Here is a 1,153,433-nt window from a genome sequence, read left to right on the forward strand (position 1 = left end):
CTCAGCAGGGAGCCTGCTACCCTTCCTCTCTCTCTCTCTACCTGCCTCTCTGCCTTCTTGTGATCTCTGTCTCTCAAATAAATAAAATCTTTTTTAAAAAATTAAAGGAAAAGATTTGGAGGGAGTAAAGATGAGAAAGGAGACAGCAAAGAGGAAGGCAAGACCAGTGATGAGAAGCGGGATGCAGCCTCTTCTCCACGGCTTTGACTGACTGCCTGAGGCGGCAGCGGCCATGCTTCCAGCTCGCTCGCCTTGGTTGCCGCTATGCCATGAGCACAGAGGGCAGTCACAAGATTTCTGAGTCGTTTTTCCTTTTCTGGTCACTTCAGAATTTGCCTGGTTATGCCTTTTTCTCCAGGTCCCAACTCTTGGCTAATCTGATCATCTTACGCCTTGCCAGTATTTAAAGTCGTCTTAGTAACGCTGTTTAACATTTGCAGTCTGGGTTTTATGGCACATGATTAGTGCTTCAAAGGAGAGCCTTGAAAGGCTGCCGTTTAGGTAATGGAGCACTTGGGGGAAGTAGCTGTGGCTAGATCTTTCGTCTTCACCGCCCCATACAAGGTGCAAAGCTCGGCACAGCCGGGAAGAGGCTGTATGGTCCTAAAAGGGCATCTGGTGCTTTTGTTCTATTTCATGTTTGACTTGAAATTTAATCAGTATGTTAAATCTGTGCTATCAGTTCCTCATACTTTCACATATACTAGCTAAGATTATGTAATGCCAGGACTCACAAAACACGTTTAGAATTACAAAGCATTACAGGCCTTAAGGATTTTTTTAACGATTAACTTTAGAAAGCTTTATAAAAGCCTGCTTTTGGTTTTTAATGAACAGGATAAACGACCTCTTAACAGAATGCAGTCCTCACTTTTTGCCTATTGATAGCAGGACATTCTAGAATTTCATTAATATGTAAATTTATGTCATTAAAATATTTTTCCATAGCTGTATTTTTCTCCTACAGCCTGGACAGTGGCCATAACATCTCTCTCTGCAATGAAATCCCTATGTAGGACATAATGCCTTCTCAGAAATTTTTACTTTGACAGAGTCCAATCTGTTTCATTCTACTGATTTGCTCTCTCCCTTACTGTAATTTGAAGTCTAAACACAAAATCATTATTACTGCACATTTCTCTAGTTTTTGAAATTCTACTGGATTTCTTTGTTCTGCCCATTTGAGCTGTCTTCGTTCTCGCATTTGATTATCTTTCGTTTTCTTTTATTCTTTGGTCCCTGATATAGTTGACATTTTTATTAGTAATGAACTATTTGTGGGGTGCCTGGGTGGCTCGGTGGGTTAAGCTGCTGCCTTCGGCTCAGGTCATGATCTCAGGGTCCTGGGATCGGGTCCCGCATCAGGCTCTCTGCTCAGCAGGGAGCCTGCTTCCCTCTCTCTCTGCCTGCCTCTCCATCTACTTGTGATCTCTCTCTGTCAAATAAATAAATAAAATCTTTAAAAAAAATAATGAACTATTTGATTTTATAAAGAAGAAAGCACTGGCTCCTGAAAGTCCTATTTATTATTTCCTTTGGATATTTTTAGCAAAAAAGCAGTCTAAGCCACATAAGTGCTCTTGACTGTGCTATATAAATAGTACTACAATAGGTCATAGGTCATTAATTTCTCTGAAAAGAATTAAAAATATGGCCAATTTAAGTAAAAAATGATAGAATGAAAGATGAGTGTTTCCTTTTAAAAGCTGGTTTTTAGGGACGCCTGGGTGGCTCAGTTGGTTGAGCAGCTGCCTTTGGCTCAGGTCATGATCCCAGCGTCCTGGGATCGAGTCCCACATCGGGCTCCTTGCTCTGCAGGGAGCCTGCTTCTCCCTCTGCCTCTGCCTGCCATTCTGTCTGCCTGTGCTCACTCTCGCTCGCTCTCTCTGGCAAATAAATAAATAAAATCTTTAAAAAAAAAAAAAAAGCTGGTTTTTACTGGTACTTTATGATCAATGATGTCTATGTAGAACTCAAATCTGCTTTTTTTCCTCAATACAAGCTAAATGTTTTTGTTAACATTATTATCAAAGAAACTAATAGGCCAGTGAGTCAGAGTGAACCGGTTCTGTTTTCTGGCTAAGGCTGCAGGCAGACACAGGGTGTTGGTACGTGTCGACTGGGACTGTTTCCGGTACAGTCGCCCACTAAGGTGTAAGGCGAGGGTTGATCACAGGAGAGTTGCTGCGCGTGTCCTGCTTTGGCCACACTACCTTGGAAGGAGCTGAGGACCCAGAAGAAGCCATCCCTTGACACTGCTGCCTAACCACAGCCCTACCACACAGTCCTCGGTGGCCGGCACCACTAGGAGTCAGAGGACACCCTCCAGACTCTTACTCCTCTGCTCTGGATTATGTGACTTTGAAGAGCTTCGCCAGCCCCCTGAGGAGAAGGGGTCGGGATAAGAAACAGGAAGCTGAATGGTGCAAGAATCTTCGTCAGGACATCAGGAAACCAGATGGTAAGAACTGGGCGCACCCGAACACGGTGGCATTTGCTTTCCCTGCAGGGACACGGTGGATCAGTCATGACTGGAATGCACAAACTAGCTACCACCCACACTGACCCCCCCTTCCCCCATTCATACGACTTCCTCGAGACCTGCTGCATGACTTGTATCAGAGGATTAGGCACCCTACCTGTGCAGGGTGGGGGCCCAGGAACCAGGTGTCTTTGACAAACACAGCCTGGGAAGCTGTGAGAACTAGGACCAAGACTCAGGCTGACCTCCCTAAAGCCACCAGGGTGTTTGGACCTTCACCAACACAGTGACACATCTCTTTAGCCATTCTAGAAGCTCTGCACCCACTTCTGTAAACCTCCTGCCATGTGTGTGTGCGAATGCATGTGAGAGATTTGAGTGAAAATGATTAAGGGACACAGGCTTTAGAATCCTGCTCTACTGCTACAATCAGACCCCTCCAGTATAAAGGTTTTGGCCCAAGTAATCCTTCTCATCCCCTGAACACCTAATAATGTGCTAAGCTACATAGTGATGTTTGAGCTAAGCTACATAGTGATGTTTGACAGCTCTCCTATTGTCATAAATATTACTCGGATTGTTTAACTTTGCAGGCTTATCCTCCCAAAAGATCATCACAGACTTCTTTCTGAAGGGCAGGAACCACCACTTATATCCTCTTTGGTTCCTGCCCAGTGCGCAACAATACTTGGCACATAGTAGGTGTGTATTTGTTGAGTGAAACTAAGAATTTAAGTAAGTGATACTGATTTTAAATTTTTAAATTGATAGAATGACATAAAGACACCATTTCACTATTTTGTTTAGCTCTCAGATTCTAGACTGTGCTGTTTTGATTTAAAATTATGCATTTTAACGTGTATGCAGCAACATTGTCTTGTACACTTGTTTCATGATCACTGACAGTTGTTAAAACAAATCAGCACCGGCAGAACATGGCCAGCTCCTGTCTACACTTAAGTTTGAACTGTTACCCATGGAACCAGCTCAAACATAAAGCTACAAAGAGGCTAATTGAAATCAGAATGCTGGGTCATTTCTCTTTCAAACAAAACAGATGGCCCTCCTTGCCACACTTCCGTCAAACTTTGGGGGAGGTGATTAAATGCATTTTTAACTCCCACACATGCTTATACTTACTAGGCTCCTCAAGGGAATTGCACAAAGCTATTGAGGTGCAGAGGCTGGAGGAGAGAGGGCTTTTCTTAGTAGAACTTGTTTCCCTTTCCCTTGGAGGTTTAAGAAAAAACTCTTTATAGATTCTGAACATTTATTTTAATCTTCAGTATTTTAATTCCATTTTTCCTTAGAAATAGGCCATCCATGTACATGGTACACAATTCAAACTGTACTAACGCATATAGAGAAAATCTGTCTTCATCCTCTAGTCACTGAGTTCTCCACCCAGAAGACAATCACTGTTTCTTTGTTTTTGTTTTTTGTTTAAGATTTTATTTATTTGACAGAGAGAGATCACAAGTAGGCAGACAGGCAGAGAGAGAGTGGGGGAAGCAGGCTCCCCGCTGAGCAGAGAGCCTGATGCAGAACTCGATCCCAGGACCCTGGGATCATGACCTGAGCCGAAGGCAGAGGCTTTAACCCACTGAGCTACCCAGGTGCCCCAAGACAATCACTGTTAACGCTTTCCTGTGTACCTATCTTTTCAGAAATCGAGACTTCAGGGGCACCTGGGTGGCTCAGTGGTTTATGCCTCTGCCTTCGGCTCAGGTCATGATCCCAGGACCCTGGGATCAAGCCCCGAGTTGGGCTTTCTGCTCAGTGGGGAGCCTGCTTTCCCCTCTCTGTCTGCCTCTCTGCCTACTTGTGATCTCTGTAAAATGAATAAATAAAATCTTAAAAAAAAAAAAGAAATCGAGACTTCATTTTTAATTCACCAAACTGAAACCTCTTATTTGGATCCTTACTTAAATGACAATTTTAATCGTATTTGGTTTCAAAGTTGGTTGTGAGGATTTTAAGAAAGCAGCTGCGAAGATTGTGTTTTGTTGTACAGTGGGTTCAGCATGTAGTACAAAGCATCGCTGTTATTAAATGGCACCTCCCTGATAGTAAACATGTAAAGTGATCTAAGCTACCTCTTAAGAACTGTTTGGTGGAACAAATTTGAAGAAAAGAAGTTCCATTGTTCCCTAACTCAGCTACCCACCGTCAGCACATGATGGCAAAAACCAACAAAAGCATTGCCAAACACTGGCTAACAGGTGCGCCATCGAATTCCGTGCATTACTACCCAGAAATGTGGCCCCTTATTACCGATCTTTGAAAAAAACTTAAAACAACCTGATGCCAGCACGTGACTGTCTTAACGTTTGTGCCTCCCCATTTGCCTCAGGAGCCTAGTGGGCGCCCTCTGCTTTCTCTCCCGCTCCCCCGCCTTCCCCTCATCAAAGTGCAGTTTCAGGAGAAGTCACAGAAGTGATTTTTTCTTTTTAGATTTTATTTATTTATTTGACAGAGAGAGATCACAAGTAGGCAGAGAGGCAGGCGGAGGGTGGGGAGAAGCAGGCTCCCTCCTGATCAGAGAGCCCGATGTGGGACTCAGTCCCAGGACCCTGAGATCAGCACCTGAGCCAAAGGCAGCGGCTTAAGCCACTGAGCCACCCAGGTGCCCCATCATAGAAATGATTTATTTCTACCTCAGGTGTGATTTTTGTTTTTGTTTTTTTAAATCTCTGTCAGAATGATTGCATCTTTAACCACATGAATAACAGTGGAATGAATTTTGTTTTCTCAAAAAGAAAATCCAGAAGTCAGCACAAACAGGTGTGGAGCGCAGGTCCTTCTCTCTCTGACGTTCTCCACTGAGGGGGCACCTCCCAACCCCACCCATGCCTCATGCTGTGGCCGTGGCTAACTTCAGGACATGGGTTCCACCTCCCAACTCGGCCTCCGCCTTCCAGCAATTCCCCCAACACGTCTTACCACACCCTGGCTCCCAGAACAGTCCCAGGAGGGTGGCGCACTCCTCCCCATACTAACCCAAAGGCGGTGTCGGTGAAAGCCTCCCCCAGTGCCTGTGAGTTGCTCTCTTCCACCGGAAAATGAAGCCTATTTTCAAAGCTGTGAAAAATCTATAAAGTCTACTTTTATCCTTCCTGACTTAACATTTACATTTAAGTATTGAATCTCTAGGTTGCGCTGGTTAAGTACGAGTAAATATTTAAATTTTAAATATATGTGAAATTCTGTAAGGAAGTGGCAAAGGGCTAGAAAAGAGTTAGGTCATTTTATATTAAGCAACAATCACCTCTGATTTTCTCAATGTCTTGTCCCATGAGCAGTGGTGTGGCATTTGTAATATTTATCTTGATTTTGCCAGATTTCCTATAATGTGAAAGTGTTCTGTACACACATTATAAAGAGTAATATATTACTCTTTAACAAATTTTTTAAAGTTTTAATTCCAGTATAGTTGACATGCCATGTTATTTTAGTTTCAGGTGCATGACATAGTGATTGAACGATTCCGTACATTACTCAGTGCTCATGGTGGTAAGTGCACTCTTAATCCCCTTCACCTGTTTCTCCCCTCCCCTCCCCCACTGCCCCCCTGGTAACCACCAGTTTGTTCTCTAGAATTAAGAGTCTGGTTTTGGGGGGCACCTGGCTGGCTCAGGTGGAAGGACATGTGACTCCTAATCTCAGGGTTGTGAGTTTGAGCCCCATGTTGGATATAGAGATTACTTAAAAATAAAATCTTAAAAAGAAAAAAAAGAGTCTAGTTTTTGGTTTATCTTTTTTCTTGGTTCATTTCTTAAATTCCACATCTCAGTGAAACCGTATGGTATTTGTCTTTGACTTATCTCCCTTAACATTGTACCCTCTAGATCCATGCGTGTTTTTGCAAATGGCAAGATTTCATTCTTTCTTGGCTGAATAATATTCCATTACTTATGTATAGCACATCTTATTTATTCATCAGTTGATGGATACTTGGATTGCTTCCATATTTTGGCTATTGTAAATAATGCTACAATAAACCTGGGGGTGAATATATCATTTTAAATTAGTGTTTTCATATTCTTTGGGTAAATACCCAATATTGGAATTACTGGGTCATATGGTAGTTCTATTTTTAATCTTTTGAGGAACCTCCATTCTATTTTCCACAATGGCTGCACCAGATTCATTCCCACCAACACTATACAAGGGCTCCTTTTTTCCTCCACATACTTGCCAACACTTGTTATTTCTTGTGTGTGTGTTTGTGTGTGTGTGTGTGTGTGTGTGTGTGTGTATGTGTTTAAGATTTATTTATTTATTTGAGAGCGAGAAAGAACATGAGCAGGGGGACAGACCAAACTCTCACACTGATGAGGGAGCGAATGCAGGACCATCTTAGGATCCTGAGTTCATGACCTGAGCCAGAGGCAGTTGCTTAACTGATTGAACCACCCAGGTAACCGCCCATGTATTTTTCATTTTAGCCATTCTGATAGGAGTGAGGTGATACCTCATTGGGGTTTTGATTGCCTTTCCCTGGTGATGAGTGATGTTGAGCATCTTTTCATCTGTGTATCTTTTTTGGAGAAATGTCTGTTCATGTCTTCTGCCCATTTTTAATTGGATTATTTGAGGTTTTTTGGTGTTGAGTTGTATAAGTTCTTTATATATATTGGACCATATCAGGTATGGTCCCATATCAGGTATGTCATTTGTAAATATCTTCTCCCATTCAAGTAGGTTGTATTTTTGTTTTGTTGGTTGTTTCCTTTGCTGTGCAGAAGAAGCTTTCCCTTTTGATATAGTCCCAATGGTTCATTTTTGCTTTTGTTTTCCTTGCCTTAGAACATGTATCTGGAAAAATGTTGCTCTAGCTGATGTCAGAGAAATCACTATGTGTGCTCTTTTCTAGGATTTTTACAGTTTCAGGTCTCACATTTAGGTCTTTATTCTATTTTGAATTTATATTTGTGTGTGGTGTAAGAAAGTGGTCCAGTTTCATTCTTTTGCATATAGCCATCCAGTTCTCTCAGAACCAATTTTTCAAAGAGACTGTCTTTACCTCACTGCATATTCTTGCCTCCTTCATTGTAAATTTATTGACCATGTAGGTATGACTTTATTTCTGGGCTCTCTTTTCTGTTCCATTGATCTATGTGTCTGTTTTTGTGCCAGCACCATGCCATTTTGATTACTACAGCTTTGTAGTATATCTTGAAATCTGGGATTGTGATACCTCCAGTTTTCTTCTTTTTCAAGATTGCTTTGGTTATTTGGGGTCTTTTGTGGTTCCATACAAATTTTAGGATTATTTGTTCTAGTTTACTCCTTATATTCATAAAATCACAACATGACCACTATGGAAAGAAGAAGAATTGCTAGAGGATAGCAAGAAGAAACTGGTGTGGTTCAGTTTGAGGGTTGTAGTCATTGCTTGGATGGTATGAGGCAAGCCCGAGTCCCCACCAGTCAACCTAAGGACAGTAGTTAGAGTTGGAGGTTGACCAAGCAATGTTCATTGACTGGTTGAAGAGCCCAGATTTACTGGTTTTCTAGTGAGCAAAAATGTGAGTCAAATATAGGAGAGGATGTAGCAATTGGATAATAACTGTCATTGAGTTAGAATGTGGGGTGGTTAAGGGAGGACAATGAACCTGAGTCCCCACTACCATGCCAGTTACTCTCTGAATAAGGAAAGTAGCCTCTTGGCTGAATTGGAGTTCAGGATGTTGCCTTGGTTTGTGCTCTTTGTTTCCATGTCTGTGCTGGGCAGGGCTGGAGACGAAGTTGCAGTAACCCATGAAGACCCCGTACGCACTGAATAAATAAGATCCAATGGTGGGATGCCAAGAGATGTCACAGAGGGAAATTCCAGAACTCTTGGTTTGTAGGTGCAGAAGAGTCCTTAGGAAAATGAACTGTTGCATGAACTCTCTCCTGTCTTCAAATCGAATTTGATGAGTTCCTTAGTCAAAGGGAGGTTTTAGAAGTTGCTCAGGGCCTGGGTGCAAGGACAGCCTGAGCCAGACCAAGCCACCTGGTGAGTGTGACTCCCCCTCCACCATCTGGCCTCCATTTTTATAATTTTGTCATTCAAGAATGTTGTATAAGTGGACTGAACCAGTAGGTGACCTTTGAGACAACTTTCTTCACCCAGGATAAGTCTCTGGAGATTCATCTTGGTTCTGCGCGTCTGTAGTTCAGTCGGTCTTATTGCTAAGTGGTATCCGTGGTATGGTTGTCCTGGGTTTTGTTGCCCTCACTGGAGCACATCCGGGTGGTTTTCAGTTTAGCGCTATGGTGAATAAAGAAAAAAATATGAACATTCTCATACAGGTTTTTGTGTAATGTAAGTTTTCATTTCTCTGTGATAAATGCCCCAGAGTGAAATTACACAGTTGCATTTCCCTTATGATAGGACATTGGACATATTTTCATGTGCCTGTTTGCTTTCTGTATATCCTCTTTGGCAAAATGTCTGTTGTCCGTTTTCTAACTGGATTTGGGGGGGTCTTGTTTTTATCTTAAAGTTTATTTTTGGGGGGGTACACTCACACACTGGGTGTGAAGCCCAGTTAAAAAAGAAAAAGAGACAGAGAAAGAGAAAGAAAGTTTTTTTTTTTTTTTTAGTAATCTCTACACGCAACATAGGGCTTAAACTCAGGACCACAAGATTAAGAGTCACGCGCTCTTCCAACTGAACCAGCCAGGTGCCCCAGACTTTTTTTTTAACTGTTGAGTTCCGCCCCCCATTTCTATATCATGGATGTATGGCGGATTGCAGTGTGGAGGCGTGGAATTCCTGAAATTAATCCATTAATCCCATTGGTCTTTGCTCATCCCCTAGATCTCTTAGCCAAGGATTAGCAAGTAGGGGCGGAGGGGAGCATGTGCAGCTGAATCCTTGTTTTCTGTTCTGAATGGGGTGGGACTTTATTCTAGAAGGGAGCCTTTCCTGAGTGTGTTTATGGTGGCTAAGAAGTGGAAGGAACATTGTTTCCTTCCAACTTGCTTTCTTAGAGAAATGTGAGGAGAAGTTTTTTGTTTTTGTTTTTGTTTTTAATTTAATTTACTTGACAGGGAGAGAGAGACACAGGGAGAGAGGGAGCACAAGCAGGGGGAGTGGGAGAGGGAGATGCAGGCTTCCTGCTGAGCAGGGAGCCCGATGTGGGGCTTGATCCCAAGCCCCCGGGGATCATGACCTGAGCCAAAGGCAGATGCTTAACAACTAAGCCTCCCAGGTGCCCAGAAGAAGGAAATTTTAAGTTTTATACTGACAGGCTCTTGGTCACCTCCATGACTACGAGACCCAATGAGCCTTAAATCAGTGCTTTTCAGACTCCCACATGCATGTGAACCAAGTAAGGATCTTTTTTTTTTAATTTGACAGACAGATCACAAGTAGGCAGAGAAGCAGGCAGAGAGACAGGGGGAAGCAGGCTCCCCGCTGAGCAGAGAGCCCAATGTGGGGCTTGATCCAAGAACCATGGAATCATGACCTGAGCTGAAGGCAGAGGCTTTAACCCAGTGAGCCACCCAGGTGCCCCCCAGTAAGGATCTTAAGATGCAGATTCTGGTTCGCTGGGCTTGGGAAGCGTCCAGAAATTTTCCATGTCTCACCAGCTCCATGTAATATGATGTTCTTGGTTCTTGGCGTTAAGCAATTTAGCCAAAGTCACCCACAGTGCCCACAACCAACCCCCCCCCCCGCTCCCATCACTGACAGCACCCCACGAACCCCACTACCCACTGGGAAAATGACATTCTTCTCAGGAAACAGCCAGAAGATCCTGCTAGTGTGTATTTAATAAGCTCATGCAGTTTCCTCCCAGGGATTTCTGCAGTTTTAGTCTTGTCTTAAATGGTTTGTGTCCACTAAACAGATTCTAGGCTCTTTTCATATAAATGAGCACCTGTTTCATAAGTTGAGTTTCATCAAACCAGCCGACTAATAGCTTTCAGGGTCTGTGAGAGTAATATGCTGCCCATCTTGTTACCAGCTCTTAGGGGCTGAGTTGTGTCTTCCTAAAATTTCTATGTCGAAGTCCTGACCCCCGGTACCTCAGAATGGGACTGTAATTGGACATAGGGCTTTTAAAGAAGTAATTAAATTACGGTGAGGTCATCATCTGGGTGTACCAGTATGACTGGTGTCCTTATAGGAAGAGATTAGGACACAAATACACATGGGGGAACATGTTGTGAACACACAGGAAGGAGAAAAAGGAGTGGGGAGAAACCAAACCTGTCGACGCTTTGATCTTGAACTTCCAGCCTCCAGAACCAAGAAAGAACTTGATGTTGCTGAAGCCCCCAGCCTGTGGTGCTTTGTTGTGGCAGCATCAGCAGCAAACTCAGATGCCAGCTATTAGGATAGAGACAGACAGGACATAACAAAAGGTCCTTGGCATATTCTGCAGAAAAGCGTGCTAGCGGGTGGCGGTCTTTCAGCAGCGACGGCCAGATTGCTGATCCTCCTCTCTGGGAAGATGCAGGCAGGGCAAAAGAGAACGTCCGTTTTCCAAACTGCACACCCTGCCACAACCAGAGATCTCACTGTGCTTATTCTAATCAGGCTCGGTCAAAAAGAGGAGAAAAAAAATTCATAGCATTATTCACAGTGGTCAAAGGACAGGAACAATCCAAATGTCCATCAACAGATGAAAGGATGAACCAGCGTGAATGCAGAGACAATGGGAGACTATTCAGCCTTTAGAAGGAATGGAATTCTGACACGTGCTACTACATGGATGGACCTTGAAAACATCATGCTCAGCGAAATAAGCCCAGCACAGAAGTATGCATATTCTACGATTCCACTAATAGAAGGCACCCAAAGGACCTCCTATTTCACAGAGATGGGAGCACCTGGGTGCCTCAGTCGGTTAAGTATCTGCCTTTGGCTCAGCTCATGCTCCCAGCCCTGATTAAGCCCCACATCAGGCTCCCTACTCAGTGTGAAGGCTGCTGCTTTCTCCCTCTCCCTCTACTCTTCCCTTCTCGTACTCACTCTCGCTCCCTCTCTCTCAAATAAATAAATGCAATCTTTTAAAAAGAGTTCATAGAGACAGAAAATAAAGTAGGTGGGAGATTCTGTTCAATGGACACAGAGTTCATGTTTGGGATGATGAAAAAGTTTCAGGTACAGAGTGGCAATGGTTATACAATAGTATGAATGCATTCAATGCCACCAAACTGCAAATTAAGATGACAATTATCATGTGGCATATTCCAGCGCAATTTTATAAATTTAGCATAGATCTGAAAGTTAATATTTTTAAAGAATTTTTTTTTTCAAAAGGAAGAGAAACAATGCCCTTAAGGTGTTTCGCTCAGTCTTATCCTCTAAGCTGGGGAGAAGGTCTTGCTGGGAACTGAAGAAGGAATTTTTGGACCTTGCAGGGGTGGGGCCAAATCAGGCCCTGGAGCTCTCTGCAGGGGAGATTTATATGGCCTCCTGTCAGCAAGGCGAGGGAGTTAAGAGCTTAGGAGGTTAGAGAAGAGAATGGGAAAGGTCCAATGACTGAGTTCCCCTCTTTTGCATTCTCCGCACTCACGGGCCCAGAGGCTGCTTTCCCATCCCTCCCCAGCTCTGGCTGACTCTGCCCCAGAGTCACCTGTGTCTGAGCCCTCAGGTGTCCACGCCTCACTTCACTCCACTTCGCCTGTTAAAGCATCATCTTTCGGAAGGCAGAATCGTGACTCTTCTACAGATTAGAACATGCTTGCCTGTGAAAGATTTAACTCGTTAATTAATGACAGACCCATTAAGATGTTAAAACCAGATCCAATAAGATTTAGACTTCAGAGATTTACATCCTCTCCAGGACAATGTATTTTGCATCACCATGAATGAGACTTACCGGCATCACCAGAGACAGGAGACATTTGCGTGAGGAGCTTACTAATGCCTCTACAGAGTTGTAAAACGATCCAGTTGAAGACTCTCAAAGGTGCACACACCCTCATAGGACCTGGTACTCCTGGCCAGCCTGGGGGACAACACCCCAGTATATTTCCCTGGAAAAATACTAATTGTAATTTTTGCCCATTTCTAAATCTTTGACAGTTTTTCTGGCCTGCCTGTTGTGCGGTTTATAAACGTGTGCACGGGACTCCTGGGTTCTCATCCGACTTCGCAGGCCAGTCTGGGATGGGAAGGAAACTGTCCCTGAATTCCCGACTGTACCTGAACTCAACCCCCTGTGGGTCTCCTCCACCTTGTCTTGCCTGAGTGGAGCTGAAATCACCCCATTCGCTGACCCCGCAAAGGCCGCTTACGCCCTGTTCAGCCATGTCTACATCCCTGGGGGCCCGTTACTACTTGGTGTCCAAGGGGAACACAGACTCTGCCAATACCAGCATTTTCTGCCTCAGCACTTGCCATTTTCTTATTTAATCAACTCGTGGCCAAACCCTGAGCATGATTCCAGCTTGATCCCTCTTAAACTGTGCATCCCCTTCCTTGGTGCCACGCTGAGAAAACCAGTTACCCACTGCCATACTGTGAGCCTGCCTTACTCATTCTATGGTACAGGCAGGCGGCAGCTCACAATAGAGAGGAAAATGAAGAGCAAAATTAACATTCTTATAATATTTAAAACATATTTATGAAACTGAGTGCCTATTATATATTAGGCATTATAGTAAGAGATAAGATAGCTTCAAAAAAATAAATAAATAGCCAGCCTTCCCGATCTGATGGGGATAACAGCCAGAAAAGCAGATAATTTGCCGTGACTGTGCATGGCCTTCTAATGTCCCCATCTTCGAAAAGCTTGTCATTTTGCCCCGATTCCCCATTGCTAGAGATTCTATCAGGGCGTTGTTTGTAAGTTACCCCAAGGGTATCCTATCGTGCACAAGGAATGGCTTGTTAGGGCGAGCCAGGCCATGCAGGCTAGCTAGGTCTTCCCAGTCTCGGCTCGGATATTTTTACTCCTACGCATATCAGTTAATATGCATTGGGGGAAATCTGGGTTTGATTAGGAAGGAGAAGAGAGCAGGAGGGAACTGGGAAGATGTTATGGCTTAATGGAGTCTTCCAAAAAAAGATAAATCAAAGCCCCCAGTAACCTCAGAATGTGAGCTTATTTGGAACTAGGGTTGTTGCAGATATAATTAGTGAGGCTGATGTCATACTGCGGAGGGCAGCCCTGATCCGGTACATCTAGCGTTCTTACCAGAAGAGAAGAGAGGGGCGCCCAGGTGGCTCTGTCGGTGAAGTGCGGTTAAGCCTGCCTTCAGCTCAGGTCCTGATCTCAGGGTCCTGGGACCGAGCCCCACATCAGCCTTCCTGCTCAGCAGGGAGCCTATGTCTCCCTTTCCCTCTCTCTGCCTCTGCGCCCCCCCCCCCCATCTTGGGCTTGCTTGCTCTCTCTCAAAGAAGTAAATAAAATCTTTAAAAAGGAAAAAAGAGAAGAGAGAGACACACGGGGGAAGCTGTGTGATGAGGGGCAGAGGCACCCCTAAGGACGCCCAGCAGGCTTCGAGAAGCAGGGAGAGGAAGGAAGGGTCCTCCCCTACAGGTCTCAGGGAGGCGGGGGGCGGGGGGATGGCCCCTGACACCTTGCAGCAGGGTCCTGGCCAGACTTTAGCCTCCAGAACTTCAAGAGAACAAATTTCTACTTTTCTGTGCCACCTGGTTCGTACGGTCGTACGGTCGGCGACCCGTCATGACCCATATTCAGTAAGGAAATGTGCTCTGAAGTGGGGACAGAATTGAAATTAAAATATCTATCTGAGGGTGCTCTGGAGCCATCCCTTCTCAGGGCTAATTTGACTTTAACCTAGATGATGGATACATAAGAGCGGGTTTTCAGGAGGTGACTCTCTTAACCACCCTTGAAAGGGATTCTGATTATTTTGAGTTTCTGTTCTACTGAAATGTGGATTCAGACCAGGGATGCCTTGATCGCTCTGAATGCCTTTGACCTGAGGGCTTTGGCTGAAAGTACGGGATTCCAAGGGAAACAGACATCGACTCACCCATTAACCTGCTCTGACCGCTCCAACGGTCCCACTCAGGGCCGGTGCTGGGGCGCTGAGATGACAGCTTTAAGGCAGAAGGACTCACCCACGCCACCCGCCGCTGTTGACAATGGGATACTACAGGGGACAGGAATAGGTTTGGGATTTTTTTTTTGTTTTTTCGGGTTCCCCCCCCACACACACAATATAGGAAGCAGCAAAATCTGCTCTTCTCTGGAAATTGCTATCTGGACTGACAACATAGAAATGTTTTCAATCTGTCCATTACAATCTGTCCATTACTTTATGCCAAATCTCTGAGGTTTGAATGGTCTTAGCCACACCTTAAAACTCTAGCCTCTCAGTGCGGTTCCAGACCAGTAACATCAGCATCGCCTGAGAACCTGTTAGAAATGCAGATTCTTGGGGCGCCTGGGTGACTCAGTCTGTTAGGCATCTGTCTTTGGCTCAGGTCATCATCCTGGAGTCCCGGAATGGAGCCCCACATCGGATTCTGTGCTCAGCAGAAAGTCTGCTTCTCCCTCCGCTGGTTACCCAAACTGGAATCTATTGCGTCAGCAGGGATGCATTGTCTTAACCCAAACTGGAATCTATTGCCATCAGCAGGGATGCATTGTCTTAAGGCACTGGCTAGCCTTCCAGGCGACTGCTTCACCACATCCTATCGTAGCTCATTCCTCCTTCCTTCCCCTGCCTGTGCGTGACTACATGTGCACGCACGCACCCCTGCATTTATGCAGCCGTCAGCGGACACCCAGGAAAACAAATGCTGTGGTCCATTTGGTAGGTGGGTCCCCATGAGTCCGAGGCTATGCTGGGACGTTAGTTAAGCTCCTTCAGGTGATAGGGACCAAAGATCCTTTTCAGATCTTCCCAGGTGGCAGCACTGATTGTAAAGAAACAAAGAGAAGGAGCATCTCTTACTATGACAATCCGGGAAAAAACATATCAGGGTATCTCCGAGAGAGACAGAGGGAGAGAAACGAAAAGAAGACCGGAAATCATCTCAATGTCTAGGCTCCATGGATTCTTGGAATGTTCTTCAGGACAGGCAGTGAGACCAGCCTCTCTGGCAGTCCAGTGTCTGGTGTCCTTCGCCACTGGCTCTAGGAACTCCATTTGCATATGACAGGGCCTCCTACATCTCTGCCTCTTCTGTGACTATTTCTGCTTCTCAGTGCCACCGCCTACCCTTCCGAGTGATTGTCGTGAGGCTTGTTTGCCAAGACAAGACTGTGTATTGCTTTCTTACAGTCTGGCTGCCTGCGTGGGGTTTCTCTGTCTCCCATTCAAAGGGCTCCCAGAGATATCCGCTTGGGTCTCCGGGGTCACCATGTCAGCAGAGAGCTTTCCCATTTGCAGCTCTCGAGAGGGCACCCGTCCCTGGCCAGTCACTGGTGGCCCAGACACAAGTAGGTACAGGTGAGAACCTGCTTAATGTGGCAGGGTACACAGGAGCCTTCTGGGGGTGATAGGTGCTCAGGTGACATCAGAGCCCTCTCTGGGTTAGAAGAGAGGTCTAGGAAGAAAATACAGATCTTAAAGTCATGACTGTGGAAGTCGATGGTAGTTAAGGCCTCACGTGCGGTAACATTATCCAAGAACGTTGGAGAAAGAAAGAAATGGAAGCCCAAGGTCACGCACAGCTACTAAGGGATAGACGGAGGGCCGCTAGGACATAGGAGCTAGCATTTGTTGAGCACCTCCTGTTTACCGGGCTCTGTGTTTTGATGCTTTACATAAATTACCTTATTTATTCTTTAAAACTCTTGCAAACTAGGTATTACCATTATTGTCCCCAATTTACAAATGAGAAGACTGACCGAGGCTCACAAAGACCAAGATCAAGCAACTTATAAATGACCATAGGGAGATATTGGTGCAGTTTTGTCCAATTCCAAGATCGTTACTCTTACTGTGGTATGTGAACTATGTTGGCCTCAACGATATGGTGTGAAACATGGTGGTGGTCCCCGGGAGAAGCGTAATTTCTGGAGGAAGAGATTAAGAGAGAAAGCCTCTGGAAGGTGCCTCTTCGGGCAATTAGAAATTTATCAGTGAAATTTCTTTCATTTGGGAGGCTCTGATTGCGATGAATTAAGAAGCCTGGCAAAAAAGACAAGGAGGGTCAGCTGTGAAGGGTAAGAAGGGGGGGGAGGGGGCGGCTCGTGTTGTGCTGTTGTTTGTTGTTTTACTGCGAGGATGGTCCAGTCAGGAGATAGAGTCCATGCCACTAATTTGAACAGAGAAGGTTTATTTATTTATTTTTAAAATTTTATTTTTTATACTTTTAAAAATTTAAATTCAATTCATTAACGTATAATATATTATTGATTTCAGAGGTAGAGTTCGGTGATTCATCAGTCTTACATAACACCCCGTGCTCATTACACAGATGCCCTCCTTAAAGCCCGTCACCCAGTCACCCCCTCTCCCCAGCCCCCTCCCCTCCAGCAACCCTCAGTTTGTTTCCTATGATTAAGAGTCTCTTATGGTTTATCTCCCTCTCTGGTTTCATCTTGTTTTATTTTTTCCTCTCTTCCCCATGATCCTGTCTTGTTTCTTAAATTCCATGTAAGTGATATCATATGATAATTGTCTTTCTCTGATTGACTTATTTCGCTTAATGTAATACCTCTAGTTCTAACCACATTGTTGCAAATGGCAAGATTTCATTTTTTGATGGCTAAGTAATATTCCATTGTGTATATATACCACATGTTCTTTATCCATGCATCTGTTGATGAACATCTGGTCTCTTTTCCAGAGTTTGGCTATTGTGGACGTCGCTGCTATAAACATTCGGGTGCACGTGCCCCTTCGGATCACCACATTTGCACCTTTGGAGTAAATATCCAGTAGTGCGATTGCTGGGTCATAGGATAGCTCTATTTTCAACTTTATGAGGAACCTCCATGCTGTTCTCCAGAGTGGCTGCCCCAGCTTGCATTCTGTGTTGCAGGAACAAGATGGAAGACACTAGAACAAGGGCAAAAAACCCTTTCCACCTGCCATGTCTTCCCCTGCTCCCTCCCCAACCCCCCAGCCCCTCCGTGTCTGCTGCAGGTAAAACTTCCCATTTGTAACAGATGCCAGGAGAAATGTTTACAGCGCCCAGCCCCAGCATCACATAGCAGGACAAAGAAGGATGGATTTGGAGCTCCAAGGAAACAGTACATCGATGACTCGCACACATGGGATAATACTGCCATGGAAGAGCCAGTAGGGGTCCATATTTTTCCTGTGAAGGTTCACTATGCTCGAACTCCAGTGACAGCACTCCCCAGAGAATTCTCAAGCCATCTCTCATCCTCTCTGCCCACCCATTTCGACTCTAGTCTGGTAGCTCCCACTCCTCTCTCTGATGGACTCAGAATGCACATCCACACCCTTGGAATTCAGATACACAGAATTTAGCTAATTCCATTGTCGTCATCTGTTTATGTAAGGCCCTTCTCTTACTTTTCGCTTCGTTTCCAAACCTTGCTCCCGTGCCCACTCCACCCCACCCAGTGTTATCTGTTTGGTGTGTGTCCTTGGATATGTGCGTGTGCACGTGGTTTTTAAAAGCACACAGGATTGTTTTGCATATGCATTATATGTACATACGCATAAATATGTATACACATATGTACATACATAGAGTATTGAGTCGCGGGTCTCATTCTATTCTGTTTTTCTCTCCTTTACAGGCCGATCTACCCAGGCAGCGCTACAGACCTCTTGTTCACCAGGAGCTGATGCAAAGCCCTCTGCAGGCCGTACCCAGGACACCTGATTGCCCCTTCCTTTGAATATTCCCAGGAGGACTCTGACAGCCCACTCCCGCAAATGGCCAGGAGAAGCATCCCTCTGCATGTTCTCTTACACACCAGAGCGAAGATTCTCAGAGCTGCGCCCGGAAGTGCGATCGCTCGGCGTGCCACGCGCGGATTTTACTAAGTCCTGCTCAGCGTCTCCCAGAACACTGCGCCTTCTACAGTCCAATCTCTATTGCACGAGAATTTCCATTTCCCTACGTCCTTGTCAACAATTGCTATCATCTGACTTTCTTTTTTCCTTTTTTAAAGGTTTTATTCATTTATTGAGAGAGAGAGCTAGAGAGAGTGAACATGAGCAGTGTGAGGGGCGTGAGAGGAGGAAGCAGGCTCCCCGCTGAGCAGGGAGCCCAACGCAGGGCTCCATCCCACGACTCTAGGATCATGACCTGAGCCGAAGGCGGACGCTCAACTGACTGAGCCACCCAGGCACCCGTATCATCTGACTTTCTAATTCTTCTTACATTATGGATGTAAAGTGGAATCTCAAATAATTTGCGTCTCTTTGACTAATCATGAAGTTGAGCCTTTCTTCAAGTTGCCCTTTTATATCCTTGGCCCATTCTTCTATTGGTTTCCTGACTGACTTTGTTAATTTCCTGGTATGTCCCAGATAAGATGTCAATAAACTTTACTGTAAAGGGCCCAGGTAGTAAGCATTTTTGGATTTGCAGACCGTGTGTCCTCTGCTGTACCGGCTCAGCTCTGCTGTTAAAGCATGTAGGAGCTATGACGATCTGTAAATGAACAAGCAGGGCTGTGTTCCAATAAAACTTACCCGAAAAGGTGTCAGGGTCAGATCTGCTGCCCTTTGGTTTCAAGCCATTACAGGACAAAGCACAGAATATGAAATCAGCCAAGCTCTAAGTGGTAATTCTTTACTGAACATTGTTTAGCCACTGTTTCTTCTTCTTAAGATTTTATTTTAAAGTAATCTCTGCACCCAATGTGGGGCTCAAACTCATGACCCTGGGATCAAGGGTCCTATGCTCTTCTGACTGAGCCTCATTACCTGCTATTTCTTGAACACCTGCTATCTCAAGACTCTTGGGTTCAAGAGCCAAAAACCCAACTCAGACAACGTTAATTTAGAAACTATATGCAGGGGCGCCTGGGTGGCTCAGTGGGTTAAGCCGCTGCCTTCGGCTCAGGTCATGATCTCAGGGTCCTGGGATCGAGTCCCACATCAGGCTCTCTGCTCAGCAGGGGGCCTGCTTCCCTTCCTCTCTCCTACTGTGATCTCTCTCTGTCAAATAAATAAATCAAATCTAAAAAAAAAAAAAACTATATGCATTTTGGCTGGAAATGTGTACAACTGAAAGGTACGAAGAAGTCTGTGTCATCAAAATGAATTGGACGCTTAACCACTGAGCCACCCAGGTGCCTCATAAAGCTTGTAAGTTTTTTTTAAGATTGTAGTTTTAAAGAAAATTTATTATTCTTTGTGGTTCAAGTGGGTTTCAGTTCGGATCAGCACAATAATGCAGCAGAGCAGAGCACTCTGTAATTCGGGGGCTTAAAACCACAAGTATTTCTCATTGGCCAGTAGGCAAGTGTCTGTTGAGGTTCCATCTGGGCTGGGGCAACTTTGTTCCCCACTGCAGCTGGAAGCTTGGCTCCATGGGTCTCTCCTTCACACTGCGGTGTGCTTTGCTGGGGTCTGTTCTTCCGGCAGTGACGGCAACAGTGCAAAGGGCAATCAGAAAGAGGCGAGGCCTCTCAAGGCCTAGGGCTTCAATGGGTCAACAGTCAAGCACAAAGTCAAGGGGTACAGGGGATACTCCATGCACACCAGGTCAATGGTGTTGAAGCAAAGGGGGTGGAAGATTTGGAGTCATCAACTCCATCAACCAATAAGAGGTGAACTCCATTCTCTAGAGTTCAAAGTCTCCCCTTGTCTGGTCTCACTCTAGTCATCCAATCTCCAGCCTAACCACCCCCCTTTGGGCTCTTTACCTGGGACACAGTTCATGGACCTTGGGAATCTTCTAGAAGCCGGACAAGATTGGGCAATCCCAGACAGCAAACCCTATTCCAACCGCAGGCCAAATTTAGCTTGCTGCTGCTTTCCCACCACACAAAAAAGAGGGGGCAGTTTTATGGGTCTGCCCGTTATCGGTAGTGTTTATAAAACAAACAAATGTTAAACAATTTTTCCTCTAGGAAATAAACCAAGCCAGAGATCTTCTTTATGATCTTTTATTTTAGTTCTTTGGGGGGGAAAAAATCTCCAGGAATTATTTTCTCAATAAACAATGGCAACAGTTTATTTTTGTGGGATTGACTTGAGTCCTCCCCCATTTTCTTTTTTTGGATTAAGAGGTTGACTGCAGAAATGAGCAAGAGGGAGTTTTTTATTCTTTTTTTGTATGTGGTTTCTCTGGCTGGAAAATAAAAGCTCTTCATTCTTTCTGTATTCAGTGCACTTCAAAGTTATAAAAATTTAGATAAAGTACATCAGGGTTATGGTTGTTCTAGATTTCAATCTATTTATAACTTCCTCATATTTCGCATTAGTTTGACCTCAGGTGAAAGGAATGCTTTTGAAAAGTATAATGATTTGATCCTAGCAATGGATATAGCAAAAATACTGGGGTCAATAAGTTAAATTAAAAGACTCACAATAAAAAAATAAAAAAAGAAGAAGAAGAAGGAAAAGAAGAAGAAAAAAGCCAGATCTGGCAAACTTTAAGTTTAGGACTGCATGACAATGGGCGAATTTCCCAGCCGTGTTCTCATAAAAGAATAATGGTGTGAAAAATGTTTTTCAAAGCTTACCAGAGTAAAAAAGTTTGAACTAGAAGAAACTAATTTCCTAATAGTCTGACTCATTTTCACAGCTTACATAGGATTTTTCACAGCTTACATAGGATTTGTCTTTAGTACCTTTACATATGTGTTTGTTTCTTTTCTTTTCCACCAAAGTTTGAACAATGCCAATGAGTTGAAGATTCAAAATATTACTTAAAATATATGCTTCAGAGATTTATGGAGAGGAAAAGAGCAGGTTTCAAAACAATATATATACACATACATATAATATATATATGAGTGCGTGCATCTATATGTATTGATCTAGAGTGAAAAAGATATGTATACATATATGTGTGTATACACATTCCACAGAAAAATGTGTAAGAACATGTCTATATGGAAGCTACCAGAATATGTACAGTTAACCTTTGTGTGTGAACTTTCTCTCCATATCCCATTTATTTGTTTTCATAGGTTTAAATTTGTTTCTAATGAACCTATATTATGATCTATATAATATTAAATACGATTTTTTTGGGAAAAAGAGAATAAATATTTAACAATTTGGCCTCTCGCCTTAGGAATTCTGAAAGTCCTCTAACTTTACGGAAACTGATGACAAAACCTTCTGTAGGGAGCTTGTTGGAACGCTGGCAATCCTGTGGCTGGCTTTTTTGTTTCATTAGACAGAAAATCAGAGGGGGGCAGGAAGAGTCTGGATCCCACTAACTGCCTTCCTCACCAGGCAGGTCCTAACCCACACCTAGAGAAGCACGCCCTACGCAGGAGAGATACACCCTAAGTCACCTCTGAACCGTTTCACCTGCCACGTCTGCAGGATGGGGAAGCTGTCGCTCGACCAAGGGTCAGGCAGATCTCGCTAAGTGAGATATTAACTTATGCTTACAAATGTTTCTCGTGCAGTGATGCTTTCAAAAATAATCACATTCAGGGGCGCCTGGGTGGCTCAGTGGGTTAAGCTGCTGCCTTCAGCTCAGGTCATGATCTCAGCGTCCTGGGATCGAGTCCCGAATCGGGCTCTCTGCTCAGCGGGGAGCCTGCTTCCTCCTCTCTCTCTGCCTGCCTCTCTGCCTACTTGTGATCTCTGTCAAATAAATAAATAAAATCTTTAAAAAAAAAATAATCACATTCATTGTGATATTATGGATAAGATTAAATACCAACCATATGCATTGGTTTAGAACTTGGCAGATGGCATTTTACTTCTTATAAATCAAAAGGAATTATAGATGTGATTTAAATTAATCTCTCTTGGTGTTTCCAAATGTAGTCTGTTGAAATCTAGGTATCTGAGGACTGAAATGATGAGTTTCTGAATGAGGCAATCCCACAACTGGTTTTGGAACCTGCTGAGTGTTGGCCACTGGAGCTGGAGCCAGGAATGAAGAAATGGACTTTGCTTTCAGGGATTTGTGCTTAGTCATCACAACAATTTCAAGATTTGCTTTGACCTTTTGTTTTAAGTCTTAGAACAGCAAATAAAAACAAGAAGAGGGACTAAGGAACCCCACCCACCTGAACAATTATAAACAAATAGTTTGGTTTGTTAGATGGGCCATTTTGCCATCTTGGGTCAAGGCCAGTTACGCCATTGTGGGCTGGGGTGCAAAGGCTTAGCAAGTGGGGATTAAGGAACAGCTCAGAGCAATTAGATCATATAATGTCCTAAGTACCTAGTTTATCAGGATGAATCCAAGTTTGGCTCCTGTTGCTAAAAGAAAAAAATAAAAAGCGATGCACATGTTACTTACAAGCAAACCAGAGGGCATGCCGTCTATTATCAGCAATAAACAGATTTTATTCTTTTGTAAACAAGATTGCCCTGGGGATTTGCCAGCACCCGGATAATCCTTCAAATCATCTGCCCGGCCTACCACAGTAATAGGAAATTGTCAGTAATAAGGCTGGTTAACAATCTTCTTGGCTGGTGCATTAAAGATTATTCCACAAAACCCAGAGGGTCTTATCCAACCAGCCTTTATTATATAGTTCATTCCAAGTCCACAGAGCCTGCTAAGACTGTCACCTGTGCGAGTCACTAGGCCCTCACTCTGGACAGCAGCTGGGACTTGGGGAGTTTTTAACACAACAGGGAATGGGAATCACAGAATTCAGCGGCCATGGGCTTGCCGAAGTGTAGGCGGCATCCACTCTCCATATACCGAGTTGGTGGAGGGTGCCAGGCCCAGTACAGAGCCACAGCTTCATGAAGGTCAGACTGTGGTTTCTTTCTTTGCTTCTTTTTTTAAAGATTTATTTATCTATTTCAGTGAGAGAAAGAGAGAGAGGGGGAGAGTTTTAACCGAGCTCCTCTCTGAGCAGATCTTGATCTCATGACCCTGAGATCATGACCTGAGCTGAAACCAAGAGTCCCAGGCCCAACCACTGCACACCTAGGTGCCCCCAACTGTGGTTTCTTGTTTCTTCTTTTCACATTATTGTTCTAGGATTCAAATGTAGTGTTTAGAATAAGTAATACATACACATGAATTTTATAAAAATTTTTAACCTTTTTTTTTTTTTTTTTTTTTTTTTAGATTTTATTTATTTGACAGAGAGAGAAACAGCAAGAGAGGGAACACAAGTACGGGGAGTGGAAGAGGGAGAAGCAGGCTTCCTGCCAAGCAGGGAGCCCGAGGACCTAGGATCCTAGTACCATGACCGGAGCCGAAGGCAGATGCTTAACAACTGAACCACACAGGCACCCACCCCCATTTTATTATTTTTTAGAAGGCTCTATGCCTGCTAGGCACCTGGGTGTTGGAGTCAGTTAAGCCTGGGACTCTTGGTTTCAGCTCAGGTCATGATCTCAGGGTCATGGCATTGAGCCCCGCATCAGGCTCCACACTCAGCTCAGAGTCTGCCTCAGATTCTCTCTCCCTCTACCTCCTACTCACTCACTCTCTCAAATAAATAAAATCCTGAATGAAAGGAAGGAAGGAAGCTCTATACTCAATACAGGCTTGAAATCAGGACCCTGAGATCAAGAATCACATACTCTACCAACTAAGCCAGCCAGGTGACCCTCAAAAAAAATTTTTTTTTAAGACTTTATTTACTTATTTATTTGAGAAAGAGAATGAAGGAAAGAAAGAGAGAGGCGGGGGAAAGGCAGAGGGAGACATCTGGAACCTCAAGCAGATTCCACAAATATTTATTGAGCACCTACTCTGTATTAGGTATCATTTTAGGTACTGAAAACACAGTAGCAGAGCAGGTAAACTCCGTTCCCACCGTCATGGGGCTTCCACCGAATAGTAACACCGTAAACAAAATGACAGCAGCAGCAGGCAATAAGCAAATCAATGGATAATGTAAGAGTTAAGTGTCCTGTGTCTCTGTTTACTGGTTTCAGGGGTGAAGAGCCTTTTTTCTTTCTTTTTTTTTTTTTTTTTTTTAAGATTTTATTTATTTATTTGACAGACAGAGATCACAAGTAGATGGAGAGGCAGGCAGAGAGAGAGGAAAGCAGGCTCCCTGCTGAGCAGAAAGCCCGATGCGGGCCTCGATCCCAGGACCCTGAGATCATGACCCGAGCCGAAGGCAGCGGCTTAACCCACTGAGCCACCCAGGCGCCCCAAGCCTTTTTTCTTTTTTAAATGACATATAGAGGAAGGGCTCCAATTCCATCTTGAAAAATTAGAAACTTTCAGGCTGAAGGAGGCTCTGGGCAGGGCATACGCTTGGGGATCCTGTTTGAAACAGAGTGAAATGTTTCTGGTCGCTTGAACAATACAGTGTCCCTTTGGATTTACAAATGACTTTAAAGGCACTCTTTGAGAACCAGGTTCCATGTGGAGGTGCTCTTGGGAAGGTTTCTTTGACTAGTGATAGGAGTTTTTTATTGCTGCTGTGGTAAGTTACCATGACTGTAGTGGTTTAAAACAACACAGCATTATCATCTTGCAGTTCTGGAGAGTCAGAAGTCTGAAATCACTCTTGTGGGGATCAAATAAAGGTGCACGCAAGCCTGCATTTCCTCTGGAGGCTGCAGGGAGGAAGCCATTTCCTGGCCATGTCCAGCTTCCAGAGCTGTCTGCATGCCTCAGCTGAGGCACTCCTCACTCCAGCCTTGATTTCATGTCATACCTTGTTCTGACTCTGACCCCCTCGCCTCCTCCTCCGAAGGACTAGGGATTCCACTGCACCCACCCAGATCATCCAGGATCATCTCCTCACCACAAGATCCCTAATGTAATCACATCTGCTAAGTAACATAGTTTTGATTCTGGGGATTAGCTTGTGGACATTTTCAGGGGCCATTCTTCTGCCTGCCACACAGGCAACTGAGAAACAGCCCCGGTGGCAAAGTGGTTAAGCATTTGAGCTCAGGTCATGATCTCAGGGTCGTAAAATTGAGCCCTGTGTGGGGTTCTGAGCTCAGGGCAGAGTCTGCTTGAGACTCTCTCTTCCTTTCCCTCCGCCCCTCCCACTTGTGCTCGTCTTCTCTCTCTCTCTCTAAAATAAATAAATTAATCTTTAAAGAAAAAAAGAAACAAACAAACCACCTGGCTGGCTCAGTTGGTGGAGATGTGACTCTTGGACCTTGGGGCTGTGAGTTTGAGACCCACACTGGGTGCAGAGGATTATTTAAAAAGGATAAAACTTTAAACAAACAAAAAAGAAACAGGGCACGTGGGTAGGTCATTCGGTTAAGCACCTGCCTTCAGCTCAGGTCATGATCCCGGGGTCTTGGGATAGAGCCCTGCACTGGGCTTCCTGTTCAGCAAGGAGTCTGCTTCTCCCCCCTTCCCGCCCTCTCTCTCTGTCAAATAAATTTTAAATTATTTAAAGAGAGAAAGAGTACCAGGGGAACAAGCTAATACCATGCAAATTGAATTAAAGTAACAGGGGATTGTGTAAGGAATAATGTGGGCAGAGAATGCCTCAAAATTCAACACTTTGAGTTTAGCAAATGAGTTTTAAATACCTGGTGTGTGCCAGGATACAACAGTAAACAAAACAAGAAAAAATCCCTGCCCTTATGGGGCTTACAGTCAACAAAGACACCATAAATAAGCGCATTGTGTGGTGATTTAGAAATGGCTTAAATGCTAGGGGAGAAAGGATCAGGGGAAGGGGCTGGAGAGCCGCCCGCAGGCTTGGGAAACCCTCCGCCTGTGGACACTAGGGGGAGCTGCAGCACACTTTTGACGGCTGAGACTGGGGGGAAAAAAAAAGATTTCCGTTACATAATCAGAGTCTGGGAGCCAGAAGGAATTTTAGAGGTCAGCTAGTTTAACTTCCTCAGTTCATAAAGAGAAAGCTGCGGCTCAGAAGGTCCACAATGTGGTCGTTAGTTATTCTGCATTTGGCCTAAATTTGAGAGTTTCCTCCTTTCTCCCCAAGAAAGCCAGACACAGCCATAACGTTATCAAAGGCAGTGCCTGCCAGGAGGCGAGGCTGGGAGGGTTTTGTATCCGAGCAGCAGGAGGGATGGATGATCTCAGAGTGTAGTTCTATCTATGCCACTGTGGAAAATCATTCCACAGAACTTCTAATATGTCTCTTTCTAAGTGCAGCATTCTGAAGTCTTAAACCAGTGGCACTGCCCTTCAGCCTTTGAGACTCAACATTGGTGAAAATAACCTACATCGGCCAAACACCAAAGGAAAGGAAAAATGCGTTATGATAAAGAGCCTTTGATGTTTATAACAACAACAAAAAAATAATAATGTGGCTTCATTTTCCTGTTACTGCTTCAAATGGTTATTTAAGCTTTAAATGGTTACGATAAATCGTGGGTTGATTAGATATTTTCATCCGTGTCTCCTGGGGTGTGACGATTTGCCAAAGGTGTAGTTGAGCCAATACAAAAGCCCAATATTTCTTAGATTAACAGGGAAAGTTATTTGAGTTTCATGATAATTATAAGACCAAGAGGTAACAATGTAATGCACTTCTACTCGGGAGACCTGTATTTTTTAGGACAACATTGGTTGAGACACGAACATTCACGCGGTTTAGTCTGGCCCCAGGCAGTACCTTCCCCTAACACATTTAGAGTCCCAGCTGGTTATCCCCTTCTCTGCAAAGTCCCCTGGTTGTCCCGCCTGTCTCAAACAGAGGAAATTCCAGGATTCTTTCTGTTTTTGTATTCCTTTCCCTGTGTCACCAACAGACCTCAGGACCCACCTGTTTTCCCCATTCACCGGCCCACGTCTTTCACTAGACTAAATTGCTTCTTTTTAAAATCTTTTTTTCTTGGGATGCCTGGGTGGCTCTGTTGGTTAATGTCCAACTCTTGATTTTGGCTCAAGTTATAGGGTTGTGAGCTTGAGCCCTGCTTCGAGCCCTGCACTGCGTGTGAAACCTGTCTAAGATTCTCTCTCTGCGCCTTCCTCCCTTCCTATGCACGCGCGCACTCTTTTTCTAAAAAAAAATAAATCTTTTTTTTAATCGTGGTAAAACACAATAACATAACATTTATCATTTTTAACCATTTTAAGTGTATAGTTCAGTAGTGGTAAGAATATTCACACCGTTGTACGATCATCACCACTAACCATCTCCAGAACATTTTTCATATTGTAGAACTGAAATTCTGTGCCCCTTAAACAGTAATTCCCCATCCCACTTCCTCTCAGTCCCTGACAACCCTCACTTTCTGTCTCTATGGATTTAATTACTCTAGGAAACTCCTAGAAGTGGAATCATACAATGTGTATCTGTGTGTGTGTGTGTGTAGCTTATTTCGTTTATCAAGGTTCATCCATGTTGTAGCATGTTTCTGAATTCAGATAGCTTCTTGAGGTCAGGAATCATTCAATAAATGCTTAAATTTGTTTGAGTTGAAAAAACGAGGTGGATCTGAATGTAAAGGAATGAGATCTGTAAACAATCTCAAAAGGGAGGAAGTTAGCACAGACAGCCCCATATCAGCAGGGTGGACCGCTGATTCACAGGCGTACACATGCATGGCCGCAGCGCCTGGTACCGCATGGACCTGCTGGTACCTTCACTTCCACCTGCCAGATCTCATGCAGATGTCTCTGCTGAACGATCTCAACCTGGAAATACACAGGCAAAGCAGTTCTGGGAGGAGTGTTTCCAGCTGAGCAGAGTCAATAGTGTGAAAGCCACTACAATGCCGTCAGAATGTACCCCAGACAGGAGTTTCCACGTTGACCAGATACGGATAAGAACGAAACATTCTCTTTGCACTTTTATGTATCTGGTGACCACAGATGGTCTCTGGTCCATATATTTCAAATTGTCTCTTCTATTACCCACACGCTTCCGGGTCAGATGCCTTAGCAGCATATTTTCATTGGGACATGACCTCTGGCCTTGCATGTCTACAAGGTAAGACAGCACATTGGACAGCAGTATTCCTGGAAAGCATACCTAAACCTGGACAGCTAATCATAACTAAACCTGGAAGTATTTGCAAATCACAAAAATCCCAGGGTGCCTGGCTGGCTCAGTCAGTACAGCATGTGACCCTTGATCTCAGGGTTGTAAGTTCAAGCCCCATGTTGGGTGTAGAGATTATGTAAATCTTTCAAAAAATCACATAGGGGCACCTGGGTGGCTCAGTAGGTTAAACAGCCGGCTCTTGATTTTGGCTCAGGTTGTGATCTCAGGATCCTGGGATCCAGCCCTGTGTCAGGATCCACGTTCAGTGGGGAGTCTGCTTCCCTCCCTCTCTCTCCCTTTTCCTCTGCTGCTCCCACTCTCATGAGTTCCCTCTCTCTCTGATATAAATAAATAAATAAATAAATAACTTTAAAAAAATAAATAAGACTCATTTTAAAAAATCACATTAGCACATTCGACTAAATCTAAGCCAAATATATCCCAGCTTAAGTTCCACTTAATTGAATCCTCAAAATGCTGCTTGGTCAGTAAACCACGTGACTCTTGATCTCGGGGTGGTGAGGTCAAGCCCCACTTTGGGTGCAGAGATTAATTAAATAAATGAAGACATTTTTTAAAAATGCTATAGTCACCCCAACACCACCCAACACACCCACACCCACAAAAAGCTTGAGAGAGGCTAAGTTGGAATGCACAGAGAAATAGCTCACTTTTATACATTTTTCAAAGACAAATGACCTGTGAACACACTGGGAGGGACCTATAAGGGGCCTGTTCAAGCCAGGGACCCTGAGGCTTAACCTCCTTTGGCTTTGGGTAAATCTGCCTTTGGCTTTTTCTATGCTAAGCATTAGTTGAATTGATTTTTATTTTATTTTATTTTTTGTTAAGAATATTTTCCAACATACACAAAGGCGAGGAACGTGTAATCCATCCCACTCCCACCCTGTGTACCGGCCACCCAGTTTCAATAATTAGCAGTGTTGGTTCATTATTCTAGTCCCCACTCTTGCCACCCCTGAGCTTATTATGCTCCAGAGGTACTGTTTCTGGCCCCTTCTTTCTCAGATCTCTGCAAGGTTTTTACCCTATCAGATTGCCTAATTCAACAGGATAATGAGTCTCTGCTAAATTTCATATTTTTAGAATGTCCTTGGGGCAAACGTGTACTTTTATTTTAGTTTGGAGGCTGTGAATAAAACCAGATTTGACTAGCCTCACAGGAGGAACTCTCAATTCTTTTCTCTATTATGTGCGGAAATATGGAAAGTTAATAAAGCTTTATTTTTAAAATATACAAAAATTAGAAAACAATCCTTAAAACCTATGAGTTAGTAATTTCACGAAGGAGCTCAACAAAACCACAGATGTCCTGGTGAGAATGGGCATAGCTACAATTTCTTCAAGCAGAATCTGAAAGATATTGAATCAGCAAATGAGTCACAGGAGGTCCTACTTTACCTAAAAAGCCATGAGGTCCAGGGCATTTTTAATAAAGATAATTACTCATATGGCAGCTCTTGGAGTTATAATGAGGCCGGTGGAACATTTTCATTTTATATTTATTAAATACCTACTGGTTACAAGTCACTCACCCAGGTGCTGGGGGAACACAGCACTGAGAAGATACACCAGGTCCTCGTTTTCAAAGAACTCACAGTCTATTCCTAGAGATGGTGTTTTTAGACCTGAGAATTAGCTGCCTTTCTAGGAGTGGAACTGCCACACAACTTAAGCCCTGCCCCTTTAACGACCATAGCATACCCTAAAAGCCCACCCCTTTGATCAGTGGACAGCAGTTCCCTTCCACCTAGAGAACCACCAAGGAAAAAGCAAATAAGAAAGTGAGTTCTCAAATCCCCAAATGTTGTGATGAGGGCTGTGATGGAAACCATCAGGTTGCTGTTGGTGGTGAAACAGATTGGGAGGACACTCGGTTAGTCAGTGCAGGCCTCTTTGAGCATGCTCAGGTGGTGGATAGTCTAAATGTCCTGGAGGATGAGGAGGTGTAGCTGTGAGCATTTTGGGGATGGGAGCAGCATGTGGGAAGGCCCTGAATGTGGGGCTATTTGGAGAGATAGGCAGAGGCCAGATCCTGTAAGGCCTTCCTTCAGGGTTGTGGTGAAGAACTTGAATTTTATTCCAAATGCTTCCCAATGGAAGCCATCAAAGGGTTTCAAGAAGGGAATGGACATGATGATGTTAATAACGAGAATTAAGGAGCACTCGCACTCGCTCTGTGTCAGCAAGGTTTTAAGCTCTGTATATACATTAACTCAAGCTATTCTCGTAACAGACCTATGAGGTGAGACTTATTAATATTCCAACCTCACAGAGGAGGAAACTGAAGCATGGAGAGCCCAAGTGAATTGCCCAAAGTCACACAGCTAGTAAAGTCCGTTTTAATACCTCAGCAGCCCCCCCACTGGTAAGCCGCAGGAGTTGTATTTGCTGAAAAACTGACAGGAAGGAGTTAGAGTCAAGTGTGGTGTTTGCCGACCGAGTCTTCAGCAAGCATTTCTCTGGCCCTGAAAGTTGCCCACAGCAGTTCTGATCCTATTACAAGCAAGTATGTCCCATAATGGATTAACTGTTGAGACGTGCAGATGGGGATGCTCACGAATTTCTTAGGCAGCTTTTTTAACAATAAAAGCAACTAATCCCTAGAAAATTTGGCCTGTTCTGGTTGGGAAAACGCAAAGTCTCTCAAAGTCGCCTTAAAAAACCCAGAAGCACGGAGAAAACCGGATTCAGTCATCCGAAAAACCGCTCAGCAAGTGTTCAACCACTCCGAGCCCCGGCTCAACCCGCGGTGACAGCGGAGAAGTTTCTGGCAGCAGGGACCGCCCCCTCCCCGCTCCGGGCGGGAACAGGTGCGCCAGGCAGGGGGCGTGGCTTGCGGGGGACTGGGCGCGGCGCTGCTGGGCTTGAGGAGGCGGGGCCACCTGGGGGCGGGACCCCGGGGGCGTGGCGAAACGAGGAAGGACAGGACAGAGGCGGGGCGCGCGCGTCAGGAAGATGGCGCTGCGTCTGCTGTGGAGAGCGCCACATGGAACGCCGGCGGCGGCGCTGCCGAGGCTGTGAGTGCAGGTCCCTGAGTCCCCCGCCATCCAGCCCGGCCTTTCCAGTCCTTGCCGGGAACCCCCCAACCCCCGCCGGCCGGGAGCACCGCGTTTCTCCCGCGCGCCGGCTCGACCTCTGCCAAGGTCGCCGACGCCCCACGAGGGTCGCCTCTCCTGCGCGTGCCGCCCTGTGGGAGGGTCCTTGCTTGGGCCGGGGAAATGGGTACAGGCCTTCGGTGTAGCAGCCCCAGAGCCCACGACGAGTCTCCCCCACACGTGGAAAGCGCGGACGAGCGGCTGTCCTGTGAGAGGGTCCTGGAGGCAGCCTGTGAGAGGCGGCTCGCCTGCGGAGAACCCCTCCGCGCGTGTGTTCGCGCCGCAGCTCCGGGACTGGTCCCCGGACCCCTTTACCTGCCGAAAAATTGCTGAGGACCCCGAAGAGCTTTGCTTGTATTTGTCCATCTTTACGGTGTGAGGAATTAAAACAGAATTTTTAAAAAGCACTCATTTACAAATGACAAACCCGTAACACGGTAACACAGATGGAGTGAAAGGGGCGTGGTTTTGTAATTTTGAGAATCTCTCTGGTTTAGTAAAGGACAGCTGGAGTCTCATCGGCTGTCGTGGAGGACGTTGACAAAGCGATTCTGGGCTCAGGCAGACGCTAGCTGGAGACTTCTCAGGCCATCTCGAAGGGTCTCAGGGACACGCGGGTGCCCTCGGACCCCGCTTTGAGAACCGCTGGTCCAGCAGTTGCCTGTTGGCCAACTGTATGCATACACGTTATCATCTGATTCCTGGACCGCCGTGTGAAGAAGTCGGAAGTCTTCTTTGTATGAGGGAACGGGCTTAGGGAGGCTAAGTGACGCGAAGCAGAGAATGGCCGAGTTTGGTTCCGAAACCAAGTCTATGGCTCCTGGTCCGAACTTCTCACATTTGCCGCGCTTCCCGACTCACCAGTGTGACCCGCGTTGGGCCTTACCCGGTCCTGTGCATCCACCTTCCCCATTCCTAGAGCAGATCTAGGTGTATGGCCCTGGGCCCAGGAGAGCATCCTGGAACCAGAGATGTGGCTGAGGCCGTATACCCAGACCTTTCCAGAAGGTCCCTGTTCGTTCGTTCTTTCTTTCTTTCTCTCTCTCTCTCTCTTTTTTTTTTTTTAAGATTTTATTTATTTATTTGACACACAGAGAGAGACCACAAGTAGGCAGAGAGAGAGGGGGGAAGCAGGCCCCCCACGGATCAGAGAGCCCCACGCGGGACTCCATCCCAGGACCCCGAGATCATGACCGGAGCCGAAGGCAAAGGCCCAACCCACTGAGCCACCCAGGCGCCCCCAGAAGGTCCCTTTTCTTGCAGGCCAGCGTCTGTGGTCTGTTTAATAATGGGTCCAGTGACCACATGCAGTCACCTACTTATAAGGCGCTTGGGACTCATCTCACAGTGCTCTTTGCCATCCTTATTAGCCCATTGGTTCGTTCTCCACACACTTTAAGAGATCCTGCTAAGGCTATGGCAGTAGGCTTTCATGCTGGGTGCTTCAGGGAGCCTACACCCGGGGTAAATCCTCCGGCTTTCCGCCCCTTCAGAACACACACAAATGGGAGAAGTAAAGGTGCCAAATGTCAACTTAGAATGATTACAGATGCCTTAATTTCTGCCTGAGGTGGGCATGCTCCTGGTGACTTTTTCCTTCTGGTTTTACAGTATTAGCACCATTGCCAGTAGGCAGGGACCATTCCTGACTTGTCTACGGAGTCTTCAATATTTTCCCCTGTTGTAGTGGTGTCCTTGATGTTTTCCCTTCCATCCTGTCTCTGGCCCTGTCTAGCTCCTGCTCAGAGGAGCTAAATACCTGGCTCTTAGGTTGGGGGAACATAACTCCCCACTCCTAGAGGTACTATTGGTAGGCATGTTTTTTAAGCCCTCTCCAGTGACAGAGCAAAGAAACATATGTGTGAATAGTAACCCATGCATATATTATAAATACCATATTTTTAAGGGAAGCTCTAAGCCCAAGGTGGGGCTTGAACTCACAGCCCTGAGATCGAGTCACGCGCTCTGCAGACTAAGCCAGTAGGCGCCCCTAAATATTTCTATATGTAATTACTGTGTCTATATTAGGCTGAACCTGAGTTCATACTACTCCAGTTCTAATCCATTACCACATGGATCATTCTAGCCTCCTCCCTTTGTTTCTTAATAATTTTTTACTGCTACAGTTAAAAACCTGGCCTTCCCCCCTTCCCACCACCACCAAAAAAAGAAAAGAAACCATCTACCATCCAATTTCAGCATACACATATAGCAGTATTTGAATTGTTAGACCATACTCCATGGGGAAAAACTATCAATTAAAAGTACAGTGCTTATGTGTAGTTCCTTTTCCTTTAATAGGCTCCACTCATTTCCTTGGTTGCTTAGGTTGGTGCCTTTTCCTCCCACCCCTTCAGTGAGGTTGTGATACAGGTAGATTCCCTTGTCAGTTTGCATTCTTTCCTGGGATCCCCCAATCCCCCATGTGAATTTTTTTTAATTGCATATATTAAGGTTTGCTCTTTTAGCTATAAAATTCTATGGTTTTTGACAAATGCATAGTATCATGTATCTACCATAACAGTATTATACAGAATTGTTCTATTTCACTAAAAATCCCTCTGTTCATCCATCCTGCTTCCCTCCAAACTCCTGGCAAGCACTGATCATGTTCTTGTCTCTAAAGTTTAGCCTTTTCCATAATGTCATATAATTGGAGTCATATATAGTCATATAGTCCCTTTAGACAGTTTTTCTTCACTTAGCAATGTGCATTAAGGTTCCTCTAGGTCTTTCTCATGGCTTCTTAGCTCATTTTCTTTTGTTGCTGAATATTCAATTTCAGAGATGTTTCATAGGGTTTTTGTTTTGTTTTGTTTTGTTTTGTTTTGAATTTTTATTTATTCAGGGGCACCTGGGTGGCTCAGTGGGTTAAGCCTTCAGCTCAGGTCATGATCTCAGGGTCCTGGGATCAAGCCCCCAAATTGGGCTCTCGGCTCGTCAGGGAGCCTGCTTCCTCCTCTCTCTCTGCCTGCCTCTCTGCCTACTTGTGATCTTTGTCTGTCAAATAAATAAATAAAATTTAAAAAAAAACCACAATTTTTATTTATTCATTTGAGAGAGAGAGAGAGCATGAGCATGAGCAGCAGAGAGGGGCAGAGGGAGAGGGAGAAGCAGGCTCCCAGCTGAGCAGGGAGCCTGATGTGGGACTCCATCCCAGGACCCTTGGGATCATGACCTGAGCTGAAGGCAGATACTTAACCGACTGAGTCACTCAGGCGCCCTTAGATGTTTCATAGTTAATCTGTTTATCTGTTCAGCCACTGAAGGACATTTTAGTTGCTTCTATCAAGGTTTGATAAAGCTGCTCTAAACATTCTTGTGCAAGTTTTCTGTGTGCATAAGTTTTCAAATTAATTGAGTAAATACCTAGGAGTATGATTGTTTGTTGAAAGTACAAATTTGGTTCTGTAAAAAAAACTACCAAACTATGTTCCAAGGTGCTGTGCCATTTTGCATTCCCATCATCAATGAACGTTCCTGTTGCAGTGCATCCTTGCCAGCATTTAGTATTGTCAATTAAAAAATTTTTGTTTCGGGTGCCTGGGTGGCTCAGTGGGTTAAGCCACTGCCTTCGGCTCAGGTCATGATCTCAGGGTCCTGGGATGGAGCCCCGCATCGGGCTCTCTGCTCAGCAGGGAGCCTGTTTCCCTTTCTCTCTCTCTGCCTGCCTCTCCGTCTACTTGTGATTTCTCTCTGTCAAATAAATAAATAAAATCTTTAAAAAAAAATTTTTTTTTGTTTAGTCATTCTAATAGGTGTGTAATGGGATCTGTTGTTGTTTTAATGTTCTTTTAACTTGAAATTCCTTGGTGTCAGCTGATGTTGAGCATCTTGTCATGGGTTTATTTGGCATTTGTGGGTCATCTTTGGTGACCTGTCTGTTTAGATCTTCTGCCTATTTCCTGGATTGTTTTCTTTTTTCTTTTTTTTTTTTTTTAAGATTTATTTATTTATTTGACAGACAGAAATCACAAGGAGGCAGAGAGGAAGGAAGGCAGAGAGAGAGGAGGAAGCAGGTTCCCTGCTGAGCAGAGAGCCCGATCCTGAGCTCGATCCCAGGACCCTGGGATCATGACCTGAGCTGAAGGCAGAGGCTTTAACCCACTGAGCCACCCAGGCATCCCTGGATTGTTTTCTTATTGTTAAGTTTTTAAGTATTTTTTGCATATCATACATATGTCTTTTGTAAGATATATGTTTTGCCAGTATTTTCTCCCATCTGTGACTAGTCTTTTCATTCTCTTAACAGTATCTTGCACAGAGTAGAAGTTTTTTATTTTAATGAAGTCATGATTATTGATTTTTTTCTTTCATGGACCATGTATTTGACATTATTTGTTTGTTTGTTTGTTTAAGATTTATTTTGAGAGGGGCGCCTGGGTGGCTCAGTGGGTTAAAGCCTCTGCCTTCGGCTCAGGTCATGATCCCAGAGTCCTGGGATCGAGCCCCACATCGGGCTCTCTGCTCAGCGGGGAGCCTGCTTCTTCCTCTCTCTCTCTCTGCCTGCCTCTGTCTACTTGTAATCTCTGCCTGTCAAATAAATAAATAAAATCTTAAAAAAAAAAAAAGATTTATTTTGAGAGAGGGCAGGGAGAGAATCCTCAAGCAGACTCCCTGCTGAGCACAGAGCCTGAAGCCAAGCCAGATCCCAGGACCTTGAGATCAATACCTGAGCCGGAACCAAGAGTGGGATGCTTAACCCGCTGAGCCACCCAGGCACCTCTGCTTTTGCTAATATATTTAAGAACTCATTGCCAAATCCAAAGTCACATAGGTTTTCTCCTGTATTTTCTTCTAAAAATTCTACAGTATTACCTTTTATACTTAGGTCTGTGATCCATTGTAAGTTATTTTTGTTATTAATGGATACTGGATTTTGTCAAGTTCTTTTTCTGCATCAATTGATACGAACATATGATTTTCCTTGTTAACCTTTTGATATGGTAGATTACATTACCTGATTTTTGAATGTCAAACCAGCCTTGTATACCTGGAGTAAATCCTATGTGGTTGTGGTGTATAATTCTTTTTAGACATTGTTGGATTTGATTTGCTAATATTTTCTTGAGGGTTTTCCATTTATGTTCATGAGAGATTGGTCTGTAGTTTTCCTTTTAAGTGGCATGTTTATTGAGTATTGGTTTCTGTATGTCTCATGTCTTTTTTTGTTCCTCTGTTCCTTCCTTACCGCTTTCTTACGCATTAAGTGAATATTTTAAATTTCTTTAATGATTTTTAACTCTTTTTTTATTCTTAATTGTAATTTTAAAGGATTTATTTTGAGTGGTTACTCTAGGGCTAATCATATATATTTTTAAAAAAGAATTATGGTAAAATAAAATATATGTAACATAAACTTTGTTATTTTAACCATTGTAGGTGTGCAGTTTAGTGGCATTGCATTCACACTGTCCTGCAACCATTACCACTATTTCCAAGATTTGTTCATCACTCCAAACAGAAACTCTGTACCCGGTTGAGCAATAACTTCTTACCTAACACCTGGTAATCTCTAATCTACTTTCTGTCTCTCTGAATTTGCTTATTCTAGATATTTCATGTAACTGGAATCATGAAATTTTTATTCTTTTGTTTCTGGCTTATTTCACTTTGCATAATGTTTTCAAGAATCATTCATATTGTAGCACGTATCAGAATTTCATTCCTTTTTATGGTTTGATAACATTCCATTGTATTATTGCATCTTAACTTATAAGAATCAACTTTTGATTTATACTAACTTAATTCCAGAAGATAGAGAAGTATTCCTTCTATATAGTTATATTTCCTTTCCTTTCCTTTTTCTTCTTTTTTAAGATTGATTTATTTAGGGGCGCCTGGGTGGCTCAGTAGGTTAAGCCTCTGCCATTGGCTCAGGTCATGGTTTCAGGGTCCTGGGATCAAGCCCTGCATCAGGCTCTCTGCTCAGCAGGGAGCCTGCTTCCCTCCGTCTCTCTGCCTACTTGTGAACTCTGTCTCTGTCACATAAATAAATAAAATCTTAAAAAAAAGATTGATTTATTTATTTGAGAGAGAGAGAGAGAGAGAGAGAGAGAGCGCATGTGTGCAGAGAGGGAGCTGAGGGAGAGCACATGCGCTCTCTCTCTCTCTCTGAGGGAGAGAATTTCAAGCTGACTCCTGGCTGATGGTATTATAGTTAAACATATTATATTTATATGTTACAAACCCATATATACATTGTTGTAGTTTTACTTATATAATTTTATGTCTTTTATTTGTATTTATTTATTTATGTTTGAAGTAGACTCCACACCTAGCATGGGGCTTGAACTCATGACCCTGAGATTGAGTGGCATGTACTACCGACTGGGCCAGCCAGGTGCCCCAATTTTATGTCTTTTAAAGAAACTTAGAGAAGGGGATGCAAGTACACACACACTTTATAATATGTGTTACAGTTACCTTTTTATTTACTATTTCTGGTTCTCTTCATTTGTTCTTGTTGATTTGGATCACCATCTGGTGCCATTTTTATTTTATTTTATTTTTTATTTTTTTATTTTTTTATTTTTTAATTTTTTTTTGTGTTTTAAATTGTAATTATAGTTCTTTTTTTTATTTTTATTTATTTATTTATTTATTTATTATTTTTTGCCTAGTACATCTTTGCTCTCACTCATTGGTAAATATATTACATTTCTATATGTTATAGACCTAACAACACAGTTATGTACTGTCCTCTTGTATAGTTTTTTTTTTAAGTTAAGTAAGAGAAGAAAGGAGCAGGAATATGCATTTACACTTAATTACTTTACCACGTCTGTGTGTGCATGTGTTGTGCATGTGTGTGAATTTGCATTACTGTCCGGGATCACTTACTTTCAGCCTGAAGAACTTTGTTTAGTATTTCTTGTAAGGTGGGTCTGATAGCAACAGCCTTACACATGTATGTGGCCTTTTAGAATCCCAGGAAAATGTCAGAGCTTTTCAAAACTGTGTATGGACAGTTTTTTCATTGTCCAGCTTTTCCTTTTTAAAAAAATCATATGTTTCAGGTATATAGCTTTAAAATTTGACATCTGCATATACTACAAAGCGATCACCACAAGTCTAGGGACATACAGTTGCCCTCTTAGCCCATTTTGCTAATCCCCTATGCCCTTAACCCATAACCACTAGTCTATTCTCTATATGAGGTTACTTTTGTTTTGTTCATTTCTTTTGCCTTTTGGATTCCACATATGAGTAAGATCTTATAGTAATTCTCTTTATCCAACTGACTTATTTTGCTTGACGTAATACCCTCAAGATCCATCCATGTTGCTGCAAATGGCAAGATTTCATTCTCTTTTATGGCTGAGCATGGCTTCATTGTATAAATATAACACATCTTTATCCATTCATCTACTGATGGACATTTTATTTCTTTATCTTGGCTATTAAACTGTGCTTCAGTGGACATAGCAATAAACAGGAGTGTATATATTTTTTTAAAAACTAAAGTTTTCCGGGCGCCTGGGTGGCTCAGTGGGTTAAGCCGCTGCCTTCGGCTCAGGTCATGATCTCAGGGTACTGGGATCGAGTCCCGCATCGGGCTCTCTGCTCAGCAGGGAGCCTGCTTCCCTTCCTCTCTCTCTGCCTGCCTCTCCGTCTACTTGTGATTTCTCTCTGTCAAATAAATAAATAAAATCTTAAAAAAAAAAAAAAAAAAAAACTAAAGTTTTCCTATTCTTTGGATAAGTATCCCGAAGTAGAATAACTGGGTCATATGGTAGTTCTAGTCTTAATTTTTTGAGGAATCTCTATACTGTTTTCTAGTAGCTCTACCAGTTTATAATCCTACCAACAGTGTGTGAGGGTTCCCTTTTCTCTACATCCTCTCCCACGTGTGTTATTTTTTGTCTTTTTTGATAGTAGCTATTTTTACAGGTATTAGGTGATACCATGTTTTGGTTTTGAGTTGCACTTCCCTAGTAACTACTGATGTTGAACATCTTTTCATGGACCTGTTGGCCATCTGGATGTTTTCTTTGGAGAAATAGCTATTCAGCTCCTCTCCCCATTTCTTAATCAGGTTGTTTTTTGTTGTTGTTGAGTTGGATTAATTCATTTTATGTATTTTGCATATTAACCCCTTACTGGATATGTGGTTTGCAGATATTGTTACTCATTCATTAGGTTGCCTTTTCATTTTCCTGAAGGTTTCTTTTGCTGTGCTGAAGCTTTTTATCTTGAGATAGTCCCATTTATTTATTTTTGCTTTTGTTTTTCTTGCCTTTGAAGTCTCATCCACAAAGATGTTGCTAAGACTGATGTCAAAGGCTTTACCACCTATGTTTTCTTCTAAGAATTTTGTGGTTCCAGGTCTTATGTTCAAGTTTTTTTTTTTTAAGATTTTATTTATTTGACACAGAGAGAGATCACAAGTAGGCAGAGAGGCAGGCAGAGAGAGGTGGGGAAGCAGGCTTCCTGGTGAGTAGAGAGCCCCACTCGGGGCTTGATCCCAGGACCCTGAGATCACGACCTGAGCCAAAGGCAGAGGCTTAACCCTCCCAGGTGCCCCTACATTCAGGTTTTTAATCCACTTTGAGTTAATTTTTGTGTATGGAGTAATATAGTGGTCTAATTTCATTCTTTTGCATCGGGCTATCCAGTTTCCCCAACACTATTTATTGAAGAGAATGTTCCTTCTCCATTGTGTATTCTTGGCTCCACCTTTTCCTTTTAAGCTTTTGGTTAGCCTATTCTTTGCTCTATTATCTGCCATTTCAGGTAGTGGTGATGTTAAATAATTGCTTCTGATTTGACAAACACCGTCAGGAAAAATGCAGTCCCACTGTTTGGGCTCTGAGCCGGGTGAGTCTTGCAAGTGGGGTTTCCCAGGGAACTATCATATAGGTCAAATAGTGTCAGTTCTCTGTAAATGGTGCTTTGAAAGAGCTCCAGCCCTGCCTTGCCTCCTCCAGTGGCTGCTAGGTCGATGGTTTTAGACCATGATTGTGGCTTTTGGTTTTCAAGACTAACTCCCAACTGGGAAGAGGGAGTGGGTATGTTTAAAAAAACAAAACAAAACAAAACAAAAAAACCCACATAGTTTGTTCTTATACTGAGATTTGTCCATGTTTTTTGAAGAAATGTTCCTATATTGCTGCAAGCCTTTGATTAATTTTTAGAGTTCTTAAAAAGGTTGATTTTGACATTTTTTGCCAGTATTCTCATTGCTTTTATGGGTTTTTGAAGGTCCTTTCTCTGCAATTTTGTTGAAGTCACCCCTGCTTAGAATTTCGATCAAGAATGGATTTGAGGGGTGCCTGGGTGGCTGATTCTTATGAGATGCTCAGGTTAAGCATCTGCCTTCGGCTCAGGTCATGATCCTAGAGTCCCGGGATTGAGCCCCACATTGGGCTTTCTGCTCAGTGGAGAGCCTGCTTCCACTTCTCCCTCTGCCTGCTGCTCTGCCTGCTTGTGCTCTCTCTCTTTGTCAAATAAATAAATAAAATCTTAAAAAAAAAAAAAAAAGAATGGATTTGAATGTATAAAATGGGTTTTTTTTAGTATTTATTGTGGTGATCATGTGGCTTTTCTTCTTTAGTGTGTTAATGTGATGAATTAGATTGATTTTCTAAAATATTTTATTTATTTATGAGAGAGAGAAAGCAAGAGCGAGAGCACAAACAGGAGGAGCAGCAGAGGGAGGGGGAAAACAGGGAGAACAGGCTTCCCGCTGAACAGGGAGGCCAACACGGGACTCGATCCAAGGACCCTGAGAGCATGAGCTGAGCCGAAGGCAGACGCTCAACTGGATGAGCCACCCAGGTGCCCCTAGATTGATTTTTAAAGTTAGGCTAATCTTGCATTCCTGGAATAAACCCTATTTGATCATGATATATGCCTCTTTTTTTTTTTTGTAAGATTTTATTTATTTATCTGAGAGACAGCATGTGGGCAGGGGCAGAGAGAGAGGGAGAAACAGACTTCCTGCTGAGTGACAAGCCTGAAGTGGAGCTCCATCCCAGGACACAGCGGAGATCCTGACCCAAGCTGAAGTCAAATGCTTGACTGACTGAGCCACCCAGGTGCCTCATGATGTATTATTTTTATATATTGTTGAATTGAATTTAACATTTTGTTAAAGGTGTTTGCATCTTTGCTCATAAACATTAGCCTATAGTTTGGGGTTTTTGTTTTTTTGTTTTTGTTTTTGTTGCTTTTTGTATTGTCTTGTTCTGGATTGGTATGGGAATAATAATGGCTATATAGAATTCATTGGAGAGTGTTCTATTTTCTTGAATGAGCTGGCAGTATCTTTACTTAAATGTTTGTGCCTGGAGTTTTCTTTTTTTTTTAAAGATTTTATTTATTTATTTGACAGAGATTACAAGTAGGCAGAGAGGCAGGCAGAGAGAGAGAGAGGAGAAAGCAGGCTCCCTGCCAAGCAGAGAGCCCGATGCGGGACTCGATCCCAGGACCCTGAGATCATGACCTGAGCCGAAGGCAGCAGCTTAACCCACTGAGCCACCCAGGCGCCCTGGAGTTTTTTTTGTAGGAAAAATTTTTAACTACAAATTCAGTTTCTTCTTTTTTTTTTTTTTTAAAGATTTTATTTATTTATCTGACAGAGATCACAAATAGGCAGAGAGGCAGGCAGAGAGAGAGAGAGAGGAGGAAACAGACTCCCTGCTGAGCAGAGAGCCCGATGCGGGGCTCAATCCCAGGACCCTGAGATCATGACCCGAGCTGAGGGCAGAGGCTTTATTTAACCCACTGAGCCACCCAGGCGCCCCGACAAATTCAGTTTCTTTAGTAAGGCTACTCAGGTATCCACTTCTTCTTGAGTGGCCCTTGGTTGGTTGGTCAGCCAAATTCAAGGAATTTGTCCACTTCATCTAAGCTGTTGGATTCATGGACATAGAGTTGTTCATGATAATCTCTTATCCTTTTTCTTACAGCTTTATGAGGTATAATTTATATATAATAAAATTCATCTTAAGTGTGCAATAATCTTTAGTAAATTCATAGATTTGTGCATCCATCACCACAGTCCCTTTTTAGATCATCCCCCCCAAATTTCCATCATCCCCCAAACTCCTTCAAGCCCATTTGCAGTTAGCCCTTACTCCCACTGCTGTCCCTAGCATTCTTTTAATGGTTATACAGTCAGTAGTCATGTGCCCTCTCTCTCTGATATTTTTAATTTTTTTTTCTCTCCTTTTCGTTGACTGGTTTGCCAGAGTTTTGTCAGTTTAATTGATCTTTGTAAAAAACCATCTTTTAGGGTTTTAGTTTTATTGATTTTTTTCCCCATTTTTCTGCTTTCTGTTTCATTGATTTATGTTCCTATCTTTATAATTTCCTATCTTAAGCTTACTTTGGGTTTAATTTGCCCTTTTCTTCTTGTTTCTTAAGGTGGAAATTTAGACCTTCCTACTTTCTTTCTTTTTTTATTTTATTTTATTTATTTATTTCACAGACAGAGATCACAAGTAGGCAGAGAGAGAAGGGGAAGCAGGCTCCTTGCTGAGCAGAGAGCCCGATGCGGGGCTCGATCCCAGGACCCTGGGATCATGACCTGAGGCGAAGGCAGAGGCTTTAACCTACTGAGCCACCCAGGCGCCCCCCTACTTTCTTAATATAAGCATTTAATAATAAATTGTCCTCTAAAGTTTGTTTTAACTACTTCTGGCAAACTGTAGGAGTTTGCTGATCCCTATACTCTCTTCTTACTTCTTATCTTGATGCTCTCCTTTCTAAAGTAGTTAGTAATAAAACTCTTAAAGGAACTACCTCTTGCTTTGCAGTATCAGGTTAGAAAGGAATCTGGTATGGAAGAAAATAAATGAAGACAGGTTAGAGAGAGACAGATACAAACTAAGGATCTGAGACTGGGTAAGCAAGAATGAACAGTATGTGAGGAGGCAGCAGGGTTGTGTAAGTGGCTGAGGGAGCTTTGATGGGGCTACTTCTCAGAGGTCCTGGTAGTCCCTTTTATACAGTTGGCCTCAGTTTTGAAGATTTTTAAGATTGTGGCGACAACCACTGTTGTCCTTCTGTACTACTGTGGGGCCGTTAAAGGAAGAAGGGAGGGAAGGAATTAAAAGGGAGTTTGGAAAGGGGGAAAAGAGGTATAGAGGGGAGGACAGAAGCAGTGAGAGAGAAAGGAGAAAAACCTTTATAGAAAGAATGCTGAAAAGCAGGCAGGTATTAAAAAGGACTGAGAAATTTTTAAGTGATCTTTGAAAAGAACTCAGAATAAGAATGAATATGTGTGGGGCGCCTGGGTGGCTCAGTCTTTCAGTGTCATCCTTCAGATTAGGTAATGATCCCAGGACCCTGGGTTTGAGCCCCACATCGGGCTCCCTGCTCTGCGGGGAGCCTGCTTCCTCCTCTCTCTCTCCCTGCCTCTCTGTCTACTTGTGATCTTTGTCAAATAAATAAATAAAATCTTAAAAAAAAAAAGAATATGTGTACTTTGCCACTTGAACTGTTATTAATAGGTCAACGTAGAATGTTAGTTATTTTGAAGTATTTTTTGGCTTCATTCGAAATTGACTTTCCCGAGTACATGGTAAGAAGCTAAAAGGGGGTGCTGTAAACAAAAATTATGTTTTGGGTCGTAATGGAGAAAGTAATATTAAGTGGTCCAGGGAGGCAAGGGACCAAACCATTTCAGCTTGCCTGCAAAACTATCCTGGTTTTAGCCGGGAAAGTCCCACATTCCAGGAGGCCTCTCTGTTCCAGACACAGCAGGATAGTTATTCGCTCTAGAGACAGAGAAGTGAAGGACTGAAAGATGCAGTGAAGATGGCCAGAGGGTAGACCCGAAGTTCGAGAACTGGAGCTGAAGACTTCCAGAATGACCTCCCAAGAGAATGGAATGGGACAGAGTACTCCACATGTTTTAATGGAGAAAGAAGGGCCTCTGTTGGAGGCCGAGAGAGGAGAAAGAGGAAGGAGACTCTGGGGATACAGGAAATATCATGGGGGGTACACAGATCAGGAACAGCGGACATGTCCTCAGGCTGGACAGAGGAGTTGGTGGGAAATGGGGTATCCCAGAGCAAAAACTAGTGGGCCGTAGCCACGCCGATGAGCAAGCACGGAACGTGGGGGCTGGGACTGAACTGGAAGATGCACTGGTGCATGGGCAGTTCCTCCTGGAGAAGGCATCCCTGCAAGGGGAGATGCCCAGGACGGTGCTGTTTGTTAAAGCAAGGCTGTGCCGAGACTGCACGAGAGCATACATAGCCTTCGCCTGTGGATCCGGTCCAGCTGTGTCGGGCTTTGCTCCCACTGTACTGTTTCTGTGTCATGGAGTTTTGCTGTGAACTAGAACCACCTGTGTGGGTTCAGGCCAAGAAAAAGGACATTGGGTAACCCGTATAGTTTCCGCGGGTGAGGCTGAGGAGTAGAGGAAAAGCTGGGACCTAAAGATGAATTCGTTCTTTTTTTTTTAAGAAGTATTTTCAGCAATTTTTAAAAGATTTTATTTATTTATTTGAAAAGGAGATCACAAGTAGGCGGGTCTGGGGGGAAGCAGGCTCCCTACTGAGCAGAGAGCCTGATGTGGGGCTCCATCCCAGGACCCTGAGATCATGACCGAGCCAAAGGCAGAGGCTTAACCCACTGAGCCACGCAGGCGCCCATGAAGATGAATTCTTGACTGAAAACCCGTTACCCTCGATGCTCTTCGCCCCATGCATCCATAGGGGAGTTGAGGACAGTTTCACCACATGTGGTTTCTTTACTCCCCTCTGAATAACTGTGGCCACCAAAGTCTCTGCCTCTTAAGGAACTCTCTCCGTTTTGCAGAATGTTTGAGAGGCATATGTACCTTATGATTTTAGAAATACTCCATGGTGGTGTGTCGAGGATGGAGTATTCCCTGAAGTTACATTCGAGGCTTAGGAAGTGAACATATGTGCTTGGTTGTGAACGAGCCTGGTGGAGGGCATCCTACATGGTCAGTGAGATCGCATCCATGGAGTGGCTGCCACCGCCCGGCATCTGCACTTCGCTGCAGTGCTTGCTCTCTCCAGTTAGCGGCTTTAAACAGCCAGGGTCCGCTTGATATCATTTCTAAGAACAGTCTTTGGTCACAGTTTACCTTCACTGCATGTTGTGGTGGCTGATATATAGGAGCTGCTATTTTATGTGTGACTCCCTGTGAGGAAGTCCACAAATGCACGCGGCTAAAATTTTAGGAAGTCAGGGAGAAGAAAGCTGGGCTTCTTGGTTATTGGTAGGTTTGATAAATATTCTTAAGACTGGAAGAGTTGTTAATTGTAAAAACATTAGGCTTTCATGCCCCTGAGTGCAACTGGAGTTGTGTTTTATTGTTACATTTTGCTTCATTATTCCTGTACACATTGCTCATGATCTTGCCAGGTTAAGTTTAGAATTGTATTAGTTAATTAAAAAAAAATCAAGGAAATAATGTTCAGGTTTTCATACAGGTCACTTGGGGATGAATTTAAATCCATTGTAATTAAAACAGGTTTAATTTATTTCATGTTGTTACTTGAGTGTTTAATGGCTTATCAGTTAAATAACTCATTTGAACATTGTAGGTAATAAATGAGCTCCAGAACTGAGACTCATTCCTTCCTTACTCCTTCTCTCCCTCCCTCCTTCCTTCCTTTCTTTTCCCCACCCTCCCTCCCTGCTTTCTTCCCTTCTTTCCTTTTCCCACTATAAGCCAGTTTTAAGGTGGCTTTTTATTTAGTTGCTTTGATTTTATGTTTTGGTTAACTTTGAGGATGTTAACCTAATCTTGGAGCACTGATATTCACTCTCGTTCTATGACTCTTATCACATATATTTGTATGTATAAAATGCCGGTTATCCATTTAAACTATTGCCAAGTTTTCTCTCTTGGGAAAGCTTAGATAAATGTCCCTACACCCATATCTCTATGGTTACTCATACTCATGTACTTGAAGGTGAATTTTTGTATGTGAACTTCCTGCATCAAGGAGTATGGACATTTTAAGTCTTTTGATTCTGGTTTTCAAATCACCTGACAGAAAGGTGAAAGATACCTGGATTGCAGTGTGCCCTTTGGAGGTTCATCTGCTCATTTTTCTTGGCATCAGCAGGCCCATGCACAGTAAAGTAGGGATAGACTATCTTGCTGGTCACACTGCTGGCAGCTCCAGGCCTAGAAAGAATCTCATCCCCTCGCTGTCAGTCAGGGGTGGCTTTTCTGTCTGTGGTGTTGGCTGTCACACTGACCTTGCTTGTAGGTGGTTCTGTAAACAGCTATGAAATTTTACCTCTTCTACAACTTCTCTCTTGAATTACACCATATGTAATGTCTTCCTCTTCGACTTTTGAGATTGACAGAGGTGCTTGATTTCATAATAAAAGATCCAGAGTCAGTTTCTGTGAGAAAGTCAAAATTCTGTTTTAATAGGATGCTAGTACAGGCAAGTCTTACTTGTTTCCCTTCACTGTGTTCTGGCCAAGAAGATAAATTAACTGTAGTATTTTGTTAGTATTTGCAGGCTACTTTTCAAATATGAATATTCAGAACATGCGTGTATTGAAATTTTTATTTTAAAAAAATTTTTTTAAATTTTATTTATTTGGAAAAGAGAATGAGAATGGGACAACGTGAGCAGAGAGGGGCAGTGCAAAGGGAGAGGGAGAAGCAGGCTCTCCACTGAGTAACAAGCCTGATGCTGGGCAGGATTCCAGGACCCTGGATCATGACCTGAGCCAAAGGCAGGTGCTTAATGGACTGAGCCACCCAGACACCCCAAAATCATGTAGATTTTAGAAGACACTTTCTACTTTATTGCCCTACTTGCTACCTTCAGTAAAATTAGGGTCACAATTTAGTGGTAGATTATGTTCACTGTTTGAAAGTTCTACATTGCTAAAAAATTGAATTAAAAAAATAAGGGATCCTGGCGCCTGAGTGGCTCAGTCTTTAAGTGTCTGCCTTTGGCTCAGGTCATGATCCGAGTCCTGGGATTGAGTCCCACATCAGGCTCCCCACTCTGCGGGAAGCCTGCTTCTCCCTCTCCCACTCCCTCTGCTGTATTCCCTCTCTCACTGTGTCTCCCTCTGTCAAATAAATAAATAAAATCTTAAAAAAAAAAAGGGGGGGATTCTATGAACATTTAAAAAGTTTTATGTATTTTTAAATTTAAATTCAGTTAATTAACATATGATGTATTATTTGTTTTAGGGGTACAGGTCTGTGATTTGAACCTTTTGACAGTTTATATGGTCATTTAAAAATACCTCACATGTGTACATTTGTACTGCTTTACAAGTAGTGCATGCTTATTTTAAAGCACACTTACCTTGTCTTTTTATTCAGTCTCACAGTATCACTTACGAGAAGGATGATATGTCCTTTTTGATATACGTATCAAGGACAGTATTATTTTTGGCCAAATACAAAAGTTTAAGAAATTAAAAAGAACAACAAAAAAAAATCTGTGCCAAATGTTATTTTCATACAGAGGCACTGGAGGGCGCTCTAGCAATGGGAGATGTAAATTGTCTCCTTAACAAACATGCCTCTTGCAGAAAGAATAGTGGAAAAAAACAAATGTTTTTCTGTCGCTTAAAAAAATTTTTTCTTTTTAATTAAGTCATCTCTGTGTCTAACGTGGGGCTCGAACTCACGGTCCTGAGGTCAAGAGTCACATGCTCTAGTGACTGAGCCAGCGAGGCTCTTCTGTCACTTTTTAGGACATATGAAAGACGCATATATGGCAGAGGAAATATTTCTCTACTGAACTTTTCCCTTGAAAAGTTTATAAGAAACTTAAAAAGTAGGTCTGTGCCCCGGGGCTCCTTATTACTCCTCCCTCTCTTGGCTCCATCCAGCCATATTGCCTCCTTGGCAGAGCTCTGTCTCTGGCCTGGGGCACTCTGCTCCTTCAGGTCTTTCCTCAGATGTCACCCATGGGAGAGGTGTTTCCCCACAGACCTAGACAACATAGCAAACCCCCCAGCCCCAGCTCGACTCCACAGTCTCTTCTCCCTGATCCTACCTGATGTTTTTTTCATGGCATTCATTTCCACCTGACATATTACGCGTTTATCATCTGTCTCCCTCCATCATCCCCTGTCCCCCATATATTCATGAGAATAGGCACTTGTTCTGTTTGTCCCATTGCTATAGACCCGAGTCTTGAAATGGTTCTTGGCACATAATAAGTGCCCAATATAAATTTGCCGAATAAAAAAACAGATTTGGGGGCGCCTGGGTGGCTCAGTCGGTTAGGTATCTGACTCTTGATCTCAGCTCAGGTCTTGACCTCAGGGTCATGAGTTCAAGGCCCATGTGGAGCCTACTTAAAAAAATAAAGAGGATTTTAGTATTGAAGATAGTGCTTCTGGAAATTAGTGCCTTTTTTTTTCTCATTGTAGTAAAATATACATAACAAATTTATCTTAAATTTATCTCATTTTAAAATTTTTATTTTTTTAGAGATGGAGGGAGAGAGAGAGGGATATGGGGAGGGATAGAGCAAGCTCCACACCCAATTTAGAGCCCTCCCGATGGGGGCTCAGTCTCACAGCTCTGAGCTGAAATCAAGAATTAGAGTCTTAACCGACTGAGCCATCCAGGTACCCCCATAAATTTATCATTTTAACCATTTTTAAGTATATGGTTCAGTGGCACTAAGTACATTTACATTGTTGTACAACCAGCACTACCATTTGTCCCTAGAACTTTGTCATCATCCCGAACTGAAACTCTATACCCACTATGATAACTCTTCATTGTCTTCTGCCCCCAATCCCTATAACCAGTGTTCTGCTTTTCTTTTCTTTTCTTTTTTATTTATATTTTATTTATTTATTTGAGAGAGAAAAAACGAGCAGTGGAAGGGGCAACGGGAGAGGGAGAAGCAGACCTTGCACTGAGCAGGGAGCCCCCAACACAGGGCTTGATCCCAGGACCCTGGGATCACAACCTGAGCTGAAGGCAGATGCTTAACTGACTGAGACACCCAGGTGCTCCTTTAAAAAAAATTTTTTTTTTTAAGATTTTATTTATTTATTTGACAGAGATCACAAGCAGGCAGAGAGGCAGGCAGAGAGAGAGAGAGGAGGAAGCAGGCTCCCCACCAAGCAGAGAGCCCGATGTGGGGCTCGATCCCAGGACCCTGGGATCATGACCTGAGCCAAAGGCAGAGGCTTTAACCCACTGAGCCACCCAGGCGCCCCTCCTTTTAAAAATTTTTAAAAAATATTTTATTTATGAGAGAGAGAGTGAATGTGGGGGGAGGGATAGAGGGAGAAGCAGACTCCCACTGAGCAGGGAGCCTGATTCAGGGCTGGATCCCAGGACCCTGAGATCATGACCTGGACCGAAGGCAGACGCTTAACTGACTGAGCCACCCAGGCCCACCCCCAGTGTTCTTTTCTGTCTCTATGAATTTGACTATTCTATACTCTCATATAAGTGGAGCCATGCAATATTTGTCTTTTGTGTCTGGCTTATTTCACTTAGCATAAGGTCCTCAAGGCTTATCCATGTTGTAGCATGTGTTAGAGATTCCTTTCTTTTAAAGGCTGAAAATATTTTATTTCGTATATATACCACATTTTGTTTTCCACTAACCTATCGATGGACATTTGGATTGTTTTCACCTTTTTTGCTATTGCTAGTGAATATTTTATGTAGAGCACAGAAATGTGATGTTTAGGTTTTGAGTCTAAACGTGGATTTCTTTGGGACAGTGATAACATCTTCAAATATACCAGTGGGTCACAGTTCACCCTTTGCCTTCAGGAAAATACTTTTAGTTCAGATTAAAGTAGAAACTTACTTAAGATCCGAAAGATCAGAATTGTTTTACTATCCCTATTGGTGCTATTGAAGTTTTTCTTACAAATGCCAAAAAAAAAAAAAGAGAAAAGGTCACAAAATCAAATTACTAACTCTGTGGTATAAGCAAGAAAATCCTAGATAGATGCTCTGGGGTTTTAGTCCAGTGCTGACCCTGCAGTTAGCCCTTGACCTTGTTCAAGGCCCTTGTCTAAATTGAGCCTTATTTTTCTCACAGTTAAAACAAGGAGGGTGGACTCAGTGCCTCCTGCCAGTTGACATTCCATAATCTAGAAAGAAATTACTGACCTAAAGTAAGAGAACTTTGGAGAATTCAGAAATATAAAATGTATGGTTTTTTGAGCTTTTAGTTATTTTGGTCTGTTTCAGCTCAATTTAAACAGATTGAAGATAATAAAAGCTCTGCCTTCCCCAAATTTATGGGTTCAGTCTGCACTTAATTGATTTGAACTCTTCCTGCCATGTTGGGAGGTTTTTTGTTCATGTGTTGTTCATCTATATCCTTTAGATCTTCCTGACAGGAGGTATCTTCGTTTTTTTCTCTCTGCAGCAGGTACTGCTGCCAACTGCTCTCTTCAAGCCCTTAGTTCAAGTGGCTGCTGACTGCCACAGAACAGAGGGCTATGATTTTAAAATAATTTGGTTATACTGGAAATACAGAATCTAGAAGAGCTCAAGAATAAGAAGATGTAGGTATCCTAAAAATTAGTCTGATCTGCAAGACTGACTCAGAACAGTGCTGATATGATTTTTGCCTGCATTCTCTCCCCTTCCAGTTGTCTCCTGCCCTCCTAGTGCTTTCATGCTGATGCATAAACACCCCGGTGTATGGAGCTCAATGCTCTTAGGGCCTGCCTGTTCTAGTTTCTGTAGTCCACAGCTCACCTAGTGACACCCATTGAAGATGAGAAAACCAACATGTGCTAATGTCTGTTTGTAACCTCTCCCAAATGCCTTACCTGAAAAGGAGGTGGGCCACTAAAGAGAATTTCTCTTCTACCAGGGAAGCAAATGTGGACATAGAAGAGGCGTATGGTGCCCTTCCTGTCCATCACTCCAGAGACTGTGAATTGGGTCCAGGCTGTGAATTTGGGTCATCAGTATCTCCCTGTGCTGCAGAAAAGTCGGGGATTTACCAAGTGACCTGGTAATATGCCTGAGACTGGGGAGATTACTTACCCTTAGAAAGCTCCCTGTCCTCCCACCCCTCGACCCTCCCCACTTACATGCACTTCTTCCTGACCTTAAGTCTCCTAAAGCAGGCTCGGATCATTTCCTTCCACAGCATAAATTCCTTGATACGTTCTAACCGTTGGCTGCATGAAGTCCGGACCCCCGAGTGTGGTGTGCTCATGCCTCCTCATTTATCATCTGCCTTTCTAATCTCTCTCCCAGTATGGCTCCCTTGCACCATTCAACCGGGACTTTCACCATGCCTCACACCCACTGAACCCTCTCTCCTCTCCAATTTGCTGACCGTCTTCCTCCCACTTTTTATCTTTAGGTTCTGCCCATCCTTCAGTGCCTGTCCCAAATGCCACCTCTTCCTAGAGGCAGTCCTTCCCTGGCCCTCTCACATAACAGCCATCTGTCCCTTCCATCTGAAGCCCTCACCCCCTCTGATGGCTCTTGCTACAATTAACTGTGTTAAGGTCATCTGGGACCCAAAACTCTTGAGTTGTGGTTGATGCCTTCATCTCCCTTTCCTGACGACACCCCATCTATTGCTAAGTCTGTTGAGTTTTCCTTCTCATCAACTCTTCCTCACTGTATCAGTTTTCTCTAGATGCTGTAACAGATTGACACAAACTTAGAGGTTTAAAATAGGACAAATTTACTATCTGACACTTCTGGAGGTCAGGAGGCTGAAACCAAGGTGTTGGCAAGGCTGTGTTCTTATCTGGAGGGGCTAGGGGAGAATCCATTTCCTTGGTTTTTGTTGTTGTTGTTGTTGTTTTGTTTTGTTTTAGCTTCTTGAGGCTGCCCACATTCTTTGGCTCGTGGTCCCTTCCTTTGTCTTCAAAGCCAGCAAAGTGGGTCAAAGTCATCTCTCCCGCCATCTTTTTTTTCTTTTTTCTTTTTTGCTTCCCTCTTCCTCTTACAAGGTCAGTTGCTGATTAAAATGGAGCTCATCTGGATAATCTAGGCTATCCACCGCATCTTAAGGCCAGTCATTAGCAACCTTAATTGCTCAATGGCAGATTAGCAATCTGCATTTTAATTCCACTTTGTCGTGTAACCAAATGACTTCAGGGGTTCTGAGAGTTAGGACTTGGACATCTTTAGGGAGCCATTATTAGGCTTACTGTACCCACTCTCCTAAATTCAGGTTTGAGCTTACAGCCTGTCTGTTTCAATTGGCTGCCCACCTCACCTCCTTTGTTGCCTTTGATGTTACACACCACCTGCATAGATATTACCATGTATGTTGTGTTATCAAGACCTGTTGGACCACTCCAAAAATATCTCTTGGATCTGTCCCTTTTTCTTTGTCTTTATTGCCACCAGCCTGATGGGTCATCTCTCATCTGGGCCATTTTGAAAAAGGTCTTTTATATCCACTTGTACCCCTGCAAGCCATTATAAAAAGTGAGGTAAAATTCACAGTACATAAAATTAACCATTTGAAAGTGTACAATTTAGTACATTTGCAGTGTTGTGCAACTATAACATCTGTCTAGTTCCAAAACATTTTATCACACCAGAGGAAAACCTTTTACCTCTTAGCAGTCACTCCCAATTCCCTCTTCCACTAGCCCCTGGCAACTATTAATCTGCTGTCAATGTGTCTATGTGCTCTGGATGTCTCATATAAATGGAATCATATAATATACGAATTTTTGTGATTGACTCCTTTCATCTAGCTTACTTTAAAGGCTCATCCATGTTGTAGCATGTATCAGTCAGTGCTTCATTCTCTTTTGTGGCTGCATAGTATTCTGTCATAGATGTACATTATATTGTTTGTCCATTCATCAGTTGGTGGGCATTTGGTGCTTGTGAATGGCGTTGTTATGAATGAATATTCGTGCACAAGTATTTGAGTACCTATTTTTAGTTCTTTTAGGTGTATACTTAGCTATGGAATTGTTGGGTCATGTGGTAATTCTTTGTGTAACTTTTTGAGCGGCCATCAAACTGTTTTCCACAGTGGCTGCACCAGTTTACATTTCACTGGCAGTGCATGAAGGTTTCAGTTTCTCTGCATCCTTGCCAACACGTGTTACTTTCCATTGTTTTTATTATAGCCATCCTAGTGGGTGTCAGGTGGTATCTCATTGTAGTTTCCTCCAGACCATTTTTTAAAAGAGGTTTTATTTATTTATTTGACAGAGAGATAGAGAGGACAAGTAGGCAGAGCAGCAGGCTGAGGGAGAGGGAGAAGCAGGCTCTCCGTGGAGCAGGGAGCCTGATACTGGGTTTGATCCCAGGACCCTGGGATCATGACCTGAGCCGAAGGCAGGCTCAACCAACTGAGCCACCCAGGCACCCCACCTCCAAACCATTTTTAAATACACAGATCAGTTCATTTCACTCCTCTGTTTAGCGTCCTTAGAGCTCCTTCCCTTAGCACCCCCAGGGCATGTCTGGTTTTGTTCCTTCTCCGCCTTGTAGCTCACTGCTTCTACCCTGCTCACACACTCTGCTCACCGGCATCATTGGCTTTCTTTTGCTTTTTCCAGCGAGGAAGGCAGACCATGGGCTTTGAGGGTCAGAGGGGTTCAGACACTTCCCCAAGGTCACACATATCTGAGCGGTAGATCTAGCCCTGCCACTTACTAGCCAACTCCCTTTAGTTTTGTCATCTGTAGAAGCAGCTTACGATACTTACCACAGAGAGTGGTTAGAATTAAATGAGATGCACTGAATGCATGGTGACTGGCTTATAAGAACATCAACAAACAATGGATGTGAAAAGGAAATAAGATAAATACATAAAACCCACCTCTTTGGGAAGGGGGCAACCATTTAAAGCACATCCTCCCTCACAACCCCATTTTCCTCCCTCAGAGCATCCTGTTTTTCATTACACTCGCAGTTTATAATGTGATGTGAACGTGTGCATTTCCCTCTTATGTTTGGTCTTGTCCCCTAGACTGGAAACTCCATATGTATTCTTTATGCCTGTGCCCAGTGCAGTGCCTGACACATAGTAGGTACTTATTAAATATTCTTGAATGAAAAAATCACCATAGGATCATAGTAAACGGAATTCATTACTTATTATTCACTTGACATGAGAGAGTGGAAAGGCAAACTTTTTATTTGTGAGTGTGGGTGTATGTATGTTTTCCTAGATTATAGATTTGTCTAAACATTCCTGCTAATTTAAGATGTCAAATCTGAAGGTTCTTTCTTGGCTTCAGTTTTTGAACACAGTCCAGGGCTGTTTTCAGATTCCTTATTATTCTCCTTTTTTTTGGAAAGCATTTTTGAAAGCATAAAGGGGTATCTGCACATGCTTGTCTACATTTTTTGTTTATGAATATGAGTCGTGGGTGGAGGGGATATTTTAATGGCAAAATGTGGCTTTACCTTGGCTTTGAGGTATCACTGGAAGAACCCAGCCTATCTGAGTCCAGGTGGTCTAAATCTCCCTCCAGCCAGTCTTTCTGTCCCAAGTACATACTGTTTATTGCAGAATTTCTTACCTGGGGAACACACTACTTTCTTTCAACTCAGGATCAACTCAGCAACTGGAAGATGTGTTTAAAAAAAGAAAAAAAAGTCACAGTGTGTCGGTTCAGTGTAGGAATCTTAGCAGGATCCAAAACAATATTTAAAACAATATTTGCTTTTATTCTGAAATTTTTTGTTTCGTTTTTTCCCTGCCCCACACCATTCCCCACCCCTGCCCCAGATACCCTGGTTGATACTGGGGTGAGGTGTCCTCAAAGACTTGGACTTCTGGCTTTGGCTATAAACATGTATGGCCAATACTGGATTACTGACCACTGTTGGAGAAGAGCCTCCTACTCTTATGACTTCTCTGTGGGGTATTAGTTAAATGAACTCACAGGCTGATAGGGGCAGAGTTCTGTTGCTGATCCAATGTCTGGTGGGCTGTACGCTCCTTGAGGACAAGGCACCATGTTTCCTTATTTCTGTCACTGCGCAGTTCCTGGGTGGAACTGCTCACCAGCAAGTTTCTGAAACCAGCTGGATGGCTCCACACATTCTGTTGCATGTGGGAACCGCTAAGCATTAACAACTAGCCAGTGACCAGCAGTGATGAGCAGTTTTTAGGCTCCACACACATTTAATGTGCTAAATGAGGACCCCAGGCATCAGCTGAAGAAATGACTTTTAAAGATAGAAATAGGACTGTTGACACAGGTGCATTTTACTAATTAGTGTACTGTTTTTGAGCCGTAGTAAAAATGTTAGTATTTCCAGGATTATTGTTAATGAGGGGTAAAAAAAACTTATCTTTAGTTTCACAACCATATGGCTTACTGCTTGATGTGGTTTTCTTTCTGGGTTTATTATTATTATTTTTTTAATTTGGCTTTTATTTTAGTAAGGGCAGAACTGTTTTCTTGCAGGAATCATTATTCATTTTATTCTGCAGGAAAACAGGAAAGGTATTTACTTCGTAGGACATTTCTTTACAACAGGAAATTCTAGAAGTATTGTTTTTCAGTAAGTATTACTTGTAACACAATTCTTTTTGTTATTCAGTCATTAATTTATACATTCCCCTGAAAAGGATGAGAACTGTCCCTCTACTAAGTCCTAAGTGGCTTCTAAAAATGAGGAAGGGAAGAAAATTGCCCACAGGTCCCCATGTCGGTACCCGGAGGTGGTTTATTTGGCACATCTTATGTAATATATGTCTGTAGCCTAAGGTATCTGGGTCAGGGAATGAGACCCTGAAAGGACAGTTCTACCACTATTATGTTTTATTCTTTGAATAGCCAGCATAGTGCTGTGGCCTGTGGTGGGTACTTAGTAAATATTGAGTAAACTGATAGTGGCATGGAAAGTGATAAAGCAGAGACAGGAGTGACTTTCAGAGGGCATGGGGACTATTCCCAGGGAAGGTGACCTCTGAGTTGATTTGAAAGGATGACAGGGGAGGGAAGGGCATTCCTGGCTCAGGGAACTACATGTGTAGAGGCACAGCAGGAGAGCTTGGAGGGGGTGATGGAGGAGTGGGGGGTGCCTAGTGACAGAAGGCTGAGCGTGAAGCTGAGCAGGGGGGTTAGGGCCAGGTGGCAGAGGGCCTCCAAAGCCACCCCAGGATTTCAGGTTCACATCCTTTTGGCAACAGGAAGGCAGTGGAAATGTTTACTCTCTCTCAGCCTTCATCAGATTAGTGCTTCTCTCTGAACTGTGGCCTAGGTTGTAGTCCTCGTCATGTCAACCTCTTGTCTTTCTCTTTCTTTTAATTACACTCAAAATGTACTGGGAAGCCTAGTTGGAATGGAGAAAAAGTGATGAAATGGTAGCCTGCGGGGCAAGCTTGCTCATCCTTTCCTTGTAATGCACTTAATACATTTAAATGCTTCTAACTATGTGGAGCCTTCAGGTGACTTCATTTCTCTGAATATTCTACACTTAGTTTCCTACATCTGCTGTTAATTTCTTAAACGACCTTAATGAGAAACTTCAAACAGTTTAAATGTCAATTACCAAAAAAGTGAGGTTTTCAGATTCCAGTAATCTGTCTATATTGGTCAGTGGAACATAAACCCAGATGGTTGTAATTTAGGACAGATGACATTCCAGAGCGTCCCTGACAAAGAGCTTGTATGTCTTTGGGACTAAGAGGCAGGCCCTGGTGTTGCTACACTTGCAGGACTGCCTCCAGTTCCGTCGTATCTGGCGCAGGCTCTGTGCTCACTGCTTTCAGCTCCCAGCATTCGCCCTGGCTCTGGGTTTCGGCTGGTGCTTTGGAATCTGGGAAGACCCAAAAGCTACTATGTACATAAAAATATGTTGAGAATATGGTAAATTTTAGTAATTCCAATTTTTAATCTTACACTTTTGAGAGGAAAAAATATTCATGATGTACTTTATCAAAGATTTATTCTTTTTCTTTGTAGGTTTATTCCTTTTTAAAAAAAAAATATTTTTAAGTAATCTCTACACCCAGCGTGGAACTCTCATACCACCCCAAGATTGCTGTACTGACTGAGCCAGCCACGCGCCCCTTCATAGATTTATTCTTTATTTTTTTTAAAGATTTTATTCATTTATTTGACAGATAGAGATCACAAGTAGGCAGAGAGGCAGGCAGAGAGAGAGAGGAGGAAGCAGGTTCCCTACCGAGCCCGATGTGGGGCTGGATTCCAGGACCCTGGGACCATGACCTGAGCCGAAGGCGGAGGCTTTAACCCTCTGAGCCACCCAGGCGCCCCCATAGATTTATTCTTAATGCCTGGGTTATCTTAAATTTCTGACTGAGAAATCTAGATTTGTTTGTTTCTTGCCACTCTCTTCCCCCTGCCCCCAGTGTTCCTTCCTTTGCCTTTTTTTTTTTTTTTAAAGATTTTATTTATTTGTTTGACAGAGAGAGAGATCACAAGTAGGCAGAGAGGCAGGCAGAGAGAGGGGGAAGCAGGCTCCCTGCTGAGCAGAGAGCCGGATGGGGGGCTCCATCCCAGGACCCTGGGATCCTGACCTGAGCTGAAGGCAGAGGCTTTAACCCACTGAGCCACCCAGGTGCCCCTGCCTTTATTTTTGATTAAGATAAAACACATGACGAAAGAGTAGAATATGGTGATGAGTACTGTTTTAACAGGAAGTAAAACCAGAAGCATGCGGAATAAATCAGGCTTGCATTTTCTCTGTAGGTCACTTAGTTGGTGTTATGTGCTATAGAGTAAACACTTTTTGGCAGCTAGTTTAGTTGTCACCACTTCTAAGCCTCTGACAAATTATCTTAGATGATCTTTGGTTTTAAAAAGGGAAACTTCTTATGCATTAGTTTTAAGTTCAGTTTGTTGTTTTTTGAAGGCCTTTTTATGTAAGCCATTTATGTGATCTTTTGTTTTATATGAATTTGAAATTTTTAAAAAAGTTTTAAAAGTAGAACCTGCCATATTGCACGGTTTTTCCCATGTTTTACATTTAAAATTTAATTTGCCTTTGCTAGTTTTAAAACTAGACGCTAAGAAAATAAAGTTCCCTCATTAAGCAGCCATGTTTATCAACTGCTTTTGGAAAAATTAGAAAATTATGTTTACTGTGTATGTTTTTAGGTTGCCCCCCCGCCCCCGGGAGAAAAAATGTAAATATTCTTAGACCTACTGCCTATCCATTTATCTATTTAGCCTGCCTTAAGTCTCTCTCTTTTCAAAAAGATATTTGTTTGAGACGGAAAGAGTGTGTGTGAACTCACACACCCAAGTGAGGGGCAGGGCAGAGGAGGAGGGAGAGGGAGAAAGAGAATCTCTCAAGCAGACTTTGCACTGAGCACAGAACTCAACTCATGTTTTTCTGTTTTGTTTTTTATAGAGAGAGAGAAAGCACAAATAGTCAAAGAGGCAGGCGGGGGTGGGGGGTGGGACGCAAGCTCTCTGCTGAGCAGAGAGCCCCATGTGGGGCTTGATCCCAGGACCCTGAGATCATGACCTGAGCTGAAGGCAGAGGCTTTATTTAACCCACTGAGCCACCCAGGCGCCCTGACAAATTCAGTTTCTTTAGTAAGGCTACTCAGGTATCCACTTCTTCTTGAGTGACCCTTGGTTGGTTGGTCAGCCAAATTCAAGGAACTGAGCCACCGAGGCACTCCCCAACTCATGTCTTGATCCCACGACCCCAGCCGAAACCAAGAGTCAGATCCTCAACCAACTGGGACACCCAGGCGCCCCTGCCATAAGTCACTTTCAACGATAAAGAAGTTGGGCGCCTGAGTGGCTCAGTGGTTTAAAGCCTCTGCCTTTGGTTCAGGTCATGATCTCGGGGTCCTGGGATCGAGCCCCGCATGGGGCTCTCTGCTTAGTGGGGAGCCTGCTTCCTCCTCTCTCTCTGCCTACTTGTGATCTGCCTGTCAAATACATAAATAAAAATCTTAAAAAAAAAAATCTTAAAAAAAAGATAAAGAAATAGTCATACAAAATTAGATATAGCTGAACATGTGAATTTCATTTATTTTCTGATAATCACCCCTGTTTTAAAGGCTTCTACAGTTCTTTCCAAAAAGCAGTCATTGGTGCTGTATTTGGCATTAAAAAAAAAAAACAAGATTTTATTTATTTATTTGACAGAGAGAGGAACAGCAAGAGAGGGAACCATAAGCAGGTTTTAATCCACTGAGCCACCCAGGCGCCCCTGTGTTTGGCTTTTCTGATTGGAATGTGAAATTTAACATTTTCTAGTAGTTACTTCTCAACATTCTAACCGACTGATACCCACTAAATGTATATTTAACCCAAAATGTAAAGGATTGGTGAGTTGCTTAATCAACTTTATAGTTGTAAAGTTAGGATGCAAATTCATATCCCCTCACTCTCCAAGAGAGGTGACTTGACGACTTACTCCTCTTTCTCTCAGTAATGTAGTAGACCCCAGGTGGCTTAATCGGTAGCCTTGGGAGTTGGAGCAATCATTTGAAATATTGAGTGGAAAAGTTCCTTGCACTTGGAAAAGTCAGGAGGCCAGGAGTGAGAGACATATCCACATCCTTTCCCTGGTGGCCTCTCACCTGTGAATTCACACCAGGGTGGTAATAAAATTGTAGGAGCTCATTTTATGTGAAACCATTAGCAGCCTGAGAATTTGGGGCTAGCTGCCTCTCATACTTTAAGACACTGGAAGGTGCCATTTATAAGCATGGAGGGCCTGAAAGAAGGCAGAACAGGCTTGTAAACCGTAGCTTTAGGCTCTGGACAGTAATCAGTTTGTAATACAGTTTAGTCTTAGGCTATCAGAATCACAAATGTGCCTTTAAGAATCACAAATGTGCCTAATCACAAATGTGTCAGTGGGCAAATCCCATGAAACATCAGCCTATAAAAGGTAGAGACAATGGCTAGTTATTTCCTCTTGTTATTGTGATGTTATTTTCCTTCTCTGCTTTCCTGGATGAGGGTAGAGGGGAAGAGGGCCATGCTGCAAGTGGAACAAGTAAAACTGAGTATTTTTGTTAGTTTTTTTTTTTTTTTTTCTTTAGGTTCACTATGATGATGGTTTAACTATCACAGTTTACTATGGAGGTTTTACTTTGAAACAGCTACTTGTGCAAGGTTCCTGCTTGCATCTGTGGTGGACTCTGAGTTCCCAGGCTGGGCAAGTGTGTGTGACAGGCAGAGCCCTTGGGGCTAGGGGAATAGGGAAGCATTTCCAGCTTCCATTGGCCCATAAGATGGAGAGTTCCCCATCATGAAGGCAGAATTCAGGTTCTTGGTCACATGTGGAAATGGCAAATGGCCTTCACTTTGGGCCAGCCCAGCTTCAGGATCTCTGCTGATGATCCAAAGAATGATTCTTTAACTGCAGCCATGAAGAAAACCAGATTAGGTGAGAATTCAAGAACTCATTTTGCAGATTGAGAACAGTGTACAGAATCTTCCTGGGTATAATGATGTGTATATCAGGGTGCTCCAGGCTTTGCCTCCTGACCAGTACAAATGTGACTGTTTAAAGATTTAGGTATTCATTATTTGAGAATGAGAGAGAGCACGTGCACGTGTGAGTAGGGGGAGGGAACAGGAGGGGGTGGATCTCAAGCAGACTGCTAAGCATGGAGCCCAAGGCAGGGCTCAGTCTCATAACCCTGAGATCATGACCTGAGCTGAAATCGTGAGTTGGACTCTTAACCAGCTGAGCCACCCAGGTGCTCCCAAATGTGACTGTTTAAATTTCAGTGCTCTGAGCCACCAAAGAGATCTTAAATATTACTGTTTAAATCTCAGTGCTCAGTGATTAAGCATCTGCCTTCGGGTTGGGTCATGATCCCAGGGTTCTGGAATGGAGCCCCACTTCGGGCTCTCTGCTTGGCAGGAAGCCTTCTTCTTCCTTTCCTACTCCCCCTGCTTGTGTTCCCTCTCTTGCTATGTCTCTCTCGGTCAGATAAATAAATAAATAAAATCTTTTTTAAAAAATTAAAAAAAAAAATCTTAGTGCTCTGAACCATCCAAGTGCCCCAGATGTAACCATAAATCTTGGTGCCCTGGGGCGCCTGGGTGACTCAGTTGGTTAAACGCCTGACTCTTGCTTTAGGCTCAGGTCATGATCTCAGGATCATGAGATCGATCACCATGTAGGGCTTTATGCTTAACGCAGAGTCTGCTTGAGATTCCCTCTCCTTATGCTACTCCCCTTGCTCGTGCTTGCTTTTTCTCTCTCTCAGTAAATGAATAAATAAAGAAAATCTCAGTACTCTAAGTCCCCACTGTCTGCCCTCCTCTGGGAGTTAGATAAGTTACCTAAAATGTGCCTGGTTCTCTCCCTGTCAGATCAGAGCTGTTCCTGTGGCTTAGTAGTGGCCCTGCCGCTCTAGGGTTCTGTGGCAGTGGGGGTCCCAGGTTCATATGCAGTTCTGTTGCTTCTCTCTTAATGTAGCCAGTGGGAAGCAGCCTTTCCAATTCCCATGGGTGATCCAGAGAAAATTATAGGCATTTGGTAATATTTCTGTGCTTCATATCAAGGTCTAGTTCTTTCCAAAGGACACCCATGGCACTGGGCAGGAGAGAGGGGACCCTATACCAAGAGATCAGTATGAGAAAAAACATTGTCCCCTTAGACCCTGGGTACCTGTTGCTCAGGATTCCCGTTTTAAACCTGGTTCCTTTGAAAAACTTTTTTTAACTTTTTTTTTTTAACCTTTTAAAACTTTTTTTCCCCCAAGGAGATGTTATGTTGAGCCTCTCTTGAGGATCTCAGAGTGTTTCAGTACATGTCTGCCAGCTCAGAAATTGTGTTTTTTTTTTTTTAATTTTTTATTTTTTATATACATATATTTTTATCCCCAGGGGTACAGGTCTGTGAATCACCAGGTTTACACACTTCACAGCACTCACCAAAGAAATTGTGTTTATTCACTTGAAGGCAATCACTGCTACATGTAATTCAGAGCCTCCGGTTAAAGTCTTCTCTAGGGGTGTGGTCAGAAAGGCTCTGTTCCCTGGCGTTACTCTACATAGGTAGCCTTGCTTGCTGCCTCTGTGTTCTGCATTCCTCCAAGGATGAGGCCCAGGTTGAAAGAACAATTCCCTCGTGCAGAAGCAGCTTAGGGCATACCTTGGTTAACTGTCATGTGGGCCACTTAACAGCAGCTCTTTTCTGAGAGGCAATTTGGGAGACACTGTCCTGATAAATTGTGAAATGCCTCTTTGCAAGGCATCCTTGTTCTTTTATGCCCCCTCTCCTTTCTTTACTCTGGAGCTCCTTCTAGTGCAAGCATTAATGTTTTTGTGAGGTCTTCCTGAGGTTGAGGGAAGCTATAGAAAGGCTGTTAGCTAGGACAGTCCCTGAAAACAATTTTTTTTAGTTGTAACTTGGGCACCAGGCTGGTGGGACCCTAGAGGGTCCAGAAAAGTGCTAAAAGTACAAGAGTTGTGGGCAGGGACTTTGCCTGTTTTACAAGTGTTGACTTAAGTAGTTCTGAACCAGAAAAGCATCTGATGGACTCTTACCTTGTATAAAGATACATTATTTTTGGCCTCTCTTTTTTTTCTTCTCTTTTCTTTCAGTTTTCCCCTGTGACCTCTCTTGTCCAGCTGATCTCTCTTGTCCCGAATTAACCCTGTGCACTTGATCTTAATACCAGATCTTCCCTCTCCTATACCCTGTTCTTATTTTTGAGGAGGATTACACTCTATTGAGCTCTATGTGCCCAGCACTGTGCTTTTATGTATTAATATTTATCATGACAAAATTCTTTGGCCCGTTTTACATATGAGGAAATTGAGATTCAGGGAAGTTGACTTATACAAATTTATACACCTACTAATGGATAGAGCAGAAGCCAAACCCCTGTTTCTGAAGCCTGTTTACTAAGTCATTATATTTCAGTCAGTTAGTCTGGACACCTTTGGAAAGGAGGATTGTTTTATTGTTACCAAAGAGATATTAATATGAAATGTTCATAAATTGGAGGTTAGCTAAGTAAATTATGGCATAGTCATACCATAGTAATGATGTAGCTATTAAAGATAATAAGGTTGTTTCCATGAATGGTGAAGTAACTTGATTGCATCAACCCCCCCTGTAGATAACATTTACATGATTTGCAAAAAACCTTTTTTTAAAGATTTTATTTTTTTGTGAGAATGAGAGCACGAATGAGTTGGGAGAAGAGCAGAGGGAGAAGCAGACTCCCTGCTGAGCAGGGAGCCCAATGCAGGGCTCTATCCTCAGACTCCTAGATCATGACCTGAGCCAAAGGCAGATGCTTAACCAACTAAACCACCCAGGTACCCTATGCAAAAAATATTTCTAAAAACCAACTATTGGGGGTGGGGGTGGGGGTGGGGGTTGCTGGGTGGCTCAGTTGTTTAAGCATCTGTCTTCAGCTCAGGTCATGATCCCAGGTACTGGGATCAAGCCCCACCTCAGGCTCCCTGCTTGGAGGGAGGGAGGGAGGGGGAGAACCTCTGTCACTCCCTCTGCTTGTGATCTCTTTCTTTCTGTCAAATAAATAAAATCTTTTAAAAAAATAAATAAAATCATCAACTATTTAAAAAATAAATAAAAACTATTTGGGGCTTGCTTTTCACTCTGCTCCTCCCCCTGCTTGTGCACATACTCTCTCTCTCTCTCTCTGACACGCTTGCTCTCTCAAATAAGTAAAATCTTTAAAAAAAGATAAAAACCAACTATTTAAGCAGTGGAGAGCAAGCAAAATCAGGCAGAAACTAGAGCAGAATCTACCCTCAAAACACAAAATACACTGGATAAAGTTTGCAACTTGGTGGGTTGTTTTTTTTTTTTTTTACCTGAAGGCAATTTGAAATCTACCTTATATATGTGACAAAAAGCACAGCCTTACTGTATTGAGGTGTTAGAAAGCAGAGGTAGAGACTGGCAGAGCAGCCAGAAAATTAGGAGGGAAATGCAGAGGGAAGGAAGGTAAGAGGGAACAAATTCCAAAATTTACATGTAAAAATGGCAGAAGTCCTTGGCTAGCTGCTAAGCTCTGTGTGAGTATACAAGAGCTTCCAGTGGAACTGGTGAAAAAGCAGCTGCTGGAAGCTGAAAGAACTGAGTAGAAATCTTAGGTGCTGCTCACCACAGAGAAGACAGAGCGTGGTGTTTGCATTCAGCCAAATTAACTGCTAGAACAAAAATCACTCTTTAGAGATATATATAGAATCTAAAATCTCTACAACATATTAATCTTAATGTCCAAAGTCCTATAAAAAAATCACTGTGTCAAATCACATTATGTTGTATTTTTTTTTTAATTTTAAAAAGATTTTATTTATTTATTTGACAGAGATCACAAGTAGGCAGAGAGGCAGGCGGAGAGAGAGGAGGAAGCAGGTTCCCCTCAAAGCAGAGAACCTGATGTGGGGTTCGATCTCAGGACCCTGGGATCATGACCTGAGCCGAAGGCCGAGGCTTTAACCCACTGAGCCACCCAGGTGTCCCTGTTGTGTACTTTAAATAAATACAATATTATATGTCAATTACAGCATAAAATTAAGAAAAAAAATCACTGTAGGGATGAAAAAATAAGAGGGGAAAAGCAGTTAATTAAAGCCAAACCCAAGGCGGTCCATATATTATGATTAACACACAAGGACGTTAAAACATCTGTCATGTAAGCATGTTCAAGGAAAAGTATGTTCAAGGTCTTAATGGTAAATATATATATACACAATGAATGAGCAGATAGAGAATATCACCTTAGAAATAAACACTGTTGGAGCTAAGATTAGTGATTGCCAGTGGCTAGAGGAGAGGAGGGAATGGGGAATGACTATTTAATGTGTATAAGGTTTCCTTTTGGGCTGATGAAAGTGTTCTTCAACTACATAATGGTGATGTTTATGTAACGTTGTGAGTGTATTAAATGCCAGTGAATTGTATACTTTAAAATGGTTAAAATTAATTTTATGACAAGAGAGCTGAATTAAATTTAACTAAACTAAATTAAAAACCTACTGGATGAACTTAACAGCAGATTGTAGACCTCAGAAGAGTTAACTCAAAAATAGACTAATAGTAATTATGGACATTTGATGGACAGAGAGAAAAAAGATTGAAGAAAAACAAATAGAGCCTCAGAAACCCATGGGACAATATCAAGCAGTCTAAGATATATAATGAGAGTTCTAGAAGGAGAGAAGAGAGAAGAGGCCCCCAAAATACTTGAAGGAGTAATGGATAGAAAGTACCTCAACTTCTTTTCAGAAACTTCCCAAACTTGATGAAATATATTAACTTACAGATCACTCAGCAGACCCTGAGCAAGGTAAATTTCTCTTTCACACATACACACGTGCATGTGCGTGTACACAAGCCACACTGCTGAAATCCAAAATTAAGTCTCAAAAGTAGCCAGAGAGAAAAAATATACATTACTTACAAGGGAACAGTGATATAAGTAGCAGCAGAGGTCTCATCAGGAAGAGTGGGGAGTAGGAGTTAGAAGGATTGATATCTAAAGTGCTGAAAAGAAAATATCAACCCAGAATTCTGTGTTTGGAAAAACTATCCCAAAAATGAAGCTAAAATAAAGACCTTTACAAATAAGAAACAGAATTTGTTACAAGGAGATCTGCACTCTAAGAAATGCTGAAGGAGGGACTTCTGAGTGGCCCAGGTGGTTATGTGTCTGCCTCCAGCTCACCTCATGATCCCAGGGACCTAGGATCCAGTCCAGCACTGGGCTCTTGCTCAGCAGGGGGCCTGCTTCTCCTTCTGCCATGCTACTCCCCCTGCTTGTGCACACTCTCTTTGTGTCTGACAAATAAATAAAATCTTAAAAAAAAAATAAAAAAAAGAAATGTAAAGGAAGTTCTTTAGGCTAAAGATAAATAACCCCAGATAGTAACCTGGATCTATAACAAGGAATGTAGATCACCAGAAATAACGAAGAGAAGAACCAGGTAGATCTATATGTGTTGATATGAGTATGTAATAGTGACAGTAACAACAATAAGTATTTATATAGCAATTAGTGCCCCGAGAGCCTTAGATATATTATATAACCCTCACAACAACCACGTGAAATGAGTACTATTATTAACCTCGTTTTACAAATGTGATAACTGAGGCACAGGGTAACTTACCCAGTGTCAAACAACTAATGGGGAAGATGTAGGATTCAAATCCCGCATTCTGATTTTAGAGGCTGTCCTCTCAAGAACTCAACTCAAGCCAAATTGCCTCAATATATTATTGCCTAAACAAAGTAGTGTGTATATAGTATGATTTTTGTGTAAATAAAAGTATATATGAAGATATTATTTATTCTTAGGAAGAATACATAAGAAGCCTTTAATGGCAATCATCTTTGGGGAGAGATTGGGGGCATGGAGTATGGAAAGGGAGACTAAAGCTTTGAATGTTTTTAAATGTGCTTGTATCACTTTTATTTTTGAAAAATAAATCTTAAAGATTTTATTTATTATTTTAGACAGAGTGTGTGTATGAGCAAGGGGAGGGGCAGAGGGAGAGCAAGAGAGAGAGTGTTAAGCGGTCTGCCAACTGAGTGTGGAGCCCAACCCAGGGCTCTGTCTCAGGGCCCTGAGATCATGACCTGAGCTGAAATCACGAGTTGGACATTTAACCTGACTGAGCCACCCAGGCAGCCGCTAGAAAAATAAATTTTAAAATGTCATGAAATGGCTGGGGAAAAATAGAGATACATGGTAGGGGGTGGGGGAGTATAGTCTATCTCTGCCTTATAAGGAGTTTGACAGAAATGAAGAAAATGTGGACTGGGAGTCAGGATTCTTTGTCAGCAAGACAATTTGTTATTTGTCAAAGGCTCTCATGGAGTTGTCAGATACTGTTGTTGGGTCTTTGACACTTTTCTCCCTTTCCTAAGTCTTATCTTCTCTATCCTCAGGTTTCCTTCTCACTCAGGAGACAATTCCAGGGAAAGACTTCTCTCTCTGAAGTTGTCTCCTCAACACAACCATCCCAACACACTGGTGGCTTAATAGTTATTCAGAGCTGCTGATAATAGGGCCCCTGGCTGGTGCTGCCCAAGGTTTCTTAGCTACTAAGTAGAGGACAGGATTTGACCAGGGTGGTATGACTCATAGTCACCTCCTTAGTGGCTGTGAAGTCCTGTGCTGATTGGCATTACATCAGTTAACCATGGCCGTTGCTAGATTAGGAAACCAGGAGAAGAGGGGTATGTACCTCCCCCAATATGAAACTGAGAGGCAGAATTGGGATCCCAACCACCAGTCCTATTCCAAAGGTAGGGTTCTTTTGACAAAGCTATGCTGACCTGTTATCTTGTGTTCACCCTTCCACCCAAAGCTAAATTTTAGGTCACAACCAATTGAATTTTGAAAAATCACTCCCTTGAAGATCTTGAAGATGATAGGGATAAATGCTATTAGAAAGCCAACAATTTAGGGACGCCTGGGTGGCTCAGTCAGTTAAGCTTCAGACTCTTAGCTCAGCTCAGGTCTTGATCTCAGGTTCATGAGTTCAAACCCCACTTTGAGCTCCACCCTGGGCTCCATTCTGGGCGAGGATCCCATTTAAAACAAACAAGCAAAAACCCAGCAACCTACCAGTTTTCACATTGATGAGCATTGTGGCCTAAAATTCATCATCCAACTACAGACACTTTTGAGAGAGAAAGGAGTGCTATTAATATTGATACTGGGGCGGGGTGCCTGGGTGGCTCAGGGGGTTAAGCCTTTGCCTTTGGCTCAGGTCATGATCTCAGGGTCCTGGGATCGAGCCCCACATTGGGCTCGCTGCTCAGCAGGGAGCCTGCTTCCCTCTTTCTCTCTGCCTGCTGCTCTATTTGTGATCTCTCTCTCTGCCAAATAAATAAATGAAATCTTTAATAAAAAAAAAAATTGAGGGGCACCTGGGTGGCTCAGTGGGTTAAAGCCTCTGCCTTCAGCTCAGGTCATGATCCCAGGGTCCTGGGATCGAGCCCCGCATCGGGCTCTTTGCTCAGCAGGGAGCCTGCTTCCTCCCCTCTCTCTCTGTCTGCCTCTCTGCCCACTTGTAATCTCTGTCTGTCAAATAAAATAAATAAAATCTTAAAAAAAAAAAATTGATACTGGGGCATTCAGAGTTAGCCAAGACTGTTCAGGCTAACCATGGCTTGTGGTTACTGTATATACACAGCATGTTATTTAGTGTCTACACATATGTAATGTTATTTATAAATCCCATTACTCTCTGGAGCACAAGCCTTTAAAGTGCAGAAATAGTTCTACTAAGCTTTAATCATACACTGTTTCATAAATACGGACAACCATAATGGCAATTACTTGGCTAAATCCAATTCTAGAACAAGCATTTGTAGTCATTCTGAAAGGGTTGCTCCAATGGCTTAGCAATTATTTAAGCGCATTTATATACAACACATGATAGCTAAAAACGAAAATAAAAATAAAAAATAAAACCTATCCTGTTTGTCTGCACAAGGTGACTAAATTGGTGTACTCACTGAGCACATGATTTGAGTATATTTGTGGAAGTGGATAATGGGACAAAATATTTGAAATTGAAATTATCTGGGAAAATTGCAGGCATGTGATTGCTCTACATGCAGTTGAAAATGTATGTTCCCTCAGTAATGTAGGGTTTAATTAAATAGAATGATCTGAGTTTAATCTAAATTTTAATACTTATAAAATTAAGTTTCTGGACACCTGGCTGGTTCAGTTGGTGGAGCATGTGACTCTTGATCTCTGGGTCATGAGTTCAACCCCCATGTTGGGTAAAGAGATTACTTAAAAAAAAATTTTTTTTTAATTAAGTTTGATTCTTTTGTTTTGGGTGACTTTTTTTAAGTCATGAAAATTGATGTTCATGGGGTGCCTGGGTGTCTCAGGTGGGTTAAAGCCTCTGCCTTCAGCTTGGGTCATGGTCTCAGGGTCCTAGGATTGAGCCCCGCATCGGGCTCTCTGCTCAGCGGGGAGCCTGCTTCCTCCTGACTCTCTGCCTGCCTCTCTGTCTACTTGTGATCTCTCTCTCTGTCAAATAAATAAATAAAATCTTAAAAAAAAAAAAAAAAGAAAGAAAGAAAATTGATGTTCAAAGCACCTATCAAGACAATTTTATTTTATTTCTTTTATATGAGGCAATTTAATAGACTGGACAGTTGCATACTTAACCTTTTAGTATTTTTGCTTGTCTCATGGGTTTTAAAAATCATTTAGTTTGGAGCCAGATATATTTTGCTATGGTTTTTGTATGTTAATTCACATAAACTGTCTTAATGATTCACTATCTCCACCATGCTAGGCTGAAGATACTTTTTGTTGTAACAGATACCTTTTTGTATTTTATTTAAATCATATCTATTCACTTTCAATAATTGGAATTACTGGTAAGGCTAGTGGAAAATATTTAAGTGTAAAAACGAGGGGTTTTTCCACAGTGTTCTTTTGAGTAGTTGATAGATGTGAAAAACATTTAGCAGGTTTTCTGCCTTTCCACCTTCCTATTAAGCTGTGCTTCTGAAGAAATATTCTGAGCAGAACATGCTGCAGTATGTCAGAAGCACTGCTGTATTACAGATGCAACATCATCTAAAAGGAAAAATTGAGTGTGGGTTTGAAGTTGACAAGTGATGAAAGTAGCCCTGAAGTTGTCAATTGGAAAGTGAAGGCCTGGAACTGATAACTTAATGGGCAGTGCCCCCTGCTATTTTATCATAAGGACTGTAGGATTTTTTACTGTTCTGGAAATATGTATGCCTGTGCCCAGTTATAGACATATGTAAATAAATACACACATGTATGTGTGTGAATATATGGTGGGAGGTACAAATCCAAACACTCACTGATACATTTCCTAGAAATATATTTCCTTTATGGGAGAACTTGCCAAAAGAAAAAGGAAAAAAAAATCAGTGCAAGTGGGGCACTTGGGTAGCTCAGTCTTAATTGTCTACCTTAGGCTCAGGTCCTGATTCCTGGGGCCTGGTATTGAGCTCCTCATTGGGCTCCCTGCTTAGTGGGAAGCCTGCTTCTCCCTTTCCCTCTGCCGTTCCCCCAACTTGTGCACTCTGGCTCTCTCTCTTTCTCTGTCAAATAAATAAATAAAATATATTTTTTTAAAAAAATCAGTGCCTAATATTAACCTTGTGTCACATTTATTGTTTTTCTGACATAGAAATTTCGTTGTTTGGGTTTATGAATTGTATTGACAAATGACAAATGTGAAAATATATAACTTTTTTGTCTGTAGAGTTTCTTCTGAAAATTCTTGCCTTCAATCCTGCTAGGATTTATTCTGATCACCAATGAAAACATATAATCATACATTATCTGCAGTTTTTTAGAACTCCAATTGATATAGTGTGCTTTTTGCTGATTTTAAATTAAGAGGGGTGTGTGGCAGGTGCAGTCAATAGAGTGTACAAGTCTTGATATTGAGGTTGTAAGGTTGAGCCCCATGTTGGGTGTAGAAATGACTTAAAAATAAAATCTTTTAAAAATATGTGAGTAATCGTCATTAATAACCTAGGTTGAAATGAATTGTGAATGGATAAGGTAGGAATCCAAATGAACCAAAGCTATTTATATTGTATTGGCTCTATATGCATCTTTCCGTTATTTATTATATCAATTAAAAAATCACTTTATTAAAAATAGCCCTACAATATAAGAAGGGATGAAAGTACAGAAATAAAAAGTCCAAGGTGAACTCAGTGAAGTTAGGTGTTTATGAGATTGGTGCATTTTCCTTTTTTTGAAATGTCAATTCAAATTAAAACTTTTAAAATTGAATTTGAGAATAATGCTCCCCAGTTTTTTTAATGGAATTTTTTTTTTTTTTTTAAAATAAACTCTGTCCAGCATGGGGCTCAAACTTATGACCCCGAGATCAAGAGTTGCATGCTCTACTAACTGAGCCAACCAGGTGCCCCTGAATGGAATTTTTAAATAAAATGTGACAGAATGCAAAAAATGCATACCAGTGTTAATGAAACCCTTAAGACATATCAGAGATGACTCAACCAGGAGGAACTCCTAGAAAGGTCCCAAGTTCTCAGACACAACCCATGGTTCTGAGAGATTGTTGGGAAGAATCCTCGTTTTATTACCTCTGACTGTAGGTAGGTTTGGTTGAGAAGCCCACACTCACTGAGGAGGGCTAAGGGTCTCATCCCATAGACACTCTGACCCTTCAGTACTGCATCTTTGGTTAATGTGTACCTCTTTTGAGGATGGGAATAGGCAGTCACCATTAGCTAAAGCAGGCATGGGAGGGCTTGGCAGTGCTCATAGCAGGTTTCTTGAATCTACCACCAGCATGAAAATCAGAATATCGGCCCCTTTCTAATCTACTGAACTCAAGTGTTCATTGGGCATGGCCTTCACAAGGTCTTTGGCCCTGGGCTCATTAAGTTTCTCTCAGGTACTTACTTATCTCTGGTACTTACTTATCTCTTATTCTTCACCCAGAATCTTTGACTTTTCTCTGGAGAGAAGAAACAGGTCTGTGAAGGGGCTAGAAGGCTTGGTATACTATGTTTCCGTCTGCTTCCCTAAGGCAGCACCTCGGGGGTTGTAATGACATTCCCATTACCAGCAATGTTTACACATTGCTCCAGTGGTGAAAGCCCAAGCATTGATTAAATTATATCCATGTGTTCTGAATAACCAGAGCTTTTTTTTTTTTTTTAAGTTTACAGATCATCAGCTTTTCGTCAGCATGATTTTGTAGTTCCTGTTATCTAATATCTATAGTTATCTATACCCTCAGGTTTTCTGCCACCATCTGTATCTTTGACAAAGGTAAAGCAGGGGAGAGAAAGGAATTGATTAAATAGGTGGGATCCCCAACCAAGGGACACATGCATCTCTGACACATTTGCAGGAAATTGTCTCACTTTTATCTTTTTCTTCATAATTACATTAAAATTTAGTCATGTGGTAAAGGAAATTGAAGAATCAAACGTGGGCAACCATCACTCACTACCCCTTTGCTCCTCATTTTGGATCATTCAGGACAATGGTGTTTCAGACCGGGAGTCCCAATAAGTGAACTGGAAATTAATTTATTGGGTCATGACAAGCATTTAAAAAATGAATTATAAGAGAAATTTTTCAAGTCAGAGTATATCACATTAAGTTTTGTTTTATAAAACTTCTTTTTCTTTTAATATGTGGTGGGGTGTTGGGCATGTTTCTGAGCTCTCAGTATAAATATGTTTCTTCCTGTGGGTTGTGGGAAAAAAAAAAAAAAAAACTTTGGAAAAATACCATATTCCAGGAATTTCTGATCCAGGGAGATGGCTTTCTTTTAGAGGTATGGGGCACCCATGAGCTACTAGCAATGTCCTGGGTATCTTTTTCCTGTAGCTGTGGAATTCCCTAGTTTAAACCCAGATTCTCTTCCCATGGACATGCTGTTCCATAAGTGTTTTGGGTGTAGTTAAACCAGCACTTAGGGACATTGTGGGGTTAAATGGGTTTTTGTGGGCCCTAACCATCATTTGTAACATCTTTTCTCTGGGGAAAAACTCATTTTCAGTTCCAAAGAAGCAAATTCTTGGTGAATTTATTTTAGCAGAACTCTGTCATAAATTGGGCACTACTTTTATACATTCTATATTTAGTAGTAAAATATATTTTTTTATATTTGTATAAATAAAATATATTTGAACCTTAAACATTTTGTCATATTCCTTTACCGCTTTTTCATTTCTCTCTCTCTCTCTCTTTTAAGATTATATTTATTTATTTGACAGAGAGAGAGACACAGTGAAAGAGGGAACACAAGCAGGGAGAATGGGAGAGGGAGAAGCAGGCTTCCTGCCAAGCAGGGGGTCCAATGCGGGGCTCAATCGCAGGACCCTAGGATCATGACCTGAGCTGAAGGCAGACACTTAACGACTCAGGCGCACCACCTCACCCCACCCTGTCCCCCCCATTTTTCATTTCTGATGAAGAGTGATGTGTTCTAGGAGCTCTGGGTGGCCTGGGCTAAGTGGAGTTGCTGACAGCACTTCTGAAGAGGGAGGCTGGCAAGTCCAAAGGTCAGAACATCTGCCTGTCTGCACCCCTTAAGGAGTCTCTGCACCCCTTAAGGAGTCTCAGAAGTGCATCTTCCTGCACTTACAACACTTTATAATCATCAGGTTCCTTTTACCATTGAAACCAATGTGGCCCTGTATTTATATAAGGTGCTCTTTATTTTTTTTTTAAGATTTTATTTTATTTATTTGACAGAGATCACAAGTAGGCAGAGAGGGAAGCACAGGGGGTGGGGGGAAGCAGGCTCCCTGCTAAGCAGAGAGCCCTCTGTGGGACTCGATCCCAGGACCCTGAGATCATGACCTGAGCCAAAGGCAGAGGCTTAACCCACTGAGCCACCCAGGCTCCCAATATAAGGTTTGCTCTTTACAAAGGCACATTAATACCAGATCTGCCTGCTGTTCTTTCAGCAGGCGTTGATTGAGCACCCTTTTTGTGCAAGGTACTCCTCTAGGTCCTGGGACAAGACAGTGGGCAAGGTGGACAGGGGCCCTGCCTAGGAGCTTCCCCTGCAGTGAGCCTGCCTTTTGTTGGTCTCACACTCTGGCCTTTTGTCCCTGGGGCTTGTTGGGGGCAAGGTGTGAGCAGATTTACCCTTCCAGTGTGATAGCTATGCCCAAGCACTACTCTGTCCTCACTTCAACTAGGGCCAAGTATCAAGCATGTGAAAGGCTTATAAGAGAGAAGGGGGTTTCTTCTTAGAAAATGCTACAGATTGTTTGAAGAACAAGAAACTTACTGAGATTTTGAGGGTCCCAGCCTAACGAAACAATAGTTGGGGCACAAGCTTATAGACAGCAGTCAGAGAGGACAACGTGCATCAAATTAAGATTTAGTGCTCCAGTATCTTCTTAGGGAAAAAAGCCTTCTTAGGGAAGCACTCCACCCCATCTATAGCCTTGCATTTTCATAGTACCTAACCTCTTACGAAATCTACCCATATTACATGTTTCCACCCCCACCCCCAGCACAACTTCATGCTAAGAACTTCTATTGCTGCCTGTTTTTCCTGAGATTTATAAAAACAAAATGTGTGAAGGGAATGTATTCTGATTCTCTTGGGACTAATTAAAGAAACAGATTCAGGGAAAAAAGCAGAGAAGATGTAGGATAGTTAAGATGTAAAAAATGTAATTTTCGGGATACCAGCCGTCGATTTTTCCACTCGAGTGTTTTTCCGAAGGGCAAAGGGCAAAAAGCATCTTACGTCCTCTCAAAGCTGAGACACATTTCAACATGGAGATATTAGAAGCAAATTTGGTGCCCGAGACAGGTGCCAGATTTTAATTACAGTTGGCATTTCTGAGGATGCTTTTGGCAGAGGTGGCCATCTTGTTGGAAAAGCCATAGATTTTGACACTAGCAGTATGGATGCCCAGTTAAAAATGATTGAAAATAATTTCCCTCCTATTTTCATCATGTTGGTTTTGAGAAAAAACTTCAGAGGTTAATATTTAAACAAGATATCCTCTGTTCAGAGAAAACAGTTGTTCATTGAAATTGTCTTGGTGGTTTGGAGGGGGGTAATAATTTCTATCTTAGAGCCTTTGAAAAACCCTAGTTAAAACAATAAAATAGGATGTTTCATTATAAGAAATGAAGTTGGCACATACCAGGTTTTCCATTAAGTTCCAGGTCACAGACAAATAAAGAAAGTATGTTAGGGAGAAAAATCCTTTTTTAAAAATAATTAGGGAGCTGTCTGTTTTGTTCACCAGATGGAAAATCCGTAGTTGTGGGTGGTCTGTGTTGGAGAGGGCATCTCACAATTGGCAGGACCATGCCTTTAACTTTACAAGTCCTAGGACAAAAATCTGAATGCTACTGACTGTTCAGAGGCTCCCACTATGTATTAGCCCTTCTAGGGCTCTGCTTCCCAAATTTTACCAGTTTTCTAGAAGAGTATCTAGGTAAAATGATTATGAGATGCCAGAATAAATGGCTTATTGTTCTTTGAATTCTGAAACAGTTTTCCTGTCCTTGTTTTCTGTGACTTCTCTCACTGTCATTATATTATGATGATACTGTGATTAGTAGAACTGCCTGCGTTACTGTTTAGAAGCCCCTTTATATTACACGAATGTATTCCAGAGCCAATAGGGTGGCCAAATGTGCCTGAAGCTTAAGAAGTCTTCCTAAGATTGCTATTTATTGAAGAAGGATATCATTCCTTCATTAATGTTTAAGCTCTTTTATAACCTTGCTTTGATTATCTGATAAAATTAATTCAGCAAAAAGATATATATGCTTTTCTTACTGCTTTCTTGGACTGATAAGAGAGTTAGCATCTCACTCCACTAGTAGTTTTTAAAAAAGCTAATAGTTTTTTTATATGCATCAAAATATCTTTTTTTTCAGCCCAGTTTTACATGTTACAGGTTTACATCTGCAAATCAGACTTTGAAATGAATATGTTTTATGTTTGAACATAAGGATGTATATATGTATTTTATATTTATATTTCATTCATAAATTTAAGCTTTCCCAAATAAAAAACTGTTAGTGATTATAGGACAGTTAAATTGATGAAATCATTTTGGATGCATAAATGGGTAAACTCTTAAATTGAGTGGGGGAAAAAAAGCCCTGGAATGTAAATCATTTTTCTCGGACAGCAAATGTTTGGCTTTGGCTGTACTATGATATTCTGCCTATGTGTAGTAAAAATGGCAATGATTTATTCGTTCCATATCCCCCCCAGCACAGATGCTGCACAGTCTGTCCCTTTTCTGGGCACTAAACACTAGGTTTTAAAAAACATAATTTCACTCAAGTTTTCCACTTGTGTTCTGTGTTGTACTATTAATAGCAACCCTTTGTTGTTGGTGCCAGCTCTCTTCTAGCATAAGACAGTGATGCGCAGGAACTAGTTTAACTAAAATACTGTAATTGGCATCCATTTTTGATAGGATAGTCCAGGTGCAGTTCTGTGAAGAATATAAAGACCCTTAAAAATGATGCCATGATGGTAAAAAAGCTAAACCGCGGTAACCGTTCAGTAGGCTTCAGTGAGATGTACCTTTGCAATGTCATGGTTTCTTTGGCAAATCATACTTATTTGCTGTTGAGAGGGGGTGAAGGGTGGGGCAAATTTGAAACATTGATGAAGAGCTTATATGTGAAATGTTCTACGATTCTTCATGAGAAAATACTTTGCTAGAGAGGAAATCATAAAGAATAGTGTTGGAAACCTCGGGTTTTAGCCTCACTGCTCCGGAAGCAGGAGCTGTCTTGCTAATTCTCATTCAGAGATGAGGTCGAGTCTTGATTTGGCCAAAGTAGATGTGTTGTTCTGAGGAGTAAGGTAAGCAGGGAAGCCTCTGTGTTTGGTTTGTTGTTCTGGTCATTGCACCACTCAAGGCCATGGCTCGGAGGCCGCATTTCCATGCTTTGCGGCTGCAGTCTTTGGAGTTTTCCTTGACTCCATCCGAACTCCTTTGAGTCTGCGTGTCTGTACCATGGCTCCTAGCCATCCTGTCCTTGCTGCTGCCCCAGCTCATCGCTCTCTCCTCTTGCCTGGTCTCTCCCCCTCCTGTCTGTCTTCCGAAAGGAAGTCTCTAAACACAAATATCAGTGTTCTATTCTGAAAGTTTCCGGAGTGCCAGGATTGAGTCCCGCATGGGGCTCCCAGCTCAGCGTGCAGTCTGCTTCTCACTCTGACCTTCCCCGCTCTCATGCTCTTTCTCTCTCTCTCAAAAAATAAAATCTTTAATAAAAAAGTAAAATAATAGTAAAAGTTACAGTAAAAAATAACAACAATAATAAAAGTTTCAGTAGCTCCCAACCCTAAAGAATGAAAACCTTACATGGCCTTTATAACCTGACTCCCAAATTTCTAGTCATCTTCCAATACTATGTACCTGACCTACCAGTCACATTAAAATCCTTACTGTTATGATACCCCCACTCTCCCAACCCCAGCTCTTGCCCATTTGCTTGCCATTGCTTATGCTGTTCCCTCCCTGTAGTACCCTCTTTCCATATTCTACTTGGTGAAATCCTGATCAAATATCGCCTTATGCCTTTGGCTCAGGTCGTGATCCTGGGATCCTGGGATCGAGTCCCACATGGAGCAACCTGGCTCAGCAGGGAGTTGTCTTCTCTCTCTAACCCTCTCCTGACTCATGTCTTCTCTCTCAAATAAATAAATAAAATCTTTTAAAAAAAATATATATCGCCTTCCTTTTATGACATCTTTTTTTTTTTTTAAAGATTTTATTTATTTATTTATTTATTTGACAGAGCGGCGGGGGGATCACAAGTAGGCAGAGAGGCAGGCAGAAAGAGGGGGAAAGCAGGCTCCCTGCCGAGCAGAGAGCCTGATGCAGGGCTCGATCCCAGAACCCTGAGATCATGACCTGAGCCGAAGGTGGAGGCTTAACCCACTGAGCTAGCCAGGCACCCCCCTCTTACGACATCTTATCAGTCACTCACGCTCACCCTACTGACACCCTTCCTTTGCATCCCTGTAGCTTTGCTCATGTTTATTGTTCTTTTTGCCCTACTCTATCTCCCATATTAGATTAAGTCTCTCCCTTTGCACCATGCCCCCCCCCCACTTCATGCACATGTGTGTGCTCTCTTGTGCGTGCACTCTCTCTCTCTCTCTCTCAGATAAACAAATATTTGATAAAATTTACTCAGTTGTAACTGCAGGCAAGTTATCTCTGCCTCACTTGACTCGTCGGATGGTAACAGCACCATTATTATTATGATCGAATGAAATAATGTTTCATTTTAAAATGTCTCCTTAATCATGTTCACCTATTTGAAAATTTGAACTACCACATGAGGCGCGCCTGGGTGGCTTAGTTGGTTAAAGATCTGACTTCGGCTCAAGTCATGATTTTGGTGTCCTGAGATTGAGACCCTCATCCGGGAGTCGGCTTATCCTTCCCGTCTACCACTCCCTCTGCTTGTCCGCTCTCTTTCTCTCAAATAAATAAATACAACCTTAAAAAAATAAAACTACTGCATGAGAAGTTGCTGATTGTTTTCGCCTTGGCTTTCTGTTCTGTATTTTTTTTTTTCCTCCTTCCTATTTTTTATTAACCTTCCCTTATACTTGGGATCCCATAGTGCTCCAGATGTCCTAGTGGACCAACAGTATAGTTTTGCTTTACTTCTTCTTTCTCCTGCTCAAAATTAGACTGATTCAAGTGATAGTATGCTACGTACTGTGGGCTAGGTACCCATTTCATTCAAACTTACAGAGTAACTAGTATATAAGTCAGGATTCAGGTTTGGATGTTGTAACCAAAATTCAGGTATCTGAAAGAATTTCTCTCTTTCTTTAAGTGTAAGAGTAAGTGGTAGAGGTGTATTTAAGGTAAGTGGTAGAGGTGTATGTGACAGCTCTCTGAGGATCCAGGTTCCTTTTACCTTGTGGCTCTTACCCTTAGCATCTTACCTGAGAGGGCTGCTCTGACCTGGTCCATGACACGGAGCTGGAAGACATGCTCTTTTTTATGTAGGCAGTCCATGATGCGCGCCCTGACATACCCCATCTACCACAACTTTGTCTCATGAATGTGCCCAGACACAGGAGAGGCTGGAAGTGTCCCTGTTAGCTGGGCACCCGTGAGCTTCTCCTTGGGTTGGTCATGGTGGGCAGACAGTGCCACTGTAGTGTTGACCCTACAGACCTGAGGTGTAGCTAACGGGTGTGGTGGGCTGGGAAGTGGAACACCGAGCTTAGATGTGCAAGTTGGCTTGGCCACACACATACAGCACTGAACCAGGGGCGCTAAGAGGAAGGGTGAGCTGGGGCTTGGGCATTGGGGCCTCCACTCAAGCCCTGAGACTCTTGTATGGAGGGGTGGTCCTGTTCAGCCCAAATCATCAGGTCTCAAGTTTTTCCTTGTCTACTGTTTTAGACTGCTTCCACCTCACCACAGTCCTGCTTACTATCAAGGTCTCCAGAGCAATCACATCGGAACAATGAGTGAAAGTGAAAGTGGGCAGAGCACAGAGCCTCTGGCCTCAAAGCCAGAGTGAGACCCATGGAGACAACTCACAATTTTAAAATGAAGTAGTATTCTAGCAAAACTTAAATCTCTATAATGAGAAGTAACAGTGCTGATGTTACTCCTGTGGGGTCAAACCCAGTGGTTAATTTCTTAAACCTCGCTCTACCACACATATTATATTTCAGACTACTGAGTGCATTACCTACTTTTATGCTTCAGAACAGTTCGATAACCTTGGTTCTGTTACCAGCTTAGATTTTATTGTATAGATTTTATAGATTAGGAAAACATGTTTACTGAAGTTAAGAAACTTGGCCAAGGTTATAGAGAGAACAGGTTAAAAAAAAAAAGCTGCACCTGTGTATCTAGGTCTGCCCAACTCCAGAAGTTGTGTTCTTAGCATTAAGCTGCATTTAGGATGCATGGGGAACTGTGGACAATGCTATACAGTCCTTACAGTGGCGTTCCCATGGCGATGCACTCGCCATCATCTTTGGTGATCTACTCCTTTCTGTCATTCAGTGAATATACACTAGTCCCCCTCCAAGGTTTGTGCAAAACTCTTGTGAGTATATCATCTTAACTCTGATTAGGACAGGTGTTGTGATCACTGTTTCATATTGGATGAGCATAAGACCCAGGGAGTTAAGGACCTTACTGGGATCCCATGGTGATGCTTGGCAAAGCAGGATTCTGACCCAGACCCATTTTGAAGCCCTTTCTTTCACACAATGACCCATCTGTCTTGAGAACCCTCTCCTTGCCAGACCGAAGTAAGTAGATCTTCAGTGTTCTCACTACACACACACACACACAAATGTGATTATGTGAAATGATGGATGTGCTAACATTATTATAATTATTTTGCAGTGTGTATATATAGCAAATCATTAAGTTGTATATCTTGAATTTACACGATATTATGTCAATCATATCTCAGTAAAGCAGGTTGCGGGGGAAGAACTTAGAAGAGTATAGAAGAGTATGGCGGGTGCCACAGTGTTGAATGGCGGGTGCTACAGTGTTGAATTTTGTTACTATCAGTACAGCTGTGTACTTTCAGATGTCTGTGCACAGGGTGTGACTCACAGAAAGAAGCCAGGACAGTGGCCTCTGGTGGGTGGGACAGGCATATGGGTCAGTGAGCTCTGGGATCTCTGCTCCCTCGTGGGCCACCAATGCATGTTGGTACTGCAGGATGCTACCTCAGATGGCTTGCTGGAGAGGTGCTTCGAGTTGTGCTGGAGATACTAACCACTGTGTTTGTTTTAGGAGGGTTAATATCAGCACAGTTATTTCTCATTATTCATAATTCAAGCTTCCTAAATCCATTTTGCCTCTTAGGCCCTGGCATAACGTGGGGAAGTGGGGCATCCTCTCTTTGCGGTAAATGACACATTGTGGGTTGGGGCTCCATGGAAATTATATTCAAAGTAAGTATCCGAAGTGTGGAAACTGTCGGCCTCACTTCTGGTGCTTGTTGTTGGTTTGTGAGTGGCCCTCTCTGAAAGTCGGGCAACAGGGATGATCTCACATGATGCAAATGAATACCACTTCCGCTCCATTGGACTTGACTCTTTACAGAGCATATCCACATAAAAGATCTCATTGCATTTTCAGTGACCTACTTTGAGGCACAAAAATAGGTATCATAGTCCCATTTTATAGTCAGACAAACTGATGCTCTGATGTCACATCCTTCCTTGCCCGAGGTCACATCACTGGGGAGCTACCATGGCAGCCCTTGCCCTGCATATCCAAGGCCTAACCCAGTTAGTCCCTAAACATCTTCTTTAACTGTGAAATGCTTTAAGTATCCGTGTCTGTGTACAGAGGACAAAGGTTCTTTTGTGGAGATGGCACAGCCTGGAGCCAGACTTCTGAACTTAATCCCAGCACTGGCACTGTTGTGAGCTGGCTACACCCCTCTAATCCGGTTGCCTTTGCTGTGGAATGGGGATGATAGTAATAGTTCCTACCTCAGAGTTTTTGTGAAGATTTAGTGAGATAAAATTGAAAATACTTTGAACAGTGTGGGCATAGTATGATGTAACCATATATTATTGTTATTAAAGTGGAAATGGAGGGAAGAAGGAGTGAGACAGGTGATCAAAGGAAATCAGTCTCAGTTACCACTGCACAAGACCCTAGTGTGCCAGGGCTGCCTTTGACTAAGCCCTCTGAGTTGCCACGTACCCTGGCATGGGACTCTGCAGCGGTCTGTGAAGAATGTAGGTAATCCCCGCCCCCAACCCCTTGCTCATTCTCATGTGAACTGTTCACCCTCCTCTCAGTGACCCTGTCTCAGAGCAGGAGGAAATGGTGTCCTTGTCTCCCCAGGTCACCTGGGGAGGGCCCTTCATCTTTCTGAGTCACTTGAACTGAAAAGTGAGAGTTGGAATAGGTATTTTCCAACTAGAACAGACTTGTTCTGTACCTCTCAGTACCCACAGGGGAATACTGACGCCCAGCCTAGAGCTGATTAACACCAGAGAGTGGGCTGGTATAGGTAATAGGGCTCCCTATTTATTTAGTCTGGTCCTCCCGGTGTGGTCACAACAACTCTTTATGTAGAAACTGCACCTTTAAGTTTCTCCACATGGTTTGGAGGCAACCCTCATTAGGGACACCTGTGATACATTTTGCTTCTGGGAGACCCACCCCAGCCTTTGGGATCATCCCTCATATTGTTTTCTGAGGCTTTGAGTATTTTTTGTTTATTTGGTAATTAGGACCGAAAAGCTACAATTGTTGGGCAGGAGAGTTGTGAGTGCTGAAATGAGCCAAAATGGAGTGGAGAAATAGGGGTAAGGAACCACAGACCATGGGATGAGTTTCCAAGTAGAACTAGACCAGGATGCAGTTCTAGGCAGACCACTAGATGGCACTCACACATTAGCGTTAGGACTAGTCCCTGACACTTTCCACTTTGGGTTTTTGTAGCATCTCTCTAGGGACTAGGCAAAGCTTTGTATCTCTCATCTCCATCCATCCATTCATCCTCTAAACTCTCTTGCTCTTCTGCAGATAAGTAGATAAGTTTCTCCCTCTCTTTCTTTTTCTTTCGATTTAGTGACCTTAAACACCTGCCAAAAATAACTTCAAAGCCACCCACCTTTTCAGTGTTTTATTTTTACTGTTCTCCTGAGCAGATGTTTACATGGCAATAAATCCATTTTCAGATTAGGGGAAACAGGGAAACTTTATTTTTCTCTTCAGGCATTCTGAGGATATGTGCAATCCAAGGAGTGGAAATTGAGGGGAAAGGAATTACTTAAAAATAGTAGGTAATAGAAACATTTAAAAATATTTCTGTTCAAGAGGTGCCTGGCTGGCTCAGTCAGTAGAGCATTTGATTCTTGATCTCAGGGTTGTGAGTTCAAGCCCCATGTTGGATGTGAAGCCTACTTAAAAAGAATGGTAAGAAAGAATTTCCATTCAGAATTATGGGTTCCTAACTTGTAATAAAAAATCACTTAAGATTAATGACTTTTTTTATCAAATCATTTTTCTATAAATGGAGAGTCAAATGCAGAATGCCTTGTTGCTTACTACTGGGGTAGGAGGGAGAAGAGATAGGCAGGAAATCAGAGTCGATATTGTTATCTTTATCAGGGTGCATGTTATATAAAAGCAAAAGCCCATCTTAAATTTATAATCTGATGTTTCAGAGGAATTTAAAAACGAATTTCTATACGGCAACTGAAATGGGTTCTGCTCCTGCCTCGTTCCGTTCTCTCGCAGCTGGGTGGGCATGTTCAGGAGCTGTTGGAGCATACATGCAGACGTGCTTCATCTGTGCACTTCTTAGCTGAGATAACAGTGCCCTGAGCCCCACTGCTAAGGTTAACCTGTATACTGCAGAAGGACAACAGATGGAAATTCTGGTTTGCAGCCACTGCAGAAAAATAAAAACATGTTCCAAAGGGAAAAGGATCTTGTATTTCTGCGTTTGAACCTTTGATCTGCATTCACATCTGAAGGGAAGGCTAGACCTTTTGGTGGAGACACATGGCTTTGCATCTGTGAAAACACAGCTGTATATAGCAAAACAAAACTAGTGGAAAATACAATGGTTTTGCTGTGTCAGGCTAGCTGCTAATGCTCAAATTCTATACAAATATTGTCTTTTGATAGCTCTTTCAGAAACCCTTCTTGACTTTCTATGTAATTGTTTAGTAACATTTTATTCTTTTAAATTCAGATTTTTGAGCTCTTTAGGATTAAGGTACATGGATCTCTTTCATCTTTTCTTTTAAAAAGGCAGTGAAATAAATGGCTTACAGTTAAATTGTAATAACATTATTTAAATTCTGACCTAGTTGGGGGTGATGGGAAAAAAAAGTTAAACCCTTAAAAAAAATGACAAAGGTAAAGTTCTAAGTTGATTCTTGATCCTGAAAATCTTTTATTTTTCGAGGATGATATTGTATGCGCTTTGTGCTGTAAGTTACATTCTTAGGCATTCTCAAAATTTATATTCTTAGGCCTCTTAGACATTCTTGAAACTTGGCGGCTTGTTTTTGAGCAATTAATATTTGTTAATTGTTAAATTAAAAATTTTAAATTGTTCATTGTTAAATGTAAACATTTGTTGTTAAGTGAATTAGCAGCTCTGCTTTCCTTCATCTTTAAATAGCCATCTTCGGCTACTTTCTTTATCAGCGTTGCCCAGTAATGTAAGCCAAGTTTGTTTCATTGGGAGGCATTTGCCTTGAACCTCCATGTTTCCTCTCCGTCCCAGACACAGAGCCCCAGTCTGTGCGCCTGCCTTATCCTGCCCCATACGGTGGCTTCCTACTATTGAATTGGCGACCTTTTTCCGTCCCTCCCCTTCCTGTTGGAGCTCTGGCCCCTTGTGGCCCTCCCCACTCCCTGAGACAGGAGTCGGGTGCATAAAGCTGGTGGTGGACAAAAGATGAGGATGAGAGTTTGATGTGCAAGCAGAAGGCTGCTTGCGTGCCCCTACTCTGCAGAGGTGTGCCTTACATTTTTCTGAAAGGAGCCGAGCTAAGGCGAGGTCTTTGTGCTGTCACCCCCCCACCATCCTCCCTAACACCAACATCTTCATCAGCAAGCAGCTCAGGAGCTGAAAAGTGGTTTTCTTTAAGAGAGATAATTTTGTTTTTATCATTTAATAACAACCTTTGGTGTTAATCACACTGATGGGAAGAGCAGAGCTAGATAACAAGTCCTTCCAAGAAGTGTCCCCTTTGAAGTGCTGGTTCCCGCCTCACCCTTCCAGGAGTGGAGAGGGGGAAAGAAAACAAGTGTGAAGATCTGAAGCCACTGAGGAATGCCGAATTGATGTCTCTCCTCAGCATCCCTGCCCCTCTCACAGTTCTCCCCTTCTTTCAACTCCCTGCCCTTTGAAACTGCAGGGTTGGGGTGGTCAGGCCCTCCAGCCAGGCCGTGTTGTACCTACAGGCCTTCTCCGACAAGCGACGAGCAATGGGCAGTGGGGTAGGCAGTGGAGAGGAAGAAGAGGGAGAAGAAGCCAGAGGAGGTCGTAGGGTAGATCCTCTGCAGAGTCGGGGCTGAGGGCTTTCTCCATTGTGATAAAAGAAAAACAAATAACCAACCCCCCACAAACAAAAAAGCCCTCCCCCAACCCCAAGGCCTTCTTTACGGCTGCATTTTGTTGCTGGGACTGTGGGTGTCACTAGAACCTCTTTTTTTGCAATTCTAGAAGATACCGCAAAGGACTTGTCAAGCCTATTAATTTTTCAGGCAGAACGGATCAAGCCTGCCTTTGATGCGGCTGCTTCCTAATTTAGTATTCAAAGGTAAAGAGTCTCACCTTCTCTTCACTCTTTACATAATTAAAGATTTTTTTCCAGTGGCAGAGAACTAGTGATGTGTAGTATTTTTTGAAGTTAAAGGTCCAACTTTTTATGTAACATCTTTTCTTATCTCTTACCTTAAATATAGCCAGTGTTTACTTTTTGCTGGTACTTAGTTGTGTACCATTCACCCTGAGTTCTAATTTTCGACAGATGGGGTTACAAATGGTGAATTCCCTCTATCTCATTCCCCTAATTTAAAAAAGTGTGTGTGTGTATATATATATGATTATGTGTATATTTGTATTTTTATATGCCTATTCTAGCAAAATAATACTGTGATTAAAACTCCAGAATTGTCGGTCACCCTAACTTGTCCATTACTCTTGACTTTATTTTCTGTTCGAGCATTCTAAAGTTCACTCAAGTGGACTTTCACAGTTTCCATCTGCTGTGTTTAATAGCAAATTGTGACCCTCAAAACCACTTCAGGGCCTTTTGTGTTCTTATCTGTGCATTTCAATACCTTCTGGGAAGTGCCTTCGGTTTCACTACATATGCAAAAATCCCAGCTTGAATTTTTTGACACCCGCTATCCGTTTGTTGGTGGAGTCCTGTTTTCCATTGTCTGGTTGTTGATGTTGGCAAAAGTCATTTGTTTAACGATGCCAGGGTTACTGTCCCTTATTTTTTATTGGAATGAAATCTGAAAATATTGTTAAGTATTAAAAAAATTAATGCATGCTGTTGAAACTGTTACATACTTGCATGGTTTTATTTTCCCATCGTAAGGTGGCTGATATTTTAAAGATACTAGGTAGTAATAGTCACTAGAAGCCAATTAAAACCACTAGGATTCTATCAAAAACCTGTTTGACAGTATAAATAATTGATATCTGGAAATAAAGCGGCTGCCCTGTGCGAAGGCCCCTTCTGTACACGACTGGGCAGCGTTAGCAGTCTCTGTACTTCACAGACCAGGGGACGATTCCTGGGCATTGTCGCCTGGGTTTTAAAAATTTGATGATAAGGCCACATGCAAACAGATTTTTTTAAAAAGTCTTCTTTACCTATGGATAGAGAGGAATAGTTACATTATTTTCAGGTGTTTGAGCTTCTTAGCATAAAGAAACAAATACCCCAACTCCTCAAGAGCCAGGTGTGAATGGAATAAATTGAGGCACTGTCCGGATGCATCCAGCTTTTTAAAAATGATGTGATTAAAGAGGACATCTGAGAACAAATTTATGAAGTTGTTATGGCAACTGAAACACTTGGATTGAAATGTGTGTATCTGAAACATGAAAGATTGTAGGAAGCCGGAGAAATAAGCACGGCATTGTATTTGGGAAAGGCGATTGAACAGTGGTAGCCAAATGTTATTTCTTCGTCGCTCATCATTTAGGGTTACTGCCTTGATTTCCACTTGTAAAAATGTGTGGTGATTGATGCTTTCCCAGACCGTGTTGCCTGAAGTCGCCATGCCTTGAACCAGCGTTTGCTCGTTGGTCATTTGACCTGTTGAGAAGTCACTCTTGTGTTGTGTTCCTTGCGGAGATTGCATTTAGAGTTGCCTCGGCATTTGCCCATAAGTTTACCCGTCTGTGTTCTCACATTAACGTCCTTGTTTGTGAGTAGCCTCCACAGTGTGTCCATTCACCATGTCCCCCAACCCTAGCCCACCACCAGTCACCAGTAAACAGCTGCACTCAGAGGATTCAAAAGATTGAAATATTCCCTAGAATTTCCTGCTCGCTTTGAAAAGCTTTATATCCTTTCTATATAACTTGATTCCACCTTAATTTTTCATGCTTTTTAATTTTTCTCTTGGGTGCTGGCAAGAGTATTAAGTAACTGTTGTTCTGAATCACAGGCAAAGATGTTTAAAGTTAACACCTACACATTTATATTACAGTGTGTTAGAAAATCAATACTTGTACCAAATCCAGAATGCTTCAAGTTTTTTCCTTCACTAGACTTTAGATATGGAGTGTCCAGAAAATTGTTTTTAATATATCATTACAAATTCTTTGTAATATATATTTTTGGCTTTACGTGAAAAGATAGTTAAATGTCAATTATAATAATTTTAGTAGATTATCCCATAAGTAATACACTATTTTAACTGAAAAGTGTTTGACAACAAAAATAACATTTACACCAAAAAATTCAAATGAAAATGTTTTCATTATAAACATCGATTGTTGAATATTGATTACTGGTTATTTAGTCTCCTTGATTTTAAGGACAGTATTTTTTACTTTGAATGGTCTTAATTCCTAAAATTAAGCTAAGTGAAACAAAGGAGGGGAAAAAAGCAAAATAGTATTTAGAAAATTTTATTTTTCTCAAGTTCATGAATTGGAACGTTTTATTCTTGCTGAAATTATTTAGCAGTTTTTGAGTTGGATGTGAGGGTATAATACCCAAACTTTCCATCTATAGTGGAGTGTTTTCCTATTTCTATAAGATTGAGCTCAAAACATTATTCTATTGCAAAATTAACTGCTGTTAATCTGTCAGACTTATTATTCATTTAAAATATTTAAATCTGTGCATTTGTGTTTTTAATCCCTTTTTGCATATGTATATGGAGGTGATTCTATTTTGATTTGGCTTCCGTGTTTAGAAAATTCATAGATTGAAGATGACATCAAAATGAAGTGTTTCAGGAGTATTAAACATAAGAATTTGCACATAGTTTACAGTAATGGATTTCCTTTTTCCTTTCTTTAGTCTTTCAATTTTAAGGATTTAAAAAAAAAAGTATGATTTTGATTCTTCCAAAGTGGATACTATTTTATTTCAGGTGGGTCGTTTAATAGTTTGTTGATGTTTTCAAGGTCTCTAAACAAAGTCTGATGTGTTAACAGTCTTATTAACGATGTTAAAATAGAATTAACAGCTTGTGGATGCCTCCAGAGCACAATAGCCTGTCAACCTCGCCTGCCCCCTTATAAATTGTACCCCTGCTGTCTTCCCTTTGTTTCATGCCCAATCAGCAAACTAAACTTTTGTGGAGAGAGAAGGCAGTTCAAGTGTTTCTGCTGCAGCTGAAGGGAGGAGCTAATGTGGAATTTACTGGGAGACCAATCAGTGCTGGAGGGAAGAATGACCCCAGATTGGGAAGAAGGACTTTGTTGACCTGCTTGGCTCCCTGACCTTTCCATGCTATTTTGTCGCTTTAAAGAGGTTTACTCTGGTTGTCGAGTACTTTATGATGCTTCTGCTAAGGCTGCAGAACTTTTAGACGTTTGAGATTATTTAAGATGATCTTAGCACACATTTTACAGTGCTGGTGATCTTTAGGAATTTGATGAGACGTTAGTATTTAAAATTATTTAAAAAGCTGACACAACAATAATTTTTTTTTTTTTAAGGGAGGAATACATTTTCATCAGTTATCTTGAACCAGATTCTAAATCTTTTCTAGTGTCTCTTCCTCATAGCTACTTTGGTGGAGAGAGAATCACATTAGCTACTGATATTAGAACATTGGTTCTATTTTGTTGAAAGTATGCTTTGAAAAAATAGATTTCTATCTTTTTGTTTGTTTGTTTATTTTTAGTAATCTCTCTACCCAGTGTGGGACTTGAACTCATGACCCTGAGATCAAGCGCTACATGCTTGTGCAACTGAGCCAGCCAGGTGCCCCTATATCTTCTAGGTCTTTATAAAAGATTTTTGTTTGTCAGGTAATAGTTAAAATGAGTTGAAAACTAAGATTTTTTAGGAGAAAGCCTATTTTTTCATTAGTATTATGGTTACCCTGTCAAATGGTTGATGCCATCTTATCCTTTACCACCATCCATAGTATAGCACATTTATAAAATATTTCCCAATTCTCATTGCATATTAACACCAGTTTCAGTAAGAGATATTAGACATTATTGAGATTTATTTTTTGTGTATTTGTGGTTCTTATTTACCTTTAAATAGGCCACCAGTCCAGTGGCTTAAAATATAGCACTGAAATCTGAGGTGGTCACGGTCAGTACAAAGAAAGAACATCCCATGCTAGATGCAGGACTGAACATTTTCTTTAAATCAGGGTTTAATAAAATTACTCAAATGCATATAGATACGGGGAATGAGATATAGTTAAAGGAACTGTGATTTTAAAATATTATTTTGTCAAGGAATATGCTAGAATGAAAATTAGGCAGTACAAATTTATCACTTCTCTTTAGCTCACATATTTGCTACTTAGGTGAAGCTCAAGTGGATTATTTCCTCCTAACTTTATAAACCCTAGAGATTTTTATCCATTTATCCAACCCTAGAGATATGTATCCATTTATTGAACGGTGTATTAAACTGGGCCAAACAGGGACTTGTTTGATACTAGCGAGATGCATGGGTAAAACAGTATTTTCTGGTTGGCTTCTTTGAATGCACACTGCTTCACTAGGGTCATTTTACCTGGCCAAGCAAGAATGTCTCTGTGGTAGTTCTCCCCTGAGTGTAACCGCTTGTCATTTTTACCCAAAGCCCTCGTTGCTGTCCACCCCTATCCCATGGCCTAGTGTGTCTTCACGTTTTACTGTTGGGCAGCAGAATCATCTTGCAGCCAAGTATGACCTCTATTTTGGTGTGCCTGCTGAACAAGTATTCCAGGCTCTAGAGTTGGGGATCTGCCTAGGGATGTGGGCACCACGTTTTTGTGGAGCCCAGACATCAGTACTGCAGCCACCTGATCCAAGTGTCCAGTGCATGTCTGCATGGATTGGGGATGATAAGAAGCCAAAGGGATTAACAACAAACAAAGAAACCTTGTTACCTTTGTGCAGAAGCCAGCTGGCATCTCACAGGGACAACTTCAGCTGCTCCATTGTCACTAAAGCTGGGTTCGGATGGATCTCATTTGCTACTGCTGTTCTAGGAGCATGCCACAGGCTTGGTCACCATAGGGAAAGGGGAAAGAGGAAAGAATCAACTGGAAACCCGATGCTGGGGCCCCTGTCTTTTGTTTCAGATGATGCTGAGAGAGATAAAACTGCACATTTAATGAAATTTTAATAGTGCAATTCCTCTCCGTAAAGATGTTGTAAATAGCATCTATCTTCCAAAAGTTCTCTCCTTTTTTTTTTTTTTTTAATCATTTCTTTTATAAGCTTGAAGGAGAAAGAGAAGTCGGTGGTCCCAGCATTTGCCTTAGTTGTGGCCTAAATGAATTGTAACTCTTCACCACTGACATTTACTGAGATGATCAGGGTCATAGACATAGAGTTATATCCCAGTTCAGGTCTGGAACCAGTCCCCTGGAACAGAAGTTTTCATGTGCTTTCAGAGTTCTGAATTGGCCACAGCAGCTTTCAGGAAAGTAAAGGATACAAATAAAGTTTCTGACAATTTGACTATTTGCTTCTGCGTTTTAAAATTTGTCAAATGTAGGGGCTCCTGGGTGGCTCAATCGTTGGGCATCTGCCTTGGGCTCAGGTCATGATCCCAGTGTCGTGGGATCCAGCCCTGCATTGGGCGCCCTGCTCAGCGGGGAGCCTGCTTGCTCTCCAGCTCTCCCCCCACAACTTGTGTTCCCTCTCTCACTGTCTCTCTCTGTCAAATAAATAAAATCTTTTAAAAATAAAATAAGATAAAATTTGTCAAATGTAGAAATAATTTTTCTCAGAAATTTTATAATTCCCCAAAGTGGATACTTTAAAACCAGTTGTGTGTGAAATGCTGTTTAAGAAAGAATTCATATAAATGTGCTTCTTTATTCAATCATAAGGGAGACTGGGAGAAAGGATGTTTTATTTTTCAGTAGTTTTTGTTCCATAAGAATATGGAATTATTGTTATTAGGGTTAGTAATAACTTATTTTTGCATAATACTTTATAATTTTTAATATACATTAAAAATATTGTCAAATATAACCCCTGAAGAGTTCTACAGGAAGATATTATTGTCCTCGTTTTATAGATGAGGAAACAATAAATGCACATATTAATAACACGCCACATAGTGCTTGCTTTGTATTTCCAGAGAATTCTGCTTTAAGAAATAAATTTGGTATGTAAACTGGTTAGAAGACACAAATCTAGTCCTGAAGAAGTTATTTTGGTTCCACATCATAGCTATAAAAGATGACAAAAAGTTGGAATAAAATCATATGATGATGTGCAATCCCCCTTTAAATACATAATTTCATGAATGTTGGTTTTATGATTATTTCATTTTCATGTGTTTCCTGTGTAAAGTTCTATAATGCGTCATATAATAATTAAACAGGAGAATTATCCCCTGTATTTTTAAAGATAGAAATTATAATCATAATATCATAGCAGAAGAATATTTTCAATTTAAAAGGTAGTCTTATTTGTAGTTTAAAATGTGAATTTTTAAATGAAATCTCAAAATGGTCAAAATATATTTACTCCTAAAAATCATATCTTTTTTTTTCTCCTGCTTGTTAAATACTACGTATCCAGGGTATTTGTTTTGGGGCAATTTAATGCTACTGTTCAGAAACAGAACTATGTTACTGGGGACAGGAAAATCTGATCAGTGTTTCTAAGAATTATTACAGCACAGCAAGACAGGGAAGCTGTCCAAAAGTACTAAAGGTTAAATGCAATTTGTAATAACTAGGAGAAGGCTTTATTTGTTTACAAAAAAATGTTTCTTAAGAGCCATTAAAATTATCTAAGTGATATCTTTGACTGCTTTTCATTATAATATTTTTATATTATTTTCATAAATATTTTGTTGGGAGGGGCAGGAGAGGAAGAATTAAAATGAGAAAGAAAACTAAAAGTTTCCTAATTTACAAGATCCAAAATCCTAGCAGTGTAATTTTCAGTGAAAAAAATTATTAATGTAAACTTTCGTATGATAACCTTAAGGTCAGTTATACTTGGTTGCAAGATGCTTCTGCTTAAAAAAAAAAAAAAAAAAAACTGGGGAAATAATTATTTTATGAAAAAAGGTTGATTTAGAATTTCTTTAGGGCTACTCTTAGAATCAAATCAAGCTTCATTTCTATCTTTAATTCTGATAATCAAGCACAAATTTTGCATTCTAGAAGTTTAGAGAAGGAAAAATTGTTGGTGTTATATGTCCAGGGTTTTTTAAAACAGCTCTAACATCAAAATGGCCAAACTGTTGGACTGATTCATGTTAGATAAAACAGATGGGATTCCCAGATCGTGCACCGTTCAGCCGTTTGATGGAATTCGCGCCACCCTGACCAGCGAGCCCAGATGGCGCTTAAATCTGTCACTCTTTAACGACCCTACTGTTTTTTAAAAATATTTTTATATTTGAGCCCATTCGGTTAATCTGAGAGATTAATCATTTCCAAGATATGTCTGGGGAGGGATTTAGTGTGGGATTCATTTGGAGGGACTGAGGATAAGAAGAAGGAAGGGGCCTCTCAGTCACAGGTCTACTCCTAGAGAGAACATGAGGAGGGAGGCCTGGTAAACTTGGGCTTTGGAACACTTCCTGGGCACCAAGATTGAGAAAGCCATGTAGAGAGCAGTAGCACTGGGAGTTAAAGAAAGAAGAGGGACATTTGGGAAGGCTCTGGGAGTGGATGAGTGGAAATGCCCAGAGAAAGGACTGCACTGCTGAGCTTAAACCCCAGCAAAGGACACAGGTGCCAACTGCCCACACTAGGGTGGCTTTGTGTGGTCTGACCCTAATCACACTGGAATGACTCTGGTGGGTGGGTCTCCTGGGATGACTGGGGTGCCACCTGGGGTGGAGCCCAGAGATCAGATCCAACATGATCAGACTCTCTGAGATGGTTCTTTCAGTAAGAACCTGTTCTGCAACAGAACATCTACAAATCTGAGTTTTTCCCCCGAAGGGTATTTTTTTTTCCCTCTCTTTCTTAAATTGCTGTTTTAAGTCAGTCAGTTTGCTGAAATGCTTCAGTGATTTGGGGCATGAGATGCTGGCTGGCTCCTCCCTCCAAAATCTCTAACCTTGGATACATTTGCAGAGTGGCTTGGAATTGCTTTCTATTCCTGCTGAGATGGGGAAAGGAAAAATGAATGGTTTTTCATTATGCAAACCCAATTTTTTTATTTGCATTTGAATCAGATGTAGTAGGTGTCAAAATACCGTGCAGAATTTACACCATTCATGTGAAAATTTATACTGCCCCCCAATGCCATGAGAAATGGGCAAAGCCACCTACATTAACAACATTTAAAAATCCCTGCTCTCTTTTACAATGTTCTTGGTGGTATTGGGGCTGTTTAGGGGTGGCTTTCCTGTTTGTCACCTGATACTCCCTATACAGGTATCCCCTGCTTTTTGAAAGTTTGCATTATGCCACTGCTTTTACAGAAGACCTACCTTAGTACCTGTTTTCACTAAATCAGAGAACTCCTAAGAGGACTTTTGCTTTTATGAGAAAAGCAAAAACAGCACTCAGCATTGGTTTTACAGCAAACTGTTGGAGAGCCTATAGCATCCAGAACGGCCCCGCCAAGCTCCTTCCCCGAGAACTGCTCTCAGCATCTCAGCATCAAGGCTCCAGAGCTTTGAACTGTGTCTGTGAACATTTGTGCTTTTTCTCCATTTATTTTCTGCATCTGTTAGCAAGATGTGTCGTAAGGTTGTAAGAAAAGTCTAAGACAGCCTATTTTTTGGACTTGGGAATGCTATAAAAAGATTTCCATATGCAATAATGATATGCCATTTCAGCTTACAAAAGGTTTCATAGGAATTTTCTACTTTCAGATAATGGGAGAAACCTATACTTGGGCGTCTCACGGATGGCATGCTGATATGTCTTACTCTTGTGCATGGCAGAGATGTGGGAATGGGGTCCCAATGTCCTGTGCCCCACTTGAGTATCTGCACACTGAAAATACATTATAATTCTGCTTCAGAGGGTTTCCAAGGAAAATTAAGTGACCTTCATGTACACCCAAAAGTCAACAGAGAAGCAAATTATGTGGGGAGGTTCCTTTGGAAGCTTTAGAGCTCTGTGGGGGTCTCAGGGACTCAGGGTCTGTTAGAAATCACTGCTGTACCAGAATACAGTGGGAGCGGACACTTGTTAACTATCCATCCATGTGTAACCATCCCATGGGGATGATACTGGATAAGTTTTGAACAGAGGAGAAGAAATGCAAGCACAGAATATGTTGTTTTCATCTTAAGTCTAGTAACCATTCAACTATCAAAGTCCTTGTTCTCTCTCTGTCTTTCTCTCATGTGTGCATGTGCGTGCGCACTTACACACACACACACACACACACACACACACACACACACACACACACAGAGCCAGATTATGGAAAGGATTGCTTATAGTCATGTTTAAAGGATATTGCTTTTTACAGACAGTAAATTGTCATTGGAAGAGTGGAGAGGCTACCCTGCTTCTAATTCAGTAACATGTTTAGGATTGGATGATAATCAGTAAGACTCAGTTTTGTGTGTATGTGCATTGTGTATTGGCTTCAATTTCTTAGGTAGTCTTTGGGTATTTATGGAATAAAATTGAAAATTTTAATGGAAACAATGAATGCCCCCGTTAAAAATTATGAAGTCATGTAATGTACTTGGTATTCTTGATGAATTTCTTACCTTTTTGACTAGAGTATATATGCCTAATAGACCAGATAAACATTCTCTCTTAAATTTTACCTGTCAACTCATTCCGTACTCCCGTCATTTCCTCTAAAGACTAAAATGTCTCTGGGCACCTGGCTGACTCAGTCAGTACAGTCAATGTGAGACTCTTGGTCTCAGGATTATCAGTTTGAGCCCCACGTTGGGTGTAGAGATTACTTAAAAATGGAATCTTTAAAAAAAAAAGACAAATCTCTCTATTATTCCAGTCGGCAAATGTTCTGTTTAGGAACAAAAGGAGATAGAGATAGAGACAGAAATACAGATATAGATATAGATTTGAAGAATTCTATGGGCACTTGAGAAATAAGGCATCATGAAGGAAAATAACCCATAGATTTTTCACTAATGGCAAATAATCAAGTATTAAAAATGAGGAGCAAAGGGACACCTGGGTGGCTCAGTCAGTTAAGCATATGACCTAGGCTCAGATTATGATCTCGGGGCCCTGGAACCAAGCCCCATGTTGGGCTCCCCACTCAGTGGGGAGTCTCCTTCTCCTTTACCCTCTCCCTCTCTGCCTCCCCCTGCTTGTGCTCTGAATAAAATCTTCTTTAAAAAGTGAGGAGCAAAAATAATACTTCACTGTTAATGAACTGTTGGCCATTTGGGCTAGCTGATTGTGTTTTGGTAGACAGAAAAAAGAGGAAAACTGCTCTCTTCATTGCCTGTGCCTACATTCCCTCCTTGACATGACACTGACACAGCAAGCCCAGCCTGGCTTCTGGAGGTTGCATGGCCAGGTCCAGGCCAAACCAGGAAAGAGGATTAAGGGGTAAAACGAAACTCAAAGGCCATGGTATAGTCAAATCAAGGTATTCATGTAGATGAAGAGTTACTGGGACGAGAGTCAGATTCAGAGCAATTGGAGAGCTGGGTTCAGAGTAGAAGGCAGGAGATGGAGCTCCTAGAGGTATCCTCAGGTCTGGAACAGAACCACTGGTGTTCTTACAGGGCCTTAGCTTTGAACACATAGTGGGGCATTAAGGACCCAGAGTGCTGTGAAGAACATGTAGGTTGTCCATTCTCCTTTATAGAGCCATCTCTAGCCATTGGCAAAATTCCACAGGCTCTTTTCAGAGTATCTTTAAAAAAATCAAAGGAAAAAGTCATAATCCTTAAAAAAGTTGGGTATCCCTAGCAGCCCTAGTTTTCCAAATAGAAAATGTAAAGTTGGATGGTGGTTTCAAATTATTGTTTCATTTTCTTCATCTTTGAAAGATTTCCTAGTTTACTGAGAGCCAGCCTTCAACTGCATGGATTTTATAAAGTTTCTTTTCCATTCCCTATAAAGATCCCTATTTTTAGCTTTTAAGAACTGTTACAACTGAGATATAAACAGTATTCTGCACCCTACACAGTACACATCTCAGAATTAGAGGCAGAGTTCCTAAAACTGTAAGACAAGTTTAGTCTTAGTCAATCTGTTAGGTTTCCTTATAGGAATTTTTTCTCGTATTATTTCATTTTAGGGAAAGCCTGTTAGAAATTTCCGTGTGTATCAATGATGCTTTAAAAATTCTCATTATCCAAATTTGTGGAATTTCCCATCACAGTTTATAATTTCCTGAAATAACTAAAAGATTTTATTTATTTATTTATTTATTTATTTGAAAGAGAGTCCATCAGTGTAGGAAAGGGCAAAGAGAGAGGGAAAGGGAGAAGCAGACTACCTACGGAGCAGGGAGCCCGACATGGGGCTTGATCCCAGGACCCTGAAATCTGACCTGAGCTGAATGAAGGCAGACATTTAACCAACTGAGCCACCCAGGCGCCCCTAACTTGTTTGTAATTTCTACACACACGCTCCAAAATCAGCATCCATCAGACCCACCCTTAATGAAGGATGGGATACTTAATGAAACACTAGACTACCAGCCCAAGGAATTTGAAACTGAGCTGGAAGGAGCTTGTGAAAGTTTTCAAATTTGGGAGGGACGTGATTGCATTTTAGGAAGATTAATGCATAGCATTAGGTAAGATAAATTCAGAGGCTCAGTGGGGCCAGGGAAAGACTGGAAGCCAAAAAGCTCAAGTCAGGAAATGATTGCAAAGGTTCTATTAGGAAGTAACAGGTACCCAAACTTGTGCAAAAAACCTCTCCCTGTTTAAAGACCATCTCTACATGTCAAGAGATGTGTGAGAGCCTCCCCTTCTCCCTGGGCTCCTGTCCCTGACTTGTGCACCCCACTGCCAGGCACACACTCCTGATCTCCTCTTACCTCTCAGTTCACCTTCAGTTCTCAGCTCATGCCCTCAGGGAGCCCTTTGGGAAGCTCCCTCACAGGCCTACAGCTTTGAGGCCAAGAACTGTATCCTACTCTGCTCTTGTTTTCAGTGTCTAATAGAATAGATGTAGTAGGTGCTTGATGAATACTTCTGAATGAATGAATCAGTTCCAAAAGCGACTTACCATGAAAACTTTTAGTAAGTGATGTCAGGACTTCGGAGCAGTTAATGCACATTGCTTTGCTTCCTAATTTTAGTTTGGTGGCAAGAGATAGTTATGGTTAGGAACATAGGCCCAGGAAATTAGAATATGGTTACCATATTTGCTGTCCTATGATTCCAAGCAAGTTATTTGATTTTTCTGTCTTAGTTCTTTCCTTTGAAAAATGAGGATAATGTTCTAATGAACAAATGAGACCAAGCATCCAAACTTCTAAGATAATTGCCTGGCACAATGTTGGAACTCGTGTAACTATTAATTATAATTTATTATCATTAGTATTGATTGCAATCATAATGGAAGCCATTTACTGCATTTTGGTTTGTGATTGAAAGTTTCCTGATAGTAAGAGATATATTGAGATGATAAGGATGAGTGTTTTATTCAGTCCTTCACACTCTGTGGGGCTGCTCATCTTTTTAAATGATATTTGTATATAAGTGAAACTTCCGGACAACCATAAAAGTTTGTGAAAGCATGTTATAAAGAATCATATTGAATATATTAAGAGCTGTTCAATGAACTAGTAGAGAACTGAAAAATGTTCATGTGTGTTTACCCGTCATAAACTACAGTGATTCCCTTGGAGCCTGAGCAAATTCTAGCTCTCCTCTTGACTTAGTATTGGGAGATGGCATGGACTTTTTGTAATTAAAGAAGGAGAAAAAAGAAAAAAGAAAAAATAAAGAGGCTAGATTCTAGCCATGCTGAAGCCCAGAGGTGTACATTGTAATTGATCACTGATGTTTTTATTTTTAATTTTGACTCCAAGCACAACCTGTGCTGGCAATAGTTGTGAATACAAGGATGGTGACATTGCTTCTTGTTGGGAGTTGTCACCTCTAAAGCAGAGGCTGCAGGCCTCCTGGGTGGTGCTTGAGTGTCAGATCTATCTCATGAATTTCAGGAGACGGTATCACTCTTTCATATAGACCTATATTATTAGCTGTTAGCTATTGTTATTAATATTGTTAATAACTCTATTATTAGTAGTAATTATTAGCCCTTCTAAAACTCTTCTCAAGAAAAAGCAAACACACTGTAGGTAACTACTTTAGATCTTTTTCTTTGGGAATTTCTTTAGTCTTAATCAGAAAGCACCAGGGTGCCTGGGGGGCTCAGATGGTTGGGCATCTCCCTTTGGCTCAGGTCATGATCTCCAAGTCCTGGCATCAAGCTCTCCTTGGGCTCCTGGCTCAGCTGGAAGGCAGCTTCTCCCCCTGCCTCTTCTTGTGCTCTCTTTCTCTCTCTCTCAAATGAATAAATAAAATCTTTTTTAAAAAAGGAAAGAAAACACTGTAACAGTAAGTTTTGAATATGTAAAATTTTGGCTTAGGATATGGCAGTGCTTCCTCAGTCTCATTAGAAAGTTTTGTGCAACATTAAAGTTGCAGATTGTGAAGAAGATCAATGTGTTCTCATTCCTAAACTCAGCAATGCCTTTTGCATACAGGAAGATCAGTGTTATATACGAGATAGATCACTTTAACTTTTCTCCTTTTGTAACACAGGGTATTTTCAAACCTCTCCCTGTTTAAAGACCATCTCTACATGTCATTGTGGAGAAGAGCCCCACCATAGAACTCTTAGCATCTCGAAGATCACTTTAGTTTGATGGACATCTCTATCATCTGTTCTTTTCTCTCTGCTCTGAATGTTAGTACTTAGCTCTTGGGAAATCTAGAACACATTCTCCTCCTTTGCCTGTGAATTTTCATTTGCCAGACAAATGTAAATACCTCAACATCCACAGTTTAATTATAAGACTCATGGAGTTGAGAGAAATCTCCTATGTCAGTTTCGTGTTTTGGGGCCATAATAAATAATAAACAGCAGCAATAACCCTTTACATCAGTTTTGTCTACTGTTCATTTTGTGTAAAAATCTGTGTAGCAAAATTTTATACCCTTACCTTGTAAAGTCACCATTAAACAAATGTTGGCAGGTGATGGGTCCAGTGGGATTCCAGTAGTCATTCATTTATCCAACCAATATATATTGAGGGACTACCTTGTTCTAGGTATTTGAGATCCATCAGTGAACAAGAACAAATACCTGTTGGGGCCAGAGGTGGAGGAAGGATTAGTAGTTTAACTTTGGACAGGTTGACTTTTAGATTCTCTATTAGAAATCAGGTAGAGAGGGGTGCCTGGGTGGCTCAGTCAGTTAAGCGGCTGCCTTCGGCTCCTGTCATGATCCCAGGGTCCTGGGATCGAGCCCCACATCGGGCTCCCAGCTCAGTAGAAAGCCTGCTTCTCCCTCTGCTTGCTGCTCTGTCTACTTGTGCTCTCTCTGTATCTGTCAAATAAATAAATAATTTTTTTTTTAAGATTTTATTATTTGACAGAGAGAGATTACAAGTAGGCAGAGAGGCAGGCAGAGAGAGAGAGCAGGAAGAAGGCTTCCTGCTGAACAGAGAGCCTAATGCGGGGCCGATCCCAGGACCCTGAGATCATGACCTGAGCGGAAGGCAATGGCCCAACCTGCTGAGCCACCCAGGAGCCCCTGAGTGAAATCTTAAAAAAGAAAAGAAAAGAGGGGCGCCTGGGTGGCTCAGTGGGTTAAGCCACTGCCTTTGGCTCAGGTCATGGTCTCAGGGTCCTGGGATTGAGTCCCGCATCGGGCTGTCTGCTCAGCAGGGAGCCTGCTTCCTCCTCTCTCTCTCTGCCTGCCTCTCTGCCTACTTGTGATCTCTCTCTGTCAAATAAATAAATAAAATCTTAAAAAAAAAAAAAAAAGAAAAAGAAAAGAAAAGAAATCAGGTAGAGATGCCAAGTTGGCAGTTGAATGTTGGAGTCCAGAATTTGGAAGAGTGACCTGGACTGGAAGTTGCTAGATAAGTTGCTAGATAAGGGTGGCATTTAAACCAGTAAGACCAGGTCAGCTTCCTGTGGGAGGAGTATGAGGCTGTGGACCCAGGGCTGGCTGTAGAATACTCCCAACATTAAGGGAGAGGGTAAGGGGGAAGTGGGAGGGAAGATCCAGCAAAAGAGATGGAGAAATAGCAAGCAGTAAGATAGGATTATAACTAAGGCGTGTGTGTCCTGGGAAAGAGGTGAACACAATCTATCAAGATGCAGTTGGGCTGGTGATTATGCTACATGCTGCTGGTAGGTCAAGTAATTTAGGATCTGGCATTTAGCAACCTGGGGATCAGTGGTGGCCTCAACAAGAGCAGATTTGGTACAGGTTTTTTCTTCCTCTTCAGAGGGGGAGAAATTTTAAATAATTCTGTATTTGGAACACTCCTCAATCTTTATGATTGACCTTGCGGCTTCTAGTGAAACATACATTAAAAGGACCAAAAATGTAAGGAATCTCTCTACTTTTAAAATATGTATGTGTAGAGCACCTGGGTGGCTCAGTGGGTTAAGCCACTGCCTTCGGCTCAGGTCATGATCTCAGGGTCCTGGGATCGAGTCCCACATCAGGCTCCCTGCTCAGCAGGGAGCCTGCTTCCTTCTCTCACTCTCTATCTGTCTGCCTCTCTGCCTACTTGTGATCTCTGTCTGTCAAATAAATAAAATCTTTAAAAAAAAAATGTATGTGTAAAAAATATATTTTTAAAAAATATATATGTAATATATATATGTGTAATATTATGTATAACAACTTTATTGAAATGTAACATATATCATATAGTTTATCCACTTACAGTGTACAATTCAGTGGCTTTTCATCTGTTTACAATGTTGTGTGACCATTACCATAATTAATTTTAAAACATTTTCATCACCCCTAAAAGAAATGTCATACCTATTAGCAATCCTGGCGAACTCCCCAGGCCTAGGCATCCACTAATCTATTTTCTGTTTCCATATATTTTCCTCTTTTGGATATTTCATATAAATGTAATCATAAAATATGGTCTTTTTTGACTGATGTCATTCCTTTAGCATAATGTTTTCAAGGTTCATCCATGTTCTGGCATGCATCAGAAGTTTCTTTTTATGGCTGAATGATGTTTCCTTGTATGGATGTACCACAGTTTATCCAGTGATCAGTTGATGGACATTTGGGTTGTTCCTGCTTTTTAGTTATTGTAACAGTGTTTTGAACATTTATATACAAGTTTTTGTGTGGTATGTTTCCTAGGGTGTGTATGTAGGAGTGGAATTAGATTTCTACTTTCTTGTTAATGTCACCGAATAGCCTATATTGATATTACCACAATTTCAGGGCTAGAGGTAAAAACAAAACAAAAAAATAAAAAAAATAAAAAATGAGACAGAGTTGGAAAGTGGGACCTAGAGCACCTGTTCTTTTTTTTCTTTCCCAGAGCCCTAAGCTTCTAGAGCTATGTTAGCCATAATCACTGTTGAGTTACTGCAGTTCTAAATGAATGGATATTTTTCCTTATTCTGGCTTTTTTTTTTTTTTAAGATTTTATTTATTTATTTGACAGAGATCACAAGTAGGTAGAGAGCAGGCAGAGAGAGGGGTGGGGAGCAGGCTCTCTGCTCAGCAGAGAGCCCGATGCAGGGCTCCGTCTTAGGATCCTGAGATCATGACCTGAGCTGATGGTTCAGAGATTAAGCTCAAAGGCTTAACCCACTGAGCCACCCAGGCATCCCTCTCCTTGTTCTGTTTTAGAGCATAGTGCTATATAGTAGGCTGCATCAGAAAGGGCAGAGAGTGAAGGAGAGAGTCACTTGCTATTGACTTCCTGAAAATATAAGGTTATTTCAGAATCTAGTCATTGTTTACTTTTAGCTGCATAAAATTTTCAAGTAGATTTTCTTAGAGCATCTCCAGAATAAAGAAGCCAGGAAAGGCAGCCAAATAATTGACTTTGAGGAAAAAACAACAACAACTTGTAATTGCCTGTCAGTCTTTGGATTTACTTCTGGGGAGCACCAATTAAAAATCTCAAACATCGCTTTTTCAGTGGAATTACATTAATACGAAAGAGTTTTATCAAATATGATCGTGTGTGTGTTGTGTGTGTGTGGTTTTAAACATTTCCATAATGAGTTCCCAAGTGCTTTTTTGGCTGTGGTTATTAAAGCTTGTGTGTTTGCAATTTATTTGGCAAAATGCCTTTAGTGAAGAAAGGATATAGTGTTCTCTTGGTTCTTTGCCCAAAGTAATTTTGGAGAAGTCTGTGACTGTGTTTAGTTCATGTCATTCATTGGAGACAAGTCATTGTAATTACATTTGATCACAATCAGTTTACAGTTGTTTTATCATGTTTTCATGCTGAATATCTACTCAGACATCATAGCAAAACTTAATGGCTACTGTTTTATTTGTACATAAAATGTTTTATAGCCTTTTTCGCAGTACACATCGGGTTTCAATCATCACTGCTATGTAGTAAGGGGAAAAGAGATGGATAGAGAACTATCAGAAATCCTTAACTATATAAAATTTTATGTCAGGTCACCTTGCCATTAAAGATATTGAATGTATTTTGTGGCTTCCCCCCTGCCCCAAGATGTTAGCCATTGTAGAAGAGTTACAATATTTGGGGAAAACCATATGAGATGTGGAACTTAAGTTCACCTACAATGGTTTACATTTGCATTTGCTCTCCACTGGATGTGGATATAGATAACATTCTAGATAATAGATTTAAAAGGCAATATATTGTTATTCTTGGGATTTAAAAGCAGGTTATCTTCTTAACTATAAGGCTAAACATTTTGTCATTGTTGTTTGAGAAAGTCCACAACATCTGCACTGTGTGGCGGAGTTACATTTCAGGGTGTTATTTACAGCTACCAAATGCTGGAGGCTCTCACATACGGGACAATCCCTGATTTGCTAATTACGGTAGCCCTGCTTCAGCAGTGGATTTGGGTGAATTCACTCGTTATCTCCCAAGTGTCAGTTCTCACCATTATTTTCCCCAAAAGGTTGTTCCCTAGTCCTGAAAACTGCTCTTCTCTATATATTTGATTCTCTGTGGTTGAAGACGCTCCTGTTAGAAAAGTGTAATTAATAGGAAACTTTGACATCCAGCTGAGAAAATTAGTTTGCATCAAAAAAGGCAAGATAGAGGATTAAAGAAATTTTAGTCCTAATCTAATTAACACCAATTAAAAGATGCAGATGAATTTGCACCAACAAATTGTTAATTATGCACCAATTTGCCTTTTCTACGACAAAACCAAAATTAGGATGGTATTATTATCTTTTTTGTTTTAGGAGACTACCAGACCCGGTTTGTTACAATCATCTTTTGTATAATTAGAGAAAAGGTAGGCGGCGGGAGTTAGTGTGAAACAGTTTACTCTCCTGACATTTTCATGTAGATTAACTCTTTAAAAACAGAAAGCACAGGAGAATTTTCTTAGCATGTTTCTCACAGGCATCTGATGAGGATCTAGCATGTACCGGATCCTTGCTCCGTGCAGTGAAAAACCGAGCATGTGTGCAGCAAATTTGGGTTTTCTCGTTCAGGATATTTCGGCTGTTTATAGTGCTGATGTACTGTTCCTTAGAGAAGGCCTTGTGACCTAAATGGTACAGCTAACTAAACTTTGCCCTGGGTACATGTTAGAAAAGGAAACTTGAACTCTTTTTAGGCCTCAAGAAATAGTCTTTCATGTTCCCAGCCTCATCTTTAACACTGGCCTTTTGGCGTATTCTGCTTACATCTTTGTCACTTGGCAGAGCTGTACGTCTGTTTACCAGAGTATTACTCAGATGTCCACTGTGCTGGGACTTTGATTTTACCTTTTGAATCACTCTTATAGGTCCTCAGATGGTGATCTGAGTAATTGTGTAGGGGGCGGTGAAACACAGACCTATTATATCTGCCAATGACACATCTGTCCAAGTGTTACGTAATGAGTTACCACAATCCACTTTATATAAACCATATTTTTTTCTCCTTCCAAAACAGAGGGGAGAGAGAGAGAGGGATGTATCTGCTAGAAATGGGAAGGAAGGCAAATCTATGGATTCCTCTGGCCATTAATTAGATACACAACCCAGCAGCTGCCCGTAGATTTCCAGGAGCCCGTTGTTAAACTTCATCCAAAGGAAATATTTGGCCAACCAGGTCCTGGTGTGAGAAAAAGCATTTTTTTTTTTTTTAAGATTTTTTTTTTTTTTTTTTTTATTTGACAGAGAGAAATGACAAGTAGGCAGAGAGGCAGGCAGAGAGAGAGAGAGAGGAGGAAGCAGGCTCCCTGCTGAGCAGAGAGCCCGATGCGGGACTCGATCCCAGGACCCTGAGATCATGACCCGAGCCGAAGGCAGCGGCTTAACCACTGAGCCACCCAGGCGCCCCGAGAAACAGCATTTTTAAAAAGCTGTGTTATTGCTATCCAGTGCGGATACTTAGAACCTAAATAACAATAGCTTAGTGTCTTATTAATGGGGCAAGAGTTAATATAAAAATTTAGGATACTCAGTTTGCACTTTTCAGTATTTGTGCTGGAAACTTGCATTCATGACTTTGACTGAAAGTAAACTGCTTATAAAGTAGCTTTTACTGACTGGTATTTTCATGGGTAATGGTGGTTTGAAGTCGGCCTACTCATGGGAGAATTTCACTGTAGCAACGCCTATGACAGCAATGGAGGGACATTCTTTAGAAACAATGTCTTCCTCCACACATTCACAAGAGAATATCTGATACCATCTTTGATTTCTAGAGAACCTATTGTACTTCTCAGTGCTCAGGCCTGCAAGTCTCTAAGGATGCAGTACATCCTTCTGTAAAATGTATTCCCATAACATAGATCCCATGTAAAATGCTTTGTGAATCAATTTAGAAGGTAAATAATATAGGGCCATGAAATGGCATTAGTGGGGTTAGGATAGCAGTCACTTGACTGGTATTCCTGTTGCATTAGAATGAAAGAATGATGCCTGAGTTGACCAAGTTTTATAAGAGGCCCCCCAAAGTAATCGTCAAGGATTGGTCAGCTAGCAGACCAAATCTCTCACCCCTAAATCCAAAACCTAGAGTTTGTTACAATTAGTAAAGAAGCTTGTTTGTTTTATACCTAAGCAAGATCTGGAGGTATCCAGTGTTTCCTTCATTGAGTGATGACGATTCCACCAGGGTAAGATAGGAATTTGAAGTGTATTTTCCAGCCTACAGGAATGCTTTTGCCCCGTACCTAGCCTTTCCTCTGACTAGCAATACAGACGTGATTTGGTCACCTCGATCAAGGGTCTAATCTGTGGCCTCACAACAGACTGCTTGTGTTTCTCTCCCCAGCCTGAACCCTTAGTTATGTTTGCATCGGGCTTGAACCAAATAAACAGCTCAGTTGCGAAAACGTACCACATTTTTCGTGGTTTTTACTGTGCCTCTCCTACGTGCTCTTTCTTGTCCCATTAAAGAAAGAAAAAAATAATTACTTATTAAAAATAAATTATATTTTTCCCCTTGTGATTATTTTGGATCAGAGCTATAACATCAGAAGATTATGAGAGGAGTCATTTGTCTAGGAACAATCTCTTGAAGAAATATGTAATATTGCAGTTTCCTGAATCTGAAGAGGCATGAAAACTAAAGGCAGTTGGTGATTTGGGATTGGGTCACCAGCCAGAAAAAAGTGAGCATAAATGACATTATTGGGACAGTTGATGAGATTTGAATCAGGACTATAGAATAGACAGCAGCATTATGTCAATGTTCTGTTTCCTGATTGTGATCATTTTAGTGCAGTTGTGTAGGGGAGTGTCCTTGGTTTGGGGAAGTAGTTAGGGGTCAAGGAGCACAATGAATATGATTTACAAAGAGGTTCAGAAGAAAAAATAAAAATATACATAATATATGAACATCATTCAGTCAATCAATAGAGGGCAGTAATGATAAAGCAAATGTGAAAAAATGTTAACATTTGGCAAATCTGGGTAAGGGGTATTCAGGGATTTTTTTGTGCTGTCCTTGCAGCTTTTCTGTTAGTTTGAAATTATTTAAAATTTTTTTAAAAAATTAAAGTAGAAATGCTGGGTTCTTCCCCCAAATTAATAAACCTTTTTGTGTACGATTCTGGAAAGAAATCAGAGGTGGTTCTGTGAGGGGGATTCTCAGACAAAGCCTGCCACTGCAACACACTCAGAGGGTCTGTGGTAGGGCTCAGCTAGTCAAAACGGATTCTTAGGAAGAATGTTCGCCAGGCGGATTGGTTATGTTCCACAGTTTAATGTATTTCTTCAAAATCTACCAGCCTGATGAAACAGAACGGAATGATCCCCTCTGAGTCTACAAATAACAAGATAAAATATTCTCAAGTCCATCTATTTCTTACATACACTTCCCTCCCCTGTAAGATTGAGCCGTGGCCTTAAGTGAACATTAGGACTGAAGTTCACTGTATTGTATGTTCCCTTTCAGACAGGATTTCACAAAGACCCTCTTTTATAAAGAAAACAACCAGCCAATAAAACAGTATTAGAGTACATTATATATGTGACCAATCATTTTATAAAATCTGATGTAAGCCTTCAGGCATAATTGGAGTTCTTAGCAAAATACTTCGGTTTTTAATATTTCTATGACCCTCTAAGGGGGACTTAGCAATTACTCTTAAATTTTCAAAGTGGTGCATGGAGTTTTAGCTGTGTGACTTCCATTAAAGCCCATAGGAGTCTTGTTGCTAAAACATCACACAACTCATGAAAATGTGCTCCTTCTTGTGAAATTGTTAGAGAAGTAATGGGTATGGAAGTGTAGCCTGGTATTTCTGGTACATTTACAGGCGATCTGCACTTGTTTCAAATTTTATACTTTTATAAAAACTCAACAGTTCTATAGGAATTGAAAAAAAAATGCCAATTATGTGTATTTCAAAAGTGAAAGGGAAGAAAAATATAGAACCACTAAAAACTAAGTTCTAAGGTAATTCTTAAAAAATTTTTTTAAATCTTTATTTTTTTTCAAAGATTTTATTTACTTATTTGACAGAGACACAGTGAGAGAAGGAACTCAAGTAGGGGGAGTGGGAGAGGGAGAAGAAAGCTTCCCACTGAGCAGGGAGCCCAGATGTGGGGCTGGATCCCAGGACTCTGGGATCATGGCCTGAGACAAAGGCAGATGCTTAATGGCTGAGCCACCCAGGCGCCCCCTTAAGTTTTTTAGAAAAGATTATTTATCTAAAAGAGAGAAAACTAGCTCAGGGGTTGGGTGGAGGTAGGGGAGAGTGCAGGGGGAGAGAGAATCCTAAGCAGACTCTGCACTTAACATGGAGCCTGATATGGGGTTCACAACCCTGAGATCATGACCTCAGATCACAACCTAAGTCGAAACCAACACCAGATGCCCAAGCAACTGACTACCCATGTGCCCCTAAAATAGTTCTTCAAGAAAGTCCAAATGTTTAAAAATACTTAGCACCTTTATTTCAAAATCAGTATATCAGCTCCCAGATTTTTAAAGAATGCCTTAAAATAATGCCACTTAAAAAAAAGAAGAAGACACTTACTGACATACTTTCAGTATAATAACATAACAAGGTTTTGGGTTTGCAACTACCTCTTCTGCTAAAGCATACATAATTTAAGCACGATCTGAGCAAAACTTCCCTCCCTCCGATAGAAGGATCTTTCCAGGGATAACTCTTAAGGTTTGCTGAGTTCCCTTTCTGCCTGGAACTTTACACATATGCTCAGCTCACAAGCTGGCATGGTATCAGCTGGTGGCCTTGCTGGTGACCCAGCCAAGGACTCGGTGCACTCTAGTTCTTCTTAGGGCAGAAACGTCTCTGGAGTTCTGTTTCCTTGGCCCTTTGGGAAACCCTCAAGACCAGGAACTGGCCTCCGACATAGATATATTTGTTTCAACACGTGCAGACGGGTGGGGATGAGAGTGAAGCTGGGGACTGTGTGACTCCTTCTTGAGTTAATTATTGTTGGCTCAGTTTCAGTGATACTCTTTTGCTATGGATCTTTTACTAAGGAGTATTGGATTGTTTTTATTCATTATCTTGGGAGGCTCCTGTGGGCATTGTTTTCTCCTGAAATCTCTGCTAATGTCTGAGTAGTAGATTTTAAGATAGGTTTTGAAAATGGAGAACTTGAGGGGCACCAGGGTGGCTCAAGAGGTTAAGCTCCTGTCTTTGGTTCAGGTCATGATTTCAAGAGCCCTGCAACGGAGCCCTACCTCTCCTCCCCGCTTGTGTGTTCTCTCTCTCTCTGTCTCTCAAATAAGTAAATAAAGTCTTTTTAAAAATGAAGAACTTGATGTAGAACCAATTTTTCAGCGTAGCATTGAGCAAATAGCATCAGTGAGGTGTGAGCTATGCCACCGGTTTGAAGTGTCCCAGCTGGGGTCGGAATTAGGGACTGTCCAAATAAGGCAATTTCAGAAAGGCAGGGGAGAATATCAAGGTACAAATGGGAGGAAATAAGCCATTGTTCCTTTAAAAAGCATAGTAACCTCAATAATGAGAGGCTATGAAATCGTTCTTTTTATGACAGTAGCTTCTTAACTTCACAACCCGAAGAACTCCTAGGGTCACTTGCAGAGAGCCCCAGGGCTACACCTGCCTTGCATAGATTAGGGCCTGCTGCAGCTGTCTTCATTTGCAAGACTAAGGTGTAGCTCGATGAGGCTGTGGGCCTCAGCAGGGAGCGCTCCTTCCTGATCTCAATAGGCTGGCATTTCAGATTAAGATGGCCATTGCAGGTTAGGCTCAGAAATTGCAAGATGAAGCAGGTAACTATTTCCCGAGTTTTATGTATCAGACATTACGAGGTATGAAGCAGGAACTCTTATATACGGCTGCCTTGAATTAGCCATGCCTTTTCCAATCAGCCCTGCTGAAGGGCAGCTGCCTAAACCATCTAGCATATTTAGGGGCCAATCCTGCCTTTGACTCACAAACATGTTTGTAAAGAGCGTGTCAGTGTATAAGGTGATCTATTGATGAGGACAAAAGGGAATGCTCTTTGGAACCTATACCCGTCAGCATTGGTCTGTGGGTTGGATACGCTTTCTCTGTAATGTGCATTCATTTCACAGAAAATACAATTAGGATAATTCTTGTGTGTTCTCTACAGGAAGGAAGTAGTATACTGCTAGTGAATGGTAGGCTAAATGAGGGAATCATTAAAGGTTTTTTAATAGACTTTTGAACGAAAAGACATAAGGGACTACAGTTATGTTGCCTTAATTGAGAACTATTTTGCAGTATGAGGAGACTTAATCAAATTTTCATTTCATACCTGGTCAGGGACTAGGCTGAATGTTTCTTCAAGCAATTTGATAAAATGCACATAGAAGACTTGTTGGTTATGTGAGAATGTGTAGAAGTGCTTAGCATCTCTCCTCTGGGTGCCTGAGTATCAGATACTTGGTTTACTGTGTTGGGTTGAATGCTTCTGTTCTAATTTCTAATGAACTTTACCACCAGACTACTTGATCATGACTCAACCCAGGAACAATGCAAATGGAATTGCCCCCTGATGGGGAGGAATGGGCCCAGATGGCCCTTAAAAGGTGATAATTAGGAAATATAGCATATCTGAGTAGCTCGAAAGAGAGAAACTTGTTAAAGACAGTCAATCTGTTTGAAGCAATGGTCTTTCCCTTAATTATATGCGTTTTCATTTAGAGTTGCTTTAAAGTACAATTTTCTCAGGAAAATTTTTTACTAGTAGCTAAAATTCTATCCATACACATTTTTTTTTTTTTTTTTTTGCTACTCGGTTTCAGATTATTTTAAAAATCCTTTCTTTCATACATTTTTTGTTTTCTAGATGTGTGTAACAGACTTGCTGTGTGTGTTTTAGGGGGCCGTTTTAGGTTATTTTAGCTCTTATGCTGAAACAGTGGGGGAGTGATTAAAAGTGAGAAAAATATTGGTATATATTTGTAAACTGAGCTTTTAAAATTAAAATAGTTACAGGATATGACAGTCTGTGATTTCATATACTTTGTAGGATTGCCTTAAATGTATTGCCTTCTTGGCAGCATAATCATCGGATTCTTCTTGACTATGTCATTAAAATAATTTTACATATGATAAGTTGGACTTTTTAAGCATCTTAATTAGCATTCCCTAATGATATCATTCCTTTGGCTTTTCTTTAGTCATGTATTTTTTAGTGTACCAATTTGTCATTGCTAGAAGAATAACACGTGAACAGAGAATGAGAAGGTGGTGACTTGTGTGCTCATTGTATCTCTTCCAGCTTTTACAGGGCTCCAAGGGTGGGGAATATATAGCTATTCCAGGAATTACAGCATAAAACAAAAGCTCTAATGGTCAGGAACCAACTGTTTCCTTATTTGTAAAATCAGAAAGTACAGTTACATTAAGTGCTAAATCACAATATTCCAAATATCTCAGCAATCATATTTTGGCATATGAGTTGCTTTTCTGAAATTATTCAACGCCACCATTCATCCTGACAAAAGCCAGTGATACCTAGATGCACCTGGGACTGTGGCCAGGAGAAGACCTGTGTTTTTTAGGTCTGCCCACTCAGGTTTTGAAGGACTCGCCATAAAATAAGCCTCACACCTCAGGCATTGCCCCCCCCCCCCATCCTTAGCAGTTACACTGTGTCTGAAATGTAGGGTTCCAGGGATCTAATCCCTAGGGCTTAATACAATTCATAAAGTATCTTTTTCCATTCAAAAACCTTAGAGAGTCTGACATTTTAAGCCTAGTTATTGGAAAATGGCCACAGTTCATAATCAATTTCAGGATTCCAGAAGGATGTATACCAAGACAGAATGGAGAAGCATCATGCTTTCCTTCAGCAAGCTTCAGGGGAATATAGAATCAAGAATGAGCCTTGGGTACACTATTTGCAGAGTATTTTGAAAAGTATCCTTGTAATCACTGACAGGTTGGCCCAAAGGAAATAATCTGGCTCAAACTTCTCTTGTTATCAGTGAAAAACAAAAATTATTTAGTGCAGGTATGCTTAAGGGAAGAAAAAGTCAAGAGGAAAATTGGAGATAAAAATCACTGCTATCTTTAATTCCATGACTCACAGCAAGGAAGGAGTAGGTTTCATATCCCATGTGTCCAACTGTATCTATAAATGAAAGTATGGTTTTTGAAGATTGTACTCGATTATTTCAAACTTAGTAATTGAAAAAAAAATCTGGCACTGGTTACTGAGCAGTCAAATTTATTTACTCTTACTTCCTAGATGCGACCTGACTTGAAACCTTTATATTTGTTGAAATTTTTCTCCATCACAGAACAACCTCTGAGGAGAAAAGTAGGTTCAACTTTTCAAGTGTTTTTAAGAAACTTAAATTTGACCGAAACCTAACTTGCCTTTTCTTAAATAAAACATGATCGCTATAACATTATTTGGAATTTTGTTTAACAGCAAGTATAAAGTACAGAGTTGAAATAGACCAGGGGACGGATGGCAATTAACTCTGCATTCTGTTTTAGACTGTTTTATTAATTAGTTCTCTAGACTCAAATAGGTTACATCCTCTAAGCAGTAAATTGCATTCCATTTGCAAGCTCTGTGGATGAAATTTGCATGTGGCCTAAATGCTATTCACATTGTTGTGTTAAGTAGCATTTTATCTCTCTAGATCCTCCCCCACCCCCAGTGGAAAGTTTTATCCACTCTTCTTGCTAGAAGGGAAAGTTGTGTGTAGTTTGCTTATTTGGCGCCATCTTCTTTTTTATTGTTAAATCCACTAAAGCCGGTCATGCCTGGCGGTACCGAGCAAGCTCTTTCCGGTGTTCTGGTCTGCTAAGCATTTGGAGTTCTTTGCTGTTTATTTACATGGAATGTTTTCAGCTTCTGTCTTTGCTTTAAGAGCCGATTAAAAGGAACCTTAAAAGAAAACGAAGGTAGTTTTTAGTGTAGGTTTTTTCTTTCTGGAATCTTCCCTTAACCTTCCCTCCTACCTCATCACCACCTTACCGCCGTCCCCAAAAGCATGTAGTTTTCTTTCTCTTTTTTAATTTTAACACATTTTCAGGAATTTTAGGAAGCACGTTAATACTGCACAGCTTGGGGGATAAGAGAACTGGACAACTCCCCATCACCAGTTGGTCACATAAGCAGTGTTCCAGTTCTGGTTATCATTATGATTTGAAAATGTTACCGAACAGCTGCCCCTCAAAGAATGTTGATAGTTAGACCCTCCTGTCGTTTATCGGACTCAAAAGCACAACTCTTTTGAAATAGTATCAAACTTACGAGAACTTAATTATTTAGTAAGGTAGATTCCTTTTCAATACATACTTTTCTACTGGAGGATCCCATCTATTTTAAAAAATCATTAATCACAGACTTCTGACATTTTCCCTTTGAATTTCCTCAGGGGGAAAGTTATTTGAATAACAAACAAACAAACAAAACCCCTCAGCACAAATAGCTGTCCTCCTCCTACTTCAACAAAAGCTTTCTGTCCTCTGGAGACCTACAGTGTCCTGTTTGGTTAGAGGCCACAGGGTGGTATAGACACTATGCAGAAAGGCTTGGGTTAATAAGTACTCTCTGAATTTAGTGTTTTTCCTGACTAACTCTTGGATTACTGCTTTGAGTTTCTAACCCACTGCTACTACCCCATGCAAAATTTCCAACATGGCAGCAGCCTCTTCTGCAGATGGCTCCCCTGGATGTCCTGATGGTAGATAGCATGAAAATTTGTATAGCAGTTTGGTTTTCCAGTGAAATGAACATCTAAGTCTATCTGGAGCTGTGAATAAGGTGTACAAATGAATTTTTAATTTTTAAAGCTTATTTATTTAAATAATCTCTACACCCAATATGGGGCTCCAATTGATGACCTCAAGATCAAGAGTTGCGTGTTTTTCTGATTGAACCAGCCAGGTGGCCCAGTACAAACTGATTTTTATACACACATCTTCAGGTCTTTAGTTCAAACCAACTGACTTTTTTTTTTTTTTTTTTTTTTTTTGGAGTTCACTGGGGATCATAAACCCTCCCCCTTACCTCTTAGTTGGTGGTCCCTGAAGGAGTTCTCAGGGTCCCAAGTTTAAAATATATCTTCTGTAATGAAATAGGGTCAAAATGATACTTTTTTTTTTTTTTACCACTGTGCATTAGATTGAACCATAGCTCTCTGACCGATGTGATTTGTAAAAATGACACTAGAGTACTAAAAAATGTTTCTTTTTTTTTTTTTTAAGATTTTATTTATTTGATAGCAGAAGTTGGGGAGAAGGGCAGAGGGGAGAAGCAGACATTCTGCTGAGCAGAAAGACCAATGCAGGGCTCTATCCCAGGACCCTGAGATCATGACCCTAGCTGGAGGCACACGCTTAACCAACTGAGCCACCCAGGCATCCCTCTTTTTTTTTTTTTTTTTTTTTTAAGATTTTACTTATTTATTTGAGAGAGCACATGTGCATGAGCAGGGGAAGGGGTACAGGGAGAGGGAGAAGCAGACTCCCTGCTGAGTGGGGAGCCCCTTGAGGGGGCTCAATCCCAGGACCCTGAGATCATGACCTGAGCCAAAGGCAGATGTTTGACTGAGCAACCCAGGTTCCCCAATATTCAACTTTTAATGTGTATAATTCAGAATTATTTTAGTTAGAGTTCATAAACTTTATGAACTTTATTCATAAAGTTGTGCAGTGATCACTGCTAATTCTAGAACATTTTCCTCACCGCAGACAGAAACCCTATGCCCATTAGCAGTCATTCACCACATTCCCCTCTTCCCTTCCCCTGACAACCCTGATCTACTTTCTGAATCTATAGATTTGTCTCTTCTGGACATTTCCTATAAATGTAATTGTATAATTGTGCCATTTTGTGTCTAGCTTCTTTCACTTAGTGTGATGTTCTCAGAGTTCATCATGGCTGTAGCATGGATCACTACTTCATTCCTTTTTATAACCCAGTTATGTCCCATTTGTAGGGATATACCACATTTTATCCAGCCATTCATCCATCATGGACATGTGGGTTGCCTCTGTATTTTGGCTGTTATGAATAATGTGGTGGACATTAGTATACATTGTAGATACAGGTTTTCATATATTTTGGGCATACCTAAGAGTGGGATTGCTGGGTTATATGGTACTTCTGTGTTTAACACTCCAAAGAACTGGGATACATAGCATTTTGTGCCTATATTATAAAACTCATTATGAAGAAATTTATAGTCAGTTATCATTAGGCCTGTCTCTTGCACAAGGTTTAAAGTTTCTTGAGAAAGGAGGGTTGTCCCTTACCGTCTCTAGCCCAGCACTCACTACGCATGTAGTAAGTTCCCAGAAAGTTGTTGAGAATGGAGCTGACCAAAGCAATGTCCTGATGTCCGTGAAATCCCCAACACCCTGGAGACACTCTCCCACTCTGTCTCTCTTGTCCCTGTAAAGAGTGACAGCTTGTCAGGAATAGAAGCAGCTCCGTATTGTCCACTGAGCTCTCCAGCTGGTTGCTGACCTCCCTTATCTGCAGCAGGGCCTTTACCCAGATCTTGGGATTTCTCCAGGCTGCCTCATCCCCACAGCAGCAGTTAGGACCCACTCTGGCTTATGCATCTACTTTAAGAAAGCTTATTTTAAGCGCCACTAAACCCCAGGCAGAGGCAGGGCTGGTGGACACCCCAGCATTTGGGGGCACGTCCCCTGCTTGACATGGTTCACATACCTACTTTCAGGGGATTTGGACAAGGAAGCCCTAAAATGCCTATCTAGGCTTTGACTTGGAAGCATTGTGCAGGAGGTTTAAGAGAGCTTATTTTAAGACTGTCTCAGAAGGCTGGAGCAGCATCTTTATGATTTATTCTGTTACTTTCACTCAGAGCCTGTGAGTTCTAATAACATCTATTTCAGGTTGGATTTAAGAGACAGAGCGGCCTCTACAGAATTGGCCACCTTTGTTTGATGTTACAGTACCAAGGAGGGGAGGGACAGATGGAACAAAAGTCGTAATTGCCCAAATTTACAATGGCTTCCCAGCAGCAGCCAGCACAAAAGAAATGTTAATGCAATAAACTGTAAATGGAGAGAAGCTAAGGGAGATTTATGGTTGTCGAAAACCTGCACCAATAGTTGGAACCTCCTTCCTTCATCCGTGAGGCCTTTCAGTGGTCACAGTAGAACTGAACTCATGTGAAAGTCAGCAGCCACGCCATATTCTCCATCCCTTATAGGTCTCGGACCCCTAAACAGAGTCCTGTAAGAACCTGGGAGATCTGCTAGAACAGTCTGGGAGGAAAGATCAGGTACTGCGGGCTCGAGCCTGAAATGCTGGCGGCGTCGAGAACACACATCAGCTGTGAGCATGTGCATTACAGCTGCAACCCAAGCAGACATTTTTCTTCTGCTCTGAGTTGGAGATCTCTGCAGACACAACAGATGGCCAGAGTATTTCCATGTTTCAGCCACGAAGTGAGAGGGCAGCGTGTCATTCGCCAGCCAGGCACTTACCCATCCGTCAGGGCCACTGCTATAAATGGCTGCTTTTCACATTCGGGTTCCCGCAGCTTTCATTTCCATTTAGGCTCACACATACCTTTACCTGTGTTGTAACGTGTGGGGTGTTCATTGTCTCCTTGTCCAGATTGCTGGCCCGTTTGGTTTTTTAATTAGCTGAGGAGCACAGTCTAAATGGAAAATTGCTTTCTGAGATCCCTGTGCTCTGGTTCCATGCTGTGAGGGGCTCCCTGTAATTAAACACGTTTTAAGAGTTGTTCTCTTTCGTTTGTGCTGTAGCCGTAAGTGCCTTTCCCACTAGCTGGAGAGTTCTGTTCAGGCCCGAGATGTAAATATTAATACTCGGTATAATTAAAAAGGAAATTTATATATCAATCAATTAAGTATGGGGGATTTTTTCCCACTTTGGTAGTTGGGGGAAAGAACTCCTCGGTGGGAAAATAATTTTTAAACTTTTTAGGGCTAGGAAGATGGCCAAGCATTATGGAGGCATCGGGAGGAAACAGGACAGGAAGTCAGGAGATCAGGAGCACAGATGTCCGCAAATTCTCTAAGTCCTCAGGCTCAGGTCCTCATCTCCACAGTAGGTATTCCACAAGTCCCCTCAGAGATCCTGAATTCATTCTAGAATTATAATTTTCAGAATGAAGTACCCATATTTAAAAGTTCCTGCTGCAGTTTCAAATGCTACACAGGCAGCTCATTTAGAGCCCCGACACGAAGGGACATGTCATTGGGGTCCCTTCCTTGTGAGGGATAGGGTTCGCTAATAATTTTTTTTTTTTAAAGATTTTATTTATTTAGGGACGCCTGGGTGGCTCAGTTGGTTAAGCAGCTGCCTTCGGCTCAGGTCACATCGGGCTCCTTGCTCCACAGGGAGCCTGCTTCTCCCTCTGACTCTGCCTTCCACTGTGTCTGCCTGTGCTCGCTCTCGCTCGCTCTCTCTCTGACAAATAAATAAATCTTAAAAAAAAAAAAAAGATTTTATTTATTTATTTGACAGACAGAGATCACAAATAGGCAGAGAGGCAGGCAGAGAGAGAGGAGGAAGAGGCTCCCCGCTGAGCAGAGAGCCTGAGCGGGGCTCCATCCCAGGACCCTGGGATCATGACCTGAGCCAAAGGCAGAGGCTTTAACCCACTGAGCCACCCAAACGCCCCAGGGTTCGCTAATAATTAACAAAGGATAAAGGAAGACTTTATGAAGTTTTTGCTTAGTGACTTAAAATAAAAATTTAGAGTTATGGTCCCTAGGTCAGTGTGTCCATTAGAGAAAATCTGACATACTACGTAGAATGGCGTGCTCTTCTCTGCAGTCTTTTCTGAAAAAGGTTTTGCATTTGTTTCTAATAAACATCTGGACAGAGTCATGGGGCGCATAGAAGTCTGAGACCAAAACCATGTAATAGAGATCATTCATTAGGAAAAATTATTGGAATTAAAATCTACTATTAAGGTCCTAATACACAAGACACAGGGCATGTAGTAAAACTCAATTTAATCACTTCCTGAGAGGCCTAGAGCTGACAAAGAAGGAAAAAGACAAGGGTGAAAAGAAAGACAAGAAAAGAAGGAAATAAAAGGAGCCATGTAGACAAAGAGCCACACGTACTCAAAATTCTGTTGTTGTTTTCCCCACAAGTGGCCATTCTGTATTCCATGACCTGTACCTTCTTCTGACCCTGTCTTCTCTGTTTTGTAGCTGAGTTCATATTTTTCTATGTTTTTCTGCTGCCAGTACTTTCCCAAACCTTGGGCCGTTGCACCTGAATGCCTTATCCCAATTTGGCCAAGCTCTTTGAGCCACTTTCTTCTTCTTCTTCTTCTCCTCTCCTTCTCCTTCTCCTTCTCCTTCTTCTTCTTCTTCTTCTTCTTCTTCTTCTTCATTTATTTATTTGACAGACAGAGATCACAGGTAGGCAGAGAGGCAGGCAGAGAGAGAGGAAGGGAAGCAGGCTCCCTGCTTTTCAGAGAGCCGGATGCAGGTCTCGATCCCAGGACCCTGGGATCACGACCTGAGCCGAAGGCAGAGGCTTTAACCCACTGAACCATCCAGGCGCCCCTCACTTTCTTCTTTTTGAGTCATAATTGATGTTTAGAGTGTGTGACAACAGAAAGCACAGGGGATTTGGACGTATGGAGTTGTAATTGCCCACACTCTGGTTTCCTTCTTTGTACAGTAGGTATAATCAGAGTCTTGGAAGTTTTGGAAGGCTATGGAGAGGTGTGTCGACAGTGGGGTTGTTTGTCCCACTTTCATATTTTGTTTGCTCGTAAGTTTGTGATTTACTCTCACTTGGATCCTCTTTTGCTGAGGTTTCTTTTCCTTTACCCCAAAGGCTTTTCAGTCTTGAGGTCAGCAGGGGAGTGGGTCAGCAAGTATATTTGGCATCATGCATTTGATTTAGTATCTGGTAAGAAATAGATTCATTAAGGATGTTAATGCCATCTAACCCTACATCTCCCAAGGCCTCTCAGGGCACCCAAATCACCATCCATACAACACACATACAGTTACATGCTTCTGAGCGTCTCGAAGGCGATTTGCCTGGCTATATTTCTATAATTATTTTTATCAGATGGGCTCAGGATTGTCGTGCCTTGATGGAGTTTCTAGTAGAGGAATTAATGACATTTCTGGGCCCCCACCAGAATTCCATTGAAGCTATAAGCAGTCATGCAAAGTCGTAGGTTAAATGATTTGGGAATAAAATGTCATTTGACGTGACAGAAATGAACCCTCGGAGGCCCACACTTCCTCTGGGACTTGCTCTCGCTTACAGTTCTCGTGTTAAGTAATTTTATTAACTGAGTCAAGGAGGGGCACGAGATGACAAGGGAAATATTTTTTGTTAACATTTTAATCCTAATCACAAAATTTATTGTGTCTGTCTTTCTATGCATTTGTAGCTATGAAGCCCTGGAAGATGATGAAAGTAAAAATGAGAATGCCTTGTTTTTCTTCCCAGGTGTTATTTAAAGCATTATATGAATTGTCAAAAAGATTAATTGTTGTTGCTTGCAGCTAAACAGATGATAAATTTTAAAATTATATTATTACTGTGTGTCAGCATAAAAGCTCTGTGTCCCAAGTGTGTCACCTTCTTCTGTTGCTGTTGACAAGGTTCACGTTTTATAGCACACCGCCAGAAGGTGTTGACATATATTCAGATCACTGATTAAATGTTTTTAAAACGTGCCACTCAGAAACTAACCCTGATGTTCTATGAAAGAGTAATTTTGGGAAGTACGATTTTTTTTTCTCTTCATCACTGATGTGAAAGAGATTTTAAATGTTGCCATTATTTTAAAAAAGCAACAACTAGTGGTTACATTTTCCTATTTTAAATTGTGATGCAGAAGAGAAAGTGTTTTTCAGCATTCTTCTTTCTCCTCCTTCACAGGAGGAAAAGTAACAACATGGTGTAAAATCTCGAGGAAGGTGCTAAACGGCTCCTTGTAAACACCCCTCGTTGGGCACGGGACTTCTGATGGAGGAGAGTGAGGGTGCTTCTGAGGTTGTATTGGAGTTATAAAGCCTGGTGGTGTTGTTCAGTGCTGTCACAGCCCTTGTGCTACAAAGTGTAAGGGCAGACCACTTCTGCACAGCTTCTGAGTGGGGCAGAAGCCTCTGTGTTCTTCCTTACAGTGTAATGCTCGAAGACTTTGCTGGTCCTGGCTTGTTGCATTTTGTGGGTGGAACGGGCTGTCCTTTAGACCAGAAGCTTCAGTGAACCCAGATGTGTATTTGTTACAATGATAAACACAATGCCTCATGAATCAGCATTTCAGTGCTTTTCTTTTTTTCTTTTTGTTAAGGTGTTTGTGGGACGCTGTCAGTAGGTGCTCTTCTCTCTCTGAGCACAGCACGAAGAAACTTGGAAACAAGTGATTTACTGTTCATCATGGAGAAGTTGAATTTTTCCTCCTCCCTGATTGTCAAGATTCCTTTGTTTATGTCGGGTTTGCAGTGTGAATTTTCCCCTTGCAGTAGAGACAGAGTTGACATTGCAGAGGATGATGTAGGATGTAAAGCCTGTGTCGTTTGTCAGCTCACTCCAGCATGGTGCTGGCTTAGAGATGTTTCAGTGACAACCTTGGGTGCCTTTAGGGGGCAAATCTCCAATGATCTCCAAGACCAAAAGTATATAAGAGATTGCAAACAGCAAACAGCTCAGGGCCGCAGTCACGACAGCTGCCATTTACGGAGCAGTTAATGCATATCAGGATCCCTAATCACATCACATATATCGTGTCATTTAATTCCAAGAACATAACAGCAGCTATGCAAGGATGTATGTTTATTCCCATTTTAACAAAGGAGTAAAGCAAGACTAAGTTATTCTCCTGGTAAGTGGCAGCCAGCGTTGGAACCTAGGTATATCAGATCGTAGAGCCTTCTTCACATTCATCCAACAATTGCTTTTTTGTTTTTTAAGATTTATTTATTTTTAGAGAAACAGAGAGAGTGTGCGCGCGCACTGGTGGTGGGGTAGAGGGAGAGAGAGAGAATTTCAAGCAGATTCCCTTGGGAGTAGGGAGTCCATGGGTATGGGGAGCACCGCTTGATCCATTGACGGGGAGATCATGACCCCAACCAAAATAACTCAACCGACTGCACCACCCAGGTGCTCCCCCCAACAATTGTTTATTAGTAATCTATGTATTAGACACTGTTTTTATCACAACTGTTGCCTTAATCATTTTTTTCTTCTTCACCTTAATTTACTTATTTAGGGCTTTTCAAAAATTGGTTCACCATTAGAAAACAAAGCCTCACATGGAATTTCCTGAAGTTAAGGATAAAACAGTGTTCTGAGAGCCTTGAGGTTTCCTGCCTTAAAGAAGGAGTGAGGGGAAGATTTTCAGATGCTCCCTGGAAAATAGGCCCTTGCGGCTCCCTCTCATGTACTCTGGGCACCTGGAGATGCCGTGAGAGCATCTGGGTTTGTATGCAAACGCTTTCTGAGGTCACACAAGTTGCTGATAACATTGGTTGGCTTCTTGGAGGTGAACTGGGGACAGAGGGAAAGGGTGGCTTAGGGGAATACCTTTCGCTATTGAACTCTTCCGTACCTTTCCGGAACCTTGTGAATATAGTATCTTTTCAAAAGAAAAGGACACTTTCTGTTAAAAAGCCACCTCAGGTAATTTAGTTGAAATGAAAATTTCATGGAACCCATACTATCATAAAAACATCAGGAGTTCTAAATTTATTCTTTTGTCTTGTGGGTTGCTGTAACACCCCGCTTGTGTTTCCGTTTGTACCTTCATCCTTTTCTTCCCAGGCCATCATCTCCAGGGGGCATTCTCTATTTAATTGCCTGTAGCCTCTAGTATATGGGCAGGTGATTTTCTCTTTTTCTATCCCTCAACTCTTGTCTTTTAATGTGTGGATCTTTTTGGATGGCATTTGTTTCATGTTTGCTTCTCCACATAGATATATTCACAAAGATACCTTTCTCTAATATTTATGTATTTTTTTCCTTTTTTCTTTATATGAAGCATTTGTTTTTTCCTTGAAAAGTCATCTTCTGGGTCTTTTTTTTTTTTTTTTAAGATTTTATTTATTTATTTGACAGAGAGCATAAGCAGGAGGAGCAGCAGTGGGAGGGGGGTGAAGCAGGCTCCCCGCTGAGCAGGGAACCTGATGCGGGGCTGGATCCTAGGACCCTGGGATCATGACCCAAGCCAAAGGCAGATGCTTAACCAACTGAGCCACACAGGTGGCCCTTGTCTTCTGGGTTTAGAGTAGCATGAGAATTTGGCTTTACTCTTTTCCCATCTATTGGTCTAGAGCTTTCCTACTTTTATATCAATAGGCGTAAAACACTTGTGCATTTATGATAACATGTAGCATGTATAAGATATATAGAATGCCTTTACATTTCATAAGTTCTATATTTTAGTGAAATAAAACCAAAGCTTATGTATGTAGAAAGATTACTGTATTCATAATTGTCAGCGGTTTCTAGCGAAAGGGGTTACTGTAAAGGAGAGAACAGCTGTGGGTGTTACTTATGTCAAAACTGGAGCCATCAGTGAGGCTTCCTTACGCTATTAATGACATTCAGATCTTTCCACTCCTTTTCTGGAAAAGATACAATATGCCTCTGAGCCAAATTATATGCAGAAGAGCAAAAATACAAAAACCATTTCAAAACTTTGTGTGAATTCCGTGTACCATCCTCCAGGTCTCTTGTCTGGTCTGCATCCTGAGAGGCTTTTCATTGAATGGTTCCAGTGAATATGAGGTTATGGGGGTTGAGTTATGATTGCGATAATGTTCAGATTCTTAGTAATTTTGGGGTATCTCTGCCCTGTTTTTCTGAGACAAAAACTTACCTATCAATGGAATACCTTGTATGAAGGGGATAGGGAATAATTAATTGCATCTTTCTCGGTCATTTGGCATAAAGACAGTTGATGAAGGGAAGGTCACATATAGTCAAATTCAAATCTCTTACAATGTTATGTTAGACCAACACATACTAAATTGATCACAGGTTTATTTTCCTTTCGGTATTGGAGCAGATTTGCATTACTTCAGCTAAATGTAAGAAAGAGAAGAAGACGGCTACATTTAGAGTCAGAGACTCTGGGAAAATGGATATTTTGAAATTTGGTTTTAAAGATTTTATTTATTTATTTATGAGAGAGAAGTGGGGATGAAGAGCAGAGGAAGAGGGGACTGGCAGACTCTTTGCTGAGTGTGGAGCCTAACTCAGGGCTTGATCCCCCAACTTTAAGATCAAAACTTGTGCCGAAATCAAGAGTTCGATGCTCAACTGAGTGAACCACTCAGCCGCTCCTGAAATTTGTTATTTTTAAAGATTTTATTTATTTATTTGACAGAGAGAGAGAGAGAGAGAGAGAGAGAGCGAGCGTACAAGCAGGGGGAGCAGCAGAGGGAGAGGGAGAAGCAGGCTCCCCAGTGAGCAGGGAGCCTGATGCAGGGCTTGATTCCAGGATCCTGGGATTCATTACCTGAGCCGAAGACAGATGCTTAATGACTGAGCCACCCAGGAGCCCCTGTTTGTTTTGTTTTGTTTAAGATTTTATTTATTTATTAGAGAGAGAGAACATGCAGTGGGGAGGGACAGAGGGGAAGAGAGAGAGAAACTGATTACCTGCTAAGCCGGAAGCCCGATACAGTGCTTAATCTCAGGTTGTGGAAGGTGGTGACCTGAGCTGAAGGCAGATGCTTAAACTACTCCCGGATGCCCCTGAAATTTTGGTTTTAAACACAGGCTTCACACTAGCTCCCCAGACCGGATGAGAGGCTCAGAAGACCTGGGAGACTTTCACAGACTAATTTACATCTTTCTTCTTAGTTAAGTGGCACGTAGAGCTAAGCATACTGTTTAAAGTGTTTATATTTCTCTTTAGATTTTTTATCTTCCAAGTGCATGTAGTTGATTTGAGTGCTTTAAAGTAGCTTGGGGCTCCTGGGTGGCTCAGTGGATTAAGCCTCTGCCTTCGGCTCGGGTCATGATCTCAGGGTCCTGGGATCGAGCCCCGAATCGGGCTCTCTGCTCAGCAGGGGGCCTGCTTCCTCCTCTCTCTCTGCTTGCCTCTCTGCCTGCTTGTGATCTCTCTCTCTCTCTCTGTCAAATAAATAAAAAATAAAATAAAATAAAATAAAATAAAATAAAATAAAATAAAATCTCTAAAGTGGGTAGCTCAGTTGGCCAAGTGTATGACTCTTCATTCTGGCTCAGGCTGTGATCGGGGTGTCCTGGACTCAAGCCCCACCTGGGCTCTGAGCTCAGCAGGGAGTCTGCTTGTCCCTCTCCCTCTGCTCTTCCCTCTGTGATGCTCTCTCTCTCTCTCTCAAATAAATAAATAAAATGTTTTTTAAAAATAAATAAAGTGCAAGCATGACATGATTTTTTTGAGAAAGAGGTTTGGCCTTGATTTTTGGAGTAATGATTTTGAATGATCATTTACAGTGATATGTTTTATAATAAGATGTTTAAAAGTTTTAAACACTACTTATTATAAAACAGTCTCTCTGTACTGTCAGTTAATCGTATTGCTGCTGAAATAATAGTTGACCTTGTATTAGGGAGTTGACCTAGTGATTTATGTATTTGCCCAAATTGTGTTTTTTGCAGGCTACCTACTAAAATCTCATCTTTTATCTTATATTTGAAAATCATTTCAGATTTTCACCCAACCTGGGTGGCTCAGTGCATTAAGTGTCTGCCTTCAGCTCAGGTCATGATCCCAGGGTCCTGGGATCAAGCCCCTTGTGGGGCTCCCTGCTATGGAAGGGAACCTGTTTCTCTCTCTCCCTCTGTCCCTCTCCCCACTCTCTTGTACTCTCTCAAATAAATAAATAATGTATTTTTTTTAAAAAAAGATCATCTCAGAATTGTTTCATTAGAATTGGGCACATAAATGAAATCATCAATGCATGTGTTTCCTGCCACCAAACACATTCATTTGAACTCTGAAGCCTGCATGCTCTGTAGTAGGTGCCACTCAGCATTCATCTTGGATTTCAGGATGCTACTGAAACCCTGCCTCATGCTTTGGACATTAGCTCTACTGTGTAGAAGTTCTCAACCACCACCAAGTGTGTTTATTTCCCATTCATGTACTTGTTTCATTCATTCATTCACTTGGGCATTTATTTATTGATATCTGAATGGGTGGGTAGAGCTATCTTTTCTTTTCTTTTCTCTTTTTTTAAGCTCTGTGCTCACCATGGGGTTTGAACTCATGGACCCTGATATCAGGAGTCACATGCTATACCAACTGAACCAGCCCAGCACCCCTAGAACCCTGTCTTTTTATATAGCAAGTAAAGGATAGAAGCATCTTGGGGTGCCTGGGTGGCTCAGTCATTGGCGTTTGTCTTCGGCGCAGGTCATGATGGGATCAAGCCTTGCTTCAGGCTCCCTGCTCTTCGGGAAGCCTGCTTCTTCCTCTCCCACTCTCCTGCTTGTGTTCCTCTCTCACTGTGTGTGTGTGTCTCTCTCTGTCGATTAAATAAATAAAAATTTCTAAAGGAAAGATAAAAGAAGTTAGCACCTTGGCGATCCTTGCCTCCATTTCAGACTTCTGGCTTCCAGAAATGCACGATAATACATTTTGTTGTTTCAGTTGCTCAGTTTGTGGTACTTTGTTATGGCGGCCCTAGTGTATGAACACAGCTGACATTGTCATCCTCGCCTACAGGGTTTCTCACTGACCTGAGAACCTGCCTCTCTTTCCTGGCCAAAGGGAAATACATGTGCTCCTTTTCAGCTTGCATTTTTTCCTTTTTCTTTCTTACATAGCATGAAAATAAATTCCTAGCAAGAAATAGCATGAAAAAAATTCCTAGCGACAACAGGTGTTCAAGAAAATTTCCATGCCCTTTCATTCCTGTGTCTCTTCCTGAAAAGCTGTAGTTGAAAAGTTTGTCTTCTCTCTTACCGCATTTCTTCTCACCTTCACAGCTTGATGTTTCTTTCTTTATAAGATCATAGCCCCTTATAAATTGTTAACTCCTGGAGCTTGCCTACCCATCTCCCAAAGTCCTGACAAGAGGTGGGAGTTTATGTGTTGGGCTTTTATGTGTGACTTCTTTCAATAAAAAGGAAATGGGGGGGGGTTATGGAGAGGGTGTGCTGTGGGAGATGATGGAGCTCACGGCGGTGTGCTCAGAGTGTGACAAGGCGCGTGAAGGAGACGGAGCGTTAGAGGGCATGTGAGGGGGACACGTGGAGCATGAGTGGGCACGTGGTGGGGGCATGATGGGACCCGTGGGGAAGGTACTCCCAACAGAATATGGAGGCGGTGGGGACTAGCATGGGGGCACATGATGGGATGTGCCCAGTGCGATGGGGTGTGCAGGAGTCTGGCCATGTGAGATGCAGCAAGGGATGGGGAGGCCAGAGTGTGGTAGGGCACGTGGCAAGGACAGGCGGAGCATGATGCGCACCTGGGGGAGTGTGTGGAACATGAGAATTCATGGTGGGGGTGTGCGGTGGGGCACGCAGGTAGGGAGGATTAGTAGTGAGGCTTGTGGTTGGAAGGAAGGAAGCAGTGGGACATGTGACTAGAGCGAGCTCTTGAGGTTAAGTCCCCAGAAACTGTCTGCTGCTGGAAGGGTCAGGCCTGGCAGCAGTGGGTTACTTCCACCTTCCAGTTTCTCCTTTCCTTCTTGAGGGATTTATTATTATTATTAATGATTTTAGGTAAGCTCTGTGCCTGAGGTGGGGCTTGAACCCAGGACGCTGAGATCAAGAGTCGTATACTCTACCAACTGAGCCAGCCAGCACCCCCGTTCCTGAGAAATTTAGACAGAGACAGGACTTTGAGGTCAAACTACCCAGTTCCTGAGAAAATGAGGTTGGGTCTTTCACTTACCCATCACCAAATCCACAAACTCTGCTGCACCTGCTGCAGCTGCCACTTACTGTGGAGGAGGAATGGCCCCGGGTCCACGCCCTTCTGCTTGGTCCCCGGGTCCTCCACTCCTGCTTTCTCAAGGACTGGACTCCTTTGAATATTCTGTCTGTTGGCTCCAGTGTTGCCGGGACTATCAGATCATTTCCTCAGCTTATCTGTGTCCTAAAATTTCCCATCTTAAAACAAGCTTCCTTTTGTCCCACATCTCAGTCCTGCAGCAGGTGGCCCCATTACTACTCTTGGCAGAAAAACTTTTCCGAAGAGTTGTTGCAAACTGTCAACTCTCCGCTGTCCTGTGTCTAGCCCCTCAGCCTCCATTTTCTCTGCAGCCCACTGTACTACTACTTTCCCCTGTTCCTGTCAGTCACTTTGTCCTCAGATTACTGGGTTTTGTCAGCATCTGACAAAATTGACCTCCTGACCTTTAAACCCCGCCCCCCCTTTTTTTTCTCTTGGCTTCTGTATTGGTTTCCTATCATTGTGGTAACAGATGACCACAAACTAGTGTTTAGAGCAACACCTTTTTATTCTCTCTTAGTTGTGTAGGTTACAAGTCTGACTCCAGGCTCACTAGGCTAAAATCAAAGCATCAGGTTTACCGGAAGCCTTGGCGAAGAATCCACTTCAAAGCTCATTAAGTTTGCAGGTAAATCCAGATCCTTGCAACTCCAGGCCCGAGGTCCCCATGTCCTTGCCCACTAAGCTCTTAGAGGCCTTTGTCCTGTCCTTGCACATGGGTTCCCCACACTTAGAGTCAGCAATAGGGTACTGAGTCTATCTCAGGCCTGGAATCCTCTTGCCTCCTTTACTGCTGCCTCTCTCTGACTCCAGCCAGGGAAAGTTCTTTACTATTTCTGGGTCATGTGGTTAGGTTGACCCCCATCCAGATAATTCAGGTCCATGACCATAATTGCACCTTCAAAGTCACTTATGCCGTGCAAAGTAACATTCACAGAGTCTAGGAATTAGAGCATGGAAATCTTTGGAGAACCGTGCTGCCTTCCACAGCTTCCTGAGCACCAGTCTGCTTTTCCTCCTATCTCACTGGCTGTCTCTCCTTTCATCCTCCTCTTCTTGACCTTTAAACAGTAGCAACCTCAGGGCCCTGGCCTTAGACCCCTGCCCTTCTCTGTTCTTAAGCCTTGAGAGATCTCAGCCATTGCCACAGGTTTAAGTATGTGATGTACTTCAACAGGCATTAAATACCTGGTCAGCCTAGAGCCTCTCCCGAGGGCCAGAGCTCCAGGCTCCTGGGTCCAGTTTCAGTCATTCTCAAGGTGTAGTCCCCAGACAGCAGCATCAGTGTTGTCTGGCCGCTTGTTAAAAATGTGAATTCTTGAGCCCATCCCTGTACTTCTGAATCAGAAACACTGGGAGCAGGGCCCAAAAGTCCGTGTTTTAACAAGCCCCTGCCCCGGGTGAATCTGTTGTTCGCTGAAGCCTCCAGATCACTGGCCACTCAGTCACTCCACCTGGATGCCAGGTGCGAGGCCCTGGATTCCCCCTTCTACTCTGTCCACCTTCTCTGCAGCAGTCTTTACCACCCATCCACCCAGGTGCTCAGGCCGCTGTGATCCGTTTCCTACAGAGTGACTAGAATGATCTTTTATTTATTTTTTATTTTTTTTAATATGATCTTTTAAAAATGTAAGTCAGAGTATATTCCCTTGCCTAAAAACCCTCTAATGTAAACCCTCTGCCTTTGAAATTAAATTCAGACCTTAGCACTGCTCTGCAGGGCCCTCCCCGCCAACCCCTCTGGCCTTCTGTTTGGGTGTTACCTCTCACTACCCACCAGCTCCCCGCGGGTCCCCTCTGTAGTGTATTGCCTCAATACCGAGCTCGCTCCAGCATAGGGCCTTGTACTTCTGCCCATTGCCTGGCCTGCCTTCCTGCAGCCTTTCCGGTGGCCAGAGTTTTTGTTTCCTTCGTGTCTCAGCTCCGCCATTGCTCCTCAAAAACATTGCCCTGCCCCTTTCCAACGCGCCTTTTACACAGCGCACCGTCCCCTGTCCCTCCCTCTCACACTGTTCACTTCCTGCGTAGCATTTAACACTGTCATATTATCTTGTTTATTTGTGACCTTACCCAACTCGTACCACCACTATGCTATAAACCCCAAAAGGACAGAAGGTTGTCTGTCTTGTTCTCTAATGACTCCCTAATACCCAACTGACTGTTTGACACATTGCAAGTGCTAGATAAATATTTGTTGAATTAACAAATAAAATTAGCTTTCTACTTGCTTTTGCCAGACCTTGGTCTCATTGTCATAGTGTAGCTATCACCCCCCATGGGCAGACATGGATTTAGGCCTGTGGGAGTCATGGCCTGCTGGTCTAGAGTTCCTGAGTTCCTTGTTTCTTTCTTTCTTTTCTTTTTTCTCTCTCTTTTTTTTTAAGATTATATTCTTTTTTTTTTTTTTTAAGATTTTATTTATTTATTTGACAGAGATCACAAGTAGACAGAGAGGCAGGCAGAGAGAGAGAGAGGAGGAAGCAGGCTCCCTGCTGAGCAAAGAGCCTGATGTGGGACTCGATCCCAGGACCCTGAGATCATGACCTGAGCCAAAGGCAGCGGCTTAACCCACTGAGCCACCCAGGCGCCCCTTAAAGATTATATTCTTAAGTAATCCCTACACCCAAGGCTCAAACGTACAGCCCCAAGATCAAGAGTTGTATTCTTGGGGTACCTGGGTGGCTCTGTCAGTTAAGCATCAGACTCTTGATTTTGGCTCAGGTCATGATCTCAAGGTTCTGGGACAGCCCAGCGTCAGGCTCTGTACTCAGCAGGGAGTGTGCTGAAGGGTTCCCTTTCTCCTTCGCCCTCTACCACCCACCCCACCACCCCAGCTCACACTCTCTTTCTCTCTTTCTAAAGTAAATAAGTACATCTTAATTTTTTAAAAAAAAAGTCACATTCTCCACTTTCTGAGCCAGCCAGGCACCCTGAGAGCTCCTTGTTTCTTTCCTTTCTTTATTTTAAAAGTTTTATTTATTTATTTATTTGATCGAGAGCACAAATAGGCAGAAGGAAAGGGAGAAGCAGGCTCGCTGCTGAGTAGAGAGCCCAATGCTGGGCTCAATCCCAGGACCCTGGGATCACAACCTGAACCCCAAGGCAGTCTTAACCAACTGAGCCACCCAGGCACCCCAAGCTTTTTGTTTCTTTTTCTTTCTTTCTTTGTTTCATTCATTTTTTTTTTTTTTTAAGATTTTATTTATTGGGACGCCTGGGTGGCTCAGTTGGTTGAGCAGCTGCCTTCGGCTCAGGTCATGATCCCAGCGTCCTGGGATCGAGTCCCACATCGGGCTCCTTGCTCCGCAGGGAGCCTGCTTCTCCCTCTGACTCTGCCTTCCACTCTGTCTGCTTGTGCTCGCTCTCGCTCGCTCTCTCTCTGACAAATAAATAAATAAAATATAAAAAAAAAAAAAAAAAGATTTTATTTATTTATTTGACAGAGATCACAAGTAGGCAGAGAGGCCAAGAGAGAGGAGGAAGCAGGCTCCCCGCCGAGCAGAGAGCCCGATGCAGGGCTTGATCCCAGGACCCTGGGATCATGACCCGAGCCGAAGCCAGAGGCCTTAACCCATTGAGCCATAGAGACCCTCTCCCACCTCTGTCTTTTCCAGTTAGTAAGTTCTCACCACACCTTGTAATGTGCATAGTATATGGTCACCGTAATATTTATTAACTATAACAAAATGTCATCCAACTTATAAATATTTAAAAGACTTTATATTAAAAAGTTCATAATTCAGTAATACTGAATAAAGGAAGTCAGACACCAAAAAATACATGCTATGTAATTCTGTTTCTTTGAAATTCAGAACCACATTATGAGTCTATGGTGCTATGAGTCAGGATCGTGGCTGTCCTTGGTAGGGTGCTGTGCCTGCTGGGGAGCTCATGACGGTGTCTCCCGGGCGCTGCAAATGTTCTGTATCTTGATCTTGAGACTGTGTATACATCTGTAATGTCTCCATGAAGTGGATGGCTAAGATCTGTGCACCTTTTAGAAGTTATACCTCAAAAAATCTAAATAACTAAATAAAAATACCTTCAAACAGAGGGTAAAAAGGACATGTAGATGAGCAGCTATCTGCCATACGAAAGATCTGCTTAGAGTCCTCTTACTGGCTTCAGTAGCTGACCTCACTCTTCTCCACTTTAAATTGATGGCTTGGGTTTTTCTTTGTTTGTTTGTTTTTAAAGAAACTGGAGATTGGACCATGTTTCTCCTTCCCCTCCAGAGGCCCAGAGCAATGTGCCCAGTGCATTCTGGATTGGACAGCACTAACATTTGTTCTTCCCGGGTACCGTCTGCTACTTTTCTCTGCCCCAGTGGAGCTGGGGGAATAATAAAGCTGTTATTATTTATACTGCCCAGCATTTTTGTCAGTGGTCTTTGTCATTGAGAGTTATGAAGTCAACATAGGACACGAGGAAATTTGTGAGTCTTTAATCCAGGTAGCAGAAAGAAGTAAAAGGGGGTGGTTTTTCCAGGGATGTTGCTTTTCCAAACACCTTCAGTTTCCTCACTGCTTTTCTTGGCCCTTTCCTGCACTGCCCTTTCACTCGCATTATAGTGACCTCTGAACTCATCACCTCCCAGCCTTGTCGCCCGGCTACTGCCACTGCCCTTTTGATCTGCCTCTTCTCACCAGTACGATCACCGTGGCTCCCGACCAGTTTCCCTGCCACCAGGGAATATAGAAAATCTACCTGCTTAATTGTCAAGTTTCTCTCTGGTTGGTCCCTAATTTCCCTCGCACTAAATATCCTCTTTTTTTTTTTTTTTTTTAAGATTTTATTTATTTACTTGGGAGAGAGAGCATGAATGGAAGGAGAGGGAGAGAGACTAGCAGACTACCTGCGTAGCGGGGAGCCCAACGGCACAGGCCCCAAGCGAAGGACCCTCAAGACCATGACCTGACCCAAAGCAGATGCTTAACCCCCTGAGCACCAGGCACCCCTAAGTATCCTGTTCTTTAAGGCAAAAAGAGTAATTGTTGGTCTCCAGAAGTGCAGGCTGTGACTCAGCCATCACACCTCTCTCGGTCTCCCAGTATTTTACTTAAAATCTTCTTCTTGCCTCTAACTTTCTCAAACGAGGGGTCATTCTTCCTCTCCAGGGTTGCTGCCTTCTCATTTCTTCCTTCTCCTTGGGGAATCTTAGCACACCAATTGAGCCCCCACTTCTCCTGTTTTTGGGTTTGTTTTGTTTTTACTTCTTGCTACTTTGTGGAATTCTTCCCCACAGTCTACAAAAAGATTCTACACTCGTCTCTGTCAAAAATGAAGTAAAGCATAAACTTTCCTTTATGTCCACAGCTTCAAGTCTTTGACATATGTCCCAGCTTCTCTTGATTCCGAACTTCTTTGAGGAGTGGCCTGTCTCCACCTTCCCTACGTCCCACTAAGTGGGATGGAATTCTCAGTCCATTAGAACATATTTATCCCCTCTAACTCTGCACCTGTCCCCTGAATGTCCCCTGCCTTCAGAATTGCCTGATCCAAAGCCCCATTTTTAATCCTCATACTAATTCTCCCCAGTTCTTAGTGCTGTAGATTGTGCCGGGCTTCTCTAAATTCTCTCCTCCCTCTCCCCTGTATTGAGGGTGCTAATCTCCCTAAGATCTTCGTCTTTAGTCTCAACGTGGTTTCTTGTTTTCCTTAAAGGATTTTTCATCCTCCGTGGGACCGTAAAACCTGATACTCCCCTCTGAGTCATTTCCCTTGATGATGACATTCCTTCCCTTTATGACAGTCTCAGAATTTTATTTCAACCTGGATGTACAGCTCTTTGTATAGCTCTTCAAATCCTCTTTCCACCAATCTGACTTCAGGAGGTTTCTCGAAAGTATCTTCCTAAATTTGAGTCTAAATAATGGTTCCATTTTAGTACTTAAACCGTGTTGTGTTGTAATTTCATGTCTGTCAATCTAACTAAAATTTGAATGCCACAAAGACAAGACTTGTGTCCTTTTTATAGAACCTGTGCTTGATTGTTGCTGGTGTATGGGAATGCTGCTTGATTTTTTTTTTAATGTAAATTTAAAATTTTATGAATTAATACAAGACTCCGAGTTTTTCTGTTTCACTTGAGTGCTCTGCCTGGTAGTTTGTTTTCAGTCTTTTTATCTTTCATGTTGGCAACTTATCATCCAATGTCTGGTGGTCTGTGGCTATCAGTCCGTCTTTAAGAATGAGGAACTTAGGGATGCATGGGTGGCTCAGTCAGTTAAGTGTCTGCTTTTGGCCCCGGTCATGATCCTGGGGTCCTGGGATCCAGCCTAGCGTTCAGCTCTCTGCTCTTCCCGGAGTCTGCTTCTCCTTCTGCCCCTTCCCTCCAGCTCGTGCTCTCTCTCAAATAAATACATAAAATCTTCAAAAAACAAACAAACAAACAAACAAAAAACAAAGAATGAGAAAAAAAAAGAACTTAAAAACTGAAGGAGTTCTTTGCGGGTGCTAATGCACTTCATTTAGGGTCATCAGATGGGGACCTGCCACCTTCGCCAGGCAATTACCAAATTTCAGTGACTCTAGGGCCCCTGTTTCTCAGAGAGGAGTCCTCCAGCTTCTGACCTATGGGAATAACCTGGCTGCCAGCATTCTGGAAGCCAAGGAGGGAAGGGACCTGAGGAATCCTTACCATTCCATAGACTGACTTTCACTCAGTCCCAGTTTTTACTCCTGTGACTAACTCCTGGTTGTTGTGCTTTCATCCACGAGTCGGAAGATGTTCTGGTCCAGTTTCTCCAGAGAATTACTTCCTTTCCTTTGTTAGCATGGTGAAAGTAGTAGGAGTAGGGTCTTAGTGCTTTTCTTACAGGTTTACAAACAGTCCTTTTACTCACACCCACAACCCTGTCTTCACAGGTTCTAGGAACCGCAGTTCCTAAACATTCCCAGGGCTGTGTTAGGGAAAGCCACTGCGTGTCTTTGGCCTGCCACACCTGTTCAGCCCCAGTACATTAGGCAGTTAGTAGCTAGCTTTTCACCTGTCAACTTCCTGCCCATTTCCCAAAGTTGTTGACTTTTTTTTTTTTTTTTTTTTTTTTAAGATTTTATGTATTTGACAGAGAACATTCACACTTGTGCAGCAAGCAGAAGGAAAGGGAGAAGCAGGCTTTCTGCTGAGCAGGGAGACCGATGCAGGAATAGATCTCAGGACCCTGGAATCATGACCTGAGCCAAAGACAGACACTTAAATCGCTTAACTGACTGAGCCACCCACACGTCCCAATTTGTTGACCTTTCTTAAAAGGGGTTTCTTTATGGTTCTGGTCCTGTGGATTCATACTACTCCCCTTCAGTGTGGGTTTTTGAAAGGAAGTGGAGATAAACTCATACATGTTGATCTGGCATGTTTCTGCTTTTAGTTTGGTATCCTGCCAACTAACTGTATGAACATTTATTAGTTTTTGAAAAAAATATGTTGTTTTTTGTTGTTGGATTTTAGGATTTCTGGAAATTAATCCCTTACCAGATACATGATTTGCAAATACTTTCTTCCATTCTGTGGACTGCCTTTTTGCTGTTTATAGTGTCTTTTGATGCACAAAATTCTTTACATTCTTGAATTTGATAAATGATTTTCCTACATCTTTTGGGATGTTCAAAAGACTTCTCTAATTTGTTAATGAAGTGAGCTATACCAATATACCTTCTAATGTTAAATTACTGGTATGAAACTATTTTTTTTTTCCAGTTTCCTTGATTAGGTTTGCTAAAATTCAGGAATCTTGCATTTATGCTTTAAGTGAGACTGGATTGTAATTTTCTTATATTCACCTCCTTTGTTTGTTTGTTTTAAAGATTTTATTTATTTGACAGAGTGAGAGAGCACAAGCAGGCAGAGCAGCAGAAGGAAAGGGGAGAAGCAGGCTCCCCACTGAGCAGGGAACCTGATGCGGGGCTCGATTCTAGGACCTTGGGATCATGATCTGAGTCAAAGGCAGTCACTTAACCAACTGAGCCACCCAGGAGCCCCTTGTATTCACCTTCTTTGGTTTTTATACTCTCTATAAATATATTATAAAAGAATTATTGAGGACCTATCCCTCTTACTCTTTTCTGTGAAACAGTTTGTATAAAATATGAATATTCTCTTTCCTAAAGGCTTCTTAAAACTTGCTAGAAATTATCTGCACAACTGATGTATGTGTATATCTTGACTATAAATTCAGTATGTTTAAGGGCATGATTTCTTCAGGTTTCCTGGTTCTTAATGAGTCCCTTTTAGTTGCTTATATTTATCTAGGAAATTGTTCACATTGTCTGTTTTCAGACTTAATTGCCACAGAGTTGTTTTTAGCATTCTCTTAGTCTTTTTTACACCTGTAGGTTTAGGTTTGGATTTTTTTTTTTTCAAAGAGTTTATTATTTATTTGAGAGTGAGCATGAGTAGGGGGGAGAGGTAGAGGGAAAAGCAGACTCCCCGCTGAGCTGAGCAGAGAGCCCAGTGCGGGGCTTGATCCCCTCACTCCCATCATGACCTTAGCGGAAGGCATCTAGATGCTTAACTGACCCAGCCACTCAGGCACCCCTGTTTTTTTCATTTCTGATATTATTTGTTATTTCTTTTTCTTTTTTTGTTTCTTTCCTTTTCCTTACCTTTCCCTTTCCCTTCTCTTTCCCCTTTCCTTCTTATTTTCCAGAGAGAGAGCACATGGGTGGGGAGGGGCAAAAGGAGAGGGAGAGAGAGAATTTTAAGCAGGTTCCACACCCAGCCCGGAGTCTGACATGGGCTGGATCTCAACCCTGAGATCGTGACCTGAGCCCAAATAAAGTTCAGATGCTTAACTAAGCCACCCAGGTACCCCAGATTTTTGTCTTTTAGACCTATCTAATTCTGCCTCTGACTTTGTCAATTACTTCTGTAATTCTGGTAATTTTTACATTTATTTCAGGTGTCTATAGTTTAAGGAATATAATTTCTTTCTGATAAGGTGATCTTTTTATCATTATTTAATGATCCCCTTTTTTTAATCCCTAAGAATTTTTATTTGTTTGATATTAACAATCATTGATTGATTCATTCATTCAGCAATGTCTATCAAGAACCCAGTCTAGGGGCGCCTGGGTGGCTCAGTGGGTTAAAGCCTCTGCCTTCGGCTCAGGTCATGATCTCAGGGTCCTGGGATCGAGCCCTGCATCGGGCTCCCTGCTCAGCAGGGAGCCTGCTTCCCCACTCCTCTCTCTCTACCTGCCTCTCTGCCTACTTGTGATCTCTATCTGTCAAATAAATAAATAAAATCTTAAAAAAAAAAAAAAAAGAACCCAATCTATGCAAGGCATATGATGACCAAAACAGGCAGTGTCCTCTATCTTTATCACTATTTATATATTTATATATGTATATATACATATATATATTTTTTTTCTTCAAAAGATTTTATTTTTATTCATTTGATAGAGAGATCACAAATAGGCAGCAGGCAGAGGGGGTGCTGGGAAGCAGGCTTCCTGCTGAGCAGAGACCCCCCCCCCCATGCGGGGCTCTTTTCCAGGACCCTGAGATCATGACCTGAGCCAAAGGCAGAGGCTTTAACCCACTGAGCCACTCAGGCACCCTGTATATATATCTGTATATATATATATATTTTTTAAAATTTTTCTTTTTATTATTATTATTATTTTTTTAAAGATTTTATTTATTTGACAGACAGAGATCACAAGTAGGCAGAGAGGCAGGCAGGCAGAGAGAGAGAGGAGGAAGCAGGCTCCCAGAGCAGAGGCTTTAACCTACTGAGCCCACCAGATGCTCCTTAATTTTCCATCTTATGTTTTAGATCTGTCTCTTTTAAACAGTATTTAATTGATTCATTTTTTTTTCTTTGCTCTTATATACTGTCCTTTAACATGGATATTTAATGTGTTTACACTTGTTACGCTTACTTACGGAGTTAAATTTATTTTTACTCCCTTTTTTTTTTTTAAGATTTTATTTTTAGGGGTGCCTGGGAGGCTCAATTGGTTAAGTGGCTGCCTGTGGCTCAGGTCATGATCCCAGGGTCCTGGGATTGAGCCCCATATGGGACTCCCTGCTCAGTGTGGAACTTACTTCTCCCTCTCCCTGCCACTCTGCTTAGTTGGGCGTGCTCTCTCTCTCTGTCAAATAAATAAATAAAATCTTAAAAATATATATTTTTAAGTAATCTTTACACCCAACATGAGGCTCGATCTCACAGCCCTGAGATCAAGAGTTGTATGCTTCACAGAATGAGCCGGACAGGAGCCCCTTTTTCAATTTTTTTTTTTTTTTAAAGATTTTATTTATTTATTTGACAGAGAGAAATCACAAGTAGATGGAGAGGCAGGCAGAGAGAGAGAGAGAGAGGGAAGCAGGCTCCCTGCTGAGCAGAGAGCCCGATGCGGGACTCGATCCCAGGACCCTGAGATCATGACCTGAGCCGAAGGCAGCGGCTTAACCCACTGAGCCACCCAGGCGCCCCCCTTTTTCAATTTTTAAATACACCATTCTGAGTGCCTGGGTGGCTCAGTGGGTTAAAGCCTCTGCCTTTGGCTCAGGTCATGATCTCAGGGTCCTGGGATCGAGTCCCGTGTTGGGCTCTCTGCTCTGCAGGGAGCCTGCTTCCTCCTCCTCTCTCTCTCTCTGCCTGCCTCTCTGCCTACTTGTGATCTCTGTCTGTCAAGTAAATAAATAAAAATACCATTCTGCTTGCTCTATTTTCCTTCATTTCTTGCTTTTAGTTGGTTTTACATTGCTTTATTTATTCCTACAATTTTATTTGTTTATATTGATTTGCAAGTTACATATTCTTTTGGTGATTACTTTTATAATTTTAATATGTATATTTCATTTAACAAAATCTGAAGTTAACTGTTAAATCTCTATTCTCTTTCTGAACAAAGTGTTCTAAAATATTTTAGCCCTGAGATACACCCCTGGTTTTTCATGTCCTCTGTCTAGTATGTTATCAGAGCCTACTGCTTATTTTGTTGTTTTGTTTTGGGTTTTTTTTTAATCCTTTGTTTTAAATGAGGTTTTAAATATTTTAAATATTTTTAAAAATGTTTTTAAATTTAAAAATGTTTTAAATATTGTTATTGCTGCTGCTGTTCTTCTTCTTTTAGTAAAGGCTGTTATAGAATTAGTTACCTGTTTGCAACCTCTTGGCTCATCATTATTTCTTGGATCCCACTCCCTTCTGGATTCAGCCTCTTGTGTTATGAAATGTATCTTCAATCACTTCTCTCAGTATGAGTATGAGAGTAGTCACTTCTTTCACCCTTTGTCTGAAAAATTTGTTCATTTTGCCCCTCTCTTGAATGATAACTTAGTTGAATTCTAGACAAAAGGTTATTTTCCTTCAATGCTTGGAAAATATTTTTCCATTATCCTAGGGTTGATTTTGCTACTTCAGAATAGTATATTATGCAGCAAAATTGTTTTTCTTCATGAGTATTTGGTCTTTTCTGGCTTTTTGTTTTTGTTTTGTTTTTGTTGTTATTGTTTTCTTAATTAGGTGTTCTGTAGGTTCACTGCCATATGTTTAGGTGTTGATTTGTGTTTATTTATCTAACTCATGACTGTTCTTCTTCTGAGAACTTAAGTATTTCTTTCAGTCTGAAAATGTCTGTCATGAATTCTCATTCTTTCTATCCTCTCTTATTATTTTATTTATTATATTTATTATATTATTTATTATAATAGCTCATTTTGCCCCTTTTTGTTCTCTATCTTCATAACTTACTTCCCCCCCTTTTTTTTTTGCACTTTAAAGCCACTCCTGGTTTTTAATACTGTTCAATTCTTATCTAACCTCATGACTTCTGTCACCTACCTGTCCCTGCACCGTGTTCTGTATGGTTTCCTTTCATCCACTGTAGTTTACTAATTCTCTTATCAGCCATATCTACTCTACTGTTTTACTTACTAATTTCATGACTATGTTTTTTCCTTTTTTTTTTTTTTTTAAGATTTTTATTTATTTATTTGACAGACAGAGATCACAAGCAGGCAGAGAGAGAGAGATGGGGAAGCAGGTTCCCTGGTGAGCAGAAAGCCCAATGCGAGGCTCGATCCCAGGACCCTGGGATCACGACCCAAGCCGAAGGCAGAGGCTTTAACCCACTGAGCCACCCAGGTGCCCTTATGTTTTTTTCCTTTTAAAAATACCATTTGAGCCACCCAGGCGCCTCTGCCTTCGGCTCAGGTCATGATGTCAGGGTCCTGGGATCGAGTCCCGTGTCAGGCTCTCTGCTCGGCAGGGAGCCTGCCTCCTCCTCCTCCTGTCTCTCTCTGCCTGCCTCTCTGCCTACTTGTGATCTCTCTGTCAAATAAATAAAACAAAACAAAACAAAACAAAAACTTTAAAAATACCATTTGATTCTCTTTCAAATTAATTTTTATTTTCAATACTGTCCTTTTTTAAAAAAAATGGTTACTGTTCCTTCTTGGATCACTTTAATAACTTCAAATGTGTATTTCAGATTCCTTCTTAGGTTTTCACTTATTTCTCGTTCCCAGTTACCTATTCACCCTGTGTTGTCCTCGCTCACTGTCCCACCTGGTGGCTTACTTCTTCACAGGATTGGGGCTTTCTATTTTAAGCTCATCTTCCTCCGGGTTTCTTTTTGTATTTGTCTCTGGGCGTCCAAGTGCCCTGGATTGTGGATACATTCTTGCAGCACTGCTTTGCATTTTTCTTCTACAAACCAAGACTCAGTTGTTTCAGGAACTCAAATTAATTTTAATTTCTCTATTTGTAACTTTGAACCCATCCAGGTGGTATACATCTAACGCCCGTACTTGCTCTTTACATGGGCTGATGGTTTTGATGACTCATACAGAAAGCTTTGTTTATTTTCGCAGTGCCCAAGCCAGACCTCGGGCTACTTTGCCATTTCTTTTGTGGGAAGAGTTCTTCTAGTTCCCTTTTCATGAATTAGATAGCTTTTTAAGGGCACCCTCACCTTGAACAAGCCCGAATTCGTGTCTTCTGTTCCAGTGGGTGTTGATATTCCAGGCCCCTCGTCCGTGTTCCAGGCCTGATATCTCTCTGTGACTACAGCACCAGCTCCAGGAGTTCAGCCCTCCAATTCCTGCTGTTTCAGCACTTGAGAATTTTCCTCCCCTTTTTCTTTGAATCTCAGCTATACATTTAACCTTTAAAAATGTGGGTGGGTTTTTGTTTTTGTTTTTTGCTTTATATTATCCAGTATTTCTGTGTAATTTAAGCAGGAGTGAGGTCTGCATCAACTCAGCCTACCATACAGCTGTTCATCTTTGTACTCCTCAGCCCAGAAGAGCAACTAACCAGTCCATACCAGATGCTAGATGACTGACTGAAGGAATGACTGAATGAATGAATGAGTTTTTCACCCCCAGACACAGATGGAAGCAGTGTTCCAGTAAGTAGCCCCCACTGTCCGTCCAGGGGCACCGGAACATGCAGAATTTACTTGTCTTTTTCTTTTCTTTTAAGTTTACTTTTCTATGAGGATGTAAATAAAGAGAGTTCCCAGTAAATAAAAATGAAGAAAGAACATGACTTCTTAGGTGCTTTTTCTGTAAGTCTGGGAACAATGAGCACATTTAGCTGCCTTCCAGGACTTGATACCCAAAGGTGGAGAGAAAGTGGGTTGAGGAGCGAGTGCTTGTATCGTTTGCTGGTGGCTCCACACAGCACGCATACCTAGAGGAGAGACTGAAGAATTGCAGAGAACAGGACCCTGGGCCTGTTTAGTTCCCCTTCTCTCTACTGTTTTAAGAAAAGCAGCCTTTGATGAGATATAGCTGTGGGCTCTTGTTTTCCTTCTTATGTCAGCCACCTTTGTTAGAAGCTGGTTATTGATGCCATGCCCTGTTTTAATTCACACTTCTCTGCTAATCAATTACAGCGTTTATCCATTAATCAGGCATTCTGACAGAGTCAATAACTGCTTTTTGGGATTTTGTGAGGGGCTGCACGTTACCCAGCAAGGAATAACATTCAGGAGCTCACTTTAAAACAGTGTGACTTTCCCAGGCTGGTGGACTTCCGGAGCAATAAACATCTAGCGGGGATTTCATATGGTGGTTTTTTAATATATTTGGTTGATGGGATTTTCTCACTGACCACTTCATTAGCAGGGCTCAGCATTAGTGAAGTGTGGACAGGTGTACCTCTGTTTAAGAAAAACAGAAACATCAAAAGGTAATTATTCCCATTATGTATAAATGACTGCATTCACCAAAAAGTAACATTAAATCATTAACTTCTTTATTCATATTAAGTGTGACAATATCTTCTTGGCAGTGGGGGTTGAGAGCCAAGAAGCTTAAAGCCAGAATATTTGAAACTGCTACTAGATGAAAGCTAATCCAAAATTTAGAGCAAATATCTCTATGATTACAATGTTAGTCAAGAGGAAAATATTTTGTAAACAAAAGCGGGGTTTATATACAAATTTCCTGAAGTCTATCTTTTACATAGAGTGTTTTAACATTTGTATACATGTGTACACACATTTAAGCACCCCTCAGGCTTTCTAATTTGTTAGCACATATTCAGATGTTATTAAGTGTCATAGAAATTAAAACTTTTACTTTTAGCAAGAAACAGAGGTGTCAGTGTTTAAATTGGAGAGTTAAGGTTTGGGTAGTTAAGTTTACCACACATAATGATGGTAACAGGTTTCAATGATCTTTTTTTTATGACAGATGTACCAACATTTAATTGTTTTTCATCAAGGGTGGAGAGAAAAGACACTTCTGTAGATTTTTCAATTCTCCTACGTGTCACTTAGCTGTCCTCACCATTGTCTAAGCTCCTTTCTCTCATCCTTTTTGCTGCAATGAGTTGTGTCATTCCCTCATGATCAGCACTTTTGTTGTCTTTGTTTTTTGCTGTACCTCAGAAGTCCATCTTTTCTTTCATCTCCTTCCCATTCATGCATGAGGGAACAGTTGTGCCCTGTTGTGGGGATGTTCCGCTGGGTTTCAAACAGTAGGGTTTCTTTTTATTCTCTTCTAAGTAGTACAATGGGGCTGAATGTCTGTTGCAGAATGCACACACTAATATGCCAGGTTATTTGGTTTCTAAGAAGTCAATAAAAATACTACATTTAGGCTCACCCCTTGGCTTGCTTTTTCCCTGTTTGCCTTTCATGTCTTCGGTTATAAATCTGTTTGTTTGTTTCTGATTGTAAAATATAATCTTCCATATTAAATCAAAGCGTGGAATCAACAAACAGAGGAAAATGTTCCTGGCGGTGGAGTATTTTCACACTAGCAGAATTGGCAGTCTGTACCCTCCCTCGATAAGAGCCTTGAAACAGCCGCCAGAGCTAATTAATGGCAGCTACAACTCAGGGAGGAAGAGAAAGGAGAGTGGATCCCAAGTTGGTCTTGGCAAAACTTCCCAGTGTGAGAAAGTACCACATCTCTGCATTTAGAGTGTGCAGCTTTGACTGTTTTCCCCCCGATCACCTTGCTTGATGTTGTTTTGTCGCGGGGGGGAGGGAGGTAAGTGTGATCATGAGCCTACCTAGTTATAAACACAGACCCAAAGGCCATCCCAGCAGCAAAAGGCTAAAGACATAAAAAGCTAGAGATGTCTTAAGACACTTTGTTCTCATATTCAGGAACAATCTTCAAAATCCTCCTTAATGAGGTCATAAAAGAAAAAAATGGAACAAGTGTTCCTTGTGTATCTCACTAGGGCACGCCATCAGGGTCACTTGCCACCAGTATCCTATTTAAAAAGGGATTGGGGTAGTTCAATCAAGCATTGCATTAAGAGAGAGACTTTGATTAATTCCTTCTCTTTTCTTTTGTGCCACAGATAATTTCAGTAAATTTGTGATACTTTCTGCTTAGCCATTGCTGAGGCTTAAAGTTCTTGATGCGTCATGCTGAGTATTAGCATTTATCGGGCCTACTTGGCTATGGGGAAGAGGAGTGTATGCTCCAGACAGCTCTCTAATCTTTGACAAGCAGGGCTGGTCTTTAAACATGACCATATCTGAGATCTTAGCGTAGGGAAGTTTCTGCTCTCAGGTTGGTGGAAAGAAATCTTGGTTTAAAAGAAGGAAAAAGACTCAACAGTAAGGAAGATGGTGATTTATCATGGTTAACTTTTTTAAAGGTACGGGATCTGCCTCTTAACTCAGAACCGCACAGCTTGGGTAAGTTTCAGGGATGGCTCTCAAAGGAAACAAAGCAAGAAAGGGACAAGTGAGTGCCACCACTGTGTGCTTTCACTGAGGCTGCTGTGGGGGAGTTGCAGATGGGCCCTGGGATGGTCAGGAGCAGGTAGGAGATTGGATTCTATTGTCATTTGTTTTCTTTTATTTACCAACTTTGTTTGTTGAGAGGCCATCAAAGATAGGAAGGGTCATCTTGGCACTCGGCGGCAGAAACCCAGGGTCAGATGGTAACTCTTTTGGTTGTTTTGACTAAGAAGCAAGTAAGGGTATATTTCAAGCACTTAGTTAAAAAAAAAAAGAAGAAGAAAAAAAAAAGAAAGCTCTGTCACATAGCTATTGTATTTTATAAGCTGATTTTGAAAGGGTGTATCATGTTTACTTTATTGCAAATGCAAGGTCTGTTAGGTGTCTGTATATTTAGGTGTTATTGAAAAGTTGGATTTGGGTTCTGATGGACTGGAACGGCTCCCAGGGGCCATTGTGGTGGTGTGTAAATCCCTTTTTGTTTGTAGTTTACTCACTGGATGCTCTAGATCAGCTTTTAGGGCTGCTGCTCTGTCCCCTTAATTCAGCCACCGCACATGCGCATGAAGGCAACAGGTTAATAGTCCTGACTTGGGAAGATAGTTTTAGGTATGGATGGATAGAATTTCTTCTTTTCCAGTTGAAACATTTGTTTGTCAGTGGAAAGTGAGGTAGCTGGCTTTATTTTCATGAGTTTAATACATCAGATACTTTTATGTTAAGGCAACAAGTTTAAGGCAAGATTTTAGAAACAATTTACATTATGTGATGATGACTACTGTCCTGCTAAAGGTTTAATAGCCAGTCATAAGGGTTTTTTAAATTACTAGTTTATTTATTTATTTATTTATTTATTAAGATTTCATTTATCTATTTGGCAGAGAGAGAGAGAGAGAGAGCGCACAAGTAAGGGGAGCAGCAGGCAGATGGAAAGGAAGAAGCAGGCTCACCGAGCAGGGAGCCCAATGTAGGGCTTGATCCCAGAACCCCAGGATCATGACCCCAGCCAAAAGCAGATGCTCAATCACGAAACCACCCATGCACCCCTAAATTGCCAGTTTAAGAATAAGATATTATATTTCTCATGCATTCTGTTTTGGTAGTGTTTCTAGATTAAAGACCCAAAGCTAAACTTACTCATTCATTAAATACCAATTATTAAACTCCTACTTTATGCCAGGCTCATAGAATTATAACAGCATTGTTATCATTGTCAGTGTAATTGCTTTTTAACTGATATTTACAATGGTTTTTATAAATGGTGGGGACCTCTAAGTATGTTAGTTTTTGATAATCAGCTTTAACTGTGGGAGTGAGCATGTCTGTGAATAGATTACTCAAGCCTGACCATAGTTCTTGGAATGCTAATTGAAGTTGCATGATTAATAGTTTTTTTCTTTTTCTTTCTTTTTTAAAAAATATTTTAAAGTTTATTTCTTTATGTAATCTCTATACCCAGTATGGGGCTTGAACTCACAATCCTGAGGTCAAGAGTCAGATGCTCCCCCTATTGAGCCAGCCCGGTGCCCTGATAGATTTTTTTTCATATTTGAAACTGGAGAGAGCCATGAAAGCAGAGTAGTGTCATGGAAGGGATAATGAAGGCTGTCATGTACTTTTCTTTACCTGAAAGGGAAGAGCCTCCAACTCAGGGCTTGGTATGAGAATTAAATTCTCTGAATGTGGTGAAGGAGACAGCACGCAATGCCTTTGTGATTGCCCCCCCCACTCCCTTCTTCCCAAGAAATAGGTATTTATAGGGCATCCAGTGTTTACATTCTGTTTCCCATCATGCATACTGAGGGCCAGAGAAGCTACCTGGTCATACTTTCTCTGTGCCACCGAAAAGGGTGTGAAGGTGTCTGTTTGGAAACTCACCCTGAGAAAGGTTTTTTAGGTTCAGGGAATACCCACTTCATTTGCTTATATGAAACATAATTGCAGGCATATTTAGTATTCCCTACAGTGGATATACTCCAAATGTTGCGTTTTTTACACAAAACCAGCATGGTGATTGCTGAGAAGAAAGAGGTCACAGCCTTTACTTTCTCAACAAGATCAAGCCTTCCACCACATTTCTTCCAAGGTTGTAGGTCTCAGAGGGCAGACAAGGTCTTCTCATAAAATCAGAGGACTGTGATCCTCTGGACACCTCATCTTCTGAAGCCAAGTGGACAAAAGGAATGAACACAAGCACATTTCCACCTCCCCCAAACCTCCTTATAGTCAGATCTAGGATCCAGTAAGTAGCAAAAGTAGGCCACCTAGCAAATGAACTGTTTGCTTTGAAACAGGCAAGTAAGACTTCTGGGCTTAAACATAGACCTAGTTCTCTCTCCCATAGCCAACGTATAATAAATGCTAGCTGAAGAAAATTGTCCTTTTTACCTTAGAATAGGTATCATAGGAAATGATATCTATTTGCCTTTATTTACAGAGGACATTAGGATTAATATTACAGATCTCATTATACTGCTTTTCATGTGTTTCATGATGAGAATTTATCAATCCATTTATTATAAATCAGGTCCTTCTCAGTACTTAAACATAGCAGATTTTTTGAGCTATTCAAAACAGTTGTTGCTTCTACTTTGGAATGCTGAAAACTTTCTGCATAATTATGTTCTGGAAGTTACATAGGGCCTTGCTGTTAGAGCTAGAAAAAGCATAATGGCAAGGGCCATCTCATTGTCTTCTTCTTGTGGATCAGGTTGAAGGACTGTCTTACATGTTCTCACTCATAATGAGTTGGAAAACAAGTAGCACTGAAAAGAATGATCTGTGATTTTTCTTGTCTTTTCAAACCATGAACCTTTAGATGGGAGACTGTGTTTTTGTGTGCTGTGGTATGCCTTATACATTGTTGGTGACCAGCAGATGTACTCAGCCATTTATATGAAGATAATGCATATATGATCTTAGCCAGAAGGCCCTCCACTTATAGGTCGGTTGCTAAACGCGTCTTTAGTGGTCTTTTAGATTGAACTGCTTTTTCACCATCTGCTTGAATACCAGTTATGCTTCTAAGGAAAAGACACAGGGAGTGGTGGTTCATGGTGCTTGCTGTAAATGTGTCTCTGAGGCAGAGTTTCATCTGGTCAGTAGGATGCATGCCTTTGGATACATGGGTCTGTTTGGGGCTGAGTATCCTCAGAGTTTGATGAGCTTTGGAAATGTACATAAATGGGAGGATGGGAAAGAAAATCCAGAAGATACATTGCCACCTTTTCGCTCCCCTCCAGAGGGAACCAAAGGAAAGTGCAAATGGCCTTTGGCCCACTGGCAAGACACTCCAGAGTCATTGAACAATTCTTTTTCTTTCTCTGTCAATTAGCAAAGTGTGATTTTCTTCTGTTTACAAAAGTTTATGAAAAAAGGAGAAAGAAGTGCACTGTATCCTGAACCACTTTCAGCTTGAGCCTGAGTGTCTTGGATGTGTGACTGTCCTGACCCCCAAATGCCACTGCACCCCCTCCCACCCCCGCCAGCCTCAATCCGTGCTTTGTTGCTATTGTTAGTGTTATCGCCAGAGCAGCCCTCCAGGGCCTGGAGTCTGTTGGGCCCCATCTTTCCAGGGGATTGCCACCATAGCTGTGGATCTCAAGGTGCACCAGTAGGCACTCAGGAAACTGACCTCTTTGTTGGGCAGTGAAGGTGTCACATTCCTACTTTAATGTACTCCATCCAGTATCTGGGTTCACTTCTTGAAATTTGACCAACGTGTGTGGTAGAACTGGTGTGCACCCCGCCTGCAAGTGCATTGACAGGGCTGCAGGCAAATGGGCCCTATGGGGGCAGCCCCAGCAGCCGAGTCTGGGCGGAGAGCCATTGGCTACATCACTGGTCTGTCTTTTGTGTGGATTGGGGATTGTCACTTGAAGTACTTGCCCTTCACTCTTTCCTCAGGACAGGCCATACTAGGTTGATAAGGAGGTGCAAAGCGGTTCTCTACCCATTTGGAGATCAGGTGGGACTGGGGGACAGGGCAGCCTCTGAGCAGTGGCTTATAGGGGGACTGCCCACATGTGGGTCCCAGAGCCCAGGGAGCAGCTGCTGATGAGATGATTTTGTAGGGAAGCAAGGGTGCAGAGGCTGTAGCCTGGAACATCAGTGGGGAAGACCATGGAAACTATGACTAGGAGGGAGGCAGCTCAGCACCAGCCTGAGAGGTGAGCCCCCAGGAGCCCCAGAGTGAGCTTCTCGGAGGAGTTCAGGGAGGAGGGTCATGGCTTTGTTGTACTTTGTTAATATAGGCCAGGTATTGGCAGCTTGCCCTGTATAAAGAAAAATAAATGAGGATGAAAGAGTTAAGTGGATTAGTATTGTCAAAATAGGGTTAGCAAAGCCTACGTTGAAAGTTGACTTTTATTTAAAAAAAAAATTAAAGTTGACTTTAATTTATAATTTCTTAAATATAATTTCTGCCTAGCAGCAGAAGCATGACTGCCTGGCTTGCTTTAAGAAAATTGGAAGAATGCTTCAGAGCATTGAAATAAGACTTAGTGCTGATAGCACCGAAAGAACAGAAACATGTGCTGTTGATGAGGCTGTGCTAGATGATGGAGTAGGCCCTACGAGGTTTCAGAAGTGAGAAGACAGCGGCGGTGGGGTAGAGGAGTGCTCGCAGGAGAGAGCCGATGCTCACGTCTAATGCACAGTGTGGGGCAGTGTGGGCAGTGGCAGGTGACGGAGGGGCACGGGAGAAGGGAACTGAGCAGTCTCCTGAGGGGAAAAAAGGTCGGGGCTGGCACTTCTAGCTTCTTTGTTTTCTGGCTAGGGAGTACACTGAGTAACAAACTCAGCAACAACATGGGTTCGCATTGCTTTAGCTTTTCAGGAACCAGTACTTGTGTTTTTTTAGTGAGAACTGTCCCTTGCTTGCTCCTCTGTTGGATGCTGCTGGGATGACATATTTTGAAGCACAAGAAGTGTGGGTGCACTTGCACAAGTAGTACCAAAGACTTTGGATTTCAGCAGCATAGTCTGCTGGGGCTTCATTTTTGTTGAGGGCGTGTAGTTGTTTCTTTTCTTTCTTTCTTTTTTCTTTTTTTCTGTATGCAACATGTAAAGACTCCTGCATCTTCCAGACCACATTGTTTTAAGGATTTTAGCATTATGGGGCAGCATTTTAAAGGTGTTACCTTCTTTTTTCTCTTTTCAGAGAGGAATCGGGTTCCTGTGTATTTTAAGCTATATCCTCAGGAGGATTATGGTAATGAGTCACTGTTTTGTAATTTTGCTATTTTAAGTGAGTTTTAAATAAAACCTCTGGCTGGTTCATGATCACTGGGAGCATATCCATAATGTGCTCCATTAGGTGCTACAAATATCCTAAAAGCTTAAAAATAGAGTTAAATATGAAAATATAGTGCCGCTATCCTAAAAGCTTAAACATAGAGTTAAATATGAAAATATAGTGCTGTAATAAAAGAGATTTTCATTACCTTCACCCTTGCTGTCAACAGGACAACTTTATATTTCACCCAAAGAGATTTAAAAATACATCAGCTTCTTTAGAAATCTCTTGACTATAGGGCACCTGGTTGGTCAGTGGAGTTGTGGGACTCATGATCTCGGGGTTGTGGGTTCGAGCCCCATGTTGGGTGTAGAGATTACCTAAAAATATAATCTTTTTTAAAAAAGGGAAGAAAAGATGGGGCCCCTGGGTGGCTCAGTGGGTTAAAGCCTCTGCCTTCAGCTCAGGTCATGATCCCAAGGTCCTAGGATCAAGCCCCACATCAGGCTCTCTGCTCAGCAGGGAGCCTGCTTCCCCTTCCTGTCTCTCTGCCTGCCTCTCTGCCTACTTGTGATCTCTGTCTGTCAAATAAAATCTTTTACAAAAATAAAAATTTAAAAAATTTAAAAAGGAAAAAAAATTTCCTGACTATCATGGTTTTCTATTTGAATGATTAACATATGCACATTAGCTAGTAGGTAAATAGTATAATTCTATTTGCTCTTCCAATTCTCTAAAGATAATTATTATCACTACCATTACAATTAAGGAAGGGAAATTCATATAAAGCTAATTTAAGATATTTGTTTTTTGCACTCCATTATTCACTTGTATATTTAATTAGCATCTATTGTATGCCTGCCATAGTGCCAGGGGTCAGCAAAAAGGGCGCTTCCTAAAATCACAAGTCCCCAGAATCATGGCTTTTAAAATCAGTTCTTTATCTCTATTTTCTCCACTCAAATATTACCTTCTGTTCTGCCTTATCATTGTGATCAGAGCTTTGGATTAATTTTTAAGATTTTTAAATTCCCAGTAATGTATAATACTGGAATAGTCAGAGAAGAGAAATCTTTAAGAAATTTTAATTACTGGGGAGCTGACTAGCAGAGAAACGATCAGACTTGTCCCTAGAGAGCTGGAGGGCTGCTCAGGCTGAACCGAACCCCTGTTGTGATTGAAACTCTTTCCACTTTATTGTCCAAATTACTGCCTTAACTTCCTCCCTCTCCTCATTTGCCTATTCCCCCTTGCTTTTTATCTTCTGTATTACCAGTGTACAACATAGTGGTGTTTAACTGCTTCCTGAAAGCATTAGCAGTCATCAGGAGCACCAGTTTGTTAGAGATGTAGATGAATGGGTGTCAGCCCATCAAATACGAGTTGGACTAATTTGGAAAATATGGTTCCTTCCCGCAAAAGAAACTGCTCCCGTTCCTTTGGATATTTCTATTAAAACAGCTATGTGCATTTCCCCGTTCGTTATGAACAACTGTGAACAGAATCCCTGTGGCTTGCTTGATGCTAGAACTGGATGGAATTTAATTCACAATGGCAAGGAAGCTTTACCTAGAATGTCTGTCCACATGAAAGGGAGGGAAAGGCCTTACAAGTTCCCTCTCCCTTTCCGTTTTTGGCGAGCTTTCGACTTTTCTTCCTTGTGATTATTATTGAGTGGAATGTAACCCCAAATCTTTCACCAGATGTTGCCTCACCATCTTAAAGGGAAGAAGAAAGTTATAATGGATGTTTTGAATGTGCTCAACTTTTGTTTTGTTCAGAGCCAAACTGAATGAGGCAAAGAAGTTAAAATCTTTTCTTGTTCCATCTGAGTAAGCATGAAAACCTACAATCCTTAATCTTTTAAAAGAAAAATAACCCTCCTCTGTTTGTGGGATTTCTGATTCATTTCTTCCCTGCTCCCCTGCTCTGCATTTTTGTAGTCAAATTCTGTCTGGACTTTTGTGAGCCAATAACCTCCGTCCTCACCCCACACCCTCTCCTCCCTCACCCCTACCCTATGATCACACAAAGAGCAGGGAGCCCACAAAAGACCGAGTTTCTGGGTTTTGTATTTAAAAGGAGGATGAAATACTGGATAGACTTAGGAACACAAAACTGATCTGTTAAAACTTCACCAAAAAGAAATTTATTGGCCTCAGGATAGGGGGAAATAAGGAAAGTGAGAAAAATTGAGATTTTTTTTTTAAATGCCACAAATAGAAGTGAATATAATGTACTTTTTTGTGATTAACACTAAATTGACTTTTCTTTAGTGTAGCACAAAGTAGTTGGTGTGGCAGCAACATCAAACCTCCCAAGTTAACAAGTGATGGAAAAAAATTAGAGTCCCATGGGAGGGTAGTGGGAAACTTTCTATTTGTTGATGTCTCTGAATAATAACCAGGGCTGGTACATGGCCTGTGGTTCAACAATGAGGACCTAAGTCTTAAGCATTTTGCTCTGTTGCCATGATTGTGGTGATTGTGACTTGGATCCTATGTCTGTGAACTCTGGGTCTCTAGGGTGTATAAGTTTGTCTAAGGCTGAACCCTTAAAAAAATATGCTAAACCAAGGGTCCACAGGCCAGATTCTGCTTACCACTTATTTTTATACAGCCCTTGAACTAAGAATGATTTTTCCAGATACATGTTTTGATGATAGGGAATATTACCTTTAACTCTAAGTAAGTAAAATGCTACCCCCACCCCCACCAAAAAAAGAATGCCATTCTTCTCTTGGTTAGAACTGCAGTACCAAAAGTTGTACTCAATTTTATTTTCAGTTTCATCAATAAAAGAATGTGTGGAAATCTGTGTTCTCTCTAGTTGTACAAGTCCCTGTGTAATTTCACAGCATTTGTCTCTCTGCTCACTATCTGAAACAGTTACTATCCGGCCTTTCAGACAGCATTTGCTGAGCCCTGTTTTAGACTGCCCTACAGTATATAGGCAATTTTGAAGGGTGGGGGGCAGTCTTGCTATCATTCCTTGTTTGAATCTGTTTTGATTTTCTTTTTTAATAATGACGCTCTTCTGATCACTGTGGATGTAAGTTAATATGCTTTGGCTTGTGCAGTGCCCTGAGACAACTGGTGTCAGTTGTGAATGCGGCACAATATTGTTAGCAGCTGCCTGTTTGAAAATCTAAAGTTAATGAATAAAATAAATTTAAAGTTATTGAATAAAGTTAGGAATTTTATACATGTTTCCCTATATAAAACAGGTTGGCAATAATATTATCTATTTCATACAATAGTTGAAAGGATTAAGAGAGAAATGTAAATAAAGAACTCAATAGATGTTAAAAAGAACAAAGTCTACCATTGAGAACTGAGGTTAATTTGCCTTAGTATGAGTACTTATATCTTGTATTTTAACATTTTGAATCTGTACAGATAACACTGTCCCTTTACAGTTGGAGGTGCCTAAATAATGTTGCTCCTAAGGTTCAGGTAACACAAAATGCAACCTGGTTTATCTCTTTTCAACCCAATTCTGTTGGAATTACTTTTTAAAAATAGAATTATTACTTAGGTCCTGTATATATTTTTTTGAGATTTTATTTATTTATTTGACAGAGAGACCAAGCAGAGGGAGCTGCAGAGAGAGAGAGAAGCAGGTTCCCACTGACTAGGGAGCCCAATGTGGGGCTTGATCCTAGGACCTTGGGATCATGACCTGAGCCAAAGGCAGATATTTAACCAACTGAGCCACCCAGGGTCCCCAAGTCCTGTATATTTCTAAGATAATTTTAAAGCATAAATAAATATTATCAGAAAGCAAAAAGGGGAGCCTTTCTGGTTCAGAAAATTTTAGGATATTGGGTTGACACTCTTTTGCTCACCATCTGTGACACACTACAGGATCAGAAAAAGGACGCTGTTTTGGCGTTTGACATAGCTAGTGTTTATTTACATTGGAGAATCCCCCCACATGCATGAAAGCAACATATGAGTTTGAGGTGGGCATGGCAAATTGCAAAGAGAGAAAATCACTGAGGGTGAGTGGTACCTGGGTGGCTCAGGTATGTTCTCAGGGTCATGGGATCGAGCCCCAGATCAGGGTCTGTACTCAGTGCAGTCTGCTTGTCTCTGTCTCTTCCTCTCAGTCCCTCCCCTCCCTCGCATATGTGCTCTCTCTCTCTCTCTCCCCAAAATAAATAAATAAATAATCTTTAAAAAAAAAAAGAATAAGATTATATTTTTAAAAAATCACTGGTGGTAATTGAGATGAAGTCAGTGAGTTCACCTGTGCTCTTTCATTCTCTTGCACCCACAATGCACTTTTCGCCTCTGGAGTTCGTCTGCCCCCTTCCAAGGTTGTCACTGCCTCTGAGAAGCTTCTTTGAGTGCCCCTTCTCACTCCTGGGCTTCTGGCCTCTGTTCTAGAAACCCCCGTCTTGAGTCTGTCTCCCTAGCTAGAATTCAGCTTCTCAGACAGCTGATTCTCTCCTCATTGATATCTGCAGGGCTTGGCTTAGGTGTCCAATATCTATTTGTGGAATCAATGAAAGAAAAATTTATCTAACATTAAGATAAACTGAATGGTAAAACTCTTGATTTTCCTCTCTTTTTAGATGAGATTAATGTACATAAATAATCATGAAACATTATTTTAGAGTTGATTAAAAATTCACAGATAAGCCCAAATTGGCATCTAGCTTGTCCAGCTATTAAGTTCTGAAGACCCAAGATCCTCTTAGCATGGCTGTAGGGTTCTAGTCCCCTTGGTAGGTGTGTTTCCAGATGTGGCAGAGTGCCTCTTACTGTCTGTGTGTGGGTGGGTGGGCGCGAATGTGTGAGAACAGCACACCTGTAAAGAATCCTAGGCAGCGGGGTATCTGGATGGCTCAGTGGGTTAAAGCCTCTGCCTTTGGCTCAGGTCATGATCCCAGGGTCCTGGGATGGAGCCCCACATCGGGATCTATGCTCAGTGGGGAGCCTGCTTCCTGCCTACTTGTGATCTCTGTCAAATAAATACATAAAAATTAAAAAAAAAAAAAAAAAGAATCCTAGGCAGCACTCTGCTCCATACCCCCAAGTCTAACTCAGAGGTCAGAGAAGAGAAAGGGAAAGTTCCTTCTCTTTAATAAAAGTGGCTGTTATTGATTGGACTTCCTGTGTGGGGGATATTTTATCAGGTGTTACCTGCATTTACTGATTTCTCACAGCAATCCTGTTGTTATATCCAGCTCACAATATGAACCTGAGATTTAGGGAGGCCAAGTAACATGCTTGGATCCCAGCGCCCAAGCCCTTACTTAACTGCTCTGATTTCTTACCACTCACCTCCTTTCCAAGAAAATGGAAGAACAGTTCAGAGATGGCAGGTCCGGGGACTCATGACCCTCTCTTTCTCCTCAAAGCACAGGCTGAAGGAGTCAAGTGGGCAAGTGTGTTAGTCATCACTGTCCTTCCTCCTCAAGCTCAAGAAAAGCTGAACTCTGAGCATTAGGAGTTATGTCCTGTTATTGTCCCCTTGTTCTCTCATAACTCAGAGGAGAGCCATCACACACCCCCTGGACATGGGTCGGCTGCAAGTTGCAGGTAAAAATGAGGCAAACAGCACACAAGTACAATCTCGAACTTGTAGGAAGGGCTAGTTCCCGTGGACTTGAATTCTTCTCTTTTTGATGGATTGTGTGAGTTACATGTGAATTAAATCCATTGAGTACCACGTGCTAAAGTTCCAGGCAAGGAGAAATGAGCTGTGTGGTAATTGAGAATGAAGCTAAGGAAGAAAATTTTATTGTTAATCAAGGGCTTAATTGCCTCTGGGACATTTTAAATAAATGCCATGCCGTACTTAAGCGATATTCTGTAAGCGAGATGCAAAAATTCTTTAATTAAACCATCGTGGGTATTCCCTGATTGAAATATCTGTCTTTATCTTCATAGTTAAGCCTTCATGATTCATGTAACAACTCAATCAGGAATTGAGTAAATTAAGGGCTCCTTGAAAGAACAGATCAATTGGATAAAATTGATTGAAATTATTTCTGGGACAGTCTTCATTGTACTTATTTGTATTGACCAGAGCACATGTTTGGTGTATTTGCTATTTAGTGGTCTTGTAGAGGAAGCTGTTTTTCAGCCTGCAGGAGACAGATTGTGGCTCTTGCATAGTACAGCACAGACAGTTCTTAGAATTCATCTGAGAAATGGAACAAATATAAGGGTTTCTTGGCCAGAGAGAAACCCAGTGATAACGACCATCAATTAACCAGTAAGGAAGTTGGTAAGTGAGTCGGTCAGCAAACGTGAGTGTGGCTACATACACGGCCTTGTGCGGGATGCTGATAAACTCACAGCAGCACCCACAAGCCAGAGGGCTGAGTTCTGACCGCTGATTGAACAGATTCAGATTCAGAAACAGACTAAGGAGATTTGCAGGCTCTCTCACTGTACATGGGAAAAACAAAAAATGAAAATTAGGTATTCAAACGTTTTGACTTCCTAGATTGTTCCCTTTGAGTGGCAGAAGCAGTTGAACGGAGCTTAGGTAGAGTCTTGTGAAAAGAAGGGAGTGCGGGCCAGCACCTGGGTCGGGGGTAGGGCAGGAGCCACCAGCACATCTGTCATTGTCCCACTTTGTGTTCTCTTCTAGTTGGACACTCAGCTGCAACTCTCATTGTGTCATTAGTAGAAGTCTTTGTGAGAATTCAGAAAGGACAGGAGAGTGTCCATCAGTGGCATTTTAAAAATTTTGTAATGGTTTGTTTTGCCAAGCTAACCCTGATTTCATTTAATTCTTAGAAAGAGAAAAATTACCATCTGAAGTTTAGACATACGATAGTTCTATTTATTTATTTATTAGTGCAACCCTGGGGAGAGGCAGAGGGACAGGGAGAGAGAATCTCAAGCAGACACTGTGTTGGAGCACGGAGCCCAGTGCGTGGCTTGATCTCACAACCTTCAAGTCATGACCTGAGCCAAAATCAGGAGTCGGATGCTCAATGGATTGAGCCACCCAGGTGCCCCTGATCACTTCTATTTTTAAAATTTTATTTATGTTGAGTAATGAGCAGATAACCTAAATAAGTAATCAAATAATGGTATTTTGTAGAATGGGTTCATACTGAAATTGCTACCTTCTTTTTTTTAGGGTTCTTGATATAAAACAACTGAGCCTTTTAAAGTGGTTTCATTTTCCAGTAAACACACATACAGACATACTTTATGAATGGAGTACTTAAAAAAAGGAAATCAGAGAAGGAAGGAAAAATATTGGAAGTCATATTTCCATAAAGGCTCCGTGATGTTCGACACGTGTTGGCCAATTCAGGCCAGGCCAAAAAAGACAGGTTAGATTTATCTTGCTGTCCTGGGACCACACTGGCCAGTGTGTCCCTTGAAAAGCCTCTCTTCCTTGTGGGCACACAGAAAGCCTATGTGGTGTTCATCGGCTACAGAAGGGTCCTATGATGGTTTAGATGTGAAATCACAACTTTTGGGCAGTGTCTGGAAAGTTAACATTGTAACGTCAACTGGAAGTATAGAAATGACGACTCAAAAGATTAATTCTGTTTTAAAGATCATGCTCTGAGAACTGTATTTGGACAGGAACTAGCGTATCTGCACATAGTCTGTGAAGAAAGGAAAATGAGCCACACACCCCAGAGCAAAACTAGCTGCTTTCCCCAATAGCTATAAATACACCTTGTTCTTCAACCTATTCCCAAATGACTCAGTCTTATTTTAAGAAATGTTTGTGAGCCCAGGACAACAAAATGAGATCTTAGCTTTCCCTCCCATCAACATTTTTTGATTCTTTCTTATCCTATATATTTGTGAAATCCCTTTTTCTGACTCCCGTCTGTCTGGCTTTGGGAGCTCAGTCATATATCCACAACTCACGTGGATACTGAGGGGTTCTCGTGACATATTTGCCCTTGCTCTTTGCGGAGCGATGGTGCCTCTGAGTGTGTTCTCAGGAAGTGCCCGCTCACTCCCTGGTTGGGTTCAGAGGGTCTCTAGTTGCCTCAGGAAAATTGCCGTCCGAGCATGATGTTACAGGACTCTGGTGTTTGCTGTTTTGGGGGCTGCGTGGGTTCTGTTAGATCACTTCCCCTCGCCGTCTTGTACACCCTAAATGCGGGCTTGTCTTATTTCATATGCTTCCAGAGAAGGTATCATGAACAACTTGATGCCCATATTACGACTTAACAAGCTGGAAAGTCAGCGTGTATGGATTCTTCATCTCTCAAACTGAGATTTTTGATTCAGAGACAGGTTGCCTGTGGACACTTCCCAGAGGCTTTGGCTGCTTGACACACAGATTGTAATCACAGTAATTAGCACTGAATTTTCAAGTCCTGCTCTCCAGCTTGACCCGGCAGCATTTAGTCAGCACGCACACAGCTGGATCAATGGCAGGAACCGAAGGACCCAGTTGTGCGCCTCATCCCTGGGGAGCTCCAGGGGAGCATCGGGAACAAGGGAGCTGTGCTGAGACCTGGGACTCAAGAAGAAAAAATATATATAATATTGATAAAACACCTGTCAGTGAGAATCGTGTTAAAGATCGTTATAAGGGACAGATCGCAGTACAGACTTTTGCCTAAATTCATTATTGGTGAATTCGTTTTTCTCTCTTTTGCTTAGTTCAGTGTTGGGTGTTCCTAAAATGTCCCTTGTTAACAAAGTTTCTATTTTTTCTAAGAGAAAGTACCTGCCTATCTTAATCCAAAAGCTAGTGAAAAAAAACTGTAGGCCATGAAATAGGTACTTTGGTGGATCAAAAATAAAGTCTTGATTTAGCACCCTGCGTTCAGTTGCTCAACTTGAGCAGCACAGTTGTGGCAAAGAAGCACCTATGCCTGGGGCACCTGGGTGGCTCAGTGGGTTAAGCCACTGCCTTTGGCTCAGGTCATGATCTCAGGGTCCTGGGATCGAGTCCCACATCGGGCTCTCTGCTCGGCGGGGAGCCTGCTTCCCTTCCTCTCTCTCTGCCTGCCTCTCTGTCTACTTGTGATCTCTCTCTGTCAAATAAATAAATAAATAAAAATCTTAAAAAAAAAAAAAACAAGAAGAAGCACCTATGCCTGATTCTGAAATAGATTATCCGAGAAGTTTGGTGGTGGAGGTACAGAGACAGGACTTCCAGTTTAAGCTGCAGGGCACTTCTGTCATCCATTAGCTCTTCTCGGGCCCATGGGGAGTGCGTTACCTAGAAGGTAAGGGTGGTTAGAATATGGCAGTTGGTGGGGATTTCAGACCCTGGATTCCTATCCACTAAGGATTAATGATTTTGAATGGTCACTCGAAGACTGAGCACTGAATAATAATCAGTAGGTTTAAACTTACAGAAAATACCTTTTTTTAAGATTTTATTTTTAAGGGGCGCCTGGGTGGCTCAGTGGTTTGGGCTGCTGCCTTTGGCTCGGGTCATGATCTCAGGGTCCTGGGATCGAGCCCCGCATCGGGCTCCCTGCTCCGCAGGGAGCCTGCTTCCCTCTCTCTCTCTCTCTGCCTGCCTCTCTGCCTACTTGTGATCTCCGTCTTTCAAATAAATAAATAAAATCTTTAAAAAAAAAAAAAGATTTTATTTTTAAGTAATCTCTATACCCAATGTGGGGCTCGAACTCATGACCCCGAGATCAAGAGTCACATGTTCCTCCAGCTGAGCCGGCCAGGTGCCCCACTCAGAGAAAATATTTAACTCCCAACACAAAAGGATTTGAGTGGGTATAGTAGGTCTAACACTATGATCATTATAGTTGGGAAAGCAGGTAGGAAGATTTTTTTTAAATGACAGAGTTTTTAAAGTGTGGTTCTTTTAGAGATAGAAACACAATTGGTTCCGTTCTGCCATTTTGCAAATCAGTGCTTCTTATATATGCTAAAGCTTTGAGGAAATACTTTTGCATTTTTCACTTGTAAAATTTTGCATTCAAGTTGCTAGAATATTTGTGTGGAAAATGAGGGCAATTTGGTGTTTAAATGAACTGTTGAATATCTCATTCGATAATCATTTTGTGATTTGAAAGTTAAATCATCTAACCCTCACATGCACACACATAGTAGTTTTTAGGCCACAATTACATTTACCACTAACTTGTACCATAGAAAGTATTTATAGATGCTGCCGTGAAATGCCCTGTTCTAGTGATTGCATCTGCTCCCATAATGTACTTTATCCTGAGAGTAACCTGGTGTCTTTTCTGAAAAGTTCCTTAATATCCAATAGCTCATTCAGGCATGCACTTAAGCATTTTTTCCCAGAAATTCTTTCGTAAATCAACAGGAAGCCTTCTTTCCCGGTTTTATTATAAAGGGGGAAGTGATGGTAAAACTTAAACACACATTGTTATTTTAACATCTAGTCTTACATCTGTTGAGGAGTTGTGTTTTTACTTAAAAATATTTTAGCCAAGAATCAAAACCAGAGAATTATGCCTATTCCCAGCCTTCTTTCGACGATGGCTCTTTGTTAAAGGCACACAGCAGAAAACACTCTTGTTGGCTTAAAAAGCCAAATAAGAAGCCTAAAATCTTCAGCACTTAATTCTTCTTAACGATTTAAGTAAATTGTGGTAGAACTGTGTCAGACTTTTAAAAAGTACTTCTCACATCTTGCCTTTATAAGGAACTGTGGAATTAATGACACCATAAATTTATTTCAAATTTTCTTAGTAAGTTTGGATTTTCAGATAGCCTCTACCTGTCTAATTATAGATCCTACAAAGCTGTTCCATTTGATGTTGAAGAGACCCAGCCAATATTGGTGCAAAAAGTTGAATTTTTTTCGTTAAGTGCAAAAGTTGGATTGGGTCAGGGACTGTTGAATTCAGAAAACATCAGTTGTTTTCTTTTTTCTCCTTCCTGCCCTTCTTTGTTTATTTCATTTTGTAGCTGGGGATTGTGGGGCTTTTTCACTTCAGACTTTGCTCTTTCTCTTCTTTTCTTTTGCTTTACAATTCACACTAGGACAGGGTGGTAGGCTTTTTTGTTCTTGTTTTGGGGTTTTGTTTTTGTCGGATTTGGGAGGGAGTTTTTTTGTTTTGTGTTATTTTTTATTGTTTTTATTTTGTTTGTTTTGGGAGGTTTTGGGGAGGTTTTGCTTTTTGGTTTTTTATTTTGTTTTGTTTTCGTTTTTGTTTTTTGGCATATTCTTCCCTTTCCTCCAGATACTGTTGCTGACCAAATTTAAAACTACAGTATTTAGGATCCCTGCAGGGCCTTTTTAAGTATTTGGACCCGTCGAGGGCCCCAAGCAATAACTACCTGAATTGCTTTTAATTACACAATATAGCTGCATCATTTTACTTCGGATTCTTTTTGATTGATGCTGCAAGGCAGTTGTAACCGCGGATGATGGGATTAAGTGCCTCTTGAAGTGACTTTAGCTTCTTGTGGGAACAAAGGGAGAGAGGAGAACACTTAGTCCCTTTTTGCCTGAACTGCCTTTTTCTTCGCTTTCGTATAAAGAAATACAATTAACAAACATTATCCCCAGAGGTAAATTGAAATGTACATGCAGACAAGAACTGCTCTTGACTGCAATTAGACATATATGATCCGGGGTATTCTGACCATTCATTAGTGTTAATTGTTTGAGAAACAAGCCTAGAACAAATGATTAAAATGTAGGCGCCATAACTGGGATTATTAGCATGTGTGATAAAATGTGTGCTCTGCAGCTGTACTAATAAAATGCTTTAGAAAGTGGCTTTGATTAGACAAATGCTTGGTGTAGCTCTGTGGTGAGCTCTTGGTGTTTGCTCAAGACCTGGTGGTGTTTATAACAAACAACTTATATCTTTCTTTCTTAATTAGTGGGAATTACTATGCAAATGTTGGTATTGCGTAATTTAATATCCTATCGCTTTCCCTGCCTTTGGATTGTTATTGCAGTCTACTGGTCTTGCTGGGAATGAGAAAAACTGAACTCTAAGGTTGTGTGCTTCTTTAAAATGCTGGATGCCATGGAAAACTACTGCAAAGTTTGCTCTCTTATCTGGCTTTTGAACCAAAATAGAGCCTCTTGTATTTAGAACTTATATTACAGGCACAGGCACAGAGATCTGGCCAGGGTAAACTAATCAAACATCAACTAACTGGGAGCTAGTTGGCCCATATGGGCAGTCAGCCTTCTTCTAGGTCCTCCAGCATAACCCAAGGTAAGTGAGCCAAACCTAGGGAAAGGCAGAAATGACCAGCAGAGTTAGAACCAATTCTAAGACATGAATGGCCATTGAACTCCCCATGGAAATGAAGCCAGAAGCTTGGAGTTACCAAAGAAATGTGAGTTCAGCTAGAAGTAGTCAGGAAGAACTTTGGGAGGCCCAAGTGAGAGTAGAAAGAAGATATGATATGGAAGATGGGATCAGGGTACCCAAGAGTTGGGAAATGCGCCAGTCAGAAGCTGAAATCTGAGGCTGATCTTTCTTAGAATGGATGTTTTATATCTCCTGACTTGTAGCTTACTGTTACCCTGTACTTTGCTTGCATTTCTGGAAACTAGAGACAGAGGAAGAATCACAGAGATTGACCATTTAGTGCCATGAAAACCTTCAACAGCTTTCAATCTCAGGTGGTCTGTCCTTGTCACCCAATGGTCTTCTGAGCCACCTACCTCATAGCATATCATTAGCACATTCCAAAGGAAGACAAATATCAGTTATAGTCTAGATCGAATGTAAAATTAAATTAGCTTTTAAATTAGTTAATGCATTCCAAAGACAAAAACAAAAAAATTGTGGTTATCTTGATCTCTAAATAACCTATTTCATCTCTTGTCATTATCCCAGAAAACTGAATCAAGTCATAAGTAAACCAAAACATAGATTATCATGGCCATACAGCTTGTGGAAAGAATTCATCTCTTTAATTTTTAATTTTATTCCCTTATATTTACAATGAAAGTGTTTTTGTCTGACTGTGACTAGTTCATTCCACCAAAAGCTCAGTAACAGTACATATTCATTAAGAGTGGTTGTTTGGTTAACTATACTGGAGATAAAATTAAAAACTTAATATAAAGAGTGGTTTTGGGGAAGGGGTCTAAAAATAAAAAGGGAAAAGAAGATCTTTTGTGTTTCAAGCTGGTACATGCTAAGTATGGCACTGTATTAAGAAAAAAAAAAATAACCCTAAGCTCTCCTAAAATTAGAGCAAGTTCTAGGAATTCGGGCCTTAAATAGATATTTAAAGGAATTGGTGCCTGTAGCACATTATACATACTTAAAAAACAACAACAACAACAACAATAAAAAACCCCAACCAGGTTAGAAAAAGCCTTCGTGATCACATCCATATGTTTAGTTTTAATTTTTATCACACTTAGCTCTGAATAATTAAGAAGAAGGAAAAAAAAATCTTATTGTGGGTCCCACACAATCAAAGCCACATACACGTGATTCGTGATCACAGCTTGTATTCACAGCTTTCGTGTGTGTGGTATGGGTCTGGCAATTAGACTCAGACTGTGTTTTTTCTAAAAATTATTCAGTGCTAGAGAGAGATCAATATTAAATCCTCCCAAAATCTACAAATCAGGATAATCAAACGACTGTAGCTAACAAAAATATCAAAATTCTAAGCCGTGTAACATTCTGGCCTTGTTTCATTGAGATTGACACTTGAAAGGAATTTTTGAGAGAATCTAGGGAGAAAATGGAGATTCCATTAACCTGCATCATTTTCATGACAGTTACCAAAAAAATTTAAGATGTGGAGAGAACTATTTTCTCAAAATTGCAAAGCCGTTTTCTGGAGGGGGAAAAAATATCCCATGATTACTTTCATATCAAAGAGCCCGGTCATGGGGGAAATGCATTAATTTGACACATTTATCAGCCTTTGAGCTTTTGAAGAACTCTGTGAAAGAATCCATGGTTCCAATCTGTCAGGTTGACAGTCTTCTTTCGTGACCTTTAAAAAAAAGTTAAGGAGAAATTGATCTAGTTCACATTTGCTCAGTTACCTCTACAGCTCTGCTAGGAAACAATCATCTCAGCTTTAAATTTATTATTTATTTATTTATTTATTTATTTATTTATTTTTGAGGTAGAATAACCCAGTTACTAATGGAATCTCTAACTGGAGAAATTTTGTGAATGGTCTTTTTTATAAAATTTTCTGGTAGACCTATGGCAGTATTTCCTATACTCTCCACTGGCTGTTTGAATACATCAGCTACTAAATATTGTCTTTATATTAGCTACTAAATATTGTCTTTTCTACAACTTGTTTTAGACTCAGATCTTCTTAGGCAGGGATGTGGACAATGAACCATGTCAGCAGACAACTGTGCTCTGAATGTTCACCTTGGGTTAGGAATGGAACAAGTATGCTTTTTCATTCCTCACACTCAGAGAGTCGCGATCCATAATTCCTAATCATCCTTACAGACGCAAAGGGAAATCAGGTGGCATATCCTTTAAAAGGTTTTTATTACAATTTACCGAAAAGCTCCCGTGTTCTGTGCTTGACAGGTACTGTCTCTCATAGTTTGTGATGGTGGGATTACACTTGTTAATTCATCTATCAGATCTCCATGGGCAGAGGGAGAGCGTCATTCCTGGACCAAGTCCTCAGCAACATCAACAGTTAACTATTAATGAACAACATCCTTGGACTTCTTTGTGTTTCTAGGAGCCCCGGGTGGAAGCAGCCCAGAAACAGAAGAGATGCTAATCGCATTGTGTTCTTAAACGTGTTCAGTGAAGGAGTGCAGGTTTCCCTCTTGACCTCAGTGTCACTCCAAGAAAAAAAAATCCCTCCAGTTTTCCGTTCAGATAAAACTTCTGCTCCTCCTTCTCTCACCAAAAGTCGAGCAAGAAAGTGGGATTACTGTGAATACCCAGTAACAGGCACATGCTCTATTGTCATCCCCTCCTCAACACAAAACCTGGAGCTTTGAGGAAAAACAAAGCCCCTCTCTTCTCCCCTCCCCTCCCCCAGTGTCCCCTTCTGCGCCCTGACTTCCGGCTGCTTTTCTTCACTCCCACTTTTCTTATCCACCCCAACTCTCCTCCATCTTTCTCCTTCCTTTCCCTTTCCTCATTCTCTTCCTGCCCTCACCTCCTCTCAAATAGCCTCCCCTCTTTCTTCTTCCTCTTGTCGGCTGCTGGGTTGGCTGGGCTTCGCCAGTATCAAACCCTTCCGCGTCTTCCTTTCAGAAAAGTGGCAATGTTAACCCTCAGAGGTGCTACCAGAGCGCCACGGGAAGAGCAACTCAGAAAGGTACCCATGCCACAGTTATTAATAAAGATTAATCCATGTGGGGTATAAACGTGGGTCTCTGTTCTTACGGAAAACTTGCCCTCTTGCTTGGGACCCATTCATGATCACGCCTTTGTAGGGATTTTTCCCTGATTCTGGGACTTGTCCCACACAAGGTTGCACTCACCTGGAAAACTAGAGTCTGCAACCACACGAGGCAGACGCATGTGCGACTGAGGGTGTGCTGTGCTTCGTGACCATGTTTGCTCAGCCCACACATAGCCCATACTGGGCAAGGGCCAGCTTGCAGTGGACTCAGTATTTATTGAATATGTGATCAATACTGAATTTTTTTTTTTTTAAAGATTTTATTTATTTATTTATTTGACAGAGAGAAATCACAAGTAGACGGAGAGGCAGGCAGAGAGAGAGAGAGGGAAGCAGGCTCCCTGCCGAGCAGAGAGCCCGATGCGGGACTCGATCCCAGGACCCTGAGATCATGACCTGAGCCGAAGGCAGCGGCTTAACCACTGAGCCACCCAGGCGCCCGATCAATACTGAATTTGATCAATACATTTGTGTTTATGAAATGGTAGCATGACTATGACAAAGGAAACAGATTTGGTAACTTTTTTTTCAAATTGTGGTGAGATATACATCATATATAATTCGCCATTTTAACTGTTTTAAAGTGGACCATTCAGTGGCATTAAGTACATTCTCAATATTGTGCAACTATTGCCATCATCTCCAGAACTTTTCATCTTCCCAAACTGAAACTCTCTTCCCATTCAATATGAACTCCTCATCCCCACCCCACCACCATTCTACCCCCTGTCTGAACTTGACTAAGTTCCCCATATAGGTGGGATTGTACAGTATCTGTCCTTTTGTGTCTGGCTTATTTCACTGAGCGTAATGAGTATCTTAATTTTTGACATGGTTGGTTGTTTGCTTTCTTGTTCTATGTGAAAAAAGACGTCCATTGTAGGGGTCACACTTGCTTTGCCTTTTGGTATTCTGAGTGTCCGAGGAGGCAGAGATCTGCTCTGAAACAGTATGACACAAACTTTACCAAACTGGGCATAAATATGGATTCTTTTTTCCCCCTTACTCCTGCTAAGTCTGCCATTTATTCAATGCCCACCCCTTTTTCTGGGGTTCCATGGCAAGGATAGGTTGAGGTAATTTCCTCACCAGACCCTATCTTTGTACATGGCACCCCACAAGGGCTGAAAGGCTGGTCCACAGTCCCTGGGTTGCCCCTTCCTGTGCCCAGCGCTTAGAAGCAAACCCACAGTGTACCACAAACTATCTTGTGTGTCTAGTTTGAATGAAAAAACTATTTCTTTATTTTGGTGCAAAATGGAGCACCTGATTAAGGTGTGGTATAATTGCTTCATGAGAGTGTTCACCCTGAAAATGTTTTCTCGGCTTCTCTGAGGCAGGCTGCACGCTTATTTGTATTTCCACCACATGCTAATCTCGCGAATGGCCCTGTTCTGCCAATGGGAGGACAAATCGCTCTTCTTTTGCTCTCGTGCTCAGGGAAAGCTCCCCCCTTCTCTGTGCACTGTTGCCATAGTGACTGAAACAGTTCTCCAGAATAGGGAATCTCCCCGGGCACTTGGGAACTTAGCAAAGTGAGAACATAAGTAGGCCTCAGTTATTATAGATGGTGGCATAAATACCTATTATTAAGTCATAAGAATGGTTGAAATTCATAGGTGAATTTTACTGTCTTTGTGGGGGTGGGAAAATGTTGGTTAACAATCTGAGGGTTTTGAAGGGGCGGGGGGTGGGAGGTTGGGGGAACCAGGTGGTGGGTATTGGAGAGGGCACGGATTGCATGGAGCACTGGGTGTGGTGCAAAAACAATGAATACTGTTATGCTCTAAAGAAATAAAAAATTTTTTAAAATGGGCTCTTACTCTCATTCTAATTGCATATATTCTTCCATAAGCATCAGAATTGTCATGCAAGGTCAGACCCATGGGCCATGCAGCACAGAACTCAGTTTTTCCTAGTATATGAACTTAGAAGAGGCAATGATATAGCTCAGTTGTACTCCTCCAACCCTCCCAAAGAATTAAAGATCCAGCCCCATATAGAGGAATCCATCAGAAATCTGTCATATAGGTGCACCTGGGTGGCTCAGTGGGTTAAAGCCTCTGCCTTCGGCTCAGGTCATGATCCCAGGGTCCTGGGATTGAGCCCCGCATCGGGCTGTCTGCTCAACAGGGAGCTTGCTTCCTCCTCTGCCTCTCTGCCTGCTTGTGATCTCTGTCTGTCAAATAAATAAATAAAATCTTTAAAAAAAAAAAAAAGAAAGAAAGAAAGAAAAAGAAATCTGTCATATAGCTGTGGATTTGTACAGATTTTTCCATAAGAAATTTTTGTTATTTTTTTATTATTTAAGTAAACTCTACACACAGTTGGGGCTCAAATTCATGACCCTGAGATAAAGAGTCACATATCCTGCTGAGCTAGCAAGATGCCCTAAGAAATTTTTATTTTTAACCTTGATCAGCTCTTAGAATCAAAATCTTATTTTTTGCTTTCTCTTTTTAAAGATTTAAAAAAAAAATTTTTTTTAATTTTTTTGACACAGAGACAGCAAGAGAGGAAACACAAGCCAGGGGAGTAGGAGAGGGAGAAGCAGGTTTCCCTCTGAGCAGGGCTCTATCCTGGGAGTCTAGGATCATGACCTGAGCCCAGGGCAGATGCTTAACGACTGAGCCACCCAGGTGCCCCTAAAGATTTTTATTTTTAAGTAATTTCTACACCCAACGTGGGGCCTGAATTTACAATCCCGAGATTAAGAGGTGCATGCTCTTCTAACTGAGCCAGCCAGGGGCACTGAGTCAAAATTTCTATAAGAACTTAAAGGGCCATATCATTTCTATGCAGCATCCTAAATAGAAATTTATTGATATATTATTTTATTTTTAATTTTTAAGTATATATTTTTAAAGATTTTATTCATTCATTTAGAGAGAGAGCACAAGCAGGGGGAAAGGCAGAGGGAGAGGGAGAAGCAGACTCCCCACTGAGCTGGAAGCCCTGAGCCGAAGGCAGATGCCCAGCCAACTGAGCCATCCAGGAACCACAAAGATTTTTTTTTTTTTTTTTTTTTTTTAATAATCTCTAAACTCAACGTGGGGCTCAAACTCACAATCCCGAGATCAAGAGTCACATGCTTCCACCATCTGAACCTGCCAGACACCCCTCTAGCCCCTTTCCGTACAGCCTTCACTCACTACATCACATCTCTTCTCCTTGAATGTCCCAGAACTGGTGTAAAAAGTGAAAAGGTGTGCAGGAGGCTAGGTGGTCTCCTGCACTGCTGGTGGGAGTAGAATTAGTACCTTTTGGGAAGAAAGTTTGGTGAAGTTTACAGAGCATTACAATGATTATGCCCGCTATCCTTTTTTTCCCCTCTAAGATTTTATTTTTAAGTAATCTCTACATCCAGTATGGAGCTGGAACCCCCAACCCCAAGATCAAGAGTTGCATGCTCCACCAACTAAGCCAGCCAAGCACTTCACACCTGCTATTCTTTGAAGCCCTCTGAGGACAGAGGCTAATGGAAATATGTGGCCCTTTCTCCTTGAACACTTTAGCCCACCACTCAGCTAGCCCTGAGTCTGTTCTTCCCTGCATTCAGCTTATGTTTCCTGAGTCCTTGCACATGCGTGTCACGGTGCTGAGAGTGCATGACAGGAATGACACAGACCAGGTCCCCGCGCACCAGCATCCTGTGCACTGGGTGTGAAGTTGTATATGACCAGTACTAGCTGGGGCCAATTTGGGCCAAATAGAATTTCTGAGAGGGTTGTGGGCAGGCTGGAAAGCTGGGCTTGGAGAATGAGCAATGAGAAACACCTGAGAACACAGCCAGAGTCAGGCCAAGACACTGTCTCCTGCTGCCCCCAGCCCCAACACCCCTGGCACCACCATCCTTGGGCACTTGCTCTGGCCATCTCCCTCCTTCGCCACTGCCAGGATGGGAGAAGTCTTCACTGACCTCCATCTTCGCCTTCCTCCTCAAGGCTCCAAGGTCTGTCGATAGTATCTCAGCGGCCACACTGAATCATGTGTGCTACCCCTTGCTTTCAAGGACCATTGGGTTGCCTACTCTACTCCTACCAAATAGGAAAGATGTCCCTGTCTGGGATACCTCAAATGGAAAAATTCTGTTAGTTTTGTAGAAGAAAGACAATAAACAAGTCAACTGGTCAATAGTTAATTCATTTCAAAAGGGGAAAATCGGTGAAAGGAACAGTCAAGAATCTGAAGTAGAGAGTCATGGGAGAAGTTTGATTGAGCATAAAGGGGTTGGGGAAGCCTTTGTTGAGTAGGTAACATTTAAACTTGAAGGATGAGGGGGAATTAGACATGCTGGGCTCGAGGAGAAGAAACTTCCAGAGAGGGGATAGCATGTGGGAAGGTTCTGAAGCAGGCAGGAGAAACGTGGCTCATTCAGGGAACTGGGGGAAGATCCCTGTGACTGAGGGTAGTAGCAGAGGGGATGGACAGGCCACAACAGCCAGGGCTATGTTGGCCAGGGTGTAGTATTTGGGTTTTTATGTGAGAATGCCTGAAAGCTGTTGAAGTGTTTGGAGCAGAGGAATAGCATGATCTCACTGACATTTCTTTTTTTTTTCTTTTTTTTTTTTTTTAAATAGAGCATCAAACGGTAATTATGTCTCTTCCTTTTTTTTTTTTTTTTTAAAGATTTTTCTATTTATTTACTTGATAGACAGAGAGAGATCACAAGTAGGCAGAGAGGCAGGCAGAGAGAGAGGGGGAAGCAGGCTCCCCGCTGAGCAGAGAGCCCGATGTGGGGCTCGATCCCAGGACCCTGAGACCATGACCCGAGCCGAAGGCAGAGGCCTAAACCACTAAGCCACCCAGGCGCCCCCTCACTGACATTTCTAATGGTCCACCCTGCCTGTGGTGTGGGTGAGAGACAGGACAGGAGCAGAAAGGACCTGGGATGGTCATGGGGGCTTGGACCAGGATGAGGGGATGCTGTTTGAAGGTGGGTGGACAGCACAACTTGTTGACTCCTGGTTAAAACCTCATATATGTTAATTATCTAATTGGTAACATAGAGGAGTTATTTTCAGGTTTTGTAGGGAAACAGAACCAGTGGGATATATCTATGTGCATGTGTGTGCATATAAATTAGAGATGCATTATAAGCAATTGTCCCACGTAACTGTGGAGCCTAACAAGTCCCAGATCTGCAGTCAGCGTGTGGGAGACCCAGGAGAGCCAATTTCTAGTCTGAAGGCCAGGAGGCTTGAGACCAAGGAAGAACTAATGTCTCAGTCTGAGTCCAAAGGCAGGAAAAGGAACCCATGTCCCAGCTGGAAGACAGGCAGGAGGAAGTCCCTTCTATTTGAGGGAGTGTCAGTCTTTTTATTCATCCTCCCTTCCTCCTTCCCTCCCTTCCTTCCTCCCTCTTTCTCTCTCTTTAGTTCTTTCTTTTTTTAAAGATTTTATTTATTTATTTGAGAGAGAGAGTGAGTAAGAAAGAATATGAAAGGGCAGAAGGTCAGAGAGAGAAGCAGACTCCCCGTGGAGCTGGGAGCCCGATGCAGGACTTAATCCTAGGACTCCAGGATCATGACCTGAGCCGAAGGCAGTTGCTTAACCAACTAAGCCACCCAGGTACCCTCTTTATTTTTATTTAACACTTAAAAATTTTTTTATTTGACAGAGAATGGAAGAGTCGGGGGAGGGGCAGAGAGGGACTCTTAAGCAGACTCCACGCCCAGCATGGAGCCTGATGTGGGGCTCGATCTCACAACCCTGTGATTATGACCTGACCTGAAATCAAGAGTCAAATGCTTAACTGATAGAGCCACCCAGGCACCCCTCAGCCTTTTTGTTCTATTCAGACTTTCCACTGATTGGATGGGGCTCACATATATTAGGGAAAGCAATCTGTTTTGCTCAGTCTACCAATTCAGCTATTAATCTTGTACAGAAACATCTTCACAGACACACCCAGAATAAGTTGACCAAGTATCTGGGCACCCCATGGGCCAGTTCAGTTGACACATAAATTTAACCATCCAAGTATTACTGAGGTCCTATTACAAAGACACTGGTAAAGAGCTTGACTACATTGAATATATGATTAATTGTGAGTTTGATTAGTACACTAAGATTTTTCTTTTCTTTCTTTTTTAAGATTTTACTTATTTATTTGACAGAGAGCTAGAGAGAGCCAGAGAGCACAGAGGGAATGGCAGAGGGAGAGGAAGAAGCAGGCTCCCCACAGAGCAGGGAACCCAGTACCAGACTTGATCTCATGACCTGAGCTGAAGGCAGACACTTAACATTCTGACCCACCCAGGCACCCCTAAAATTTTTCTTACGATAAATTTACTTGAATTTAATATTATGACTTGGAATGAATTATGTGACCCAAGTCATTATTATCTTCATGATAATTGTTTTTTAATTCCATTTTGAATTTAAGAGGTAATGTAATGACTTTTAAAATTCCTGAATTGGGGCACCTGGGTGGCTCAATTCATTAAGCAACTAACTCTTGATCTTGGCTTTTAGGTCTTGATCTCAGGGTCATTAAGTTCAGACCCCGCACTGGGCTCCACACTGGGCATGGAGTCATTTACAAAACAAAACAAAAATGTCCTGAATCAAGTTCTTATCTACACTTGGTTAATTCTGGACTGCCATTTATCTATCTATCTATCTATCTATGAGTGAGAAAACATTGGAGGTGGAGGGAGCAGAGAGAGGGATAAGCAGCTTCTATACTGAGTGTGGAGCCCAATGTGGGGCTCAGTCTCATGATCCTGAGATCATGACCTGAGCTAAATCAAGAGCTGGACATTTCACTGACTGAGCCACCCAGGTGCCCTTGTTTATTTATTTTTACTTGTTTATTTTAAATTTTTTTAAAGAGGGATGGGGGAGAGGTAGAGGGAGGGGGAGAATCTTAAACAGGCTCTGCGGGCTTCACGCCTAACATGGAGCCCAGTGTGGGGCTCAGTCTCACAACCCTGAGCTGATGAGCTGAAATCAAGAGTCTGGACTGCCTGCCATTTAGGTGATTCAAGAGGGGTCCCTGGGTGGCTCAGCCGGTTAAGCATCTGCATTCAACTTGGGTCATGATCCTGGGGTCCTGGGATAGAGCCCTACATTGGGCTCCCTGCTCAGTGGGGAGTCCCTCTGCCTCTGCTCATGCTCTCTCTCTCTCTCAAATAAGTAAATAAAAATCTTTAGAGAATTCAAAGAAAGTATTAGATTCCAAACTTCTTTTGACTATATATGTATATTTTAAAGATTTTATTTATTTATTTGACAGAGAGAGAGACAGCAAGGAGGGAACACAAGCAGAGAGAGTGGTAGAAGGAGAAGATGCTTCCCAGTGAACAGGGAGCCTGATGTAGGTCTCAATCCCAGTACCTGGGATCATGACCTGAGTCAAAGGCAGACGCTTAACTGACTGAGCCACCCAGGCGCCCCTGGATTCCAAACTTATGGGATCAAAACATTTGTGTTTATGAAATGATGTTAAGAATGTGACAAGGGAAACTCTTGGAAGTCCTTGAGGCTACCAGCTGGTGGTGCTTGATGAAGGTCATCCATGGGTGAGGTAAGGGCATTTCAGAGCCAGGTATCAGGGTCAAATAGATGCGGAGTACTGGGGGAGGGTCCCTGGACCTTGGTCACCACGCTTTGCCCCGCATTGGCTTTCAGAGAGCTTTTGCAGCTTGTGAAGACACCAGGCCAGGCCTCCATCCTGCTCTGCCCACCCCACACTCTGGATTTGGAGCTTTGCCTGGGCTCAGGGAAGTTTTTTCTCTATCTGCATTGGTTGTAACTTAGGTGGGACCCAGCATCAGGGCACTCCACCACCTCAGCTACCTCTCATCACCTCTCACCACCTCAGGCCAGAGGAGAGGAATAGAATCTGGGCAAGCAGCTTGGTGCAAGGGGAGTCAGCCCAGCTGAGCATCTGCCTCCCACAGGGCATGGCCAGCATCCAAATCACCTAGAGTATGGTGAACTTAGACTTGTATGTTGGCTGGCATCTGTGCCATGGAACAACTAGTTGGGGGTGAGGCTGAGCAACAGAAGTTCCTAAGCAGTGGGGGTGCTCTGAAGTGTGGGAGCAGCTGGTGCTATACTGACTCCTGCCCAAACCGGGCCAAGCAGCCGGGTCCTGATGCACAAGTCCAGGGAGGCTCCCAAAGCAGAAGTGATGGGGTCCTGGGAGGGAGCTGGGGCGGCCTCTCACTGGTCCTGCAGGTTCCCGCCTTCACTCCTGCAAACTTGACCCCAGGCTGAGGAGAGCAGTTCTAGCTCCAGGTTCTGCTGACCTACTTCTGGCTCTTATCAGAGTCAGTACTGAGGCCTTGGTCCTCAGTGCCTGGTGTTGTGGGTGCTGAGGGAAAGCCGCCTTAAGATAGCGGAAGGGGGGGCGCACCTGGGTGGCTCAGTGGTTAAAGCCTCTGCCTTTAGCTCAGGTCATGATCCCAGGGTCCTGGGATCGAGCCTCACATCAGGCTCTCTGCTCAGCAGGGAGCCTGCCTCCTCCTCCTCTCTCTCTCTGCCTTCCTCTCTGCCTACTTGTGATATGTCTGTCAAATAAATAAAAATCTTAAAAAAAAAAAAAAAAGATAGCGGAAGAGGAGTCGCTAGAGGAGAACCTGCCTCAGCCACCTACTCAAAGAATGTAGTTCTTCTAATGCCACGTTCCCATAGCTCTTGCAGCTCTTGCTTCTTTGGGGTGTTTCCCAGGACACAGAGGACATCTGAAGGAAGGTCTGTGATGGCTTCTCCACACTCCCAAACCCTCCAAGCTCCCTCTTCCATGTGGTCCTATTCGTCCTATCTCCTCAGAGACTCTGGGACCTCAGTACCTTAGCTCCTGGCACAGTCTGAGTGGTCAATTCCTAAGAATCCCAGAAACTCTCTTTATCTTTGTGCTTTTTCAGGGTTCTGACCCCCCAGGGATCACTAATTATTTAGTGATAATTAGAATCAGATCTGGGGTTGAAAGCAGCATCCAGCCAATAGGTCCCGGTCCCTGACCTGTGTACTGACAAAAAGTCCTCCGTACCAGGGGGCCCCTGGGTGGCTCAGTCAGCAGAACGTCAACCTCTCCATTTCAGCTCAGGTCAGGATGGGGTCATGGGATCGAGCCCCACATCAAGCTCTGTGCTCAGGGGGAATCTGTTTGAGATTTTCTCTTCTTCCTCTCCCTCTGTCCTTACTCCCACTCGCTTGCTCTCCCTCTCTCTCAAATAAATAAAGAAGTCTTTAAAAAAAAATTCTCCCTTCCCCAGGTCACTAACTTTGAAACGCCTTTGAAATTTTCTAGCAAAAATTAAATATGATATAATAAAATCTAATTGCTATTTTAAGAACTCCAGTTGCTATATAAACACATTTCACTTAAGTAAAAATGCATTTGTTAAGTAGGCCAACAGTGAGTTGGCCCAGCATTTGTAAAAGTGTCTGATATACAGGGCTGTTCTTGGACTATGAATTCATTGTAACTTCAAAAGCAAAACAGCATGAGTTTGGACACTTTGCTGGAGCACTGGTGGGTCTCAGGAAACTAGAGGCTGGCTGATTTGTATTTGTTAACTTGGGACTCTGACTGTACTGCTTTCAATTTAGTCTTTAGTCTTTCTTTTTCAGGATTTGGGAGTTTCCCTTCAGATCTAGTTTGTTGAGTGTTTTTTATCATTTAAAAAAATGTCAATTGCTTTTTCTGCATCTATTCAGATTGTCGTGTGATTTTTGTGAAAACTGGAGATTTGAGTCAAATTGTCTCCAAGTAGGGGTGAATATGACTCCTTGGAAAATACCGGCAGATAGCAGAAGCTCTCTTCCTGGGCTGCACTTTAGACTCACTCTTGGAAGCTTTAAAGAAACAGTGATGCCTGGGACTCACGGCAAGGCTCTGATTTCTTTGAGTTGCAGTGTATGGCCTGGAGTTTTTGCTTTTTCTAAATTCCCCCGGTGATCATAATGGGCAGCCAAAGTAGAGAGCTCTGTACTAGATATCAGCTAAATAAATAAACTGCTAGGATGGGTTTAGAAGTTGCATACCAAATTGCAGATCTTAAAATGGACCTTCTCTTAGTTGATTATTAACTGTTACTTCAAATATTGTTAGCAGTTTGGGTGTTAATTGTTTTATTAGAACTACATTCCTTTAAACTTGGCTTTTTTTCAAGTTTGCTACATTTTTAGTTATGATCTTATTCTTTTCATAGCATCTACTTATAGATAGTGGTAGCACATGACTTGAGAAATTTTTGTTGGACCAAACTTTCCTGTATTAGAGCAGTGGTTACACATTGGAATCATCTAATGATAGTGGTCCTCCAACTTGGTTACCCATCAGAATCCTGTAGGGAGCCTTTAGAAGTCTCAGAGCCTAGACCTTCACCCAGACCAATGACACCAAATTTTCTGTGGCTGGAGCTTTAATGTCAGTATATTTGAGAGTTCCCCGGAGGGATTTCAACCTGGAGCAGTGGTTCTCAAACTTTCATGAGATAAGCATCCCCTGGAGATTTGTGAATATGCAGCTTCTGATTCAGGAGGATGGAATTCTGCATTTCTAACAAGGTCCCCTGTGGTGACGGTAGATGCTATCATGAGAGATGGGAAATTCTCACATGAGAGAGGACAAGAGACCTATAGTGCTGGTCTGTAGCAACACATGAGTGGCAAGCACTTAGCTCAGATATGTATTTTTGAGAGAGCCTCGCCCTTTCAATGAATTGAGTTTGATTACACTGGATGGGGTCCAGAATTTGACCTTTGGTTTTGTTGCTGTTATTGTTGTTTAATTTAATTTAAATTCAGTTAATTAGCATACAGTGTATTATTAGCTTCAGAGGTAGGGTTCAGTGGTTCATCAGTTCTAAACAATATCCAGTGTTCATTACCTCACGTGCCCTCCTTAATGCCCATCACCCAGGTACCCCCTTCCCCGAACCCCCTCCAGGAACACTCAGTTCGTCTCCTATAGTTAAGAGTTTCGTATGGTTTATCTCCCTCTCTGATTTTGTCTTGTTTTATTTCCCTCCCTTCCCCTATGATCCTCTGTTTTGTTTCTTAAATTCCACATATGAGTGAAGTCATATGATAATTGTTTTTCTCTGATTGACTTATTTTGCTTAGCAATAATACCCTCTAATTCCATCCACACTGTTGTGAATGGCAAGATTTCGTTTTTTATGGCTGAGTAATATTCCATTGTGGTATATACCACATCTTCTTTATCTATTCATCTGTTGATGGACATCTGAACTCTTTCGATAGTTTGGCTATTGTGGACATTGCTGCTATAAACATTGGGGTGCACATGCCCCTTAAGGTCATTATATTTGCACCTTTGGGGTAAATACCTAGTTGTCCCATTGCTGGGTCATAGGATAGCTCTATTCTTAACTTTTGAGGAAGCACCATACTGTTTTTCACAATGTCTATACCAGCTTGCAGTGTGAGAGGGTTCCCCTTTTCCCACATCCTTGCCAACATTTGTTATTTTCCAACTTGTGAATTTTAGCCATTCTGACTGGTGTGAGGTGATATCTCATTCTAGTTTCGATTTTGACCTTTTTTTTTTTTTTTTTAGATTTTATTTATTTAACTGAGAGAGAGGGAAAGAGAGTGCGTGAGCAGGGGGAGGGGCAGAGGGAGAGGAAAAGAGAGACTCGGAGCAGACTCCGCACTGAGCATCGAGCCTGATGTAGGGCTAGATCCTGAGACCAGGACCTGAGCCAAAATCAATAGTCTGGTGCTCATCTCACTGAGACACCCAGGGGCTCCTGACCTTTTTTTTTTTTTTTTTTAAGATTTTATTTATTTATTTGACAGAGATCACAAGTAGGCAGAGAGGCAAGCAGAGGGAGAGAGGAAGGGAAGCAGGCTCCCTGCTGAGCAGAGAGCCCAATGTGGGGCTCGATCCCAGGACCCCGAGACCATGACCCGAGCCAAAGGCAGAGGCTTAACCTACTGAGCCACCCAGGCGCCCCACTCCTGACCATTTTTAAAAGGTCCTCAAGTGACAGTTATATTGTATCCCAGGTGAAAAACCCCTGCAACATTAGGGGTAACTCTAGTTACATAAGTGGTTCATAAAAATGTATCAGGTGGCAGAGGAAAAGGAGAAAACCAAAACAAGGCCAGGAGGGCCCCCTTCCAGCCAGAGGAACCCCTGGACCTGCTGGGGGATAGCTTACATCCAAAAGAAAGTCCCTTTGTAGAGAGAACTCAACATAAGGCTACCAGATTTTTTCCAACTCCTCTTAAGCCCCTGTTTTGCATATTGTTTGAATACATTTACATGTTGGCTATCAAGAGGCCCTAACTCCAAATATGTAAGATAAAATAGAATAAGTTAGCTCTTGTCACCTACTGCAGTTGTATTCATACGCAGTAGTCAGTGCTGAGCACAACTCACGTGTGGAACAGATTTTGAAACAGCCAGAGATGGAGGAAGGAAATGATACAGCCACAGTACCGGGAGGAGGGAGGCTTGGCGAAGCCGAGGTGGGCTTCTGCCACCTGCCCAGAGACAGCCCCCTCCTGGACCTCAGAGTCCACAACAGAACCTGAAGCCCGAACCCCTTCTACACCTTTCTTCTTTTCATTATTCCAAACAATTTTGCTGCCTTTGAACATTTTCCTTGGAGCTTCATTATGTATGCCCTGTAGCCTTCCTGAACCGTTTGCAGGCCAGCCTTTGGTGCTCTTCCCTGGACCTTGTGCCCATGTCCTGTTTCTTTTGTGCCACCTCCCCGCAGTGCTCAGCACAATGCGGGTCAGGGCCACTGCGTACAGTTGCGTGGGGTACGCCCTGACCGTGGCACCTACAGAGAGGCACATGTCGGGGCTGAGCCTCAGCTCATCTCCACTTGCCAAAGCATGCTGCCTCAGGAATGGGAGGTTTCTTTTTGGCCTTCCACCTGCTGGAAGGTGTAAGGGGACCCTTTTGTCTTACTTGGACAAAAGGACCTGACATGTGCTCCTGGAGACCCAGTATAGGTCTCTCAGATGCTTACTCAGCGCTTGCGGAATGGGTGAACGAATGAGCAGACAGAGGAAAGAACATAGTGGAAGGCAGGACCAATAAGAGGCTTCCATAGTCCTCTAGGTCGAGGTTAATGAGGCCCTAAATAAACGAGGATGTAAACATTGCGACTAGGGAAAGGAGGGGATAAACATGGAGAAGCAGCAACAGACTATGGGCCGGATTAAAGTTTCCAGGATGGCTAAGGAAAGAGGGAATAAAAATGACCTCCTGTTTATAATCACCACTAAAACGTCACTGTTCACAAGATAAATAAGGACAGTGTGGTTGCAGATCTGTCCTACATACCCACCCCAGATTGCTGGCTTTTTTAGGTGATAAGGTAACAGGAATTCTGTGCCTCTTATGTGTGAGGCCCTGTGCTGAGAAGTGTGAAGAAGACATAGGCCTTCCCTTTGCTCAGAGGGCTCACGATCCAGATGAGGGTCCGGGAGACAAGATTCCTGATGCAGGGCTGTGCTGACCAGCATCACACATAGGTGACAAGTTTCAGATAATCATAGTAGCTAAGTGGATGATGCTGTACTGCTTGCAGTGAGTTCTCCCCTATACAAGGGGGCTATGTGTTGCTTCTCACTGAAGAGGAAATTAACAAAGATGGCACGATGGCTGGCTTCTCATCCCATCTTCTGAAAGCCAATCACAGTATCGGATTGAACCATATGAAATTACCATTTTTGTAGGTCAAATATGGCCAGATAACCCAAACTGCCTATAGTCCATTTTAATACTTTTACTATGCTGTGCTGCCATTTGAGACTTTTGAGAGATTTTATTGACTTGTTTTAAGTCAGTTGTAAATGAAGTTTTTTTAAAGGAGCTCCTGGCTGGCTCAGTTGGAGGAACATGCAACTTTTGATCTTTGGGGTCATGAGTTTGAGCCCTACATTGGGTGTAGAGATTATTTAAATAAATAAAACTTAGAGGCGCCTGGGTGGCTCAGTAGTTAAGCGTCTGCCTTTGGGTCAGGTCATGATCTCAGGGTCCTGGGATCGAGCCCCACATTGGGCTCCCTGCTCAGCAGAAAGCCTGCTTCTCCCTTTTCCACTCCCCCTGCTTGTGTTCCCCTCTCACTCTGTCTCTCGCTCTCAAATAAATAAATAAAATCTTTTAAAAAAGCCACAAAACTTGAAAAAAAGGAATAAAAAAAAGTGTGGTGCTCTTTCTAGTAAATATGTAAAACGGGAAAAAAAAGTGCAGAAGCAGAAAAATCTTAAACCCAAATTCTACAGTTTAGGGGCATCCCAAACTTTTGGTGTATTTCCTTTCAGATATTTTCCCTTGTATCTTTCACAAAGTTCAGATGTTATTGCATATATAATGTTATAACCTCTGTTAAAGATAACAGTAATTGGGGGCACCTGGGTGGCTCAGTGGGTTAAGCCTCTGCCTTCAGCCCGGGTCATGATCCCAGGGTCCTGGGATCGAGCCCCGCATCAGGTTCTCTGCTCAGCGGGGAGCCTGCTTCCCTTCCTCTCTCTCTACCTGCCTCTCTGCCTACTTGTGATCTTTGTCTGTCAAATAAATAAATAAGTAATCTTTAAAAAAAAAAAAAAAGATAACAGTAATTGTCTTAACATCAAGTTGGGTTTTTAAAAGATTTTATTTATTTATTTATTTATTTGACAGACAGAGATCATAAGTAGGCAGAGAGGCAGGCAGAGAGAGAGAGAGAGAGAGAGAGATGCAGATTCCCCGCTGAGCAGAGAGCCCAATGTGGGGCTTGATCCCAGGACCCTGGGATCATGACCCGAGCCAAAGGCAGAGGCTTTAACCCACTGAGCCACCCAGGTACCCCAACATCAAGTATTTTTATAAATGTAATTCTTAACAATAGCATCATATTCCTTGAATATACATACTATAATTCATCCTACTGTTGGACCTAAAAGTTGTTTTCAGTTTTTTTTTTTTTTTTTAAGATTTTATTTATTTATCAGAGAGGGGGGGGGGAGAGAGCGAGCACAGGCAGACAGAATGGCAGGCAGAGGCAGAGGGAGAAGCAGGCTCCCTGCCGAGCAAGGAGCCCGATGCAGGACTCGATCCCAGGACGCCGGGATCATGACCTGAGCCGAAGGCAGCTGCCCAACCAACTGAGCCACCCAGGCGTCCCATGTTTTCAGTTTCTTAATACTATACTTATGTAGTCTTATTTCTAATTCTTTTCTTTTTTGTGGGGGTGGCTTGTAAACAAGGAAAATTTATTTCTCGCAGTTCTGGAGGCTGGGAAGTCCAAGATCAAGGCTCTGACAGATTTGGTGTCTGTTGAGAACTCACTTCCTGGTTGTAGATGATGTCAGTCTTTTCACCATACCCTTACATGACGTAAGGGGGCAGGGAGCTCTCTGGGGCCTTTTTTCTAAGGGCAAAGCCCTCAAGACTTAATCACTGTGCAAAGGCCTCCAAATACACTGTGGATTATATTTCAACATACTAATTTTAGGGAGACACAAACATTTAGTCTGTAACAATTCCCAAAAATAATTTTGTCAAATAACTTGAAATGACTGTGTCGAAAACAGGAAACTTTTGAAGTCTTTTGATTTGTATCATCAGTTGCCTTTCCAGAACACTTCTGCCACCTTGATTAACTTTAGCCTTATTAGCAGAAATTTGTCCTTGATAGCAGTCTGGTTTGGTTGTGAGTGATGAATTCTGTAAAAGTTTAAAGATGAGAGAATTAAGGAAAGAAAGAAAGAATTAAAGAAAGAAAGACTCAAGATTCAGCAGAAGCACACAGAAGCAAAGGTATTCTGGAAACAATGACTAGCATGTTGTAGAGACAGTCAAAATCTAGGTTTCCTAGGGTAGATACTTACTGAGTGGCGATATTGGGATATAAGTTGAGAAAGGGGATATCAACTGAGAGGGAATTTAATCCTGGGCACCTGGGTGGCTCAGTTGGTTAAGCTACTGCCTTTGGCTCAGGTCATGATCCTGGTGTCGCTGGATAGAGTCCCTCATCGCGCTCCCTGCCCATCAGGGAGTCTGCTTCTCCGTCTGACTCTCCCCCTTCTCATGCTGTCTTTCTTATTCTCTTTCTCTCTCAAATAAATAAATTATATATATACATATATGTATATATATATATTTTTTGTCTTTTTAAAGAGTGAACTTAATCCTATAGGTAGTAAGCTGTTGACGTGTTTTAAGCAGGGGAAGATTTAAGCAAAACAATGTTTTAATGATTTAGAAGACTATCTGGGAAACCAGAAACATCATTAACAGTGGCAGATTTTTAAAAAATGATCATCTGTCTTAAAATTACACTTCATGTAAATGTGCTAGGAATGATTTGCTCTGGTGTTTAGCATCTGATGGTGGTATGATTTACAACATGAGCTATCTCTGGGAGCTCAGGCTTGATACTCAAATAGTGTAGCTTGGAGACCACAGTGGCTGGATCCAAAATGGTGGTCTGAAGCTATTTCACATGGAGGAAATCTCAGTTTTCATGAAATGAAGGTCAGTTGCCAGTGAACAGAGATGTCCAGATATCTCTGTCAGGTGAAGTGAGACATTTAGGAAGGTCTTTCCACTAGAGCCATTCTCAGTCCTCTTTTTGGGTTTCACATATGCAGTTACAACAAATTCTGATGAAAAGTAATTTTGACCCCAAACATTTCTTGGTAAATAAGGTTTCATCTCCTTTAATTGCATTTTAACCAATTTTAAGGAAATGAATATGTTGCAAATTTTTGTTTCCAGTATGAATAAGTAAAATGTAATTCTTGCTATTGTATTATTATATTTTCTCCCTTCGTAAAGATAAACCAGATATTTTGAGTCAGGGCAACAACAATGACAGATATTTTGGTTATTCTTTAACTAGCTGGCCATAATATGTATTATTTTCATAATATATTAAAATGTCTTATAAAACATGTCTACTTTTTTAAAGATTTTATTTATTTCAGAGAGAGAGAATAGGCATGCAGAAGGGGCAGAGGGAAAGGGAAAAACAGAATCCCAAGTAGATTCCACTGAGCACAGACCCCAATTTGGGGCTCAGTCTTGCAACCCTGAGATCATGACCTGAGCCGAAACCAACCAACTGAGGCATGCAGGCACCCTAAGACAAGTACCCTTTTAAAAATCCATCTGTGGGACGCCTGGGTGGCTCAGTTGGTTGAGCCGCCGCCTTCGGCTCAGGTCATGATCCCAGCATCCTGGGATCGAGTCCCACATCGGGCTCCTTGCTCAGCGGGAGCCTGCTTCTCCATTCTGCCTCTGCCGGCCACTCTGTCTGCCTGTGCTCACTCTGACAAATAAATGAATAAAAAAAAAAATCCATCTGTATCTCACCATACTTAATGTAGCACAATGCTTATGCTGTGGAAAAATAAGACTTGGACTCAAGTTTTATAGTGTATTAAGGTTGGCTACAAGAATGAATGAGGTGCCACACACAAAATTGGTAGGCCACCAAAGACTGAATGATTTTTCTTGAGATTCATTGTCACATGGTACACTGATCATGGCAAAATGTTACAACCATGCAAAATATTTGATGGCATTAACATAGAATAATTTCCAGAAAGGGCTTTCATGAAAAGTATAGCTGATACATTTCTGGAGAGGATGATGCTGTTTACTCAGGGTAGAGTAAAACATTAGGGTGTTTCTGACTTGCTGCAGCCTTAACCTTGCCTTAACTGGGTGATTCATGACATAGAGCTTGTCTGTTATGGGGAGGGCTGGCTTCATAGGTATGTGACCTGGACAGTCACACATCGTTCTGTGCTTAGAAGCGTCTGGTGCGGGATGCCTGGGTGGCTCAGTGGGTTAAGCCTCTATCTTCGGCTCAGGTTATGATCTCAGGGTCCTGGGATTGAGCCTCGCATTGAGCTCTCTGCTTGGGAAGAGCCTGCTTCCCCCTCTCTCTCTGCCTGCCTCTCTGCCTACTTGTGATCTCTCTCTGTCAAATAAATAAATAAAATCTTAAAAAAGAAGAAGAAGGAGAAGGAGAAGGAAGGAGAAGGAGAAGAAGCATCTGGTGCTTGATTTGATGTTCTTCTGTCACTATATTAAAATTCCTAATAAATTTTGAACAATGGTCTGTATTTTCATTTTACTCTGGTCCCACAAATTATGTAACTGGTCCTGATCTCATTCTCTTGTACCATATATTATGGGCTAAACCATAGTTTTCCCAGCACCAAATTATGGACCAGGTCAGGGTGAGGCTGTAATGAGCCAAACAAGCTTCTGACCAACTCCTGTTGGAGGCTTGGAGGCTAAAGGAGGCTAAACTGAGTCCTGAAGGGAATGAAAGGAGAGAACAGGGGTCAGAATCAGGTAGGGACTACTGACAGTTTTTCCACTAAGAATAATAGCAGTCTATACTCCTGGTACGCCCCCTACCACATCTGCAAGGCTTTCACTGAGTACTTCATATGCCTTCTTTTCTTTTACTGAATCCTCTCAACAATCTGCAAAATTAATATTGTTTTTATTGACGAGGGATCTGAAGTTTTCAGTAATGAAGTTGCCCATCTTCTAGAGCTAGTAATGATCTTTTCCCATTTGTTATTCTTTCTGCTCACTTATGAAGCAGCTAACCATCCTGTTAATAAAATTGAACTTGAATCACTTTTTTGTCTACTTGACACTCATTGGCATGGAAAGGACCGTAGACTAACGCTTACATAGGCTGTTTGTTTTCTGCTTCTGTTTGTATACAATTGTAGATAGTTATGTTTTTTAGGACCTTCTGGATATAAATTTCTTTATCTTTTTGTCCAAGGGTACTATCTTGATAATATATTAATACTGGAAGTGTTTTTCCAAGATTAAATAGGTACACATTCCTTCTTTTGTCGGAAAGTCATCTCAATAAACAGCTATATATTTTTTAAACTTCCCAAATGGGGGCACCTGGGTGGCTCAGTGGCTAAGCCTCTTCCTCATGACCCTGAGGTCATGATCTCAGGGTCCTGGGATTAAGCCCCACATCGTGCTCCCTGCTCAGAGGGGAGTCTGCTTCCCCCTCTCACTCTGCCTGCTTCTCTGCCTATTTGTGATCTCTCCCTCTCTCTCTGTCAAATAAGTAACTAAAAATAAATCTTAAAAAAAAAAACAAACTTCAGCCAAAATAACATTTTGTTTCTTGGCTATTTCTGTTATTGTTTTTCTAGTTGTTATATGTGATTGTGATCTGCTGAAATTAAAATAGATGATCGTGTTTTCTATTTTAATTTTGCATTAAAATAAGGTTTTTAAAAAATTTGTGAATAGATTCTATTCTAGCCTAACCCCAATTATGTCTCCTGCAGGAAACCACTTCTGGCAGCTGATGTGCCCAGGCTTGGATATAGTTCCTCATCCCATCACAGGTATATTCCACGGAGGGCCGTGCTCTACGTACCTGGAAATGATGAAAAGAAAATAAAGAAGATTCCCTCCCTGAATGTAGATTGTGCAGTGCTTGACTGCGAGGATGGTGTGGCAATGAACAAAAAGGTAATGGCATGATTTGTACTTAGGATGGGAAAAATAAATGGATTGATACTTGGTGCTATCTTGAAGCATGGCTTACTAGTTGCAAAGATTCTACCATAGTCACCTTTTTATTGGTTACTAATATATTCTTGACCCAGCCTTTCTCTCAATTCTGAGTGTGTGTATGTCTCTTTTCTCCAAGAGAAAGGAAGAACACAACCAAAATATACTTAAAATCATGACTTTCAGTATATGTGACTGTGAACATATATTAATAAAGATACACTCAATCCTTTTTGGCTATGCAATTTATCAGTTTGGCTAAATGAGTTAATCCAAGAATTGTGATGTAAATTTTTTAGACCAGTAAGATACAACCAGGAGTTTATTTCCTTTTTTTATGTAGGCTCCATGCTCGAGCCCAATGCAGGGCTTGAACTCATGACCTTGAGATAAAGACCTGAGCTGAAACCAAGAGTCTGATGCTCAACTGACTGAGCCACCCAGGTGCCTCAGGAATTTACTTCTTTTTAATATAGAGAAATGGCCTTATCTCTTCTGGGACAAGTGCCAAGAAAATAAAAGACTTCTACAAAGAAGTCACCATTTTCCCTACTTAGTTTAAGGAAAACTACCTGCAGAACCTTAAGGGTGCAGCTTTTGGCTGATTTCCTCATGGCCTGACCAGAGAACTAAGCCTTAAAAAATATCCATTGCAAGCAGGTACAAAAGTTTCTTACTGGATGGTGGCTAATGGGTGCTTTTATGGTTTGCTTAACTTCGTTTTCCAGGTTTTTATAATGAAAATGGATTATTTCTGTAATTAGGTGAAATAATTAGGTATAAATCATTATAGCAATAATTTATGTCTGCATGGAACTTTTTGAGTTAAAAACATGTTTTTCCTTGACCTTCTTCTGTCTAGTCCCTAGACAGTAAGGTTGTCTGGGAAGAGATTGTAGGGCTGGGGGACAGAGGGAGCTGACCATCTGGATTCATGCCTATCTGTACACTTTCTTGTCTTAAGTGATCTGAAATAGCATGGCTGTACTATATAGCTTTCTTGATTAATTGCTTTCCTTGGAGGGCCTAGCAAACAAATATTTGCCTTAATTAAAAAAGAAAAAGTTAACTTCCAGCATCTTCCTAATGGTCAAATCAAGACTTTCCAAGTATTTGGAAAAGGATTAGAAGAAGTATGTGGAATCTAAAACGTCTCCTCGACATCTTTGGCATGCCCCAAGGAAAATACAATTAATCTTCTTTTTCCCAGAGATTAAGGTAAATAGGCCTTTTCTTGAAGGATATAATGTGCTTCCAGTATGCTCCCTTCCAAAACTCATGTAGTGCACTCTAAGATTAGATACTAAATTGTAATTTCATTTCTTTGTGACCCAGGGCAATTCACTTTACTTCTTTGCCTCAATTTCTTATCTATACTGTGGGATGACAAAATCTTCTTTTGTCAGGGACAGGGATTATTATGAGGAAAAAGTTTGATAAAATGCCTGGGAGTAGCTTGATTTCCTATAGGAAATAGATTAGATAAGTCCTGTAATAATCATGATTAGAGGGGAATTTATTTTAGCATGTAGCACAGTGAGCCATTAGGTACCCTGATAAACTTCTAATTATATTTCTTTACAAATCTTGAGGCTATCTTCCCATATCCACTGGAGGATATTCCTGCCACCCAGATAAGTTAGAAATATGGTCCATTCTTGCTTCACATTTTCTTATTGTTCACCTGTGATCTCAAGTTCATCCTTCTACCCAGTGCCTCTACTTACGAGGAAGCTGAAGAAGGAAGGGGGAAAAAAGAATTCATGATGGGCCAGCTGTGCCCACTGTCTTTGCATTCCTATCCAGACAATGTCTTCATCAGGACACGCCAGTTCTTTTTTTCTTTTCTTTTCTTTTTTTTTTTAGATTTTATTTATTTATTTGACAGAGGGAGTGATCACAAGTAGGCAGAGAGGCAGGCAGAAAGAGGGGGGGAGCAAGCTCCCTGCTGAGCAGAGAGCCCGATGTGGGGCTCAATCCCAGGACCTGCGATCATGACCTGAGCCAAAGGCAGAGGCTCAACCCACTGAGCCACCCAAATACCCTAAAGGACACTCCAGTTCTTAATGCAGTTAAACTTTCCATTAATTAGGGCGCCTGGGTGGCTCAGTGGGTTAAGCCGCTGCCTTCGGCTCAGGTCATGATCTCAGGGTCCTGGGATCGAGTCCCGCATCGGGCTCTCTGCTCAGCAGGGAGCCTGTTTTCTCCTCTCTCTCTCTCTCTGCCTGCCTCTCTGCCTACTTGTGATCTCTCTCTGTCAAATAAATAAATAAAATCTTAAAAAAAAAAAAAACAAAAAACTTTCCATTAATTAAATTACAAGCTAGGCTTGTAAAAAAATTTTTTTTCTTTAAAATTTCTATCTTGTTCTTAATTTTATCTCATATATTTTATTTCATAGCCCTTACTTATCAAGGTCTTTTTGGATTTTGATTTCATCATTCATCATTTATAGCATTTGAGAATTTGACTAGTATATCCTATGAAAATTTAACAAGTTTCTGATGGAAACTTTGAAGAGGCATGCAGCCAAAAGCTTCTGTTCATGTTATATTTGTATAGTGCTGACTAAATGCCAGGCACTGTTCTAAGGGCTTTAATTTGTATAACAACCGAGTGAGGTACTATTATTACACTATTTCTACAGATAGAAACTGAGGCATGGAGAGTTCAGTTTCATGAATCAATACTGTGAGTATGGCTATTCAGTCACTTAACCCTTCTAAAATCCAGTCTTTTCATAAGGATATTACAAGAGATTTTTTTTATCTAATGCCATTTCAAAATAAAGATACCATCCCAATTTACATGCCTAGAAGTACCTTCTCCCCCTGCACTTAAACCTTGCTAGAAAAACAAGGTCAAGCAGATGAGACTTGATCTTGAAGAACCCATATCAGTACCTAGTTATTAACATCTTCATTTTGAAGTGCTGGAGATAGAAAAATAGTTAACAGCTACCATTTACCAGATTTTTCTATGTAGGAGGCGCTATATTAAATGCTTTTTAATATATTATCTCATTTAATCCTCACAGCAATTTTGAGCTATGTCCAAGGTCACAGTGCCATTAAATATAGAACTTAGATTTGAATCTCCTAGAATTTTTGCCAGGAATCAGCCTCAAGTTCACCTGTCTGCATAATCCCATAATTAAACTTTGCCCCCTTTCTTGGCAAGTTTGTAGCTTGGCTTTTCTCTTTTGTCACCTTTGTGTACTCCATGGTTTCTCAAAGATTACTGATGGGAGCTCTTGTGTGCACCTCCGCAAATTCTTTGAGTATCCTGGGATTGTAATCTATTTAGACCTAGGGACTTCAGTTCATTTGAAATGACCAGATACATCTGAAACTTCTGACATATTGCACATACATTCCTTTTTTCTTTGTTAAAGTCACCTTTTAATCATATTTCTTATTGAATTATTAGTCTTCTTGATGAACAAGAGGGAGACCATTTTTAAGGAGTTTATTTCTAAAGAAGAAATCCATATTAAAACTCATTTCAGATGTTCTCCTTTTTTTTTTGTTTCAGATGTTCTAATTATAGTTTTGCTAAACTGAACTATTATTGTCTAATCAACTTCCTTGGCACTATTAAAGCTTAAGTTGCTTCATTTTATATCTCATTTTATTTATTTTTTTTATTAGTAGACTCATTCAATATTTCATTTGATTGACACAGTGGAATATGGGCTTGTAATGAAAACAAAAGGAGTTTCCATAGAGCAGTTTATAAGTGTATAATACCTTCCAGCAGGCTCTAATCCTGTCCTGCTAATCCAATTTGTGTTTAAGTAGTTCCTTCATGTCATGGCACTACCAGCTCACCTTCCCAAGTGTGGATGATGAAAAGACAGTCTCCACTCCCCTTTTATCTTTTCCTTTTCATTGTTAAATGCAAGAGGATCTATAGGACTGCATAAGCCACTGCTTGCTGGGACACAGTGAAAATAAGCCAAGTAATGCAGGTTTCTGGTGAATCTCCATGATACTTGGGTGGGGCCAAGAACGTAGAATGGAATAAATGGAGACAGAATTCCAGGGCTGCTATTTTAGTTGAATAAATATATAAGCAAATATTTAAATGTATTTATATTTAAGCTTAAATATGTAAATTTAGGCACTCAGTATCTAAATAAATATTGAGGATCTACTCATCCAGGCACTGTGGCAAGATGGAGGGGAACAAAGATGATTGCATGGTCCCCAACTCAGAGGACTCAAAGGCTGGTAATGAGACAGGCAAAAAGTAGAAAATTAAAATCTAAGCAGATAGGTCTATAAGAACATGCATTTCTTATTCTCATTTGGTTCTAAGTATTTTTTCTTTTTTTTTTTTTTTTTTTTTTAAATCTTTTTTTTTTTTTTTTTTTTTTTTTAAGATTTTATTTATTTATTTGACAGAGAGAAATCACAAGTACACTGAGAGGCAGGCAGAGAGAGAGAGAGAAGGAAGCAGGCTCCCTGCTGAGCAGAGAGCCCGATGCGGGACTCGATCCCAGGACCCCGAGATCATGACCTGAGCCGAAGGCAGCGGCTTAACCCACTGAGCCACCCAGGCGCCCCTCTTTTTTTTTTTTTTTTAAAGATTTTATTTATTTGTTTGACAGAGAGAAATCACAAGTAGGCAGAGAGGCAGGCAGAGAGAGAGAGAGAGGAGGAAGCAGGCTCCCTGCTGAGCAGAGAGCCCGATGCGGGACTCGATCCCAGGACCCCGAGATCATGACCTGAGCCGAAGGCAGCGGCTTAACCACTGAGCCACCCAGGCGCCCCTGGTTCTAAGTATTTTTTCAAAGATTTATTTATTTGAGAGGGTGAGTGCATATGTGCATGAATTGGGAGAAGGGTAGAAGGAGAGAGAGAGAGAGAGAAAATCCCAACCAGATTCTGCTGAGTGAGGAGCCTGATGAGGAGGATGGGGCATGGCTCTGTCTCATGACCCAGGAGATCATGACCTGAGCCAAAATCACAAGTCAGATGGACGCTAAACTGACTGAGCCACCCAGGTGCCCTGGTTCTAAGCTTTTTTTAATTTACATTTTGATCTTTTGCTTAATCCAGGAGCTTCCAAAGAGTGCATGCCAGGCTCTCTGTGGTGAAGAAACAATTTGGTTATTTTTATTTGTTGTTACTTTATTTTGTTTTTGTTTTTGTTTTTATTTATTTATTTGACAGACAGAGATCACAAGTAGGCAGAGAGGCACGGGAGAGAGAGAGAAAGGAGAGGAAGCAATCTGCCTGCCAAGCAGAGAGCCCAATATGGGGCTCTATCCCAGGACCCTCGGATCATGACCTGAGCTGAAGACAGAGGCACCTTTTTATTTTGTTTATTTAAGCACTTCTAATCTATTGCTAACTGACACTTATAAAATACAAAAAAAAAAAAAAAAAAAAGAATTTCTAGAAAAATTAAATGCTACTTGGGTGTCACAACAATGTCAAATACTATAGATGTTTCTAAATTCATAACTCCCTGTTTCATATGTACGTCCTAGTGTCATGGTCACGGTCAGAGTTTGTGGATGAGTGGTCCACAGACCACAGTTTGAGTAGCAAGGACTTTGCATTTTTGAAGTTTCAAGCATAGGAGAGATTTCTCATTTATTCTTTAATTGCTGACCTCTAGCTTGGTTGATTGATGGTCAAAGAATGATCTGAATAATGCTGATTTTTAGAAATGCGCTGAGCTTTGCTTTACATGAGCCATCTTTGTAAATGTTTCATGAGTGCTTAAGAAGAATATGTAGATTTCTGTTTACTAGACCAGAGTTCTGTATATTTTTCCTTTAGACCAAACTTGTTAATTATGTTACTCAAATACCCAAATCTTTACTGATTTTTATCTGCTTGATATATCAGTAATTGAGAAGCTAGTTGAAATTTAGCCTCCATTGGATAATTTGCCAATTTCCCCCTATAGTTTTATGAATTTTTGCTGCTGGTATTTGAGCCTATGTTATTGGGTGTCTACAAATTCAGAATTATTATATCCTCCCTGTACATTGAATCATTTATTATTATGCACTAAAATGTTTTTGCCTTCAAGTTTCTGTGGCCTGATATAAATACACCAGCTTCCTTTCGGTTAGCACCTGCCCAGTGTGTTATTTTAGCCTTTTGCTTTCAACTTGTCCATATCTTAATGTTTCTATATGTCTCCTATTTTTAAAAAAATTTCATAACTGTGTGGACAATCTGTGTCTTTTAACTGGAACATTAATCCACTTTTTATTATTTATTATTATTTTTTAAAGATTTTATTTATTGGACAGACAGAGATTACAAGTAGGCAGAGAGGCAGGCAGAGAGAGAGGAAGGGAAGCAGGCTCCCCGCTGAGCAGAGAGCCTGATGTGGGGCTTGATCCCAGGACCCTGAGATCATGACCTGAGCCAAAGGCAGAGGCTTTAACCCACTGAGCCACTCAGGTGCCCCACTTTTAATTTTTTTTGTTTAAGTAATCTCTACACCCAGTCCCAGTGTGGGGTTTGAACTCATAACCCCAAGATTAGGAGTCGCACATTCCACCTATAGCCAGCCAGACATCCCACCACTTACTTTTAATGTAACTACTGATAAATTTATATTTAAATATACCATTATTTTTTGCTGTATTTATCTCATCTTTCTATGTTATTTTTTTCTCATCTTTCCAGCCTTTTGGAGATTGACTTTTTTTATTTTTCTTAGTCCATGTTTTCCCCTCTTAGTTTAGAAGTTGTGACTGTATTTCTAATTTTTATTGGTTACTCTTGAAATGTTACCAGTATACTTAACAAAGCTAAAGTTAACCTGCACCTTCTTCTTGGACAACACAAGAGTTTTAGAAAACTTTAAACCCAGTCCTCTCCCTTGTAATCGATGTTACTTTTGCCTCATATTCCAATTATTTCTTTTTAATCTCACAATTTTATAACATTGCTATCATTATTTTATATATATATAGCATTTATTTAGATTAACCTACATATTTTATCACTTCTTTAACTTGCTCATTATTTCTTCTTTTACACCTCAGACCTTCTCCCTAGGGTCATCTTTCTTTCTCCCGCTATGCCTCCTTCAGAGTTTCCCCAATAGCAGTTTTGTTAATGGTGAACTCAGTTTTTATTTGTTTGAAATGTCTTTGTTGTTTGGCTAGGTAGAGTAATCTAGACTGACAGTTATTTTCTCTCAAAACTTTGAAGATAATTACTCCATTGTCTTTTGGTTTCTATTATTGCTGTTGGGAACTCTGTTGTCAGTCTACAAGCAAAGTTACTTGTCTTTTCTTCCTTGGCTGCTTTTAAGATCTTCTTTTATTTGGTGTACTGAAGTTTCACTAAAATATTGACTGTGTTGGGGCATGTTGATAGCTCGGTTGGTTAAGCACCTGACTCTTGGTTTTGGCTCAGGTCATGATCTCAGGGTCATGAGATTGAGCCCTCTGTCAGGCTCTACACTGAGTGTAGAGTCTGCTTGAGATTTTCTTTCTCCCTCTCCCCATACACACTCTCTCAAAGAGATAAATAAATAAATAAAATCTTAAGAAAATATTGACTGGGCGTTGGCTTATTCCTTCTTCCCTTCTTTCTCCTTTTCCTTCCTTTACTTAGTACGCAGTGCTTTTCTTGTATTTGTGGATTCACGTCTTTTATCAGTTCTATAAAATTTCTACCATTAACAATTCGATATTGCTTCTATTCCATTCTTTCTATTCTTCCTGTCTCTTAGTATATTTTCACATTTTCTATTTTCTTGTCTGTGCTACACTGCTAGTTAGTTTTTCATATCTGGCCAACACTTTTTTCATTCTCTTCAATTGTGTTTAATCTGTTTCACCCATCCTCTGAGCTTTGTATTTTAATTGATATATTTTTCATATCTAGAAGTTCTCTTGACTTTTTTCCTATCTACTTGGTCGATTCTGAATCTGACAGTTTCAATTATTTCTTTTTCTTTAAGTAGGTTCCATGCTCAATGTGGGGTTCGAACTCATGATCCTGAGATCAAGAGTTGGATGCTCTACTAACTGAGCCAACCAGGCACCACCAATTTCAATTATTTTTGCCTTTAAATCATTTTTTGTTTTTCACTGACTCATACTTATGAACCCATATTGATTAGAACTAATTCTTGGAAATCCCAAAGGCCTAAAATGGGAAGGTTTTCCTCCAAGAATTTGTGTTTGCTTCTGCTATAGTCAGGGATATTACTAATTTGGAGTCCCAGTTTGTTCTCCCCCAACTTTTCAGTAATCTCAGGCTTAGGATCCAGATACCAGGTCTGATACAGGTATTTAGGTCCAAGCTTTCTTATTTTTCTGATCCTTCATAAATCAGAAGTCAACTCCATTTTATGTTGTTGTCTTACACTGGCCTTATGTTCTTATGAGTCCACCAAGGCAGTTAAAAGTACTTATGTTGAAATGTGTCCATTTTATGGTTGGATGGCCCTTTAGAGAATGTGGTTTGCCACATTGCCAAAGTAAAATACCTATCCTTTAAGAATTTTTTAAAAAATTATAAACTTAAGGGGCGCCTGGGTGGCTCAGTGGGTTAAGCCACTGCCTTCGGCTCGGGTCATGATCTCGGGGTCCTGGGATCGAGTCCCGCATGGGGCTCTCTGCTTGGCAGGGAGCCTGCTTCCTCCTCTCTCTCTCTGCCTGCCTCTCCAACTACTTGTGATTTCTCTCTGTCAAATAAATAAATAAAATCTTTAAAAAAAATTATAAACTTAAAAAGAATAGTCTACAAAAAAATAAAAACAAAAACAAAAACAAACAAACAAACAAAAAAAGAATAGTCTAAAATTTGTATTTATACATAAAGAGGCAAATAGTTATGAGATGAAGCAGCCCCTAAACATCATTTCTCCCCTCCAAACACAGTCCCTTTTATCTCTTCTAAGTTACTATTGTGGCAATAACTCCCCTATCTCTAAGTGATATACTTCTTGAATTTTTTTTCAATTTCGGGTATGATACTGATTCCTTGCTATGGGATTTACCCCACCACCATCCTCCTCACTGTTATTTGTGAATTCCCTCATCCCTCAATCATCCAATAAAATTTTATTTAACTTTGATAAGATTAGTATTCAGAGTAAAAACTATTTAGAGATTAACTATGTAATAATAAGCTGATTACCTTTTTTTGCTCCTGCCAACCTGTTGTTTCCCTGGGAATTCAAAATGATCTCTTTTTTTTTTTTTCCTGACCTTGTTTTGTACTTAGTTATCATTAGGTCAAAACTTACGTCTTCACTAATTATCTAAATCTCTTCTAAATATGTTCAGAAGCATCCAGTATTTTATGTTTCACCTTCCTGGAGAAATGTCTCCTTATGTCTTCAGATCCCCTGTAATAATTCCTGAGAGAGGGGCACCTGGGTGGCTCAGTTGGTTAAGCGGCTGCCTTCGGCTCGGGTCATGATCCCAGGGTCCTGGGATCGAGCCCTGCTTTGGTCTCCCTGCTCAGCGGGGAATCTGCTTCTCCCTCTCTCTCTGCTGCTCTGCCTACTTGTACTCTCTATCTCTCTGTCAAATAAATAAATAAAATCTTTAAAAAATAATAATAATTCCTGAGAGAAAGATCCCTTCTGAAGGACAAGGGCAACTTAAATGAACATGGTATTATTTTTTTTCTAATTTGATTTATATGTAATGGGATGTGTTAGGAGTTTATAGTCATGAGGGGTCTTACACTTACCCTTCAGGAAGCCAAAGGAAGAACTCTGAATTGTAATTCAAGGAAGGCTTTTCTATGGGAACCTAAGGTAATAAAATCTGGGATGTCAACTTGTGGGCATCTTGATTTAGGACCAGGAACCCAGTTCAGTGGACTTAACAACAGAAAGTCTATTTAAATTTCCCAGTTTTAATACTATCTAGTCAGGAAACTTGAGTCTATAATCTCAAGAGCCTCTGTTTCCTTCTGTGTCCCATGAGGTAGGTGATAATGTAGCCTGCACGGACCACCACAGGACTAGCTGTGAGGCTCAAATAGAAAAGTGCTTCATAAACTCTCAAGTGCTATAGAAATACTTTTTAAAATAGTGGTATTGTTCTTAAAGGAATAAAGTGTAGAAAATTTGGGAGAATAAATGTATGTTCCTTAAGATTTATCTCTTGCACAGAGGCACCTGGGTGGCTCAGTGGGTTAAAGCCTCTGCCTTCAGCTCGGGTCATGATCCCAGGGTCCTGGTATCGAGCCCCATATTAGGCTCTCTGCTCTGCAAGGAGCCTGTTTCCTCCTCTCTCTCTCTCTGTGCCTTCCTCTCTGCCTACTTGTGATCTCTGTCTGTCAAATAAATAAATAAAATCTTAAAAAAAAAAAAAGATATCTCTTGCACAGAGAAAGGTAATTTGATAATCAAGAACGCAGATATTGGACCCAAACTTCCTGTGTGTGGGTTCTGATAACACCTTGTCCTAATAGTAATTTGTGGAGTAGTTACTTCACTTCTCTGTGCCTCAATATCCCCTTCTGTAAGCACTGTATGAGTGTCTGATGAATACTTAACGAGCAATTGTCTTAACTATACTTCTGGCCAAAGATTTGATGCATTAATTGCAAGTCTCCTTGCAATGCGCAGGTTCACTGGTATTGATTCATACCTTAGATTCTTGACTCTCATAGGGTAATATATTGGCATAGGTAGGTTTTAGTTCTAAATGTGCTGGAGTTTACCAATTTTGCTGTTTTTTTTTTTTAACCTTTCTCTTTAAATGGTAGACAAATAAAAGACTCTCGAGACCAAACAAAACAAAAAACCCACCACTTTTTCTCTCTACTTCCCTCACAGATTTCTTAACACTGAGGGGCTTGAGACAACTATCTTAGGAATATCTTACTTGGGGCGCCTGGGTGGCTCAATCGTTAAGAGTCTGCCTTCGGCTCAGGTCATGATCCTGGGATCCTGGAATTGAGCCCCATGTTGGGCTCCCTTGTTCAGTGGGAAGCCTGCTTCTCCCTCTACCACTCCCTCTGCTTGTATTCCCTCTCTCACTGTCTCTCTCTCTCTGTCAAATAAATAAAGAAAAATCTTTAAAAAAAAAAAAGGAAAAGAAAAGAAAATGAATATCTTACTTATTTTTTCTTAGGAAACCAGAGAAGAGATTATCTTTCTTGAGTAGCTAAGCAATAAATTTTTACTTTGCATTTATTTTCTTGGCAGAGTGGGAGTAGGAAAATAGTAGAGGAAGGTAGATCTTCCCGTGAGGGCCTGCGCACCATGGGAATGATTAGAACAAGGGAGAGCTAGGTTGTGGTCTGGGTCCTGAGAAAGACCCATTTACAATTATATTCTTCATTATGGGAAACAGGAGGACTGTCACAGAGCTTCCCTTAGCATAGTGTCAAGGAGAGCCCTGATTGGTGGGGATTGGAACAGCAGCTCTCTTCCCCACCACTTACTCTGCTTGGCAGAGGATCTAGGGCTGCCAGGGGGACCATCTTGTCAAAGCTGCCCACCATCACAAAAAGCAAGAGAGAGCCATTTCCCTTCTAAGCAACCGCCCTGCTTCATAAGTCCCATTGGATCATTCCGTGAGGCCATGTTCTTCGAATGCCTCTGCTCCCTCTATCCACTTTGGATATAGTACGCATGTGAGGCCTAAAGGAAGTTTACTCGTTGTGAAGGAGTCAACGACTGTAGGCAACACTGCACAGGCAAGGGAAGCACAGTTGCGTCCCCAACAGCAAGCCACTTTCTAAGTACTCTTCACAAACAATAATTTAGAAAGCATTCCTTGTTAGTGTCAGACTGGGGAACCCTGGAGTCACTGCATTTTTGAGTATGAGTAGCTCATTAAGAAACACCAAATACCATGATCTCATGGGATTGAGCCCCAAGTTGGGCTTGGTGCTGGGCATGGAGCCTGCTTGGGATTCTCTCTCTCCCTCTGCTCCTCCTCCCCACTCATGGGTACACACTCTCTTCTCTCTCAAGAAAAAGAAAGGAAGGAAGGAAAAGAAGGGAAGGAAGGGAGAAAAAGAAAGGAGGAAGGAAGGAAGGAGAAAGAGACAGAGAAGGAGGGAGGGAGGGAAAGAAGAAAAGAAAAGGAAAAGAAAAAAAGAAAAGAGAAACCAAATGTCAATCAAGGCCATTGGCTTATTATCAGCTGATAAATATGAATGTGATTTCCTAACATTCATCATTTTGAGCAGTTAACTCTTGAGTTCCCCTATGTTGCCTTTAATTGTCAAACAGATAGAAGATCCTTTTTTACCCTGAACACATGTATTCTAATTTGTGCTCTCTTCATTTGGCTTCTTTTTGTGAACACGTGTGCGTGCATACACACACACACGTACATAGACACTAAACCCCTATTTGTACTTACCATATGCACACACAAATCCATTTAGCTAAATTTTAAATACTTCTGTGCTGTTACTTTGGTTGAAATAAATTAGCAGGGTAGTGAGGTATATTCTCCCTACAGGGAGAAAGCTAACTGACGTGCAGTGAATGATTAAATGTATACAGGGGCGTGGGGAGCTAACTCCTCTTCAATAGGGGTGTGAAATTGGGATGGAAGGCTCCTCTCCCAGGGGCCTTGCCTTTATTAAAAGACTTAAGAGCTTGGGAGATTTCTTCAATAGGAATTGGGGTATCTGTGAGTCTTTTTGGAACAGTATGGAAAGCTGAACTGTGCTTAGGAACTCTGCAAGGTCTTTTTGATCCTTAAAGGTTTTGATATAAAAACCTATCCAGGTTTTCATAAAAGTAGTAAAGTGTTTTCAGTCTTTTATCAATCCATTCATACCCTTAAATAACCTTTCCCCTTTTGTGGAGTAATTGCTTTAACCTCCCCCCCCCCAAAAAACCCTGACCTTTTCTCCCCTCATTGTTTTATTCTTCAAAACAGGGTCCTTTTTAATGCAAGGATTCAGATATCTTTATTAGGGTCATAATAGTCAGCAATTTCCATTTAATGAGCTCAACAAAATCTCTTTACAAAGAAATGCAGGCTTCAAATCGCCAGTTATTTCTTTTCCTGCAATTCCCAGGAATCCAATTAAGTATGACAGTATGATCTATAAGATGATATACCTGACTATGGAAAGCCCAAGCCTAGAACAGATCTTTGAGCTCCAGTTCAAAATTAAGTTTGAAAGAAAGGAACCCAGCTTAAATGAGCTGAAACTTTATGAAAGTAGAAACTATAGTCATTTCCTCCAAAATGAAGTAAGAAATAACTTGGAATCTATAGTAAAAACCATTAAACTGTCCTATGCCAAATTTAGCTACCAATTAAGATCTCTCTCTCTCTCTCTCTCTCTCTTTTTTTTTTTTTTTTAGTCAAGGGACCTCTGGTGATTTTCACAAAATAAGCCCAGGAGGCTTCAGTTTGCTAAATCTCTGTCATAAAAGATAGCCACCACCAAAATGAAGGGGATAGCATGAAATTTTGCAACTCAACATACTTGGTACCAAAGAATAGTGGATCTTTCAAGTTTTACTGTTTTTGTAGCCACAATGTATACGTATTAAATACCACCATTTTTTCAATAATAAATTAGTAGGTATATTTTAAGGCATTATTTAACATTTTGATCTAGAGAGGTTATTAAGAAATAATACACTTTTGCCATGTGTTTTTAAATACATCAGAGCTTCTCAGGATGATGATCATTTAATTCTTTTTCTATACCTGCTGTGTAGGTTGGGGAAGATGGTGTTTTAATGGGAAAAGAAAAGCATGGTTTGCAGAGGCAGATGTCAAGTCAAGAACTAACCCAAGGCATAGCCTGCCTTTCTAATAAAGCTATACCATGTTTCAAATATGTTTTTGCAACTTTTTCCCATTTGATGCAATTGTGCTAGTTATTCAGTGGTCATAAATTAACCTGCAAGTTAGCAGTTGTGCCCTGAATTTCCACTCAAATCTAGTCAAAGAAGCACATATTTGGGGGGAAAGTATTGATTAGGTCCAGATAACTAGGCCAAAAAAACCTTCCTTGACATGTGTCAGAAGAGGAAAAGCCTAGAGAAAAAGATGAGCCAAGGAGCTGGCCTGAGATGTAAGTAGGCTTCCCAAAGATGCCTCAAGCTTTCCCAGTGAAACATGAATTCTTAGAGCCTCCCAGGGTAGAAGAATGAAGCCAGATTGAGCTCCAATAGGCTATTCTACTAAGCCTTTCCTATACATTATCTAATTGCCTTCCATAGTAGCAGGAGAAGGCTGATGGCCTGACCCAACTGGTACGGGGCAAGAGTGTCAAGAGCTTCTCTTTCTTAAAGCTTTGGATGGCTAGATGCATAGGGGAAGGAAAGTAGAAAATTGGGCCAATAAACAGAAGAACTTCCAAATAGGCTGTCAAAGCAAAAGAGCTTGAAGTGGGTATGAAATAGCCAAGTTTGGAGTCAAGATATGAAAAGGCTAGGGAGAAAAAGATCAAGATCTCCCGGGCGTGTGGGTGGCTCGGTGGGTTAAAGGCTCTGCCTTCGGCTCAGGTCATGATCTCAGGGTCCTGGGATCGAGGCCTGCATCTGGTTTTCTGCTCAGCTGGGAGTCTGCTTCCTCCTCTCTCTCTCTGCCTGCCTTTCTGCCTACTTGTGATCTCTGTCAAATAAATAAATAAAAATCTTAAAAAAAAAAAAAAAAGACCTCCCATTGGTTAGGATCTCCCTTCCTCAGGGCTCGTTTCTGTGTGACTTGCTTTTCCACATTTCCCCTGGAGTCATATTGCACATGTCAGCCTTCAGTTCTGAGGGTCAGAGGGTCATCCCAACTTCTTCCTGGGTTCTCTCTGGATTTTGAATTTTGGTCCATTCCTGGGCCAAAGGCAGTTATCTGCAATCATTCTTTTAGGCATGTGACCTAATAGGCGTGAGCCTTGGAGCTGACCATGGTGCTGAAGGTGGTGTAGGACCTATACTAGAGACCATTTAGACTATTCCTGTGTGCCAGCACTACATCTAAATGCTTTGCATGGATCCACTCATTTCATATGCACAACAACTCTATGAAAGAGGTGCTGTTATTCTCATTGACAGATAAGGAGAGTGGAATACAGAGAGGTTAACAAACTTGCCCAAAGTCACACAGCTGGTAAGTGGGGAATCTCTACACTCTAGAGCTTCACTTGTGGTCACTACACTTGCTAATAAGAGTTATTATCAGAGCCATACAGAACTTACTGACTTTTCACTTGCTCAAGTTTTGTCCAAGCAGAAGTGAGCTATAGTTCCCTATCTCAAGTTGCCAGGAAGGTGCTGTGGTTTGGCATCTTGGAGAGCCAGACACAGCAGTGAAGACTGATTGGGTGCACAGAAAAAGAGCGGCTGACTTACTTCATCATAACAGTCATTACACCTTAATGTAATGACTTGTTCCACATCTGCTTTCCTGGTAGACTCAGCTAAGGGAAGAGGGTGCCCATGCATCCCCCATAGCTTACCATAGTGCTTGGTATGTAGTAGGTATTCAGCAAACATTTGATGAATAAATGAGTTATGTGTGATCAATATAAAAACTTATTAAAATATGTACTATTTCAGCATTAATAGAAGTACTGTAAATTTGTTAAAATCTGAAAAAAAAAGAAACACGGTGTTATAGAAAATATACTCTCTTTGTGTTTTATATTTGTCATGTCCCATCTTGGAAGTTACATGAAGTTTGGAATGCATCTTAATCTCTTATAGCTGCATCTGTACAGACAAATGAAACAAAGCCCTAAGGTCATGATTTGGATAATTTGAACGCCTAAATACATGTACGATTGAACTTTTGTTTTATGTCAGATATGGGAGCTTGTGCGATATTTGAGATTTGGGGTTTTATAGTATCTCAGGAAGGTAGTTCCTGACATGAAATAACTTTGAATGCCTTTTTTAGAGGGTATATGAGCACTCTGTGGTAGCAGTTTGTAGTGGCAATTTTAGCATATTCCAGCCAAATTTCCCATTTGAAGCCTATTTGTTGTTTGATTTTTGTAAAAAAAAAACATATTTTTGTTGTGTTGTATGAACATGTAGGAGATTTCCATAACTGCCGTGTTAACTCCTCCAGCGTGTGTGTGTTTTTAAACAACACTACACAGCTGAGCTCTTGGAGGACCGGCCTATTTTGACAGCTCCCCTTAGTCCATGTATCACCAAGCTCATTCTCTGCCAATATGTTTCACATGATTCTGTGGACATGTGTAGCACGCCTGTGCAACTTGCAAACACCCATACATTATTACAATAATAATTGGGTTTTGATGCAACTGGAACTCAGTACTACCAAGCTGCCAGCATTTCCTTTTGGCTACCAGTACTAGGCAGGAAAATTATAGTCTAACTGTCTTCCTGTTTATTGATAAACAAAGTAGCCAGCCCAGCAATGGAGCCTGATTAGCAGTTTGCACCCTTTGTGAAAGGATAAACAGAACCCTACTGTTTTCTGTGTTTGACTGCAATTTGCATCTTTAAAGAGGTTGGACTGCCCTGAGATTCATGTTCAACTTCCGAGTGCCTGAATATTCTTTGATATGTTACATGTCAGCCTCCTTATTTTCTTCTCCTTCATCTTGAAACAGTATCTGCCAGCATATCTTTGTTCCCATCTGGCCTACCATAAGCTTCCGGAGTCACCTGTCTGAAGGAGGAGGGGAGGGGGGATGGGAGGAGAAATATGTCTCTGTCTCACCACAGTTGAATTTTGCATTCCCAGAAGTCCCTTTAGTGCCAACTCAACTCCATTTTCCAAGAGAGGATGATACAGGAATGAAGAGTCAGAGACAAAAGGGAATCTGCTTACCATTCTCACTGGTTCGCAGGGTCATTTGGGGGCCCTTTTGCTTCCCTTCCTTTACCTGCCCTCCAGAAAATGCCCTCCCCTTTGAAAAGTGAAATACAATATTAGCCTCTACCTCAAGTTTGTTGTAGTGCTCTATCCTGAAATTTATTTGAACCTAATTAGATTCTTTAATCCCCCACAACTATTCTTAAAATGAGAGAAATGAAGATCATTTTAACGAATTTGCATGATGGAAAAGGGAGCATTAATACATGTAAACATGGATTAATCTGTTTAAATAAATTTTTCCCGTAGCCCTTACTGTATGTAAACAACATTTGTTCTGCCTTAGAGATACTGCATGATTAGACCCACGAGACTGGTTATCCACTGAACAGTTTCCTTTTATAACTTCAAAAGAAATGTTATATATTTATTGAAGATTGTAGTATGTTAAGTGTAGTTAGACATGAATTGTACCTCAGCTATTTTGTTAATGCCAATAGGGATTAAATTCGATTTTATAGCTGTTGTAGAAGTCTATTTGGTAGCTAACAAGTGGGATTTTTAAATCCTGGAAAACATAATCCTATTATAAAACAGGCAGCTGAATTAACATTACCCAGAAAGGTTCTCTTCATGGATTAGCATTTTTTGACAATAACAAAGAAAATCATCAAATTCTATGGGGATATTACATGCTTTTCTCAAAAGTCAGAAGAGCGAATTGGGAAAAAAGAGCGAGATAAATGACCAAACATGCTATTACTTAGACTGTTTCTTTTAAGAGGAGCAGTGGAGGCTGGAAGAACAGCTGAGTGTGGCCTTGTCTGTAATAATGGCACGTGCTCTGGGGTTGGAAATGGGGCCTTGCTGATTTAAATGTGGATGCTGTACCTTCAGTTGTATGTGATTATTTACATCAGTACTTTTCTACTCCTGGTTTCCTTATGCAGTCACCCAAAGGTAAAAAAGTCACCAGGAACGTCTGTGAACGAAAACACAAATTGGTGGTGGAATAAATACTTTGCTACTTCTTGTGAAATCAATAACAGTTCACCAGTTTTTTTTTATTTTTTTTAAAAACAAAAGATTTTATTTATTTATTTGACAGACAGAGATCACAAGTAGGCAGAGAGGCAGGCAGAGAGAGAGGAGGAAGCAGACTCCCTGCTGAGCAGAGAGCCTGATGCTGGCTGGATCCCAGGACCCTGGGATCATGACCTGAGCTGAAGGCAGAGGCTTTAACCCACTGAGCCACCCAAGCACCCCAGTTCACCAGTTATTATTAGACCCTAGAATCTGAGAATTCTAGAGCTGAAAATGACCTTGACGTTTATTTTCTTTCATTTTTATAGTCCTATTCTAAGTTTTAAATACGCAAAAAGATGAATCTCAGTCTCTCTCCCTCATAGACACTCTCACACACCACATACATACAAATATACATGGTTAAGTGCCTTTTTATTTTTAAAGAACCTTTCTTTAAGTCTTAGCCATTGGTTTTGGCTTGTGGTGAGGGTTATTATTAGAGCTTGCAGGACTTGCCAATTTTCATTTGCATGGGTATCATCTTAGCAGATAATCACATGGGTTTCAGTCACTGGTATATCATTGTGTTAAGAGAATTTCAGTCACTGGCATATCATTGTGTTAGAGAATTGCACAGGCGTAATCACATGGATCTGGAGCAAGTCATCATGTGGGCATCAATTCCATCTATATGAGGAAGGTAACTGCATTAGAAGCAAGAAAGGGTGTGTCTTCATGGCAGATAATCTCATGGGTATCAATCACATTAGGTATTGAGGTAGATAATTCTGTACATATCTACCACATGTACTAATGGTGATAATTACAGGCATATCAATTACATCGACACCCTAGTTTTCTTGTAGAGGTTTACATGCGAAGTAGTCATGTGTTTGCTTATGTCAGAGAAGAGGCCTGATGTACCTGTGCACACACACACCAGGTCTGGTGGCCACTGGGTGGGTTGGTGGGTGGAGGAAGCAATACCATCCACAGCCGAGTACTGGCAACTCCATGATTAGAGAGCCATTTGAGATTTTTATTTTAAGGCTTTGTCTCCTGTAAGAGTGGAAATACTGGGAAGAATGTGAATGGGTGTAGAAGACATTTGTGATTTGCTACTGAGCAGCCATTCTTCCTTTTTCAGAGGATGGCTTCTCATTTCCACTCCTAGCCCCACCTTGCCAACCCCCTCTTCCCGATTTCTCCACCCTCCCGCCCCACCCCTCCATCCCCGCTCGGCCGCCCTATCCCCGCTCCACCTCCCCATCAGATATTAAGGGATAACCAATCAGTGAGTTGCATTTTTCTTGCCACAGTGATTGGCCCAGGCCTGAAAACGTGACATCAGCCAATCAGAGTCAATCTAGGAAAGTATATGGGATAAGGGGACAGGAGCTTTTTCTTGTTGGATGTCGTGTGTGAGGAGGCGAACCTGGCCCTGCCTCCACCGTTTGACCTGGGTAGCCCTGTCCAGGATCCACCATGTTATTTGAGAGAGATTGAGACCATGAGTTGGGGGAGGGTCAGAGGGAGATGGGGAAGGAAAAGCAGACTCCTCCCTGAGCAGGGAGTCCAATGTAGAATTTGTCCCTTTTATCTAAGTTATCTAGTTTATTGGTAGGATTGTAGTATTTCCTTATTCTTATTTCTGTAAGTTTGGTAATAATTTCTTTCATTCTTGATTTAGGCATCGGGGTGTTTTTTCCTTGGTCACTTGAACTAAAGGTTTTCAATTTTACTGATATGTTCAAAGAGCCAGTATTTGATCTCATTGATCTTTCTTTTTTAAATTCTCTACCTCATTTATGTTTAGTCTTTATTATTCCCTTTATTCTGCTTGCTCTGGGTATTTTTGCTCTTTTTAAGAGTTCCTTTCCTTCCTTTTTCTTTTTTCTCCTTTTTTTTTTTTTTTCTTTAAGATTTACTCATTCACTTGAGAGAAACAAAGGTAGAGGGAGAGAGCAAACCAAGCAGATTGTGCTGGGCATGGAGTCTGATGCAGGACTTCATCCCATGACCCTGAGATCATTACTCTAGCTGAAATCAAGATTTGGAGGCTAAACTGACTCTATCACAGACGCTCCCCTTAAAAGTTCATTAAGATAGAAGATGAGGTTGTTGACTTGAGGTATGTATGTATGTATGTATGTATTTATATTTCTTAAAGATTTTATTTGACAAAGAGAAAGACTGAGAGCACAAGCAGTGGGAGTGGGAGGGGGAGGAGCCAGTTCCCCATTGAGCAGGGAGCTCGATTCGGGGCTCTGTGCCAGGACCCTGAGATCATGACCTGAACTGAAGGCAGATGCTTAACTGACTGAGCCACCTAGGTGTCCCTTAAGGTCTTTTTTAATATAGGTATTGAGCTATATGCATTTTTCTCTGTTGTTTAGCTGTACCCCATATGTGGTGGTATTTTGTTCTTTATTTTTATTTTGAACATATTTTCTTATTTCCCTTGTGATTTCCTTTTTGACCCACTAGTTATTTAGGAGTGTGTTTTTAATCCACATTATTTGTGAGCTTCCCAAGATTGTTTTCATTTCTTATTTCTAGTTTTCTTCTGTTTTGGCTAGACAGTATGCTTTCTATTTTCTTTTTTTATCATTTTATTTATTTATTTGACAGAGTGTCTGCACAAGCAGGGTAGGGGACAGAGGGAGAGGGAGAAGCAGCTCAGGAAGCCTAATGTGGACTCAATCCCAGGCCTCTGGGATCATGACCCAAGCCAAAGGCATACATTTAACCAGCTGAGCCACCCACGTGCCCCTGAATTTATATGCTTTGGTTACCAGATTCTGTGTGTCAAGCACTTTGTCTCTTTTTTCCTCCATTTGTCTTTTTTTTTTTTTTAAGATTTTTATTTATTTTAAAGCATGCCATGTGAGCAGGAGGGAGGAGCAGAAGGGAAGAGACAGAGAAAGACGCTTGAGCAGACTCCACAATGAGCACGGAGCCCTATGCTGGGCTCGATCTCACCATCCTAAGATCATGACCTGAACTGAAACCAAGGGTCAGATGCTTTTTTTTTTTTCTTAAGACTTTATTTATTTATTTACTTACTTATTTATTTGACACAGAGAGAGAGAGAGAGAGTACGTACAAGCAGGGGAAGCAGCAGGGAGAGGGAGAAGCAGGCCCCCGCTGAGCAGAGACCTGACACAGGACTCAATCCCAGGACTAGGATCATGACCTGAGCCGAAGGAAGCCACTTAACCACTAAGCCAACTAAGCCACCCAGGTGCCCCAAAAGTCAGATGCTTAACTGACTGAGTCACTTAGGTGCCTCATGTATTCTTGGGATATTATCACTTTGTGCACATGCTGGGGGAGATTTAAAATCAGAAGTGAATGGGCCAACCCATAAAAACACCTAATAAGAGAACACAAATAACTGAAATTTACTTTAATCTTAAAACCTCATCTTAATAATTCCAAATTCTTTTTTTTTTTTTAATCAAACTTCACTCAAACATTAAAGATACCACCTGTGGTTTGAAATTCACCTTTTTGTGGTGGACCTCACTTCAGTGGAAGTTCATATAAATAAAAGGCTGGCTGGTGAGAAAGAGGTGAAGTGTAAGGCATGGCTCATTCACAGACCTAATCATTTCTTTTTTCCCTTTCACTGATGACATGTACACCTTCTCAGCTGCCGCAGGTAGATATTTGTGCAACGTATGCATCGTGAATGACTGACTAAACAAAAGATTGGTCTTTGGCTCACAGATGTCCCAGGATGTAAGGTTCAGTAGGAGAGTTGTTCCATTCATTCTCTACTCCAGTTTTCCTAGTACTCCTTCCTCGGCTCAGCAGTGTCTGACTCTCCCCAGGACCATCCTTCCTCAGGAGGCCTTCCAGGATCACTGAGAGTCAGAGATTTTCCAACTGACTTCTACATGTGCTCTGTGTCCTTCCCCTTCTGTAACACGCATCACACCTCTTACACTTGTACAGTGCTTCTTGTCTTTCGTACTAGATTGGAAGTCCCATAAGGACAGGGATCCCCTGTACCCAGCACTGGGCCTGCCCATGCAACTCTCAGTGGAGGTAGAGGTGGCACAGTTATACTGCACACACCCTTTTCTGACACTGAACTTCAGATAATGAGTTCTAGGAACCTATTCTGACTCAAGGGCTGTCTGACTAGGCCAAACCAGGGCAATTCCATCTTCGTTGCCAGCAATCACTTTTCGTAGACAGTGAGATGTAGAATGGCTTGTAAACGTTTCTAGGAAAGTTTTCCTTCTCTCAAAAGAAAATCATGGCAAATCAGTCTTTCTTTCCTGCTAATAGTGACAAAGAGATGTGTTTTACAGTTACTACGAAGGCAACCTACAAACTGGATACAGAAGTAGGCATCCTTGACATTGCTGAGCTGATGGCTTTGCCAGCTGAGAAGCTCCTCTACCAGTGGACTTTGTCACACAGGTGTCCTTGGTGTTGAATTGAGCCAGTCTGAATTGAGTTTTCCATTCTCTGGAGTCTAATATCCTAACTGAAATGGAACTGTATGACATGCTTTGGAGCCAGATTCAATGGGTTCAGTTCTTCTTATAGGTGTGAACTTAGCCCTGATTTTCTTTTTTTTTTTTTCTTTTCTTTTCTTTTTTTTTTTTTTTTAAGTAGGCTCCATACCCAGCATGGAGCTTGAACTCACAACCAGGAGTTCAAGACCTGAGCCAAGCTTAAGAGTCAGATGCTCAACCAGCTCAACCAGCTCAACCAGGTGCCCAGCCCTGATGGGATGGGTGTGTGGCTTAGATGAAATCATGTATGTAAAACACCTGCCAAAGTGCATAAAACAAATTAAGTACTTGACAAATGTTCTTTTTTTTTTTTTTTTTAAATTGAAGTGTAGTTGACATATAGTGTTACATTAGTTTCAGGTATACATCATAATGATTTGACAATTTATAGATTATGCAGTGCTTCCTGTGATAAATGTAGTTACCATCTGTCACCATTCACCATATTTTTTCCATTTAGGAGATGTTTCACTTGTTGATCTTGAGGGTCCAGTAGATTGAATTAATGAATAATGAAATGAATAACCCCCAGGTCCTTTGCACATGAAACATCAAGTAGTTTATAATCTAGCATAGCAGTCAGACATTTATTTGTAATCACAGTGGGGTTCAATAGTGGTCCTAATTGGAAAACATGTCCTGCTAAAGGAAGGTGAGAGTACTAGTCAGACCACATCTGATGCCTGGAGTTCAGCTCTTGGAGCCATAGACTAGAGTACAAGTTGCAGTTGTTAATTCTGAAGAAAAAACATTCAGGGGCGCCTGGGTGGCTCAGTCGTTAAGTGTCTGCCTTTGGCTCAGGCGATGATCCCAGAGTTCTGGGATAGAGCTTCGCATCGAGCCCCACATCAGGCTTCTTGCTCCAAAGGAGTCCTGCTTCTCCTTCTCCACTCTCCCTGCTTGTATTCCCTCTCTCGATGTGTCTCTCTCTGTCAGATAAATAAATAAAATCTTAAAAAAAAAGAAAAGAAGATTCAAAACCAAAAAAGACTTCAAAGAGAAAAGGGAGTGGAATTGTTCAGTGCTGTTTCAGAGGGCAGAATGAGGGCAGACTCTGTCAGCAAATGGCTCGGATATAGATTTTCGCTCAACAGGAGAAAGAACTGAGGAAGAATTAGCAGTGCATACATGTGAGAGAGCAAGTGCCCATCAACAAAGCAGAGGCCTTCCTAAGCCCTCATCACAAAATGCCCCTGGCAGGAACTTGGACCACCTGGCCTCCAAGTGCTCTTGCAAAGATCTGGATTTCACATTGAACTGTCCAGTTCAGCTCTGACTTGGACTCTAGTAGGTGGATATTCAGAGAGTATTCCTGTTGGTTTTCCTATTGATACTGTTTTGCTGTTTCCCTCCAGCTTTTGAAAAAAAGTCCCTCCTTTACTGTCCCTATGACCACAGTCCCCACTTGTCATCCAAACTGACCTCTCACCTCTAATTGTTTTTTCCACTCTCCCTTGATGACCAGCATGATCCTGTTCATGCAGGCAGAGTAGTGAGATGTGTGCAGCTACAGTGCAGTTTTTAGGGAACTTCAAGGCCTTACCTGCCTTTCAGTCTTTCTATGTTGTCGGCCACAATACCTGAAAGTTTCCCGTCTTCATCTTCACCTAACTCGTTGCCTCGGGAAAGTGCTTGGTTAATTATTAATACATGACCCAAAAGGGATGCTAATACCATATGCCTTTTTAGAATTGTGGCAACAAAATATGCCTAACATAAGATTTACTGGTTTAGACATTTCTCAGTGGCATTAAGTATGTTCGCAGTGCTGCACAACTGTCACCCCATCCATCTCCAGAACTTCATCCTCAGTCATCATCTGGTACTGAAACTATGTCCCCATTAAACACTAACTCCCTCTTCTCCCTGCCCTCCAGCCCTTGCGGGCCACTATTCTGCTTTCCATCTCAGCTGAATTTGTGTATTCTAGGTAGCATGTATAAATAGATTCATGCAGTGTATGTACTTTTATGACTTTCTGATTTCACTTAGCATAATGTCCTTAAGGTTCACCCATGTTATAGTACATCAGAATTTCCTTTCTTTTAAAAATTGAATAACAGGGGCGCCTGGGTGGCTCCGTCAGTTAAGGATCTGCCTTCAGCTCAGGTCATGATCCCAGCATCCTAGGATGGAGCCCTGCATCGGGCTTCTGCTCCTCTTTCTCCCTCTGCTGTTCCCCCTGCTTGTTCTCTGGCCCTCTCTCTCTGTGTGTCAAATAAATAAAGAAAATCTTTAATTTAAAAAAATGGAATAATATCCCATTTTAGGGATAGACCACGTTTTGTTTATCTGTTGATGGACACTTGGGTTGTTTCTACCTTTTGGCAGTTGTAAATAATGCTGCTAGGCACGTGGGTGTAGAAATATCTGTTCAAGTCCCTGGTCTCACTTCTTTTGGATGTATATTCAGAGATGAAATTGCTGGATCTTATGGTAGTAACTATGTTTAATTTGGGGGAGTGGGAGGAACTGGCCAGATTGTTAATATTTTATGCTTTTTAAAAACCACATATTAAGGTAAGGAGAAAGAAACAAGTTCATTTTGTTTTTTGGGGTTTTTTTTTTTCCATTAAGAGGTTTTATTCAAGTTTGTTTTTTTTGCACCAGATTCCCTTTTCTTTTCTTTTTTTTAAATGTTCAGTTAGCCATTGTATAGTACATAACTAATTTTTGATATAGTATTCAGTGTTTAACAAGTTCATTTTGATGAGGGAGTCCTAAAGTATAAGCGTCCAGATTCTGTTGAGCTCTGAAAGTTATACATAAAAAGAATGAAAAGTGAAAGAAACACTCTTCCTGAGAAGGAGAGAGGAAAGCAGGTACTGTGTGACCAGTGTTGATCCTGTAGCCGCTGGCTACTAAAGCTGGAAGGAAGGAGGGGTGAGGCAGAGAGGGCTGGGGGAGACCCTCTGGAGTGCCTGCAGACGGGATCTAGCTACTTTTGCATCCATTAACTTATTCATCATCAGAGCAACCCAGCAGGTGCCCTTGTTTTTAATGGACAAATTTTGTCAGCTACTTCAAATTTTAATTTTTATAGCTCGTACCAACAACAAAGAATATTTTTAAAAGGGAAGAAATCATTTTGAATCCACCAATCTCACACAAAATTCACTTTAGTACTTCCCTGTTCTTTTCTAGGCTTTTTCCATTTGCAGCCATAATTTTTACATGATTCCATAGTTATAATTATGTATTCTCCTTTTATTGCTATAAAGTTTTTGTGTTTATTACTTTAATAGATGTATAATATGCATCTATGGTTTCATTTCTCTATTTCTCTATTGCTGAATATTTAGATTGTCTCTAGTTTCTCTATTGCTGAATATTTAGATTGTCTCCAGTTTTTCACTACAATTTTATACTATTATTATATAATTTTACTATATAATTAGTATATAACTTAAAATTTTGTAACTAGCAGAGCGTCTGGGTGGCTCAGTGGGTTAAAGCCTCTGCCTTCAGCTCAGGTCATGATCCCAGGGTCCTGGGATCGAGCCCCGCATTGGTCTCTCTGCTCAGCGGGCAGCCTGCTTCCTCCTCTCTCTCTGCCTGCCTCTCTGCCTCCCTGTGATTTCTGTCTGTCAAATAAATAAATAAATCTTTAAAAAAAATTTTATAACTAGCAATAAAGAGCTTCATGTATAGAACTTTTTCCTCCATAGGCTATATTTCTTTTTTTTTTTTTTAAGATTTTATTTATTTACTTGACAGACAGATATCACAAGTAGACAGAGAGGCAGGTAGAGAGAGAGGAGGAAGCAGGCTTCCTGTGGGGCTCAATCCCAGGACCCTGAGATCATGACCCGAGCCGAAGGCAGAGGCTTTAACCCACTGAGCCACCCAGACGCTCCTATATTTCTTTTCTTTCTTTTTTTTTTTTTAAGATTTTATTTTTATATACAAAAAAAAATTTATCTTTAAGTAATCTCTACTCCCGGCATGGGGCTTGAACTTATAACCCTGAGATCAAGAGTTGCTTGCATGCTGTACCAACTGAGCCAGCCAGGCACCCTAGACTGTATTCCCTTAGAATACATTTTAGGACCATAGGGCACGTGGGTGGCTCAGTCAGTTAACCCTCTGACTCTTGATTTTGGCTCAGATCATGATCTCAGGGTGGTAAGATGGAGCCCCATGTTAGACTCTTCACTCAGGGTGGATTCTACTTGAAAGTCCCTCTCCCTCTCCCTCTGCTGCTGCTCCCACTCATGTGCACATGTGCGCATGGTCTCTCTCTCTCTCTCTCTCTCATAAATAAATAAATAAATAAATACAGTATTTTTTTAAAATAGCATACATTTCAGGACTAGGATTACCAGATCAATGGGTAGAAATGTTTTTATGGCTTTTGTTGTGTACTGTCAAAATGTTTTATAGAAGGGATATATAAAAAATTATCTTTTGAAAGATTGATAATACATTTTTAGTAGCAGTATTGGAATATGCCAGTATGTCTACCTTAAGTATTTATTTTAACTTTGTTTTACTGTTTAATCCATGTAAACTTATGTTTGGGTAGCATTAAAGTGTCTATAACAATTAGAACCCAGCACACCTGTGTTCAGAGCAATATGATTCACAAGAGCCAAAAGTAGAAGTAACCCAAGTGTCCATGAGGGAATGAATGGATTTAAAAATGTGGTATAGGGGTGCCTGGGTGGCTCAGTGGGCTAAGCCTCTGCCTTTGGCTCAGGTCATGGTCCCATGACATGGGATCAAGCCCTGTGTCAGGTTCTCCGCTCATCGGGGAACCTGCTTCCCCCTCTCTCTGTCTGCTTGTGATCTCTCTCTCTGCCAAATGAATGAATAAAATCTTTTTTTTTTTTTAATTGGTATAGGGGTGCCTAGGTGACTCAGTCAATTAAGCATCCAGTTCTTGGTTTGTCTCAGATCATGATCTCAGGGTTGTGAGATTGATCCCCACATCAGGCTCCACCCTCAGCAGGGGGTCTGCTTGGGATTCTCTCTCTCCCTCTTCCTCTGCCCCTCCCTCCCTTTCTCTCTCTCTAAAATAATTTTTTTAAATGTGGTATATCCATGCAATAAAATAGTATTCAGCCTTAAAAAGGAAGGAAATTCTGACACATGCTACATGTATGAATCTTAAATAACATTTTGCCAACTGAAAATGACCAAGTCACAAAAGGACAAATACTACAGGATCCCACTTATATGAGGCACCTCTTAGAGTTGACAGATTCATAGAGACTGTAGACTGGTGTAGAAAGTAGACTTGTGGTCGCCACGGACTGCAGGGAATGCGAAAGGGGAGTTATTGTTTAATGGATATAGAGTTTCAGTTTGAGAAGATGAAAAAAATTCTGGCGATGAATGGGGGCGATGGTTGCACAATCACGTGGTATACTTAATGTACCACTAAAATGTATGCCTAGGGGCGCCTGGATGGCTCAGTTGGTTAAACATCTGCCTTCAGCTCAGGTCATGATCCGAGGGTCCTGGGATCCAGCCCCATCTCAGGCTCCCTGCTCGGTGGGGAGCTTGCTTCTCTTTCCCCACCCCCACTCATGCTCTCTCTGTCTCTCAGATAAATGAAATCTTTTAAAAATAAAATAAAATGTATACCTAAAAGTAGTTAAGATGGTAAATTTTATGTCAGATATATTTTATCAAAATAAAATATTTTTTAAAAATTGGGACCCAACCGAGAATATGAAGAACATGAAAAGACATTAGTTGAAAAAAGTTAGCAGCACCTTGGGTGAGGAGGTTGCAACTCAAAGCAGAGGAAAGAATTAGGGTCGATTGTAATTTAGACTCAAGAAAACCAATTCTGGGGCGCCTGGGTGGCTCAGTGGGTTAAAGCCTCTGCCTTCGGCTCAGGTCATGATCCCAGGGTCCTGGGATCGAGCCCCACATCGGACTCTCTGCTCAGCGGGGAGCCTACTTTCTCCTCTTTCTTTGCCTACCTCTCTGCCTCCTTGTGATTTCTGTCTGTCAAATAAATAAATAAATCTTTAAAAAAAAAAAAAAAGAAGGAAAGAAAACCAATTCTATCTGAAGGGCATGAACTTGAAGTTTCCTGTTGTCATGGTAACCGCAAGGGGCTCAGGATCTTCTTGGCAGAGGAAGAATCACCTGGGCCTGTGTGTTTACAGAAGGTCTTTGGCCTGTAAGCGACCTCAGGTCCTAGAGTATCAGTAACTTACAGATTTACAAGCCCTGTTGAAGTATTTGGAGAGGTTTTGCTTGTTCAGTCAAGTACTTGAAGCACTTAAGAAAGAGAAGGTATTAAATCATAAATATAGTTTTAAAAGGGAATTTAATAAAGTTATAAATGATACCATTGCAATTTGAACTTACTTAAATCTATTCAATTTGAATGAATCCATTTTATTTATAAACAGAAAAACAAGATTATAGGCTAAACTCAAAGGCCTAAGGAAAATAGATTTCAGAATTGATAACTTTTTAAAACCAAAGGAACAGACAGTGTCTTTTCTGTGTACGCAGGCTGCCCTCAGACATTCAAAGAAACTGCTATTGATACTCTAGTCTGGTAGTTTCTACTGCATAGCATAGTTGCTCATTTATCTGTGGCTCTCTTCCATTAGTACATAAGCTTCCTGAGACCACAACATTTCCATCCTCAGCATCTCATATAGCTCCAGACACACAGAAGGCACTCTACTAATGGTTGAGGGAGGCGAGTTAGGGAGAAGAGAGATGCTTGAATTTATCCAGGTGCTGTGCTTGTTGACTTTGTACACACACTCCCCTCCTGGATACCTGCAACAACTTCTGTTTTGTTATCTCTTGGAACATTTGCTAGCCATCCGCTTGCCTTCCTAGATGATCAGAGCAATATAACCAAAGAAAGAAATTGTGAAGCCTGTTGGTTATTTTATTTTTCCCCTAGGAGCCTTATGCAGTAGTGTCTACACAATGGGTGTCCAGTCCACATTTGCCCACATACTTTCCTGAAAGCAGAATGTTACTTTTGTGAGACACCCTTCTGCCAAGGGCCAGTGTCACACAGAAAACTATCCTCTGCCATGCTGGGCTTAATTAAGACCACATCTCTGAAGTCCGGAGGCACTACATTTGGATCAAAGCATCAAGATTTCAAGCTTGGTAACAAATAAAGAGAGGGTTCCCAAAGCATCTTGTACAAGTTAGGGAAGAAATGCCCTTTCTCTGAGACAGGAGCCATGTCTTCATGCATGGCTTCCTCTTTTGGCGCCTTTCCCCTCGTGGGACAGATCCTGAAGTGAAGAAAAGGACGGCTGTAGGCCCTTGGCTGTCATGCTGTTAGTGATTAGCTGTTTTCAGCAATTATGCCCTTCCATCCAGGGTGTGACGGCTGGCACCTCTGGTAATGAGATGATTTCCAGGGCTTGCGTGTTTCAGGCTTTGCCGGCTTCCTCTTGGCCTTCGCTTGCTGCTCTCCTTGGCAGCTTCAGAGTTTACTGACATTATTACCAATGTGACATGTTCCTCTTGGCCAACACGAGGACTCAGGGAAGACAAGCCAGCCTGCCATCAGAGAGGGCCTTGGGAGCTTCGGGAGAGAAACGTCAAGCTGGATGTAGTGCCCACAGTCAACTCCAGGGACTGGAGACACGGGTTCACTCATCCCGACTCTCAGGAATCGCCCTTGCCCAAGTTTTCCCAGCAAGTGGAATTTCCATTCTACACTGGAGGAACATAGGAGTTTTTTGTCTTATACACAAGTAGCATTGTTGGTGAGGTTGTTGTACTAGCAAGATAAATCATTCACTCATCAAATACTTATTGAGGAACTACTGTCTGGGGGTGTGAGGCCGCGCTGGAAGTGATAATGGTGAGCAAACAAAAATCCACCCCCCTTGATGGGGCTGATGAGTGAAACAGACATCAGCCCAACAGTTGCTGAAATAGCAAGTTGTCAGTTGTGATAGGTGATGAGAAGGCGAAGCCCGGTGTGCTGCCAGAGTAGAAAATAGGAGTCCAGGCTGGAGAGAGATGGCGTTTGAACTGGGATCTGAAGGGATGAATGGGAAGTAACTGGATTAAGGCAGGAATACAGGGGAGAATGGAACAGAGGAAGAGCCTTTTGGGCAGGAAGGGAGGTGTGTGTAAAGACCCAGGAGCAGCAGGAGCACTCTGAGTGGTCCTGTGAGCATGGGGGTGGCACAGGGTAAGGCTAGAATGAGGGCAGGCGCCACCTGATGCAAGACCTAGGGCCCTGGTAAAGACTCTGCATGCATTCGAAGAGTAGCGGAAGGCCACTAGGCGTTTTAAACACAGAGTGGGGTGTCTTATAAAATATCATTTTGGCTGCAGTGCAGTGGATTGGAGCTGGGGAGAGTGGATGGGGAGGCCATCATGCTGTCACCATGGCTAGTGAGAAGAGACAAGGATGATGAGCACAAAAGTTATGGGAGACAAGGTTCTCCTTCCTCCCTCTCTCTCTCTCTCTTCCTGCCTCTCCACACCTACCCGCCCAGACTGCTCCAAAAGACATACATGGGTTCTCTCTCTTAGAAGACCTTTATGGTTTTCTAAGTAAAATTCCATCCTCCTGTTCCTATGGTGAAATTCCTCAAAGAAACAGGTGCCAACGATTCTTTGCCAGATGAAAAATTTTAGGAAAGCCATGTTCCAGCTCCGAAGGAGCAAAGGCCTCCTCACAGTCACAGTACACCTTCCCCTGTCACTCCGGAACTCCTCCATCCAGGCCCATTAGAACCCCCAAAGTGAACTGATTTCCATCAACCCCAAAACCAGCCAAGCAAGGTCACGTTTATAGGACTCCCTCCCGGCGTCAGTCCAGAAGACAATAAAAACAGATGCAAGCCCTGCTGTGGTACAGAAGCCCACTTTGGAAACCAGGGGGTCAAGTGCCCATTATCCAGGTAAGCAGGCTCTCCCTGGGAGACCAGAAGTGCATGTCGACATGCCAAGTGGAGAGGGGCTGGAAATCACAGGGGCCGCCTGGGAAAGGAGGCCTCAGCCAGGCAGTACTAATAAAACCGGACACTGCCACAGAGCTGGCGTGGCTAAGCCAGGAGTGAGGGAAGGATGAGCTGGGGGAAGGGCCTGCCTTCCTCCAAAATCAATGTCCCTGTTAACTTGGGCAGAAGAAAATCTGACAGCCCTGGAAACCTGCCCATCTGATGAGAAGGAGGAAGCTGAGAAGCAGTTGGAGCCAGAGAAAGCCCAGAGACGCAGGCACGATCAGTTGCCCGTTGGGGACCTGGTGGCAAGCCCTCCCTGCTCAGCTTTTACTGAAGCCCAAGAGGACAGGTGCTGCTTCCAGTCCCCACCATGACCTCCCCAGCTGCCTCATAAAGCACCTGCCCCTCCGGTGATCCCAGCAGGATCTGTTTCATAAAAAACCCAAGAAACAAACAGGGCAGCCAGCTTCTGAACCCAAGCTCTCTAAGGTCTGTCCAGCATGGGACCATTCCATTTTGTTATCCAGGATGTAATGGAGAGGCAGCAAGAATAACGAAGCCTACAAAGAAAGCAAAGTCCTGACAAGAAGCTAGTGAAAAACCACCCTTTTACTGATAAAAGTGACTGATACTACCCAACCGGTCGATGATATTTGTTCAAGGCCACCCATCTGAAGAGAGTAGTGTGAATCCCCAGTCCTTTAGCCACAGATCCAAATCCAAAGAGCTCCGAAAACCAAGAGTTTTATCATAAGTTTGCATCTGACTTACTCAGCAGCAAAACCTGACCTATACTGACATGAGGCAGTTTGTAGACTCTATTGCCTTAGCCTGACCAGCCCTACATTTTAATCTAGGTTTTGGGGAGAAGCAAAATAAAACAGACTATGTGGGTACTGTTTTACCTTTCTAAGGTTCAAAAAATGCTTCATTCTAGAATATCTTTGTCTCTGAGATTTTTTTTTTTTTTCAATTCAACAAACATTTATTAAGGACAGATGTCGTGGGATGCTAGGCGCCCTGCCCTGCCCTCTAGCTCGCCCCACGGACGTGCTCTCAATGTCAATGAGGGTGCTGTGCTGCCGGTTCCCTTCTTGGTCAAGCAGAGCCTTCAGCTCCTTGATCTGCTCAGTGAGCTCAGGGTTCAAATCAAACTCTGCTGGGAATGCTGAGATCCAGTACCTGACCAGGTGGCATGTTTTCACCTGCAGCGAATTGGGAGTTGTCCTTCTGGGACTGTTGGTAGATGTGAAGCAGTTTTGCCGCCAGCTGAGAGGACGGGATGCACCAAGCATGCATCATGAGGAACATACGCACCAGCTGAGGGTCCTGCACCTTCCTGGAGTCATCAAAGGCTTCAGTGCAGCCGCAGAGCAGCTCCTCCACTGTGCAGCCCTTGTCCAGGTCTAGGGTGCCTGCCATGACTGCCGGAGCGGGTAGGCTGGGCCCAGCTGCACTCCAGAGCCTCCCACGGGCCTCGGACCGGACCCCTGTCCCAGGAGAGGCAGAGAGGGAGTCTCTGTCTCTGAGATTTTCTAATAAGGGATTGTAAGCTTGTATCATGATGGGTTTGAGGACCTGTGGTCCAGGAGATAAACAGGAAATCCAAGAACAGGTTAAATAGAGCCCTTTGCATTATAAATATTTCATAGACTTATAGATGTTTAGGTTGATGGAATTACAGAAATTCCCTTTTATGTAAGCTGAGTCCGGATTCAGTGGAGATAGCATGAAGTGAAAAAAAGCAAGGATTTGGAAGTCATAAGGTGCCTGAGTCATTGTTAATAACCCATGTGGTCTGGGCAAGAATTTTCTCCTCCCTGTATATCATCCATAAAATGAAGAAATTGGGCAAGATGATCCCTAAGGATACTTTCTGTTTTCAGACTCCATAGTTCAGTGAACTACCTGTAGAAGGGATAAGGTGCTGGATAACAAGAAGCTGAAAATAGGCCTCCAAGTGGGAAAAGCAAGAGCATAGTCGCATGTTCAAGTACGTTAATAGGAATGGAAATAACACAAGTCCGTCAACTGGGGTTCATGCCACCACTTCTAGGACTATTCACATACCCTCGGTGGCTGGGTGATCGATACACCCAAGGCCCTGGATGGTAACAGGCCTGGCACTGAGTGAGGCCGAGAAGAATCCCTGTTGTGCCGAGGCTGTGACATTGCGTTCTGCTGAAATCAATTTGGCTCCGTTTCATGCGTACCTAGCAGATTTACCAGATTGTGAAAATGAATGTTTTCTATCCGCGTGGCTGATTTTTGCATGCATCTGTTCACTCATCTAAACCTTAGTTACATGCTGCTAAGAGAATGAAAGGCTATAATTTCTTCTTTTTGAAGCAGGAGTGGTAAAGGCACCATGATTTCTGCTTTACAATTCTGAGCCAAAATGCTGAACCACTTTTCTTCTTTTTGTCTCAGGGGGGAAAAAAAAATGAAGTGATGTATTTCTGTATTTTCTCTGGATTTGCAAATGGTGCTGACCTTAATGGGAGCTCAGTGCCTGAGAACAAGATCTTCAGAATATAAATATCAAGTGGAATGCAAACATGAGTATTTAACTATATCATTTTCATGTGACATTAATAAGCCCTTGCTGGCTTGTCATGTTTCCATTTCAGATGACAGTGCTCCTTCAGATGTCAGTGGTCAAGTGCAAGGACAGTGATACTAGTATTTATTTAGTACTCTGCATTTCTAGGATGCTTTTATTGCCCTTAATTAGTAAATCACAATAATTTCTGCTCCACAGCCTAGAACTACGGTCTTTCAGTGTTCACGAGGATGATGTGCTCTAGTGACTTAATAAATAGGATGGACTTTGAAATCAGTCAAACTCAGATTTGGACTCTCACTTACTGGGTGCCTGACCCTTGGCAAGCCTCTGAGCACTCATCTATAAAATCCGGATAGTCAGAGGCTTGTTGTCATACTGAGTGGGTATGAGGATTAAATCAGAAGGTGCATATTAACTACATAACCTAGTGCCTGGCATAAGAGGCTCAATACATCTTATATATCTTACCTGTAAATTATATATATATATCTTACCTATAAATTAGATGGCAGCCATTCTGCTGTCCCCGAGTCTCCCAGCTTCTGGAAAACACACCATAGCACAATAAACTACTTGAAACATAGGTCACTGTCATGGACCAAAGTCCTACCATCTTTCTAACTCCCTCTCTCCACCCTTCTCAAACTACTAGAGCCACTTCATTCTTCTTACTTTATTTTGCAAAGAAATTTGGTTTTCTTTGTCTCAATCCTAATACATCCCAGCCTCACCTTTAGGACTATCTTTCCACTAGCGCCTAACACAGTTTATTTCTTTTTATCCGAACAGAGGTAGTTCTTTCTACCCTCAGCCTTTCTATGCTAACTGTATTGAAGGTAATTTTTAAAATAATACTTTTTAAAAAGATAGTTTTCTTCCTGACAATTCTGACACCCGCCTTGAAGTTGTCCTCTCCTCTCTCTTCATCACGTAGATATTATGGTTAACTGCAAGCCCTAGTTTAAGGACTTCCAAACCCATGGCAACAGTAAGGAACTTACCCAGGTCATATAGTCAGAAACAGAGACTGAACTCAGAGAACTGAGCCTTCTAGATGTTTCTTTATCGCAAAAACAAGGGTTGTTTGTTTTGTTGAAAGGGTTCCCGTTTCATGTGTTAAAAGGTAGGGAGAGAGTGAGCCAGGGTGGGCCTCCGGAAGCATAGGTTTCTCTAGTGGCCTCAGGGGCAGCACACCCAACCTGGATGGGTCCACTCTGCCTGGAAGCAGGCACTTCTGACCTGATTGCCCACCGGGACACTTAAGATCACCCCATGGAACAGCTGTGAGGAACAGCATTCCCAAGAGTAAAGATGCAACTCGTGTGTACATGTGTGCGTGCATGTGTGTGTGTGTGGTATGGATGGTGTGTGTATGTGTGGATTGGTGTGTATAGATGTGTGTGGATGATCATTGTATGTGTAGGGGTGTGTGTGTGTATGTGTGTGTGTTGCATGTAGGAGGAAATAGGCGGACCTATAAAAAGTTCAGAACACACCTGTAAGCCGGGCAGTACTTACTATAGCTACATTTTTCCATACCTACTTCAGGGGGTTCTCAATTATAGTCAAACAACATTAACAGTGATTAGCTCAGTATTTACCAAGTGCTTAGATGTTCAAGGCATTGTACTGGTTTGTCTTGGCAGGAGGCAGAGAAATATAATATAGCAATTTATTTTTCTCATTGTCCAGTCTAAGCTCTGACTTTTACGCTGAATACACAGTATTAACCAAGCCCCACCAAGGATCAATAGGATCTAGTGATTTGTTCTGACTTGAACTGATTTGTTCACCAAATAAGAACATTTGACATCAAAAATGCCAAATTTGGGACAGATGGCTGTTTTCCAGGATGTAAGCCCCAAATAATATTTTAATGTGCTTTTAATGTTTTTTTCTTGAAAATGGCTCTTAATGACCACATTCTTACTTTTGTTGGTCATGACCGCAGTGGATTTGGGCCTGAAAAGTTGGGCAAGAGCCTAGTAACATAGGCCCCAGAGAAGATAAACATGCCAACTCTTTTCTAGTGCCTTCTGGCTGGGATTTCAGGGGAAGTGGTAGGGGGTCTAATGGATGCTACAGGTAGGATTTGATTTCCCTCCTGCCTGTTGATAAGGGGATAGTGCCTAAGCAAAGATAGGGGTGGTACCCAAAATATAAAGGCTGTGGGATTCGGCAGGCATTTGCTTATTCTTTCTCAGCTCTTCGCCAAATTCTCTTATTCCAGAACCTGGATTTATCCCTGGTAAGTATTTCCTTGAGAATGTAATGGGTGTCCTCAAAAAGTCTTTAGATATAGAACAACCCCCGCTCCCGTTTTTTTTTTTTTTTAAGATTTTATTTCTAAGTCATGTGGGACTTGAATTCAAACTCTGAGATCAGGAGTCTCATGCTCTTCTAACTGAGCCAGCCAGGAGCCCCAGAACAACAGTCTTTTGCTTAGATTTCAACATATAAAGTACTTATCTCTAATGTGTTTGTATGTAAGAGAGAATATGAATGAATGAGAAATGAAAATGTAAGCACAAAGCCGAAAAAGGAAGACGGACTTCCAGTTCTTGGCGTGTCTGGTTAGACGAGAGAATTCCTGTAGCAGAGATCAGCCAGCTGTCCACCGAAACCCACTTCTACTTCTTGCAGGCACACAGGTTCTGTTCCCTAGCTTTCTTTCTGGTCACGTATTGCCATATGATTAAGTTTTGCCCCACAGATTGTAGGTTGGAGTGATGTTTATCACCTCCGGCCCTCACCCATCAAAACTCTCCACTGTCCTCCGTGTTCTTTCTCCTTGTCGATTGTTAATAGCCAGAGAGAGACCTTGGGATGTGTGGGTTAAAGAGGACAGGGCCCTGGCAGCCTGTGTCCTGGAAGACCGGGTGGAGCCGAAGGCACAGCCGCCCCGCCCTCCAGCCCTCCACGTTCACAGTCAACGTGAATAAGACAGGAGCTGCTGCTGTGTTAAGCCTATATGATTGCAGGGTTTCTGTTATAGCTCATATCACTGGAGCTAAAATGTGAAGTCGTCTACCCTCTTCAGTGTCTATAGCTGTAAGGTAGGATTTGCTTTGTGCAAAGCTCCACTTAATCCACTTCAAATGTGATGTGTGTAAAAACGCTTTCCTTACTGTGTGTTCTTTTCCAGCTCTTCCCCATGCATTTTTACTTCGTTGCAGTAATACTTGGAGTATAATTTTGTAGTTAGCTGTTTTTTACTTAACACACCGTAAGAATTTTTCCACATCACCACAGTCTTCATAATTACAAATGTTAATGACTGCTTAATATTCCGTCAAGCTGATGCACAACAGCTGTCTAAAACAAGTATGAGATGCTGCTGTTATACCTGCTTTGAGACAATCCAAGTCATCATCAAAACACTTAAATTGGACGGGTGACTGATAAAGTAATTTTTGTTCATCCAAAGAATTCTCGGAGCTCCAGGGTGGCTGAGTCATTGGGCATGTGCCTTTGGCTCGGATCATGATCCCAGGGTCCTGGGATCAAGCCCCACATGGGGCTCCTTGCTCAGTGGGAAACCTGCTTCTCCCTCTCCCACTGCCCACCCCCCTGCTTGTTTTCCCTCTCTTGCTGTCTCTGTCTTTGTTAAATCAATCAGTCTTTTAAAAAAATCTTTTTAAAATTATGTACCGGGGACTTTTATTTTTTATTTTCTTAAAGATTTATTTATTTGAGAGAGAGAGAGCGTGGGGTGGGGGGGTGGGCAAGGGAGAGAGAATCTCAAGCTGATTCTGCACTGTGCACAGAACAGAGTCCAATGCAGGGCTCTATCCCAGGACCCTAAGATCACAACCTAAGCCAAAACCAAAAGTTAGATGCTCAACTGACTAAGCCCCCCAGGCACCCCCCCCCCAGGAAGGTTCAAATACCAAGTCCTTCTTGTGTTTCTTCTGTATAATTTAAATTACAAAAATGTAATACACCCTCAGCTACCTACTGTACAATGTAAGTCACTTATATTTTATATGTGTACATTTTGACATGTCAGTTGAATGGCTGCTGGTTGCAGAGAATCCCAGCTTCCCTAAAACAGACCTGATCCACGTGATCTTTCTAGAGTCCAGCCTTTTCCACTTGTAATAGTCTAACCAGGCACTGAAGATCGTGCAGGAACAACAGGGGTGATGGGGGTGGTTTGCATTCACTTACACTCACACTTATATTTGCATCCATTGTTTTTGCACATGTTTATGTTTTAAATATCTTGTCTTAATGGCAGAACAATAGAATAACAATAATAGAATCATAAAAGTGGAAAAAAATCAGAGACACCACAGTAACAGTAGACATGCTGCTTCAGTGTTCTTTGTTCACCTTGCCCATATGCACACAGAATGTATACTGGTCATACTTTATCACACTTTTGTTTCCTCCTTTGGTTATGTAACGCTCTACAGAGAACATTGCCACATTGCTTCATTGTCTCGATATTAGTAAAAAACTCTGCCCTATCTAAATTCTCCCCATTGGAATATTTACTATAGTAACTTGAGGAAACTATTAACCCAGAATTCACCATCTGGATCAAAATACCAACAAGGGCTGCATGTGTATGCTGGCAAAAATATTTAGGTTTCTCATGTTATTAAGTCTTCTAAGAAAGGTTCCTTAGCATGTTGCTTCATTGTTTATGTTTATGTGCATTGTTTATATTCATGTTAATATGGCATAGAAGGAGAACAGAAGTTGTATCTGTTACTATACAGTATCGTGTACTGTAAAAACATACATGAGTGCTCATTCATTGCTAAATAATTAGGTGATTAGTGTTATAAATTCTTTACATAATGTAGAAAATACTCAGTGAGTTGTTATGTAGACAATTAAACTTTAAGGGAAATTCTTTTTATTTATTTATTTAATTTATTTATTTTTATTTATTTTGACAGAGATCACAAGTAGGCAGAGAGGCAGGCAGAGAGAGAAAGGGAAGCAGGCTCCCTGCCAAGCAGAGAGCCTGCTATGGGGCCCGATCCCTGAGACCATGACCCAAGCTGAAGGCAGAGGCCTTAACCCACTGAGCCACCCAGGCGCCCCTTTAAGGATAATTCTTGAGGGAATTGATTGGAGTTTTGGTGTTGGCTGTGAACACAGTACTATTGGTTCCCTTGACTATGAGGGAATATAGGCTTTCACTGTCCAAAAACGTTTTCAGTCTATTTTCATCCAGCCATTTTCATAATGGACTAGGTTTGGATATTGGAGGATGTCCGTATTTATCTGTATCCCTTAATAGGTTCTGAGCAACTTAAAGACAGGAGCAATAATGTACTTATCTTTGTATGCCAAGCATCTAACACAGTGCCTCGCACTTAGTTGGTTTAATTCACATTATTCTGTAATAATACTTGTTTTAGACAGTTGTTGTGCATCAGCTTGATGGAATATTAAATGAATGGAGATAAGTATAACTTATCTGAAATAATTCCTGTTATTGGGCAAGTATATCTCCAATTTTTCATTTTTGTGGAAAATTGGGCTTATTGCTCTCCATGAAGGGTATAGCCAAGGAATTCTGGTGTGTGTTGAAGGCCAGCACTAAGGCACTGCATGTCTGTCGTCGAAAGTGCTGCTACGTCTTCCCAACTCTCTTAGGCATGGCCTGACCCAGTGGTTTTGAGATCAGACATAGGAGAACCTAGTTTCTTCATAGAAATCAAACTGCCTTTGTTTTCTTTTATGGATGGGTAATAAAAGAGAAAAAAAAAATCCTCAGTGGGTTTGTATTCTTCTTGGAGAGAAAGAATGGTACCTCCATTTCCTGGGGAGAGCTCTGTCTCCATTGAAGATTGGACCCAAGCAGGGACCCAGACTACAACCAGGGAAAGTGTCTCTGGTAGACTCCATTGATTCACACCTCCTATATCCACACCTTTGTGTACTCTTCTCCCGCGTTTAGGCCATGGGACTTGTCTTGGCCAAGGAACACATTGGCGCTTTCCCTTCTCAAACTATGCCATCTCATAAAGGATCCCTGGCTCTCCTGCTGGACACAGATGGCCCTAATGTTAGCCCACACTAACAATCAGGTAGGCAGGGCCATTTTAGATCATTCAGCCCCAGTCAAGCCATCAGATAACTGGATGCACATAAGCAACCCCCAGTGGGACCCACAGAATCACCGAGATGAGCCAGTGCAGATTCTTAACCGAGAATCATAAGCAAATAAAATGGTTGTGGTTTTAAGCCACTAAGTTTTGGGGTGATCTGTCTCACAAAATAGGGTCCACACTTTTGAGTCCAAATGAGTATGTAAGTGGGAAAGCAAAACAGCAGAACCAGTGTCTGGAAGGCTTAAAACTGGGACAGGATTGGGGTTGGGAAAGAAGTCAAGGAAGCGGTTCACAAGTAGGGCTGAGACTTGAAACTTGAAGGCCCCTCTTGTCTGTGTTTGTGCATTGCCAGGAGCAATGCACAAGGTGACTTAAAAGAGTCATGCTAGGAGCACCTGGGTGGCTTAGATGGTTAAGCATCTGCCTTCAGCTCGGGTCATGATCTCTAGGTTCTGGGATCAATCCCCATGTCAGGCTCCCAGCTCAGTGAGGAGTCTGCTTCTGCTTCTCCTCCCACTTATGCTCTCTCTCTCTCTCTCAAATGAATAAATAAAGTCTGTTAAAAGAGAGAGAGAGAGAGAGGGTCATGTTCAACAAGATCAAGTGCAACACAACCACAGATCAGCCCAGAGGACCTTAGTAAGTGATGATTGTAGATTTGTGCTGATCAACTCCATTTGCTATAGCCCAGTTTCCATTCAGACAAACGTCACATGACTACAATGAGATGAGGAGTCATGTGCTCAGAGAGCAAGACCATAGTCCTGACCTTATTAATATCATGCCCTACCTACTATACAACAGTGACCTAAAGTATTGAGGAGTCAAGGAAACATAGCTGATATAGGGGTTTCCTTTCTGTTACAATAAAGCTCATAAGGAAAATCCGCCATTTCCTGCCCCTCCTCCGGACTTGCTTCCTAGAAAAAAAAAAACTATTTTCAAACTTTCTAACTTTCTTGCTATTTCTAAATAGCATTTTATACTGTTATTTATTTTTCAGTTGCATATATTACCTATTGACTTCTTTTTATGTAAGATGAGGATTGAGCTCTCTCGGCTCTCTCTCTTATCTTCATCCTCCCAATATAAATATATTTGAGGATTAGATCAGTATTCAGTGTTTACCTATATACTACTTATTTTCACAACCGAGACATGTGGTTTACTGTGATTGTATTTGCTTTCTTGTTCTTTTTGAAATTAGTAGTTGCCTTGGTTTTACTTATTTTTAAAAAATGGATGAACATTAGAAATATTAATCTCTTTGCAGAGTTAATATATCGTAAGAATGGCTATGTTCACTTACTAATATTTCTGTCTCTACTTTTGGATTGAAATGAGTACAGAATCATTAAAGACTTTTTTGGCAAATACAACAGTCAGTCGTTGGAAAGGTATGTTTTAGTGAAGATTGTTTATAAACACACCTTTTGCTGCCAGGATCTTAAAGTCTAATTAATGAGGAGCAGCCTTTCCCCTTCTATCACTTGCTTTCATCTTCTTTCATTTATACACATTCACACACTCTTTATTCTCTTGCTTTCTGTTTTCCTCTTTATCTCAGTCTGTACAAGTTTGCACACAAAATTGGCTTCCCTTCTAGCTGTTTTGTCCCTGTGCTCCATCAAAAAATATTTTCTGCATCTCTAATTTCATCAAGATATGCCTGACTGAGAATGTCAAAACCACTGAGCAGAAGTGTTTAATCCAAAGTTGGCTCTGCCGGTGATGATCAGCTGAGGAAACAACCTCAAATTTTTTCTTAATTACTTGTTAGGATGTTAAAGTTTTTACTTTATGGAATAGATTCACATCCTGCTTCTCATTCGCTGCCCTTTATTGTGCAGAGACCTCCCACTGATTTCCAATAGAGAGAGCTCTCTGCACCCAGGAAAGACACATGGAAGGGGAAAAGGGTACCTGGCCATATGTAGGAGAAATATCTTCAGCAAAGATTTTCCAGAAGCAGAGAGTCACTCCTTGATTCTGGCCACCTTTATGTAACTCCATAAACTAAGGTTGGAGAGTTGAGCTGTTCACCAGCAGCAAGATCTGGAATGGTCGGGGCAGCCCAAGGTATAGCCAGGAGCAGAAGGCTGCAGCTCCAATCCCTGTTCAGCAGTCTGATGGCTGTGTGATATCAGGGGAGGCTGCTAACCTCTTCGAGCTTTTTGTGGCATCATCTCTAACATAGGAGTGGTACCATCAACCTTTTATCCTCAAAGATAAAACATAAGTGTGTATGAAAGCACTTAATAAATGATAAAGTGTCATAAAGTTTACTTTGTTGTTTAAACTATCTTATAAATATAAAAATTATGAAAGGAAAGATTTAGAGTGTAATTAGCAGGGAAGGAAGCTTATGTTTCTTTGGGATGAGACCCATGACTTGTTGGCCTAATACAGTATGTTCATAATCTCCTTTCATGAGGTTTACCCATGTAGTCAGAGTACTCATGCTCAAAGACACACTTAGGGAATATTTGAGAACAATGTTCAGGGAAAGCGTGTGTCAGGAACTGGTCAGGTGGGCAACACAGAGAACTATTGCTACACTGGCTGTGGTTGGAGTAGCTGCTTTGGAGACACTGATAGAACCATGATAGAAACTATGGAATAGATGATCTTCCTCCTCTCCATTTCAGCTTGTTGGTCAGTCCCTTCTCTGTACAACATTTATACAAGGCCCAGAATCTGCATCCTCTTCCGTGACTGTCTGGTGAGGAAAACTGTAGAGCTGCAGTTCGTTAGTGTATCATGCCTTATTTGCTGAGGTGTGGCTTGTAGGACTCTTCCAAAAGGAAGAAGGCTGGATCTTTCTTTAAATTTTATTTTATTTCTTTTCAGTATTCCAAAATTCACTATTAATGCACCACATCCAGTGCTCCATGCAATACGTGCCCTCCATAATACCCACCACCAGGCCCACCCAACCCCCCATCCCAGAAGACTGAATCTTTATGGACCGAAAACATTTATTATTTTTTCACAGTTTGAAAGAAATCTATTGTGATGATCTATTTTATGTGTCAGCTTAGTAAAACTATAGTTCCCAGTTATTTAATCAAACATAAATCTAGATGTTGCTAAGAAGATATTTTAGGGATATTGTTAACATCTATAATCAGTTCACAGAGAGTAGATTACTCTGAATAATGTAGATGTAGATGTAGATAATCAGTTGAAGGTCTCCAGGAGAAGAAATTCTGCCTTGGGATTATAACATCCAACTCTTGCCCAAGTTTCCAGCATGCCAGCTTACCTTGTGATTTTGAACTTGTCAGTCCACAACCTTGTAAGCCAATTCATTAAAATAATTCTGTCTGTCGGGGCATCTGGGTGGCTCAGTGGATTAAGCCTCTGCCTTCGGCTCAGGTCATGATCTCAGGGTCCTGGGATCGAGCCCCACATGGGGCTCTCTGCTCAGCAGGGAGCCTGCTTCTCCCTCTCTGTCTGCCTGCCTCTCTGCCTACTTGTGATCTCTCTCTCTGTGTCAAATAAATAAATAAAATATTTTTAAAAAATAAAATAAAATAATTTTAAAAATAAATAAATCTATCTATCTATCTCCTCTTGGTTCTGTTTCTCTGGAGAGCCCTGAGTGATACAGTTTTTCTCTATCCGGAGGCTACCTTTTCTTTAACTCTGTTATAAACCAACTCCCACCAATCCAGGATACGAAATATTTTCTTTTAACTAGGAAAATCACTGCATTACTAGATTAACAAAACTTGTAAATTAATCCCAAATCATAAACCAACTCTGATCTTAGAATCTACTAAGCTCTGATACAACTGAAGTACATACTTTTCTTAAAAGAAAGATTTTACGGGCTCAGTGGGTTAAAGCCTCTGCTTTTGGCTCAGGTCATGATCCCGGGGTCCTGGGATCCAGCCCCGCATCAGGCTCTCTGCTCAGCAGGGAGCCTGCTTCCTCCTCTCTCTCTGCCTGCCTCTCTGCCTACTTGTGATCTCTGTCTGTCAAATAAATAAATAAAATCTTAAAAAAAAAAAAAAGGATTTTATTTTTTTATTTGAAAGAGAGAGAGAAAGAGAGCACAAGGGAGGGAAGGTCTAGAGGGAGAGGGAGCAGCAGACTCCCCTGCTAAGCAGGGAGCCCTCAGGGCTTGATCCCAGGACCCTGAGATGATGACCTGAACTGAAGGCAGCTGCCCAACCAACTGAGCCACCCAGCACCCCTGAAGTACATTGTCACTGATTTTACCTCATCAAAAGCCAAAAGTTCAAGACATCTGTGTTCTAATCCCATACCTGCCTTAGTTCTCGTAACTGTGTGGTCTCTAATTATTCCCCAAATGACCTTCCCACTGCACACATGCTCATCAGTAAAGAATCTCAACGTAGTGGCCAGGTGGCAGTCGTCACAGGGTACTGAGGCTGTAGAACTCAAGTCATAAGCATTATGTTTCAAAGTAGTAGTCTCTCCTTTGACATCAGAATTCAAAAGGTAGTGGTGATCTCATAATTCAAGGTCTTAAGAGCAGTCAGGAGTGAAAAATTCTTCCCTGTTTAATAGTTATTTTTATTTGCAGGGCCAGTCCTGGGATCTTTTACATACATTTCAGTCACTTGAACTCCATGAATCACAAACACGATGAACCTCACCTCTGGCCATTCCCCGGGCAGGCTAAGTCAGGGTCTGGGTTCCGTGAGTCATTTATCAGAGACTTCAGTTTTAAACAGTTCCCAGTGGGATTACGTGTGAGCCTTTTCAATTGTCCGTGACTGCGTTCCGTATACACTTATCGATCGCCCTCTCTAATTCCCAGACCTGGTGCCCTGCCCTTCTGTCTGGCTTGGGACAAGCAGCATGGAGGCACCATGCTGGCCCCTGAGGGGTGGGGACAGAACCTGGCGCCACTGAGCAGACGTCCCTTAATGGTAATCCTCCAGCGAGTCGGTGGCCTCCAAAGAGACCATGAGTGTGGCCTGTTGATGAGGAATGTAGTCATGGTCACACAAAAAAATCCCCAGTCTCTGCCTCTGGACCCCATGCATGGCCCATCATGCCTGCTGCAGAAAGAAACTGGACAGGACCTCCCCTTAGGAGCCTGTCAGCCCTCGTCACTAATCAGCCCAGGGGCTACTCAGAATGACTGGAGGCACTCTCTTCCACCCCCCACCAACTGCACTGCCCGCTCTCAGCCCCTGCCACCTGGGGAGCCCCACACCAGGCCAGGGCAATCAAGCTTGGCTTCTGCATGGCCGTGCAAACTCACCATCAGGCAAGCTCCTAAAATATTTATATTTATACATGCAGGACTCAGACTTTCTTTCTACGGTAGCAGGTAAGGACTGGGGAGAGTTTGTTCATCCCGTGCTAGCAAACCTATCAGCAGTGGCTCGCCTGGCCAGGAGAGCAGGGCTCTCACTTACCAAAAGAGCTAAAAAGTTGGTCGTTGTCATAATCCATGCATTGGAAGGAATACACATCAGAAAATCATACAGTCTCCCCTTCCCTTTTATTCAGACGTTTGATTTCATTCATGTACAGGCAAAAGTCAAAATGCCTCTCCTGATGGACCCCCTCCCGGGACTCATTGGCAGCAGAGTAAAGAGTGGGTGAGCACAATATATGTATTTCTTTTCAATAGCATGACATGATCCCAGAGAGCTTTTAGCTACCCATTCTTTTCTGAAGGACTGTTAGAAAACTAGATGGCTGGCAAGAAAATCCATAGAAGACAGGGAAGCTGAAAGATCCATATTTTCAACAAAGATGGATGGGTACACTCAAGCCTCAATCAGCGGTTGTCCCCAGATACTCAGAAAATATCTTCGACTGTGGTTTTCTGAGAGAAGACAATGCTCCAAGCCTGAGGGTTAGGTGAATTTTCCCTTGGTAGCGATAGCTGTCCCCACAGAAACAGTTTAGTTTCTCTAAAAACCGAAGGTTTCACTAGCTTGTGCCTTTCATCAAATTGGCTTTGCATGCATGGGAATTATTTTTAAGTACTCTAAAATGGTATCATTTCCTGGTTGCAAATTATTTGGGTATATTTTGAAACTAATTAAAAGGGAAATGTCCTATTTTGTAAAGAGCAGCATTTCTACATTTAAAAAATCAGATGTTCTCAGTGGGGAGCAGGGTTTTATCTTTGTCACTGTTGGCTATTGCTAAGTGTATCTCAGATTGAAAATCTAAATGAAATAACTACAAGGATTTACATGGGGGAAGTTTATATTGGAAAAGCAGGAGGGAGACTCATATACATGTATAATACAGAGACGATTTATCTGTGAATTTAGAGAGCCTTTTTTAGTCATATTTTTTTTCTGTCTTGCTAGCTACTTGTTATTTCACTGTGAGCATCACAAACATGGAGGGCTGCAGAGATGCCAGGCTCCATCATGGTGTCCAAAAATTGGCTTTGTACATATGCTAAATTAGAGACTGGCTGGCAGAAGCAGTTCACAGATCCTGGATTGGCAGGGATTCCTCATGAAAGAAGACAGGGCCGCAAGCCCAAGGGACTCATTCTCCAGCCAGCAGTCATGCAACACGTTCCATCCAACAAGCCAAAACCCTTTTTAAAATAAATTCTGAATCTTCCTTCAGGCATCAGGTCCAGCCCAGGTAACCTAGCCTCTGAGAGTCTAGTGCCCTTTCCTGCTTTATGAGGAAGAGACTGTATTGAATCTGACATGGGCCAGAGCTTTGAGATTTTCGCCAAAGGATCCAGGTCATTGCAGATGCTGCCAGCAGTGAATAGGCCTCCCCAGTGTTGAAGGAGGAAGGTAGGAATCTTATAGACAAAAACCTGTTTTGGTCTTCTTGGAAATAAGAAAACTGCTGTGATGGTTCTGATGGAGGAAGAGTTAACGCAGCGGAGAAATGTATTAGACAGCCGGCGCAGATACGTCTATGCCAAAAGGGTTCACCATCTGGGTCTTTCTCACTCACTGTGTCAACCAGAAAATGCCTCTCTCATTTACGAGTAGCTAGTTGATGGCTTTACTGTTCCCAGAGATATGCTTTATTTTATGGACAATAATGAGTTTTAACAAAAAATGTTTTTATTGTTCTTGCTGTTGATCTTGGGTTCCTGCTTAATCTTCAAGTTGAGTACTAGAGAGGAGTGAGGAGACTTATCTTCTAAGCCAAGAAATGTTCACACGTCAGATGATGACGTGTGACAAGTTACAGAGCAGTTGTAAGTGGGGACATTAACTCCAGATACTTTACCTTTCCTCTAAGTATATGGTGAAGAATTAAGAGCTGAACTAGGTGGCCCTAGTCCCAGCCAGTGCCCTGATGTGAAAGCCGGAGCCAAGCTTTGCAGCGTTTTGGGTTCTGTTGGTTATTTGCTCACCTGAGTGCAAGCTCTATGAGAGCAAAGACCTCATTTGCTCATAAAACACAGTAAATACCACTGAATGTATTCACTGGGTGATGTCTTCCTCAGTTTGAGCTGCTATAACAAATACCATAGACGGAATAGCTTAAACCACAAACTTTACTCCTCCCAGTTCTGGGGACTAGGAAGTCTAACATCAAGATATAGGACAATTTGATTCTTGCTAAGAGTCTACTTCCCAAGTCATAGATGACTGTTTTCTTGACTTTTCCTCACAATGCAGAGAGAAAGGTCATCTCTCCTGTGTCTCTTCTTTTAAGTCCACTAATCCCACTTGAGGTATTCTCCCTCATGACCTAATCATCTTCCAAAGGCTTTACCTCCAAATACCATCGCATTGGACGTTAGGGCTTCAATGTACAGATTTTGAGGTGACACAAAATTCAGACCATAGAAGGTTGATTAGCTCATTAGATGGCATCAGTGAGACCAACATCGCAAGAGTAATTCTTGTAGGAGCAGGCTTTGCATCACATTCAGTACCGCGTGTGATAGAGTGGGAAAGTGCTCACATAGGCATCAGCAGACCGAGTTCTAGTCCAGCTCTGCCCCCATCGTGTTGAGTGGCCTTCAATAACTTGATCTCTCTGGGACTTTTATCTCCTTGTTTCTAAAGTGACCAGATAATTGCTGACCTTTCTTAAGCCCTAGGATTGTATATTTTATGATTCAAACCTTAGCCAAATGTCTAAAAATACATTCTCTGGATGATGAAAGATATCTACGAGGCTTACATGGAAAAACCAGTATTCCTGGTAGAAATAATTTCTCCAAGCACACAGCCTAAAGACTGTGGATCAGAAGCACTATTTTCCTCTTCCTCTTAACCAGTGCTCTTTCAGTGGAGGTAAATAGCAAAAAGAGAGATAATAAGCAGTGCTGCACAGAATAAGTGGGGAGGTTGAGTGTGGCTCCAGACGGCACGGTGGTCTACAATGTAGTGGTTAGAGCTAGCCAAGAACAAAGAAATGGACTTAGATAATTCAAGTGATTGTGGGTGCTCCTCAGGACAGAAATATTGCAGAGGGGAGCCATATGTGAGGTTAGGGTTGTCCCAGGTCACCTCTAAGATCTGTTCAGCTCAACTACCCTGTGACTCTAACAGCACCGAGCCCTGTTCCCTGTCATACAGTGACACCCCTAGGGACCTTGCCAAAGACCTAAGGTAGTCTAGGTTCTGTTCACCTAAACAGAGTTGGGGAGGAGACAGAGGATGGAAAAGGGGATGGGAAAAGTCACCTTTATTAACAGATTTTCTAGTAGCTCTTTTAAGGAACCATTCATTCCACTGTTCATGTTCATTTGGGGGGATTCATTTTTATTTAAAAATTTACTGTCCCAAGATATAAATACAAATCAGAAAACAGTACAATTAGGACACTAGATTAGAGTAATATATAAGACATTTTTAGCTGATTGAAAACAAAGCTGAAAGGACTGCTTTAACAAAGTATAGTTTTCAAGAGCAAGAAAAACATCAACCTAGGTTTAAAATCATATATCCAGTTCTCTCAGCAGTTCTAGTAAATGCCATGGTGCGAAATACAACACAGGCAATAGTTTTGCACATAATATTTGTTGATGGCAAGTCTGTAGACAAGTCCAATTTCATTTGTTATTAATCATGATTTTTAAACATTTTTAAATTTATTTGAGCGAGGGGCAGAGGGAGAGAAAGAGACAGACTCACTGCTGAGCAGGGAGCCCGATGCGGGGCTGGATCCAACAACCCTGGGATCATGACCTGAACCGAAGGCAGACGCTTAACCGACTGAGGCACCAAAGCACCCCATTAACCATGGTTTAATAAAATAATTGTATCGTCATCTTTTAGCTAACCTGTGGTTCTTGACTACCCACAGCCCAATGCTTGTTGATTTCTGACTGTAAGAACTGGAAGCCTTTGGGGCGTCTGGCTGGCTCAGTTAGTACAGCACACAACTCTTGATCTCAGGGTTGTGGTCTCAAGCTCCACCTGGGGTGTGGAGATTACTTAAAATAAATAGGCAAACAATTTGCAACGATGTGGGTGGAACTAGAGGGTATCATGCTTAGCGAAATAAGTCAAGCGGAGAAAGACAACTATCATATGATCTCCCTGATATGAGGAAGTGGAGATGCAACATGGGGGGTTAAGGGGGTAGGAGAAGAATAAATGAAACAAGATGGGATTGGGAGGGAGACAAACTGTAATTGACTCTTAATCTCACAAAACAAACTGAGGTTTGCTGGGAGGAGGGGGGTTGGGAGAAGGGGGGTGGGGTTATGGACATTGGGGAGGGTATGTGCTATGGTGAGTGCTGTGAAGTATGTAAACCTGGCGATTCACAGACCTGTACCCCTGGGGATAAAAATATATTATATGTTTATAAAAAATTTTAAAATTTTTTTTAAAAATCATTAAATAAATAGGCAAACAAACTTGAAAAAAAAATAAAAGAATTGGAAGCCTTTGTTATTTACCCATCTGAAGATTTTCTTGCAAGTATACTAAGGCATGGAATGATTACAATAATATATCTCAATTACTGGGGTGCCTGGGTGGCTCACTTGGTTGAGCATCCGACTCTTGGTTTCAGCTCAGGTCATGATCTCAGAGTCATGAGACTGAGGCTGGAGTTGGGCTCGGTGCTCAGGACGGAGTCTGCTTGCGATTCTTTGCCTCTTCCTCTCCCTCCACCTCTGTCCCTCCTTCCACTCGTGCATGTACTTTTTCTCTCTCTCTCAAATAAATAATAAACAAATAAAATATATATGTGTGTGTGTATATGTACACACTTTTGTTTATTTATTTATAATAAATAAAAAATGCAGAGAGGTAGGCAGAGAGAGAGGGGGAAGCAGGCTCCCCACCGAGCAGAGAGCCCAATGTGGGGCTCGATCCCAGGACCCTGGGACCATGACCCGAGCCGAAGGCTGAGGCCTTAACCCACTGAGCCACCCAGGCGCCCCAAGATAAGATCATTCTTGATCATCCAATGTCAAGTGTCCTTTTAAGTGACATAGAGGAGCAGGCCATGTGGAGAGAGAGGCAGATATGAGAGTGGAACAGCCACCAGCAGTGCTGCCAGCGCAGGCTAAGAGTGGCCAGGAAGGGTTCTCTAGGGAGAGGGACAGCCCTGTCAGCACCTCCCTTTCATATTTCTGCTCTTTAGAGCTGAGAGAATAAATCCCTGTTGTTGGAAGCAGCCAGAGTTTGTGGCAATTGGTTATGGCAGCCTTAGGAAACTAATACACTTCAGATGAGTACATCTTGAAGGATGGACATCATTAATCAGGAACTCTAATTTCCTATCAACCTTTTAGTTGGTCTTACTGATAATAAAAATCAAAGAACGCTGATTTAGAGCATATTAATAATATTATTAAATAGGAATATTAGATCTCTTTTGTGATAAACATTTTTGCTCACTTAAGAGCTATCCATAAGGGGCACCTGAGTGGCTCAGTAGGTTAAGTGTCTGCTTTTGGCTCAGGTCATGATCCCAGGGTCCTGGGATTGAGCCCCACGTCAGGCTCCTCACTCGGCTGGGAAGGCTGCTGCTCCATCTCCCTCTGCATGCCGCTCTTCCTCCTTGTGCTGTCTTTCTCTGTCAAATAAATAAAATTTTTAAAAAATCTATACATAAATACCACCTTCTGTTTCCTTAAGAAATTTTTATAGAGAGGCGCCTGGGTGGCTCAGTGGGTTAAAGCCTCTGCCTTCGGCTCAGGTCATGGTCTCAGGGTCCTGGGATCGAGCCCTGCATCGGCCTCTCTGCTCAACAGGGAGCCTGCTTCCCCCTCCCCCTCTGCCTGCCTCTCTGCCTACTTGCGATCTCTGTCAAATAAATAAATAAAGTCTTAAAAAAAAAAAAAAAGCTATCCATAAATACCACCTTCTGAATGAAACACTGTTTCCTTAAGAAATTTTTATAGAAGTAAACAGCCCATTATCAGAGAATAGGGCTTCATTGTGATATTCCTCTATCCTCAGCTTTGTTTGGTAATTTCATTTCTGTATCAGATCTATACTGTCCAATAACGTCTCCATTGTAGGACGTTTCAGCTTCATAGAGTAATAGTGCCAATAAAATTCTGCTGTTTTATTATACACTTATCAAACAGTCAACAGTCTTGTCTTTAGGCCAGAATTTGTTGGCCTGTCTTTTCTCAATAACTTTGCCTCAATGCATCTTTTAACAACGGTTTCCCCACATAGTTTTCATTTCAAATTTAGAATATGATGTTACTCAGTTTACTGGTTCACAGTTGAGGGTGAACAGCTTACAGCGTTTGTGACAATGTTGGATTTATTTATTTCCCAATGCGTGATTTTTTAAATAACAGCATGTTGTGTACTTGCTTGTTTTTCCAAAGCCACTTCAGTACCTGGATAACTCTGCTTTGATGATTCATTTCCCTCAGAAAAACTATGAAGGCATTTACCTTGGACTGTGTTGTACCACTTGTTTCTCTTTTCACACCTTGGGATGCTCTCTGGAAAGAACCCACTTTAGACGCCACTGTTACCTTCCTTCAACTTCTTTTTCTTATTATTCAATTCAATTCAACAAACATTTATTAAATATCTACAACGTGCTATCCAGTAGATGAAACCAATGTGTCGATGAGTCATTTTAATAGGTGGTAGCATGGACTGACTTAGCTGGGTGTGACCAGGATGTTCAGATTTTTACAAACACTGAGACATAACCCTGGAAAGGAAGTTCATTGTCAGGCTTCTCTAGTCCTAAAGTTACCTTCTGAGGGAAGTGGAGCCCACCTTCGCATTGTTACGTTGTCCCAGACAGTTTTCCTCCCCCAGCCGCACACTCTGCTCTCAGCATCACCCCCCCCACACCCTTTATGTGCAGGTGATCATTCTCTTCTCTTGTGTTAACGTACAGGCTCAGCTGCTGTAATAAAAAGACCCAAAGCTGCAGTGGCTTAAACCAAATGAGGATTATTTCTCTTTCATCTAACAGGGTAGAGGCAGGTAAAATACTTTCTGGAGATTGGTTGTACAACAGTGTGAATAAACTTAATACTACTGAGATATACATTTAGAAATGGCTGTTAGTCATCTCTGTAGTCTCTGCTACGCCCTGTACAACCACCGTGTGATGTCTGCGTGTTATATATACATCACCTTGTGTTGCAGTTCTTCATCCCTGTTTACTGCAGGAAGGGTGTGTTTTTAAGATTTATTTAAGGAATCTCTGCATCCAGCATGGGACTCGAACTCACAACCCTGAGATCAAGAGTCGCATGCTCTTCCAAATGAGCCAGCCAGGTGCCCCAAGAGGATGCATTTTTAAATATTTTTAGTTGTGGTAAAAAAAAAAAAAATCACATAAAATATATTATCATAGCCATTTCTAAGTGTACATCTCAGTAGTATTAAGTTTATTCACACTGTTGTACAACCAATCTCCAGAAAGTTTTCGTCTTGCAGAACTGGTTTTAAGTCCTCAAAATCCCAGTGCTTTGATATCCACTAATGTTTTTTTAATCCAGTTGAAAGATGAGTAGGCATTATATGTTCTTTGATTATTCATTATTATATATTACATGTAGGTATAAAGGCTAATAAGAAATTTCAGCTAACTTCTTAAAAATTTATCATTCTAGCCACAATGACAAAGATTGAAAGCTTTTATATTTAAAACTATAGAAAACTCAAAATTTAGATATTTTGCATTTTTCTACTATAAAATACATAGAGTTGAAATGTTAATCCAGCAGTATGTTATTACTTCTACTCAAAAGGAGGAAATAAAGGAGTATATTTCTGTAATTTGAAAGAGAGAGTTTTCATGAAACAGTTGACCTCAGTAGAGTTACACAGAGAATGTTGAATGTTAAAGCCAGAGAACAACTCAGAACTCATCTTGTCAGTTTAGAAACTGAGGCCCCAAACACCTCAAATTTTTGTCTTGGGAATACCTACATCTGTGGCCTATTGTCCGTGGCAGATTAAAAAATGAGTTGCCAGAAGAATAATTTTGAATATACATACTGTTGTTTATCTTTAGGGGAAAGACCGACTTTTATGAGATATAGTAATTTCTCCATATTATTATGTTATTAAACAGTATAACATTCTTTTTTTTTTTTTTTTAAGATTTTATTTATTTATTTGACAGAGAGAGATCACAAGTAGGCAGAGAGGCAGGCAGAGAGAGAGAGGAGGAAGCAGGCTCCCTGCCAAGCAGAGAGCCCGATGTGGGACTCGATCCCGGGACGCGAGATCATGACCTGAGCCGAAGGCAGCGGCTCAACCCACTGAGCCACCCAGGTGCCCCAAACAGTATAACATTCTTAAAACACTTTTGAAACTGAAAAATTGTTATTCACGATGGCTGAATTTAAGAACACTGTAATGAAAGTCATGTTGTTGGGGCATCTGGGTGACTTAGTTGGTTGAACTTTGGCCTTTAGCTCAGGTCATCATCCTGGGGTTCTGGGATCGAGCCCCGCATTGGGTTCCCAACTCAGTGAGGAGTCTGCTTCTCTTCCCTTTCTCTCTGTCTGCAGCTCCCCCTGCCTGTGCTTTCTCTCTTTCTCTCCTTCCCCACCCTCCCCTCAAATAAATAAATAAAATCTTTTTTAAAAAAATTTTTAAAGCAAGCCATGTTGTTACGCACATTGAGCGGATAAAAAGTCTAACATCCTAGTCAAACAACAGTTCCACCAGCCTCCTCAGGAGTTAACTGGCCAGGCAGCCAGATGTCATACCCTGACATAACATCCAGGTGTAGAGCAGTGGGACCCCCAATTCTGAATCTAGAAAGAATGTGGCCAAATCTGGATATGCCCAGAGGAGGGCAACTCAGTGGCAAGGAGGTTGAATCTGTATCATAGGCTTCCAGAGAGGCAGCTATGAGAACAAGGAATATTGAAAGACCAAAAACTTAGAAAACAGAGTGATCATTTTGAGGACTTTGTAGGACTGTCCATGGCCATGCTGACACAGAAGCAGAGAAATCACTTGCCAAGAGGGTAGAAGGGGGTCCTACCCTGGCCTGAGCTTCTTGGGGGTAATTTTGAAGATGCCTCCCCACTCTAAAATTCTAATGATCTGTGATTCTTACTCCGGGACCTCATGATGTTTACAAAATATAAGAAAGAATCCATCATACCTAAGAGTGGGGTTCCTGCTTCTTACTGCAGGAACCTAACAGACATGGAGAAAACTCTGTGTGTGTGTGTGAGTGTGAAAGAGAGAGAGAGAGAAAACATGCGAGCAAGAGAGAGCACACACAAGAGCAAGCCCATGCCCCACCTGACTCTCTAATTTTTCCAGATAGGGCACGTATGCCCTGTCCTGCCCTACCCTAGGAACTCTGAGGACTTCAAATCATCGTTACACCTCAATGAGTTTATCTCCTCTGCCTGGTTGTGGAGGCAAGACTAATAAGCCTAAGATGAAACAGAGATGAGGACACATTCTGGGGCTCTTGTTCCTTGCAGTCTTCGTTCGTTCATTTCCCTCCCTTTCCCTGGCTCTCTATTCTTTGGAAGAAGAAAAAAAGTTTAATTCTCTGTGAATCACCACCTTGAACACAACCACCTCCATTCAAAAATGCATACAACCTAAAAAAAAAAGATCAAAAAAACCTCTCACTTCCTCCTGCCATCTTAGTCAGACATGACCAGAGTAGTGTTTGTTGCCAAAATATATTAAATATGGTTTGAGAAAGCAGCTTACACAGAATCCAAATTTAAATCTTTTAAAATCATCCTCATTCCTAGACCAAAACAGCAGCAGATGGACAAAGGAAGAAACGGAACATGGTCACATTTTATACCAGCAATATAGACCTTTTCAGATTGCAGTAAATCATTTGCCATCTGCAACCTGTGGTCTTTAATTCCTGCTGAGGCACTGATTCAAGATTCTGGGTTCGGGGTTGGTTGGTTTATTTATTTATTTATTTATTTATTTATTTATTTATTTATTTATTTGACAGAGATCACAAGTAGGCAGAGAGACAGGCAGAGAGAAAGAGGAGGAAGCAGGCTCCCCACTGAGCAGAGAGCCCAGTGTGGGGCTCTATCCCAGGACCCTGGGATCATGACCTGTGCCAAAGGCAGAGGCTTAACCCACTGAGCCACCCAGGTGCCCCCGGGGTTTGGGGTTTTTAAGTTGGAACAAAAACATTTAGCAGGTTGCTATTTATTTATTTATTTGTTTGTTTATTTAAAATCAAGCAGTAGGGAGCACACTGGACCTACTTGTCTCCTGAAGAACCCAGTAAGCTAAAGGCCACAGTACCCATAGGAAAGTAGACTCTAGATATTTATTATCTGATTTTATTCAAAATGAAAGCTCTACGTTTCAGTGGACAGCCTAGTTCCCATTATCTGTGAGGAAATTTGGCCCCTTTGGGGACTCTTCTTAATGCCAGGAGATCAGCGCTGTGTGTTTTCCTTTCAGGTAGGCATTGGGGACACAAGAGCCATGAGATATACTCCCTGTTATCAGGTAGTTATAGTCCCAGTCTAAGGACACTGGGTTATTAAAAACAGGGCAAGCTAGTATGAGCTCAGAAGCAACCCCAAGTGAATGGGCACCGGGGAATAGGATTTTAAGTTTGGATGGTCCTTTTTTTAAAAAGCAGCTTTCATGTACACATTAATACGGGCATGTATTTTGTTTTAAATCTGACATTTATTAACCACTTATATTACACCATTTTTAATCCTCACCAACCCCTGAGTCGGACATTGGTAATGTCCCCACTTTTCAGATGAGGAAACTGAGTCACAGTGAGGTTAAGAAACTGCCCAGTCTCTTACTGAGCCAGGCATTTGCACAATTGGAACTTAGGCTTGCTGGATCCAGAACTCGTTTAGGGGGGCTCTGAGAGTTGGAATTTCATGACCAGTCCTTTGGAGCCTAAATGAGCGTGTAATTTGACCTAGCATTTGCACTTCTAGGATTTATCCTAAGGGAATATTCAGACAAGTGTTCTGAAATGAACGTTCGGGGATATTCATTACAGCTTTGCTTATTATCTTCTAGGTATCAGGGCAAATGTCTTATCCTCAAAGAAGCTATCACTCAGTAAGGCTGCCTTACTCAAGTACAACCGCCCCCCAGCTTGCTATCCCGTTACTAAATTCTATCCTCTTAATACATCTTTTCATAGGCCACATTGTTTATTGGTTTACCTGTTTATTAGTTGCTTTCCTAACTGGAATGTAAGTTCCTTGTAGGCAGGGACCTTTTACCTCTGTTACCTAAAAATAGAACCTGCCACCTAAAGAGTATTCCGTAAATATCTGTTGAGTGAAATGAGTGAGTGAATAGCAAAAATTGGGAAAATTTAAAATTTTAGTCATTAGAGGATCGGTTTGCTCAATTGTGGCATATCTGTGCAATAGAATACTGTGCAGTCATTACGAATGATTGTGGAGACTTTGTCCTTCATAGAGATAGACTCTGCCTGTTGTCAGGTGAAAACAGCAGGTGATGCATGTGTGAGACGGTGCCTGCACTGGTCAGGGATCCTGGTAGCCAGCCTCAGAACCTACTTTACTGAATTAAGGCAGAAAACAAAATAGTTTATTAGAGGCTACTGGGTAACTCACAGACTCTGTAAGATACAAGGAGGGGCTCCCCAGACAGGACACAAGACTGGGAGCTCAGCACTTGAGTTCTGCATCACCTCAGCTCCGTAAGATGATGCTCCAGAACCCCCATGTTCTTCAGGCAAACACGGATGATAAAACCCGCCCTGTCTACATCTCAGGACTGCTGTTAGGGCAAATGAGATGCAAGCCCTTTGAAAAGTTTTTAAAACGTGCTCCGTTAGGCACCTGGCTGGCTGGGTCAGTAGAGCCTTTGACTCTTGCTTTCGGGGCTTTGAGTTTACATGCCATGTTAGATGTGGAGATTACTTTATTTTTTCTTCAGTTTTTGTTTTTGTTTTTGTTTTTATTTTTGTTTTTGGAGATTACTTTAAATAAATAAATGAATGAATAAAAAAACAACAGGGTATAAAACCATGTTTAAAAAGAACCATGTAACATTTACATCGCTGTTTAAAAAGACAAGAATAACAAGAGTTGGGGAGGATGTGGAGAAGGAAGCTCTCTTGCACTGTTGGTGGGAATGTAACAGCCACTGTAACAGCGTGGAGGTTCCTCAAAAAATTAGAAATACCATATGATCCAGTTATTCCACTACTGGGTATTTATCCAAAGAAAAGAAAAACACTGATTTGAAAAGATAATATGCATGCCTATGTTTATTGCAGCATTTTTTACAATAGCCAAAATCAGAAAGCAACCCAAGTGTCCATTGATAGATGAATGGTTAAGGAACACACACACACACACACACACACACACACACACACTGGAATATTACATAGCCATAAAAAAGATGAAATCTTGCCTTTGTGACAGCATGGATGGATCTGGAAGTTAGTATGGTAAGTGAAATAAGTCAGACTGAGAATGGTAAATACCATATGATTTCACCCATATGTGAAATTTGGAAAAAAAAAATAAATAAATAAACAATTCAGACCTATAGATACAGAGAACAGACTAATGGTTACCAACGGAAAGAGAGATTGGGATGGACAAAATGGGTGAAGGGAAGTGGGAGATACAGGCTTCCAGTTATGAAATGAATAAGTCATGGAAATAAAAGGCACAGAATAGAGAATACAGTCAATGGTATTATAATAGCGTGTATGGTAAGAGATGGTAGCCACACTTGTGGTGAGCATAGAGATGTATAGAGAAACAGAATAACTATGTTGTACACCTGAAACTAATGTAACATTGTGTGTAAATTATGCTAAAAATATCTAAAGAAAAAACATTTATATCCTTATTATCCAGTGATTCTGAATGTGTGAGCATATATATACTTCCTTCTAAAGCCGTATTACTCAGCATTGAGCTGCCTCTGGGATGCCATTGGTCCTCTGCATTTACTAACTGTACATCACTAAGCATTAAATTACACATGGCAGTGGTCTGAACAAAAAGACTGGTAATTTTGGCTTGTGTTTGCTAAGCTTGCCCTAAAATTGCCTTCCATGTGCCTTCAGTCACTTTCCCTGCGGGGTTACCTCTGCTTCAGGCCTGTCCTTTTCTCAAGGCTCACTAAGCTTGCCACTTGCAGGAAACATGCTATTGTCATCTCTGAGTTCTGCAGTGTCTAGCATCAAAACTTGGCTTCTCCCTGAATGTCTTCCCTAAGTAGCATCCCAAGGGCTGACCTCTGGAGTATCAGTGTTCAAAGTCCCTGTCAACCAAAATTTTATGCGTGATTTGGGCAACTGACCAGGTATATTTTAAAGGCTGGATTTAGTAACTTTTAAAATTTCCTTATAATCCTATTTTTTTGATATCTTTTTAAAATATTTTATTTATTAGAGAGAAAACATGAGCAGGGGGAGGGGCAGAGGAACATGCAGACTCCCAGCTGAAGAGGGAGCCCGATGCAGGGCTCAATCCCAGGACCCTGAGATCATGACTTGAGCCAAAGTCCGATGCTTAATGGACTGAGCCACACGGGCGCCTCTGTGTTTTGGATTTTTTTTTTTTTTTTAATAATGTTTGGTTCTCACTGTCCTCCTATCGTTAGGGAAAAACAGCACTGGGATATAGCAGCATTTCACCAACGTACTAACATTGCTAAAAAGGACTTTGATGTTCCTGAAATCAGGTATGTGTTGCAAGGTGGGATGATGTTACTATTTCCTGTTCGTCCAGAAGCCTTTCCTGGCAGAGCTTTTAGCCCCTGAGACTTTCATCTTCTTCTTGCACGAAGGATACAATTTGGTCCTGACGCATGGATTACAGAAGCTGCTGAGCGTCCACACAATCTGTTATGCTAAATCACACCTGGTGTCTGCCCGGAGAAGGCTCTGGCAAGCTTCCTCGCTGCTGGGACCGAGGCCTCTGCCTCTGACGCCAAAACGTGGCAGTGTTGCAGGGAGCCTTCCGAGAGCCTGGCTCACCGGCATGGCAAATTAACCTGCTTGTTCTCACGTTAAATGCTTTATGAAAATTTACTGGGCGATAAAAGAGGGAAGAAAACCCAAGTGGTTCCGCGCTGAGCCTGCCTGGCACCAGTGAAGGAATGAAACTGCCGGGAAAGTCAACACGAAGAGCTGGCAGGAGGACAAGGTGTACGGCACAATGAAAACCACGGGTGATGCAGGCCACTGCATTGTTTTATTAGCATTTTCTCAAGGAAGTCACTGAATTAGAGAGGAGCTGGTTTTAGTGAGCTGGGTGAGATGACACAGGGCTCTGCCGCTTGCTCCATGCTGCCCGTTGTCAGAGGAATCACGGAGTGATCCAACAGACTGCAAAGAGGAACCTCCTCTCGTGTGGCGTGGTCCTTGAGAAGGGCCCTTTGCTACAACCAAACCATAGTGCTTAAAGGGGAGAATCTGCCTTTTGAAAAAAATAAAATGTTCTAATGGCCATCATCCTCCATTCTTCGATTTTCTACATTGCATTTTTCTTCTATTTTCCTTGTTGATTTTATTTTATTTTATTTAAAGATTTTATTTATTGGACATAGAGACACAGTGAGAGAGGGAACATAAGCAGGGGCAGTGGGAGAGGGAGAAGCAGGCTTCCTGCGGATCTGGATCCCAATTGTGACTTGAGCTGAAGGCAGATGCTTAACAACTGAGCAAACCAGGCCTTGTGATATTAGAATAAAATAAAATGTCATAGAGTAGGATGGAGAAATTCTACTCTTTTTTAAAAAAAAGATTGTATTTATTTATTTGACAGAGAGATGACAAGTAGGCAGAGAGGCAGGCAGAGAGGAGGATGCAGGCTCCCTGCTGAGCAGAGAGCCCAAGTCGGGGCTCGATCCCAGGACCCTGAGATCAGGACCTTAGCCAAAGGCAGAGACTTAACTTACAGAGCCACCCAGGCGCCCTGAGAAATTCCACTCTTCAAAATACCTATAAATTTTGGGACATCTAGCTGGCTTGGTTGGCGGAGCATGTGACTCTTAATCTCGGGGTTATGAATTCAAGCTTGACGTTGGATGTAGAGATTAGTTAAAAATAAGATCTTAGGGGCGCCTGGGTGGCTCAGTGGGTTAAGCCTCTGCCTTCGGCTCAGGTCATGATCTCAGGGTCCTGGGATCGAGCCCCGCATCGGGCTCTCCGCTCGGCGGGGAGCCTGCTTCCTCCTCTCTCTCTCTGCCTGCCTCTCTGCCTACTTGTGATCTCTCTGTCAAATAAATAAATAAAATCTTTAAAAAAAAAAAAAATAAGATCTTAAAAAAAGTAATAAAGGCGCCTGAGTGGCTCAGTCGGCTGAGTGTCAGACTCCTGGTTTCCACTCAGGTCAGGATCTCATGGGTTGTGGGGTCGTGCCCCACATTGGGCTCCGTGCTCAGTGGCGAGTCTACTTGAAGATTCTCTGCTCTGCCTCTCCCCCACTGTCTTTCTCAAATAAGTAAGTGAATCTTTAAAAAAACAATAATAATAATATAATAAAATACCTGTGAACTTGCCACCTAAAAGAAACAAGGCCTTTTTAATGGCCACTTTCTTTGGGAAATAATTAGGAAGCAGGACAAACAGCAACAACAGTGAACCATGAAAAGTAAATGATTCACTACTATAAAATGAAGTGTGGCTGTATATTTGAGCAACAGAAATCAAAATCTACAAAGATAGAACCAACTGGCAAAATCATGCAGGAGATTTTAAAATTCCTTTCCATTTTAAAGCCTCATCTACATTAAAAGTAGTTTGTGGGAACAATGATCCAGTTTACTGTATTACAAGAAATACGTCTTCGTGTTTGATCTCTGCTGTCACAGAGCTTATTCAGCTACCTGATTTCTTCATTCATGGCTGCTGGAAGACTAATTAAAAATCCTGTCTGGGATGCTGTTCTCCCACAGAAAAAAGGCTTCTTCCCCCAAAATGTGAAGTTAAGCCCTTGTGCCTACATCTTGCCGAAATTCCTGTTATTTTGGTTTATTGAATTGCAAGGCTGTTTGTGTCTTATCATTAGACATTTATACTTCTGTCTGGAAGCTTGTATAACCTCCTACTTACGGAGACAAGATTCTTTGTGTCAGCACCTTAGAGAAGTGTTGTGGAAGCAGTTGGCACGGAGACAGGGATTTCCCAGCGGCACTGTGGGCGCAGCAGAGCTCCTGTGTGACCCACCTTAGCGCAGCTGAGGGGAGAAGTGGGCCTGACTCGCCTCCAAAATTGTGATGGGCAGGAAAGTAGATGTTTCCCCACATAGAAGTGAAGCTTTGGCTTAAGAAAATTGGTGCTTAAAAAAAAAAAAAAAACTGGTTCTTAATACTTAGAGTAGGGGACAGTTCGGATTAGTTACTAGCAATGTATCTCAAGGGGGCTTGTGAACTACAAGGTGTCATCAGCTAGAACAGTTGTGACATCACACTAGAACGGCTCAGGCCAGGCCAGGTGACATGGCTGTTAGCTGATGGGCATCTGAAACCATGGCAGGTTTTTACATGATGACCCAATCACTCTTGACTTACCTTCAAGAAGAATGAAAGGCCCACAGACCGTGCTCTTAAGGAGGCGGGCGTGCGGTTGTCCGTGGCATCTGTGGCAAATAGCAGCCTTTTCATCCTTATAAGGGTGCAGAGTCCTTTGATGACACCGTTCCCTTTCGCTTGTTTACTTTTATTCTCCCACGCAGACTGCAGCCCAGCAGGAGGGCTTTTAAACCCAAACAGTTAATTACCTTCTCTAACTGAGAGAGTTGAGAAACACAAATCTAGCAAGTTGAGAGGGAGAGGGCATCTTTGCTTGGGGCTGTGCTTTGCACCAGGTGGGAAGAGAGCCCCCTTTGCCATCCTCAGGGCAGAGCAAGACCAATTAGAAGGCAAAAGGGAGGGAGGTGGGCCACATTGCCACTCCCTGTGTACGTTACACTTCTTTTTCTGGAAAGGAGATGCGCTGTACTGTACCTGTACTATACTCTGAATCCCAGATCAGAGACCCATGTGAAAACGCCCATTCCAAAGACAAAATCGAGTAGCTTCAGGACTAGAGGCCCTCTGGGGATGAAAGGGAGTGCTTCCAAGATGGAGAAGTTGCCCGTGGGGAGAGCAAGCTCAAGCAGGGAACCTCTACACTTAGCAGTCAAGGAACAGTGGAGGATGGTCCCCCTCCCAGTCCAGGCCAGCCTGCACTGTGGAGAGGACTTTCTCAGTGGAACTGTCATTCTTGTCCCACCAACCCTACCACAATTTCCTCCCTCAATGGAGGAGAAAATATAAGGCTTCAGCCCTTATATCCCTAAATGGGGGCTCACTCCTGCCCATTTGGGAATCTCTTGTCTTTCTGTCCTTCTCCTGGTGCCAGCACCTTCCCTACCTAACCTCGTTTGTACTGACCACCTGCCTCTTCATTCACACACTATTCCTGCCTCTGCCCTCTGCCCTTTTCTGGCTCTCTGCCAGGTACTGGCCCCTCCCCCTGCACCTGTTGAGATTCCCAACTCCCCTGCCTCCTATCTGAAGGGCTCCCTTCTGTTTCTAAGTCCCGTGGTCCTCTTGTATGTTGCACCAACTTGAATTAATTTTTTTCTCATTCTGTGGGTCTTTCATTGCCACAACTAGATGACACATTCCTCTGTTGACTTATATATCAATATAAAGTTACTTATATATCTGTCCCTATCCCTCCGCACCTGTTCCCAGCACCCAGCACAGTGGATAGCATTTGACTGATCCCTCTCCTACTGGCTAAATTTTTTAAATGCACCAGACCAGAGACATCAGACAGAATCTGGAGATAGTATTCAGGAAATTTTCTTTTCAGAATCACGAACAACCTTAAAGGACAAATCCTATTGGTTATCTAAATGTTTTCAAGTATCTGGATGTTTGGCCTTAAGCACATAAAATACCTAATGAGTGATCATGTTGTCTAGCTTTCTTTCCTCTGGTTCCTTCACATCATGTAGACATGGCTAGTGGCCCCCCCAGGGGAAAGCATGACAAAGCACCCTGTTCCTCCACTCACAGATTGTCCTGCCTAGAACAAGTCTCATGGCCCCTTGAGCCTCTGCTGCCCGCTAGAAACCAGAAATTACACCATTGCCCCTCTGAGGCTGTGAGAACAAGTGATGAGTGAGGACAAAGAAAACAGAAAAAGTAGGAAGGCTCCAGAGCTCCACAGACAAATCTGAGCGTGGTGGTTGTTATTCGCATGGAGAAAGGCACTACATGCCTTTAAAAGGTAAATAGTTTGTCTTTTGAAAAGTTGTAGGTAAAGTATACCTCTGCCACACTACTAAATCAAAGTTAACAAGAAATGGAAAAAAGCATGGGCAGTCGTGTCCATGAGGGACATCTTTTTGTCACTAGCTCCACATTTCCCTTCGAGTTTGGGTTTTAGGTCTCTCAGAGGCCCATGGGGATGCCTGCCAAGGTCCTCAAAAAAAAAAAAAAAAAAAAAAAAAACCCATAAGACTTGTCACATATGGTTGAGGATGATCTATCAGAAGCAGGTGGGAAGAAGGCAAAGTCAAAGAGTAGAAGGGGTAAAGGTGATGGACAGGACCCGGCAGTTCTACTCCTAGATAAACCCAAAAGAATGGATACAGAAAGTAGATTAGAGGTTACTGTGGCTGGGGAGTAGGTGGGAATTAGGAAGAATTGCCTGTTGCGTACAGAGTTTCTATTTGAAATGATTAAAAGTTTTCAGATATAGGTAATCATGAGGGTTGCACAGTATGACAATGGTTCAGAGCATCCAATGGTAAACTTAAAAATGGTTAGAATACGGTACCTGGATGGCTCAGTCAGTTAAGTGTCCTACTCTTCATTTCAGTTTAAGTCTTGACCTCAGGATTGTAAGATCGAGCCCTGCATAGCCCTCCACACTTAGCTCAGGGTCTGCTTAGATTCTGTTTCTCCCTCTCCCTCTGCCCCTCCTCACCTAAAAATGGATAAAATGGAAAATTTTATATTGTGTGTATTTCACCGTAGTTTTTTTTAATGGGAAAAGGATTTGAAATAGACCTTTCTTCAAAGAAGATATAAAATAAGCTAATAAGCACATGAAAAGATAACTCAACATCATTAGTCATCAGGGAAATGCAAATCAAAACCACAATAAGCACAGTGAGAGACCACTCCACACCCATTAGGATGTTCTAATCAAAAAGATCATAACAAGTGTTGGTGAAGATGTAGAGAGCTTAGAACCTTCATACACTGCTGGTCAGAATGTGTTTTGACACAGCCACTTTGGAAACAGAAGATTAAACATAGAAGATTAAACATTAGAGTTACCTTATGACCCAGCAATTCTACTTTCTCCTAGGTATGTACCCAAGAGAAATGGAAACAGATAACCAGGATGCCTGGGTGGTTCATTCAGTTAAGCATCTGTTTTCTGCTCAGGTCATGATCCCAGGGTCCTGGGATGGAGTCCTGCATTGGGCTCCCTGCTCAGCGGGAAGCCTGCTTCTCCCTCTGTGTGCTGCTTCCCCTGCTTGTGCTCTGTCTCTCTCTCTCTCCCTCTCTGACAAATAAATAAAATCTTTAAAAAAAGAGAGAGATAACCATACAAAAACTTGTACATGATGTTCATAGCAATGTTTTTCCTAGTAGCCAAAGGCCAAAACAAACCAGATGTTCATTAACTGATAATAGATGAACTAAAAGTGGTATATCCATACAATGGAATATAATTTGGCAATAGAGAAGGAAGTACTAATACATGCTACAGCATGACAAACTTTAAAACATTGTACTAACCAGTCACAAAAGATCACACATTGCATGATTCCATTTATATGAAATGTTCAGAATAAGCAGATCTGCAGAGAAACAAGACAGATTAGTGGTTACCCAGAGCTGGGAGGCTTGAGGGAATATGGGAGTAACTGCTGAAAAGTATGGGGTTTCTTTTGGGGATGTTAAAAATATTCTAAAACTGATTGTGGCAATGGTTGCGCAACTTTGAATATACTAACAGCCATTGATTAGTTATTCCCCCCCCCCCAAAAAAAAAAATCGCAAGCCTAAAAATAATCTCACCGGGGCGCCGGGGTGGCTCAATGGATTAAGCCTCTGCCTTTGGCTCGGGTCATGGTCTCAGGGTTCTGGGATCGAGCCCCGCATCAGGCTCCCTGCTCAGCGGGGAGCCTGCTTCCCCCTCTCTCTCTGCCTGCCTCTCTGCCTAGTTGTGATCTCTCTCTCTCTGTCAAATAAATAAATAAAATCTTTAAAATCATTTAAAAAATAATCTCACCCAAACTATTTCCCACAAATTATAAGTAAAATGAAGTTAACTTGTCATTAACTTGGTTTTTTTCATTGAAATATAATTAACATAGTGTAATATTAATTTCAGGTGTGCAGTACAATGATTGAACAGTTCTATACACTTCTCAGTGCCCAGCAAAGTGTACCCCGGTCCCCTTTATCTATTTCACCCCTCCTCCCATCTGCCCCCCTTCTGGCAACCGCCAATTTGTTCTCTGTATTTGTACTTTGTCTTTGTCTCTTTTTTGTTAATCTGTTTTGTTTCTTAAATTCCACATATGAGGGATGCCTCAGTAGCTCAGTTGGTTAAGCATCCGACTCCTGATTTTTAGCTCAGGTCAAGATCTCAGGGTCATGGGATCAAGACCCACATCAGGCTCCACACTGAGCACAGAGTCTGCTTATCCCTGTCCCTCTGCTCCTATCCCTGCTCTCTTGATATCTCTGTCTCTCAACTAAATAAATAAAACCTTTTTTAAAATATGACTTCATGTGAGTGAAATCATATAATGTAAGTCATTAACTAGTTTTTAACATTTTATTGTGGAAATATTCTAATATTCTAATACAGATGGTCCCCAACTTAACGATGGTTCAATTTAGGATTTTCCAACTTTACAATGGGGCAAAAGTGATACACATTCAGTAGCAACTGCACTTTAAATTTTGAATTTGGATCTTTTTTAGGCTAGCAATAGGCAGTAAGATCCTCTCTCGAGGTGCTGGCAAGCAGCAGGGAGCCTCAGCCCCCAGTCAGCCACATGATCACAAAGGTAAACAACCAATACACTGACAGCCATCTGTACCAAACAGCCACTCTGTTCTTTTCACTTTCAGTATTCAGTTAATTACGTGACATATTCAACACTTTATTATGAAATAAACAGGCTTTGTGTTAGATGATTTTGCCCAGTTGTAGACTAGCGTAAGTGTTCTGAGCATGTTGAAGGTAGACTAGGCCCACATATGACATTCAGTAGGTTAGGTGAATTCAACACATTTTCCACTTAAAATATTTATTGACTTAGATATTTTCAACTTACAATGAATTTATTGTGACATAACCCCCTTATAAGTTGAGGACGATCTGTATATGCAAATGTAAAGAGAATTGCTTCAGAATCCCCATGTATTCGCCATCGACTCCAAAAATTATCAACATTTTAGAGGTACTTTAAGAAATTTTTTCCCTGAATTGTATTCTAAAAACGCTAAAAATCACAAAAGTTGGAAGATTGTACAATGAATACCCTTATACTCAACTCCTATATTCTCCCATTAATGTTTTACAGAGTAAAAACTTACCCATTAATCTGTCCTTCTGGCCATTCATCAATTTATTTACTTTTTAATTAATTTCAAAGTAAGTTGCAGATAGCAGCAGGAGACATCCCCTTAAATACTTCTGTGTGTATATCACTGACTAGAGTTCAATATTTGTTTACCATTCTCTTTGCTCTTTTGTGGTAAAATTTATATAAAATGAAACACACCTTTTAAGCATACTTTCTGTGAATTTTCATCAATGTATAGACCTATATGATTTAAATTAAGACCACTTTTGAAATGTCTTTAAAATATTTTTTTTTAATTTTTTTTAAGATTTTATTTATTTATTTGACACAGAGAGATCACAAGTAGGCAGAGAGGCAGGCAGAGAGAGAGAGGAGGAAGCAGGCTCCCTGCTGAGCAGAGAGCCTGATGCGGGACTTGATCCCAGGACCCTGAGATCATGACCTGAGCCGAAGGCAGCGGCTTAACCCACTGAGCCACCCAGGCGCCCTATCTTTAAAATATTTTTAATTGCTCAGAGACCTTCAAAATAAATTCTTTTCATAGATTTATTGTATTCTAGTATTTCTTTTGGGCTTTTTTTTTTCTTTTTCCATTAAATCTCTGAGGGACAGAAATGCCAGTTGCATATTATGAACTATCTATCCATACACCCTGGCCCATCTTAGTCCCTCGAATGAAAGCTGATTTAGCATTTCACTATAAACTTGTGTTTTAATGTACCTTTTATAACACATCAGAGACTTTGCTCTACCCAAGTCTACATTTTCGGAATAAACAGTGTGCCTAGAATGTAATACTTCATGGGATAAATCAGTGAGTGAAATTTTTTTCACTTTTTTAAATTGTAGTATTATGTATATAACAGAATTTCCCATCTTAACCATGTTTGCGTGTACTATTCAATTGTTACTGGCACATTCACCCTGTCGTGCGACCACTACCACCGTCCAGCCCTGTAAAACTGAAATGCTATATTCATTAACACGAACCCCCCATTCCCTCCTCCCCTCACACCTGGCAACCACTATTCTACTCCCCGACTACTCCAAGTACCTTATTGAAGTAGAATCACAACATTATTTGTCTTTTTGTGACTGGCTTATTTTGCTTACCGTCACGTCCTCAAGGTTCGCCCATGTGGTAGCATCTGTCAGAATTTCCTCTCTTTTTAAAGCTGAATAATATTTCTTTGTACATACATGGCACATTTTGCTTAGCCATTCTTCTATCAGTGGACACTTAGGTTGCTCCCACATTTTAGCAATTATGAATAATGCTGCTATAAACACAGGTGCACACATGATCTCTTGAAGACCCTCTCTTCAATACTTTGGGATATATCCCCAGAAGTGGAATCGCTGGGTCATATCACTCTATTTTTAATTTTTTGAGGAACTGCCATACTATTTTCTATAGCGGCTCTAATTTACATTCCCACCAACAGCACACTAGGGTTCCAATTTATCCACATCTTCACCAGTACTTGTTATTTCCTGTTGTTTTTTGTTTTTGTATTTGTTTTGTTTTATAGTAGCCATCCCAATGGGTGTGAAGTGGTATCTCAGTGTAATTGTGATGTGCATTTCCCTAATGCTCAGTGATGTTGAGCATCTTTTCATGTGCTTCTTGGCCATTCATGTATCATCTTCAAAGAAATATCTATTCAAGTCCTTTGCCCATTTTTGAATTGTGTTTTTTTGTTTTCTTTGAATTGTATTTTGTTGTTGTTATTGTTGAGTGTTAGGAGATCTGAATATATTCTAGATATAAATCCTTTGTCAGTTATATGATTTGTAAATATTCTCTGCCCATCTGTGGGTTGCCCTTTTTCTATTTATAGTGTCTCTTGATGTACAAATACTTTTTTTCATGAAGTCCAATTTGTCTGGTTTCTTTCTTTTGTTACCTGTGCCTTTGCTGTTACCCATGAATGAAATTTTAAGCCAGCTGACCCATGGTATATGTAGTATTGTCAATTTTCTTCTTTCAAAAACAAGCAAAAGATTTCTTTAACATGTGGAAAAGACAATGGGATAGAAAACTCAACACTATCATCTTCTAAAGAAACCCTCCCACATTGTAATAATTAATGAGAATTTATTTGCCTTTTATCCAGTGCAGTCACTACAACAGTCTCTGGGATTGTAATAAATTTTTATACATTTATGAGAAAAATACAATAACATAGTTCATAAACAATGACCTGTTTCTTTTTAAAAATATATATAAATATATATTCTTATATATATATTCTTTATATATTTATATCTTCTTTTATTCTTTTTATATATATATATTCTTTTTAAAAATATATATATAAATGTATAAAAGAAGTTATATGAAAAAGGAGACCTTCCATGGAAAAGTTCACTTCAAAGTTTGTATTTTAAACCAAACAACCTCAACATTTTCAAGAATTTTTTCACATAGATACCGATAGCAAGGACGTCTGCCTGAAGTTTGTTGCACTCCAGGCCTGTGACTTCATTTTACAAATCAGATAACATGGAAATAAGATGGACACATTCAGAAAAGACAGAATTCACTAGTGTTTCTGAGGCTGTGGCCTGGCAGTTTGCCTTTTGCCCCGATGAAATATTAATTGCACATTTTAAAAAAAATCACCAGGGTTATACATCTCCCCGGAGCCTAGAAGGTCTTTCATATTTCTTAATTACCAAACGTGAGTTCGGCCGCTCGGGTTTCTCCCTGCGCCTGCCGCAGCAAGGGTGCCCTTGCGGTTTCCGCTGAAAAGGACTATCCATTAACATAGGAGGTTGGGGTGGCGGGTAGATGAAGGGAAAGGTGTTAATTCAGATGTTATGAAACTGTGATAATGCTATTATTTAAGGCACTTATTTGGGTATGTTTATACTTTGTAGTTTTATAAATAAACCCAAGGGGCTCCTCCGGGTTGTCACAGTCCTCCTTGAAGCTCGTATCCTGTCTGTCTCTTCCTATCCGACAGTAGAATTGATGCCGCTCTAATCCCTGGAAGTTGGGAACTAATGAACTGACTGCTGAGCTGCCGCCACGGAGCTTGGTCCCAAACTATACTGTACTTCACACTCGATTTATTCTCCAGATGGCGAGACTGTGCCGCCCTGCCGCGAGGGACCACCTCTTCCACTGGAGTGTAAAAGTGGACGGATGTTGTTTTCTTTGCAGATTTGATCATTCTGAGCTAGAAACTCGCGAGGATGATTAGTTATTAGCTTTAATGGGTGCCAATTGAACCAACTGCACGCATATTTTCTCCTTTAATTTTGGAGTCTGCGGGTCTTGGCGATGGTTGATTTATCCGCTTTCTTACGTCACTCGAGCGTGTCTCTTCCCCAGGTGATAAGAACCCGGTCTCTGAAATCATAGCACGCCTTGGTTCCTGGCCCAGACAGAGTCATGTAATACGGTGGCTTATGTATAAGGACAAGTTTATTAGCCACTGGTCCACTGCACTGAGCAGCCCGTGGCACGGAATATCGATTGGCTGCAGGAAGTTTGGTGACACAACTTTTTATGTACAACAGCAGCTGGTGAAGATTCTGATTGGTGCCAACTTCCTTTGTGACCTCTACAGAGTTCACCTCTGGAATCAGACATGCTACAGAACACAGTGTGATAATTAGTCTCCACAAAGATCTAATGTAACTGTTGAGAAAGGCCTTAATTCCATTATTCTGGTTTTTTCCAGGTTGTCAGATTTTAGTGGGACAAGCACATCCTACACTAAGAAATGCTTAACAAGGCCGTTCTGTAGTGTTAACACATTTAGAGTGCAGTTCCTTCCAAACCGCATTTTGAACAACCTGGCTTGCCACCAGCATGTAAGACCTCCCCCTAACCACCCCTAACCACCCCCCAAAAAAGGTCTTTTTTGAGGGACCTCTTCTTGCTTTAATTTCCTCTTCCTTCTTTTGCCAGGGAATATTACCTCCCAGTATCTGAGCAGACCACTTAAATAGCCCCTCAGAGAAGGGGGTGTCTGCCAGGCCCGTGTCTTACTGATCCCCTGAATGAGATAGAAATTGGAAGGATAGTCAGGGCTGAGGGGGAGCCAAGGAAATAGAGAGAGAGAGAAAGCGTGAAGGGAGCAAGGTGATGCAAAGCAGAGAGCTGTGAGAAAGAAAGATTGGCATCAGGGAGGGAGGAAGGGAACAGAATGAACAGAATTTCTTTCTTTTGACAACTGGGTGGATTGTGGCTCTCTCTAGCTGAGCACCCAGAACTAAACTTAATTGTTCTTAGAAACTGCCTTCTTCTCACCCAACAGATGGCATGGGTGTGTTTGCTAGCACTGTAACATATTTCACCATTATAGCACCAAAAAGAAAAAAAAAAAAAATCAACATACTTGTTGGTTGGTGTAAATTCAGTGAAGTTGTTTGATATTTTGGAATACATAGCAGAGGGATGCACACTTAGTTTATGTAAATTGCAGCAAGCAACAGCCTGTTAATAAGGGTGTTGTGTGGCAATATACCTCCAAAGCCATCATCTTTTTTTGGAAAGGTACAGAATGATGAAGTGGAAAGAGCTTGTTTTCATTCTGAGCCAAGAAAAGAAAAAAAAAAAAAAGAAGTCTAACAAAATGCTGAGTATTCACTGTTCGTTATTATAACATGAAAAGTACTAATAAGATTATGCCCCAAATTGGAATTAGGTACTTCATTTGCAGCCAGTTTCACAAGGGTTGAATTTTACTAAGTAAACCGGAATGTGCTGAAACCATGGTAATCTGACTTTAGATAAAAATCGCAAAGCCAGGGTGGGGGGCTGGTGGTAGTGGAGGGGGGTGCCTGGGTGGCTCTGTCGTTAGGTGTCTGCCTCCAGCTCAGGTCATGGTCCCAGGGTCCTGGGAAGGAGCCCCATGTCGGCTCCCTACTCAGCGGGAAGCCTGCTTCTCCCTCTCCCACTCCCCCTGCTTACGTTCCCTCTCTCGCTGTCTCTCTCTGTCAAATAAATTAATTAAATCTTTTTTAAAAAATTTGCAAACAGGTTAGAACACAAGCTTTGAACAAACAGCCCCTTTCTAATCCAGAGAAACAATAGAACAGCTTAGAGGGCAGATTTTGTTAGACACCGACATGAACAATTTAGGAAGTCTACGTTGCCAGGGATCCTGCGTCTTGGGCACACACACAGATTAAAGTAGAGCGTAGATGACGATTCATGTAACTCAAGTTTTAAAATGCCTTTCAGGCGAAATGATCTAGTTCATTCCTTTCCATTTTCCATTCACTCTGTCCCAGTAGACCCTTGACAAGCCCAACCTGCTATTGAAAGAAATCCTGGAAGTTGAAATATTTACAAGCTGGAGCAATGCTGAGTTTGTAGCTGTTTGGGCTACACGGAGCATAACGCATTTTAGGTTCTCAGAGGCTATGGATCTAAACGCCCACACTGTCAAAAAGCTGAAGGCATTTTCTCTCGACAGCTCGGGATGTTCTTGGAACCATGGCACTGAGCTCACTTCCGCTCTTCACCTTCAGGCTTTTCCTAGTTAGAGAACGTAACAACAAGGCATGGCAGAGCAAGTGGATGAGTTTTATAGCTGTGGAACAGCCAACGGCATGATGTGGAACCAAGCCACCCTTGGCCGCAGCGCCCTTCACTTCAGCTAGTGTGCGCGCGCTCTTGCTTTTGTCTAAGCTTGGCCTAATTACCCGCAGTCAGAGCTCTGTAAATCAGGGCTCCACAGGGCTGTCTTAAACTGGTTTACGTATTCTGTTTCCATCTGACCTGACAACTCTAAGCCACTGTTTCCTCACACTGTTTAACTCAGACCACATTTGGAAGCCTTCCCTGCTCCCACTCGGTCATAGACCTACATCCGTCTGCTTTAAATTTACTGTCCTGGCTTGTCTTGTTGATTAGACTTAGACCCAATATCGGCTCTCATAATTCTCTTTTTGTCTCCGCTTTGGTTTGCTATTTTTCCAGATAAGTATTGCTGTTCAAATGGCTGTATATTGTTAAGACTTTTTTTTTTTAAACCACATTCGTCAGCAGTGAGAAGCTTTAAAGTTTTATTAGTATCATAAAAACCCTTCCCAAATGAAACTACTTTTGATAAGTGTTCATTCTGACAATGAGAATTTGTTGAGGGCTGTTGGCAAGTTGAAGGAACTTGTTTTTGAAACTGAAATTGGCAGGAAGTAATGACCCCAAGTGCTTTCTTTCTCTTGACTCCAACCCCCAGCCCCTCAATGCGCTCCTTTCTCTCCCCTCCCCCTTCCCCACCTTCAACACCCCGACTCAGAGCCAATAAATAACATGCTTGGTTTCATACAGTTTTTCTAGGGACAATTCATATACTGAAGCAGGCTTTCAACCTTTCAGCTTTTCTTAACTATGGAGCACAGACTGGCAAGTCAAAGGGAAAAAAATTATTTGTCTTCCACTTCATGATGGGATTTCTTGGTGGTATTTTTGCCTTCCATCTGAATAAGTTGGAGCTTTTTTGTACTGTGGAGTGTGTCATTTTCCAGGGAGCGCTCTCTTAATTGAATGTCAAAAATCAACTCACTTGCTAAAAATTTTTAAGTGACTAAAAAACATGACGCGTGTAGAAAAGAGAAAAACAAATCCTTATTTTTTCCCTCCTGTGAATATGCTGACAGACAAGACTACCATTATCCATGTGTTATGTAGTTCCTTATGTTTATTAAATGAGAAAATGCAAGTAGAAGTCTTAGAACCTTGCCTGGAGCTTAGTAAATGCTCAATAAATGCTCCCCATGAGTTATCCTACCTTTGTAGTTGGAAAGCAATGCTAGAGAGCCAGAGCACAGCACTGGTTAAGAAGTGCACTAGTGTGCGTGACAGTGGCCGTCACCTCTGTTACAGTCCTCTTGAGTGAAGTCTGGAAATCAGTCTCCTGTCTGTCAGATTGGACAACTTATTTCAAGTGCCATGTATTTGCTGGACAGGAAATGTGTAGATACAGTCATGGTGCTCAGACTCTGAATCCACTCAGGAGGTCCACAGTCCGTTGGATTGTGTTTCCTCTCGATGATAAATAAACTTAGGAGACACGTTTTGTTGACACCTACAGAACGAAGCTCGACTGAGAATAGTAAAAACTCTTGAAGACTTTGATCTGGGCCCAACTGAAAAGTGTGTGAGAGTCAACTCGGTGTCCAGTGGTCTGGCCGAAGAGGACCTGGAGACCCTCCTGCAGTCCCGGGTCCTTCCCTCAAGCCTGATGCTGCCCAAGGTGGAAGGCCCTGAAGAAATCCAGTGGGTGAGTAGCTAACACTTTGCTTTAAAGACTCCGGAGCAGCTGAGGAGGAGTAGCAGAAGGGAAGGGTTCGGGTGCTGCAGGTTTTGAAAACGCATGCACGGAGCAGAGAGAAAGGCAGCTGAGGGAGAGGAGGGAGGCCAAGAGACTGTTCCCTTCACACAAGGAGAGCCTGGCTTTGCCCAGAGCGTTCGGAGGAACAACTCTGCCCTCGGGATGACGCTTCCGCTCCCTACTCAGACTTGCGGTTGGGCCAGAACGGCCTCCTTGGAAGCCTCACAGAGCAATCCTTGGAAACCGGCTTGCCCCGGGAATTGGATCTCTTCTCTCGGGCCGCCAGGCCCTAACCTCCACCTGGAAGAGCAGGGGAAGTAAATGGCTCCCACCCAGGTTCATTTGCCGTCTTCATACACAGCGAAAGCACATTAGCCACGAATGAAAAAAATGAACCTGGAGGAGGAGAGGGAAAGGTCACTCCTGAGGGCAACTCGAGGAAGAAACAGGAAGCTTTTAACTAGTGGTTTTAATTAGCACAGATATTATTTCCTGAACAGCTCTCTGGTCCGTCCTTTTTAAATTGCTGACAGGTGTGTGTGTGTTTCATGACAGACTTTTCAGCCAATAAAAACCTGGTATGTCAAATTACTTAAGAAAACTTTGAAATGGGCCTAATTATACTATGATTGTTTTCATTGTTCAAGGAGGGGGAGGCTCGATTTTATTTAGGGTTGCTCTGATTCTGCAGATCTCTGCTGAATAAAATACCCACCCGTTGGGCCACTCCGAGGCAAAGAGCCTGGGACGTGGCCGTGAGAGTGAACACAGTAGTGATTGTGACCCACGCCTGGAAGTATCTCGGAGGCTGTGGCTCCAAATGCAGCAGTGCCCCGAAGAGCTGTACTACCAAAGGAAACTGCTCACCTTTCTCAGGCGTGTAGGTGTGTCGAATCTGTACTTTCCAGGGCTGTGGCCGCCTGCCCCATGTGCTACCTCCTGCCCCATGAGCGCCTGAAATGTGGCAAGTCCAAATTGAGATGTGCTGCGAAGTGTAAAATACACATGGGGTTTCGAAGACTTTGCAGCCGCCTCCCCCCAAAAAGAATGTAAATGATCTCCATCATTTTTATATTGGCCACATGTTGAAATGGTAATATTTCAGCTCTGTTGGGTCGAACGAACATTACTCAAATTAAACTCACCTGTTTCATTTTCCTCCTTTAATGTAGCTACTAGCAAATTCAGAATTTCGTCTGTAGGGGCCATTAGTTTGCTGCTGGACAGCTCCGTGTTGGCGTCTTCTGGAAGACCCCACGTTCAAGGCCCTGTGTTTACTTTCTAAACTGGAGTTCTTCTCCCCAAGGTCACCCCTCAGAAGCTGGGAGATACCGGTTACAGTAGGCTACCATCCCCGAGGCTTCCTGCCCCATGCGAATGTGTCTTAAATTGATTGAAATGGAATCTGAAGCCACTGTTCCCTTTTGGTTTCATGTTAATGCCTGTTTATCACCGTATTACCCTTCATTTAAGAGGGGAGGACCCACCCCAGCCTTCAGCTACAGCTTCTGTTCGCTGTTTTAAATCCTGGGATAGAAATAGGATTTCTAGTTAACAGAAGTCTTTTGGGCTGTTTATTTTTTCCTCTCGGTTTGTATTTATGTGAAGCATAAAACCCGGAGCCTGATGCACAACTGAAAGATGGGCTTCCTTGTTTCCTTTTGTGTGAGAATCTCTTGCTGGCCTTTTGTCGCTAGTGTGGGTTCTTGTTTGACTGGCACGGCTTATTGGACTATAACAAGCGTGACTCTGCCTCCTTTGTCGTGGGACAATTCTCCCACAAATCCCGAACAGTGTGCATTCTCCCAACACACTATTGGGTGTGCACTGGAATTGAAAGAATTGCTGAGCCCTGCTACTTCATCTCCTCCCCAATCTCTTTGTGATTTTTTCCCCTTCTTTTCCTCCACCCCCTCCCTAGCCCCTCCACCTCACTGAAATGAACACTTTACCAGGCCGGAAACATTTAATCGTCTCCTTTTGAAAAAATTAATTGAAACTTCTCCACTAGTTACCTTTTGTGTCAGTACTTAATTCAATTTTTTAAGAAAGAAGGGGAGGAGGAGAAGGCGAATGGGCCAGAATATTTAATTTTTAAATGCCCCTGTTGGCTTAAAAACAAAAGGCATTAGAGATTTTTCTAAGAACAGGAAATATATTGTAAAGTACTTAGCTAGTTTTAAACTTTATGATTCTTGTAGTGACAACTGTTATCACAAAGAATGGGACAAGTAATGTTGCACGTTGGTTTTGTTTTGTTTTGTTTTTTTATGTGAAAAACAAGTTCTTCCAGTGCAGATATAACACCATAAGTGCTAATATTTCACTACCCATTTTCCAGTTTAAAAGTGACATGAATTAGGTTTTATTTTCACTTTCTCGGAATAGTCTACATTTTGTCTCCTTACATTGCAGCTTTTTCTTCTTTCTTGCTATTTTGGTTGAGTTATTCCTTCCCTTGGAAAGTTACTAAGGAGGTGACGATGGTGGTATCTGAGGAAGGGAGGGCAGTGGGAGCAACTGGGAATAATTCTTCATTACTGAAAGCTGTGATTTATTTTAGGCTAATTGTAAAGTTACTGCAAATTGCTCAAAAGCTTTTTAAAGATCCCAGTGATTAGATTTTTTAGGGGGGGGGTGCTGCACAAGCAAGGAGGGGGCAGCTAAAAGGGGAAATAACACCTCTAATCCTGCTTCTGGTAAATAGGCTGCCAGCTTTTAAAATGAGTTTCCTTTCTATTAGTCAGAATATTATGCTAAGCCTTAAGCATTAGTTTTTTTATGTTGCCATAGCAGCCCTATTCCTGCAGGGTGGTGACCTGCGATGATTACAGTACAAAGCTTATAGGGTCTTGAAACCCCCTTTGAAGATGAAAAGTCTTTGATGGTTTATATTTATGCAAATCTCTTAGATATGATTTACCCAACTGAGACTGAATGGAGAGATGATTAAAATTCCCTTTTCCTTTGATATCCATTAATGGCTGAATATTCCTTAAATTTAAAATGGATATATATGTTTTCATCTTTATTTACAAAAATATCTTTATCATACCTGTGTGTGTGTGTGTGTGTGTGTGTGTGTGTTTATCTCCCCACATCTTATTAGATCTAGATAGACATAATAGATTTACAATTTAGAGTGTGGTGGGGTTTTTTTTTTCCCCCTTTTGAAAGGGGGGGTGGTGGAGATCTGTGCAAGAGCTTTTGTATGTTTCCAGATGATAGATTTTGGAATTTGGGCTACCCCACTGGCAGCACAGAGCTAGCTGTGAACTGGTCTCATGGAAAAAATTGGCGAGCTTTGGTCTTCAAAGAATTAAACTTCCTTTTTAAGGTCTTCCTAGGTAAGCTAAAAAATTATGAAGAAAAACCTACTGAACAAAGGATAATGGTGCTATAATGAATAATATGGGTTCCACGTAGAAGGCTGCTGTACAGTTCCACTGATGTCAGTGCCTGATCCAAAACAAAAACAGAATGGCAGGTAGAGCAAGACTTCACTGTTTTGGGGACCTACCATTTGCATTTAATGAAATGAAGGCTAGAGGTCTTAAGTAGATATGTTTTCAAGGAAAGCATTTAAACTCCAGAATCTCTCTTTCCACTTCTAACTCCTAGGCCTCAAAATGCTCCTTAAGGGGGGAAAAATTATAATGCTTGGGGTTTTACTATTTAGTTTGGTGGGAACTTTGTTACCTGTTTTCTTTGGTCTTTCCTCCTGTTTTGTTTTGCTTTGTTTTTATTCTCTTTTGTGTACGAAATAGGCTGGGATATTACTTCCTCAGGCCAAAGACTTAAATACTACTTCTAGGTCTACGTTTCGGTGATTGTACATTTTTCCCCCATTAATCACCTATGACACTTTTGATTTTAGTTTTCAGACAAATTTTCATTCTACTTAAAAGGCCGAAAACTTGAACAGCCTATGAATTTAATCCCTTTTGTGGAAACTGCAATGGGTTTGCTCAATTTTAAGGTAAGAGAACGTAATGTGACTAATAAGTTAGTATTTTATTTATTCCCTAAAGAGAACTTTTGTTCTCAATTTTGATATCTACTTAAAATATTTTTCTAGAAAGATTTATAGGCAAAGTAAACCTTGAGCACCATTTATTATCTGTAATAATCCAAAACCAGGCTGTGAGCATCTTAGAAAACAAAGAAACTAGCTTAGTAGCAAGGAGAAACTTCCCAATCCTAAATATTTAAGTGAAATATTCATATATTCCTATTTTAATGAAATAATAATGTAAACATATGCTTTGAATTATTATATTTATAGATGAAATGTACATGAAAATTTCTTTTGTTTCCCTTCTGAGTTGATGTTCAGTTATTCTTTTGTAACAATTGCCTTTTAAATTTGGGAAATTTTCTGGCCTCTTTGTGGCAACATTATCCATAATGTCTAGTATGTACGACTGCTATTTGTAGATTAGTATACACCAATAATTTGTAATATATTATTTCAATTTGCCACATTAGAACGTGCAGTATTTCCTGATATGCATTCAGGAAGATTAGCTGAACCAAGTGTTTGCCAGCAGTGTAAGACTGCATTCAGCCATTTATTTGCCTTAACAATTTCATGGCTAGCTTGTTTTTTCCCCCTTTACCACTGATCATTTAAACTGTTTTCCAAAATATGTCTCACATTTCACCTGACTCTAGAACGTCATTGCAGCACCCTGTCTCAGAGGGCAGGAGGGAAGAAATCCCTAAAAACAAAGAAAAGAGATAGTTGAAAACTGCCCAGAGAGATACTATGTGAGTAAGCGCTCCGAGAGGAAACTTTGAGACCTACTGGACCATGCAGGAGGGGCAGGCAGAGTGCATATGTTCGGGGAGCTGCTTCAAGCCTCGTGATCAGCACATTTACGCCACTGACCACAAATTCTTCCAGCCTGCCCCATAATTCTGAGATATAATCAAAGCATATCCCTTAGATGTGACTAGATTCAGACAACGATTGAATTCTCAACTCCACGGCACCACCTTATTCCATATTATACTTAGGAGCACTTACAACCCCTGAAATTAATCAACAGTGTCCTCTCCCGATTTTCAGGTCTTCCCTACCCACATACTTTAGCATGCTAAATCTCCACCTTGGTAGATTGAGTTCCACTACTCAGTTACCTAACCTGTAGGACAGATGTTACAAATCACATAGAAATATTTTCACATAGAAATATAAAAGTTGCCAATGAATACATCTTGAATGACTTGTTGCATTTTTATTTGCCCCTCTGGAGTTGTAGATTTTTATATTGACTGTCTTTAATCCTGAAACCATTTACTAGGAAATCCTGATCCTAATGTAAATAATCCAATTAATTTGATTTAAAAATTCTTTCCTTCTCTCCTGTGGTTCTATGTTTATTGTTTGAGAGTCTCTTAAAACAAAAACAAATTTTGGAAAAAAGAGAAATAATTTACAGTACGATCAAAATGAGTTAATTCAAAGTTTCTCTAGAAATTAGATGAACTGTGATTCGAACATTGTTAACTGTATTAATATATATTTGTAACTATATTAACGTAATCCATGAAGCAAAGCAAATCTATACAACATACTTATCTTGGACAATATTAAAAGCCTTTCAAAAGAGGTAAATTTAGGCTGCATTTTAGGACTGCTAGTTTGCTTTCAGCCAAATTGTGTTAAGAGTTGTATCTTTCTGCTACTGAAATACACCATGCTGTTTCTCTCTAAACTGCATTTCTGTGAGATTTGGTTCTGTTCTGCTCTTTTACAGGCCGTGTGTGAAGAAGCACTGAAGACCGGACCTCAAGTGGGTCTTTTCCTAGATGCAGTCGTTTTTGGAGGAGAAGACTTTCGTGCCAGCATAGGTATCAAACACATTTCTCTCTTTTTCAATCTCTGTGTGTATGTGTGTGTGTGTGTGTGTGTGTGTGTGTATTTTTTCTTTGCCCCTTCATGAATGGACATTTACATGACAATATATATTTGCCAACCATGACAATGGTTCTTCTGAATGGGCAATACTTTCTGATAATTTAGGGCACCTCAGAGCTGTCCTGCTTCTAGAACATTGTATTATTACTTCTCTTCGTTTATAAAATAATAGAAAGCCTGTCGCAACCTCAGATGTGTTGGGGAATATATGACATCTACTTTGATCATAGTGAGTATAATATGTGAATAACCTCTTTGTTGCTTAAATATTTTGTTTTCACATCAATCTGAGGGCTATGTAGGCTTCTAACACAAATGAAGGCAATTTTACATTTTAATGAATCATTTTCTATATTAAATGTAGTATCCAAATATTATTTTAAACAGATCTTAAATTCCTCCTAAAATACATGTCAGAACTCTTATTAAATATTTATTGAGATAATATGTTTGTTTCCACTAATCTTCCCCATCCCTTGGGCACTCTGCCTCTGGTCTTACTAGTGACTCTGGGCACACCTAGAAAAGAGGCCAAGTCCACAAAGCATTTGCAGAACCACAGTGCCAGGGGCCTGAAGCCTGGAGCTCTCCCTGAGCAGTGTCACGGTCCAAATACAAACAGTGACACCCCACACACACCCACCCCTGGGGGAAAGAAAAGGAGCTTATTTTAATACCAGTCTTTCCAAGAGACTTTTGTGTTTCTGACAGTTCAGTGGACACTTTCTGCCTCTTTCAAAATGAGTGCCCTTCCGTTTCCCCAATTTCTTCATCCCAACCCTGAAGCTGTGCTCTCTGGCTCAGAACCTTGGTTATGGCAGGGCATGGTAACCACAGCACGCGAATTTCTGGGCTCCGCGAGAGAAGTTAACTGTTTCCTTGCCCAGCTGCTTGGCCACCTTTTGTGGTGCCGTCTTTGGACTGATACTTTCCAAGCAACGGCTAGAAGGAAAAAATATACCAGAAGTAATTGGTGACCTATCAAGTCACTTGTGGTTGTATCTCCTGAGATGCAGGTGGGGGGGGGGGGCTTTCTTAACCCGCACACAAGTAATGACACTGAAAGATGCCTTCCAAGAGAAATAGACACGTAAGTGACTTCACTCTGCCTCCACATATCCCTCTCTTTGTTTATATTAGAATCATCATTTTGCTGGGGAACAATTCCCAGGTCTTTACAAACCGAGTTTTTACCATAGGTGGCTGCTGTGTTTGGTTTCCAGAGTTCATGTCTCCTTTTTCTGTCCACATCCTATTTCAGGTGCAACAAGTAGTAAAGATACCCAAGATATTCTGTACGCCCGACAGAAGATTATCGTTACAGCGAAGGCCTTTGGTCTGCAGGCCATAGATCTGGTATACATTGACTTTCGAGATGGAGAAGGGCTCCTCAGGCAGTCAAGGGAAGGAGCTGCGATGGGATTTACTGGTACGATTCTTGCTGATATCTTAGAAAGCAGTAGCGAGATGAGCAAACATTCCAGAGCCACATATCTGATAGACTTATTCCACTATTTGAAATGTGGAAATGTCATCGAGGGCAAGAACCTACTGAACAAATTGTGTTTTCCCTTGGCGGTGCAACTCAAACAATGCAGCCTTCGTTTTATTTCCTCTTTACATTAGTTACCTTTTTTTTTTTTTCTGTGTTCCTAAGTATTCTGGTTTTGCTGACCCTAGAGGAGGGATGAGGTTATTAGAGAAGTGTTTTTGAGTGAATTGCTGTAAGAATTTGGGTTGATGGGGAAAAGGAAAATATCCTCAAACATTCAAAATATTCATTTCTGAAAAAAACTTTGGTGATCTCTTCTTTGATTTTTTTTTTTTTACTACTCATAACTAGTTTTTTATTCTTCTGCTACTTCAAGCTCCTTATTCTTCTCCCACCTCCCAGTAAGTGTCTATGCACCTGGCGACACCTACGGGCTTTGGCTGGCACTAAGATCAGCGGGTTTCCCGCAATCCAGTCCTGGAGTGCAGGCAGATATCTGTTGATTGGTGTGTCCGATCACTCAGATCCCCAGGAGTCCAGGGAGCAACCGAAAATTGTGTTTTTGCAACAGAAATCCATTTTTTTCAAAACCACAATAGGATTCTACACACAAACACACATCCATAGTTGTGAGCACTCTCTCTCTCTCTCTCTCTCTCTCACACACACACACACACACACACACACACATGCAACCGTAGATAAGAAACACCATAAGCTCTTTTATTCTTATTTATTCTTCTGCTACAAGTTCTAAGAATATCATGATCAGAAATTAACTCAGATAATAAGGAAAAGAGACAAACATCCTTGCTGTCCCTTTTGTAAATATTTTTGAAATATGTCCAGTTAGGGATTACTGAAAGAAATATTTCATAAAATGATCTTAAATGTAAAACTTATCTTAATAGACGGTGGTTTACCCCCAAATAAAATTAAACTTAGGAAATTTCAGTATTATGTTAGACTTAAAGTTCTGACAATTTGTTTTTGTGTCTTCAACAGGAAGAGTTAAAACAAACTGTGATTCTCCCCAAATTTGTTTAATAAATAAGTGAGTAAATAAATGTGATCTCTTATAGGGAAATATTTTCCAGTCATCTGAACTATTAATAAATGAATCCTCCCCACATTTACTAGTGACTAAGAATGAAAGAGTCCTCTCCTGGCCCTGAGGTTGTCCTTGTCCCCGTGGGCTGTTACACCTGCCTCTTTCCAGTGACCAGTTAGGGCATAGCCCAAATGGTAAAGTTGGAGAAACACTCCATGAAATCTATCTAATAGACCTCGATGTTGTTGGTCTAAAATGTGTGGCATTGGCTGCCAAGCAGCCAGATGTTGCTGTGAAATGGGCACTAATTCAATAAAAAAAAAAATTGAAAACACTGAATTGATGCTGGCCTGTATCACCATCACTCAGTATAACCTGGGTGTCCTCAACTACCTCTGGGGCAAATGTTTGCTCCAGAACTTATAAAGGAGTTTGAGAATTTCTCCAAGAAACAGGGCTGAATTAAATTGGTCCCTAATTCAATCGCAGAAGACAAGTTACTTCAAATCAGATTTAAATTTCTAGACTGTGCCCAACTCAGCATGAGGAGCTTATGGGCTTGGCACTATTGTTTCTCAACAACAGGGAGTATTAAATCACACACACAAAAAATGGAAGCAGGGGGAGAGTGGGGAGGCACAGAGGGTACAGTGCCCATTATATATTCAAGTGAACAAGTCAGTAAAGTAGGGAGCTATACTTCATAACCATTTTGCAATTTTTAGAAAGGTCTTTGTTGTCCCAATTATATTTCTACATACCAGTAAAAGGGAATTAGTCTGGTAATAAGATATGAGATTATTTGTAGTATTTTGAAACAATAAGGGCTTTGATTATTTTAGATCCAGTTGTGATCTGTTTGTCCTAATTATTTGTCATTTAATTGCCCTAACTTGGGCTCTGCACAAGCAGGGAGGAAAGCATGGAGGGAAGAAGAAATACGCACCCACTCTGAAGCAGGTGGTTGGAAGTTTTAACATCTAATGAAAGTATCGTGTTACCCCTAACACTGATGAGCAGCACTTAGTCTATGCATAAGGATTTTCTCTACTTTTAAAAATTAATACATTTTTTTTAATGAGTTGTAGTTTTTTAAAAGTTAGCCATGCATCAAATAGCGCATTATGGTTTCTGATCTCCGGTCATTATTTCACAGGGCCACAGCCCATGTGGATTGGTTTTAAATCAATGCATTGGCCATACAAGTGGCTATTAACATTAGGAATTATTTTTCTAAAAAGAAAGCAAAACTAAATCTTGGAATAAAGCTTCAACAGCTGACTTGGTCATCACTGCATGCTGAGAAGAAAGATGATAAATTTGAAGCCCTATAGGTTTTCTTCTTTTTTGCAGTCTTTTGTAGAAGACAAAAATGACACCATCATACAGTCACCTAAAAGACTTGACAGGTATTGATTTAAAGCACGATATATCAAGTGGTACTGTAAAAAGGATTTCATGGTCATAAATTTTAATGTCTTCCAATTTTGCACCCTCAGTAACTTGCCAATAACAGCCCTTCTGTATAAAATATTTGCTTCACTCCCACATAGACATTAAAGTCTGACATTCTGTTGTTGGGATATACAAGAATCAGCCACAGAAAACTTCGTACATGGATGTTCATAAATTTCTAAAACTTACCACATATCCTAAAATTAGCCTCACTACCAAAATACGGGTACTTGCAGCCCTCAGTGCTTTCCTAGTATTTCTAGATGGTTTATGTTTCGTTCCTCAAGTCATAGTGTCTGTACCAAGATGTTCCCGTGAAATCTGGCTTTTTATACATCTATGTAAATTATGTACATAAATTATAAAATTCAGGTCTAACAATTAGTACAAAATGACTACCAGAACTGACATCCTTTATTAATAATATTGTAACAATTATGAGATGACTTAAATGTAATTGCAGCCCCTACTATTGAAAAAAGCTCTCGGTTGTCTTCACTGATATTATTTGTTCCCTGAAATGATGCCTCAGTTTTAGTATATGTGCCACCGAAATGAGCACGATTCCTCAAATACTGTAAAGCATCTTTATTTGTATAAGGTTTTAATGTTTTATTAGTATGCTGACAGATTGGAATCAAATAACAGCAAGGGGAAGGTGTTCTAATCATGCTACTGTAAGAAAAGATATTGCTATATTTATCCATTTAAACTCTTTTGCGTGAAATATTCAAATTTTTTTTTTTACATATATTGGGGTTTTTTCCTACTCAGTAGAATAATGACGGTAACAGGAATTGATCTTTTCTAAAACACCAAGGGTGTAATTCGTACTGGCTAAATGTTAAAACTATTTCAGAAGCAAAGCAAATTGATATATGGACAAATATATCTAGGAGAGCAAACTATCATTAAGTGCACATTCATTTTTAAAGAACGAAATATGTCCATAATTTTATCATTTGATAAAATATAATCTCATCATTAGTATAACATTAAATTATGTTGTATTTTATTAATGACCTGATTCAATTTTACACTTCCCCGATTGTTAAATTGTTTCTTTTAATGACGGCACGATTTCACAGAAGCCTGTGAGTCCTATGTTTGTGTAGTGTTTTTCCTTAGGATCTTAAACTCCGAAAAGCAGCAGAAAGCTTCTCACTACAGAGATAAGCTTTCTTCTGGGGAATCTAAATATCTGTATAAGAGGGAAATATTCAGTCTTCATTCTACAAGAAAAAAGGGAAAACCTGGTTATGTTTTGGGGTAGAGAAACTTTCAGTAACTTTTTTATTTAAACATTCTGAAATGAAGTAATCTAGAGACCACTGTGTTCAAATCTGCCTTCTGTTTCACTGTACTGAGTAAAATTTTTTCATTGAAATCCAACTTTCTGTCAGTAGTTAGAAATGACACACTGTATTTGTCTTACAGAAAGAAAGTTAAATATATTATATGATTATAAGCCACTATTTGATATTAATATAGTTGTGACATCTGTTTCTCTAAGCTTCATGTAAACCAACAGACCGCTTCTAAAAGAAACCATGGCAGGTGGGATAATGGCACAAAAGAAGCAAAAGACAACTTGTAAAATTTGAAAGAGTTAACATATAATTTTTTTGTACTTTAACTCAAAATAATCACTCTAATGTGCAGATCTTATCCTTTAAAGTTCCAGCCAAAGGATTAGCCAACGAGCTGCCTAGTCAACCCACCTGTAACTAAAAATGAGAGATTATCTGCACTAAGGTGGCATTTCTATAGGATCAGAAACACAATTACTCCCATTCTTCTGTGTTTCTTATGTGGTATTCTGGAAAAGCCTGCCAGATTGCAGTTACTTTCTTTTTTAAAAAGTTCTACAATAATTAGTTATTTTACATACAGTCTGTGAAGCATTAGGAGGCTTTCGTGGTTGAGACATTTTGTTTGAACATCTGTTTGTTGTTTCGTGTTTCCGGTGTTATTAATCTTCTTGTAGGTAAGCAGGTGATACACCCTAACCAAATTGCCGTGGTACAGGAACAGTTTTCTCCTTCTCCTGAAAAAATTAAGTGGGCTGAAGAACTGATCGCTGCCTTTAAAGAACATCAACAATTAGGAAAGGTAAATGTTTTGTTAATACCTTGGGTGAAACTGGTGTTTAAAATACTGTGAGGGAAAAATAGAAACTAGATATCGTTTGAGTCGTTTCAAAAACTCATTGCGTTGTGAGGGGTAAGTTGGGGGAGGACAACATTCATCAGGGAGAAATTCACTTAAGGTAAATTTGCCCTTCCATGTTTCTGAATATTTTACTACCTGGCCTTCAAGTCACTCTATAGCTTTTTCTTTTCATAAACTCTTCTGGCAAACCTTTGAGAAAATAGAAGTCTGTTTAGTTTTTCTCTATAGACTCCAATGCAGCATTCATATGAAAATAATTTTAGATCAAAGCGAATGCAAGTTGTAATGAAATAAACACAGTTTGATCAAATGGTTCTTGTGGAGAGAGGAAATAAATTTTCAAGTTATTTTAATTCGGGGGCAAAAATGTAACAAAAAGCTCCTCCGGTTTAATCATTTAAGAGTGGGAGGCTGTGTATGTGTTTGTACCAATTTCTGGACCTGAGATTTGGATAGAATGGAGAGCAAATTAACACTGGAGTATGGTTGTTCCTAATTTAGTGCATCATTGAGCCTCGCGTTTCCTGCTCTGTGGGTTTCTGCTATGTAAATATTGCAGTGGTGATGCGCAATCTGTCTCCACTTTGTGCCAGTAACACTTAAATTAGGTGTCGCCTGAAGGAAGATTTTATGCTAGTTGCAGCATTGTCAGTTAATTATCTTAAAGGTTATTTGCAGTAATACCGTTCGCCTCTTTGTAAGGGGACAGGGAAAGTTGCATTTATAAATCCATCTTAGAGGTACTATCTAAACTCAGCCTAGTTACCGACGTAAGGAGTGAAGTTTTAATACCTGCGATGCAAACAGTCTTGGGGAAGAAAGAATGCTGAAACATTACCAGGGTTCTAAACGTTAAACACCCCCTTACGGGGGGGGGGGAACAAAACTGGCTTCTGTGGTGAACTGGTGACATCGATGTGAGAAGTGTCACTTGCACTTTTTACCGGCAGTGTAAACACCTGAAAATCACAGGACTTGGGAAAGTAGAAAGTGGGTCACTCCCTCCCCATCATTATAGATACCTGCCTTCAGCTCTGACCTTGCATACTTGCTCACCCTCACACACTCACAGGCTCGTCTTTGCACAAACTGGCACTTAAAATCAAAGGGCAGAATATGTGACATTGATAACATCCCATTTGGACTTACACTCATTTCTGAATAAATAGCATTCTTTCATTTTAAATCGGGAGTGGCTGTCAGAAAAGCACTGCAGTGATGTGTTTTGAAAATGACATTGTTTTAATGTCCATTTCTGTATCTAAACTCCAAAACCCAGCACCTCCACGAAGGCACATCATTATTTACCTAAAGAGCCATATACTTTTTCATTCATACGTGCAAATAACTCCATCCACTCACCTGTCCTACCTGTGCCTCCGCACACACTAAATGTTCTCTGCCTCTCCTTATGTCAGCTGATAAATACTTCCGATTGAAATGATAAACTGAGGCAGAATGTGGGCCATCAAAATGGCAGACTGAGCAGTGTTCCAATCTGGGCCACCACTGCCTCCATTAACCGCCTATACTGGGCTTCACATTCAATAACATCAAAGGATCCCACTCAGCATCGTAAGCAGCCAGGAGTATGGAAGAGGTTACCGTAAATTTCGGGTAGCCAGCAAACAAAATTCAAAGTAGAATTGAATCACACTCTTTTGCTGGCATTTTTTAAGTTCTTGAATGAAGGAAAAAACACTTTTCCACTGTATCTTAGAAGTGTTCCCAAACAAAATTATTCCAAAATGTCCTTGCCTTTTGATGATGGCAACTTAAATGTTAAATTCAAAACTGGCTTTTTTTTTTTTTTTTTTTTTTAATAAGAAATGCTGTCTTGTTGGGGCATAAGCTTTCACAACAATGTGGCAGGACAGCTTTTCTTAACACACAACCACAGAAATTAGAGCAGAAGGGAGACTCACCATTAGGTCATTTCCTCCCTGCCCCATTGGTGTAGGTTTGTTTCCTACAGCAAATTCTCCTGGTGCTTTGTCCAGCAAGGTTTAAATGATTCAAGTAATGGGGCTTCCAGTGGGGACATATGGTTATTTTATCCAGTTCGCATGTTTCTTTCACTTTGCCTATAAATTGGCTGGTCACAAAAATTGGGTCTGCAGGTAGGTGACTCTGGGTCTTGAAGGGTCTTGGGGTTTAAATAATGTGCGTTCTGTTTGTAAAGATTTAGTATAAATAGGTTGCTCAATTGTATAAAGTATTGCTTCCAACAAACATCTAATCTGTTTTATTTCAATTGTGAATCGCTGATGAAAACATACACCCTCGGATACTTTGTCCAAAGCACAGGTGACTCAGTCAATGATGGTAAACTGATAGTTTGTGTCCTAGTGAGACAGTTACAAATTTCCAAAAGACCTTTGTTCCCCTCCGATGAAAATTTCATTCAAGTAATATTTTTCAGTAGAAATGACCCAAGAAGGCAAAATTATATATTTTTTCTTTTCTCTTCTTCTGCTCCCATCTTAAATTATATTCTGCTCTAAGACCAGAGGTATAGCTGAAGTTCACAGGTAATGCTTTGTGTTTTCTATAGTGACAATAATTAGTATAGTCGTGTAATAATAATAACAATAACAATATTGTAATAACAGTAATTATTATCAAAAATGTTATACCTTTTTTTCTGTTCCTACCAAATAACAAAATTCGTGGGAATATTTAGATCACAAAGTAGATTAATTATTCGAGAACTTTGGTGTCACAGAATTTTTTTTGTTTCATTTATATTAGAAGTTTTTAGGAAATAAAGTCTGATGCCCTTTAGTCTAATGTCAGGTTAAAAAGTACTTTACATTAAGAAATAATAATCTGCTCATATAATCTGTCACTGTTTGGCAGATAATGGTACTTGTGACTGCTTTGTTTCAGGAAACTATAGATATTTACAGGAAAAAGCGTTTTGCCTGGCACAGCAGTTCCCACTAATAAGAATTAGGCTATCAATTGACATTAGGGATTCAGGGTCATCTTCTCTTGTTAAAATCTGTTGGAAAAATCTTAAACATTTCCAATACTCTATGCTCCTATTTTAATTCCCATAAGCTAAAATGTGTCAAACTTAGCTGACATCAGTTGTGAGATATATATCTGCAATATTTGTCAGACTTGTGTCTTTCTCCAGTCCTTCCAGAAAAATATATTTTGAGATACAACCTTCATGTCATTAATAATTTTAGCTTCAAATTATTTGGTAGGAACTTTAGCCAGGATAAATCACTTTCCATATGATTTATTTTAAACCTATAGAGGTTTTCTTAGAGGTTAATTTTATTTTTGATGTCATCTTTTCCATAACAGTGATGATTCCACTATTTGTAAATTCTCCATTCAGAACTGAATTTAGTATTGCTTCTTAAAAATGGGATTTTTACAATTCTTTTTTTATCAACTTGAAATTGTATATAGTAGGAAAATTGGGTAACTGAAAGGAAAACATCTCAAGCAAATATTTAGTTAATATTAATATATATATGTATCAGTGGAAACTATAACTTACATAGAAGTACATAAAAATATTTATGCAGTATATATACATTCATGTATTATGATACAGTATTTTTTTTCAAGCTTCTATTAAAACTCAGTGCTCATTTTTTCCTCTTTTTGTATTCATTTTTTCTTGGCAAAAATGACAGCTAAAGAAAATGATCAGTAATCCTAAGATATTTCAATATAAGAATTTAGCATTTCTTTCTATGTGGAGACTAACAGAAAAATGTGAAAGAATAGCAAAGTTTATTACATGTGATAGATTTTAAAGGTACTTTGCTAGAATATTCCTGTTTTTTGCAGTATCTGATTACAAATACAGCTTTGCTTCATTTTCAGTTTTACTCATATCATTATCATTTGGATCTCGTTTTACTTTTTCAACATTTTTCATTTGTTACAGCTTCACAAGCTAGCTAAAAAACCAAAGACCAGGAAATGTTCATCTTTAAAATCTAGGTTCAATTAAAAATTATAGAGGTCAAAAAACAAGGTCACTACTTGACATAACAACTGTAAATATCACTGAAACCTTCTAATTTCACTCGTGAGAAAACCGTAGAGCAAATTAATAAGTTTACATTAATAAGCAAATCCTCTACTGGAACGTAAACTGGGAATTTATATCTTAATAAAGAAAGAGGGGCTTTTTTCCCTAATGGAAGTCTTTTCATCTAGAGAATTACAAAGGATAATAACCACCCCTCCAAGTATTGAAAGCAAATTATTTTCATAGGTATCTGATTGCCGCTCATACACCTTTCATTTATGTTTCCAAATGCAGGGCTTTACAAAAGAAATACTGTTTGGACCAGATGGCCTTCTAGAAGGCTCCCTGAGAGAACTCAGAAATCTCTCTAGCCAAAAATATTGTTTCCGCTTATTCAAGTGCCAGAAATCCCACTGCCACTCTTTCACGCAGATCAAATAAACCATCTAAAGATTTGGTTGTTGTCTTTGTCGGCTGAAAGCGTTGATTCCACTAATAGACAGCAATGGACCCTCCCACACCCACGCATCCACCACCCACAGCCTTTCCCCCCTATTTGTAAGCAGGAATACTAAAATCAGAATCGAGTGATTTCTAGTGAAAATGAAAACTGAAGGAGCACAACGCCACTTTTGAGATGCTCGGTTATTACATTTCCCCCTTTATTTCCTTGTTCCTTTAATATCTTTAGAACTGTATGCCATGACTTTAAAAAGTCAAATTCGTTACAAAGCTGAGAGTGCCAGTGAGGAGGATGTCGGGGTTGATCTGATTAGCTATAAACTGCAGATTTCTAAACATTTAAAGTAAGGCAATGCAGTTCTAGTGCCGATATATCCTATTTTCATACAGTTTTAGTGGCAAATGGTTCAGTACTAGAGGATAAGAAATTGTATATGTAGGTTAAATCTGATCTTTTCTAAAGCTGTTTGCTTCATCCTTAATTTATAAGGATCTTAGGGATATTTTAATCAAAGTATTTCTATTCTGATTTATATTCTCAGGACCTTTTTTTGCTCAATTATAACTCTTTCATTTGGGATAAAATCTCAGAATTTTTTCAGTTCAATCCTTTCAGTTTACAGCTTAAGACAATGAGACTCAAGAAGGGTTTAGAATTTACCTGTGGCCACTCACGGCCAAGGTGGTGAGAGAGCCCCTACCAGCGTTCAGGGCCAATTTTGTGTATAAAGATGTGAACAGTTAGCATAAATGTGGTTTCACTTGGGTCTCCGTGAACCCCACACTAGTGACCAAAACTAGATGGAGCCTTAAAACTGTTCAGTCACAAACAAAATGTGAATTTGGTTAGTTCGGATTAGTACCTTTCTCTTGGTCATACATTTTTTTTCTTGCATGAGCAGAAAGCGATGAGGAGCGAAAGAGCACAGAGTATTCACGCGCCTTCCCAAACTTCCCTGCTGCGATTCCCCACACAGCGCCCTCCTTCTCAATTCTGACCTGCCCCAGAAAGACTTCTTGGCTCCGATGACTGCAAACCCTGCTCTGTTTTATTAGTCATCATCCGTTCCATCTCCCCGCATAGATTGGAAACTCTCCGAGCTAAACTGGGAGCCTTTGGCAAAGAGGCCGCATCTAGCCCCCAGATCCGTTTCATCTCACTCGAAGGACAGGTTCCCAATGTCCTGCGTCTCACTTGCACCTGTGGTTGCGCAAAACACCGCGCCTTTCAGTGTCTTTCATAGCAAGATCCAAACAAGGGCCATCAAAGGATGGTTTTACTCTTTGGGCATCTTCTCTCGGTTTTTTCTTCGGACGGTATTTCTCCCTTTTTGTGTGTGCGAGTCTGGAGGTGTGTTGCTCTGTGTGGCTATGAATCGTTCCTTTCCATGAGTTCTAACCTGTTTCCTCTTTATCTCCCCCCCCCCAACGTCATCTCCACACCCCACCACCATCCGTTGCCTTCTCTCCTGCAGCCGATTATAAGAAGTTCAGAGCATTCTTTGAATTTTTCTTGTTGTACTTATTAAAGACTTTGTAATTCTTTTTATATTAAAAGCAGGGAAATGGAATTTTTATTTTATTAAAAAATGTAAATCAAGAGTTTCTTTAATTCTTTTTTATTTTTATTTTTTCCATTTTAGATTAGTGGGCCTGAATGAAAATAAAGTAGGGACATTTCTCACCACTACCCTAGAGAGTAAAGAATTCTGTCTTCTGAATCACATACCTCCCCGCAGCATCTTGGACAGAAATAGGTATACAATATGGATTTAGTAAATACAATTTGGCCAACTGGTTTCTGAATTTCTGACAGTGTCAGAAGGAAATTACTCGCTCTGCTTTTAACAGTTTATATCATACTGACCTTTTGTTTCCTTCTAGAATAAGTGAAAAAAACATTTCACCAGTTATTTTATCACTGTTCATCGGTTATATTTTAATAAATTTTTAAAATTTAAAGTGACTTTGAGCTAATGTTCGTTCATTTAGATGTGTTCTCTACAGGAAGAAAAAGCCGATGGTATATAAAATAGAAGACATTTACCATTAGCGCTCTTAGTTCCAAGCTGCTTTAAAATGACTTACATTCTGTGCTTTTCTCATAGGCAATACCAGCTTAAATTAGACATGAAATACTCTAAATTAAATAAAAATGTTTACACATTTAACTCGATGCTAAAAATAAAAATATTTTCAAATAAGATTTCTGGTTTAAAGAAAATCTGAGTGGAAGGAGAGAGCTGCAGAACTCTCTATGATTACTAAAAATCAACCAATTATACACTTAACAATGGGCAAATTTTATGGTATGCATATTATACTTCAGGAAAGCTATTTTTAAAAAAGGAAAATTAAGTACATCTAACATGCTAGCAAATGTGGAAACGCCTTTAAATTGCAAGATGCTTATAAATCCGATTGTTTCACCTCAGTAGGTAGCTTTCCACATGGCATATTTTTTCCAAATTCCCTTAGCAGAAGATGTTTAAAATAAAGACTTATCTGTCCCTCTCTCATCATTCTGCTTGTATATTTTTAAAGATAAATCTTGCAGCCTACATTTCATGGCCTCCGAGAAGAACTTTCGCAACAAGGGCACCTTTGGTCCCCCCTGTCCATTTGTAAAGTAAGGATGGCTCTGATCCACTGACATCCTCCATCTGGGCAAGTGGACACCTCGGGATGGGTCACGTATTAACATAATTGACCCCAACATTCACCTCTGCTCTCCTCCCTACTGTCCAGCCACCTCCGTCTTCCTTGCCAAGTTCATCTCGCAAGCCTTCCACTGTTTCTTTCCTTGCCTGCCCCCACTTCCTAAAACGGTTGTTGAAGTCCCCCAAATAATCTTACCAGTGGATAACACAAGTGTTTCTATTTCCTGTGCAGAGCTAAAGCTAAATGATTTCATGCTTGCTTCTTAAAAAGCAAAATGTTAATGAATGTCATTTTACATTCACTCAGTTTCCACATCCCAAGGAATTTCCTCCTTTTTATAAATGCATCAGGACATGTGTCTTTGCTAGTAGTCTTCCTTCTCCTGCTCTTGGTGCCGGAAAGGCTATCTTCCTGTTTTATCCCTCCTGCACTGTAAGTGATGCTTGCGTTCAGATCACCTGCATTTGATTGGTATCTCCTCAGCTGATAGTCTAAAATTTTAAATTTTGTTAAACGTATCTGTCTTCAAATACTGATGCTGTGTCAGATTATATATAGCGCCTGAGTGTAGTTTCTTAAAGGGACAATTCAATCTATGATCTATAGTTTAGAGGGGGCAGGGAGCTTTAGGCATGAGTTAGCCTCTACTCATTGCATCTTCAAGAATGTTGATGGTCCTGGGGCGCCTGGGTGGCTCAGTCGTTAAGTGTCTACCTTCAGCTCAGGTCATAGTCCCAGGGTCCTGGGATTGAGTCCCACATCAGGCTCCCTGATCAGCTGGGAGCCTGCTTCTCCCTCTACCTGCTGCTTCCCCTGCTTGTACATTTGCGTGCTCTCGCTCGCTCTCTCTCTCAAATAAATAAATAAAATATTTTTAAAAAAGAAGAAGAATGTCAATGTCCCTCAGAACCCTTAAAGCTACTCTGAAATCACAAAATCTTGTTATAATTCAAATTCTGTGCTTCTCACTGCACCTTTCTGTGGTAAATGGAATTAAATCCTCGCTGGCTAACACTAGCACTGGCAGTAACAACAGTGATCATGGTGGTGGTGACAGCAGTCAGGTAGAGGTGACAGCGCTGGTAGTGATCGTGGTAGCAGTGTCAGGGGACACAATCATAGCGGTGGTGACAGCAAGGGTAGTGTAACAGTTGCAACTCCCCATGGACTGAGAGCCTGTTCTGTGACAGGCCATTGCATACATTCTTTAATTCTCACAACAATTCTGTAAGGGAGGTATTTTCATCCCCATTTTACAGGTGAGGAAACTGAGGTTCAGGGAAGTATAACATTGTTTGCTGGGGATCACGCATACTAGGAAAAAGCAGAGCTTAGATTCAAGGAGGTAAGCCATTCCACATGGTCAACAGTTCACCTTGGGCTGCTGTGTCATTAGTACAGGCACTGAAATTCCGATAGATGACGTTCTGTGGCCTTTGATGGGGAAGCCCTCTAGAGCCCATATTCCTGACCTCTGCATCAAGGTGCCTTAAATGGAAGAACCTGGAGAAGCAAGACCCTTTCTCTTTGTTTCAGCCGCAAGCTACAGAAGACCTCAGAACGCCCATCCTAGCGAGTTGCCTATTCTGTTGGGTGGAGAGTCACAGAGGGGCTGCTTGGACAGGTGATCCTTGGTGTTCTCTTGGGCCGCTACTGACTTGGCCAGTGGAACTGCCCCAAACCAGGGCCCTGCCTTTCATACCCCCGTTGATGGTTCTGTGCTGTGAGTTTTTATAGTCCCGAGAACTACAGGGGAAAAGATGGGAAGGATAAGAAGGGAGCTTCTCCAGGCTCTTTCACCTTTCAGAAATTGGAAAATAAATCTGACAGGCTTCCCAGGCTGCAGGATTCCCCACACCCCAAACCCCTTCTGAGGCAGGGGCTGAGGGGCCTTCCCAAACAGTTTATTTAACAGGCCTGAGTTGTCACCGTTTTCCCCAGTTTGGTACAAAACCAACCCCTATTCAGATATTCTAACTATTACATTCTTAGGAATCATTTAAAAGGCTTTTCCATCAAAGGCCATGGAACATCATCTGTCAGAATTTCAGTGCTCGTAGTAATGACACATCAGCCCAAAGTGAATTGCCGGCCGTGTGGAACGGCTTCAGTTGAACTTGTAGAAATTCATGTAGAGCTACATTAGCATTTGAAATCCTCTGGCCACAGCAGTAATTGGCTATTAAATTTTAATTCAAAATATTATTAAAATACCTCTCAAATGATCACTACAACCTAAGTGTTAAAATAAGAAAAATGCATTCTCTATTTCCCAAGTCTTCAGAAATATTCTTTTTTTTTTAACAGCAAGGTAGCTTTTTTATTTCTTTTTAAGATTTTACTTATTTATTTGACATAGAGAGAAGGAACACAAGCAGGGGGAGTGAGATGGGGAGAAGCAGGCTCCCCACAGAGCAGGGAGCCTGATGCAGGGCTCGATCCCAGGACCCTGGGATCATGACCTGAGCTGAAGGCAGACACTTAACCCACTGAGCCCCCCAGGTGCCCCAAAATTTTATATTTAGATATTTTTCTGTAACCATCTCAGGTAGCACTGTTACCAGTCATACTTTGGAGTACACCAAATAGGGAGAAGAGTGTGGGATTTGGGGTGATAAACCTTAGATTCTAGTCCTATCCTTCCCATAAGTTCCTTTAAAAAGGTTAATGAAATCTGAAGTTTAGTTCTTACATCTGTAAAACAGAAATTTCCATGCCCTGCCTCCTGCAGGTGAGAAAATATTTTTGAAATGTTTTGTAAAACCATAAAGTACTATTAGATGAATCTCTTTTTTGGGCAGTGGGTCTTCCTAATAAGATTGCACCTCTCCAGTTTTCAGTTTGGAAATAAATATTCCAGGCCTTACCGAGATCTATAGCTAACTAGAGCCTAGGCTCTAGTTGCTGAGGGAATCCGTATTTCCTCCTCCAGGGAGAATGAACATCCTTCCCCTACCTTCAGCCCTCTCCCCCTGGTGCCCATGTGTACCCACGTATGACAGTCCCGCCCAGAAGCAAAGCTGGACCAGGCCAGCCATAGCTCTCCCATTGTTGGATCCCCAGAGCACCCTTAGACAGAGGGAGAATGCCCATAATAAAAGAAAGTGGTTCAACCTCTTCCCTTAAGGGTGCAGGAAGGAGCAAGTATTAGGTCCACCAGGGCATGCAGTGAGAACAGAGGGATTCCAGCCCAGCTTCATCAAGCAGAAGCTAAGTCGTTCCTGCACAAGGAGAGTCAAGCAGCTACTGAGGATCAGAACCAGCAATCATCCATATTAATAAAGGCTGGATCAGGCTCCCTTTTGTAGATCCTAGAGAATCCCATTCAGCCATAGACAGATGCGGTGTCTCATACCGTCATCCCTCATTTAGCTGGATCTATTGAATCACTGGTGACCAGAGGCACGGAGGGCTCTCCTGCAGAACAGCGAAAGTCAACCCCACTGGTATGTGTCTATGTGGTGTTCCCAGTATCCCCCGCCCCTCTCTTGTTCCTTTGGCGTCTTTGACCTTCTAAACCTGACTTTAAATGTAACTGTTCCTCAAAGCCCTTCTCTGGCCAAACCATCTCCATTTTGATGACCCTCAAGAGTCTCACAGCTTAGTGAGAAAGACAGCAGTGTAAAGAAATCATTACAAGGCAGTGGGACAAGGGCCGTAATGGGAGGCTGTACAGAGAAAGGAAGAAGAGGGGTGCCTGTCTGGCTCAGTCAGCAGAGCATGTGACTCTTTTTTTTTTTTTTTTAAGTAAACTCAATGCCTAATGTGGGGCTTGAGCTCACAACCCCAGGATTAAGAGTTGCATGCTCGGGGCGCCTGGGTGGCTCAGTGGGTCAAGCTTCTATCTTCGGCTCAGGTCATGATCTCAGGGTCCTGGGATTGAGTATCAGTCGGGCTCTCTGCTCAGCAGGGAGCCTGCTTCCCCCTCTCTCCCTCTCTCTCTGCCTGCCTCTCTGCCTGCTTGTGATCTCTGCCTGTCAAATAAATAAATAAAATCTTTTTTAAAAAAAAGTTCCATGCTCTACCAACTGAGCCAGTCAGGCACCCTGAGCATGTGACTCTTGATCCCAGGTTCATGAGTTCGAGCCCCATATTAGGCACAGAGTTTACAAGAAAGAAAGAGAGAGGGAGGGAGCGGGGGAGGAAGGGAAAGAAAAGAAAAAAGGAAGAAGAAATTAGCCCTATCAGAGAAGTTTAGTAACACTTCATAGACCTGGCATCTTCTGACATTTTGAAGGATGAGGAGTTTACAGGACAGACAGGGAAATGTCCTTGAGAGCAGAGAACAGAGCATATGGGAGAGGTACAGGAGCGTGTGCGTGGGTGTGGGTGTGCGTGTGGTGGACTGGCAGGAGACAAGGCTGAAAGCCCAGGAAGCCTCTCGTCTCTTCATGGGGAGGCCTGGGATCCCTGCTAAGGAGATTGCACCTGATTTTTTTTGTTTTTTAAGATTTTATTTATTTATTTAACAGGGAGAGAGAGAGCACAAGCAGGGGGAGCTACAGGCAGAGGGAGAAGCAGGCTCTCAGTGGAGCAGAGAACCTAACACGGGGCTCAGTCCCAGGACCCTGGGATCATGACCTGAACTGAAGGCAGAGGCTTAACCATCTGACACACCCAGGCACCTCTTGCACTTGATTTTGTAAGTCCAAAGGGAGCCAAAGCCAGGCTTAAGCAAATGAATGATCCTATCCAGTGTTGAGAAAGATCACAAGATCCCAATGAGGAAGGTGCAACTCCCCAGTCAGCATCCCAGCAGTTTCTCCGAGAGACCTCCCCACTGAGCTGCGGGTGCCTGGTACCCAAACTCACATCCTTAAAAGGAATGTCATAACCAAATCATGCGGCGACCAAGGGCTATCCTAGGGCCTGTCCAAGGGCTCCCCATGTGATAGGATGAAAAATGGGAAAGAAAGAAGAATGAAGGTGTCCCATTAGGATACCTCAGTAGAGTATCATCCTACCCCCTTTCGGAGGAGTAGGGAAGAGAGGCTGATTTTGTAAGGAAGAGCTCATCACCGGCCATGCTGGGCCTACAAGATTTGAGCAAACAAAGGACACAACCAAGATCCTGAAGAGAAATTTCGTAATGGCCAGTGCTGACAAAAGTTTGAGGAATTCACCAGGAACTGCTGTGAGGCAAATATTTCCCTGGGCATTAGGCTTAGAGTCCTATAAGAGGAGTGTCACCCTACAAGAGAAGGGCTGTGACAGCTCTACTCAGATGTCATCATTTGTGCAGCAGAGCCCCACCATCTCCGGAACGCCAGAGAGAACCCCCCGAGTGCTCAGAGACCTTATTTGAAAACTGAAGTGAGTAGGGAAAGAATTAGATAAATTTGTATTTCTAGTAAATTACCCTTTTAGTAAAGAAAAAATTCACAAGTATTAAGTGCCAGAAATGCAAAATATATCAATATTTCCTCTAAATGTTTCCTACGGGTGATGACTGTTACCACCGCCACCACTGACATCATTACTTTTGCTGTAATAAACTTGAACTCTAAGTCAGATTCACCCCAGTGAAGAACTTCCGGGTCTGGCAGAGCTCCTGTAACCTCAATGCTTGTCTTACCAACAGGGCAATAAGGGAGTCATTAGAAAAACCCTAGCCTAAGAGGAAGTGTTTCTTTGCTATACAGATAACATGCATGCTAAGATGGTCTTACCCTTAGCATAAGATGTATGCTACGATGGGTTATATCCTTAGCATAACACGTATGCTAAGATAGTATTACCTTCGAGAAGTCTGAAACCCTAAACCTGTGTATCGTAAAATATGCCAAGTGATTGACCCATGATTTACTACAACAAATAACTCAATAGGTAACTGTTGAATAAGAGCCCATTGTGTCCAGAACTCCACGGCAACTCTAGCCGGAAATGCACAATATGTGCTGGGTACACAGGATCATCCTATCCACGTGAACAGTACGAGCTGGCAAAAGTGATTGAGTGGATGCAGACACTTGTTTCAGACCCTCAGATTTCTCTCTGCTCATCACGCTGGCCTTTTTTTTTTTTTTTTTTTTAATTTTTGTTGCATTTTATGGCACCTTCTGCTTTTCTTTCCTGTCTCCTCCATCACATTGCCCCTTGAGGGCAGGGATCAGGTCGGATCCATATCAAAGTCAACCTTATTATTTCTTTTTTTTTTTTTTAAAGATTTTATTTATTTATTTGACAGAGTTCACAAGCAGGCAGAGAGGCAGGCAGAGAGAGAGAGAGGAGGAAACAGGCTCCCCGCTGAGCAGAGAGCCCAATGCGGGGCTCGATCCCAGACCTGAGCCGAAGGCAGAGGCTTTAACCCACTGAGCCACCCAGGCGCCCCAACCTTGTTATTTAAGCAGGGGAGCTAAAACACAGAGCTGCTCCAACCTGAAAGTGCTTTGGAATCCTGAGATGATTCCAACTCTACCCCCAGCCTTCTGCACCAAACCATATAGGATGGGGCCTTGTATGCATTTTAACAAGCTATGTCCCCCGCAGCCCCCCTCAGATGATTCTGATGCAATTGGTCAGGAAACCCACTTAGAAAACAGTTTTCAATCTAGGGGCGCCTGGGTGGCTCAGTTGGTTAAGCATCTGCCTTCGGCTCAGGTCATGATCCCCAGGGTCCTGGGAATGAGCCCTGCATCAGGCTCTGTGCTCAGCAGGGAATCTGTTTCTCCCTTTCCCTTGGCCTCTCCCCCTGCTCATGCTGTGTGTGTGTGTGTGTGTGTGTGTGTCTCAAATAAAATCTTAAAACAAGGGGCGCCTGGGTGGCTCAGTGGGTTGGGCCGCTGCCTTCAGTTCAGGTCGTGATCTCAGAGTCCTGGGATCGAGCCCCGCATCGGGCTTTCTGCTCAGCGGGTAGCCTGCTTCCCTTCCTCTCTCTCTGCCCGCCTCTCTGCCTACTTGTGATCTCTCACTGTCAAATAAATAAATAAAATATTAAAAAAAAAATCTTAAAACAAAACAAAACACACTTTTCAATCTATAAGCCTAGAGTATAAGCCTGGAACACACCCTTTGGATCAGCTAGAGCTAGCTTTTATCCCAGTTCTATACTCAGTAGCTACAGGGCAGGCATGTGTAAGTTTCTTAAGTTCTTTGTGCCCCAGTTCCCTCAGTTAGAAGATGGGGATAGATACACAACTTAACAGAAGGAAAATAGAATGGTGGGTGCCAGGGGCTTCCAGAGAGGGGGTTAGGACTAAGTTGTTTAATGGGTACAGAGTTTCAGTTCTGCAGAATGAAAAATTTCTGGAGATCTGTTGCACAACAATGCAAATATATTAACATTACTAAAGTGTACATTTCAAAGTGGTTAAGGTGATAAATTTTATGTGTTCTTGCCACAACTAAAAAGAATTTCTTTTTTTTTTTTTTAAGATTTTATTTATTTACTTGAGAGAGAGGGAGTGAGAAAGCATGAGTGGGGAGAGGGTCAGAGGGAGAAGCAGACTCCCCACCGAGCAGTGAGCCCGATGTGGGACCCGATCCTGATACTCCAGGATCACGACCTGAGCTGAAGGCATTCGCTTAACCAACTGAGCCACCCAGGCGCCCTAAAAAGAATTTCTTTAAAGAAATTTTTAATAGGGTTGCATAATAGTATCTACTTCACAGTGTGGTTATGAGCATTACATGAAATAAAGCGTGTCAAGTCTCTGGCGCAATCCCTGATCTAGCAACTGCTCAAAAAATTATAGCTATTATTATTGTTGTAGTCCTGGTTGTTAAGGTAGTTAACTATGAATAAGTTACTATTTAAAGGCATTTTAAACCAAATTATAGTCTGAATCTTCAAACTGATGGAGGTTCTCTATACTTTTTGAAATGGCGTGCCAATTTCTCAGGAAAGCACTGGGCTGTAAAATGGAAACCTATCTCTAGTCATTCATTAAGGACTGTTTGAAACCCTCCCCACAAATCCAAGTAACATTTGACAGACTATATTTTTCCAGATCCTGACCAGCAGACCCCGCTCACATTTCACATGTAGATCCTTACGTTCAAAACCCCAACCATATTACAGGTCAATATGTGAAAGCAGGAGGATTATTCCTCTTAGGCGGTCTAATTCATAACACTAAGATCCTCGATCTGCAGAGATGAAGGAGACAAACAAAAATGCTGAACTTTGTTTTTCAGCTTAGGCTTAATGAAGGAAGTGAAGCAAAATCTGCCGCTGTAAAAGAAAGAAGTGATCTCCATGAAATATTTTGCATCTTTGATGTGCACATGGAACCCAAAGCAGATTTGGGAAATGTGGCATAAACCCAAGGCCGTCATTTTGATTCTCTCTGCATCGTTTTGATTTCATGTGCATCTATTCTAATTTCATCTCTCCAGCCTATTATTTAAACCTTGGCAGGACAGATGTGCTGTTTTACAGGGCCATAATCCACTTGGTGGGCGGATAACCAGGAGGCCTTTGGTCTTCATCATTTACTCCAATAAGAAACCAGACTATTGCCTTGTAAAACGGCATGAATCCCCCGCCCTGATTTCACCTGCTATGCTAACCCACAGAACATCCTTGGAACTTCTAACTGAATTCATAAAATTCATCATGGTCACAGAGATGCCCAAAATTCACTCTGGGCTGAATGAAATTAAGACAAAAGTCAGTCTAGAACTATAAATAGTAAAAATGAGAGGGTTGGAAAATGACTTCAGGTACAGGATTTTAGACGGGCACAAGTATTCATATGAACCAGATTTATCGTTCTAAGGCCAAGAAGGTTAGGTACCCACTGGTGAAAACTCTAATCCCAGTGGCTTTTAAATCTCTCTTGATTGAAAAATAAATTCCGAAGTCATTGCTAAGGATTCCCTGCCACCTTTTTAAAATCTCCATCTGGTGTGTAACTCTTGGAATTGTGGGAGACAAGGGTTTTCAGAGAGATCAGGAGACCCCTCCCAGAACTTTTGAGTAATGACAACATTGTCTGTTGAGAGGTGGTACTTGTGAAATCAGAAATGAGTGGCAGTATGTGCAGATGGACCATCAGCAAGGATTATGAGTGCTCCCATCCGCCAGCATCCTTGCCAACAGGTGGAAGGAAGGAGAAGCAAGAAGAAGTGATTAAAAGAATGTAAATAACCAGACATTAAAGATTCTGGGCATACTGCCTTCTGTCCAGTTAATTTTTCTTTCTCTGAAGCAGTAAAGATACTACCTTGTAGGGGCACCTGGGTGGCTCAGTAGGTTAAGGCCTCTGCCTTCGGCTCAGGTCATGATCCGGGGTCCTAGGATCGAGCCCTGCATCGGGCTCTCAACTCAGCAGGGAGCCTACTTCCACCTTTCTCTGCCTGCCTCTCTGCCTACTTGTGATCTCTGTCAAATAAAGAAGTAAAAATCATAAAAAAAAAAAAAAAAAGATACTACCTTGTTACCTTAACATGGGGATTTCCGATCGATAAAGGGTTGAGGTTCCAATATCCAAGTATTAATTCCAGCTCTAACGTCTCTAGTCACATGACCTTGGAAAATCACCAAACTACTCTGGGCCTCAGTTTCCTCATCTAGAACAGGACCCAGGTCACATACACATTCAATAAGTATTTGCAGAAGCTTAAAAGAAAATGTATCTGTAAAATGGGGATAAACTATGAGATCTCAGAAATTCTTCCCAGATTCGCCATTCAACAGACCTGTGACTTCTTTGTCACAGGCTCTTGTCCCTTATCATTCTAGTCCTCTTCTGCACATCTGTACCAACAAAGAAATCTCTTTTTATTGAGTACAATCCTACCTTACATTTTCCCGTCCCATGATAGTCTTACCCCTCAGTTATGTTACAAGAAGGAAGCATTTTGCCTTTCAACTGATCATACAGTTATTTTTCAAACAACAACTGGTCACCAGAGCATATTGCTATTTTTAAAGCTCTGTGCCATATTTTAAAAGCTATACAAGGAAATATTTGCATTTTCCTTCCGTAGTTTTTTCTGCTTGATTTCAAGAGTTAAACAAACAGTTTCAAATACCTTCTGTGTGATGCTTTTCCCCTACATTAAAATGCTGAAGGGTGGTTCCCCCCGCCCTCTTTAGGAGGAAAAAAGAAATCTTTCCCCTGTAATTTACTTTGGCTTTCTCAAAAGTTGGGTAGGAAAGTCAGTATAATTCAGGTAGAATCTAAAATGTTCTTGTTGTACAAGCGTGCACAGAAAGGAAGCCTATAATTTCTGAACATTCTTTCAGGAAGTTTGTATTCTCTGTTTTCCAGGGAGCCTTTACTTTCCAAGGGAGCATGATCGACATGCCATTACTGAAGCAAGCTCAGAACATTGTTACGCTTGCCACAGCCATCAAGGAAAAATGATCTGTTAAATGAAGCTCTCATCAGGTGGGCTGAACATATACAGTGGGTTTCTTAAAGACAAACCATAATACTCAAGGCAACTTGTTAGTATGCTAGATTGGAACCTTTCTCCCATTTACAGTTCATGTTAATCACAATTTTGTGTGTGTGTGTTATCTCACTGGCCAGTTATCCCTCTAAAAATGAACTTCCTCCTTTTGGATTCCAAGCTTATGACTTTATTACTCATTAATGTGTTACAAATATGCACTTATGATTTCACAGGGAGATAAAACAGTGGAGAGAGATGGGCTGGGGGCATGTTAGGTCTTTAATGAAACAGATCTTTCTCAAATATGTATGCTCCTTTCACATTCCTCACATTAGATGTTTCCCACATTGTTCATTACTCAACACTGTAAATAATTTTAAGGCCAGTCTTTAAAAATAGTGGTTAAATGAAGGGGTTCTGTTTATTTCAGTATCAATCTGATAACACGAGAGACAGCATAGAAACGTTAAGTCTCAGATAACTTCTGAAAGTAAATCTTCAAAACTGATTGCTCTTAACCACCTTCCAAAATGAAACCTCCACCCATTTGAACCAGGAGGTGAGAACTATGAAATCCCTCATCCTGGGTGAATGCTTTTGGTGAACAGTCACCAGCAATTAAAAAAAAAAATGTGCAGAAACACAAGACCATCCATTCTCTCCCTTAATTTCCCCATTTAACTGTTTTGCCATTGAGGCCACTTCCCCCTGTAAATGTATGGCCGGGACAGGGCCCCCTCAGCAATAAACTTGTAGCCTCTAAGAGGACACAATGCGGCAGAGCTGGTGCATATGGTCCCCTGCGAGATTTGCATCACATTAGAGCTGCTGCTGCAGGTCATGTGGGAGGTGTGGTTAACGGGCTTAGTAAAGCTGTTTTGAAGAGGTTAACCCAGCTTGTAGTAAGGGTAAATAAACATAACAACCAGCCATTCTTCCCTATTCAGCATGTGCTCTTATACCGAAGGCTAAAGGGTATTGAAGCTGGGAAGGATCAACTTGTGTTTGCCAGAGGACGCCAATGAAATTTGAAACACCAACAATCAGAGATTTTGTTTCTGCTCCTCATTAAATCATGAGCTTTTGTGTTGAGACTCTGGACGACTGTTCTTTAAGAAATTAACAGAATGGGAAGTTTTAAACTCTACACCAACCTTTTCATGACCTACACAGCAGCAAAGCTGCTACTCTTAGACAAACACCGCGGGGAAGGCTGTTCTGTTTATTTAAATTTGTAAATAGAAAACAGTTGTTTTTTTTTTATTTTAATTTTTCAATCCTCCTACACCCTTGTTTATTTCTTCCATGGCCCCTACTGTATGGCCCAACCAGGGGTCTCCTCTGCCCCTGCCTCTTCCAGTTCCTCCAGGAAGCCGAGAGGGAAGTAGAGCTGAAGCATATACGAAAGGAAGGGCGCCTGGGAACCCAAGCAGAGTGAGAGAGGCCCACACACCGTCCTGCCTGGGTGGGGGGCACCCACCCAGTGCCCTGAGGCAGGGGATGCTTCAGTTCTGACAGGAAGGCGGAAGGAGCTGGACCCAGGCAGGACGGTTCCGGAGAAGCACATTCTTGAAACACCAACTCATAATCCCAGACCTGGGATCTGAGGCAACAGCTCTTGAACGGGCTTAGGAAAGCTGTTTTGAAGAGAGGATCCCTCAAGGAGATCATTCCCTTGAAAGGCGATGGGATGTGCTCCGCTGGGGTCCTGGCCTGCCTTGGGCAGTGCGCCTCCTCTCCAGGGTGCACCCCCTCTCCACCCCCTCATGAGAATACTGTCACTCTTCACCTTGGAGTTCGCTGGATCAGGGAGGGTGGAGTGGCTAAAAGGAGGAGGGTGGCATCTCAGTCCGGCCTCCAGTCAGACTGGGCTTCTGGCCTGCAGTCGGGGGCAGCGGGCAGCAGCCACAGGGGAAGCAGCACCCCCAGCACCACTGGTGTTGCAGCCAGGTGTGCCCCAGGGGAATCCACAGGCCTGGTTCGGGCCTGTCTGCTCAGAGCACGCAGACACAGGGGGACGGCTCAGAAGGCAGGAAGCAGAGGGAGGCCTCCTCCACCCTGACCTGTTCCATACACACACCTCCTCTTCAGAGTCTTAGAACTAGCCTACGTAGGACCTGTGTTAAAAGAAGAAAATAAAAGCCTTCCTTCTTACTTCCGTACAGGCACCCCCACTTCAACCCAACTGCCCTTTCCCATCCTTGTGTGTGGGTACAGATAACCCGTCAAGGCTCTAACATGATGAAAGGGCAGACATATTCTTCACCCCAGTTACACAGGCAGCCCCCAAACGCTACAGGTGGACCTCCTCAGGCCGGAGACTTCACTGAGAACCAAGCCCTCCCTCCGAGGGTCTCTCAGATGCCAGGGGAAAGCACTGGGACCTCAGGAAAAGCAGCCCCCTCAGTAAGGTCTCTGGGTGGTGCTGAGAGCCTGGACATGGCTAGGACTCCCCCCACCGCCGTCTCCAGCAAGCTGGTGGGTTCCTAGATCCCCTACAATGTAGGACTGACTGGTCACCACACCCTTACCTGACACCCAAAAGTCACATTTACCGTCTTCCTCAAAACCCTGTGTTCCCAATTATGGTAACACCATGAGACTAAGACCCACTAGAGCCAAAAATCTGGACCAGTTTGCCCTGGTCCCACTCTGAGCAGAAACCCTAAACAAGTGCCCCAGAAGAGGGGTTAGGTATAGATAGTTAGGTTTAGAGATCCGGGGAATTCCTCCAGCTAGCAATGGACTACAAGAAGAGGACCTCGCAGCCATCTGATTAATTAAAAACCATACCTGTTTATATTTTGTATAGCTTATCACAAGCTGCTTCACCATATCACCCCCTTGTTATTAATTCTTGGGGGCTAAATTATGGATAACACTATTAAAACATTATTCGAACTAATGAGAAACAATTACTTAGAAAATGAGCCAGGACAAGATTGAGTTGAGAACATCCGTGGTGATCACCGTAGATTAGTTTAATAAATCATCAGGTGCAGGGCAGGACTGACACTGTGTATGCAAAGCCCTGTCGCGGGAAAATGAAATTGAGATTTTTTTTGCATAATTTTTTCATTAATCTCAATAGGACCCGTGTGGTGTAGATTGTTTTATTCCCCTAATACCTTGCCGGAGGGGGGGGATGCCCAATAATGTCTTCATTGTTTTACTGAGGTCTTAATGACAATCTGTGACAACCTCATTTTAATGTATAGAGGATTATATCAATACAGTCATGTTTTATTGAAAGGGTGGAGGGAAACTCCAGTGGAGTCAGGCACTGTCTGTGAGCACAAGTTGGGAATTTCGAGGGCATCTGGGTGCAGTTCCCTTCCGACTTCCAAGTATTGAACCACTGGCTGCCCTTAGGTTCTCCTCCAGGGACAGGCTGGGAAAAGCTTCCTCAGGAAGACTTCACTGCCTCCTATTTGAATTTGAAAGTAGCTCATTGCTTGACATATTTTGTTGGGAAAATGGAACAGACCCTGTAGTGGTGCACCCCCCCCCCTTTCTAAAATATACCTGTTATCATTATCATTAATACATTAACCCCTAATAGTCCTGCCCTCGTTAGGGAAACTGACCTTCACTGGAGACCTTATATTTTCTAACGATGCCTTAAGCGGATAAAAAAAGAATACCTGCTTTTTAATTTGAAGGAAAATTTTGGTTTTATGGTTTCCGTTCCTCTTGGAAAGCTAAGTGCCGTGCGTTTTTGTTTTTATTTTGACCTCTAGTACTTGGAAGGCAATTGATCGTACAAAACAGGTTATAAGATTACCAGCAGGGACTTGTGCATATTAATGCCGGCGAGGGGCACCGAACCGGTCTGTCCCCGCGGAGTTTATGCCCCAGGCTCGGGGACACTGTCCACCCAGCCCCGAGACCCTCCCCTCCCCCGCGGGGTTTTCACATTGCAATTGCGGGGCAAAGTGGAGGAAAGTAATTAGCAGAGCTCAGCATTTAGATGTTTAAACTTCAGCACTGTACGCGCTTTAATTTTAACCGGGGCCGGGGAGGTGGGGCGAACAGAGGGAACAAAATGGCAAATAAATGAACTTTTCCAAAATACCTAACTTAGTACCTGAAAAGCTTGCGCCGCGGCCCCCGGGCAGCTTTTGCTGTCCTGTGATGGGCGATTGTGGATGTAGGTGGTGGTAGTTTGTTTACATTCCAGCAATTATTTGGCGGTACATTTCCTTCCGAGTCTGTAAGAATTGCCAACGACCTAAAGAACGCGATGTGTGGAAAGGAACTGAAATCGTCGTTAGCGCCTTTTGTGGTCGTTTGCTGTCGATCCGACCCCGTTCCCGCTAAGCGGACTGAAGCCTGCAGAATTTTTATTTAAGGGGGGAAAAAAAGTGTTTACAAGTCTTGTAAAAGACAAGGGATTTGTCGCTCGCTCCCTTCTTTTTTAAATTTTTGTTTGTAAGTGAACGGCTCCGTGTTTGCTTCTTCCGACGGGAAGGGCTCGGCGAGCCCGGGCAGCGCGCCCCGTCGGAAAGACCTGCGCCAGCGGAGCCGGGACGCGCGGAGCCCGCGTTCCCCGCCGCCCGAGCTTCCCGAGGACCGGGGGCGGCCGGCGGCGCGCGAGGGCACCTGGACGCGGAGACTGGCTGCCCCGGGAGGCACCGCGCGCGCCCTCCGGAGGCGCACCGTCCCTTCCCGGCGGGGCGCGGCTTGGAGCGGGGGAGCCCAGTGGGTCGGGACTGCGGGCCCCGCTCGCCCGCCCGCCCGCCGCGGGCCGTCCGGAGCCCGCGAGCCTGTCGCGCAGCCCCGCTGTAATGGTGGCAGATCAAAGGCTGCCCCGTGTCCCCGCGGAGTCCGGGACAATCCCGCGCCTTTGTGAGCTGTTGCTAGGAGCCGGAGAAACTAAGGGAAAGTGTCAGGAGCATGTTAATCAGACTCGTTACAGTGTAACAATAACGTCTCTCTCCGGTCTCCCAGGCCCCCAGCACCCCGGCGCACCCCGCGCACAGGCCCGACACCTGCGCGGGGCCCTCGCGAGGGTCCTGGGGACCGACCGGCCCCTATGTCCCTGCAGCCCCGAAGTCAGCGCCTGGGCGGGGCGCAAGAACTAGCCCTAGGGACCCTACAAGCGACTGGCGCATCTCCTGGGCCCAGATCTTGACCAGAGCCCCGTGCGCCCTTAGTCTGTCGGGCTCAAATCCGGATTCCTGTCCAGAGGGACCTGTAGAAGATTTGGGTCCCCCTGCTTTCAGTCATTGAGTTGATTTCCCGCGATATTCACACATGGTATAGAACCAAGAGAAAAATAAGCATTCCATTTTAGATTGCTTTTCGCTTGAGTTTCTTCCAAAGATGCCAAAACCAACTTTGCCAGTCTCCCTCTCAAATCCATAGAGGATACTATAGGTGATAATCCCGAGTTTAAAAACAAAACAAAACAAAAACAAGAAAACTTTCCTGAAAGTAAAGATGTTTCTGAACTTTTTTGAGAGGTTCCATTCACTCATTCGTTTATTCATTCAACAAACATCTGTTGAGCCTGACCCAGTGCCAAACAGCTAGCTAGTATGGAAGTTGCAGGACTGGTTCCGGATGCACTTTTCTTTCAAAATTAAAACGCTCTTGTGTGGAGTCAAAGGAAGAGCAAAGGCGTAAAATAATGCCAAATGCCGCAACAAAACGTGCCATTGACTACAGTAGTGATAGTAACAAGAGAGGTGCGGATTAAGAATTTAAAACATTTGAAAAACTACACACCATATGCTTGGAAAACCAGCCACTATTTTATCTCCTTCTTTCCTCCTCTTTTGGTCTCTAGGAGCTGGGCCAGGCTGCGGTCCTGAAGCTGGGAGTCCTGCCTGAAGTCTGAAGAGTAAAGGCCGTTTGTAAACAGCCTGTCAGATTCACTAAGGGAACAAAAACACTCAGTCTTGTCCCATTCTCGCTTTAGCCATACACAGGCAAGTGGAAAGCTGCGATCCAGCTTAGGACAGAATTTGGCCAACCGGATGTGCCTTTCTCCAGTATGAGCTCTTATTCAGGAACCAAGAAACTTCCTTTGGTTTCAATGCTGAACACTGAGTCAGAGACAAAGCTTTCTATTTATCAGAAAAGTATAGAAAACTCACCCTCGGATCACCTGTGCCTGTTAACCTAGAGGGAGTCCTGTAACTCTGTTAGACTTCTCCATTGGTCAAAATCAATTTCTCCCACTGTGTGTGCAACATGTAAACCTATAGAAGAGTGGTCCCAGAGACAAGTCTAAGCCCCGGGAAGAATTTTCAAGATTTTTTTAATGGCCTTCATTACATGTTGTGAGAGAGTTGATATACTGAAAACTCCATCGTGTGAAAAACAAGGAAGACCAAACACCCGCTGTACTGTGATGTTAAAATACCTAGCTAAAGGGAAGAAATTCAGTGACAAACTGGATTTTTTTTTTTTTCCTACATAATGCCACATAGCTAGTTTGGCTGGGTTCTGTTTTGTTTTGAAACAATGAATAGATTTCCTTCATTATTCAGACACAGTAAAAGAATCAAGAATAAAATGAACATTCCATTTCAGATGGCCTTGTGGTGGAGGGTTTCTTCCGAAGACTACACACTCTAGGCATGTGGCTTATTTTTTTTTAATGGCCTCTTTTGAGCTCCATGGAAGGAAAAACATAAAAACTAACATGAATTTCTGGCTTAGATTCTCTGAGAAAACTGTGTTAATAACCCAAACTCCCAAATGAGGAAAAGAGCACGCCCGTTTCCTCTAGTGGATTTCCAGGGACTGGAATTCATGCAGCAACTTCCGGGGGAGAGGGGAGTCGAGGGGGAGGGACTCTGCCATGCAGTCTTCCAGTCTGGCTTGAGGGAGCTCCCACCACCGGCAGCCCCACCGGCATTACTACACCAGTGCCACATCACCTCTGTCAAGGGGCTCCCGCCACGTGAAGCCGGGCTACGAGGGGCTGCAGCTCCCAGCCGTCTTCTGCAAAGCCTTTGCATAAGCTGCAACCCCTTCTTCTCCATCACACCCACCAAACTAACCATTCTTCAAGACATACCTTGAAGGTCACGTCTGTGAGGTCTCCCCTGACCCCCCCCAGACGCCTTGGTGACGCTCCCCCAGTCCTTCCATGGCACGGATCAGAGGGCTGCTATTAAGTGTGTGTGTCCCCCAGAGAGTGTGGCTGTCCTCAATACTGGACAACGCCATGCAGCTCCCCCTCCCTCCCCTGCTCACCGCTCACCCCCAGCAAGAGTTCGCTACCAGCATGTTCATCCCAGTCAGGAACAGTGCTTCCTCCATCAGACACTTCTGTTCTAATCCTGGCTTTCTGAGGACCAGGTTTTGTTACATTCAGACCAGTTATTTATTGTCCCTGAATATCAGCTTCTTCAACTAGAATAATAATACCTAACTTGAAGAGTTACTATAGGGAGGCAGTGGGCATGGAAACGCACCCCCCCCCAGGTGCCCCTTGGACTGTCCCCACTTGCTCGCATGGCCGGCCAGGCGGGGGACAGTGAGATCAGCAGACAGCCTGCAGCTGCCGGCTCCTCCTCCAGCATCTGCCTCGGCTGCAGAACGCTGCCCGGGCCTCTGCCTTCTCAAGGCAGCCTGCCTCCGGCTGCCTGGATTTTACCACACTTTAAAACAATAATCTTTATAAAGGAATGAATGTCAACTAAATAAAGACAAACAAATAAATAAATATGGTACTTCTTAGATAGTACTAGCATCATTGGTTATTGGTGTTTGATGCACATGTTTGGTGCACAGCAGGCATTTAGGAAAGCTCAAATAAGTTCCTTCTCCGTGCCAAACCTGTGCTGCAGTTTAGGACAGGAACACCCCTCTCCCCTCACAGCAAGGCTGGCTGGAAAGTGAATTTCTATCAAGGGAACCCCATTTTCTCGTTCACTTTTATTGGCCAGTGAAGAATATGTTCTCACAGGAGAACTTACTGGGACAGATCCCTGGACATACCGGCTGTGGTGGCACACTCCCAGCAGCCAGGCACATTCCAGGGGACCTTGTGGCTCTTTTGTTGTTGTTGTTGTTCAGAACCTCCTAGACCCATTCCTGGACCATGGAAATTTCTCTCACTATAGAGCTGTTCTGACCACAAATTCATGTTACCATTCTGTCCAACCATCCTTAATTTGTAGAGGACACAAGATTATGCAGTACCGGTTCCTGGCTGAAGGGGGCTCCGTTCACATAGAAAAAATAATGTGAGCGTGCTTCCTGGAGTTGTGCAAATATTGGCCGTTCAGTGGACTTGCTCAAGGTCACACAGCTGGCAAAACCAAGCTTACAACAAATGTCTTGAAATTAAACCACGAACTGCACAGCTCCACATCCAAGAACTCCTCAGATTTCTGGTTTTACATTAAGTTCCCCACTAAGGAAGCTCCAGTGAAGTTTTCTGAAACAATGAGAAAGTAGCTGAAAACTCTTTTTCTTTTTTGGGGGGGCGGGGGGCGCTGGGTAGGCTCCACACCCAATGTGGGGCTTGAACTCACAACCCCAAGATCAAGAGTCACACGTTCTACCGACAGAGCCAAGCCTCTTTTTCAATAAGGGCCTCCCTCAGACACAGTGCCTGACATAGCAAAGATACTTGAGCTCATCGCAACTGCAACAACTAACCAACGGCAGAGTCAGGAAGCTCCACCACCTGGCAAATGCCGCCTTGAAGCAGGCCTGCATGGCCCCCTGGCTCCTGGAGGCCCTGGGTCACCCCTAGATCAAACATTTTGCTGGACTGCCCACTGAGGACTGGTCTACGTGGCTGGTGAATGTCTTGGATGGTCTAAAGAAAGGAATCCCGGTGGAGGGATGAAGGAGCAGGCTGTAGCGGTCAAGGACAGACGGTGCACTCACCGAGCTATACTAGCCTCTCTGGGCCTCCTCTGGGCTCCAGCCTCCCTGCTTCGCCGGCACCTGTCTGTGGCCTGCGTTCTCTGTCCCATCTCTCTCTCTAGTCCCTGTGTCTGCTGCTGGTCGGCTTCCGCTTCCCTTTTCCTTATAGTCTTACTTTCCTCCTTCCCCTTGCCATTCCAAATGCAAAACCAACAAATGTAGGAAAGCAAACAAAATGGGGTAAAAAAATTTTTTTCTAATTCTGTGTCCATGTTTTGGAAGTCATTCTAGCATCTTAAATCATGAGCTGCTTGCAGGATACTCCACGGTCCTTCATTTACTGTGAACTTGGCACAGGAAGTTTATTAGCCCATTTTACTGCAGAGAGCCCGAGTGCACAGGACAGCTAATATTGTACTTTGGGAATCAAAGTAGAAATGCCAATGAGGCTGCTAATTATTCAGCAAATTAAATATTGCTGCCAAAACTGCTCCTCCTAATGTCCCGCATTTGACCATGCTGTCCTAATGCAAAGACAACATTCAGATTCTAGTTTAAGCAGTAAAGATGAGGATCCCGTATTACTGGTTCTTTATGTTTTAGTAGAAATTGTTTGAGGATGCAGCCTGAAATTCATGATACTTACAAGTAACAAAGTTCAAGGACATAAAATTTTATTTCCATTGTGTTCTTAACTGTATTCCTTTTGGGAGTGGAAGGGAACGTTACCAGAGAGGTAGCAGTAAGTGATTATTTAGAAAACCAGATATTTTCAAATTATGATAAACATTCCACTTTAGACAACTAAAGATATGACCTCCCCCAAAATAAGTTTTTACAACTTTGCTTTCTAAAAACCTTTAAAAGAAATCAATGAGTCTTTGTGTCCTCTAAGGAATTTTAAATTGTGAAATATATTTATGAGAATATTTAAGGTAACTATTTCCAAAATAAGTTGCAAATGAATGGGCCATGAATTTGCATGCACAGCCTCTGGAAATGAGCACATTTTAAAATGGTTTGTTCAAACAGATCCACTGGTCTTTTTCCTTCCTTCTCAAAGAGCATATGTGTTAGATTAGGACTCAGAAAAGAGCATGTTTTCATAGCCTCTAGTGCTGCATTTATAAAAATCATGATGATTTTAGGACTGCACCTTCATTTTTTTGAATTTTCAAAACTTGTTCTTTTTACTCTTTTATTTTCTTTCAACAAAACAAAGACGGAAGAACCCTTTAAGAAATTTTATACATTCCCACAGAGTCCCAGTTTGTTGACCTCCAGGCCACAGAGTAAAACCTTTCTTTTAAGTCAAGCATTCCCCATTGGGAAGCGTTCCAGCTTTTTCTTTTTATGAGGAATTTTAACTGCTGGACTTAATTTAATTATTGTATTTTGTACATACTCCCAGAAGCCCCAGGGCATGAGCTTTACTTTTTTTCAAAACTTTCAAATGAATCTTTAGAAATGCACATTTCTGATGGTAATGTTCCTTCTTTTCACTGGTATTTCTAATCTAAATACCAAACTTGGATCTATCTGTTTCCTGACTTATTCATGGAGAGGTCTCAGCCTCTTTGCTTCAGATACACTTGTGAGTAGACAAATAAGGATGTGGTTATTGGAGCCCTTAGTGTGTGAGTGCCTGGGCTTTATAACAACAAAATAAAAACCATCTCCAGCTGAACGGCATTTTAAAAACTTGATGGTGCTGGGAACGTCGTCTTTAGTAAGAATGGTTCCTAGGTGGACATTGCCTTGAAATTAGAAGCATGCTGGCCCCATGGCTGCAGTCTGCCACCATCTGTCTTTCAGGGTCTATGAGATACCCCCCCGCCCCTCTCCCCAACATCAGCCTCCCTGCAGAGGCTCCTGTGCAAACACACACTCACGCACAGGGAGTTGTCATCCCAAGCTAACAGCCAAGATTCAATATCTTCATTTCTCCTCTATCTTAATCCATAAACATTTCATTGGATCCTTCTGATTTCCAAATCAAAAACTTTCACCACATCTTGACTCTCAAAGGTGACAAATAATTTGGGGGGTTTTTTGGTAACTGCCTTAAAACTCACTTAGGAATGTTGAAATGGAGGGCAAACATAAATTTTCAAAACCCGTAACATCTGCCCACAATGCCTCATGGGGCTGGGGCTGCGTCAGTTATGAAGTAAGTTTCATTTTAGGATTTCTGAGATCTTTGAATTTGGGAAGATGTTTTTAAACAGAATGCTCTGTGAGATGAACCTGATTTTCTTACGGACTTTGATTTCAATTTTAAAATTAAGCCTCTGCCTTCGGCTCAGGTCATGATCCCAGTGTCCTGGGATCGAGCCCCACATGGGGCTCTCTGCTCAGTGCTTCTCCCTCTCCCTCTCCCACTCCCCCTGCTTGTGTTCCCTCTCTCGCTGCATCTCTGTCAAATAAATAAATAAAATCCTAAAAAATAAAATAAAATAATAGAAATCATGGCATTTAGGTGCCAGGGAAGGACTTTAGAAATCATCTAGGCTCATGGTTCTCCACCCTGGCTGCAATGAGAATTACCTGGTGGGCATTTAATAAATACCAATGTCTGCGCCCCACCGAGACTCATTAAATCAGACTCTGGTCTGACCTGTCATTTTGTAGATTAAAAAGAAAAACAAGCAAAACTCTGAAAGATTAAATGTGGCTTTTACATTAGGGATCTAAGTCTAATTATGCTGTTAGCATAGTTTGGGAACTCCCAGCCAGGCTAAACTTCAGAAGCAAACTCACCTATAAGTAAGTAACGAGTAAGTTTCCATAATCCTGTTTAGGACCACATTAACTATAGGATAGTTGACTGACTCTTCCCCTGTGACATACTTTCTCATGTTATACATATTCACATTCCTGGCTGGTTCACCGAAGAGGCTGGTATCATCATAGTCTTAAAATGTCTTACACTTAATTTTTAAAAATAAGGTACACTTATGCGGATGGCTGCCCTCCAGGACGTTTTATTTAAAAGTTTGATCTCTTCAGTGGCAGCATCGTACCTCATGACTAATATTCCGTAATTAAAAAAAAATTTTTAAAGATTTTATTTATTTATTTGACATACAGAGAGAGATCACAAGTAGGCAGAGAGGCAGGGGGAAGCAGGCTCTCCACGGAGCAGAGAGCCTGATGTGGGACTCGATCCCAGGACCCTGGGATCATGACCTGAGCCGAAGGCAGAGGCTTAACCCACTGAGCCACCCAGGCGCCCCAGTATTCCGTAGTTTTAAAAATACATTTAAAGCACATAGGCAGGGCGCCTGGGTGGCTCGGTCATTAAGCATCTGCCATTGGCTCAGGTCATGATCCCAGGGTCTTGGGATCAAGTTCCACATCGGGCTCCCTGCTCTGCAAGAAGCCCGCTTTTCCCCCTCCCACTCCCTCTGCTTGCGTTCCCTCTCTCGCTGTGTCTCTCTCTGTCAAATAAATAAATGAAATCTTAAATAAATAAATAAAATGTCAGGCAAAAAGCGTTACTTGTCCCAGTGTGACCTGACGATCTCAAAACACTTGAATTTTACATTGTACACTGTTAAAGAAATGGAGTTGGGGATGTCAAGTAACAACTGATCTGAGCGTGTCCCACAGTCACCGAAGGCAGGCGTGAGCTTGGCCAACATCTCTAAAGGCCCCAAGAGAGCAAGAGAGGCCACGATGAGCCAGGGCTCCTTACAGTAAGAAGCCAGCGGCTCAGCAGGCCTTTGAGCCATTTTGTAAACACTTGCCCTCATCAGACTCCCCCCAAGAACATCACCTCCTTCACCTTTCCCACTCCCCCTAATCTGCCTCCTTCTCCCCTTTTCCCATCAGAGATGGCAAGCTTGCAGGTCACAAAGAGAAGGGGAGAGCCCAGTCTTTTTTGACCTGAGGTCTTGGTCCTCTCAGGCAAGGACCTCCCCGAGAGATCCAGGAGGCTTTGATCTCAGTTATTTGCCTTGGGCTCAAAGACCTCTGGTTGGCCACTCCTCTAGGATCCTAATAAGGCCAAGACCTGGGATCACAGATGCAAGCCTTTTTCTTTTTTTTTTTTTTAACACCAAAGGGAACACTGAGGTGCAGTGATTCAAGCTAGAGAGTTGCTAGGAGAGGGTAGGTTAAGGCTTGGCAGACTGAGATAGAACAGTTCACTGATTGACTCCTCCAAAAGGTATTTATTGAGCTTCTATATTGTGCCTGTGGTAAGTGATGTCACTGTGTCTGTGACGGCTAGGAGGGTCATCCTATAGATGGCCCGAAGTCCTTTATGGTCCAGGAGTTTCTGTCAGGAGTGAAAGCGGGGTGGGCAGGTGAGACCTTCCTTATTCTCCTTCTCCCCCACCCCCATTCCGTTCTAACTACTCTGTATTATCCCTTGTAACAAACATGCAAATTAACCAAGAACCTAGCTCCAGGCCTGAAACCAAAAAAGGGACTAAAAAGAAAGAAACCTACAAGTGTGTTACCAGTGAATGCGGCCTGCAGCCAGAAAAATGAGTGTTTGTAAAAAGATTAAACCTTTTTCATGGCAAGGAGGACCACTGAAAGCAATATGTTTTTGCCTATCAGACGAATCAGTCATTTGATGAGTCGTAAGCGCTGGGCTCAAACTCACGGTGGTGGCCCTGTGATCAGGTGCCGACCCACCTGGAAAATACTGGGCAGTACGTACCAGTGGACTTGTCATCATCTTCTTGTACCTCTTAAATCAAGATCTGGGGATTTATCTCAAGGAAACTCTGTGATCCCAAATGTAGAAAAAGCATATGCCAAGCTCCATATGCAGAGTCTGGAAATGGACTGCTTGGCTCTCCCACTTATTACCTACTGCTGCTACCTACCTCCCTGTGCCTCCGTTTTACTATCTGTGAAATGGGAGTAATCAAAGTAGCTACCTCATAGGTTGATAAGCAACTTAAATGATAGAAGATATATAAAGAATAGGACCCAGCACATAGTAGGCCCCCAACAAGTGTTAGCTGCTCTTATAATTACAATACAATTACAACCATGTTAAAAAGAAATCACTTCAGAAGAAAACACACCAAACTGTTAACGATAACTGTGTTTGGAGGATGAGAGTCTTCTTTTTTACATTTTTGTATTTCCAAATTTTTCATTAAATACATATCAAATTTTGGGGGCGCCTGGCTGGCTCAGTTGGTGGAGCGTGCAACTCTTGATTCCTGGGTCATGCGTCCGAGCCCCACATGGGGTGAAGAGAGTACTTAAAAAATAAAATCTTAAAAAAATATATATATATATATGTGTGTGTGTGTGTGTGTGTGTATCCATTGAAAACTTCTTTTGATGGTTATAGAGGGTCACACAAAGAAGACCCTGGAAGGAGAGGCCTGAGCAGGGAGTCTTTACATGACCCGAAACATCCCGCGACAAGACTCTGGGCAGGGGCTTCCAAGGGGCTCCTTCTGACTTGGCCACCGCGACCACTTGGCATCGCAGGGAGGACGGGCTTAGCTGTGGTGGTGGCGGACGGCCACCCAAGACTTGCAAGGAAGTACCTGAGACCCAGTCCCCACTCTGGCACCCACTCCCTGTGGGGGCTTGGGAAGACCCTTTTCCTACTCCAGAAGGAAGGATCTCTGATGCAATTAGCAGCTTCAGAGAAGAACAGTCTGAGGGAATTTTGGAGTCACTGCCTGGGAGAGAGAAGCAGGGCTTCTGCAAACTGGAACACTCCGCCCCAGCTCGCCGCCTTCCAGGGCCGAGGGCCCATCCGCTCTGTTTACACACCTGGGCCTGGTGTGAAGGGCGGTGTAGAGGAGGTGGCCCCCTGGCCATTTGTGGAATCATTCCTGCTTCCAAGCAGCACGCTACAGGCAGGCCTTCAAAGAAATACCAGAAGCCAAGTGTACTATCTGTCATCACTTAGTAATGCTTGAAGCTTTTCATATAACAAAAGGGGAAGGAACGACCCTACCTTGCATGGTGGGAGCCTGATCATCCTTCCATCAGCTCCACACCAAAAGGGCTTTCTCTTAACTGTGAGTATTAGATCTGACTGATACGGGCAACCGATGCCTTTGGTAAGTAAAATTGGAATAAAATAACGACCTGCAACTTGATTTCATCTCACGCTACGATAAGGAAGGAAATGCTAAGTTGCAGTGACAAGGAACCGCGCGGGTGTTTTTGGTGATAGACAAATGTGTTCTGTTTCAAAAATGGCAACGTCATTTTTTTTACACACACTCTTGTGAGGTAAGAATTGAAACCACCCCCGAGACAGAAGGCGTAGCTGCTCGTTCGTTCTGGCCCTTAATAAATTTTTGCTGAGGGAATCAGGGGATCAGTTACTGAATTTGGGAACCAAAGGAAAGCTGTTCTCTGTCTTGTGTGAGATGTTCGGTATATAAAAATGTGTAACTCAGGGTCCCGCCTGGAGCAGCTCACTCTGCTGATGGGAGCCAGACCCACAGATGCAGAATGACTCCAACACAATGTGACTGAGTCCTAAGATCGTCCGGCTAGTCCTCAGTATTCCCGCTTTCGTTCCTCCTGAAGCGCCTCCTGCCTCAGGTGCTCCCGCACAGTAAAACCTAACCCCTTCCTTCAAATGTTCACATTCTGGTCCAGAGGACAAGCATGAAACGTGGAAAGCACAAGACCACGCGGAAAGCAAAACCGAAATACGTACCCTGCGGAGGGGCTGCGCGCTGTGATTTCATCATGCAGACCCTGGCATCAGACTGCTTGAGTTCACAAAGCTGTGTGACCTTAGACAAGACGCGTAGCCTCTCTGGGCTTTAATTATTCCACGTGTAAAATGAGGACACTGCTGAGCCCTATCTTACAGGATTGTTATGAGGAGGAATCGGGTTCATATCTGTAAAACACTCAGAATAGTGCCAAGCTCGTACCAAGAACCACCATAAGTACATGTGAAATCAGCCTTTCCTGTATTCTTTGAATTTTAAGCTCTCATTAAGAACTCTGGGTTTGGCTTTCTCTTTGCTTGTGCCTGATTATTCTCCCCAAGATAAGACGCTTGACCAAATGCAACTCCAAAGCTGTGGACTAAGGTTAGGAAGGGAAGGAGAGGTGAGATTCCTATCTGCTTGTGGAAAATAATAAGCCTTTGGCTGAATGAAAAATATCTTGAAAGCCGAGATACCTACACCAGGACTGCAAATTCGTTCTAAACAACCACTACTCCTTTATTCCTGGTCCAGGACAGACCTTGCTAACAATCTCAGCATCCTTTCCAACTGAATCTAGATTCAGGCTCTAAATTATTTTACAAACGGGGCCGCAGGTATGGACTACTAACCAAGGCCTGTTGTATCTCTGGCCTGAACCTTCTCTTCTGGTTGGCCTCGGGGTTGTTTTTTCCCCCTGGGGTACACTGGACTGCCTCCCCAGCCCCGGGCTGCGGGGCTGCTCCCGCCACTGAAGCCAGCGCCCAAAATGCCCTACCAGAGCCACTCCTGGAAAAACACTGACGTAATAGGTCCTGTTCTGCCCTCCCCTGTGGGTCCACGGCTGTTAGCTAACTCTGTGGCCTCAGCGAAGCAAGTTACTTAACTTCTCTGAGCCTCAGACTCTGATTCTTCCTGGGAAAACTGGATCTCGCTCTGTCTCTCTCAACTGTTGCAAAGATTAAATGTGGTAGTGCTTGTAAGTAAATCCGGCTGCCGTGCTGGAGTCGCCTCCCAGGAAATGGCCGATGCCATTATTGTTAAGTCCAGTTCTGTCTTCCCAGCAGCCAGGCACAGTCCCTTCCTGACTTCATCCCCAGGGCCCCAGCAGAACATTAAACAGGGCTGGGGTACTCCTGTTTAAGCCACTGTTCCCCCCTCCCCACAACACAGAATTAACTGTCCATGAACTCAAGGTCATACTGGCTCCACCAACGGGGAAGGGTGTGGGCCGGGGAGTGAGATGTAGGATGGGGAGTGAGAAAATCCCCAAAGTGCATGCAAAGACCCCATCACAGCCCCCACCAGGGTACAGTAGAGGGGGCACTTAGCTCCCCTTCGCGGAAAGGGTGTCTTCTCCTGGCAGGGACCAGGGGCAAGACGAGGCAGATGGTGTCCCACGCGTCTGCCTTCCCCATCTCCTCTGAATGCGGGGCTGACTTACCCAAGACTTTCCATTTCTGGAGCCACTCTCATGACCTCTTCCCACTGGACCTGGGGACGGATAACTCAATTATGAGTTCCTGTCCCTTCGGCAGATGGGAAGGTTGTGCCCTGAGAAGTCTGGCCGTGGCCTTCTCCCTCTGCCTCTGGCTCCCGGCTCTGCCTCTGCCTCCTCCCTCTGACTGTCTTTGCCTGCTCTTACCAACTTTGTGTGTGATAGCCCCGCACCCTCCCAGAGAGGAGTGGGTCCTGCCACCCTTCCAGAGAAAGCAGGCTGGCACCCTGAAGCCCCAGTCCACGCTCAAGAGCAGCACATTAATCAAGGACTGGCATCTCTGGGTCACCTGCGGGACAGCCGAGTGGCCCTCCTGTCCTTTCGGCATCCACCACTTCCTGGGCCCAGCCTGAAACTCAGCACCTCCAAACCCCAGGCCCTTCGCGGAAAGGCTCTGTCAACATTTCCATTATAGACTTCTCTTCTGAGAGTTTACAAGTTAACCGGGAAAATGAAATGAGCCCAGGCGGAAAGTTGCCTTACAAGGGAGCAGATCTGGGCCGAGCCCACGAGGCGGTGGCGCTCTCGCGGAGAGCCGGCGTTGAAAAGGCGGCCAATTTAATGTCTGCATTAAAAACGGATTTGTGTGGAACGCAGTGCTTCTTTTAATTGCTCCAAATAAATATCCTGGGTAATTTTAAGAAAGACTGCTGCAGTAGCTTCCCGAGCAGCGCGAGCCATATATTACCAGGAAGTGCTTGGGGGCATTGTTTGCTGAGAAAGGCGTTACATAAATTGAAACTCCTTTTGCCCAGAGTCCTGGAAGTTCATGCAGGGAGAAACATTTCTCACCGTGCACAAACTGTGAATTGTATATAAAATTAAATTTTCTGATTAAAATCTGCATTGTTGGCCCCCCTGCTGACTGCCACCATTTTGCTGAAATAAGATACTATTTGTGGTAATGGCAGCGCAGGAAACCTGTTATCATTGATTGTGTAAACTGGCCTCACTCCTACGGCTTAAAAAATCTGGAGAGCTTTATTGTGCAAACATTGCATTTTCCGTACAAATATTACGGAGCAGAGCTTTACCACCGATTCATCCGCTGGGGTGCACGCCAATTACCATCCGACCCATCGGCCCGAAATCTCCGCACACCCAACCCTGGGCTGCAGGTCCACTTCGGCAAGGTGCAAGATGACAGCAGGAGAAGGAGCTGAGCCTATACAACCATCTGCTGTTTCATTTAAAAAATGTTTTGCTTCACGAGGGCATTATTATTTGAGAGATGAAGAAAGATAAAAGGAAAAGAGGCCTAGGAAGAATTCAAATTCAACGTCCCACCCTAACCCCTGGAAGCCGCCAGCTTGCCCCCGTATCCTCTCCCCAGACTGCCAACCTCCAAGCTCTGGGTCTGAGAATCTGCCTTATGAAAATCAGTTAGGACGCTGCCCAGCAGCGCTGATAGAGGCCAAGCTAATAACTTCGCTTGACAAATGCAGAATCTGAAACCAAAACAATGACTTTTTTTTTTTTTTTTTTCCTAAGAAGATCTGTGTTCAGAATTAGAACGCCAAGGGCTGGCTTTTTCATCTTTCATTTTCCCCAGCTTTGAGTTTACAAGTGAACGCTCTCTCCAAAAGTCAACATCAGCCAGGCACACATAAATATTTTTTATTGCCTCTTAACCATTAGAATAGATTGTCCCTCTCTTTCATTTCGTAAATCACTTTGTTGCTTGGGTGATACAGAATCGCTTTGGCTTACAAAGAAAGATGGGGCGGGGGGTGGGGGTGGGGCGGGGAAAGGTTTCACAAAATGATTGATCCAAAGCGGTAGATCTCCTATTTTAACAAATAAAATAAACCCAAAAGAACCAACTTCTTAAGGCACAACCTAGTCGGAATTTAGTAAGTTTCACCAAATCTTTTTCCAGAAAAGAGCACTAAGGTTACAGGCAAAGCCAGTGCTAGAGTCAAATAAACTAAGCCACGTGCTTTGAGGGAGTAAATGCAAGGTAAGTGGCTCCAGGCGGATGGGTACTCGAGATCTGAAGTTCAAAAGCATAGACTTTCTGGAAGGCACTTGGGTAGAATAGGAGATCACACTCAAGTCACATCGCATCACATCTCATAGGGCTCAGAGTGTCCTTTTGTGCTTTCTTTGCCCTCAAAGCCAATCCTGGGTATTCATATGCATTAACTAAGCTCTCTCACCTGGGGGAGAAGTGGAGGGGAGAAACAGGAAGTGCCCAGTGGGGTACCTGACCCAATCCCCTGTGTGTTGCCTTGCCTATGCAACAGAATGTGGGGAAGCGACTATTATGCCGACTTCTGTTTCAACTGCATAATAACTAAATAAATTAAAATAATTTACAAATACATGAATTAGCTATTTTTGAACATTATTCCACTGGTTTTCTTTTCTCCCTCTAGACTTCTCTTGTAATTCCCAGTCTTCCGTGATACTCTGACTAGCCCTAACCAGAGTTTCTTACATGGACACAGTGTGGGTGTGGAGTGAGGAGCCTGTGTAGAAAGTCATCTCTTTTCCCTTTTTCTCATATTACTTACCATCCATATACATGCCTACTATTTAAAAAACCGATCATAAAATCAGTTATGATATTACATTCATCCGTTTGATAATATGTCCTAAACTTACCAGGTGCTAGGACCTAGATCATGAATCCTCTTTTACTCAAGAGTTCTGCCAGCCTGAGGAATCCATCAGAAGTCCCAGCTTAACTGTCTTTTGAATTAAGATTTGAAGACACTGGGACGCCTGGGTGGCTCAGTTGGTTAAGCCGCTGCCTTCGGCTCAGGTCATGATCCCAGCGTCCTGGGATCGAGTCCCATATCGGGCTCCCAGGGAGCCTGCTTCTCCCTCTGCCTCTGTCTGCCATTCTGTCTGCCTGTGCTTGCTCTTGCTTCTCTCTCTATGACAAATAAATAAAATAAAAAAATCTTTAAAAAAAAAAAAGATTTGAAGACACTGAGAGAATCTACAACAGGGACTTGAGCAGGAGGGCACCTCCTTCTCCCAACTTCACTTCTCTCCTTTGCCTTAACTCCTGCCTTTTTCCAGTTCACCGAACATCCCAGCCCTCTCCCTGTTCCCCATAGGGCTCTGCTGCCCAAGGAATTTCTTTCCATGGCTCTGTTATCCCCTCTACTCTTAAGGATGGAATACGATCTCCCCATGCCTCTGCCCCAACTTTACCCATGTTTTTACCCTGGGCTTCCACTGATTCTTTCAAGTCATCAGTTGTTTCTGTAAAAAAGTCATCTACAATATTCCACTGACTTTCCACAGCTTGCAGCAGGAAGGCATAATGCTTGTCCCTCTCTAGGGCACCAAAAGTCAGTGTCAGAATGGACACATTCAAACATGAGTCAAGATGTGATAGGCTAGGCAAGCCAACCATACCCTGCCCAAGTGCTCTAGCAAGCATAGCCAAAGGGTGGGCAAAGTTTGGTAGCATGGCAGGAGAGGGAAGGGCTGGGTGAGGACAAACTCCAGGGGCCAGTGTTCCTATCACTTCCCCTCCCCCACAAGGCCCTAAAGCCCAGGATCATACTAACCGGCTAGACAGTGAGACCCTGCCCGCCTTGGACATTACTGGTGGAATCCCTAAAAGGAATGGAGATCTCTGGCTGGTCTCCATCTCAAGGAAGAGGTGGGTTCTCATTAGGTGTCTACAATTCTGATGGTTGGCCATCACCCAGTCCTCTTCCCTATGAGTCCCCCAAAGAGAAAGGCCGAGCCCCATCCCTCCATGAACCTACCCTTCCCCGTCACAGATCACAGAGGCGCACCAGTTACTAGACAAATAGCCATGGTGGTATCACTCCTCCTCGGCCAAGGGGGAGTTGAAATGCCATCGTTCACCAGTGGGAAGAGGCTCCAACGGGTACAGCACAACCACACTCCCCTCACTCCTCTCCTCTTCATTCCCTTCCCTTGCTGTCTTCCTCCTGGCATGGAGTTCTAGCGTGCTTCTACTTCTCATCCCCTTCCTGAGTTCTAGCTCTTTCTTTTGTGTTGGCTGACACCAGAGGGCAACATAATCTCACCTACGTGTCACTTCTTTCATTTCGCCAGTAGAGGGAAGAGTTTGAGATAACCTACACGAAGTAGAAGGTAATGTGGGAATGATTTTGAAATTCGGAATTAGCGAGTGCACTAGGACAGCTCTCTCAAAGGCATCCCGTGCCAAGGCATTCTGTTCCCGTTGGTAAATAATCTGTTATAAAACTGTTTAAATGCATATTAACTCACCAGAGCATGACACTGGCAAAATGTCCCTCCAGGCTGTATTTTGCAAAGAGACAACTTTCAAGTGATGGGAGACCTGAGCGTAAACTAACAGAAGTCACCCATTAGCCAAGGGGACACTGCCACTCTATCCCTTACCCACCACTTAGTCTTTTAAGAGCTGGCTTTTTTGTTTCAGAAATAATTAGTAAGGCCTTTAGCCCTCAATGTCTTGTTTCGAGTACCCATCATCTTCCCCTCTAGGTGCTTGCAAGGTGCATATGGCTTATTGGGCAAGTCAGGCTGAGTCAACCAGAAGGACTGATTATGAACCAAGCAGCAGAGCCCTGGGGGCAATAAGTACCCCCCAGCCACGGCCTCTGTCCCACTTGGAAGTCCACTTAGAAGTCCATGCAAGGGCATGTTCCACCACACCCTGCCCATCCCACCACCCATATCGAGGAAATGAGAGAAGGTTCCCCTTGAAAAATATTGGGAAGGAAGGGATTCAGAAAGTAAATTTGTGCCACTGAGCTGACATTTACCAAGTCATCATCCCGACCAGGTTAACACCAGTACCTTTAAAAAGTAGACAATGTGGAGTTAAGGAATCTGCTCAACCATCGCAACGTGCTCGATTGTTTGAATCTAATTACTAGGCCTGGGTATTTTCTGCTTGGTGTCCCCAGCCTTTGAACAGTTCCAAAGGCAGGCTTTATAGAAAGGGTCTTTGAAAACCTTAAGGGTCTGTGATTCTGTCATTCTTTAGGTGGATTTTTGATCCAAGTGGCCGAATTTATCCTTTGCTTTCATTTCTTCATCAACACTCTTTGTTTGGTCAATGATCTTAAGTAGGAGTTCCCATCCTGGGGCACCTGCATGGCTCAGTGGGTTAAAGCCTCTGTCTTCAGCTCAGGTCGATATCAGGGTCCTGGGATGGAGCCCGGATAGGGCTCTCTGCTCAGCGGGGAGCCTGCTTCCTCCTCCCTCTCTGCCTACTTGTGATTTCTGTCAAATAAATAAATAAAATCTTAAAAAAAAAAAAAAGAGTTCTCATCCTGAGGTCCAGAAGTGAACTTGAGCAATTCTATGAATCTCTGGAAATTGTGGACACAAATTCTATGTGTATGTACATTTACATGACTTTAATCAGATTCTTAAAGGGCTCCAAGACCTACGTCTTGTCCCTGTGCACTCATGATGTTCTCTAGACCAGGGCTTCCTCCAATCAACATGAAAGAACAGATTATAAGGTATAGGCCTGGGTCTCTATAGCCGGACAGGGCCAGGAAAGGCTGGAACTTCTAACCTGGTCATCTCCTGCCAAGAGCTTCCCAGTTGCTATAAAAATATTATTTTCTCTGTGTGCCACAGTGTATAACAGGTTAGGAAGCACTGCACACTCTTCACTTTTTTTGTTGTTTGTTTTTAAGTAAGCTTCACACCCAACATGGGGCTTGAACTCATGACCCTGAAATCAGGAATTGCATGCTCCGCTGACTAGCCAGCCAGGCACCCCTAAGCTCTTTCTTCACTTTTATCCCGTCCACCATCTTTGCTTTCTGCATCTCCTTCCTCACCTCCATGGCCTTAATCTTCCAGAAAGAAGCGTGGCATGGATTTGGCCACCTGTGGTACAATCGGCATTTGTGTACTCTGACAGGAAGGAAAATGCTGTTGAACTCTTCCCTTCCAGAAATGCCCCCTGCTTCCCACATCTGGCAATTTGCCATGCCAGCCACACAGTAGTAAATGAGACCAGCTCATACCCCCTTTCCTGGGCGATTCCTTTTGCTGATTCCTTGCCTCTGTCCCTTTCCTGTAGTAGCTCCTGTCCAGAAGAAGTGTCTAGAAGAATCTCCATGCCAGATAAATGGCTCCCAGTTTCATTCCAAACATTCCTTAAAAACACTTTCATGCATTCTTTCCAACCAAGAAAGACATTAAAATTTACATAGAATCTGTGTAGAACCAAATTCAAGCTCAGACATAACAAACAGGGCAGGCAAATTCTCTTGAGTGTTGGCTAACACAGTTACCTTCCCAGCCCTCCCATGGCCGAACCCCAAAACATAAGGTCCCTATAGTCCTTAACCAGACAGGCCATCTGGGATCAGTCTCATCACCAGATTCTCAGATCACATCATTTTCCTAGCAACAACTTTATAATTTTGGTAAACTAAGAAATATTCCAACCACTTGGTTTGTTTATTTGCTTGTTTTTTGTAATCTCTACACCCAGCATGGGGTTCAAACTCAGGACCCCAAGAACAGGAATCACAGGCTCTTCCGACCGCGCCAGCGGGGTGCCCCAGTATGCCACCCACTGAGAATTAATTTATGGTTCAGATTTTTGTAGGAAGGACTGCAACAAAACGTTGACAATTGTCTGCTATACTTCAACTGTCCATTTCAAAGTCCTGAAGACCTAATTAAATATTTTTCTAGCCTACACTGCGTTTCTAGTAGAGAAGAAAGCTATCTTTCTGCCTTTTACCAGTCATCCAATCTGACAGACCAAGATGTCAAGCACCTTTCCTAGCATCTTCAAAACTTCCTTCCTTCATACCTAAACCAGCTTCTCCTAGACACGTTCCTGACCCCTAACTTCTTCGTCAATACACCATTTCAAAAATACCCTCTTATGAGGAAAAGAAATGGCTGTTAAACCATAAGGAACTAGAAGCACATATTTCTTAAATATATGACTACAATGTTACTAAGTAGGAGGTTATGCGGCGCACAATTAGGAACCGAAGGTCAAGGATATAGGTGTTCTCTCCTTTTAGGACGGCACTGGGAGAGTCTGCTAAACCTGTCCCTGTCGCAAAGCCCCCAGGTCCGCACATTTCACTTCGCTGTCCAAGAAAAACCACAGACCCACAAAGAAGTCTTTCCTAGAAACCTACCACCACTAACTCTGAAATAACAAATTAATTCTTCTTAGACTACTTCCAGCTGTCGTTAGAAAGGTCTCCCATCTGGGTGCTCCTGGAAAGCATTACTGTCAGCCTTACAGGGCATTGCTGAAGAATATTTATACGGGATGAGCTACTTCCTTCTTAACGAAACTGACAACCAGACTGAATTCAGGATCACTTTACTCGAAGGATATAATCTCTGGCAAATCCTTTAAGAAAGCCATCCTATCACTTTTCCCTGTATTTTAGAAGTGGGATGTATTTGGAAAAAAATGCCTGAAAATCACTAGTCGTCATTTTAAAACCGACGTTTTCAGCCAATATCTGGAGTTAGAAAAATCTATGCCATGGGCTCCCCAAAATAAAATAAATATAGGCAATATTACATTTTTTTAGAATAAAATAATGTAGATTTGCAAGTTGCAAAAACATTAAATATTGTTTTCAAAACGTTGGCTGAGTTGACAGAAAGTGAAATGCTCCGCTCCTATCAGTATCCATTACAACAGAGGATTTCCTGGTTATTATTCTCTAACCTTAAGTGGGCTCCAGCTTTTGAAGGGAGAGATGAACACAGCCGGGAGTGGGGACGTACTGCAGACATTTGCAGGGTGATTATAAATAAATGAAACATTAAGTACACCTCAAAATCAGCCTCTTACTCACGTCATATACAATGTAGATCATGCTGATTTTACTTGATTGGGATATCCAGATATCCCCAGGACCTGAAATTTGTGTGATACCGATGAACATGCCTTATTTTGTCCAGAGGAGCCACTTGAACTTCATTCATGGTGATGTCTGTTTCTGTTTACTCTTTTTATTTATTTTTAAAATTTTTTTTATTTTTTTAAAGATTTTATTTATTTATTTGTCAGGAACAGAGGGAGAGAGAGCGAGCGAGCACAGGCAGACAGAGAGGCAGGCAGAGGCAGAGGGAGAAGTAGGCTCCCTGCAGAGCAAGGAGCCCAATGTGGGCTTGATCCCAGGACGCTGGATCATGACCTGAGCCAAAGGCAGCCGCTTAATCAACTGAGCCACCCATGTGTCCCTTATTTTTTTTTTTTACGATTTTATTTATTTATTGATAGACAGAGATCACAAGTAGGCAGAAGCAGGCAGAGAGAGGGAGCGGGAAGCAGGCTCCCCGCCGAGCAGAGAGTCCATTGGAGGCTCAATCCCAGGACCCTGAGGTCATGACCCCAGCCGAAGGCAGAGGCCCAACCCGCTGAGCCACCCAGGTGCCTCTGTTTTCTCTTTTTAAACATTCTTTAAATTTAACTTTTTTTTTTAAAGAATTTATTTATTTATTTGAGAAAGAGTGACAGAGAGAGCAAGAGCCAGCAGGAGAGGGGAAGAGCGAGAGAAGCAGACTCCCCACTGAGCAGGGAGCCCGAAGCAGGGCTGGAGCCCAGAATTCCGGGACCATGACCTGAGCCAAAGGCAGCCACTTAACTGACTCAGCCATCCAAATGTCCCTCTTATTTTTTTTTTTTTAAGATTTATTAAAGGTTTTAAAGATTTATTTATTTATTTTGGAGAGACACATGTGGTAGCAAGTTGGGGGAGGGGCAGAGGGAGAGACTCATCTAGCAGCCTCCTGGCTGGCCTCGGAGCCCCTCGCTGGGCCGACCCCACGATCTCACCCGTGAGATCACCACCCGTGAGATCACCACCCGTGAGATCACCACCCGTGAGATCGCCGGAGCCAAAACCAAGAGCTGGACGCTTCACTGACGGAGCCACCCCGGAGCCCCATTTCTCCCTTACTTTTAGTTGCTGATGATTTAATGGTAGTGAAACTTTCCTTTTCTTTTTGTATTCTTTGACTCACTCAAGAGTTCAAAATATGTTTTAACATCTTTTCATTTTCCTTTTGATCGAGCTAATACCTAAAGCTGGTTTCATTTTACTTCTTTTTAAAAAAAAGATTTTAATTAATTATTATTTTTTAAAGATTTTATTTATTCATTTGACAGGCATGACCCGAGCTGAAGGCAGAAGCTTAACCCACTGAGCCACCCGGGCTTAATAATTAATTAATTATTAATAATTAATAATCATTTGTTTATTAATTAATTTTTATTTAAAGTATTTATTTATTTATTTTGAGAGCGAGAGAGAATGCAGAGGGGAGGGGCAGCGGGGGAGGGAGAGAGAGAACCCCGAGTGGTAGGAATACAGGTACTAATGCTCGAAGAAGTCGGAGGGAGTGAGGCAGTGGAGACGAGGGCCTGGGGGCCCGTGGGATGCGACAGAAGGAAGGGAACGGGATACAGACCTCTGAGGCTCATGGAGTGAATGGGAGTCGTGCAAACGGTATGCACCGCACAAGAATTCTGACGCGAGTGGCGACGTTTCCCTGTATTGTAGCCACTGACCCAGGAGCAGACGTGCCGTCCCCGAACAGCCTCCCGGGCTTCCTTCCGTTCCCGGCTGCCTGCCTCCAACTTCAGCTCTTCTCCCGGCCTTTCCCGAACACGCGCGCCGCGGCCCGCCTTCCCAGGACTCCGTGCCGGGTGACAGCCCGCCACTGCGCACACCAAGCCAACAGGTAAGTCTCCGGCTGGGGCTGTTAGTCACCACACCGGTCTGAACCAGACCGCCTCTGGGACTAAGTGGACAATGTTGGTGCCGTGAAATCCCACTGTCACGGTTCTTCCTGTCTCCAAATACAGCCCTAGAGGGAGCACAGAATCTAAGAAACTCAAACCACCTGGTCCTACACACTTAACTTGCTAGTTCCTTAAAGGGGGGACTTTGCTCTTATCATATGCTGTTGAACATTCAGCATGTGCCGGGCATTGTGCTAATCACGACTTTTGTTAGAGACTGACTCTAAAAATGCCTTTAAAATCAGTGCCTCCGGGGCACCTGGGTGGCTCAGTGGGTTACAGCCTCCGCCTTCGGCTCAGGTCATGATCCCAGGGTCCTGGGATCGAGCCCCGCATTGGTCTCTCTGCTCAGCGGGGAGCCTGCTCCCCCCCCCCGCCTGCCTCTCTGCCTACCTGTGATCTCTGTCTGTCAAATAAATAAATAAAATCTTTAAAAAAAAAAAAATCAGTGCCTCCTCTGGGCACCTGGGTGGCCCAGTCAGTTAAGCCGCAACTCTTGGTTTTGGCTTGGGTCATGAGATCAAGCCCCAGAGTCGGGCTCTGCACTGGGTGTGGAGCCTCCTTGAGATTCTCTCTCTCTCCCTTTCCCTCTGCCCCTTGCCCCCATCTCCTCTCTAAAAAAAAAATAATAATAATAATAAAATAAAACAAAAAATTAAATATAGAATTGCCATATGACCCAGCACTTCCACTTCTGGGGATGTACCTGGACAAACTGAAAACAGAGACTCTAATAGATATTTGTACCACTCATGTCCCTCGTGGCATTAGTCACAATCACTGAAAGGTGGAAACAACCCAAATGTCCACTAATGGATGGATGAACCATTGTATATGCACACAATGGGATATTATCCAGCCCTAAGAGGAGGGACATTCGGCACGGGCTACAGCAGGGATGTTGAGGACATTACTCTCTGTGACATAAGCCAGTCACAGAAGGTTACGAACTCTCTGATTCCTCTTTTATGTGGTGCCCCTAGAGGAGTCAAGTTCATAGAGACAGAACGTAGAATGACGGTTGCCAGGGGCCGGGACGTTCTTAATGCCACTGAGCCATATTCTTAAAAATCTTTCATTTAGAAAATTCTACATCACATGTATGTTACCACAACAAAATTGTTAAAAAAAAAATCAGCCTCCTTCCTGCGATCCGTAAAACCCAACCTGATGTATCCGTGCACTCTACGCAGCACTCATCCGGGACCTTAGCTTGCTCTGGCTTGCTTCGCCAGGACCTCGACAGCCAGCACAGGCCTCTGCTCTGCATTCCTGGTGCCCGAGCCCCGGCTGTTGCTCATCTCCCCAGTGGCCACCCTCAGCTTCGACTCAGTGACTTCGCAAGTGCTTGGCCTTTGCCTGTCTGTGGCCCTGGCTTGGCGCTCAAAGGCCAGCACCCCAAGCCCCAAGTGAAAAAGTAAACCTTCTCCGTCCCCTTCTGCCCCTCTCTCCGCTCATTTTATTTCTTTATCTGGGAGAGAGAGAGAGAGAGACAGAGCAGGGGGAGGGGCAGATGGAGAGAAACTCTCAAGCAGACTCTCTCGGCGGAGCACAGAACCCAAAGTGGGGCTCGATCCCAGGACCCATGAGATCAAGACCTGAGCCGAATCAAGAGTCGGACACCCAAGCAACTAAGCCACCCAGGCGGCCCTCAGAGAGCTCTCTTATAAGTCTCGGTACCGGATGACACCAGCTTGATGCTCTCCCTCGTTGATATTATGTAGGGAAAGGAGAGAATGTTTGTCACAGGCTGACCGGTGCGAGCCAGATGTAAGCTAAAGGTCCCACTGTGTGTAAAACAGTAAAAAAAAAAAAAAAAAAAAAAAGAAAAAAAATCCCCATGTGACTGCATCCTAATAGCCCAATCCAGGAAATTCTGAGGCCAGACGTTCAAAGCAGACTCTTTCCTGAGCTCCCTCGGCCTCTTAGCTTTCAACCCCAGCCTCTAATTCATGATCTGGGGAGAAAGCCTGTGAAGAGGGTTTCCATTAAAGAGCATCAAACACAATCAAATCCTAGTCTTTCCCAAAGGCAGACCCGCATGAGCGGCCCCTCCAGCACGCCAGCAGCACCTACGTGTTTAATTTGGAATCTGATAGCTGCCTCAATTTCAGGATCTCCCGTGGGCACCGCACACAAACAGTCCTCCGTGGCCACTGGCAGAAATTCTTAGAAAAACAATCCTTCTGGTTGTTGGAATCACAACTACCACTTTCGCTCCCTGCCTCCCCATCACCGAAGAGGCTGTTTTGACTCAGATCACAGGGCCCCGTGTGGACCACATGCAGACCGAGTGTGCTCGGGACAATGGGCGCTCCTTTGCTGGCCGCCGGTGTTGATCCAGACCCTGCTGGACAGATGGGCTCTGAGTGGGGAAGAACCACGCCTGGCAGAGGACAGTTTGGACAGGGCCATCTCCTTGCCCACACAAAGTGTCTCCTCCCTCGGCCAGGGTCGGGGCCGAATGGCGGCAGATGGCTTCTGAGTATCAGAGCCCTGGTTTCTCCCCCAGCATCCGCTCTCCGGTCTCAGGGACAGAATCTCAGGGATCGTGGCCGTGGGCTCCCCCCACCGCCCGCCCCGCCTGTTTCTGCCATGCGTGGGGCAAGTGCTCACGGCTACTGGAGCACAGAAAATCCATTCACATCCTGACATAACCTGCTGACTAATACAGGCTTAGCACGGAAGCAGAAGCGTCTGACAAGCAGAAACAACTGAATTACTCGTGGAGGGGTGAGGAAATGACACCCCCCGTAACACCCCCCAATGATCTCGCCATTTGGTTTGGACTGGGGAGCTCACCAGGGAGGGCCACCAGATGTCCTTGCCACTATCCACCATCATTAATTCTGAGCAAAAGAAGAGCAGGGCCAGTGTTTGGGGAGCAGGAGTAAGACGGATAAGGAGATGGTGGTCTTGAGACCACAGTGGACATGAAAATAAATCGCCCAAACCCCAAGACTTGAAGTGAGGGGCAGTCTCCTCTGCAGGTTGGAGTGTGGGCTTTGGAATCAGACGGAACTGCCTCTGCCTTTTCTTCTACGTCCAAGCCATGTAACCTTAAGCCTCTGCTTCCTCATTTGTAAAATGGGAATAATAGGATTCCTCCCTAACCCGTGGGTTTTCAGGAATGAATGAGACTATTGTATAAAGCACTTAGCATAAAGCTGGTATATAATAAGCACCTAATTAACGTGGGTATTAATCATAATAGTGTATTTTCTTTTTTTTTTAAGATTTTATTTATTTATTTTACAGAGAGAGAGATCGCAAGTAGGCAGAGAGGCAGGCAGAGAGAGAGGGGAGGAAGCAGGCTCCCTGCTGAGCAGAGAGCCCGATGCAGGACTCGATCCCAGGACCCTGAGATCATGACCTGACCCGAAGGCAGAGGCTTAACCCACTGAGCCACCCCGGTGACCAACAGTGTATTTTCAACAGAAAATAATGGATTTGGTGTTTGTCCACACCTGCAGACAGGTAACCAAGAACTCACTCGCACTAACTAACCCAGCTCCGGAAAGAGTGTGGAATCGAAAGGAAGCTCAACACTTCCTGCTTCGAAACACACTTTCCCACCAAGACCCCCACCACTACCTGCATTAGAGCCTGCGCCAGGAGAACTGGAGAACCGTCCAAGTCTGGAAATTACAGAGCTGTGGTACGCAGGCGGCATCCGCGGTAGCGTTTGGATTGTTTCATCCTGCAGAATCTACTGGACTGGACATGATTAACAAGTATTAGACAGATAAAGTATTACAGGCCACACATCAAGGGCACACAATTGTATTCCCCTGGAACAGTGATTACCATAATCTTCACTTACGAAGTGCACCTGTGCATGACGGTTCCCTTCCTTGGGGTCATCATTTTTTTAAGGATTTTATTTTTAAGTCATCTCCACACCCATTGAGATTAAGTAACCTCAAACCCCCCAATTCTGAGATCAAGAGTCCCACGCTCCGCCAACTGAGCCAACCAGGCGCCCCCGCATCTTAAGTCCATCCGTCAGAGCCCACCAGAATCTCCTCCCCAAGCCTGGAGAACGAGGAGAATGAACGGCTGGTTCACGCCTGCATCCATCCCACGAAGTCAGCCGGGACGTCACGGATGTGGCCCTTGAAAACAGCGCTGATCGAATGAAAACAGGCATCCCCAGACTACTAACCGGTGAGGAGCTGGCGGGAACGTGACGCGGAGAGGAGGGAATGGGAGTTTGCAGACAGGTGGAAGCGGAAAACTCTGGAAGAATTCAATGCATGAAGGACCTTCTGTTGTGACCTCCTGCTGCCCGCCCCCCCCAGGGCAAGGCTGTGCCAAGCTGTCTGCAGGTCCGTCTGTCCCTCTCCCTGTCCCTCCCGCCCAGCTCCGGGTGACTCTTCTCATCCTCTCCTGGCTTTCCCTTGGGCCTGTGGTTGGAGCCCAAGTGTCGTGTTGGGTGTTCCTGTGACATCCATCGCTGAAGAGGCTCCTCCCTCCCCATGCCGTGCTTTAGTCGCAGCCCATGTTTTTGTTGTTGTTGTCTGCTTTTAAGATTTTATTTATTTGACAGAGATCACAAGTAGGCAGAGAGGCAGACAGAGGAAGAGGAAGGGAAGCCGGCTCCCCGCTGAGCAGAGAGCCCCATGCGGGGCTCGATCCCAGGACCCTGGGATCATGACCTGAGCCGAAGGCAAAGGCTTTAACCCACTGAGCCCTCCAGGCGCCCCAGCAGCCCATGTTTTTTTCTGAATGATGAAAACTGATGTGCTTCCTGGTCCTCTCTACCCCACAGAATCCCAGCAAACACTCAACACTTGCTGTCTTGACTGGGTCTTGCCTCCTCCTTCTCCCTCTCCTCCAGTGACATTCCCTATTCGCTCTGGCAGCTGCACACCCAGGGAACATTCGAGTCCTGTACTGACCCAGGGTCACTAAGACTAGGCTGAGCCTTGTGTCTCCGTATGTCCTCAAAGCCTTCCCCCTTCCCTTAGTTCTAACCCCGTTGGCTAGTTACAGACACCAGTCGACACCAGGCTGCTTGCAGGGCTGCCCCTTCCTCCTACTCCCTCAGAGCTGTCTCCGGGAATTTAAAGCAAGAGAGTCATTGAAACACATTTCACTGACTTATTAATTGTCCCTTAGGTGGGCACAGAAAGTACCAAGCAGAGGGGCAGAGATGCATGACTTGTGGTCACTGAAAATTTTTCAAGTGTCTGCCCAGGTCCCGAATTTATGCCGCGAACCGGGGAGCCGAGATGGAGAAACAGAAGGCACAGAGATTGGGCAGGAAGTAGAGCCGGAAAAGGAGGGGCACCCGGGGGGCTCCTTCCTGGTCTCCTGGAATTGTTCTGCGTTTCGTTGGTGAGCACACAGGAGCCCCTTCTTAGGGCAAGGCGCTGGATCGAGCAGAGACCCCGTGTTATTTTCATTCCCCACGAATCCCACCGGTAGGTTTGGGAGGCAGGAGTGCCCCATGGAGTGCTGGGCCGGGGGTATGACTGTCTTCCTCGATGGCGGAAGACAGTCCGGATGCTCGTGCTGCGCACTGACGCTTACCCTCCCGGCACCGAGTCGTCCATTCGACTTTACCTAATCAGTGTGCCGACGCCAGTAACACACCTTTTAGGGAGCCTGCAAAGCCGAGGGTCCTTTCAGACCCCGGGGAGAACGTGGCATTATCAGCTACTGGGGTAAGAAAGATCTGCGTGGTTTGGGGCAGCTGCCTGGCTCAGTCGGGAGAGCCCAGGACTCCCGATGTCGGGGTCGTGAGTGTGAGCCCCAGGGTGAGTGTAGAGCCTCCTTAAAGAAAAAAAGACCTGGGTGTACGTGAGGGTGTGTGTCTTCGATATCGCTGGTCTTCCTCTCTTCCGAATGCTAATCTTTGTTAAAAGACACGGAAATTCTGACCAGCTTGTAACACGGGCGTGTTTCACAAAGTCCTAATTACAGAAGCGACCCGCTAGAGTAGCCGGGCAGAATGTTCATCTCGTCAGGAAGCTGAACTGCGCACTGAAACGTTAAACAAAGAAGGTGGTGGCCAGGGGCCGAGGAGGTAGGGGACAGGGGACAGGGGACAGGGGACTGCTATTCACTGGGTGGAGTTTCGAATTACAAGATAGAAAGATCGGGAGATCTGTGTTTCACTACAGTGTGAATGTACGTAACACTAGTGAAATGTACCCTTAAAAACGGGGAGGCTGAGAAATGTCATTTTTTTTTATTCCATAAAATCAATGCAGAGATCTTTAAAAATGGTGACGATTACCACAGCGAAGCAAGTGTGGGGAAAAGTGGAAACAGCTGGAGGCCAACTTGGTGCGTTTGTTTCCATGGATAGTTTTGACACCCGTGAACTTGCGCCAACAAATCTCAGGGGTGCCTTCCTAAGGAAGGGGTTCTAAAGAAAGGGTGGATAAGGCATCTGGGCGGCTCTGGTGGCTAAGCGTCTGCCTTTGGCTCAGGTCATGATCCCGCATCAGGCTCCCTGCTCGACAGGGAACCTGCTTCTCCCTCTCCTGCTCCTAGTCCCCCTGCTTATTCTCTGTCTCTCTCTCTTGCTCTTTCTCTCAAATAAATAAATAAAATCTTTAAAAAAAAAAAAAAAAGGGCGGTGTCACTAGCAGTGTCCCCATACATGAAGATAAATGGCTTTGCTGACACCTGGCTGCTGTCTGTGCCCAAACCAGGGCCGCCCAGCATGGCATCACTGTGCCCCCCCACCAGGAACATCCACAGGAGAGGGAGAAGGAGAGGCCGAGGCTGGCATTGACTGTGGGCCGATCCCAGCTGCTTTATCAAAACTACTGTGTTTAAATTTACTTATTTACTCACTTATTTTATTTAAAGATTTATTTCTTTATTTATTTTAGAGAGTGAGTGGGGTGGGGAGGGCTAGAGGGAGAGAGAAACTCAAGCAGCCTCCATGCTGGGCGCAGAGCCCGACTCGGGGCTCGATCCCACAACCCTGAGATCACGACCCGAGCTGAAACCAAGAGTCAGACGCCTGACGGCACCACCCAGGCACCCGTAAACCACTGCTTTTAAGACAAGTTTATGAAGTGTCTTCTCTTCTGGCCTTTTTAACTATAAAGAAACTGAACCTCAGAGCTAGCAAATACTCTGGCCCAGGTCACGGGACAAAGACCTGATTTGTGTGTCTCCAGGGCCCATGATTTTTTCACAGTCCTTTTGCCCCTTGACCTACAAAACTATAAAACAGAGAATCAACTATCCAGGGCCCTAAAGTAAGGATTTTTTTCCTATACCCCATTTGACAGGTTAATTGTAATATAACCAGAATTTAGCTGAAAAGCGACCTCAGATGTATTCTTTAGAGCTGATATCCACCTGCCCCCCGGGTGTGCTGTGGAAATGAGTCACAGGTGTGCTAAGACCCTGGGCCAACCCCTCAGCCATCAGGGCGGCCAGGGTACAGCCTGGGACACAGGAGTGCCTGGGCCAAGTCCCTTCAGGTTCTGAGCAGCTGTGGCATTTACCATAAAATGTCATGGCAGGTGAGTGCCACCTGGGACAAAAGTTGGCAGACACCCTGCCTTGTGCTCCGAAGCCAGCGTGGGTTGAATCCCAGTTCCACCACTCCGTGCTAGCCCACGCTAACCTGTGTGTGTGCTTCAGTAGCCGCAGCTCTCAGGGGGCATGGAAATAGAACTCACTTCATGGGCTAGTTAAAGAATTAAGTTAGATGAGGGGCGCCTGGATGGCTCAGTCGGTAAAGCGTCCTATCCTTGATCTAAGCTCAGGTCTCGATCTCACGGTCATGTAGTTCAAGCCCCACACTGGGCTCCTATTTAAAAAAAAAAAAATTAAGTAAGATAAAATACACAGAGCTGTCAGCGTACCTCCCAGAAGTAACCTCTCAACAACCGTTAACGGAGCCAACGGCGCCCCCCAGAGTTGTGTGACTGTGCATCCCTGACCTTAGTTTTGCGTTTTGTTTTTTTTTTTTTAATTTATTTATTTGACAGACAGAGATCACAAGTAGGCAGAGAGGCAGACAGAGAGAGAAGGGGAATCAGGCTCCCTGCTGAGCAGAGCCCAATGTGGGGCTCGATCCCAGGACCCTGGGATCATGACCTGAGCCGAAGGCAGAGGCTTTAACCCACTGAGCCACACAGGTGCCCCTAGTTTTGCGTTTTAATCTGTAAGTGTCTTTCATAGTCAAACTCTAATTTATTTCCCAACCTCATTACCCCCACTAGCTCCCAACCCTCCTCCCCACTGAACATCAAACACTAACAGCTGACTTACAACCCTGCAGGTTTTTGTGAATGTTCCTGCTGCCTAGAACGTTCCCCCACTCTCGCCGACTTTCATTCTTACTCATCCTTTAAGACCCAGCCTGGAGTCACCTTCTCAAGCTTTCTGTCAGGTCCCACACAGAGTTGCCTCGCCTTCAGTGTTCCCAGAGCACTTTGCAAACTCTGTGTTAGAAAAATCACCTTGGGGCACCTGGGTGGCTCAGTGGGTTAAGTCTCCTTCAGCTCAGGTGATGATCTCAGGGTCTTGGGATCGAGTCCCCCATCGGACTCTCTGCTCAGCAGGGAGTCTGCTCCCCCCCCACCTGCTGCCCCCTGCCTACTGCTCTGCCTACTTGTGATCTCTCTCTCTGTCAAATAAATAAATAAAATCTTAAAAAAAAAGAAGAAGAAGAAGAAAGAAAAATCACCTTGTTTTCACGTGGCTCACACCGCTCATCTGCGTTCCATCCTCCCTGGCTGACCCATGAGCTCCCTGTGATCCGACAGAATCTTACTCTTCTGAGCATGGACTTGAACTCTCCGCTCCGCTCGCGTGCCCGCATCTCCATCACCTCGCTCAGGTAGAAGAGGAGTCTGAGTGGGACCCAGTAGTTAAACAAGGTCTGGAATACCAGCACGCAGACCCACCTCAGGAGACAGAAAACACCCCCGACCACGTCCGAGTAAGGCTAGCTTTCCCCGAGGGAGGGACCGGCTACACCAAAAGGTAAGGGGGTCTGCGCGACGGCCTCCTGGCGCTCGGGGGGGGGGGGGGGGGGCATGGTCCCCAGGCAGAGCGCGACAGCGCACTGGCGGCGGTTTTGGAAGTCGGGCTTCGTTTGATATGTGAGAGTCAAAACTGGGAAAGGCGGCCCGCTTGCTCTTTTGAAATTCCTCCCTTCGTTATATTTGAATCTCATGTCTCGGTGCTTTGTTTCAAACTAAATATCAAAAGTCTCTCCTTTCTGTTCTCTCCCTGACCGTTCTTCAATGTACTGTATTCAAAACCCTCCGAGGACAAAAAGAAAGAAAAGGCACTTTTCAAGTGATGCTTAGGAGCTTGCCATCCCCCGTCTGTCTTGTTTCTGAATCTCTGGGATGCTTCATAAAACAAAGGAGAATGTACCAGAAGGGGCTTCTGTGCTATTTTAAATACTTGGAGAGGTCTTCTCTGTCTTATAGAGAAAACAGTACAGACCCAGATATTTCGCAAGTCGCATCACTGATACCTAATGCTAACCCTGTCTATACAAACTCTACCACATGTTGTACATGTGATCTCCATACGTGGTGATTAAAGAAAAGAGCATTCTCCCTGTCAAAATGCCCCCTCCTCACCTGCCCAGCCCACCAAACCTGTAGCTATGAGACCAAAGCTTTATTTTATTAAAAGCTTTATTTTTATTTTATTTATTAAAGCTTATTTATTTATTTATATTTATATTTTATATTTTATATTTTTATATTTTATATTTTATTTTTTTTTACTTATTTATTTTTTATTTTATTAAAGCTTTAATTAAAAGATTTTATCTATTTATTTGAGAGAGAGCCGAGTAGAGGAAGGGGCAGAGGGAGAGGGAGAAGCAGACTCCCCACTGAGTGCAGAGCCCGATGTAGGGCTTGATCCCAGGATCCCAGGATCAGGACCTGAGCCAAAGGCAGACGCTTAGCCGACTGAGCCACCCAGGCACCCCCCCCACCTGAATTTTACTAGATAATGTTTACTTTTGCTCTTCTATGTATCATGTAAACTCAGGAGTAGCTCTGTCTGGGTTATTCAAACGCTGCACTTGTGAGCATTCATTCACTGAGTATTTATTGAGTAGCTACTATGTACCCACCATGGTCCTGGATTAGGGAAATGCCCTCTTAGCCTCTGCAGAGTTTCTCGGCCTCAGCACCCAGGATTTCTCAAACAGTGAAACTCAAACAGCTGAAAAATACCATAGTGGTGAAGAGGTGTCCTTATAGAACTGTCAAAATCCGCAGAATACACAAAACCAAGAACCCTCTTGTTTTTTTTAAGATTTATTTATTTATTTATTTTAGAGAAAGCGGGAGAGGCAGAGAGAGAGGCAGAGAGACTCTCCAGCCGACTTTGCACTGAGTGCCGAGCCTGATGCGGGGCCGGATCCCGTGACCCCGAGATCATGACCTGAGCCGAAATCAAGAGTCAGACACTCAACCGACTGAGCCACCCCGGTGCTCCGTGTCAGATACTTTTGAATGTGATTTTTTTCGAGACAACACGGGAGGTCACAGTGGAGGATCCAGCGGGCGGTGGATGGAAGACGCTGCCTACCGCGTGGGGCTCCACTGCGGGCCCCAGCAGCAGCCCGGGGCTCCCTTCTGTCCTCGACCGCTCGCTGCCTGGTGCGAGCGGCTCAGTCGCCTTGCGGCTCCGTGTCCTGCTGCGCGGGAAGAGGATGATGAACACGGGCCCGTCCGCCGGCCACAGAGCTCCGGGGACAGCCCGCACGGCTCCAACAGCGGCCGGAAGCAGTCACGGCCACGGACATCCGACCCGGGGCCAGAGGCCTGGCCCTAGGCCAGCTGGGGCACGCCTGGCACGCTGCGGCCCAAGGTCTCGGCCCTTTCCCCTCTAACTCGCTCACTGAATTGGCGGCTCCGGGGGGCCCCCTGCCCAGTAAAATACTCCCCACGGGCCCCGCGTCTCCCTCGCAAGTGTGAGCGGGCGAGCAAACGCGTGTGCGCATGTGCATAGCTGCTCTGCATCAACCCCATCTACACCGAAACCTATGCCATTCTTTTTTTTTTTTTTTAAGATTTTATTTATTTATTTGACAGAGAGAGAGATGACAAGCAGGCAGAAAGGCAGGCAGAGACAGAGGAGGAAGCAGGCTCCCCGCTGAGCAGAGAGCCCGATGCGGGGCTCGATCTGAGAACCCTAAGATCATGACCTGAGCGGAAGGCAGAGGCTTAACCAGCTGAGCCACCCAGGCACCCCTCCTGTATTTTTTTCCTAAAAATCTTCAAGTTCACTACACAGTATTTGACTGTGTGGCTACACTATGAGTTATCCAAACAGTCCCTTATTGATGGACACTTGGGTTATTTCCAGGGTTGTTGCTGTTGTTGCTATTGTTGTTGTTGTTTTTAATCACCAGTAAGGCCACAGTGAGTAATCTTCTGCATGAATCATTTTGTATTATGCCTGACACCATGCGGGACAGATTCCTCGAAGTGGGGCTGCTGGTTGAGGAGCAATGACGTGGGTAATCACGCTGCGGCTTACCAACCTCTGGGCGACGGGAGTGGTACCACTTTGATTTGCAAAGCTTTTTGTTTGCTCTCTGCTCTTTTTCCATCTTCTTTCTTCCTGCCTAGGATGCAGAGCTGATTCTAGAGAGAACAGCAACCTTCTCACAACCTTGAGAATGAAAGCCACACCCCAAGGATAGCAAAGCTGGAAGGCAAAAGAGTTGCCCAAGGCCTGTCCGACCCACCAGTCCAGTCCTACTGCCCTCCACTGCCCTTCCAGCTGTGGGAGGAATATAAACTCCTCACCTTGTATTGCCCTGTGACTCACAGTCAAAGATAATCATTGGGGCACCTGGGTGGCTCAGTGGGTTAAAGCCTCTGCTTTCGGCTCAGGTCATGGTCCCAGGGTCCTGGGATCGAGCCCCGCATTGGGCTCTCTGCTCAGCAGGGGGCCTGCTTCCTCCTCTCTCTCTGCCTGCCTCTCTGCTTACTTGTGATCTGTCAAATAAATAAATAAAATCTTAAAAAAAAAAAAAAAAGATAATCATGACCGCTTAGATACTGAGTAAGTCCAATTAAAATGATGTTACGTTATTAGAAAATCTTGGGACTGATTATTAAGTTGGTACCTACTACAAGCTCCACTCTCCAATATGGTAGCTACTAGTCCCATGTGGCCATTTAAATTCAAGACAAATAAAATTAAAATGTTATTGCCTCAAAAAAAAAAAAAAAAGTTAGTGCCTCGATTGCACTAGCCACGTTTCAAGAGTTCCATAGGCACAGGACTCTACTGGACAGCCACAGCCTGAATATTGCCATTACTGCATAGAGTTCTGCATCATTGATATGAAATTCAAGGTAGAACTGCAGGGTCACTCTAGTGCCATTCTGATGCCCCCGTGTCTTCTGAAGTATGACTGGAAACGTCACTCGTGTGAGATTACGGTTATCTATCAATGGCTTAATTCAATGTCATGATATAAAGTGTGAGCTCCTTCAGCTTCTCCGATTGTGGAAAAACCCACCGCCTGCGTTTTTCTCCCTCCTCGTCAAGGGCATCTGTGCTGTGGGAATGGCCCAGACCAACACTCCCTTCTAAGGTATAGTGCAAGTGCATCTTCCAGGAACAAAATTTGGAGGCTATATACACATAGGCAAAATCAGAAAACTCAATCACCAGTAAGGATAATTGGTGTATTGCAAAGAAGAGATGATTTCATCAATAATGCAGAAAACAGCCTGGGATACAAAAAGCACCCAAGAGGTGAGGGCTGAGGCAATGTCAGAGCAGAAAGCCCACAAGGTTCAAGAGAAAGGGCCTTTCCACCTCTTTAGTCTTGAAGAGAAAAGCAAGGAGTGACATGCATAAAGCAAAAAGGACGTTTGCAAGTTCCCGAAGCTTTGGGGGTTTTCACACAGTGTGGATGCCCATATTGTGTGATCAGATAAAGTGGAATCATCTGTCAGCCTGTCTGTTCACATAGCTATGCTATTCATAGAAAATGTACCTCTTCCCCCAAATAAACACCATATGCGTCTTCTCTTACCTAATTGGCCGCATGTCTCCTAGGGACCTGTGACACGCAGGGGGAGGGGGTGATGCCGGCTGGCCTCAAGCGGCCACTTCGGACTTTCGTGTGGAGCATTCTTCAGGGATGTCAAGAGCGATAGGGAACCATGTTAATTAATAAATTTGAAATGAGTTTTGACTCTTGCCATCCACAGCATCACGAGAAAGGAGAAGTGACAGCACCATCTTTTGAATTCCCAAGACACCATGGGTCACCTTTTCATGCCCTCCCAGCCTGAGTTACATGGCCCCCCTGTAACCCCCACCTTGCAGACACCTATAATTCGCTTGCTCCCCTCTCCCCCCTCCTCAGCAAGTCTACGTAACTCAGCTGTCCACCCAACCACGTTGGCACCCCAACGTGCAGTTCCCAAGAGCTTTGGGGGCAGGGGGTGACTGTTGAATGGACGCAGAGTCTCAGCTTGGGACGATTAAAAGGAAGGATCTGAAGAAGGATAGTGGTGCCAGTTGCACGCCCACGTGAAACTACTTAATGTCACCAAACCGTACACTTGAAAATGGCTGACATGGTAAATTTCATGTCCTGTGTATTTTGTTATTGTTCACCACAATAACAAAAGAGTTTAAAACCTATTCAATGCTCTGGCTGGTGTCACTTTAATTCAAGGAGACAAAGAGCAGGTGGACACTTGACACCGGCCGGCAACCTTAACATACTCCCCAGTTCTGCCCTTTTCCTCTCTTCAGATGACTCTGCACACTTTCTCCCATCTCCGCCTACACTCTCACCCCGGTGCACGCTCCAGCCTCAATGCGAAAACGTGAACGACCAACGGACTCCCTCACCTTCGCGTTGGCAAGATCGCCAGCCTACCTCCACCTCCAGCCAGATTCTGCGCCTTTCCTCCTGTTATGACGGATGGGATGTCCTGCTTTTATCAAAAACTCTCTCGCCTGTTGGCTTGCTGCACCCGAGACAGCAAGGTGGGTCCCCAACAGCTTTAGGGGGGCCATCTGAGGAAATGGGGTCAGGGTTCTCGTTCTTGCTGCCTCTGCTCAAACTGAGCAATGCATGATCTGGGAATACGGCCTCAATGTGGGCACTTTGGGTGGGGGTCGGGGGTCTCTGGCAGTGTGCAAAGGATACGGTAATGTCTGCAGTAATGGGACTGGCTGAACTTCCTGGAGTAGGTCATCCAGGATATCTGCCTTAACAGCGATACCGAGGCCACCTACCTTAATGCTAACTCTTTGTATATAAATAAAAATGCTTCAATCAATTTTAAAAAATTGTCTTAGGATGCCTGCGTGGCTCAGTTGGTTAAGTGTCTGCCTTCAGCTCAGGTCATGATCTCAGGGTCCTGGGATCGAGCCCCATGTCCGGCTCTGTGCTCAGTGAGGAGTCTGCGTGAGATTCTCTCCCTCTGCCTGCCCCGCCCCCAGCTGCTGCTGCTCCTACGCTCTCGCTAAAATAAATAAATGCATCTTGTTTTAAAAAAAGAAATGTCAGGGGTGCCTGGTTGGCTCAGTTGGTTGAGCATCTGCCTTCGGCTTCAGCTCAGGTCATGATCCGAGTCCTGGAATTCAGTCCCGCAGCAGGTTCCCTACTCAGCTGCGAGTCTACTTCTCCCTCTGCCCTTCACCCTACTTGTGCTCTTGCTCTCATTTTCTCAAATAAATAAATAAAATCTTTAAAAAAAAAAAAAGAAATGTCTGTTGTTTAAGCCACCTAGTCCATAGTCATTTGTTATGATAGCTCAAGCTAAGTCAAGTACTGAGGTTGAAAAATCCTGCAAATTGTTAAAGAAATTGGACCGCAGTGTCCTTCCTGCCTCAGGGCCTTTGCATGAACTATTCCCTTGGCCTGGAATGCCCTTCTCTACTCTCTGCATGTCTCACTCCTTCTAGTCAACCATGGCCTGCCTTAGATCTTCTTTTCCCAGAGTCCTTTCTGATACCCCATTCTCAAGTAGTACCTCCCCCTGTCACCTCTACCATATCCTATTTTAATTTTTCAAATATGCTATCTGGTAGCTCTCTTGTTTTCTCTATTTATCATGTTTCTCTCTCTCACTAAAATTAAGTTTCTTTTTTTATTTTTTTGAATATTTTATTTATTTATTTATTTATTTGACAGAGAGAGAGAGAGAGAGAGAGAGAGAGAATACAAGCAGAGGGAATGGCAGAGGGAGATGGAGAAGGAGAAGGAGGTTTTCTGATGAGCTGGGAGCCGGATGTGGGGCTCGATCCCAGAACCCTGGGATCATGACCTGAGCTGCCCAGGCACCCCCTCGCCCCCTTTTTTTGAAAGAGGGCCACTGATGGGACCATAGTCATCTGCTGATCCTATTATATCAGAAAACATGAGCGAACTGGTTGCTAAACCGCAATATCACTTCCTTCCTAGTTTTGTTTTGTTTTATTTTATGTATTTATTATTTTATTTTATTTTATTTCTGTCCATTATTTCTGTCCAAAAAAAGGACTTGAACTCATTGGGTTCTACCCTTAATTTTAATGTAGAGGAATTAAAGAACTTGAAGTTTCTTCAGCTACACGTTCAGAGAGAAGGCAGGCCTGCCGCCAAGAGGCCAGGCCCAGAGCTGGTCGCAGAGGCGGCCACCCCAGTGTCAGGGACAGACGGACACTGCTTCTGTCCCGCGCCGCGGCTGCGTCCTTGGCCACCCGGAGCATCAGCGTCCACTCTTTTCAAAAGTGGAGCCAGACACAGGATCCGTCCCCAAAAGGAAATACCAACAACAATATATAGCCTCTCATTTCTTGAAAGGAAAAACTGATTTCCTTTGACTGTTTAGTCTAATGAGCAGGAACCTGGGAACCTCCGGCTCCATCCAGTGTGTCCTGAGGGTGGGGAGGATTCTGCAGGACTTGCAAGCCATCCAAGTCGAATACGACAGGAGGGATGACTGAGAATTTCTTTAAGTTGCAGACAATTCGGGACATGTCGGTCTATTTTTAGGCCCCCCCGTTACATTGCTTTCGCCCCATGGACAGGACTGAACGGCCCGAACGCCCCCCGCCTACAGGAAGAGCTTCCGGGGGAACGAAGAAACCAGCAACCAGAGGACGAAGCCCGTCCTAGCCAAGGGGTGCTCTTGGCTGTCCTCCCAGAAAGGCTGCCTGAGCAAAATGGAGGCCGGAGGCAGCTTCTGGGCCTGAGGGCAGCTGGCTTCTAAGCCCTGGGTGGGGTGGAGCACCCCCCACCGCCGCCCGGCCCGACTTCTGTTCCTGGCAGGTGCACCAGACAGAGTTCCCCGGTACAGGGCAACTCGGCAGCGGCGGAGAGCAGAGGCCAAAGCTGGGCTTCGGGGCGCGGGGAGACCACCGCGGGGGAAGAAGATGGGGTTTGGGCTGGGAGGGACCGCCTCGGGCCCCGGAGTGGACTGACCCACGGAGGCCAAGGCTCCTGGTTTCTGATCACGAAAGAGGAAGAAGCTCTCTTTCTCCCAGCTGCGGGAGCTTGAGGGGAAAGGGAGATTGGAGGGGGGCGTCCTTTCAGAAAGCTCCTCGGAAAGATGGGGGAGTTAAAGCAAGTGTGGCAAGAACCAAAAAAACCACAAAAATTAAAAATCCCAGAGCCGGGAAGGGACAAAGAAGCAGGGAGGGCCCGGGAGGGGGGGTGCTGAGAATCCCCGGGGGAGGGCAGAGAAGGGGAGGGGGGGCAGCAGCTCTGCTGGAGCGAGGAAGGGGGGAGCTGGGGGGAGCTGGGGGGTGGGGGGGGCGCTGGCCACAGCCCAGAAACCTTCGCTCAAAGGACTCGTTTGAGTTTAATCCTCCCCCAGGACTGTGGAAGGGGGAAAAAAGGAAGGGAGAAACAAGTCAAAAGTCTCCAGAGGAAGGAGCTTTGTGTTGTAAAGGGCTACCTCTTGGGCCTGTCCCCAATTTTCTCGGTTTTGTTCCTGGTTTAAAAGAAGTTTTATGTCACCCATGAGAGTCTGCATTTTTGTGGGATTCAAATATTCCTTAATTAGGTGTTGTCTCTTTACAGAAAGAAAAGACGCCTTTTATTTCATTTTACTTTGCCATTTTAATTTACTCCCTTTCGTGTTTAATAACTAGGTAGGGAAATGTTAAACAGCTGCTGTGAAATATTACCAACGCTGCTCCCTGGGAATGTTGAGAAGGAACTTTCTAGAACCATCTCCCTCCCAGAGAGGAGTCCCATGGGAGTGGACCCACAGGTCCCAGCTTCGGTAAAGGTGGAAGGAGGGGGAGGGGTGCCTTTCGCTCCACCCCACAGGGTCAGCCCTCACTCCAAAGTGGGCTTCAGGGGCGGAGGTCTGAATGCAGGGGGAGTGTGAGGGGAGCTGAGAAACACAAACCCACCCCCTCCAGATGCCCTGTGCCTCCCTTTCCTCAGGCACCCCCTTCCGACGAGTGCGGACACAGACACTACCTATCCTACCTATCCGGATCTAGGGGATCTGCCCTGGGAGCCTCGGGGAAAATCAGGAAAGAAAAAAATCATCATAACAGAAAAGCAGAAGTGGCCAGGAAACATCTCTGCTTGGCTTGGTCTATTGGATGCTGCCTTTCTTATTCTGCCCTACGTCTGGGCAAGACAACATACAAGGGATGGGGCTGTAGTTTTTACACAGCTAGAAAAGTGGACGAGAGGGGGCGACCCTCTGGCCAGGGGTCAGTAGCCGGCTGCAAACGGCCCCGGCTTCCCCAGGGATCTGGAACACAAATTTGCAGGGCAGCACGGGGCACCGGTTTCCGTCGCCCGAGCTGTGTATGACGCTTATACGCTCATTTTGCTGGTAAAAGAGCCTGTCATAAAATGTAATACTGACTATAAAACAAATCAGCGCTTTGAAACCACTTGCTTCAGATGTTTTCATAAATCCCTCATGGCTCAGGCACTGCCTGCTATTGATAATATTAATGTGTTAATAGTTCCTCTGAAGCAGCAGCACTGGGTAGGGCTGGACACACACACGCACACGCGCACACACACACACGCGCACGCACGTGGGAATACCATGTAACAGGAAGACACAAGGCTTTGGCTCTCCCTTGAATTCCAGCTGCACTTGGTTGAACTCGGAAAGCCAGATCCAAGTGAGAAACACGATATTTAAAATTATTGGCCGGAGCTCCCCTTTGGTTTACAGTGTTTTCCATCGGTTCATAAAAAGCTGTATTATATAGGCATATACGAACATATAAAAGCATGCAAGCACACCTGTGTTCCCAGCAGCATCGCTCACAACAGCAAAAGGCGAGAACAACCCAAACATCCGTTGACAGAAGAACAGATAAAGCAAATGTCATCGAGCCACGTGCCGGAGTATCACTCAGCCATGAAAAGGAAAGGAGGTCTGACACCTGCTACAACACGGATGCAGCCAGTCACAGGAGAGGGCCACCGGCTCCACTTCTGCAAGGAGCCGGCGGCGGCGAGACGGCACGGAGACACCAAGTAGATCGGACGGTATCAGTGGCTAGAGGAAGGGGCTAGACAGTCTCTTTGGGAAGATGACAAAGTTCTGGAGATGGGGGTTGCTGATGGGTACGCCACACTGTGAACGTGCTCGGTCCCACAGAACTGCATGCTTAGCCATGGTTCACATGGAAATTTTCATGTTGTATTTATTATACCAGAATTTTTTAAATGGGAGGAGAAAAGCATGTGAGTGATGGGTAGGAGGCTTCTCTCCAACCTCCCATGCCCTCCCTGCCTTGTAGCCCTCCGCACAGAGCCTACAGCTCTGTCCCCAGGCCCCGGAGCTGCCAGGGACACCGAAGGCTGAACGAGCCACGTTGGGATTCCTTTCCCCTTAAGAAAATGGCAAGTGTGGGGGCACCATCAGTGGATGGAACATTCGACTTTCCATGTCAAGGTTGCGAGTTTGAGCCCCACGCTGGGTGTGAAGATTACTTAAATATAAAGTCTTTCTTTAAAAGATTTTATCTATTTATTAGAGAGAGAGAGAGAACACAAGCCGGGGGGAGCAACAGGCAAAGGGAGAGGAAGAAGCCGGCTCCCCACTGAGCAGAGAGCCCGATGCGGGGCTCAATCCCAGGACCCCAGGATCATGACATAAGCCGAAAGCAGACCTTTAACTGAGCCACCCAAGTGCCCCTTAAAAATAAAATCTTTTAAAAAGAGAGCGAAGGGGGGAGGTTTTGTATTTACACTTCCCCAAGACACCCAAGCAGCCCAGGGAAGCCTCCCCATGAAAACCCCACTTCTACCTCAAAAGGAACTTAAGGAACCAAGAATGACATTTTTTCATGATGCCATTTCTCTGCTCCTCTCTAACAGGCGTCACTCAGGTCGGAGAAATCTCAGAAAATCAACGCTCCCATCTCCCTGCCTGTGGCCACAGACACTGAAGTGTTTTCGAGGTACATTTCTGTGGGAGGCGGAAAGGGGTGGCCCAATCTGAAGCCAGCACTGACCCAGAAGTTTCCCTCAGTAACACAGCAGACACCAGACGCAGACCCCAGGTTTTGTTAACTTGTTCTTTGGGGTCGGTTTATTTAAGAAATGGCCAGAGCACGGGCGGCGGCGCGGCTAGCTCCGATGGTCAAACATGTGACTCATGATCTTGTGAGTTGGAGCTTTGCGTTGGGTGTAGAGATGACTTAAAAATGAACTCACAGGGGCGACTGGGCGGCTCAGATGGCGTCTGCCTTCAGCTCGGGTCGTGATCTCTGGGTCCTGGGATGGAGCCCCACGTTAGGCCTGCTTCTCCCTCTGCCTCTCCCTCTGCTTCTGTGCTCTCTCTGTCTCTCTCTTAAATGAATAAATAGAAAAAAAATTTTAAAAATCTTTAGGGGGGGCGCCTAGGTGGCTCTGTTAAGCATCTGCCTTCAGCTCAGGGCATGATCTCAGGGTCCTCAGATCGAGTCCGACGCCAGGCTTTTCCCTTGGCAGGGAGTCTCCTTCTCCCTCTGCCCCTCCCCACCAATCATGCTCTCTCTCTCTCTCTCTCTCAAATAAGTAAGTAAAATCTTAAGAAAAATCTTTAGAAAAAAATGGCCAGAGCAGGCAAACCCTCGCCCTCTCCCCCTGAAAGGAGAAAAACATGGGCATAATCCTTCTCATTAAAAGTCTCCCTGGGCTCGCCTTTCAATTTCCCTTATCCTCCATTACCCTGAGCCAGGCGGCCAAGAGCTCCTGGGTCCCCTTACACAGGCTTTGGCCCAGTTTGCATCTGTAACACGTCAGTGCCAGGTCCCCTGCAGGTCGGGAAGATGAAACCCACAGCTGGTAGGAGATGCGTGTTCAGAGCCTCCACAGAGATCAGGACAGAATGGAACACGGTGCCTATTAATTTTAGGCTGATGGGCCCAATGGCAAGGACCCCCCACACACACACAAAAGGGGGAGCCCACCAGAAGGGTCCTACACAGCCTACAGGGGGAGCCCCACAGGAAAGAGGTGGGGAGCAGAGCACAGGGCTCCCCCTATAGAGGGAGGGTCTCAAGTGGGATGGCTCTAGGGTTCAGCCCAATTGAGGCAGCCAGGACTTAGAGTAGGGAGAGAGATGCATAATGCGAGTATCACTAAGAAAACTTCATAGCCAGCATCCAGAATTTCTAAATCAACCACTTCACCAAATTCCCAGCCAGCCCATAAAATCCTTGCGTGATTTGCTTCCTTTCTCCAAATGATTTTATTAAACAGTGTTGGGGGGGCGGGGAGTAGAGAGAACTCAGGGGTGAATTACATTTTTATTTTATTTTATTTTATTTTTATTTTGTTTCCTTCAAGTCTGTCCCGAGCGTGGTTAGGTACAGGATGGGTAGATGTGTAGGCCCTAGTAACTTGCCACGTTGGATTTAAATGTGCTACAGTTTTGTGTGTGTGTGTGTGTGTGTGTGTGTGTGTGTAGACTTCTGTGATCTTAATATGCACAGGCACTCATTATACCAGAGTAGAAACATGACAACTCCAAGAAGTATTTGTGTCTACAGTATTTGCAGATAAATTCCAAAAAAACTGTATTTTGCTTTCTGCATACACTTTGTTTTTGGTTGTGATTCTTCTGGAAGCCTGACCATGTTAACAGCTTCGGCCTGGACTCGCTGGAGGGGCAGGGAGAGTATGCAAAGCTGCAAAGTGCTTTCATATTTAAAAGGATTCTCCGGGGATTGCAGACCTGTAGGTTGATGGTTTTTTTCTGGATCCATTTCCTGTTTTTCAGGCTAACCCAAGGTCTGGGACTATTCCGGGGTGGGTCGGCAGCCGCTGGGGGTCTCAGCAGGATCTCTGCAATTTGAGGGGGCTATTCCCAGACAGGATCGGAGCTACCGCCCGCCTCTTTCTCATCCTGGTGTCCAGCAGTCACTAGGCTGCCCAACACCCAGGGACTGAGGCCCAAGTGACCTGCGAGTCAACTTTACAAAGAGGAGGCTGGGAAGAGAAACATAATGAGTTTAGGATGGTGAGACCCTAGAAAAGGAGAAAAAAATGGGAGACTGAGGAAGCTGGAGGCTTAAGACACCCTCCTAGGAGCCCAAAGAAGGAGCTGGCATGGGTTTTGGCTTAGCAGACTGGAGGCCTGGGAAGAGTCCATGTCTGGGTCCCTGACAAGCTAAGCTGCCTGCCTCAGGAGCACAGCCCCAGCGGGCTGCGTCCAGTCCCCCCAGGACAGCCCCTGTCACCACGCAGCCACCCACTGACATGCTCTCTGAGCCCACAGAGCACAAACATTCCAAACAACTGATTGAGTCTGTGTAGAAACCACAGGCCAGAAGATGACCAACAAGGCAGCAAGCACCTTTACACGTTCACTACCTCCAAATATTTCACCGAATCAAACGTGCCTGGCCACAAAAACCAGGGGGAGAAATGTAAGACCTTCTCAAAACCACAGATACACGAGGGGCCCACCTAGGAGGGTAACCTCAAGGACCCCCCATGGACCCAGAGCTTCTGGAAGCCCAGTCGTGGGCTTTACCAATGGGCCTTTCCCTGACCTCGCAGGGGTCCCCACTGGTCCCCTTCCGGGAGAATCGGACCCTCATCAACCCTTCCTCTCCCCGGGCCTTCCCTGGCCTCGCCGTTTCCTGAGCTGGGATCTCCCGCAGAAGGCGAGCGTTTCCCGTGCAGGAGGGGCTTCTCCAACTGGGAGCGGAAACCGGGTGTGGGGCACGGATGCAGGGACGCAGGGGCGCACCGCCCCCCGTTTCTGGCCCAGGAGGCGACACCGCAAAGGCCCGTAGGGTGCTTGGCCGGCGCCGCGGCGCGTGGGGAAGAAGGTTACAAACGCGAAGGCATCACGACTCCGCGTGCAGCCGCAGCTCGCGTCTCTCCGCACGCTGGGGCTCTGGCCCGGCTCTCAGCAGCTCCCCCTCCTCTCTAACGGCTCGGCTCCTAACGTGGGGGCCGGCGCGGAGCCGCGCCCCGGGCTGCAGCCCCCAAATTAGCGCGCTTCTGCAGCGGGGACACCCCGCGAGCTGCCTCCGCGCGCCAGGCCGGCACCTCCCGCCCGCGCTCGCCTCCCCGCCCCGGCAGCTGGGATGGATGTGATTTCACGCACATCCTGCGCACACACACGTGCGCACACACGCAGTCGCCCTCGGCGCCGCCCGCACACCGCACGAGCCTGGACGCTTTCCTTTTGTGCTCGCTTCGCAGGACGCGCTTCCCTGCCCCCGGCGGCCGCTTTTCGCCGCTTTCTCTCCTCGGCTGCGCCCCGGCGGGTCCCCCCGCCCCCAAACACACCGCCCCGGGCCTGGCTCCTGAGCCCCCGCCCCCGCCGGGCCCCTCGCCCGCTCTGCCCCGGGAGAAGGGCGGCCGCGGAGTCGCCCCGCGCGCCCAGCGACGGCCGGGGTCGGCGGGCAGCTGGGGCCGCAGGGCTGGCCTCGGGCCTGCGCCCTGTTTGTTTTCCCTTCGCCCCCTGAATGCTAGATTAAGACGTAAAGATTACCCGCGCCGAATAATGCCGGGAGTCAACACTCGAGCAAACAAAAGTGCTTGCACAACTCCGCCAACCCCGCTGGGACCCGGGCCGCGGGCTGGGGGGAGAGAACGCGCTCCTCGCTGCTAATTACAAATAAATGATGATGTGCTCACTAAGTAATTGATTTAATGAAGTTCCTATGAAACTATTAAACCCGGGTGGAGGTCAGGCTGGAGGCGCCCCAGAGCGCCCATTGTGGGCTGTTTAACTCCACCAGGCTCCTCGGAAAGACATCGGGGCTAATAGGTGAAGTCACAGCTGCTCGCGCTGACTTCTCGGAGCGCCCGGCCGGCCGCGGGCACCCTCGCGCCCTCCTCCTGTCGCGCCCTCGTGCCCCGTCGCCCGCGCCCCGCGCCGGCCAGCTTACCCACGCCACTCCCAGCCCCGCCGCCGGCTCCCGAGGGCCTCTCCAAAGGGATCCCGGGTCTCGTTAAGAGCGGGAAGTTGAGCGCCGAACTTGTGCGCACCGCCGGCAGTCGGCGGCGTCCACCGCCGCCCACCCCTCCCTCCTCACCCCACCCCCGCCACTTCGTGCAGGAACTGCAGCCAGTGTGCCACGCAGGGTGCTCGCGCGCTCTTGGCAAAGTGCCTGGAACCCGAGCGTGTGCCCAGTGCACTGGCTGGGGCGGGGGCGGAGGGGGTTGAGTTGTACATGAGTGTGTGTGTGTGTGTGTGTGTGAGAGAGAGAGAGAAGAGAGAGAGAGAGTGTGTGTGTGTGTCTGTCTGTGCGCGCGCGCCCGCGCGCCCTTGCGTTCCAGGCCAAAAGGCCACGTTTTTACATCCCTTACCCTGGCCTGCGGCCTGTTCGTGCAAAAAAAGTAGAGGCAGGGAGAAGAGGACCGAAGAAAAAGGTGCAAAGAAGATCACTCAAGGGGGCAGTTGGGCAGCGGAGCCTTAGTCTTGGGGTTTGCAGACCTGCTGCGGGAGGAGGGGGCCGGTCTGGCACAGCCCTCTCGTCCCCACCTCCCACCTCTGCCAGCGCCCTGACCCGGCCCGGCGGTTCCGCCCCAGAGCGACGCCTCCAGTTCCCAGTGGGGCTGACTGTGTAGGCCGCAGGCCCGAGGCTCTGGCTGAGAGGCCCAAGCTACCTCCCTTCCCCTCGGGCACGGAGCTCAGTCCCTGCAGGAAGGTGGGATGGCTCTGGTGGGAACTGTAACCTCCCCTTATCCCCAAGCCTGGGGGGGGGGGGGAACCCCTGAGGGGCCACGTCCCCTAGGTGGAAAAACAGACATTGAGAACGGATCTAAAGTTAAGGATGCTAGGGGCGCCTGGGTGGCTCAGTGGGTTAAGCCTCTGCCTTGGGCTGGGGTCATGATCTCAGGGTCCTGGGCTCTCTGCTCAGTGGGGAGCCTGCTTCTCTTCCCTCACTGCCTGCCTCTCCGCCTACTTGTGATCTCTCTCTCTCTCTCTCTCTCTGTGTCAAATAAATAAATAAATAATTTTAAAAATTAATAATAATAATAATAATAATAAAGTTAAAGATGCTAACCCCGGCACTCAGCAACAATGAGGGCACGACGGAGCATTTGACCGCATCTCCCGACCCCTTCCGGGCACCTTGTAATGAAAGGGAAGGCCCAGGTCCATCTGGAACTCCACACCAGCAGACAGGGCTTCCCGTGGGGGTTCTGGCCGCAGAAGTCAGTCGGACAGGATCCCCTACACCCCTTTCCCCAGCTGAGTCTTGTCTCTCCTTGTCAAGAACAGAGAGTCCACAAAGTTTCTTAAAAGTACCCGTTTCACTTATGTCACAGTGAGTTAGCCGTAAGCTTTTTTTTTTTTTTTTTAACGTTAGTAATTTCCAGCTGCTGAAATCAACTTCCATTTGATTTTGAGTCAAATGCTTGGCATTGGGGAGGAGGGGATGTTTTGGCGCAGTTCTTGGTGCCCTTAAAGAGGACTCCAGTGTGTCTGGGCCTTTGGTCTTCCCACCGCCTAGAGGGGATATTGACAAAAATCTTGCTTGAGGCCTCAGTTTTGCCATCTGTAAATTGGAGCAGAGATCCTTGGCAGAGCTTTGTGATCTGGGCAAGGGATCTTAAGGGAAAGAAGGAAGTCAGTAAAGAAGCCTGTTCGCACCAAGTTTTTGCCTTTCTTTGTATCAGCTAGGCCCTTTGTAAAATAAGGCCCGGCCTGACGGCCTAATGCATTTTTGCAGGATGCGCGGGGGTACGGGGGGGGGGGGGGTAAAAGAGCAGACCAAAGCGAGTGTCCCCACCCTGCGAGTCCCGCGTAACCCTCCTGTGCTAAACAGCACTCCCCCCCAAACGGGCGCGAAGTGGTGGGCGACGGCGCACTAACCTCCCCGGCCCAGGGCAGCTGTTCCCATTTTGTTCCCGCCTCCCCTCCCCTCCCCCCAGGCCCTCGTATTCCTTTAACGCCTGCTGAGGACGGCCTCCCCGCTGCCCTTCATGTAGGATGGGCCCTTCTCTTCAGCCTCCAAATGAGAAGTGACATTTGCACTCGGCTCAGCCAACGCGTGAGCACAGCGCGGGGACACAGGCCCATTGACCGAGCTTGGCCGAGGGGCCCGCGGGCTCGGCGGCATCCGAAGCTGCCTTAATTAATACCATCTTAAATAGTCCGGCAGCCACCGAAGACAAAGTTGAAGAAAGACTTTAAGGCTGAGTGCCCCTCGACAAGCTCTTTTTCCCCGTGTCATTCAATATTTAATGCGCCCGCTTCGAATGCTACTACTGGTGTTCCTTTCTCAGCAAGGACATTATTTTTTCACGGTGCCCATAGCCAGGGAAAGCCCTTTAGGCAAAGAAAATCAAAATGTTTGTTGTTTTGGATGACTTATAACTGTTGTTTAACACAAGCACTTTCAGCAAAGTGTAACAGGCGCAGCCTCCAAAGCAAACAACACAATCCTTGTGACAGAGTCGGACACAAAAAGCACATTGTCTTGCGGACTACCTCTTTTCTCTGGTGCTAGATGGGGGCCTGTCTCCGAGTGAACACCACGATGCCATTTCACTTTTGAACTATTGTTTCTGAGTTATGCCATGTGGCCAAAAGGAGCGAGAAGGGGGTTGTTTCCAGGCTCATAAGACAAACGAGTTGCCTTTTCATTGAAATCCCCCCGCGATCCTTGAAAACGGAGTTTAAATGTCACCTCCGCCTTTCTAATGGGCACAGGGCTGGAGGCGACCCTTCAAAGCGCCCGGGTGATAAACGACCCTTATTAAATATAGCGGGGACCGCTGGGAAAGTCCCGCGCCGGGGCCAGCACGTGGAAGAGCGCCCCTCGCTGGAGGGCCCCGGAGAGGCCCGGCCTCCCCTGCAGCCCGCGAGCCCCCCCCCCCCCCCCGCGGCCGGCCGGGACCCGGCTCCGGCTCGGGGTGGGGGGTGGGGGGAGCCCGGGTGAGGGGGGCCAGTTGTAAGACAACTTCTTATCTGCCGCCCCCAACACGCCCGTGCGCCCCCATCCCCAAGAGGCTCGGCGTGAAAGCTCGGTGCGTTTCCCCCTGACTTCTTTTTGTCCGTTGCCGAGTGGCGTCTGCAAGTCTGAGCTGCAAAGTTACTGATTTGCAGGCTGCATGTTAAGGCAGCCCATGTAAGTAATTTCTCCGGGCACCCCAGCAAAGGAGAACAAATCGCTGACAAAGGCGAGCGCTTTCGATTCAGCGGCGTCGCTAAGGCAACCCCGAAGTATTCCTCCTATAATAAGTTCCACTTCAAAGGGTTTCTCATTCAGCGGTGACTGCTTCGCACTTTTATTAAGTCCGGGCTTTTTCACTCGGAGGAATCATCTGTTTGGTTATTTTTCATCGTGTTTATTTTTCACCATTCACACAGTACTTGTATTAAATAAACAAAGAACAATCGCTCTGCAAATAAAAGTACTTAGGTGGGGAGAGAAGGAAGAGGAACTGGAGCCCGGGCGCCCCTGGCTCGGTCCCCGCCTCTGAGCGCACCCACCCCACCCCCACCCGCCCGCTGTCGTCCTCTCCTCGGTCTCCCTCTCCCCTTTCTCGCCGGCTAGGAGGATCCAGGGCAGATCGGAACAACAAGTGGGTGAAAGACCCATGCTATTAGGGGTCGTGCGTCTCCGATTAGACGGGCAGCGTTATATGTAATACAGATATTTCCGACGAGGTGAAAATTGAGCGCGCTAAGTTGGCATGGAAGTACAGGTCACTGCAAACTGTATCTTAATAGAGTGTCTCGAATCGCTGTCGAGCCTCTGCCAGCGAGTCCCCTGGCCCAGCCCATTGCCATAGCAATCCTGACGCTCCTGTGGGTGTACCAGAAAAGCAGTAGTTTGAATTTCAAAGAACATGCCTTTGAACTTCTCCCTGCCTGATTAGGCACTTGTGCCCTGTGTGAATGTGTGTGCCCGGGGAGTGTTTGGGCGTGGGCGTGGGCGTGTGGGGGGGGTGCTGTCTGTGAGTTCTCGTTCCCGCGCAGGGAAAGTGCTGGGCTGGAGACCCCAGTGCAGAGTTACCGTGGGTCTCCTTAGCCATCCCTCCATCTCGGGAGGCTGGGTTTTCCTGGCCTTGTGTCCGTTTTGGTAGATGGTGGGTAGTCTGATGTGAGGGGCTGACAGTATTGGTAAGTGTCTGGATTGTTTGTTTCTCTTGTATTCAGCTTTCCTTTCCTCTCTGACTTAGATGATCACTGGAGGAACCAGTTTATCCTCCCCCTTGGCCCCCAGTCCTATTTCCTAACCAAACTGGGCTAAAAAAAATGGTTCAGAGGGAACATCTCTCTCCCATTTCATAGGGAAAGAGATGACAGACCAATAGATTAGAAGCTGCTAGGTAGGTAGGCAGAAGGAACCACTATGATCTCAAATAACTTCCCCCAAATGCAAGATTTAGTAAATGACCAGGTTGCAGTACAGACCCGTAGGCTGATAGCTGGGCCTCACTTTCAAGGACTTCGGGCCTCCGCCTCTCCTGTCCGGGGTGCGGTCCCTCTTGTGTGGCCATCTCCAAACTCCTTGAAAGAATAGAATTCCCACCCTCAAGCTATTTCTCAGTGATTTAGATTTTTGGAGCAGGAGTTTTACCAAAGAAAATCCTGGATGGGGAAAAGATATATCTCCCCTACAAATAGCCACGTACTGGAAGATTCCCCTAGCCCGGAAAACAAAAGGTAGATGATTTAAAATGTTTGTGAGGGCCACAAGGGCGACGTTTTGCCGAGGAGAGATGAAGTCTTTGATGATAGCCAACGTAGTGTCAATAGTGGCTTTCTTTGAGACATATTCAGATGGGAACGTCTTGCTTGCCAATTGCCATAGAAATCTTAACACACCATGAAGATTGTCCAAGCGCCAAGCCTTCCGTTCTGGACTAAATTACTTTGAAGTGGCGCGGGACGGGCAGTGGTCAATTTTAACTCTATAGACTGGACAGAGAACTCTGGGAGTGGGAGATTGTGCGTTTTAAAGCAGAAAATAAGAAGGGGAAACTTGTTTTATACACTCTATACAAGGTTCTGCTCATTGTCAGATATCTTTTATCTTTTATATTTCCCATGAATGATTCATGTCTTGGTGGCTTTGTGTCACCCCTTTCACGAGAAACTTCATTAGAGAGCTATAAGTTTTCCCATTGATTGGGGCCCTTAGCCAGGAGTGTTTTTCACTTCGTGCACTGGTTATCGTCATCTGGCTTAAAACAACTCATTGCAACGTGTTTCACCTTCACTACATCAGGCAAAACTGACTTTCAAAAACCACCATAACCTTATGGAGAACTGCTTATGGACGTGACTGCCAATTGTTCTTTTCTTTTTTAAAACTAGTTGCCTTTTATCAGTTTTGTACCAGCTAAGTGAAAAAAAAAAAAAAAACCAAGCCCACAATCAAATCAGCCCTGTTCGTGTGGATATGTGGATAGCCAATTACAGGAGTTCAAGCCACTGGGATATTTTGTGGCCATGAGTCTAATTTCTAGCTACCACCTGCCTCAAAATGCTGAGCTAGGCTTCCCAGATCAGCTCCACTTGCAAATAAACCTGTCGAACTGGAAGCCGCCCCCCTCCAACCCCCGCCCCCCATTACCTGATGGTGAGAGGCATTTGATGCCCACCATTCATACAGCCTGTTAAACTCCACACCTATCCCAGCTCCTGAGTTTACCTTCTTTGTGTCTGGAAGCCTCTCCCTGCCTCTTTTCTTCATTCTTTTTACCTTTTTACTTCTGAGGCTAGACACCAAAAAAATGCTCAGATTGACTTCTCAGGTTTTCAGTGATTAGGATCACTCAGGATATTATTAACCAATGAGTGCAGTAACCCCTAAGATTTATGCTGGTGTTACATGCAACTTACTCGGCTTAGTCTTCATAAATACACTGCATTTTCTAGATTAGATTGTAAAGTAAACCAAGCTATAAAAATGTTATCGAGCTCAGGAGAACCCACTGTCCTCTGGTTAGCAACCTGTTCTGTTTGTACGAGAATGGCAGAAGCACGCCATTAGGTAAAACATAAACAAGACATAGGAAGAATACCTTTATTAAATTTTTAACTTCATAATCATTCTTGCTTTCTTTCTAGTGGAGGTACACATTTTTAAGTTTTCATTTTCGGTGTATTGGGAACCAATAAATCTGTGGCAGAGCGACCCTAGGCATGGCAAAGTACATAAAATACATATTCCTTTGTTTCATAATAAATAAACTGTAGCATAATAAAGAATAGTGCAAACTACCATTGAAAAAGTTGTATAAATAAAACAACTCATTATAAATCAGGAATATTTTGTTCTAATAAGTTTACGATACATAAATTATCCCCCCGAAGTCCATATCTACTTTGTCTATTTGAAAGAGCTCTGAAAGTGGGTATATGAAAAGCAAATAAACTTAAAAAATGTAGAATTATTTTATATTCAAGTTTTATGGTCTTTTTCTTTATAAAGGAGGGTCTGCATGTTTCATAGTCACTGTAACAATCTGAAGACAACATTGAAAGGCTTTCAAAGTGACAGCACCATGCACTGTACTAGTAATATAATATATCTATAAACTATATATAATCTCGTCAACACAATGCAAAAAAGACATGCAGGAAGAGTCCTGGTTTTCACATTACGTTGTTCATTCAAGTAAGCTTAAAAATATATTTCCCCATTTTCTTTCCTTTTTTCTTCTTTTTTTTCCTTAAATAAACCGTGGGTCATAAATGACAATCTTTCACCAAAATGTATAATATAATTCTTTGGTGTGCTTTGAACTCTTCCAGGAAAAAAACAAAGGATGATGTCTGAAAATAAATTAATTCAACTGTACAAATAATAGTGTTCACACACGTTATTAACAATGACAAGACTGCATCAACCACTCACAGCACACAAAACAAATTTCTACAAACCCTGGGGAGGGGGTGTCTTCAGGGTCTCTGAGGATAAATTAGTGCTCTTTAGTATAGTTGTATGATGTTTATGATGGGCTATATTTTGCACGAGATGTGTTGCACGGACTGCAAATAAATTGACTAAGAGTTATTGTCCTAGGTCCTTGACCTTTTTTATCCTTGCTTGACAGCTCTGGCAAAGGTCACACATTCATCAGTGTTTGGTGGTAACTATAAACCTTTTAAAAAATTTTAATATGTACAGCAACTCCCTCCCCTCTTTTAATGTAAATCGTACACTTCACACACTGTCGTTTTCAACTGGGATCCAGTTCCGTGCGCTCGGTGCTCAGGTGGAGGGAAAAAAATGCACAAAAATGCAGTTTCGGGCATTGAAAAATAAATACTTTTTAAAAGGTTGATACAACAGTATAAAAGAGGGCTTGGCCTGTTTTAAAAACATCAGCTTTCCCTAAAATAGGCATGTTGCCGACATCACACCTCCTTAGACTTGCCTGTTAATTTTGGCAATCCCAAACACTTAACCAAGACTTATTTTTTTATTACATGAGAAGTTTGGACCCAATCAAGAGGCAGCATCTGAGATTTCAGATTTAAAAAAAAGAAAAAAAAAAAACCACAGAGAAAAAGGAGAGCACTTGAATTTCTTCTATTTCACAAAAAATCACAGTTGCACAGTTGTCTACTGCAGCAGCGCTTCTCTCCACTTTTGCTGGAACAATCACAGTAGCACAGTCAATGGAGACATGTTAAGTCTGCTGCATCTTTTTCTCTTTCCGTCACACAGGCAGGGTACTGGGGAAACAATCCTGTATAAAAATAGTGCGTTAAGAGGAGATCGTAAGAAAAGAGTGGGAATTTCAAATGACAACTATTAGAACTTAAAGGGTTTTTACAAATAGTTTTGGACACAGGTACAGTCTGAGATCTGTTGGTGATGCAGCAAGTGTGTGGCTTACAATCAAGAGGCCTTTTTAGACTTAGGGCCCAAGGAGGAGGCAGAGAGGCTCCAAAGCAGCCCAGGTTGTGGTGGTAAAGGCATTCTCGAGGCACTGCGGGAAATGCAGAGGGCCTTGTTGCTCTGTGCAGTTCTGACTTCATGCTTTTTCTCACTCCTTCCAAAGTCTACGGATATTGCATTGGCAGTGTGGATCTCGATTAACCCTTGGTACATCTTGCTCCTAGCCCTGTCCCCCTGCAACGTACAAGTCCGGTTCGATTGTTTTTTTTTATTTGTTTGTTTTCTAAGAAGAAGAAAGAAAAAGCCCAAATATCTTAATTAAATTAATTAAATGTACAAACACCATAGGGTTTCAAACGGAATAAATAGGGCTAATTAGACCCGGTGGCAAGTCTGAGTCAAGGGTTTGTCTCAGGCTCGGCATTGTCTCAGGTTAGGATACGGTCCAAGGACTCCCATTTATGACTTATTTTATTATTATCACAAGTAAATTCTAACGTATGGTCCGCGCAGCCTCAGAGTTCCCATACATCTCCTCGTCTTCAGACTCCGAGGTGCTTCCATTGCTGGAAGGTGTATGAAGGTGGCTGGGGGCTCCGCTGGCCTGGCAAACGTACCACTCATTGAGGTTGGTCACCTGAGGGGACAGAGTGCTAGAGCGACTCCGGGTTGTGTCCAGCACAGGGGACAAGGGGGCACCCACTGGAGTCCCCACTGAGGAGTAACCAAGGGCTCCTGGAGAAGGCGGGGGCGACTTGCAGTGGATCTTCATGTGTTTCCTCAGAGAGCTGGGGTGAGTGTAGGACTTGTCACAGCCCCGGATCTTGCAGTAGTAGGGCTTGTCGCTGGTGTGGACGTGGGAATGTTTCTTGCGATCGCTGCTGTTGGCAAACTTCCTGTCACAGCCATCAAATTCACATTTGAAAGGCTTTTCCCCTGCAACAAAACATAGGGAAGGTCAACAGTTGCTTTTCAGAGACCCCTCACTTGAGAGAGAAATCTTGGAGCGGAAATCTGGAGGCATTTTCCCATTCTCTTGAAGGCCAACTCCCCAGCCTGGTTTCCATTCCTAATCCCTATGTTCCAGAAGGCAGCAGGGTAGGGATCCTTCAGGGATGGGCCTGGAGGCTCTCCCTGGACCTGGGCTTGTGAGAGGCTGGATGTCAATCCCCGCAGCACCACAGGGCTGGGGGTCGGGAGTAGGGGGGTGGGCACTGGAGGGGGTAAGGGTAACATGGAAACCCAACCAGGACCCCAGTACCCAGGTTCTCACTGCCCTCAGGGTCTGTTCCTGCAAAAATACAAGCAGATCCCCTGTCAAGATAAATGCTGATAAAATGACTCTTCCAAAAGCCACAGCTTGGGGAAAGAATACAAGAAAAAGAGAAGGAAAGTAAGCAAGTCCACTAAATTAAAAGTGAAGTGAGGGGGGGGGTGCCATAAAATTATAATAATGGCATTTTGTTTCAGAGCGGCCCCAGGGTTCCCCTGATGGGAAAAGAAATGAAATAAAAAAGCCAAATCCTGTTCTCTTCAGAAACAAAGGCACCTGTGAAACACACAATCCCATCGCTTGATTTTTTGGAAGCCTGGCTGCGTGGAGACTAGGCCCACCGCCTCGCCTCGCCTCTTCATTCTACCACCGTCCCTCCCAGCTGGCAGGGCAATTAAGAGCCTGAGGAAGGGGATCTCAGCAAACATTAGCAAGGCCCTCAAGGCCCCACCAGAACCAAGCCCACACCTGACGTTCCAGGGAAACAGATGCTGACAGCTTCCTACCTTACTGAACAGTCAGAAAAGGGACTATTTACCAGTCTTTGGCCCATGGCCCCTTGAAACTGCTCTAACCACCTCAGGGACGCCATGCCTTTAAGCACAAGGCCCCTAGTGCAGGAAGTGGAAATCCTCAATAAGACAATGCTTAATGGAAACCCAGCCATATATGCAGGCATTCAAGAGCAAGAAAGGAAGATAGTGAACAGTACGGATTCTCCCTCTCACCTAAGCATCTACGAACTTGATGGACTTGAGTCAAGACTGAACAAGCCATCTCAGACACATTATTGTTCAATAACACTTCAATAATATTGTTTGTTCAATAAGATTTACATGATTTTAAAAATAAAGTTGAATTTCTCTACGTTCTAGCAGCTATTCTGCTGGTTCACGAGGTCCGGCTTTTTCCTTAGTTTGGGATAATATATATAATATATATATATATATATATATTTTTAAAAACAAACAACTATTAAAAGCTGAATGTATATAAATTTTTGTGAATTTTCTTATACAAATATTTTAGTGCAGTGTGGTTTTCGTTTTTGCTTTGTTTTGTTTTAATTTCACCAATGCTAACTGCTTTGATGCCAGAGCATATTATTAATAGGACTGGAAGTACTCATATGGCTGTAATATAACTTATCCCACCTGGAAATACTGTCTAAACATGAAATTAGATTATTATTTAAACATACGGGTGGCATGGATCTACAGAGGGAAAAACACAACGTAACACAATAATCCCAACCTTCTCAGCAGATGACCTGCAATGCCAACAAAAAATGTTAAATCACTTTTTATCAAAACATGTTATCTGTCCTGATTTCTGTGTTCTACTTTTAAAAACTGAAGATAATATTAACTTAAAGGGGCATAATTTACAAAATTATAATCGGCCTTTCTTCAATACGTAGGCCTAAGCGGCTTTATTCATCCTTTGGAAACGGGCAGTGTCGTCTGGAGTCCTCCCGCTTCGGTGCTCCCTGCGTGTCCCGGGTCGGGAAGAGAGCGCACGGCTTCCACACCGGCCGCCTCGCACTGCCCACGACACAGAGAAGCAATTAGGCCCAGCGAAGGGAGATGTGGGATGCGGGGCGGGGGAGTGGGAAAGGAGGGATGAAGAAGGTAGAGGAAGAAAGCAGGGGAGGGTAGTAAAGGTGATAGGACCGCCTGTCTTCCAGGCGGCCTAAGAGGGGCACTGAGCAAATTCTAGCTAACTGGGGAGGGTGAGAGACCCCAGTGTTTACAATTTCAGATTCTGACCAAGGGGTCAATCAGAATTTAACCACTTGCAGAATTCGAGAGAGTAAGGGCCGTGCATGAGCTCCTCTCCTGCCTACCCGTTCCCTGTCCCGGAGGGAACTCGAGTCTGGCCCGATGGAAGGTTATAAACCGAGCTGGGGGGACGTGGGTCAGGAAATGGGCCTTCGGGAGCGGCCGGGGAATCACTCCCTTTGCTTGGTTTGTTCCGGGATCCCGGACAACCCCCAAACGCGAGAGCGCCGTGGTAGGGATGGGGGGGGGGTCCCCCGATGGTCCCCCTGCCGCACACAAGGCGCCTGGGCGAGGCGGCCCGTGGACCCGACGCTGGCATCGCTCCCCGCGGCCCGGGCGAGAACCACGCGGCCCCCGGCAGCCGGGCGGGAACCGCAACCCTGCGCACGCCGCGGAACCAGAAGGCAGCTCGGGCCTGGGCCCCCCAGCACCCGGGATCTCCGCCCCGCCGTGCGCGCGCCCCTCTCCCCGGGGGCCGCCGTCCGAGGGAGCGGGGAGCTGAGCACCCCCCAGTTCCTCGCTCCACGCGCGCGGAAACGGCCCCCGCTCCGGCCGCAGCGGACGAAGCCCCCCCCCCCGACCCCGCCTCTCTCCGAGGCCTGCAAAGGCGGGAAGGGCCCCGAGACGCAGGCCGCAGGCTCTGCTCTCGGGGGGCCCACTGGGGCCGGGGCTGAGGGCAGCTCCACCTCCTGCGCCCCGCGTGCCCCCTTTAGGGTCCTGGAACCCTGTCCCGGCGGCAAGGGCTGAGCGTAGGGCAAACCGCTAAGAGGGTTAAGGACCTTTTCCAAAAGCCTCTAGGGAAGTTTTTCCTTTTGGAAAACTCCTTAGGGCGGACCGATCCCGATTCGAAAAATGGGAATGGGTCGGAGACTTCCTGGGAAGACTTACTCCGGCCCCTCGTCGGTCCACGTGAGGCCTGCCAGGTGCCCCGGGCCACCCAGACCCGGCTCCCCCCGCAGATCCGCCTGGCGCCCCCGATGCCCTCGGCCCCGGCCGCCAGCCGGGCGCTGGGCCCACGCGCGGCGGCTGCTTCCTTGCCGCCCAGCGCCGATAAATCAGCTAAGTAATTACTGAACGTAAACTCCAGTTACTTAAGTGTCCTCCGAGGGGTAATATCTTCTGTCCCTATAAATCCCGACCGCTCGCGCTCATCAGCGCTTCCGCCCAACGCGCTCGTGCGTTCGACGGGGACACACGACCCACAGGAAACACCCACCCGCCCCGCCGCAGCCGCCTTCACGGGGTGGGGGTGGGGGGGCAGGACTGGGGCTTGGATGCGAGGGGCCGCCACAGCGCCGGGGGTTTGCCCCCAAGTTCCTCCGCGGGGCCAATGCCCGCAAGAGACTAGCTCTCACCCTGTCCTCCTCCAACTAGAACCTTTTCTGGAAGGACAGAGAGAATTCCTCCAGCACCTTCTAGGGCACGTGTGAGTGTGTGACAGAGCTGTGTGATGCTGCGAGTGTAAGCATGGGTGTATGCGAAGGCGTGTAACTGAGAAAGTGCGTGGAGGAGGAGTGTGCCAGCATGTGGGTGTCCAGCCACGAGGCAGAGGTGGGTGGTATGAGACACGGGTGTGTAAAGTGGTTTGGGGGCGGTGTGGGGTGTGTGACTGTGGGGGGGGAGGTGGGGGGGCAGGGGCGCATTCCTTTGGCCTTGTGCACCACGCCCCGGAGGGACGGGACCCCTCCCCTCCTGTTAGAGCCGCCTCGAGCTAGGCCTAGAGGCCTCAGTACTGGAGTAAATCCCACGTGCCCCCTCGCACGCCCGCTCTCCGGAGCACGGCGACCGCAAGGGGTCCGCCACCGAGTCGGGAGGCGGGAAGAGCTACCGGGGCGGCTCCGGCCCCCCTGCCCCATCGCCCTCCCCAGGTTCCCGGGGCCGGGCGAATAGGGGCTGCCGACCGTCCTGGGCGCCTTCCTGCTCCGACTGCTGCTGCTTCCGATCCGGGGCGGCGGCGGCGGCGGCTGGAGCGCGTTGCCGGTCCCGGCCGAGGGGCTGCGGACGCGCTGGAGACTCCACCGTGTGGGAACCCAGCGCGGGGCCTGTGTGTGCTATCGAATTACTTATTCGTAGAAAAAAAGGGGGGGAGAGAAAAAAAAGAAGTCACATGTCCGGGTTATACGTATGCGAAGAGAAGCAGCAGAAGGAGGGAAAATGAAGGCGAGCAGGAGGAGGAAGAGAAGCAGCGGCGGAAGCGGCGGCGGCACGGGAGGCGGCGGCGGCGGCGACGCGGCCGGGGACGGACACCCACCTGTATGAGTGCGCTTGTGGATCTTGAGGTTCTCGGAGCGCGCGAAGACCTTGCCGCAGCCCGGGAACGGGCAGGGAAAGGGCTTCTCGCCCGTGTGCACGCGGATGTGGTTGATGAGCTTGTATTTGGCCTTGAAGGGCTTGCCCTCGCGCGGACATTCCTCCCAGAAGCAGACGTGGTTGCTTTGCTCGGGGCCGCCCACGTGCTCCACCGTGACGTGGTTCACCAGCTCGTGCATGGTGCCGAAAGTTTTGGAGCAGGGCTTGGCGCCGCCGGCCGGGGGCGGTGGTGGCGGCGGCGGCGGCCCGGCCAGCTCGTCGGGGTCGATCCACTTGCAGATGAGCTCCTGCTTGATTGGCTGCCGCATGTAGCGCAGGAAGGCCCCGGCCGCCCCTGGGAGGTGGGGGTGGTGCTGGTGCGGGTGCTGCGCGGGCGCCGGCGCCGGCGGCGGAGGCGGCGGCGGCGGTGGCGGGGGCGGCGCGTGGTGCTGCAGGTGGGGTCCGGGCCCGGCCGCCGCGGCCGCTGCCGCTGCTGCCAGGTTCAGGTTTAAGTTCACCGCTCCGTAGCCGTGCAGGGCCGCGGCCGCAGCCGCCGCCACCGCCCCGTAGTGCGCGTCCCCGGAGCGCGGCGCGAAGGGCGGCTCGGTGCGGCCGTACAGCTCCGCCGCGGCGGCTGCTGCGGCCGCCGCCAGCCCCAGGCGCATCTGGCCGTTGAGCGGGTGCGTGTGGCCGCCGGGGGCTCCCGGAGTGTCGTGCAGCGCAGGAAAGAGCGCCGGGCCCCCGCCGCCGCTGCCGTCCGGGCCCGCGTAGGTGCCGCTGGCGGAGATGAACATGCCGGCCGAGTGGGGAGGCGGGGCCGAGTGCTGGGGGGAGCCGGTGCCAGACCGCTGCTCCCCTCCAAGCGGGACCCCGTGCATGGCCGCCGCGGGGGCCGTGGCGGAAAGGTCCCTCCGGAGGACGAAGTCCCTGCTGTGGCCTTTGCCGCTGCTGCCGCCGCCGCCACTGTCGGTGGTGGTGTAGCCCGAGAGGGCAGGAGGAGGGGGAGGGGGAGGAGGAGGGGGTGAAGGGGAGGGAGGAAGAGGAGGGGCTGGGGGCGGGGGCGCGGAGGGCTGCGCGCGGCTGCTGCCCCCGCCACCCGGGTAGGTGCCGGCGCCGGGGTGCGCGACCGAGAGTGCGGCGCGGGCGGCGGCCGCCGGCGCCTCGGGCTGTGCCGGGAGCGCCTGGGAGGGAGGGCTGAGGCCGAGCGCGCTCGCCTGAGCCATGTGCTCGGGTCCGAGCGGAGTGATGGCCACGCCGGGGTCAGCGCTCAGGTCCCGAGGGCGGAGGTGCGTGGCTGTGGCGCGGAGGTGGGAGTGGGCGGGCGGGCTGGACAGCGCCGGGAAGCCTGTCATATTCTGAAGCGGCCTGGCCTGAGCCGTTGCCAAATCCGCTAATCTCAGCGCTGGCGGGTTCCTCTTGCTCAAGGGGGGCTCCATCAGAACCGCACAATCAGACCCATAGACCCTCACTGGGGGGACTTTTTTTTCCCTCTGCCCACCTTCAAAAACATGTATATATTAGGCTCTCTTTAACTTCTTTGTCCTGGCCTCCTAACTCTGCTTATTCCTGTTCCCACTCTGTCCTCCAGCGATTGGCAGAGCGAACACCACATTTGAGCTGCACAGTGGGACCGAGATTTTGGAAATGGCACGGGTGGGATTGGAGGGAACAGCGTGATTGGCAGCAGCCCCGGCTGCCGGATTGGCTCCCATTCAGGCCTCGGGCCCAGCAGGGATCCGCCCCCGTGCTCGCAACCGCCTTCGCTTTCTCTAGGCGCCCCCTCCTCCCCTGCAGCCCTGCGTCCCCGCCTTCCAGGGGATGCCCAAGTTGCACTTGGAGAAAGTTTGCGCTGGGCCTGCGCGCGCAGCGCCCCGCGTTCCCATGACGTGCCTTTCGGAGAGCGTGCGCCGGCACGCGGCCGAAGGGTGCGGCGTGGGTAAGGGCTGGGGACCCCCCCACCCCGGGACAAAAGGCGGGAGGAGGAGAACCCCCAACTTCAAAAACCCCCGCCTCACCGCACGCAGCGTCTCCTCCAGCGTGCAAACACTTTCCACCTCCTCCGTTGGAGGAGCCCTGGGCTGCTCTCTGGAGGAGGAAGGTGAACAGAGTGTACCTGTCGTCGTACTTGTAGAGGGGATGCTAGAAACTTCTTATCTGGGAAGGACACCCACTCTGCCGAGCGCTCCCGTAGGGCGCAGCGACAGGCGACGAGATGAGGAAGGATATTAAAGTTCTATTGGTTGCAAAACTATTTAAGTGATTTGGCTCCGCGAGACTCCAGGTGAAGTCAAAATAAATCTTTCCCGAAAAGGAACCGTTTTACCTCGACTTTTTAGCTCATGCAGCCCTTTTCAGCGTGGTTCAAAGGAGTTGGCTCGAAGTGTAATCTCACTGCTCGTCGGTTCTAGATCTGCCACTTCCAATTAGATCTACGGGGGTGGGGGTGGGAGACCATCGGGCAGCGGTTCTAACTTTTGCCTCTCTGAGATACAGTGGCAGAGCAGGCCAAACGGCATCTCTCCAGAGGGAAGCAGCTAAGTAAACAATGTCCTTTACGCAGAATTTCTTTCCGGCCCAGAAAGCACTCCATATGTGTGCCTCAGTTTCATTGAAAGGACCACAAATTGAAATTGATACAGTAAAATGAATATTTTAAAATCAAGCAACACCTTTGCTATTTACCTAATAGAGTAGGCGAGTTGTCTTATTGGGAAAAATATATAAACTGGCTTAAAAAAAAAAAAAAGGCAAGCCCTATCTTTTCCAAAGGATTTGTTATCACACCTCTTTAAAAAGAGAAATAGGTTCCTGCATCACTTTGCAGGGGGAGGGTGGAGAAATATGGCACCTCCAAACTTTAGGGTTGTTGCTGCCCAAAAGTGTCACTTCAGTTCTTGAAAAAAAAAAAAAAAGCATCTTAAAATTTTGTGATGTTCCAAGATTTTCAAACATTACAGTCAGGGGTTTTAATTTTTATTGTGTTGCCCTGCATAAAATTATTTGTAAAAAAGTGATAATGACTAAAACGTGATTTTCCCCCCTGCTTTGGGGATACAAAAAAACCAAGTTACCAGCTTAATTCGTTTGCAGTCCAAGTAAAAATAGACTGCATAAAGCCGTCATCTTTATGTTCCTGGGAGATGGTCCTGGGAAGTGGTAAGAAATATTTTCAAAAGAACTGATTTGATAGCCCCACTTGTATCGGTCTGAGCAATCTTCAACAGGGAACTTCCCTGTGAGCTTTGGGAGTGTCATTCCTCTTATAAAACCGACAAGCAAACAAAGAAAATACTACAGTCAAATTTCAAATAGGTTTTTTTCTCTAAGGCTCCATGAAACTCAAATACGGGCAAATAAGAAAAGCGTGAGTGCAAACACAACGGAAAAAAAATTAATAAACAACAGCGACAAAATCTGCATCTGTATTTGGAGAGGATGAGTCCTTTCACAATTTTCCTCTCAAAGATTTAAAATGTCTCAAGCCAACCAGGCAAAAGTAGCGAGGGCTGCCTTCTCTATGGATGGTTTCTGGGAAAGCATCATATCTGGATTTGTCACCAGTGTCTTCATCCTCTCTAAGAACATTTCAAAGGAGTTTCCCCTTATTTGAATTCCTTGGCAACCATCATCACTACTTCCATAACAGCTTTGCATTCAATCCTGCAGGTTATAAGTAAAAAACAAACTAAATAATGAACGAATAAATAAAGAAGAAAATAAATATAACCCGCCTTTTAATATGGATTGTTGAGCATTTTTATTGTGCAATAAAATGGGTACCTCCACCCCCTTCAAAATAGCTTTTCCTCAAAATTATAACTGCTTTGTTTTATTGAATTGCTGAAATTTAATGGTTTAATGGGTGAAGGCATGAAGGAAAAGGCTGTAAAAATGTGAATAATGGTGCAGCAGAGCCGTGCGGAATCTGGAACCCGCCTCCTTGTACAACTCTTGTTAAACACAGTGTGATATGTATCTGTCATCGATTTAATATGTCTTAATTCAAATACAGCTCCCGGATCAATTTCTTTTTATGGAAGCCTTAAAAAAAAGACTTTCTTAGGAAATCATAGAGATTTGGGTGGCGATTGGAAAGAGGGAGATTTACAAAGTGAGTTTAATGAATATTTGCAAATTTATGGCCAAACCCAGAGTCTAAAAAGATAATTGACTCAGGTAAATCGACTTGAGATGCTAATTCTTAAAAGAAAGAACTGGGAGCAAAATTTCAATCAACACCAATAAGGAGCCAATAAACTGCCTGCCAATTAAACCTGAGAATAGGCCTAGCTAGATGGTCACCAGGAAGGCTCGCAGTGGATTTCCGGGATTGCCTTTCTTTATAAAAGAGCTTTTTATTTTGTAGACGCGCTTTTTGTTATTGTGATGACCCGCCTGACCCCAGGTGCGCCGTTTCTTTTTCAAGCCATTTGGGAGCCAAATCAAACTCCCTTAACATCCCGAGTTTCTAAGGACCCAATAACTGTGTCGCACTTCCTAAATAAACACCAGCAATTTCCAGGGCATTGAAGAAAATAATAATAATGGTTAAAAAAAAAAAAAGGCAGCAGAGTGTAGAAGTCGTTACGCCAGTTCCCATCTGTGGTTGGAGCCCCGTGTTTCCGCGGTGGCGCGGGTTGTCAGGGCCGACCCTAGAACTCGTGCCCTTGTCCGTTTTTGCGGCGGAGGTACTGGTGTGGGGGCAGAACGTGGCAGTCTCTGGAAATGCCCTTTCTGGGGTCAACAGGTGCTCTTGGGGAGCATCGATTTTCAGACTTCCCTGTTGCACCCGGAATCCCAGGCTCCTTGCAGAGCCAAACAAAGGCAGGAGGAGGCCGAGGAGGTACCGTAAACGCCGAGCTGGCCCGAACCCGGCGGCCCCGCCGCGCCCAGCTGCCTTGAGGCAATAGGACCCGGTCCCGGGGATGCCGGGGCTGGCGCTTCTGGCTTCCCGCTGCGCAGGGCTGGTGGTGACCGAGGCCCCCCGGAGCCCTCCGTTCCTCGCTGAGCACAGCCAAGTTTCCTTGTGATGGGTGTGGGCGATTAATAAACTCTAAGGGAAGTGAATTGGACATTTCCTGGCTTTTGAGCCTTTGTCTGATTGTTTCTGCCGGCGGAGGGAGGAGGTGAGCCGGGGACGGTGAGGTGGACCAGAAAGGATCTGGGGGACCCACTGAGCTGCTTTTTATTGCCCTTGAGATTGCTTTACCTCTCGCCAGTCCCGCGTGGTTTCCGCGAGGGCGGCCTCCTTGCCGAAGGACCGGGTGCCCGGCGGGCTGGCAGCGCCCAGTGCCATTTGGGCCACGCCAGAGGCACGCTCAAGGGCGAACAGGGTGCCCTGAATGGCTCCGGGGATCAAAGGAACCCAGCCCAAGGGCGCCAGTGGGTGCTCAACAGGGAGGAGGAGGGGTACTAGCAGACCCTGGAGAAGGTGGGGGAGGAGAACACCCAGACCTCTCCAAAGCCCAGGCAAGGTGGGCTAAGGGGCCCGCAGAGGTTCCTTTCCATTGAGCTTCGCCATGCCGGAAGTGATGAGGACTTTGGCTTCAAGGCGTCTCTCCTATCCGGCTCCCTAGGCATCTAGGCGGTGAGGTACTCGGCCCCCTCTCTCGGCCCCTGGCCCGGCTTGCTCGGCAAATACCCCCGCCCTCCCGCCTTCACCACTCGCGGTCTAACCTCCTGGGGGCTTCGAGCCAGTCCGGGGGCCTGGGTGCTCCCAAGCGCCGGGCAATTCTCAGCCCTCTGAGCGTGTCTTCCAGGCTTGCCTCTCCTTCCCGCCCCTCTGAGCTGGCCCTGGCTCCTCAGGCTTCACGGATACCTTTTGGCCTAAGAGTAATCTAAAAATGTGCTTCTTGCTAAAGTTTATGATCCCCTGTTCCATATACCTGGAGACTTAATGAGGATTTTTTTTTTTTTTTTAAGACATAAGACTGAGATTATGTAGCTCTGACTACATAAACGTTGGATCTAGGGTTTGTTTATTTTGGATAATCAAGAATGGAGACCCATCCCATGTCTCCCTGACCTTAGTGCTTAAAAGCCCTTGAAAAAATATGGCTTTCTTTACTTTCCCATTACTAAAAAATAAGTTGAGTAAAATTGGCCTGTCATCAAATATTCTCATTTGGTTATCAATCATTTTTACCTTCAGAGATGGGGGTTGTAGAAGAATGGCCTTTGACCCACATTTGACCATCAGGTAATTTCTTGGGAAATGCCTAATTCTTGTGCTTGAAAATATGCTTAGAAGGTCAAAGCAGGAAGGACAAAACTCCCTCATGTGTTCACGGTTCATATAACCATCCAATATTTATTTATATTGGATCCAAAATACGCTTCTTCTCCCTTTCATTCTTTATCTTTTAGGATGTTTGGGGACGGGAACTGAAGGAGGAGCCCAGGTTCTGAGCAGTGGTGGTGGTGGTTGGTGGTGTTTTTAAAATCTCAGATTTTGTGGACACTTTCCCCTGTTCCACACCCCTTCCAGTATCTATACCTCAGTATTTGAAGAAGCTGTTGAGACAAGTCAAATAGTGACACGTTGACGGATTTACTTGTGGAAGCAATATGGTTGACATATGGCATTGTTATTTATGAGTGACAGCATAAATTGTATTACAAAGTCTATTGCAATAACACTGCAGTTTACTGGAGAGCTGCTCTCCTGTCACCAGTATTCAGCCTCCCTGGAAGTAGTTCATTTGGGAACCCAAAGGATAACGGTCCTCAAAATAATTAAACACATTCATGTAAGCTAATGCCTCCTGTTTTCTGGTTTGTTTTTGTTCTGCGGCAGTAGAAACACTCCCATCAGGAAAGAGGGGACAAAGTCAGGACAATTAGTTGTCTTCCTTTTGCAAAACCACCACCACTGTCACACAGAAATGTTGACTGTTTTTTCCCTATGAGTCCCTAACGACAAATAGACCAACATTTGCATTCCTATCACTAACTGGCTGGTGAGCATATATTTTATAGGGAGACTTTTTATAAGCCCAGTTACAGAACAGTAAATTTTAACAGTAGGAAGAAGAGAAGTTCTTCGAGCAGACTGGACAGGGCTTTATCCTCGGATGCCTCCCCACCTCCATTCGACCTCCCCCTTCTTTAAAAAATGGTATTTAAAAGTTACAACACTGGCTGAGATTTTCATGATTTCCCCTTCTTTTACATTACAATTTTTTCTCTTTTTTTATATTACCCTTCTCTGAAGCTCTGACAAAGAACTTTTGTTCTAGGTGGGTTTTACAAAGGAGGCGCTCCCACCACACATGTGGTCCTTCATGGGTCAGGGGTCGTCTGGCCCAGGAGTGGCTGAGAGGGCGGAATCAAAGGTGCTCTGCAACTTAATATCCTGTTGATGATCTTGTTGAATTTATGCGTCTGTGATACAGAGGATGGTGCCAAAATCCTCTTTTTTTTTTTTTTTTTTTGGTCTGGTGTGTATGGACAGCTGATTCTACATTTGTTTCTCTCCTTTTTACTCCCATTCCCACCCCCTTTCCTTAAGAGGAAATTAAAAATTTAAATGGTAGAGCCACTGAGTGTTTCTGCTTCCCAGTGTAAAGGTCACTTGTGTTTGCTTGTTTGTTTTGGGCCTCTCCTGACTACCGAGATATACCTGTGTGTGTGTGAGTTTGTTGTGTGCACATATACACCGTTTTTATGTGTATATACACGCAAAATCCTGGTCATGCTACAAAAGAAGTCAGTCAACCATTCACAGAGGCCCACAGAATGCAGTGAGGTGCTCAGCGGATGACTGCCCGCGTGTTTGAAAGGATCTGCGGTTTTTGAAGACACCCCGAATTCCCTATTGCACAGCGGGGGCGGGGGTGGAGATGGACCCCAGCGGGTGCGCCCAGGGGCCGGCCAGGCGGGGCCATCCGCATACAGCAAAGCCCCGACGCGCGTCAGCCCCAGGGCCCGGGTCGACCCGGTGAGACTCAAAGAACAATTTTGGAAAATTTACAAAAGAGGGAACCTATTTGCCCGATGGAGACAGTTGTGGGTCCCGTGGGTCTGACGCTGCCAAGGCTGGCCCTTCCAGAAACCTGTTGAAAAACTGATCACTCACAGGGCGCAGAGCGCATCTTAGCCGCTTTTTTCCTTTCGGCCAAGGAGCCCAAATCTACTTTTGAGGCGATGACTCTGAAAGCCTGGGCAGGTTTCTCCCCCCTTGCTTTCTGGCTGTCGTCTCTCTCTTCCCTTTTTCTGCCTTAAAAATAAAGAAAGAAAGAATACTGTGTCACGGGGGAAAGGGGTTTTGCGGTTTGTAGAGAAATAAAGCACTTCTAAGAGGGGACGGCGACATGACTTTGAACTTGGCTCAGCTCCTCTGTGTCCTGCAGAGAGAGGAGAACTGGAGCCGGGAAAGAACAGCCAGGAGGGCCCAGCCCGCGGCCTCTCCCGCGGGAATTAAGGAGTCGGCCCCACCACCCGGCCGCGCGCGGCTCCGGGCATCCAGCGCCGGCGAGCGCCCGGCCGCGCCAGCCCGAACCCTGGACGCTGCAGAAGGGGAATCAAAGCGAACGGAGAGAATGGGGCCGAGAGGGGGGACAGACGACTGGGGAGGAGGTGAGAACGCGGGACAAGAGGAAAACTTGCAGTCTGGTGGCTTGAAAAGGAGGGAAGCGAGGTTTCTAGATGGGAAAGAAGGCCATTCTCTAAGAAAATATTTTGTTTAGTCAATATTTTTGGAGTAAGCTCTTTCAATGACGCCCCACCCCTATATAAATAGATGAATGAAGTAAAAAAGTGTGAAAGCCTGTATACTGGGGATTTTTTTTTTTTTAATTGATACAATGCAGCAGGGCAGCCTTTCTCCTTGGGAGACTTTTCTCTTTTCTCGGTCTCTCTCAGTCTAATGCCCTCTCTGCTTAGGGATACAGTTTGGCACTTGCCCCCCCCCCCACCCCGAGGAGTGTGGAAATAAGGAACATTTCCTCCTTTCGGGTAAGGGGAGAATCTCCAGCTTCCAGACAAAAATCTTGGGCTTTCAGACAAGATGACCCAGGTTTCCCTCCTTCTTGCCCCCCCCTCTAACGGCAATGGGGTGGGGGCGGCGGGAGGACACAGGGCACCTCCGGGAAGGGGCTTCGGCCAGCTCCGACCTTCAGAAGCCCGCTTAAGCCGAGAGTGACAGCCGGTGACCGCCGACAGAGCCCGGGTTCTCCCAGCAATAGCGAGCTAGAGCTGTCTTCCCGCGTTTTTGTGGATTTCATTTCAACGTGAAAATTTTAAATGCATGTTGGTTATCTTCTATTTGAATTTTATTCCAACTCTCAGAGATTTGTAAATAAAAGCGGTTCTCTAGACAACTAGGCGAAGAAAGGCGCTGGCTTCAGGCCTTTCATTCACACCTCTGCAGCCTCCGGGCCCGGCGTACCCTCTCCGGTTACCTCTGGGAGTGCAGGCTTTCGGCAGCGGGGCAGGAAATGTTCCCAGCCGCCAACCGGGATCCCGGGGGTGAGGGGGAGCGGCTGTAGCCCCAGAGCCGCGAGGCGGGCCTGCCGCGGCACTGGGAGCTGCCCGGCCCCGCCACCGCCCGAAGGAGGGGTTGGTGTTCCCAGGTCCTGCAGAAGGAGTGGTAAATATCTTCTAGAAGGTTTAAGCCCTACCAGTCTGGAGGCTTCTTCTCGGGAGGCCCTGAGCCTGACCCTCCGCCCAGCTCCAGCCCGAGCCTTGCTTCGCCGCGCGCCTCCGGCGTCCGCATACGTCCCACCCCACTGCGGCGGCGGCCAGGGCATCTGGGCATCCACCCCGAGGGTAACACTGCCTTTAAACGACTTCCAATCAACCCCCCCTCCCTCCCGGGGGCCGCTGCCCAGTGTTTACTGCTGTAATCGGAGCAGGACGCGAGCGGCGGGGGGAGCGGAGGGCGCTGAGCCGCGGGTGGGGGGCCACCGCCAGGCAGGGGGCGGTGTCTGGGTGAGTGTCCAGAGAGTAGGAGAAAGGGGCATGTCTGGCTCCCCCGAGGCCCACCATCCAGCACCTGTGTTTTCAGTGCCACAGAGTAAGTTTAAAGGAGGGAGAGGGGAGTAGCTAGGGAGAGTGCTAACCGACCCCGGGCCGGGTCCCCGGGCCGCTCCCCGCCGCGCGCTCCCGACAGGGTCCGGGGCCTGGAGAGTCCCGGCTCGTGGCACCTCCCGCCCGGCGAACCCGGTTGCCAACCAAGTTCTCGAGTGGCCGCGGCCGCCCGCTCTCGGTGCCCGCCCGGAGCGGCCCGGGTCCCCGGGGAGTCGGCGGCCTCTGCAGAAGGGCGCGAGTGCAGGGTGCTGTCTCCTCCGGACCCGGCCAAGGGCACGGCGACCTCGCCGCCCGGGCCGGCACTACGCGGGCCTCCCGACTCCGGGGACAGCCACGGCCGGGCGCGAACGGGAGCCGCAGCGCCGGCCGCGCGGGCGAGGAGCTGTAGGCTGGCAGGCCCGGCTGGCTGTGACGAGCCGCGGGATCCGCGGCTGCGGGGGCAGCGGGGAGCTCCGGGAGAACGCGGGAGGAGGGGCGGACCCGCCGCGGGGCGGGGGCGCCGGATTGACGGGGCCTCGGCGGCCAATGGTGGCGGCGGAAGGGCGGGCGGGGCGGGAGCCGCCGTTAAAGGGGCGGTGTGACCGGGAGTCCCGGCCTGAAGCGGGAGGGAGAGCTAGAGGGAGAGCGGGAGGGAAGGGGGGAGGCCGGGGCGGGAGACGCGGGGGCGAGCGGGGGAGGGGAGAGGAAAAGGAGGAAACAAAAAAATAAAAATAAATAAATAAATAAAAGGCTGCGGCGTCGGCTGCAGAGCCCACCGAAATAAACAGAGCGGAGCCCACCGCACCCATGAAGGGGGGGCGGGGAGGTGGGGTGGGGACCTGCTTTGGCTTCTTCGCACTTGCTTGGATCTCGGACTCCGGTCGGTCCTCGGGAGCGCGGCTGCTGCGCTCCGGGTCCAGCGTCTGTGGCCGACGGGCGAGAGGCAGCGAGCGAGCTAGAGATCACTTTTTTATTGTTGTTATTGTTTTTCAGCCCAGCCTCCCCTCCTCCCCTCCCTCTGCAAGCCTTCTCCCCTCCCACAGCCCCCGTCTCTCCTCCTCCCCCGCCTCCTCCTCCCGCACAACTTAAAGAAAGAGGGAGCGGCGCGGCAGCTTCCTTCATCTGGGGGAATTCGCGGCTGCTGCAAGTTTACTACGCGAGGCGCAGCCAATGCCAAGCGCGGAGGACGAGGAGGGCTAAACACCGCGGCCGCTGCGCCGAACAATACCCGCCGCGCGCGGGGCGGCGCGAGTAGGGCCGCGGGGGAGGGAACGGCCGACCCAGCGCGCAGCGGAGAAGGCGCCCGGCCTCCGCCCGCCGCCCCAGTGCCCCCGCCGCGGTCAGGTGGAGCCGTGGGCGCGCCGGGCCGGGGCGCCCAGCGCAGATCTCGCCTCCGTCCCCTCCTCGTCCGCTAGCCTAGCCGGTGCACAGCCGCCGCGCTCGGGCACGGTGGCCCCGCCGCGGCTGTGATTTCATTCTGCGGGCGCCGCTTGGCGCTGCCGGGCCCGGGGTCCGCGGGGCGTGCGAGCGAGTGAGTGTGTGCGTGCGCGCGCGGGTGCGCGCAGGGGTGGGGGCCGCGGCGCTGCGCTCGCCCCCCGTCGGCCCCCCTCTCCACTCCGCTCCCCACACCTCCCTCCTGCTCCCTCCTCCCGCCCGCCCTCCCCTGCCCTGCCCGCCCGCCCCCGCCGCAGCTCCTTTAATACACTTTGGTTCTCCGCCTGGCTTTGGACTCTTCTCCTCCTCCACCTCCTCCTCCTCCTCCTCCCGCGCCTCCTCCGCCGCCGCCTCCTCCTCCTCTTCCTCTCCGCGCCTTCGCTCCGCGCCCGGCCGCCCGAGGCAGATCCAGGCGGCGGCGGAGGCGGCGGGCGCACGAGCGCGGCTCCCGGGGCTGAAGCCGCCGCCACCACCACCACCGCCGCCTGCGCTCGGAGCCGGGCGGCCGCTGGACGCACCGCGCGCGGGGCGGGAGTGGGAGCGGAGGAGGTGCGGGGCTCGCCGGGGCCGGCGGGGCGGGTGGGCGCGCTGGCCATGCTCCTGGACGCGGGGCCGCAGTTCCCGGCCATCGGGGTGGGCAGCTTCGCGCGCCACCATCACCACTCGGCCGCGGCGGCGGCGGCGGCCGCTGCGGAGATGCAGGACCGCGAACTGAGTCTGGCCGCGGCGCAGAACGGCTTCGTGGACTCGGCGGCCGCGCACATGGGCGCCTTCAAGCTCAACCCCGGCGCGCACGAGCTGTCCCCCGGCCAGAGCTCGGCGTTCACGTCGCAGGGCCCCGGCGCCTACCCCGGCTCTGCCGCGGCTGCCGCTGCAGCCGCCGCGCTTGGGCCCCATGCCGCGCACGTCGGCTCCTACTCTGGGCCGCCTTTCAACTCCACCCGGGACTTCCTGTTCCGCAGCCGCGGCTTCGGGGACTCTGCGCCGGGCGGCGGGCAGCACGGGCTGTTTGGGCCAGGAGCGGGCGGCCTGCACCATGCGCACTCGGACGCGCAGGGCCACCTTCTCTTCCCCGGCCTCCCGGAGCAGCACGGGCCGCACGGCTCGCAGAATGTGCTCAACGGGCAGATGCGCCTAGGGCTGCCCGGCGAGGTGTTCGGGCGCTCGGAGCAGTACCGCCAGGTGGCCAGCCCGCGGACCGACCCCTACTCGGCGGCGCAGCTCCACAACCAGTATGGTCCCATGAATATGAACATGGGTATGAACATGGCAGCGGCCGCGGCCCACCACCACCACCACCACCACCACCCTGGTGCCTTTTTCCGCTACATGCGGCAGCAGTGCATCAAGCAGGAGCTCATCTGCAAGTGGATCGACCCCGAGCAGCTGAGCAACCCCAAGAAGAGCTGCAACAAAACTTTCAGCACCATGCACGAGCTGGTGACCCACGTTTCCGTGGAGCACGTCGGCGGCCCGGAACAGAGCAACCACGTCTGCTTCTGGGAGGAGTGTCCGCGCGAGGGCAAGCCCTTCAAGGCCAAATACAAACTGGTCAACCACATCCGCGTGCACACGGGCGAGAAGCCCTTCCCCTGCCCCTTCCCGGGCTGCGGCAAGGTCTTCGCGCGCTCTGAGAACCTCAAGATCCACAAAAGGACCCACACAGGTAACTGCGGGCCGGCTCGGGATGGGGCGCGGGGAAGAGAGAGGCTGTGGTTGGTTGGCTGGGGGAAACGCGCAGACCGCCAGCTCCTGCTCCTGCTCCTGCTCCGGGATGGGAGGTGTTTTGTGTGTGCGAGACAGCCAGCGGCTTGTTTTTGTTGGAGAAAGAAAGAATATTATCGGGCTGGGTTTTTTCCATGAACGGAAATTGGGTTTTAAATGGTCGGTGTAACATCAAATGTATGTTTTGGGGGGTGTAATCCCTTCGTTTGCTCAGCCCCGGTTAATAATTTCCGTTCTAAATAGAACGCACAAAATAAAACTGCTCTCCAACTCGGTGCCCGGGAATCGAGCCTAGAGAGGATTTTGCCAGCTTGTCTGGATGTGCTTTTCTGCTCCGACTGCGTGTCTGTGTTTGGGTGGCTTATGTGTTTTCCCACTTCTTGTACTCGCGGTCCAAAAATCCTTCCCGGGACTGTTTTCCCCTTAAATGAATTTGTTGTGAGTCCAAGCTGTAAGGTATTTCTCATTTAAAGAAAGAAAGAAAGAAAGAAAGAAAAGAAAAAAGAAAAAGGTGTTTTTAAAGCCCATTTCGGAGTAGATCACGGGGCTTTACGGTGGGTTCGCAGTAGTTTGTGAAATTCTCTAATGGGTACCAGAGGGTTTGCGATTCCAAACTTGGACCAACAACCCGGTCAAAGAAAACCCCGGGGCACCACGGCCCCGCAGGGCAATCGCGTGAGAAGAGGAAGCTGCAAAAAGAAGGCGCCTCTAGACTCATAGATTATTCATCTCTGACCAGGTCCCAGCCAAAATCGTGCCAGACGATTTCCTAAAAGAAAGCCAAATGTTTTAGCAACTTCCCCCGTCAATATTTACTCCGAAGTGGGGATGCGCCAGCGGCCTATTGTTCTCTTCCGGGAAGGGAGGGAGCCGAGGTGCGAGACAAGCTTTTAACAAGGTTTAAAATTTGAGAAATTTATTTGCATGAAATGCTTTCGAGTCCTGTGTCTGAGCGGATGTCTTTAAAAAACAATTTAGGTGCTAATGGAATTTAACGTTAAATGCTCCCCTTTCCAAGAGGAACGTTGTTTGAGTTCTCACACCTCTAAATGACTCCAAGCATTTGGAATTCTGGCAACAGGATGCAGGGACCGCCAGAAAATTAAACAGGGAGATTTTGAAAGGCTTTGCTGAGCACCCCCCCACCCCCCAGCCTGTGCCTTTGCCTTGGCTATATGCTGTCTTATCTCTAATATTTGCCTTTTTCCCCCGACCTATTTTAAAATGACTAGAAGTGAGACTAAGAATAACGGTTAATTTAATTCACAGAATTTTGGATGAAAAATACTGGCTCAGTCATGATCCACAGCTCCATCCCCAAACAACATAGCAACTCCAAATGTAATTGCCTATTGGCCCCAGAGACAAACCGACAGCAGCCCAGCAGCCTGTGTGATTTTGATAATGCCCTAAATATTTTGTCATAATAACAGCTTCTCCATGGCCAGACCAATTGTTAGAAACTGCGAGTCCAAGGAGTCCTGTGGAAAGGTGGGCAGGGCCGGGTGCTACCTGAGATTCATTATAAATAGGATGAAATGGGTGTCAGTCTGGAAGAGAATTAAAATATGAAATAAATAAGCAGGAAGGGCAGGTGGGAAGGCGGTTAATTTCATGTTAGTTCTGCCGCAGAGACAATCCGACCTGTGAGGGGACCGACCCAGGCCCTTCCAGGTCCTCTTTAACTTGGGGAAGCGGCCTTGCTCCTTCCAGAGTGGGTGGGGGCTCTGGGGGGCTCTGGGTGTGCGGGCAGCAAGTGCCGATGTTTCTGTCCACAGGGGAGAAGCCGTTCCAGTGTGAGTTCGAGGGTTGCGACCGGCGCTTCGCCAACAGCAGCGACAGGAAGAAGCACATGCACGTCCACACCTCCGATAAGCCCTATCTGTGCAAGATGTGCGACAAGTCCTACACGCACCCCAGTTCGCTGCGGAAACACATGAAGGTACCACCGGGGAGGCCGGGAGGACCGCGAGGCGGCCGGACCTCGGTGCGGGGCCGGCCTGGACAACCCTGGCCAACCTGGGAAGGCCAGGGTTCCCTGGGGACCGGACGGTGTGGAAGTAGGGGGGGCATTTCTGGGGGTCCTCCCCCCGGGAGCTCGGCCCCACAGCAGCTGCACTCACACCCAGTCCCCTTTGGTCTCCCCTCCCGGCTTTTGTCTTGCAGGTCCATGAGTCCTCCCCCCAGGGCTCGGAGTCCTCTCCGGCTGCCAGCTCGGGCTATGAGTCCTCCACGCCCCCGGGGCTGGTGTCCCCCAGCGCCGAACCCCAGAGCAGCTCTAACCTCTCCCCGGCAGCGGCGGCGGCAGCCGCAGCAGCCGCGGCGGCCGTGTCCGCGGTGCACCGGGGCGGAGGCTCGGGCGGCGGCGGCGCGGGCGGCGGCTCAGGCGGAGGCAGCGGCGGGGGCGGCGGCGGGGCGGGAGGCGGGGGCGGCGGCAGCTCTGGCGGGGGCAGCGGGACAGCCGGGGGCCACAGCGGCCTCTCCTCCAACTTCAATGAATGGTACGTGTGAGAGGCCCCGGGCCTCTCTCCCTCTCCCTGTCCCCACCCTGGCGCAGCCCTCCGGGGGACCAGCGCCAAGGGCACCCTGTGATGTGTTGTTAAAATTATGAATCTGATTTTTATGATGATGAAAATGATTTTACCAGCAGAAGGATTTTTAAAAGTTTTTTTAAAAAAATAATCTAGGCATGAAAAGCAAAAATACCCCTTCCAGAGTCTCAGAAGCTGAAAACTTAAAATAAGAAATAAAAAAATTAAAAAAATAAAAAACCCATAAAAATATTGAACAAAACCCCATCCTTAACCACCTCCAACCCCACCCCCCTTTCCTTCTCGCCCAGTTCCCAGTCTTCTGACAAACTGTACATAGCAAACTTCTTCCTTCTCCAAGGTGGTTTTACTGGCTTCTTGGTGTATAGACGTTTGTCCATTTGTAACTCTCCGGATTGCGTTCCTTCCTGCCTTTCTTCCCTTCCCCAAGTGATGGGCTTTTTCTTTTTCCCTTTTTAGTTTACCCGGTTTCTTTTTAAGTAATGTGGAAGAAAATGGTTTATTTTGTATTGTGGTATTGAATATTGTGTTCCTTTTTATGAGGCAACTTGATTGTAAACTTCATGCAACTATAGACTGGAAAAAAACCGAGCCGTGCCAAAGTCTCCCTTCTGTTTCTTCAACACATTCATCCACAGCGCGCACACACACACCACCACCAACGCTTGTGAATGTATTTTTCTGTTAGCTGGGTTTACATGTGATGTTTTAGTGCTTTTGCAAGTTCAATTTGTTAGTTCCTGTATGAAAGATTGTGGGGGAAATAAACGTCGTGCCGTTAGCTTTTCCGTAATAACACCCTTCCTTCTGTAAATACCCGTTACCATATTTATCCATTTGTAATTAAATTATGGTATTAACTTGCTACAGAGGAAACAATATTTATAAAGAATGTTTCTTAACTATAAATATGTACAATTGTGGGCATAAACTGTTTCAGATTTTTTATTTGAAGGTTTTAAGTGGTTTGATCATTTCTTGTGATATGTTTTGAGAGTAATGCATACAGAAATATAATAAAATGTGTTGAAACTGCATGAACATACTATTTTTTTCTAGCAAAGTTATTAAAGAAAACGGGAAGCTGAGGGTTGATGTGAGTATGGTTCGGCCGCCTAAATGAATAGGAGGTACCACCTTGCGTTCTGGGGAGGAAGGTATGTGTACGCACAGAAACCAGACCAAACTGCCTCTTTGGCAGAAAGTCTCAAAATTATTTTCTATGTCCTTTGTTTGTAGCTGAGAGTGAATTAAATTTTTGGAAGGGCCCTGTGAGGAATGGGGGCAGGAACCTTCAGAGTTTCTAATGGCTCCATTATCTGAGGGAATGCCTTTCTTTCAGCTATTTGGACTGGATTTAAGAGCACTAAACATTTCCTTATTCTTTGTTTTCCCTCTTCCCTGCCCCCCCCTTTCCTCTCCCTCCCTCTGAAAAGCTGAGGTATAGTTATTTTTAATTGCACGTTTAAAACTGAACTGAGTACTTTGTTTTTGAACTTGGCCCAGTGATTAGAGCTTTAAGGGCCCTTTCCTACCAAAAGTTTTTTCTTGAAATTTTAGAGAGCTTGCTCAAGAAATTTTGCTTATCTTCACAAAGCTGTGCACCAAAAACTAGAATGTCCAAGAGAAGGTGATAGAGAGTACATTTGAATTTAGGAAAGCAATAAACCGTTGCCCCAAGACAAAAGAGAATCCTTCAAGAATTCGGTAAGATAGAATAAGAAAAAGATTGAAATGGTCAGGTGGACGTGAGTGAGGCAGAGCACCAACCGCCAGCTTTCCTCCCCTGCCCTGTAAGAACTGGTCTGGATTTCAAACAAGATGCTCTAAGGAAGAAGGTAAAAAATAGTTTTAATGTTCTAAGGGTAGGAATGGGGGAAATTATTTAAGTCCCTGAGACATCAAAACATCTCCATCTCTTAGTATCCTCAGAGATTTTCTTACAGTCCTTGAGTCACCCTCCACCCAAGTATGGCTGCGACTGTGGTGACACCTCCCTAGGATGTCCCAGTGAGCTCTCTGGACCCTGCGGGTGGGGTGGGGGGTGGCAGGAGACCCTGGGCGCTGGTGGGTCTCTCCTTCCCCTTCAGGGGAAGATGCAGGGTCCAGCAGGCCGCTGTTTGGAGAGCAGGGCAACCCTGACCTCCCGGAGGCCACCTATTCAATGGGGAGGAAAAGACTCCAGCCTGGGGTGTGCATGCCTGTGTGTGTGTGTGTGTGTGTGTGTCCCCCAGAGGGTGACAGAGGCCTGGCTAGTCCTCCCCAGCAGCCCAACGAGCTGCCCAAGCACCAGCTCCTGAAGCAATCAACCCCCTATTAAATTCAAATTTATAACCCCTAATAATATTAAGGAAAATTATTAAAATAATTGGCATATGTTACTGATCCTTGGGAGAGTTCATTGAACACATTATAAGCTGTGAGGAAAAACTTATAGTTTTTCAACCCCCCCTTCCCAACCCAGGCCACCTCCGGAGGAGGGGGCAGAGGAAATCAGTTTGAATATTTATCATAACTTGGGCAAGAATGAGATGGTCTATCCTAAATGTTTTAAACTTTTTAAAAAAATTTTTGGTGAAAATTATTGGCTTTGAAGCACACCACCCCCCACCCCCGCCCCCACCCCCCTCTAAAGGGAAGAGTGGCACGGAAGTAGGGGGGCAACTTTAGTATCAACTCAAGGTTTGGGGCTTCTCTTCTCTCGTTGGGCAGAAGAAGGGAAAAAGCAAGAAGAGGCAGACGGCCTCGGTGTGCAGTCGGCTGGCCGGCTTTCCAGCGCTGAGAGCTGCCGGAGGGCCCTTTCGGTCCGGCGGCGCTGATTCTAGTTTTCAGCAGGAAATAAAAATGGGAAGGCGCCTGGCGTGCGGAGGAAGATCGCAGGCTGGGAGCGGTCTCCCGGGCCGCCCGAGGATGTGAGGAGCGACCCGGGGCCGCTTTCCTGCAAAATGGCTCCCAGTCCTCCGGCCCTTGCGTCGCACCGCTTTGTCCACACTAGTCACCGAGCCGGTGGTGTGGCCCACTCCACGCCTTTCTCTCCCGCCCTTCGAATCCCGGAGACAGGATGGGGGGAGGAGGAGATGGCCAAAGTGGTCGAGGGAGTCAGAATTGCTCAACTTGCCAAGCGCGAGGGGGGCTGGCGGCCCAAGATTCTGCATCGCCAAGAGGCGCCTGGGCCTGGGGGGTGGGGGACGCGTCCGTCTCCCCCCGCTGTCTAAATGGACCTGAAGTCTAACCTGCCCTCTTCTGGACTCCAGAACTAGAAAACTGAACCCCATCTTCGCTTCCCTCAGGGAGCCAGAGCTGCGCCACTGGTTCGCTGCCCGCGGGGAGTCCGCACTGCCTCGGCCTAGGGCCGGTTTCTGCCGGTCACAGCCATCAACTTGAACTTCAGAGCGGCCAAGCTCGCTCCCTTTGCGCTCCGCTCCATCCACCACCAAATTACTCCCCTCACGCGAGAGCCGCTTTATCCAGAGGCAGCTGGAACCCCCTCGGGAGGCCCATCATTATTATTATTAATTATCGTGATCCTCACTGCATTATTAATGACCACAATGATAACTGGCATCGGTATCAGCTTTTCCCGGTTCAATGAAGTCCCCCATGACCCAGGCGGGGAGGAGGTCACTCTTGGAGCAGAGGCCGGGTTGATTCTGCTCGGGGCGCGAGCAAGGGGAGGCTGCTAAGGTCGAGGCCCCGCGCGACGCGAATGGAGGAAACAGGTCCCAGGCCCTGCACACCCCGTCCCCGCTGTCCCAGCCCCTTTCCTTTCGGCCGGCACCTTCTCTCTTCCTCCTCCTCCCCACCCCCTGTCCCTTTTGTCTTTTTCAGACGGATGTTTTCGGGATCCAGTGGTGTATTTGCCGGCCCGAAACTGTGAGGTCTAGGGCAGATTACAGACTGGACCGGAGTTTCGGGCTTCCCTGTGCACTGCGTGGTTCTCCCGCATTCCAGCGGTGGCTGGGAAAGCCTGGGGTTTCCGAGTGATCGGTCGCCCGGCCGAAGTAGGCAGGACTGACTGGGGGACGTGTGCTCTGGTCAGTCCCTGGTGAGCGCAATGGTAGCACACCTGGACATGCAGGGGCCCGCCAGGTACTGCCTTGGGACTTCTCTGTATCAGTCCACTGACCTAACCCAAAGGGCGGGCCAGGCCTGTGTCCAAGAGCAATAAGGCCTCAGAACCTCACCAAGACTTGGTTGAACCTTTGGGTGCCTTTTTACTTAAATGGGCACGTGCCCCAGAAAGCGACCCACGGGATCCAAAATGTGCGTTCAATAAGTACTTGAAGGTTGATTGATTATATAGTGTGATACCGCCTTGGTGCTACAAAAACTTGGAGCTCCTCGGCCCACTGCTACCCCCAGCAGACCGCAATGAACGGTTTCTATTTTTAACTGGCAGCTTAGAACAGGGCTGGAGACGCATGGCCCTCCTCGCTAACCCCCCTCTCCGTGCCCTCAACAGATTGTTGCAAGGGTTTTATTTTAGGGAAGAATCTAGATCCTTCCAGCCTGGATCCAGTGATGGGGTATAAACCCTCAGGTCGTCCCGCTGGGCTCCTGTGAAAGAACAGGCAGTCTTGGCAGTTTGAACAGGGTGTTACGAATGAGAACTTCTGTAAACCATAACCAGGGCAGCCCAAGGGTTCGAGTTCACGGTCAAGGCTGTGGCAAGACAGCGGCCGCAGCTTCCACGCCCCGCTCCGCCCCCGCTCCTCCGCGGCCCAGACCGCCGCCCCGGCTCGCGAAGCCAGGGTCCTCCCACTCCCGCCCCGCCCCTCAGGACCCAGTCCGGGAACTGTCGGTGCTGGGGCCACCTCGTCGCCCTTGCACGGTTCCCTTTTGTTCCCAGGGCTCCAAGAGCTTTTTCAAGAGGTGACCACTCGCTTCGTCTCCAGCCCGGCATCCTGCCCTTGTCCCGCATCCCGCAGCCACCAGGCCGGAGCTGGGGTGGTGGGGGCCGCATTCACTTGCGTGCGTGCACACAGACAGACCCCCTGCATACACACACATTCTCGTTCACAATCTCTCTCCACGCCTCAACACACACACACGCTCACTCACTCACTCACATATGCTCGCCTCCGTCGGCATCCCCCAGGCGCCCACTCGCGTGGGTGGGATGGACCTGAGCTGCAGAGATTGGGGGCGCGTGGAGGGAAGACGCAGCAAGCGATGCACCCTCACCCTTCCACCCTTCCCCAGCTTCCCCACCCCCTAGGGCCTCCCTCCGAAAGCCCCCCACCCCCCCACCCCTTTCTGCCCTGAACTCTCCATCCAACTTGAATTTGAGCATCCACTGCCTGGGCCTTATTCCCGAAACCCGCACTTGGAGCCACCAGTGTGAGACAAGTTAGGTGGGGGATCCCCACACACAGTCCGGGTCCCTCAGCCCACTTCCCTGGGAATGGGACAGGCCAGACTGCCCGTCCTCCGCACTGGACACTCGCTGGCTCCCGCGTGTGCGTTGGGAGGTCGCTCCCTTACTTCTCCCGTAAACCAGAGGGAAAAGAAAGAGTTTTCTAACCCTCGCCCCCTTCCTCCAAGCCCTGCCCTTAGCCTTTTCTTTTCCTAACCTCTGGAAGTCAGTATTTCTCTGTCCCCGAGGCCAAACCCGGTGGCCCAGGGGAGCAGAACAAGGCGCCACGCCGCCAGAGAGGTTGCGGGCAGAAATAATAATAATGTTAATAATGTCAGAGATAATCATCCCGGTTAACGCTCGCTGACTGGGTTGCTCCTCAGAGGCTGGCGGAGGCCCGGGGCGGCTACAGACAGCGCAGGGCTCGGAGTGGGCGTGGGGTCCTCTACAGGGGAGGGTGTGGCAGGGTTCTTATGTTGCCTGCCCCCCCTCCCCCCCATCTTGGGTCTGGAACCAGGCCGAGCCTGCGACCGCCTGGCCAGGAGCCGCGCTGGGCCTCTTGCTTCAACAGCGCGCGGGTCATTCTTTCTCTTTCCTTTCTCCTGGCCCACCGGGCCCAGAGTGGTTGGCGTGGCGGAGTGTGGTTTCTCGAAACTCTTTGGAGTCGGTCGGGTCTGTTTGCCCGTTGCCCCCACCCCCATCTCCCCAACCCAGGCTTGTTCCCCCTCCCTCTCCCTGCCGGCAGATGAATGGTGGCTTTAATGATCCCGGGCGCGGCGATGGCCCGGCGGTTCTGAAGATGCTCTGACCTGTAGGGAGGGCGCGAGAGGTCAGGCGCACGCAGGGCCGGGTTTGGGCTCCTCCCAGGCCCACGCTGCTCCGATATTGATCTCGGGAGAAAGATAAACAGAAAAGCTGGACATTCGGTCATGAATACTAATGAGCCAGTGTAGGACTTTTAATTGCTATGGACTTCCTCCTTCCTTTTTCCAGTTAATCTTTATTGCAGACTTCGGAGTCAGTCTTTTCGAGCTTCGTTTTGTCTCCCTCTCTCCCCGCCCTCCTTCTTATATTTTCATTTGAAATGCCCAGGCGAAAGAGACCTGCGTCAACTTGACTTTATCCCTTTTCCCAGTGCCCCTGTGAGCGCGAGAGCCCACAGCCCGCGTTCCCAGCGGGGAGCTTCTTCTGCTCACTAATTCTGGAAATGTAGGGGATCCTATAAAATAAATTGTTTCAATGTGGCTTTGGCGAGTCTGCTTCTTGACTTCCTCACCCTTATTGTTTCAAAGACTTCGTGTGTCCTTGGCCTTTAAACTTCCTCTTGACAATTGCATCTTTTCTCCAGGCACTCAGCTCCTTTCTACTCCAAAGGGGTGTACTGCAACCCCAAACGTTCCCGTTTCTCCTCTCCAGGATCTGACACTGCCTGTGCCAACCGCAGTGTCTGAGTGTTTCAATCTAGCAGTGAATTCTTAGGCAAGCTAATTCATCAGCTTACATAATTGCCGTGGTTTCTTTCTTACCTGTAAGCAGCAGTGAACTCTGAGACAGGCACCTAAGGGAATTTCCAGAACCTACTTCTGCCTCCATTCTTAATATGCATTGATAACTCAGTTATACTGTTTTTCTTAAAATAGACCCATTTTTAGTTGAATTTTCTCTTGAAAATATATAAATGAACTGTAAATCCCATAAAGCAATTTCAGCTATGTGATCAGGAGAGGAAAAAAAAAAAATGCAAGCCCATTTCTGAAACAGACTCTGCAACGCAAGGCAAAACCAAAACATACCAAAACAAACAAACAAACACGAAAACAGCTGTATTAGAATAACTTCCAGTATTATTTTGATCTTCAAAGTTTGGGACAAAATCAACCCGCATTTCACATCATTGTCAATAGGTCCCAGCACAGAAGTCTCCTGAGGACTGTTTCACTTACACTTTTCAGTCCAAACTTTTTTCTTCACACAATGATTTATTATGTAGGTAATTTTAGGGGATACAGTTTACAGCTTGAATTATTAGACTGAACACCTCTGGCTGACACCACGACGCCTTTTTTTCAGCCTGCAGCTGTGAGTCACAACCCCATTTTCATACCCAACCGCTGCACATTCCTCCACAATGTATATTTCCTTCTTGCAAAGATCAAACATGCTTTGGTCAAAGTGTTTATTTTAAAATACAGGAAAATTAAAACTAAACACAGCTCTACCGAAAAATCCCCCAATGTATCATATTTTTTTTCCTCCTGTGCCCACAAAAAAGTAACAAGTTGTAGCATTTTCTGGAATAAAATTTCAAATCGAAGGGGAACACACAGGCACATACAGACTCGATTTTCATTTTATTATTGAAACACATTAGGAAACCTCCCACTTCTCTTCATGTTTGAATACTGTTTGGATGTCTTTAGTTTTACCATAAAAATATCACAAGCAACAACAGCAGCGTATCTTTCAGAAGATGCTGACGGGCGTCTGTTTTATTCACCAACCTACGCATAGATTATTTCTAGGATATTTTTCTATCTTAGTATTTTTCTTTCAATTATATCCTCCAGAATGTAACTTGAGGGAGAGAAGGATATTTTGAAGTATTTACCAACGGGAAGGAAGAAAGAAAAAGTAACTCAGAAACATTTCCCAAGCATCTGGGTAGGTTTTTGGTGTGCGCATGTTTCCTTTTTCCCATCGAGTTAAGGTGAAAAATGACAAGGCAAAATCATTCTTTTTCAGCATCAAAATCATGTGCAGTGGATTTTAACTGCAGATTTTGATGGACAAGTTGTCCTTCTACAGCCTACTATCTGCTGCTTTTTTCAAGCTTCTCTGGATTCCCAAATGACAGGGGTATGGACCTTAGCCACTCCTCTCCCAGGCAGTTTACTCAGCTTCTCAAGCCACGCAGCTCCTTAACGGGGCAGAAACTGGTAGGCTGTTTTTAATCAAGTCTGGAAAGCAGAATCTTTTCCCTCTGACGACTGTGCCCAGGGGTGGATCCGGCTTAATGTCTGGCGCTGCGGGCTGCAGGCTGGGCCACCCCTTTTTCAGACACAACACCAGAGAGGGGTATTTTGAAATAATCGCGTGCGGCAGAAATGTTTAAAAACTAGTATTAACCCTTCTTACTTCCCATAGTTCTGAACTAGAAGGCAAAAGAAGCCAAAAGGAAATCTGAAATGATATTCATTTACCTGCCTAAGGCAGACCAGAAACTGCAGAGACTTGATGCTTTGGGAATGTACTCTGCAGAGTCTTTCAAATTAGATGCTGCTTAAGATCCACCGCAGTAAAAAATGTTTAGTGATTTGATTGGGTAAGGCTTTTTTAGATATTAGTGACAATGAATTAGGCTAGAAGTCTCTTTCTAGAGAGAATTGGGAGGGCATATAGAAAATAATCTGTATGTGAGCCTCTTCTTCCTGTTCTTTAAGGGCAGATAAATTATAGTGCATAGTATTTGGATTTTTTTTTTTAACCTTAGATAAATAAATAAATAAATCTAGCTCTCACATGTTATTGAGAATTCTTTGCAAGAGTGGAGAATCAAGGATTTTCAAGATGAAGAACAAAACAAGGAATCAGATAAAATCTTCCCTAAAATACATGTCTTCCTCTGCTGGGTTTTTGAATGATCTCTTTGGTGATTGTTTGTCCGAAGTACTTACTAAGTTAAAACAAATGAATATTTCCCCCTGGATAGTTTAACTTCTGAAATACAAAACATTTCTAAAAGTTCTAAATGAAAATCAAAGATTTTTTATAAAGACATAGTAACAATATTTCTCATCATGACCAAACAAATTTATTGTGGACTTCCTTTCATCTTTGGTAAATTATCTGATACAAAAAACAAAAACAAAAACAAAAACACCTCACCTTGAAAATATCAACTTTTCTGTCAATGTTATGAGAAGTTATTTTCATAATATGCAATTGGAATTTTAAAATTTCATTTCTTTTTTTTAATCCAAGAAAATTAGTTTAAAAAACTGATTTAGACTAGGACATTATCAATGAAAAGTCCTAAAGTATAAATCAGACATACCTCCACTACCTCCCAGTACATCCATAAACACACCCTTCCTGATAAAAGAAAATATCTGAACTAAAGAGAGCAGTCCTATCAGTCATCTGACTTCAAATGCTTTCTAGAAAAGTCTATTATGGTTATTTTACATTATAACAAAACTGTCATCTAAAGTTTCAAGGTGACATTTTTCTAAATTTTTACTAACTTACTAATTCAGAAATGTAAAAAATCATTGATTTTATTGGGCAAAGTATTGCGTCATCTGTTAACATAAATATCTCCCATATAGTGCTCTTGTAATTTATGTAAGTTCTGTCCTTTTTGACAAGAATTCATTTGTAGTCTAGTATTCTCTTGTGCCCCCCCCCCCATTTTTGTAGTTAAAAGTTGAATGCTGAGCACTCTGAGGTTGGAAACCCTACCAACTGCTTTTTCTGGAAGCATCTGAAAGATGCTACTTTAGGTGTCCTCTCTGCTAAGCGGATCTCAGAATTAAATTAGCTTCATCACTTGCCACTATTTTTCTAAGGTTTGTGGTCCAAGTGGCAGCCCTCTCTGAAATATACCGTAGGTTCTGTCTCATAGTGGCAAAGTTCCTATCTTTGCTTCAAATTTTGTTCGTGTTTAAAATACATTAAAGTTAGTTTAAAAATAATTTTTAAAAGAGCACTTTCAAGAAGCACTTCCTCTCCTCCTGCCAGACAGCGCTGCTCCCCAACCTCTTGGCGGGAACCCTTGCTTTCGATTTGTTTGTTTCACGCATTTCCCTAAAGAACCGGGCTCTTTGCGCTATTTAATTCTGCTTTAAAAATGCATTGCTGGTGCCTTGGATCTTTGTCTGAAACAAATTGCTATCGAAAGTGTATCAGATTCGTTCCAAATATGGAATTTAAATCAATATTCCCATACTAGAATATTTTTAAACTTGAATATTTAAAAAATTGTTTTTGCCATAAGAGCCCACACTTTTGTAATGTATTTTCAATTGAAGAAGTGTTGCCTGTATTTCTCATGATAAACAAACAAAAAGTAACGATTACCGTCTGCTTAGACCTTCCTTTATTATTATTTTTAGCCCGTGTATCATTACCTAACTGGTATGTGTTATTCTGTCCAGCTCTTGATGATCTAGTTGAATTCTAGACATTGTGCCAAGAAGTGTATTTGAAGCAGATAAGTAGGTATAATACAAATGCGTTTTGTTAGACCTGATGGATGCTATTTTTCTTTTAATAGGTTTGTAGCAAACTAACACAATAACACAATGTATTCCTTTTCAAGGTACATTGTTGAAACAGGTCTATTAAGAGCGCGTTGAGCTATTTCTCGCTTCTATTGAACAGTCTGTTGCTCAAACACAACAGCCAACAAACGCCAGCTGCCTCAACAAAAGTAGAAACCTAACCCTTTTATGTAATGTTTTAACAGAAAGGGTAGCTCTGTTTAATTAAAAACATTGATGATTCAGTGAAACAATGGAAACTCAAGTTCAAGTGGTGCTCTATTGATTTAGGATGATTTTTACTAGCAATGGGTATAATTCTTTTCTTTTTCTTTTTTTTCTTTTTTTTTTTTTTTTGGCTCTCTCTTGTGTAAAGGGGTTCCTTCTTGTGGCATTATTTGGGTGAATAGGAAAAGACAGAGATGGCTATTGCCTTAGAAACCTGATTAACGCACGCCGCTTTGAGGGTAAGGTGTTTAATTTATAAGTGCACCCCATATTTTTTGTCAGTTTATTCGCGGTGGGGAAGCTTTGAAAGTAGCTCCTCTCAGCAGGTTAAAAAGTGAAGTCTGAGTCCTGGCATTTAAATGTCTTTGTTATTGTGTCAAGCAAGTTGTTGAAAACCGCATGCCCGGAATACTAAGGTTGGGCAGCTAGAGGAGGCAAGTTGTGCGTGCGTGTGTGTGTGTGTGTGTGTGTGTGTGTGTGCACGCGCGCCCCTGGGCGCAGGGCTGTGTGTGCTAGGACAATTATTTTCATCAGCTGCTTGTTCGCCCGCGCCCGACCGCTCCTCTTTGCAGAACCGACGGCCTCGGGCTTTCAAGTTTGAAAGCGAAGCAGGAGGAATTCCTCCATGGAGACACTCTCCTCGGGAGCGTCGAACTCTCAGTGCCCTGTGGAGCGGGCCTCGGTCAAGGGTATCCGAGTGCCCTCCCTCCCCCGCCCCGGCAGGAGAGCACTCGAAGGCCACGAGATTCCGGGTTTCGCCCTCCAGCGACCTCCGCGAGGACAGCCCGGAGCTTTGGGCGACTGCCCTGGGGTCAAGGTGGGCGGAGGCAGGTGCTTCCCTCCGCCCAGCCGCTCTGCAGCCGGCGCCGATCTGGCCGCGCCGGGCGGCCGCGTTTCGCGCTCCTTCCTCCCAGTCCGGCCCGGAGGCTGGTCTCCGCCCTTCCCGGACCCCCGAGTGCGAGGGATTTAAGAACGCAGCTTCCGTCGTCCTCGCTCCCGCAAAACAACCGGCACGAGGGCCCGGAGTCCGCAGAGCCGGCCTACAGGCCGCCCCCAGGGTCTCAGCCCGGGTTCTTGCCCGAAGGACGCCCCTGTCCGCCGCTGAGGGAGGGGGCGCGGTGGGCCACGGGCAGCGGCCTAGTGGGTCCCGTCCAGCGGGTAGACGAGTCCCCGGGATAGGGGCGGCGACAGAGCGCCTTGGGCATCAATTGCTTTACACGGCCATCCGGCCGGCGGCCTTGCAGCCGCTTCCTCCGGGCCGGGACAGGCCGGGACAGGCCGCGACAGGCCTCGCCAAGCCTCGACAAGCCTCGACGGGCCGCCACAGGCCTGGGTAGACGACTTCCGCCCGTTCCCGGCATCCTGTGCGCCCGGGGGTCAAAGGGCGCGGGCCCCTTCCGGCCGCTGGGGTGACACGCGCTCCTCAGGCCACGCGCGCTCTCCCCCAAGGCTGTGGGCGGGTGGCCCTGTGGCCTCTGGGCCGCAGGTGGCAGCGCGTCAGGCCCACGTTCGCAGGAGAAACCGGGGAGAACGTGGCCAGAAAGGGAACCCGGAGGGAAACATCCACATGGGCCCCGCAGGCCTAGAGTGAATTGTTTAAGCTGTTCCCGGTGTTTAAAGAGGTTTTCCAGTTTTTAAAGAATGTTGTAAAAAAATATCAGCCCTTGTTAACTCCCTCATTATATGCTTTTCTCTCCTCAGCTGAACAAGCCATATTTCCTGAAACCGAAGAGCTATGTAAGTGTTTAAACATGTGTCAAGTGTCTTATAAATAATACAAATTCATGAAGAAGAGGAGGAAATTTAAGGGATACCTGAAGTTCTTGGCAGGGCTGCGTTTCGCCATTGGGTTATTTTTGGCTGCGGAATCGTAGGAAGGAAGCTACGGGGGGATTATGTGGCTCCTCATGGAGCCGGTCCTTCCTCTGGTTGGCGTGGTCTGTGCGCTTCTCCATCTAGCAGGACCTTTGTCTGGTCCATGAAAGACGCTCACGGTCTCGGCAGAGTCTGTCAGATCGAGAGGTGGCACCCAGCTCAGTATTTGGGAGTCACCTGCCTGTCTTTTCCTCTCAGCTCCCACTCCCTCCTGTGACATTGCTGTGACATCCCGCACCCCCTTGTTAGAATGAAGGTTAGTGCTGCTTCTGGGGGGGGGAGGAGTAGGAGGGATGAGGTCTGGGCTTTAATTTGAGATCTGGGTGAGTGAATCGCTTAAGTTCTTCTATTTGTTCTCTTACCTAGAGAAGCTGAAAAAAGATGTCGCCCTAACACGATTTGAGAGCCTCTGAGAAAACGTAAGTACAGAGTGTTGTTTGACAGTAAAATGACATATGTTGTTTTAAAATTAGATTGAACTTCAGGGTTACCTCCAGACTTCAGTTCTTTGGATGACATTTTTCATATTGATCGTCATTCTGGGAAAGAATTCTGTGGGCTTTCTATTTCTAGCCATTTTAAAATGTCTAAACGCATGCCAGGCATCCCTTCCGTGTATAGCGTGTAGAGCGTTGCTGCTGCTTCTGGATAGAGCTGGTGATGAATGCAATGTGCCAGAGCTCTACAGTGTTCATTGCTGATTATCCATCTTTGTTGTCAGAAGGTTCCAAAATACTCCATGGATGGTTTTAATATAAAGAGTCATTTTCGTTATTTATAGTCCTTTCTCTCCTTAGAACCTAACTTTGAACCTAAAGTGGTCTGAGCTGCGAATAATGCCTCGTCTCAGGAACTATGGTACATTCAAAATTACTCATCTCCTCTAAACACCAAGACTTTGTTTCAAGATCAAGCTACCTAATCCTCTCTTTGCTTAAGATAATAAGTTTACTCCCTGGAGGTTTTTCAGTTTCTCTTGTAAATAGATTTCAGGTGGTTGTCTTACTATTCTTTTTTTTTTTTTTTTTTTTTTTTTAAGATTTTATTTATTTATTTGACAGAGAGAGAGAGGGATCACAAGTAGGCAGAGAGGCAGGTAGGAGGGGTGGTGGGAAGCAGGCTTCCTGCTGGGCAGAGAGCCCCATGCAGGGCTCGATCCCAGGACCCTGAGATCATGACCTGAGCCAAAGGCAGAGGCTTAACCTACTGAGCCACTCAGGCGCCCTGTCTTACTATTCTTTCGGAATTGCTCTGACATATATGAACCTCAGTGACGGGAACAGCTTAGACGGTATAGTTGGGGAAGAGTTGGGACTACTCCCCTTCCCAACAAATCCGCTCAGAATCAGATCTACATGCATACTGATGAATTCCCAGGTTGACAGAGGAAGAGTTTGCTGAGCTTAACAAATAGCTTTTTGATGTTTAAACAGTCCCTAATAAGAATGCCAACCATCTGTTGAAAGCCAAACAATAAGTAGTGAACAGAAGAGTCAATGCAGAGATAATTTACTCATTTGTTATTTGTTCTTAAACATTAGCCAATTGTCAACAAATCGATATCCAGGTACCCTTTGAGCCAAGTCTCTGTTGCTAAACTCAGATAGGACATTTTGATCTTTTTCTTTCTGTGCCACTCCCCATTCTGTAAGAGAGCATGGGGCCTCTTTATAGGAAAAGATGTACAGCATTTACTACAGTATCAGGTAGCTTGTTCTCTAATGGTGGAGTTACAGTAGTTAGGTAAAATGACTAAATAATACAAAGTAAATAATATTAGAGTATGGAAAATGACTAAATAATACAAAGCATAATGAGTACCTTAAAAGAAATGTTTATACATTGTTCAAAGTGTTCAAAGATAGATAAAATAACACCAGAAACTGTAAAAGGAACAACATTTAGGCTAGCGGTATACTTCCCAATATAAACAAGAGACGTCTAAAGACAATGGACTACAATTTCAAAAGGGGCTGAGAGAAAATAACTTTAACCCAGAATGCCATACCCAGGTAAGCTGTTATTTGAAAATGAGGGCTAAATAAACATGTCTTCAGACCAAACAAGGTGGGAACTTATCACTTGCCTTTGATAACGATTATAGGGAGTTTTAGGAGGTACAGGAGGAAAAACGTTTGTTGAATCCAGAGGGAAAGTGTGGGCTGCAAGAGGAAATGGTGCACAAGGAAGTTTTTCATTGACATGTGGGAAATCGAAGTTACTGCATATGTAAAATAACATGATGCTGGCTAGTTCAGGGTGTTTATAACATAAAGGCCAACACCGCTTACCCAAACGGAGAGAATCTGCTATAGCAGTTGATGATAGAAACACCTAGCAGACTAAGAACAGAAGGTATCTTCCTCAAGCCAGATAGAGCATCTGCAAAACTCACAGCTCACATAATACTCAAAGGTAGAAACTAAATATTTTTTCTCCTCAGATTGGGAGTAAGATAAGGATGTTAGCTCTAACCACTTCTATTCAACATTGAACTGGAAGGCCTAGCCTTGTAGCCACTTGCAGTAATTCCAGACAAAAGAAAGAAAAGGCATGAGGATTGGTAAAGAAGAAATAAAATTTACTTGCAGAGGATGGCTGTGTCAATTGAAGATCTGAATGAATCTACAAACTATCAAAAGCAGTAAGTGCATTTAGTAAGATTAACTAGATACAAGGTCAAACTACAAAAATTCACTTGTATTTCTGTATGCCAGAAAGACACAAATGGAAAAAGATATTTTAAAAATACCATTTGTGGGCACCTGGGTGGCTCAGTTAGTTAAGCGACTTCCTTCGGCTCAGGTCATGATCCTGGAGTCCTGGGATAGAGTCCTGCATTGGACTCTCTGCTCGGTGGGGAGTCAGCTTCTCCCTCTGACTCTCCCCCTTCTCATGCTCGAGCTCTCTCTCTCTGAAATAAATAAATAAAATAAAATAAAAAATAAAAAGACTACTTGTAATATAAAAAAAAGAGAAAAATATCTAACACAGATACAAAGAGGGAAATGAATGCACTGGAAATCAAATTGGGAGGCTCAAAGTGAAAGTTGGTTCTCTGAGAAGATTAATAAATTAATAAAGTACACAAACTTTTTTTGGTTAAGATTTTATTTATTTGAAAGAGAGAGAAAGTACAAGCCAGGGGGAGGGGCAGAGGGAGAGAGACAAACCTGGTCCCCCCTCCTCCAGCAGGGAGCTAGATGCAGGTCTTGATCCCAGGAACCTGAGATCATAAACTGAACTGAAGTCAGATGCCCAACCAACTGTGTTGCCCAGGCACCGCAATAAAATAGGCAACATTTTAATTAATTTTTAAAAAATTGGGGAGGCTGGGTGGCACAGTCGGTTGGGGGTCTGATTCTTGGTTTTGGCTCGGGTTGTGATCTTGGGGTCCTGGGATCAAGCCCTGCATCAAGCTCCACACTTGGCCTGGGGTCTGTTTGGGATTCTCTCTCCCTCTCTCTCTGCCCCTTCTCTTGTGCGCTCTCTCTAAAACAAATAAATAAATAAATTTAAAAATCAATTTTAAAAGGCACAAATGTATGGTGCTAGGAATTTTTAAAGGAGACAAACTGTAGATATATCAGAGGTTTCTTTTTTTTCAAAATGATAAGAGAATTTAGGAACTTAAGTATTGTAGACAATTTCCTAGGATAATATAACTTATCTAAAGTGAGTACAGCAAATACTGCCAATTAACAATTCAAAATCCAGCCTTCTTCATCCTTTATTAACCTACCTCTGATTTTGTTTGGAGTAATGTGCCCAAATACAAATACTTCCCTAAATACTTTTGTGGCTAGATGAGTCATGTGACACAGTTTTGAACAATAAGATGAAAGCTTTTCATTTTTCTGGTATGGGTGTTACCTCCTTCTGGTTCAGTTTCTTTCTTACCTAAAAAAAAGTGAAAACTGGAAATACAAGCAGCTATTCTGAGTCCAAAGGGTATCAAGCACGAGAGGAAGACCTGTAAGCTAAGGGTAGTGGAATGGAAAGTCAGAGCCGACTTTCCTGATAGCAGCATTAGGGACTTTGTCGTCTCTGGACAGTCTTTATCTAGCTTTCTTGTCACGTGAGGGGAAAACGTGAGTTGTTGTTGTTGTTGTTGTTGTTTTAATAGGGAGTCAGCTTTTATTTCTAGCCTAATGTATCCTTTACTTGATGCATTGCCTCAAGAGGAAATTGAAAACCGTGTGAACATACGTCCATTAAACAAATGGAATTATTGTCTTAAAGTTTTCCACAGTCGGTGAAATGGCTGCCTTTGGCTCAGGTTGTGATCTGAGGGTCCTGGGATCCGGGCCCTCATCGGCTTCGTGCTCCTCTGCCCTCTCCCCTGCTCCTTTCGTGCTTTCTCTGCCCCCTCTTTTTATCAAGTAAATAAATAAAATCTTTATAAAAAATTAAGTTTTCCACGGTAAACCATACAAGGCCCATAATGCTTCTATTTATTTATTACCCATAATGCTTTTATTTATTTTTATTAATTAAAAATTTATTTATTTATTTATTTGACAGAGAGAGGAAGAAAGCGTGCACTCCAGAGCACAAGCCGGGAGAGCATTAAAGGGAAAAGTGGGACCCAGCTGAGCAGGGAGCCCAGTGCCGGGCTTGCTCCCAGGGCCTTGGGCTTAAGACACAGGCTTAACTGACTGAGACACCTGGGGAACCCCCTAAGTTATTTTTCATCCTATTTGCCAATACAGAAAATCTAAGAAAACCAAACCATTAAATTTAATAAGAGAATTCAGGAAATTATAGGTTACGGGATCAGTATGCAGAAAACCAGCAATATTCCTATGTGCCAATAGCAAACAAGTTGAAAATCCAGTTAAAAAATACTATGTAACGGGGCACCTGGCTGGCTCAGTTGATAGAATATGCAACTCTTGATCTTGAGATTGTGAGTTTGAGCCCCACATTGAGTGAAGAGATTTGTTCTTTTCTCTCTTTATTTTTAAAATATTTAAAATATTTATTTGAGAAAGAGAGAGAGAGAGAGAGCAAGAACAGGAGGGACAGTGGGAGAGAGGAAGAGAGAATCTGAAATTGACTCTGTTCAGCACAGAACTCAAAACGGGGTATGATCTCATAACCCTGAGATCCCAACTGGAACCAAAACTAAGAGGCAGACATTTAACCTACTGTGCCACTGTGGCGCCCCTAGAGAGTGCTTTAAAAAATTAAAAAAAAAAATTTTTTTTTTAAATACCACAAGAAATGGTGAAACAGCTATAAGGGACCTTGGGATGTATGTAACCGAAGATGTTGAAGATCTTTATGGAGAAAATTGTAAGAATTTATTTAAATACGTAATGTGTAGACACAACATGCTCATGAGTGGGAAGACTTGATTTTTTTTTTTTAAAGATTTTTAAAAATTTATTTATTTGACAGACAAGAGATCACAAGTAGGTGGAGAGGCAGGCAGAGAGAGAGAAGAGGAAGCAGGCTCCCCTGCGGAACAGAGAGCCCGATGTGGGGCTCAATCCCAGGACTCTGGGATCATGACCTGAGCAGAAGGCAGAGGCTTTAACCTACTGAACCACCCAGGTGCCCCAAGACTTGATTTTATGAACGTGTAATCTGTTCCTGTATTAACTCATGCATCCCTTGCACTTCCACTCTAAGTCACAATAGTTGTGCATGTGTATGCGTGTAATTTGATAGGTGGTGTTAAAATTTAAATGGAAGAGGAAAATGTCAAGAATTGCTAAGATGATTTTGAAAAATGAGTGATTTGTCCTGCCAAATATAAAGATTTGATGTGAAATTTTAGCAATTGTACTCTTGTGACATTGGCACAAGCTTATAAGCAATGGAAGAGAGGACAGTCATGTACCCTGTAGTAATTTGATATATCACACAAGTGATATTATGAACCAGTGGGATGGTATATTCAATAAATAGTGCTGAAACAATCAGCTAACTCCATATAAAAACTATAAATCCTTACTGCAGGGACACCTGGGTGGCTCAGTTGGTTAAGTATCTGCCTTGGGCTCAGGTCATGAGCCTGGGTCTTGGGATGGAACTCCACATCCGGCTCCCTGCTCAGTGGGGAGCTTGCTTCTCCCTCTATTCCTAGCTTGTGCTCTCTCTATCTCTGTCTCTCAAATAAATAAGTAAAATATATTTTTTAAAGATTTTATTGTTTATTTGTCAGAGAGACAGTGAGAGAGGGAACGAAGCTGGGGGAGAGGGAGAAGCAGGCTTCCCGATGAGCAGGGATCTTGATGTGGGGCTCTATCCCAGGATAACAGGATCATGACCTGAGCTGAAGGCAGACACTTAATGACTGAGCCACCTAGGTGCCCCGATAAATAAAATTTTAAAGAAAAAAATCCTTACCCCAACTATGAACAAACCATATCCCAGAATTAAAACCTTAATCTCAAGGAGCACCTGGGTGGCTCAGTGGGTTAAAGCCTCTGCTTTCGGCTCAGGTCATGATCCTGGGGTCGGGGGATGGAGCCCCGCATCAGGTCCTGGGAGAGAGCCCCGCATCGGGCTCTCTGCTCTGCGGGGAGCCTGTTTTTCCTTCTCCCTCTCTCTGCCTGCCTCTCTGCATACTTGTGATCTCTGTCAAATAAATAAATAAAATCTTAAAAAACAAAACAAAACAAAAAAACCCTTAATCTCAAAAACAAAACTTGAAGATTTTTAGGAAAAAAATACAGGAGGGGTGCCTGGGTGGCTCAGTGGGTTAAGCCTCTCCCTTTGGCTTAGGTCATGATACTAGGGTCCTGGGATTGAGCCCCACATCGGGCTCTCTGCTCCAAGGGGAGCCTGCTTCCCCCTCTCTCTCTGCCTGCCTCTCTGCCTACTTGTGATCGCTGTCAAATGAATAAATAAAATCTTAAAAAAAAAAATCCAGGAGAGTATCTTTATGATAATTTGATATCCTTTATGATACTTTATGATATCCCTCAAGAGGGATTTCTTTCTTTCTTTTTTTTCCATGAAGCAAAATTCAATTTAATAAGTATTTAAGTGTCTTTTTATACATTTATTCTTTCAAATACTATAATTAATTGCATGCCTACTGTATGCCAGGCACTGTGCTACATAGTATCAGCATCCATAGGAAATTATAATTTTTTAAATTAACATATAATGTATTATTTGTCCCAGGGGTAGAGGTCTGTGAATCATCAGACCTACACATTTCACAGCACTCACCATAGCACATAACCTCCCCAATGTCAATCACCCCACCACCCTATCCCTAACCTCCTCCCCCGAGCAACCCTCAGTTTGTTTCATGAGATTAAGAGTCTCTTATGGTTTGTCTCCCTCCTGATCCCATCTTGTTTCATTTTTTCCCTCCCTACCCCCCACAATCCCCTAACCTGCCTCTCAAATTCCTCATATCAAGGAGATCATATGATAATTGTCCTTCTCTGATTGACTTATTTTGCTCAGCATAATACCCTCTAGTTCCATCCACATTGTCACAAATAGCAAGATTTCCTTTCTCTTGATGGCTGCATAGTATTCCATTGTGTATATAAATACCACATCTTCTTTATCCATTCATCTGTTGATGGTCATCTACGTTCTTTCCATAGTTTGGCTATTGTGGACATTGCTGCTATAAACATTTGGGTGCATGTGCCCCTTCAGATCACTACATTTGTATCTTTGTGGTAAATACCCAGTAATGCAATTGTGAGGTCATAGGGTTCTAACCCTAACTCTATGCTGTTTTCCAGAGTGGTGGTACCAGCTTGCATTCCCACCAACAGGTTCCCCTTTCTCCGGATCCTGCCAACATCTGTCATTTCCTGACTTGTTAATTTTAGCCATTCTGACTGGTGTGAGGTGGTATCTCATTGTGGTTTTGATTTGTATTTCCCTGATGCTGAGTGACGTGGAGCACTTTTTCATGTGTCTGTTGGCCATTTGGATGTCTTCTTTGCAGAAATATCTGTTCATGTTCAAGAGGGATTTCTTATACTAGACAAGGAACAGTCTTCCTAAAATAACTATTGATGTGTTATCTAAGAAATTCTTTTTTTTTTTTTAAGATTTTATTTATTTGACAGAGATCACAGCAGGCAGAGAGACAGGCAGAGAGAGAGAGGGGGAAGCAGGCTACCCCGCCCAGCAGGGAGCCTGATGTGGGGCTCTATCCCAGGACCCTGAGATCATGACCTGAGCCAAAGGCAGATGCTTAATGAACTGAGCCACCTATGCCCCCCTAATAAATTATCCTTATACATGTTTGGCTTATTTGGTTAAGTTTCTTTTAAAAAAAAAAAAAAAAAAGCTCTAATGCAGTAGCCGATTAGGTTGCAATTAAACTCTCTCTCACATAATAGTTCGTGGTAGGAAGGAGAGACTTTGCTCTGTGAAGCCATCCTGGAGATCTAGACTACTTACACAGCTTTGTTACCCTTAACACGTAGCTTGTAAGCTGTTCTAGTTTTTAACACTTAACATGCCAATATGAAGGAAGGTGAAGAGACAGTGACTGAGCAATGTGTGCCTTGTATCTGAAGCCTTATACCAGAAGCAGCACACATTATTGCTAGGTGCATTCCATTATTGGCAACTGAGTCACCGCGCTGCAGGGGAGCCTGGGAAATGTAGCTGAGTTCAGTAGACCTATGTCTGGCTCTAGCTGTTATTGTGGAAGAAGGGGAAAATGGCTGTTGGGGTCACTGGAGTGGATGAGATGCTCACTACAGCTTGCTGTGATCTGGATCGTGCCCCCACTTTCTGGTCTCAGTGCCCAGTGGCCAATACTCAGTAGAAATGAAGTAGTGAAAATAGGCCGCAGTGCAAAGTCTAAGTAGGCTTACCCCCAACAACAACAAAAAGAGCCTTTTCCCCCTTTATAAGCATGTAACTTTATGACCAAATAGCATTAAAAAAAAAAAAAAGTTAAAAATCCCAACACTTATATAAATATTCTTTGGAAAAGTTAAACTCGAAAGCAACATAGTATAAAAGGGAGACACGGGCCCCTGGGTGGTTCAGTCAGTTAAATGCCTGATTTCAGTTCATGTAATGATCTCAGGGTCCTGGGATTGAGCCCTGAGTCAGGCTGTCTATTTAGCTGAAAGACTGCTTCTCCCTCTGCCTCTGCCCCTGCTTGTGCTTTCTCTTTCTCTCAAATAAATAAATAAATAAAATCTTTAAAAATTCCATAAACACAACATTTTCTCGCTACCATCAGTGTTTAAGATATAAATTAATTTTTGTGATGACCCATTTTAGCAAATTTTCTAGGTTATACCACTTCCATATTTTTAAAAAGATTTTATTTATTTAATTGACAGAGAGATCATAAGTAGGCAGAGAGGCAGGCAGAGAGAAAGGGGGAGGCAGGATTCCTGCTGAGCAGAGAGCCCAGTGCGGGCTCTATCCCAGGACCCTGAGATCATGACCTGAGCTGAAGGCAGAGGCTTTAACCCGCTGAACCACCCAGGCGCCCCAAGATTTTATTTTTAAGTAATCTCTACCCTCATCACATGAGGCTGGAACTTAAAGCCGCAAGATCAGGAGTCATAGGCTCTACCATCTGAGCCAGCCATATGCTCCTATTAAAAGTTTCTTCATGGGGCGCCTGGGTGGCTCAGTGGGTTAAGCTGCTGCCTTCGGCTCAAGTCATGATCTCAGGGTCCTGGGATCGAGTCCCAGGAGCCTGCTTCCTCCTCTCTCTCTCTCTGCCTGCCTCTCTGCCTACTTGTGATCTCTGTCTGTCAAATAAATAAATAAAATCTTTAAAAAAAAAAAAGTTTCTTCATTGTTATTCCAAAGTGGTCTTATATTTTATTTATTTGAGAGAGAGAGAGAGCATATGCACAAGCAGGGGGAGTTGACAGAGGGAGAGGCTTGACATGGAGCTCAATTCTAGAATACTGGTATTATGACCTGAGCCGAAAGCAGTCACCTAACTGGCTGAGTCACCCAGGTGCCCCATCTTAGTTCATTTAATTAAGAGAAAGAATGTCTTTTTTTCTTTTAATTCAGTATAGTTAACATAAGTTTTTTATTAGTTTTAGGTGTACAACATAGTGATTCAGCAGTTCCACACGCTGCCCAGCATTCATCACGACAAGTGCACTCCTTAATCCTCATCACCTGTTTCAGCCACCCTCCCATCCCCCTCCCTTCCGTGACCGTCAGTGTGTTCTCAATAGTAGAGTCTGTTCTTTGTCTTGTCTCTCTCTCTCTTTTCTCCAGTGCTATTTTGTTGTTGTTGTTGTTTTTTAAATTTCACATATGAGTGAAATCATATAGCACTTGGGTCTCTCTGACTGACTTTACTTAGAATTACACTCTCTAGCTCCATCTGTGTTGCTGCAAATGGCAAGATTTCGTTCTACTTTATGGCTGACTAATATTACACTGTGTATGTATACCCCATATTCTTTATCCATTTATCTATTGATAGACACTTGGGCCACTTCTGTCATTCACTATCGTAAATAGTGCTGCTAGGAGAATGCTCTCTTCCCTCTCTCACCACCTTTCTCTCTGTGAAATAATAGGCAGAAGAAGAAGCAGGCTCCCTGCTGAGCAAGGAGCCTGATGTAGGACCCAGTCCTAGCACGCTGGGTTCATGAGCTGAGCTGAAGACAGATCCTTAACTGACTGAGCCACCCAGGCATCCCAAATTTATGGATTTTTAATTCTTTTTATTTTAATGAATTTAAATAAAGCAGTAATTGACATTGCAAAAAGTTGTGTACATTACTTGAAGTTTTCCTTTGCCGTCTTCTGTGCAGTCTCACGTTGGAATTCTCCTCCATTTGTGTATCAATGCAGAAATAAGAAAGGAGAGCAAGTCAACTACTTTGGCCCTTGAGATTAGGGAGCAATCTTATTGAATTATTAAAATACTAAAACAGGACATGATAAAATCTTTTGATTATGAATAACATATAGGGGCTCCTGGGTGGCGCAGTTGGTTAAGCATCAACTCGAGGTTTCTGCTCAGGTCGTGATCTCAGGGTGGTGAGATTGAGCCCCGTGTCAGTTTGAGACCTTGCTCAGTGCAGTCTGCTGGAGATTATCTCCCTCTGCTTCTCCCTCTGCTTGTGCTCTCTCTCAAATAAATAAATAAAATCTTAAAAAAAAAAACCACAAGGGGCACCTGGGTGGCTCAGTGGGTTAAAGCCTCTGCCTTTGGCTCCAGTCATGATCCTGGGGTCCGGGATTGAGCCCCACATTGGGCTCTCTGCTCAGCGGGGAGCTTGCTTCCCCCCTCTCTCTGCCTGCCTCTCTGCCTGTTTGTGATCTCTGTCAAATAAATAAACAAAATCTTAAAAAACAAAATTCTGCTTCTCCCTCTGCCTCTGCCTGAGCTGAAGGCAGTGGCTTTAACCTACTGAGCCACCCAGGCGCCCCCCAAAGAAATCTTTTAAATACATGAAAAGGTGTTCGGTCTCACACATGAATTAAAAGCATACTGAGGGGCTTCTGAGTGGCTCAGTTGGTTAAGTGACTGCTTTCGGCTCAGGTCATGATCCTGCAGTCCCAGGATCAAGTCCCACAGTGGGCTCCCTGGTCAGTGGGGAGCCTGCTTCTCCCTCTTACCCTCTCTCCTCTCATGCTCTCTCTAAGTCTCTCTAAAATAAATAATAAAATCATTATAAACAAATAAACAAAACCATACTGAGATAAATAATTTCTTACCTATGATATGAGTAAAAATTCAGAGGTTTGATAGCACACTTTGTTGGAGAGATGGGGGGGGAAATAGGCACATTGCTGGTAGAAGTAAGAAAGGTACAAACTTTATGGAGGGAAATTTGGCAATATATGGAAAGCTTATATGACCGACGCTTGTGCTTACTGTTGTTGCTGTAACACATTGCCCCAAACTTAGTGGCTTGCCCAACACAAATTTATTACAGTTCTGGAGGTCAGAAGTCTAAGAGATGTCTAGAGGGTTGCAATCCTTCTGGAGACTCCAGGAGAGTATTAATGGTTTATCCCTTCATGTCAAGGATTATACAGCTTTGAATCGCTCATAGTGCATGGAGTATAAACTCAGTAAATACTTATTATTGGTGACAGTGTAAATACTAGTGATTCTTTCTTTTCTTTTTTTTAAGATTTTATTTATTTATTTGACAGACAGAAATCACAAGCAGAAAGAGAGGCAGGCAGAGAGAGATGGAGAAGCAGGTTCCTTGCTGAGCAGAGAGCCCTATTTGGGGCTCGATCCCAAGACCCTGGGATCATGACCTGAGCTGAAGGCAGAGGCTTTAATCCACTGAGCCACCCAGGTGCCCACTAGTGATCCTTTCACTTAAACACTTTTATCTTTCGCTTGTCCCTGATTTTTTTATTTTGAAACTTTTTAAAGTAATCTCTATACCAAACCTGGGACTTGAGCTCATGACCTCGAGATCAAGAGTCCTATGCTCTATCAAGTAAGCCAGCCAGGCACCCCGTTTTGAAACTTTTCAAAGATATTTGCACAAGCTATTTGGCATCATGAAACTTCACCCTAGCACGCTAAGAATGTTCTCCAGTATACTACCATGTCACAACTTAGATACCATCCAATATCCAGTTCATATTCAAATTTCTCAGTTGTTTCAACAAATGTGTTTTACAGGTTAATAATGACACAAAGTTTCTACATTTTTATTTCTTTAGGCTTTTTTGGTCTAAAAAAGTCCCTCAATTTTTATTTTATTTTTTAATACTAGGAGTAAATGTTTTTGAAAGGTCCGGTCTACTTTTTCTTTTTCTTTCTTTTTTTTTTTTTTAAGATTTTATTTATTTATTTGACAGAGAGAAATCACAAGCAGATGGAGAGGCAGGCAGAGATAGAGAGATAGAGGGAAGCAGGCTCCCCGCTGAGCAGAGAGCCCGATGCGGGACTCGATCCCAGGACCCCGAGATCATGACCTGAGCTGAAGGCAGTGGCTTAACCCACTGAGCCACCCAGGCGCCCCCGGTCTACTTTTTCTTATAGTATGTCTTGCATTCTGTGTTTGATTATTTCCTCATGGTGTCATTTAATGTGTTCTATCCCTTCTCTTCTCTTATAAACCTAGACTTTTTTTTTTTTTTTTAAGATTTTATTTATTGGTTGGGGGAGGGAGCAGAAACGGGGAGGGAAGAGTGAGAAGGACAAGCAGACTCTCTGCTCCATGTGGGGCTTGACCTCAAGACCATGAGATCAGGGCCCCAGCTAAAGTCAGACACTTAATTGACATAGCCACCCAGGTACCCCCAAGTCTAGAGGTTTTATTAGACTCAGGTGAAATTCATGATGTCATTTTGTTCCATTATTAGTGATGCTACATTTGGTCACTTGGTTAAAGTGACTGTCAGTTCTCTATATGGTAAAGGTACATTTTGTCCTTAAAAGTATCTATGGAATGATAATTCACTATGGAGTGAAAATATCCCTTCACTCAATGAATAAACACACATTTAACTATTTGACCTGCTGTGATATAGGGCTGATTCATATTCATAGGCTCAAGATCAGAAGACACTTCCATTTTGAACAGTAGTTCCTCAAATCGTGGTGACTTTGCCCCACAGGGACCATTTGGAAATGTCTGGAGACATTTTAGGTTGTCAAGACTGTGAGGGGTGCATACTACTGGCATCTAGCGGGTAGAGGCCGTATCCTGCAAGGCACTGGAAAGGCCCCCTAGCAAAGAATTGTTCAGTCCAGCATGTCAGTAGTTCTACTGTTGAGAAAACTTGGATGATCTACATGTAGAATTAAACTTCTTTCTCACATACAGTTCATTTCAGAGCCACTAGTAAAGTTTTAGAGCCTGTCTTCAGCAGTGGCAGGAACCAAGCAGATGTCAGAGTCCGTCACAATTTTACCATGTTTCAAACCAGGCAGATTTTTACTGCCCACCTGTTCTGTCTTTCTTTTTCCTTTGTAGATATCTTCTCAAGAAGGATTTAAATTCCTTTTCTCTACTTTTTAAAAGGATTTTATTTTTAAGTTGTCTCTACACCCAACATGGGGCCGGATCCGACAACCCCAAGACCAAATGTCGTGCTTCACCAACTGAGACGATCAGGTGCCCCGTTTTTCTCTACTCTTTTTTTTTTTTTTTTTTAAGATTTTATTTATTTATTTGACATACAGAGATCACAAGTAGGCAGAGAGGCAGGCAGAGAGAGAGAGGGGGAAGCAGGCTCCCTGCGGAGCAGAGAGCCCGATTCGGGGCTCAATCCCAGGACCCTGGGATCATGACCTGAATAAAGGCAGAGGCCTTAACCCACTGAGCCACCCAGGCGCCCCTTCTCTACTCTTAATAAACTAATAACATAAGGATGAAAAGAAGAAAAAAAAAACCCACCAGAATTCACGCACTGAAACAGCTTTGTCTGCTTTTGTATTTCCTAGAAGATTTTTTAATGTCATCTTAGAAGCCCCAGAACCAGGGAAGAGAAAATGGAGAAAGAGAAATATCAAGTTAAGAATTCACTGTTACAAAAATGGTCCAGAGAGAGTAACCAGAGTTCAAGAAGGGGCAGGCGAGTGCAGAGGGCATTTCCACTCTCACACCTGTAAGTTATTAATGACCTTTGAAGTGATTGTTGATGGAAGCACTTGTACATTTGAGCTGCTTCATATGTATACGTTGTGCAGTCAGAGAACCGCCTAGCTCTGGAGTCCTGAAATATCTTCAGGAGGCTGCATCAGAGATCAAACGGCGGGATCCATGACTTGGGAATATCATGTAGCCATGTGACATGTGGAAGGATCCAGAGTATGAGAACCGGTGCCTAAACACTTACAATGTGTATTTTTAACTCTGAGAGATGTAGCATCGCTTCCATAACTCGTAAAATTGCAGTCTCAGAAAACAACGTCCCATAGTTTCAAGATACAGTGGTAAGAGGAAAAGTTTTTATACATTTATTTTGGGTTCCTGTACTTAAAAGGTTAGACCGCAAGTGCCTTATTTTCATTCGGGGTGTCACTGGATAGCTTGTACGGCATTTACTCATCTTGGGTTTTGAACTCTTGGGACAAGGACATTGCCTTTCCCTGTGTGGAGGGCTGAGTCAACAGTTTTGTTTGCACTTAACAAATAGGGAATCACCCAAGTCTGACTTTTCTCTCTTGTGCCGTGGGGTGGCCGTGTCAGTGTGTCCTGCAGCTGTAATTACGCTTTTGGAGAAAGCTGCAGAATCTCTAGGTCTGTGATTTTATTTTAATTTTTTCCCTGTCAGTATTTCTTACAGTTATTTTTCATACTTTTTCACAACATACTTTCCAACTGACATGGTATGAAGAAATAATCCTAAGGAATTCAGTGGAAAATTATAGAACATCATTTACTTCCCAGGTATAATTTTTACTTCTTATGAGTAGGCAAGTGTTTCAGGTGGGCAGTTTCATTAGAAATTAGGAATTAAAACTAAATCTAAATCCATTAATTATTAGTTACCTTTTTTCCTGTATTTGCTCAATTTCTGTGAAGTATGGAAAATTGAATAGATGACATAGTATATGTCATTATTATTTTGTTTTTGTTTTTGTTTTTTAAAAAATTTTTAAAAATTTATTTTCAGTGTTCCAGAATTCATTCTTTTTTTTTTCCCCAGAATTCATTCGTTATGCACCACAGCCAGCGCTCCATGCAATACGTGCCCTCCTTAATACCCACCACCAGGCTTACCCAACCCCCTACCTCTTCCCCTCCAAAACCCTCAAATTGTTTTTCAGAATCCATGGTTCATCTCCCCCTCCGATTTCCCCCAACTCACTTTTCTCCATCTCCCCACGTCCTCTGTGTTATTTCTTTTGCTCTACGAATAAGTGAAACCATATGATAATTGACTCTCTCTGCTTGACTTATTTCACTCAGCATAATCTCTTCCAGTCCCATCCATGTTGATACAAAAGTTGGGTGTTCATCCTTTCTGATGGAGGCATAATACTCCATATTATTTGTGGACCACATCTTCCTTATCCATTTGTTTATTGAAGGGCATCTTGATTCTTTCCATAGTTTGGCGACTGTGGCCATTGCTATATTTTAATTTTTTTAAAAGATTTTATTTAGTTAGTTAACAGAGAGATTCACAGTGAGAGAAGGAACACAAGCAAGCAGGGAGAGTGGAAGAGGGAGAAACAGGCTTCCTGCCATGCAGGGAGCCTGATGTGGGGCTCAGTCCCAAGCCCTGGGATCATGACCTGAGCTGAAGGCAGATGTTTAATGATTGAGCCGCCCAGGTGCCCCATCATTATTTTTTTATATCATTCTCTATAAATGGGAGGAGGGACTAAGAAAGGGGGAAATGGGGGGCACCTGGGTGGCTCAGTGGGTTAAGCCTCTGCCTTGGGCTCAGGTCGTGGTCCCAGGGTCCTGGGATCGAGCCCCACATTGGGCTCTCTGCTCGGTGGGGAGCTTGCTTCCCCCCTTTCTTTCTGCCTACCTCTCTGCCAAGTTGTGAACTTTGTCTGTCAAATAAATAAATAAAATCTTAAAAAAAAAAAAAAAGAGGGGCGCCTGGGTGGCTCAGTGGTTAAGCCTCTGCCTTCAGCTCAGGTCATGATCTCAGGGTCCTGGAATCAAGCCCCATAACAGGCTCTCTGCTCAGCAGGGAGCCTGCTTCCCCCTCTCTCTCTGCCTGCTGTTCTGCCTACTTGTGATCTCTCTGTCTGTCAAATAAATAATAAATAAAATCTATAAAAAAAAAAAAAAGAAAAGGGTTAATGGAAACTCCTGGCTGGCTCCGTCGGTAGAGCATGTGACTCTTGATCTTGGGGTTGTGAGTCTGAGCCCCATGTTGGGTGTGGAGATTACTTTAAAAAAAAAAAAATCTTAGAGTGTCTGGTCAGCTCAGTTGGTGGAGCCTGTCACCCTTGATCTCAGGTTTGTGAGTTCAGGCCCCATGTTGGGTATAGAGATTACTTGAAAATAGAAAAATAAAATCTTTATTAAAAAAAGAACTAAGGTGTGCCTGAGTGGCTCAGTCATTAAGCATCTGCCTTTGGCTCAGGTCATAATCCCAGGGTCCTGGGATCCAGCCCCACACTGGGCTCCCTGCTGGGCCAGAAGCCTGCTTCTCCCTCTCTCACTCTCCCTGCTTATGTTCCCTCTCTCGCTGTAGCGCTCTCTGACAAATAAATAAAAAATCTTTGAAAAAAAAATAAAAAATAGAAAAAATTAAATAGTATAATCTTTTTTTTTTTTTAAAGATTTTATTTATTTATTCATCAGAGAGAAGGGGAGAGTGAGGGCAAGCAGGGGTGAGTGTCAGACAGAGGGAGAAGCAGGCTCTCCGCTGAGCAAGGAGCTCTGTTCCGGACTCAGTCCCAGGATCTTGGGATCATGACCTGAGCTGAAGGCAGACGCTTAAACAACTGAGCCTCCCAGGCATCCTTAAAAAGTAAAATCTTAAAAAAAAGAAACGGCGAATAGGAAGATGATCATAGTAATTTTTCTAATGTCTCGGGTCTTATCTGTTGTCATTGCCAGTACTTTTCTTTTATCTTTGAAGTTCACATTATTCGTTAGAGCAACACCAAAGCTAACAAGGGTAGTACAAGAAATTATAGGCCCATCTCATTTATCAAGCCTAAGTAAATCTAAGCAAAATAAATCCATTGATAAGTAACAGTGATAAAATACATCATGACAAAATTGGATTTATCCCAGAAATGCAAGTTAGTTTAACATTTGAAAATAGATTTTATTGCAGTTAATATTTATATAATTTACTAGATTAAGAGACTAAAAGATAAAAACCATATGATCATCTTAATAAATGCAGAAAAATAAAATGAGAACATTCTAAATAAGATAGAAATATAAGCGAACCCCTGTTATCTGATAAAGCCCACTTCTGGAAAATTCATGGCAAGTATACCATTGATCCTTGAACAATATGGAGATTAGGGGTGCTGACCCCCCCCAGTTGAAAATCTGCATATACCTTTTGACTCCTCAGAAATTTTACTATTAGCTTACTGTTGTTTAGAAGCCTTACCAATACATAATCAATTGACACATATTTTCTATATTTTATGTATTATATACTCTATTCTTACAATGAATAAACTAGAGAAAATAAAATGTTATTAAGAAAACCATAAGGAAGACAAAATATAAACTGTTAAAGTGCTGTACTGTATCAAAAAAATCCACATACAAATGGACCCACACAGCTCAAATCCATGTTGTTCAAGGGTCAATGGTACTTAATTTTGAAACATTAATAACATTTATTTTGTATCAGGAACAAAACAGAGATTCCTCAACCATCATTTCTATTCAAATTGTTTATTGAAGGTTAATCTCAAGTAATGCAAAAAGGAAAAGGTATAATTTTTGCAAAGAAAAAATTGACATTTTTATAGATGATATCATTGTTAATATGGAACAGTTAAATCAACAGATGAACCATTAAGATAAATAAGAATGTTTAGCAAGGACTTTGGATACAAAAGCACTATTAAAAACTCAATTATATTTAAACACCGTGAAAAATCGCTTAGAAATATAATTTTTAGAGTTTTTTTAAGTATAAAGCTTTTTTTTTTTTTTTGAAGATTTTATTTATTTATTTGACAGAGAGAGTGAGAGAGCACAAGCACGGGGAGCAGTCAGTAGAAGGAGAGGGAGAAGGCGGCTCCCCACCGAGCAGGGAACCAAATGCGGGGCTTGATCCAAGGACCCCAAGATCATCACCTGAGCCAAAGGCAATTAGTTGCTTAATGATGTGAGCCACCCAGGTGTCCGAGAAATATAATTTTTAAAAATTCCATGTATTAGGGGCACCTGCTTTGCTCAGTCAGTGGAGCATGTGATTCTTGATCTTGGGGTTGTAAGTTTGAGCCCCATGTTGGGTGTAGAGGTTATTTTTTTTTAAATCTTTAGGGGCACCTGGGTGGCTTAATGGGTTAAGCCTTGGCCTTTGGTCAGGTCATGAGCTTAGGGTCCTGGGATAAAGCCCCGCATTGGGTTCTCTGCTCAGCGGGGAGCCTGCTTCCCCCTCTCTCTGCCTGCTTGTGATCTCTCTCTCTCTGTGTCAAATAAATAATAAAATATTTAAAAAATGTTTTTAAAATTCCATTTATTACATTACCAAAACTTTTTCAGTACATTAGGAAAATGTAACAAAAAGAATTTATTTAAAATATCTAAATAAGGGGTGCCTGGGTGGCTCAGTGGGTTTGAGCCTCTGCCTTCGGCTCAGGTCATGTTCCCAGGGTCCTAGGATGGAGCCCCACATTGGCCTCTCTGCTCAGAAGGGAGCCTGCTTCCTCCTCTCTCTCTTTGCCTGCCTCTCCATCTACTTGTGATCTCTCTCTGTCAAATAAATGAATAAAATTTAAAAATAAAATAAAATAAAATATCTAAATAAATGTACAGCTATTTTAGGTGAATGGGCAAGATTCAATATTGTAAGGATGCTAATTCTGCCTAAAGAGTTATTGGAATTCCCGTGTCCCCAACAGAGTTTTTCTTTGAATTTAAGATGCTGAATCCGTAATTGATATGAAGGAGCAAAGGCCCAATAATATCAAGATACTTCTTTTTTTTTTTCTTTAAATATTTTATTTATTTATTTGACAGACGAGATCACAAGTAGGCAGAGAGGCAGGCAGAGAGAGAGAGAGGTGGAAGCAGGCTTCCTGCCCAGCAGAAAGCCTCACTCGAGGCTCAATCTCAGGACCCTGGGATCATGACCTGAGCTGAAGGCAGAGACTTTAACCCACTGAGCCACCCAGGTGCCCCAATATCAAGACACTTTTAATGAAAAACAGTAAGGTTGTTGCAAGATCTTAAAACTTACTTTACACAGGGTGCCTGGGCAGCTCGAGTCGATTAAACATTGGCCTTCAGCACAGGTCATGGTCCCACTGTCCTGGGATTGAGTCCCACATACCACTGCCTTCTCAGCAGGGAGACTGCTTCTCCCTCTCCCATTCCCCCTGCTTATGCGCTTTCTTTCTCTCTGCCAAATAAATAATAAAATCTTTTTTAAAAAAATGTGCATTATTACCCATACAGTAATTGAGAGTAGTGACTAATGCAGGAACAGAGAAACAAACCAGTGGAGCAGAATAAGGAATCAGACCTCCCAAATATATGACCACTTGTAGTCAGAAGGTAGAAGAAATGGTTATTGGGGCGCCTGGGTGGGGTCAGTCGGTTCAGCATCTGCCTTCAGCACAGGTCGTGATCCAGAGTCCTGGGATGGAGCCCCACGTCAGGCTCCCTGCTCAGTGGGCAGCCTGCTTCTCCCTCTCTGCCTGCTGCTCTCCTTGCTTGTGCTCTCTCTCTGTTAAATGAATAAATAAAATCTTAAAACAAACAAACAATCCCCCCCAAAAAGAAAGAAAAGATGTTATTGAAAAAATGGTCCAAGTACAGTCCAATTCTAAGATATACAATTGAAAAATGATTATTTAGAATGTATAAAGAAGTTTTACAGATCAATATGAAAAAGAAAACCCAATAGAAAAAAGCAAAATTATGAACAGGCATTTCCTAGAAAGACAAACATCTGATAAGTGTATGCAAGGAGATCAAGTTCATTAGTAATGAGGGGGATGCAAATTAAACCATAATAAGATCCCATTCATATTTGCCAGAATGAAAAATTTTAAAGCTGGATAATACCAAATGCTGACAAAGGTTATGAAACAAACATTTCTCTCATTTGTAGCTGATGGAAATGTAAATTGCTGCAATCACTTTGGAAACACTTTAGCATTATCTAGTGGTAGTTGACAGTACTAGTCACCAGTAAGGTTGAACACTGGTGCATACCAGCAATTCCATTCCTAGGAATGTATCCTAGAGAAAGCTCAGGCATATGTTTATAAAAGTGCACAGGGCCGCCTGGGTGGTTCAGCTGGTTAAGCATCTGTCTTCTGCTCACCCAGCATTGAGCCACTGGGCAGGCTGCGCACTCAGCGGGGAGTCTGCTTGTCCCTCTCCTTTTGCTTCCCTCCCCACAAGCTCTCTCATATAAATGAATAAAATCTTAAAAATACCCAAAAGAGGGACACCTGGGTGGCTTAGTTGGTTGAGCAGCTGCCTTCGGCTCAGGTCATGATCCCAGTCTGCTGGGATCGAGTCTCACATCCGACTCCTTGCTGGGCTGGGAGCCTGCTTCTCCCTCTGCCTCTGCCTGCCATTCTGTCTACCTGTGCTCGCTCTCTCCCCCCATCTCTCTCTGATAAATAAATAAAATCTTAAAAAAAAACAAACCCCAAAAGATACAAGTGCACAAATGCTAAGAGCAACATTATTTAATAATGAAAATAGGAGCACCTAAAAACATAGGAGCAACTCAAATGTTCATCAAACAGTAGCTAGATAAATAATTAGTGCACTGTCGTTGTACACTGACTTATTTCATAGCAATGAAAATTAATGAGCATTAGCTGTATTCACAAGTATGAATTAATCTTAAAAATGTAGCATTGAGGGACACCTGGGTGGTTCAGTTGGTTGAGCATCTGACTCTTGGTTTCAGGGGAGGTCGTGGTCTCGGGATTTGGGGATCCACCCCTGAATCGGTCTCCATGCTCTGGGCAGAGTCAGCTTTAGATTCTCTCTCCCTCTTCCTCCATCTTGTGCTCTCTCTCTCTCTCAAATAAATAAATAAAATCTTTTTTTAAAAAATGTAGTAGTGACAAAAAAAAAAAGAAAAAAGCAAGTTGGAGAAAAGTAAATATTATATCATTCTCAGTGCACTCAGCCTGCTGTAACAGAATACCATAGACTGGGTAACTTAAACACAGCAGACAGGCGCTGCTCACAATTCTGGAGGCTACAAGTCCAAGATCAGGGTGTTACTATGGGTGGGTGAAAGTCCTGTTTCAGGTTGCATCCTCCGTGTACCTTCACATGGCGAAAGGGGTCAGGGATCTCTGTGGGGCACCTTTTATATGCGCACTAATCCCATTCATGAGGGTGCCCCATATGCCCACCTCCTAATACCATGACTTTGGGAGATTTCAACACACAAACATTCAGACCATAGCTCATTCTATTTGTTGAAAATGTAAAGGAGACCCATTTAAATTATATACTGTTAAGTTTTATATACATATATGATAAAAACATGCGGAAAAGGATTGACAGATTATAAAAATCAGGGTAGCTGGGTAGCTCAGTCGTTTAAGTGTCTGCCTTCAGCTCAGGTCATGATCTCAGGGTCCTGGGATCAAGTCCCTTGTTGGGCTCCTTACTCCGTGGGGATTGCTTCTCCCTCTCCTGCTTCCGCTGCTTGTGCTGTCTCTCAAATAAATAAATAATCTTTAAAAAAAATTTTAAAAAGGTCAGGATGGTGATTATCTTGGGTGGAGTAATGGGGAAGTAAGACTGAGAAAAGGCATCATGTGGTTAGGGGCTTCTAAGATACTGATAGCCTTCTCTTTTATAAGCTACATCCTAAGTACACAGGTGTTCATGTTATTGTTTTTCAAACTGTGTTCCTTGTTCAATGTACATAATATACATGTACAGTCATCTGCTATTTTCATATTAAAATTTGTTAAAAATCAGATATATGACTCTTAGTCTCTTTTACTTTAGCAAGGATATAAGTGATCCATGTTCTTGGAGATTTAAAAGAGAGAGATTATTATTTATTTTTAAAGATTTTATTTTTTAAAGATTTTATTTATTTATTTGACAGAGAGAGAGGCACAGTGAGAGAGGGAACACAAGCAGGGGAGCAGCAGAGGGAGAGGGAGAAGCAGGCTTCTCGCCGAGCAGGTGGCCCTATGTGGGGCTCGATCCCATGACCCTGAGATCATGACCTGAGCCAAAGGCAGACACTCAACAACTTAGCCACCCAGGTGCCCCTAAAGATTTTTTTTTAAGGCATCTCTGCACCGAACGTGGACTCAAACTGACAACCTCGAGATTAAGAGTTGCATCTCTACCGATTTAGCCAGCCAGGTGCCCCTTAGGGCAGATATTTCAAATAAACAGGCTTTCATTTGGAAATAATTTCAAACTCACAGAGTGGTACAAATTGCAAGAGTGGTACAAAAAGTCCTTTTTTTGGCTTTTATTCAGATTCACTTATTAACGTTGTAAATTGCTTTTTTTGGTTAGAGATTTCTCATCCCCTTTTCACTATTTTTTTCTAAATTATTTAAGAATAAGCTGCATACATTAAGCCTCTTCGTCTGTAGAGACTTTATTGTATGTTTCCTCGGAGAAAGATCCCTGTGTTCTGTGACCGCAGTGCTGCTACCAACTCTAGGAAGTGTTAGCAGTGAGACAGGAAGGACGTACCGTCCACATTCCTGTTTGTGAGCCGAGCGGAGTCCGTCCCAGCGCTTGCTTCCTCCACTAGAGGCTGCAGTGTATGTGCTGCATTCAGCCCTTTGCCTTCGTCTCTTCCGTGTAGAACAGGTCTGGAGCATTTCTTTTTCTAACAGTGATAGTTGTTTGTTTGTTTGTTTTTTAAAAGATTTTATTTATTTATTTGACAGAGATCACAAGTAGGCAGAGAAGCAGGCAGAGAGAGAGGAAGGGAAGGAGGCTCCCTGCTGAGCAGAGAGCCTGATGCGGGGCTTGATCCCAGGACCCTGAGATCATGACCTGAGCCAAAGGCAGAGGCTTTAACTCACTGAGCCACCCAGGCGCCCCTTCCTTGGTTTACCTTTTTGAGGAGCTACCAAGCTGCTAGGGTGGCTGCTCTATTTTACATTCTCACCAGCAATGTAGCAGGATTCCAGTTTCTCAACACCCAACACTTTTTTTTTTTTTTTAAGATTTTATTTATTTTATTTGACAGGCAGAGATTACAAGTAGGCAGAGAGGCAGAGGCAAGCAGAGATAGAGAAAGCAGGTTCCCCGCTGAGCAGAGAGCCGGATATGGGGCTCAGTCCCAGGACCCTGGGATCATGACCTGAGCAGAAGGCAGAGGCTTTAACCCACTGAGCCACGGAGGCGTTATTTTCTGGTTTTTTTGACAATAAGCCATCCTAATGGTGTGAAGTGGTATCTCATTGTGGTTTTGATTTGCATTTCTCTATTGGCTAGTGATATCAAGCATCTTTTCATGTTCATATTGGCCATTTGTATTATCTTCTTTTTTTTTTATTGTGGTAAAATATACATAACATTTTACCATTTTGACCATTTTTAAGTGTACACTTCAGTGGCACTAACTGCATTCACACTGGTATGCAGCATCACCACTGTCTAGCCCTAGAACTTTTTCATCATCTCAAACTGCAACTCTGTACCCATTAAACAAGAACCTCTCATTCCCTTTTCTTCCTCCAGCCCCAGGCAACCATCATTCTACTTTCTGTCTCTGTGCATTTGACTGCTCTGGGTACCATAGGTGAGTGGAATCATACAGTATTTGTCCTTCTGTAACTGGCTTATTTTACTTAACTTGATGTCCTCAAGGTTCATCCATGTGGTAATATGTTTTAGGGTTTCCTTCCTTTTTAAAGCTGAGTAATATTATATATCTCTATTATATTTTATTTGTTCATTCATCTGTTGATTGACATTTGGGCCTTTTCTACCTTTTGAATGTTTTGAATAGTGTTGCTTCGAACGTGATGTACAAACACCTTTTCTAGGGACACCTGGGTGGCTCAGTGAGTTAAGCCGCTGCCTTTGGCTCAGTCTTGATCTCAGGGTCCTGGGATTGAGTCCCACATCAGGCTCCTTGCTCAGCAGTGAGCCCGCTTCTCTTTCTGCCTCTGCCTGCCTCTCTGCCTGCTTGTGCGCTTTCTCTCTCTCTCAGATAAATAAATAAATAAATAAAATTAGCAACGACAACAACAAAAAATACCTGTTCTAGTCCCTGTTTTCATTTCTTTGGGGTGTACAATTAGGAGTGGAGTTGCTTGATCAAATGGTAGGTAATTCCATACTTCCCTTTTAGAGGAACTTCTAAGCTATTTTTCACAGTGACTGCATCATTTTATGCTCCTGCCAGTGATGGAGAAGAGTTCCATTTTCGTCACATCCCACATTTATTTTTTTATTTTTATTTTTTATTTTTAAGTAGACTCCATGCCCAGTGCAGACCCAATGCAGGGCCTGAACTCACAATCCTGAGCTCAAAACCTGAGCTGAGATCAAGAGTTGGAGGCTTAGCCAACTGAGTCACCCAGGTGTCCCGGTTTTTGATAATCTTTCTTTCTCATTATGAGTGACAGTATCTATCTTTTCTTACAGTTAAGGGTCATTTCTGGAAAAAGACTTAAGAGGCCACAATGAACATAAATAAAATTACTTTTGCATTGAATCCCTTGAATCTTTCTTGTTCAAATGCAGCGGTTATAGTTTTCCTGAGGGAAACTATCACTGGGAGCTTAAATTTGTTGCTGCTTCATAATAGAGACAAAGCAGAAAATCAGAAAGGAGAGTCAGTTGAAGAAGTAGAGTAATGAACTTTCTCTTTTTTTTTTTTAATATAGAATGAATATCGTTGAATGTATGTGAGAGTGCTGCCCGACTTGAATGGTGCTTCTCAGTTCCCCCATCCTTTTCTTTTAGTGGCTCCGAAGGAAGGCCCATGTGATTATTCTAGGAAATAAATAGCAATAGTTTATAATTGGGCTCCAACTACACAAGATATTCAGGACTCTTCAACTCGCCTCTTACTTGGGTGTCTTAAGGCTTCTGAGTTAATATGGCTTACGTATAGCCTAGATTGTAGTTATTAGCCTATTTCTAGCTGTTTTGAAATTGTGTGTGTGTATGTGAAATCTGTTTTAAATAATACCTATTGCAAAGGATTAGTAAGTTAGTTTGCATACATATTCGGTGACTATTCCAAGAGTGCTTGCTTGATGAGAGTCTTCGATGGGGATGGGAGAACTGAAAAGAAAAGGAGGGCAAAGTGGACTGGAGAAGCAGCACAGGGGACACGCACCTAGAGCTGTTTCTCTGGTGCGGGGGTCTTATCAGGATCTGAATTTGCATAGGAGACAAAGAGCAGTGGACAAGGGTCCGCTTCCAAAGACAAAGACTGGATCCTATTCAAGGAACATTTTCTGCCACCAGAGTAGAAGATCCTGGCAACATTTACCTAGCAGAATTCCAAAGTTTCTGTGAACAAGTAACTGTCATGTGTCTCCCATTCTTGTCTTTTATGATGGTAGCCTTTATTGTGGTTATCCTTCCCCATCTCATGATTGCATGTTGGATATATGTAGGGCAGGTGATTTTAGTTATAAGAGCAGCCACACCGAAGGAGTTGCACCTGGCTGTGATATAGATCTCAAAATCTTGAATTTTGAGCCGTGTGCTGCAATTAGATAAAAGTTAACCAGATGGCAAAGCGCCACATATTGTGATTGCATTTTTATCAGATGTCAGTAAGATGCAAGTCTATACACAGAATATAGATTAAGGGTTGCCTAGGACTAGAGATTGGGGTAGGGGGTATATGACTGCTAATGGGTGTAGGGTTTTCGGGGTCTGATGAAAATGTTCTAATATTGTGGTGGAGATTGCAGAAGTCTGTGAATATACTAAAAAACATTAAATTGTGCACTTTTATTTTTTTAAAAGATTTTATTTATTTTCTTGACACAGAGAGAGAGAGAGAGAGAGAGAAGAAGAAGAAGAAGAAGCAGCAGACTCCTACTGAGCAGGTAGTCTGATGAGGGATTCTGTCCCAGAACCCCAGGATCATGACCTGAGCCAAAGGCAGACACTTAACTGAGCCACTCAGGTGCCCCTAAATTGTGCACTTTTTTTTTTTTTTAAGATTTTATATATTTATTTGACAGACAGAGATCACAAGTAGGCAGAGACTCAGGCACAGAGAGAGGAGGAAGCAGGCTCCCTGCTGAGCAGAGAGCCCAATGCGGGGCTCCATCTCAGGACCCTGGGATCATGACCTGAGCTGAAGGCAAAGACTTATCCCACTGAGTTACCCAGGTGCCCCATAAATTGTGCACTTTTATAGGTAAATTGAATGCTGTGTGAATTAAAATTCAGTAAAGCTGTTCTTTTTTCTTTTTTCTTTTCTTTTTTTTAAAGCAGACTCCATGTTCAGTGAGGAACTTAAGCCCTGAGATCAAGACCTGAGGTGAAATCAAGAGTGGTACACCCAAATGACTGAGCCTCTCAGGTTCCCCATTAAAACTGTTTTGGTTTTTTTTTTTTAAATTAAGGTTTTGTTTAATTATTTGAGAGAGAGAGCACAAGCAGGGGTTGGGAGAGAGGCAGAGGGAGAGGGAGAAGCAGACACCCTGCTGTGCAGGGAGCCCAACACAGAGGTCAGTCTCTGGGCTCTAGGATCATGAACTGAGCCAAAGACAGATGCTTAACAGACTAAGCCACCCAGGTGCCCCAGGACCTGTTCTTTTTAAAAAGACTGTTTAGAAAATGGAAAGATTTAGGGGCGCCTGGGTGGCTCAGTGGGTTAAAGCCTCTGCCTTTGGCTCAGGTCATGATCTCACGGCCCTGCATCGGGCTCTCTGCTCATCCCCACCCCCCCCTCTCTCTGCCTGGCTCTCTGCCTACTTGTGATCTCTGTCTGTCAAATAAATAAATAAAATCTTTAAAAAAAAAAAGAAATCAATCTTGTGGTTATAGAAAGATATGTTGTAAAGTGAAGAAAAAAAGCATATATTTAGTTCTATAGATAAAGTTTATTTCATGTTGCCCAATATAACATCTTAGGTATAATCAATTATATTTGTTTACAGATCCTCAAAAAGAGAGTGGCTTCACTTTTTTTTTTGGAAAGTGGCTTCACTTTTTAGAAAGCTTTCACTGAACAGTTTATAACTCTGAGTTTTAAATTTTAATTAATTGACTAATTTATGTATTTATTTATTTAGATATATATATGTATATTTAAGATTTTATTTATTTATTTGCAGACAGAGATCAGAAGTAGGCAGAGAGGCAGGCAGAGAGAGAGAAGGGAAGCAGGGTCCCCGCTGAGCAGAGAGCCCGACTCAGGGGCTTGATCCTAGGACTCTGGGATCACAACCTGAGCTGAAGGCAGAGGCTTTAACCTAAGGCGCCCCTAATTTATTTAGTTTCAAAGATTTTATTTATTTATTTGTCAGAGAGAGACACATGCACAAGCAGAGGTAACAGCAGGCAGAGGGAGAAGCAGGCTCCCTGCTGACCAAGGAGCCCAGTTCGGGTCTTGATCCCAGGACCCCGGGGCTATGACCTGAGCCAAAGGCAGACACTTAACCAACTGAGCCATCCAGGCATCCCTATAACTCTGATTTTTAAACTATGTTATTCATTTATACACACACACACACGCACGCATAGGCATATTTATATTTATATTTATTTTTTATTTTTAAGTAACCACTATACAGTGTGGGGCTTGAAACCACAAGCCTGAGGTTAAGAGGTTCATGGTCCACCAACTGAACCAGGTTCCCCCTTTTATATATTTTTATTTGGTTTGAAATCAGTTAAATAAATTCACTTTTATGATTAAAAAATATATACTTATCAGATACTAGTATGACTATATCAGCTTTATTTTAGCTGGTGTTTGTATACTTATCTTTTTTTCATGTTTTTTCTATCGACCTTTCTGTTCTTTTTTTTTTTTTTTAAGGTCTTTTTTATTTATTTGAGGGAGAGAGAGAGCATGAGAGCAGGAAGGGGAAGGTTAGAGGGAGAAGGAGAGAGAGAATCTCAAGCAGACTCTGCACTGACCCCAACATGGGGCTTGAACTCACAACCCTGAGATCATGACCTGAGCTGAAATCAAGAGTCAGACCCTTAACCAACTGAGCCACGCAGGCACCCCTCTAAGTTCTTATACTTAATTTGGCAACTTGTGCATAGTATATGGTGTATTCTTATCCAATATGAAATTTGTCTCTAAATTCGTTTTTTATATTTAACCTGGTTATTGTTATAATTAGATTTAAGTCTGTTGTCTTGGTTTTGGTTTTCTGTTGGTCTTCTCTGGGTTTTTTTGTCCCTTTATTCCTTCTTTTTTGCCTTCCTTTATATAAAGGTAATATTTGTATTCACCTGTTTTTCTCTTCTATTCTCTTTTCATTTATAACTTCTTATAATTCTTTTAGTGGTCACCCTAGAAATTACAATTTATATTTTGTTGCATATATATTTATAGTCTAACAAGTTAGTACTTCGAAGAATAAAAGAATCTTATTATAGTCAAAGTTCATTTACCTCTTCCTACTTTTTGTACTATTGTCATTTATCTTATTTCTGCATGTGTTTTAAGTTCCGCAAGATCTTACTGTTGTTTTAAGCCACAACATTTATTTATACTTACTTATTTTTTTTAAGATTTTATGTATTTAAGAGAGAGAGAGAGAGAGCGAGCACAAGTGCATGAACAAAGAGAGGGGCAAGGGAGGGGTAAAAGGAGGGGTGGGGGAGACTGGGCCCCCCAAGCCCCTATTTATACTTACTTATATCATGAACCTTAACATATTTAAATTTAGCAATTTACCTTTTACCTCTTTATCTTTAAAGCAGTTCTATTCTTTCATCTGAAGTCACCCTGAAGAACTCTCTCTAGTATTTCTTAAAAATCAAATCTGTAGGACACCTGTGTGGTTCAGATGATTGAGCGTTCGACTCTTGGTTTTGGCTCAGGTGGTGATCTCAGGTTTGTGAGATCAAGTCCCAAGTCTGGCTCCACACTCAGCATGGAGACTGCTGGAGATTCCTTCCTTCTCCCTCTGCCCCTCCTGCTTGTGCGCTCCCCATCTCTCTTTCTCTCTCAAAAAAATAAATTAACTAAAAAAATTTTTTTTAAAGGGGCACCTAGGTGTCTCAGTTAAGTGTTTGCCTTTGGCTTAGGTCATGATCTCAGGGTTCTGGGATCGAGTCCCACATTGGGCTCTGGGCGCAGCAGCACATCTGTTTCTCCCTCTCCCCTCTGCCCCTCCCCCCTGCTTGTGTGCTCATGCTCTCTCTCTCTCTCAAATAAATAAGCAAACCCATAAAAATTTTTTTTTAAGTTGTGGTAAAGAACATGTAACATGAAATTTACCAACTCTATCATGTTCAAGTATACAGTTCAGTAGTGTTAAGTATATTTACACTTCTGTGTAATAGATCTTCAGAACTGAAACTCTGTACCCACTAAGCAACAGCTCCCCATTTCTCTTTATCCCCATCCTTCATATGGTATTTGTCCTTTTTGTGATTGGCTTATTTCATCTAGCATAATATCCCCATGTTGTAGCTTGAGACCGGATTTCCATTTTAAGACTGACTAATAGTCTGTGTGTATTTACCAATTTTGTTTCTACATTCATCCATTTGTAGACATTAGAGTTGCTTCTACCCATTAGCTATTGTGAAAAATGCTGCTATGAACATGTGTATATAAATATCTCTTTGGGATTTTGCTTTCAGTTCTTTTGGGTATATATCAAGAAGTAGGACTGATGGGTCATATGGTGATGCTATTTTTAATTTTTTGAGGAAATGTCATACTGTTTGCCATGATGACTGCACCATTTTACATTCCTACCACCAGTGTACATGGATTCCAAGTTCTCATCATACTTGACAATACTTATTTTCTGTCTTGCTTTTTATTTTAGTAATAACCGTCCTAACAGTTGTGAGATTGTCTCATCGGTTTTAGTTTCATATGATTGTTGGCCATTGGTATGTTATCTTTGGAGAAGACAAAGTATTAGAAAGAAGTATCAGAGAGAATTATTCAGGGGTGTCCGGGTGGCTCAGTCAGTTGGACATCTGCCTTCAGCTCAGTTATGATCCCTGGGTCCTGGGGTCAAGCCCTGTATCAGGCTCCCTGATGGGTGGGGACTCTGCTTCTCCCACCTCTGCTCTTCTCCTCCTCTCCCGCCCCACCCCAGCTCTTGCTCACACTCTCTCTCAAATGGGTAAATAAAATTCTTTCTTAAAAAGGTTTTGCTTATTTGTCAGAGAGAGAGAAAGGGAGAGTGAGTGAGCACAAGCTGGGGGAGTGGCAGGCAGAGGGAGAAGCAGGCTCCCTGCAGGGAACCTGATGCCGGACTCCATCCCAGGACCCTGGCATCATGACCTGAGCCAAAGGCAGACAGTAAACAGAATGAGCTACCCAGGCAACCCAATAAATAAAAATCTTAAAAAAAAAAAAATAGAGAAAGAAAGAACTGTTCAAGTTCTTTGCCCATTTTTGAGTTGGGTTATTTTTTGTTGTTGAGTTATAGGAATTCTTTATATATTCTGGATATTAACCTCTTATCAATATATAATTAGCAAATACTTCCTCCCATATTAGACAGTAGGCCACCTTTTCATTCTATTGATTGTATCATTTGATGTACAGAAGTTTTATGTTTGACTTAGTCCAATTTGTCTAGTTTTGCTTTTCCTGTTGTGTCCTTTATGTCATATCTAAGAAATCATTGTCATATCCAGTTCTATGAGTCATTTTCCATATTCTTTTCCTTAAGAGTTTTATAGTTTTGGGTCTTGCATTTAGGTTGTTAGTCCATTTGAGTTGAAAATATCTTTATATTGTCTTTGTTTTTGCTGATACAGAATTCGGTTTTTTCCTTCAGCACTTAAAAAATGTTATTTTATTGTCTTCTGACTTCCATAATTTCTTCTGAAATGTTAACTTTCAATCTTATTGGTGTCCTCCCTTTTTAATCTTTCTGTTTTTAAGATTCTTCCCATTTTTATTTTTTTTAAAGATTTTATTTATTTATTTGACACAGGGAGAGAGAGACAATTAGAAAGGGGATACAAGCAGGGGGAGTGAGAGGAGTAGCAGGCTCCCTACTGAGTAGGGAGCCTGATGCAGGGCCCAGTCCCAGGACCCTGGGATCATGACCTGAGCTGAAGGCAGACGCTCAAGGAGTAAGCCATCCAGATGCCCCGATTCTTCCCCTTTTTAAAAAAGATATTATTTATGTATTTATTTATTTGAGTGGAAGGGGAGGGACAAGGCGGAGGGAGAGAGAATGTCAAACCGACTTTGTGGTGAGCGTGGAGCCCAAGGTGGGGCTCAATCCCAGGACCCTGAGATCACGACCCATGCTGAAACTAAAAGTTGGAATCTTAACAGACTGAGCTACTAGGCGCCCCAGCATTTTCCCCTTTATATTTGGTTTCCTTCAGTTTGACTGTCTTATGCCTAGCTGTGTTTTCTCTGTCCCAGCTGGGACTTGTAGAGCTTATTGAATGTATGGTTTAAGAGCTTTCATCAGTTTGGGGGAATTTTTGTCTACTGTTTCTCTGAAACAGTCTTTCTTTTCTCTGTTTCTTCAACTTCAATTACATGGTTAGACCTTTCTATCACGTTCTGTAAGTCTCTTATACTCTTTTGGGGTCTTTTTTACTCTCTGTGCTTCAGTTTAATGCATTGACCTGTTCTCTGATTTACTATTTATCTGTTCTTTTGTATTTAATTTGGTATCAAATGCATCAATTGGATTTTTAAATTCAGATATAATCACTTTCTGTTATAGAGCTTCCAGTTGGCATTTAAAAGAATATATAGATTTTTAAACAGCAGGTGTTAGAGGGGATGTGGAGAAAAAGGAACTTTTGGGGCGCCTGGGTGGCTCAATGGGTTAGGCCTCTGCTTTTGGCTCGGGTCATGATCTTGTGGTCCTGGGATCAAGCCCCGCATCAGACTCTCTGCTCAGCAGGGAGCCTGCTTTTCCTCCTCTCTCTGCCTGCCTTTCTCCCCACTTGAGATCTTTGTCAAATAAATAAATAAAATCTTTTGAAAAAAAAAAAAGAAAAAGGAACTTTTGTGTACACTGGGAATGCAAACTGGTGCAGCCACTATGGAAAACAGAATGGAGTTTCCTCAATAAATTAAAAATAGGACTACCCTTTGATCTAGTAATCACACTACTGGATATTTACTCAAAGAATATGAGGAAACTAATTCAAAAGGATATATGCAACCCTGTGTTTACTGTAGCATTATTTACAATAGCCAGATTATGGAAGCAGACCAAGTATCCATTGATAGATGGACTAAGAAAATGTTGTATGTGTATATACACATATACACAATGTAATATTATTCGGCCATGACCAAGAAATCTTGCCATGGATGAAGCTAGAGAGTATATTGCTAAAGTGAAATAAGTCAGTCAGAGAAAAACGACTAGCATATGATGTCATATGTTGAATTTAAGATGCAAAACAGGCAAACAAAGGGAAAAAAAGAAAATCCAAAAAACAGACTTTTTTTTTTTAACAAATCAAGAGTACACTTACTATGATGAGCACTGAGTAATGTATGGAGTTGTTGAATCACTGTTATTATGCACCTGGAACTAATATAACACTGTATGTTAACGATATTGGAACTAAAATAAAAAAACAATAAAAATATATAGATTCTTCCTCTTTGGTGAAATTCTTTATCCCTTCTTCTCTTGGATATAAATCATAGATGTTTTGTCCTTGTTTGATTACATTCCAGAATCAAACTCACCTATTGTCTGGGTTTCTTTTCTTGTTTTTTGATAATTTTTTAAAAAGATTTAATTTATTTATTTGACAGAGATCTCAAGTAGGCAGAGAGGCAGGCAGTGGGGGGGGGGGGAACCAGGCTCCCCGCTGAGCAGAGAGCCCTATGTGGGGCTTGATCCCAGGACCCTGAGACCATGACCCAAGCCGAAGGCAGAGGCTTTACCCACTGAGCCACCCCGGTGCCACTCTTCATTTCTAATAATAGAATGAAAAGTATTTCATAGGCATCAGCAAGCAGATAAGGAAGGTACAATCTTCTCTTTGGTTCTTCATTCTCATAAGTCAAAACTTACTATGGATAAGGAACTCCTTTTAATCTCTTAAGGGAGCCTGAGTTATAAAGGAAAATATCCATGCATTTGTTTATTCAAAGGGGAGCACTGGCTGAAATGCTAGCAGACTAATGTTTGGTGGTAAAGGGGTTGGGCCCGAGGTATGGGAGGGAAGTGTCTCAGCTCACTGCTTCCCTGAAGCTTTATCACTGAGACCTATAATTTTAATGGTTAAGAGTTTTAATTTTACCCATCATTAGTTGTGTGACTTGGGCAAGGTAATATATAGGAATTAATGAGAAAAGGAAGGTTGTGCAATAGATTTTCTTTCTTTCTTTTTTTAAAGATGTATTCATCTTTTTCAGAGAGAGAGAGAGAACACCAGAGATTGTGAGTTGGGGGAGGAGTAGAGGGAGAGAATTTTCAAACAGACTCCTGCCTGAGTGTGGGCTTCCTCTCAGGGCTTTATCCCACAACCCATGAGATCACCACCAGAGCAGAAACCAAGAATTGGATGCCCCACTGACTAAGCCACCTAGGAGCTCCAATTTTATTTCTATATTAAAGAAAGAACTGTATCCAATCGCAATCGCAATGTGGTCCAGATTGGTAGAGCTTGTCTAGGTGGGTTGTTTTTTTTTGTTTTTGGTTTTTTTTTAGATTTTATTTATTTATTTGACAGAACAAGAGACAGCAAGAGAGGGAGAACAAGCAAGGGGTGGGGGAGAGGGAGAAGCAGGCTTCCTGCTGGGACTCGATGTGGGACTCGATCCTAGGACCCTGAGATCATGACCTGAGCTGAAGGCAGCCACCTAACGACTGAGTCACCCAGGTGCCCCTTCTCTAGCTTTTTAAAAAATTAAATGGGATGCCTGGATGGCTCAGTTGGTTGGATGACTGCCTTCGGCTCAGGTCATGATCCCGGAGTCCCAGGATCGAATCCCACATCGGGCTCCCAGCTCCATGGGGAGTCTGCTTCTCCCTCTGACCTTCTCCTCGCTCATGCTCTCTCTCACTGTCTCTCTCTCTCTCAAATAAATAAATAAAATCTTTAAAAAAAAATTAAAAAAATTTCATTGGGGAGGGTATGTGCTATGGTGAGTGCTGTGAAGTGTGGAAACCTGGCGATTCACATACCTGTACCCCGGGGGATAAAAATATATTATATAGTTTATAAAAAATAAAAAAAAATAAAAAGATTTTAATTTTGCTTAGCCGTTATACTGTATTGGCAAGAAAGTGTGTCTTGTCTTGTAATAGGACAAGGCAGAGCATGGTCTTTGGCAATGTTTCTCAACACCTTGAAGAACTAAGTTACATATGTTGTTGAATATGAATACATACATGAGTTAGACGGCTGTGATGCTATTGATACACAAGAGTGGGCTTTGTGTATTAGCACTGATTGAGGTGTTTCAGGGTGGAGTGGCATCTGTATGTAAATATTATGTATAGATAGCAATCAGTTTGGCTACTTGTTAGACACTTTGGTGAGATTCATTCAGGTGGCCAAAAGTACTAGGTAAGTATTCTTTCTTTCAGCATCTGGTTTTTGGTTATGCATACCCTTTTTATTAACAGAAAGGTGAGTAAATCATTAGTAGAAAAGCTGTCTTCCTGAAATTGGGTGTACAAAGGAGCTTTCTTAGAATATACAAGTAATTGTCATTTATTTTCATCTTTAAATTTTGTGAATGAAAGTGTCTTTTAAGGAGTACAGCATTTACACGAAGAAGGACTCTAAAAAAATTAGTGTACAGTCTGATTTTTTTTTAAGATTTTATTGATTTATTTGACAGAGATCACAAATAGGCAGACAGGCAGGCAGAGAGAGAGGAAGGGAAGCAGGCTCCCTGCGGAGCAGAGAGCCAGATGCGGGACCCCTGGGATCATGACCTGAGCTGAAGGCAGAGGTTTATCCCACTGAGCCACCCAGGCGCCACCTGTACAGTCTGATTTTAACAAAGTAAACACATCTATGTCATCAATGCCCAAATTAAAAAGGGTATATTTCAGGAACAGCAGAAGCCCCCCAGGGTTCCCTCTCAGTTGTTGTTCCTCCAGGGGTAACTACTCTCCTCACATTTTTTTTTTTTGAGAGTGAGAGTGCAAGACGGAGAAGCTGGGAAGGGCGGAGGGGGAGAGAGAGAGACACAATCTCCAGCAGGCCCCTCCCCAACCCACAGAGTCCAACACAGGGCTTGATCTCACCACCCTGAGATCAGGGTCAAGGTCAAGCCAACCAAGTCTTGGACGCTTAACTGACTGAGCCGCCCAGGCGCTCCTATCCTCTTTTTCTGATAAGGTGATAAGGCTTTTTTGGGGGGTATTTGCTTTTGTGCAACTCACATATCATCTTCAGGAGCACCTGGGTGGCTCAGTTGGTTAAGTCTGAATTCTGTCATCTCATTTTTTACTTTTTCTAATTTCTACCTGTTTCTTCAGAATTTCTATTGTTTCATTAATTTGTTTTAGCTCATTTTGAATTATTAAGCATTTTCAGCTATGATTTTTCAGCTGTTTTGTGGGCATGTTTTAGTTATTTTATTTCTTTTAAAAATTTTTTTTATTTTTTTATTAACATATAATGTATTATTAGCCCCAGGGGTACAGGTCTGTGAATCTCCAGGTTTACACACTTCACAGCACTCACCATAGCACATACCTTCCCAATGTTATTTTAGTTCTTTCAAGATTTTATTTATTTTTTGACAGAGACAGCAAGAGAGGGAACACAAGCAGCCAGAGTCAGAGAGGGAGAAGCAAGCTTCCTGCTGAGCAGGGAGCCCGATTCCAGGACCCTGGGATGGTGACCGGAGCCGAAGACAGACGCATAACCAACTTAGCCACCCAGGCGCCCTGCAATGTCCACTCTGAAGGCACTTTGGACACTGCCTTGCCAGAAGGAGGGCTTTCACATTCCGCGGGAGTTGGAAGAGGCAGAAAGGGAAGAGAGGGCCCAGAGTAAGCTCCTGGGGTGACAGGAACTGGCAGTGTTCCTGGACTACCTAGGAGAGGCAATGGAAGAAGGTAAATTAGACAAGCCCCTGTGAATAAGACCCGAATTCCTTACTGCTTTATGAACTCTACCTTCCAGGGTTAACAGGAAAGGGCCTGCTAGGCTGGCCTTTGGGGGAGGAAGAAAGAAGACCCAGGGGCTGGCACCCCACAAACTTCCCCCAAAGCCGGAAGAGAGAGGAGGGCCTAAGAGCACAGAAGGCCAAGGCAGCTTGACAAGAGCCTGTGAGGGCTGGCCAGGGGTGACTAGCTCTGTCTCAGACTAGTACTTGTGGGCAGGAACCAGGTCTCCCGCCAGCACAAGTGGAGCCCACAGGCCTGAGAGGATCCCCTTTAGGGGCAGAGCCTTGGAAATGGGGTCTGCAAGGTCTTCCAGAGCAGCACTGTAGCCCCTTGCTTAGCACCCCCCCCCCAACCAACCAGTGTGCGGTGTGGGATTGGTGAGTGGGGGCTGTGGGGGTGCTGTTTCCAGGGCACAGTGTGGTCTCTTGAAGACCCTGAAGGTGCAGATCCGGGAAAGACTGGTTTCACTTTTTGTCTGGGCCTACTTTTGCCTTTGTCCTGGTGTCCCTGTACTGGTCCAGTGGCTTCCATAACCCTATGGAGTTAGCTCAGTGTGAGCCTTTATTCTGTCCTATTTCCGATTTTTACCATTTGCATTGCTTCCTGTTCATCTTGCTCCTATCTGCTTCCTCACTCACAAATGTTGATATTATGGAGATCTTACGGCCTCTTGTGTTTTGTTTTTTTCTACCCTTTCTCTACCCATTTCTGTTTTGGCATTTTGGTAATATATGTGACTAGGTAATAAATGTCAGAAGAGAGATCTTATCAGAGTGAAGAGGAAGTAATGATTAATTCTGCTGAGAGAAATCTAGATAAGGTTTTACAGGGTAGATAACACCTGAGGTAGCTTTTGAATGACAGTACTTCAGTAGATAGGCCAAATAACTTAATCAAAGAAATGATTTTTAGAGCAGTTCCCTTGAAATTGGTTCATTTTCCCTCTCCCATGGCAATATATAGTACAGCAACTTATAATAATATATTAATGTAAATATGTCTAACAGAAGTCAGGGGAGTATATGGTTATACTACTCGGAGTGATCAGTAGATTAAAAAGAGTAAGTTAAGAATGGAACTGCCTAGGGGTGCCCAGCTGGCTCAGTCCGTGGAGTGCGCGACTTGATCTCAGGGTTGTGAATTTGAGCCCCACATTGGTTGTAGAGATTACTTAAAAAAAAAGAAAGAAAGAAAGAAAGAAAGAAAGGAAAGAAAGAAACAAAAAGGAAAAAAAGAGAACTACCTACAGCATGTGGCTTTTTTTTTTTTTTTTAAGATTTCATTTCTTTGAGAGAGAGAGAGAGAGTGCCAAGTGGGGGAGGAGCAGAGAGAAGGGACCACCTGACCATGCTGAGCATGGAGCCCGACTGGGGGCTTGATGCAGGGTTGGATCTCATATTCTTGGATCTCTTGGAAACCAAGAGTCATGGGCCCAAAGACTGAGCCACCCCAGTGCCCCAAGAGCATGTGGCTCTGGATCTCAGGATTGTGAGTTCAAGCCCCACATTGGGCTGGGCAGGAAGTCTACTTAAGAGGAAGGGAGTCACCTGGTGGGCTCAGTTGCTGGAGCATGTGACTCTTGATCTCGGGGTTGTGAGTTTGAGTCCCATGTTGGGTATAGAGACTACTTAAAAATAAAATCTTAAAAAATAAAAAAAAATAAAAAAGAATGGAAACTACTTATCTTGAAAGCACCGGTAGAAGAAGAGGCCTTGGTGAAGGATATTAATAAGTGAACTCAGAATTATAAGGTAAACCAAAAAACAGCGGTCTCAGAAAAGCCAAGGAGGAAGAGAATTTTAATAAGGAGTCAGTATCAATAATGTAAAATGCGGACAGGTTAAGTTGAACGTACCCTCAAGGCATCACATTTAGTGCTTAGGAAGTCATTAAGGATTTTTAGTGATTTCATTTGCTTCATTTTCCTTTATACTTGGAGGTTGCTAAAATTTAATCTTGTTTTAGATCTATGTAAAATACTTACATGGTTTCAAAGTCAAGTGTTTAAAACATGTCTGGCTTTCATCTCTGTCTCCTCTATCCTGTTCCTCCTCCTACCCCACTGGTAACAATTTCTTTTTAATTTTATGATTTATTTTCCCTTTGTGTTTTAGAGTTGAAACTTTTCTTTCCATGCTCAAGTACATATGGGTGGGTGGCCCCACCTGCCTCTAGTCCCACTGCCGTTCACGAGTAGGAACATTTACCTTCTATCTGTGCTTTAGTGAGTGTCTCAGCTTTGGTAGCTTGTAACTAGGTCAGAGTGCAGGCAGAAGGGTTGGCGGCGTGGGTCTGCTTGGGCATTTAGTACCTGGTGAGCCAGTTAGTCTGACCTGGGTAGCGCCATTCCAGGATTAACAGGAGTAATCGCTTTTGTAAGTTTGAGGAGTACTGAGGGAAATTTGTGCCTTGCCCTCAGCATCATAACATCACCAACCTGCTGTCCAGATATTCCTATTCCTATGAAATCCTTTTTTTTTTTTTTAAGATTTTACTTTTAAGTAAAATAAACCCATTATGGGGCTCAAACTCACAACCCTGAGATCAAAAGTCATAATAGGCTCCATCGACTGAGCTGGCCAGTCCTGTAAAAGATTCCTGTAAAATCTTTTTTTTTTTTAAAGATTTTATTTATTTATTTGACAGAGAGAAATTACAAGTACACTGAGAGGCAGGCAGAGAGAGAGAGAGAAGGAAGCAGGCTCCCTCCTGAGCAGAGAGCCCGATGTGGGACTCGATCCCAGGACCCTGAGATCATGACCTGAGCTGAAGGCAGTGGCTTAACCCACTGAGCCACCCAGGCGCCCCAGATTCCTGTAAAATCTTAAGGTTATCCCATGACTGAAGGCTTCTGTTGGTCACTGGAGAATCTCTTTAAGGATTGGTTTAGAGTCTTCGAATATTCTCTCTCAGGACATAGTTTTCTATCCCATTCTTTGGAATTTTCATTGCTGGTAGCAGAGACAAGTAATGGGAAGAAAACAACCATCCAGGAATGGGACTCTCAGTTCAAGTCCATGGGTAACAGCAGTTTGATCTGTGTGGAGAACATCAAACAAACAGAGTTCCCTCAGAAGTTTCTCACTCTCATTGGCTTTTTTAGAAGTTGTCTTTGTGGAAATATAAGTAACTATGTAGAAGTACATCTGAATCTTCTCCAGAGAAGATCACCACGCTATCTGGGTTCTTCCAGATGTACTTGGAAATCAAATACATATCTCCTGAAGTGTGAACTGTTGCACGGTTCTAAGTTTCCAAGGAAAATGTGACTTCATTTAGTATCTGAATGCCTTCCTCAGAGTCCAGAGGACTTCATGATATTACTCCCAATGTGATCTCTTGCCTTTCCAGCAGCCAGTAAATGGGGACTGTCTTCCAAGCCAACTGCAAGTGTCTGGAGAGCATAGTCTACTGGAGCCTCTTTAAGCTGCTTCAACAGGGCGACAGCAGCCAAGCCAGAATCAGCGCCCCCGGCTCAAAGTCATCCAGTTCTCCTGCCTGTCAGGTAATGTTTCTGTCATATGGAGATGTACATGTACATGCACAAGGATCCAAAGGTAGGCATGTATAGGAAGAGGAAAAGAGAGCATGAGTGAATCTGCTTCTGCAGGCAAACGTTAATTACTTTACCATCGAGGAATCACAACACATTTGCCTTGAGCTTCCGTATTAAGGATTGGTCCCCCCCATCTCTTGCAGCATCGGTTTGTCCTTTCCACGGGGTGGCTGGTAGCATGTGCACATCCACGCCCCCTGCACCAGCTCTCGTCTTCCGTCTCCCCCTCTCCTTTATAGCAAAAGTCCTTGAAAGAGTTGGCTGTACTGCTGTCTCCAGTTCTCACCTCCACAGTTTCCACGTCAAGACCCGCGAGTACATTCTCCACAGTTAGAGAGGGCATGCAGGCGTTCATTTCTACAGTGATGATACTTCACCATTTCCATGGAAGCAGCGTTGTCACTTGACTTTAAATCCCAAATGTGATAGTGTCCCAGAAGAAAAGGCTCCACTTTTTGGGGGGGGGGGCGAGGCTCCATTTTGATAACGGATTTGTGATGTGCTTCAGGTTAACAAGCCCTTTAACTTCTATTTTTTTTTTTTTTTTAAAGATTTTATTTATTTATTTGACAGAGAGAAATCACAAGTAGACGGAGAGGCAGGCAGAGATAGAGAGAGGGAAGCAGGCTCCCTGCTGAGCAGAGAGCCCGATGCGGGACTCGATCCCAGGACACTGAGATCATGACCTGAGCCGAAGGCAGCAGCTTAACCCACTGAGCCACCCAGGCGCCCGCCCTTTAACTTCTAAACACACAGCCCCAAATCCATCTTCTATCATGGCTTTAAACAAAGGTCTGACTCCACAGGTGTCTATGCTCAGGAACGCATTTTATTTTTTTATTTCTTATTTTTTTTTTTTTAAAGATTTTTATTTATTTGACAGACAGACCACAAGTAGGCAGAGGCAGGCAGAAAGAGAGAGGAGGAGGAGGCAGGCTCCTTGCTGAGCAGAGAGCCCGATGTGAGGCTCGATCCCAGGACCCTGGGATCATGACCTGAGCCGAAGGCAGAGGCTTTAACCCACTGAGCCACCCAGGCGCCGCCCAGGAACACTTCCTTATTGGTGATATCCTATAAAATAAATGCAAGCACCCCATCCAATATACAAATTATCTGCCCCGTTGTCACAACAATGAAGGATGATCTCACCATTAGTTTTGGTCTAGTGAAGGGTGCCTGTGTGGCTTAGTTATTAAGCGTCTGCTTTTGGCTCACGTCATGATCCCAGGGTCCTGGGATCAAGCCCCTGCTCAGTGGGAAGCCTGCTTCTCCCTTTCCCACTCCCCCCACTTGTGTTCCCACTCTCACATGTCTCTCTCTGTCAAAAATAATAATAATAATAATAATTTTGGTCTAGTGATTCAAGTCAAAATAAATTTAAAAAGAGAAAGGGTAATTGAAAAGGAAGTGTGTTTTATTTCCTTGTGCTTGAAGATTTCACCTTGTAACAGAACCATAAGTAAGGAGGTTTCTTTCCTCAGACTGGCTGCATACCAGACAGGGGGTCAACCACTGACTACTAGTGAAATCTAAAGCAGCAGTTGGTGCATCTGTTGACTTTCTGAAGCTGAAGTGAGTCTGGACCTCTGTGTGCGATCTCCATAGCACTTAGCCGGTGGTCAGAGACGATCGTCACTGCCCTAAAGGGTGCAGATGCCATACCTGGCCCAGTGGAGCTGCTGGCTCTCTGGGAGGAAGCAGGTCGGACAGGCAGCAGGAGTGGAGGTGAGGGCTATGGATTATCTGGTTTTTTTTTTAATATAAGCATTTTTTTTCAAAGATTTTTATTTATTTATTTGATAGACAGAGATCAGAAGTAGGCAGAGAGGCAGGCAGAGAGAGAGAGAGAGATAGAGAGGAGGAAGCAGGCTTCCCGCTGAGCAGAGAGCCCGATGTGGGGCTCCATCCCAGGACTCTGGGATCATGACCTGAGCCGAAGGCAGAGGCTTTAACCCACTGAGCCACCCAGGCGTCAATTAATATAAGCATTACCTGTATACCTATATCTGTAGTCTTCCTTTCTTAGATAAATGGTAGCTTACATACATACTTTTCTCAACTTGATGTCTTCTTTCTTCCTTTCTTTCTTTCTGAAGAAGGCTCCACACCTAATGTGGGCCTTGAACTCACAACTTCAGGATCAGGGGTTGCAGGCTCTACCAGCTGAGCCAGCCAGACACCCCTGTCTTGATTTCTTTCTGTCAACAGTGTATCCTGGCAATTCCTTCACTGTTGTAGGTAGAGACTTTCCTGACTCCGTATTGGAGCAGCCTGATACCCTATTGTATGGGTGTTCTGGTACATTTTAAGACTAAGGGGACTAGGAAAGACTCAAAGTGGGAAATCTTTTGGAACAGGAGGCCTTTTATTTTGCTAATTTGTGGGTAACTCAAGGGTCCCAGAAGAGGCTTAGATGGCAGTGTTGTCAGAGAGATGACCAAGCATTCTTAACACAAGATTGCTGCTGCTCCTGCATAATCTCTTTGTTCTCTGAGCTGGAGAGGAGCCGGAAGGGTTTGAAAAAAGAAACAAGTTTTTCCCTCTCCTCCTATACCTCCTTGGTTTATATACTCTCTGTTACTCCATTAGGATTTTTTTTTTTTTTTAAGATTTTATGTATTTATTTGACAGAGAGAAAGACAGCAAGAGAGGGACCACAAGCAAGGAGAATGGGAGAGGGAGAAGCAGGCTTCCCGCAGAGCAGGTTGCTGGATGCAGAGCTTGATGCCAGGACCCTGAGATCATGGCCCCAGCCTAAGGCAGAGGCTTAGTGCCTGAGCTACACAGGGGCTCACTCCACTAGGTTTCAGAGCAAGCCTCGCGTTAACCTGGAGTACAGTGGCCTCGCACAGCAAAGGCAACCAGCAGAGTACCACAAAAGTCCTGCTTTCACCTTTGCGAAACCTCTTTCCTGATTCTTGTTATTTCTCCTCTGACTCCTTCTGGAATCAACTCATTGGGCAGGTGAGGTGTCCCATTACAAGTCTCTGACGTCAGTAAAAAATAGAATAACTTAATTCCAAAGCCCCATTATACACTAAATTCCTATATTTAGTCTCTAGTCTGTTTTCAATCCCATATCATGTTCAGCCACATTGTCCAGTAAAGCTTACGAAAGATAGTGTTTCTTTTCTTTTCTTTTTTTTTTTTTAGATTTTATTTATTTATTTGACAGAGAGAGAGAGATCACAAGTAGGCAGAGAGGCGGGGAGGAAGAAGGCTGCCTGCTGAGCAGAGAGTCCAACTCGGGGCTCGATCCCAGGACCCTGAGATCATGACTTAAGCCGAAGGCAGAGGCTTAACCCACCCAGGCGCCCCAAAGACAGTGTTTCAATGACTACTATATAACAGCATAGCTAGCAACATACACATGGGTAAAACCCTCAGTGGGAGGGGCGCCTGGGTGGCTCAGTGGTTAAGCCGCTGCCTTCGGCTCAGGTCATGATCTCGGGGTCCTGGGATCGAGTCCCGCATCGGGCTCCTGCTCGGCAGGGAGCCTGCTTCCTCCTCTCTCTCTCTGCCTGTCTCTCTACCTACTTGTGATTTCTCTCTGTCAAATAAATAAATAAAATCTTTAAAAAAAAAAAAAACCCTCAGTGGGGCCAACAGAACAAAACTCAGGGAAAGTAGAACATAGAAGATACTTGGCTCTTCTGGTTACCTCTGTCAGTCCACTTCCTTATCCCTCCTCCAAGAGAAGAGCTGCTACTATGGCTGGCCATCCTCCGTAGACCTAGTTACATAGATGATGGGAAACATTGTTTTGAGATGATGGGTCAAACATGAGGAAGATTTGGAAACAGTCGTGAAAAATCACAAAAGTTTGATTAAACAAAAATAGAAACACATTCCTTGTCTTCGATAGGACCAATTAACATAATAAAAATTTCAAGTCTCTCCAAGTTAATATGCTAACTAAAGGTAATTCCCCAAAAAGATGCCAGCAAAATTTTTCCTGGCATTGGATCATAAGATTCATATGGAAAAATAAATAAGCAAAATATGCACGTATATCATCAAAAGGAAGAGCAATTAGAGGGGTTGGCCTTACCGTACATTAAAAATTACTGTAGAGAGCCTATAATTAAAACAATGTGGTGTTGATGCCTGGCTAGCAGACAAACCAGTGGAAACAATTTCAAGTATATATGGAAATTTAGCATATGACAAAGGAAGCATCTTAAATTATTGAGGGGAAAGATTAACTTTTTAAAAAAGTACCAGCACAACTAGAGAGCCATTTGAAAAAAATTATATATTTAGATTTGTGTCCCTTATTTTACATTAAAATATACTCCAAATAGATCCTTCATTTCAATGTAAAAAAATGAAAGATACATTTAAGAATAAAACATGTCTATTTCTTTATTACCTGGACATGAGGAAGGCTGTTGTATTATAACTCAAATTCCAGAAGCCATGGACAGAGATTGGTACATTTAAGTACTTCTCTATACATCTAATATCTAATGTGTTTATCTATATCTACATACATGCAGACAAATATAAACTTTTACTTGGCAAAGCCATCATAAGCAAAGTCAAAAGACAAGTGAAAAACTGGCAGAAAATATTTTCAGCTTAAATTACACAAAATAGTTAAGTTCTATCAATGCATAACAAAGAATAAAGAAGAGTATTGATAGATGCTACATGGATGGACCTCAAAAACACGCTAAGAGAAAGAATCCAGTTACAGAAGCTCACATACTGTGTGGAACACCGGACCCTGGGATCCTGACCTGAGCCCAAGGCAGGAGCTTAACCAACTGAGCCCTCCAGGCTCCCCTGTGCAATACCATGTATATGGAACATCTAGACTAGGCAAATCCATAGAGATGGAGATGGAGAGTAGATTAGTGGTCAAGTAGGGCTGGGTGGGGTAGGGGTAAGGATTGAGGCTGAGGGATGACAGCTAATGGGTCAGAGGTTTCTTTTGGGGTAATAAAGATGTTCCCAAGTGGTGATGGTTGCGTATCTATAAACACACTGCTTACTGAATGGCGCTCTTTAAATGGGTGACCATGATGCTATGTAAATCATATCGTAATAAAATTGTTAAAAAGTCAAAGACAAAAACCTGGTAGGAAAATGGCCAGAAATACTGAGACCGTTCCCAAGAGATGACAGGTAATTGCCTTTGAAACATTGGAAAAAGTATTCAGCATCATTCTTCATCAAGGCGATGCAGATGCAGCAGAGGGCTGATTTATTTTCGGACTGGGGCAATAAAGATAATATTTTCTTAGGAGTAAAGGTTGGACAGGTTTCTTGGCAGCTCCCTTATATAAGATTGGGGGTTTTCTAGACTCAGGTTTCCTCTGCTGTTGCACAGACTCTCCTGGGCACATCATCCACGTGGGCTGCTCCGCATCATCCCCATGGGACTTGGGGTGGGGACAAGATGAACCAATGCCAGCAGGGGCTCGGGCTCCTGCTCTGCCATAAGTAATGGCTTCTTTTGTTTTTGACTGAAAGTCTAAAGTCTGCTGGCAGCACCCACTGAGGCTAACTTGTTAGCATGCGGGTAAGGTGAAATCTCACAGCCTTCCCACTTCTAGATAGCTCCAAGTGCAAAAGCCTGAAAAAAAGTCACATTACATTGGTAATCCTGGGGATAAACAGGTATTCTTATTTTTAAAAAGGCTTTATTTTGGGGGCATCTGGGTGGCTCAGTCGGTTGGTTAAGCATCCAACTCTTGATCTCAGCTCAGGTTTTGATCTCAGGGTTGTGAGTTCAAGCCCCATGTTGGGCTCTGTGCTGGGCATGGCACCTACTTAAAATAATAATAATGTATAATAATAAATATAAAAGCCATTATTTTGAAGTTATCTCTACACCCAACATGGGACTCAAACCGTGCTCAAACTCAAACTCAAATTAATTTATTTTAAATTTATTTATTTATTTGAGAGAGAGCAAAAGAGTGCATAAACGGGGGTAGGTCAGGGTGGGGAGGGGCAGAGGGAGAAGCAGACACTCTGCTGAGCAGGGAGCCTGATGTGGGGCTCAATCCCACGACTCTGAGATCGCCTGAGCCCAAGTCAGGTGCTCCAGCTCAACCAGCTGAGCCACCCACGCACACCCAGATATTCTTAAACATTGCTAGCAGGATTACAAAGTAGCAAAACCTCCCTGGAGGGAAAATTGGGCAATATTTAGCAAAATTATTATATATGTATTTATCCTGTGATTCACTGATCTTTCTAGGAACCTAGCTGAAGAGAGACCTTCACAAATGCAAAATATGATTTGCACATACTCTGCATGGGGAGATTATTTGTAATGAGAAAAGTTTGAAAACAAATCCAAGTATCCATCACTAGAAGACTGAATAAACTAGGGCATATCCACACATAAACATATTTGTATATACTTGTACATATATATATATGTACTTATTTTCATGAAAAAGGGAAGGGTAAACAAGACATTTTTTTTTTTAAAGATTTTATTTATTTATTTGACAGAGAGAGATCACAAGTAGGCAGAGAGGCAGGCAGAGAGAGAGAGAGAGAGGAGGAAGCAGACTCCCTGCTGAGCAGAGAGCCCGATGTGGGACTCGATCCCAGGACCCTGAGATCCTGACCTGAGCCGAAGGCAGCGGCTTAACCCACTGAGCCACCCAGGCACCCTAAACAAGACATTTTTGAAAATGGAAATGATTCCTTATGAGGATTGGTAGAGGGTATAAGGAATAAAGGTGGGAGCAAGAATTTAATTCTCTGGGTATCCTTTTTATGTAGCTTTGACTTTTGAACCATGTAAATGATTTAAATATTCAAAAAATAAAATTAAGTGAAATAAGAAAAAAAATCCTAAAATTGAACATGAACAGAAACCAGTGACCTGAATATAAAACCCAGTCGTGGGGCGCCTGGGTGGCTCAGCTGGTTAAGCCTCTGCCTTTAGCTCAGGTTATGATCTCAGGGTCCTGGGATTGAGCCCTGCATTGGGCTCTCTGCTCAGCGGGGAGCCTGCTTCTCCCTCTCTCTGCCTGCCTCTCTGCCTACTTGTGATCTCTCTCTGTCAAATAAATAATACAATCTTTTAAAAAACAAACAAACAAAACAGTCACACTGAGAAAATATTATTATTTTTTAGATTTTATTTTTAAGTCATCTCTACACCCAATGTGGGGCTCAAACTTACAACCTCAAGATCAAGAGTCACACTCAACTGACTGAGCCAGCCAGGCACCCTGAGAAAATAATTAAAGTTACTTTGGAACATAGAACACTGTAACATTTTCCTCATATAAAGTCTAAGGACAAATAAAAGTACAAAGAAAGGCATTTTGAATTGCATTCTGTAGGTTATTGTTAGTAATATTGTTGTTCTGCATTTGCATATTATAAAATAAAACAAGGAGATATTAATATTATTAGGAACCAAGATGTCCAAGTTAAGAAGATATGGGGAAAAAAAGCACTATATGGGTGCCTGAGTGGCCCAGTGGGTAGAACATGTGACTCTTGATCTTGGGATTGTGAGTTCAAGCCCCATGTTGGGTGTGGAGATTACTTAAAAATAATATCTTAGAAAAGAAAAAGCACTATAATGCTAACTTTGAGTTGGAAATATTAATATAAACTCATTATATATAGTCTTTATATGTAGTCATTATATATAGTCCTGCGAGTCAGGCATAGGAGATACAAAGATGAATCATAAAGGTAGAGGCTTTACTATGATAGAGTTTGTAGGCGGCTGGGTGACGTGATTAGTTAAGTGTCTGCCTGCTTCTCCCTCTTCCTCTGTTCACAGCTCCCCTGCTTGCATGCGCTCTCATAAATAAAAAAATAAAATAAATAAATAAATAAATAAATAAATAAATAAATTCTTAGAAAGAAAAAGGAAAGAATACAAGTGCTCAGAGTGAGGACGACTTGTGCTCCGAATGAGCAGTTTGGATCACTCCACATGTGTGGGAAGTTTTAGGCTTCTGGTGAGAGGAAAGAAACACACAGGCCTGTGCTGAGTTGTTCGGGCTTGTACTGAAAAGCAGCAATGCCTGCCCCTCCCAGACAAGACTGAGAAATGTTCTGTGCCTTTCCATCTCTCTCTAATAAGAAACATTTGCTTTGGAGCCACACAAGTTTCAAAAGGAACTGTCAGCTCGTTTTCAGCCCAGCTCACAATTTTCATGGGAAAAGAGATCTTGTGGCACTTGGAGTGATGGTGTCCCTCATCAGGATTAGGCCAGTGACTGAATTTAAGGTGGAGAAATCATGAGCTAGATCTAAAGCGAGAGAGCTCCAGGCTGCGCCTTCATGGCGTGTGTCTTGTAAGGTGTGCGAAGGGGAGAGGACCCTGTATATACCCTGTGTATACCGTACCAATAAAGCTCGGTGACTGTAAAATTTCCTTGCAAAGTCTAGCACTCATGAAAGATTTACAAGTGGAGATAGGAATCTCCCTTTTCATACAATGTGATAAGGAGTTTCACGTTTCTGGATGTCTGGCCTATGAGGTGTTCACCATCTAAAAAGTTAGTGGTTGAGAGCAGTTACCCAGTGAACCAACAGATACCTAGGAACTCGTACCAATTGAAGCTGGGTGGTCCCCAAATGAAAGTGAACACAAAGTCAGCAGATTAATGGTGTGTTAGCCATATCATAAGCAAACCCTAGTCAGCTGGACATAGGCTTGGGAGTGAGTAAGGACCCAAAGGGCAATATGAAGGATGGGGACCTTCTAGGCCGTGGTGTGCAGGTAAATGCTTAACAGCAGATTCTCTAGGAGAGTGGGAGGGGGAGAGGCCCCAATTTGTAGTTTTCTGTTTTTCCACTGTGTAAATGTTTTCACAGGTTGGTTTCAAGCTGTGGAGAATTTAACCAGCAAGACTCCTGACAATTCAACAATGGGTTCTCCTATTTCTGTCCATGGGTATCTCCTGATTCTGTCCGGCTCCAGCAGCTTACAGGTACCATAGTTAAGAGGTAACAAGCTGTCAACAATCCAGAACCTTAAACCAAAAGAGGTAAAGGAGAATGATGAGGAAAATTACAAAAATACGCATACAGATTGAAGTGCGATGATGTGTAGCACTAGTCCCCTGACTTCCCATGTTCCCTGGGGCTTGGGCTGTTGCCTTCATCCAGTCATTAGTTTATTCTGATAGTCTTGAGCAGAAGCTGTCTTCCTGCAGTTTTCTGCTTCCGGAGGACTCCTCAGAACCCTCAGGTTAAGGTCTGTAGCAGGAACAGTCCTTCTGACTCAAGAAGGGCTGCTTTCTCCTTCAATAGCCAGCAGGGAAGCAAGGGTCAGCATTCCGGACAGCAGGCCAGTTAGTTGCATATAGTGCCAGCCAGGCATCATTCCCACTGAGGTCAAGGACAGCCTTTTTCTCATGTCTCTTTAAGATGACATCTTGGAGTTTCATTTATTTCATTTTTATTTTTTAAAAGGTTTTATTTATTTATTTGAGATAGAGAGCACAAGAGAGTGAGCAAGCATGGGCAGGGGTGGGGAGGGCAGAGGGCGAGGGAGAAGCAGGTTCCCCACTGAGCGGGGAGGCTGATGTGATGTGCAGGGCTTGATCCCAGGAAGCCGGGATCATGACCCAAGCCAAATGCAAATGCCCAACCAACTGAGCCACCCAGGCTCCCCTCCTCTGGGTTTTAAATAGTGGATAGGTTTGTTTTATAGGATGTTTTAGAAAAGCTACTCACATCTGTTGATAAAATTGTGCAATGATTCCACTTACATGAGATATCTAGAATAGTCAAATTCATAGGGACAGTAGAGTGGTGGTGGCTAGGGTCTGGGGAAAGAGGAAAAGGGAGCAGTTAGTGTTCAGTGAACATACAGTTTCTGTTTTGCAAGATGAGAAAAGTTCTGGCAATGGATGGTGGTGATAGTTTATACACTGTACTGTACACTTAAAAATGGTTAAAATGGTAAATTTTAAATTAATTATAATCTACCAGAACTTCAAAAAGGTTCAAAAACTGAATGTATCACGTGAGTCATTTTTAATATTTGGCTATAACAGCCTGTAATAAGGCAAAGTCTAAAACGGGGGGCAACATTCCCAGGCAGATAAGATGCCAAACTATTAGTTCATAGGTTGAGAATCAGTGGGCTGGCGATGGAGTTGATTTCATTGTCACTAAGGCAAAAGGCAACAGTTTAGGTCAAGTTCCAGAGTTTCTAAAAATTTAACTAGAATTGAAAGTTCGATGTGTCTTTTCTGTATTACCTGGGGATTGAGGATGATGTGGGCAGTGAAGTAAAGTATTGAGACTTACAAAGCTTCTTAATAAAAATTCCAATGAAATGAATGTTTCTGCCCCTAAAAAGAGGGAAAGTGAAGATTCCTTAGGTAGGAAACTCTATGCCACTGGTAAAATTGTGGCTCTTGGAAAAGAGAAAACTTCATTTTGATGATAAACATATGATTACCAAAATACATTCATATTCCATTGTTGGGGCAATTTTACACAATGCATTCGGAGGTGCTCCAGGAAGCTTTGGTTCTATTCTCTTTCCTATCTTAAGTTTTGTCAGGATTTTATTGCAATCAGGGTATGATGTGCACTAGAAACATCGTAGACTATGCTTTGACGTGTTTCCACTTCCACTGTTGGATTAAGGTGGTCACCAAGCTGTCTTTGCTATGGTAGTAAGACTGAAGAGCTTGTCTACTGTGTTAACCACCACTGCTGGGATGGGAGAGGGTGGGATCCCTCTTGAAGTATGACCACATTGTTAATTTAGGACATAATCAATGGTTACTTTGGGAGAGAACGTGTTATGGACTTGAAGGACATTGACAAGCCTCCAGGGTCTTTTTAAGTCATAAAGTATACTGTGTTTGGCCTTGACTGACAATGGTATTAAATCCCAGATACAATAATTTATAGAAAATTACCATGCCAGTTTTATTTCTTAGCAATTGGGTGTCTCAGCAATCTTTAATCAAGAAGTGGGAGCAATGAAACAGCTGCTGAGGGGGTCAGTGGCAAGTGTGCAGAAGGGAGTTAACATAGCAAGACTGAACTGACTCTCTTTAGAAGGGCCTGCTTGCAAAGTTGGCCGTTGACTGGATTTTGGGAGTGTTCCCACTGTTCCCCACTGATAAGGGTGTCCACTGTGCTCAGAACATGCAAACAATGTGGTTTATGCTGAACACCTGCTTTCCTTCTGGGTATCCGGTGTTTTGGTACCTGCTAAGCGGAGGGTGCTTACACGACTAGTCCTCAATAGAAACATTGGTCCCTGAGACTCTTAATAGTCTTCACTGGGCAGAAGCATGGCACATACACATTTTCATTGCTGGGTGATGAGTGTGCTCTGTGTGACCCTGCATGGGACAGTGTTACGGGCTGAAAGTGTCCTCTACCCCCATCCCCTGAAATTCATTGGTTAAAGCCCTAATCCCCAGTGTGACTGTATTTGGAGATAAGGCTTCTATGGAAGTAATTAGAAGTTAAATGTGATCATTAGGGTCAGACTCTGAACTGACAGGATTAGTGACTTTAGAAGGAGAGATATTAGAGAGCTAGCTCTCTCTTTCACTCTCCTCGCACAGGCACGTGGTGGAAAGGGGGTGTGAAGACACGATGAGAAGGCATCTGTCTATAAGCCAGGGAAAGCTCTCACCAGAAACAGAATTGGCCAGCACCGTGATCTGATACCTCTTGTTTCCAGAACTGTGAGAAAATAGATCCCTGTTGTTTAAGCTACCCAGTCTGTGGTATTTTGTTATGGTAGCTCTAGGAAACACAGTCTCCCTCATGGCAGACTGTCTCGCAAATTCAGACCAGTATTCCCATACATTGTTTCATCCCTTTATTACTTATGTTTGTGTTCTGCAGTAATATGAGATTGTTTCACCTATGTCAAAGCTGTTATGAAAGTAGTATCAAACTGGGTATATTCTTCAGGAATTTATTATTTGTTTATGCTCTCTTTCATATTTGTGAGATTTATCCACGTGGATACTTTTGCACTAGTTCTAGAACAGTGCAAAATACTTTTTTGGGGGGGAGGTTGCAGAGGGAGAGAGAGAATCTTAAGCAGGCTTCAGGCCAGCACAGAGCCTGATGCAGGGCTCAGCCTCAGAACCCTGAGATCATGATCTGAGCCGAAATCAAGAGCCCGATGCTTAATGGATCGAACCACCCAGGTGCCCCAATTTTCTGAAATGCAAGTGCAAGATCACTTTCTGGATTAAGATACTTCAGGTTTTCCACCTCAAGAAAGAGGAATGGAAAACACAAGGCATCTAAAGAGAGCAAGTAAAGGACAGAGTGTGGCACACGGCTGTGTCTTTCCATGCTTCCAGGTGGGAATCCCTACACTGTTAGATCTTTCGCTTCCTCAAGAAAAGTAGAACATTTGGAATTTCATTTGAAAGCTACCATATGTTGAATATAGTTAACTAATGCAACTTAACAAGCACACATACCTGCACAGGTGGGCACACCACATATATGCACACATTAAGGTGGTCACAGAGACACAGAGACACACACACAAAGGACCAAGACAAACGTGGCCTTGTGCCATATGGGGCCCACATTTTGCCACATTGTGATTTCTCGCCTTGAAGATGAAAACCCCAGACTCCATAGTATAAAATATACTTTCTTCGGGATCTGGTCTTTCCTCTTCCTTCAGCTTTGTCTCCAAACACTCATTTGCTCAGAACATTCTCTGGCAGAGAAGAGCATTCAATAAATATTATTATTGGGGCACCTGGGTGGCTCAGTGGGTTAAGCCGCTGCCTTTGGCTCAGGTCATGATCTCAGGGTCCTGGGATCGAGTCCCGCATCGGGCTCTCTGCTCAGCAGGGAGCCTGCTTCCCTCTCTCTCTCTGCCTGCCTCTCTGCCTACTTGTGATCTCTCTCTGTCAAATAAATAAATAAATAAATAAATAAATCTTTAAAAAAATTATTATTTTATCCACTCTCTTTTATTTATTTATTTATTTTTTGGGAAGATTTTATTTCTTTATTTGAAAGAGAGAGAGAGAGAATGAGATTGAGCATGAGTGGGGCCGGGCAGCGGGAGAGGGATAGGCAGACTCCCCACTGCTCCCTGGGAGCCTGACGGGGGAGGGGGAGCTCCATCCCACAGAATCATGACCTGAGCCAAAGGCAGCTGCTTCACCACCTGAGCCCCCAGCCACCTCCACTCTCTCTTTCATCTGAGTCAGAAATGGACTCTTTGTAGCTCTTTTCATCTTTTGGGATCCAGTCAAGTTTATTCTTAATCTACACATATTAAAAAGAGTAAGCAAGAAAGTTTCCTAAGTAACAGTATTTACAAGTGTTACTGGTTCTCTCAGTGCAGATATGAAAGGGTTGGGGAATTCTTACATACTTTGCTAAAAGACAATAGTTATAAGCTATTGCTAATGGTTTTCTGTGAAAGTAAAAATTGTTATGCATAGGTATCAGGCAGGGCCCCATGCATATTTGAGAATTTTCCCAAGATCTTCTATAATAGTTGGTTTCAATTCTCATGTCAATAACTTGTGGCCAGGGGTGCCTTGCTGGCTCAGTTGGTTAAGCAGTTGCCTCTTGATTTCATCTAGGGTCATGCATGATCTCAGGGTCCTGGGATCAAGCCCTGTGTTGGGTTCCCACCTCAGCAGGAGTCTGCTGGAGATTCTCTGTCTCCCTCTGACCCTATCACTTGCATTCTTTCCCCCCCCAAATAAAAAAATCTTAAAAATAAAAAAGAATAGTTGTGCCAAATTCTCTACTTTCAGTGATGGGGCATAATGGCATTTGGGGTCTCTAGGAATTAGTATCAGTTCAGAGCCAGGAATCCCTGAAAACCCTGGTTATTTTTCCTTCCTTGGTGCATTCTCACATTAGTCAATGGCCATAGGCTCCTTTCAGAGGATCGGAGAAAGAGCTATTAAAATCGTCTGCTTGATGCATTGGCAAGATAGACAAGTTGGAGTTTGAGGGATAGCTGAGAAGCCAAATATATCTGGTTGCCAAATGGGAATGAGAAGGATCTTGTGGAGGGGTCAGTAAGAAGCTGTTACCCTGGGGGCACCTATGTGGCCCATTCTGTTAGCCATCCAACTCTTGGTTTTGGCTCAGGTCATGATCTCAGTTTGTGTCATGATCTCAGTTTGTGAGATCAAGCCCCTCCTCAGGCTCCTTGCTCAGTGCAGAGCTGCTTGAGATTCTGTGCCTCTCCCACTGCCCCTCCCCCTGCTCGCTCTCTCTCTCAAATAAACAGTCTTTCTTTAAAAAAAAAAAAAAAAGGCTGTTACCTTTGGTTAGTTATCCCTCTGGCTCTGCAGTCAAGCATCCAGGGGTGGGGCCAGGGTTGCTGGTGGTCGCCAGGGCTAGCAGGTAGGAAAAACAAACCGGATGCAGGGTTGTATCTAAGGACAAACTGAAACTTTATAGGAAACTATGTTACTTATCTTATGGTAATAGCTCTTCTGGGAGAAATGGCTACTATTTACTCTTGCCTTCAAAGTATCTTACAAGATCTTCTTTTGGTTAACTCTAACCAAGAACCACAGAGGGAAGGGGAGTTGAGGAAACATGGTTTCCAATCCAGCATACCTAGTCTGCATCTATTCTGGCTCAAAGCGAGCCAAATATGTGTAGCTCTAAAGTCAGGGTCTCTTGGTGGAGGACAAGCTCACTATTTGTTGTGCCTATGGCGGCTCGTGATTCCCTGATTTACAACCCGGACTTCTCTCTGCTCCATACCCACCACACAATAGTATAGCAGCCAGGTAAATGTAAGAAGATACATTGGGGGGCACCTGGGTGGCTCAGTCATTAAGCCTCTGCCTTCAGCTCAGGTCATGATCCCACGGTCTTGGGAGCAAGCCCTGCATTGGACTCCCTGCTCGGTGGGAAGCCTGCTTCTCCCTCTCCCACTCCCCCTGTTTGTGTTCCTTCTCTCTCTGTGTTTCTCTCTGTCAAATAAATAAATAAGATCTTAAAAAAAAAAAAAAGAAGGTACATTGGATCAAGAGTAAGAGCTAGATCTCTGGCAGCTAGAAAATGATGTAAACATACTTTCAAAATTCTGAGCAAAAGTTATGCTTCTGCCATGATGGGGTAACTGCCTCCAGCTGGTTCCGTATTGAGTCACTGTCAAGATGGTTAAAGTGGACAAAGTACATGGGACAACTGTTTTCAGACATTTCAGACAGGAAGTGGGTTTTGGAGATCATAAACATTGCAAATGGGTGGCACAGCTCAGACAGGGTAGAACTGTCCAGCTTCAAGTGCCGCTCAATGTTCCTTTGAAAACTCTGTGCTCAAAGTATAAGGTTGTATTAGTGATAGCGATAGTGAGATTGTCCAAAAATTGGAAAATAACCATTTTCCCAAAGAGGTATATTGCCAATAAGAGTCATTAGCTCTCAGCTTCTTGTTTCCTATTTTGGGGTTGTCCCTGTTACCACCATTCTTCTCAGATTTCATTATGTCAGCCTCACACTTCTGGATACTAAATTATGAGTTGGTTACGTTACAGTTTTGGTTGCTGTAGTGAAGGCAGAAGTAACAATGATTTAAACAAGATAAAAATCTGTTGCTGAACCCTCCATGCATTAGACATGACCCACAGGGTCAGGGTCCTGGGTTCCTCCCGTCACTTGTTCTGCCATCTTCAACATGGGGCTCCTGTCTTGGAGTCCAGATGGCTGCTCCAGCACTCACCAGGATGTGTAATTTCAGGAAGGACAGTAGAGGAAACGGAGGGCATGCCTCTACTCTTGAAGGGCACAACCCTTCCATTCCATAATCAGCCCTTCGTCACATGGCCGTATCTTCTGTAAAGAAGGCGGGATATTGCAGCCTTTGGCTCAGTGGCCTGTGTGCAGCTAAAACTTAGGAACTCTCTTAGTTTAAGAAATAAGTGGAGAATAGATACGAGACAATTAGTTTCTGCCATAAATGCCTTTCATGAAAAGAGCTTCCATATGACAAAACAGACAGGATCTAAAGAGAACCAATCCAAAGGTTAAAATAAGGAAGAAAAAAAGAAAAGTAGATTTCTTGGTAAGAAGTGATTCCAGACTTAGATACATCAATGAGAAATCCTGTGAAACTGATACTTTTTATTTTGTCTGTCATGAAAATTCCTACTTACATTTTACAGTTCCATTAAGTGTCACCTCTCTGATATCCTCGAATATTTTGTTTGTATCTCTGGGCATTTGCCATGCTGTAACATACTCGAGGTCTCTCCTAGCTTTGTCACTCTCTCAAGGTGACTCTGAAGTAGTATCAGAATAGTGAGGATCAGAGCTTCTGATACTGGCTTATTTGTAGTCAAGATGACCTGATGTCTGAGATTTGCTTTAAAATACTCCAGCGAAAGATGGAAAAGGGGGAATAGATGAAACAAGACTGACAAATGGTTGATTTGTTGGAGAGAGAAACCCTGTTTCTGTCTTTTGTGTCTTTTGTGCATGTTTACAAATTTGTAATATAACAAAGCAAAAGACCAAGCCTTGAAGACAGCCAGACCTGGGTTCAAACCCTAGTGTCACCACCTACTAGCTAAATGACTTTACCTCTCTATAAATTTGGTTTTTCAAGATGGAAATACTGTGTGGGCCTTTAGGGTTCTTGTAAAGACGAAAAGAGACAGAATTCGAGACATCTACCACGAGGTCTGGCTCTTAGTAGCTGCTGGTAAAGCAACAGAAACAGACCCGGGTTTGGGCCGATTCCTCTGACCCGCATTTACTACGAGGCAAAGGTAGATCTTGAGCTCTGATCCATGATTTCTAGACCTAGAGCGTCTTCTCTGTTCCCACACTCATTCAGAAACCTCGTCTTGACTTGCAGTTCATGCCTTCGAAGAAAAGGAACATAATCTGGAACCTGGGACACTCGGTCCTGTAGGGTGGCCCCGGGGCTAACTGAGGCGGAGCGGTCTGGCCGCCGGCCGGGAGCTAGGCGGACGCCGGCACAGGACCGGCTTTAACCCTGGCAGGCGCGGACCAGCTGCGGCCAGAACCCAGGCGCGCTCCCCGCCGCGCTCGCCCCCGGCCCGCTCGAACCGGCCCCCGCCCGCCGCGAATTTGTCCGGGTCGGCGGGTCGCCCCCCTTCCCACTCCTGCGCGGCAGGGGGCGGGGCCGCGGTCCCGGCGCGTGATTGGCCGAAGCGCTAGCGCTCCCCTTCTCCGCCCCCTTCGGCGGGGTGAGAGGTCAGCGGAGCGCCGGTCGGCAGGGGCGACAATGGCGGGGCTCTGGGTGCGGACGGCGGTGCTGGTCGCGGCCGGGCGGCGTGGACGGCGGTGGCCGCAGCCGCTGATGAGGGGCGCAGCGCTGTGGACCCTGAAGGTGAGGAGCGGCCGGGCGCGCCGCGGGCCTGCGCTCCGCTGGGCTCGCAGCCCGCACCGCCTGGGGGTGGCCGGTCGGGCGGAGAGCGCCCCGCGGTTATGCCGGCTGCGCCGCGGCCCGGTTCGGCAGCAGTCGGCGACCCTCGTCCCTCTTCCTGCGAGGTCGCGCTGGAGCGCCCCCGAGCCGGGGCCGCCCGCCGCAGCCCTTACCCCGAGGCTGGTGGAGGGCAGAGGGGCCTAGCCAGCCGGCCGGCGTGCGCTTTCGGCTCGCGCGCGGGGAGCGGCTGACAGCGGTCGGCCCTGGTGTCCGGCCATTCCCGGGCGCCGGTTCTCCTGCGGTAGCGGCTTCGGCGTGGTCTCGAGCTTCCCGGCGTGAATTTTTAAGGGTCCTTACGGTTTCCATTTTCTCTTGCCTCTTTCCAAATTTGAAGGGACGCTGGGTTGCCGCTCAAGTAGAGTTCGGGTTGTGAGTTTTTCTCAATCTTTAAAGTATCTGCGATGGCAGGATTGCTGCTGCCTTTTACGTTTGAGAGCCCGTTTTAATTGTATTACACCGTGGTGTGCTGTATATGCACCCTGTGAATTTATTTTTCTTTCCTCTGTAGTAGTTAGCCGGAGTTTTGTACTGCGCTAAACACATTTGTCACTGTTCTGTATGTCCCAGGGTTTCGTGGTGGCAGCCTTGCCTCTTATGTTGGAGTGATTGTGGGTGGCCGTTAACACTTTCTCCTGAAAATGGAATCTCACTGTTTCTGAGCAAAGACTACCTTACTTTATTAATAGGGTTTATTAAGTCATTGGAACAAATTCCTTAAAATGAAAGTCTCCCTGAAAACCACCTGTCACCTGGTTCACTCTTCTTGTTAAACTTCCTTAAAAAAAAAAAAAATCTAAAAATAGCCACACAGTGTGATTTATTGTCACTGAACTCTGGAATTGGAAGACACTTCAGAGAAGATCTGGCCCATCCAACTCTTTTTTAAATAGGAGGGAACAGAGCCCCAGGTGAGCAGTGGAGGAGCTGGTGCTGGAAAAGGAAGTAAGCACCTGTTTTAGCTTAGGGTCAACTTTGGAATGCCACTCTGAAAATATACAGCATTCTTTGTGTTGCCACAAAATTTACTGTTTTTAAATGCTGTTTGTGTTCTGTAATCATTTGTTGGCTGTATTAGTTGCAGTTGCCAAGACTCTTAGGCAATTTATGTAGGAGATAGCGTACTGTAGTGGAAAGGCAAGGGCTTTGGAGACACACAGATGAAGTTTTGCATAGTATTAGACAAGTCACTTTGCTAGGCCTTGGCTTCTTCCTTTCAGCTACTTTTTTATTCAACAAGTCTTTGTTGGATTATTTCCTGTGTTCCATTGATAGGGAACAAATATAGTTTCTGCTCTCTTAGACATTTTAGTCTATTAGGGAGAGACAAATAAGTGTAAAATGCTATTAGGGGAGAGGTCTTGGTGCTGTAAGAAAATAAAGTGGAGGGATTTGACCGAGTCAAATTTGATGGGGTCAAGATTTTGAGCTCTGTGTCATAGTTACTATTCTGGTGCTTTACTGGAATTAATTTATTAAATCTCAAAACAGCTGTATAACCCCCGTTTATAGGTGAAGAGATTGAGGCACGAAGTGTTATGTAATCTGCTCAAAGCAGTGGAATTAGTGGCAGAACTAGGATTTAGAACTCCAGTACCAGTACCCTTAATCATGCTACACAGCTTAAGGGAAAGAAGCATTTTCCTTTGCCAGTGAAAACTGAAACAAGTTTGGAAGGGTAAAGTGACCTTTTTTGTAGGCAAAGAGAGAAGAGAAGGGTGTTGGCATATGTAAAGGTCCTGTGGCTGGAGGGAATGACAAGGTAGAACCATGGGAAAAACCTGGTTCGGTGGTGGTGTGCAGAGATTAATAGGTGGTTGTAGGGAGGTAGGTATGAATCAGATCATGCTGTACTTTGTAGATTCAACTATCTTTTAGTAATGGGAAGCCATTCCTGTTGGAGGCAGGAGGGATTGGTGAGGGTGAGGAGAAAGGTGTTATGGTACGTATTGCTATACACTTACAATACACTATTGTGTAATATGTGGGCTTTGATTTTTCTTTCCTGCTGTGTGTCAGCAGTGTGACAGAGATGCCATCTGTGTCAGCAGAGATGCCATCTTGTCTATTTCTGTGTTCTTAGCGAAGTTTTGGACCCAATAGGTGCTGGATGTGTGGTAGTACTGACTGTAGTAGAGTTACATTTGTGCCAAGAAGGAATTCCTCCTGGAGGTGGGAGGAATCTCAGGAGTTCACTGTCACTCCGGGGAAGAACTTGGAAGACCTTGAATTGCTGCTTAGCTTCTTTCTTTCTTAGCTTCTTTCTGTCCCTCCCTTGCATGAATTTGAAATGTGCTCTATTGAGCCGGCATTTGAAGCAGAACCATTAGAAAATTGTACTCCTCTCATTCCTCTTTCCACTCCTGCTAAGCATTTGGTCGGCTAGAAGGCAGCCTGGCAATTCCAGACCTTAGTGGAATCATTCTTTTAGCCAGTTAACAGAAGTTTGTTTGCTTTTAGGGTATGTGTAGAGTTCACCTTTTAGTCTTATTTGTTTTGTGTATTAGCCTTTCAAACACATTCTGTTTAAATATTTAGTTTTTTCTCCTGTATGCATTTTTCAGGGGCTCAGGGACCATGGTTTTATGGTGATTGCTACAGTTGATTGAACATCTCTGTCCCTTAAATAGTTTTGACATGTACTATCTCTTACCCATCTGACAACTAGGTAAAAAGTTGCAGTTTTACAGATGAGGAAACAAAGTTCAGCAGTTAAGTAACTAGCTTTAGGGCGCAGGTGAGCTAGGATATAAATCTTGGATGGCATGATTTCCAAACTTGCTTTTACAATTTCAAATTCTTTCTCATTTGAGAGATGGTCTCATTATATGGTGCCTGCACAGAACTTAAATGCTTAAGCTTTATGTTCCTTAAAATCCAAGAATTTCTTTCCTAGTCATGAAAAAGAATGTTGAAGCCTATCTGAATGCTTTAGAATTGCCCGGAGGCAAATCTTTCCAATGTGCTGATAGATTTCTTTCTTTTTAATTAATTTTTTATTTTTAATTAACATATACTGTATTATTAGCCCCAGGGGTACAGATCTGTGAATCACCAGGTTTACATACTTTGCAGCACTCACCATAGCACATACCCTCCCCAGTGTCCATAACCCAACCACCCTCTCCCTACCTCCCTCCCCCTGGCAACCCTCAGTATGTTTTGTGAGATTAAGACTCATGGTTTGTCTCCCTCTCCATCCCATCTTGTTTCATTTATTCCTTTCCTACCCCCCAAACCCCCCACATTGCCTCTCAACTTCCTCATATCAGGGAGACCATATGATAATTGTCTTTCTCTGATTGACTTATTTTGCTCGGCATAATACCCTCTAGTTCCATCCATGTCATTGCATATGGCAAGATTTCATTTCTTCTGATGGCTGCATAGTATTCCATTGTACATATATATACCACATCTTCTCTATCCATTCACTTGTTGATGGACATCTAGGTTCTTTCCATAGTTTGGCTATTGTGGACATTGCTGCTATAAACATTCAGGTGCACGTGCCTCTTTGGATCACTACATTTGTATCTTTAGGGTAAATGCCCAGTAGTGTGATTGCTGGGTCATAGGGTAGCTCTGTTTTCAACTTTTGAGGAACTTCCATGCTGTTTTCCAGAGTAGCTGTACTAGCTTGTGCTAATAGATTTCTGACAATCACTTGGGAAGAAAAATTTTCTAAGATTATACCAGAAACCAGTTTCTGGTATAATAAAATGCTATGGACATTTGTGTATCTATATATCTGCTTTTTGGATTTTATTTTGTTCTTAAAATGTTCAAGGGATGCCTGGGTGGTGCAGCTGGTTAAGCCTTGAGCTCTAGTTTCAGCTCAGGTGCTGATCTTGGGGTTGTGGGCTTGAGCCCCACTATGGGCTCTCTGCTCAGTGTGGAGTCTACTTGTGTTTTTCTCTCACTCACTCTCTCTGTTCCTACCTCCCTCCTTCTCTCTCAAGTAAACAAAAAAATCTTAAAAAAAGAGGTTCAGAACAGAGGAATAATTGGTAAAACACTTTTCTGAATAAGGAGGAAAGATAGGGGACAATTTGATCAAAAGAGTGAGGGAAAAGGAGTTGTTCAAATGATTCCAGTCTTTTTAAAAAGATTTTATTTTTTTAACATAATCTTTACACCCAACATGGGACTTGACTCAACCCCGGTATCAGGAGTTTCGAGCTCTACCGCGTGAGCCAGCCAGCCACTCCTGGGTGTTGTATAATTTTAAAAAATGATTTATTTTGGGGCGCCTGGGTGGCTCAGTCATTAAGCGTCTATTTTTGACTCAGGTCATGATCCCAGGGTCCTGGGATTGAGCCCTGCATCGATCTCTCTCTCACTGTTAAATAAATAATAATAAAATATAATAAATGTAGAATAATATATAATATATATTACATATCATGTTAATATATATTTATATTTATATAATATATATTTATATATAAATCATTTAAAAATATTTTATTTATTATATTTTATTTTTATAATAATAGATAATAAAAGTAGAATATAAATAAAATCTTTTAAAAATGATTTATTTTAAATTCCTATTGACATTTTAATTAATTAATTATTAAAGATTTTACTTATTTATTTGACAGAGAGAGGGATACAGTGAGAAAGGGAACACAAGCAGGGGGAGTGGGAGAGGGAGAAACAGGCTTCCTGCTGATCAGGAAGCCTGATGGAGGGTTGACCCCAAGATCCTGGGACCATGACCCCAGCCGAAGGCAGACGACTTAGCCACCCAGGCACCCTGACATTTTTATTTTTAAAAGAAAACAGAAACTGTGATGGAGTCAGTATTAATAAAATCAAAATAGAAGTGAATTTCAAAAATGTTGGAAGATACAAGTCCTGCAGCGCCGCAGCTGCGGGGTGGCCGGCGGTTGCTGTGGGGACCACGGGCCGTCCCTTCTCCTGTCCCCTGGCAGGCGCCACTCCCACTGAGACGCGGAGGACCACCTGGACCCTCCTCTCCCGCCGGCCTGAGTTGCAGCTGGCGACCCGGCGAGAGGTGGTACCGCTCCCAAGATGTCGCAGACGGCCGTGTCCGAAACCTATGATTTTTTGTTTAAGTTCTTGGTTATTGGAAAGGCAGGAACTGGCAAGTCTTGCTTGCTTCATCAGTTTATAGAAAAAAAATTCAAAGATGACTCAAATCATACAATAGGAGTGGAATTTGGTTCAAAGATAATAAATGTTGGTGGTAAATATGTAAAGTTACAGATACGGGATACTGCAGGCCAGGAACGATTCAGGTAGCTTTCTCTCTAATGTAATAAAAATATTTGAAAATTGGATTTGAAAAAAAAATGTTGGAAGATACAGAGTTACAATTTTAGTCAGGAAAACTAATAGCATCCGTGTGACACAGCTGGTGGCTTAAAACAACACACATTTATTCCTTCACAGTTATGGAGGCTAGAAGTTGGAAATCACGATGTTGGCAAGCCCATGCTTCCTCTGAAGGCTCTAGTGAAGAGTGCCTCTTGATCTCATTGCGCTTCCTGGGGCTCTAGCCATCGCTTAGCTTGTGGCTCCATTGCTCCAGTCTCTGCTGTGCCCTCACGTGGCCTTCCCTTCCTTCTCCCTGTGTGTTTTCTCCTCCTCCTCCTCCTCTTCTTTTTTAAGGTTTCATTTATTTGAGAGCGAACCCAAACTGCAGGGGCAGAGACAGAGGGAAAGCGGGAGAAGCAGGTTCCCTCTTGAGCAGGGTGCCTGACATGGGGCTCCATCCCAGGACCCTGGGATCATGATCCAAGTCGAAGGAAGGGGCTTAATTAACTGACTAAGCCCCCCAGGCGACCCTTCTTTCTTTTCTAAGGACACTTGTCTTTGGATTTAGGGCCATGACAGGCTCCAAGATGATCTCATCTTGAAACCTTTAAATACATCAGCAAAGACCCTTTTCCCCAAAGAGGTCACAGTCACAAATTTTAGGACATGGACACATCATTCTGGGCTGCAACATTCAACCCACTACACCTACTGTGTGCCAGGTGCTGGCTGTGCTGTGGTATAGCAGTAAACGTTTCTGCCCTCACTGTGGTTATATCCAAGTAGAGGACACTGCCCATGGTCACAGAAATAGGTAAGTTCAAAGAGTAGTAAGGGCTCTGAAAGTAAAAAAATAGGATAATGGGATAAAGAGTTGTGGCGATGTTGAGAGCTGGTTACTTAAAGAAAATAGGGGAGACATTTCTGAGCATGTGGCATTTGAAGGGAAAACGGACCCAGCCTATCCTGTGACAGTCTTGGGCACTGGCGGTCCATAGCACGGCCAAAGCAAAAGCTCTGAGACGCGACGGCATTAGGTATAGTCAAGGGATGGATGTGGCCAGTGTGGTCGGAGTGGAGGGAGGGAGGAAGGAGTGCGAGGAGATGAGGTGGACAGGGCACCCATGTAGGGGCACGCATGTGCCATTTACCCTAATAGTGGGAGTCACTGGAGGGTTTTAAGCAAATTGGATTCACGTTGGAGAGGAGACTGCGCCTCCTCTGTGGAGAATGTCCTGGTGGGGACTGGGGGAGGGCACAGTGGCAGCCGGGGAGACCAGTCAGGAGGCCACTGTAGAAATTCAAGTTAGTTGACGATGGTGGTGTGGTGGCGCTGGAGTTCGAGAGACCTGCTGAGACCTGGGATGTATCTTGGGACCAGAGCCAGTAGTACTCGCTGTAGGGTTAGAAGGGAGATGGAGGAAAAGGGGAAGCGAGGACCCTTGAAAGGAAGGCACAGAAGGCTGCCGCATACTGTAGGATTCCATTTATGTGAAATGTCCAGAATAGGCAGATGCACAGAGGCTGACGAGTAGGTGCCAGGGGCTTGGGGGAGGAGGGATAGTGGAGACAGCTAATGACTTAAGGGGTTTCTTTGTGGGGGGAGTGGGTGGATGAAAAAAGATAGTGGTGATGGTTCCACAACCTTGTGAATATACTGAGAGGCCACACTGTTGTATACTTCAAAAAAATTGAGTTTTATGGTATGTGAATTATAGCTCAGTTTACATTAAAAAAAAAAAAAAAAAAAAAAGAGCTCTTGGTTTGACCTAAGCCCCTGGGTGTGATAGTGTTTTAGAGTTAGGGAAGGCTGCAGCTTGGGAGAGAAGATAGAGACAGTAGTTCTATAAGTGATTTGATTGAATTTATAGAACAGTGGGGGTGGTTGATCTTATTTGTTGTTTGTGGGATGATGAATGGTTGTGGGCAAGGAGAAGTAGTTTGAAACCATCTTCTGGGGTCAATGCATGATTCTGGGGTTGCTACAAATGGCAAAGGAGGAAGAAGGCTGTCTTCACATTGAGTCACCAGTCCACCTTCAAATGAATCCCATTTTCACAGCTGTTTCCCAGGTTCACACAACAGTTGAAGTGGGAGATTCGGGATTCAAACTCAAATCTGACTTCAGTGCTTTTATTACATTATATTAACAAATTTGACAAAATGGATAAAGGGGAAATTTATATGGCTTGGGCACAAAAAGTAGTATGAACCTCATAGTAGTCACAGGAAAGAGGGAAGCAGTAGGCCAGAAGCTGTCCTTGTCTTATAGTAGTAAGGAACATTGCTTCATCGGTATGAATAAACCTTGTCCTAGCATTGACTGCATAGAATACATTATATAAGGTAACTAGCAATCCAGTAAATAACTTTGGAACTTGTTTTACAAAAAATAAACAGCCATTTTTCTTATTTCATTAATTGCTGCTGATCTGGCCCTTTGTGAAAGCTAGAGTTGTGGAAAAACAGTTCCGTTGATGATGGGATGGTTAGATTTTCTAGAAGCAGAGCCTGGAAAGGGGTTTTGTGGCAGGGGGTGGTCAACAGAAGTGTGAAGAAAGCAGCATAGTGCAGGGGGAAAAAAAGCTAAGCAAGGAAGGGGCCCCAGCTGGAGACCAGCTTTAGTCTCATCCCACAGGGTAGCTCTGGAGCAGTGGTCCTCGAAGTGGAGACTCTGTCTGCAGCAGAAGTAGCATGCAAGCTCCAACATGGGAGCTTGTGAGGAATACAGATTTTGCAGTGGCATCCCAGGCTGGCCAGTTAGAAGCTGGGGTTGGAGCCCGGCAATGTTTTCACAAGCCCTCCAGGCGATAGTGTCGTGTCGCGCGAAAGTGTGAGGAGCCCTGCTCAGGGTTAGCCCTGTCCCGTAGAAACGGACTGTGAGCTGCAAATGTAATTTAAAGTTTTCTAGTACTCACATTAAAAAAGTTAAACAAGGGTGTGTGTGCCTGGGTGGCTCAGTGGGTTAAAGCCTTTGCCTTTGGCTCAGGTCATGATCTCAGGGTCCTGGGATGGAGCCCCGAATCAGGCTCTCTGCTCAGCAGGGAGCCTGCTTCCTCCTCTCTCTGCCTGCCTCTCTGCCTACTTGTGATCTCCGTCTGTCCAATAAATAAATAAAATCTTTAAAAAAAAAAAAAAAAGTAAAACAAGGGGCGCCTGGGTGATCTAGTCGCTTAAGCATCCAGCCCTTGGTTTCAGCTCAGGTCCTGATCAGGGTCATGAGATTGAGTGGCATGTGGGGCTCTCCACTCAGTGAGGAGTCTGCTTGAGATTCTCTCTTTTCCTCTCCCTCTGTCCCTCACCAGTGTGCCCTCTCTCTCTCTCTCTCTCAAACAGATAAGAAAATCCTAAAAAAAAAAAAAAAAGTAAAAGAAGGTGAGATTAATATTAGTGTATTTTATTTAACTCCATATATTTAAAATATTATTTCAACATATACATTAAAAATATTAATGGAGCCTTCTGCATTGTTTTGGTATTAAGCTTCCAGATCTGGTGTGTTATTTTATACTTGGAGCACATTGGAATCTGGACTGGTGCATTTCAAATGCTTGGTGGCTGTATATGGCTGGTGCTGCCATATTGGACAGCCCATTCTTAAATACCAGATGGTATGGACTGAATTGGTCCCACCTTGAGGTGAGTGGGGATGGCCTTTTGAACCCCCTTGCTAGCCAGTCATTGGCTGTAGGGCTGAGAAGGGGTAGCTCCCCGGCATGATGGAGAACTCGTGTCTGGTTAAGGCAAATGGGCCAGACTAGGGAGCAGGTGTGTGTGGTGCGTAGTCAATGCGGCAGCTGGGGGGTGCTGCGCTGCTTGCTCCAGGTGGGCCCCCGCAGCATCTGCTACAGGTGGGGTGGGAAGAATGGCCTGGTGGGGGGCCAGATGGGGTGATGGAATTTCAGAGCTGGTGTGTATAGTTTCCTGGTGCTCTAACTTTGTGGAGGCAAAGCCAGAGAATTGTGAGCTTTATCATCTCCCAGTTAACAGGTATCCAACCTCGATTTTGACAGAAGGTCATGCTGGTGAGGCTCCAAAGACTAAATAGTTAGTGTCTGTTTTGAAGAAAAAGCTGTGCTTAAGTGAAAAAGCCTGACTTCGGTGTTTTTGGAGGGCGTTCCCGTGGAAGGTCGTTACTGTTCAAATGCTGTTGTAAGTACTGAGCTGTGTGCTTCCTAGCTCCGTGTCCCGAAACATGGAGGGGACCTTTCCTTGGAAAGTTGGAAGCTGAAGCACTAGCTAATGTGGAACTTTACCTTGGTAAGATCACCTTCTGGCTCCATGTTAATCCCCAGTTTTGAGGCTCGTGGCTGCTTTGAAGCAGAGCGCATCCTGATGATGAATGAAGCATTACCCGGAATGCCACTGTGGGTGTGTTGGGAATAACAGTAACTTTGGTTTTTGCATTAGCATTTGTTTTTAAAATAGTGTTTACTTTTTTCTTTTTTTAAAGATAACCCTATAAGATTTACTAGTTTGAGCTGCCACCTGAGGCCATGTTCTGAATGTGAAAACAGGCGCTGTGTTCAAAAAACATTTATTTCCCAGTTTGTTGAAAAGCTGTAGCATTTCTCCCTTTTTTTGGGTAACAGGTTTTTTTTTCCCCCTTTAAGATTTTATTTATTTATTTCACAGAGATCTCAAGGAGGTAGAGAAGCATCAGAGAGAGGGGAGAAGCAGGCTGCCTGCTGAGCAGAGAGCCCAATGCGGGGCTTGATCCCAGGACCCTGGGATCATGACCCAAGCTGAAGGCAGAGGCTTTAACCCACTGAGTCACCCAGGTGCCCCTTGGGTAGCAGTTACTGTGTGCTTACTGTAACGTGCAAATCTGAGTGTGGGTCAGAGCTCTTGACTATTACTGCTCCAAAGGTAACTCCCAAATGGTCTGGTACAACTTTAAGAAGGGGACAGCTGCATTACTGGGTTTAGTTATTGCTTAATATCATATTTTGTTGGTGCTTTACAGTCTGTAAAGATTTATGTGATCCTTTTAACAGCTGTGGGAAAGCCGGGAGGTGTCTTCACATTTTATTGAAAGGAAATTGGGGTCCAGAGAAACGATCTGCCTGACTGGGGCGAAACTGTGAGGCAGGGGAGCTAAGAGCGGACTCAGGTCTTGTGACTCTGGAGGTTCTGCTGCTTGTCATGGGCCACACTGTGAGCCATTTCCTTTCTAAGTGTGTGAAATAGACACCATCTTTACCTTGTAGAAGGGAACCAATGCTAAGGGGTAATTCGGAAGTCATTTGTACACACTGACCTAATTCTCCTTTTGCCTGTGATAGGCTAAACAGTCTTTAGAGTTGGAGTTAGTTCAGGTTTTTCCCTAGGATTCCTCGTTTTAGGAAGTACCTTTAAAGAATCTGGACTGCAGGCACCTGGGTGGCTCATTCGGTTTAGTGTCAAACTCCTGATCTCAGCTCAGGTCTTGATCTTGTGGTTGTGAGTTCAAGCCTCCAGCATGGAGCCTACTTAAAATTTTTTGGGGTGTGCCTGCGTGGCTCAGATAGATGGTTAAGCCTCTGCCTTCGGCTCAGGTCATGATCCCAGGGTCCTGGGATCCTGCTTCTCCCTCTCCCTCTGTTGCTCCCCTGCTTGTGTTCTCTCACTCTGTCAGATAAATAAAATCCTAAAAAATTCTTTTTTGTGTTGGGCTTGTAGTCAGTTAGTTATATCCTTAACAAAAATAATAGAATTCTGTGTAGAGGTTCAGATTAGCAGATTTCTACTAACTGTTCTCTGTATTTAAAAAAAAAATTGGGGGGCCTCTGGCTGGCTCAGTTGCTGGAGCGTGCAGCTTCTAATCTTGGGGTTGTGAATTCCACCCCCACATTGGGTGTAGAGATTACAGAAATAAATAGGAAAATTTTATCTTATATCTCTACAGAATTGTCTGATTTTTGGCTTGTATTCTTCATAACTTTGGGCTTCCATGAAGGTCTGCTGGGAGTGAACAGCAATAGGCAAGGCTTTTATGGGGCTGCTACAAACTGGTTCCGACTGGCTGTGGAAGTGGCCCAAGCACTTGTTTTTTCTTTAGAGTTCAGGTGTTACAGTTCTGCTTGGATAATTTCTACTTCTAGTTATTTGGCTCACTGGGGAATCTATGTTTTTTAATATTTGGGGCCATATTATTACAAATTCACATGTGTACAAGGTGTGTGTGTGTGTGTGTGTATACATATATATGTTTGTACTGATGGTAAGGTACAGTCTTAGATCTTCAGAATCAAGTATTTTACATAGTAATAAAAGATTCCAAAAAATCAGCTCGATCACTTAGATTCAGTGCTACAGCTCCTACATTTTGGTCAGGTGTAACTTAGAGGGGATTTAATTTTAGGAACTGTGGCATAGACCTATTTTAGTCTAGTGTTGGTTTCCTAAAGGTAAGTAGAGTATAATTGAGTCAGCTGGCCCAAATATTGCTCAGAGTTTGGCCACTTGAAATTTCTGAATGGTTCTGGGAGAGAAACTTTCTCCTATTGGGGTAAGTTTAGCTTGTTCTTCATGGGCTCATCTCATGAAAAAGAGTTTTGAGGTTTTTATTCCCAGAGGTAGCCTAGAAACTTAATGCATAATTCATATTTATTAAAATCTATGCAGTTAGCTCTATTTCTACCAAGTAGCTCTGCATGTTTGTTCCTCTCAGAGTAGTTGAGCAGTGAGATCTGGGTCCCCATGTTCTTGGCCTGCATGTTGACTTTGGTTGGATTGATTGCATTTTCTCTCACGATCGTCAGAGTTTTGTACATGTTAGATATCCCTGTGTTCTGCTCTTGCTTTTGGGTAATAGTGGTTTTTGTTAGTAAGAGACCCTATCGAAGCTTTCCTTCTTAGAAGAGAGCAGAGGGGTCAGAGTGGTTGGTTCAAGTCCTAGAGTTAGGGTTAGAACTCAGATTTCTTCTCCTGTAGCTCTTTTTTTTTTTTTTTTTAAAATAAAGACTTTATTTATTTATTTGACAGAGAGAGAACCAGTGAGAGATGGAACACAAGCAGGTGAGCAGCAGAGGTAGAGGGAGAAGCAGGCTTCCCACCGAGCAGGCAGCCTGATGTGGGTCTCAATCTAAGGACGCTGGGATCATGACCTGATGCTTAACAATGAGCCACCCAGGTGCCCCCTCCCATAGTTCTTTGCTGGGTGTCAGGCTGCCTTATTTATTTATTTATTTGAGAATGAGAGAGCGCTCAAGAGTGCATAGAGGAAGAGGGAGAAGCAGACTCCCCACTGAACAGGGAGCCCAAGCCAGAGCTCAATCCCAGGACCCTGGGATCAAGACCTGAGCCAAAGGCAGACGCTTAACCAGCTGAGCCACCCAACCTCTTTGCAGGTTCCCTTCCCCAGACATGAACATCACTATTGTTCTCACTCTCTGAAGCTGATTCGAATACCTCAAATGTCCACCTCAGGTTGTGTCTTGTCTCTGGAAGACGCACCTTTGGTTTGTGCCCATTGGGTTTTTGCCATCAGGATTCACTCACAGCCTTTATTTGTTAGTGATGAAAGACAGGTTTTTGTCATTTGTAAAAGTATTATGTTGATCTGTTTAATGCAGCAGACCATTATGTGCCTTATAGTATTAGGGAGAGTTTGTAAAAATGTAAACTGTTTCGTTGTTACATTTTATAAAATGGATAGGAAGCTGGTATATTTACTGTGTGTAACTATCCCCGTGCTGCCTTGCTGCAGTATAAATCTGAGAAATTCCCAGGGAGCTTTTGCTTTTCTTTATTCTTAAAATTTGTTTTCTTAGTTTGTTTTCTGCTTTGGCTGAGGCTGTAAACACAAGACCTGATTTTTCCAGGGAAGAAGAATTACCTTTATCCTAATCAGTCTGGTGTAGGAGTAAATACGTCTGTTCTACTGAAGGCAGCGGAAGACTGAATTTTTATTGGGCATGTAGAGAGTGGCTAGACCCTCCAGGTAAATTTTTGTTTCCTCCTCAAATCCTGTCTTTGCAGAGACATCGGTGTTAATGTGGGAGGTCTGTTACTTTTTTATTTTCTCAAACTCCAGAATGCTTTGAATGGATCTAAGCTTAAATCTTGGAACCATTGCAACCTAGCCCGAGGACTTTTGACAAATTAAAATTCTCTGGATTCCCTTTACTCATTTTTCTTTAAGATTTTATTTATTCATTTGAGAGAGGGAGACAAAGCACAAGCCGGGGGAGAGGCAGAGGGAGAAGCAAGACGTCCCACTGAGCTGGAGCCCGATATGGGGCTCCGTGCCAGGACCTGGAGATCACGACCTGAGCCATCCAGGTGTGCACCTCCCCTTACTGATTTTTAAAATTGGGCCTAGGGGCGCTTGGGTGGCTCAGTGGGTTAATGCCTCTACCTTCGGCTCAAGTCATGATATCGGGGGTCCTGAGATCGAGCCCCACATTGGGCTCACTGCTCAGTGGGGAGCCTGATTCCCCCTCCATCTCTGCCTGCCTCTCTGTGTCCTTGTGATTTCTGTCAAAAAAAATAAATAAATAAAAGAATTGGGCCTAATACTCTTGAACTTATAGGGATGTCTGAAGGTGTGCAAGAGTGAGTTTTGATCTTTAGAAGGGATGGAGTATGGAGTGTGTTTGCCAGTCTCAGACCATTGTCTTAACTAGTCTTTTACCTGATACTGTGGGCTTCATTGTCTAAAGTATATCTTTCTTATCTATTTTTTAAAAAAGATTTATTTGAGAGCGAGAATGTGAGCCAGCTAGCCAGCCTGAGAGAGCACAAGGTGGGGGGTGAGGGAGGGGCAGAGGGAGAGGGAAAAGCAGACACCCCCTTGAGCTGGAAGCCCGACATGGGGCTTAATCCCAGGCCCCTGGGATCATGACCAGAGCCCAGCGGAAGGGAGCTGCTTGACTGAGCCACCCAGGCTCCCATTACCTTCACTTTTGTATTAAGATTACATTTTGTAATTTGGGGCTTGATGCTTTACCAATTATATGAATTTTTGAGTTTATTGAAAAATGTTGCTATAAAAACATTTGCTTCTTAATTGCTTTGTCTTCTTAGAAACACTAAGAGGTAGTGCTGGTTGCCTTTCACTCCCCCTACCTTCTGTTCATCTTTTTTTTTTTTTTTTTTTTTGATCTAGCTTTATCAGTGACTACTGGGTAAATTGTTCTCTTAAATCTTTAACTATAAATTTTATTAGTGATGATTGCTCATGTTTTAAAGCCTTAAGATACATTTTTTACACAGACATTTATAATAATGAAGTAGAGGTGAACTTGATTATTACCATTACCTTTTCACTGTACCAGAAAAAGTAAAAGAAGAAATCATGTTCAAGATAATAGCAAACAAAAAGTTGTATTACTTTCTGGTCCCTGTTAAAATGGAAGCTCCTTAAAAGCCAAGACTCCTATTTTATGTTGTATGAGGTTCTGTGTTGTAGGTGACCTTAGGATCCTGCTGTGTCAGTCTGCCTAATCAGACCTTTTTTCTTCAAATTTTATTTGACCCATTGACCTTTGTTTTTTTTTTAAGTTTTTATTTTAATTCCAGTTAACATACATTTTGTTATATTAGTTTTAGATGTACGGTATAGTGATTCAACGCTTATACGTATCCCCCAGTGCTTATCACAAGTGCACTCTTGAATCCTCCACCCCTCTGGTAACGTCAGTTCTCTATAATTAAGATTGACCCATTGACTCTTATTTTACTTTTCTAGAGATCCTTCTGTTGCCTTTTGGTTTCTCTTGTGTGCCAAAGGGATATGTCTGAAGTTATGATTTATCTTCCACAGTTAGGGCCTGTGGCTTGGAACTACATACATTGATCGGTAAAATATTTTAGGTAGAAGCATACTGGAAGAATTACCCTGAAAAAAATATTTTTAAAGCTCATTCAAGTATCTGTAATTCATTTCTTTCTTTCTTTTTTTTTTTTTTTTGGTAGCATGTTCCACACTACTCAAGACCGCACTTAATGGTGTCCCGTCGTCTCTGTTCAGCAGGATATGATTCTAATGAAAAAGTAAGTATTTAAATACTTTGAATAGCAAAGTTATAATGGTTTTACTTTGTCTCCATGCTGTGTTCACTGGACAGATTGTAAATTTTATTAATGATGTGTAATTACTGCTCTAATGTCATAGGTTTTATAGGTGTTCAATCTTTCTTTCTTCATTGTGGGCCACAATCTGAGTCTTAAATTTTGGTATCTATACCAAAAATTGAATAAATTTATAGTGTTTCCCTTGTATTCAGTAGAATAACATAACATTCTTAAATTGTGGGCATTGGAGAGACTTTGATTAAACTACTGATTTTTTTTTCCATTTAATATTTATAGGATTAATTTTGAAGGCATTTTTATAATTGTAAATTTTGTAATTTATAAAATTGTAAATTATAAATTTTGGGACAAGAGAATTCTAGTGAAAATCCTGATAGAGGATAATGGTTGAGGCTGTTATATGAGATTGGGTGGACGTGGAAGTGGTGATTATTGGGGTAAACACAATTTGTGACAGTGAAGGCCTCAAAGAGGACAGGAAGGAGTTTTGGTTAAGGGATAGTTCAGGTTGAATGTCATGAAGGCCAAACTGGTGAATGATTATTTGAGAATGAAGTAGCGGAGGTACGTTCTAAATCATCTCTTGAAGTAAATAAAACTCAGAAGAATCCAGAGGCTTGGAGGGACACTTGGGTGGCTCAGTTCAGTTAAGCGTCTGCCTTCAGCTCAGGTTATGATCCCAGAGTTCTGGGATCAAGCCCTGTATCAGACTCCTTGTTCAGTGGGGAACCTGCTTCTTGCTCTGTCTGCCACGCCCCCTGCTTGTGTGCTATCCTCTCGTGCGCGCGCTCCCTCTCTTTCTCTGACAAATAAATAAATAAAATCTTGAAAATAAATTCTGGAGGCTTGGAGAAAGGGTCTATTTCACTGTAGTTCAGTAGCAATACAATAACACAATTGCAGGGCATATCATTTTAAATTTTCTCATAGTCACATTAAGAACATTTTTAACAGTATGTTTCAATTCTCTATCTAAAGTGTCACTTTTTATACTGATTATATATTGAAATATCAGTAAGATACTTTACATTCTTCTTTTTGTTTTGTACCAGACCTTCTAAATCTAGTATTTAATTTATACATCTGGCAGTTTGATTCGATTAGCCACATTTGAAGAGCTCAGTAGCCTTATGTAGCTGGTGGTTACTTTATTGGACAGCACTGGTCCAGATGAATTAGCTGTGATAAACTCCCTATTATGAAATCATGTTTCTTAATTTTTTTGTTTTTTTTTTTTTGAAGATTTATTTGCATGAGGAGGGGGAGGAGTAGAGGGAGAGAATCTCAAGCCAACTTCTCACTGTGCACAGAGCTGGACATGGGCCTCTGGCCCATGACCCATGAGATCATGACCTGAGCCGCAAACAAGAGTTGGATGCTTGACCGACTGAGCTACCCAGGTGCCCCGAAACCCATGGTTTAGTATGAAAACTTCAGCATAGATAGTATGCCTTGGGGTGCTTGTATGTCTATGTATTTCTGCATACGTGTTGAGTTCAGTCTAGTAGGGAGCTGTCCTACCTAGAAACATTCTACGGAGTAGTAAGCTAGTACTTGTACTAGAGGTCACAGTCCAGAGTGAGGGGCAGTCTAGAATACTACAAAGGGTCCAGCTGTCTTTCTCTCTGTTAGCTCTGGTAGCCTTCCTCGTTAGCTATAATAGTTGTTAGAAATGGGCTGTCATTGATGAAATTAGTGCTGTGCAAGGTACGTGTTCTGGCTCTTAATATTAATTCTTTGCCCCTGAAGGAGCAGAATGGAAGAGTCCAGTTGACCTTTGATTCTTTTTTTTTTTTTTTAAAGATTTTATTTATTCATTTGATATAGAGAGACACAAGAGGGAACTTCCAGCAAGCAGGGGAAGTGGGAGAGGGAGAAGCAGGCTTCCTGCTGAGCAGGGTGATTAATGTGGGACTAGATCCCAGGACGGTGGGATCATGACCTGAGCCAAAGGCAGACGCTTGGCAGAGAGCCCGATGCGGGGCTCAATCCCAGGACCCTGAGATGGTAACCTGAGCCAAAACCCAGAGGCTTAACCCACTGAGCCACCCAGGTGCCCCGGTGTAGTTGTATTATAGCAACCACACTTTGTCGTGATTGTGCAATATTGTACATTGAAGTTGTCAAATGTTCTTGATGTTTCCCTGTAATTTTTGATGCAGAGGGAATTTTAAAATTGGTATGAATTTATTTGTATTTATATTTTTATATGCATAGCTTATCTGCAAGAATATACAGGAAATTGGTAATAGTAGCTGCTTTTGAAACAAAGACCTGGGTGTCTCTTTAGTATATTGCCTTTGGTATCTTTTATTTTTTTTATTTTTTATTTTTTAAAGATTTTGTTTATTTGACAGGCAGAGATCACAAGTAGGCAGAAAGGCAGGCAGAGAGAGAGGAGGAAGTAGGCTCCCTGTTGAGCAGAGAGCCCAATGTGGGGCTTGATCCCAGGATCCTGGGATCATGACCTGAGCTGAAGGCAGAGGCTTTAGCCCACTGAGCCACCCAGCGCCCCTGACTTTGGTATCTTTTAAACCCCGAACCATATACATATGTTTATTTGAGAGAATATCTTATGTATGGGAAGTTAATTGATGTAATCAGCTTTATTTAGCTTGTGCACTAATTGGTGTTAACAGTCCTGTATTGGTCAGGGTTCTTTAGACAAACTGAACCAGTAGGATATATATGGAGATCTGCTGGCTCCCAGTTGAGGCCAAGTCCCGTGATCTTCCCCCTGCAAGCCCAAGACACAGGAAACATGCTAGTGTAATTCTGGCTGGGAGCCAGCGGTGTCAGTAAGTCCGAGGAAGAAGACCCATGCCCTAGCTCAATCAGAAAGGCAAAACAAACACTTCTTTCCTCTACTTTTTCTCTCTCGGGCCCTCCATGGATGAGATAGTGCTCCCCCACTTTGGGGAGGGCAGTGTACGGGGCTGAATCTGCTGACACGCATGTTAGTCTCCTCTGGAAACAGACACACCCAGAAGTCACGTTTCATCTGAGCAACCTGTGGCCCGGTTGCACATAAAACGGACCGTCGCAAGCCCTGCGCAGGGAAGTCGTGTAGGTGCAGATACTCGTTCTGATAGAGATTTTGCCCTGTTCGATAGGCTCATACTCCTAGATTTGGCATAAACAGTGTGGTGTGTGGCCCAAAGGAGTGAATAATAAAAGCTATGGCTAACACGTCCTGGGAATAAATTGTGTGCTGGGCACTGCTCTCAACACCGTCAGGGTGTTCTTTCGCATTCTCTCAGCCTCTTGAGGAACGTGCTATTATTACTGTCCTTTTACATACCAGGAAATGAGGGTCAAGAAGGGTGGCTTGCCCTTTTGTGGTAAGCACAGGGTGTTCCATGTAAATGATGAGTCACTAAATTCTACTCCTGAAGCCAGTATGACACTGTATGTTTACTAACTTGAATTGGAATAAAAACTTGGAAGGAAGGAGAACACGAAAAGGGTGGCTTGGCCACACAGGAGCATGTGGTAGGGTTGGGATTACAGCCTGGGCGCTTTGGTTCCGGACTGGCTCTTAACTATATTCTGCCACTCAGATAAAAATTAGGATGGAGTTCTTAATCCCTATAATGTTATAATTTGTTACATTAGCTGTAACAGTTGCTGCATGTGTAATTTCATTGTTTATGCTGTTTCTATCAGGTGTCATCTGTTTCATACATACTAAAATGTACATTTTAAAATGAAGTTCAAAGAAGTACAGTTTGTTTTTTTTTTTAAATATTCTTCGGGTTCAGCAGGGGTTTACCATGACCACTTGGGTGTAGAAAGGCAGATGAGTTTGCCGTCTCAGGCTGGGGGTGGGATTAGGATACTTTAAGGGCCCATCTGTGCAAGGCTCTGAATGATGCAGGTTCTGTCAGATTAGGAGTTTACCAATTTTTTTTTTCTTAAAGATTTTATTTATTTATTTGACAGAGAGAGATCACAAGTAGGCAGAGAAGCAGGCAGAGAGAGAGGAGGAAGCAGGCTCCCTGCTGAGCAGACAGCCTGATAACGGGGCTCGATCCCAGGACCCTGGGATCATGACCTGAGCCAAAGGCAGAGGCTTTAACCCACTGAGCCACCCAGGCGCCTCAGGAGTTTACCAATTTTTAAGGCAGAGGCATGTCTCAGTTTGGTTCTGTGCAAGGCTCTGAATGATGCGGGTTCTGTCCGATTAGGAGTTTACCAACTTTTAAGGCAGAGGCATGTCTCAGTTTGGTGGAATAAGCCATGTATAACATGAAGGTTAGACCAAGACTTTGAAAGCCTTTTCTGATGCTGAGATTGTGACTCCCTGTTGGGTTAAAATACTGCTTTCGGTTATGTAAGAGGACTTTTAAGATCATATATAGCTTTAACTTTCTTTTGGAAATGTAACTAAAACTTTTTCTATAGTTCTGTTTAACTTATAATAATTCACTAATCCAGAAATAGTTGCATACTAAAATGTATCCAAATTACTTGTAATTGTGTTTCTTTAAAAGGATTAGCCTGTACAGTTTTAGAATAGTAAGAGAACCTTATTAAATAGTTTCCCCCTTAGAATGTTATCAGTTTATATGTGGAAGTAAAGATCTACAGAGATTGATTTGCTTCAAGTCAGATAGGTTATTGTTAGTGGCAATGCTGGGCTAAGAATTGAGGTCTCTAACTCCACGCAGAATGGACCTCTATTATGAGGCCTCAGCTGCTTCAAAATGGGGCTGTATTGTATTCAAATAGCAGAACCTGCTTGGTCTGGGAATCTTTGGGTATAAGCAGAATTAGTTTCTCTTCTTAGTTACTGAAAATACCATTTAATGCCCAACAAAGATGATGGAAAAATTAGACTTTCCTTTGATGAACAACTCATGACCTTAGAATTTCCCTGAATCTAGAATATAAATTACCGAGTAAGTGGTTAAGCAATTCTATCTAAAGTTTTTTAGCATTCAGAAGTATCATTTGAAGATAATCTTCTGGCAAGAGAATTTATAAATATCCCCTTAGTCTACTTATGATTACTGCATCTAATTGGTGCTTTAACAGAGTGATTACAGGGCCAGATCCTACCAGATGAGTTTAATAGCAGCCTGGTTGTGGATGAACATATGTATGATATTTAATACTGTTCTAGTAAGTAACGTTTTTAAGATCACATCCAGTGTTGTGGGAAAGCTTGTTTTCCAAAGTGAGAGTAACAATTTCTGATGTGTGTTTTTTTTCCTCTTTAGACTTTTGATAAAATTCTTATTGCTAATAGAGGAGAAATTGCATGTAGGGTGAGTAGAATTTTAATCTTATTTTTCCATTTTCCTTTGTGAATTTTATTATTAAATCCCTTTAAATCCAAATCCCTGATAATAGATAATGTTTATGTATTTTAAAATAGGTTATTAAAACTTGCAAGAAGATGGGCATTAAGACGGTTGCCATCCATAGTGATGTTGATGCTAGTTCTGTAAGTATATATTTGCTTTATTTGAATCAGGACCTTATTATATTTGTAGTTTAAAAAAAAAGGTAAGTGCTGTGAAGTGTGTAAACCTGGTGATTCACAGACCTGTACCCCTGGGGATAAAAATATATGTTTATTAAAAAAAAAAAGGTAGAAGATGTTAAGTTCTTTTTTCCCCCTTGGCTCAAAAAGGATACACACAATTACCAAAAAAAAAAAAAAAAAAAAAAAATTTACTGACTCCTGTATTTAATGTGTCTAAACTTTTTTCCCCCAAGGTTTTAAAAACTTGCTAGTTTAAAAATTGCTAGACTTGGTTGTAGATTTGAGCAAAGCTTGAAGAAGTTCAGTTCAAAGCTTCATGAGCTGTTTATACCATGCTGCCTTTTGAGAGCACATTTTCCCACAGCTGAATTTTGTTTAATTGTTTTAACCTTCCTGAATGCTTCGTTTTCAGTTGAAAGTTTGATAAAAGAAGGATAGGCTAATACTAATTGGACATAGACACAAGGAATAGTATAAAGCAGTGAATGATACATTATTTTATTGGGGATTTTTAACCACAGCAGGCACATTTAACAGTAATAAACTATGAAGGAGTAGAAAAAAATCCCATGAGAAAGGAATGTAAATTATGGGAACTTTAGGGTATGAAATATAAGAAGTTGAACTTAAAGTGTTTTTCATTCTTGCACACTACCTTTGGTAACAAGACCTATTGGTAATGTCAGCTTTTACTGTATAGTAGTATAATGTGGAAATTTTGAGTATTTGTGATTTCTTGTTTTACCTATACAATGTTCATTTAGCTCAATTGTGACTGTCTTCCTTCTTTAAAAAAAGAAGAGAACTGTTGTGGGCTTCTCTAATTTCCTGAAAATAAAGGTTAACTATTTATCTTGTTTATTTGATGGATGCATTTAAAATTGTTATTGTTTACTTAAAAACAGTTAAATGAAGCAATTAAATAAACTTATTTTATGTATGTAGGGTTTTTTTTTAATAGTAGTTTCTGGCCTCTTTTCTTTGCTAATAATTTGTTTTAACTGATAACTTCAATAGTAGTTTATATTCCTTACAAGATAGTCATGAAATCATGAGAAAACTATTACTTTAATCTCTTTCTTGATCACTAAACTAAGGCATTTATCAACAGCAAATTCCTTTAGAAAAAATTCTGTGTCACCCTAAGGCTAGTAATAGATTTAAAATTCCTCCTCCTTGGGATGCCTGGCTGGCTCCGTTGGTGGAGTGTGCCACTCTTGATCTTGGGATTGTGAGTCTGAGTCCTGCATTGGGTGGAAAGATTACTTTCAGATTTTAAAAACAAAACAACAACAACAACAATTAAAAAAAAAAACCCAGGTATGCTTGGGTGGCTCAGTGGGTTAAAGCCTCTGCCTTTGGCTCAGGTCATGATTCCAGGACCTTGGGATCGAGCCCCGCATCAGGCTCTCTGCTCAGTGGGGATTCTGCTTCCTCTAGTCTCTCTCTCTCTGCCTACTTGTGATCTCTGTCAAATAAATAAATAAAATCTTAAAAACAAAAACCCAGAACCCCGACAACAAAACCCTCTCCTTGTCCTGTGTTTATTTTCATTGTGTTCGTAGTTCCTGAGGTGTTTTCATTCATGGGTGAATTGAGAGAAAAAGGTTTGAATTGTGGGCAGTCACTGTTTTTACATCAAGTCTGATAGTAACCTTTTACTTATTTTTTCTCATATCAGAGTACAGGTAGTTCTCTATCCTGTGTTCTCATGAAGAGCACTGTTGGCATGGATTGTCCAGAATTATATTTTGATTTTTTTCATGTTTATATTCCATTGTTGGTGTTCTGGCTCCTAATAGCATGACTACCTTTTCCCATTCTTAAATTTCTTTCTTTCTTTTTTGTTTTAAAGATTTTATTGATTTATCTGAGAGAGAGCATGAGAGGGGAGAAGGTCAGAGGGAGAAGCAGACTCCCCATGGAACTGGGAGCCCCACGTGGGACTCGATCCTAGGACTCCAGAATCATGACCTGAGCCAAAGGCAGTCACTTAACCAACTGAGCCACCCAGGTGCCCCCCATTCTTAAATTTTTGGTTTTGTGTTCTTGTTAGGTGGAAGCTAGACTTGACCAGGGGAAGGAGTGCCCTGAGACAGAGTCCCAAGTCCGTCAAGTGGAATGATAGAGATACGAACTAGAGGCGAGGATCAGGATAAGTAAGCTACACATTAAAAGTCTGGGAGCACAATATCCTGACCCTGTGGCTTCCAAGGCCTTGAGGCTGACAGACCAGAGAGCCCCAGGTGCAGAAAATGTGCTCTCCTCTTCCTCTGCTCCAGGGTAACCCCAAGACTCACTTGGTTCATGAGTAGAGCTCCCGGCTCCCGCCATGGAGAAAGTCTGCCTTGACAGGTACTAACCTTGTAGGGTCAAAAACTCCTCCTTCCAACCTGTGGGAGGAGTTTCTGAAACTACTGAAGCCTTCTTGCATTAGAGACCTCTGTCCTGTCTGTCACAGCTCCTCACAGCCCAGAGAGATCCAGTAATACCCAATCCTGAACGACCCAGAGGACTTCCTGCTCTCCCATCTTGAGAGTGAACTGTCAGCTTTACTGAAGTGCTTTGCACTTGCTACTTTCAGGCTGTCTTTATTCGAATGCTGGTCCTCATGTAAATCTTCTCGTGGCGAATCCAAGTACCCAGACCTCCATTCACGGAACACAGACTCTCTCACCCATAGCATTCTGATCTAGAGCTAGAGTGTCCCTTTCCAGGCTTTGAAAAAACTAGTTTCAAAAGAGATGGTCTAAGTTTTAAGATGGCCTTTCATATCCTTCTAAAGTGGAGATGGTAGTTTCATATAGTAAAGACTTTTAGTCACTTTTTGCTGCAAGTGGAAAGGAAATGAGTCTACCAGATACTACAGTACATCATTTAGAGTAAGACTGACCAGTCCCCACGGTGTAGGCATGCGTGCTCAGCCAGAGCTTCTCTTAGTATGATCTACTTTAAGTCCTTTACTAAAAACGTACTGTTCAGGATAATAATGCTAGTTGGGATGTTCGAAGTTCAATTTAGGCCTCAGCAGTAGAGCCATATCTGCTCTTGGCTTTCTGTGTCAGTCTCAAGAAAGCCACAGGGGTGAGTTCCTCTGACGGTTTATTTTGCTTCCTTCACGTGTGATTCAAAAAAGATTACCATCATACCTAATCAGCTTTACAATATGGGTAATCTGAATGAGATGTGCTTTTCAGATGTCTCCTTAATGTTACAATGTTTGTTTTCAAGAGGTGAGCATCTAAAGTGTTACTTGGAGTACAAAAATCTTATGTTTCTTATATGTTAATTTCTTAAATGGAAATGTAAATATTGCAGCAGGAAAATACTATAACAGTTGATTGTTTTTAATGGCAAGTTAATAGTTTTCACAGATAATTTTTTAACATTTAAGTGGGGGAGAAAAGATAACAGTTACTACAACTATTAAGCAGTAAGTCATACAAAGAAAGCCAAGCATCTTGCAAACAATGTGTAATGGAAAAAATTGGCTTTTAAAGAAGATTATGCAGTTTTTCCCATTGGTCCCCTTTCCCTTGTCCTATTCTTTATTTTTTTTTAATTTATTTTTATTTTTTAAATTATTATTATTATTTTTAAAATATTTTATTTATTTATTTGACAGACAGAGATCACAAGTAGGCCGAGAGGCAGGCAGAGAGAGAGGAAAAGAAGCAGGCTCCCTGCTGGGCAGAGAGCCCGATGTGGGGCTCCATCCCAGGACCCTGGGATCTTGACCCGAGCCGAAGGCAGAAGCTCTAGCCCACTGAGCCACCCAGGTGCCCCTTGTCCAGTTCTTTAAAATTGTCTTCAGTTTCTTATCTTTTTTTGCTCTTCTGTGTGAATTTTAGGGTAAGCTTATTAAATTAGGCACATCCGCCAGTGTTTAGCTACTGTCTTTGTGTAAACATAAACTTTCATTTCTCTTGGATAAATACCTAGGAGTGGAATTGCTGGGTCATAGGGTAGATGAGCGCCAAAGCAGCCTTTTCCTGTTTGGATAGTCAGTCTGTTTGGAGAGTAAACATATTTTAGACTTTGCAAGTTCCTTTGTATGGTCTCCTTTCCTTGTGCTTTTTCTTCTTTTTCTTAGGACCCTTTAGAAATGTAAAAATCATTCTTAGCTTGTGGGCTATAAAAAAAAAAAAAAAAAAAAAAAAGATGGGGCACCTGGGTGGCTCAGTTGTTAAGAGTCTGTTTTAGGCTCAGGACACAATCCCAGGTTCCTGGGTTCCAACCCTACATTGGGTTCCCTGCTCGTCGTCGGGAAGCCTGCTTCTCCCTCTCCCATTCCCCCTGCTTGTGTTCCCCCTCTTGCCGTGTCTCTTTCTGTCAAATAAATAAATCTGACAAAACAAAACCCCAAAACACCAAAACTGTCCTTAGATTGGATTTGGCCTGTTGGTGGGTGGTATTTTACTGACTCCTGTCACAAACAGATGCATGTTTCTAAGAAGCTGCCAAACAGTTGTCCTACATGATTGTGCCATATTCTTGATTGTACCATACTGTTCCCATCAATAACCTGTTAGTGTTCATGTTGCTCCATATCCTTGTCTGCACTTGGTTTTATCAGTCCTTTTAATTTTTGCTATTCTACTGGTGATGTGTTATTTCATTGTAGTTTTAATTTACATTCTCTGATGGATATTGATGTTGAGTATGTTTTGTATTAATGGCTATTTATATTCTTGTTTGTTCAGACGTATAATTGGAAGAGTAGTACAGTGAATATTGTCTGGATTCACCAGTTAACATTTTGGTACATTTGCTTATATCTGTATCCATATATATGAATATAAGTATATATTATGTTTCTTCTCCTTTTTTTTTTTCTGTTTGGTAAAAAATTTGAAGTTAAGTAACAGACACTGTGGCTTCTCACCCCTAAATACTTTAGTATTTATTTCCAGGGAAAGGATATTCTTTTATGTAGACCCTATCAAAGCTAGGAAAATTACAAGTTGTTATGTAGTATAATCAAACTGTATTCATATTTCCCAACTTATCTCCAGGTCTTAAACTTAAAAAATATATTTTAATATATTTAATATATAATATATTATATATTTAAATATTAAATATATTAAAATATTAAATATATTAAAATATAGTAAAATAATATTTAATATTAAATCAATATAAATATATTTAATTTAATGTTAAATATACTTAAACATATTAAAATTTTAAATATTTTAAATTTTCCTCTCCCTCTGTCTCTCCTCCTGTTTGTTCTCTCTCCCTCTCTCTCTTGCTTTAAAAAAATTTATGAGTGGCGCACCTGGGTGGCTCAGTGGTTTAAGGCCTCTGCCTTCGGCTCAGGTCATAATCCCAGGGTCCTGGGATCGAGCCCCGCATCGGGCTCTCTGCTCAGCGGGGAGCCTGCTTCCTCCTCTCTGTCTGCCTGCCTCTCTGTCTACTTGTGATCTTTGTCTGTCAAATAAATAAATAAAATCTTAAAAAAAAAATTTATGAGTGACAGAGAGAGGGAGAGAGAACAAGTAGGAAGAGTAACAGAGGGAGAGGAAGATGCAGGCCCCCACTGAGGAGGGAGCCCTATGCAGGGCTTGATTCCAGGGCCCTGATATCAAGACCTGAGCCAAATGATGCTTAATCCAACTGGGTGCCACCCAGACACCCCGAATGTCCTTTTTTCTTTTTTAACCTTTTTTTAAAAAAATCTATGGTTTACAAACCCAACATGGGGATTGAACTCATGACCTCAAGATGAAGGTGCTCTAATGACTAAGCCATCCAAATAGATGTCTTTACACACACACACACACACACACACACATATTTAACTCATAGTTCAATAAAGGTTCATGAATTGTATTTGTCTATTCTGCTTTTTTAGTCTCTTAATCTAAAATAATCCTCCTATCTTCCTTTCTTTCTTTCTTTGATTTTCATCATACTGCTATTTAGGCAAATTAGCTTATAGGTATTCTGGATTTGTTGGATTTTTTTCCTCAAGAGTAGATTCAGTTTAAATATTTTTTGAGGAGAATACTTCATAAGTGATCTTATTTCTTACTGTATCCTATTAAGAGGTTCTTAATGTTGGTGGTTCTGGTTACACTAAGTTTTTTTTTTTTTTTTTAAAGATTATTTATTTATTTATTTGACAGAGAGAGATGACAAGCAGGCAGAGAGGCAGGCAGAGAGAGAGGAGGAAGCAGACTCCCCGCTGAGCAGAGAGCCCGATGCGGGGCTCGATCCCAGGACCCCGGGATCATGACCTGAGCCGAAGGCAGCGGCTTAACCCACTGAGCCACCCAGGCGCCCCTGGTTACACTAAGTTTGATGAGTTGGTTGATGTAGCTATTAATCACTTTCCTCCATTATAATGGTAGATTTTTTTTTCCTCTTGAAATTTTTGGGTGTGAATCTTTGAGTCCATGTAAATATTTGTCCCCCAACAACGTCTCCTTTAATATTTTTGCATCCACTGATAAAAATTATCTGACACAATAATTACTTTGGTTATATTTGTTTGGTGCTCCCTATTGAGAAATATGTGAAGTCGGCTCCATTTTGAATCTGCTTATTGGTATTATCTTTTTCTCATACATATTTGAGACCTCCTTTCATGTCTTGCTCATTTTTAACTATTTATTTTGAAGCTTCTATTCTACTGCTCTAGTATCCCAAGTTCCTAGGTGTCTGTTTCTGACTTTTCCTTGTAATGGATGATCTCACGTGTGTGGTTTTGGGCTTTTGACTTCTTTAAAAAAAAAAGAAAAAAGATTTTATTTATTTATTTGACCGAGAGAGGTCACAAGTAGGCAGAGAGAGAGAGGAGGAACCAGGCTCGCCGCTGAGCAGAGAGCCCAATGCGGGACTCGATCCCAGGGCCCTGAGATGACCTGAGCTGAAGGCAGCAGCTTAACCCACTGAGCCACCCAGGCGCCCTGGCTTTTGACTTCTTAATTTGTAATCTCTGCTGTTGAATCCTAGAATGGTTCGGATTACAGTTCTGGCCTGTTGGGTGGGTGCTGTATTTGTTTCTTCCAGGCTCTCCAGGGTATCCTTGAGCAGGGACTAATTTCTGTATTAACGTACTGGCATGACATTTGCTGAACAGATTTTAATTTTGAGCCGCAGCAGGTAATTTTAGATATTTGTCTTCCGTGTACTGAGTAGATGAGTATGTCCCCCCTTCTCACTTTGGGCGTAACTTTTTGAGCAGCCTGGCCTTGTAGGGAGTTTTCCTTCTAATCTTTAACTCCTTTTTCTGAGAATTGAAACTCCATTCTTTAATTTCTTTTCTTTTCTTTTTTTAAGATTTTATTTATTTATTTGTCAGAGAGAGAGCGAGAGCGAGCACAGGCAGACAGAGTGGAAGGCAGAGTCAGAGGGAGAAGCAGGCTCCCCGTGGAGCAAGGAACCCAATGTGGGACTCGATCCCAGGACGCTGGGATCATGACCTGAGCCGAAGGCAGCTGCTTAACCAACTGAGCCACCCAGGCGTCCCTCTTTTTTTTTTTTTTTTTAAGATTTTATTTATTTATCAGAGAGAGAGAGGGAGAGAGAGTGAGCACAGGCAGACAGAGTGGCAGGCAGAGGCAGAGGGAGAATCAGGCTCCCCGTGGAGCAAGGAATCCGATGTGGGACTCGATTCCAGGACGCTGGGATCATGACCTGAGCCGAAGGCAGCCGCTTAACCAACTGAGCCACCCAGGCATCCCTTTAATTTTTTTCTTACTAGATTACCAGTTTATTATTTAAAGGTATAGTTCTGAAACAGCCAGATGGAAGACCTGAATAAGGAGGTATGGGGAGAGGACCGGAAGCGTGCGTACCTCTCTAGGCCCACCACTCTCTTCGAGTCTCCACGTGCCCACCAACCCGGTTCTTTAGATTCTCGAGATCCCCACTTCCACTCTCCGTGATTAGCTGTGATACCAGCTCTGCTGGGTATTGTCTGACTTTCAGCTTCCTCTTTGTTTTTGATCCCTGGGGATTGCTTGTAGTTTCTTGTAAGCCAAGTTGCTCATTTAAAGGGTGTTTGTTAAATTTAATCTAGGGTTTCAGGTGCTTGTAGGGAGGGTTTGCAGGTTATCTAGTTGGCTTATTCTTGGATAGTCTTAAAATAGTATGATATCCTATCCTCTGTTGAGGAGGTTGTCCTGCTTTTTTTGAGAAGTGAAGACTGATAGAGAGCAATATCAAAATCGGACTTAGGAAGGCAGTTCACAGACACAAGATGAGATTATTGTGGCTGTGTCCAGGGAATGAGGCAAGAGTCCACCAGCAGTTTAATGGACTACAGTGGGAAATGGTCAGGATAGAAGAAGCGAAATGGGCATTATGCCTCTTACCAAGTCATGAATTGTCTTTTATGTGTTCTCCATGCCCTTATTATTCTTTGGAAAGATTTTTTTGGAATGATAAAGGGACGATAGGCCTAGTGGAAGACTGTATCCTGCTAGAATTTTGGATTGTGTTGTATCTGCAGATCAGTTTGGGAAGTGTTATTCTCAATTTTAAGTCCTCCTATGGACTTGGACATTCCATTTGATGTAGTTCCACTTTGATTGCTTTAATTTCAGCGGTGTTTTGTAGTTTTCAGTGTATAAGTTTTGCACTTAACTTTGTTATTTTTATTAGTAAGTATTTAGTATTTTTAATATTAGGATTGTAATATTTTAAATTTCAGTTTTTATTAATTGCAAGTTAATAGAAATACAATCAATTTTGGCATAGTGATCATGTGTTCTGCTACCTTGCTGAACTTGTTCATTAGTTCCTGTATATGTATGTGTTTTTTTTTTTTTTTAATAGATCCTAAGGAGTATCACTAGAAGACCATGTGCAAATAGAAATAGTTTTACTTCTTTCTTTTCAGTCTGGGTGCTTTTTATTTTGTATTCTTTCTTAATTGTCCTGGCTTTAACCTTCAGAATGATAATTGAAGTAGTGAGAGTAAGCATTTTGTTTTATTCCGCATCTTTGGGGGAAAGCATTCAGTATTTCACAGTTACGTTTGATTTAGGCTCTGGGATTTTCATAAATTCCCCATTATCAGGTTGAGGAAATGCCCTGATATTTCTAGATTATTGAGTCTTTTTTCGTGATTGGACATTAGACTATTTCAAATGCTTTTCTGTGTCTACTGAGATGATACGGTTTTTGTCCAGTATTCTAGTGATAGGGTGTATTACATTAAGTTTTTTTTTTTTTAAAGATTTTATTTATTTATTTGGCAGAGAGAGAGATCACAAGTAGGCAGAGAGAGAGAGGAGGAAGCATACTCTCTGTGGAGCAGAGAGCCAGATTTGGGGCTCGATCCCAGGACCCTGGGATCATGACCTGAGCTGAAAGCAGAGGCTTTAACCACTAAGCCACCCAGGCGCTCCTACATTAAGTTTTGAATATTAAACCAGCCTTGCATTCCTGGGCTATGTCACACTTGGTCATGGTGTATAGTTTTTTGTATGTGTTGCTGCATTCATTTTATTAGCGTTTCATTGAGAAATTTTCATCCATGGTTATAAGAGCTTTTGGTCTCTAGTTTTCTTGTGATGGCTTTGTTTTTGGTATCAGAGTGATGTTGGCCTCATAAGTTGGGAAGTGTTCCCTCATCTCTTACTTTTTTGGGAAGAGTCTGTGAAGAATTGGCATTAGCTATTTCTTAAATGTTTTGGTAGAATTCACCAGTGAAGCCATCTGGTTTTGGGCTTTTCTCTATGGGAAACTGTGTTTTTTGTTTTATTTTTGAAGATTTTATTTTTTTAAAGATTTTATTTTTAAGTAATCTCTCCATTCAGCATGGTGCTTGAACTCACAACCCTGAAATCAAGAGTCGAATACCCACCCTATTGACTAAGCCAGGCAGGATCCCTCTGTGGATGGTTTTTAAATTATTAAGTCTCTTGTTACAGGTTTATTCAGGTTTTGTTTTTTCATGAGTCAGTATCTGTATTTGGTATCTTTCTAGGTTTATTGATAGGATTGTAGTATTTCCTTATTTTTGTTTCTGTAAGTTTGGTAATAATTTCTTACATTCCTGATTTTACGCACCTGCGTGTTTTTTCCTTGGTCACTTGAACTAAAGGTTTTCAATTTTATTGATATGTTCAAAGAGCCAATATTTGATATTATCTTTCTCTTTTTAATTCTCTACCTCATTTATGTTTAGTCTTTATTATTCCCTATATTCTGCTTGCTCTGGGTTATTTTGCTCTTTTTAAGAGTTCCTTTTATTTTTCTTTTCTCTTCATCTTCTTCTTCTTCTTTTTTTTAGATTTACTCATTCACTTGAGAGAGAGGCAGAGGGAGAGAGCAATCCAAGCAGACTGTGTTGGGCATGGAGTCTGATTCAGGGCTCTGACCCATGACCCTGAGATCACGACTCTCGCTGAAATCAAGAGTTGGAGGCTAAACTGACTCTGCTGCACAGGAAAAAAAACAGACAAAACAAAACCTTAAAAAATTTTTATTAAAGTTTCTATTTATGTATTTGAGAGAGAGAGCGAGAGAGAGCGCATGAGAGGGGAGAAGCTCAGAGGGAGAAGCAGACTCCCTGCGGAGCTGGAAGCCTGTTGCGGGACTTGATCTGGGGACTCCGGGATCATGAGCTGAGCAGAAGGCAGTTGCTTGACCAACTGAGCCACCCAGGTGCCCTCCCCTTAAACGTTTGTAAGGTAGAAGATGAGGTTGTTGACTTGATGTATGTATGTATATATATAAGTATGTATTTATTTTTTTTAAAGATTTTTTTTTTTTGACAGCACAAGAGGGGGAGCAAGAGGGAGAAGCAGGGTCCCCACTGAGCAGGAAACCCATATATTTTGGTATTTTGTTTTACATTTTTATTTTGAAAGTATTTATTTCCCTTGTGATTTTTTGACCCACTAGCTATTTAGGAGTGTGGTGTTTAATCCACATTATTTGTGAGCTTCCCAAGATTGTTTTCTTTCCTCATTTCCAGTTTCCTTCTATTTTGGCTGGACAACATGCTTTCTGTTTCTTTCTTTCTTTGTTTCGTTTCTTTTTCTTTCTTTTTTTTTTTTTTTTTTTTTAAGATTTTATTTATTTGACAGTGTGTGTGCATAAGCAGGATGGGGGTAGAAGGAGAGGGAGAAGCAGACTCCCTGCTCAGTGGGGAGCCTATGTGGGGCTCAATCCCAGGACCGTGAGATCATGACCTGAGGCAATGGCAGACGCTTAACTGACTGAGTCACCCACGCACCCCTCTGTTTGTATCTTTTAAAATTTCTTGGTGTTTGTTTTATGTCTTAGCATATGTTCTATCATGGAGAATATTTCATGGGACCTTAATGAGAATGTCTGGTCTGCTGTTTTGTGCAGTGTTCTCTAGATCCTTTTAGGACTGGTTGGTTCACTGCAGTATTCAAGTCTTCTGTTTCCTTGTTGATCTTCTGGTTGTTTGTCCATTATTGAAAGTGAGGTTTAACATGCTTTTAATAAATGTTAAGTATTTGTTTTGTTTTGCTTGGAGTACAAAATTGGTGATAGTTATAGACCTGTAACTGTGCACGAAAGAGCCTGAATAAGGTAAGAGATCACTGACTAAGGGACTCTGGGTTGTTATGGAAGGAATGGACTAGAGTGTTCAGGTAGAGATTCTCACAAGAATTCTTTGCAGTGTTCAGTAAGCAAGAAATTTTGACACTACTAGAATTGCTATAGACTTAGAGAAAGAAAAATAGATTTCCTTTTTAGAAAATACTTATTTTTTTATGAAACTACCATAAGAACTCAGCAATCAAAATCTGGGCAAAGATAGTAAGCGAAAAATAAAATTACAATGACTGTCATATATTGATAGAAGAATCCTAATAGGAAATAGGGTAGCATAATTTATTTAAATAGTATGCTGCAGCCACACAGAATGTATTCATGACATTTCAGTATGGTTCAGTATTAGAGACTATTAACTTAATTGAATATACTAATAAGTTAGTAGAGGGAAACTAGATGATCATCTTGATAGAAGCGGAAATGTCATTACAAGAAATTCACTGTCTTCTTGTAAAATCCTTAGTAAAACAGGATTAGATGCATGCTGCCTTCCCTTAATAAAAAGGTTATACCTCATGGAAGCATTCTTATGAAATTCAGGATGAAGACTGATAGATTCATTATCACTACTATGATTTAATAGCATTTAAAAAAATATTTATTTATTTGAGACACAGTGAAGGAGGGAATACAAGCAGGGGGAGTGGGAGAGGGAGAAGCAGGCTCCTGGCTGTGTAGGGAGCCTGATGCAGGGCTTGATTTTAGGACCCTGTGGTCATGACCCAAGCTGAAGGTAGAGGCTTAATGACGGAGCCACCTAGGTGCCCCAGTAGTATTTCTAGAAGTGCTAAGTAATGCATTTAGACAAGAGTTGTAAAATGGTGGGAGGGAAAGGCAGAAATAGTAAGATTGTATTGTTTCTAGTTATACAGTTAACTGAATAATTCTTCAGAAATAGTAAAAAAAAAAAATCACTCTGGTAGTTAAATAATATATATAGCTTTCCTGTATATGTATCAACAAGGTGGAAAACACAATATAGCTTCATAGAAATAGTAGAAAAGGTAAAACACTTTGGTCTGAAATTTGTAGGACTTAAATTTCTTATTTTTGTGTAGGGAAACTGTATAGTATAAATAGTATAAATACTAGTTATTTGAGGGGCACCTGGGGGACTAAGTTGTTAAGCATCTGCCCTTAGTTCACATCTGGGTCCTGGGTCCTGAGATCAAGCCTGCTCGGTGGGAAGCCTGCTTTTCCCTCTCCCACTTGCCCTGTTTGCATTGCCTCTCTCGCTGTTGCTTGCTCTCTTTCTCTGTCAAATAAATAAATAAAATCTTTAAAAATAGAAATATTAGTTATTTGAAAGTTAGTGTACTTTTTTTGTTAAATCCTAATATAATGTAATATGGTGGAGGGGGATTGACAAAGGACTAAATTTGCAGAACGGCCGAGCCAATTCTGTGGAAAATTGAATAGGGGACTATTTTGACAGATATTAAAGTACATTTTAATATTTTACTAGCAGAAATAATCAGGGCCAGTCCATAAAACATTGGAGCAAGAAGAGACAAGGCTTTGGAGTAAATTAATTAGATTTTAGGCAGAGGGCTGATACAGGAGAACTTCTTGATTTGTTGATGTGGGCCTTATTATTATATTGACTTATTTAGGTAGTCGCAGGGAAGTGAAGAAGTATAAAAGATTTGGGTTTAGTATAAAAGAAATAATTTGGGTTTAGTGACTGGGACCTCCTAAATTGGAAGCTGGATCCTACTTCATTAGTTTGGTCAATAATGGGAACAAAGAATTGGTGAAATTAAAGGTTGTACTCAAAATGCATGTTAGGTAACTGTTTACTTTTACAACTTTTTAAAAAAAGATTTATTTATTTTGAGAGCGAGTGTGCGTGTGAGGGAGCATGAGCAGGAGGTGGTGGGAGGAACCAAGGCAGAGGCAGGCTCCCCGCTGAGCAGGGAAACCAGTCGAGGGGCTCTAGATCCCAGGACCCTGCCACCTGAGCCAAAGGCAGGCACTTAACTCACTGAGCCTCCCAGGTGTCTCTACAACTTTGTTTTTAAAAAAACTCATATGCTTTCCCATGCGAAATAGCAAAATACTGCTATTTATATCAAACCTCTGAAGTCACGGTTTTGATTTTTCTTAAAATGGATTAAATGATTTCTGTATTTTAACCTTTGACTATATTTTCTATCTGGACTCTTAAATTGAATATGTCACAATTTTGTTCCTTTGTGTACAGTAGTGTTGGATTTAAATGAGAAATACCTGATAATGACTGCTTTAAAACAAAACTTAAAATCGGGAAGTAGTCATCGTGACTCACATCTTGGTCAGGCAGCCTGCTCTTTGAAGTACGATTCCTGGTGGGTATTGTAGTCTTACCCTTAGGATTCAGTAATGAGATTGAGCAGGGTTTCCTGTGAGCACTCTGGGATGATTGACAGTAAGGTGAGGGGAATCATCACTTAGCATGCCTACCCTTGATACTATTTCCCTGCTGTCTGGGGAGGGACCGAGGACAAATAGGACTTCGTGATGTCTATGTAATTAGTGTATGTTGGTTCCAGCTGAACAAACTGGAGGGTAATGATCAGGTAAATGAAGAAGGAATACATTAAAGTAGGCTAAGGTATAAAAGACCTTTGGGAAAACCTTATAAAATTTTTATGGGGTTGTTAGAATATCTTTATTTTTTATTTTTGCATTTTTTTATGTGTCTGTTGTTAGAATATTTTTAGTTTTTTCTTAGATATATAGAGGTGAAAGCATTTTAAAGGTAAAAAACTTATGCATTAACTTTTTATCATTTGTATGATAGACTTTTCAGGATATTTTTCAACCTTTAAGTATTTGGAAAAGAGTTAAAGTTCTTAAGTTAATATGTTTCACAGTCTGTTACTTAATCATTGATCCTCAAATAGGAATAGATGACTAGGGACACATTTGTAAAACTTTGGTGATAACTGAATTCAGGTGACCATTTATTATATGTGTGTGTGGTTTAGATGGTATGTTTAAATGACATTTTCTTAAACTCTTTTACTAGTACAGAGTATTTTAAGGTGATGGCCATGAGGGTCCCTCTTTCCCATTTGATCTTAATTCATTCAGAAACAAGATTGCAGTGGAAAAGCTATAGTTTCCTAATTCCTTCTCTGTATAAATACTAATTGTCATTGTTCAATGTAAAGTTTTCTTATCAATAACATAAAGTTGCATAACAAAGCCTCTGATAGTTACTGCAATTCTGCATTTAATGGGAAGGGAGGAATTGGTTTTGTTAATGTGATTTTGGACCTTCGGGTTCTGATAATTAGGTAATTAAAGGGTTTTAAAATGACATATTTGCTTTAAAACTTGTTATTGTTCACTTTGAAACTTAGTACTTTCAATAACCTTTTTGGATTAAGAATACAGTGTATGGGGGCGCCTGGGTGCCTCAGTGGGTTAAAGCCTCTGCCTTCGGCGCAGGTCCTGTTCCCAGGGTCCTGGGATCCAGCCCCCGCATCCGGGCTCTCTGCTCAGCAGGGAGCCTGCTTCCTCCTTTCTCTGTGCCTGCTTCTCTGCCTACTTGTGATCTCTCTCTGTCAAATAAATAAATAAAATCTTTAAAAAAAAATACAGTGTATCTACCTATGCAAATTTAAAACACTAGATTTTATAGTGAAGGAAAAGAAAGTATGCGAGATGTTCAGACTTTTTCTATTTTTGCTTTTATTGTCCTTGGAAAAATATATTTTGCAGAAACATTATACTATATCAATTTAGAATGTTTTGATTATCTTTGGCTTGAATAAATTACTTTCTCTACATTTTTGGGTAAAATGGAATAGGTTAGGATTCCTGGTAGGGATTTGTTCACATTAATATGGCTCATCAGGGACATTATATTTAATTGGAGATCCTGCCGAATAGTAGCAGGAGGCTGAAGAGAATTATTTAGCATTAGCAGTGGCTCGTCTGGGAGTTGTGCACTAATCAAGGAGCTTGAGTGTTAGCAGTGGGGATGGTGGGAATTATGACGATTATGACATGTAAGCATGTCTGTGTGCGAACTGGACAGGCAATGAGTTAATCAAGAAGTATATTAAATGGCTCCCATGCTGATTCATTATTATCTACCATAGTGCCTGTCAGGTTGTGTATTTAAAAAATACAATTATTCCTGAATTCAGTATGTATAAATTCAGCCACCATTCTCGCTTTTCAATAAAATAACCTCAAATTACCTAATACATATAAAAATAGAAAAATCAACCAACCCTGCTGACTGTGTGATTTGTGTATTATAGTGTCTCTCTCTCTCTCTTTTTTAACACTTTAGAGTGAACCCTTAATTTCAGATTCATTTAAAAATTGCTTTGCCCTTGGATTTATTTGTTTAAATACTCTGGCTTATTTCTACTGCATAAAAAGTTTGGGTTCAAAAGCAAAATCTTTATATCTTTATTATTTGTTCATTTATTTTAAAGATTTTATTTATTTATTTGACAGAGATCACAAGTAGGCAGAGAGGCAGGCAGAGAGAGAGAAGGGAAAGCAGGCTCCCTGCTGAGAGATCCCCATGGGGGGCTCCATTCCAGGACCCTGGGATCACGACCTGAGCCGAAGGCAGAGGCTTTAACCCACTGAGCCACCCAGGTGCTCCTATATCTTTATTTTTTAAGATGGAAAGTAATTCCAATATTTCCAAAAGATACTAATATTTAATATATGAAGCTAGAGATAAAGCATTAATCTTTTCCACCATCAAAATGCTCCAAAATCGGGGTGGGCGTGGTAGTGGTAGAAATTTCCTTTGCTTTAGTGGGTGGTTTCTTTGTGCCAGGTAGACCCATTCTGTGCCCAGCATGACTAGAGCCATCTGTTATGAAACTATCAGTTAGAAATGCTAGAAATGTACGTATTTTGGGGAAATGGAACTAATAAATTGAATTCCTTTTAGAAAATAAATTGAAATACCGCATAAATCCATGAGCAAACTGGATTATATCTATGGGCAAATTTATAGAGTTACTGTACAGATGAACACACACAGTTTCTTTCTTTTGTTGTAAGCACTGCCAAATTTAATAAAACTTTCTACCAAGCCTTGACCTTCATGTGTTAATTAAAGCAATATTATGGGTACTGCTCAAAATGTTAACCTGTGGGTGGTGGTTATTGAAATCCATTATCTGTGGAGTCCGTATTAGTGGTCAGCTGCATCAGAAATAAAACTTGCAACCAAGACCGTCCCTTGGGTGCTGTGAGCTCAGCAGGTTAAATCGTCAAAACCTGTCAAAGCTTCTTAAAAGACTGATGGTTTAAGCCCCGTGGAGTTAAAGGTAAACCAATCATTCCAGTTAGAAAGGACTATGACTAGCAGCAATGTAAAAATTACATTTGGACAGGAAAAAAGGATTTATATCAATATCTTCATGTATGAATTATTTTATTGACACATGTGTTTGCATACTTGTTTTTTAACTTAAAAAATATTCCAACTTTAAATCTGTGGAGAGTAACTTGTGAAAATTTTCCTTTCTAAATGGGAAAAGGGTATCTTAAAACCACCTCAATTTTGTTAACAAAACTTAAACACAGTGAAATATTGTGAGTACATTTTGGTTTTGTAGATTTCAAAGTTTCTTGCAAAATTGAAACAGCATAGTTTGAAAAAGAACATTATGTGTTTCCATGTAGTTAATGCCTGATGGTAAGAAAAAGTACTTAATCATAGACTTTTTCCAAACATCTGTTTAAGAAGGTTTAGAAGTTTTGTTAGTTTTACTGAAAAAGGATGTCACAAATATTTGAAAATATAGCTTGCCTTTATAAATGTTTATTTTTATTTTGTTAAATTCCAGTACAGATAGCATACAGTGTTAGGGGAGTTTCAGTTATATAATACAGCGATTGAACAATTCTATACTTAATGCTTATCTTAAGTGTACCCTGAATCTCCTTCACTTACTTCACCCATTGCTTTACCCACCCCCCCCTTGGTAACCACCAGGTCAGTCTCTATATTTAAGAGTCAGTTTTCTTTTTCTTTGTTTCTTCATTTGTTTCTTAAATTCCACAGTGAGTGAAATCATATGCATTTGTCTTCTTGCACTTAACTTTGACTTCTTTCACTTAGCTTTGTACCTGCTAGATCCATCCATATATTGTTGCAAATGGCAAGATTTCTTTTCTTTCTTTCTTTCTTTCTTTCTTTCTTTCTTTCTTTCTTTCTTTCTTTCTTTCTTTCTTTCTTTTTTTAATGGGTAATATTCCTGTGTGTGCGTCTGTGTGCGTGTGTGTGTATGTACATGTACCACATCATCTTTATGCATTCATCTGTCCGTGGACACTTTGACTGCTTCCATAATTTGGCTGTTGTAAATAATGCTACAGTAAACATAGCAGTGCGTATATCCTTTGAATTTAGTGTTTTTGTATTCTTTGGGTAAATACCCAGTAGTGGAGTTGTTGGATCATACGGTAATTCTGTTTTTAATTTTTTTGAGGAGTCACCTCCATGCTGTTTTCCACAGTGGCTGAAATGAGTTTGCATTTCCACCAACAATGCGTGAGGGTTCCTTTTTCTCTACATCCTCCCTAACACTTGTAGTTTCGTCTTTTTTTTTTCCCTTAAGATTTTAGTCAGTGTGTGGCTCAAACCTACAACCCCTAGATCAAGAGTCGTATATCCTACTGACTCAGCCAGCCAAGCATCCCTTGACTCCTTGATTCTAGCCATTCTGGCCACTGTGAAGTGATACCTCATTGTGGTTTTCATTTGCATTTCCCTGATGATGAGTGATGTTGAGCATCTTTTCATGTATCTGTTGGCCATTTGTATGTCTTCTTTGGAAAGATGTCTGTTCCTGTCTTCTGCCCATTTTTAATTGGATTATATGGAGGTTTTGGTGTTGTCTCAGATTCTTATGTATCTTTTGAATAACTTCTTTCTCTTGCTTTTGAAGTTCTCTGTTTATCACTACTTTTTGTCACTTTAATTACTATGTGTCCCGGTGTGGACCTCCTTGAGTTGATTATGTTGGGAGCTCTCTGTGCCTTCTGGATCTGGATGTCTCTTTCCCTCCTCAGATTCAGAATTTGTCAGCTTCAAATATATTCTTCAAGTTCTTTCCCTGTTTCTCTGTCTCCTTTGGGGCTCTCTGAAATGTGAATGTTATTAATGCTTGATGATGTCACTGACTTCCCTTAGTCTGTTTCCATTTTTAATTGTTTTTTTCTTCTATTTAGATTGATTGCTTTCAGCTATTCTTTCTCTAGGTTGCTGATCCATCTTTCTGCTGCTTCTGGTCTTGTATTTATTCCATCTATTGTGTTCTTTCTTTCAGGCAACACACACACACACACACACACACACGCACACGAGTGTTGCTGTTCTGGGGGAGCTGGGCAGAGGGGAGAGAGAATCTAAGGAGGCTCCATGCAGGGCATGGAACCTGACATGCGGCTTGATATCATGACCTTGAGATTATGACCTGAGCTGAATCAAGAATTGGATTCTTAACTGACTGAGCCACCCAGGCATCCCCCATTTAGTGTATTTGTAATTTCATTTACTGAGTTCTTCATCACTGATTGGTTCTTTTTATGTTTTCTTTGTCTTTGTTGAGGTCTGACTGAGGTCCTCCACTCTTCTCAAGTCCAGTGAGTTTCTTTATGACCTTACTTGAAGTTTCTCTCTCAGGCATATTACTTATTTCTGTTTCCTTTTGCTCTCTTGCTTTTATTTTTGTCCTGTTCTTTCATTTGGGACATACTCCTCTATCTCCTCATTTTATCTAACTCTGTGTGTCTGTTTCTTTGTGTTAGGAAGGTCAGCTGTGTCTCCTGCTCTTGAAAGCAGTGGCCTTGTGAAAAAGAGGCCCTATAGTGCCGTGCAGGGCAGTGTCTCCTATTTGGCAGAATCTGGCACTTAAAGAGACGTCTCCTATGTTTGCTGTGTGTGCCCTACTATTATGACTGAGCTACATTTGCCTTTAGTCCAGTTATCTTTAGTTCTAGATGTTTGCCTGTTGTAGATAAGGTTTGGTCCTTGTGTTGTTTAATGGGCCAGTCTGGGTCGCCTTGGGTTTGAGTTTTGGCAGACCACATTTGTCAGAGTTGCAGTAGCACCAAACTGTAGGGTGCTTGCCTTGTGGGGTCCCCTGAGATGCTTGGTGGGCAGGGCCTGTAATCAGACCAGATGTTTGTCCCCATCTCTCTGAGCCCATAGTCTGACTGGTATGTGTGGTTTTTTCTTCCACTTCCCTGGGGTTGGAGTTGACTTTGGAGTGGCACTGGCACACTTGGGGTTGAATGGGTGGTTCCTAAGAGAATTTTGGGTGGGGTGTGGAGTGTCTCTGCTGGTGTGACCTAGGAAGAGACTTGCAGCCACCTGGGAAAACTCCTTCTCAGGCTGGCTGGGGTCGAGGGGACGGAAGTCCATGGCTTGGGGTTTGTTGTTAGCAAGCTAGGTATAGAGTGCTGAGCCTACACTGGTTCCCATAGGTGTCTGTGTATTTAGGCGAGGGGAGGGGAGAAGGGAAGTGGCACCTGCCAGCTCTTTTTTGTTCTTGGAGAAGTCTCACAAAGATCCCTGCCCCTCCAGCACATGCTCTGAGATTATTCAACAAATTTCCTTCCCGTATCCTCTAGCTGTTTTCCAAACGGCTGCTGTTTTTTTCCTCTAAGATTTATTTTAGAGAGAGAAAGAGACAGACAGTGTGTGTGCATACACACACACACACACACACACACACACACACACGGGCGCACACATGGGGGAGGGGCAGAAGGAGAGTGAGAGAAAGTCCCAGACTCTGCTCGGAGCCCCACATGGTGCTCAATCTCACGACCCTGAGATCAGGACCCGAGTTGAAACCAAGAGTTGGACGCCTAACTGCCTGCACCACCCAGGCACCCCCAGACTGCTTCCATGCTATGTTTCAGTGGTGCTCTTTTTTGTGCCATGTCTTTAGGACAGGTACTCAGTTTCCTACTGCCTGCCCAGCTCTCCTAGAGGTAAACCTATTGATTTTTATTTTTATTTTTGTAGAGATTTTACTTATATTTTTAAAGAAGATTTTATTTATTTATTTGACAGAGATCACAAGTAGGCAGAGAAGCAGGCAGAGGGGGAGGGGGAGGCAGGCTCCCCGCTGAGCAGAGAGCCCGATGTGGGGCTCAATCCCAGGACCCTGAGATCATGACTCTGCTGAAGGCAGAGGCTTAACCCACTGAGCCACCCAAGAGCCCTCAAAATATTTTCTAATTTTCCTCCTTTACTCATAGATTATTTACAGTTTTTCAACTTCCAAGTGTTTGGAGATTTTCTTTTTTCTTTTTAAAGTAAGCTCTATACCCAACTTGGGGCTTGAACTCCGTCGGGCTTGAACTCATTACCCAATTACCCAGAGATCAAGAGTCTCATGCTCCACTACTCTTCTGACTGAGCTAGCCAGGCACCCTGGAGATTTTTTTGTTGTCTCTCTGTTACTGAGTTGCACTTTAATTTTTTGTATGGTCAGAGAACATACTTTATGTGATTTGTCTTTTTTTTTTTTTTTAATGTGCTAAGGTTTATTTCATGATGCATATCTGGTATATCTTGATGACTGTTTTATGTGTACTTAAAAAGACATTCATCATCTGTTGGATGGTTTATATATAAATGTCAGTTAGATACAGCTGATTCATTGTGTTGTTTCTATTTATGCTGATTCTCTACTGCTAGTTTGTTGTGTGTTATTGAGAGAAGAGTGTTAGATTCACCAACAATAATTTGGTATTTGTTTCTCTTTAGTTATGATTTTGCTTTATGAAGCACTGTTGTTAGGTGCTTATGTGTTAACGTTTTGTATATTGTTTTGTTAAATGACTCGCTTATTTAATGGTACTCTTGATGCTTTGTAACTTCAGAGTTTGCTTTGTCTGATGGTAATAATGGCATTCTAGCCTTCTTTCATTGAATACTTGTGTGGTATCCTGTCCTTCTGCCATTTTAGTTTCAACCTGTGGGTTATAATATACACACTTAACTTTTCATCATTTACTTAGAATCCATGTTTTATCACCTTAGTTGGAATGTAGAAATCTTTCTGTCATACAGGCATCTTTACTTTTACCTTTTATGTTATGGTTCTCTTATGTTTTTATATACGTTAATAACTGCATTAGGGTTAACTGAACCTGGGTGGCTCAGTGGGTTAAGTGTCTGCCTTTGGCTCAGGTCATGATCTCAGGGTCCTGGGATCAAGTCTGCATCAGGCTTCTTGCTCAGCATGGAGCCTGCTTCTCCCTCTGTTTGCCACTCCCCCTGCTTGTGTTCTTTCTCTCCCTCTCTGACAAATAAGTAAGTAAAATACTAAAAAAAAAAACCCCCAAACCCCAAACTCCATTAGACAGTCTTTTTGCTTTCAGCAAACACATTTTAAAGTATTCAAGAGGATAAGAATTATTTATTATAATCCCTCTAATGGTTGCTATTAGTGTTCCTCCCTCACTCCTGATGTTCCAGGTTTTCTTCTAATAGCATTTCCTTCTATCTGGAGAACTCCCTTTAGCCCCCCGTTTTAGAACTGATTCGCTGGCAATTCTCTTCATTTTCCTTCCTCTGAGAATGTCTTTATTTTTCCTACATTCTTGAAGGTAGATAGAGAATTCTGAGTTGATACATACATATTTTTTTACCCCAGCAGTTTAAAAATATTGTGCCACTTGTACACATGAAATTTTACATTGTATGTCAGCTGTCCTCAAAGTAAAAATTGAAGGGGCACTTGGCTTGCTCAGTCAATAGAGCATATGACTTTTTTTTTTTTTAAAGATTTTATTTATTAATTTGACAGAGAGAAATCACAAGTAGACGGAGAGGCAGCCAGAGAGAGAGAGAGATAGGGAAGCAGGCTCCCTGCTGAGCAGAGAGCCCGATGCAGGACTCGATCCCAGGACCCTGAGATCATGACCTGAGCCGAAGGCAGTGGCTTAACCCACTGAGCCACCCAGGTGCTCCGAGCATATGACTTTTTATCTTGGAGTCATTTGAGTTCCACATTTTGGGGGTAGGGTTTACTTAAAACATTTTTTTTGAAAAATTACTTAAAACAATTTTTTTAAGTAATTAAAAGATAAAAAAGGTAAACTTTAGTTCTAAAAAAGTTAAAAACACAATGCCACCTCTTTCTGGCTTCTCTGGTGTCTATGTGAAATCTATGATTCTTAAAATTTAAAAAAAAATGACATCTATAGTTCTTTGAGTAATTATTCCCCTGTAGTTAATGTATTCTTTTTCCTCTTTGTTTTCAGGATTTGTTTTCTTTGTCTTTAACTTTCAGTGGTTTGATTAGATGTGTTTGATCACTGATTTCTTTTTGTTATCTTTTTGGGGATTTTTTAAAAAAGATTTTTGAATCTGTGGTTTCATGCCTTTCACAAACTTGAGTTTTCAGCCACTTTGATTTCAAATACTTTCTCAGCACTGTGCTATTTTTCTTCTTCTTCTTGTTCTGTGATGACCTGTATGTTAGACCTGTTGTCATTATTCCATAATTCTCTGAAGCTTTGCTAGTTTTTTTTTTTTTTTTTTTTTGCTTGGGTGACCTTTTAATGGTGAACTCCAGGTCACAACACATTAACTACACCAAGGTTTGTGGAGACAATGGCTTCTGTGCCCAAGCAGGTTGCAAATAAATTTCGAATGGAACCTGGCATCACCCTGAAGTAATTCTAACTTCACACTGTTGGGGTAGTATACCAAGATGGCTTCAGAGTAGACTAACTTTACACAGCACATTTAAAAAAAGACACATTTATTCAGCGTCATGATCAGACTATTACATTTAGCAATCAACAGCATGGGTGCAAAAAAAAAAAAATCTACATTAAAACCCTTTGTTGGAATGCTTTACACTTTCCACAGAACAGAAACTAAAATAACCTGTTATACAATTAGTCACAAATACAGTCCTTGAGTTTTTTTGTCCACACACATGAGTATTGTCTAAAACATGTCTTCTTTGTAGCAGCTAGGCCCTGCCACCACTGTGCTTGGCTGAGTTCACAAATCTTTTGTAACCTGTAGCTTCCCTGTCACTTCTCTGGCTCTCCTCTCCTGCTAAGCTTTGTTTCCTGGCAGTAATTAAAACCTTCTGCCACTGCCATAGCTGCTGCTGCTGCTGGAACCACCATAGCCACCTTGGTTTCGTGGTTTGGCGAAGTATTGGCCTCCACCACCATAAGGGCCAGAGCTTCTGCCTCCAAAATTGCCTCCTTTCATGGGTCCAAAATTTGAGGATTGATTGTTGTAATTGCCAAAATCATTATAGCTTCCGCCACCTCCAAAGTTGCTTCCATCATTACCAAATCCGTTATAGCCATCCCCACTGCCACCATATCCACCACCACCTCGACTGCCACCAAAGTCACCTCGACCACTGAAGTTTCCTCCGCGACCAAAGTTGTCATTCCCACCAAAACCACCTCCACGACCACCACCAAAGTTTCCAGAACCACTTCGACCTCTTTGGCTGGATGAAGCACTAGCCATCTCTTGCTTAGAGAGCGCTTTCCTTACTTCACAGTTGTGGCCATTCACAGTATGGTATTTTTGAATGACAATCTTGTCTACAGAATCATGGTCATCAAATGTTACAAAAGCAAAACCCCTCTTTTTGCCACTGCCTCGGTCAGTCATGATCTCAATCACTTCGATTTTCCCATACTGTTCGAAATAATCTCTTAGATGATGTTCTTCAGTGTCTTCTTTAATGCCACCAACAAAAATCTTTTTCACAGTTAAGTGGGCACCAGGTCTTTGAGAATCTTCTCTTGAGACAGCCCTCTTTGGTTCCACAACTCTTCCATCCACCTTGTGTGGCCTTGCATTCATGGCTGCATCCACCTCCTCCACAGTGGCATAGGTGACAAACCCAAAGCCTCTGGAGCGCTTGGTGTTCGGATCTCTCATTACCACACAGTCCGTAAGTGTTCCCCATTGCTCAAAATGGCTCCTCAGACTCTCATCGGTTGTTTCAAAGCTCAGACCTCCGATGAAGAGCTTCCGCAGCTGTTCAGGCTCTTTGGGAGACTCTGACTTAGACATGACGGCGGTGGGAGGGGAGACTTTAACAATGCTTACTCGGCGGCGTCCACAGGCAGAAAGGTGAAGCTTTGCTAGTTTTTTTCCAATCTTTTTCTCTTTGACTCAGTTTGTTTCATAGATTTCTGTTGACTTATCTTCAAGTTTATTTACTCTCTTTCCTCTGCTATAGAGTCCATCCATTTTAAATTTTTATCCATTATGTTTTTTAAAACTTTTTGGTTATATTGTGTGTTCTTTTTTTTATTAATTCTGTTTCTTATGCTTTCTCATTTGTTTCAGGAGTGTTTACTCTTGTATTTTGGAGTATTTTTATAATCACTTCTTTAGTCTTTGTCAGATAATTTCATCAGTTATGTCATCTTGACTTTGGTGTCTATTGATGATCTTCCTAAGAGTTGAAATTTACCTTGGTATGGGTGTGCTAAGCAATTTTGGATTGTGCAGTTGCCCCTTGAACAACACTGGGGTTAGGGGCACCAAATATCCATACATTCAAAAATCCACATATAACTTTTGACTTCCTCAAATCTAATAGCCTAGTATTGACTTACCCATAACAGTCATTTAACACACACACACACACACACACACACACACACACACACACACACACACACACATTTCAGCTTTTAGAAACTTTGTATTTCCATCAACCTTATTTCCATTTTGTTTCCTTTTGTGGAAATGCAACTTAAGACTCCGTGGTTGTTCCTACCCATTCAGCCAGTCTTTTTTTTTTTTTTTAAGATTTTATTTATTTATTTGACAGAGAGAGATCACAAGTAGATGGAGAGGCAGGCAGGCAGAGAGAGAGAGAGAGGGAAGCTGGCTTCCCGTTGAGCAGAGAGCCCGATGCGGGACTCGATCCCAGGACCCTGATATCATGACCTGAGCTGAAGGCAGTGGCTTAACCCACTGAGCCACCCAGGCGCCCCCCATTCAGCCAGTCTTTAGCAGCAGGCTGAGGCTCCTACAGGGAGCACTCAGTAGGGGAACTGCTGTTGAGGCACAGAGGGCCCCTGCATGTCCTTAGATCAGTCTGCGACTTCACATTATCAGTGAACCCAGGAATTGGAACAGTCCGTTCACCCTGAAATTTCTCCTCAGTCACAGCCTTTGCAGCAGTGGCCTGCTCTTTTCAGTCTCTTGAGGGTCTCTAGAAGTAGAGATAGGCATGATCTCCCAGATTAACACATACTTTGTGTCTTCTGTGTATTATATACTATGTTCTCACAGTAAGCTGGAGAAAAGAAAATGTTACTAAGAAAATCATAAGAGAAAATACATTCACGATGTTGTAAAAAAAAAAAAAAGTATCTGTGTATAAATGGACTTGTGCAGTTCAAACCAGGCTTGTTCAAGGATGCAGCTGTCTGAGATTGAGTCTTAAGTTATTTTTAAAAGATTTTTGTTTGTTAATTTGACAGAGAAAGAATGAGAGCATACAGACAGGGGGAGCAGCAGAAGGAGAGGGAGAAACAGGCTCTCTGCTGAGCAGGGAGTCCCATGCCGGGCCTGATCCCAGGACTTTGGGATCATGACCTGAGCCAAAGGCAGATGCTTAATTGACTGAGCCACCCAGGTGCCCCAAGTCTTAAATTCTTGAGAGCATGTTCTTTTTGTTTTAGTAGCAATCAACATCGTTGGCTTTGAGTGAATGTGGTCATCCTTTTTCTGTGTGCTGTAGGCCTTTATGTCTCACAGGTGTAATACCAACTGGTTAGTCAGTCTGAGATCTGTGGTCTTTTAGTTGAGTCTTAAAATATTTTTGGTATGCTTACTAGCATCATATCTATATACATGTCCAACGTAGGGATGGGCCAGGAGCTGATAAACAACTTCATTGGGTCACATCAGGCTTTTCTTCGTTAACTGTGCTTGTTCCTCAGGCCTTTCGTTTTCATTCCTTTACCGAGAAAGCTGGGATTTGGGTCACTTTGCATTGCTGCATCTGTGTCTGTGTTTGCGGCCAGGGGCTGAGATGTGGACAGTACAGGGGAGACTAAGGACAACTCTTTTTACTCCCCACATTTCTGACACTAAATGTGTGGTGTTTCCCCTCATACCAAAACCCAGTTCTCTGGCTCTCTGGATACCCGCAGGACTTTGTGCAATTTAATTCAGCCCTAATACCAGCTACCTGGAGTTCGATCCTGCAGGTTAAGTCTTGTGGGACTGCCCCTACTTCAGATGCTTTTCTCAAGTACTTCTCCCCAACTGGCTATAAATTGGGTTTCCACAGCTCCCTTTTCAAGTTTGATAATTTGCTATCATGACTTCACAGAAGTCAGGTGAATACTTAGCATTTACTGGCTTACCAGAAGTGATATCCTAAAAGATACAAATGGATAGCTAGGTGAAGAGATACATGGGGCAAGGTCTGGGAGGATCTTGCGCCCAGGAGCTTCTGTCCATGGAGTGACGGTGTGCCGCCTTTCTGGCATGTGTGTGTGTTCACCAACTCAGAAGCTCTCTGGATCCCATAGTTTAGGGGTTGTATGGAGGTTCCATTATGTAGGCATGATTAAATTGTTGGCCATTGCTGATTAACTACTCCTTAAGTCCCTCTCTTCTCCCCTGGGGTTAGGGGAAGGGGGTTGAGAGTTCCAATCCTCTGTTTGTGCCTGGGCTAATCTGGTGACCAGCCCCGATCCTGAAGCAGTCTGGTGCCCCACCCCCATTTGATTAGCATACAAAAAGACACTCTTATCACTCCGGAGATTCCAAGGATCTTAGAAGCTCTGGTGTCAGGAACTGCGGTCAAAGACCAAATATTAGAACAAAAGATGCTCTTAGCACCCCTATTTATCAGGAAATAACAAGGGTTTTAGAAGTTCTGTGTCAGGAACTGGGGTCAGAGACCAAATATATATTTCTTCTTAGGTCAGAAAGAAAAAAGGCAGTGGGAATTGACCTACCCTCCTGGGACTGCGATTTCACTGACGGGAGAAGAATGTTCCTTCTCTGACTGTTTTGGCTCCTGCAGGCTCCCATTTTGCCTCTTGGCTCCTGTTGCAGCCACAGAATTACTTGGTGGCTGGGGCACAGAGGACTCAAGTGTAAAACAATAACAAAAAAACCCTGGGAGATTTATGGAGTGTTCTATGTCTTCAGAGCTCCCTTTTCTGCTTTTTGAGTCAAGTACCGGGCTTCTCCTGGAGCCAGTCCCTGTCAGCACCCCAGTACCCACTCAGGGTATCCGATTTTGTTGATTAGGCAGGTGTAATCTTGGAAAATGTGAAAACTCAACCACTGGCTTGTAGAAATTTGAAATTTGTTCTTCCTCGATCGGCCTGCCACTTCTTGGGGTTCACAAAGAGTCGATTCATGTATTCTGTTCAGATTTCTTAGCTGCATTTAGTGGGACAGACAGAGTGGACTACATTTACTCCATTTTCCTTGTAATTGTAATGACCAGGGGTGTTTCGTAAGAGTCACTTAAAAACAAGTGTGCAAAGGCTTTCGATGTAGCTGATTGGGTGTTTGTGTCCGATATTATGCTCTATATTTTCTATTATGGGAAAAGTTGGGTTAGAAAACATTAGAGGAAAAGACAAGAGGTTTTCATTGTTAACAGCACTCACTGCCTGTTAAGTTTTATCTAAGATTTGTGGGAGAGAAAGCATATTTACAGCTAACTGCTTGGAATGCCCCAACTGCAGGAACCTCTAGTAAGCCGCTGTTTGTGATGAAGTGTAATAGTTCTCATATGAACAGTATTTTCTTTTCATAGGAGATAAGTGTTGAGAGCCACGGACTTCCCGGTTAAGGCCTCAGCTCTTTACTAGGACACTGAAGATTGCTTTCAAGGTGGTTTCCTTTCTAGTCTTCCTGTCTTTCTTCCCTCATCCTCTCCCGTCAGTACCTTTTTATTATCCTTGCTGTCAAGCTGTTTTGGGGATGTCTGCATAGGCTGGGACTTTCCCATTCCCACCACTTTGAATATAGAAGTTGTCCATTAGTTATTGTCTCCCCTTTTCCCCATTTATTAGAAATTCCCTTTTATAAAACTTAACAGATTCTTCATCTTTCATTTTTTATATTAGCAATGTGTACCTGCTCTGATTTCTTACTTCTGATTGCAGTCGGTGTAGATGTGTCTTTTGTTCTGAACTCCTGGAAGGGAGAGGACTGTGCTGTACCACCTCGGTACGCCCTGCCCTGCCGCAGTGGAGTGCCGGCGCTGAATGTTGGCGTGAGTTAGGGAAGGGAGAGGCCAGTGTTCAGGGTCTGTTTCATGGTAAAGGGATATATGGTGGAGCAGAAAATCATTGGATTAGAAAAGAGAATGAAAAGCAGAAACCAGCACTGTATGAATGGATTTGGAGCTTATGTTTTGGGGGGAAATGTTCTAGTACTTTGGGTTTTGGAAATAATAGTCCTTTTCCTTGTCTTTTTATTCCATAGTTTTGTGTTTTGGCGGGACAGCTTTTTCTCTTGTGCTTTCTGTCCAGAGAGTCAGCTGCCACAGATTTTTCTGGCGTGTGTTGTCCAGATGTTCCTCTTAATTTGAATACATTTATTTACTCTTTCATACAAAAGAGGCATGAGGATAGCTGCACCAAGTATTCTTTCCTAAGCCAGCCAGGCATTTGTATTTGGAGAAAGGTCAGATTTTGAAATGAAAGACAAGTAGCTTGTGCCTCTGAATCTGTCCATGTCTTCCTTGCCTGTTGCTCTTGCCGGATTGGGCACCACTTTACCTCTGTCTTCATACCATGTCCTGTGACAAATCTATTTCCCAAGGTAAGGACCGAATTCATCCTGAAATCTGAGATGCAGTGAGCCTTCCTACAGACTGGAGTCTCTGCCCTGGTACTTCAGTGCCCTTGGGAAGCTCTCTGAACTTAGGCCCGCTTGGGCCTTTATCTGGTGATGCTTGGCCGTGGCCTGGAAGGGCGGACTGGGCTCCCTGTGGGAGGCAGTACCCTGGGAGGGGGGTCGTGCTCCAACCCCGCGGGGGAACTTGATCTCTCCTGCCAGACAGCGACTCCCATTCTCTACGTTCTGTGATGCTTTATTTTGAGAGAAGGTGGACAGTGGGAGCCCTGTCTTTGCCTCAGTCCTGGTTCCCGAGCCCTGTTTATCTGATCTGGTTTCTCATAGTCTCCAGACTAAGTCCTCACAGAAGCACTTCTCAGCTTTTATTCCGTTCCTGGTAGTCAATAGGCCCAGGCATAGAGCCATAGGTAAATTCAGTGATTGGCAGAAATCACTTTGGATCTAATTATTGAGGGTAATTATTAGGCCTGGAGCTCATTCAAAGTATTCATCCCGTCCTCTGATGGAGAAGAAACTTTCTTGTTTGGGAGATAATGAGAAAAAAGACGATTTATTTTTAGAGAGAGAATGAAAACATTTCTTCCCTGTTTTTGGTGGCTTCGTGTTTCCTCTCCCTGCTTACTGAGAATGACTGTGCTGACAAAAACATTTTGAGCGCCTTAACTGCTTTTCATGATTGCTGTTTCATGTAAGGGAGCTAACTGTAGAGTGCCAGGAATTTTAAGAAGCAGACCATTTGTGTGGTTGATTTTGCTATTTTTTTTCTTTTTCTTTTTTAAAGATTTTATTTATTTGACAGACAGAGATCGCAAGTAGGCAGAGAGTCATGTGGGGTAGGGAGGGGGAGCAGGCTCCCTGCAGAGCAGAGAGCCCGCTGCAAGGCTCCATCCCAGGACCCCAAGACCATGACCAGAGCTGAAGGCAAAGGCTTAACCAACTGAGCCACCCAGGTGCCCCGATTTTGCTATTTTTTAAAAAAGATTTTATTTATTTGAGATCAAGAGGGAGAGAGCGTGAGCATGTGCACATGAGAGGGGAGGGGCGGAGGGAGAGGGAGGATCTCAGACAGACTTGCTGCTGAGCACAGAGGCCTGACGCAGGGCTCGATCTGGGACCCTGAGAGCTGAAATCAAGAGTTGGAGGCTTAGCTGACTGAGCCACCCAGGCGCCCCTGATTTTGCTGTTTTTAATAATCATCTAAAGCTCTTGGAAGAAAGCAAGCAGCCACAGACTGTAAGTGAAAGTTTTAACTTTCATTTAGAAAATAATATTCACAATTTTTGATTTTGTAAAATTAAAAATATACCTGCTGTATTTCTTGTGGTAAGAAATACAAAATTTTAAGAGTCCTGACATCTAATTTAAGCTCTTGGGATAAATCAGACCTCATCTTCCTCTCCTAAATTCCCAGGGAAGAGAAACACTTAAAAAACCAAAAGGAAAATAACCAGACTTCTGGTGCAAAACAGCGGGAGGTATTCTCCTGAAAACGATGAGACATTTCTGAAGGAGAGATGGCAGATGTATTCATTCTGCAGAAAAGCCTGGTCTAACCACACAGGCGGGGAAAAATGGGTACAAAAGGTGGAACAGCTTCTAAAGAGAAAGATCCAGAGCAGGAAGGGGAGCCTGGGGCAAGTGACAGGATGTCTGGTTCCCAAACCTCAGTATGAGCATCCAGCTGGGTTCCTCCATGCTGAGCTGCTGTCAGAGGAATGGTTGGTAAACTAGGGGGAGCTGGGACTTGGAATTCTTTAGTAGCTAAAAAAAAAAAAATGAGGTAGATCCCTACGTATTGACAGGACATCTTTAAGACATATTACAGATTGAAAAAAAATGTGTAAAATGCCACTAGAATCATACTTTTGGTGTTTTAAAAAAACTCCACACTAAGAAGATTTTATAGTTTTGTAGTTAAATACATTACATAAAAGCATAGATGGGGTCGGGGGGGGGGATGCCCAGCAGTGGTACTATTGACATTTTGGACTGGATAATTCTTTGTTGTAGGCGGCTGTCCAGTGTGTTGTAGGGTATTTCGAATCCTCCCTGGCTTCTACCTACCAGAGGCCAGTAGCGTCCCTGCAGTCCCTGGTGGTGACAAGTAAAACTGCGGATTTTGGCCCCTCTGTCCTGCAGGACAGAATCGCTTCCCATTGAGATCCCTGGCACAGACAAAGGTCTAAGAATGCATACTCACCTGAGAAGTGATTCCTGGACAGGGGAGATGTAATGGGGACAGAGGTATGGTTAGTGGGGTTATTAGCTTTATTTTTATTTATTTTTTTAAAGATCTTACTTATTTATTTGAGAGCTAGAATGAGAGGGGAGAGGTCAGAGGGAGACGCAGAACCCCCGCTGAGCCGGGAGCCTGATGTGGGACTAGATCCGAGACCTCTAGAATCATGGCCCGAGCCGAAGGCAGTTGCTTAGCCAACTGAGCCAGCTAGGCGTCCCTATTAGCTTTATTTTGAACAAGAAAGATGTTTAGGTATTATGTGTAATAAAAATCCCAGGATATATCTTTGCTTCTTTGTAAGATCTCTATATTTAACTTAAAAATGGCTAATGGTCAAAAGGAGAAATACAGATAGCTCACAAATGTGAAAATAAGCCTAAAGTCACTGATCATTAGGGAAATACAAATTAAAACAAACAAACCAGCAAAGAATCCCATTTCCCCCTCTGTTAGTTAATTAAAATCCAAAAGATCAATTAGTCAGTGTGGTGTGGGAAAATTCGTCCCTGGTAGGCATGTTAATTGACATAAACTTTTTTTTTTTTTTTAAAAGATTTTATTTATTTATTTGACAGAGATGACAAGCAGGCAGAGAGGCAGGCAGAGAGAGAGGAGGAAGCAGGCTCCCTGCTGAGCAGAGAGCCCGATGCGGGGCTCGATCCCAGGACCCTGAGATCATGACCTGAGCCGAAGGCAGCGGCTTAACCCACTGAGCCACCCAGGCGCCCCAATTGACATAAACTTTTAAGCGTGGTGTTTGTAGCATTTAAACTTTCATATTTTTCTTAGGGACATGTACGTACGTGTACAGATCGGCATGTTCAGGGAAGCCTAGTGCTGCTCTTAGTATCTGCATATTGGAAACCATATCCATTATTGGAGGAATGGTTACATAAGTTGTGGCTTACCCGGGTTACTAGGACTCTGTAGAGCAGTTAGGCAAGTTGGAAATGTTGTATAGCAGTTAAGTTGCAAGAATAATACATAGCATGATGCAATCTATGGAAAGGAATTCTTTCTTTCTTTTTTTTTTTTTTAAAGATTTTATTTATTTTTCGACAGAGATCACAAGTAGGCAGAGACGCAGGCAGAGAGAGAGAGAGGAGGAAGCAGGCTCCCTGCTAAGCAGAGACCCCGATGTGGGTCTTGATCCCAGGACCCTGGGATCATGACCTGAGCCGAAGGCAGAGGCTTTAAACCACTGAGCCACTTAGGCGCCCCTGGAAAGGAAATCTTAAACATAAAATAAAACAATGCACTTTCATGCCCGCATGTGCATTTAAAAATGTGTAGGTGAGTCTAGAAGGACATGAAATGGTTGATAATTGCCTTTAGGGTGGGAAGTGGGATCTTTAAGGGGGTGGGAAGTACTGATTATCCTTATAGCTTAAACTGTTTTAGGGGTGCGTGGGTGGCTCATTGGTTAAGTGTCTGCCTTTGGCTCAGGTCATGAACTCAGGGTCCTGGGATCAACCCCTGCATCAATCTCCCTGCTCAGTGGGGAGCCTCCTTCTCCCTCTCCCCTCTGCTTGTGCTCTCTCTTGCTATCTCTTCCTTGCAAATAAGTACAGATCTTTAAAAAAAAATTTTGAAGTAGTATATCCATATATTACTTGAGTGATTAAAAGAAAACCAAAGTTTAATAACGTCTACATGATTTGTTTTTATGCACAGTGTCATTAGTTAGTGGTAGTGATGGATAGTAGTTTTTTGAGATCTTCTGACTTTGTTGGCTATCTGTATTTTACGTGTACTGACACGTAACTGTTCATATGCTCTGGAAATACTTTTTAAAAATAACCCTGATTTGGGCACCTGGGTAGCTCAGTCATTTGAGTGTTGGACACTTGGTTTCAGCTCAGGTCATGATCTTGGGGTAGTGAGATTGAGCCCTGGCCCTGGGGTCTGCACTCAGTGGGGAGTCTGCTAGGGATTCTCTACTTTTCCCTCTGCCTCTCCCTCTGCTTGCTCTCTTTCTCTCTACAAGAAATACATCTTAAGAATACCCTGATTAGGGATGCCTGGGTGGCTCAGTTGGTTAAGCAGCTGCCTTCAGCTCAGGTCATGATCCCAGCGTCCTGGGATCGTGTCCCATATCAAGCTCCTTGCTTGACAGGGAGCCTGCTTCTCCCTCTGCCTGTGCCTGCCATTCTGTCTGCCTGTGCTCGATCTCTCTCCCTCTCTCTCTGATAAATAAATAAAATCTTTAAAGAAAAAAAAAAAAAGAGTACTCTGATTACAGGGGCATCTAGGTGGCTCAGTCAGTTAAGTATGTGTCTTCAGCTTAGGTCATGATCTCGGGGTCCTGGGATCAAGCCCAGTGTTGGACTCCCAGCTCTGTGGGGAGTCTGCTTCTCCCTCTCTCTGCTGATTCTTGCTGTCTCTGTCTCTCTTTCTCAGATAAATAAAATCTTAATAAAAAAATGCCTTGGTTACAAATTGAGTTTCTTTTTTTTCTTTCTTTCTTTTTTTTTTTTTTTTTTAAAGATTTCTTTATCTGGGGTGTCTGAGTGGCTCAGTCATTAAGCATCTGCCTTGGCTCAGGTCATGATCCCAGCATTGGGCTCCCTGCCCCGTGGGAACCTGCTTTTCCCTTTCCCACTCCCTCTGCTTGTGTTCCCTCTCTTGCTGTGTCTCTCTCTGTCAAATAAATGAATAAAATCTTTAAAAAAAAAAAAGATTTATTTGAGAGAGAGCTTGTGCAAGCAGGGGGAGGGGTAGAGGGAGAAGTTGAGAATCCAAGCCAGCTCCCTGCTGAATGTGGAGCCTGATGTGGGGCTTGATCTCATGATCCTGAGATCATGACCTGAGGCGAAACTAAGAATCCAGTGCTCAAATGACTCGGCCACCCAGGGGCCCCAATAAACGGAGGGTATTTCTTGATCCTGTTCCTCAAAATTCACTCTGCCATTGTTTCAGAAATTTGTATTCTGAAATAGGATATACATGGACTTAAATCTTCATCATTACAATCCCGAATGTGTATGTGCTAGCTTTTTAGCAAATGGAAGATGGTTACAGGCTAGAGCTGAACCCACACTCCCGTTATTGGTATTTTCTTGTCTCTTCTTTTTGTTTTCCTCTTTTTGTCCCTTGCTACAGTTTTTCTTAGATAGAACTATTTATATTTTTTACTATATAACTAAGCCTTACAAATGCATTTTTTCATAATTGCTTGTTAGTGATAAGCTATATATTGTGATTGAATCTATATGGGTTTTGTTTTGTTTTTAAAGTTTTATTTCTTAAGGTAATCTTTCTACCCAATGTGGGGCTTGAACCCACAACCTGGAGATAAGAGCTCCACACTCCACTAACTGAGCCAGCCAGGTGCCCCATATATATATATATATTTTTAATTGTAAAATATACAGGAAGTAAAATTTACTGCTTTATTAACTTTTAATTATGTAATTCAGTGGCGTGAAGTGCATTTACCATGTTGTGTCACTATGACAACCACCCATTTCCAACACTTTGTGATCAAATCTCCACAGATTTTATAGAATCGCTTTCTAGATTGTCTTACATCTTTAAGGCCGTATGTTTGTCTGCTGGTCATGGTTTTGTTCCCATCCTAGAGACTTCTAGCCATGTTGGTGAGGTGCACGTGCTCACATCTGTTAGGTATTTCTCTGGGGTGGGATGATCTCTTTGAAAAGTTGCATCAGTCTGCAATCAGAAAGTTGTGTGGACCACCTTGTCTGTGTACTGAGCTTTCCCAGTAGTTACAGAGAAAGTAAAATGTCCTGCATCCCCAAGGATTACAGTTAAGCCCCATGAAACACTAGTCTTTGGTTTTTTTTTTTTTCTTTGCATTTGCTCTTCACGTTGGGGAAGCCAGGCTTCTATTTGGTGTTCTACTAACTTGGGCCCCACAGTCGCTGGAGATCTGATTTGTCACATTCAGTAGCTGCTTCTCTGAATCCCCATCTTAGTCCGTCTGTCTGAGGCCTGCAGCACTGAGGACTGGTCCTCCGTTTTGATGGCTTTCTTCTCCCTCCCCTTCTCTTGGTGTCTCCAGGCTCTGTGCATTGGGTGCCCTCTGTCTGCTGCGGGAGTGGCCTTCTGAAGTGTCTTTTACTGCCAGAGTCCTCTTTGTCGGATGAATTCCGATTTTCTCTTTATTAGCTGCAGTTACTAATCAAACATTTATACTCTAGTATAAGCCCCTGCTTCTAGTTTTTAATAACTATGAATAATGCTGTCATGATTATGTGGTCAATGTGTGAGCATATGTTATCATTTCTCTTGCATATATACTTAGGTTGGAATTGTTGGGTCATTTGGTGACTATACTTAAACTTCTAGGTATTACCAGACTGTTTTCCAAAGTGGTTGCACCATTTTACATTCCCATTAGTAACGTATGAGGGTTCAAATTGCTCTTCATTCGTGCCAGTGCTTGTTATTATTTGTCTTTTTTTTTTTTTTTTTTTTTTTACAGTCATACTAGTCAGTGGGCATTGGCATTGCATTGTGCTTAATGGTGTCTTTAGAAGAGCAAAAGCTTTATATTTTGAACTCCAGTTTCTCAAATTTCTTTTATGGATCAGTCTGCAGGACACTGGCATCTGCGGAGTCTATCACTTGGGCTTCCTTGCCCTTTGTTTCTGCTTGGCTGTTTGAAGATATCAAGCAGATCATGTTGTTCATCCTACCTCCACTTCTGTGCCTTGTCTCAGTTTTGACAGTGCCCACATTGTCCCAGGGCCAGAGCAACTGTTGGGCCTATGCCAGGACGAGGGTGATTGTGGCTTCCCATTCTTGCTAATTTCTTGAACCTCACTATCCTCTGTTGGTTTTCCTAGCCCAACTCACATGTTCGTGTTATTTTTAGGTAGACATGGTTGATCATGTCATTTGACCTGTAGAATCCTGACTGACCCAGTTTGTACTGAAAAGCATTTCTGAGATGGGTTGGAATACTATGGCCTGTGAGCTAAATCTGGCCCACCACATGGTTTTTGTAGATAAAGCTTTATTGAAACACAGCCATGCCCATTTGGTTTTGTATTGTTTATGGCTGCTTTTGTGCTTCCAAAGCAGAGTTGAAGGGTTTGTGGGGTCTTGGCTCTACAAAACCTAAAATATTTACTCTGCGGTCCTTCACAGAAAAAGTTCGCTGATCCTAGATTCTGTCACATGTAAGTTAGCTCACAATCTCCAGGAGGGCCAGAAGCCACGGACAACCCAGTCAGGTGAAACGAGTCTGTTCGAGAATAGCTTCAACTTCCACCACTGACCATTCTTGCCACTTTTGATATTCTGGGATAGAACCAAAAGTTCCTCTAGGTCGGTCCTAGAAGCACTGAGTCCTGTACTTCTATGCCTGGTGTGAGAGGTCATCTGTCTGCAGAGGTAAAGCTACTTCACATTACTCTTATTTCTTTAGGTGTGCCTGTTTGATGGAACTGGGGTCACATATATGTGACCCCATATATATATATATATGGGGATGGATACATATATATTGTGAGGGAGTCTGGGAAATTTTTTTTTTTTTAAAGATTTTAAAAATTTATTTGTCAGAGAGAGAGAGCACAGGCAGACGGAATGGCAGGCAGAGGCAGAGGGAGAAGCAGGCTCCCTGCTAAGCAAGGAGCCTGATGTGGGACTCGATCCTAGTACGCTAGGATCATGACCTGAGCTGAAGGCAGCTGCTTAACCAACTGAGCCACCCAGTGTCCCAGGAAATTTTTTTTTTAAAGATTTTATTTTTAGGTAATGTCTACACCCAGTGTGGGGGCTCAAACTTATAACCCTGAGATCAGGAGTCATGTGCTCCACTGACTAAGCCATCCAGGCACCCGTGGGAAATGTTCTCTTTTGCTTTTTGCCCTTGGCAGTCAAGGAAAGCAAGTTAGAGAAAAATGTTGGAATGGTCATTTAGTCTTCATGCAGCATGGGAAGTTATCAGCCACTATTCGGTGCTTTTTGCTTTTAATACCTCGTTATAAAATTTAGTCTTATTTTCTTCTCATAAACACAAAGAAAAAAATCCCCTAAAATAGTTATGTCGGGGAAGTGACCCTTGTCCTAGAAGATGGCAAGGATGACCTCTGCCACAATGCCATCAGTGCCCAGTGGTAAAAGCGCCTGTGTGGTAGCAGTGGTCGTCTGCTTACAAGTTCCCCAGAGGGATGCGATCCTTCTGTTGAGTGGCGGCAGATGAAGTGGGTTGTGTCCCGGCTAAGGAGCACAGGCCTATCGAGCTGTGTTTTACTCTAATCTTTACCGTGAGATTTTACTCTCCTCACACGCTCACAAGTCAGCTCTCATGGTTTCATGGTGCTGATGAAGATAAACAGCAACTGGGTCAGACGCGGAGGATCATCAGAAGGACCGATCACTTCTCCCAGCCGTGGTGGTGGTCGGAGTGTCAGCGTTTTTGCTCTGGTTCCCAATGTCCCAGTTCCCAGAAGGTGATATAAAGAAGGTCAGATGATACCTGTACATGGAATGGTTTGCGTTTAGCCTTCTTCTCACATAGTGAATCTTTTATAATAGATTATCACGTCTCTGTGCTTTGCCGGAGAGTCGGACACTGTCCTTCTCTTCTAGGGCTGTTGGCTATTGAAACACTTGTGCAAATATACTTTGAGACAAAAGGTAGTTGGAGGCTTGCTCATATAATGTGCAGAAATATTAAATACTCAGGGAAAGTTCTAGCTGACTTGAGTCCAGGACTCAGCTTGTTTTATAACAAGCAGTAGACAAACAAGTGCCCCTCCATCAGGAAGCAAGTAGTTCTAGAATAGTCACCCTGTGGCTGCTTGTTTTACTTAGTTGCGTAGCTTATGTGACCAGCCACAGAAACTGCTCAGGATCAAGGGGCGGTTTAGACTTTAACATTTGGAACACTTGGCAAGGCTGTTTGGGGTGATCGGATCCCATGGTGAACTGTCTGGTTGAAAAGTACGTAACGACCAATTATTTCCATCTTTGACTCTGAGAACCTCTCAGATAGGCCTGGCCATATTTTAATGAAATCGCTCTATCCAGTCCACTAACCTGGTTCTTCTCATTAAGAAGAATTAAGTTGGTGTTTATGGCAGTGATTGTATTTGAGATATTATTTCAAGTAATAGTTACTGATATTACAAAATATGGAGGCTTAAATAGAATGGCTTTCAAATGTTCTCTCACGTAACATCTCATAATTTTAGGTTAGGGTTGCCAGTGTATTTCCAAGGATGTCCAGGGGCTTTGGTTATTGCTCTGCCATCCCCTAGGACATAGATAGACAAATTTTGCCAATAAAGACTCCAAATAAAATATTTTATGTGGCTGTCCCAAGTACTCAGCTTTGCAGTTACAGCACAAAAAATGCCATAGGCAGTAAGTAAATGCCATAGGTGTAGCTGTGCTCCCATGAAACTTCCTTGTACAAAAGCAGGCACTGGGCTGGATTTGGCCCTCATTGTAAGGGACTGCTGTCCCTTGTCTTAGGAAGTTGCTTTAGTTTGCGTTGTTGAACTTGGTTACTATAGCATCTGTGTTCCAGATTAAGGGAAGGAACATGGCCAAAACTCAGAAAAGATGCTTATGTTTAAGTTGTAGGGAATTCATACTTTCTGATCCCAGTGACTCAAACTCTCAGTCTGATAAATCTTGTCTCTACGTGGGCAGTCATGTGCTGTGGGAGCAGGGAAATGAAAGTTTTTTGGGCACAGTACTGGTCTGCCACAGTGGTACTATGTCTTTATTTTAAACTCCTTTGGAACGGAGGGGTGTAAACCCTTGTGTTCATTTAAAGTACATTGTAGGTCCATTCAGTTCCTCTTACTGGGAATCAACACTCCAGGGATGACTTTTTTCTTTTTTTAAAGATTTTATTTGAGAAAGATTGAGAGAAAGTGCATACAAGCAAAGAGGGGGCAAATGGAGAGGAAGAAGAGCTCCTGCTGAGCAGGGAGCCTGACATGGGGCTCCATCCCAGGACCCTGGGATCATGACCTGAGCCGAAGGCAGCCCCCCAACGGGTGTCTTTTTTTTTTTTTTTAAAGATTTTTATTTATTGGGGCGCCTGGGTTCCTCAGTGGGTTAAAGCCTGTGCCTTCGGCTCAGTTCATGATTTCAGGGTGCTTGGATTGAGCCCCGCATCGGGCTCCCTGTCTCTCTTGCCTGATTCTCTGCCTGCTTGTGATCTCTGTCAGTCAAATAAACAAAATCTTAAAAAAAAAAAAAAAAGATTTTTATTTATTTATTTGAGAGAGATAGACAGTGAGAGAGAGCATGAGAGGTGAGAAGGTCAAAAGGAGAAGCAGACTACCCATGGAGCTGGGAGCCCAATGTGGGACTCGATCCTGGGACTCTGGGATCCTGACCCAAGCCTAAGACAGTTGCTTAACCAACTGAGAGACCCAGGTGCCCTCACGGATGTCTTTTAAAAGCACTTACAACTTCGCATATCTCAGTCAAGACTAAAGTTTTTAGTAAATGGGTTTTTATTGGTGACATTAGTTGTTTAATATTTAGCAGTATGGATATTAGAAATGGATGCTTATTAAGATCTGGCGGTCTTACTATATTTCTCTTGTTAGTTTGCTTACTTATGCTCCCAGTGACCATTTCCAGCCCTTTTGATAATCTTCTTATACCACCCATGACTCCCCTTTCATTGTTCTTGTCTCTTGATTTACACACAAAATAGCAACTGACAAAACCAGAGCCTTTCATCTCTAACACGGATGTATAGATCTACCCGCACTTATGCCCGTTCTTGGCATCTTCCCAGCATGAAGAGGGAAAGACCGAGACTTGATCGCATCTCTGCTGCTTTCTCTGCATGGTGGCTCCAGAATGTCTTTGGAGAAGCCCTTCCAGGTGGCACAGTAGCTGGGGAGTGGGTGCTTTGGGAGCTTGTCTTTACCAGGTCTGTTTTTCCTTCTGTGCATCCTGTTAGTCTTTCCTGTCTGATTCTCCTTTATCCCCCCCCCCCCTTTTTTAAAGATTTTATTCATTTACTTAGCACATAAGTAGAGGAGAAGCAGATTCCTCGCTGAGCAGAGTTTACCCCTCCCCCCTCAGGGCTTGATCCCAGGACCCTGAAGATCCTGACCTGAGCCGAAGGCAGATGCTTAACCACCTGAGCCACCCAGGTGCCCCTCTTCATCTTTTTCCTTTTTAAATGCTGCCTGGCTGTGTGTGTGTGTGTACACACTCCACATCTACTTATTTCACTCATCTGTTGATGGACATCTAGGTTCTTTCCATAGTTTAGCTATCAACTATTGTTGATAGTGGTGTTAAAAACATAGGGTGCACGTGCCCCTTTGAGTCACGGTGTTGGTATCCTTTGGTTAAATACATAGTCGTGCAGTTGCTGGGTAGGAGGGTAATGGAGGTAAATGGAGGGTAGCTCCATTTTCAACTTTTTGAGGAACCTCTGTACTGGGAAGACAGGCTTTTAGAAAACAGATTGAGAGTTTTGCAACTAGAAAAAACCTCTTCTCTTTCCCCCAAAACTTTTAATTTGTGTTTTTACCATTTTGAAAATTATATGTTTTAACAGAAGAAAAGTAGTAAAGTTACTAACTCTGCCATCCAAAAATCATGAATAAATGTTTTATGTAAAACAAAGCTTTATAAGGTAGAATCAAAGCAAATGTAGTATTTATTGATTTTGAAATGAAAGCATTGCCTTTTTAGAAGGGAATGCTACACTGCTAATCTGTTGACATTTGTATAAGGCTCTTTAAATACTTGTGTAGAATAGAAAGGTTCCCCCCCCCCCTTAGAAATAGGATTTCATTTGGTTTTTAAAAATGATTTTTCTGGGGGCGCCTGGGTGGCTCAGTGGGTTAAACCTCTGCCTTTGGCTCAGGTCAGGATCCCATCGGGCTGTCTGCTCGGCGGGGAGCCTGCTTCCTCCCCTCTCTCTGCCTGCCTCTCTGCCTGCTGTGATCTCTGTCTGTCAAATAAATAAATAAAATCTTTAAAAAAAAAAGATTTTTCTGGGGGTGCCTGGCTGGCTCAGTTGGTATATGTATGACTCTTGGTCTTGGGGTGTGAGTTCACACCCCATGTTAGTTAGAGATTAGTAGAGATTAGTTTTAAAAAAATGTAAAAAAGGAAAAGATTTGTTTCCCTGGGTTTTCAAATTAAGGTTGATATAGTTGGCATTCTTTTCTTTACCTTTTCAGTCTTCAAGGGTAACTTTTGCTTGTTGATAAAGAATTGGGTTAGATCTTGTGGATACTGAAGGCTGGACAGATTGTCTGAGGCATTACTATTCTAGGGCTAGGAACACGTCTAATCTATATTCTCTCATTCTGAAAGTGTTTCACGTTGTGTTGCGTTCTCACTGGATGATATCCCTGGGAAAACTCAAGTATTTATGAACATGGTAAAGAGTTCCTGCATACCTGATGACAAATCTTGAGTGATAGGTTTCAAAAAACGCTCCCAGCATGAGGAAGTGTCTTCAAGGCTGGGTATCTTCCCCCTCTTTCTAAGAAAGAAAAAGTTTCACTCAGATCTGGTCTAGTGTACTTTTTGACACAAGGTGCAATGTTTTTGACCAGGTAGAGTTTTGTTTTTTTTTTTTTTTTTTTTTTTTTAAAGCTTATCTGAGGCATCTGATGGGTTGATATGAAATTTTCCATTAACTCAGTTCTAAGATTCAGGCACTTTTTTTTTTTAAATTTTCAGAATGCCTTTTTTTTTTTTTTTTTAAATTTTTAAATTAAAAAAAAAAAAACATATAATGTATTATTAGCCCCAGGGGTACAGGTCTGTGAATCGCCAGGTTTACACACTTCATAGCACTCACCATAGCATATACCCTTCCCAGTGTCCATACCCCACCACCCTCTCCCGACCCTTTCCCCACAGCAACCCTCAGTTTGTTTTGTGAGATTAAGAGTCTATTATGGTTTGTCTCCCTCCTGATCCCATCTTGTTTCATTTATTCTTCTCCTCCTCCCCCAAACCCCCCATGTTGCTTCTCCATGTCCTCATATCAGGGAGATCATATGCTAGTTGTCTTTCTCCGATTGACTTACTTTGCTCAGCATAATGCCCTCTAGTTCCATCCACGTCGTCGCAGATGGCAAGATTTCATTTCTTTTGATGGCTGCATAGTATTCCATTGTGTATATATACCACATCTTCTTGATCCATTCACCTGTTGATGGACATCTAGGTTCTTTCCATAGTTTGGCTGCTGTGGACATTGCTGCTATAAACATTCGGGTGCACGTCCCCCTTCGGATCACTACGTTTGTATCTTTAGGGTAAATATGCAGTAGTGAGATTGCTGGGTCATAGGGTAGCTCTATTTTCAACTTTTTGAGGAACCTCCATGCTTTTTTCCAGAGTGGCTGCTCCAGCTTGCATTCCCACCAACAGTGTAGGAGGTTCCCCTTTCTCCGCATCCTCACCAGCATCTGTCATTTCCTGACTTGTTAATTTTAGCCATTCTGACTGGTGTGAGGTGATACCTCATTGTGTTTTGATTTGTATTTCTCTGATGCTGAGTGATGTGGAGCATTTTTTCATGTATTTGTTGGCCATCTGGGTGTCGTCTTTGCAGAAATGTCTGTTCATATCCTTGTCAGGCATAATTTTTAACCTGTGTCCAAGTGTTTAAAGTCATTTGGAAAAAATGAATGCAGATGGTGATTTTTTTTTCGTTTCTCTAAGTTGAAAAACATTTTGTTCTGTTAGATTCTTATTTGGGAAATAAAAACCAGGTTCAAGTAATTTTTTTCAATTTAAATAATAAATTAAAATAGAAAACTAAATGCTTGAGAAAATTATTGGAAAATTTTCTGAAGACCACTTCATACTTTAAATCTTTTTTCTTTTGGAAACTTGTAGCCAGCAATATCCTAGTTAATGGATGAGTTCAGTTTAACCTTTTCCATGATTGTTATATATTGTTGAAGTATAAAAAAAGGAATTGATATTTTTTAAGATGTTGAAATTCTTGAAACATAAATCCATCTGGTCAGTGTAAGCAGTGATAAGTGGCTCTTCAGAAGACCTCCTACATGGCTGAATGCAGTTGGTTTTTCTCTTAGTAACGCAGTAAAATCACTTCAGGCATTTAGTACAATAATAACAACAAAATTGAAGTTTGAGTTTCAAAAGTTTAAAAAATTTTTCTTTCTGATCTTGTCAGAAGTAAGTACCTCCTTGGGAACTAAGGCAGCAGAGGATTCTAGTTTTTTCTTTCAAATGGCCTTGCCCAGGATTTTTGCTCGTACTGAACCTGGGCTTCACTGTGGGTTTGTTGAGATGCTAGTGTAGCTTCTACCCCAAAGAAAGGTTTGTTTCCAGTCAGCCATTTATATTTATTTATTTAAAGATTTAAAAAATTTGTCAAAGAGCGAGCAGAAGCATGAAGAGCTGCAGGCAGAACAGGCATAGCAGGCAGAGGGAGAAGCCCAGTGCAGGACTCGATCCTAGGATCCTGGGATTATGACTTGAGCCAAAGGCAGATGCTTAACGACTGAGCCACCCAGGTGTTCCCAATCAGCCATTTAGAAACAGCATGTTTTGCCTTTTCTTTGTAAAGCCCATAAGCAGTTTTGACCTGCTTTTGACATTAATTTATTTGAATGTTTATTTGAATAATACTGATCATCTGCTAAAATATGTTAGGCTCTGAGCTAGATAGTCATGTGATAACAGGAAACATGTCTATTAAGATGTTAGTTATAAAACAAAGGGTTAAAAAATTATATATGCGATATGGTTGAAAAGTGTGTTTAGAAAAAACGACTGGGGTGCCTGGGAGGCTCAGTGAGTGAAAGCCTCTGCCTTCGGCTCAGGTCATGATCCCAGGGTCCTGGGATGGAGCCCCGCATCAGGCTCTCTGCTCAGCAGGGAGCCTGCTCCCCCCCCGCCCCCGCCTGCCTCTCTGCCTACTTGTGATCTCTTTCTCTGTCAAATAAATAAATAAAATCTTTAAAAAAAAATGACTAGAAGCAAGTAAGTCAAAATACTATTTAGAGTCTCCTCTTTTACTTTTTGATGCATGCTTATTAAAAGAATTTGGGACATAAAAATATATATACATATATATATATATATGTATATATGCAACCTTCTGTTCCCGTATGTATTGCTAAGATTGGAGAATTTTTAATTTGGATAGACTTTTACCTCAAAGACAGTGGCTTAGTGGTCCCTATGTGGCTCACTTGGTTAAGCATCTGCTTTCTGCTCAGGTCATGATCCCCGGGCTGGGGATCGAGCCCTCCACTGGGCTCCCTGCTCAGCGGAGGCCTGCTTCTCCCTCTCCCTCTGCTGCTTCCCCTGCTTGTGCTCAGTCGTTCACTCTCTGTCAAGTAAATGCCATCCATGTGTATCTCTGAGTTAATAAGCTTTTAGCACATTACATTGTGCTGGGAGTGATTTTTGTTGTTGTTGTTTAAAAAGCGATTTAAGGCATAATCTCTGTCTTGTAGGACCTTCTAATCTGGTAGAGGAGAGCTTCTGAATTGCAACAGACAGAATCTATAAAGCAGTCAGACTCACATTGCTAGGCAGGATGGAATTAAATGCCAGAATTTGCACTAAGGACTATCAGAGTTCAGATGAAAGGAGATTCATCTGACGCTGAAGTACCTGGGAACGACCCTTTGGCAGAAGTGAAACTTAAGGTGCATCTTTAATAGGTAGTACTTTGAGGAGGATAAAATACACAATAAATATGGATTTAACTTTACTTTATTCCCACCTGGCTAATGCATTCTTTTTAAAGGATTGCTCGGTGTTGAGTTTCTATTTTATACAGAAAACCCTACAGCCACAATACAGCCACAGAGTTGTTAGTAATAGGGGCTGAACTGGGAAAGCACAGTAGAGGGAGGAGCATTCTGGTCTGAGAGGAGAAGAACCACTCGAGGTTGGAGGGCTGGCAGAAGCGAGGCAAAAATAATCACGAGGAGAGCCTTGCTTTGAACATGGGAATATTTAAGATCCCTTTGTGAGCCTGGCTGATTTTTCTTACGGGGACACTATTAAAGATATTTCAGAGTATGTGTATCTGAGTATTTTCTATTAGATATTGATGTATAAATCTCTTGGGCACAATATAATTTTTTACTTACTGGAAAATATTGAATTGATAAATATGACTCTGAACTTTCTAAAACATGACTTAACTGGTTGTATTTTTTGGTCAGTTTCATTTAAAGCAATGCTTCTTAATTCATGGCTGAAGAATAGAACTTAGCAATACCCAAAAGTATTTTCCATTTTAGACTTTTGTGGGGGAAGTGGGGTCATAAATGTCCAGGTAGATCTTGGTGCTCTAGTTTTTATGTCTGCCTTGTGAAATACGTTTAAACAGATTGGAAGTGCCTTAAACTGGAAAACTGGAAAGCTGTTAGGTAAAGCCATTTCAAAGATATATGAATCCCTTTATCAGTTTTAAAAGAATAGTTTCTTTTGGAAATAAGTTACTCTTTTCAGTAGTGAAGGCTTCACCTCAAGCAAAAATAGGTTTAAAACTTTGTACAGTGAGTAGTCTTAAAAATGTAGCATATATTTTAAAGTTTTGAGTAGACTTAGAATTAATGCACATATCAGCTCTTCTATGAGTAAAAGTAAAAATGGATGAGGATCAAATGTGAGAGTATTTAAATGATTGTCAAGATTTTCTGGCTCGTTGATATTGAACTCTTTAGTTTTGGACTTTAATTTGTGCCTGGTGCTGACCTGATGCTGTGCAGGGACACTCACTGCATCCCTTCATTCAGTTTCTCTAATTATCCCCACTTCCTGGGGAGCTTGTTTAGAACTGGGCATGAGTGCTTGTTAGGAAAATATTGGGTTACTCTGGCTACATGTAACAGGGTAGTTTTTGATATAAGATTTATATGTAAATGAACTAAATAGGAGGCCAACGTTGTTTGCAGGGATTTTATTTAATCAAATTGGTAGAGAATATCACGGAAGTTATCTGGCTAGACAATGATTAGGCTTGTAATAAATGAAAGTCATGGTTAATAGAGTTCCTGAGCTGATATGTTACACAGTTCTTTTTTAGTGCACTTTCAGAAAGGAGCTCTGACTACCTAAATGATAAAGGAAACAGTCACAAATGCAGTTTTTGTGTATTCACAAATGATGGGAGTTCTGTTTGCTGGGAGCATCAGTAATGCAGAGATTTGTCTCTTCAGGTTCATGTGAAAATGGCGGATGAGGCTGTCTGTGTTGGCCCAGCTCCCACCAGTCAAAGCTACCTCAACATGGATGCCATCATGGAAGCCATTAAGAAAACCAGGGCCCAAGCTGTGAGTCTGAATGAATCTATCTGCTGCAGCTGTTTCATATATAGTGAGCAGAAAGCTAGAGGTTGTATTCAGAAAAAAAAAGAAAGAAAAAAAAAAAAAAAGAAAGAATGATTGAAAATGCTGTTGCAGTTAGTTCATGTCACATGAGTTAAATGTGGCCGAATTCGCTACTGGAAATCAAAGGCTTTGTAGCATCTGGCAGTGTTGGTCGCTGATCCTGCAGGTGGCTGTCGGATTCAGCTTTCACACCAGGGAGCAGTTTCAGTTCATTTCCAAATTTGTTAGGGGGGAAAAAAAAGAAGAAATCCCAATTAGTTTTGAGTATTAACCCTTTCGGTGCAATAAGGACATTAAAAAGAATCTGTGTTATAAAGAGGATCCGAAAGATTCTTGTTTAAATTGTTTTAATCATTTAAAAATTACATATACGTGGTTGTTCTTCCAGAAATAAAAACTATGCAATTGGTAATTATTTTAGTTTGATAATGTCAGTAGAATACACTTAACATACATGGAGATAGCACTAATTCTTTCCCATCTCCAGTTCTGTTTGAATGGGGTGGAGTCCGGGGAAAAAACTGATTTCTGACATGAGGAGTCGTGTTCTGTTGGTGCTGTGTGTGTGTGTATGTGTGTGTTTTAGATCAGAGACCTAATTACATATAATGTTGGAAAACTACGCAGAGTTATCTCTGAAATTGGTTGAAAACATCCAACACCAGCAATTAGCCTGGAGTGCTTCAATTAGTGTTCACATGTCTTGTGAAAGAAATGTTTTAGTAAGATACATGTTTAAATAAATAACTGAATTCATGAACGCATATTATAGATATTTACAGTTTATTATCAGAATTAATGAAGGTAAAGCTCTTTAACCCTTGAACGATAGCTTGTCAGAATACAATCTTTCGTTAAGTGTCTCTATAAAATGCATTTGGTGGAGTGAAATTTTCCTGTGATGCAGTTGTTTAAATTTTGTACCAGGTTCCTAAAGCTTAGTTCAGCATTTAAAAATCTCAGATGTGTAGCTATTTCTAGATTATGATATTGGCTCCTTGGAAATTTGGCTTTCTTTACAGTAGAATTGTTTTCCTGAAAGTATGTCCAATCTTGACTGATAATAGAGGGCCAAATTTGTTCAGCCAGTGTGTTAGGCCAGGACGATAGAACTTCTGTGATAGCAACATGGCTTGTGAGAGAAGATGGCATGAAGTGGTTGTGAATAGTTAAGTGGGCCAAGGAAAGAAAGAAGAGTACATGTTAGCAGCAAGAAATTCAGTATGTAAAGAAAAAGGAAACCAGATTTCAACTTTAGTTTTGACAAAAACTGCTCATTGGGTGGCTGGAGTGTTTCATGTCAGGAATAAAATACGTTAGTTGGCTTAGCCAGGTTTTTGGAAAGCAGCATTTCCCCGGACGGTAAAGAAAGAAGAATTAGGAGTGTTTAATCTATCTCACAAATGGTTTCTTTTAACCTTGTTCTTTGACCCTCCAGCCATTAGAAAATTTTCCGCGCTTGTGATCGAAATTAGCCTCAGAAAAAGTGGGGAGAGTTCAGGTTGTGTTGAAATAGATGTATGTAGGTGGACAGGCAGATTTATAGGTCAGTGGTCTCGATTATGATTGGGACAAAGGTAGTGTACTGCAAGTGAGTTATTATATAGGTAGTTTCTTGGAATTTGGATCTGTACTCCGGAATGTGTGTTGAACCTGTCAGTATGTAAGAGAAGGAACCTGACTCCAAGCCCTTGAAATATAAACACATGAGTGTACTCTCTGTGTTGTTTATAAAAGTTTTGTGATAATGATAAAATTGAAAGTGCTTTTTGTTTTCATTTCTAAGGTACATCCAGGTTATGGATTCCTTTCAGAAAACAAAGAATTTGCCAAATATCTGGTAAGCGTCTAATGAACCAGAGTCTGTTAACTTATATTGCTTTTGTAAATGTGGGTAGTGATGGATTACAGGTTTTTAAAAATTTTTTATTTACTTGAGAGAGCGGAGAGCGAGAGAACGAGTCGGGGGAGGTTGGTGGACAGTGGGAGAGGGAGAAGCAGACTCCCTGCTGAGCAGGGAGCCTGACAAGATGCTCATCCCAAGATCCTGGGATCATGACCTGAGCTGAAGGCAGGTGCTTATTAACCCACTGAGCCCCCCAGGTGCCCGTGAATTACAGAATTGTAATTGACTTGTCAATTCTCTGAAAATTATTTGTGAAAAGTGAAGAGTTTTTATTCTGTAACCCAGGTCTTCGTTTGAAGAATAAAAGTGGAAAAGTTATAAAATCATTTTTATACCTAAAGAATGACACCAAGTTTGTTATATATTATATGGACTTTTAGAAAACTCAATGCTTGAGTGCCTGGTCGGCTCAGTTGGTTAAGCATCTGCCTTTGGCTTAGGTGCACATTAGGCTTGTTTCTCAGCGGGGAGCCTGCTTCTCCCTCTCCCGCTCCCCCTTTTGTGCCCTCTCTCTCTTTCTCTGTCAAATATATAAATAAAATCTTTTTTTTTTTTTAAAGATTTTATTTATTTATTTGACAGAGAGAGATCACAAGTAGGCAGAGAGGCAGGCAGAGAGAGGAAGGGAGCAGGCCCCCCGCAGAGCAGAGAGCCGGATGCGGGACTCGATCCCAGGACCCTAGGATCATGACCTGAGGACATGACTGAGCCACCCAGGCACCCCTATAAATAAAATCTTTAAAAAATATAAACATAAGCATGAAAGTTAGCTCTTCAGTAGCTAACTATGTCAAGGAGTCTGGTGATTTATTATTATACAAGAACGTTATTTCTCTTTTCATTGCATATTGTGGCATTTAAGGTTAAGTCTTACTACTTTCTCTACTTTGGGAAAAGATGTATGTATGATCTGGGTCTCTTTTAGATATTACTACCGTGACCAGGTGAGTTGAACTGATTTCCCAGGTGTATTTATAAATACATTCAAGATGGTACTGATACCTTAGTTTTCTGGTGCTAAAATAGGATTTTTTGAATGCTTCGAGGAGCGGATTTCAGTTATCCCAGGTGGTATCTTAATTTATTATTCTAATATGTTATACTTTGTTTCTGTGAAATGCTTGTGTTTTGTTCTTTCACGGATTTAAAATTATTTATGAATGTACTTTTCTAGATGACATTTCCACTTAAAAGCCATAAATTTAATTTGGACAGTTTTTAAGAACTAAGAGTTCTAGTTTAGAATGATCTATTTTAATCTATTGAAAGATTAAAAACTAGGGCCTAAAGATTAAACTGAGGCCTACAGAAACTGTGATGTAAGGTGACATACATGGCTAATGGTAACAAGTCTGGAGAGAGCAGATTATGTAGAAGCAGCCAAAGGTCCAGATTTACCAGATTGTGTGTAGTATAGTCACATTTTCCCATGGACATTCTTTTTTGTTACCATCTTGTTCGAAATTTTGGCTGAGTTCTGTCACTCATTATGTCAGAAAGTGATTTGAATATAACATATACAAATGTGCCTGTACAATATAATGTACTAAATTTAAGTTGTAGAGATGAGGCGTCTCTAAACCATGACCCATGAGCCAAATGTAGCCTGCCACCTGTTTTTTGTAAGTTATATTTTATTGGCATGAAGTCAAGCTCTTTCATTTATGTGTTGTCTGTGGATGTTTTTGCTCTGTAAAGCAGAATGGTGTAGCTATAGCAGAGACTGAATAACCTGCAAAGCCTAAAGTATTTACTGAGTGGCCCTTTTGTAGTAAATATTGACCAATACCTGATATTGATGAATATTTGGGTCTCAGAGAAGTTAAAGGACAGGCCATTATGTTCATTCATGAATTCATTTAATCATTAAAAAATGATTATTTGGTATCTATGTTTAAGGTATCCGAAGAGGATATAAAAATGAATCAGATATGTGCCCTGCCCATATTCACAGTCAAGTCAAATAATTCAAGTACACAAATGACTTCAGGGAAGAAAATATTACAAAGAAGTTCACATTCTCCTTAAATGAAGATTATTTCCTGTAGGAAGATTGTAGAATATGTGAATGACTGCCTTCCTTTCTCATGAATTTTCTTTCTGATCTCCTCTTCCCCATTTCCCTTTCAAGTCCAGAACGGTATGCAACTCTGATTTTATCTATGTGGGCTGTGATCATGGTAACTCACAGAGGTGTTTTGTGCATGACTGTTGAAATTTATTTATATTATGGCTTAAGAATGTTGAGAAATAGGAGGGGGTTTTTGAGTAGATGAAGCCTTGGACTCTTAATTTTGGCTCAGGTCATGATCTCTGGCTTCTGAGACTGAGCCCTACCTCCGGCTCCCAGTCTGGCATGGAGCCTGCTTAAGAGTCTCTTTACCTCTCACTTTCTGCCCCCTCTCTTCCCTTCTCCCTTTGCTGTCACCACTGCCTCTCCTGCCCCTGCCCCCGCATGCTCTCTCCCTCTCTCTCTCTCTCTCTCTCTCTCTCTCAAAAAAGAAAAGAAAAGAAAGTTGAGAAATGTTACCACTAGTATGTTTTGTAGATAGTTTTAACTACGTATGTTTTCTTAATGTTAGAATTCACATTTTAGACACAGATCTCTGACTTTATTATGTTAAAGTTAAAAATTTTCAGGGATGTAAAATCTTAAAGTTAAGCCCCATGTATACATTGAAAGAGAAGGTTTCCTTCATCTGTGCAACTCTGACCCCAACCCCCACTGAATTCCCTGGAGGCTGCCACTGTACCATTGCACACCTGTTTATATCCTTCTGGAGTGAGTGAGTGTGTGGGCTAGAATTTTGCTGTAGATTGTTATGTACGGGACTCCTCATTTGCTGAAGTCGGATTTTGTTTATAGGAAAAGAAGTGGCACTGAACGTTTCTTGCTTCCCCCAGGCTCTTAAAAATAGGTGTGGTGAATACTAACCTTCAGATAACACTAGCATAATTCTTACTTTATCTTCCTGACAATCTGTGATGGTAAGTATTACCATCCTCGGTGTTAAGAAGAGAGAATAATCTCAGTAGTAAAGGCTTTGCTTGGTGTCACATGGCTAGTAAAGACAGTATAGCTTCTAACAAAAGTTAGAAATTCCCAGCTCAGTAAATGTTCCAAACTGCTTCAAAGATGAATTGAAACTAGACCAAGTTATTAGTGTTTTCTGTTTTTGTTTTTTGAAATGATAGCTTTGGCCGGTGCCTATTTTTGCTCTTGGAGGCTTTTCTCTTCTCGCTCATTCTTTCCCCCCATTGGTGCACCATATTTAAGGTCTAAAAACAATTATTTTTGTTTTTCTGATCTTTTGCTCTTGGACACCAGTGAAAGTAACTGTCTGCACTTGGATTTGCTGACTTTATAAGTAAACTTCTTTTAAAAAAAGAGTTTATTTATTTGACAGGGAGAGAGACCATGAGAGAGGGAACAGAAGCGGGGGAATAGGAGAGGGAGAAGCAGGATTCCTTCTGAGCAGAGAGCCAAGATGCGGGGCGTGATCCTGGGACTCCAGGATCGTGACCTGAGCCCAAGGCAGACGCTTAAGGACTGAGCCCCCCAGGAAACCCCCACAGGAGCCCCCTGACTTTACAAGTAAAGTAATTGAGTGAGCTGGTAGAGCTGTGCAATGGTCATTGATACCTTTTACTGCTCTATGGTGTATTTACTTTGAATTAATTAATCTGGTTTCCATGGATTTAGAGGAAAAAGTTAGTGACTCTTTCCTTCTGACAGTTTTATAATATATTTATAATTGTGACTCTTAAATGTTATGTTCAGGAGCATTTATGAAAACATATGCAAGTAAGTTCATAAAACCCTATAACAGAATGTCCTTTGAAATGTTTGGGAATATGTTTCTTTTCCTGCATGTTGGATTAGAGGTTACTTTCCAGAATATTTGTTGAAGAATTTGAAGGTGGTGTTGAGCAGAAATGTTCTAACATGGATACCTGAAAAGGAGAACTCTTCCTTTATTTCTAGGGAGATTTTTAAGGGCATAGACAAGGCAAATACATTTAGGATTGTGAGGTTTTTGGTGACTTCAATAGGAAGATTAAGAATATGGGATTTTCTACCCTTTGCTTAAAGTTAAAATAACTTGGATATTATACTCAAGCTTTCCTTTTCTCACTCCTTACTGTCCCCAGCACTTACTAGCACGGTCTGTAATCAGAGTTAGAATGCTTGCTCTGCCATTTTGTAGCTGTAAGATCTTCGACAAGTTGCTTAATATTTAACTCCAGAGTCTTTTAAGTGTCTTCCGCGGGCAGTGTGCATGATCTGCACTTCTCCGTCCGACTCCTTATATTGAAAACATGTCTTTTGTAGCCAGCTTGTAGGTGGGTTGTACTTTTAAATCATTCTCCTAATCTGTATCTTTAATTGTAAGTGTTTAGTCTATTATGTTTTTTGTGTTTTTCTTTTTAAAGATTTTATTTATTTATTTGACAGAGAGAAATCACAAGTAGGCAGAGAGGCAGGCAGAGAGAGAGAGAGAGAGAGAGAGAGAGAGAGAGGAGGAAGCAGGCTCCCTGCTGAGCAGAGAGCCCGATGCGGGACTCGATCCCAGGACCCTGAGATCATGACCTGAGCCGAAGGCAGCGGCTTAACCACTGAGCCACCCAGGCGCCCCTCTATTATGTTTTTTGGTTTGCCTTATTTTCTTTAATAACAGCTTTACTGAAATACAATTCCCATGTCCTAATAGTCACCCTTTTGTGATAAGCAGTTCAGTGTTTTTATTGTCATGGATTTGTATACCCTCATCAGTATGCAATTTCACTAAGATCTGTTAACATTTAATATATTAGTGATGTGACTGGGTTTGTGGCTACCATTCTGTTTTCTTTTTCTGTCTTACTTGGATTATCTTAATTTTTGGAATTTAAATTTATCTAAGAAGTCCTTTTTATAGTTGTTTTTCCTAGGTACTGCAGTATGCATCCTTAACTTTTCATGGCCTATTTAGAGTTAATGTTACACCATGTCAGGGGCGTCTGGGTGGCTCAGTCAGTTAAGCGTCTGCCTTCTACTCAGGTCGTGATTCCAGAGCCTGGGATTGAGCCCTGCATTGGCTCTCTGCTCCGTGGGGAGCCTGCTTCTCCCTCTCCCTCTGCTGCTCCTCCTGCTTGTTTTCTTTTGCTCTCTGTCAAATAAAGAAATAAAATCTTTAAAAAAAAATCATACTGTTTTAGGTAAAATGTAGAAATGTTAATATTGTATAGTTCCCAGTCGCTGTCTTCTGTCAGCATTCTCTGTGCTACTGTTGTCATGTGTATTTATTTCATTAGCATATATTACACATTCCATCAGGAAAATGTCATAATTTTTACTTTAAACATGTTTGAGGACATTTCCTTCATTAATGACCCAAATATCAGCCTTTTGAAATTAAGATTGATTTCTGTGTTGTTCTATTTTTAGGGTACCTTGAAGAAATTATGATGTTTTATTTTGTCCTTTATTATGTACATATTTAATTGTGGTATATCATATATAACATAGAATTACCTGTTTCATCATTTTTAAAAAATATGGAATGCTTCATGAATTTGTATCCTTGTGCTGGGGCCATGCTAATAATCTTCTCTCTCCTCCCAATTTTAATATATATGGGGCCCTTTTCACCATTTAAAAAAATAAATTTGAGGAGTGTCTGGGTGGCTCTGTCGGTTAAGTGTCTGCCTTCAGCTCAGGTCATGATCCTGGAGTCCTGGGATCAAGCCCTGCGTCAGGCTCCCTGCTTAGTGCAGAGCCTGCTTCTCCCTTTCCCTCTGACCCTCACTCCCCGATCCCCCGTGCTGTCTCAAATAAATAAATAAATAAATAAATAAATATCTTTAAAAATTAAAAAAAAAAAGAAAGAACGAAAGAAAGAAATTGAGAGAGGGAGAGTGAGTACCTTGACTGAGGGTGGGGAGGGGCAGAGGGAGAGGGGGAGAGAGAATCCCAAGCATGTTCCCTGCTGCTGTGCATGGAGCCTTGTTCCTAGGACCCTGAGATTATGACCTGAGCCAGAATCACTAGCTGGACCCTCAGCTGACTGAGCCACCCAGGTGCCCCCTTGTTCACCATTTTTAAGTGCACAGTTCAGTGGCATTAAGTACATTGACAGTGTGCAACTATCACTACTGTAAGTTTTTCATCATCCCAAACTGAAACTTTGTACCCATTAAACAGTAACTCTCTATTATTCCTACCCATCCCCCCCCCCCCCCCCCCCCGCTGGTCTGTTTTACTTTGTGTTTATGAATTTTCCTCTTTTAGGTAGTAACTCTTACAAGTGGAGTCATAGAATATTGTACCTTCTGTGTCTGGCTTGTTTGAGTGAGCATAATGTCCTCAGGCTTCATCCACGTTGTAGCGTGTGTCAGAATCTCATTGCTTTCTAAGTCGGATAAAGGCCATGGTATGGCTCTGTCACATTTTTATCTGCCATCTGTTGATTGTCACCCAACTTTTACATGAGTTAGAATGCTGAAATCATCCATTTTAATTCTTTTGTATCACTGAAGCTCTTAGTAGTACTTGTAACTATCCAGTAGGTGACAGAAGTTGCTGAATTAAAACTTGGAATCCTGGAAATAAATATAGAAAGGGCACACTGAGAAACATTTCTGTGTTTTTAGGTTGTAATGCTATTTTTAACCTCTTAAAGTTGAATTTCATATATTTATTTGTATATAACCCCTAAGCTTGGAAATCAGTAGGAAAGATTTTTTTGTTGTTGTTTTTCTAGTGAAAGTAATAGATTGAAGGTTTTGTCAGATGCAATGAAGTACATTAATTATCACTGTTACATATAGTGATTCTTATTGCCTCAGATACTTTCTAAAATTAAGCTTTTAAGTGCATCCTTTCTAAAATGGGCAAAGAGGCAGAAATAATGAGATGATTACTGGGGTTTTGTTTTTGGACTGGACCTTATCTAAAGATATTGTTACAGAGTTCTTGAGGCACCATATTGGAACAGAGTGTGATATGCTAATTTGCCAACCAAAGAGTATTCTGTTCTTGTGTATGTGTATTTCCCAGCATACTTACAGCATATTTGTTTGAGTCTTTGAGTGTGTGCACATGTGTGTATTTTCTTAGCTTTTTATTTAGTTCTTCACATGCTCATTGTTTCATTCTTAGCTCCCCAAATTTGAGAAATGCTGTGCCAGAAGGTAGAAAACGTAGTACCAAAAAATCTGAGTAGGTGACCTTTAAACTGAGATACCACGGGAGAAGAGCATTCTAGTCAAAAAGCAAGATTTCTTTGCGTACCCTTCCCTTCCCTGCTTTGGCATTCCTTTCTGGCCTTACAACTATGTGTCATGTCAAGGACCTTTATTCATCTCTGAATTCGTGTTGTTTACCACTTAACTTACTAGTTACAAATAATTCTTTGCCAATTTTATTTATTTTTTAAAGATTTTATTTTATTTTACAGAGAAGAGATACAGTGAGAGATGTAACCCCACCCGGGTGTAGGAGAGAGGGAGAACAGGCTTCCCTCAGGGCAGGGGGTCTGATGCGGGACTCGAACCCTGAGATCATGACCTGAGCTGAAGGCAGATGCTTAACTACTGAGCCACCCAGGCTCCCCCTCTTTGCTGATTTTAATGGAATTATATATATATATTTCCAAATATGAGAAAAACTAGAAAAGAGGCTAATCTCCTTGCTGCTCACACCAAACTCATTTGAAATACAGATTTACTTTTAGAAATAACAAATATTTATTAGAATCTAATTCTTATTTTATTTGAAAAAAATCTTATATTGGATATCTATATATGATATAATATAGTATAATATAGTATATTATAGATATAGTATAATATGGCTTTGTCTTCTATACATATTAATGGTAAATTACTTTTGCAATCTTCATGCTTTGTAGTTAAAACTTGGGCCTGTAATTTATCGTCGAAGTATATACAGACTGTTGTTTTTATAATTATTCCTGCTATTACTGTTGTTTATCACACCATAAAAGCAAAAGCAATTTATTTATTTTTTAAAATTTAATTTTTTTAGAGAGAGAAGGAGGCACCAGCTGGGGGAGGGTATTGAGGGAGAGAGAGAAACTCAAGCAGACTCCCTGCAGAGTGTGGAACCCCACGCAGGGCTCAATCTCATGACCCTTAGATCATGACCTGAGCAGAAACAGAATCAGACACTTAACTGACTAAGCCATGTAGGTTCCCCAAAGCAAGACCAAATCAATCAATCAATCAATCAATCTATCTATTTATTTATTTTTAAAAGATTTTTATTTATTTGACAGAGATCACAAGTAGGCAGAGAGGCAGAGAGAGAGGAAGGAAGCAGGCTCCCTGCTGAGCAGAGAGCCCCATGTGGGGCTCGATCCCAGGACCCTGGTATCATGACCTGAGTCGAAGGCAGAGGCTTATCCCACTGAGCCACCCAGGTGCCCCTAGGCAGGTGTACTTCTGAAGGACCTTGCTAAATGGGACTCTGATAGCAGGAGGGGAAGGATTTGCCTTCCTAGTGAGCTAATGATTCTGTTTTTTGGGGATTGTCAGATAATATGAAAAGTGTTTCATATGTGCTTTTTCTTCACTCTTTATATGTTCTGGTGATATCATTACCTCTAATTTATACATGAAGGAACTGAATCAAAATAATTTTCCCGGAGAGCCTGGACGCCCAGTCGATTAAACATCTGATTCTTGGTTTCGTCTCAGGTCATGCACAATCTCAGGGTCATGAGGTCAAGCCTTGCCTTGGGTTCTGTGCTGAGTGGGAGTCTGCTTGAGATTCTCTCTCTCTCAAATAAAATAAACAAAATCTTTAAAAAAAATGGTGGGTGGGGTATGGCACTTAGGGAGCTCAGTCAAGGTTAAGCATCTGATTTCAGCTCAGGTCTGTATCTGAGGGGCCTGGGATGGAGCCCTGTGTCTGGCTCCCTGCTAAGTAGGGAGACTGCTATACCTCTCCCTCTGCTCCTCCCCCCACTCATGGTCACTCTATCCCAAAATTTTCCCTAATCACGTGCTGGTAGTGATCAGTTCTTTTGATGTCTATTCTTTTCAAGCTCTTGTAAAAAACTGATTTAACTGCACACATTGTATGGAAAACTAAAATTTACTCAGAATCAATGAAGAAAAAATATTGCTTTAATGTTTATGGTATTGTGATTAATCTTGGGGGTGCTTAAGAATCTTGCATACTTTTTAGGTCATCAGAGAATGATAAAATTATATTAAAACATTAATATTACAAGTGCTTACTTATTTTCTTTAGAAAAATGTTACACAGTAACTGAAAATAGCAAATTAATGTATTAATGATACCGTCATTCCATTGCCCATTACTTTGAAATTTTAATTTTTAAAGTAAGCTCTGAATCCAACATGGGGCTCAAACTCATGAGTCCAAGATCAAAAGCCAGTGCCTCCTACTGACTGAGCCAGCCTGGCACCTCTGAAAAATCATATTTATTTCAAAAGTTAGTAATAGATACTAGATATCTGTTTGCATTTCATTTTAGTTTTTCCTATTGTAAATTGCAGATGATATTTTGGTGAGTTACGCTAATATTTTGAGTGCCAATAAACGAGGCCCTGCTCATGTAAAGCAAGTATTTTTTTTGTGACCTAAAGCATTAGTTTATAGGATGATTTTTTTTTTCTTGACAAACTTATAAACTTTTCACAGTTTTGCCAAGTCCCTGGTGAGCTTTAGATCACTAAGCCCAAATTTGTTGACTGATTAATGACGAAACCAATATATGAGTACGTTGTTGGTCTTCCTTTTTTCTTTTCTTTTCTCTTTTCTTTTCTATATAGATAGCCAGAGATTTTATTTTCGCTTTTAGGAAATTATTTGAAGTCAGGGTGGCTTTGAAACAGGTCGCAGAACTCTTAACCAAAGCCGACCATGTTGACAGTCAAGTTTTGCACAATATTTTTAGTTGAGGAAGGGTAGAAATTTTGTGTTTGTCTTAGCTTTTCGGTTTCTGAGGTATTAAAAGTGGTGACAGGGCTGCTCTGTTACTGTTTTGCAGCTCGCTCCTTTAATTGATGTTGAATTGTGGCTTTCCGTGCGCACAGGGTTAAGTAAAAGGGCTGCAGTCATCCAGCGAGCAGTTTCCTTTAATGTGCTCATTAGTGGTGGCAAGTCCAGGTTTCAGCACATGCCAGTAATTTACATTTCATTGCTGAGTGGCTGCCCTTGTTCAAGAGTTGTTTCTAAGCCCGATGAATATATATTGGGAATAAACAGAGTAGAAGAATTGAAAGCCAAATACCCTGCCAGGCCTTTCAGTGGGTTCTGAAGCTTCCAGTGGATCTCTGATTAGCAATGCATGAAGCAGGCTGAAAATGCAAAGATGAGGCCTACAAAAGTTGTTCCAGGTAGGCTATCCCCTTAAATCCCCTTTTTGTGACCACCTTTCCATTTCATCTTCCCCAGATTCTTCTCTCAAGGCAGACTTTCTGTTAAAATGAAAATACTCCGTTAGACCTAGGAAGTGAACAATAGAGGATCCACCTGGTTCCTTTACCCCTTCTAACTATTAAGGGAAGTCTGATTGTTATGCAATGAATCCACAGAAGCAAAGGGCTTGATCGGCTTTACAGCTCCTAGGGACCCCATTATTGTGATTGGGATCTCTGTGGTGATTCCTTCTGGGATTCATTTTTCCCTCTCTGCCTGATTGCTACCAGCTTGTTCTGGCTTTTGAAAGCTTGCATAGATCATTAAAGGGTAATCTGGAGGCCGTGGTCAGTATTCCTGGGCACAGAGACAGACTCATGTTAGTGTTGTCTTTGAAACTGGGGCATTGGGGAAGATCTAGAAGTTTTCTTTTTGTAGAAAAATTTGACATTTTATAAAAGCATTTTTAGAACTCAGCATTTTATTACAAGTTACTTTGTGCACAGAGGAAACACTAGCCTAGCTATCTTTAGAAGATTAAAAATATGCTGCTAATTCTTTCTCCATTTTAAGTTTACTTTCATATATATGGAAATCTGAGTTTCAAGAACGTGGGTATTAATATTGCCAGTTGTTTGTGTGTTTGATCATCTGGCCTCTGTTTATCTACTTGCTTATTTTTGTGCTGCTTTTCAAAACATTGAATTCAAGAAGTTTTGTTCACAATTCATGGTTAGAATCAAAAGTGAGTATTAAAAGATGTTGAAAAACATGAGTACTCAAAGTCAGTTTATTATTATTTTATGGTAAATTCAAGTTGGATGTGATTTAGCTTTTGAATCACTTAAGCATGAAGGTATGATAGCCACAGTTTATTAAATCTTTTAGATTTTATTAGCTAGAGTTTTAATAGAGGAGCAACATGGTTTTGAAATCTTTTATATGTATGAAGGTGAAGATGAGAATCTTGAGAATATTAACTTAGTAATGTTCTGATCAGTACTTGAAGCCTTTGCAAAAATGTAGCAATAAATTTACCTTCTAGATGACTACTATTCTTTCTGGATGCTTGCCAGCTAAAATCCCATGGGATTAAGTTCTGGAAAATCACTTGCAAATTTGTGGAGGATATCAGTGACTTTGAATATTTAACTGTCTAAACTGTCATCTACGTGTGTTCTGTCTGTGCATTGGGTTAAAAAAAAATTAGAAGTTTGTCAGCCAGTTAGAATTAAAGGTGACATCTGCTTTTAATTGGTGTTTTATTTTCTTCCAAGTCAGTAAAAATTCAGTAAGACATGAATTACCAAATTTTGCAATGCTAAGCAACTTGTCAAGTGACAGTAAGCACTACCTTGAACACTTGTACAGATGGGAAGTGTTAAAATGTTGATTAATCGTCCCAATTCTGATTATGGTTTTAGAAGGCTAAAGCTTGTGTAACCATTGCCAGCTTTCTAGTGTCAGAATAGCATTCATTTGTTAATTTTGTAGGCTTTTTTCAATTACTGGCAAATTGCCTCTTGTATAATGAGTGTGTAAATAGTTCTAGTGATACTTGGTTAGTAGACTTAGGGCCAGATAAAGAAATGTAGAATTCCCTGTTTCTCAGGTCCATTATTTATTTAGTAAACACTTTAGTTCAATTCTTTTTAGTAAAAAAGAAATAGAAAAAAAAATTAAAAGTGAGCTGTAAGATGGTATTCTTTTACACACACCCGTGATGTGTTGAGAAGGGTGCTGTATCTGTTTGAATCTTGGCAAAGGAAGGCTTGTCTGGCCCCCTGTAGAAAAAGAAAATCGATTATTTCTGTTTTACCATTTCCAAACCATTTTAAGATACAAAACATAAAGAAATCAGTTCCTTCAAGAAGAGCATGTAAAACCAGCTCAAAACTTCAGATATTCTCAGAGCTAAAAAAAAAAAAAAAAAAAGACTCAAGAAAATATTCCCATCATACTGATTACATTTTAATATTCTTGTTACTGAAAATTTGAGCATGGTACTAAGTGGTCTCTTTTTATAAAGTGTGTCTTTAAAAATTTCACTGTGAAGGAGATATTTTTTTTACTGCTGTTAGATAAAAGGGGAGTTTCTCCTTTTCTTATTTGAAAAGATCTGCATTGTAGTGGTAGAATTTTGTTTTAAAAGTGGTTAGGACTTGAAGCAACATTTCTTAGATTAGGTTTTTAATAATACCAGACTGAAGTTATATTCAGGTCTTGTTTTTTGTTGTCCACTTCTGAATATCTGATAAATGTTTTATGTAGTGATATATTCTTCCTACCAGACAACATAGGGTTATTTAATTTGATTCATAAAATTTTCCTGTTCAGTTAGCTTGGATAGTGTGTAGATTTTATTTCAACTTAAAAAAGTAGACAAGATGCGTATTCACTTAATAGTTTTGTTGATAAGTCTCATCTTAAACCCAGGAGCCACGTTTAGCAGTTCTGATATATTTTTTAGAAAATAGTTGAGAAATAGAAAATGTAGATTTTATTTAGCTCAACTATACAAAACTTTCTGATGCCTGATAACTTCAGGATTCATTGCCCCTGTACATTTTCCAAATTATTTGCTTTTCAATGCCTAAGGCTTTAATTTACCTCCTACTGACACCCCCCAAATGGGTTTTTCAGAATTTTGAGAGGGGACTACTATAGTTGCTCTTAGAGCGTAGTTGGGTTGCTGGCCCAGACTCTCCTCTAAGATGCCCCAAATCTAAAAGGATGGGAAGTTCTGGCAACATCTACTGGGCAAATGTTTTCAGATATTTTCTTAGCTACAGAATTACTGTTTTCTGCAGCACTCTTGCTTCTTTGAATCCTGTTTTAATGCCTGTTTATTTTAAGAAGTAATTTAGACATAAGACTTAACAGGATTTTTTTTTTTTTTTTGCTGTTAACTTAGATTTTTGTCTGTATGATCTTTTTCTTTAGCTTGAATTTTACAGAATAATAATGAAGTTAAATATTTGTACCTTGAACTAATTCATTGCTTCTGTAAATAACTGATTTTATAAAGTAGAATTTATATGCTGATAAAAAGCACTGCTTTATTTTTTGAAGTTTAAATTTTGTCAGTTAATGTACAGTGCAGTATTGGTTTCTGGAGTAGAATTCAGTGATTCATTGAGTGCATGCAGCATCCAGTGCTCATCATAACAAGGGGCCTCTTTTAAACCTACTCCCCCCCGACCTAGCCTATCCCCCACGCACCAAAAACTACTGTTGTGTAATAACATCTCAAGTGCATCCTCTTAGAGATGCTCAGTGACTTTGTGTTCTTTTATGCTTGCTGTGTTTTTAAGGAATAAGAGAAACCTGTTTGGTATCTGTATTTTATTGAAAAGAAGAACCTACAGCTGGTATTTGCATTGGGGCAATAATTTACTTTTTTGGCTCCAAATGCTTTTATGATCTATTAGGAAATGGAGAATCTTGATGGACTTGGCTGCTTAATCATTTCTGTGTTTTCAGTTCAGTTTGGTCACTAATACTTGACTTGTTTTTTTTTAATATTCTTGCTGCTCTTTGCCGGTAGCACGTGGTTCCTGTTGTTTAGATTACCAAGCTTTCTTTATCATGTGATCCTGTCACTCTGTTGACAATTGATTGGATCAGGGATTAGTGTCTGACCCAAAGGCAGTGCTCTATGGAGGGGTCATAGCTTAGGGGTGTGTGTGTGTGTGGGGGGGGGTGCCCGGTGGGGTAGGGGTGGGCGTTGATTTGGATATGTGTGTGGTGGGACTCTTAGGTGGGGGTGGGGTGCCGAGAAGGTTGTGACACTTGAACTGAAATAACAAGATGAGAAGGAGCAAGCAATGTGAAGATCCAGGGCAGACCGTCTCCACGCAGAGAGAATGGCAGGTGTAAATGCACTGAGGCAGGAATGAGATGAGCGTGTGGCTTGAGAGAAAGAAGCTTGGTGTGGCAGGCGAGTAATGAATGAGGAGGCATGTGGTACAGTTTGGAAAGGTAGGCTTAGGGCAGATCAGTTGGCATTTTCAGTTGTGTCGCATTAGGAAGCCACTGGGGGAATTAAAGTGTGTGCTGACTTAATGTGATGTACTCTTTTATTACTATTAGGAGAGGGCATATCAAATTAAAGAGTAAGGTGATTAACAACTGTTATGATAATATGAGCGGAAAAATGTGAGTTCCATACTAAATATGACAAGAAACAGTGTCCTAGAAGTAGGTGAAGTCTCACACCTGCCCGCCTGCAGATGCTTGTAGGATACAGCTCTGTGAAAACAAAGCTATCTGCTAATTTATACTTTGCAAATCATGGACTTTTCAGTAAACTCCACCCTTACCAGCAAAAGTTAATCTTATACCAAGAATCATTCCTCTTCCCACAATGGCTTGTTTCCTCAAGTCTAGATTATTCAGTCTTTGAAAAACCACTCTAGTTAGACTGCTCAAGGGAACCTTTGACCTTCAAGTCCCAAGAGCACTTAGCAGCTAGGTGTGGATACAGAGGGGGAATATATGGCATTCCAGTTTAAGGTGGCCATTTGAAGTTCTGTATCCTTTGATATCTTCCCACCAGTGTTAATTACTGATATGCTTCTTTGACTCTGTGTCTGGCTAGTGGGTAATGTTATACCATGTAGACATGCTTTAATAAATGCTTGTAAATGTCAGGCGTGCATGGTGCATGCACTCTCCCATTGTAGTGGAGAGTTTGCCTGTCCAGTATCCTCTCTGCTATGGGTGATAGTTAAGCCAGTTATGATCACCTTATCTTCCCTGACAATTACTGATTCAGGGATGAGTCAGTGAAGGCTTGAGCCAGTTTGGGTCAATGAAACATGAGAAGTTTTTTTGAGATTCCTTAGGAGAGGAAACTTTCTCATTCTAAGCTTTAGCATCAGTGTGTCTCTCTCCTTTCTCCCCCTCTCTTCTTTGTCCTCCCACATATTTTGTGACGAGCTGACAGCCATATTGTCACCGTGAGGGTAGCTAGCAGAATGGGGGATAGATTCAAGAGAATGGCAGAGAAATCAAGAACTGTGAGATGTACTTTTAGAAGGATTTCTGTCTTAAGAGATGGTGGGGTGTGTGTTGGGGGAGGGAAGAGTAGGGATGTTTCATGGGGTAACAGCATTTTGCGCTTTAACAGATGTTTATTGAAAAGTATTCCTATCTCACTATGTTAGATACTGAGGAACTAATTTAAAAAAAAACAGACTACAGAACGTGCTTTTCCAGGAAATTTATTTATGTGTATTGGCTTTTGATTTAAGACTGTCTATTTTTTGCTTTGGATTTAGGGACTGAGAAAACACTCTATTATTAATATTTAGTGAAAATTGGAAAAAACTAGAGCTTAAAGAATTAACCCTTAATTATTAGGGAACTAGTCTTAGGACTGTGAGTTGCTTTAATGATGTTGCCAGGCAGTCAGAACTATCTGCGTATCTGGCAAGGGTGTGTTGAGAGATCCCAGAGTTAGAAGATAGGTAGGCTTGAGGAAGGTGTCGGAAACAGACCAGCCAGCTGTCAGCTCTTGTTTCTCTCTTGTTTCTTCTTTCTTTACAATCTTTCTGCGTGCTTGTCGACTTGAATCCTCTGCTTCTCTACTCACGTGGCCCAGTGTAACGTGTCAGAATCACAGTCCCTGAGTTTAGGTGAAAAGAGGAAAGCTGTGTTTTTCTTTCTGTCCTTGTTCCTAGCTTTGAAAGGGACTATGATAGATGGAGTTTGGGTTAGCTGCTCTTTGCTCCAGTCGCCTGTGTTCAGGGAGCAAGATCGGAGCATTCAGAAGGGCTGCGGCTGTCGGGTCTTTTGCTGTGGTTGGGAAAAGGACAGTTCAGGAAGGTTGTGAGCTGGCTAACTCTGCCACAGACATCTGTTACACCCCCTAATTACAGGGCAGTCTGAGAACTTCCGCCATCAGAGTGTATCTAGTGTAGGTGCTGCTTGGAAGTAGTAGTTAATTCTGGTAGGTTTGGGATTGGAATAGGTGGAGGGAAGATTGTTAAACTTTATATATAAGGGTGTGTGTGTGTGTGTGTTTGAAAGGCTTAGTGAAGCAGAGTATTTCATATGTGTATAGCTATTGGTTTCCTCCTGAGGAACTGACACCTCTCATAAAAGCTCTGTGCCCCCGTAAAGCTCTGTTTCATGACTGTAGCTTCTTTTGGAGTTATGAAGTATACATGTGAAGAAAATCACAGATTTTTTGAGCTAGGAGAAACTTAGAACTTAACTAATTTGGTGGTTCAGCATATATCTTTTGATGCGGCGGATGCTGGTGAATACAAAGATGGCAAAGGTTCACTCCCCCATGAAGTTGGTAGAAGAGATGCGGGGGGGAGGAGGTTCATCAGAGAGTCCGAGATGGCCTGTGAGGAAGTCAGATGAAGAGGTTACTTTTGATCGGGGAGGAGTGTCTAGGGAAGCCTCTTGAAGAAGGCGGCATTTCAACTAGGCGTTGAAGACATAGCATTTAGATAGAGAAGATGGTAGAGGAAAAGCATGGGCATACAAAAGGGGGAAGGATATTTCAGGAGGGGGATTGATTTTCTTGGCTCTCCCTTCGAAATGAGTTTGGAATCGGACCACTTCTCACCACTCTCAGCGCTACCGTCTATTCTGGTCCCCGGCATCTCTCATCCGCATCATTCACTAGCTTCCGACTTGCTCTCCAGATTCCCTCCTTACCTCCCTCCAGGGGATTCTCAAAACCTGGTCAGAATGATCTGTCAACATGTACGTCAGATATCAGAGCATTTCTTGGCTAAAAACCAAGCTACAAAATACCTTTATTTGCTTCCAGTTTCATTCAGAATCAGAGCCAAAGTCCTTCAAGACACCCACCACCCTGCATTGTTCTGACCTAAAAAATTGTTTGTTTTTTTTTTTTTTTAAAGATTTTATTTATTTATTTGACAGAGAGAGATCACAAGTAGGCAGAGAGAGAGGAGGAAGCAGACTCCCTGCCAAGCAGAGTCTGATGCGGGGCTCGATCCCAGGACCCTGAGATCATGACCTGAGCCGAAGGCAGCAGCTTAACCCACTGAGCCACCCAGGCACCCCTGACCTAAAAATTTTTATATTCTTTCTCACTTCCTTTGTTTTAGCTTTTTTTTTTTAAAACTCTTTTTTGAGATACAAGATATACTTGCAACCTCAGAGCCTTTTCACTTGCTAGTTTTTTTAGTGAACACCATGCCTCCAGATAGCTCTTCTTCTTCTTTTTCTTCTTCTTCTTCTTCTTTTTTTTTTTTTTTAAAGATTTTACTTACCTATTTGACAGACCGAGATCACAAGTAGGCAGAGAGGCAGGCACAGAAAGAGGAGGAAGCAGGCTCCCTGCTGAGCAGAGAGCCCAATGCGGGCTGGATCCCAGGACCCTGATATCATGACCTGAGCTGAAGGCAGAGGCTTTAACCCACTGAGCCACCCAGGCGCCCCATATAGCTGTTCTTTAGGCTATTCTCCGAAGTCCTTTTCTCAAAGAGCTCCCCTGATTGGCCTAATGAAGGTGCAGGTCACCGATCTCCCACTACCTTATGCTCTCAATTCCCATTTCTTAATTTATTTTTCTCTGAAGTATGTATTGCTGCCTGATATGTATTTAGTAACCTACACAACCACAGGAGTTGTTTATTTCTTTTGATACTTTATTTCCTCAGTGCCTTAACTATATCTGACTCATATATTTGTTTAATGAGCAAGTAAATTGAGTAAGAGGTGGATTGTCTACCTTTGTGTTTGGGCCATTCGTGGAACAGATTCGATACCCTAAATTCTTCTCAAGTTTAAGTGGATATTTATAAATGTACAAATCACTTGTACAGTTTCTGTGCAAGGTGTTACTCAGCTGGCACTCATGATCATAATACTGGAATTTTAAACCCTTTTATCATATAAGCCAGTGTTTCGCAAACTTCATCTGTAAAGGGTCCTGAATATTTTAGACTTTGCAGGCCATAGTGTCCCAACTGTTCAACTCAGTTGTAACCATACAACTTTGCAGTTGTAGTGTGGAAGTAGTCCTAGACAAGAGGTAATATGAATGGGTATGGTTGTGTTTTAATAAAATTTATTTATGGGCATGAAAATGAGAATATTATATAATTTAACATGTCTTGAAATACTGTTTTTGATTTTTTTCCCCCAATTATTTTAAAATTGTCCCTTTTTAGTTGGATAGGAATTGACTACTCCGTGGTTTGGGTGTGGTGTTTGAAACAGCTGTGTAGCTGCACAAATATATTTAGTCTCGTGCACATTCACTGCCATGTTGATAAGCACATACTTGGTTATGCCCATTAGAAAGAGACTTGGGGCAAATCAGAAAGCCCATGGTACAGTTATCTGTGCTAATGGCTGGGGAGTGTAGAGTAATAGGGGAAATAAAATCAGGATGATATAGAAATAATCTTAGAATGTGTTGTGTAGTTTGCGTGTGCAGGGCCTACTAATCATTTCAGTTTTTTCAGTAACATTTGGGTTACATTCTCTTTAGTGCACATCAGTTGAGAATGTGAACCGTGAATTCAGATATGCTGTGGAGAAATTATTTTCAGAATTAAAAGTCTTCATGGATTGACTGAAAAATAATTGCATTGGTAAAATATATGTAAAATACAGTAGCTTATGTAAACATTAATGTTAGATTTAGAAAATGGTTTTCCCAGATCATTTGAATGATGCATTTAAAGAGGCCAGGGTTCACTTTCCCAGCCCCGAATAGAGTAAGGCAGGACTTGGCAGCATGAGAGATGTGGAATTGAAGCCTCGGGTTTAAACACACCCCATTCTGTGGGTGCTTGATAAATTCATACCTGCTGATGTTTACATTTATGGATTAGGTATTATTCTGTGTGATGAAAAAATTGCAGAAAGAGGGTAAGCATGTAAGAAGGAACAGGAATTCTGTCTTAGCATGTTGAGACTAATGTAGGGAAAAGGAATTCTTGGAAATAAAAGTCAAATGGGATCTGTGAAAGAAATGAGTTTTTAGGGGCGCCTGGGTGGCTCAGTGGGTTAAGGCTCTGCCTTCCGCTCAGGTCATGATCTCAGGGTCCTGGGATCGAGCCCCACATTGGGCACTCTGCTCAGCAGGGAGCCTGCTCCCCCCCCCACTCTCTGTCTGCCTCTCTGCCTACTTGTGATCTCTGTCTGTCAAATAAATAAATAAAATCTTAAAAAAAAAAAGAAATGAGGTTTTTAGGCAGATACAGGGATTAGTGCTAATTTAAATTTGTTTGTTTTCATGAAGCTGACCACAAGGTGGGGAGTATGTTGTGTGATCTCTGGATGACCAATGACATCATCCTAAGTTGCTGCAATAGGAGACTTACATTATTTTAAATAACTTACAAAAGTTCTATTTAGAAAATTACAGATAAGTAAGTTTGAAGCAATGATCTTAGATACATCTTGACTATTTAGTAGTATGAACAGTGATTACAATTTTTTGTTTTCCAGTAATGTAAAATTCTTATTTTAAACTCATAAACTTACACCTTTCCACTCTAAGGTAATTTTTATGCTGTCTTCTCATCTTAGTAAATAAGTAAGTAAATAAATAAAGACAATTCTCAATTTACATGTGGTTAATTTGAAAATTCTTTGTAGATTGGGCAACCATATTGGAAAAGGACAATCTTTTGAGGGCTTTATTATAGGTAACCTAAAGAAGACAGAAGACTGTATTTTAAATTAGTTGCGTCTCCTGAGGTGCTGGCCTTTATTTCTCTCTAAGTCTTAACTAGGGTTTAGCCTTCTCTGACAATAGCTGGAAATTGTGGGCGACTGATGATTCTTCTGTCCCCAGAGCACTGTTTTCTGAGTCGTATGGTGGGTGGACCTTTGTGTTCTATGGAAATGCCTTTGCATGTCATCCCAGCTCATGGACTTCATCCTGGATGGCAGTTTGTATGTTCTGCTCACTTGTCACATTCTCTCTGTTCAACTTCTTGTGTGGATATTGAAGCCAAGGATTTAAGAAGACTTTTGCAGTGTATTTGTAATTAAATAGCATTATTAAACTGGAGTTGAAGTCTTTGGTCAAGGAGAGTGACTGCAATGCCAGAAGTGAGCTTCTAAAACAGAAAAACATCCTAAATCCCACAGCTTTACAGCATGAACAGTAGTACTCCGAAAACACCCTTTTGGTTTTGGAACTGAAATATTAAAGGTAGTGATAACGTGAGTAAACTGTTTAACGTCTTTTAGAAGCATTTCAAGCACACGGCAGTCGAGATGACATAGGTAGCTGTGAGGTTTTAAGTGCTCAGTCATTTCTCCCAAGACATTATAGGATTGGCTTGGGTCTGTCTGATCGGCTGAGGACATCTCCAGGTCGAGTAAAAATGCCCCTGGTGTCTCCGTCTGGGTGTCCTACTACTAAGCCACTGATAGGCAGAATGAGTCTTACTGTCCTTGTAACCAAACCTGCTTGTGGTTCCGTATTTCAATGGGGTTTTCTGGTCCCAACGGCCTTAGTCCCTTTGAGTGCTCCGGTCCCTTCCTCTTCCTTCTCTCCAAACCTGTTGGTGTCACTGCAGCTTCTCTTACCTCTTTCCCCCTCCGGATCGGGCTGCTGTCCCCCACCTCCTCCCTCCCTCCTCTCCACCTGCGCCGCGCCACAGCCTCGGAGCCGCTCGGCGCTGCCGCCACGCTCGGTCCTGAAGCGCTTCGGCGCTCGCCAGGGGCTCCCCGTGGGTTGGACAGAGCCGCCGTGTCCCCCGGTGGCCCGTTCGCCACACTTGGGTTTCTGTCCGCTTCCAGCACCGCTCGTGCCTCCCTTCCCGGAGTTCCCCTTCCCGGAGGGAGTCTGGCTGCTGGGGCGGGAGGCTGCGTCCGAGAAGCCGGGCCACAGCTTTTCCTCCCGAAGACCGGGGCTCGCTCTTTGCTTGGAAGAAGGCGCGCAGGACTGGAGTCGCGTGTCGAAGGACAAGCGGACTTTCCGGCTGAGGGAAAGGAGCCAGTTGAAAGGACGAGCTGCAGGGTGAGCGGGAGGTAGTCTGGCCTCTCCGGAAGGGGCCCGAGTTCGTTGGGGCTTCGGGGCTGACGGCCGCGGGACGGGCCTCCGAGCGCGGCTCCCGGGGTGTGTTAAGTCTACGCAGCCGGGAAGGCCGGTTGGCAGGCCTCGCTGGCCGACAGCTCTGTGACGGACTTCCAGAGTCGTTCACACTCGTGTGGCAGCTTCCTGTGGGTCCCCTCTGTCCTGTGTGCTTTACATCTGTCACTTCATTGAACCCTCACGGGTTCAGAAACAGGCACAGAGTGGTTATGTCACCTGTCAGAGGCCGACCAGGGAGTTGGCGGTGGAATTGCAGTTTCAGGCCAACTCCACAGTCCCTGCACTTAACTCTTACTCTGTTGCTTCTGATTCCTGCCTTTCTTCCAAGAAAATAATGAAGAACCCTGCGTGACAGTTGTTTCCCGTGTCTCAAGGGCCGTGGGAAGTGAGGGGGGTATAGGTGGCATCCGCTGTGACTTCAGAACTTCCAACGGCTGCATCAGGGTGGTGGTCACGCACGTGTGAAGGGAGTCACACTGCTGGTTAAGAATATCCTTTTGCTGGGATTTGTGCTTATGCCTACTGGATGTTGACGTAAAGCTTAGCCGTTCAGATATGATGCCCCATTTCTTCCTCATCAGTCACTGGCTGGACTTCGGTGACGGGAGAAGATTGCAGGCTCACCTGTTATTTATCAGAAGGTAGGAAGGCTCTGGTGCACTTTCTGAGAAAGACAAATATCAGGTGATCTGAAGATGTTAAAATTATAGCGTATCTAATATAACAGAAGGGAGAGATTTTCTGAAGCAAAGGGCTGGGAATTTCTGAAATACGGTACTCCATGTATGATAAACTTACATTAAGTTGGCTCACAAAGTTTCCACCCATATTTGCTTTATTCCAATTGCCATGATTAGTTTCCCAGAATATTCTAGACTCAGAGCACTCATGCTAGGTTGTGATTTTAATTGCTTGTTATATCACATCTTCCGAGTTGGTGTGTCAACTAAGAGGCCAGTGATACATCTCTGTCTTGTCTTTCATTTTATCCCTACATTTAGCACAGTGCCTGCCACACACTGGGTATTTGGCAAGTGTTTGTAGAATGAATGCATGACTGGCTGTTGAGTTGATAGCAGAGAAGTCTGTAATTGAGATCTGGTTATTGTTGGACTTGAGGGAAAGAGGAGGCCGTTCTGAATGAGCACTGGTTACATGTAACCTCCTCGTCATTCTCTGATGACTGTAGAACCCTCTACAGAGCAGTGAGAGTGGTTTTCCTGTGTACTTAAATGTTTGCTTTCTCATGCTACTTTTCCAAATCCTAGTTGCCTTTTTCCCTCAAATGCTTCCTTTTCTGTGAAGCCTTCCCTGATTCCCACATCGAACCCTATTCATAGTAGTGCCTTATTTATTTATTTTTTGGGGTGCTTTTACTACTCTATACCATGTATTGTTTCTGTTGTTTGGTATGTGTTGTTCTACCAGACTATAAACTCCTTGTGGGCAAAACCCAGGTCTTGTCCAAACCAGCATGCTTCCGAGAGTAGAAAGGAGCGCTAACCAGGTGGTTACTGGGGTAATAGTCCCGTCCGAGAACTGTGCCGGGCACACCTGATGTATGAGCGGTGTTCGGTAGTCCGCTCGAGGTCTGGCTTATTGCAGAAGCACTCGCCACCTGGACCTGTTCACAAGCATGAGAAGGTAGCAAGATCTTAGTCTTGTTTCTGTCACTTTACCTGTTTATTAGTGATGGTGGGCAATTCATTTCATCCTTTGGATCCTAATTTTACTGACATGTTCAGTGAAGAGGATTATCTGTATCCTGCTGGTTTCTTGGCTACCCCCTTTTGAGGAAAAGATATTAAAAAACCTTTAAAACTGTGAGATGGCCTACAACATAAGGTACTACAGTAGAATTTAGAATAAAATGAAGATTTTCTGACTTTGTAAACAAACTAGAAGCTGAAGACTGAAGTGTTTATAAAGTGTTTTTTAGCAAAAGCATAATATAGTGCCCTATAGACAGTGTTAAATAAGTAAATTAAAAAAAATATTAGTGCTTGCTTCGGGAGCACATATAGTTAAAAAAAAAACCCACATTATTGGTGATATTTGAATTCCTTTTTCTTTTACTTTTTTTAAACTTAAAAAAGTTTCTCACCTAGAGATAACCTCCAATTTGGGTCATTCCTCTACATCTTATTGTCACTTTCACTTCAGTGCGTCCTTGTTAATGACCAAACTGAAAGGTGAAAGTAGCAGGTTGGTGGGTTAGACTGTGCTGAGGAGTGGGAGGAATTACTCAATTGTTCCTGACAATTAATTGGAAATCATGATCTCTGCTTTTTTAGCATTCCATTCAGTATTTGAAATAAGCTTTATAATGTCAGCTATCCTAGAGCATGGCAATTAAAAATGTGCCAACAAAAAAGAATATCCCCACTGTAGATTGAACATGCTTTATTCAGAACATATGACTCTTACTTCCATCCAGTGGTGGTATCGAAAACTTGATGTGTTCCAGAAAGCAGTAAATTAAGCAAGCAGTACGGGAGGGCTTGTAGTACATTTTAAAAATAAATACATAAATATTTTCAAAGGAAATAGAAAAAGTACATAATTCAGATCATATCCCAGACCAATTAAAAAAAAATTTTAAGTGAAATTTAGTATCTAATACTTGGACCAAACAAAAGCTCTCTAGCCTTTCACCAGCTGGCCAAGTGACTATACCTACTCACTACTGGCAGTAAACATTAACACATTGTGAGGCATGAACAGGAAGCCAAGTCATGAGGCATCTGCATTAACATCCCTTCATGCTAATTGAAGTATTATTAAATCTTAAATTTTTTTTACTTAACAGTGTAAAATTGCTCATCTAATTTCATAGTCATTATATGGTATATTCCAAAATTGAACTGGGAAAGTATTTGTTTTGAATCCAAAAGTACCAATTAATTTTAGCATTCATGAAACACTAAAAATAATTGGATGAGGGAGAAATGAAAGCAACTCATTTTTAATATCTAGACTGTAGGGACATAAAATATTTTATGTGAAGTGCAAAAGAAGGAAGTTACAGGTTCTTAACTATTTTTTGTGGCCCGTTTACACAAGGAGAACCTTAGCAACACATACAAATTTAAATGTGAAGCTTCTTACTTTGTTCTTTAAGGTACACATTCCAAAAGGTAAACTTTAGAATTTGTTCCTGCATTTTAAATGAAAGAAAGCTTTATTACCGTTATAACATAAATTCTTGAAAATGCCAGGTAGCTCAGTGATAAATTTGACAGTTTCGTCTGAGAAAGTTTAGTGTCATTGAATTGATCATCAGTATTTTGCCAGTGTATTTTGTTTTAAATGTTCTAAATATTATACTAGAATTTCTTTAAAGGAGGGAGGCTAAGATTCATCCCAATGCCTGACTTTTTTAGTTAACTTTGATTTTCTCAATGTGATTGCCAAGGAAATTATTGAATTCATTTTCTCTGGGTATCTTCTCTATTGCTTTTCTTTGATTCTTGCCATTGCAACCAGCCTGAGATTTTACATGATAAAGGAAATCTGTGGAACTAATCCTCGAAACCTCTTTCTGTTTTCTCACATAACACCTCCAGGCACAGAAAAGACAGAATACTTCATTTGCATTCTTAAACATTGGGATCTTAGAATGAGTCTTTCAGCTGGAAATGTTATTGCATCTACATTTCCCCTGAAGAAAAAAAAAAAAAAAGGTTAACAGCCCACTCAGGTTTATGTGAACTCATCTCTTTTTAGTCTCCTGGTCTGCGCTAAGAGTGTGATAAATGAAGCTTAAGTGCCCAGCATCTTTCTTCTTTACAATCAGTGAGACTTTGGAAATAGATATCAGTGCTGATTACAAGGAACTGAAAAGAAGAAATCAGATATGCACAAAAGCGATGGCAAACACTGACAAACTTTAATCTTAGTCTTCTGAAGTGGAAGAAACATTCCCAAAGGTGATATAGAATATAGTAACGAGAATTTTAAAAAATAGAATATCTTCTCTGTGAGCTTGAAAAGTTTATTTACCCCAAAGGTACAAAGATATTCAGAGATTTATAGGTGATTTCACTGGCTTTTATTAAATTAAGAAGTACCCCAAACCTTTTGTTTGCTACAGGTACTTTTGTCAGAAACCCAAAACATTTAATAAAGAAATGTAACCGTTCTCAGACTTAGTAATAGCTGAAAAGTAGACATGGACATCATCCCACCGTCTAATATTAGAAGTAGAGAGTGTTCTGTTGCTATAATGCTCACTTCCTGTGAATGGAAAAGAGGGTTTTATATGTAACTATATTCCTCAACTAGAAAACCTGACTTCTGCCAATTGTTACAGTGGGGGCAGTTACTGCCCCTCCATTTCCCTAACTAAATATTGTACATGGCTGTCATCTGGAAGTAATAATATTGCTTGAGTGCATTGTGCCAAGTAGACACTTAATACAAAATATACACTAGCCAAAATGAAATCCAGATACTGGTGATACTGAAAGAGAAAGACACAGATTTCTTTGGCTAAATTAAGTCACAGCATACACGATGCTCTGTACAGTAAATATGGTTATAAGTATGTCATTAGATTTCATTTGATCTTGCAATTAGTATCCCAAACAAATGAACAAACTGTGTTGGTTTATAAGTTTATACTTAGAATTTTAGAATGAAACTTTTGTCTCCCCTCTACCACCCACCCCCATGGCAGTCAAATGCCTTAGTGTTCTTATCCCAGTGAGTCACATAAATTGGGTTCTAAATTCCCAGTGAGGACCGCACTTCAAAGAAAGTGATTCCTGTAAATGCAGAGGGTTTGAGGCCGGTAGCACCCTTTTCTAGGGTTTGCATCTCTCCTGATTGATACCCTATAGTCAGTGTAGAAGAAATAGTATTAGGATTTGGTTTCCAGTCTTCTCTGATCCCACACTGTTCTGCTGGACTGCCGGCCCCTGCAGAACGTTGAATGGTAGTGGTGGGAGGGCTCATTCATATCCCGTTCCTGTCTGCTCCTGGGCCAGCTGCTGGTTTCACTGGTTTCAAACCATCCAGCTGCTGGTTTCACTGGTGTGATCACTCTGAAATCACTTTAGAAAATTTTTATTGTAAAATAAAAGTGCGAAACTATGCAAAACAAATGGGTGGCTTGCTTAAGGTAAATAACCTTGTAGTTACTGCTTAGGTCTAGATAGTAGGTGTTTGCCCTGGAACTTGTCCCTGTGGCCCGTCTCAATCCCATGCTCGGATTTCTCCCTGTTCATACCCACTACGTGACTTTTCTAGTAATCCTCTTCTTGCGTTTTAAGGTAATTTTTACTGTCCAAATGTGGATCCCTAGAAACTATGGTTTGTCTGGTCCATTTGTTTTCAGATTTATTCCTTTTAAATTTCTCTTAATCCACAGATTCAGACCTTTCTTTTCCTTACAATTTCCTGTTGAAGAATCTTGGGTTATTGTCTTGGAGAATTTCTGTCCATCTTGACTTTGTTGAGTATGTGCTCATGGTCAGGGTTTTCCTCCATTCTTGGCATTTTCTGTAGATTGGATTCCTACATCTGGATTTAGAGATGGGATGAGATCTGGGTTTGGATGCCTTTGGCCAAGACTGTAGGAGGTACATAGTGTCTTGTTGGCACTTCTTATAATGTAAGCAGCTTTTGATGCTTACTGTCTGTATCTAGTATTTCACTGGATTGCAAAATAGTGATATTTTAACTCTGACATCTTTTTCATTAATTGACTGGAATATATTTAGGGCTCCTAGAGGCTCAGCTGGTTATACGTCTGACTCTTGATTTCGGCTCAGGTCATGATCTCAGGGTTGTGGGATTGAGCCTTGCCCGGGCCCAGCGTGGAGCCTGCTTAAGATTCTCTCTCACCCTCTCCCACTGTCTCTCCACCTCCTCCCCTACTCATACTCGCTCTCTCTCTCAAATAAATAGGAATATATTTATAAAGAGACACTTTGCCACATTTATTGTTTGGTTACCTAGTGGTACAATTCATACAGAAAGAGCAAGATAAATGCACAATTCTTTACCTTTATCTACTAGTTTTTGAGGTGATGAATGTTTCCTTATCCTTTCAAAGTTGACCCAGTTCTTTTAAAAAGTATCATTATGAAGTCATAGATTGAAACCTATTTTGTATGCTTAAATCTGTTGGCATTACTAGCGAAGCCTAACTTGTTTCTCTTAGGCCAGAGGGGGATTCAAGTTGGGTCATGGTCTTTTTGACTTGACCTCATAATCTTTTACAGCTTCCTTGTTCTCCAGTCTGGCAAGACATTCTAGGCTCACATTTTACATTCCTGCTCCAGGCCTTTAATCAGCTATCACTGTTGGTTTTTTCTTTATGGTATTAGAGACCACAGTCACGGTGCCAGGCATGGTCATTGCTGCTGATGGTCTTTGCTTCTAGGCCTTTTAGTTTATAGGACTAGAAAGATAGGTGTATTAACAGATTTTTTAAAGACATATATTAATTATATATGATGTAAGTATTAACTATGTTCTGTAAGTAGAATATATAACATGCTAATATATTTAATATGTATATTTAGATATAATGCTATCCCCAAGCACAATTAGGGTGTATGTAATATAAATATGTAATATAGATATTGCATAATACACTAGCTATATAACAAACACATAGTGTTTTTCATATATATATGTATATGCACACACACACACACACACACACACACATATAAAACTTGTACTAAAAGTATAATTAAATATACCCTGTACTTTACGTGAGATTGAGAGAAAGGAAGAGTGAGCACGGGCAGTTTCATGTGATCCTTCAGTTTCATGTGATTTTTCACATGTCCGGATACAGTATTTTTTTTTTTAATGCATTTTTAGATTTTATTTTTGACAGAAAGGAAGAGTGAGCACTTGCAGGGGCAGAGGGAGAGGAGAGAGAATCCCAAGCAGATTCTGTGCGGGGTGCTGAGCCTGATGCTTAGTCTCATGACCCTGAGATCATGACCTGAGCCAGAATCAAGAGTTGGTTGCTTAACTGACTGAGCCACCCAGGTCCTCTAGGATGCAGTGTTCTTAAATTTTTTTCTCAAAAATGTTGTTTCCCCTCCACAATCCATATACATATACATAAGTATATTATTTTTAGGCAGTCTGCTCCCAATGTGGGGCTCAAACTCCCAACCCTTTGAGCAAGAGTTGCATGCTCCACTGATAAGCCAGCCAGGTGCCGCTGCCACCATCCACTTAGGTTGGTGGACTGGGCACAAACAGGGAGCTGGCCAGCTGAGGCTGACAGTCTGTGGTTTGCAAGCTGCAGGTTTGTTCAGTTCCTCAGAAAGAGGCCCTGAGTTCTTGTTTGTTGTTACATTTTCTCTGTACTTTTTTCTTGGATGTCAGTTTTGTTGGATTTAAAAATCCTTGGCTCATACTTTTTCTTGACTATGTTACTCTGTTTTCTTTCGGCTTGGACGACCATTGTCCGAGTCTGGTGATAATTTAAACTTCTCTTTTGTAGAAATCACATATTCTGTATTATTTTTTTCTTTTTCTTGTAAGCAGTATTGTTAGAATAAATCGTGGTCATTCTGGATGGGAATTTCTCAGTTTTGCTGTAGTATGTCTTTTTGCTATCTATTTCCAATTTTAAAACTATTTTCTTGAAATATAGTTTTCAGTATTTTTTTCCTTTGCTTTAGTTTTCTTGAAAGACTCCTCTTAGCCGTATGTTAGATGCTCTTTCTCTTCAGTTTTGTCATTTTTCTCTTGTATCTTTTAAAAATAATTTCATTGTTCTGGTATCTGATTTCAGAAAAGTTTCTTTGTTTCAGTTTCTATCTATTTCCTGTAGGCTTTATCTGTTTTTTTTATTCACTCTTGAGTTTCCTCTGGGTTAGTCTTCATTTCCAGAATGATATTTCTTATTAATTTCTGATTTTATCTTGAGGTCTGTCACCTCATTTCTGAACTTTTTTTTTTTTTTTAAAGATTTTATTTATTTATTTGATAGAGAGACAGCAAGAGCGGGGATATAAGCAGGGGGTTGCCAGAGGGAGAAGCAGGCTCTCCGCTGAGCAGGGAGCCCGATGTGGGGCTCGATCCCAGGACCCTGGGATCATGACCGGGGCTGAAGGCAACACTTAACCACTGAGCCACCCAGGCACCCATTTCTGAACATTTCTAAATCTGATGTTATGTTATTTCATGTTTTCTGTAACTTTAGAAAATGTTTTTTAACAGTTTTGGTCTGTTACATGTTGTTACATTTTTCTCCTGTGGGTTTTTTTCCCCCCCTTCATGGATGTTATTCTAGTATTTATTTTTTTTCTTATATAAACATTGTATAGGATTTTATCTTGATCCTTTTATTTTGCATAGTTTTATCTGTAAAGTTTTATTCTATATTGCTTTTTAAAGAACTGTATATATTTTTGAAATGAGTGATACATGTCTAAGAAGTTTAAGTACTTGAATAGAGATAGCAGGAAAAGTTTTTCTGAAGTCTTTTTTTTTTTAAGATTTTATTTATTTATTTGACACAGAGAGATCACAAGTGTAGGCAGAGAGACAGACAGAGAGAGAGGGGAAAGCAGGCTCCCCACTGAGCAGACAGCCCGACTTGGGGCTTGATCCCAGGATCCTGAGACTACGACCTGAACAGAAGGCAGAGGTTTAACCCACTGAGCCACCCAGGTGCCCCTTTCTGAAGTCTTAAAAAGATGAATTAACCTTGTAATCTCCCTGTCCTTCTTTTTGGTGTTCATACTGTTACCACCGTATTTGGGGGTAGCCTTTCTGTCTGCTACTGTGTGCATTTGACATAATCATATTAATTTTTGGAAGTTTTCTCTCACTGGCTTACTTTTTTAACTCATGTGTTAAGTTCCCCATACCAATCTTGAACTGATCTTTTCTACAAGAAACTCTTTTTCCTTTTAGCAAGGAATACTTTAAAATCTAGAATCTGAGCCCTTTTTGCAATTCAGCAATTTTTTCATGGCTCTGTCTTTTATATGACCCTAGTTTTAAAGTTATCCAAATAGTATCGTGGTGAGCCTAAAGTATATGCATTTAAAAGAAATCTGAATTCATAGTGTAGCAGTTTACTTATATATTTTCTGCGAATGAATTACGTATCATGCATTTTTTATAAATGATGATTATTTCTGTCCTTCATTCACAACCTAAAGCCTGTTTCAAGTTAACTCTCATTATTCCCTAACACACTACTCAAAACCCTTTTTTTCATTCTCTCAAAATTTGACCAGAATCATAAAATCACAGAATTTAGAAAATGAATCTTAGAGCAGTGATTTTGGCTTTTTGCTATTTTTCTATAAAGGCCACTTTAAAAAAAAGATTATATAATGATTTCTTAATTTATTTTGGAGAGAGTACGCAGGAGCGTGGCGGGGTTTGCGGGGGAAGGACTGAGGGAGAGAATCTCCAGCAGACTCCCTGCTGAGCATAGAGCCTAATGTGGGAAAAGACCTCCTGACCCTGAGGTCATCACTGGAACGAACGTTAAGGGTTGGATGCTCAACACCCTGAGCTGCCCAGGCCCCTGAAATGCCTTTGACTGGAATAATACCTTCAGGTATTATATTCGTCATTCAGTACAAATTTACAAGGACCTTATAAAGAATAGATATGGAAGTGTATGTTATTGCTATGGAATGTCAAAAAGACTTGTGATAAAGGGAGACAGAGGATTGGATCAATGATAAAAGATCCAGGGTGAACAAAGGGTTATCAGAAGGGTAGTCATGATAAATTCTGGCCTTAACTTTATAATCACACAGATGACTCTGGTCAAAATCTCAGAACTTTTAAAACATGGTCCATCAGGGACACTTGGGTAGCTCAGTGGGTTAAGCCTCTGCCTTTGGCTCGGGTTATGGTCTCAGGGTCCTGGGATGGAGCCCCACATCGGGATCTGTGCTCATCAGGGAGCTTGCCCCCCCCCCCCCCGCCTGCCTCTCTGCCTACTTGTCAAAAAAACATGGTCCATCATTTTGCAGTTGCCATACTGTCTTACCCTGACCTCATCCTTGCTCTTGTGGTCAAAGAATTATGGGAGTTAAGAACGTGGACACTGCCTTCTCATTTTGCCTTAATTACATTTAAGGGCTAACCCAGGGAATGCTATCAAAACATCTAAAAGAAAGAGAAAATTAGTTCATTGAAACATCTGTCTGAGTAGTTACCCAGCTTACTAATACTGGCTATTTTTCTTTTCTGTTGGATGGCACAAAAGAATAAGTCACTAAATCCTTGATGTGAGCTTTTTTTCTTGGTGATTTTACATTTTAGGATAAGTAATTTGTCTCAAATTGGAATGTGTGAGAAAATCTAGTTAACTAATCAGAGGTTCCTAGTTGTTGGGCTCCTGTTAATCAGAATTTTTACTGTATAATCATAATGTATTTTGGATGTTCTCATTTATGTTATTTTTTCAACTCTTTGTGTAGGTATTCTGATTACTTGATTACATCTGTCTACCATAGTGGTATTTAAAACTGCATTTATAGCAAACATTCTTCCATCTTAGCAAATAAAATGAGAATATGGAAAGACAACCAATAGTTGAAACATTATTGTTTCCTCTTGACTTGGCTTGGCATTTAGTGGGTTGCAGGTTTGGGATGAAGAGACATGATATGATATGATAATTGCTGTGGTCCAAAAGGACTAGTTTATCCAGCTGGAGACATGTGGAGTATGTGGAGTGTGCAGAGATGGAAGCCTACGACCATTTTGCTCTCTTGCAGAGAGAACTTTTAATGTGTTTACATTTTGAGGGTCTCACAAAAAGATCCTTTTTTTAAAATTAAGAAAATAAGGTTCTATTAGTAAAACTAAATGTGAACATTTGATGGGGAGGTACTTTATGGGCCTCTGTCTTGGCTGAAGAGGTTTCTCATCGCATTCTGCCATTTATAACTGGTAATTGTAGGTATTTGGGTTCCTGTAATGTATTTTGAGGTCCTGTGGACCTAACTGTCTTACTTTTCTAAGTTCTCTTTTTATCAGGACTTCTGCTTAAGAGATAAGAACTAACAGTTTTAACATTTAGCTCGGTGTTTTACATTATTATTTTATTTAATCCTTCAATCAAACTGGCAAGGTGGTTATTATTCCCATTGTCACACAAAGAAAAGGAGACTTTATTTGTTCAGAGTCTAAAAATTCCCTTTTCTTCTGTGTTGGCTTTGGACACAAAGGAAAATATACCTCCTGAGTTTAAAGGCTTTGGTTTTTCTGTATATTTCATCTGAGTGATTTCATATATAACTTTCAATTTTCTCCTGTATTTAATGCCTTTGAAAATCCATATCTCAGCCTGGACTCATCTTAGAACCTCTAGACCTGTCTGTTAGCTTCCTGTACACTATCATAGACATCTCACCCCCCAATTCTTGATCTTCCGTACATTGCTTCTGTTGATTTCCTGCTCTCTTTCCATCTTCTGCTCTGGGTGTGTTTAATCCTTTTGGTTCCTAATGGCCGAGAGACCGGTCCAAGCAACATGCTGCAGTAGCTACTCTGGACAATACAAGGAGAATGAAACTCCTTCCCCCAACCATGAGTCCTTCCAGGCACCAGTGCTAATTGATAGAATGCTAGGCATAAAATACACGATTTATTCTTTGTGCCGATCTGACCAGAAGTCACGGGAGAAGCAACAGTTCAGGGCCTGGCTCTAATGGTGCCGGGGATACATTCTGGTTTTTCATTTTTCATATTTAATCTCAATTCTTCACCCAGTAACCTTATCCTTTACTTGAGCAGATGTCACCTTTACTTCTCTAGATGGTGCCCTGTGGTGGCGCTCTCTACATCATGTTTTGTTCTCTCCCTGATTAGTTTGTTGGCAAAATTCATTAGCATCTTGTTCATTTTAATACTGTAAACACAGGGGTGGATCCATTGCTTGGGAACTAAATGTGATTTATACAGAAGAGTTTTTGTTGAAACTATAACTCTACCTGGTAAATTCCCACTATATTCTTGACTCATTTCTTGTAGTCACAGAGGATGTAAACATTCTGTACTTTATTTTGTCTATTTCCCTTTGGTATTAGTGACCACGTTCCCTTGAATTAGTGGATATCCTGTGGTTTTCATCCATGTCCCTTACATTTAACTCGAAGCTTGACACAGAGTTGGTATTTAATAAAGAAGGACATTTGTGTTGAACTAGGCAGTGTGCTATAGGGGAGGGAGAATGCAAAGATTTATGAGGTGTTTTAAAGGTGAACCTACTGTTTAGGTTAGTTGGCAGGATACTGTATATAAATATAATACTGTAGAAGTGGCTTTCCCAAAGAATACTGTTAATATCACACATTTTGTTACTTTTTTATCATTCATTTGTTACTTTTCTTTGGCTCCACTGTTTCCTAGATCTTTTTGCACTTATACTGTATTCAACACTCTATCTTTTAATGTATTGGCTCAAATGCTTTGCTTTTAAGTTGCTTTTGGTATGTCAATATACATACGGGTTTTTCTTTTTATAAAGTTGTGACTGTATCAAGCGCTGTATTGTTTTTGTTACACATTTCTCCTTGTGTTTCTCCACAGGCTGCAGAAGATGTCGTTTTCATTGGACCTGACACACATGCTATTCAAGCCATGGGTGACAAGATTGAAAGCAAATTATTAGCTAAGAAAGCAAAGGTTAATACAATCCCTGGCTTTGATGGAGTAGTCAAGGTGAGAAACTACGTTATTGTAATATACATGTCCTTAAGGCAAACATTTTGTGAAAAGCATAAGATAAAATGCAGTTATTACTAAATGCAATAATATAAATGCAAGATGAAATGAAAAATATACATGTGTAGGTTACAATAAATCAGTGTTGTTTATACTGGATTAGTCTATTTTTTTTTTAAGATTTTATTTTATTTTTAAGTAATCTCTGCGCCCAACATGGGGCTCGAACTACAACCCCAAGATCAAGAGTTGCCTGCTACGCAGACTGAGCCAGCCAGGGACCCCTGGATTATTTTAAATGGTATAAATTAAAAGCGTTTTTACTTAAAAATTAAAAGGATTTTCTGGGGCATCTGGGTGGCTCAGCGGGTTAAAGCCTCTGCCTTCGGTTCGGGTCATGATCTAAGGGTCCTGGGATCCAGCCCTGCATCGGGCTCTCTGCTCAGCAGGGAGCCTGCTTCCCCTGCCCCCCATCTCTGCCTGCCTCTCTGCCTATGATCTCTGTCTGTCAAATAAATAAATAAAATCTTTAAAAAAAAAAAGGATTTTACTTAAGCATTGTATTTCACGATAAAGAATTTTTTTTAAATTGAAGTCTCATTGACACATAAAGTCACATTATTTTTAGGTGTACAACATAGTGATTTCACAACTCTATACATTATGCTCTGCTCACCACAAGTGTAGCTACCATCTGTCACCAGACAACCCTACTACAGTCCCATTGACTGTAGTCCCTGTGCTGTATGTAGCTTTTATCCCTGTGACTAATTCGATAAGTGGAAACCTGTACTTCCCAGTCCCCTTCACCCACTTACCCATCCCGCCACACCTCTCCCTTTTGGACACTTACCAGTTTGTTCTTCGTGTTTATGGGTATGAGATTCTACCTTTTTTAAAAAAGTATTTTATTTATTTATTTAGAGAGAGGGCACGCGCAAGTGCAAAAGGGAAGGAGGCAGAGGGAGGGAGAGAAGCAGGCTCCTGGTTGAGCAGGGAGTCAGATGGGGGGGGCTGGATCCCAGCACCAGGATCACAGCCTGAACGGAAGGCAGTCCCCCAGGCGCTAGGAGATTCTGCTTTTTGTTTATTTGTTTTTTGGATCCTGCATATAAATGAAGTCATATGGTATTTGTCTTTCTCTGACTTATTTCACCTAGTATAATACCTGCTGGATCTATGCATGTTGTCGAAAATGGCAAATTCTCAGTCTTTGTTCAGGCTGAGTTATAATTCGTGTGTGTGTGTGTGTGTGTGTGTGTTCTCTTCTTTATCCATTCATTTATCAGTGAGCACTTGGGCTGCTTCCATGTCTCTGCTGTTGCAGTGAATGCTGCAGTGAACATAGCGGTACATATATTTGAATTCATGTATTTGTTTTCTTTGGGTAAATACCCCCAAATAGAATCACTTATCATATAATATTTCTATTTTTAATATTTAAAGGAACTTGCAGGGCATCTGGGTGGCTCAGTCGGTTAACTCTGCCCTTGGCTCCGGTCATGATCCCAGGGTCCTGGGATGGAGTCCCACATCAGGCTCCCTGCTCAGCAAGGAGTCTGCCTCTCTCTCCCCCTCTGCCCCTTCCCCAGCTCATGCTCTCTCTCTCTCATTCTCACTCTCTCTCAAACTAATAAATCCCCCCCCCCTTTTTTAGGGTACTTCCATACTGTTTTCCCCAGTGGCTGCTCTAGTTTGCATTCCCACTGACAGTGTAGGAGGGTTCTCTTTCTTCCACATCCTCACCAACCCTTGTTATTTCTGGTCTTTTTGATTCTAGCCATTCTGACAGGTGTAAGGTGATGATCTCATTGTGGTTTTAATCTGTGTGTCCCTGATAATTAGCGATGTTGAGCATCTTTTCATGTGTCTGTTGGCCATCTGTATTGTCTTTTTTGTCAAGTGTCTATTCAGGTCTTCTGTCCATTTTTAATCAGATTATTTGTATTTTGGTATTGAGTTATATAGATTCTTTCTATATTTACTGGATATGTCATTTCAAATATCTTCTCCTGTTTGGTCATGATTAATATTGACTCCTACTTTCATAGGGAAAAACTTGATGATTTAAAAGATGTTCTCTTAGTGCTCTGGATTGCATTTAATGATGGTATGTGTTTAACGCTTATAGCATTATGATGTTCTATGTGTATCTTTGTGTTGAGTTTCTGTCCATATGCATAAAACATCAATTATAAATGTGTTTCTGGTAGAAAGTAGAATAGCTGTAGATGATTCTAGATCCCAAACATAACTCCTCATTAAGTAAGCAGCTTTCGCAGCTGGTGCCCAGGATCCCTCACCACATGGTGCTTCCAGTTTAGTGGAAAGAAATGTGGTTGTTTTCTTCCTAGAGCACTGTAACTCCTTGTCACTTCATAGCTGTCACCTTAGTCTCTCTTGCCTTTCACAGCCACAGGTCTTAGAAGAATTGCCCTTACTTGTTTTCATGTCTGCACTGCTCACTTAATCATTAATCTACCACAGTCCGGCTTCTTTCCTCATTCTTAGGGAAATTTCTTTTGCAATGGTTACCAGCAACCTTTTCTACTCAGTAAATTCAGTATATAATTTGTAATCCTGGTCTTTAGCTCTTCAAAGCATTTGAGTCTTTTGGTCACTTTTTCCTTTTTGAAATATCTATTCCTGGCACATGACTCAGTTCTAGTTACGTTTTTGTATTTTTTGGCTTGTTTTGAATGCTTGTTCTTAGTCTTCATGCTGATTGTTCTTCCTATCTTTGTTCTGTAAATGTGGTTTTATTTTGGATTCTGAGTAGTAAATGTTTTCTTATTGTACACTCTCACTCTGGGGCAGCCTCACTTATTCTTACGGCTCACGCATCAATTCTCTATATATTTATCTGGGCTAGATCTCTCCTGAATTTCAAAACTGCGTGTGTGGGGGTGCCTGGGTGGCTCAGTGGGTTAGGCCTCTGCCTTCAGCTCAGGTCATGATCTCAGGGTCCTGGGATCAAGCCCCGCATCTGGGTCTCTGCTTAGCAGGGAGCCTGCTTCCTCCTCTTTCTCTCTGTGCCTGCCTCTCTGCCTACTTGTGATCTCTCTCTCTCTGTCAAATAAATAAGTAAGAATCTTATTAATAAGTAAGTAACAATCTTTAAAAACAAAATAAAACAAAACAAAACTGCATGTGTGGTTCCTTCTTAAGTAGTTTTTGCTTGATGCCCCTGAGGCATCTTGAAAGTAGTAAGTTAAAAGCTAAGCTCATAATTTTCTCTTTGATTAGCAATTTGCAAACTGTGTCTCCATGCACGTCTGATTAATAAATAAAGTATTGCTGGAACACAGCTATGCTCTCTCCTTCACGGATTGCCGATGGCTGCGTTTTTCCACTAGTGACTGAGTTGAGAAATTGTGACAGACCACGTCACCTAGCAAGCCTGAAATATTTATTACTTGGCCCATTCAGAAGGTGTTTGCTGATGCCTGCTCTAAGCGTCTCAACCTGTTTCTTTCTTGACTGGGAAAGTGGTGCTATTTTCCACACTGTTTCTCGAACTAGAACCTTAGAGGCTTCACCAGCAGACTCACCCAGGCGCCCCACCCAGTTAGCTTTCAACACGATTGCTTAAGTGACCTTTCAGAAATCCAGATTCAGTCCAATGCCTGTGTTGAAAAACTCTTGAATGGCTACTAATTCAAATCCTTTAAATAGCTGGGCTTTGTTTTTTCTCTTCAAACTGATAGTGAGCCCGTTTACCCGGTTTTACATTGTGTATGCCAACCATATATGATGTCTTTTAGGTATTTGAAATTTCTCTACTAGATTCTGTCATGCGTGTTAATTCTGCTTCTCCATTCCTTATTGTCTCCTCATTGTTTGGCTGTTGGCTTAAACATAAATTCCTCACAGAGGCATTCCTCAACTGCCTAGATTAGATTAGGCCTTCTGCTGTATTTTCTCTTCGTTCCCTGTACTTTGCCCATCACATTTTAAATCATTCATACATTCATCTACTAAGTAAATATTTAAATGCATACTATTTGTCCAGTATTGTTTGAAGTGCAATGTGTATAGTAATGAACAACTATAATAAAAATATTCCTGCCCTCATGGAGCTTATACTATAGAAGAAGGAGACAGACAGTAGACAAATAATGAAATACATAGTACATGCTATGGTGAAACATGAGACAGGGAATGGGGGAAGGGGATGCTAGGAGGTGGTGACAGGGCAAGTCATGCGGATTTCAGGAGGAAGAGCAAAGCATATTAGGCAGAAAGAGTAGCAAGTGTAAAGTTGTTGAGATTGAAATGTACTTGATATTCAACAACCAACCAGGAATCTTGTGGCTTCTGTGATCAAGGGAGAGAAGAATCAGAGATGAGGTGATTGAAGTAAGATGTAGTAGGGAGCTCAGATTTTATAGGCCTTTCTGCCCATTTTAATGATGAGTTCAATGTATACTTCCCGCATGCCAATTATAAACTCTTTGCTGAAAGGGATTGCATTCTTTTTGTTACTGCATCACTTACACATGTGCCTGGAACAGAGTCAGTGTGCATGAAATACTTGTTGGATGAATAATCTCCTAGGAGATGAATTTTTACACATATAACCGTGGTATACACATTATCTGTTGTGTAGTACATATTTACTAGACACACCAAGAAAGGAAAGCATAATGAAAAACCAAGAGAATACATAAAACAGACAATAGAAATAGATTCACATATGCTGTAGATACTGGGGTTGATGATAACTGTGAAATAAGTACAATTGATCTGTTAAAAAGGTTTTTTTGAAGAAAATGTGGAAAAAAAGAAACGTAGAAAGAATTTCTGGCTTTTGGCTCATGTCCTGATCTGATCCCTAAAGTCATGGGATTGAGTCTCATATTGGGCTCTGTGCTCAGTGTGGAGTCTGCTTGTCCCTCTCTCTCTGCTTCTTCTCCTGCCTGTTTGCTCCCTCTCTCTCCAAAATAAATAAATTAAAAAAATATTTTTAAAGAATTTAGCCAGGGAATATGAGTCTCTAGGTAAAATTAAATGGAAAGTATGTAATGGCAAATATATGGAGGTAAGGACTTTAGATAGGTTTAATAATAAACTAAGTAGAATATAAGATCCATGTGTAGAGTTTATCAGTATTTCATCGCTTTTTATGGCTTAATAATGTTCCATAATAGGACTAAACCACTTTCTTTTTTTAAGAAGCCATTCATTAGTTGATGGACATCCGAGTTATTTCCATCTTTTGGTGATTATAAATAATGCTGCTACAAACATTTGTGTGCAATTGTTTGAGTATCTGTCTTGAGTTCTTTGGGGGTATTTATCCAGGAATGGAATTGTAGGGTCATATGGTAATTCCATGTTTAACTTTTTGGGGAACTGTCAGGCATCTAGACCTTTGTATAATCCTCTCTTCAGTTTGGGTAAAACCTGTGACTTGCTTCTCTAACTGTTAGAATATGGCAAAGGGTAATGACATGTCACTTCCTGAACTAGGTTATATTACAGAGCAAAGGTGATTTGCTATCACTGCATTAACTTGCATTGTAGGGGAGAGTAACTGAGTGTTACTGCTGTAATTATGTTTCATTATATAAGACTCCATTTTAGGAGACGAGAGAACAAATTCTAGTTTTTGACTTGACATAAGGAGCCATTTTGAGGAAGTCCACATGACAATAAACTTCAGGTGTAGCATCTGAGGATCTGAGTTAGGGCAGTTTCTCTGAGAGCTAGCAGAAAGGTAGGGTGCTTAGTCATGCAGCCACAAAGAATTGAACTCTGCCAACCATCTGAATGAGCCTGGATTTGTCCCCAGTTGAGCCTCCAAATTAAAAGGCAGTATAGCCCACACCGTAACTGCAGATTTGAAAGACTGAGCCGAGTGTGACAAGTGTGACGAGTGTGACCAGTCTTTTCTTTAGTAGGCTGTCAACTGTTGTTTTTTTCTTTTTCTTTTTCTTTTTCTTTTTCTTTTTCTTTTTCTTTTTCTTTTCATTCTTGTTTTAGAGAGCTGTATAAATTCAGGTGGTGGTTTGGATAGCTTATTATGAATTGTGATCTATTTTGCCCCAGTATTTCTGCCAGTATAGTTTTAATTTTTTTCAACAAAATATTTGAGTTCTTTGGGGGTATTTATCCCCCAAAGATCTTGAGATCTTCAGTAGGGGCTTGGTTTTGGTCACAAAGGTAGTAATGAGTCAGAGGCTAAGTTAATTCTGTCTTGATGATGAATAGCAGAATCCTCAGGAATTCACACACGTGGTCTTTAGGAGAGCGTATGTTCTGGAAATTCTGTTTGTCCTACATATTCTTTCCCATGAAGTCAGTGGGTGTGGTGTCTTGTAGGAAGAAGATGACCTAAGCTGAAATCAAGAGTCAGATGCTTAACTGACTGAGCTACCAAGGCACCTCTCAAGAGATTGCTTTAATGTCTGGAGTAGAAACATCTCATTTTATCTGTAAGGCCATCAATTTATTCTGCGTCTTATTCTGTTTTTTGTCTGTGGGCTCTTTCAAAATTTATAGTATCGAATTAAAGATCTGTCTGTGTGACTCTTTCCACCAGTTTTTGCATGTTTATAAAATTTTCTGTTTCTGGCTTAAGGCTACTCACAAAAAGTGAGGAAGGAGCTGGATCACAATTGCTTCGGGGTCCACTCCTGAATGCCTCCATGTACTATGGAGCCTGTTTCTGAGGTGCCCAATAGACATCTTCTTTTTTTGCCAGCACAACTAGATCAGAGGCCACCCTATGTTCATAGAAAAGATTCTGATAGTAGCTTCCCCAGGACCTTTCCCATTATTTCCAGTTTTTCTAAACTTGTCTGGTTTCCTGTGCAATTAGGAGTCTGAAGTCACTCTTAGGTCTTCCATTTTGCCTTGTATCCAGTGTGTGTGTGTATATGTATTTAATCTCTGTTTTTTTTTTTCAATTTTTAAATTAAAAACATTTTTAAAAAAAGATTTTATTTAACACAGACAGAGTACACAAGCAGGGGGAGCAGCAGAGGGACAAGCAGGCTGAGCAGGGGCTCAACATGGGGATTGATCCCAGGACCCTGAGATCATGACCTGAGCTGAAGCCCCCTGAAAGGCGCTCCTTTTATCTCAGGTTTTTTCCTTCTTTCGTTTTTTTTTTTTTTTTTTTTCTTCTTTTAAGAGAGCACTATAGGAGAGAGCCAGCACAAGTGAGAGGCAGAAGAAGAGGGAGAAGCAGGCTCCCTGATGAGTAGGAAGCCCGACAGTCTCGATCCCAGGATCCTGGGATCATGACCTGAGGCAAGACAGATACCAACCTACTGAGCCACCCAGGTGCCCCTTATCTCAGGTTCTTACTAGCAGTGTGAGCCGATTCATATCTATCTGGGGACCCTGGATTATTTATGCATTCCCCATTTTCTCTCTGTAAATTTCTATCTAATCTTTGTAAGCTTTGGAAAGTCTTTGGTAATACCTCTGAGTTCAGAATGAGACCAGAGTTTTAATTTAGGCGTCAAGGCTGAGCCAATTCTGAAATTAGCTTAATTTTAAAAGGTAATCTTGCTTGGAGGGTTTCTGGCCAGTTAGAAGAAAGGGAGAGCAGGTCAGTGGAAGAAGAGCAGACCAGGGGAAATGCAGGATAAAGACCATCGGGTTCGACAGAGTTTTAAATTTTTCACATTTTTCGTTTGGCTTTTCCTATGCCTTTCCTTCTTCCTTTGAACTTTGTTTTCCCTGTGAATTTCACAAGGAAGCAAATTTGGAATCCGTATTTCTTTTGGAAGCTTCTTTATTTGTAATGAAAAAATTACAGAACATGAGGTATTTGAGCTTTTTATTAACTGCCCCCCTATCCAATCAGGTGACTCTCACATGAACCATTCATATCAAAAGCTTACAGAGGAGTCTGTGATAATTTTTAATTATCCTAGGTAAGATTCTGGTTTTTAGAAGCATAGGAACATAAACTTGATTTCTGGATTTAGTACCTTTAAGGAGAGGTTTGCTTCAGAGAGAGCATAGACTTGTCCTGAGACAAACTCATGAGAATCTTTAAGAACATATCAAATGTGTTGTTTGTTCACCTCACGTCTTGGGCCCCCAGCCTAGTGGTTGGCCATCTCTAATGGTAGACCTGACCATATGCAAGGGAGAGCTCTTCCAGATCCAGACTCCCATGGACAAAAGTCAAGACAAAAACTTCTCAAGTTTTGTTTGTTTGATTTTGCAAATTTTATTTACTTATTAGAGAGAGTGAGTTGAGAGAGCACGAGTGGGAGCAGAGGGGAGGGAATAGCAGACTTCCCAGTGAGCAGGGAGCCCCCTGTGGAGCTTGACATCATGACCAGAGCCAAAGGCGGACACTTAACTGACTGAGCCACCCAGGCGCCCCTCAAGGTTTTGATGTGGTTTCAAAGGAAATTTTATCCTGTTCAGATACCATTGTGATGAAATCCTCTGAATACATCAGCCTCTGGAGCTACATGAAGGTGAACTTATAGGTCCTATATTTGTCTTCTTCCACATAAACTTTGTCTGTGGGCTTAGAACAAAAAATGTCGAGGATATTTTATTTCTAATAAGGAGGTCTTCCTCTACGAATAATCATTTTCAAATCTAATCCAAATATCAAAGGATTCCTCATTCCTGAGTTTCCTAAAAAAGAAATCGGAGCTCTCCCTGGTGAGATTTTTGTCATTGTTGTGGTTGGGGACACCCCTTGGTGGGGGCTCACTGGGCATCAGAGGAGCTCTGCGGTTTTTCCGAATCCAGGGTCTTTAACAGAACTTAGTGGAACCTCCCAGATTGCCTCAAAGTGTCAGTATCTTTAAATGTAGTAGCTATAATGAAGTTGGCTTTGCTCGTTCAACTAGTTCATCTCTTCGGGGAGACTGCATTTTACAATCTGCATTTGAATTTGCAGCTGCTGTTAATTTGTAAAATAGGGATAAGTAGCAAGTAGAAGAAAAATCCACTTACCTTTTCAGTTTTGTTTCATCGTATGCTTTAGGCGACTTTTAAGATCCATTCATGCCTTCACATAATGGCAGATTCTCATTACCTGTGTCACTTTTAACTATGGTGTATAGTTCTTGACACCTGTTGTCTGAATTTAGTTAAGCCCTAACTGAACATGTAGGTTATGTTTTTCAGATAAACATTTAAAAATAATTTTAGGAATGTCCGTTTGTTTTGCTCCTTAATTTTCATTCTGGTTTTATTTCTAGCTTACTTTTAGTTATTTGTTATAAGAGGCTGCACATACTTTTTAAAGTTCGGTTATTTAGTTTTCTTTTGTAGTAACTACATTCGTTTGGAACTACACTGTTCTTCACATTTAATAGTTTTAGATTTCTTACATAAGAGATTACTTTTAAGGGTATCTATGCAGGTAGAGTTTTGCTGATGCAAATAAATTGTATAAATTTTTGGAATACCATGTGGTTTTAGCAATTGTATTAGCAATACTTTTCCATATATGTGTTAACTATAGGTAGTTCTATCTTTTTTAAATAATAGGTTGGTTTTTTTGTTTTGCTTTAGTTTGTTTGTTGACACCCCACCCCCCCCAGCCTATAGTATCTTTAAGGCTAAATTTCTTTCTTTCCTTTTTAAAAGGATTTTATTTATTTATTTGACAGAGAGAGCAAGATAGCACACAAGCAGAGGGAGCAGTAGAGGGAGAAGGAGAAGCAGACTCTCCACTAAGCAGGGAGCCCAAAATGTGGCTCATGATCTCAGACCCTGAGATCATGACCTGAGCTAAAGACAATTGCTTAGCCATCTGAGTCACCCAGGCGCCCCTAAATTTCTTTTTTTCTTGACAACTGTTTTCTAGATTCCCCCGCCAAGTAATGTTCACCTAATTTGAGTAAATTAATGTGGTTTCAGTTCGTTACATTTCTTTTAAAAACGTTTCTTCCTTTTCCATTTGAATATTTAGGCTAGTGTATGGAGGGTGTATAGAGATGGTTTGCCACAGTCTGAAAATCTTGTGTGTGGTTTTCATTATGTCTTGTTCTTGAATCATTTTTTCGATTAGAGGGAAACCACATTATTTTAAGGTATAATCCTCAAATAGTCATCTGATAACAAGTATTTGCCTTTAACAAGTTCTGTTTTATTCAACATCTTATTACCTTGATCTCTAGAGCTTGAGAGCATTGTAGTAGGGTGTGCATCTGAAGCTGGTCGAAGACAGAATTTGGAACCCCAGCCCACTTGTTTAACAAAGAATAATGAGTTACAGACTCTGATTTCAAAGGGTTTTAAGTCCCCTTAGGTGACCTACAAGTAGACAGGCGATTTAGTACATTTTAATTATTTGAAGCTCAGAGTGCATGGGTCTCCAGGAGGGGGGCCGCCTAACCTAGTTTGAGGACGCCATGGCAGATGGAAGTGATAGCTGAAGTTTGAGGAGTAGTGAGTTAGCTAAAAAGTGATGGGAGACACAGCTTTCTTTTTTTCTTTTTCTTTTTTTTTTTTTTTTTTTTAAAGATTTTGTTTATTTGACACAGAGAGAGAGAGATCACAAGTAGGCAGAGAGAGAGGGGGAAGCAGGCTCCCTGCCGAGCTGCACTGAGACACAGCTTTAAGGTACACAAGAACACCTTATTGGTAAAGTTTGTTGCTGAGCCCCTGCGTGAGCTTTAGAAAAGTGCTGGTCTGAGCACCCGAGGCCGCAGAAAGACTGAGCTGGAGAGAAAATAAGGATCCAGATATGTGTGGTCTTGACTTTGACACACCTGGGTGTGGGGGTGGCTCTGTTCGCATTGGGGGCCTCTGAATGTAAAAAAGTTAACATGATAAAATTGTAGAATCAGATAACTTTCTTTGATTTGTGATGTGGAAACGGATTGGAGCAGTGCAAAGCGAGGTTGGTCAGTGAGTTAAAAGTGCTTTTGTTGGGCATGAAATGATAGAGGCTTAAAATAAAGTAGAATTTGTCATTTCTCCGATCTGGTACATGTCAGGAGTGGGGCAGAGGGAGGGATCACTGCATTTTGTTGTGATATATCAGCACTCCAGCTTTGGGGGAAGTTCATTAAACATCTCCAAGTTCCTGTTGCCCTTTACATCTCAGAGCACAGTGTGGTAATGTATTTGAATGAGGTTGGTAAATGTCACAGTCTAGGCTTAAAGTAGTCATCGTTTCTGTCACCTAATTAGCCGGATTTTAAAAACTGTACTCTTGCTTTAGCAAAAAGAGCCAAATAATAACAACAAAAACTAGCATAAAGGGAGTCATTTTAAAAACCAAAATAACCAAAAAATTGAAAAGCTGTGTCCTGGTAATGAAAAAGTACATTATTAGACATCAGTATCCTTTTGTCCTGCTAAACCAAGAGTGACCGTCCTGATGATGCCTCAGAGGCTTTTTTATTTTTGAAAAAGGATTCAGTTACTTTTACTGTGCCGTTTTATGGTTATAAAAATGTGTATAAAGTGTGTTAAAATGGTATAAAAATGTTTAGGAAGATTTGAAAGGATATTCAGTCTTTTGCTTGATTCAGAGTTGTCTGGAAAACACAATCAGCTAGAACCCATTTCCTGAACTCAGGACTGTTGAATGTTTTTGCTTTACGTTTATAAGAATGCAGAGTAGTTTGAGGATGCTTTTTTTTTTTTTTTTTAAGATTTTATATTTATTTATTTGACAGAGAGAGATCACAGCAGGCAGAGAGGCAGGCAGAGAGTGAGGAAAGGAAGCAGGCTCCTTGCTGAGCAGAGAGCCCAATGCGGGACTCGATCCGAGGACCCTGAGTTCATGACCTGAGTCGAAGGCAGCGGCTTAACCCACTGAGCCACCCAGGTGCCCCTGAGGATGCTTTTTGTGTACAGATAAGTGTTTACCCATAGCATATAGAAGCAGTCATCCCTGGCTCCCCCAAACAGTTGCTGGTTTGTTCTAGAACCAGCTGAGGAAAGTGAATTCTTAAGTAGCTTTCCATGTGAAGGACTCTCTCATCCATTGAGTACAGAATTCAGGGTTGTTAAGTAGGCAGTATAGCAAGTGAGAAGAGTTTCGGTCTGAATTACTGAATTACTGTTGGAGTGAATTGGGTGTTTAGCATCAGAGATGACTATTTAAATATGCCTGTCCTTATTACAGTTTTTGCTTTCCTTCCCCACTCTTCTTCCCTACCCACCAGCCACAATGAGTGCACAGATCGTCTGACCCCAGTGGAGTGTCCTGGGGATGCAGGTGCACATTTTTTTGCGGTATTGCAATGCTCGTATTAATTCTGCATTATACGGGTTCAGAGGCTAAATGATGACCACAAGATACCCCAGCCAAAGACTGGCAGGCAAGGAGCAGACCTGGCACTCTATGGTGGCGGGCTGCCCATTTTATCCCATATTGCCAGGCATACTGTGTGCCAACTAATTTCATCTTCTCAGTGATCCTAGGAGATAGAAATTGCCACTATCTCCAGCTTACAGATGAGGAAACCAGATTCCAGGGAGGCAGCCGGGGAGGTAGCGGGCTCACTCTCTGAGAGAGCCAGTGTTGAGCCCGCGCCTTCTGGCCCAAGCGCCTTCTGGCCCAAGCACCCGAGTTCTTAGCCTTTGCACTTTGATGCCTCCCAGGTGGGGGCTGGAGAGTGTGAACAAAAAGGCTTGTAGAAAAGGCACTAGATTTTTCTTAGCCCTTTATGACATTTTTGTGATCTGCTTATTTGTTTACAGCAACATCGCCCAACCCCTCCTGTCACTGAATTTTTTTTTACTGTTTTGCTCTCGGGTTAAGTGATGGCGCTCCTTTAATATAAGTTGTACTGAAAAAGAGGGGTAAAAGAGATGGCTAGTTGTTCTGGTGCTGTTTTTGCTCCTCCATTTGTGGAACTGCTGGAACTATATGGTTTAATATTTACCTCATCAGGGTTCCCAAGTGCTCTGTAACTTCAGAACCAAGATGTGGCTTTCTTCAAACTGGGATTATAGGCTGTGATTACAGAATGAACCACAGGGATTTGAATCAGATCATATTGTTGGACCAATCCTTTTTCCTTCTTCCTGCTTTGAAGCCGTAAGAATATGGTTGCTAATACTTGGTTTCATTTGGTTTTGTGCTTTTCAGTGTTTTCTCAACTGTATTAACTTTTGATATGAAAACAGAAATATTCTGTGTTCTTCATTTGAAAATTGTGTAAAGGCATCAGTAGCAGTAGATTTGTTTTATTGCTTCTGTTGAAATTTTTATATTTGATTTTTCTTTGATTTTCAGGAGATCGTTGTCCTACCTGTTAGAAGTTTTCTTTTAATAAATTACAGAATATTGGGTGCCTGGGTGGCTCAGTGGGTTAAGCCATTGCCTTCGGCTCAGGTCATGATCTCAGGGTCCTGGGATCGAGTCCCGCATCGGGCTCTCTGCTCAGCGGGGAGCCTGCCTCTCTGCCTACTTGTGATCTCTGTCTGTCAAATAAATAAATAAAATCTTTAAAAAAAAAATTACAGAATATCATTGAACACTTCCTTAATAGAATATGCTATCTTAATCCCTGTAGTATTTTTTTTTTAAGATTTTATTTATTTATTTGACAGACAGAGATCACAAGTAGGCAGAGAGAGAGGGGAAGGAAAGCAGGCTCCCTGCTGAGCAGAGAGCCCGATGTGGGGCTCGATCCTAGACCCTGGTATCATGACCTGAGCCAAAGGCAGAGGCTTTAACCCACTGAGCCACCCAGGCACTGCCCCCCCCCCCCCCCCCCGTAGTATTTTCATATGTTGTATCATATGTCATACAGTTAGTAGATGTGGGGAATATTTTAAGAATATTCGGTGGGGGGTGCCTGGGTGGCTCAGTGGGTTAAGCCGCTGTCTTTGGCTCAGGTCGTGATCTCAGGGTCCTGGGATCGATTCCTGCATTGGGCTCTCTGCTCAGCAGGGAGCCTGCTTCCCTCTCTCTCTCTCTCTCTCTCTCTGCCTGCTTTTCTGCCTAACTTGTGATCTCTCTCTGTCAAATAAATAAATAAAATCTTAAAAAAAAAAATTCAGCGGCTGGGAGGTGCGTTGGTGCCTCAGTCAGTTAAGCATCTGCCTTCGGCTCAAATCATGATTTTGGAGTCCTGGGATCAGGGGCTCCCTCCTTAGAGGAGTCTGCTTTTTCCTCTCCCTCTGCACCTCCCCCTGCTTGTGCTCTCTGTTCTCTCTCTCTCTGTCTTGCTTATTACTTTCTTTCTCAAGTAAATAAAATCTTACAGAAGAAGAAGGAAAAAAAGAATGTTCTAAGGGTGCCTGATTGGCTTAGTCAGTAGATGTGACTCTTGTGAGCCCCACATTTGGTATAGAGATAACTTAAGAATAAAATCTTTAGAAAACCCAAAAAGTTTGTTCTAAAGCTAAGAGTAAGTAGAATCAGTTCCCGCTTTTTCTTCAAATATTGCCAGGTTGGATCTATGAAGAAATAATGATGTTTTGCTTAAAAGAGATTTGTTTTATATAAACAAAGAGTGAAGTATATTTGGTAAGATAAAATTTAATACTTATTTTACATTTTTATTAAATGTCTGTTTTCTCTTTTTATTTTTTTTGAAAAATTTGAAAACATATTGTCTTATAAAGTTTGATCTTTTAACTGACAGAGCCACTTAGGCGCCCCTGATCTTTTAAACTAATGAAATATGCATTTAAAATTACAGTTAAGGGACACCTGGGTGGCTCAGTTGGTTGGGCATCTGCCTTCAGCTCAGGAGATGATCCCAGAATAATAGGATTGAGCCCCTACTCAGCTCCCTACTCAGCTAGGACTCTGCTTCTCCCTCTCCCTTGGCCATGCCCCCCGGCTTGCGCTCTCTTATTCTCTCTCAAATAAATAAAACATAACATTTAAAAAAAATAAAGTTACAGTTAAGAAGTACTATTTTTTAAGAATAGGCTCTAAAATGAAAAGAATGGGTTCTGTGAAACCCACCCACGTTTCAAACATTCAGTAAGTAAGAAAAGTGCTGGACTGAGGGTTGAAAGAAGAGGGGGGAGGCTACATGTTGGGTGCGGTTTTGCCTGGCAGCAACGGTATGTCACGGAGGATGCTTCCGCATATGCTAAAGCAAAACCCAAGCCTCGCTGGTTCTGTGGGGTACTTGCTTGCTGTAGACATGCGAATTTGGCCAAGCCAGTACCTCTCCTTGGATGTAAGTTTATTCACTTCCAGCTGGGGATGAGCAGTTCCATTGACGCTGGAGCAGATCTTTCAGGCAACAGACTTGTTTCTGTGGAAGCTGATGGCTAGTTGTTGATTCATTCAACAAATAATGTGTTGATGTATCAAGCCCTGGGGGGTTCTTAGAGAGTAGCTGACTTAGTCATTGCTGTCCTGGAGGGTAAGTGACAGGGCTGTCATAATTGAAGGGCAGAGTGTCATCTGGTCAGTGACACCTCACCTGCTGTAGGAGAACTGGAAAGGCTTTCTGGAGAAAGTGAGATTTCAGTGAAACTTGAATTGAAGCACGTACCACTGAGTTTAAGAGAAAATGGTGGGTCGCCTGGGTGGCTCAGTGGTTTGGGCTGCTGCCTTCGGCTCAGGTCATGATCTCAGGGTCCTGGGATCGAGCCCCGCATCGGGCTCTCTGCTCCGCAGGAAGCCTGCTTCCCTCTCTCTCTCTCTCTGCCTGCCTCTCTGCGTACTTGTGATCTCTGTCTGTCAAATAAATAAATAAAATCTTTAAAAAAAAAAAAAAAGAGAAAATGGTAGTTTTTCTCTCCTAGGCCCTTGCTTCCCAGCTAAACTCATATCCCTCTTGCCTCTCTCTAAATTCTTCATTTGTTTCTTCGTTCCGTCAGGCTTTCGTTCAGCAACGGCTCTTTCCTGAACGACGAACCATGCGCCAGGCAGTTCTAGGAATTTAAACCTATCCCTGAACCAGTTAGATATTTTTGCTTTTATGGAGCTTATACCTTAATGTGGTAGGAAGATGCAGAGGGTAGACAATACTCAAAATAGTAAGTAAATTATATGCTCCGATCCTTCAAAATGCAGCCATAGTGAGGACTTTTCATTTTCTTGCTCTCAGGCTCAAGTGCAGCCCTGCTCCACTCTGCGCTTGGCTCGCTGTTCAGGCCCCGGCCCTGGGCTCCATTCCTCCCCGCTTTCACTCCTCCGGTCTCTTTCACAGTAGCTGCATCTGAGAAGTTTCCTGGAGCTCTAGTTTTGGAATCCACATTCCCTGTCGTCACATGCCCTCTTCACTTTTTCTGCGTAGCATGCATCTTGGTAATGGTTTCTTAGCTGCTGTGTCGTCATTTAAGGGCCTGCCTTTCCCACCAGACTGGAAATTGCATGAAGGCTGGGATGGTGCCTGTCTTGGTCCCGCCTGTCTTCAGGGCCTGGTACTGGCACACGGGCCCGGGAGCTGGAGAATGTCTGGCGGGCTTGGGGGTGGGAAGGAGAGTCAAGGAAGGAAGAGACCTGGGGGCTGGCGGGGCAGGCAGGCAGGACCAAGTACTGATACCAAATCACTTGACAACCACGAGGGTGGCTACAGTGGAGTATTACCATATGCTGGCAAAGATTCGGAGAAGTGAGAGCCTTTATACACTGCTCATGGAAGTGTACAATGGTGCAACCACTTTGGAAAACAGTTTGGCGGTTCTTCAAAAGGTTAAATATAATGTTACTGTGGGACCCTGTGATCTCACTCCTAGTTGTATAGCCAGAATATGTACGTGCACTCAAAAATTTGTACACAGATGCTCAGTGGAGCATTTTTCATAGTAACCAAAAATTCAAAACAGTCTACATTTCCATCAGCTGATGAATGGATTAAAAAAATGTGGCATATCCATACCAAGGAATAATATTCAGCAATCAGAGAAATAATACTGATACATTAAAAAAAAGACAAGGTCACACTATACATATTCTCCTACAACTTGCTTCGGCCACAGTGCACGCTATATTTGAGGTATTCTTAGAGTAGAGGGGTTACCTTCCGAAACCCCAGTCCTCTTTCTCCGGCACGGAGCCAGGGCATTTGGAACTCTGCTGAGTCCCGAAAGGTCCAGCCGATGGGCCGTGCCCGCCACTGGCCTTCCTGCTGTCCTTTTCTGCCACTTGATTTTTGTCTTCATTTTGCACCTCATGGACTCGTGTGGTTTCTAGAACATATGAAATACCTTCTGAGTTTGGGTTTTGTTCATGTTGTTCTTTCTGTTTAGACTTCTTTCACCCCAAATCTTGCCAGGGCAGTGGTTGTTCTCAGGCTTCAGTTTACATTTTACTTCAGAAGGACTCTTTCATTTTGTTCTTTATTTAAAACGAATTTATTAAGTAGTCTCTGTCCCTAACATGGATCTGGATCAACTTACAACCCCCAAATCAAGAATCACATGCTCTACTGATGGAGCCGTCCGGGTGCCCTGAAGAGGACCCTTTCTGGGCTGTGTGTTGACAGCATGTTCTCCCTGCCTGTCTCCCACAGTCCTGGTTATTTGCGTGTAACGTTGATTTCAGCTCTCAGTTGGTCTGTTTGCTCTTTCGGTTTCCCTTACTAAGGAAGCCTGTGAGTTCCATGAATGCAAGAGCTATTTCATGTAGTACCACGTAAGGCTCAGCCTCATCTTTTCAAAGACTGTGGCGTATTCCATTGCATGTATGTATCCTTTTTAGTACTAGTCCCTTATTGAAGGCCTTCAACGTTGTTTTTCAGATTTTCTCCTCAAAATACCAGCAATAAATTAAAAATTGTTGATTTATATATCTCTGTGTGTGCATGCATGTGGATATATCTATAGGAGAGCTTTCAAAAAATGAAGTTGCTGGGTTGAAAGATTGAGGTCTTCAAACTTTTGATAGATCCTAACAGTTCTTAAAAAGATAGTACCAATTTCATATGACATCAGTAGTAAGAGTCAGGTCTGCTTATCTTTAGGCCTTCACTCCTGGCTCTTGGCAGGTTTTGGCAGATCAACTGTTGTGTCTCGTTGTTTTAGCTTGTATGCCTATAATTATGACTAAAATTGTACATATTTCATATATTCTTGTGGATTTCATTTTATGGAAGCTTCTCATTTAATCTTTTGTCCATTTTCCCTGATAATTGTTGATCTTTTTCTTTTTGATTTAAGGCTTTTTATTAAAAAAGTTTTCCTGTCTAGTCTTCTAAGGAAGTTATACTGTGTCATATGTCATTGCCATTGAATTTGAAACTATATAGGGCTTTTAATCTCATTATGTGGCCTGATAATAGCTAAATATGCAAAAAGAACACATTAGAGATGAGTGTATTTAATAGCTTCTTGTGGAAACTGATAATAATGTGTAAGTGTCCAATATATAATATGTCTTGAATAAAATATCTTGGGATAAATGAGTGACAAAGGAAAAATGACTTTTTAAGACAGTTTAGTTTTATTTGGAAGTTTATTTTAGTGAGATGTGCTTTTCATACTAAGAAACACTTTTTTCTTAAGAGTTGCCAAATAAAAATATAGGTTGCCCAGTTAAACCTGAATCTTAAATAAACTATTATTTAAAAAAAAATGTCCCAAATAATGTATCATAGATATGTTAAGTTTTCTTAACATAACATTAGTTAAAAGACAAGATTGTTTTGAGACAGTTTTATAGAAGTGTTGGACCTGTGGTAGTTACCAAAAAAAATTTTTTTAGAAGTTTTGCTTTGTGTAAATATATGTCCACACATACATCTGTAATGTGTATATGATAAATATGACTAATGAATTCTCTGAATTATCTTTTAATATTTACCTGTTTGTCAGTTCCTCAAGGTAACAGACTTTTGTGACAGCAGGTTATTTTCTCTCCAAATATATTTTGCAAATATACTATTACACATCTGAAAGAAAAGACATGTTAAAAGTTTCTTTCTAGGCTCTTATAATCCAGCCTCCATCAGCCAGCACTCTTCCTGTATTTTGTTCGTGAGGCACTAATTGTTCGCATTTGGCAGGTTTAACACTTCCTGACAGAGAGGCTATTAGGGGGAAGTATTCTCCAGTAACTGTCACTGGCTTGAACAAAGAACCTTCAAACTCAATGTGTGGAAACCACTAACATTCTTAAATGACCCTTTTCATGGATTTTATCCCTTTAAGCTAAAATTTGGAGAATGTAGGGTCAGCAAAAACAGCAAGGTGTAATAAAGCAGTAAACCTTGATTTTTGGGAGAGTAGAGTGGGAGGTATAGATTTATCTCTGCCTTGAAAACAATTGTTATTTGGAAAATCTCATTAGCAGATGTGACTGCTTGGAGTTAAAAAAAAAAAAAAGACTTAAAACTGATGTCGCTTTCAGGACCGCTTTGAACTTAACAAGCACCTATTTGTGGAGCAGACTGGCTAATGAAAGGAAATTAAATTTTTCTGACAACTTCCCCTGCCAACCTCCTTATTCAGAGGATGTTATTAGGTACTGAAGACTTTTAGGGAAGATTTTTTTTTTTTATGAGGCATAAATGAACCAGTTATAAACATCCCCCGCCCCTCCTTTTGGGGGAGGATTCTGACATGGTTACTCTACATTTTTAAATTACTAGCTTAAAAAGCTTACGAAATATGAGGCTTCGCTTTACTTTTTTAAAGTAATTTTCCAAAAATTCAGGCATTCTTACTAGCTAATGGTTTCAAAACATTGTCATTTCTGGTGATTAGTTTACATCAAGGAGTTGTAAAGAAAAGCCACATTTCCTAGGGAGGCTTGGGCTTAACACCTTCTTTTTCAGCTTTCTCCTTTTTGTTCTCGTGGAAATGTATCAGGAGTGTCCTGTGCTTGTGCGGTAGGTGAGCATTAATGATCAATGAAATGGTTTAGATTCGAGGGAACTTTTTCTTCTCGCAGTTGCACTGGTTGGTATTTATCAATAATTAATCCTTATATTCATCAACTAACTCTTAACCTTGTACTTCTTTGGAAGGCATTTGCTTTCCTTGGCTTTTCGGAAGCTTCCCCCACACAAGTTGGTTCATGGAATTTAAGGTTTTAAATTGCATAACAAGATGTACCTAGTAAAGATAAAATATGTACCGGAGCAAAGGATGAAAAGAAAAGGAAAAAGTAATGGAGATTTCCAAAGGAATTTGTGGGGGACAATTGGCAATTCCTGTAGACACTGGAAATTTACTTTTTATTTCTAGAAAATCTTGAGCCTCTCCCAAACAATAGAGAATCAACTCCCCCTGCTGACAGAATCCAGGAAAACATGACATGTAAATATCAGAGCAAAGGAACAAGCTGGCAGTAGACAAGCTTTAATGATCTGATTTATGATTCAGTATTGATTGTAAACATCTAAATTCTGCTGTTAAATTCCAGCAACTGCACCAGATCATTTGGCAATTCTGGTTGTGCTTCCTGCCAGCTCATTTCAAACTGCTTTGAGTTTCTTAATATAATAATGATGAGGTAGAATTTACATTCCACTTATGGTATTAATTTTACATTTCTCTGAATGAAAAGAGTTAGAAGGTTGTAAAGTTGAACATTAAATGAATCAGAGGAGACAGTAGTGCAATATATGACTGCCCTAAAGACATTGTGCAGTGGCTGATGGGATTAATGTTGGGTCTCATTTCCTGCTTTTACAGGATGCAGATGAAGCTGTCAGAATTGCAAGGGAAATTGGTAAGTTCTTAAATTAACTTTCGTAGCATTTCTAGGTCTTTCAGCAGATACGGTCGAGTAAACATGTAATAAGTGACCGTATAGAGCAAATAATATTTTAATACTTTCAGGATTTTGATTACTTGTCCCTTTGGAAGAATGTATCAGCTGACTTACCATGTTCTGTTTTGAAACAAAAAAGTGAACTTTAAGTTGTATTTTGACTTTAATTATAGTTCTTGTAAATTGAAATCACAGGTTAGGTAAAAGAAGGAGTTGTCTTAACTCTTGAGCTTGGATGTAATGTAAATTTTAGGCACTTACTTAGTAGAATACAACTTATTAATGGCAGAGATGATTAAAATGAAGTTTTCCTATTTGACAAGGCCCTTCAAGTTCCTACCTTTTCTTAAGATGTTAAATATCAACTTTTAATAACTGTCCTAGGAAAAAGAATGTGAGAAATCAGGACTGAATCTTATAAATTGAAATAAAACATAAACTGAAGGTCTGAATGACTGTTTTCTTGACTGTTCTAGGTACAGTTACACTGGGCAGGGCTTATCAACTTTTTATTTTTTAAAAATATTCCTATTGCTCATCACGATTCTGTTTTCAGTATTTGCTAATTGAAAAATATATGAGGGTATATTGTTGTCAGGAATTAGCAATGCTATTAAATAACTTCACAGTTGTATTAATAAAATTAGTATTTGTATACATTTGCCAGAACTTCCTTAGGTATGTGAGAGGAATGAGAAAATTCTTGGCGGTCAGGAAATCTTAGCATCTTAGCATTCCTCCTTGGGTAAGGCCAAACTTTTCAGCATCCCACATTAACATTTCTTTAGTCCTGTTTTCTCATTAAGATTGATTATTCAGAATTATTCTTTTGACTGGAAGAGCATTTGATTTGGCAAAATTTACATAGTTTGTGTGTGTGTGAGTGTGTGTACACGCGTACAAGTCTAATTTCTGAAAGTAACCAATTGAGTTAGTAAATAACATTTTTACACTAGGCTCAGGCTAGCTTAACAGTTCTTCAGTGATCTGGAAAGTTGTTTGGTTCTTTGGGTTCCTGTTTCTAGTTGGGTCTGGCTAAATTATTTTGGTTTGACTCATGGTTAAGTGTGTTTTGTTTATTTGTTTTGCAGTATTGCTGCCAGCGATGTAGATTTTGACTTAAGACCAGGTCTTAGAAAATGTTATTTTATCTGACTACAACATCTCTTTCTTAATCATTTCTTCAGACATATCAACATTTTCAAAAAGCATTTCAGTACTTCACAGGAAGTACTTGCTGAATAAGTTGGACTACATGGAACTGATTTTTGGTTCATTCTTTGAAAAAATCAAAAGCATCTCCCCGAGGTTTGAAATCACTGGCATTCCTCACAGAGTTAGAGGCATGGAGCATACCTGTTGGCTTTTGAGGACACTTAAGTAATTTCATTTTGTTCTGTTGTATACTCTTAGATTTTTAAAAAGTTGTCTTTCTGGTTTTAGTTTAGATAGTATTGTTATTAACTCCATAATATGGTTAGCACAATAGTATCTACATAAAAAGGATAGAATGTTTGGGAGGAATTTGAGAAACAAAAGGGATTAGAAGAAAATAATGAATACGTTGGCGTGCCATATTTCGAATTATAACTCATCAACTCTTGAGCATTTCCTTTGTATAAATGGCAGGCTGCAGATTGCTTGCTTTTGTGTCTTGTCTTTTACCCCCCCCCCCTTTTTTTAAAGAATAATCTGTGACCTTTAACATAATCAGTTAATCATAACGGGACTCTGAACAGTTCTCATCACTTGGCTTTCCTCCCTTAATATTTTAATGCTCTGCTTTACTCCCCTTTGAGCTTACTCCAGAGGTTACCTAATTCGATCTCAGGCTCTTTTTTTTTTTTTATATTGAGGCATAACCTTTACGACTCCTTCCTCTTTCCTATCTTTTAATTCTTCTCCAATTATGCCTTCTCATTTGTGAAATAAATGATCGTAATCATGGCTGTTAAGAGTCAGAGTGCTAGTGTTTTGCTTATGCTGAAAGAAAGGGAAGCCATAAAACTTGAGGTGAAATAAAACATAATAAAGAACCAGGGTCATCAGCTTTATAAAGCATTTGGAATTTCCCTGAAAACCCTTCTGAATCACCACGGAAACCGCCCATAAAAACCTTTTTTCCCTCAAGTGCCAGGTTCTAAAATAAATGGAATTATATATTATTAGTCTCTTGGTATTCTGTTTCTTTTGGTGATTGATCAGTTTTGTTTTCTACTAATTTTATTGAGATGTGTCACATTTTAACTACATTATGTTTTTGATGGGCCTTTCTGAATTCATCGAAGAGTTGAATAAAACATTGATTCCAGAGGAATCACAGAAAAATACGCTCCTAGTTCTAAACAGCTGAATTATAATCAAACCTTTGAACCTATCCATTTCTGGGTAGCTGATTGTCCTTGTCATTCAGATTTCTGAGCTTCACTTCTTTCTGTGTTACATGGAGAAAATAAATTGATAGTCTTTTCTGTGGTTCCCTCCTCTCCTGTGTCTTTACTTCTCGTTCTGGAAACAGGAATCTATGCGGCCAAAGGAGGAAGCTAACTGCCGGGAGCATTGATGAATTAGGTGTCTTTTACATAACAGTAGCTCTTGTTTGTGGAGCATTTTTTCCTTGTTGCTGGCACTTTGTGAATGTTATTTCTAATGCTAATTCTTGGGTTAATTATTTTCATTTACATTTAAGAAACTAAGGATTAGAAATGGTAAGTAATTTGCTCAAGGTCACAGACCTACTGAGTGGTGGGCCTGCTTTAAATTTAGGTTCTTTTAGGGCCAAAGACGATTGATTTTTCATTATATTTTTGCAAAACTAATGGGCTTAGAGGGTGAGAGCTAAGATTTGAGTCACCACTTTGTGTAAGATTCTATAAGGCACTTAAGCATGTTGTATGTGGAATGGAAGAAACAGCCCCTTATCGTTGATAGGGTGAGAGACCATCAAGGCTTAATATGTTACTTTTGCTTGCTTGTTTTTTGGTCTTCCTTGTCTCTCTCATTCTCACTCCTGATATTTTCCTTTGACCTCTCCAAGTTTAGAGATACAGGGCTATAGATCCTCAGTTTATCTTTAACCTCAGAGACAGACAACAGTAATCAGTGAGCTCGATTTTCATTCAAGTTTGATCTTTTTCCTCGATCAAAGGTCCTCAATACAATCAAACCGAATTGATTGTAAAAAAGAAATTGTAGATCTCAAATCTGTCCTTTAACTACTTCTGGATTATTCTGAGTCTTTTCTTTTGCCGTCTTACTCAGAATCTCACATAGTTCCTGATTTAAATAATTTTTTTTTTTAATCTTCAGGTTCACCTTACTCTAAGCCTGCTTCATGCACAGTTTGTACATGTCAGCAAAGGTCACTCCCTTTACTCAATGGCTAAAGCTAAAACCCAAGATCTATCCTGGTGTTGTTGCCCTGTCATCCTATTGTCAGTATATCAATAGATACTGTCAATCCTTCATTCAGAATAACCTCCGATATTCATTACTCACTATCTTTATTACCAGTCCTCTCTCCCAAGCTACCATTGTCCTTGGAAGGACTGTGACAATAGTTTCTCTCCTCTTTTTGTAAACACTTCGAAGTCATTCTTCACATAACTGTCAGTGTGATATTTTAAAACTCTAAGCAGTAAGGACACACCCCATCTCATCCCATACTGTATTTGCTGGAAGCTTTCTAATGGCCTTTCCGTGCATTTAGATAAAATCAAAATTCCTTCCCCTGACTGCAACTCCAAATGATTTGGCACCTGCCTTTCTCTCCAATCTCATTTTATACTCCTCCCTTCATTGCCTTCTGTGGGTTGGTTGCACTGCTTTTCATGAATACACCAAACTTCAGAGTCTTAGAATAAGGTTTTTTGTGAGTGTGTTGGGGTGGCGGTTTGCATACTCTAGCTGATACTTTCACACAGAAGACTTGTAGCTTTTCATATATTGGCTTACACTGCCATTTCTTCAAAAGAAGACACTCTCACATTGCCACTCAGTCATTCCTCTTATAGCCATATTCTTAATCTCTATGTAGATGTTTTTCTTGTTAACTTTTTCCTCTCTTATTTTGAAAAAATTCAGTCACACAACATTTTGAAAGAATTTTACAGTGTGTACCTATATTCCCATCACCAGGATTCCACTATTAATTTTTTGTAGATTTGCTTTATCACTTATCTATGCATCTGTTAATCCATCTGGATTTCGGTGCATTTCAAAGTATAATTGCAGATATGTATCCCACTAAATTTTTAAAAACATAAAATTATATGCATACATATATGTATCCCAGATATCTCACTGGGGTATTGGACATGACTGTCACCGCAGAGAGTTCCCTCATGCTCCTTCCAAGTCCGTCCTCACCATCCTCCCCAGGTCCAGAGTCAGCTCGTTCTAAACTTTTGTACTGAAGATTCAATTTTTTAAAAATTGAGATAAAATTTCAATACTATAAAAGTCTTTCAATGTGTGCAGGTCAGTGGTTTTTGGAATGTTTACAATGTTATGCACCCATCACCACTGTCTAGTTCCAAAGAGTCTAGCTTCAAAAGAATCTCCATGTTCATTATTTCACCCCTTCTGCCTTCCAGCTCTTGGCAACCACTGATTTACTTTCTGCCCTTATGGATTTACCTGTTCTGAATGTTTCATAAATATGGCACTTTTTGTGTATAACTTCTTTCACTTAGAGTTGTTTTCCGTGTTCATCCATGTTTTACTGTGTATCGGGGCTTCCTTTTTGTGACTGGGTCATATTCTGTTGCATGTGATGAATACCACTTTGTGTTTGTGCACGCACAAGTGGGTGAACAGTTGGGTCATTTCCTCCTTTGACTGTTGCATCTAATACTGCTTTGAACCTACATCTACATGTATTTGGGTACCCGTCTTTAATTCTTTGGCCTGGATACCTAGTTGTGGAATTGCTGAGTTGTATGGTAATTCCATGTTTAACTTTTGGAGGAACCGCCAAAATGTTCTCCACACTTGACTGGACCATTTACATTCCTAACAGCCATGTTCCAGTTTCTTCACATCTTTGCCAGCATTTGTGTTCAGGTTTTTTTTTTTTTTTTAAATATGGCCATCCCTATGTGTGTGAAATGGTATCTCACTATGCCAGATATTGACAGAATGGATAAAAAAAACTCAATCCAGCTTTATGCTGTTGACAAGAAACTCACGTAGATCCAGAGACAGAAGTAGATGGAACATGAAAGGATGGGAAAAGATATCCCATGCAAATAGGAACCAAAACAGAACTGGGGTGGATGTACTAATATCAGACAAAATAGACTGGGAGTCTAAAACTGTTGCAAGAAACAAAGACGTTATGTACTGATTATTATAAACATATGTGCACCCAACAGCAAAGATTCCAAAATACATGAAGTAAACATTACAGAATGAAAGGAAAAATAGTTGTGCAGTAATAGTGGGAGACTGCAGTACTGCATTCTAGGTAGTGGCTCGAACACCTCCAGAGAGGATCGATAAAGAAATAGAGAGCTTGAACAATACTCTAAACCAATTAGACCTTATATATAGAACACTCTGCCTAACAGTAGAAGAATACACATTTTTCTCAAGTATCTCTTTATTAAAAGGAAGAGCAACTGACTGGATGATTGAGTTATAAAGAGTTTTTGTTTTTTTTTTTTTAAGATTTTATTTATTTATTTGACAGAGAGAGATCACAAGTAGGCAGAGAGATAGAGAGAGGAGGAAGCAGGCTCCCTGCTGAGCAGAGAGCCCGATACAGGACTCGATCCCAGGACCCTGAGATCATGACCTGAGCCGAAGGCAGCGGCTTAACCCACTGAGCCACCCAGGCGCCCCGAGTTATAAAGAGTTTTTAAGGGAAGGGAAAAACTATCAAACTGAAGTGTGTTCCTCATCTTACAGTGTTCCTAGAACTTTGTTCAAAATGGAAATACCTCCCTGCCCCTTTCATGGAATTGTCTTGATGGATTGCTTTTCTCTTAAAATCACATGAGATTCCCTGCATTAAATAGATTTTATTTGTCTTTGCAAATGATTGGTTTATGTTCATTTAGTTACGGTTTTGTAGATAGTTGACCATGTGGGTTAGTTTCCTTTGTATTTCTAGTACTTAAGACTATGCTTATCACAGAATATATATTCAGCAAGTGGTTATTCAGTGAATGAATCCAAACAAATGTGTGTATCAGTATACAAATGAATTAAATAATTACACATTTAAAAATTTTTTTCGTAATATTTGTAGATCCTAATTTGACATTAATTTTCTTATTCCTTTTCCCTTAATCTTTAATTTTGTAATGGAGATACCTGGGAAGAACAGGTATATTAAGTAAATTATGATAAACTCTCAGCAAATAGATAATTAAAAAATAATCTAAGATTATTCAAGTAAATTTAGTATGTGCTTATTAACAACTACTACTCAGCAATTCTTTTAGGTTGTTCTTGGATTCATTAGGCTGGGCTGATGGAACCTTCTAGGAATCTAAGATTCAGATGTATGAAATTATGTGACTGAATCTTACTGCCTTCTTACTTATCTCTGATGCTGACATCTTACGTTCTTTGCAATGTAGGCTCTCCTATGTCTTGTCTTGTCTTCTTCCCTCCTTTCCTCCCTACACTCGATGTGGCGCTCAAACTTAAAGCCCCGAGATCAAGAGTCTTATGTTCTACTGACTGAGCCAGCCAGGTGGTCCCTTCCACTTGTTTCTTTTTAATACTAGTCTACAGACTGCTTTGGCCTCTCTGTCTCTGAGGAGTGTGTAGGGGCTTATGGTCTTCCTTTCTTCTCTGCCTTGGCTGTTTTCCTCTGCCCCGTCTTCCCACCTTCCTTTTGACATGGCATTACAGTAACAAAGTTGCTCATTTTCTTTTTTTTTTAAATAAATAAGAACAAATTGTTCACACTTAAGAGGGATAGAAATACTCGGCTAAGCCACCAAATCTTTTATTTCCTCTGTTTCATGCTGCTGAGGAAATTTTTCACATGTGGTATATGGTTGTGTGGTTGAAGATACATTGAAGAAGCCTTTGAAAAAATATTATAATTTAGATATTCTTTACAATATCATATCGTGTTAACATATTTTCCAGTTTGGTCCTCAGTAAAAGATATGTTTCATGTGCTAAGGAGATTTAGTAAGAAATGCCTGAAGAAAAGTCGTTTTGAAGAGAGTAGTGTTAAAGTATTCTTTGTGAAATCCATTAATAAGTGAGGTTTTTCCTTTGCTATTTTCCCATTGATGAAAGAATGTGGTCATTTGAGGTCAGGCTGATACTCCCTGGGAGATGAGAGTTCTGTATCCTTCCCCGCCCCCCATCACTTAGGGTACTTATTTATATTTTCTTTTATTACTCCAGCATAAATGTTCTGGGTTTAAGCATGATTTTACAAGTTCCCCCTGCCTTTTTGTTTTTCTCAGTCCTTAATCATCTTTTGTTTTATTGTTCTTTCTTGCATTCCTTTTCTTTTTTCTCTTCTATTGCAAAAGGCTCTGCATAATGTTTTGACGATAATGTGAAAACATGGGGCCTTTGGGTTTTGTTGGGAAACTTCCCGTGAACCCCTTTTACTCTAATTTATCAATACATTGAAATGTGCCTGATTTCTGTTTCCTGGAGCAGAGTTAGGGATCTAAATTTTATTTGCCTGAGTAGAGGGAAACAGGTAGACAAGATCAGTTTTTCTGAAAAGAATAATTGCTTTTCCTTGCCAAATCAAAACAATTAATGTTATTTATTGGTTTACTTCAGCTTATAACACGTCTTGATTATATCTTTATGTGTACAATACTGGGTCATTCTTTCTTAAGCTAAATATATTTATATGGTTATTTGTTTATGTGTGTGGATGGCCAACTTAGGAAGGGCGAAGTATCCTGTGCCTTCTCACACTTTTTCATTTTCCAGTGGAAAAAATAGTGTTGATAAGTATCCCCTTCTGGTATCTTTTTTGGAGATTATATGTATGCTATATCTGTAGTAGTAGCAGAGATATGAATAATTCATAGCTGGACCGCAGTAAATAACATGTTTACTTTCTAGTTACTGGATGATTGTAGATCCCAGTTAGTATTAACACACACGGGCTGTATCACCTTAGTCTGAAATGCGCGAACCCAATGTATACAGCAAAACTAAGTTGATAATGTTAAAACTAACTATAACTAATTTGTAATTAAAAGACAACAATAAGATCAGTAGAAAATTATGACCAAATATATACAGATATACAGCATGGGTAATGTATTGATGATGGTAATTATTTCCCCAAATTGGTTGAATTTAAACTACCTCTTTGTGTATGCAGTAGGAACTTTTCCACGTAGCCCAGTGTTGTATGGCAACCACATTTCCTAGTGTATTCTGAATTGTATTTCCTTGGAAACTGTAGTAATATGCTAATTTCCATTTGAGTCCGTGCAGTTGTCCTTAGTTCATGAGCGTTCTAGGATTGCGCATTTGCATTGCTCTTTCCTTGTGATCTTAAGCAACAAAGACATTTTCTTCTTCCTGTGTGTTCGCTTCCCATCGGTCACGTTGTGGGGTAGGAAGGAGTTCTGTTCTGTTGCCAGCCTCATGCAGAGAATGAGGCTGATGGAATTTCTACCATCTGCAGTGTCATGGATCACAGAGGCAGGAAGCAGAGAGGGCTAAATTGTGAGATCAGCAGTGAAGCTTTTCCCATGATTCAGTGCTCACTGCTAGATTTCTGTGTATGGTTTCACTATTCGTGCGTGATGGTCATCACCCCCCACATCTTGAATTCGTCAGCTTCTCTCCATTTCTCGCTGTTCTGTCTGTTTAAGCTAATCATTGTATAGCCTTCCAAATGTGTTCCTGTCACAGGTGGGATTCCTTTGGAAACAGGTTCTGGAAGTTTGTTGGGGCCAGCATGCGTGAGGGAGTGAAAGAAACTGGACTGAAGGAGAAGTTGAATTGAGTTGAGATGCAGATTCAACAAAGGCCTAATCCTACGGAGAGCTCTGGTCTTTCATGGTTGTTGGAAATTGGGGCCATGGGATTGAGCCTTTGTATACCCATGTCCGTTTACCACTGATTGTGGGCTGCCCCTAAGAAGGGGCAAGACTTTGGGCAGAAAGCTGAGGATCGGTCCGCTGTCAGTTGCCAACAAGACTTTCAGCAGCTGGGGGAATGGCCTAAAGTGGAGCTCTCAATAGAGATCCCTACTTAACAATTTTGATATGTATTTTTCATGATTGCTAATTTCTGAGCTTTCAGATTTCCCTTGCTCCCTCTCCCTTTCTTCCTTTTCAGATTTTATTTTGAAATAATCCCTACCCCAAATATGAGGCTCAAACCTACAACCCTGAGGTCAAGAGTCTCATGCTCTACCATTGAGCCAGCCAGGGACCCCAGATTTCTCTTAAGATTTTTGACTTGTATTTCCTAGGAATGTATTTTAAAATAATTGAAAATTTTCTGCTTTTTATTAATTTCTAAATTGTTTTCTGATCAGTGAATATTTTCTTTTTTATTTAGAATCTTTCTGATTTGGTGAGAATTATTTTATGGCCAATGAGTAAGTTACTTTACATCTTACATGTATATCTGAAAAGAATTTATAGTCTCAAATTATTGTATGCTATATTTTATAAACAACCAATAGGTCAGAACTACCTATTAGGATGTTTAAATCTTCTGACTTTTCGACCATTTGATCAGTTTTTGGGAGAGTAGATTTCCCAATTCTTCCTTGCTTCTTAGGTTTTGCCTCTGTATATTCTTAAGATAAGTTAATAGGTAATGTAACAGTGTAACAGGTGTCTTTTTGGCTATTTTTACTTTTAATCAAAATGTAGTGAAGTTTGGCTTTTAATATGATAATATGATAATATGTTTAAACCAGCTTATTTTGGTCTTTTCCTTGTATGTTCCTGTAGCTTTCAGTCAACCAGTGAACCATTATTTTAGGTGGATCTCTTGTAGGTGTTTGGACTAGCATTTTGTTCTGTTTCTATTCAGAGTGGCAGTGTCTCTTAATCAGTGAGTGTAGTTCATGTACATTTATTGTATTTACTACCGTATTTTGATTTATTTATATTGTCTGCTTTTTATTTTTGTTCCTCTTCTGGATTCTGTTTTCTCTCCTTTCTTGATTTCTTTTTGATTATAATGATGATGTAAAATTTTTTTCTTGTTCTGTTTTTATTTTTCCATTTTCCCCTCCACTCCTCTCCACCGTGGTGATAATTTTATACTCTTGTTTCCATTCTTTTAGTGTTTACTATAGAAATGTCAGCTTTGGAGATATTTCTTCAGGTGTCCTTCATTCTCCTATTAAACTTTATAAAACATTCACTTATCTTAAATTTCAGTCTAAAGTTTATTCTCCTACCAAAGAAATACATGAATGCTGTTTACCCTTTATATGCTATTTTATATTTTATTTCCTTATTTGTTTACTTCACTGCTGAGACATTATATGGTTTGATCATCCATTGTTTATTTAGCTCTACCCAAATGCCTATTATCTTTGCTCATTTTCCTTTCATCCCTGATTCTTTCTGTTTTTCTTGGAATTTACTCTTCAGAAGTTAGTATGGCTAGTTAACTCAGTGTTTGTTTGCATGAACTGTCCATTTTTCATTCTTTCTTGAAAAATAGTTTCCTGAATATGCAAATCTAGGTTGATAGTAGTCCTCTTCCAGCCAAGTGCTGGAATGTTTGTATATGTTATGTAGCTTTTGAACGGATAGCTCTAATTTTTGTTACTTTGTAGGCACTCTGTTCTTTCTGTCTGCTTTGTAAACCATTTTTATTCATGTACACTTTATAAAGAATGAAATCTAGCTATTTTAAGTGTATAGTTTAGTGAATTTTGGTAAATGTAACCGCAGTTAAGATAGAGAACATTTCTGTCCTGTTTGAAAATGTCCCTTTTCCCACTTTATGTTACCACTGTAATGTAAGTGTTCTAGTTATTCCTTCAAAACACCGAACATCGCCTGTCTTTTTAGTTTCAGTCATTCTAATGGATGTGTAGTTTTATTTCATTGCGATTTAAAATTGTGTTTCCTTTTTAAAAATGTTTTTAAAAAGATTTTCTTTATTTATTTAACAGAGAGAGAGAGATCGAGAGAGATCTCAAGTAGGCAGAGAGCCTGATGCGGGGCTTGATCCCAGGACCTGAGATCATGACCTGAGCTGAAGGCAGGGGCTTAACCCACTGAGCCACCCAGGCACCCCTAAAATTGTGTTTAGTTTATACCAAATACTGTTGAGCATATTTTCACGTGCTTAATGCTGTCACATTCATTAATCTTTTGTAAACTATCTTTTCAAATTTTTGTCCCCCTTTAAATGATTAATAAATAGACTCAATTACTATTATTTTTTGTGCCTTCTAGATTTACCAAATAGTTCATTAAGTAAATGAATTCCATTCGTATGCCACCCCAGCCAGCCCTCTGCAACTTTCCCAGTGTTAACCCTTGGTTTTAGTGTGGCACATTTGTTACAATTAATAAACAGACATTAATACATTATTAACTATAGTCCACAGTTTCCATTGAGTTTCCCTGTTTGTATTGTATAGTTGTGTGTTTTGACAAATGCAGAATGACATGTATCTACCATTATAGTTTCATACGAACTAGTTTGCCCTGTGCTTCACCTTTTCAACCCTCCTTTCACTACCCCCTGAGAACCCTTGGCTCCCACTGCTTCCTACACGCTATGCTTTGCCGTTTCCAGAATGTCCTATAGTTGGAGTCATATAGTACGTAGCCTTTTCACAAGGGTTTTTTTCATGTAGCTGTATGCATTTAAAAAATTCCTTCATGTCTTTTTGTGGCTTGATAGCTCATTTTTAAAAATTGTTGAATGATATTCCATGGGATGAATACAAGATTGTTTCTCCACTCACCTTTTGAAAGATACCTTGGTTCTTTCTGGCTCTTGGCAGTCATTAATAAAGTTGCTGTAAACATTTTTGTGTGTGGACATAAATTTTCAACTCAGTTCAGTAAATACCTAGGAATATGACTGCTGGGGCCTTGGGTAAGACGATTTTGCATACCCCCTGCACCCCCTCTCCCCGCCCCCCCCCATGGTGAGTAAGCGGTCCTGGTGCTCTCCTGTTGCTCTGCACCCTCCATAGCCTTTGGTATTGTGAATGCTTTGGAATATTAGCCATTCTAATAAGTGCACAGTAGTATTTTGGTTTGATTTGCATTCCCCTGAAGACAAAGATGTTGAGCATCTCTTCATATGCTCATCTTGTATCTTCTCCATAGAAGTGTCTCTTCAAATCTTTTACTGATTTTTTTTGATTGGGTTTCTTTATTGTTGAGTTTTAAGAGCTCTCTTTTAGATACAGTTCTTTATCAGATAGGTAGTTTGCAAAAGTTTTCTCCTACTCTGTTACTTGGGCCTACATTCTTTTTTTTTTTTTTTTTCCAGTTCCATCCACATTTATTGTGCAAGATACAGAAGGACTGGAGCGTAGCCTGTCCCTTCAGCAGACAGTCAGGTCTTGAAGGGGACTTGGACCAGGCAACAAATTTGAACTTAGTTTTGGGAATGGGGAACCACTGAAAGAGTTAAGAGAAGCATGGGGTGCTTTCTATTTCCGTAAAGATGACTTTGGCCATAGGTTATTAGTGGGTGTGGCAGAGACAAGGTCTGGTCGATTTGGAAAGGCTGTTACAACAGTCTAATACCGAGTAGATCCCGATGAGAGGTCAGCAGGAAGTGGGCCTACATTCTTTTGAGTGTTTTTTGTTTTTGATTTGACAGAGAAATGTATAATTTTAATAAAGCTCAATTATCAATGTTTTCCTTTTAAGGGTCGTGCTTTTCGTATTGTATCTAAAAACTAATTGTCAAACCCAAGGTCATCTAAATTTTCTCCTATTTATCTTCTAGAACTCTCCCTGTTTCTATATTTGAGTTTAAGGTCTACTGAGTTAACTTCTAAGGATTGTGTGTAGATTCACTTTTTTGTGTATGAATGCCCAGTTCTAGCACCATTTGTTGAAGAGACCATCCTTTCTCTGTTGATTGCTTTTGCTCCTTTGTCAGAGATCAGTCGACTGTATTTTTGTGCGTCTGTTTTTAGCCCCTTTATTTTATTCCATTAATTTGTGTGTGCTTTTACCAATACCGTGCTGACTGTAGCTTTATAGTAAGTCTTGGAGTAGGGTAATACCAACCTTTTGAAATTGTCACTCTCCTCTAACATAACTATTCTGGGTCTTTTGCTTTTCTTTATAAATGTTAAAATCAGTTTGTTGATAGCCACAAAATAACTTGCTGAGAGTTTTAGTTGGGATTGTATTGCATCTGTAGATCAGGTTGAGGAGAATTCATAGCCTATACATGGATATTTCTCCATTTATTTAGATCTTCCTTAATTTCATTTGAATTCTGTAGTTTTCTTCATATAGGTACCATACATATTTTGTTAGATTTATGCCTGAGTTTTTTGGGGGGGAAGGGCGGGTGGGTGAGTGCTCATGTATATGATACTGGTTTTTAATTTAATTTTTTTAAAAGTTTTTTTTCCTTAAATTTTATTTATTTATTTGACAGAGAGAGAGAGAGAGAGAGAGAGAGAGAAAGAGATCACAAGTAAGCAGAGCAGCAGGCAGAGAGAAAGAGAGGGGAAAGCAGGCTCCCTGTTGAGCAGAGAGCCCGATGCGGGGCTCAATCCTAGAACCCGAGACCATGACCCGAGCCAAAGGCAGAGGCTTAACCCACTGAGCCACCCAGGCGCCCTGGTTTTCAGTTTTAAAGTTGAAGTTCTCATGTTGGTATATAGGAATGCAGTCACCTTTTGTATGTTGAAGTTCTCATGTTGGTATATAGGAATGCAGTCACCTTTTGTATGTTGACCTTGTATCCAGCAACCTTTTTATAATCCACTTATTAATTCTGGATATTTTTGGTGGTGGTGGTTGTTAGTTCTTTGAAGTTTTCATTATAGAAATCATATTACCTGCTAATGAAGAGTTTTATTTCTTCCGTATGTGTTTATCTGTTTCTTGTCTTATTGCATAAAATAGAACTTGTATAGGACATTGAATAGGAGTGGTAAGAGGGGACATCTTTACCTTGTTCCTCATCTTGGGGGAAAGCATCTAGGTTCTCACCATTAAGTATACGGTTAGGTGTAGGCTTTTTGTAGATGTTCTTTATGAAGCTTAAGAACTCTCCTTGTATTCATAGTTAGCTGAACTCAGTGGGTGTTGAATTTCGTCAAATTGCTTTTTCTCCATTGGCTGATATGGTCATGTCATATTTTTTCTTCTTCAGCCTGTTGATGTGATGGATTATATTAACTGCTTTTTGAATGTTGAACTAACCTTGCATACTGGGAATAAATCCCACTTAGTCATGGTATAATTCTTTTCTACATTGTTGGGTTTTTTTCCTTTCAGTTATTTTTATACCTAGGAATCCAAATGTTAATTTTTTAATGTTTTCTGTTTCTCTCACCATCATCATTTTCTGTTTATTAGAACAGTTTTTAAAGATTTATTTATTTGGGAGAGAGAGAGACATAGCAGGGGAATGGGCAAAGGGAGAGGGAGAGGGAATCCTGAAGCAAAGTCCCTGCTGAGTGTGGATTGTGCCATGGGGCTTGATCCCAGGACCCTGAGGTCATGACCTGAGCCAAAATCAAGAGTCAGCCACTTATCTGATTGAACCACCCAGGCACTCCAGAAATAATTTCTTTTTTCCTTGAAGTATAGTTGATAATTTTTTTTAAAATCCTTTCCCATACTTACAGTGATTGTAATAGCTGTAATTTATAATAGGTCTTTTAAGGTTCTTCATTTCTGGGTTTGTTTCTATTGACTGTTTTCTTCCTGAGGTGGATTATATTTGACCTCTCGACATGTCTCTCTCTCTCTCTTTTTAAAGTAGTTGCTAAGCCCAACGTGAGGCCCAAACTCATGACCCTGAGGTCAAGAATCACATGCTCTGTGCGCTGAGCCAGCCAGGCATCCCCCTTCCCATCTATCTATCTATCTATCTATTTATTTATTTATTTGAGAGAGAGCGAGCGAGCGAGCGCAGGGGGTGAGATGTGGGGGTAGGAGAAGAAAGTCAGGGGGAGAGGGAAAGAGTCTTAAGCAGACTCCCCCTGGAGCCCAAGGTGGGGCTCCCTGTCTCAACCCTCAGATCACAACCTGAACCGAAGCCAAGAGTCGTTGCTTAACTGCACCATCTAGGCATCCCCGTGGGTATCTTAATTTTTGATTGGATTGTAAACATTGTGAATATTATCTTGTGTGTTTGGGTTTCGTCATCTTTGAGTAAAGGGTGTTAAGGTTTATTTTGTTTAATAGGTCAGTTAATTGATGTTCATAATATGTTTTAGCCTTTTTCTTTTTCTTTCTTTCTTTTTTTTTTTTTCTTAAAGCTTTCTTGGTTTAAGGCAAACATAGCCTTACCTGGTATTGTGATTCAACAAGTATATGTTAGGCCGTCTCTCTGTACCTTCCATGCTTCCTGTCCTTGAGTTCGTAATTCCTATTTCTTTAAACATCTATGCTTTCTTGGTACAATGTAAACTCAATGAATGTTTTAGATAAGAGAGAGGTGATCTTACGTACGTACGTGTGTGTGTGTGTGTGTGTGTGTTTGTGTTTGAGGATTCCAATGACTGCAGTATAGTTTGAGGTGACCAGCTGTAGTGATAGGGAGCTGTGTTTGGAGGCTACTGCAGGTGTCCTGTGAAGAGGCAGGTGATGGTAGTTTATATAAGTGTGGTGGTCATGGAGATAAAGAATAGTGAGGAAATTATATTTTTCATAAAGACTTTATAACTTGCATCCTATCCAACAGTTACAGTCCTGGGCATATACTCTAGGAACTCTTACACAGGGTTCCAGGCAACACATTCAGAGGTATTCGTGGGAGTATGTATGCATCTGAATATCTCTTCATAGTAGAACAGATAATGCTTTGGTTTGTTTGTACAGTGAAATATATTACAGTAGTAAAAATAAAATGATTTGCAGCTACTGAAATTATAAATTAATTCATTTACTTAGTAAGTACCATTTTATGTTCTCTTCTCCAGGAACTCTTAACCACTAGAGAAACAACAGTGAGGAGAGGCAAAAAGTTGTCATCATTTTTTAAAACTCGTTTTGTTACAAAAAGTGTAAAAATTATATAAAGCAAGAATTACTCATGTTTATTATTTCCTTTGAGTAGAATATAGGATATTCAGTTTCCAAGTGTCGATCTATAGATTGTTTGCTAATTATAAACAGAAAGTGGTATATTTTTCATGAGGAAATTTAATTGGCACCATCTGAATCAAATAATCAAATGTCATCAGGAAATAGACTAATGGACTTTTTTTTTCTTTTTTCTTTGTTTTCTGGTGTCATAAGAATTAGGGTACAGTATCAGTTATGTGATATTTTAATTTTTAATTCTGAATGTGATAACAAGGAAGCAATGAGTTAAATTCAAATTGTGGAATATTGCTTGCAGTAGTCACCTAGGAATTTTCAAAAATACCACTTTCATGAAGGACACCCCTTCCACCTAACCCCTCCCCCCACACATACACACAAACTCCAAACCAGAATCGTAAGTGGACTCTTTTACATTGAAGGAGAAAAAGGGAATCTAACAAATGCAATGTGTCATACTTGATTTCCCTGTAACTATAATGTACAGCTTTTATCTGGCGATTTCCTTCCTTCTGTCTCAGGAACCGTCTCCCTCTTACCCCAGGTTCTTTTGTTCTCTCTTCTGAGGTTCTATTACCAGATCCTGTTCTGTCCATCTGGAGGACTGTCCTACTCTCTAAAATAGCTTTTGTTTTCTTTTAACTTGTAACCTTTCTTTTGGGAAATAAAGGCCTTACAGTTTTAAGTGTTTTCCAGCTGTTTTTATTTTATTTATTTTTGTTTTTTTTTTTTAAAGGTTTTATTTATTTATTTGAGAGAGAAAGAGAGCACACGAGAGGGGAGAGGGTCAGAGGGAGAAGCAGACTCCCTGCGGAGCTGGGCGACTGATGTGGGTGGGGCTCAATCCTGGAACTTCAGTAGCATGACCTGAGCCAAAGCCAGTTGCTTGACCGACTGAGCCACCCAGGCACCCTTCCAGCTGCTTTTAAAAGAAGGCAAGAGGCACCTGGGTGGCTCAGTCAGCTGAGCATGTGACTTTTGATTTCTGCTCAGGTCATGATCTCAGGGTCCTGGGATCTAGCCATGTTTCAGACTCCTTGTTCAGTGGGGAGTCTGCTGGAGATTGTCTCTCTCCCTCTCCCTTGGCCTCTCCCCCTGCACTTGCATGTAAATCTTTAAAAAAAAAGACCAAAAATTTTTATACTTTGTGAAAATTTCTGATTTGCATCACCAAATTAGGAATAGGAAAGGTGAAATACTTCATTTTTTTTTTTAAACTATTTGTCTCTGTCAGTCATTAAGTTCTGAGAAATCTTAATTCAAGAAACCCTAGGTGAAAAACTACATAAAATTCTTTATGACTGTTGCGTCATTAAGGTGTCATTTCGTTTATCAGCTTTGTGTTACCAGATTATGCTGCCATGTATAGGGACAGATTTTGCTTGAAGCAGGGAGGTTACGTATTGTGTCTTGCGTGGGGCAACATGGTGCTATTAGTTGGTCTAAAAAAATTGATCTTTCGGACCTGTATTCCATAACAAAATGAGAGAGTGCTGAAGCCTCTAGACTCTTCCTTTCCTTATCATCTATAGCCAAACATCTGAACTGTCAACAAGTCATGCTGACTCTACCTCAGAACCAATCAGCCTTTGTTTGTCTTTGAGCCGAGTGGGGGTTGCAGCTGGCTTTCCCTTGGAACATGGCAGAAGCTTCCTACTCAGTCTCCCTGTGCCCACCCTTGCCCTTCTACAGTTCAGGCCTTGCAGAGTAGCCAGAGTGAGCTTCAGAAATCCAACATTAGGTTGCTGCCCTCTCCTTAGTAACTTTCCAGCTCATTCCTTCCGTCAGGAGTGTTCCTTCCTCACTGGTCGTCAGAGGGCTGGCTTCAGCTCTGTCAGGCCTCACTTTGAGCTTCCGGGTCTTACAGAGAAGCCTTCAAGAAGTAACCCTGATTACCCCCAGTCACTTCCTTCTGTTGTTGTCACTGTCCCCATCTTCCATGAAGTATGTGTATTACTGCACACACGTGTACCGTATGCACGTTCAGGCACATGCGTACTCACGCATCTTTCTCCGCTAGATGGTAAGGGCCATGAGAGCACAGAACTTTCGGAATTGTTCATTTTATATTCCCCAGAGCCACATCCGTGCTTGGCACATGAAGTGTTTACTGAGTGTATATTTTTGAGTTGATGAACGAAAATGTGGTGGAAAGTGACAAAGAAAATTGCTGCTTTATGGTGGAAAGTAAACCTGCTGATCCCTGGGGGGGCGGGAGACCAGAGCTGTCTTCGAGGTCTGAGGACAGAAACGTTAGGAATAGTGCTTTGGTAACTCAAGTTTCTGTATTTTCTTAAATACTTAATTTTTTTCTCATGTAGTATTTAGTCCATTTCTTTTTGGAAGCAGTAGGTGGAAGGGAAATAAAGACTGCAGACTGCATATCGGAGTTGGGTGAATCTCTGGGTGGTCCGGGCGGTGAAGGTCCGGTAGCGCGAGTAGCGGGAGTAGGCGTCCGGGGAGAGGGTGAGAAGCGTGAGGAAGAACTTGCCAATACCACTAGGACCTGAGGTGTCTTTTTTTAAAGCGATCTTTTCATACCAAGAGATTTTTCTCCTTTTAAAAAACTTGAGAATTCTGTTCTGTTTGTTGTAAGGAAGGTGGTTCTGTTTCAAACCTATGACAACTGAAGAACATAAATTAAAGATCTGCATGGTGGACCAAAGCTGAACGCAGGAGTAAGTACTCGGCAGATAATAAATTGGGACAGAACACTGGTGGAAATTTTGTGTCTAGACCAAGTAAAGTGAAGGAATGGTGATCGACAACAAATTGATTTTTTCGGATTTTTCCAGGAATGTCAACTTTCGGCTGAATCTTTTTTTACCTTTTCCTTCCAGTTCGTGGCACCGCATAACTTATCCCAGTTAGAGTTGCAGAGACGCAATAGGAAATAGGAAAGTAGGGATGAGAGACTGGGCTTTTTGATAGGATTTAACATCATCTGTGTGGAATATTCTTTCCCCTCTCTTCAAATGGCGAGGTCTGGTTTCTCCATGGCAGGGTGGCAACATAAAAATACGTTCTATCTGAAATTTAATGACTGACTTGGCATAAGAAGTTGAGTAGAAAATCTTAGCTTTATATTATTCCCAATTACAGTTTAGAAATTACATTGAGTTGGTGAGTATAATGTCACTAGCTTATGTCAGTTTCTTCCTCGCTCCCAGCTGTGTTACATTTGGCCTGTTCTGTCAGGGAATCCTGCCTTTCCGGGTTGCATGTATTCACAGGTCTGATGCTACATTGCCTCCTGATGGGGGACCATTTTGTAATTGCCTTATCACACACTGCCCTGGTGCCTATCAACATCTCTCTTTTTCTGAACATATAATAGTTTCCCAATGACAAATTACTTTTCGTGTTTTGTTTCTCTGTCTAGTTTCTTGTGACCAAGGACAATTTCACCCAGTCTTATCTCAAATCTCACAAATCACTGTATAGCCCAGGCCCATAGTAAATAACCAAGACGAGATTAATACTGGAATCAGAGTAACTCTAAATTTCCTAATTCTCAGAGGGAACTGAAAACAGAGATAAGCGATGTAGATATCTTACCTCTTGTGGTTTCCTGTTTCCTGCTTATATGGATAAATAGTTTTGGAATTTGAATTGATCTAACTTTTTTTGGGGGGGGGCATATGGATCCATTTGTTTAAATTTTTTGTGAAAACGTTTTCTCAGGCATGGCAGTTTCTCATTGTTAGATATTATTTCTTCACTGCTCCAGAACAGGCTAATTCTTCTTTAATGAGTTCAGTCTGATTCCTTTATGTGACGTTCATGGTGAGGCTACAGCATGGAAGGAGACGTTCCCTTCTTCTCACTCTCCTGCAGGATCTTGGATGTACGAGAGGGACAAGCACCTTTTTTCTCTAATTTATATTTTAATTCTTTTTCTTCTGCCATCCCATGGATGCTCTCCAGCTGGATTATTTTAATCATTTTTTAAAACCAGTTCCTGCTATTCCTGACTAAAATGTTCAAATCCCACTCATCCTTCATAGCTTCATGTTAACGGCGTTTGCTGTCATATGCTTGCCTTAATCTCTCCTCTGTTACCTTCCTTTGACACCTTTCTCTTGTGAATTTCCAAGGATAGAATTATTGGGTACTTCCCCCTTTTTCCTTCTAGATTCTTAGACTAGCAATGTGAAAAAAGTATATTAGTCTTTCTTCTCACTGCACTTAGCATTGCTTTTAAAATGCTGTCCCACGTAAACAAAAGCAATGTCAGAATTTTTAAAAGTGAATTAATTATGAAACAGACAGCAAGTGCCATCCTAACTCAGCTGAAGTTAAGAGTGGTATTTATGGGTTGGGGTTAAAGGTCTATGACACTTGGCTCTCTCTTCCTTTTCCTCTAGGATCCTGTAGTTAGAGTGTAGTGCTGTTTGAGCATCACAGGCTGGGAAGAGTCTTTTAAGCACTCACTGATCTTTTTCTTCAGAAAAGATCAACAAGTGTCTCGGATGTGAATGTATCCACCTTGTTTTTGGAAAACCTCTAAGCAAAGAGATTTTTTTATAGCCTTTCTTGATAAATTGATGCAGGTGACTCAAGCTGTCAAAATTTTTGCCTTATAATAATCTAAATAGTTCTTAATAATTTTATGATTTAATTTTGTTGTTTAAAACGTTAGCTGGAGATAATTTGTTCAGGCCTTACTGTGTGTTTTCATCTTACTTGCTAGTGTACACATTCCCTGTCGGATGAGTGGAAATGGTGCAGTGGCCTCTTCACCCGGAACAGCGAGTCCTGGAACTTCTGTTTCCGCCCATAGTACAATAACTGTGTGACTTGATTTCCCCCCACATCATTGTGTCAGTTCTTGCTGATAAAAACTGTAGGGGTTCTCTGTGACTTTTCAGATAAAAATGCCTCAAATACTGTAAACCATTACTTTTGGAAAAGGGAATTTAATTTGTTGTGTATGCAGGCAACACTTTTGGGGGAATATTGTATGTGTATGTATATGCTTGATATTATTTAAAAGTTGTTTCTTATCTTTGTTTAACTAATACTGTATCTACTTCTGTTTTTGGAATCTATTGTCAACTTATTTATGTTTCCTTAGCTTTTTATTTCATTACTGGGAAAAATGTTGTATTTATTTGATACAAACAGTCCTTTTCTTTTGGAATGATGACACTCTTGGTTTTTAAAATATATGTGAGATTATTACACTGGTGCTATTTTCCTGACTCTAAAAAGGAACTTTTAAATAAATTAGTTATTGTCTTCTGCGTTATTGAACATGTGGTCAGTTGTCATGTTCATGCATCCAGATGATCAAAGTCTGAACTTCTGTCTAATTCTTCCCTGCTGTTAGGCTACCCTGTCATGATCAAGGCCTCAGCAGGTGGTGGTGGGAAAGGCATGCGAATCGCCTGGGATGATGAAGAGACCAGGTGAGGTGCTGTCCAAAATATACTTTTGATGAAAATTGCAGTTACTAGAGTTTTATTAAACTGACAAGTAAACAGATACCAAATGTGTAATGGGATAATTACAGTAACCATCTCATTTTTACTCTTCTAGGTGGAAAAAAATAGAAATTATGCTGAAAACTTCCTTGTTCATATTTTGTTGATGATTATTCTGTTATGGAAAGGTTTTTTTACTTCCTTAAGTATTAACAAAGGATTGTCTTTTTGTTTTTACAGTATATTTTAAAAAATTATGGTCATGATTCTATTTTCTAGACAAAACCCACTAACGTTTGATGCTGTATATTCTGAATGTGGACAGAGATTTGAAGCAATCACATTTAAAAGGCAGTCATGATTTCATTTGTTTATGTGTTACTCAGTACACACTTACTTTCCATTGCTTGTCTATAAAAATAGCAAACTACTTTGATAATTTTTGACTGTGGAATATATTTGAATTTAAATTTGAATTTGAAACTACTAAATGTCCTTTATATACAGTGCACTCTGTTGTAAAGGTAGACCACTTTCTTTTAGCACACTAGTTTCAGAAACAAAAGTAACTTTTTAAAAGCAGTTTAAAAAGCCCAGTGCATTGTTTACATGATTAGAAAATCATTTTTTGAAAAACTGCCTAGTACAAACAGGTTTTAGGGGATTCTCTTTAGGTTTGTGTTTTTATTTTCACATTTGGCAGAAGAGTTTTTTGTCTTTTTTTTTTTTTTTGGCGGGGGGGAAGGGTCGGAGGAGACAAAAAATGACTTAATTATCATGTTATGTTGCCTTTCAGTGCTCTTTCCCTACCCAGAGGTATTGTGGTCTTCCAGATGGTTCTCCTTTCTCCCTTTCCCTTGCTTTTCCTTTCCTCCCCACTCCCCCAGTCTCTCAAAGACAGAGGTCCAGAGCAGTTGGTGCAAAAGTTGTCCAGTACAAACCTAGTTCAGAAATTAGGTTCTCAAGTGAATAAGGTAAAAATGTCCTTGAGGCAATACATTACCCTTTAAAATATCTTGGGAGGACACCAGGTTGCAGACTTGCACAGATGGTTTTATCTCTGCTAGAAAATTGTCTCAGAACACCGTTGTTTCTTTGGTTGAGCACCAGAGAAAGTAATCGGTTGTGTTGTGGGGTGGCGAGAGAGGATGTACTACTCTTTAAACCCCAGCCTTACTCTTACTGACAGTGTAGCAGAGACGGACTGCATGAATTCACTTGTTGCATGGACTGACGATACTTGTTGAGAAGCTGTGTGGAAGTCACTGTTTTTTAGTACTGCTCCTAAATACAGCAGTGAACGATAAACAAAGTAAGTCTTTGCTCTGTGAAGTTTATACACTAGATCACGAGTTCTTAACCTTTGAGTTCCTAGTCCCATAAAATTCAGAGGGGTTTTATACATCTGGAAGAGAGAAAAAAGGACCTATTTCTTTCACTTGCCTCTAACTGGGATTTAGTGTTTCCTTCAATGTAGGCAATGAACTGCAAGAGTAGTAGTATCTTTTTGGAAATTTCTACCGCTTTGGAAATCACATACCTTCAGCAACTGTAATGTGCTAATATATCTCTAAGTAACAGCGATTATCAGATTTGTTGTTGGAGCTTATCATGAGTAAAGAACCCCATCCATATATTATATACCAAATTTGTTTTTAGAAAATAATTTCAATCCTGTATTTCAATATAATTTGTTTTCTGTGCAGTCCTATACATTTTCTTTTTTTTGTACTGTAAGCCTTACTTTGAGAACTTCCTGTGCTGCATGATTAGGCAAAAGTGTTCTATAGAGTAAACACACGGAATGGGAGATAATGCTGTGGCCATCTTTGGAAAAAACGATCTGTTTACTTTAACTTCTGGGTAGGGAAGAATGCTGTAGTAAGGATATTAAACACAACTTAATGGTTTTATAGGTGTGTATTTTACAAACCGTAACTTTTTCCTTCTTGTATGGCCCTTTTTGTATGGCACTTACATAGCAATTAAGCTTAGCACTTATTTTTCATTATTCTTCTTGGGATCTTGGGTTTCTTCCTCATTTCTCTACGGCTTACTGTTAGCAACATGTTTTATGGTGAAGATAACTCTTCAGTTTCTTGGCATTGAGATTTGCCGTGCTGCTGTTAACCAATGAATTTTAATGTAGCATTTGGTATTTTCAGAAATCACTGTGTTTACTTATGCAGTGGGCATCTTTTAGGGAGTAAATTTTCTGTCTAAAATATTGTTCTCAATTTGATAAAAGTCACTCTATATCCCCCGTTACTTTGGAAAAGTTGAGAGAATATAGAGTCACCAGTTGTTAACGTGCCACGTTGTATATACTCCTTCCTTTCTCATTTCTTGGTGGGGGGGATTTTTTTTGCATGATCCACAAAAATTTTAGCCTTCTTTGGAAGGAAAGCCTTGTTTGTAGCCAGTAACTGCTTTATTATTTTGTTCTGAGGAGTGTGTCCCTCTTGGAACATCTCTTGTACGTGTTTTCAGGAAAGCAGCATCTATGGCTTATCTTGGAATCAAGAACATCTCAAAGACTTAGTTTATTTTTATTTTTTTTAAACAGTATTTGTTATTGTGTATTAAATTAGGGTGAGAATCAGGAAGGTTGTTGGTAGACTCATGTCTTCATTTTAACCTCTGGCTTTCTTTTCCCTATCCGCATTTCAGTGAACTAAGGCGCAATGGAAAATTGACCACGTTTACATTTTGGAATACCCCTGCTAGCCTTTGCGTCCTTTGAGAGCAGTTTCTGCTTTATTTTTGTATTCCCACCACCTAAATATGCCGCGGGCTCATGGTTTCATGATGAGCAAAAAACTTGTTGAATCAGTGTGTAACTGAGCATAACAAATGTTTTTAAAAAAGTAGTTTTCCATGAGCTCCAAAATATCCTGGTGATCCTTTTGAATGTGATCATTTATTTGGGTGATTTTCTCTAGCATTCTTGGTTTAAATGCAACATGAAAGCCCTTAGTCATTACAGCAGAGACAAACTGTAATGAGCTTTGTTTTTTCTTTGTGAATCATCATACCCCATCTAATAAAAAGTTGGTCATATGGTACTGGAAACAATAATTCATTGTGCGTTAGTTTCTTTGAGGTTTGCAGTCTCCAGAGATCTAAAAACTCCATTCCCCTAAATCAAAGAAGTAATAGAGGACTAAGAAAACTTGATACCTTTTCCCTGAGAATTCTGAGAAACGGGAATTGTTGCAATATGTTTTGAATATATCTTATGGTCATTGTTTACTTGCTGTGTTGTATTTTTTAAGCACAAAAACAAATGTGGTGTTTATTTCTAATAATGCCAGTGCTTGCTTCGGCAGCACATATATTTCTAATAATGCCAGATGGAATGTTTGCAAATTAAAAGGTTGGATAAATTTTAATATTGTATTTAAGTATAGATATTTAATCTGAAGATTAAGAAACTTAGTGATATGTAAAAAGAATTAAACTACATTCTGAATATATCAGTGAGTGGACAATAATATACTCAGTTTTAGTTAAGCAAGTGTGCATTTTTAATAGTGAACGAGCCCATTTCATTTGAATTTCATTCAAATTCATAGTATATGAATTTGGTGAGCATATTTTTAATTATAACAATTTAAATTTTTATAGTTTGGGAAGAAAATGGATAAACCTATAATTATATCCATATTTTTATTTTCAAAAATTGTACTTTTATCTTTTAATGATTAATTTTGAACAATTTCAAAAGACAAAGTTGTAATGATGTGTATGGGTATATGAGGGCTGTTACATTTATGTGTGTATATTTAAAATATCATGAAAATTATCATAAAATGTTCTTGAGGATCCTCCTCTTGTATGTTCATTCTCACTGAGTATTTCCTTAAAATTTTGCCCCAGTCATGCCGTTGGCCAAGTTGGCCCTTTGCATTTTTGTGTACGTATTCTGACTCTTGAGTCAAATGAATATGCATTGAAAAATTTTTTTATTAGTGGAATTTAAATATGTTAGGGGTGAGGAAATGGAATTTTGTGTGGTTTATTAAAAAATCTAATTTTTAACAGTTGGTGAACTAAGTATTGGTATTCCTATTTCATTATATAATGTAGGGTCTGGGAAGTTAAATCATTAACTCCAGGTCACAAAGCTGGTGAGTTTAGGAGTTGTTGGTCAATGAAAGTCAACTTAGTTATTTGTGCATTAAGTGAATTTTTCTTTACTTTGTTCATAAACCAAAATAAATATTTAAGTGCTTTGTTTTCTTTCATATTGAGGGCTGAATTTGCTTTGTTAGTTTGATTGTACCCCCCCCCCCCTTTTCTTTTAATTAGGGATGGCTTTAGATTTTCATCTCAAGAAGCTGCTTCTAGTTTTGGTGATGATAGACTACTAATAGAAAAATTTATCGATAACCCTCGTCATATAGAAATCCAGGTTGGTACATCTTAAGATGCTTTCTATTATGACTTTAAAAAAATCATTTCTTTATTTCATTTAGAATGATTGTGAATTGTTCTGATATGCTTTAATAACTTCAGAATAGAAAATGTACATGAATTGATTACTTCCCTTGGGAATCTGGTATACTTCTCATCAAGGTGCCAGAATGTTGGTTAGTGTAAGGGGTGATACAGAAATCCTGCAAAGAAACAGTTCCAAGCTGTCTGGCCAAGCTAAAAGCCTAGCATCTAGAGAGAATCCTGCAGTCCCATTCTGAGACTGGGCCATGACAGGGCTTGCTTCCTTTTTTTTGTTTTTTAAGTGCTTGATCTGGACTCCTATCATTTTGATTCACTAGATGTCTGCATGGCTCACTGAGACAGGCATTCTTTTAGGAGCTGCTAGTATAGAGATGAGTAGATAATTTTTTCTATTCAGATTAAGGTTTTAATCTAACTGCTAAAGCATGTGTGGGGTGTAGATTTTAACAAGACAAAAAATGGTTTTCTGAAATAACACGTGGAAGAAGACAGGGTCTCCTGAAGTTTTCATTTCTGTTAAGAATGTCTTCTGTTCAGAACCTTATGGCTGTGAATTGAATTTAAAATTGATTAAATGTAAACACCAAATTTGAAATCCTGAAGTTTAAGTATTGTTTTACTTATATAGAGAATTTATAGATATACTTATAGAATATATGTATATTCTATGTATAGAATACAGGCATAATAAAAATCTTCAATTTTGTCATTGTGGTTTTTAAAATTAATTATAATTATACATAGCCTTTTAAAAAAATGTCATTTTATTTGACAGACAGAGATCACAGGCAGACAGGGAGGCAGGCAGAGAGAGGAAGGGAAGCAGGCTCCCTGCTGAGCAGAGAGCCCGACTCAGGGCTTGATCCCAGGACCCCGGGACCATGATCCGAGTGAAAGGCAGAGGCTTTAATCCACTGAGTCACCCAGGCGCCCCTTACATAGCCTTTTTAAAGATTTTATTTATTTATTTGAGAGAGAGAGAGTGAGGGAGAGAGAGCACAAGCTGGCAGGGGGCAAAGGGAGAGGGAGGCACTGACCTCTCTCACCCCCCTCCCCCGGAGCCCAATATGGGGCTTGATCCCAGGACCCTGAGATAATGATCTGAGCTGATGGCTGATGCTTAACTGACTGAGCCACCCAAGTGCCCTAGATATTTTTTATGGGTAGAAAATCTTCATCTAGGGCCTCCAGTTTTCCAGAGTGGGAAAAAATGTGCAAATATATCTAATCAGCATGTAGTCTTAAAACATTGAATGTAGTGTATTTCTGAAGTTAGTGGGGTTTTTGGTGGTGGTGGTGGTTTTTTGTTTTAGATATTCTGAAGTGAGATATCACATCTCTTCAGTAAAGTCCACAAATCTTAAGAGTACAACTCAGTAAATTCTCATGCACGCATGTATAGCTAGCTGTACAGCAGCCATCCAGATCTGCATATAGCACATTTCTGTGACATCAGAAGATTTCTTCATACAATTTCCCATTCGGTCCTTCTACTTGGCCGCCAAAGTACCTCCTGTTCTAACACTACAGAGTATTTCTGCCTGTATTTAAACTTACATAGATGAAGTCATACAATGTATTTTGGTTATGTCTGACTTGTTTTAGACAACATCATATCTTTGAGATTTTTCCTTGAGGCTGTCTGTTACTGTTAACTCTAAAAAAATTGCTCGGTGATATTTCATTGTTTGAATACCCTGCAATTTACCCATTTTTCTGTTGGTGGATCATCAGGGTGTTTCCAGCTTTTTGATATTATGAATACATTGTTATGTCTTTTTATGGACGTACACATATTTAAACACCAAATTTGAAAAGTATTATTGAGGAGAAGTATTATTGGATTACATGGTAATGTTATGTTTAGGTCTGGTAAAAACTGTATTGCTGTGTGTGTGTGTGTGTGTGTGTGTGTGTGTGTGTAAAGTATGCTTCCCACCCAGCATGGGGCTGGAATTCATGACCTTGAGATCAAGAAACATGCTTCACTGACTGAGCCAGCCAGGTGCCCCTCTCCTTTATGTTTTGGATATTAACCCTTATTATTAAACAGATAATTTGCAACATCTCCTCCCATTCAGTAGGTTACCTTTTTTCTTGTTGGTGGTTTCCTTTGCTGTGCAAAAGGTTTTTATTTTGGAGTAGTCCCAGTAGTTTATTTTTGCTTTTGTTTCCCTTGCTTTAGGGGACATATCTAGAAAAATGTTGCTGTGGTTGATGTCAGGGGAATTACTGCCTATGTGTTCTCTTCTAGGATTTGTATGGTTTCTGGCCTCACATTTAAGTCTTGAATTCATTTGGAGTTTATTTTTGTGTATGCCGTTAGAAAGTGGTCCAGTTCTGTTCTTTTACATGGAACTGTCCAGTTTTTCCAACGCCATTAACCGAAGAGACTTTCTTTTCCCCATTGTATAATCTTGTCTCCTTTGTCATATTTCTTGGTACTCTCTTCTGTTGATGTATGCGTCTGTTCTTGTGACCATACCATACTGTTTTGATTACTGTAGCTTTGTAGTATATCTTGAAATCTGGGATTGTGATACTTTCAGCTTTGCTCTTAAAATTGCCTTGGCTATTTGTGGTCGTTTGTGATTCATACAGATTTAAAGATTATTAGTTTTAGGTCTGTGGAGAATGCAGTTGGTATTTTGGTAGAGATTGCATGAAATCTGTAGATGGCTTAGAGTACTATATATATTTAACAATATTCTTTCAGTCCACGAGCATGGAATAGCTGTATATTTGTTTGTGTCATCTTCAGTCTCTTTTATCAGCGTTTTACAGTTTCCTGAGTGCGGGTCTTTCACCTCCTCGGTTAATTTTGTTCCGTGGTATTTTATTCTTCTTAGTGTAATTGTAAATGGAATTGTCTTCTTAATATCTCTTTTTGCTACTTCATTATTGTTTTGAAATGCAACTGATTTCTGTATATTAATTTTGTATTTTGCAACTTTACTGAATAAATAGAGATATAAAAGTGTAGGTGATGAGTAGACTCTTGGGTATTTATTTAAGTCTGTAACTAAGGAGAGATACTTGGGCTGCCCTTTCTTTACGATTGTACAAGCAGAATTAATTTTCCCCCTTTCTGTATTCCCCACCTGTCCCATTGATTTTTATCTTGAATTGTCTGACTTTTTGAATAGACCAAGAAGGCAGTGGAAGGCAGTCAGTAGGTCTCATTCATTTGTTGTTCCCAGCAACCAGGCCATTGTCTTTCACATTATTAATACTTGATAAGCATTTGTCAGATTGTGTTAAGTAGTTATAGATCTACATCAGCTTTTAGTTTATTTTCATTAGCTATCCTATATTATCTAGGTGATAATTTTAAACATACGTGAAAGTGTCTCCTGGTAACTTAAATCGGTAACATAGGTGTTTGCCATACCTGGTCTATGCTTGGAAGTTTTTATTAAATTATTTTCCTCAATTTGCATGTATTTAATTATATCTGAGGGAATTTGTGCTCATAATAAAGTACATACAATGAAAAGTGAGCATTCTTTTCACCCGTGTTCCAAGTCCCCTGGTCTCTGTCCCTAGAAGCAGGCACTGCTATATCCTGCTTTTTTTTAATCTATTTTTCACATGCTGTGTCCTTTCTTATGCTAAGACTGCACTGGTGGTGGCAGTGGCACTACTCTGTGTGGTTTAGCCCGTGTTTCTGCACCTGGGCTCTCCTGGCATTTTGTGGGTTAGATCCAGGGATACTAAATGGCTTGCATTTTGTGGACACCCTGTTATCATGAAGCTTTTTCCAGTAAGCAGTGTATTTGGGAGATTTTTCCACATTGAGGACCTGCACACTGTAAAAAGCTATATTAAAAGTAAAAGAAAACAGAACAAAACTCACGATGGGGGACTGTCTTACTGGCTCAGTCAGTGGAGCATGACTCTTGGTCTTCAGGTTGTGAGTTTAAGCCCACCCTGGGTATAGAGATTACTTAAAAAATAAAATCTTAAAAACAAAACAAAACCAATGAGGGATTTAAGTATTAACTTCCCTTACAGGTACTCTTTATATCGTCTAGTCACTCAGTCTGTTTGTTTAGTGGAATAAATCACTGTCAAATTATTTTTGTTCAGGGATGCTTAGGTGGCTCAGTTGGTTAAGTAGCCAATTACTTATTTACTATGATTTTTAAAAATTTATGAGAGAGAATGAGCAGGGGGAGGGGCAGAGGGAGAGTGATAAGCAGACTCTCCGCTGGGCAGGGAACCTGTGTCGGGGTTGGCGGGAGGACTCAGTCCCAGGGTTCTAAGATCATGACCTGAGCCCAAGTCAGATGTTTAACTGACTGAGCTCCCAGGGGCCCCATGCAGCTGACTCTTGATTTCTGCTCATGATCTCAGGGTCCTGGGTTCAACTTCTGGGTCAGGCTCCATGCTCACTGGGGAGTCGCCTTGAGGTTTCTCTCTCCTCCTCACTCTCCACCTCCTTTAAATATCTTTTTAAAGATTCATAAGTGAATCTTTAAGAATACTATTTTCATTGAATGCTTAGGAAATAACATTTTTTTTTTCTTTTCGTAAGAGAGAGAGAGCTCAAGGAATGGGGCAGTGGGAGAGAGAGAGTCTTATGCAGGTTCCACAGCCACTGGGGACAGTCTTACAACTCTGGGATCTTGACCCAAGCCAAAATCAAGTTGGTTGCTTAACCAGCTGAGCCACCCAGATGACCCCAAGACAAGATTTTTAAAAAAGAATTAGGAGACTAAGTGGACTTTAGGGACTTTAGGAGAAAACAAATGTAATTCTATATATGAATCTAATATTGTATAGTTAGAAATATTTCTGAGAATTCTTGGTCATCATGGCTTTATTTCTTGTACACAGTCTGGTTTTGGTTCCTTGTCAACTAGGGTGAAAAGAAGTAGAATAAATTTAGTGTTAAAGTATTTTTTAGTGTTAAAGTGTTTTTTAGGCAGTACTTCATGCAACCACCTTTTAGACTTAAAAATGAAATTGCAACTTTTTGGCAGTGTGCAGGTGTTCAAACGGTATTGCTCTGCCAGGTTTTAGGTGACAAACACGGGAATGCGCTGTGGCTCAACGAAAGGGAGTGCTCAATTCAGCGAAGAAATCAGAAAGTGGTGGAGGAAGCACCAAGGTAAGTGTTTTCCCTAATGACCGTTCAGAATCGAGTGTTTTGTTTAGTGTACTTCTTTCCCATTTTATTGGCTGAAACTGCTTCAGTAGCGATTCAGTGGGATTGTCTTGGTAGAGTCTATTAGTATTTTTATAATCAAGAATTTGTCACTCGGTCTTCCTCAGTCCTTCAGTGCATGACTGAAGTGCAAGTGAGAGACTACTTGGGGAAAAAAGGAGGGTTTGTTAGAGGAGAGAGTTGGGTGGATAGCCAGCTATGACTTCCATGAGCTTCTAGGTAGTTGGGACCCTGCTGGCGTTTCTGGGCTTGCCGAATGTCTGGGGATACATGCCTTCTAGGATCTTCTGTTGGTGAAGGCTTCATAAAATTGATTCTGAAGTTTTGAATTTATCCTAACTTCAAAGCATGGATTTAAGGAATTCCCTGATTTATCAGTTTTGAGTTCTTCTTCAAGTTACCTTTAGACTGTGTTTAGTGTAGCAATTTCATGGAACTTCATTTCTAATTTGATGCTAGGTTGATATTTGTATATATTGTAGTTGGCTCTGCATTCTTAAAAGTCCCCCAGTTGAATCTACGTTGTTATTTTTAATAATCAGGTGATAAGGAGGGTAGCCAGTTGTAACTTAGTCATACCAGTGTGCCTTGATATGTATGTATAATTTCTATAAAGAGTAGGTGTGAATATGAGTGAATTTTTAAATTATAGGGCAATGGTCCAAAGCAAGCCCTGCCTTCATTATATTGGGTTTTAAACATACAGTATGGTGTGGTAGTTTAAAAACATGGTTCCCAAGTTTTTTGCCACTTCTTTTGATGAAGAGTGGAGGTTTGGATCTTTGTGTACCCTCCCTTTATTCTGTGCTCTGAGAATACACTGCATGGGAATGATGCTTTGTGCAGGCCTTAGGAAGCTGCCAGCTTCCATTTCCTGCCTCTTGGGGAACTCAGCTTGAAATCCAGTCACTGGGCGATGAAGAACAGCCCACTGCATTGTACGTGGGGCATGACCCTACCTCATGGCCCAACACCAGGATGCAAGAAAAGGCAAAAGGAATGTTCTACTTGTATGTTTAAGGAAGGCCCCCAGAACCTACAAGTGCTGATTGCTTGGTGGTGATCTGAAGTTAGGGACTTCACTAGGGAATTTGGGAAATGTCTTTTCAAAATGAAGTAACCTTGTACTCTGCTAAAATTCTAGTTGAGTGGAAGCAGGGTACATTGCTGGTGGAACAGGATTATCTCTGACACACCACTTCTGTAGTTTTGTGTCCTTTTCTTATTCCATCCAATGTAATTAACTTTTTCTTTTTAAACCCATCAGGTTTTACCTGCTATAAAAATCTTTCACAGATTGGGAACCTTGAACTATTATTTTGTTTCCTCTCTCTTCCTCTAGAAATAAAGTCTTTCATACAAACTCATCTATTAATTGAGAGAAAAAGAGGAAACTTTAAAGCAGTAGGAACAAAAACAAAAAACAAACCCCTAAATGAGAACTGGTCATTGATAGTGACTTGTTAGGTATTTGTATATTACTATTTGTAAAATCTTAAATAAGTGGAATATTCAGTTTTCAGTTTCTAGAATAGGAATTTACTGCTGTGTTTTGAGTGCCATGATGAGGTTGCTTACAGCTCTGCGTGTTACTAGCAGAGTTTATGACGAGAGAAAGGACAAGGTCAGATAGTACAAAAATAGTTTACTCCACTGTCTTTGAGATTCTCCAAATGTTATGATGTTAATTTTGGGGTTCGTTCTTTCTTTCTTTCTTTCTTTCTTTCTTTCTTTCTTTCTTTCTTTCTTTCTTTTTTTGGTATTAATTTTGTCAGTTAGTTATCATTGAAATGTCATCTATGCCTATATCCATTAGGTTGATGCAGAACTATTGTTTATGATAGGTAAATAGGATTCAGAATACCTAAGTTCAGTGATTAATCCTAAACACCAAAAGGGACACAGTTAGGAGGTGCACTTCCCACTCGTGTAATATTCATGCCTCCTCCTCCCCCAGTCCAACCTGAAATCAATTCAGGGTTCTAGATCTAGCCAGCAGTTTATGAAAAATAGAAATATAATGCAGATGTTAAAATGGTGTGCAACTCTGGGGTTGAACCCAAATTGTGAGAAATGAGAGGAAAAGGAGCAGATCCTTATCTTAGAAAAAGGGGATGAGAACATTACAAGTTAAAAGAACTGTAAAGAGGTAAGAATAAATAAGCAAATGGAGTGGCTGGACCTTATTTGAGTTCTGACTCAATGATATTACCTGAAAAAAATGGAAATGATTAGGGAGATTTGAATGCTAACTGGATATGAAATGCCATTAAGAAGTTTTGGCTAATTAGAAATGGATATGGAAGTTTCTGTAGATGAAATGATATCTAATTTGGGATTTGATTTAAAATAAAATTTGTAAAAAAAAAAAAAAACAACAAAACTCAAAAAACAAAGAACAGGTGGGCCTGGTTGAAAAGAAGATGTGTGGTGTAGACAAGACCGGCTGTGTATTAATAATTGTTCCACATAGGAACCACGTGCATAGAAGTTCATTGTACTCTTCCATAATAAAGATTTTATAAAAATCACCTAAACCTTGATCCATAAGGTTTAATCCATGAAGAGAAAAGTAATCAATGTTCTATTTCTTAGAGCCTTTCTTGCATAGAAGCAAAATATGTGAAAATACACAAATATTCTTCTTTTTTTTTAGGGTTTATTGAAGATATTTGAGCTTTTTTTGCCTGCTGGAGGGTAATTTTGATATCGTGAAGCCAGAGTTTTGAGGATTCCCTAGATGTACAGTCAGTTATCACAGAGTCACTGCGAGCCCTGAATGAGCGAATACATAGGGGAAGTACGGAGTTAGTCCCTGAGCCTCTAGTCAGGACGTTTTAATCAGTAGGTAACCTCGATGAAAACATCCTGACATACCCTTGTTTTATATCCGTTTCTGTTGAAAGCTGCCTTACTTAGTGTGTGTTGCTGATTCATTGCTGAGCTCCCCGTCCCGGTCAGGGCTCGCCTGGTGGCAGCTCATCCAGCACATGTGTTCTCCCTAAGACGTGTCTCCCCACTTGAGCTTGGGAAGTTCTGAATATGGATGTTAAGTTCTATTGGTTGAAACAACGACTTGTGCTAAAATGGATGGAAATCGCACCGTCATGTAGAAAGTTCACGTTAGTTTTATAAAAATTTGAAGCTGACTTATTTAAACATGTTAGGCTTGATAATACTAAAAGCCTGTGTTGTAAACATATGTAAAGCATATGGTACAAAATCTTAAATTGATACAGATGATTGCATTTGAGTAGCCTTTAAGAAAAAAAAGTTTTTCAAAAAAATTTATTCATTTGACAGACAGAGATCACAAGTAGGCAGAGAGGCAGGCGGAGAGAGAAAGGAGGAAGCAGGCTCCCCGTTGAGCAGAGAGCCTGATGCGGGGCTTGATCCCAGGACCCTGAGACCATGACCGGAGCTGAAGGCAGATGCTTTAACCCACTGAGCCACCCAGGGGCCCCGCCTTTAAGAAAATTTTTATATGGTGCATGCAAGAGGTGACTTTGGTTCAAAATGTTGATTACTCTTTCTGCGTTTGTAGCATTTTTCTGGATTCGGAGACTCGAAGAGCAATGGGAGAACAAGCTGTAGCTCTTGCCAAAGCAGTGAAATATTCTTCTGCTGGGACCGTGGAATTCCTTGTGGACTCAAAGAAGAATTTTTATTTTTTGGAAATGAATACGAGACTCCAGGTAACTTTTTCCTTCCTCACCGGGCCTCTTTACTTTCCCCTTCCTCTCCCACTCCTTTTTGTTTTTATGAAAGTCAAAAGTCCACCTTCATAAAGTGTTAAATAAAGATACAATTTTTTTGTGCTTGTGCTAAGACATCTGTTGGGAGTGATAGGTAAATATCAGGTTAATTTAATGGTCAGTGTCTAGCCCTTCTGCCTCATTACTGTTAACACTCCATACTGGAAATTCCACTTTGGTTCTTTCACACCTCTCTTGATGACTTGTCTCAGTTAGGGGTTCATGTGCTGTTAAGAGAACTGCTGTTAGATGTGATAAACAGAAGGGATTCTGTGCCTTTAAGATCTCTGAAGGGATGGAGGAAGGAAGAGTACTTAGAGTGAGTTACAGGAATGACACTCAGAACTCTGCCCCTCAGCCTGGCTTCTAGAGGAGCTGCCCCCTCTGCCATAGGGTTGAGGCTGAGACGTCCAACAGCAGCTATAGAACTGTCGACTTAGGGATGTGCTCCCGCTGTTCCAACCAAGGGCCCTGGAGGACACGTGGTTTTCCTTCCTTCTTGCCCTTTTCCTTTTGTTTAAGTTGTAAACTAATAGGGCACATGCAGAAAAGTACATAAAACACAAAAATGCATGTAAACATCAAGTGGATCTACAAGTCCCCAAATGCCAGCACTTCTTACCACCCCACCTATCACCCGCTTCTTCTAAGTGTTCCTCATCCATCCTCCTAGAGCTGTTTACTGTTCTGAGTTCTAAATGCTTGCATTTCTGTATCATTTTTCCTTTTAATTATGCACACCTAAGCAATATGTAATTGTACCTGTTTTTAACCTTTAAATCAGTGGGATCATGTAATACGCAGTTTTCTATACCTTGCTTTTTTCAACATTATGCTTATAAGATTACACTGTGGGGCTGGTTTTCATTTAGTATGGCAGAATTTATGGTATCTAGATGCATTTGAAAGCAGTATTGTAAATATTTGTGGAGTTTAAGTTATTGTTGTTCAAAACTTAAGAGATTTCTGTTTCAGATCACTTATTTAACCTATAATTTATTGGTGTGAATATCTTTAGGAGAGGCAGAATTTTGTCTTTTAGAGATTGATTTGATTTTGATTAAAATTAGTCCTTATAACAAAGAATATCTAATTAGATAATTAGCTGGGAAATTGTGTTTTTGATTAAAATCGAGACTGTATTACACCATGATGGGAATACTGGTTTGTAATATGACTCTGAAGGCAATGGAGAGTGACTATAAGACATTGGTATTTTATTCCAGACAAAAGAGCTACCAGATTGTTTAATTAGGGCACGTAGCAGAATTTACAGAATTAATAACCAGTACTGTTTTGAGGACACTTTATTACTATATTCATGTGTGTGTGTGTGTTTCTGGTTCATCTGTCTCAACCCATAAGCTTTTCTGAGTTTTTACCATTGTTGGTTTTGGTATAAGACCTCTGGAAGTTGGGATTTATATCAAATAATGCTATGCACTTGGTCAAAATCATTAAATACTTAGGTTTACGTTGTATATCTTAGATGGTTGTCAGCAGGTTATGTTGTATACTTTCAAAAAAAGAGTATAAATAAATTCAAAGAAAAAATTAATTTCAAGAAGAGATTCATTTTATTATATCTGATAGTACCTCATTTTATGCTTTTTAATATCACACTTGGATTCATTTGTGTCTCCCATTTAATGTTTTAATATTTCTTTACTGTGCATATATTTCCAAGTGACCGTAATCCTATCAGTTACCAGATAAATTAATTTTGATTTTCTAGAAGCATCTGTGTGATGGGGGGGGATATTCGGTGGTAGAGGCTGTGACCGAATGGGAGTGTGATTAAAGAACTTTGGATTTCATTGTATTCAGAAAGCCATTCTTAAATATTTCAAAGACTTCTATCTGATATTTAAATAACTCAAATGTTCTTTTAGTAGTAGATTTTCTTTTTCAAATTTTTTTACTAACCGTAAATTATAATACTTAAGGCACATTTGCCAAATTCTTCATCTTCTCAGATATATGTTATCTCTAATTAGTGTGTCATTTTGAGCCTGGAGAGCTATAATTTTCTGTGTTCTTTTTTTGTTTTTTTTCCTTCCTTGAAATATCTTGATTGAACTGTCACTTTTTCGAGCTTCAAGTTTACACTTTTTTCTGGTAACAGAAATATGAGTAGCATCTTTACTTTGAGTGAAATTTGAAATACAGGTTTCTTCTTAAAGAGATGTAACACTGAGAAAGTCACCAGGTTTGGTGTATGGATACTTGTTGACTGGTTTTGTTCTCAGTCTGGTTAAAATTTATTTATCAGAATTATTTATGCTGTCCTTATATGTTCGTTTGTGTTCACAGCTGTTGGTTTTCTGTTTCTTACTGATAAAATTCAAGTGTTTCTGCCTTACAGGTCCCTTTTCACTGTGTCTTTCATCTTCCCCTCAGAGTCCTCTTTCCTGCCAGTGCCATTCTGGATGCACTAGTTAGGTGAGACTCCTTTCTTTCCTGAGTATGCCGTTCCGTTTGACCTCTGTGTGCCTTTATATGTTACTCCTTTTGCTCAAAATGTTCTCTTCATTTTCTGTCCTAGAAGCTCACATACATACCCACCCACACATATGTATCTGTGTCCATGTCACCTGTTTCCTCCCTTCTGCTAGGAAAGATGGGTAGAGAGTTGGGGAAATATGCTACCAAAAATCGTAATCTTGTTAAAATGCTATTTTAATTAACTAAATTATATGTAGTTTTGCTTGAATAATTTTAGTTTCTTATTGGATGATAAAACTAAGAATTGGCAATGTTTGGTAAAAAAGAGAAAAGAAAAGAAACCCAACGTTTCAAAACCGTATACAATGGAAAAGTAACTCTCCATACCACATTTTATCACAACCATTTGATTTCCCTCAAGAGGCAACTGTTTTACCTAACAGTGTGTCTTTTTTTTTTTTTCCAAAAATTTTATTTATTTATTTGACAGACAGAGATCACAAGTAGGCAGAGAGGCAGCCAAGGGGGAGGAGGAAGCAGGCTCCCCGCTGAGCAGAGAACCCGATGCAGGGCTCGATCCCAGGACCCTGAGATCATGACCTGAGCTGAAGGCAGAGGCTTTAACCCACTGAGCCACCCAGGCCTCCCAACAGTGTGTCTTTGGTAATGTTCCACACTTAACTTAAAGCATTGTCTTCTTCATTTTTATGATTTTTAATACTCAGTTGTAGATGTAATCCTGTAATTTCACCGGTTTCCTGTTGGCAATTTTCCCAGTATTTTGCTATCGCAAATATTGGCAATTATGAATGACCCTTTATATCCTGATTTTGCACATGTGGAAGTAGAATTTCTGGGGGAAACATGAATTTTAATACTTTAGTTAAATATTATCAGTGCCTTTTACTCCCTGGCCAAAATGATCTTTGACTGCTGGTCTTTTTCTGATAGTGAGAAGTAATATATCATTGTCATTTTTTTTCTTATGAGTAAGGTTTAATTTTTCTTCATAGATTAACATTTTATTTTCTTTGAATTGACCTTTGTCCTTTGTCCTTTGGGTTTTCTTATTAAAGGTGTCATTTTTTTAAAGCAGTTAGCCATTTGTGGTATCACAAAGAAGCGATGCTCCCTGAATATTTTTCACATTTCTACAGAGTCGTTAAGATAGAGTGTGCTGGAGAGAGAGTCGAATTTTTCCTTAGAGCCATTTGTTGAGGTTCCCCTTCTCACCTCAGAAAGATAGATGTACATTCCAGAGCCAAGTTTGCTCGCACGCCCATGCTTCCCCTCCACCGCCGCCCTCCCCTCCAAAGTAGAGGACCGGCAAATAAAGCAGCAACTCTTATATAAGCTCTGAGTTTAATAGTTTTGGGCTTCCTCTCCTGTGCTTCTTACCCGCTGTGTGCACAGGGAATCAAATTGCCCCTCATGGAAATGAGGTGTGGGGAATAATGCTAAGATGTTCTGTGAGTAAGTAATTGGTTTCTTCTCTTAGCCACAAGCCATTTCCTGGTAAGATTATCAAATAAATGTAGATTAAAAAAACAGCAAATCCAGATGTGATTTATTTTTCCTTCACCTGTTGCTTTTTGACTTTGTATATTGTTTTTTCTTTCTATTTAGAAATTTTTTGTTTTTAAATCTTACAGTTGAATTTTAAATCTCTTATTTCTGGTGTTAAAACATACTTAGGACTTTTCCTACACATTCATAAATTAAACATTTTTCTTTCATGTTTTCTTTTCGTACTTATTGCATCATTCCTGGTAAAATTTTCATTCCATCTGGAATTTTGATTTGATTTTTTAATTTAAAAAATGGCTACCTGACTGTCACAACCATTACTGAATAATCGTTCTTTTATGTAGTAATTAGAAATCATCTTAATTATATACTGAACTCCTGTGTGTTCAGATCTGTTTATTTGACTGTTTTCTTTTTTTAACCTGGCTGTTTAATCATGTGCTAGTACCACACTATTTCAGGTGTTATATCTTTGTGTTATAACACAGTATCCAGGGGCACCTGGGTGGCTCAGTGGGTTAAGCCATTGCCTTTGGCTCAGGTCATAATCTCAGGGTCCTGGGATCGAGCCCCACATCGGGCTCTTTGCTCAGTGGGGAGCCTGCTTCCTCCTCTCTCTCTCTCTCTGTCTGCCTCTCTGCCTACTTGTGCTCTCTCTCTGTCAAGTAAATAAATTTTAAAAATCTTTAAAAAAATAAAAAAATAAATAAGTAAATCTTAAAAATAAAAAATAACACAGTGTCCAGCAGGACTCTTCCTTTCTCATTACTCTTGTTTTTCCATATGATGTTTTAGAATTAGCTTATTTCATTTATATTTAACCAAAGAAAAAGAGATTAAACACGATGAAATTGCCTGAGTATTAGATAAATGTTTCTAATTTTCCACAGATAGTAATTCCTTAGAAGATGTTCTTAATAATAAGAAAGATGGTTATTAAAACCATTTATATTTTTGCCATCATATTTCTTCATACTCCAATTTGAGAGAATGTAGTGTTTCCCTTTTACAGAAATGAATGGAAATTGGCATATTTATATTTAATCCTGCTGTCTTTTCCCCTAATTCTTCATTTTACTATTTTTATTATTAGTTTTGTATTACTGTAATATGACTTTTCTTCAGGCCTTGCTGTTCTAGTGTCTTTGTGGTTTGTGTTTTCATGGTCACCATCCGCATCACACCGTAGCTCTGTGATTAATCTGTTCTTCATTTTGATTCATTTTAGGGTTGGGTGGTTCTTCTGTTTCTTTTTAAAATCAAGAACTTACTTTTGAGAGGTATCTGTGGGCAATGTCTGTTCTGAGTTCTTAGATGGGTGATAAGCTTATCTTTGTAACTGATGAATTTTCACCTGGTTATGAAATCATGGGGTTTAGAACAGCTGAACTGGCATGTTCCTGGCCTTTTGATCCAATAGCAACCCTTGAGTAAAACCACCAAAAAAGGAAAAACCCAAAACCCACCAAAAAAGGAAAAAACAAAAACAACAGAAAAAGGAGAAGTGAGAAATCCCTAGAAAGAGGGAACTGATAGTGTGGGGAGCTTTGGGCAGGAACAGCCAGTGCTGCCAGGGAGGGAGGCAGAGGGAGGAGGAGGAAAGCTCTTGCTGGTCCTCTGCCTTTGTTTAGGGACATTATTGCCTCCCTCTCACAAAGGAGCTTAGTATTGATGGCTGTGACCCGTTTAAATTAGTTTAGTTGATTCTTTTAATATTTTTTGTGTCTTTTTAATCAGCGCATGTATATGGGTCTTTCTCCCTTTTCCACTTTCTTCTGTCAGCTTCCACCCTGCCACACCCACTGCACCATTGCACACTTTCGGTCTTCTACGGCCACTCTGTCATGATTTGGGTGAGCTCAGTGTTTGGGATTTTATTATGATCACAGTGTGAATGCTATTCACAGCAGTCCTCTTGTCACCTAAGATTACTTTCACTTTCCTGAACCATTTTTTTCTTTACCACTAAAAATGATCTTTGCTTAGTTTTCAGTGTGTCTATCCCTGATTTATCCACAGACTTGTCCCATGTTTGAATATATTCAGGTACATTGAGTTTTCTGTCAGTTTTGTCTTTTTGTAGAAGTATTTGTTTGTTTCTTTTTTAACCTTCTGGAGTCTATACTGGTTGCCTTCTACTTTCGCATTTTGACTTTTTAGCTGAGATTTCCCTGCTTTGTCCTGAAGATTCCTACACAACTCTTTTTTGGATCTCTTTTTTCTAAGATTTTTGTCATGCATACTGTGGTTTATTCCCCCTTTTCCTAGGATATATCTGTAAGTAACTTCCTGAGAATGAGTGCCCAGGAGCTAAATTATATGAGAATTAATATGAGTGCAGATGACTCTATTAACTTATTGGGGAAAAAAAACCCAGTAGTTTTTCTTGTGGTATTATTTGCAAATTGTAACATTCATCCGTTTTATCTAGCGAGCTAGCTAGCTTTCTTTGAATCTTTTTTTTTTTTTTTAAGATTAGAGAATGAGAGCACGTGAGCAGGAGGTGGGGTGTGCAGAGACTCTAAAACAGACTCTCTGCAGAGTACAGAGCCTGAGGGGAAGGTGGGGCTTGATCCCAGGACCTTGAGATCATGACCTGAGCTGAAACCAGGAGTCGATGCTCAACCAGCTGAGTCAGCCAAGTGCCTCACATTCATCCATTTTAAGTAGACAAATGCAATAGACTAGATGTTTGTATCCCTCCCAAACTCATATGTTAAAACATAAATTCCAAGGTGATGGTATTTGGAGGTGGGGCATTAGGAAGGTGATTAGGTTATAAGGATGGAGCCCTCATGAGTGGAATTTGTGAACTCATGAAGACATTCCAGAGAGAAACCTTATCCCTTCTATTATGAGTGAGTGAGAAGACTGCCATCTGTGTGACCTAGGAAGTGACTCCCGCAAGACATTGAATCGGCTGGCACCTTGATCTCGAACTTTCCAGTCTGAGTATTGTAAGAAATAAATTTCTGCTTTTTTATAAGCCACCCAGTCCATGTTATTCTGTTCTAGAAGCCCAAATGTAAGACGACAATAGATCAGTGAGTTTAGTTCATACACAGAGTTGTGCTGCTAACAGCAGAATCACAGAATAGAACATTTGCCTTACCCGTAAGGATACCTGTGCACATTAATAATAGTCCTTCCCTTTTTTATTTCTTTAATTTTTAAAAAAGATTTTATTTATTTAATAGACAGAAATCACAAGTAGGCAGAGAGGCAGGCAGAGAGAGAGGGGGAAGCAGGCTCCTTGCCGAGCAGAGAGCCCGATGTGGGGCTCAGTCTTAAGACCCTGGGATCATGACCTGACCTGGAGGCACAGGCTTTAACCCACTGAGCCACCCAGGTGCCCCAGTCCTTCCCTTTTTTACATCTCTATTCCCAGGCAATTGTTAATATACTTTCTGGTTTTATATTGGCCTTTTCTGGACATTTTATATATATAAAATCAAACAATATGTAGTCATTTGTGTTTGAGTTAGCATAATGCTTTTGAGGTTTATTTATGCTGTAACGCACAGTAATCCATTCTTTTTTATTGCTGAGTGGGATTCCATTGTGTGGATGTCACATATTTTACTTACCTACTTAGAAGTTGTTGAATATCTCAATGGTTTCTCCCTTTTGGCTGTGAGGGATAGTGCTGCTGTGAAGATTGACATGTAAGTCTTCGGACAAATTGTTTCATTTCTCGTGGGTAGACACATAGAGTGGAATTGTTGGGGATGTGATAAATTATGAAACTGTCCAACTGTTTCCCAGTTGGTGCATCATTTTATGTTTCTGTGAATAAGGTGTTAAGAGTTTAGTTTCTCCACATTTCTATATCCTCCTGAACAGTTCTTTTTTTTTTTTTTCCTGAACAGTTCTTTTTTTAATTGCTTTTTTATGATGGCCGTTCTAGTGGATACTTAGTGCTCTCTTATTGTGGTTTTAATTTGCATTTCCCTAATGCTTAATGATAACAGAGCTCTCTTCTGTGCTCGTTTGGTCAGTCATGTATCTCCTGTGGTTGCAGTGTCGAATGTCATTCTTTGCCTAGTTTTGAATTGGTTCAACTTCTTACTGAGCTTTAAGAATTCTTGATACAGATAGGCGGTTTGTAGATATTTTTTTCTAACCTGTGACTTACCTGTTTTCTTTACTTTTTTTCTTATTTATGTATTTATTTTTGGCTTATCTTTTTCTTAATGGTATCCTTTGAAGCACAGAAGTTTTTATTGATAAAGTCCAATTTACCACATTTTCCCCCCCATTTATGGATTGTGTTTTTGGTGTCATACCTAAATAATCTTTGTCTAACCCAAGGTCACAAAGACTTTCTCCTAAATTTTCCTTTAGAGTTTTGAGTATAGTATTCTGTATTGGAAATAACTCCTTTAGCATTTTGAAGGCTTTTTTTTTTTTTTTTTTTTTTTTTTGGCATTCTTCTAGTTTTGACTTGTGATATTGAGATGATAGTTTGTTTAAAGTTGTTGTCCCCCCCCCACCCCATCTAGAAATTCATTAAGTTCTTACCTTTATCTCTAGTTGTATCCAAAACTGCTGGTGGTCTACCAATTACTAGTCAGAAAAATTGCGTTTTTCTTTTAGTTTATTAACATTATAGCCTCTTTTTTTTTTTTTTTTTTTTTTTTTAAAGATTTTATTTATTTATTTGACAGAGAGAGATCACAAGTAGGCAGAGAGGCAGGCAGAGAGAGAGAGAGGAGGAAGCAGGCTCCCTGCTGAGCAGAGAGCCCGATGCGGGACTCGATCCCAGGACCCTGAGATCACGACCTGAGCCGAAGGCAGCGGCTTAACCCACTGAGCCACCCAGGCGCCCCAACATTATAGCCTCTTGAGATAATTTTGCTCTACGTTCCTGGAATAAATTTTAATTAGACCTAACGATTTTCCTTTTGTCATTTTACTGGATTATAATATAATGATTTACAGTTTTTACTTTTTAAAATACTGTCTTTACCAGATTTGAGTAATAAAGTTTTATGTATTTTTTTAAGCTATCTGTGGAAATAGTGTAGAGGTAGGAATAGGCATTATCTGTTACTTAAATATTAAAACTCAGATGTGAATCCATTTATACTGGTATCTTTCTTAATAGTGGGTCTTTTTTTTTTTTTTTTTTAAGATTTTATTTATTTATTTGACAGAATGCACAAGCAAGGAGAGTGGGAGAGGGAGAAGCAGGCTCCCCTCTAAGCAGGGAGCCCAATGTGGGGCTTGATCCCAGGACTCTGGGATCATGACCTGAGCTGAAGGCAATCATTTAAACAACTGAGCCACTCAGATGCCCCTCCATTGTAGATTTTTTTTTTTAAGATTTTATTTATTTATTTGACAGACAGAGATTACAAGTAGGCAGAGTGGCAAGCAGAAAGAAAGAAAGGAAAGCAGGCTCCCCGGTGACCAGAGAGCCCAATGTGGGACTCAATCCCAAGACCCTGAGATCATGACCTGAGCCAAAGGCAGAGGCTCAACCCGCTGAGCCACCCAGGTGACCCTCCGTTATAGATTTTTAAACATTGCTCTGATCCCTTCTGTGGTATACTTCTAGTATTTTGAGGTAATACAAATCAAGGTTTTTGAGGGTGATTGATTGTTTTATTCATATTCCTCTAGATTTTTCTTTTTTAATTGGATCTATTTGATTTAGAGATACATGAAGTTTTTATCATAATTAAAAAAATAGCCTTTATTTGTCAGAGCAATTTTAGGTTTACAGAAAAATGAGAAGTAAGTACAAAGTGTTTCCATATACCATCCACTCTCAATTCCCCATTAGTAACATGTTGTCTTAGTATGGTATATATATTACAACTGATGAAATTGAAAATGTTGAGATAATTTATTGATGCAGTATTATAAATATTGATATAAATGTTGATGCAGTGTTATTAGTTCAAGTTCATAGTTTGCATTAGGGTTCGTCCTTGGTGTTGTACATTCTTTGGGTTTTGACAAATGTGTGATGACCTGTATCTACCATTAGGTATCATGCATAGTATTCTCAGTGTCCTGAAAATTCTTGGATTCAAGACCTCTTTGCATTTCTTTCCTTGGCCTTTTTCCCCTCTTCCTTATTTCTTTTTTCCCCTCTTTCCTTTCTTCCTTCTTTTTCTTCTTTCTTCTGTTTGTCCTTTTTTTTGGTCCCTTTGACATGTGGTAATCTTCAAACATACAGAGGTACTAAGAGTAGAAGTTTCATGTCCCGTGAAACTAACCTTTCTTCATGTTTACATGGCCAGGATTGTTTTATGCATACCTTCTTTTCCTTTTGCCACTTTTAGCTGGAGTATTTTAGTAAAAGTTTCATACATTATGTAATTTCATCTATTGCTACTTCAGTGTATGGCTGTATTCATTATACAAGTTTTTCTTGTATTTTAAATATTTGCATATTTACCTATAAAATAATTCAATATGTATAGGTTTATGACTATTCTATGTGAATTGTATACCTTTTATCATTACATAACATCTTCGTCTTGTTTAAAGATTTTAATTTTAAATTCCACCTTGACTCCTATCATGTTGCATTTCCTTCCTTTTGTTTTACTTGCCTGTTTTATTTCAAAGCCTTCTTTATCACTTGTTTTGTGTTTCTTAAAGTTTAAATGAAAAAAGAACCAATCTGACACTCTTTCTTTTTGTATGAAAGTTTTGTCCTTGTAATTTTAAATAAATAAAATCATTTCATCTTTGCTTGTATTTCAGTATTCCTTTTTTTCCTGTTTTTTATTTGTTGCTTGAATTAAATTGCTAATTACTCTTGTTTCCCATTGGTAGATTGGAAATTTTCTTGTCCTTTAACATTCTATTTATGTTCATCTTCCTGTTTAGACTGGCGTTTTCAAATTAATACTTGTAAAGAAGCTCTGATTGCCCCAGCTTTCCAGCACTGAAGATTCTCAGAGATCATCTCAGATCTCTGGGGCTGTATTTGGATTTCCTTTGTAGTTGAACTCTTCTGGTTCCAGACTTGCTTTTTGCTTGTGTGTACACAGGTTTCTCATTTCTGTATCTTCTCTCTTTCCCTTCTTTGAGAGTTCTGCCCTAGTTTATTGGTTTCATTAGCATTTTTTTCATGACGTTTCCTCAGCTGGAATCTGTGGAGGCTATGCTCGAAAATTCCACATCCTCAAATGTATTTCTTTAGCTTGAAGGGGAATGGTATTTTGATTCTAGGATTCTTGGGTTTCTGTTTTTCTTTCAGTAGTTGATACACTGGCCTGTTTTCTGGCTTCTAGTATTAAGTCTGAGGTCATTCTAATTAGTCTTCGATTATATATGTAAAGTATTCTTGGTGTCTGAAAGGTGACCCAGTTTCCTCTTGATCATTGGAACTCGGGCTTTTTAAAAAATTTTGTTTTGTTTGGTTTGGTTTGGTTTTTGGTCTCCACTGGGACATGCCTAGGTATGTGTTTATGTCCATAAGTTCTGCCTTTTACTCCAGGTATTCTTTGAAGTGTACAGATATAAGTGTTTCTTCATTTCAGAGAAAATTTCTTCTGTTAACTGTTTTCCTTTTCTCATTTCCTTTTCTCTATTCATACTCTCCTTTGGGAATTCCTTTTATTGTGGATTAGTCTTACTGGACAAGCTCTCTGAAGCTTGTGTCTTCTTGCTTATGATTACTCTCATTTTGTATTTGTATTCTGTTTTTTGAGGTTAATTCTTTATGTTGCTCTTCCAGGCCACTAATTTGAGTTCTAATGGTGATCGTCTTCTCCTTAAAGTAATGAACCATACTGCATAATTGGGAAATCATGTTATTTTATCCCGGAAAGTCTCCTTTCGTATGGGGGTATGTGTGCATGTATTGATACTCTTGAAGTTTCTACGTGCCCAGTTACTTTTTGGATGCATTCCCAACTTCCCCCTCTGGTCCCCCCCCCGCCCTAATCCTCAACTGCTTTGTTTCTCTTGGTATCTATAGTCATTATTCTGAATGTAGCCCTATCTCTGGTGGATAAGCCACCTGTAGTGGTTTTACTGTGGTTGATTTGGGCTCGGTAGAGTGCTGTTTGGTGTAATAGTCTAAGTGGCAGCAGTCCTTCGGAGGGTTGGAGATACAGCCATATCTGCCATTGAGGTTAAGAAGAGCATGTATTGGGGCACCTGGGTGGCTCAGTGGGTTAAGCTGCTGCCTTCGGCTCAGGTCACGATCTCGGGGTCCTGGGATCGAGTCCCGCATCGGGCTATCTGCTCAGCAGGGAGCCTCCTTCCTCCTCTCTCTCTGCCTGCCTCTCCATCTACTTGTGATTTCTCTCTGTCAAATAAATAAATAAAATCTTTAAAAAAAAAAAAAAAGAAGAGCATGTATCTCGGAACATTGACTTCATTCATCTCAAGGGCAGAGTCTAGCTAATATATATTGCCTGCTTGGACTTCGGGGACTCTTGGAGCCTTTAAGTGACTGTTTTCAGGCCGCATGGATCTCCGCAGGCCAAGCTGTCCCCCTGACTTCTTTCACATCTTTCCCTGGAGATCTCTGAAGCTGGCCTCTGGGTTGCCCCCAGCCCATGAGAGGCAAGAGCTCATTACTTGTGATGGGCTCTCACTTTCCCCCAGATGTCCCTGTTTGCAATATCCTGTGTCACTCACTCACTCTGGGGGAATAGAGACCGTGGGATTTGGAGTGGAGAGGGGGTGCACCATGCTGGTTTTGCCATCTTCTCAAAGCAGAAATATTTAACCAGTGTTATCTGGGTGTCATTAATGAGCTTTGGGGGAGTCTGTGGACCCTCTGAAATTGGGTACATGCTTTTCTAGAGAGAAATTTTGTGAGGTTCTAGACCTTAAAATGGTTCAGAACAACCAGAGCTGATGAATGAGGAACTCCTTTAGTCATCATTTTCATTAGTTGCAACCATCCATATTTTGACTTAGTGCAAGTAAATCCTAGCTCTACTCCTTCCTAGTTGTATGATTATAAGGAAGTTCCTTAACTTTGCTGTGCCTCACTGTCCTCATCTATAAAGTGACAGTAACTGTAGAAAGTGCTTTATAGGATTGTGAGCATTAACTGAGTTAATTCATTTAAAAATGCTCAGAAAAGTGCCTGGTTTAGACCTAGCACTCATTCTTCTTCCTGGCTGTGAAAATCTTACCAGTAATGTTCCACATGCCATGTTTGTTAAATATTGGTTAACATGTTTACTTTTACTGTTGTCATTATTAATAAAGCCTGCCAGTAGTCAGTTTTTTTTTTTAGATGGCAAACTGAGCTATAAATTAATAACATTCTTTTATTATTTTTCTGTCAGTTAACTACAAAATTATTGTTATGAATGAACAAACATACTTGCAATAAGCAACTTTGAAAGACATCGTTTTATCATAAGGGTGTCTGTGTAAGAGTCTAAGTGAAGAATGGAGATGGAGGTCTTCTAAAATTGAAACTGATGGGTAAAAGTGTCAAAGTCATAAGCTGTTTCTGCTTGGACCTTTGTCTTAAGATTAATGTTAGGACCCCCACTATATCTTCCCAAATTCGTGTGTGTGTGTGTGTGTGTGTGTGTGTGGTGTGTGATAGTTCATTTCCAAATGTAGGTTATGATTAGATTTTAGTTATTTGGAAAAGCAGCCTTTTTGTAGTCTTACAAAGATTATAAGCATTGGAACACTCTCAAGTAAGTAGAAAGGAGTAACATCTTGCCGTAGTTAATAGCCCAAGTGTGATCAGCTGGCTGTTGCATATCCTTAAGAACAGAGCTGAATTTCCCACCTTTGTTAGATCTTTGTCAGTTGCTTGTATATGATTGCCACAGTGAAGAAGGAATCTACTTTTGCAATGGGATAAAAGAAGAAGTGCTATGAAATTGTTAAAATTTTATGTCAACCAGACTCCCCCATCAGATAATCCTGGACCATGTGGGATCTTTATATTCCAGAGGAATTTTAGAAACTCTAAATCGATTCTTACCCTTTACTGTTTCACTTATTTAAATTTTAATTTCTCTTATTTAAATTTTAATTTAACTTAAAAATTAAGAATTATTGCAACCCATATTTTGGTTTCTTTGTGTTGACTGTAACTGAACAAATACCGTGTTCTATTTTCAGAGTTGGAGCATTGATTGAAAGACTAATTGATAGGAGAAATCCTAGAGAAATGGATTTGTGACTAATTCATAAAACTGCATTCTTGCCAGAAGGGGCATTTTAGATTTGGGCAGAAGTTGACTTTTTCGATTATTTTTAAAGTCACAGAGGCCAAGATTCTCAAACTGGGTTAACTAAGCCAGTTTGAGAATGGGATGTTCTGGGATGTTCTGGAATATTCAATGCCAATATCCTAGGAAACTGAGAATACAAAACAGGGTATATTAAACTTTCCCTTAATATTTATTGAGTCTTATTAGAAAGTTGAAGGAAAGAAGTTTTTATGACATGATGTGAATAGGTAAAATTGTCAGATACTTTCAGTTAGGTTTTTGTTTTAAAGTGTGTTGTAAACTGTTTTGGGTCTTTGAGTTCTGTACTCTTACCTAGATTTTAATTTTTCAAATTTGTTCCTGTATTAGTTTCCTAGAGCTGCCATAACAGCATACCGCAGACAAGGTAGCTTAACCAACAGAAACTTCCTTTCTCACAGTTCTGGTGACTAGGAGTCTAAAATGAAGACATTTGCAGGGTTGCTTTCTTCTGGAGGCCGCTCTCTTTGGCCTGCAGATGGCCATCATCCCCCTGTGTCTTCACATGGTCTGTCTGCTGTTCTATGTGTGTCCTAATCTCTTCTTTAAGGACATTAGTCATATTGGATTAGGGCCCATCCTAATGACCTCATTTTAATTTAATTGCCTCTTTAAAGACCCTATCTCCAAATACAGTCAAATTCAGAAGTACTAGGGGTTAGGGCTTACACATAGGAATTGGGGAGGGGGAAACGCAGTTCAGCACATAACATCTTCCTTTCCCTTTCTTCATCTGATTATTTGTGTTGGGGTCAACAGGGAAGCTCTGTAAATAGAATCTGTTCAGTTTCCACTGCCACCCTTGAACATAGCCATTATTTTCAAGGTGAGTTTACAGGAATGGTATGTTGGGGCCTATTTCCCAATGTGCTTTTTATCTTTGAGTCCTGTGGATCAAAATCTAATAACTTTAGATCTTTATTTTGAAATCCTGTATTCTCAGGAGGTAGAGCTTCATAATTTTAATAGGTAAATGTTAGATTCTGTTCTGGACAAAGCAGTTCTCTGAACTGAAAGAGCAGAACCAAAAATAATGGCATCAGTTATCCTTTCGGGCTGGAATAACAACAAACTGAATGGAGACCTGTTACTGCCAAACACCATTATGGAACTCAGTTTTATGTAACAGGACAATTTCCGTATAATTCAACAGGTCATCACACCTAAACTGCTCCGCTGAGTTGAGTTGAACAAGTTCTGCTTACCAGAGGGAGATTTTACATATCAAGCCTTGTTAATACATGTCAGTTTAGACATGGTGTATTTAGTAAAGATGTTATCTAAAATCATATTAATTTAAAATAACATTATTTGGATATTAGATATTCTTAATATTCGCTCACCATATACCTCTTGTTTGTATCTCCTTTGCCTTCCCTATAAAATTACAGTGGAATGTTGAGGAACAAGTTCATGCATTTGGAGGGGTTTTGTAAATTTCAGTGCCATTTGGATGATAGTTACAGCCTGTTTGTTGGGTCTTCTAGCTTTGGGGACAGCTTCTGCTTTGAGTAGGCAGTTGGGCCACCATTCAGCAGCAGACAGTTACAGCCAAATATTCTTCCATTTAAGGAACTTCCAATCCTCTCATCACCGTCCTTCTCTGTTAATGGTCAAGTTTACACATACATGTTCTGTCTGACTTCTTTGCACGCTTTTTTGTGACTTTTTTTTCTCTTTGGAACTTCCCTCAGTGTTAATTTTCATTGGAAGTTTTAACTTAAGTGTATAATTAGAATTTACCTGAATCTTGCTCCCCTGGAGCACAACTTGCCTGTCACCTAGTTACCCGTTCTTAAAATCTTAGGAATTATTAGGTAAATAAACACAAAATATTTTCAAGTTTAAGTCAAAGAAAACCTATTGAATGAATGATCTGCTGTTTATTATTTTTATTTAGCATAGTAGATTTTGAAGAGAAAATATTGATCAAATTGGATTATTTTTAATTGAAGATAAAATGATCAAATCAGTTATCTTTATTTTGGTAATAGTTTATTATATGTAAAAACAAACTAGTGATTTTGCTTTAATTACTATTAACTTTTATGTGAAATTATTTCAGATGTAGAGAAAAATTGCAGAATGTTACAAAGATGTTCTGAACACCTTTGCCCAACATTTACGTTTGCTTTATCTGTTTTATCTGTGTCTCTCTTCTTTACCTGAAACGTTCCAGAGTAAACTGCGGGCCTGGTGATCCTTTACTCCTGAAAATGTTTGTATTTCCTAAAAACAGGAAAATTTTTTTACATTACCACAGTACTGTTATCAAGATCAGGATATTAACATTTATATATACCTATCATCCAGTCTAGAGGTCGTGTTCAGATTTCACCAGTTGTTCCATTAATGCGTTTTGTAGTAAAAGAAACACATTTTCTGATTTGGGATCCTATATTACATTTACTTGTCATACCTCTTTCTTTCCATCGAGAACAGTTCCATAGTCTTTTATTTTACTTATTTTGGGGGGGGGCAACTATGGTCTTTACATTTTTTCAGGAGCAGAGGCCCTTTACGTTGTAGAATATCTCTCATTTTGCATTTGTCTGTTTTCTCGTGATTGTGTTGAGGCTGTGCTCACTGTAGAATGTAAAACATTCTACAGGGAAGGTTTTGTGCTTCTCTGAGCACCACACTGGAGAAGTATGATGTCTGTTCACGCCATTACTGCTGAGGTTTGCTTGGTTAAGGTGGTGTCTTTCACATTTCTTTACTGTAGAGTTACCACTTTTCCTTTTGTTGTCAATTAAGTATTTTATCGGGAGTTACTTTGAGACTGGAAATGTCTCATTATACTTTCATCCACTAGTTGTAGATATTTCCTAGTTTGTATTTAGTGAGGAATAAGTCTAAAGATTACAGTAGCAACGGCAGACACCATGCCAGAAAGATATGTTTTTCTCAGTTCATCACTTTGACGTTTTGAAGCAAGACCAGATTTACCTCACAGTTGCGTTTGATAAACTCACTTATTTATTTTTTGAGGTAAACACATTTAAAGCAACAAATACATGTGAAAACAGTAGCAAGAGGTCTAAACACAAACACTGGTACTAGTGATAGATAGCTTGATGGTGATCAAGAAGACAAAAATAAATTAAAATAGCAAATGGATTAATAAAAAGTCGGACGTTTGTGGCCATCTAATATAGGCATGTAGAACTATATATATACTCACTATCGCATGATTGTGTGTAATTGTATTCCATAATACGACCTTTCATGTTTGTAGTTGTATGCACCTGTTCGAACAAAAGACTCGTGGAAAGATAGAGGCATTGCCAGCACAGACTGACTGATTAGCTATGGGTAGATCTGCAGAGTGCACACTCTTTGTCTTTGAGAGTTCGGAAATTCTGACTTGGGGCACCTGGGTGGCTCAGTGGGTTAAAGCCTCTGCCTTCAGCTCAGGTTATGATCCCAGGGTCCTGGGATCAAGCCCCACATTGGGCTCTCTGCTCAGCAGGGAGCTTGCTCCCCCCCCCACCTGCCTCTCTGCCTGTTTGTGATCTTTGTTAAATAAATGAGTAAAATCCTTTAAAATTTTTTTTTAAAAATGAAAAAAAAAAAGAAATTCTGACTTGTTTTGGGCTCTTCTTTTCTTTCTCTCTCTCTTTCTTTCTTTGTGGCTGGGGGTGAGGGTTAGGTCTTTTGTTGACTAAATCATAAGACTTACTATTAGATGTCAACATACTGATCTTAAGGTGCAGAATCATATTATTTGGTGTATCCCTTACTCATACACTTCTTGGAACTATCACCCATTTCTATTGGCTAAAAAATATATAATGTATGAAGCCAGGTTTTCAGAAATTTGTTTGGTGAGGATAGTCACAATAAGGGAATTCAGTTTTGTATTTTGAACGTTTAAGGCATCGTTTCTAAAAGTGTGTTCCATGGAATTCTCAACCCATAAGGGTATCCCGTAGAAGGGGGAGTGTGTGGTTAAGTAGGCACTGTAGAATACCCTCCTCTTGAGAGTCCCAAAGCATGATAACTGATTAAGGAGTCCAAGGAGTCTCTCTTAAAAGTACATGTTTAATGTGGTTGAAGTCAATGTTTTCCAAATAGAAGCGACACAGAAACCTTACCTTGTTTGTTTGTTTGTTCCTTCCACATGACAGCCTTCAGAATACATGTTCAGTGGCATTAGACTTGTGTGGATTTTTCCTCCAGGTGGAACAAGACAAACCATGAGCCTACCAGACAGCCGTCTTGGACTCTGGTTCTTTGTACATCCTTTCTTTCCAGGCGGCTCCCTCCATGTTCCAGTGGTCCTCCCTCCCTCCCTCCTCCCTGTCTCCTTCTCTTTTTCTTATTTTTCTCTTTTTCTTTTTTTTTTCCTTTTTTTAATGATAACTTTTAAAACTTCTGTTGAATTATATTTTGGTCTGGGAGCTCTTTTGTCTCTTTGTATATCTCTGTCTTGATCTCTTAAGTATTGAGTGTGACTTGCAGAGGGGACCTGTTTCCGAGTTCTCCGAAATGGCGCTGTACATGGTTATTTAAGCAATGTTACGCCTACAAGATTCCTGGTGATAATAGTTCAGGGTCTAAAGGAAATGTTTCACACCATCCAGTTGAATAACTTTAGAATTCTACTAAAATGTGTTTAGAAAGATTTCTTTAACAATATATGAACCTAAGTGGCTATATTTTTTAAATTCTGCAAGTAATCATCTTGCCTTTAGCAGCTAGTTATTATTCTAGTTATCTACTTCATTATTTTATTTTGAAATGCTTGCAGCTCACTAATTTAGATGGTGAAATGTGCTGTTTCTGTTCTATAATTCTAAGTTGTGGTTAAGTGGGTCCATTTTTGAATTCCATTCAATAATGGGTCTAATGTACTTTTTTCTTACACGGTTAAAGAGAAGTCTTCGGAGGCAAAACAGAACCTTACGATGAATTTATATCTTTAAACTTTTATAATACTGTGCTTTATAGAAGACAACAGCTCATAATCATGTAGCTGTTTATGTTCACTGCATTTTTTAAAAAGTTTATTATTATTATTATTATTATTATTATTTAGTAATGGTGCTTAAACTCATGCAAACTCAACGGTTGCATGCTGCACTGACTGAGCCGGCCAGTTTACTACATGTTTTTATATACATTTTCCCAAGAGAATAGGAAGGTCATACCATCTCTGGAGTGACCTCAATTCCAACCCTGCCTCTACCATTTACTGTAGGTGTGGCTCTGGATTTGCTGCTCATTTATTCTTTCAGTATTTATTTATTTGCCTAGTATATAGTGCATACTTAGAAGGAGTTAATCATAGATTAGAGTTAAATCATTCACTTAACCTTAAATTTTTTTTTTAACCTAATGAAGTGTGTGAATAGTATTGATATAAAGCCCTTGGCACACAGTAGGCACACTTTGAATAGAGTGGTAAGATGGTTTCTCACACGAAATTTGTTTCTAGCAATAATAGATATGCTTAACACTTGTTCCTTTCTTGTTATATTTGTCATATGGAATCTTGTTTCTCAAAAAACTATAGCTTGCCTTCAAAAATTTATTTTTTGAACTATCTAATAAGATCTTTATTTAGTGTCACATTTATTTTACAAAGGGTAGATGCTTATTTTAGTGATGATTTGTCATTAAAATTATGTCAAAATGTCTTAAAATGTTGTTGAAACTGTAAACAAACTCATAACACACACAGAGCTAATTATGGATGCCATCTGTTTATTTTTACAAAGCTTTTTTTTTTTTTTTAAGACCATGGCATTGTCTGCTTATGATAAGCTTCAGGATTATTATAATGACTAAGTCCTGTCCTTTAATTAGTGTAGTTGAAGATGGGAAGACATTTCTTTTGTTCATTGACCTTTTCTCGTTTCAGAATGTATGGAATTAGACATGTCATGATAAAGAGACTGTTATGAAGTGCATTTAGAACATGCTTAATTTTTATAAGAGAAGAAATCGGTATTAAAGCAGGATATGTGGCTGAGCTTATATTTAAATATCTAAAACTTACACAGGGATTTCAGTGACATCTGCTCTTTATCATCTGCTCTTTATCAGTGCCATAAGGTGCCTTCTTTTAGCTTTGTTAAGTTTAGGAACTTGTAAGCGATCAAATTCATAATGCTGTGTATCCCTGTTAGTATCTATATACGCCAGTGCATGTTTTTGTACGTGTGTGTCCCATGTGTGGGTGTGGAAGGCCCGGGATCCCCATGCCAGCATCATCCAAGGTAGTTATCAGCAATTTGCTGAGAGAGCAGAGTGATTTCACTGGCTCCGTTTTGCTATTGTGCGTGCTCAGCACTCCCCACGTAAGTCTGAAGGGAAAACAACCTGCAGGATCCATCTGCTCCTTTCTGCTACACTGCACTGATGTAAGAGTACGCTAATCTGGTTGCTTGTCAGGACAGGTTAGTGAAAGCATGAGCCTGGGTGAGACTCGGCTCGCCTCGTGCTTTGAAAGATCCTAAGCTGCCTCTGTGGGTGCCATGCTAAGTGTAGCAGAAGAGCTTGATTATCTGCCATACGGAGGATTGTAGCTAAATACGTATTTTCAGACAGGAAGTTGTTTCAAAATTGAGAGTGTTAAACGTGGCCGGACGACATCTAATGAAAAATGGAGACAAGTAATACAGATAGTTTACAAATACTTTTTAGGTGTTTCTTTTAAAAAAGTCATGCCTGGTATAGATTGTGTTTAATTTTAAATTCTTTTGGTTTTGTTCATTGTGATTGACTGTTAAATATAATTAACCTTCTTTTACCTAGAAGTTGTTGAACTTGTTCTTGCTGATTTCTGTTTGCCCTTTCCCACACCTATTGACGGCCTCATATTGGCCTTGCAGGTTGAGCATCCCGTCACAGAATGCATTACCGGCCTGGACCTAGTCCAAGAAATGATCCGTGTTGCCAAGGGTTACCCTCTCAGGCACAGACAAGCTGATATTCCCATCAATGGCTGGGCAGTCGAATGTCGGGTTTATGCTGAGGTAAAACGAATGATGTTGAGAGGAGGCATGGTGGTCGTGTCCCAAAGTCATGGGACCAGGTAGAGCTGAAAGGAAGGTAAAGTTAGGATTTCAGAACTGGTGTCGAGTGTGTGCTTATGTAATAAAGAATCCAACTGGGACAAAGGGTAGATAGTTTTGTGGTAATTCAAAGCAGTTTTAAAAGATTGAGTTTATTTAAGTTCCATGTATTTTTTCTGCATGGGAAAAATAGCTCCCAGTCAGTTTAAGGGGCAACCAAGCATTCGTTAAATGTTCTTGCTTTTGCTAAATATTCAGTATGCTTGAAGGGACCGTGGTTTTTGTTTTGTTTGCTTGTTTTCAAATCCCATTTGAAATAAACAGAAGCATTTATTTCTGTGTTTTTGTTTGTTTTGTGCTTTTTGGTTTTTAGAGCCCACCCTGGGTGCACACGAGTTGTTAATTCAGTACTTTAATTTTTGCAAGTTTGTTTTCTAATAATTTTGTCCCTTACGCTTACATGAAAGTAGCAATTAAAATTTAAATTGCAAAGCTTTCATTCATGATTTTAATTATGGCTCTTACTCCTAAACTGTCAGTCTAGTACTTTTATACTATTTTATAACTGTATTAATCATCAGATAATAAAGCAGTCAACATCTGAGAAGGCTTTTTTCAAGTGATTAAAATAATTCAAGGAAACATGTATACTATGTTTTACTTTTAGAACTCGAAGTTTGTCAAAACAAAAAGTAAATTACTAGTATCTGTGTCTAAGAATACTGGAAATTGTTTTCCAGTGTTTTTTAAGGATATTGAGAATATACTTGGCTTGGTTATTCTTGCTCTTGATTTTGTTGGGACACTGAACTTACTTAGTATTTATTATGATGATCCAAGCTATTTACGAATGGACCACATGCAAAGTTTCTTTCAGGTCTTTATCTGAAGAACCAAAATTCTCCAGTTTTACCATACGTGAACTGTTTTGAGAGTAAGGAAAACAAGTATCTTTAGTGCACTACAGTTGTTCTGAACCGGGGGATGTTTTGATGTAGCGCCTAGGTTATTTTATTTTTGCCCAAAGCATTCTAAGAAGATTTATAAAATGTTGGAATTTTACCAGTTTCAGTAAAGTATGACTAGGGTCAGGCTAAATTCTGCTTACAGTTCTGTTTGGTTCTTAAATACTTGTCTAAGTAGTTTAGAGTGAGTATAAGACAGTAATATTCTGAAATCTGTGATTTGGTAAATACTGTATGTTGAAAATAGATCTATAAATGCTTCTTCATTTTATAAATATTTAACCTTACTCTGCTGATTTATATTTCAAAGACTGTGCTTCCTTTTCTTTGAACTTTCAGGACCCCTATAAGTCCTTTGGCTTACCGTCCATTGGGAGATTGTCTCAGTACGAAGAACCAATACATCTACCTGGTGTAAGTCATTAAGCTGTGATACCAAGTGAGGGGGTAAAACCTTGATTTATGTCATACTTTTATGTTAAAGCATGTCATCACTGAAGGGTATAAATTGAAGGACGAGTGGAATTCCTGGGGAATGACAGTTTTTTGTTGTTTTTAAAAAAATATTTTGTACTTTGTGATATGTAGGAAAGTCAGAATTTACTTCACAGGGGACGTCCAGAGACATCTGACTTTTAAATAAATGATAGTTTACAATGTTCCCAATTCTTTTGAAAATTGTAGTGAAAAAGATCACAGAACACTAAGAATGGGAAATGACTTTTCTGTATTACACTTTAATCTTTTCCCTAAATCTAACCCAGCTTCCCTGTATAGTGAGACGTCAAAAATTCAAGCACAAAATCAGCCCCTTAATGGAAACGGATTAAGGAAAACAAAGTGTGCCTCATCCTAGGAAGTGTCACGGACTTTAAGAAGTACATATTTGCACCCGTTAAAGAAAAGTGATCACGGTCCACATAATTCATAATTCTTCTTTATTTAATAGCTGTTCTTTAAATAGTTTTTGCTGCATAAAAAGAACAAGGACATACCCTTTTTCTTAATCAAGGTAATAAGTGCATATATATATGACATTATGTTAACTAGTGGATGACAAGGCTGTAACATCTGTGAATATGATTATTCCGTTTGATTACTGGCATGAAGATGGTAAAAGATTACAGGAAGGATTCTAAATTCAAAGATGTTATTGGATATGTGATTTATTTCACTTTTTAAATTGTTTTTGCCCATATGCGTTCTGAAGAGACTTGACCCTTTCTAGGCTGGGAGACTCCATGCTGTGTTCAAAGCCTGAAGGCAGAAAAAAAATTGTAAAGATTTAACAGGCACTATGTGACGTTAAATAGCAGATGAGAAAACAAGTATCATAGGGACATATCTAAACATTTTTTTAATCAAACAAAAAAGTATTAAATAAGAATTCGTAATGATTCCTCTAGTTGTTGGAAGTTTTCACCACGTTGTAATAGCTAACAACATGTCAAACATTTTGCCCTCGCAAGTTTTTGCAATTTGCAATTTTCAAACGTGAGACCTGTTGAAAGTATAAGTGATAATGGACAAACTATACCCCCTACAGTCTTTGTCCCACCAAATCTTTCTTCAATTAATGCTGCAGCAGGAGTTTTATGTAATAACATTTGCAGTTGTGAGCCATCCATAGAAAGAAAAAACAATTAAAATGCCTTAAATGTTCTGCTTACTGCTGTTATTTGCTTGTGTGAATGTTGCATGTCAGCTAAATGGACCAAGGAATAGATAAAGTGATTGGGTGCGGGAGAGTGCACACCAAGCTTTGTCTATCATTATTGCTGGGAGCAATCAAATTGATGTCAGCAGGACAGTAGATGCGTTGACAGCTGTAATTATGTATCTCCATGGTGATCACTTTTGGCCTGTCATGGAGGCCCACAAGTCCCTCCCTTGGAAGCATTTAATCAGATTGGGCTGTCACTTGTCAGGTAGACATGGCGGGCTGGGAGTTGGACTGAGGGGGAGAGGTGACTCGAGCATGAAGGGTGGGAGGCGGCTGATAGTTTCACACGGTCCACCGTTGATACAGAAGAACAACATTTAAATGATGCCAGAGCTTTCTGAGCGATGGCTTGGGACCCTCATACACAGGTGCATGGGTGGTGGTGGTGGTGGGAGGTGGCTTTTCCTCCTTGTCTCCTTAGCTAGATCAGTCCGTTTGAACTTGGAAAACTCTTTTGAGCTGTTAACCTTTTTTTTTGGTCACAAGAATACATACTTCAGGGTTAATTTACAGGCCGTACACTGCACATGCTTCTTTAAGCCTAAAATTTACTTACAGGGCATTGATGAAGATTTTTAAAAAATCTTTGATCACCACATTTTATAAATTTGTTATTTTCAGGCGGCAGTTTTGTTCTGCTCAGAAATTTCGTTACATTTTCATTTGACTTTATTCTTAAAGCTTTTTGAGCCAAAGCTTAAATACATTTTTTTGTGTAGCCTTTGTTTCCATAAAGGAATGGAGACTTAGTTTGATTTTTACTTCATTGTTAGAAATTAAAAAAAAAAAAAAGCTGATGATTATTGGAAATAAAGCTATATAAGCAGGAAGTTATAAGTCAGAGTCTTCATGCTTTGTTACATTTTTAAATTAGAAATGTTGATCTGCTAATGAAATGTATTTGATTAAAGATATATTTTGGTTATGTATTATATCTCTTGATTTTACCCTATGTATTTTTAGATTAAAATGACATACCTTCTATGATCATAATTTAAGTGGATGACATGGTTATATCCAAGAGCCCTAGGTTACTTAACTTTTAGGAGGGTGGTGATAATGATAACTAAAATGTTAAATTATGAACTATAGAAGAAAGTAATAAATAATCTTTATTGTCTGTTATTTGACCAGTGGGTTGAACAGCAGAATTCCACCCTACCCTTGTAGCAATTTATGTAGCAAATAGGATATATTTAAAGTCAGACATTGTGGGATTTGTACCAGTCTCAGTTTGAAATGCAGCTTCAGCAAGCATGCTCTGGTTTTAAATAATAATAAGCGGTGGTAAAATGAGCACTTTTACTTTTTGCTACTAAAATTAAGAAAATGCAAGTTCAGAAGGCTCTTTTCTGTTATGTAAGTTGGTGGTCAGCTGCCGTTTGGGGGCTATTCGAATGTGGGGAGAGGATAGATTATGATTTTATTGCTTTCACAGCTGTCCCATTAATTCTTTCCTAGTTTTTATAAACACTGTGAATTTCATAGAACTGAAGTATGTTTCCAGAAAATAGAAAGCCAAGATATGTTAAAGTGTGCTGAGTGACTTTCATTTAAAATTATGATTTTCATGTACGAATGTGAATGTAAATACAAATATCTATCCTTTTTTGTGTTTGCAAATACAGAAATAAAAGCACTCTGTGTGTGTTACAATGTTATCTTCTAAAGCCTTACAAAGAGAATAATAGTAGTGTGAATTTTTTTTTAAGAGAACAAAACTGGGCTTTATCTTTTGATGTCACCATATAATAAAGCCATCATCGTACCCTCATGTGGGTATCCTAGACAAGAGGTTCTACATGCGGTCCCTTGATAATTGCCTAAATTAAAATATTAAAGGCCTAACAGCCGCTGTGTTGACCTTTTCCTGCCTTGCTGCAGACAGATGAGCTGCTGTTTATTAGGAAGTCGTCTTCCCACAGGTGAAGAGCAACGTGAGCTTCCGCTCTCCCTTCCCACCCCTTTACAGTGTCGGGCATCAAAGTCCTGCTGTTCTAGCAGCTTCGATTAAATTCCTCTATCTTCAAGACCCCTAGGACATGCTTGACAGTCTTAAGTATTTTGATTAGGTTTTAAATACTTCAGATTCCAAAACTTAGGCACAATAATTTAATAAATATTTCATCCTCAGCAACTGCTCATTTAAAAAGTTTTACATGGCTAACCTCTGTGCCTTACTGCTGGTATCAAACTGGGAGATGAAAACAAAAATCAGCGATGTACTAACTAACTTGTTGGCTGGTTAACAGCAATCAGGCTCTTCAAAAGAATATTTTGAACTTGAGCTGTTTTTTTTTCCCCCCATGAAAATCACAAAATCGGAACTCTAATTGGGGCTGTGTCTTTACAAAGCAAAGCTATGAGAAAAGCTGTACAAACATTAAAGTCTCAGGGGACTAACAGTAACAGAGAAAAAAAACATTGTACAGTTGAGAGGGTAAGGCAAAAAAGGAAAGTGTTACAGACATGAAAGCCACAGGACCAGCATTCCTGGAGAGCTGATGAGCAGAACTGCCGAGGCCTGCTGCCTGGCTTGACTGGGGTCCTCCCTGGAGCCCTCAGAAGGGTCCAGTGGGGAGTGTGCCTAGAAGGGGCGCATCATTCATGCCATGCTTCAGTGGGAAGACCCCATCGGGTAGCTACAAATGCATCCCAGGATAGTGATGTATGAAGTATTATCAGTGTTATTTTTTGAGGTTTCTTAGTTCCTTTGTTTAGTGGAAGAGGAAAAAAATATGTTGTACTACATACAGCTCAAGATGATTTGGTCTCTATATGGTTTAGATTGTTTTTCTGTTTTCTGGAAACTGAACTGTTACTTGAGATTAAATTCTCCATCTGTTCCTTAGAAATTAAAATTGTGAGAAAAATGGCTGCACAATATGAAGTTACTTTCATTTCTTTCTTTTCTCCCAGGTCCGGGTTGACAGCGGCATCCAACCAGGAAGTGATATTAGCATTTATTATGATCCAATGATTTCAAAAGTTAGTTCAATTTCTTAATGGCTTTGTTCATTTTTCTTCTGAAGAAGTGGAAGTATTTAATTTAAAAAAATCTGAAGTTGAGCTGTTCTCTGAATCATGTGCTATAATTAAACAAGTAATTGTGCACTGATGGAAAAGTGAAAGCAGAGCAGATTTTTTTCCCCCTCTGGAGAAATATCAGTACCGTGTTACTTTGTAACACTCCCCAATCAAGTCAGTCATTGGCTCTTCCCCGTCAAATGGAATGATGATCCATTTCATTAGTTAGGTAACTATTAAATAGTTAGGTAACTAAGTTACCTAACCAGGGGCTCCAGTGCAGCCCATATAGTTAGGATGAATTAAGTTGTATTTGGTCATTCCTGAAAATTACCTGAGATAGAAGTGTCAATGGCAGACCATTATCAAGGAGTTGGGGTGATAAGTCGTGTTTTTGGGAGTACTTTTTACCATCTCTCTTCAGTTTTTATGAATCAGTAATTATTTGTGGGGACTGCACATAATTAAGGTTTATGTAAGAGTATAAGATGTCTTTTTGCAATTTGACTTTACAGAATAACAATAATGCTTAAATTCTTACATCTTTTAAAATCTTTAGAATTGTGAGATATCATAAAATGTAGAATTTCTGACCACAGAATTTACTAAAAACCCTTTCTCAAGTTGATTTACTTACAGGAAGCAAACCATTTTTTCTATCTTTTTTAACTTAATTTTTAACAGTAACATTATTAAAGTGAACTTTAGGTATTTTGTTAGAGACGTGCTATTTAGTTTAAAAATAAAAAACAAATATTATAGATGGATTTTTAATAGATGTGGTTCCATTTCTGGTGAATACATTTCTGTTCAGAAACGTGACCTACAAATAAATTTTCAACCTGGCTTGATACTGAGGAACTGATGGAAGGCACTAAAGTAATTGCATACTACACATTGACTAATGTAATAATGAGAAAAATATTTTATGAATACTTAAGATCTTATTAGCAAGCAAATTAGTAATAAAATGTTACTTATTGCTTGTATTTAATTGCTAATTTGGTTAAGATTCCTCTAAATAGGTACAAAATCATATAGGAAAGGAAGACCCTTCTGATTTTCTAATACGGAACCCTTTGCGTCTGTGGTGTTTTGTGTAAAAGCCAGCTAAGCAGGGTGTCAAACGTGGAAATGACATTCTCGTAGGGAGAGAAAAAACAAATCTTTGCCTACTCCTTCCCTATCCCAGACGTTCATATTTTATCGCAGATCATGTTCACATTCTGATACCTTCCCTTTTAAACTTTTTATGCTTGTTTTTATTATATTGTGATTGAGCTCAAAAAGCTCTTTTCTGTCATAGTGAGTGTAGGAGAAATGTCTGAAATAGCTTGATTTTCATATTTATTTAGTTTTAAAATTTTAATTGCCATACTTTATGTTACAAACTAAACCACTGTGAAGTTTCAAAAGATGTTCCGGGAAATCTCTTAGGAATTACTTAGATTTTTATTAGAATGCATTGTTTGACTTTTAGATAGATTGAGAGATACCGATGTAAATTGTTTTTTGTTTGTTTGCTTTTAGCTGATCACGTATGGTTCTGATAGAACTGAAGCACTGAAGAGAATGGAAGATGCGCTAGATAATTACGTTATTCGAGGTGAAAACAAACGTTTGGGTCTTAATATTATACATGGTGTCCAGTTTTAGAAAACAGCTTGAAGATACACTAGAGAATTCAGTAGAAAATGTGCTTACTGTGTGTTTCAATAGAAATAAGAAAAACTTGAACTAAACTGATAGCCCTATACTTTACATATATACTTTCAGTTATTTAATTAAACTTATGATTCATGACCTTTCATGACCTTTCCTAGATGAGCATTTAGTATTTTATGTACTGTATGGAAAATGGTTCTGTATTCTGAAGTCTATTATTGGCCAGTTCAGCAAATGAGCTATTTATTGTCTTTGGTCATTGTTGATGATGTTTTGAAGGATGAAACTTGAAAATGTATAGAGATATAAAATATAGTGACCTACAGTTGACTGACTTGGGAGTAGAGGGTATAACCCTTTGTGTCTGTAAGGGCAAATTATAAAATATTCTCTAGCAAATGCAGTTTTGTTACCTCATGTGCATATAGGTCAGTTTTAATGCTTAACAAAGTGTGAGCCTACAAGCCTTTAGGATGTAAAGCAATAACTGACTTAGGAGCAACCATTTTACTTTTTTTTTTTTTTTTTTTTTTTAAAGATTTTATTTATTCATTTGAGAGAGAGACAGTGAGAGAGAGAGCATGAGCGAGGAGAAGGTCAGAGGAAGAAGCAGACTCCCGATGGAGCTGGGAGCCCGATGCGGGACTCGATCCCGGTACTCCGGGATCATGACCTGAGCCGAAGGCAGTCGTCCAACCAACTGAGCCACCCAGGCGTCCCTACTTTTTAATGTATATGTAAAGGATTTTATCTTTAGGTGATCTCTACACCCAGTGTGGGGCTGAACTTAAGAGTTGTGTGCCTCACCAACTAAGCCAGTCAGGTCCTTCACAGCCATTTTATTTAAATAATGAAAGCAAAGTTATACTTATTCCTCTTAAGGAGTGAATTACCTTATAATTTGTATTAGCAACTTTTCATTAGTTGTGAAAAGATCATTTCATTTTAGTCCGACATAAATTATCATCAGCTTCAGAATAATGGAGTTTAACATTGAATTTAAAGTTTAAAATACAAGTTCACTTTGAGTTATGAGTGAGTAGTGGGGGTCCAAGCGCATTCCTTGGGAAGGACTGGCCTGGGTAGTTCTATGCTTTTCTTGCGGCTCATTAAAACAGTGGTGCTAGGAGGCTGGAGTTCGGAGGCTGAGGGGTTATAACAGTGGTGGCGTGTGATCACCTAGCCCCCATCTAGCCCATACAGCGCTTTATACGCTTTCAAAAGGATTCCCTTCAAGGGGACACAGCCTGTAAGTCAGAAGGCTTGGCGAGTAGACAGAAACTTTGTGTGAATTAGAAAACGTGCTCTTTTCTCAGGTGCGTTCCGCTGTGAAACTGAGAGCCCAGCTTAGCAGTGGAGCACGTCAGACCCTTAACACTGCGCCTTTGTGCAGTAAACAGTTCATGCGGGTGTACAATAGTGGCTTAAGACAGTTAAGTGACTTCGTTTTGTTTTATTTTGAGAATGTGAGCGGTGGGATGGCGTGCTGGCCGGTTGACGGGAAGGGCAGGGCAGGAGGGAGAGAGAGAATCCCAAGCAGCCTCCTTGCTGACATGGGGTTCCATCTAATGACTCTGAAATCGCCAGCTGAGCCAAAAATGGAGAGTCAGATGCTTAACTGGCTGAGCCACCCAGCGCTCCCTAGTGACTCTTTTTACATATCTACCTTCCTCTGCTCATTTTTGTCCATGGCGATTAGTGGTCATCCAGTCCTCACTTTTCCTCATTTTTTTTTTTCCCCTCTTGTTAGATCTGGAGAAACTTCTTACCTCCCTTTCCTTTTACTGTCAACTCTCTTTTCTTAACATTTGTTAACTAATAGGTAACAGTGATTGTATTTAATCTTATGTGCTAGTGATTCACCTTTGTCAATGGAAGGAAAACAGCTCTCAAGTGAACTCAGATGTAATAAAAAAAAAAAAAAATCAGTAACATCGGTATCCAAAGCATGTACACATTTGAAAAATCCTCTTCACATTTTTTTTAGTTCATTCTCTTATTCATTTTTAGCCTGAATTGTGGAGTAGTTACTATTTTTTTTTAACTCTGCCATATTCCACCATAAGCAGCAGTTACATATTTTCTCTATATATTGGTTAAGTAGGCCTGGAGGAGTCTGTTTTCCTTAGAAATACTATCCCCCCAAATGGGTGTTTGGAACACACATCTAATTTGGGTATGCATTTTTCTCTATGTGTTTAACTACATGTACAGAGACATGAACAAGGTATTTGGGACTGTTACTCCCAGAGGCCTTTAAGTATCTGTAAGGATTCCTGCCCCCAACCAGTATTTTTGCAATTTTTTAAAAAAAGTGGTTCTATTTTTTTTTTTTTTTTAAGATTTTAATTATTTACTTGACAGAGAGAGGGAGACACAGTGAGAGAAGGAACACAAGCAGGGGGAGTGGGAGAGCTAGAAGCAGGCTTCCTCCTGAGCAGGGAGGCAGATGATGCTTGGTCCCAGGACCCTGAGACCACGACCTGAGCCAAAGGCAGATGATTAACAACTGAACCACTCAGGCGCCCCGGTATCTTTGTAATTTTTATTGTGGTTGAATTATTGGATTTTGGCTAATTTGAGTTATGCTCAAGTAAGCTTGAGTGGTAAATTCATGAATTTGAGATAGTCAATTTGAGTAAGAATATTTTGTTAAATCACATCTCTATTAAACTTTGATGTAATGTAGTAGCATGGCACATGGGCATTTTGTCACAATATTAGTGTTCTGTTCTACTCTGGCTTCTGAAACGATTACTCTTTCATATTTATAGAATATACTTTCATGTTTTATATTTAAATGAATGTTTGCCACTAGTTATTACATGTTTATTTTATGTTTTAAAAAGATTTATTTACTTCTCAGAGAGAGAGAGAAGGGGAGGAAGCACGAGCAGGGAGAGGTGCAGAGGGAAGAAGCCGACTCGCTGCTGAGCAGGGAGCCTGATGCAAGGCTAGATCTTAGGGTCCCCAGGTTATGAGCCGAAGGCAGAGGCTTAACTGACTGTGCCACCAGGCACTCCTAGTTATTACAGTTTTAAATGAAGTGATTTAAGTATGGAGTGGTAGTAGGCTTGCTGTTACTCTCCTAATTTTCTATGTATCATACATAAAATAAAATGTGTTTTATTGAGCAGATCGTTTTTTCCCAGGCTTAGTGTGAAATTTCTGCCTTTGGTTCACTGTGATACAATAGAAAGAAATCACACAGGTCTGGGTTCTTATCCTGTCCTGACACCATTTAGGAGCTGTGATTTTCGTTAAGTTACTCTCTCTGAATCTCATACTCCACATTTAAAAATGGAGTGTTAGCCTCTGCCTTATAAGTTAATTAACTGAGATTAAGTATGGTTAAGAGATTAACTGAGGTTAGGTATGTAAAAGGACTTGGCAAAGTAATAACTCTGTAACTTCAGGTCCTACCTTCTTTTGTCCCTCTCTCATTACAATTATAAAACTACATATTTGAAGACCATATATCAGAAATTATTATCCATCAGTTGGTGTGATACGTGAAACTGATGAAGCCATAGATAAACAATATTGAAAGTCCATTGTAGGTCATTCTTGGTGCTGTGTCCTCCTGCTCTGCTTCTTCAAAGCATTTGCCATAACTGTAATTAAAATACTAGTTGTCTGACTAATTGCTAAATGTCAGATTATCTCATAAGAAAGTTAGGTGTGTGAGGGCAGTGATGGTGTTATCTTGTTTACTCATATATTACTAGTGCTTAGCAGTGCCTGATACATGGTAGGTGAGTAATACGTGTTGAATGAATTAATGAATGAGTGATAATATCCCTATATCAAGGAGTTTCTAGTGAACTCGGAATGAAACAGACAAATAACGTGAATTCATAGATGCCCTAATGGAGTGAAAAAATATGGTGGAAATTGAGATGGGGGGCTCTTTTTTTCTCCTCACCTCTGGGTTTGGTTCTTTGAAAGCATGTGAACACTGCCTTGGGACTTACGGTGACTCGGTTGAGAGTACCTCGCTTTGTACTATCTTTGAGCAGCTCCTCAGGGTGACAGCATTTTTTAAAAGACCGAACTCAGGGCGCCTGGCTGGCTCAGTGGGTTAAGCCGCTGCCTTCGGCTCAGGTCGTGATCTCAGGGTCCTGGGATCGAGTCCCGCATCGGGCTCTCTGCTCAGCAGGGAGCCTGCTTACTCCTCTCTTTCTCTCTGCCTGCCTCTCTGTCTACTTGTGATCTCTCTCTGTCAAATAAATAAATAAAATCTTAAAAAAAAAAAAAAGCGAACTCACTGTGGAGGGAAAGTACAGGGGATGGGCACACTTGGGAGTGTTTGGAGTGTGACTTGGTCTTATCTTTTGGGAAAGTGGCCTGGCATCGGATGTTGAAAGTGCATGCTCTTTGACCTACCTGTTTAGTCTTTAGGAATCTTACCCTATGATTTAAAAGACCGAATTGTGCAGTGATGTTAATGAGGACGTTTATGACAGCACTGGTTACAGTAGCCCACATACTAATGAACTGAGGTGTCCAGCAGATGGGTGGACTGAAGGAATTACTATGCATCTTCAGTGTAAATTACTGCTTAGCTGGTTCTTGAAGGCATGTGTGTTCATATTGTCAGGTAGAAAGGCAATTTGCAGGGTGAGGTATGGTGCAGTCTGACGTTAGTTAAGCCCACGTTCCCATCCTGCAGTATCTTTATCGTATTTGGATGAGCACAGAGAAAAGGCTGTGGATGTATACACATCGGATCAAAACACATATATAGTTAGCTCAAAAAGTTTATTAGAAGCTTGTTTTCTCTTGATATATTGCTCACAGGCTTTTTATTTTAGGTATTTTCTTTTTTTCTTTCCTTTTATAAAGATTTTATTTATTTATTTGACAGAGAGAGATCACAAGTAGACAGAGAGGCAGGCAGAGAGAGAGGAGGAAGCAGGCTCCCCGCTGAGCAGAGAGCCCGATGTGGGGCTCGATCCCAGGACCCTGAGATCATGACCTGAGCCAAAGGTAGAGTTGAATGAACAGTACCTTGCACACCTGTATGCTCTTCGCCTAGATTGCTAAGTATTTTCACATCTTTTGTCCGCTCCGGCTCTCCCTTTCTCCCTTTCTTTGCTTCTCCTTTCTCCTCCTCTTTGCACGTCCTCCTTCCCTTCCCTCCTCATGTTTCTCCTCAGCTGTTTAGAAGGGAAATTGAAGACGTCATGATACATGACTCCTAAATATTTCAGTATGGATCTGAAGAGTAAGATCATTTTCCTGTGATTTCCAAAATCACAACATCGTTATCACACTCAAGAAAATTCACAGGCGTCTCCTAGTATCAGCTCATGTTCTGTCCGTACTCCAGTTTCCCCTGTTCTGCAAAGAACTGTTTTCTTTAAAAAATCTTTTTTTAATTCCACCTACAATCCAGTTGGAGTTTACACATTGCTTTTACTCACGTCTCGTTATTATCTTGCTCTTTTTCTTTTTGAATTTCATATCAGAAACTCTCCAGTAGAGTCCCAGGTAGCCGACGTGCAGAATGTCTCACATTCTAGATTGGAGGTTTCCTTATTGGTCTGGTCAAGGCACTTGGGGAATGAGCTGGAGAGATGGGGGTTGGAGCCAGAACAAGCAATTTAGTTTGAATTGGTGATTTTGAATATGGTGTAGTTAGCGAACCTTAGATGATTTCAGGGTGTGACTCTGGGACTCCGTGGCTAAAGTGAGAGAATAGATTATTTGCAATGAGATCCTAGAAGATGAGCAGTGACGATGTTGCCTGGGTCGTCCTCATAAGGCGACAGGAGTTAGGATCTGAAGGACGGTCATGAGTCCGGTGACGTAAAGTCTGCAGCAAATACTGAGTTATGACGAGGATGTTGGTAGATGACAGGGAGTTGGAGAAGATTTTTGACTAGATAAAATAAACCTCAAGGAAAAAGAAGTTTCTCCAAGGATTAGAAGAGGTAATGTTCTAGAAATGGCTGTGGATCTCAAGGACGTATGTGAGGGTTGCTGGAGAAGTGAGGTTTTCATGTCCTGGGATGCTCTGTCCTCTTCTTACCTGAGGACCTTCATTGTTAGGCCGTAATCTAAGCAGTTGTAACAGTAAAAAATACAGTGACCTAGGAAAGATCCAATTTAATTTCTCTGCCATGTCATAATCTCAAAAGGAGATTGTCAAGGGCTTAGATTCACAGCAGATGGTTTTCACTTGGGGCCCCCAGAGTGGCTGCTTTTATGCCCGTCATCCAGCCTCAGCAAGAAGGTGGCAGGGAGAGTTCACACCCTTTTTTTTTTTTTTCAAGGTATAACCTAGAAAGTACCTTTATTTTTGTTCCCATTCTATTGGCGTATAATCACATGGTCGTACGTAGCTTCTGGGAACTTGGGAAATGTCATAGATGTTCAAGGGAGCCATCTACTAAGCTAAAAAGTGGCGTTTCTTGTATTAAAGGAAAAAGAATAGATAATAGCCGATGACTGGGAAGTGAAATATATATGTGTATGTGCTCATTTCTGGAAACCTACAGGCACAAGAGCAGAATGAGTAAGATGGTGTGCTTACAGGTGTGGAGGGAGGAGCAGGTAGAAATGTTTGGCGAATAGGAAATGAAGTAACATGGAATGAAAAGGACAGACTTCCTTGATTTCACTTGTAGAATTCTGACAATATTTCAAAATAAAACTATTAACGTTCTGGGGAAGAAATTAAAAATAGAGTACAACCAAACAAATGGATATACTGTATGAATAATCATGGTGATTGGGTGGGGAGGAGGGAGAGGAAAAAAAAATCTAGCCTTAAATAACTGTTAGCCATATTTTGACTGGATACTCTCCAGCTAAATACAGCATAACAAACAAACATTAAACTCTGGTTAATAGGTTTGCATGTCCTAGTTCATGGGTTAGCAGTTCTGAAGCCAGTTTATGTATGTTCTGGGATTGAGGAAATAAATACATGGATTTTGGATAAGATGACATTTCTCACTCTCCGAGAAAGAAGTTAAAGATGTGGAAATGGATGAGGATACAGTGAGTCCTGCGGTGTTGAGTTGAAACTGGGGGTATCTGTGTAAACTCGTGGTTTGTAACATAGACTAGAATGTAAGTGTACAGATATGTTAGTGTGTGTCTGTGTGTTTGTGTGTACGTATATACACGTATTCTGGAGCTCAGGGTTTCTTTAGTATTACTGACATTTTGGGGTAGACAGTTTGTTGTTGTCGGGGGGCTGTCCTTCACACTGTAGGGTGTTCATCACCACCTTGGCCTGTACTCATTAAATGACAGTAGCATCCCCTCAGTTGTGACAGCCAGGTATTTCCAGACACTGCCATATGTTATGAGGGAGGGGGGCAAATCACCCTCGACTGAGAACCACAGAGAGGTCATGGAAGCATTGACACCCATAGCAATGAGCATGCCAAGAACCCAGATCCTTTCTTTCCAGTACCATTGTCTCATAAATGGAACCAGCGCTCCATGGTAAAATGGCTGATTTCTGGAGGAGTGTTACGATGAGCCTGAAGCATCTTGTATGAGAAAGCAATCAAGTGCTCAACGATGATGATATGTCAGAAAGACACAGGAGCCAGCTCTCAGGGGTTCCCACTGGCCAGTCTGGCAAAACTTCAGTAACAAAATAAATAATGTTACCAGTGGGTTAAAGCCCATTGTCATACTGGCATAAATAGGTATGAAAGCTAAAAGTGGGAAGAAGAGGCACAGTTCTTTTCTACACTAGATTTTTAATTAGTGTAGAAAAATACCTACTTGTGCCAAATTATTTAGGTAAGAATCATCAATGACAGATGGTAAAATTAGTGGGTGAAAATATGAGCAACAGGTATTTGCATAGTTTCATAGTATATCCACAGGAGATACTAATTAATTATAGTGGGAAATAAAATATCTTAAAAATGTACAGACCTAGCATTTTACCCAAATGATCACAATTAGTATCACTGGTCATGGGATATAGCAACATCACGTGCCTCTTGAGGTTATGATGCACTGAAAATAGCACATCGTTTCTGTGATGTTCTCCCCAAAATGTATAACTTGGATAGAACATCACGTGCCTCTTGAGGTTATGATGCACTGAAAATAGCACATCGTTTCTGTGATGTTCTCCCCAAAATGTATAACTTGGATATAATCATGAAGAAGCAGCAGACAGACCAAATTGGAAGACAGTGTGTGAAATAAAGGGATTGTACTCTTCAGAAGTGTCAAGGTCAAGAAATACAAAAGTGGATCAACCTTATATAGATCAAAGGAAACCAAGGATACGTGACACTAAACGCAGGATTAGTTTCTGAACCAGAAAAAAAAAAGTCTGTTTTTTGTAGTAAAGGTCATAAATGAGACAGTTACTGAAATTTGAGTAAGGTTTGCAGATTAGATAATGATACTGTTATCAATGTTAATTTTCAGATCTGGTCATTGTACTGTGATTACATGAGAGACTTACCTTGGTTTTAGGAAATACTGAAGTACCTAGAGGTAAAGTACATCCTGTTTTTGACTTCTCCCCACATGTTTAAGGAAAAGAAGTGTACGTGTGTGCGTGCATGCGTGTGTATGTGTAAAGAGGGAAAAAATGAATGATAAAACAAATGTGTTAACAGATGTTGCAATTGGTGAATCTGGGTGAAGGATATACAGTAATACTTCATACTATTTTTGTGAATTTTTTTATATTCTGCAATTATATTTTTTAAAAAAGTTAAAAAGATAGATGAAGAAGAGCATGTGCCCCCTCCCCACAAAGCTAAGGAATTTCACACAGATGCGTTTGTGATTCTGTATGATTCATCTGATGAATTCTAACGGCTAGAGGGCTTGAAGAAATTGTTTTGTAAAGGACAGGAAAGGAAGGACAGCTTGCTGTCTTGTTGGCTAACCACTTAGTTGTTCAAATAATATTTTTTCTCCTAAGTTGATTGTGAGCTTTTGTTAACATAAAAAATCTTGAGAGCAGAAATGTAATTTGGTTAAAGTTAATTTCTGAGTCCCCATGAAATAAGCAGTGGCTTTTGGCCTCCGTTTGATCCTGGCCCTGTGTGCAGCTAATGTCTGGCCAGTGTTTTGGAAACAGCAGGCAGTCGGGAGAAAGCGGCTCCTCGGGGTCCTCTCTTCTGTGGGCCTGGTCGTGATTTCCCATACAGATGGGACCCTGTGAACTTTGGCAGGGGTCATTTTGAATTCCCTGTCTAAAACTCAGAGCCATAATTTTTATGAGTATGTGATTAATAATACCGTTGAAGTTATAAACTGTGTCTCAGAGTACCTCTGTGACCGACTTCATGTTTGAACAAGGATCGGTTTAAGGAGTACTGTCTTTCCTGGGACATGGAAAGAAAGTAAGCTCCGTACAAATGATAACTTTCAGATGTGTGGGCTGTCTCTTAACAGTTCCATGATTTTTTCCCCATCTATCTGCTCTCTTGAGCTTTTAGGAAAAGAAAACAGTTTTTTGATTAGTCCCCCATTTGGCTTTAGAACTAATTACTGTACAGTAGTCTTTGGAGTCAGTGGAGGCACCTAGATTTTGGTTGTCTGCCATTAGCCACTGTTTCATCTTCTTGTCCTTCGGAAAGAGAAACAGATAATGAGTGGGTTTTGCATAGTAATCGGTAATATTTTATTCAGAGAACATTTAAAGAGAAAGTGCTTTTGTGTAGTAATTTTATTCCTGAAGCCTCTTTTAGCAAGATAAAAGTCTGTTTTCATGCTCTATTTACTAGTCAAGTAGAAAGATTTTTGAAAGTCTGGGCTTCATTTGTGTGCTTGAATGGCTCTGCTCTTTGATATCCAAAATGTAAATTAATATTTGCTTATAATAACTTTGACTTAACGTTTTCAAAAATCACTTATTTTTCAACTTTGAATGTGGAATAAAAGTGCAACGTACCATTTATCCTGGAAAACTGCATACATTTTAATTTTTTGATGTCTTCAGTCACAAATTGATCCCTGGGTGTCAGAAAGCAATCTTATTGTTCAGATCATCATTATTTCTGAAATCCATGTTGGGGTTTCCTGAAGACAGTCTGATGCCAGCTACTTTGGCATCGGCCTCACAGAGGAACAAGAAAATTTATACTGTCACTAGGCTGTCATGGGAGAGCTTGTAAAGTCAGATACAAAATATGAGTCCAAGCAGTATTATTTTTTATTTAACTGAAGGTCAAAAAGCCTGGGAGTTTGCATTGCCCTTCTATGTTAATTACTATTTACACATAAACTAACAAATGGAAACATTCTGAAATTTTAATTTGCACATAAGAACACTTTTTTTGGGAAATAAAATCCAGCTGCACCCTGATCTTCTAATTTTCATCCTTTCCAGCTCCTTCTTTAATATCATATTTTTTTCCAAAACTTCAGTTATGGTGCAGGAGTAAGTTACACACTGCTGGCTTTGTCTTCTTTGTTTTCTGGGTGGCTCTGCGTCCCAATTGGTCTTCTCTTCTGATCTCTGAACCCTTGGACACCACCAGTCTCCTCTTCCAAGCTTCTCCAGTTTAACTTTTCCACAGTGAATCCGATGTTTTCCTCTCAACTTGTTTCTTTTCTATGAAGTGGTGGTTTCTATCGTGTAGCGCGCCAGAGCCAGAAGTGACTCATCACTCCCATTCATTTTTTTTTTTAAATACAAGATTTTATTTTATTATTTTTAAAAATGATTTTATTTATTTGTGAGAGAGAGAGAATGAGAGAGAGAGAGCACAAGCAGGCAGAGGCAGAGGGAGAAGCAGGCTCCCCACTGAGCAAGGATCCCAATGCGGGACTCGATCCCAGCACCGTGGGATCACGAGTTGAAGGCAGATGCTTAACCATCAGAGCCACCCAGGCGTCGCATAAGATTCTGTTTTTAAGCAATCTCTCTACTTCCAACATGGGGCTCGTGCTTGAAACTCTGAGATCGGGGGTCACGTGTTCTTCCAACTGAGCCAGCCAGGCGCCCGTCTCCCTCATTCTTTATCCGCTGCGTCGCCACGCCCTCTCAGCCTGCTCAATCTCTTTCAGACCCAGTTGCTTTCACCCTTGCCCGGTGCTGAGGGTGTGGCGGGGGGTGGGGGTGGGGGTGGGGGATGGGGGGCCTTGCCGGTTTTCAGCGAGTCTCCTGCGGTTGTCCGCTAATGGTTTTTCCCATCCTCACTCCCCACCCCTCCCCCGTGCCCTTCCCAGTAGCAGCCTGCGTGATTCCTGGCGCTCAGACCTGGTTGTACCTGCCCTGCTTCACCCGTTCTGGTTGCCCTTAAGAGACTTAGAAGCGTTGCACGGCTGTTCGGCCGGCATGGCGCTGTTGCGCTTCCACATACACCCTCTTTCCTTTGCTCACTCTCTTGGCCATCGTGTACTTCCTTTAGTTCTCCCCACAGAAATACCTGGTGCTTTCCATTTGCTTTGGACAACAGTAAGAATTCTTCTTCTTCTTCTTTTTTTTTTTTTAGATTTTATTTTAGAGAGAGAACAAGTACCTATGTGCACTCGAGAGCAGGGCAAGGGCAGAAGGGAGGGAGAGGGAGAGAACCTCATGCAGACTCGGATGCCTGAGCGGGCAGCCTCTGTAGGGCTCCGTCCCAGGACCCTGAGCTGACCTGAGCCGAAACCGAGAGTGCTGCAGTCCACTGACTGAGCCATGCAGGCGCCCTAACAACAGTGAGAATTCTTAAGTATTTTAAGTTTCTTCTTGATATTTATTACCTGCTTTTGTGTCCTCCTGTGTCTTTCTCTATTTCGTCTCCCAGCCAGGAAGATTTGCCTTAAGTCTCTCCTACTTTCCTCTTCCTGGAAGGCCACATCTGTTGTTGCCAGTGCATAGAAATCTCTCTGGTGAGCCGTACCCTTTTCTTCTTCAAAAGTGCTTTAGTTCTGTCTGTTTGTAAAACATACAGCAAAAGGATTCCATTCCCTTTCATAGGAGTCTTTTATTTTAAATTTTTGCTTACTGAGTTCGTCTTTCTAAGCACACCTAGCACATCATTTTCATTTACCCAAATATCACCTGTAATATAGGCAGATGTCACATTTTTGCAATGATTTGTTAGTTATATTTGTGTCATCAGAAGTTTTTTATACCTTCCAATACTTTCCTCATAAAAATATGCATAATCACAACAGACTTCTGACTGTTAGTTGTCAAAAACTGTCTAAGTCATTACCCACGGAGCAAGGCTGGGATAACTGCGCCTTTGTCCAGGGCGTGTCCTGTGAATGGTACTTACTAGATCATTGTCTGTAGCTAATAACTTCTTCCATGAAGGTTTAGCTATGGGAGGGGCATTAATATTTTAATTTGGAACTTTCTCTAAATGTTTTGAGGCAGTTTGAGTAGATTACAGACTTTTTTTTTTAAGATTTTATTTATTTATTTGACAGAGATCTCAAGTAGGCAGAGAGGCAGGCAGAGAGAGAGAGGGGGAAGCAGGCTCCCCACTGAGCAGAGAGCCCAATGTGGGGCTCGATCCCAGGACCCTGAGATAATGACCTGAGCCAAAGGCAGAGGCTTAACCCACCAGGTTGTTTTTTTTTTTTAGAACTTTTAGTCATAGGGTATCCTGAGGCAGGAGTGGAGATACTCAGTTTTGCGCATGGTTGCTAGCCTGCATGGTCTAGCGTGCAGAGATGCCTAGAGCAATGCCTAGTTGGATGTATTAAGTTGGTTGGCTCAGAGAGAGGAAATCAAATTGAAAGGTGTGCCCTTCTCCCCCCATATGTATACATTAGATTCAGGTTAATGTGCTGTAACAAAGATTTTTAAATACAGTGGTATAAATAAGATAGAAAATTATTTACTTTTTTTTTGAGGGGGGTGAGGGGGCAGTGAGAGAGGGAGAGAGAATCTCAAGGTGGGTCCAACATGGGGCTCCATCTCACAACCCTGAGATACGACCTGGGCCGAAATTAAGAGTCAGATGCTTAACTGCCGGAGCCACTCCGGCACCCCGAAAATTATTTACTTCTCATTTAACTTTCTGGGCTGGTCTGTGCTGAGGGGGCAGGTTTGTGTTCTGTAATCATTCCAGGAGATACACCCCTGCCCCCTCCACACCCCTGTTGTGTTCCTGTGTTTCACCTTCATTTCCAGAGTGGCGTTGCTGTATCAGGAAGCCCATAGGAGAAGGCAGGAAAGGAAGCCCAAGCAATTCTTTTCAAGTAAGCAGGGCTGGAATTGGATGCTTTGCTTTACCTTTCCACCCCTCCTCTAGGAATTAGTTTGTCAGGTCCAGCTGTAAGACAGATGGGGTCCTTTTGTTCTCCTAAGGCTCTGTTACTGTGGAAAAAATGAAGAGGACCTTTTAGGGGAACCCCACGGGCTGCCATAGTTTTCAACATCTACTGCTGTTGTAATTTCTGTTTTATTAAACTTGAGATAAATGATTCAGTCTCTCTGAATCATGATGTTCTTACCTTTAAATCTCTTTTCTGCTTGCCATTTTCTTATTCTGTGACTCGTTACGGAAAGTTCCCCAAAGCGGGCGCCATACTGTTGCTCAGTGTTGGCTCACACTGTCTTCCCTGTGATGCCTCATTGCATATGGGCAGTAGCCACAGAGTCAGTGTTGATAGGTAATAATTAATTCGCTCAGAGTATCGACATTGCTGAAAACCTTATAGCAAATGGGAGCAACCCTTTTGCAGGAACGGCCAGTTAGTTAACAGCTTCGACTTTGTGGGTCACACGGTCGCTGTTATAACTGCTGGACTCTTGTGGCGCATAACGTCGGCTGTGAACACTGCTGTATTCCAGAAACACTTGATTTCTAAACATGGGGGGGGTGGGGTTGCAGGCTGAATTTTCTGACTGCTGCTTATTAGGATGGCTGTGTCCTGTCAATAAAGAGTTGTAAACTTGGAGGAATGGGACCCGTGCCGGGTGTGAAACCGGAAGTTAGGGAGGGAGGTCGTCGCAGAGGCTCTGGGTGCGGCGGGGCTGCCGTGGGATGTGTCTGTCCTGCACGTTCTCTTCTGCGCTGCGGCCGTCTGCATGACAGGATGACAACGAGCTCAACATTAATGTGCCAGCGCCGGCGGCTGGTAGTGCCTCAAGCATCATGTCCTTCAGACCTCAGGATGATAAAGCCAGATAGCTTCTGTTGTGACCAGCATTTTACAGATGAGGAAACTGAATCTTTGAGAGGCGAAGTAGCTTACCCAAGGTCAGGGGTAGATCTGGTGCATGGGCTTGATGGTCTGATTCTTTGCTTCCTTTGGAATTATTTTCATGAAAGTGAGCACTCTGTTAGATTGACTAGAAAGATGAGAATCGGGCTTTCGAGGTTGGTTTTGCAGCAGAACCGTGCAGATGAGGATGGTAAGGAAGTGGGGTGGAGAGGGTGGAAGGAATTAGCAAAACTCACGCTCCAGTCCTGCTCCTCTTGTGGAAGCCTGAGCGAATTCCTGCTTCCCCTGGGTTTGACAAGATCCATCCTCCCTTTTTATTCCTCTTTACATCTTTGTAATGTGTGTGACCAAAATCAGATACTCCCTTCCTGAAGTCCTTCTGTCTCACAGAACTTCCCCGATGCCCTTCGAATGCTTCTTGTGGCAGTTACCACAACTTACCACAGTTACCACAGCTACCACAACCAACTGAGCTTTGTAGGACTCCTTGTGTACTAGGCTCAGTGTTTGAGTTTCCTGTTGGATCACAAGCTTCTCTCCCTTTCCCTCCCCTTTCTTTTCTTTCTCTCTTTCTTCTTTTCTACTGCGGACAGAAGTATACTTGACATAGTGGACTTCTCTAATGTAGTGTGGTCAGATTAATGAGTTTTGACATGTGTCCACCTGTGAAGCTATCACCATCACCACAGTCAAGCTACTGAATATTTCTATCACCTCCAGAAGTTTCTTCATTGCCTTTTCAATCCACCGTCTTTCTATCCCTGTCCCAGTGCAACCAGGTGATGTGCTTTCTGTCACTGTAGGTTGTTGAGACCTTTTCTGAAATTTTACATTAACAGACTTCTACAGTAGCCTTGTTAAATTCAGCATAATTAGTTTGTGTATTTTATAAAACTTTAAAAAAAGATTTTATTTATTTAATTGACAGATCACAATTAGAGTGGCAGTGGGGGGTGGGGAAGCAGGCTCCCTGCTGAGCTGAGAGCCTGATGGGGAGCTCGATCCCAGGACCCTGTGATCATGACCTGAGCTGAAGGCGAGGCTTAACCCACTGAGCCACAAAAGGCGCCCTCATCCTTGCGAATTTTAGTAATTCATTTCCTTTTATTGCTAAATAGAATTCCATTGAATGGATAAATCACATTTTGCTAATTCATTCATCTAGCGACAGACATTTAGACGGTTTCCAGTTTTGACTATTGTAAATGAAGCTAATAATCTTGTGTGTAACTGTTTGTATAGATATATATTTTTATTACCTTGGGCAAATATTCAGGAGGTACTAGTCTGAATCATATGTGTGAGTATGTGTTTAACTTTCTAAGAACTTCCCAACAGTTCCAAAGTATTTGTGCCGTTTATATCCCCACCACGGTGTGTGACACTTCTGTTGTCCCACATCCTCACTGACACATACGCTATTTCTGTCTTGTAGCCACTTAAATTTGGTATTTGGGACATCTCATTGTATTTCTTTGATGATGGTGATGTGCGACAACTTTTCATTTGTGTATCTTCTTTTGTGAAATGTCCCTTCAGATCCTTTCCCCATTGTTATCCCTGTCATCTTACGATATTTTAAACATTTTTATATATTCCAGATGCAAGCTTTTTGTCTGATGTTTGTGTTTTGAACATTTTCTGTCAGTCTGTGGCTTGCCATTTCATTTGCTTAACTGTATTCCTTGAAGCAGACTTTTTCAACTTTTGATAAAATATACTTTCTTTTTTTGTGGCTCATGGTTTTTGTGTACTACCCGAGAATCAGTTGCCTACCTCAAGATAATCAGAATTTTCTCCTGTATTTTTCTGTAAGTCTTACAGTTTTAGGTTTTACATTTGATTTGTGGTCAGTTTGAGTTAATTTTGGTATATGGTCTGAGTTAGGGTTTTTCTTCTTTCCCCATATGCATATCTAGTTGTTTCAATTTTTTCACTGTTTACTGAAAAGACATTAATTTCCCTCCTGAATTGACTTGGCAGCATAAACTTCTGAAGTTTGCTTTTGGTGTTTTATTGCTACCATAGCTTCAGACATTTTTTCTTGTTACCTGAAGTCAAGGAGATGAATAGTCTTGCCTGGTTTTTGCTTGGTCATAAGACACAGATGATAAATTGCTGTAGATGGGAAGAGACTTTTAACTGACTTGTTCTCTAATCCGATCTGATACCGTTTTATTTTTAGGTGTTACACATAATATTGCATTACTCCGAGAGGTGATAATCAACTCACGCTTTATAGAAGGAGACATCAACACTAAATTTCTCTCTGATGTATATCCCGATGGCTTTAAAGGTTTGTATGCACTGAAGTATTTTACTGTATTAAAGTTATTACTTTTATACCTTATTATCATGCATAATTTTTCTATTTTGGAATTAAGGCTTTTAGCCCATACTGTACTTGATTTATTAACATAGAGTATCCTAGACTGTTGACATTCGTGATTTTGAGTATTCATGAGTGACTCATGAATGTGCAAGAATCCATCGTTTTGTTGAGTGAGGAATTCAGCTATGTACAATGTGGTATGAGTCCAGTGTTGAAACTAAACATGTAGACAGAGCATTAGCCTACCTGATCTTCTGGTTTCTGAACGCCAATTCAAATTTGTATTCCCTGCTGCTCCATTATATGGGGATATGCAGGAGCTCTAATGATTAAAACTTTACGAAAATTAGCACCAAAAATTTCAGAATACTGCATGCTATTTAATGGAAATGAAGATGTTTAGGAAGATTATTGTGTTGTTTTTCTTTTAAAGGTTTTATTTATTTATTTGACAGAAAGAGATCACAAGTAGGCAGAGAGGCAGGCAGAGGGAGAGGGGGAAGCAGGACCCCTGCCGAGCAGAGAGCCTGATGCGGGACCGGTCCCAGGACCCCGGGATCACAACCCGAGCCGAAGGCAGAGGCTCTAACCCACTGAACCACCCAGGTGCCCCAAGATTATTGTTTTTATTCATAAAATGAAGCTTTTAATAAAGTAATGATGGGAATGTGAAATTTAGCACTGTAGAGTTACCAGTACGTGTTTCCAGTGGTAAAAAAAAATTGCTCAAGTGAGAGAGAGAGAAATCCCATTAGTGAGCATTAAAAACGTGGTTAATATGTGAGATAAAGAAACCAGCAGGTCTTCTGTGTGACTTAATAGTAATGTTATTCAGGTAGAAGTCAGAAGAATGTACATATGTTTCCGATGAATTTGGGCATATATGAAGATGAGATTTTTCTTTCACAAATGACAAGTGTTATTTATATCCATTTAGAGTGCTTCAGTGTGTGAGATCAGTCAGTCATATTAGGCTCTGTGTATAAATTCAGGTCCGCTTCATGTATTAGGCTTTTGAAAGCATTTACAAAGCAGTTTCTTAGCTTAGATTTTATAGGACAGCGTTTCTGGTTTGAATGTTCTTTTAAAACTTCAGTGTCAGAGAGTTTTATCTTTAGTATCAAGGGAAATTAAAAATGATTTTTATTTGGGACCTTGAGAGAAAAAAACTAATGAATAATATGTTCTTTTTCCTGAACTTTTGAATTTTTACAAATATAACCCTAACATGAACTACACAATTTTACACTTGTGTGGTTAGTTCATTCGGATGTCTACTGCTGGTTCCTGAAGTCAGGAACCACTTATGTTATTGCTTTTAAGTGTACATCTGACAATTCCAACATAATAGTTACTAAGTAAATATTTAATGAATTATGGTTAAAAATCTTATTGATAGTATGGATGAGAAGGGATGACATTGGGTATTTTTAACTGCACATGCATCTAGATTACCAGTGTGTTCTGTTTTGATCCTAACATTCTGGCCTCTTGTTCTTTCTAAAGTTTTACTTAAAAGTTACAGTAAGTTGCAACGTAGACTCCGGATTTCTGTATGCTTTATTTTTTAAGTATATTTTTTTAAAGGTTTTATTTATTTGACAGAGAAAGACACAGTGAGAGAGGGAACACAGCAGGGAGAGTGGGAGGAGCAGCAGGCTTCCTGGCAAGCAGGGATCCTAATGCGGGGCTTGATCCTAGGACCCCAGGATCATGACCTGAGATGAAGGCAGACGCCTAACAAGTGAGCCGCACAGGCACCCCCATCTGTATGCTTTTATGTCTTCCTGGCTCATGCATCCGTGAAGGTGATGTGTTATGAAACAGTGGGCAGAAGGAGACAACCAGGGAACACTTCGAGAACTTTTAGAACAAACATATATATGCATACATATATTTATGCGAATGTCTGTATTACACATATCTGGTGTTAGGTCTCATTACTGTGGAGAAGAAAATGAAGCATTTAGAATTTCTAAATTCTAAATATATAGGTTACTATATATTGTACATTTGGCAGTAGTACAAAATGTTCCGTGTTCTTAAGAAAACTCAGAATTCTACTTAAAAACCTAATATTGCTATTTTCCAGGATAAACTTAGTATCTTACATTTTTGTTTTGATAGGGCGTTACCAGCACGGACTCTGTAATTCTCTTAATGCTCGTACGAGATAGGAACACAGTTTTAAAAATTATTATAAGTTGTTAGAAGGACCATTATTTAATCTCTGCCTTTATTTTACATGTGAAGAAACAAAAGCTCAGAGAGATTGAGAAGGCAACATGGCCAGTAATATAATAAAGCCAGTAACTGAACTTAGAGTTTCCACTTCCTATTTCGGTATTCCTTCAGTTCCGCTAGGATTCAAAATCCTAAATCATGACAGGTTTTTAGAGTATGCTGTATGTTGTTGCTGCCTGTAAGCACTTCAGAAATACCCACCTAGCTCTGGAATTTTTAACGTGGATGTCTTACTGTCTCCCATCATATTATTTTCATGTCCGTTCTTCTCTGAGTGGCTGCTATCTCTTGTTCTTCATATCATTCTATTTGCCTCTCCTTGTTTTTCCCTAGAGCAGGTATTTGATACATTGAACTGTATCGTCTTTGATTGTTTGATATACGTGCCTGAAAGAGACAGCAGGAAGTGGCCACTGAAGTTAATCCAGGATCTTCTCCATATGTTTGAGGCCAGGTCATTTTGCCCCTTTGGGATTACCCGTCTGCTTCCCATCTGTCCAGCTATCCTAGGCACTGCTCACAGGCAAGTGCCTGTTTTTATGACTGCGTTAAAATTTTCTGTTATATATGTTTATTATCCCAATTTATTTGTAGACTAGGACAGTGTTACTAAAGGTTCTAATACTGACCTTTGGAATGACTCTGCTTAAAACTAAAACATAGGATACACAGGAATGTATTCTTCATATATACTTACTAGGTTCTGATGTTGAAAAAATATTGTTCTTGGATTCTGGAAAATAAATGAAAATGGGGAGGATGATATTTTGATTTTGGAGTTAAGGGAAGATGAGGAAGAAAATATTTCAAGAACTATCATTTCAATTGGCCTGGACTGAACATTTTAGACTCCTTTCTCTGCTCCCTTGCTACAGTTTAAGCTCTAGCCCTATCAAAGGAAATGAGCAGAATTATTTTTCTCTTCTGGAAAGTTGCATATCTTTAGGGAAAATCTGATTCAACACAAGTAATATACCATTAATTATACTTCTTTCTTTGCCGTTAAATTTAGTTCTGTATTTCTGTGCCTTCGGAAGTGGTGTAACGAAATCAGTGAGTTTCAGTTTTGCAGGATATTATGCCTGGAGGGTCTTTTGGCTGAGAGAAACTGGAAAGAAGAGTGTAAGAAAACTTTGGACCAGAGGTTGGTGAGCCCAGGCAGGTGGGCAGTAAAAGCTCATGTCTTAGGGTCTAGCTTGTGATAGTGGTACTCTGATACTTGGACAGTTGTGTTGTTTTTGAGAATTCAGTCATTATGGGTACCTTGGTGGCTCAGTGGGTTAAGCCTCTGCCTTTGGCTCAGATCCGTGATCTCAGGGTCCTGGGATCGAGTCCCACAGCGGGCTCTCTGCTTGGCAGGGAGCCTGCTTCCTCCTCTCTCTCTCACTCTCTCTCTCTGCCTACCTCTCTGCCTACTTACGATCTCTGTCAAATAAATAAATAAATAAAATATATTTAAAAAAAAATTCAGCCATTAAAATCAATCAACAAATAATTGGTGTCGGCTCTCGAAGAAATTGAAAAACAACGTATTTTCCTTGCACTTAAGGAGCTTACATCACAAGAGAAGTACATACATAAAGAACTAACTACAGGACAAAATAAGTGCTAAGTGAAGATAGAAGCAGAGAGTCTGGAGCATGGAGGGAATCAAGGATGAGTTCAAGGAGGATGAGGTAGTGTTTAGACCATTGTAGCTCCTCTTCAAGGACTGTGTAAGGTTGCTGCTGCTCATCTCTGCCACGTCTGTCTTTTCTCATGAGACGCTGGTAGTTTGAAATCAGCCTTGGAGAAAGTACTTACCACAAGGAAACTGGCAAATGCTGTAGGCTGGTGTGTTTCCTTTCCCTTCATACCCAGCTTGGTTGGCAATCATTTACCAGCAAACCGGTGCCTAATCCTTTGGCAAACAGAGCCATTGGGACAAAGGAAAAGGATCTGTAGAGTGGAAGACCTGGAGGAACCCCTGAGAACGGGAGTTATTTTAGAACTCCGAAGGGAGTCAAATGACTGAGCTTACTGAAAAATAGTAAGAACAGTTAATTAAGGACATTAAATTAGAGGAGGACTTTAATAAACTAAGAACTGTCATTTTTAGAAGTTTCAGCAAAACAAAAGATGGGATGGGCACTTCTAAGAACTAAATTAGTGACCCTAAGAAATAAGTGGAAGTTTCTCAAAATATGTAGTAAAAAGGTATAGAGAAGGAAAGAATGTGTGAAATCAGAGATGTGGCGGGCAGACCCAAGAGATTTTGTACGTACATAATAGTTTCATGAAGAGAAAATGGACAAATAAAGGAAGGTGAATTTAAAAAGAAGTAATAAGGGAGATTTCTTTCTTCTTTCTTTCTTTCTTTCTTTTTTTTTTTTTCCACTGTTCTTGAGAAAACCTTGAGGTGTCACTGGAAAGATTTGCTGAGTTTCAGATAAGACTAATGATAAAAAGTAGCTCTTAAAGGCATACCTAGAACAAAACATTTTTGAAGTTTCTACAAAGAAAAAAAGAAATACCAAGTCATATGCGGAGAATGTAGACTGAAATCATCTTTAGACCCTATAAACTGGGAATGAGAAAATCTTAAGATATCTACTTCATTAGAAAGAACTTGACCGAAGAGTGCTATACCCAACTAATAAATCCTTTGTTTCTTAGTTATGAAAAGAGATTTTAAAATAAAGATTCAGAAATAAATCATTGTATATACCCTTTTGGGGGAAATGCCTGAAGAAAGTGCTTTAACCAATTTGAGTTAAAGATGACAGGATGCCTGTGTGGCTCAGTGGTTAAGAGTCTCTGTTTGGCTCAGGTTATGATCTCAGGGTTCTGGAATTGAGTCCTGCCTTGGGGCTCCTTGCTCAGCAGGGAGCCTGCTTCTCCCACTGCCTGCTGCTCCTCCTGTTTGTGCTCTCTTTCTCTGACAAATAAATTAAAAAAAAAAAAAAAAATAGCTCCTGGGTTCAGTCAGTTAAGCCTCTGCTTTTGGCTTAGGTCATGATCCCTAGGTCCTGGGATCAAGTCCCACATCAGATTCCCCGCTTGGTCGGGAGTCGTCTTCTGCCCTTCCCTCCCTCCCCTCATGCTCTCCTTCTCTGTCTCTCTCTCGCAAAAATAAATAAATAAATCTGAAAATACATAGACATTTCTCCCAACCACTGACTTGGCTTTATTATTTATTGTTTTTATTATTTATTTAATTTTAAGTAGGCTCCTCATCCAACATGGGACTCGAACTCTTGACCCTAAAATCAGGAATCACATGCCCCACTGAGCAACCAGGCACCTTAGAATTTAGTCTTTTAAAAATGCAAGCCCATAAGGACAAAGAGGAGATAGCATTCTGGAAAATGAAGAGCCAAAAGATGATTCTTCCATCCAAGTACTAACCAGGCCCGACCCTGCTTAGCTTCCGAGATCAGACGAGATCGGGCGCATCAGGGTGGTATGGCCATAGACCAAAAGATGATTCTTAACTGACTTAGCAACTTAAGAAAGTTGAATCCTAAGCTGACAATGTGAAGAACTGGGAAATAGCTCATTATCACCATGGAACCCTGCAGAAGTCTTAGCCACTATTAATTTCAGATACCTTGGGGAATTCCTATAGGCAAGACTCTTGTCTAAAATCTGTGGAAGATTTTCTCCACATTTCCTCTCTAACTCTTCAGAGGAGGGTGGCTCTTCTCTCCACCCCCCACCCCCCCGGAAAAAGCTTTGAGAGTTTTATCCATAGAGAATAAGATTTCCTCTACCCAGGGACACCTGGCACGTTTGGACAGAGGATTGAGTCCGTGTGGACATACTGAATGTGGTGATGACCCCTCTCTCAACCATCATTCCGCACGTGGTTCCCAATATACTGGCAGGCAGGCACATACCCTCAGTCCCCATGGTAGAGTATCCTTCTATGAGAAACCTAACCAGCCACCGAGAGATTACTGCGCATCCGCCAACACATGAAGCCTACGCATGGAGCAAACGGCCAGCGAAGCCACATCCCACAAAGGGAGGACAGGCACGGCTCAGGATCAGGATGTCTGTCATGATCATTTAAGCCAACACTGGATGGGAAGGGAGGCACCAGATGACTGTTTAAAAATAGGTGACAGAACTAAAGCCACTTAAGAGAACACAGATCAGGCTTCTTAGAAACTGGGTCATGAACAGGGACTGATAACGGCACGAGGTTTACAGAGGTATGTCACAGACCTTGGAGGTGCTGCTCTGTGATTTGACCTCCACGTGGTAACCACCAACTTAATGAGTAAGGCTGGGAGAACCTAGACATTATTTGGAGTTTGGGGCTCTTGTTTGAAATCCCCCCCACACACCTATTCCCCAATCCCCACAAAGGCTAAGAAGATGAGGACAAATGTGAGGAGGAATTTCTTCTTTCTTTCGCAAGTATGTACTGAATCCATTAGGTTAAAGGTGGTGGTCTCGGGTCTCCGGATACTGGAAACTGTTTAAAAAAGACCAAGGCTTGGGACACCTGGGTAGCTCAGTTGGTTAAGCAGCTGCCTTCGGCTCAGGTCATGATCTGAGCGTCCTGGGATGGAGTTTCGCATCAGGCTCCTTGCTTGGCAGGGAGCCTGCTTCTCCCTCTGCCTCTGCCTGCCATTGTCTGCCTGTGCTTGCTCTCTCGCCCTCTCTCTGATAAATAAATAAAATCTTAAAAAAAAAAAAAAAAGACCAAGGCTTTTTAAATTAGGAGCTGCACCTTTTTCCAACCGGTCATCACCAGAGAATGCAGTAGAGATTTCAAGCTTTAATGCTCTTGAAGTTTTCAAAAGATGGATTTGAGAAACTAAGTCTTAGAGCTCCTCTCAGCCTAGGGTTCTAACTTTTAAGTGGGAGGGACTTGCTGCCGATGAAGACATTTGCCACTAGAGTGTGAGGCGGTGTCTGTCCTGTGTGCCATACTGGAGGTTCTCCATGTTTCTGCCGCCTCACTGTTCAGGCCCCCCCACCCCCCAGGATCATGCTTGTGAATCTTCACCAGGATTGGCAGAGGTGAAAGGCAGGTGTCAGATTTCAGTGTTCTCTTGTGACCTTCGCACTTGACAAAGGGATAGGAGGAATCAAGAAGTATTTAAATACACTTTGTCTACATTCTGAAGTTCTAGGTGCTTAGGATTCCTCGGTCAGCAGAAAGACTTGCCCTGTGTGGGGTTTTCATTGCTGGGAGTTAATAGGCAGCAGGTGTTCTCAACCCCCCTCATTGAAACTTCGCAGGTTTTTCCAGATGCGAACCTGCTACAAATGTCAGTGCAATGTGTCTGCTGTGGCTGATCAATGCAGGCACGTCTCCATTCAGCACCAGAGTAGAATGCCACCCCAGCCCGAGCTGCTGCCTTCTTGCCTGGACTCCGAACAGCCTTCTCACTTGGCTTCCTTCCTGCCACTAGTGCACTTTCTAGTTCATCTTCACTCAGCAGCCAGAGTTCACTTACAGAACCAAATCACATCTTCCCCCTTACTTTAAAATCCCTCAGGGCATGTATGGCTACACAAATTGCAGTATATTCAGGCCAAGGACTACTTCTCAATGTAAAAATGTTAGAAACTGCTGATTCATTACAAAACATCAGTGAATCTCAAAACTATTTTTTTCAAAAGAAGCCAGATAGAGAAGAGTCCATTTATATGAAACTAGAAAAGCATTTAGTTGCATGAGGCCAGGGAGGGAAAGCAGGTGTAGAGGTCTTGATTGGAGAGACTCAAGGGAACATTTGGGAGTAGGGGAAACTTCTAAGTAGATGGTTGTGGTGTTTCTATGGGCACACACATTTGTCAAAACTCTTGAATTGCATGTTTAAAATGGACCCATTTAATAGCAACTGGTACCTTGCAAATGGTACCTCAAAATTATTGTATGCATAATGTATTGTATTGTATGCATACAATACATATGGTACCCCAAGTTAAAAAGAAAACCTTAACCTTGATAATGGTATCCATTGCAATTAGATTTGAGGGTCTATTTCTGGGCTCTCTATTCTGTTCCATTGATGTATGTGTCTGTTTTTGTGCCAGTACCATGCTGTCTTGATGATGACAGCTTTGTAATAGAGCTTGAAGTCCGGAATTGTGATGCCACCAACGTTGGCTTTCTTTTTCAATATCCCTTTGGCTATTCGAGGTCTTTTCTGGTTCCATATAAATTTTAGCATTATTTGTTCCATTTCTTTGAAAAAGATGGATGGTACTTTGATAGGAATTGCATTAAATGTGTAGATTGCTTTAGGTAGCATAGACATTTTCACAATATTTATTCTTCCAATCCAGGAGCATGGAACATTTTTCCATTTCTTTGTGTCTTCCTCAATTTCTTTCATGAGTACTTTATAGTTTTCTGAGTATAGATTCTGTGTCTCTTTGGTTAGGTTTATTCCTAGGTATCTTATGGTTTTGGATGCAATTGTAAATGGGATTGACTCCTTAATATCTCTTTCTTCTGTCTTGCTCTTGGTGTAGAGAAATGCAACTGATTTCTGTGCATTGATTTTATATCCTGACACTTTACTGAATTCCTGTATAAGTTCTAGCAGTTTTGGAGTGGAGTCTTTTGGGTTTTCCACATATAGTATCATATCATCTGCGAAGAGTGATAATTTGACTTTTTCTTTGCCGATTTGGATGCCTTTAATTTCCTTTTGTTGTCTGATTGCTGAGGCTAGGACCTCTAGTACTATGTTGAATAGCAGTGGTGATAATGGACATCCCTGCCGTGTTCCTGACCTTAGCGGAAAAGCTTTCAGTTTTTCTCCATTGAGAATGATATTTGCGGTGGGTTTTTCATAGATGGCTTTGATGATATTGAGGTATGTGCCCTCCATCCCTACACTTTGAAGAGTTTTGATCAGGAAGGGATGCTGTACTTTGTCAAATGCTTTTTCAGCATCTATGGAGAGTATCATATGGTTCTTGTTCTTTCTTTTATTGATGTGTTGTATCACATTGACTGATTTGCGGATGTTGAACCAACCTTGCAGCCCTGGAATAAATCCCACTTGGTCGTGGTGAATAATCTTTTTAATGTACTGTTGAATCCTATTGGCTAGTATTTTGTTGAGTATTTTCGCATCTGTGTTCATCAAGGATATCGGTCTATAGCTCTCTTTTTTGGTGGGATCCTTGTCTGGTTTTGGGATCAAGGTGATGCTGGCCTCATAAAATGAGTTTGGAAGTTTTCCTTCCATTTCTATTTTTTGGAACAGTTTCAGGAGAATAGGAATTAGTTCTTCTTTAAATGTTTGGTAGAATTCCCCCGGGAAGTTGTCTGGCCGTGGGCTTTTGTTTGTTTGGAGATTTTTAATGACTGTTTCAATCTCCTTACTGGTTATGGGTCTGTTCAGGCTTTCTATTTCTTCCTGGTTCAGTTATGGTAGTTTATATGTTTCTAGGAATGCATCCATTTCTTCCAGATTGTCAAATTTATTGGCGTAGAGTTGCTCATAGTATGTTCTTATAATAGTTTGTATTTCTTTGGTGTTAGTTGTGATCTCTCCTCTTTCATTCATGATTTTATTTATTTGCGTCCTTTCTCTTTTCTTTTTGATAAGTCGGGCCAGGGGTTTATCAATTTTATTAATTCTTTCAAAGAACCAGCTCCTAGTTTGGTTGATTTGTTCTATTGTTTTTTTGGTTTCTATTTCATTGACTTCTGCTCTGATCTTTATGATTTCTCTTCTCCTGCTGGGCTTAGGGTTTCTTTCTTGTTCTTTCTCCAGCTCTTTTAGGTGTAGGGTTAGGTTGTGTACCTGAGACCTTTCTTGTTTCTTGAGCCCTCTGTGTATTTAAAGGTATTGCCAAGGCAGTCTTATCTAAACAATATGATAAGAAGTATGAGAATGGAAGCACTTGAAAACAGAAAAGTGAATAAATTTGTCAGTGTAAGAAATAGAGAGCTCATAAACAGAAATTAGTATATGTAGGAATTTTTCCTCTTACTAATTATATGAAATGTTAACCCCTTAATTTGTACCAAATACCATGAATCCCAGACAAAGATTAATTATAAAACATAAAACTGAGGAGTCTAGTCACTACCTAGAGGTTGAAGTGATCTTTTATTTATTTTTTTTTTTAAAGATTTTATTTATTTATTTATTTATTTATTAGAAAGTAGGAATGTATGTGGGGGCTGGGCTGAAGGAGATGGAGAAGCAGACTCCCTGCAAATCAGGGAGCCCAACACGGGGCTCGATCCCAGAAGCCTGAGATCATGACCTGAGCTGAAACAGTTGCTTAGCCAACTGAGCCACCCAGGCACCCCTGAAGTGATCTTTTAAGTCAATACCAAAAAGTTTTGTTTTGTTTTGTTTTTCTTCGAGAGAGTGTACCTGTGGGGGGGGGGGTCTGAGTACGCGAGGCAGGAGAGGCAGAGGGAGAGAATCCTAAGTAGTCTCTGCCCAGCGTGGAGTTTGATCTCAGTACTCTGAGATCACGACCTGAGCTGAATCAAGAGTCCAGTGCTTAACCAATTGAGCCATGTGCAAGCCCCTCAAAAAGATTTCTAATGAAAACTAATGATGTGGGGCGCCTGGGTGGCTCAGTGGTTTAAGCCGCTGCCTTCGTCTCGGTGTCCTGGGATCGAGCCTGTATTGGGCCCTCTGCTCAGTGGGGAGCCTGCTTCCCCCTCAGTCTCTGCCTGCCTCTCTGCCTACTTGTGATCTCTCTCTCTGTCAAATAAAATAAATAAAATCTTAATAAATAAAATCTTAAAAAAACAAAACAAAAAAACCTAATGATGTGACAGTGTTAGGTCAAATGTGGTGTCTCTGTGGCAAAATGCTAAGCCCTAAGTTAGCATTTAAAAAAAAAATTTAATTGGCCCATAAACTTGAAATTAAAAGCTGTGTGAAAAAAATATTTTCTTTTTAAATTATTACTGTGTTTTTTGGACTTCATATGTCAATTGCAAATTGTTGAAATTTCACATTTGGACTTTTTGTAAGTTTAAAAAATTACTGTGTCTATATTATACCTTGGAACCTACAAAAATAGCATATATTTTTTAAAAACTAAAATAAGTTTAATATATTACATACTAGTATATACCATAAGTATAATCTAATAATATCTTGTATTGAGCCATAGTATGATTACAGAACCTCTCGCCGCATGGTTCTGATGCTAGACAAAGCCCTTGACGTTTGTAAATGTTACTGTTGTTAGAAAAGAACTAAAAAAGACTCTCCTTCCATTTTTTTGTTTGTGCAAAAGAAAGTGATTATGTTAGAATTCTAATCTCTTACGAGAGATGTTTTGAGAAATGCATGTTGTGTGAAGAACTTTGAAGCAACTCCAGGTGGTTAGCCTGGAGAATTGGAGACTCATTAATAAGGAACAGCCCAGCTGTCGTCAGTTCAGCCCACTTGAGCCCTAGGCACTGATTTATGTTTATTTGTTGACCGCGTCTGGCACAAAAGAGGTCACATTTGTAGTTCGTAGGACATACCATATATTGCTCACTCTGGTAAAAGAGCCAGATGATGGACTAATCCTTACCTCGAACCCAGGATTCAGTCAGGGCCCGTGTCTGCCTTGGACCAGCTTTCAGGTCCAAAAGGTTGGGCTGGATTTGAGTCTAACCTAGTTAGAACAACATTTGGAACATGAATTACCAGACATTAGGACCAGCTGGGTCAAGAGATTTCGGCAAGGGAAAAACCAGAGGGGAAAGTGATGAACATTCAGAAGGAGTCCGAAGTCACAGCCAGGGCGGGCCTGTCATGGCCTTGGGCGTCAGGCCACGAGGGACAGCAGGTTCTCAAGTTCCCTCTGATCTGAGATCAGAACTGGAACTCATTATCATAAGACTAGTCATGGCAGGGTTTATCTTTGAAGATTGGTAATGTGCAAGTGTAAGAAAGAATAGAATTAGAGGAATAGAATTATTCGGTGTTAGGTCAGATTGGAAAAGTTGCGTGGAAGTCACAGACAGTCTGACTCCGTATGAGAAGTGACTATCTAATAATGATTTAGAAATTTTTCAATTTGTCGGTTTGCAGGCGTTGGAGTTTTCGAGATCCTAGATAAGCTTGTTCCTTCTCCTCCCCCACTGCATGCCTGGTACAATAGTAACCCCATAATAGATGTTTTATAAAATACTGATTTGACTGACTAAAAGTTCTATAAGATAGAAGCACTAAATATTAACATGATGTATGTGATTGATTGATTGATTGGTTTCCCTAGGACACAAGTTAACAGAGAATGAGAGAAACCAGTTATTGGCAATAGCATCATCATTGTTCGTGGCATTCCAAATAAGAGCACAACATTTTCAAGAACATGAAAATTCAAGGTATGTTAGATCATATAAAACAGCGTCAGTGAGAGAAAGACACTGATAATGTAAGAGGCATGGGAAGTAAGCATGGGAAATAGCTAGCAAAAGCTATGACTCATCTTGGTTTTGAATCTCGTGTTTGGAGAAGTAGAATACAACCAATCACAGTGTTTAAAAGTGATATTGTTTCTATTTCCTCAAATGATTTTTTCAAAATTCAGACAAAAAGGTTTTTTTTGTTTCTAATTTGGACATTATTAGAGGTAGGAAGATGTTCTGAAACCTTATGGAATGTCTAAGTAATTTGTACTTATTTTTTCTGTTTTATACCTTCATTAATCTTGAACAAAGTATTAAAAAGTGTTAGAGTGCGAAAAATTACAGTAGAATCTGAGCAGTTAAAATACACATGTGTATAAGAAACTCCTCTAAGATACTAGAAGGAATTAACACCGGGTTAAGTTAGCTATTTGCGAGCCCTAGGGATACTTTTCAGCTTCCTAGTAATGTAAGTGAGAGAGAAAACATGCTTTATAGCAAGGCAAGCAAAAACCAAGTCAGCATGACATTAATGCCTCTAAATGACAGGAGAATTTACTATGAATGTCTATGTCCTTGCCAGCATAATCCTGCTTTAGCAAGTATAGTCTGTTTCTTACTTGCTAGAGTGATGTTGTTGATAAAATTGTGTCACTTCAACTTTTCCATTCTTTTTGCTTTTCCACAAGAGGAAGAACAAAGATAAAAAGAGAAAAGATGGCAGGTGACTGAGCATCTCTGAAGAACACAGATCAGAAACTCAGGTTACCCTTGAAGAATTAGGTGGAAGAAAAGTAAATTGGGTTTGGGCTATTACATCTTAATGGCTAACTGGTTTTACTCAGAAAATCTTGGAGTTAATTGGTATTCTTTATTTGTTCTTATTCTCAAGAAAACGTATAGGAAGCTTAATGTATGATTTTTTTTCACTTTTTAAAAAATTGAAGTATAGTTGACACACGGCGTACCTTAGTTTCAGTGTACAACATGGTGATTGGACAGACAGCTCTATACTTTATGTGATGCTCTCTGTCATCATAGTTACCATGTAACACTATTAGAGTACCACTGACTGTGATTCATCTGCTCTACCCAACCGTAACTGGAAGCCTGTACCTCCTCCTCCCTTCCTCCCCTTCGCCCATTTTGCCCATCCCCCTCCCCTCATCCCTTCCTTGTGGCAGCCATCAGTTCCGTGTATTTGTGGGTCTGTTTCTGCTTTCTGTTTGTTTTGGTTTTTAGATTCTACACGTAAGTGAATCACATGGTATTTGTCCTTTTTCACTTAGCATAATCTGTTCTAGGTCCATCCATGTTATTGCACATGGCAAGATCCCATTCTTTTTTCGTGGCTGAGTAACATTCACTCTCTCCCTCACCTTCCCCCTGTCCCCCTCTCTCTGTTTGTATAAATGAAGGAAATGGCGATTGTAAATAATGCTGCCGTAAATGTAGGGGTTTATATATGTTTTTGAATTAGTATTTTCATTTCTTTTGGGTAAATACCCATTAGTGAAATAACATATGATCTTTTTTTAAGTTATGATTTGATGTCTAGAGAGAGATGAAAGATGATAGGATATCAGTAAATTACTGAATGACTGGAAGGAGGAGAAAATGGGCAGTAGAGCCATGAATCTGATTTTCCCCCCCTTAAAGTTGTGCTGACCAGTGTGGTAGCCACTGGCTATGTGTACTTACTTGAATTAAAATTAAATTAAAATTTCAGTTTCTCAGGCATGTTCATTGCCACCATTTGTGTAGTCACCAGCCATATTTCCTCTTGTACTATGGTTAATAGCTACTGAATGGAATAGTAGAAAGAACCTTCCATCATTATAGTTTATTTCCATTAAGCTCTGTTGGGACAGGGGTGTTTTGGAGCTACATGTGTGTCTAGCTTTTGTTTTAAAACCAGAATCATACCTTGTATTATTTTTTATTCTTTTGATAAATACAGTGCTTGTATCTTGATTATCTTCAGATGTTATTGGGACCTTGATCATTTCTGAAGTCCTGAGTGTAGCTAATGAACTAGTTTGATCTTCAAGAAATGTATTCAAGTCATTTTCAGAGGGTGCTGACTTGCCACTAGGAAGAATCTGAAAAAGGTTTAAGAAGGAGAAGAAAAAAACTTACCTGTAATCCCACAAACTCTTCAGTAAGCACGTTTTCACATTTTGATGTATTCCCTTCTAAGTGTATATATATGTGTGTGTATTGATAGACACACATACATGTAGCGTATATAAACCTTACATAGAGTCATACGGAGAATATAGTTTGAATTCTATTTGTAATTTTGTGTTGCAAATATATCTTTGTCCCTAGTCTTTAGAAGCATATTTTTAATTTTCATTACAGAATTTAAAACATATGCAAACTTTTGTACTTCAAAGGGTATTACTGAGATTATAAAACAGTAGAGCAAATGGTAGAATGTATTCAGAGATATATAGATTTATATAAATAAGTATAGTTATGTATATAAGAGGCTTGAGTCTGTAGTAATTAATTTTTAAAGTTCAAAAATAAGCCAGACACCCCAATAAAGAAATAGATCTTTCTTAAAGATGTTATATGAATGACAAGTTCATGAAAAAGTTATTCAGCATTGTCAGTCACTAGGGAAATCCAACTTAAAATCACAGTGCTACACTAATACACACCAACTAAAATGTACATTAAATGGTAAGTGGGTAAATAATTGTGATACATCCTTACAGTGGAATGCCACTTAGGAGTAAAATGGAAAGAAATACTGATACATACATCATGATGCAAAAATCTGAAAAACAAGTCACGTTGAGAGAAACTAGTTCGAGAAGACTATCTAATCTGTAATTGTATTTGAAATTTCTAGTAAAGCAAACGTATAACGACAGGAAGATGAGTGTTTCCCTAGGTGCAAGTGTCGATATCCCAGGATTATATCTTTATACATTCTGTGCCCCAAACCATAAACCAATAATTTTTTAAATGTATTAGTTTTTTAAATTATATAGAAAACAGAATGTGGAGTTTCAAGCCAGAGTTACCATAATACTAGGTTTTATCATTGTTCATGTGTTTGCCTTTACTGAGGGCCTTCCTTACTCACTTGGCTTCCTGGTACTGTCATTTCAGGCTTGCAGGACCACTGGCATTACCAGTTACTGTGGCGCAGGTCCAGTGTCACAGACTGCCTCAGCTTTTGTTTATCTGGAAACGTGTTAATTTCCAGTTTTAATGTCTTAACCAAGTTTTGCTGTTAGGAATCTTGGCTGACAGTTTATTTTGGTTTCCTTGTTTTCTTTAACACTTTGAATATATCAGCCTAGTACTGCCTCTGGCCTCCACAGTTTCTGATGAAAATCTGACAGTCTCTTGAGAATCCCTTGTATGTGATGATTTACTTCTCTCTTGCTATTTGCAAGATTTTCTCTTTATCTTTGGTTTTTCAAAGTTCAATTATAATGTGTCTTGATGTGGGTTTATGAGTTCATCTAACTCAGGGTCCATTGAGCTTCTTGAATTTTTTTTTTTAAGGTTTATTTATGTTTATATGAGAAAGAGGGAGAGCATGAGCAAAAGTAGACTCCGTTCTGAGCACAGAGCCCCACAAGGGGCTTGATCTCCAGACCCTGAGACAATGACCCAAGCCAAAATCAAGAGTTGGCTGCTTAACCAACCGTACCACCCAGGTGCTCCAGGCTTTTAAATGTTTCTATTCATACCTGTAATCAAATTTGGGAAATTTTCAGCCATTATTTAAATATTTTCTTGACTCCCTTTTCTCTCTCCTTCTGGGACCCCCATGATTTATACACTGGTTGGCTTTATGGTCTCCCACAGGACCCTTAGGCTCTATTCACCTTTCTTTGATTTTTCTGTTCTTTATCCTCGAGAATTTCTCATGTCTTGTCTTCAAATTGGCTGATTCTTCTGCCTGCTCCAGTATGCCTTTGAATCCTAGTGAGTTTTTCAGTTGCACTGTTCAGCTCTAGAATTTTTAAATTTCCTTCTAGATTTTTAACTCTTTATTATTTTCATTTTGTTTACATATTGTTTTCCTGACTTTCTCTATCTCTTTAGTTTTTTGAGCATTTTTAAAAAGATTTTATTTATTAGAGGGTGACAGAATGAGAGTGAGAGTGAGAGAGAGCGCTCAAGCAGGGGAAGCAATAGGGAAAAGAGAAGAAGGCTCCCCACTGAGCAGGGAGCCCAGCACGGAGCTTGATCCCGGACCCTCGGATCATGACTTGAGCCAAATGTGGTAACTCTGGAACTCGGATTGTCCTCCTTCTCCCGGGTTTATTCTTTTGTTGTTGTTGTTAATTTCTGTTTATTTGTTGGGGGCTGTCTCTGTGCCAAGATCAGCCTCAGGTATAAAGGTAAGGTCTTTTCAGGTATGTTCTGAGCATTTCCCTGTGCATGTGTGGTCACTTTCCAGTTTTTCTCATAAATGCAGCCATTTTTGAATGTCTTAGTCTTTAATGTCTGGCTTCTGAAAGGGAAAAAAGCAAAAAATGGAGGAAAATGGGGGAACTGACCTTTTAAATCCCCTAGAAGTCACTTCAGCCAGAGGGTCTGGGGCTCACGACAGTGGGAGAAGGTGCAGTCACAATGGCTACCAATCTTACTTTCTGTTCGTCTATGATGAGAACAGTAATCAGTTATCATAGCACAGGTCCCCAGAATTTGGAGGACAGGGTCCTTTTTTTTTTGTCTGCCTGGGCACCCACAAGCTGTGTGTGAGCCGCCCCAGGAGTACATGCACAGCATCCTGCCGCGGGCTGGGGTGGGGGCATGAGTAGCTGCCACTGGGCTAAGAGCTGAAATTGACCAAAATTTTTTTGCAGTTTACTATCCACCTTTTCCCCTAAAATTGCAAGCCTTTGACTGGACTGGAGTTCAAAACTAGTTTTCAGAGAGATCCTGCCAGTGTCATCATCTTCTAGGTGGAGAGACATTCCTGGTGCTTCCTAGTCCACCCATCATCCCGGACTGATCCTCCTCTGTATATTACTGTTGCATTCATTACCCCCCCTTTTTTTTTAATTTTAAAAAAGATTTATTTATTTATTTTAGAGAGCATGCATGAGCGGGGAGAGCAGGAGAGAGTCTCAGGCTGACTCCCCGCTGAGTGTAGAGGCTGTCGTGGGACTTGACTTGGGACATGATCTCACGACCCTGAGATCATGACCTGCGCCGAAACCAAGAGTCCTCTGTTTAACGGACTGTGCCACCCAAGCATCCCTCATTACTCTTTAAAAGTTGGAAAAAATTACATTAATGATACAGATAGGATATATATAGGCCAAAAGTTCAGTTATATAGATAATTGTGCATGTCTTCCTTATATAACAATGATTTGTTTTTGGTGAGTTTAGTTTCTGTGGAACTTACTTATTTCCAGCCTACTGTGAAATAGGTCCTATCCATGACAACAGAGATCTGGAACATCCAGCAAAATATATTGATTTATTTGACAGAGTATAATCTTACTTTTAGGCAACGTGAATCTAAGTTATTTTTGCTTGTTTGCTGAAAAGGTCCCTGACATCAAAGCTGATGTTGGGTGATCGAATCTTTACACTTCGCCTTAGGAGGCCTGTTTTCATGATTGGCTTGGCAATGGAGTCCAAGAGTCAGCCTCCAGGTGTGGCTGTGCATTGCTCAGTCATGGGTGTGCTCATGTAATGTTTATGCTTCCATATCCAGTAGCCCGCAGCCCTTCCTTTGTGTGGCTTGTTTTGGCTGCTGATCTGATTTTCCCAGTATCTTTATGGATTTTACTCTTTCATCATTTATGACTTGGAAAAAGACACTAACGTATGTACCCATAGTATTTGGATAGTAAGAAGATAGTGCATTTTAGGGGAGAAAAAAAAAGTTAATGTCAGAAACAATAGCAATTTTTCTTAGGATAACCGTAAATAAATTGGCTAAACACAGTTTAGCATCAAATACATGCTAATTATTCTAAAACACTACTGTTGGCAGAAATGAATCATTGAAAGCGGTGTTAAACAATCACTTCATGTTATCTGAAGCTAAAGTGATTTTGTCGGTCTTGTGGTGTGATTTAATAATTTGTTGCACTAACAGATAATGATGAGAGGAAGAATTAGTCATGGAAACAATTTAGTCCCTTTTAGTGATCTTTCACTTAGTTTTGCTCAAGATGCCTGTTTTCCTTAGGTCCAAATGCCGTTGGCAGGTCAGGATATACTTTTCTGAGCGAGGCCCTTGCATGTCCTCCTCCGCCATCGCAAGCTTCTCAGGTGCTAGTGAGAACACCTCGGGCTTTCTCTAAACTTCTCGACTTCCGCCGTTCCCCCTGTGATTTCTGCACCTGTTGCTCTCTTTTGTTAGATCTGGTAGCTAAGGAAGGTGTCCTCTGGGCTTTAAGCTTCATCACTTATATTTCCTAATTCCATGATTATTACCTGTTAGCTGCCTAATTTGTCCTGTAATGATTACTAGTTTGGGGGAGAGCTGTGCCAACTTTCCTGGTGGAAGAATGGCTGGGGACCAAATCCCTTTCCCAGCAGAGGACAGTTTTGCATTCACTTACCTTGTCTGATTTAAGAAGTTGGCAAGGAGTATGGCTAGAGTAAACCCTTGACTCCTGAGAAGGCATCAGTCCTCAAGGCTGAGCTACCCTGAGGTGGTTGTGGGGAGTGCTATCTGCTTTTATATATCAAAGCTATTTTAAGGTGTTTCAAAGTAAATGTTGATTCCATGGGTTTTATAAGAGTATTTTTTTTTTTAACTGCAGGAACCTGGTACATTCATCAGAATTTCTTGGCTGCTTTTGCTTGTTTGCCTCATTTTCTTTCTTTACAAGTACTTTTCACCATTTTTCAGAGAACATGTTCATCAAATTCCTAAACACTTAGGGGCACCTGGGTGGCTTGGTTGGTTGAGTGGCCAGGTGAGGCCCTGGTCCTGGAATCAAGCCCCATGTCAGGCTCTTGTCTCCATATCTTTCTCCCTCTCTCTAAAATAAATAAATAAATCTTTAAATTCCTAAACACTTGCATGTGAGCTATTGGGAAAATCAGCAACATCGAACTCTTTAATTCATTTGGAATTCACTTACATGTGGGTTATAAATGGGTTTCCTCATTGTGATTTGGCAACCTTTTATTTATAAAATATTCCAGCCGATTCCTCAAAGTAGTATCTCTTCATATGCTCAAGAATAGTAAGACAGAAATATACATGAGGGGCGCCTGGGTGGTTCAGTGGGTTAAGCCTCTGCCTTCGGCTCAGGTCACGATCTCAGGGTCCTGGGATCGAGCCCCGCGGGCATCAGGCTCTCTGCTCAGTGGGGAGCCTGCTTCTTCCTCGCTCTCTCTGCCTGCCTCTCTGCCTCCTTGTGATCTCTCTCTGTCAAATAAATAAATAAAATCTTAAAACAACAAAAAAAGAAAATACACATGAATGTCATAGTCAGTTTGAGCCATTCTCGGAAGTTACCATAGACTGGGTGACTTCAATACCAGACGTTTATTTGTCGCAGTCCTGGAGTCTGGAAGTCTGAAGTCAGGGTGCTTCCCTGTCTGGGTTCCGGTGAGGGCTCCTTTCTAAATTGCTGAAAGTCCACTTTTTATATCCTCACCTGGTGGAAAGAGGGCAAGCTAGCTCTCTGGCCTCCTCTTACAGGGGCATAATCCTGTTCGTGAATGTTCTCATGACCTAATACCTTCCAAAACCCCCTCCTTCAGATAGCATCCCAATGTGCGTTAGACTTCAACGTAGGAGTTTTGGAATGAGGACACAAGCATTCAGTCAGTACCAGGCAGTGTGTACTTACGTACCCACTCCCTCGCCCCCCCTTCTCTTTTCCCTGATGCCCTCCCTTCTCTTTCCCTCTTTCTGTCATTTATATGACTTGTGCATGTGCACAACCCCACACCCATCTAAGTAGGTATACATGTGTTACATAAATGTATTCTTTGGCTTAGTGGAAAGAGTTAGAAGTCTGGCATTTAGTTATAACTGTACGTATATTTATTAGTAATGTGACCTTAGGTATGTTGCTTTACTATAAGCTTAAGTGAAGTGGCAATAGTGTGTATTCTGTACTGTTTTATAAAGTTTTTGTGAGAATAATTCATCCTCTATAATGTTTCAGTACCCAAATTCTTCTACCTAGTTTGTTATAAAGAAATAAAAAAAGAGTTCTATATTATAGTATAAAACCAAAGAAATGGTTTATGGATAAACAAAAACCATCAAGAATAAGCAATCCCTTTGTTTATATCAGATAGCTATAAATATGACAAGAAAGTAGAATTTGGGGTCTCATTCTCTTCATTGAAATAAATGAGATGTCTGGTATTACAGTCCAGCAAGTGGGACACCAGTAGGGTGTGTTTTTAATGTTACTAAGACCATTCTTTTTCTTTGTGGTTTTGTATTTTGCTTTTTCCTGTGAAAGACCTAAGTAAGGTTATATGAAGTACTTGTTTGTATTCTTTTTCCATTCTTTTGTAGTTTTCCTTTATCACACTAGTATTTCATATTTTAAATTTATTGTGTAGGGTGATATGAAGCTGAGATCTAATTTTATTTTTTCATATATTTAACCAGTAGAATCAGTTCCATTGTTTTAAATTTTAATTCCAGTATAGTTAAAATACATTGTTATATATGTTTCAGAAATGCAGTATAGTGATTCAACAATTCCATACAGTACTCAGTGCTCCTCACGACAAATGTACTTAGTCCCCTCCCCCACCCATCTTTCCTCTTGTTCTTTATAGTCTGTTTTTCAGTTTGTCTCTTTTTCTTTGTTTCGTTAGAATTAGTTCCATTTATTCACTTGTCTATCCCTTCCTTATTGATTATAAGTGTTAAATTGATTTCATGCAAAATTCTTAAAATGTATTATGGTCTGATTTCCAAATTTTTCTCTTTATTTTCATTTGTCATTCTCTCCTTATATTAATAATTTATTATTTTCTTCTAAAATTTATTGATCATTCTTCTAGCTGAGCTTTGAAGGCACTTTGATATTGGAATTGCCTTAAAGTTATAGTAAGTTTGGGTAGGGTAGACATCAAACGTTGAAGTTTTTCAAAAATATACGACTGTGTTTATCAAAGTCTCTTTGTTTCCCTCATTAGAGCTTTATAATTTTTTATTGTTGATTTCTTGTTATTTTTAGTTTATGTCTTTGTGTCATTATTCTTAGGTTGTTTATATGTTGTATTATGGTTGGGATCTTTTTCTCATTTTTAACATGAGTACTTATTTGGTAAAGAGAAGCTAATGATATTTGTATTTTTTTTTATTGTAAAAAAATGTCAGAATTTTTGCTATTTTAACCATTTTTAAATGCACTGTACATTCATGTTAACTATATGCACACTGTTGTGCAGCAGATCTCTGGAAGGTTTTCATCTTGTAGAACTGAAATTGCACCCTCATTGAATGACTTCTGTGTCTTCTCCCCCCGGGCCCTTGGCAGCCACTGTTCTTTCTGTTACCGTTGAGTGTGATTACTAGTTGCATTTCTTGTGTAATAACTCTTCTTCCTAAACTTAAAAACAAATCTGTTATAATACTTTCTTACTTGACTTCAAGAGGGGCAAGTCTATAACCTTCTGAATCGCTTGGGATGCTTCTGGGTAACAGAAACCCCTGTTCAGACTGACAGCAGTTCTCACCTCACAGTGAACAGGGAGCTCAGAGGGGAGAAGGGACCAAGCTCAGCAGGTTCATCTGTTGGTGCCACATTGTCTTAGCCTCCCTTTCTTCTCTCTGCGGCTCTTCCGTAAGACCATGCGGGATAGCTGTAGAAGTTCCAGGAGCAAATCTAGATAAGGTTCTGAGGTTTATGTCTGTCTCTAAGTGAGGACACCCTTCCCAGCTATTCCCCAGCCAGTTACCTCACAGAAGTAAAACTCCTGCCCATTCCTAAGGCAGTCACTGCAAAGGGAATTGGATTATCGTGACTGCCTTGAACTGATTTTCTGATATGAAGCAGATGTTGAGTCATCTAGTGGCCACCACATTTTCCAGTTGCTCCATGCCTTCCCCTCGGCGAGAGCTTCAGTACAGGTTCGTGTTTAAGAGCAAAGGCCTCTGTGCCAGGGACTTGGATTTGCCCTGGTTCTGCCAGTCCCCAGCTATTATCTTAGTATCAGTTATTTAATTTATTTTGAATTGCATTTCCTCATCTATAATGTGGAGATAATAGTAGTTCTTAGAGAGTTTTTGTAAATGTCCAGTGACCTATAAAATACCCAATATGCCCATTTAATTGTAGCTGTCCTTGCCAATTTTCTTTTTTAGAATTCCTAATGACAAAGATTCTATTTCAAGGATAATGGCCATGGTGCATGCTTGTTTTATTTTTAACTAACTGAAATGCATTGAGTGTTTCAGTATCAAGATACATTAGCAATTTTTTTTCCTGTATTAAGGATGTGTTCTTCCATTCCATTTTGAATAAGAGAGGGTAGCAGAGTTGCGCAGCGTAAGCGTGCTGGGCCCATTTTGAATAAGAGAGTCATACACAGCTATTAAGAATAATCACATTTCTTTGAACATCATCTATTGATTATTGTGAGAGTTGAGTTAGAAAATTTAGATGATTTAGCAGGGAACAAGATGTTTTAAAAAAATCCTACCCACACTGAGCTTACATTTAAGCAGACGATAGATAGACAAAACAGGTCAGTAAGCTGTGTGTTATGAGAATGATAATGATGATAAATATTTTGGTGATAAAACAGAGAAGGGCTATAGATTATGCTGGAGGTGCATGGTGGGGTAGTTGGAGGTTTAATTTGGATCCCAGGGAAGTGGATGGTAGGAAAGTTTAGCAGGATGAGAAGATGAACTTTAGAGTAGAGATCTAGTGGAGGAAGGGAGCTAGTCACATGAAAATCTGGTAGAAGAACCTTCCTGTTAGTAGAGGAAGCAAATGCAAAGCCGCACAGGTTGGGGTGTCTGGCTGGCTCAGTTGGTAGAGCGCGCGGCTCTTGATCTTCGAGTTAGAAGTTCAAGCCCCACATTAGGTGTAGAGATTACTTAAAAATAAAGTCTTTGAAAAAACTCAAACAAAAAAAGAATCTCAAAGGCCCCTGAGGTCCAAGTATGCCCCCCTTGTCTGACAAATAGCAAGGAGGCCGAAGTAATGAGAGGAGTTAGTAGGCTGCAGTAGTAGCTCTGGTGTTGGTTTGGGTCGACTGTGGGAAGGACTTGGGTTTTCAGTGAGTGAAATGTTGAGGCCTTGCTGAGTCTTGAGCCGTACGTAGGAACTTGTACCGTATGCAGTAACAAGAGCATTGTGGCTGCGTGTTGTACATGATTCAGAGGGGGATAGAGGGGAAGCTGGGAAACTGGTTAGGCCTAGAGGTCCTTGGCCTGAGCCCTGGGACACCCCACAATAACAGGTCAGGAAGGTGAGGCAGATCCAGCGAGGGAGGCTAAGAAGGGACAGCGGAGAAGAGAGGCGGGTAAGGAGTCTGGGGTGAAGTTCAGAGTGCCAAGTGCAGAAAGGGTTCAAAAGGCAGAAGCGTTCAACTGAAATACGGCATAGTTGAAGAATGACTGCTGACCGTTGAATTTAACAACGTGGAGGTCATAGGGGACCTTGACGACAAGCGCAGTGTTTGAGAATGTTGTGTGGCAAGTGGTGGTTCAGGGTAGATGTGAAGGGGGTTCGAGAACAAGTGAGAGGAGAGAAAGTTGGAGAGTGTAAGTTCCAGCAACTTCGAAAGGATTTGCCTTTTTAAAATAGACGTACTTGTAATGTCTTATTTTGATTTTACAGAAAATGGGCCATTCTGCTTGGAAGGATGTTGGTTGTCAACATTTCTCCGAATTAAATGGTTTTTGAAAATAGTGGTTTTCAAAGACTCTACAACATTAGTAGCTTGGAAAACATGAGCCTAGAATAGGAAACCTTGTTCTTACAAAATTGATAAACCCAGAGAATTAGTTTCAATTAGGGAATGTGGTGTATTAGGGTCCCTGCTGTGCAGAGTGAGATTGTGTACCCCACATGTCTTAAAAACACTTCAGATGTGTACCAGGAGTTCTGTCTGGCTTATTTTATTTATGGCAGTCCCTCTCTTCAGTCAGTTTGGCTAGGAAAATTATATCATCTTTGTTTCTTTTGGCTCCTTCACGGGCACTGAAATGTCGGTGCTTGGCATGTGCAGCGGAACCAGCACTGAATGAGGCGGCCGGACTCAGGATTCTGGTCCCAGCCCCGCTCCCCAGTTTACAGGTGGCACAAATCTCCATACAAATGCTTCAACTCTTGACTCCAGTTTCCTCCTCTGAGAAGTGGCGGTGCTGGATTGAATGACTCCCGACATCCCCCTACCCCTTGCCAGCACTGATCTAAGTGAATTACATGAGGTCAGACAAGACCCTTTGACTCTCTGGTTTCTACTTCAAGCTTCTAGTACCTCTCTTGAGATTTCAGCAGAGGTGAAAGACTCAGGAAAAGGAATTCCTTCACTGTGGCCAATGATAACACTGATGAAAAGACTTTAGTCTGACAGGTTTTAAAACATGTTATGTCCGATTTTGGGGAGATTACTCTGGGCGTGTGGAGTCAGTGTTTCCCTACCCCTGGGAGCTGATCCCCCGGAGAATGTTTCAGGGGCATGAACGGGGCTGCAGAGCCTGCCCTGGGTTTCACTGTTCACCAGAGTAGTGTAATGGAAAGGTATGTTCACCGACTCAAACTCGTATTTTCTTTCCTTCTCTGGCTTCCTGATTAAATAGAGAATTTTGTAATGATTTTTACCTAACACATGCAATTATCTTTTTTTTTTCCTCTTCCTTCCTTTCCGGGTTGTGGCTTTATAATTAACTCACCTATTATTAAGTTTTCAGTTAGATAATCAAGGTTTGAGGTTTTAAAATACCACAAGCATTGAAAGATAGCTGGGGAAAGAAGCAGAATAAACAGCCCTGTGAAAATAGTTGCCAGGGAGAAGCAATATTGCTGTACAGTAGTGGTTGGTTCCTTTACTTAAATGTCTCTGTGGAAAAGGACACAGCAGACTGTTAACACACTTATACTATCTCTGACAATAAAGGACAACTTTATACATACTTGTTTCATATATCCCCTCAGGTAAGCTGCTTCCATGGCCATGGAGTCCTCCTAACTGACTGTGTAATTAAACCAGCAGTACTTTGCATGTATGCGCGCACACTCACACAGTGATAGTATGCTTTTGGAAGGGACCGGCTTTCATTTGAGCTAATCAGTCTCCCAAAAGCAACAAAAGGAGAAAATGTTAATTCAGTCATTAGCCTTTAAGCTTGCTTACCTTTTACTATCTGCCTCTGTTATGCTCTTTTTAGTTACTTAACATGAGTACGTCCTGGATGATTTGGACATCTATGTGAGGTGGAGCACATAATACTAAGTGGCTAAGATGTCTTATTCATGCATTTTTTTGCTAAATATTACATTTAAAAATATTTTTCCTTTGATTCCACTATAACAGCTGAACGGAAGACAGAATCGCCTCATTATTGCGGGAGAATTTCTCTGTTCCCTGCAATGATTCCAGAAGCTCTCGCACACTTCATCAGGGTTATTGTAATTCTCTGGCTGCAGGATATTTGGCAGCTGTTGCACCCCACTGGCAAATCCTATTCAGACTTCGTTTCCATTCACCACTGCCATTGGAGAATTGATTTCTCTCTCCTCTACTCTAACCTTTCCCAATTCATTTTGGATTGTTCAATGTGAAACATTTTAATTTCATATCATACAACTATTCAGCTCACAATCCCTTTTTTAACCTGTCACCAGGGTAACAGCATAGCATGCTTTCTTTAGGCAATCAAGTTTTTATTTCACATGCTTAATGTTGCATTAAATGTTTGCATTTTGTTTAACCCCCCTTAAATACTTTGAACTCCAGATATGTTTTGTAGGATAATAAAATCCTTGATTTTTGAATTGAAACTAAGTCAACACCATCACTACATTCATAGTAAAATGTCAGATGATTAATTTACATAATTCAGAGATGATTAGTAGAAATCAAAGTTATTCGATCTGTGTAAGGCAATTTTCTGTAGGTAATGGAGGAATATTTGTGTATATTTGTGTTTAGCCTTGTTCCAAAAGAAGATTTAAAGGGGGTTTAGATTTGTCAGAGAAGTTTAAAAGGGCAGTGGAATTGGTGCAAATAGAAAAATACATCTTTTGAAGATAAGACAATTTTTCAGTATAATGCTCTTTTCTGTGTGTGTGTGTGTGTGTGTACGCGCACTCGCGTATGTGCGTGTGCGTGCTTAGGTATATATACTATAATGATCTGTGTATTTGATGATGGATGAGGGGATCCACCAGAATGAGATTAAGAGTTCTAGGAGATTGATTTTGACATTATATTGATCACCAGCCATTTATACATTGACATATTACAGGCACACCTCAGAGATACTGTGAGTTTGGTTCTAGAAGACCACAATAATGTATATCTCACAGTAAAGCCAGTTTTTGGTTTCCCAGCACATATAAAAGTTATGTTTACACTATACTATAGTCAGTTGTGCAAAGCATTGTGTCTAAAGAAACTATTTACACACCATACTTTAAATTACTTTGCCAAATAAATGCTCACCATTGTATGAGCTTTCAGTGAGCTGTATCATCACTGACCACAGATAACTGTTTCAGATCTAATAAGGAAAAAGTTTGAAATATTGTAGTTATTACCAAAATGTGAAAGAGACACAAAACAAGCAAATGGGAAAGTGGTGTTGATAGACTTGCTTGAAGCAGGGTTGTGACAAACCTTCAACTTTTTTTTTTTTTTTAAGTGCAGTATCTGTGAAGTATAATAAAGCAGAGCACAATAAAATGAGGTGTGCCTGTACTTCCTTTTCTTTAAAGGAAATAATCTAATAATGATAGGTTAGTAGAGATGAAAATGAATGTTTAGATCTTGATTCTTTGAACTGAATACACTACTTTCCATCTTTGTTCGAAATAACAGTTTCTGTGAAATTTGTTCTCTGAGTAAATTTTATGAAATTTGGAATATTCCAAGGAATACAAAGAAGTGTGTCAGAAAACAGAGATTAGTAATCCATGTTGTTTGAAAGCACTATTAATTTTAAAAAAATTACCATAGTAGGTCTCTAAGTATCCTAATGTTCACTTATATAATCACTAAAGTTCTTACATTAATCTCTAAGGGAAACATGGAATTAAGACGCCCATTTAAAAAAATTATGATTCAGAACTCTTTGGAATTTTTGACCTCTCACCGTGTGTCAGACTGATTTCATACCTTGAGTGCTCATGTGTAATGAATGGCTCTGAATCTAGGTAACATTGGTCTAAATGATCAGTGTCCTGATCTCCCTCACAAAGGTCACTTTCTTTTGGTAAAACAAATTCTTGAATATATATTTTAACGATAATAACTTTTTGTCTTGAGAATTAGAGTTAATAGATTATTCCAAAAGTAACAAAGAACACTCCTTGTAATAAGTTGCTTGGGCTTGGAGTAATAACAATTCCTGCCCTTTAGGAAGCTTAAAATGGAAGGGGATAGGCAGACACTAAACAGAAAGTTGTCAGTTCTGAAGACTGCTAGAGGAGAAGTGCAGCTTGTCCTCGTGAGGGAGAGGAATCTCATTTTCAGGTTAGCCACATTATGTCAGTGTCCAGTTTTCAATAAAATGTCATAAGACATGCAAAGAAATTTGGGAGTTTGTTCCTTTTATAGGTTAAAAAATCAATAGAAACTATGGAGGAGGGAGCCCAAATGTTGTGCTTTATTATGCAATAACCTAAAATAACCTGTTAAAAATATATTGAGAGGACCAAAGGAAACGAGATACAAAGAATTAAAGAACAGAATAACAGCCATGTCTCACTAAATAGAAAATATTGATAGAAATTCAAGAGATGAAAGTACAGTGTCTACAAGAAAAAAAGTACACCAGAGAGGACTCAACAATAGGTTTAAGCTGGCAAAAGAAACCATCAGAAATTTTGAAAATGTTAAGTGAGATTATCTAGTGTAAAGAATAGATGGAAGAAGAGTAGAGCTTCAGAGACTCATGGGACACCATGACATGTACCAGCATGCATACGGAGTCCCAGAAGGCCTGGAGAACAACGATAAAGGGGTGGAAAGAATATTTAAAGAAATCATAGCCAGGGGTACCTGGCTGGCTCAGTAGGTAGAGCATGTGACCCTTGATCTCAGGGTCATGAGTTTGAGCTCCAATTTGGATGTAGAACTTACTTACAGAAAGAACAAAACACATTCCAAATTTCAATTAATGAAAAACATTAATTTATATATTCAAGAAGCTTGGTAAACTGGGAGAAGCTCAAAAAGATCTCTGTCTATACATATCATTGGTCGAATTGTCATAAACCAAACAGAAGCTTAAAAGCAGCAAGAGAAGAAAAGACTTATGCTGTGAACGGGACATTCACAATAGGATTAGGAGTTAACATCTCATCTAACATCTCATAAGAAACCATGGAGTCCTAAAGAGAATAGGATGGTATATATAAAGTGCTGAAGAAAAACAAAAAAACAGAATGCCACCAAAGCATTTTATATCCAGAAAAACTATCGTATAAAAATGAGGGACATTCCCAGGTAAATAACACCCAGGTAAACAACACCCAAGAGGAATCTGTTGCTAGCAGACCTCCTCAATAAGACCTGCTCAACAAGAAATAAGAAATGGAGTTCTTCAGGGTGAAATGAAAGAACACTAAACAGAAACTAAAATACACATGAAGTAGTAAAGTGGTTAAAAATTACTACATCAGGAAACACAAAAGACTGTGGAAATGTATTTTTACTTTGTACATCTTTTTTCTTCTGATTTAAAAGATAACTGCATAATGGAGTAGTTATAATTCTAAGTTGATAGGGCACAATATATACAAATGAAACTTGTATGGCAATAGGACAGATGAGGGTAGAGGAAACAAGATATATTGGAACAGATTTCCTGTATGATACTGCAGTTGAGTTAACATTAGTCCAAACTGTGTTTAAATTAAGGAAGGTACTAATTGTAATCCCTAGCGTAACCACTAAGAAAATAGCTTTCAAAACTAGTAGATGAGGGGCCGCCTGGGTAAGTGTCTGCCTTCAGCTTAGGTCACGATCCCCAGGGTCCTAGGATTGAACCCCACATTGGGCTTCCTGCTCAGTGGGGAGCCTGCTTCTCCCTCTTCCACTCCTCCTGCTTTTGTGCTCTCTTTCTCAGTGTCAAATGAATGTTTTTTTGTTTTTGTTTTTTGTTTTTTTAGGTAGTAAATGAAACATCAAGGGAATTTAAAGGGTACACTAGAAAAATACCTATTTAAACAAAAGAAAGCAGTAATGGAGGAATCGAAGAACAGAAAACAGATGATATAAGAGCAAAAATAAAAATGAGTGATACAAATCCCACTTGAGTATATTAAATGTAAATGGATTAAGCATGTCAATCAAGGGCAGATATTGGCAGAATGGATTAAAAAACAAGATCACATTATATGCTTTCTATAATAGACGTACTTTATTATTATTTTTTAAGTTTTCCATCCATTTATTTAGTTTCCATCATGGTAAGTGTACTCTTTACTCCCCATTTCCCCACTCCCTCCCTCCTGGTAAACCAACAATAGTTAAGAGTCTTTCATTGGTTTGTCTCTGTTTTTCCCTTTGCTCATTATGATGTTTTGTTTCTTAAATTCCACATATGACTGAAATCATATGGTGTTTGTCTTTCTCTGACTTCACTTAGCATTATACTCTCTAGTGCCATCCATGTTGTTGAAAATGGCCAGATAAAAAAACAAGATCAAACTGAATGCTTTCTAGAATAGACTTTAGATACAAAGATTTAATCAATAGGTTGAAAATAAGAGAATAGGGTTATCAGACATATTTACAATACTAATTTTGTTACTACTAATGCTAATATCAGACCAAAATAATTTTTTTAAAAGATTTCACCTATTTATTTGACAGACAGAGATCATAAGTAGGCAGAGAGGCAGGCAGAGGGAGAGGGGGAAGCAGGCTCCCCGCTGAGCAGAAAGCCTGATGTGAGGCTTGATCCCAGGACCCTGAGATCATGACCTGAGCTGAAGGCAAAGGAAGGCGCCTGATGACAAAATAATTTTTAAAAGATTTTATTTATTCATTTGCCAGAGCACAGCAGGGGGAGAAGAGGAAGAAGCAGTGCCCCCACCCGCTGTCCACTGAGTGGGGCGCCTGTTGTCTGGCTTGATTCCAGAACCCTGGGATCATGACCTGAGCCAAAGGCAGACATGCAACTGACTGAGCTACCCATGTGCCCCAGACAAAACAGTTTTAAGACAAAAATCGTTATTGGAGACAAAGAGGGAGAATTTATAATGACACACGTGTCCATCAGAAAGCTATAAAAGTGATGAACTAACTTATGTACAGTAACACAATTGTAGACTGTTGTACCTCATTTTCAGTAATGAATATAGAACAATTGGACAAGATAACAAGGAAGAGGAATATTTGAAAAACACAAACCAAATAGATGCAGTACATTATCTATAAATCAATCCATGCAGTAGCAGCAGAATATCCAACTTTTAGGCAATTCAGAAATATGTGGAAATTAACCTAAGTAATCAATGGGTTAAAGGAGAAATTACAAGAGAAATTAGATTATATTTTGGAACGAATGAGAACAAAAGCATAGTAATCAAAATCTTTGGGATCCATTGAAAGTAGTGTTTGGGAGGAAACTCAGAGCTATAAGCATATTTTAAGAAAGAAGAAAGACACCAATCACTTCGTCTGCTATTACAGGAAAATAGGAAAAGAGCAGACTAAACCCAGAGCAAGCAGAGAGAAGGAAATATTAAAAATTCAAATGAAAATAAATGAAGTAGAGAATAGAAAAACAATAAAGGAAATTAGTGAAAACAGAATTTGGTTCTGGGGCAGATCAACAGAAATGGAAACCTTTAGGTAGACCGCCCAAGAGAAAAAGTTCATTACCAGTTCAAACTGGTAATGAAAGAGTAGGTATGCATATGGACCTTATAGAAATTAAAAAGATTATAAGCTAATAACTTGAACAGTTGTATGCCAACAAATGAGATAACTTATAAAATGAAGAAATTTCTGGAAAGATGGAAGCTGTAGACATGGAATCAAGAGGAAATAGATAATCTGCGTAGACGTGAAAGAGACTGAATCAGTCATCCCAAAACTTCCCAGAAAGAAGAGCCTGGGACTAGAAGGCTTCACTAGTGAATTCATTGAGGTAGTTAGAAGAGAGTTCATGCCAATTCCTTACAGACTTACCCAAAAATAGAAACGGGAAAAATTTGCAACTCATTCTATGAGAGCAATATTACCACACTAAAATCAAATAAAGATGTTCTGCGAAAAGGAAACTAGAGACCAAAATCCCTCATAAATGTTAATGCAATAGTCCTCCACCAAATACAAACAAATGGAAGCCGGGGATACATAAAATGATTATCCACTGTAGCCAGGTGAGCTTTGTCTTAGGAATACATAGTTGGTTTAACATCCCAAAATCAATCAATGTAATAAACCATATTAATAAAGGACAGAAATCACAGGATTATCTCAAATGCAGAAAAAAATTTGACAAAATCCAACAGCCTTTCTTGATAAAAACCACTCAAATGATTAGGAATAGAAGGGAACTTCCTCATCCTGACAAAGGCCATTTCTGAAAAACCAACAGCTGGCATTATATTTAATGGATATGACTGACTCTTTTCTCCCTAAGATGAGGGATAAGACAAGGATGTTAAATTTTTTCAGCATTGTATTGGAGTTCCTAGGCCACTTTGGCAAGAAAGATAAAAAGTGTTAAGATGGGGAAGAAGCAAAACTATTTCCAAATGACACGATCTTGTATGTAGGAAGTCTTAAGGAATTTACAAAAAGATCTCTCCTGTCCCCCAATTAAAACAGGGAATAGTTTATTTAAACCCATCAGAGCAATGGACAGCTTGGGTCTGTAGCAAGCATTGTGTTTTATAGCATAGGTCAGTAACTGTATGTGAAAATAGACATGGCTACATACATGTTAACTGATCAGAGCACAACTTCTCAATGTTCAGGATAGAATAAACTTCCCTGTTAAAGCGGCACCTTTGTGCCATTTTTAACTTGAGTATTCCTCTCCTCTTTCATGCTCTCCTTCAACAGAAGCCACACCAACCTCCTCATAATCCTTCTCAAGGGCAGCCGTGTCCTCACGGGCCCCCGAAAATGCTCCTTCCTTCATGCCCTCCCCCACATACTGGTGAACAGAGGCACACGAGGCATACATCAGGTCAGACTTGTGGTCCAGGCGAGCCCAGGCCTCAGCGACGGCTGTGGTGTTCCTCATCGTGCACACAGCTCGCTGGACTTTGGCTAGGTCTCCACCAGGTGCCACATTGGGAGGCTGGTGATTAATGCCCACTTTGAAGCCAGTGTATTAATCCATACATTGGATGTACACTTGGTCTTGATGGTGGCAAGGGCAGCAGTGACATCTTTGGGAACCATGTCGCTGCAGTACAATAGGCAGTAAGCCATGTCTTTACCATGGCGAGGGTCACATTTTGCTGGCTGACTGGCTGGCTGGCTCAAGCGTGTATTGGTGATCTCTGCTACAGAAAGTTGTTCATGGTAGGCTTGCTGAGCAAAGGTGACAGGGACACAGGTAACTAGAGGGAATTGGATGCGCGGATGGGGCCCCAGGCTGCTCTGGAATTCTGTTCGATCAGCATTCAGGGCTTCAGCTGTGAGGGATGCAGCGATGGCGGATAGTTGGACCTGGTAACATGTTGAGGTGAGGGTAGCTTGGACATCCAGTACTGATAGGTCAGAGATGGGCTCGTTGTCTACCATGAAGGTACGGTCGGAGTGCTCCGGGGTGGTGTGGGAAGTGAGGATGGTGCTGTGGGGCTCCACTACAGTTGTGGGAACAGGCGGAGGCAGCGGCGGGGGCTTGGGTGGCACGTCTGGGTAAACGGAGAGCTCCAGCCGGGACTTACTGCCGACATCGACTGAGAGATGTTCCATCAGAAGGCAGATGAACCGGAACCAGTTCCCCCTCCAGAGCTGTGGAAACGCAGGAAGCCTTGAAGACCTGCACACTGGCCAGCCCGTTTCTGAATTTGGTCTAAGACAAGGTCAGTGATGATCTCGCCAGTGGTGTAGTGCCCTCTGGCATAGTTAGTGGCAGCGTCTTCCATGCCTGTGGTGAGCAGGTCAGGATAGAGGAGCTGGAGGTGGGTGCCGGGGCAAACTTCATCATTGACTGGTTTCCAGGGCTACAGAAACAACTCTGGGTGCATGCTTGCTAGCACCCTTCTCCCTGAAGAAGGTGTTCTCCTCCCCCAGTGGTCTTGTCACTTGGCATCTGGCCATTGGGCTGAACACTGTGTTTTTGGCAATAGAACTCCCAGCAGGTGTTGCCCATCTGGACCCCAGCCTGGCCGACATGGATGGAGTTGCTTTCACGCCTGGTTGCTGCTTTGCAGCTGACGAGCAGATGGCGGAGAGAAAGAAGAAAGGTGGTTGCTTCTTACAGTGCGACTCTTAGGTGGTCTATAGGAGAGAACCTCAGGAATGCACAAAAATCTATTAGAACTAATGACTTTTGCAAGGTAGCAAGATACAGGAATGATCAGTGAATATCAGTTTTATTTTTATACGGTACCAGTGTACAGACTGAAAAAGCAATTGACAAAACAATTTTATTTACGATAGCACCAAAGAAAATATAATACTTAAGCTTAAATTTTTAAAATAGAAGTAAAAGACTTGTGTGCTGAAAACCGGGGAACAATTGTTGATAGAAATTAAAGACAACTAAAATGAATAAGCTTCCCACATTCAGGGATCAGAAGACCTAAGAGGGTAATACTCTGCAACAGGATGCACAGATTTTGTGCAGTCCCTCTCACAATCTCAGCTGTATGTTTTGCAGAAATGGTCATCTGATTACAGCATTTGTGTGAGAGTGCAAGGGACTCAGCATAGCCAAAATAGTCTTGGAAAAGAACAAAACCAGGGAACTTCTTCCTGATCATGAACTTTGTTACAAAGCTGTGGTGATCAAGACGGTGTTGTACTGGCATAAGGATAGATGTGTTGATCAATGGAACAGAATGGAAGATCCAAACAGTTAAACTATGGTCAGATGATTTCAACTGTCAATGAAGACAGCTTAGAGTATTTACATATACTCTTGAATCCTGCTGGGGCAACTGGGTATCTTCATGCAAAAGATCAAAGTTGGTCCCCTCCCTACACCACACACAAAAATGAACCTAAAAAGAAAAAAAATCACAGTTGTAAGAGCTTTGTTAACTTTCAGTTAGATGATGATTTCTTACGTAAGATGTCAGACGCACAAGAAACGAAAGGGAAAAAAACATAAGGTGCTTTATTTTTTTTTTTTTTAAGATTTTATTTATTTATTTGACAGAGAGAAATCACAAGTAGGCAGAGAGGCAGGCAGAGAGAGAGAGAGAGAGAGAGGGAAGCAGGCTCCCTGCTGAGCAGAGAGCCCGACGCGGGACTCGATCCCAGGACCCTGAGATCACGACCTGAGCCGAAGGCAGCAGCTTAACCCACTGAGCCACCCAGGTGCCCCATAAGGTGCTTTAAAGGGCACCATTAAGAAAGTGAAAAAACAACTAACAGAATAGGAGAAAATACTTGAAAAAACTTGGAAATCATGTATTTGTTGTGAGGAGACTTTTGTCTAGAATATGTAAAGAACTCTTACAACTCAATAATAAAAAGAGCCCAATTTAAGAAAGGGCAAGCGATATGAATAGAAATTTTTCCAAAGACGATACACAAATTACCCACAAACCCATGAAAACAGGCTCAGCATTATTGTCCTCAGGAAAATGTAAATCCAAACCACAGTTAGCTACTGCTTTACACCTACGAGGGTGAGTGTGGTAAGAAAGATGGATAATATCGAAGTGTTGGTGAGGACGGGGAGGAATCAGAACCCTCGTACATTGCTGGTAGGAATTTGATTAATTGATGCAAAGCCAGAAATAATTTGGCAGTTTCTCAAAATATATGACACTGCTCCCTGACCCAGCTCTTCTTCCAGGGTTATACCCATGGGAAATGAAATCCTATGACCACACAAATGTTGTATATAAATATTCATACTCACATTCTTCATAATGAGTGAACAGAAACAACCCTAAGTAGAATGGGGTGTCTTTATAGAATGGAATATTTTTCGGTGACAAAAAATAACATATTGACACTTCCTACAGCGTAGATGAAATTTGAAAACATTATGCTAAACGAAGGCATTGTAACAGACTGTAGATTCTCTGATTGCACTTATATGAAATATCTAGAATAAGCAAAGCTATAGAAGTAGAAGGTACATTAGTAGTGGTGTAGGGATGGACGTTGGGGGAGGGGAACATGGAACATGTTTTAAAGCTGCCGGGGGTGATAGGTGCACAGCTCTGGATATACTAAGCACTGTTGAATTATGAAGTTTGGAAGGGTTAAATTTATGGTGTGTGAATTTTATGTCAGTAAAGCTGCTTAATATTTTAAAACCTTACTGTATTTTGTATCCAAGAACTTGTTTTCCTATAGCATAAAATAAGTTTTAATTTTAGGAATTAAAATGAGATGATGTATCTTCTAACAGGATGGAGTCTTCTTTAAGATTATTTCTTCTCGGGGCGCTTGGGTGGCTCAGTGGGTTAAAGCCTCTGCCTTCGGCTCAAGTCATGATCCCAGGGTCCTGGGATTGAGCCCCATATCGGGCTTTTTGCTCTGCAGGGGGCCTGCTTCCTCCTCTCTCTCTGTCTGCCTGGGCCTACTTATGATCTCTGTCAAATTAATAAATAAGATCTTTAAAAAATTATTAATTCTCATTAAGTGTTTATATGACTGCTCTCATTTAGTTACATGAATAAATTTTAAAAGTGTAGATGTCAGGTGTTCCTGGGCCACTACCTGATGGTGGAAATGGTATGAATATGTGACCCAGTATTCTTCCATTCCTTATCTCCTCCTCTGCCTTTGGAGATCAGTGATATAAAGTTAATATAAGCCTAATCGGCCTGGAGAGGTTCCAGTTTCTGTAATGGTGGTATGGCTTATTTCTAACTTACCCTCCTCCTGATAGCAGTTATACGCTCTGGAGATCTATGGCTATTTGAAGGCTCTGGATAACAACTGAAACCAGTCAGAATTCGGATGGACTTTGAGCCTGTGTAGAAGGGAGCCACACTGGAGCTCGACCTGTGCATGGCGCCTCTCCTGAGGTGGTCACCGTTGAACATGTGTATCTGAGCATGGCCAGAACTCAGGAGTTAACCACAGTCTTACTGACTTGACTCTGGAAGAATGATGCTCAGAATTGTAAGAACTGCTGAAAATTGAGCAGGGATATCATGCAAAACGAGAGCAACAGAGTGAGGAGTTCCGTATCTGAATTTTGCTTCCCTTCCAATGGATGGCTGATTCCTGAATTGTGCATAAAAACTTCAAGAATCCTAGCACATGAATGCTGCTGGAATGCAGAATGAACCGAGCTGAAATTTCACTTGCTGCCCACCAAGGAGATGGTAATGTTTGGAGTTTGAGCCTCACCAAATTTGAGGGGCTTGTAAATGCCTTGAGTTTTCCATGAAAACCCCAGAGGGACCGTGTCTTAGGGGAAACTATGTTTCTGCAATAAAGACTTTTAGTGACTTCTGAATTTGGACTTTTAATTCCCTGAGAGCAAAACAAATTAGACATCCTAGCAGAGCGCGAAGCTGAGTCTCCATGACTTCAGAGTGATCAGCTGGTAATTTAACTGCCTACTGTAATGAGAATCGGTACTTCCCAGGAGAAGATAACAGAAAAATACAGTGTCTACAACATTTCCACAGTCTGGGATCCAAAAAACAATTCACTGGACATACAGTTCAAGCATGAAAGTTGGCCAATGGTCAAGTGAAAAATCATTCAGTAGAAACCAACTGTGAGACCACTAAGATGTGCATCACAGATAGAACTTTAGCAGAGTAATTAAAATTATTGTCAGATATTAAAGATCAAAATGAGGGAGTTGATAGGGCATATAAGCATAGATCTGGGAACTAACAAATAACCAGCTAGAAATTCTAGATCTAAAATGGTACTATCTCTGCAATGGAAAACTTGTAGGTAAAGCTGAAAGCTGTTGGCGTTGACAGAAGGAAGAGTTGGTAAACTTAGAAGAGAGACTCCACAGGCTGAAGAGAAAAAGTACTTATTTTGCAAGTCTCTGTGACCTAAGTTGATAGGATTAGGAAGCCTAACTAATACCTATTTAGACATACAGAAGAAAGAGAAGACACAAAATGGGGGAAAAAATCTGAAAAATACTGCGTTATCTCCTTAGGTTGGAAACAGGACAGAGTTGGATTTTTTACTTTTATTCACCATGATGATACTAGAGATCCTGGCCAGTATGATAGGAAATAAAAAAAAAAGTCATGGAGATCAGAAACGGAGAAGTAAAGTCATTCCTCTTCTCAGAGGAATTGTGTTTACATAGAAACCCCTAAGGAATCTGTGAAAGTTACTGGAATAAATTTAGCGGGGTTGCACGATAAGAAGTCAAATATAAATTGTGTTCCGATAACCTAGCAACACTGAAAAAGTGACTACTAACAGTTTTATTTAATACAGCATGAACAACTTAGGCAAATACTTTAACAAATTAAATTCTAGATGGTCACTTGTCTGAGTACTAAGGCTTGGAAAAATAATGAGGCCTAAGGATTGGGGAAAGGAAGCTTTCCTGGACAACTTAAGATGTTACCTAAGAAAACTCTGAAGGAATCTATGATACACCACAAAGAAAACTAAAACAAAAATAGGTATAATTCTAGCAGAAGAGATCCAAGACTGCCACACTTGGTCCAGAGAAATTAAAAATGTAAAATAGATAAGACCTATTATTTTCATAGGATAAAATACTGTTAAGACGTCAGCTCTCCCTCCATGAATGAAGAGATTCAGAGCAAGCCCAAACATAATCCCCTTAGGGCTGCTTTGGGGAGGATAGAGAAGAAACTGCCTGTGGCATTTGAAATTTGTATGTAAATGGCAAGGTATCTAGAATAGCTAATATTGTCTTACTGATGGACAAAGCTACAGAACTTGGTCTACAGATTTTCTTGAAACAACTAGATGAACCTACCTCTTCCTTTTTCCCATCACACAAGAAGATGATGAATCACAAGTCTACATAAAAAAACTTCTAAAGGAAAATATGAATATATTTTCTGGGCCTTGATATAGTCAAAACAGTTCTTAGCAAGGACATAAAAGCACTGAATATAAAAGGGAAAATTCATATGTTTTTACAACTATTAAAATTTTCCATTAACAGCAGAGATTGATGTTTGTTAGACTAAAATCCTAAACACTGACAATACCAAATGCTTGTGAGAACCATGGAAACTCTCATTCATTGCTAAAGGGAATGCAAATGCTACAGCCGTTTCGGAATACAGTTGAGCAGTTTTTTATAAAACTAAACTTCCTTTCACCATATGATCGGGTGGTTGTACTCCTTAGTACTTAGCCAAAAGAATTGAAAATGTTTCTGCACCAAAAGCTGCCTGTGAATGTTTATAGTAGCTTTACTAATCATTGCCAAAACTGAGTAGTAACCAAGACATCTCCTTCAATTAAGTGAATAGTAAACCATGGTACATCCAGGCAATGGACTTTAATTCAGCAACGAAACGAAGAACTGTCAGCCATCAAGCCACAGAAAGACCTGGAGAAACCGTAAATGCCTAATGCTAAGTGAGAGAGGCCAGTCTGGAGGTTCCATTCTGGCTCTACAACATTCTGGAAAAGGCAGAATGTTGGAGACAGTAAAGATCAGTGGCTGCCAGTGATCCGGGGGATGGAGGAAGGGTTAAGTAGGTAGAGCATAGGGAATTTATAAGATAAAACTACTCTATGTGACATCTTAATGGTGGAGACATGTCACTATACATTTGTTGATACCTGTAGAACGTATAGCCCAGAGAGTGAGTCCTAATGTAAACTGTGAAAACTGCAGTAAATACTAACGGATCAACGTTGGCTCATCAGTTTTAAGAAATGTACCATAACAGTACAGAATGTCAATAATAGGGATCCTGTACCCAGGGTGGGGTGAGGGAGGGTGGATATAGGAACTCTACTTCCTGCTCAATTTTCTGGAAAACCTACAACTGCTCTTAAAAAAAAAAATTCAAGACCATTAATTAAAAAAGAAGAAATCAACAAAAACTGCTGAAGGTAAGATATTTTTAAGAACATTTATAAACCATAGAGGGGGAGAAAGTATTCACAACACATAAATCTGACAGAAGCTTTCTAAAAAGGAATTTCCACAAATCAGACCAATATCTTAATAAAAAATGGGCAAATTTTTTAATACAAGTGACCAGAGACAAATATTGAGGTCCCCAGTGTTATTTGTCGTAATGGAAATGGTCATTAAACTGTAATGAGCTATAATCTGAGCCACTGTCCTGGCTGGAAGTAGAAACCAACACGAAACGGCAAGATTATGTGGCCAGCTCCATTGCCGGGGATGGTACTAATATGTTTTAAGACCTTGTAACACAGGATGGCAGTTTTTGTAAAATTAAACATATGTTTACCCTCATATGTCCACTCCTAAGAGTTTTTACCCACAAGGAATCAAGACATCTGTCTTCAAAAAAGGCTCGTACAAAGAATGATTACAGCAGTTTTGTTCTTAAGAACCCCAAACTGGAAACCCACGTGCGCATCAGCAGAAGGACGAACTAGTTTTGGAATGCTTGTGAGACAGAGTACTACTCAGCGATAAAAAAAGAATGAACTGTTCAATATTCATGAACCTCAGAAGCATTCCATGAGGAGAAGAAAAGCCACACATAAGAGTGCCTGGTTTTGGTGTCTCTTTACATGAAACCTTAGTCTAATAAGATGCAGTGAAACTACTGGGGGAAAGGGGCAGATTTCCCGGAAGGATAATGATGAACTTACAGTTTTGAATTTCACTGTATATAAATTGTGTATTAATATATTTCAAAAAAAATAACAAGTTGGAGTAATAGAGGATTTCAGACATTGTATCAGGTTATAACGATTCATGGTAATAAATGACTTAGCGTTCATTTCCATGCACTAGTCTGTTACATGTTTTATCTTATTTAATGAAATGTGGATAAAGTGTTCTTACCACTTTGGCCTCACTGATCAGGAAAGACACGAAGGAGGCTGAGTAACTTGGAAGGTCACGTGGAGTCTGTGGTCAGCCCAGTCACAGGGCTTGCAGGGGTGGTGGTTAAACTCCATCGCCTTTCTTGACTAGTCATGCCCAGCGTTTAAATTGAGAACCTGAACCCTTTATTGGTGGCAGAAGAAATAAGATTTGCATAATATTAAATTCTCTAAGATTATAAGTAATATTAGTATTCATTTCCTGATCCAGGTATCATGTGTGGTGGTGTCACTTGTAATGCTAATGATATCAAAGTCGGGGGTGTGCCGTCACGCTTTCTAGGCAGTGTTTTGTGATATACACTCTTCTACACAGCCTCCTGTCTTTGAATGTACACATTTTAAATTGCATATAGGCAGGATTCTGTTCCTCTACTATGACAACTTTAGCTTTGAAGAGGTTCTCTGAAAATGCTGCTTTTATCTTTCTTCTGCAGTGATGAACTTGAATGTTGGAATGTTGTAAGTTCTCACATAATACGGCTTAGATTTTTGTTTGCTTTGGCAGTAGACCTCTGTTTAAAATTCCTTTAATCTGTTCATTCCATGCTTTTTATATTCATTTTGATAGCTGATGGCTCTGTGGCGAATTTTATATGAATTTATCGAACTAATAAAACTTGTATTTGTACATTCTTCTTCCATCCCAGTTGCTAAAAGTGAGTTTTTCAGCAAATTGCTGAATTTTTGCCTTTAGATTTTTTTTTTTTTCTCTCCTGGAGGAAATAAACAATTCATATGCTGAATCTAAAGTTTCATTAAAATTGCTTATGCCCCGTCTCAGGCATTTTAAGTGGGCCATCTGTCTAAACATCTCTCTCTTTTTTTTTCTGATCATTTCCTCGACTTATTCATGAACCATGGGAGGGCTCCTTTGTAGTCTCTATGTGACTGCTTCTATCTACCCCCACTGAATACATCTATGTGCTTGCATAGCGTAGCTTTTCACCGTGCTGGCAATTCTCTGAACTCGGTTCAGATGAATGGCCCACTTTTCTGAAGGCCTTTTTCTTCCTGCAAAGATTTGTATGCAGAAGCTGACCTCTGTGGCCATGGAATGCAGCGTTATTATTCTTGATCATTTTACAGACCACCCACTGTTAAAGTTATGATCAGGGATTGCTTAATGATTCTTTGACCACTAACATTGTTTTAACTCAGTATCTCACTCTTAAATAGGTAATGACACCATTAAAAACCAGCTTTTCTGAGTGTCTCCTAATACGATTTCGAGATGCTGATGGTCCTTGATAACCAAAGATGCTGTGAGTGATGTTTACATAAAATCTGCCCTAAAACTTGATGTGTAGTAGCAATGTAGGTGGGTTAGTAGCATTTACACTTTTTTTTTGAGTAAGTAACATTTGTGATAATCAGCTGGCCGTTTTTGCTATAAAATACAGAAAAATGTAGTTTTATTGAACATACTCTTTCTGGTTGGCTGATGGTAATCCGAGTGGACAGGTCTGGGTAAGAGCTGTTGTTTGACTTGCTTTGTGAGTTGCTGTTTATGTGAATTCCCTTTTCCTGGATTTTGAGGGTTTCGTTTGTTTTTGGAAGTCGTAACTTCAATGATAATCAGCTTTGCAAGTAACTTATAAGCTGCATAGATGGAATTTGTGATCACATGGCAGCCTCTTTCGGCGTGTAGTTCAGCAAAGAAGCTGTTTTCTGTGTACTGTTACTCATGAGTTGTATGAAACTTCAGGACTTTTTCTCTCCCTGCCCAGAGAGTTTGTAAAAATCTTGGAGACTACTTTGGATTTAATGGATAACTTAACTCTTCTCTAAAATTTAAGATATCACTGTAAAATGTAACAGGTACCATTAGAAGCGTGTTTGTGCTGGTGGGATTGATACCAGTGATTCAGGGTGATCGTCACTACTGTGGTTGCCTGGGATTTGCAGAAGTAGAGCACACGGCCTCTCAGGTTGGCATGTGTGACCAGCTTTATTCATAGTTTATTGTAGTCTGTTTCTGCCCGGAGCTTACGGACCCGTATACTGAATAGACATGCCAACCCCATCCCTTGTATTTTAAAACCAAACAAAACAACTTCCAAACTTAGGCGGAGCCAGAAGGGATCTTACCCAGTTGTGTCTGTGGGAGAGTGAGCTTCTAAGGAGAGTCCAAAGGTGACCATTTTTCTCTTGTATCTCGTGGGCCTGCTTCGCCTCTTTCCCACAACCTCCTAACACGTCACCTAAAAAGATATGGTTTGAAAAGTGCCGCTGCAGGAGCTGCGTGCCCCAAAGAAGTAATAGTTTTTCTGTCACCTCCCCAGCGCTGCGCCAGCTGTATTTCACAGGTGTGGACATTACGGTTCCAAAGGACTCAGGGAGGCCCGGCTGCATTGTTAGTAAGAGAAGGGGCTGAGATGAAACCTCAGGATTTCAACTCAAAAGAGCCTATGCTCTTTGCACAAGGTCCCTCTTGGGGTAGGTTAGAACATATATGAAACAGATGTGGATCAAAATAAGACAATGGAAAAATAAATAGTTAGGTTCTGAAGGGTGGCAACTCTACCTCGCCACCATCTGCGGGATTGTTTTCTGTGGGAAAATGCAGTCTGGCTTCCAACAGGATGTTAGGATGAACTCCCCAGCTCCGCGGGAAACAGAGGCTTGTTGCATAGCTAAAAAGAGTCTCCAGGTTTACTGGCAAGAGTTACCTCCTCCAGGCCACTGAGTTGTGAAAAATACTAAGCATGTAATATAGGTTAAGCAGAGGGGAGATGACTGAGGTTTGTACTATGATCAGTGCCTGTAGTTAGGGACCAGTTTAGGAGAGAGATGATGGCCCTGAAAAATCTGTTAGTTTGTGGATCAGAAGGAATCCAGGGTTACCATGAAGGGCTTTCAGTTCTGGGGCTGGGGGAGGGGCGATGAGTGTTGGAACTAATCAAAGTAATAGAAGTTACCATTTATGTTCACTGCTTAATGTGGTCCTCAGCACATCAGTCTGATGCAGATGCTGTCATATGTCTGGTTTGATATATAAGGAGACTGAGCCAACGGTTAGCTTAAGGTCAAGACTAATTAATGTCGGGGCTGGGTTCTTTATCTGCTGCCTCAAGTCACTGGAGCCTGAGTGTGTGACCGCTGTGTTAGTTCTCTTGCTTGTTTTGGCTTGATCTGTGAAGTACTTTAAGGGTTTGGAGCAATCAGATATACAAGTCAGCATAATCCGAAATAAAACATATAAAGAGTGGAACCTTAATTAAACAGGAAGCTTGATTGGTAGGTAGGTTGGTTAAGATTTAACCCAATGTGAAGTAGAAAAGCATGGAACAATCCGGAGCAGGAGAGTTACATAATTATTTTGATAGGAAAGATTTTAGAGAGCAGTGTGGCCAGTAATACTAGCTGTCAGGTTGTTTCTGTTGTGACGTACCCCTGAACAGGTCGGGTGTTCTCCCCATCTGAAGGTAAACAGAGGGAAAGCTAGTGAGGTGGTCAGTAGAGTTCAGGAACATCCGGGTAGTAAGCCAGGAGCTTGGGGTCCGTGCTGCTCTGGAGTGCACTCTTTCCCTTGGGTGACCCGGGCTCCCCTGGCAGAGCTCGGCCATAACAGGTGCTCCTCACATTCTGCCCTGCGGACCCCTACCCCTCACCCTTTCTCCCCAGCCTGCACTGGGTCCTGGGGATGCAAAAATAAGGACTGATCTTGGTCTTTTAGGAGCTCTCAGGCCAGTGGGGGAGACCCACTTAGATAGACAGATGCCCGGTGGAAGAGAGTGCCGGAGTAGGGGTGGGGTTGACCTAGAGGAGCGCTCTGCTCCACCACACTTTGCTCTCTCCTCGCCTCACTTTTGCCTCCGCCTCCTGGACTCTTCCCGGTTGTCCTTTCCAAACCCTCCTGTGAGAAGCTCTGTACTCTGAACGCATCCTCTTTAAACCGACAGAAGGGAATCCTCCGTGTGTCTGTCTTGTGTATTAGCGGTGATTTACTGATGCATTTTTAAACTTTTCTCTAATTTCCATTTCTAGAGTTTTAAAACATTTCTTCGTCTTCAGAAAATAAACAGTGGGCCGAATACAAATGTTCCCCTAAATTACCCATCCTCCTCCGTTAGACATTGTGTCTAGAGATGATTTGATTATAATCATAGTTTATGTGACTGATTTTTTTTTTTAGTAGAATACACAGAAAATCATTTTGGACTTTGGGGGAGGGGGTGTTAAAACATAACCTCAACAATTTTTCAGAGTTACGACTTGAATCTGAATACTACCTATTTAGTGTTTCAGAAATACTATTTTACAACTATAAATAATGAAAACACTCAGTATTTAAATTAGGTTAATTCAAAAATTGTTAAAATTTTACTTTAAAAAATTGTGGGAGATATTTATATTCTAAAAATGTTTTGTCTCTGACTGTCTTACCCAGTTTTTCTGGACCACATAATGTGGCTCATTGGCAGGAATGACCTTTGTGTTAAGACTAGCATCACTGAAGTTGTATTCTTACCCAAACAAACAAAAAACCAAAACAAAATGATGTTAACACAAGTGAATAACTATGTCCGAACTCACTAAATTGTATGTTAATTATATGCAGTTTTTTGGGTAACGAGTATAACTCAATAAGCCTGGAAAAATGAGGTTGTAAATTTTGTAAATTAAATAACATTGTAAATTTTTAAAACCATCTGGAACAGTAACCAAATATTGAAAAGAAATTAATATTGTAGAAAGTTCATTTTTGAAGACTGTCACAATTAAGCAACACAAAATCAAAGAAGAGATGATGGTACTTGGAGTAGATGGAGGGACCACAGTTATCCCAGAATGATTGCTTTTCTCCTCTGCATGTGTTTTGTTTGTTTTCAGTTACTCCAGTTCAAACCTGAAAGGTTTTTTTCCAAGCATAGAATCTTTTAAAATAATGTTCTGAATTACGGTCTTTGGCTGTTTCACCCTGCACACTTAATGTCAAAGGAAACTCAGCTTACTAGGAGAATACTATAAAATGATTAACTCTTTTTCTTTTTTCCTACTTCAGAGTGCCTATTATTAAACCACAAGAGGCTAACTGGGAGCTCTCAGTAAAATTGCATGATGAAGTTCATACTGTCGTAGCATCAAACAGTGGGCCAACGTTCTCTGTGAGTTTTATTTCTTTATTTTATTCTATTTTTTCGGCAGTCTTGAAATTATCTATGAATATTTAAAGCAATTTTTTAACCTGTTTAGCGGCTATCATGTTTTGAACCTGTAACATAGCTAAGTATTTGTCTCATCTTCTTTAGGAAGCTGAATGCCAATGGCAGTTTTTGCCGTCTCACGTTAATTAGCAAATATACGTTCTGAGATTTAGGCACATTCTAAACCACTTCCTGACACCTGATTCATTTTCCTTTTGTTATTGAGAAGTAATACTTCTGTTTTTGTGACACAGAAGAGCATTTTTAAGTATAATTCCAAACATATGATAGCTGTGGTAGGTAATCATTCTTTTAAAACAAGTAATCTGAAGCCTATCTAGCATTTTTTGAGACATCATGTTGTGTGAGACATTCTTGAGGCTAAATTACCTTGTGGTGACATTCCTTTTATTTCAAAGGAACTTGAACTTAAACCCCTTGGATGGTATCCATGATAGAACTGCTTTCGTTTAATTCTGGTCTGTACTGAACAACGTTACATTAAGATTTAGTATTTATACTGTGGTATGAATGATATGTTTAAATACTGTGATTTGAGATTGCCAGAAAAATACCGTGAAAGGTTAACTCGCGTCGTTTTTTGCTTTCAGCATGAACCCACAGAAGCTGCTATGTAGTTAGTACAGTGAATATTTTATTAATCTACATTTCTCTTCTTGTGGCTACGTTGTGATGAAACGTTATTTTGTTGTATGGGAAATCAAAAGATTTCAACAGGATATGAAAATTAATATAATTTCACAGAAATAAAACCTGGTGAGGCTGAGGTATATGGCGGCAGTTTTGTTTGTTTTTATGTAAACTCTTCCCTCAAAGTGGGGCTCAGCCTCTCCACCCCCAGGTGCAGAGTCCCATGCTCTTCCAAATTCAGCCAGCCAGACACCCCCTGGTGGCATTCTCCTGGTAGAAAATACCCCACATTAAGAGTTACAGAGAATTCGTTAATGCAGCATAGCCTTACTATGTACCTACTGTGTGCTAGCGAGACTGGAGAGGCTGACATTCTTATGTGGTCGTCAGTCACAGCCAAATGCGATTGACTCAGGAATTACGTGTAATCTCCTTGGTTGTTTTTAAATTTTGTGATTCATTTGATAAGCCAAAATTGCTAAAGCATTTGTTCCTAAAAGGTATTTCAGTCCACTGTCTTGAAATGAAAACTATAGTGGCGTTAAACAATTATCTCACAGTGCGTTTTGGGACGGGCTTATGGGATTCTTTACATTCCTCTTTTCTATATGATCATTTTAGAAAGTGGCTTCATAAGTACAGATTTAAGTGTGCATCGGGTTGAGTAGCAAATTACATATACTGAAGTAAAGAGCATAAATATTATAGTGCAGCATTTTCCTTGGGGAAGGTTAACTTTTCAGAAATGTAGACTTAGCATAATTTTCAGTTCTGTACTGAGTCACCCTGAAGTGTTACTGTTCATCTGATCCTCCAGTACAGTGTTTTTCTAAGCAGTGCCTTGCCTTAGTAAGAAAACTGCTCGGATTACTTCTCAGAGCTGTTATTCTTTGTGCTTCTTTCCTAGTCCATGTTGAAAAACCAGAGACCATGAGCTCGAGTGGTGTCTTTGACTTTGCTGTAGAATTACCTCTTGTTTTACTTTTTAGCCCACGGGCACAGTAGGGCTGTTTAAAAAAAATATTCTATTGAAAATTTCCCTGGAAAATATGCACCTTGATATATAGTATCAATAACTACTACCCCTGTTTATTGGTTTTGCTACTCAGAAGCAGCAAACCTAACAAGAAGCAAGTACTCCTGACAGTGTGTCCTTTTCTCCTAAGCACGTTGGACTAAGCTTCCCTTGACATCAGTCTTAGCGAAAAGAGTCAAGGTGAATAGTGTAGCCGAAGTAAAGGCTCATTGGTATGAAGTCTGTAATCGTGTGGAACCTCTGCTTTTTGGATCTCAGGGGAAGAGCTGTGACTGTTGGTTTTCTAGAACACCCACTGCCCCATCAAGAAAAAGTTGAATTGTCCTAGAGGTGACTGTCTAGGTTAATGATCCCAGAAGTAGTACTGGTAAGGTTTTATGCCTGTAGTAATGCTTTGGCTATCCCACATTTTCAGGATGATTTTCTTTTTTTAAAGATTTTATTTATTTATTTGACAGAGAGAAAGATCACAAGTAGGCAGAAAGGCAGGCAGAGAGAGAGAGGAGGAAGCTGGCTCTCTGCTCAGCAGGGAGCCCAATGCGGGGCTTGATCCCAGGACCTTGAGATCATGACCTGAGCCGAAGGCAGCGGCTTAACCCACTGAGCCACCGAGGCACCCTCAGAATGATTTTAATTAAAAAAATTTAAATTATAAGATGTTTCTTTCAAATGAGGAAAATACAGCAAATGTACAAATGTTCTCTATAGGTCTCTAATGAAAGAAAAAAATTCATAGTTACAGCTAAATCCCTTTTTTCTGCAATCCCATTCTGCCCTTTTCCTCTCCAGAGGGGACAGCTGTCCTGCAGGTGCTGTGTGTCCTCCTCGTCCTCCTCGTCACACTTGCAGTGTGCGTGTGTGTATTCTAAGAATAGCAAAAAAGAAAGTTGTAAAACTGTAAGTAATTAGTGATACACTTGTCAAATTTTGAAATACACAAAGCAAGAACAATTCCACTTACAGCAGCAGCAAAAAAATGAAGACACTTAGGAATGAACTTAACTGTGGAGGAGGAGAAAGTCTTGTATGTGAGCTACTACGCAATGTTGCTGAAAGAAACTGAAGAAGACACAAACGTGTGGAAAGTTCTCTTGTGTCCCTAGGTTGGAAGTCTTCATGTTGTTGTGATGTCAGTACTACCCAAAGCAGTTTAGAGATTCGGTATGATCCCTATCAAAATCCCAACTGAAGGTTTGCCGAGATAAAGAGATCATCTTTATGTGAAGAGACGGACCCCAAATCGCCAGCACAATTTTGAAAAAGAACAAAGTTGGAAAGCTCACACTTCTTGATTTTTAAAACTTATTACGAAACTACAGTAGTCAAAATGGTGTGGTACTGTCACAATAACAGCACATAGACCGTTGGAATAGAACTGGGAGCCCAGAAATAAACCCTTGGATATATGGTCAAATGATTTTTGGTAGGAGTGCCAAGGCAATTCAGTGGGGGAGAGGATAGTCTTTTCAATAAGTAGTAGTCAGTGGGGCGCCTGGGTGTTTCGGTTGTTAAGCGTCTGCCCGAGGCTTGGGTCGTGATCCCAGGGTCCTGGGATCGAGCCCTGCATCGGACTCTGAAGGAAGCCTGCTTCCCCCTCTGCCGCTTGCCCTGCTTGTGTTCCCTCTCTCACTGCGTCTCTCTCTGTCAAATAAATAAGTAAAATCTTTAATAAATAAATAAATAAATAGTAGTCGCGACAGTGTATATGTACATGCAAAAGAAAAAAAATTAGGTTCTTGCCTTATACCGTGTACAAGATTAACTCAAAATCTACCAAAGACCTAAATGTAAGAAGAAAACCTGGAAAAGTCTCATGGCATTGGATTTGATGATAATTTCTTGCACGTGATTTTAAAAGCCCAGGCAAGAAAAGAAACATAAGTTAGATTATATCAGAATTTAAAACTGGTGCATTGGGGCACCTGGGTGGCTCAGCCAGTTAAGCTTCTGCCTTCAGCTCAGGTCATGATCTCAGGGTTCTGGGATTGAGTCCCGCATCTGGCTCCTTGTTCAGCGGGGAGCCTGCTTCTCCCTCTCTTTGCTGCTCTTCCCCCTGCTTGTGCTGGCTCTTTCTCAAATAAATAAATAAATAAAAAGTCTTCAAAAAAATAAAAAATAAAACTGGTGCATCAAAGGTCCACAGCCAGCAGCAGAGTGAAAAGGCAGCCCACAGATTGGGAGGAAATATTTGCATATATCTGACAAGGAGTTGTTATTCAGAATATACGAAGAATTCCAGTAACAAAACAGCAATAAAACCAAAAAACCAACCTGATTTTTAAAATGGGCAAAGAACTCTGATAAACATTTCTCTGCAAAGTAGGTACAGAGATGGCCAGTAAACACAGGAAAATCTGCTCAGCAGCACTAATCGTTGGGGAGATGCAAATCAGAACCACCAACTCCGAGTTCTTAAGATGCCTATGATAAAAAACAACACAAAATATAGTAAGTGTTGGTGAGGCTATGGAGACCTTGGAATCCCCATGCAGCTGTTGGTTGGAGTGTTAAATGGTACTGCTACCGCTGGAAAAACAGTTTGGTGGTTCCTCAAAAATTAAAAGTAGAGTTCCCGTAGGACCCAACTGTACCACTGCTGGGTATTTACCCCCAAAAGAATCTGAATCAGGGTCTTGAAGAGACATTTGCACACCCATGTTCAGCTGCATTATTCCAATAGCTAAGAAGTAGAAGCAGCCGAAACGTCCAATGGTGGAGAAGTGATAAACAAAATGTGGTGTTTATAGATCACAGAATATTACTCAGCCTTTAAAAAGAAGAAATTCTCATACATGCTGCAAAATGAACGAACCTTGAGGACATTGTGCTCAGTGAGATAAGCCAGACACCAAAGGAGGGATACTGCCTGATTCCAAACTCCGCAGTATGCAGAGTAATTAAACTCATAGACAGAAAGTGGAATGGTGGTTGCCAGGGGCTGGGAGGAGTTGGGGGGCAATGGGGAGTTCCTGTTTCAAGGGCCTAGAGTTTCAGTTTTCCACGATGAAAGGATGGGGATGGCCTGGTGACTGGTGCGTAGCAAGGGGCATGCATTGCATACCACTGAACTGTACTTCAAACTGGGTAAGCCATTAAATTTTATGTTCTATAAAACATTTTAAAAAGACACAAACCAACACAGGTTAGTATTTTTGATAAAATTTATAAGCAGGAAGGATGAAACTGGAAACGAAGGAAGCATGGTTAAAGGACAAAGTGACGCGAAGGAGGGGGAGGTGGAGTGAAATTTCATGTTTCAGGTCTTTGGTTCTGAATATAAGTGTCAGAATGTATAGAAGAATTAAGTATAAAATCTCAACACAAAGTTGAAATATTATTTTGCATAATAAGATGATAAACGTCAAAATACCAAAAACAGAGTTTTACTTATATTTATTTCACGATTCTCTTCTGGATTCCTAAGATACCATCTCTTCTCTTTTACTCTGCATAATGTGAAGCTGGTCAAAATAGTTCATGATAAAAGAAAAGGTTAATGCATTTGTTATCTTAAAGATGGGGGCATAAATTCACATTGAAGGCAATTCATTTGGAAGAAAAATGTCAGAGCACTTCTGAAGTGAAGAAAATTTACTTATGAATTCAGGCTTCCTAAAGACGAAAAAATGAGCACTGTACGTGCACTTAAAATTTTTTTTTGCCTGATACTTACGTTAACTACAAATAAGCAGAAATAATAAAGAACAGTTATATATGATCCTTGATAGTGATTTAGATATCCTTTGTTATAGTGAGCCACTGAGTGAAATATTTCTAAAGAACCTGTGAACGACTTCTTAAGAATAACCAGAACTTAAAAAAAGAATAACAAGAACTAATGAATTTTGGCATCGCAATGTAACTTTTGTTAAGAGTTGAAAAGAAAAATGTAAAGGATCAAAAGTAACATTTAGCATGGTCAAGGAAGATGAAAATTGTTTTCACTAAAAAATAAAAACTTTTCAGTTCATTTTCCTAAATGAGATTTCTATTATATTTTTTTGCTTCTTATGAAAGGTTTTTGCTTCTTATGGCTTCCTTTTGATAGCCATAAAATTTTGCTGCATTTTTGAATTACAATCAGAATCTTTTCATTCTCCCAGCTGAAGTTATATATTGATAAAACTTATGTTAAAAGTTAAATGGCAGAGATCCACTCAAACAGCAGATTTGTGCAGCAAAGCAACTATAACTGGTGAAAATTAGAAAAGTCTGTATTGTAGGTGACACATATTTTTGTATGTAGAAAATCCTGAGAAATCCATTAAGGAAATAGTATAGATAATAAACAAGTTTAGGAAGGGTCTGGGATACAAAATCAATGCATAAAATCAGTTGCATTTCAAGTTACTTGCAATTGAACAATCCAAAAATAAAATTTTGAAAACAGTTTCATTAACAAGAGTATCAAAAGAACAAAGAACAAAAGAAGTACAAATTTATACTGTGAAAACCACAAACTATTGAAAAAGAAGTGAATGGAAGTCCAAATAAAAACAGAAAGCATCTCATATTCCTGAGTTGAAAGACTTAATATTGTTAAGATGTTAGTATTTCCTAAATTGGTGTATACGTGCAATGCTGTTCTTTCCAGAATCCCAACTTTTTTTTTCCAGAAAGTGCCATCTTTAAGAAAAGAATAAAGTTGGAGAATTCTATTTCCCTCTTCAAAACCTACCACAAAATTGTCTCATAAAGACAGTCTAGTACTTGTGTAGAGATACAGAAGTGAGAATCCAGAACAAAATCCCTACATGTGTGTTCAAGTGATTCTTGACAAAACTACTGGAGTAATTCAAGGAAGGAAAGAATAATCTTGTCAGCAAATGGTGTTGGAACAAGTGGGTATCTAGATGTAAAAGAATAAAGTTGATCCCTATCTCATATTGAGTTAATACACCAAAATTAACGTAAAGGGGATAAAAGATCTAAATGTAAGAGCTAAAACAATAAAACTCTTAGAAGAAACATAAGGATACATATTCATGACCTTGCACATGGCAGTAGTTTCTTAGATAGGACAAAAGCACAAGCCACAAAAGAAAAAATAGATAAGTTGGTCTTTGTCAAAATTAAAAACTGTGCTTCAAAGGATACTAACAAGAAATTGAAAAGACAGACCAGAGAATGGGAAAACATATTGGCAAATCATATATTCAGTAAAACACTTGTATATAGAATATGTAAAACTGGGGTTGCCTGGGTGTCTCAGTTGGTTAAGCGTCTGATCCTTGATTTTGGCTCCGGTCATGATCTCAGGGTCATGAGATCGAACCCCATGTTAGGCTCCATGCTAGGTGCAGAGCCTGCTTAAGATTTTCTGTCTTCTTCTCCCTCTGCCGCCTTCCACTCTGCTCACACACACACTCTCTGCCCCTCTCTCTCTAAAAAACAAAACATAGGGACGCCTGGGTGGCTCAGTTGGTTAAGTGCTGCCTTCGGCTCAGGTTGTGATCCCAGTGTCCTGGGATCGAGTCCCACATCAGGCTCCTTGCTCGGCAGGGAGCCTACTTCTCCCTCTGCCTCTGCCTGCCTCTCTGTCTGCCTGTGCTCGCTCGCTCTCTCTCCCTCTATCCCTGACAAATAAATAAAATCTCAAAAAAAAAAAATTAAAAAACAAAACATAAAACTTAAAACTTAATAATAAAAAAACCCCACAAGATAAAAATGGCATTTTTTTAATCTGAATAGTCATTTCTCAAAAGCATATCTACAGTTGTCGTATCTACACAAAGATGCTCAACATTGTTACTCATCAGGGAAATGCAGATCAAACCACGCGGAGAGAGCACCTCACACCACTAGGATGATTGTGGTCAAATAGATAATAACAAGGGAATTAGGAGATGCACACTGGTGGTAGAAATGTAAAATGGTGCCTAGCCTTTGGAAAACAGCTTGGCCTTTCCTTAAAAGTTTAAACATAGTGGTGCCTGGGTGGTTCAGTGGGTTAAGCCTCTGCCTTTGGCTCAGGTCATGATCTCAGAGTTCTGGGATTGAGCCCCGCATAGGGCTCTCTGCTCAGCAGGGAGACTGCTTCCTCCTCTCTCTCTGCCTGCCTCTCTGCCTACTTGTGGTCTCTGTCTGTCAAATAAATAAATAAAATCTTAAAAAAAAAAAAAAAGTTAAACATCTGGGTTATCCAGATTCTTGACACAGTTTGGGGTTTTTCATTTGTTTGTTTAATGAGTTTTATTTCTTTTATTTGACACGGAGAGAGAGACAGGGAAAGAAGGTACAAGCAGGGGGAGTGGCAGAGGGAGAAGCAGGCTTCCCCGGAGCAGGGAACCAGTGGGGCTTGATCTCAGGACCCTGGGATCATGACCTGAGCCAAAGGCAGACGCTTAATGACTGAGCCTCCCAGGCTCCCCAGTTTTGGGGGAGTTTTTTGAGAGAGAGAGAGAGCACGGGGTGGAAGTGGGAAGTGACATAGGAAGAAGGAGAGAGAGAAACTTAAGCAGGCTCCGCCCCCAGTGCAGAGCCCGTGGGGGGCTGAGAGACTCTGTCTCACAACTGGGAGATCATGACCTGAGTCAAAATCTAGAGTTGGATGCTTAACTAACTGATTGAGACACAAGGGTGCCCCTGACTCAGTTCTTTCTTAAGTATTTAATCATGAATATTTAAACAAGTATTTTTAGACTTAATTATATCCTTGTTACTATGGCGGATATGTTTTACCTCCTAAATATTTCAAATAATAAATTTTCCAATAATAGTTGCTGAGCTCTGAGCAACTCGAAGGTGAATTGAATGGGAATAGATATCCCTTTAACCCTTTCTAGAAAATAATTTGATAACATCCATCAAAGACCTTTAAAAATGTTCATATTCTGAGGTCTACTGATTCTGCATCTAGAAATCTATCTCAGGGAAGCAATGAAAAATTGCTAATGTGACCATGATATTATGTTGGAAAAAAGATGACTTAAAGGTAGCTTGCTTTGGAGATATCGTGTCAACGATCTCTGGTTGTGACAAAGGGAGACTTGGAAGTAATTAAAATGTTGTGATAAATGCTATGATAGAGGTTCCTTCAACCAGTTACATCTCAGAGAAAGATTAAAAAAAAAAGCGCTCAACCGGCTGGGGGAAAGGAAGGATCTCGGGGAAGGTGGAGGCGTTCTCCTTGGCGGAGATGACGAATGAGTAATAGTGGAGAACGTGATTAATACGGAAGTCACGACTTGCCTTGGAAATGGTGCTATAAATAGGCAAGGCAAAGCCCAGGCCCATGGTAGCAAGCTAAGTTTACTGAAAAAAATCAGAGACATCTTCTAGAGGTAACTTTGGTTCTTATTATGGAAGTGTGTGCTTCCTTAATTTTTTGTTTGTTTTCCACACAGGGAGTGAGGACGGGTTCCCCGTCTTGTTTCAGTTTTTGATCTGAATTTAGCCTCTTTGGAGGTATTTTCACGAAGGAGCTGATTACTTTGGCCTGCAGTGAAGTGTGGCCTGTCCTGGGCGCTGTGATAAGCGCCATATACACCTTCTCTCTAAATGAGGCAGCAGGAAGCCTGAAGGCGGGGGTTGCCAGCTTGGCGTGGAGAGGGAGGCTCTGTCACAGAGCCTGTGAGCATAGAATCTAAGAGAAAACCAAGGTCGGTGTGGTCCAAAGCCCACACACTAGTACTTCTTAGTAACTCATCTTACAGAGTCGTTTTGCTAGACAAAATTCTGGGAAATAGTAGGACTGTCATGGAAAATTACAAGGAATAATGCACTTATTCTAACCAGAATAATTCTGTCACAGGATACAAGGGTTTTCTTTGTGATGTGCTGAACGTTAAGGCTACAGTTATACTGTTTAAGGAAGGTAGGACAGGAACACTAATAAAGCACAAAAATGTGCACAATATTATATGTACACGTACCCTGTGGTGAAAAGTACAGAGTCAGGAATGCTTGGTTAGTCGAAGCTGTTAGGAAGCATTTTTAGTAGCTTATTACCTACCTCTTGTAGGTGTAAACATGTTTTTGAATTGGCATTAAAATTCAAAATCTTGAATTTTACCAGTGATTTTAGTTTTATCTAAGTTAGTAATAATATTCAAGAGCAATACAGGATTTAAGATAAATAAGATTTTGGATCTGAAAGAGTTTTCATTTTGGTTTCTTAACAATGTTAGGTTTGGTTGATGTAATATTGTCTCATCTTTAGATGCCTGTGGTGGAGGGAGGGAATGTTTTGTAGGGTTCATATCATTGAAATCACCACCCTATAGTTTTCTTTCCAAACAGAGAAAATGGTGATGAACATAAGAATAAAAAATAATAATTATGTATGGATGTATAATAAGAAATAATTACATATGCATTGCCTGAGAATTTCTTACTCTAATATATCTTACCCTTTTCCATTTGTTCTGCCACCATGTGTTTTGTTCTAGACTTCTAGATAAGAAAATATCCCACCAGGGGTGCCTGAGTGGCTCAGTCAGCTAAGTGTCTGCCGTTGGCTCAGGTCATGATCCTGGAGTCCTGGGATCGAGCACGGTGTCAGACTCCCTGCTCACTGGGGGTCTCCTTCTCTCTCTCTCTGTCAGTTGAATAAATAGAATCTTACAAAATACAAAAAAGAAAGAAAGAAAAGATCCCACCAGTTTTTTGCCTTTTTTTTTTTAGATTTTATTTTTAGGGATGCCTGGGTGGCTCAATGGGTTAAGCCTCTGCCTTCGGCTCAGGTCATGATCTCAGGGTTCTGGGATGGGGTTCTCTGCTCAGCAGGGAGCCTGCTTCCTTCTCTCTCTCTGCCTGCCTCTCTGCCCACTTGTGATCTCTGTCAAATAAATAAAATTTTTAAAAAAAGATTTTATTTTTAAGTAATCTCTACACTTAACATGGAGGCTCAGACTTAATAACTCAATCTTTAAAACCCCGACATCAAGAGTCACATGCTCTAAAGGACTAAGCCAGCCTCGCGCCACCCCCTGCCACCATCAGACGTATTTAGAGAGTGGTTTTGCAAATACGGTTTTAAGTACATCTAGTAAAGTATTTTTATGGAATATTTTCATAAAAATTAAGATTTAAATGAAGTTAGCATTTATGTACAAATAATTTTGTGCACAAAATCGTATTTTCTTTATGTTTTCAATATGTATTTATACTTGCATTTTATATCATAGTCTCTGTTCCTTTTATCCCATTTTTGGAGTAGAAAGTAATGCCAAATCATGTAGTTACTGGAATTTCTATAGGACATGGTAATATTATGTTTTTTTTTAAAGAAATAATTTTCAAATACTCTTCCTAAAATAAAATACAGTTTTATTCTTTCTTTCCTTTTGCCTGTATCTGTGGTCAATTTTTAGAGTAGACTCCTAATTTGAACATGAAAAAGACATCAGCAAACAAGGTCCCTTCACTTTTACATATGTGCCTACTGTAGGCTTTGTATTAAAAAATTATATATGGCTAAAGTGCACGGTAGACAGAAAACATTTTGGAAGTAGCATTTAAAAATGAATGCCATAATACTCTGAGGTGCTTATAATAAAGGACTTTAATCCTAGTTAGAAAATTGATACACAGTACATGGTAAATGACAAAAATTGAGGTAAATTTTTGAAGTCATGCAATATTTTATATTTAAGACTTAAAAATTGGGCACCTGGGTGACTCAGTCAGTCAAGCATCTGCCTTCAGCTGAGGTCATGATCCTGGGGTCCTGGGATGGAGCCCTGTGTTGGGCTCACCGCTTAGTGGGGAGTCTGCTTCTCCCTCTCCCCCTGCTCATGCTTTCTCTCTCAAATATGTAAATGAAATCTTAAAAACAAAGCAAAACTTTTTCTAAAAACAACTCAGTGTTATGATCATATGAATTACATTTTTTATTAGGTAATTTTTTCACTCAGACTCCTCCCCCCGCCCCCCGTTTTAAAAAGTATGCTAGACAAAGTAGCAAAAATATTACCCTATTGGAGAAAAATACTCTCTTAATGAATTTTTTTCAGAAAACATAATATTGTGTGAACATGAAATTCTTTCTCTTTGGCAAAAATATTTGTCTTCTTGATAAAGTTATTTTTCCGTTTGAGAAAAAATTGGGAAATAAGTTTATGCTTAAAAAATTTTAAATATTTCCAAAAATATAAAACCACCACAAGTAAAGCGAATAGAGAAGCCAACCAACAGAGGAGAAATTTGTCACTCCTTTGGTGACAAAAGGAAAATGTTCTAAATATATAAAGAACTCGTTTAGATCAATATAAAAATAACCAACCTTCTAAGTGAAAAATGCTCACGTAGCTTATAGCAGAGGAAATATATAACTGGTTCCTACACATATGAGAAAATGGGTCAATGTACGCAGAGAAATTCAAGTTAAAATTATGACATAACCATTTTCCACCTGCATTTTGGCAAAGATGAAAAGCTTGATAATTCTCTAATGGCGTAAGGTTATAGAGAAATAGCCCCACGTATGTTTATTGGTGGGTGAACAAATGGATATAGCCCTCAGGGAGAGTGGTTTGACAAAATGAATTTGTACTACAGGATGTGTTCCCAGGTCGCACATGTATTGGTATGTTCGTGGCAGTGTGGTCTGTAGGTAAAGGACTGGAGACAACTGGAATGACCATCAAAGTAGGAAAACCGAACAAAGCCCGAGCATGAACTACTAGATGGCCATCTAAAAGGTTCTCTCTGTATACGGATCTATCAAGTGACAAAAGCCTTGTGTTTTCATTGTGTAAAAAAGAATGTATGTGTTTGTTGTGCTTATGGAATATCTTTGGAAGGAGCCCCAAGACACCGATTAACCATGGTTGCCTTTAAACTGGGGAGCCAGATGGCTGACCCCATGGCGGAAGTGAGGTACATGCCTTACGCTAGATGATCCTTTAGTACTTTTTGAATTTTGAGCCTATTTAGTGTTACCTGTGTCCCTACCCCTGTCTCCTCCCAAAAAGATGGCTCAAAATTGTGCGGTGGAAGGGTCAGGAAGATACGCGACTCTTGAAATAGTGGAGTTTTAATAACCTGTCAGGAACCTCTTGGGATGCCTGTGGCATCCAGGGAAGTGGTCACATGGGCCGCGGGCTCGTTAAATGACGAGCTCTGGTGCTGCCCACTTAAGTCCACGAAATACAGTTACCGAAGCGCCTTCAGCCCCCCCTCGCAGCTTGAAGGTAGTTGCTGGAGGTTGCGCAGGCTAGGTGAAGAGATTGAGCTAGTAAGAATTAAGAGATGGGAAGAAGAGAAGGGACTGTAACGTGGGTGAGAAAGAGGAAACTGAGTCAGACAGATCTTGATGGCCCCTCCAGTAGCTTTCTGTTTTTTCCTTCCTCACACGTGTCCGCTGTGCAGAGGTTACTATCTGGAGGAGCCAGAGAGAGGTATGTCTTGCTGATAGCAAAAGGAGTGAAAACTCACTGCAGAAGTTTTGCTCAGGGTCCCAGAATTCATAGGGATCTGGTCGGTCCTGACATGTCAGGGGCGGAATGGAATTATTTTCTGCTCCTCTTGGGTTAAGGAAGAAGGCCCTCAAGTAACTCGCTTTGCAGTGTGACTTTACCTCAAGCTAAAGAATATCCTTTCAAAGCCAACTCCAAAGGGGAAAACAACAACAACAACAACAACAAGAGACCAACTCCTTCAGATCAGCTTGACATCGGATAGGAGGGGGTCAGGTAAATGAGGTTGGACAGAAACTGAAGAGTAACTTGCACAGCTTGACTGTTTACTTGCCAGACGCACCCTTGCGCAGTGCAGAAGGCTCTGTACTTCTGAACCACAGGACTGAAGTTTCATAAAAAGGGGAGGCTCCTGCCCATGTAATCTGGAAAATTGCTTGTCTAATTGGGTGCACAGTTGCACCTGGACCCTCTTGAGTGACTCTCATGTTGTGCTTAAGAGTCGAGGAACTTGTCATGTGACCAAATGAAGAAAACATTAGTTCTAAAATCCAGTTGCTTTGGAAATGGAAATCACTGTATGGCGTTGTTTGTTATCATATTAGAGTTGGCGGATACAGCCACTAAGACTTTTGGTGACTTTTTGTGTTATTCCCTGGTTTCAGCCACTTTCCAAAGCATTTTATTTAGAGTAAAACTGGAGTTTTACTCCAGACACAGGCATCCAGGCTGTGTCAGTTCCGCTTTATGAACTTATAAGTAATTCTTTGTAGTCTCATGGCCTGTGAAGGGTGCTGCTGACATTTCTACCACAACAACTTCCTAAAAGTTATTTTATTCGTTTCATGTTCCCGGCCCCTCCCACTTAGTGAAGCGAACCGTTATGTATGCCTTTGCTGAGTGACCCAGCCATGAGATGAATTCTTTTTTTTTTTTCTAAATAAAGATTTTATTTATTTGACAGAGCAATCACAAGCAGCAGAGAGGCAGGCAGAGAGAGAGGGGGAAGCAGGCACCCCACCAAGCAGAGAGCCCGATGTGGGGCTCCATCCCAGGATCCTGAGATCATAACCCGAGCCGAAGGCAGAGGCATTAACCCACTGAGCCCCCCAGGCGCCCCCATGAGCTGAGTTCTGATCTGCTTAGGGTCAGTATACATTCATTCTCCCAGTTGTGATATAGTTTATCAGCTGCTCGTTGAACTCCTCCTCCACAACGTAGGTCCCGGCGAACCAATGGGAATCGAGACAGATGATGTTTCACTCCTCACGGGAGGTTGTCTGTCTCTTGAGGGCGGCAAGGATAAAGGTGGGTCGGTTGAGTAGAACAGGGGAGCTGGTTGGGATTTCGGACATGTTGTTGGCAGTGTTTGAGATAGACCCGTGCACGAGTTTACTAAGCCTTTGTATTAAGATCTTGTGTTTTAAGCAAGTATTTTATGAAGGTGGAAAGGTCAGGGATGCCAGTGAATATTAGGAAGTCACCAAAAAAGAAGAAAACTGAGGTGTGCCTGTTGGATTTAGCAGAAATAATTGATCATGAGGAGAGCAGTGCCTGAAGCAGGGGAGGAGAGGGCCGGCAAGCTAATGATGGCCAAAGCGGACACACACGGTTCCCGGAGGGCCTTTTAAACCAGGAGTTTTGATTTTACTCGGAGGTGGTTCATTATCTCACCATCTCTTGTTAGAGCGTTTTATAAAGTCTGCTCTGGAAGAGGCCCTTGATCAAGAGTTTTTGAAAGCCTAAATTGTGTTCAAATTGATGTTTTATGAATTAATAGACTGTGTACTTTGACCACCATTAGGAATGAATAAATTTATCATACTTCTGGTCAACTCATTTTTTTTTTTTTAAAGATTTTATTTATTCGACAGAGAGAGATCACAAGTAGGCAGAGAGGCAGGCAGAGAGAGAGGAGGAAGCAGGCTCCCCACCGAGCAGAGAGCCCGATGCGGGGCTCGATCCAAGGACCCTAGGATCATGACCTGAGCCGAAAGCAGAGGCTTTAACCCACTGAGCCACCCAGGCGCCCCATGGTCAACTCATTTTATATCAGTTTTTTTTACTCACTGATTCTGGCATGAGAAGACTTTTTTTTTTTTTTTTGGTTATTGTTTTGTCTTGTCTTCATTCTTGTTTTTACATGGAGAAGCAGGAACAAGTTTTAGGTCCCTTAGTAGTTACTTGCTATCATATCACAGTGTTGATTTTCTTCGTTACACTTACTGTAAACTTCAATTCTCTTTATTTCTTTGCCCACTTGTGTAATTGCAGTCTCTTTCTACTAACATCTAAGCTTTATAAAAATGAGGGCCGGCCCATGTTTACCACTTGCACTTGTCAGGAAATGTGGAGTGGGTGCAGGGCGAGGCAGGAGGGAGGGAAGGAAGGAAGGAAAAGGGGGTAGAGAGGTGAAAAGTCAGTCCCTGGTGGTCGCATGGGGCTTCAGCTGATAAATGAGGATATTACGTCTGCCCCATGCAGGGTGATCTGCCCTGGTACTTGCCTTTTGTATGCTCTCAAGCAATTAGTTACCTAACAGGATCTCAAATCCAGCCACTGTGTTTGCCAGTTTAATTCGTTATGATTAAAGAAAAGACTGATTTCATTTCTTACAAATTCAGCACCTAGGAAATGTAATTCCAGGTATCAAGTTTAAGCTCTCTTCGTTTCAAAACTGAAAATCATTCAGACTGGATTGATGTATGTAGTATAATTAAAATTGTAGCATCAGTGTAAGTATCATTAAAAGGGAGACATTTCTTTTTATTCATTGATGGACTATTCTGAGGTTTAAAATTTAAGAGATTTTTGTTTGCTATCAGATACATTGTTCTAATTCCTAGATCAAATGCAGTGTTTTCTGGCCTTTCTTGCGAGAACATGGCAAGCACGTTGTCCTTCCTATATGGGTCTGCAAAAAAGCGCCTCCAGAATGGTAGGGCCTACAAGTGATCGCCTTTATGTAAGGGAGTGTAAGGAAAGGTTAGAGTATCAGTTCGTTGTAGGGTAAACCAAACAGCCCACCAACCCACCCCTGGGCACCTGGGTGGCACAATCGATTGAGGGACAGACTCCTGGTTTCTGCTCGGGCCATGATCTCAGGGTTCTGAGACTGAGCTCTGCTTAAGGCTCCCTCTGCAGTGTGGAATCTGCTTAAGGCTCTCACCTTCCTGCTCCACACCCCCCCACCACCCCGTGTTTGTGCATGCTCTCTTTCTCTCAAATAAAAGTTTAAAAACAAAAGTAGTCTTAAAAAACCCCACAGAATCCCTGTCTTTGTCACAGTTTGGTTGTGCCATCTTTTGTGAGGTTCAGTCTTGGTTCCGGCTTAGGTTGGCCTGGGCTGTCTGGTTTGACGACGCAGGGCGTGGGTCTAGCCCGCTGGTCAACCTCAGCTTTTTCATAAAATGGGACAGGAGAACGAGAGGGCGAGTCATACCATGCAAACACATTTATAGTCTGATCTCCGCCGTAAACAAAGTGGATCTGCCCAGAGCAAAAGACATGGCCAAGCCCATCAGGAGTGTGGAGCAGTGTAGGCCTGCCGCAGACGGGTGAACGAGCTCAGTGATAGCCAGCCGACCATCGAGAGCTAGCTCGTGAAGAATACGGCGTCCCGGGGCGCCCGGGTGGCTCAGTCATTAAGCGTCTGCCTTCGGCTCAGGTCCTGATCACCTGGGATCCAGCCCCACATTGGGCTCCCTGCTCAGTAGGAAGCCTACTTCTCCTTCTCCCTCTCCTTGTGCTCCCTCCCTTGTCGTGTGCCTCTCTCTGTCAAATAAATAAGTAAAATCTTAAAAAAGTATATATGGTGTCCCTTCACTCTGGAACTTAACACAGTGAACTTTATTTTTTAAATCCATTTTATTTTTCCTGTGATTATTGTACTCACCTATACAATTAATAGGCTGAAAAATCTTTTAAGTGTTATTATTAGCAGGGCTCCTGGGTGGCTCAGTCTGTTAAGTGTCTGCCTTCAGCTCGGGTCATGATCCCAGGGTCCTGAGATCGAGCCCCGCGTTGGGTTTCCTGCTCAGAGGGAGCCCGCTTCTCCCTGTCTTCTCTGCTGCTCTCCCTGCTTATGCTTTCTCTCTCTCTCTCTCAAATAAAATCTTTTTTAAAAAGTTATTAGCAATAAAAGTGAATTTTTGTCTTGTATACTAAGTTTCAACAGCCAAGATTCAGTCTGTTTTTCCGTCTAGGAATGATGGATGTTTTCTAAAAGATCATTTCCTAAAGGTCCATTTTAATGTCACTGACGTTAGTTACAGACTCAGATGAATCTTAATATACCATTAGGTGATTTTTGTTTTTGCTCACGTAGGACTTTGCTGGAAAGCAAAAAAGAAAAACACACACCACTGATGTAACATCACTCAGAATATGCCTTGTGTAGCCTTTCGGGTCCTGTAATAACAGCCACCCTGAAATTGCAGGGACTTAGGTTTGTTTCATACACACACTGGATGTCCATTGTGTGTCTGTTGCGGTGCTTCCTCGTTGTGAGGCCCAGGATGCCATGCTGTTAGTTGCTCCAACAAAGGGAAGAAAGAGGCCGGTGTCGTACCTTAGTCCTTAGAGTTTCAGCTTGTTTCCTTCCTTTCATTCCGCTGGCAAAAGCAGATCACGTGACTGTTCCCTCCACTTTAGGTGATGAGAGATGTAGTCCTACTGTGTGCCCACATGAAGGAGAACAGGTTCACTACTGCCTCCCAAGATACTGGCAGGGGGAGATGGTGGGGAGGAAAAGCATTATTTTTGTTAGAAAGTTGCTTTTGAAGAAATAAAACATTTTTATGAGTCAGTCAGGTGCAGGATAAATATCCACTGCATATTTTGGTTGGAAGCTTTGAAAATCTTTGCACTGAAAAGTATGTATATCTTCGAATTTTAGATCTCATTAAATTTTCAGTGAAGTTGTTAGCAAAGTTTGCAACTTAAGAGGGTAACTGTTGCATTACCAACGTGAAGTACCTTTTTACAGAATGTTATCTAATCATTGTTAGGACAAATAAAAAATATTTAGATTTATAAAATTAGGAAAAAATTTTTTAGGATACAAGAAGTTTGATTAATCTGTTCTAATAATAGTTCAGATTTCCTCAGGGCCTCAGGAAAAGCAAAGTAATAGGAAATTGTTTTTTGTTTTTAAGCAACAAAAGCAAGCAATTTAAAAGGCATTTGCCCTTTACCAAGAAGAACATGACTTCAGTCTCTTAAAAAGCAAAACTAGGGAACATTCAAGCTGATTAGTTTCATCTATGTGACTAGAAGAAGATAGCCAAATTAATGTTACATTTGGACATGGACAAAAATCAACAGCTTGAATGATACCAAGAGATGGCTTGACAGTGGAAACTGCAGAGCCCCGGATGTGGCTTCATGTGGGAGCCGAAGCTCCGTGGAACGGCATGTCCCTGTAATGGGAGGGCAGCTGGCCCGCTCAGATAGACACTCCGCGGAGTGACATTCCCAACTTCCAACAGCTTTTTTTTTTTTTTTTAAATTTTATTTATGTATTTGACAGACAGAGATCACAAGTAGGCAGAGAGATAGGAGGAAGCAGGCTCTGCTGAGCAGGGAGCCCGAAGCGGGTCTTGATCCCACGACCCTGAGACTATGCCCTGAGCCGAAGGCAGAGGCTTAACCCACTGAGCCACCCAGGCGCCCCTCCCAACAGCTTTTATAACTGCACTTGTTTACACATTTTATAGATCTTATCTAGTTCTAAATGATTAGTAACATGGAATACATTTAAAGCTGTGCAGCGTGCATGTTAGTTTTGTTTGGAATTTAGGAAGGTGTTTTAGATTTGATATTCATTCAGCTACCCTAATTTTTAAAAAAATATTTTATTTATGTATTTGACAGAGAGAGAGAGATCACAAGTAGGCAGAGAGGGAGGCAGAGAGAGGGGAAGCAGGGTCCCTGCTGAGTAGAGAGCCCTATGCAGGGCTCGATTTCAGGACTCAGAGATCATGACCCGAGCTGAAGGCAGAGGCTTAACCCACTGAGCCACCCAGGTGTCCCCCAATTTTTTATACTTAATGTTTCCAGCACTATAATTGGGACCCATGCGAATTAAATGTCTACTTTCTCCTGTAACTGATGTTTTTTTCAAGTTCTCACTCACATTCCAGTTAACATACAGTGGAACCCTAGATTCAGGTGTAGAATTTAGTGATCGAACACCTCACACAACTTGTAGTCCTCGTCGCTTGACAGGTGCATCCCTAGATCCGTATCCCCCCACCCCACCCCCTCTGGTGACCCTCAGTGTGTTCTCTCTCGTTAACAGTTTGTATAACTGACGTTTTTTAATGCTAAGATCAGCTTCATTTGTGGGTAATACCTGTTACTGAATACAGATTCTTGAGTATATGATTCCAGGCAATATTTTAAATTAGATAATAATGTCAGGATTTAGAAAAAGTATTTTTTTCTTTAATTGTTTTTCTCTTTCAGTAATACATCAGTGTATATTTATTTCCAGAAATTATTCTCTGCTATGTAATGTCCTTTGAATTGAAATCTTTCCTTTGGACTTAATTTGCTAAACGGTCATGGTATGTCCCAGATTTTCTTGGGGCAAAAAGGGTAGCCCAGAAGTGGGGCATTTGCATGTTCCTGTTCAGAGGCTTGTAATAAACAAACATGCGTATTCTTAGTCTCTGTGAACTGAGATGCAGTGATCAAGGCGTGGTTAGCTGCTTTCCTTCAGGCTGGCGTAGAGGGCCACGCTGCTCTGCCTACTGGGTCTGCCGTGCAATGACTGCCTTTCCCTGTAGCCTGGGCACAAAACTATTCTTTCCTCTCTGCTTACCTTCACTGCCTAACTTTAAATAATTCTGGGCTGAGTATGTAAATTTTTTGTTTTAAATACCCTTTTTAAGATACAATTGACAGTAGTTTCTGGCATCTAACATAATGATTACGATTAACAGTAGTTTTTGTACTAATGTATATGCAGCAAGCCCAGTTAACATCCATCCCCATGCACTGGTACGTTTTTCTTTCTTGTGAAACTCAGAACATATGGTATTAACTGTAGTCACTATGCTGTATATTACATCCGCATGGCATATTTATTTTATAACTGGAAGTTTTTAACTTTCTGACCCCCTTCTGCCATGTCACCTACCCCTGGCAAGCACCAGCCCATTCTTTATATCTCTGGCATTGTGTTTGTGGTATTTTGTCTTGTTTCACTTTGTTTTGTAAGATTCCACATTTAATGAGATCCTGTGATATTTGCCTTTTTCTGATTTATTTCACTTAGCGTAATGCATCAAGGTTCATCTGTGTCATCGCACATTGCAAGGCTACTTCTTTTTTATGGCTGAATAATATTCTTCCATGTGCGTGTGTGTGTCTGCGCATGCGCACGCATGCGTGCACAGGCACATGTAAGCATGTGTGCATGGTACCCATTTTCTTTATCCATTCACCCATTGATGGACACTTAGGTTTTCCCCTTATCTTAATTATTGTGAATAATGCTATAATGAATGTGGAAGAACAGATACCTTTTTGAGTTTTGAGTTGATTTATTCAGATAAATACCCAGAAGTCGTGTTTTTGGATCATACAGTAGTTTGTTTTTTAATTTTTTGAGGAACGCCCATACTGTTTTCTAGAAGTTATAAGTATTTAACTCCCCTAGACCAGCTCCCTAGATCAGATCGAGTGCCTCACCCAAGTTATTAGGTGAGCAAAGCCAGAAGCCTCAGGTCCCCTAATGGCTGGTCCTTCTCTTTTTACTGGGTTTTCTATAGTGAGGAGAAATGCAAGTTTAGCAACTGTGAGGATGTTGTTAATTTCGAAGAAAACTAACAAAAAGTTGAAGGATTGAATTTCTTCTGTTTAGAGAGCTTGTTGCCTACCCTCACATCTAGTAGCATTCCTTAAGAAAAAGATGTGATTGCTTAATAGGATTATAAGAGCCCACTATAACCAAGTGCAGAAAGTTAAAAAGTCTTGGTAGGATAGACACTTAAGTCTACTTTATTATGTTGGGATAATATTCCTGATCTGACTATAACTTTCTTTTAGTCCAAATAATGGCTGTTAAATAGAATATTTTTGTCAAATCAACAAGTTTTTAAACTTTTGAGCTCTTCTGCTGGCTTTTATTAAACTACTCAGGAGTCTTAACATCAGAATCCTATGTCCCCCCCCCCCCCGCCCCCAGGAAAAAACCGTGGAGCCATAGCTAATTTTTTTTTTTTTTTTTTTTTTTACTAACTTTTTAACTACTTCCAGCCAACAGATACTTGAAACACTTGAAATATTGATGTATCTTCTCTGGTTTTGAGGGCTCATGAAAGATGTACAAAAATAGAGTTGGAGGCCGGGAAGAAATTTCAGATAGCAGTAAAAACGCTCGGCCTTAACTCTGATTTTTTGGTAATGAAATCATGTAAACTCGTAACGTTACTCTTACGGAGCTTTGTAGTCCATAAAAATAACATTTTCGTAGAGTCTCGATGTGCGTCATTTGTGACTGAGGGTTTTGATGTCTTTGCAGAAGGCAGACTAGTGCCTGCCTTTGAAATGTGTGAGGCGGTTTTCGACGCGCTTCTCAGATGGATTTAATTAGCCCTTCCTGGGACTGAGTGTCCGCTGGTTGCAACCGAATTCTCATTTCATTCACCCATAACTAGAAACACCTCGCTTCAAACGGGCTTCTTCAAAGAAAGAGGGCTTTAGGGTTCTATGTTTTACTGCTGTTTGATGTTGGTTTCCCTTTAACTGAGAAGACCTTCTGTTTATACAACTGTTATTATTAAGAAAACACAGCTTTCTTCACCGAGGCTCCTTTTGTATCAGTGCTGGGTGTTGGGGGAAGTCTGAGATCTGGGGAATAGCTCTGGCGCTGTCAGACTGTTTGAGCAGCTGCGTGTTTGCATATTTTGCTTATGGGAGGCGTGAACCAAAATGGTGGCGTGAACCTGTAGACTCTATCTTCAAGCCCAAAATGGGAATGACAGCATAAGGTGAGAACTAGTAACTGAACATGTTAGTAGGGCAGTTGTTTGAGAAGCTTACAACATGAACCACAAGACCAGAGCAAATCAATTAATGAGAGTTGCCCGAATTCAAGTAGTAATCATGTTTTGATTTACTCTCCCTAGAGTGCGTGGCTTGTGATAAGCTCTCAATGAAGGCGCTCAAAGAGGATCAAAGTGTATTCTCCATCGGAAAGTTATCTTTTAAAAAACTGTATCCTACTGGTAATATTTGGGGCCTTCACAAAATTATCCCTAAATCTTCACATCTCATTAGAATAGTGACTTGGATTTAGCCGGAAAATAATGCTTTTTCTTCTCTCTCTCTCTCTCTTTTTTTTCCCAGCTAGTGTGTCTAGGGTCTGGCCTGCTTCCTCATGAAGGCCCCTTTTATCTTCTGTGCCCACGATTCTAATTACATTTCAGGGGTTTGTGATCCCTCCCAGAATCCTGGTCATTCATTGTATTTAGGATGAAGTGCTTCAGGGGCTTTCAGGCGGTTCACTCCTGGGCACAGGTTTGCATTTCTTCTCTACAAGTTTTTCTTGCTTTAGCATCCTGATTTGTTAAAAAAGAAAATCCTAAGAAAAACAAACAAACAAACAAATAACCCTCTTTAGCTTACTACTTTTTTCTTTTTGTGGAAAGACAAAATTAATTTAGACTATTCATGCTTAAGATTGTCCCATAGCCACAGATCACACTCAAAAAATGCATAGCAGTATATGCCACAAATTCTTTTGGTGTCTTGTTTCGTATTTCTGCCTAGCTTCTTTGCCATAACCGTTCTTTCCTGTGTTACTCACCAGACCAGTTGGGATTTGATCTCTGTGTCTTTTATTACACGTATGGTGACTTGTTACTATTTTGGAGGAAGTCCTAGTGTTAAAATTATGGATGTGTGGATCAGGAATATTTCATTAAATTTAGTAAATTTAATAATTAAAATTATTACCAATATGATTTATTTAAGTGTTTTCTTAAGGGTTCTGCCTTTAGTACAGTGTTCAATGGTTTCACAGTCTGTATTTCCTCCAGATGTTCTAAAAATCTCTGTAAAAATATAAAATGTCAAATACAAGGGACAAAACACTGAATTTTCTTTAAAATCAATTTGCAAGACAATTTGTTAGGGAATCCTATTTGTAACATTTGAAGATAATAAGTAGCATGTTACAGTTATCACGTTTTCTCTAATGCAGACTGGGCCATTTATAAAAAAGAAACATCAGAAAAAAAAAAAAAGAAAAATCAGTCACATTGGCTATAGGGGAACATAGGCAATCGTTTTCTTCCTCCATGATTTTCAGTAATAGAAATTGACTGTCAGCATTTACTAACAGGTTTAGCTTGGGGCTAGGTAAGTGGGTGGTGGGGCATTACTAATGTAATACCGTATGGAAAACAACCATTTTCAAAGACAGATAAACCTCCTTACCAGTCACTTAGCAGTTACGTAAGCGTGGAGGGGTTCCCGAGTCTCTTCTAACCGCTGCTGTGATAGGCCCCAGGACTCGGGAAAACCTAAAGCAGGCGGATGGAGGGACTTCAATTTCTGTCCCAGTCCTGCTGTTGCTGGCCGTGCGACCAGTCCAACTGACTGCCCTTTTCCAAGCCTTCCTTTTCTAACGTGTGACATAGGGTTACTGTTCTCCAGGGTCTTGTAGAAGTCAGGTGAGAGAAGTGTATGTAATGTTTCGAGTACAGGGGCTGGCATGCAGTAAGCCCTCGAGAGACCATCTCTCCCTTACCGCCCCAGTAGAGACAACGTGCTGTTTAAGAGAATCGAGAGGAACTTTTGTGTTGTAAGCAGTTCTTTTCCATTGCATGAGAAATTTGTGAAAAGCTATAAAGATAAGACTAAAAATTGATGTACACACACACATTGGCAAGACTTGTCAATATGGGTTAATATTCCAAGAGTCTCATATTCATGGGTGGGATTTTAGTACGCATTTAATTTTATGAAGCTCTTTTTGAGGCCAGAACAGAATACCTAGGGGGTAGTTACTGAGGTAATCCCTCACTACTTCGTGATTCGTGTTGGGGACATTTTGTCAAGTGAGACTCCTAGGCCAGTGACTGTGTGGTCCCCACCCTCCCTTTGGACTCCGTTGTGGTTTGATAGGCCAAAAAGCCTGCAGTTCCTCCTCCCCCCACTACCAGGCTTGCAGGGCTGAAGGGATCAGACTCTTTAGGGGATCTGTACCTTCTCCCTGTAGAGCCTTTGTCTTTTCCGTGGACTCTACTGATGTCCGTTAAAACTCCAGGCATCATGGGATCACCATACCAGTTGTTAGAGTGGCCATTTTTTGCAAGAAAAAAAAAAATATATATATATATATATATATTTATTTATTATATATACACGTATATATTTATATGTGTGTATATATGTGTGTGTGTGTGTGTGTGTGTGTGTATTGATCCTTGCTACTGGATTGTCCCTTTAAATGGATTTATCTCCAGATACCTAAAGTGGCTCAGTTGAGGTGTATTCAGATCATTCTGGGTTTGGATATGCTACTTTGCTAGTTTTGAAGCCTTGGGCAGTTATTTTAACTTCTCTGAGCCTCAAGATGTGTCTTCTATAAAATGGGATAAAAACCTCTCCATCAGGGCACCTGGGTGGCTCAGTGGGTTAAAGCCTCTGCCTTCGGCTCAGGTCATGATCTCAGGGTCCTGGGATCGAGCCCCGCATCGGGCTCTCTGCTCAGTGGGGAGCCTGCTTCCCCCTCTCTCTCTGCCTGCCTCTCTGCCTACTTGTGATCTTTGTCAAATAAATAAATAAAATCTTTAAAAAAATTAAAAATAAAAACCTCTCCATTGTAGGATTGCTTTGAGAATTCAGTGAGTTTAGTGCTTATTAAAATACCTGATTGGTATTGGGCACTAAGTGCGTGTTCCCTTTTATTTAGTCTAATTTTTGTGATCAAGTGACAAAAGTTAGACAGCTACAAAGAAAACCAAGGGGCGGGGCATTCATAATCTGGGCATTCCTACCATTGGAGCTTCTGATTCAGTGTTTTCTTTTTAAAGTATTTTACTTCTAAGAAGGAAATTATAAAACAAACCATGCCTTTTGTTTCTAACCCAGTGTTTGAACCCCCCCTCCCCAAAAGTAGATATTGCTTAAAATTTTAAAATTTGATGCAGATGACTTGGAGCACGGCTCTGCGTGGTATATTTGCGCTTAGCCTTATTTATCGTGCTAGTGTGACGGTGGCCGTATATTGCTCTTTCCCCATTTTGTCACTTGGCTTTCTATAAAAACGGCTGGTTGTGTTCGGATGTGTGATATGTGGTTGTCATATGGAACAAGAGTAAGGAAACCAGCTGGGGATTAAACCCAGCACAATGCTCTGTTGTAAATAACCATAGACAAATTTGTGTGTAGCTACCAAATTTACCCAGTTGAGCAAAAAGTGTTGTGTGTACCTTTTAAAATTTAGTGATGGTTCTTTGAGAACTAGCTTAAACGTATCTCTTTAACCATACAGGTTCAGCATGATTAGTAGAAGAGTTGTTGCCTATTGTTTTTATGATCAGATATAAAACACAGTTGAGAAGAATTTGTGATTTGGTTTTTGGCCAGCTCTTAAAACACCAAGAAGTGTAAGAGCGGGTGGTGATGGGCGAGATTGCTGGCAGTGGCTGTGGCGTTCATTAGTTTATCAAAGACCAAGGAAAGGTCTGTTCTGTTGAAGTCCACACTCCTGCTTGGATGTCCCCATCCAGTCAGTAATGAATGCAGTAATGGATGTTTTAACCAAAAATTTGATCTAAATCAGGTCTTCTAGGTTTAATCTATTCCTTTGGGTTTTAAATGATCATATTCATACCACACCACAGTCCACCACAGCTTGGGAATTTTACCTCAACGGGGAGGTGTTTCCTCTTTGTTGAGGATAGGATACCAGCTTGGAATGAAGCTGCAGTATGAGACCTATACTGACTTCCGGGGGGAGGATATTCTTGCTAGCATTCTGTGTGTATCATCTGCTTATTCAACCATGTAAAACTTCAACAAGAGGAGGTAATTGCTTAGATTTCTTGATTTGAATTGTTCTACTATTTGGCACTGGGTGGAAAGAGGGGAAAAAAATCATATTGAAAGCATTGTTCTGTTAATGAAGTTGCTTGTCCCTTTTTGTGTGGAATTTGGCAGGTAAAATTACCATTTATTCTACTTGCTAGAGCTGGAGAATAGATTGTTGAGGAAAAGTAGCAATTTAAGTAATGACACTAGATAGAATGTGCTACACTATATACATCTCCCATACTTTTAGATATTGACATGCAATTTTTATTTCTCTTTAGCAGTGCACTTTGTGTTTAACCACTGTATTACTTCCAGTAGCTTTCATCAGCGACATGCAGTTCACTTCGATTGTGAAATTTGAAAAAAATACTATGTTACGAATTACAACCAAAGTGTAGCATTTGATCTGAGGTTAAAGTAACGATTATATTTTGTTCTGGATATTTCAGAAGTATTGCCTGCATTTTAATTATGAACAATTACTTAAAAATTCAAAAGGACAGATGAAATATACATTTTAATATGATGACATGTAATTAATATCAGATTCCAGATATCCGTGATTTCTTCCATATTAGTTACACTTTGTTCTTTTATACATGTTTTAATATTTGGCCAATTCTAAAAGACAAATTTGAATCAAAAATCTTGTTCTAAATTGAGAAGTGTTTCATTCAAGATACGAATAGGTGTTTGTTTGTTTGTTTTTTAATAATCATGTGTTTATTTTTAAATTTTTTTTTAAGATTGTATTTATTCATTTGACAGAGACACAGCAAGAGAGGGAACACAAGCAGGGGTAGTGGGAGAGGGAAAAGTAGGCTTCCTGCTGAGCAGGGAGCCCAATACGGGGCTCCAACCCAGGACCCTGAGATCATGACCTGAGCCGAAGGCAGATGCTTAGCAACTGAGCCACCCAGGCACCCCAATAACCATGTGTTTAAATGATGCATAAATTTAGCATTTGTGAAACTTTGAAGCAAATCTGTAATCTCCTATATTTATTATAGATTCGATTCTCCCTAGTTATGAAACTTAAGGTTTTTAAAAAAGTGTTACTGTTACAGTTTAAAATATAATGGCTAAACCTGCTCTCCTTCCAAAAATAAAAGAAATCCTCCGTAGAAACAGATCTGCAAAATACATGAAAAAAAAAAAAAGCCAGTTGGTGTATTTGTAGACGTGCCAGTGTGAATGAAGAAAGAGAGTTTAGTGTTGCTGAAACTTGTAACCATCGGCCACTTCTTTCTGCCCACTAAGCTAACTGGTAGGCAGGTGCACACGCTACAGAAGCGAACATCGCAATTGACACTAATTGGCATAGTTGTTGGCAGTCTTATCAGAAAGCAAAGGGCTGAATGGTTGAATGGGTTTAGAGAACTTGAATGATAATAAGCATTTTTATATGCATCTTGAATTACTTTTGTGACCCAGACTAACGGGAACACTTCATTCTGACCTCATCCTTCAATGAATAGAAATTATAGAATGCGCGATGCGCAGTGTGTGATTACTGATTATTTTTCAGGTAACCTTTTACAGCTCTGCCTGCTCCACTGCTCCCTGTCCACCTCCCCCTCCCCTTGGGCTCGAAGACACCAAAGTGTGTGTGTGGAAGAAAAAGGAGATAGCTAACTATTGTTACTGAGTATTAGATTAATTTTTTGATTGATTTGTCACCAAAAGCTTGGTGCAGGTCATAGTACTTTAGGCTTAACTTAAGAAAAAAATATATCGAATTTATAGATGAAAAAACAAGAAGTCTGGGATTGCTTCTAAATAGTCACAGAGTAGTGGAGATGGAGGAGAGACAGGATTAGCTTGAAGGGGAAAAGTTTTGAACAAGGGTGCTGGAACTGTGGGGGTTATTAAGCTATTCTCGCTGTTGATGCACTTGTTGGAAATTTTCCGTTACATAAGGGTTGTTCTTTTGTTTCTTTAATGTGCTAGTCATCTCACCCCTGCTTTGGTAAGGTCTTCTGTACTCGCCAGTTCCTTCCCAGTACCTGCTTTTAAAATTTTTTCCTAGTTTTTTTTTTTTTATCAAAAATGACCCTAAAATGAGAGTTGTATTACCCAAGGAACTAATCTGTGTGCTCGTATATAAATGAGTTAATTTCTAGGCAGTGAGCATTTTAAAAAGAGCTTTCTAAAGATAGTTTCTTAATTGAAAGGAATGACTGTCTGTATGGAATTTTTTGTCACTAGGCTGGATCTTTATGCTTATTCTGATAATGGCCCCTCACAGAAGGGTTAACAATTTTAGGTTTTCCATAATGATTGATCTTAGCTTTTTTGTGCTAGAGGTAATGGTGTGTTTTTCTCCTATAGAAATATTTTCCATGAAGTATTTTTCTTTAGTTAAGAGAGGGCATGACTGTATTGTTTAGCTTATGTTTTTGGTCATGTAGGGATTTCTGTGTGTTTTGGTCCACTTTCCACCCCAAAATAATTTAGAATTACCATTGTTAGAAATAAAGTCAAGTCTTCGTTGGCCCAAAGGGCTGTTTTGCAAAGGGATGTCTGGGGATGGGTGCTTACTCGAGGCATTTGCTGGAAAGTTCAGTGCTGCAAGCAGTTACTGTCACCCTTCCTTCTGTCTACCGGTTATTACATAGATGAGTAGTTTATGTAAATTTTGTACTCTGCTGTTGAGCCAAGTCCTCTTGAGATTTATTATGATCAAGTATTAGTAAACTTTGTAGAAGGTGTTTGAAATGTCGATCCTTGGCTAGTAAGAGTTGGAGAAACCAAATTTTTCAGACTGTTGCGGCTTTTCCATCCTTTGGATCTGTCCTGAGAATTGATTTGAGTTGAGCCTGATTTCAAAGTATCATTGCTTAAAACACCTCAGATTTTTTTTTACAGCTTTCTAAGAAATTAAAATATAAAGATGTCAGTATTTCTGTTTCAGTTTGTATCTCCAGAGGTCCTCAAGAATGCATGCATTTTGCTCGTTAATTTCTTGTGCTGTTCCTGGTCAGTGTCTACTCTTCCCTTTGCTCCATAGCTTTTTCTTTGGCCATGATAGGTGTATTATTTCGTGTAACTGCTATCCAAACTGATATATTACATTAGCCATACTGCTTTTCAAGGCTCCTGGACAAGTGCCAGTTTTCCTGTCCTTTCAGTTTGGGAGCACAGTTTTAGGAATAATGGAATGGTCTTGCTTTGTTCGCAGTCATCAGAATGAAAAGGATTTATCTAACAATTTGAATAGATAATTTTATTTGTGTGGACATGAAAGTGAAACCTAGAAATGGGATGGAATTTTAAGTGGCATTTTTTATTTGTTTTGAAATTCTTTCTTTCTCTCTTTCTGTAAATGAGCTATGTTAAATTTGTCGGGGGCGGGGATGGGGTGTTCGTCTCTGATACACTAGATCCTGTGTAGATTTTGTAATTGTAAAAGGGCTTAATGGAGTGTATATGTATGATTGGAATAACTTTAATCTGCTACTCTAAGCACATGAGGGTATTTATTTATTTATTTATTTTAAATATTTTATTTATTCGTTTGACATACAGAGATCACAAGCAGGCAGAGAGGCAGGCAGAGAGAGAGGAAGAGAAGCAGGCTCCCTGCTGAGCAGAGAGCCCAATGGGGGGCTTGATCCCAGGACCCTGGGATCATGACCTGAGCTGAAGGCAGAGGCTTTAACCCACTGAGCCACCCAGGCGCCCCATCTGAGGGTTTTTAAATACAAGTATTAGCAACACTTCACAGGACAATATGACTAAAAATACTTTGGTTTTAAAATTTTTATTTAAATTCAATTTATTTTGGCTACTGTGGACATTGCTGCTATGAACATTGAGGTACATATGGCCCTTCTTTTCACTACATCTGAATCTTTGGAGGAAATACCCAGTAGTGCAATTGCAAGGCATGGGGTAGCTCTATTTTTAATTTTTTGAAGAATCTCCACTCTGTTTTCCGAAGTGGCTGCACCAGCTTGCATTCCCACCAACGGTGTAAGAGGGGTTCCCCTTTCTCTGCATCCTCTCCAACACATGTTGTTTAATATCTTGTTGATTTTGGCCATTCTAACTGGTGTAAGGTGGTATCTCAGTGTGGTTTTGGTTTGAATCTCCCTGATGGCTAATGATGATGAACATTTTTTCATGTGTCGAGATGCCCTTCAACAGATGAGTGGATAAGGAAGATATGGTCCATATATACTATGGGGTATTATGTCTCCATCAGGAAGGATGAATACCCAACTTTTGTATCAGCATGGATGGGACTGGAAGAGATTATGCTGAGTGAAATAAGTCAAGCAGAGAGAGTCAATTATCATATGGTTTCACTTACTTGTGGAGCATAAGGAATAGCTTGGAGGACATTAGGAGAAGGAAAGGGAAAGTGAATTGGGGGAAATTGGAGGGGGAGATGAACCATGAGAGACTGTGGACTCTGAGAAACAAACTGAGGGTTTTAGAGGGGAGGCGGGATAGGGGTAGGGTGCGCCTGGTGGTAGGTAGTAAGGACATGTATTGCATGGAGCACTGGGTGTGGTGCATAAACAATGAATCTTGGAACTTTGCATCAAAAACTAATGATGTATTTTATGGTGACTAACATAACACAATAAAAATAAATTCAATTTAGTTAACATAGAGTACATTATTAGTTTCAGGGGTGGAATTTAGTGGCTCATCAGTTGCATGTAATACCTCGTGCTCACTACCTCCCGTGCCCTCCTTAATGCCCGTCACCCAGTTACCCCGCCCCCACCCAGCAACCCTCTGTTCCCTAGAGTTAAGAGTCTCTTGTGGTTCGCCTCCCTCTCTGTTTTTATCTTATTTTATTTTTCCTTCCCTTCCCCTATATTCATCTTGTTTTGTTTCTTAAATTCCACATATGAGTGAAATCATATGGTATTTGTCTCTCTCTGACTTATTTCACTTTGCATAATACCTTCTACTTCCATCTATGGCGTCGCAAATAAAAATACTTTTTACTTAAAAGTTACTTTATTAGTCTTACCAAAAGCTGTCCTGGAGAGTTTTGAATGAGAACTATATTGTCAGTGGTCAGCAATCTAAGATAAAAGCTACTTATCTGAATAACACACATTAAGGCTACATGAAAGCAAGTAATTTTGGTTTTGTCTGCTTTATGTTGTGATACTTAACTTAAAGAGCTTAGCTTTGGTAGCTCTCGCTACCAAGTAAACAAATGTATAAATAAAAGTTAGGTTTTCTATCTCAGTGAGTTTGATAATTTTTGTTTTTATGTATTTATTTGAGAGAGAGAGGGCATGCGAGTAGGGAGAGGTCGGAGGGAGAATCAGACTCGCCACTGAGCAGGGAGCCCGATGCGGACTCGATCCTATGACTCCAGGATCAGGACCGGAGCTGAAGGCAGTTGCTTAACCAACTGAGCCTCCCAGGCGTGCTGATAATTTTTATTTTTAATACAATAGATAAATGTCAAAGATCTTTCAGTCCTCAACATCAAAGCATCGTGCTAAGCTCTTCATGATGTACATGGAAGAAGAAGACACTAATCTACCCTCATGAGCTTCTGGTTTCATTGGGAGGTTTTGAGATCAATACAGTACTGTTCTGTAATATAATGCATAATTTGATAAGTGCATAGAGATTCAGAATGTTACAGAAAGTCAAAGAAAGACTCCATGCAGTAGAGCGTAAGACTAGAGGTGGTAGAGGTGGGTTTGGGGGGTGTGAGGCAGAAAGTCAGGAGCAAACTTGACGGAGTCAGTAGCATATGGAGTAGGTAATGAAGAAGGGATGGGGGAAGGCTGTTAGGCTGACTTGACTATTTCAAGTTTAAATAGTAAGAATAAAACTCAGGGTAAAGAGCTGGTGCACACTTGTCTCTAAGAGAAAGAGGGAAGAAAAAATCAGAATGGTTGCTAGGTTGACTGAGGACCTTGAGGGCCCTGCTGAGAAGTTAAATTTTTATTTATTAAGCAACCGGAGGCCTAGGGAGATTTTGAGCCAAGAAAACTTGTAAGATAAAGCCACATCTTTAACTGCTCAGTGGAAGGAAGTAGAATTGTTGTTAACTGATTGGGCTTTGGGAAGGTTTTCTGTCTGGACCCGTCCCTAATAGGAAAAGAAAGAGAAAGGGTTTGCCTTTGCTCAGTAGTTGATAAGAGAATTTGGGCAGATACGCGAGAGAAGTCAGCAGTAGCGGTAAGAGGAAGAGAAGGGGTCAAAAAAGCAAAACTTTTAGAATGTGTCTGCTTCTCTCAGCGCCACCTGGGATTATGAGTCCGTCTGTAAAGCGTCTCTGCCTGTGGCCACCTTGGCTTGATAATTAATCACCGGTAGGGATTGGAATTCTTTGGTACCAAGTATGGCTGTCCAAATAGTTGGCCTAACCTGATAATCTATGTTTTTAAGCTTTTTACTGTGGAAAACCTGAAGTATACACAAAATTGAAAGACAAATACAATGAGTACCATGTGTTCTTCTTATTTTATCTATGTTCGCCTTTTAAAAATTTCTGGAGTATTTTTAGACACATACCACGCATGCTATCAATTGATGATTTTATTGTTATTTATTTGTTCGTTTGTTTGTTGGTTTTTAGTTTTTGGAGTACCAGGTCTTTCTGCGTCCCAAATTCCCAAACTCTTCTGCACTGATCATGTAACACACTGTTCCTTTTTTCTCCAAAGAGAAACCTCCTTTTTTTTTTTTTTGAAATTCACATTAGTGTCAATCAGTTGACCTTTTTTTTTTTTTTAAAGAAAAAATATTTATTTATGTATTTGACAGACAGAGATTACAAGTAGGCAGAGAGGCAGGCAGAGAGAGAGAGAGGGAAGCAGGCTCTCTGCTCAGCATCCCAGGACCCTGGGATCATGACCTGAGACAAAGGCAGAGGCTTTAACCCACTGAGCCACCCAGGCGCCCCTGACATTTTTTATAGTTTAAGCAATATCACATTCTTTTTCTAATATACACTTTCTGAATTACTGTGAAATATATTTAAGGAAGATTTATATATATATATATATATATATATATATATATATACACACACACATATATGTGTATATATATATATATATACATATGGATGTTGGACAAACAAAAAAAAAGTGGCAGACTTATCAGTTAGGTGGATGGGTAGTGGAAGCCAGGTGTCTTACTGTCAGAGAAGGGAGTAATAGATACAGCACGGAGGATGGTTAGAATGTACCCAGCAGTGTTGGATGGTAATGAGAGAGATCAGGGTGAACTCATGGTTTTTAATTTTTTTTTTTAAGATTTTATTTATTTATTTGACAGAGAAAAATCACAAGTAGACCGAGAGGCAGGCAGAGAGAGAGAGAGGGAAGCAGGCCCCCTGCTGAGCAGAGAGCCCAATGCGGGACTCGATCCCAGGACCCTGAGATCATGACCTGAGCCAATGGCAGCGTCTTAACCCACTGACCCACCCAGGCGCCCCGAACTCATGGTTTTTAGAGGTAGATTCAGAAAGAGATGTAGATGCACATAGTACTTAATATGCCAGTGGGTATGACCTCCATGCTTATGGGACACATTGACCATGGACCTTGTGGTATGATGCTGAAGAAAGCACAGTATCACTGTTGTATAGTTCCTGGTAAAAATGTATAATCATGAGGAAACATTCTTCTGAATTCAGGCATATTCTACAAAGTAACTGATTTATACTCTTCAAAAATGTCAAGGTCATGAGAATTAAGAACCTGATCCGGGTTGACAGAGACCAGTGAGACGTGACCGCTAAACACAGGAGCATACATTAGATCTAGGATATGCGTAATGGGCATCACTGGGGCCATTTGTGGGTATTTGAATACAGTTTGTGGATTTGATGGTAAAATTAGATCAGTACTAATGCACCGATTTTGCTGGTAATACTGTACAGAGGTCATCCGTGTTCTTAGGATTGCAACTGGGCTATTAAGGGGGCAATGGGACATTATAACTGGCAAAAATTGTTAACAACTAGGGAATCTGAGCTTGAGGCGCTGTTGCTGCAATTTTTATGTACATTTTTAAAAACGGTTTATTTTAGAGAGCACGTGAATGTGGGGAGGGACAGAGGGAAAGGGAGAGAAAGAGTCTTCAGACTCCCCGCTAAGTGTGGAACCTGACTTGGGGCTTGTTCTCACAACCCTAACAAGATCATGACCAGAGCTAAAATCAAGAGTTGGCGCTTAACCGACTGAACCACCCAGGCGCTCCAATTTTTTATGTACATTGAAAATTACTTCACACAAGAGGGGAAAATGTAGCAATAATCGCGCCTGGGATAAACCTCATTGGCTACGATTCTGCCACTGCGCAGAGCTAAGAAGGAACAAGGTAAAGGGAAATACTTTCCCAGCCCATCCATTGGCGTGACACACATGGATCGTACCGTTTTCCTGTAAGAAGCAATGAAAAAATCGTGGAGACTCCGTAAGCCTTACCTTGTACCAGTACAGTCACGCCAGTGTTTTACAGAGCTGATAAGCAATCCTACTGCCTCGTTCCAAGTGTGCCTTTTGAAAAACTGTGATCAACTTAATATATAGATTTTTACTTGGGTTTTTCTTGAGATATAATTGGGACTTACAGAGTAAAAGGCCGGTTGTTACTATATGCAGTGGGGGGATTTGGTGAGTAATTCTTGGGCATCAATTCCAGTATCTCACTGTTTACCATGACAAAAAAGTTTTATTGTTCATGCTTAGAAAACATTCTATTATTAGATCTGTAATTTGTGAGCAGTTTTAAGGACATAAAATACATCCTTTTTGGGGGAGGTGGGGTGCAACAAATTTACTACTACCATTTTAAAATTGAAGCATAAAACTACCAAATACATGTTATTGCTATTGTAGTAAAAGGAAGAGATAATAAGTATCTCTGCATATGTATTAGCAATAATACCACCAATGGCCACAGGAGCTGAGAAGAGAGTGCAGGACTGGGGGTAATCCTCGGTTGGTAGGATCACAGAAGATAGAATAGCAAATATATTTGTTGTTGGCCTGGAGAAATGAACAATTAGGGTCAGTCATGTTTCTAAGGGTAGAACTAGAGTGCATAGTCACAGATGAGATAAAGGAGGTAGGATTAGGAAATGGCATGTCACTGTTGCAGCGTAGGGGAATGTAGGATGAAGAAGGACTTAGACGTTGCTGTGAAAGCAGTAGAGCCCACTTAGGTCTTGTGTGAGTAAACCGGTAACTAAGGTCCTGGGATTTCATTGTGGGGGGCATTTCTGGTAGCGAAATGCACCGGAAAAGCAAAAGAAATACTAGTAGAAATCAGATGAAATTAAAAGGATAAAAATAGAGGAGATATGAATGGAAGAAGAAGCAAAAGTAGGCCTGTTGAAAAATGGATCCAGAATAATCGTTATTGTGGGGGGAGGACATAGTGTCACTATATTGAACGCCCACCAACAGCCAGCATTTGCTGAGGACTTATTATGTGCCTGGTACTGGTCTCAGTGCTTGACTTTGTTCCTCATAACCACTCATGAGCACAGATTTAGCACGTGAGGAGGACACAGAGACATGAACAATTAGGCAGTTTGTAAACCCGAGGTTCAAATATAGGCATACTGACTGTTGACAAAAAACCATGAGAAACTGTGGACTCTGAGAAACAAACTGAGGGTTTTGGAGGGTTTGGGGGTGGAAGGTTGGGTGAACCTGGTGGTGGGTATTATGGAGGGCACGTACTGCATGGAGCACTGGATGTGGTGCATAAACAATGAATTCTGGAACACTGAAAAGAAATTAAAAAAAAGTAAAAACCCACAAATCTACAGAGAGAATGCAAAATTCTGCCATAATTTCATAGCTTGAGTAGAAGAAAAGGTAGTTTCACTTGTTCCTTATGTTAAACTCCTCTACCTACATTTATTCACTAAGCTGTGATGTAATTTACAGTATTAACTGCAGAGAATGACCTTATCACACCAATCCAAAAGAAACTACTACTATAATTAAAGTGTGGGCAAAATAATGTAGGATTTTTTTAAAAAAAGCCATACAACTGAAATTACAGTTGTTACTGATCAATTAATGAGGCGATAATTAAAGAGAAACTGGTCACCCTGGCTGATTGTAGACCAGTACCTAAAATTTGTTTTTGTAATTCACATCCTTTGAGATATATTTAATTACATTTATAACACATGCATATTTAATACAGTCTTTTGTGACAGATTAACAGATCTTCACCATCATTGTGTCTAATCCCTTTTGATGTTTTTGTCATTTATTACGTTATCTATTTGGGAGAGAAATAAAAGACTGTTTCCAGGGCAATAGTGGTAAAGAAGAAACGTATGAAAATGGTTGTCTCCTTTTGTTTTCAGAAAACAAGCATCTCATTTCTCTCTGGAAGGGCAGTAGAGGTATCATGACTATATTTTGGAATAAGAAAATATTTTAGTAAATAGGGGAGCAGGATAAAGAAAACCTACCCTTTCTCTGTCAATTTAAGATCTGTATTCAGGTTGTCCTGTAGTTTATATTAGAATGTTAGGAATCATTATTAAAGTTGAACAAGAATGTTTGAGTTATTTTTGTCATGTTTTACCTGAGAAATTAATGTCGAAACCAGTAATTTAGCAAAGTTATTGGATGTAAATTTTAGGAAAGTTATGTGCTTCTTATTGTCAACATTTTAACTTCAGAATCTTTTTTTTAAAAGTTTATTTGTTGGGCACTTGGGTGGCTCAGTGGGTTAAAGCCTCTGCCTTCGGCTCAGGTTATGATCCCAGGGTCCTGGAATCGAGTTCCGCATCGGGCTCTCTGCTCCGGGGGGAGCCTGCTTCCCCCTCTCTCTTTACCTGCTTCTCTGCCTACTTGTGATCTCTGTCCAATAAATAAATAAAATATTTTTTAAAAAAAGTTTATTTGTGTTTCACCTATCCAGCGGGAGTATGTGTTGAGGTCAGTGTACTATAATAATGGCGGATGGTGGTAATATCCCGTGTATTTAACTGCATGGTCTACAGATTTCTTTGTTATTAGGGAGTGTTGGATAGACCTCATCGATTTGATACACAATTGAATAATATTTTTGTTAGCAGTAATTAAGAGATAAGAACCAAAAAGAACCAGTAAGCATCTTTATCTCCTGAATAGTCTTCTTACAAGGTACAAATAAGCTATGAGTTTCTGCTACACACAAGCATTGTACCTTCGTATTTACAGGTGTTACTTTTGCTTTTGACATGTGGATTTCAGTGAAGTACTCAGAATTGCAAGATAATTGCTTCTGTTGCTTCCATAATTTATATGGTTCTTTAATTTCCTTATATGTGTAACAGGAGGAGAGGGTTGGGTTGGAGTATGCTTTTCTAGGATCCTTTCCAGCCTAATAGCCAAATCAGAAAACCACAGATCTTTTTCCACGTTCTGTGTGGACCGATAATTTTTAAGGTAGGCTATGAAAGGGCAGACTAGTTATTCCTTTCTGGAAATTAGCTATAGCTTGATCAACAAACCTTTTTTATCCTTCATATTGTTTTCAGAAATAAAAGCAAAATATATGATCAAAGTCTTTTTTAAGTAGTGGAATGAACACCTTGATTTTTATCTTAGGTCTAATTCTGTACAATACTAGTCTTAACATTTGATGACAAAAAAGAATTTGTGTATAACCAAAAAGAAGAATTGTATGGTGAATCAGATACACTTTTTATAGGTTGTATCTTCCTAAATTTTTTATTATTTTTGGAAAAGCTTTTTGGCAAATACTTTGTTTTTTAAGTTTTTACATTCCTACCTTTGAAAAAACTCAGCTAACAGGTGCTTACTGTAATAGAAGTTATAATATTTTAACTGTGTCATGAGGTACCTCTGAGGAAGTGCTTTTTTTGTTTTTTAATGGTAAAGGATGTAAGTAATCTCTCACAAATGTCAAATTAATTTTGGGTGTGTACTTTCTTTTTCCCTTACGATTACGTAGATAGGAAAATTGAATGTTCCAAACAACTCATGGAAAATATTCCACATCAACATTATTTGTACCTTAAACGTTTTTAATGGAGAGTTACCAGTAGACTGTTAAATATGAGAACATGCTTTCTTGGAATAGGAAAGAAACCATGTTTTTGAAGTGGTGTTTTAAACATCATAAACATTCTTATGTATAACTTAACTGAAGTCATCCTCTTTAGGTGGGGGAAACTTGGCAGAAAATAGTGTGTGTTAAGATGGATTGCATGAATTCTATCTGCTGTAGACTTGCGCTGCTTAATTTGAACTTAAAATATCTGTACTTTAAGTAGAATGTAATCTTTAAATGATTACAGAATGCTGAGACATATGATGGTATCATACTGAAGATTGCAGCACTACACATCTTTTTTGGAGTTTATACTCTCCAGAAGCAGGCAGGACCTTTATTTGGTCATTCTCACACTGTTGTTTTTTCCTCGTTTACCTCTGATTTTTTTCAATGATTGGGTTTATGTTCACCAGAGACCATTCTGCCTGTAGTGCGGAGAACCAAGTGGCGGTACTGAAAAATACATGCAGAGAGCTAGTCTCTCGCGGTGGTCCAGCGAGAGGCAGTAGCAGGTGCTACGCTGCGGGGTGGGGGTGGGGTGCTTGTGCTAAGGGTAGAGGGCAGGGGGGCCCTTGGAAAGCCTCCCCAGTCATCCACGTTCTTCCGCACAGTCTCTCCACTCCTCTCTGCCCTTTCCACTGTGGCCTCTGTGTCTCTTGCTTTGTCATCAGCAAACCGCCCTGTGTTCTCAGACACTTTCTCTGAATATTCTGCTGCTTACTTGCCTTCACAGAAACCTGGTGGTGGTTTTTTTCCCATAACACATGCACCTCCGAGATGGGAAGTGAGTTGTTTCCCCTGGTTCCATTCTAGACCCTGTGGCCCTCCGTCTTGTTCTTTGACGTTCATGCTGTATCACTGCCTCCCTCCTTGGCAGCCTCCACGTTCCCTCCCCTGCATTTGAAGGCCGGCAATCAGTTTGTGGGCTCTCTGCCTCAGGACAACCACGAGGGCTTATATTTTCTCTCCAGCATGGACCCCACTCCCGTTTTTCCATTCTTTATCCAGCTTAGATACCCTGGCCAATAATTACAGTAATTCGCTTACACATACTCTTAACTCCCATCATTCCTAGATTTAGAGGAACTCGGCGTCCCAGTTTCTTTATTCCTGCATTGTGCAAATACCTGAGCATCGCTGGACAAAACCACATACCAGAGGCAGATTCAGGTCATTATATGCGCACGAGGTCCCCACTGTGGCTGAGCACACCCAGCACTGGGAGGCAGTTGTGCTGCTGCTTTTCTGATAAGCTCATCCCCCTCCCTTTTCTTCGGGATTATTTCATGACCTCTGTATTCAAACCTTTCACTTTCCTTCCCCAGTTCATACCACTCCTGAGTATCCCGCTTCTCCCCAGGACCCATGGTGGGGACCCAGTCACTAATTTTCATTTTTATTTCCTCTTATTTCTTCTCCAAACTGTAGCTAGACTCATCTTTCAGAAAGACACAGCTGACGATGGCACTCTCCATTTGGAATCCTTTAGAGCTTCTTGTCACTCCTCCTCTCCAACGTGCCATGCTCGCCTTTGTTTTCTGTGCTCTGCACACTGGTTTCATACGAGCTAAGCTCTTTCTTGCCTCTGGGATTTTTATTTCTACACGAGATTTCCTCTGGGATAGCCCCTCTGCACCTTCCCACCGACCCACCACCACCAACCAGTTTCTCTACTCACGCTTCAGATCTTGGCTTAAATATAACCTCGTCCCAAGAGGTCTTCTTTCCTGCTGAGAAGTAAGGAGCAGTCAGAATTAGGAAGAAAGTATACAATTGCTGAAGATTTGTGACCTTTCAGAATATAGTTTTAGCAAATAGATTGTAGGAGTTTGTGGGAGAAATTACTTGATAGGAAAATAGGCACAGAGCACTTGTTCTAGGGCCTGATAGAGAAAAGAAGGAAAGCAGCAGTTTGGTGGTTGGAGGGCATAGTGGGTCATGTAGGTGCCCATCTGTGAAAATAATAGGTGTTCGGTATGTGTGCGAGGCAGAGGGGAAATGCCTGGTGTGTGAGATATCAGCAAAGGAAAGAAGGTTCAGTGATGCCAAAATATCAGAGGATTTATGTCTTGTGGCTTCAGTTTTGGTAAAGAAAAGAAGACGTTGTCTGCCAAGAGTGTGGGTCAGAATTAATGTGATAACTAATTTAACTTTGGTACACTTGCGTCCTGGGTCTGTTTAAACTACAGGCACGAAATCTTTATGTCTGGGTTAGTGTTTCTAAACAGAGATGTTCTATCTTTGGTTTGTTTTTTAAATAGAATTTTATAGTAATTTAAAATATTCTAGTGTTTTCATGTTGCTTAGAACATTTCCACAATATTGTCTGCCTTGAAAGGGGTAAAATATTATTTCTGTCATTTGTCATTTTATTCTTTTTTTTTTTTAAGCAGAGAGGAAGGCAAAGAAAGAGAGGGGGAAGCAGGCTCCCCGCCGAGCAGAGAGCCCGATGCGGGGCTCGATCTCAGGACCCTGAGATCATGACCCGAGCTGAAGGCAGAGGCATTAACCCACTGAGCCACCCAGGCGCCCCTGTCATTTTATTCTTGGTCTATTTTTATCCCCACACTGAATTTGACTTAAATTGTTAGCTCTTATTGCTTGTCAAAGGAAAGATCTTAAAAATCTTCTTCCCCAACAGAGGTGTTTGAGCAAAACCAAGTCCCTTTCAAATATTGGAACTTGCCATGTCAGAAATTAACTAAGTGTATCTTAAATAAAAGGCCTTCACAGCCATGAAACCATAGAATTTGAGCCTAGAAGCCATCTTCAGTGTTGCTCATTCCAGTCCCTCATTTCTCAATAAGCAAGAGTTGATGCAGAGGGATTGTCCACAATACATGATCAAATTGGGTGTTGGAGATGAATTCGATAAATCTGTGACCAGAGAAATTGAAATGAGTATTGGTGTGTTAACCAAAATGAGGAAGGGCAGCTGCTATGTATTGTGTGCCTGTTAGTGAAAGGTATAAAGTGAATCCTGACTTCATGCTGCCATGAGAGAGAAGAATGGGCCCTTACACTGTTCCTCACTTTTGTAGTTTTGAATACATACCGTATGGATACAGAACAAAATTTTAAAAGTATGAATAGATTTGCAGTAAAGGAAAGCCTGCCTTCTATCCCTGTCCTGCAGTCCCTCTGATCCTCATATATTTATCTAGAGGTACTCTATACATTTAAAAAACACAGGGTTTTTTTCCCCCTTAACAAACGATAGCATACTCTGTATGCTCTTCTGTAATTTCTTGGGTATGGTTTCATATCAGTGTATAGAGAGATGCCTCCTTTTTAAAAAAGGGGTGCTAAGTTCTCTTATATGCCACAAGATATGTTGATATGATATATTTTAAGGACATGTTGGCTGGGTATAAAATTGGGGGGCAGTGTTTTCCTTTTTAGTACTTAGACCATATTGCCCTTTAGTCTTATGTATCAGTTTTGCCCTTGAGAAATTAGGCTGACCTGAGGTTTTTTCCTAGCTTGTGCCCGCTTTCTTATTTTTCCCTAAATATCCACATAAAACTGTCTTTCTTCCTAAAGTTCCATAAGCAACAACATTCCACAATTTTGAGGTTTTATTTATTTTCAAAAGTTTTATCCCATCATATCTTTGAACTTTCATTTATTTTTTCTTTATAAGCCTTTTTGAAAAAGTCATTCATATATTCTTGGATCTATTTCTCCCTCCTCCATATCTGTTGTCTTCTCTATAAATTTTTATATTGCTAGTCTTGTCTGTTTTGTTTTATATGGTATCTCCATGTCCTTGTCTGTCTTTGTAGTCTCATTGATTCTATTTTCGGTTGCTTCTTAAGGTGGCTTTTATCTTATAATGTTATTTTTCTCTTTATTTTTTTTCTGAGTTCTACCAGCTTGATTTTCATTTCCTTCTGTTGTTGTATGATCTCTTCTTTGAACCTTTGTTTTTCTTCTTTGAGCTCATTTTTTAAAAGAGGAGTCGTGTTTCCTATGGTTATCTTTGAGACTTTGCAGAATTATTTATCTGAACTCTTCCTGTGTTTCTCCAAGTAGTTCTTCTTGTGTTATAATACTCTTAATTTACCTTTTTCTCTTGATAAAAATATGTTTTACAAATTGTATGTGAAGATCCAGCATTGGTTACTTTCTGATCGTTATGTGCAAGAGGGTCGTTGGCTGTGTATAAGCATGGGCAGCCTATAGCTTTTCCTTGTTAGGCCTGTTAGTCTAATACCCTTTCATCAAATCTGTTATTTCCATTGTCTTGGATTTCACTTTCCATTAGGTTCTGGCATGGAAAAGATAGGGTGGTGCTTTATGTCACGTTCTCAGTGCTGTAGTAATGAAATGCCACTTCCACTCCACACCTGCTGCTTCATCCCCCCCCCCCACCACCACCACCAAGGCTGAAGAATTAGGTGTAGACAATACACATGGCATAGTAACAAGAATTCTTCAGGTCAGTCTGCTCCGATCTTTCCTAAGGTATTAAAATGTTCAAATTCCCTGCCTCTCCTAATGGCCTATACTTACATCTAGATTTCACTCATCTCGTGAAAGCATCAGTAGTATCATTGTATCTTCTGTCCTGAATTATGTTTCTTGGTGAAGTCTGTTTACGTCTTGAGGCCTGAGAAAACACATGATGGTTTACAGCATGTTCATTTCTCGCATTTAAAATTCAAAGATATGCTTCAGAGATCCTGATTTGGAGCTCTGAATACTTCCTTGCTTCAGTTATATAGTGATGTCACAAAATTATGTTCATTACTTCCCAGGTGTGAAGGGAGATATGTCTGTCTGTCATGTAATCTTCCTCAGAAGCCTTCTGCCTTGAGTAAGGGGTGAGGGGAAGGAAACACTTTAGTTTTTTGGTTTTTGATTTTTAAGAATTTAAAAAAATATATTTTATTTTATTAATTAATTTATTTATTTGACAAAGAGAGCAAGAGAACACAAGCAAGGGGAGCAGTAGCGGGAGAGGGAGAAGCAGATGCCCTACAGGGCAGGGAGCCCAATGTGGGGCTCGATCCCAGGACCCTGGCATCATGACCTGAACTGAAGGCCAATGCTTAATTATCTGAGCCACCCAGGCACCTCAGCACTTTGGTTTCAGCAGTGTCTTTCAGATACCATGGTGTTTTGGGTTTCTTTCCCTTACTCTAGCTACCCCCGTGGTGTGGAGTTTGGGTGCAGGTAAAAGGGGTCTTTACGTATATGGTTGGACTCACCTCATAAATGTAGAGGTGGGGAGGGAACTCAGACCCGCAGTGTCTTTTCAAGGCTGTAAGGACCTGGACCCATGACTGTCAGATGCTCTTTTGTCCTCTTTGTCATGGAAGAGGCCTTTGCCACCCATAGTCCTGCTTGCTCTTTGCCTGGAGACATACAGTTCCCCTGTACTACTATGTTTTCTTTATCCTGACCCAGACTTTGTCGTTTCACTAAGCTAGGTAAAAACTCTGGCTCCTAACATGATGTGTTTGTGTCATCCTTCCAGCTTCTTCCTCCATCCGTGCTACACTTTTGACCACACACCGTGCCAGGAATGCCATGACCCCAAGCCTACAGTCCCTCCTAGATGATGTTCAAGTAGATGATGAAGAAGTAGACCTTCAGCTTAGATATTTTTAGGGTACCTGATACCCGTCAGGATGTTTTCACATCTCTCTCTCTGTTTCTACTCCCCTACGTGTTCCCAGGGGTCCATATGAAAGGAAATTGGGGGGGGGTCTCTGATCCCTGGTCTCTGATACTTTCATCTTCCCTCTGTGTCTTTCCTTCATGTAATCGATAGGACTTGAAAAGGACTTTTCCCCCCCCATGTTTCTGTCCAGAAGGAAATTTCCTTCTGTCTTTCTTCCCAAATTAGCATTCACATCCACTCATCCAATAGCCGAGGATGTGGGGAGAGAAATTAATTTATTAGTAAGGGAAGATAAAGTTAGTTTCAAAATACCATTTTCAGTTTGGGAAAAGGCAGACTTTCCTCCTTCTGTTTTTGTCTTTAAAATCATTTTATTTTATTAAAGATTTATGTATTTGAAAGAGAGCAAGCAGAAAGGAGGGGCTGAGGCAGAGGGAGAGGGAGAGAGAGAGTCTTAAGCAGATTCACTGCTGAGTGCACAGCCTGCTGTGGGGCTTCATCTCAAGGCCCTGAGATCATGACCTAAGCCAAAATCAAGTCAGATGCTTAGCTGACTGCACCACCCTCTTTTTGTTTTTAAAAGTCAGATTTATTGAGGTATAAATTAATAAAACATTTACTATTTAATTGTATGTTTTGATTGAGTTTTGATAAATCTGTATAGTCCTATAATCACCACCAGAAATAAGATTTAGGATATATCCATCACCCCATAGAGTTCCCTCATGCCCTGTCCTAGTCAGGCATATCCTCATATCCGAAGTCGCTAGGAACTGCCAGCCTGATTTCTGCCTTTTCCAAAATGTTCTGTAAGTGGAATCATACTCATGTTCTATATGTCCTTTTGTGTGTCCGCCTTCTTTCACTTAACATAATGCTTTTGAGATGCTTATTGCTCCCTTTTTGTTGTGTGGATATACCATATTTGTCCATTATAATTGGTTCATTTGACTTTTGGGTTTTTTCCAGTTTGAGATGAATGTAAACTTTCTGTGTGTATATATTCTGCTGTTGTAAACAACCTTCTGTCAACATTCGTGAGCACTCTGTATTTGTACATATGTCTTCACTTTTCCGGGGTTTTCTAGAGCAGGTCTGCTATTTGGCATTCCTACCCACGATGTGTAAAGGTTTCAATTGCTCCACATGTTTGTTTGCCCTTAGTGTTGTTACTCCTTTTCATTTTAGCCATTCTAGTGGGGGGGGGGGTAGTGCTATTTCATTATAATTTTGTTTTTTTCCTAATGATCAATCAGTGATGTGCTTGTCCCTCATCTCTCTTCCTTGACAAAATATCTGGTCAAATTTTTCGCCCATTTTTAAAGAAATTCAGTTGGCTTTCTTATTGACTTACAAAGGAGAATTGTTTATAGATTTTAGATTCAAGTCCTTTACCAGATACGTGTTTTGCAAATATTTTCTCCTACCCTGTGTTTCAACTTCCCATTTCATAACTATGTCTAAATTGTAACTTTGATGAAGTCTAATTCATCTATTTTTTTCTTGTAGGATTTGTATCTCTTATGTCCTAAGAAATCTTTGCCTCTTCTTTTAAAAAAAAAAAAAAAAAAAAGATTTTATCTATTTGACAGACATAGATCACAAGTAGGCAGAGAGGCAGGCAGAGAGAGAGGAGAAAGCAGTCTCCCTGCTGAACAGAGAGCCCGACACAGAGCCTGAAGGCAGCGGCTTTAACCCACTGAGCCACCCAGCGCCGCTCTTTGCCTCTTCTGATTCATGAACATGATGTATATGTATTTATCTAGTTTTTAGGTCTTTAATTTCTCATGAAATAGTGCTTCTGATTTTTTAAAAAAATGAAACTGTCATCTGTCACTTGTTTTTTAACAGCTTTATTGAGATATAATTCACCCACCCATACTATTTATTCATTTAAATTGTACAATTCAGTGGCAGGTAGTAAATTCCCGGAGCCGAGCAACCATCACCACGGTCGCTTTTAGAACATTTTCATCGTGCCAAGTAGAAAGCCTGCCCGCCACAGCTGCCACCCTTCAGTCCGTCCATCCATCCCCATACCCGCAGCCCAAGGCAACCACTTACCTGTTTTCTCTTGGTACGGATTTTTCTCTTCTGAGCATTTCATTATAAACGGAACTACATAATGTGTGGTCTCCTGTGACTGGCTTTTTAGTCAGCATTTTTTCAAGCTTCAGCCACATAAGTAGCATGTACCAGCATGCATCCTTTTTATTACCAACTGATAGTTTGTTACATGGGTGTGTCGCATTTTATTTCCATGTTCATAAAAATTCTTTTCTTAGGCTGTAGTAAATTGGTTTCTCTTCTACAGGATTTGAGTGAATTCGTTTGTTTTTCCTCAGTTCCCCCTGATAAGCCCTAAAGATGACAATTACAGTTTCATTTTGTCACCCTGGGGCGCCTGGGTGGCTCAGTGGGTTAAAGTCTCTGCCTTCGGCTCAGGTCATGATCTCAGAGTCCTGGGATCAAGCCCCGCATCGGGCTCTCTGCTCAGCGGGGAGCCTGCTTCCTCCTCTCTCTCTGCCTGCCTCTCCACCTACTTGTGATCTCTCTCTGTCAAATAAATGAATCAAATATTTTAAAAAATACAATTAATATCAAATACAAATTTTAAGTGCTTATTGTTAAAAATCTTTCCATGTAGCCTTTAAATTTCCTTTTTAAAAAAATAAAACTTTTATAATTCTAACCTTTTAAATTTAGAAGCTATGTCAAAGCAAATATTTTTCTGTTTTAAAAGGTATTTTTAGCACTTAATATTTGTAAAACTCTTATCTATTGGGAGCTTCTTTTGGAAATCTTTCATTACATGAGGAGCTACTTAATTTGCTAAATAGATAATTTTAAAATGTATATTTTGATGCTTCTCATATCTTTATCATCTAGTGTTTTAATAGTAAATAATTTATGAGATAGTATGATTATCCAACCTTATTTTTAAAATTCATTTAAGGATGGTGGAACCATTAGGGACAGGAGAAGGGAGAAAATATTTAGGACCTACGTGACAGGAATATCGGTAGACCTTTCATATTCTAACTTTTTTAATCTTACAGCACCCTTCAGATAGCTATTTTTACTCTATTTTAGTTTGGTAACTAAGGTTCAGAGAGGGTAAATGCTCCAGTTTAGTAAGCAGCTCTGAGTAAAACAGCAATGTTAGGTGAGACCCAAGCCATTCCTTCTTCCTACTTACTGAGCTGTGCCCTCTGGACAGAGAGGCCACTGAACACGGAAGCACAAGTGAGTGCATCACTTCTATCCCACTGGTATTTCGTGACGTGGCCAGCAGCACATCCTAGCTTCTAGACTGTATGACTGCACCATTGCCGGACATCTATGTATGTAAAGTCCATTAGATGTTGATGGGCACACTTGTTCTTCTAAACGGTAACATCTGTGTGCCTCTTAGTAAGTATTAAGAGAGAGTAAAGGAATCATTAGGGATCATGTGTCTTGAATTTGCTGCTGCTTTATTTTGAACCTTCGGCAAACTCACATATCCCTTTGTTAGGTTTTTACCATAGAGTTAAAATGATACTGATATTTTCTCTTAGTTCTTATATGTAAGAGTTGGGGAATCAGTGAATGAAAAGGAAGCAGTAACTAACAATATTTTTTATTTTAATTTAGCTTTGCTTTTTTTTCTTTCAGTTACTTTTATATTATTTATTTGGAAATTAGAATTTTTCTCTTAACAGTGTCTGTTTTAAAATATTATGGGGTTTTTTTTAGCATTGTCATAAGTTGATGGAATTAGTCATTCGTGAGCGACAAAAATGCGACAGAACTTTTGCAAAGTTCAAATGGACTTTTAATATTCAACACCAAAGAATTTTGCCTAATTAAAGCTTCTGTTTAATGAAGATCACAATGTATAGTCCTTCATTAAAATGAACACAGAAAAAGTTCTTTCTTGGTCCTTGGAGAGGATATTATATGCAAGCCCTGATGTGTGGGTTGCAAAATGTCACTGGAATTTATATGCATTACTTGTCTAATTGCAGTAAATGTAGCATGTCCAGATAGGTTTAGAGTTAGAAGGCTGTTTGTTACTTACTGGAAAGCGCTTGAAACCTCAGTACCCGAAGGCAGCTGTGCCCAGGTCCTTCCCCTCTCCCCAGAGATGGCTAAGGAGACTCCTGTTGGACCCTGTCTTTCATGGCGGGAGCAGTAAACATGACAGGTTGTTTGGGAGCCATCTGTTTAGAATGGCTGCTGCTTTGTATGCGGCAGTGAACTTGAGATCAGTTTTCTGTCTTTCTTCCTGGTAACAGTCTTATTTGGTGTCACAACAGGTGGAAGTTGATGGGTCGAAACTAAATGTGACCGGCACGTGGAACCTGGCTTCACCCTTATTGTCTGTCAACGTCGATGGCACTCAGAGGACGATACAGGTAAACGTTCTGACGGTTTACTTCGAGGGGTCCTGCAAGTCCAGAATCCTTACCAGCAGCTGCCTTTAGGTTAATTCTGACAGTTAGAGTAGAGAAGCTGCATATTATGCATCTCCGACATTTATGATGGAAAACAGTTTTTCTTTCTTTGGAGGATCTTGAGGCAAGTCTTCAGAGGAATCAATATTTTCTTTTTCCCAGCATCTGGGAAGGCTAGGGAATTAATACTTACTATATACTTTGTTGTAAATGAAGCACCCTGTGCACTTTTCCAAAAATATTAGCAGATAGCCATTTTTGTTGTCATTGTGGGTTTTTAGTTATAAAATATGATTTGTTACCTTCCTTTTCATGTGATTGAGATCGTATAGAGCTGGATCAGTAGAAATGTGAGCTGTGTATTGATTTGTCAGAACATATTGATGCCTTTTAAAAATTGAGTAATCTCAATTTATTAACCTTTATTTTCCCTCCAAAGTAAGATTTCTTGCATCGAGGAAATAACTTGAAATCCAGAATTGATTGAATGTTCTTTGTCATCAGTGACCTCCATTTTAAAGGAGCTATGAAAAGAGATTCTGCCAAAGTTTCTTCAGCTGACCTCATAGTTGAATTTTAGAGTACCAGGGAAAACAAAACAAAACAAAACAAAGAACACTGTGTAACATGTAACACTGTGATCACATGCAAATAAAAATCACACCCCCCCATAGGATTAAATAATGCTCATTCTTTCTGTTGTTGTTGTTTTTTTAACAAAAATATTTTTATGTTGTCCTAACTTGATTTTGCACAGGTAACTGGTTTTTAGAACCCAGAGACATCGAGAGACTCACATATAAATACTTCTGTACGTCAGATTCATATATATACCTCTGTTAGAGAGGGAGGTATTCCAGAAACCTCCAGTAAATATTTGATGACTAAACTAATTTCTAAGCCAGGCTTAATTGGCATATTATCTTTATGGGTCTAAGAAATACGGAATTCTCAGTAACGAGCTATAAATTTTGACTTCGGTTTTGTAACTTGGCCCAGTATATTTTTTCTCTCTCATATTTTCTTTCATATTCTAAAGATGAGTTTGAACACTTTGAGACCCTTGGAAAAAATACCATTGCATAATTTCACATTATGTAGATCCATTTATTTTGTCTTCAGAAAACCTGGGTTTGTCATACTTGTTTACGTTCAGTCGAATATGCTCTGCACTGAACATGCTGTGGCCAGACATGCGTGTTCCAGTCAGGGGACACAGTATGATGATCTAGCAGTGAGCAGAGAGCTAGGAAGTCCTGCTGTCCAAATTGGTGTATCATGATATTTTCAGTTTCCTTCTCAGTGAGTGCAGGTAGGTAACTTGATAGCACTTTTACATGGAGAGTTAGTTCTAGCTATGTTAACACTGGATATGTTCTTAGAATAATTCCCAGAAATATTTTCCCTATCATTGGGAGAGTGTTCAATAAATCCCTTCTCATTCTTTCTGAGTTCTTTGCTTTTAAAAAAGGCATTACTCTGAACTCAGTGACCCCTCAAGGCAAGACCACCCCCCCAACTCTTTGGAAAGGTCATTGCTTCCAGTTAAGTACTATTTCATTGGAAGGAAATAAACTCAGAAAGGTATAAATGGTATGCCGGATACAAACCAAACAAACTCATTTACCTTAAAAAAAAAAAAAGTGAGGAAACTTTCTGAGGAAAGTTCTTCCTTCCTAATGTTCACTTGCTATGAGCATTAGCATTTATTCACTTGTTAGGAACATTAGTTGACTTTTTTAATCTCCAAAACATAATGTGGTCCCCATGAAATTAGTAACATAATGAGAATATATACTGCACGGTACTTACTGTGTATCGGGAGCGGTTCTGAGCACGGTACAGTTACATTCATTTCATCTTCACGGCAACTGTGTGAAGTAGGTACTATTATTGGCACTTTCGTAAATGAGGCCCTTGAGGCTCAGAGAAGGTACGTGACTTGCTCAAGGTCACATGGCTGGTAGCAGGTAGAGCCGGGATTTAAGTCCGAGCAGACTCGCTGTGGGACCGATCCCAGTGAAGTGTCCCGCTCTGCTGAGGCAGTCTAAGCAGCTGTTCTGTGATTACCTTCCTAGGAGGAGGCTGAGCAGAAATTCGAACCTTGGCAGGGTGACCCCAGAGTGTGGGCTTGTAACCGCTGTGCTATATAGTACTTCTTGGGTTTCTCTATCAGAGTTCTTCAAATAATAATTTACCTTTCATTCATGGTTTAAACCAGTGATGCTCAAACTTTGGTGTGCTTTAGAATTACCCAGAAGGCTTGATAAAGTTCAGATGGCCGGGCCCATCTGAGTTTGCTCAGTTCAGTTGTTCTGGGCTTGGTGTGCATTTCTAGTAAGTTCCCAGGTAATGCTCCTGCTGCTGGGCCAGGGCAAGCTGTCTGAGAACCACCGCTTCCGGCCTTTGCAGTCGGAGATCAAGCTGGGTGTCCTGAGCAAAAAAGTGAAGTAGGTAGGAGCCAAGTCATTTGAAGCCTTGCTGGTGACACAGTGTGGCCTCCGCTTTATCCTTGGCCGGTGGATCCATGGACAAGTGTTCCCGAAGGAAGTGATGGTCTGGAGAGCGTCGGAGTTTAGGAGGAGCTCGGTTCAAGTTGCATCGTGGAGAGAGAATGGAAGGAAAGTGAGATTGAACATGGGGAGAGAAGTTAGGGCCTGTTCCAGAAACAGAGGAGGGGAATCATCTTCTCTCCGAATGTCTTCCGTCCGGACAAGAGCATTTGTGGTGAAGGGATTTGAAAAGACAGGAGAATGAATGGTGGCTTCAAAGTGTTCTTTGTAGCTGTCTCTTCCGCTTGCCGTGAGCCCGGGCAGATCTTCAGGGTTTGTGCCCGGCTCCCTTTTCTCGGCGCTGATTTCCTGGGCTGAGTTGCCCAAGCCTTTCAGCTCAGTACCTCCAAACAAATAGCTATGAAAATGCTACTGTGTGTTTCAAAGAAGAACTACGGGGTGGACGTGACCACAAGTGTTTTCCAGATGATTTTATAGTAATAATGACTAGGTTTTTTCCTCCTGAATTTTTGTGCTTACTTTTAAACTTTTCCTTACTAAATATTTTATGTACACAAATATATATTAATTTGTATAAAAGCTAAAGAACACAACAAAAACCCGAATATTTACCATCCGGATTAAACAAGGAAACATTCCCAGTACTACCGCCTTTCCTCTGTGCTCTTTTTTAATTACATCCTTCCTCCTGCCCCCTAGAGGTAACTACCATCTCAATTTTTAAATTGCACTTTAAATACATTTTAAGTGCATCTCTCCCTTCCTCTTCTGTAGGAATGTTACATATCCATACTGTAAACAGTATGTTGTCAGCTTCTGAGTGTACATCGTTGGCACCGTACTCTCTCTCTGCTTCTGTGAGTTGCTCATGTTTGTGAGGTTGGTCATTGGATGCATGTAGCTTTCTTTATTTCCATGCTATATGTTATTAAGTCATGTTAATATACCACAATTTATTCTTTCTCTCCTCGGTAGATGTTGTGTTACTTACTTTGTTTTCAGAACAAACACTGCTTCTATGAATGTTTCTCTTTGTGTTTCTTCTTGAAGAGTTTCTTCAAGGAATATGCAAATAGAACAGCTGGTTGCAGGGACTATATTCTTAATCCTGCCCAGTAATGCTGAAGGGTTTTTCCTCTGTGGTTGTACCAATATATGTGTCTACCAATAGCGCTGCTATCAAGAATATGAATAATAAGAAAACCTAATTGTATACCTACTGTGTCAGGCACTGACTTTTCTATACAATTCATCTGTATCAAAGTATTTAATACTCACACCAATCCAGTGTACTAGTGTTATCCTGCATTTTGCAGTTGGGGAAACTGAGGCCTTAAAAATACTAAATTACTCACCCAGAGCATTCTGCTAATAAATAGAAGAGCCAGGATCTGGACCCTGGAACAATTTAACAATTTGGCTTCACATCCTAGGTAACTCTTGGTATCTAGACTATTTAAGTTTTTCCTGACTGGTGGGTTTAAGTGGTATCTCTTTGTGATCTTACATATATTGGTTAGTAATGACAATGAGCATTTTAAAAATATATTTATTGACACTCCTGTTTTCTCTTCTGCAAACTACTTGTTCATGGCTGTTGCCCATTTTTATTTATTGGAGTATTTCTTTTTCTTATTGATTCATAAAAGTTCATATTTTTGTGAATCCTGATCCTCTGTTAGTGGCTCGTGTAGTAAATCTATGTTTAATATTCTAGGAACCACTATACTTTTTCCACAGTGGCTGCACCATTTTATAGTCCTACCAGCATTGTGCAAGGATTACAATTTCTGCACATATTCACCAATGCTCCCCCCCCCCGTGGTTTTGTTCTAGTATAACAATACTAATGGGTATGAAGTGGTATCTTATTGTAGAATAAGATTCATTTAGATAATTATTGAGAAAACATTCTGAGTACTTCCTAATAATTGGCCTTCCTTTATCTTTTTTTTTTTTTTCTTAACCAGGTAACCACTTTACTGCACAAATGGAACTTTTCTAGTGCAAGTAGAAGAAACTTTTTAAAAATTTTATTTATAACTCTTCTTTCAAACCCATTTTCTCAGCTTATTCTTTCATCCCCTGCATAAAATCATAAACAGTTCTGTCATATAGTTACTACAAGGGGATATGCAATCAGTTTTCTACTTGGGATAAGGTGTGTTTATTTTTTTATTTATTTGAGAGAGAGTGGGAGAGATAGAGTGCACAGAGGAAGAGGCAGAGGGAGAAAGAGACTCCCTGCAGAGCAGAGAGCCTGATGTGGGGCTCCATCCCAGGATCCTGAGATCATGACCTACCCAAAGGCAGATGTTTAAAGGACTGAGCCACCCAGGCACTCCAGGAGGGGGTGTGTTTGAAAATCAAGTTCACTGTAATGTCAAAACTGATATAACCTCTCTTCCCGTCCTCAGTTCCTCCTCAAGACAGAAATTTTTTGGGAAAGATGAGAGTATTGTTGGTTTCTTCTCTCTTGCTTTATGTCCTCTCTCACTTCTTACTTGCCATCTGGGCTTTCTCCAAAGTTGCAGTTTGGGGTAAGGAGGGGAGGAACATGGTAGGAAGAACTTGAGTGACCTGGGCTAATGTAACCTGTCATTCATTATTCTGGGGGCATGGCAAACATCTAAAGTTGGCTGTTGTCTTCAAGGATGCTTTTTGTGGCTTTGGGAGAATTTCTCACCTATAGAAGCCTTAAAGCCTATTCTGTTTTTTCCAGTTGACTTTGTCCCCCTGATTCTCTTCCCTCCAGATTTTCCTGTTGAGCAGGGTCTCTCATAATGACCCAGGCTGGGCCTCGTCTGCACAGTCCACATTGGGACACAAGAAATAATCATCCGTGCATGCCTCATCATACTCTTCTCTCTTTTTGTCACCAAAACAATTGTTAGCCCTATGGACATGTCCCTCAAAATCCAGGAGATGCATGGAAAACCAAATGATTCTCTTAAAATGCCTTTCACTTAAAAGTGTTCAACCTTGAGTTCTTAGCGTAATAATTCAGCCTCCACTGATTAATTTTTAATTTCTTTCATATGCTTTTGAAGTGGGAGATGGGCAGTTGTTGGTTTTGTAGTTCTTAGCATGTTCTGTTAGGTAGCTAGTCTAGCTTCTTACTTAAGAAAATATGAGTACTTAGCACCTGTTTAGTTTTATTACTGAATCCCTGTGGCTACATGAAAAGTAGCAGTTAGCGTCTTTCTCTGACTAGATGATAAAATAGTTGGGTAGAAAGCAAAGCTTTGCTTTAGGACTTAGCTCCCTGTTCATCCAATCAAATTCAGTCGTATCACATTATTTACTTTCCTGGTTTTCACTGGTAAACCTCATGAGCTTGATATTATCCCTGCCTGCTTGCCTGCCTGCCTGCCTTTCTCTTTCTTTCAGTTATGTTTATTTATTTGCCCGAGAGGGAACACAAGCAGGGGAACAGGGAGAGGGAGAAACCGGCTTCTGCTGAGCAAACAGTCTGATGCAGGGCTCGATCCCAGGACGCTGGGATCATGACCTGAGCCAAAGGCAGACGCTTAACAAATGAGCCACCAAGATGCCCCTATCCATTAATTTCTTTAAAAAATAAACTGTAATTTGGTGTGTACCATCATTTGGATAATGAATGTCATAGGTTACTTACTTCCTTTAATTGATCAAAGTTTTCAGTTTCGATTAACCCTTCAGTTAGCACTACCCTGCTGACTTCCTGGCCCATGGAAAGGCTCAGCAACCAAATGGATGAGTGGATGGATAGTCATCTTGCATTTTGTAATTTCAGAAATAAATCTGCCTTGGGCGCCTGGGTGGATTTGTCGGTTGAGGATCCGACTCTTGGTTTCAGCTCAGATGGTGACCCAGGGTTGTGGGATCGAGCCCTGTATCAGGCTCCGCGCAGTGTGGAGTCAGCTTCTGCTCCCCACTCCACCGTGTGCTCCCTCCCTCGCTCGCTCTCCAATAAATGAATAAATAAAATCAACAACAACAAAACAAATCTGCCTCTTCTGTACTTTCAAGATTTAGATTTTATTTCTCTAAGACTGCATTGAATTAGACTTTGTTCATATGATAGCTTCTTAGCTGTTTTATCAATTCTCTTTAATTCCCAACTTTCTGATAGTTGCAGAATCTGTTCTCTATTAGAGAACATTGCAGCTTGATCTCTTTGGATACAGAACCACCGTAGTTCTTGCGAGAGCAAAGACCACTCCCAAAAGTATTGTGCTCACCAAGCACATTTCTTTCCAGTCAAGGAAATAACCTAATTTTCCTACACTGTTTAAGGCCAATAGTACCACCTATTGAAAAAGGTTCAGTTCAGACTGTTCCTGATTTCCTTTCTCTCAGAGTTTTGTGCACCCATTGCTTGAGCTCTCTCTTCCCCAGCATCACTAATAACTCATCATTCAGCTAAGTCTACTGCACAACCTCTTACTTCAACTTACCCACATGGTTGCTTTAAGTCTTTTTCTTTTCTGATGTCTAGAAAGTCATATTCACGGACAAAAATTCTAATCATTGTTGGTAACTTTAAGTGTAGAGCTAGTGATCCGTGTATCTGAAAGGAGGAGGACCCTGTATTTTGAAATGAAGTGATTTATACTAAAGAATGAGCACACAAACATCAAAAACTCTTGAAGATACTTCTAGGTCCTCCAGAATTTTTATAAGCTTTTAATCTATTTCTTCATATAATAACTAAGCCAAGTTTTCCTCAGATAGTCAAGGAAAATAAAATGAGAGTATTTCATATTTCCTTTTTTTTTGTTTGTTTTTTTGGGCATATACCATTATTTTTCTATTATTTCCATTGCAAATGGAGAGTCCATCAGTAATGATGTTTATAAAATAGGTCTTAGGGGTATAATCTGAAAACCTACAATCATTTCTCATTTCTATTGTGGGAAGGTATAATCTCATTTTCAAATTACCAGTTTAAAAAGTTACAGACTAGAGCAGCACTATCCAGTAGAAATCTAATGAACCATATATACGCAATTTTAAGTTTCTTAGTAGCCACCCTAAGAAAGTAAAAACAAGTGAGATTAATTTCACTAATCCATTTTGTTTAACTCAGTGTATTTAAAATGTTAGCATTTCAAGATGAAATAACACAAAAAATTATTAATGTGATACCAGAAACCACACACTTCCCTGGCGTGCATATATACCCGTAACAGCTTAGAAGCAACAGAACTATGAATGTGAAATGCAGTCATACCAGAACAAGGAAATTGTGTGTAAAGAAAATTATATTCCACAGAGTCTATGTTTAAATTACTTAATATTTTTAAAAGATTTTATTTATTTATTTGAGAGAGGGAGCATGAGAGAGAGAGCACGCGCGCCAGCGAGCATGAGTGGGGGAGGGTCAGAGGGAAAAGCAGACTCTCCGCCCAGCAGGGAGCCCCGTGCCAGACTCCACCCCCATCCCCAGACTCCAGGACCAGGACCTGAGCCAAAGACTGTCACTTAACCAACTGAGCCACCCAGGCGCCCTAAATTACTTAATATTAAATAAAATGGAAAATTTAATTTCTCAGTCGTTGTAGTCACATTCCAGGTCCTCAGTGGACACAGGTGGCTAGTGGGTCGCTTACAAAAGAAACCTGTCGTAAATAAGAGAGTGCTCCTAGAAGAAAAACATACTGGTTTTTTTGTGCTCCCCTATGTGTCAACCAGTTTTGGCTTTTATCATTTAAAATTAGGAGTGGATGAATTAAATTCATTTTTAAGCAGAAGATGAATTTATCCTCTAGTTGACGAACTTTCACATTTTATTTTAGAATTGTAACAAAACTTAGGACTACTTGTAATACGTGCAATGATTCCCTGCTTACAGCATATAATGAAGGGTTGAAACAAAAGATTTGCCATGTTTTGTAGGTGTAGAGCTCGCTGTATTGTCTCCACACACCCTAACACCTCTGTAGCTTGGAACAGGCTGCTCAAATATAATTTTATATTATTTTATTTTTTTTTAATTTCTGTGACTATACTCTATTCCTATGCAGCATTCCTTTTGACCTTGAAAGAGGCCCTTCAGTTTTACTCTGAACAATTCAAATAGTTCTTCCATTTCTTATGGTGTAATTTGTCTGCTGGGATTTAATGTGTTGCTTCTTGCCAGCATTTTACATACTAGATTTTCATTTCGCGTGGTCACGTTGTTTGAACATTTGCAGGCAGAGCTGCCGCCTGCTATTGGCCTGTTTCTTTGTGTGGCATGATTTCTTCTATCCACCTGCTCACAGCAGGTTGTCTACAGGCCTGAAGAGTAGCTAAATACTTTTGAAAATATCTTGCGATCCTGCTAAGGTTTAACAGTCTCTGCGTTTGTGTGATGTGAAGCTATTCATGATGTACCTTTGAAGGCTTTTCTTCTTTTTATTTCTCATATTCTTTCTTAAATATTTTCAAGAGAAGATAAATTTATGATAAATAACAGTGCAAAGCTGACTGCAGCACTGGTGCGTTCTACGATGAATAGGTTATTGATACTCAGCTAAGTGGAACTAATTTTCTATGTTAAAGCAGACACATTGGGAATAGTGTCACGGGAATGTCATGTTATTTACCGCAGAATGCCAGATTAAATGGATTATTTGTGCACTGATTGCGATGTTAAATAGATTACATAACATGATAACTTAAAATGCTCAGTGGGCCCGTGTGATATAGGATATTATATATAAGCACATGAATATGGTAGAGCTGTAGTTGTGTTTGCAGATTGAATAACTGTGATATGTTTGCAAATGCTTTTCTACCCAGAGTTTGAATAGATTTTTAAGCTTTAAACTTTTCTCCTTTTTTTTGAGGAAAATGAATTGCGTCTCGTACCTCTTGAGTAAGGGACGTTGAAAAGAAGCTATTTTCTTTTTTTTAAGTTTTGTAGGTGAAAGCAATGCTCACATCTTCTGGGAAGATACTTTTGTTATAATTCTTATAAATGTGCATAGATGCTAAAGTAAATATTTTAATAATATTTTAATTAGAAAATTAAGCAAGTGGCTTATGTGTTTGCTTATATTTTGCCAGTATCAAAAAAAAAAGTGGCTCTGGAAGCGATCTTCTGTTTTTAGTCCCAAAATAAATGTTTTCCGTGTTTTTCAGCTGTTTCTCCCCATCCCTTTAGAAGTAATTAGCTGTTATTTTGTACTATGTGCATGTGATTACTCTAGAGTTATCAAATGTAATATGAAACCATCTATTTAGGACGTATAGGATATATAAATATATAACTTTGTAAGTGGAGGTTGGTATTTATTTCCAAAGAAGTAGGAAACGAGAGAGTAATTATTAACCATCTCCTTTTCACATTCCTGAAAACATCAATTACAGTTACACATCTTAGAAACAAGCCCACCAGGAGAACAGAAATAACTCCTTTCACTACGCTTTGAAAAATTTAATCACAATTTAACAGCTGGGATGTATTTACAACTATAATTTAAAATATTAATTTTGACACCTCTACCTGCTTTTGTAATGGAGTCCCAGAAGCTTGGCTGTTTTCTTGTCTCTAGTGGCACTGGTTTTATGATTTGGAGCTGCTTTTAAAAATTTACTATAATGGGAAAATGTCATTCTGCGTCTCCCCTTGCTCCTCCCCCCACGTGTTTTTTTTTTTTCCTCCTCTACTATCTGTTTACTAGAAAATGATATTTTAGTAGCTGCCAGAAGGAGAGAATTTTGCATAGTATAAACACCGATTGTGGAAATGTGGAAAAGAATGCAAGCAGCTGCCGCGGAGCGCGATAAGACAAATCCCGTAGTAATTGGCCTTTACCGCACGTTATCATGCTGGATATCAGCGAGGGGAAAAAGAAAACTATTACTATTTCTTCCTCTTACTGTTCAGTGAGATTACTTTTTAAAGGTGAAATTGCCTCTGATTTCATTATCCCAGAAAGATATTTTTGGAGCATTATTTTGTGAATGTTTTTCTTTTTTTGAGTGAACGGCCTTTGCTAATTTTCCGTGAATTTGATTCCCGCAAATCCTGAAGTCGTTTCAGTAATCAGAGTCTTACTTCTTGAATATTCTTTCTTTAAAGAAAAAAAAGGTCTGTGTTTTGTAAATGTTGGAGCAGAATATCAAAATAAGAACAGAAGGAGTTTTTATCTAGCTCTAAATTGCCACTTAAACTAGGAAAAGGGGTAAAAAATCACTTGGAGAAAATATTTGAATAAGGATGGGGTATGTTTCATGAAAATAAAAGTCTTAATTTTGATTTTATTTTACTTTCTGTTATTGGCTTGTCAGATGGTCAGTTTGTGTTTGTTTTGGCATCTCCGACTCTTTGTAAGCTCTGATACTTTGTTCTTTGTGAATTCTAAAACCTAATTGTCTTCATCATGAACTGTGGGAAAATTGTGTATTCCTGGGTTTTGTATAGAGATAAATTCCAGTTTGAATGAAATTTTATTTCTCCATTTTTTATGATACCAGTCCTTATTGCGGAGCCGTGTCAGGTTTGGGCAGTTCTCTTCTTCCTGCTCTCTCCCTCACTCTCCTAGCCACTGCCCCCCCCCCCCCGATAATGTACAACATTTACAATGGGGATGTAGATCCCAAAGGTGTAAACACACAAGGTAATTTGAGCACTAAGAAGATCGATGAAGGCTATAAGATAGGGTACTTCATTGGAAGTACCTAAAGGAGGTAGCTTTAGCAAGGGTGGCTGGAAAGTTGTTCCTGAACAGCATACATTGAGTTGAGACCTAGGAGGAGAAGGGGGCAGCCACATAAAAATTTAGGGGGTGAAATTCCCAAGTTGCAGGCATGGCAAGTGCAAAGGCTCTGAGACAGGCACAAGCCTGGTTTGTGCAGAGGCCCAGAGGAAGGCCAGCATCTTCAGTATAGCTTAGAGGAGTAGGAGAAGATAGGCAGGGACTAGATGGTATTAGGGGTCTTTGTAGGCCAAAAGTTTTGGGTTTTATTCAGTTCCTGCTGTGAACTTTTTGAAGGGTTTTGAGTAGAAGAATGATGCGATGTGATTTAAAATCACTGCTGTGAGGAGGCTAGACCATAGGGGCAGTGGTGGGATTAAGTGAACGTTTGTTTGATCTGTGAGGTGGGCCAGGTGAAAGCTGCTGATGGCCGAGACCAGGAGGCGGCAAAATCCAGCCCGTGGCCTGTTTCTGTACGGCTCCCAAGTTGAGTGGTTATTACGTTTTTAAATGGTTGGAAAAAATTTACAAGAAGAATAGCGATTCATGACACATGGAAAGTATGTGACATTTAGATTCCAGTGGCCGTAAATACAGTTTTACTGGAATAGGGCCATATTCATTTGTTAGTTATTTGCTGTGACTGCTTCTGGAATTTGTAAGTAGAACCCTAATACCCTGGTTTTTCCCTATCACATAGCAATTCAGAGACTTAGCAGTGGTAAAATTTGTTGATGTTTTTGAGCTCAGAACCAAGATTTAAATTTTTCCGAACAAGAAGAACCACCCTCAGCTGCTGTATCAAACATCGAATGGCTTTGAAAATTAGCTTGTGCTGCAGATTTGATGTTTGTTAATGAACTCAACCTAAAATTGCAAGACAAAACAGTACTTACATGCAAAATTTATACTGTGGTAATACCATTTTGACAAGTAATGTTCGAATTACAGCTAATGTCAAGCTGCTTTTTACACTTCCCAGGCTGTCAAAAGATTAAAACAGGAAGTGAACTGCAGTTTCAGCAGCGTTTTTCAAACTTCCATACAAGAGCAAAGGAAATGTCCATATTTAACATCCATCTCCTCGTGCAGGCGAGCTCTTCCACCTAGCCTAGAATCGGAAGTGACCCAACTGCCGTGTATGGTGAGCTGGAAGGCACTTATCAGGAGAGGAATCCTAACAGAATCCTGTAAATGCCCTCCAAGCAATGAGTGTGCTTAAGCCAAGCCCCGTGCTTGAGGCTTCTTGTCCGTATTTAGCAGAACCTGTCTGTGGTGAGAAGGTATTTTCAAAGGTGTAACAGCGGGGCCCATGGGTGGCTCCATTGGTTAAACATCTGCCTTTGGCTCAGGTCATGATCCTAGGGTCCTGGGATGGAGCCCCAGTTCAGGCTTCCAGCTCGATAGGGTGCCCGCTTCTTCCTCTCCCTCTGCTGCTCCCCCTTGCTTGTGGTCACGCGCACGCTCTCTTTCTCAAATAAATAAAATCTTCAGAAACAATAAGGTGAAAGAGGTAGAATTGCATTGCAGATCAGCATTAACAGATGCATATTTGCTTGCCATTGATTTTGATGACAGAGAACACTAACTTTAAGCCCCAATTAAATAGAATTTTATCCCTAAATAAGAGGATTCCATTTTCATTATTAGTGTTACCAAAAAATTGTGCTTAGGTATTACTATATTTTGAATGTTGTCCAAAAAATTGTGAAAATCCGTTTTCTTTCTTGTTCTATAACTAACTACCTCATATCCTCAATTTTGCCTCAGAAAGCCTAAAACATTGACCTCATGGCCCTTTACAGAAAGAGTTCATCAAGCCTTGGCTTAGACTAAGGTGGTAGCAGGCAAGATGGTAAGAAGTGAGCTACTTTGGCATTTATTTGGGCGGGAAGACAGAAAAGATGGACGGATCAGATGCCAGGTAAGAGTGAAGACTAGGCAGCTGCGTGACAGATGGCGGTGGTTATGGAGATGGGAGATAGCAGAGGATCAGGGTTGGGGAGGCAAATCAGTAGTTCTGTTTGGACTTTATAGGTTTAATATGCACATTAGATACCCACGTGTCAAGGTCCAACTAACAGTCGTCTCTGTGAGTCTTGAACTCATAGGGCAAATGGGAATTGCAAACATACATCCCATAGTCATAAGCCTGTAGATTTTCTCTCCAAACATGGATCTGCCACATATAAAAGGAACTTACATCATACATAAAGATGTACTTAAGTGAATTAAAGACCTAAATGTTACATCTAAAACCATAAAACTTATAGAAGAAGGTGGAGGCCAAAAGCTTCTTGACAGTGGACTTAGGAATGATTTCTTGGATACAACACCAAAGTCCTAGGCAACAAAGGAAAGAGACAGATGGGACTACATCAGACTTCAAAATGTCTGGCATCAGAGGTCATGAACAACAGAGTGAATGGGAGAAAAAATTTGCGAGTCCTGTATCTGTACAGGGGTTAATATCCAGAATTTATAAAGAACTACAACTTAACAAGAAGATGAACCTTATCTACCTACCTACGTACCTATCTATTTATAAAGATTTATTTATTTAGGGACGCTTGGGTGGCCCAGATGGTTAAGGATCTGCCTTTGGCTCAGGTCATGATCCTGTGGTCCTTGAGTAGAGCCATTGGGCTCCCTGCTTAGTGAGGAGTGTGCTTCTCTCTCTTTCTCTACCCCTCCCCACCACTTCTGCACATGTGTGTGCGCACGCGCGCTCTCTCTCAAATGAATAAATTAAATCTTTGTAAAAACAAGATTTATTTATTTATTTTAGAGAGAGGGTGTGTGAGCAGGGACAGGGAAGGCCAGAGGGAGAGGGAAAGAGAAGCCCCAGAAGAGTCCCTTCTGAGTGAGGAGCCCCGACCTGGGGCTCAGTCCCAGGACCCTGAGATCATGACCCAAGCTGAAATAAGAGTCTGAAAAGTCAAGAGTCATAAGCTTAACTGACTGAGTGACCCAGGTGCCCCCCAAATTAACCTGATTTTAAATTGAACAAAGGACTTAAATGGTCTTTTATCCAATGGTGATATACAGGCAATAAACATAACAGTAATTTGCTCAACATTACTCATCATCATAGAAGTGTAAATCAAAATGACAATGAGGCAACATTCCACATCCTTTAGAATGGCTACAACCCACCCCACCCCCCCAAAAAAAACCCCAGAAAATAACAAATGTTGGTGAGAACATGGAGAGAGTGGAATGCTTGTGCAGTGTTGGTAGAATTATGAAATGGTACAACTTGAATGGAGACTAGTATGAGGGTTCTTCAGAAAATTTAAAAATTAGTACTTAGTGGTCCAGCAGTCTCACTTCTAGATCTATATTGGAGAGAATTGAAGGCAGGTCTTTTTTTTTTTTCTTTAATATTTTATTTATTTATTTGACAGAGAGAGAAGAGGAAGCACACTCCCTGCTGGGCAGAGAGTCCAATTCTGGGCTTGATCCCAGGACCCTGGGATCATGACCTGAGCCAAAGGCAGAGGCTTAACCCACTGAGCCACCCAGGTGCCCCTTGAAAGCAGGTCTTAAAGAATTATTTGAACACCCCAGTTGATTGCAACATTGTTTTGAATAGCTAGGAGGTCAAAGTAACTAAAATGTCCATTGCAGATTAATGGATAAGCAAAATATAGTATATACATACACTGGAATAATACTCAGCCAAAAAGAGAAAGAAATCCTGTCACATGGTTAAACCATGAAGACATGCTGAGTGCAGACAATAAATGACAACTACTGTTATGTGTCCACTTGTATGAGGCACCTAAAGCAGTCAGATTCCTTGAAACAGAAGGTAGAGTGGTGGTTACCAGGGTCTGTTGGGAGGGACAAAGGGGCAGTTCTTTAGTGGGTACCAAATTTCAGATTTTCAAAATGAGAAGGTTCTGAAGGTCTGCTTCACGACAACATAAATATACCTTACACACTGAACTGTGTACTTATGAATGGTTAAAATGGTAAACTGTGTTGTGTTTTTTACCACACCCCCCAAAAATCTATTAGTTGAAAAAATCACAGGAGCCAAGCAATTTTAAAAAAGAAACAAAAGTTGGAAGAATTATACAGCCTGATTCCAAGAATAATTATGAAACAGCAGCGTCAGGACAATATGGTATTGGTAGAGAGATACGTAGAACAGAATGAAGTATAGAAGTAGAGCTAGAAACAGGTGGTCAGTCGATTATTGGCAAAGATGCTAAGGAATTTTAAACTAAATAACTAAAATGAACTCATTTTAGAGAGCACATCAGTGGTTGCCTGGGGGCATTGATGAAGATTGGACTGTGAAAGGGCAGGAAGAACCTACTGGAGGTGGTGGTGATGTTCTGCATGTTGATTGTGGAGGTGATTTCTTAAAATTGTAGAAAGTCATTGAATTCTGTACTTTAAATGGAATGCAGTCTTTTGTACCTAAGTCATGCTTTAGAGTAGTTGATTTATTTTAAGATGGGCATGGGGATTGAGGGGAAGCATGCATGTGGTGAGATGACACAGGGAAAGAAAGTAGACGGGAAAGGAGAGAGCTGAGGACTGGGCTTCCTGGAGCTCATTCAGTTTCTGCAGGTAGAAATGGAATGAGGAGACAGAGAAGGCTAAGAAAGAACTGGCAGGGAGGCAGGATCAAAACCAGGGGCATGGATATCCTTGAAGTCAGTGAAAGAATTGTGTTTGGGAAAGCGAATCGTTGGCAGTTCATAGCATAACATTGCTGGAGAAGATGAGGACAAAGCTCACTACTGATAGGTAAGGTAATGTGGAAATCATACGTGATCTTGATGAGAAGGCCTACAGCCAGTGGGGGAAAACACATGGCAACAGGTTCAGAGGAGAATGGAAAGGGGCAACAGAGAGACCATGGAGGGAGACAACTTTTTAAGGAGTCTGGCTGTGAAGGGTAAAGGGGACAGTAGCTGGAGGGAAATGACTATGGAACTTTCTTTTTTATTCTTTGCATTTTATTTATTGAAGGAATGGGATCCTTTGTCCTGCACGGTTTTCCACAGTCAGAACTGAGCTGATTGCATCCCAGTGGTGTGGCTTAACATGTCCTCCATCCTTTGTTTTCTGTAAATTGATAGGTGGACCTAGAGGTGTAATCAGATTCGGGTGCCATTATCTTCAGCGAGACTGAGTCGTGCTTCTGTAAGAGATACTGTCTGGTCGCCACTCCCTTGATGCTCAGGCTTCGGTCAATAAATTCATCAAGGGTTACAAAACAATGATGTTCCAATATTGTCATTTTTTGTTTATTTACCAGGATTCATTCTTTTTTTTTTTTAAAGATTTTATTTATTTATTTGACAGATCACAAGTAGGCAGAGAGGCAGAGAGAGAGAGAGAGAGGAGGAAGCAGGCTCCCTGCAGAGCAGAGAGCCCAATGTGGGGCTCAATCCCAGGACCCTGGGATCATGACATGAGCTGAAGGCAGAGGCTTTTACCCACTGAGCCACCCAGGCGCCCCCAGGATTCGTTCTTTTAAGAGAAACTCTACCTCAACACATTCTTAGGTTATCCAGGATTACAGTTTTCATAGAAAAGATAAATGCTGGACCCTTTCTCTTGACTTTGCAATTTCCAGAGAGTTGGTTCCCTATTATTCTCCAAAAGTGACTAAATGAGGGTGTTTTGTTTTTGTTTCTGGTATCCATTTTGAACTCATGGGATCAAACACACCTGGTCTGCTTCAATCCATCGCAGCTGTAATCCTTATTGACGGTCAGACTTGGCCAGCTCTGGCCAGGGAATTTTTTCAGTCCTAACGTGGCCCCGGTCTTTGATAGCTCCGCTGCTTTCTGGTTTGACAAGATACAGCAGCCTCATTTCTACCCCAAACCCAGGATCAGCCATTCTGCCGAGAAACCTTGATTTCTTGAAGTAGGAAGTGGGAAGTGGTATTTGTAGACAACATTTGGGGGACTAGGGATGTTTGTTACCCCGGGCCTCCTCAGTGTTTCTGTGGAAGATTCAGAAACTCTGCCACCGCCGCCATCTTCCCAGAATCCAACAGCCACACTTTCAATCAGAAAATTTCTCACTCTGAACAGCTGTTATGACTAAGTGTGTTGCTGCATGATAGAAGTGATTAATTGTGCTGATTCTGTTCTGGTAAATATGGACAGGATTCTGGATCTGTGCCTCAGGCTTCTGAGGAAGGAAGATTTAACTGGGTTGAGTCCCAAGTTTGTAGTAATGGCGATGCTTTTACTGAGTATTTTCCTCACTGCTCTTAAAATATAAGCAGCAAGGAGGTCAGCGGATCATTGGACTACCTGTCCTCAGTCTGCGTCATTCTACAGCACTTTCCCTAATTTTCTGACGGCCACACCTTGAACTCTCCCAGCAAAACTTGCACAAGATGGTCGCAGATTGAGGGATATATAGGTCACTCTGGTCTTTCATAGTATGGAAAAATTTCAGAATTCTTGAAGATTGATTTTTTGTTTTCATTTCTGTGGCACTGACCTGCATGCTGTTGGGATTAAGGATGAAGTGGAAGAAATGGTCCTTGTCCTTAAAAGAGCTCACCCCCTAAGTGCTGATCGGGTCTGAGATTGTGGTGATACTCCATCATGCACAGCAGAGCTGTCCCAACCCTGCACAACTCCTGGGGTCAGCATTCTTCTTCTCCTGTTGCAATGTAGGCAAATTACTTTTATATCGCTGCATCTTTAATTTCCTCATAAGTAAAACAAAATGTAGATTTTGAGATCCATTTGCCCTCCAAATTCTAAGTTTCTGTGAACGAAACAGGCTTAGTTCTGCTTTTGGGTTCACCTCTATCTAGCCTTTCAGCCCCCTCCCCCCACCCCCCAAGTGATTGCCACCTGCTGCATTTTCCTTGGTTTCCCAGTCCAGCTCCCCAAACCCCATTCCTTTATATCCTCAACCTTACATCAGACCATCAGTCTTTCTAAAACAACCGTGTTAGTCCCCAGTTTTTAAGTATAAGAACCTGATTAAGTGTGAACTCTGTGCAAGATGGGACTTGGCTCTGTAATTCTTCTCAGTTTTCCTTTCCTGCCCCTTCACTCTATTAACCAAACTGATCTCTGGCCATATGAGACGATTCACCACACCTTAAACTCACCATGCTTTTTCTTCAGCTGAAATTTGCATACACTGGCCCATCAGACCAAAAGTGTTTCATTTATTTCCCTTTTGGAGAATGCTCATTTTTTAGTACCCAGCTCTACTGTGTATCTGTACGTCTTCCTTAACCTTTCTGGGCATCTAGCTGGTCTGGCCTCTTATCCATTAATACTTTGTACATTTTGTTCTATGGATTTATCATACTGAGTTATCATTTATTTCTGCACGGTACCACACACACCACGCTGAGTGTGCTGGTCAGACTACGGTTGTGCTGAGTCACCGGGGCAGGACTTGTGGGTGAGGTGACCATCTTCTTGTCTTGGTGCATTAATCCACTTTCCTTCTGACTGATCTAATTTCCCTCAATCAAGGAACTGGGGGCTGAGCTGGAATTCTGGAGATTTTCTCTGGGTTCTAGGACTTGAGTGATCTTAAAACTAGGGTTGGTAAACCTGCACTTTTTTTAAAAAGGAATAAAGTTAGCACATTTCTGTTATAGTCAATGACAGGAAGCCCTCCCTCCAAGGCTACATCTGGGAACTTTAAAAAAAAAAAAAGAGCCCACAGCTACTTAGTTAGAACTGCTTAATTTTTTTATTTTTGTGGAGTCTTTGAAGCCGTTGGACCCTTTCTGAGTAGCCCAGAAAGAAAGAATTTTGAAAAACAGGTTAAGAATGAACAGAGCAATTTTACGGGTGAGAATTATCTGGGGAAAAATAAAAGTATAATTTACTTCCAGTGAACTCTTTAGTTATCTATTTAAAGCAAGCTAAAAATCGAGCAAGATACGCTTAAGTCATATTGTATTCACTTTGAGCAATTTACAAATTACTTGCATAACATAGAGGTTATGTCTGTTTTCAGTAGTCTCTGAAGAATTGTGGTGTCCTCTTGTTATTTTAAACAAATGCTAACTTTTTATGACAGGTTTATTGAGATAGAATTCACATACCACACAGTTCACCCAAAGTGTGCAAGTCAGTGTTTTTTACTCTGTTCCCAGAGTTGTGCAGCCATCTCCGCAATCAACTAACAGAACATTCTCACCAACGTGGAGAGAAACCCCATACTAATTAGCTGGCATTTCTCATTTCCTCCCAGTCCTTGTCCCTCAGGCAGCTACCCTTCCTTCCTCCCTTTTCTTTCTTCTCTTTTTCCTCCCTTCTTCCCTCCCTTCCTTTCTAAAAGGAATTTGATCTGCGCTTTATACCTGGTTTTTCTTAAAGTTTGCTAAAAGCACGACCACTCCCATGCTGTATCAATGCTTCAAGTGATCCATAAGTAAATTATCATTTGACTGAAAAGACAAGTTCTTTAGGAAGTCGCTTACTTTTGTATAGAGACTATTATCCAAGAAGAATAAGAGAATAAGAGTTCAGACTTACTGGATAGGACTTGACTTCTGGGCTTCAGAAAGTTGTGGAACCTCTTCCTGAAGAAATTTTTCTTTTTCCCCTTAGACTTACTGGCTTTCATGTGGGCTTGCTTCTCCGGTCTCAGTCAGATGGAATGTGCCACGGAAAGCATGGCCAAGAATCATTTCTTACTGTCTCTCTTACTTAGGTACTAAGGAATAGACTTCTTGAACTTGTGCTAGATAATCCTTCCAAAGGTGTCTCTTACCCAAGCATGAGGTCTTCGCTTTTTCTTGAGCAGTCTGAAGAAGCCTTAGGGCATCTTCTCTTTCCTGGATAGCTTCATCTAATGCATCTGTACAATCTGCTGCCCTTTCTTACTGTTCCAGACTTGACATTGGCAATCTCTGATGCTTGGCACCCTGCTCAAGAGTTAGGAGCATGTTTCTTTTTTCAGTAGGACAGCCAGAGTTTATGTGTATCTTCATGACTTTTACTCCTAGTTGTTGAGAGGTCCGTGAAGCTCCCCCTTCCCTTCCACTCCGCCACCCCACCCTCATTTTCTTAGGGAATCAAGAAATTCCTTCAGTCCTTTCCTTGGCAAATGGTATAAAGTAATCTACGCTAATGAAAAGATGTGACATTTTGTGTGTTCTTAGGCAGCCTGTGCTAGCCCAGGAAGTTGTGATGACTGGGAAGTCTGTAGGGCCGCTGCGGGTCTTCTGCATAGGACCGTCAGACTGTGTTAATCTACTTCCTGTCTCTCGGGATTTGCCGTTCTGGACATTTTATGTACAGTGGAGTCCTATAACACGTGGTCCTTTGTGGCGGCCTCCTGCTGGCACACATATCAGTACTGCCTTCCTTTTTATGGCCGAACAATATTCCATTGTGTGAATATAAAAGATTTCGTTTACCCGTGTACCAGTTAATGGACATTTAGATTATTTGGCTATTAGGAATAATGATGCTATGAACATTCATGTACACATTTTTGTGTGGATGTGAATTCATTATACACTTCTTTTTTTTTTTCCAGTGCCTTTCTCGAGAAGCAGGTGGAAACATGAGCATTCAGTTTCTTGGTACAGTGGTAAGTATGAAAGGATTATTATTTTGTGTATTCACGAAATTACAGAGGAAAAAAGCATCCAACAAGCTTTAGCCCTTGTATTTGAACTTGTCTTCATCATGGTTTTATTTCGCTATTACCAATCACACCAATGAGGTATGATCAAACAATACGGCACCTTATTGTTTTACTTAGCATTTCTCTGTGTACTGCATATGTGATTTGAACATTTCTCCATGTATTCATTTGCTGTATATCATTTATAATCTGTAAAATGTCTGTTTATGTTTTTTTGGGTACCTTGTTCAGGTTGGGAATTCACTTTGGGTATTTCGGCTTGCTCTATGTTTATTGAGAATATCAGAGGAGAGGCCTGTGGCTTGGATCACAAGAGTCGTGATTTTGTAGCCATTGCGATATGAAGCACATTAATATGTGCATTTCTGGTTCACACATGTATAAAGGCACGCACAGTTTATGTATTGTAGCATATATGGTAGTATATGCGTAGGCACTGGACTAATGCTACATAAATTTTAAGTGTTGCCCTGAGATTTATAGTTATTTTTGTTTTTCTGATCAATAAGTTGTTCCTTGCTTTTTAAAATTTAAAATGTTAAATATTATTTCAATGCATGTCCTAAGAAATTAGGGTTCTCCAAAGAAAGAGAACCAGCAGGATAAGTTTGTGGGGTTGGGGATGGGGAGAGGAGGCAAGTCCAAAATCTGCACAGTAGACCAGGAAGTAGTTGGAGTTCAAGTCCAAAGACCGTGTACTTGCAGTATTTTTTCTTGCTTGGTTTGATTGAATTATGCCCACCCAGATCATGGGGGTGATCTGCTTTACCCAGGGTCTGCTGATTTAAATGTTAATCTGAAAAATACCTTCATACAAATATCTAGAATAACGTTTGGCCAAAAATCTGGATACTGTGGCCTAGCCAGGTTGACACATAAAATTTACCATCACAGAAGTATACACATCCCATCCTCTAGAAGCATTTATATTATTAGCAATAGATATGTGGGCACACCTTGGAGATAGTGTGAGTTTGGTTCCAGACCATGGCAAGAATGCCTGTGTTGTAGGAAAGTGAATCAGATGAATTTTTTGGTTTCCCAGTGCATATAAAAAGTAATGTTTGCACTACAATATAGTCTCTTAAGTATGCAAACCATTATGTCTAAAAACACAGTGCACGTACCTTAATTTAAAAGCACTGTATTGCTAGGGGTGCCTGGCTGGCTCAGTCAGAGAAGCATGTGACTCTTGATTTCAGGGTTGTGAGTAGGAGCTCCACATTGGATGTAGAGAGTACTAGAAATAAACAAACAAACTGTTAAAAAATAAAAATACTCTATTGCTATAAAATGCTAATCATCATCTGAGCTTTCAGTGAATTATAGTCACTGATCACAGGTTACAGCCATACAGTAATAATAAAGTATAGTCATAATATGAGAGTTTGAAATATTGTAAGAATTAACCAAAATGTGATTCGGAGACGGGAAGTGAGCAAGTGCTGTTGGAAAAATGGCGCCGACAGGTTTGCTCAGTGCAGGTTTGCCACAAACTTTCAATCTGTAAAAAAAAACCCCAAAAAACCAAAAACAAAACTCCACAGTATCTGCAACACACAATGAAGCAAAAGCCAAACAGAATGTGGCGTGCCCATGTTCTTCTAGAAACAGAATCACAGAACTTTTCATGCAACAGGTCGTGGGTACTTCTGTGTGTCTCACTCTCTCCTTGGATTCCAATAGAGTTCACCAGGTCATATATTGAAAACTGAGCTCTCTCCACAGGCAGAACCCACAAACAAAACAAAGCATTTCTCTTGCAGTTTTTTCCTGTCTTGGAAAATGGCTACACGAGCTAAAAGCCCGTGTTGTCTTCTCCCACTTCCACTGCCCCCAGCCGGACCAAAGCCTTCTTCATGGCTCGTCTGAAATACAGCAGCCGCCTTCCCAGCTCTGCCCCTGCTCCATGGCCTGCTGTTAAAACTTGATCCTTCAAAACTATCAGTCAGGTCTGCGGCCGTGTTACTCTTCTTCACACATGTCGGGCACACACCGCAGGGGCTCCTCATCTGGCTTTCCTCCTCCAGGACTGTTTGCCCCCCCACCCCACCCCCGACACCTGCACAGAAGTTTCTCTCACTTTCTTCAAGCCTTTACACAACAGCCACCGCCCCAGGGACGGCTTCCTGGACACACCGTTTGAAAGTTGGACCACCTTTCCTCCACTCTGTTCTTTTGCTTCAGCGGTTATCACTATTTGACATACTTTCCTGTTCGACACATTTTACTTTTTTGAAAAACTTGTTTCTTGGCCGGCTTTCCCACTTGAATGAACTAAGCTCCGGGAGCCCAGGGCTCTCGCCTGGTGTGTCCACCGCTCTCGCCCCGACCTCAGAACCGGGCCTTGGGCCCCGCAGGCACTCAGCGAATGCTTATCAAGTGAATTCGTGACATTGGCAAGCATGGGACCCAAGGAGTCGACCTAAAAAAGGAGAAGAAAGCTAACACAAACAAACGGGGAAAAGGAAAAGCGTAGGGCCTTAGCAGTGAATCCGTCTTTCTGAGACAAGGAACTTGCATCGGAAAAGAGAGCTCAGTTTGCCAAGGGTCCACAGCTGGTTTGGGGCAGAGCAAACAGGGTGGCTCCGATTTCTCTGTTCTTTCTTTTCGTCCACTTCAAGGCCCTAAAATATGGTAGGAAACACACACACACACACACTCATAAAAAACAGACCTGTTTATATAGCTGATACCCTTCCCCCAGCCCCGCCCGACATAGGTGCCTTGCTCACAAACCCCAAAGATTTTTCCACATTGTTTATGGAGCTTGTACAGAAAGGGAGTGTCAGAGTTTAGAGTCATTTCTAAGTACTCTAAAATTCTGCATCACAGCGGTTGGGATGGCCACTGCGGTTTGTTACAATGCATTTGTCTGCGTGTTCTCTTAGCAATAATAGATCAGTATGGAGAAGAGAAAGCAAAGGTTTTGAGACAGCGGGACTGCGAGGACGAATGCACGGTAATTTCCAGCGAGCGCGTGCTGCTTCCACCCTCCTTTTCTAAAGCAGGTTCAGTTTCCGGAGCTTGCAGTCAGGAAGAGCACTAGCAGGTCACGTGGTAAAGGAAAGCCTTCTCAAACACACTTTGTCTTTGTGAGAATCCTTGTAGAATTTTCCATACGGGTTGGCTTTTGAATATTGTTAAATATGACATTCAATGTTCAAAGAGGAGTTTAATTTTAAGAAGGACTTCTGTAGCATCCGTAAAGTTAAACAATGTTATTATTTCAATTCAGAGAAGGTATAGACTTCAAAATAAGTAATTTAATTCAGTTTTTACACACTTTGAACTTTAAAAACTACCATTTGTTTATTTACCAATAAAATAAATCCCTATTAAAATGAGATTTTATTAGATATAGAAATATTAAATATGATATAAAATGTTATAAATATACTTTACATATTTGTAATATGTGTAAAATAACATAAAATATTTGTCAGTCACAAAGAGTAATGATAAAGACCTGTATACCCACTAGAATTTTTCTAAAAAAACACAAAAGTTATCAACTTTGAGGTTTACTATGTGCTCCTTCTTAATCCTGTCAGCTATTCTTTCTCCCCCCTTCACAGAGCACATCTTCCTAATTTTTAAAAGTCCTTTTCTTTAAAATTTTCCCACATAAATGCATCCTTAAATATCAACAATTAAGCTTTGCATGCTTTTAAGCTTGATAATGCATGGGAGTATATTCAATAGTTGCATATGACTTGGTCGTTTGGCTCCGTGGTGTGGGTGAGGTCCCCTCCACTTGATGGCCCCCCCGGTGGTCTCTAGAGTTTTGGCTCTAACTCCATGCTGCCCTAAACATTTATGCCCACGAGCACATGATCCTGATTGCATTTGTGCCAGAGATTCGGTAGGGCCGATGAGCATCGAGTATGCGACGAATGAGTTCACTTGGTTCCACATTCTCACCAGTACCTGCTGTCATCAGACTTGTTCATATTTGCCGTCAGTAGTGTCCTCATTGTGGTTTTAATTAACCTCCTCACCATTAAGGAAGTAGAACATATTTTTTCTGCATTTAGTCTGTTCCTCATTCTGTGCAGTAAGACTGGATACATGCATGAGTTTAGTCTCTTTATGTCATTTGCATTTTTAATAAGGCACCGTGGATTGCGTCAGACCACATGAGTAGCTCCAACCAGGAGCTGTGAATGGAAGTGACTATCAAGAACTGTGGAGGGTTGGGGTGCCTGGGGTGGGTTAAGCCTCTGCCTTTGGCTCAGGCTCCTGGGACGGAGCCCTGCATAGGGATCTCGACTCAGCAGGGAGCCTGCTTCCCCTCACTCCCGGCCTGCCTCTCTGCCTATGTGTTCTCTTCCTTTCTGTCAAATGAATAAATAAAATCTTAAAAACAAAACAAAATAAAACTGTGGAGGGTCTGAGATTTTACCCTACTTGGAGCTGACAGCCCCCTATAGTCATGGATGCTGGTAGAAGAGACAAGACTCCGGGGTCAGAAATGAAGGACGGTTTATTACAACAGTAGTGGTAGCCAGGATAGCATTATTTTTGCATCATTTTCCTGAGCTCCGGTTCCCACACGTGAGGAGGGCGGGAGGACACCTGCTCACACAGTGGGGTATGATATGGTAGAGGAACCTGAGTCTAGTTCAGAGAACCCCGAGCTTCTATATGGGCAGTGAGCATGCCTTTCCTTTGTTCTGAGGGAGACACTGTCTCTGTCTTTGTATAGCAAACAGCCTTGAAAAAATAGTCCAGAATGAAGGATAGTCAGTGCCGTGCTCACGAGAAGTAGAAGAGAAGCATGAGAGACCTATGGAGAATTGTTTCCTTACAGTGATGTCTTGCACTTCTGGTCAGGGACAGCCAAGAGCAGGAGTGAGCTCCCTAGGTCCCCAGACCTACTTGCCTGCTTGTTGAGTCCCTAGTAGCATGGGTCCCTGGGGAAGGCTGGAGCCTGGGCACTGTACTGGAATGTGATTTCAGTGTTATTTTTAAAGCCTAACCTAGCTCATCCTAACACCCATCAGGTCATGATCCCAGGGTCCTGGGATCGGGTCTGATGTCAGGCTCCCTGCTTGCTTCTCCCTCAGCGCCCCCCCTCCCCCGCTCATGCTCTCTCTCTCTCTGTCTCTCTCAAAAAAACTCTTTTAAAAAATTGTTAAGCAGTATTTTTATATAATGAAAAGCAAACTCTTCTGAATTAGTAGGAGGCACTGAGGAAATTTGTGCCTCTGTGATTTAGAGGAGCGTACTGGACTTGGCTGTAGGTACGAATTCAGCTCATCCGCATTTTAACCTTTAGTAGCTATCAGTTTCATTACTGTGCCCCAAAAGTAGGATATAGGACTGTATTTGTTTCCTAGGGTTGCCACCACAAATTACCACGAACTGGGTGGCTTCAAACAACAGAATCGTGTTCTGAGAGTTTAGGAGATGAGACGTCTGAAATCAGAGTGTGGGCAGGCTTAGCTCCTCCTGGAGGTGCTCCCAGAGAGTGGGCTTCATGTGTCTCCCCCAGCTTCTGGTCTTTGGGGCACTGGCTGCTGTTGTATGGCTTGTAACTTCATCTTTCCCGTCTCTCCTTCTGTCCTCACATGGCTTTCTTCGCCAGGTCTGTGTATATTCAATCGGAGAAATCGGAGTACACCCGTCGCTGGAAATCTCCGCACCTGTATGTAGTAAGACCTCTTCTTAGCTAATTACATTGGCGGAGACCCTCTTCACAAATGAGGTCACATTCCAAAATACCAGTTGGACATGAATTTTTGGATGGCAGTGTTCAACCCAGTGTACGCTCTACATAGATGGGCATGAAAGCGTATTTGTCATGTAGGAAAAGTTGAAAACCAACTCAGGTATTTATCTGAAAGTATATTTTATAAACAGAGCATCATTCCTTATTAATATCTGGCTTGCGTACTGCCGTCTGTTTTCCCAAGGATTTTCTTCCCTGTTCCCATCACCTCTGCCCCACTCTCAAACATGCAGAAACACCGATAAAGGGCATGCCTCACTTTCAGAAGACAGAGTGAGCTTGGCAGTTTAAATGACTGTTCTGTGCTGAGAACTGGTGGAAACAGGATGCAAAACCAGGCCTCTGTGACTTGCAGGTAGAGCTGTTCACCATCAGAGCGCCTTAAAAACAGATCACTTTACTGTGTGGTCTGGTTTTTGCCATAACTGCTAAGGACGAGTATTTTAGTTGGCGGTTCTGACAAAATACCAAAGACTGGGTGGTTTAAATAGCAGGCGTTTATTTCTAACAGTTCTAGAGGCTGATAAGTTCGAGATCAAGGTGCCAGCAGATTTGGTTCCTGGTGGTGAAGGCCGTCCTCCTGGCTTGAAGTTGGCCACCTGAGAGCTGTGTCCTCACATGGCAGACAATGCTGGGCTGTCCTCTTTTATTTTTTATATTTTTAAAGCTTCCATTTTAATTCCAGTTAATTAACATAGTGTTACATTAGTTTCAGGTGTACCACATAGTGGTTCATCTTTCTTCTCTTTTATAAGGCACTGATCCCATCACGAGCACCCCTCTTTCTCGACCTCATCTAAACCCAGCTACCTCCCAAACTACTCACATCCAAATAACATCATATTGGGGGTTGTTCAAGCTAGGTGAGGGACACAAACATATAATCCATAATAGACACCATATATGCCAGTATATTTGCTAAGCTACATATCCCAGATTTTTTCTAAGATACATGTACCTATTAAAAATTGTAAGTTGTCTGAGTTTTGTTTTATTTGCATGTTTTTGATGAAGCTGTGAATTTGTGTCCATCAGATAGCATAAGCTCACAAAGAAATGGAGGAAGTTAGTGTTTTACTTAACCGGAATTACTTACCTGAACCATCCTTTAGTTTTTTAAAAAGATTTTATTTATTTGACAGAGAGAGAGAGAGAGAGCAAAGTAGGCAGAGGGGCAGGCAGAGGAAGAGGGAGAAGTAGGCTCCCCGCTGAGCAGAGAGCCCGATATGGGACCGGATCCCAGGACCCTGAGATCATGACCTGAGCTGAAGGCAGACGCCAACCCGACAAGCCACCCATGCGCCCCTTGAACTTTGCTTTACCATTAGGATGAATATTTTCTTAATTGCTTTTCATGCAGAAGTTACCATTTTATTCCAAAGTTTTGTTTTGTAATTATTGTTTATGTTTAATTTCTAAAGTACCATTATTTTTTAAGTACTATAATATTAAACGTATCTCACCAAGACTATTTTTTTTCTTGTGAAAACAATGCATATTGCCCCAAAGCGAAAATAAGCTTAGAGTACAATAAAGAGCTTCTTCATAGCTGTGCTATTGGCATTTGCCCAAGGACTCTTGAGGAACTATCAAATTATATGTCTTTGAAGCTTAGCCAGAGATCTTAATGAAACCAAATCATGCTGAAGTTCTTAAAGCTAATTTAAATCTCAAATTGTACATTTTAAATTAAGTTTTTATTGATAATAAATATACTTTATTTCTTATTAGCCTTGAAAGCTTGAGTGATAATATCAGTAGAATAAACATGTTTTACAAAGATTTACCATTAAGAATGCTATTAATATGACCCTTGATACGCCAGCACAATTAGATTTCAAAGTAAGCGTTTACGAAGTAACAGCGATTAATGACAACCATCGAAAACAATTTTGAACTCCATCAGTTTAACTCAGGAGGGTAAACTTAATATGATAATTCGTCTCGTTGAATTGTATCAGCTTAGCAGGAAAGTATGTAAATATGTGACCCTTACCTAGTTTCTAAATGGATGCTGTGCTGATAGATTTATCAGTTCCATTAAAGAACTTTGGGGAACTTTGGAATTTCAGCAATTGTTCCCTTGGAGGCTGAAAACCCAACCTGATCTCATACTGGGACCATTCTGGTCTGCATATTTCCATAATTTGCCTTTGCTACTAATATGACAGCAAGACACAAATAACTGTTTCTAATAATATCAGATGGAGTTGTGGAGGACAGCATTTTAATGTAGTAAAAGACCTCCCTGCGGGGTTGTTATTGCTACTATAGAACAGCAGCTACACAGTTGCAACTGTAGTCTCTTAATTGATTCGTTTAATTAGCACGAGCTGAAGCTTAGGCTGTATCTTGTCATCTGATAACATAGGATCCAGAGTCTGCATTATTCATATTTATAGATGTAGAAACATCATCCGAAAGTTCTCCATCTTCTGAAAACTCACATACGGATATGGAATTTTGATAGAGTAAACTCCCATTTGTTTGAACTCCAAATAATTGGAAAATGAAAAGAACTGTGTGTGTTACTGTTTTTCTGCATCTGTACTCTTGAGAAGGAAATGATGTCATACAGTTTGGGGCTATTATTGTCTTCCAAAAATAAACTTCCAGGGAATTTGTTCAGTCTTGTATCCCTTACGACTTCGGAAGCAGGCCCTCTGTTTAGATCGCGGCCGACTCCTGTAATCTCCATCTGCCTGAGTCTCCCTTCTGTAGCCCATCCCTTTCTCTGATATGTATTAGTGGGCTTAGGGGAGTGAATGATGACTTATTGGGGTTTCTGACATGTTGTCTGTGTCCCAGCCTACATTTGCAGCCACCCCAAGCACACTGGCTTGGGCTTTTCACTTGTGCCCACTGCTTGACTGAATCGCCCCCATGGAATTTGCTCCCCTGCCCAGCTGCACCCCTCCCAATTTCCTTGGATGGGGAAAACTGGGGGGAGATGGGAAGTGTCTGGCATAAAACCCCAGAGCCTTCATCAGAGGGCCACTTCTGTCCCATCTACACAGGGCTCCACCTGCACTGGGTCACGTTCTCTTTATTCCTGATCCTTTTCCTGTCCAGCCATAGGCATCAGGTGGAGGCCACGGAGCAGACATTCTGTAGGGGGTTGATGAGTCAGTCTCTCTGTTCTTTTTTCGTTCTTTTCTTTTTTCTTTCTTTCTTTTTTTTTTTTTTAAAGATTTTATTTATTTATATAACAGACAAAGGTCACAAGTAGGCAGAGAAACAGGCAGAGAGAGGGGGGAAAACAGGCTCCCTGCTGAGCAGAGGGCCCGATGAGGGGCTTTATCCCAGGACCCTGAGATCATGACCTGAGCCAAAGGCAGAAGCTTAACCCACTGAGCCACCCAAGCGCCTCTTTTTTTTTTTTTTTTTTTTTTTTTAAGAGATGGAGAGACAGAGGCAGTGGAGGGGCAGAGAAGAGGGATAATCTTAAGCAGGCTCCACGCCCAGTGCAGAGCCTGACTTGGGGCTGAGACCGTGACCTGAGCTGAAATTGTGTTTGGACCCTTACCCCACTGAGTCGCCCATGTGTCCCACAAGTCTCTGTGTTCCTTAGATACATTTTACATACTACGGAAAAGTATTTCTGTAGCATTCTATCTTGCCTTTTCCCCACATATGCAAACTTCCAGCCAAAATGTCCCTAAAATAAGATTTTAGGAAATGGCATTTAAATGTAATCTTACTCTTGAACATTGTTTTCGTGGAGACACGTGTTCTGCATACCATGTGACCAACCCAAGAACAAACCTTTGGGAGGTAAGTGAGTTTTACTTTTCCAGCCTTTCAAACTGGCATGCTGTATATAATAGTAAAGTGCAATTATTAATATCCCATTATGTTATGCACTTTGCACAAAACTTTTAAAGAAATCACACACTGCCTGTTGTACTGTGTGCTAGGAAGTGTCCTGGATGAATGTGATTTGGTCTCTGCCCTTAAGCAGTGTGCTGGCTCCAGGTAAATGCAGACCGGCATCATAGGTACACATTAAGTGCCAAGATGGGTCACATACAGGCTGAGAGTAGCAGAGGAAAGCGTACATCTAGAAGCTTCCTTTTTCTGATACAAAGACTGAGACCGTATGTCCGGAAGCTGTGCTCTGCGATGAAAGTAGAGAAAGCAAAGGAAATAAAATAAATGAAGGCACGGAGGCTTTGAGGGTGCCCAGATGTTTAAGGATTACCTGCTCAAGGGTGGCAGGTGCGGCTAGAATGGCGGAAGCTAGGTCATGCGGGGCCATGCCAGGGAGATGGGACCTTATTCTCTAGACTTGGAAGGATATAAAAGAAGAGAGGTGTGGTTTGTTTTGTGCTGATTTTAAAGGGAACTGGTGGGAGCAAATGAAGAAGAGGGTGGCTTTGAGAGCCTCTAGGAGGACCTGCAATCCAGTTCTATGTGTCAGGCAGAGTTGAAGCTGGTTCTGAGATTTCCAGATGTGGTAACTGATTCAGCCTGAGGGAGAAAAACAGGAAGAGGAGGAGAATTATACCAGAGAAAAGGTGGGGTAGGTGATGAGTTGGATTTTTGACTGTGTGAGGAGACATCACTGATGTCAGGACATTTCGAGTCCTGAGATGAGGAAGATGATTAAGCACGAGCATGTAACTTGGAACATGGTCAGCAAGTAGACGTGAGATCTGAGGCCTGCGGGGGCTGAGATAGCCCAGGGGGGTGGGATGCTGAAGACAGAGAGGAAAGGCCCAGATTCGACCCCCGGGAAATGTCCACATGTGAGGAGGAGGTTCCGAGTCTCTCTAATATTCTTAAAATGACACTACCTATTGTCCAAATCACTTATATCATATTTGGCTATTAGAAACCAGTTTAGTTTTAGTTTAGTTTAGTAACCTCAGTCATGATTGCACAGTATCCTAGGGTGTCACTAATTATTTGAAAGTATCTCAAAATCCTGCTGCCATCTGCCAGAGATCCTTAAAATAAAATTAATTTTAATTTTTTAATTTTTTATTTTTTTAAATAAAATTAATTTTAATGAATAACATCACGCCTTACATGTTTGTATGATGCTTTAGGGTTTTAGTATGCTTATTCGATTCCATTCACTTTCTAAGAAAAGTAAGCTATACAGCAGCTTACACTTCATCTTAAAGGCACATAACACTCTGAAAATCATTTAAAAATATTTGCTATTACTGAGTTACATGTTCACAAGAAACTTCCCGAAACCACTACCAGGATATTAGGGGATATTGGGGTGGGCTGGGATAAGGGACAGAATGCTATTAAATAAATCTTGATTCCCTGAGTCTGAATCTCCTGCTTACCAACCCTTTGTGAATTTGAGCAAATTACTTAACCTCTCTGGTCCTCAGTATTTTTTTTTTTTTTTATCAGCAGCACATATATTTTAATGGGAGTGCTGAGAGGTGAAGAAGAAAGTATTTCTAGGTGTTTGACATATAGTAGCTCAACTACTATTATAGCCCCCCCCATATTTAATACACTTTCCATTCACTTCATTTTGCCTTGCAGTTTTTCCTTTCTTTTTCATGTTTACCTGGAGACATGCTAGCATCTGAATTTCTACTGTCCATTGAGATCATACCGGTGCTCAGTCTGCAGAAGAAAAATATTTCTCTTTTATATGGAAAGTCTAACTATTGTTCTTAAGGTTGTGACTGTTCGCCTCTCACAGATAATATACCAGTTGTCATTCAATGCTAGATATAAGGCACGTATTTAAACCTGCACCTGTGGCAGCCAGATGCTTAAGAACATCCACTTCCTTGAAGAGTACGGATGTTTACCACAGACAGTCTTGACTGGGGAAATCTGGAGTTTTGAAGACAAAATACTTCTGATACATCATTATTTTATGATGGTGCTCAAGGGCTTTCTGTCTTAGACTGGCCTCACTTGGAAGGGATGCTGTTTGGCGTAGGCCCTCTAAGGCCACTGAGGCGTAGTGCTGTGTTGCTGATTCCATATTTATAACTTATTCCTTATTTATAAATTATTTGATCATTGCTATTTAACTTATGGTGAGAATGATTTGGGAACAGCAACTCTTTTCTCATAAAATCAAAGTCTGTCAGTGGTTGTCAAACTTGAGCATGTGTAAGAATCGCCAGGAAAGCTTGCTAAAAACGCAAATTTCTAGGCTCCTTTCTCAGCAAAGCTTATCCCCTAGGTCCCAGGTGAGACTTACAGATCTGCATTTGTATAAATAGTTGAAAATACATCAGGAGTAGGATTTAGAATCCATTTTGACACTTCATGGTAGAATTAGTTTCTAGTTTAGGAAATGGATACCCAAGACACATTAAATTACTGGTGTTAATGAGTCAAGTGTAAGAGTGATATTCTGGATATTTCTTATGACAATGAGAGGGTATTGATTATTTGAGTTGATTAGTATATACATTCATAATACTTATCTTTTTTAACCGGGGAGGGACACCATAGAACCGGAAGTCTAATCAAATCCATAGTATCAACTCTGTCTCTTAAATTGTATAACCACTGGACAGTGATTTTTTTTTTTTTTTAAGTAAGTAAGACTCTACACCCTGCATGGAGCCCAGTGTGGGGCTCAAACTCAACAACCCTGAGATCAAGACCTGAGCTGAAATCAAGACTCAGCTGCTCAGCTGACTGTACCACCCGGGTGTCTCAGACAGCCATCATTTTTATTTTTGGCCTAGAGCGGGATTTCTCAACCTCCGGGGTAATGACATTTGGGACCGGTAATTCTTCACTCTAGGCGGCTGTGCTGTGCTTTATGGGATGGTTAGCAGCGTTGCTGGCCTCTGTCCGCTCGACGCTAGAGCGCCTCTCCAGATAGAAGAGCCCAGACTATCTCCAGACATTGCCAAGTGACCTGGCGGTGGAAAGGGGTCCAGATCTCCCCCACCCCAACACCCAGTGTCAGAGCCACTGGCTTAAAGTACATGTAACAGCTGGGGTTTCAGAGTTTTCGTTCCCATTTCACTAAGTGTCATGTTCTAGAAAGGAAGGCTCTAGAACAACCGTGACACTCTTCAGTGGCCTAAAGCTTACGAAATCTTACATCCTCACCTGCTCAAGTGCCTCATGCAGGGAGAACGATCAGCCACTTCGGCCAGCCTCGTGTGTGGTTTGCTTGAGCGACATTTCTACGCATCCGCTGTGGAGGTGGGTCCGGGTTTCCTCCTCCTCAGATCCTCGCGTCCATCGGCCGTTCGCGGACGTCCTCGTTTGTGTACTTGCAGTCTGTCTCTTTGGGTCTTTTTTTTTTTTTTAAGTATTCCAAGGACACTTCCCCAAAGCCGCTCACGTGCCGAGTCCGCAGGGAGCGCATCTAGGGACGCTCCTACCTCAGAAGCTGCCGCCCCTTCTGTGGGCCGCCATCTTGGTCACGTCCGCGCTCTCCCGGGGAGGCCGGCGAGCCGCGCCGCAGCGCCTCCTCACGGTGGCCTCCGGAAGAGACGTTCGGGATCTCTCCCCGCCGGCGTCTAGCGCGCAGCCCCGTGAGGTGTGTGGCGCCTCCGGCCCCCTCCCCTCCCACACGTGGGGGACGTGGCTGGCAGAGGGCGCGGCAGGACGTGCGGGCGTCGCGGGGTCGCCGGTGGGTCCGGCGCGGGTGTCTGAGGAGGGGCTTTCCCGAGCGGCCGGACGAGTCGTGCGCGGTGCATCCTCCGGACTGGGGGCCACCTGAGACAGTCGCCCGGTGTGGGCAGGCCTTGGGGGGGGGGGCACGTGAGACCGCGGAGCGCGCGTGGAGTCGAGCCCGATTTCAGGACAGGGACGTGGGGAGCGCGTTAGCTTGTGCCGCCGCCCGCGGGGGACGCGGTATCCCCGACCCCCCACCCCGTGTTTCAGCAGCTCCGCCGGCCAGACCAGGGAGACCCCTCGTGCCCGCCACTGGCGGCGGCGCCTCCTTCACTGCCCGCCACTGAGACCGTCGGCAGAAACCTCGCTTTACAGACGAGGCGCGCCTCCCTGTACAGTGACGAATGCGTCCTTGGCTCCGTGTGGCTCGTAGGCTCGGGACAGCGACAGGATTCAAACCCACATCTGCTGACAGGCCCCGGCTTCCTTCACACGGCGCCTGGGTGGTTCGGGCGTAGGTCGTTTTAGTGGCTCTTAGTGGCCCTCTGCACGGCCTCGTTACCCCGACGGCCCGGCGGGGAGCAGCTCGCTCCGGTGCGAGCAGGGCCTGGGGGGCGCGTCCCGACCCTCCTCTGCGGCGTTTGAACTTAGGGACCAACCGCTGGATGGGGTGCGGTGCTAACCGGGCAGGGTCCTCTGCCTCCTCCGTGACTTACCTGTGTTCAGGGAGGAAATGTTCTTTTTATTTTTAAGATTTTTATTTATTTATTTATTTATCTGACAGAGATCACAAGTAGGCAGAGAGGCAGGCAGAGAGAGAGGGGGAAGCAGGCTCCCTGCTGAGCAGAGAGCCCGATGCGGGGCTCGATCCCAGGACCCTGGGATCATGACCTGAGCCGAAGGCAAAGGCTTAACCCACTGAGCCACCCAGGTGCCCTGGGTAGTTTTTGAAATAAAAGTGCCCCACGGTATTTTGCAGCATCACGAGTCTGGACCAGTGGTTCTCAATCCTGGAGAGTTTTGCTTCTCAGGGGACCCGTGGCAGTGTCTGGAGACAATTTGGTGGCTGTAAGTGGTGGGCTGCTCCTGGAACCCAGCACAGAGATTTCCTAAAACTTGTAAGGAGCCTCACCAGGGACATTTATGAACTACTCGCAGTAAAGATACAGCCCCTACAGGAGAATTACCTGACCTAAAATCCCAGTAGTGCCGAAGTTGAGAGTCTGAGTCGAGGCAGTAATTATGGAAGGGCCTAGAAGCTCCTGTGGTCATCTCCCCAACCTTTCACAAAAAGTTGTCTGATGCCTGGCAAGCTTACATGTCCCCTAAGTCCGCAGCTGTCCCACCCTGCTTGTTCTGGATTTCCTCACCCGGCCCTCGTTTGTAAACTGAAGAAACTGCTGGCATCTTGATCAATCGCAGGAAGAACCGGGCCCCAAGTCCAAGGATGTCCGTGTATCATTTTTGCTGTCTTGCCCTAATTTGATGACTCTCTGTGTATGCACTTGTCTCTTCACAAACTTCCGACTGACGTGTCATCCCTCTACATGAGATTTTCTCGTAATCAGGGTCTGCAGTTACCCCCCAAAGGACCGTGATATTGTTTTCTTCTGTTCTTGATTGTGTCTGCATTTCATTTCAGAAAAAGCTGACGTTTTTACATCTCAAGCTTGTCCATCTGAGTTTGCTTGTTGCATCATCTCTGTTTATGCTGCACCTCCTTCAGAGGGAAAGATCAATTAGATGTTGTGGTCTCAATTTATCAATTTGTTGAAAATAAACCTATATAAATACATGCTGTGGGCTCCATGTGTGCGTGCGCCATGTGGACGCGTGCTGCAAAGCCTGGGCCTTCCTCGCTTGGTTTGAAGCTCTCATGTTTGAAGGCCAGGTTGTGAGCAGGTGAGTGCAGTGCCGGGCTGGGAGTTCCTTGACCTCGAGCCTCTGGGCACCCCCCGCACCGCATGGCCTGCATTCTGGCCTTCGGTGGTTCTGCAGATCTGCTCTTCCTTTGGCAGGGTGCTCGGAAATGTCGCTGCGGGTTTTTAATTGATGGAGGTAATTGAGTGCCGATGCAGAAGTTAATACCGTTGCAAGGATTACTTATATTTCCCAAGAGGAGGGAACCACACAGGGTACTGGAGAAGCTTTAGGCTTTGTCATAAGGCACAAAGGAGCCACGGGGAATGGGTGGACAGGAGCCTGTATTGAGGTTTCCACAGGCAGGCGAGGTAGGGCAGCGTTAATGATTTGAGACTGCTCGTTTGAATGTCAGTGGGCTTTGGGCTTTAGAGGGTGGTCTCCGGCTGGCTGATACCTGGCCCTAGGATGAGTTAGGGCAGGGTAAATACTAGCTTGGCGTGTGAGCTAGATAGAAGGAATGGCTGGCTTGCAAAGGAAAGGCATGCTCCCAAGTTCTTCACTCTTTTAGGAGGAGTTCGCCAGCTCTCAGAGGCGCCGTCTCTCCCCAAATCTGCAAGACCTCCAGGAGGTGAAAACAGCTTAAGAAATAGGAGGGGAGAAAATGCTGCTATGAATACACAGAGAACCTGGAAATAATCAGATTCAAGGGAACTGACCTACGGTAACTAAACTCAGACTGACATCTCAGGGTGCCCAGGTGGCTCAGTCGTTGAGCGTCTACCTTCGGCTCAGATCATGGTTCCGGGGTCCTGGGATTAAGCCATCATTGGGCTCTCTGTCCACAGGAAGCCTGCTTGCTTTTCCCTCTCCCATACCCCCTGCTTGTGTTCCCTCTCTCACTATGTCTCTCCCCGTCAAATAAATACATAAAATCTTTAAAAAAAAAGGGGGGGGGGTACCTGGGTGGGTGGCCTATACCCCTGCCTTCAGCTCCAGTCATGATCTCAGGGTCCTGGGATCGAGGCCCACGTCGGGCTCTCTGCTCGGTGGGGAACCTACTTTCCCCTCTCTTTCTGCCTGCTTGTGACCTCTCTGTGTCAAATAAATAAATAAATAAATCTTTAAAAAAAATAAAATAAAAAGACATCCAGAGGATGTGCTTATTAATTTCAGGTGAGGTTTTGATTTTGTTTTTTGAGGTGAGGAATATTTTTTCCCATGACCAAATCTTTTAAGTCTGTTCTCTGGAACATCAGCTGAATGGTGGTATCAGAATAATTAGGAAGGCTGACTAGGCAGAAATATTTCAAAACTGGTCTGGGTTATCAGGGCAGAGAGAGGCCTGGTGTGCCTGTGCTGTGCTGAGATCTGGCAAGTCACCTCTGACTTTCAGCAAGAACAGCCTTCAGTGTCCCCGTCTGTGTCCCCTCTGGGCCTCAGGGCTCCGGCGACTGAAACAATAGCATGGACCCAAGCTATAGAACCACAGACTGGCTTCCCTTACGCTGACACGCGGGTTCCTTTGCTGGGAATTGTGACTGTCCCCCCAACTCTTTGGAGCTGCACTGTCACAGATGGTTGGTTTTATCACTTCTGCACCGAACTTTACAAGAGCAGCTCTTACAGAAGTTCCTTAGAATTTTCCATGTCTTAGGTAAGCAGCCCCCTGCCCCACCCAGGGAGTCCGTATACTCAGAAGAAACATTTCATGGGAAGAGCCCTGAGAGATCTCATTTTAGCCCCAGTAATGCTTTAAACTGATGGTATGACCTTCCGGAACCTCTGTTTTCTTTGTTGTACAATGAAAGGTTGGGGTTCGTGACCCCTGAGGTCTTCCCCCGCCCTGGCCTGCTCTGAGAATGATTACGTTTGTCACAATACGGGGTTTGCTTCACTACAACACACCACACATGCATCTTATTATCACTGTCTTGTGATTTTCTTGAGTTTTTCAGCCTCATCTGGGGAACCAGTACTAGCTTATTGCACAACGATACTGTGTCCTGTCATTTACTTTCAAGGGACAGCACATTGTGTTGGCTTAGGCTCAGTGCTAATAGTCAAGATTATATGTTCTGCTTACTGTGACTTTTTGTGGATTCTGGGGAAAAAATGCAGATGCTTTTCAATTATTCCAAGGGAATTTTGATTAACCCCCTGGGTAGAATGCTCTATACCACCTGCCACGGAGAAGCGAGTTTTATTGAACAGAAGGTATAGAATTGAATTGCTCATATTTGTTTTCTTTCTAGTGCCTATAGCATTATTTCAAACTAAAGCATTTTAATAAATATTTAATAAATATCTGTCTAAAATAGGTTGAAACTGTTAGATACTAAGCCTCTTTTGTTCTTCAATTTCACTTGCAGATAAGCTAATTTGACTTTTAAGTGGAATCTTCAAATTAAAGACTCATTTTTCTTTTCTGTTTGTAAATAGTAGTTATTTTTGACTGATGTAGTTAGGGTCCTGCTTACATCATAATTCCAAGTATCAGCCCCCGGAAAAAATTTGCGAATGTTTATTGCAGTGTCACTATTTTTGTTTTTCTTGTAGCTGTTTTGCGTGGTCACTACTTGCCTCTCTTGTATTCCCATTTTTACCTTTTGCCTGTGGCCAGAAGATGTCAAGTTTTTGATTTATAGAGCATTTTCAAATGGCTCACTCTCAGGCCTTTTTACTGAAGGGCGCCTGGTTGGCTCAGTCAGTGGAGCCTTTGACTCTTGATCTTGGAGTTCTGAGTTTAAGTCCCACATTGGGTGTATTTAAAAAAATAATAATAAAAGGTTTATTGAGATGCAATTCACATTCTACACAAATCACCCATTTGAAGTGTACAGTTCAGTGGTTTTTAGTCTGTTCACAGGGCTGTGCAACCCTTAGTCCATTTGAGAGCATTTTCATCAACCTACAAAGAAGCCTCTTTCCCTTTGGGAGATGACCCCCCCCCCCAATTCTCCTTCAACTCTGCCAGCCCCTGGCAGCCTCTTATCTTTCCACCTGTGTGTATTTGCTTATTTTGGACATTGCATATAAACAAGAACATGTACGTGATGTTTTGTGACTGGCTTCTTTCACTTGGCATAGTGTTCTCAGGGGCTTCTCTCTCCCATACCTTCCAGTAGCTCATTTTTTGCCCAGTAACATTCCAGTGTATGGATATACCACAGTTGGTGTATCCGTTCCTCAGGGTGGATGTCAGGTTGTTTCCATCTTCTTAGCTATTAGAAATAACACTGCCGTGAACATTCCTGTACATATTTTTGTGTGGACATATGTCTTCATTTTTCTGAAATGGATACCTCGAAGAGGGAATTCTGAGTCATATGGCAACTCTATGTTTAACTTTTTAAGGAGTTGCCAGGTGGTTTTCGGAAGCACCTGCCCCATCTTAATGTTCCCACTAGCAAAACGTGAGTCATTTATTTTTTGCAACATCCTTGCCAGCATGTCCTTATCATTATTGTTATTGAGGTATAATTGACATAGGACACTGTGTTAGTTTCAGGTAGTCAGTATTTGTATATATTGTGAAGTGGTCACCACAGTAAGTCTAGTTAACATCCGATGTTTTTCTTTTTGATTTCTAGCCACCTAGCAGGTGTAAAGATAAGACTCATTTTTAAATAATCTCTGTGTAGGAATCCTTCTTTTCTCTAGAACTCCTAATTCAAAAATAGCCCAGTGTGTTAGTTGTGTTTTTTGTTTTTTTAAAAAACAAACTTAACCCTAATGAAGCAACAAAGAACATACATTTTAGCTATTGTGTATTTTCTATTGCATTGTTGTCTCTTCCTTCTGCAAATAAAATGTTTTTGATATTAAGCAAGCAGTTCCTTTCCATTCCCTCGGCTTTTTTTTTTTTTTTTTTTTTAAATGGTAACACACACTGTGCAGGAAGGTCATTACACAGAGAGGAAAAAAAAGTTTAATCAGCATTGAAGAGAAAGTTAATGCTGTTTGCATAATTTTTTAATAGGTATATTGTAACATTTTGAAATTTAAACCCAGCTAATATTTTTTGCACATTACTGGGCAGTTTCCTTTTTTGCCTATGAATTGATATTTTGCTTTGGGAACTAAGATAGTGAAAATATCAAGCTTCAAATACTTTCATTCCTTAGTCATTTAATCCCTTAGTCATTTAGATAGTAATTCTGTTCTGTAGACCACCTACATGTGTTTGTAAGGGATATAATAACTGACACTGTATTTAATTAGCACTAATATTGTGTAGAAGGAAAAACATATTAAGTATCTTTACGAGTCACTAGTTCAAAATAAGTGGAAGCTGGGAAGAAAAAGTCCTGTCTACGCACCGTTGTTATTTTGCCTAGCCATGGAAGTTTGTGGTTCATTCATTCATTCACTCATTCATTCATTCAGTAAGTATTTGTTGGTGCATAGTAGGTGCCACACAATGTTCCAGGTCCTGGGGAGATGGACTAATTGATACAGGACAGAGTATAAACCACAAATACGCATCCAGAGGCAACCAGCTGATATATACAAGTATTACAAGCTGATGCAGTAAGTACGGATCTTCCTCCGTTTAGAGCAGGGGCTACGTGCTGAGAACTGCGTCATCAGTTGACAGTATCATACGTGGAAAATGCATTTAATACACCTAACCTTCTGAACACCATGGCTCAGCCTGGCCTACCTTAAGTGAGCTCAGAACGCTTACGTTAGCCTACATTTGGGCAAAATCATCTAACACAAGGCTTGTTTTACAATAAGGTGTAACCATCCCATGTAATGTATTGAATGCTGTACTGAAAGTGAAAACGTGGCCATATGGGGGCAGAGGGGTTGTCAGCATATGGTGCTTTACCCTTGTGATCCTATGGGGTCCGCCTGGGAGCTGTGCTGCCGCTGCCCAGCATCACCAGAGAGGATCACACCCCCTCTCAACTAGTCTGGGAAAGATCCAAATTCCAGTTCAAAGTGTGTTTTCTACTGAACGCATATCGTTTCAAGCCATCATAAACTCGAAAAATCATAGGCCAGGGACTGTCTGTATAAATTCATATGCCCGCAAAATCACCTTTCTCAGCCTCTCGTAGCAGAACAGAAGGACACTGAGGTCCGTTCTCAGAGTTCCCAGGTGAGGGCAGGGGCAGGTAAGCTGAGTAAAGAGAGCTGAAGACCGGATTCTGAAGTTTGTCCCTTTATTCTCCCTTTTTAAAGTAAAAGCCATTTTTTGGTGTTGCGGTCCTTTCTTGCATTTCTTTGGGGTGTTGACTGCCTGACCGCAAAGCAGGTGGCTTTAGCTATTACTCTGTAAACTACATTTTTAAAAAACAGTTTTTGTATTTCCCTCCTGTTTGTCTGCAGAAAAGCAGTTTGCTTGCTGATTAATGGGGAAGCCCTGCATGTTGAGGGTTGGGGCGGTATAGGAAGCCTCTCTATTTTCCATTTCATTTTGCTTAAACCTAAAAAACTTTTAAAACATAAACTCTGTTATTTAAAAGTGTAATTTACAGAGTAATGTCTAAAGGCACCTGCTTTACAGTCAGGCAGACAGACACTTATTTATTGGCTGTTTGATCTTAGCCTTACTTACTCTCTCTAAGCCTAGCTTCCTGGTTTGTAAAATGAGAGTAATAAGTCCGTCTGTTGGGAGAATTAAGTGAGAGAATGCGTGTGTGCCACTTATGTAATTCTTGGCACAAAGCAATCACTCAATAAACTTAGCCAGCCCTTGGAAATATATTTCACACCAAGGATTAAACTTTCATTCACCTTTATGAGACATGATCCTGGGAACTTCCTAGTTGCTGGGGTTATTTCCTGAGACTACCTTAGAGATCCAGAGACTGTAACGCAGCGTGACTTGCTCTGTTTCTTCGTTCTGTTATGAACATTACTGTACCATTCTGTCTTTTCCCCCGAAGTATCTAACTTGGGGATGCCTCAGATAACCTGTCAGTGGGGTAGAGCCTTCCTGCAACGGGCATGGTGGGGAATGGAGGTGGCCATAGTGGAGATGGGGGGGGGGCGGTTATTGGTGAAGGGAAAGGAAGAAACCAGAGGGGATGCAGAGTCAAAGGAGAGATGGTTTTCTCACTGGGAATGACTCAAGCTTGTTTTTGGCTGAAGACAAGGAGCCAGTGGAGAGGAAAACAGTGTAGTTGATGAGGCAGGGTCATAGCTGTTAAAGAGGAGAGAACAGGCCAGAGGTTCAAGTGTAATGTCTAATGGCGAACAGGGGGAGCACTTCGTCCCTCAGCTAGGGGGACAGAGCTAAGGATGGGTGCAAGTCGAGGAAAACTGGAGGGGTGGTAGGCTGTCTGGGGAGCCCAGGGGGGGCTTTTTTTCTTTGTGAAAATGTTCATCCATTCAGTAAGAGTTATTCTGTTGACATTACAAGCTTTTCTATTTTAAAAGACCAGTGTGAGCACAAGTTTATTTCATCTGATGCTCTTTAGAGTGAAAATACATATCATTTCTAAAGCTGTGTACCTTAGGTGCTATTATTATGTTTATTATCTAATGTTTCTTAATAAAGGAATTAACAAAAAAGTGACTAAATCATCCAAATTTGACTTTTTACTATCATCATCCTTGGCTTACTCAACACTCAGCATCCCTGAAGGTCAGCAAGAGATGAATCTGCCCTAGACTGGTCTTTTCCTGCATTCATCACTTAAAAAAAAGAAAAAAAGAAAGAAAAAGGAAGAGAGAAAGAAAGAACGAACGAACAGTGAGAACAAGCCATCTTTTACTTTTATAATTTTTAATCCATCATTAAAAGTACAACTTGCTTTATGATCTAAAGAAATACCTAAGTCTTTATATTAGGAACAAAAGTGAGCCTTTCAGGAAAAAGGGAGGAGAGCTTAATCTGCATTAGCCTTTTGATGTATTTCTAGATTTTGAAAAGCTTCCCGCCGTTCCAGCCACACTGAGACAGACCCAGTCGTATGTCCAGCAATGGCACTGTCCTCTCTCTTCTCAGCACACACCACGCTAGAGAGTGGGCCTTTCGGGAGCGGGCCAGGCTTCTGCCATCAGCGGCGTGTTACCAGGGCCGGTTGGGAGTTTCATGGCTCATTAGACTTCGGGGGAGGACTGCTAAGTTCATCATTGGTTTGGAAGCATAAACCATATCACCCTTTGCTTTTCTTTGGAACATTTCTTTCAAATGTGACTGTCACTGGTGCATTCGGGGGACTTTACTGGGAGAGCAGTAGGAGAATCCTTGCTGAAGAAAGGCCTATCAGTCTATAGCTATGAAGTAGGGGTTGTGGTAGATGTTTGCTTTTAAAAATAAAAAATGAAACCCCATTGTTCGAATTCTTGCCGTTTTTACTCCTTTGATTTCATTTCTTGTAACCTAGTTTTCAACTTGGGAGAAGTTCTGAACATTATAAAGCAATTTCTTAGAAGCACACTTTCTTACGTTGCGTGGCGGAAAGTGATGGGTTCGTGTCTCTTTGTAATGCTCTTTCTATTCATGGACATTTTTGCCAAAGGAATGCTTCGTGCCAGCTAGATTCGTAGATGGAGGAAAACAATCTGGGTTTCAGTTTCACAAAAGGAAAAACAAAACCTCAGAGGAACAGGAAACAATTCGTTAGCAGTAGGCCACTGTGCAGAGAAGGATAACCTGCCTTCAAAGATTTTTGTTTCGAGCGCTGTAATATAATGTTTAATAAATAGTTTACTTCAAAGGACCTCACTACAAGAAAATAGGCAGCTTTCCTGCTATTCTTGTTCCCTGGTTCAGTTTTACTATAAGTAGCTCATATCCGGTCCTCTGTGGTCTCAGGTGGTCGTTTGTGTTTATGATCCTAACACTGAAATGCGAAGAATTGTGGCCCTATTTAAAGTCAGTAGCAAAGCCGCAGTGTTCTGCAGGAACTGAGCGAGGCCCTCCTGAAACCCTTGACCTTTGACCCATCTGAAGGAAAGTGCTCAGATGCTGTAAGTGGTGGCATTGGATTATGTCCTCCAAAAATAGAAGACAACTAAGGAATAGAAAAACCCATCAACACGCACCTAAAGTTTTTGATGTATTGTGAGGACGCCTGTGCTCCCATTCTAAACTTCTAAACAGTATGTATGTTCAGTACCCTTGAGATGAAAGCCTGAGGTTCAAAGGTCACGGAAGATGTTTGAATTTTTCTTTCTTCCTGTGGATATATTTGGCCTATGTAGACTTTGAGAGCCCACTATTAATATCAGTTTTTTCCCGATAGTACCAGATAATAATAGGTAGACAGATGGAACTCAGAAGAAACTGATGGAACTCCTAAAGCAACTATTATTTACAATTTTTTCACTATGACTCTTAACCCAGCAGTGTATTGGGTTTACATGGAGCCTGACCATATCCACTGTGAAATGTTTCTCCTGTGATTCTGGTGACTACTTCTATAAAACTGTGGTCGTAAACTCTGGTTAGTATGGTTTTGTTTTGCGTATTCTTTGTTGCTAACTGTGGGATGCAGATGAGGACCTAGGGCCGTTCTTAGAAACACAGGCTTGAAATATTTTTACACTGGCTTACACCTCTTTGCATTCCTGTGCCTCTCATTCTCTCTCTGTTCAGAACCAAAGAGAAAGCATCGTTCTGAGATCCAGCAGTTGAAACAGAGCCTGAGGGGCTGGAGGAGGGGCAAGGGAGCGAGTGGGTGTGTAGAAGGGAGAAACCGTCCCATCCCCGTGCTTTCATGATGGTGGGAAAGGTTCATGGATTGAGCCTGTGTTTCTACATTAGCCACATTATTCTTTAAAGCACTGGCTAGTAGAGCCATCTCATTTTCTCCAGCTCCTTCTTGCGTGTTTACCCAGATCGTTCTGGCAGCTCTGGTGGGGAAGAGAGGTGCATTGTCAGTCCTGTGTGTTGTTTCTGAGACCCATATTGAACTTGAACGCAGATGACTCAACCTTACTATAACAGCCATTTACACATCATCAGTTCATGCGTACCAAGCTTTTCTAGGGTTTAGGTATTTGGGTCAATTCTTTTAGAGAAATCCGTTCACACCAATATCCAGTATGAGTAACTTGTAATAAGAGCTTCTCCAAGAGAGTTACATATACTCTTCAGTGTGGCCACCCAAACTCTAGGAATTTATCATGAGGAATTATTTAATTACGTTCTTCGCTTGTGGGAGATTCACTCAAGTTTCCCAAACTTATTACCAGGTTGTATATACAGAAGCCTTGGGGAAAGGCCAATTGTCCAGGCTCTAGGGACTGCATTAACTGGTGGTTTTCTGGGTCTGGGGTAGCTCAGATCATAATGATAAGACTGTAATTATGAGAGCTAACATACATTGAGCGCTTAGTGTGTATAAAGCATTTTAGTTTATCTTCTCATTAAATCTTTGATGAGGTAAATAATGAGGTAGATATCATTTGTGTTTTTGAGATGAAAGACTTGAGATATACAGACATTAATCTTTCCAGGGTCATGTCCCCAGAGTCAGAAACACAGCTTAACCTGAAGGCCATCTGATGGCAAAGTTGTGATCGGAAGCCCATCAAGAGCAGCTTCTGGACCCTTCTCACTGGAGTGCATCGCCATTAACGTGACTGAGTGCCTCTGCAGAGGTCTGCCTGTGTCCATCTGTGGCTTTCAGTTCTTCTGCTGAATACAGTTTCTGCCTCATAACTGAGGACTGCATATGGCGGATTGATACAGATTGTGGCCTCATCAGCCATTTTGTAGATCATGCTCCCCCTGGAAGCTGCCTTACTCCAAGAAAGAGAATCGAACTAGTGCATCTTGTCTTCTCTCCCCTAGATGTATAGTGGATCACTGGATTATCGAAGTTTGCTGGCTTTTAGTCCCATCAGGCAACACTAGGGAGAGAAGGTGGGACGCACATTGCCACCTAGGATGACTTGGACGGGAAGGGTTCTCACACTGAAGTCCATGATGGGAACTGATTGGGTGTGTTCCCCAAAATATATGCCTGTGATATTCATCATAGTGTTGTTTATATTAACAAATAATTAGAAACTACCATTCTGTCCCTCAACAGGGATTTGATTAAAGAAATCAAGGTGTTCCATATGGTAGAACATTAAAATGCAGCTATTAAAATTACAATTAGGTCAGTGTTTATGAACATGGAAAGATGCGGTGTGAACTACACTGACTTGAAGAAATAAGGTTAAAGTTATATATATATATGAATGATACTATTTTATTTCAAAAACACAAACTTAGAAGGTGGGTTCCAAGAGTATTAATAGTTGCTTAATTTGAATAGAATCTTCTTCATGCTCTTCTGTTAACGTCTTTTTTCTTTTTTTAAGATTTATGTATTTGAGACAGAGAGAGAGTGAGATGGAGAAAGATTATGTGTGGAGAGTTGCAGAGGGAGAGAATCTTAAGGCAGACCCCACTGAGCGCGGAGCCTGACACAGGGCTCAGTTCCGTGACCCAGAGATCATGACCCAAGCCAAAACCAAGAGTCAGATGCTCAACCAACTGAGCTACCCAGGCACCCCAACATCTGATTTTTAAAAAATGAACATACATTACATACATATTCTACAGCAGCGTATTTGGAAAACATGTCAAGGTACAGAAGTTGTACTAATTAAAAGTAACTGAAATGAAAAGTATTGATTATTGAGGAGAGAACAAACCATAGGGGCTACAAATTCAATTAATTACTTGTACCTGTAACATGCAACAAGTTACGGGTATAAGGAGGACTTAATAATAGAGCAGCACTATTTGCACGATATATGCAATTGATAAATCATTGAACACTACATAAAAAACTACTGATGTACTATATGTTGACTAACTGAACATCGTAAAAAAAAAAAAAGATAAAGAAAATAGAGTACCTTTATCACTGAATAGCTGAAACAAGAAAACTACATTTCTTTAATAGGGTAACACTCTAGATTTCTGGGGGTATCTCCCCATAGAATTTGTTTTTATTTTAAACAGGAATAACTAGGAAAAACTTGATAACCACAGAGTGGGTGTTATTAAGTTCATGACTTGAAGATTATTGACTCTTAGTTTACACAGAATTCTAAGAATTAGTTAATTCTAATAATTTGTAGGGAATTCTAGGAATTAGTTGATCTCAAAATTTAGGACAATTTTGCCAAGCAACGTGAATGGTAGTGCTTCAAAAAAGAAGTTCTATTTCAGATAATTTGGGGAAAGGTCAGTTAAATTAAATATTCTTGTAAAGTAACCTCTACTCTCAATCTAGGGCTCAGACTCATTGACCCCGAGATCAAGAGTCACATGCTGTGCAGACTGAGCCAGCCAGGTGCCCCTAAACAATGTTGTTATTGTTGTTTTAAACAATGTTTTCTTACCTCCGGACTTCTTAGTCTTCACTAGATTTATATTCCCTTTGCATCTTCAGGACAGAATATGGAATGCAGTAGTAGTTCTCAAACTACTGACATTGACTGCTGATTTCCCTTTTTTTCACTGAATATGTATTCGCTTTTCCCAGAATTCATTTCATAGAGGTAATATAGGAGATGCTGCCTTGGGAACTTTTATTTTTTGTTTATTTTTATTTATTTATTTTTAAGTAATCTCTACCCTCCAACATGGGTCTTGAACTCACAACCCCGAGATCAAGAGTTGCACGCTCTTCTAAATGAGCCAGCCAGGCGCCCCATGCCTTTGGATCTCTTAAACTAGGAGTTAGAAGGGAGCAGGACAGTGCAGAGGACTGAGAAACAGAAACAGCACACACCCAGGTAAGCGGCGATCTAGCGATTTATAAGAAGTTTATAGCTGTGTGCAGCTGCCCCTACAGCTGAAAGGTCAGTAACTTGGACGAAGGCCCCCTCCAAAAAAGTCCCCTACTAAACTATACTCTTATGGGAAGGACAGTAGCATGTGACTTAAAGGGACCTGTCTTAACTAAAATAAGCGAAATTATGTTCTCTATATTGTACTTCTGTAAGGAGTAGTCACATAGTACATTTTAGAAAGGTGACCCCATGCGAGTGTTTCAAATAATAGGTATTTTTGAAATAGTTTTTTTTTAATTGGTTTATTTAATAATTTTATAAATTTAAAGACTACGTGTAAGCAGCAAAAACACTGACATGCGAGTTAACATGAACTCTCTCTGAGTTAACATATGACCTGTGAAACCCAAAAGATACATTACCATCTGCCCTTTATAGAAAAGTGTCCACCTCTGGCCCTAATGATCACTTGTAGATAGTTGGATGTGCAAACGAATTTTTCCTTCTCCTTTTTGTTCTCTAGCACATACACACATGTATGTGTATGTGTGTGCATATACGCCTATATTCTAGGATATCGTAAAATGTCGAGTGTTTCAAATAACGTTGTTAACCAAGAGTGGATGCAAACACCAGCCAAACTTTTTTGTTATATTTACTGTATCAAGAACAAAAGGCACCGGATAATTGAGAAGATACTCTTATTCAGGCTCTTACGAGAGGATGAATGTTTATTGAGGGACATCTTAAAGAAAAGGAAGGGCTGGCTCGGGTTGCACAGAAGCAGGCCCACCCGCAAGGGAGTCATCGTGAGTCTGATGGAATCTGGGACGTGTCCAGGTCACGTGGGGAGAGTGGCTCTTTGCCTTTAGCCATTTACCAGGCAGGAAGTAGGGGAAGAAACCACGTCTGTTTTCTGGGTGCACGGTGCTCAGGGAAGGTTCAGCATTGACATTTGTCGACAAAATCAGTATTGAAAATACCTACTTGTATGTAGTTCTGGCACAGAAACGTGGTTGTTCGCTAAGGTTCTACCCAAGGCCAAGTCTACGTCTTCCTGTGTTTTGTCTTGCATCGCTTCTCTTTCCTGCATCGTAGTCGATAGTCTGTGATGCGTCATTGCTCACCGCAAGAGACGGCAGCCCGGAAGACTGCTGCCGTGAGAGCGAATATCCACGCTCACCGCATCATGTGGCTGGGTTGGTTGCTTGTCAGTGTGCCGTTGATACGGTGCCGTACTCTGGGGGGTGTCGTGTTCCCATCTGTAAAATCTCCGTAGTAGGAGTGATGGCCCTAGGCCTCATTGACTTTCTGAATTAATGACAGGTTACAGCACAGATCCCACTCAAGACATCAAGGCAGAGTGGGACCCTTGCCCATGGAGGGGAGATGAGTTCTTTCTGGAACATGTCCAGTTTGATAAATCTGTTTGAATGGCTTTGATGGTGAGAGCCCGCATCTGACACTAGGAACGAGGCACTCTTCTACACATCTAAAGTTTTATTGAGGTGTGCTGCCCAGAGAGCACACACCCAGGTAAGCGGCGATCTAGCGATTTATAAGAAGTTTATAGCTGTGTGCAGCTGCCCCTACATTTCAGCTGTAAAGCATTCCCATCACCCCAAAAGTTCCTTTCTGCCTGCTGCTTGCAGCCCATCCGTGCCCCCACCGCCAGCCCCAGGCAGCCTCCGTGAACCACTGATGTGTGTCGCTGCTTTGCTCCTCACGGCGCTGTTTAAGAAAGGTGAGCACCACTCGCTCCGTTTTCCTGGTGGAGACTATGAGACAGTGGGAGCACCCAGGGAGTGGATTCAAACACAAGTCCTCTTAGTGCAACACACCAGAGCTCACATCCGCATCCCCTGAAGGGCTTGTGAGAGCAGAGACAGCCCCACCTCCAGGTCCCCGTGTCTTAACTCTTGGGCAGGGCCTGAAATCAGCTCTTCTAACAAGTTCCCTTTGATGCTGCTGCCCAGGAGACCCTGCCTTGAGAACCACCGGTATCCACAGTTCAAGCATTGCGAGAACTGCTTTTTGATGGGTCGGTAGTGTACGCTTGATGCCTGTTGTGCCGAGTACCTCTGACAAGCAAATATGGCTAATTCTGGAGGAAAGAGATGTCCCTTGTGAGACTAAATGGTGAACATACCAATAATTCCCATCTGAACGGTGCTGTTTCTCAACAGCTTGCTTATGGCTGCTTATAGTCTGTGTGTGTGTGTGCCTGTGTGTGTGCGTGTGTGCGCACACGCCTTGTCCATCACTTGATGACTTTAATTCAAATGAATTAACGTCTCGTGGCTCTGTTTCCATTTCTGCCTTTTAAAGAGTAGACAGCTATTCAGTGCAGCAAGACCAGACCCAGACTTGGTTCTTACGCCCCTAGTCGCAGGCATAATTATGTCAAGGGCAGTTTACCCAAATAGAAGAAAAAATGGAGAGGATAAAGAAAGAATGAAAATAAAGTACTGACTCGCAGCTGTAGAATGTTGCCCTGGGATAGAGGTTAACTCAGTTGTGAAATAATGGCCAAGGCTCCCACTCTCCCGAACTTTCTCTTAGCCGGGGAGAAAGCGCCTCGGTGTGATGTGAGATGCTTGGCAGAAGGTGCCGCCTGTCCGTGGCGAACCTGCAGGAGGCCAGGATGGAAAGCTCTCCCAAGTTCATTTGCATTTGTCACGCTTGTATTTCACGTCTTCTCTAAACGTAAATATTTTGATCTTTTTCTGTCTTTTAAAATGAAGATATTTTACCAAATTTGAGCCTAATTGAAGGTGAATCAAGTAGCTTCTCATGTGTACACCTGACGCCTGTACACCTGACAGATCTGGTGTAGCCGGTGAGAACTCTCGAGAGCGATGTACAGTCGTCATCCATAAAGAGCCTGGCAAAGGCCAGTTGGAGAAGTTTTCCTGGAGTTCCCGAGAAGAGGTTCATTTGTACCATTTGGAGGTGGTTCCATAGGTTTCTTACGGAGGCCGGCAGCGTCCTGCCCCCGAGTGACGGCTCAGATTCGGCGTCCTTTGTCTAAGCAGCAGGAGACAGAGGCATCAGCAGAAGGGGGTTTGCAGAATCTCCCAGCCGAGCACACAGACAATGGGGCTCTCGGGCCAGCCCACCTCCAGTACCCATGGGTGGGGGCCACTGCAGGCCTCTCAGACCCCCGAGGCTTCAGGGATGTGAGGTGTCTACACTGGCAGCCAGTGCTTACCTAGAAGGGGTCCTTGGAGCCTCCTGACATTCCAGCACACCCTCTGAACGTGAGCCCTTCCCGAACCTTTCTGAGACCGTCTGAGCTCAGGCCAAGAGGAGAACGAGCCCACTCGCGGGGAGCTCGGTTCTGAAGGCTGGCGCCGGCCTTGACCGAGCTCTGCCCCCAGCAGTGCCAGCTGGCGCCGGCCTTGACCGAGCTCTGCCCCCAGCAGTGCCACGTGCCCGGGTTTCTCACACCCACAGCACGACTTGAGAAAACCTGCTGGTGGTCACTTTCGGATCCGCAGAACCAAAGACTGAAGTTATGGGTCACCCATACACTTGGAAATGCCACACTTCTTGGCATGTGGGCATTGCTTGAATATTGCAGAATGTTCACGTTCTACCGTCTTTCAAGAAATGTGATGTGTTTTAGTCGTGTCCAGTGACTGGTGTTCTCTTCCCTTCCCTACCCCCCACTTGCTTGCTTCAGCTTCTCTTCAACCTGGACTCTATTATTTATTTATTTAAAAATATTTTATTTATTTATTTGACAGGCAGAGATCACAAGTAGGCAGAGAGCAGACAGAGGAAGGGAAGCAGGCTCCCTGCTGAACAGAGAGCCTGATGCGGGGCTCGATCCCAGGACCCTGGGATCATGGCCTGAGCTGAAGGCAGAGGCTCTAACCCACTGAGCCACCCAGGCGCCCCTATTTTTTATTTTTTTGAGAGAGAGCAAAGAGAGAGAGTGCTTGTGTGCATGTAAGGTTAGGGGGAGGGATTGGGTAGGGACACAGCGGGAGGGGGAGAGAGAGAATCTCAAGCAGGCTCCATGCCCAGTGTGGACCCTGTCGTGGGGTTTGATCTCACTACCCTGAAATCATGACCTGAGCTGAAATCAAGAGTCAGAAGCTTAACTGACTGAGCCACCCAGGTACCCCTTCAGCATGGACTTTAAAATAAGAGTCATGGGGCGCCTGGGTGGCTCAGTGGGTTAAAGCCTCTGCCTTTGGCTCAGGTCATGATCTCAGGGTCCTGGGATCGAGCCCCCGCATTGGGCTCTCTGCTCAGCAGGGAGCCTGGTTCTCCCTCTCTCTCTGCCTGCCTCTCTGCCAAATTGTGATCTCTCTCTCTCTGTCAAATAAATAAATAAAATCTTTAAAAAATAAATAAAATGAGAGTCATGAGGCATGGGGACTGCTTGAGATTCTATCCCTTGGCCCCTTTGTCTCTAAAAAGGAAAATGAGAACCATACGTGTTTCACGTGCAGAGAGCAGTGGCAGATAAGAAAGCGAGCATTTAATATTTTTGAAAGTGGAGGAGTGAATAATATGGTGTGTCGCCTAACCGTCCAGGACCCCATTATTCTCCCCGAACATTGTCTCTTCCAGGACTGCATTCACCTTTAACTTTCCTATGACGCGGTGAGGTCATGGATGCTCATTTAAGCAATGTTAACTTTTTGTTCCCATAGCCTGTAGCTAGTACAGCTAATTTAATCTTGTCATAGAAAATGCCATCTCTGAATTGACCAGCCCCATAGAGAGGATACTGCCTCTGACTGGGGGTGTCTGTTGACGACACACTATAATCCTAGCATGATGTAGGCTCCCTTGTCTTTTGTGGGATGATTACCTTTAAGGTGGAGTGTGGGGGTTTTTTGGTTTTGGGTTTTTTTGTTTTTTTGTTTTTTTTGGTTTTGGTTTTGGTTTTTAGTTTGTAAAGGCTGTGAAAGAAACATTTATTTGTAAGGCAGGTAGAGATCTCAGTATTCTTTGCAGTGTACTTGCTTCTCATGTATGTCGACACAACTAAAGAAATTTCCTTGTACTGCTATGCTGTCCAGTTTGTTGGGTTAATCTGGGAGATAGTGTCAGTGACCTGGAATTGTGCCAACTTCCAATTAGCACGCTGTGTAGCCACTGGTGTCATTTTAAAAGTAATTACCGCAAGGAAAAAAAAAGTAATTAATACAGATTTTCTCATCTACCCTGAACATAGCATATGTGTTTCTAATCCCATATATTATGGCTTTCATCTAAAAGGAAAATTTTCTTTAGGCTTTTGTGATTTAAAAATGCTAAACTTATCTTTATATAATTTGTGAGTTCTAGAAAAATTGTAAAAATATTACAGTTATGAATGTCCATATAATTTCACTGATTCCCCAAATTACCATTTTATTATGGTGGGCTTTATTGTGTGCTGTCCCCCACTCCCATGATTATTTTCTCTACACCATTTTAGTAAGTTGCTAATAACTTACCTTTTTTTTTCCCCCCCAAATATATTTATTTATTTTAGAGACAGAGTGAACAAGTTCTGGGAGTGATAGAGGGAGAGGGAAAAAGAAACTCCAGACCCAGAGATCATGACCTGAGCCAGAACCAAGAGTTGGATACTCAGCTGCTTGGGCCACCCAGCGGCCCCACTGACTACTTATCTTAAAGACAAGGCAGCATTTCCTTATTAACCACAGTGCAGAAAAGTAACATTGGTACAGGACTTCTGTCTAGTTTCAAAGCTTTTCAGGTTTTACCAGTTTTCCTACTAACATCTTTTATAGCAAATGAAATTCTTTTTTCTGGTCCAGACTCTAATTCCGAGTCACACATTGCATTTATTTTTCAAGTTCTTTTATTATGCTTTAGTCTAGAATAGTTCCTTGGTCTTTGTCTTTCATGATCTTTATGTTTTGTTTTTTAAAGACAGGACTTTTATTTTGTCAAATGGATCTCAATTTGGGTTTGTCTGGTGTTTTCTCATAATTAGATTAAGTTACAAATTATTCTTTAAAGATTTTATTTATTCATTTGAGAGAGAGAGAGCCAGAGCATGAGGAAGGCAGAGGGAGAGGGAGAAGCAGGCTTCACACTGAGCGGGGAACCCGAGGCGGGGCTTGCACCCAGGACCCTGAAATCGTGACCAAAGGCGGACAATTAACTGACTGAGCCATCCGGGTGCCCTGAGTTACACAGTTTTTGGTAGGAGTATCATAGAACTGTGTTGTGTCCTCAGTATGTTCTATAGGGAGGCACATGTTTCTCTTTGTCCCATTAATGGGGATATTACTTTGATTACTTGGTTAAAGTGGAGTTTCTCTGCTATTAAAGCTGCTGTTCCCAGGGGCACCTGGGTGGTTCGGTTGGTTAAGCGGCTGCCTTCAGCTCAGGTCATGATCCCAGTGTCCTGGGATCAATCAAGCCCAGCATCGGGCTCCCTGCTCAGTGGGAAGCCTGCTTCTCCCTTTTCTTCTGCCTCTCCCCCCATTCTGTCTGTCTGTCTCTCTCTCAGATAAATAAAATCTTTTAAAAGAATGACTGTGTTTCCTTTTTCTGCTTGTCTGGTAAAGGAAATAGACAATTAAACTGGTAATTTCAATACAGTATGGTCAGTGAGACAGACAGCCAGGGCGCCGCGGGAGCCGGTGGAGTTCCCTGACCTGATGACACCTCAGTGGTGACTTAGGGAATGGTTGTGAGCTGGCCAACCAAAGAAAACTGGGGAGGATATTCTAGAAGGATCCAATACCATGAACATAGCCAGGAGCCATAAAAAGGCATGATATGTTTAGGATACCACAGTAGTTGGCAACTTGAGTTCGAAGATTGAGTTCTCTGACTATGGAATCCTAAGAGAGAAATCTGAGTGTATGAGGTCTCACGGGAAGCCAGAAGCAGAGGTCATGCTCGCTCTCAGGATTTGGGGGGTCTCTTTTGTTCTCTGAATTCTATAGTTCTCTCTCCCGTAATTAACAAAGCCAAACATAGCAGAAAAGTGGGGCATTAGAGGGAAAATCACAGTATTTGATAGTCATACAAGTTACATCATCAGGGGGTACAATTTATTTTATTGCACTGGAAATTGATTTCCTTCTCATAGAAGATAATTATCTTTGCAGAAAATTATGTTACTTTTTTCTCTCAGTTTTGGAGTGTAAAAATTATTGAAAATAAAATGGAAAAATGTGCAAATAAAAAGTCAAGCCAAACCTGGATTTGCAATATATACCCAAGAAGCCTGCTTTTCTTTGGCCTCGGTAAGAAGTTAAAACTCTGGAATGGTGAGTGAGCGTAGCCTCTCTATGCTCTTTGGCACTTAGCCAGTTTAAAATTTTGACTCTTAGTGGCAGCATGTTGCTAACTTCCCCAGGTGTGGGGTGGCAGATCCATTCGGACTGGCCAGGACTTTCCCAGGCTCCTGTCAAGAAACTACAGTAATTCTCCCAGAGTTTTCAAATTAAATTCATGTCAAGACATTTCCTTTGCTCTGTCAGTGAGGCCATCTTTGCAAGGTGAACATTAGTGATACCATGAGCAGGAAAAGGGTTATGAACTTCTGTCTAAATTTTACTGATGTCTAGGCAAAAATACATTTTCAAAAGAATTACTTGAGGTTTCCAAGACCCTATAAATTTCTTCCTAAGAGTACTGCCAGGTGCGAGGCTCACAGAATCATGTTCTTCAGCATTAGAACTTTTTTTTTTAAGATTTTATTTATTTATTTGACAGAGACACAGCGCTAGGGGAACAAAAGCAGAGAGAGAGGTAGAGACAGGCTTCCTGCTGGGCGGGGAGCCCGATGCGGGGCTCGATCCCAGGACCCTGGGATCACAACCTGAGCCGAAGGCAGATGCTTAACAATTGAGCCACCTAGATGCCCCATCATTGGACCTTTTCATAGTTACCTGCTTTCTGCATCTTCTTGCTTGGGCAGAGACATGGAGAGCTTGGACAAACTCATTATAAATACTTTTCCCTTTTTTATGCACAATATTGACAGTCTTGTAGGTCCTGGACCCTGGGATCCCTACGTCATTAGGTTGTTACTGTGTATTGGAGAAGACAGTACAGATGGCTGCCCCAAAGCAGTCAGCATCATCCATACTCATAACTAAAGAGCCTTGTGAGCAGGAATGCTTTACAACATCCATGTGACAAACCATATTCTTTGAAGTGAGTTAAAATTTACGTAACCTAAAAGTAATGATTAACCATTTTTAAATGTCTTATGACATTTAAAAGGTACTAATGTTGGGGTGCCTGGGTGGCTCAGTCGGTTAAGCGTCTGCCTCTCTGTCTCTCTCTCTGTCATCACTTAATTAATTAAAAACGTCCTAACAGCACTTAATATATTCACAAGGCTGTCGCCTGTCTCTAGTTCCAAGACATTGTTGTCAGCCCCTAGGGAAACTCTGTAACTCTTAACTGGCTTCCCCTCTCTCTGCGGCCTGTGGCAGCCACTGGTCTACGTTCTGTGTCTAGATTTTCCCATTTTAGATGTTTCATTTCAGTGGAATCATAGAACATGTGACTTTTGTGTTTGGCCCCCTTCACTTAGCATAATAGTTTGTGTGGCTCACCTGTTGTTGCAGGTCTGTGTGCGTCGTTCCTTCTTAGGGGTGAATAATACTCCACTACCAAGAGTGTTCTTAAAGTATGTTTCAAAATGGGCTCCTCCCCCCTGAACTGTTTCAGAGAGAGATTTCTAGGATTGGAGCTTCGAGAGCCAGCTCTGTTTTGTTAACAAATGTTTCTGTAGTAAAGAAAAATTTTGTACTCTACCCTCCAACCTTGTCCAGACCTTTTAACCACGCATTGACTCATTTCTCTGGTTCTGAGAGCTTGGCCGTGACAGCCAACAAGACTTGAATCAGCCTTGTGGGCAAAATCCCTGCTGTCGGTTCATGCCGTCGTGGAAAAGTGTGAGTTGGGGTGACAGCAGGAGGCTTTTCTGCCTGTTACAGGTGGAAATCACAGGTGTGCAGTCTTTGCACAGAACAGTGTTTCTTTCCATTGCTCAGCATGGAACTGCTTCACCTTTTCTAAATACCAACAGCCTTTGCTGTTCCCGGAAGTGGACTAGATGTCAGCATCGGTGTTCACATATCGGTAAAACCAGAGCTTATTGCCCTGGGAGAGTTTCACTCCACTGGGGTGTTGGGCAGAGATAGATGGCTTATCAGTCCCTTCTGCAGAATAAATAAGATGTTAGTGAAATATTCGTAATTCCGATGTTGATGTCTTTTAATATTTGACAAAGAAACTCTTCCCACTTTTTTCTTCTGGGCCAGGAATCACTGTTTCTAGGCCACGCGGCTTCATCCCTGCCTTCCTGGTACAGTTTGACCTCTTTTATTTGGCGCAGTAATAGGCAACCCTCAAGACAGTCATTTATATTGGGATGAGTAATATTTTCTTAAAGTTCATGTGAGCCCTTCATGCTGTGCCTTCTCATGATAAAGAGTGTGGGTTGCCACGAAGACCAAAGCTCACGTGAACTTTGACATACGTTCTGATATAAACAAATCTTAAGTATATTTGACCTTAAAAATAAAGCTTTTTCTTTCACAGATGACAGTTTTCAAAAAGACACAGAAGAAGCCAAGAAAAACAATATTTTGTGTTTCTGGTTTGTAGGGTAATGAGACCTTTTCTGGAGGTGTTAGTATTTAATTGTCTCCAACATAAGAGTCTCTAGAGTTTGGAGGAATATTCAGTTAAATTACACTTCTGGCATTCAGGTAGAATGAATAACAGACTTTTTTTTTTTCTTCTTAAGATAAGATGAACAATATTTGAATGCCATGGTCAAATCACTCCAGCTCTGAACTTAGTTGAAGTAAGAAATCTGACAAGAACGGAGTCCCACTGTCCAGGAAAGGAGCTAAACAATTCTGGTTCAGCTCCTTTTCTCCTGGGACCATCTTCGGATTGAGGCGATTCGTTTTTAAAAGGAATGGAGTTTCCAGACTCTCCATGTTCTAAGAGGAGTGTAGAAAGGTTGAAAGTCACATTGGAGTCAAACTGGTTGAGTGTATAATTTCCTCTTGCAGATGCCAGACCGAAGGCAGTAGTGATCTAGTACTTACATTTGCTGTCATTTATTGAGACTAGAATTCTCCTTGGGATATATTATAATTTCTTTAATATTAAAGTTTCTTTTCAAGGGATTTATACTTAATAAGTTTGTGTAATAACATATGCATTCCATTTGAAATTACCTTGCCAACTTTTCTAAGACTTTTTAGCTTCCCCATAGTTTTTAATAAACCAAGAGATCAAGTGAATACTCCCCCAGTTGCCCAGATATTGGGTGGTTATGGCTGGTTTCGGCCCATCTGCCATCTGTAAACATTGAAAGAGACCCCCTCTCTGGAAGATACTTTGAGCCCAGTCGTATTCTCCAGCTTTGGAAGGCTACTTGTAGAACCAGAGAAGCCTTCAATCTATTTTAGCATGTTTCTTTCCTTGATCTTACCCTTTACCTAGTGTGTGTGATCTCATTCAGGGACAGCACCATTGGGGTCAGATAAGAACTAAAGAGAGTAACTACTGATAGCCAACACTCCCCAAATTTAGCGAAACTGGAAAGTTTCGAGTTAGCTAGAAGATTGTGGAAGCTATTTTTAAGTTCACATACCGTAAAATATAATAATTATGTGGAAGCTCGCCTGAAGACTCTTACCCCATTTACATCTATGTAAATCCCAGCAATATGTTCAAACTACTCACAAAAATTTCACGAGACATTAGACATAGCCACCAGTCCAAGCTATTTTTCTTGCTGTCAGAATTTTCAAGATAATAAACTATTTAGTAAGCCAAGGTAGAATTAAAGTATTATATTGAATACTGATAACTCCGTGAAGACCTATTTTAATTAAACGAGCAAACTTAATTAATCTAGTTTTAATATTGAGTAGTTTTCCAGACCAAGTAAACCTAGAAAGCATTTAGGTGTGTTATACCTCTGAGAACTTTAGGAATACTTAATATATAAGTGCTTAATTTTAAGCCAATTAATTTTAGAGCGCTTCACAAATTAATTTTGGCAATAGTATACAGAGGTAGAGAAATCTGACACATCTGTAGCATAATATACAGACAGACATAAACCTACAAAGGCATACAAATCTTACAGTTTTCATTTTCAAATTTTAGCCATGCAACAGGTCTAATAATGCAAAACTTACTCATTTATAAAAGTGCAGCTGGATCCAAATTATGTTTCTGGCACATGAAATATATTAAGGTCTTCTGCTCAGATGACTAAAGATTTTAATATTTCTGGAGAAGACGTTTAAGATTTTTCAGTATAGCCTGTTTTCCAGATCGCTTTTGCTTTCCACTGCCTCCCTCCTTTTCCAACCCTTCTGATGAGAAGCATCTCCAATGGCTCTTACATCCTAGAGAAGATGGAGGTAGAAAATCTGCATTACAAAGGTACATAGAAAGTATCCAACTTTTCTTCAAAGAGTTTTGGGGTATTCCTGCCAATAATCATGGGTCTAGGGTGATTACTATTTAAATTTTTCCTTTCTTTAAGTGTAAGACAATTCCGTTTCCAATGTCCTGATCTCAGGCATCTAGAATGAATAGGGGAGGTTTGAGTTGCTTCTAGAGCCACGTTTCTGATTTTCTAGAGATTCCTAAGACAGCACAGTTGTTTCTAATGCTCCAGAGAACTGGATTGCAGCCTGAATGTCAAGGGACTGACCTGCTCATCCACTTAAATTATCTTCAGTTTGCTTCTTTGTTTTGTGGAGAAGATTTCCATTCCAGCTTCGGTGGGAATGAAAAGATTTCTGTGTTCTAGAACTTCAGGGTGTAGCACAGTATGTCTTTTAAAAGCCTATGTAAAATATTTTATTTATTTTTTTAAAGATTTTATTTATTTATTTGACAGAGAGATACAATGAGACAGGGAATACAAGCAGGGGGAGTAGCAGAGGGAAGCAGGGAGCCTGATGTGGGGCTCGATCCCAGGATTCCAGGGTCATGACCTGAGCCGAAGGCAGATGCTTAACAACTGAGCCACCCAGGCGCCCCATATAAGACGTTTTTAGAAGAACTCTGGGGGTGCCTGGATAGCTCATTTGGTTGGGCGGCTGCATTTGGCTCTGGTCCTGATCCCGGGGTCCTGGAGTCACGTCCCACATCGGAATCTCTGCTCGGCGGAGAGTCTGTTTCTCCCTCCGTGTCTGCTGCTCCCCTGCTTGTGCTCTTTCCCTCTCTTTCTCTCTCTCTCAAATAAATAAATAAAATCTTAAAAAGAAGAAAAAAAGGACTTTGGATGCTCTCCTTCCTGAAAGCATAATTCAAGATTGGTTTTTATCAGGACCTAACCATTAGCTTCCAGCTGATCATTTGTAGGCGGGCCAAGGAGAAATTTGGCTATTTCCTCTGTGAAGGGAGAGTTGTGAATGGCCACTAATCTTTCTTTCTTTTTTTTTTTTAAAGACTTTATTTATTTATTTGACAGATAGAGATCACAAGTAGGCAGAGAAGCAGGCAGAGGGAGAGGAGGAAGCAGGCTCCCTGCTGAACAGAGAGCCCAATGCGGGCGGGGCTCGATCCCAGGACCCTGGGATCATGACCTGAGCTGAAGGCAGAGGCTTTAACCCACTGAGCCACCCAGGCACCCCGGCCACTAATCTTTCTAATCCCTTTGTAAATCTGGTAGGATCTTCTGAAAGTGGAGGTCAGGAGCTTTATAACTGAAAAAATTTGTTGCTGTCCAAGGGACATGAATTATTTGCATTGGGGGGTCCAGGGGGCATCTGCAGAGAACATTGTATGCAAAGGCCTGGAGCCAGCAGAGCCTGAGGCCTGAGCCCGGGAAAGAGGAGTTGTCAGAGACAGCGGAGCTGTTCTGCAGGTGTCACAGGTGCTTCTGCTAAGTAGCCTACCTGGCTCTTGGGATTTCCATGAGTGACCTGCAAAACCCCGGGCTTGGAGATCAGGCCATAGTGCTCTCTATGAATCCTGTAAAGAGAGGGAAGTCAGACAGGCAGCTGGATGTTTAGGTGATTTTCTAAGGAAGTTGGAGGAGTTTTGGGGTCTAAGGGAATTTGTTGGGGTGTTAGGGCTGGATTTTGAGAAAGAGGAGGGGTTTAGACCAGGGGCCCAGAGATCCAAAAGAACTTCCAGAGGGCCTGGGACAGGGAGTTTGGGTATAAAGAGGATGGAGAAAGGGAATTTATGTTAGATGTGGACTCAAATTATTGTCCTAAACCTAATTTCTGTTGTTGTTGTTGTTGTTTTTTTTAATATTTTATTTATTATTTGATAGACCAAGATCACAAGTAGACAGAGAGGCAGACAGAGAGAGAGGTGGGGGGGAGCAGGCTCTATACTGAGCAGAGAGCCCAATGCGGGGCTTGATCCCAGGACCCTGAGGTCATGACCTGAGCCGAAGGCAGAGGCTTTAACCCACTGAGCCACCCAGGCACCCCTAATTTCTTTTCTTCTTCCTTTTTTTTTTTTTTTAAAAAAGGGAGTCCCAAAGCCTAGCTGTTACACTCCTTTGTGTCCTTTTTTTTAATGTGACCTTTTCATAGGTACCAACATGACCATTGTTTAGGGTGATATTTGTCTAAAAACATACAGAAGGATGCCCAGTTCAAAGGCTCCATCATCTGCCTGCGACTGGCAAGTAGAATCTTCTTTTAAATCTCAATAACAACTCACACCCATAAGCCTTTTGACAGCTTAACCATGGGCTTCCTTCAGAGCTGTCCCTCAGGAGAATCCAAGAGCTGCCGCCCCTACAAGCCCAGAAGCTTGCTCCCGGGGTTCGCTTCAGAAAACAGACTTCATTGTCACAGGCCGTAAGATTGGTGTAGTGTGAACAGTGTCTCTGGTTTCCCTCAAGAATGTGAGATGCCTTTAGTCACAGACCTACTCACCTGTGACGCAGGGCAGATGCTTCTAGAATGGAACTTCTCCAGCAGAGGTTGAGAGACCAGCACCCCTCATGACAGACTCCTCCATTGAGCTTGCACAGTTGGATAGAGGGAATGGTGATGCCAGTCCCTAGTTGGGACTGTAACCTGTCCTCTCACCCTCTGGCTATCACTGGATCCCATGACCCCCTCTGCTATTGGACCACAGTCTCGTCAGCTGCCTGCAAAATGCATCCTCTGAAAGATCTTTAGATAAGCTATCTAGCTGTATCATGCTTAGCGAAGTAAGTCAAGCAGAGAAAGACAACTATCATATGATCTCCCTGATATGAGGAAGTGGTGATGCAACATGGGGCTTAAGTGGGTAGAAGAAGAATCAATGAAACAAGATGGAATTGGGAGGGAGACAAACCATAAGTGACTCTTTTTTTTTTTTTTTTTTTTAAAGATTTTATTTATTTATTTGAGAGAGAGACAGTGAGAGAGAACATGAGCGAGGAGAAGGTCAGAGGGAGAAGCAGACTCCCCATGGAGCTGGGAGCCCGATGTGGGACTCGATCCCGGGACTCCAGGATCATGACCTGAGCCGAAGGCAGTCGTCCAACCAACTGAGCCACCCAGGCGCCCCCCATAAGTGACTCTTAATCTCACAAAACAAACTGAGAGTTGCTGGGGGGAGGGGGGTTGGGAGAAGGGGGTGGGGTTATGGACATTGGGGAGGGTATGTGCTTTGGTGAGTGCTGTGAAGTGTGTAAACCTGGTGATTCACAGACCTGTACCCCTGGGGATAAAAATATATGTTTATAAAAAATAAAAAATTAAAAAAATAAAAATTAAATTAAAAAAAAAATGCATCCTCTGACTCATAGGGCCAGGGAGATTATTCTTGCTGGTTACAAAGCCAAACTCCCAAGATATAGAGGACAAAAAGAAAACCTCTTCTGGTTTTTCTTGCATGCACATTAACAGCGGGAGCCAAGCCTTGGGTCTCAGAGCCAGATGAATACCGAAGAGGGATGGGCCCTTGGGTTGGGGGACATGTAGTGTCTCACCGGGTGCCTCCCTGCACAGAAGTTATCTCGAGGTTGGTGGGTGACCCAGTGTTAGTCTAACCCATGATGTGTCCGCTTCTAACACAAGAGTCTGAGTTAGGTGGCACGTACTCTTAAGAGCTTTGTAGGGTTCCACCTGTCCCCACCAGTTTTGTAGCTTTTGACTTCCAAGATGTCCCCTGGGAACGACTTTTATCTTGTGTGCACATTAATGCATAGCAGAGCTGGTCTAAACAGATGCTGGTTTGGTGAGGACATTGAACTCACCAGTCTGTGCGGCTGGTAGAACCGCGGGTTATTAGGGCACATGCCTGTGTTCTGCCCTGTGATCTTCCTTCTTATGAAAAATGACCTGTCCGACAGTGTGAAACAGTGGACCATCTCTGGGAGGAAAAGGATCAATAGAAACCAAGAGTACTCACAACACATCTTTACCAGAGTTGCTGTACTCAAGGAATTAGTTCTGTAAATGTTTTCTCGTGCTACTCTAAAATTTAGAAAACTAAGAAAGGACTCTCAGCACTGTGTTCCATGGGGTGACTGATGTGGTAAGAACCCTTACCTCCCGCTGTCTCCATGCCGGTCTCTCCGCTGCTGTGGCCCTGAAGCCGGGAGGGTCCTGCCAGAGAAGGCACCTCTGTGGTCGCCAGGACTGTAGGGTGGGTAAATTTTTCCTTCTGTCTTTCTAGGTTCTTTGGTGGATCTAGTAGTTCGGTGGACAAAAGACAGATTCACAGGAGGAAAACAGAAGTTCAATAACACATATACCTCCTGTATATATGGGAGAAACCCAGGAAAACTGAGTAACTCCCCAAGGTGGCCAGAGCCCTCATCTTACTTCCCTCTCAGCTAATGACAAAAGAAGATGTTGGGGCAGGGGTTGAGTTATGGGGGGGGGGGGTCACAGGAACAGCCTGGTGAGCAAGGGTAATGTTATGCATATCTAAGTCATTGCCTTGTCTGTTGATAAGTTGCTAGAGATTTTAACCACTGTGTTGTAACCTGAAACCAATGCAATGTGTGTCAACTCTACTTAAAAAGTTTCTAGAGACTTCACATCATTTCCCTCTTTCTGGTACAGGTAAGGAGATACACTTCCAAATATTTCCCTTACAGATGTGAACATTGCTTACCAAAGAGTATTAACTTCCACTCAGTTTTTATAGTTTCACTTGTGTCAGATGTCTCTTGAAAATAACCAGCTTCAACTAGTCCCCATGCCAAAGAGACACAGTTTGGAGTGGCAGATTCTACTGTCCTTTCTCCTGTTGCCTCACATGGCCTTCCTCTGTGTGTAGGCCCTTCTCGGATGTCTTCCTCTTCTTCTAAGGGCTCAGTACTGTGGCATTAGAACTCCTACCCTATGACCTCATTCAACTTTAGTTTCCTCCTTATAGACCCTGTGTCCACATATAGCCACACGGCGGGTCAGAGCTCCAACACATGAATTTTGAGGGACAAAACTCAGTTCATAACAACATAACAAGAGTCATGATAGTACCGTTCACTGGGCACTTTGTGGGCTGGGGGTTGTGCCAGACAGTTTACATCTGTTATCTCATGCAAATACTAAAACAAGTCTACAGTTAGAGTATATAGGAAATTCTAGTTAACTAATTAGAATTTAAATAAAAATTTGAAAAAATTTTTATCACAACTAAAAAAATTCTACAAGACAGCAGTATTCTCCCCCACTTAACAGATAAGGAAATCAGGCTAGAAAGTGAGGCAACATACTATAGGCGACACAAATGTCAGGATCTGAACCCATTTTATATATTTTTTATTTTTTATTAACATATAATGTATTATTTGTTTTGGGGGTACAGGTCTGTGAATCATAAGTCTTATACAATTCACAGCACTCCCCATAGCACATGCCCTCCCCAGTGTCCATCATTCCGCACCCTCTCCCTCCTGCCCCCAGCAACTCTTGGTTTGTTTCCTGAGATTAAGAGTCTCTTATGGTTTGTCTCCCTCCCGTTCCCATCTTGTTTCATTTTTCCCTCCCTTCCCCCCATGGCCCCCCACCCTCCCTTTCAAATTCCTCATATTGGAGAGACCATATGATAAGTATCTTTCTCTGATTGACTAATTTTCGGTCAGTATAATACCCTTTAGTTCCTTCCATGTTGTTGCAAATGGCAAGATTTCATTTTTTTTTTTTTTTATGGCTGCATAGTATTATTCCACTGTGTGTATGTATGTATTCCATTGTGTATGTATGTATGTATGTATATATATATATATATATATATATATATATATATATATATACACACACACACACAAATACACACCACATCTTCTTTATCCATTCATCTGTTGATGGACATCTAGGTTCTTTCCATAGTTCGGCTATTGTGGACGTTGCTGCTATAAACATTCAGGTGCATGTGCCCCTTCAGATCACTACATTTGTATCTTTAGGGTAGGTACCCAGTAGTGCGATTGCTGGGTCATAGGGTAGCTCTATTTTCAACTTTTTTTGAAGAGTGGCTGCACCAGCTTGCATTCCCACAAAGACTGTAGGAGGGTTCCCTTTTATCTGCATCCTCACCAACATCAGTCATTTCCTGACTTGCTAATTTTAGCCATTCTGTCTGGTGTGAGTTGGTATCTCATTGTGGTTTTGATTTGTATTTCCCTGGTGCCGAGTGATGTGGAGCACTTTTTCATGTGTCTGTTGGCCATTTGGGTATCTTCTTTGTAGAAATGTCTATTCATGTCTTCTGCCCATCTCTTCTTTGGATTATTCGTTCTTTTTTTTTTTTTTGACAGAGAGAGAGCACACGCGAGCGAGCACAGGCAGAGTGGCAGGCAGAGGCAGAGGGAGAAGCAGGCTTCCTGCCAGGCTAGGAGCCCAATGTGGGACTCGATCCCAGGACACTGGGATCATGACCTGAGCCAAAGGCAGCCGCTCAACCAACTGAGCCACCCAGGCGTCCCTTTGTTCTTTGGGTGTTGAGTTTGATAAGTTCTTTATAGATTTTGGATACTAGCCTTTTATCTGGGATGTCATTTGCAAATATCTTCTCCCATTTTGTTGGTTGTCTTTTGGTTTTGTTGACTGTTTCCTTTGCTGTGCAAAAGATTTTGGTCTTGATGAAGTTCTAGTAGTTCATTTTTGATCTCGCTTCCCTTGCCTTTGGCGATGTTTCTAGGAAGAATTTGCCGTTGCTGAGGTTGAACAGGTTGCTGCCTGTGTTCTCAAGGATTTTGATGGAATCCTGTCTCACATTGAGGTCTTTCATCCATTTTGAGTCTGTTTTTTGCGTGTGGTATAAAGAAATAGTCCAGTTTGATTCCTTGCATGTGGCTGTCCAATTTTCCCAACACCATTTGTTGAAGAGACTGTCTTTTTTCCACTGGACATTCTTTCTCCTGCTTTGTTGAAGATTAGTTGACCAGAGAGTTGAAGGTCCATTTCCAGGCTCTCTATTCTGTTCCATTGATCTGTGTGCCTGTTTTTGTAGCAGTACCTTGCTGTCTTGATGATGACAGCTTTGTAATAGAGCTTAAAGTCCGGAATTGTGAAGCTGCCATCTTTGGTTTTATTTTTCAACATTCCTCTGGATATTCATGGTCTTCCCTGGTTCCATATAAATTTTAGGATTATTTGTTCCATTTCTTTGAAAAAAGTTGATGGTATTTTGATAGGGATTGTATTAAACGTGTAGATTACTGTAGGTAGCATAGACATTTTCATGATACTAGTTCTTCCAAACCGTGAACATAGAATGTTTTTCCATTTCTTTGTGTCTTCCTCAGTTTCTTTCGTGAGTACTTTATAGTTTTCTGAGTACAGATTCTTTGCCTCTTTGGTTAGGTTTATTCCTAGGTATCTTATGGTTTGGGGTGCAATTGTAAATTGGATCGACTCCTTAGTTTTTCTTTCTTCTGTCTGCTTTTGGTGTATAGAGATGCAACTTATTTCTGTGCATTGATTTTATATCCTGACACTTTACAGAATTCCTGCAGGAGTTCTAGTAGTTTTAGGGTGGAATCTTTTGGGTTTTCCACATAAAGGATCATATCATCTGCAGAGAGTGAGAGTTTGACTTCTTTGCCAATTTGGATGCCTTTTATTTCTTTTTGTTGTCTGATTACTGAGACTGGGTCTTCTAGTACTATGTTGAATAGCAGTGGTGATAGTGGATAGCCCTGCCGTTGAACCCATTTTAGAGAGTATTATCCCTATACTCAAAATTTCTTAGGTTTATCAGTGATTATCATATATGAAGAAAGACCATGTTACGCAGAAGATTTTTCCACACAGAGCAAGAATGAAAGAAGCATTCTTGAACAGCGTGATGCTTGGCTGAGTCCAGGGAAAGAAAGGCTTCTCACTGGACGTGAGCTAAAATCCCCACTGTAGACAGAATGTTTATGTCTCCCTCCCCCCAGATTTGTATGTTGAAACCTAGCTCCCAGATGGTGGTATTTGAGGGGGAGCCTTTGGGATTAGTGCCTTTATAAAAGGGACCCTAGAGAGATCCTCTGTCCCTTCTCCCATGTGGGGACACAGCCAAAAAGATGGTCTGTGAACTGGGGAGCCGGCTCTTAGCAGACATGGATTCTGCCAGGCCTTTATTCTTAGACTTCCCAGCCTTCACAACTGTGGGAGATAACAGTTTGTCCTTCATGAGCCACCCAGCCGTGGTTTTCTGTTGCAGCAGCCCAGAGGGTCTAAGAAGGCCCCGCTGGAAAGGCTGTTCCTATGGTGGAGAAGGGCACCTGCCGTCCACACTTCTCAAGTGTGGCCCCAGATCAGTAGCTTCAGCATTTCCTGGGAATTTGTTAGAAATATAAGCCCCAACCCAGTCCTGAATCAGAGACTCCGGAGGTGGGGCTCAGCAGTCTGTTTGAACCAGCCCCCTGGGCGAGCTTTGATGCTTTAGGTTGGAGAACCACCGCTCGTGCACTGCTGAAGAGCGTCCAATGCCCCCTTCTGCTGAGTCCGTATTTACCCAACAACCAGGGGCTGCAGTTTGGGGACCCGCCTACATTTAGGGCATGTGCTGCTTCCCTTTACGAGGATCTTTCTGATTGAAATCCATAAGCTAAGTTTTACACAGGAATTTCTTGTGGTCTGGCAGAGGAGATCCGTCCAGCTGAGAATGACCCATCCTGTGCTATAGAGAATATCCAGTTCTGAGACTGAAAGTGAGGCGGGGCTCTGCTCAGGGGTGGGGAGCTCGGGGGGGTTCACTAAGGTAGATGCCTCAGAGCCAGGTGGTCCAGCGGCAGCCCCCCTGCCCCACCCCTCCCTGGGCTCTCTCTTTCCTGTCCCTGCACTCCAGAGGAAGGAATTACAGGTCAGCAAAGAAGAGCTGCTAGTCAGCGCCCCTCATCTTTGCATCATGGGCGCAAGCGACCTGTTGCCTTCCTAGCCTGACTTCATGGACTGTGGAGTGTTATTTAGTGGTATTTGTAAAAGTGGTAGGTGTTTTTCAATTTGATTTGACAGCTCTCAGGACTAAGTCTGTAGGGAAATGATCCAGACTTCTAGGATCAAAGCTTTTGGCAATTTCTTTTGGCATTCCCAGCCTTCTAGACGCAGACAGTCACGGAGTGGTTACTGTTTCTAAAGTGAAGAGAGCTTTCTGTTTATTGCTACGAGTATTAGTATTTGGGTGAAGGACAACTTCTAGGAAATTCTTCTGGAGTCATTGCAACCAGGCTGAGTTATCGGTTCCATCCAGATACCAAGTCATGCTGTTGTGGGTAATTAGAGAAATCGAGAACAAAGTTGAGAAAAGGACAGGGAGTGGAGCCGCCGGCGGAGGCGTGAGTTGTCGGTGCAGCCTTGGGAAGAAGGGTCGGAGAAGCCGGACGGGAAGCATAGCCAAGGCCTTCTTACATTTACAACTGGGCGTTATAATCCTCAGGGAGGAGGCCGTTCAACTCTGGTGAAGGGGTGCCGGCAGGGCCCCGGGGGGCTCCTTTTCTACCTTCTGGAGTTGTCATGGCGGCGTCTGCGCGCTGTGGGGTCTGGGAACCACATGGCCACCTGGGGGATTTTCCCTCCACTTCAGATGAGCTAAGCATGTCAAAAGAAAAATAAGTTACCTAGATTTCTTCCTGTGTTTAGAAGTTCATCCCTGTGTTTAAAAGCTTATAGTGAGTCAAAGGTGTTGAATGGCAAAATATCATGGATTGCCCCCTCTGAATATAAAGGGGCTTCCTTGTTGTATTTGTAAAAGTAGGTATGTGTGTTTCTGTTTTTATAGATCTTGGTGAATAGCAGATTTATAATACAAATTATTTCATGACTTCAGGGGAGTCAGATTGGAGGGGGGATTATTAGCTTGTTTTATATACCTCTTTATTGTAGGACTGGTACAAGCCTTTAACTATTGTTGACTCCATAAAATACATCTTAAATTTTATAAGAACTTTGAAGCCTTCCTCACAAACTCAGTTCCCAGTTCTCTCTCTCTCTCATAAATCTCTCAATTTCCTCAAATATGAATTCTGCCATGAGAAATTAGAAACGTAGACCCTAAGTCTGGGGAAAGATTCCGATAGATAGCACGGATATGGCCAACTTTCCAGGCAAGAGAACACTCATGAGAATTGAAGGGAAGTCCAGTTTATCAGGCTAAGGATGTTATCAGTGGAAATTCCAAAGGAGAAGAATGAGGCGTGAAAAGTAAGTTCCATGTTTGCCTGTGCTTCAGAGAGAGATTTCGATCTTTATGTTTTGATGACTTCTGGACCCACCGAGTGCAGCCTCCAACATCTCAGATAATATACCCCAGAATTCCAGTGGCAGAATTTTGACTTAAGGAATGCTGTGATTTGTAATAAGAACTATATGTTTGGTCTTCGTCCCAGTCCTCAGTCCCTTGGACTTCCCTAAGGGAGAGGAGTAAGGAAGGTAAAAGGAGCATCTTCCATTATTTCTACCAAGCCCCTTTCAACCAGACCCGAGCTTATGTGCATGAGGCAGCTTTTGGAAAGCCTCTAAAGACAGGGCCTACTTGTCAGGGAAACCAAGAAGGCTGTGAAGGGACTGGAACTTTCACCTCCACCCCACCTACCCGAGCCCCTGGGGAGGCAGTAGAGGCTGGAGGTTGAACTAATCCCCCGTGGCCGTGATTTAATCAGTCGTGCCTCCATAATGGAGCCTCTCTGAAGAGGTGTGAAGAGGTTCCCGACTGCTGACCACATACATGGAGGTGCCGGGAGGGTGGCACCCCCGGATGGGGGGGAGGCTCTGCGCGCCGGCCGCCATACTGGATTCTATCCATTCCTTCTTTGTGGCTGTTCTGGGTGTTTCCTTTTATAATAAATGAGTAATCCAGTAGCTAAATGATCTCCCTCAGTTCTGTGAGTGCCTCTAACAAAGTGTCAAATCTGAGGAGGGGGTTGTGGGGACTTGGGGTTTATAACACGTCTGTCAGAAGCACTGGTGACTGCCCGGACTTGGACTTGGCATCTGATGTGGGGGTGTCTTGTGGGACTGAGCCTTTAACCTGTGAGGCAGGTAGATAGTGTCAGAACCAAACTCAGCTGTAGACACCCAGGTCGTAGATACCAGGGGCAGAATTGCTTGGTGTGGGGAATGTGCCCAGAGTTAGTGGCCAGAGTTTTCTGAGTATGAAAAAGAAGTTTTGTTCCTTTCACTTAATTTCAAGAAAGGGGCAAAAACAAACAAACAAACAAACAAACAAAAAACCCACCCCATATTGATTGCATCCTTCGTAGGACTCCTGTATATTTATATCTGTATCATTTGTGAATGTCTTTTCTTTCTGGCCACTTAGTGGTGTTTGAGGTCAGGAGCCATTTTTTCCTATTTATATTATATTCTCAGATTGCTCACATATGCTTGATAAATGGTTTCTGAATGAATGAACCAAACTGTTTCTCTAAATCAGTTGACAGTCTCTAAGGAGAGGGTGACCGTGGAATCCTGCACTGCCTGATCTGGAAGCCTCCTTAATATCACAACTGACCTCCTTTCTTTGATCTTAGAGCCGGGTGTGGTATTTGGAAAATTTAGTCTATTTGCTCCTATATGTGGAACCATAGGACTGGAACTGGAACCAATAGAAATTGCCATCAAGATGTTTTACAATAGACAATGAAAAAGTTAATCCTACCCACTACTGTCTCTTATTGGACAATGAGAGATGTTTGGGATGGACACAGAAAATAATGTTTGGTGAGTAGTTACTGGGCTTGGCATCTTGCTAGTTAGTTTGCAAATCTTTGTCAGCTTAATCTAACCTCACTCATTTAATGCATGTTTTATCTTGTATTTAGAAATGAAGAGATTTATTTATTTATTTATTTAGAGAGCACACAAGTAGGTGGAGTGGCAGGCAGAGGGAGAAGCAGGCTCCCCACTGAGCAAGGAGCTCAATGAGGGACTCAGTCCCAGGACGCTGGGATCAAGACTTGAGCCGAAGGCAGTCGCTTAACCCACTGAGCCACCCAAGTGTCCTGAAGAGATTTGTTCTGAGAGGTTACATCACTTGGTCAAAAGATGAGATCAGTTGGAATATCAAAATTCAAGTCATTTGGCCTTAAAGACTTGCACTTTTTTTTTTCTCCCGTTCTCCTGTGCTGCTTCTAATATGGTGACCACATCTCTTCCCTCAGCTGACCACATGGCTTTACATACAGATTTCTTCTATTTTCAGTATTGTATGTTCCATATAATGCATGATGTGCGACATGCCAGAAGTCCATTTAGTAGCACAGGTTAAACTTCTAAAATATGTCAGAATTTTAAATAACAAAATTGCTAAGCAGCCCCTCTGAGAGATTTCGGAGGCCAAGGGCAGACTACCCCAAGATGGGCCACTTTGGCATGAAGATAATTTTGAGGTAAAAGTAGTCAAAACACAGCAGATTGAGGAAATGCTCTTTACCTCCCCCACAACTGCTTGAAAAGAAATTTAGTTGGAGGACCTGCTCCAGGAAGAGAGCTGTCACCTTAGATAACTGCATTATACTGTGAACTAGGTCTGGTAGACAGAGAGGAACCAGAAAGGCCTGCTTGATCAAAGCCCTCTATGTCCCATTGTTTCTGAGTGGCCCAGCAAACATTGGTCTACCAAACACTTACTCTTTTTTATTCTTCCTGAAGGTTGCATTCCTTCCCTTTGAGGTCCCAGATCTGTTACTCGCTTCTCCGTGGTCAGCATGACAGACATACCTCAGTTTGCCTCATTTTGCCTGTCTTTGCAATTTCATGTCTGTGTGGACTGCCCATCCATATAATTTTAAATTTGATTTTTCTCTTGTTAATCTGTCTTATGTCCATCTGATCTTTAGTACAGCTGGAAGGACCTTGAAGGGCAAAAGAAATTTCTTCCTCCCTGACAAGATGATTCCCAGTACTTTGGACCAGCGGTGGTTGGGTTGTGTGGGGGAGGAAGACTTTCCCCTCTATCCTCTTAGATTCCAGTGCTTTGAGCCTTGCAAATCAAACTGACAAAAGGCAGAAAAACAAAAGAAAAAATAGATTATATTACCCACTTCTACATGGGAGTTCCAAGGAAATGGGACTTAAAGAGACATTTAGAATTGGGCGCTATATACTATTTTAACAAAGGACAGCATAGTGTGGAGGCAAAGGAAAGGGGGTTGGGAACTTCTGGGGTTAGGGGTAAGTTTTGGGGAGGTAACTAGGAAATGTATGATAAGTATGGTTTTTTGAAAAGTTTATTGTGCAGATAAGAGCCTTCTCAGGGGATCAGAGTACTTGTGGAGTAGTTCTCTTCCTTGTATGGGACAAAGACACCTGCTTTTAGACAGGAGAGGGAGGGCAGAGAACTGCTTTCAGCTCAAAACAGTCCTTGCGCCAGAGGGGCGTATTTCGGGGAGGCGGACTGTGATCTTCTGTAGTTTTCAGCTTTCGTCTTGGCCAGCAGTTTACTACACAGTAGTATCATCTGTAGTTTTGTTTGCCTTGCCTTGATAGATTTTAGTTTCAAATTTCTGACCAATGCAAGCTGATATTTTGGCTTATTAGATTCTGAGTTTCTTTAGTGAATTCATAATTATGAGAATATTTTATCATTTAAAAAAAATCCATATAAAACCATGAGTATTGTTGAATGGCTCCTGGCATTGGCACATTCCCCAGGCCTCTGGTGTTCCAGCTCGGGACTAAAGAGCTTACAGGGGAAGGCCAAGCTCCCCATCTTTTTCCCCCCAGAGTTCTAGAGACAACGTTACTTTAACTTGAGATGAGCAAAGAACAATTCAAATAGAAGAGGAACTAGAGGGGTGGGGACCATAGCAAAACAGTACGCTTCCCTACCTATGTGGTTATTTACATAATTGTGTTTTTATAACATTTCCTGTACTTTTCTGTAAGCTGATGCTGCCCTAATTATACATTTTCAAGAGAACACTTCATTGTACCCCAAATTATATAGTGCTTTAAAAAGGTACCTTCTTACTGGTTTACCAAATACCTTATAAGTGTGTAATTACGTAAAACAATTCAGGGTACAGAATAGAAACAGCCCGTACCGTTCACAGATGTCGTTATTGTTACATAATTGAGTACAAGGCTTTCAAAGATGTATAATATTTTTTCTTATGTAAGAAAGAAAGAAATGACTCATTGCAGTTATAATGTGTCACAGAGACTCCTGCCGAAGTAGAATGCTCGTGTTCCATTTCGTGAGTTCTCTATAGTACATTGTCAATGGACTTGCCTTTGTGGATGGGAAAGTGCCACTTATTCCAGCAAATTACCTTCGTGGTGGATGGACCTGCTTGTTAGATGGCTTGTGGGCACCTGCGTGAAGCAGAGGCGGGACTCCTGTTTCATGGCCCACCTGTGCACAGTGTCCTTACCAAGGTGGGCACCGGGAAAGTCCCCCCCACCCCCTTCACAGACTCACTCCTTGAGAAACCCACTGGGGACCTGTCGCCTGCCCCGCACACTGGGCGTGGGCTGGCTTCCTCCTGGACCTTAGCTCTTGTTCTTTTCCATGACTGCTAAATCCATCTTGGGACCCCAGGGATTCCAATCACAGGGAAGGTGACCTCAGTGGAACACAACCGAGGAAATAGGACTTATTAAGTCCTGGATTTAGTGTTTATTTATTTTATTTTTATTTTTTTTCTGGGTTTAATGTTTAATTTTCCAAAGTCATTTTCAGCACTATTGTAAGAAAAAAGTTGCTTATCTTAGGGCATTAGAATTGGAAGGACTTGTGTTTCTGATGAAAAAACAAAATTGAAGGGACGCCTGGGTGGCTCAGTGGGTTAAGCCGCTGCCTTCGGCTCGGGTCATGATCTCAGGGTCCTGGGATCGAGTCCCGCATCGGGCTCTCTGCTCAGCAGGGAGCCTGCTTCCCCCTCTCTCTCTGCCTGCCTCTATGCCTACTTGTGATCTCTCTCTGTCAAATAAATAAAAATAAAATCTTAAAAAAAAAAAAGAAAAAAAGAAAAAACAAAATTGAAAAAAAAAAATAGGTTAGGTTTTGTGTTATTGACAGCTGTCCCCGTATTTTTCTCTTCGGAGGGAATTGTCTTTTGGGAATAAGCTGGAGCTACGCACAAACTTACTCATTCCCTCAAAGGTTTTGATATTAGCCTTAAGATAGTCCTTTTCTCTAGGGAAACCTCTCTTTTAGCAAGAACTTCGAAAGATGAGTCGCGGAACTGGTCTTCATCTATTTTTATTGGTTTTCCTTCCACCTCTGTTTTTGTGATTCTTGCCTCAAAAACTGACCTTAATGAGATCTTTGCACCCCTGGGCTCCTTGTGGTGCATTGATCTGTCCAGCAAAAGACTCAAGTTCAAGGACCAACTTGGCCGCGGACGACTAAACCGGGGAGTGGAGATTGATTCATAACGGTGAGCGGGCTGGTGTTGAAAGTGGATCGTTCTGTCACCGCAGCCCGTTGCCGTTATCAATTACGTGTCATTAAACAGCTAACCTAACTGAATGATTTACTTTGTGTTTAACGGCCTTTTTCAATTAAAGGGAGCAAATGCCAGGGAACTGGGTTGCAATATCAGAAACCATATATTTTCTCCTGTTAACACCAGCATCCCAAGCTTGTGAGGGCCGGCCGCGTCGATGTTTGGCTGCGGGCTGTACCGCTCTAGTTTAAGTGGTCCAAACAAATGATTATATGGTTGGGAACAGGCCTCACACTGCCCCCAGAGCTTTCTTTCCACGCACTTCCATTGATGTCCCCTCACGGCCCGCGTGGGAGGGGTTACTTTAGGGCAGATCACGCTCTTTATCGTGCTGGCATTTGTTTCCATTTCAGGGACCCTTGATGTTTCTTTATATACATGGACAGGTTCGCTGTGTGTGTATTTTTTAAACTATCATATAAAGTATCCTCTAAATAATATATATAGTTACGTGGTTATTTAGCATCATGACCTGACTCTTAAGCTGTGGACTTGGCAGTTGCAGGGCGGGTGGTGTTGATACAACAAGACGACTTGGTCTGGGAAGGCAGACTCGCCCCCTCCCTCCACCGCCCAAAGAAGCTCTGGACTTTTTTCTCCAACTTGCAGTGGTGATAACTGGAACCAGACATTCTAGTTTCTTGGGACGTTGTTTTATTGTCTTGCAAGTTATTACGGTATGTGGATTTCACAAGGCTAAGCTACACACAGGACTTCTCAAAAGTGCCTTTGCGATGGATGGATAGATTAACTGTTACTCTGAAGTTGAGAATTTGAACCGTTAACTGACCCACTGTGTTTGCCGTCTGTGTAAAAGTTTGTTATAACAGTGCTAATTACCAAGCAGCTGGATTTGTGAAAAAGTGCACAGCAGTAATTTGCACCTTACTGTTGCTTTGCCATGAAGAAAATCGTGAGCACATAACACAGGGTGCGCGCACTTGATTGATGAACTTCCAGAGAGCCTGTGTATCTAGGGATCTGTAACAGTTTGACTTTTTGACTATAGCATTTGGTTTCTATATTTGCGCTTCAGGGACACTCATTTTTTACCCAAATAAGAGCTGTTGAGTGCCAAATAGGACATTTTAAAAAGAGAAGGGTAGCATTCTATAATAAGAGTCATGCTCTTAAGTTGTTATGTGCTTTTGTTTATATTTTGCTAGTTTTAGGGGGAAGAACAAGAAAAAAGATTTCCTTTCTAATCCCTTACTTTCGGTATAAAATCATGAACTGGAGTAGTCCAATTTCAGTGTTTTGGTGTTGGTGTTAAAATCCTTGTTTCATTGGCAGTTCAAAATGGTTCTGCTGGGTTCACATCCTGAATAAATCCTTCTACATAATTGGAGCCCATAACAGACTTAAACCAGCAGAGTTTTGTGTTTTGTTTTGTTTGCGTGGATAAGAACAACTCCAAGTCTTGGGAAAGAATTTATTTTTGCCCTTTGGATGGAACAGAAACATCTGCTTCAGGTGGTTTACAAGTGTTCCTTATTAACCCGTGAGCCAAAAAACCCAGATAGGGAGATCTGACTTTGAAAACGACACAGCCCGTGTTTGTGTAAGTATATATTCAGATTAATTCCACATACCTCTTATTTGGATTTCTGACAGCCAGGAACTTTGAAAAGAAACAGGTGTTTTTAAAAAGGAATGTGAAAAATTACATTTTCTCTCCTAGCACAAGAGTTTGTCGGTACTTTTCAGAAATCCTGCTCACAGGCAGAAAGGAAAGGTTTCAAAGGAACCTCATCTCCATATGGTTTTACTCGATAATCCTTTATCCAACATCTTCAGCCCTCATTCCTTTGCTTTCTTGCCCGTGGCTACATTTCTATCTCTGCATCAATTAGCACAGTGATTTATACAACAAGCAAGCAGTTTAGAGGTAATGGTACACAATTAACATCTCATTCCACCAGAAAGGGTATGCTAAATACCCCAGTCATTGCTTTCTCTGCCTGGAATTGAAATAAGTGTTTGTCCTAATTCATATGCTATCTGATGTGAAGTGGGCCTGCTTTGTACTGCACTACACCATTAATCTAATTATAGATAGCTGCAAATGAAGTGCTGTCGGAGCCCGGAGACGGAAGAAAATAGCCTTTTGTCATTTAGCCTGACTCTGTGAAGCGGGATCACACTTTACGGGGCAATACTGCAAAATGGAAATCTCCATAATATTGCTGCCTGTTGCATCTTTTCTAATTGCCACTGCATTGTAAACACAACCGGGCGCTGATCTAAATAGAGCTGTAGATCTGCTGTCTTGTGGGCTGCCGGAGAGTCCTCCGAGTGCTGTTGGATTAAATGATGCGTCCTGATTGACAGCTACCTTGAGACTGCGCGGATGGAGTTGTCACCGCGCTCGGCTAACAGGCAGCTGCGGCGGCTGCCGCTGCGTAGACGCTGTTCTGTTCGCTCACCTTCTCTGCCCCGGGCGTCCCTTCCAGAGAAGGGCTGCGAGCTGTGGGCTCGGATTCTCCACGTTTCCTGGAGAGTTCGGTCGGGTTGGCTTTGCTGGGCCGGATGCTGAAGTCGAGGGGAACGCGGTTTGCAGGGCGCTGACCCTCTGCTGTGTTGCCCGCCCCCCAGCCCGTTCATGGTGTAGCCCACAGAGAACTTAGGAAAGGAAAAAAAAAAAGTTGGATTAAGATTCTGATTCCACCTCGGTGTTTAATTTAAAGATGTGTCACGTTTTGTAGCGAGTCGTTTCTGTCACTTTAAGGGATTGACAGTTGCTCTCCAGCTCAGAGTTAGGAGTTAGAGTTAGGAGAAGAGACTTCCCGGGGCACATCTGAGGGTCAGTGCTGCGGCCACACTGGAAATGAAGACACGGTTGAAGGTGGGAGACCTTTGGGGTCAGGAGGTGGAAAACTTGTGTTGGAAGAGGTGCGCAGCCACCTGACTTGGCGAGGGTCCACAGAGAGGATGTTAGGGGACTCGATGTAAAATAATTACTAGGCAAGGTCATCATTTACCCTTGACCCAGATGGCCCACAGTTGCCCGGCAAAACCATGACCAGTTCAGCCAGTGTCCACCAACTCCTTGTTTTGGAAGAACGATGCAGAGATGGAAAGCAGAGGTGCGCCGTGTGACGAGGAAGTCACAACTGGAAAAACACGTAAAGCACTCTTAGTCCTCATCCTGCCAGGAGCCCACAGACCTCGGAATCGCGCAGGTGTGAGCACGTGGGAGGTGTCAAGTGGCTGGAAAATCGGGAGGCCTCAGAGGCTGGAGGGTTTAAGCTCCCTGGGGAGGTGCAGCGGCCCGTGTCAGGGTGTTCTGTGTGACCTCCTGAGTGGGGCACGTCCACAGCGCGGGCTGCTCTACCGTCTGCGGCACACGCAGCCGTGTGTGTGCGTGTGCGTGTGGGTGTGTGTGTGCGCACATGCCAGGCTCCCGTGGCCGGACCTGTTTGCAGGGTGGTTTTCTTAACTGATCTGATCAAAAAGTATATATCTCTCCCAACCCATGACTGCCCCCCCAGCTCTGACAGCTCTCTGCTCCCCAACTTCCCCTCCTGTTTTCAGCTTCCACGGTAAGAGTTGCATGTTCATTTTTAGAACAGTTGCATCGCGTCCCTTTTAATCATCCATCTCTCGTAGTTTTTGTCCCGCTCCTTTTATGTCTGGTATGATTCCCTTCTCTTTCTTCCTCTGGAACTTGTTGGGAGACATTTTCATGTTGGGCATGGTTTTACTTTGCGGACACCATACCATTGACTTGCTTAGAGACCCAGGCTCGGGTCATTAGATAGCACCTGGGTCCTATCGGTTATTGTCCTGCGGGCAGTCTGGAGAGCCCTGTCCTCAGCACTTGCTTACGGGGTGAGCTGCCTTTTTTTTTTTTTTAAAGTTATTTATTATTATTTAACAGAGAGAGAGTGAGAGACAGAACACAACCAGGGGGAGTGGAGAGGGAGAAGCAGGCTCCCTGCTGAGCAGAGCGCCCAATGTGGGGCTCCATCCGAGGACCCTGAGATCATGACATGTGCCAAAGGCAGACACCTAATAACTGAGGCCCCCAGACACCTGTGAGCTGTTTTTCGAGAACGTGATCATTTGACTGTGGTTGGGGAGCATCTCCCTACAGCCACAGTGAGACTCTGTCCGGCTCCAGAGCTGGTCCACCTCAGGCCCCGCCCGGAGCAGCTTCTAATCCCGCATGACCTTGCGGCGTGAGCCCCTTCTGGCCTCAAAGGATTGTACTTCCATGTCCCGTCAACTAATCTTTCTGATCTTGGACTCCTACCCCCGAAAAATCCAGTTTGTGGTTTCCGTGCTTGCAAACAGTAACAACAAGTTAAAATCCAGCCTCTCCAGGAAGTTCTGCAGAACCCATTAGGGCTGTTAAATGCCTAGAGTAAAAACCCTTAGGGTTTACTTGGTGCGTCCCAGGGCATTTTCCCGCATTTTTTCAGCGAGTTGACTGCCGTGCCCGTGCCCTCTAAGAATTCAGAGAAACCAATAAGTAGCAGTTTTGATCATTAGCTCTGAAGGCCCTAGTGTATACTGTTAAATAACTTCTTTCCTGGCAGCATCGGAAAGCTCTTCTGGTTCGCACCAGGCCAGTGGTTCTGCGGGGCCCAGATGCCGGGCCCGCCCCGCTCCCACCCCGGTTCCCACCCGGGCTGGCGCCCCCCTGTGCTGCTGCGCAGGCCTGGCCAGGCCCGAGCCAAGCCGTTGTTTTAATAGGCGTGTTTGTGTGGGCACGCCGAAGGGGTCAGGACAACATCAAAGGTAATCTTAAAAAGGGAACCTTCTTGCTGCCTCCTCTTTTTATATTCAGAAAGGTCGTTTCTTCGCCAACTCTTTGCACTGAGGCCTCTCCTGAGGCATTTACCCCCTTGTTATTTTTCACTTGTGATTACAATAAGTCGCTTATCCCCCAGACAGATTTAAGAACAATAAACAAATACAAAAGGAAAAGGAACATCTCATCAGTAACAAAGACCGCATCTAAAGGCGTTGAGTTTTGTGGCTGTTTTACATCTCTTTCCAAGCAAAGCAGGAGTCCCACGGAGAAAGGAATTCAAAAGATATGAAAATTATAAAAATAGTAAAAGGATCCAGTTTTAGGCAGGATCTTGTCATTTCTGGGGAGAAATGGAGCTGGGTACAATCTTTGCTCTTTATTTATATTAAGGCTTGTTTGTGATATAGCTAAAATTAGTTTTTAAGTCTGTCCACTGTGGTGAAATGTGAGAAATCATATTATCCTCAGTGGAGAAAGATACTTTCCCTGAATTTTGACTTCTCATTTTGAAGTCAAATGGTACAAGGAACAAGGGGGGGAAAAATCAATCTGGGTACTGCATGGAACCTGGACAGCTGGCCCAGTGCTGGCCAGTCGCATGGAGGGAGCGGCGGAGGGTGCCGACAGCCAGAGAATTGACTTCCTATTCACTCGCCTCCTCCTAGTGATGTTGGATTTTATTTTCCAAGGCAGACAGAGCCCAGATACGAAAACCATGCAATTTGGTACAATTATATTCTCCCTTCTTTCACTGTCCACCACCTCCCCCATAGTTTAAATGAAGGACTTTGAGGTACAATTCATTGCTGATAAATAGTCCCTCTTACCCAGAATGTGTATTAGACTGACAGCAGAATGCACTCTCCTTGCTTTTCCCTTGCCACTTATGACTCAGATGAATTTTAATAGGAGCAAAAAGCTTTTATTTGCACAGTAATTTCACTTAAGGATCATATCCTTCAGAAACTGGCAGACACTCGCATGTCTTGATTGCAAAACACACACTCAGGAGTAAAGAAACATGCAAAAGATGTTATTAGTCAACCTGTCACAGTGGCAAATCTGCCTCTCCTGGGGCCCTCCCCTACCCCTTTGGAATAGGCGCTGCAAAGTGCAGGCTCGGAGAGGACCCCCATCCCTGTCCAGAATGAGGGGGGTGAGTTCTGTTTTGCTTTTGCATCCCTGCGGTCAGGATGCCCACAGGAAGCTTTGAGTTACAGCAGCTTTTTTTCCCCCAACAAAATGGAGCCGCCTGGAAGTTGTCTGTCTTACCCCTGGGGGATACGATCTGCTAGGAATCCAAACCTCTTCAGGTGGTGGTTTCAACTTCCCTGAGTAACACCTCCTCAAACAGCTTTGGTTTGTTTCTTCTTGGGCAGACCAAACCGTGGCTCTCATACTTGGCCACAGAGATGGGGAGGGGTTTTTCTCGCAGACGCAGAAATTTCTCCTTTATTAGGAATGTTCTGTTGGACTGAACTTCCCTTTAATGCGCCCGTAATTGTTCGAGAACCCCCTACAAAAGGTTTCATGGAAATGCTTGTGCGCAACGTGTCTTTCAACGGTTTTACAATCTTGGTATTATTGTCTCTCGGTGTTCAAGATACTCACTCTGTGTCATCCTAATCTACCCTAACCGTCCTGGTACCTTGGAAAGGCTGCCTCACGTTGTGCCTCAAAGAAAGCTAGCTTTTCCTGTAGTGCATCTAACATATTGTATCCCTAGAAAAAAATTGAATTTTAAATATTATTTTGCCCCAAACGAACACTGAAACCCTTTGTCTTAACTACTTGGTGGCGCAGCCGTTCTGCTGGGGAGTGGGAAGCGCGAGACGGCGGTCTGCTGCCATCTGCTGGCGGCTGCTCGCAGCGTCACCCCTCTGCTCGCTGACCCAGACCGCTCCTAGGATTGGGGGAGCCGGGGGTGGGGGTGGGCAGAGACGCTTACCAGCGGTAAAGGGAATGCAAGGAAAAGTCTCACTGTTTTCGTTACAGATTTTTGAGATATTTCTCATAATGAGACAGGGTGTTTGTCACTAGTTAGTGGAGTCATTCTTATTTAAAGAAACTTCTTAAATCCTACTACCCATAACATGTGCCAGAAACAAATGTATTCTTGTTTTTAAGTACAATAATTCAAAACCATTTGATTTCAAAGATGTTATCATTTAAATTTCAAAGCTGCAAATGGATTCTGCATGAATGCTACATCTGAGGAGAAGTTCTTCCTTGAAACTCATTTATGGTGTTTGTTGTTGTTGTTGTTGTTTTTCCTGCCTTCAGTATCAGGTGCATATCTTAACCAAACTGGCTGCAGAACTGAACAAATTTATGCTGGAAAAAGTGGCTGAGGACACAAGCAGTATTCTGCGCTCCCCAATGCCTGGCGTGGTGGTGGCCGTCTCTGTCAAGCCTGGAGACATGGTAAGGACCATGCCTGTCTGTGGGACGGGGCGGACTGAGGCGTGACCTTGCTCTGTGCAGCTCTTTCTTGACCACGGAAAAGCGGAAGAGCTTGTGTGCATTCCCTGTCCGGCTGTTGCACATTTGAGTTGGGTTGGTAACACTACCTCTTGAGTACCTCCCCTCCCAAAGACTTGGGACTAGCATAGAAATAAGGCCCGATTCATTCTGTTAATTGGCGAATTTAGTATTTTGGCAATATTTTATTTAAACTTTCTATGTACTTCCTACCGTTCTGGGCTCTGAGCATCCCTGAAGAACTGATACCAAGAAATAGCCCTTTGATGGGAACTTTCTGTATGACTTCTGGAATAAATGGGAAGGGAACTAAGGAAAGTTAATGCCATAGACCGTGTAGTATCAGAGCCCTCCTGTTACTTGATACGTGTAATGTAGGATCACAGTTTGAAGCTTTTCTTCTCAACCTTGTGACATTAAGGCACAAATCAAGGCTGTATTAATATTTCCGTACATGTTTAGTCTCACAATAACATGCTATTTTAGTGGGATGCATGCATTTCACAGAACATGGATAGAAGTCTCTGTGGACTTGCTGCAAAAATAAGAAGAAAACAAAGATGCAACCAGATTTCTAGGGGACACTTAGACACGAGCATTTTTCTTTACGTGCTGGAAAATAATGGCCAAACATGACCATCTTCGATGGATGATATGGTGATTCCATTTTGTATCTCTGGTGAGGAGTTTACACGTTCTCCTGTAAAGAGGCATTACAAATGCCTGTGTATTTCTACATTAACATAAGTAAAATAAGGTTGAGAAAAACTCATATAGCTGGCACTGGCTTCTAGAAAGATACTTAACGATAAATGAAAATCAAGAAAAAACAATCACCTTCAGTTGTTTAAATAAGTGGCCCTGGAACTGGTAAGCGAAGTCGGAAAGCTGACTCCAACAATTGCTTTGACCTGAGGATACTGAAATAGACTCCACCTGCTTTTCTAGAAAAGCACAGAAGAGGCTCAGTAGCTGTGAATTGTTATCTTCACTTTGAGAGCACTGACATTCGTGGAAGAAAGTGCACAGTAAGACTGTCTTAAGAGGGTACCTGGGGGCTCAGTTGGTTAAGCGTCTGTCTACAGCTCAGGTCACGGTCTCAGAGTTGGGGGATACAGCTCACAGACAGTCCCCTGCTCAGCAGGGAGTTTGCATGAGGATTCTCTCCCTCTCCCTCTCCTCCTCCTGCACACACATGTGGTGCTTTCTCTCTCTCTAAAATAAATAAATAAATCCTTTTTTTCCCCTTTTCTTTTCTTTTTTTTTTTTAAAGATTTCATTTATTTATTTGACAGAGACAGCAAGAGAGGGAACACAAGCAGGGGGAGTGGGAGAAGGAGGAACAGGCTTCCCACTGAGCAGGAAGCCCAATGTGGGGCTCCATCCCAGGACCCTGGGATCATGACCTGAGCCGAAGGCAGATGCTTAATGACTGAGCCACCCAGGCGCCCCTAAAATAAATTTAAAAATCCTTAAAACATTGCCTGCACTCACACACTGCGTCATCAGAGCAGTCAGTGGAATCTTCTAGCAACTAGACGCGTAGGTTGGTGAATAACGTGGTGTGTTATTTTGGGGTTTTGCTTTTTTCCCCCACTTTTCTTCTTAAGCCTTTTCTAGAAGCTACATAGGCTGCCATCGTGAGCTTGTCAGTCCTAATGGTGCAGCTTTAATTATAAAATCACAGTTGCACTTTAAAAAAATGTAAGCGTGTAACTGAAATCCTTATTTTTCCAACACCTGAGTCAAAACCTGAAGCGGGGTGGGAGGGGGCTCAGATTGCGATCTCGTGCCTCCCCTCGGCACCAGGCTCCCTCCAGCCCTCCTGGGGCAGAGAACTGGGAGCCTGCAGCCTCCTTGTTTCCAGCAACTGCTTTCTCCCGGGTTAGCTTCTGCAGACACCAGGGGGGTTTAGCCTTCATACTTTCCAGTTCCTGGCTAATAGTTTAATGTGGGAAAGCAAGGCATTTAGTAAATTGGAACAATGTGGTATTAGTCTTTGGTTCATTGGGATAGCTCAGATATTGAAAACCACCACCAATAATTAAATGTGGGTATTCGAGAAGGGTTTAATTTGAGAACTAACTGTTAAAAATATGTTACTGTGGTGTAATGGGACCTCTATTTTATGTCCTTTAAAGTCAGGCATGGGGGGCGTACCCCTAGCAAACTGGCTCCTAAGGTCTGTGCTGTTCGCCTTACCCAGAAAGGAATGCTCTCTGCTGGCTCATGCCTAGGCTGGTCAAGGAGAGCTTTCTAATTCTTCTCTCCAGCTTCCCGTGCCACTGTGGGTCCCCACTCGACTTCCTTTCTTATTCTGGGCCATTGTGTTTTGATAAAATAGTGTTTTCTCCTGAGTTGTTATTTGCGAAAAGTGTCGCAGACCGCTAGTACCTTCCCCAAATGCAGGAGGAAAAGTTTCATCGTGGACTCTTAAGGGCAACTTCTATAATTAGATCGGCCTTGTGTCATTAAAAGCCAGGAAACTCTCCTTTGACCAAAGGCAGAGCACTTACATGGGGCCATTATGAGAAAAGAATACTGGTAACTTTTAAGTTTTGTGGTTTTAAATTATTTTAGCTCCGCAGGGCATGTTGTGTGGTGCTCTGTACTAACAATAGCTGAGCCCAAGTTCTACTTTTATCAGGAGAAAGATAATAGAATCAGTTGTCTCTGTGTGTTTTCAAGCAAAACAGGACCAAAGAGACAAATTGCAAATTCTTTGAATTTTTTTTTTAATAGTTTAGATTTCAGTAATCTGTAATTTTTATATTTAGGTTAAGTAAAATCTGACAAATCTTAGAGTGCTGGGCCTGGCAATAATGTGTTCTACAAAAGCATCACATAAATAATAATTAATAAATGTGTTTTGTGAGGTAAACCATCTTAACAGAGTTAAAAAAAAAAAACACCTCAGGGCAAAATGATGTTGGGGGCGGCTATTTAGAAGTCATAAAGGCACTCAGCTTCCTGTGGGAAAGTCTTTCCCCTCCCTCAACACAGAGGCTGTGTTTTTTTGTTTTTGTTTTTGTTTGGATTCACACAGCAAAAGTTTCTGATATCTTTCAGTGTCTGTTACATAGTATTTGACATGAAATGTGGCAGTAAAGTCATTTTTAAAATAATTGTACAATAACTTTCTTTTTTTAACATGTGGGGAGGGGGTTGTGGGTAACAGGCCGTCAAATGCATAGAAATGCGTACACGTCAAATGCATAGAAATGCGTACACGCAAACCTAGGAGTGAACAAAGTAGGAGTGGCTTATGGAAAGTCCCCTTGTCACCCATTTACTTCAGAAAACAGTGGATAGAATGACTTTGATATGCCTTTAGTCTGTTGGGTTTTTTGTTTGTTTGTTTGTTTGTTTGTTTGTTTGGTTTGGTGGTCATCCACCCTCTGAAAATATTTTCACGACTGATTTTAATTTCAGTTGGAAAAATACCTATTTTTCTGTGTATTTAGCACCATCATAAACTGAGGGTCCTCTAATCAAGGCAGTATTTTTTGTAACTTACTGTAATTTTTAAAATGTCTATCTTTATGATATCCTTGAACAAAAATATTAAAAACACCTTCTCTCAGAATAATGGCAGAGGGTACTTGCTCGCTTTAGGCTGAGAGCTGCCGAAATGACACACAATTTCCATCTTGAGTCTGAAGTGTAAAATAAAGTCATTAGGGGCACAGTTGTTTTGTTAGCCCTTTGATATCAGAAACAGAGCAAAAAACAAAAATAAAAAATAAGGCAGCCCAAGGGGAGGTATTACTGTTGCAGTGTATCAGGATTTCTGAGTTATCTTGCAGTGCAACAGACCTCTGGGATGTGGATCAGAAATACCCATCTTACTCAAAACAGTAACAATTGAGATATGAGTCGGAAGTGGGCGGTGTCCCCACTTACAAATCTTTCTTCGGCAGTGACGCTTTGTGACTTACCAGTTTGTGAGACCTGGTCAAATCACAGATGGACAGTGAGTGCCTGTTGCTGCTTTTCTAGCCTGCTCAGTAGCAGTAGGACAGGCCTTGGGAGTATTTTGGGGGCCAAGATGGGGAAGATCTACTGCAGAATGGAACTGGCCTTTAGCAGAAGGGGGAGTAGGCGTTTGGGACTGTTCTTGTGCAGTGTCTTGGGCAAAAAATGGAATCCTATAAAGTACCCCCATAAGAACAGAAAATTTGGGATCATTAATAGGAGTACCACCCAGATTTTGCCCCAATGTCTGTCCTCCTTGTGTGTGCTCCTTCAGGGCTGCTAGGGGAGGGCTCCCGAGTGGTGGGATGGCCAGCAACCCCGAGAGACCCAGGTTTGCCGTTTTGGAGGGTGGCATGCATACCGCGCCTTCGCCGCCAAACCCTCTCCTCTGTAAGTGAGCCCACGGCAGGGGAAGTTGCAGATAAACTTGGCAGGAGACCTCTGGTTTTCAGGTCTTGAAGAAACAGATTTGAAGACTCCTTTGCTCTCAGATAATTAATTAATTAATTAATTAAAGATTTTATTTATTCATGAGAGACAGAGACAGAGAGAGGGAGGCAGGGGGAGAAGCAGGCTCCCCACTGAGCAGGGAGCCGGATACGGGGTTCCATCCCAGGCTCCTGGGATCCTGACCTGAGCCAAAGGCAGACGCTTAACCGACTGAGCCCCACCCAGGCGCCCAGCCCTCAGGCATTCTAGATAAGAGGCCTTGGCATGGTCCCTCCTGCCCTGTGTTCATCTGGCAGGGATCCGCTTTCCTGGGATGGCCCAGTATCCACAACAGCATCTTTCCCTGGCCGAGGACCTGGCCATGACAGATCCGTTTTCCTGTTTCTGGATACCTTGACTGATAATCCTAAAATCGTTACAGTAATGAAATTTTCATATTTGATAGCCATTTATTTGACAAGATGCCAGTTTTCCACCCAAACCTCAGATTGCGTTCCAAAGCATGTATAAATAAACCTATGCATTCATGGTTGCATGTTTTTAAACTCAGATTATAAAACATCACACACATAAAGGTCCAGAGAATAACAGAAATACTCAGATGCTCTCTGCTCATCTTCACTGTATTTGCTTCTCCTGGTACCGAACAATAAAAGTCGCTTCCACCGGGAACTTGCCCCGCCCCTCCCTAATCAGATTCCTGTCCTGCCTGTAGCAGTGATGGCTACCCCAGATTTGGCCTTTCTGTCTTCCAGATAACACTCTTTTTTCAGTGTCAGGCTTAACTTTCGCTGGACGTTAACAAGTTGAGCTGACGATTGTCTGTTTTTAAGGTCCATCAGTAAGTTGAGCGTTGCAGGAGAGTCTCTTACAAGTTTGGCATTTTATTTTATTTTTCAAGAAATGATCTGCTTGGAGTTAGAGGCTGTGTTATCCTGCTTTTAACCATTTTAAAAGATGGCAGTTTGCAACCTTACCAAGATTCAAGAGATCTTTCCTCACCATTTTGCTTAAAAAACAAAAACAAAAAAACAAACCCAAACCCCAAGACATGCAGTCGCTGAGTACTTGAAGACAGCGACTTCCTAGAGATGGATCCAGACTGATCTCTTCAAGATGCCGTTGAGTTCTCTCACTCTAGGGGCTTTGGCTGCAGTTCCCAGCTAACTTTGAGGGCAGGAGGGAGAGATGTTTTTCATTTTAAAGAAAACTGGACTTGTACTGGCCATGACTCTGTATGCGCTCCCCGCTTGGTCACCCACCGCAGAAAGCCAGGGAGGCAGCTCTGGGCAGTGGGGGGGGGGGTGGGGACCCCGAGTCCCCCCAGCTAGCAGCCTGGTTGATGCGTCACCCCTCCTTGCGCGTCCCCTTGTGACTCAGGCGGCGTGCACACGAGCCCATTGCGGGAGGGCTCCCGTGGCAGATAGGGGGTTTGGTGGCATTTCTGTCGCCTGCCTCCTCTTTCTTTGTAATTTGATGATGTTTCCTTCTCTCCGCACTGCTTAAATACTAGACGGTCTCCCGGGGTCTTTCTCCCCCCCCCTTTACATGAAGATGCTGGGATGTGAATGCACATTTCTTCTTGGGGAAATATCAGGGGATATTTAGCAGCCTATCTTACGGGCTCAGAAAGAGGAAGTTATTATAATCAGATTCTAGCGGTGCCTTTTAACCAAATCTGAGAGGCCTTTTTCTTGTGGCTGTTCACTGCATCTTTCTTCAGATCTGAGGGCCGTAAAATGCATTGCGTCGAGGCACCTGTGTTCTAAGTAGAACAGCCTTTAAAAATGTAATTGAAGGATTTTCACTTTCGTGGCGTCGTCAGCGGGGTTGATATTGATCCATGCTTTCGGGTGGCCCCGGGCGGCAGAAGGGGAGACCGCTGCGGGCCGGGAAGCCCTCCGAGCCTTCTGTCTCATTTGGCAGAAAAACACAGAACGCAGGACAACAAAAGAAGGCTCCCTGTTCCATAAAAATTCTTCCTCCCGCCCACCCCTCTTCCCCGAAAAGGGGACTTAATTTTTCAGCTGCACACAGTGATTTGGTGCTCGCTCTTGCATTGAAACAGTTGCTGTCTGAACAGGCAGGAAACAGTTTCCTTTTAATTGCTGAAATCATTCGGAAGTGCTTCGTGCCCCGCTTCTGTACGGCAGATGCTGTGCATTAATTGGCCTGTGTAGAAGTGACCCAGGGTTCCTTGCAGCGGGCCCAATTTTAGGCAGAGGGCTTAAATAGCTTATTTATTATTTTGTATAATCTGGCGTACATTATGTGCGCCTGCACGTGTCGCATTTCATGGTCTGCACTTTCTAATGTCATGTGGGTTTCAAAACCTGTGTTTCTCTGGTAATGTACTAGCAGCAGGTAAGCTCCAATACCATCCATCAGGAGCTAATTTTTGATCCAGATACTGCAATGACTGATGAACCTGTCTTTTGTGTGAATGTTTAGCACAGTAGAAAGCCATATGCCACTGGCACTGTTTCTTGTGCGTTCTTTACAGTTGCCGGAGAAGTGGGCTGACGGGGGCAGAGCCCTCCGCGACATTCTGTCCTCGTCCCTCCGCTGAAAGGAGAACCCCTTTGAAAGCGCCCTGGTTTTGGACGACAGGAGAGGGAGGGGCCGCCTTCGAGGCAATCCGACTCCCGCACTCATTTTCTTGATCAGAAATAGGACTGCACACTCTTAATAGGGAACCTTGTTTTGTTACTCCCCGTCTGTTCAAAACAGACCTTCGCCCATTAGAAGGGCCTCCCCTGTGTGGGAAGAGCACAGCTGTTACTGTAAACTCATCCCGTCACTGTATCACCCCCATTTTGTGGCTCTGAAGGATGAAATTGAGAAATGGAATACTGTGCAGTCAGCCTTTACATCTCCAATTTTAGGCCTTTGCCATCATTTTCATGCTTTTATTCCAAATCAAATAACATTAGTGCGCTACACCACCTTCTGATGAATGTCTGCTCTCGAGCACAGCTTTTCAAGTCTGGACTTTTGGGGGCTTCCTTTTATGTTTGGTGGAGGTCTTTTTTCCCCCCTCTCTCTGCTCGTTCTCTTCCTGCACTTTCTTTGAGCTTTCTTCATGCGTTCGCAGTCTGAACGATACAAGTAGCCAAACGTCTCCCAGTCTTAGCGTGCTTTCCAAGAGGGACGTATGTGGGAGAAGGTTCTGGGCCTTTTCATCTTTGGGGAAGGAGTGAGGCGAACTTGGTAGAAGGATATTGGGGGCTTTAATCAGAAATGAGAAGGGGTTTAAATCATTAGCACAACAAAGCGTACTATAAGCTTGAAGATAAAAGTCTCTGGGGAAAGAGTCCTCTGAAAATAAATGGGACTTGATAGATTTCCATATCATTTATAACTTCCCTTAATTACACTTGGAAGACTTGCCAGTAAAACTGGAAAATTGGCAGCCTATCTCCATTAGAGTCATTTTGCCGACCATGGCAAGCAGCTGGCTTTACTGGATTTTATTTCCCATCACTCACAATTAATCATCAGCAGGAGATGTCTGAAGCTCTTCAGTGCCGGGCTCTGCCGGGGACACGGAGGCCTCCTAACCATGCGAAAATCTGCTGAGTAAATGGGCCGGGTTTTCCCTCCAGCTTACTCATTCTGGAGCGAGGCAGGCCCCGCTTAATGAGTGCGCTCTGATAATCGGATGCGAATGTGAACCTTGACCCCATGTCAAAGGAGAGGACGCAGTAAGCCGGATGAAAGATCCAGGACTGGGGCCTCCAAACTTTACACCAATTAGACAGGGAGCGGGGAAGTACATCAGGCTGACTAGGTTTATCGAAAAGACTTGCGAGGCTTGTGACCATTTTGTAAGCCCAACGTTGGAGACCTCCTGTCACAATCAGTGAGCCTTTATCAGATGACACACAAAAGTGTTACAGGAGTGTGCGCGCAAAGCCCTAGGTGGCCGTGCCCTCCCATGTGAGCCGTCGGGGCGCGCTCCTTGCCCACGAGCACCTGGGGAAATGTGGAAGGTGTCCCCACGACCCTCCGACCCTCCGAGCCCCGCATGCAGATGGGCCACCACCTCTGCACCCGAGGCTCCGGTATTGCGGGGGACACGGCGGGGGGCGGAGGGGACACAACACAACCCCGGGCTGAGCTCCCATGACAGCGTGGCCGGCGGTCTCAGAGCTCCTCCAGCCGGGATGGCTGAGGGATGAAAGACTGAATTTCGATCAAGTCCATGTGTGCGGGTAACACGACTCTGCCGACCACGACGGCCTTTGCTCTCGTGCGGGGTCTCAGAGAACAACTTCCAAGGGCTCTTTCTCTTCTAGGAAAACAGACTACAAAACCCATTGCTTAAGTGAGCAGGGAGGGAGCAGGGAATTACTTAAAGTTCCATCCGGACCTGCGTAGACACGGAGACCGGCAGACCTGGGGAGGGGCCCGGGGAGGGGCCCAGGAGAGGAGAGGAAGACCCGATGTAGATTCAGGGCGGCGCTGCTGGCTGGGCCCCTTGGAATCCAGAGGCACTTTTCTTTTAAGTCCTTTTCATCAGATTGCCAGTGACACAATAAAAAAGAGCGTTTTAACTTGGGGATGTCCCCACATCTCCTGATTACCTGTCTACATCAGAGGTTTTGTTTTTCTGAGGAGTGTGATTGGGGACCTGCCACTTGAATCACCCACATGCAGGGTATCAGCACCCAGAGCCGGCGAGGAAGGACAGCTGGCGAGGGCAGAGCGCCTTGAACGTGTGGCCGGTCTGCCGCTGCTGCCCCACGCTTCCGCGGGCCCTGATCTCCAGTGGCCGGCTCTAGCCCCGTGTGGAGTCCCGGCCCAGGCCCCGCCCCCCTCCCGCATGGGCCCTGTGCCATCCTTGTTGCGTGGGTCTCTGCCCCCTCAGTGTGACCACTGGAAATCTGCTGGGTTCACGTCTTTCTCCTGTTTGCATTAACTGTGAATCACTTATTTGAAGATCCCACGGAGACCCCAGGAGGGGCGCTCTGGCCTGCAGATTCTGAGCCACGGGCTGAGCAGCTGAGAGGGGTCAGACCTGCTGCGGAGGGGGCTCGGTTGGGCCCCCTTCCAAAAAGCCCACCGGGCCAGGGATGGGCTCTCCGATGACAGCAGAGGAAGCCCAGCGACGTGGGGGGTGTGGGCTAAGCTCACCCAGGTCCCCGCGGGGGGCACTCATCCACCCGTGAAGCGGAGCTACCAGAACCCAGAGGTAGAGAGCTGCTGACAAATTTTTCCATTCTGTCACATTGAGTTTCAGACCCATTTCCAGAAATCCACCGGGGCCCGGTTGCGAGCTGTGTCGGGGGGCCGGCTCTGGCCCCTTGGCCTCTGAGACACCAGGCTGTGGGGCCAGCCTGCGGGGCTTTGGGGAGGGGGGCTGCATGGCAGGTGCCGCCCCGGGGAGGGGGGCTCTCCCCGTCTGCATCTCGTGGGCTCCCCTCCTGCCTCTGGAAAGAAAAAAGGCCCGAAGGGATGACGTGAGGGGGTAGGTGAGCCCGGCTGCGGTCCCTCTGCTGTGCAAAGAGCAGCCCTCGCGAGCGGGTCATTCGCTCTCCTCTCCATCTGCGGAATGCAGATGCCCAGGGAGAGTGAATCACAACGGGCAGTGAGCACAGAGCTTCAAGCCCAGCTCCCAGCACAGCGTCTCTCCTCCATGCCAGCACCAGGCTTTGGCATCCCCTCTCTCCCTAGATTTCTGTGCCAGGAAACGGCAGCCCACCACCTGATCAGCGGAGGACAGGAAGGCGCGGGGCGCAGGCAGCCCAGACTGCCAGGGAGACAGCTTGTGCCGCGCAGGGGGCCGGGACGGAGCTCGGGGATCATCTGGGGAGCGCAGGAGAGAACATCCTCCAGGCACTTCTGCAGCTCTGGGCCAGCACAGCCGCACCGGTGTGAGGGTCTGGGAGCTCCACCCCAGGATGCCCACCAGCACCCCAGAAAAGCCAGCCAGTTGCCCGAGGAAAGTTGGCTTCACCGTGTCGGAGACTGGGAGGCCCTTTTCACAGAGGAGAGAAGCCCCGCCCAGCTCCTTGGTGCTCACCCATCAAGGGCAGCGAACAGAGACTAGGGAGAGCGGCTTCGGTCACAGCTGCCTCCTGGCTGGAAGCCCCAGGCCTCACCAGGGAGCCCATACCCAGCCCCACTGGTCTACACTCAAGGACCAGGCACGGCTGTTAGCGGTCATTCCCGCGTCAGAAGGCACCTTCCAGGAGCCACCTCCTTGTTACTTGGCCGGTCTTGCAGAAGTTGACACAGGCTGCTGTTCCCAGCTCCCCAAGGCTATGGACGGAAACGCCCTAGTTTTGGGTAGTGGTTTTGTGGAGATAAAACCCCGCCCAGGGCAGTTCGGCCCCTTACCGTGCACGCTCAGGAGTTCTTGTCTAGTCCCAGAATCTCTTATGCAGCCATCACTACTGTCAATCTAGAACATCTTCTTCCCCACTCAGAAGAGAACCTGTGTCCCTCAGTAACCACCCCCCTCTTCTTCCTAGTCCCCGGAAGCCATAGATCTTCCCATCTGTGGAGCTGTGCCAAATCTGGACATTTTCACTTAGGAGGAAAACATTCCATTTTGGCCACATCTCTGTGGCATTTGATGAGGACAGAGGGAACAGCCCTTCTCTGCTACCCCCCGAAGAGTCACTTGGAACATGAAGTCTTAGAGGTCTTTGCTGCTGTTTGGGTCAAATTGCAGAGCATCTGATAGTCTCTTGATGGTTTCACTCCTGAGTGTTATTGCAAAATCAGAACAATTTTAAGACTTGTCTCTTTTCTGTTTGTTTTTCCAGGTAGCAGAAGGTCAGGAAATTTGTGTGATTGAAGCCATGAAAATGCAGAACAGCATGACAGCTGGGAAAACTGGCAAGGTATGTCCCCAAGTTCCCATCAGCCCTTGCCAGCTCTGTGACAGGAAGCAGAACTTCCATCTTTGGATCTTGGACGGTTAGGGCTGGAAGGCACCGTGGAGGTGACCCCTGCCAGCTCCTCGCTCCTGCACACCAGGACATAGGAGCTCTTTCTGCTTGGCACCCACGTGGCCCTGCCTCATGGAGAGTTTGTGACGCGCAGGTAGTCAAAGAACAATTGTTCTTTCACCTTAATGTCTTTCCAATTAAAGGGTCTTTAATTTTTAATGTTTACATCTGTCTCGGAGGCGCTTAGTCACCTGAGACTTAGGTGGCAGAGCGGGAACTGGTCTGAGAGATCGCAGAGATTAATGTCGCTCTTCAAGATAATTTCTCCACAAAGAGAACAATTCTAGACAATTTTAGATCAAGAGGAGCTGAAAGCCCCACGTACATGTGGAACGTAAAGATTTAGGGAGGGAAAAAAAAAAAGGAATCGTATTTGTCCTGAAACTTGTTAAGAGTAAAACTTCTCACATGTATTTTCTCCTTGAGGAAACTGGAGAAGTCCTTTTACTGATAAACTTCATTATTCTTCTTGCTTCTATAAAGATGCTGCCCACAGCTGAGGGAGGCTTTTCTGAAGGACAGTTTGGAGACGTCTGCATCCCGGGGGTGAGGCGGGGTGGGGCGGGCAAGGAGGGGCGCAGAGACTGCCGTGGCCGGCTCCGTGGCCGGCTCCGTGGCCTGTTCTGTGGGAAGCCAGGATCAAGCTCTGGGGACGTGGGTCTCCTGGCAGAGAGGTACTGCCTGCTCCCAGTTGTCATTTGCATCAGAGAGATACATCCTCTGTCACCCCAGCAGGAAGTGAGGCTCCTGCCCAGACCAAAGGCCTGGCTGGGAGCAGATGCCCAGTTTAGGGTGGGCAGGCCTGGAGCTGGCTGCCTGGTCAGGCTGGAGGGGCTGCCGTTGGCGGGGCCCAGGCTCTGTGGCGTTTGGGAGAGGAGAATGGCAAGATTTGGAAATGTTGGCCTCTGCATCTGATTCCTTTTCTAAAAGTGAACCCCAAAGTGGCCTTTGTTCTTGTAGAAATTGGTGGTTTTGCTCCTTGCACTTAACATTTCTGCTGTGTTAGTTTCATGTAATGTCCAGGCATGATGAGAACTTGACCTCATTTGGGGGGACCCAGAACATGTATATATATAGACGTCTGATGCATGCCAAGGGCACCTGTTGCTGCACTGGGGTACCAGCACAAAAACGAACGTGACCTTCGCTCCAGAAGGAGCGTGGAGCCCTCTTCTCTCAGTGTGTTCAGGGTCTGCCTGGTCTCACGGTGGCCTCTGGGTCTCCTGCGGAGGCTAAGCCCATCCCTGGCTGTTGGTGGCCCGGGAGTAGCTTCCAGAATGTTGAGGGGCTCCGGTCAGCTTGTACTTTGGCCCGACCCCTATCAGCTGGAGCTCTTTCTGCCCATCCCTTTCCTGCTGCGCCCCAGCAGGGCGCCCGGGGCCTGGCCAGAGCCCAGCACCGAGCAGCGGCCCGGGGAGCCTCGGGTTGGGCCGCGCTTACCTGGAGAGCCGTTTTTCCTCCCCGAGCGAACGCTCACCACGGAAGCCGGTCCTCCCTGCCGTGGGCGCAGCGTGCAAGATGCGTCCCGTGCACGCGTCGGCGGCCTCCGACCCGCGTGAGCCGCCCCCGGCGCCCGGAGCACCCTCCAGTCCTTTGAAGTCATCGCGGCGCGGATTCCCGCGGTTCTGAGGGTCCCCAGGCTGGGATGCGAGGCACACGGGGCCCTTCTGCCCTTCCACTTCCCGGGGACGCAGGACAGGCCCCGACCGCCCGCCAGTTCTCGGGTGCCCAGAGCGCTGGGCAGGTGTGGCCCCGCGGGTGTGCAGTCCCCGCCTCCCGCTCCCCGCACGGCAGAGCCCCCCGGGAGGCCGACACCCCTGAAGCCCCGCAGGTCCGCACACCCGGAGGACCGGTTCCACCTGGGCCGCGCGGCGCCTCTTTCGCTTCGGAGGGAAGCCGGGGGTCGCGGGCGGGGACTTTCTCCTATTAGTGGCCCTCGTTCTGGCGCTTGTGTCAGCGCGTGGGGTTTTGGTTCGGTTCTGGTTTTGTTTTTTAAAGCGGTTTTTTTTTTTTTTTTTTTTAAGGTAGAAGTCTTTTTTTTTTTTTTTTTCTTTTAATTTATTTGACAGACAGAGATCACAAGTAGGCAGAGCAGCAGGTAGAGAGAGGGGGAAGCAGGCTCCCTGCTGAGCAGAGAGCCCGAGGCGGGGCTCGATTCCAGGACCCGGGGATCATGACCTGAGCCGAAGGCAGAGGCCCTAACCCACTGAGCCACCCAGGCGCCCCTGGTTCTGGTTTTTGAGCACGAAGGATACCAGTAACTCACCACCTGAAGCCGCAGCCGAGCGTGGGAGGGCGGGCTGCTGGGCGCTCATGCAGCATCAGGGCAGCTGGCTTTTAGGGGCGCTACAGAGCACACCCCCCCCTGCCCCCCACCCCCCGCGTGCCTAGTGCAGGGCGGAGGTGGGGGGGGTAGGGGCAGCGGGTGGTGCAGACTCCCTTGGACCAGCAGCTTCTAGGACAGACCGGGACAGGCGCGTCACCGCCCTCCCAAGGACACCCCTGTGCACTCGGTCCCCTCTGCCAAGCAGGAGTCGACTCTTGCGCCCCAAAGCCTGCCGGGCTGTCTCTTCATTTCCAGAAACGGGTGACGAGATGGCACCCTCGTGGTCCAGTTAATAATACTGACGCTCCCCTCTTCTTTCTTTTCTTTTCTTTTTTAATTCAAGGTGAAATCAGTGCAGTGCAAAGCTGGGGACACAGTTGGAGAAGGAGATCTGCTCGTGGAACTGGAATGAAGTATTTATAGCCTTTCAGTCATCACCCAATTTAATTAGCCATTTGTATTATTATTCTTTCACACTCAATTTAGTCAGGCGTTTTGCAGGAACACCCCTGTGCAGCAGATTTTACATGGTCATATTTATTCCACATATAGTCAAAACCAACATTCTGCCAAAAAATCACCAATGGAAATTTTTATTGATATAAATACTTGTACATATGATTTGTACTTCTGCTGTGAGATTTCCTAGTGTCAAAATTAAATCAATAAAGCTGAGCATTTGTCTAAATATTAGTTTGCCCTTTTTTTGAATGAAGACAATGTACATAAGAGGCTACTGGCTGTGCCAGTAGACTCGAAATACTAGTGTTTCATTGTGATCCTTTAAAAAAACATTTCTATAAACCCCAGTTCTCTGCCTTAGTCGCATTAAATTAGCATTTACCACCTTATAATCGGATTACCTGCTTCTGCCCGGCTGAGGACCTCACTGCCCATCTGTGCCTCTTCGGAACATCTGGAGACCACGTGGGGCTGCTGGGGAGTTTGGAAATCCGTCCTGCTCGGCTCTCACCGGTAAGTGCAGGGCCCACGGGCCCAGGGGGCAGCCGCTTCAGGAGAGCTGGGCCCGCACGCCTGCCCTCCCCACCCGGTCCCAGAGGCTGTGCGGGGTTCCCTTACCCTGAGGGGTGGGTGTGGCTGCCACAAGCCCATCCGTTGGTGCTTATCCTTGCCTTTTTGTTTTTGTGAAGCAAGTTTCTAATTAAGAAAATAGGGCTAAAAATACTGATCTGTCTTTGTGCCAGATGGAGTTAGTGAGCACGGTCTACCATCAAGTTGAAGAGCGCGGGAGCCTTCGCAGCGGAGAACGAGGTTCTGGAGGCCCAGCAGCTGCGTTTTTCAGTGGCTTCTGAGATCCTCGGGATCCGTCTCTGACTTGGCTGGTAAGTAAGCAGAGGCAGAGTCGTGCGCCGCTCGGAGTCTACGCGGGACAGATCATCAGATGGAGGGGGAGTAATTGGTACTCGTGCCTTGCTAGAATTATTTTAAGTGCTGTTTGTATTTGGAAGCTAAGCTTTCTGTCAGGCCTGAAGAACAAATTACTAATGTGTTGGTTCTTCTCTGAAAGGCTCTCCCACCCCCCAAACGCAGCTCCCTTCAGAGGCAGGGAGGGCACCTTGCCCCTGGGCCTCAGGCCTGGGTGTGTGTCCGTCTGAAACCGGGCTCTTCAGCATCTGAGCAAGTAGCTGGCTTGTGATTTTGCGAGATGAGAAAGAAAAGAACCTTCTACCACATAAGTAGAGCCCCCCCCCAATCAATAATAGTACCAACACTTAAATTTGGTTTCCCAAAATATCCAGTTCAATATTACATGATCGTCTTTAGTAATCCCTTTTTTAATAAGCTTGGTCTGAAAATTTTGAATACTAATGTTTTATACAGTTTAAAACTACCCAAACACAATATGTTTTTCTTGAGGTTCTTTTATTACAGTGAGATAACCCAAATCAGTTTTAAAAACTCTTCTTGCTGCTACAAGTTAGAATCAATGCAGTAGGGTTGCTGAAATCTAGCTGCTACACAAAGTCTACAATTTAAATGTTATCTTCAGATCAAAGCAAAGCAAAGCAAAAGAAAGAAAAATTTGACATATGAGTTCTTGAAATGTCATTTAAGGGAATTAAGATCCTGAATTTTCCTTATCCCGTCGATTCAAGTCCCTGGCTTTCTTGAAGCAGCGAGCAACAAAGCGCTATAGGATAGACAGGCTTCAGGCATAATCTTGGGATCAGTGTGTCAAATACTGGGGGAATGAGCTGCAACTGAAAGAGAGATTGTTCCTTCTCCCGGACTGAGTTTTACAACTCTGTTTCCATGGACACTGAGTGCACCAGTGCGCGCAGACCAGGCCAAGGTCCCCCGAACCCCCCCAACCCGGTGGAGGAGCCATCTTGGCACTTGTCATCTGTTCTCCCGTGGATTATAGCGGAGGCCGTGCCCCCCCTGGGAGTCGTAATCGTCGTGGTGCGGGAGGTGGACCCACTCGGGGGCGTAGGTGACTGTGCTGTACACGAAGCACTGCAGGGTCCCGTCAGCGGCCGGCGTCTCCTCGGGGGCCCCACGCGCGCCTTCCCACTCGAGGACGGCGATCCGCAGCGGGGTGCGCTGGTACATGTTGGGGCAGCCCTCGAACTCATCGAGGAAGCTCAGCATCCGCTCGTCCACCGCATAGATCTCGCCGAGCACACGCTGCCCCTGCCCTGGGAGGTTGAGCAGCCACGGGATGTTATGTTCGCCGGCGATGACCAAGGGGTAGGGCTCCAGCGTGCGGCCCCGGCCGCGGAAGGCGGCGCAGCCGTTGGCGCGGTCCCGCAGGACCCCATGGTTGGGCTGGCCTCTCTTCAGGGTCCCGTACACGAACACGCGGGCCATGCGGGTCACGGAAGCTGCGGAGGAGAGAGCGAGCAGATGGTACACACTGTCCGCGGCAGAGGCCCGGGGAAGAGAGTACGGGCCTCGTGGGGACTGGACCCCCGGGCCGGGGAAGGCCGGCAGCGGCTCCCAAGCCCCACACAGCCTGGAGCCCACGCTCTGGACCACCGCCTCCGAGAAACCCCGGCCACCCTTCCCTGTCTTCTAGGAAAAGGTACTTGGGTAAGAACAGACCTGTCCGAGGGAGCCAGCCCGTCCGGGGATCACTCTGCAGACCTGCTGCTGTTTTCTTAGACCAGTTAGGACTTTAAAAATTACACGATAAATTTTTTTGTAGCTAAGTTAGAAATACCAATAAGCAAGTATTTATATACATACACAGTGCATGTACGCACACGTGTACAAGGCAGTCAGGCACAGTCCGCTACGAGAGATCACTCGGGCTTCAGCGCTAAGCTTACAGTAGGTCCTGGCGGTCCGACCCAGCCAGCTGGAGCCAGCACAGCTTCCAAGGCCCCAGCAGGCAGTGAGGCTCCCCGCTCCCCGTGACTCAGCGCTGCAGCCTCGGCTCTCAGGTGAAGGTGACTATTTACTGCTCACCTGGGTCTGGGCCACAGACTGTTACATAACTGACAGAAGTCACCTGTGTCAAAGTGACTCCAACAAAACTGGAAGTTACGGGGGGGCCCTCGCTCCTCAAGGCCTGGCACCTCGCTGCCCTCCTTGCGCAGAGCTGTGTGATGGTGGCAGGCTCTGGAAGGAAGACACTTTGCACGTGGAAACAACAGAGGAGTCCATCTGCCGGCAGCAGCCCGCCACCAGCCAGGAACAGCTGGAGGGGGACACCCCCTGGATGCCAGTCACGTGGCAGGTGGCCCTTGGAGAGGTCGCACTTGGCCCACAGGACTAACACTTCTTGGTGTCGCAGGTCTCGGCCTCACCCTGCCTCCTCAAGGCATCTGGGGAGGGTGCACGGCCCCCACAGACCCACACAGCTGTGCCCTCCTCACCTGTCCCCTGCCTCGGTCACCAGCCTGCGGAGCGTCGGGAGTTCTTGTGTTTCAGGTAAACTGGTCGGAAAGGCCCGGCCGTGGGAGCAGCACCAGGCCGGCCGTGCAGGCGCGCGCAGACTCTGGGGCAGGACGGGGACACCTTGAGTGTGACGGGGACGTGGTGGGAGCTCTACTTCGGTGACTCTGGTGGCTCTGGTGACAGAGAAGGACAGATTAGAGCTGTGGGGTGCTCAGGGAGGCGTGCTGGGCACGGAGGTCTGGAGGTGAATCAAGGAGAAGCCGGAGTGCAGGTACAGACGGGCGAGGACCATGTCAGCGCCAAGGAGCCGAAGGTGGCCCGGCTGCCGCTGCTGCTGCTGGGGAACCAGGGAGGATGCGCCAACCTGGGCACAAAGAGGGCGTGGAGAGGAGCGACAGCAACAGAGCGACAGGGACGGAGGGGTGGGCTGGTGGGGCCGGACATGCGGGAGGATCCTCCTGAGCCCCCGATGCTTGCATCCTGGCCGCTGGCCCGTGCCTGCGGCATCTCCCTGGGGAGCCCACGCTCCATCCGGCTCTGGTCGCCGTGGCCACCCTCCCCCAGCGACTGCCCCCCCCCCCCCCCGCAGTGGGCCTGCTTCTCTGGTCCCTGCAGCCTCTCCCCAGGGCAGCGCCCAGAGGGCCCTCAGCGGAAACACCGCACAGCTCCCCCGTGGTCTCCTGTTGGGGGGCTGGCCCAGCGCGGCACCCACCCCGCCCTGCGTCGCCCTGACAGGGCTCCGTGGTGCCTGCCGGCCCTGTCCCCTGCCAGAGCCTTAAGAGCCGGAAGGAAACTCGGAAGCATCTGGTCGGGCGACGCCGGCTCTCCGGTTTGGTGAGGCTCTGAGCGTGCACGGCCGGGCAAGGCCAGCAGACACCGGAGGCCGCTCTGTCAGGCACTGGGGCCCTCGCCCGTCTCTTCTGGGATTACATTTTTAAACCAATTATGTGTCCATAATGTAAAAAGTCAGACAGCTTTACCAGAACAGTGAATTGCCTGCTCTTTCCCACCCCCTGGAGGCAACGCTTCACGCCTTCAAGCTGGGGCACTCGGTGTTGGTCTTCATACTGCGGGGACTCGGCTGCCGCCCCGGCCCGGAGCACCGCGGTTTGCAGCGCAGACCTTGGAACCCAGTTGCCTGGCTTGTGGCTTTAGGCAAACCACGTCACCTCTGTGCCCGGCTGTAACAGGAAGTCCTAGCAGCAGGCTGGGGCAGAGGGCGGGAAGCCCCCTCTCCCTGTGCGCGGGGCTCTGTCCTGCGGGAGCCGCTCTGCACCCCCAACCCCCGCCCCCCCCCCGCCCCCAAGCACGCACCCCTGCACCGCCCCGCGGCCCTCCGCCTGACTCCTGTCAGGGTTCCGGTCAAATCCATATTCATGTCAGCACTAGAACTCTGTCAACACTGTTCTCAGATCAGGCACAGAGTGTACTATCATTAATTTCCTTTCTTGGACAACTTTTCTGTTTTTCTTGGAATTAAAAAATCGCTTGCAGGTTCCCCCCTTGTCCCCCTACCCCCACTCAAGTTTCTGGGACGGTAACTCGGCCTCGTTTTCAGAAAGTGGTGTACGCATCCTTTCAGCCCTGAGCACTGGTAAAGAACAGAAACCACCGGTAGATGCGAAGATCTAATGGCCGTTCGGACGCACTCGCGAGGCAGGCACATCCCATCTGGCGCAGAGGGGCTGCTCGGAGTTGCTGTGCAGACGGGCGGGTTTTACAGGAAGGCAGGCAGGGCAAGGAAGTCACTAGCGAAAGAAGAGGACTGGTTCAGGCAAGGTGACCTTCCCTCCAGTGGGAGCAGGACTGTCTTACTAGGCCGGTTACCTCCGGTTCCTCTGGGCGATGGGGAAGAGCCCACAGCCCACGTGACAGATGACCTCATCGGTGCTGAGCAGAAAATTCCTGCCTGACCAGTGAAGACTAGTTTCTAAGGAAGTCTCAGAGTACAATGATGGGAGACAAAGTCCCGGTTTAGTGACTTGGCCTAAAATACAGCCATTTTGGGCCTCAGCTTTTAAAGTTTGTTTGTTTAAGTAACCTCTACACTCAACATGGGACTCAAACCCACGACCCCACGACCCCAAGATCGAGTCACAAGCTGTTCCGCCTGAGGCAGCCAGGCACCTGTGGGTTCCATGCCTGAGGTGTCCCGCCATGCCACCCGGGGCTTCCCTGTGTCCCCTGTGTCTCCCCTGTGTCCCATGGCCCCTTCTTTATTGACTCCCTCATTTTGCTGAAGCTCATTCTTTCCCACTCTTAATTAACAGCATGACTTGGTAGAGAATTCTAGAAGCAAGTTTCCTGCAGAACTTTAAAGGCTTTCTTGTTTTCTGCGTTCCCACGCTCTTGTTGAGAAGGCCAGTGCCATCAGGCGCCACCATGCTCTGTTCAGGACTTGAGCTTTCCTCTCTGCAGACTTGTGAGGTCTTCCTTTTCCCCTCAGACTCTGAGGTTATAGTGTGTTTTCTTGTGGGTTTTTGTTGTTGTTGTTGTTTTTAAGATTTATTTGAGAGCGAGAGAGAACACGGGTGGGGCGTGGACAGAGGGAGAGAATCTCCAGCAGACTCCGTGCTGAGCGCAGAGCCCGATGTGGGGCTCAACCCCATGACCCTGAGATCATGACCTGAGCTGAAAGCAAGAAGTCAGACGCTTCCCCAACAGAGCTGCCCGGGTGCCCCACTTCTTGTGGGCTTCTTTCATGTGCTATGCTGGGCATTTCTATCTGAAAACTCACCATCTTGGGCCGTGGGGGAGTTCCCTTCTCATTCCCACCTTCTTGTTCTCTCTCTGGCCTCCTGATACTCCGGTGTCATGGATCCTGCATGCATTTTCCCGTTTTTTTTCTCTCTCCTCCCCTTCCCCAGGTATTTCTAGTCTACTTGACTCCCAGTTCTTCTATGAACTTGCGGCTGTTTTTGCCATCATCGTTCTTCCCAGCTCGAAGTCCCCGCTCATCTTTGGGAAGGCATCAGTCGTCACGTGTTCGGGGGGTTGGTTTACATTTTCCTCTTTCCCCGCATGGCCTCTCTGTTTCGGTGTGTATTTCTTTAGAGGTTTTCTTCACACGCTGGTGATCCTTGGCTACTGGCCTTTGGTGTGGAGAATCCACACACCATGTGGGCAATGAAAGTGCTGTGTGCAAGGGAGAGGGGCTGACGGTTGGCAAGCCTCGTGTGGGGGATCTGTTTGTGGGGAGGGGGAGCTCCAGATAACAGAATCTCTAGGCATGCAGATTCTCCCTCGATCTCCATTTTCAGGGTGCCGCCTCACCGCACCCTCAGCTGGGCCCCGTGTCCCCAGTACCAAGCCTCTCTGGACAGTATCCCACTGGCCGCCTGCCGGGAAGAGGCGGCTGGGCATCCCCGCTCCCTACACAGACGTCCGCTCCTTCCTGCTCGCTCTTCTCTGAGCCTCGTGTGCACGGGCCCGCGGTCTGGAGTCTGCCGGGCAGTCTGGCTGCTTGCTGGCTTCGCACCGCGTGGGGACTTAACGTGTGGTTTCTCCGAGCTGCTGAGTCCTCTTCTGTCTTCAGAATTCCATTGCCTTCTCTCGTCTTCTGTCATTATGGGTCACTAAAGTGGCATTTAGGGAGAAAGCGGGACCAGAAGAGCCTGTTCCTCTGGCGTCTCCTCCTCGGGGAGCCCTCACCGCACCCCAGGCCCCCCCCATTTCACAGGGCCCTCAGCCGCTTCAGCTTTCCAGACGCTCAGTGTGCAACGGGAAGGCAGCGGAGGTCTGGAAACCACTAGCTTAGAGGGGCGCTGAGGAGAGTCTGCTACGGCACCAGCGGCGTGGGTGTGTTTTCGGTTGCGGAGAAAGCCAGTGGGTGGCAGTCGTGGGCCCAGAGCGGACTGGAGATGGCTGGGGGACAGCGGGAGTGCGCGTGCGGAGGGGCAGGGGCCCCTGAAGCGAGAGCGTGAGGGGAGAGCAGGAAGCAACCGAAGGAGAGGGACAGGCCAGGGAGCCGCAGGGGGCTGAGCTCGTCACCCCAGGACATGGCCTCTTTGGCTGGAGGATTACTTCAGGCTGATTATTTTTAAGAAACACAGGAGAGGGGCGCCTGGGTGGCTCAGTGGGTTAAAGCCTCTGCCTTCGGCTCAGGTCACGATCCCAGGGTCCTGGGATCGAGCCCCACATCGGGCTCTCTGCTCAGCAGGGAGCCTGCTTCCCCCTCTCTCCCTGTCTTGCCTCTCTGCCTACTTGTGATCTGTCTCTGTCAAAGAAGTAAATGGAATCTTAAAAAAAAAAAAAAAGAAACAGAGGAGAAGGTCAGTTAGAAGTGACCCATTTGAGAAGAGTCACTTGGGTATCTGAGGGGTGTCTACGGAGTGTCTCCACTTGGGAGGTTGTCCCCCTACCTGTGCCAGCAAGAGGGGGACGGCCTTCCGTGTCCAGAAGCTCCGGCGGTGCCCACGGCCTCAGTCTACCCTTGTCCGCGCGCTGCCTGCAGACTCCCCCGCCGGGCCCCCGGGCTGGTCTCTGCCCCGAGAGTATCTACGGGGAGGGCGCGGGCCTTTCAGGGAGTGACTCGGTGCCCGGGGTCTCTGCATGTTCACAGCAGAAAACACACGTTAGAGAATTTTTGTGTTTCTCTCCTGTTAATCTTTTACTGCAGGAGTCCTAAGGGTAGAGGGAAGATTAGGTTCTCCCCCACACAAGGAATGAGGTACATACTCCCTTTCCCGTTCACTGTGGAGTCAAAGGAAACAGATGCGTAAACAGGCAGCATCAAAACCCAAACAGAACAGAGCTGCGGAGCGGGGACATGGGAAGATGTGCTGACGGCGTGGTGAGGGGCCCTGCCTCACAAGGGACAGATGCGTGGCCACAGGGACGTTCATGCTGAGCTGCCTGGCCCTTCCTTAAAATAGGCGAGGTCGTCTGTCCAGGCTGGGGCGGGCACCACCGGGGCCGAGGACCTGCGGGACAGAAAGAGGGTCGGAGCGGTCCTCCTGGGAAGGCCTGGGTCTGAGTAAGAGCAGTACAGTTCAGTTGTGTTAAATACACTCACACTGCTGCACACCCATCACCCCCGTCCACTTCCCAGACCCTGTCCAGCTTACAAGACTGAAACTCTGCACCCATTAAATAGAACTCCCCGCTCCCCGTCTCCCCGCCCCTGGCAGTCTCACGCTACTTGCTCTGACTCCTCTAGGAACCTCATGTAAGTGAAATTATATAATGTCTGTCTTTTTGTGGCTAATTTCACAGAGCATAATGTCCTCAGGGTTCGTCTGTGCAGCGGCACATGTCAGAACGTCCTTCCTGCGGCAGGCTGAGTGGCGTCTACCACGTGCGTTACGTATCCATCCACCAGCAGACGCCTGGGTTGCTTCCCCTTCTCGGCTATGGTGAACAGTGTTGCCATGAACATGGGATTGCTAGATCATATGGTTATTCTGTGTTTAATTTTCTGAAGAACCTCTGTCCTGTTTTCCGTTAGCAGCTGTACCATTTTTATGTTCCCACCATCGGTGCGCAAGGGTTCCAATTTCTCCACATCTTTGTCTGCACTTGTTTTCTGTTTTGCTTTGTTTTGCTCGTGGCCATCCCGACTGGTGTGCGGCTGTAGTTCACTGCGGTTTGGATGTGCATTTCCGGGACTGGAGACGCTCAGCGTCTTCGCATCTGCTTATTGGCCATTCGTATATCTTCTTGGAGGAATGTCGATTCAAGTTTTTCACTCTTGTGTTTTAGTTCTCTGTATCTTCTAGATATTAACCTCTTACCAGATGCATGATTTACAAATACGTTCTCTCACTCCACAGGTTAACTTTTCATTCTGTTGGTTGTCTCTTTCGATGCAGTTTTGAATTTTGGTGCTGTCGGGTGTATTTTTACCTCTGTTTCCTGTGTATTGAGTATCATATCCAAGAAATCACTGCCAAATCCCATGTCATGAAACTTACGCCCTATGTTTTCTCAAGTTTTTATAGTGTTAGCTCTTATGTTTAGGTCATTGGTCCATTTTGAGTTAATTTTGTATGTTAATTTTGTTTTGTTTCAAGTAAGGACGCAGGGGCGCCTGGGTGGCTCAGTGGGTTAAAGCCTCTGCCTTCGGCTCAGGTCATGATCTCAGGGTCCTGGGATCGAGCCCCACATCAGGTGCTCTGCTCAGCGGGGAGCCTGCTTACCGCCCTCTCTCTCTGCCTGCTGCCTCTCTGCTTACTGTGATCTCTCTCTCTGTGTCAAATTAAAAAAAAAAAAATTAAAGTCAGGGCCCAACTTCATTCTTTTGTATAGGGATAGCCAGTTTTCCAATTGTTGTAAAGACTGTCCTTTCCCCATTGGTCTTGGCACTCTTATCAAAAATCACTTAACTATATATGCAATGACTGATTTCTGGATCTCTGTTGTCTTTCATTGGTCTATGTATATGTGTGTCTTTATGTCAGTACCACACTGGTTTTGGTTGCTGTTGCTGTGTTGCTGTACAGTAAGTTTTTTGAAATCAGGAAGGAGGAGACCTCCAACTTTGTTATGTTTCAAGATTACTTTGCTTAATTTGGGGTCCCTGGATATTCCTTATGAATTTTAGGATGGGATTTTTCTATTTCTGCAAAAATGCACCTTTGTGGATTTTCATAAGAGTTGCATTAAACTTGGAGTTCACTTTGGGCAGGATTAGTATCCTAACAATAGTCTTCTAATCCATTAACATAAGTTATCTTTCCATTTATTGTCTTTAATTTCTTTAAGCAATGTGTTGTAGTTTTCATTGTATAAGTCTCTCACCTCCTCGGTTAAGTTTATTTGTATTTTATTCTTTTTGATATTACTGTAAAAGGAATTAGTTTTTATATTTTCTTTTCAGATTTTCATTGTTTTATTTGTCTGAAAATATTTTATTTACTTATTTGACAGAAAGAGACACAGCGAGAGAGGGAACACAAGCAGGGGGAGTGGGAGAGGGAGAAGCAGACTTCCCGCTGAGTGGGAGCCCAACGAAGGGCTCATTCCCAGGACTCTGGGATCGTGACCTGAGCCGAAGCCAGACGCTTAACGACTGAGCCACCCAGGTGCCCCAGATTTTTCTTTGTTAATATATAGAAATGCAACTAATTTTTGTGCACTGATTCTGTATCTTTCAACTTAGCTGAATTTGTTTATTCTGACAGTATTCTTGTGGAAATCTTGGGGCTTTCTACATATAAGATAGTGTGAATAGAGATAATTTTACTTCTTCCTTTCCAATTTGGATATCTCTTATACTTTTACTTGTCTGACTATTTTAGGCAGGACTTGTAATCTGTGTAGAATAGAAGTGGTAAGATTACAGGGCATCTGGGTGGCTCGGTGGGTTAAGCCTCTGCTTTTGGCTCAGGTCATGATCCCAGGGTCCTGGGACGGAGCCCCGCGTCGAGCTCTCTGGTCTGCGGGGAGCCTGCTCTCTCTGTCTGCCTGCCTTTGCCTACTTGTGATCTCTATCAAATAAATAAATAAAATCTTAAAAAAAAAAAAAGTGGTAAAATTACAAGCATCCTTGTCTTGTTTCTGGTCTTAAAGGGGGAAACTCTGATTTTCATCTCTGAGTAGCGGCTTTTCATATATGACCTTTATTATATTGCAGTAGTTTCCTTCTAATCCTAGTTCAAGTGTTTTTACCACAAACCGGTGTTGAGTTTTGTTAAACTTTTTTTCCTTCTGTTAATGTGTATTACATTGATTTTCCTAACGCTGAACCACCCTTGCATTCCTGGGTGAACTCCACTTGGTCGTGATACATTATCCTCTTCATCTGTTGCTGAATTTTGTTTGCTAATATGTTGTTTTGAATTTTAACATCAATTCACAGGGATATTAATCTGTGGTTTTGGTAACAGAGAATGCTGTCTCATTGAATGAGTTTGGAAGTATTCCCTCCTCTTCTAGTTTTGAGAAGATTTGGTGGAATTCACCAGTGAAGCCCTCTGGTTCTGGTCTTTGTTTTTAAAGTGTGCAAGTGGTGGCAGAGGGAGCGAATCGCAGGCATGACCCGTGAGATCACGACCTGTGCTGGAACCAGGAGTCAGACCCTTTAGCCCACTGAGCCACCCAGGTGCCCCATGTTAAGAGGTTTTGATTACTAATTCAATCTCTTTTCTGATCATGAGTTGCTCGATTTTCTGTTTCATCACAGCTCATCTCGGTGGGGTGTGCTTCTAAGAATGATCCATTTCATCTGGATTTCCAGTTTCTTGGTGTACAACTATTTCTTGTAATTCTTTTTATTTCTCTTAAATGGGCTGTAATGTCCCCTCTTTCGTTTCTGACTTATTTGTATCTTTGTTAATAAATTAAATGTTTGCCACTTTTGTTGATTTTTCTCTATTGTTCTTCTATATTTTATCTCTGCTCTAATCTCTATTTTTTTCCTTCCTTTTGCTGGCTTTCAGCGTTGTTTTTCTTCTGTTCTTTGTCTGACATGTTCACCCCACGTGAACAGGGGCTACTATGAGGGTCACGGCCAACAGGACATGTATAAAAGTCTATTACCTGGGCCAGATCTTCTCAGAACCCCAGCCAGGGCTAACCAACAGCATGCCTGTGGCTCACTCGGGTTGGGAGGGGGTGGCACTGCCCTCCCCAAGCTCATACGTTACTGTGTCTCAGCCGTGTCAGAGTCTCAGATAAAATACTAAGGTGAGCCACTTGGGCTTTTCCAGAGGAAACCAAAGAGTGGCCTTTAGAAGTGGTTCTGTCTCCGCTTTAATGTACAGGACGTACCCCCAGGTCAGCCTCCTCTAGGACACTGATGGCCGACCAGGCCCGCCCTGTGGGCCCAGCCTTTGTGGGGAACAAGGTCAGGCAGGGCAGCCTCCGTGTTCATAGAGAGACATGGGAGATCGCAGTGCCCGGTACGAGAGAAGAAATGCACGGTGACAGGCCTGAATCGAATCCCTGTCTCTACTGATTGCCGATGTGCCCGTGGCCTCGGCACCCAGTGAATGTCCTTTCCTTGGTTCTCCCCCCGACCCCCTCCCTTTATCAAGCTCTTATAAAAATATCTACTAACTTATATGCCTCTCAGTGGAGCCTCTTAAAGAAATAAAACAATGAATATTCTGCATAATAAACGGGAGAGGGAACCAGGCCATCTCAGTTACTGGTTGGGCCTTGATGATTTTTCAGAGCCAAGAATGCCCAGGAAGGTGGTGCTACATTGAAATGAACCTGGTTAGACCGATGGCTGTGAACTTCAACTCGTGGAAAATCAGTCCAGTAGCTTTCTTCTGCAGAAGATAGTTTCTTCTCCTGAAAGAAAACCTGACAATAAACTTTTCTGGGAACTAATGCAGCCTGCTAGAATGACCAAATTATAATAGTCTACATTTCGTCTACTGAATTGTATCCTTTACCACTTATGTAAGAAACGAAAAAAGAATGAACATTTTGCATTTCTGGCTCCTTTCACAAGAAAAACATCATTGCCTTTCTGATTGGGTTTTGAACAAATACAGATCCTTCAGGAAGAAACTCATCCCTGTGGGGATTGAGAAAGGATCAGAGTTAAGCACCGAAACAAGCAATTAATTCCCATTAGCGGATTAAGGCACTCATGTTCACTTTGAATCAGAAAAACAAATTGTGAATAAAATCGTGTACAACCAAGAGGTGACTTGTCAGAGTTAATAAATGAGAGAACTGGAGGGCAGCCTGGAAAGCCCAGGAGCAGCAGCACCACGAGACGCACTGGTGAGCGAACCGGTGGGGTTCTGTGCTCGCGGGTTGAGATCTGCCATTCTCTTTAAATGCCACAGAGTAGGTTCCTGTCCTCTGATGCTGTCTTCCCTCTAACGAACGCAGTCGAAGGAGAAATCTAAAGTGTTTCCTACCCTGTTAGGTCACCATCCCTACAACGCATGGATGTCCCTACAGAATTAATGACAGAGACACGTGGGATGCTAACATTCAGCGTGGCCTGTTTCACTCTGGGGTTCTCCAGCCGACTCCGGATGACCCTGAACACCGTCTCTGCCAGGGGCGTCGTCGGTGTGTCCAGGACTGAGCAGGAGGCCACTGCCGTGCGGGGCTGTCAGCTCCTTCCCTTTGGAACCGAAGAGCCCAAAAACTGAACCCCAGTCCAAACCCCAGTCCAAACTGGTCGGGAGGACTGTGGACAGCCGGGGGTCAGCAGCGAGTGGGACAGGCTCAGAGAATTTCACAAAGTTTGACTCCAGCAAAATGCGGCTCTTTCAGCGCGGTCAGTATTTAGGAAAACAGAACCGCGGCTGGAGTGTCCCTCCGGCCGCCGCAGGAGCTGCCTGTCCCGTGCTTGGCACTTGTCAGGCTTCAGACACAGCCGGCCTGTAGTTTCGTATTTCACTGCCGAAGCAGGAATTAGAAGTGATTACAACTCATTTCCTAATGGTTGAATTTTTCCTGCTTCATTTTTTTCTTAGCCACCTGGTGGCAAGAGTGTAAAAGGCAGGGCTCAGGCGAAGCTGTACCGTGCTGGTTCAGTCTGCAACCGACCCGCGCGCCGAGGGCGGTGCAGAAGCCCAGGCGACCCGGGAATCCGAGGAGAAATGAGAAACGGCTCGTGCTGACCCGGAGACGGATCTGCAGAGGCCCCCGAGCACACCCACTCGGACACGAGAACAGCCTCGCAGTAAAGGAGCCTCCGCAGACACCCTGTCCGGCGTGGATCAGAGTGACGGCCTGATGCGGGGCAGTGTCAGTGAAGCTGTCACCTCAGGCTGTCGTCGCTGCGGCCAACGTGATCTCCCACACTGTCACACTGAGGCTGGGAGGGGCTGGGCTTCGGGGGCACGAGGGACCCGCATGACCCGCGCCGCCCGCCACCCCTGGGGACCCGCGTGTGCCGCCGCTGCCAGCAGCCGGGTGACCTGGCGCGGCCGCGTGCAAGGACTGCGCACGGAGCGGCCCTTCCTTACTGCATAGACCAGTCCCGTCGCTCCAGCGAGCGGCTCTTCTGCCCTCCCTGGCCCAGCGTTGTGTCCCTGCAGAAATTGGCCCGTGGCTGCTACAGTGACACGTCAGCTCCTCAGAAGTGCTTCGGAACTGGAGGAAACAGGTGAACAAACAAAGGGCCTTGAACTCTGAGCGGAGCCGGCCCGGAGCTTCGCGTCCCGCCCGCCCGAGCGGCTGGCGGGCGGCCTGCCGGGGACAGCTCGGGCCGCATCCTGTGGCCGCTTTGATGCTGTCACTCTCCGGCTCGGGGGCCGCTTTACAGCCATGTCGGGGGCTTCCTGCCGGGCGACCCTCGCCGGCTCCACTGACTGCCCCGGAATCGGTTCCCCCGAGCACCTTCTTGATGAACGGGCGGCGGTGCCTTTGAAATCAAGAAGTGAGGGTCTCCGCTCCGCTGTCCCCTCCCTCTCTGCCCCTCAGGGGTCCCTGAGACAAACAGGCGCTTTATGGTCCCTGATGCCACACGGGGTCCTCCGAGCGCTGTCTGGGTAACCGGCCGTGCCAGGCAGCTTACAAAGAGATTTCTCAATGCCAGACCACTGTAAGGCAGGTATATTTTGCTGCCTTTAAAACAGTGACCCACGAGGGTGACAGGACCGTCCCCCCCCACCCCCAGGCCCGCTCTGAAAGTCTGGAAAAAAACAGCTGTAAAATCCCCGAACCGGGTCAGGGCAGGGGCTCCGGCGCGGGGCTGGATGGGGCCGGGGAGGCCGGGCCCCACAGCCAGCGAGGGGCGCCTGTCGCTGCGGCGGGGAGCACGCGTGCCACCAGCAGGGCCGAGCCCGGCAAGAAGGTGCCGCGAGTCCTCACCGCAAAGGGGCCCCCGTGGCTCGGGGGTGGACCAGGACTGATGTCGCCTCGGGGAGCTGAGCGCTCAGGCCCCACTCACATTCTCAAGTTAACACTCAGCGGGACACCCCGCACTCTCAGCGGGACACCCCGCACTCTCAGCGGGACACCCCGCACTCTCGAGGTTCTCCCCACTTCACAGATGGTGAAACCGAGACAGTGACCGAACGGGTGCCCGGTTACAGCCGACAGAGCAGGGCCGTCTGCTTCACACCTTCCCGCCCTAGGAAGGCTCCCCCCAGCTCCGGGAGGAGGCGGGCCCCTCCCTGCTGCTGCCCTCAGCTGCCGGCAGCACCTCCCTGCTCCAGAGGGCCCCGGCTCCACTCCGGGCTCCGCTTCTGTCCTCACCCAGAAGGCACCCCCAGGTGTCTACGCAGCAGGAGCACACATCCCGGCAACCTGCCAGCGTGCGCCGTGGAACCAGTGCTCAGAAGCTGACGGTTCTAACAGTTTCATCTTTGACCTTGTGTGTCAAGTGAAATGTGATGGGACGCTAGTGAACAGAGTGGCTCTGTGCAGCCCCGCCGGCACACAGCCTTCTCCGTGTCCCAGGAGCATGCACCCCCCCCCGGGCCCACCATGTGTGATTCGGCGAGACGGAGCGAGGACAAGGTAATATGTGACGTTGATGACCGGCTCGGCGGGGAGAAGCCCAATGCCACCGCCGGCAGACCCAGCTTGGAATGCAGGAGGGCGGCACACACATTTTCTGGAATGATCCACCTACATACTTAATGTGTGATTTTTCTTGTGTGTAAAATTTTTTCTCAAGGAAAACTGAGCTAAGGAAAACAGTAGAGATCATAGAAGGAACACAGTTTGCCAGCCTCTCGGTCTGTAATTACTATTACCAGTTAATATTCTTACCTGAGTTCAACGTTCTTCATGATCCCCAGTCAACAGCACCACCTTCCCATCTTTTATTTAGGATTTGTGGTGGCCTCCCTTAAACTTAGACACTTTCTGGAACCCAACATGCAGTAAAAGGAGGCCAATAGACTTCTTGATTGTTCTCTGAAGCAGCCCGAGGCGGTGCGGCCGAGGGTGTGGTGAGCTCTGAGGCACGGCTCCTAGGATTCAGACTTGGGCCTCTCCAGCTATCATGACCCACCAGGGCCCGTCTACAGGGCCATGGGCCAAGCAGAGGTTTCCCACACTTGGCTTCTAAGAAATAGAGCAACTGATTTGCAGTGGCTCGTAGGATACACTTGCAAGCCGGCTAGGGAAGAGTGCAGCCTTACTGACGGCCGGCAGTGGCTCAAAATATGTTCATTCTTCCCGACACAAGGTCAAGGAGAAAGAGCCAAGAATCTGTGCTGTGTCCCAACCTGACGTCCATCTGCAGGGCATGGTGAAAGGGCTAAGAGGTCTGGTTAAGGGCAGGTAACTGCCACCTACCTTGTTTGCCCCAAAAGGCCATTGTTTTTCTCAAGTGACAACTCAGGCCAAAAGCAATGGAGGGAAGGGGAATGACCCTCCTCCAGTGCTCCAGCTAAAGGGTTTTGTTTTTCAGAAACATTTTAAGGCTGTATTAACAAGGTGGTGGGGCGCCTGGTGGCTCAGTGGGTTAAGTCTCTGCCTTCGGCTCAGGACATGGTCTCGGTTCTGGGATCGAGCCCCGCATCGGGCTCTCTGCTCAGCAGGGAGCCTGCTTCCTCCTCTCTCTCTGCCTGCCTCTCTGCCTACTTGTGATCTCTGTCAAATAAATAAAAATAAAATCTTAAAAAAAAAACCACAAAGTGGTTTTTATTTAACTGTTTTGCTTTCTTGGGTGAGAAATGGGGAGCTTGGAAATACCACTTAACTTTAAGTCTGAAGCAACATAAAAGCACTATTACAAAATGTCATAGGAAGTTATTCCTCTTTAGGTGGTTTGCTAACTATTCTAGGAAGAAGAGAACACACACCTATTTAAACAACTCTTAGATAACCACCTTAGAAGTCAGGCCTACCCAAAAGTGAATAAAATTTTTCAGATGCAGGTGAGGGGTCCTGGCTAGGCCTGAGCACACACTCCCTGTATTTAAGGCAGCATTTCACAGCTCTGGACGAGCAAGCCTCCCAGAGGAGCACTGGACAGGGAGCTGCGGTCAAAGCCAAGCCCTGCCGGCTGTCAGAGCCAGACAGTCCAGCCAGATGGGGCAAGGCCGCAGGGTTGGTAGTGGGGGACGCGGGCAGCCTGCACCTACAGCCCTGGGACCCAAGACCCGCGGGACAGCCAGTCACAGGCCTCTTCAGTGATGCGGGACAGAATGAGCCGAAAGCCTCTTAGATGACTGCCAGACACAGCTACGAAGCTCCAGGACACCACCTACGCTACCAAAGGAACCCCGAGTGTTCCTCAGGAATCACCAGCACACGTGCCCCCCAACCCCTGACCCCTGACCCCCACCTCACTGCTGTGTCTACTTCGAGCCAGGACTGTGCACCCACCCGAGGGCGCCCCCTGCTGGTCGGCACTGCCAGCCCGCGGGAGTCTGCGATGATCCAAGCTCCGTTTCCAGCACCCTCCGGAATTCAGGCCTCAAATCTTTGGGTAACAGATTCACCTTCCCAGGTAACCTTTTGTAAAGAATATTGTTAAAACCCGTTTAAATTCTCTCCAAAGCTGTTGGTTACCTGGAGGCGGTCCGATAGGCAAGGGGAAGGCAGGCAAACCAGAGGGCAGCAGCGACCTGCCTGTTAGTGAGCGCGACGACCCCGTGTCCGCCGGGACGCGTGGATCTCCCATTTTTAAAGTTTTAAAGAAGAAATAAGCTTTAAAAAAAAGCAATGAAAATGAAGCCTAATGGGGTTTTTGATTAATTAATTGCCTGTCCCCCAAGCCTTCAAATCCTGTGCCCTTATTACCCTCGGGTCAACTCAAAACCATGGAGGGCGCAGCTAAAACTCTGAACTCCAGGAAGGAAGAGGGAAGGAATGGAGGCTGTGTTACTGGTCGTGCTGCCAAATACTTGACGTGAAGTGGGTCCATTTCCTCACGTTCCTGTGAGTCCTAAACATGCAGCTGCTCGCTGTTTGCTGACGGCAGCCAGCATTCTTTGGGTCCAAAACTACTAGAAAAACATGTTGTGTTGGGACGACTGGGGCTTCAAGGGAACTGAATGCCCTGAACTAAATGAATCCAACTCTTTCATATACAAAACCTCCACCAGAAATGGTTGTGGTTATTCATATATACATGTTTCTTTAAAAAAAAAAAAAAAGTTTTTTTTTTTTTAAAATCCTCCTTTAAAAGCCACATTACCGCTAGGCTCAGCGGACAGAAGCCAGCAGCTTTGAGGCCAAACACACGGCTCTTCCTCTGGATTCGTGACACCTTGGCCTCTCCGGTGCTCAGGGGTGGATCCCGGGACCCCAAATATTACTAAAAAGCACAATTTGGTCTATACTTGGCTTTTCAAAAGCACTTAAAAGCTAACACAGAGTCTATTCAGGGAAGAGCAAAATCCAGTGAGAATCTAAAATCTCCCTCGTCGCTGCTTCGTGGTTATCAGAGAACAGAAAACTGCTCTGTTCCATTTAAATGGTTCTTCAGACATTTCAGAAACAACAGAACAATGGCTTTGTTTTTCCATTACTGGACTTTTTTTTAGGTTTATAAATGTTCCTTCAATCGTGAGAGGCAGAAGGACTCAGGGAGGCTACCACCGCGCTTACGCAGACATTTTCCCAATCAAACGGCCCAAGAATTTTAGTTTTCTGTCTGTAGGAACTTGGGCATTTTCCTTGCCCCAAATGACTTCGTATCTTTCATATATATAGAAACACCCAAGAAACATGTATATATGAATAACCAAGAGAAGAAAATGAGGTCCGCCTCCTCTCCGCCCTCCCCTATCCCGGGACCGCCTGTGGTCGGCAGCAGCAGAACCATCTCCCCCCGGGGCTGAAGTAGCAGATGTCCTCTGGTCTCTCAGGAGTCTCCCCAAAAAGGAAACAAGCAATCCCCCCACTTGCGAAGGCCAGGCGTCACAAGTCACAAACGAAGGGTTAACGGGAGGCCTCGCTGCGGCGGCTGTGCAGCTCTCCCGTGTCTTGAACGCACCCCCACAGCCAGGACCCCTGGGCCCTGCTGTCCCGCGTGACCATGGCACGGAGGCCGCGGGGGCGGGCGGGCCCCACTGGGCCACAGTGGCCCGAAGGAGCTGATCCTTCAGAATTCAGGCCCGCGGGACGCCTGGGTGGCTCAGTTGGTTAAGCAGCTGCCTTCAGCTCGGGTCATGATCCCAGCGTCCTGGGATCGAGTCCCACATCAGGCTCCTTGCTCGGCAGGGAGCCTGCTTCTCCCTCTACCTCTGCCTGCCATTCTGTCTGCCTGTGCTCGCTCGCTCTCCCTCTCTCTCTGACAAATAAATAAATTAAAAAAAAAAAAAAAAAAAAGAATTCAGGCCCGCTTGGCACTGTGCTGCGAGAACGGTGCCTTCAGCTATTTTTGAGTTCAGGAATTTCTCTCTCCCGCTGTTCCCATCTTGGGATAAAGACCGTTCTTGGGAGCGCTGGTCCTTCTCTGCCAGAGGGAGCAAGACTGACGCAGCCCAGGCGGGCCGCACCTCCCCCAGCAGAGAAAGCCCGTGATGAGACGCACTGGGGAGGCCAGTGAGACAGGCCTGGGGCGGCGGGGCGCCACGTGGCTCTCTGAACAGCCGAGTCTCGGGGGATTAACAGGCAAGAGGTGGGCACAAGTCAGGGGACGGCAGGCGGTCTGAACGGGCCGGGCGGTGGCCTGGGCAGGCCGGGGGCCAGCGCACGAGTGTGAGGCCGGGACCACGGGGCAGAGGCCAAGGAGGGAGCCTGGGCGCAGGTTACAGGAGCCCCAGCTCCCAGCCGTGCTGGGGGGACTACAGGCCTGAAGCCTGGGGGAGACACGGTAAGATTTCGGTCTTAAAACATGATCCCCCGCAGCCCTCCGGGACCGTACGTGTGGAAGCTGGGCCTGGGCCTCCCCCGCGACCCGCCCACTGCGCTCCAGGCAGCTGCGCCACAGAAACGTCAACACAAGTGCACCGAAAAGCGACAGGCACATTCTGATCAGCACCGCCTGCGACAGCCCAGAGGTCGATAGTATCCAGACGTCCGTCACCAGGAGAACGGGCTGATAAAGGGAGCTACACTGCGCAGAACTCCAGCGGCGGGAACGAAGGGACGGTGACGTCACGAGCCGGCGCTGAGCGACAGGCCTCAGGGAGCGGCGCGTGTCCTGTACAACGGTGCTCATGCGGGCGGGAATGACAGCCTGACTCCTCTGCTGCCGGATGTCCGCACAGCGGCCGCCACGGAGGACAGACACGAGGACACCTGCTCTAGATGCTGCTGACACGGGGTGTTCCTACCAGGAGATCATCGCGCTTTTCTGGTGCGTTGCACTTTCACAAAATGTGCATGACAGAGGTGCACAGGGGGGCTCAGTTAAGCCTTTTTTTTTTTTTTTTTTTTTTGAGAGAGAGAGATCCCAAGTAGGCAGAGAGAGAGGGGAAAGCAGGCTCCCCACTGAGCAGAGAGCCTGACGTGGGGCTCAATCCCAGGACCCTGAGATCATGACCCAAGCCGAAAGCAGAGGCTTAACCCACTGAGCCACCCAGGCGCCCCTCAGTTAAGTCCCTTAATTTCAGCTCAGGTCACGACCTCAGGGTCATAATATCGAGCCCTGCGTCAGGCTCCGGAGTCAGCAGGGAGTCTCCTGGAGATTCTCTTTCTCGCTCTGCTGCCCCCGCAAGCCCGCACTTGCCCTCTCTCTATAAAAGTAAATCTTTTTAAGAAAATGTACATCACATTTTTTAAAAAAAGCTTTTATTAATTTGAGAGCGTGAGTTGGGGAAGGGGCAGAGGGAGAGGAACAGTCTGAGGCTTCTCTCTGAGGCGGAGGCAGACTGTTTGCTTTCCACTAAAACTCCAAAAAGCTGCAAAAAGCCACCAAAGAACAAAAACCTCCAGAGGACAAAAGGCTGAAAAACCTGCTTCCACAGAGCCTAGCCCCTTCTTAGGGGCCAGGATGACTTAGCCCAAGCAGGACTGACTGAAAAACAACGTGGCAGGCCCCTCCCCCTGAAGACAAGCCAAAAGAACAAGAGGACAACCACCACAGGGGCCCCATAAAACTGTAAAACCCCAACATCAGGGGGAAAACAATATATTAAGCTCCTGGAATTGCCCCAAGCCTGTATACTTCATAGATACAATTTTTTTTTTTAATTCCTTCTCACCGTTCTTGTTCTTTTAATTTTTTTAACCTACTTACCATTACAACTAGAGGTTTAATATAACATATTCCACAATAACTCTTAAACTTGAACTTTTTTCATATATATACATGTGTTTTTCTTTTCTTTTTTATACATATAAATATAAGCTTCAAGGTAACCCTTTTTCCCTATTCAATACTACCCCTATATATAAACCTGGTTTAATTTCCCTGTATCTCTGGAAAGTTGAGTTCTTTAACAAAGACAACAAGATTCACCCAGGAAGAAATGAAATAGCCTTCCTCACTTACATCAAGGGTTTATAACCAGCATCCCATCTTATTTTCCCGTTGGTGTTTCTGTGTATTTGTTTTTGTTTTTGTACTATGGAAATCTTATTCTTGGGGTTCATTTTGGCTGGGTATTTTTTTCTTTTTTTTCTTGTCTTTTACTTTTGTCGGTCTTTTTGATTGTTCATTTTTGTTTATGTATCTTACAAATCTTACTTTGGGGCTCATTTTGGCTGGGTTTTCTTTTTTTCTCTTTTTTCTTTCTTCTTGATGGTGACTTCTGATTGCTCTGAAACTTTCCAGGGTACACCTTGCCTAGATCATGGTTGATATAGCCAGTTATACATCCCCTCAACCACCTCTCACCAAAATGATTAGGAGGAGGAACATCCAACAGAGGAAAAATTTGGAGACTGTGTCCTTTGCCACAGAACTATTGGATATGGACATAAACAGTATGTCGGAAAGGTAATTCAGGGTAACAATTATCCAGGCAATGGCTAGGCTGGAGAAGACCATTAGTGGCAACATAGAAACTCTAAGGGTAGAAGTGAGGACTGATCTGGCAGTACTAAAAAATGCCATCAATGAGATCCAATCTAATCTAAATATTCTGAACAGCTAGGGTAACCAAGGCAGAAGGTCGAATGAGTGATCTAGAAGACAAACTGATAGAGAAGAAGGATCAGGAGGAGGCCTGGAACAAACAGCTTAGAAGCCATGAAAACAGAATTAGGGAAATAAATGATGCCATGAAATGTTCCAACGTCAGAATTATTGGGATCCCTGAGGGGATGGAGAAAGAGAGAAGACTAGAAAATATAGTTGAGCAAATTCTGGGTAAAAATTGCCCTAATCTGGACCCTGCAATTGCACTACTGGGTATTTACCCCAAAGATACAGATGTAGTGAAAAGAAGGGCCATATGTACCCCAATGTTCATAGCAGCAATGGCCACAGTTGCCAAACTGGAGAGAACCAAGATGCCCTTCAACAGACAAATGGATTAAGAAGATGTGGTCCATATATACAATGAAGTATCATGCCTCCATCAGTAAGGATGAATATCCAACTTCTGTATCAACATGGATGGAACTGGGGGAGATTATGCCGAGTGAAATAAGTCAAGCAGAGAGAGTCAAGTACCATATGGTTTCACTTACTTGTGGAGTGTAAGGAATAATATAGAGGACATTGGGAGATGGAGAGGAGAAGTGAGTTGGAGGAAATCGGAGGGTGAGACAAACCATTAGAGACTGTGGACTCTGAGAAACAAACTGAGGGTTTTGGAGGGGAGGGAGGTGGGGGTTGGGTGAGTCTGGTGGTCGGTATTAAGGAGGGCACGTATTGCATGGAGCATTGGGTGTGGTGCATAGGCAATGAATTTTGGATCACTGAAAAAAATAAAACTAAATAAAAAAAAAAAATTTCCCTCATCTGGGAAACAGAACAAGTATTCATGTCCTAGAGGCAGAAAGGACAACCCTCAAGATCAATGAGTCTAGAAAGACATCTAGACATTTATTTTTTTTAAATTATTTTTATTAACATATAATGTATTATTTGCCCCAGGGGTACAGGTTTGTGAATCATCAGGCTTACACACTGCACAGCACTCACTATATCACATACCCTCCCCAATGTCCATAACCAACCACCCTTTCCACAGGACATCCAGGCACTTAATTGTGAAATTCTCGAATCATAATTTTAGACAAGAGGTCTTAAGGGCAGCTAGGGGGAAGAGATTCCTTACGTACAGAGGAAGGACCATCAGAATAACATCAGATCTGTCCACAGAAACCTGGCAAGCCAGAAAGAGCTGGTAAGACATATTCAAGGCACTAAATGAGAAGAACATGTAGCCAAGAATACTTTATCCAGCAAGGCTGACATTCAAAATGGATGAAAAGATAAAAAGCTTCCAAGACTGGCAAGGTTTAAAAGAGTATGTGACCACCAAGCTGCACTACAAGAAATATTAAGGGGGGAGGGTGTTCTGGAAAAGAAGAAAGAAGCCAAGAGTGACAAGAGCAAAGGACCTGATGGATTCCCTGGGGAATTCTACCAAACATTCAAAGAAGAAATAATACCTATTCTCCTGAAGCTGTTTCAAAAAACAGAAACAGAAGGTAAACTTCCAGACTCTTTCTATCAACCTTCCATTACCCTGACCCCCAAACCAGGCAAAAACCCCATCAAAAAGAATTTCAGACCAATATCCCTGATGAATATGAATGCCAAGATTCTCAACAAGATCTTAGCTAATAAGATCCAACAGTACATTAAAAAGATTATCCATCATGACCAGGTGGGAATTATCCCTGGGATGCAAGGGTGACTCAACAATCACAAATCAATATCATAGAACAAATCAATTAGAGAAGAGAGAAGAACCACGTGGTCCTCTCAATTGATGCAGAAAAAGCATTTGACAAGATACAGCATCCATTCCTGATTAAAACTCTTCAAAGTACAGGGATAAAGGGAACATAAAAATCTATCTATGAAAAACTCACAGCAAACACCATCCCCAATGGGGAAAAGCTAAAAGCCTTCCTTTCGAGATCAAGAATGTGACAAGGATGTCCACTCTCGCCACTGTAGTTCAACATAGTACTAGAAGTCCTAGCAACAGAAATGAGACAACAAAAAGAAATAAAATGTATTCGAATTAGCAAAGAAGAAGTCAAACTCTCTCTCTCCGCAGACGGCATGATACTTTATATGGAAAACCCAAAATACTCCACCCCCCAAACTACTAGAACTCATATAGAAACTCAGTAATGTGGCAGGATACAAAATCAATGTACAGAAACCAGTTGCTTTCTTATACAGTAACAATGAAAATAGAGAAAGGGAAATTAGAGAATTGATTCCATTTACTATAGCACCAAGAACCATAAGATACCTTGGAATAAACCTAACTAAAGAGGTAAAGGATTGGTACTAGAAGAACTACAGAACACTCATGGAAGAAACTGAAGAAGACACAGAAAAAGATGGGAAAGCATTCCATGCTCATGGATCTAAAGAACAAACATTGTTAAAATGTCTATACTGCCCAGAGCAATCTATACTTTCAATGCCAACCTGATCAAAAATCCACCGGCATTTTTCAAAGTGCTGGAACAAACAATCTTAAAATTTGTATGGAACCAGAAAAGACCCTGATTGCTATGGAAATGTTGAAAAAGAAAAAGCTGGGGGCATCATGATGCCTGATTTCAAGCTTCGCTACAAAGCTGTGATCACCAAGACAGCATGGTACTGGCACAAAAGCAGACACATAGACCAGTGGAACAGAGTAGAGAGTCCAGATATGGATCTGCAACTCTATGGTCAAATAATCTTTTTTTTTTTTTTAATTTTATTATTTGAGAGAGAAAGAGTGTGAGAGTGGAGAGGTCAGAGGGAGAGCAGACTCCCTGCGAAGCAGGGAGCCCGATGTAGGACTCAATCCCGGGACTCCAGGATCATGACCTGAGGTGAAGGCAGTCACTTAACCAACTGAGCCACCCAGGCACCCCTATGGTCAAATAATCTTTGACAAAAGAGGAAAAAAAAAGACCTGTTTTGTGAAAAAAGGACAATCTCTTCAATAAATGGTGCTGGGAAAATTGGATAGCTACATATAGAAGAATGAAACTTGACCATTCTCTTACACTATACACAAAGATAAACTCGAAATGGATAAAAGACCTCAACGTGAGGCAAGAATCTATCAAAATCATAGAGGAGAACATAAGCAGTAACCTCTTCGACATCAGCCATAGCAATCTCTTTCAAGACATGTCTCCAAAGGCAAAGGAAACAAGAGTGAAAATGAACTTTTGGGACTTAATCAAAATCAAAATTTTCTGCACAGCAAAGGAAACAGTCAACTAAACAAAGAGGCAACCCACAGAATGGGAGAAAATATTTGCAAATGACACTATAGACAAGGGGCTGATATCCAAGATCTATAAAGAACTCGAATTTAATGTTATTTTTAAACTCAACACCCAAAAAACAGATAATCACATCAAAAAATGGGCAGAAGACATGAACAGACATTTCTCCAAAGAAGACATACAAATGGCTAACAGACATATGAGAAAATGTTCACCATCATTAGCCATCAGGGAAATTCAAATCAAAACCACATTGAGATACCATCTTACATCAGTTAGAATGGCCAAAATTAATAAGACAAGAAACAAGTGTTGGAGAGGATGTGGAGAAAGGGGAACCCTCTTACACTGCTGGTGGGAATGTAAGTCGGTGCAGCCACTTTGGAAAACAGTGTGGAGATTCCTTAAATTAAAAAACAGAGCTGGGGCGCCTGGGTGGCTCAGTGGGTTAGGCCTCTGCCTTTGGCTCGGGTCATGATTGCAAGGTGCTGGGATCGAGCCCTGCATCAGGCTCTCTGCTCAGCAGAGGGCCTGCTTCCCCCTCTCTCTGCCTCCCTTTCTGCTTACTTGTGATTTCTCTCTCTGTGTCAAATAGATAGGTAGAATCTTTGGGGGAAAAAAAAAGCTTTCATTATTAAAAAAAAAAAAAAATTGAGCAATTGCACTACTGGGTATTTACCCCAAAGATACAGGTGCAGTGAAAAGAACGGCCATCAGTACCCCAATGTTCATAGCAGCAATGGCCACAAACAGCAATGGCCACAAACAGCAAACTGTGGAAAGAGCCAAGATGCCCTTCAACAGAAGAGTGGATAAAGAGGATATGGTTCATATATACAATGGGATATTGTGCCTCTATCAGAAAGGACGAATACCCAACTTTTATATCAACATGGACAGGACTAGAGGAGACTATGCTGAGTTAAAAGAAAGTCAATTATCATATGGTTTCACCTACTTGTGGAGCATAAGGAATAACATGGAGGACATTAGGAGAAGGAGAGGAAAAGTGAATCGGGGGAAATCAGAGAGGGAGATGAACCATGAGAGACTGTGGACTCTAAGAAACAAATTGAGGGTTTTGGAGGGGAGGAGGTTGTGGGGGTTGCGTAAGCCTGGTGGTGGGTATTAAGGAGGGCATGTATTGCATGGAGCACTAGGTATGGTGCATAACCAATGAATGAACAATAAAAATAACATTAAATTTTAAAAAAGATAAGGAAATAAAAAACATTATTAATACAAATAATAAGAATGTTCAGGATTTATGAGAGAAAAATGAAAACAGTGCTTCAAATAAAAAAAAAAATCATCAAATGATATACCACATTAATAAAATGAAAGATAAAACCATAAGATCATCTCAGTAGAGGCATAAAAAGCATTTGACAAAGTATCCTTACATGATAAAAACGCTCCAAAAACTGGGTACAGAGGAACATACCTCAACATAATAAAGGTCATATATGACAAACCCATAGCTGACATCATACTCAACAGTAAAAAACCAAAAGCTTTTCCTCTAAGATCAGGAACAAAACAAGGATGTCCGCTCTCATTAGTCTTATTCAAAATACTACTAGAAGTCCTGAACAGAGCTATAAGGAAAATGAAGAAATAAAAGGCAGGCAACCATATTGAAGAGGAAGAAGTAAAACTGTCTTTGTTTGCAGATTATATTATCTGATAATCTTTGTTTGCAAATTATGTAGACTCCTACAGAATCTTCTAAAACTGTTAACACTAATCAAGAAGTTTAGCTAAGCTGTAGGCTACAAAATCAACAAACAGAAATTGATTGTATTCTATACAATAATGACAAAATACCTGAAAAAGAAATTAAGAAAACAATCCCAGTCACAAAAGCACCAAAAATAATAAAATACCTAGGAATAAATTTAATCAAGGAGGTAAAAGATCAGTACACTGAAAACCATAATACCTTGATGACAAAAATGGAAGATATGAATAAATGGGAAGATATCCCATGTTCATGGATCAGAAGCATTAATATTGTTGAAATGTCCATACTACCCAAAGCTCTGTATAGATTCATTGCAACCCTTATCAAAATCTCAATGGCATTTTCCACAGAAATATAAAAGACAATCCTAAAACTTGTATGGAACCACAAAAGTCCCTAAATAGACAAAGCCATCCTGAGGAAGAAGAACTGAGAAAGAAGCTGGAGGCATCATGCTTCCTGATTTAAAACCATACTAGAAAGCTATAGTAATTAAAACAGTATGACTGTGGCATAAAAACAGACACATGGACAATGGAACAGAACTGAGAGCCCAGAAATATACCCTGGCATATGCAGTCAACAAACATTGGACGTGGAGCCAAGAATACATGATGGGAAAAGGAGAGTCTCTTCAATGAATGGTGTCAGGAAAACTGAACAGCCAGATGCAGAAAAATAAAATTGAATCCTCATCTTTACCACACATAAAAATGAACTTGAAATGGATTAGAGATTTAAAATAAGACCTGAAACTTAAATTCCTGCAAGAAAACACAGGGGAAAGCTCCTTGACGTTGATCTTGACAGCAAGTTTTTAGATGTGACACTAAGAGCACAAGGAACAAAAACAAAAATTGGTGAGGCTACTTTAAACTAAAGAGCTTCTGTACAGCAAAAGAAACAATCAACAGAATGAAAAGGCAACCTATTGAATGGAACAAAATATTTGTAAACCATATATCTGATAGAGGGTTAATATTCAAAATATATTTGAAAAAACTTCTACAACTCAATAATGAAAAAAACAAAAACAATCTAATTAAAACATAAGCAGAGGAACTGAATAGATATTTTTCCAAAGAGATACATATGGCCAACAGGTGCATGAAAAGGGGCTCAACATTGGGGAAATGCAAATCAAAACTACAATGTGATATCACCTCCCACCTGTTAGGATAACAGGTAAGACAGTAAGAAAGCCGGACTTGCAGAGACAGAGTAAGTAGCATGGGAATTGCCAGGTACTGGGGCTCGGGGAAATGGGGAGATGTTGCTCAAAGGGTACATACTCCTAGTTAGAAGAGGAACACGTGGGGCACCTGGGTGGCTCAGTGGGTTAAAGCCTCTGCCTTCGGCTCGGGGCATGATCCCAGGGTCCTGGGATCGAGCCCCATGTTGGGCTCTCTGCTCCACGGGGAGCCTTCTTCCTCCTTTCTCTGCCTGCCTCTCTGCCTACTTGTGATTTCTCTCTCTCTGTCAAATAAATAAAATCTTAAAAAAAAAAAAAAGAAGAGCAACACGTTCTGGGACTCTAATGCAGAGCACTGTGAATACAGTATACAATGCTATATTATATACTAGACAGTTAAGAAAATAGATCTTAAATGTCACCACAAAAAAAAAAAAAAAAAGAAAGAAAAATGATGCGGTGCCTGGCTCAGTTGGTAGAGCATGCAACTCTCGATCTCAGGGTTCTGAGTTCAAGCCCCATGATCAGTGTAGTGATTACTTAAATAAAACTTAAAAAAAAAAAAGAAATGATAAATGTGTGACATGAGAGAGATATTAGCTGACACTATGGTGGAAATCATATTGCAATAGAGAAATGTATCAGATCAATGCACTGTATTTTAAGCTTCTACAACAATGAGATCTCAACAAAGCTGGAAAAAAATCAATGGAATATTCTTTTTGGAGTAATGGAAATGTTGTGGAATCAACAGGAGTGATGGTTGCGCAACCTTGTGACTATGCTAAAAACCACTGAATCATGCACTTTGATATGGTGATTTTTACATAATATGTAATATTTACTTCTCAATAAAAATAACTGCTTAATAAATATTAGTGGAACAGAATAGCGAGCTTGATAAATGTACTAAGGTCATTCAAGAATGAACAGTCTTAAAACAAAGAGTTGGGTAATAGGACACCTGTATGCACACACTCACACAAAAATGAAGTAAAACTTTTAACTCATTCCATATACTTAAATTAACTTAAATGTATACAACTGTAAGGACTAAAATTCTAGAAGAAAAGCTTTAAGTAGGCCACAAAACATACAGATAATAAACAAAGAACATGGATAAGTCGGACTTCATCAAAATCAAAAACTTCTGCTCTCAAAGGCTCTGAAGATTAAATGGAAAAGCAAACTCCGACTGGGGAAAATATCTCCAGAACACGCACCGGTAGACCTTGGAGATATGGTGGGTTCAACTCCAGAGCACCGTGATGAAGCAAACACCGCGACAAAGCCAGTCAGATGTAATTTTTGGTTTCCCAGTGCATGTAAAAGTTAGGTTTATACTGTAGTCTATTAAGTGTGCAATAGCATTATGAATAAAAAAAACTGTACACATGTTAATTTAAAAATACTTCATTACTAAAAAATGCTAGCTACCTGAGCTTTAATCACTCATCACAGATAACAAATACAGTTCACCCTTGAACAACAGAGGTTTGAATTGCACGGGTCCATTTATATGTAAATTCTTTTGGATAAATACAGTCCTGTAAATGCTTTTTCTCTTCCTTATGATTTTCTTAATAACATTTTCTCCTCTATAGCTTACTTTGTTGCAAGAATACAGCATGTCATACTTATCGCACACAAAACACATGTTAATCACCTGTTAATGCTATCAGTAAGCCTTCTGGTCAACAGTAAGCTATCAGTAGTTAAATTTGAGAGGAGTCAAAGTCAAATGCAGATTTTGGGCTGCATCGGACTGTGCAGGGGGTTTGGCAGACATAACCCCTGCATTGTTCAAGGTTCAGCTGTTTAATATTAATGGGAAAGCTGGAAATATTGCAAAAATTACCAGAATGTGAGACAGAGACCTAAAGGGAACATGTGCTACTGGAAAAATGGTGCCAACAGACTTGCTTGGCACAGGGTACCACAGACCTCTGATTTGTAGCAAAAAAATGCAGTATCTGCAAAGTGCAATTAACTGACGGGCAGTAAAAGCGTATGCCTGTATATATCTGATAAATTACTCACATCCAGAGTAGACAGCTCGAGCACAGGGAGGAGGGCAGAGGGAGAGGCAGGCTCCCCACTGAGCAGGGAGCCCAACATGAGAACTCCAGGATCATGACCTGAGCGGAAGTCAGACGCTTAACCAACGGAGCCACCCAGGTACCCCTGCAAAGAGCTCTTAAAACTTAAGAAGAAAACAATCCAATTAAAAATGGATTAATTAAAAACACTTTACTAATGATACGTGAATCTCACAAGCCTATGAAAAGACGTCTACTGTCATTTGTCATTAGGGAAAGGCAAATAAAAACTACACGGAGGTACCATCCCAGAGCAGGTAAAATTGAAAAGACTCCTAATACAAAGTATGAACAAAGATGTAGGCAACTGAAACCTTTATATGTTGCTTTCAGGAAAGAGTACGGCAACTGTGGAAAACAATCTTTAAAAATTAAACATGTATTTACCATACAACCCAGCAATCTCACCCTTGGGAATATGCCCCCAAATAAATAATCTCACACACGTACATGAAGACCTGTCCATGAATGTCTAGGGCAGTTCTGTTCATAGCAGGCGATAGCTGGAAACATCCCAAGTGTCCATGAGCTTGAGAATGCATAAAATAATGGAGGAATATAAGTATAATAATATGGATAGATGTCAATTGCACAGGCTGAGTGAAAGAGACCAGACGCAAAAGACCTCGTGCTATAGGATGAATGTCTACTGACATTTTGGAAAAAACAAATCATAGGGACAGAAAACAGGAGTGGCTGCTCGGGCTGGGAGTAGGTTAGAGAAAATGGACTGCAAAGGGGCATGAGGAAGCCTTACGAATTGATGAAATTGTTCTGTGTCTGGTTATGGTGGTGAGCATCTGAAAAATTCAATGAACTTTAAAAAAAATTATTGAACTTCAAATATTAAATAGGTGAATTTCATCTCCTACAAATCAATAAATCCGGCTTATTTCTTTTTAAAGACTTGCCAAGCATCAATATTTGTACAAAGTCGTTTATCCACCTGCTTATGCTTTCTTTTCTTTAAGATTTTTTTTTTTATGTTTATGTAATCTCACGTGGGGCTCAAACTCACAGCCCTGAGATCAAATCTGCATGCTCTCCTGATTGAGCCCGCCAGGTGCCCCGTACTTGCCTTTCTTCTTCTTCTTTTTTAAAGATTTATTTATTTATTTGAGAGAGAGAGAGCGAGTGAGCACGCGCGCGAGCAGGCACACAGGTTAAGGGCAGAGGAAGGGGGAGGGAGAGTCTTAGGCAGCCTCTGCACTGAGTACAGAGCCTGACGCGGGGCTCCATCCCACGACCCCGAGATCACAACCTGAGCCAAAACGAAGAGTTGGATGCTGACCCGGACTAAGCCACCCAGGTGTCCCTGTACTTGCTTTTCTGTAACAGGTTAAGACTCCATAAATGTTAGGCCTTATCTTTACCGAACTGACTTGTCCATTCCTCTCTGTTCCAATTTCAGTAAAGATGGCTGGGAAGTCTCTTCATATTCTTTTTTTTTTAGCTTTTACCCGGGGCACCTTAACTCAAGTCTACATCCAGAAACAAGGCAGGATTGCCCGCGGGGCAAGTTCCAGGGCCTCCAGCAGGAGTACTCATTTCCTAGCTGGGTGAAAAGCCCCTTCCTGGGGCACCTGGGTGGCTAGTCCGTTAAGCCTCTGCTCAGGTCATGATCTCAGGGTCCTGGGATCCAGCCCCGCCATCGGGTTCTCTGCCCAGCGGAGAGCCTGCTCCCCCCCCCCCCGCCTACTTGTGATCTCTCTGTCAAATAAATAAATACAATCTTTAAAAAAAAAAAAAAAAGAAAGAAAGAAAGAAAAGAAAAACTCCTTCCTCAGCCAGGCCCTTCAGATGGAGCACCGGGTGTGGCCTCAGACACACAACACCTGTGTGACAAACGCCATTTTCCACTGTTTCATCTAATGACAATGCCCCTCCCGCCCCAGTTAAGGACCCACATCTCTGCCATAATCACTTGACCTTGTTCAATGCCTTTGACTTGCCTGGGGTTTTTTACTATAGACATTTTCATTTCTTCACATAATCTCTGTTTTCCTAGACTCTTGTCCAAGTTGTGTGTGTGTGTGTGTGTGTGTTTTCCTGGGACACGGTGTCCTACAATACAGTGCATTTGTTTCCTAAAGCACTAGGACATGTGAGCTAACAAGACTGACGTAGATGTGGGGAAACTCTTTGCTATCCAGAATGTGTCTCACAGCCCAGACTGCAGCCCGCCTCAGCCCATCTCCTCCAGGGCTATGACTATGGGGGTCATTTGATGAAATACATGCCCCCCCCCACCACAGTCACACCCTCTCATCTGCCCAGTCCTAAGGAACACCTCCCTCCTCCCTGACTCTGCACCCACTGGTAAGCTCTCGGCTGCACTCACCTGTCTCATTATACATTAATATTCCTGGAACATTTTAAACTCTGTTTCAGTATTTCAAGTTACATTTCTTATTAACTCCCCATGAATGACCTAAACCTCTTTGAGCTCACCATTAACTATCTAAACTTCCCTGAACTCTGTTTTATATTTCCTTTCGGTTCTCATTTTCTCATATCAGCAAAACTTTGTATTAGTCACACACTGTCCCAGAGAGTTGCTCATTCCTGATTGTTACTAAGAGGTAAGACCTACCTTTTGCTCCGTTACTCCCACTTCTCACCCATTTTAGGGCCTGTCTTGCCAGTGAGTGCTCTCCTAAGACAAAACGCCTATTTTGAAATGTTATTCTCAAAGGCCAAACATTCTCCAAGTGGTCTCCTTCTGCTATCTTCAGAATAAAAACAAATCTGCAGTAAACACTTCCTTTCTTGGAACTCAGCCGTGCTGCTTACTGGGGGGGTGATTTTCACATTTGCCCGGGCCCCCGAGATGGGCAGCACCGCTGGCTGTGGGAACGGCTTCAGGATCCGACAAGCCTGGGCAGTGACGCTGGAAATGATCGAATCTCTGAGTCTCAGTTTCCTTCTCTGTCCAATCGCACAGTAGCACTTCACGGAGGTAGGGTGGGCATCCCCCTCACCCCTACACCCTCGGCCCCCCCAAGATAACACCGGTAAAATGACCAGCATGGAGCCTCGTGCATGGAGGTATCCAACAGACGAGACTCAGTCTGGGCTGTTATAACAGGGTAATTTACAAACAACACACACTTATTTCTTGAAGTTCTAGAGCCTAAGAAGTCCAAGGTCGAGGCACTGGCAGATTCAGCGCCGGGGGGAGGCCCACATTCTGGCACAAGGATGGCATCTTCTCATTGTGGCCTCACAGGCAAGAGGGCCGAGGGAGTTCTCCGGGGTCTCTTTGGAAGGGCGCCAATCTCATCCCGGGGGCTCCACGCTCACGACCCAATCACCTCCCAAAGGAGGTTAGGATCTCCGCATATGAATTTGGGGGGCAGGCAAACATTCAAACCATAGCAGAGTTAGTTTCTAGGAAATAGACAAATGAAAAATACTACTTCTGCTCAAAAGATCACTCTCCAGAGTCTCCCTGCTCCGAGAAGGTACTGGAAACAGAGGCAGTAGCCTGGGGTCTTGTCCCAAGCTGTGTGACATACTCAGATTCAAAAGGACTTGATTCAGGGCCCTTGGGGGACCTCACTTAGCCTCACAGAGAGGAAATGCCCATCTTGCCTACCTCACCGGCTCTGCCATAATGCTCAAATTACCGGATGCACACGGAAACACCGTGACATTTTATTTTTCCATTAAATGACCAGCCCTGCCCGCCCCGCGTGGTCCTCCGGTTGCATACACTTGACAAATGCTCTAGCAGTCTACTCAGTTAAGTTTGGGGGAGGCTGACATCCTGATTTCCATCTCATACATACACTTTCGTTTTGCAAGAAAAGCAGTATTTCCTCGCAAGGCTCACCTGCCTCTCCAGACCTGGTGTGACTAATCACAGCCCGCACGTCTACCACACGCAGAACCAGGTGTACTTCCAAGCACTTGACATAGCTTAGCTGATTTAATTCCTATGGAAACCTGTGGGGTGTCTCCTTCATTCCAATTTGCCCGTGAGGGAGTGGGGACAGAGGGGCCGGCGAGGCAATGCTCACCTGCCCGAAGTCACGCCCCGGAAGCCAGAGTCGGGCTGACTCTGGAGCTCAAGCCCTTACCCGGCTCCAAACAGCTACAAGGCCCCATCAGAACTCCCCCTTCCAGGGGCCCCGACCCCCATCTTCACCCTAAGCCACACAGCTTCCTGAGCTGGACTCAGGGGCTCCAGGCAGCACTCGGGACACCCCAGTGTCCTGTGCAGCTGTTTGCACTCCTGCCCTGTCACTGCAGCCCAAACCCCGCCAGCTTGTCCTGCTGCTGCTCCCTGAACCCTCCCCCGCTTCCCCCCCAATCCTGATCTTTTTTACTACCTGGACCACCACATGTACACCTTCCTGCCCAAATCCAACCCATCCCTGAAATCTCAGCTCAGATCCTGCCTCTGTCCCCAAGCCTTCTGTTTGTATCTTAGCACACGGGCCGTATTCTGCCCCTACATTCTGGTTCTCTTCTCTCTTACTAAATTCCCAAAGGACAGGTGACACATTTTAACTTGTTCCCCATAGCACAGACGTTTGCCTGGTCCTGGGAATTCTCAATTAGCCAACTGTTTTCTCTGTTTTGATCGGAAAGAAAGAAATGACAACCGAACAGTTTCCAAGCAGATACTTAGTTTCGAACTGCCTTCTCTGACATGGAGGTTCAAGGACCCTTAGGTCACTGGAGACACACAGGTGTGTGTCCTTAGGGCAGGAGGAGGACACAAAGTGGTCACTCGGCTGCCCATCCTGGGTCTGGACGCCGCGCTCGGCATCCACCCGGAGCTTGCAGAAGCTGTGAGGACAGATGCGAGCCAAGCCCTCAAGCTCGAAGTCTAGCAGGAAGGTGGGGCAGTGCTCGGAGAGCTCCACAGTGGACGATGGCGTGAAAACAAAGTTGTAAAACACAGACACTGATTGTTATGGGCTGAGTTGTGCCGCCCTTGCCAGTTTCATAGGTTAAAACCCCGGACCCCCAGCACCTCGGAAAGTGGCTGTATTTGGAGACGGGGTCTTTAAAGGGGTCACTAGGTTACCACGAGGTCTTCAGGGTGAGCCATACACCCCATCTGACCCATGTCCTGATAGGAAGAGGAAAAGTGGACCCACAGATGCCAGGGACGAGGGAGCAGAGGAGCGGCACGTGAGGGCACTAGGAGGGCGGCCGTGCACCAGCCAGGAGGGAGCCCCCAGGAGAACCCCCCCTGCCCCGGGTTCCCGCCTCCACACCCTCGCTGCTCGAGCCCCAGCCCGCGGAACTCGGTTACACAAGTGCTGGGACCCAGTCCGAGCACAGCGAGGTCTGCCACACAGCGTGGGTGAGCCCAGAGCGCATCACGGGAAGGAAGGAGACCTCAGGGCACACGGCGTTTGGTCCCGTGATGGGAGATGCCAGGACGGTGAATCCTCCGGCGTGTGGCTGCCGGGGCGAGCGAGGGCTGGGAAGCGCCTGCCGGGCACACGCGGAGTTTCCTTTCAGGATGACGGAAATGTTCTGGAACTAGATGGGGGGGTCGTCCGTCACGATGAACATGCTGAATGTCACTGAATTCGTCACTTCAAAAGAGTGAATTTTATGGTATGTGAATTTCACTCCAATAAAAACTGTATATTTAAAAAAATCTTTAAAAAGACACCCATACAATATACTATTAGGATATAATGTGTTGGGGCGCCTGGGTGGCCAATGGGTTAAGCCTCTGCCTTCGGCTCAGGTCATGATCTCAGGGTCCTGGGATCGAGCCCCACATCAGGCTCTCTGCTCAGCAGGGAGTCTGCTTCCATTCCTCTCTCTCTGCCTGCCTCTCTGCCTACTTGGGATCTCTGTCTGTCAAATAAATAAATAAACTTTAAAAAAAAAAAAGAATATGTGTGGGGAGAGATGAATTCTGCTCGTGTGTGATCTGGACGGAAGCTGACTCTGGAGCGAGGGCACAGGTCATCCTGGAGAGCAAACAGGAGGGTGGCAGGGGCGACATTCCAGCCGGAAATGGGGACACCGGGCCCGCAGGTAGGAAGGTGGGGTGCCAGGAGCCCCGGGGAGGCCTGCCCGAGGAGGGGAGATGGGGCGGACTCTGCGGAGCTCCTGAGACACAGGCGAAGTCTCGGCACATCTGTTTCTGCGCTCCTTCTCCAGAGAGTTTAATTAGTAAGCCTGATGTTGGGAACAGAAACCCGTATTTATAATAAAATACAGCATTTTAAAAAGCTCTCTAGTGATTCCTCTTCTGGGAAACCACTTATTTCTCAGTGAGCCTCTCTTTGGGGGAAGGATCTTTCAGGGTTTCCCCCCCCAGCTTGACTGAAGTATATACTTGACAAATCAAAGTTGTGCATATTTCAGGTGCGCCCGCGATGATCGCACACCCGTGCGTGCCGTGACATCTCCACCATCAAGCTACACCGCGGCCCTCACCTCCCAGAGGCGCCGCGTCCCCCAGAGCGTGTTCCTCTCAGCTGGTTCTGTGCCCTGCGCTCAGCAGCTCCCTTTTCCCGACCCCCGGGGCCCCGGCAATCACCCTTCTATTCTCTGCTTCTAGGAACTCAACCTTTTTGGATTCCACATATAAGTGGTATTATATAGTGTTTATTTTCCTGTGTCTGGCCAACTCTACTTAGCATAACGTGCCCCAGATCCATCCATATTGCTGTAAATGGCAGGATTTCCTTCTTTTTTATGGTTGAATAAAATATATATTTTATATACACACGTAATATTATACATTATATATACATGCGCATATATACATATACATATACATATATATGAATATAGTATACCTAACATGAATAATATCATATAAAATTCCATTATGTTATATACGTATAACTCCATATATAATGGAACATTATACATACACACACTTCATTCATCTGTTGACACTTAGGTTGTTTCCATATCTTTCCTATTGTGAGCAAGGTCCTTTAGTTTCACGCTGACGCTACTTTAGAATTACTAATTTTGCAGTGAAAGAGGCTTCATTATGCTCTGTATACTTTAAAAAGAGGGAAGGCAAACTAATTCACTTCATGAGATTTTCTAGAAAAGATTTTTGCTTAACCTTCATCTATATTTAAAGTTCAATTAACCAGAAAAGCAAATTTTCCAAATATTAAACGTTTAACATGTGTGATAACCTGTATCTTCAAAAGCACTTCAATTGTCCAACTGACACAAAAAGGAAAATAAAATACATAGAAATAAAGATGATGTAAAAACGATCCTAGGAAACTGGAAGGTGGTCCCTTCCGTGCTTAGGATGCATCAGGCCTTTCCAGGGCCCCATCATTTTCTGTACGAGTGTTCCCTAAACAAGATCACCGGATATAAACGTTCTAGGAGCATCATGTTTATAATCGCTTATGATTCAAGGTCAGCCTTAAGTACAAATATTGGGCAACAAGTATAACCATGTTAAAAACGTGGAATAAATTACATTTTTTACTTCCAACACCTGGTGTCACCAGCATAACACAGTACAGGGCTCTACAGGCTCTGAGCTGGGTGAGCCCTGGGGTGGTGGCTGCCAGGCCTCCAGCAGCACGTTTTAACCACTCCCCCAGACAGCTAAATTCCCAGAAATCACCCAGGGCTAAAGGGCAGTCTTCATGCCTGTTTTTAACTTCGACCGTAATGATGCAAGGGAAAGACTGGAGTGAAGCAAACCTGAAATGCTTGTTCTCTCTACAGTGTTCCATAAGGGGTGGCCTGTGGCCTCCCCTCCCCAAGCCTGGGGGCCGGAATGTCCACCTGCCCAGAGTCACAGGTGACCTTGTTTAGCCTGGCTGGCTGATGACAGGCCTGAAATTAAAAACCCAGCATCTCCGTGAAAATATGATTCTGTAAAGTCACCGGTGTTCAGGTCAGGTCAGCCGGCGAACAAAGGGGAGACGTCAGGAAGGAGGAGGGTCCTTCGCAGGCGCTGACTGGAGAGCCCAGCGCCGACCCCTCGAGGGCCTGGCTGGAGCCCAGCGGCCCGGTGCGGTCCGGCCGCCCGCGAACCCAGCAACCTTCCACGGCCGCGTCACTACGAGCGGTCAGGGCCGGGTACCTGCGTGACATCCAAGGGAAGGGACTGGCACAGCCTGAGCATGTATTTTCCGAACAAGGAACAGCCCAGCAGCCCGTTTTCCTGCAAAACTCCGCAGACGCTGGTTTCGAGCCACTGTCGTCCGTGAGCCAACGTGGCCGGTAAGTCCTGGGAAAGCAGTGCCTCTGCGGTGGCAGCGCCCGGATCTGCGAGGCACCCACACCCCCGGGGGGCCCGGCCCTCCTCCTCCCACCCCCACCGCTCCCGGGTATTGGTAACAAGGGCCCTCCCTTCCTTCCCACGGAGTTACCTTGGACGGCCCCGCTCCTAAATGACCTCACCCCCCAGGCTGGCCCGCACCCCTCCTCCCCGCAGCTGTGCGCAGAACTGTGCCCTCCCGATCCCGGCCTGGGCTCCCGGGGGCACCCTCTCAGACGGGCCCATCCATCCTGTGCCCCCGGGATCGTGTCCTTGTGGGACTCCTGCCCCCTGGGCAAAGGCTCAGGTGGGTGACTTGCTTCCAGTAAACACAACGCAGAGGAAGCCCCGGGAGCCATGGGCTGGTCCTTCCACGCTGAGTGATGGGAACCGCGGCTTCCGCCTGGGGGGTTCTCTGGTGCATTCTCTCCCCCAGCCCCTTGCCAGCAGGGAGGCCAGCGGCCATGCCGTGGACTCTCCAAGGAGACAGCCCTGCGGAGAGCAACGGAGGTCTCTGCCAGCGGCTGGAAAGGACCCGGGCCGGCCGCTAGCTCGTGAGGGAGAGCCTCCCCGTCGGCCTGGAGGCGCGCACAGCCCCGGCCAAGGCCCTTACTGCCGCTTCCTGGAGACCCTGAGCCGCAGCCCTGCGGCCCGGTGGCTCCCAGACCCCCACCAGCAGAAACCGGGGAACGACGCATGTTGTCCGCAGTCGCTGAGATGGGGGGGCTCTGGTAGGTGGGTACAGACAACAAGGTCAAGAGAGTCAAGTCGAAGTCCCTGCGTGTGGCTCACACGGGCCAATCACCACCCAGCCCCGTTTTCCTCTTCAGCACACGCAGGCCAAACACGTCCCACTGCTCCGCGGCAGGTGTCATCTGTCCCCTTGTTCACTCTAAGGCCACCCCTGCCCCTCAGCGGCTGCTTCCTTCCTCAGCGTGCTGCCCGGCTAACTCCTACACGTCCTTCACGGCTCCCAGGAGTTACCGGCCATTTCTTCAAGGAGCTCTGCTCCCGCCTGTGCTGGAAAATGGTCTTTAGAAGCCAAGATCTGGGTGGGAGGTGTGCTTCCTGCTGCTGCCGTATCAGCTGCCCAAGCAGGTTCCCTCAGTGCAACAGACACGTGTGTACCCATCGATAGAAACAGACACATTTATATACACAGACCTATAAACACACACATATTGACATGAATGTGTACTGAAAACCACGAGTTCACACCCACACACCCGACCCAATTCACACCACAGGGTTCATCCTCGCTCTTGAAATTTCTGTACTGACAACTCCCTTCAACAGCAGTAAGCCTGACTCCCATTATCTTTAGCACAGTTCATCATGTGATCCATCTTTCCACATGTAACTAATTTCCAAGTTCAGGGACAAGCATCTCCCCCCCAGGTAAACCCTCCTCTCCGGCCATTCCAGCTCTGACACCCCACCTCAACAAGGCCCACTGAAGGACAGCCTTCTCAACCCACTCCCCCAGGTTCACGGGCTGGAGGGGGATTCGCCTCTTTCCGGGAGGGGCTGCAAAGCCGCATCGGGCAGGCGCACTCACAGGAGCGGAGAAGGAACTGGAGGTCGTGTGCGCACGCCAGGCCACCAGGCTCCTCCGTGTCGCTGGTAGCATGTGGCTTCCATTCTCAAGAGCCTCTTCCGAGAAAAGCCGGCGGGCGTCCGTTGGCCATAATGTCTCCATGCAAAGGGGGAGGAAGCAGGAAGGGCAGGTGAGGAAAAGCACCGATTTCCAGGGGACTCAGGTTCCTGCCTTCGCAAAACTGCCCAGAAGTCCCACAGATTTCTGCTTCCTGTCCTTTACCATGACTCGAGGCACCTCATCACTCTGAATAAAACTGCAGATCTGTAACTCAGGAAGGAGAGACTGGATATTTGCTAGTGACCACAATTTCTGCCACTCTCACGTTCTTTGCTTACTGGCCAACACCCTGTATTCAGGAACTACTGAAGACCCTGAATGAATCCTCAGAAGCATTCTCGACTCTCACCTATCGCTAGGATTTTAAATTCTCACCCTAAGTCATTCTAAGGGCACAGGAACTCTTAGAGAAGCTTAATTCGTTGCTTGGATGCTGTATCATGACATCTCTAGTAATCTAAAAATCCCACATGTGAGAAAATGTTCCAGTAGGTCTTTCCAAGAGCTTGCTGATGCTCCAAGAAAACTTCCACCTCTGACAACACCTCATAGCCCTTTTCCTGTGTAAGAACAATATGCAAGGAGCAAATCAAAACTCCAACCCCAACCAGCACAGAGTTCAAGAGAGATGTGGGCAGAGAGCCGTGAAAATAGTCCTAGCTCTCTGCCAAGCCAAAGGAAAGGGAGAAAGGAAAAGGGAAAAATAATACAGTGCGAGATAACCTCAGACATGGGGGCACTGGCACATGAGAACCCCCCTTTTGGAAGTCCTAGGGAGACTTAGCTTGTAAAATCACCCAGGAGGGAAGCCTTGATACACTGCAGATGAATTCATCTGAAATCAATGCTGTTTCCCTGCAAGGAAGACCCAAGGACCGCTATTTAATGGAAAGGCACTACCAAAGTTTTTCTATTTGTAAGTTATTATAGCAGTGTAATTTCTTGATATTGTCCCGGCACCCTTCAGATCACTGATGTATAGTGTTATTTGTGGAAGCAGGAGAAAGCACGGTACATGAGGAACACATATACTTCTGCGATAGATGTGGTTCACTTCATGGTCAGGTAAAACCCTGCTACCCTTCAGCTATGTGACATGTTCAAGTGTTTCATCTCTGTGAACCTCAGGTACATCACCTAAAAAATGGGGATAATAGTGCCCACCTCAAGGGTTAACATATGAAGATTACATGAAATAACATATAAAAATTCTGCCACACAGTGATTTTCATAAGTATTAGTACCCTTCCGATAGAAGGGCAAATCACAGAATTCCTCTAAGGACCAAACAACAGAATTTACCACAAATAACAAGTGCCTGGCATAGGGTTTGTATGTCCAATAAATGTCCCTTTTTAACTTACACATCCTCATACAAAGCCATATTTTCTAGCATGGTCGAATGATGTTCTTTATAATGAACGTTAACCCTGTGTGCATGGAAAATAATCGTACAAACCTTCTCTGCGTTCATCAACACTGTAGACTAACATCCTTGTTCAGTGCAGGGTTATCCACAACAGAAGGAAGTGGGAGACACCCAAGTGCCCATCCTTAGATGAATGGGTAAATACAATGTGGTCTCTGTATACAGTATTCAGCCTTTAAAAAGAAATGCTGTCACTTGCTACAAAATGGATAAGCCTTAGGGACATTACACGAAATGAAATGAGCCAGTCACAAAGAGAAAAATACCGGATGATTCCATTTACGTGAGGTCCCTAGAATCATCCAATTCACAGAGGTGGGAAGGAGACCGTGGCCGCTAGGAGCTAGGGGAGGAGAGGGGAACTGTTGTCTCACAGGCACAGCTTCAGTTTTGCAGGATGAAAGTTTGGGAGGTGTGGTGTACAACACTGTGAATATGCTTTACTGAACTGTAAACATAAAAATGGTAAGTTTTGCTATTTTTGTACCACAATAAAAAATAATTTTTTAAATGATATGACTTGTAAGCTTTCATCATAACACGGGATCATGGCACTGGCTAATTCTGGACTGTGCTACTGTCCGGAGATGAACCGACAGCAAGCCTCAGGAGTTACTCTAGAGTCTGCTTTAAGTGACTATCTGGGATTTGTCAGGATTTAGGTGCTAAGGGGAAAAGGGGAACTTGACATCTTTTGGGATATAATATGTATTACCCTCAGAATTTTAAGATGTGAAAGCTGGAAAAAACTTTCAAAATTGCATTTTAAAGGGAAGAAGTGAAGTCTAGGCTGTAATCAAACTAGATGATTCGCCTGAGATCACACAGATAGTAATTATGAACAAAGTCAGAAAGAGAAAACCTCTCCTGATCGCCCCAACTATCCTCTGGGACATCTAGGACTCCAGTCTTCAGAATGCCGCGCCCCGGAACCGCACTGTTTAATATGCCGCCACCAGGGGGCAGCAGGTGTCTTAGGCTGGTATTCTAAAACCCCAACCTAAGGCCCCACCCAGGACATGTCTACCGCCCCTTCGCCCACTCCCAATATATATGCGCACTTATAGGACTTTATTAATATCAACAGGAATAAAGTTTAAAGAGCATCTATAATAAGTTTTTAAAACAAAACAAAGACTTAGGTCCAATGGAGGTAACAACCTTCCTATTCCTCCTCTAGTTTTAATTTATTCCAATCCTAATTGACGTAAGGGTCAATTACTGCTAGTTTTAAACAAAAAATGACGTAGCCATGGAAACCCATCCCATTTCTTCACATTTTTGAACCAAATTTTCCTAACACTTGGCCTCTTAGGCTTCGTACCACAACAACGTCAGGCCCATCAGCAACCTGCCCTCCATCTTCCTTTGTCAGGCTCAGTTTTTCTTTCTGACACCGCTGTGTCACAAAGGCAGGTCTGTCAATAGGCCCAACCCTTCAGAAACTCTTCAGAAGTAGAACACAGAGATTCTAGATGACAATAATTTCCACTCTTTTTAAAAACTACCAACTAGAAGCTCAAACCATAGCAGCTAATGGGGCAGACACGACAGGGCCGTTCCCTCAGCCACGACCCTGTGCACCCTGAGACTTCTACAGTGTGATCTCATCTGAGAAGGGAGGGACAACAACATTAGCAGCGACATTTCGGGAACTGATCCTGGAGAAATTCCACACTTTGAGGCAATAGTGACCAGTGATTGTGGTCTCTGAATCATCCAAAGAGAGGGCCACAATCTTTATTTCACAAACAAATTTCAAATGGTTTTCTTCCTTGAGCTCAAAATGCTTTAATAAAGAACAAGCTATTCAAATGCAAGCTTTCGCTACTGCATCAGACACATGGGAAGAGTCCATTCTTAAACCACAACAGTGCCATGTTCATTGTAGTTAAAAGGCATTCAGAGAAATTACTCTCTGCTTACATCCAGTTTCTCTCGTGTAATTTACTATTCACAGGTCTTTTTCTTTTTTTAATACAGTTGTCGTCGTTGTTCTTGTTTTTAGAAGTGGGGGGAGAGGAGAGGTGGAGGGAGAGAAAGAATCTCAAGCAGGCTCCACACCCAGCATAGAGGGCAGGGCTGGGCTCTATCTCAGGACCCCAGAGGAAATCAAGAGTCCTATGATGCTTCACTGGCTGAGCCACCCAGGTGGCCCCCTCCCTGATCAATGTACCCTAACAGAAAACTGATGGCAAAAGCAGTTATGGCACTATGGCTTTCTAATGATAAAACAGAAATGAGGCATGCCCAAGATACATATAATGAATGGGCCACTGCAAAATGTATTCCGATAGCATTCTGTAACCCTTTGCCAAATAGGGTTTAAATCTGGTGGGACTTAAAGTTTCCTCTCTAAATAACATTATGGTTTTAATTCAATATTTTTCATATAGAACATCTACCATATTTAATTATGGAATATCACCAGAAAACCAGAAATAATTATTTTTATAATAGGCATATAAAGTAAATTTAATTCAATAGCTCATTCAAGAGTTATTAAAAATAACTTTTTATAGTACTCAAAAAACTGAGTAAAACATCTATTAGTGGGCTGAAATGAAAACGCCTGACAATAGCGAGTGCTAATGAAAATATGGAGCAACTGGAACTCTCTCATACGTTGGTGGCTGAGATGCAAGATGGTGGGGTATGGCCACTCTGGAAATGTTCCCAAGTTTCTCAAAAAGTTAAGCCTACACGTACCATATGACCCAGCCATTTTGCTCCTGGGGATCTGCTCTAAAAAGATGAAAAATTTCCATCACATAAAGGCCTATGTAGCAATATTTGCAGCAGCTCCATTCCTATTACCCTCAAACTGTAAAGAATCCGATGTTCTTTAACAGTGCATGGATCCGTAACCTGGGAAATGCCCCTAAGACTCAACACGCTCCTCAGCAATGAAAAGGAATATATGCACGGAAGAATCTCACAGCTGTTGTCTGAGTGAAGGAAGCCAGTCTCAAGGGTTGCACACTGTTTAATCTCAACTTAGGTGACATTCCTGATGTGACATGTGAAAAGGAAAAACTTTTCAAGATGGAGACAGATCTGGGCACCTCGATGGCTCAGTCCGTTAGGCATCCAACGACTGGCTGCAGCTTAGGTCATGTTCTCAGGGTCCTGGGATCAAGCCTCACACTGGAATCCATACTCAGTGTGGAATCTGCTTGGGATTCTCTCTCTCCTTCTAACTCCAGCAACCCTCCCAACATCGTGGGCTCCCCCTCTTGCCCTCTCTCCCAAATAAACTAATAAATATTTTAAAAAAAGAAAAAAAAAGATAAAAAAGATGGAGACCAGATCAAGGGTTGTTAGCAGTCAGGGGAAGGGGAAGGGGTTTGACTTACAGTGGGACAGAATGAGGGAGGGCTTGGTATTTTTTGGTTTTGTTTTCTGGCTTTTTTTGGTGGTGGAACTGTTCTGTGAAAGAACTGTGATGAAGGTTACATCAATCCATTTTAAAACCTATATAATTATACAATAAAAAAGGCAAATTTTACTTTATATAAATTCTAGTAATAATGAAAGTATGAGAGTATGTACCTACCCTAAAACAGAGGTAAAAGTAAGAGGTAAAATAAGAGGTAAAAGTAAGAGGTAAAAGTAAGAATAAGAGAACTCTGAATTAAGCTAATGTCTGACATACATCAATATTTATTATTAAAAGAGACTTAGGAGATGTGAAAACCAGATACAATGAATGGATTTTGTTTTGACTCTGGTTTGAATAAACCAACTGCACAGACCTTTTTAGGTGAACAGAAATATTTGAATATATATTAAGAAATACATTAAGAAATATTGAATATATATATAATATTTGAATATATAATTATATATATATATTGAATATATATTAAGGATTTTTCATTCATTGTTAGGGAGGATTATAGTTATGTAAAAAATGAAACTTTAAAAAAATTCATACTAACATATTTAGTGATAAAATGACATGATTTCTAGTATTTGCTTCAAAATCCCCCAGAAGTAAGCAAAAAACAAAAACTCAAGAAAAAACAAAGAAAAAGGGGCTAACGGAACAAGAGTGGCAAAACCAGGATGCTGCATGGATTTCTGACATTGTGTTGGCTCATGAAGGGTTAAGGTTTACTGGCCTCTCCTTTTGAGTATGGCTGGAAATGTTCATAATGAAATGCTGAGAGAAAAAAGACAACAGTGACTTAGTCTTCACAAAACTCCCCAAAATGCCATCTAACTGTTCTTTATTCATTTATAATATACACCACAGTCACCCTTGAACAACGCTGGAGTTGGGCACCGTCCCTGCATTTGAAAAATCTGAGTATAACTTCTGACTCCCCAAAACTTAACTACTAAGAGCTTAGTGCCTTAGTGGTAACATGCGTGTCGACTAATGCATATTTTGCATGCTATATGTATTACATATTGTATTCTTATAATAAGTAAGCTAGAAAAAAGAGTTATTTAAAAACTCATGAGGAAGAAAAAATACAATACAATTTACAATACTGTATTTATTTAAAAAAAAAAAGTTGCACGAGTGGACTTACGAAGCTCAAACGTGTGCTGTTCAAATCAACTGTGATTTCCCCTTGTAGGCTTTTACAATCTGTATTTAACTTTACAGAAAGCCAAGTCGAGAGAGAAGGAGTCTAGGCAGTTGTGCTGCTTCCTACAAATAAGGGCTTCGTAATGGTACAAATAATGGCTCAAAGAATGCTTTTCAAATCTCAATGCTCATAAATTAGTAAAACTACCCTGAGATGAAGAAATATTAATAATTTTCATTAACTCACCGGCTGCATCCTTCTAAGTACAGGCGACAGCAGCCGGAAGAGGTGATGAACTCTCACTGAAGACAGGCGCAGGGGTACGAACGCACGCAGAAGACGACAGCATGAATAGGAGAAGTTCTGATTCACTCTTCCTCTCATTTATCCTGACATAACTCAAAACATCAGAGTTCCAATAACACTCTCAACCAACCGGAAATATTTTTCTTACTGGTGGCTTATTAAGAGGACGGTACACCAGGGAATCAAAATGAGGAAGGTGTGGTTCTCATCTCAACCGAGTTCATATATGAGAAAATGCTAGATGGTTTAGCAGGACTTTTGTTTAAAGTAGTCCGGCAGGGTTTTAGGCCAGTGTGCGAAGACAATTACACGGGCAAACACAGCAGAGAAAAGTAAGTGGTTGAAGAGCCGTGAGCAGGAAAAGCACCATCCAGGCGCAGAGGCAGGAGCAACCCGTGGGGAATACAGGGCACAGGAGGGAGGTCCTGATGGCCGTTCGGCGGAGCTCATCTGTCTCGGGTCACCCAGAAGCCTCTCTCCCCAGTGCCAAAGGAGAGGCCCCGAGTGTCTGGAGTCACCGGGTCAGCAGGGGAGAGCACAGGCGCCTCGCCCCGAGGATTGGTAGCGCCCGGTAATGACCATCTGCTGGTCCCGATGTCTGCGACGCTGCCCCGCTCCTGCAGTGGCATGAGGCGAGCTGACTGAACCCGGGCCTCCCAGGGACCCCCCGAACCTGAACCTGTGAACACGGTCCCTCGCACGCCGTAAGGGATAGGGTTAACGGTAAAGGCCTTAAATGCAGAAATTATCCCGGATTATCCAAATGGGCCCATTCTCACCACGCCAGTCCTCAAAAGTGGAGCAGCCCTTCCTGGCTGGGGGCAGAGACAGAGCTGGGACCACGTGGAAGGGTGAAGGGACGACAAGCCACCTCTCAAGGTGGAAGGGGGGGCCGTGAACCAAGGAATGCGGGCCGCCTCTGGAAGTGGGAAAAGGGGAGGAAACAGAATCTCCCCCCAGAGCCTCCAGGAGGGGCCACAGCCTCACGGATGCCCTGACTTCAGCCCACAGGGACCCATGTTGACTCCTGCCCCAGAGAACCGGAAGACGAGTGAGCACCTGCGTCCACACTGCAAGCCACGAAGCTGGTGCCACCTCGCTCCGCCGCACGAGGCAACGCCGCTCCTCGGGGCTAGGCCTTCACCTGTGCCCCCTCCCCTCACTACACCAAGCAAGCACACTCCCACTGGAATTAAAAGACAACATCTTCCACATCTCACATCTCTGCTCAAAGGTGTTTTCCTCCAAACAGTTCTCCCAAACCTACCTACGCAGCCCAAGACAGGTCCTGACCCCCACCGCACACTCACGCTCGGCATCCACGCCTCTCCGGATCACTGCCTGCTTCACCCGGACACTCTCTCCTTCAGAGCTTATTGAGCACTGACTGAACACTAAGTACCACAAGAAGGATTTTTCAGGGGTTTCCTCATTCACTCCTCCCCGAAACCCTACCAGGTAGACATAATGATCATCCCATTATTTTTAAAATGAGAAGCTAGTGACCGGCAAGGCCAGGACTGGAAGCCAGGTGGTCTGACACGGGAGTTGCTGCCCCTAACCAGAGCGTTAATACCCGTCTCCTGCGCGAGAAATCTAAGTTACAAGATCCTGTGGATTTATTAACCCCTCACCGCCAGTGTCCAACACAGAGAAGCTTAATAGTTGCTCAATATCAACAAATGGAACAAAGGTGGTTTCTCCCCCTACTATTCCTTTTTTTTTTTTTTAAAGAAAAACTTTTTATTATGAAAAGTCAAATCTATACAGAAGCAATGATATAATGATTCCCCAAATACCCAAATCCCAACTTCAACACTTATCGGCCAAACACCACCAACATTTAATCGATTTAATATTATATTATCTAGTAGAAAGAGTCCCTTCAATATATTTTTTAAAGAGTTATTTATTTTGAATTGTGAGAGAGCGCATACAAGTGTGGGGAGAGGCAGAAGGAGGAGGAGAGAAAAGCTCAAGCAGACTCCACACAGAGTCAATAAGCCCCCATGTGGGGTTCGATCTCACAACCCTGAGACCATGACCTGAGCTAGATGTGTAACCAACTGAGCCACCCAGGTGCCCCTCAATATTCTTCTTTTATAGAATCATGTGTTCCTACTTCTCATGACATGTTCATTTACCTGTGTTGCTAAGAATTAAAAAAAAAAAAAAAAGCAAACAGTCTTGAAATGAAATGAACAAGTTTCATTCTGTTTTGTTTTTAAAGATTTTATTTGTTTATTTGAGAGAGAGACAGTAAGAGAGAGCATGAGGGGGGAGAAGGTCCAAGGGAGAAGCAGACTCCCTGTGGAGTTGGGAGCCCGATGCGGACTCAATCCTGGGACTCTGGGATCATGACCTGAGCCACAGGCAGTCGCTTAACCAACTGAGCCACCCAGGCACCCCCAGACAAGTCTTTCTAAGCAAAAAATAAATTGAGGGAATTGTAAAGGGAAAACTGGTTACTTTTTTCCATACATAAAATTAATTTTTCTGCAGAGCATAAATATTGTAAACAAAGTTTAAAAAATGGGGGAAACAGGTCTAACATCTATGACAAAGGACTAGCATCTCCAATGGATAAAAAATTCTTCCAGGGATGCCTGGGTGGCTCAATCATTAAGCGTCTGCTTTTAGCTCAAGTCATGATCCCAAGGTCCTAGGATCAAGCCCCATATCAGCAGGAAGCCCTTTCTCCCTCTCCCATTCCCTCTGCTTGTGTTCCCTCTCTTGCTGTGTCTCTGACAAATAAATAAACAAAACCTTAGAGAGAATTCTTACAAATCAATATGAAAAAGACAAATACCATGCTATCCGGAAAAATGTGTACCGGGATGAACAGACAGACAGTTTCACCTACTAAACTTAAGCAGCAGAAAGACAAGAACTTCCAAGTGACACTCTTTGTCAAGATACTTACTCTGGTGCTCTGGGATTTAGGAGTAAGACATACTCTAGAACAGAAGAAAAAACAATTCTTACCTGTAAACTTGTCTCTTCAAAACTATGTCACCCTGGAATCCAGCACCACAGTAAGTGTGAGAGTTTACAAAGCTTTTGACTTCAGAATCCTTCTAACGCGACAGGAGGATGAGAACTCCGTCCTCACAGCGTGACCCATAGGCCATGGATCAGGTATCCAGCTCTCAGTCCTGCTGCAGAGGATAAAGAGGAGGACAAGTGAAGAAAGTTGAGTGTTTCAGAGACAAGGGGCTTCAAAACAGAAATCACTCAGCCCCTGCTGGATGGCATCTGAAACCCTGAGCCTGGGCCCAGGAAGGAAGGTATTTCCATTCAGTAGGAAAAAGTAGGAGGAGGCCAAGAGGCCAAGAGGCCACAGGGTAACATGAACAGAGGAGAGTTACCACTGACCTAGCAGAGGGGTTCAAAGTTCTCTACATCCTTGAGAAATAGCAACCATAGCTTCTCTTTCAAGTAAGGAAAATAAGATGAGAAAGGAAAAAAAGTGTATTTTGCCATCAGGCAAAACCTATTTTAGGAATATTGAGCCTCTTAGATGAGGGCTTTGGAGATTTTTAAAGTCATAAATTTATATTAAAAAACAATTCAAATCACTTCTTTCGTACACCTGCCCAAAATGAAGAAACTGAACCTAAATAACCTGAACATTTAGATCTAACTTCCAGCTTACCGGAACTACAGGGGATAGAGGAACAAGCTAAATCATACTATACAAAAAGCCAAATAAATTCAGAATGTGAGGCATCTATAGGCAGCCAAGGGCCACCAGTAAGTCACCAGCACTAAAGAAACTCACTGGGACCTCGACAGACCAGGGTCAGCAAACTCTGGCCCTCAGGTAAGTCCAGCTGCCAATGGAGTTCAAACCCAAAAGCCTTGAAAACAAAATTTTATTGGGACACGGCTACCCTCATTCACGTCCATATAATCTCCAGCTACTTTTTGCAGGAAAGCACAGTTGAGTAGTTGCAGCTGAGACCACACAGCCTCCAATGCCTGCGGGAGTTAGCGTCTGACGCTTGTCACAAAGTCTGCCGAACCCATGTCCTAGATTAAAAGAGGCAACAGCTACTCAACAAAACACCGTGTGTGGACCTTGTATGGATTCCAACAGTAAAAGTAAGTGCATTTTTGAGGCCATCAAAGAACTTTGTGGACTGGGTCTTAGAAAATATTACGGAATTATTGCCAATACAGTCAGGAGATGATGATGGTAGTAAGGCTATATGAGAAAAAGACCTTTTGTTGGAAGCACGTACTATGCTCTCTAAGGGCAACAAGACATGTCTGGAATTCACACTGCTTCAACAACAAAAAAGATGAAGCAGATATAGCCAAAGAAATCGTTTTAACAAATACAACGGGGAAGTTCATTGTACTAGTCTCTCTGCTTTTGTGTTTGTTTTAATAAAAAAGAAAAAGAAAACCCAAACCTTGATCCAAAAGTAGAGTTTATAAGGATGTCTAGGTGGCTCAATCGGTTAAGTGTCTGACTCTTGATTTTGGCTCAGGTCATGATCTCGGGGTTGTGAGATCGAGCCCTGTGTCCAGCTCCACGGTGGGCATGGAGCCGATTTAAGATTCTCTCTCTCCCTCTTCCTCTGCCCCTTCCCTTCATTACAAAAAAAAAAAAAAAAAAAGTAGTGTTTACAGCCAGACAGCCTTTCTCCCCAGGCAGGCCTCCCTCTCACCCCCTCTTACACAGAGTCCGGACTCAGCACACCCCTTGCTCTGAACATGGTTACATTTTAAGCTCCTTATCTCGGTTCACGGTGTCTGCCAACCAGGAACGCCCCATTCCACCTCTCAGCTCATTAAAATTCTACTCTCTGCTCAAAGTCCAGAACAAATGGGACGGTAGCCAGGTCCTCCAGTGACTATTCACCTCTCTGCAGCCCAACAGACCATCGTTTCTTTGAAATTTCTTTTGTCCTTAACGTGTTAGCTCTTTACTGTGTCTGTTACCCCATGAGCCCATACAAACCCTGAGACTCCAAGGAACTGGGTCTTTCCTGTAATTTCACCACAGGAGGGTAACACCTTACCCACAGGAAGCTCTGCCCATACAGTTCTCAGGTCCAAGGGCAGGTCCAAGCTAAACAAAGCTGTCCTTCCCTGAGCAGTTTCACTGACAAGAGAGAGACCTTCGGTTAAAGAATGAATCTCTGTTAAACGAGAGGCTGGTCATGTTTACTTGGTGCTCTCTTTAATAAAATCTCTAATTGCTACGGTTTGCCCTTGAATAGAGAATGTTCTAGAGAAGAATGCTAAGATCGCTTGAATGTGTCCCTTATCGCCTCTCCTTGGGACCTGTCCCTCTGCAAACAAACACTGTGGCATTCACCTCTGTACCAGTCCTCAGGGGCCCCTACCCCCTGGTAAAGTGCCTGGCTAACTCAGTACAAAGCCTTCCAGTCACTCCACTTGGAAGAGCTGACACAGGCTGGGACTTTCACGAGATCTCACTAGATTAAAAAAAAAGAAAGGAAGGAAGAACAGATAATTTTAAAAACAGTAACAGCTTCTGTCCCTGTTCTCTTCTACTTCCTGCTGCCCAGTATCTAAGGCCAGCATGAATAACCACCCTCTGGAGTCTGATGCTGACAGTTAAGACCCTCGTTGGCAAGGTCAACTAGTCCAAAATATCTGACAAAAATCCACCAATTAGAAATTAATTTACCTTTACCAACTCAGCTTTTGAAATACAAATGCTCTCTACCAGGACTCTCTGCTTATTCAGAACTTTTGGCTTCTCCTGGGAGTCGTTCCAGGAAAACAAGGCATTTTGGGAAAATGAGGGCGAACCGCAGGAGCTCTCCATATTAGCATTTCAATACATTGAATGAGCCCAGGGAGAATAGTCCTCCGTTATAGGAAAAAGTACATAAGGACAGTGTGAGACCTACACTTTATATAGGTCAATCCAACAGATTTAGACGTGTCCTTTATTTTTCTGTTTTGCTTTTTTATTAGAGAGCGGGGAGGGGCAGAGGGAGAGGAAGAGGGAGAATCTGAGGCAGGCTCCACGTTTGGGGCTCGATCTCACAACCTTGAGATCATGACCTCCACGGAAGTCATGAGTCTGATGCTTAACCCACTGAGCCACCCAGACATCCCTGACCTTCCGTGTTTAACCATGATTTCTCCCTAGCACATCTGGCAAAATGAATGATCTGCTTTCTAAAAAGTGGCTACAAGTCTCATGCATTTTTTTTTTTTTAACCAGTTCTACGTTAATAAAGCAAGCTTCACTAACTTTATTAAAGCAAGTCAAGAAGGGATGTTTAAAAAACTGCACTGCCAGGGTTTCGAGTACCATCACCGAGTCATCCTTGGGCGACAGGGTGGAAGGCAACAGCCGCACTTGGTAATCAAGGCAGCAAGAGAAACTTCTCCCTATGCCTCAGAGGGTCACTAACGGCTCCAAGGAAATGCCAGAAGTTTGTGGATTTCTGGGGCCGCTTTGGGTTTCCTCCCAGACAGGAATCTCCGAAATTAACACCATTTCAGAGAAGCGCTACTGCCCTCGTTCACCCGAGCGAGCCTTTCAAAACCACCTTCCGAATCCCCGTCTCGCTCTCCTGGGTAGGAACCGGCAGCGTCCACACCTGCGGACAGGAACCAGCTCTCCTCGCCCACGCCCTCGCTGGCGGTGGCGCCCGCGTCCCGCCGCGTGCAGCGACTCTGGGGACGCGTTTCGCGGCCGGGTGTCCCCCTCCCTTCCGGCCGGTCCCGCAGGCCGCCCGCGGCGCCTCCGCGGCCAAGTTCGGTCCCCGGCCTCTTCTCCCCCCTCCCGGCTCCGGCGGCCGCTGCGCAAGGACGGACGCCCCGAGTTCCCGGCGTCCCCACAGCCCCCGCGCGGAGAGAGCGGGGACAGGGGCTCCGGTCCGGCCCGCGCGCCGCGCCTCACCTGCCGCGGAGCGCGGCGCCGTCGGGGACAGCAGGCCGGGCAGCGAGCGGAAATCGGCGGCGAGACGGGCGCAGCCGCCCCGGGAGGCCGCCCCCGCCGGCGCCCCCTGGAGGCGGGCGCGAGCACACACCCGCCGCGGACGCTCCCGCGCCTGGGGCCGCGCGGCAGCCTTGGCTCTGAACCGGACCCAGACGCACCTGGGGGCACATCACAGCCACACACACGGAGCCCACACCTGACAGGTACACACATCGCACACTGAGCGCCCGTATCCCGCTGGACACAGGTAATCACATAGTCCATGCCAACACCTGTCTTCCGATTCTCCCGTTTAAAACAAAACAGTGGTTGTCGGGGACGATGAAAGAACTTGGACCCCAGAAATTAGAAGAGTGAAGACCTAAAGCTGAAGGAGAATTTTTCTCTAGAGACTTTGTTCATCCTGCGTTTAAGCAATGCTCCTTTTGGGACCCAGGTGACAAGAAGGGCACAGGGTTAGAGGTCTGCTCCTGTCACCCCTCCCCAAAGACACAAATATCTAAGTAGTTACTGGAATAGCAATAATCCCCCTTAATCTTTTTCTGCACCTTCCACTTTTTCATATATGTGGACTAGTTGAAATCTCATTACGATTTGATTTTTATCTAAACATTTCAGATAATGTAGCCGTGGTTGTGTTTTGAATGGATGTACAAATCCAAAAGAAATCTGAAATATCAGATCCATAAGCCATAACTTATTTCAGAGAGTTCTTTCTTGTCTTGAGAAGTTCATAATTAAATTGAACTATTAAAAAACCATCTAGCATATGTTTTTCACAATCTATTTAAAGAGTAGCAGTAAACATCTTAATTTTTTTTTAAATGAAAAATGATTCCCTTCTTTTCTTTTTTGAGGGAGGACAAGTTATGTTGGCAAAAGAAAATGAGCCAAATACATGAATAAATAATTCTGCTGGTAAAGGAAAATAAAAGTCAGTGACAAGGTGAGCGTTCAGTTACATTTATTACCAGGTAAGGCTAAAGAACCTGATTAGAACATAGATTTGGCTCTATGGGATGAAGTCTTCAGCTAACTCTCAAAAATAACTCATAGACAAATAGTTTAAAGTAGTAGTTTACAAAATGTGCAAAACGCAAAAATGTGTGAAATGAAAAATGTGCAAAAATGCTGGACCCCAGTCCAGCAGTATCAAAGCATCTAGGAATTTAGAAATGCAAAGTTTCAGGGACACCCAGATCTCCTGAACCACCAATGCTAGGAGTGTGGCCTAGCATGTTAACCAGGGTTTATGATGCACATTCAAGTTTGGGAAATATGATTTAATGAAGATTTGCTCTAGTGCTTCTCAAACTGAAATGTACATGTGAATCAACTGAAGATTTTGGTTTAAAATGCAGACTTTGGTTCAGGTAGACTGCAGTCAGATCTAGAGTCCCAGGATTTTCTTGTGTATGGGCACACACAGGACAAGGTGTGAATACAACCGCCAGGCAAGGCAAGGGTGTAGATTTCCTTTAGAAAGGTGAGAATCACGCAGTGTTTCAAGGAAACTGAGTGGTCAGTTACAAGTACATGGCTTATTAGTTTAGGATTGGTACGCTATGTAAGAGTTACACGGCGCTACTGCTCTGGTGGGTTTAGGAACACAGTTGACCCATGGAGGCTATCAGGTTGCATCCAAATTGTACAGATGAGTCACTGGCGGAAAAGGGGCCACCCACCATCAGCTGTTTTGTGTTCATTCAGGTCCTTACTTTGCCATCTATAATCTCCCATATCCTCCAGGCTCGGGGTCAAGCGTACAAATGACTTACATAGGTTTAAAGCTCACCAGACATGTCTTTTATCAACTCAGATGATTCAAACCAATTAATTATCTTTAGTTGGAATTACCCATGTTGCCCATCGTTGTTGTCTAAATCCAAGCGGGTAATTGCCAAGCTCTGTTTTCCAGACTTCCTTGAAATAAGGTAGCCAAGGTAGATGCCTGATTTGTATTTATATTTGACTAAATAGACTGCTACTTGATGCGAAAGAGCCTGGCCCCATGTCCTGCACCCCTCCCACATGCCTCCAACATTGCAAGTAACACACTACAGATAGGACACAGCTTCATCTTTTGAAACTGTAGTTATGGGGTGCCTGGGTGGCTCAGGCTCAGCCTCTGACTTCTGCTCAGGTCATGATCTCAGGGTCTTGGGATCAAGCCCTGTATGGGGGGGGGGCTCTTCTCAGCGGGGTGCCTTCTTCCCCCTCTCTGCCTGCATCTATGCTTACTTGTGATCTCTCTTTCTGTCAAATAAATAAATAAAATCTTTTTTTAAAAAAAGAAACTGTAGTTACAATGTGAAATAAGTAACAGAACAAGGAGACTATGTAAGAAGCTTGAAATCTAAATAACCCTACAAAATCTACTGAACTATTACCAAATTATCAAACTATTACCAAATTATCCTAATAAATCATTTTAAAAAGTCATAGTTGGCCCCAAATAACCTACGACATCTATCCAGCACTTGTTTTTGTATGGCCCATGAGCTAATGAGTTTTGCATTTTTAAATGCTTGAAAGGAAAAAAGAATGCTTGTGACCCGTGAAAGTTACATGATACGAACAGTTCAGTATTCAAAAATAAACTTTTACTGAAAACATAGTGATGCTTGTTCAGTCCAGGAGTCTGTGGCCCACAAAGTCTAAAGCATTTAGGGCATGAGTCTAAAGCATTTAAAGCAAAAGGGCATCTCCCCTTTTACAGAAAAGTCTGTCTACCTTGCCCTGTAGTTTTTTGCTCTGGCCTCTGTTACGATACCTCTTCTCTAACAGCTGATTTATACAACTGATTCCCTACTGGCCTAGGTTTCCTGGGGGCAGACTTTAGCCTTGGTATGAGTTTCTAGCACTTGCCACTGTGGTGCAATGGATGAAATTAGGTATTCAATCATATTTACTTAAGTGCAGTTTAATTTGATCATCTTCCCTGTGTATAGCTGTATGAACCTCACAAAAAGCCTTTGCTGTTCAACTCAGGATCCACTAATTAGGCTAATGTAGAAAATTTTAGAAAATTTGTGGGCAAAAAGGAGAAACAAATACATTCTCCAAATAATTGAATTCCTTCCTTCTACTTCTAAACCGAGCTATATAAAAAACTGTTCAATTTTAAATTTGAAAGCAACAGGGTTATTTTTTCCTTCTTTTCATTCTGTCAAGTTATTTTACTTAGCACAAGAGATCTTAATGCTAAACAATTCCCATGGCAAAGAAATTAACGAACAGAGGGGAAAAAAACCTCATAAAGCTATGTTCTTTCATATTAAATTCAGTCCTGGTATTTCTGGAACTAGTGTTTTAAAGATGATGTGCGCTGCTGTCAGTTTTGTTTTTTGTTTGTTTGTTTGTTTGTTTGTTTTTAGTGTGTAAGAATGTACATGAAAGAATGTACATGAGCAGGTTGGGGAGGTGCAGAGAGAATCCCAAGCAGAGCCCCATCGCAGAGCCCCATGAGGGGCTTGATCTCATGACCCTGAGATCATGATCTGAGCTGAAATCAAGATTCAGATCATCAACTGACCCAGCCACCCAAGCGCCCCTTGCTGTCAGATATTTAAAATAAGGCGTTGACTCTTTCTCCACAAAAGAAATGCAGTGACTTTTCTAAAAAGTCTATGGACTTTTCCAGACAATTCCATTTGAAACTGTATGCTATTCATGCCTATCTTCTATACTTCTAGGAATAATAAGCAGGCTAGAGAGATTATATGTGTGAGATTGTATCATTAGTTTTGGTGAATATATCCTTAATCACGAATTGTAAAAAAGAAGAATTGTAAAAACTCCCAGAAAAAGTTATTTGACCATCCATCATGATGGAACCTAATTCCATTGCAGGGAGTCATTGTTAGGCTACAAAGCAATCTGAGCCTATAATATTGTTGCCACTGTTCTTCCTAAAACCAGAATCAAGTAATTTAGTCCTGCTTGCCAAACAGTAACTTTTTTTTAGATTTTATTTATTTATTTGACAGACTAGAGATCACAGGTAGGCAGAGAGGTAGGCGGAGAGAGAGAGGAGGAAGGAGGCTCCCTGCTGAGCAGAGAGCCCGATGTGGGGCTCAATTCCAGGACCTGAGCGGAAGGCGGAGGCTTTAACCCACTGAGCCACCCAGGCGCCCCAGTAACTTTTTTTTTTTTTTTTAAAGATTTTATTTATTTATTTGAGAGAGGGCGAGAGCAAGAGAGATCACAGAGAGAGAGGGAGAGGGAGAAGCAGACTCAGGGCCAAGCAAGGAACCCGATGTGGGGCTTGATCCTGGGACCCTGAGATCATGACCTAAGCTGAAGGCAGATGCTTAATGGACTGAGCCACCCAGGTGCCCCCAAACAGTAACTTCTTAAAGGAAATAATGCTCACCTGGTGCCTAGAAATGTAGACAGTACAAGATAAAATGCAGCTCGATTCCCTTGAGCTGTTGATGTAGGAAACGGACACATTTTCAGTGCTGTTATATATGTGCCCTGCACAATTTGACTCTTCTCTCATTTTATCCCATGAACAAGAGTATGAAGCAGATGTTACCCTGCCCATTTTACATACAAAACGTCTCTAAGAGGCTAAAGAACTCTCTTAAAAGGCATGCTGCCAGCAAACAAGAGTGCTAGGATTTGAACTCATGTCCAAGTGAGCCCCAACCCAAGCTCGTAACACGAGGGCTAAAATAGGGAAGCTGGGTGGCATACAAGGAGATGTACGTCCTCTGGGCTAATGGTTTCTTTTATATTTGAGCCTTGTTGTGTAAAGTACTAATTCCAATGAACAACCCTCGATGTATAGTTCTGTCTGTGAAGAGCTTTCATATGCGCGGTTATGTCTGAGGCTGACTCCTGTGTCGTATGATAAAGACCAGGCAGAGAATTTCCTTCTCTTGACAGATGAGGGAGAGAGCTTATGTTGCTAGCCCATTCTCACTGACGATTTCAAATAGCAGTGTCTCTTACAGTCAGTGCTTTTCCAGAACAAAATTTCTTAGTAAGAAAGCAGCAGTCACCCACTGAAGGGGGATATCTGACATATCACTTCAGTGTATCTGTGGGAGGAATGTGGTTTCTTGTCTATTTTGCAGCGAATATAATCTGTGCCTTCTCAGCCTGACGAATGGCAGAGGAGAATTCTCCTTTTTCAGTCTTAAGTATGTTTTACCCTCAGAATATTTTGAAGGACTAGAAACTTTGCAGATATTTTGTTTCCACAAAGGTGTTGGCATTTCAAATATTCTTACATTTCACAAGAAATTTTTTAATGACCATTTATATCAGCATCCAAGGCAGCCTACTTTTGTAACTTTTTATGGTAGACTTCTTTGTAAGATTTACATTTTTTAGAAAAAAGGGTTAAACATCTGGGGATGTTCGAATACCACTGGCATAGTCCAAACATCTTATTTCGTAGCAGAGAAATTAACAATAAAGCAACAACCACCACTACCATCATTAATTTTATTAGAAGCACCTTAGACATGCAGTAAGTAGTTAAGTGGCTCATTCCAGGTTCCTGGTAACTAATGGCAGGTTGGAAGTGTTTGTAACTAACAGAAAAATGACTTAATGCCTTGAACTTGACCCTAGGATAATCTCACACTTCTGGTCTCTGTTCTTTCCACTTTATCACCTTGTTTGCAGATGTGTGCAGATTCCTAGACCAGTACTCTAAAAATTATAATCCATTTACTTTATCAGAAAGTTCTAGAAATGAGTAGTTTTGATTTTTCTTTGAGACAAATCTCAAGTCCAGCCATCAAAATCATTACTATAGAAACGTAGCTGCTGAGATGAATCTTTTTTCTTAAGATTTTATTTATTTATTTATTTATTTATTCATTTATTTATTTATTTTTGTGAGACGGGGTGGGGCAGGGGAAGAGAGAGTATGAGCAGGGGCGGGGAGGGGCAGAGGGAGAAGCAGACTCCCCTCCGAGCAGGGATCTTGATGTGGGACTTGATCATAGGATCCTGAGATCATGGCCTGAGCTGAAGGCAGATGTTTAACTGACTGAGCCACCCAGGCACCTGAGACGAATCTCTTTTTAAAAGATGGATAAGGAAGGGGCACCTGGGTGGCTCAGTGGGTTGGGGCCTCTGCCTTAAGCTCAGGTCATGATCCCAGAACCTTGGGATCGAGCCCTGCATTGGGCTCTCTGCGCAGTGGGAAGCCTGCTTCCCCCTCTCTCTCTGCCTGCTTCTCTGCCTACTTGTGATTTCTGTCTGTGACCTCTCCTCTCACAAAGACACCAGTCTTTGGACTTAGGGCCTGTCATGAATCCAAGACGATTTCATTTCAAGCTGGTTAACTCTATCTGTAACAACCCTCTTTCTAAATGAGGTCCTATTCTGAGGTTCCTAGTGGACTTGAATTTTGGGGTAATGCTATCCAGCCCACTATACTTGTCTAAGGTCATACAACCGATAAATGAAAGAACAGGATTCAAACCCAGCTGGGAACACATTTTCTTCCCACATGCAAGCTTTATGCACTCAAATGCCAGCTATTTCCAGACAAGCACGAAGACAGTCACACAGCATCTAGAATCTAGTGAAGATATGAAGGCATGGTTCAGAGAAGAGTCTACATTGCACGCCCGTATTTCAACCCGTGTTCTGGAAAACGCTGCCACTCAGCATTGTTCTGGAACCCCTAGTCTCCCCAGAACCTCTCTCGTGTGTTGGGCAAACAATTTAACAACCACCTTGGTTACCTGAGTTTCCCTTATGGCGTCTCCTTCCCACCGATGCCCCTTAGCACAGCTTTATTACAAACACGTCCGTGGTTCTCTTGAGTAAAGATTTCTCTGTGATGCCACACATGTAGTTCATTTATCTAGAAGGAAAAATTATTTCAAACGAAGCAGATGTTTACAAAGTAGAAGGCGAAAAGTCTCTCTTGTTGCCACTTCTTAATACTCAAAATTGGCCAATGTCAAGATAAACTGTGACTCCTATATAAAAGTTTAAAGAGATTGGAAAATGAAGGAAGAAGCTGAGACTTAGTATTTAGTGTCTTCTTTTGGTTCTGTCCCCACCATTGTCTTCCTTGTCTCCATGCCAAGCACGCTGTCCCACACAGGACCTTTGCTCCTTCTACTCTGAGGTGGATTCCAGCTTCCAATTTGTATCTTATGGGGAACATTATCTTAAAAGAGCCCATACCCTAAATTAATGTTTTCTTGGTAGAATTTTAGAGGTGAGAGAGATCATTTAAGAATCTGGGATTTTAAAATGAAGCTATAATATTCAATAATCATGTCTGGTCATTATTAGTGAATATTTCATGTAATATTAAGTGCTTTGCTTTACTGAAGACCAGGGTTACTCAGTTCTGAGGATCCTTCTATTTGGGCCAATACTCTAAGTTCATCCCTTTATCCATGCACAGTATGGCTGACCCTTGATGGGGCTTATGCCTTAGTACCCTCTTCCCCCTGATGCTCAGTGAAAATTTCACTATAAATATGAGGCCCATAAGAGAAGGCTGGGGTGTCTGAACCAACATCTGTTGCTGTGACATAGAAAATTCAACCTGATTTTAACTTTCATTTCCTTCAGGAAAAAGAATCACCAACTGATGGAGAATTTTGAACACAGAAGGAAAGAAATGCCCTTACAATGTGTGACTTGGACAGCTGCAAATGTAGAAGACACCAATGCCTGGCCGAGGGCCTGGGGACTCCCCAAGAGAAGTCCCCCAGAAGGGGGGCTGGTAACAGTGCTTCTGGCTGAGGTAATAAAGACCCAAGCTCCACAGGGGTGGGAATCCCCTCTGTTTGCACTTTCCATGGTATCCCCAGCAGCCGGCACAGATGGTGCTCAAGAAAATATTCTGTGTTGGGGGCACCTGGGTGGCTCAGTCCACTGATTGGCTCAGCCACTGACTCTTGATTTCAGTTCCGGTCATGATCTCAGGCCCATGGCTCAGCTGGGAGTCTGCTTGAGATTCACTCTCTCTCACTGCCTCTGCCCCTCCTCCCTCTCTAAAATAAATAAATAGGGGCGCCTGGGTGGCTCAGTGGATTAAGCCGCTGCCTTCGGCTCAGGTCATGATCTCGGTGTCCTGGGATCGAGCCCCGCATCGGGCTCTTTGCTCAGCGGGAGCCTGCTTCTCTCTCTCTCTCTGCCTGACTCTCCACCTACTTGTGATCTCTCTCTCTGTCAAATAAATAAATAAAAAATCTTAAAAAAAAATAAATAAATCTTAAAAAACACCTTAAAAATATTTTGGGAAAAGTAACATGAGAATAGCACAAGAGATCCTTGTGGGGGGATAGTTCTGTATCTTGACCGTGGTGACCGCACAAACCCTCGCACATGGTAACATTTCACAGAGCGCAGTAGGCAAATGAGTACGGATGAAACTGATGACATCTCGGGAAGGTCCATGGATGTACCAAGGTCGATTCCTTGCTGTGATATTACACTGTAGTTCCCCAAGCTGTTACCATTGGAGGAAACTGGGTGTAGAGTATGGGGATGTATTTCTCTATTTTTGTATTATTTCTTACAACTGTACATGAATCGACTATGACCTCCAGATAAAACGTAGTAAAGTGAAAAAAAGAAAGTAGTGATGTCAGGGTAAAAGCAGTCTCGGGGGACAGCAATCCCAAATGTAGTAGAATGTGAGTCAGGACCTGCCTTTGAAAAGCTGAACCCTGTTTGGGGTTTTTTCTAAGTTTTTATTTAAATCCCAGTTAGTTAATGTAAGCTAAATCCTCTTTAAAAGATAGAGGCCCCTTAGGGAGGAGATGCACGAGTCACAAAGACAGATGCAAGTGTGGAAATCCCGGGGTGTCCAGGGGTGGATGCTCTCCGGCAGGGGAGAAAGAAAAGTGGAGAGCTGTGAGTTTAGTGCTCCGTGCTCCGGTGGGAGAAATGCACACTAGGCCCCAAAATACAAATCACAAACTTGGGACCAGTGCCGCGTAGAGTGAAGGGGGCTCCAGTGACCTGAACATCATACTTGGCAGAGACTCTGTGAAGATTCTGGCTGGACTTACGGACGATTTTCATTCCCAGACTGGGGTTTGGCCAACCATACACATGTACAGATGTGTCTACATCTGTCTCTATGTGGAACTTGTAACACACAGGGACTTTATTTCCTCTTTTCTAGAGCCAAAGTCCAACCAGATTCGGGTCCTGACTCTTGGCTCCTACCAGTCTGTGTTTGACCGTATGGGAACACTAGCATTCCCTCACCCACCCACCTCCTGTCCATCACCAAGTGACTCCCAAGCACTTCTTAGATCCGTTCACATGTCCCTGACTTCACTGCCACTTGGTCACCACAAGCCCTCAACCTTCCCTGGACACAAGGAGGGTCTCTTCGTTCTAGTTCCTCTCCCAGTGGCAGCCCAAGTGATCTCAAAATAGAAATCTTTTTTTCTTTTTTTAAGATTTTATTATTTATTTGACAGAGAGAGAGATCACAAGCAGGCAGAGAGGCAGGCAGAGAGGGAGGAGGAAGCAGGCTCCCTGCTGAGCAGAAAGCCCGATGTGGGGCTCGACCCCAGGCTTGATCCCAGGACTCTGAGATCATGACCCGAGCTGAAGGCAGAGGCTTAACCCACTGAGCCACCCAATAAAAATCAGATTTCTTTTTTTTTTTAATTTTTAAATTATTATTATTATTTTATTTGACAGACGGAGATCACAAGCAGACAGAGAGGCAGGCAGAGAGAGAGAGGGAAGCAGGCTCCCGGCTGAGCCTGATGTGGGGCTCGATCCCAGGACCCTGGAATCATGACCTGAGCCGAAGGCAGAGGCTTTAACCCACTGAGCCACCCAGGTGCCCCAAAATCAGATTTCTTAATTGAAATCTGATTGTGTTGCCTGCCTGCTTTGTAGCCTTCCATCTTTGAGGACCATTGGGTCTGCGAACCCTGGCAAATCTGGCTCGAACTCCCTCTACCTGGTAGAAGGCACAGTTGTGGCACCCTCCCACGCACCGTCAGCTGGGACAACCGAGGCTTAAGCAGTGCTAAATGGCTTGCTTATGACATCACAGTGGGAGAACATGGACCCAAATCTAGGTTTTCTCACCCCAAAGTCTAAGCTGATAGATGCAAATATGGCCGTGGATGTCCAGTGCTTTGCTGTGGGGCTCAGGCTTTTATTCTGCATATGATATTTTAAGTCAATACTTTGGAGTACATATAAAGATCGTGCTTAAGACATAGGATAGAATCAGAACTCCAAGGAGCCCCATCGAGGGAGCAGGCGAAGTCTAAGGGGGGAAGTTTTAAGAGAGCTACTTGTAAGATACATGGAAACAGGGAAGAAATGTAGCAAAGAGACGAAGACCTCACAAGCTTTTCAGGATTTTGCGATTTTACCCTCAGAGTGGCAGGAGGAGGCTCAGGACTCTGAGAGTTCTCAAACTGGAAACTTCCCCCGGGTCAGTCTGGACAACCCCCCATCCTAACCCCTACTGTGATCAGCAATAAAAACATTAAAATAAAATAAGGGGGGACCTGGGAGACAGCGTCCCCCTTCCGGTGGCCGGTGGAGTGTGGGGACTGCGAGCCGGGGAGAGGAGGGTGGCCGCCCACAGGTGGTGGAGAAAGAACAGCGCTCAGCTCCGCGGAGACAGAAGACAGCCTGAAGCATCGATCAAATTAATGACTGTTGTCTCTGGAAAGAAGAGAGCCGCGACAGAAATCCCCAGAGATGGAGTGGTGACAGCTAAGGGGACCGCTTCTGCAGGCAGGGGTCCCGGATGTGCGTGTCTTGATTTGATGCAGAAGTTTTAGTATCTGTAGGAAAAAAAAGTCCTGAAGGAGCTTTCACAAGAAATATTTTTCTTTACTCTCAGAAGGCAAGCACCGTTTTAAAGAAAGAAATTTGCTTTAAAAACAAAAAAAAGATCAACAAGCCTAGGGTGTATCTATTATCCGCTGGGCTGAGGACGGTAGGAACATAAATAAGACTAAGACAGCTGCTGCCCCTGAGAGATCTATAAATTGTTACTGTTAGTTTGGGACCTTTTAAGAAACGTTTGAAACACAGTACTTTCTCTCTGATGTATGTCAAACACCAGCACTTTCTTTCCTGATGTACCTCAAGCCATGGTAAGTTACAATTTCTAAACGGCAATTCTATGCAGATCTGCGCCCCCCGCCCCCCGCCCCCCGCCCCAATGTGAGTGTAGAGAATTCAATACATCTCACTGTGGATCTGTGCATCCCGTTCTCGAAACCTGGGTAACTCCAGAGTGCAGTCCTATTAGGGGTCCCTGACACCAAAGAGAAGCCACAGCCCAGAAGGACGTATTGGTCACGTTGATTTCATTTTAAAGGGAAAGGAACACAAAGTTCACTAACTTGAAAATCATCTATTAAGAGGGCAATGTGACATCACACAGTACCAGTTTGTGTAATAATTTTACTGCATAAGAAATTAGAGAGATTGCATAAATCATTAGCTCAACAGCATATACTGAAGAATAAAATAAAGCAGACATGGTAATTCTGATCAAATGAGACAAGAAAAATTTCAATTTTGAAAAGTACCACAAATACCCCAAATGCAGCTCCTTTTAAGAGAAAATTTACCTCTTGCATTTTCTGGATATAGTAATGACTACAGTTCCATTAAGCCAAATGGAAATCTGCTTTACAGCTAAAAACATAAAAAAGCAACTTACATAGATATGTAGCCCTCTTAGTACTGGATACAACAAAAACAAAGACATCAGGCTGCCTGCTTTTGCCTAAAGCATGGCTTGGATTTCTATTAATAGTAACAGCTTATATAGAATACGGACACTACATAATTTCCTATGTTACGAAGCTGAAATTAGGAGAATCCAAAGATTATTGCAGGAGTGAGTGTCTTCCGATGGGGAAAAAGTATATAAATATACTAGATGTTAAAATTTTCATTCCTCATTCAATTTTTTGCCCTGTTCAAAACATAAAAATACAAATAAATATATTTCCTTACAAGAGAAGAAGTACACTGCTAAAAAAAATTTAAAAACCAAAAATCTTAATTTATTCTTTCTTGTCATTAAATAAAAATTCAAATATACAGACACATTCAATATTTATATAAATTGGAGTCAGTTTGTCATTCCTTGCTCATGACCGACCTGTAATAGCGCTAGTCTCTATACAACACGGCTCACACCCCCTGTGCAGGTTTCATTCTACTGCACGTCGCTCCAGGTAATTTTTTTCCTTTTTTCTTTTTAATTAAAAAAGATTTCACTCTTGGAATTTGAGAATTTACATTGGAGTCGTCTGAAAAAATACAATTTCAATGCAAAAACCACATCGAGCTTTCAAGAGTATATTGCTGGTGCTGTAATCTTTTTGCATGTCTTTGTTTTCACAGAAAAAAGAAACAGAATAAAATAAACAACATGTAAGACTTTTAAATGGTTAAACATAACCACGTAATATTAACAATAGGCTTCATGCACGCAAACCAACAAAAAATGCAGACGAGAGGCTCAGACATCTTTCTTCCGCATTTGTTCCAGCTTTCTTCTTAACAGACCGTAATTCTCCTTGGTTCCTGATGCAGTGGGGTCAAGCTGCAGAGAGATTTCGTAGTGCTTTTTGGCCAGGTCGAGATGTCCCCAACGATGATAGAGCACAGCTGAAACAGCAAGAGATGGGTTTCATTGGAAATGCTTCTCAATACCTCGCAGTGTTCCCAACTGCTTGCAGAAAAAGAAAAAAAAAATTACAGCACCTCTGCAAACAGTTCTCAAAAATCCTTGTTTAAAATAATATTGTTTGTACCACAAGCATTATTTATTATAACCACACTCCCTGGTGATTGTCCGTTTAACCACCTCCGGTCACTCCTGGAGTTCTGTGTATCACTAGACATGAGTCTTCTCCCTACAACAACATTATTACATAAAGAAGTAAAAGGAAGGGGCGCCTGGGTGGCTCAGTGGGTTAAAGCCTCTGCCTTCAGCTCAGGTGATGATCACAGGGTCCTGGGATAGAGCCCCGCATCGGGCTCTCTGCTCGGCAGGGAGCCTGCTTCCTCCTCTCTCTCTGCCTGCCTCTCTGCCTACTTGTGATCTCTGTCTGTCAAATAAATAAATAAAATCTTAAAAAAACAAAAAAAGAAGAAAAACAAAAAGGAAGAGTACGCTAAGTTTGCCAGGAAATTTCCAGGAAGTCAGGCTGCATCGAGCTGGGCTCCATCGCGGCTCAGAGCCGTGCAGCAGTCCAGCATCTGAATCATGACGCCCCACCCTCTTTTTGGCAAAGTAACAGCTTGTTTGTTCCTCGCTGGAAATAAGGTCGCTAACATTAAGATCTGACCAGAAAAAAATGGCATCTAAAATCTAATTATTAGAATGGTAAAGGGTCTGATTATTATTGTGATTTTCTAAGTAAAAGTGACTTTTTACATGGGCAGGGGAGGAACGGTTGCTGCTTTGTGACTTTCCCAAGAAGAAGCTAGAGTCTGTAGGGAACAGGTTTGGTTAAAAACACATCCACACTGTTATGCTTTAAAAATCTTAATTATTGAGATGTGAAAATGGGCAAAAGGAATTCTAAGGGATAAATCATTGTAGACGCACGATTAGCCAAGACACGAGAGAACGTAAGAACCCAGAGGAGACTGGGCTATAATGGGGAAGGACGTGAGACCAGACACTTCCAAAGTACTTGTCAGTTTAACATTCTAGGATCTTTCATACAAAAGAAGAAAATCAAAGCAGATCATAAGAAAGGAATAAACTGAGTGGGGGTTATTGGGGTTGGTCCGGTCATATCATTATGATTTGTAAATATGATTATTACATAGCTACCTTTTTAATGTGATAATTCCTTAAAAAAAAAAAAAAACTTAACACATCTTAGAACCAGATTATAAAGGCCAATACATGTTAGATTGGAAAAAAACACATTCTCCCAACTTTGATTTTACAGAAAGGTACCCATTTCTTTCAACTTACAGAATTTCGATAGAACCCAAACTAAAATATTTCCTTACCCAAATTGCCATGGTAACTTGCAGCATTTGGATGAGCTTTAATTGCTTTGAGGAATAAAGCTTCAGATTCCTAGAAAATGGTATAAAAAACAAGGTATTGCACGACACAAAAGCCACACAGTTTTGCTGTTTATGGTTTTCACACTTGTAATGTCCTCGTTTTGTACCACTGGATCCTTCCCACAGCAAAATCTGGGAAGGCGGGCGGGACCACACCCTGTTAAGAGGTTCTGAAGGGCAGTCAGGGAAGGGCGCCACGGGGCGAGGTGACAGGGCAGCAGGGAGGGAAGATGGGGTTGGCTGCAGAGAGAGCACGGATACGCTAATGAGCTCTGCCTCCCACAAGGGGATGGAATTTTGCAACTTGAAGGAAGTAGCTCCATTCAGGTTTCAGCGGAGAATGAGCTTTCAAAGTCAAGTGGCCAGGAAGAGGCCGGGTGGTTGAGGATACCCACAAAAGCGTCATTTTCAGTCAGCCTCAATGAACTCACTTCTAATATTCTCAAGGTAGGAGCTGGGGCCAATTTAACCTCCCACAAGAACTCCCGACCCTCTCAGCAACCCATAAGCAGCCCATTGAGCTGGAAAAAATAAGCGGAGAGAATGAGGGAGGGATGGCCATCTGTCATCTAAGCGGTCACAGTACTGTACATGACCGTGACCAAAGGCTCCTGAGGCGCGTGGACGGATTCTTGTATAGACTTGCACTTCCTCCAGATAGGGCTCGCTTCCAATCGGTTTGCGGTAAGGCACGGCCAAGTGTCTTCTTACCCTATCTTTATGGGACCATGGCTGCCTGGATGGTTCCGTTCGACCATAATACCAGGAAATAATAATACCTGCTGGGGTAGCTCTTCGCACCGTCTACATCTGTGTTCCCGGAAGGGACACACAAGTGCTAGTGAGTATCAAACACTAAGCTGAAACAACTCAAGTTGTAGGTTCGGGGACGGGTTTGCTCCTTCTAGCTGCATGATCTCCGAGTTTTCCAAGGGGGCTTCCCACATCTAGGATCAGGGATTTTAGAAAGTAGAGGAAGGCAGATTTCTTTGTCCGGAGATGGCCTGTGGTACTCCTGAGAAGCAGGTGGGGGCATTTGGGCAAACATCTCTGGAACCACAAGCTTTGAGAGAGAGTGGGCAGAGAAAAATTTGTATTTTGGAAATGTCATCCAAAAAGGACTGAATGAAGACATCAGGATAACATACAAGATGTCAGCAAACATCACTTCCAGAACTCAGCATCTACATTCCAAGGTAGAGCAGCCGAAACTCTTTCAAGGTAGTGTAAGGTTCTCCTGCCATGTTAGGTACATTGGAAAAAAAAAAAAAAAAATCAAATGGATTGTAGAGATTTGTAGCTACGCTCTAAGTAGTTATGCTTTCTGACAACTTTCAAACATTATCATTTAGCCTAAATTCTGAGAAATAGGAGGACCAGAGACTCTAAATCAACTTAAAAACTTCTTCTCTTTCCTTATTTTAGGCTCAGCGCCCTGGCCTAGACAATTAGGATGCAAAATACCTAGAAAAATAGGAAGCCCATTTCTCTGTTCCGCTCTATGGAGTATTTTCTACTCTATCTGGAACGATGTCAGCTGGAAGTCGAATGGACCGTGGGTTCTGTCCCCTTAATAGAATTCTAGTTTATGGGGCACCTGGGTGGCTTAGTGGGTTAAGCCTCTGCCTTCAGCTTGGGTCATGATCTCAGGGTCCCGGGATTGAGCCCCGCATTGGGTTCTCTGCTCAGCAGTGAGCCTGCTTCCTCCTCTCTCTCTGCCTGCCTCTCTGCCTACTTGTGATCTCTTTCTCTGTCAAATAAATAAATAAAATCTTAAAAAAAAAAAAAAAGAATTCTAGCTTATAGACTATGGGATGATGGAAAAATCAATACAGTGGTTACAGAGACTGTCTTTTGAAAATGAGCGGCTGTTGCTGGTGGCCGCCGGACGCCCCAGCTGGCGGAGAAGGCCGGAGAGGAAGGTAGATGGGAAAACCACGAACCTTACCTTCCTCCCCAGCTCTACACGGGTAAACCCACGAAACATAAAAATTCACCCCTTTAAAAAGCATGTCTGGAGCAAAATCTAGAAATGTTGAAATGTGTGCTGAAGCTATTAAACTCCCTGATATTTAAAAATGAGAGACATGTATGAAATGGCTTACTGTGGTATCGTGCAAAACTATGCAGGTGATGACATCCTGCTGAGCAGAAGAGAACTAAAGAACACGGAACGCCCAGAAACTGATCACCTCCTTTGGCCTCGTGTGATCAAAATCAACATAGCTCCGGATCCCAAAAGAAAAAACCCTTCTCTCATGAAGGTTTAAGGCGCTGTTTCTGGAAGTGTGTTTTCTGTAACATCTGTGTTAAAAACCCAATGCCCCGTGCTACAAGTACCCCGTGCCTGACTTTACGATGACGGAGACAGACCTCTTGTGGGGAGGGATCTGGGCCGACTGCATCTCACACACTCCCCCCTTGGTTCTGATACATCAATTTAAAGTTTGAGGTCACGGGTGTTAGGCACACGGAGTCCCCTTAGGGACATTGGGTGTCATGCCGTGCCCCTTTTGATTCGTGGCTCACTCCTGGCCAGTCCTGGGAGCTGGGTGGGAGAGAGTGCGGATCTCGTATCTTGTGGTTCCGTTGGTCAGCTGCTGCCAGGGCCTTGCGGACAGCCTACGACAACCACACGTGTGGCTGGAGGCAGCAGGCGCCCCTCCTGCATTCCCCACGAGCTGTCACTCCTTTAGGGCAGAAGGCGGCCCCAGCAAACAACCCAGAGCTCCCATCCGCTGCAGGGGACAGCACTGGACAGCTTCGTGCCTCAGCGAGGGCTGGGCCTCGGCGAGGAGGAGCTGTCACTGCCTCCTCCTGGGCTTCTCCTCCCTCCCCACCTGCGAACAAGGTAATAAACTCTGATGAGGAAGGACATGAAGTCTGACCCTGTGAACCCATCTTTCGGGCGACTTCTCCAGGAAGCAAACTGACCGAGCCGCACTGGTGCCTGGCTCTCACTCTTTTGGCTTAATTCTGAGTTTAACTGGGCAGAAGTAACACTTATGGCTTCTGTCAGATGCTGGCATTAACCACCAGAAATCACGGCCTGTGGTTTACACACCTTGTATTTCTGGGACTTGCCCAGCACGTTTGCCAATGAGAACATCAGAGAATGATCATTAGGTATTAATTCCAGGGCCTCTCTTCCAACTGCTTCAGCTTGGGCTAGATTACCTACGTGGAGAACACAGCAACATTTAGAAAAACATGTTAACATTGTACTGGTGTTTTATTCTGTCTAACAGTGCTTACGTGCATTGTACACAATGGTGATGAATGAAGAATGAATGAAGAAAATGAAGAAAGCATAACACACATGCACACACACAGTAGATACACAATAGACATGTGCACACACCACACACACAACACACCGATGACACACAACACACATAGATGCACAATACACTTATATAAGCACATGCACAGACACACACACACACACACACACACACACACACACAATACAATCCGTTGCAAAACCAATGCATCCAGCACAATTCTGACATAATATATAAACAGCCTTTGATTAAATTCTGTAAAAGCACATAAAACCTGATTTTCATTTCCCCCCAGATTCCAGTTACACCTAAACTGGAGAAAGGCAGTCTGAAGAATAACAGTATCCATAGTAACACTTTAATAACTGAATATTTATCATATCGAAGTACACATTTTATACCTTCATTAGAGGCAACTGTGTATCTCTTCTCCACACTGCTTAGACAGCTCACTGGCTTGAAATTCTGCCAAATTAAAACTATCATTTCTTCTGGGATGCTTGGATTTTTGCAAAAGTAGGGGAGCAGAGTAACTCCAGCTGCTGGAGCTAAGATCCTGGCTCAGAAACCACATTAAGTCTGTTAGCATTATATCTAGACTAAGAATCCATGGCTCTGAGTGTAGGTTTGAGGGCATCTCTTTTAAGAAGAGTCCATGAACTTGAGAGCACGGACCTCGCATTTATTAACCCCAAAGCCGTTATTGTTCACTTTTGGGTCCCTCCAGCATCCGAGATGATGGGCAATGCTAGATCACAGTCTCCAGAAATGCAGAGCTTCCTGCCCATCTTCCCCCATGGCTCAGCACTAATTCTAAGTCAAGTGCCATTTTCTCCAAACATACGTATTTTCAATATGTCAAAGGAAACTGTTTTATAGAAGAATAATTTTTGGCATGTTAACTATTAGCCTCTGTTAATTTTTTTCAACTCATCCACACTAGAGAAAAAAAGCACATAGAATCTGTTCAGGCGACTTCTCTGGGAAGCAAACTGACCCAGCTAATAGCATGGCACTGGGGCATAGTGTCCCCTGATCCATGCGAGGTGCCTTCCTGTACCTGTGTTGTCGAGCAGTATGATCATGTTGTTCCAAGCCAGACTGTGCTCCGGCTTCAGCACAGTCGCGTTCCTCCATGCGTTCAGGGCATCCACGTGGCGGTTAAGATCCGCGTACTGAAAATAAAGCCCGGCCCCGAGAAATCAATATTCCAACGTCGCTGTTTCCTCTCTCTGAGATACATCCAAAACCAAACCCCAAACTTGGCAAAGCCTAGCTTGTGCTTACTGAGCTCCTAAGTTTTCACAGTAACTCAACTGACCCTCAAAAGAGCTCACTGAAGTAGATAACCCTCCCCATTGTACAGATGCAACAACGGAGGCACAGAGAAACTGAAGTTAACTTCTCCAAGTTACACGCTGCCCACAGTTATGGGTCTAGAAGTGGTAAAGCCAGAATGAGCACCGATGGTCTAGTTTCCGAGCCTACAACTGCTTGACTGTAATTTGTAATTTAGCAATTCCAGGGGTCAAATAATATTTGAGACTCCTGGAAAGACACAAATGAAAAACCTAATCATTAGTCTTCTAGAAAGGCTTCACATAGTCTGTCTTTGGTAAGGTATTATTTAAAGTGGTAAATAAAATATTTAATGCGTGGAGCACTGGGTGTGGTGAAAAAATAATGAATACTGTTTTTCTGAAAATAAATAAATTGAAAAAATTAAAAAAAAATAAAAAATAAATAAAAAACAGAAGAAAAAAATATTTAATGCGATTAACAGCTACATATGTTAAATTCACCTTGGGGAGGACCCTCTAGCAGGGTCTTCCTCTTTACGTACAAAACTATGAGTGCATCAGACATACTTAGTAAACTCCCTGGAAAAGTCTCAAGTGGAATATGAAAGCCCTTGGCAATTTTTTAAAAAGATTATATTTTTAAGTAATCTCTACACCTAACATGGGGCTCGAACTCACAACCCCGAGATCAAGGGTCACCTGCTGTATGGACCAAGCCAGCCAGGCACCTTGCTTTGGCAATATGAAGCCTGTTTGCCTCCTGTAGGAAGGATGGAATTTTCTGTGGCTTTCTTTTGAGAGGGCATGTTGTTTAACACTGGTAATGACACACAGTGAGTAGCTTTGTGCGGGTACAGTGGGTAGTTAGGAAGAGTATTCCCAGGGAGAAAGTGATGGATGTATTCTGGCTAGTGAACCTCTTGCCCTCTTCCGTTCAGCTCAAATACCCATCTCATCTGAATGAACTTCGTTCCTTTACCTCTGCAAAAACTACGAATGATAACAATTTATCCAAGTTTAAGGTAATTTGCTTCCTCACTGGCAAGTCTTTTTCTTAGACAACAAAAACATTCTCACTTTCTCTATGACCCGCACAGCACACAGGTGGCATATTAAGTAAGGGAAAGAAAGGTTTAATTAGGGAGACCCTATGAATATCTATTTGCTGATGATGCTGTCAGATTTCCCATGAGACTCAGAAACTCAAGTCACAGTATCTCACCCTGTAAGTAAGGAAATGATGTGAAAAGTTCAAAAAGTAAAATAGTTAAGGGTGTTAATTATGCCAGCATTTAATTGCTTGTATTGGAGTTTCCACTGGTTTCTTGGTCCATTCTCTCTAACAAGTGACACGCCTTTGAGTCAACCGGACAACCTCCGTGGTGACCCTCTTAATACTCAGGCGAACCAACAAAACTTCAATTACACAAAAACAAAATTCTTCATGTATTTTATTATTTCTTCTTCTTACTATTTCCTCAAGAATAACAGCAGACGGAATTAGGTAACATTAACCATCCTTTTAGTTTGTCTCAACGTTCCCTTTCTTTTAGCATCTTGCATGAAGTGAACAAACACTTGAAGGGAAGCAGAGAAAAATGGGCATTTGGCCAGAACGACCAGCCCAACAAGGGGACAGGTAATGCCCACATTATCGACCTGCGAGCCCTACGCCCATCCTTCTGTACTCCATAAAACACATTTCTCGGGGTCCTTTGCCACTTGGTTCCTTGCTAGGTTTCTGCCAGGAGTCGCGGTTGACATCAGATGGCGGGGAGGGGGGCTCTTTCCTCCTCTCTCACGCTCTCCCTCCTTCTCCTTGATGGGTCATCTGAAGGGGCTTTGTCTCTCCCTCCACAGTGCCAGGCTAGAAGCTGCAGTCCCCCTCCATGATTTCAGCTCTTGAGATTATGGTGGCCTCGGAGCTGGTAGCCCCTTCTCTGAGCCCTTATTTCTGGCTGTGCCATTTCCTCCTGCTGGCTCCCCCAACCCTACAGTTTTCCTTATACTCTCCAAGGTAACGTCCTCTTTCCCTCCTGTCACCCAGTCTTCCAGCAGTTACCTAACCAAGTCCCAACACTGACTCTTCTCTATTTAAAATACTTAGCACAGGGACACCTGGATGGCGCCGTCCAAAGAGCATGTGACCCCTGATCTTGGGGTTGTAAGTTTGAACCCCATGTTGGGTATAGAGATTGCTAAAAAGAATAAATAAACTAAATATGATACAATATAATAATTAGTATTGTTTCTGTTTTCCTGTCTGGCTCCTGACATACAATCAGGCTTGCACAATGAATCATCTCTAGTTAATATCTCCGGTCACTATTACTGAAATTCTCTAATAGTAACACATCGCAAACAATCCAGCTTTTCCCAATTTTCTATTTCACAAGGAAACTGCATTATATTCCCTTCTTATATGGGTGCAGAAATCAAAACACATTACCGTCTCTCATTACTAAAGACTGACTAAGGAGGATTTTTAAAAAGAAAAATTTAAGTTATTAGCTTCATCTTATTCACCAATATATAAATGTGTCAGTTGAGCAGTTAAAGATTAAGCTCTTAATGCTTTTAAGCTGTCAAGCAGGCAAAAGCTGGATAATTAAACAACAATGGAGAGTAAAATCTTTAAATAAGCAAGAACAGTTGGCAGAAGGGAACACAGGAAGATCATTTCACGGTAGCATAATTGGTAAACAACATACACAGAGAGTACTACGAAGTCTAATATACTTAATACTACCGATGAGCCTCTACACGGAAGTGGTAATGAATTCCAAGGACTGGGGCACATGGATAAAATCCTGACTTTCATAATCTGTTTTCTTTTCTTTGGACCTTTTACAGAGGGCTTACTAGCATAAATTCTCTATTTCTCAAACCCCAAGTAACTGCAGCGACAGGCAGTTACTAGGGGAAGGAAATACACTCTGCAAACAGGAACTTAAAAAGCTACCTCCGGAACAGAAGAAAAAAAGTGGGAGAATTCATACAGACATCATATATAATGTCGTGCAAGTCCTAGTGCAGTAGCCACAGTAAACAAAAACAGTCATCCCTGCAGGTGTTCTGCTAACACCCAATTTGCTCTCATCCTCCATTCTTACTTCACTGACCTTGCAAGGATCCGCCTGCCTTATGTGATTGAAGTTTTTGGTCTCTACTTGTATCATTATGGCGAGGTTTTCCTGTCTTCCTATTCTCCTCCCCAGAGAGAACAATATGGAGGATCAAAATATACTATCCCAAATATATCACCTGGATGTAAAGATTACTGTACTAAAGACACTTGAGATTCAACAGATGCAGAAAGAAGCATTCCTGGAGCTTCCCTTATGTGACTAAAAGCAGAAACAAGAGACATCAGGGCTGCCGTAAATCCTCTCTCCTGGGGATGTTGTATGGCCTTGAAGATGGACCTACACAAACCTTCATTAGTGTCCACCTGTATTTACCTTCTGACGGTTTGCCGCCCTCAGAAGCCTAAACCCCCTTCCTTTCCCTTGTCACTTCTCTATAAATTTACTGTTCTTTGTTCGGTGCTATATGAGCCCAAGTTCTAACCACCCCTTTGAGTCACTCATCACTGAGTTTTTCCCCAGGTGATTCCACAATGCATATGTGGATAAACTGTTTTTCTTTCTTGTTAATCTGTCTGTAGTCAGTCTAATTGCAGGGCCCCAAAGGCAGAACCTAAGAGGGCAGAGAAAAGTTTTTTGTTTTTTTTTTTTTTTAATCTGCCTTCAACAACTTCTCACTAGAATAATTTCAGCTCTCCTTGAATCTTCAGGTTTCATAGAGAAAGCTATATCTACCACTGTGTTTGTAACTAGATCTAGTTTGTAACTAGCACAGAATTTTAAAATGTAAAAGGAAACAAAAATGTGGGAAAAGGCCAAGTGGCTCTGGAGAAAGTTATGTGGGACAACAGGAATTGCCTGCTATCAATTTTCCTTGTTTAAACATCTTGCTGTTACACTGATTCCACCTTCCTCCAAGCCCAGGAAGAAACAACTCCTCTTTTCCACACTACAGTATGTAAAAAAAGATGGTATCTTCCCCAGATACATCACAAATGAAACACGTTTTCTATTTTTTGAATAATAAACACTCAAGCCACTTCACTTGAAAATTTATAACACATGCAGTACCTGCTCATTTAAATGGGTGTATGCATAGTGGAAGAAGTGGAACTTTACCATCATTAGCCACACATTTTGGTCACTTAGTTTCCTCCATTCATAAAATTCTATCTCCACAACATGCAAAATCATTGCTAACCAATCCAGAAACAAAGCAGTTTGGGCCAAAACACATTCCCATCAGGCTAAGAACAGAAGCCTGGATTTGTGATAATCCTTAAAGCGACTCATGTTTCCTAGGCTGTGCTCCCCGAACAGTCTCTTCTGCTCTGAGCTGGTCAGTCAGTCTTCTCAGCCCTTGGATAGATCTGCTTCCTAAACACAGGGTATTGGGATGACCGGAGAATTTCATTGGTTTGTTTTGTAAATACAAGCCTATGTTTGTATCATCTGTGGAGCCTCTGATCCCATAAATCTGAGATGCGGTGGGAGGACCTGGATATTCAGCCTGTTTTTGGAACCACTGGTTTTGATAACATAAGGATCCCATAAAACCAAGAAGTTTCTAGACCCTTCAAGTGAGGACAAACAGGCATCTCTTTAAAAACCAACTTTGATGTCCTCCTACCTGTGAAGCTAGGCTGGATGGAGTCTGGGAAATTATATCTAAACTTCTTAAAAAATAAAAAATCACATCACTATTTGTGCATTCCAGTTTGGCTAAAATGAATTTTAGGAAAATTTCTCTTAACAATCTCATTTAACCAAACTGAATATATTAGGAACATATCTGTGAGTTTCTTGAAGCCCAACTGAAGGGAGAATATAATTCTTATTTAAAGACTTACACTGTCGGTGGGTATGTCTTATTCCCCACAGTCTTACAGAGGTATAACTGGCATAGAACCTATATAAGTTTAAAGTGTACAACATGACGATGTGACGCCCATGTATATATGACCCCAAAAAGGTTAGTTACACCACCTCCATCATTTCACATCGTTATGTGTCCGGCTCTCTTCTTCATTAAGAAAATCCAGAGCTTTAAGGACTGAGCTGTGCATCCCAATGGAGGTTTCTCAGAAGCAATGACAGAATCCATGTCACCATCATTTCTAATACATGCTTTCAGATTTTAAGATTACTGAACTTATTGGGGCGCCTGGGTGGCTCAGTGGTTTAAAGCCTCTGCCTTCGGCTCGGGTCATGATCCTGGAGTCCTGGGATCAAGCCCCACGTTGGACTCTCTGCTTAGCGGGGAGCCTGCTTCCTCCTCTCTCTCTCTCTCTCTCTCTCTCTCTGCCTGCCTCTCTGCCTACTTGTGATCTCTGTCTGTCGAATAAATAAATAAGTAAATGTATCTTAAAAAAAAAAGATTACTGAACTTATTGTATTAGCTACTGTTGCAATATTTACTTGAATAAAGTATGGGGTGTCTGGGTGGCTCAGTCCTTAAGCGGCTGCCTTCGGCTCAGGTCATGATCCCAGCGTCCTGGGATCAAGCCTCACATCAGGCTCCCTGCTCAGCAGGAAGCCTGCTTCTCTCCCACTCCCCCTGCTTGTGTTCCCTTTCTCACTGTGTCTCTCTCTGTCAAATAAATAAATAAATAAAATATTAAAAAAAAAAAAAAAAGAAAGAAAGTATGGGGAAAGAAAATCACCAACAATCAGCTCTTGAGTCAGTAACTAAGAAGAGAAATTCACTCTGGAGCACAGGCTTTCCTATTTCCATTGGACAGTCTCGAAGCGGTTTCAAATAAACCCCCCCGGGGCTTTCGGTTACAGGAAGAACAGGAGCGCGGGCGCCCAGGACCGCGGGGGCTGTCCCTGGAGGAAGAAGTTGGAAACTCAGCAGCCGCGATACCGCTTTGCTTTGTTAATCTCAGCTTTTATTCATGTTTTTGAAACAGAGAAACTGATGTTTATCAGGAAGTGACCTTTGGAGTACTGTTTTATAGGGCACGAGGGACTTAAAAAAATTCTAATTTATTCCTTGGTTTAACCTGTGGCCTTGGAGATAATTTAACACTTGCCTAATTTTAGTCGAACTGCTCTCTACTCCAGCTTAAAGAGTCGCAGACAAGGACCTCAAACAGCTACCTTCACGGGACGAGCATGCGAAAGAACTTTACAGGGCGTCGCTTCTGCCATTTTATTATATAAAGGGAAAAACCGGGGCGCCTGGGTGGCTCAGTGGGTTAAGCTGCTGCCTTGGGGTCAGGTCATGATCTCAGGGTCCGGGGATCGAGTCCCGCATCAGGCTCTCTGCTCAGCGGGGAGCCTGCTTCCTCCCCTCTCTCTCTGCCTGCCTCTCTGCCTACTTGTGATTTCTCTCTGTCAAGTGAATAAATAAAATCTTGGAAAGAAAAAAAAAAAAAAAAAAAAAACCAAGCTTTTCTTCCGCAGCCCTGGGACCCCTGACACTTACCAGCCGCCCGAGGTTGTAGTAACAATCGGGGTACTTCCTCCTGTGTTTGATCGCCGTCCGGTAACTCTGCTCGGCGGCTTCGAAGCGTTTCAGGCTGTTCTGAACGATGCCTAAATTCATCCACGCGGCCGCGAAGTCCGGCCTGGAAGAGCATTTTTTTTTTTTTTTTTTTCAAAAGAGAAACAAGGAAAAGAAAGGCCCCGAGCCCGGAACGCAGGCGCGCCTCTCTCGGCCGCCGGGATCCCACAAACCCGCGCTTACTGGATCTGCACGGCTAAGGAGAGCAGCTCTTCTGCTTCCCGCAGCTCGTTCCTCTCCTTTAAGATGTTTCCAAGATTATTCATGGCATGAACGTACTTGGGATTTAGTCTGGAAGCGGAGAGAGAAACCGAGCTGTTAGCGCTCAGCGGTCTTCGCGGAACGGTCAGGAACGGGCACGGATATCTGAAAGTCGGGGTCTTTTCTGAGTCCCCGACAGTTAAGACCAGACACGGATGTGAAAGAGACGAGAAGCTGGCTGTACCTCACGGCCTCCCGGTAGTATCTGATGGCGGCTGTCTGATTGCCTCTGTCGGCCAGGTTCTTGCCAACGTTGTAGTGAACCTGGAAATACACACACAAACTTGGCCGTCAGTGGACAGGCTTCTTGGTTCAGAGCTGGGATACCTATGGCAGCTTCTCACCGACAACCAAAGCCACAGGGAAGACAGACAGACAAAACAAAAACCCCACCCCGCCAGAACTTTGGCTAAAACCCGACGGAGGGCAGGCCAGGGTCACACTTCACTCCCCATCCTGTAAGAAAAGGCGGGAAGGACAGGGTGCCACAAGCAGATGAGGTCACGCAGGAATGACAGAGGGACATTTAAGTAAAGAAACCTCGAAAATTACAAAGCAGGGGTTTTTTATTTTTATTATTTTTTTAAGATTTTATTTATTTGGCAGACAGAGATCACAAGCAAGCAGAGAGGGAGAGGAGGAAGCAGGCTCCCCGCCGAGCAGAGAGTCCGATACAGAGCTCGATCCCAGGCTGTGGGTCCATCCTGTTGTAAAGTGTGTCACCTGAAGGCAGCTGGGGTTGTGGAGGACGGTGGGTCCCCAGGGCGGCACCTGGTCTGGGCCGGAGGAGGGCCTCCCTGAGGAAGAACCCTCCCTCCTCTGGAAATCTGCAGGGGGTCACTAGGTGAAGGGGCTGGAGTAAGCCTGCCGGCCGGAGCAGACAACAAGCAGGCTCCAGGATGCCCAGTATTGCTGGAGTGCGGAGGGCAAGGGGTCAGGCCGGAGGGTGTGGGGAGCAGGCTGCTCAGGGAACCCTAAGCCGTGACCGGTCTGATTTAGTCTTTGTCCAGAAGCAGTAAGGACCGGCACAAGGTCTGTAAGTGTGTGTGTTTCCCAGCGCCGCCATAACAAAATACCACAGGCTGTTGGGGGGGGGGGTGGTAGGGGTTGGGTTGGGAGGTGTGGGGTGGGGGTTGAAGGGTGGCTAAGACAACAGAAATATATTCCCTCATAGTTCTGGAGGCAAAGATTAAGGGGCAGCAAGGCTGGTTTCTACTGGAGGTTCTGAGGGAGAAAGTGTCTCTCCTGTCCGCTGACGGTCGCTGGTAAGCCTTGGCTTGCAGCTGTGTGGCTCTCGTCTCTCCCGGTCTCCACAGGGCCGCCTCCCTGTGTGTCTGTGTCTCTCTACAAGGACACCAGTCGTATTGGATTAAGGGCCCACCCTGTACACTGTGAGCTCATTTTAACTTGTATCTTGATGACATCCGCAAGGCCTCCACTCATAGGTACCAGAGTGAGGATTTGAATGTGTCCTTTTTGGGGGCACAAACCAACCCACAACAAAAGCCACGCGTAGGATGGTGGCAGAAGGTCCTATCAGAGTTATAACAAGTTAGTGACATTGCGGGAAATGTGAGCGGGGAAGAAGCGGATGCCAGGGTCCGGGGACAGCCTGAGGCACAGGGGCAGGGAGGGCACCAGATTGAACGAGGTGGTGGGGAACGAGCAGAGGACCTGGAAGGACACTGTGGAAGCGACGGGCATGCACACGGCTGCTGGACTGACAAGAGTGGGGAAGCACGTCAAGAATGAACTCGGGTTTCTAACTTTCAGAACGGAATGGATGTGATGGCTTTGCAGGGAGATACGACAGGTTGACTGGGCTTGCTTGGGGGGCTGGGCCATCAGGCTGATTTTGAAATCCTTGGAGAACCCAAGTAGAGAGACCAAGGTGGACCCCTGAGCTCAGGAGAGGAGCAGGCTGGGGACACCAGCGTGTCGGGAGGCCGAGACCGGGCAGCCACGGGTCCTGGGACCACACAGAGCAAGCCAGCCGGGGGAGGAAAAGATCCCATAAGACCTTCCTGTTTCAACCTCTCTAATCCAGCTACCAGCTGGAGAGACCGCCTGGGGATAATGTAGCCACAGAAAGAGAAGCAGGTGGTGAAATGTTCCAGAACTGGAGAGAAGTAAGGGTCTGGCCACATTGTGAATGCTCTACATGTCACTGACTACTGTCCTCAAAATAGTTAATTTAAAAAGGTATTTAACAATGATCCTTTGATTCTGAAAATCATTCTTTAGTTATAGTAAAATAAACTTAGAATTCACCATCTTAACCATTAAAAACACTGTTTTTATTTGAGTACAGTTGGCACACGATGTCTCATTAGTTTTGGGTGATTAACCATTTTTAAGTGTGTAGTTCAGCAGGGTTGAGTGCACTCACACTGCTGTGCAACCTACCTCCAGAACTCTCCTCCGCTTGCATATCTGAAAGTCTGTACCCATGACACAGGAGCTCTTCCTTTGCCCCTCTCCCCAGCACCTGGCAGCCGTTGTTCTACTTTCTGTTTTGATAAATTTGATGACGCTAGGTACCTTACAGGAGTGTGAGCATGCAGTATTTGCCTTTTTGTGACTGGCTTGTTTGACCGAGTGCAATGTCCTCCAGGTTCATCCCCACTGCAGCAGGTGTCAGAATCCCCTTCCTTTTCAAGGCTGAGTAATATTCCACAGCAGGCATACACCACCTTTCCTTCATCTGTTCATCTGTCGATGGACAGACGCTTGGGCTGCTTCCACAGTTTGGCTACTGTGACCATGAATGTTCACGCATCTTTTTGAAGTCCTGCTTTCAATTCTTGGGGGTATGTCTCCAGAAGTGGAGTTGCTACATCATACGGTAATTATATGTTTAATTTTTTTAGGCCCTAAAATGGTTAACTTTCTGTTATGAGAATTTTGCCTCCATGTCAAGAAGAGAAGAAGAGAGAATGAGGAGAGAATTTTTAGCGATTGAAGAGGGTGGTAAAGTTGGCCGGAAAAAATAGGACACCCAGTTGCAAAGCCACCCAAAGTTCTCAGGTCAGCTTCACATGAGGGCACAGGGAGGTCCATCTACGGGCATTTTCTCAAATGCACATGGGCTCAAGAAGAAGTTACACGGGAAGGGGCAGAGACCCAGAATGACCCAGGACAGCAGAACTGTAGACTCACAAGGACTATTATTAGAAGTATTTACGGACATACCTTTTAGAGGCTTTACACATAGGCTCATCGCAATCTCAGAGGAGATGATGCCCCGGAAATGTATTCAAATCAGGTGTGTTCAGCCTAGGTACTGACAGGGGTGATCCTGGCAGCCTGCACGTGCTGAGGGTCGCCAGGAGCCCAGTGTGGGGCTGGCACCATATGCCTATGTAGCTTCTCTACATGGCAGCCCCGTCACGTGGCCACTACTGTCACCCTCCCGGGCTCAGGGAATTGCGGCATTTGAAGCCCGGCTCCAAGACCTGTGTTTTTCGTGGTGTATCACAGCCATCTCTGAGGCTGCTGGGTGAGAATGGGGCCAGCTGCTTGAGGGGATTTCTAGACACACTCATGCCGTCTGCTGTTTTTCTTCAAGTAAATAACGCTCCTTGTTGCATGCCAACGGCTGGAGTGTACCCACCACCCCCGAAATTCATCTGCTGATGTCCTGACCCCCAGCACCTCAGAACGTGACTGTATGTGGAGACAGGACTCTTGAAGAGGAGATCAAGGTGACCTGAGGCCATCGGGGTGGGTCCTAAGCCAATCTGCCTGGTGTCCTCTTAAGAAGAGGAGGTTTGGACACCAAGAGAGACACCAAGGTTGCATGTGCACCGAGGACAGACCAGGTGAGGAGGTCATCGCCGGCAGGCCTCAGGAGAAGCCAACCCTGCTGGCACCTTGATTTTGGACTTCCGGCCTCCAGAACTGTGAGAAAACAAATGTCTCTCCTTTAAGTCCCCAGTTAATACCTCATGAACTATGGTAATGGTTTGAGCACGTTTCAAGCAGTGTTCCATCGAGTACTTCAAAAACCCTTCTGAAAATATAACCACCCCCTGCCTTATCAATCTTAACTGACAGTTACAGCTTGTCTTCAAAACACTACCCTTCTGGAAGGGTATGGAATAGGGCGACATTCTTTTAAGCACGTAGGTACCAGATGTTTGTTTTTTAACTGCCGATTTTAAAGTCTATACATTTATTTTTATCTAATCGGACAAAAGGAATCACAAACAGGGAAATCACAGGTGATAGAAATGTATAGGACTGTGCAGCCCACCGTATAATTTAAATTCCCCGAACCATATTATTGTCTGTTTGTAGGTAGTCGCCTCTTCAAATGAGAGCTAATGCTGTGGCTGTAGGGCGTGCTTTGCAAAGTGTGCTCTAAATGGTTTCATTTCGTGCCTCCCCAGCCCCAGCCTGGGTGTGCTGCCTCACCTGTGGGTGACAAAAGAACCAAATCTGGGGCACCTGGGTGGCTCAGTGGGTTAAGCTGCTGCCTTTGGCTCAGGTCATGATCCCAGGGTCCTGGAATCGAGTCCCACATCGGGCTCTCTGCTCAGCGGGGAGCCTGCTTCCCTCTCTCTCTCTCTTTCTGCCTGCCTTTCTGCCTACTTGTGATCTCTCTGTCAAATAAACAAATAAACTCTTAAAAAAAAAAAGGTACAAACTTCTAAAAAAAAAAAAGAACCAAATCTGGAGAATCCAACGGGTGAGCAAGACCCTTGTGGTCCTCAGCATACAAATTCAGCTTCTACTCAGACTTCCATACACGACTCCTGCCTCTTTGCCCCTGAGCTCCTGCTGCTTTCCTTTGTTATGGGCAAACTCTGTTTTCTCAATAAAATGCTCAGACAAAGAGTTCAACTGCCCTCTGCAGTAGACACGGTGTTCTGTTAGACACCCCGAATGCCAGTCACCAGATCAGGAGAAAAGGACAGTAAACTCCAGAAATTTCTACGGCCCTCGTTACAAACCGGACACAGCCCCAGAAGGCAAGCTGTCCATAATTAAGAACTGACATAAACAGGCTCACCCAGAGGCCAGCCTCATCCTATGGGCTACAGGGAGGGAATTATGTGAATGGAAAACAGCTGTCTGGGTAGCCCACTATAAACAAACTGATCAATCCCCAAACCCTCATAAACAGTTCCCTCATAACAGTGTTTAAAGAATGAATGATTTTTGCTTCCATATTCTGGAAAAGACTGAAAAACCCTGTTTATTCTTGAACTTTCCCTCTAGCCTTTGTGATTCATATGCTAGACATCAAACCAGCACAGAAACTGCAGATGAAAAAAAAAAATACCACTGCAGGCCCATGATATGGAAGTCAACAATGGAAGATGTGTTAACACCAGAGCTAAAGCCAGTTTGCTTCAAATTTTCTGTTCCCATTTGATGTTAAAATGTTTTAAGCAAAAAAAAACCCCCAAAAACCAGAACTTATAAACCATGCTGACTCATCCTTAAGGAACTACCTCATCATATGATCCTTTTCCTTGTTAAAAGAATTTAGAATTGTACCTCAGAGTTGATACAAAGTGGCACATACTTTTAAGCCTTAAAAACAAAAAGTGACTGTAAATATAATTCAATACTCAATGGTGTCTCATCCATTGTAGACTAAGGAACTTTAATTCCCATGCCGCTAATACTGAGTGCCCACCATCTGCAAGGCAGTGTGGGTAATCTGACGCTGACCAGGCACTGGCACTATAATCTTCTGGAAAAGATGAGTCTCAGTGGTAAATCTAGCCTAATCTACAGTCAGGTGTCAAGTACTTACTTAATATTCAATGACTATAAAGTGGAAACCAATACAGAGAATGTATTTCCTACAACAGAGCTGAATGAAACCAATGTTTCCTAAATGAGGTTTCTTCCCTGAAATGAGTCTTGCTTTTTTCAAAAAAGAAAAAAAGAAAAAAAAAAAAAAAAGAAAAAGGAGGTAAAGATAATTTACTTATACCACAATTTATATTGGAAAGGAAAACAAACAAAAACCAAAAAACCCCCCAAACCCCAAGACTCTTATCTTGCTCATACTGAATGGTAACACTGAAAAACTTTCTTAGAAAGGAGTGTCTCCACTGGGTCCATTCGAAGATGAGGTCTTTTTGTATGTTTTACTTTATTCATTTATTTGAGAGAGAGAGTGAGTGGGAGGGAGAGGGAGAGAGAATCTGCAGCAGACTCCCCACCGCACACAGAGCCCGACGCGGGGTTCCATTCCAGGACCACAAGATCATGACCTGAATCAAAACCAAGAGTTGGACGCTTAGCCAACTGAGCCACCCAGGAGTCCCATGTATGCCTTAAATTTAAAAAAGAAAACTACTCATGCAGACATATGATTGTGTGTGTGTCCATGTGTACACCCCAAGTGTTTTCTATCCTATAACATAAGAAATCACTTCCTAGGACAGACCTATAAGATCAAACATCACATATGTCACCCCTCCCTCCCACTTACTGGCATAACCTGGGCAGCACATGAGACCAGGTCTCTAACTACCACCTAAATTACTCATCTAGATAATATCAGTTTTATCCTTCTATGCCTCAGTTTCTCCCGTTTGGAAAAATAAAGAAAAGAAAACCCTCTCTCTCTCTCTCAAAACTTTAGAGGGAGGATAATGGAGATTAATTATAGAGCCTCTACAAAGAAACTGAAGTTCCTTGTGGAAAAGAACTATATAAATAGAAGGGATAATTACCGCTATTCAAACAGTAAAGCAAAAATAAAGCACATCTATTAGCATTTATGAAATTAAATCATAGGCAATTTATTTTTAGTAGCATAAAAATAAATGGATAGGCAGCAAATCAAATTAAGGATCAAAGCTTGAAGAAATGCACTCTTTTATCAGGGTCTCTTAACTATAAAACATGAGGAAAATCTTTTTTTTTCTTGAATCCAAGAAAAAGACAAACAAGGAGTTAGCACCTTTTATACGATTCTTTATTTCAGGATCACAATAAGATGCCAACCGTTCTTTAGATTTATTCATGTAATTTTGCCTGAAATCACTGCTTGCTCTTAAATATAGAATATGGAAATGAGAGAGAACTCCAGAGAGCTCTTCCTCTCCCCCTAGAGGATTATACTGAAGCATCCTAGGAACTCATATTCTGAAGAGCTGAGAGAGAACATACCATAATTTTAATAACAATCTATACCAATAGATAACTCTTCTAACCAAACACTCTGGCCTCCTATCTTGAGCAAGTAGCATTCTCCTCTTGCCATTTAACAAGACAACCAAAACTAAAATGAGCCCCAGAAAGCGAATATTTCTTGAGCACCTACTATGTTCTAACTACCACATTAACAGCTCTTTGGACGCCATCTTTCTTTAAGGCCTCACAAGAAACCCAAGAGACAGACATTTCTTCCCCTCTTACAGATAAGGACATTGAACATTCTAAACAGTTAATTTTGCCCAAAAGGGCACAGCTGGTTAAATGAAAAGACTGGATTCATCAAGAATACAAGTGAAACGAATTCCTACCAGACAGCTTCAACAAAAACACTGCCAATTCTAAAGTCTACACATTTATTTTTACCTAATCTGATGAAAGGAATCGCAAGCAGAGAAACCACAGGCGACAGAAATGTGTACTATGATACACCAGATAGCGTAATTTAAACTTCCTGAACTGAAGCACTGCCCATTCACTGGAGTTTCATGTTCAAGTTACAGATTGGAGGGGGACTCAATGCTGTGGGCTGAGCACAGGCTCTGAGGTGTGCTCTGAAGGGAATGACTCTGCCCCTCCCCCAGATGCCGTCTGGATGTGTGCGGTTGCCTCCCTGCCATCATTGCAGAGGGCGATTGTGCAGACCAACTGGAAGACAAACAAAACTTCATCCAAGTAATCTGTGGTTTCACTGGCATTATCTGGTTGTAATGGTTTTTTTGGAGTTATTTTGGCCCCATGGAATTGTAGTAAGTTTTATCAAGATCATTAACAAAACCCAAGAAAAGAACCAAGTGTTTGGTCTTGGCCTTATGCTAGATTCTGTGTGAAGGTAAACATTTCTCTTACTCAGCTGCCGCACTGAAGTCTTTCTAAAGAAACATGGCGGCCAACATACCTTGGCATTGAGCGGACACACGGACAGGGCACTTCTGAAGAGCTGTTCTTCATTCCGCCACTCACCACTGCGAATCACGCACCTCAGCACGTTTATGAATAAAATTCCCAGGACGACAGCAGCAATCCATTTCTTAGGAAGAGAGAGAGAACAGTAAATGTCGTGAGCAGGAGCCACCCGACCATCTTGGTTACAAACAGCATCGCTCTGGGCCAATACCTTTTTCTTAGTGTGTTTGCTGAGAGCTCCGAATCCAAAAGTCAGCAGCATGCAGTACCCGGCACTGGGGAGGTAGAGGACTCGTTCTGCAACCACAAAGCCCACTCGGAAGAACAAGTTACTTGCAGGAAGAAATGGAATAATGAGAAATCCCAGGCTCAGCGTAAGGATCCTGAAAAATGAGAAGTCACTGAAATGGCTATTTTCAGATCTGCTAAAAAAAAAAATTCCCACTCAACATTAAAATAGTGATAAGGGCTCCCTTTTTTTCGTGTCATCAACTGAGGAAACGCATCAGCAGTAGCAGAGAAGTGTCATCATTAGGGCCTAGGGTTTAGTCTGGCAGTATTAGGGTAAGTCATAAAATCTCACTAATGCACTGCACCAAACGCAGGGATAAGCCTTGTAAGTTGTCCAATCCATATGAATAAGATTAGAATGATTACATTTTATAAGGCCTTACTAATTCACCTTTTATTTTATTTTATTATTTTACAGAGAGAGATAGCAAAAGAGGGAACACAAGCATGGAAAGTGGGAGAGGGAGAAGCAGGCACCCCACTGAGCAGGGAGCCCAAAGCAGGACTTGATCCCAGGACCCCAGGATCACAATCTGAGCCGAAGGCAGATGCTTAATGACTGAGCCACCCAGGCGCCCCTGATTCACCTCCTCTTAACCCCACCTCAAACCATGGAGCGTTGAATAGATTAGTGGGTATATTGATCCCAATGAGTCCAATACAGTTTTCGTGGGAAATAAGTCTGCCCTTACTTAACAAACCTTACCAGGAATAATACTTGACTAGTTTAAACTTCATTAAATCTGAAATAAACGAAATCATTTTTGGGTGTTACATCACCATAATTATCAGTCAAGCAAAAAGGAAGCTGAGCAACAAAGCACATCTGAAAAGAGGCGCCATGTCCAGGGTTCCAAATGGGACACAAGAACAATTAAGAAACCAGGTCAAATTTGGTAGCTCCCTGTCGGTGAAGCATCTGCCTTCACCCCAGGTTGTGAATCCCAGGAGCTGGGATCGGGCCCCGCATCGGGCTCCCTGCTGGTACGTTCGCTCTCTCTCTCTTGCAAGTGCTCTCTCTCTCTCCAACAAATAAATAAAATCTTTAAAAAAATACTACAGTATGTGTATAAGTGAACTGAGACTAAAGGTAGTTGCCCTTTAGAATTTATGAACCAATTTAAAAGATAAACTTAAAACTTTATTTTGAGAATACTAAGAAGGGACTCAACCACCTTAAATAGTTTTCTTTCTCATGAAACACATTTGCTTTTCTCCCAGTTATTTCCCTAATAACCTTAACGTCTCCCCCCCCCCCCCCGCAAAAAGGAATAGTGTCTTTGGGGCAGCAGTTTATTTTCTACAAAACCACACCAGAAGGACTGGCTAGAACCCACCAGGGCTTTCTGAAGGAGAACTGTGAACGAGCGGCCGGGCCCGCGTCAATTACACTGTCTGTTCTGACCATAAGTCACTCTTTACCACCTGCCATGGGAAGGATCTCAAGACGCTACTTTGAGGGGAGCCCGGGAGGAGGAGAGAGAGCCGTCATCCATCCCCCTCCTCCAAGGCCATGCCCCACCGGCTGAAGCTGGCAACGGACTCCAAAGGGACGGAGGTATGTCTGGGAAATAACTGTCCTTGGACATGACCTCCACAAAACTGTTAAAACGGACAGTGCTGGAAGGAGCGAAAGGCTCTGACTCAACCCTGTGTGCAAGCTAAAATTCAGCCTCTTACCTTCTTCTGTGCCTGTCTGCAGAGCACAGGGCTCGGCATATGAGGCCAATTAGGCACAACCAGAAAGCTGCTGGCGCGGTTACCCTCCAGTCGCCGGCTGACTTAATGAGGGGGATGCAGCCCATCGACCAATCAAAACAGAGCCACCACGGGCACAGCAGCAGCCAGGCGTTCAGTGAATAGTAGTAGTTATAGTTTATGGCCTGTCAGTCAAAAGGACAACAAACATTTACTTGATACAGAACTTCTACATGTACACACACATACATAATACACACACACGAAACTGTATTTTTGAGGCATTCATAGGCTTCTATTCAAGGAGAGCAGTTGCAGAAAATAAAATATTGCCAATTTCTATATTGGACACGAGGCCATAGTTTGCAGCTTATGAAATGCGTTCCAATTGTAATAGACAAAAATACAGCAAAGCCAGCAGACTCTGCTGTACATGTTATATTTCTGGTCAAAGCATGTCCCCTTTATTGAGGGATGCCCAAAGTCTGTGACCCAGGAAATCTGAGGCCCAGGGGTCACCTATGTGTCTGGCAATATAAGAACAGGGTTTTTCCTTCTTTTGATTTCTATCTCTATGAAATGTACAGCTAAGAATTTGTGGCTTGACACGCTTGCCTTCAGAACAAGCAAACCTTTATAATAAAGAGAGTCCTCATACTGCTGGACATTTAAAGATATGTAACCGATGTGGTCATATTTTGTCTTAATCCCGCTGTATCAATTTTCTTTACAACAAAAGTAATGGGGTCAGGGGACACTTTACTGAGGCTGGCAGGGAACCTGATATTTGAAAGAACCGTTGCTCTTTTAATTTTGTTTTGAATGGAAATACAAAGGGCTTACGCCCTCCCCATCCCCTAATAAAACTTGGGTTTCATCCTAGAACATCCTTCGTGAGAGCAAACCTATGTGGAGGTGTTCAACCGAGGAGGGATTCTGTGGGCGTGTTGGGGAGCACGAAGAGGAGGACAAAGGTGCAGGGACCTGGTGGGCAGAGGAGACAACCCAGCGGGGAGAGGCTCAGCACTCACCCTGACCAACACGCTGTCCGCGAAGGAGGCGGGGTTGTCCACCTCGGTGAAGGCGGGCGGGCCGGTGCCCATGATTTTCCAGCGCACGTAGAGCACTCCTGCGCCCCCCAAGGCCAAAAGGGTCATTCTGAAGAGGAGGCCCCCGTTCCTGAGCATGCGAATGTTCTGAAAGGACAACGCCAAGCCCCTGATGGCACAGATTTTCAAAGAGAAGTGCAGCGAAGCTAGGTACGAACGTGCAACAATGCCTGAGCTACGCTGACACCGCAGCCCTTGAAAGGGGCACCTATTTTAAGATTCAAAACTGCAAGAAATATTTTGAAAATGGCATTTTAAATCAGCTGGTACTTGACATTTTCCACGTCTGGGCTGGAGACAAAAAGGACGTACTCACCTCTAATGATTTGTCTTTATGTAGTACCTTCTGGACCATTTCCAGAACATTTAATTTGCCTATCACCAAGATGTCAAAGATGGCATTCAAACCCTGAGGAAGCAAGGCAAGGCAATCAGTGATGGGAGAGCCTCGCTCTGATTAGGCAGCAATTACACCACGATTTTATTACTGAGTCTTGACATGAATCGCAGTGGATAAGACCATCACTAAAGGAGTCTTCAGCTCTAAAGCAGACGCCCCACTATTGTTCCTATAAAATCAGCTCCTGGTAATAGATCAAATTTATTATCTAGTAAGTTCCCCTTGGTCATAATTTCATAGTCTTCCCATAAGAATATTTTAACATTCAGGATAGCAGGACATTTGGGGTTCCCAGGAGAAGTTCTGCAGATGTCCCTTGTTTTTCCTTGACTATAAAACAAGTCTCTTAGTTGATGCAACCGAGCGGTTACCCGCGCAGTAATTATGCCTCAGAAGATAAAGGCAGCCACCAACCTTGACAACTCAGCCACGGAAGCAATTAATGGCACTTCCAGAAGGCCAAGGGCTTGGTGATCTCAACCAGTGCAGTAATAGCAAGCGCGCAACACCCGAAATCACCTCGGGGGGCTTCGGAGGTGGCTCGGGTTCAGCCTCCTTGCGGCCTGCTGACTGTCAGCCCTTGCAGGCACAGAGCCACACTGCGCCTCCCAGCAGGCCCTGCAGTCACAACCTCACGTGACTGAGCGCCCGCCTCCAGAAGGCGGAGCGAGCGATAATGCGCCATTTTGGAGGTCAGGTTCTAACTGGGCGCTGTCTGCCCCTTGATGTTGTCTTCCAGCTGGCTGGGGTGGACACCATCGTGTCAGCTATGGAAACTACACTCCCAAGATAGTGGCACCTCTGCCAGCGTGGGTCCGCTGTGTGGACAACAGCCACCTCTGCCCACGGCCACTGGACGAATGATAAGTAACCTCTACTGTGTGAAGACACTGGATTTGGGGAGGTGATGTAGCAGCTCCGCCTCTGCTGACAGCTTCCAGGAGCACCAAAATAGCCTCTTTCTCCTGGGTGAGAGCTGCTTTTGCAACTGCTATCCCCAGACACGGACCGGACGCTAGATGAGCCTGGAGTCCCCTCTCGCCGCGGGCACTGTCATCTCGCGGAACTCCCTGTCCAGTCTGGATGAGGTGGTCACAGTACATATGGCCTATATGGTTAAAGATCCCTCCGTATGACTCTGGCCTTTTTAATATGAGGTTTTGTGGTGAAAAAGATGATAAATCTTCAGAAGCCAGTGGTAATTTGTAGCTTCCAGAGCAAGGATGACATCCCTACTCAGCCCTTTCCCATAAATGCTGGAAGCCATTAATTATCCAATACACAGGCCAGTGCTGGGTTAATCATGTCAGAGAATTCTGATTTCATCCACTCATGCGATACAGGATTTTAGTGGGTCACAGCGGACCACTTCTGCCTGGCTGTAAACCACTTTCTAGAAGGCAGAAGCTCCCTGTTGAGCAGCCGCTGTCTTACACCATTTGTTTTTCTCCCTAGGAGCTATAAGACAGTCACCAAGGGGCGAGGGAATCTTGTCATCCCTTCTGGTTGGCACTCTCCAACTTCCCATTTACATGCATCATCAAAATGTCCACATTCTAATCACACTTTTGGGAATTGCTAAATTTTACCATATCTTTAGTTACATAAATTCAACCTAATTCTTTAGTGCTTTTCAAATATTAATGGGAGTCACCCTGAGCCTTGTTAAATGGAGATTTTGACCCAGCAGGACTTGGGGGGGACGGTTGGAGATCCTAAATTTCTAATAAGCTCCCAGATGGTGTTGATGCCGCTGGTCTTTGAGAGGCAAGGGTTTAGAGCAGTGGCTGGTTTTGCCACTGGGGGATGCCTGGCGATACCCAGAGACATTTTAAGTTGTCACAACCAAGGGAGTCCTACTGGCATTTAGGAGGTAGAGGCCAGGGATGTTGCCTAATACGCTATGATGCACAGGAGAGCCCTCCCATGAGAAAGAATGATCCAGCCCAAAATGTCAATAATGTCAAGGTTGAAAAACATGGGCTTTGAACAAACTTCAAGTATCTTTGCAGAGTAATTATTTTTATGCCATTTTTAGCTATCTAACCTTAATCTTATAGACTGAGCCCAATAAAACCATAGATCTTTGCTTTGACTTACATCAAATCTCGTATGACTTCATCTGCTTTCTTTTCCAAGCTATTCCTACATGGCCCATTCAAATCCCAGATCTTTGTTTTTCCATTTCTCCACGCTGATCATATCCTTAATTTCTAAATTTTCCTAATGTCCGGCATAAAATTAGTTAGAATAGTGAAAAAGGAAAGTGGATTTCAATGCCTCTCCCTCCCTGCGGCTTCAGTTCTGCTCAGACACAGGAGGTGAACATCTGTACTCTTCAGGGACTCTTCCTTTCCTCTTTGACATTTCCAGTCCAAGCTGAGCACCACACACACTCGGTGCTTCTCTCTCCAGGACCAGAAGCATGGATGGGCTCAGCCCACTGGTGGATTTGGAACTGCCGAAATAGGAGAGCACTCCAGAAAACCGAAACTGTTCTTTCCTCTTTTTCTACGGCACCTTTCCATGAGAGCTAATTGCCCCCCCCTTTTTTTTTAAATTTATTTATCCCAAAGAGAGAGAGAGAGTGCAAGAGAGCAGGAGGAACAGAGGGAGAGAGAGAGAGAGAGCGCGTGTGCGCGCTCAGAGCCTGACATAAGGCTCACAGCCCTGGGAGCTTAACTGACTGTGCTACCCAGGTACCCCAGGAGTTAATCATTATCTTTTTTTTTTTCCAATTCAATTAGCCAATATATAATACATCATTAATTTTAGATGTACTGTTCAATAACTATCAGTTGTGTACAACACCCAGCGCCTGTCACATCACGTGCCCCCTTAACGCCCATCACCCAGTTGCCCTATCCCCCTACACACCTCCCTCCCACAACCCTCGGTTTGTTTCTCAGAGTCAAGAATCTCTCATACTTTGTCTTCCTCTTTGATTTCTTCCCATTTGGTTCTCCCTTCCTTCCCCATGATCCTCTGTACAACTTCTTATCTCCCACACAGGAGTTTCCCACTGGTTGCTAATGATCATCAACGGAGACAGCCCGTTTCCAGGCAATATCAGATGTACCGAAACCAGGAGTAACTGGTGGAAAGGTCTATGACGGGCCGGCAATGGGGTTGAGAAATAAGAGGCCAGGCCAGCCCAGGAAGTCTCCGCTGCAGGGGAAGAAAGGGCAGGCGTGACCTCATCCGGGGACTTACTAGCACGGTGATCCCTTGCTCTTTGCACAGCATGGCTACGGCTCCCAGAAGGATACTCAGCAGCACCCAGAATGTAGAATGTGTTCCCTCTTTGTTACCTGCTGATTCAGAGAAATGACAAACATAAGTCATGCAAGCTCAGCCTTCCTAGCACCAGAGCTACGACTCTAAGCATGCACTTGAAAATAGCCACAGTTGAAAGAGAGTTTGGTCTCCTGATAGCGCTTTTCCGTGGGCAAGTGTCCTACGTTCCGCATTTCTGTTTAGACAGTACCCTCTAAATGATCTACACACCTGGTCTCAAGGTGGACCCTAGCAGGCACCCACCGCCTTTGGGAAGCATTTCAGTAAAGCCCTGGGCACAGAGATATCTCATCGCAGGATCCCAATGGGGCAAGTTCCTTTGTCCTAACCTGCCGGCACCTAACGGGCCACTCTGACAAGCTGTGTTAAGAAATCCCCCTCAAGGATAAGCACTGCATCTGGTCACAGGCTAACCTCAACAGTGACCGCTGCTCCCAGCACAGGGGTGATGGCAGTATCTGGGTGGCCCCAAGAAGCCCAATAGCTGCCCACAGAGGAGTCCAGGGAAAGGCACAGGCCGGGCTGGGCTGCCAACCCGCATGCGGACTCAAGCCAAAACATCCCTACGAATGTCAGCTCTGTTGTATGAAGCCTGGGGTAAGACTAAGCTCGAGCCATCACTAAAAGTCCCTGAACTGCCTTCTGGAAAGGGAGGGTCTGGCTCCAAAGTGTTTGGTGGGAGATGTTTGCAATTTGGGGGCCAGAGCTGAACTGCTTGAAAGGAAAGGGAAGGTCACATGTGGTGCCCATCTCTGTTCTTCTTTTGTAAGGCTCTCACCTCCTTAAAATTTAAAAAAGACATAGGTCTGAAGTAGGGCAAAGTGAACCTGCTTGGAGAGCCAAACTGTTCACTTGCCTGGGCTGCCTCTGCATCTTGGGTCAGTTCTGATGAAAACTGAATTCCAAATTCCAGCTCTGCTGCTTACTATGTGACCTTGAGGAAATTACTTACATTCACAATCTCAATAACCTCATCTATAAAATGCAAACAACGTTACCTACCTACTGGTATATCTGAGACGGGAAAGTTATCTAGAACTACGTGGCCATTTGTGTTAAACATAACATAAATATTCTTGCCAATGTAAATCATATCTGGAAAGCATACAAGAACCAATCACAGTAGTTTCTGAACAGTTCTAAGAAGAAAATCTGGGGCAGCAGAGGGGAAAAGTCTTACTTTGCACTGTAAAGCCCTTTTGTAGTCGTTATATATATATTTTCAACTATGTGCATGTGTGGTAGCATCTCTAGCTTCTAGCCCTGATACTGGCAGCACTCCCAGTGCTAGTGGTGACAACCAAAAATGTCACAGCTTTGCAACATTCCTGGGAGGAGGGGAAATCGATTGTAGTGGGGACCACTGCCCTGAACCGCTGGTACTGATGGGCGGGTCTGTGCCCCTGCCCTTGGATCCTGGTCATCATGTGGGGCCTCAGGCCCCACCCACACCTGCGCCATCAGAAAGACGAGGGTGGGGCCCAGAATCTGGCCTTTTAACCAGGCTTCCAGGGGCTCCTGATGCCCGTGAAAGGTTGGAGAGCATCACTCTAGAGAGGAAGCTTGCTCCCAGCCACATCCCTGATGCCATGTGTGGCTCATGGGAGCAACTCAGACTTCTGCTCTTGGAATCCACGACACCTGACTGACTCTGGAAAGGCAATACGCGTTTGGTGAATGAAATTGCTGCCCGCGGTCCACCAGAAACAAATGCTAGAGCCACCACGTGGGAACAGGAGCAGTCCCTCTTACAGGCTGTGCAGACCAGCTCCCTTGCACAAGTGGCGGGAGTGTTGAAGTGCTGGGACTCTTTCCAAGACGCTTCCAGCTGGGGCCACGAGGTCTTGACTTCGAGACCTTCTAGGATGGGGATTAACTTTCTGCAAGCGCCTATTTCGATTGTAAACTGTGGGTCATTGGAATAGTCTTTGTTAGGGTGAGCCCACACCTGTCTCCCTCGACATCAGGTCTTGGCTCTGTTCTGCTCTATTGCCTTTCCAATTGTTCAGGAGGCACAATTGTTCAGAAGTTTCCAGTTGTTCATAAGTTGCCTGGAAGCCAACTTCTCATTACCCAACAACCATTCTAGATCAGCGTAGAGAGACTCATCAAGCCAGCTGAAGGTCACCTCACCTATAGAAATTAATGACATTCCACGATGTGAAACTGAACGACCATAGTTATGAGTCAGAAGAACAAACCCCATTAAATGAATGACTGTATTTGAGTGTTTACACTTTTACGGAACTTACTATTTTGGGGAGGGATTTGCTAGTGATCATCAGCAGACAACATCAAAGCACACGTCATCCTAGACACCAAAGCGTTTACATAAAATCAAGGTCAAAATAACCGTAAAGCTAACCCTGGCTAGTTCCTTTTGAATGATGATTTTAGGAAAGGCCTCACAAGTTCCGGCAACACAGCCCCGGGGTCCCACTGGCAGAATGGAGGTGATCACAGCTCACTACACACCACGCCTTCCGACATGACGGAGAAGGATGGCAGATGCCAACCTTAAGGCTTGTCCTCTCCAAGCCAATGAACACATGGTCGATTGAGCGTTTCTCCCATCGCACATCTCCTTGAGTCTACATCAAACCACACTTGGGATTTTCCCATATTAGCAGCTGGTAGGTAAATAGGCACCTTCAATTATAAATGAACTCCTGTATTACTGGGAGGGGGGGTCTCTTCCACAGAAAACGGAGTAAATGACTCCCCAGCCCAGCTCCCATGCCCCTCAGGAAAGCCCCTCACAATAGGACCTGCTCCAGGCCAGTATGGAGATGCCCCGTGGGCCCCCAGCCTCTGCCTGCTGCTTCCACATCCACTTTAGGAACCAAATGGACCTCACCCCCCACTGCCTGGATTAGGGTTTTCTAAGCTTTCTCATTCTCACAATCTGTGTTTGGAACTCTTCATGAAACACAACCGGACTTCCCAATATGAGGCTCCCTGTTTTTAACATTTAAAGACGGTCCATTGGGGGCACGTGGCTGGCTCAGTAGGAGCATGAAACTCTTGCTCTCAAGGTTGTGAGTTCAAGCTCCATGTTGGGTGTAGAGATTACTTTAAAAAAAAAAAATAAGAAAGAAGATCCCTTGACCATTTTACCTTCCTTCCTAGAAAAACTGAACTGGCTTGTATTTTACACGACTGTAACCTGGATGAATTCCTCCCCTCCCCCGACCATGGACCAGTGGCTTTGAATAGGAAAAAAAATTCCCAGTTCCTCCATTAAAACACCCAAAGGACAGCTCTTGAAGCACTCCATTAACACAAGTTGAATTAGTATAGAGATGGGGAAGTAATGGGCTCCTGTTCCACTTGTCTGGAATTTAAAATGGTTTTCTCCTTAGATGGCTAAATCAGATTTCACCAAATACAGAAAAAAACTTCTATAGAAAACAGATAACCTTCTTCTGAATCTCATTCCATCATTTCACCACGCTTCTCAAACCCCAAGTTTCTGCAAGGGACATGGACACCCCACACCACTCGAATCCTCTATGGTAATTCTTTTGGAAGAGTCCTACCCTGTAATTCCCTGTTACACTTTTGATTTGGTGCAGACAGGTCTGGTAAAAGACATGTGAGAGACAATGTTTCTTTGCTAAAGAAATTTCTTTAGTTACGGTGATGATTAAATATATGGCCACTTCTCAACAGTGGTAATTTCTGATCAAAGGCAAAATTTCAGTAGTGAGTTACAAACCCAGTGAGGGATTCATATTCGAAAAACCGAACTTGAGATTTCCACTGTCCAGAGAAGGCATCATAGCCGATGAGCACCTGAAACTTACCAGTCCCTAGCAAGATGTGTCACAAGTATAAGTCACACACCTGATTTGGAAGACTTGCTATGAAAAAAAAAAAGGACTATAAAATATTTCATAATTTTATATTGATTATTATATAGTGAAATTGTCATGTTTTTTTATATATTTGGCTAAAAGTGTAGTTAAAATTCATCTAACGGGGGTCTTTTTATAATGTGGTTACTGGCCACTTGGAAATTATATGCATGGCTCATCCTGTATTTCTTACTGTCTGTCCCACGTGCTCAGAGACCCAGTTTACAGGTGAAACAATCTGCACGTGGCCTTGTTTGCATTCCAAGTCTGCCTTTGAAAACTCGGAGAACATGAAGTGAATCTGCCTCTTTAAATCTCTTTCTCCTGAAACTCTTACAGGATTGGCCATTTGACATTATCAGGAATCATAAAGCTAACCACATACCAACACTTCAGTTTTTTCCAGAGTTCAAATGGGAAAGCTTAATTTAACTAATGTTTCTCCATGATTTCCTATAAATCGAAGTCTTTACAAATGTGTGGTAGGCACGTGCATGATACGCCAAGGCCAAGTACAAAAGCACTGACAGTGTTTCCAGTATGAGGGTGGTTGAGAAAGGGCGTATAAAGATTAAATACTCAACTGGGAAACTGGTTTTGAGCCCAGCCTAGTGGACTTCTGGTAACACGACCCATGTTAGCAAAGCTTTTACCCATGTAATTCCCAAGATGAAAAAAAATGTTTTAAAGACTTTATTTATTTATTCATGAGAGAGAGAGAGAGAGAGAGAGAGAGGAACACAGAAGGAGAAGCAGGCAGGCTGCCCACTGAGCAGGGAGCCCAATGCGGGACTTGATCCCAGGGCCTTGGAATCACGACCTGAGCCAAAGGCAGATGCTTAACCGACTGAGCCACCCACGTGCCCTAAAATTTTTTTGAGTCTTAATTTGTCAAGGTGACCAATGCTAATTGCTGTCAAGATACAGCACATCTAGATGAATTTGGACTCTGCATTTATGTGAGTATGCTCTTGTTTAGTAACTAATGCAAGCCATACTTCCATTTCTAAGTTTGAGCATTTTAACAGGACAGATGAAACAGAGATGACACCTCCAATACAGCTGGCACTCAACAAAGATTTGGGGAATCAACAGTTTCATTTCTATGTCTACCAGAAGTCTTATTATATTACCACACTTCTTTTGCAATTATGATATGTAATTTAATATCAAAAAGTTATAATGTACTCCCTGTGAGGAAGCACAGCCAGAAGTCACATCTCTTCATTTGACATTAATTTAATGTCTTTAAATCGCCTCACAATGGAAAAATCTCCATCATGAGACGAAAAAAATCTATTTAAAAAAATATTTTGAAAAAAATTACATAACCCTAATATAACACTGTATCTCAACTATATTGGAATTAAATTTTTTAAAAATTACATAAGGAATAATAAAAAGGCCAAGCAAAAACTGATCGTATTAATTTTAAATTTAGAGCTGTTAAAAACAGTAATAATAAATCCTGAGAGCCAGATGTCACTGCCAGTGCAGTTGCATTTATGAATATTTTTATTCAAAAAAATCGTCCCCGAGTAGGGAATTCTAACTAGTACATAACTAGATGCCAGCATCTCAGGATGTTGTGTGTACCCAGAGTTCTCTGTCTCATTTCCATCCAGTCCACTGACTTGTAATCACCAGTGACCCAGGGGAAGAAGAAAAGAACCATTCCTATGCCACGTGACATTTCTCAGCACGTAAGAAGACCACCTGCTCCAGGATAATTATGCAGCATTAGCAAACATCAACAGTTTATGATCCAGAACTTAGTAAACTGGCCTAGAAAATGTTTTCCTTGTTTCCGTATATGCCTGCCACAGCTAAGAGAATACAACCACTTAGATAAATGGAGACAAAGGCTAATGAAGTGCAGGGAGCCGAGAGGGAATAAAAAACCCACCCCAAAATGAAGAACAGAAACACACTTGTCACTGCTAACACCCACAAGTGCCAACAGATGTGATCAATTTAATGAAGCATGTGCCTTGGATTTGGCACTACTTTCTGGGGGGGAGATCCTCTTTCAGAAAAAGCACCACATTGTACGAGCTACCCTCTTCACCGCTCAATGCCTGGCATCTCCACTGCCTTGAACCTGGCACGCCGTGTTGTGTGTGGGAACCACGCCACCCCGACAGGTGGCCCTGACTCCCTCTGCCAGAGCGACACAATGAGCATCCCACTCCCATTCCAAAAGTCGGAGCCAACCAGGCAGTGCCTCCACCCGCTGAATGAAAGGAATCAGCCGCGGCCATTCTGAAGTACCAGCCCGTTTGTGGGGAAATCAAGCAACATAGGAACCAATGAAACATGAAGGCAGAGAATAGAAAATACACAGGAACGCCACCGTCAGAGTTCAGTTGGCAATGACCCCAAATCTAAAAGCAAGAGTCTTCTGCTACATGATTTACACAGTCACCTATTTTTTTTTTTTTTTAGAGCTGCATGATTCTAAGTAAAAAAAAAAACAAAACGAAACAAGCAAAAAAACCAAAGTCTTAAGTCAGAATGAAAATGAAAATGTGAGGACATGATACCCCAAGATTAAGAGTTATCTTACTTTAGCTGCCTGACCTACATAGAGACAGCAATACAGCAGACAGAGTTTAAGGGCTTGCAACAACCAATCTTTGGGATCTTGTCTTTCATAATAGTTTAGAATTTAAAATAGTTGTTCTGGATATGTAACAGATTCATTCCTCTCTTAAAAAGGTTCTCTCCTGCCCAGCATAAATGAACTAATTAAATTTCTCTTGTTCATTTCAGCTTCCCTGAAACAAGTATTTTAAGTTATTTGTTTAAAAGAGAAATCGTGGGCACCTGGGTGGCTCAGTCGGTCAAGCATCTGCTTTTGGCTCAGATCATGATCCCTGGGTCCTGGGATCTGGGTCCTGGGATAGAGCCTTGCATCAGGCTCCCTGCTCGGCGGGGAGCCTGCTTCTCCCTCTCTTTCCTGCTCATGCTCCCTGTTGCTCTGTCTCAATCTCTCAAATAAGTAAATAAATAAAATCTTGAAAAAAAATGGTTTTGGCTAGTCTACCATGTTTACTGTGCAGAGAGATGATCTGTTTCCAGTCCAAAATACTAGGCTTTAAAAGAGATGTCAGTGTTGACAAGATGTCTCATCATAAGAATAACATTTTGTTTGGGGCATTCAGAAATGATGACTAGTGCACCATCAACTTTATCTGACTTTGTGTTCTTCTTTTTTGAGGAAAACGTATGGTTTTCCGGGGTGCTTGGGTGGCTCAGTCAGTTAAGGGCCTGCCTTCTGCTCAGGTCATGACCCCACATCGGACTCCCTGCTCAACAAGGGAGCCTGCTTCTCCCTCTCCCTCTGCCACTGCACACATGCTCTCTCTCTCTCTCTGACTCTCAAGTGAATAAATAAAATCTTAAAAAATAAAAAAAGGTATGGTTTCCCTTATAAGGACATTTACTTTTTTTTAAAAAAAGGATTCTGTTGCAAAAGATCTTGCATGAAGATATTCTAAGCACCATATCTCACACACACACACACACACACACACAGCAGACAGAAATGTTACGTGAGTAGCTTTTTTCCCCATTTTCTGAAAAGGCAGGGATTCTAGAGGTTAGCACAGAATTGCTTGTTAATAAAATAGCAGTTAAAATTGTCCTGAGCTTTATAATACAGACACTGAATCTATAAAGAAAACTAATGAAGTCACCAAAAAGAAATGTATCCCTTGAAAGAGCTTTTTAACTAGTTAAAACCACAAATTTCAGAGTACTCAATGTTTTGTTCCCTTATAAAAATATTAACAACCTTTCTTGAAATATAAGTTTCTATGTAGCTGATGCTAGACCTTTCTTTGAATTTATGTTCAGATCCAAAAAGAACAAAGACCAGGTCACTTTAAAGTTTAAACTTTAAGTTTAAACAATAAACAAACAAATAAAAATGTTTAAGTTAAACAATAAAGTTTACACCTTAAGTTTAAACAATAAATAGCATTATTATTTGTGTCTAATAAATACTAAACTGAACTTCTACCACAGAGGAGCTCTGGTTCTCAGTGGAACACTTACAAACATGTGGAGCAACTGGCACTAGGAACCATCATGGCCGTGACAATGTGTTTGGCACATGTTTACCACTCGGCTTTTTGTAAAATCCACACTGACTAGACAGGGGAAAACAAAAAATGAGTGACTATTTCTTAATATAGCTCAAAGTCCAAATGAAAAAATATATACCTGAATGTCCATTAGTATCAAGCTCTCTGCTCTGTTGGACTGAAGGAAATTTAACAGAGATGAAAGAAATTAGTAGCATAAACAAAACTACCATATGATCCAGTAATTCCAATTCTGGGTATTTATCCAATGGAAACACATTCTCTCTCTATAAAATACTATATGCTATATATATATGCTATAAAATATGCAGCATATATACTATTTAATATTGTGGCATATTACTATATACTATATATGTATATATACATGATATACTATATAACATGGCATATTACTATATACCATGTAATACCATCATATAGCATATTACACTACAGTATATAATACCACAGTATAGTATTATACTATAAGATATAGAGTATAAATCACTGTACTATGAAATATATAGTACATACATATAAAATATATACTGTGTATACATATAGGTATATGTGCACAGTATAAACAGAATGGAATATTATTCAGATATAAAAAAGAAGGAAATCCTTCCATTTGCAACATGTTTGGACCCTGAGGGCATTGTGCTAAGTTAAGTAAGTCAGATAGAGAAAAACAAATACTGTGTGATCTCACTTAGACATAGAATAAAACCCAAACTCATAGATAGAATAGACCAGTGTTTGCCAGAGGAGGATGAAGGTGCACAGCTAAAAGGTCAAAACTCCAAAAAGCCCCAAGTCCTGGGGATGAAATGCACAGCATGGTACCCAGAGGTAACAACACTGTTGCATATTTGAGAGTTGCTAAGAGAGTTGATTTTAAAAGTTCTCATCACAAGAAATGTGTTAACTATATATGGTGATGGATGCCAACCACATTTATTGTGATCGTTTCACAATAAATGCAAACACTGAATCACTATTTTGTATACATAAAACCAATAAAATGTGAGATGTCAATTATATCTCAATTAAAGAAAAGAAAAAAAATGCACATTCCAAGAGAAACAGAAAAAAAAATTAACAGTATAAAGGCCACAGCCATCAATTCTGCATAAATGCGCTCTGACACGGAGGGAGTACTTACCGAGTGCCCTCTGTGAGGTGTGGACAAGAAGGAAAAAGTGAACAAGGAAGTATGGAAAACCAGAACATTCTGCTTCTTGAGCCTTGTGAATACTGACAGCTTTATTTTAATCAACATATACTAGACCGCAAGCTCTTTGAGGCCCAGACTGTTCTAGTTTTTATATCCCCAACTCAGGGGAAATAAAAGGAGCTTTACAAAGGACACCCTCAATGTTTGGTTAATTACTGGTGAAAGAATGAGTGACCAAAACTGATGTTAGCTTGGAACAGAATCAGAAAAAGTGTTTTCACGGATGCCCTACCAGAAATTCTTTTGCATCCAGGGCTCTGCCTGTTTCTTCTCTGTGATGTTATTATTAGCGTATGAAAATACGCTCCTCTTTAAAAAGACTCTTAGCCACCGTAGGCATGAAGTTGAACTTTCACATGCTGTGTAAGGATTATTCCAGAGAGTTGTTCTCCACAAACAAAGAAGTACTTTCTATTCTATTATGTTTAATGAGCAGTATGGAAAATCTGAAATGCAGAAAAGTGGCCGAAACCATAGTGTCTCGGTCAACAGAGACTAGGAAAGGCTCTAGCAGACCTCATGGGCACCAGTCCTGGAGTCGGGGGTGTGGATAATGAAGCAAATGGGCATTTGGGAGACAGGAGTGGAGGGGGACTGGCAGAGCAAAGGGGACTGTCTGATGTGAGCAGAACATGGGGTGGGGTGGGGGTGAAGGGGGGTGCCACCCGGTCACCGTGTCCCGTTTTGCTCTGCCTGCTCCCCAGTCCAGCAGGTGGGCTCAGGGCGCAGAGCCACGTGGGCAGAAGGGACTCACGAACTGCCGTCTGTTTCCGATGCGGGCTTCCCCCAAGCAAGCTAATAGCTCAATGTAAGCTTCTTTTTCAAATCCATGTTGCTCTGTGCCTCCAGACCTGCAAGGAACTTCGGAGGCAGAATTCAATCCTGCCCTCCACACTCTGTGGTGTGAAAACAATACGTGGGAACTGAAAAGAGTAGTGCAAACCAACTCAGAATGATGGAGAGTGCTGATTGAGGGGTGGGTGTTTTCAACCATCTACTTTAAACTCACAAGGAATAAAAATGATCCTGCGCTGTAGCTCAAAGCCTACCTGGGCAGGTGATACAGAGGAGAGAGAGGACACAACAGACCAATAAGAACTCTCAGGGTTGAGACCCAAGGCTGGATGTGTGGAGGGGAGCAACCTCCTAGCTTTCCATTTTCCAATGACTAAGTAAGCTGACAGGGACTATAAAACACCATCCAGTCTGGAATCAGGACCACAGGCTTCATTTTCATCTATTCCTTCCCTTTCCTGAAGGGGGGGAGTTCAAGTGAAGAGGGAAACAGATCCTGGAAAGGTGTGTGTGTTCGGGGTGCTGTAGGCAAGAGGTCAGCACTTCTTTGAAGACCTCCTAATTGGTCCATTTGTCTTCTGTTCTAAGTAACTTCAACCTAATGAAAATCTATTCATATTCTTAAAAGGCTCTCCGCAGAAGCTATGTCTGCTACTGCTAGCTGTGTGCAAACATTAAATATTTCCCGGGTTAACTTTCTTGAAAACATTTACACACATCACATTAAAGGCCCAACAATCTCCTTCCAGTTTTAAAGCAAACATATAAATGTCAAAAGAATGCTACCAGACCGAAGAAGAAAGGTCACCCTGCTACTACAGTTAACATAGTTCCATCAGGACGGGAATATACCGCACCAGTTTCTCAAGCATCAATGTATTCATTGAAAAGCCATCACATATTAGAGCACCTTCACCTTCGATATTAGCTCCCAAAGGCTTTATTTTAAAAATGTATCTTCTGTAAAGATGGCTCTTGGAAATAATTTTGTAATTTACAAATGAATTCAAAAGCATATCAAAATATGCTCAGTTGGTTAAGCATCTGCCTTTAGCTCAGGTCAAGATCCTGCGGTTCTGGGTTCGAGCCCCGCATGGGGCTCTCTGCTCAGTGGGGAGCCTGCTTCTTCCTCTCCCTGTATCCCTCCCTGTGAGCGCTTGTGCTCATGCTCTCTCTCTCAAACATACAGCTTAAAAAAACAAAAAAAAGGTCAATGCTAAAGGAACCAAGCAAAGACTATACAATGACTTTAGCTTTACGCCATTCTGCAGGAGTACTCCACATTAACAGAGGCTAATAAATGTATCCATTCATTGGACAGAAGAACTTTTAGTCTCTTGATATTTTTTCATTATTTCACCAAAGTAATCTTTAGAAGTAGTGAGAAGTTTTATTCTATCTCCTAAATTATATGTCCCACATGTTAAATCTATCAATATGGAGGATTTTCTTCAGAAAACACTTCTGATGTCTTTGACATGCATTCAGAACAAGGAATAGATTCTTCAAGGGAGGGATGTGTTAAAATTAATAAAATGATTCTTCATGAAACTTCAGAGTTGTCTTGGGGAAAGCCAATGGATTTAATTTCTAATTTTCTTTCAGAAAAATAGAACTGATAAACTATTATCCTCTGTAATTGCAAATACAGATCTGCCCATTGAAGAACATGAGGTAGCACCATCTGTAACGAGCAAAAGAGTGATTAGTAGGGGCGCCTGGCTGGCTCAGTGGGTCAATCACCTGCCTTCAGCTCAGGTCATGATCCCAGGGTCCTGGGATCAAGTCCCGCATCGGCGGGGCTGGGGGTTGTCCCTGCTTAGCGGGGAACCCGATTTTCTCTCTCCCCCTCCCTGCTGCTGTTTCTCTTTCTCTCTCAAATAAATAAAATAAAAAAAAAAACCCAAAACAACAGTGAGTAGTAATGGACCCCCAACCCCTTCTCCTGCTCCCACTCAGATCCAGTCTCACGGAAGAGCCACTTGATGGTGCCGAATGTGCTCCGAGGCTAGGACAGGTGCACTCCTCCATCCCCCTCCTCCCCCACCAGATCCCTGGGGCCATGGGTCCTCAGGAATTTTATGATCATGACAGGTAGGGAGGTCTCAACCCAGGAAGAGGTGGACACACCCACTTGCTAAGTTTGCTTTCAGTCTCCAGGAAGAAAAGTCACCACCAAAATTCTCTGTCCTGGAAGCTGTTCTATTGAGTTGTCTCCAACCTCTCTGCTGTATCAGAAACACAGGGAGTCAGAAGGAAATTGATGGTTTCATCTCAGTATGAAAAAATAATGGTAACAAAAAGGGGTGCAGCGTGTGGCTGGGTGTAACCAACTTCTGAGGGAGTCTGGTATCGTCTGGGGCCACTGGGGTCACCCTTGGTATGTGTCTTAGCAGAGCCGTTGGTTTGAGAGCACAGGTGCTCCAAGACAATCTGCCCCATGTCTAGCCTGTGCAGGATGGGAGGGAGGGGCCACCGTGAATGAAAAACCTCACAGGCCCTTCCCAGTCCACTCCCGGAAACTATGGACAGTTTCTAGACGGACGTTCAAGGTAGATAACTATAAATACCTAGAACATCCAAACAACACAGTCTGTGCTAGAAGAGTTTACAACCCTGCCTGAATCTTTTCGTAGGAAAAAACTAAGGGTTAAAAGGAAGCCTATTGGGTACACCAATGTTCAAAGCAGCATTAGTCACAGTAGCCAAAAGTAGCCGCAACAATCCACAAGCCCACCGACAGATAAACAGAAAAATGAGATGCGGTAGTAGAATTATTCAGCCTTGACAGAAATTCTGACACACGCTACAGCATCAAGAACCTTGAGGCTGTTGCGCTTGGTGAAATAAACCAGACAGAAAAGGACAAGTTCTGTGTGATTCCACTTACAGGAGGTACCTAGAACAGTTACATTCCGGACAGAAAGCAGACTAGTTGTCGCCAGGGGCTAGGGGAGGGGAGATGGGGAGTCACTGTTTCATGGGTACAGAGTTTCAGTTTTTCAAGATGAACAGGTTCTGGACGTGGACAGAGGTGACAGCTACAGAACGAGGGGAATGTATTTAGTGCACTCAACTGGTACACTGAAAAACAGTTAAAATGGGCACTTTTATGTTCAGTATATTTTACCACAATAAAAGTAAGGGGGAAATGCCGCTATAGTGACTTTTATGTCGCCTAACTTAGCTTAAATAATTACTGACTTCTGGCAAGTCTGGCAACATGCTTCCTGCCTCCTCTTCAGATTCCTCGGAAGCAAATCCCAGACGTTATTCCATTTCATCTGTAACTACTTCAGCCCGGGTCTCTAAGAGAAAAGGATTGTTTTAAAAATACACCTGTGATGACATTATCATGCCTAATCTTTTAACAACTTGTTAACAGTATTGAGTGTGTCTCCTGGTTTGTTTATTTATTTATTTGAGAGAGAGAGAGCGAGAGGGAGAGGGAGAGCGAGCGAGCGCATGCGGGGGGAGGTGGAGGGAGGCGAGGGAGTGAGACTCCCCGAAGACTCCCCACATGAGGCTCCATCTCATGACCTTGAGATCGTGACCCGAGATGAAAGCAAGAGTCGGATGCCCACCCGACGAGCCACACAGGTGCCCCCCTCCTGGTTATTGGTAACGATTGTTTTGAAAAGCTTTGCCTCATCGGACCAATGAGGACAGGGAAGGAGAACAGCACAAGGCGGTTGGCCTTGGCTTTGAAATGAGTTAGAATCCAGAGAGTTAGATTCCAGTGTGAACCCAGTTCTGCTATAAACAACTATGTGAGCCCCCCAAAGTTACTGCAACTGCGAGTCCTACATTGGGAAAATGGGAAAGTAACTCCACCTACTTTAGAGATTGTTCCATAATTAAATGAGAAAAAATAGAGACACCTGCGTACCCATGTGCCAGTAGATGGTCAAGAAATGGCAGCTATTACATTAACAGCAAAGTCTTCTACGTTCCTAAGTAAAAACTGCTGGAACCCCCTAACAGTCAATCCAGAAAAAAGTTCTGGAACCCCTCAGCCGGTGACAACTACCCTGGGAATCACCTATCTCAGAGCCTGGCGAACCTTGCAAAGGACATGGCAGGAAGCGTCTCAGGCTTTGAAGCCAGCGGGCCCGTGTGGACGCTGCGGAACTCCGCCGTGGCAGGCCGCAGCGGCCCAGACAACGTGGCAAGAAATGCGTGTGCCTGTTTCACAACGCTTCATGGACAGACCCTGGGATCTGAACTTCATGTAAGTTTTTGTATGTCACAAAATGTTATTATCGTTTTTTATTTCCCAACCATTTAAAAGTGTGGAAAATCAGGGAGCTGAGGAGGAGTCAAGCGCAGGCCGGGGAAACAGTGGGATGTGCGCAATCCCCACGCCGGTGGCCGCGGCCCGGCCCCGGCGGCTCCCACCCTGCCCACCCGCGCCTCTTTGCAGCTCCGCCAGTGGCTCCCGTTCTGGTGCCACAACTAGGGTCTCCAGGATGCCAGCCCCGCGGTCCTCACCCCCGCCCTGCTCCCGGACTGCCTCCTGTGAATCCCTCGGCACACGGCACAGGAGGACCAGGAATGGTGACAGACAAGAAGATGGGGAAGAACATGAAGAAAGCTCACAAAAAGACACACAAGTGCCACGAGAGTGGCCCGTGTTCCCCCTCCTGCTCTTCCAGTGCAGACTCTGACCGAATCCAGAGCCCGGACCCTTCCCTCAAGGCTCTCCAGGTCGGGTCCCCCATCAGACTTCAGGGGTCCTCTCGTGCTGGGAGAATGAGACCCTGTGTCCCTCCTCTGCCCAGTCTGAGCCTTCCGCTGGAGGCCGCTCAACCCTGCCTGGCTAGGGAAAGTGAGAAAAGAATGACCATGGGCTAGCGAAGACGGTCTTCCCACCCCTGGGATAGAACTTTTAGCGGACGAGTTTGGTAGGAGAACCATTTCCTGAGGATGATGAAACCTTTGAGCTAAATGCTGAAGATGAACTTAAGATCTATAAAATGTGATTTTTTTTCTTACTTTCTTTTGTAATACTCAGGGTTGCGAGGTATTGTGGAAATTGAATTATGGGAGAAAAAGAAACTGCCCCGTTTTTATAATGGTAAAAAAAACATGTAAAAATCATTATTAAAATTTGCTGCAGTGATCATTAAATTAAGTAGTAATGGCTCAATGCGTATTTGGAAAAAACAACTCATTCTTAGCTTGCAGGCCACATGCGAAGGGGTAGCGGGTTGGACTTGGCCCCTGGGTCTCTCTGTTTACTAACCCTGAGATTTCCGCTTCATCGACCCCAGCACAGAATTCGGAATGAGCAGTCTGCTCTTCAGCATCAATTAGAGATTATTTATGGAAAAAACCAAAGTACATATATTAGTATATGACAATCCTATGAAAGGCCTGGCAGCCTAGAGCACACCTGAGCTTTGAGAAACTCTAGAAAAGCCTCAAGCAGGCCAAGGTCCACGCACTCCTGTTTAAAAGGCTCCACTCCAACATTCCAGAGGAAGTCACCCCACTTGCCTCTCCCCCAAATGGAAATCACTGACTGCGAGGTACGAGTAGAGCTCTGTAGTCCACACGCTTCTGATTCCTCAGATAACAGAAACTGAATGTAGAACTTCTGCAGGAGCTCACAGGCATGACAGGTACGTACGCTGAATGCCTCGCATCCAGTGTCTACAATAAAGCAACTGGAAGGTCTGACGGGGACTCTGCTGCATCTCCGTCAACGCACCTGCTGGGCCGCTCCGGGCCATTCCTCCACACCCCACGCCCCGACACACACACTCAATGAGCCGTTGCAACTCCAGTAACGAGGACTTTCTTTGTACGGATTAATACCACGCCAATGACAAAACCAAGAATTTCATAATCCAGGTCCATACCCATCGCTATTCGTTCCTTTTAGACTTTTTTCTATTTCCCTCACGGAGAGGTTTTAATAAAGAATAGTAAACAAAAGTGTTTCTCCCCCTGCAATTTTGCTGCAAATATAATGACAAAAATTGATCACAGCTGCTTTAGGAAACCTCAAAAACTCCTGGTCTCACCACCCTGGAAGGCTCCCGTGTGAATGCTAATGTATGAACTTTGTATTATCAAAAACGCAACAGAGTAAACATGTATCTGAAGAGAAACCTTTTGGCCAACATTCTCTTAAAATGATAAAATTATATACATAGATAATTTCCCATCTCAAAATTAAGAAGGTAAACATCATGCTTACTTTCTCTAAACGCTTTACAGTAGCCCAGGAAAGATAACAGAAAGAACAGGGCCCCCAGGAGGTCTGCACGGCCGACAACACCAGCAACCTTGAAAGAAAGAGAAGAAAAAAAGATTTACATGAAAAAAAAATTTTAAAAATCCTAAACTTAGGAAACATAACAGATTTCTTAGAAACGAAAGGCAAAAACCATACTAGATTCTGCCATCTATTAAAATAACTGTGCAACAGTCCTGTGGTCTTATCTTCCAATTGGTTTTTCTTTTTCCTCTTTGGACTGAGACTTGGGTTAGCTGCTTCCGAGACAGTGGGATGGACAGGACTGCACTGCTGCCTGTTCTGGGAGCAGGAGCCCCACCACAGCACCCTGCACCTTAGAGCCCAGACACTGGTGCTGACGTCCCCCAAGTGGATTTCAACAGAAAATGCTAGAAGCTTGAAGGGCAGAATACTGAGCAAAGAAAATTTGACCAGAAACACGCAGGAAAGGTGGGAAAGAAATGTGAAAAGTCACCAGGCAAAGAGAAAAAGGTACAGGTTCAACCATGCAGAGCCACCCCTGTCACTGTTGCTCCTTTCAAGACCAAAACTGATTTGTGGGGGGCTTAACCTGGAAAGCAGAACGCTTCACACATGACTGAGAAGGAAGATGAAGATAGAATAAAGTGTCTCCCATTTCTTTCTGCCATGTCTGCCCTTTCCTTTTTTACCTTAGTGATAACTTTTTTACCTTAATTCTTCTTTACCTTAGTGATAGCTTCTTTACCTTAGTGATGACAAAGCAATGTAAAATCTGTGTCTCACGTCACATCTGGTAACTGTTCTCCAAACATCTCCTGGCAGAGAAAGACTGAGAATCCCATTCAGGAGTGTGGGTCTGGCTTACGTGGCACACTTTGCTAACCAGCACTTGGATGTGACACGTGCCACGTCCTGTGTTCCTGGGATTCTGTAGGTATTACTCCATTGGCTGGTAAGTTTATCTTTTTTTTTTTTTTAAAGATTTTTTTATTTATTTAACAGAGAGAGAGAGAGAGATCACAAGTAGGCAGAGAGGCAGGCAGAGGTGGGGTGGGAAGTTGGGCTCCCTGCTGAGCAGAGAGCCCGATGCGGGGATCTATCCCAGGACCCCGAGATCATGACCTGAGTGAAAGCAGAGGCTTAACCCTCTGAGCCACCCAGGTGCCCCACGTTGATCTTTTCTTAAAGGACATGAAATGTGGGACAGAATAAAGACTAAGCTATAATGGAGGTAACAGAATAATACAGTTCACATGAAAATTTCTATATTTATATTCGATTCCCAACTGTTGTGGACAAGCAGTGGCTAAAGAGAATGCCTTTGAGCGACGATTTCCCGCTACCCTGGCTAGCTGTAAAACGCTGGAGGTGATTATCCATTCTGATCGCTCATTTCTGACAGCAGCGCGTATGACCATGCAAGGTGTCCCATGACCGTTAAGATTGAAGGAGCTGATGAATCCAGCCTGTGAATGCCACCCACAAGGAAAAAACCTCCGAAGAAGGAAGCTAGGGACAGACAAAGGTTCCACAGATCCGAACTAAGCATGCCAATATGCCGGAGGGGTAAACATACCATGACTCCGTGAGTGCAGTGAACACGTGATGAGAGTCCCTGAACACTGTGGCCCATGGCTCACTCAGTCAGGCACCCGAGAAAACGGGGCTGCAGGTAAAGTGAGCAGCGCCTGGCACTCAGGAGGGGCCCCTGGCACGCAGCAGGCATGGGCTCACTGTGAGTTCCCTGCGGGAATCCTGACCGCGCTTCCTTGAGCACTGGGAGCAGAAAGGAACAGCACAGGAGCTCAGGGCCAGACGCGGGTATGGGCTCCAGAGCACTGTGGTGAGTGACATAGGGAACCGCTGGTCCCCTGGGCTCCCCCGCTAGGACATCTTGCATCTGAGCCTAGCTACAGGGCCTGAGGATGACCTTGAATCTCAAACCCTCGCAGAACACAGAGTAATCTGAACCCAGGCAGAGAAGCTCATCCAAAGGGGTCCCTCAAGCCAGGGGCTCAGGAGAAGCAGGGGTGGGGTGGTGAGGGGTCAGAGAACAAGGTTTACTGAAATGAGTGAGGGGAGGGAAGTGTTTGGGTAAATATCAGGGATGGGGCCAAAACCACCAGCCTAAACCACCTGTTACCTAGGCAGCTAGAATATATTTAAAGACTGGCACTAAAATGAATGTTAAACATGATAAACTTATTTTTTTTAAAGATTTATATTTATTTATTTTAGAGGGAGAGAGAGCATGCATGTGTGTGCATGTGTGGTGTGTGGCAGGGGTGTGGATCAAAGAGGGAGGGAGAGAGAATCTCAAGCAGACTCCACACTGAGTGCAGAGCCCGATGTGGGGCTCGATCGCAGGGACCCTGAGATAACAACCGGAGCCGAAACCAAGAGTCAGACACTCAGCTGAGTCACCCAGGTGCCGCCAGAATAAGCTTATTTCTAAACAAATGTTCTTTGGCTAATTGGTGAAAATACTTCCAAGTCCTTATGCAATATATGCGACATTATCGGACATAAAGAGAAACAAATTTTTAGAAGTATGGCAAATGTTTTAAAGCAAAAAGAGTTTTTAGCCCTTACAAAGAATTTTTGACATCATGATTAAAAAGTGACTTCACAGAAAAAAAAACCAAAAAACATTTTTAAGGGCTGTCCAAGGAAGTACTGAGTCCACTTGTTTGGGGAATGGGCAAGACTACACAGAGACTTTATTTTCTTTTCTGATATTTGCATAGTATGTATTTCTAGGCAGAGGTCTTTACAGTAGCCTTTGTAGGCTATTTTTTTTTTTTTTTTTTACAAATGAAAGGGAGCAGACTCTGCCATCCTCAGATATGCCACTTTGCATATTGATTATTTTGAATTAAAGGTACTTGAGAAAGCAGTCAGTTTCTCAGAAGGATGATCTGATCATCCTTTGTCCCCCAAAGCAGGAAACAAATCTCTCCCACGACAAGCACCCTCCCTCCATCAGAAGGGTAGAAGGTAGCCTCATCCCCAGAAGTAGGGAGTTTAGGGCCTGAGAAAGCCATATAAACAACCCTTGTTACTTCACTAATTCACTACCCCAAGCCCAAACCCTTGTCCTGACAATTCTTTGCACATTAGAAAACGTGCCTGGCTTTGGACACTTCTTTGAATCTCAATTTTTATGGGGCTCCAGAAATTAATTTTTTCTCCCGTTAACCTGTCTTATGTCAATTTAATTACGAGGTCAGCCGAAGAACCTAGGAGGGAAGAAGGGAAAATGTTTCTATCCCTACAGAGGTAACCGTTAATGCTCATATTCGGGTGTTCTAGAGAAATCGCTGCAATTCCCTCAAAGCCATAGAGCCGGTAGTGGTGTTCCGCCTAGGAACAAACTGCATCCGGGTGTCAAGAAGGAATGAGAGGGAAAGGGGGGGTGCTTCCCCAGCTGATGCCTTCAGTGTGAACTCTGGGTTTGTGCACAGACGGAACCCCTAAGGAGGCCTGCATTTCCCTCTTTGATACCAAATCCAGGCAACCCGAAATCCCTACCAATACTCTGAGGAGAAGGAAAACCTATGGTGGCACTGGTGTCCTTGGGGTCTCCATCCTGATGGCCGCAGACAAAGGGCCAGGCAACCCCTCCCTTAGCTCTCCTCGCTCCCCTAATGCCTAGGCTTATAGGCCTACAAGTACCCCAGAGTGATTTGGGGTGGTATACTTGAAAACGAGAGACATTCATGTCAGTTGAAAAGCAAAAGACACTAATTATAAATATTTCATCACCCACTGGGGACCAGGAGTTGGGAAGACTGACCAACGCACCACGGTTTGCCTGGGACTGTCCCAGTTTTAAAGTGGCAAGTCCCAAATCCCGGGACCCCCTTAATAATGGGCAGGGTGGGGGGCTAGACACCCTAGAAGACTGGGAAATTCCGGTTCTTAGATGCAGTGGACGAAAACATTCTCAATGCTAATATCAAGAAGGTGTAAAGACACAAGACACATGAATTTAATACAAAGAAATTTATATTATTAAAACCTGGACAGGCCCCCGCTGCCAAGGCTCTCCGTTAATAAACATAAAGAGAAGCACAATAACCATCCAACCCCAGTCCCCATCCTAGATCACCGTTCAGTGTGGGGGCGGCATGGAGACCCCTGGTCCAGAGTCCGCGGCCCAGGGCTCCTCCCGCTCCACGGGGCTGGGGGGCCTTCAGAGGGCTCGCTCCTTCCACCTAACTCCGTGGGTCCTGCTTTTTGCTTCTTTCTAAAGCTGGGTTACGTGGAGAATGGGGCATTACAGGGGGGTGAGCTAGGAGGAAACTGAACACTCCCTCTTTGCCAGAACAATGAATGGTGAATATGCAAATTATTTGTTTTAAGAATGCTAACTTGGGGGTACTTGGGTGGCTCAATCAGTTAAGCTCTGACCTTGCTCAGGTCATGGTTTCAGGGTCCTAGGACTGAGCCCTGCGTTGGGCTCCCCACTCAGAGGGGAATCTGCTTCTCCCTCTCCCCCTGCTCGTGCGCTCGCTCTCTCTCAAATAATTAAAATCTCAAAAAAAAAAGAATGATTTTTAATCACCCATAATTTTTTCTTACAATTTGAGTTTCAATGACTGATGGAATAGAAGGGTACATGACATGAAGAGATTTCTCTCAAGTTTCCCCTTCTCTCCTACAGCGAGAATTTCCTCGGCTTCTTTTTAAATATTTCAAATGTAGAATTTTAGGGTTCATATGTTCCCAGACTGCATTAACTGGGGCATGGGTGTGTGTGCACACATCTAGTTATACTTGCTGGCATTTCAAACTTTTCTAGAAACTAACTTCTCGACATTTAAATCCATCAGAAAGGATGAATGCCCAATTTTTGTATCAACATGTTCGGGACTGGAGGAGATTATGCTGAGTGAAATAAGTCAAGCAGAAAGAGTCAATTATCATATGGTTTCACTTACTTGTGGAGCATAAGGAATAACACAGAGGACATGGGGAGATGGAGAGGAGAAGGGAGTTGGGGAAAATTGGAGGGGGAGACGAACCATGAGAGACTGTAGACTCTGAGAAACAAGCTGAACCGTTTGGAGGGGAGGGGGGAGGTGGGGGGTTGGGTGACCCTGATGGTGGGTATTATGGAGGGCAGGTATTGCATGAAGCACTGGGTGTAGAGCATAAACAATGAATTTTGGAACACTAAAAAAAATAAATAAATAAAATAAATAAATAAAATTTAAATAAAAAAAAAATCCAAAACAACAAAACTGACTTAGAAAAATAAATCAGAATTTTAGAAACATTTCTTTGGTTAATAATTCAACTATTTCATTTTGCTTTAAGATCACACTAAATCAGATGAGGACCAAAACTGTAAATCAGTACTTTTGCCAGAAATTCCTTTTTTCTGATCGTGTGCACTACTTCTGGGTCCCAACAAATACTTAAGCCATAAAGAGGACTCACGTGGAAACAAATTCTAATTTGGTCACAGTCACATATAAATAGTCTACAATCAATCTTTTACAGCAGTTTCCAGATTGTCAGTCCTCTGAATTTGCGAAAGTAAAACATGAGAATTTTTTTTTAAAAGGTTTCAAGTGAGAAGATGCTCGGAGAAGGTTGTGATAACAACTCTGCACAATCCCCTTAATACCGAAAAACAGAATTTAATAAAAGCAGACGCTAAAGGCAGGAATTCTGTTCAATATTTTGAAATTCACATCAAGATGCTCAATACATTTGGTTAAATGGGGGGGGGCATTTAAATACACATGAAATCCAGAAATCTGTTGCAAGAAGAAATAAGAAATATGTAGTATTTTATTCTGGGTACCTCATGTTCACAGAATGAATGGCTAAAATTGCATCTTTTACTTAGCAAACATGCAGACTTTCATTTGAAATGCCCACAGATCTAGTGCAATCCAGTACCATATGCACCAAATACATTTAGCGGCAGCTCCATGGAATAAAGACGTAGCCCGCAGGACAGCAGGTTAGGACCCTGTGCCCCATCTGCTGGGCAACCTGGGCTTTTTGGGCCAAATCTTCCAAGGGGAAGAGAGGAATGCAGGCGGCAAAGAAGAGAGGAAGGAAGTTGGGAGAGCTCCTGACCACCACCCAGCGCGGGGGGGGACCCACACCTTCCCAGCGCAACTCAAAGTGTGCGGGCCTCTCCTCGGTGTGAGATTGTCAGTTCTATTCCTAGACAACTCATGCGAAGGTAGGGAAATTAAGTCCGACACTCTGCTGAAGACCTTGCTTTGGCCTTTAGACCCCAAACCGGGCAATAGTCACCATTTACGCTTTCCAGGATGGTCATACAGGGGAGATGGGAAGCATCACCAGAGTTCACGTCATATGGTGATGACAAAGTCCTCAACGCCCCCCCACCCCTTTGGGACTCGGCATTTTTCATGAGAGAGACCTGTTGGGTCCACAAATAACCGTTTCAAGTGTGGGGTAGGGTGTAGCCTCGTATCCTTTCTACTGCAATGAGACTCTTCAAAGGAAGCTTATTTGTGGGAATGAGCCAACATGTGACAGGCTCCTTGTCCTCACCCAAGGACAGATGCCCCAGATGGACAGACGGACACTACTTACACACTCTGTGTGCACCGGATGCGTGGCGAAGAGCAGAGCGGCCAGCAGGGACGACCTGGGGGCCAGGTTCAACCGCCGGCCTCTACTGGTGTACTGCAGGCCGCCGAGCAGCACGGAGAAGACATCCAGCATGAGGACGGAGATGCCCCCGTGCAGGAGGATGTTGGTCACGTGGAAACTCATGGGGTGGAAGCCTCCAGACAGATAGTAGTTGATCCTGTAAGTGAAGGGGGTTCACACCAGATGCGCGGAAGCGTGCCAGAGAAAACACAAACCACCCGAAGAAGAAGGCTGGTGAGTAACAGTATTCCAGGGAGAAGAGGAAGTTTGTTGAAAGCAAGATAAAAAATGCCTATCAAGTGAGGAAGGTTGAAGAAAAGGTGAGAGCATAATTAACTGCAGGGGGAAAAGTGGAGGCCGAGAGCATCTCAGAGGAGCAGGAGATAACATGGAGAGGAAAAGCTGGACGGATTTTTTAAGCGCGAAAAGGCAAGACTGCAGGCCAAGACGAGGTAACATAGCACACATTCCTCCTGGCTCCCCCCAGGGACCTGGGTTTAAGATAGTCCCGAAACCTGCTTGTCCAAAAACACAGGCACTCCTTGATCGTTCCTCCATCAGCCTTCCACCCAACAAAGCACACGCCTGTGGTTGGGGACTCTTACTCCTGCCTGCTGCCCACCGGCCAGCAGCGCCATTGATCATTTCTCTGCTTCCCAGAGGCCCGTTCCCACGTGCCTCCTGCTCCCGAGAAATAGCTCGGAATGGGAGGTTTGGTGAGCTGAATACATCTACCTCCCCGCAAATGGGGAGGGGGGTGAGAGTGTTTTTAGCTTGATTTTGTTTCCGCACACTGACTTGGGACCAGTCGGAAACAGTAGGAAGGTTTTTACCTTATTATCTTCATAGTGGAAAACCCCCACGATGGCATTAGACGCCACGAGCTGCCTTGACTCACATGGTTTCTCCTGTGTTGCCCAGCAAAGGCCCCACCTCCAAGGAATGTGCAAAATACGGAACGCTGCCCGAGTTGGCTCGTCATCCTCGCACAGGGGCCTTTGCGCATCTCCTCCGTATCCTTCCACTCCCAGGATCCGCACTGGCAAAGCCAGCCCTGGAGTCAGGTGTCCTCACCCGCATTCTCGCCACCTTCCCCGGACCTATTCCTAACAGCTGGGATTAGCACGTTCTTCTCGGAGCCCGTAGGAGTGAGACCCTGTTGCCCCCCAGGGTCCACTGGCGCTCCTCCCGCCACCCGGAGGCTCAGCCCAGGGAGCCTGGCCCAGCGGCCCGCCCCGCCCGCGCGGTCACGCCTCACCTGAAAGTCAGGACGGTCAGGGGACGGTAGGACTTGTGGCTGGTGTTGCTGCTCAGCCTGCTGCCCCAGAAGTCATGATGCCACAGGTCCCCGAGGGGCGTCTCGGCGCGGAGGTCCTGCGGGAAGGCAGCAGAAGGCGTCCTCAACGAAGGCGTCCCGGCCCCTCCCCCAGCCCGGGTCTCGGCGCTCCCCGTGAGCTCTTCCCCCGAGCTCCGCGTTCCGCTCTGCTCCATCTCCCCTGATCTCTCACCTCCCACACCGCCAGGCCTCCCCGCGGGTCCACTGTGCCCTGGGACACACTTCCCAGGCTGATCCCTCCCAGACGCAAACTGGGTCACCTGCCCTACGGTAGCTGCCGCCCTCCCTGGATGTGGATGCCCCAGCCCAGGGTGCTCAGCACCTGCTGCGGCCCATCCCAAAGGCTGGGCACGCGCAGGTGTCCACCAGTTACCCCTCAGCTCTTCACAGCCCAGTTCCTCCCACCCTAACCTTCACATCTTAACCTTAATCCTTCATGTCTTAACCAGCTGTGCCCTTCCTCAGCTGACACTGTTCCCCTTCCAGAGGTCTCTAGGCATCTCGCCCCTGGCCTTACAGCACCTGGCACACTGCCCTACGGGACTGAGGGTCAAGGAGGCCTGGGCCACATCCCGTAGGTGGGGAGTATACAGAAGGTGCTTAATCTATGTTGAATGTGCATAGTCCTTTCATATTCATATAATTTCTCCAAATTAGCCCAGGGAAAACATGAGTGGACGAGCATACATTATTTTTGATCATGAGCCAAACAGGAAAGTTAAAGATAAAACAACTTCCATGTAATTTTTCAAGATAAAAATCACTAAATATTAAAAAACGATAGCTACCTTACTATTAAGGTAATTTAATTTGGTTCTATACGATAGATGTTTAAAAATGCATCTTTTAAAGAAGCATTTAAATGTAAAACTAGGGGTGCCTGGGTGGCTCAGTCAGCTAAGAGTCCAACTCTTGATTTTGGCTCAGGTCCTGATCTCAGGGTTGTGAGATCGAGCCCCGCGTCTGGCTCCGGGCTCAGCGTGGAGTCTGCTGTTCTCCCTCTGCTCCTCCCCTGACTCATGCTTTCTCCCTTTCTCTCAAATAAATAAATAAATAAATAAAATCTCCCAAACAATAGATGTAAAATGAAATTGCTTAAACTGTGTCTAACAAGAAGGGGCAGATATGCACTATAGAGTAAGCAACAAAAGTGAAGGTTAATATTCTCTTTAAAAGCATAATTAAACAGGAATATTTTAGGGACTAGCAATTATGACATGCTAAGCACAGCGTTTCCATCAAGGCTCTCCGTGGCATGAACCAGAATCAACTCTGATTAACATAAGCAAAAAAAAAAAGGAATGCTTTAAAGAAGAGGGCGAGACTCCCAGACTCCCAGGGGGCTCCCGGGTTTGGGGTGCTGTGGCCAGAAGCACACCCACAAATCACACCGCTGGACGCCCTGCAGAGCCTGCCCACCCCTCTTTGCGGTACTAGCTCCCGAGTCCCACAGAGGGGTCTGCATCCAGCCCGGACAGTCCCTGCAGCTTCTGACACCCAAGGTGGGGAAAACCTCAGGCAGAAATACATCCAACTGGGGGCACCCGGGTGGCTCAGTGGGTTAAAGCCTCTGCTGTCGGCTCAGGTCATGATCTCAGGATCCTGAGATCAAGCCCTGCATCTGGCTCTCTGCTCAGTGGGGAGCCTGCTTCCCTTCCTGACTCTCTGCCTACTTGTGATCTCTCTCTGTCAAATAAATAAATAAAATCTTAAAAAAAAAAAAAGAAAAAGAAAAAGAAATACATCCAACCTGGCCGGCCTGAAAGAGCAACCGGTGTCTGCAGCCCGTGGGGGAGCTCGGGAAGGATTCGCGACCTCAGCGCCTACTGACTCAAAGGGCCAGGCTTGCGGTTGGGTGACAGAGGCAAAGCTGGTCACCTGATACCTACTCTGAGGGTGAATTTTCCCTCCCTTGTGTGTCAGCTTCAGAGCCTTGAGCATACTGTCCCCTCTTCTGAGGGTCGGTTGGGTATTTCACGACGATCTTGGAACCGCCCGCTCATTCGGTGGGCTCGGTTCCGAAGCTGGAAGCCCACCTTCTTTTGCACGGTCCAGAAGGACCCGCTCCCTTGTGAAGGAGCTGGGCGGAGGCTCTTTCCCTCTATTCGAGCAGAACACGAACACCAGCAAAGCTCTAAATATTTGATTAGGTGGAGCCTCCACACAGCAGGCACTTAGGGAAAGAAAGGTCAGTTTTTCCTCCGATGATTTACGGGAAAGACGTGTGCCTGAACTTCCTGCTCGCGCCACTGTCTCAAAGAAAACCCTCATCTCGAGGAAAACGGGGCGACGCCACACTACAAGGAAGCATCTGGAAAGCGGTTTAACAGCACGACAACCCGGAACAGCCTGTTTCCCATGACTGCGGGCACCGTGCCAACGAGCAGAGCGGAGCCTCTCATTAGAGAGGAGAGGGAGAAAGGAGAGCCCGCGAGCTAACAAAGGGGCGCAGCGCGATGCCGTAGAGAGCACGGCCATGGCCGGGACAATGTGCCGCGAACGGCTTCGTCTGCCTTAGCCCAGGCAGGAAGAAGAATGATGACCGCAGGCCCGGGCATCCCCGCGCAACCGAGCCCGAGTCTTCACCCTCCTTGTCCATCAGGGCTCTTTGACATACGGCCTCAGGGGACACTGGACAGCCCCCACTTTGTCAAAGTAGAAGTCAAGAAACTCTCACCGAAATGAAGAATGGGCATTAAAATTCAGTCATATTCTCATAAAAGACAAGGACCGACGAAGCCACCGACATGGTTGCTGAGAGCTACAGACGTCGCTACTCTTGCCTTTAAGCACGGTTTCAAAAAGAAGGGAACGCTGCGGTGACTTCGGGGTGAACCGGAGGGAAATGACCAGGGAAGATCCTGGATTAAAAGCAAACATCAAGGACGCTGTCGTCCGTGTCATCAAGAGAGAAAATCAAGTAGAGACGGTATGTTACAAACACAAAACCTGCCCGAGGCGCCCCCAGTCCTAACCCGCCCTCGCCCCACAGAACACGTGTTGGCCACAGAGAATTGTTCTCAACATTTTCAATATGAAAATGACTTTCTTTTTCTCATTTGGAAGCATCCATGACTTGATGGATTTTTTTAAAAAAAATCTTTATTTATTTGACAGAGACACAGCTGAGAGACGAACGCAAGCAGGGGGAACGGGAGAGGAGCAGCAGGCAGAGCAGGCAGAGGGAGAAGCAGGCTCCCCCTGAACAAGGAGCCCGATGCGGGACTCGATCCCAGGAGGCTGGGGTCATGACCTGAGCCAGAGGCAGCCGCCTAACTGACTGGGCCTCCCAGGCATCCCTGGATTCTTTTTTAAGAGCAATTTTAAGAGCATTCAACCACAGTGTTGCGAAGAGTTGGGACAGTTGCATCTACCCGAGAGAAAGAGATCAGTATATCCCTCCAAGTTCTCTTCCCTGCCTAAAGCACACACATAAAGCATCGGTTGAGTGACGGCGTTGTCAGAGAGACTCTAATCGGTGCCCTGTCCGCATTCTTTCTCCTCTGGGCTCTCCCTACGTCCAAGTTTCTCAGTCTGATTTTCTTTGAGTTCCCTTGAATCTTTTTCTTCTTTTTCCCCCAACCTACTTCATCTTCCCTATCTCTAGCTAGTGAAAGACCGGATCATTTTTCCTGCACTGATACAGCACCCACTGGTGAGCAAAACTAGCTGGGATTTTGCAAAGTCAGCAAATCTGAGTCTCCCAGTGAGAAATGAGCAGGAAGCGCAGCTTCCGCGGACAGCACACTCCTCCTCCAGCGGCTGCCTGCGAAGGACAAAGAAGGCGCCAACTCGCTGCCTGCTGCTAAGGACACACCTCATTGCAGGTGAGCAGACTTGCCCATCACGGCAGCCAATGCATATTGGGGTTAGCGGGGCGGGGAGAACAGCTGTGGCCTAGAATTCTGCAAATCTGTCATAAAACCTGAAATACTTAGTCTGCAATGCCTTGCAACACCCTTCCTTGCCTTGTAATCTGAGAGAAATGGTGTCTCTGATACACGTGTAGACTGGGGTCCTGCACAGGGCACGTGGGGAAGGTACAGCTTGAGGTCAGACGGAGGTTGGAGACCCTGCTTCCTACAATAAAAGAGACCCTAAATTGGGGAGATATGACCAGGCAGGTGAGAAATCTAGAACTCTACTGGGGCCCAGGCAAACGCGGAAGTAAAGTTTAACACAGAATTACTCAACGCAAACTTTGATTATTAATGAGAAACAGGCAAATGGTTAATTAACATAAGTTTCCCAAAAAGGAGTTATGATACAAACCTTATTGTTAACAATAGCTTCTGAATCATCAAAGACAAAATCTCCATCGTAGCTACGTGCGAAACACACGAGGGAAACACATCCCACCACTAACTTAGCCCAGAAAGGCGGAAGAACCGGAGATGGAAGGATGTGGTCCAAATCCGCGTCCAGCTCGGCCATTGTGCAAACTGCCGGCTGCCAGCCTCTCGCTCCAGCATTATGCTGGTTAGAAATCTACAAGAAAAATGACAAGACACAAATATTCATAAACACACTGTTAGGAATGTTTGCACAGTGGACACATGCCCCTTAAGTGAGTAAGAACTACACGGCCATCGATGCTGCGAGTTTATAGAATGCAATCGTTGGAAACTTCAAGTTGTGGTTTTCTGTGGGCAGTAGAGTCACCTGGGACACATGTAAACTCTCCTGGGCCCATCTGCAATTTATGAGACCAGAAGCCCTTGGGTTTCTGATGTTGGATTATCTTGAGAAAAAAACACTGATTTGGGGGAATCCTGTATATATCAACCCCATAAGGCAAATTGTTTTTATAGTCCTTGAACCAGTTTATACCAGTTTAAAAAAAAAAGTTGCCATGTTGCTTCTTCCAATCAAGAGAAATCAATAAATACTCCTTGTTGGGTCTTAGTGCATTGTGTGTTTGTGTGTGTGTGTGTGTGCGTGTGCATGTGTTAGGGTATAAACATGCTCCTATTCTTTTTTTTTTTTTTTAAAGATTTTTATTTATTTGACAGAGAGAGAGAAATCACAAGTAGGCAGAGAGACGGGCAGAGAGAGAGGGGAAGCAGGCTCCTCACTGAGCACAGAACCCGATGTGGGACTCGATCCCAGGACCCTGAAATCATGACCTGAGCTGAAGGCGGAGGCTTAACCCACTGAGCCACCCAGGCGTCCCAAACATGGTCTATTCTGAAAGAGCTTACAGTCTCTCAAGTTACAGACATTGATGTCAGGTGAAAATTCAGAGAGAGGAGTTTTAACACAGATGACGAGGCAGGCCCAGGATCGAAGGCCAGGTGAGAGGTTCACATACAGACAGGAAGGAGAGAACACTTAAGGACAATACCTTAGTCCAGAAAGCGCTGAACTGAGTCTTAAAGGAGAAGGGGGGGAAGCTAGTCCAGGTAAGGCTATGACCTTCAATGTTGATGAAAGAGTCAAGTTAAGAACACACTCTTATGTTTTAACTTTTTTCCCAAACAGACAAAATGTTTAAGTCAGAAAGGGCTGTCTCTCCGTCTTGCCATTTATTAGTTCTATGGTCTTGTGCTTGTCACCTGTCCTTAGACTTTTGGAGTCCACTTCCTGTGCCACTCAGCAAAGCATAAGAACTTCCCTGTGGTGAGAGCTGCCTGAGAGCTTCCTGCCTTGGAACTTGCCTGAATTTCAAACTACCCTGCAAGTCACATTTGATCTGCCCCTATCCCCCTACACCCTCAGCAGGTGCTTTGTTTGTATTTACCAGTATTCTGTTTGGCTCACACTGCTCAGGTTCCAATCCTGTGTTACTTTGGAAAAATTACTTAACCTCTCTGGCCTGTTTCCTAACCTCTACAATGGGGAAAACTGTTTTCCCTTACGTGGTGGCCATTAAACAAAATACCCATCTAAAGTGCTTAGAACTGCTGCTTGGCTTTAATGAATGCTCAGGGGAGGTAGCTATGATTATAAGCACTTTCTTTAAAAAGGGAAAAAGCACAGGCACAGAACCATTTCTTAAAATCCCCTTTAGTATTTTGGCTTATTGTCTGCACTAGGAAGGGACCTGGCCCCCCAGTCCTTTCATGCTAACATGGAAGAGAATCCCAGAGCCCTTGGCTGGGAAGGCAGATTAGATGTATTTGTTTCCAGGCCTCCAAGGGAATACCCAGACGATGGAATCAATAAGAAGTCAGCCAAACAGGCCACCCGAGGTCACAGGCATCTTTTCTATAGGCTTTCCTCTGAGCGAATGTGGAGAAAGATCCAACAGTCGATGGGACACATCATCCTCTGACAACATTGCCCTTTCCCGGTGCCAGAAAGAGGTCCAGGTTACAACCCGGTAAGGCTCTGCATCTCTCTCACTGCGGGTCTCTCGAGCTTCTCCTACCTAACGTAACCCACACTCTCAGCAAATGCTGGGGGGAAACAGTCCAGCGATATCTGCTGCCTTTCTCTCTTCCACTGGAAGGACAGACCACTGGTGATACCCAAGTGACAGTGGAGAATTCAACACAGCTCACCATGCAGGCCCCTACCGGGGTGTCTACATTTCAGCTAAAGGAACTGCTATTAAAAAAGCAAAGCAAAACAAACAAAAATGTGAAAAAAGAAAAATCACAAAGACCATGCCGTTTAGAAAGATACCACGACTTAACACAGAGGGAATAAAAGTGTGCTTAGATTTGGAAAATTAATGTAGAGGAAAATACATCAGTTCTTGTTGTTGTTTTAAGTAAGGGTCTATCGAGCACCAATGGCAGGGCTTGAACTCATAGCCCTGAGATCAGGACCTAGAGCTGTGTCATGAGTTGGATGCTTAACTGCCTGAGCCACCCAGGTGCCCTAAAACACATCAGTTTTAAATGCACAAGAGCTGGGAGCCGATGAAAGGTCACAGAGCTGGTCTTGATGTTACCTGTCTTAGGCCCACATAGTTGAATATTATTCACAAAAGAATACCGAAACAAGAGAGAACCTGTGCTCTTAAATGCACTGTCCTGGCCCACTTTTCATTTCGGAGTATTTGTAATACAGGTGAATCATTTTGGTACTCCAGTGACAGCCAAGATGTACGGAAAGCAGACTGCGGACCCGAACATCAGCAGTGCCCTGGTGCGCTGGGCCCGGACTCCTGGAGCATCACCAGGATGGCTGAGTCAATTGCAGAATGATCTCCCTTTTTATTGCGGGGACATCAGGGAACCTTAAGTCTGCCCCATTCCTCACCCTCTACCTTAATCTTTTCTCCTGGCCTCCTCGCTCCTAATGTAGCTTCTCTCTCAAGTCACCGAGGTTCTCCCCACTTTGCTGTACCGTAAAATACTAAAAAAATGCCCTTTTCATTGAAGCTATGATGACTAATGTATACACTGGGATAGTTCAGAAAATACTGTGGATTAGCAAATGCAATAAAAGCTCCAAAGTGCTAGGAACCTATGCAAAGCTTTCAGGATATCACCCAGGGGTTAAGAGCATGGGCTCTGAAGGCAGGCAGACTTGGACTTGCTACCTTTGATAACTTGAAGATCGGTTCCTCATCGGCACAACAGGGTACCACCGCATACTTCGGGAGGTTGTCATAAGGATTACAGGACAGAATGTATGAAAACACTTAGTTCCCACTATTGTTACTATTTTGGAGAAACCGGTTCCCAGTGCCTGGTCCTGATCTCTCATCTGGGGAACGCCGATGGGGCCATCAATTCTTTATTCCTGGGATGGGGTTCCTAACCCAGGCCAGCAGTAGCCCATCCGGTGTCCTGGTATCACTGAGAAAAGGGTGCCCTTCTTTGGTTGGGCCCAGAGCACTGTGTACTTGGTTGGTGTATATCCAGTGTAAAACAGGGACTGTGCTCCCAACTTCACTTCCTCCAATGTGAACTGGCCTCGTTCTGAGATGCTTCTAGCCGGGCTTGGTGCTCAAGAGAAGCTCTGCTAAAATGAGGTAGTGGAGACAGATGGACCGCCCCTCCACCTCTTCGGTGAGCAGGCCATGAAAGAGGAAGGCACACATTCTCTTTTTCTCTTGACGGGTCCTGGACTGCACTGTCCCCTTCCTGTCCTCCAGGAGTACTGCCAGGGAGCCCTGGCTCTGGCGCATGGCTTGATGGTAAATTCACCATAGGAAGTGAAAAGAAGGGAGCCTCATTGAGACCCCAGGCTCTGTCCACAGAGGGTCTGACCAGGCATAGAGCCATCGCTCTGACCCCTGAGTCCTGTGCTCATTTTGGACCGTTCAGAACTAACTGGCCCTCGAAGTAATTGAATTTGGAACAAAGCAAAAGGCTCTTTATTCTCAGTTTTGCAAAACTTCTAATATGAAGCCTCTACTGTCAGGGTTAAAACAAATCAAACCACCATCAATGGTTAAAAAGACCTCAAACAAGGACCCTACTCCCAAAACAAAAGTCAAACAGAGCTATGAACCCTGGGGACCCAGTGACAGGTGACACAGCCGCCTTGGATTGCAGGCAAGAAAGGTACGACTAAAGCTAAAAGGTTCACCCAGAAACATGAGCACCAGCGATCTCCTACAGAATATTCCTCCACACACGTGGAAGTGCCTGCTGGCCTCTGGCCCACCTTTCTACCTCATCAGTAACAATCCCTCCAAATGCAAGCTGCCCTCTGCCAGGCTGAGATGAGACAGTGCTTCTGGAAAGCTGAGTAAAGTACACTCATCATTTCTGACCCAGCATCTTGGGTGCTTGAACTGGCCCCTTCTCTCTTGGGGCCCTCAAGGTATGCGAGCCTGTCCTCTCCACCGCCCTCCTCTGCCAGGCAGATCTGGGGGAAAAAAGGCTACTCGAAGTATCTCTTTTTAATTCACTACCAGGAGAGAGCCATGCCGGTTTACAGCAGGAATGACTGCGTGTGGTTCGACATTCCCAGTTACACTGTCCCAGAAAGTTTCCAGCTTGCTAGCTTGTAGCCATTTTCCCATGGAAGTCAGCCGGCATCACTTCACCCCACGTCCATCTGGGCGTGTGCCAGGCATGGTCAGGACTGCCGGGAGAGGGGACAGAGAGGGGATCCAGTCAGTCGTTACTGTAATCGTTCCTCAAGGAATTCTCCCATCCATCTTCTCTTCCAGAGATAACAGTGATGATTCACAGCGCGCTGGCTTGATTTTTTTTTTCCCCCTAACTCCTCCCTTCTTTTGTGTGTGGTTTAAAAAAAGGAAAGAAAGAAAGAAAAAGAAACACACACACACACACACACACACACACACACACACACACAGCTCACAGTCAAAACATCAACAAGACCAGAAGCCCCGCGGAGTTCGCAGGAGGTGAGGCGGCGGCTGCGCCACCTGCTCGGCTTCCCTAAACTCCAGACCCGCGCGGGGAAGTGACAGCTCGGCGGCCCCGGGCACCCCGGCCGGTGGCACGCGGCTCTCCCGCCGCCGCGCTCGGCAGGCAGCGCGGAGGAGCTGGCGCTGGCGGCGCTGCAGGGGACCCGCCTTTAACCCAGGGCAGGCGGCCAAGAGGCCCGGCTGTGCCCAGCCATCGCCGGCGCCGCGGCCAGCTGGCGGCCAGGCGCGGGGCCCCGCGGCCAGGTGGCCGCTCCGGGGACGCGCCGCAGGCGCCTGGTGCGCCCCGGGGCGACGGAGCGCCCGCGCAGTGGGGGCAGACAGGGGTGGCGGCGGTGACCACCGCCCCGGGCGGAAGGGGCGCAAGGGGCGCAGGGGTCCGGGGTCCGGGCGGGCGGAGCGCGCACCCTCCACGCCGCGCCCATTGTCCCGCGTGCAGCTTACACCGGGGCGCACGGCGCTCGAGGCTCGTGTCCCCCGTGACCCCGGCCCCGGCCGCAGCCCAGGTCCTGGAGCCAACTCCCGGCAGCACCGCCGCCGGGCCCCAGCCGGCCCGCGGGGCTCGGGGCGCGGCAAGAGCGGGGACCCCCGCGAACGCTCCGCGCTCAACTCCGCTCGCCTCGCCGCACGCTCTGCCGCTCGGCCCTGCAGGGGCCGCCCCGCGCGTTACCTGCAAGGAGCCCGAGCGGCGGCCGCATCTCCCTCCCGGGCGCGGAAACTCCGGCCGCTCTCGGCGCCCGCCCGGAGCTGGGCAGGGGGAGGGGCCGCCCGCGCCGCGCCCCCGCCCCCCCGCCGCGCCCCCTCCCTCCTGCGCCGCGCGCCGCCCGCACCGCCGGCAGCTCCCCACGCGCGCGGGCGCCCCCGATCTCTCTCCCGCCTGCGCCCGCCCTCTCCTCGCGGCCATTGGCTGCTCCTGCGGTCACTTTCGCGCCGCAGCCCGTTCCTCTTCAGCTCATTGGCGGACGCGCCGGTGACGTCGGGCCAGAGGGCGCTAGTCTGCGGCGAGAGAGGCGCAGGGACAGACGGCGGCGGCGGGAGTGCAGGAAGCGACTTCTGGGCGCGGAGGCCGGGCCAGGCCCGGCGGGAAGGGGCGGCCCCAGCGTGGCCCCCGGGGCGGAGGGCGGGCTGCGGGCCGGGCGGCCGGCCTCCTGCGGTCGGCGGGCGCTGGACCCTGCCCCGGGCTCTGCCTTGCGCTCCTCGCGCGGTCGGCGGCGCTCCGCGGAGGGGCGGGAGCGGGAGCGGGAGGAGAACCTTCCCGACTCTTCCGTCCCGGGAGGAGTTGTGCTGATCTGGGTGCCTGAACCAGGCCGCCTGCCTGACTTCTTCCTGTCTGGGAGGGGTTGTCTCCAGTCCCCTCGGTGCCTCTCGGAACGGAGCGGAAGCCGCGTCCCTCCAGCCGCGGCCCTGCCGCCTGTTACCAACCGGTCCTCTTCCTCGGCTCGGGTCTTCCTTCCCCTGCGGACGCACGAACCCCGCCGGCGCCCTACACCGGGCCAGGCGACATTCAGGCGGCCATCACACCGGTCGTCACTTTGTCCGAAACTTTCACTCCCAGTCGGATTGCCTCTGCAGCCGCCAGTAACGCCCGTGTCCGGAGATGACTTTGCTGCCTCTACAAAAAGAGAGAAATCCTTTTCCACTTTCCGCCTCCGTAACACTCAAACTCCCCTAAAGCCCTGATTCCACCCTCCATTCCCCCCCCCCCCCAGTCCACTCTGAGATCAGTCCCTCCCTCTTGACGGGATTACAATCATCAGCCTTTAATCAGCCCCAAGAGTTCCTCTGCCCCTCACCCCACCCTTCCAGTGGCCACTGGATCCCCTCTCCTACTCCTCATAACTGAAGTTAAAGAGCCGCCGGTTCCCACGGCCCCCTCCCTTCTCTGGTACTTCAATTCCCAGTCACTTCTTGGTTTCCACATTGCGCTGAAATTGCCTTTCCTATGGTCACCCATAATCCAATCCAAATCCAAAGGGTGCTCTCCTTTCTCATTTTACCCGATCTCTCAGCAAAATTCTTCCTCAGACACACTTCTTTTGGTGGTAGTCATGTGCTACTCTCCTGTTATACCCCAGTCGCCTTACTGTGCTCATCGGCTGCTCGGTGACTTCCAAAGGACATATTTTTAAGGTCTCAGCCCTTTCGTGCTACAATTTTCCCCTTTATGATTTAATCCACTGCCAGCGTTTCAATCAATATATCTCAGATTTACAACGCCAGTCCTTATTTATTTAAGCTTCAAACCCTTTTCTGCGGCTTTCGCCTGATTGTGTCACTGGCACCTGGGATGGAAGGGAATAGAATACATGCTTACACTGCTTTCGCCTCCTCAGGGCTCCCTGTAATAGTGATGCTGCTGCCACCTGCCCAGTATTTTCCTAACCCTCGGCATCTAACAAATCACCAAGATTGTACTTGCTCGATGTCGATCAATTCTGCCCACTTCTTTCCATTTCCACTGCCACATATAAAAATGTCATGCTGCTGTGCTGACACACAGCTGTAACCCACATGCAGTGATGTCACATTGGCAGATTGGTCATTGCTAGGGTATTTACACCATAGAAATTGGCCAATGCTATGAATCAGGGCTCAATTTGTTGTCTCGTTGATTGTCTCTAGACTTTCTTAATTAGCTAATACAGATTAAACTTGAAAATGTGTTGTGCTTAGTGCTAAAGCTAGGAGATTTTGGTTTAATGGGTTTATTTATAGAGGGTAAAAATAGTTTAGCAGATTGCAGATCAGATTTAGTGACAATCAATTTATTGGGAAAAGAGCAGATTGAGACATAATCCTTTCCTGAAATAATGGTTGAGTTACAAGTTTTGGTTGGATACAGATACAAGCTTTCATGATGCTGCATGACCAGGCCCCTTTGCCTACTGCTCCTAAATGGTATCATGCGCCCGTCACCTGTGTTTCTTGAACTCAGCCACCTTGGCCTTTTATAGTCCTAAAGTGTGCTATGCTACCTTCCTACTTGGGCTGTTCACATACCCAGCAGCCCTTTCCCCTGCTCTCCTCGTGACCCTTGGCTAACATTAATTCATCTTTCAGTTCACTGCTCAAGTGTCAATTTCTCAGAAGAGCCTTCCCTGAATTATCTCCCCAGATACCCTTGGGTCCTTTCGTACATGCTCTCATTGTTCTTATCAGAAGTGTAACTAACTAACCATGTGATCATTGTATGAAGTCTATCTCCAACATTAGACTGTGAATTCCGTGAAGGTAAGGGCTATGGGCATTTTAAGAACTATACCCTTGTAGCTGCTGTGCCTCCCACAGAGCAGGTGGTCAACAATGTCTCTCCAAAAAGAAGTACATTTCTGGGGTGCCCGGGTGCCTCAGTCAGTTAGGCAGCTGCCTTTGGCTCGTGATCCCAGGGTCCTTGGATCGAGCCCTGCATTCGGCTCCTTGCTCAGCGGGAAGCCTGCTTCTCCCTCTCCTACTCCTCCTGCTTGTGTTCCCTCTCTCGCTGTGTCTCTCTCTGCCAAATAAATAAAAATCTTAAAAACAAACAAACAGGATTTCTGAAAGTCATGCTTGATATTGGTGATGCTGGAACTAGAATTGGAATCTCCTGGCTTAATCCAGCGGAATTCTATTCCATAAATTGCTGAGCCAGCTGTGATCAAAATACCATCTTACTACATGCCAAGGAAGGGCAGGCTCTGTGAATATCAAGGTGAACATGGTGCTGATTCCACCTTTCACAGTCTTATGGTTTATTATTTTTTTGAAGATTTTATTTATATACCTGACACAACAAGAGAGCACAAATAGGGGGAGCAGCAGAAGGGGGAGGGAGAGACAGGTTCCCTGCTGAGCAAGGAGCCTGATCTGGGGCTTGATCCTGGGCCCCTGGGATCATGACCTGAGCCGAAGGCAGATGTTTAACCGACTGAGCCACCCAGGTGCCCCAGTCTTACAGTTTATTAAGAAGTATGAGGTGCAGGGGTGTCTGGGCGGTTGAGTCAGTCAAGCAGCCAACCAGCCAACTCTTGATTTCATCTCAGATCAGGATCTCAGGGTCCTGGGATCACACTCCTTCTCACTGGCCTCCACACCCACTGGGGAGTCTGCTCGAGGATTCTCTCTCTCCCACTTCCTCTGAGCCTCCCATCACTCACAGTCTCTCTCACTCTCTCTAAAATAAATCTTTTTTTAAAAAAGTACAAGATGCAGAGAATACCTCACTGCTGCGTGTTCATACACTGACCCCCATCCTTTGGTCAGGGTCACCATCACACGCAGAAAACAGGTTGGTTGAGTGCTTAGTGTGTGCCAGGCACTGTGCTAAACAGTTATTTTTAAAAATTCTCACAAAAGCTCTAACGAGTGATTATCATTATCCTAATCCTATTAGGATTTCCTATGAGGAAAAAGGAGCACAGAGGTCCCGAGTCAAATAGCCAGTGCATTGCTTTTTTTATTTTCTTTTTTAAAAGCCAGTGCCTGCCTGCCTTTCTTTCTTGCTTGCTTGCTTGCTTTCTATTAGTTTCAGAGGAAAAATTCAGTGATTCATCAGTTGTATATAACACCCAGTGCTCATTCTATCACATGCCTTTCTTAATGCCCATCACCAGTTACCTTTCTCCCCACAGTCCCTCCCCCAGCGACCCTCGGTTTGGTTCCTAGAGTTCAGCGTCTCTTATGGTTTACCTCCCTCTCAATTTTCATCTTATTTTATTTTTCCTTCCCTTCCCCGATGTTCATCTGTTTTGTTTCTTAAATTCCACATATGAGTGAAATCATTTGGTACTTGTCTTTCTCTGACTGACTTCACTAAGCATAATACCTTCTAGTTCCATCCATATCATTGTAAATTTAGCCAGAGCGTTTCTTAGTGGAGCCAAGACTGGGTGCACAACTGAGGGATGTAGCTGGGGGTTTAAAGAACCCTGGAAACCCCTAACAAGGATGGTATCTGGGGCTGGAAAGAACTAAAACTGAGAAGATGGTAAGCATTGTCTTCCCATTTCCCCCCACCCCGTATCTTTTCTCTTTGTCTCTTCTTAGTAGCAGGTGTCAAAAGTTGGAGGGAGGGGTGCCTGGGTGGCTCAGTTGGTTAAGCATCTGCCTGCAGCTCAGGTGATGATCTTGGGGTCCTGGGATCAAGGTTCAAGTCAGGCTCCCTGCTCAGCCGGGAGTCCGTCAGCTTCTCCCTCTTCCTCTCCCCTCCCCCACCACTTGTATTCTCTCTCTCTCCTACTCTCTCTCTCTCTGTCTCAAATAAATAAAATCTTTTTGAAAAAAAAAAAAGTTGTTCAAAGGAGATGAACCATTTGAGCTTTTTGGAGGGAAACTACATAATTGTTTGAAGACAGGTAGTGGGGAGCCCCTGCCCAGTGCCACACTTTTGCTTCTGACGGGGACACCTTGAGGGCTGGCACTACTATTGAGTGTATCTGGGTTCCTTGGTGGCACTTCTAAGTGGGGTGGGTGGCAAGCAAGCAGGGAACCAGAGTCCCTGTACACTTACACTCTTGCCACCGTCAAGGTAGACAGAGGTTGTTTGCTCCAGGGTTGGCTCACACATCAAGGAGCCAGGTTCTTTCCATCTCCTTGCTCTACCATCCTTGCTGGGTAGTCATTTCAGTTCCCCTCATGGTATAAAATGGTTCTCTCAGTTCCTGGAATCTTATTTGGAATGGAAAGATCTACAAGCAGGAAGGAACCTTCTCTTTTGATGTGGGACTCCTAGGAGGATGGAGATCTTTCCTAGAAACTCCCAACCTGAGAGCTTGGGCACATGGACATCCTTAGGTCATCTACCATCATGGGAAGAGAACCAGCATAGTCTGATCAGAGCTTAACTGTAGTGCAGTCTTCTTTCACTAAATCACAGGGTATGGGGGGCATTTGGTGGGTTGGCAATTTGGAGTTTCTGTTGGGAGCAATGGATGTTGGAGAGGTAGCCATTAGGATGTGTTTACCAGATGGCATCTGGAAGGGGATAGAGTGTCAAGGGAGAATTTTACTATTAATACATGAAAGATTTTAATTGGTTTTTATGTTAAGAAGAACCAGAAGAAAGGGAGAGATTGAAGATAAGGGAAGAAAAAAATTATATGAACCATGGTCTGAGGAGCTTAGAAGAAAATCGAATGCAGGGTATAGATTGGAATAGATACCTTTTTCCTCTTAAGCTAAAGAATATTTAATGATGCTAAATAATACAAATCTCCCACTCATATGTTGTCTAATTCGGGGGAAACATATTTTCACCTGTTTACCCAAGTTCAACAAGTTAGCTGTCTGTCCTGTTCTTAAATTAACTACTTGCTCTTTTTCATTATTTCTAAATTTTTCTCTTTTCAAGAGGCCCATGATCATCTGTTTTTAAAATTCCCAAACTCTTTGAGAGTTGGTTAAGAACTTTTGTACGCCAATCAATATTTGCCAAGTGTAGATATTTTTTGGTATAAACACTAAGAATGCTTAGGAGAGAAATGCTAAATGGTTTTATTTGCTTAATCTCAAAGCATTATATTTCACATAGTATTTCCATATATTTTCATTTTTAATGTGGATTTTTAACACTAGGCGTGTAATAATACTTTAAGCAAACAAGCTTATCTAGCCAATGTAGTTATATTTGAATCTCCATTTTTAAGCCCTAAAGTAACTGGAGAAAACAGTTTGATGTCAGAGCAGGGAATAAAAAAGGGTTTACTCTGTGCAGGACTGTCCTGGGCATGTTACGTGTATTAATTCATTTGGTCCAGGCAGCACCTCAAAAAGTAGACCTATTCAATTATCATATGGTTTCACTTATTTGTGGAGCATAACAAATAGCATGGAGGATGTGAGGAGTTAGAGAGAAGAAGGGAGTTGGGGGAAATTGGAAGGGGAGGTGAACCATGAGAGACTATGGACTCTGAAAAACAATCTGAGGGGTTTGAAGTGGCGGGGGCAGGGGGGGGGTGGGAGGTCAGGGTACCAGGTGGTGGGTATTATAGAGGTCACGGATTGCATGGAGCACTGGGTGTGGTGCAAAAATAATGAATACTGTTATGCTGAAAATAAATAAATTTAATTTTTAAAAAATGAAAAGAAAAAAAAAGTAGACCTATTATTGTCCCGTTTTATAGACGTGGACACTGAGGCACAGAGAAGCTAAGTAACAACTGTAAGGGGAGATCCAGGACTCAGGGCCAGGTGGCCTGGCCAGGAAAGAGCCAGGATTTAACCTGTTCTCTCTTTCACCCCTACATGGCCTGGGGGGCACATCAAGAATTATACAAACTCCTCAAAACTTGCATTTTTCTCTCTTTGGCCTTTCTTCTTCCTCTCCCCCTCCTCTTCCTTCTCCACCTTCTTCTTCTCTAAGATTTTAAAAATTTCTTCATTTGAGAGAGAGAATATGAGCAGGGAGGAAGTTCAGAGGGAGAGGGAGAAGCAGACTCCTGCTGAGCGGGAAGCCCCATGCGGGGCTCCATCCCAGGACCCTGGGATTATGACCTGAGCTGAAGGCAGAGGCTTAACCAGCTGAGGCATCCGGGTGTCCCTCCTTTTTTCTTTTCAATCTTCCTTTGCCTCATCTTTAATATTCCTTTGCTCAGCAACCTATTCTCTTTTCCTTCTCCCTGTCTCCTTCTGTCCAGCTGTCTTATGTTAAATCTCTATTTAAAGTAAATACTACAGTCATGGAATAATTAACAACAATAATGGTTAATCTTTACTGATAGCTTAGTATGTGTCAGACACATACATATGATACAGGTGTTCACAGATGATTTTCTATGAATCTGATAACCCTTGGAGTGTGCTAATTTCCCCCATTTTACAGATGCGGGAGTCGATCTTAGAGATCGACTCTAAGGTAGCTTGTTCAAGGTCATGCAGAAAGCCAGGAGCAGAGCTGGGATTTGCATTGGGCAACATGGTGCCAGATCCCATTTTTTAAAATCATTTCACAAGATTGCTTCCTGAAGAAACAGTGATTACTGTTTCTTCAAATTTTTGCTTTTCTCTTCCAAAATACTAGAATCTTTCCCCTAGGCTCCCCTTTCTTTGGATTGAATAAGTCTTGCTCTTAAAACCAATGGGTAAGATTTGGAAAGAGAATGTATCTCAGTTTGAGAAATCACTTTCAAAGAATAAATATCCAGAATTACCTGAACAACAACCACGAGATTACCTGAACAACAGATTACCTGAACAACAACCCCGAGTTCCCTGTGAAGTAACATCTCCAAGCATAGGCTGAACAGACGTAAGGCAAATGTTCAGAGGAAGGAATTCTTTCCAGCATTTAAAGGGACACGGAATCAGATGACCTCAAAAGGATATTTCGAGTTGATGATTCTGGTGCTGTTAAGGTCTAATTTTCAAAAAAAGTTGAAAATGTCACTCTCGCATACATGCATAGAATGAAAAAAATGTTAAAGATGTCACTCAGCTTTCTAATGAGAGAACTAGAGAAGCAGTAAAACCAGTCCAGTAAGAATTACAGGTAGGAATTACCTTCACCAGGAAAGACATTCTGATACAAGTTTGCTAAGTGTAAGATAAAAATGACTAATGTCTACAGGGCAATAACATCATAACCTTTAGGATTATCCTTTTTACTAGGTGGAAGTTATTTGACTCTCCACTAGACAAGGTTTACAGGTTCACAATAAATACATAGAGATGGCGATTTATCTAATAAGAAGTTGAAAAAGCAAATAAAGCAACAATCTCCTAAGAATTTAATAATACTTGGATGAATCTGTTAAACACTGTCCCAGTGTATTAACTTCCCAGAGCTGCTGTAACAAATGAACACAAACTGGGGTGCTCAAGACACCAGAAATGTATCCTGTCACTGTTCAAGAGGACAGACATCTGAGATCAGGGTATCTCCCGTGCTCGTTCCTTCTGGTGGCTGTGAGGGAGGATCTGTCCTATTCTCTCTTCTTCTGGTTCTCTCTTCTGGTTGCTGGCAATCCTCGGGGTTCCTTAGCCTGTAGACACGACACTCCAATCTCTGCCTCTGCCATCATAGGGCATTTCTTCCCTGTGTGTCTGTTTCTCCCTTTCTTCTTTTCGAAGGACACCAGACATATGGGATTTAGGGCGCACCCTACTCTGGTATGACCTCATCTTAACTCATTACATCTGCACTATCCCTATTTCCAAATAAGGTCACATTCTGAGCTTCTGGGAAGGACACGAATTCGCTGTGTGTGTGTGTGTATTCAACCTAATATATCTAGTAAGAGAGTAAAGGGACATGACATCTACTTTTTTTCCCATTTCCTTTATTTTTGTCCTTATTTCCAAGTTTTAAACACTTTTTCTTAACAGCAGCAGTCACTTTCCTGGTCTCTCCACTGATGTCTCATGCGTTTCAGCCAGAGACATCCTGCTGAGGCTGGCTCTATGTGTACTGATATGATACAAAGGAAAGATACTAAGTACATGTCTAATAAAAGAGTAAGGTCTAGACCACATAGGGATGCTTGAATATAATCATACAAAAGGCTTTAATAATAATAACAGTGCAGGTCTCCGGTCACTTGGTTACCATTTGGGGAGAAGTCATTGTCACGAGATGTTTGGGTATCTAACAAGCCCCTGGAATTATTACGGGTGACTCAGGAAAGTAGGTCTTGACACACATTAAGAAAAGAGGAGGAAGTTTTAAGTATATAAGCAGCTTCCCTGCCCTCTTTTTTTTGTTGTTTGTTTCTTTGTTTGTTTGTTTAAATGAAAGCTTTTTAATAGGATATCTGGTTAGGAAGGATTTAGGATTTTGTAACAGAGGAGCAACCAGCACTTATCTGGATTAGCCTCTGTAACAAGTGTCTTTAGAGTAGATTTTTGGGAGGCTGGAGAAAGGAGTTACCTCAAGGGGCCCTCAGTCATACAAACGTAATTTGAGTAGGGATCCATTCCTCTGGTCATTTACCAGGAGACTTTTTGGCTAGACCTTGTACTGGAGAACCCTGGCTGCTGGAGACAGTTACTGAATTAGCAGGTGGGTAGATTTGGGAGTAAAGGGAGTGAGGTTCATCTGCTATCCTTTCACTCCTGAGAGTCCATGTTCTTGAGGCTTTTTCTGATGAATCAAGATGGCTCTGACCCAGCTAAAGTCAGTTGATGGGAAAAGATCACCTAGGACTCAAATGGGAACTCATTTATCTATCCATTCACCTACCTACCTACCTACCTACCTACATACGTAATCTATCTATTTGGGTGGGGATGTATCTGGGTTGGTCAACTAGACTCAACAGAAGGCTTAACTATTTGTGGTCTTTCTAAATCTGTTCTAGCAGAGTGTCATGCTGGAAAAAAAATGGCTGAGCATGTGGTTGAACTAAAGGTGATATTACCTACCTCAAGGTCCAGGTGTAGAACACAACTGTGTTGGAAACTGAGAAGCCATTGGATACCAACTGGGCATCTATCAGGCATGGTGGCAGCCCCAGAGAGATGGTGCTGAGCTTGATCTGCGAATCTCAGATTTTCCTCTGCCTGGGCTTAGGGGGTGGGCAACTGAACTTTGAATTCTTGGCACTGAGATGGAAGGTATAAGAAAGCTTTCTGGAAGGTAAAAGTCAATATTTGTTTGGATTTTCCAAAACACCCAAAATCCACTTACACAGAGCTTTTATAAACAATACATATTCTCCACAGAGATTGGAGATAAGTTTATACTGAAGCAAAGCAAGTAATTTTAATGGGCACAGAAGATACTCCCATTTTTAAAAGCTCTATTAGGTGTCTATACTTCATTAAAGATGGCGGCCAGTTCTTGGTCATTCTCCCCTCTAGAAGATGGAGTTTATTTCCCGTCCCTTTGAATCTGGGCCATCCTGGTGACCACTTAACCAAAAGAATGCTGTGGAAGTTAACCAGGGTCACTTTGAGGACTGGCAGCCTCTGCTTCCTCTCTCTTCAAAAGCTTGTCCCCCAAACCTGGCTGCCATGTTGTGAGAAGCTCTGTACAGCATGCTCACCCAAGCTGCCTGCCAACTGCCTGCACCCACTGCCGGCCCTGTGAGTGAGTTGTCTTGGACATTCCAGTCTAGTTGAGGCTCCAGATGTTTGCAGCTCCAGCTGCCTCGGATACTATGGAAATGGAAACTATATCCTAATGAACTCTACAGATTTGGCTTAGCAGATGTCATTTGAGCTCCCAGATGACATTCAAACCCAGCTCACATCATATGGGTTGAAAGAAGCCTACAGGTGAGTCTAGATTTAGGATAGACAGTGTAACAGAGAGGCATCACTGAGGCAGCTGCCCATCCCTGGGCTCTATCCCTCATCTCACTCCAATACTGCCCTTTTGGGTAGGCTCCTCCCGATCGCTAGTCTTCCTGCCAGTCCCTCCATCACTTCTCTTCCATTCTGCTTCTGGTCTCATTGAAATTATTTCCCCCCACCCTGGATCCTTTAAGCCTGCTGGTCCAGGGGCTTCAGTGAGCCAGAACTTACAGAGGCAGGCACTTTCATGTAATGTCAGTTCTCTCCCAAAGGAGGATTGAGGGAGTGAAATTTTCTCTGCAGATGAATTAGGGATTAGTGAAACTCACTGCTTCCCACACATTCAAAGCTGAGCAACTTCTCTTCCTTCCCTTTTTCATCCCGTCCTCTTCTCTTTCCTTCTCTTCTTCTTCCTCTTGTCAAGCCCCCTCGTCCTCCTCACCCTCATTCCTCTGCACACCAAGAGGAGGTAAAACTGCATATGATGGGATGCCCAGTTGCTTTTTCAGAACAATCACTGTTCCAATTCCAAAAAACAAGAATTGCATACCCAGAGTCCATCAACAAGTGTTAGATGATGATGGAAATGAATTAGTTAATCAACATATTCATTAAGCACCTGTTCTCTGGAAAGTACTGAGCTAACCAATAAGGAAGAAATCAAAGATTAGATGACATTGGTTCACACATTCTTTCTTCTCGCATTTTTGTTCTGTGCATTTCATGTACATGGCAGTGATTCTCATTCTAGTCTACTAATTTAAACATGTTTATTGAGCACTCCCAATGTCTCAGGAACAATAGAGGTATGAGCTTTAAGGATGGTTCCTTTAGCTCCTTACACTGTCTCCTTGTACCAGTTTCCTAGGGCTTCTGTAAGAGAGTACCACAAACAATAGTGATGGAGACCAGAAGTCTGAAATCAATGTGTTGGCAAGATCATTTTCCCTCTGAAGGCTCTAGGGGAGGATGCCTCCCTTCCTTGCCTCCTCCAGCCTCCAGGGGCTCCAGGTGTTCCTTGGCTTGTGGCAGCGTCCATCCAGTCTCCGCCTCTGTCCTCAGATGGCTGTTTTCCCCCTGTGTCTGTATCCAAATGTTCCTCTTCTTATGAGGACACCAGTCATGTTGGATTCATATGGCCTCTTAACTTGAGTAACTCTTCAGAGACCTTACGTCCAAAAAAGGTCATATTCACAGGTATGGGAGTATAATAACTCCGACCTATTTTCTGGCAGAGGACACAATTCAAAATCTCTTGTCCCCTTTCTCCATCTGTACCCTCCATTCTTATGCACCTCCACGCAGACCAACCTCCTCTTCATTTCCAGCTGTAAACTAAACCCTACGTCTCCCAGCAGCGATGCTCCCTCCCCTGGAGGTGGATCCTAGAGGCCCAGAGGTGAATAAAGGAGGGAATGTCTTTCGAGAGACAAAGGTCTCAGCAATTCCGTTCTCTCTCCCACTCTCTCAGTGTCCTGCCATCTTGAACAAAGCACCCACTGGTAAACACCATGGGAGGAAAGAGCTGAGAAAAAAGCAAGGCGATAAGGATGAAGAAGCTCTCCAGATAATTATAGCTGGCAATTAATCTAATTAAGCAAGTATTATTCAACCACTTTCATAATACCTGCCAGAATGGTGTCAGATTGTGATGAAGTACAGCAGTAGACTTCTAAATAATTAGGAGAGGATTACAGCTCTTAACTTCAGCAATAAAACTTTTAATAAACTCATCAACTCCATCAACTTCTCTAGTGGGTCCTGCCTTTGCTGACAAGTGGGTTTCGCAATTGGACAGCATGTCATTGGTGCCTGAGACTTGAGTGATTTCAATCAGATCAACCAAAACACTGGTTCATGGAAATGCTGAGGAACACATCGTATCAAGCTGAGCCAGCTTCTGGTATCGAGAAGTCGGTACCTCGGGAGCCTGCTCTCTTCACTCAATCACACCAGAGTGAGGGCTTGTGGTCAGACCTTAAGGGACACAAGTGTATTACTCAATTGTTGATGAGTAATTTTCCAGTGTCTTCTTCCCACATACAGGGACACTAATGGCCTTCACTGCCCTGATTTCTGGCATCCCAGGTGGGAAAATGAAGAGAACCATATTGTGGTGACACATTTCAAACCAACTCCTACAGGCGGTGAGCCAGCTCTGAGACAGGTAAGAAGGGCTGGTTTATTAGTTTGCTCGGGCTGTCATAACAAAATACCACAGACCATGTGGCCTGGACAACAGATATGTATTTTCTCACAATTCTGGAAGCTTAAAGTCTGAGACGGATGTGTCAGTTAATTTGGTTTCTTCTGAGACCTCTCTCACTGGCTTGCAGATGGCCACCTTCTCGCTGCTTCCTCCTGCGATCTTTTCTCTATGTGCACCCCTGGTGTCTCCTTTTGTGTCCAGATTTCTTTGTCTTATAAGGACACCAGCATGATTGGATGAAAGCCCACCCTGAGGGCTTCATTTTAGCTTTATCTCCTCTTTCAAGACCCTATTTAAAGAATGAAAGATAGTCACATTCTGAGGTACGGGGGAGGGGGGTCAGAGCTTCAATTGATGAGTTTGGGAGAGACATAATTCAGTCCATAATAGCTGAGCTTGCCAAGACTGGTTGGTTCTGGAAGCAGAATACGATCCTTAACGTGGCTCTATTTGCTTCTTCCTGTCTTTACCTGTCCAGAGTATTGTAAATATGAACGGCTGAGGGGTGGTACCTAGGAAGACTGCCCAAGTCATTCTAAGGAACACTGAACTCTGCGGTGCCTGTGTCACTGTCAGTTGTTCTAGACATCCTTTCTAAAACCAGTGAGATTTTATACATTTATCTACACATACAGCATTATCAATGTATGTACCCATGTGTGAATAGGTATATCCTGGTGTGTGTATTTTTGTGCACACAAACATCTAAAAACAAAGGCACGTACGTATTTATGTGTGTGTACATACGTACGTGTATGCACACTTTTCATGTATAATGGAGTATGAAGCGCGCTACCTACAGGCTTCAAGGAGAACCTTGGAGTTTCCGGTCCCGCGCTCATCCCTGGTTCCATATCCCAGTGTTAATTATCTCCATCTTGAAGTTCTTTGCCTAAACTCAGGACAGAGAATAGCTCACTTGCCAACTTTTTCATGAAGGTTGGCTTTCCTCCATGTTGCTTGGCCGCCTCTCTCGCTCTGTCTCTCTCCTTTAAATTACTTCCCAAGCTTCTCCTCTGTTCTAACATCCACTCCAAATTTTTTCCTCCAATTCCCCGGGCAAGACTAAAAAATTTATGTGACTGAATTACATATAGCAATCAAGCTCTCTATCCCGATCCCGGACTGGGTTCTGGGCCTTCCTTCGAATTCAGAAAAGTCATTCCACACATATTCATTGAACTCTTACCAGGGGGGCACTGTTGGAGGAGCCTGAGGGACTCCTGACGGGGTTCTGGTATGTGAGAGCATCCACCTTCAGAACGAAGAATGGGTTGAAACTTGGATTTTTTTGAGAGGTCATATTTGGATGTGGTAAAATTCTTAGAGCCCTCACCTATATTCATTGGGAGCATTTTTTAAAAGTTCCTGTTGCACTTAAAAAAAAATTATTGTGATCTTCAGAACCTTTTCATCATCTCTGTCTGAAACTCTACCCACTAAACAACAACTGTCCTCCGCCTCAGCCCCTGGCAACTGCGATTTTACCTTCTGCTTCTACGGATTTCCTGTTCCATCTACCTCATACAAGTGGAATTGTATGTTTTCCCTTCAGTGTCTGACTTTTAGTACCTTAGCATGACATTCTGAAGTTTCATGTGGAAACATGTACTGGAATTTTGTCCTCCCCCTTTTTTAAGAAGATTTTATTTATTTATTTATTTGTCAGAAAGAGAGAGAGATAGAGAGAGAGAGAGAGAGAGAGAGCAGCATGCAGAGTGAGAAGCAGACTCCCTGCTGAGCAGGGAACCTGACGCAGGACTCGATCCCAGGACTTCGGGATCATGACCTGAGCCAAAAGCAGACACTTAACCAACTAAGCCACCCAGGCACCCAATTTTGTTCCTTTTTAAGGTTGAATAATATTCCGCTGTATGGCTATATCACTTTTTTTTTTTAATTCATTCATCTGTTCATAGACGTTTAGTGTGTGTAAGTGTGAGTGTGTGTGTGAGTGTGAGTGTGTGTGTTGGTTAGGGAAGATATGTTGACATTCTGGAGCTAGGCCGTGAAACTGGCCAGGCTTTGGGGAAGTGGGCATGAAAAGCTCCCTCCTAGTACAGGAGTAGGCCCCCGCAGGTGTGGAAGATGCTGTTACTACTCCATCCGAATCTGCCAGGTCCCTTGACCTTCCTTCATCTTCCAACCCCACCCGCCTGGGCCCCTGGGTCAAAAAGTCTGCACCCTTGACCCTTTGAGGGCTTCCCCGGGCCACCTGGACCACTTTTGCCTCCTTGCACAGAGATCCAGAAACGTCTAGAGTTTATACCTCACCTTCCCTGCCCCGGCCCACCCAGTTCTTAGTCAAGGACTTGCTGGTGCAGGAGTAGAAAGGTCAGTAAACTTGGCTCCTGGGGCTTACTAGAAAGCTGCAGACTTCCTCTGCTCGATCAGGCTTCCGCTCCCATAGCTCCCCTCCGTGGGAAATTACGCCCCATCTTTTGGAGGGAGGCATCTTCCCCTCCTGTGCCTCGCTTCCTCCGGAAGTCAGCTGGACTCGAATCGTGTCGGGGACTCTGGGGCAGCCCACTGAAGAGAGTGAGAAGGTGTGCAGCGATCGGAAAGAGCTCACTTCAACTGCCCTGTGGAAAGGTAAGTCGCGGCCAAGTTGCGGAGGTTTGGGACGCCCAGCCAGCCATCCGTGCCTTATTCTGGAGGGAGTGGGCTGTCCTTAGCACTTTCTCAATATGAATTAGCCTCTTTGTGAGGGGGATTAATCAGTAAGTCAGAGTGCAGGGAATCTGGACCCTGGAAGGCTATTTCAATAACCCAGTTACCGCGGGCTTACCATGTTTATAGGATGTGGCTGTGGGCAGGGGAGCCTGGGACACACGCGTGAGGGGGACTCTGGGGGCTGTGTGGGCGCGGTGAGGAAGCTAACACTGAGGACGAGAAGAGAAGGTCCCAAGCTGATGCCTGGTCCCGAGTCTCCGCAATGGGGCGAGGGGAGCACAGACACAGAAAGAAGGGAGGGTTTAGAAGGCAACCGTGAACTTGATCTCCGCATAGGGCCCACCACCCTGCAATCACCCGTTTTAGCCCAGAATGAGTATTTCTTCTCCTTACATGCCTCACGATTCATCCCTCAGGAGCAGACCGTCCTTGCCTACTGGTCATCTTGCATAACTTCGACCGCGGCGGCTTCATTGCTGCTGGATCCTTCTCGGCCTCAGCGTTTCCACATCCCGGCAGCGCTTACAGCAGGGAGAGGGAGGCCTCCTCGTTGCGGTGACGGGGAGTTTCTCAGAGCTCCTGTCGTCCTCCTGCACAGCTTCCTGAACGGCGTGTGTTGCATTTAGATAACACGTCACGCCGCCAAGCAGCTGGCTGGGAGAACCGGGCTGCGAAACTGTTCCATTTCACCGTACGGTTGAATTTACTGCGCACTTAAAAAATGAACTGGTCCTGCTTCGTGATGCCCCGACCTACTCCTTATGCTGCAGAAGCAGAGTGGGCGGACTCGCAGGCCAAACGTTGCGAACGACACAAACATAACCAGTGTATCACTGACATCATTTTTCTCGCAGACACAACACGGAGCTGCCCTGTCAATGTTATTGAAGATTGTATTTTGCATAAGAAAATGAGCCCACGGACTGAGAACTGAGGAATACGTAAAGGCGCTTCACTTTTAATTTAAACATGAGTTCAATGCACCGTCCCGGAGCAGGGATGTCGTCCTTGTTACTGCTGTATCTGGGGTTTATTGCTTTCCAAATTTACATGTCCCTCATGTTGAATGACGGTGCCGTGCCCTCTCAGCGGCTCTCTGTGGGGGATCCTGAGGAGAAATGTTGGATTAGCAAACAAGGACCGAAACACTGAACGATGCTGCCTGAATTAATTTAATCGTTCATGAGTTGATTTAGACTCAGCAACATTTTTGAACGCCTACATGTGCGCGAGGCACACAGTAACCCAACGAAACCCAACACCGACTCCTGCTGAACGAAGACTTGCAGGCTGGTCAGGAGTACTGAAATCGGGAATGGATCACTTCAGCGCAGTGTGGTGTGGTACATGGAGGTCTTAGCATGCAGCAGAGAGGAGGGGACGCTGCGGGGGGTCACAGAAAGCCCATGCCAAGTCTCCATCCCCACCTGCATGTTTTAAATGGGTTGAAAGCTCCTCATAGCTGGCACTTTAGAAAGCGAGAGGACTCCTCAAAAAGTTAAATATAGAATTTTGATCCAGCAGTTCCACTCCTAAGTAGACACTACAGAGACAAGAGAAATGAAAAGGTGTCTGCATAGAAACGTGTTGCCGCGTCCTTCACAATAGCCACGGGGTGGGCACAACTCAGATGTCCATCACCTGATGAATGAATGGGCACAATAGGTTCTATCCATGCAAGAGAATATTATACAACTGTAAAAAATAATGAATTTCTGACACACGCTACATAGATGAGTGGATGAATCTTGAAAACGTTATGCCAAGTGAAAGAAGCCAGACATGAAGGAGCATGTATTGCATGGTTCCATTTATCAGAAATACCCAGAAGGGATAAATCCAGAGACAGGACACAGATCTGTGGTTGCCTGGGACGAGGGGGAACAGGAAAGGGGATAGGCATGGAGTTTCCTTTCACGTAATGCAAATGTCTTGGAACTAGATAAAGGTGTTACCGCACAACAACGTGTATATCTTCATGTGACTGAATTGTACCTTTCACAGGGGCGGATTTTATGTATGTGTATTTTCTCTCAATTAGAGACAGAGAGAGAAGAGAGTCAGAGAGGAGAGACCTAGTTATTTGTGTTCAGACCAAAGCTACAGGGACAGCAATTAGGCAGTCTGAATTCTCTCACCTGGGAAAGCTATTAATAGGGGAGAAAAGGACCTCTTTAAAGTTACTTTTGGTTCAACACGTTTTACATCAAAATATACTCAGTCTTTGAAATAGAAACAAAGGGATTCTGATTCTTACTGTTCCTTTTGCAAGGAGAGAAATGTGTAACAGGCTGACCTCTTGTTCTCCATTCTTTACCCTCCCTTCAATTCAAGAAGAATCTCTGGGCCAATGGGATTTCAGACGAAGTGTTCACAGGAGAAAGTTCCTGTCTGAGTGCTCAGAGCATTGAAGGGTGAACCAGAGCCATTTAGATGAAGACTTTGGGAAGGAGAAGCGGGAAGAAGGAATTGCAGTCAGAAGAAATAGCATGAACAAAAGAGCATAGCATGAAAAACGTGGTGTATTTGGAGGAATGCAAATGGGTCATTCTCACTGTAGGGGAAGGTAAGACAGGGACTGGAAGATGGGGCTCTCAAGGTGAAAAGGGAAGGCCTTCTGTGTGATGCTGAGTACTCTGGGTACTGACTTGGAGGCAGGGGTATCCTGCAAGTGGCTTGCCTGTGCACTAGCTAATGGAGAAAATTCCCAACTTGGAGTTCACTGGCCAAAGCAAATGCTCCTTAGGTGTGTGAAGTCTTTGTCTTTGCACAAGAACTCATATTTGGTTTAATACTTTCTTATGGCTATCTTGACATTCTGAATATTTTTTTAAAAAAAATATTTAACTTATTTATTTGACAGACAGAGATCACAAATAGGCAGAGAGGCAGGCAAAGAGAGAGAGAGAGAGAGAGAGAGAGGGAGGAGGAAGCAGACTCCCTGCTGAGCAGAGAGCCCGATGCGGGGCTTGATCCCAGGACCCTGAGATAATGACCTGAGCCGAAGGCAGAGGCTTTAACCCACTCAGCCACCCAGGCACCCACATTCTGAATAATTTTTAACAATCAACCCTACATGTTGTGCAATGGGCCCCATAAATTATGTAGCTGGTCCCGTGTGGGAGAGTTTACACTGCAGAAATTGGCGAATGCAACAAATCAGGGCTTTGCCCTGTGGGAGAACCAGTTACCAAACAAAGATCCCCACACCATTGCTTGGAGGGAAACCCCTGACAGCTGCACTTTCCGAGGTGTGACTGGGTGGGAAGCAGGATGTTAGGAGACCTAGAGGGAAGTTGTGCAATGAGTTCCTGGTTTAAGAGATGACATGAGTGTGATGTGAATTGTGTATCTGTTTATGTTATCAAAGAAGTAGGTGGTGACTCCCTGTTCTGCCTTCGGGTACTTTGCTAAAGCACTAGAAACAAAAACCAAATAGAACTCAGTCTTGGGGAAGGAAGGTCTAGCCGCTAATCTGAATCATGAAGTAGAATGAAGTTATGTGCAAAAGTGAGTGAGCAAGACAATCTGCGTCCTGTTGGATCCTGGCCCCTAATCCCATGTGATGAAGCTTGGTGCTTCTAGAGGGGCAGAGTGGAGACTGAGAAGTGGTTAGAAGGCTGTTAGACCACCGAAACCATGGTCACAATTTTGGCTTATTTGCCAGGTAGTGAGGAACCCCGAGAGGATATAAGTAGAGTAGTGATGGGTCTAGATGTTCACCATGGAAAAGTCCTCTTGGCCAGTGTGGGGGGGTTGACTGGAGCCAGGACACCAGGCAAGATGGCCTCGTAGCTGTCCAGGATGGGAGTGAGGGGTGCCCACTGCACCAAAGTAATGGCAATGGGAAGAAAGAGGAGAGAGGTGTTTGAAATATTTAGGTAATCGTGGCATTACGATGCCTGGATGTGGGCAATGGCAGAGGGGCAAGAGGTTAGGATTACATCCAGGTTTGGGGCATGAATATCTACGTGGAAAAAAGAAAAAAAGGACCATTTTTTAAAATCACGAAACCATCTCTTAGATCCCTGAAACTACCTATCTTGTTTTACTTAGAGTGGGTTATGTTAGTCCCACACAGGCCATCAAAACAAAGCTGTGAAAATGTATAGTTCGATGAAAACATGCTCTGGAAGGAAACTATACAAGGAGACCTTGGTTCAATACAAATGCATCTTGTGTTTGAGCCAACCTGGGAAAGACAGGTGCAGTTCTGTTTCATAACAATAAGGCACTGATTCATGAACCCAGTCAAATGGTATTCTGCATTTCATTGGTGACCTGTCACCTTAATTTCCACAGAATCTAGGCAAGGGGAGATCTACAAAGCTGGGGAGAGGGCAGTTGTGTAATTGAGGTCAAATCGGCCACAAGTAGAGTCTGGAGAGTGGTTAGCAGAGGGAGCTTGCTTCAAATGTCTTGCTTCAAATGGAGGCTGGCACAGTACTGCACATTTAGAATTTTGTGAGAAAGGGAAAGAAGATTAAGCCCCATGACAGTAATAGGGAAAATGAAATATAGTCAATTTACTTCCAAAGACATATATGTGAAATTGATTCAATTTAATTTTCAAAGTAATTGTCTTAGACTCTGGCCCTTGGAAACACAAACACAAAGATTTGATCTCTGCTCTCCAAGAGCTTAAAATCATGAACATAAAGAGCCAACTCTGATAGATGGGAGGCTGGATAGAAAATAGCAATGGCCAGACCTCTGGTAAAATATTAATCTGTAAAAATAAAATTCTGACCTCAGATCTGCGGCAACCCGCTCAGGAAACCAGCCCTCTATCTACAATAACCAGCTCAGAAAGGCAGACTACTGTCTGTAAGTTAGGCCTGTAGGTGGTCAGACCACTATTTTTGGCAAACAGTCCAGGAAGCCAAAGAATAACCCTGTAATGATTGGCCCCAAGTGGCCAGGATTTAATTAATATCTGACAGTTCCTTAATTTTTTTTTTTTTGTCTCTGCTTCCACCTTAGTAGCAATCAGAATAAGCCAAACAGGCTCCCTAAACCAATTGCTCAGGATTCCCTGCTCGTGCTGACCTAACTCCAGCTTCCCTAGGCCTCCAGCTTCCAATCAGGGCACCCCTAGAGCCTTCCCTTCTTCCAATATAAAATGCTTCCAATCTGCTGCCTTCTTGCCATCTCTGTGAATGCGAGTGGTGGTGGCTGACTCCCTTTGTCACAGCCAGCTCTAAGTAAGTGGCCTTTTCCTAGGGTGCTCTGGTGGCTCAGTTGGTTAAACATCTGCCTTCAGCTCAGGTCATATCTCAGGGTCTTGGGATCCAGCAACCTGTCAGGCTCCCTGCTTAGAAGGGCAGTCTGTTTCCATTCCTTTTGTCCTTGCTCATGTGCGCTCTCTCTCAAATAAATAAAATAAGTTCTTAAAAAAAAAAAAACTAGCTTTTTCCTGTTCTTACTTGGGTGGTCTTCATGTATTGCCACATAGAGAAGGCAGAATAAAGTAAGTGCTAAAAATACCTACAAATTTCACACTGCGTGGGAATAAAAGAAAGAGGAATCGGTTCTGTCAGGGAAGGTTGGGAATGCAAACTTGCAGCTACTAGCTGACAAACACCCACAGATGTTGCTTTCCTAAATAATTTCTCTTTTAAATTTTTGTACATAGTGCTTTTGACAAAAGGAGAGATGCTGTTTGACCTTCAAGGGGAAAGAGCAGTTTTGGCGGCTATGGCTTAGATCTCCCCTTCTAGCTTAGGACTCGAAGAAAAACTTGAATCACTGAACCTGGCAGGGGCTCCTCTAGACTTTTAGGCATTCTCTTTCAAACATGAACATCAGGGTGCCTGGGTGGCTCAGTGGGTTAACGCCTCTGCCTTCAGCTCAGGTCATGATCCCAGGGTCCTGGGATCAAGCCCTGCATTCAGGCTCTTTGCTTGGCAGGGAGCCTGCTTCTCCCTATCTCTCTGCCTGCCTCTCTGCCTACTTGTGATCTCTGTCTGTCAAATAAATAAGTAAAATATTTAAAGAAAAAAAAAAAAAACATGAGCACCAACTGTTTTGAGTGAGAAAGGCTGTGAATTTCATTATTATTAGTTAAGTAGCATTTTGAGATATTTGTATTTCAGCCCAATTTTCTCCCATTATTCTCCTTATTCCAACAGAGAGTGGACTCTGATGTTCCTTGTTCACAGAAGGGTTGGGACTGACTGATTTGTTTCTAAACCCAAACCTTTGAAGAAATAAGACTGTGGGTCCCTGGTAAGGAACCCCCCACTAAGACTGTTCCGCTTGGAGATCTGATGCTGTGGAGAAGAGGAACGAAAGGTATGATGGAGCTTTCCCTTCTCCATCTGAGCCTCTCTCTGCCACGATTAGAAAGAATTTAGATTAAAAATAAGGGAAATCTGAGGGTCTTGGAGGAAGGTGTCTTGGTTATGGCTTCCCAGAAGTACTTGGGCTCATGGGAGAAATGGGAGGGGCAACCCTTAGCTTGTTTAGGCAGTTGGGCTCCCACATGCTGGGCCATGCCAAGAGAAGTGAGAACCTGATCACCCTTGTCCAGAGGACCAATCACAGAACTGTGACACACCTCCATAACCTTGAGGACTCTCCAAGGAACCATCAAGAAACTCTGAAAGTGATCGAGGTTACATTTTCTACCAGACTTGCTTTATTGGAATTGAATCAGAAATCAGATTGATTTATGTAAATAAAGAGATGGGAGGGTTCTTGCACCTGAGTTTCTGGACTGTGAGTGATGGATACTTACATGAAATTAACACCAATACAAGGACCACGGAATAAATACTGACAACTTCTATCACGGGGCGTGTGTTCAAGGTCACAGGATGGACTGTGTATATGGAAACACTTAAGACTTAGGAGGATGGAAGACTGAGTAGGAGAGGTAGGTCAGTTATCTAGTCAGTTACCACTGGCTGCTGTCCGGGAGGACGTTTTCTTACATTTCCATGCAGACCTTTTGTCCTTCCTTTCTTTCCCTTAGTACAGATTTTGGGGCTGTTCTTTGTGTCAGGATTTTCTCTGTGAACCAGGTAAGAAGTTAGACTCCCTTAGGGAAATACACTGAGTAGGAGTTGAAAGCAGAGTAGAAATAAGGAAGTTAGGAAATATCAAATCTTTTTTATATCAATTCTTGGTGTGTTTGTATTACCTGGGTTTAGAGAAAAGACAGCTGGGATGTATTTCTTTTAGGGGAGAAATTTTTCAAAACAAGCAAGATTTAGGAGGAATCCATCACCTACATCTAGAGATTACAAAATGTAGTTTCATTAAAAATATTGACTGGCTTTCCAACAGAAAAGTGAACTGGTCCTGATTTATGGTTTATACACGCAATCCATGACTTTGCAACCTGTTATTGTTCCTGCTCTCTTGCCGCCAGCTATAGTGAGGAGAATCTTTTTGGTGGCCGTGGTGGGAAGAGAATGCAGGCGGATTCTGGCAATTATCGGTACTGGTACTGGATCCTGGGGCAGAGCATGTTGGATAAAAGATATTTGGAGGTGTCAGGCAGTTCTTGAAATACTGCACAACTGTAGCACAACACCAGCCTGTGGGCGAGCTCCTGGGAAGGGAGGAGGACCAGTTTCTCAAATGGTTGCTCATGAGCGGAGGAGACCTGAGTCCCTGGCAGGACAATGGGTCCGATTAAGGAATCAAGGTGGTATAGGTCGGTTGCAAGGCTGGTGCAGCACCCAGAGGTTTTCCTGTGTGTTGAGGACTTGCTCTAAGCACAGCAGATTCTGCATCTGCTTGACAGGAGAGGAAACGTGGGGAGGGCTGGTAGACAGAGCAGTCCCCCAAAGATGTCCACACCCTAATTCCTGAACCTGTGAACATGTTACATGATATGGCAGGAAAGATTTTACAGATTTCTAATGAGTACCCAGCTGACATGAAGATAGGGCGACTATCCTGGATCAAGTGGGGGAAGGAGAGGGGGACCCACGTGGTCATGAGTCCTTAAAGCAGAACTCTTTCTCTGATTGGAGTCCAAAGAGAAAGGGCGGAAGAAGTCAGAGGGTGCTCCAAGTGCGAGCAGAATTCCATGGGTCATTGCCGGGTTGAAGATAGAGGGAGAATCAGGAGGAATGCAGGCGGCCTTCGGGAGTTCAGACACGTTTCCAGAAACAGACTTTGGTCCTCTAGCTGCAAGGCTGTGAATTCTGCCAACAACCTCAAGGAGCTTGGAAGCAGATTTCCCCCAGGGCCTCCCGATGCGAGAGAGCCCGGGCAGGCCAGCATCTTGATTTTTGCCTACGAGACCCCACCAGAAACAGCTGAGCCCACCCAGAATTCCAAGAGCGAATATGCGTTTTTGTATTGTTTTAAGCTGCTAAGTTTGCAGTAATTGGTTACAGGAGCAATAGCAGATGAATACAGAGTAAGAAAGGATTGGGCGTTTTAGAACATTCTGGCTACAATAACAAAAAATACCACCGTTGGGGGCGGGGGATTTAAGCAACAGGAATTTATTTCTCACAGCTCTGGAGTGTGGCCGTTTGAGATCAGTGTGCTGGCATGGTTGGGTTCCGGAGAAAATCCTCTTTCAGTTTGCAGATGGCTCTTGCTGCTGCGTTCTCATGTGGCAGAGAGAGCAAGCTTGGGTCACTTCCTCTCCTTGTTGGTGATCATCCCAACACTGGGCCCATCCTCAAGACCTAATGACCTCCTGAAGGACCCCCCTCCAAATACTGTCAGCAGGGGATTTGGGCTTCAACGCAAGAACTTTGTGGGGAACAACTTCTGTCCATAGCACAGAGTGATGGATCCAGTCCAGCTTGATGGTGGAGGTGGCTTGGGTAATTCTGTGGTGTCAGACTGAATCTTTGGGAAGGGACATCCGTGATCCCAGTACCAGAAGACAGAGATACCAAAAAAGAGCAGGAGAGGACCATAACCCAGTAAGGCAGAATTCTCTGCCTTAGGGACTTTTTAACTCAGCTGACTTGATCCGGATAGGTGACAGGTTAATCAAGCTCATGGAAATAGCATTTGTACCCGATGGCGCAAGAATCAGTTACATTTTGGTTGTTCTTCATTCTCAAGCCTAACTGTCCTATGTTTAATTCTCTTGCAATCTGTTAACACTTTCCCAGGAAACTGGTTGGTAAAACAAGACATCAGGTTGAGAAGGAAAGGGTTTTTCCAGCCATCAGCTACTTTCCTTGCTACAGCATTGTGGAGGATAAGAGACGTCTCTTCTATATCCCATGGGAAAACTGCTGCAAAAGCTCTTCAGAAAAACAGAAGAATCACGATTTATATTGTTTTTATCTATTAGGAAGTTGCAACAACAACAAAAAGATAAAGCCTAAAACCAACTTCCACTATTTCTTCGAAGTGATGTCACTTTGAAATATTTAAGACTCGAAGGTCTCTTTGTAATTACAAGTGGCTGCTTGATGGAAAGCCAGTGGAAGGACATTAAGGACTGCTGGTGGCTACCGATGGACCAAATGCCTCGCTTCGCATACAGCACCAACAGAGTCTTTCCTGCTTCCCAGTGACCGCAAGGCAGCTGCGGAGGCCACTTCTTCCATCTCAAAGGTTGAATAAATAAATCACTGTGTTCCCCAAGCAACCGGGTAGCTTTTCATCAGTCACACCTGCACAGAAAGCAGGTTGTGACCTCTTAAGAGCTCATCTATTAATTAGAACAGGAAATCGCTCTGGAGTGCCCAATAGCGGCGGTCCTTAGAACAGCTTCTGAGAACTCTTGCCTTATCCTGGAGGAGTATTTCTTCCTTTTCAGGTCTGAGCCATCTGTGGGATGTGAGATGCCATGTTCAAGAGTTTACAGGCATATTGAAGTCTGCATTGTCCATGTGAGTAAGGGAAGGCGAGGCAAGGTAGGGAGAGACAGGAAGGGGCGATGTGACTAGGCTTGCGCTGGGGACTACGGATCCAGGCTCACAGAAATCCCAGATGTGGAGAGATGTTATAGAGGAGCTCTGAGCCAGAGAGAAGGGAGCGCAACAAATCCACCTCCTTTGTTCTAAGTAGAGATGAGATATTTTCATGATATTTACAAATCCACCTTCTTTTCTTCAATGTTATAGATGAGATATTTACCAAGTTCCCTGGTCAGTTTTCTATAAAAGACTGGCCACAGAGGTCCTCAACGGCGACCCATTCTCGGGACCACTCTCACTCTAGAGAACTTTCCTTTTTGTTCTCACCGTCCCTTGATAGACGTTCTCTTCACTTCACCTTATTGTCCATGAGATTCATCATTAGAGTCGGTGAGACAAGAACCCTGCGACCCAGGGATGGCTAGCAATTTCAAATATTACAAGTAATATGGCTGATGGTGTGCTTGTCTGGATGTTTTAACACAGAACTCAGTGTCCCTGGTAATGAGACAATGTAACCTGTGTAACCTGACCCCTACCTCTCAGAGATTCTGTCTGCAAATCCTGTCATTTTTTCTTTAAAATCTCCCCGAGATGTTATCACTGGCATTACTTCCACAAAACCTCATCTGAGCCCCCATCACATACTGTTTGGACTGACTCAGTAGCCTCCAAGGTGACCAAGTTACATCACTCGCCAGCCTTTTCCTTTGCTTTATTTGGCTCTTAAATAGCACCCCTATGTGAGATTATGTTCCATACCAATTGGAATGTGAGCTTCTGTTCATTGTTGTCTCCAGTGCCTATAATAATGCCAGTCATGAAGGAAGCATGTGATGAACACGAGGTTGAACTGAAAGTACCTGAAATTCATAGACATGTTTGGATTTATTAAGCCTGCTGTCTTATTTGCATTGTCTTAATTACACTTTCAAGTTGCTTTAACTGGATTAACTGGTATTGTTTGTTTTCTGCTTTTCCCTTCTGTAGGTTTGGAAATGTACACATCTTATATGTAAACTTGGAATGCTTCCCCTGAAATGCTGAACATTGGCTAGAATGCATAATTATCTAGAAATAGCACAGAAATAATAAACTTCGCCTGGAATTAGTTTTATCTTCTCTTCTCCACACTCCCAACAAAAAGGTAAATTTTATTGCCTTTTGAGTTCCCCTACCTACTCACAATCTCACTTGTCTCCTTCAAAGGCCACGCTGCATGGGATGTCGTCCTTGAAACTTAAACATTTAATACTTATTTTAATGTAACAATTAATTTTACCACCATGATTGTAACTTGTTCCTTGATAAATCTTCCCTCTTCATCCTGAAACTCCTCTCTCCCTATCCTCATCATTTTCATTGTGACATTTCAGGAAGGGTGACTGAATAGTAAACTTTAGAAAAACTTGTGTCTGTAGGTGTCTTTAGGTTAAAGCAGATGTCAGGAAACTTTTTTTTTTTTTTTTAATGTAAGCTCTACGCCTAGCGTGGGACTTGAACTCAGGACCCTGAGAACAAGAGTCACATGTTTTACTGACTGAGCCAGCCAGGTGCCCCCAGAAAATTTTTTATTTTAATTAATTAATTAATTAATATTATTTCAGTGTTCCAAGACTCATTGTTTATGCACCACACCCAGTGCTCCATGCAATATGTGCCCTCCGTAATACCCACCACCAGGCTCACCCAACCTCCTACCCCCCTCCCCTCCAAAACCCTCAGTTTGTTTCTCAGAGTCCACAGTCTCTCACGGTTCATCTCCCCCTCCAATTTCCCCCAACTGACTTCTCCTCTCCTTCTCCCAATGTCCCCCATGTTATTCCTTATGCTCCACAAGTAAGTGAAACTATGTGACAATTGACTCTGCTTGACTTATTTCACTCAGCATAATCTCTTCCAGTCCCATCCATGTTGATACAAAAGTTGGTTATTCATCCTTTCTGAGGGAGGCAGAATACTCCATCGTATATATGGACCACATTTTCTTTATCCATTCGTCCGTTGAAGGGCATCTTGACTCTTTCCACAGTTTGGCAATTGTGGCCATTGCTGCTATGAACATTGGGGTACAGATGGCCCTTCTTTTCCCTCCATCTGTATCTTTGGATAAATACCCAATAATGCAATTGCAGGTCATAGGGAAGCTTTAGATTTAATTTCTTAAGGAATCTCCAGACTGTTTTCTAAAGTGGCCGCACCAACTTGCATTCCCACCAACAGTGTAAGGGGGTTCCCCTTTCTCCACATCCTCTCCAACACACATTGTTTACTGTCTTGTTAATTTTAGCCATTCTGACTTGTGTAAGGTGATATCTTAGTGTGGTTTTGATTTGAATCTCCCTAATGGCTAATGATGATGAACACTTAGGAAAGTTCTTTAAACGTTACAAATAATAAGTGTTTTAGGCTTGCAGGCCACATGGTCTCGGTTACAGCCACTCAACTCTGCCACGGACTCTGTATATAAAGGCAACAGGTTAAGTGAATGGGCACTCTGTGACCCAAGAAACTTTCACTTATAAAAACAGGTGGCTGGCCATTGACCATACTTTGCTGACATATGTTTTAAAGGATAGTTTGTCTCGGTATAGATTTTTAGGCCCAAAGTTGTTCTCCTTTAGATACTAAAGATAATAGCTTCAGTGTCCGTATGTATGCATGGCTGTAGCTATGAAGGCTGACATCAACCAGATTCTTCTTCCTTTGCAGATAATCAGATTCTACCTCTCTCTAGAAGGTTTTAGGGTGTTATTTGTATTTCAGTGAAGTTTCTCCATGGGTTTTTAATAGCCCCTCCCCAAAAAGTCTATTGAAAGTAACTTTTTGATAAAGCCAAGCTGAGTTTATTAAACCTACTGTAGGAAGGGAGACCATCACCGTGAGAGGTTCTTAGCAGTGTCTCGGAAGGGGAAAGTCAGGGGGAAGATATTTATAGGGTTCTGGAGCCGGGGCAGGGAACTGATTGGGATTAGGATTGGGCAAAATTCCTAACGAATAGTTTAGGTTTGGTGGACACAGCGGAGCTCAAAGCAAATATTGATGTATAAACTGTTGTTGATAAATGAGCTGTTTGCTCAGGTGTAAACACTATTGTTCTGAGAGGAAAACTGTTTGCCCAGATGTACACACCCTTTGCCCAGACAAATTGGTTTTCAGGAGTTTCCGGAGGTAAACAGCAAGTATTTATTGATTTACAGCCTTATCTTTCTGGGCAAGGATTTCCTGGAACAAATAAGTCATGTTGAAACAGGTGGTCTTGGTTCTTGATCCCAAGAGCTAAGCTAGGAGGACACGACTGTTCTCTAGTATCAATAGTGTCTGATTGATTTTTTTAAAAAAATGATCTTACTGGGTAATGAGTTCTCCTAGAGGCCTTGTGTTTTACTTCAGTTCTGTACATTTCTAATCAATTATTTCTTTACATTTTGTTTTCATTTCCTCGAGGCTCTTTTGTAATTCCTTTTTGTAATAGATGCTGGGATTAGATTTATTCTACGAAGTCTCTTAATTTTGTGTCTTTTGAGCAAATTCTATGACTTCATTTTCCAATTGATTTGCTCCTCAGCTGTGCCCATTCTGCTTCTCAAGGCATCATATTAAGTTTTCAATATCAACAAGTATGATTTTAATGCTCAACAGCTTTTATTAGTTCTATCTATTCTTTTGATTGTGCTGTTTCTTTAAGCCTTTGGTATAGTTACAAGTCTTTAGAAAAAAAAAAACCTTCTATGATTGCACTATTCAATCTGTTTCTTCAGTCATATGTTTTTCTTTTTCTGTTCATTTTCCCACTCCCCTCTATGTTATGGTGTTGGCTCTCCCCAAATATTTGATTCTTGCTTAGGTATCTTTATGTTAAGATTCCCTGTTACAGATCTGTTGTAACAGTTTATGCAGACTGGTTGAGGGGGAGTAGGAACTGCACTGTTTTCAGTGAGCGTGGCAGTAGCTTCTGGCATGTGTCAAGACAGGCTCTCTCACAGCTGGTCCCTAAGGCATACCTGGCCTCTGTCTCTTGCTCCTGGAGGTCCTGGGCCCACTGCTTTATGGAAGGGGAGAATGTGCACCATGGCTGCCTGCTGCCCTGCCTGGGGAGGAGGGGGGTGCTCGGGGGCTGCCGTCCTGTTCTCGCCTTGGTGGCTCTCCGCGGCTGCCTCCTCCTGGATTCCCTCCCAGTTGGTCTGGCGTGCCTCTGAGCTTTTTAGCAAAATCCCCCCACCTTCATCCCGGGCTGCAGTTTTTGTCTCTTTAATCTACTCTTGCCTACTTTGTAATTTTAAGAGATTCTTTAGAGTTCCTGACTGACCCAGAGTTCTCTTTCTTTCCTCCCACCCTCTCTCACACACTCATTTTCCGCCTCTCCATCTTTGGGATGTACTCTTCAGGAGAGCGATAGGTTTCCAGAAAAGTCTACTCTTAAGGAAAGGAAGCACAAAAGCGTTCCTAGAACAGGCAAAGAAAAACCCAGCAAATAAAACACATAGCTCCTATTCCTACTCATTTCTATTACTATTATCTCATAACCTGCCACAGAATTCAGGAGTATAAAATAACCCTTCCATTATGTTCACAGAGTCTGTAAATCAGGAGTTTGGACAGAGAAACGGGGCTGGCTTGTCTTTTCTCCATGATGTCTAGATCCTCAGCTGGGAAGACTGGAAGCTACAGGGTAACCCAAGGCCAGGGGCTAGAATCATCTATATGTGGCCTTCCACAGCATCTGTCCACATGGGCTAGTCTGGGCTTCCTGACAGCATCCTGGCTGAGTTCTGAGCACCAGCTTCCCAAGGCAGGTGTGTGTGGCATTATTAAGCCTTGGAAGTCACAAAGAGTCAATTCTACTCACTATACTGGCAAAGCAGTCAATGTCCCGCCCAGACTCACGGGAAGGAGGGAGAGACCCTCCCACCATGGGAGGGATGTCTAGGTCACACTGCGAGAAGAGCACGTGGGTCAGGACCTGTTGTGGTGGCAATGTTTGGAAAACACAATCTGGCTGAGGACATCTTTTGGTCCCAACAATTCATGTGCCTTCCACATGTAGAATATATTCCCTCCCTTCTGCAAGAACCCTGCTATCAGGTCTTCCACAGCATAATGAAGGGGTGGTTCGAGTAGCAGAGCATCTGCCTAGGATGTAAGTGACAAGCTTCCTCTGGAAACCCGCCCCAAACAAACAGGCCACCCAAGTAAAAATGGTAAGCATCTTGCAGATAGTAGAAATATTAGAAATGTCTTCAGGACATTGGAAAAAAGACAAAGCTACCAGCAACCCCAGAAAGGTCCCTAAGAAAACATATAATCTGATCAAAACCAGGGTGCTTCTTATATGTCTTTTACCATCATGTAAAAAAAATAAAAAGATATGTGCTCCATTTCAAAATTAAAGCAGGGGGCTTCTCATGGTTATATCATGTTTGGAGAAGGTAGGTATTATGGTTGTTTTGTTTTCAGATTTACAGCACACAAGAGAAGTGTAGAGCAAAACACCCTTTTTCTTCTGTATAAAACCATTTTCTAGAATGACCTCAGCAAGGAGAACACAGTTTCGAATGTAAGCGAAGAAGATAACCTCTAGAGTCTATTGTAGTTCTAAGTCCCATGATTGTTTTCTGAGTCTGAAAAGAGTAAACCCCGGACAGTATTAAGTCTGACATTTATTTGCTGCCTTTTCCTGAACTCAGGGATTCGTTCTGACACAGATGTGTCTGGACCATGACAGATGGGAAAAAACCTTCTTCAGTGACCAGAATCTGTGCCGCCAGCCTTGGGAGCCCCAAGGAAGCTGCATTTATTCCCTTGGGCTCCCTGAGCGCTGGATGGAAGGAGGCGCCTCAAAATATTTGAGGGTTGATTTTGAGTGTGAATAGTTTCCAATTGTTCTCTTTGTTAGTAATACTAATGTGGATCAAAATCCAGGAGAATATACTTCTAAAAACTGCTCAAATTCTCTGTAGAATGTCACTGTATTTGCTGTTATTTTATTTGAATGTTTTATGGGCTAGAGCATTTTTACAAGGGATTTTTTTCTTTGTAGTTATGTTATTATGTCAGAAAACTGATTTGTGATAATCTGATACAGACCTTCTTTATTTTTTAATTTTATTTATTTATTTATTTACTTATTTAAGATTTTATTTATTTATTTGACACAGAGAGAGAGAGAGATCAACAGGAGGCAGAGAGGCGGGCGTGGGGGTGGGGGAGTGGGGCGGGGGAGCAGGCTCCCCGCTGAGCAGAGAGCCAGATGCAGGGCTCAATCCCAGGACCCTGAGACCATGACCTGAGCCGAAGGCAGAGGCTTAACCCACTGAGCCACCCAGGTGCCCCACAGACCTTCTTTAGTCAAATTGTACATCAGCAATTATCTCTTCTAGATTTCCTTCAAAAGGTGAATAATAATTTTTTAAAAAGTAAATAAAATGTGTAATGATTCTTCCTGATTCATTACACATTTTCTTTTTAAAGATTATATTTATTTATTTAAGAGAGAGTGCAGAGCCAGAGAGAGAGAGAGAGAAAGCTTGAGTGGGGGGGAGGGGCAGAGGGAGAGCTAGACTCCCCAGTGAGCAGGGAGCCCCGTTGTGGGGCTCGATTCCAGGCCCCTGGGATCCGAAGGCAGACACTTAACCGACGGAGCCACCTAGGTGCCCCCTACATATTTTATTTTATTTTTTAAAAAAGATTTTATTTATTTATTTGACAGAGACAGAGAGAGATCACAAGTAGGCAGAGCAGCAGGCAGAGAGAGAGGGGGAAGCGGACTCCCAGCTGAGCAGACAGCCCAATGTGGGGCTCACTCTCAGGACCCTGAGATCATGACCTGAGCCAAAGGCAGAGGCTTAACCCACTGAGCCACCCAGGCGCCCCTCACATTTTATTTTAAAACAATACTTCAGGGAGCTCAATAAAAATAGAAAATTACAGAGCAATGATTACATTCAGATGACACGTGAACCAAAATAAATATTTGTACTACTTGATTCCTAGCATTGAATTGGCCTAGTAGGAAACCAAGGAAATTATTTTTCCTTTTCTTCACATATTTCCCATCACAGGGTCCAAAAAGGGGGCTTCTGCTATCTCAGCCTCCTTGCAACTGATCGTGTTGGACCTGCTTGAGAAAACCAGAAAGCACTTGAGGACATGTCGCTTATGCATGGTTATCATTGTTTCCTCCTCCTGGTGTCACGCCGTGAGGGTCTGAGCTGGGCTGTGGCAGCCACCTTGCCAGCCATAAGGAGAAGGCTAGAACCTCACAGAGTGGTTGATCCAGTGCCCTGGATGGATCAGCTTTGGAAACACCTGCATCGAGACTTCTCACTGTGTGTGCTAACTAAATTCCTCTGTTATTTCAACAAATGCAACTCAGCAAAGTTTACCAAGCGTGTCTAATGTGTTTGGAGCTGTTTGAGGCACTTTAACAGATCTTGATGAACAAAGATCCTTGACCCCCTGGAGCTAAATCTAGCCTTTCTTAACCAGATACTATTACCTGTAGTTTAAAGCATTCCCTGCTAACGTTGGCCATGTAATGTAATCTTTCATGGGTTGGGTGCAGTTGCGTGCTAAAGCTGGCTCCTACCAGCCTGTAAGAACTTACGGCTAAATCCAGACATTTTGAGAACCAGTTGTTAAACACAGCCGTTATTAAAAATTAAATTGTATACATTATAATTAAATCAGTTATAGTAAAAAACCCAAACTCATCACTTCCTGTTTACTAACTTTTTGAAGTTTTAGCATCTACTGTATTTGTATGATATGAATACTATATAATGGTGTGCTACTGTGCCTCTCTCCCCAAGTTCACATTCAATGTCACTTTGGTAGCTCGAAGTCTGCAATGGTGGGAATATTTATAACACGGGAGTTGACAATTGCTACAAGTTCAGGTTTGATTTATTGGTTTAATGACTGTCTAGACATAAAAAGGGATGGAGAAAAGAGTAATAATGCAGATTAAATTTTAAGATTGTCACATCTGTAGCCATTACATGGTGAACAGCACAAAATTTTGAGGAAATAGTCTTCCTGCACTAGAAAAGGATCTGATTCAACAAGGAAGTCAATAATGTCAATGATGACCAAGTGAAAGTCTGAATGTCTTCACTGTGTCACCTTCCTTGTTAATGTAAATAGGAAAATCAACTAATATTCTTGTCAAAATTACATTTGCTTATCACTTGCCACCACGGTTGATGTAGACACAAAAGTTTGGCAGAAGATCAAGAGAAGTATTCTCTGAGAATCAACTGACTAAAATTTACAAGGAAGACTATTGTATACTTGATCACTTGCAAACTGTGTGATAATCATCCTTTAGAAGATAAATTTTAAAAATGGCAATAAGTTTTTGTATGTATATTTTTATAAGTTTTTTGGATAGACCACTGGTTGAATGAGATCAAGGGGGAAATAGAGTCAGAAAATGAGTAAGAGAAAGAGGAACAGCTTGGCTGCCCAACCCTGAACATTATGTAGGAATCCCTGTTCTTAGAAGCCCACATATGCAGCCAGACTTTGAATCTAGCATTGGGAGCAACTGTGCAACCTGATCGGAAAAGTTAATCTGATCCCACTGGTTACAAAACCCACAAAGTCCCTCATCAGGAGAACTACAAAAACTATGGGCCACATGATTTTGATACAACATGTGTGATTTAGACTATAAAATGGTCCTGAGTATATGACCATCGTCATTGAAAGTTGAGAACATGCTATTAAGAGGTGATGGGGTCTGTTATCAAAGGAACAAGACTGATACAAAGCAAAGGTCAAGCAAAGCTTTATTTTGCGCCAGTATCAAGAATCAAACAGACTGGTCGGGGCCATCTCTTACAGAGAGAGCAATGAGCCAATGAGATTCTAACACACAGAGAAAGTTGCACAGTCATGTTAGGTCACATGCGGGTGGCCAATTGAATTACAATTTACCCTATAGTAGCTGTTCGAACTAGCCTATCACTCTGGTCAGAATTGGCGTCCAAGTTTGGCGCCCAAAAGGTGGGGTTTACATTTTTTGGTGGTTAGGGAGATAATATGTGTACTTTTTACTGATTGGATGTTCCACCTGGCCTGACTCATACTTGTATTCCGGGCTCTATTATTAGGAACTGGCCAGCCATATTTTACTGGTTTTCTGGACTTGCTTTTAAGTAAGTTCCTCTGGGGTGGGGGGGGGCAGGGTCAGTTTAAGATTTACTGCACAAATAACAAAATGGCTGTTTAACCGAGATGGAGTCGCTCTGGCTACGTAGGCCCTTACAGAGGTCATTCTGCCACCCAGTTGTAATGTGTCTTCCTAACATACCTCACCCCGTGCTGATGGCCTAAGCCCTACTGAGCCATTAGCATGTGGAGAACATAAAGTAAAACTGAACACAAAAGGGAAACACATACAAACACGAAAAGTCGTTATGGGACTTCCTTGGTGAAATGCTCCTTTACAAACCAAGGACGTCACCCACACATTCTACACATGTGATTACTTGTTCCCCTTCTGAAAAAAAATCTGGAATGAACAAATTCTAATTCTTACTATTTTTTTTTAAAGATTTATTTATTTATTGTTCTAGAGAGAGAGAGAGCATGAGCAGGAGGGGCAGAGGGAGTGGGAGAGAGGATCTCAAGCAGGCTCCTGGCTGAGACCAAAGCCCCACACAGGGCTTGGTCTCAAGACTCTGAGATTAAACCTGAGGCTCAACGGACCGCACCATCCAGGCGCCCCCCAAGTTCTAATTATTCAACAAGTCACCAGGAGGTTCTGTAGGCCCTTCCTCAAAGGGGAAATAAGTCAACAAGGGAAGAACATGTGATATTTGCAAAATCCCTTAGAAAAATGAATTCTTCTTTACCCAACAAGTTTGGTGACTGCTGCTCAATGGTGCCACTGGAGAAAAACTGCCCATTAAACCTTATCAAATGCGTTAAGGGAGCGATGACTGGATTCACCATGACCCAGGTTACTAGCATGGGAGCAATTAAGGGTAAGTAAGGCACCTTCTCCTTGTGAAGCAGCTGGTTGAGAGTGCCATAGAGTTGGGCCATGACTTGTCTACAAAACCTTCTTTGTCCATTAACAAGACGAGTCCAGGCCTACCTGGATATTTGGGGAAAAAAGAAAAAGAAAAAAAAAGAAAACAAAAAAGAAAAACAAAAAACAAAGAAACAAAAAAAAAAAAAAAAAGAAAGAAAAGAAAGGAAAAGGAAAAGAAAAAAAGAAAAATTCATCTCACCAGGAGAGGGCTAAAAATCTGTATGGATAATTTGTGCTTGTTGTTATCATTGTCTTAGATTGATGATTTAAAAAAAAAAAGAATAATAATCGGAGTACCCGGGTGGCTCAGTCAGTTAAGCGTCTGCCTTCAGCTCGGGTCTCAGGGGCCTGGGATCGAGTCCCATGTTGGGCTCCCTGCTCAGTGGAGAGTCTGCTTGTCCTTCTCCCTCTGCTGCTAGCCCTGCTCATGCTCTCTCTGTATCAAATAAATAAATAAAATCTTAAGAAAAAAGTATAATAATTTTTGACTGTTTTCAGTATTTTGGGGTATTGAAACTGTCATCTGTAACCTTTTTCCTCATTTCGTTATTTTTTAATTTTTATTTTTTAGATTTTATTTATTTATTTCAGAGAGAGAGAAAGAGAGAGAGCATGAGAGGGGGGAGGGGCAGAGGGAGAAGCAGACTCCCCACTGAGTAGGGAGCCCAACGCAAGACTCTAGCCCAGGACCCTGGGATCACGAACTGAGCCAAAGGCAGACACTTAACCAACTGAGACACCCAGGTGCTCCCATTATTTTTTATATAAAAAAAAAATCCTCTGTCTCTATTACAATTACCATGACTGTAGCATATTGACTGCACTTGAGTTCCTGTCTGTTATTATAATATCTGCTTAATTGATTTGTACATGAGAAATTAAAATATTATTCCTTTATGTTGACATTAGAAAACCTTACTTCAAAGAATAATTGTAGCTCATTGTAACAATACCATGACGATTCTCATCAGTGAATGTGTAAAACTGAAGTGCAGCGCAGAGATTGACCTGATTACATAGCTCTGTTACTCACCACTGGAGACAGGAGACAGTTTAATACATTGCACAGTTTCATTCAGAACCCATTCTTTTGTTAAAGCTTTTGGTAGGCAGAGCCTAAGAGATGCAATCTCCCTTGATTTTAGCAAGACTTAAAATAAGAAGTTAGGAAGTATGGAAAGGAAAAAAAAAAGCTATTGTGAAGACAGACAATGGTAAGCATTCATCCCTTGGAGATGAGCTCGGCTCACTCAGAAATCTCAGTGAATTCAATACTGTTTGCTTACTGTGCCCTCATACCCCATTTTTGCCTTTATGGAGAAAGGAATCACAGTGGATGGAAGGAGTTGGCTAGATCCAGGTCTGTACTTTCCCTCCGCTACTTCCTGTGTAATCTTGGGCAAGCCCCTCCATCCCTCTGAGCCTCTGTTTCCTCATCTGTGTAGTGGGGACAGTAAGAGCTATGGCATAGGTTATTGTGTTTATCACATGTCACACAAGTCATGCAAGTAACTTACTTGCCTTTAAGTAAGTTACAGTTCAGCAGGCATTTGAAAACTGATTTGCTATGATTCAGGCACAATATTGTGATTTCTTGCTTGCTGCTGATGGATATTATTGCATTATCCTAGTGAGAGATAGTATGGTTGGAACTCCATACGGAAAAGTGGGAAAATGCTCTTTGGGACGGTGCTGAGTGTGCTAACATCCAATCAAATGAAACATCTCAAGGTTTAAAACCTAGTAATAACCTTCCTCTCTCCTATTCTATCCCTACCTTTGCCTCTATAAAAGATAAAACCACACAGTCAACATAAAAACTCACAGTGGTTACTACCCAATTGAAAAAAAAAATGGACAAAGGATTTAAATAGACATTTGTTATGGGTTGAATTGTGTCCCCTCCCTCCAAATGAATATGTTGACCTGCTAACCCTAGTAACTCAAAATGTGACAATATTTAGATAAGGTCTTTAAAAAAGGAATTAAGAGTAAATAAGGTTACTGGGGTGGCCAGTAATACAGTAGGACCGGTGTCCTTACAAAGAGAGATTAGGACACAGGTAGGCACAGAAAAAAGACCCCATGAAGGCATGGAGAGAGGACAGCCCTCTACAAACTATGCAGAGAGACCTCAGAGGAAAGCAACTTTGCCAACACTTTGAACTTAGACTTCCAGCTTTCAGAACTGCGAGAAAATAAATTTCTCTTGCTTAAGCCACCTAGTCTGTGGTACTGTTATGGCAGTTCTAGCAAACTACTACACTTCCCCATCTTCCAAAGAAGATCTACAAATAACCAATGAGCGCATGAAATGATGCTGAATATTACTAGTCAACAGTGCATTGCAAGTCAAAACCATGAGACACCATTTCACACCTACTACAGTGGCTATAACTAAAAAACAACTCCAGGGGCACCTAGGTGGCTCAGTGAGTTAAAGTCTCTGCCTTCAGCTCAGGTCATGATCTCAGGGTCCTGGGATCGAGCCCCGCATCGGACTCTCTGCTCAGTGGGAAGTCTGCTTCCTCCTCTCTTTCTCTGACTGCCTCTCTGCCTACTTGTGATCTGTCTGTCAAATAAATAATTAAAAAAATCTAAAACAAAAACAAAAACAAAAACAACAACTCCAAATAGAAAATAAGAAGTGTATTGGAACCCTTCCACGTTGCTGATGGGGCTGCAAGTGGGTGCAGCTGTGGTAAACAGTTCGGCGGGTCCTCAAAAAGCTAACTGAACATATGAGCTAGCAATCCCACTTTTAGGTATGTATACCAAAGAACTGATAAGAAACTCAAGTAGATACTTGGGGGCCGGTGTTTACTGCAGCGTTATTCACAAGCGGCGAATAGGCGAGAGCAACTGAAGTACACACCAGTAAATGAATGGACAGACAAAATTCGTGCATATAAAACCATGGTATATTCGTCAGCCATAAAAAGGAATTAAGTTTGAACACACATCGCAACACGGATGAACCTTGAGGATATTACGCTGAGTCAAGTAAGCCAAACACAAAATGATAAACGTTTTATGATTCCACTGACATGAAATATCTAGAATAGGCAAATTCAGAGGGACAGAAAATTGGTTCGCGCTCACCTGGAGATGGCGGGGGTGGGGGGCGGGTGGTGAGAGGAAAAGGGAAGGATGGGGAATTATTGCTTCATGAACGGAGAGTTTATATTTGGGGAGATGAAGAGTTTGGGAGATGGATATTGGTGATGGTGGCACAGTGCGCTTAAAAATGGTTAAAACTGGGGTGCCTCAGTGGCTCAGTCCATTAAGCCTCTGCCTTCGGCTCCGGTCACGATCCCAGGGTCCTGGGATGGAGCCCTACATCAGGCTCCCTGTTCAGCCGGGAGTCTGCTTCTCTGTCTCCCTCTGCCTGCCACTCCCCCTGCTTGTGCTCTCTTGCTATCTCTGTCAAATGCATAAATAAAATCTTAAACTTTGTTAAAGCAGCAAATTTTATGTTATATATATTTTATAATAATAAAAATGATCTTACCCCAAATGGTTCAAATGAAAGGTTTTATGTTATACATATTTCACAACTTAAAAAAAAATGAATAATGTGGGACGCCTGGTGGCTCTGATGGTTAAGTGTTTGCCTTCGGCCAAGGTCATGATCCCAGGGCCCTGGGACTGCTCTGCATTGGGCCCCCTGTTCAGTGGGGAGTCTTATTCTCCTTCTGCCTCTGCTTGCCATTCCCCCCCGCTTGTGCTCATGCTGTCTTTCTGATGAATGCATAAAAGCTTAAAAAAAACGAATAATGTAATATACCAAATCTATTGAATTATACACTTTAAGTGGGTGAGTTATGGTATGTGAATTATATGTCAATAAAGCTGTTAAAAAAAAAAAAAAAACAAAACCTCCCCAAACCCACAGTGGTTGAGAGATGGAGGGCGAGGGAGAGGGGGCGAAAGTAAGGAGCCTTCTGGGATTTTCCTTGGTTTGCTTCTGCCTTCTAACCCAGGGCGGAGGCTCCGGGAGCAGGGGGACAGGGGAGACTATGGAACAATTTCAAGACTAGAAGGCAACACCGTCCGGGCGCTGCTTCCTGGACGGACCAGCCCCCTGCCCCGGTGGAGAAGGGCTCAACTCGTGCGTCTCCTCCAGCCTCCTACCCGTCAGGTGGCACCTGCTTTCTGTCACCGCAGCACGCACTCCCCGAGACACTCTGCTCGTAGATCAAACATCAATAAAGGGCCCAGCGTCGGGGCCTCTGAGCGGGATTGTTATTTACTGTTATGTAGGATGACTCTGCCGGCCTCCACGCCCCCGGGGCTGTAGGATGGTATTTGCTTTCGGGGTTTGACTGGAAGGTAGTTCTTCACGATCGTAAAAACAAGTGGAAATCATCTCCTGTGATCTGGCCTGCCGCCGCCAGCTGCACTCTCTGCTTTTCCATTATGCATGATTCTCGACTGCTCGTACTGGAGGAAAAGATATACAATTCCATTAGTGCTTCCCGGGGTTATGGCAAGCATTTCCAGGCTACTGCTGCTACTTAATGTTAATACGGAACTGCTTACATATTTACGTCCTTGGCACATGCATCATGAAGGTGGCACAGTGGTTCTCTTATTGAGGACTGATCGGCCCATTGAAGCTGATTGGAAAGCTAGAGACACAGGGCTTTGCGATGGATGGCTCTGGCAATGCCGCTTCAGTTATTTCTTTTTAAGATTTTATTTATTTGTTTGTCGGAGAGAGAGCACAAGCAGGGGGAGCAGCAGGCTTCCTGCTGAACAGGGAGCTGGATGTGGGACTCAGTTCGAGGACCCTGGGATCATGACCCGAGCTCAAGGCAGACGCGTAACTGACTGAGCCCCGAGGTGTCCCCGCTTCACATGATTAAACAGGAGTCGGCCGCGTGGGTGGGTGACTGGGGCTGTGCTGCTCCGTGTATGTGCTCCGGCTGTTTAGTACTGTCCCTGTTCCCAGCTCCTCCTGCCACATTTACAGCATTTGATAACCAGTGTGGGTCCGGGACCGGCGTTCATTCATCCACGATCTGTCCACTCCTTCCAGTTCCAAGCACCTCCCTGAATCACACACGTCGTGCACGTAACCGCCCCAAACAGTGATCTCTCTCCTCCTTTTGGCTTTCTAACCTCCCTTCCTTTTTGCCTCCACTCGACTTTCTGCTCTCTTCTGTCTCCTTAATCGTCCTCATTTTTCAAAGTCAAAGGCTAGAAGTGAGGGCCAGGGAGGGTGAAAAAAGCAAGGCAGAGAAGCCAGTAGAAGGGAGGGATGCTTGGCTGGTCACTGCTGGAGGCAACGGGACCAGTGTCTTCAGCCCTTCAGAGCTGCTGGAGCAGAACTGTCCGTTCAAGATCTTGGAGGAGCATGTGTCCTGTGTCTATCACTCTGGGTTGCCCCGAGTATAGCAACTGCTCCCGGAACTCCCGAGCTCTGCATAGATGTGGACGGTGCAGGGGAGGCTCCTTGCCAGGTCTCTGAGAGGTGCGGGGTGAAGGTAAGGTCCTCCGGCAGACAATAGACTGAGTGAAAGCTCTTTGGGGCTTCTGTCTACACCTGCAGCTGGAGTTCAAGGTGAGGTGGGCACAGGAGGCATCTGCTGTATCATCCAGTATACAAGAAGCCCCATCTCAGCGGTCCCAGTGAGCCCTGACTGCCCAAGGACGTCTGTCTGGGTGGCTTTCTCGTTTCCACCTGAACCCTCCCCGCGTGTCTCCCCTCGCTGTCACACGCAGTCACAGCTCTGCAATCATCCATTCAAGCATTTGTGAGTGCGGGAGCAGGCTCTTTGCTGGCGCTGGGGGACAAAGAAAATCAAGGAAGGGACTATGTCTTAGAAGCAAGACATGAAGGCATGGTCCCTGAAACCCACTGTAATGGGAGACACGTGCACCGGGTAAAAGGCTCACGCACCGATCTGAGATATTTACCCGCCCCCCCCTTTCTTTCCCTCTCCCGAGGACACAGCGAGAAGGCAGCGATCTGCAAGCCAGGAAGAGGGCTCTCACCAGGAACCTAACGGGCTGGCACCTTCACTGGGACCTACCAGCCTCCGAACCATGAGACAGAGTGTTATTTAAGCCTTCCATTCTCTGGCGTTGGGTTGTGGCAGCCCGAGCTGACTGGGACACCTTACAGACTGGCAGGAGGGGGTGGGGCCCAGGGACCCGAATATTTGAGGTTCCCCAGGGGATTCCAGTGCAGGGAAGTCATGAACCTGCCTTGGTAAATACAGACAGTTCCGTCTTCTCATCGGACAGCCGGGAAGATCGTCCCAGAGAAATGAAGCCATTCGCTCAAGTCTCCTGCCACCGGACGGCCTCCCGCGGGTCCTGCTTCGAGCCATTACCCACACAGCGGTCAGAGTGACGTGTAAAGACCTAAACTAGAGCAAGACAGTCCATTTGTCAAAACCCATTAAGGGCTTGCCATTATTATACCTATGAAATCTGAAACTTAAGCAGGACAGGTAATTCCTGTAGGTTTTCCACCTGGCTTCCCCAAATGATAACATTTTACAAAACTGCAGTCCAGCCATCAAATTCAGGAAATCAATAGTGATGCAATAGTCTTCTCCAATATGCAGACCTAGGTTGAATGTCCCCCAACTGTCCCAATAATGTCATGTTTTGGGACCAGACCACACGTTTAGTTGTCTTTTCTCTTCAAGTCTTTCATCTGGAAGAGTTCCTCAAGTTTTGTCTTTCAAGACCTTAATGTTTTTGAAAATTGTGGGCCACTTGTTTTGCAAAATGCTCACTTTGAGCTTGTCTGATTATTTTTTCATGATTAATTCCGATGATGCCGTAATAGGCAAGAATACCAGAGAAATGATGATGCGTCCTTCCCAGGGCTTCCTATCAGGAGGTATATGATGGTGATTATCACACGCCATTACACCTGTTAACTTTGGTTGAGTTGGTTAACGTGATGTCTGTCAGGTTTATCTGTTTGTTTTTTTAAGAGTTTATTTATTTATTTGACAGACAGAGATCACAAGTAGGCAGAGAGGCAGGCAGAGAGAGAGGAAGGGAAGCAGGCTCTCTGCTTGAGCAGAGAGCCCGATGCGGGGCTTGATCCCAGGACCCTGGGATCATGATCTGAGCCAAAGGCAGAAGCATTAACCTACTGAGGCACCCAGGCACCCCGTTAGGTTTTTTCACTGTAAAGCTACTATTTTCAAAATCTAAAACTGGTCCCATGATGGAAAGTCCTGCTCTGATCTGGCCTCTATTTACCTCTAGCTTCTGTCTCCTTCCACTGTTCCTTTCTTTCAGTTCCCCAAATACACAATCTCTTTCCTACCTCCTGGCCTTTGTTCAAGCTGTGCCGTCTTCCAGGAACCCCTTCCTCCTTCCTTTGCCGGCTAGCTCCTTCTTTTAATTTAGCCTTCAGCCTTTTGGGGCCCCACAATTTAATGTAGGTCCTCCCCAGATTATTTCTTGAAGTCTTTTGCATTGTTTCTTACAACACTTATCTACATTTTAAATTACACATAATCTGTTCAAAGTCTTTCTCCCCAGCTAGACTTCAGGCTACTTGGGGGAGGCTCCTTGTTGCTTCTGTTTACTATGATGTATCTAGAACTTAGCACAGTCAGTGCTTGACACAGAATAGCCCCTCAGTGATTATTTTTATGTAAAGGTGCATACTACCATTTTTAGATCCATTTCTAAACTTCAGTGAATATACTCTATGCAAAAATCAGGAATTTGGGTTAATCACCCCAACTTTTACAGCAGTTATGAATTGGTCTACATTCTTTCTTCGGTCGTTTCAAGCTTACTGCTCTTAACACAGGAACGTCAAAGACTGGGTAGACTGGGGTGGGTAGCAAGGGGCTCATATTTCCCAATTATGAAAACAAGAAAATCACCCCAATACAAAACAAAGATTGTCTCCTACCCAGTCTGCTGCACCTGCACGGCACATAAATACACACACTCCCTCATACACGGTTGTCACAAAGTTAGCAATCATGGTGGTTTGGTTTTAGATGGACGGATTCTGCATTCCCTGTCTTAGGCTCTTTGCTCTGAACAGAGATTTAGAAAGCCTCTTCTTCTTCTTCTTCTTTTTTAAAAGGGCAGTTCCTTTCTTTTGCAACCCTTTCAACTATAAATCAAAATGTCTCTACTGTGTTTTGATGCAAAGGAGCAAGTCCATGGCCTCTGGGAGCTTCTTGGCCACTACCTAACTAGACCCCGGGTAAAACAAATGACACAAATCATATTTTCTCATTCTCCTTTGGTCCCCTATAATCCTACATGTCACTTGCCCACCTCCCACAACATACACCGAAAGAAATTCACCCACAGCCGGCCTAAGGGTCGATGATGGCACAGCCTTCCCTCTCCTCACACTGCTGTTCTGCTTTTCCCTTTCACTCCCCCACCTGGACGCCCCCATCCGTCATCCTGGTGCCGCCCCTGGCTCCCACCCTTCTCCAGGGGCCCTGGGGCCACAAGGAGAGAAAGACTTTCACGAATTTCTGAAGCATCCACGCACACTAGCCTTCTGCCAGAGCTTGCTCTGAAGGCTAAAAGCTTGGAATTTCTCCAAGACAGGGACAGAGGGTTGGACCAAGGTCACTGAAACGTTGTTCTTCATTTTTCTCGGTGGAGCTGAACCTCAGTGCTGTACCCTTTGCCCCCTCACTGGGTGTTCACCTCTTTGCTGCCTTTGCTGGTGGCCTCGAGCTGGAGAGGTCACCACACCTTTCACTGGGTTGAGGGGGTGCCGGGGACAACGAGATCTGCACCCACTGGTACCGGGGGGTGCCAGGCGTTCAGGCTGTTCTTGCTGTTGGATGGCAGCTGTCGGAAGGCCAGGCCAAGCTGTGTAAGCTGACTGTACATGTGTTTCTCTGCCCTGGAGACCGAGGGAACCCCAAAGGTCGTCTGGCTTCCTCGTTTAACAAGACTATATGCCCTCAAGTAAAAGATGAGTATCTGCAGAATTGTATTATCTAAACCCCTGCCCAGAGAGCAGTGCTGGTGAAGACCCTGCCCCAGAAAGCCAGTGCTGGGGTGAATGGCATGTCTCCAAAGTTAGGGGGCCTGTGGGTCATGCACTGCAGTGAGAACCACAAGCCACTGGTGCATCCATGACAGCCGCTGGCAGTTCTCCAGTACTGCAGGGTGCTCGGCGGCAGGAGATGAGCTAATTGTGAAGAATGTGGAGTTGACTCATGTGGGAAGAAGACAACCCTTACCTTGCCAACATACTTAAGCTTTAGTTAGTTCACACATTGCTGACTAGATGGCGTTGATAGAGTCAAAATGTAATCGAGAATTGAGGCAATTACCCACATTACTCAAGTCGCAGAAAACCTTTTTGTACAATCAGCAGGATATTTCTTTCTAGTGCAAGTAATTGCAAACCTTGAATTATAGCGCTAATCCCCTCAGTTAATTTGGCACTTGGAGATATGGGCCATATTTCCAGAACAAAACGCTTTCTAGAGGCACTTCCCCTAAAACATATGGCTTTAGCTTGTCCCCTACTCTCTCTAGTTCCTTTACCCTTCTCGGCTCCGATATATTGTGTGCGAGAAATATGGACTCAGCCGGGCTTTTGTGTCCTACCAAAAATTAAACTGTGCTTTGTGTTTGTTTGTTTCTCAGTGAGAACTGTGGAAGTCCAGTTTGTAAAGGCTTGATGTTAGCCTGTGGTGTCTGGATGGCACGTAAGCCTCATCTTTGGCAGGTGTCTTAGTCTGTCCGGGATGCTGTAACAGAAACCCACAGACAGCACCTTATAAAGAACAAACATTTATTTCTCATGGTTCTGCAGGATAAGAAGTCCATGATGAAGCCACTGGCATATTCGATGTCTGCTTCCTGGACGCTTTTCTTTTCTTTGTAGCCTCACCTGTTGGAAGGAATGAGAGAACTCTCCGAGATCCCTTTTAAAAAGGACACTAATCCCATCATAGGGGCTCTGCCCTCATGACCTCATCACCTCCAGAAGCCCCCGACCTCCTAAAACAATCTGACCCCTCAAGGGCAGAATTTCAACATGTGATATTTTTTTGCAGGGGGAGGGGCACAAAATTCAGTCTTTTTTTTTTTACAGGTGATGAATTATATCTAAATAGAGCTCATGACCATGTTATTAGGTTAGAAACAGAGTTGCTTGAAGTCTGCAGTCATGTACACAACAAGAGGGTAGGAATCATCACTCCCAATCTCCCCCTTCCCTGAGGATGAGAGCCACAACCAAAGCTTTTCTTTCTCTTCCCTCTGGCAGCCCCCCAACAGCTAGATGTTGGTCCCAATCGCACCATACTGGTCCTCAAAAGACACCTGTCTTTTTTTGTGTGTGAATTTCACAATTTCACACCCACTGTTAGAACCAGAAATATGTTTTTCTCACTGGCTTGAGTTTAAACAGTTCTGGGGATGTTATGGCAGAAGGACAGTTTTCTCTATGGTTAATATATCAGGAATCTTGTAAAACCTCAATAAATGTGTTGGTCGCACTGAACACAAACACACACCATGAGCACTTAGGTTTGCACAGTGCATTTACTCTCCAAGTGGTCCTTGATCTGTCGTTGTACGTGTCCTAGTTTATAGCACCTTTGGCCAACATGATCAGGGGGTTTATTCTTCCAGAACAAAAAAATTCATCTAAAGGAAGGGATGGGTTTAATTATAAAAGACACCAACCATGATAATCCATGGTAAGAGCGGGGAGATCCCTCTACACAACAGGAAGACAGCAGTTGCGTCCATCTTTTCAAAGGACAAAGGACAAGTTGAGCACTTACCGAGCAGCTCCCTTTACCTGCTGTACCTGGGTGTGACTAGGATGTGTCACCCCTCAAGCAATTTGTGATCACACAGAAAAGCAAAAGGTGAGACAGAACAATCAGGCTGGCCTTGTGTAGGTAGATGAATTCTTTTCCACAAGAGACAGAAGGGCTGAACAGAACGAAGTGTGTGCACCTTTCCATAACAACATTTTCATTTTCGGGCTGGGAAGGTTTAGGCTGAGTCCTGCTACTCTTTGGTAAAGGGTGAGTTACTGAGTAATTTCCTGTCAGCCTGGAGAGGAGCACAACTGACTGAGACATCAGAGAGGTCAAGTCTCTCGGCTAATTTTGTATAATCGTTGCTAGGAGACAGGCCACGCCCAGTAACAACTCTCACCTCCAGATACCGCAGGACCGCTTTTAGTGTTCCCATTCCTACACTGGGTCTCTCTGATAGCAGTGAGCCAGTGATTGTGGTGGTCACGGCTTGTGCCCACATCTCTAAGACCAGTGGGAATTGGCAGCTAACTAGATATTTTCTCTTTGCACCTTTGTAGGGGAAGGATTCTTGAATTTTTGCAAAACTGGCAACAGGCATATTCTGTTTGAAGATAATCCTCCTTCCTAAGTTGTATTTAGACTTTGTTGAAAAGCCTCCCTTAGGCCTTTGCAACTGACTTTTTTTAATGACACAGTTTGGAAATTTGTGAGTTAATGATACCACGTAGGAGACTTCAGAAAGCCTATGAAACATGCAGAATAAGAATTTTAGGACACAGCTGACATTGAGAGACGTCAACCGGAGGGACATACACACACTCATTTCTCATTACTACAAAAAGCGCATTGGGAGGAAAAGGGAATCCTAGTTCCCAGAGCCCGCGTTTCTCTACCACCAGACGTTTTAAATGCACTGTTACCACAACCCCATATGAAGACAGAGGTATCCTAAGAATCCCAAGGTCACAAAAGTAGGAGATGGGAGAGTTGGGACCCAAACTTGGCTTTGTTTGACTCAAAGCCCATTTTTAAATCGCCACCCCTCCCAATTTCAATCTCTTGAAATAAGTAACACCAGCAACCTGGTTTTTAACCTTTCACAACTCCTTTTATCCTTGAACAACCCATACACAAATGTAAGGCTTAAATTTTTGTTTACTTTATAAAAAGGGAACACATTTGCGTTGTTTTCTGTAATTCATATTAAGGTCATACAAATATGTCTTCCACTTTTTTTCTAAGGCCTAGAAAAGTCTAGGAAATAAGAAACTTCTCTTATCCAAAAGTTTGGAGGCAGCAATAACACCAAATGGACCAAGTGCCTTTTTAAACACCAGCTTGTTAATATTCCAATCTCATCTCTTGGTATTGGTCTCTTGAGGTGTTCTACTTCTTAGATTGCTTTTTGTAATACTAATTTGATTTTAGATATTCAAATGTATTATTATAAAGTGCATCTAGTATTTTTGAAACTTAATATACTTCAAACCTATAAATCTATTTATTCATTTGCATGAATTATATATTAGCTTTCTCTTTTTTGGGGGGATGTTTTTGCAGGATTTTTTGTTTTAGGAATCTTTTCAAATAACAAGTGTTGGTTTTTATCATTCTTTCCATGATTTTTATCTCTTCTGTTCAATTGTTTTCAGCTTTTATCTTTTAAAATCAATTTTCTACCTTTATTTTTGGCAAATTTTATTCTGTTTCCTTAAACTGAAAAACTTAGGGGAAGTCTAATGTAGTGATTAAGCTCATGAACTGAACACTAGCTATTTTGGTTCAAAGTTTGGCTTTGCCACTTACTAGCTTCGTGACCTTGGATAAGTTAATTTAACTCTCTATGCCTAAGTTTTCTTACCTGTAAAATGGGCTGCTGTGAAGATTAAATAAGTTAATATATGTAAGTTCTTAGGAAACTGCTGGTACATAGTATCTACTTGATATAAATATTTAGAAAGAAATATTTAGAAATATTTAGAAAGAACAAAATGTACCCTTTTAAATAGTAAGAGCTAATGTGATATTATTATTATTATTTTGATTCCAATAGTTAAACACAGTGTTATATTAGTTTTGGGTATACAATATCATGATCCAACAATTCTGTACATTACTCAGTGCTTATCTTAATAAGCATATTCTTAATCCTGTTCACCTATTTCACCCATCCCTCACCCATATCCCTTCTGATAATCATCAGTTTGTTCTTTATAGTGAAGAGTCTGCTTTTTGGTTCATCTCTTTTCTCTTTGTTGGTTTTGTTTCTTAAATTCCTAATATGAGTGAAATCATGTGGTATTTGTTTTTCTGTCTGACTTATTTCACTTAGCATAATACCCTCTAGTTCCATCCACATCACTGCAAATGGCAAGATTTCATTACTTTATAATGGCTAATAGTCCATTGTGTGTGTGTATGTATATATACATATATGTATGTATATACATACACATGCACATATATATATATATACATATAAATACATATGTATACATATATCTAGACACATATACACACACACTATTTTTTTAATCCATTTATCTATTGATGGACAAGTGGGCTGCTTCCATAATTTGGCTATTATAAATAATGCTGCAATAAACATAGAGTTGCATACATCTTTTTGAATTAGTATTTTTATTTTCTTTGGTAAATACCCAGTAGTGGAATTATTGGATTATATGGTAATTTTATTTCCACTTTTTTTGAGGAACTTCCATACTGCTTTCCACAGTGGCTGTACCAGTTTGCGTTCCCAACAATAGGACACGAGGGCTCCTTTTTCTGTACTTTCTCATCAACACTTCCTGTGTTTTTTATTTTAGTCATTCCGTCAGGTATCAGGTAATAACTCACTGTGGTTTTGATTTGCATTTCCTGATGATTAATGATGTTGAGCATCTTTTCATGTGTCTGTTGGCTATCTGTATGTTTTTGGAAAAAGGTCTGCTTATATCTTCTGCCCATTTTTAAATTGGGTTGCTTTTTGTACGTTGAGTTGTACAAGTTCTATATATATTTTGGATACTAACTCTGTATTGGATATGTCATTTGCAAATATGTTCTCCCATTTAGTAGGTTGCCTTTTAGTTCTGTTGATTGTTTCGTTTGCTCTTAAGGGAGATTTTTATTTTGATGTACTTCCAATAGCTTACTTTTGCTTTTATTTCCCTTGCCTCAGGAGACATATCTAGAAAAATGTTGCTATGGCTGATGTCAGAGAAATTATTGCCTGAGCTCTCTTCTAGGATTTTTATGGGTTTAAATCTTTCATTTAAGTCCTTAATCCATTTTGAATTTATTTTTGCACATGGTGTAAAAAGTGGCCTGGATTCTTTCTTCCTTTATTTTGTATGTGGCTGTCCAGTTTTTCCAGCACTATTTGCTTTATCTCATTGTATAGTCTTGCCTCTTTTTCAAAGATTAATTGACCATATAACCGTGGGTTTGTTGCTGGGCTTTCTATCCTGTTTCTTTGGTCTGTGTGTCTATTTTTGTGCCAGTATCATACTGTTCTGATTACTACAGGTTTGTAGTATTTCTTGAAACCTATGGTTGTGGTATCTCCGGTTTTCTTCTTTTTCAAGATCACATTGGCTATTCAGGGTCTTCTGTGGTTCCATACAAATTTTAGATTATTTGTTCTAGTTCTGTGAAGAATGCTGTTGGTATGTTTTTTTAAAGGTTTTATTTATTTATTTGACAGACAGAGATCACAAGTAGGCACAAAGGCAGGCAGAGAGAGAGGAGGAAGCAGGCTCCCTGCGGAGCAGAGAGCCTGATACGGGGCTTGATCCCAGGACCCTGGGATCATGACCTGAGCTGAAGGCAGAGACTTTAACCCACTGAGCCCCCAGGCGCCCCCTGTTGGTACTTAAAAAATATATATATTTTAATATTTTATTTATTTATTTGACAGACAGAGATCACAAGTAGGCAGAGAGGCAGGCAGAGAGAGAGAGGGAAGCAGGCTCCCTGCTGAGCAGAGAGTCTGATACGGGGCTCGATCCCAGAACCCTGAGATCATGACCTGAGCCCAAGGCAGAGGCTTTAACCCACTGAGCCACCCATGTGTTCCAAATGTTGTTGGTATTTTGATACGGAGTGCATTAAATCTGTAGATTGCTTTGGGTAGTATGGACATTTTTAACAGTATTTGTTCTTCCAATTCCTGAACATGGAATATCTTCCATTTGTTTGTGTCATCTTCAATTTCTTTCATAAATATTTAATAGTTTTCAGAGTATAGGTTTTTCACCTCCTCGGTTAAGTTTAAGTTTATTCATAACTATTTTATTATTTTTGGTGCAGTTATAAATGGGATTATTTTCTTAATTTCTCTTTCTGCTACTTCATTAACAGTGTATAGAAATGCAATGGGTTTCTGTATATTGAGTTTGTATCTGCAACCTTACTGAATCTGTTTATCAGTTCTAATAGCTTTTTGGTGGAGTCTTTAAGACTTTCCGTAGATAGTATCATGTCATGTGCAGAAAGTGAAAGTTTTAACTTCCTTACCAGTTTGTATGCTCTTTATTTATTTATTTTTTCTTTGTCAATCTGATTGTTATGGCTAGGACTTCCAGTACTGTGTTCAATAAAAATGGCGGGAGTGGACATCCTTGTTGTGTTCCTGATCTGAGGGGGAAAACTCAGTTTTTTACCATTGAGTATGATATTCACTATGGGTTTTTCACATATGGCCTTTATTGTTTTGAGGTATGTTTCCTCTAAACCTCCTTTGTTAAGGGTTTTTAATCATGAATGAATGTTGTACTTTGTCAAATGCTTTTCCTGCGTCTATTGAAATGATCATATGGTTTTTATCCTTTCTCTTGTTGATGTGATGTACGATGTTTTCTGTTTTTTAATCTGTCAAATTCTGAAAGATGTATATTATAATCTCATTATAATTTTTAAAATGTTCCATTAAGTGTATGTCTTCTGTTTCAAGTTTCTTTTATAACATTCATATTCTAGATTCCCTGACACCCTACTATCCATTTAGTGTAGCAATAGATTGAAAGGATCATTGTGTTCTCTCCCCCTCATCTTTTCTTCTTTTGGGGTGTCTGATCTCAGTCAGTTGGCATTTGCTTAAATCTTTCTATTTTCTTCAGCTAGGGAACATTGATAGTATATATATATCCTGAATCCTTGCAGGTATAAAAAAAAACAAAAAACAAAAAACTCTGCTCTTATTGCTGAGGGAATTGTTGGCCTGATTGCTCTTCTAAACCTCTTTTCTTTCCCCTTGAGATTTCCATACCGTTGTGTTTTTGCTTTGGGCTATGAGCTCTTAATCTTTTGAACCATTAAATTGGTTCTCAGCTGTGATCATCTTCTTTTTCAGTTCATACATAGGATACTTAAATAAAGATATCATATATCTTAGTCATTCCAGGCTGCCACAACTAAATACCATAGACTAGGTAGCTTAAGCAATAGGAAATTGTTTTCTCACTTTTCAGGATGCTTAAAGTCCAAGATAAAGGTGTCAGCATTGTTAGTTTCTGGTGAGAGCTCTCTTCCTGGCTTGTAGATGTCTGTCCTTTCTGTGTCTTCATGTGGTAGACACACACACACACACACACACACACACACACACACAGACACACACACAGATGGGGCAGAGAGAGAAAGAACAAGCTCTCTGGTGTCTATTATAAGGGCACTAATCCTATAGCCTGGGCCCCATCCTCACAACATTATCTTAACTCAATTATCTCCTAAAGACCTCATCTCCAAATACCATAACTCAGGCTTTAGGGCTTCAACATATGAATTGAGGGTGGGGGAAAGGTAAGCAATTCTGTCCACAGCACCAAAGTTTTTTCTTTCTTTCTTCAACTTCCAGAACACGATTTAGGTACTCTACTTAAATCTTCTTGGGTGTTCTTATTAGTCATGTGTTAAAAGTTATCCTTCAGGTATTCCATTGGTTCTCCCCCAGTGGGATCCCCCCATTGGAAGGCCAGACATTCCATGACCTGGCATTCCTCCCTGTTTCTCTTTCTCTCCCAGGCTACTGAGTCCTTTTAAATACAAGTGTGTGTGTGTGTGTGTATTATTTTAAGATTTTATTTGAGAAAGAGAGAAAAAAGAGAGAGAGAGAAAAAGTGAGAGAGATCACAGAGGGAGAGGGAGAAGCAGACTTGCTGCTGAGCAGAGAACCCAAGGCAGAGCTTGATCCCAGGATCTGAGATAATGTTCCAGCTGAAGGCAGACACTTAAACGACTGAGCCACCCAGGTGCCCCTAAGTTTATGTATTTTTAACCTTCTAACTTTGTGAGAATTACAAAATGACACCTTGTGATCGAACAGTGTCAAGCTGGTGAGCCCACAGTGAATAAACTGGAACACGGCCACGTCTCCCTGAGTGTGAGGCCAATGACAGTCCTTCCTAGCCAAGGTCTCCCTGGATACTGACAAGAAGATCATCCATACTGCCTTCTCTTTCCGAGACGATGGGAGAAACCATGGCCTCAATGCACCTCCAGACTCTCTCAGCTTTACTGGTGTTTCTGCTCCAGAGTGTTAAGGCAGAGAGGGGATCAAACCACCATCTTTCCCCAAGTTTCTCAAACCCAAGCTTTTAGCATAATAAACATGATGTTCTGATAGGAGAATTTCTGTGAGAATGTTTTGCATCAGGCCTTCTGTCAGGTGTGGAGATGGTGTGCTCTACCTTCTATCAATGGAGTTAGGAGACATATAGGATTGGGGGTGGGGTAGACATCCTGAAAGCTGTGTAGAGAATTAAGGTCACTTGCGTTATTAGACCCCAAGGCATCTTGGAGTATAGAGCATCTCTGAACAAGGAGGAAAAATCCACTGAGGAAAGTATTAAGGCTCAACCAGGATACCTTTCAGAAAATTTCTGGATCAAAGAGGAAGGGAGTGTGGCAGCCATAAGTAGTTAGGGATTAGCTCAGCCTGTCTGGGGGTAGCATGCTTCAACATAGCATCTGTCTGCAGAGATACAGGATATGCAGAATTGGCTCCCACTGGGTGAGGTGGGGCCAGGTCTGGACTAGTGGATGACACCAGGAGGAGGAACATCTCCTTGTGATGCGCAGACAGCACACACTCAAAGAAGCCTAGTAGAGGGTGCAGGTGGGGGCTAAAATCCCAAGAAAGGGGTTGCTTTTGTAATTTATTTACTCACAAGGTGTCATTTTGTAATTCTCACAAATGTGACCTAATGGTAGCAGTGACTCACGGCTACAATCTTGGGATAATTAGATCATGGAACTGAAGTTATTTGGAGTGTTAACTGTGGTGCTTAGGCAGAGTTACATAATGAGACTTATTGTCTGTTGCGAGATCTGGGACAAAGACAATGGTGACAGACTTCAAGAAAGTAACCTCCTGTCTTTGTGCCATGCACATAAGGCTCCATTGACATACCCAGTTCTAGTCTGTGTAGAGATGGCATTGACAGAAGGTTCTCGGTCAATACAGACTGAGTGAACACATGCACAAAGACGTAAATGAGTGCTGAAAAAATCCCAATCTTTTTCTCTTTGGAATATTAAATGTGCTGATCCCTCTGTCTGTTCTGCTTACCTAATTCCCAAACACTGGAGTATCACTTTTCCTAATGTGGGAGATACAGGTCCCTGTGGTAGGGGCTCTGGGTAGTCCAAGATGCAAAAGTTGTATAACATAAGTTATGTTACAGCAAGGAATCATCTGGTTTTCAATGTTGGGGGCATTTTATAGATGGGAATGAAAAATGTTAAATTCCCACTTTTAGTTAGGAATTTACATCTTGAATTTTAGCTTCAATAAATAGATAAATAAAACTGTGGTTCAAATAATGCCTTGTATATCTATGTAGTATCCAAATGCGTTGTAGCCGAGCTAGAGGAATTACTGAGAACAGATGCTAACCCACACACTACACATACCCTACAGCAAGAAAAATGACAGACTTCACCCTACTTGCCCAAGATACATTTAAATTTTAAATAGTCTTAATTGTTGCTCCATTTTTTATGCAATATAATGGAACTTTACAGAAAGATCCAATGGAAAACAGTAGGTTTCGTAAAAAGCTTCAGGGCTTTCATGTGTGACAAACAGAAGCCACACATAGAGCAAGTGACTATCCAACTAGGATGTGCTTTTCATCCTGTTTCTTTTAATAGAAAAATGCTATTGCCTACATATCTCACCATTATTTACATTCTAATCACCCTCTAGTGATGAATTCAGATTGAAGCATTTTTCATTAGACGGTTTGCCATGGCAACTCGAGTTGGGGAAGGCCCTTCTGCTGGCTCTGTCATTGGGCGGGCCGTGGGTCTCTCTTCTTCAGCTATCATTGACCTCCTGCTAGGATATTCATCTTCTGATGTGCACTTGGTGGCAAATGGGACCAGAAAACCCCTACAAATTCTCATTTGGAAAGAAGAAAAGATAGTTTGTCTCCAATCGTTGGAAGTTCAATTATCTGTTGATAGACAAATACAAGGCTGGAAAGGCAGGCGTTAATAAAAAGCTGTAAAATCTTGTTTCATCCAGTCTGAGAAAGCTAAGTGGGATATGTCACTGTTGACCCCGACTGAGCTTCCATTAGCATGGCAATTCTTAAATCGCCACATCTTTTGATCTTTTGAAAAAGGTCCTGGGTTTTCAACCAGTTGTCAGGAATGACTGAAATTGTTGGTAAGAAAATCTGGCTTTGGTAACTTTGTTGGCAGTTGCAAACAAAGACAAGGACATTTTCCAGGAATTACTAGGACCAGTATAATTTAATACCTTTTATATGTGTTTCAGGGAAAATATGCAACTGCAAAAGAACAAATGAATAGCAAAGCAGGTTTTACATAGGTCCAAGCACTAATGTGGTTCGTTGATTACTATGCTCACTCTTAGTTATTCAAGAGTGTCTATCATGAGCTAGTTTCTGGGCAATATTAAAATAGATATCTGTGTCTTTTGATTGTAGATAGTCTCGTCTGTTCTCTGATATAAAACTTACTTTAGTCTTAAGGTGATTTTTAACACAAGGATGAAAGACAATAACACATAGGAAAAAAGAATATATATATATATAATATATTATACATATTATATATAAATTTATATATTTCTATATAATTATATAGACATTTATATGTACAAATTTATATATATATACAAACACAAATATGTACATATAAACAGTGGACAAAATATCCAGCTGTTGGGGCACCTGGGTGACTCAGTGGGTTAAACCTCTGACTTCAGCCCAGGTCATGATCTCAGGGTCCTGGGATCAAGCCCCACATTGGGCTCTCTGCTCAGTGGGGAGACTGCTTCCTCCTCTCTCTCTGCCTGCCTCCTTACTTGTGATCTGTGTCTGTCAAATAAAAAAATAAAATCTTAAAAAAAAAATCCAGCTGTCAAAAACATTACTGAAGTGATGGGAGCATGTGGAGTTAAGAAGGAGGGATGATTCTGATAAAATTTCATCGAAGAGGTAGTCTTAGAATAATCTGTCTTTAGTTTAAAGACTATGTATGTATGAATACATACAATGTTTAAATATCACAAACACATCACAGGTAAAGGTGAAAGTCTTCCATATAACCACCTCTTACAATACCGTTGAGTAGAATCCTGTAAATTTTTAAAACATATCTGATTACATATTTTTAAAATTAAAAAAAAATTTATAAAAATAAGGTCATGATACATATAATGCTCTTCGATTTGCTATTCACCGAACAAAACCAGTATTGTGAGGTCCTAGGAGGATGACCCGAGTTATCTGGAAGGTGGACATACGATCAAACGGATGTAGAACAAAAGGGGGTGACAGAAGAGGTCTCACAGTTTGTTTTGCCAGCGTCAGAAGAAAGTCCGGATGGCCCATGAAGGGCTGGTACTCCGCAGGCAAGGCTTTATGTTTATTAATATGGCCCTATCTATTTATGGGAAATTTGGCTTGATTTTACATCTCAGTTTGATTAACAAGGCAAAAGGGACTCTTACTCTCAGGAAACAAACTGAGGGTTGCTGGAGGGGAAGGGGGTGGCTGGGTGGCTGGGGTGACTGGGCGATGGACACTGGGAAGGGTATGTGTTGTGGTGAGCGCTGTGATTGTGTAAGACTGATGGATCACAGACCTGTACCCTTGAAACAACTAACACGTTATATATTAGTTAATTGAATTTAAATTTTAAAAAATGAAAAAAAAAATGCAAAAGGGAAGTATTAGAGCCACGAGAAAGGGCTCTTTGAGGAACATGAAGAGTATTGAAGAATATGGTTCTGTTTACAAACTGAAGAAAGGAGAAGAAACCCGGGCTCCAGGATGGGCCACCTCATTCCGAAGGAAGCAGTGAGAAAAGGAAGAAATATCTTGTTGAAACTAATTAAAATTCAGTGAAATTCTCTTTTAAAAATCATTTGCTTTTTGCTGCTTATTTCTTTTTCCTTCCTTCTTTCTTTCTTTCTTTCTCTCTTTCTTTCTTTCTTTCTTTCTTTGTTTGTTTCTTTCTTTCTTTCCTTCTAAGTTGGAATTGTTATGCTCTTCTGCATTCGGCTAAGATGACCCCGACACGGAAACAGTTCCTCTCTCATTTCCTCCTTACTTTCATCCTGACACCAGCTTTGGCAGATGAGGGGTCTCATCCAGAGTTAGACAAAATAACAGGATAGGTTTGTAATTCTTTGAAATTAATTCTTGATTTTTCTTTGAATGTGTCCTGTTGGATATGCGGTATGGAAATGGCATGGAAAAAAAACTGCCTGATTGTTCACAGCAGCGCAAAAATCTTGCTGTTTTGTTCTCAGCCTGATTCCAGATTCAGTTTTCTCTTTATCTTGATTGCAAATAAAAACATACCATCTACACATATAAGGGAATTCTGCCAAACAGTTCTGGGGAACACCAACAAAAATCCAAGTTGCTTTTGGTTTCGTTACACAGGCTTTGTAATTGAGTTACTGCGACAAGCGTTTGAGTGCACCTAGAATCAAACAGGCACGTGGGGAGAGGTAATGTAAAATGCACTCTGTGCAAATTATTGTTGTGACATGCAAGCGAGTGTTCGCTGTGACAGATATTCCATTTCTCCTTTTTCATACAAGATAGATTTAAATTTTTTTTGTGTTTCTAAAGCAAAACCTATACAATGCAAAACACACGTACAAGATCTCCACTATTGAAGCAAACAAAAACCTTCTGCATGGTTCTGTTCTTATTTTTTTTTTAAACCTAATGAACCTAAAATTAACGAACCTAATTTTGAGGAAAGCAGTTTTCGGGTATGTTATGCATTTGGGGAGAACCTGGGCGAGAACTTTCTTTTTGGCTACGTTGACCATGTCTGAGTGTGCTATAACTCAGTGGCTGACCGGTTACTCCATGTCCACTGCTTAGGTAAGTGGTCACTGAGCATCATCTCACTTAATCTTTATAGCAAACTGGGACTGATACTGCTCTGATCCCCACTTTACAGTTTGTTTCACGTGGAGCAGTGGCTGGACCAAAGAACAACTGAAAATGGAAGGCGAAAAGTTCTACAGGCGATTTGGCTTTTCAAGGGGCCTTCTGGTTTTTTTCTCTGCACAACTCTTTCCCCCCATATGGTTTCCTTGGAAACAAGACTTTTGTTCTACGACCTCTGCTAGTCTCATTCTTACTCACACCCCAGACAACCCCACTCATGCTCATGACTTCGGTTATGCTTTATGTAGATTTATATCCTCCAATTCATAGCTAGCTCACACATCCCTCCCGAGGGACAAACACACAGCCAACAGCTCCTCCACTCCTCCGTGAGATGTCTAACAGGCTTTGCCAACCAGCTGAACACTCTCCAAACTGAATTCCTGAGAATCCTCTCCAGAATCCGCTTTTCCTGTTGTTTTCGTCTCTTTGGGATGAGACAAGGCAGTTTATAAATGACAGAAATTTATTGATCAGTTTCAGCGGCTGGAGATCCCAGATCAAGGCGCCTGGGGAGAGAGCCTGCTTCCTGGTTCAGGGACCGCTGTCTTCTCACTGCGTCCTCACCTGGGGAAGGGGTGAGGGTCTGCTGATTCCTGGTTGTCTGTTAATTCTTTTTGAGACTGTTCTCCTGACTGCTCTGTTTAACTAAGCGGGCCACAGGGGAATGTAGTGGTGGTGGTGGGGGGGTATTATTTGGATAATTTGTTCTTTGCTTTTGGGGGATCCCTGTTCTTCCTTGGAGCTTGTAGCCTCCTGGGAGCCCTGCCCTGCCTTCCCGGTCTGAGCCACGCTCATTCATTCATCAGTACTCGGCGAGCAATGACTAAGAAGCTCTTCTAGACTGGAGGTATCTAGCAACTGAACAAAATAAAACACATTGCTGCTGTAGCCACCCAAGGCTGGAGGAGGGGACAGGAGCAGCTGCAGTTCTGTAACGATGCCCCTGCAAGGTGCCCAGGGCCCGTCCCACTGCTCGGCTCCTTGGCTCAGAGCCAGAAGTTTCTCTTGATCTCTCTTGGGCTCTGATTTTCCCTGTGAAATGCGTCCTATTTGCATTTCATCTTTTAGACATTTACTTTAAAATTTCTTCTTAAATAAGGTGCTCAGTCTCCTTTCTTGATCTAATCCTCTGAAACAGTCTTCCAGAATCCTCTCCTGTCCCCTTCTGCCTAATGCATTCATCATCTTCAAGGGATCTTTATAGAATATGACGTTGATTGTATCACTCTCCTCCTTAAAACACTTCAAAAGTGTCCTGGTGCCCTTAGAACTAAGTCCAAAATTCTTAGCATGGTCTACAGAAACCTAGATGATCACAGCCTCTGCTTGCCTCGGCTAGTACTATTTCTGCTTCCATCTTTCCAGCTAACCTACTTTTCTTAATTTCTGAAACATGCCATTGTTCCCTGGGAGGAAGCCTAGGACGCATGGAGAAGCAAGGCACCGTCATGCCTGCTCACAACCTCCACCAAGATCTTGGCCAGTATCATCCACAGACCGAAAAGTGAATTAAGACCTCATGTGATTCCTTCCTCCAGCCTCTGGGTCTTTCAGCTAAAGCCCTGGACCTTGTGAGCTGCGATAAGCTGTCCCTGTTGTGTCCTTCTGTGAGCATAACAGTGGTTATTTTACAGTACAAAGTTTTGGGATCATCTATTACGTAGCCATGGCAACTGGAACACAAAAATACACAGTATGGATTAGCATATGAGTTGCTTCAGTGACCTCTTTGCCACACTGGGTCCTAGCCCTTGAGATAATGGAATGGACACTGGGTTAAAGAGATCTGGAAGAGCAATGCGGCATGGCTGGGCTCAGGTGACCTACCTTCTCTATGATCACCTACTACTTGTGCTCCTCTTAAGAGAAGACAGATTAATGGTTTGTGGCAATCCTTAAGTGTCCACAAAAAGAAGTATGTTGAAGTCCTAACCCCTAGTATCCAAGAATGCGACCTTATTTGGAAATGGAGTAGTTGTGGATGCAATTAAGATAAGGTCTATGGGAGTAAGTAGGGTAGGTCCCTAACCCAATATGACCAGCTCCTTTATAAGGAGATGGCCGTGCGATGACGGACATGAACAGAGAGAAGAGGATGTGCAGACATACAGGGAGGAGATGGTCTTGTGGCTGGAGTGGTACCTCCAGCCCAGGAATGCCAGGGATTGCTGGCAAACCTGGAAGGTAGAAGAGGCAAAGAAAGATTTTTCTCTAGAGCCATCCGAGAAGGCACAGCTTTGCTGACACCATGGTTTTGGATTTCGAGCCTCCAGAACTCTAGGACAATATATTTCTGGTCTTTTCCCACCATGCAGTTTGTGACATTTCGTCCCAGCATCCCGAGCTCACGAATACAAACCTTGAGAGGGGTGTGCACCGAAGTACCTCAAATCTAGCTGGGCTCTCCTGTGCTTCTTATAGATGAGGCTGTTTTTACCTGCTGTGCGGCTCCCCGCACCGACACACCAGGTAAAGAGGGTGTGTGTGACGAACACCGGGCGCTGCCTCGGTTCACCCGGTAGTCGGATGACTCCAGCAACGCACACCTGCTCTCTTTTTTCTTCTCTTCTACTGTCTTACCTTTTCTTTTCTTTTCTTTTCTTTTTTTTAACCTGAAGTTCACCACTAGCCGTTTCTGCTACATGGTAAGCCTTCCGTAACTGTTCTTTCATTCCTCCCTCTGTCCATCCCTTCGTTTCTTTGCTTTTCTTCTTTCAAGGATGCTTTTGAATCTCTATCGTCTATGATTTCAGACACACTTGAATTTCATTTTCATTTTTTTATTTTTTATTTTTTTTAAAGATTTTATTTATTTATTTGACAGATAGAGACCAGAAGTGGGCAGAGAGGCAGGCGGAGGGGGCGCGGGGTGGGGGAGCAGGCTCCTGGGAGCAGAGAGCCCGATGCGGAGCTTGATCCCAGGACCCTGAGATCATGACCTGAGCTGAAGGCAGAGGCTTTAACCCACTGAGCCACCCAGGTGCCCCTCGAATTTCATTTTTAAAAAGGATCTTTTGGGGGGTATGTGCTATGAGGAGTGCTGTGGATTGTGTAAGACTGATAATTCACAGACCTATATCCCTTGAGCAAAAAATACATTATATGTAAATAAATAGGTAAATTAAAAAAATGATGATCTTTACTGGAGCCTGCTGCTTTCTTTTTTCTCTTGAACAGTCTTCACCACCTTGTCTCTTTCCTCACTCTCTTCTTCTTTCTTGGCTCCTAGACATTGTCACTTGACTTTGTCACTCTCAGGAAGCTGATCTCTGCAAGGTCACAATGCTTTTCTTGCCTTTGTCCTCACCTCTTTTGGCCTTTGTGCATTTCTGCCCAGCCCTTTCTATTTATAACATGTCTACTTATGCTTAGCCATTTCTCCCTTCTTGTTTCTAATACACTTTTTTTTTTTTTTTGATGAATAACATGCCTATGAAAAGTGCACCAAATCTAAGTGTATAGCTTGGGGAAGTTTCACAGAATGAACATACCCTTGTAACTACTACCCAAACCAAGGAACTGAACATGCTTAGTACTTGAGGTGCCCACTACTCATCTATTCCCTTCCTCTTCTCTAAAGGTAAGCAACACCTTAACTGTAACACCACAAATTAGTTTTGCCTGCTTTAAGACTTTATATAAATGGAATTATACAATATTAACTATTTTTTCTTAAGATTTTGTTTATAAGATTCAATCATATTGTTGTATGTAGTTCATTCATGTTCATTGCTGTACAATATTTCATTATGTAAACATACTGAAATGAATTTCCCCATTCTACTATTGGCAGTCACTTGAATAGCTCTGAGTTTTGGGCTCTTGTGAACAGCCCTGTTTTGAACGTTTTTGCACATGTCTGTTGTGCTGTTCTGTATATATTTCCATGGGATAGATTTTAGGAATATAATTATTGTGTCATAGGCAGAGGCTTACCATTGATGAACATTAACTGTTTTCCAAAGTGATTGTATCGATCTACACTTAGACCAGCAACATATGAAAGGTTAAGTGCCTCCAGGTTCTTGTCAACTATCTATTAAATTTCTGTTAAGTTCTATTTAATTTCACCTTTTCTGGCAGGTGTACAATGGTATTACACTTCATTTTTCCTGGTGACTAATGAAGTTAAGCTCCTTTTAATATGTCTTTTGGTCATTTGAATATTCTTTTGTAAAAAGCCTACTCAACTCTTGGACTGTTTGTACTTTGCAACTTTTTTTTTTGTTAATTCAACTTTTAAGTTAAGGTTAGTATATTTTATGTCCTGTTTAAGAATATTTTTCCTATACCAAGGCAATAAATATATTCTTCTTTCTTATCTTTAATAAAGTATCAGCTTACTTCGCACATTGAGATCTATCTGGGGAAGGTTCTTCTACGTGGTGTGAGGTATAGGGAATAGATATGCTTTGTTTTCCATGTGGCTATCTAACCTACACCCTAAAATTGCTTTGCATTGCTTTGTCATAAAGTAAGTGTCCCTATGTTAGAGACCTAAACTTTTCAAATGTCTGTATCATTGATACTTCACCAATTAATCATCCTAAAAAACAAACCGATCAAACCAATAAACCTCTCACCAGATTTCACTAGATAGTATTTGACAGGGAGGCTTCCAAACAAGAGACACAGAAGAAGGAGCCTGGACTTTGGGTTAGGTCATGTGTCCCAATGTTAGCGTACTGTTTTACTCATTAGTCGTTCTGTGGGGGTTACCTATGCGCAGCCTTTCTCATCTATAAAACAAGAATAATAATAATGACCTCATCCAGTTATAGGGATTAGTAATAGGATAGCTAACAAGGCTTGGCAAAGGCTGGCTCTCCAAAAGTTATAGCAGTTACTAACACTGTGAAAGGTGTAGGAAGGAAGAATTTGAGAATTCATTTCCATTTCAGAAAGACCTCAGTTGTCTTTGGAACAAGGAAACAGCTTTCATCTGTTTGCTTTGTTTGGGGGGTTTGAGGTAGCAGAACACACTCCAAGGACTATGAGCTTTTTGGTTGCTGCCTGCCTTTGGCTTGAGAAAACCAACAGGGACTCAAAAGACAGCATGTTTGAGACAACACATGGACACCTTTGTTGTTACCTTCACGCCATTCTAAGCGTGCATGCACACACACACACACACACACACACGAAAGAAAAGAAAAAAAGAAAAAAAAACCCACACAAAAAACAAAACTATTGCTTTGTGTTTACAGGATTTTTTTTCCCCTTAGAGGGAGAAAAAGCATATTTAGATAATATTTCTGTAATTAATTAATTATTTACTATTGGTTTTTTAATATCCCCTAAAGAAAGGAAAGCATTGATTGATCTGAAAATAAAACACAGCAAAAAACATTTAAAAAGCCATAGGTGAGGGCATTTTTTCAAAGGACCTTTAGCCTCCGGATTCCCATGTCACTGTTTTTATAGCTCTCACTAGCTTTGACCCTTCCTAGGTGGCTGGGAAAGCCTGGAACATACCATAGTGTGCATACTTATAAATAAAATTTTTTTATACCTATTGCTGTCAGGATTATTGATATTGCAGTAATTATTATGTTAGAAATCTCCTTGGAAACCTGGAGGGAAAAAGCGGTCTTTACAGTGGGATAGGAAAGCACCTTTACAGCTGGACAGAGAAACACAGCAGACCCATCTCTGCTTTGGGCTCTCCTACCAAGTTGGTGGCAAGGGTGGACACGGGCAGACTTTTGGACTCATTCTACTAAAAACTCCGAATCCAATGATGGAAACAGACACAATTAAAAGGTGTCTGTTGAGTTTCTCATAGTCATCTTCATTAATTTCATTCTGAATGCACACAAGGGGTGTTCCAAAGCAGCGATTCCCCTCCCCCTCCCTACTTTTTTTTTTTTTTAAAGATTTTATTTTTATTTATTTGACAGAGAGGTATCACAAGTAGGCAGAGAGGCAGGCAGAGAGAGGAGGAAGCAGGCTCCCCACTGAGCAGAGAGCCGGATGCAGGGCTCGATCCCAGGACCCCGGGACCATGACCCCAGCCGAAGGCAGAGGCTTTAACCCACTGAGCCACCCAGGCGCCCCATCTTTTTTTTTTTTTTTTTTTTTAAATAAGAGGATCATCTTCTATCGCAAGATAGAAATTAAAAAAAAAACAATTTTAATAAATAATAATAATAATAAAGTAAATAAATAATTACAGAAATATTGTCTAAATATGCCTTTTGTCTTTCCAAAGGGGGGGGGAGGGAATCCTGTGAACAGTTTTTACTCCATAAACTATGATTTTATAATCATGATCGGTCAACTTCTCGGAGACTGTGTCCTCTCTCGGGATTATTTCTTTACTACTCCGTGAAAGTGCCCAGCGATGCAGCCCTTGCTTTCTGCAGCTCAAGGGCCCGCAGGGTCCCAGCCCTTGACCTCAGTCACCTGTTTGGTCCCTTTTACTAACTCCTCTACAGAGCGGGGCCAAGCAGTGCGACAGGAGGGAAGAAAATGGGCAACCCCGCAGCATGAGGGTGACGAGATCTCGCAGGGGCTGTGGCTCGAAGGGTGCGGGCCGTCTGTCCCCGCGCCAGCACCGCTGGGGGCGCTGTGGAGCCGGAGCCCGCGCCCGGGGTACAGCTGCCCGCGCCGCTGCCCACGCAGGGGAAGGCAGACGCATGCGCGCTCTGGCGCAAGGTCGTGGGGAGCATCGCACCGGACTGGGGGCGCCCGGGAGCCTGTATAGGAGCGCCTGCCAGGTGCAGGGGTGAGGCCCTCGGCTGGCGGGCTGCTGCCACGAGGAGATAGAGGCCTTGAAGGGCAAGGCTTTGAGTCACAGCTGGCGCCCCAGCTTCTAAGACCTGCACCTGAGGGACGAGCCCCCCAAACCTCCAGCTTGCAAGCCCCAGCTCCCACCTCCAGACTCCCGCTGGAGCCCCAAGACCCCAGGCCACGACGTGAGGACTCACCCTGCAGGGCTAGGCGGCCTCCGCTGTGGAGCGGCGCCTGGGCTGACACACGGGTGTCCGCGCTGTCCCCGCGCTGGCCTGGCCCCAGGGCCGTGTCTCCCGGGGGGGCTCCCCTTGCTGCTTGCCGGGTTTGCATCTGGGCTGGGATTGCTCTGCTTTTACGTCTCCCTCATTTCTGTCTGGGTCAGGCCTTACATCTGGGTCCCTGTGTCACGGGACTTCCCGTGGGCGTCTGGCCTCAGTGTTGGGGCGGCTGGTCTCCTCCCTGAGCCCGGGGGCTGCTCCTTGGGGGGCTGGCTCTGCGTGCCTGCAGCGCTAACCCTTGCGACGCCACAGGACTATAATTTGTGCCCACTTTTTTTTTTTTTTTTTTAAGATTTTATTTATTTGAGAGAGAGAGAAAGATCACAAGTAGGGAGAGAAGCAGGCAGAGGGGGAAGGGGAAGCAGGTCCCCCACTGAGCAGAGAGCCTGTTGTGGGACTCGATCCGAGGACCCTGGGATCATGACCTGAGCCAAGGCAGAGGCTTCACCCGCTGAGCCACCCAGGCGCCCCAATTTGTGCCCACTTTAAAAGCTGCTGCTTGAGGGCTGGCTTCGGACCAGTCTGAATCGGTGCTGACTGAGATGGACCCTTGAGGACACCAACAGGTCTCTGTACACCTTCAAATACTGGGAGCTCTTAGGAATAAAATAGGCTGCGTGGACAGGCAGAACTTTGAGAGACAGCCGGGAGCGGAGGTTGGGTTGACTGGCAAGGATTGTCTCCTAGAGGCGGCCTCTCCTTCCAAACTGTGATGCGTGGAGACCAACACAGGGGCCCCCAGAATGGGAAACTAGCTGCACCCTGGTGCGGGAAACCAGCAGGCCTGTATGTCCTGCGCTACACACAGACAGGAGCGGGCCTGGGCCTGTGCTCACTTCTCAGCCCAGAGGCACACACCTTCAGAAGGTTGCAACTCCAGACAGGCTTAATAGTGTAGTGTCTTTCTGTGGTCCGCCCAGAACCTTTGGCATACTCAACGCCATTGGCAAAAGACACCTATACTCCATGCCAAGGCCAAGTTCAGCACCCCCCCCCCCCCCAATCTGACTGACTAAATCCATGGTGCAAGGCCAGGCTTATTTCCATTGAGAACTACTTCATTCAGTGCTCATTATCTTGCACTTGTCATGGACTGTCAAAGCTGTACCATGTCGCTTTTTCCTGCCATGGTGCTACGTGTGGTCGACGCTCTTCCTCGCCATGTCTTCTCACGACTTTCAGGAGCAAGTTGACTCTACATCAGCAATTTATTATGAAGGGACATAACTTAGGAACGACCAGATGGAAGCGGGGCCTAGAGCCAGGCATGGGGAAAGGGTGCAGTTTCCATGCCCCCCTCCAGGTGTCATGTCCGTGAATCTCCATGTGTTTGCCAACCCGGAACCTCAAAGAGATTTCTTACTATTGCTCAGTAAATGTCAGTGTGTCAACCCCGTGAACCTCTGGGTGACATATAAGAGCCAAAGGGGATATTTCCTATCTAAGTAGTGGACATACCCTAGGTGAGGGGGATGCAGAAGTGATTTATCTCTGCTTATAAAGGGGAAAGAGGCAGCTGTTCTTAATCCTTCTGGAGCGTAAAGAAAATCCCTCCAGGAACTAGGTAGCCCCGTGTGACTTGATTTTATGTCCAGAAAGATAATATGTCTTCCCAACATCCTTGGAGCTAACTTTGGTACCTATTCCAGAATAATGATTTTGCCTTTGGGGAGGAAAGAGAAGATTTATTAGCTTTTCTGAAAGGAGCAATTAAGTAGATGAATGGCTATAGATCTACCTCTTATGGCATGTGGAGAGTCTCTGGAGGTTGGGACTTTCCCAGGAGCACTAGAATTGTTCCTTCCGATGTTTACTTGCAGTGAAGGCATCCGACAGGTGACAGGGGCTGTTTTCTCTAAACTGTAGCAGTGACCACAGAATCACTACTACCGGGATGAGTGAAGAGAATATGCGGGCCATTAGCAGGATGGTATAGGAGAGCCTCCCCTCCCTCTATTATAACAGAGGAGCCTCTTTTTTATGTAAAAATTTCCAGCTGTCAGGATGCTAAGAGCAAATAGGGTCGATAGCCAATACCTGATTATATACGCCTCTCTCCTCACTTCCTTCATCTGTTGTGTTTAGGTGAGTTATTTCAGTTAATTACTGGGGAATGTGAGCGGCACCAATACTTATCTATAGCAAAGGGACTTTTGGTTACATCCTTATTCTATGATACTATAGTTCACGGGCTGGCAAAATTTTCCTCTAAAGGGCCAGATATTTTTAGGCTTTGCTGTCTATACATGGTCTATGTCTCATATTCTTCTTTGTTTATCTTACAACTGGTTAAAAAAATAAAAACCATTCTGAGCGTGCAGGCTATAAGAACAGACCACTGGCAAGATTTGGCCCTCCAGGTTATACTCTGTCTAGAACCTCTTCTCACTATGGTTGGGTGATCATATTTAAAGGAAATGTTTCAAAAAAAAGATTTTTGGAGGATATGATTTCAATGCATATTTTACACTATTCTGTCCTCCTTAACAATGATGTAATTCTCAGAAGACAGAATACAGATGTTCTATGTCTCCCTTGTTACTGGATCACCAAAGTGATAAGATCTTTGTGAATATTTCTTTCCAAACTCCATCTGATTGACTTGACATATTCACAATTTAGCTTTATATCAAGCTGCATAGAATAGGTAACTTGATACCTGCAGATCAGATATCAAACACGATAGAGTGTCTATCTTTTCTGATCTGAACATTAAAGAATGAAACAGAGTTTAATCATTATTTCAGCTTTCTCAGATCAGGGGTTTGGAACAGGGGAAACAGACACAGGCTGAGAAATTGGAACCGGAGGAGGAAGAACATTTTTTTTTTTTCCAGGAAGGAGATAAACCTCGAAACAAACAATAACTTAATAATAACAATAACAACAGGTGGCATTAAACACCAAGTGATTGGTATGGGGTATGAATGAGGACACGGGCTGGATGACTTCTGAGCTTTCCATGGCCATGACCCTGTGACAAGTCTGTTTTGTCCACAGCATGTCAATATCTTCTTCTCAACAATTTCCAGCCCGATAACTGGGCTAGCCAAGGTTATCAACAGCAAGCTGGGGGTCAAAGATAACATTCTATCCACATCGCAGCTTTTGGTTCCCATCACTGAATTACGTTCTTAGTTCTTATTTGTTTTTAGTTGGAAGAGGTTTTGTGTTTATGTGACTTATTTGGTTAGTCCGTAATTTGGGGGAAAGAGAGAACCTCATTTTCCTGCTGACTTATATATGCAGTGTTTGTATTAGGAAGGCTATGGCAGTGCTGTTCGCCTATACAGGGTAAGGTCCTGTGACGTGTGCATAGGGAATAGCCATTTAATGGGAAAAAATATTTCTGTTGCCCAGAATCCCACAGTCTGTGATACTTTGTTACGGCAGCCCAAGCAGACTATTAGGAGGATCATGGGCTGATAGCCATGTGCCAGGGGAGGGGAGTAGGCAAGAGTGCTCCAAGTTGTGTCCCTTTGGGGCTATCTTGGTGATAATTTACTCAGTAGGTGGGATAGGAAAGGATCTGGAATCTGGGGGAGATGAAACGTGGTAGATTAAGAAACCTGTACATGGTAAACTGTGCGGGCTCCGTGCCTCCTAAATTCTCTTTGGCCCAGCCTGCCTCTGCTCATCGAGGGCAGCCTAAGCAAGCTGAACCCTTTGTCAGGGAACAATGTGCTCCTGTGGGGGGTCAAGGCCATAGAGGGATTGGGGTCAACCCTATAGGTCAGTTACCCCTCATCATGGTGAGTTTTAAGTTTTTTCTGAGTACTAACTTTGAGGGTTTGGCTTTTGTTTTAATAACAAAAAGAGGAGAGAGGGAAAAATGCTAATTCCTTAGGAATCAGGACAAAAAGGACTGAAAAATCTTCTTTCCTCATGGATTGGTGCCCTCTTTTCTGTCTTGTCTTGCTTTAGGTAACCCTGACGCCACCTCAGACAAGAGTTCTCACATGTGCACACCTCCTTCTTATCCTTACTCTTAAAAAAAAAAAAAATATATATATATATATATTTTTTTTTTTTTTTAAAGATTTTATTTATTTATTTGACAGAGAGAGATCACATGCAGGCAGAGAGGCAGGCAGAGAGAGAGGAAGGGATGCAGGCCCCCTGCTGAGCAGAGAGCCCAATGTGGGACTTGATCCCAGGACCCCGAGATCATGACCTGAGCCAAAGGCAGTGGCTTAGCCCACTGAGCCACCCAGGCGCCCCTATATATATATATTTAAATACAATTAGCCAACATATGATACATCGTTATGTATCATATAGCTAACATATGATACATCATTAGTTTCAGATGTAGACTTCAGTGACTCATCAGTTGCATCTAACACCCAGTGCTCGTCACATCACCTGCCTGTGGTAATGCCCATCACCCAATTAATGACCTCATCTTCCCTCACTCCCCTCTAGCAACCCTCAGTTTGTTTCCTACAGTTGAATCTCTCATAGTTTTTCTCCCTCTCTGATTACTCCCCATTCTGTTTTCCCTCCCTTCCCCTTCGAGCCTCTGCACTGTTTCTTACATTCTACGTATGAGTGAAACCATATGATAATTGTCTTTCTCTGATTGGCTTATTTTGCTCAGCATGATCCCCTCCAGATCCATCCATGTGGATGCAAATAGTAGGCATTCATCCTTTCTGGTGGCTGAGTAATAGTCCATTGTGTATATGGACCGTATCTTCTTTACTCATTCATCTGTTGAAGGACATCTTGGCTCCTTCCACAGTTTGGCTACTGTGGACATTGCTGCTATGAACACTGGGGTGGCAGTGTCCCTTCTTTTCACTAGTTCTGTATCTTTGGGGTAAATATCTTAGTAGTGCAATTGCTGGGTCTTATCCTTATTCTTAATGACCATCTCCTTCAATCTTTACTCAGATCCCTCTGGTAAATACAAACCCACGGTGGTCTCCTCTTTCATTCCACTTATGGGCTGAAGCACCTCTCAGTCTTGACCCTGAACTAAGGCTAGGGACACATCTGTGCTGAGCCAGAAGTGGAACATGTGACAAAGGGCCAGGCTTTTGTCCTGGAAAGTCCTAGAAGAGCTCTTCTCTAAGACCCACGGGAAGACCCACAACGGTTGCCGTGCCCCCACCTGCCTTTAACTGAACTGTTTCTCCTCAAGTAACAAAAACAAAAAACAAAAAGTATTTTTTGGTTTATGATTGAGATTGCCAATGAGCTTTTAATTTTTTATTCTAAATACATGTATAAAATATATATCCATAAACCCATTAATAACATATTCCTTTTTTTTTCTTTTAAAGATTTTATTCATTCATTTGACAGACAGAGATCATAAATAGACAGAGAAGCAGGCAGAGAGAGAGGAGGAAGCAGGCTCCCTGCCAAGCAGAGAGCCCAATGTGAGGCTCGATTCCAGGACCCTGGGATCATGACCTGAGCCGAAGGCAGAGGATTTAACCCACTGAGCCACCCAGGTGCCCTGATATGTTCCTTTTATAAGGAATCTGAGAGCTTACCTGCTGACTAGTGACCTGTTCTGTTGACAAGAAATCTACCACCTCTTACAACAGCCCATTCCCTGGCCAAACAGCTCTGAATTTAGAAGATGCAAGGGACGCCTGGTTGCCTCAGTCCATTAAGTGTTCAACTTTTGGTTTCACCCCAGGTCATGATCTTGAGGTTGTGGGATCGAGCCCTGCATCAGACTCTGTGCTCAGTGCGGAGTCTGCTTCAGATTCTCTCTCCCTCTCTTTCACTCTCTCTCTCTCTTTCTCAAATAAATAAAATCTTAGGAAAAAAAAAAAGATGCTTCTGACCTTATATACCTTCCGTTTATGGGTTTATGTTAAATTACTATGAAGAACATCAAAGAACTGACCCCCAAATTTTGAGAACCTAATCTGTCTGAGACTCCTAAAGGTTGAAAATGCCTACCTCCGTGGTTTAAAAAATATATATCGGAGACCAGAAATTGTTGGAATGAATGAACACCTCTCACATAGTGTCTAGCAGAGAGAAATGTACTTTTGCTATGATTGGAGACTGTCCCCGGGCTGTGATCTCAGCAAGGCCGAGCTGCTGAAGAAGGCAGCCGAATGCCATATTTGGCAGCTCCCTGGCAGAAGTCTGGGAATGGAGGAAAACGGATACCACACAACGCCCCCACTCCCAAGGCCACAACAAGCAACCCCTTTGATCTGGGAACAACCATAGGTTTGACTTCCTAGACCAGCTGGGGCACGATGAATTGTGGAGAGGAGACAGTCTCCTTCCAGAAGGAAGAGGAGTGAGCTGCTCTTGAGTGGCCTGGGCTGCCTGCCAGCAGGCAATGGCCACATGGTCTGTCCAGGGAGGAGAGCATGAACGTGCTAATGTGGCCTCTTATAAGCGAAGCCTTTGGTGTAGGGAAAAGTTCCATGATAACATGAAAGAGGAAAATTCTAAGAACACTCCTAGTACGGAGGCACCCGGGGAAGACAGTCCTTCTCCAGAGTTGCTTGCTTAACAAAGAATCAGCATGAGTTGAGATGGAGAATTCTGTTGGCTGCTTGAGGCTTTTCCTGTATTATTATTATTATTATTATTATTATTATTTTTAGAGAGGGAGGGGGTAGGGACAGATGGAGAGAGAGAGAGAATCTTTTTATTTTTTTTAAAGATTTTTATTTATTTATTTGACAGATCACAAGTAGACAGAGAGGCAGGCAGAGAGAGAGAGAGAGAGAGAGAGAGGAGGAAGCAGGCTCCTTGCTGAGCAGAGAGCCCGATGCGGGGCTCAATCCTAGGACCCTGAGACCATGACCTGAGCCGATGGCAGAGGCTTTAACCCACTGAGCCACTCAGGTGCTCCAGAGACAGAGAATCTTAGGCAGGCTCCATGTCCAGTGCAGAGCCCACTGAGATCATGACCTGAGCCAAAATCAAGAGTCAGATGCTTAACTGACTGAACAACTCAAGTGCCCCATTTTTCTCTACCTTTTTTTTTTTTAATAGAGTGACCTACTTAATGACTATTAGACATGGTGTTTTCCTTCTTGGGACTGCATATTATAAATGCTGAAAAATTCTAATCCCCCACACTCCCTTTTATGATAACCTTTCTTATAAATTAGAGAAATTCACCAGTTCAAGGTCCCTTGCTTCCTACGAGTCATGGTTGTGATGACAGCTTAATTTACCTTAGTTACATTTTAGGACGCCTATTTTGGGATTTTCCAAGTCATCAGTAAATTTTCTCCCCCTTCCACCGTATGATGGCTTGTTTCTAGGAAGGTTTTGGGAGATGGCTAATTCTAACCATCATTTGCTGCTTCTAGTAATTTCTCTTTCCATTCTGGAATAACAAGTTAGCTTCATGGCTTGCAGCCTCTAACAATCCCTTACAGACTTTTTCTCTTTTTGACATGGGCGTGGGTGTGTCTGTGTATGTTTTTGTTCAGTGTAGCATAAACACGGCCAGACTTTTGTTTTTAAGACTTTGATTATTTTTATTTCTCCCTCCTGATTCTACAGATTGAAAATACTTTTAATTTCAATGGTAATTCATTGCACATGGTATTTATATCTTTAATATAAAGGGTTTATTTATTATCATATACAAGTGACTTAGTGAGCCTTTCAAAATAAGGAATTTCTTCCATTTTTATCATTTGAGAAAAATGTGCTTTCTGGGGAATGAACTCTACAACGAATATGGATTATTTTAATTTTTGTAATAAACCATGTCTACAGTAGAGACCTCTGAGAGTAACAACAACAGCTGATTTATTTTTAGCTGTTATTTGCAGAGAAGTGTCATTTACAAATTACATGTGATTTTAATTGATATTCCCAAAAACCTAATGAGGCAAGATGCCTTCATTTCTTCATTCTTTTATTCATTCAATAAATCACATTAATCGCTAGCCAGTGCCAGGCACATTACAAGGCACTATTGATTCAGTCGTGAGCAAGGTAGATCTGGTCTCAGCCTTAGGGAATTTTCAGTCAAGCATGAGCAGGTATAATTAACATTCCTGTTACCAGAGTTCAGGTAAATTTGTATCTGTTTGTAACTTCGAATCTCTGAGACCTCATTCATATTCTACTGCCCCCATCTTACGGGGGTGAGATGACTAGGAAGCAGGCGTTAACTCAAGGATGCCTCCATGAGGCACTTATGCAAGGAGGAGCTTGGAAAGTGCTAGAAGCTATGTGCAGGTCTTGGAAAACTCTCCTCCCTGAATGAGGGATTACTTTTGAAGGGGGTCGGTAAGGCAGTATATTTCTGATTTAGTGGCTTAAGGGTATCATCCCCTTCTGGGTGTGGGACTTTCAAGAACCAGAGCTGAGCTTTTGGATCTGGATAGACCTCTAATTGGATTTCTTTGTAGCCAGCTAGGCACAGAGGTTTGTACTTACTCCATTTAGATGAGTACAGATGCCCTCAGTCAATGTCATTAATTAAGGGGGTTTTAGACAAATAAGAGGCAAAGGCCAGCCTCCCCCAGGAGGTGGTATTGCTGGTGATGTGGGTCACGGACCACGAGGACAGGCACATGCGAATTTTGAAATGCTCATGGAGAGTGTAGAAGTCGCTGTGGCAGAAACTGCATGGTTTCTATAACTGTTTGGGTCTATAAACCTTTAGAGGGTGGACTTGGCAGGGAGGAGCCCTTTACCCCTCCCCCGCTTCCCAGGACAGCTCTTGAGACAGGTTTGTAGACGGGGTCAGTTCCCTTGGCTCCGTCTGCCCGTCATGCTTCTGGGGTGTCCTGGTGCCACTTAGTAGACGACTTCTGGAGAAAAAAAGCTCAGCCAAAGCCTATTTAGTTTAAGATTTAAAAGGATGACAAAATTATCAATTGTAGGACACCAGTTATGAAAAGGTTCAATGAGATTAAGTGGGGTGCATTTATGGACTATACCCTGCCCCCCTATAGTCACTCTATTCACCCCCAAGTATGTGCTGAACATGATCTAGGGAGTGAGGTTAAAGAAAAGGTCCAATTTCCCCATATCACCATCCGCTTACCATATTTCTGATTATTTTCCTTTGCGTATCTAGAGTTCCAGGGATTTTTACCAGCTTCGTGGCTCTGGGAAAATTGCTTGAACTTTCAGAATCTGTTTTGCCTCTGCAAAATAGGGAAAACCGAAGCACCGTCTTCCCGCGGGGTTTTAGCCCAGTCCTCACTACTTGGTGAGCACCGACTAGGCGCTCAGTTACCCATTTCTTACTCTCTGCTTTCTCTTTGCCAGATTTGGGTCAGAACTCTCTCTTTGCTATGGGGCCTTGAACACTGTGCATGCCTAAGTCGGAACAGTGGACCCTGACTCTCTTCTTAGTTTCTCCTGGGAATCACCTGGCAACAGCAGACCCTCTTACAGGCAAACCCGACTGGTCATTTCTCTTTGCCTGCCTAGATTCCCCTCCGAAGATTCTGTTTAGCTCTGCCTGCCTCTTACCATATGAAAGAAAACCCCTTTTCCGTTTGATTCTGAGATGCCTGGAGACCTTGTGATCACTAACCCCCTCCCTGTATCCAGAGAGCCCCTTTCTACCCCTCGCAATAAGCCTTTGAACAGAAGTCTCTCCTCGCCGAGTCCTGGTATGTTTTTCTCTTGACAGCACGTAATATACAGTAGCTGGTAACGATGAACGGTCTCTTTGATCAGCTTGCCAGTTTTAACCAGTGTCAAGATTCAGGGAGAGAAAGCCAGGCAGGAAGCCCAGGGCTGACCAGCTTCCGTTGACAGTATCTGGTGGACTCAGAAACGGCTAATGGTTTAAGTCTTTGGGTCTGACTACTTTTCCAAAATGCCCGGCCTTTGGTGGTTGCATTTTTTTTCCCAAGCGACAGACAAGAGATGACATACACTGCTTCACTCTCTCGTGTCTGAGTGTTCAGGTGTTCGCTTGGTTTGGGAAGAAAATGAGTTGCTCTCTAGCTCTGATTTAGGGGTGCGTGTGGCACGCATGGGCTGCCCAGCTGGGTGCACCCACAGTTTCTGCAGGGGACTGATGGTAAGTCACTGCAGGTTGAGGCCGCACTTCGAGGAGGCGGGCGGGCACAAGCCACCTGCTGAGTCTACACTTTGCTGGGCTCAAGGCTGCACCACTCCCTTCTGTGCTGGCCAGCGGGCTCTCAGCGTCCAGGTAGCGCCGGGCTGCGGTCTGAGGTCTGGCCTCCTGGGCGTTCCTTTTCCTTGGAATTGTTTTGCTCAATTAAGGAAAAGGGGAATTCTGCTTGGAAAACGACCCTGCAGAACGTGCTTTTTGGCATTTAAGGACCCCCTGGATTTGTTTTAATAGCCCAGAAGAGGAATGAGCCGGGACAGCGTTGACAGACTCCCATCATCCCTTCTGATGGCTTAATTCGCTGCCCCAGTTTCTCCTTGCTGGCTCTCCCACACCCCTCACTGTTTCCTTTCTGTCTCTCCTGGTCTTGGCTCCCTCTTGTGTAAATGGCACTTTTCCTTGACGGGGCCTGCCTGTCTACACCTGTCTATACGACAGAACCAAGAGGAGGCACCAAGAGTTAGAGACTTCTTTATAACCTTTCATATTCAAGGCAGCAGAAAAAAATCCCAAATAGGGGGAGATTTTGTTATCAGGGTAATTTAGGGGTCGACTCTACAGCCTTGAGGCGATCCCCAGCCCAACAGCTGACAGTATCTTCTTGACCAAACTTCAGACTCCGAGGCCCCTTTCCACTAGGCCTTGTCCTTGAGCCTTGTCCTGTAGAGCCCAGTTGTCATCAGAATCCTGCTAGGTCAGTCTCTCGAGACTCCCCTTTCTTTCCATCTGATCCCCCTGGATGTCGGGTCAGATTTCCTCACCCTCCACTATCCCCCGGATCGGTCCCAGATCACCCAGGTCTGCCTTCCCCAAGAGTCCTATTGCTTTGGCTCTGTTTAACCAGATCCCTCCAGTTCTTGATGTTTCTTCCTAGGACTTTTTCCTTCACTGACCCCACCCTGTGCCTTGGCTCTAAGTCCCCGAATGTCCCATGGGCTATTCAGGAACCAAGCCAGTTCTATACTGAGGTCTTTTCTCCCCGCTGTCGTCCGTTCCTGAATAAAATCTGTCTACTGTTTTACCCCCACCCCCACCTCTGGTTTTCTTTAATGGCTACAGTAAACACTCTGCAAATCACGTTTTAGTTGTTGCTCATAATGGCTGGGAAGTTACCTTTTCAAAAATTGTTTTTACTCCTCCCAACTCAATTTTTCACCCCCTCCCCAGAAATGTATCCTCCCTCTCTTCATTTAAAAAAAAAAAAAATCCCACCCAATTTTGGATCACGTGGTTGAGTTTTGCATGCTTAAAGCAAGATTTCAGAGTAACCGGACACCCAGAATAAAGACAGAAGGCTGTATTTATAGTCCAAATTATCATATAGCAATTGACAGTTCTGTTTTGATTTAAAGTTCTGTCTCTGATAATATAAACAGGATCACGGTTTGTCTCTGGCTGTAAGGCTTTAGAATGGGCCTGTAATTCAAGGCTTATCTCTGGGAAGGCATGGCTTTTAAAAGTGTAAATCTTTTCTCAGTGGCGATAGTTTCCGTCTTTTCATATGAGACAGAGCTAAGCTAAGGATAAGAATGTCAGTTTTAGGGGCACCTGCGTGGCTCAGTGGTTAAGCCTCTGCCTTTGGCTCAGGTCATGGTCTAGCCCTGCGTTGTCGGGCTCTCTGCTCAGTGGGAAGCCTGCTTCCCCCTTTCTCTCTGCCCGCCTCTCTGCCTGCTTGTGATCTTTCTCTCTCCGTGAAATAAATAAAATCTTAAAAAAAAAAAAAAAGAATGTCAGTTTTATGTTTTGAGGTCTTACGAGCAAATTTTACCCTGATGACATAAATTGGACCAAATATGTCTATTCTAGAGTTTCTGAGTCAGCATAATTAACTTGATGTTCTGTTCTATTTGGATGATTTTACTGATTTAAAAAAATGTGGAAAGAAGTGGTGATGGTATGTGAAGACCTGCTTGTCCTACATAAGATGTTAGGGCTGAAGGGTGAACTGGTGTCTGTGACCGCCTTGCAAAACCCCAGGAGTCACATTTTTGATCATTTTTATTATGCCAGATATATTCTATAGTGCCTTTCATTGTTTGTCTATTTCCGGTCCAGGAACCAAGAATACTTACTGGCTTTCTCCTTAAAGTCCTTGTGTCTGTAAGGTTTTCTTTCTCTGAGATACCCCATGTGACATAGAGTGTTTAGGCTGCTATAACAAATGCCCATGGACTTGGTAACTTACAGAGCACAGAAATTTCTCATAGTCTAGAGGCTAAGAAATTCAAGATTATGCGTGGAGACCGTTTGGTGAGAGCCTGCTTCCTGGTTCATACACGACCGTCTTCTCACAGTGCCCTCACCTGGCAGAAGGGACAAGAGACTCTCTGGGGTCCCAGTTCCCTTCAGGAAGGCTCCACCCTCATGACCTATAACCTCTCAAAGACACCTACCTCCTAATACTATCCCATTGGGGGTTAGGATTTCAACATATGAATTAGAGGACTATGCAAACAGTCCCTGATAACACATTTGCATGTCCTGGGCTGCCAGGAAGTGCGAATCTTGACCTCCTTTAAGGTTGGGACTCTGTAAACCATCGATCCGGCACGAGGGCAGTTTCCCTGGAAGATTTTGTAGGCATCATTACCACCTAGGAAGTACAGCCTTTGTTCCTTAATAAATGGACTGGTCATCCTCAATTAATGGGATTTAAACCAGACATTTCTGGAACGGTTGCAAGTTTGGTTTACCCAATTATATCATTACAGATTCTTACTGAACCTATGCAAATGGTCACATAAGGTACAGCCATGAGAAGGAAAGACATTCGGTGAAGGCACTTTGATTGTTTGGAATAGTTTTGCAGGCAAAGCCAAGCAATATACAATGTTTTCTACAGACTCATAATGCTTAAAGTCCCTTGTCGATTCATTAGTTTATCACTTATTTTAAGATTTCTTATAAAGTATTCCCCTGGGTCCTGAAGAGGGGTTTGGAGCAAGACACCATTCAATGCGTGTTCTCTTATGGTTTGTACAAGGTTAGCCTGCTAAATTCTGGAAAGAAAAGAGAGAATAAAGATGAAAGAAAAGGGTCCCCGCGCATGACCAAAGAAAAAGGGCTTTTACCACAATTAAATTACCCTTTTTTAGTTCCATTTAGTACTGCACGGTTGATCCCTGTTCTTCCGGATCTTGGGTCAGCAGTTGGCTTTCATAAAGTCACCAGCTTCTGAGCTATAGGAGTCTAGGAAGTTCTATCTCAGTCCCCTGGGGCAGTGTGACAGGACACGATGTCACCTCACAGTGGCATCATGAGTAGGTGAAACAGTGCTCTCCTGTTCATTCTTTTGATGTTGCGTCCAGAAAGTTCAGTTCCTGATCTGGAGCTTCTAGCAGGGGCATCCGGGAAAAGGGGAACCACCTTTTTGTGGTAAGACTGAATGATTGCAGTTAACTGATTACAGTGATGTCAAAGAAGACATCACAGATGCTGGATAATGGCAGCCGGACAACTTGTCTTCAGTTGACTTCCGTAGGGATCAGAGACTTACGTATCCGCCGAGCTCCACTCCAGGTCAGACAAAGACGACTGCGGTCTTTAAAGAGAGAATAGAGAGGGAATGAAGGGAAGCCATAGGGCGCTGGGGAAGGCAGAGCAAGAAAGGGGCCTAAGGAGGACATGTGGAAATGGAAAATTGCAGGAGAGTGGGAGAGAGTTACTGAAAATAATGTGGCCAGGCTTGGCGGCATTGTCTTTCCTTGAGCAAAAACTCTACCCGGAGTGCTGGGCTCGACTTTAGGGACATGGAACAGTACAGACGGAAGCTGGGCTGACGTGTGGTCAGCACAGTGCTTTCCTGGAGTTCCTTGTTTCACATGGGAGTTCAGAGTGACCAGCAATGAGAGAATAGAGGGGAATCTCCTGTTGGAGTATATTAACATTTTGTGGTAATTGATTATTCTGAGAGTTACACCACTGATATCTTCAAGGACACCGACAATTCTGCAGGACTTTCCAATCCAACAGGTAAAGAATATTTAATTTAGTTTAATTTTTTAAAGTTTTTATTTACTTATTTGAGAGAGAGAGTAAAAGTAGGGGGAGTGGTAGACAGAGGGAGAAGCAGGCTCTCCACTCAGCGGCAGCCCAATGTTGGACTGAATCCCAGGACCCTGGCAGAAGGCAGCCGCTTAACTGACTGAACCACCCAGGTGCCCTGTGAAGAATATTTTAAATACAAGGACATTTTAAATTGAAGGGAGGGGGGAACTTAAAAATTAATTTGTTAATAGGCCATTCCTTACTTTTCGATGTGTGATATCTCTGACTCATCCTCCAGAACTTGTTCCTGTTGCATTAGTGAGACTTTGTACACCTTAATCCACATCTCCTCCCTTTGCACTCCCCCCAGCTCTACTCCCCCCTGCTTCTACTCATCTGACTATTCTAGATTGTGCGTATGAGCGAGCTCATACAGTATTTGTCTTTCTGTGTCTGACTCATTTCACTTAGCGTGATGTCCTCCGGGTCCTGTCATATTGTCACAAATGGCAGAATTTCCTTTTTTAAGGCTGAATAATATTCCATCATCTGTTAAACCACATTTTCTTTATCCATTCACCCACCAATGGACATTTAGCTTGTTTTCATACCTTGGCTTCTGTGAATAATGTTGCAGAAAATATGGAAGCACAGGTATCCCTTGGAGATATGGATTTCAATGTCAATTTCTTTGGATAAATACTCAAAGGGAGATGGCTGGCTCATATGGTAGTTTTATTTTTAACTTTCTGAAGACCCCTCATACTGTTTTCCATAATGGCTCTACCAATTTGCATTCCCACCAACAGTGTACCAGGGTTCCCTTTCTCCATATCTTCATCAATACTTATGAATATATTAAATAGTCATCCTAGTACATATAAGGTATATCTCATTTTGGTTTTGAGTTATAGTTCTCTTGATGACTGAGCACTTTTTAATGTACCTGTTGGCCATTTGTGTGTCTTAATTTAGAAAGATGTCTGTTCAGGTTTTGCCTTTTTTTCAATTGGATTATTTGTTTTGTTTTGTTTTGTTTGGCTCTTGACTCATATAGGTTCCTTATATATTTTGGATATCAACCCCTTATCAGATATATGGCTGCAAATATTTTCTCTCATTCTGTAGGTTGCCTTTTCATTTTGGTGACTGGTTGCTTTGCTGTGCAAAAGCTTTTTAGTTTGATGTAGTCCCATTTGTTTATCTTCTTCTTTGGCTGTCTGTGTTTTTGGTAGCATATCTAAAAATTTGCTGCCAAGACCGATGTCAAGGAGCCTTTCTTCTTGTGTTTTCTTCTGGAGTCTTATGTTTCTGTCTTGAATCCATTTTTGTGGATGTTTAAGTTAAGGGTCCAGTGTCATTCTTTTTGCACGTGGCTGTCAAGTTTTCTAATACCATCTATTGGGACTATCTTCCCCTCATTGTGTATTCTTGGTGCCCTTGTCAGAGATTAGTTGACTATATATGTGTAAGTTTATTTCTAGGCTCTCTATTCTGGTCTGTTTTTCCATTTCTAGGCTAGTACCACACTGTTTTGCTTCCTGTAACTTTGTAATATAATTTGGAAATCAGGAAGCGTTTTGTCCCCAGCTTTGTCCTTCTTTCTCAAGATTGCTTTGCTATTCAGGGTCTGTGTGATTCCCTATGAATTTAGGATTGTTTGTTCTATTTCTGTGATTTTTTTTTTTTTCTGGAAGAGGGCTCTGGGACCTTTCATTTGACTCCCAGATTCTCACAGCGGTACATCTGTGGATGGTGGCCGTAACACATGCTTCTGTGCAGGTATGAGAATTGGAATCCCCATTTCGCCATCTTGCGGAAGCACAGCAGTGAATGTGCAGTGAATGCCCTTCTCTGTCCATCTGGTTCTCTGACCTTTCACAAAACCCAGCTCCTCAGGGCCTTATTTCTGCCTCCATTTAGAAGGGTTTTGTATTGTATTATTTAATTCTTCTGATTCCTTATGTTTTAGGGTTTTAAAATTTTATCAAAATGTCATGTTTTGAGGGACATTAGAATGTTTCAACTGTAAACAGAAACCAAAAACGAAAAAAAAATGCAGTATTTAGCTTTGCTGAGAGGAAGCAATTGGCCATGGCTCTCCAGTTTGACTTCCAGAGCATTCTTTTGTTTTTTCTTTTCTTTCCTTCCTTCCTTCCTCCCTTCCTTCCTTCCTTCCTTCCTTCCTTCCTTCCTTCCTTCCTTCCTTCCTTCCTTCCTCTCTTTCTTTCTTTCTTTCTTTCTTTCTTTCTTTCTTTCTTTCTTTCTTTCTTTTTAAAGAGACGGATGGAGGGAGAGGCGGCAGGAAAGGGGCAGAGAGAATCTTAAGCAGGCTCCATGCCCAGTGCAGAGCCCAACTCGGGGCTTGATCTCATGACCTGAGCCAAGACCAAGAGTGAGATGCTTAACCGACTGAACCATCCAAGGGCCCCAATTTCCAGAACATTATTATTATTATTTTTAAGATTTTATTCATTTATTTGAGAGAGAAAGGGAGGGCATGCGTGGGTGAGGGGAGGAGGGGCGGACGGAGAGGGAGAAGCAGACTCTCCCAATCCCAGACCTAAGCAGAAGGCAGACGAATAACCCACTGAGCCGCCCCAGGTACCACGCCCAGAGCTTTCCTAACTCAAGTGCTTTCTCTGGCCAATTCCTATTTGAAAATCTATTGAGCCAGAGTTTTTCCTTGATGACTTAATGGGAGGAAATCCTCTTAGCAGTTGATCTGAGAAGCAGTTGATCTGTTCTCATTGCCCATAAGCACCTTGGCCTAACAAAGGAACTGCCGAATACAACAGCCTCCACGCTAATGTTCCTGCTTCTAGCCTCACTGAGTCACTCTGTGTGTTAATTTCCTAGAAATGCCATAGCAGATTATCGAAATGTGACGGCCTGAAACAAAAATGTGTTCTTTCGCAGTTCTGGAGGCTAGAAATCAGGAGGCTGGGTGAAGTCAAGCTATCAGCAGGGTCACATTCCCCTTGAAACCTGTAGGGAAGAGTCCTTTTCCAGCTTCTGGTGGCCCCATGGACCCCTCAGGTGATGCCAGCCTTACGCAATTTCAGCCGCGGCCAAGGTCACCCTCTTGCTCTGTGTCTGTCTCCCCATGACGTTCTCCTCTTGTTTCTTACAAGGACATCAGTCATATCAGATGGAGGGCCTGCCTTACTTCTTATGACCTCATCTGAACTAATTACACCTGCAAGGACCCTATTTCCAGATAAGATCACATTCACAGGAACCAGGAGTTAGGATTTCAATGCATTTTTTTTGAAGGCGAGGGAGGATACAATTCAACGACGAATTCCTTATTTAACAGAAGCACATTAATCTTTCTGGGACACTATTGTTTTCTTTCCATGTCACTATTATAGAGAACTCAAAGAAACAATCTTGAGGTATTTCTAGCAAAAACCTGAAGAAAAGAGGGGGAACCATTGTCCTCTTATAGCAAAACTATACACAGAGACTTAGTGCAGGGGCCTAGAACATCAGCCTAAAGACCCAAAGCAGATTCTAGCCTAAGACCCAGCAGCAAACTCATCAATGCTGTGTTTTCTCTGTGTGTGTGTGTCAGAGTAGATGCTGGATTAGTTAGCTATCGAAGCCAAGACAAGGGCGAGCAGACAGACCCATGAAGGAGAGATCTTCTCTAAGCCCATGAGGTATAGTTGCTGAGCCACAGTGTCCTGGGAAGCTGGGAGCAGAGGAATTAAGATCCAGATAGTCCCAGATCTGTGTCCTTTCTCCCTTTCTTCTTAGCTGGGTGACTTTGGACAATCTGCTTAAGCTCTTTACTCCTTAGAGAGCCTGTCTTTGCAGTGGGAACGGTCAGACCTCCCTTTGGTTGGTTGTGTATACAGGGCACTTGGAGTATCTGGGGTGTGGTAAGTGTGAGGCAGTAGCTCTCACAATAATGACCACACACCCAGTATGTGTTAGGATCCTGGGTGCAAAAGGTAGAGCCAGCTTAGTCCAAAAGTGGACAGTATTGGAGAGTTCACTATGGGCAGCGGGCGGACCAGCTGGAATCAGGGGCGTGAAAGTCACCAGGACTCTGGGCCTCTGTGGATTATGTGGGATCCTTTTCTAAAATCGTGTTGCCTGAGTGGATGAAACATCCCAAATCCTTTTCCTCAGTCTTGGGCTGGGTTGAAGAGCTTTTAATCCTCCTCTGGGCATCCAACTCCCTTGCCCTCTAAGAAAAAAAGCCAGGAAAATGAAGATTGCTTTGTTCACAGAACCTTTACAATAAGGATAACTTTAATTATGGAGAAGTTGAAACGATCTCATGAAACTCCAGCTTTCTCAGCAGCACACACCAAAAGGCTCTTTATTTACATACATGAGCCTCATCCACGATTTGCCTAGCTACTCATTTATCGCTCCGTTCTGAAGCTTTCAGTCACAGCGCTTTGGATGTGCCATGGGTCCTGAAAACGGAACCCAGCGGTCTTCTCCCTTTGTTTCCCTGTTTACTTTACCACCCCCAGCTTTGTTTGGGATTATTAAAATAGCGGATGCAGTGGAACATTTCCACGGGAAAGAAGAGGAAAGATAAGTTACACCAGGACTTACCTGTTTTCAATTTTGCTGAGACTTATTTTGTCTCTGCTCAATAGCGTTTCTTGCTCTCAGTGAGAAATGGAACTGGCAATAAATATAGTCTCTTGGGAAAACGATATCACATTATCAAGCCCAAACTAGCAGATGCAGCTGACTTCCAAGTTTCTATATGAAAAACATTCTTAGCTTTGGTTTTCCTTCTCTTTTGCTTTCACTTTTGGCTATTCCTAGAGGAGATGGAATACTTCACTTGAATTAGTAGACCGAGAAAATAGTCTAATATAATTATTTTGTTTCTTGAGAATACTTTTATGTATATTCTTGGGATATAAAAATATCATAAACACAAATGTGATTCATAGGCATGTTCACAGATACAGACACGAATGCAATAACTAGCACTTTGATAGCTGAACCCAAGACCCTAGGGAGATGTTTATAGCCATCATTGTCCCTTTATTTAAAAAGTTTTATTTATTTATTTGTCAGAGAGAGTGAGTACACAAGCAGGGGAGTGGCAGGCGGAGGGAGCAGCAGACTCCCCACTGAGCAGGGAGCCCAATGCAGGACTTGATCCCATGACCCTGGGATCGTGACCTGAGCAGAAGGCAGTGGCTTAGCCAACTGAGCCGCCCAGGCATCCCACCATCACTGTTCTTTTACCTGCTTTGGAGGTTTGCCATTTTGACATGCAAAAGCCCACTGCATCTACACTCCTTCTAACCATTCAAGGTTGATTATTACCCCGACAGGAGCTGTGGAGGAGCAGACATATTCACTCTTTTCCAATCCTTTGTTCAGACTAGACCCAGGCCATGGCGAGCGGAAACTGGTCTGGCGTGGTTAGCTGCTGCTGTGCTTACCCACCGACAAAATGATGAGCTTTTTACTCTGCTAGTACCATAAAAAAATCCTGTTGTCTGTAGTATGTTCTAGTAACTTCAGTTCATTCTGGGGTTTAGTACTCTGAATTTCCATGGGATATAATGAGCTGTCTTAGCATAGATTTTGATATTGCTTAGAACTGCTTCTCTTAGACACCGCTGTTGATGCAATACAATAAAAAAAAAAAAAACCCAGATCTATACTTAGCAAGCAGAGACTTTATTCTAAAAGATTGCAGGAGTGGGAGAGAAAGCATAAGCATAACGTCTGTAAGTGTCTCAAGAGTCAGGCAAAAAAAAAAAAAAAAAAAAGAGTTTTCTTTTGTATGGATGAAGGAATGAGGCTAGGAGGACCAGTGAGGGACATGGTTAGATAATGGATCAGAGACTCTCTGACCTTCAGACCAGCCTTTTCTTGGAGGGGCTGTGTGCGGCTCAGGCGGAGGGTGGGCCAAAGTTCAGGGGCCTGGAGGAAGGAGAGGCGCTTCACCACAGTTGGGTGAAAAAGCATTTTGTTCCGATTCACCACTGGGCATTAGCAGTTCAGCTAATTTTTTTTCAAAGCCAACAAAGGGGATGGCAGGGTGCAGATCTAGCCTTGCCCTTGGTAAACAAGGCGGGGACATCTGTGAGTCTTATCTAAGGACGGGGGCTTCTTTGTAGGAAGTCGCAAAGAGTGAGGGCATTCCTTAACCTTCACTTGTTCCAGAATTGCTGGGCTCAGGTAAAATCCAACAGAGTCAAGAGTTGTGTTATAAGGGATCTGGTATCTCTGTGAAGGCCAGGTTGCTGGCCCGAGCTCTAACTTAACCTGGGAGAAGGTGAACCGCCACCACCCATGGGGGAAAAACTTCCTAAGGGAAGTGAATTGCAGCAGTGTCTCTGCTCTGGAAAGGCTTTTATTTAGGGAGAAAGATTGTTCTGGAGAGATTTTGTTTTTATTTTCCAAAACAGTCTTTTCCCTAAAACCCAAGGAAGGAGCAGACCAAGACTTCCTTTTCTTTGCAAAAGAAGAACAAAATCATGCGAGTAAGGCAATTTTAATAGAGAATTATGAGTGGGGCTTGGAAGGGAAGTAGGTGGCCGTTCCAAAGCTGAGAATGGGTATCATGGAAGGCAGGTTTTATTTTTGTTTTCATTTGGTCTGTGTTTGATATTGGTCATTTATGATGTCCATTTCTGGTCTGCGTCTACTCGGGTACTTAGAAATACTTGATTTTTCGTATGTGCAAAAACTGTGGTGGTTCTGCGTGTATTCTTAGTTGTTAAAACCTGTCCTGTCCTGGCTTTGGTGTATTATAGACATCAGCAAGGATTCATCTCACAGCTCATAAAATCAGAGCATAGGCCAGGAGAAGACAAAATCCCCTTCTTGGATTTGCCCCATTCCTAACCCGTGACAGGAATAGCAAACCCGGCTGAGGTCAGCTTCTTCATCTATCTCAGGATTTGTGCTTCCAACATCAACCTTCAAGCAGCACATACAGATGATAAAAATGACTGGATATACTCCTTTCAATTTATGTGTATCGCATAGGTTCTATGTTTTATGCAATTAAATAAGCGAATTATTTTATAAGGAGGGCTTTTAAAACTCTGGTGTACATGTTGATTACTAAGCTTTGTCTGTACTTGAAAAAAAAGCAATAAAATTGTAGCCCATCTTTCATATTTACAGGCATCATAGGAGATTTTTATATGCAAGATTTTTGTAAAATTGGATGGGGCCTTTATTCTGGAGTCTCTCTGTATGTGGCTATCAAAGACATCATTTTCTCCTTGTTCTCTTTCTTTTTGTGTTTTGTGTTTTCTGCCTGGTACGTTTAATCTTTCATATCCCCTAGCTTCAGTATACATGAATTGATGATTGAATAAATTAAGGATAAGCATACTGTTCTGTTCTTCTAAAACCTGTATTTATTGCTGTGATTTATCTAACAATTTACATAAAGTGCTAGTTAGTACAGCTGAAATTATTAATTCTTCAGAGAATGAGATGTTCAACTGTTTCCACAGCTCCAGGCAATTTTTCCACATTGAAATGCAGGAATTACACAGACCACAACTTGTTTTTTGAATTAAAATGCATCATTGATGCTAATTTTAAGGAAGTCTCTATATTGTACTCCTATTTAACCAAACATCACATTTCCTCATTAAAATATCAGCATCCATAATGAAGTACTTTGCTTTATAATTTAAAATGTCCCACTATGTTGGAGGCACATTTGGACATTTAAATGTAATTCTGCTAATGTACTGATTAATTTATGTTATTCTCTGCCACTCACGTGGCAGATTTTAATTGCAATTAGTTAGCTGCTGTCGGGTCTCAGCATGCTGAAGGCTCGGGGAAAGCCTGATCACCGTGGAACAATTACCGGGACTTTTGAGCAGGGCTTGCATGAGTGGGGGGGGGGGTGGCGAGAAGAACCATCAAAGTTGTGAATCCTCATTCTCCTGGTAATAGCTATGCTTGGGGGGTCAGCATTTGCTCCGAGGAAAAAGCCAAATAAATGGGAATTATCTGAGCACCATAATACAATTAAGCTGTCACAACAACTTTGGGGACTGATCTTTTGTACTTGTTCCACGTCCGTCCGGCTGCTTGGGGGCTGGTGCAGCAGGGAACGTGCTCTCACTAGCGTCCGGGGCTTTTGATGTGTGTAATGTACAGCTGTAACAAGGCATGGGGTGCAACACCCGCCTTTCACTCAGTGTTGTTGAGCTACAAATTCATGTAATTAATTTTAAAAAGCCATTGCTTTGATCTTCATAAATATGCCCAGGATTCACATGGAAAACCTCGGGGGGAATTTTCTCAGGAGGATGATGATAGGGCCAAAATGCAGTTTCATTAGGGTCTACTTCTAGTCTATAAATGAGCCCGCCCCCCCCCAACCTCATGCTTTGTTTTAGGGGCTGCTAGTCCCAGCTGCACTGCTATATTATGCAGAAAATCTGCTTGCTTACCCTGCAAACAAACTGCCTTGGTTCAATGAGCTATTTGTAACGCTATGCTAAGCTTTGCAATATATTGCTATAATTTCGTTTAAAGCACTTTCGGTGCTTACGCTGGTTATATTGTCTTGACTATAGGGCAGTGGTGTTTGGCGATAAGATGAAAACAGCGTCTGCAGTATTCATTACTAGCGAGGCGCAGAGGAGGGAGCTCTGAGCTCCTTGAACCTGGGTTCTAATCCTACCTCTGCCACTTTCTGCTCTCTCTGGACCTCAGTATTCTCCGCTCTTGGGTGGGGGTAACGAAGAATGATTCCTAGCTCAGGATAGTTTTGTAGGGCACATCCTAACTGCAGTAAAGGAGTTTTTGTGAACATTAGACTGTCGTGTTGAAGGCTTGCTGTTACAGCAGTGTTTTACCTCTGGGTGTTTTATTTTTTTATTATTATTTTTTTATTGTTGAAGTGATTTTAACATAACAAAAATGCTGGGGTGCCTGGGTAGCTCAGTTGGTTAAGCAACTGCCTTTGGCTCAGGTCATGATCTCAGGGTCCTGGGATTGAACCCCGCATCGGGCTCCCTGCTCAGCGGGGAATCTGCTTCTCCCTCTGCCTCTGTTCCTCTCTCTGCTCATGCTCTCTCTATCTCCCTTTCTCAAATAAATAAAATCTTAAAAAAAAAAAATGCTGCCCTGAAGATATGACCCCCCCTTTCTCTTTCTTTAGTACATTGTTTCTAATAACTATAACAAACTGGATAAATTAAACAGGAAGAGTTTTAAGTGGTTACATTGTAGGGTTTTCGGAAGCTATTATGGAAATGAAATTTACCCTAGTTCTATAAAATGCAACAAGATTGCAAGCAATCCCCAAATTTCAGTGGCTTAACACAACAGAAGATTATTTCCAGTTCATGCTGCATGTCTAGGGGTTTTGCTGGCTGTTGTCACACTGGGACGCAAGCTAACAAGACCCTATCTTGTCATTCCTTTTATTAAAAAGAAAAAGAAAAATTGTGGCAAAATACACAGAAGATGAAATTTGTCATCTTAATCATGTGTAAGTGCACAGTTTAGTGGTATTAAGTCCATTAGGATTGCTGTGCTGCTAGAGACTGTACCTGGACATGCATTTCCAAGGACAACAAGGCAGGAAAGAGGGAAGAAGGGACATGTGCCCTTTAGTGCTTTCATCCTGCAAATGATACAAGAAACCTCTGCTCACATTTCATTGGCCCTATCAGGTCAGGTGGTTGTTCCTGACTTCAGAGAGGGCTGAGAAGTGCCTCCTTTTGTCCCCTGAAAGAGACGAGAATTGAAACACTTGGTGTGCAGCAGTAATGACCACTACACTCTTCCTCTGTTGAATTTAGGAAAATGGGTTGTCTGCCCCTGGGAAGCCGACTAGCCCCTGACAGCCCGGGATGGGGCATCAGAGCTCAGCAAGGGTGGTTTTGATGGTAGGCACCGTCTTCCTCATGGGAGGGGTATGCCCATCACCAGATACATATGTTACTCCCTCTGGGTACTTCTGTTTCTCCTGCCATCTCAGCTACTCCAATGGAGCCTGACCGTAAGGCCTAGGCCAAACCTTGTGTGTGCAAGAGGAAGTCCCAGGCCACTCACTTTTTGGCTCAGGGGCCCCTTCAATCTCTCCCCCAATCTTAGTGACCAAACTGTCTGACACTGTCCTGGGCATTAGGGGTATAAAAGGAATATCATCTTAAGGGCCCTTCACCCTTTCTTCCCTGAACATTGTATAGTTTTCCTTTAGTTGCCTTTTGTTTGCAATACCAGGCTCTAGTCGGCCTTATTCTGTTAGACCTTTTGGCCTCAGGAGTGGAAAGGAAATATTTGGATAACACTTGGCTTCGTGTTGTCACATCCCAAGTGAACCCCTCTTGGCTTTGGTCCCCACAATGCTGGGGTCTTTATCTTTATTTTTGAAGATTTATTTATTTTTAGAGAGAGAGAGAGAGAGACAGGATGAGAGAGAGAGAGAGAAAGAGAGAACAAGAGGGAGGGGCAGGAGGAGAAGGAGAGAGACTCCTAAGCATGCCCAGGGAGGAGGCGAGCCTGGGGCTCCATCTCACGACCCTGAGATCACTACCTGAACTGAAATAAAAACGTCAGATACTCAACTGACTGCGCTACCCCGGTGCCCCAGACTGCTGGGGTCTTTAATAATGGTCTCTGAGAAGGGGCTATGGATTCTAGTGTCTTTTGGTTTCCACATTATTTTTATAAGCTCTGATATTCAGACTTGGTGGCAGAGAGGACTTCTCAAAGACAATAGTCGTCCACTCAGGGAGCGTAGCTTGGGTGACAGTCCAGAGGCAAGCGAGGAAGCTGTGTTGATGACATGAAAGAAGTTTAGATGGTGCTGTAGGGCTGCTGTGTATGACTGTGTAGGTTGTGCACTGAACAACCATGGGGTGTGACTTTTGCCCCATAGTGTTTGTGTTTGCCCCCTGTCCCCTGGATTTGGGCAGTGACAACCTGTTCAGACACACAGTGGCTCCAGGGGCTTAGAGAGACAGGGGGAGAGAGACAGAGAGAAAGAGAGAAAGAGGAGGTAAAAATGGTGGCAGAGAGGATCAGACATGCCACATAACATAATACGTAGAGCCTTGCAGCCGTGTTAAGGAGTTTGGAATTCCTCCAAAGGAAAGTGGAGCCAACGAAGAAATTGAAGCATGAATGGGGCATATGAAGAATGGATTTTAGAGGGGCCAGCCTAGAAGTGGGGAGACCGGTTGGGAGAGACCGTCATGGGAGAGATTTTGTCGATCAGGGTCTTAATGACAATGTGGATGGTGAGAAGTGGAAAACTGAAGGACAGGCAGAAGGTGGTATCACTAGGAGGCCTTCTGCCTGGCCTTGCTTGGGCATATTCTCTTTTCTACCTATGTTCTCTTTATTTGCTTCTCATGCACGTTCTGTTTCACTAAGTCCATTTTGACCATCTTAAAGACGGGGATTGCATGTTCAATTCCTTGGACATGCTTAAATATGCAGATTCAAAATATTCAATAAATGTTAACTGACTCGTCCTCCATTTGCTTGCCACCCGATCTGAGTTAACATGCCAGGAGCCAGTCTCCTGTGCTTGGGTGGAAGGGATGACCAGAGAGAGGTCCCAAGTGGACAGGTGCTTCCCCTGGAAGCATTTCTTTCTTTTTTTTTTTTTTTTTAAGATTTTATTTATTTGACAGAGAGAGATCACAAGTAGGCAGAGAGGCAGGCAGAGAGAGAGGAGGAAGCAGGCACCCTGCTGAGCAGAGAGCCCGATGTGGGACTCGATCCCAGGACCCTGAGATCATGACCTGAGCCGAAGGCAGCGGCTTAACCCACTGAGCCACCCAGGCGCCCCCCCCCCCCCGGAAGCATTTCTAAGGGGTCTGATGCACTGGAGGAATTTCCCTAGGCCACCAGACAGACAGAGATAAAGTGATGCTTCTAGAGCTTTACAGATACTGGCACTGGGGTTATCTTAATGCATTTTACTCACTCACCCAAAGGTCACTTAATCAAACTTGGAGAACTCTTCCAAGAGAATGGTTGTAGGAGATACAGAAATTCAAGCCATAACCCCTGCTTGGAATCAACTGATATTCTACCCAAGTACACGTCCCAAGAAGCGAGGCAGAAGCACATGGAACCGCTAACTGAATAATACCTGTGTCTGTTGCGTGTGTTAATTTCCTATTGCTGACGGAGCAAATTGCCACAGACCGGGTGGCACAATACACATTTATTACCTTCTAGTTCTATAGGTCAGAAATTGGATACAGCTTAAGATCAAGGTGTCAGTGGGGCTGTAGTCCTTTCTGGAGACCCTAAGGCAGAATGGTGTCTGTCCGTCTCCCGTTGCGAGGGCTGCTGGCCTTCATTTTCCTGTGGCTCCTTCCTCCATCTTCAGTGCCAGCCGCTTCACATCTGTCTCCTGCCCTCTGTTTCCAAGCTCATCTTTCTCTCTGTCTTCTTCCTCCCTCTTCTGCTTTCAAGGACTCTTGGGATTACATCACTCTTATTTGCATAATCCAGGATAGTCCGAGTCCATTCCGAGGTCCCTTATTTAACCATGTGTTCAAAGGCCCTTTTGCCATTTACTCGAACACAAGCTCTGGTTTTGGGGATTAGGACTGGGGCCTTTGGGGGGCCATTATTCTGCCTCCTGCATGGACTGACAGTGGGTCAGAGCCCTTGTTCTGAACCAGAGGCTGTTCCTCCTTTGGATGCATTGTCTCTCTCCGTCTGTCCTGCGCTGCGAGGCAAGACTGTGCTGTCCTTGTGAGCAGGTGAGAAAATCAAGGCTGAGCAAATGACTAGTAAGAAGCTGTGGTGGGCTTTGACCCTGCCTGTTGCAGTAGAAAGAACACGGGTTTGGGAACAGGACAGGCAAAGGCGCGACTTCAGGTTCCCATCCTGTTTACCTGCGTGATGCGTGGCTCTGCCGAGCTTCAGTCTTCTCACACACACCATGCCTGCCCCGTGGCACGTGGCTTTGATTATTAAGAGAACAGTGCCAATTAAACAAAACCGAGCCATATCCCTAATTAAAACAAAAACAAAAACTGGAAAAACAAAAGCCAAAGCCAAAACAAAAAACTGCACCCACCCCCCAGGGTACGGGATACTGTGGTGGAAAAAAACAGAATTTGGAGCAAGACTGATTCGGGATTGAATCCTGGCTTTTACTATACAGCAGGCTCACTGTTGTGCGGTGGGTATGTTTTCATTAGCTGATAGATAGACGTTCCCTTTTCTTCTGTCATTCATTGAACTTGTTTACAACAACAAGCTGGACCCTGGCAGGTGTGAAGACTGGCATGGCTTTCATCATTATTGTCCAGAGGAGTGGACGCCTCTGTTTCCTGAGAAGTCAGTACTCCTTCCCATTTTTTAAAAAAGATTTTATTTCTTTGAGAGAGAGAGAAAGCACGAGCAGGAAGGAAGGGTAGAGGGAGAAGCAGGATCCCTGCTTAGCAAGGGCTAACGGATGCTGGACTTGATCCCAGGACCCTGGGATCATGATCTGTGCCGAAGGCAGATGCTTAACCGACTGAACCACCCAGGCGCCCTTTTCACCTTTTCAAAGATTGGTACCGTGGACCAGAGAAGGCTGTGTTCTAGTTAGATTCAAGCATTTCCTTCTGCTCTCTCCAGAAGCTTCCCCTGCTGCTTGCCTCGTGGGCTCCCTTTATCCTAGTTTGCAAGATCATTACTCTCTCCCCGCTCCTAGCATCTGGCCTGTGCCATTATTTCCTGCCGAGTCTACCCATCAATGTCTCTCCTCCTTCTTCTCCACGCCCACTGTCTTAGGTCGCCATCTTCTCTTAACTGGGCAGGAACCTTCCTAGGGAGTTTCCCATCTCCAGGCTGGTCCCTTGTTGTGCATGGTTCGTGGTTTGTAACTTTGAAGACCCCTGGCCTCTCTGAATGAAGTGACACTCCTGTCCACCTACACGATGATAACAGAGATTCTTGGGGACAGTGGTTAGGAGGGTTATCTGGTCTCATGCTCCCCCTCTTCTGTCCTAGAAATTTAGCCTCTCCAAGGGGATGCTGTCAGTCATGGCTGCTACCTTTTCCTACCTTTTATAGCTCTCTTTTCTTATTGCCACTTTGGGACATGGACCCTTTGTTGAATTTTCCATCTCAGAGCTGAGACCAGCATTGATAGGCAAACATTTAAAGAGCCTTTTCTGGGGACATCTGGGTGGCTCAGTCGGTGAAGCATCTGCCTTCCTCTTGGGTCATGATCCCAGGGTCCAGGGATGGAGTCCCACATTGGGCTCCCTGCTCAGTGGGGAGCCTGCTTCTCCCTCTGCCTGCTGCTCCCCCTGCTTGTGCTCTCTCTCTCTGACAAATAAATAAAAGTCTTTAAAAAAAAAAAAAAAGCCTTTTCTGTCCATGAAAAAAACCACAGAATGGCAATACAAAGAGTCATTTTGTATTTGTTACTTAGGAACCTCTTGAGACGTGTAAGTGCTCTCTGTTGGCTTCTGTGTTCCTGAACGAGGGCAGAGATCACATTTTCCCTTCATGCAGGGATTTCCTCTAAGCTTCTGGAATCTCCTTTCCTTTCTATCTTACAACAAACGTCCAAGTCCTCAGTCCCTGCCCTAGGATCTCAGTCTTCCCAAGAGGGCTGTTACTGGGGCTCCACTCCCTTCAGAACAATGGCTCCCCTCACCTGGAGGGGCGTAGCCTAGCCTGGCAGTCTCAACCTGAAAACCACATCCAAAAATGATAGTCCAACCTCATGACAAGTGCAACACGAAGAGCAGCATGGGCATTAGGTCCTGAGATCTTCCTAAAATGCAAGTCCAATCAAGTTAATGACTCTCAATGATTTGTCAATATCTCTCCATTGCCTCCTGAATAAAGTCTGATCTCTTGGATGTCACTTTCATATCTAAGAGGCTTTCCGACATATATCATATTCTCTATCCATATCAAAATGCTTGTGCTCCTTGAGGCATTCTGCTCTCTCGTGCCCCTGTGGTTTGTACCTGCTGTTCCTTCTGCCTGGAATTCTTTCCACCTGGCCAACTCCTATCTTCTCTTCAAGACACAGCACAGGCAGCCCCTCCTTCCTCTGTGACTCTGTCCCTAGCCTTTCTCCCCTGTCCCTTCTTAGAGATAATCACTGTCTTCTCTCTACTCCTAATTCCCTTATACATCTCTGCAAGAGTTGGAATATTTACTCTCTCAGGTTCAGTGACTGGGTGTGTGTGTGTGTGTGTGTGTGTGTGTGTGTGTGTGTGAATTATATTGATGAAGGACAGATTAATAGAATAAAAGGCATATATTTCTTTACTGATGTTAATATTTTTACATGCATGGGGGCTTTACAGGAAAGAAGTTAAAGCCTAAAGAAAGGGTTAGATTAGCTTACATACCAGCGTTACGAAGGACAATGCATCTTGGAGGGACTGTATAGAGATGTGGTCTTCCAGGGGTGGTAAATTGAGGAAAGGTAAATATGTGAAGAGACTCATGAAACATGAGGGGTATGTTAGTCAGGCTTGTGTGTGCAGACTTATCTTAGGGCTGAGTTTCTATCTTCTTCATGGCCATAAAACTTCTTCTGGGAGAGTTTTCTCAGAAGTTCCTGCTTTTAGTCAAATAAGAAGAGCTCTGAGAAGGTCTGCATCTGTGGATTCTCAGTTGACTCCAGCTCATGTATGCCGAAGTAGCATGTTTTAGGATGGCGTTTTTCCCTTTCAGCTCTCTAACATGGCCTAGGTCACATTGCTTGCTAGTCTGCTTATCTGTTTCCTCCTCTGGTTGGTCATCCAGAGCTCATCCTGCACCAAGCCTGTGATTTATCTATCTTTGCATCTAAATACTTACTGAAGCTTGGATCCCACATCCCCAGATTCTGATGTAATTGATCTGAGGTGCTGCCTGGGCACGGGGATAATTAAAAGCTCCCCAAATGACTCTAACCTGAAGGTAGAGTTAAGAACAACTGCCTCAGACAGTATTTTATTATTTTTTCATGTTTACTTTAAAAAATATTTTATTTATTTAGTTGAGAGAGAGAAAAAGAGAGAGAGAGAGAGCAAGCACAAACAAAGGGAATGGCAGAGGGAAAGGGACAAGCAGGCTCCCCACTGAGAAGGGAGCCTGATGTGGGGTTCAATCCCAGGACCCTGGGATCATCACTCGGAGCAGAAAGCAGATGCTTATCCGCCTGAGCCAACCAGGTGCCCCTCAGACAGTGTTTTAGATCCTGCCCTTTTCCTAGCATTCTCCCAAGCTCTTGGGGACCTCACTCTCAAGGGTTGTCACTGATGGAAAGGAGGGTGCTAAAACCAACCTCCGGCTTTGGTTTTGTTTTGAAATCAGAGTATGTGTCAGGGAAAAAGTGGGGATGCTAAGGACTGACCTAAATCGTATGGGCGCCATATTGCAACGAGGATTGCTTTCCAGGCCTCACAATTAGAATGAATTTTAAGGTGTTCTCTAGATCAGTCTTCTGTTCTGGCATTTTGGGACTAAGATACTTGGATAGATACTCCTAACTGAAAACAACTAGATTCTAAATAAGACGTACTTTCTGATGAATGGCTTCATTTGGATCATGGAGGGGTGACCCCCTCACACTTCCTGTCCCCCAGCTTTCTCCAAAGGAGCAAACTGTGAGTGACTCTGGCTAGTAAGCCAGCAGGGGGAAAAGGTTATCCTGGGAGCAAATGCCAACAGCAACATCTTGATGAGCAAGTGGGTACTAAATTGAGGACCAGAAGCTGGAGAGCAGCCGGCCTGGAGACTTGACATTGACTCACTGTTGTGTGTTTATTGGCTAAAACACACAGATTGAGAGTATCGGAGTCAGACATCACAAAGAGGACTTTGACCATGGGCTGTGGAGCTTTAAGCTGTATGGTTTGGGAAGAGACATAATAGCAGTGTGATGTGGCAGAACTTTGGCTTCAGCACTGTTCTGTCAAATCCGTGTTTATGGATGAGGAAGTGCAAGCCTGTCCCCTGGTATGGTCAGAGGGCTACAGGCCAAGCTTCAAGGTTGACTAGGATTGATCACTGTGAGCATTGAGCCATGACTGGTTTCCACATTGCTTTGCAGGAGGCCAAGGCCTCTTCTAGGAGGCTAGCCTTCAGGGAATCTGTCTCAGACAAGTTAACCCTCGCCACTCATAGAGAATGGAATCGCAGAGATGAGCAAGCAACAGGAGACATCAGGAACGACCAAGAAGATTCATAAAAGAGCAAAATAAAACCTCTAAAATGGAAACTATCATTGTCGGAATAAAAAAAAAAAAAAGGAAAAACTTCAGTGGGGCTAAAGAAATAGTGAACTAGACACACTTAAAAAGTGAATTATGAGAATACATATCTGAAGACATTACAGAGTACAGAGAGAAAGGAGATGGAAAATATGGCAGAAAGGTTAAGAGGGAGCATAGAACTTGAGAGATTCTTGAAAAGATAATGTGAATCCAGTGAAGCAACATTTTAAGACAGAATCACTGAGAATTTTGCAGAATATTGAAAGAGGTAAATATATGGATTCTATACCAGGCCAAGCATAGTGAAACTTTAGATACTAAAGCAAAAGAGAAAAATGTAAAGTTGTCAGAGAAAAAAAATAGAGATCACCAGAGAACAAACACAATTAGAGATTAGGTTTCTCAATAGCCACAATAGAAGATATAAGACAATAGAATAATATCTGCATGAGAAAAAATGGATATCTTAGAATTCTGTACTGAGCAAAATTATCTTGTAAAAGTGATAGAGAAATAAAGGCATTTTCAGATTAAAAAACAGATAGGATTTACCACCACCAAATTAGCATTAAACAATCTATTTCAAGAAGAAGAAAAATGATCAGGATGAAAGTCTGAGAGTTTAAAAAGGAATGGTGAGCCCAAAAATGCGAAACCTATAAACTTAAACAGAGTTTGCAGGGAAGAGAATAATGATTAACTTTTGTTTTTAAAAAAGACACAACATGGGGGCGCCTGGGTGGCTCAGTGGGTTAAAGTCTCTGCCTTTGGCTCAGGTCATGGTCTCAGGGTCCTGGGATCGAGTCCTGCATCGGGCTCTCTGCTCAGCGGGGAGCCTGCTTCCCCCCTCCCACCTCTGTCTGCCTCTCTGCCTACTTGTGATCTCTGTCTGTCAAACAAATAAATAAAATCTTTAAAAAAAAAAGACACAAAATGAAAGCACTTTTCAGCTATGAGCTTCTCACCAGTATTAGGGAAAGGATAGCTCTGTAAAAGTGTCCAGAGTCCTTTTATTTTGGGTCAAAAATGTTTATGATATAATCTATTATTTGATGTTGGTAAGTTAAATATGCAATTGCAGAATAATCATTAAAAGAACAAGTTTGGGATGGCTTAATTTCCCAGCCAGTAAAGGGAAGAAATGGAATAGTAATATGAAAACAAACAAAATTCCAGTCAATTAAAAAGGGAGACCAGGAAAGAAAGAAGCAGCATTGAAAAGGGGACAAATACCAATTAAAGCGATGGGAGAAGCACGTGTGACTGCATCAGTAATCTCAATGACGATAAATAAACTGGACTTAAAACTTAAAGGAGATTGTGAGAAAAACAGAATGGGGGGAAAATGCTAAAATGAATCTAGTGCTATGGTGTTTCCAAGAAACACACTCCCAAGAACAGAAAGCTTGAAAGAGGTTGGAAAAAATATATATTTGTCAAATACAATTAAAAAGAATGCTAGGATAGCAAAATTATTATTAATAAAAAGTCGATTCTAAGATAGAAAACATTATTAGGGAATGAGAGGGTGATTTCTTAGTGACAAAGATTCAACTCACCAGAAAGATTTACTATTTTAAATGTATATGTGCATAATAAAATATCTTCAAAATATATAAAGCAAAAATTGATAGAACTAACTTGAAGAACTAATTAACAAATGTACCAGCACATCTCTCTCAATTATTGATGTGTCAAACAGGCTATAAAATGGTAGAGAAGATTGTCTAACACAGTCACTATGATTGATTTACTGAACATATGCAGAATTCTGCTTCAAGGTACATTCTTTGCAAGCACAAATGGAACATTTGCAAAAATTGACCACATAGTAGGCCTTAGGCAAGTATCAACCACTTTCAAAGAACTGGTAATATTCAGACCACATTTTTCTTTCCACAATGCAGTTTAGACATCAATAGTAAGATTTACTAGAAATAGATCCCTATACATTTAGAAGTTAAACAACATGTCGGAAGAGCCCGGTGGGTTAAAGAGATCATAACAAATGAAAAAGAAGATCCAGAGTGGGGAATCATCCTGTCTAGTCCTGTATGTCCTTGACCCACAGAGCCAAGTGCGAGGGATAACAATGGCTCTGGGAAGCTCCGGAGAAGACAGATACTGAAGCAATTAAGGCAAAAGCAACCAAATCTCTGACCTGTGGAGACTTCAGTTCTCTTTATTGATTGCTCAAATGGCGTAAATTCCCTAGCTTCGGTTCCTTCTTCTCTAGTTGAGGATAACGGTGTCTCTCTGTTGTATTGCATGATGTTGGGAAAATAGCCCATTGAGCAGACCATGCAGATGCTGGCAGTATGTTTTTACCTGGCTTTTGGGATGCCTACTGGACTGTAAGCTCCAAGCAGGCATCCACTGTTTATTACAAGACTGCTAACACATAGGCAGGGACTTCTGGGCACCACAGGACAGGGGATTTTTGAGGCCTGGAGACAGCTGGCTTTCTTCAGTTTAATTATTAAGAACATCCTCCACTCAAGTGTTCAGTCTCACAGCTGAACTGCCTTTGGACTGGCAAGCTAAAAGAATTGATGGGACTCTGGGCTTTTCTCCATCTTCTTCCTTACTCTACTTCCTGTCCCTGCTTACCCGGAAGGAGGGCGGGGTGGGAGAAGCCCGCATTTGTTTTCCTGCCTTAAGAGATTGCAAGGAATGTGGGGTGTATCTGTGCCGAGCATTGTGCAAACTGGCCAGTCCAGGGAGCACCTGTCATTTTTGACTCTGATCTTTTACTATGTTGACCTAGAGACGCTCAGCACTGTTTCTGCATTCTAGCGCTGGCCCATAATGTTAGGGTAGCACCTAGCAATCCAAATTATTTTTCAACTTATTAACATTAGAATGCAAATTCGTAGATGATAGAGAATCTTTCCTCTGTTTAGTTCACTGACTCTAATTCCCTCATATCATTAATGAGCTGACTAATCCTAAGTGATTAATTCTAAAATTATAATGAAAATAAAGCCAAACCTCCTTCTTCCTAAATGCGGCAAGCTGTCATAGGAGCCAAAATGATGATTACTTCAATCTTTTGTGGATGGTGCATAAATATGAACTCCTTAAACCATATTTTTGTGCAGATGGGGCTGGATCTAACAGTGTCACAACTAGAAAGCCCCGTCTGGCTCTCTTAACTGAGTTTTGAAGCACAACTAAATATCCTAGAAATTTAAGCTATGTTGTCGGCATTTTCCAGGTGGCTAGTAGCTGGTATTTACCTCTCCTTATGGAATAAATTGATGAGCAAACAAATTACATCTCCAACCAAATCCTGCAACCAAATTAGGGCAAATATGCTCTTGCTCTACATTTCATCTGCTGTTCAAAATAGGCTGAGAAAAGAGGCATCGTGCTGTCCTAAAAGGCAATTTTCAAAAATGAGTGGATTTGAATAATAATGTCTGAATAATATCAGGAGAAAGAATAGGCACAGCACACCCCATAAGCAAATGGAGACATAAGATCACCGTGTCTTATTCACGCAATAGCTAGGTCTAGAAGAAGGGGAGGGAAAACATGCAGGCACCACTTGAGGCGAGAAAATGATCCAAACAGAGACTATTTTTTCCTACCCCTGACAAAATTGATATTATTTCCCTGTCTATTTTCCCACTTGCTCATGGCCAGTGCTGTAATTAAAAGGCCTCCCTCCAAGGAGCTCAGAGAGCTTTGAAGACATGGTCTAATTAATCCTCCCGTAATGTCCACAAGCTCCAGGCCCACCTCTGCTGGGAGAACAGACAGCCCCGCCTAGGTGTTCCTGAGAGGTGGACAGAAAGTGACAGCTGCTGTGGGAAGCAGCCTCTCTTTCCCAGAAGCTGTGAGCACAGCCTCTCCTCAGCATCAGGGCTGGTGTGTGTCAGCTGAAGGCCCCACAGCCAACAGTCACCCCCAAATGCCTACTCCGCGCACACACTCTTCCCCAGAAAGCTCTGTTGCCTCCATTGTAGCTGGAGCCAAGCCTGTCACTAGGCAGCAGCCTGTTTTAGAAACTTTCAGCCTAAATGAATCTTTTTTGACTCTAGGTGTTGCTTTGTTCCTTATGATCACTTACCTGGCCTGTTCTGCTTCTTTTCCAGTTTTATCGCTTGTGAGATGGGAGACGCCATTACTACGCCATTGATGATGATTATGGGTGGTTTTCTGTGTAGTTCTAATCCTGATAGTGTTAAATACTTTCTTGGCCACGCAACCCCAAAGACATGTGGGGATGACGGTTTTCAGCAGTGCTGTCAACTACAGCTCTAGATTTGCTTCTGACCCTGGGTAGGGAGTTCATCTGAGAGCCTGCAGGGTGCTCTGTTTGTCTAGTAGTAGGTATGAACACCTAATAAGTAGGTTTTTGGAATCTCATAATTAGGTTGGTTAGTTTTCTTTGAAGTACGTTTTGTTTTCTTGTCTGTCATTTTCCCCCCCTCATTCGTATCATTGTCTGAGGTCTATGATGGTGATGAAACATTAGGACAGTCTTCTAAGAAAGGGTTGCAGAGCCTGTACTTTCTAGTATCCAAAAGAATGTTTCTCATTTATTATTTATTCCATCACCTGATAGTCATGTGGCACTTTGATACACTCAGTATGATATTTTATTTTATTTTTTAAAAGATTTTATTTATTTATTTGACAGACAGATCACAAGTAGGCAGAGAGGCAGGCGGGGGTGGGGTGGGGAAGCAGGCTCCCTGCTGAGCAGACAGCCGATGGGGGGCTCGATCCTAGGACCCTGAGATCATGATCCAAGCCAAAGACAGGGGCTTAACACATTGAGCCACCTGGGTGCCCCATTATGATACTTTAAAGAACACTATGAAGTAGGTACAATGGTAAGAATATTTACCCTCATGTCCTGGAGTGAGATGAATCTCAAAGAGGTTAAGTATTGTTTTCAAGATCACAGAAGTCAGATTCAGATTTGCTTTTGTACAATATCAATTTTCCTTCTACTCTCTTCTTCAGTATGCACTCTTTCTATTACCACCTATTTTTTATTCAATAATTGTTTACTTTATGTTATTTTTTGGTGCCAGATACTGTGCTAGAGATGAGATATACAAAGATAGACAAGATAGGCTAAAAAAAAAAGATACTTGATGTGGTAATCATGTAAATGATTGATGTGATACTGTGTGGTTGAGACTATGATCAGATGGTCTGCACAAGGTCGGAGGAATTCTAGAACTGGAAATAGAGTGATAAGCAGAGACGGGAAGAGGATATGAAAAGACAGAGGTAGACACCAAGATGCAGGGTCTGGAGGAACTCTAAATAGTTCAGTTTCCAGAGCTGGGTCAGGATGTTACAGAAGAAAAAGCTGGAGTGACCATGAGGACCACATCATGAAGCCTGGTAAGCCATTCTGAGGAGTTTGGACTTCGGTCCTCAAGACCATGAGAAGCCATAGAAATCTTATATGCAGGAAAGTCACATGATCAAAACTGCTGATCAAGCTCTCTGTGTTCTTCTTTGAGCCTACCCAAGGGACAAAGATGGATGAAGTTGACTGTTTCGTGTCGGTGATAGGACATCGAAGTAGAATGTCTTACAAAATTTTAGTAAAAGTGTCTAGTGATACATGGTTGCTGGAAAGAACTTTGGCAATAATGTAGTAAGAACCCTGAAACAATTCATTTTATTTTACTCATTAGGTCTACTTCTGTGAATATATTTTAGGGAATTAATCTCAAAAAATGAGTATTTCAGGGCAAAGTTGTTTGGATGACTGTTTTTTAATAGCAAGACACTAGAAGTATCTAAAATGTCTAACAATGGGGGTAATAGTTAAGAATATAATATACTCAGCTATTTATAATAAATCATATGAAAAGTTTTAAATATAACGATACAGTTGACAATTGCATGATTATTTTGCTACCCAACACACATGCATGCTTATTTTTATTTATTTTTTATTTTTATTTATTACTGTTTAAGTTTTTATTTAAATTCCAGCTAGTTTACATACAATGTAACATTAGTTTTAGGTGTACAACATACATGTTTATTTTTATAAAAGAGTTTTGTTTTCTGTCTGGCTCCAGGTGTAGAATATGGGTCTGAGATTAAACTGTAATCAGTACTCAGGACTTCATTTATGAATTGAATAAATAGACAAAAGATGATTTATTTGGAGGATTCTCCTCCTATCTTAAAAAGTGACTTTCCTAGGGGTGCCTGGGTGGCTCTGATACTAAGTTAGTTAAGCATCACAGTCTTTTTTTTTTTTTTTTTAAGATTGTATTTATTTATTTGACAGAGAGAGACACAGCAAGAGAGGGAACACAAGCAGGAGGAGAGGGAGAGAGAGCAGCAGACTCCCCATTGAGCAGGGAGCTGGATATGGGACTTGATCCCAGGACCCTGGGATCATGATCTGAGCTGAAGGGAGCCACTTAATGACTGAGCCACCCAGGCGCTCCAAAGCATCAGAGTCTTGGTTTCCACTTAGGTCATGATCTCAGGGTCATGGGTTCAAGATCCAGGTGGGTCTCCACGCTCAGAATGTAGTTGGCTTGTTTCTCTTCCTTTCTCTCTGCCCCGCCCCCACTCGTGCACGCGCGCGCGCACGCACACACACACACTCTCTCTCTCTCTCTCAAATAAATAAGTAAATAAATAAAGTCTTTTAAAAAAACGACTTTCCTATGTAATATACAACATCAAGAAGCTGGAACAAAATATTAAAAAATTTCCAAAGATTCAACATTAATCCCATCGTCACACTACAGAGTGAACCTTTGTTAATTGAAATGGGAAAAAAGTCACTTTCCTTCGAGACTTGCTAAGCTTCAGTGACCAAAGCTCACGGATTGTGGAATGTGAGATTTAGGCAGCAAAACGTGGTCTCAGAGTAAGACTTTGCTGATTTGACTTGTGTGACCTCAAGCAAAGTCTCTTAAATTTACCTCTTAGAAAAGCACAGGTTGATTTCCAAATCCGAATCACTCTAGGCTTACCATATGTGAAGAACTGACAAATCTGACACAATATAAAGTGAATAATGTAGAGAAAATTATTTTCTTGGGTATGGATTTCAGCCTCTGTTTGTCTCGGGAATATTTCATTTGGCCATTTGGTGATATTAAGGTTGAAGGTGACTGGCAGTCCTCAAGGTCAATGCTGTTCCTTGCAAAACACAATAAAAGCTTGCAGGAGGCTGAGGGTTCTGTGAGAAAATTAAGTATTGATTGAGGAGTAGATATGATGTTGTGCAATGTAGTTATTAGGCTCCATTCAGTGCTGTTAATTTGAGGTCTCCCACTTTCTCAGAAGATTACACCAGTTAACAATACATTATTGAAGTCTGGGGACGCTTTCGTTCTCTGATCACTGCATCCTCTTTTCTCAGCCGTGGAAGACTACTTTGCCCAATCGATATGCTTTTATTGAACATAGGTGCATATAACCACTCAACTCAAATACAATCACTTTCAGGAGTTTGTGACACTTGGCAAAGTCAACTTTTCTTGCAGATACTCTCTTCCTGTCAAGAAATCGGGAACTCTGAACTCCATTGTCCTCATTCACAGTTCCCATGAATTATGATGGGGCTTTGGGAAAGTGGAAGAAAGGAAATTCATCCTTTTGCTTTTAGTGATTCTCTGCCATTTGCAACAGAGCTGAGTTGGACAAGATCCCCGAACGTGGGAAGGGGCTCGAAGTATTGGCAACTCAGACCAGAGAATGGAAAAAAAATCCTCCATAAAAGCTTAGAACTGGAAAGAGCTTTAGAAATCACCTAATCAAGTTCTTTATTTTACAGATGAATAATTTCATTTCCAGAATGGCTGTGACATGCTTACACTCTGCAGCTAGTTAGTGGCAAGCTCGGGCGAGTAACCAAAGCGTCTCGACCCTGCGTTTTTCTTTCCACTGTGTGTTCTGCTGTCACCATTGTCTTGGTTAGGGACAGCGAGAATCTCAGAGAATCTCAGAATCTCAGAATCTCACAATCCCCTTATATAAACGTATAGTTTATAAAAAAATGAAATTTATATGAGATATCTTTCCCCCGATCCTTAAATTCCATATGCAACTAATACAAAGACTTCTGAAAACCTTGTGCATGGTTTCATTGCATTTTCTAACAACTCTGTTTTATAGGGAGGGACATTCTAATTGTCCCCACTCCACTGAAGACAAAGCTCAGGCCCAGAAAAGCTAAGTGCTTTGTCTCAAATGGCATAACCATTTATGGTCGACAGATAGATTCTCAAACATGAGTCTTTATACTCTGAATTCAGAGCTCCTTCTTCCGTTCTAGGCTGCCTCCATTGCATACTCTAAATTTGTCCTGCCATAGGCTGCAGGCGCTTAACACTTCTCTGGTTATTCGTCCCCCAAGCCACGTGTTCTGGAAGAGGCTACTGTGTGCTCAGTATTTTTTTTTTTTTAAGATTTTATTTATCCATTGGACAGACAGTAGTAGTAGACACAAGTAGAGAGAGAGGAAGGGAAGCAGGCTCCCCGCTGAACAGAGAGCCTGATGCGGGGCTCCATCCCAGGACCTTGGGATCATGACCTGAGCCGAAGGCAGAGGGTTTTTACCCACTGAGCCACCCAGGTGCCCCTGTGCTCAGTATTTTAACACGTGCTCTGACTTCATGCTCATGGTTAGAATTGAGGAGAGAATATGGTATTATTTCTGGCTTCTCTGGGCATGGCAGATATTGTGCTGATGACTCCGTTTTTGGAATCATTTTCATTATACTTAATAGGAACATGATGCACAACATATGAGTCATTTATTAACCTCTCTAAATTTACATTTGATAACGTTCCTCGCAACCTACACAGTGAATACACCCAGCCTCACTTGTGAGAGGAACCACAGTCTCTTAGAAACACCGTTCCTTCCTCAACCATCCTCTGGGACTAGATCTTTCTTTCCCAGGGAAAATCATTCCAGTGGACAAGGGCTTCCGGTGTTGAGCTCTTTTGGAAGTGATCGCAGTTTATCTTTTCCAACCACCAAATGGGAACAATTTGTGTTTTCTTACAACTCCAGAGCTGCCATAAATGTGGGGTAATAGATTTTTCAATGCCTAGTAAGATCATCGTCCTGGGGAGAAGATTAACATGAAGGCCAGGAGCTGTGAGGGCAGCGCCTCTCCATCCTGGTCCACATGGCTCTCCCAGACGACCTAGAAAACAAGGCTGGAGGAAGACAGCTTTCAATTCCTCATGCTAAATTAGTTCTGAGATGCTTCTGGGCAAAGACTGCCAACCGAACTCTGTTTGGACAGGGAGAATATTTATAATGAAACATGACAAAGTAAAATTCAAGTCCCAAATTGCCCCAACACGGAAGCACCAAAATTGCAATTCTGGTTATAGTGACACCTCCAATTACTGAAATGGGAAGTAATTCTCTTTGGAAATTGACTTTACTTTGAGGAAATGAATACTGAGTAAGGGTTATGACACACACATCAGGGGCTTCAAATCCTCTCTCTGGTGTGACGGCTGACCTCAGACAAGCAAATTGGACTCAATGCGTCTGTTTCTCCCTCTAGAGGCAACAAAATTACCAACAAGAGGTATTCCGGGGCTCACCAGAGGGCTGTGAAGCATGGTCAAACAGCTCCAGGAATGAAAGCACTGAGCACAGAGCAAGCATTTGCAGTCCTCACAGTTGATAGGATGTAATTTTCAGTGCTGCCTCTTACTTTTGTAGGGAACGCTCGTGCTTTTTGACAAAGCTCTTCAGTGCCATTGCTTTGACACTGAGAGTCAAGAGCGAACAGTATTTCCGACACAAGCTGATAATGGCTTTATTTATTAATGAATGAATTCAATTATCCCTTTATTCAACAAATATTTACTGCACGCTTACTGTGTACCCGAGGTACTTGATGCTGAGGGTGTAGCAGTGAGTAAAGCTGATGTGGCAAGTTCCTAATTAAGTATTAAGGAAATACACGGTCAACTTTCGACATTCAGGATAGTTATGCTCTATGATTTTCTGCAAATGCTGAATCTGTGCATGCTCAACCATTGCTCCTATGGGGAATAGAGGGTTAGGTTCCTGAGAGCCTCTGGTCTCAACATTTTTGTCAACTGATTAATGCGTAACCTTGTTTTATGTGTGTTTCTGTTTAAAGACGATCCCTGATGCTGGGATGAAGCTCACGCGTATTTTCTCTGTAAGGTTCATCACAGCTTGCTTTGTTTTGGGAGCACTAGAGAAAAACAGTTGTGTAGAACCATCTGACCTTGGACAGATTTCTCTGGGAAACATAACGAACTCCCTGAGACTCTCGTAACATCTCAAGAAAGCTTTTTCCCACCCCTCACAGAGTGACCAAGACTTGCTTTCTATCCCCTGTAGCAGCTGAAGGCCAAATTATATATTCTAATTTCCCCACTAAAAGAAAGAGATCATTTCCTACACTTTGAATGTTGCAAAGCAAAATCATACTGGCATGCTAGTAAATTAAGCAGGCATCTTGGTTTTATATATTCAGGTATTTTTTTGTAATTACAGAATGTGTCAGCTGTAGCATCAATTACATTGTGTTTACTCGTTTATACTGACAAGGAAATGATATGCCTTCAACTTGTCTAACAAGCCTTTTGATTACCCGGAGAGGAAATTTTCAGTTTGTCATGGTTTTATTTTATTATGACCAAATACACACAACATAAAAATTTACCATTTTAACCATTTTTTAAGTATACAATTCAGTGGCAATAAGTACATTCACAGGGCGCCTGGGTGGCTCAGTGGGTTAGGCGTCTGACTTCTGCTCAGGTCATGATCCCAGGGTCCTGGGATCAAGTCCCTCGTTGGGCTCCCTGCTCAGTGGGGAGTCTGCTTCTCCCTCTCCATCTACCCCTCTCAGTTGCTTGTGTTTTCTCTCTCTCAAATAAATAAATAAATAAAATCTTTAAAAAAAAAAAGTGTATTCACAATGTATTCACAATTTGAATGTACACATTCAAATGTATTCACAATTCAGCAATCATTATCACCACCCATTTCTGAAACATTTTCATCATTCTTGAGCTGAACTCCAAACTCTTTCAATAATAACTCCCCATTTCCCTCTCTCCTCTTCTACTTCTGTCTTTGTAAATCTGACTGTTCTAATCATCATATACGTGGAATCGAGGAGTATTTGTCCTTTTGTGTCTGGTTTATTTCATTTAGCATAATGTGTTTAAGGTTCCTGCATGTTGTAGTTTACATCAGAATTTCATTCCTTTTTGGGGCGCCTGGGTGACTCAATGGGTTAAGCCTCTGCTTTAGGCTCAGGTCATGATCTCAGGGTCCTGGGATCAAGCCCCGCATTGGGCTCTCTGCTCATCAGGGAACCTTCTTCCCCCTCTCTCTGCCTGCCTCTCTGCCTACTTGTGATCTCTCTCTCTCTCTCTGTCAAACAGATAAAATCTGAAAAAAAAAAAAAAAGAATTTCATTTCTTTTTAAGACTGAATAAATATTCCAGTGTATGGATATACCACATTTTTAATCCACTCATATTATACTGTATATTTGTTCTACTCCCCTATCAGACTCTGAGTTCCTAGAGGGCAGGGGTGATGTATAGTGTGTCTTTCTACTCCGAGCATGTAGCAGGGTTGGACACATGGTCTTTATTGATAATTCAACAATAGGCAAGGTGTTACAGGTCCTCTATCACTTGGAGGCATTTGAACTTGTCACTTTCATCCTGAAAGATGAGGCTGTCATCTTCAGCTGCATCCTAATAGGACAGCCTTCTGGGGACCAAGTGCTTACCCTACTTCTGTGTCTTGGGGGAAGAACATGGCATACAGTGGCTTTGCTTTGTCTGAGGTTTTGCCTCACACAGAGCAAGCAAGCGGGGGTTGGGAAGCTAGACAGAATTCAGGTAGAAATGCCTCGGACTCACTGCTTAATAGTGTCAGTGCATAAATAGCTTCTGAAGGGAAATTTAATTTTTTACCTTCTCTTGGATTTTGTGATACCCTCTTTTAGGCCACATAATCAAATGTGACCTTTGGAATGGGTCCAGTATTGAATGGAATGAAATAAAAATTGATCCTGCCAACTTAGTCAAAGATGGCCTAGTAAAGAATATGCCTCAGAGTTTAAAAACAGCTGAGAGAATTTCTACAAATACAGAAAAGCTGGGCGGCTGTGCTACGTGACAGACGATATTTGCTTCAGCGCTGTAGTTCACTTGTGCTTTTTATCCTTTTCTGCCTGGGGCCTGTGTGTCTATTTATTTAGAGTTTGACAGCCATCCCATATGGCTTTATTAATGCCCAAGAAAGAAAGTCCTGGTGAAGAGAATTGAAATGTGTGGACAGTGAAACCAAGAAACTTGTGAGGGAGCCGAGGCCGTGGCCGCCGCGTCTGCAGGCAGACAGACCTCTAGACTGGATTCTCAGCCTGCGTCTCAGTAGCTGGGTGACCTCGGGCAAGAGACTCTTTAAGATGGAATTTTCTCCTTGTAGGACGGATTGGAGGATGGTATTACATATTTATAGGAACCACGCACAAAAAGTGATTGTCATACAGTAACTTTTAATATAACTGGTAATAATTCTTAATATTTTTGAGTCTGTATGATGTAGTTCTTTATTATACTACAGAACAGTAGACCTTGGAAATATGTCTGGCCTTTGGGGAGGAGAAATATGGAGCTGCCAAGATATAATTTAATGAGGTTTTAATATATGGGGTTTCCAGATTTAGCTAATAAAAATGGACTATCAATTTCAGATAAGCAACAATTTTTTTTTTTTTAGCTTAAGTATGTTTTATTCAATATTTGGGACATATTTATATTAAAAATTTATTTGTCATTTATCTGAGATTCAAACTTAAGTGGACATCCTCTATTTTTATCTTGCAACCCTCCAGGTAGGGCACCTTATCTAAAAGACCTATTTTAGATTCATTCCTGTGGCTCTTAAAGGTTTATTTTATTTTATTTTTCTAGGGCATTTCTTTATTAACATGCCAGTACTATATAGACAAGTAATTGTTTGATGATCCCTACTTGAGGGCAGGCCTTATGAGAATAAAGCTCTAGCCCTAGCCCTGTCTTTGGATCCTGCCTTGCCTTTGTTCTATGGTAAAGAAGAATTAAGGTTGCAGGTGAATTGTTGGCTCACCAACCATAGGGAGATCATTCTAAATTATCCAGGTGGGCTCTACAGGATCACATGAATCCTTAAAAGGGGAAGAGGAAGGTAGCAGAGAATCGGAGAAAGGACAACAGGAGAAAAACTCGATTTGCTGTTGCTGGCTTTGAGGATGGAGAAGGAAGGTCAGGATCCAAGGGTGGGGTGGGGTGGGGTGGGGGGTGGAGTAGTTACTAGAAGCTAGAAAGGACAAGGACACAGATCCTTGCCTAGAGCTTCCAGAAAGGAAGGCAGCTCTGTTAGTGTCTTGATTTCAGCCTGGTGAGACTCACTTCAACTTCTGAACCAGAGAACTGTAAGATGGTAAGTGTGTCTTTTTTTTTTTTTTTAAAGATTTTATTTATTTATTTGTCAGAGAGAGTGAGCACAGGCAGACAGAGAGGCAGGCAGAGGCAGAGGGAGAAGCAGGCTCCTGGCTGACAAGGAGCCCAACATGGGACTCGATCCCAGGACGCTGGGATCAAGTCCCTCGTTGGGCTCCCTGCTCAGTGGGGAGTCTGCTTCTCCCTCTCCATCTACCCCTCCCAGTTGCTCGTGTTTTCTCTCTCTCAAATAAATAAATAAATAAAATCTTTAAAAAAAAAAGTGTATTCACAATGTATTCACAATTTGAATGTACACATTCAAATGTATTCACAATTCAGCAATCATTATCACCACCCATTTCTGAAACATTTTCATCATTCTTGAGCTGAACTCCAAACTCTTTCAATAATAACTCCCCATTTCCCTCTCTCCTCTTCTACTTCTGTCTTTGTAAATCTGACTGTTCTAATCATCATATACGTGGAATCGAGGAGTATTTGTCCTTTTGTGTCTGGTTTATTTCATTTAGCATAATGTGTTTAAGGTTCCTGCATGTTGTAGTTTACATCAGAATTTCATTCCTTTTTGGGGCGCCTGGGTGACTCAATGGGTTAAGCCTCTGCTTTAGGCTCAGGTCATGATCTCAGGGTCCTGGGATCAAGCCCCGCATTGGGCTCTCTGCTCAGCAGGGAACCTTCTTCCCCCTCTCTCTGCCTGCCTCTCTGCCTACTTGTGATCTCTCTCTCTCTCTCTGTCAAACAGATAAAATCTGAAAAAAAAAAAAAAAAGAATTTCATTTCTTTTTAAGACTTAATCCACTCATATTATACTGTATATTTGTTCTACTCCCCTATCAGACTCTGAGTTCCTAGAGGGCAGGGGTGATGTATAGTGTGTCTTTCTACTCCGAGCATGTAGCAGGGTTGGACACATTGTCTTTATTGATAATTCAACAATAGGCAAGGTGTTACAGGTCCTCTATCACTTGGAGGCACTTGAACTTGTCACTAGACCTCTATCTACAATCCTGAAAGATGAGGCTGTCATCTTCAGCTGCATCCTAATAGGACAGCCTTCTGGGGACCAAGTGCTTACCCTACTTCTGTGTCTTGGGGGAAGAACATGGCATACAGTGGCTTTGCTTTGTCTGAGGTATTGCCTCAGCTGCCCAACCAACTGAGCCACCCAGGTGTGCCGATGGTAAGTATGCCTTAAGTCACAGAGTTTGTGTTTGTTATGACAGCAGTAGGAAACTAATACAGGGACAAATGCGAGGCAGGAAGTGGCCAATGAAGTGGCTCAAAGTATAACAGGAGCTGGGAGTGGGGATGTGCACAGTGGTCTTAATAGCAACCCTAGTTAAGGGAATTGTCTACACCCAGAAGATATTGGATTGAACAAGCATTCTGCCCACAAAGAACCATCAGATAGAATCCAAAGAGGGTAGAGTCTGAAGGAATCCTAGGACTCCTCTAGTCTGGCCTCTTCAGTTCTCCAGGGACACGTCCAAGGCTCAAAAGAGACAGAATTACTGGAGTTCACAGAGCAAAGCAGGGAATGAGCCAGAATGAGAATTCTGTTCTCTTGACCCTTTGGCCAGCATTTGCTGTACCACATCCCACTCCTTAAATCATTATTTTCAGATGAAGGGATTATCTATTTAAAATTCAAAGAAATCTTTAGGAATATTTTTGAACCCTCCAATGTTAATTCATGAATTGACTCAGAGCGGGAAAGCCATTTTGCCTCCTGGCCTCCCCATGGCTCTGTCTCTCCCTATGGGATCCTCTCCCTAATTCTTCTTCTTCTTCTTCTTCTTCTTCTTTTTTAAATAAATATTTTATTTATTTATCAGTAACACAAATAGAGAGAGAGAGAGAATAAGTAGAGGGAGGGCAGAGGGAGAAGCAGACTTGGGGCTGGGGTCCCAGGACCCTGAGATCTTGATCTGAGCCCAATGCATAATCAATGAGCCACCCAGGTGCCCCTCCCTACTTCATATTTGGACCCACAGCTGTGTGTCCTCAGGACGCAGCTTGCCGACTGTCACCTGCTCAAGGAAATAGAATCGGGTGTTAAGAGAGCCTTTGTGGGCATTGGGTCCAGATAGGCCTGTGCCTGTGTTCTTGTCTTGGTTTTCCCCCTGACATGCTATGGTGTATCATTTAGAATAATGTGGGTAATCTCTTGGAGACTCAGCATCCTTATCTACAAATGGGGATAATAATTGAATTTAATAGGATTTAATACGATAATTCTTGTAAAGCATTTAGCACAGTCTGGGACATAGTATTGTTCTTATTGAATGGTATCACACAGGGCTGTAATTTACTTGAATTTCTCACTGCTTTCGACTGTAAGCAACTTGGGGTCTGTGTTCATGGCTTCTTGTGTTCTTATATTTCCCAGCACCATGTATATACAGTACCTGACTCAAAATTTGACCAAAAAACCCAAAACCAATAGCAATAACATTTATTGTGTACTTTTCATGCGCCACTATTGTACATACTCCACGTGTAATAGTTCATTCTATCCTCGTGGTACACCTGAAAGGTAGGTACTGACATACCTATTTTATAGATGAGGAAACAGAACGATCCGTTTTCCACTCTTTCCTTTATTCCCTCCTTCTACATTTCCAGTATTTGTCAAGTTTTCCTTCTCTTCCAGCTAGATCACTTGAGCTACAGAGTTTTCTAGAAAGAAGCATGGAGAGGTGACTGATGAAGCTGGGGGGGGGGGCAATTACAACTTCCAGGGCGGTTACATGCAGGCACACAGAGGCTTCCATTGTTTTTTTCTTTTTTTTAAAGATTTTATTTATTTATTTGACAGAGATTACAAGTAGGCAGAGAGAGGGGGGGAAGCAGGCTTACTGCCAAGCAAAGAGCCCGATGTGGGGCTTGATCCCAGGACCCTGAGATCATCACCCGAGCCTAAGGCAAAGGCTTAACCAACTGAGCCACCCTGGCACCCCTGAGGCTTCCATGCTTGAAAAGTGTCTGTGAATGGATTAATAAATGAACAACATATATACTGGATAAAAACAAAACAAACCCATCAACTAAACAAACAAAAAACAACCTGGGGCAGCATCCTTCAATACTCTAAAAATAACTCCGTCTCTAATGTGGCCTCATTTGAAAATAAAGTACCAGTGTGAAATCTCCTAGTGTTTCTGGTTGGTCTTCCAAGCATAGCAGACAGGTAATGACTACTAATTAGTTAGCTATTGATTTTTCGGATTTTGCCTTCCCAGTGTGGGTAAATGTAATTCTCAGCGAGGATGGGAAGGGGTGATGATTACTTTGATTTCTAGAAGCTCTCTTCCAATTCTAAGATCTTGTAGGCATTGACATTTTTATATTATACTTGCATTTAATTGGACATTTGCTTTCTTGGTAGTATTTATATTCTATGCAGGATTAGATATTTAGTGAGGAAATATTGCTATGAACACATGACACTGGAGGATTGTCACTGACAGTTCCCAGTAGACTCAGGGAATGGTTACTGCTACTGGATGCCCTATCAGACACGCACCATGGTCCTACAAGTGGGATAGGTATTCCATACTGTAGTCTGATGGGGGAAATTTGTTTTCAAATGAACTCTGAGATTTGGAGAATATACAGATCTTTCAAGAGCTGTAGAGAGTGACATCTTTATAGTTTTGGGCCTGGAGAAAACTCTGAAAAGAAGCACCCACTCTTCCAAGTATAGAAATGAGCTGATACCAACTAAACTACCTTGGGATTTCTTTTGTCTAAAATTTCTAAGTGATATATGAGGAGAATTTCGCTTCATTCTCATAGTTGGAGGAGGGGGCCGATTCAGCTGTTGGACTTGGTTTCAGATGGAAACAGAGTGGAATAGCCTTATCCCGCTCTCACCGTGTGGTTCTGGATCTCTAGTTCCAGGAACTGCCTGGGAAGGCTTACCATTAGCTGGAAATAGATGAGGGGAGCTACTTGTCTACCAACATTTGTTGACCCACTTATGAGAGGAGGGAAAGAAGCTTTCCAGCTTTTCTGAGCCGAATCCTCACAAAGGGATTAAAATCTTGGAAAAGAAGGTTTATTAGTAAGGATCTCTAATTATTCACAAGACAGATCAAGGAATTGAAATAATGCTCCTAGTCTACTAAGAGAGGTTTGGGCTCCACGGTAGATAAATGTACAAAGGACAGGAGATGATTTTTTCTTAAAAGAATGAATGGTTACTCTACCGTACTAAAAGATAGTCAACATCATGAGCACGGGAAGATGAAAATTAAAGAGAAAATGTGGGATTGTTTTTTGTGACTCAGACTTGCAAAGTTTGCCAAGATCTCTTTCTGACCAGGAAGCTAGGTTGAGGGAAGGGGAAGTGCCTTACTCTCGTCTAGGACAGAGTTCATGAGCAGTTGTTTCAGTCTTCTTGGGCTGCCGTAACAAAATACCATAGACTGAGTGGCTGAAACAACAGAAATTTATTTTCTCAAAGTTCTGGAGGCTGGGATGTCCAAGATCAAGGTGCTGGCCAATTTAGTTCTGAGGGAGAGCTCCCTCCCTGGCTCACAGACCGCCACCTTCTCCCTGTGTTCACACATGGCAGAGATTCTCTTTTTCTCTCTCTTCCTTCCTTTTTCCCTCCCTCTTCTTTTAAGGGCACCAATCCCATCAGTCCCATGCTCTCATGACCTAATCACCTCCCAGAGTCTCCACCTCCTACCATGGCACTAGGGTTTGGGCCTTCAACAGGACAATATGTATCAAATCTTTAACAAAGAGACCGCTTTGCTCCAGAAATTCGAGTAATAAGAATTTATCCAAAGTGGGGCATCTGGGTGGCTCAGTCAGTTAAGCGTCCAACTCTTGGTTTCGGCTGAGGTCATGATTTCAAAGTTGTGGGATCGAGCCCTATGTTGGGCTCTGTGCTCAGTGCAGAGTCTGCTTCAGATTCTCTCTCCTTCTCCCTCTCCCCCATGCTCTCTCTCTCAAATAAATAAATAAAATCTTAAAAAAAAAAGTTATCCTAAGGGAATAAGTGGACCAGTTTTGAAAAGTGTATTTACAGGTTGTTCTCTGCAGTGGTGCTTATCTTAGGTGGTGGAAGTGCCACACATATCCATCAATCTGGGATGAACTAACCAATTTTTGAAACACATATACCAGAGGTCAGTACTTTTCTTAAAGGGCCAGATTAAAAAAACTTAGGCTTTCGGATCAAGAGGCAAAATTGAGGATATTATATAGGCACTAATATCATAATTTAAAATTATGATATAAAAAATGTAAAAATCATCTGTAGCTTACATCTGTAGCTTACAGGTATACAAAACCAGAGAACTAGATCTCTGGTCTATACAGTAGAATACTATAAAGCTATTGAAAATAATGATGTAGATCTATATTTGTTAACATGGAAAGATATCTATAATTAATTAGGGGAAAAGCTTATATAGTATGACTATATACTATTGTATGTGTGTACGTATACAAAACAGTATGTTAATTATATCTCTCTTTTTGGGAAAATCAACTTTTGTGTACAAATATTTATGTATACAAAGTTTAAAAGACTACAAACAAAAATATTAACTGGTTAACTCCAGACTGCGCTGTGGATTGGATTGATTTTTATTTCTTTCTTTAAAAATTTTTGTATTTTCTGATTTGGGAAAAGCAATGGGCATACATTAATTCTAAAATTCTAAAATAACATGAAACTATTCAAACTTTATAAGCACCTCCACGAAACAAACACAAATTAAGAAAACAAGTTGCCATTATACAGAATATTGCTAATTGCTAGGTATTATGCCAGAACTGGGGCCAGGAATTAAGAAGAACTCAATCTGTTTTTCAGATGATAGATTTAGTATAATATTTAGACATAAGAGCATTAGCAAGACTTTTCCTCCTACATTTCCTGGAAAGTTACAAGTGCAAATCTAAGGAAGGGAATGGTCTGATTAAACCCTCAATACCTTTTTCAAACATATGATCCTTGCTATTGCTTATGTTATTTTTTAAAAATTTTAAAAAAGATTTTACTTATATATTTGACAGAGATCACAAGTAGGCAGAGTGGCGGGCGGGGGGTGGGGGGAGATAGGGGGGTGGGGGAAGGAAGCTCCTGACTGAGTAGAGAGTCCAATGCAAGGCTTGATCCCAGGACCCTGAGACCATGACCTAAGCCAAAGGTAGAAGCTTAACCCACTGAGCCACCCACGTGCCCCGCTATTGATTATGTTAAACACAGGTTTTAGAATCCACACTGAAGTAAAACTCTTTTAAGACAACCTCAGTGGGGATGGAAGATATGTTGATATTTTCTGCCATAAAGAATGTTGGGGAAGTTTATATTTAATCAGAGGTTTCAGTTTTAACAGGAGAACATTGCAACATCTGGCAAGGTGACTGTGAAAATACAGTCATCTTGCCAGAACAAGAATGTAACCAGGGAACAGAAATTTCAGAAATATGACACTTAGCTATTTAGCTAAAATCAATGAGTTACTTATTTTTCATCTCAAATGAATTAATTTCTCAGTGCTTGCAAAATATTTCTCTTGGATGCACTCTTTAAAATTAGCTTTTCGAGACTCTTGACTTTGGGAAACAAACTGAGGGTTGCAGAAGGGGAGGTGAGTGGGGGGATGGGGTAATTGGGTGATGGGCATTAAGAAGGGCATGTCATGTGATGAGCACTGGGTTTTATACACAACTAATGAACCAATGAACACTATGTCAAAAACTAGTGATGCACTATATGTTGGCTAATTGAATTTAAATGAAAAAGTGCTTTGTTTTTAGATAAAAAAAATAAAATAATGTTAGCTTTTCATGTTTTCAGCACAACCAGTGGAAGAAATTCCCTCTCTGAGTGGATTCTCTGAATTGTCAACTATCCCTAGTGATGGCAGCTCATTTTCTATGGGAAATGCTGGTGTGTATGTGTGCCTGATGAAAAGGTTCTGAATGAGTGGTGGTCCATAACTTTGAGGAGCTTTTAGTTTGTCAAGGACATAGATGTTTAAGTGTTTTGAGCTAAGTAGTTCTGTTTTATAGCTAAGTCAAATAACGATAATCATGATAATAGCAAAAGCTTTTATTTATCAAATACTTACTAGGCCAGGCACAATATGGGATCTCAAGTCGGCTAGGACACAGGTGTTACTATATTCATTTTAAGATGTGGGTTAATGTTCAGAGAGGCAAAATAACTCTTGAGGTTATGTTGCTAGTAAGTGATAGAGATGCAGCTCAAACACAGACCCGCTTTAATTTTATCCACTTTCTGCTGTGCTAAACTGCCCACCATATAGTATGAATATAAACTATCATTGTACTCCTAGTCTGTTCTTGTTACTCTTTAACACACTTAATGCCTTAGTCAGTTTATGCTACTGTAACAGAATACCATAGACTGGGTATTAATTGGCTAAAACAAGTAACATTTTTCGGAGTCTGGAGTATGGAAGTCTGAGATAGTGTGCCAGCATGGTTGAGTTCTTGGTGTAGACCTTCTTGGTGATCATGTCCTCATGGGACCATTCTTTAGTGCATCCCCTTTTTATACGGGCATTAATTTCATCAAGGGGCCTCCATGCTCGAGACCTTATTTAAACCTAATTACTTCCAAATACCATCATCCTGGAGGTTAGGGATTCAACATAGAATTTGGAAGGGACACAAACAATCAGTGCATAGTATGTAGTCATGAGTTGATTGCTGCTTCAAAACCATATATGAGAGCTATGTTATGAATCTTATGAAACCATGATGAAGCTGTAGAACATAGAAGGGACCCAGTCTTGATTATAAAAGACAGAAGCCATGTGCATTGCCTCTGTGAACATTTGTGGTTATCAGTCCCTTTTCCCTTCTTACAGAAATATGCCCTTGACATTGTGTTGTCCTTGGTAATGGATAGCTGCTCTCAGACCCTCAGCTTCTTGTGATGTGTGCTTCAGACTCAGGTCTTAGGGCAGTCACGTGCTTGTAATTCACAGAATGCTCTCTGCAGCAACCCCTATTGCAGCCTGATACATGATTAATTGTTTCTTAGATAATCACATGTTCCAAAGATTTGGCATTTACAAAAATGAACTGAAGAGAAACAGACATTTGAATATACAGTTTCATGGTCGGGGGGTGGGGGAGGAAAAAACCCAACAAGCAAACAAACAAAACTACTCTCTGTTCTTTGCACATAAACTCTAAAACACATCCCAAACTTTGCTCTTGAGTTTTCAGAACATTCTCATATTTCCTTTTCTTAGCCAGGGGCAGCACTCATTCATTTATTTGTACAAGCCCTTGATTCTCTCCTGTTCATTCATTCCACCATTGTTTAATGAATGGCTGTTCTGGGCTAGGCATTGTCCTAGATATAGGGCACAGAAACCAAATGAAAGATGGTCCCTGCCTTCCAGGGAACTTTTGGTTTTGTGTTATATAGTCATAACATTTATATCATGACAACAAGATATTGTAATATGGATGAAAAAAATTAGATCTATATGATGGTTAGCTATCAATCATCACAGTGTTGTTGGGTAGCATACCACTCCCAAACTCACAAACCACTCCCATTGAGTTTGGGATTATTGGCTCCAAACAATAATCATTTACTCTTACTCATGTGAGAATGTTGGGTGGTGTGTATTGGTTTCCTAGGGCTACCATAACAAAATGCTACAGACTGGGTGGCTGAAACAACGGAAATTTGTTTTCTCACATTTCTGATAGCTAAAAGTCCAAAATCAAGGTGTCAGCAGGTTTGGTTTCTTTTGCGGCCTCTTAACTTAACCTTTAGGGTGACCTTCTCTTTGTGTCTTCACAGGGTCTTCCTTCTATGTGTGTACATGTCTGTGACTTCAGCTCCTCGGATTGTAAGGATATCAGTCAGATTAGATTAGGGCCAACCCATACGGACTCATTTGGCTTTACCTCTTTAAAGGTTCTATCTCAAAATATAGTCATATTCTGAGGTACCATAGGTTAGGAGTTCAACAATAATTTGGGGGGGACACAGACCAGCTCACAACACATGGGGGTTAGTTGAACTAAGCTGGGTTTGATGGCTTAGCAGGTCTCATTTCTCCCAGTCTCCTGAAGATATGGGCTAACTGGGTACATTCTTCTCATGGCAGATGTTCTACTCACCTTCCAGAAGGGTGAGTAGAAACATGCAGTGCTTCTTAAGGTCTTGGTTCAAGATCACTTCCACACACATTCTGAAACAAATCCATTGCCATATATAACTCGAATGGGATGGGGAAGAGACTTTACCTCCAGTAGAAGGAATTGCAATCACAAGACAGAGTGCGAGGAAGGGACGAAGAATGGGAAACAACAATGTAATCTACCTTGAAAATGGAATGCATTAACTTACTCTGGGGTTTTCATTACCTGACAAGATCTGAATATTTATTTTGCTTCTGAGTATTCAACATTGAGTAGTTTCTTTGAGATTTTAAAACTGTGTGCCAGTATGCTTGTACTATTTGGGTAATTTAAAGTTCTTTTCTGAAACAACCATATTAACCATCATATTAGTTGAGTAAAAATAATCACAACTTAGTATCCAGTTGTTTCTCTCATTAGATAGAGCACCAGCTGTCTAGATAGAGAGCAGCACACTGGTGTCCCAGGTCTGATATACACATAACGTCTAGTTTACAGCGATAGAGTCTTAGAAGGTTCTCCATCTGATGTACGACAGGAGGAGAGACCAGCAGATGTTTGCTGTCATGACTACAACATTTCAAAATGAAGTTCCCTGACAAGGGGTCAGTAATATTTAGAACAACCTGAACTAAGTAATAATGTAGTGTAAATCATTCAAATACCCTGAAAGCAATTGAAGTGAAAGGAGCCATATGATAAAAAGGAAGTATCATCAATGCATTTGCTGAGAGAGAAAATTAGAATGCCTCCTCTTATAGTTACCTAGTGGGTAGCCCTTGGGTTATTACATTACTTGGCTCAGCCAGGTGGCTTGGGCTCTACCAGAATAAGGAGGTGGATAGGTGGGAGATTATTATCTGTGGCATTTGCTATTAGACAAGAGAGAGGAAGTAACACAGATTGGGTTATCTTAGGGAAGGAAAGGACATAATGGGAACAAAATGATTTCAACAACTAACACAGAGAAAAGTAGGTAGAGAAATGAGAAAAGGCTAGATTGAAAATGTCCAAAATGGTTTTTCTGGCCCCTGGAGCTTATGGTTACATTCTCTAGGGTCCATGAGTTTTATACAACTTTACAATCTTTATACTTTCACGTCTCCTTGTTTGATGGCAAGCTCAAGAAAAATTAATCAAAGAATTTCCTAGGTGACCACATGATTATCTTTTAACCGGCTACTGTTGGGAAATTTCAGGCTTGCATCTTTTCTAATAACCATAGTATTTGTGCTAAACTTAAGCCAAAGAAACATGTTAGGACCTTGGGTAAAGAAGTGATTCATAGTAGTTCAAATATGAAAAAAAATGGCGGTTGAATTAAGTAACACTTGCTATGTAGCTGCTTAACACACACAAAAAAGAACATATTAAAGTGTTGTTGTTGCTCTGATACTGAATGTGTACATACCTCTTTGCAATAATTTATTAGCAACAATCATAGTATTAAATATGACAGTATGGATTTTTTTCTTTAAAACATGTAGGAAAAGATTCCAGTATTTTGGTTTTGGTTGTACTGTTACATGGTCGGACCCATCAGTAAAATGGAATAGGATTGCATTTTAATTTAAAAGTGGAAAGCAAAAATAGTGAAAGCTTCAGTGGTGATCCAACTTGCTGACAGATGAAAGAATCAAGCCAAAGTAGGGGCCAAGGACAGGTAGCTCCAAGATGGGCCATGTTGACATGAAGATTATTGTATTGATGTTATAGTTTAGTATTTACTCTGTGAATTTATTTTGGTTATAGAATTCTTTAAGAGCTATAAATGCAGAGAGTTTATACTTAGTTTTTAATATTTGTCCATGTTTTTGAAACATTATAATTATTACCATTAATACCACAGGTATTTGAAAAATTTTCCCCTATAGAAGTAATTTGTTTCTAAGTTGGTGAAAGATGGAGATGATAGGAGACAGGTAATGAGGAAAGTTTTCTAGAAGGATAATGGAAAGTCAAAGAGAATATGTTACCTTCCTACTGCTGCTGTAACAGATGTAGGGACCAATAGCAGGCAGATCCAAGATAGGCCACTATGGCATGAACATTATTTTAAGTTAAAAGCAATCAAAATGCAGCAGATTCAGGAAAAGCTCTTTACCTCCCCTTTGACCACATGCTTGTACCAGGAGGAGAGCTATTGACAGATTCCTCTTTACCTAAGAAACTTGTCTACATAATAGGGCAAACTTTGCTTTCCTAACACCTCCTTTCACCTTCCTACTAATGGCCTTTCTCCCCTTTGTATTCTCAAACTCCTACCCTTTTCCTTAGCATCATGTTGCCTCTCGGTCTTTGGTGTTAACATGTCTGTGTGGATTCCCTGTACATATGCTACTATTTTTTTTTTAAAGATTTTATTTATTTATTTATTTGAAAGACAGAGAGCGCAAGCCAGTGGAGGAGAGGCAGAGGGAGTGGAAGAAGCTGACTCCCCACTGAGCTGTGAGCCTGACTCAGGACTCAAACCTAGGGCCCTGGGATCATGACCTGAGCTGAAGGCCGACAGTTAACAGACTGAGCCACCCAGGAGTCCCTACATATGATGCCATTACATTTGATTTTTCTCCTGTTAATCCACCTCATGACAATTTGGTTCTTAGTCCAGGAAGGAGAACCTTAAAAGGTAGACGAAAGTCTTCCTCCCCAACACAGATTACCACAAAATTAGTGTTATAAAACAACACAAATATATCCTCTTAGAGTTCTGGAGGCCAGAAGTCCAAAATCAGACTCACTAGGACTTAACTCAATGTATCATTAAAACTGGTTCCTTTTGGAGGCTCTAGGGGAGAATCTGTTTCCTCACCATATCCGGCTTCTGGAGACCACCTGAATTCCTCAGTTTATGATCCCTTTCTCACAGTGCTCCTCATGCTCTGTTGTCACATCTCTACTTTCTCCTGTGACCCCCTTATCTCTCTCTTAAAAGGACCTCTGTGATTCCTTTTGGGTCCATCTGGATAATCCCCCATCTCAAGACCTTTAACTTGGCAAAATCCCTTTTGCTATAAGCTAATAATCAAAACTTGCAGGGATTAGGATGTGGACATCTTTGGAGACAATTATTTATCTTACCAAAAAGGGAGGTTTTGAGACCATATTAAGATCCAAGTTAGAAGAAGGAATAGGGGCACCTGGGTGGCTCAGTCAGTTAACCTTCCAACTCTTGATTTTGGCTCAGGATATGATCTTAGGGTGGTGAGATCAAGCCCCATGTTGGGTTCTGCACAAAACAGGGAGTCTGCTTGGGATTCCTTCTCTCTCTCTCTCTGTGCCCCTTTCCCTGCTCATGTTCTCACTATCTATCTGAATTAAATAAATAAGTTAATCTTTTTTTTTTTTTTAAAGAAAGAACATGAAATAGGGTTGTGTATGAGAGATGGTTCCCCCATAGAGTAGTGTATCTAGTATTTATGTAATTATTTGTTGGTGTAAGTAGTTTTTGTAAGTAGATTCTTTAGAAAGAAACACTGAACACAAGGAAAGGCTTGGAAATAAAATTTTGGGAGAATGTAAGAGTAATGTAAATGTTTTTTGAAATGTAGAGACACAGTTTTGGTAATTAGCCATTCTTCTTGTCAACAACTCCTGGATGTTAGTAACCAACCTATTGTGTTGAAGGATGTGAACATGCCACCCCAAAAAATGACTTTTTGGTATAAGAATTATTTTTGAGAAACAGCAGATATAGGAGAAGCTTGGAAGACAAAGTAGTAGCTATCCTTTTGTAAGGGAAATTTACATTTATAAAGGTGTCTCCCTCTCTGTAAGGTTAAGAAAAGGGTAGCTGTAAATCACAAAAGAATCTTATCAATGGAGAAGGCAGTGATTTAAATCTGCACAATAAACCTTACCCTTGCTGAGGGTGCTTTTCCTTGTTTACCACCCCCTCAACTGGCTCCCACCCCCTCTCACCCTCCCCTCCCAAACCTTTGTTTTGTCATTAGCTGAGGATGGTATTCAAGGACTCTGCTTTGGGCCATGTCTGGTTTTCCTGGGTATCTCCTATGTACACAGGAGGTATACATGTTAATAAACTTCTGTTTGTTTTTCTTTTCTTGTTAATCTATCTTTTATTGTAGGGGGGTGGCCTTCAAGCAAGTACTGAGAAATATAGAGGAAATATTATTTTTCCTCCCCTACAGTTCATATAAACCACAGAAATATTGGGTTATATTCTAGAGAAAGGAGGAAAGTGTCATTGGTGTTTTTGTCAAATAAAATGATTACTGCAATAGATTTCTAAAAAATGTTTTGTGATCTTCTGGAAAATTTAGAGATGAAGATGAAACATTAGGCCATTGAAGGTACTGGGAAACTGTGAAGAGAGGCACAGTGTGATGTGAATTTAATTTTTAACTGCAATGAGTCATATAGCTGGCCCTTTCTATGGTGCCCTTCAATACATAAGTTTGTGTCCGGCCTTTCTTGTTGTTCAGCTGACTTGGAAGAACTTTCTGGCACATGGTGACTGGTTCTATCTTCAAGGAAACAGAGTTACAGACCTCTGTTAATAGCTTCTTGAAGCTTGGGGTAGTCATGACCATGTTTGCTAAGCGTGACAGTAGAGAATTGGTGAGATCCTCCTGCACTGGGTGTAGATAGCAACCCCCCAAGGTGGGAGTCCCAGCAGGGCTGCTGCAGCACTGGGGCAGACTGCGGTCAGCTGGTGCACCTGCTAGCCTTCTCCGAGCGCACTCTGTGTGATCGCCTGGGGTCCCTGTGGTTAGAAGGGACCCGCGCTCCTTTTAATGCTCTGTTGTCGCCATCTTGAAAATTTTGATAACTTTTGAACAAAAAGATCTGTGTTATCATTTTGTACTGCAAATTATGTTCCCAGCTCCGCCTGCACATCTTCATCCAGGGTCCCTGGCACTCACCTCTGTATGGTGAAGCCTGTCCAAATTAAAAAAAAAAAAAAAAAAGCAAAAAAAAAGCATGTCCCTAAAAATCATGCAATGAGAGTAGAAACAGCAGTGAAACACTTAGCAGGTTCTTAGCTATTACACCAGCCACTGTTAGGCAACATTTCCCATTAACTCTCACAGCAATCCAGTAAAGTCCATGTGACGCTCTTATTTCTTAGAACAGGAAACTGAGCCTTGCTGCCAGAAAACTTGCTCCATTCTTACGCAGCTGGTACACAGCAGAGCTAAAAATCAGACAGAAATCTGTGGTTGCAAAGCTTATGCTTCCCCACAATCCACTGTCTTTCCCTGGCAGGCATTGTACTTGTTGGGGAGCAAAAATTCTGCCCCCTGGGGCACCTGGGTGGCTCAGTGTGTTAAAGCCTCTGCCTTCGGCTCAGGTCATGATTCCAGGGTCCTGGGATCGAGCCCCACATTGAGCTCTCTGCTCAGCAGGGTGCCTGCTTCCTCCTCTCTCTCCCTGCCTCCTCTGACTACTTGTGATCTTTGTTTGTCAAATAAATAAATGAATAAAATCTTAAAAAAAAAAAAAAAAAAAAGAATTCTGCCCCCTGAAAGGTCCTTCTGGCTAGACTAAGAATGAAATCTCCATGTGACAGATTATCAGGAGAAAATCAGGTTCAGTAGGTGTACCTATGGGGAATCCACATGGACATGGACATTCCAAAGATAGTTTGGCAAAATGAGGTATATGTGTCATTCTGAACTAAGGAGAAGGGGGTCTGGGATTTTAGAGGAAAGGAATGCATTTCCCAGGGCGATTCGAGGAGAGGATGTTTGGTAATTAGATGTTTGACCTGAATACGGATGGGTCACTCAGGTGAAATTGATCTCTGTTCATAATCCTTATTCTGGGAAAGACCCGCAATGTAGACTCATCTGTGTAGTTAAGGGCGGGGCCAAAGTTTGTCTTGAGCCCACATGGTCTCAAGTGGCTTCAGCTCAAAATGATCCACATGCCAAAGTGGTACCTTCTGGGGGTGGGGGTGGGGTGGGGAGCTGCCCTGAACCCCTTCAGGCTTTAGTGGGGATCATTGCCTTCTTGGTTATTTTCACAAGGGGACTTGCTTTACTTTTGGAGGTCTCCAACTGCAAGGTAGTTCTTACTCTGCGTGAAATATAGAAAAGGCCTTGTATGCAGGGATGCTTACCACAGCTTCGTTGAAATATAAAGCAGTTCAGTCTTAATAGCCAAGAATGTGTGGCAGTACATCTACAAAATGGACTGTTATATAGTTACATAAATTGCACTTATGGAGATTTTAATGATGTAGAACATTTTTTTTTGTAAAGTAAGTTATGATACAAAATTGTTTATTTAGACCATGTGAAAAGTGCGTGAGGAGAAGGAAGGGAACACGCTGAGAGAGGGATAGGGATCATCTCAGGCTTTGGATAATTTAGATTTCTTCTTTTTGCTTTTTCGTGCTTTCCAAATTTTCTAAAATCAATATAAATTTTATTACTAATTTAAAAAGGTAGATGAAAAGTATGTCGTGACACTTATCCAGTAAGTATTTATCGAGGACCTATTATGTGCTAGTCACTGTTCTTGGCTCTGATAGTGAATAAGAATAATTTAATTTAAGTTCTATAATTCTTTTTTTTTTTTTAAGATTATTTTATTTATTTATTTGACAGACAGAGATCACAGGTAGGCAGAGAGAGGGGGAAACAGACTCCCCGCTGAGCAGAGAGCCTGATATGGGGCTGGATTCCACAATCCTGAGACCATGACCTGAACCGAAGGCAGAGGCCTAACCCACTGAGCCACCCAGGCGCGCCTAGGTTCTATAATTCTTATTTTAATGAAATCTGTTATCACTACTTAGACCTGGACGTCAAGCTGATAGACACTCTTGGATTTACAGACAACCAAACTTTAAGTGTGTGTGTTTGTATGTGTGTGTTTAAATGAACTGTTAAGTCAATCTTGTTCTTAGAAAGTTGATTTTTTTTTCACCAAATAGGCTCAGTCTCTTGAGATGTTTTCACTTCAGGGGCTTTGATTCTGATAAAGTATATACTTCTAGCTTTGAGACATTTATACATTATTTAAGCATATTTTCTCTGACTTTTGCAGGGAAGGAAAATCTCTCTTCTACCCATCTTAGGTTTTCTAGTTGGGTCCTTTAAATTAGACCAATGTAAGAAAGACTACCTAGAGAAAAGCAAACAGAGTTTATTAAGATGTCCACCACACATAGAACACATGGGGTAGCCAGAGATGTGTAACTCACAGGTATAGTTAGAACTTGAGTGTAAATAGCATTTTAGCAAAAGAACGGTAAGTTTTTAGACAAGTGACAAGAAAAAAGAAAAGGATCCTGTGTCCCTCAGGGAAGAAATTAGAAGGAAGGCAAATAAATACACGGGAAAGGAATGGTGGACCAAAGCTGGTGGGTGAAGCTTGTTATGTGGATTCCTCTGGTGCCATCTCCAGGCTGATGAAGGTCTCAAGTTGTGTCCGGTGATTAACTTTTCTCCTTCCCAGTAGAGAGGGGAAAAGAGACACCTTTGTAAATCGATATCCCACTTTCAGCAAATACGGGGAGGATATGAAGCTTTTCCTGCATTTGCTCCTTCTTAATTGTCTTTAGCTCAAAATAATTCTTGCATCCAAGAGGCATATTTTGGGGTGATATATGCTGATTTCCTTCACATTATTCAGATCAACACTAGAAATAATAAAGGAACAGTGCCAAATATGGAGTCAGAGCTTACCTTAAAGTCCTCCCTTTGAATCCCCGGTACCTCCATAAATTCTGGATGTGGCTGTTCCAACTGAATATGACTGCTAGGAAATTATGAAAGATTTTTTCCAAAAGAGGCTGTTGACATTGAGATGTATTTATGGAATGCTCCTGGTAAGTCAGTCTAGCAACTTTGAGAAGGAAATCAGGGCAGTTGGGCGCATCGCGTTCTGAGAGAGCCCACACCACTTCTTAGGGTCCACGGCCAGTGTGCAAGGTATTTTCTGAATACCTACAAACCATCTGTTAAGTAATTTGTCATAGAATTTCCCAGTGAATAATATTAAGTTCATCTGTCTACGGTTTGGGAATTTGCGTTTTTATAAATCAGAACAATATTTTCCCATAATAAAGTCCTTGATGGGCTGAGTGGAGAATCACAAATACCTTGCTAGGTGGTCCTTGAGATGGAAAATAGTCTCTAATCCTGATTAGCCAGAAGACCATCAAGTGTCTTGGCCTCCCCTCTGTGGTCCTGAAGGCCCTCTGAGAGAGGTGAGCTCTGTTAATTAAACACTCTTCATCTAAAACAAAGCTTGCCGGCACAGGGAGATTTCAGAAGAACCATAAATGTGAATTTTATTTTGCATTTAAAAAGCCACGCTTTATGCAATTGACATGTCAGAGAAAAGATTGATAGGGGAACTTCTTAAGAACACGAGAGGGCCTGGCAATTTGCATATTAATTTATGTACCCAAAATGAATGCAGACAGCCATAAAATGCACTTGTAATAATTATACTACCATTGAACTGTGGGCTTTTAATTAAATGGAATGTTTTTATCTTGTGTTTTTCACGTTAGCCACGTTGCTATGGGTGTCAAGCTGTTCTTGCAAATCAAAGCATTGGAGATGCCTGATCCTGGGCTTTCATCGCTCTGGGCCCACAGTGGCCCGCATTCCAGGACGGTGGCAGCTGGGTCTGGTGCTCTGGGCAAGCTTTGGGCACCTCTGCTTTATGCACACTTTAAAGAAGGGCGCTGGAGACCTTGCTCAGTCGCACTGGCACGGGACAGGCATGACAAACCCCGGCTTTGGAAATGAGAAAGAAAGGAGGCTTGCAACCTGTGAGCCTTTTAAATAAATCAGAAAACGAAACCATGGGTGTTCTTCTTGAGACCGTTTTGCATTATTTGTTTGTCTGTGCTCGCTATTTTGATCTCCATCTACATTGTGGGCATATCAGTGTTCAAGGCAGAAGCTGTGTTAGACAAACGATCATTTTCACACTTTTCAATGCAGCAACAAGAATGCTCTTTTCTCCTCTTTTTTTTTTCTTTTTCTTCAAAAAGCCTGTTAAGTGGGGCCACTCGTGACAGATGTAAATGATTACAGTTGTGTTTGATGTTCTGAGCCGCTTGTTTTTTTTTTTTTTTATCTGAGTTGCACTGTCCCAATCCATTATCATAATGGCAAGAGAAGAGCCTGGGCCCATCCCAGTCATATTTTCCAGGAGGGGCTCGAGGGCACTTGAGCTGGGGCTGGAGAATGTCTGTTGAGACGCAGTGAGTAGCACGCATGCGCAGTTCATACATACAAGGAACTTTACAGCGACAGTGGCGCCCTATAGGTGCATGGTGTTAGCGTTCGTGTGACTTTTTGCTACGACTTAAACGCCCAGGACTTTCTACAATGGCTCTGCACTGTATTTTCTCCTCTTTTAAAATAACAAGCAACTGAAGTTAAAAAGACGGAATTGATCATAAGGGGACAGTGTTGAATTAATTAAATAGGGGGGAGCCATTGGACTAGGGTGGTTCTGATGGCTTGGTAGCTACTTAAGCAAACACAATCGAAGCCTAAAATACCTCAAAGTTCCTAAATTGAAACCCGAGGACAACCGACAGTCAACTAGGCATTAAGCTCTAGCCCATCAATCATTTTCTGGCTTTGTCTCTTTCTCCTGTCAGGGGAGTGCGCCTAACCATTTCTGCTTTGCTGATGCCTGTTGCAAAATGATCTTTGCTCAAACGAACTCTCAAAATTTTTAATGTGTCTCAGTTTATCTTTTAACAACAAGTAGGTATGTTTAATAGAACTTAAGGGCAGGGATGAGGCTGAGATTCAGAGACGATCATTACAGGAACCAGTAATTTGGCCAAACCCCCGAGAAAGTTCTGCCTATCTCTTGGTCTGTGTTTCTTTCTGTTGTTAGTTCTTCACTCTTTTTCCATGGCAGACTGGCCCTTTCTGCTGCTTTTTCTAAAGGGCATGCAGAGCCGGGGACCACTGAGACCACCCGACTAATGATCCAGGTTGCACTTTGCTTCCCTTAACTCCAAATTCCCAGAGGAGGGACCCTCCCTCAGCCTGGATCGATGCCTTCCCCCAGTCCAATCAGTGGTGGCCCGCGGTGGGGGAATGGTGTGTGAGCATGAGTGTGTGTGCTTGTCTGCACGGGGAAACAGCCAGCTGACAAATATGACTGTGACTACTGGGGTCACCAGGTACCCTTGTCTCTCTGCCTCTGCCTCCTTTTACTGTGACCTGCTCATTGATTCGATCTAGGAGTCTTCCTAACATGGTAGAAGGTCATGGAGAGCAGGAACCATGATGCTGAGGTCTTGGTAACTCTTATCTTTTCAAAGCTAAGGGAACACATGTCTTCAAATGAATCACTTAGGGCAGCAGTAATGCAACCACAGTGTGAAACCCAGAGTTGACAAGCTAGGAGGGATCAGAAAAGGGTGATGACCTCTCAGGCTGACTCCAAGGGGCTCCAAGTAGATCCATGCCAGTACGCCATTTCTCTACATGAAAGAAGGATTTGGTCAGAGAGCTCTCTGAAATTATATGCATCATGTACTGAGTGGCCCATGTCAAGCCCATCCTTATCACAGCAACAATGAAAATTTTGCAAGGAGGGCTGTAGATTTTTTTCTGTGACTTTCTGCCATTGCTTAAATTTTAGTTTCTGCCTTGTCCTATTAGTATTTCAAGCTTTCTTCTCCCTCTTTCCTGGCCTCCAAATTTGTGGCGATGAAGTCACATATTCTATGGCTCCTACACCATATCTTTCTTGAAATAATTCTCAAAAGCTGCAAACATCTTTTTTAGGCTGTGGAATTAAAAACTGGAGAAGGCTGTGGAATTAAAAACTGGAGAAGGACTAAGCAGCAACTGTGAAGCTGTAATTATTGCTATTATGACAGGAATTATCATGGAGGATAATCAAAACATAAATTTCTAACTTAAGAAACAAGGTAAAATAAGAATCCACAATGATGCCATGATTTGTCAGGGAATTTGGAGTTATTCTGTCACCTCTGTCATTATAAATCCTGAGTGACACTATCACAGAAGATGCATAGACATTACCAAGGAAACACACCAAATGGGGGCTGACAGTGTGATTTGGTTTCTGTGTCAGTTAGACATCTGGCTTTTCTTCTATCTCAGAATCCCATAGTGCGTTCTATCTCTACAGTACCACAGTCTGCTGTGGACTAAAATCATGTGTACTCATGTCTGTGTTCCTTCATAGATTGTAATGGCCTTGAAGACAGGGGTGTGTCAAATTATACAAATTGACTATGTAATTAGGTGTTGGCTTATGTTTTTTCTTCTGTCCCTTCTCCTGAGACTCTGTGGGCAACTTTGAGGAAACCTATGATGTGTTTGTATGGGCTACATGTAAAACCACCTCCTCTCGTAGTTCTGATTAGTTTATTTTTGTTGTTGCTTTTTTAGAAAGAGTAAGAGAACACAAGCTGGTATGGAAGGACAGAGAGAGAGAGAGAGAGAGAATCTTAAGCAGTCTTTATGCCCAGCACAGCACCCAATGTGGAGCTCAACCTCATGACCCCAAGATCATGATCTGAGCCAACAATCAAGAAGTGGGTGCTTAACTGACCAAGTCACCCAGGCACCCCTAGTTTATTGTTTTAAATTCAAATCTAGAGTTTTGTACTGTTACTGTGGGTGGTGCCAGCTGCTCTCCTGGCCGTGAACGAGCTGACTGCATGAGGCGGGCCAATCACTCCTGAAATGGAGGCACTTCCTTTGCCCAGAAGAAACCCTTTAAAACTCCGGGTGTAATTAACTTGTTTCCAGTCTCACTGTGGAAGAACAAATAGCCATTAAAGGCAGCTCAGGCTCAGTTCAAGTTTGCTGCAGTCTCAGATAATGGTGAACAATTTTCCTGTTTGCTTGTGACACCTGCCATGTATGTGAGTCAGGAAAACTGGAGCCTGAGGTGACTGTCCTAGGGAGGGGGGCGGTTTCTCTCTCTACCTCATTTTACTGAGTTTGTTTAAAATAAACCGCTGTGGGCTGAATTATGTTCCCCTAAAAGGTATGTTGAAGTTCTAATCTCTAGGACCTCAGAATTGAGGTTGGTTTAGGGCAAATGTAATTAGTTAAGATGAGGTCTTACTGCAGTAGGGCGGGCTCTTACTCCAAAATGGCTGGTGTCCTTGTAAGAAGATGGCATAAAGACTGATTCACATGGAGAGAAGGCCATGTGGTGACAGAGGCAAAGATGGGAGTGATGTGTCCATGAGCCAAGGAAAGTCAAAAACTGAGGGTCCCCATCAGAAGTTGAAATAAGACAGGAAGGATTCTACCCTTCAGAGTTTCAGAGGGAACATGGCCCTGCCAACCCCTTGATTTTGGACTTCCAGCCTCCAGAACTGTATGAGAATACATTTCTGTTGTAAGCCACCAATCTGTGGTACTTTGCTCCAACAGCCAAAGGAAAGGAATACAGAAGCATTCATGTCTTTGAAGTGATTTCTGCTGCCCTCTGCCTTGAGATTCTGAAGGTCTAAACTCTCTCGATCCTCTGAAGTGTCTCATCTGCAAGTCCAGAAATTCAGGAGTCAGAGACATTAAGCATTCTTTTCAAGCATCATTGAACCTGGGTTTGTCTGAATGCAGAGCTTGTGGAACAACTACTCTCCATGCCTGAGTGACTTGACCATCAGTACCCTAGGCTCAGTCTGATATACTTGTGTGATGGAGATGGTCTCTGATGGCACTGGTTTCTCCTTTAGTCATGTCTTTAGTGGATGTTTGATGCCTACACACATGTGACGTCCTTCTCCTGAGTACCTTGTTGGTAAGTCGTCCCTTTAAGCTTGCTTTTGTAGCAATCATGTTGTGTGATGTCAAGTTATTCACACTGGCCAGGAATGCCATGTGCCGCCATCTGCAGCAGGGCCACCAAGAGGTTGTAGGCAAGAGCCTCAGGCTCTCGGGCAACTAAGATTCTGCCTTTTGTTTCATAACAGGATGCCCATCATGTTGGATCAGGGCATACCCTAATGGCCTCATCTTACTTAATTACCTCTTTAAATACCTTATCTCCAAATACATTTTGAGGTAGTGAGCATTAGAATTTCAACATATGAATCTTAGGGGCAAAATTTAGCTCCTCAAAGTCTCCTAGACCAGGTAGGACTTTTTGTAAGCAGAGACTGGGCTTCACACATTTTGATGCCTCTGTAGCATAACATAGAACCCAACCCCAAGTGTGTGCTTAACTCTTTTGTTATGTGAACGTGCTTTGATTCTTAAGGAAGAAACAAAAATGAAAACAAATCTGGCATTTGCTTCTGTGCTTCCCATACATGGCCCCCCAGCTCACGAACTGAAATCCACAGTACTTGTTGAAAGTGTGCACACAGGATGAGGAAAGTAAGCAGGAAAAAGAGACAGACATGCCAGATGGGAAAGGTATGTGAGCGCATAACAGTAATAATAATGGCATATGGCTTCTTGTTCTCAGTGCAGTGCTCTCAACTGCGTGAGAGTTGCCAAACGGAAATATGCCCTTGGATGTATTATGAGCTTTGTTTCATAATCAAGACCATGAGGTGATAGAAAACAAAGAGAAGAGACATGTTCCACACCTGGGAGTTGTTGTCTTTCTCCACTATGTCCAGACAGCACCAGGCGAGCTGAGTTACTAAAGGCTTTAGCACTTCTCTCTTCTGCCCACCCACTTTCTGGTTGTCCCAGTCCAGCTAGCTCTACAGAGCTGCTGGGCCATTCTATGGTTATCCTATTCTCAGAATAGCAAACTGCTTTCAAATTTGAATTCTTTCCCCCCAAATTAGATAGAAGTAGGTACAGATATGTTTGGTGTAACTTATGAAAATATAGGATACCTCCATGAGAGAAACGAATCCTTCATTCATTTAACTTTTTTCATTCATGCATGCATGTGTTTGATATTAACAAGAACCTACATTATGTGACAAATACAGAGTTAGGCACTGTACCTCTAGAAGATTTTTCGGTTCTATAACGTACCCACCCCTCCCTTAACTTGATTTCCTTTACGTCCAGAAGCAGGTTATTGTAAACTCTAAGTCAATACTTCCTTTACTTTCCTGTGAATGAGATTCTCCTGGGAAGCTTAATGAAAATGCAGGGATTCTGCACAGGTTTCCAGTTATAGAATGAAGTCCTGGGGATGAGAAGTACATCACAGGGAGTATAGTCAGTGATACTGTAATAGCGCTACATGGTGACAGAGGAGGGTTGCGCTTGGGGTGAGCAGAGCACAATGTACAGACTTGTGGCATCACTATGTTGTGCACCTGACATTGATGTGACATTGGGTGTCATTAAAAATTGCAGAGATTTCTCAAAGATTCTGGCTCAGTGGGTCTGGTGTGGAGCCTCAGATTCTGAATTTTTTATAAAGATGGGAGATTCTCGTGCAGATGGTCCGTGGATGAAAGGCCTGTGAGAAACTCTGCTCCAGGGTTGGAAGTGCAGGTCGAGGGTGGAGGCCTGCAACCACTGAAGGTGGCAGCCCGTGGAGGAAAGTGTGTTGGGTTGGGACCTGCGGGGTGTGTCCAGGGGATGGCACATGTGTTTGTGGGCTGGAGAGGGCACTGGGCATCAAAAATGAAATGGGTCTCTCTCAGCTGAGACCCACCTTCCCTGTGTCTGTTTCTTCCAAGAAGTCTTGGGTTCCAGTGACCACACCACACATTTCTTCCTTGGCTTCACATCAGTCCATGTGACTCATCCAAGTTCAGCATCAAATTGTTTTCTTTAGTAAAGGAATTTAATTTTCAGGGTGTGAAAATATAATCAGGTTGCATGGCCCTTTGACTTGGGCCTTACAGCAGCTTCTCATCAGTTCATACTAACTTGTCAGCGATAAGATTCGAGCTGTACCAGGAATTCCCACGGAGAGTTTTTCTTGGCTGCTCTGAGAAGCGATCGTTTTCACGCCCATTATTTCCGGCGTAATTTAAAATGTTTGTTGTGGAGGGAAATGGGCTTTGCTTAGTATGCTGGGAGGTCCTGTGCTGAGATCTGAGGCTTCTGTGTTTACAGAACGAATATTCTAGCTTGGATGAGCAGTGATTTTTATCTCCTCCCTATGTTGAAAACTAAATGAGGAAATAAACCCAGGATAACTAATGGGGAACCACACCACCTATGGCAACTCATTTCAGCATATAAATTTGTTTTCTTTTACCTTCAACATAAAAATCCTTTGTAAGTCTCCCTTGGTAGTATCCACAATTGCATGTCTGATCTTTTATGCGCCAATCACTCCCTAAAATATCCCTGCAATTTCAGTGCTATCTGAAGCAGTTACTGTCCATATTCTACCTAAAGGTCTAATGGAGGAAAAGAAGTAAATATTATGGTGATTATTACTATGAGACTTTATTTTAAGAGGCAAAGCCCAAGATTTCTATGGAGACACAAGTATATCAAACTATATTTTTTATGGTCACATCTAAACTGGGCAATAATAGCATATCAATAAACTTCAATTACACTGAAGCAAATACCAAAAGCGAACCTCTAGTGATGCTCAATAAAGTGTACAGGCACATTAGAGTTACACAGAGCAGTGACATCCATCTGGTATTTTCGGTGACTTCTAGTCAATTACCGCATTTCATCATGTGTAATCCTCTTTTATCTCTAGTTCCTGCTGGTGCAGTAATTCTCACTCTGCTACATCTGTGGCTTTACTGTGAATTTTTATCGCCTGCAAGGTAGCGTATCCCTTCCCGCTCCTGGATGTTGTTGAACTGTATCTGTTGAAGATTTAATTGCAAGGTGGTATAAAATATGGATTTAGAGACACCTAGGAAATATGTAAAGCAATTAACATTAAAAAAATGGGCATGCTTTGAAATAAAAAATTGTATTACAGGCAAAATATACATTCCTTCAGAACATTAGACCCAGGGTTGGCAATGTTGTTTTAGAGGGTGAAAACTAAGGAAAAGAAAACAAAAACAAAGAAACCAGATCAAGCCTGTTCACTGGCAGACTTTTGGAGAGGAGATTTTGGATACATGCTTTACAATGGGTGTAAAATGTTTTGTGTATGAATGAACATGTACACGTACAAATGTAAAAGTCATGTGTTCTTTTGTATAATTCTTAGAAGGCATCTTGCTTATATTTTGGAAAGCTGACTGTCTTTTTTTTTTTTTTTTAAATTTTAGTTTTCAGAGCAGTTTTAGGTCACAGCAAAATGGAGAGGAGGATACAGAGTGCTGCCACATCGCCCCCATGTCACGCACCCAGATCTTCCCTCACGGTCAAGGTTCCCCACCAGAGTGGCATGTTGGTAACAATAAATGAGCTTATTTGCCAATGTTATCACCCTAAATTCTTAGTTTATCTTATTGTTTGCTCCTGAAGTTGTATATTCTAAGTGTTTTGCCAAAGGTATCATGATGTGCTTTTACCGAAACAGTACTTTACAGAGTATTTTTAGTGCCCTAAAAAGCCTCTGTGCCACACCTCCTCATTATTCACTCTCCGTTTGCAGTCTGCTCTCCTCATCCTGCGGTCGTGGCTCGATCATGATGCGTATCCATTCCTTCCTCCTTCCCTCTCTTCCTCTTTTCCTCCCATTTTCCTCCCTCTTCCCCATTCCTCCGCTCTTTCCAGAACTATTGATCATGCATAAGCCATGTGCCGAGTTCTCTGCTAGACAGTGCAGGTACAACGGAGGGCAAAACAGACACGGTCTCTGTCCTCATGGAGCTTAGAGCGCGGTCAGGGAGGCAGATTTTAAAGAGCGCTCACCAAACACAAGCATAGTGACGTAATTGCCGGGAATAATGAGGAAGGATGTGAGGAGAAGGGGTAAAGAGAGGACCCGGTTTGGGGCTTCGAGAATTGAGGAATCACATTTCTACTGAGATCCGAAGGGAGAGTGACGAGCTCACCAGGAAGGTAGTGTTCTAAGCAAAGGGAATACACTCCCTTCTGGACTGGGAACCCTCTCGAGATTTCCTTTTGTTTGCTTGCTTTGAAAGAAACTTTTCAGTTTAGAATAGTTTAAAATTTACAGATAGTGCAGCGATGGATTAGCAAAGACAGTACAGAGAATTCCTGTGAACCCCTCAACTGGTTTCAGTCAGGTATTGTTATTGTGTTACATTACCATAGTACATTTGTCCCAAATAAGGAATCAGCATTGGTCCATTATATATATAGATATATATCTATATATATATAGATCACAAGCAGGCAGAGAGGCAGGCAGAGACTTTAACCCACTGAGCCACCCAGGCGCCCCTAGTCCATACTATTAATGAAACCTCAGACTCTATTCAGACTTCACAGCCTTCCCTTAATGTCTGTTCTGTTTCAGTCTGGGACACCACACTGCACTTAGTCATCATGTCTCCTGAGCCTCCACTGGTCTGTGACGGTGTGTGACATCCCTGGTTTTTCAGGACGTTGGCAGTGTTGAGGAGTACTGGTCAGGTAGTTTGTAGAATATAGGTCATTTGTAGAATGTCCCTCATTTTGGCTTTGTCTGATGCTTTTCTCATGGTTAGACTATGGTTATTGGCGTTGGGGAGAAAGACAGCAGTAGCAAAGTGTCCTTCTCATCACATGCTCTAAGGGGACATGTTTCATGCTGTCAACATGACTTGTCACTGATGACATCACTCTTCATCACCTGGCTCAGGTCGTTTTCATCTAGGTTCTCCAGTGTGCTTTTCCCGTGCTTGCCTCTTGCTACTCATTGGAACCAACGCACTAAGCACAGCCCACACGCAACCTCCTTGAGGAGGGAGTCTTTACATAAATTATCTGGATTCTTCTGTATGGGAGATTTGTCTCTTCTTTCCCATTTATTTATTTAGTCAATCATTCGTGTTAGTAGGGATTCATGCATATTTATTTTATCCACTGGGTTACAATCTAATACTACATTATTTGTTTTGTTGCTCAAATTCTTCCATCCACTGGGAGCCCTTTCAGGCTGCCTTGGGTATCCCCTTTACATACGTCTGTTAGTTTATATTTTTGAGCACTTCCTGACTTTTTGGCTTGACGAAATGCTTGTTCTATGGAACCTGCCCCAGCCCTAGAATCAGACATTTCTCCAAGGAGCCCTGGTTCCTTTTATCAGAGAGTGGTATTAGAGACTAATTTGTGACACACATTGGGTGTGTTCATTGCTGCTGAGCTGTCACTGTTTCTAGGTTTTTTTAGCTGAGACAACAAAGAAATATATGTGCGTACTCTAACCTGTACATATACACATATCTATAAATATTTCTATATGTATCCATCTGGATCTATATTATATTAAACATGAGCTGGATCTATATTATATTAAATGTGAGCTTGTATTGGTGTCCCGAGTGCTAATCCTTCACCACATGGTTCATTCCAGCCTTCCTTTGCTTGTTTGTAAACTCCCAGTCGTATGGTGAAAAATCTGGTCCCCACCATCTGCTCTCCATTTACTTCCTTGTTCAGTTCTAGTATACAGATCTAGTATACAGATCTTCTCTGACTTAGGCTGGGGTTACATCGCCATCAACCCATCCTAAGATAAATATCATAAATCAAAAATGCATTTAATACACCTAATCTAAGGCATGGCTTAGCCTAGCCTAACTTAAATGTGATGAGAACACTTACAGTAGCCTACAGTTGGGCAAAATCATCTAATACAAAGCCTATTTTATAAGAGAATGTTGACTGTCTCATGAAATTTGTTGAATTTTGTGCTGCAAGCAACACACAGAATGGTTATGTACAGGAGGGCTGGAAGTGTATCTGTGATCGTGTGGCTGCCTGGGAGCTGCTTGCTGCTCCCCGGCATCACAAGAGTGGACTATAATGCATATCCCTGGCCCAGGAAAATATCCAAACTCAGAATTCAAAGTGTGGTGTCTATTGAATACAAATTGCTTTCTCAGCATTGTAGAGTCAAAAAATTGTAAGCTGCACTATTATAAATTGGGAACCATCTCTACATGCGTCATGGTTTCAAAATTGTTAACCTGTGCATGGGAAAAACTCGACCAGCTAGAGTACCATGCCTATGTTGGGTTCTTTCTGCCTTCAGTCCTGCAGACTCCCCACATTTCTGAAGTTACTAAGTAAGTACCTTTTCCCCTCCCACTCCTTATATGAAATTATTTCATACATTTGTGATAAAGTTAGATTCTCCTGGCTCCATTCTATCCTGGGAAGCCCTGACCTCCTAAGTAATTTTTAAATTTGCTTACACTGAAGTTCACTTTCTTGTACCATAAAGTTCATGGGTTTGACCAATGCATAGCATCATGTATGTACCACCGCTGGACCAGGCACATGAGTTACATGACCTTAACAACTGCCCTGTGCTAGCGGCACTGGGGTGGCTCAGTGGGTTAAGCCTCTGCCTTCGGCTCAGGTCATGGTCTCAGGGTCCTGGGATCGAGCCCCACATCGGGCTCTCTGCCTGGTGGGGAGTCTGCTTCCTCCTCTCTCTCTGCCTGCTGCTCTGCCTACTATGATCTCTCTCTGTCAAATAAATAAATAAGATCTTAAAACAACTACAACAAAACAAGTGCCATGTGCTTCCAGTAGATAAACATCCCTTTTCAAACTCCTGGCAACTGCTGATCTGTTTTCTATCCTTAGAGGCTCCCCCCGACCCCAGAATGTCCTACGTCTATAGCCATTCAGAGTAGTTTTTTTTTTTTCCACTTCACTAAATGCACTTAAGATTCATTCGCGTTGTGTGAATTAATAACTTGTGCCTTATTATCACTGAATAGTATTCCATTTTATGCATGTACCACAGTTTATTTATCCATTTTGCATATAGAAGTACCTCTTGCTGGTTCCAGTTTTGGCCGTTATGAATATAAAGCTGTGACAAACAATCACGCGTGTCTTAGTCAGTTCAGGCTGCCCTGGAATGAAATAGCGTAGATGCAGTGGTCTACAAACAACAGCACTTTACGTCTCATCGTCTGGAGGCTGGAAGTCTGAGATCGGGGAACTGCTCTATCCGGTTCTGGGGAGAGACCTCTTCCGGGTTACAGACTCCGACTTCTCTCGCCTCCTCACAGGCAGAGTGCAGAGAGGAATGCAAGCTTTCTTCTGCGGGTTCTCAGGGCACTAACCCCATCATGAGGACTCTACCCGCTTGACCCCATCTAATCCTAATTACCTCCCCAAACCCACAGCTCCTAGTACTACCACATTTGGGGCAGGGTTTGTGTTTCAGTGTGTGAATTTTGAAGGGAAACAAAGAAACTGCCAAACTCTCTTCCAAAGTGACCGTACCATTTTGAGTTTCCACCAGGCATGAGTGAGAATTTCCGTTGCTTTGCATCCTTGTTAGCATTTGATACTGTCCGGTTTTTGGACGTTAGCCATCCTTCGAGACTGTAATCATTTTTATAGTCTCAGTGGCCAGCATAAGGCATGCCATTATTGCAATGAATCAATGAATAACTGAATAGAACAAGAAGCTGTGATTTTACAGTTTATATCTTGGAGATTCCTCTGTTATTAAAGAGGGTGCATTGGGACAGGAATTCTATTTGGAAATAGACTGCAAGCTCAAATGCTTTACAAAGTGAAACAGAATGAGTGTAAGGACAACAGGGAGTTGTGAGGATTGTGGCAATGTGTAGACTCCCAGAGAATCCGTGAACCCGGTTTTGCTAGACTTTCCAACTTTTTAGGTTCAGACATAAAATAAAATGGATAAGAAAGCTCACAATTTGTATATGTAAGTAACCAACTAAGTATCAGATTTAAACAGTAAGCTACCATTTTTTATATTTGAGAGAGAGAGAGAACATGAGCTGGGTGGGGGAGGGGCAAAGGGAGGGGGAGAGAAGCAGACTCTCTTCTGTGTGGGGATCCCAATGAGGGACTTGATCCAAGGACCCCGAGATCATGACCTGAGCCAAAATCAGATGCCTAACTGATTGAGCCATGCAGGATCCCCAAGCTACCGGTTTTTAACCTACGTGTTTTTAATCCCTTCTGGTGTGGCATCAAGACAAGTGTCCACAGTGATCTAAGATTCCAGTCATTGTTTGATCAGTATCTATTATTTGAGATTAATTTTATTTGAGATCATCAAAAGGAGTTTGGGATGTAGAGGATAGAACTGAGAAGGAGAGGAAAACTGATGTGAAGATTTCAGTATAGACCGGAAGCCAGACAAAGTGACTTTTGGCCCGGTTTACAAGCTTGTATTAAGGAGCATTGTACTTAATAGTTAATTACTTGAATCTTTGTGAGTATGAGAACTCTGAGTTTCGAAGTCACCTGGATTAATCAATTTTATCCTGGACTGTGAATACTTCAGAGCTTTGAGAATCTCTTTCATTCTCCCTTGTAGGAGAGATCAGGCAGCCAGCAGTGTGCGCCGGCCATTTCAATGACACACTTTGTTCCTTGTCTTCCTACACTCTTCCTGCCTAGTGATGTACACAGTACACAATGTGAACACATTTTATAACATATGGGGAGAGAAGAAATGCACCAATGTGGTAAACATGCACCAATCTGGTAAATATTTGTAAATCTTCTGCTTCTTAATATGAAGGTATGAACATAACTCCTGATTCCATATTAGCAATCCCCATAAGTCTGAAAAAGACAAGAAACCCACATCCCTAAATAGGGTTTCTGTGTCTATACAGCAGTGTTCCTGTGGAACAGTATCTGTTTTGACATGCCTGACCCCCTTCTGTTCCATTACTGCTCTTTCTAAGAAACCCCGAAGCTCTGTTTCAGTGATGTTAGACACGGTGAAATGGTTTCTATATCCCACGTGGCAGGGACAGCAAGCAAGTCAAATGCCCCCTCTGTAATTTAATTAGAATTAGAAGGCTCCCCAGGCTGGTTAGCTTCGTTCGTGGGAGCACCCTGCAGATGCCACGTTCTGACCCTCCCACGAGCCAGTGAATTTGGCTGAGTTCAGTAGCCACGGCTTGTGGCTCTGGCTTTGGAGTCGTCTGGAGAACACATCCCTTTAATTGTTTAGGAAACAGAATGTCAACGCGTGGATGCTTTGCCACTTCCGGCAAAACCACTTAAAGTGCAAACCCTTCTAATATCTGTGGTCAGTCCCATTATCTTGATAGCCAAAGAAGAGAACATTATACAGAGAGAAACCCGCTTATTATCTGCATGATAATAGCCTTTCTTCCTTGACCTTTCAGAGCCACTTTCCTATCAGAAGTTGGCAGTTAGGATTTAATGATATCTTGTCTGTAGAAACTCTCAAAATGCAAAGAGCTATACAAATCCAGAACGGGATTGTTAACTATGGTTGCTCTCCATGGAAAATAATCTTTAGTCATGGCAATAGCTTCCAATGGAAAATCTTCCCTCTGTTTCAAGAAATCCGATGTCGATCTCATCCCAGTTTGATGGCAGGAGCAAGCGGAGGGGTTCAAGAGCTCACTTGGAACAGAAATCCACACTTATCCACTAATTCTCCTCTTCAGAGTTGTTCAGACCTGGCTCTCTGGTAACTGTGGTACAGCCCTCCCTCCCCATTCTGGAACGGCAGGAGAGGGTCTCGTGAGGGTGGGCATTTCTGGATCTCCCAGCCTGCTTCACTCCGATAGGAAAGCCATACCTGCTTATGCTTTATCCGCAGGGAATATTACTCACATAGTATTTTGTCTAAAGAGAGAGTCTTGCTATATTAAAAAAAGTCATATTTAGAAACCACCAAAGGCATTCTAAACTATACCATGGAAATGCAAATGACAAATTCCAGATTGCGGGAAACTTTATAGGCTAAGTGATCTGGTGTCTTCAATAAATATATTCTGGGGGGAAAAAGGAGGTGTCCATATAGTTTACGTTCTCTCTTGTCTCTCCTGCAAAAATTGATTTTAATCCATTTTCTCTCAAACGGATTGTTGCCATCCACATAGAGACACGTTATTATTTTTCCCCTATTAAAAAAAATAAATTTCTCTTGGCCTGAGTGAGGCCACCAATGCAACTCCTTTCTTTGCTTCCCTTTGCAGCAAAGTTCTTTGAAAGTATTGTCTGTAATTGCCTCCAATCTCTCTTTCTTTCTAGAAAACACTACTAATAGTTTTTTTTTTTTTTTTTTTTACCAATGATCTTGATGACTTTACTGAGCCCAGTGATCAATCTCTGGCCTCACTGTATTTGAACTACAAGCTGAATCTGGCATTGTCTCCTTCTAGAAGCATTGTTTTCACCTGGTTTCTGGGATATGTCGCCACCTGATTTCCCCCCATCATTCTGTTTTTTCAATCTTTTATGCATTCTTCCTGGTTTCTGTTTCTTGTCTTGACCTCTAAATATTTTCTGTCCCCAGGCTCAGTTTTTGGAATTCTTTTCATTCTACACTGCTTGCCTCTACAAGTTCATCTAAGTTCTTATCTTTAAATACTGTCTCTATGCCGAGAACTGGAAGTTTATCTCTACCCCTGTTGCCTCCCATAGCTTGTAGACCTTTATAACTGCACACTTTTCATCACACATAGATGTCTAGTGGATATCTCAAATATGTTCTGAACTTAACTCCCAATTTTTCGTTCTTTTTTTTTTATTTTAAGATTTTATTTATTTATTTGACAGACAGAGATCACAAGTAGGCAGAGAGGCAGGCAGAGGGAGAGGGAGAAGCAGGCTCCTCGCATAGCAGAGAGCCTGATGAGGGGCTCGATCCCATGACCCTGAGATCATGCCCTGAGCCAAAGGCAGAGACTTAACCCGCTGAGCCACCCAGGCGCCTCTCTGTCATGTCTTCTATAAGAGCAAGGGCCCTTTCTGTGGGTTCCACCTCACATCTTAACTAGGTATCACCACACCAGAGATTAGACTTCAACAGACGAATTTTCGGTGGGGGAAGGGACACCAACGTTCTGTCCATACAGATATCAAAGGTGGGGGATTTTTACTAAACCAGCACAGCAGAATTCTTACTAAAACTGGTCTAAATGGGCCAAGGACAGCATTCAGGGTTGGGACCTTGAGGGCTTTGAGGAACCTGGGGAGGGTCTGGTCGAGGAGAGCACCTTCAGTATCCCCATCTCTTCTCTTTCACTCGTTCTACGATTCTGGTTTGTCAGCAAACTTTATATTTCATCCTACCTCCAAAGTCTACCTGCAGTTTGACCACTTGTCATCACCCCTGTCACTCTTTTGATTCAAGCCACCATTATATGTGGCCGAGTTTTGCAAGAGCCTTCTGCTTCTCCCTCTGCTTTCCTTCCTTAGATTTTCAAGTGCAGCCAGAGCGACCCTGCTTAAACCCTGCTTCTCTTCTGTGATCACGACCTTCCAAGGGCCTTCACCTGTCTCAGTGCAAAAGCTAAGATCCTCACTCTGAGCCACGCAGCCCTCTGTGACCTGGCTCCCATCACCTCCCACTGCCTTTTCTGTCTTTCACGGTGTCCTTGCTGGCATAAGCACCCACTGTCTTTATTGTCACTATTGCCTTTCTCTTCCCACCGGAATATAATTTCCGTGAGATTATTACTCATTCTCTGCAAAATCCCTGCTCGCAGGACAGGGCCTCACCCAGGGTAGACAGATATTGAATGTTCGTTGAATAAACAAATGAATTCATTTCCAGTTTTGGAAAATATGTTTAAAGATGCATATTAAAAGAGTTAATTTTATTTTTTTAAAAGATTATTTATTTATTTATTTGACAGAGAGAGAGAGAGAGAGAGATCACAATTAGGCAGAGAGGCAGGCAGAGAGAGAAGAGGAAGCAGGCTCGCCACTGGGCTCGCCACTGGGCTCGCCACAGGGCTCAATCCCAGGACACTGAGATCATGACCTGAGCCGAAGGCAGAGGCTTAACACACTGAGCCACCCAGGTGCCCCTAAAGGTGGTTATTTAAAGAAGAGCAGTAAGACAGGTGGTTTCCAAGTAATTAGAAAAGAAAAATAGAAAACATTTGCCAACAAGAGATTGGGGGAGAAAAAAAAGGAAGGTAAAAACTGCACATTGAACAGAAAACCAAAACAGGACAGCAGAAAGGAAAAGCATGTCAGGAATCACAATTCATATTTTAATGACACAGACTCTCAGACTGAATTTAAAAATCCAGTTATGAGCTGTTTACAAGAGGCAAATATAAAACCAAATGATGCAGAAAGTTTGAAAATAAAGGGAAAGAAAATCATATGCTGAGCAAACATTAATAAAAAGAAAACAGGAGTAGAAATGTTAAAATGACAAAATATAACTCAAGGGTGAAAGCTTTGAGAAGGAAAAAGGAAAGATGCATTATATTAATAAGTCACCTGCCAAGAAGATAGAAGAATCACAGAGCAATTTACAGCCTTCATCATTGCTTTGAAACATAAATAAAGCAAAAGAATAAATTGAAAATCTTACATTCATGGTGAGAGATTCTAACATCCTTTTCTCAGAAACTGGCAGATCAAGTAGATAAAAAATAAGGACACAAAGTATTTGGATCATAGAATGTTTGAACACTGAGTGAAAATTGTGCCCCAAATATGTATCTAGAGGATCATGAGGATTTAAAAAACCAGGAGACATATGTGGGGATGATGACAATAATCATATGTTGTATATACATGGTCTAAACATAAAGAGTCAGTTGAGAATTCCTGTCCATTTTCTTTCTTTCTTTCTTTCTTTCTTTCTTTCTTTCTTTCTTTCTTTCTTTCTTTCTTTCTTCTTTCTTTCTTTCCCTTTAATTTTTTTTTTTACAGATTTTTTATTTATTTTAGAGAGAGAGAGAATGCACAAGAGTGAGTGTGAACAAGTAGGGGAGCGGCAGGGGCAGAGAATCTTCAAGTAGACTGAGCATGCAGCCTGACCTGGGACTCGATCTCATGACCCTGAGCTCATGACCTGAGCAGAAACCAAGAGCTGGATGCTTAACCAACTGAGCCAAGCTCCCCAACAGTCCATTTTCTTAATCTTTGGGCACATTTGGATCCTGGCATGGCACAGAAGAGTGATTCTCAAAGCAAGAGCCCTGCATTAGCAGCATCAGTATCATGTAGGAATTTGCTAGAGACAGATCCCTGGGTCCAAGACCTTCTGACTTAGCAACTCTTAAGGTGGGCCCAAATGGAACACACACTCCAGGGGCCGATGCCACCTCAAGAATTAGAACCTCTGGCATAGATCTAACCTCAGAAGCCGGCCTGCCTGCCTTGGTTTGGATGTCCTCAAGGTAACAGAAAAATAAATACTCGCGCATCTTCCACATTTCTACGCCACGATATCACGGATGCTCTGGTTCATGGTAAAGCTCTGGTCTGGGACTTCAGATCTTAGATCATCCTGACAATTGCCTGGGTAACTATGGCCTGAATCTTTATACTTGAATTTTATGTAAGTGAAAAGAGACAAAACAATAAGGGGTTTTCATGCTGTGAATATTAGAAGTGTAAAAATTTAAAAAAAATGGAGTAAAATCAATCTGTTACAACAATATGTCATGCCTGAAAATTTGTGCATGGATTGGGACCACAATTTTCACCCTTACCCAGCACTGGCTTTCCAATGCTTGGGTCTATACTCATGGCCATCTCTATAAGGGAAAACACCAAAAAAAAAAAACCCAGAGAAATTAATTCCCTGGACCCCTTCTCTTCTCCACTCCTGAGTGACATCCTTTCTCTGTTTCTCTCCAGGTACATGCTTTCTTTTCTTTCTTTCTTTTTTTTTTTTTTTTAGAGATTTTATTTATTTATTTGACAGACAGAGATCACAAGTAGGCAGGGAGGCAGGCAGAGGGAGAGGAGGAAGCAGGCTCCCCACTGAGCAGAGAGTTGATGGGATCATGACTTGAGCCAAAGGCAGTGGCTTTAACCCACTGAGCCACCCAGGTACCCAGGTACATGCTTTCTAATTAAAATGGCTAACACTGCTCACTGGGAGCATTGGCAGCATGAAGCAAAGCATGTACTTTGGGGGAATATTTGTTTTCAAAAATAAGAACAGTATAAGGTATGCAAATTTAAATTTTGTGTATGGGTATGAACTAATTTTGTCCACCACAATTCATGTGTTGAAGCCCTACCTCCATTATGTGACGGCATTTGGAGATGGGCCTTTCAGAGGTCATTAGGTTTAGATGATCTCATGAGGGTGGGGCCCTCATAATGGGATTAGTGATTTTAGAAGTAGAGATACCAGAGAGCTTGCTCTTTCCTTCCATACATGTCCCTATGAGGACATGTTGAGAAGGTGGCTATTTGCAAGACAGTAAGAGAGCTCTCAACAGAAACTGACCATTCTAACACCTTGATCTTAGACTTCCAGCTCCCAGAACTGTGAGAAAATAAATTTCTGTTGTCTAAGCCACCCAGTCTATGGTCATCTCTTGCTAACTATGCTGCCCCTCAGTTGTCCTTATTCTTTCTGTGCTTCTGCTGGAGAGTCTTGTAAAGGGCAAGCTAGCAGATCACTTTCCATCCGTGGATCAGCTTTCACCAGAATGGTCTACTTATGCTCTCAGATGATACAAGCTAATCCATGTTGACTGCTGGTATCACCGACCACTTATCTTTTAGAAGCCACCTGTACTATTTTCCCCATTGAGGACCCCGTGTTTTCAGATAGAAAGTGCTTCCTGTTCTTTCTTTCTTTTACACCTGCCCATCACAATCAAGTAGACTTCCAGAAATTGATTTATTCACTAATTTTATGAGGTTGGCTTTGGTGAGTTTAAAGTTCGTATCAACCATTACAAAAGGTATTGATCCACACAAGTGTGTAGGACTCTTCTATGGGTTGGAGGTTGGAAAGGTGGAATCAGTTTACTCCTTATTTAAAGCCTAGATCCACAAGCTGAGAAAATGTGGGGTAGGAAGTTTGTTTTAGAAATAACTTTAGCTTTTGGGGCACCTGGGTGGCTCAGTTGGTTAAGCAACTGCCTTTGGCTCAGGTCATGATCCTGGAGTCAAGGGATTGAATCCCACATCAGGCTCCCTGCTCCACGGGGAGTCTGCTTCTCCCTCTGACCTTCTCCCCTCTCATGCTCTCTCTCACCGTCTCACTCTCAAATAAATAAATAAATAAAGTCTTAAAAAATAAAAAAGAAATAACTTTAGCTTCTGAGACTGGAACACATCTCAATTTGAAGGCTAATTATTAGTTGACTTAAGCTATGGGTCTGATACAATTTTGGACTTGCAAGCAGAGATATAGCTCTAGGTTTCAGGTAGTCAGCCAGGATTCTGAATCTTAGCTAAGCCACATACTAGCTATCCTACAACAGACTTGGTGCTTAATTATTTCAAATTCAGTTTTCTCATCTAAGAAACTGGGATAAAGTATTACCTATTTTACAGATTTTTTTTTGCAAGAATGAAATAGGTCACTATATATAAAGAGACTAGCAGTGTGTTAGGTACCGAAGTCGGTTTCTTTCCTCGTTGGTGGAGAGAGGTTTCTTAGACAATAAGCATGGGATCCACGCATGTTGCCTGGTATTATTTACAAAGAGAAGTGTGGCTAGAAATGATAAAAATCTTTGTAGATTGATTCATTTTATTGGACCCTAGCTAGCTTGACAACTTTTTTCAGTGGTTCTCAAACCTATGGAACATGGTTCTTGTCTAGTACAGCTGTATAGACATGAGAGAAACAAACTACCTTCCATGTCTCCTCCATCTCCTCTCTTGGCCTCTCTCCACGGCCCCTCCACCGCAGCACACACACAAACCCAGCACACACACTTGTCCTACTTTGTACCAATTGGGATTTGTGATTTTGTGGCTGTTAGAAGGAGGCCAGACTCAGCATCTGCCAGTACTCTGTAGTGTGACTGTGGGCGAGTCCCTTAAATATTTTTTTTAAAAAGGAAACAAATTCTAGATAATTTCATAGGTTTCACCTCACTCTTATACTTTCCAATTCTGCATTTAAATATTATAATCCTCTATCAATCCCAAGCCTAAAGATCATTCTTTGACCATGGAGAATTAACGTGCTACTTAGCTTTGCTACTGAAAGGGTAGTCCACGGACCAGCAGCATCACCATCTCCTGGGAGCTGGTTAGAAATGCAGAATCCCAGGCCTCACCCAGAATCAGATTTCACAGGATCCCCAAGTGATGCATATCCCATTAAAGTTTGAGAAACACTGCTTTAGAGAACTGCAACTCACTTTTATTTGTTTGTATGAATTCACTGCTTTGATCTTCAAAGTATGTCTCCAGAAACCACATCAAATCCCGTAAAATTCCAGTGAGGAGACTCACATTTTGACCATTTTAATGAAGGGAAACTGAGTCGGAGAATAAAGGGGGCTTGCTGAGGGACTGGGGGTGATGGCTGTCACATCGAGAATGCAATCGCAGTCACATTGAGACAGCTGTCATGGTCTCCCGTCTTGCCGGATGTAATGTTGGGATCCCCATTGGAGCCACATCAGCCTTTTGATACCTGAGCTAGTTAAACAGAATAATGTGTGTCATTTGCACAACATGGTGCCCTTTGGAAGTTGTTGAAGTTCCTTTTGAAATGAAAGACGTGAATTTGCACACTGGTATTTTTAACACTTGATAAATGTCGTTCTATTTATTTTGGCCACCCCTGTTCTTTAATTATAAAATTGCTCATGGAATGAGACCGTTGGCCCCCCCACCTGTGCCAAGTTTAGCTGAACACGTTTCTCTCTGGTCTCTTGTTGTGGTGTGGGCTTCAAAGTCAAAAGCAAACTGACTTGTTCTCAGACTCTTGATCCTTCTTTCTGTCTTTAGTAGTCTTGATTTTTTGAGGACAAACATTGATTGCTTCTGCTGTAGCCAGCTGCTTACACAACCACTTCAAATGAGCTTTGAGGGAGACAGATTTCATTTGGCTACTAGGTGAGTAGATGGACCTGAGCTTCTTCCTTCAGGCAATTGGTTTTGCATACCCATCGGCCTTGGAATGTGATTTCTCCCTCTGTAAAAGGGAGGGAGTGGGCAATGAGTAGTGTGTCCACCTAAACCACCAAGAAATACACAGGAAACATGGATGCTTCTGAAAATCTGATGATCAAGTGGGAAATGCTATGGCACTATTTTCTCTTGGAGTCTTTACCTTATTCTCTATGCCCTGCGTACTTTCCCAAGCTGACTTGTCATCATCTGGAGACTCTTCTACCTCGTGATTTTATAAAGGGGGTGTTTCTATCCCATCTTGCATTCATCTCTGATTCCTAAGGAAATCACAGCGATTTTGGGGGGGTAGAAGTAATGGGAAGTGATACTTGAACAAATCCCTTGACTTGGACTATTGACTACCTCTGGAACGAAGTGGTAGATTTTTAATGATATATTTCCTAGATATGGTTATGTCAAGTGTCCTTCTATCTTACCTCTCCCCACTGCCTCCCACTCATCATTTTGGGGTTTATTTGAAACTACTGTATTTTAGACTTCAGTTTCCTAAGGTTGTTTTTTTGTTTCGTTTTGTTTTTTTGAAGTAAGTAGAGGCCAACCCCATAATCTCTGCTGTATAGACAGTTTGGGTTTTGCACTCTTAAATCTTTGAAATAAACATTCAACATGCTTTTTAACACTTTGTCTCTGGTGAAAATTAAATGTTGCTTAAAATCACACCATGGCAATTTTGTGCAGGATATGAAGCTTTCACACTACTTGATATTATTATAAATCATTCATATTCAGTAAATGTCAAAAATGACTAAGATTTAGTAGCTTAGGGAATAATATACTTCCCCCCCCACTCTTATCCAAAGAATTCTAATGTAGTTTGAAGTTCTTGAGAGATGAGTTTAACTCTTCTATGATGATAAAAGTATTCTCTTTGTGCTTTCTAATATGTAGACCACTGGCCGTGTATGGTCTTTGAGAACTTGAAATGTGGCTAGTACAAATGAGGAACTGAATTTAAAATTTTGTTTTCTTTTGGGAGGGAGTGTCACAGAGAGAATCTTAAGCAGGCTCCATACCCAGCACAGAGCGCCACATGGGACTCAGTTTCCTGACCCTGAGGTCATGACCTGAGCAGAAATCAAAGCATCAGATACTTAACTGACTGAGCCTCCCAGGCATCCCTGGATCTTAAATTTTATTTTAGTTTCATTAATTTAAATTTAAACAGCCTCATGTGGCTGATGGCTACAATATTGGTTTAGATATGAGGTTGATAAATTATGGCCCATGAGGCAAACCGAGGCTCCTGCCTGTTTTTGTAAAGAAGTTTTATTGAAACTTAACTATACACATTCATTCACATGTTGTTTTTGGTTGCTTTTTAACAACAGCAGAGTTGTATAGTTACAACAGAGACTAGTCCACAAAGCCCACAATATTTGTTATGGAGCTGTTCACAGAAAAAATTTGTCCACTCTGGCCAAAACCAGTGTTCAATGATATAGGATCTGTAGGGCATCTGTGGATTGGCAGTCATACCAATCCAGAGATGTCTAGATCTAGACGCTAACTATAGTCTTGAAAATTATATTAAGAGATTGGTGATTTCTTAATTAGCATTTTTTCTGTAAAAGTAATTCATAGTTATGGTAAAATTTCAGGAAAATTATGAAAGGAGAAGGTTAAAGTCATTTTCCATGTATAGACAGTATTATATAAATGTGTTATTATATATATAATATATGTGTTATTATCTATTATTATATATAATATATACTATATTTATTATACAAGTATTATATAAGTGTGTTATAGAATAGAATATATAATATCATTCCGTAGGTAGTATCTTACAGATTTCATGTAAACCCCTTTTAACACTTTATCTTAACATTTTAAACACTTCAATCATTAACCTATACCATTGCCACAGCAAAAACTTACTTTGATGATTATTTCCTTTTTTCACTTTCTCACCTCTGAGTGGGTTTTGTAGTATCTGTGTGCAAATATGGAGAAGGGAGTTTCAAATGTCTGGCGATGTTTGAGTCTCAACTAACATTTTATCCCTGCACATAGGTGTACTCCAAATATCAAAAACAAGAATTAATAATATTTCTTATTAGTAAGTGTTCAATGTGAGAGAAAATTTAAACTATCTATTTACTTTTGCACCTAGGAACAAGCAAGAAAAGTGAGAGATGGACAATAAATTGATGGACCAGTAAGTAAGAAAACGGACAAGTGTGTGATGAGAGTTTATTTGTACCTTTGAAAAAAATATGCAGCTTTAGTTTTCACATACTGGAAACTAGGAAGATTATATAAGAAAGACATTGACTCAGCCAAATTCTTGAGGCACCAACTCAGTGATGGCTAACAAGGTTGTAACATAAATGGAAGATATGGTAGGGTCTTGGTGTATGATACCTCTCAGTATTTAATCATATGAGAGTAAAAAGCAAGACGATATATAATCAGAACTCATTTGGGTAATCTAGTAAATGTCAAGGAACATCTATTGTTGCTAATTTCAACCTGTGCTATGGCACATAAACCAAACTGGGCACTTTGATGGGAAGGTCCAGATCAAAAAATGAGTCTTGCCTCCCAGGAGGGCAACAACGATTCGGTGCATGGCAAAGATGAAAGGCTTGGTGAGTACAGTGGGGGATAATGTACTAGAGAACGGGAGGAACGTGAAAGACTATATATGGTGGAAATGCCACGGGCAGGTGCAAATGATAATTATAAACACACAGAGACCATACATTGATGGAAATCCTGCACAATTTTCATTTTTCTCCATAGTCATCTTTTATATAGAATGTACACTAGGATTTAAACTATGTTGGAAGAAGAATGCTCTGAAGCTGTCTGAAATGCAACCCATTTGGGAGAGGCTAAAGAACCTGATAATGTCCAGGGTAGAGAGATGAGAAAACCCGGAGGAGGAGGCAATTAGCATCCTGTGTATACTTAGTGGGCTGTTTTAAAGGATCCTGGTGACAGTTAGCTTGGTACTTATCCTGTATTAGAAGGAAGTCATTTCAGTTAACACCGAAGTTTCTTTGTGCAGATTGTTGTTATAAATAACACTTTCCGTTGGCTGGAAATGACTCAGCAATGTCCTTCTCCAACCCCACTGTGTCATTAAGAGGTTGTGAAGGAAACTTATTCCAGGTTCCCTGGGGACAAGGTGAGCAGGTAATGAAGGCAGAGAATGGCTTTGCTTGGGGACGGGAGGGCCTCACAAGGAAGCCCATGGTTAGCAACGTGAAGACGGCAGTGTTCTGTGTTCTTGGATTGAGCAGGCACTGTGTGTTTTGGAAGAAGGGTTGCTGAAAGGCCTAGGCCCTGCTCGTGTGACCTTGAGCAAGCCATGCAAACTTTCTGTAGGTCAAGTTTCCTTTCATTTCTCAGCTCCATCCTTCTACCTCACAGTCAATAAGAGGAGATGATGATAAAGAATGCTTTGGAAAAGGGAATAACAAAAAAACCTATATAGGGAAGAAATCATCATTATTCCGCAGTCAGGTCTAAAAGTGAAGGTCTGAATTATATATGACCTCGGGGGAAGAAGAAGATATCACTTCAAACATTCATCTCAGATCTGATTTAGGTCCTCAGTCTGAGAACTACTTTGAGATTCGAGTCTATTTTATGAATCTATCTGCTGTGTTGATCTACTTACTATAGACCACGAATGCTAGAAGGTCCACCGGGAAAGACCTCACACTGGGCTGACTTGAAAAAGAGTCATCCTCTCAGTGTATCAGTATGAAGGTAAGTGCAGTGTTTAGTTGTCAGTGATAGTCCTTGCATTTGAAACTGTGAAGGACAAGCTTGAGTTGATAGTTGTGGAAATAAGCAAAGACAGAACAGGAAAGAAATAACATGATGAGAAAAGCAAAAGCTGTTTATTCAGAGTGCTGGGAGAGCAGAGAGCCAGCCATTGTCACTTGGGTTTGGCAGAAACTCAGGCACGCTGAGGAATGGGGGACCTCCATAGAGGAAACAAGGAAAGGCCCCAGGTGTGCCTGATTGGAGACCATGGGACTGGGGAAGCTGGAAGTGGGCTAAGAAGGAGTGCGGTTCTATGGGATTGGTGAGCGTATATATCTGACTTTTGCTGATTGGCACTAAGTTGGAAGTGAGGTCAAAAATTAGGAAAGCTAAAACAAATTAAAAAAAAAAAAAAAAGGAAACCTGACACTTTTTAGGTCCTGGCCATTGGGGCCAACTTTTAGGGAAGTTATTGTTTAACTTCCTGAATTGTCACTAAAGATTGTCACTCTGGCTTCCTGCAAGTCTGGCTTATAGTAGGCTGGCTTCCTGGGATGTTTATTGTAGATAGAGGGTTGGATTCCTGGGCAGGCTGCTGTAGGTTTTGGGTCTAAGGTTCATTTTCATGTATGGTCTGGCTGTTGTTTATTTTATATTCAGTTAAGACCAAACGCTGAAGAATGTCTTTAAGTTCTTCATTTGCTATGACTTGCATAACCTTGAACAAGTCAATTAACTTCTCAGTTATAAATGAGATCAGATTACCTGACCTGGCATAGCTCACAGGTTTGCAGGGAAGTCAAATGTGATAAAGTACCCAAAATGGTAGCCTGTTTCCTAGAGTGTTGAATAGATTCTAATGATGACAATGATAGAGACCACTATGGAGTCATAGGTGTTCTCTCTTTCCCCATCCTTGTTTTAAGATATATAAAACCATATTGTTATTGGTTGGAAAAGGCTAGTTCATATTAATTTAGCATTTCTGGCACTCAGTAAATTTTGAACCACTTTCTCCATGAGTCTTTCAATTACTAAATAAATAAAATGAATGTACTATCTCTTAAACCCTCCTATTATTAACCACTTCAACATAATCTGTTTGAGAATTTGATGAAAGTTGTGGGTCCTGTCCCAGGAAAATACCCATATGCACATACACCCAATTTTGTACAGAATTTCAGAGGGTCCATTCAGGAGGAGTCCATTTATATAGATGTTTTCATGTAGAGAGTCTCAAATTTGGTTGCATATTAGAAATATCTGGGTTATTTTTAAAATCACAGGATTTTTAAGCAAGCTTCACTCCAAGCTACTTAAATCAGAATTGTTGGGGGGTGAGACCCAGACATCAGTCCTTTTGAAAGATCCTCAGGTTTAAAGACAGGAGCTCTCAAGCTATAATGGACATTTTAATAACCCAGAGGGCTTTTTTAAACCTGGTGGTCAGTCCTTACCTGCGGAGTTTCTCATTTGGTAAGTCTGGGGTGGGAAGTGGACATTTGAATGTTAAAAAAAAAACTCCCTCGGGTGATTCTGATACTAATCTCAGATTCATAGCCTTGGAGGAGGGAAATCTGGGTCCAGCCCGAGACCTGATGGTATTAGAGTAGCTCAAATGTCCAACTAATGCATCAACATACCATTCTAAGCCTCAAGGGGACATGGCACCCACCGGGCTGTATACTGTTTGAGTGGAAGTCATAATTAGAAGTAGAATAATTAGAAACTTGTGTTTCTCCAGGGTTCACCAGCTCAGAGGGGAGAGAGAGGACAGAAGGTGCCTCCAGAGCTCAGTCCTAACGGTAGATTTGCTAGTCCTCTTCCCTCCCCTGGGTCTTTCTATTCCACATGGCCTGTTGTCTCTCCGGATACAGGGTGTCCACTACTACACTCTGTTGGGGAAATAGAATTAAGAACAGAATCTACTCCCAATCCAGAAGTCCTTTCCATGAAGGTAGTAGAGAGAGAAACTGCTTTTATTATTAAGCATGAAATCCGAGCATGATGTGTAACAGGGTCACCTTTAATAGGTTGTAAAGACAGAAAGTAATCTCATCCTTTTATAGCCAGACAGATCAAACTCAGGACAGACTTCCTCTCAAGATAAACAACTAGCTCTCAAGGAAGAGGACTTGACAGCACCATTTGTCACACATAGTTCTTCCTAACTTTATCTGGTAATTGGGGTGGCCATCTGTGTTAGCTAATTGGCTTTATCCAGAGGAAAACCAACTTGTCATATCTTTGTGACTGGAGGTTGCTGTACTACTCGGAGCCAGGCACCCACAGAAGTTGGGTTCCTACTCCCACCCTCAGAAAATGGGAAATAAAGGTGCTATCAAACTAGACATTTGCATTTCAAAGAGTTGACTCCTAGGTCTTTGAGAAAGACATTTCTGGGTCCTAAAAAAGACAAAAAACCGATGTAGTTTTTCAAGAGGATTTATCTACATTTTTTTTAAATTTTATTTTTTACTTTTTTTTTTTTTAAAGATTTTATTATCTATCTGACAGACAGAGAGATCACAAGTAGACAGAGAGGCAGGCAGAGAGAGAGGGGGAAGCAGGCTCCCTGCTGAGCAGAGACCCCGATGCGGGGCTCGATCCCACGACCCTGGGATCATGACCTGAGCCAAAGGCAGAGGCTTTAACCCACTGAGCCACCTAGGCACCCTGGATTTATCTACATTTTAAAGAGAGGAAAAATTACTTGTAATTTTTGATTTGGAAGGAAGGGAGGGGGATCTTTTCTGTTATTTTCAACAGGGAAAAATATGCCTCTTATTTTAAATTAAAAATTTTATTTATTTATTTGACACAGAGAGAGAGAGATCACAAGTAGGCAGAGAGGCAGGCAGAGAGAGGAGGAAGCAGGCTCACTGCTGAGCAGAGAGCCCGATGCGGGGCTCGATCCCAGGACCCTGAGATCATGACCTGAGCCAAAGGCAGAGGCTTAATCCACTGAACCACCCAGGCACCCCCTTATTTTAAATTAAATTAAATTTTTATACTCTGTCTTAGTTGTGGGCTGTCATAACAAAATTCCATAGACTGGGTGGTTTAAACAACAAACATTTATTTCTCATAGTCCTGGAGGCTGGGGAGTCCACCAAGCTGAAGGTGCTGGCAGATTTGGTGTCTGGTAAGAACTTACTTTCCAGCTTGCAGATGGCCACCTTCTCCCTGTCACCTGACATGATGGCAGGGACAGAGAAAGAGAGAGAGAGAGAGAGAGAGAGAGAGAGCAAGTGAGGGAGCGTAGGAACTCTTGTAAGAGCGTCTCTTCTTGTAAGGACATAATCATATGAATCAAGGCCCCACCCTAGGACCTCATTTACATGAATTACCTCCTTAGAGGACGTGTCTCTAAATACAGTCACATTGGGGGTTAAGATTTCAACATATGGAATTTGGAGGGATAAAATTCAGTCCATAGCACACATTAAGTCCAAGGATTGTGTTCACCAGAACTGCCCTGCCCGACCCCATTGTTGGAAACTTTTCAATGTAGCCTTTCTGTGCGGGTAACAGGGGCAGCTGCTAGGCCAGGTCGATATACTGGAACGGTTTTCTCTTGCTTATCATGTCCCTGCCATCACCTCCTCCTTGGGGAGCAGTCTTTTCTGCCTTACCTTCTCCTCACCATCCAAGGATTTTAAAGACTTTGAGGGGACCTAGGCCAAACTTTATCTAACAACATCCCAGATGAATTTGGAGAGTTCTCTTTGCTCCAGTGTTCCCCACCAGAGCATCCAGTAAGAATTCACATCTTGTGCGTTGTGTTGTAGATTTACTTCCATCAACCCGCTCTTGTATCTTGTCTCTCTAGATCAAGAAGAGAGGACAAATAGGCAGTTTTTTGGGTTCTAAAACCTCAGTGGAAATGTAAGAAGATTTAGAAGTTGGTCTTTACTAGACCTTTCCTCAGGGAATTTAATACTTTTCTGGGAGTGAGATAGCAACCCTGAAGTGCAAACTTGAGTCACAAACACAGGCTGTAACCTTTCCTTAAAAGATGTGCTTGGGTTAGCTGTAGGGATAGTTGTGTGGCTAGTGAAGAGGACCCATCAGAGCCCCTCTTCTCCTGCCCTCCCAAAGGTGGTGCCCATTCTCTCCTCCAAGTAAGTGGTAAACAAATATTTAAAAAATGCTGGCTTGGAGGGTTCTGAATTACGTGTTTTTACCCCCCAGGTTGCCCATAAGCCTCAGTCTGGGCCTTGTCTTTAACACACACACACACACACACACACACACACACACACGCACACTCCCTGTCCCTCCTCCAAGAAGTCCTCTTCTTCCTGAGTTGTCTGAAATCCTGTGTTTTTAAAATCCAGACCTTTACACTACTTATATTATTCATGTCTTGAAGACTACCAAAATCACAGTGATTAATTAAAGTACAATACAAGGCAACATTCCTCAAATTCTTATTCTTTGTGTTCCTTCAGCCAGACTTTCTCTCTCTATACCTTTGTTAACCTCTTGGTCATCTAGCGTGGTCCACGTTCTTATCCCAGTAGGACAGCAAAACCTCCAAGGCTGGCCAAGACTGAGCCTCACCCTATATGTTCTTAACAATGTCCCTCTTCCACACATCTATTTATTTTTTTAAGAAAGATTTTATTTATTTATTTGACAGAGAATGAGATCACAAGTAGGCAGAGAGGCAGGGAGAGAGAGAGAGAGAGAGAGAGAGACAGGGAAGCAGGCTCCCTGCTGAGCAGAGGAGTCTTATGCGGGCCTCAATCCTAGGACCCTGAGATCATGACCTGAGCCAAAGGCAGAGGCTTAACGCACTGAGCCACCCAGGCGCCCTCTTCCACACATTTAAAAGTGTTTGTGATATTTTTCTAGCTACTCGGTAGGAGCAAAAGCAGAACCACAGGGATAGTACAGAATGGGGAAAAAGAGGTTTTAGTATGTTGCTTTTTCTAGAGGTAATAATAGCAACAGAAAAACAACTAGGAATGATGAGTGTTCACTGTGTGCCCAACACAATACTTCATATTCATGATCTCATTTAATCATTACTATAGCCCTAGGAAGGAATCAAAATTATGGCCAGGATTTATAGATAAGGAAGAAGAGCATTAGAAAGGCTAACTCCCACTGATAGTCTGTGGAACACAGAACATCAGGCAGAGGCAGAGGCAGCACCTTGTTTAAACTTCTCTCCAGGGATGCCTTGGAGTCATTAAGTGCTCAGTTGTTAAGTGCCTGCCTTCAGCTCAGGTCATGATCCCAGAGTCCTGGGATTGAGCCCCTCATCCCTCGTGCTCCCTTAAGCAGGGAGTCTGTTTCTCTCTCTCCCACTCCCCCTGCCTGTCTTCCCTTTCTTGCTGCATTTCCCTCTGTCAAATAAATAAATAAAATCTTAAAAAAAGATGAAAAAAAAAAAAACCCACCCCAAAACAAAACGAAAACTCTTCTCTCCAGAGCTGCCTGGGTTACTCAGTTGGTTAAGTATCTGACTCCTGATTTCAGTTTAGGTCTTGACCTCAGCATTGTGAGTTCAGGCCCCATATTGGGCTCCATACAAACAAAAACCAACCAAACAAAACTCTTCTCCCCAGAACTTGGAGTAGAGTCCAGAACAGCACTGTATAATATAAATATAATGAGATCTATACATGTAATTAAAAATGTTCTAGTACCACATTAAAATGGAAAAAGAAACAAGTGAAATTAATTTTAATAATACATTTAAGCCAGTGCATAAAAATATTACTGCTTTAACATGTCATTAGTATAAAATTATAAAGGAGATGTTTTTAACTTTTTTTTATACTACAGTTTTGAAATCTGGTATGTGTTTTATACGTTCAGCACACCTCAGTTTGGATCAGCCACAAGACAAAGCATTCAATAGCCATATGTGGCTAGTGGTTACCATATTAGACACCAGATTACAGTGCAGGTCTAGAATCTAGTAGGTGCTTGTAGCACAGTACCACTCAGCAAACATTCCATGTGCTCCACTACATTTCCCAGCCCCTCTTGGAGGTGGGAGCAGACTGTAGGCAGTAGTTACACGTGCCATTTTTGGATCAAAGTATTTCACTGTCAGTGAGAACCACCCCCTCTTAGATTTCTCCTTTGCTGTGGTAACTGAAGAGGCCTGTGTTATGTTGGTGAAGACCCAGTTGAGGTGGCCTGGATCTCTAAGTGGCCACATGGTAGTGGCCGCCCTTGGGATACTGGACTTTGCAAAGGGAAGAAATAAACTTGCACTTGGGTTAAGACACTAAGGTTTTGGAATTGTTTGTTTTGACATCAGGTCCTACCCTTATCTGGCTAAAGGCATGGTTACAGATTTTGGTCAATGAATGAGTGAGTGAAGGGACATAATGAGAAGAACCTCATATTCCTCCAGGGACCAGAAGAACAGGCGGAGTTTAGGCCAACCAGCTAAGGTGACTTTAATCCAGAAATATCAGCATAATTACAGACTGTGCCAGGCCTGGTGATGTCCTCTCTGCTGGATATAATGAAGCAATCCAAGATGAGGTCTGGAACACCAGGATCCTGGCCCCTTACCCCTGATGATCTCACCTGAAGAAAGTTTGTGCCCTGATGTCTCCTTTTCCTGTAGCAACAGTTACTTCTGGTTTTGAGTATTCTGTTTGCTGGGCTGTACTGGGTAAAGTGTAAAAAGAGGGAAGCATAAAAAAAAAAAAAATCCACAAAGAACAACTCTTAAAGGGACAAGAACCTCTCCTCTGGTGACTGAAAGATTTCTTCACTTTTGGTAGAGGAAACTAAAGAGAAATCTGATTTCATCCAGTAAACTGCAAACCACAGTCCAATAAGGCACAATGTCAAGGATCTAGGACCTAGATGGCTTTGCAGTTAAAAGCTACCTATCTCAGTTTTCAGCTTCTCTTGGAACGGCTGTAAAAATTTATTGAATCCATTGTATCAATTTATTCCTGAAGTGTCATATTTAGCTTATAAGGCTGTCAGTAGAACCATTCATAATTCATCCAAGATACCTTCAACTCGTGATTACTGGTGTTCCCTTGATGTTGAACTGCTTATAAACTACAAAGATTAATGTTTTCCGCATCCAGAGAAATTATTTTATTGATGTCCTTTCTGTTCGTAGTCCTGTTTCACCAAGGTCAAAGACTTGTGAAGCCATCAAGGTTGAGTCATTGTTACTGAGCACTTAGCGTGTGCCCAGCATTTCATGTGGGTTTTCTCCTCTACTCCTCATAACAGCTCCATGACACAGACATTATTATCCGCCCTATAGATAAAGAAACTGGTCCCAGAGAGAAGAAGTACCTTGCCCAAGTTTGCTCAGGGAGGGAGTGGTGGTGTGGCAATTCCAACCAAGCTTTATCCGACTCCCAACACATGGTTCTACCCAGGGAACGGTGCTGCTACCTAATGTGGAATGGATATTGTATTAGTTTGGTAGGACTGCTGTTACAAAGCACTATGGACTGGGTGATTTAAACAACAGAAATTTGTTGTCTCACAGTTCTGGATGCCAGAAATCCAAAATCAAAGTGTCAGCAGGATTGGTTGTTTCCAAAGGCAGTGAGGAAAACACCTGACCCAGGTCTCTCTCCTTTGCTTGTAGATGGGCGTCTTCTCCCTGTGTCTTCACATTGTCTTCCTTTTCTCTTCTCCTAGGGACAGCAGTCATATTGATTCGGCCCACCTTAATCATGTCTATGAAAGTCTTATTTCCAAACATAGTCACAGTCTGAGGTATGGGGATTAGGATTTCAATGTATGAGTTCTAGAGGAGACACAATTCAGCCCACAAAGATATGCAGCCAATTCGGTTTTCTAAGAAGTTGTACTGCCGTCTACTTTAGGGATTTGGCATTCATTTGATTCTGACTGGAATTTCAGTAACCAAGTCAGAATTTGAGCTGTGTCTGATTTGTATTCATCGTCTTTAAGGCTGAACTTGACAGTGCCACCTAGTAATGATAGCTGCGGCATGGAGGCATGCCTGTCTCTTCTTCAGTGTGCAAAGGCAAACATGGAAAAGTTAGACTTAGGGTATTTTGTTTTATTGACTCTCCAAGTCACTGTTTCTTCTTACCTTGGAGGACTATTTAAAGAATAATTGAATAAAAATTGCAACATGAGTGGGTAGTTGGGACTTGGAGGCAGTGATTCATGTGCTCCACAGGACCTGTATTAATTATAAGCAAAGGCCGGTGTGCTTACCCTTTTGTGTAACTAGCTATGTGGAGGGCACATTTGATTTTGATGGAGTTTTAATGGAAAGAATAGAGGGTTTGGAACAGGCTTTGGGGTTTGTGTATGAGTGTGTGTGTGTGTGTTTGGGGGGAAGTGTTTGAGATGGGCAAATTACAGAGATAAAGATGACCTCAGAGGGACAGTAAGCCTGAGGTAGAGTGGGAGCAGGGAGGAGGACCCCCTAAAGGAACAACAAAGACCATCTTTGTTGACCCTATTGACCTTTCCAGACAGAGTTCTAAAAACAAGAGCAGTGACAGGTTCTCAGAAGATAGAGGTCCCAAGTTGACTTCTTTCCTCATTTTCCTGAGGATGGAACTTTGGGACACTCTAAGGGCTGGATTAGGTTTCACCAATGCCTCTTTCCAGTCTGAGATTATGCAAAAATACTTTGTGACAAGGGGCTCATCTATCTTTTTCAGAAATGGACATGTATCCCGATAGTGTCTGTCTCAGCTTTGTCCTTCTCCCTGGATATGAGTTCTAGAAAAAGTCAAGCTGAGTGTTATGCAGCGTACACAGTCACCTTTTATATTCTCAAAACACAAGCACATTGTGTCTGACAAAGATCATACAATAATCAGAGTTCTTTGTTGAGAATAGAGCTGCCTGAGTTATCCCTGGGGGATGCAGTGCAAAGCAGAGAGAAACCTGTTTTCTACCGTTTTCAGAGTAGCCATCTTCTTGCTCTTGTTGATAGCCCCCAGTGGCTCTGTGTCTGGACCGTGCTTGGATATGGAACCTTCAGAGTATGCAGAATTGTTTATGATCATTAGGTAAAAAATATTCATTTCCCCAAAGGGAACCTTATTCTGCCTCCAAGTGATTCTGCTCTTGCCTGAGAGTATCAAAGCTGTTGTCCTTGTGTTCTTATGAAGAGAAATCTTTGTTTTCTGATTTCTAGCTGAGTAGCCCGAATTCAGGCTGAGATGAAATTCTACCTTTTTCTTCTGTCATAGTCAGGCTTTTCAGAATGAAGCGTTAATGGATGCAGAAACACTTTTACATGGCTGGAGAATTGTTCTCATAGGAGGATAAGATGTAATGATCCTCGGAGAAGTCAACCTGGTCTTCAGAATGAAACCTGTCAACACCAAAGCTCCGCACCGTGTAAACACCTCCACCTCCCTTGCTTGTATTCTTCCTGAGGGGCTGTCTCTTCGTGGTTCACGGTTTTCTCTTTGTTATGTATGCCCTTGGGGTTATTTCTTTTTCTTTTTTTAAAGAACATGAACTCCTGAGTGAACACAATGCTATCTTTCTAACATACTTGGTTTTGTATTTCCCACAGCCCCATGGAAATGTACAGCATGTCGACTCTGTATTTTACTTCATGAAAAAGTATCCCCAAACTGCTGGGAATTGAATTTGAAACTCTGTAGATTGATCTGGCTTGATAATCAGCCATCCACCTGCCATCTGCATTAGAAATGCTAAAAAGAGGGGTGCCTGGGTGGCTCAGCTTGTTAAACATCTGATTCAGGTCCTGATCTCGCATCGTGGGATTGAGCCTAGGGTCAATAGCCACGCTCAGCATGGAATCTGCTTGCCCCTTTCCTTCTGCTCCTGTCCCCCACCCACACTCTCTTTCTCTTTCTGTCCTCTCTCAAATAAATAACATCTTTAAAAACAGGCTGAAAAGAACAGAAGATGGGTCTAAAATCTGATTCTTTCTAAGGTTAAAATAAGAAGAGAAGGATGCTAAGAGATGGCCCAGGCACTGGCTATGTGATTCCGCTAACCTGAGGCAGGACTGATTCCAGAATGTGGCATCAGAATCTTGGTTCTGCAAGAAACAGGAAAGGGCTATGGTCACTAGTCTGCTGTGCAACAGAAGTTTCCTTGGTCGTCTCAGTCTTTTTGAAGGACAGGGTAGTACTGGGGCACCTGTTAACTAGACTATACTGGGACCTAGAATAAAGTCAGGGTTGGAAAGGTGAGAAGGCTGAGCTGTGGGTATAGGAAGAGACAAGGTTCATGTGTATTAGTTATCTATTGCTATGTAAAAAGGTACCCCAAACTGTAGTGTCTTAAAACAACAATTTGACTATCTGGCAATTTCTACGGATAAAGCCTAGCTGGATGTGCCTGCCTCTAGATCTTTCCAAAAGCTGCCATCTTATTGTCCCCTGGGCTGCCATCTCATGTAAAAGATTGGCTGAAGGAAAATCTGCTTTCAGGCTCACTTGTGAGATTGCTGGCAGGATTTCTGAGTTTCTCATGGGCCATTGAACCAAGGACCTAGGTTTCCTGCTAGTTGTTGGCTAAAGATCTCCCTTGGTTTCTTGCCACATAGGTTTCTCCATGGAACAGCTGGCTTCCTCAGAATGAAGATATAGAGAGGAGCAGAGGTGTCCAAGATGGGAGGCAGTCTTTTTGTAAACTCATCTCAAAAGTGGTATCTCATAACTTCTGCTATATTCTTTTCCTTAGAAGTGAGATGGTAAGTGTAGCCAAGACCTAAGGAGAGGGTATCACACAAAGATGTCTACCAGGAGATAACATCATCATGGGCCATTTTAGAGGGTTTCTACCATATCAAGGTAGAACACGATAGGAATAGCAGAGTCACATGAGCAAAAATATGGAGAATTGAAAGTCTGATAATGAAAAAGACAAACTCATAGGAGTTTGGGCTTTGTACAAAAGGTCAGAAAGGATAGATGTGAATCAATGAGATCTTATGAGCTAGTATAAAGTTTGCTAAATTCATAAAAAGGGCAAGGAACACAGTCTTACACAGATTCATATTTGGCATAAGGCTAGGTAAGTAGAGTGCCTTGTAAATATTTTTTGAAGACATGAAGCAGAGAATTTCATATTTTTTCTTATAGTGCTTGATCGTTCTAATTTTTTATAGTGGTTTAAAGAATGTGAATATCTTATAGATTGAAGCCAGATAGAACCAGGTATTTCTGATTAATAGGGTAGCTAAGTAATATGTTGCTCAAATATTTTGCTAACATTCACCTCTGAGAGTAAAAGGGGGAGCTATGAATGACTTGGCATGGTCAGCAGAGGTACACTAATGTCTTCCAGGAAACTGGGATATCTAGTCTTTCTAGGTGTTACCCAAACTCCCTCAACAAAGCATCCTAGGATCTGAGACTACCTTGCAATGACTCAAGAATCCTCTGTTTTGGGAAGACCAAAGAATACTGGGACAGAGAACTTGCCAGAAGGACCTTCTTCCTCCACTCTAGGCCACAGCTACCTTGTTTGTGGAATCAGAAAGGAGTGAGACACTGTCCTTTTTCCCTTGGGAGTTGACCCTGTTATATTTTCCTCTACTCTGGAGATTAATATAATTTTGGGGATCTCCTGGGTACAGTGAGTAACTAGGATATTAATTAACAAAGGATTGTGTGGTTGAGCAACTTCCCAGCTCAAGATCAAGTCTTGACTTTGAGACCACTTTACTCTGATGGCTCTCCCTTTTTCTTTTCCTGTGATGTTTAAAGGAAATCTCCTTGTTCTGTAAATAAAAGCAAACATCTCATGTTCTATGGAGATAGAACTAAAGATTCTAATTGGTTTCAAATATTTTGTAAACAAAACATATGGCAGAAATGAGAATTTACCCTTAGCACTTATCACAGTACTTACAAAGAGACTTAGATTCTCATCTCAAAATCAGTATCTTTTGATGATCAATCATTGAAGCTGTGGGGTTTGCTTTTCAGACTAAAGCCGTGTCTTGTGCCAGAACTTCCCCTGATAAGGCAAAAGCATCAGGTGAGTAAAGCCTCATAACTAACTGAGATATGGGCAGTTATCTGAGGTAGCTTGAGGAGAAACTATTCTCAGATGACATAAAGGCTGATGCTCTGAACCATTTAATTTTCACTGGTCAGTGCCTTCTTGAATTTTCTGGAGATCTGAGTTAGAATCTGAGTGTGTCTTGTAAATCAGTGATCTTTTCCCCCATCCAGAGCCAGTCCATCTTAATGGGAGGGGAAACACAGTCATGTCCCTATCTTAGCCTTTTTCTTTAGCCAAAGTATGAGATTATGAATTGTGCTACTACTGATCTAACTCCATTGATCTTTCTAGGCAAGGTTCATCTTATTTATAAAGTTGGAAGAAGATGGAGACCATGGAGAAAGACAATAGATTTTTATGGTATGGTCATGGCAAAATGATAAATTTTTACAGTTTATCTCATGTAGTGGAAAGAGGCTCTTGAACAGAGAGTCTTGGATAGAGCAATTTCTTTAAACCAAAATTAGGCACAGATAGATAAATGGTACTTATTTAACAAATACAAGCAAAAGTAATCTCTTAACCCATAACATTATGTTCAACAGAGTTGATATGGAGGTGAGAACAATGGGCTGAAAAATGCAAAGATTCCTTTGGAAGAATTTCTGCTGGATCTGGCCAATTTCTTTTGTCATGCATCAAGAGTCATATTTCCATGGCAGGCTCAGAATTTCACAGCTTTTGTGCCTTGTGACAATCTGATTTATGTGGGGATTAAAGAGGAAGAACACACCAGACCAGAAGAGCATGATCACAGAATGAATGTGGCACAATTGAAATCAAGGATATTTCTTTTTTTTCTGAGGCTCCACTGACATCTCTGTGGCTCACACATCATATCTTGTCTTATCCACACCATAGGACTTTGGTGGTGTTTTCTTGATGGACCTCAAAAAAAGGTCCATTCAACCTTGGTGGCCTCCATTTCTTTAGAAGAGAGAATCCTGAAGGGTGGAGGCAGTGCCTTCAGGGGTAAGGCATAAGCTACAGAGTTTCAGAGAAATGGGATTGAGACCCAGCCTTGAACCTCCTGGTTGTGTGACCGGGGGCAAGTCAGTATCTCTGGAGATGGGTTTCTGTCTCTATAAAGAGGGCGCAATAATTAAACCTACCCCAGAGATGTGATGGAAAGTGAAATTCTGCTCATAGAATGTGGTAATTACATGAATGAACAGATAAAAGCACAGGCGTGTGCGGTTATCAGTAGCTGTTGCTATTGAAGCATTTGGGGGCATCCTCCAGATGGTCTTTGGGTTGGTCTTTTGAAGGATGAATATTTATAACATAATAATAGTTGTATCTTTTTTCTAGGCCTAAAATTTGTGTCACACCAAAATGAGGAAAATTATTTTCATCAATGCCTCTGATTTTTGGGAGACAGGAGCAGGTAGAGATGGGAAACATTGAGGGACTCAGTGGAGACTTTAACCATTATGGACATTTCTGTGGATTAAAAATAATTTAGAGAGCTATTACTTACTTTGAAATTGGTGCAATGTTCCCACAATCTGCAGGCTTCTGGGGTCTGGGATGGGGTAGGAGGATGTCTTCCTTATTTCCTGTACTTGGGAGGAGGTAGGTTTGAACCACCTCCACTGCTTTTTAAAATGTTTTCTTGGTGCACCATTTTAAAAACTTTCCTCCTCCAACATGTAAAGCAATAAAAGAGTTGTCCTATCTACCCCACCAAAGGCCGATTTCTGGCCTTCCTCACCCTCCTAGCTCAATTCCCAGGTGTCCTTCACCTGTCACCCTCATCTTGCCGACTTCCCAAGCTATTTCTGACCAGTGGAATGGAGCCTAAATTTCAGTTCACCAGTTGGAGCCAAATACCCATTGAGAGCTTCTTGCTGGCCAGGTCCATTCATAAAACCAGGACCCTTCACTTTCCCTGGTCCTTCTCCAGTTTCTTGTGGGCACCCTGGAGGTGGCACCTCTGCTCCCCAAGACCCCCAGCTGCTGACTGCTTCCCTGGAGACTCCAGAGACTTAACGTATTCTGTGTTGCTGGTCTGGTGAGGCTAACTACATATAGTGGCTTATTGAGATTTTACTTATTGAATCCTGTTTTTTCCCACTTGAGTTTGGTCTTTCCTTTTCATCCTCTCTGTGCCAGACACTGAGTGTTGGACAAGAGTTAGTCTTCTGTGCAGCCAGCACTTTATTCACCTCCATCCCCTGTTTCTTCTGTGTTCTCTCTAACTCATAATTCAGAAGTCCTTGCACGCCTCACACTTGAGAATGTCCTAATGACTCCTAGAAGTAAAAAATGAAAAGAGAATCCTGTTTCTTTATAGAGAGACAATGGTTTAGCTACCAGCTACCTGGAACATCAATACAGAAGCCCAAGTAGAGGGGAAGGCATGTAAACTTTGGGTCAAACAGACTTAGGTCCTAATCCTGGCTCAGCTTTATGCCCTTGAGCAGGTTACCCAGTGTCTGTCAGCCAACATTTCCTCCCTCTCAGATGACAATAAGGATACTCCATTTTCAGGATTATTGGGAGGATTAAAGAGATAATGCACTTATGTAAATTAGTTGGCACTCAGCAAATACTCAGCCAATTTAGATATTATTATTATTACCATGTTAATAACTAATTACTGCTGAAAAGAATTTAGATACATAACACCACTTTCTAAACAGGTTTCTAAACTGGGTTCTAAAATAACCTCAGCCAGGGAGCAGGGACCCATGGGAAGTTTTCATAAAGAATCAAAATGTTAAGACTGAGTAAAATTTATTAATTCTTTCTTGAAGAAGAATAGTAACTTATTTCATGGGATGGGGAGAGGGTGGGAACCTTTGCAATTCTCTAGTTGAAACATGTTAACAAGTTCTGATGAAAAAATGTAAGATTATAGACTATACTAAAGCATCAAAAGATGAATTCTGATTAAAAGTCAATAGATGTTTAATAAACCAGTGATTCACTGAAAAGATTGTGCTGTTGTATTGTCCCTATCACTCACCAAGACTCAAAGTAGTCACAGAAAAAATCTTATGTGTGTAATTTATCTTTGAGATGCTTGTGTGTCTAATAAGACACAATAGGCCCTTAATGGTAGTTTTTCCCTTAAAAAGTAGACAGGTTGGTGTAGTGACTACTAAAGGAATATGAGACATAAGGGGGGATGTGCACTCTATCAATCTAGTAGAAATATAGGGGCAAAGTGGTGGGGGTCATTTCCACAGTCTTATCATCTACTTTATGAAGGGAGAACACACTGTCCTGAGGATATTGGCATCCTAATAGATGAACTGAATGCTTTGATTTGGCCACTCACAGTCAGACTGTCAGTAAAGGAAGAGGTATTGTTCTCTGGGAGAGCCCATTATTCTGTGAATTGAGAACAGAATATGAGATCATTAGAAGTTTTTGATATGTCACAGTATATTTGAATACCTACTTCAGAGATATGCATAGGCCAATCTTGACTTCTTTTAACAAATAAGGATAACATTGTTTACTTACATCAAATAAACCTCAATGTAAGTGTGATGAAAATATATAGGTACAGATTAAAAATAGTAATGAGATGAACACCTGTGTCCCTGTGCCTTTGAAGCTTCTCTGAGAGACCTGTAGTCTGACAAAATCAGGTTCATTGGCCCTCTCCAACGAAGAAAACCACACATCAAGAACTAACAGAAAGGAGTCTCATGAGCAGAGTGTGAAAAATGAGCTGGAGGTTGGCTGGAAGGGAAAGGAAGTGGCTGAGGTAGTGTGGAGCCCATTGTGGTCTATCAGCAGAGAGATAATGATGACTTGGCCAAGGGTGATGTGCTGTGCCAATTAAGACAAGTTTAAATAAGGGAAGGAGAGAATTGGCAGGAAAGGATTATTACAACAGGGAGGAAAGGGAGCTATTGCACCAGGGAGAGCTCTTTGGCTGTGAGATCTCCAAGCATCTCCAAGGTCAGGCAGAAAAGGCTTCTCTTCTACAAGGAGGAGTGAATAAGGCTAGAACCTAGAACCTAGGTGGAACATCTACCCAGAACTAGGTGTGGACAATGGGGTGAATGAAGAGGGTGGCCTGATAGGACAGTAGAACAGAGAATGATTCACCCAGAGGTCAGCCTATTTAGGGGAGGGTCCTGAATGGAGCGGTTGTATGCCAACTCAGGTTGAGGGTGAGTTCAAGTTCAGGGATCTAGAGGAAGGACAGAAGCTTTACTAAAGTTTGATCAAGTCAGATCAATGGGCATTTTGTTCTGCTTGATGAGTGGGGACGAACAGTTCATCTAATTGTTTATGAGGCAAAGAATGGGAACATGGAGGGTTTGTGTCTTGTCACGGATGAACACGGGGACATCCATGAATCTTTTCTACATCATATTAAAAAAATGGAGTTCTTTGCAATAAGCTGTTTCATAAAGACAAGACGATGGGGAGGTTGTTATTCATCGATGATTTATATAAGCACAGGTCTCAAGTAAAATTCAAGATTGTCAGGTGGGTTGGAAGAAGTGAGCAGATCTAAGAAATAATGAGCAGTTGATTTCTTAAGATTTGCTGATAGATTGAATGTCAGTCTAAGGATAAGAGAAGAATTGAGAACATCTCCCAAGTTTCTGTCTTGGGATCTGGGTGAGTTATAGTGTAAAAATGCAGATAGTGACAAAGATAAAAGTAATTCGATGTGATGGGAAGATGGAGGAGATGCCCATGGGATATTTTCAATTTCTCTCCTATGAGTACCTTCTTGGTCATCAATTTCTTTAATGTTCAGCCTTAAATATATCTTCAGGCCAGCTCCTCTGCTGCTGCTTGAGTTCAGATTTCCATATGTTGCCTGAACTATTAAATTAGCTTTCTAAGCAGGCCCTTGCACCTGGCTTTGCTTCCACACTCCCAAATACATGTTCCATGTTCCACTGGGATAATCTATCCAAATGAATTACAGCATGCTTTCAAGAGTTTGCCAGTTGCATATATTTTTGGTTCTGGAATAAACTTTCTTTCTTAGTCAATGGCAAACTGTGACTTATCATTCAAAACTCTCCTTACCCTTTGGTGAAGCTGTACCTCACCATACCCCCTCCTCAACTGAGTTAGTGTATTCCTTTTTAAATTTTCACATTCCACTCTATTAAATTGTTTATCTATTTCATTGGATTTTTGAGCTCATTTATGAAGGGGACCAGTGTGTTTAATCTTTGTCTCCCCAATTCTAATAGTTGTGCTTGGCACATAATAGATGCTCAATAAATATTTGTTGAACTCTTGGTTGAATTAGATGCATGGAGAGATTTATTTGAATGGAGTTCCTTCAGGCTGTTTCATACCAACTTCTTAAACTCTACCTTATCTGGTAAGTGAATGGGGTCTCTCCTGTGGGCTGTGATTTGAGGAGAGTTATGAATTTCCTTGCCCCTAGTGTTTTGGATCTCTCTTTAGATGCTTCACTTTCCTGTTTGTCCTTTCCCCCACATCTCTCTAGAAATGTCATGATGTATTCGGGGTCAAAAGGGGCTCAAGAAATCTCAGAAGCCAACAAGAGAAATATTTTGCAAACTAGGCTCTTTTGAGACCTAGGGTATCGCAAGGGCACTTGCGACCTCCCTGGTGGGGCTGAGAAAATCTCCCCCTCCATGTTCTAGCTAAACAGCATAACTTTTATCCCTCAATTACTGGGACTTTGTAATTTTTGAATATTTTTTGAATTTCAATTTTTTGAATTTTTAAGTATTTTTTGAATTTCAATTTTTTTTAAAAGATTTTATTTATTTATTTGACAGAGAGAAATCACAAGTAGTCGGAGAGGAAGGCAGAGAGAGAGAGAGAGAGGGAAGCAGGCTCCCTGCTTAGCAGAGAGCCCGATGCGGGACTCATGACCTGAGCCGAAGGCAGCGGCTTAACCCACTGAGCCACCCAGGCGCCCTGAATTTCAATTTTTTGAATTTTTGAACATTTCACTTGAAAACAGGGTTCTGCTGCTTGAGCGAGTTTGAACACCACTGACCTAGAAGGTTACTAATGCCTGTTTCATCTAAAACATGTGTACCTTCTTTCTTATGAGGCAGTGACGGAAGGGAAATCATATCCTTTTCATCGTATAGCCCATAAACCATGGCTCTCGAAGCACGGAGGTTGAGCTCGGATGGCTTTGTCTCTGACATGATAGAGGAGCGAGAATCTCAGTTGTTGGGAATGCCTGGTGCATCCGAGTGCACCTTTTATTGCTGGTGTCAGGGCAGATTTTCACCAACTGTCTAAACATTTACTGAACCAAATAATAGCATGCAAGATATGTGGGTTTCAGATATTTGCCATCTTAAAATAGCACTTAGTCATTAACTTAATCACAGCTGCTATATGCCAGCCAATGTATTGTGTTTGTAAAAAACGCATGCGCTCCCGGCACCCCTCGGGAGCTCTGCTATGGGCATATAGAGCAGGCAGGTTAAGGCAGAGGTGAGCATACAAAAACTTTGAATGAATGGGCCCATTTCTCAGACTGGCGCTGTTGATGCAAGTGGGGAAATAAGAACCTGGGCTTTATCCCGTGTCAGGGGCTGCCGTCATGGTTTTTCTCCCAACAGAATTAGGTGTTCAGTTTGGAGAAAGGCCCTGATGTCCCTGATCATGTGTTCATTTGAAATGGTACACATCCCCTAAAGAGTTCACTGCTGACCCTTTGTTATGAATATTTGTGTCCCCTGCCCAAATTCCTAGGCTGAAGCCCTAAGCCCCTGTGTGACTGTATTTGGAGACAGGGGCTGTGAGGAGGTGACAAAGGGTAAATGAGATGCTAAGAGTGGGGCCCTGATCTGATAGGGCTGGTGCCCTTATAAAAAGAGGAAGAGACACCAGGGCTCCCTCTCTCTCTGCCAAGGGAGGACACGGCAATAAGGCAGGGGTCTCAGGCCAGGAAGAAGCCCCGCCCCCAAGAACCATATTGCCTGGTATCTTGATCTTGGGCTGCCCACCTCCAGAACTGTGAGAAAAAAATTCTGTTGTTTAAGCCACTCAGTCTGTGGTATTTTGTGATGCCAGCCGGAGTTAACTAATGCACCTTTAGTTTTTGTTCTTTAAATTCCTTAATCTGACTTTTTCCTAATGTCAATGTGTAACCCTGGGGCTTCCAGCGTCTTGACCCTTGCTTCTCATTACTCAGTAGCTGTTCCAAGACATTTAGTTTGGTCATGCCACTTGTTCTCTTCCTTTGGCATTGAATGAATCTCTCAGTGTCTGCCTGAGAGAAAGTATGGTGATTTCTTGTGGGTCCTGCAGTATGGTCTAGGCTATTTGCTCCCCTCGCTGTCTCTTCCCAGACTAGGCCCAAGGGAGTTAGATTAATTTCTTTCTGCTTTCTGCTATAGATGACACTGTTGGTCGTCTAGGCAATGTCCGTCCTTCCTGTCTGGCTTGCGGAAGGAACCTTGATTCTGCTCTGGGTGGTAATACACCCTAGCTCTAAGAAGAGAAATAAAAATTGGTCTAAATCAAAATCGATGATTCTCTTTTCTGGTTTTCATGGGGGTTGCTATGTGACCTGCTTCGGGCAAAGCATGAGAAGCTAGAAAAAAGAACTGTGAAGTGGAAGACTGATGAGAAGAGGACAGATGGAACTGGTGTTGTCCTAGCCCCTTTATCCTGCTCTTGACATGGATGTGATGTCTAGAGCTGTAGCAGCCATCATGTGACCATGAGGATGGAAGACAGGATGGGAGGAGTGGTGGAACTGAGAGAGAGAAAGAGCCTGGGGGCTGGGAGACATCACTGAACTATTGGACAATTTAGTAACTGCCTGCTCTGGACTCCCCCTTCTCAGCATAATATTTTGGAGACCCATCTATATTGGGGGAGGGCCGATTTCTTTTTATTGTATATAATCTATTATTAGATATATCCCTGCTATCCATTCTCCTATTGATGGAAACTTGAGGGGTCCCCCCCCCATTTTTGGTTACTGTTAATAAAGTTACCATAAAGATTTGTACACTAATCTTTATGGTAACAAGATTGGTGTACAAATCTTTATCTGGACATGTGTTTTCAATTCAGTGGGGGGGTGGGAAGGAGTAGATGCCCCGGAGTAGAATAGCTGCTTTGCAAGGGAAAATGTATATTTAATTTTATAAGACATAGCCAAACTGGGTTTTCCATTTTCTGTTCTTATCAACAATGTCTGAGGATTCCAGCTGCTTTGTAGCATCTGTCTGCACTTGGTATTGTCTGTCTTACTCATTTTAGCCATCGTGTGGATGCTAACTGGCATCTCATTTTCCTAGGAATTTGCATTGCTGTCATGCTTAATGACGCAACTTTTCCCCATGACCACTGGCGATTTGTATGCATATTTCTTGTGTGATGTGCCTGTTCAAGACTTTGCCCATTGAAGTAAGTTGGATTGCTTGTCTTTTTATTATTGAGTTATAGGAATTCATGATACATTCGAGATATAATTCTTTTGTCTGATATAGGTGTTGCAAATATTTCTTCCCAGTCTATGGCTTGCTTATGCCTCTGCTCAAAAACTTGCTGCCATGTCCCAGTGTCTGTGGACAGTTTTTGCCACTCTCCAACATCTCTTGCTCCCATCAAATTGGTTTTCTCCTCAGCTTTCCAAAGTGCTGTGCTCACTTCATGACCTCACCTGTCTGGATGCCTGCCTCCTAGGGTCACTCTCTTCCCTGAGTGGAAGCTGAACTTGTTTATAGGGTTCATGTTTGCCTGCCATCAGATATCTTGTTTATATTCTGTGTCTCTATGTTTTGTTTTACCACTTGGAGGTTAGCTTTTTGAGGATGGGGCACGTTTCTTATTTTCTCCTTGGTACATCTAAAACAGTGCTGTGCAGATATACGTGGATCCCCTGTGTGCAATATTTCAAGGTAGAAATCCTCTAAACAAGAGACTTTGGAAAAGATTCTCTTTCAGTTCCTTTGCTCAGTAAAGTCGGCTGTTTGCAATTTCTCCCTTTCATTTTAGATGAGATATTGAGTCGGTTTTATTCATCCACAGAGTTTCTCTACCAATTCATGATGCCTTTTTATTTTATAGCTCCAAATAGTTCATTAAGTATGTAAAGATTTGGAAGTATAGATACCTTTTATGAGACATTATACCATTATATTCTGGCTTTGGGGAATTGAAAGAATTGCATACACTCAAATTCATAGTTTCCAGGATATCACTATAATACATTTTTAGAAAGTAATGAGAAGAAAAAAATAGCTTTATTCATCTTTTGGTTGTTAATTTAAAGTGTCTAAGGGTGCTAGGTTAGGTTCTTACAGGCCACATTGACACCGAAATCAATTAACCAGATAAGAATCTTTTGAGGAAAATGTTACTGCTTTTTTGGAGAACAGAAAATCTAGGAATAATGTAAGATGCTATCCCCTTCTTGGAAAATTTATAAGCTACTTACTCACCCAGAATTTCTTTTCTCCCATCAACAGTAACAACAACAATAACAAAAACCCTCGTATACAATTACATATTTCTGTGGTTCCTTGGGCTTCTCATCCCACATGGCCACGTTGGGAATTCAGGGCTGTGAGTGATGATCCATTATAAGAAGGAGTGAGAAGAATGTCAGGAATTTTTCAACCATCTACCCATTAATTTATTCAGCAAAAATTACTTGCTTATTTATTCAGCAAAAATTACTGTGACTGAAATGATGAAAGCAAAAGAGAGAGTTAAGGATGGATTCATATTAAGGGTGATTGGGGAGCACAGTCCTAAATGCTGGAGATCACTTCATGGAGTACAACTATGCTATCCTATAAAATGTCTAAACATCTCTTGCCTTTGAAAAAAATAGCTTGCTGACATCAGTAGAGGAACTGGTACAACCAAGTGCAGCATTTCCTATGTTTATTCGAAGTGATAAGATGTGAACTGGGTTTGTATGTGCTCAGGAATACAGAATATAGATGTGACAATTTGCTTTTAATTTCCATGAGTACAGGTTTATAGAAATCAGTAACCTCATCGCAGGCTACTTCCCAAATATACATTGGGAGTTTTAATTACTTCTAGGAGATAACTGCATTAGTGAATAGTTTCTACCTGTTCCTCTAGATCTGTTCTCCATTGAGCACGTGCTCTTTGCCTTGGACAGTTGACCATGGGAGGAATGCCAGGGGCTTCCTTGTCAGCCGGTTTGCACTTGGGCTTGACCAGTGGAGATGCTGGAAGCAGGATAGAACAGGATAATGAGGACTTTTTTGGGAGGGAGGGAGGTGCGAGAAAGGCGGAAGATGAGAGGGAAAAGGAGAGAGAATCTGTTTTTCTTTTTAGAGAGAGTGTTTGCACATGTGCAAACAAGGTGGGAAGGGGCAGAGGAGAGGGAGAGACAGAATCTCAAGCAGGCTCCATGCTCCATATGGAGCCCAGTGCAGGGCTTGATCTCAACCATGAGATCATGACCTGAGCTGATTTCAATAGTCGGACACTTAACCGACTGAATCACTCCGGCACCCCTAATGAGGACATTTTTTAAACCCTTGGCTTTCTCCCTCTGGGGTCATTCTAGGCTGGCTGTGTTCCTTGATTAAAAGTCATTGCTCAAATCAAAGTGGCTTCTCAACTCATCTCTCACCTTCTGGGTGCAGGTAGCTGCTTTTTCCACTCATGACTTTGGCCTAAGTGTGGTAATAGCTTTGGGTGTTAACACTAGGTTACTGTACTATTCCTATGGTTTCCTTCCTTTCTGGCCCAGACCTTTCTTTATACACAGATTCTTTCTAAATAAACCTCCTCAGATTATCTTGTTATGACTGTGTCACCTTGCTAGTATCAAGGCTGATATATCGGAGTAAAAAATTACATTTTATTTTACACATTTTATAGTTATTTACTTTTTTAAACATATAAGTAAACTCATTGGGGTTAACTTCTGGCATCATTCATTCCATTAGACCCATCCCGGGTGCACCTGAACGTGGCTTTTCTGAGTCTCTGAGGGCAGTGAGAGGTGATTATTTTCTTAACCTATGCTAAAGACCTTTAAGTGAAGTGATTCTTGTGATTTTAATTCAAGAGCTAAATGTGAACGTGTGGCCAATAGGGATGTCTGGGTTAAAATAAAGGCCCCTTCTTCAACAACACTCAGAGATGCTGGATAAAATATGGCAGCAATTAAAAATATGCCCAACCATTTCACACCCATGATGATGGCAATTATCAAAAAAAATGGGAAATAGTGTCGACAAGGATGTAGAACTCTCGTGCACTGCTGGGAGGAAGGTAAAAATGGTGTAGCTGCTGTGGAGAACAGCTTGGCAGTTCTGCAAAAAGTAAAACAGAATTGCCATATGACCCAGCAAATCCGTTTCTAGGTATATACCCCAAAGAGTTGAAAGCAGGCACTCAAACAAATACTTGTGTACTCATTTGTTCATAGCAATATTATTTTCAATGACCAAATGGTGGAACAACCTGGTGTTTATCAACAAAAAAATCAATAAACAAAAAGTGGTATACACATATAATGGAATATTATTCAGTCATAAAAAGAAAGAAATTCCAATAAATACTATAACGTGGATGGACCTTGAAAACATTATGCTTAGGGAAATAAGCCAGACATAATAGGACAAATATTATGATTCCACGTCTATGAGGTAGTTAGAATAGGCACATTTATAGAGACAGAAAGAAATAGAAGTAACCAGAGGCTAGGAAGAAAGGACAATAGGAAACTTTTTGTTTAATGGTTACAGAGTTTCTATTTGGAAGGATGCAAAAGTTCTGGAAATGGATAGTGATCATGGTTATACATCAGTGAGAATATACTCAGTGCCACTGAACTCTATGCTTAAAAATGGTTAAAATGGCAAATTTTACATTATGTATATTTTACCGCAATAAAAAAAAAAATCACTCCCACAATGTGTCCAACCTGAAAATAAGGAAGCGAAATCTGCAGGTCCCAAAATTGAAGATAGATTTAGGAGCAAAGAGGAGAGGCTGAATGCAAATGCCTTACAAAGATAGTGAGAGCAGATATCAGCTGATACTCACTGTAAGCAGTGGTGTCAACCTCAGCTGCACATTGAAATCATCCAGATTGCTTAATAATGTACTGATTCCTGGACCCAACCTCCAGAGATTCTGATTGAGAGTAACCTGGACTGCCTCTCCAAGAAGGTGCTGGATATTTCCTTGGAAATGAATGTTCTCTGAATATGAATTCATAACCAAAATTACAAATTACACGAAGCAAAGAGGGAGGGTCAGCAGACATAAAATAAAAGGAGCATTTTCAAGTCCACACAAAAGATAAAAGAATACTATAAAAAAGAATTTAAAATAAATGTACTTTAAAGGATCAAAGATTTAAAGGAAGGCATAGAAATCACAGAGTAGGAATTTGATATTATAACAAAGAATAAGTAGATTTAAAACAAACAAACAAACAAACAAACATTCAGAAGGTAAATGGAGAGAGATCAAGAGATTGAAAATTTGAAAGGGACTTGAGTAACAAGCTCCAGTGTAGACTAAGAAATGTTCCTGAATGACAGGATAAGAATGGAGGAGAGACACAATGGTGGAGAACATTTTAGTGAGGACAGATACACATTCCCAAAGTGAAGGAACACACAAGTCCTAAGAGAAAAATAATAATGATAATAAAAGTCATCCCAGAGGCTTCAAAATTTAACTGTAAGAAACCAAAGACAAAGAGAACATCTTCTACTCTCCCTGAGTAGGAAGACTGGTGGCTTAGAATTGACAGATTCTAGATGGACAGCTGCTTCCCCATGGCAATAAGAGCTGTGTGAAGACTGTTGTCAAGAGACTGAGGGAGAACATGCATCATTTCACTCATTCACGAGTTAAGGCTAAAGTCTAGATAGTTTCACATCTACAAAGAGAAAAAAAGTCCTGCCTTTAGCCCTCTATTGAAGAAGCTACAAGAAAGGATTTAGCAGCAGGAATATCACATAATTTTTTCAATTAAATTAAGGCACTATTAATGCTTGTGGGCAAGCTAAAGCATTTACTTAGGGAGATATCTGTACCCTTGTCGGCACAAATCAGAAAATGAGAAAAATTGAAAAAAAAAAAAGTGTCCAAATCAAGAAAATGACAAAGAAAAACAGAGTAACCAAAGCAGAAGGGAAAATATAATAAAGATAGAATCAGTAATTAATGAGCTAGAAAACAAAGAAATAATAGAGATGGTTAACAAAGTCATCTGGTCTATATAGCAGTCAAATGATTACAGAATCTCCATCTCTATAGGTATCTATCTTTCTATCTGTCTCCTCCAGAAATCAATTAGAAAAACCTAAAAAATAATCTAAAAGAGCAAAAAGGCTATGAGCAGTCATTTCATATATAAAGCAACATATAAAGTGGTTAATAAGCATGGAAAAATGCTCAGCCTCACTGCTAATTAGGAAAATGCCAATTTAAAATTTGATATAACATTTCACACCCATCAGATTGTCAAAAATTAAATGAAAATCTGTCGGACCTAGTAAGGATGTGGGGGAAGCAGGAACTCAGATCCAGGTCTGCTAACAATGTAAATTGATTTAATGATTTTAGATGGTAATTTGGCAGCTCTCTGCTGAAGCTGGAGAGGCACCCAGCCAACATTTCCACTTCCAGGTGAATTCCCTTGATATTCATTGCAACATTGCTTTTGTTATAGCAAAAAGTTCAAAATTTCAATTTCCAGCTCTTGAGTAATGGGTAAATTATTGTTTCTAATATACTGGAAAACTATACAACATTTAGGATGACTGACCTAGAATGTATGTGATAATATGTGTTGATGTCAAAAACCTAATGTTGGTTTGCTAAGTGAAATAAGCTAGAAAGAAGGACAAATATCATTTGACATCCAGCTACGTAGAATAGGCAGATTCCTGGGGACGGAAAGTAGAATGGTGGCAGCCAGTGGCTGGGAGGAAGGAGTGACTGTTTAATGGGGACAAAGCTTCTCTTTGGGACAATGAAGAAATTTTGGAAATGGATACTGGTGATGGTCACACAACATTATGAATGTGATTAATATCCCTGAATTGTGCGCCTAAAATTGTTAAAATGGTAAACTGCATGTGTATTTACAATAACGAATTAAAGAATCTGTAATGTTGAAGAAAACAGTCTGTAGAAAGATGTTCTACTTAAAGACTTGTAAAATTGTTTATGATACATGCTTATGTAGTAAAAGTATAGCAAATAGAGGATATTTGTACCAACTTCAAGATAATCATTCATCTGGAGAGGAGAAGTGCCAAATGGGGGGCCTCAATTTTATCTATGATATTTCATTAAATGATAAAAGTCCAAAGGAAATAACAAAATGTTGTCCTTTAAATCTTCACGGTGATACATGTACATTTGAGATATTTATGTTTTTAAAATGTCCAGAAGTACAGTTTGGGGGGATATTCTGATCATTTTGTTAACTATTTCCAAAGTTTACAAAACAGAAGGATATTGGGGTAGAAGTGGGGAAGGAATGTCAGACTCCAGGCACTACAGACCTCTCACACACTTTTTACATCTTTCTTACTCCAAAGAATTTAATTACTAGACATCTCCACGTATCATGGTAGACCAAGGGTGACAAGCACGGTTCCCGGGTTTCAGTAAGTGAAGGTGAGCCCGTCTTTTGTGGAAGACCTTCCATACGAGGTCCTCGAGTGAGGGAAATCATCTGGCGCCTTCTGGCTGGCTGACTTGTACATGGATTCTAGCTAACTGTAAATAACCATGAACAAAGAATATCTCAGTAGCCAATATTTTTCTCTGCTGGTATCAAATGAAATTCATTTGGTATCAGCTGGAGTTTTTATAGTGCTAATGGAAGTTATTTTCAGTTATCACGTCAGTCCATAAGTATACAAAGGCTGCAATTTCACTGGTAATCTGGAGATCAGTTTGTATGTAGGGGGCATGCTTTAGACTCTTTCTGCAGTGTAAGCTTTTATCTTAAGAAATGTGGGGGAATCATAAATAAAAAGGGAATGGGGAAACAGAACACCCAACAAGGGCTAAGGTTGGCTTGGCAACATTTCATAGCGTGAACATCTAAACTCCAAGATATGGCGACGTCCAGGAAGCTCTGGGCACAATGGGGAACTTGCGCATCTGAGAACTCATTCCAACGAATGTTAGTTAGCCCCCCACCCCCGCCATTCCAGTGATAGCTCTTTAAATGCTGACAGTTCTTCTGCTACGCAGCGGCTGTTTGATCTCATTCCATGGGGCAGAGGAGGGAAGCTGGAACCATCAATTTTTGTTTTTTAATAAACTCATGTAATTTTGCCATACTCCCACCAGGTATAAGAATGACGATAGAGCCCTGTAAATAAAAATCTGCTCCCCGCAGGATTTTAATTATTTATGTTCTTTCAACAAACAGAATATCATCCATTGCGAGGAGAGCATGTATGGAGATTAGGGGATCAAAACGCAGTGGCCAGCCTGTTAGCCTGGAGAAGGGCAATTTAATTTTTTCCCCCTCTGAAAATGGACATGCTGCATGACCGAAGTATTTGTACCATATACCATAGCTGGTAGCATTGCAGAACACTTTCTTTTTATACTAAGGACTCCAGAGCCTAAGGGATTTTTTCCCCCCGAAGATCAAAGATAGTGTCATCTGATTCCCATTACCATGCCATGTGTTCAACTTCTTGTAGAAGAGAACACTGCTTTTAGAAGGAGTAAGCAAGAATTGTAAACCAAAACATGGTTTAAATGGTAAATTTTGTGTTACATATATTTTACCACAATAAAAAAAAACAGGAAAAAAATGAGTAAGCAGGTAAATAAGGATTAATAAATGTTGGTTTGGCATGTACACACACCAGGTATTGTAGGGAAATGGTAAAGATTCCTTGCAGCAGGCACACTGTCTTAATTCCTTCCTGTATCTGCAGTTCTTAGGATTCTTTCTTAGCTTTGAGTAGAATGCCTGGCTAACACGGGCAAATGAATGTTTGTTGAATGAAATAAAAGATAGGCTCCCCATTCTCAAAGAGTAGGACAGAAAGAACACTGTTCTTGTTGTTGTGAAGCCCAAGAGGAATTATTTATCTACATGTATATATCCTTTGTTTGAGTGCATCTGGAAGCATAGGCTGGGTCTTACGTTTGCATCCTCAACCCTTAGTCCAGTGCGTGGGTATGCATAGGATGCTACTGAGACCCCCAGCCAAACCCCTTCACCAAGCTGGTGCACCAGTACTCTGGCTGCTGGGATGCTTGGCACTTACAGCTCACAGCTGTCTTTGGCTGACTGAAGGCCATCTGTCCCCCCTTCTGATGGCTGCATTCTTGCTTAGGTCTATTTTTCTACTTTATCTCATTCCTCTCATTCTCCTTCTGCTTTCTACCACCCAATAGTGGAGCTTCTTGGTGGGAGGTCAAGGTGGTTTATGGAAGTGGTCTCAATAGGAATATGTTTTTCGAGGAGTAGAAGAGCATGGAAAATTTTTAGGAAAATCATGTTTAGATCTTGAATTCTATAGGAAAGAGGTTTGCTACAGCTCATTCCTGGAGCAATTGTCTGAGTTCACAACAGTCCTTCCAACTGGTAACCTGAAAACAGATCCCTAACTCATCCCAATCCTCCCAATGGGTTAGAATTGTAAAGTTCTCTTGGGTTTCCAATAAAGAGAGGCCTTTTAAAGATGTTAAGGAAGAGTTTTTGAACCTAGGAATTCTGTATTTCTCTATCTTAATCACTATTCTATTGAGGGTGAAATTTGGTGTTTCAGACCTGGGTCGGAATGTTCTGGTGCAGCTGTAGGAATGATGAGAGTTATGACAATTTTTGTTTCATGACTTTGTCTTTTCTATTCCCTTCCTTCTGCCAAAGGGTGTAAGGTTCTGTAAGAGCAAAGCGAAGTGCACTTTAAGTAAGACCTATTGAGGCTAAAAATGACCTTTCTTGTGTATGTAGCTGTAAGCAATTCTTTTTGGCTTTTCTTAGGATTCATCCTTTGTCTGTTTTATTAGCTGGGAGGAAGAGGCCTTTGAACAGCCCAACAATAAAGTAGTGTTGCTAAATACATTCAGTATAACTGGAATGTTTCTAGAACTACCAAAATTTATAGGCTACGTTACATGAACTCCTTGGTAAAAAACTGTTACCAAATTTCTTTTAGATTCAGGATGTGTTCAATTAGATAATTAAAATTTATTTTATCACATTATATTATAAATTATTTATTCAGGTATGCTCAGTCTTAATCTTACTTCATATTATAGAATGTTTAATATTTTCAACTTCTTGTTAACATAAATATATAGTATAAAGGATTAATTTTTAACAGTATTGCATTAATAGATGATTAATTTCTAGTAAAAGTTTTATTTTAACAATTATTCATTTTTTAAAAATTTAAAATACATTTACATTTTTAAAAAAAGATTTTTATTTATTTATTTATTTGACAGAGAGAGAGAGAGATCACAAGCAGGCAGAGAGGCAGGCAGAGAGAGAGGAGGAAGCAGGCTCCCTGCTGAGCAGAGAGCCCGATGCAGGGCTGGATCCCAGGACCCTGGGACCATGACCTGAGCCGAAGGCAGAGGCTTTACCCCATTGAACCACCCAGGCACCCAATACATTTACCTTTTTGATCTGTTGTTTGCAAATAGTAATTTTCATAATTACATAATATGGAAAGATTTTTAAGACTTAGAACATTATGATCATAGAAAATGAAGCAAATTTTTAAAACAATTTCTACCGACACATGTTTGTTGAATAAGAAATAATGGGGTGATCAATAAAAAGACTTCTAAGCATTAAGCTTTAGAACATTAGAGCACCAATCTAAAGGAAGAGTAATGGAAATAGATATAAAAGAAAGAAAAAGAGACCATCTGAATTTCTGAAAGTTTGGAAGGCTCATCCATGTATTGTTAAATCGATAAAAGTGGTGTCAAGAGCTGTGAAGGGTCTTGAGACTTTACTGTCCTGCAAGCTAGCGAGTCAGCCTGCCATAGTTTTATGGCTACTGGTGGAAGACACAAGACTCGCGGGTCAGAGACAGAAGACTTCATCATTCAAGATACGGCAGGCAGCACAGGCTTCATGTCTGGGCTGGCACCCCATGACCAGCAAAGACTGTGGCTTTGTCATGTGTCTGCTTGCCTAGGCTGAACCACACCTTCCAGAATTCTCTATCCTGTATGTTTCTGGTTAGGGTGGGAGACTGCAGGGCCAAATGGAAGTAGCAGCCATTTTGTGTTTCAAGCACACTGTTCCTGATCTACTTATTTGCCTTGTTGGTGGGAGGCAGTAGCTGGGCCTGCATGTGCTCCCCCTTCCCCTGGATCCTCTTTTCTCTTCTCTGATTCCTGAGCCAGGTTTGGATGTTCATCTCTGGGATGAAGGGCCCTGGCTTATGTAGGATACCTTTGTCACCAGGGTCCAAAGCAATGAGAAGAGGCCACTGTCCCCCAAGACAGGTGGCTTTCAAACCATTAGGCTACTTGGATTCATTGCATATATTTAAAAGGATGCCATAGCTTTCATATTTAAACGTCACCATTTATAATCTGCTAGAAATCACATTTTTTTACAATTATTTAAGGTTATGAAGAAAGAAGTTAGCACCCAGCTTTTCAAAAATAATTTCAGAGGGTGTATTATAATTTATAATGTTTAGAGCAATCATGTTTGAGACTTTTAGTTTATAGGATGGTTTTTATAGGACAGTCAAATTTGAGTATGTGGCTATCTGGTGCTTCTGGTACCCCAGGTGGCATCTGGAATCAGGGCAGGGCTGGAGCCATCCCTAACTGCAATTTTTTTTTCTTAGATACCCCTCTGTTAGATGGTCCTTAAAACTGTACTCTGAGAAGGAAACATTTAATATAAAGCTTTCTCATGTAAGCAAGGAGAAACAGTTTGTTCGTGGTGATGATGAAAAACATTCTCCACAAAGGACATGATCAGGAGTGTTGTCACAGAGCTTCTGGGTTGTTGAACCCATTGAGGTGCAGGGAAAGTGGTGTCCCGGAAGGGGTGTGGAAGCTCTGCTTCCCTTCCCATACGCTCGGTCCTGTGTATTACTCTCATCCTCCTGTTCCTGAGGTTTACCCTTTTACAATAAACTGGTGATCTATTGAGGAAAAAAAAAAAAAGTGGTTGATGGTAACAGGACCACATAATGTTAAGAAGAGCAGGTGACTCTCTCTGCTTGAGTTATTTCACTCAGCATAATCTCTTCCAGTCCCGCCCATGTTGCTACAGAAGTTGGGTAAAAAAAAAAAAAAAAAAGAAGAGCAGGTGAGCTGGTGACAAGTGGTCCCGTCATTTCGTTGACCCTACCCAGGCTTGCACCTGCAGACTCCTGCTCCAGGCCCCTGAGCCAGGGTGGTCACTTGGTCAACGAGGACAATAGGAATCTCTTTTCCAGGGATCTGTAGCAGGAGATAGGGAGTTAGAAGACCTGATGTATGTTACACTTTCTGTGTGCCCAAGGGCCCATCATTGAACTGAATTTTCTATCTGCATCTCTGAAATAGTGACAACAGAGCTAGTCTGAAAACTAATCAAAAAATGCTATGTAAAGTACAAAAAGCTACAGAATGTAATCTGTGATTCCTAGGGCCTTCTCCCCAAGCCTCCGTTTATCTGCATCCTTGCTTAGGGTTTGTTAGAATATGGACTTGTCCACTTAGCCCCTCCGTGATCCACAGCATGACATTTATGAAGAAAATACAGATGCCGATGTCCAGCCGAGCCACTGGCGTGTTCATCTGTGTAGAGCAATCAAGTATAAGGTATGTGCTTCTTTTAGGTTTGTGTTTCCAGATCATATTCTTATTATGCATGTTTTTGCATTAATATCTGTGAACAGGTAGACTCATTTTAAAGATTTTTCCTTTCCTTTTACTCCTTACCAGCTCATGAGACAATTTCCCTCAGACCTGGTATGGGAACCTGAAAAGGTACCAAGACACTTAGGTTGATTACCTTGTCAAGTGCCTGTACCTTAAGGCCTCCCATGTAATAGAGAGGAAACCCAGGGTCCACCACCACCTTAGACACCAGGTCTTGACTCCTGTGGTGCAAATTACGGACCTTTTAGGCAGATACCATGAATGATTCTAGCCCCGGGAGGATGAGCTCTGCAGGGAGAACATTTTCCTCCTTTCTCCCTTTTCTTCGAGAACCAAGGAAAGAAAGGTGACTGCTAAGGCTCCCAGAACCCAAGCCTCTTGCTTGAAATTTATAAAAAAAAGCAAACTATTGGTTAATACAGCTTATAGAATGTGGCTACAAGTTAAATTCTGGGAAGCTAAGCTTCCATGCTCTACAGACATCTGTGTCAGCTTCCTAGGGCTCTCTCCAGAAAGACTTAAAATGACAGAAGTTGACTCTTTCACAGTGCCGGAGGCCAGAAGTCTGAAATCAGGGTGTGGAAAGGCTTGGCTCCTCCAGGACATTCTGAGCTAGGACCTGTTCTGTGCTCTCTTGGCTTCGAGTGGTGGCTGGCAATCCTCAGTATTTCTCAGCCTGGGGACACGTGACACAAATCTCTGCCTCTGTCTTCACAGATCTTCTCCATATGTCTCTGTGTCCAAATTTCCCCTCTTCTTATAAAGGCACCAGTCACCTTGGATTAAGGGCCCTCTTACTCTGGTATGACTTTATCTTAATTTAACTATCATATTTTACTGACCCCTTTTCCAAATAAGGTCACATCTTGAGATTCTAGGGGTCAGGACTTCTGCATATCATTTTTGAAGGAAGTGATTCAAGCCACAAGAATATCTAAGTGCTAATGTCTGCTCAGGGATCTTCATCTCTGATATTCCCAAACAGCCAAGCCTTGGGTCCCAAGCCACATGTTACTATTTCCAACACAAATTTTTATATTCCACAATGCTTTCATTTTTGTGATTCCTTTACTGGGAAAAGTTAAGAAAGAATTTTTCAGTGAAGATTTAATAACAGGCATTCAATTTAGTCATGGTTTTTAAATTCAGAGGAGAAAGCACTGATCTTTTAACACAACATTTTTTTTTTTTTTTTATGGAAAGAGCTGGGGATTTAAAGCTCAATGATTGTAGGCTAAGGAGATATGATTGTCTCTTATTCATTCTTTTAGGTGAGTGAGAGATCTTCTCTGAGACCTTAATTAGACCTTGTATGATTTCATTCTATTTTTCTTCTCCTATAGATTATCCCTTAAAAGCAGTTTGGATTTGTGCTTTTGCAAGCATCAGCACTTTTGGATTTCACACTTAAAGCTGTGACTATTGATCTCAAAGATATTTTGTTTTCAAGACTGAATTTCTGGTAAGAAATCATTTACAGGAATAGTCTTCATGTTTTTTGTTGTTTTTCAGCGTGAAATAGATGAACATTAACATAACCATTTGGCTATAATTATAAATACATCAGATGTGATGCAGTTTTAATTATACAAGGCCAACTGAAAATGCAAAACATGAATATCTTATTTTAATTAAGATACATGCATAATTACAAGGGGACTTCTCACAGGGAAGAGCACAGGAAAGTTCATTTTCACTCCTCTTTCCCCCTCTTCCTTTAAATGTTATTTTTGTTCATTAAATCCCCTAATATCCTCAGAAATGTTCTGCTCCAGTTTTCCTTTATTGCTCATAGACACTAGGAGTTAAAACCCAAATCCAGCTGAAAGCCTTGTGAGAGCCTGACAGCCTCACTGTCTTTAGGAGAATGGTGAAGTGGCCGACCATCTTTCATTTATTGTCACCAAAAAAAATCTCAACAGAAGGGGATTTCTGACCCATCGCCCATCTGTGAAGATATTTACATAAACATACACACAGTATGAATATGTAATTTCATATTACACTATGAAATTATAAGAGCTTTATACATCCTTTAAAGATGGGAGGCTGCCCTCTGTGTGCATATGTCTTTATTAGCGTGAACCTTGATGTCTACATCCACAAATCTATACGTGAACTTTGCTGCTAGTGAAGAGTAAGAAGGCTCTGTAAGCACACACATACTGATCATGTTCCCTTAGAGTCACCTTTATTTCCTTTGAATTGAGTGTGATTAAATACCTATTTACTTTGTTAATAACTAACATGAAGCTGTGAATTTCTTTTTTTTTTTTTAAGATTTTATTTATTTATTTGACAGACGGAGATCACAAGCAGGCAGAGAAGCAGGCAGAGAGAGGGGGAAGCAGGCTCCCTGCTGAGCAGAGAGCTTGATGTGGAGCTCGATCCCAGGACCCTGAGACCATGACCCAAGCTGAAGGCAGAGGCTTTAACCCACTGAGCCACCCAGGCGCCCCAAGGGTGTGAATTTCAGACCATCAACGGTAACTATCAATTACCTAATTAACCTTTAACAGATATATAAAAACTTACAAACCAATGGAATGTGGCCTCCTTCAGTGTTCTCCTTGGAGACATAGGCCAATAAAAATGATACCATTTCTCAAGTTAAGGAGACCCAACAGCTGGTGTCTTGAACCATGGGTCTCAGAGTTTCTAGAGGCAATTCACAGTTTCTTCCCATTCTTTCTTCTTCCAGGCTGATCTTAGAGCTGCTTTTACCTGCGGTGTTAGCATAGTGCCAAACGCAATCATTGTCTTCTATCTGATTTTCATGCATCCTAACAAAATCACGCATATCATTAAATATTAGTCAGAACTGAGGTAAGATTTACTTATTGCTACACAAAATTCTATTTTCCTATGATCAGTTCATGTATTTTGTTGCTCAAGCAAAAATGGTGTTCTAGTGAGAAAACAAATCGAAGGGGGAGCGCATTCATCAATCTGGTAAAAACCCGATTTGGGATGATTCTTGGAATTGCTTAGCAACAAAGCACTTTCGTTTTACAATACTGGGTGCAATTTGACTACTCAAAACACAATGAGAGGGAAATTTTCACTCATCCACTTAAAGATTTTTCACTGTTATTGCAAATGTTTAAGTGGATTTCTCAGAAACATGTTAGAATTAAAAACAATAGCCTCCTTTTGAATTAGTGCCTTTTTATATTTTAGAGGCATTTTTTTGGGAAAACTCAATACCCTTTCACCAGTAACACAACAATCATTATGAAGATCATTTATCAAAAGCACTTATTAGGGGCGCCTGGGTAGCTCAGTGGGTTAAAGCCTCTGCCTTAGGCTCAGGTCATGATCTCAGGGTCCTGGGATCAAGTCCTCTGCTCAGCAGGGAGCCTGCTTTCCCCTCTCTCTCTACCTGCCTCTCTGCCTACTTGTGACCTCTGTCTGTCAAATAAATAAATAAAATCGTTTAAAAAAACCACTTATAATAAGCATTTTCCTGGATTGAAGAGGTTCATTGCTGTGGGAAAGAAGTATTTCTTTGAAGACTACCTTAAGAGTGCAAACACATCGCATCTCCCCAGCCTTCCGTGTTGCTTTCCCTGGAGGCGTTTTGATGAGCAGTCAGTGGGCATGGAGGCTAGAGAGCAGCATGTGTAGTTTAAATCCTGCCAGATTTGACTCCCCACGATCACCTCCCTCCTTCATTACAAGACACTGAAGATAATTATCCTGTGTCATTTTGCCATACAGAAGTTTCTGGGTGTCTGACTGTGTGTGTCCATCGTTCAGGGAAGGATAAAAGGCAGAATTGTTGCAGTGCCCACCCAGAAAGTGGGGAGGGGGGCTTCTTCTGGGTTGTGTGAGAAACCCAGGTTTGCCACTTACTGGTGTGCTCTGAGAATGCGGCATGAGATCCCGAGGGGTACAACTTTCTAACCCTCCTGCAATATGTGCTTATTTAAGTGGAATAGTTGGGGGCTGAGTGCTCTGTTTAATTGACTTTTTTATTAATAGGAAATTGCTAAAATACTAATCTTGCCTTACTACTTTTCAATCACGAATTTTCAAACAATTATAAAAATACCCTGAGAGTAAAAACAATAGTGGACATAATCTGAAACTTCACGGGGCACCTGGGTGGCTCAGTGGGTTAAGCCTCTGCCTTGGGCTCAGGTCATGATCTCAGGGTTCTGGGATCGAGCCCCGCATCGGACTCTCTGCTCGGCGGGAAGCCTGCTTCCTCCTCTTTCTCTGCCTGCCTGTCTGCCTACTTGTGATCTCTGTCTGTCAAATAAATAAATAAAATCTTTAAAAAAAAATCTGAAACTTCACCTCTGGAAAAAGCCTTTCCTGACTGTCCCACCTGTTACCTCCCACACCCATTTTAACCAATTTCTATCCTCCGGCTGGGTTTTGTTTCTTTTTTCCCATAGCACTGAGCAGCACCGGAAATGATGAGGAGTCTGTGTTGGGTGACACGGGCACTGCATTTGCTCTGTTAGAAAACAGGTTCCATGAAGACGCAGGCACAACGCATGTCCCGTCCACGCAGCACCTCAGGCACCGACGGGCTCCTGGCACTGAGTGGGAACTCAGTGTGTTTGTTGAGTGAAGGGGTAGATTTCAGAATATCTTAGAGTAAAGGTTTTCCAAACTGCATGTCAAGGAAGATCATTTCTAGGGAATTTTAGTAAAGCTTACATGATGAAGGGGATCTGAGGTCAAATAAATTTGGGAAACGATGGGAGAAATATTGATGTAGTAAACCTCGGATTTCGAAGCATCTTTACAAATCCTAATTATCTCCTCACAGAGCCCTCTTTTGTCGAGGAGCCTCTGGACTGACATTCAGAGCACCAGACTTTCGGAGACATTGCTGAGGAGAAAATGAGGACATGGGCACCGGGTGGCTAGTCAGCTGGACGTCCCGACTCTTGATTTCAGTCCAGTCGTCATGTCAGGGTTGCGGGGTCACGCCTGTGTCTGCCTGTGTCGGGCTCTGCAGCAGGTTCCACGATGGGCTGGGAGCCTGCTTGGGATTCTCTCTGTCTCTCTCTCTCTCTGCCCATCCCTCCGACTTGTGTGCTCGCTCTCTTAAAAAAAAAAAGTGAAAACAAAGACAATTTTGTTACTTGGGATTAGTGGTGATTTGGATTCCGTATCCGTAGGAATACATTACAGGACATTAGATATGCCCCTTTAAGTGAAGCAATCCGTATCAAATGGCCAATAGCATTGGAAGTGTGTGGGGAGAAAAGGTGGAATCGTGGTAAGCGAGCCTTGCGTATGGTCGAATCCTAAATCTCACCACCTTGTTCATTTCCCGAGCCTAACGATTTCCTGAGAACAGCTCAGGGTCATATGGCAAAGCATGAAGACAAGAGAAGCCAGAGCAACGGTTCTGTTTCTATATTGTGACCTTCTGTGACCTTCATGTATCAGCAGTGCATCCATTCAATAAGGTGCCTTTTACTTTTTTCTATGACAGCCCCCATTACTTGGCTTTTTTAATCACAATGCTTTCTATTTAAGAACCACCTTTTGACCTTGATTTTGGGTGTACATTTTTCTCCTGGACTTTCAATAAGTTTTTTTAAATGATCTTTTGACTTCTTATGGGATTTTTTTCTTTTTTCTTTCTTTTCTTTTTTTTTTTTTTTTTTTTTTTTACTTTTTCAGCTATGCATTTGATATTATTTCCCTAACCAATGCTGTTATTTTATAATAGCACCTTTCCCCAAAATTGAATAATCAAATGGTTTTTCTCTCCCTGGCCATGTCTGTCCTGATATTATTATGTCAAACTTGATTCTGTGGTGATAAAATATTAGAGTTGTTCTATCTCAGATGTTTTCTGCATCATTTTTTATTGCTCAGAGCCTCGTCTAATTTCTTTCTTTTTCTTTTGTATACCAAATTTGCCTATTCTGTAGAATGACAACTTACCCCCCCCCAAAAAAAATCCCAAATTTTGCATTTGGTCCTGATGAGTTATTTTGCTGCCATGTAGAAATCTAAGATGCTCCTTATCACTAAATGGTCTAATTTTGCCTCTTTCTTGAAGAGGCATAAACATTTCCTTGTAGTCTTCTTGCTAGTAGGTGGTCTCTGTCTGAGGTTCCCGATTTGCAGACCACGAATTCCAGTGAGTGGCTGAATTACTTCCCGAGTCCATTAGCTATCAACCATGTCTGTATGCTGAGTGATGTCTTGGATATCAAGGATTAGTATTTTTCAAATGGAAGTAGCACTTAAAAGTAATTAATTCAAATTATTTAAGAACATTAACAAATTCATAGGGGTTTGTCTTTCATGTGTTTTCTTGGTCAAAGATTATAAAGTACACCTATGATCTCAGAAGGGCCTAGGAAATGTTTTGGCGTTAAAAGCATCCTCTGTGTTTCTTCCCTCTTTCTCTAAGATACTTACCTATTACAGTACATCTGGTTTTCCTGCACATTTTGCTGTGCATCATTCTACATTCCCTCCTATTCCTTTCTTGCTCTTAGATTTTATACCCAGCGGTGTACCAGATGGTTTTAAGAGTGCGGAACCCCTTTCCTTTAATAATACCTGGTCATTCATTTTTCATATGTTGAAAATATGCATAAGGTGCCCACTGACTGGTTGTCACTGCTGGCTGAGTGTAAGAATCCCCTGCAGAGCTTGAAATGCCACAGACGACCCTCACCCACCCGAGGAGCATCTCCTGGGTGGGGAGGCTGGTTGGGCGCCTCTGTTTTTGGAGTTCACTGGGAGATTCAAATGCATAGCAAGTGGGGAAAAATAGCTACCAGCTGTGGGCCAGGCCTCACTCTTGGTGCCCAGCTTTACGGGAGTGAACACATTAAATTCAGGAATCATCTCATCTGAGAGCCTGGCCTTGTGGGAAATCTCCCAGCAACTTCTCTCTGAGTCCAGTCAGCTTGTCAACGTTTGCACTGTATCTCAAGACCCTGCCATTATTGCATAAACGTGGTTTGCTTAATTAGAAAATGCCAGATATAAACGTTTGGTTCTTGGCCTTCAAAGCTCAGATAACAGACTGTCTGGCTGTGGGCCGCGTGGCTGGCAAAGCGAGGGCACCGTGCCTGGCACACGGGCCTTCATCAGTAAATGTTGGTGTGGAATGAACAATCAAGTAAAAGAGCAGTGCTTGGTATCAAGGACTTGAGTGCCAGCTGCAGAGTTTCCGTTACTAGTCATGGGGAAAAGAGTGCCCAGAGGAAAGACTCCTGATTCACAGGAAGTGGTCACTTGCACGCGAGGCTGTTTCTGTTGCACATCCCAAGCCTATTGCCTTTCAAGCGTATGAGAGTCCTTACTGCAGAATATGACACATTTTCCTTAATTCTGAGCAGAATAGACTAAATTAAGGCTTCTTTTCTATGAAGCACTTCCCAATTTTTTCTGGTTGCTGTTACTGGTCCAGGTTTGCTTTCCTTCCCTCTTTTCTTTCCTTCCTTCCTCTCTCTGTCTCTTTCCTTCCTTCCAAGGATAAAAAGACTTTAACCGACCTTCTTGCCTACTAGAGAACTTTGGGAAATCTGGGAGGCTTTGTCCCCTGTACTTCCTCATCTGTAAAATGGAAGGAACACTATCTACCACATCCTGTTTTAGGACACTAGATGACATATAAAAAAAATTTGACATGGGGCACCTGGGTGGCTCAGTAGGTGAAAGCTTCTGCCTTCAGCTCAGGTCAGGATCCCAGGGTCCTGGGATCGAGCCCCGCATCAGGCTCTCTGCTCAGCGGGAAGCCTGCTTCCTCCTCTCTCTCTGCCTGCTGCTCTGTGATCTCCATCTGTCAAGTAAATAAATAAAATCTTTAAAAAAAATTTTTGACATGATACATAGGAGGTGCTACGTGAATGTAAGTCGTATCTAGCGGTATTCTGAACCTCTCATTTTATAGAGGAGGAAAATGAGAGCTAGAGAATTTTGCCAACATGCTCAAGGGGTAGCAGAAGTAGATGCTCCGGGGTGGGGAGTATCTTGATGGTAGAAACACCTCTAGTAACAGGAAGGTGGCCTAGTAGGGCTCTGTAGGAAGCATGTGTACATCTGTAACATAATTCTTGAGACTAGAAGTGAGGATAATAATGAAAGTAGTAGAAGAGAGTGACTACAGGTAAGAGGATCATTGAGACTTTGGTCACATGGAAGGCGAGTAGAGCAAACAAAGAGGGATGGTATATCTGCTATTTACTTCAGAATATACTGCACAAGAAGCTGCTCCCAAACCCACTGGCTTAAGATAGGAAGAATGTATAGTTCGTGTGTTGGGATGGTTGACTCTCTGCCAGCTGATCTGGAATGAATTTGGGGAATTTGGCTGGGAAGACTGGGGCGGCTCCGTTCTGCTCTGTAGATATCTTACCTTGCATCAGGCTGACCCAGGCCCGCTCTCCTGATGATGGCAGAGGCCGGGAGTGAGTAAACGGCAACGCACAAGCACGTGTCAGGACAGTATTTGCATCCTACCTGTTAGTGTCCACTGCTCAGGGTAAGTCACAAGGTCAAACGTGCTTTGGGAATGAGGCATGTGCCTTGATAGGACATAGATACTGCTTTCTAAGAGTGGTTCTCCAGTCTGCTCTTCTCCACCGCTCTTATCTCTGCTGACTGAGATGTCTTCATTTTTGTTTTCCTTCTTGGCTATTTCTGAAAAGGGATGAGAAGATGTACCCTTGGAAAAAACTTTCTCAACCTACTTCTTATATCTGGAACAGTTGGTTCTTTTTAGGTTACTCTATGTGTTAAAAACACAACCCACAATTTTGTGGAGTCATCCTTCTTTCTCTATGTAATTCTTGATGTTTTCTTTATTTTATGTTGCTGTGGGACAATGCCCTTAAGAATGTTGAGGGGCAGCTGTTAGTTAAACATGTGACTCTTGGTTTTGGCTCGGGGCATGATCTCAGGGTTGAGAGTTCAAGCCCCATGATGGGAATGGACTGTGCTTGAGATTCTCTCTCTTCCTCTTTCTCTGTCCAGCTCCCTATCCCCTCCCCCTCTCTCTTTCTCTCAAAAAAAAAAAAAAAAAAAATCCTGAAAGCCCATTTGTTGAGCTTTGTGGTTCTGCAAGAAGTCTTAACAGAAGGTCTAACAGACACACCCTTAATTTGGTCTTACCCGTGGCCATGTCTTAATTTGAGAATCTTTTCTGGCTTGAAAGGTTGGAGATGAAAACCAGTTTTATTCCAAACTAGCAGAGTGTGGCACATCTGTATTATTTTCTGAGTTCATCTCTTCCTTGTAATTCTTCATCATATACAGCTGGTTAGAAACAGCTGGCACTTTCAGAATTCGGCTTCAACTTTCTTTGCTCAAGTCTAGAATTTCATCAGGAGCATTTTCTGTCTTACATTACACAGTTTGCCACTAGGATAACACGAGTCACCAACTTCCCATCCTCCTAAAACAGTTTTCTTAGCACTTTTTAGAGGTTTCTAGCAGTTTTATTTCAAATTTTTTTCTAGGTTTTACTTAGCAAATAGTCACAAACTAGTTTTGGGTTTGGATTATAGCAACACCTGTGCACCTGTCTACCAATTTATGAGTCCATTATTTATTGCACAGTAATGGTACACAACCAGCAGCCCAAAACTCCTGGCTTAAAATAATGTGTTTTTTACTAATTATGGATGTGTGTTCTCGGGTGGGCTTGTATATCTGGAAGCTGATTGACTGTCAGCTTTTCTAGGACACCCTTTGCTGTGATCACTGGGGCAACTTAGCCCTGCTCCATATGTCTCTCATCTTCCAGCAGGCTAGGTTGGCTATGCTCTCATCCTGGTAGCAAGTGCCCAAGAGTAAGCAAGTACCAACATGCAAGGGCTTTTCAAGACTCTGTGCTACATTGGCTCACATCCCACTAGCCAAAATGAATTGCATACTAAGTCCAGGATTGGAGAATTTACCTTGCCTACTAGAATGTATAGAGACAGGCAAAGAATTAAGGCCATCAGTGTAACTAATACAGACGGAAGGTAAAAAAGGACATTATATCTAATGCTGACCTATGAAGGACATTTGGGATCCAAGATCCAGCATTCAACTGGGAATCGTGTACAACTCTGCAAATCAGAAGAGATAATCAACTTTTTATATCAGAAGAGAAAGTGAGGCTCTAATTCAGCAGTAGGACACCATGATCATAATGGAAACAGGCCAGACAGCAAAGTAGAAGCAAAGATGGTGTGTCATACGTGTGCCTGGGTGGCTCAGTCATTAAGCGTCTGCCTTTGGCTTGGGTCATGATTCCAGGGTTCTGGGATCGAGCCCCACATTGGGCTCCCTGCTCAGCAGGAGGCCTACTTCTTCCTCTCCCACTCCCCCTGTGTGTGTTCCCTCTCTCACTGTCTCTATCAAATAAATAAGTAAAATCTTAAAAAAAAAAAAAAGTTGGGCAACTTTAGCTAGTTTGTCTTTTCACAGAAAAGAACTCATTCAGTAGGAAAGGGATATTGGGAGCAGAATCTGATCTTCTAGAAAAAGGATTAATGAGAGCTAGTAGGGTCTGAGGGCTGTAGGTATGCTAGTTAAGATTCAAAGTTAGGTTCTGTCCTACAGTGGGGGGAAACTAGAGGACTTGGCAGGGAAATAGTGGACTCTTGAAAATGGGAAGACAAAGGTCAGGGACTGTCACATTGGAGAAGCCCATCACCAGCATATGGGCCCAAGTATACCAAAGATAACTGAGCCGAGACTCAACATTTATTGCTTAACTAAATGAAGATTCTTTTTTACAGTAACTAGAGTGGGATCATTTATGACCCATTTGCACATGTATTATTTTGTTGGTCACAGCCTGTAATAGACACTAGAAACATTATCTCAAATATTTTCTTTAAAAAAAAAGATTTATTTACTTATTTTCTTTTATTTATTTTATTTAAAAATAAATTTAAATTAAAAAAAAATTAAAAAAATATTTATTATTATTTACTTATTTTAGGGAGAGAGCAAGCAGGGGGAGGGACAGAAGGAGAAAGAATCCTGTAGCAGACTCCCTACTGAGTGCAAAGCCCAGTATGGGACTCAGTCTTACAACCCCAAGATCCTGAGCTGAGCCAAAACCAAGAGATGGGTGCTCAACCCACCGAGCCACCCAGGCACCCCTCAGATTTGTGTAGGAGAAAACTGGGGTTCAGGAATGTTGCACGGCTTGTCCAAGTTACCGAGATGATAGGTGACAAGACTGGATTCAGAATCCATCCACTCTCATCTGAGATGTGCTCTGCATTCCTGAAGAACAGTTAGTGAAGAGTGATGTTAGGCTGGTAGGGCACTGTGGAAGACCTTTCTGGAAGAAGGAGACAGGGGGTTCTTTTCTCATGTGGGTTGTCGGAATGGCACAGAGGAAAAGCAAAATGGCCTTCCTCCATTTTCCAGATACTCTAGGAAGTGCATTCTAGCAAAAGCAGAGAATTTGGCACATTCTTGTTCTGCCTTACTTAGAAAGTAGAGAAACCAAAGAGGCAGTAATTTCTTTGCTGGAATATGTCTCATTATCAAAGAAGGGGTTAGGGTTGTGGAAATTATGGGAGTCTATGTGGAAAATGTTAAGTTTGAAACTGAGAAGAGTGTGAGATTCACCCTCCTTTGCAAGTGGACAGATCAGCCTGCCACAATTATAGATATACCGACAGGAAGCAAACATGAGGTTTCTGGATCAGAGACTGTTGATTACTCAGGAAGCCCTGAGCACAGATTTCCAAGCCCCAATTTGTCTCTACAGAGCTGCACACTGAGCTACTTACAATGTTGTAGTTAAACCACTACAGGCCAAAGAAAATTACTCTTCTCTCTGAGTGTGGTCACAATAGCCCCATTGATAGGAGTGTGGGTATGACTTACCTCTCAGCCCCCCTATGAGTAGGGGCTGAGAGGTAAAATGGATGTGAGGTGGGGAAAGCAAGAATAAGCTAGGAGCCACAGGTACTAGCTGGGATCCGGAGGATGGACTGGAATCTGTGTTGGTC

The 1,153,433-nt window shown here is 42.7% G+C and overlaps 7 protein-coding genes, 5 long non-coding RNA genes and 2 pseudogenes across 36 annotated transcripts; 7 read left to right on the forward strand and 7 right to left on the reverse strand.

Moving 5' to 3' along the window:
* The first annotated feature begins 31,270 nt into the window (after nt 1-31,270).
* CLYBL (citramalyl-CoA lyase) lies at nt 31,271-327,130 on the forward strand. Of its 8 annotated transcripts, XR_014303306.1 has the most exons (10): nt 31,301-31,430; nt 181,860-182,046; nt 255,894-256,082; nt 260,011-260,112; nt 261,896-261,989; nt 263,318-263,485; nt 268,042-268,166; nt 285,567-285,686; nt 312,183-312,363; nt 326,168-327,130. XR_014303306.1 is itself a non-coding variant. In XM_082700829.1 (9 exons), exons 1-8 carry the CDS (start codon nt 31,369-31,371, stop codon nt 285,660-285,662), a joined length of 1,023 nt encoding a protein of 340 aa, XP_082556955.1. In that variant the 5' UTR covers nt 31,271-31,368; the 3' UTR covers nt 285,663-285,686; nt 286,641-286,787. The 8 variants fall into 8 exon arrangements, 7 of the variants coding, with proteins under 7 accessions (XP_082556955.1, XP_082556956.1, XP_082556957.1 ...); XM_082700829.1 differs by lacking the exons at nt 312,183-312,363; nt 326,168-327,130 and adding an exon at nt 286,641-286,787 and having other exon boundaries at nt 31,271-31,430; XM_082700830.1 differs by lacking the exons at nt 312,183-312,363; nt 326,168-327,130 and adding an exon at nt 291,485-292,232.
* Nucleotides 323,663-332,138, reverse strand: LOC309848825. Its single transcript, XR_014303320.1, has 2 exons — nt 332,052-332,138; nt 323,663-324,027 (listed from the first exon to the last, which is right to left on the reverse strand). It is a non-coding gene; the product is annotated as an uncharacterized lncRNA (long non-coding RNA).
* A 9,678-nt stretch (nt 332,139-341,816) lies between these two features.
* ZIC5 (Zic family member 5) lies at nt 341,817-351,645 on the reverse strand. Its single transcript, XM_082701250.1, has 2 exons — nt 348,960-351,645; nt 341,817-344,590 (listed from the first exon to the last, which is right to left on the reverse strand). Exons 1-2 carry the CDS (start codon nt 350,431-350,433, stop codon nt 344,148-344,150), a joined length of 1,917 nt encoding a protein of 638 aa, XP_082557376.1. The 5' UTR covers nt 350,434-351,645; the 3' UTR covers nt 341,817-344,147.
* Nucleotides 351,646-360,947: 9,302 nt separating this feature from the next.
* Nucleotides 360,948-365,753, forward strand: ZIC2 (Zic family member 2). Of its 2 annotated transcripts, none has more exons than XM_082701286.1 (3): nt 360,948-362,105; nt 363,943-364,106; nt 364,331-365,753. In XM_082701286.1, exons 1-3 carry the CDS (start codon nt 361,034-361,036, stop codon nt 364,673-364,675), a joined length of 1,581 nt encoding a protein of 526 aa, XP_082557412.1. In that variant the 5' UTR covers nt 360,948-361,033; the 3' UTR covers nt 364,676-365,753. The 2 variants fall into 2 exon arrangements, with proteins under 2 accessions (XP_082557412.1, XP_082557413.1); XM_082701287.1 differs by having other exon boundaries at nt 364,294-364,424.
* A 10,167-nt stretch (nt 365,754-375,920) lies between these two features.
* Nucleotides 375,921-401,702, forward strand: LOC309848913 (uncharacterized protein; the record flags this gene model as incomplete). The annotated part of the gene is made up of 4 exons (XM_082700942.1): nt 375,921-375,941; nt 376,078-377,692; nt 377,803-377,855; nt 401,667-401,702. The coding sequence occupies 2 exons, from the start codon at nt 375,921-375,923 to the stop codon at nt 376,738-376,740; spliced, it is 684 nt and encodes a 227-aa protein (XP_082557068.1). The 3' UTR covers nt 376,741-377,692; nt 377,803-377,855; nt 401,667-401,702.
* Nucleotides 401,703-426,589: 24,887 nt separating this feature from the next.
* On the forward strand, nt 426,590-829,830 carry PCCA (propionyl-CoA carboxylase subunit alpha). Of its 2 annotated transcripts, none has more exons than XM_082700821.1 (24): nt 426,590-426,667; nt 450,312-450,389; nt 455,654-455,701; nt 455,812-455,880; nt 502,685-502,798; nt 504,642-504,695; nt 538,748-538,879; nt 559,385-559,421; nt 580,989-581,067; nt 585,394-585,496; nt 590,562-590,656; nt 594,258-594,408; nt 615,482-615,625; nt 616,969-617,043; nt 621,272-621,340; nt 622,910-622,985; nt 639,342-639,452; nt 651,936-652,044; nt 685,351-685,453; nt 733,553-733,651; nt 754,380-754,433; nt 815,235-815,375; nt 826,631-826,708; nt 829,486-829,830. In XM_082700821.1, exons 1-24 carry the CDS (start codon nt 426,605-426,607, stop codon nt 829,552-829,554), a joined length of 2,151 nt encoding a protein of 716 aa, XP_082556947.1. In that variant the 5' UTR covers nt 426,590-426,604; the 3' UTR covers nt 829,555-829,830. The 2 variants fall into 2 exon arrangements, with proteins under 2 accessions (XP_082556947.1, XP_082556946.1); XM_082700820.1 differs by lacking the exon at nt 426,590-426,667 and adding an exon at nt 434,883-435,032.
* LOC309849176 (heterogeneous nuclear ribonucleoprotein A1 pseudogene) lies at nt 479,472-480,577 on the reverse strand (annotated as a pseudogene). Its single transcript has one exon. The product of its transcript is annotated as a heterogeneous nuclear ribonucleoprotein A1 pseudogene (transcript).
* Nucleotides 552,925-557,321, forward strand: LOC309849082. The gene is made up of 2 exons (XR_014303478.1): nt 552,925-554,316; nt 554,525-557,321. It is a non-coding gene; the product is annotated as an uncharacterized lncRNA (long non-coding RNA).
* LOC309848822 lies at nt 568,979-580,912 on the forward strand. The gene is made up of 2 exons (XR_014303317.1): nt 568,979-569,019; nt 580,350-580,912. It is a non-coding gene; the product is annotated as an uncharacterized lncRNA (long non-coding RNA).
* LOC309848914 (tubulin alpha chain, testis-specific pseudogene) lies at nt 671,935-682,661 on the reverse strand (annotated as a pseudogene). The gene is made up of 3 exons: nt 682,434-682,661; nt 681,771-682,020; nt 671,935-673,619 (listed from the first exon to the last, which is right to left on the reverse strand). The product of its transcript is annotated as a tubulin alpha chain, testis-specific pseudogene (transcript).
* Nucleotides 829,831-831,009: 1,179 nt separating the features above from the next.
* GGACT (gamma-glutamylamine cyclotransferase) lies at nt 831,010-883,332 on the reverse strand. Of its 7 annotated transcripts, XM_082700837.1 has the most exons (5): nt 883,231-883,332; nt 879,321-879,493; nt 837,368-837,553; nt 832,985-833,179; nt 831,010-831,988 (listed from the first exon to the last, which is right to left on the reverse strand). In XM_082700837.1, the coding sequence occupies exon 5, from the start codon at nt 831,972-831,974 to the stop codon at nt 831,504-831,506; it is 471 nt and encodes a 156-aa protein (XP_082556963.1). In that variant the 5' UTR covers nt 831,975-831,988; nt 832,985-833,179; nt 837,368-837,553; nt 879,321-879,493; nt 883,231-883,332; the 3' UTR covers nt 831,010-831,503. The 7 variants fall into 7 exon arrangements, 5 of the variants coding, with proteins under 5 accessions (XP_082556963.1, XP_082556964.1, XP_082556965.1 ...); XM_082700838.1 differs by lacking the exon at nt 837,368-837,553 and having other exon boundaries at nt 883,231-883,300; XM_082700839.1 differs by lacking the exon at nt 837,368-837,553 and having other exon boundaries at nt 879,321-879,490; nt 883,231-883,277.
* Nucleotides 883,333-883,338: 6 nt separating this feature from the next.
* Nucleotides 883,339-891,270, forward strand: LOC309848823. Its single transcript, XR_014303318.1, has 2 exons — nt 883,339-883,516; nt 890,830-891,270. It is a non-coding gene; the product is annotated as an uncharacterized lncRNA (long non-coding RNA).
* Nucleotides 891,271-894,649: 3,379 nt separating this feature from the next.
* TMTC4 (transmembrane O-mannosyltransferase targeting cadherins 4) lies at nt 894,650-958,702 on the reverse strand. 8 transcript variants are annotated; one of them, XM_082700817.1, is made up of 18 exons: nt 958,533-958,702; nt 952,089-952,304; nt 947,739-947,854; nt 946,421-946,637; nt 939,815-939,902; nt 923,546-923,646; nt 920,249-920,341; nt 919,855-920,019; nt 918,806-919,008; nt 917,046-917,217; nt 916,827-916,958; nt 908,931-909,010; nt 908,669-908,776; nt 908,408-908,549; nt 901,651-901,765; nt 900,371-900,483; nt 897,247-897,316; nt 894,650-895,884 (listed from the first exon to the last, which is right to left on the reverse strand). In XM_082700817.1, exons 2-18 carry the CDS (start codon nt 952,248-952,250, stop codon nt 895,736-895,738), a joined length of 2,226 nt encoding a protein of 741 aa, XP_082556943.1. In that variant the 5' UTR covers nt 952,251-952,304; nt 958,533-958,702; the 3' UTR covers nt 894,650-895,735. The 8 variants fall into 8 exon arrangements, with proteins under 8 accessions (XP_082556943.1, XP_082556938.1, XP_082556939.1 ...); XM_082700812.1 differs by lacking the exon at nt 958,533-958,702 and adding an exon at nt 957,785-957,953; XM_082700813.1 differs by lacking the exon at nt 958,533-958,702 and adding an exon at nt 957,785-957,929 and having other exon boundaries at nt 923,546-923,643.
* Nucleotides 958,703-970,478: 11,776 nt separating this feature from the next.
* Nucleotides 970,479-973,992, reverse strand: LOC309849302. Its single transcript, XR_014303640.1, has 3 exons — nt 973,595-973,992; nt 973,317-973,410; nt 970,479-970,817 (listed from the first exon to the last, which is right to left on the reverse strand). It is a non-coding gene; the product is annotated as an uncharacterized lncRNA (long non-coding RNA).
* Nucleotides 973,993-1,153,433: the final 179,441 nt, after the last annotated feature.

The sequence above is a fragment of the Mustela nivalis genome, assembly GCF_964662115.1.
Source record: "Mustela nivalis genome assembly, chromosome: 15".
NCBI lineage: Eukaryota > Metazoa > Chordata > Mammalia > Carnivora > Mustelidae > Mustela > Mustela nivalis.

Excerpts from the sequence above, each read along its gene's own strand:
- CLYBL (XM_082700829.1), top strand. The coding sequence starts at position 31,369 with ATGGCGCTGCGTCTGCTGTGGAGAGCGCCACATGGAACGCCGGCGGCG. Across the intron at positions 31,431-181,859 it reads GCGGCGGCGCTGCCGAGGCT|GAAACCACTTCTGGCAGCTG; the intron begins GTGAGTGCAGGT and ends TGTCTCCTGCAG. Across the intron at positions 256,083-260,010 it reads GCCCTGAAGAAATCCAGTGG|TTTTCAGACAAATTTTCATT; the intron begins GTGAGTAGCTAA and ends TTTTGATTTTAG.
- ZIC5 (XM_082701250.1), bottom strand. The coding sequence starts at position 350,433 with ATGGAGCCCCCCTTGAGCAAGAGGAACCCGCCAGCGCTGAGATTAGCG. Across the intron at positions 344,591-348,959 it reads CCACAAGCGCACTCATACAG|GGGAAAAGCCTTTCAAATGT; the intron begins GTGGGTGTCCGT and ends GTTTTGTTGCAG.
- ZIC2 (XM_082701286.1), top strand. The coding sequence starts at position 361,034 with ATGCTCCTGGACGCGGGGCCGCAGTTCCCGGCCATCGGGGTGGGCAGC. Across the intron at positions 362,106-363,942 it reads CCACAAAAGGACCCACACAG|GGGAGAAGCCGTTCCAGTGT; the intron begins GTAACTGCGGGC and ends TTCTGTCCACAG. Across the intron at positions 364,107-364,330 it reads CGCTGCGGAAACACATGAAG|GTCCATGAGTCCTCCCCCCA; the intron begins GTACCACCGGGG and ends TTTGTCTTGCAG.
- PCCA (XM_082700820.1), top strand. The coding sequence starts at position 434,928 with ATGGCGGGGCTCTGGGTGCGGACGGCGGTGCTGGTCGCGGCCGGGCGG. Across the intron at positions 502,799-504,641 it reads AGAAAACCAGGGCCCAAGCT|GTACATCCAGGTTATGGATT; the intron begins GTGAGTCTGAAT and ends TTCATTTCTAAG. Across the intron at positions 504,696-538,747 it reads AAGAATTTGCCAAATATCTG|GCTGCAGAAGATGTCGTTTT; the intron begins GTAAGCGTCTAA and ends GTTTCTCCACAG.
- GGACT (XM_082700837.1), bottom strand. The coding sequence starts at position 831,974 with ATGGCCCGCGTGTTCGTGTACGGGACCCTGAAGAGAGGCCAGCCCAAC.
- TMTC4 (XM_082700816.1), bottom strand. The coding sequence starts at position 958,018 with ATGGCCGCGAGGAGAGGGCGGGCGCAGGCGGGAGAGAGATCGGGGGCG. Across the intron at positions 920,020-920,248 it reads ATAAAGACAAATCATTAGAG|AACATTCGCATGCTCAGGAA; the intron begins GTGAGTACGTCC and ends TTGTCCTTTCAG. Across the intron at positions 908,550-908,668 it reads TCCTTAGCCGTGCAGATCCA|GCCGGACTTCGCGGCCGCGT; the intron begins GTAAGCGCGGGT and ends ATGCTCTTCCAG.